General features: G+C 38.9%; 8 protein-coding genes and 2 long non-coding RNA genes across 40 annotated transcripts; 5 read left to right on the forward strand and 5 right to left on the reverse strand.

Moving 5' to 3' along the window:
• Positions 1–46,249: 46,249 nt before the first annotated feature.
• OPN3 (opsin 3) lies at positions 46,250–68,437 on the reverse strand. Its single transcript, XM_081944765.1, has 5 exons — positions 67,324–68,437; positions 53,923–54,242; positions 51,815–52,066; positions 49,621–50,328; positions 46,250–46,579 (listed from the first exon to the last, which is right to left on the reverse strand). Exons 1-4 carry the CDS (start codon positions 67,694–67,696, stop codon positions 50,065–50,067), a joined length of 1,209 nt encoding a protein of 402 aa, XP_081800891.1. The 5' UTR covers positions 67,697–68,437; the 3' UTR covers positions 46,250–46,579; positions 49,621–50,064.
• On the forward strand, positions 67,596–150,344 carry WDR64 (WD repeat domain 64; the record flags this gene model as incomplete). The annotated part of the gene is made up of 29 exons (XM_081943924.1): positions 67,596–67,704; positions 72,840–73,708; positions 76,431–76,561; positions 80,688–80,790; positions 82,600–82,703; positions 84,158–84,187; positions 85,280–85,390; positions 86,947–87,164; positions 89,474–89,608; positions 91,806–91,885; positions 93,128–93,267; positions 97,313–97,439; positions 100,432–100,580; positions 100,997–101,120; positions 104,389–104,561; positions 107,420–107,599; positions 107,894–108,021; positions 112,273–112,365; positions 117,769–117,859; positions 130,005–130,044; positions 131,220–131,341; positions 132,557–132,662; positions 133,455–133,525; positions 136,460–136,569; positions 137,401–137,589; positions 139,349–139,448; positions 140,569–140,649; positions 147,366–147,458; positions 150,240–150,344. Exons 2-29 carry the CDS (start codon positions 73,381–73,383, stop codon positions 150,342–150,344), a joined length of 3,462 nt encoding a protein of 1,153 aa, XP_081800050.1. The 5' UTR covers positions 67,596–67,704; positions 72,840–73,380.
• A 5,032-nt stretch (positions 150,345–155,376) lies between these two features.
• On the forward strand, positions 155,377–181,097 carry EXO1 (exonuclease 1). The gene is made up of 14 exons (XM_081945599.1): positions 155,377–155,514; positions 156,575–156,755; positions 157,926–158,045; positions 159,045–159,168; positions 160,494–160,631; positions 162,174–162,386; positions 166,704–166,891; positions 167,374–167,470; positions 173,786–173,999; positions 174,429–174,672; positions 175,804–176,284; positions 176,803–176,901; positions 179,417–179,607; positions 180,873–181,097. The coding sequence occupies exons 2-14, from the start codon at positions 156,595–156,597 to the stop codon at positions 181,015–181,017; spliced, it is 2,415 nt and encodes an 804-aa protein (XP_081801725.1). The 5' UTR covers positions 155,377–155,514; positions 156,575–156,594; the 3' UTR covers positions 181,018–181,097.
• Positions 181,098–191,302: 10,205 nt separating this feature from the next.
• Positions 191,303–197,697, reverse strand: MAP1LC3C (microtubule associated protein 1 light chain 3 gamma). The gene is made up of 4 exons (XM_081940001.1): positions 197,576–197,697; positions 197,158–197,213; positions 196,809–196,915; positions 191,303–194,556 (listed from the first exon to the last, which is right to left on the reverse strand). Exons 1-4 carry the CDS (start codon positions 197,634–197,636, stop codon positions 194,346–194,348), a joined length of 435 nt encoding a protein of 144 aa, XP_081796127.1. The 5' UTR covers positions 197,637–197,697; the 3' UTR covers positions 191,303–194,345.
• Positions 197,698–197,928: 231 nt separating this feature from the next.
• LOC309388345 lies at positions 197,929–200,220 on the forward strand. The gene is made up of 3 exons (XR_014174759.1): positions 197,929–198,141; positions 199,169–199,374; positions 200,109–200,220. It is a non-coding gene; the product is annotated as an uncharacterized lncRNA (long non-coding RNA).
• Positions 200,221–241,124: 40,904 nt separating this feature from the next.
• PLD5 (phospholipase D family member 5) lies at positions 241,125–362,478 on the reverse strand. 6 transcript variants are annotated; one of them, XM_081945608.1, is made up of 10 exons: positions 362,448–362,478; positions 277,601–277,737; positions 269,216–269,384; positions 262,459–262,573; positions 251,341–251,468; positions 246,658–246,855; positions 244,795–244,934; positions 243,336–243,501; positions 241,786–241,900; positions 241,125–241,442 (listed from the first exon to the last, which is right to left on the reverse strand). In XM_081945608.1, exons 2-10 carry the CDS (start codon positions 277,651–277,653, stop codon positions 241,210–241,212), a joined length of 1,317 nt encoding a protein of 438 aa, XP_081801734.1. In that variant the 5' UTR covers positions 277,654–277,737; positions 362,448–362,478; the 3' UTR covers positions 241,125–241,209. The 6 variants fall into 6 exon arrangements, with proteins under 6 accessions (XP_081801734.1, XP_081801733.1, XP_081801731.1 ...); XM_081945607.1 differs by lacking the exon at positions 362,448–362,478 and adding an exon at positions 356,397–356,441; XM_081945605.1 differs by lacking the exon at positions 362,448–362,478 and adding an exon at positions 327,074–327,300.
• A 58,231-nt stretch (positions 362,479–420,709) lies between these two features.
• Positions 420,710–520,169, reverse strand: CEP170 (centrosomal protein 170). 12 transcript variants are annotated; one of them, XM_081944052.1, is made up of 20 exons: positions 519,956–520,169; positions 498,722–498,866; positions 495,568–495,657; positions 493,604–493,684; positions 492,093–492,149; positions 491,514–491,673; positions 475,852–475,947; positions 467,780–468,247; positions 465,514–466,130; positions 450,515–450,664; positions 444,034–444,160; positions 441,906–443,741; positions 439,189–439,239; positions 436,691–436,925; positions 434,848–435,025; positions 432,221–432,388; positions 431,102–431,190; positions 425,806–425,899; positions 424,727–424,778; positions 420,710–422,858 (listed from the first exon to the last, which is right to left on the reverse strand). In XM_081944052.1, the coding sequence occupies exons 2-20, from the start codon at positions 498,824–498,826 to the stop codon at positions 422,572–422,574; spliced, it is 4,941 nt and encodes a 1,646-aa protein (XP_081800178.1). In that variant the 5' UTR covers positions 498,827–498,866; positions 519,956–520,169; the 3' UTR covers positions 420,710–422,571. The 12 variants fall into 12 exon arrangements, with proteins under 12 accessions (XP_081800178.1, XP_081800174.1, XP_081800171.1 ...); XM_081944048.1 differs by having other exon boundaries at positions 475,813–475,947; positions 519,960–520,168; XM_081944045.1 differs by having other exon boundaries at positions 436,691–436,817; positions 475,813–475,947; positions 519,956–520,168.
• Positions 520,170–520,221: 52 nt separating this feature from the next.
• SDCCAG8 (SHH signaling and ciliogenesis regulator SDCCAG8) lies at positions 520,222–637,664 on the forward strand. Of its 10 annotated transcripts, XM_081944063.1 has the most exons (20): positions 520,223–520,321; positions 524,312–524,411; positions 525,675–525,833; positions 525,913–525,998; positions 531,523–531,636; positions 533,274–533,396; positions 536,745–536,876; positions 538,217–538,281; positions 539,655–539,843; positions 540,121–540,210; positions 541,445–541,583; positions 545,920–546,072; positions 549,539–549,673; positions 552,651–552,767; positions 560,104–560,246; positions 580,172–580,299; positions 587,841–587,949; positions 591,960–592,091; positions 633,638–633,764; positions 634,571–637,664. In XM_081944063.1, exons 2-20 carry the CDS (start codon positions 524,393–524,395, stop codon positions 634,592–634,594), a joined length of 2,184 nt encoding a protein of 727 aa, XP_081800189.1. In that variant the 5' UTR covers positions 520,223–520,321; positions 524,312–524,392; the 3' UTR covers positions 634,595–637,664. The 10 variants fall into 10 exon arrangements, 8 of the variants coding, with proteins under 8 accessions (XP_081800187.1, XP_081800189.1, XP_081800190.1 ...); XM_081944061.1 differs by lacking the exon at positions 524,312–524,411 and having other exon boundaries at positions 520,222–520,321; XR_014174614.1 differs by lacking the exons at positions 520,223–520,321; positions 524,312–524,411; positions 634,571–637,664 and adding exons at positions 520,440–521,231; positions 617,048–617,181 and having other exon boundaries at positions 633,638–633,770.
• A 1,727-nt stretch (positions 637,665–639,391) lies between these two features.
• Positions 639,392–817,317, reverse strand: AKT3 (AKT serine/threonine kinase 3). Of its 5 annotated transcripts, none has more exons than XR_014174615.1 (16): positions 816,769–817,316; positions 803,222–803,361; positions 801,630–801,779; positions 734,904–735,029; positions 722,326–722,437; positions 707,675–707,819; positions 702,054–702,185; positions 700,597–700,662; positions 692,874–692,942; positions 683,754–683,876; positions 673,862–673,990; positions 663,480–663,694; positions 662,378–662,465; positions 649,055–649,157; positions 647,025–648,007; positions 639,392–646,155 (listed from the first exon to the last, which is right to left on the reverse strand). XR_014174615.1 is itself a non-coding variant. In XM_081944067.1 (15 exons), exons 2-15 carry the CDS (start codon positions 803,265–803,267, stop codon positions 647,922–647,924), a joined length of 1,590 nt encoding a protein of 529 aa, XP_081800193.1. In that variant the 5' UTR covers positions 803,268–803,361; positions 816,769–817,316; the 3' UTR covers positions 639,392–647,921. The 5 variants fall into 5 exon arrangements, 3 of the variants coding, with proteins under 3 accessions (XP_081800193.1, XP_081800194.1, XP_081800195.1); XR_014174616.1 differs by having other exon boundaries at positions 639,392–645,779; positions 646,040–648,007; XM_081944067.1 differs by having other exon boundaries at positions 639,392–648,007.
• On the forward strand, positions 817,003–889,171 carry LOC309387533. Of its 2 annotated transcripts, none has more exons than XR_014174617.1 (3): positions 817,003–817,137; positions 855,261–855,340; positions 888,694–889,171. It is a non-coding gene; the product is annotated as an uncharacterized lncRNA (long non-coding RNA). The 2 variants fall into 2 exon arrangements; XR_014174618.1 differs by lacking the exon at positions 888,694–889,171 and adding an exon at positions 861,655–863,283.
• The last annotated feature ends 318 nt before the right edge of the window (positions 889,172–889,489 follow it).

Genomic DNA, 889,489 nt, shown 5'->3' on the forward strand with positions numbered 1-889,489 from the left:
CAGAAACTTCAAGGTGTGGGAGAAGGAGCCAATGTCGTGACGAGATGACGTGCGATCTCAATGGTCTGAGATCACCGTTGATACTTTTGCTGTTGGGTGGTCCAAACAGACCTAAACCGTCCCGCAGAGATGGTGAACAGGAAGAATACGTCTTGCTGATCTCAGGGACATCACAAAGTCCCTGATCGATCCAAGAGAAGTTCTAACTCATTCACGAATTGGACTTTTTTTTAACTTGAAATACAAAAACAGAAACAAAGAAAATTGCAACATTGCAACAATAACACTGCTATTCGGAGGCTGGAGGTTTGTGTATTGGAAATGAAACACTTTTATTTTTCTCACTGATTATCCTGGCTTGGCACTTCAAGGTCTCACTGCTTGTTTATAGAGAGTGATAAGAAGAAAAGCATACAGATGTCCCTTTGAAGTATATCTTTAACCAGAGAAAGGTGAAAATGAAACATTGTGAATCTATGCTTAATCTTGTTAAAACCTTCTAAGCTGGAGCAGCAGTGTTTGTTAGCTGGAGATGATGACACAATTTCAACAGCAGAAAGAAGTTTTAAGTCTGCAAAAGATATTCTCAGAAATACAGAAATTAGCAAACACACATGAGAGGATAGAGAAGAAGTTGGAAGACTTAGAGCATCTAACAGTGAAATATGATGAAGAAGTTGAAGATGTTTATCAAGTGGAAAAAGTGGCGGTTAAAATCCTAAAAATCGAAGAGGAAAATGAATATAAAGAAGTTAAAAATGCTGATATTTATGGTTTGTCTCTGAAAATGGAAAGAGTGAAATACTGAAAGAGGAATTAAATGGAGGGGAAATCTGCCCCAGATGGCAAGATACAGAAGAAGAAAAAACGAAAGAATTTATGGATTTAAAGAGAGAAATTTTATTAGCAATATCATTGATAACACTACCAACAATCAAAGATAAGCTGATTAAGGAAACAGAAGAAGGGCATTGAAATTACATGAGAGATTTTATAAGCAAGGAGTTGCTAAGTGGAGTCCATACAAAGTTGATTAAGAAGATGATTAGAGGACTGACACCACAAATGGCAGAAGATATGAGACTGTTTTGCTATTGGAAAATTACAGGTTAATAGATGGAAGAGTATAATTTAAAACTAGTTAAACTTAGTGAAATTTAGTGACAATAGATATAGTTAAATAAATAATTGATAATGATAATAATGTATACAATGTGTAGTGTTATGATAAGTAATAATGAGATATGAATATTGAATGGTACCCATGAAAGGAAGCTTAGAAATCCTTTTGGATTATATATAAAGGTTAATAAAAAAGAACTAAGTTAGATACAGTTAAGTCTTGATTATTAGGGGGCAAATGTTATGATGCAGGATATAGTCAAATAAAGGAGGGATAATGATAACAACGTATATACAGGTATGGGTACAACATAAGGAAATTGGATGTAAATTGTAAACAGTGATTTGGAAAGAAGGATTAGAAAACTTTGTTATTAAATATTATGGATGTTTAGCTAGGATAGGACATAAGGATCCAGTGTTATTGGAGGATTTTAGAAATAGTAAATGAAATGCCAGTGTGTGGTTATGTATTAAATCTTGGTATATTTTATGATGAAAGACGTTTAAACAATTATAGTCAAATGAAAATAGAGGTATGATGATGGTAACATGTATAAATGTCTGAGTTAAAATACTTGAGTTAATATGAATTATGTTTGTTGACTGTGGAAGAGATGCACGTAAGCCTTTTTGTAACCAACTGATACACTTTCTACAGTATGTAAAGAAGGATGTGTTGTGTTTATTTTGAAAATTAAAAATAAAATAAAAATTTATTTTAAAAAAAGGAAACTTCAAGGTGTGTGAACTTAAACTTCCCAAGCTTTCCCAGCCAGCATTTAGAGCATATAAACATGGATTTGCTTTGCATCATTTCTTCCCCTCCATCCTGAAATCTTTGCTCTCCCAAAAGAAGAAGGGCACATCTCGGCCAACAAAGAATGCTGTTAGGAATGTAAGCTAACGGTTGGGTCAGCAATATATAAGCCATGAGAGTAGTATTGTTTCTTTAAGTACTGCTCTAATGGGATTGGTTGCTGTTACCTCAAGCAGCCATAAGATGGGGCCAGAATGACTGTTAGCTCTCTGTTTGTTAGATGCTGATCGGTGGATACTGATTGTAGATGTATCGTGAGTTACTGTGAGTTTTGCTACTGTTAGCGACTTTGTGTGCTGACTTGATTATATGATACTGGACTGTGTTCTATGGATCACTCCTTAACTGAGAACATTGATAACTGACTGACTGAACCATGTGTAAATTGAACTCTGAATACCTCTATTTTCCACATAAGTAAAATACTATTACTTTTACTATTCGGTGTCCCTGTATGCTGGTTTGTCCGTGTTCTTCCACACCACCCTCATTATGCTTTTCTGCACACTCTCTCTCCTAACGGGGAGCTTATCTAACACTGGTTATGGGCCCATTACGCTTCCGCTGCACACTCGCTCTCCTAACGGGGAGCTTACCTAACAAATGCTGCTCTTTTTTCTAAATAAATATATACATACCTAGATATCCACCATTATATGATTTTCCCTTCCAAGGTAAATAAACAGGAGTCAGAAACATTAAATCAAAGAAATTAAAGGAATGACCTAAGGGAAGGAAGTATAGTTAAATTTAGATTATGCCAACACAATTAGCTAAGCGTCTCCATACCTTTCTATTCTTGGAAATCAGCCAGTACATTCACATACTGTTTCATAATTTGCCTTTTTTATTCTTTTGCGCTTTTTCCTTTTTCAGAATCCATTTTTGAATTTCATCCAATCTTAAGTTTCTTGGACATCGCCTTGCATTCTTTCTTCGTTTATATTTTTGCTTTGCAATTTGACTCAAAATAACTTTCTCTATATGACTAACCTCCCTCCAAATACTCATTTCTCTCATCCTGGTTTTCCTGTTTTGTATACATATAAACACTGCTAAGCTGCAGCATTTACTTTTGTTTCTCCTGAATACATTCAACTTTCACTGCCATACATCTGGCTTCCCCAATGACTTTGCTTGTCACAAGGTTGTGAAAGATGATCACATGACCCCAGAGCACTGCAACCCTCATAAATACGACTCAATTGCCAAGCATCTGGATGTTTATCACATGACTATAGGGATATTGCCATGGTTATAACTGTAATACAATCTTAAGTCATTTTTTCAGTGCCATTTTAACTTTGAACAGCCACCAAATAAACTGTTGTAAGTCAAGGATTACCTGTACATTATGGCTGTGAGCTTGGTTGAAATCCCTCTACTCCCAGCCACTCAACTCACAGGTCAATTGCAAAAATCTCAGTTCCTGCGGTCTCCTCAAGAGTAGCAGTTATCGCAAGTGTAAATAGGTGATCTCACTATCTCTGTTCAGAAAGATTATGCCAAGCAAAAGTTGGTGTCTGTCTACTGATTCTGCTCCACAATCCACGCCCATTCCTTCAGGGTCATCAAGTCTGCTATAGTTCCTCATCCAGAAGCCTATTTTTTTCCTGGCGATCTGATATATTCATTGCCAGATCTATATTCTCATTGTATTGTACAATCTACCTAATATTTGTTTGGGTTCTTGGCCAACAATGTGACATTATCTGCATACAAAAGTACATTCATATTCCAATTAATATACATTTGGCATCATCACTAACATTCCTGTACATTTGTCCATAATTACATTTTAATTGTCCATATTAAACATCTAAAAAGATATTGCACACCTTGTCTTATTCATTACTTAGTATTGAACATACATTCAATTTACTCTTGTGATTACTTTATTTATATCAAATACCAATGTTCAGTCACCAACTAACAACTTTATATTTATGTAAAACATTCCATAATCTAAGTCTATTCAGTCTCCACTAAGTCTTTAGTGTTTTCTCTAAATCAATCAGTACAGCAGAAACTTTTCCCTCCCACCTTTTCTATTTCTCTATGATCTGCTGAAAAGCAAAAATATGTTATACGCATCACCTACTTGGCATAAAATCCACCCCGCACTTCTCAAATTTTGATCATTGACACCTCTTATTTTCTTACATATCTTCAGTGTCAGAGTGATTACAATATTGAAAGCCAACTTACATCAGATAAAGATCAGGATTATGTAAAAAATCAGAACACATTGATAGGGCTCTAAGATTAACATTTGGGTGTTAATGATATTCATAGGTGTCAAATTTGGAAAGTGAAATAGAAGTGTGATACTAAGCCATCCTATAACGTATGACTATTAATAGTGACTTCACCAATTGTTAGAGAGTTTTTTTTTTTAATTATTCTCTCGACTCATAAAAATTTACACTTTCTTAGTATAGAAAGAAAGGCTTTGCTACAATGACCTAATTAATGAAAACAGAAAACTATAGAACAGTGATGGCGAATCTATGGCACGCGTGCCACAGGTGGCACGTGGAGCCATTTGTCAGGGCATGCGAGGCACTGCCCTGTCAGCTGATTTCACCCTTTTTAAAAGCCATTTTTTCACCCTCCCCAGGCTCCAAAGGCTTTATAGGAGCCTGGGGAGGGCGAAAAGAGCCTCCCCCGCCCCCCTGGAGGCCCTCCGGAGGCTTCAGGGACTGTCCGGAGGCTGGCAATCTGGAAGTGACTTCCGGTTTGCTCGGAGGGTCGTTTTAAGCATTCCGAAGGCTTTAGGGAAGCCTCCGGATGGTCTCTGAAGCCTCCAGAGGGCCTTCGGGGGGGCGTGGGAGGCTCTTTTCGCCCTCTCCAGGCTCCTATAAAGCCTCTGGAGCCTGGGGAGGGCGAAAAAAGCATGTAAAAATGGGGGGGATTGCACCTGTTGTGCGCGCATGCGCATTGGGGGGTCATGCATTGCATTATGGGTGCGGCACGCCCGCACACGACCCCCCTACGCTCCCCCCACTTGTGGCACGCGAGCTAAAAAAGGTTAGCCATCGCTGCTATAGAACAATGTACAGAACTATTGAAGAAAGTTTGAATAGGCCTTCAAAGACAAGTCAATGCTCCCATTTCACAGGAAGTAAGATTTTAAAAATAAAAAGGGAAAAAGATCCCATTGTATTGTGTAGCTCCCATTCATGATAAAGAAAGATGCAAGGTGTACTATTGCATTACTGGCAGAAAAGTGAATCAAGTGACAAATCTGTCTACAGAAGACGACCTTGACTTTAAAAGAAAATCAAAGCTCAATCAAGCTCTTTTATGCTAGAATTAGAAACATGGTCAAACAGGCCCCTTCTTTTTTGCGCTTCTGGTGAGTAAAATTAATTTTTAAATAGAGAAGGGAGCTGCTGAAATTGTTATTGCAATTGGTGAAAAGAGTAAGGTTCTACATTTAGGCAACAAAAATGGAATGCACAGGTACAGTATAGGTGGTACCTTACTCAGTAGTAGTAACTGTGAAAGGGATCTTGGAGTCCTAGTGGACAACCATTTAAATACGAGCCAGCAGTGTGCAGCAGCTGCCAAAAAAGCCAACACAGTCCTAGGCTGCATCAACAGAGGGATAGAATCAAGATCACGTGAAGTGTTAATACCACTTTATAATGCCTTGGTAAGGCCACACTTGGAATACTGCATTCAGTTCTGGTCGCCACGATGTAGAAAAGATGTAGAGACTCTAGAAAGAGTGCAGATAAGAGCAACAAAGATGATTAGGGGACTGCAGACTAAAACATATGAAGAACGGTTGCAGGAACTGGGTATGTTTAGCTTAAGAGAAAGAAGGACTAGGGGAGACATGATAGCAGTCTTCCAATATCTCAGGGGTTGCCACAAAGAAGAGGGAGTCAAACTATTCTCCAAGGCACCTGAGGGTAGAACAAGAAGCAATGGGTGGAAACTAATCAAGGAGAGAAGCAACTTAAAACTGAGGAGAAATTTCCTGACAGTTAGAACAATTAATCAGTGGAACAGCTTGCCTCCAGAAGTTGTGAATGCCCCAACACTGGAAGTCTTTAATAATAATAATAATAATTTTATTTCATTAGCCGCAACCCTCTCCCGAAGGACTCGGGGCGGCGTACAATCAAAAACGGATAAAAATACACATAAGACAAACATATATACAGAAAGAACAGAGACATATACATATGTGCATGGAGGAGAGTTGACTTATAAGTGAAAGACAATTAAAAACACAATTTAAAATCCCCTTAAATATAATTACTAAGTTTAAGAAGATGTTGGATAGCCATTTGTCTGAAACGGTATAGGGTTTCCTGCCTAGGCAGGGAGTTGGACTAGAAGACCTCCAAGGTCCCTTCCAACTCTACTATTGTATTGTATTTCACCTTTTTAGTGGTTTATGTCTTTGCTATGCTGAATATTTCTGGCATCCGTCAGACAAAATATCAGTGTCTGGCGGCAGTTGGGGTCTGGATGGGGTGAAATGGGCTCCAATTCAATCTTAGCAAGAGTGGGTGAATGTGGGGATTTGGACATACCAGGGATAAGGTTTTGGGCTATATATCCAGACCTGGAGTTGCAAAGATATTATGGGCCCATCTCTTAGCTTTATTGTTAATTGGTCAATTATCTGTGCTGCTCTATATATTTGTTTTGGATTGTTTTCGTTGGTTTTAACTGTTTTATTATTTTAGAACTGTAAACTGGCCAGAGTCAGTTGGCTGAGCTGTTACACTGCAGTATAATGATTGCACTTGCATCTCCATGGATGAGACTTGGAGGCTTACAATGAGCATTTTACTATCGAAAGGGTATATTTCATGGAATATACAGGATGAGCTAGATGATAGTTCTGTCCTAAAAATGCAGAAAAACCTAACTCTGATAATCTCTGGATTCTTCATATAGAGACCACCAGTCTCAGCTATCTCTAAAAGTAAAGCAATAGAAGGGATAAGGGGGTGAAATGAAGACTTTTAAAATTCCTAACTCCACCCAGCTGTTACAAAAATCCATCTTGCTCACTTTCTGAGCTGTAAAAGAGCCAGGACATGTGGAAGCTCAACATTATAGCATATAAAGATGTGGGATTTTTAAAATGTGGGTTCAGCAACCATATGGAGACATTGGTCCATTAATGAAAATAGGACTGGTTTTTTTTCCCAAGAGCATCCTTACAATATTTTGAGGAGAGATTATCATGGCATCCAGACCGAGGGAAACTATAACCTCCCCTTTTTAGAATCAACGACTTTCTATATGCTGATTATTTTCAACCTGCAGGCCGAATTCTAAAATATGTAAACAATGACTGATAGACACCTGTTATCGAGTGTATAAAATCCTGTCTTTGGATCCCGGGATCGGCTGTCCTTCTTGTTAGATTGGGTAATGGATAGGCACACACAGGCTTAACGGTAACAACAGCTCTTTATTAAGTACAACAAGTGAGAACAATCCAGTGAAGGTTGCATCTGGCAGCAGCCCTTTTATAGGGAGCTGTCAGACCCTTCGACCAATAGGTTAAACCTCTGTTCCCGCTGGAACAGAGGACCTTGGTGGAAACCACTGTAGTTAGAACAAGTATCTAACACTTCTCTTACAGATAAAAGTCCATTATTAAGGTTCTTCCGAATGTCTCCCCAGGCGAGAGAATGGGCAACAGCTTTGGCTTCAGTCCTTATAATGCGCAGCCGCTATCCAACTCATTTTACCTTCCTGGTCTTTGTTGATTGGGTGGCATCCCTTTCAATCTCGAAGCTGTCTACCAATCGGAGAGTTATAAAGAGAGATAGGCTGGAGCTGTTATATTAATGTCCTGCCCCCAAGTAGAAGGGGCTTTACATTATATCCTTCCCTTTGGGCGGAATTGATCTCTTTTTACATAGTGCATATCCTCCTTGTACTTTCAGCTACACTGATTACCAGGAAGCACATTGGCGATCAACGTAGCATTTCAATCCTAAAGAAATCTTCAGAAGTCACAGATCCTGCAAACTTTGCCTTTCTCTTTCTGGAAAACTTAATTTGCTCCAGGAAGAATCGGGAATAAAGTTCTTCCCCCGAGCCCCAAAAGAATAGTGATATTATTTTTAAACAATATTAAAAGGAAGAAGAGAGAGGATGCTGCAGAAAATAGTAGAGCTCCTTAAAAGCCCTTTGGAAAGCATGCTTGCTGACAAGACTAACTATGATTGGGCTGGAACGAGAAAAGCAAACTCATGTGTTAGTTATAAAACGCAGAATAGTTCTTGCAGGGAAATTGAATATACTAATATTCACTAATATACTAGAAATTTTATGTCGTTCCGTGCGTTGTATCGTTTTATTAAATGCTGTGAAATACAAAGCTAGACCAAGAAGCATTTATTATTGAAAATATAAATTCCTTCTATTTTCTTCTTTTTTTCTCGTTTGGATTCTACCTTTCATTTAAGATGTTCTGATTTGTGGATTGGTATTAACAGCACAGTAAGGAAGAAACAGATTGGTGTAGCACTTAAGAGACTGAGCCATGGAGACTGTGAGTTCTGGTCCTCTTTAAGCACAAAGCTGGCTGGGTAACCTTGGGCCATTCTCACCCCTCCAAAGCAGGTGAAGGAAAACTACTTCTGCAATTTGGCCAAGAAAACTGCAGGGACTAATCCAAGCAATCACCAGGAATCAGGTCTGACTCAAAAGCACACCAAAAAAAAAGTTAACTCACTGCTTGTTCGGGACTACTCAGCTTTGTATTTATGGTGGCATGTCATCTTTAGCCTTTAAAAATTGTAAGTCAACTCCAGTGACGTGCGGTGAGGTTTATGGCTGGTGAGGCTGGTGATGTCATCAGGCGAGCCGTGGTCCCCTTCATGTTGACTCAGGAAGGCCGGGAATGGGACCACGTGTGCAGGAGGCTGAAGCTGCCTCAGCCTCCTGTACACATGGTCCCATTCCCCTCCTTCCTGACTCCTGAGTCAACATGAAGGGGACCACGGAGCGTGCTCCGTGGGACTGTGTCTCATGCTCCGCGGTCCCCTTCATGTTGACTCAGGAAGGCGGGGAATGGGACCACTTGTGCAGGAGTGAGGCTGAGGCTAGAGGAGCCTCATGCACACATGGTCCCATTCCCGGACCATGTGTGCAGAAGGCTCCTCAGTGTCTTTTCCCTTTTCCCTTTTTTTATTTTCATGATGAGAGCGGTGAGGCTCTGCCTCCCCTGCCTCCCCTGACCGCACGTCCCTGGTCAACTCTGACTCCAAGCCTCTTGTACATTTTTTCCTTACTACTTCTTTCTAAAGCCACACAAGTACTAAATTTAAAAAAAACACCATGAAAATTGTGCACCCCTTTCAAAGCTGTTAGTTGGGCAGGTGAGGATATGCTGGGTAACATTCATGTCCTGCTGTTTTTAAGCAGAGAAAAACTGTACTATTCAGATATAGCTGGGATGCAATTATTTTTTAATCTATAAATTCCTCAGGAGGAGACCACACAACAATGGTTTCTGATAGATTTTGAGAAATGATGAAACACAAAAGAATAGCTATCTTGCTCAAACTCTAGTCGGTCCCTTTAAAATGATGGTAAGTTTGCATACTACCTTTTCTAATCACATGTTGGAAATTGCTTAATTATGTTTTGACTATGAGGAGTTTGGATCCACAAGTCTGACAACGCTGGATGACTCTATCTTCAATCCTTAACAAAAGACAATTTTAACTACCGGTACAAGTTTAAGAACTTTGGAATAAAGAGCAGAGTTAATTAGGACTTTGATTTAAGAAAGTTACTAAACAACATGTGACCAGTTGGGTTATTATTTCAGAGATATTTCCTGATCTAAACAGAGAAACAGAATGACCAAAGGCAGGCAAAAAATTAGTGGGCACAAGAGCAACTTCCAACTTCCTGTCATTTCCTCATGGAGTTTCCTTGTGAGAAAATGAAATTGAGTGTCAAAAATAGTCTTTCCTTCCTTTTTCCCACTTCCTTCCTCCTTGTTCTTGTCGTCTTTGTCCTTTCCTCCCTCCTCTTTCCTTACTCCCTACCTGCCTGCTTACCTACCTGGCTGTTTGCATTCCCTCCTTCTGTCCCTCCACCTTGCTCTTGCCGTCCTTCCCTCCTCCCTCTATCTTCCTCCTCCTTGTGCCTTCATTCCTTTCTCCCTTTTTTCCTCCCTTCTCTCCTCCTCCTTTCCTTCCTGAAAGGATTCATTCTCTCCTTTGCATAAGCCAGGGATTGTGTAGGCTTTTAAAAAACCAGCTTGCTACAGATTGAAGAAGTCCTTGAGAGATGCCAGGGATTGTGTAGGCTTTTTAAAAACCAGCTTGCTACAGATTGAAGAAGTCCTTGAGAGATGAATTGTGTTGGATGGTAAGAACTGCAAAATATTAGACTCACATTAAGGGATGTTGAGGGTACGAATCAATAGCTATAAATTGAAGCAATCTCATACTTTTTTAAATTTTTCATATATAAAAATCCAGATCCATTGTTTTAAACAAAAAAAAGGCAAATAGAAGAAATAGTAAAACTTTCCCAACTTGATGTCTCTGGATATTCTTGCTGCAGAAAATTATGGTGTTAGTTCAATATTGCTGTTAAAATATTTTGTGCCACTTTTATACAAAGAAAGATGTGGACTTAGCAAGAAGATTCTATGTCCAGCTGAAGTAAGTGGAAGTTGTGTTATGGCTCAGTTGTATTCCTGGCAATTCACTTTACTAGATTTATTCTGAATCTTGGCCTAAAAGGAAGTACTGTAGTTACTTTTGTCTTTTGGGGAGGAAAAAACACACTGTGTGAGTATGAGTTAGGAACTTTAATACCAATGGCAGTAAGTTGTACTAAATTAATACTGTACAATTGTAAGCTGAATGCTATACAATGGTAATTCTATAGTTAGTTATGATCTCTTTGATATTTCAAAGACAAACTTGAAGTATTGTCTTGAATAAATAGAAAATCATCATAATGGCTTTTGTTTCTTTTTGGCTAAGCAGCACCACACATGATAAATCACTTTTAAAATTCAGTATTGTCAGTAAAATCCCATCCAAGCCCATCTTTTAAAGCCCTTTTGTTGTTTGTTGTATTCATTTTATAGAGAAGGAAACAATATGTTTCATTCATCCTTTATACTAAAGACAGGGGTTCTTTATAAAATGACTTTGCAAACTTTATAGTAAAAAGCTATGCTTTTTTTTGCAGCCTAAACACTTCTTATTCAAAGTTAAGTTCTATAGAATTGCAAAGCAATTCATAAGTAAGAATAGTGGAACTTTGCAGGACAGTCCTGTATATGTTTAAGTTGATCTAAGTCACATAGAATTCAGAAAGCTAATTGTTTGTTTGTTTGTTTAAACAAAAAAAACCTAATTTAAATTGCACCCCCTTTTCATTAATGTTTTCCTATATAAAACTACTTGGGTTTTTTTCTTTATAAAGAGAAACAAGACTGAATGGCTTTTGGTGCTTATGGGATCTTCCATCTCTAATCCAGAATGGACCTGCATTCCTCCACCCGGAGCCTGTGGGTGATCTGGATAGAGGGGTCTTTCTGCACTCTCTACTCTTGTTCAGGAAGCAAGTGACAGCTGTGTTCAGGAAGGCCTTACATAGATTCAGCTTCGGTGCTAGATGCTCCCATTTCTGAATCAAGAGTCTTCCTCTCTCATGGTTATTCAGAGCTTGGCTACCTCACAGCTGGACTACTTCAGAGGTGGGTTGCTCCTGGTTTGGCCAGGATTGGGCGAACCAGTAGTAGCGGTGGTGGTAGGCTCCGCCCACCCACTGGGATGCTTCTGCACATACACTGAAGTGGCGCATGCACGCGCAAGCACGAGCAAACTAGTAGCACTGGGATTTGCTACCCATCTCTGGACCACTTCAATGCCTTCTACATGAGATTGCCCTTAAGCATCATTCTAGAGATAAGTCTAGAATGCAGCAGCACAATAAATATGTTCAAGTTTTCGAGAATGTCTTTGAGAGTGGAGGAGGACAGCAGCAGACTAAGCAGTCTAGTCAGGTAAAAGGCAGAAGCAAGAATGGACCCTTCCTAGTATCTTGTAAAGGCAAGGGGAGAAAAATGTACTTTCAGACTTACAAGATTCTATTACTGAAACCTTACACTAAAGGTAGTGTTAGTACCATAATCAGAAGTATTATGATGCTTCTTGTTTGGACTACCTGTTAAGGCAGGGGTATCAACCTCAAGTTGTCAAGTCATCATGTCATCACATGATGTATTGGGACTTCCCCCCCCCCTTTGCCAAACTGTGGCTAGCACATGATACATCCAGCCCATGGGCCATGAATTTGACCCCCCTGTCTTAAGGGCTGTGGTCTTGCAGCTGCACCTGTCCCTGCACCTGACAACCCTACATTGCCTGCCTACAACCAATTATTAAACACCTCCCCTCTCCCTAGGCCTGGGATTAGGTGGTTTGCGACAGTGGTGGAATTCAAAAAAATTGTACTACCTGTTCTGTGGGCATGACTTGGTGGGCATGGCTTGGTGGGCATGGCTTGGTGGCCGTGGCAGGGGAAGGTAACTGCAAAATCCCCATTTCCTCCGAATCAGCTGGGACTTGGGAGACAGAGAATAGATGGGGGCGGGGCCAGTCAGAGATGGTATTTACTGGTTCTCCGAACTACTCAAAATTTCCACTACGGGTTCTCCAGAACTGGTCAGAACCTGCTGAATACCACCTCTGGTTTGGGACTTGGATGGGTCCTCTTCTAGCTGCGGGTGTCATGGAGTTATGTTTCCATGATTCCACATATATCACTTGGATGTGTTATTTTATGGTAAAAATGTGTGTTTAATCTGGTGAAATCTCTCAGAGACATTCTAGAAATGGATGGCCTAGAAATTAAGTGAATAAATAAAGTAGTAGCTAAGAGTTGTACAATTCTGTAAAAGAAACTTTCAAAAATAACAATTTCACCTGGTTTTCTCCTCTTCTAATTTGAACTCTATCCCCCCCCCCTGTCCCCATCCTAAATGTGTTTGTTTCTGTTCTTCTTTAACTGTAGTTCTCCATATTAGATCATTAGTTCAGATAATATCCCAAATAAATTGTTGATTATAGATTGAAGCTGTATCCAATGGAGAACAGTTGCATCTGGCAATATGTGATGATCTCTACTCAGGGCACTGAATTTATGTATGAAATTGCTATCCCAACAGAGCCCCCTTTGACTGATATACATTGGTTGTTTCCAATGGGACAAGAGCTTTGTCAGCTATAGCTTCAGCTTCTTAATCTGCATCAGTCACACATTTTCCTGCAGATATATACTCGGGACTTGGGGTATCCGTTGAGTGTTAGAAGAGAGATGGAGCTTGGGTCATCTGTTGCTGAACCTACTATTTGAAAGGGGAACAAGAAGTTCTTAATATTTCTTCATTCATACTATAGACCAGGGGACCCCAACCTTAGGGCCATGGACCAGTAACAGTCTGTGGCCTGTCAGGAACCAGGCCACACAGCTGGAGATCAGCTGTGGGCAAGTGAGCCAAACTGAAACCATCGACCCCTCTGTCTGTAGAAAGAATTGTCTTCCACGAAACCAGTTCCTGGTGCCAAGTTCTATAAGTTGAACTTGATATTGTGATCTTTTCCTGACCACAATACTAGACAGTCTAACTCTGTTTACTCTATTTATGTTCGATATTCAATGTCCAGATAGATAATAGTGCAGGAGTGTCAAACTCAGAGTGTCATGTTGTCGTCATGGGATGTATTGTGATTCTTTTTCCCTTTGTTAAAACGGGGAAGGCATGGCCAATGTGTGACACATCTGGCCTGTTGGCCATGAGTTTAACATTCCTGATATAGTGCATAGTCTACTGGAGAGGATCATTAAGAGTGGTCTAGAAATCCAGAAAGGAGGACATCTCAGAAAATTACTTAGAACAGTAAGTTATGATAAGCACTTCAAGCGCATACACTTTAATTATCTATGATGTTTGAATTGTCAACTTGGGTATTCTTTCCTACTTCTTGCTTTTTCTTTTCAAGTGGATTTTTAAAAGCCTTGCCTGATTTTTTTTCCCCCTTGAATACAGTATGGCAGTTCACATGATTAACACTTCCTGCCATGCTCAAAACTGTGAAACATATTTGAAAATAGATTTTAATTAACATTAGCACTTTCATAATTAGTGCTGGCAATAAACTGCCTCTTGGCTGACTCAAGAAAATTCTAATTATTTTCAATGGGCTCTTTTTACTGTTGTATTGGTTAGAAAGTTAGATGGAAAAGGTAGCACAATTATATGTATAGGATAGAAAGATAGCTGTGGAAAAAAATGCCACATTCCGGGGGTCCCAAGTTTTCTGTACTATGTCTGTACACGAATTATTTATTATTATTATTTATTATTCGTATTTATAGACCGCCCCTTCTCCCGAAAGGGACTCGGGGCGGTGTACAGTCACTAAAATGCGTAATAAAATACATACATAAAACAGTTAAATAATTAAATACGTAGGTGGAGGAGGTTGCAAGACTGTATATAGAATAATAAATATAGTACATTAAAAGCTTATTAAAACCCCAAACCCAATTAAAATGAATAAATCCCCGGGAGGTAAAACTAAGAAAGTGCCAGGCCAGCTGATTGGAATAGGTGAGTCTTTAACTTTTGCCGGAAGGAACGGAGGTCGGTGGTAGTTCGAATGTCTGGGGGGAGGTCATTCCAGAGGGTTGGGCCCATCACAGAGAAGGATCTACTCCTATGTGTCGCCCGCTGGCATTGCCTAGCAGACGGCACCAGGAGGAGCCCCTCTCTGTGTGAGCGGATAGGTCGCAGGGACGTGTGTGGTAGGATGCGATCCTGCAGATACCTAGGTCCTATGCCATGGAGCGCTTTAAAGATGGTAATCAGTACCTTGAAACGCACCCGAAAGGCCAGAGGTAGCCAGTGCAGCTCGCGCAGGAGAGGTGTTACGTGGGAGTAATGAGTACTTCCCATAATAACCCGCGCGGCTGCGTTCTGAACTAGCTGCAGACTCCGGATGCGTCCCAAGGGAAGCCCCATGTAGAGAGCATTGCAGTAGTCCAGGCGAGACGTCACCAGTGCATGAGTGACCGTGCGCAGGGCACTCCAGTCCAGTAGGGGGCGCAATTGGCGCACCAGGCGAACCTGGTGGAACGCCCCCCTTGCCACGGCTGCCACATGGTCCTCCATTGACAGCCGGGCATCGAGGAGGACGCCCAAATTGCGCGCCCGCTCCACAGGGGACAGCTGTTCGCCCCCTATGGCCAGCGATGGGGTCAGCTGGCTGAACCGAGGCGCCGGTACCCACAGCCACTCAGTCTTGGAGGGGTTGAGTTTGAGTCTGTTGTCCCCCATCCAGACCCCGACGGCTTCCAAACACCGGGACATCACTTCGACAGCCTCGTTGGGGTGGTTTGGGGTTGAAATATACAGCTGAGTATCATCAGCGTAAAGATGGTACTCAACCCCAAAACCACGGATGATCTCGCCCAGCGGCTTCACATATGCGTTGAACAGGAGAGGAGAGAGGACCGACCCCTGTGGCACCCCACAAGTGAGTGGCCTCAGGGACGACCTCTGCCCCCCTGTCAACACACATTGCTTCCGGTCGGAGAGGTAGGAGCCGAACCACCGCAAAACGGTGCCTCCGACTCCCATCCCCTCCAACCGGCGCAATAGGATACCATGGTCGATGGTATCAAAAGCCGCCGAGAGGTCTAATAGGACCAGGATAGAGGAACAACCCCTATCTCTGGCCCTCCAGAGATCATCAACCAACGCGACCAAGGCTGTCTCAGTGCTGTGCCCGGGTCGGAAGCCGGACTGACGTGGGTCTAGATAGTCGGATTCGTCTAGGTGTCGTGGAAATTGCTGCGCCACCACATTCTCAACAACCTTCGCCAAGAAGGGGAGGTTGGAGACTGGACGATAATTAGCTAGCTCCATTGGGTCGAGCGAAGGTCTCTTGAGCAAGGGTCTCACCACCGCCTCTTTCAAGGCGGTAGGTAAGTATCCCTCACCCAATGAGGCGTTCACCAGGCCCAGGAGCCAGCCTCGTGTCACCTCCCAGGCTGCCAGTACCAGCCAGGAGGGGCACGGGTCCGTTAAACATGTGGTAGGTCGCAGCCGTCCACGCAACCTGTCCAAATCCTCGGGGGCAACAGAGTCAAACTCCTCCCAGAATGGTCTCTCAAGACTCGCTGTTGGCAGCTCGTCTGGTCCACTGACGGAGGCCCACCCGCTCCTGATCTGATCGATTTTGTCCTGAAGATATTCTCCAAACTCCTCTGCTCTACCCTGTAAGGGTGTCTCCCGCGCCCCCTGCGATAAAAGGGAGCGGATCACCCTAAACAGGGCGGCAGGGCGGTTATCCGCGGACGCAATAAGAGCAGCACAATGTCTACGTTTGGCCGCTCTTATTGCCACAAGGTAAGTCCGCAAATAGGCTCTTACCTGTGTTCGGTCAGATTCGGAGCGTGAGGACCTCCACCTGCTCTCTAGACGTCTCCTGTGGCGCTTCATCACCCTAAGCTCCTCAGTAAACCAAGGAGCCCGGGTGCGTCGATGCCGCAGGAGAGGTCGCAAAGGCGCAACCCGGTCCAAGGCCCCAGTCGTCGCCCTATTCCAGGCAGTCACTAGGTCCTCGGAGCGGGAGCGGGACAAGGCTACAGGAATTGGCCCAAGCTCCATCTGGAATCTATCAGATTCCATCAGGTGCCTGGGGCGGTACCAGTTTATAGAGTCTGGTTCCGCCTCCTCGCGGTGGGGGATAGCGCCAGGGAAGTCCAGCCGGAGGGATGAGTGGTCTGACCATGACAGGGGCGTGATGACTAAATCCCCTATTCCCAGATCACTCGTCCACTGTTCAGATACAAAAATGAGGTCCAGTGTGTGCCCCCCTTCGTGAGTGGGGCCCTGCACTAATTGGGTCAGGTCCATGGCCGTCATGGAAGCCATGAACTCCCGAGCCACCTCAGAAGCCGCTCCCGTTGACGGCAAGTTGAAGTCCCCCATGACCAAAAGTCTGGGAGTCTCAACTGCCGTCGCTGAGATTAGCTCGAGGAGCTCGGGCAGGGCTGCTGATGCATAGCGAGGAGCCAAGTATACAATCAGCAAGCCCCACTGCCTCCCTGGGCCCCAGTTCACACCAAGGGACTCACACCCGGGTATCTGAGGGACAGTGAACTCCCTCGGCTCTAAACATTCCCGCATAACCACCGCCACCCCTCCACCCTTACCCAGGGCCCGAGGCTGATGGAATGCACGGAAACCCGGTGGGCACATTTCCACGAGGGGTAAACCACCCTCGTGGCCCAACCAGGTCTCCGTTATCCCTGCAAGGTCTAGCTCCCCCTCTGAGATCAACTCATTAATGAGGGGGGCCTTGTTGGTGACAGACCTTGCGTTGCAAAGCATCAGCCGCAGGCCCTGGCTCTGTAGGACCTGTCCACCTAGACTGCAGGGGTTGGTACAAGCGACCGGGCGTAACCAACAGCCGCGGTCTCTCAACCGACCTTGGGATCTTATCCTGTCCTCGCATCCCCTCCTCCCCGCGACCGTTGTAATAGGACAACCCTCTGCTTTAGTGACCTTTATATTCCCCCCCTCCACCGCATCCCCGTCCTTCCTGGACTCACCTGTCTGTCCGGCTCTGGCCCTCCTCCCGGTCTGATTAACCCTCCCCCCCACCCAGGGACCCCCTAAAAAAGATAAAAAACATTTTACTAAAAACGAATGAATAGTTGGCTTGTCATAATGGCTTTCTAGGGAAATGTGATTTTGAAAGATGGTAGATTTGAGTTGCTCTGGACAAGATACTGGTAGCCCATTGGGGGCATCACAGACTTTGTCTTGGCTTTGCTGACTAGGGAGACAGGATGAAGACAGGGTACTCTGGTTGACTTTACATGTTATTTCTGTGTAAGAAGTTCATACAGTATCTGCAGCAAAAGCTGTGCTAAATAAAGATAATTTATTATGATGAGCGAGCACTCCAAGAAATTTATACTGTGTATTTAAAATAGAAATTATTATAAAATATTGTTTTCTCTGACAGGGAATCGCTTATATATTAAGATCCAGATATCAAGGCCCAAATCTGCTATGTCTAACTCTTAACTTTGCTCTCTAAAAATGTAAACAAGCTCTTGCAAAGTCACAATGCTTCATTGGTGGATTGTGAATACCATAGTCAGTTATTACTAGTGCATACCTGCATTAAAGTGGTTTTTAAAACTGGGAGAGGGAAAAATTACAATAATTGCTTCCCTGACTTTGAAATTTCAAGTCTCTCAGTTACTAGTGAAAAGGCCTTCCTCCCTGCCAGGTGACAGCAAAGCTGATGGAAAAAAAGCTCAAAAGTCCAATCTAGTAGAGAATAAATTGGTTATAAATGGAAACTATTCAGATGCTGGTATTTCCATCCACACATCGCAATAAATCCTGCTAAAGAAAACTCTGTGAGAATCTTGCTTGGCTTTAATCACTTTCTGTTGGGAGCAATAATATAGTAAGCCCCCTGCAGCCATTAGGAAAATAGGCATTGCTTGACCAGGTGGGTCATTGAATGTCTGGGGCTGTTCCTACTTTATAACATTAGCCTTTAATTAACCTTGATGAAAAGTCTGAAAAGAAAAATTGGAGCACTGGACAGAGCATAGTCTCCTTCTAATAGGCTTCTTACACTGTAGGCTAAATGCATTGCTTGTCATCTCAATATGTCAAGGCCTTAAATCAAAGCCTCTTAACAGGAAGGCAAAAATAATAATGACATATCATTTTATCCTTAAAGTGTTTGTCAGTAGCTGACATTTTGCCTAAGCCTAATCCTCTGGGGTGGTGTAACATATCTTATCTGGGGACCAAGCTGTTTGGCATTCAAGCATCATCTGAGACTAAATAAAAGCATATTTGCACAAAAGCAAGCCTCCGTTTTACACTGGTGATGGAATTGGTTCACTAGCTTACAAGGGAAAGATCTGAATTAAAAATATTGCAGAAAGAACTTGTTCACTAATTTCCTGTGCATTTTGGCTCTTTAGGCCTTTAGGCCAGGATATTTTTTGGAAATGTGCATTTCTGCAGGGGGCGGGTTGTGTGTCTCTGTGTGTGTCTCTGTGTGTGTGCTGGAAGATCATGATGAAAAGAGGGGAATTCAGGACAGGATTTTTGCAAAGAAGAGCAAGCTCATTCAGATGGCATGTGAGGAAATAATAAAAGAGGCTCTAGGCCAGTGGTTCTCAACTTGTGGGTCGGGACTTCTTGGGGGTTCGAATGACCCTTTCACAGGGGTTGCCTAAGACTATCGGAAAACACATATTTTCAAATATATATATAATTTTATGGTTGGGGGTCACCACAACATGAAGAACTGTATTAAAGGGTCGTGGCATTAGGAAGGTTGAGACCCACTGCTCTAGACCAAAGGACTTAAGATCTTCTTGCCATGAAAGATTTTTTGCAAAGAGAAACTAAGCATATCAAATAAGATGTTTTCTGGACATCCTTTCCCACATTTTGTTTCAGAGATGAGTCTTTAGTCAAGTTGTCCTTTCTTACTGAGTTATTGTTTTGGAACAAATCTATCACTTCAGTTGTTTTTTGTGTGTCTTTGACATTAGGGCATGAAAGTACATTTCTTTTCCTGAATTGCCAACATACACATTTCAAAATAGCTGTATCCAAATACTATATCCAAGTCAATAGAAAGTTGTCAAAAGAATTTGCAAGATTATGACTATATAAAATTTTTCGTAAGATCATGGAAATTTCAAGAGAAAAATGAGTTCTAATGAAGCTCTTTTTTTCAAACAATGTCTGCATTGTATGATCATCTTTGAAGGTGATAGTCTACAATGAAAGTACCTTATCTAATGCAGGGATGGTGTTCTACAAAAAAATTGCCCATCCTCAGGCATTGATGCCAATTATTGGTTCATTATTTTGAGGATTTTTTCCTTTTAAACTGGGATGTTGGAAATTAAAATCCTCACTGCAAGGGGGGGGTCAGGAAAATACATAGGTTTGTCTACATGACTGTCTTAAATAGCATCATGATGAGCATGAATTCTTTAAAAAGGCAAAAGATTGTTAAAGAGTGTATTTATTATGATGTACCGTAGTTACCCTAGCATTACTAACACGTCTGCTGTGGCAAGTTTTAATGAATAAATTGAAGAAAGGTTAGTTGTATAATGTATAGAATTATAAATTACAAATGATCTTTGACTTACAACCATTTGTTTAACATTGGGGGGAAAGTGAATTTTGGCCTATACTTAAAATTAGAACTCACAGACCACCTTCATGGTTACATGATTGCAATTGGCAGCCAGTTCACATTTTTGATAGTTGCAGTATTTTGCTGTCACATGGTCATGTTTCATGACTTCCCAGCCGATTTCTAACAAGCAAAATCAATCAATGGGGGGGGGGGTTGCTTAATGACCATGTGATTTGCTTAATGACCAAAGTAAAATGGTTGCAAAATCAGGCCCAGCAACATGATGACTTACTTAATGACTGCATTACTTTAACAACCAAAATTCCAGGCCTGAATGTTGAGAACTATCTGTAGGAAGTAAAAATGGGAATTTTATATTGAAAAGCAAGATGACTTTTTTCAGTGAATATTTAATTATACTGAAGAATTTAAATATATCTCTTCTTATCCACTTCCAGCTAAAAGTTGTGTTTGGCGGAGGGGAGGGGACTGTACAATAATCCCTGGAAAAAAATTGATTGTTTAGGATTTTTTACCTTTCATTTTATTTTATTTAGTTTGTCAAACATGTACAAGATAACAGATATAAGTATAAACATGGATATGAACACAGGAAATGGGTACAGACAAACGGTGACAGTAGGACAGGGATGGTAGGCATGCACGCCCCCTTTATGGACCTCTTAGGAAGGATCATAACAAATTCCATACATTAAAAAATAATCTGCCTCCAATCACAATATGATTTGCCCTAGTTTCCTGCCTCTCAAACAGTTCAATATTTTTACCCTTTTTCTTGTCATCATTATTTTTCTGGATCTCTAAATAATCAGATCAAAATATTGGAGGACAAATTGAAGATGTGCTATAAGCGGCCAAAGAGGGAGTTGATTTATGTAAATGTCTTAGTTTTCACTATTTGCTCATCATGAGAAACAAATTTCTTTATCGTCTTAGGCATGTTTCTGTCAAAGGTATTGAGATTTAAATGGCTATTTCAATAGTTTAATTTTGCTGATTGATAATAAAATATGCAACTCATCAAGTTTTGCTCTACTGGGTGAGGGGGTTAATGGAAAACTCTGAATCAATCATTCTGGTTCACCTAGGCTCATCCACATGTCTTATCTGCTCTAATGCATGAAAACATCCATCAACCGTTTATACAAATGATACCCTTATGATGTTGCATCTGTCTCTTCATCAGCTCACTGTTTAGACAGCCACCTAAGAGAGCATGAAAATGATATTCTTCTTCATATCCCAACACAGAACCTCGTGTGGAACTTTAAGGACAGGTAGTGGAGAAGCCTCAGAGGCTGGTGATTCTGTTGGGATCCAGTTAGCCCAGCAGTTTGCCATAGGTTTACCCATGATATCTAGTCTCTAGACTCTGAGCTTACATGGTCAATTTGACTGTGACGTTGTAGAGAGTAGGGAAGACAATTTTTGATTGAAATATATAGGAATCTACCAAGGTGAAAGAGACTGAAATATTCTTAAAATCCAGAATGAAATAATATTTGGAAGCAGCTCTAGCAGATGCCTTTCTACTTCACTGGAGTATAAAAAGGTAGAAGGAGTGCAGCATAATCACACTCTCAAGAGTCTGTTGTTATAGCTAACTTTAATAAAATTAGGTTTAGCTTTCCAATAAAGTTAAATTCCTGCCCTGACTACATCTTGCTACAGTAAGCAACCTACAGATTCAGACATATGTACCTTTTTTGTGGCTCTTGGAGATTCCCCTGACCCTAGTTGATGAAAATGAATGGTTTCTCTGACGGCTCAAAGTTGACTCGGCCTTTCATCCTTCCAAGATCGGTAAAATGAGGACTCAGATTGTTGCAGGGAATATGCTGACTCTGTAAACCACAGAGAGGACTGTAAAGCACTGTGAAGCAGTATATAAATCTAAGTGCTATTGCTATTTTGGGGCTATAGGAGTGAGAAATCAAAAAGTGCTATTGCTATCATAGTGCACTTCAAAATTTGTACTATAAGTCCTAGAAAAGGAAAAAAAGAACAGATCCAAAATACTTGGAAGAAATAAGCTTTTCCTTCATGTTTGATGTCTTCACCTACATTAAGAGCACACACATCCCAAAAAAATTCTCTTCCCACCCTAGAATATTTATGAACGAGGATAATATGCAGTAAATAACTCAGAAAAACTGTAAATATACAATGGATTTCAGTGCTTTTGCACAAGTATCTCAATCTCTTTGGCTAGAAAAACTGAAGACCAGTAATTATATCTTTCAGCTTAGCTGCCTGATCAAACTGTTCTAATGTAAGCATTCCAAACAGCAGCTGCTTTTCTGTGCGTCTGGCGTTTAGGACATCCGGCTAAGCCTTCAGATATTCTGTTCAAAATATCAAAGGGAGAAACATGGGATTAATCATGATTGAGCGATAGTCAATAGAGTCAGGAGGATGGAAAAAGTTTGCTATATGTGCCTACAATGCTTTGTAGCTATCATATCAAACGATCTATATTTGACTGAAGGATATCAAAGGTCTCATTATTATTATTTTAATAAACCAGAAACCCTAAGAATGTATTAACCAAGCAATGGCCTGATACTCTAACCAGATGTTTAGTTTAAACATTTAGCCAAAGCCATGTGTTCTCTATGTGGAAACCTACGATAGACAGAAGAACATAACAGGAAAAAGAATGACATAGAAAAAGGGCTTCATTGTCCCCACTCACTTTTAATTATGGCCACTGCCTACGTTGGCATATCACCATCAGTCCAGAGTTCCAATGCTCATCCCTCCTTTAAAACATAATTTCATGAGTACAACTACATATTTTCATTGTAGAATATTCTAATTTCATTTGATATTGGATAGGTCTACTTGTTACTGTGGCAATATAACTTCCTTTTAGCATTTTTATGTGCCAATATTAAAGCATCTAAACGTCATAAGAGAGAATACTATAGAACCATTGCTTTGGAAAGACATTTAAAACATCTAGCCCATTCTCAGCACAGACATTCTACTCAAAGTACTAATCTAGCATCTGCTTGAACAAATCCAGCATCAGAAGCTATCATCTCTCTAGGTAATTGGTTTTGATGTTAATTGTTGCTATTATTGTGAGTTTTTCTTAGGAATCTGACTTTCAAAATTATATCAAGTGCTCTGGTGGTGGTACCTAGTTTGTTAATGAAACATTGGCAAGAAAACAACCAAGCTCAGAGAACACCATTGACCTCATACCTGCAGTTCTATTAATCATTGGAGAAACCATATGGACAACTTGACTCCAACACCTCCATAGGGACATGAATATTCTCAACTCATTTCTGAGTGTAAAACTTTTTATTGATGCCCAACCAATTTCTACTTCCTTGAAATTGAAATCCATTATTTCTTGTCCTGACCTGTAGAACAACTTTGAACAATTCTGTCTCATCTTCTACATGACAACATTTCAAGATGTCTGGAGAGAGCTATCAAATCTCTTTATGGTCTTCTTTTCCCAGACTAAAGTTATTTGTCATCTCCAACTCTTCCTCATTGTGTTGGAATGTGGTGCTGAGTCACAGAAGGGTGGATCTTTCCCAAGGAGCTAAGAGGCAAATCGGTCTGCAATCCTTGGTATTCAGGAAGAGGCCCAGAGTAGACCCTGTCTAACCTTTTACAGAACATATCTAATAGTTATGCACAATGTGCTTTAGTCTGGCAAGTTTCCTGTCTATGGGCAAGCAATAATGAAGAAATTACTCTGAATAAATCCTTTCAGGCCTGCAGCCATCTTTTCTTTTGGACCTTTGGCCAGCCCCACTTTCTATTATTCTACTATGTATTTTCTATTGTGGGAAAATGTGAAGGGAGGTTGTAGGAGCTAGATGCTATGTAGCCATAACAACATTCTTGCTAGAAAGCCGAGGTCATCGTTTGTCTTTTCACCTCTGCACCTGACCAGAACTGATGGGTGGAACTGCCAGCATGGCAGTGGTAGATTGGACCATGTGATGGACTTGTGGGTGTGGTGGCAAGATCTTGAACTTTCAACTGTGTGGGGAAAACAGGGAAACTTTCAAATTCGGGTTTTCCCAGCTGTGTCAACTTGGCTCTCTTAATAAATTGGAACTTTGAGCAATACTTTGCCTTGGACTGATGTACTTTTGGATGCTATTTGGAACCCTGATGGTGTCATTCTTGGTCCCTTGCACCTGACACTCAAGTTTTCCCTTCCAGAACTCTTATAATTGGTTGATCTCTTCTGAACATACTCCAGTTCACTATTACCTAAAATGCAGCAATTGGAATTAGGGTATATGTATGTGCACTGTGAGCAGTGCAGGATGAATTAATCTGTTAATCTTGACATTGTACTTCTGTTGATGTGGGCTACCCTTTTTGTAGCTTTTTCTTAACTTTGGTTTACATTCAATTTCTGATTCAAATATTTTTTTGCATGTACTGCTGCTGAATATGATCTCCCAGCATACTATAATCATGCCTTAGATTTTTCTTGCTCAAATGTGAGAAATGCTGAATGCTGAAACTCACCTTGCTATTTATCTATATTTCTCCAACTCGGGAGAATCTTCTATAGTAGGCCACCAAGCACCTACTGCAGTATGTCAGCATTTTTAAAAATCCAATAAATTCACTGATACCACCCCAAAAGCCTCATTGCCACCACCTCCAAACTTAATTGCTTCTGCCAATTCCATTCTACTACCAGTCTGCTAACCATCAATTAGCTGATTGATGCACCAGACATTCCCTTGTGGCTTGCAACTACTTTTAATTTTTTGATGTTGCCCTTTTTCCTCTACAATGCTCTATGCCATTCTTGATATTTTCCAGTAGGGTGTTAGCTATCTTTGTACTCTCCACAGATTTGATAATCATATTTTCTACCTCCTCATCCAAGTGGTTTACAAATATGTTAAACAGCACCAGGTTGTAGCCTGGTAGTATGCACTCAGCACTTTCTCCTGGCTTAATGCACAGCCATGGATACATGAGTATTATTATCCAACCACCTCTCCATTCATCTCGATACTTGCAAAGTCTAGCCCGCATTTTGCCATTTTCTTTGCTAGAATCTTATGGGAAAGATTGAACATATTGCTGAAATCAAGATCCAGTGTCCATGCCACATTCCTGTGGCTAACTAAAGTAGTCACTCTATCAAAAAGAGATCCGTTTGATTTGGCATGGCTTAGTCTTCATAATGTCATACTGTTTCCTGTCCAACAAAGCATACTTTTTCAAAATGCTCACAGACTGACTGCTTAATTATCTGTTCCAGAATTTTGCCTGAAATTGACATTAAGCTGGCTACTCTATGCCAGGGGGAAAACGCCCTGGGGAAATCTGAGATCAATGGACCGAGGCTGATTCCCTTCCGCATATCTTTTGAGATATTAAGAAAAGAAATAAGTCTTTAACAAGTATATTCTAATTAATAAACAAACTTTAATACGAAAATAATAAAAGTAAATGAAACAGAAAATAACTAATTGGTTACATTTTGATAATAAAAAGCTCTGGTTGCCAAGTTGGCAGCCGAACAAAAAAGAAAGGAATTTTGGAATGTGTAAACCGCATGCGCAATAAATCACTTTCAGATAAGAACTTTTATGACCTGCGCAATAAAGCTTTCTTAGTTTAACTCTTGAATGTCAGTTTAGGCAGTTCAGGCCTAGCAAACTTTTTAACATCGTGACACCCCTTCTTTTGCTAGTCTGGGCTGACGTCATCAAATCATCAATTAAGGCACATCTTCTTTCGCAGATATTCGTGTTGATTTGCGGCAAGTGGTTTGTTAAGCATGTCTGCGATCTGTTCATGTGTAGAAACATATTGCAATTTAACAAAACCTTGCTTAACTAATTGCTTTGTGTTTTGATAACGAATGTCAATGTGTCTGGACCTAGAACCTGTAAAATGTGACTCAGAAATATAAACAACAGATACATTATCTTCCATCACGGTGATTGGTCGAATCGGACGTGTCCAGATATCTGTGATCAAAGCATCAAACCATGTTAGAGAATTACAAGCATCTGAAACACAAGCATATTCAGCTTCAGTAGATGAACATGAAACAAAACTCTGTTTTCTCACTTGCCAGTAAACAGGACAACCATTTAGGAACATCATGTAACCAGAAGTGCTTTTGCGTGACTTCTTGTCGCTCGCCCAGTCGGAATCAGCAAAACAAATCAACTTTGGTTGATCAGCGTGTGTTGGTTCTAGCAATAACTTCATGTGTTTAGTGTGTTTTAGGTATTTCAATAACTTCTTAATGCATGACCAATGAAATTGTGTTGCCTTACCTACGTGTCGTGATAAAAGATTAACACTAAGTGCGATGTCAGGTCTGGTCCAACTACTAATGTATAATAGTGAACCAATGACTGAACGATAAAGTGTTTGATCCTCGAACTCAGGACTTGGTTCATGTGTTAAGTTGTGAAAATCTGTTTGCATGGGTGTCTTTGTTGTGCTAGCATCTTTCATGTTGCAATGATGTAGAATGTGGTCAATTTTCTCTTCTTGTGAAAGACTAAACCCCTTCTGTGTCTTTTCAATTTGAACACCTAAATAAGTGCTAATGTGTCCTAAAGATTTTAGTGTGAAGTATCTCTGCAAACTTTTGGCAAAAATCTCACTCATTTTCTTATTTGGACAAATATAAACAATATCATCAACATAAACAAGAATTATCTCATATGCATTGTTAGATCTTTTTGTGAACACGCATTCATCAGTTTCGGACTTAATAAAGCCCATTGAATTTAGTTTGTCAGTAAGACATAAATACCACATTAAATCTGACTGTTTCAGACCATAAAGACTTTTGTTCAGGAACCAGGTATCCCCTTCTTGCTTTCGGAATCCTGGAGGGCTTCTCACGTAGATCTCTTCATCTAGGTCTGCATGTAGATAAGCTGTGTCCACATCCAATTGAAAAACTTCTAAACCAAGAATAGTTGCAGTGGTTAAGGCAATTTTTACACTTTCAGTTCTGACTGTTGGTGAGTAAGTGTTTGTGTAGTCCTCAGGATAACATTGAGCGAAACCCTGAGCTACCAGTCTGGCTTTGTATAAAGACTCACCATTTGGTTTCTTCTTGATTCTGTAGACCCATCGGGTGCCAATGACTTTCTTGTTTGCTGGAGGTTTTGCAGGTGTGAATACATTAAGTTTCTTTAAACTGTCCATTTCATCCTGCATTGCATCATACCACTTGTCTTGTTCTGAATCAGGAAGCTGTTTGATTTGTGTGAATGTCTCTGGAGGAAGAGTAACGTTGCAAATCAAAGGTACTGGTGTTTTTGTCAGTTGCCATGAATAACGTTGTGGAGGGATTCCTTTTGTGGCCCTCTTGGAGCGTCTAGGAGCAACAGACCAGTCTTCTTCTTCATCATCATCATCATCCTCGTCCTCACGTTCGTCGCTAGCATCAGCATCCGCGGCTTGCGAAGACGGAACATCAGGTTGTGAAGAACTGGTAGAAGGAATATCTGCCTGTGAATTATCATCAGGCTGCGTGGCATCTGGAACACCATCTCTAGGAAAATAAACTTCAGGATCATTGGAATGAATCCTGTCTTCCTCAAAATTAGCAGATTGTGAAATGACAATCACATGTTTAGTATCAATGAATTTGTACCATTTTGAATTATCATCAATACCCATAAATCTCAGTCTCTTTGGTCCTTGAGTTATAGGAGTGTTCACCATAGCATATGAACCAAAAATGTGGAGGTTCTTGAGATCAGGCTTGTAGCCATACAGCATGTAGAAAGGAGTTTGATTGATTACACTGCTCCAAGTATGGTTGACAATGTAATTTGCATATTTGATTGCTTCACCCCAGTATGCGTTACTGAGATTGGCATCTTCTAGAAGACAACGCATCATGGTTTGTAGAACCCCTTGTCTTCTTTCTACGACTCCGTTATGAGCCGGTGTATATGGAGCAGATGTCTGATGAAGAATTCCATTCTTACGCATCCAGTCCTGGAAACGCTGAGACATGAATTCTGCACCACGGTCACTCTGGATTCTGGCGATGCGAACTTGGTATTGTGTAGAAACAAAAGCTGCAAAGTCTTTAAAGATCTGAAAAGTCTCAGATTTCTCTCTCATAGGATATACAAATCCATATCTAGAATGATTATCTACAATTGTTAAAAAATACTTTCTGCCACCAAGTGTTGGTGGGAAAGGACCCACTATGTCAGTGTGTACCAAATCAAAAATGCGCGTTGACCGGCGTGTAGCATGTTTTGGAATTGGAGCCGCCTTGGATTTAGCCTTTTTGCAAACCGCACAATCCAAAAACACCTTACACCCCTTTAGATCCAAACCTTTTGCGAACTCCGGCATCTTTCTAAGAACACGGAAACTGGCATGCCCCAATCTTCTGTGCCACTTGTGAATACACCTGGAATGTAAAGGTTTACCAGTTAGTGAATTCTCAACATTAACAGTTTCATGAGGACCCTCAGGCTTGCTCTGAGCAACCCGTTTTTGTTTTGTCTGTTTGTTGGCTTTAGGAGCCTTTGGCACAGTAACGCTTTCTCTCTCTGGGACAACTCTCTCTGGATCTATGTTGTGCCTTTTTGGAGTTTGCATACTTGCCTGTGCTTGCCCTTTAGGCTTTGGCTTTAAGTAATAAACACCACCAATCAGCATAGTTTCAGCAATAATATCTCCATCTTTAACTAAGTAACTTGCTTTTTCGAGGTGGTGAACCTGGAACTTTAAATCTCTAGACAAGTGACTTTGACTAAGCAAATTACTGGTTGCTGAAGGTATGTAATAAACATCAGGGATGTGTGTATCGAGTTCTTCAATGTAAACAGTTCCTTTTCCCATAACCTTGCAAGTGTGGTTGGTGAAGGAATACAGTTCTCGATACTCGGGCTCTGGTTCGCCCATCTCTGTGAAAAGTTCCCTTCTGTGGGTAACGTGCACAGCTGCTCCACTATCTAAAGTCCACAAAAGACGTCTGTCGAACTTTGGATCAGGTTGTGGAACGTTGGTTATGGCCAGTGTCACAAGTGGAGCTTGTGAATCACGCCTTGGACCACGACAGCCTTGTCTTCCGCCTCTACCTCTGCCTCTGGAATCTGTTCCTCTGGGCTGGTACGTGGCGGGAGCTGGAACTCGTTGGGGACAATCCCGGGTGTCATGTCCCACACGGTTGCAGGTGTAGCATTTTGGCATCCTTGGAGCGTAGCCTCTTCCTCGGAAGGGACGTCTGGCTGGAGCCTTTGACGCTGGAGGTCGTTGCAGATGTGGTGTAGCTAACCTGATAGCTTCGTCTTCCACTAAAAGTCTGCAAACGTGGTTAACTGTGCGTTGAGCAATAGGCACGTAGTTAATCTTTGCAACAGCATCTTTCCATTCATAATTCAATGAGTTAATGATGATGCTAATCATTTGGATAGCATCGATTACATGGCCATTTTGTCTCAATTCACTTCTCATTCTTTTCAGTTTGGTCAAATGTCCACCAATTCGTTCACCAGGTTTCAACTTCGAACCATGGAACTCAGACATGAGCAAACATGAAGATTCAATTGAAACGGGCCTGTAGCAATCTTCCAAAATAGCCCAAATTTCTTGGGCAGTTGCATCAGGTGGAAAGATACCTTGGATCTCAATTTCCATTGACATGAGTAAAGTCGTGATTGCTCTGTTTTCGAGGTCTCTCATTGCAGGCGTCCAGGGTTGAGGAGGAGGATTAAAAACCATGGAATGTGTGCCTTCTCTTCGAAGCAAGAGCGCAATTTCACTGACCCAGGCTTTATAATTCTCTCCTGACTCCTTTAATTTGGACTCACCAGTCAAGGGGGTGACTGTGAATACCTGCTGAGGAATGTGGATTGGAACAATTTGTTGTTCTGGTTGCAAAGCTGGTTGTTGAACCAGGGGATGCTGGGGTTGCATCATTGGCCTTTGCGTGGCAACATCAAATTGGCTTCCTCGAATTCGCCTTTGGCTTTGCCTTTTTCCATCTAGGGAGGATTCAACGCCGCCAGGGGGTGTTGAAGACTTAATCTTTGGAGGCAAAGTTTTGGCTTCTAAAGGACTCATAGGTAAATCTCTAGAGCTTTGATGAAACTGCATCATCTTTTGCTCTAATAATTTTTCTCCGCCAGCAGATGGCAGTGCAGCTTCACTTCTTGGCTGCAGCCCTCTATACATGGCCGGAAGTTCAATGGGCTCAAAGGGATCACGTGACCTCGGTGACGTGTACATATCTCTTTGTTCTAATTGACCAATGAACTCTGTGGGGTGTGTCTTAGGCTGTTGTTTTGAAGAAAAGATGGCGTCCTCAGACATTTTGGGAGTGGGGGAGCTCCTCCTACTTCTCTTCATTTCGTTAAAGCACTCTCTCACGTCCCTAGCATATTTTTCGAAACGTTCTATTTGATCAAGATAGCTTTGCATTTCTTGCTCATCATCTGGGGAGATTTCATAAACTTTGCTTTCTGCGTGGGAGGATTTTTTTTCTGCCGGCAGTTGCCGTTTAGACTTTTGCCGTTCATTAATTGTATCTTGATAATGAGGGAGGTTTACTGACCTCAGTCCGTAGATCTTGCCTTCTGTAGCTCCTTCCCCCACATCTGGCTCGGCACCTGAAGAATCTTGCTCCTCTGTGTCTGAGGGAATGGATTCTTTCGAGCGCTTTCCATGTCCGTGTTTTTTTCTTTTCTTTCTCTTCTTTGACATGGCTAATTAGCCTTAGTCGGTTATCTTAAGATAGCGCGAAGAGAAAATACAGCCATAAATTGTAGCCATCTCAGCTTGTATCATCGAACCATCCTCTGCTACCAAGTTGTCAGGGGAAAAACGCCCTGGGGAAATCTGAGATCAATGGACCGAGGCTGATTCCCTTCCGCATATCTTTTGAGATATTAAGAAAAGAAATAAGTCTTTAACAAGTATATTTTAATTAATAAACAAACTTTAATACGAAAATAATAAAAGTAAATGAAACAGAAAATAACTAATTGGTTACATTTTGATAATAAAAAGCTCTGGTTGCCAAGTTGGCAGCCGAACAAAGAAGAAAGGAATTTTGGAATGTGTAAACCGCATGCGCAATAAATCACTTTCAGATAAGAACTTTTATGACCTGCGCAATAAAGCTTTCTTAGTTTAACTCTTGAATGTCAGTTTAGGCAGTTCAGGCCTAGCAAACTTTTTAACATCGTGACACTCTATAACACCTGGATCCTTTCCCTCCCTTCCTGGTGTCAAGACCGAAACAATGTTTGCTTTGCCAGTTTTCTGACATTCCAATCTTCCATGATTTCTCAAGGGTTACAGAAAGGGACTCTCACAATCTCCTTAAAAATTCTTTTAAGTGATGTGTTCCTGGAGACTCGAATTGGCTCATGGAAACGAAGTCTTATCAACTGTATAAGGTATTCTTCTGGAACAGTCGAACACAACTCCCCTTTAGAGAAAAGTGTGAAACAAAGGAGAAGTTGAGGAGCTCTGTTCTCCCACCTGTTATTTTCTTAACTGCTTCCAGCAGTGGGCCCACACCTTCCCTTTTTCTTTCTTGTTTTTCTACTGATATAACCATAACTTTGTTGGGCTCCATAGTGCTGGAGGCAACTATTAAGTATTCCATGAATTGTCAAAATAACAAAGAAGTCCTAGATCAAACCTCACCAAAAATATCACTTGAAGCCAAGTTTGTCAAAGATGCTGTCAAATTTTGGTTCATATCATGAGAGCTGACTCACTTGAAAAGTCAACTATGCTGGAAGTGAGTAGCAGAAAAAGGAGAAGGGGCCACTGTGGTACTCACAACTGGACCCTATAAAGCAGTGATGGCAAACCTTTTTTTTTCGGCGTGCCAGAATTGCGCACCCCTGTGCCCACTCAATTCCCCACCCAACTGCGCATGTGCACATAAACCACCACCACCCTCCCGTGTATGCACATGTACCCCCTCCCCAGGCTCCGGAGGCTTTCCTGAAGCCATTTCCAGCTTCTGGAGGGCCTCCGGGAGGCTGGGGGAGGCCATTTTTGCTTCAGGAGACGGTGGTTGTGAGCCTCGGGGCTCCCAGGTGGCCCATGTGCACAGGGCACTGGGCTGGCTCCGGTTGGAAAATGTCAGAAAATTCCCCATTTTTCAAGGCAGCTCTCAAAGAGAATGAAGCGGGCACGGGCGCTTCTTTCAAAAGCCAAGGCCCCAGCTCCTCTTCCTTTTTCAGCTGTTGGAAGAATGCTGCACCCATTTCATTCTCTTTGAGAGCCAATTCGCTTGCTGCAAAAGATTCAAACATGAATATCGGCGGACTTTTGTTACAGTTTTGAACAGCAAGTACTTTTTGATTATTCATATATATTTTTGGAAACTACAGAATTGCAGCCTTGTAGGTCTGATCCAGGGGTGGATTCCTGCCAGTTCTAACCTCTTCTATAGAAGAGGTTCCACAAATCTACCATGCCATTTAAAACTGGTTCCAGCTCCCTCCCCCTGCCCGTCCGCACCATGCTTGCCCCGCCCGCCACTCACTGATTGACTGGCTCACCAATCGCCCCACCTGCCTCTAAGAGTCCTATCTAAACCTTGGCATGCAAGTCTTAAAACTGTCAAGTTTGAACATCCCTGGGTATTTTTTCTAAAGGGTTAGGGGTGCAAGGGTCTTGTAACTTGACAGCTTTAAGACTTGCACACTTCAATGCCAGAGTTCCTGAGCCAACACGACTGGAGGAGGAATTCTGGGAGCTGAAGTCCACAAGTCTTAAAGTTGTCAAATTTGAACACCCCTGGTTTTTTTTTTTGTAAAGGGTTAGGGGTGCAAGGGTCTTGTAACTTGACAGCTTTAAGACTTGCGTGCTTCAAATGCCAGAGTTTCTGAGCCAACATTTTGGTTGCTAAGCAAGAGCATTGTTAAGTGAGTTTCACCACATTTTACAAGTTGGCCACGTCCACCCAGTCACATGACTGCCAAGCCACTCCCACTCAGTTACATGGCTGGAAAGCCACTCCCACCTGGTCACATGGCTGGCAAGCCACTCCCACAAAGCAGGCCACACCTACAGAAGAGGTTCTAAAAAAATTGAAACCCACCACTGGTCTGATCATACCTCTATAAGTCTTTATAAGTTTACTAACAATGTCAACACACAAAGAATCTGGCAATCCTTTAGAAAAATGGTCAGCAAATTGCAGCCCCAGGGGCCATACAGTTCCTAAACTGGGAATTTACAAGGCTGACATCTTCTCTAAATGCTCCACCAAATTTCAGTTGTCTAACATTTTAAATTAAGAAAGACACAAAACTATAATGTAAAACTATAGCAGATTGAACAAATGTAAAAAAACGAAGGAAAAAGCCAAAGCACCCCCAGGCCGAAAACAGCAGGAAATACTCTCCCAAAGTTCTAGCCCTACTGATAAATCAGGTATGGGATTTCTTTCTTTACATCTTACTTTTTGCAACAGGCTCAAGCCAAGAAGTTCATACTGTAGTACACAGTACTTCCTCCTCCTTTTCCCCAGAAGAATCCTGTAAAGTAGGTTAAGCTGGAACAGAGAGGAATTGGCTCATAATCTCCCAGTGAGTTTCTGTGATTCACACAGTGTTAGCATCTAAAATGTATACAATTTGAGAGACATGCTTCAGCTTTGGAAATGTGTCAACAAAGAGATTTTGCAATGGGTGCATCTCATTCAGGATTAAAACTCTGTTTTGTGAAAACCTCTGCAGATGAAAATTGAGTCCCTAAAATTCCAAAATATTGTTCGGTGCCTCTGTACAACGAATTCCTGTTGTCTTACCCACAGCCTGATTCTACATTGTCCTCCCTTTGAGACAGGGGTGAAATGCAGCAGGTTCTGACAGATTCTGGAGAACCGGTAGCAGAAATTTTGAGAGGCGGAAATTTTGAGTAGTTTGGAGAACCAGCAAATACCACCTCTGGTTGGCCCCAGAGTGGGGTGGGAATGGAGATTTTGCAATATCTTTCCTCCAGGAGTGGGGAGGGAATGGAGATTTTGCAGTATCCTTCCCCTGCCACGCCCACCAAGCCACGCCCATAGAACCGGTAGTTAAAAAATTGAATTTCACTACTGCTTTGAGGGATAAGAATGATCATTCCCTTCTAATCTCTCATCCACTTAAAAAACAATGTAAGGTTATCAAAATGCAACATTGCAGTGTTTGTGGAATATGGCAATCAATAGCCTTGTAATTAATTTCTTTCTTCAAAACTCTTGATAAATCAGCATAATGAAACCTCTGTTTATTTGAAAAGCAGGTTATAAACCTGATGTATCTCTTCCCTGTCATTCTGATGCCAATGCTGCCTACGAGGAAACACACACAGCTGACTTCACCGATTTCTGTTCTTCAACCCAGATGATTTTTTTAAAAAAATGTATATAAGTGATGAAAAATGGAACACTACAGCGCTTTCAGCTTGAATAATTCACAGAGCAGCAGCTTAATATTAGATGTGGATTTTTAAAAAATATCTTCCACACAGTCAGTCTTTATCAGACTTTCCCAAGCTAATACCCTCCAGATATGTTGGGACTGCATTTCCCAGAACTCATAATCAATGTGACGTTGGTCAAGGTCATGAGAATATACAATATTTGGAACCCTAGCACTTTTTCATATCAATATTATTGAATTGCTGTCATCTGTCTTGCAGAAATGTGTGTATCAATTGAAAAAAAATGTTGATAAACATTAGACACTTTATATCACATGCTGCTTTGATTTTCCATGTTTGCTTCCCAAATGCCAAAGGACTATTTCTAAATTTCCTTCAGAGGCAATCTTTTTGGAAGTGTTTTTCCATGAAAGCATATATGAGAATGTTATTATTGCCTGCTATGTGAGAAATTGTAAACCAATTGCTAGATCCTGTTCAAGGACTTTTCTCTGAATGGTTGAAGGACTCTGATATATAAAACATTTTACACATTCATGCTTTTAAAAAAAAATTCCACAAAGTCTCTCTTATGGAAGTAATTATGATATTTGAAGTAGTCCTTAGACTCATGTTGTCATCATGTGACATATAATGACTTTTTCCCCTTTGCTAAATCGGGGGTGGGCTACATGATGCATAGTGTATGATGCATCTAGTCTGAGGCCTGCAAGTGTTATGCCCCCGTCAGAGTCTGAATCCGAAGGGGAAGATCTGACAGAAAGTGGGAGAGTGGCTTCATTGGCTGTGGAAGAAACTGGGGAAGGGCAAAGTCAGGCTGGGCAGAGCAGGGGAGAGGTAGAAGAAGAGAGAAGAGGTTTAGATGAAGACCAAGGCCCACCCCCTCCTCATCCTAGGACACGCAGGGAAGAATGGAGAAGAGAGCAATGTGGGTTACGAGGGCGGAAGGGGCCCTGATTCCCTTCACAAGGCACACCCGGGGATGGAGTTTAAAGGAGAGGAAAATGGGAGGGGCAGTTGTTGGGAACAAACACTGAGTTTAACTGCTTATCTGAGTTCTTGGCATCCTTCCAACTGGTTTGATTTACTGCCATGCTACTTCACTTCTGGAGCTCCTTATCTTGCTTGCCCTGTCTAATTAATTGCCTTGTTGTATTTATAGTTGGGAGTTTTCTGCTTACAATGGTTTGGACTGGAATATTTTCAGCCAAAGGCTGTTACAGGTTTGTGAAAGGGCTTTTCTCCAGGCCGGAGAGTTGAAAGGGACGTTGGTGTTAATAAAGGGACTCATACCAGTTCTCTGGCTGTGTTGCCTTTGTGCACAGGTCATCACAGCAAGTTTGACACCCCTGCCTTAGATCCATAGCTCACACAGACTTACAGTAGAAGCCAAGGGGAGGAAGAAATGTTTCCCCCACCCCCTTTCATCACTATATCTGAATAGCACATTATCTACATTCTAATTTTCATTTGAAAACTGAAAACACAGGTTAAATCATTTTCACCAGCAATGTGGTATCAGGTTAATTAGAATTCATCCAAAACTACAATCAATCACAGTCTACCACTTGCTGATGATGTAGTGCTGCTGACTTAAAGATTTAATATGGAAAATGAAAACATGCATCAGTAAAAAAATAAATGGCAGTAAACAAGAAAAAAACATGGTTAATTGTTTTCAAAATGAATTGCTCCAGTCTGAGGAATAAAACCAAACAAAATACAACATCATCAGAGCCTAAAAGTGCTATTATATTTAGAGACTTCTGGAGATAATTTCAGATAGAAACTGAACTGGTGCTGTCTGTAGAATTCGATTTTTAAACAGAAGCCACATTTTCAACTATATTCATCCTTACAAAAGTGGTAATTAGAATGCTCTGAGGCGCGAGGGAAAAATATTTAAATAACAGTAAGTATAATTTGACATAATTACAGACAATTTATGGATTATGACCTAGGCCAGTGCTGCTTAAATTTGTAGGAAATCAGAGTCCAATGAGAACTGAAGCTTTGAAAGTTCAAAATGAATTTAACTATATTATATGTCATTTTTTAAAAGGATTGGACTCTTTTTTTGTGTCAAAACTGCCTCTAGCTAAAAGACAATAATTGTACTGTTTTTAATCCTTGCAAGATGTCTAGAGTCATGTATGTGTAGGTGGCCATAGAAACTGAAACAAATAAATAAAATTGAAGAATTGATTGATTGATAGCCTGAGAACAGTGTGCAGCTATGGACTCTTTTGTAACTACGTAGATAAAAAGATAACCTTTTGCTAGAGCTGCCTGCCTGTAAGCACTGGCATTTACTGTATGTCATTCATGTAAGGTGGATATTAGACCTTAAATTGATGAAAAGACACCATAACCTTATTTCTGGGTTTGGTTTCTCTCTTTCATTTCTTATTATGCTGTGATATCTAAATCTATGGAAGAAACTAAGAACATATAGCTGTGGGTTGTGATTGATCATAAGGGAAGTTCTGCAATTCTTATTAACAGGAAAGAAGTGGGAAGTTATCATACATGCCATTTTCAGCAGTTGTCCTAGAATCCTATAGTTGTAAGGGGCCATATAGGCCACTGAATCTAATCTGCTGTTCCATCTGTCTAATCCACCATTTTTGTGGGATATTGGCTCTAGGACTGTGCACTGTTTTGGATGTTAATGGAAACAGAACAGATGCTCCAGAGCACTGGTGTCAAACTCGATCGTGTCCCGTGGCATATTTTGACACAGTTGATCTGCTATTACCATTAGGATTTTTCCCCTGCCATTCTATTGAAATTTGTCCTTCTGTGCCATAAATCTATTATACCTCATTCTGCACTTTGGAATGATAAGAGAAAAGGTCTTGACATGCTATATACTATCCCTTCAGGTTGTCCCAAAGGTGCTGACGTGGATGACTGAGAATCTCCATAGATATTTATTCCTTCAGATGTTAAGAGTGCTATCATATGGCCACTCAGCCTTCCCAAAGATAAACATTCCCAGTTGTTCCTATCTCTTTTATTAGGACTTAATAATCCTTGGTATTCCTCAATCTTTCCCATTTCTCTGAATCTTGGGATCTAGCCAAAGCAGAATAAAGCACACATACTTCTTGCTAGATAAGTGATTGGGGAACAAATTGAATATTCCTTGCATGATTTGCAATCATGTAAAAAATAGCAAAGCTTTGCCTCCGTCATGATTCACAATATAAAATAAGGGATTTTAAACAATTCTTCCTCCATTTTTTTAAAAATAGCTAATCCTAATCTGTTGAGAATAATTTATGAGTTTTTTCCCCACTTGCATCTAACCACAATATTGACATGCCCTGGAACTCTGGGTTTCACTGGGTTTCTATGGAACTTGCCTTCATTTTGTCCTTATCCTATGAGGGAGACAAGTTTAAGACATTTTTAGTAATCCCAATTTTAAAGTAGGTTCATTCTTAGGATGATAGCAACAATCAACAGTATAAAGGTGAGGACAGTCTGCTGCTAGGTGGCATGGTGAATTGACCAATAAGGAGAAGATGCCTGTAGGTCAGTTTGGTATCTCCAACCATCTAAGTCCAGGGCTCTCTCCTCTAAGTCCATTACTTTTTCTTTCTACAGCCTCAAGCATATGATTGTCAGGATGAAGATGAGAGCTGAAGGGAAAATAATTTTAATGTACTAAAACTCTTATCTCAAAACAAGCCAATAGACAACTGTGTTACCAGTGAAGAACCACATAGGGAGGCTCTCACTTCAACCACTCAATGCTAAACCCAGTGCCCCATTCACAAGATGGTGAAAATCTGCCAACCATTTATCATATTAACTACATCGGTCCAAGTTTTGACAAACAGCTAAACCCACAGGTCTAATATCTGTCAAAATCATATAGCAAACCACAGCAATAATGTGATTGGTGGATTGTTTCCTGGTGACACTAATAAAAGGGAAAAGCAGGAGAGCCAAAGGATATAACCAATGGTTATGCTTAACATGGTCTGCAGAAACTAGATTAATCTATTAGCATCTAATGGCAAGCCAAGATGGAGACAAGATAAACATTGGCATTGACTTTAGACCAATAATGGTTTCTGACAACCCGAAGATGGATGGAGAATACTATGTATTACTATGTAGTATTTCCACACTAGCAACTTATAGTTTCTCTCAGTCATCTAACTATTACTGCCAGAATAAAAGTAATGAGTGTAGGCTTCAAATCACTTCAGTGATGTTTGGATGATGTTATGAAGACATGGCATGTTACTAGTAAGAAAATGATCTTTAACTCAGCAGTGGATAAATGCCTTATTTCACAACTTAGACTCAGACTCAGAATAACTTTACTGTCACTTTAAATGTACACTAATCAGCATACATTAAAATGAAATTTCATTACATACAGCTCTCAAAGGGTCACTACCTCCAATATCCACTACATAAACATGACTAAATAAATAAATAAATAAATAAATAAATAAATAAATAAATAAATAAATAAATAAATAAGAAAGTATGCATATACCCACATATATTATGACACAGAGAAATAACAGTCTAGTTTGGATGTGTGTGCGTGTGTGCGTGTGTGTACACACACACACACACACACACACACACACACGGCGAGCAAAACAAATCAAGTTTGCCAGACGGATGGCATAGGGAACAAAGCAGTTACAGAATCGGGTAGTCCTGCTAGAAATACTTTTAAACCTCCTCCCAAAGGGGAACATCAGAAACAGACAATAAAGTGGGTGTGTGGGGTCTCTAACAATGCAGAGCTCTAAGCACATAGTGCTTGTAAGCAGTATTCTGAATGACAGGAAGTGAGTTTCCTGTAATCTTCTCAGCTGTTCTTGCCACTCTCTGTATGGACTTTCTATCTGAGGCATTGCAGCCACCAAACCAAACAGTGATGCTGCTTGTTAAAATGCTCTCAATTCTGCCTATGTAAAAAAGTAATTAGCTGCTGCAAAGAAGTTCAGGATCAGCAAAGCCTGGGAAGGAAACTGCACCCCTTTCCATCTGGGCTCAGGCCAGGGCACAGCACTGAAATGACATTGGTCAAACTTGTTAATGAGGGCTCAGGATGGAGATGGTGCAATCATTCTAGCTCTCCTGGCCCTCAGCATTTTTCAATACCATCAACCACACAGCTTTTTTCTGGACCAGCTTTGGAGGTTCATAAATAAATAAAGATTCCCTATTGCACTGAGGCCCATATTCTGATTGATAACCCACCATACTTGCTCTTTTCAGATTAAAAAAGCACACGCAATAATAGCTTAAAGTTACATGAGTACTTTCAGCAGAAACACTTTGGCCTTGAGAGCATTTGCTGTACAACAGATCAGCCAGTGATATCTCTGTTGCACTGAAGAAGATGGAGATGTTTTCAAAATATACAGAGGTTTTAAAGGATTTGGGTGTTTTCTATGTGTGTTTACAATCGTGTCCTTGTTACATCCGTATTTTGCATATTTTGTTTCTTGGTGTAAATTAATATTTACAAAAATATGTTTTAATCTCCTGGTGCCCGATTGTCTGGGAGTGAAAATGGAAAACAACAACAACAAAAGAAATAAGAAAGAAATGTATGCACAGAAATCTTTAAATAATATCAAGAAATGTGAAGTGTCTTCTATAGGAATTGGTTTTTAGTCCCCAAGGAAAGGAAGAATCATATACTGACATTGATTTCCCAAGCCTCGATTAAATTGGACACATTTATCAACGCTTTTCCTGTTTGTTTGAGTGGGTGTTGCTTTTCATTACTGAGACAAGTTTTAATTTTTAAATGTTTAATTCCAGCAGGCTTTAGCAACCTTTCATAATCAAAGCACAGCTGTTAAAAAAGTCTTGGTTTTGTTTCCTTTTTTATCTTCTAAAGATTAGTCTCCCTTGATTTATTAGAAAGACCAACTGGGTCCCAAGAAACATGGATTGTTATTCAGCAGTATTATTCCAAAACTTTGTACTTGTAATGTTTGTAAACATGTTTATGTACCACAAGTGATGCTCTAATTCCAGCATACCGAGTGTCAAATGGACCATTTTTAATAAAAGCTTACTGAAGACATGAGCGCAGGACAACAATTTCCCAGTGATAGGCTATGTTTGACCAACTCTTCCCAACTGACTTATTCTAAAAGTTCTGCTTGGGGTGAGTAACACAAGAATAAAATAACTTTAGTGGGTACTGAAACAACATACAATTAAAATAAGGAGTGGGGTGTCATGAGCTTATTAGCTTATAGCGATGTTGTGTTTTGACAGGACCTAGACATAATAAAACAGCCTTTGCAAATGTCTCCAACTAGATAACATTAGCAATAGTAATAGCATTTAGGTTTGTATAGCACCCCACAGTGCTTTACATCAGTCTCTGAGTAATAATAATAATAATAATAATAATTTAAATTTATTAGCCGCTCCCTTTCCGAAAAGGACTCGGGGCGGCGTACAATGGAGTAAAAAACATATAACATTTACATAAATCCATGACATACATAAGTACAAAGACACACATGTTCGGAGGAGGTTAACAGATACAATACATAGACAATTAAAAACCATTAAAATACCCTAATTACAAAACCCCATGTACAATCCAAATTCAAAATGTTAAAAAACAGACAGTCAGGAGGAGTACGGGAAAATTACGGTTGAGCCAGGCCAGATAGTTGGAAGAGGTGGGTTTTCAGTTGTACACGGAAGGAGCGGAGATCGGAAGTAATCCTGATGTCCCGGGGGAGGTCATTCCACAGGGCTGGGCCCATCACAGAGAAGGCTCTGCTCCTGGGTGTCGCCCCCCGACACTGTTTGGCGGTCGGCACCCGGAGAAGTCCCTCTCTGTGAGAGCGGATTGGTCGTAGGGATGTGTGGGGCAGGATGCGATCCTGCATGTAACTAGGCCCTGTGCCATGGAGCGCTTTAAAGATCATAATCAAGACCTTGAAACGCACTCGGAAGACCACAGGGAGCCAGTGCAGCTCGCGCAGGAGAGGTGTTACAGGGGAGAATCTAGTCCTCCCCATGATCACCCGCGCGGCCGCGTTCTGGACCAACTGTAGTCTCCGAGTGCATCTCAAAGGAAGCCCCATGTAGAGAGCATTGCAGTAGTCCAGGCGAGACGTCACCAGCGCATGGGTGACTGTGCGTAGGGCATCCCGGTCCAATAAGGGGCGCAATTGGCGCATCAGGCGAACCTGATGGAACGCCCCCCTTGCCACGGCTGTTACATGGTCATCCATGGACAGCCGGGCATCCAGGAGGACGCCCAAATTGCGCACCTGTTCCATAGGGGCTAGTTGCACGCCCCCAATGGCCAGAGATGGAAACACCTGGTTGAACCGGGGCGCCGGAAGCCACAGCCACTCCGTCTTGGAAGGGTTGAGTTTCAGTCGGTTGCCATCCATCCAGATCCGTACGGCCTCCAAACACCGGGACATCACTTCGATGGCCTCATTGGGGTGGTTTGGGGTGGAGATGTATAGCTGAGTGTCATCAGCATACAGATGATATCCCACCCCAAAACCACGGATGATCTCGCCCAGCGGTTTCATGTATGTGTTGAACAGGAGAGGCGAGAGTACCGAACCCTGTGGCACTCCACATGTGAGAGGCCTCCGGGTCGATCTCTGCTCCCCTGCCAACACACGTTGCGTCCGGTCAGTGAGGTAGGAGCCAAACCACCGTAACACGGTGCCCCTGACTCCCAACCCCTCCAGCCGGTGCAACAGGATACCATGGTCGATGGTATCGAAAGCCGCCGAGAGGTCTAATAGGACCAGGATAGAGGAACAACCCCTATCTCTGGCCCGCCAGAGATCATCCACCAATGCGACCAAGGCCGTCTCCGTGCTGTGCCCGGGTCGGAAGCCGGACTGGCGCGGGTCTAGATAATCATTTTCCTCCAGGTGGCGTGGGAACTGCTGTGCCACCACACTCTCTACAACCTTCGCTAAAAAAGGAAGGTTGGAGACTGGACGGTAATTGACTAGGTCCGTCGGGTCCAGGGAAGACTTCTTGAGCAGGGGTCTCACCACCGCCTCTTTCAAGGCGGCTGGTAGAGACCCCTCACCCAACGAAGTGTTCACTAGGACCAGGAGCCAGTCACGTGTAACCTCCCAGGATGCCAGTACAAGCCAGGAGGGACACGGGTCCAATAAACATGTGGTGGGTCGCAGACGTCCACGCAACCTGTCCAAATCCTCGATGGCAACCGAATCAAACTCCTCCCAAAGCGGACCCTCAAGACTCGCCACGGGCGTCTCTACTGAACCACTGAAGGGGGTCCATCCCATCCGGATTTGAGCGACTTTGTCATGTAGATATTTCCCAAACTCCTCTGCTCTACCCTGTAAAGGGGCTTCCCGCGGCCTCTCAAACAAGAGGGAACGAGTCACCCGAAACAAGGCGGCAGGGCGGTTATCTGCAGACGCAATAAGGGCGGCGCAATGTTGACGTTTGGCCGCTCTTAATGCCATAAGGTACGTCCTCAAGTAGGCTCGTGCCTGTGCTCGGTCAAATTCGGAACGAGAGGATCTCCAACGACTCTCTAGGCGTCTCCTTTGGCGTTTCATCACCCTTAGCTCCTCGGTAAACCAGGGAGCCAGGGTGGTTCGTCGCCGCAGGAGAGGCCACAAAGGCGCCACCCGGTCCAGGGCCCCGGTAGTCGCACTATTCCATGCGTCTACCAGGTCCTCCACTCGGGGGCGGGTCAAATCCACAGGAGGTGGCCCAAGCTCCGTCTGGAACCTATCTGGTTCCAACAGGCGCTTGGGGCGGAACCATCTAATACCTTCCGGTTCCGCCTCCTCGCGGTGTGGGGTAGCACCAGGGAAGTCCAGCCGGAGAAGATAGTGATCCGACCATGACAGGGGAGTAACGGCTAGGTCCCCTATTCCCTGATCACTCATCCACCGGCCTGAGACAAAAACAAGGTCCAGCGTGTGGCCTCCCTCGTGAGTAGGGCCCTGAATTAACTGGGTCAGGTCCATGGCTGTCATGGAAGCCATGAACTCCCGAACCCCCTCAGACGCTTCTCCCATCGACGGCAGATTGAAATCCCCCATCACTATAAGGTTGGGGGTCTCAATCGCCACCGATGAGATCAGCTCAAGGAGTTCAGGCAGGGCCGCTGATGTATAGCGAGGAGCCAGGTATACTATCAGCAGGTATACTATCAGCAGGCCCAACTGCCTCCCTGGGCCCCATCTCACAACAAGGGACTCACACCCGGATGTCTGTGGCACGGTGAACTCTCTCGGCTCAAGGTCTTCCCGAATAATCACTGCTACCCCGCCGCCCCTCCCCTGGGCCCGAGGCTGATGAAATGCTCGATAACCTGGTGGGCACAATTCAACGAGGGGTAAACCTCCCTCGGAGCCCAACCAGGTCTCGGTTATTCCTGCGAGGTCCGGCTCCCCCTCCAAGATAAGATCATGAATGAGTGATTTACAATGTTTTGCATATTTTCCCCAACAATCTGGATCCTCATTTTACCAGCCTCAGACGGAAGGCTGAGCCACCCTTCAGCCAATCAGGATTGAACTCCAGGCTGTGGACAGAGTTTGCCTCAATACTGCATTTTAACCACTGCCACCAGGGCCTTGTCTAGATTATAAACAGAACCAGGGAACTGAATTAAGTCCAAAATGCTACCTTTAGCTACAGCCTGAAGATGGAAATGTGGGGGAATGTTTGCACCAAGGTTTTCCCTAGCACTGACAATATAAAATAAAATCCAGAGACGGTGTTCCTAGGCATTCTTTCTTGAGAATAAGTCCTCAGTATTCAGAAGGTTTCATTCTTTCAAATAAACATGCACAGAATTAGGTAGCATGAATACATTTATAAATTGGTAGTTAGGTTTTTCTTTGGCTTCAGTATGTGTATTTTTCTATGAGATATCATCTGATGCATTTCTTGTGAAGATTACAATATTCAAGTACAAATGTGTATCACCCGTCACAAGAATCATCCTCGTTCTTATGCTAGGACAGAAGGACAGCCTGGGTGGTTTTTGTTCTTTTGTGTGCTGTCTTTTATTCCAAAGTAATAGAAAGAAACCAGACTGCAGTGAATGTACACTTGAATTTCTTACAAAGCAGCCATGACCTTCATCTTTTGAGAGCATGTGGGTACTCTTGAAACCTGGCTGCCAAGGCTGGACAGGTTTTCCTATTTACTGAAACAGCTACCGTATAATCTACCAATTGAGTAGAACAGTTCCTGCACCCTGCGTCACATTGTCCACTTAGAATGCTCCTTATCACCCATGCCTACCTTGTCTTTTTTTCTGGCCTGGAAGGCATATTTCCGAACAAAGCAGTATAACAAAAATAGAGTTGGAAGGAACCTTGGAGATGATCTATTTCAGCTCTCTGCTCTTGCAGGAGACCTATACTATTTCTGGCTGTTTAGTCTCTTCTTAAAAGCCTCCAGTGTTGGGTAACCCACAATTTCCGAAGGCAATTTGTTCCACTAGTTAATTGTTCTGTTGGGAATTTTCTCCTTAGTTCTAGGTTGCTTCTCACCTTGGTTAGTTTCCATCCGTTGTTTCTGCTTCTGCCATGATAGTTGCAGCCACTGGTTACAACCAAGGTTGCAACCATCATGCTTATTTCCCCCAAGAAAGCGTATTGGGGCCATTTAGGGCCAAGATCAGTGGTGGGTTCCGGATCCTGTTCCAACTGGGATGGTTGGAACGGGCCTGGCGGTGTTCACATGAACGCTTGCAGCGCACGCACAGCGCACACATGCATATTAGCGCCTCCATGAGTCTTCGCGATGCTCCAGCTGCTCCACGGAGCGTTACGCAGGCTCTGTACGCGCCATGCACATGCGCGGAAACGCAGAAGCTTTAAAAGACAGGTAAGGAGCTTGGGGGGCGGGCGGGCCCGCCGGATCACCGAACCGGAAAGGTATCCGGTGCTCCGGGCAGGCTCCAGTACTCCCGTACCGGGTGTACCTCCTGCAACCCACCACTGGCCCAGATCCATTCTGAAACATAAAGATATTGTCAGGGTTCCAACTAACACCCCCTACGAAATAAGACTCCCAGGCTTGAAATCCCTCAAAGTTCCATTTTATTAGAGATGCCATATTGGCACATTTGGGAAAACCCAAATCTGAAAGCTTCCAGGTTTTTCCCACCCAAATAAAAGTCCAAGTCCCTGCACAGCACTCACGTCTGTCACCTGGCCCAATCAGGCACCATCCGAACTGGAGATGCCTTCCAGTCATACCCCTCCAGGTGCAGGGCAAGATATCCTTGACTCTCTGAAAGGAATGTTATTATGATTATATATCTCCCATACTCCATATATATTACTCCCTCCCATTTTCCCACAGCATTAATGTGGCAGGCCTGAAGACCCAATGCAAAAGAGAGCTTCCAGGCCTTACAGATGTGACAGCAGTTGACAATTTGTTTTTACAGGATGCTAGCTTCCTTTTTAAAAAATAGCAGGGAGATTGGCAGGAACCAGAAAGTGCCTACAGACACAATCGTGTTGATAATCCAGGTTCACTGGAAGTATAGCTATTTGTTTTTCAAGTTGTAGATACTGAGGAAAGTATTGCCCAGCTCTGTTGTCCCTATATGGCACCCAACATATGGAAACCTGAAAAGAATGAAATGCATAGGACTGCCTGGGACTTGAATAAGAAAAAATGCACTTTACTGAGGGGAATTTTAAGTGGAGACTTGGTTCTTTTCCCCCATAAGTCTACGTTTAAGTTACAATTATTTTTTTAGCATTTGCATGTGACAAATGCTATCTCAAAAAGCATCTACCATTTAGGTTCATTTGTAAGAAGATTCCATAATCAATTTACTCCAGTCTTCACTTAGTGGATGTTTGGTGGTAAACCTGAATTTGGTTAGGTATATTATGTAAATATATCTTGTATTGTTCCGTTTCTTTAAGAATGTTCAGGCAGGAAATCTGTCTACTTTTTAGACAATTCATGAAGTGCATTCCTTCCCCTATAAAAGAAAAAGGGAAACCATTAGCGTGCAAGGAAAAACAACCGGGTAATTAACGAAGCTTCTCAGTCCGAGTTCATGGAACCAACATTCCATTTTTTAAGTCAGTCTGTTCCTATGGCAAACTAGACAGTATCCAAAGATGGGTAATTCTGATGCTTCACAAAACAGTTCCCTCCTATCACTCCTGTTTGGTTTTCAATATATAACTGTTCTTTGGAAAAAGCTTAACCCTTATTTAATTCTATAGCTTCTCTTTTTTTCAGATACGCAAATATCTGGAAAAGGGAAATTGGGCTACCATGTTATATTGTCCAGAAGGCATCTGGACAATGTATTCCATTTTTATTGGGAGTAAAACAATAATGTATTTCCAAAGTACGTTATAAATGTTCATATGCTCAGTATCCTTATTTACTAGCGAAGGTTCTAATTTTTGATTCATTGGAAACCATTTCTATCATGAAAAGTTTAGAGCAGTTTTTGCAATCTGGTGCCCTCCGGAATGTGTTAGAATTTAGTGGCCATAATCCATTACCAGCATAGCCCTGGGTAACAGATTATTGTTTTATGAGAAAAATAAAGGATGCATAATATCTGCTTGACCCTCTTTTCTCTTTTAATTTATAGGACATGTATTAATCTCTGATTCAGATTAGAGCTACTGCATACAGAACAAGATATCTTAATCTTTTTTTAAGGCACTATGTTTAAAAGCTTTAACCCCAACCCACCAACAGGTTATTGAGAGTTTAAACAGTATAGAAAGCACCGAGTGTCAAGAAAGTGTTTTTCTGTTATCAAAATGGGAACACTGAAGTTTGAGAAGGGTTTGTGCTGTAGATTTCCTTCCTTCACATGCAGTAAATCGGGCTCCTATAATGCATTTGTTAGAACTGAAAACATTTGCACCATACATGTAACATTTAATCTGGCCTAGTTTAAGGTATTTCCTTCTTAATGTTATCCTTAGTGCATATTGTTTTCTTTAAGAGCCTTTTACAGTACCACTAGAGGGAGATCCTGCACTTCAGTATATACTGAAAGTATACTATAAGAGCTTAGGAATTCAAATTTATCAACACCTTTGTAGTAATCACATCTAATAAACTTTTTACAAACTGGTGTCCTCTAACTAGGTTGGCTCAGATGATGAGAACTATAGTTCAATTCTGGCAAAAAAAAAATGCTACCCATAATCTTATGTCAGAAGAAATAGGAAAATTGAACAATATCTAGAACGTAATTGGCTGGAGAAGGCTGAAGGTATGTTGACAAATGTTTCAGTAAACACCAAATATTCCATTCCTATTAAGATTATTATCCCATTAACCTGGAAAACTTTGAAGAAGAAACATCAAGTGCTATGCTGTTGGCCCTATTCTGATACCCCAAAATGCAAAGGCTCTGCAAGCTCTAGTAATAAAAAGCTTATGATGTTCTGGGGTAGATAAACTGCCTTTATATCTGGGGGAGATTGCCCAGAGGAGGAAGATGACAAGTTTGTTGTCGGGGACCAGGATAATTTTTCTCCCTCCCTCGCTCCTTCCCCTTCCCCTTCCTTCCCCTTGCCTCATCTCAATGTGTCATTCTGTGTAGCAATAATTTCTGTATGAGAAAGAAAATGACTGAGTCATGCAAAGGGAAGAGACTATTTTCTCGCGTGTGCATCCTTTTGTTCGCATGTGTGTCAATGGTGCCTGTGTGTGAAAGCAAATGATTGGGTTATGCAGATCACAGAAAGCCAACTTCCAAGATAAAATGCTAGTGAAGCAATATGTATTGTCTATCTATTCTTTAAACTCTTGATTTTTAACTTTGCAAAAGAAAATTATGAGTTTGTATCCCTTCCTGTAGAGGTGCAGTGGCTTAATCATGCTAGAGAGATTGTCTCTGTTCCAGCAGTTTGAATTCTAGTACTCAACCACAGTTCGGGGTTCATCCACAAAACAGAAATATTGCTTATACTTTGGATCGAAGATCAAATATAAAAGAGGAATCCAATCAACCTTCTCATTTAGGCACATAGCATTTTCACAATGCTGAAAGAAAGAGAAGGTGAGGAATGGACTGAAGCACTCACTTCCAGCCATGGCTGGCTTGTGCGGTTTTGGTAAAGATTTCATTACTGTCGCATACATTCATCAGGTGAAACAACAAATGCTGACAAAGAAGCTGTCCAAATTTTCCTGGGTGAACTTAATGAAATCATGACAGACAGGGAATTATTTCCCTGAATAGATTATTTGATGTGAACAAAACAGTTATTGTGGAACAAAATTCCAGGTGTCTAGGACAACTTGGTGTGGCCAGCTCACTGCTGCCAAGTTGCCTCTGCCAACTTACTGCCACCAAGTCATCGCAGGACAACTCAACACAGCCAATTCTCCAGGGGAAAACTTGTCACGAACAGCCAGAGGGACAGCAGACGGGCAGAGTGCAGAACGTAATTGTAATTTCATGAATCAATGGCAAGTCTATTTTTTAAGGCACTATCAAATTTTCAAACAGATAGTAAGCAAGTGGTTGCTCCATGAGGATTACTTGTACTGGATTGGAGAATTGACTTTCAACAGATTCTCAGTAAAACACATCCCTTTATGACTATCGTTCTGGATATTCAGAATGATGGTTTCTACCACCAATGGACACCCTTTCTTTATTCTTCTGATTAGGAACAATAAAGTAAAGGCATTGAGTATCATTTGGCTCTTAACCTCCTACCAATTTCCTGGGTCTACTAGGACAGGCCTCCCTAAGTTTAATTAAAACATGTTTCAATCACAAAATGATTTATTGAATTACATGGATGCCCATCAACCACAGCAGGATTATCGTTTTTCTGGTCAGGATTACTGAAAATTATAATCTGACATGTCTGGAAGATACCAACCTGGAGAAGGTTGATCCATCTACAACACCATCTGTTTTTATAACAAGCAGCTGTGGACATTGAAGAATACAATGCAAAAACATTCATCATCACCGTCAAGCATAAGTGTAGTTAAGAAAATACTGCTCAAGTGCTTCACCTTTCTTACCTCATGCTGATGGATTTTAACAGTGGAAAGCATATGCACCATGAGGCAATTTTCTATAGCAATCAGTTTCTTCTACTTTGTGCATGTTCCTGCATCTACGTGAGTCATAAGCCAGCCTACCAAAGTCACAAGGGTGTATTTCTTATAGGGAGGTGAAGGTTAATTGAGACAATAAAGAAAATAATAGGTTTAAAAATCCATCTTTCAGGTGTCTGTCACAATCTCAGGCGGTAACAACAGAGTTTTGAGTCACTGATAGTACAATTCATTACAATTATGCGGAAGAATACTGCATTAAGGTTTGTAGGGCTCCCCTCCTTGGCAAATTATTATAGGAATGCACACAGAAAAAGTATTTCAGATAAGATTGTACTATCTTACAAATTGGGCCACTCAAAAGTTTTGTTAGCAGATGCCAACTCAGAAAAATTCCTGGGCAATCTGCTATAAAGGCTTCACTTGGATCATGTTTGCTTTTGTGCCTATGTCTTTGGAACTGTCATCTATCTGTTGCGTTTCATCATTGGTGATAATGAAAATGACTGAGGAAGGGCTGAATGTCACTTTCTTCTTGGGTCTGTCCCTCGCCTTCTGTGACACAACAATGGGTCTTACTGGCTTTTCATTCCTGATTGCTGGCTTTTCTTTCAAAATCCTCTGAAACCTCAAGAGGTGAACACAGAGAAGCTGCGTAAGGCACTGTCGAAACTGCAAGGAAAGAAAACTGCACTGAAAATCTAATATTCAGACGGCATGAATGTCATATATTTCAGAAACAGGATGACATGAGGATGACATAAAATCAGCCATGAGTTTTGCTAAATACCAAAACATGTTTGATATCCAATCAGATGAAGGCCGATCAGTCATATTTCTAATAGCATCATTTGACTACTGGCAATTTAAAGAAAACTAGACAGCTCTATGTACAACAAACTTTATTTGTTCCATTATGGATTAACCTTATAAATGCTGGCTTTTTAGCTGATTAATGTCCCTCTCAGACATTTTGTTATGTTCACCCAATTCTACAAATGTTTGCAATAAGAATGAAGGCTGATCTGCTTCATAAAATTTGAACAGAACAATAAAAAAAAGAAAGCTGAAATGCTCGGCATTTCCAAGGAAAGCTTGGAAAGACTCTATTTTAATATCAGCAGTGCTTTACCTAGGTAGAATTATCTGACATGGTGTAAAAAAGCTTTTTACATTTCTAAATGTATTGCTCTGAATGTCCTATTTTGTGACTCCTTTGATTGTTTTTGGAAGCTTTCAAATGTATGTATGTATGTATGTATGTATACATACATATATAAACACATTCACATACATGTATATGTATTTGTATATGTGTGTGCATATATATATTGCTGCAAAAAAGAAAGTGATATACCTCCAGGGCTTGTTTTTTATTTCATCTAGAGATGTGGATATTACAAAAAAAACCGTTAAAGAATTGCTAAATTTGCTATACCAGCACTGCATTGTTAACAATAACCTATGTCCTACTGCTTAAACCAGAAATTGAAAAGATTCCATTGCTTCCACATTCTGGCTGTTTCCTTCCTGGAATCTACCATGAATCCCTCAGCCAAATTTAAATTAACTAAGATTTTCCCTTTCGAATAACTGACAGGGAGTTACAAACCTTTGGAAATGAACTATGACAGGAAATGAACTTCTGACAACAGAAACCAAAGTAACCCTGATAGCTGTGGGGTCATCTTGAATTCCAGGAATATCTTGAGATTTCTTTCTCCTTTTTAGAGTTCAATGCCTTGCATTGAAGAACAGCAACTTGGAGCTTCCACTAGCCCAGGTTCTCCTTAAGATATGATGGACTACAATTTGGATCATCCTCACTAATATGTCTATTGACTTATGTCTTAGGAGTTGTAGTAGGATAGCAACTTATGGAGAAGGTTAAGTAAGGAAGAGTCAAACCTCCAATACCAATTTGGGACTGGGGGAGATTTCCTACTAGGAATTTTGCCTTGTTACTTCCCCCTTTCCATAAAGAGTCTCTTGGTTTTGTATCAGAAGAAAAGCTAATCCTGTTGTTTATATACTTCAACTACCAGAGCAGAACATGCGTTTGTGAAAATGAAGTATTTAATTTCTTCTAACATTCAAGAAGTTGAGAAAAATGAACTGAATGTGATTTACCATTATTAGGTTTCTTTAAGGGACTTACCTTTCTATTCATGAAAATAAAGATAACTGGGTTGTAGGCAGTGTTTGATTTGGCAAAGAAAGACGGAATAATAGCCACTGTTGGAGTTACAAGGTGACCATAACCATAGGCTATTAAAAGTGAAACCACAGCATACGGCATCCAGCAAATAAGAAATGTGGTTATCATTAAAAAACTCATTTTAGCCACTTTCTTCTCATATCTTAAGATTTTGATCACATGGACAGTTTGCAAGTCTTCCACACAATGAAACTGGAAATGAAAAGAAAAAGATTAAAATGTCTCATTTAGAATTCTAATCATATTTCTCTCTCTTGAAAGAATTGAGATCTTATCTTTCTGCCACAATGTATAATGGAGCTTTTCTTGGGACAGGCTACCACAGTGTGATAATCATCACTTAGAATGGTAGAACAGATCTATGTTGTTTTCCAATCAGCCAATTACTTTCCAGCCAGGAATTTATTCAAAGAAAACATTGGATTGGATGCTGGAATGAAGGCGGACTGGACAAAAATTACTCAAAATTCTTTTTCTCTTTATAAGACAGCACTGGACTGCAGTGACTAGATTTATGAATCAGGCTAACACAAATAACATTGCACTATTAAATAAGACATTCTTAAGCACATTTCATTTGCATCAGGAGGACTGAATTGTTTCTAAATATATTTAGTATTACAGCAACACAGCAAATGCATTTCTACTGAATTATATGCTTTGATCTTTATGTGTTTCTTGGGAGCGTCATTTCTCATTTCTCACTGAACAAAACAGAATTCAGCTATATGAAACATGCCAGAATTACTTTTTAGCCAAGCTTTCCACATCTGGCATCTTCCAAGAACTATAATTTTCCAGCCAACATGGTCTTTGGCCACTTTGCTGGTAATTGTAGCAATAGCACTTAGACTTATATACCATTTCATAATGCCTTACAGCACTATACAATACAATAGCAGAGTTGGAAGGGACCTTGGAGGTCTTCTAGTCCAACCCCCTGCCTAGGCAGGAAACCCTATACCGTTCCAGACAAATGGCTATCCAACATCTTCTTAAAGACTTCCAGTGCTGGGGCATTCACAACTTCTGGAGGCAAGCTGTTCCACTGATTAATTGTTCTAAATGTCAGGAAGTTTCTCCTCAGTTCTAAGTTGCTTCTCTCCTTGATTAGTTTCCACCCATTGCTTCTTGTTCTGTCCTCAGGTGCCTTGGAGAATAGCTTGACTCCCTCTTCTTTGTGGCAACCCCTGAGATATTGGAACACTGCTATCATGTCTCCCCTAGTCCTTCTTTCTCTTAAGCTAGACATACCTAGTTCCTGCAACCGTTCTTCATATGTTTTAGTCTCCAGTCCCCTAATCATCTTTGTTGCTCTTCTCTGCACTCTTTCTAGAGTCTCCACATCTTTTTTACATCGTGGCGACCAGAACTGAATGCAGTATTCCAAGTGTGGCCTTACCAAGGCATTATAAAGTGGTATTAACACTTCATGTGATTTTGATTCTATCCCTCTGTTGATGCAGCCTAGAACTGTGAACTGCACTCTCTGAGCAGTTTACAATTCATCATCTTGTCCTCAATAATCTGGGCCCTCATTTTACTGACCTCACAAAGATGGAAAGCTGAGTCACCCTTGAGCAGGTCAGGATTGAACTCTGGCAGTGGGCAGAGTTAGTCTGCAATACTGCATTCTACAACCACGACAGCTCAGCAATATTTTAGGAAAGATCATATTAGGATCACTACTCTAGTCCTTGATTCTCAGAGTGATTGAGAGTCAAAAGCACACAAGATTAATAAAGTATTAGTATTTGTTCCATTTCTTTTTAAGACAGCAATTTAACAGAACCTCCATGCTACCTCCCCCAATATATAATAAAAATATATAGAGATCAAATTCAACTATCACTTTTAATATCAGGCAAAATATGTGAGGTTGCACATTGTCAGAAAAACTACAGCAAATTATGAAAACATGTATATAAGTAATAACAGGCATGCACAATAAGAAGCACTTTTTCATGTTCTAATCAGTGTTTAGTCATGAATATTGGATTTGCTTACTGAAAAAGTCTAGGGGCAAGCTATTAGTTTAACCAACTCACCATTCGTACTGCGTGAAGAATATGCCCATAGCAGTAGACCACGATTCCAAGTGGTACCACTAGACAACCAAAAAAGAAAAAGAGGACAAAGGAAGTATCACTGGGTTCTCTTGAACTCCAGTCCAGTGAACAACCTAATCCATGAAGTTCTAGGGTGTAGTGGTTCCAGCCAAGAAGAGGTGCTCCTGTCCAGGCTAAGGAATAAAGCCAGATATATGTGATTGCCCTCCAAGACCACGAGAAATCAATCACTCTTGCATGCACTACTCTAATGTACCGCTCATAGGCCAAGACAGTGAGAGTCATAAGCGAAACAATTCCTGCAGGGAGATATAAAACAAAGCAAGTATTATATAATAATTGTTAAATCGTGTGGTGCAACTATCTTGCATACAGACATGTGGATTTCTAGGTTTATTGTTCTATACTTATATACCTATATCAGGTATCAAACTCGTAGTCTGTGCGCTGGATGCATCACACGCTGGCCATGTCCACCCCCGGTTTAGAGAAGGGGATAAAAGTCACAATACATCATGTGACGCCAACGTGACGCCATGAGTTTGACACCCCTGCTCTATATGCACAATGAAATATAGACAGAAAAAAGAAAATATATGTTTTTCCATCATTGGCAGAGCTGCAAGCCAAGAACATCTTTCACCACCACAGTGTTAATTCTTGAAATCAAATATTGAAACATCAGATCACCTTCTCTCATTCGAGGCCCTCCCAAAATGTTGGGAATGCAATACCCAAGATTCTCTAGTCAGAAGTAATTTCTTACCAACTCAGTTAAGTCTAGGCTACAGCAAAATCATTAAGAATGCAATTAAAATACATGTATTTCAGAATATATGTCTGTGAAATATTGGCGCTTACCAATACAACTGATACCATTTATAGCAGCCTTAACTGATATATGTGAACTTGAATTGGGGCAAACTGTGGAGAACAGGGGGCCTTGCCGTGCTAGTCCATGGAGCTGTAAAGAGTTGGACACAATTTAGTGACTGAATAACACCTGATTTACTGGACCACAACTAACCAGTAACCAGGACCACAAAGAATAATATGAATTGTGGTCTAACAGCTAGGAAAGGGTTCCATTTTGCAAATACCAATTAGAAAAATTGAGGCTGGTTCATTACTTGACATAAGGAATGTGGAATTTGGGGTGATAGGTGGCATGTAACATTTGGGGGCAGGAGAAGAGCAGTATTATATACATGCAGCCTGTCACTTTTTAAAAAAACAAGTACATGCACAGCTGCCACCCCTGCCACCCCAAAAGACATGCCGAGCACCTCCAAACCTTGTCACAACTACCAGCTTCAGCATTTCCACAACTCTGCTAACTGAAGAACATTTTTTTGGCATTCCATGTATTTCTTTGAGGCTTATGAGGACGTTTAATTTATTAACCCGATCCTTTTCCCTAGATGTGCAGGCTGGTTCTATATACAAATTCTAATTGAAAGAGCACATTTCAATAAGAAGGCTTCAGCCAAGGCACAATGAAACAAATCCCATTGCATGTTAGAAACTAAGAATCTTTTTTGAGTTTGTCCATATGGGCTGACTTAGACTTGTAAATAAATCAGTACAGAGAACACTTAGAGCGGCCAACTCAGATGACATCTGTTGTATCCACTCAATTATCTAAAATAAACAGAATGAACAGTTCATGTGGCACAAATGAATGCTGATTTTACCGTTACTGTATGATGGGTATTAATTGGAATAGAGAGAAATCGGAGAAAAAAATAATTTAACATTACTTACATAAGTAAGTAACATTAACATTAGTAAGTAACATTAGTAAGTTACATAAGTAAGTAACAGTAACATTAACATTTAACATTAATTACATAAGTAATTTAACAATATTTAGCAATATTGGAATTCAACATTATGCAAACACAAGTAGTAGAACAAAGTCAAACTAGAGTCTTGGACTTTAAGAAAGCTAATTTCAATAAACTTAGAGAAAGCTTGGGAAAAATTCCATGGATGAGAATCCTCAAGCGGAAAACAACTCAAGAAGCTTGGGAAATTTTGAAAAATGAGATTACAAAAGCCCAATCTAGTACAATACCAATCAAGAAGAAAAATAACAGCTCCCAAAAGAAACCAGCATGGCTGCATAAAGAACTCTCTGACAAACTGAAAGACAAAAACAATAAGTATAAAAAGTGGAAGGAGGGGGACATAACTAAGGCAGAATATCAGCAAATAGCCCGAGCCTGTAAAGATGAAGTGAGGAAAGCTAAGGCTCACAATGAAGAAAGGCTTGGCACAAAAGTAAAAATTAACAAAAAAAGCTTTTTCCAACATGTTAAAAACAAGAAAAAAGTTAAGGAAACAATTGGTCCATTGCTAGGAGAAAGTGGCAAGAAGGTGACAAGCAACAGGGAGAAAGCAGAACTATTTAACTCATGTTTTGCATCTGTCTTTACACAAAGGGATAAAACAGTCCAACCTATCAAAAACAGCACCATAAAAACCAGATTAGGAACACAAATTGAAATAGGGAAGAAAATGGTAAGTGAGCACCTGTCTACCCTAGATGAGTTCAAATCACCAGGACCAGATGGATTACACCCCAGAGTTCTGAAGGAACTAGCAGACGAGATCTCAAAACCACTGAATTATATCTTTCAGAGATCCTGGAACACCGGGGAACTACCAGAGGACTGGAAAAGAGCTGATGTGGTTCCCATCTTCAAAAAAGGGAAAAAAATAGATCCAGGAAACTACAGACCTATCAGCCTGACCTCAATACCAGGAAAGATTCTGGAAAAAATAATCAAGCAATGAATTTGCGAACATCTAGAAGCAAACAAAGTAATAGCCAAAAGCCAACATGGGTTTGTCAAAAACAGATCACTCTTATTGCAGTCTTTGATAATGTAACAAAATTAGTGGACCAGAGGAATGCCATCGATATAGTTTACTTGGACTTCAGTAAGACTTTTGATAAGGTAGACCATAACCTACTACTAGATAAAGTAGAAGAATGTGGGTTAGACAGCATCACCACCAGATGGATTTGTAACTGGCTGACCAACCGCACTCAACGTGTAGTCCTCAATGGAACTGCATCTACATGAAGGGAAGTATGCAGTGGAGTACCCCAAGGCTCTGTTTTAGGCCCAGTACTCTTCAACATCTTCATCAATGATTTGGATGAGGGAATAAATGGGGAACTCATCAAATTTGCAGATGACACCAAGCTGGCAGGAATAGCCAACACTCCAGAAGATAGGCTAAAAATACAGAAGGATCTTGACAAACTTGAACATTGGGCACTATCTAACAAAATGAAATTCAATGGTGAAGAGTAAGGTTCTACATTTAGGCAACAAAAATGGAATGCACAGGTACAGTATAGATGGTACTTTGCTCAGTAGTAGTAACTGTGAAAGGGATCTTGGAGTCCTAGTGGACAACCATTTAAATATGAGCCAGCAGTGTGCAGCAGCTGTCAAAAAAGCCAACACAGTTCTAGGCTGCATAAATAGAGGGATAGAATCAAGATCACGTGAAGTGTTAATACCACTTTATAATGCCTTGGTAAGGCCACACTTGGAATACTGCATTCAGTTCTGGTTGCCACGATGTAGAAAAGATGTGGAGACTCTGGAGAGAGTGCAGAGAAGAGCAATAAAGATGATTAGGGGACTAGAGACTAAAACATATGAAGAATGGTTGCAGGAACTGGGTATGTTTAGTTTAAGAGAAAGAAGGACTAGGGGAGACATGATAGCAGTGTTCCAATATCTCAGGGGTTGCCACAAAGAAGAGGGAGTCAAACTATTCTCCAAGGCACCTGAGGGCAAGAAGCAATGGGTGGAAACTAATCAAGGAGAGAAGCAACTTAGAACTGAGGAGAAATTTCCTGACAGTTAGAACAATTAATCAGTGGAACATCTTGCCTCCAGAAGTTGTGAATGCCCCAACACTGGAAGTCTTTAAGAAGATGTTGGATAGCCATTTGTCTGAAATGGTATAGGGTTTCCTGCCTAGGCAGAGGGTTGGACTGGAAGACCTCCAAGGTCCCTTCCAACTCTACTATTGTATTGTATTGTATTGTATTGTATTGTATTGTATTGTATTGTATTGTATTGTATAACATCCTCTTGCCCATTGATATTCTATTACCAATACGTTCTCCAATGCCATCTAACAGTTGACATGTTGGGAAGGGAGAAGTTCTATATTAAGGTTTGAATGATCGATATAAATATATCAACAGAGTCAATGGATTTTTATTTATTAAACACATTTATACAGTTTTCCAACTCACACATAGTGACTCTAGGTAGCTTACACCAGCAGTCCCCAACCTTTGCAGCTGCGGGGGAAGAGGGGAGAACTGGACTGTGGGAGTGGAGGGCCGATGCACATGTGGGTGCATGCATGCCCTTGCAGAAAGTGGCAGGCCAGCGTGCACACATGCAGCTTGACTTGCACAAGCGGCAGGCCAGTGTGCAATCGCCCACCAGCCCACGTGCAAGTTGGCCTGCGTGCACGCACATGCATGTGTGCTCTGGCTAGCCACTCGTATTAAATACATATCCTTAATACCCCAAAGCTTTCCAAGATTTAGGAATGCGGGAGATAAAAATAGCCTACTTTTAAGCAAGCATGATGTTCTAAAAGTTTCAGCGCAGGCTATGCCCTATTAACTTCTATACATCAAAATCAGCAGAGCTTGTGTTTTGGGCTTCTGAACTTGCCCAACCTTTAAAAGATGTCTCCATCAGCAACTTTTAAACTTTGTGTTCTCTTATTTTAACTACCTCTCCTGTACACTGTCCTACTTGTTCTAATTAGACTCTGCTTGCAATGGATAAACAGCATGTAGAATCTTATAACTTTCTTCCAGTGTAAAGAATTTTTACACTGTACTTTTTTTTAACTGGAATGAACCTTTGCTTCCAGAGGATTCAGCCTAACCATTCATACTGCTAATTGCAGTCGGGGGGGGAGGCAGGAGGCTGTTTTTGCCCTCCCCATGCTCCTATAAACCCTCTGGAGCCTGGGGAGGGCGAAAAAAGCATGCAAAAATGGGGGGCCCGCACCTGTAGTGTGCGCATGCACACTGGGGGGTCGCGCATCACATTATGGGTGCGGCACACCTGCACACGACCCCCCCTGTGCTCCCCCCACTTATGGCATGCGATCCAAAAAAGGTTCGCCATCGCTGAGCTATGCCATGCAATCATAGGAACCTTTTTTTTCACTTTTTGAAGGATTGTTTACTACCTATTCGTCCCAACCACTAGTAAAAAAAATACTTTAAAAAGTGAAAAAAAATTCCCACAATCACACAGCAGAGATTAACCTTTTTTCACTTCTCAGAGCATTTTTTACTATCACTTCGGGCGAATAGGTAGTAAAAATGCTTTGAAAATTTAAAAAAAGTTGGCCACACCCACCCAGTCACATGACCCCACCACCAAGCCACGCCCAGAGAACCGGTGGCAAAATCTTTTACATTTCACCAATGCCTTCATACATATCTATTAAACTTTATGTTGCTTATAACTCTGTTTGCATGGCACGTAAGCATGAAAATATAATAAGACTTGGGAAAAAGAAATTTGGCTTTTTATTTAGAACAGCCGTACAGTTGTGCTGGGTTAAAATAATCTTCTCCAGTCAGATAAGTTTTTGAATGCAGAAGAGTCTCAATAAGGTTACTCTCTTCAACTACAGGACACAAAGAATGCAGAGTGGCTTTGCGACAACAGGGCTATGTGAAAAAACTAAACTGCTAATTTTTTTTTGTCATGAATGAGCCCTTATGTTCCACTTGTAATTGCAAAGAAGCAGGCATGAATACAGTCATGGGCACTGGGTTCATTTGCATATCCTGTTTTCTGGAACAGCCAGATAACATTCCAGCAGGATGTTTCAGCTAAAGAATTCGACTTGCAAATAAAATACAAAAATTAAGTCCAAAAACAATTGTATACATCAATGATTCCATATAAAGGCTGGCTTGCTTTTTATTTAAATAAAAAGATGTATACATTTGTTTTTGTTTCCTTAGGAACACCTACCTGGATCCCTTCCTAATGGGGGTCCCTGAACCAGGCCACACATCTGGAATAGGGTAGCTGACAATTGCATGTCAGCTTACAGCTGAGACATTGGCTATGCCTGTCCTAGAGAAGTCTCTAGATAGAAATGATAGCAGTTTTTATGTGTCTGAAGGGCTATCAGATGGAGGAATGGGTACATTTGTTTCAGAAAACAGAACAAGAAACAGTGAACATACATTGCAAGGAATGAGATTCGGTTGGACATCGCCAAAAAAGATAAGAGCTGTAAAACACTGTAATAAAAAGCTGTGGGGCATATTTATACAGAGGTTTGATGGAATCTACAGTTGTAGATTCGTGAACTGGACAAGAGATGATGATCTTTAAGATGCCTCTCAATCCTTGCATTCTACCTTTCCATGATTGTTTCTGGCATTATTATAGATAAATTAAATCAATTTATGTGCACCTAAACCAGGGGTCGGCAACCTGCGGCTCTGGAGCCACATGTGGCTGTTTCATCCATCCGCTGCGGCTTCCTGTCGACAGTTGGCTCCACAATTGATAGGGCTTGTGCCGCACTAGGAGATTCTATGGTGGGGGAACCAGACTTCTGTTTGGCTCCAGAATTGAATAGGGGATTTCGGGTTAGGACCTTTGTAGCTCTTTGAGTGTTTAAGGTTGCCAACCCCTGACCTAAACAAATAAGCAGGAAAATGTCTAGAAAAATGATCTGGAATGAATAGCAGATATTACTTCAGGGCAAAAGAAGTGTGTCCAACCTCTTCCTATCAAATGCACTTTCCCATGGCTACATTCATGCAATATACTACTAGCCTATGTTTAAAAATTAAATGGCTCGCAAAGCCAGCTTAATGCAATATTTAAAAACAAACATCAATGTTGCAACATTTGTGCCACCCGTGCAAGTCTGCTTAAAAGAAATGAAAATATTTCATTTCAGTATCTTAGTCAAGTTGATTCAAGGATACCCGATGTATGAATCTGATCATATGGCAGCTGATTACATAAAAATAATAAAGAGCAATTTTATTTAAACTGCAAATCTTTTTAGTGTGCAGAGGCATGCAAACAAAAGAAATACACTTGGATCACAGACTGATTGTAATAAAGGGATTTATTATAAAAATATTGCTTTATACCATCACAGCTGTCTCTTGGTGCTTTAAATTATATAATACAATTAAACATCTTTCTTGAAAATAGTTCAAATAAATAAATAAATGGATGCATGGACATTTACAAGAAGTCACTCATGCTCCTCGTTAAAGGTTGAGTGCATGCAAACGCTTTCTACAAAGCTGAATTTCACTGGAGAATTCAACTGTGCAAAATAATTTGTATAAAATACACCATGGTGAATTCACTATGAACTTTTGCTTAACTGCGTGACTCCCTTATACGTTTTTGCCAGAGACTTAAAGTACTTCTAATGTAGATCCTGAGAACGTGTAGGGTTATAGAAGAGTGGCAGAAATGTTCCTTCTGGTTCTCTGGGAAGTTTCCTCTATACAGGAACTGTACTATTGGATTTCACTCTTTGGTGTTTGAATTGTTTAATTAATTTGCAGTCTTAGAGCAGATCATGTAACATGTAATCATACCTCTCTAATTATATTGCTTGTTGATTTATCATTCTAATTATATTGCTTGTTGATTTTATCTCTCTAATTATATTGTTTGCATTCATTCCCTTATTATTTTTCTATCTCTGGTAAGAAATACTCAGAAAAGTCAAATTTGTATCAGCTGTCCTTGATAATCTAACGGTTCTAATCTATCAAGACAGTTATTGGAAGATCCAACTTGTAAGTTAACTGCTCTATCAATTCAAGCATCCATAGAGAAGTATCAACAATTTTTTAGGTAAGATTTACTGATTTATCTACTTACTTACTAGGGTTTCAATTCCACTGTAATCTGGCCCATAAAATCATCACCAGTAAGTGGATTAAAAACGGTACAGCAAAATAACAAAGGGTTGACTAAAGCAAAACAAAAAACCACAATTATAGTACAGGTAGATCTCAACTTAATGACAATTGAGCCCAATCATGCCCCAATTTATGACTTTATTCACCATGGTCATTAAGTGAATCATGTGGTCATTAAGTGAATCTGATTCCCTCCCCCCCCCCCAAATTGATTTTTGCTTGTAAGCAGTTCCCTAGGAAAGTTGCAAATGACACTCCCAGAGCCCTGGGATGCGGCAACTATTGTAAATACATGCCAGCTGCCAAGCACCTGAAGTCTGATCATGTTAGTGTGGGGATATTTTAATGGTCATAAGTGTGAGAACACATCATAAATCACTTTGAATGGTCATTAAACAAACGGTTGTAAGTCTAGGACTATCTGTGAGCTTTGGGCCAAAGCAGTAATGAAACATCAGGCTTTCTGGAATGTGAATAGGGAGGAAGTTAGTTTACGATGGGTGAGTTATCGTTCCAGATAACACTGTCTTAAGGAAGCATCCTAATGAGAGCCCATTGTTCCAGATTTTACTGAATGGGCAGACACCGCTAGAACAGCTAGTCCCAAAGATACCCTGTGTTTCCAAGCCACTGGCCTGTTCTAGACTCAGCAAACACACAGTTGCAAATTGTAACTGGTTTATGAATGGGATTGCAATTCAAAGAAGTGACCAGTCACACACCAGCTCTAGAAGAAACACAGGGAAATTAAGATCTTGCTTAGTAATTCAGGTGCAGCACCAATTGTCCAGAGACCCAGAGTCGAGGGTCCAAAGAGATCAGTCCAAAATTACTTGCCATTAAAGAAAAGAGATATTAGAAGGCAGGTAGCCAATGGCATGCAGACCCGAAGAAAGGAATGAAGAGTGTTTAAGGACAGTCTAAGATTCAAGAGGGTTCTAGCTACCGCGTTTCCACAAAAATAAGACATGCCCTGCTAATAAGCTCAATCGAGCTTTTCAGAGCATGTGCCATAATAAGCCCTCCCCCCAAAATAAGCCTGTCCCCAACTATTTAAGCGCATGCACAACCGGTCCCCACCATTACCACTGTACCACCTACCGGTACAGCTTGCGGGGCAAAAAGAGGGCTGGCCGCAAAAACAGCAGTAGGCAAAGGAAAGTGCTTCTACCCTTTGCCCTTCCCTCCCGCGCAAAAAGAGCCCGCCGCAAAAACAGTGGCAGGCCAGCAATGCAATCACCCCCTCCCGTCTGTTCCTTCTCGCGCAAAAAAAAAGCACCACCCACCCCAATGGTAAAGGCAGCCTGCCTGGTTCCCTTCCCCGCCGTCCCTTTAGCGAGGGGTGGCAGGTGGGGGGGAGAAGCAAGGCATGCCTCTTACATTTCCAGGTCCGTTGCATTCCTCGCCCTTTCGCCCATTGGGGCAAAAGGGCAAGGAACGCAACAGACCTGGAAAGGTAAGAGGTGCGCCTCACTTCTTCCCCCTCCCACCTGCCACCCCTCGCTAAAGGGACGGCGGGGAAGGGAATCAGGCAGGCTGCCTTTAACATTGGGGCGAGGTGGGCGGTGTTGGGCTGTGAGGAGCACCTCTTACCTTTCCAGCTCTGTCACATTCCTCGCCATTGTGTTCAGGGAAGCCCCTGGTAAAAAAAAAACCTTCTCGAGACTTCAAGAAGTTTGATTGAACTCACGAGAAGGTTTTTTTTTAACCAGCCGCTTCCCTGAGCACAATGGCGCGGAACGCGACAGAGCTGGAAAGGTAAAAGGTGCGCCTCACTTCTCACCTGCCCCAGAAAATAATAAGCCCTCCTCTATAATAAGCCCAAGGCCATATTTCGTGATATCAAAATATAAATGCATGAGTGTTTAAACAAGGCAATTCCCATTAGCCCCAGCTAGCATTGTTGATAATACGTGATGCTGGAATTTGCATTTTAATATCTGGAAGGCCACATGTTACTTACTCCACAACTTGCAAACAAAAAAGATTTACCTTGTAGGAGGTATAAACATTTTCCAACAGATTTGAAAAAAATGTGGAGAACTTGGGAAGGCGGAATATTAAAAAGCTGTAAATGCCACAGGCTGTAGTTACCATAAAAGAAAATAAGATTGGAGGTTTTTCCCAGTTCAATATTTAAAATTGGATAGAAGTTTTAGATTACATCAGGTGAGACTAGGATACTGAAGGCAGACAAGTTTTTTTTATTATAATCTTCTCTTTTGGCAACATGGCTATACTTTGTTTCTTAGTTGAGAGATATCTTTCTTTCACCTAAATATCACATATTGCAAAAGAGATGCAACAAGAAAATAATGAGGATGGAATATGCCTGTTCAGTACTTCAATTTAGCACTCATCAGAAAGTCCACCTGATTTTCTGAACTGTTTTCCACACCCCTGGGTTTCTTTCACTCACGTTACAGATTTATTTGGATCAAATAATTCCAGTAGTTGAATGTAGCTGATAAGATTTGGTAATGGCAGTCTAAATGTTTGAAACAGGAGGAAATGAAGGTTCAAGACATCCACAATAATTTCATGATTAATGGCAATATCTACTCCAAAAAGCTTTCAATCTAAAATACAATGATGCCACAGTGCATAAGAATTAATTACAGCTGGGAAGAAGAATTCAGAAATTAACACAAAAGCCCCGCAGAAAAGATTTGAGGAGGGCTCGGTGGTGAACTTAGAAGCAGCATCCAATGCATATAGTGTTAGGCAACCTTCAAAGTCTAGAACACTCTAGACCAGGGGTGTCAAACCCAAGGTCCGGGGGCCAGTTCCAGTCCGTGGGGTGCTTAGATCTGGCCCGCAGGGCTGGCCTGGAAACAGCGAAGGACTGGCCCACAGTGCCTCTGCCAGTGAAAATGGAGCTCGGGATGGCCCTCTGTTTTCACTGGCAGAAGTTGCAGGAGGCCATCGCAGCTGAAAACAGAGCTCAGGAGCCTGTTTTCGCTGGCAGAGTGGTCAGGTCACCACAGGCGCCTCCAATACGAGTCACATTGAGCTGACTACACCCACCCTTGCCACCCCTACCCGAGGTCAAACACAACCCTGATGCGGCCCTCAATGAAATTGAGTCTGATACCCCTGCTCTAGACAGATTGGACTATAATTTTTATCGTACACAATTGCCCAAGATAATGAGGACTAACACAACAGGAGATTGAAAAAAATGATGTAGAGCATATGTGAAATCAGAGCCTGATAGAATGATAGAAGAGGATACCAATAGGATATCAGAACAAACAACATTATAAGCATCATATGATTTATTATTGCTGCCTTGGTGAGGCTTATAAGAAATATTTGGAGAATGATGGTGGTGAGAGATCTATAGAGGTGGTCTGCAAGAGCACCCGAGTTGTATAGACTGCAAAGATATTTCCACAGACGCACAACTGCAAAAGTTTGTTCTGCAGACTGATATGACCTGCATAGCACTGTTGAGGAGTACAGTACAACTTCCATGTTGATCCCCAAATGAAGAATAGGTGTGTCTGATGCATAGATGTTGATGCCCAGATTGCTTTATGCCTGAGACCACACAGTGCTTGCTTGATGGAACATCAGCAGTCTTTCTTTCACTAACTGCCACTCAGTAATAGGGATGAGAGGCTTCCCCAAGGTGAGGAAACACCTGCATTATTAGAAAATGAGATGTGAAATGAAACATGATTAAGCTGACTAGAGGTTAAGTATAAAAGGGGGATGCTATGGAGCAAAGATATAAAGCAGAGAACAGTATGAGAGTCAGAACTGGAACTCCTAGCTTAACCAATAGGTTCCCTTCTTCAAGTAGTTTTCCAAAAATGCATACCTGCTATTTACAGAGGCAGATTACCCTAACACTTGCTTCTATACATTGTAGAATGTCAGAGAAATGAAAAATGGTAAGAAAAATAAACTGTTCCCATGTTCAGCCTATACAACTGGCTATCTAAGGAGCATAAAGGTGTTCCGAGGCACCTTCAAATCACACTGTGAAAAAGCTATCTGATTAATTGATTGATTACGTGCCACTCAAGTCATTTTTGACCCCAGGCAACCCCCTAGGTTTTGACCTATCCCTAATGAACTTGGAGATTAAGTAGAAGGGATCAATCAACTAAAGCAGGCAGGCCAGTTATCTTATGAGGGGCAAGTAAGAGGATAGAATAGGATGAGCTGGAAGGAACCTTTTGAGGTCTTTTAGTCCAGCCCCCTGCTCAACCTATACCATTTCAGATAAGTGACTGGTCTAGACTCCTCTTTAAAAATCTCAGGCGATAGATCATCCACTATTTCTGAAGGCAAGCCGTTCCACTGGTTAATTGTCCTTACTGTTAGGAAGTTTTTCCTTAATTCCAGGTTGCTTCTCTCTTTGATAGTTTCCAAGCATTTTTTCTTGTCCTGCCCTCCGGTGCTTTGGAGAATAATTAACCCTTTATTAGCTACCTTGACATTAAAGAGAGGCTCGATCTTAAACCCTTAAAACCTAAATTGACGGTTCGATTGGAAACATCAACATCGGCACCAGCGCGCATCCATTTTCGTGCTGAAATAAGAGAACTCTGCTCTGGCTTTTTATTATTATCATTATCATTATGATCATCATTATTATTATGTGGTTAATCTTTGGTGAGATTCATAGTCTTTGGGGCTGGTTGGTAGCTCAACAGCTCAAATCAGGGACCTAGGAACTGTTAAGGTAACGTTGGAGAATATAAGTTGTTCCAAGTAGGGTGTTTTTTTGTAGAATCAGAATGTTCAAGTCACGTAAATTTAGAAATTATTATTAATATTAATATACCAGCCTTTGGGGCTGGTTGGCAGCCTAACAGTTCGAGTCCTAACCAAGGACATAGGAACTGTTAAGGTAACATTGGAGGATATAAGTAGGATGGTTTTTTTAAAAAGTATCATCATCATTATCATTATCATTATTGTTGTTGTTGTTATATTGTGTGGTTAATCTTTGGTGAGATTCACAGCCTTTGGGGCTGGTTGGTAGCTCAACAGCTCGAGTCCTAACCAAGGGCCTAGAAACTGTTAGTCGAAGGATATAGGCTGTTCCAAGTAGGGCGGTTATTATTATTGTTATTGTTGTTGTTATTATTATTATTATTATTATTATTATTATTATTACTATTACTATTATTATTACTATTACTACTATTATTACTACTATTATTACTATTATTACTATTATTACTATTATTATTATTATTATTATTATTATTATTATTATTATTATTATTATTATTATTATTATTATTATTATTATTATTATTATTATTATTATTATTATTATTATTATTCCCGGTCCCACTGCACGAATTCAGAGGGACGTGCGGCCACCCCAGAGCAGGGCTGGAGCTCAGGGCTCGTGAATCGGTTCCCCTTACCGAAGAGGCTGTTGCTGAAGCCGTCCCACATGCAGCCGGCTTCGTCCCAGGCCCAACGATTCCTGAGGCAGGAGAGGAAAGTGAAGCTGACGCCGAAAAACGACACCAGCAGGTCGCTGAGGCTGATGTTCACCAGGAAGAGGTTGGTGGGCGTGCGGAGCCGCTTGAACTTGGTGTAAAGCACCAGGACCAGCAAGTTGTTGCAGAAGCCCACGAAGCCGATAGCCGCGATAAGGAGGGCTAACAGGTGGTAGGTGCTGGCGCTGAACGGCGTCCCCGAGTCCCCCGCCGCCTGCTGCCGTCGTCGCTCCAAGTCCTGCTCCTCCGGCGTGGGCTCCAGGCGGCTGCCGCGGCTGCTGTTCCCGGAGTACATAGCTCGAGGTGGATGATCGGGAAACTCCGTTCACATGCTGCCCGCTGCTGAGAATCGCGCGCAAGTTTTGCAACCCGCCCTGAATCTATTGCAAAAGGGAGCTCCCGCGGCTGCTTGCACTGCCGTTGTCCGCTCCCCAAGCACCTCTTGCCGCCAAAGGCAGAACGAGGGAGGAGTGAACTCTTAGAGAGACCGTGGAAATCCGGGCGCGTCCCGTCCCCCCGTCCTCCCCTTTGGCGCGGTCCGCCTCGTTAATGGCACTTGAGCGATCAACCGTGCGACAACTCGAGAATGGAAAAGGAGAATCTTCGAGTAAGGCTGTAAGGACGGTGCCGTAGTAAGGCAACTCCTTTGTGCAAGCCGGCGCGATAGCCGAAAAGAGAGGAAGGGGGAATGCCGGCGCTTGCGCTAACAGCGAGAAATGTGGGACTTGGTGACTTGGTGTGTTGACGGTTGTACGTCTCTTTCCCCCTCCTCCACGGGCCGTCAGGTTTTGGAATTGCTAATACTTCGGGCTTCTAATTCGTGCGTAATGATGATTGGAGCTTCCCAATCTAGGGTAGTGGTTTTGCAACTTTAGGGATGACGACGGCAGTGAGGCAAATGGAATTGTAGTAGCACCTCTCTGTCACTCTAGTCGATACACAGACAATAAAGGGGGGGGGGAGTCCATTAGAACGAAAATGGTTTGGTATTGCCTTCCTAGAATTTGTTTGATTTCTCGGGGGAGCCCAAAATGTTGGTATTTCTTACCCAGGTACTGTTCTGTTTGTTCAGGCATCTTTGAAGACGGACCTTCTCAAAAAGTAAATCTCTTAGATTTCCCTACAACTGTGTTACTAAGGTGTATGTGTTACTAATGGGTGTAACATCCTATTTTGGACACATTATGCATCTAGCTCTCTGAAGAAGGCGCTAATGCTGGGAAATGTGGAAGCAAAGAGAAAAAGAGGTCGATCAGCAACAAAGTGGATAGACTCCGTTACAGAAACAATGAGTACAATTTAAGAACAGCTGAAAGACCAAGTTAGGGACAGATTATTATGGATCACATAGTTATAACATTTAAGGCATGGTTGTCCAAACTTCTGGCTTGCCTGGGTCACATTAAATAAGGAGGAATTATCTTGGGCCATATATAAAATATGTAAAACAGAGCTGATAGGCAGTTTGCCGGTCCGAATCCCTAGCGCATCGTAATGGAGTGAGCTCACGTTACTTGTCCCAGCTTCTGCCATCCTAGGAGATCGAAAGCATGCAAAAAATGCAAGTAAAAAAATAGGGACCACCTTTGGTGGGAAGGTAACGGTGTTCCATGCTCCTTCGGCATTTAGTCATGCTGGCCACATGACCACGGAGTTGTCTTTGGACAGCACTGGCTCTTCGGTTTTGAAACGGAGATGAGCACCGCCCCCTAGAGTTTGGAACAACTAACACATATGTGCCAGGGGAACCTTTACCTATAAATCACAACTTTATTATTTTTATCTATTTATGATCTTTTGGAGTGCATTATTGCCTGTTCAAGGCTGTCTGTGGGCGATGGGTTGGCCACGCCCGGTCTAAACAAATGTTTTCTACCCATATACTCTCAATGCTGTTCTGGAACTGAACTTTGTTCCCTTTTTTAAAAAATTTCATCACACTACGTATTGGTGTAGTACAGAAGCTAATGTTTAGAGTATGTTATTTACAAAAGTCCAGAAACCCTAGGATGGACTTTTTTAATATAGAAAATGGGTAAAGATGAACTGAGGATTTCTGGATTTACTGATTAAAAATAGATATAAATGGAGAGAAGGGAACTACATTAGGCACTTTTGAAGGTGGGAAATAGTATCAAGTATGTTTATAATTGCTGTAAACAAGAGCAGAAGTTCCTTCATTAAGAGTTTTTTCTTCATTGTTTTCAACGTTTTTATTTTTATTTTATTTTTATTTCTACTTCTATATTTTTCCATATTTATTTTTTGGCTTTAAAAAAATCCTTAATAAATACAGATATATATTATTATATATTTCCAATATTTGCTAAATGACACATTTTAAGGTAAACCAACATTGGACTGGGGTTTAAAGAATCAATTTCCTAGAATGCTGCAGTGCATGTCAGCTAGCCAAATAAGTGCTTTTCTGCCCTTTCTCATGGCAGGAATCTGGGATTAATTTATAGTTATTTTTATTTTGTGGAGCTCCATGTTACAGAAGTTCTGAATGTCTTATCTGAAGCCCTGACCGTTTTTGAAATAGTCAGCGTTTCAAAGATGACATTCAGAACTTGTGACAAGGAGCTGCACAAAATAAACAGTAAGAAAAACACAGCACAAAATATTTAATGTAAAAAAAACCATACTCTTGAAACACTTGTTAGTATGTCTAATCTATGCTTTGTAAAATATTCCATGCTTTACAATTGTTCAGTGGCTGAAACATTCTTAACACGGAATATAGATTAATTGGTTTCTTATAGGACAGATGGATGAATTAGAAAACAAACCACTGTTTTAACTGCATTTTCCTTACGTTAGACCTTTCTAAAGGCTGCACTGTGCTTCACTATCTGTCACATAAACCATGTTAATTGTTTTTTGTTTTAATTTGTCTCACACATTTATTCTTGGCTAAAGTTAGAACACTGTAAGTATATGCATCATAAGTGCTACAAAGTCTCAATAGAACTAAAGCCCCCCCCCCCTCCGATTTCATTGGAGCCCTCTTGTAGATAAATGGATACAGCAGTGGTCCATGAGTTAGAGCCTGCCTACAGGTTGGATGCTATTATTGGGGAGAATTGAAGCTCAAAACCACATTGTTTCCTTGGATACAAGAAGGAAAGAAATCAAAGAATTTGAATAGACTTGAAGACTGCTATTCTTTCTCTCTATTGAGCACTCTCAAGAAGGGAGTCTATTCGTGCCAGTATCTTGAAATATTTGCTTGCAGAGCACTTTTGCGGGTTGAATGAACTTCTTGGATGATGGATTTTCACCGCTAACTCTAATTATTCTGAATTTGTCGTAGCAAAGCTCTAGAAGTCATATTTCCTTTTGTCCTATATTTCTCTCAACTTAATAACAATCGTGGAAACTACCTATTAGTTGTGAGATAAAAGAGATGCCAGTATTTTTTCCCGTATTGTGTACATTTTTGTACTGAGGAGGAATCATTATGGCATGTTAAATGTCAACAATATAACTCCACTTACATTTGGACTGTCACATTACAAATCAGGAAATCCTTTTACAAAGCTTGTAGCACAAATCATTTGGCTTAGCATTAAAACTATAGTCCCATCCGCTAGATCAATAGCAATAGCACTTAGACTTGTATACCACTTCACAGTGCTTTATAGCCCTCTGTAAGCGTTTACAGAGTCACCCTATTGCCCTCAACAATCTGGGTCCTCATTTTACCAATCTCGGAAGTATGGAAGACTGAGCATAGTACATATATGAAACTAGTTGAAATGCACATACATACAAATGATAATATCCTCACTTACATTTCCCCTGCTTAAATGAACAGCGCTAAAATTTGTGAATAAATATTATAGAGCAACCTTGTCCAGCCTGATGACCCTAATACATGAGTACCTGAAAGGGATAGAAGAAAGGAAAAATCATGTGTATAATGACTATATCATGATGGTACATAATCTGTGTCATTTGTACAATGCCAATGCATAATAATTTAGTATCACTGCAATTGTTCTTTCAAAAGTGACAAGAAGGTCTGAAATCACTAATTAATACACCCATATGCTGCAAGACATGACATGATCTATATTAGGGGTGTCAAACTCAAGGCCTGGGGGCCAGATCCTGCTGCAGGGTGCTTAGACCTAGCCCACAGGGCCACCCTGGAAACAGCAAAGGACCAGCCCACGGTGCCTCTGCCATCAAGAACAGAGCTGGCAGAGGGCTTCAAGAGGCCCGTTGCAGCCGAAAATGAAGCTTGTGAGGGCCACGGGCAGTCCTCCTGAGCTCTGTTTTCGCTGGCAGAGTGCTCAGGCCACCACAGGCGCCCCCAACACAAGTGACGTCAACCTGACCATGCCCCCTTCCCCCGCAAGGTCAAACACAACCCTGATGTGGCCTTCAGTAAAATCGAGTTTGACACCCCTGACTGTATGCATTATCAAATTATTTCATTTTCCCCCTTTTAATTGTCAGAGTGACACTGCAAGTTCTGACTTTTTATAAAGACCAGTGTTCAGGGAAGAATACTAGATGCGATGCTCCATGGAAGATAATGGAGAGACTGCAACTTCAAACAGTTGCATAAGACAAGAGGTGTGAACATGACGTAGGCCAGTGGTGGGTTTCCATTTTTTTTACTACCAGCGTGCTCGCTTCTACGCAGAAGCATCCAGGTGTGTGGGCGGAGCCTTCCACCACTGCCACTACCTGTTCGCCCGATCTGGGCCAAACTGGGAGCAACCCACCTCTGTTGTAGGCCTTGTGGACTTATGGAGAAGAAAGTTTGAAACTCAAGCATTTTGTTCTATGGGCTCAGATTTACTGCTGTATAATGAGTTGTTCTTGTATTATACTTAGGAAGACAGTTCAGTCTGATCTATAATTCTTATCACTTTGTAAGATTTCCTTTGAAGATAGAAAAGATTATTATTATAAGATAGGTTGTGGTTCACCATTAGTCTCTACAATACAACTAGCATGTACGTAACAGTACTCACCAAATCTAATCTTCCATCATTGAAACTGGTTGGGTTTAAATGCATGACTGCTCTCCTCTAAATCTTTCCACCAAATCATGATTTACTTGCTTAGGTTTAGAGGAAAAATATTTATGATAAGATTTGACTGAGCACAATGGTTGACCATTTGACTCTTGAACACTTAAAGAGGAACTACAGGGTAGCTATGGTTGGTGAACACAAAAACCTTGGTCCACATGTTGCACAAAGCAATAGTTTTGTTTATAATTTGTGGATTATTCAGTAAACTCTGGTTGAGTTCATCAACTGCATAAACTCCGACATGCAAACCACAATGCCTAGGTTTGAGTAACATACTAAGTCAAAATAAAGTCAGCCACATTATATTTGTTAGCACAACATAACAGTCATTAATTAAACCATTATTTTCTCAACCCTGTTTTCTCTGTTTCCCTGGCTATTTAGGTCATGCTGGCTGATGATAGAAGTAATGCAACGCATCTGGAGGACATTCGTTTGAAAAAAGCTATGAAAACAAGACACTTTCTTTTATTTCTACCTCTGCAGCATTATATTAGTTTTCCTTGAGCTGAGGAATTTGCAATTCCCAATATTGCCAACCAGCACAGCCAAAGGCTATCCTGATGGAGAGCTATTACTCCCAATACATCTGAAGTGCAGCCACTGGGAAACATTGTACTGTAGTAAATTATTTAATTCAATCTACAGTACCTAGGCCGCCTTTATTTTCCTCGCATTTTATCAAATTGTCTGCAACTGTATTACAAACAAGGATGTTATCCCTTTGCAATTGCTGAAATAAAATTAAATACATTTTTACACAATTTCCCCTTAAATTGCCAATTTGCCTTTTGAATTTACTATGACTCATCTTTGCCCTGAAGGTAAACTTCCTTATGGCCATCAGCCTGCCAGTTTGGTTTGTGATCTAGATTGGCCAATAGACCAATGAAACTGAGGGAGGACTTGTGACATCAGGTATTTGATGGCACATTGCCCCAACAAGCTACTGCAGTTATCATTTTCCAGTTCACCAAAGCAATGCTTAAGATCTATTGGGGGCATTCCCACAAATGTTATTATTAGGAATAAGAACAGAAGAAAATACTCTGACTGGCAAAAAAAAAAGCTTCTCTGGATTTTGTCTAACTTAGTAGCTTTGATGTCTAGAAGAAGGATTCATAAAGATGATCTACCTGACCTCCCAGATGGAGACTTCTTTAAAAAATCCTTGGAACGATTTCAGCAACTGGTTGACAAAACAGTGGATCAGAAAAGGGAAGAAAGATTAGGTCTTCGTGTAAAGGATTCTGGTAAGAAAATACTTCATTTGATATACTGTTCTCTGGTGTGTGTATCTACTTTTTTATTAGCTCCTTTTTGGATGGATGAAGAAGGCAAAATAAATTACAGACAGGTGGATGGTGGCAAATAAGATATACCTATGCAGCATAGTGCTCAAGTTGTTAAGTCCAGGAGCCCACAAATAGAACATTAATAGGACAGCAGTATGATTAATAAAGTACTATATAGTACTTTACACTTAAATGCAAACCCTTATAAAATAAGAAAATTGCACAGAGGATCATAAATCCTTTGGAATAGGAAATTCCATCAGGATGAATTTCTACATAATTACCTGAGGTTTAATGCTGATCTTAAAGCATAGTGAATGCATTGGGGGAGGGGGTGACAGCAAAAACATTTCAGCAGTATTAAATGGAATTTTTAAATTTTCCCTCTTTTTGTGTGAGATATATGGGGATTCTACACACTTCTTAAAGAGACTAGCACATTTTTTATTATACACTCAAAAGCCAAAGGTTTCTTACTATACATTTTCAGAATTTCCAAGATTTGTGTGTGTTTGTGTCTATACATACATCATTTAAATACAAGTAGTAATAATAGTATTAATATTTGTTATTTAGATCATACTTATATAAGTATAATGTTAGTATTTGTGATAAACTATAGGTCTTCATTATTTAGTTTTTCAACATTTAGTCCCCCATTCCAATGACAATAACAATATCATTAAAACATACATAATGTCACCATCTTTCAACATCTAATCCTTATATCTAGCTATTACTTGATATAGTATTTATAGTAATATAGTACATACGTAATATAAATATATTACTATATAATATACTTAGTATATTATGTAAAATATACTATGTATAATAATATTCCCCCTATTTCTTGTTCCTGGCTCTTGTCTAACTCCTAATAAAGCCAATCTTATGTTACATAACATTTCCTCTATACATAATCTCTTGCCCATTTTAATATTTCAGTTCTTATTCGTTTTTTAACTTGCCTCCCAAATTCCTCACTTGGGTCTTCATCTCTATCTACATCTTTCCTGGTTAGCTTATGTATTTCTTCCATCTCTACTAACTTTTGCTGATAAGCCTCCAGAGGATCTGCCCAATTCTCTATTTGTTTTTCAAACATATCTTTCTGTTTCTCCAGTATCATTTTTTGGTCTTTTAGCATGTATTGTCCCTGAATTGCTTCATAAGTTTTTATTGTCTTCTCTTTCTTATCTTCTTTGTTTCATTTGTTGATTTGTCCATTCTATCTTTTCCCTGGTCTCTCTTATTATCTCCTCTTTCCTGGACTTTTTGATCATTATTCGTTATCCCTTGTGGAACACTTTCTAGCTTCCCATTTATGTTATTCATTAAATCCATTATCTCCCTGTGATTCCTTGTCATGATATCATGAATGCTTTGAAACATTGACACCATTTTTTGCAACCCACTTATTTCCCCCTGCCGAAACATCTTGTCTTCTTTTAATGTCCCAGTATAGCTCAATAGTTGTCAGTAGTCTATCACAGCCCCATAGTCTCAATTATCTTTGATCACAGAAAGTCGATCTGAAAGCCATTTACTCAGTCCAGACATTGCTCCTCTAGGAATACAGCAATATAGTTCTTTATGTCCCACAGTTGGTCAATTTAGCTCCTTTTAGGTAATCTAGGAAGATTTCAAAATGCCTCCTTAAGTTCACTCTATAAGTTCAATTATAACTTCTAATGTTTGAAAGTCACTTTAGATTTCTTCCAGGTTTTCACCATTAGAACTCCAGTAGTCTTGGAGCAGTATAGATCAATAGACAGCACAGCAATCCTCCACGTGTTATTTCCATTTTCTCCTCTGTCTTATCAGCATTTTTCCAAAGGTTGTCTATCTATGAAATACTGTCCATTTCATTCACCAGTAGATGGCACTTTCAGCTTAACTACAACGTTCCACAAATTCTATCAGGTTCTATTTGTATTTATTCAAACATATAATCAAAATTCTGACAGGTAATTTCAGAATTTTAAAATGTCTTATTGCCAGTAAAAATTAGAGATCCAATCTTTCAATGTTTTTAAAGGTTTTGCGCTCTCTTCTTAAAATCTTTTCTCTCTGTAATTTTTCTCTATCTAATTGTTTGCCACTTAAACAAACTTTTCAAAGAGTCTCTTTTCCAGAGTTAATTTTTTTTTTGGGGGGGGGGTAGGTTTTAAATTTAAAAAAGTCACCTCATCCAGTTCCAGTCACTGTTCATCCACACTGCTCCAGCGCATTCTTTGTTTCTTCGGCTGCCCCAGCTTCACAGCAGCTATAATGTCTACCACTCCTCTTTGTTGTAGGCTGAGGGAACTAGCCCTGGGTCAAGCAGGAGAGCCACCACTCTTTACGACCTGCAGGGCACTCCTCCACTCTTCACCACCCCTACAGGGTGACTTTAGCCACATAGGGCCCTCCAACAAAGGGTTCAGCACAATTTCTCAGAGCCCCGCTCTTTGCGTCCAATAGCACTGCGATGTCAACCAGAAACCCTCAGAATTTCCAAGATTTTTAATAGCAGCATATGTTGATAAGATTTTAGGGTTAAAATGAAAATAAAATAAAAGCTTAATAGTGAATTTCTACACAAAATAATGGTGATGGTGAGAAAAGAAATTTTAAAAATGATGTGCTAACCTTTGTGGTTATATTCTGTGAGTGCATTATTTTGTTTTATTTGCAGATGAAGTGGATTATGACAAATTCTTTGATGCAGTAAAGAGTATTTTTGGTCCAGATGTCAAAGCCCAAGATGTTAAAACTTTCTATAGGAAGATTAGCAACAACCCAGATGTGCGGACAGAATGGTGTGAGGTAAGAGTTGGTTTTCTTCTGATAAACCAACTTTTTCTGACAATATTATATCTGACCGATCAGCAAAAAATATGGAAAGCCAGAAAGAACAGGGAACAAAGCAGAGAGGCATGGGTAGCATAATAAAAGTTAGAAGTTTCACTAAAATAAAGGAGAAGGTAGAGGGATAAAGCCACAATGGCCTGGAAAGGGTTTTCTAAGTGAGATGAAAAGAAAGGGGAAAAAAACCTCAAACTGGAGGAGTCTTCCCTAGTAAAAGAAACAGGAAGTGTTTATTCTAAATGTTTTGATTAGTGATATGCAAAAGTTTTGAATTCAGACTCTCAAATTGGAAACATCCTGTTTCAAATGCAAAACAGCTTTTCACACCAAGACTGTTTCAGACTTCAAAATCTGAGTGATTTAGATTCACTTCATTTTACAGTAAATGTGGAACAGCTTTTAGGCTGTTTCACATTAAAAAGAAACACCTAATCCTCAATACTATAGTTTGATGGTCTGTCCATCTAGACTACCCTATAGTTAAAATTCACTGCTCCCAAGGTGAAAAACGATGCCTTTTGCAAATTTAATGTACATCTTCAGCAGAGATAGGCATTCCTTTGATCATTGCATGGAAATGAACTCCAAATTGTTCTAGTCAGCTTCTGCCAAGGAAACAAACAAAACATCTGAAATCAATTATCCAGGGAGTTTTACTTTTAAGACTCTTAAACCAACTCAGCTGGAACTAATCCTGTTTATTTCCTCTTTTGCTTATTTTCCTTTTATTTCAGCAGCAAAACAAATACACAGAGACTCAGGCTACTTCCTATGTTATCCTACAATGCTGAAGTCATTTAAATAGTCTAGTGATGTCAGAGTAAGCCCAACTACATTGCTTCAGCAGGATACATACTGCATCTTATTCAATAAATCCATAGATTGGTCATATTTATACAGTATTGTAAGACTCTTCTGCTAGTAAAGTTTTCTTCTATTTTCTTATGGATCATGTTTCTTAGGTCCACATTTGTGGTACCCAACTAATAGTGTTACATTTACAGGCTTATCAAACCGGCAGATGTTCATCCCAATCAAATCTTGTTTTATTGTTAAAGCTTGTTCCATATAATTATTATTTTTGGCTACACTGTCATCTTTTGAGGAGGCCTTATGCCTTCAACTGTCTGATGAGTGGACTATGACATGGTAGAGCAGGCAGTGATTTGAGCTGATAGCAGAAAATTGAAGCACTTGCAGTTTTGCTAACAGTACAATTTAGGTCACGTCTTGCAGGGTGGTTGAAGTAACTGCTATATCAGCTGAAAATATTTGCAGTGGCGAGGCTGTTCATTATTAACTTTTGGTTTTCATAAACAAAATGGGTGTAGCTTTTTCATCAAATATTTTTTCTCAAAGTAAATCTGAAGTGAATTTTACACAAAAATATGTGGTACAATAAATACCATATTTTTCAGACTATAATATGCACTAGAGTATAAGCACCATGAGTTTGAAGAGGTAATTTTTTTAAAAAAAGTTTTTGCACTCTGCAGGCCTCCCAAACCCTCTGCAAGCCTCGTTTTTTTGCAAAGAAATGGGGGCATGCAGAGGCTTTGGGAGGCTTGTAGAGTGCTCCTGGCGGTTGGGGAGACAAAAACGGCCCATTTTTTGCTCGTTCTTGCCCTCCCCAGCTCCCAGAGCACTTTGCAGGCTTCCCAACACCTCTGCACGTCCATTTTTGCAAAGGGGGCGGAGTTTCAGTAGGCCAAAAAACCTGTATTCAATGTATAAGACACACCCAGATTTTCACCCTCTTTTTTTGGGGTGGGGGAAGGTGCATCTTATACTTCGAAAAATACGGTACACTATGGAAAAAAACCGATAATCCCAGCAGTCACAGTCATGAAGTTCAGCATAATTTAAAATAAGAGTGAATACTTAAGAAAAGAAATTTCATCCCAAACATAGTACAGGTAGTCTTCAACTTGGATCAGTTCATTTAGTGACCATTCAAAACTACAACGGCATTGCAAAAAGTGATTTATGACCATTTTTCATAGTTACAACAATTGTAGCATCCTGATGATCATGTGGTCAAAATTCAGAAGCTTGGCAACTGGTTCATAGTTATGACCGTTGCGGTGTCCCAAGGTCATGTGATCACCTTTTTCAGCCTTTTGATAAGCAAAGTCAATGGGAAAGCCAGATTTACTTAACAACCGGGTTACTAACTTATCAATTGCATTGACTAACTTAACAACTGTGTCAAGAGAGATCGTAAGATGGGACAAAACTCACTTAACAAATGTTTCACTTAACAACATAAATGTTGAGCTCAATTGTGGTTATAAGTCGAGGACTACCTGTATTCATGACATTCTGCAGTGTTCTTGTGAGGTTTTGTATTGGCCAGTTCCCTTCTTTCAGTCAGTTCACTTTACTCTCACAGTCTAGGATCTTCAAATATGGTTTAGAGATTGAAGCTACTATTTCTGGTTTGAAAACCATTTAGACAATCATAAGTGTTCTCTACGACCAAGATTTGGGAAAAACTAAGTGTGCATTCTGACATCACAACATTCCTCCAACCTTTCATATTTGCAATCCAAATTCAAGTTGTGGAATTTGTATCATGGCATTACAATATATTTTCCTCTTACTAACATAAGGCTGCATAAGAGTGAAAATCGTTTTGAATTGGTAGAATATAAATATTAAAGAAAGGCTTTTATATTTGGCTTTGATATAAGACATTGAAGCATTCTCAAATGCCTGGCAAAGTTGCAGGATGGGGTTAATAACATACTTTTGGTGACTATTTTGTTGCCATGGGAGTCAAGGGTACACGAAAAGATGGTACTAAAAATAAAACAGTCTGCCAAGCCACCAGAAGTCTGGCTTTTCCATTCTTATGTCTTGCATTAATAACATTTATTAGTGCATTAATAACATTTAGATGTGAAACATATAAAATGTGTTATAATAGCTATTAAGTGAAAGTTATGGTGTTTTTATTTTTCACTTTTCTATTGGACTGCAGCAGGGAGATGAATTTATAATTGTTTATAAAACTGTACAATGAAAATATTTTACTTTTTAGGAGAAATTGTGCTGTTAATAGAATTTTGGAATCTTTCTATGAATTTTTCATATAATAGTAGGATTAGCATAATTTCAGTCTATCTATCTATCTATCTATCTATCTATCTATCTATCATCTATCTATCTATCATCTATCTATCATCTATCTATCTATCTATCTATCTTCTTTAGGACTGTTAATGTATTGATGGAAAGCAATGAAACTGCATAATGCATTTGCTATTCAAACAATTGAATGATAATCTTCCACAAACCACTACCTTTCAAGCAAAATTGTTTCTTAGTTTAATTCAAATGTCATTTTAACCCATATTTGGGAACAAGATGCATAATGTCATAAAGATAAAGCACACAACATTTTTTACAAATGTGATGTGCTTTATCCATAAGTCAAGACAATGTTTATGATATTTCCCATCCCAGGTTTTATTTAACACCAGACAACTTATGACCCATTGGGTTATTGTTTCAGAGACATATCCTTACCTAAATGTCCACGGCCACACACAAAAAGCAGTGGGAGTGACTTCCGATTTCCTACCAGCTTCCCCATTGACTTTTCAATAGGTGGCAGAGAACACTAGAAATGACGATCACATAACCATGGCAGTGCAGCAGAACTAAAACAGTCACAACTTATCAAATTTCAATCCCATGGTAGCCTTGGATTCTGAAATTTGAATGCATTCTGCAAGGTAGCCCATTTGAGGTGTGTTGATTCAAGAATGGTTGCCCTAAGATAGTAAATCATAGTAGTTAAAAAAAGAAATAGATAACTGAAACTCATTTTCTAAACTGCCTTAGGTATTATTCATGTCATGAACTCTTTTTTTCTAATTATCTGTTGTAGAATGTACAGGGTATTAAAATAGAATAGAATTGTCAAGACTCATTGTTTCTGATCTTTAGCCATATTATCACAAACATTCCTAATGTTGGGAATTATTATTATTATACAGTTTATAATACCCATATGCAAATATTTATTTTTTCATGACTATTTAACTTTTCATATCATACATTTTTGAGTTTCATTTAGATCTTTGGATACTACATGGTGGAAGGTGATATTCTTGCTGCCCAGCTGGATGAAGAAAATATGGTTTTCCTGATATCCAAAAAGCAACGGATTGCAAAAGCAGGTCTTATATACCATTTCATAATGCCTTACAGCACTATACAATACAATAGCAGAGTTGGAAGGGACCTTGGAGGTCTTCTAGTCTAACCCCTTGCCTAGGCAGGAAACCCTATACCATTTCATACAAATGGCTATCCAACATCGTCTTAAAGACTTCCAGTGTTGGGGCATTCACAACTTCTGGAGGCAAGCTGTTCCACTGATTTATTGTTCTAACTGTCAGGAAGTTTCTCCTCAGTTCTAAGTTGCTTCTCTCCTTGATTAGTTTCCACCCATTGCTTCTTGTTCTACCCTCAGGTGCCTTGGAGAATAGCTTGACTCCCACTTCTTTGTGGCAACCCCGAGATGTGGGAACACTGCTATCATATCTCCCCTAGTCCTTCTTTTCATTAAACTAGACAGTTCCTGCAACCATTCTTCATATGTTTTAGTCTCCAGTCTCCTAATCATCTTTGTTGGTCTTCTCTGCACTCTTTCTAGAGTCTCCACATCTTTTCTACATCATGGTGACCAAAACTGAATGCAGTTTGCCACAGTTTGTTGTGATCCATGCAATCAAAGAAAACCCTTGGTTCATATCTGCATCAGCGTAAATTAGGGGCCAGCAAGCTTCAACAAGCTGAAAGGGGTCAATTTCTACCCTTCTTTTAGCTGCATAGTGTATCTGGCAAATCTGCAAGCCAAGGACCATGGCAACCATTGGATGGAGCCAGCAAGGAGGTTGATGATAGGCTGCTGTCACCCAGGGCACCCCCACCACTTATTCATGGAGTTTGGCAGAGGCATGGATCTGGCAATCTATGGCCTTCCTGTTCGTTTTAGCTCACATGCTGTATTTGATACCAGTCTTGCTTTCTGACATACAGTAGATACAGCTTTATTGAGGCTTCTTACAATTGATTCCTTTTCCATTCCAAGTTGAAGTTGCTATGTGACATGGTCAACACCTGATGGGCCCACAGCCAGACATCATGGTTTAGTCAGTGAAGGTTGTAATCTCATGCTTTTTAATAATATCAAATGTAGATTAGGTTGACTATATAAACGTCTGTGTGATGTACAGCATTCTCTGGTAATAGTAAGGGTGCAATATTGATAATTTTGGGAACATTTTTGGTAGTATGGCACATGTACAGCAAAGTCAGTTGTATCTCAAGCAGGATGATGTTATCCTATACATGTTGGGTTTCTCCTCTCTAGATTTTACTTTTTAAAAGACATATATATTTTACTACGGTATATTCCATTAGCAAGGAGACACATACAGGTGCATGCTTCCTTCCTTCCTTCCTTCCTTCCTTCCTTCCTTCCTTCATTCATTCATTCATTCATTCATGTAGCGCAGTGGTTAGAATGCAGTACTGCAGGCTACTTCTGCTGACTACCACCTGACTGCAGTTTGGCAGTTCAAAGCTCACCAGGTTCAAGGTTGACTCAGCCTTCCATCCTTCTTTTGGTAATATGAGGACCCAGATTGTTGGGGGCAATATGCTGATTCTCTAAACCTCTTAGAGAGGGCCATAAAGCACTATAAAGCAATATATAAGTGCTATTGCTATTACTATGTACTGATATGCTTAGGATACCAATATACTGGATTAGTACAATATGAATGCACACAGTGATTTTCAAAACATTTCGGCAACATTTTAGTATTTTTCCCTGAATGTCATCAAAATGTGTGTCATTGTTCCTAGATCAGTTAACTAAATAGTTAATTAATTAATTAATAAACAGGTTAATTAACTCCCTGCCTTCATATGTATTGAGTAATTCCTCGTTTAAATTATCTTTTGTTTCTTTCTTATAGGAGTCAAGAGAAGTGATGTAATTCGATGCATGGTAAAGATAACTCAACTTGATTTTTTGCTAACAGCATCTCAGAAAGGAATGCTGACTATTTTTTCTGGCCAGGTGATTTTGAAATATATATTTGTCTTTATTGAATTAAAATCCTGCCTAATGTGGACAGATGCTTAAAGAATTGTGAGGCCATTGTCCTGTCTTTATATTTGAGTCAGGTTGAACTTCATATCAAAGAAATGTCATTTAAAAATTTTCAGAATCGGAAAATTGTTTGCTTTAATATATTATTCTGGCACAAATTTATAGAAGTCATATTCATAACAACAAAAAGCCAGCTATGAGTGTTAGATCAAGTAATGGAAAGGCACACTCAGGCTTAAGCAGCAGCTCTTTATTGTAACAGAACAAGTATGTACAATCCAGCGAAAGTTCAGTCTGACAGCAGCCCTTTTATAGGGAGCTGTCAGACCCTTCGACCAATGAGATTGAATCTCTGTTCCCGCCGGAACAGAGGACCTTGGTGGAAACCATTATAACAGCTGCTAATATCTAACAATGAGTATAACAGTTTCACAAGCACAGTACTAATAAAAGTTCTTAAACTTTGAAAATGTCAGCTGCACTAGAAGTTAATAGTAAGTGTTCAAAACATTAGGAAAATTAGAGGGTACCCTCCCTCCCTCCCAAAAACCCCAAAACAAAACCTCAACACTGTAAAATACCTCTGTGAAGACATTCTGATACTGGGATTCCATTGCTAAAATGATCCTCTTCCTGGGTATTATTCATCTTTTGATAATATTTTGCAACAGAGAAAAGTTTGTTAATCCTTTGTTATATGTGCCTGCTTTGCAATATGAAGGTTGGTACTAACATGTTGGAAAGTTAAAAATATCCATTTGAATACATATTAATTAACAGCAGATAGACAAAAAGCTAAGGGTTGTCAATCACTTCTCCACTATTTCATCTGCTTTTTCCTCTTCCCCTTTCTAATAATTGTTATCAGAGACTGAGTAATTGTCTGGATTTTTTTTTTTTACTACTGGGTACACTTTCATGACCTCTTTGCCTCCTATACTTAAGTGTGTGCAAATGGGTAAGTGAATACTATGCAATTTATGCACCCTTACAGCAAAACAGGCTGATTAAATACAAAAGGAATCAAGATTTCTACACATCAATATTTATGCACAACAAGGAATTTTTGGAAGCATCATTTGCATGGAAGATCAGTAAAACCCATTTCTAACACAGGCATGAGTGGTACTGGACCTATAATCTTTCATTCTAGCCATATTATCGGAAAGTAAAATCCTTTGCATATTATTTTGTTGTAACCAGAGTTAGCTGAACAAACCATAATGGCCTGATTCCCTGTGGTGTGAATCATGGTCAACAAATCCAAATAGGTAAATCCAATCATCTCCCTAAGCCAAAAAAAGCACTGTTGCTTCATGTGAGAATTGTGAAAATAAATGAAAATTTTTGCATATTTTACTTGGGCAGATAGTGCTTCCTTTCTAATTTTTTCTGACTGTGTCTTATTCCTCGTTTTCCAGATGCGAATACTAGCAAGCACCAACATCCCAGTAAGTTTGCATTTCCCTCACATTTGGTTCAGCTAATGAAGCCATTTAATTCATTAAAATGTATGAGGGTAATAATACTTTATTTCTCAGGTTTTTGTATAAATTTACGTTTCCAGAAAAATTATGTTCTTTTCATATAATATCTTTCAATTATCCATTCTAAAACCCCGTTACCTTCCACAAAAAATGATGGAAGTCATAAAAATCAAACTCAGAGAAGTTCCAGAACTTATCTCATTTTTCTTATCTGTGACAGTGATAATTGATATCACTTCCAAACTTGTCCAATCTAGAATTTGCCCAAAGGATTGCAAGACTTGATCCCAACCTTGCCCTCAAGGATAACAGCATCCTACCAATACATTATTATACCAGATTGCCCTGTTGATCTTGTTTTATTACATTATTTTAACTTTCAAAAATATGGTAAGCAAGCATGCTCAAATCAAAGTATTTGTCTGAAGCACAATAACTCAAGGTATATCGAGGAATATCATACTGGGTGGGTACAACAAGTCCTTTGTTTGCCATTGAGTATAAGGCTATTTTGGGTAACGCTTTCCATGGTAGCCATTTTATGAGAGTTCCCAAAACAAGTTCTAAAAATGCAAAATGTATCCACTGTTGCAGATGTATGGACAAAACAACTAACTTGATGAAAGCTGATTATTTATAAAGGGAAAATGTCCGGACCAAACGTAATTTCTAATGTTGGATTTTCCCCCTTACCAGAGGGAGCCCCCTTGTGGAGTACTGTGAAGCTGTTACCATGGCAACTCCACTGCGATGTACAGTAGAAGCAATTTAAAGGCACAATAGGCTGCATCTTAACAGAACACACACCGCAAGTGTTGTTAGGGGTGTCTTACACCGACAGTATTTTTCTCCAGAGAGTAAGTCATCTGTGTACCAAGTTTGGTTGAAATTGCTTGAGGCGTTCCAGAGTTATGTTGGAACATACACATACACACACACACACACACATACACACATAATTTGAAACTTCTTTGAACATCAGTTATAATTAAGGCTGTTGGTTGGGAAGCTCAGTAATCAGAGAGGTTGATTTTGCCAATATTTCTTTTTCATCAGGACAGTTCCTGGATCACTGGATGTGACTACCTTGGTCAATTGAAGCGTGCTGTTGGTGTGACAGAAAGAACTATCATCATATGGGATTATAAAACACAAGGGAGTGCCCTGGTATGACACTTAGGGGTGGGTATGTAATAAACATAAGGACATTAGTAAAGTAACACATGCAAATGCAAATTCATTCAACGGTATCTTTGTATGGTGAACCTGTAAGCTTTCAAGCTCAAAAAGAAACATTGATAGATGTTGATATTGTAACCCTTTGGCATTCACAGAATAACTTAATTTCTTTTAAAATTCAATATATGGTGGAAACTATAAAATGCATTACAAGACAGCATTGACATTGAAAATGGTCCCCACAGTTGTGATTTACACTATTTCTCATTATGTGTAACGGGTGGGTTGCGCGCACGCATCCTCTAAAACCTCCTTTGTGTAGATTCAGTAATATTGCAATATGATCACATTGCGCATTTTACTATTACTGCTCTAAATTTTTGTTAGAACTGGACGCTAGAAAATTCTTTTGGACCTAAAGAATTTATTGCATCTTCTGTTTTATCAACTCAGACTAGGATTGGCTTCATATCCTACTCACCTTCAGAGTATTATAACACATTCCACATGTGCTGCTATAGCTCAAAAAATATAATTGGTTCAAATTCATTTCCATTTCACTGAAACAAACCATTACTGATGATTTTACACCAGGCTTATCTTTTTAAAGTAGCTGCTTTTAAATCTTATATATTTTTAAAATGCCACTAGTAGTTAACTTTTCAATCCAAGTACTGTTTTAATTACTGTATGTTCCAGTTGTCAGTTGAAACCACAGTACTATTTTTAAGGCTGTTTCTTATAATGAAAAATTAGACAAAAACATTCATTAGTAAAAGAAAAAAATGTTTTGTCAAAGGAACTAGTGGATACAATAACTACTGGTCACCAAGTCCCATTGTTGATCTATAGAGTACCAGTATATTTGAATAATCTTAATATAGAGGGTACATTTTACTACTATGGATTTAAAGTTATTTTACTAAAAAAATTACCTGGTAGCAGATCAGAGCATTCTATTTCCATTAGCAGCAAGACAAACTTTACTATCACATACCGTAATACTAGTATTTATCTTTTCCTTATAAAAGTCTGCAAAAACAATTTCTTAACAAAAATAGAGTACTGAAAGTTGCACACAAATAGCAGTAAAGTTCTATAGTTTGAATAAAATATTTTTAAAGGCAAAAAAAATCACAATTTTTAATCCATAGGGAAAAAGCCGGAAGAAAATATCGTCTAGCTATTACAGGCAGGATTTCTTTTTAGCATCATATATTTCTGTTAAATGTGTAGCTTTATTCTAAGTGTATTTTTAAAATCGATATCATTTTATATTAAGCATTCTTTATCCCCAAAGTGGTATTTTCAGTTATAAGAACTCGCTTTAGAGAATTATACTATGTTCACCGTTCACAAAAAAAAAAAAATGAACACAGATGAAGAGGGAACAAAGTAAATATAAGTTAAGGGTTGAAACTGAGTCAAGAGAATTGCAATTTCTTCTAAAGTCTTTAAGCAAAGTTCTGAAACCAACCACTGTTTTCAGTCAACTAGTAGGATAAATGCTAAGGCATATAATGAACAATTGCTTGTTTTTGTAGGATAACTGCTGTATAATCAAACCCATGGAACATTGCCTCCTCTCTGTTTCTGCCATTCCTCGGCCATCAGAACTTCTAGTGAAAGATGACATCTTGCTGGGGGATGATGGTGGATATGTTACTTTGTTTACACTTACCAGTGACGACTTTGGTCTAAAACAAACTAAATCTAAAAAGAAGTTGCACATGTTGATAATAGATTCTAAGAAATTCAAAAGGTGAGTTCATAATCTCTGAAAATTCTCATTTTTGACATTTCTAATTTCAAAATTATAATTTTTAAAGTGAGGCTGTAAAAGCCTAATGCATAGACAAATAAGTTGGAATTTTCAGGATAAATTTTCTACTTCAAATATTTAATTTTAAAGTGTTTATCATGAGGGTTTCAACTAGTCAGCACTGCTATTTCTAAGAATATTTTATTCTTCCTTGTGATTTTCAGTTTTCTTATTCTTTCTTGTAAGGATTCAATACCATAACCTAATGGCTAAAGGTCATATACAATAATATCACAGCCATCACAGCCAAGTATTTCAACTCTGGTAATTGATATGAGGATTCCCCCCGCCCCCCTGAAATAAATAAAATGTAGAATGTAAGAATCATTCTAGATATGACCAAACATTCAGCACATCTGGAAAGTTCAGAAGACACACATGAAGAGGCTAGCTCTTTTTTATTATTTCTCTCAAACAACTGGAAATTAAGGATGTTGCTTTTATGGCATTGAGGCAATGTAAACCATCATCACTATTAATAGCCCTATTTCCCAATTTTTTATCCAATTCCCATTTAAATTCCCTAAATTGATAGGAAATCTCAACTTTAGTGGTAATAAATTCCTTAGATTAAATCCTACATTATTAGAAGAACAATTAAATAATACAAACTGCAGCTACAACAGACAAGTCTTTTCCATGTAAAAAGAGGGAAACAAGAAAATATACTCATGAAGATGCTACAAAGAGCATCTAACTAATATTGTCTACAGTGAGTTATGGGAACACATCTATAAATATGGCATAGCATGTTTAATAGAAGTGTAGTTTAAAAGGGCCATTAAAGAAGAAAAATGATGCTATATTACATCACCATTTCCACTCTCTAACATCTCAAATACAATTTAAAAGAATAATAGGCTTCACTGATTTGACGAGATGATACAATTGTCTCATAACTATAGAAGGGGAAACCTGGGAACACCAACCTGTTTGCTTGATTTCTACAATGGGTGAGATCTTCTAAACAGATGAGCAAGTAGCATATTTTTGAGCATTTCTTAAAATTAACAGAAGCTGGCACAGGTTTGTTGCCAATCAATCATGCTAAACTTTGTCTTCTTTTTTAATACAGTTGCTACCTTAATAAATCAGAGAATGCCTTAGATATGTTATTCTTGGATCTCAGCAAAGTCTTCAGTGGAACATGTTGACTCTTAATTGTCCTCTAGAGGAAGTCCTTATACCAGTTTCTCAGTTCCATTGTACCTATTGATACTCTTGCTGTTTGGATCAGAGTCTTCCATGTGTCTACCTTTGCTAAATGTTTTTTTACTCACTTCTCTGTCCCTACTGGATAATTTCAGCTGTTTTACCCAATAACCTCTTCTCTTTTCTGAGAGTTCCTTTCCTTTCTCCTCCAAAAAAAGAAATAAGTTTGCACTTTTAGCAAATGTACCTGGCTGGGTCCTCTTCAGGCAGGAAGACAATTTTGCTTCTCTTGTTGTCGATATTGCTTTCATATTCATCCCCCCTAGAACACTTACACATAAATTCTCCTGACTTTCCTGTTATAGACACAAGCTCCCAGAAGTTCTCTTTTCCCTCTGGGTTGAAACTAACCTGAACTGAAACAAGAAAAGAAGATAGAGCAATATATCTATATTGATATCTATCTATATCTATTTATCTACCTCTGTCTATATCTATCTATCTATCTATCTATCTATCTATCTATCTATCTATCTATCTATCTATCTATCTATCTATCTATCTATTCCATTGATCTCTGCTACCAAAGTCATGTTTTCTGTTTGTTCATACTGCAATAGATTCACAGTTGACTAACCCAAATAATATTAATGGCTCCACTTTGCTTGGATGGAAAAATGAATTCAGAATTCAGTGAGAATTTTTTCTCAATTTTTTCTGGGATAAGAGAAGTTGAAGAGATATTATAACTTTTGGCATGGTACATATAAAAAAAGTCTTGGTGTCTTTTTGTCTATCAGCAGTGTGATGCAGTTGCAAAGAAGCAAATGCTAGGTCCAAGTCAGATACCAGGTCCAGAAAGTAAATGTTCCATTCTACTCTGCCCTAGTCAAGCCACCCTTGGAATATTGTGTCAGTCTTGGGCACCACATTTCAAAAAGCACAGTGACAATATGGAGTTTGTTCAGAGGAGGGTTACTAAAGTGGTTGAATCTTGAAATTAAGCTCCTTAAGGACCAGTGTGCAACATTAAATTCATTTTCAGATCTATAGCCAGATGTGCCTTTAAATTAATATTTCATTTTTATCACCTCTAGCATTAGACGTAAACTGCATGATGACTGGGTTTTAAAAGTAAAATACATTCCAGCTTTGAATTGTTTTGGATCCTGTTCATTGGATAGCATTCATTCATTGGTTTTGGATGACCTGAAAAGAATTGAAGACAATTTGTAAGTTTGTTTATTTGTGTTTTTATAAGGCACCCAACCCAAACAGTGTACTGAAAATATGCATTTTAATTATCCAAAACCCAACAAAGATATTGTTCATATAACTGATCATTTTACCACGTAGTGTCTACAATTGGTTCTGACTTGATTTAAAAAATACAAACATCCATGGATTATTTCCTTTCTGCTTATTATAATTTTGCCTGTGTTTCTGGTAATATTGAAAACTGTTACCTTCAGTGACTTTTTGTTTGAAATACCATACAAGTGATGTTGTTGGTTGCGTCTCTGATAGAAATTTGAGTCCTAGCACAAAGTCTTCTATAGATTTAGATTCTGAAATCAGTTTCCCAGGACTACCATCATATAACTGTTTATGTATTTATTAGTTTGTCAAACATGTACAAGATAGCAGATATAAGTATGAACATGGACATGAACAAAGAAAATGAATACAAATAAATGGGGACTGTAGGACAAGGACGGTAGGCATGCTGGTGCGCTTATGCCCCCTTTACAGATCTCTTAGGAATGGGATGAGGTCCATGGTAGTCAGTTTAAGGTTGAAGCTGTGAGGGTTTGAGAATGTAACAACGGAGTTAGGTAGAGCATTCCAGGCATTGACCACTCTGGATCAACCAGTGACGTGCGGTCAGGGGAGGCAGGGGAGGCAGAGCCTCACCGCTCTCATCATAAAAAGAAAAAAAATGGGGGGAAAAGGTCCCCTTCATCTTGACTTGGGCTCCGGTCCAGCTACCACCAACCAACGCCTTGGAAACACAGCTCCTCGGAGATCCTCTATGCAGCCACCGCCCGCCCTCGCTGCCCCTTTCGTTGCTTTCCCATTCAGGCGGCTGCGCTTTCACCCCGCTCAAGCCTTGCTGCCTGCAGCCACCGCCCGCCCTCGCTGTCCCTTTCGTTGCTTTCCCATTCAGGCGGCTGCGCTTTCACCCCGCTCAAGCCTTGCCGCCTGCATGGGAAGCCGCCTGAATGGGAAATGGGAATGGGAAGCGCAGCCGCCTGAATGGGAAAGCAACGAAAGGGGCAGTGAGGGCGGCTTCCCATGCAGGCGGCAAGGTTTGAGCGGGGTGAAAGCACAGCTGCCTGAATGGGAAAGCAATGAAAGGGGCTGCGCTGTCACCCCGCTCAAGCCTTGCCACCTGCATGGGAAGCCGCCTGAATGAGAAATGGGAATGGGAAGCGCAGCCGCCTGAATGGGAAAGCAATGAAAGGGGCAGCGAGGGCGGCTTCCCATGCAGGTGGCAAGTCTTCAGCGGGGTGAAAGCGCAGCCACCTGAATGGGAAAGCAACGAAAGGGGCTGCGCTTTCACCCCGCTCAAGCCTTGCCGCCTGCAGCCACCACCCGCCCTCGCTGCCCCTTTCGTTGCTTTCCCATTCAGGCGGCTGCGCTGTCACCCTGCTCAAGCCTTGCCGCTGGGCCCCGTGGAGCTGCTTTTCCTGGGCAGCGATTGGTGAAGCCGCTTGACAACCACACAGCCGACCCGCCGCCTCTCGGGTCTTTAGGAAGCAAATGCAAAGGAACCCACCGCCACAGGCCCGCGTTTGTGGGCGCCGGCAGCTGCAAGCCTTGGACGGGCTCTTCTTCTTCTTCCTCCTCTTCCACACCCCTGGGAAGCTCCTGCCCCCATTTTGTGCGTCTCCCTCCCTCACCCCAATTTTTGTCTCAGAGTCGGCGGCTCGGGAAAGGCCCGCCCTGCAGGTGAGTCTCTCGTTTGATGTGGGGCCATTCCCGGGAGCCGGCGGGTCTTTTGCTGGCTGCCAAGGCAGGGCTTCGCTGAGGTGATGACGCTGAAGAAGCCGTGCAGGAGGAGTTAGGGGGATGCAGAAGGCCCGAGGGAGGCCTCTGGGGATCGGGCTTTGGGTTGGTGGGAGACCTTGAAGGAGTGGGGGGGGAAAGGGACTGGCGCCGATGGAGGAAGCAACGCTACGCGGATCAGTGCACTCCACGGTTCCCTTAATGTTCGCTCAGGAAGGTGGGGAATGGGACCACGTGTGCTGGAGGCTGAGGCTGCTTCAGCCTCCTGCACACGTGGTCCCATTCCCCGCCTTCCTGATGACGTCACCAGCCTCACCAGCCATAACCCTCACCGCACGTCACTGGGATCAACTATGGATTTAAGCAAAAATCACTGATACTTAGCTGTATGTATGATCAAATGTCTTGTTACAATTACAGACCTGTCAGGGAATTTTCAATCCCGAAAGGTGTTAACGCTTTCACGTATTGTGTAAAAGCCAATATCGTTGTTACAGGAGGTAAGTAAACGGCATTCATCTCAAAGTCTTCTTGCCTCTGCAAAATATTCATTTAGTACAGGTAAGTCTTCCTATTTGCAAGAGAACAAAATCAGTACAGGGCTCCAAAAGCACTCTGTCCTTAGACCTGGGAGAAGAGCTAAAGATTTAAAGATTTCCAGAACATCACCATAGATGTCTGGGGCAGTATCAACCCAGCACTGTAATGCAGAACCAAACTAGATTTAGATAGGAGTACAGCTTCACTTCCGGCAGTAGCGGGCATGCATACTTGCCACGAGCACAGAACCATCCCCCCTCCCCCCTGCTGAGACTGCTGATATAAACCATATTTTTTGCCCTTCAGCAAGTCCCTGAGAAATGAATTGAATGTGAGGAAAATGGGACATTTGTTGATTAATAGAAAATTATTTATTTATTTATTTATTTACTAAGCGCTTATAGACCGCCCCCTCTCCCGAAAGGGACTCGAACTATGAAATAATTTGCATGAAGTTTGGTTTCTGAAAGCTGTAAGAGCCCTATATGATGCACAAAGCAAGTGAGAATTGGTGGAGTGTTTAGTATAAATTGTTCAAATATGTATTCTGTGGCAGTTTTGCAGCTCTTGACAAATTGTCCTACCAAATTTTTTTTTAACAACTTTCTAAAAATGAGTGCCTTTGTAACTTAATGGTTTTTTTTTAGTTGAAACCTTGAAGTGTCTTCCAATCTAGCCATCATGCCCAGAAGAATTATGACGAGTGGCAAAGGATAGACAAATAGTTCCTTTGTTCTCATTCATGTTAACAAATTCTTAAAGTGATTAATATAATTAATACTTAGGAAGTTTGATTGCCTTCAAAGCTATTACGTAGTCTTCTGTGTCACATCAAACCCCCATTCAGACTAAAATTGATTTCTCTGAGACAATTCTATGACACACATTGCTCTTTGAGAAATGCAAGGGATTGTGCAGTTGCTTCTTATTTTTTTCCATACTAAAACTGTTAGATCGAGTAATGGAAAGGCACAATCAGGCTTAGGGAACAACACCTCTTTATTGTAACAGAACAAGTATGTACAATCCAGCGAAGGTTCAGTCTGACAGCAGCCCTTTTATAGGGAGCTAAGTATTTATTGTTCTTCAGGCATTTTGACTGGTATTTTAGTAGTGAACCTTCCACATCTGGAGGGCAGAAAGCTGGGAGATACTGCTATCTATAAATAAAATAAGAAAATAAATAATCCATTTAATTCCAGGAGAAGACAGAATTCTTCGTTTATGGCATCCAAACATCAACACCAAACCAGTGGGGAAATTGATGGGACATTTATTTAGTATTGTAGAGATTGTCAACAATGAAAAGGATCAACACATTATCAGCCTCTCTACTGCAAAGGTATGGGATTACCTTTGACTTGGTGAAAACCATCTGCTCTGCCAAAAGTGATCTTTTTAATGTTATGAATGATAAAATACTAATTTTTCCTTATAGGTTCCAGATCTGAAATAGATGCAGTATAATTCCACTTTCCCATTCATTGAAATACATATTACCCATTTGTTTGTACAGCATCATTTATATCGGTCATAATTTTAAACTAAAAGACAAGATGCAGACAATATTAAGAGGATGCTACAAATGTCTCATATCTAAGAAAATCTAAGAACAATTCCTCTTCTCATTCATCAAAATGTTTAACAAAGATTTCTAAGATATCTGAAATACGGTTTTATATTTTTTATCCCGTATTTATTATTTTTAGATATAACTCAAGATTATGAACAAGCCTCATAATCCTTCCTCCAATAAAGGAGAATGTTTGTAGCTCAGGGTTAAGATGAGGAGTCCTTGCATTTATTAATTTATTGCATTTGGCAAAGGGAAGTCCTGAATATTTTAAACAACTTTAACTCTAAAAAGACCTTTAGTTACAAGGCTGAGCAAATGTAGGAATTATGAAAATTATGGTTGAAATATGCATACATTTAAAGATGCTATTTCTATTTCAATTAAATAGTTGCTGTCCTAAATTGTTTTCATTTCAGTGTTCTTTTTGGGGGGAAATACATTTGCTATACTTGTTTTACACCCCATATCCAAGCTTATAAGATATCAACGGTTGTCAATTTATGTTGTTGAGAATGTGGTGGCGCAGCAGTTTCCACGACACCTGGACGAATCCGATTATCTAGACCCACGCCAGTCCGGCTTCCGACCCGGGCACAGCACAGAGACAGCCTTGGTCGCGTTGGTTGATGATCTCTGGAGGGCCAGAGATAGGGGTTGTTCCTCTATCCTGGTCCTATTAGACCTCTCGGCGGCTTTTGATACCATCGACCATGGTATCCTATTGCGCCGGTTGGAGGGGATGGGAGTTGGAGGCACCGTTTTGCGGTGGTTCAGCTCCTACCTCTCCGACCGGAAGCAATGTGTGTTGACAGGGGGGCAGAGGTCGTCCCTGAGGCCACTCACTTGTGGGGTGCCACAGGGGTCGGTCCTCTCGCCTCTCCTGTTCAACGCATATGTGAAGCCGCTGGGTGAGATCATCCGTGGTTTTGGGGTTGAGTACCACCTGTACGCTGATGACACTCAGCTGTACATTTCAACCCCAAACCACCCCAACGAGGCTGTCGAAGTGATGTCCCGGTGTTTGGAAGCCGTCGGGGTCTGGATGGGGGACAACAGACTCAAACTCAACCCCTCCAAGACTGAGTGGCTGTGGGTACCGGCACCTCGGTTCAGCCAGCTGACGCCATCGCTGGCCATAGGGGGCGAACAACTGTCCCCTGTGGAGCGGGCGCGCAATTTGGGCGTCCTCCTTGATGCCCGGCTGTCAATGGAGGACCATGTGGCAGCCGTGGCAAGGGGGGCGTTCCACCAGGTTCGCCTGGTGCGCCAATTGCGCCCCCTACTGGACCGGAGTGCCCTGCGCACTGTCACTCATGCGCTGGTGACGTCTCGCCTGGACTACTGCAATGCCCTCTACATGGGGCTTCCCTTGGGACGCATCCGGAGACTGCAGCTAGTTCAGAACGCAGCCGTGCGGGTTATCATGGGGAGTACACGTTACTCCCATGTAACACCTCTCCTGCGCGAGCTGCACTGGCTACCTGTGGCCTTTCGGGTGCGTTTCAAGGTACTGATCACCATCTTTAAAGCGCTCCATGGCATAGGACCTAGTTATCTGCAGGATCGCATCCTTCCACACACGTCCCTGCGACCTATCCGCTCACACAGAGAGGGACTCCTCCTGGTGCCATCCGCTAGGCAATGCCAGCGGGCGACACCTAGGAGTAGGTCCTTCTCTGTGATGGGCCCAACCCTCTGGAATGACCTCTCCCCCGACATTCGAACTACCACCGACCTCCGTTCCTTCCGTCAGAAATTAAAGACTCACCTATTTCAATCAGCTGGCCTGGCACTCTCTTAGTTTACCTCCCGGGATATATCTTAATTGGGTTTGGGTTTTAATTGGGGTGTTTTTAGGGTTTTTTATAGTCTATTTATTTCTTGCACAGCGTTATCTCCTCCATCCAAATGTATTTAATTGTTTTATATTACTATTGTATTTTTATCTGCATTTGACTGTACACCGCCCCGAGTCCCTTTCTGGGAGAGGGGGCGGTTTAGAAATCCAAGAAATAAATAAATAAATAAAGGTATGTTTAGCTTCAACCTCTTCATTTTTACCACAGGCATTCCACGTATTTTTGGGCAACAATTCCCTGCATCAAGTCAGAATAACCAATTGTCAGGGATGTTTGGAGTTGTAATTAAGCTATATCTGCAGGGTCTTGCACTGCCTCTTCCTACTTTAGTGGCAATTTGGACTGTATTTTATTGAGAACATTTGGTATAATGGTCTCAGAAATTATTGGAGCGAATAATGAAGGTTTTCTGCCCTCAGCAAAACTACATAGTTGTAGGATTTAAATAATAATGTGATTTTTCTTTTCCCACATCTCACTGGTTCCCCTGAGCCAAGATCCCATGCTTTGTTTTGAATACCTACGCTGCCTAAGAAGAATCTTATAGACAGTGGCACTTATGTCTAAGTTAATATGCAAAGGGATTGCTATGTCAAAAGACTTAAAACAATTCAGCTACAAATCTAGATAATTTGACAGAAATAAGCAGTAACTTTTCTTCCATTCAATCAAGTCCAGTTCTCAGAGGCTGCCTCGATACGTCCCTGCAGTTTTTTTGGCAAGGCTTTTTTCAGAAGTGGTTTGCCATTGCCTGCTTCTTAGAGCTGAGAGGGAGTGATTGGCCCAAGATCACCCAGTTGGCTTTGTACCTAAAGCAGAACTAGAACTCATGGAGTTCTGGTTTCTAGCCTGGTGCCTTAACCACTGCACCAAACTGGCTCTCACTCATTGTTTATAACCTCAGATAAAATGATGATGACTTAGCTATATACCAGAGGTGGATTGCTCCTGATGTGGCCTGGTTCGGCCGAACCGGTAGTGGTAATCTGACCTGGGTCACAGAACCAGCAGCGACCAATGATGGCCATGCCCCCAAACTGGTTCCCCGGTTTCCATTGCCATTGCTGACATCCTTTTTATTAGCTTTTAATGGTCTTCACACATGCACAGAACCATATACAGCGAACCAGCCAGTAAAGCATGCGCGAAGCGAACTGGTACCGGTTTGTGTAGGAACCCATCCCTGCTATATACTAATGTGTTTTATCATACTTCTTTAAGCATGCCTTTTAAAAGTAAAAATATCCCATGCACTCCTAGCATGCATAGTGGATTCTCATTGCAGATTTTGCTAGGGCCCCAGGGCAAATTCTGTGGGGTTTTTTCCCAGAACCGAAAGAGTGAGTTTTGTTGCTGTGAATACTACAGAAGCTCCCTAATGCAATTTATCATAGACACATCCAAATGTTCCAAACAAATCTACTGGAACCTCCCAACTATCCTCGTGTCTAAATTCATACAATCATGTATAGAGCAATGCATGTTTCGTGTGTGCGCAAAGCAAACGTACCAACGCCGGTAGGAACCCACTCATGGTCTGATGCTATTCTATCTGCAGTGTCTTAATGGCAGGGGGCTTGGATTCTTCTCTAACACAAAAGGAATCAATGTACCTATGGTTAATGCTCAACTTGCTCTCTGGACATCTAGTTTTGCTCCATAATTTGGTGTTGAAATTAATTGAATTGGGGCTGATCATTTTCACAGAATCGTGAGAATAAAATAAGAGTATGTTCTAATGTGTGTAGCAGAATATACATATAATACATATGCTATGGTAAGATAAGCAAACAATAGGAAGAACACTAATATGCCTATCTCATTCTTTCATTTTGTTTTGTATATTGTATATTGAGGCATTACACAGGGAAGTACAAGGAAGTACAACATATTTTGAATATTTTGTTTTTGCACTTATTTACCGCACATCATATTTCTTATCGTTCCTTTAGATTTTCAGAGTGTGGGATATCCAGACGCTTTCATTGATGCAAGTATTCCATGATGTTCAAGGGGTACTCAGAGAGTCACAAATTTTTGCTATGGTATTTGATAATGCCCACGGAACACTTATTGCAGGTGGGTATGAGAAAAATATGTGGCTATTGATTATAAACAGGCTTGCTGATATCCTGGATCAGAACCAACAATATCTTTCTGATAATGGAAGGTAATATTTTAACCTTAAGATCAGTTTCTCCAACTGCTCTGCAGTCTTGAGAACTTAACTTCCCCAAATATTCTTCAAAACATTTTCAAGCCCTTCAAGGCAGTTTTCAGGCCCATGAACAATTGTTGAAGGAAATAATGGTAGAAAAACTAATTTGCATACTTGAAGTCTGTTCACTTAAGAGTGGATTTTGCCTAAAATTGTAGAAGATAGCAAGTATGTATGAAAAGTGATGCCTCCGTAATTTTATTTTAAATAGGAATATTTTATGATACAGGAAAATAATCCTTGAAATGAACTCTTGCTATCTGCATTTTCCACTTGATTTGCTACAGTTGTCTTCCAACAATGGACAAGTTTCTTAAAGCCATCACAAAACAACTGTATACCTTTACTCTTCAGTGAGATCCTGACAGAGTTTTTCACCACTTCACTTGAATCAAACAGAGACTCCACAAATGCATTGTTTCAATTTTGGAGAAAGGTGGAAGGCATATGGTGCCAAATTTGGACTGTATGGTGAATAGAGCATAACAGAGAGAGTGGCTTGTGTGGTGCGAGGCCTGGTGCTGCCATGTTGCAGCAAAAATTTCCTTCAGCACTTTTTATTATTGTTTCGAAGTTTTGAGATTTGCAATGTAGTGCTCTGAGTTGACAGTTGGGTCCATTTGAAAGAAATCATGTGAATAACATCTGAATCTCAAAAAACTGCCAATTTCTTTCTTCTAATCCTCCTCTTCCTCCATGTGAAGCTTTGTGATTATATTTTATGAACTGACATTTCATTTCTGGGTCATAGGCTTCCAGTTCATAAACAGTAGCAAAATAATCCATTCTTACAGCAAGACTCTGCTAACTGAAGTGAAATAACAGATGATAAATGATGCAGATTTTAGAATGCCAGTGCTTGGATTTGTTGGCAACTTGTAACATTGAAGGCATTATATTTCATTCAATTGTTTGTGTTTACCTGATCTTGCAATGCAGTTAATTGTTTACAGCGGAAACTTGTGCAAATGTTCAGAGAAATTGTTCAAAAGTATTAAAGTAACACTTTTTAGAAATCTGTTGTATAAATGAGGATGGGCTTTTGCGCACAGTTTGAGTCATCACATTTCAATTGTATTATTGGACATGAGGCATTAAAGAGTTATCAAGATATTTAACAGAAGTTTGGTGACTTTGCTATGAAGAAAGCAACATATGACAATTTGAAATTAGAAAAAGACATGTAAAAGGGACATTGAATGTATCAATATACCTACATTCAGAGGTGGGTTACTACCGATTTGCACCAGTTCGGGCAAACTGGTAGTAGCAATTGTGACTAGGTCGCTGAACCGGTAGAGATGGCAGGCTGGCCACGCCCCTAACCGGTTCCCTGGTTGCCCATGCCGTTGCCAGCATGGTTTTTTGTCATTTCATAATGTTCTGCACATGCACAGAACAATGTACAGATAACTGTGCATGCACAAGCAATGCATGGCGGGTGTGCACGCGAGTGAAGCGAACCAGCAGTAACATCAGCAGCAACCCACCCCTGCCTACACTGGAAGACAAAAAATATATATTTTAAAGACAAATAAAAGATACTTAAAACAGATAACAGAAGGTGATATTACTGAGGATGTTGCTTTCATGCCACGGAATGTAACTGAAGATTCAGGTGCTTATTGCTAATGCATCTATGGCAGATCAGGGAATTCATCAGAGGTATTTAGTCTGTCCCCAAAATATTGAAGTATACATGCTGTATACACAAGGCCCACAAGCCGGATCTGGCCACAGGGCTGCCCTGGAAACAGCGAAGGACTGGCCCACGGTGCCTCTGCCAGTGAAAATTGAGCTCGGCATCTCCTGCAACCCTTTGCCAACAAAAAGGGAGCTCAGGAGGGCCACTGACAGAGCACTCAGGCCATCACAGGTGCCCCTGACATAACTTAAGTCTAGCTGGCCATGCCCACCTGGCCCCTGAGGTCAAACACAACCCTGATGTGACCCTTAATGAAATTGATTTTGACACCCCTGCTGTAGACATTCCTGGGGACATCTAGTACATAAACAAGCAAGGCAACATTAAGACCATTCGGCCTTTACTTTGTAGATGTGATACTGGTATATCCTACATTTTCTCTTTATCTGGCAGTCCACATAACAGAAAAAACATCATTTTCTGGATGACCAGCTCAGCTATATTTGGTCAATGACTCATGAATGTAGTCAACATAGCTTGTATCCCATTTTCTATGCTTAAACTTGCATGCAGAGACAGAATTTCCACTTTTTGTATCCTAAAATATCTACATGCAAGGCTGAATTCTGCAGAGATTTATTGCCCAATCTGCTGTGAAACCTGACAATGCCATCTCATTCTCATAAAAAGATTTCTCCTGCACTATTTTCCTTCCTGCTGCTCTGAGACCTTTCAGAAATCCACTGGGATTCAGCCACTGTGTCATTGTCACATTCTATTGCATTAGCTGAACATGAGATGTTTTCCCTGCAGTTTGCAAGCCACAAGATTTCCCTTTTTAGCACTAAGGGCTTTGTATTATGATTCATAAAATAGGAAAAAAGCAAGTAGAACTGAGGCCTCCAGCCTGTCAAATATTCCCTGTCCTTGCTGTAGACTATAGACAAAAGAAAAAAATCATCTCTTAATTTTCATTTGCATAAGATTTAAGGGTTTGGTTTTTGAATGTGTGCATGAAACAAGTTTTTGGAAGAGTAAATGCAATATTGCAGTGCACGAAATTCTAGCAATAATTTAATTTGATCAGACATATAATACCTTCAAGCTGCCTACAGTAGCAAGAACATGCTTGAGGTCAGACTGGCATCAAAAATTTTCAATGAAAATGTAAGTATTTTCTAGATTTAATGCAATTCTGTAAATCCCAGGATCGGCAGTCATCGATATTTATCCTCTCACTCGGATGATCCAAGACACGAAACAAGTCCCCCAGTCCCATGAAAGGAGCATCAGTGTGCTGGTTTACAATAAAGTTTTTCACCAAGTTCTAAGTATCTGCTCTGAGTCTATTGTAAAGGTGAGTATAAGTCTTATGAGCCTTACAGTTGTAAAACAAAAGAAAAATTTTTCCCCGTTTGGACAAATACATAAACTAGGGTATTCTTACCACGCGCACATGCAATTTTAAATGCCATTTTGGAACTTGTCTTTCCCAGAGATGGGTGAAGCGGGATGAATAAATTACTTCATTTCTTTCATTTGGGGAAAACAGTTGAACTGCAAGCCCAAAGGAATTACTGAATTTTCTATTAAATCAAGGAGAAATTGGAATACTTTTCAGTATTCCTTTCTCAAACTCAATCAATTCCTCTCATTCTTCTAGTTTAAGACTTAGTACATACATTTTTTTAAAAAAGTAATACCTGTTCAAGTTATTTTTGGAATCCCTTGTAGTTAGCCTGCTGAATTGTGTATAATCTGTTTTATTTTTAGGTCTGGGAATTGGAAACAGGACAGCTAATATACCAGATTGAAGATGCTCATGGGCCAGGAGTTGAGTTGACATGTGCAGCAGTTGATAAAAATGGATTTCATCTTGCTACTGGAGCATGTGATGGTAGCGACATAATTAGTCCCTAAAATAACCCTTTAAAGATAATTTGCTGTATTTTTCAAGGAGCCATAAAGCTAGTTCAGTAAATCATGCTTTCTGTGCTCCATAGTGACATCATAAGCGTATGTATAATCTTTATTGTCATTGTACTTAAATACAACGATATTGGTTTTAACCTCACTGGTGCAAAATTATAACAGAAACGAAAAAAGAAAGAAAAAGAAAAAAACTAGCGTGTGCATGGAGAGATTGTGGTTGTATTTAAAAGTCTGACAGCCCAAGGATAGAAACTATCTTTAAACCTGTTTGCTCGGCTGGCTATACTTTGATGTCTTCTGCCTGATGGTAGAAGTGCAAAGAGACACTGACCAGGGTGTGAATCATCTCTGAGTATCTTCCTTACTCTGCTAAAGCAGCGAGATCTGGCGATGTCATCCAGTGGTGTCAGAGGGCAACCAATGGTTTCTTCTGCCGAATTGATCACTCTCTGTAGTGCCTTTCTATCCGCAGCTGTTAAACCAGCACACCATACTGTAATACTTTATATTACATCTATAGTCATTCAAGCTTTTTATGGCTGCTTTCTTCAGAACTGGGATAATTGTGGCTGCTTTCAAGCATGATGGGACTCTAGCCTGTTGCAGGGAGAGGTTTAAAATCCTTGTCAGGACCCCTGTTAATTGGTCGGCACAGGTTTTTACCACTTTCCCCAACACCCCGTCTGGACCTGCAGCTTTGTTGGGATTTACAGCCTTCAGCTCAGCTCTCACTTGATGTTCATCCAGGGTGAGTGGCTGGAGGTCAGAGGGCCTTTGGGCTAGAGCTACAGAGACTGATCTTTTTGACCTCAAAGTGGCTGAAGAAGTTATTTAGCTCCTCTACTAGCAGGGCATTAACATTGGCTATTTTTTTCGTGTTGCCCCTATACTTAGATGTTGTAGCTCCTGCCACACCTGTCTTGAGTTATTATTTTCCAGATACTTCTCTACCTTTTGTTTGTATTTCTGTTTAGCCGCCTTAATGCCTCTTCTCAAGTTTGCCCTGGCTTCATTGTATTTGTCTTCGTTTCCTGCCTTGAAGGTGGAGTTTTGGGCTCTCAGAAGTGATTGTACCTCTGCTGACATTCAGCAGAGGTTACTGTAAACTCTGATGCGCTTATTCACTGTTACATTGTCTGTGCATGTTTTAATGTATGAGAGTACAGTGTCAGTGAATTCTTGCAGCTCCAAATGTTCAAATATACCCCACTTGGTAGTCTCAAAGCAGTCCTGCAACTGGTAGAGTGCTCTCTGGCCAGATTTTGACAATTTTCAAGACTGGTCACATCCTTTTCTAAGGGGGATATACTTTGGGCACAGTAGCAGAGAGATGTGGTCAGACGTACCCAGATGGGAGAGGGGGATTGCTCTATATGCCTGTCTTAAGTTTGAGTACATATGGTCTAGAGCCGTGATGGCGAACCTATGGCATGCGCGCGCTGGCCAGCTGAGTTCACCTTTTTAAAAGCTATTTTTCGCCTTCCCCAGGCTCCAGAGGCTTTATAGGAGCCTGGGAGGGCAAAAAGAGCCTCCCCCCCCCCCCCGGAGGCTTCAGGGACCATCCCTGAAGCCTTCGGAACGCTTAAAACCACCCTCCGAGCAAACCGGAAGTGACTTCCGGGTTGCTCGGAGGGTCGCTTTAAGCGTTCCGAAGGCTTCAGGGACCCTCCAAGGCTTCCCTGATGCCTTTGGAACGCTTAAAACGACCCTCCGAACAACCCAGAAGTCACTTCTGGTTTGCTCGGAGGGTGGTTTTAAGCGCTCCGAAGGCTTCAGGGACCATCCGAGGCTTCCCTGATGCCTTCGGAATGCTTAAAACGACCCTCCGAGCAACCCGGAAGTCACTTCCGGTTTGCTCGGAGGGTGGTTTTAAGTGCTCCGAAGGCTTCAGGGAAGCCTCCGGACGGTCCCTGAAGCCTCCGGAGGGCCTCCGGGGGGTCGGGGGAGGCTCATTTCGCCCTCCCCAGGCTCCTATAAAGCCCCTGGAGCCTGGGGAAGGCAAAAAAACATGTAAAAATGGGGGTGTCGCGCGTTGTGCGTGCATGCGCACTGGGGGGTGTCGCGCGTTGCATTATGGGTGCGGCACGCCCGCACTCGACCCCCCTGCGCTCCCCCCACTTGTGGCACGCGAGCCAAAAAAGGTTCGCCATCACTGGTCTAGAGTATTCTTACCTCTGGTGCTACACTGCACATACTGCACAAACTTAGGGAGAACAGACTTTAGACTGGCTTGATTAAAATCCCCAGCCACGATAAAAGTGCCCTCAGGATAAGTTTGCTGCTGCCGCTCGATGGTGTCATGTAACTTAGAGAGTGCTGCGCTAACATTTGCATCAGGTGGAATATAGACAGCAGTGATAACAGAAATCTCTCTAGGTAAATAAAATGGCCGACAAATGACAGTTAAGAATTCTACATCTGCAGAACAGTGAGTGTAAGCAACTCTACTGTTAGTACACCAGTTATTATGTGTGTAAATACAAAGTCCTCCACCTTTGCTTTTACCAGAGCTGCTGTTTCTGTCAAAGTGGTGTGTGGTGCGGTTAGTTAGCTCCACTGATGCATCCAGTACAAGTGGATGAAGCCAGGTCTCTCTGATGATCATCACACAGCAGTCACGAATGAGCTTATTCGCTGCCATCCATAGCTCTAGTTCATCAGTTTTGTGGACAAAGGATCTAGAGTTGGTTAGAAAAATGCTTCATAATGCTGGTCTGTGAGGCTGCTTCCGTAACCGAAGTAGCAAACCAGCTCTGCATCCCCCCCTTCTGCTTTTGCTCCACCACCTCCTAGGCCCAACAGCGATCCATGGAGAGCCTGGCAGTCTTACTATGTCACTCGGTATATTATGAGACTGCTGGAAGTCGCTGGTAATATCTAGTCGACTAGAAGATCCAATCTTTAATAACTCCCTGCGAGTACCGACTAGTTTTTGCCTAACTCTTCTGTGGCACCAGGAGCTCAAAACCGCAGCATCTGAGCACGCCGCCATATTAGGGGGAAAGAAAGATCAATTGAGAATTCTTTTGGTCTTATAACATTGTCTGTGCACCATTTACAGTAGTGACAAATATCCCTTAGCAAAGCGTTAGAGAATAGACTTTTCACACAATCGGTCTGTATTGTTCTACATGTATTTCAAATAGTTAAGGGCAAACTTTGTAGTCAGTAGCACACAGCTATTTGTTATTTCTATGAAGAGTGACATTCCTTCTGTTTTATTACACATTTAGGGACTGTGAAATTATGGGATTTTGGAAGTGGTCAGGTACTTAAAATATTGCCCTTGGGCAGGGAAATCACGGTCAACGAACATTGGCTGATGCAGATGGTCTACCTGAAAGCCAGTGAGAGTAAGCATGTGGTCCTGGTCTTGGAGTACAGTGGGCTGATCAAAATTGTTCAGGTTTGAGCTTTGATTGTTACATCTTCTATTTCATTTGCTTAACTTTGTTCTCAATTTCAAAAGTCAAGGAACCCTGTCTCTCTTAACTATGGCTTTTCCACATTTGTTAGGATTTTAACTCCCTATGACCAAGTTTGCTATTATGTTAGCTGTAATCCCAACATAGCAAGACAGTCCCAAATTAGAGAATCTCTGTAGGGCTCAGTTATCAGCATTGTGAAATACTTCCTCTCAAGTATTTACATCTTGATATTCCAAATACATTTGTGCAGAATTACAGCTTTAATATATCAAAGATTGTCCCCCTTCAAACAATTAAGGTAGAATTAAATTTCCACAAATCTAACAAATAAATGGTTTACATATTTATTCTATTTTTCTTTATTGATTATATCCTGTTTATGAATTCTGTTCTAATCCTCTTAATCCCATCAAGAATTTTCTCATCTCTATTACAGGTAGTCCTTGGTTAACGATCATTCATTCAGCAACTGGTAGCACTGAACAAGAAGTTACAGTAGGACTGAATAAGGAGACCTATGGTTCATGTGTCATGTGATCATGATTTAGGCATTTGGCAGCTTGTTGACACTTATGAAAATTGCAGCATCCTGCAGTCACTGTTCATCATTTGCGACCTTCTCTGTCAACTTCCAACAAGCACAGTCAATAGGGAAGCCAGCAAGAGATTGCACATGTTGTCATGCTTAATGACCAAGCAGTATTTGTTTAGCAACCACAACTAGAAATTCAATTCTGAATCAACATGACAATATGACATTGAACTCACCATGTAGCACCGAATTCCTGGTCCCAATTACCACAATTAGCCAAAGACTTCCTATATCTATTTAAATATTCATATTCATATATATTATTTACCCCTATATATTCATATATATTATTTACTATATATTATAGACCCCTGGTATGCCCAAATATATATATATTTGTTTGTTTTCATAGATTTTAATGGGTGTAGGTATGCTGGTCTTGTGGTATTCGGGTCTTTTCACAATCTGAATCATATATATATATGTGTGTGTGTGTGTTTGTGTTACAACCCCTGGTATGCCCAAAAATTAGCTGATAAAAGGAGGAGAGCCTGTGGTGTAGTGACTAACAAATCTGCCTAATATGTAACACATCCCAGGTTCAAATCCCACAACCATCCTCATTAACTTATAATCATATAAAATACATTCTAAGCTAATAAATCATTAAATACTAGCACAAAACTTCTAAAATGCCCTCTAAATGGCCTGGATTGAAAAAAAATACCTTAAGCTTCTGTCAGCTGCCACTACATGCTTGCCTTTTGCTATCGCTCAGTGCCAGGCCGCCTTGAACTCTAGGGGACTGGATGGGAGAGGGGAGGATTCTAGGAAAATGAAAAGTTCATTTCCTGCCTATTTAGGGGGTTGTCTTTCTAGTCCTAGAAGACCTCCAAGGTCCCTTCCAACTCTGCTATTGTATTATACTGTATCTCCCTGAAACATGGTTTTAAGGTCGGCTGGCTGAGAGTACAGCCGCATACCAACCCACACTTGAAGCAACCCTTCTGAAAACATATTTGAATTTGATTGGGCATTGGGAAAGCCAGCGTGGGGCGGTACCTAAGGGAAGGGAAGTTGGACCTGAGGTTTTTGGCATGTGAATTTCAGTTCTGGCTTTGCACTATTGTATTTCACTTGACCGCTAGGAAACTATACCTTTCTCAACAAATGGAATTAAGGATCATTCTTAAGGCTAAAACTGAGGCAGGTCTGACAGCTCCCTTTTAAAATACAACAATTCAGTCTTAACTCGCTCAAACCTCAAGAGAAAGATAATCCCTATACATTCTTAGTGTGGATATACCATGCTGGAGCCTCTGAAATAATGTATCGAGAAGATGCACAATTATTTTCAGTTCCTAATAATTTTTTTTAATAAGGGCATGCTAAATGTACCTAAATCCTCATGTGGCTGCCCATTGAATGAGAATGCAAAACGTTTCCTAGGTATTATGACTAGTATTTTTATTGGGAATTATCTTTTTAATCATCTAATTTAGGCTTTTTAGAAGAGACTCTAAAAACATGTTTTTCACCAGATGTTTACTTCAGTCATTTGTCCTGAAGACATTATGTTAGAGTTGATTTAATTAATTATGCCTCAAAAGCTTGTTGAGCCCAGAACTGCCTCTTGGATTGCATCCCCTTACATTTCTAATCAATGCGGCATTCAGTTTCTGACATACTGCTGGCTGATCATAACTATTTGTGCTGACTGGAAACTTAAAGCCTTTGTTAATGATAGCAATGTGTTGTGCAGCCCTCAAACTCATCTCAGTTTTAAAACTATTGAAGTATTCTACATAAATGATTACTTTGAAATGAATCTACCCAAAGGTAACTCTGTGTGAAATGCCCAGATGTGAATGTCAACCAGTAGTATAACCGTTCATAGCATTTACTGCTAATCTTGGACAAATGTATATACAATACAATACAATAGTAGAGTTGGAAGGGACCTTGGAGGTCTTCTAGTCCAACCCCCTGCCTAGGCAGGAAACCCTATACCATTTCAGACAAATAGCTATCCAACATCTTCTTAAAGACTTCCAGTGTTGGGGCATTCACAACTTCTGGAGACAAGCTGTTCCACTGATTAATTGTTCTAACTGTCAGGAAATTTCTCCTCAGATCTAAGTTGCTTCTCTCCTTGATTAGTTTCCACCCATTGCTTCTTGTTCTACCCTCAGGTGCCTTGGAGAATAGTTCTATAATATAATATAATATGCAAAGTAATTTACAAAGCTAGAATTTTTTTACCAGATTGATTGTCAATTAATCTTCAACTCTTTATTCAATTAGGCTAATCAAGGTGAAGTTTACATGTCCATAACTTGGGAACTTCCTGAAGCTGTGTCATTTGCTTTACAAGGCTATCCACTCATTTCCCTAAAACTGTCTCCCAATGTCAAAAAAAATAATGATTTTTTCCCAGACGTTCAACTACTGCTTGATCCAGATCTCACAAACACAAATGTAGAGGTGAGGAGCTATTGTATTTCTAGATATGTTCTAGAAAACACGAAGAAAGAGAAAATAATTCTGAGAAAGTTATTTGTGTCTGAGGTCCACAGCAAAAGTAAGCAGTCAAAAAATGATTTTTTTTTTTTTGCTTTCTATAAGTTCATCTGGATATTGACAAAGATTATTGGAAGGAATTGTGAAGCACTTGGTTGCTTTTCTCTGTGTTGTTTGTCTTTGATTGTCCATCTGTTCTGGTCAGCTATTCTTTCCCAATCAATGTCCTTCAGTTGCTTTACTTTGTGTATTTTTCAGCTACCTCCTAAGATTGAAGTGAAGTGCTTTGATTTGTTAAAAGTAGAAGGTTACACTTTGTTAGCTACTGCAAGTGCAAATGGTTCTATCATCATGTGGGATTTTGAAACTGCCACAGCCAGACATATGTAAGTAAAACACTTTATCATATAATGGATGTGGAGAGGCAGTGCTAATGTCCAGTTATCCAAGATAAATGATGTTTTAATGTCCAGTCTCATAACAGTTCCCAATGTGAGAAAAGGAGAAATAGAAATATTAAAGTAAGAATAAGCTACTGGAACTCAGAGACAAATCTGAAGATTAATTATTGGTAAATCCCCCTAAATCTTGTTCATAATGACATGCTTAGTTGAGTCATAGGTGAAGCTATGGTATCATCCAGTCAACAAAAACTAATCAGTGGTTTTAGACAAAACAGCCCAGGGTTGACTTGGGTTTAGCTCTCTTTCCAAAATCAACCATATTTTGAAAAGAGAAAAACATTTACATATTTTTTTTTTACATTCTATCTCTGGTTTGGAAACAAACTAGACTAATCACACAAAAGAGGACTGATCTAGGAATTCCCTCTCCTTATTAATGTACTTTTAATACTAGTCCCATCTGTGCATATGAGGTGGGAGTGAAAAAGAAGCAGGAAAAGGAGATAAAAATTTCCCAGCTCTCTCTGCTACTGCTGCTGATCTTCACTGGGCCACCATAGATTTTTTTTTTTTTACAATCAAGAAGTGGCAGGAAGCTATAGATTCCCAAAGAGATTTTCAAATGTGCTTTTCCCTCTTTGACTGAGGCAACCCTGGAAGCATCCAGGACTAAGTAATTTCTCTAAGATAATCAGCCATTTTGTGTCAACACAGCTTCACCAACTGTCCTTCAGGCCTGGAGTTAGGAGACATTCTTCAGCTGTCTCTCCCCCCCTCCCCCTCCCCCAGTGTGAGTGGTAAAAATGGATTGCCAGAAGTGAAGATCTCAATTATTGTCTCCTGTGCATAACCTGAGTCACAGACAAATGACATTGAATGGATGAGATGCATAGAAGAGGGAACTTTAGCTCAGTAAAGGGCAGTGCGGTTCAGCAATCTATTTGCCTCCATCCAGGCTTTATTCACTTGGGCAGAGCACTGTGCCAATTATCTTGTTCTTGCTTGTTCAGAAGGGTGGGGGGAGAGAATGTTGGTTAGTTTTGCTGCAGTATAAGAAATAGCTGTGTTTGCCATCTCCAAGAGTTTCAGTGGAATTGTTCTCTTGAGCATATTTTAAAATTCTGTACTAAAGGCAGAAGAAATAACTTTGGCTTTCTGTATCCTATTTAGCTGAACTTCAAAACCGTTTCCCCTGCAACCACGGTTCCTGTAAATAATTTCTTTGCTGCTTCATTCTTCTCTCCTTCAAAGAATATTTATACAAAGAATGGATCCCAGACCATGCCCTTATTTTTTCACCAGTTTTGCTTTTAATCTACTTCATGTTGAAAGTCTCTTGGAAATGCTAATTGAGATTGCTTCCCTCCTACTAAAATGGATGAATAATTCTTATCCACTGGCTAAGAGAGCAAAGCTTCAAAAGAGAGATAAATTGATGGGCCCAAAAGCAAATGTCTTCTTTTGAAAACCAGTCCCAAAAGATAGTTGAGTGTGTGGGTGGGTGTTTTTAAGTCAGAAGAGCTTGTTCTTAGAATTATGGGATTTTAAGCAGCATAAAAAAGTTATCCCGAGCACAAGCAAGATTTTTGCAGAAGTAGGTATTTGTCATTTAGGCAAATTTTATTGAATTCACTAAAGGTCTATGTATTATTGAAAAGCTAAATTTGGAGTTTTAGTAGTATAAAGAATGAATTCACTTAGTTTTAATTGGAGATTTTCAACCTGGGGGAATTCTATAATGCAGTGTCGTGCGGTGACGTTTATGACTGGTGAGGCTGGTGACGTCATCAAACCACGTGGTTGCTCCGATCGCAGGGGCGCAGCCCAAACGGACAAATTTCTTCAGCTCCAGCCTCAATCAGCACAGCCGCGGTCCCCTTCATCTTGCCTCAGGAAGGAGGGGAATGGGACCACGTGTGCAGGGGAAGGGGATTGCGGCTCTGCTAATCTGAGGCTGTGCGCTGAGGAGCCGCCTGCACACGTGGTCCCATTCCCCTTGCAAGGATCCCGGGCTCGCCCAATGCAAAAAATGCCTGGGTACCGTGTTTCCCCGAAAATACAACCTGTCCTGCGCTCACTGACCTAGCGTTATCCCGAAAGCGCCAAGTTACAGGAGCAGGGGGTGGGGGGAGCGCTCACGTTGCTTGCCGCCTTCGGTATACCGCTAGGTTGGGGAGTGGCATTCTGTCCGGCCAGAGGGGAGAGTTGCCGGGAAACTCCCCAGCCAGGAAAAGCGCCATTCACTGACCTCAGCAGCCGCCCCGCAAATCCCCTCTCCAGCCGGGAAAAGCGCCATTCACTGACCTCAGCAGCCGCCCCGCAAATCCCCTCTCCAGCCGGGAAAAGCGCCATTCACTGACCTCAGCAGCCGCCCCGCAAATCCCCTCTCCAGCCGGGAAAAGCGCCATTCACTGACCTCAGCAGCCGCCCCGCAAATCCCCTCTCCAGCCGGGAAAAGCGCCATTCACTGACCTCAGCAGCCGCCCCGCAAATCCCCTCTCCAGCCGGGAAAAGCGCCATTCACTGACCTCAGCAGCCGCCCCGCAAATCCCCTCTCCAGCCGGGAAAAGCGCCATTCACTGACCTCAGCAGCCGCCCCGCAAATCCCCTCTCCAGCCGGGAAAAGCACCATTCACTGACCTCAGCAGCCGCCCCGCAAATCCCCTCTCCAGCCGGGAAAAGCGCCATTCACTGACCTCAGCAGCCGCCCCGCAAATCCCCTCTCCAGCCGGGAAAAGCGCCATTCACTGACCTCAGCAGCCGCCCCGCAAATCCCCTCTCCAGCCGGGAAAAGCGCCATTCACTGACCTCAGCAGCCGCCCCGCAAATCCCCTCTCCAGCCGGGAAAAGCGCCATTCACTGACCTCAGCAGCCGCCCCGCAAATCCCCTCTCCAGCCGGGAAAAGCGCCATTCACCAAGCCCTTGCGCAGCTGTCCCAGGCGACCGCTGCTGGCTGCTGCTGCCCGCCGCCGCCCCGCTCCGCTCCGTGCATAACTTCCAAACTCCAAAACTTCCAGCATCGGCCGCTCTAGGAGTGCTCTCTATGGTGGGCCGGCTGCTGGACAGAGAGTTTTCCGGACAGTCTTCCAGCAGCCGGCCCACCATAGAGAGCACTCCTAGAGCGGGCGATGCTGGAAGTTTTGGAGTTTGGAAGTTATGCACGGAGCGGAGCGGCGGGGCGGCGGGCGGCGGCGGGCAGCAGCAGCCAGCGGCGGTCGCCTGGGAGAGCTGCGCAAGGGCTTGGTGAATGGCGCTTTTCCCGGCTGGAGAGGGGCTTTGCCGGGCGGCTGCTCAGGTCAGTGAATGGCGCTTTTCCCGGCTAGAGAGGGGATTTTCCGGGCGGCTGCTCGTGAGCATAGTTACCTCATGGCTACTTCGCCCCTGTGGCTGTGCCCGGCTCTTCGGGAGCCAGTTCACAAGAGAGCAGTCGCCCGGCAACTCTCCCCTCTGGCCGGACAGAACGCCACTCCCCAACCTAGCGGTATATTGAAGGCGGCAAGCAACGTGAGCGCTCCCCCCACCCCCGGCTCCTGTAACTTGGTGCTTTCGGGATAACGCTAGGTCAGTGAGCGCAGGACAGGTTGTATTTTCGGGGAAACATGGTACCTAGGCATTTTTTGCATTGGGCGAGCCTGTGATCCTTGCAAGGGAAATGGGACCACATGTGCAGGAGGCTCCTCAGCACACAGCCTCAGATTAGCAGAGCCGCGATCCCCTTCCCCTGCACACGTGGTCCCATTCCCCTCCTTCCTGAGGCAAGATGAAGGGGACCGCGGCTGCGCTGATTGAGGCTGGAGCTGAGGAGCCTCCTGCACACGTGGTCCCATTCCCCTTGCAAGGGTCCTGGGCTCGCCCGATGTAAAAAATGGCGAGATCGGCACACTTGGGGCTGCTGCTGAGATGTCCAGGGAGGCTAAACCAAGCCGCGCGCCTCTCCCAGCCACTTTCACGGCTTCCTGGAGTAATTTTTTTTATTTTCATGACGAGAGTGGTGAGGCTCCGCCTCCCCTGCCTCCCCTGACTGCACGTCACTGCTATAATGGCAGTTTATGATTTTTTGAGATGAGACAATTATTTGCACTATCATTTTGAAACCATGAATTATGAAACCAACTTACAAAGTTTTTAAACTGTATTATTTTGGCCATACTTTGAGGGAGGAAAGATGTACTATTTAACAATATATCTAACAAATGTGGAAAAAACTACAGACAAAGTATCTTCATTTTCAGGTTTAAAACTCGGAAAGCTATTCCTGCAGCTAGACCTGGATTACTTAAAATCAACTGCTTACTATTTCTGTATCGAGAGATTATCACTGAGACGTAAGTCAATTCTTTATGAAACATGTATACATTATGGTAGCTGGGCTAAGAAGCTGTACTATTTTTCCTTTCGATAAAGTAGGGCGAGGGGAAACTACCGTATTTTTCGGAGTATAAGATGCACCTTTTCCCCTCAAAAAAGAGGGTGAAAATCGGGGTGCCTCTTATACATTGAATACAGAATTTTTGGCCTCCCGAAACTCTGCCCCCTTTGCAAAAATGGCCGTGCATAGCCTTTAGGAGACTTTCAGGGTGTTCCTGAGGGCTGGGGAGAACAAAAATGAGCAAAAAAACCCGGCCATTTTGCCTTTCCCCCCCCCAGCCCCCAGGAGCACTCTGGAAGCCTTCTAAAGGCTATGCATGCCCTTTTTTGATAAAAAATGGGCTCATTTTTGCAACATTTGCCCGTTTTTTGCTCGTTTTGGGCCCAGGAGCACTCTACAAGCCTCCTAAAGGCTATGCATGCCCGCTTTTCAAAAAATGGGCTATTTTGGGGAGGTCTGCAGAGTGCAAAACCTTTTGTTAAATTTGCCTCTTCAAAATCTTGGTGCGTCTTATACACCGGTACGTCTTATTACTCTGAAAAATACGGTATATTAGTCACATTCTGTTAAATTCCTAGTTATCTGAAGTTGTTTTGTAGACCTAAGAGAGTGTAGACATTTCTATATTCCTTTGTTTCTTGAGCATTGCTTCTTGTAACAAGAATTAGTAGGCAGACTATGATATTGGATAGCCAAATTGGATCCCCATAAATCAGTTCCAATTTTCACTATTAATGGCCACTGCTTGTTAAGGGAAAATGTTACTCGGCATGTTGTTACATGGAATGGAACAACTTGCCATGGCCAACTGATCATGGCCAACTGGCCACGAGACAACTTGCCACAGGACAGTTCAATGAATATAAAAGTTAAATTAATTTCAATGGAACTGTGGTCAATAATAATAAAAGAAAGTCAATCCAGAAATACAAGTTACAAAAATTTCAATGAAAATATGGTCACCAATAATAAAAGTAACTAAATGAAACGATTAATAACAGTTGTCCTATGGCAAAGTTGGCTGTGGTGAGTTGTCCTAGACCCATCCTTATATGCATATGCATGGACCTCTCATACTATTTCTTCTTGACATTAGCAGTGTTAATTCAGAGTGCAAAAAAGGACTAAAAACAGTAAGCCAGAAAATTTAAAATTATTAGGTTAAAAGACAAATAAAACTAGCCCAAACTAGTTTCATACAAATCACTGAATTTCTCCATACTTTCTATCCTTGCAAACCATGTGCATACTTCCATTCATACAGTGTCTTCTCATGGCTTTCTCTTTCAGGATTTTATGAACTTTATCCAGTGATAACAGTCTCCCTCTTGATTAGTCAAGCGATTCACTCTTTCTTTTTAGATTTGTTTTTCAATTTAAGTCTTCTTAATTCTCTTTACATCAGGGATGTCACTCGATTTCATTGAGGGCCACATCAGGGTTATGTTTGACCTTGGGGGGATGGGAGGGAGTGGCCAGGAGGGGATGGCCAGGGTGTGCATGGCCAGATTGATGTCACCCATGTCTGGGGCACCTATGGTGGCCAGGGCAGGAGGCCCCAAGGCTCCGTTTTTGGCTGGGAAAGCCTTCTGTAGCACTCTGCCAGTGAAAAAGGGTGTGGCCTCCCTAAACTCCATTTTCACTGGCAGAGGGCTGCAGGAAGCCATCACAGCTGAAAACGGAGCCCTGGGAGATGTGCACATCCTCCCCCGAGCTCCATTTTATCTGGCACAGGCACTGTGGGCCAGTACTTTGCTGTTTCCAAGGCAGCCCTGCTGCCAGATCTAAGCACTCCGTGGGCCAGATCTGGCCAGTGGGCCTTGAGTTTGACACCCTGCTCTACATGATCAAATCACTCCAACAAATTCTTACATACTTGTCAGTTATTCTTATGTTTCACTCAGATTCATTCAGCACCCATTCATTATTGTTTTACCACCCACACATCTTTGACTGCATTTCAGTTTAACTTTTGTTTCTTCTAACATACCCAATTTTTCATTCCATGTCAAAGTGGGCAGAAGTATATTCTTATAAACAGCTACTTTTTTTGAAAAACATCCAGTTTGTTAAAAACATACATTCCCTATTACTTTTCTACCAGCATTTCCATATCTTAAAATTTCTACATCCATTTTCCTATTTTTAGGAAACACTCTACTAAGTTCACAAACTCATTTATTGGCTCCAGTGTTTCAAATTTATACTTAACTTAAAGTAGCTCATTACATTTTCTCTCTCAGACAAAATTACCTTGGTCTTTGATGCATTAGTTTTCTGATATATATTCCTTTGGTATCATATAATCTGCCTAACATTCATTACAAATAATTTCCCAGGCTCTCAGCAAACAACATGGTATTATACGTATATAAAAACATATGAATGTTTATCTCCATGACCAACACAGTTCTAAAGTTCAATAAGCATTCTTTATACAGTTATGTATAAATCTCAGTGAAAGAGACAACACCTCTCTATCTTATTCCCCATTCAGTATTGAACCATTCTCTTAAATATACAGTAAATCACAATATACAATCAATTTTATCTCATGTTCACTCTTTCATCAATTATTGGCTAAAGAACAAAACCATTCTGCAAATCCTATGACAGACATGAACCTGCACAACAAATCTAAGCTTTTGTTGACATTTTACATCCTTTCTATCTACCATCAAACACCTTTCCTGTTTAATTTACAGTCCAGATATACGCGTCTGAGATTGTCACTTGTATTACTCAAATTCTGAATGATTAAAATAATAACTTCCATTCCCCTTTCACCCCAAATATTTGCTGTTTTATACTGATTAAAACCCACCATTCTGACTTTAGAACAAACCTTTGTGGTAGGCTTATTGGGAGAAAAGCAAAAAACAACAACAACAACCAAAGTAGACTATACAATGGTTAATACGTTCTTAAGAATATTCTCGGGGGGGGGGGCAAAGTCACGATGACACGATGTGTGATCTCAATGCTCTGAGATCGCAATCAACACTTTTGCCACTGGGGGGGTCCAAACGGATCTAAACTGTCCCGAAGAGACAGTGAACAGGAAGAATACGTCTTGCTGAACTCGGGGATATCGCAAAATCCCCGAAAGAAGCAAGAGAAATTTCTTCAAGTCGGTGACAAAAAATCCAGCCAAGGCTGATGAAGTCGGGGCGGCCGCAAAACGGAAGGAATGGAAAGTGAAAGTGTTTCCAGCTGGTGAGGAATCTTCATTGTTTTAAAAGAGAGATTGCCTATAAAAACTTAAAAATTGATTTAAATTGAAGAATAGAAGAATCAAGCGGCGAAATTAAACTTGCAACAGTTCTGGACAGTGGCTATCCCATTTTTTATATGCTATCTTCATGGAAGGAATCTTTACAAGTTTTTTAAAATGGACGGATTAGGTCTTCTTTTTCTATCTTTTTTTTCTGTGACTCTCTGTGGTTTATAGACCAAAGCTTTCCTCTTTCATCGTTGTATTTTTTTAAAAATTCATTTAAAGACTGGACCTCTTTTTCTAATTTGAAATATAAAACAGATATAAAAAACATATATTTTAAAAGCGCTATGTGTTGAGAAGTTTTGTTGATTGGAGCTTTGTGTATTCAAGCGGAACTTTTCTCTTTCTTCACGGTTTGTTTTGACGGCTCGTTACAGAGCGATAGGGGTAAGACAAATGTCCATTTGAAGCGTGTTTTCAACCAGAGAAGGGGGGGGGAACGGCTTTTGTAAATCCATGTTTTAACTTAAAAAAACCTTCCAAGCGAGAGCACTTTTTTAAGATGGCAGAATGTCAAGAAAATAGAGAGATTGTAAGCTTGCAGACAATATTTTCAGAATTACTAAAACTAACAAACACATATGAGAGAATTGAACAGAAACTGGAATATTCGGAACAGCTGACAGAAAAAAATGTGATGGAAAATTTGATGATGTTCACCAAATGCAAAATGAGGGGATTAAAATCCAAAGAATTAAAGTGGAAAACGAATATAAAGCGATTAAACTTGCTGACATCTATGGTAATTGGTTTGTTTTTGAAAATGCAAAGAATGGAATATTGAAAGAGGAAATAAATGGAGAGGAAACCAATTTTAAAGGGCAAGATATAGAAGAAGAAGAAAAAAGTAAAGAATTTATGGACTATAAAACTTTATCAACGAAAATATGGTAACACTGCTGACAAAGACAAGCAGAATAAAGAAGCAGAAAGAGGGCATCAGGATTATATGAGAGATCTTACAAGCAAGGAGTTGCTAGGACTAGTCCACACAAAGATGATTAAGAAGAAGCTTAGAAGATTGATACCACAAATGGCAGAGGACATAAGCTTGTTTTGTTATTGAAAAGATACAGGTTGATAGATGGAAGAGTATAATTTAAAATTACTAGCTAAACCTAGTGAAATTTAGTGATAATAGGTATAGTTAAATAAAAAATTGATAATGATAATACTGTATACAATGTGTAGTGTTATGATAAGCAATAATTGGATATGAATATCGAATGATACCCGTGAAGGGAAGGCTAGAAATCCTTTTGGATCATATATAAAGGTTAATAATAATAATAATAATAATAATAATAATAATAATAATAATAATAATAATAATAATAATAATAATAATAATAATAATAACAACAACAACAACAACAACAACAACAACAACAACAATAAAAAATAAGAACTAAACTAGACACAGTTAAGTTTTGATTATTAGGGGGAAATGTTATGATATAGGATATAGCCAAATAAAGAAAGGATAATAATAATAATAATAATAATAATAATAATAATAATAATAATAATAATAATAATAATAATAATAATAATAATAATAATAATAATAATAATAATAATATATGTATGGGTATAATAAGGAAATTGGATGTAAATTCTAAACAGTGATTTGGAAAGGAGGATTAGAAAACTTTGTTATTAAATATTATGGATGTTTAGCTAGAATAGGGTATAAGGATTTAATGTTAATGGAGGATTTTATAAATAAGTACATGAAATGCCAGAATGTGGTTATGTATTAAATTCTGCTATATTTTATGATGAAGGACGTTTAAACAATTATAGTCAAATAAAAGTGGAGGTACGATGATGGTAATATGTATAAACATTTGAGTTAAGATACTAGAGTTAATATGAATTATACTTGATGACGGTAGAAGAGATGCACAAAAACCTTTTGTAACCAACTGATATACTTTCTACAGGATGTAAAGAAGGAGGATTTTTATGTTTGTTTTGAAAATTAAAAATAAATAAACAAGTTTTTGGCAAAAAAAAAAAAAGAATGTTCTCGGTATTTTCAGGCACTGAGCCTTCTGGATTTTATTTTCCATGCAGGCATATGAGTGAATGTTCCTCCTATTCAGAACCACAGGGCGAGGATATGCCTACACAGGAAGGAGAAGATAATGTGTCAGGGTTAAAGCTGGTACGTTCCATTTCAGGGGGGAGAATGGTAAAAAAATAACTGTTGCAGTTGTTGTTGTTATTTTGGAAGGAGGGGCATCAATGTGTTAAAAGGGTAGATTCACAAGTAAGAACTATAGTCATGAATTCAAAAAGTGATGGTAAGCCATTCTTATAGCATAATCAAGTATTAAAATAGCTGAATCGTAATAAATTAGTGTCCTTGATGAGCCAGGATTCATAGTTTGAAAATCATACTTTAGAGTTATATGTAATCTAGGCTTTGATGGTTTGTTCCACAAATCATGGTTAAATAATCCGTAGTTTAGTATATGCGATTTACCATAAATGTCTCAATCCACACAAATGATTATCAATTTTAACCATGGTATAGGGAAGCAGGAGGGGTGGGTATTCACTTATCTTCCCTACCGGTTCGCAAATGAGAGAGTGCTCACTACTCTCGCATGTGCTCCTGCCGCGCATGCGCTTTGGGTAAAAAAAAGTGCCTAAATGGAATAACATAGAGCCAGAGCGGGTGGGTGGGGCCATCCACGATTTCCTTTACCAGTTCAGGCAAACCGGTCTGAACCAGGAGAATACCACCTCTGGGAAGCAGTATAAATTCAAGCCATGGTTTCTTTCTGTAAGAGCCTGAAGACTTGCATCAGCCTTGGGGACCCCATGGGAAAATACTGAACTGAAGGTGATTATTAGACTAACAACAGATCCCACCTTCCTCCCTGGGCTTCCCACTGTCTCTACGCCCAACTTTTAATTCATATTGTTGTGTAGATACTCCTCAACTTACGGTTACAGTTGAGACCAAAATTTATGTTGCTAAGTGAGCATTTGTTTAAGTGAGTTTTGCCTTTTCTTGCCACATTTGTTCAGTGAATCACCACAGTTCTTATGTTAGTAACAGGGTTATTAAGTGAATATGGTTTCCCCATTGACTTAGCTTATCAGAAGATCAAAAAAGGGGCTCATGTGACCCTGGGTCACTGCAACCCTCATAAATGTCAAATGCTCAAGTCAGTTGTCAAGCATTCGAATGTAAATCTCGTGACCGTCGGGTTGCTGTAACGTTCATAAATGTGAAAAATGGTCCTAAGTCACTTTATTCAGTGCCATAACATTGAACAGTCACTAAATGAACTCTTGTAAGTCAAGGACTCAGTGTATTTTCATTATTTTTATGGTTTCATTGTTCCTATTCTTATTATTTGTACATTTGTTTATAATTTTACATTCTACTGTTGTAACACCTCTCAGAATATTCACACACACACACACCACGGCAAGATGGGCAGCAAACACATTTAATAAATAAATAAACGAACCAATAAATAAATAAATAAATAAATAAATAGTTTCTGATTCAGGTTACCATCCTCCTGTGCCTCAAAGTTTGAGCAAAACTACAGAACAGCAGCCACTTTAAACCACCATTCTGAGATTGCACTTAACAAGAAGTCACTGTTAGCTGGAAATAGAAGCAAAAGTATGCCAGAGGACAAGGAGAATGCATTCTGTCCTCAGGGAGGCTGTGACTAAATATAGATTTTTATGGCTTTAAGATTGAGCCAGCTCTTTTGTCTTTCTTTCGTTTACTGTTAATCATGATGAAGGTTCAAAGCATACCAAAAATCTTCTGCACTTTTCTGTGATATTTGGATTGATCTTAATAAAGTAATAAATTATTGCAGATGCACATAGGTTATTGCTGATCCATGCTGGATGTTTCAGAAAGTCAAATAACAGAAATAAATTACTTCGTTGATTATATAAAGGCCTTCAATTGTCCCAACCATGTCAGGTTCTAGAATATGCTTGGAAAAAATGACAATCCCAGAACAGCTGATTTTTCTCGTGAGAAACTTACATGCAGGTCAGAAAGCCAGTCTGGATAAAACGTGGCTTCAGATTGGCAAAAGAGTGCAATCAGGCTATATTTTCCCCTGACTTACTCAACCTATGTGATAAATATACTGTATATCAAAAGAAGCGGGACTGAAAAAAGATGAGCATGGTTTTAAAGCTGGAGGAAGAATTATCAATAGCCTAGATATTGATGACACTACCAATAGCTAAAAATGAAAAGAATCTGCAATATAATTATTTATTATTTATTTATTTATTTTATCAGACTTATTAGTCGCCCCTTCTCCCCACAGGGACTCGGGGCGACGTACACAAGCAACGGTCTACGGACTACAAAGGAGGAGGTAAAAACAAATAAATACAATAATCAGGGAAGTTAAAACCCCAATAAGAATAAAAGTTTAAAAGCTAACATTGACAATTAAAATTAACCAAGGGGTGGAACAGTTGTCGAGATTATGCCAGGCCGGCTAGCCGAAACAGGTGGGTCTTCAGTTTACTGCGGAAGGAGCGGAGATCGGTTGTTGTCCTGATGTCTGGGGGGAGGTCGTTCCAAAGGGTGGGACCCGCCACAGAGAAGGACCTACTCCTGGGCACCGCCCTCTGACAGTCTCTAGAGGACGGCACCCGGAGAAGGCCCTCTCTGTGTGAGCGAATGGGCCGCAGGGATGTATGGGGCAGGACACGATCCCACAGATAACTAGGCCCTATGCCATGGAGCGCTTTAAAGATGGTGACTAACACCTTGAAGCGCACCCGGTAGGCCACAGGAAGCCAGTGCAGCTCGCGCAGGAGAGGTGTTATATGGGAGAACCTCGATCTCCCCATGATTACCCGCGCGGCTGCATTCTGGACCAACTGCAGTCTCCGGGTGCAACTCAAGGGGAGCCCCATGTAGAGAGCATTACAGTAGTCCAGACGAGACGTCACCAGCGCGTGAGTGACTGTGCGCAGGGCCCCCCGGTCCAAAAGGGGACGCAATTGGCGCACCAGGCGAACCTGGTGGAACGTCCCCCTCGCCACGGCTGCCACATGATCTTCTATAGTCAGCCGGGCATCAAGGAGGACGCCCAAATTGCGTGCCCGTTCCACCGGGGCTAATTGTTCATCCCCGATGGCCAGCGATGGAATGTGCTGGTTGTATCGGGGAGCCGGGAGCCACAGCCACTCTGTCTTGGAGGGGTTGAGCCTGAGCCTGTTGTCACCCATCCAGACCCGCACGGCTTCCAGACAACGGGACATCCCTTCGACGGCCTCGTTGGGGTGGTTTGGGGTGGAAATGTACAGCTGGGTATCATCAGTGTACAGGTGGTATCCCACCCCAAAACCACGGATGATCTCGCCCAGCGGTTTCATATATGTGTTGAACAGGAGAGGTGAGAGGATCGACCCCTGAGGGACCCCACAAGTAAGGGGCCTCGGGGTCGACCTCTGCTCCCCTGCCAACACACATTGCGTCCGGCCAGAGAGGTAGGAGCGGAACCACCGCAATACGGTGCCTCCGATCCCCAACCCCTCCAGACAGCGCAATAGGATACCATGGTCGATGGTATCGAAAGCCACCGAGAGATCTAATAGGACAAGGATGGAGGAACAACCCCCATCCTTTGCCCTCCAGAGATCATCCACCAACGCGACCAAGGCCGTCTCAGTACTGTGACCGGACCGGAAGCCGGACTGGCGCGAGTCTAGATAATCATCTTCCTCCAGGTGACGCGGGAACTGTTGAGCCACCACACTCTCAACAACCTTCGCTAGAAAAGGAAGGTTGGAGACAGGACGATAATTTGCTAGCTCCTCTGGGTCCAGGGAAGGCTTCTTGAGCAGGGGTCTCACCACCACCTCTTTCAAAGCGGTTGGTAAAAGGCCCTCACCCAAAGAAGCGTTCACCAGCCCCAGTAGCCAGCCTCGTGTACCCTCCCAGGAAGCCAGTACCAACCAGGAGGGACACGGGTCCAATAAACATGTGGTGGCTCGCAGTCGCCCGCGCAACCTGTCCAAATCTTCGGTGACAACAGGGTCAAACTCCTCCCAGCGTGGAATCTCAAGACTAGCTTCGGACGCCCCCTCTGGAACACTGGGGTGGGTCCACTCCCTCCGGATCCGATCAATTTTATCCTGCAGGTATACCCCAAACTCCTCTGCCCTGCCCTGCAACGGGGGATCCCGCTGTCCCTGCGACAGCATGGAGCGGGTCACCCGAAACAGGGCGGCAGGGCGGTTCTCTGCGGACGCTATAAGGGTGGCACAATACTGATGCTTGGCCACCCTTATTGCCACAAGGTAGGTCCTTAAGTAGGCTCTTACTTGTGTTCGATCGGATTCGGAGCGGGAGGATCTCCACTTGCTCTCTAGGCGTCTCCTATGGCGTTTCATCGCCCTTAGCTCCCCATTAAACCAGGGGGCCCGGGTCGATCGTTGCCATCGGAGAGGCCGCAAAGGCGCAACCCGGTCCAAGGCTCCGGCGGCCGCACTATTCCACGCGGCCACCAGGTCCTCTGCCCGGGAGCGGGACAGGTCTGCAGGAGGTGGCCCAAGCTCCGCCTGGAACCTATCTGGTTCCATCAGACGCCTGGGGCAGAACCATCTGGGACAATCTGGTTCCGCCTCCCCGCGGCGGGGAGTAGCGCCAGGGAAGTCCAGTTGGAGAAGTGAGTGATCTGACCATGACAGGGGCGTGATGACTAAATTCCCTATACCCAGATCACTCGTCCACTGGTCGGAGACAAACACAAGATCCAGTATGTGGCCTCTTTCATGTGTGGGGTCCCGAACTACTTGAGTCAGATCCATGGCTGTCATGGAAGCCATGAATTCCCGGGCTACCTTGGATGCCTCTCCCGTCGACGGTAGGTTGAAGTCCCCCATCACTAGTAGCTTGGGGGTCTCAACCGCCATCTCCGCGATCAGCTCGAGGAGTCCGGGCAGGGCCGTTGATGTATGGCGGGGAGCCAGGTATACTATCAACAGACCCAACTGTCTCCCTGGGCCCCATTTCACGCCCAGAGACTCACAACCGGATGTCTGCGACACAGTGAATTCTCTCGGAGTCAAATCTTCCCAGATGATTATCGCTACCCCACCGCCCCTACCCTGGGCCTGTGGCTGATGGAACACCCGGTAACCTGGAGGGCACATTTCACCGAGGGGCAACCCCCCCTCCGGGCCCAACCAGGTTTCCGTTATTCCTGCGAGGTCCGGCTCCCCCTCTGAGATCAAGTCCCTGATGAGGGGGGCCTTATTAACCACGGACCTCGCATTACATAACATCAGCCTAAGGCCCAGGCTCTGCCGATCCTGTCCACCTAGACTGCGGGGGTTGGTACAAGCGACCGGGCGTGTCCAACAGCCCCGGTCTCCCAACCGACTATGTGTTCTTCTGGTGTCCTCGCGCCCGCCCCTCCCTACGACCATCGTTATCGGATTCCCCCCCCCCATAGGAATGCTGTAACCTTTCACCTCCCCCACTCCGCTCCCCTCCATCCTGATCCCACCTGTTGACCTGGCTATATCCATACCCCCAGGTTGAGTAACCCTCCCCCCCTCCCTGAAACCCCTTAAAAATTTTAAAAAAACATTTTACTAAAAAACCCCTGATCCCCCGCTTCCTCCACCTCTCTGGGTCAATAAACCCTTCATCGAGGTGTGCCCTCACCAGGGCAGGGGGGCATACCTGTGACAGGGGGGACCCTCGCAGTTGTAAAATATCAGCCCTTGAATAGATTATGATGATGATAACTATGGCTATGGCAGGTCCAGGATGTAAATACATGTGAAAAGGCCAAGATGTAAATGGATAAATAAAAGGAGAGAGGAAGCCTACAACGCCGAACCATGATAGTCAATAGACCTCCATCGAGGCCCAAAGGCAGTTCTTAGAGTTCTTAAAGTGCTTAAAGTGCTTAAATCGGAAATAGTCCTCCATCGAGGCCCAGAGACAGTTCTTAAAATTCTTAAAGTGCTTAAAGAGGCAGTTCTTAAAGTTCTTAAAGTTCTTAAAATTCTTAAAGTGCTTAAATCGGAAATCCGCGGGGGGGGGGGGGTAGGCGAAGTGCCAAGGCCAGTTTCATGGCTTGTTGATCTTCTGGGGTCGCCCAAAGCCTCCGGCGGCCCCCCCTGGCTTGCTTCTTAAATCCCCACAGCTCCTCTCCGGCCCCTCGGCCTCCTGAATAGGCAGCTCACCGCGGTTACAGAGATGGAAGGAAATATGGCACTCGATGTTTCAATGCCATCTCCGCCGGTGCCGCCATCATCGCCGGCTGGGCCCACACACCGCCCCCAAACAGTTTGTTCTCCTCCTCACCGACTCGCTCCCTCATGGAAACGCTCCTCCGCTCTTCCGTTCCTCTGTTTCTCAGCTGTCTCGCCATCCTGGCAGCCATGCAAGTCACATTTCCGGTTTTTCCGCTGCCGTGGCTCAGCCTCAGCGTTCTCGCAATCCTCCATCTCCTGTCCATCTGGCTGTCTGATTTTCCCGGGTCTCAGCTATTCCCCCCGGGTCACAGTTGGTTCTCAAATACGGCCAGGGTTACCACTGACCCCCTCACGGCCCCCAAAATGACCGGTGGGGGCCAAAAGTGCCCGCTATCCCTGCCAGGGAGCCCCATCATTACGGAGCTCTAGGAAGGTCCCTCCATTGCCCCGGAAAATCAAGGAGCACATGAAAAAATGTGATTAAAATTAAATACAATGGAAACCAAAATACTACTACTACTACTACTACTACTACTACTACTACTACTACTAATTATTATTATTATTATTATTATTATTATTATTATTATTATTATTATTATTATTATTATTATTATTATTACTATACGATTGTATCACAGCGGCCAGTTGATTCGCCGGATTTGGCATTGATTACTAGTCGGGCCCCACCCAGGGGCCTAGGACGTCGTAACGTATTTTCATAATATACGTGCAGATCCAAGCAGTGCAGCTTTTTGCATTTGACTGATGGTGATTTTGTCAAGTTTTAACTGTTTTAAATGTAATTCCAGTGCTTTTGGAATAGCACCCAGTGTGCCGATTACCACTGGAATTACCACTGCTGGTTTGTGCCATAATCGTTGGATTTCAATTTTTAAGTCCTGGTATTTCGCGACTTTTTCATGTTCCTTCTCCTCAACCCTGCTATCACCTGGTATTGCGATGTCTATGATTGTAACCTTCTTTTTCTCAACCAGTGTGATGTCTGGTGTGTTATGCGCTAGTATTTTGTCTGTTTGTATACGAAAATCCCACAGGATCTTGACCATCTGATTTTCGGTGACTTTTTCAGGCTTATGTTCCCACCAGTTTGTTGTTGTTTTAATATTATAATTTTTGCACAAATTCCAGTGGATCATTTGTGCTACTGAATTGTGCCGCAATTTATAATCAGTCTGCGTGATTTTTTTACAGCAGCTGAGTATGTGGTCAACAGTTTCATCAACTTCTTTGCAGAGTCTGCATTTGGCATCATCAGAGGATTTTTCGATTTTGGCCTTAATGGCATTTGTTCGGATGGCTTGTTCTTGCGCAGCCAGGATTAGTGACTCTGTTTCTTTCTTTAATGTACCTGTTGTTAACCATAACCAAGTTTTTTCACTGTCCACTTTATCTTTTATTTTTTCCAGAAATTGACCATGTAAGGCTTTGTTCTGCCAACTCTCCATTCTTGATTTTATCACATCTTTTCTGTATTCTTGTTTCGTCTGTTGGGCCTTCAGTAGATTTTTGTTCTTTACTTCGATTAATAGATGTTCTTGACTTTCTTTTAAATAATCAGCTAGTGCATGTTTTTCTTCTTCAACTATTTGCTTCACTTGTAATAATCCTCTGCCACCTGATTTTCGGGGCAGGTATAGTCTATCAGTGTCACCACGTGGATGTAAACTGTAGTGCATTGTCATTAGTTTCCTGGTTTTTCAGTCCAAAATGTCCAAATCAGCTTGTGTCCAGTTAACTATACCAGCTGTGTATCTTATAACTGGTATTGCCCAGGTATTTATGGCCTTGATTGTATTTCCACCATTTAATTTAGATTTCAAAATTTTCCTAACTCTGTTGGTGTACTCTCTCCTGACAATATTTTTTACTTGTCCATGTTTGATGTTATCCAACTGCAAAATGCCTAAGTATTTGTAGGCTTCATTTTCGTTGCATTTAATTAGTTGGCCATTGGGCATTTCAATTCCCTCACATGTAGTGATTTTGCCCCTTTTTATGGATACAGTGGCACATTTTTCATGCCAAACTGCATTGAAATATCGGTGCTGAATACTCGGACTGTGTTTGTCAGTGATTGGATTTCTATTTCTGACTTTCCATAGAGTTTCAAATCATTCATATATAATAAATGTGAAATTTTTTCAGCTTCTTTGGCTGTTTGGTAGCCTAATTTCATTTTTTTTAAGATTACTGATAGTGGGATCATCGCGATGATGAAGAGAAGAGGTGAAAGTGAATCACCCTGGAAAATTCCTCGCTTGATATTAACCATTCCATAGTTCTCATTCCCTACTGCCAACTCAGTTCTCCATTGTTTCATCGCCTTTTCAGTGAAGGATGTAATATTTTTACTAATGCCAGTTGTTTCTAAGCATTTTATGATCCAACTATGTGGCAATGAGTCGAATGCTTTTTTATAATCAATCCAGACCATATTCAAGTTCGTTTTTCTTTTCTTACAATTTTCTAATATCATTTTATCAATTAGGAGCTGATCTTTTGTGCCCCTGCTCCTTCTTTTGTTGCCTTTCTGCTCTACTGGCAAGATGTTGTTTGTTTCCAAATAATCCATAATGTTATCTGCAATAATGCCTGTGAGTAATTTAAAGGTTGTTGGCAAGTATGTTATTGGTCTGTAGTTTTCAGGTATTGTTCCTTTAGTTGCATCTTTCTGAATCAAGTATGTTTTTCCAGTTGTCAACCATTCATCAATTTGACCATTTTGTAAAATTTCATTCAGTTGCCTGGCCAACATTGCATGTAAACTGGTCAGATATTTGAGCCAGAAACCATGTAATTGGTCATTTCCAGGTGATGTCCAATTCTTTACTTTTTTTACTCGATTTTTGACCATCTCAGTTGTTATTTCTAATACTTGCATTTGTTTGTTACCAATGCTTTCCTCAAAGTCATGTATCCACTTTGCTTCCTTATTGTAGTCCTTTGCATTTCCCCACAATTCTTTCCAGAATTCAGCTGTGGCCTGCTTTTCTGGTTTTTGACTTTTGGTGCCACCATTCACATTAAGACTTTGATAAAAACGCCGTTGGTCTGATCGAAATTGTTGATTTTGTTTATACTGGATGATTCGTGCCTCATATCTTTCAATTTTTCTAGCTGTTGCTGTTATCTGCTGTTTTACAATCTCTACAGCTTCATTCATGTTTCTTGTATCCAATCTATATCTTCTGATTAGCTGATCTATGATTTTTCTGTTTTTAAGCCGTTGCTCATGCATGTTCTTTAAGTTGCTAGCATCTGCCCTTAATTTTTTGACTTTTTGTTCTAAATCGGATTTTCCACTTTGGCTTTGATGCTTTTTCCATTGTGTGATTAGGTACTTTGATTTTAATGCCTAGTTCATTAGTGACTATTACAGCTGCACTGTACATTAACTGATTTGTTTCCAAGATGGATCCCGATTCAATTGTTGAAAGCACTGCATTAACCATTTTCATGATAGGACCCAAAATTTTCTTAGGGACAGTTTTTAATGATGGTAAACGTTGCCTTTCCTCCCTAGCCAGAAAATGCTCCATGATCTTGTCCTTCAGTTCATTTTGTTTTTGAGTTGGTTCATCAGTTGGTTCAATGGTAACTAGTTCTGGTGGTAGTGTTTTTATTTCCTCTCCGGCAGCTTCCTCTGAGAGTTCTCCTATGATTTCTTTAGTTGTGTCATGAGAATCACTTATTTCCTCTTGTGATGTTGTTGTTGTTTTTTTGCAATTTGCCTGAATTTCCTCAAGTTCAACTTCGCTAAACACTTTATTTCGTATAATAAATCGCCTTTGATCTGCTAGTCGTTGTCCACTAACATTTGAATCTGGATATTGTTGTTTCCATAAATCATACATTCGCTTTAAATAGCCTCTCTTTTTTGGCTCTGAGTTGTAATAATAGGCCATTATGGCACGATTTTCATCTGCACTATATTTCTGTCGTTTTGTTGGCTGGTCCACTTGTAGCCCACTTGTCAACGGATGCCCAGGGACCTCAACATCCGCCGTGGCCCTTGTTAACCCGCGCGACGACCGATGCGGTATAGAATTTTTATTCGTTTCTTTCACCATGTTGTATGGGTTGGCGAGTTTTTTTATGGGGCCAGGTTGCCAACCTGACCCCAACCCTCCTCCTTTCTCATCCGGGCTTGGGACCGGCAATGGCGGAGTTGTTGTTGTTGTTGTTGTTGTTGTTGTTATTATTATTATTATTATTATTATCATCATCATCATCATCATCATCATCATCATCATCAAATGTATTTGCTCCCATCTCACTGCTCAAGTCATAAATGTGAAAAATGATCCTAAGTCACTTTATTCAGTGCCGTAACATTGAACAGTCATTAAATGAACTCTTGTAAGTCAAGGACTCAGTGTGAATAGGAGTAGCTAATTACAGCAGGTACAACAAGCTTTAGAATTGAGAATGGAATTATTGCTTAATCATGACAATAAAGGAACAAGCAGTCCAGAAATGTTACACACTAGCACCTGGTAGAGCAGAAATGAAGGCTTTGGAAATCTTGATGTTTCTGTATTGATAAAGATCAATATAGTGCAAGCCATGGTATTCTCTGTGACTCTATAGAAGCAAAAGTTGGATAGAAGTAGGTTAGTAGAATATTGATGCATTTGATCTTTGGTGTTTGAAAAGTCTCCAAGAAAGCCAAGAAAATATATAAATGGATCATTGAACAAATCAATCCAAAACTCTCACTCAAGTCACAAACGATCAAGCTAAAATTGTCTTACTCTAGATACATTATGTAAAAACTAAGTTCTCTGTCATATACTCTAATGTTGGAAAAGGTAGAAGGAAAAAGAAGAAAAGTATGATTAGCAGCAAGGTGGATGGACTTACTTGCATCATTGGAAATGTATTGTTGGAAGGTCTAAAAGATAGGTTTGGGACAGATAGAGAGACAAAATGTATGTGGTCACTTAAGAATCAATATTAATTTGATGGCACATAATTTTAGCCATGCCTGCTGTGAATATGAAATCTTTGTTATTGCACTTTCTTATATTTTCTTGAGATGACTTCATCCAAGCTTATATTTTCTGAGTATTCTAATTCAACCTCAGGGATTCTGTTCTGGCATTTATGGACATATGCATAAGAAAAAAAAAGATAAAATTATATTAAAATGGTAACTGCAATAGCAATAGCATGCAAAATGAGCGCTGAGCTTATGCCCAGGGAGAATTTTCTCATGGTGATAATATTCCTCAACTCAATCGGGATATCTCTAATATGCCATCGTTTCTTTTCATCAGAACTGAAAAACTGTTTATGAAATTTTGGAAACTAACAATTTAAACCATTAGACAAAATTTGACAAAAGAAATCATTCTGGAAAAATCAAATAAAAAATAAAAAATTTACATGCAATTTATCATGATGAAGCATGCAGATAAAAATAAATATAGGGTTGGAATAATTCTTAGAAGCAGCGAGAATAGAATATAAACTTCCATAGACCTGTATTTTTCAAGCAAGAATCAAGTACAGGAATGAATCTGATGGAAACAGGAGTTCAAGCTTCAAACAAACCTTCCCATCTATTATACAGAGGAGAGCAGGAAAGTGAAGCTTTTCTTTTACTTCGATAGAGAATAGGGTAAAATAATTTGTATTAGCCTAAAGTTCAGCACTACTTCTGTATTATTTTCTCTGCTGGTAGCATTATTACCTACTGTTCCCAAAAGTGAAATGAGATGACTGGTTGGTATAATTCTTTAAGGAAATCAGCAGCAGAAGGAGCATTGGCCTGCTGTGTCACATACTGAGAACCTTAGTAAGCATATGGGATTTTGGAGTGTCTAAATTTGGGGATGTAATTATTTTGGCCATTTTAAATTCTCAAAGCGCTTTAATGCAGGCTAGAAGAGCATTCAGCCTACCTTGTGCACATATTCTGAAAAATTCATGTTTTATTGAATTATGAGAATTTTTTTTTTAAAAATGGTGTTTTCTTTACTGAAAGTAATCAGCAAGATTAATTTAAATTTGAATTGGATTGAAAAAAAACTAGTTTCTAAATTTCTGTTGTTTGATTTCAGAATAGCGCTATAAGAGACTCGGTTGGTACAACTCTTTCAGGTATGAAGCAGAATAATTTTAGTTCCTTTAGACCAGGGATGTCAAACTCGATTTCATTTGAGGGCCACATCAGGCTTGTGCTTGACCTCAGGGGGCTGGGGTGGGTGTAGCCAGAATGGGTGTGGCCTGCTCGATGTCACTCATGTAAGGGGTGCCTGTGGTGGTCTGAACACTCTGCCAACAAAAACAGGCTCCCAAGCTCTCTTTCTGGCTGCGAAGGACTCCTGCAACCCTTTGCCAGCTAAAACAGAGCTTCGTGAGGGCCGCACACGGACCGCTCCCTTACTGTTTCCAGGGTGGCCGTGTGGGCCAGATCTAAGCACCCCGTGGGCTGCATCTGGCCCTCAGGCCTTGAGTTTGACACCTGTGCTTTAGACAATAAACTATTTTTGAGAGTATGTTTAAGAAACTATTTTAAAAAACTGCAACAGCTAGTTTATTTGAGATTACTTCAATGACAAGCAAGGAAAATTACATTTAATACTTCTGTATCAGAAGCGCTGAAGTGCTTGAAAGCTGGGCATAGATACATTAGATAAATCTAATGATATGACATGACAAATAATTATATTCAAACAAAGAGGTTGGACTAGAAGACCTCCAAGGTCCCTTCCAACTCTACTATTGTATTGTATTGTATTAAAAACATGAATATTGTTTGTTGAATTATTTTCTGCTTCAGAAAAAAAAAACCTCCACATTCTTCCCCTTCAGGAAGCAAAGGAATAATTTCCACAAGTTCTATATGAATTCCAAAGGGAAAAAATTGAAGAATTTATTTCATAACACACATCTTATACCTTGATCTTGAAAAGCTACACAGGGTTTGAATTGATTAAATGGAAAATCCCTATGGAATCCTAGGAAACCGAGAAGTTGAAAAAAAATATATGGAAAGAAAGCAATGGCATACTGTTTTCACGTTGTTGACTTCATGGGGTCAACAGGATTAAGTTTGAAGGATTTCCGTGAAGTTAATAGGATTAAATTTGACTTGATAGAGACTTGATTATTTAGGTAATAACACTCTTGATGGATTTTATGTCAATAAAATTTAGTGAGCAGTGGAAATAGAGTATGCTAATACATCTCATGATAGAAAATGAAATGCAAGTTATATTCAAGGGAAGAAAAATATGAATACTGTTTGACTGATTAATTATCTTCTGCTTTAGGTACTTCCATAATCAAAGGAGCAATACCCAATGTATTATCAGCTGGAAAATATGATTATTGTTCTATACCCATACTTGCCTCAGCACATGAAGATGGTTTCATTTATCTATGGAGCATTACGGTAAGTCCTTTTATGGAACTGGACTGAAGTAGTGAAGAAGAGTTTCAGTTACGTTTTTATCCAGTCAAGGGACTTTTTTACATCATCCATGTTTTCCTGTTATTCTCTTGTCTCCCAAACACATTCACACTTTTTTCTATGCCGCTGATGGTTCATTTAGCTTTAGCTTAAAGTGATGTATTGTTGCCCTGTGTCAGACCACACACTTGGAAACACACAGGGAGGAGGTTCCAAACTTAACGGAGAAGTCTGTGAAACAAATGAACACATAGCAAAGGAAATGTCGGTGCAAACACACATGTACACATTACAGAAATCAAATTAATTAATTTAATTTAATTTATTAAACTTCTAGACCGCCCCCTCTGCCCGAAGGGACTCGGGGCGGTGTACAGGTACAAATTTAAAAACCATACACTCGAAATATACATAACTAAAATTGAATTAAATATCCCCTGTACAAATTTATAAAAATTAAAAACTTAAATTAAATTAAATCCTCAAATATCTAGCAAGCTTGCCTTAAGATAATTCCAAATCCAAAACAGCGGGCCCATGAGTGGTCAAGTGAAGTCAGGAGTCAAAGCATATGAAGTCTGGGTAACCAGACAGATGTTGCCAATAAGGAGGCTTCAGCTGGCTGCTCTTCTTTCATTGAAGCAAGCCCAACGTTGCTCACGTGAAAGGGTATGGGTCCTTTCTTGTGAGGGTCCTTGCCGAGCACCTTTGCTCTCCTATTTGCATGGCAAGCCCTTGCACTGGGAGCAAGTACTGGGAGCAGCTCAAATTCCTCATTTTCAGAGATGGATGGCAGCTACCTCCTGGTTATCCAGCAGCGACACCGGAATTGGGTGATCATTGCTGGCATCCTCACCAGAGTCTGAGCTGGCCATGACATGTATGAACCCAGCATTTTTGTTTGTGAACAGTAGTTTATGCCTCATGTGCAAATTGGGCCATTATATTTGAACAACAAGCGTTGCTTTAAAAAGCCTTAGCTTAGTGTGATGCATGAACCCAGTGCAGTACACTGAGTACGGTATAATGTATTCAGAAGGAAGTAGGCATAAGGTTTTGCTGCAAGCCAATTTAATGGATCAAACGAAATATTTTTGTTGGTTAGGTAGGAAAATGGGTATGACTCACGCAATCCCCAAGTCCTAACTGCAGAAAATTCTGATTCGTTAAAGTGTGATTGTATTTCTGTTTGTAAAGGGAGATCTACTGAAAGAAATTCTGCCTTACACAAAACATCCTCCAATTCCTTTGACAGCAATTTGTATTGATGGGGCTGCGAAAATGCTTTTTGCTGCTAATAAAGGTAAGCTTTATTGCTCAGTGTGATTCTCATACAGTATAGATGGGTGGCTATATACATTTGTTAAATAAATAAAATAAGTATTTTTCCAGGCCTTTGAATGATACTATTAGATCAGTTATATCTTAATGTACAAGTGAATGCTTTTTTTCTAAATGTGTCTGTAGTCCACCCTCATTTGTTAAAACAATAGGTATATACAGTAGACTTTCTAAATAAATAAATCATGTGTGTAAAAATGTAATATACCTAACTGCAAGAAACTGTATGCAAAAGATTAAGCTGGTGAGATAAGAATCAGGCCCGGTTGTAGTGGTAGCTGGAGGCTCTGCCCACCTGCCCGGATGCTTCTGCAAATGCTTGGAAGCATCGCAAGAGCGTACGGGAGCGCGCCTGAACCGGTAGTAGAAAAACTGGCAACCCACCTCTGATACACAGCATTGCACTGTGTGAGATAATAGCAAGATTCCAGGTGGATGTCAGTAGTTGTTGAATCTGTATTTCATAGTAATCTAAATAAGATTTTGGCAAAATGAAAATGTGTTTATAGCCTTAAACACTGTTTTAAATTAGAGAGATGGCTTTCTGTAATATAAAAATAATTTATATTAAGCTGTCTTCTTTAATCAGAACAAAATAGCCATCAAGAGACCCTGTTTGAATCATAAAATATCATTGTTCACTTGATACCAATTCTGCTGCTTCTTAAATTACAGGGTTATTTTAGGGACTGCCGTTGGCCAATTCTGTATTATGAAAAAGTTGTAATTTTTTAATAGATGATTTGTCTTACAGAGGGAAATGTTATTCGGTGGAATATTGGCTCATTCCTGGAAAATCAAAAAGATCCAAGCGGGATGAACAGGGTGAGCAAAATGCAAAATAATGTCTCCCATCCTCCAGTTCATTTACATGGATTCATGCATAATCTATGTTCTTTGCGTTACAAATAGATTTAATTTAAACACTAAAAGTAAATGAAGCGTAAGAATAGTTAATGAGTTGTATAATTCAAGAAACATCTGTGGAAATAAGGATTGTTTTCAATATGGCTTACATGCAGAATTTTTATTTCCCAAAGCTGCTAAATTAGTATTTGAAGTTACTAAAATATTTAAAAATCTGGTATTTATAAATTAAAATTAGATTATTAACTTGGATTAGTATACTAATAATCTAAGTATTATTAAAAATAATTCTATTAAATACTGGCATGAATATTAATTATGTGATTGTCACAAGATCAATCACAGGCTTTTACATATCAACATTTTAATGACTTGACTGGAGAAGTGAATATTATTAAATTTGCAAATAATTCAAAAGACTGCTCAGAAGAAGGCAGAAATAAAATGTAAAGAAATGTTAATAAATGAAAGAAATAGGCACAAAGCAACAAAGTTTAACAAAAGCAAATGCAAATCGGTAGTCCTCGCTTAACAATGGCAATTGGGAAAGATTGATGTCATGTGACTGCATCGCTTCTTCATGGGTAGCTCAGTTTTCCATATCAAATTAACAATTTGAACATGCTTAAGTTCTCATATAAAACCTAGGATTTGAGTCTTCACACCTTTTTTCACAACCTGTTCTTTAAACTTCAACTGCTTGGACGTTATAACTTCCATTTACCCATCAATAGTCCCCAGACTATCTGGCATTGTAGACTGTCTCACACATACCGTATTTTTCAGAGTATAAGACGCACCGGAGTATAAGACACACCAAGGTTTTGAAGAGGCATTTTTTTAAAAAAGTAGGTAGGTAGATAGAGGGATAGAGAGGGAGAGAAAGAGAGAGAAATACAGTAGGTAGGTAGGGAGAGAAAGAGAGTAGTTAGGTAGGTAGGTAGGTAGGTAGATAAAGGGATATAGAGAGAGAAATAGAGAAATAGAGAGAGATAGAGAAATACAGTAGGTAGGTAGGGAGAAAGAGAGTAGTTAGGTAGGTAGGTAGGTAGGTAGGTAGGTAGGTAGGTAGGTAGGTAGGTAGGTAGATAAAGGGATAGAGAGAGAGAAATAGAAAGAGATAGAGAAAGGGAAATACAGTAGATAGGGAGAAACAGAGAGAGAGAGTAGGTAGGTTGGTAGTAGAGGGATATAGAGAGAAATAGAGAGAGAGAGAAATATAGTAGGTAGGGAGAGAGAGTAGTTAGGTAGGTAGATAAAGGGATACAGAGAGAGAGAGAGAGAGAGAGAAATGGAGAGAGAGAGAGAGAAATACAATAGGTAGGTAGGGGAAGAGAGAGAGTGTGTGTAGGTAGGTAGGTAGGTGGGTAGGTTGAGGGATAGAGAGGGAGAAATAGAGAGAGAGAGAGAAATACAGTAGATAGGTAGGTGTTTCTGCTGTCACAACATTTGATCAATGTTCTTCAATTTTCTTCAATCAGTTAAAGAGCTTTCCAAAAGGAAAAAAAAGTTTTTGCACTCTGCAAACCTTCCAAAAACAGCCCATTTTTCGCAAAAACGGGCCCGTTTTTTAAAGAAAGCATGATTAGCCTTGGGGGACTTGCTGGGTGCTCCTGGGAGGGGGGGGCAAAAACAAAGGAAAAACAGCCAGTTTTTCACAAAAACAGCCCCGGTTTTTGTATAAAAAATTTCATGCATAGCCTTATGGAGGCTTATAGAGTGCTGCTGAGGGCTGGGGGGGGGGGCAAAACCGCCCGTTTTTTGCTCATTTCTGCCCTCCTCAGCCTCCAGGAGCTCTCTGAAAGCCTCCATAAGGGTATGCACGGCCATTTTGGTGAAGGGGCAGGGCTTCGGTAGGCAAAAAATGCTGTATTCAATGCATAAGACGCACCCAGATTTTCAGCCTCTTTTTTGAGGAAAAAAGGTGCGTCTTATTCTCCGAAAAATACACTATATACAATTAAGACATAATGTATCTTGTCCACTTTTGGCTTGGCATGATGTGAAAATCATCTACTGAGACTTAGCTTTGTCTGAACCTGGCCATTGTGCCTTGTTCAGACATGAGTAGAGTAAGGTTCTACATTTAGGCAACAAAAACGAAATACACAGGTACAGTATAGATGGTACCTTGCTCAACAGTAGTAACTGTGAAAGGGATCTTGGAGTCCTAGTGGACAACCATTTAAATATGAGCCAGCAGTGTGCAGCAGCTGCCAAAAAAGCCAACACAGTTCTAGGCTGCATCAACACAGGGATAGAATCAAGATCACGTGAAGTGTTAATACCACTTTATAATGCCTTGGTAAGGCCACACTTGAAATACTGCATTCAGTTTTGGTCACCACGATGTAGAAAAGATGTGGAGACTCTAGAAGAGTGCAGATAAGAGCAACAAAGATGATTAGGGGACTGGAGACTAAAACATATGAAGAACGGTTGCAGAAACTGGGTATGTTTAGTTTAATAGAAAGAAGGACTAGGGGAGACATGATAGCAGTGTTCCAATATCTCAGGGGTTGCCACAAAGAAGAGGGAGTCAAACTATTCTCCAAGGCACCTGAGGGTAGAACAAGAAGCAATGGGTGGAAACTAATCAAGGAGAGAAGCAATTTAGAACCGAGGAGAAATTTCCTGACTGTTACAACAATTAATGAGTGGAACAGCTTGCCTCCAGAAGTTGTGAATGCCCCAACACTGGAAGTCTTTAAGAAGATGTTGGATAGCCATCTGTCTGAAACGGTATAGGGTTTCCTGCCTAAGCAGGGGTTGGACTAGAAGACCTCCAAGGTCCCTTCCAACTCTGATATTGTATTGTATTGTTCAAGTGTTAAGAATTCTGACTTAATTGTGCATATGAAGACAGCTAATGTTAACTTATATTTTTTGCAGCAAGTAAAGCAACAAATGTGTTGGCGGGCTCATTCTGCTAAAATAGTCAACCTGTTTTGTGATGATGAAAAATGCCTAGTGGTAACTGCATCCACGGATGGTTCTGTCAGGTTAGTTATATATAGCTGTTGCTGCTGATTTGAAAGTTTTTTGTCTGAGGCTCTAAATTCCAACATTAGCCAGCCTAGATAGTTCTTTACTAAGTGCCGAGGTGGGTTGCTGTCAACATTACTACCAGTTTGCTCCGCGCATGTGCGCAGTTGCCCAAAAATAGACCTGCGCATGCGCAGAACATTAAAAGGGGGGGGGAACATGCTGCCCCAACCCAGGAACCGGTTCGGAGGTGTGGCAGGCCTGGGTCCCTGCCGGTTCCGGTGACTTAGGCTGGAAAACCACTAGCGGTTCAGCCGAACTAGTCTAAACCGGTAGGAAGCCACCTCTGCTAAGTGCCTATCAGTTTTGGAGCTGACCATGCATCGTATTAATGGGGCTTGGGAGTCTGGGAATTTGGCCGTGTTGGTCTCTCATGATGGCAACTTAGCCACCACCATATAAAGATGTCCACTAGTGAAAGATGGCTAAATATATATATTAAAAAAGAAGACGATGACAAAGGGAAAATATTCAGGGCAAGTCTTACTTAAAAGTTGGTGTTCCCGGCAAGCATATTCCATGATCTTTTTCAGTGAGCCAATTGTTACCAAAGGGTAGCTGATGAAACATTACAATTGCCACCTTGGCAATTACATATATTGACCTGAATTGTCAGCTATTAATGTATTGTCCTGAAAGGTACCCCATTAAAAATTATTATAATGCCGATTGTACTTGATTACTATTTTTCATAATATTATTCGAAGCCTCTCCATATCATTGGCTCCAAGATCTTTTTATGCTGACAATATTTTTTTAAATATTTCTTGGTTGGATTTCTTTAATAGACTTTGGCATTCAATTCGTGGAGTCTACTTTGGCTATTTTGGACAGCGCAGAGTGTTTGAAATTACTGAATCCTCCGATATAATTTTGCCTTGTGATGTAAATGAAATTCCATTCACAATAAAAGAAGAATCCAAGTTTATGGATAAAAAGCAGAAGTTTGGATACCCTCTGTTTTTTGACAGGGAAAGGTGAGGTTGCACATCTGCTTTGCTGAAAGTATTTGTTTGGCATACTTTCAAATCAGAAGTAATGGGGATAAGAGGCTCATTAGTATTATGATTAACTAGAAAGTCGATGACCTGTTGAATCATCCTTTCCACTTATAATAAGGCTGGCACCATTACACACACACACACACACACACACACACACACTTTCATAGCCCTAGTGAACTTTCCTCTTCTTCCTCGTCTGACTCACAGAATTTGATTGGCAAAAGGGGAAACCAAGGGAACCATAGACCATGAAGAAGACTGGTACGCTGCTCTCCATTCTGGTATATTCCCAAGAACGATCTCCCTCTAGGGAGGAAGAAGTCTCACCAGTTGACCATTGGTCAATTCCTCCCCCCATCAGCTTATCTCGTCAGCAAGCATCTGAATCTCTCTCATCCCATCCCAAATTGCCTATTGCCATTAAGAAATTTCAAATTTTGCTTTCAGTTCCACATTGTCATTCATCCATTGGGCCATGACAATCATGTGACCAATCCTGACCACAGCAGCAAAGAGGCAAAATTTGAATCCAACAGGAGTAAGAGGTGCTAGATTTAATTTAGTCCCATTTCACCCAGCAGAAAATTATAAACAGGAGAAATTTAATAGTATACAGATTCTGCACCAGATATACTGCATTTCACACAATCATATTTGTATAAGGAGTGGCACATAATGTCAGCTAATTGAGTTTCTGTTAAATTTTTGATGGCCTTTTTATATTAATGTTAATAAGATCCTTAATTTTTCCCAGAAATGTCCTCATCATTGATCAATTCCTCTAAAATAAATCAGGAATTATTTTGTCTCAACTACCTGAATCTTTTACTTACATCTGGGGTAATCACTAATTGCCTCTCCTTTTTAGCTTGGTTTTTCTGTTTCATTGTTAGGAGCCACATAGTGGGAAACATCATTTTGTCTCACTGTGATGTTAGGCAGCAAATAGGATTTGCAGTCTGGCAGTAATTAGCTAATGCTGAAAATATTTATCTTCCATCAGTCTCTTCCTATTCTAATCTATTCATTCTTGAAGTACTGTTTCCATGTCAATAAAATTATCTCCAATAGTTTCTGCCCATCCAGTACATTCCCGAACAGCGACTGTGCTTCAGGTCCATTAAACACTGTCACTTTGTGGGACCATGGAAACATGCCTTCTGTTGCTGCTCCCACCCTCTGGAACAGTATCCCACACACACCTCATATAAGAGAGGTATCCTCTCTCCTGGGGTTCCAGAAACCTTTGAAAACCTGGCCTGGATCCCAGGCCTGGGTTGGTATTTCAAGATTTCTGTAAGGCCCCTGCTCTGTTTTATTGTATTTGCCATCTGTCCAATTTAATAGTTTTAACTATTTTTTTATAGTTTTGTGTGCCACCCAGGGTCCACTGGAGGTGGGCAATCATTAAATAAATTTTATTTCTTAAAGAAGGTTACTCCATGCCAGAGTCCTGCCTGAGTGTGTTTCTGATTTAAAGTAATCTTACAAATACATAATCAGAATAAATAGCCATTGTATTCAATGAATGTTATTCTTCAATAATTGTATTTCAATGGGGCTTATGCCTAAGCAAATTGCAGAATTAAACTAGCAAAGTAGCACTATTTTTTTCCTGATGACCATATTAGAATTCCAATTAATGGTGTTCATCGCAGACATAATTACGAAACTGAATGCTTCCTTTGTTTTGCAAGTAACATATTGTTTCTCAATTATATCTTTTAAATAGATGGAAGTCTCTGACCAAGTCATCTTTAAAGTTGAAAAAGCCTAGCCGACAGGATGTTGATCTGGATTTTAAGTTTTTCAAATCCCTGGCTTCTCCCAAGGTGCTCACTATTGAAACTCTATTTTGCCTTTTGTTTGTCATCCTCAGCAGCTTTCAGATGTATACAGTTCAACTCCTGGCTGAGAAATTCTTGGAGTTGAAATCCACACATCTTAAAGTTGATAAGGTTAAGAAACAGTGTTTTATTGGAATGGTTATTGGATTTTATTGGATTTTGGATCACGCTAAGCAAGACAGTAAGAAAGACTTGGTTTTGGCTAGAAAAGCTTTTGGTTTTTTCCAACTGTGTAATATGAAATTTGAGAATTATCATGCTGTCAGATTATGACTCAGAGTATAATAAGCAATGCTTAAATTTCATATTTCCAGAGTATTTAAAAAAAAATGTTATACCTTATATTGTATAATGATAGTAGCACTAACATTCCTTTATTTATTCAAACTAACATGTTGAAATAATGAAACAAAGAAGAATATTGCTGTTGTGAAATTCCTTGAATTGAACTCAGCTTTTGGTGACTTTATAGACACTAGAGGGAGGGAAGGGGGGTTGTAACAGTACAGAAATGGTATGCCTTGCCGTCTTCCGGAGATTCGTTTACTTCCCAGTCTAGTCTACAAGTCACAACTATAACTAGCCACCATTATTTTCGCTAAAGAAGCTGTACTTAAATGAAACAGGCATTGAATTCAACTTAAAGCAGATTTTAGAAATACAAATTTAATATATTAAATACAATATAACTGAGAGACAAATATTTTTGGAACTTAAAGGTAAAGGTTCCCCTCGCACATATGTGCTAGTCATTCCCAACTCTAGGGGGCGGTGCTCATCTCTGTTTCAAAGCCAAAGAGCCAGTGCTGTCCGAAGACATTCTCCATGGTCATGTGGCCGGCATGACTAAATGTTGAAGGCGCACGGAACGCTGTTACCTTCCCACCAAGGGGGTCCATATTTTTCTACCTGCATTTTTACATGCTTTTGAGCTGCTAGGTTGGCAGAAGCTGGGACAAGTAACGGGAGCTCACTCCATTACGCGCCACTAGGGATTTGAACCGCTGAACTGCCCACCTTTCTGATCGACAAGCTCAGCGTCTTGGCCACTGAGCCACCGCATCCCATTTTTTGGAACTTAAATTATATTATTTTAATATTACAGGTAAATAAAACCCCTTTGGAAAGTTTCAAATCTGGAAATAAAGATGCTGGTATTGTATTTGGAGCTATACCAATCTATAGGGTGAGTTCAAAGTAATCTGCTTAAATGGAAGCTTCATAAAGACAAGAACATTAAAATTAAGCTATGCTTAATTAAGCTATTATGAAAGTTATTCTCTGACAGTTTGCCAGTATTTATTTATAAAGTGTTTGTAATACTTGATAACATTTATAACATTTTGATAACATTTTCTTGAACTAGGGTTCACCTAATATTTTTCCTTTCTAATATAGAATGAAAGTTTTTATCAGGTGAGGTTCAAATCACCCATCATCATTAATAAGATCTAACTTTGTATAAGACTTTGCATATTTGGATGGACAATAAATATCTATACTGTATACTGTAACTGTCATAATGATTGTCTTTACTAAGTCATCTGAATTAAATTTACAACATAACCATGAATATCTGAGTGAAAGTTTAACCCAGCAGAATATACACATATAACCAGAAGTTCCCCTGAATTCTGAGACTTGTGAAATACTATGATGTGAAAGGCAGATTTCTTTCAAACAAAACCAATTTTACATCTTAGTTTAAGCCATGTCATCTTATCGCTTTCTATTCTTCCTTCCCTTTTGGAGCACTTTTTTCAAGAGACTTGATTGTCCTAGCAGAACAAGCTGAAATTTTTTAAAAAGAAATCCATGATATTTGCTTTTGGGGGGAAGTTAGTAACTTCCCAGTTGAAAACTTTAATATGGACATTGGTTTGAGTCCAGAATAGCTCTTCCTTAATTCTGGAAAAGAATTCTTTTCTCTGCACCTATCTCCTGCAAAATTATGGAACCCCAGAACAAATTTTCAGGGAGTATTTATTTTTATTTATTTATTTCATCAAGCATGTATTAGATAACATATCTAAGTATAAACGTGATTTTGAATACATGAAATGGATACGAATAAATGGGAACATTAGGATAGGGACGGTAGGTACTTTGGTGCGCTTATGCATGCCCCTTACAGACTTCTTAGGAATGGGGTAAGGTCGATAGTAGACAGTCTAAGATTAAAGTTGTGGTGGTTTGGGGAAGAAACCAGAGTCAGGTAATGTATTCCAGTCATTGACAACTGTGTTGCTGAAGTCGTATTTTCTGCAATCGAGTTTGGAGCAGTTTACTTTAAGTTTGCATTTATTGTGTGCTCATGTATTGTTGTGGTTGAAGCTGAAGTAGTCATTGACAGATAGGACATTATAGCAGATACTTTTATGATAATTTATTATATAATTTATTATAATAATTTATTATATTTATTATATGATAATTTATTATAGATAATAATTTAGAGCATGGAAGTAGATTGGAGACCATCAACTACATCCCATTGTGAAAATGGGAGCATTCCAGGAAGTAATGCTTATGGTTTTGTTGACATCAAACGTATAAATGTAAATGCAACAATTATTGAAATATTATATGTGAAATACCTCCTTGTTTCTCAATGGAACTATCATTATTCCAATCTCCTCGGTCACCTAAACGTACAAAATTATCAAGAAACTGCTAAATCTCCGGTAACTTAAGACACTTTACAGTTTTCCATTTTCCATTTCCAAGTTATCAACTGAAGAAATGTTATGCCATGCTTTTTTGTGGCTTTTGATTAAGCTACTGGTTAAATAGGATTTTAACATATAAAGAGAATCATGTTATTAGTAAAGGGGGTAACTGGCTTGAATTAACAATTTATAGAACAGTGTAGAGCAACATACTTTATAGTATGGCCTGGATTTGGATCCGGGGTTTTTAACTTTCTGTTTTAAACTTTCAAACATGAAGCCTTCCTATCTAACCCCTCCCATCTTCAAATATTTTTAAATTTTGACTCACACCTCCATCTATTCTGTTCGACAACTGATTACCTTTTCAGGAAACAGCATCAGTGAATGCTGAAAAGTCCCACAGCTTTCTTAGTGGATAGTTGTTTAATATTTGCTTGAAGAAGGAAGAATGTCTATAAGAGCACACTAGCAACAGGAAGACAGCATCCTCTTGTTTAACAGGCAGAGAAATCTGTTCTGTTTTAGGAAGTAGAACAGTAAATCAAACGTCTGCATTTATTTTTAGTCAGTTGCCACTGTACAGTGGACTGATGTAGATCAGAATCACTGGGTGCTGGGTAAGAAAAACATAGCCCTTCTTTAGCCTCTATTTAACCTGTGAATTATCCCAAGGGCTTGGGGTGAATCCCCAGCATTTAGCCCAAGGGGGTTGAGCCATGACCATCATACATTTCCAATTGAGTAAATCAATAATATAAGCTTAATTTTGTCCTAAGAGGCAAGAGTTGGACAAATTGCCCTGTTTAATTAGAGAAAAGATAATATTTATGCTTATTGTTGACTGAAAAATCCCTGATGAACTTTTTATGTAAAACCAAAAAAAAGAACATATGATCTGTGGTTTTGCTGATTAGATAGAATAAATTATAGGAAGAAGAGAGTCACAATATAACTTTAGAGAAAGAGGTAAATCTATAATTTTACTTGTATCTTTATATTTTCTTTACTATTTTCTTTTACCTTTTTTCTTTTTGCGCTTTAGCTTTCTCTTTTATCTCTTCATTTTTCTCTTTGTTACTTTTAAACTTAGTTTAATGTATTAATTTTCACTCTTGTTTTTAAAACTTACAATAAAATTATATTTTAAAAAATTATCAGGCAATAGCTTGCAGGGAAAAAGCAGTCGGTTATAGAAAATAAGTATAACGGATTGTAATAGTAACTTTGAGGATCAGAAAAAGAGCCACAACCAAAACAAGGGAGAATCATGTCAGAGACGTTTTCTCAAATTATAGTTCTGCTTTGGATTCAAATTTTGTTTATCATTCTAACCTTGAACCTGCCAAGAGGAAGACTTGCCATCTCAGTTTGGCAATGCAGTATTCTGCATGCTGTCAAAATTCAAGGAGTCTGGCAACTATATTCAAGATTTTAAGAGAGGATGTTTATGGCCCACAAATTGTGCTGCATGATTGTGAACCATGTATGGAGAAGGCTGGACTGCAAGCCACATATGATCTTCTGTCTTTGGTTTGCCATGGATACCCATGGAGTCATCATCCAGAATTACATTCCAATACTGATTACTACCACTATAAGCATCATTATCATTTGAGAGAGAGTGTAAAATCTGATCATGCATTTTAACAAATTCTGATGTTTAGGTGCATTATAATTTATTGACACCTTTTTAAAGAGCTTTGCAAACTGCATCAAAGGTTGTTAGAACCAGTGACGTGCGGTGACGTTTATGACTGGTGAGGCTGGTGACGTCATCAAACCACGTGGTTGCTCCGATCGCAGGGGCGCAGCCCAAACGGAGAAATTTCTTCAGCTCCAGCCTCAATCAGCGCAGCCGCGGTCCCCTTCATCTTGCCTCAGGAAGGAGGGGAATGGGACCATGTGTGCAGGGGAAGGGGATTGCGGCTCTGCTAATCTGAGGCTGTGCGCTGAGGAGCCGCCTGCACACGTGGTCCCATTTCCCTTGCAAGGATCCCGGGCTCGCCCAATGCAAAAAATGCCTGGGTACCGTGTTTCCCCGAAAATACAACCTGTCCTGCGCTCACTGACCTAGCGTTATCCCGAAAGCGCCAAGTTACAGGAGCCGAGGGTGGGGGGAGCGCTCACGTTGCTTGCCGCCTTCGGTATACCGCTAGGTTGGGGAGTGGCGTTCTGTCCGGCCAGAGGGGAGAGTTGCCGGGAAACTCCCCAGCCGGGAAAAGCGCCATTCACTGACCTCAGCAGCCGCCCCGCAAATCCCCTCTCCAGCCGGGAAAAGCGCCATTCACTGACCTCAGCAGCCGCCCCGCAAATCCCCTCTCCAGCCGGGAAAAGCGCCATTCACTGACCTCAGCAGCCGCCCCGCAAATCCCCTCTCCAGCCGGGAAAAGCGCCATTCACTGACCTCAGCAGCCGCCCCGCAAATCCCCTCTCCAGCCGGGAAAAGCGCCATTCACTGACCTCAGCAGCCGCCCCGCAAATCCCCTCTCCAGCCGGGAAAAGCGCCATTCACTGACCTCAGCAGCCGCCCCGCAAATCCCCTCTCCAGCCGGGAAAAGCGCCATTCACTGACCTCAGCAGCCGCCCCGCAAATCCCCTCTCCAGCCGGGAAAAGCGCCATTCACTGACCTCAGCAGCTGCCCCGCAAATCCCCTCTCCAGCCGGGAAAAGCGCCATTCACTGACCTCAGCAGCCGCCCCGCAAATCCCCTCTCCAGCCGGGAAAAGCGCCATTCACTGACCTCAGCAGCCGCCCCGCAAATCCCCTCTCCAGCCGGGAAAAGCGCCATTCACCAAGCCCTTGAGCAGCTGTCCCAGGCGACCGCTGCTGGCTGCTGCTGCCCGCCGCCGCCCCGCTCCGCTCCGTGCATAACTTCCAAACTCCAAAACTTCCAGCATCGGCCGCTCTAGGAGTGCTCTCTATGGTGGGCCGGCTGCTGGACAGAGAGTTTTCCGGACAGTCTTCCAGCAGCCGGCCCACCATAGAGAGCACTCCTAGAGCGGGCGATGCTGGAAGTTTTGGAGTTTGGAAGTTATGCACGGAGCGGAGCGGCGGGGCGGCGGCGGGCAGCAGCAGCCAGCGGCGGTCGCCTGGGAGAGCTGCGCAAGGGCTTGGTGAATGGCGCTTTTCCCAGCTGGAGAGGGGATTTGCCGGGCGGCTGCTCAGGTCAGTGAATGGCGCTTTTCCCGGCTAGAGAGGGGATTTTCCGGGCGGCTGCTCATGAGCATAGTTACCTCATGGCTACTTCGCCCCTGAGGCTGTGCCCGGCTCTTCGGGAGCCAGTTCACAAGAGAGCAGCCGCCCGGCAACTCTCCCCTCTGGCCGGACAGAACGCCACTCCCCAACCTAGCGGTATATTGAAGGCGGCAAGCAACGTGAGCGCTCCCCCGACCCCCGGCTCCTGTAACTTGGTGCTTTCGGGATAACGCTAGGTCAGTGAGCGCAGGACAGGTTGTATTTTCGGGGAAACATGGTACCTAGGCATTTTTTGCATTGGGCGAGCCTGTGATCCTTGCAAGGGAAATGGGACCACGTGTGCAGGAGGCTCCTCAGCACACAGCCTCAGATTAGCAGAGCCGCGATCCCCTTCCCCTGCACACGTGGTCCCATTCCCCTCCTTCCTGAGGCAAGATGAAGGGGACTGCGGCTGCGCTGATTGAGGCTGGAGCTGAGGAGCCTCCTGCACACGTGGTCCCATTCCCCTTGCAAGGATCCTGGGCTCGCCCGATGTAAAAAATGGCGAGATCGGCACACTTGGGGCTGCTGCTGAGATGTCCAGGGAGGCTAAACCAAGCCGCGCGCCTCTCCCAGCCACTTTCACGGCTTCCTGGAGTAATTCTTTTTTATTTTCATGACGAGAGTGGTGAGGCTCCGCCTCCCCTGCCTCCCCTGACTGCACGTCACTGGTTAGAACAATAGCTTATGAACCTCTGGTGTGATTAATAGATGAACATGAATAATTAAGGGAGCATATTAGTTTAAAATACAGATCAGAATAAAATTGCTTCTTAGCTTTTTAAAAGTAATAAATGGTGTTATATTAAGTAAAGCAAAAATACCATTTAAGCCATAGTGTTTTGCAGCAAGAGACTATTCTTTGTGTAACAGGTAAAATATTCTGCAGCCTAAAAATCTTCCTGCATGAATCTTGGCTTAGATATCTAACCTTAGTGAAATATAACCCCATAAAAGCATAGCTTCACTAGCAGAAAGCCATAAAAGATAAAAATGTCTTACAGTCAAGCTAAACTCCTGTGGAGTACATGGATGAACCTTTCATGGACGTAGTCATTTTCTGACTTCCCAGTTTAGACTACAGTCCTAGCACCTGAATTTCCTGGTAGTTAAGTCACTGACAAAGTACAGAGTAGTTCTAACTCAGCATACCTTTGGGGGAATGAGAGACCAAGTCAGAGCTTGGTGATTTCAAATAGCATGAATTAAATTTGCTCCTGGAAAAAAAAAAGAGCACAGGATTAAGTTACAAATATGGTATTTGAAAAATGCTGTAAATAAACAACAACAACAAAACAGAATAAGCAATTATATATACTTTCCACTAATGACAGTATAATTGATGATTTTATAGAAAAGGAAGGCAAAAGAAAAACCCTGCACTGTTTATAGCATCTTGAACATCCATGAGATAAGAATACAGGAAATTAAACTTTACTGGATGATAGGGAAATGCACAATCTAAGATCTGAAGTATCTAAGGAGTTGCACACAATCATCTGTCTTGAGTTTGCAGAAATTTTCCAGGGGTTTTTTCTTCTTCAAAAGATCCATGTTTATGACAGACATGTGGGCATTTTATATTTTTGAGCAGGGGAGGGGGAGAGAGCTGAAGTTCATATAGGTCATTCAAAAAGCAAAAAAGAAAACTGCCTGGAAAGTCAAAGTAAACACTTTGCCTCTGGATAAGGATGGTTGATGTATGAATGTTTGGTTTGTAAAAAACACCACACTAATCATGTATGTAAATTCTAAAACTCTGAAACTTTTCTGAAGATAACCTGGATGCCAATCCCAATATGAATCTTTTCCCAGTCATATTTGAAACAGGAATACTACTGATGGTTGTAAGTGTGAATGTGGTAAACATTGAAAAGGTCTTATAAAGATGATTTCAAGACACCAGATAATAAATTGTTTTTCCTTGTCCATGTTCCTTCATAAACTATTGCAGCTTTTCACATAATTCTTGATTTTTCTGAATTATTTGAAAAAGGTTGTAACACCTCCAAAGCTGAAAATAGCTTCTGCTGATCTAGATGGTTCTTTTGAAACTATGGCCAAGAGAAGTAAACTTCTTCAAATTTCCGTGAGTTAACTATTTCCTCTTCTATACATGTTAAGTACCGGTATATGAATGTGAGCTACCCAACTATGCTCAAAAAGCACCATGGACTCTACAGTTCAACCCAACCTGAATATATAATCTTATCTACTGGAAGTAGATAAATTGCTTGCAGATATGAAGGCTATTATATTTCAATTGTTTATTAATCTATTGGGTTTTTTTAATTGCCAGATTTTGGTTGGAGACAACAAAAATTCAATTTAAGTTACATTTCTTTAAAATATGATACATCCTTATAGCAATCAATAAAGAAACAAAATAATTCCACTATATGGAATATATCCACACAATACCAAAGCCTTTCATTCTGGGACAAAATAAATACAAGCAACTGGATTATCATAATTAAGCTTTTTTAGTAATCTAAGTAGCTGAGCTACACTGGAAAATAGGGGAAGTGCAAATCTGTTGATGCCCCTATCATTTTCAGGATGTTTCATTATCATCAATCATGGGATCAGATTAGACATCAAAAACATCATACTGTGATTTTAATCTTACCAAATAATCAGTTTCCAAAAATGGGGCTTAATCATTATGGCTCTATCCTGTTAGTATTTAAAATATAAAAGGGTTGTTCTTATACCCATTTAAGACATTAAGAAAAGATACACAGACCTTTAGCATTCAGTTGTATTCATTTCTGTCTAGATACAACACACAAAAACTATGAAATTCCTAAACTGAACTTTTGAATGTCATTTTCAAATGGATATGTTGAATAATTCAAAAATTCAGAGAAGACTATAAATGGGAAAAATATTAAATCAACCTATTCTCCAAGGCACCCAAAGGCAGGACAAGAAGCAATGGACGGAAACTAATCAAGGGGAGAAGCAACCTAGAACTAAGAAGAAATTTCCTGACAGTTAGAACAATTAGTCAATGGAAATATTTGCTTCCAGAAATTGTGGGTGCTCCAACATTGGAGGTTTTTAAGAAGAGTCCTTTGCTGTCCCATCACTGCTCTCTCTCTCTGTCTCTGTGTCTCTGTCTGTCCAAGCCAGCAAGCTCTCCTTCGGGCACTTCTCTACTTTTATTTCTTCTTTTTGGAAATCTGGGCTGGGGAATGATCGCCAGCCGTGTCAGAGGCTTCCCTTCGGATGACCCTCCTCCTCATCTCGTGACCCCGTGGCCGGCTGTGGCAGGGCCGGGAGGTGCGCCTGCATGGAGAGACCCTCCTCAAGCATGTGCCAAAGCATAGCAAAGACATGTGCGGGGTGGGCGGCCACTTTCTTAAGGAGGGCAAAAGGACGTGGCTTCTCTCCTGCACTAAGGCTCCAGCGATCCTCCTTCTCCTGTTGTGCCAGGGGCAGGGGGACATGGCAAGGTGATGGCCGGAACCTTCCTGCAAGAGAAAAGCCACATACCTTTGCATCCTGTTAAAACCCTCCTCAAGCCTGCCCACCCTGTGTGCACATGAGAGACATAGATAGACATAGACATAGATAGACATAGACACACACACACACACACACATAGAGTGATACACAGGGAGGGGGAGAGAGAGGGTAAAGGAGGGAGAGGGGGAGATAGAGAGGAAGAAAGAGATGGGGAGAGGGAGGGAGAAAGAAAGAAAGATGAGAAAGGGAGGCAGAAGGAGAGAAAGAGATGAGAGGGGGGGAAAGAGGGAGAAAGATGGGATAGGGAGGGAGAAATATGAGAACGAGAGGGAGAAAAAGATGGGGAAGAGGGGGGAGATAGCGGGAGGGAGAGAGATGGGGAGAGGGAGGGAGAAAGAGCAATGTGAGAGGGAGGGTGGGAGAGGGAGATCAAGGAGAAAGATAGAAAGATGGGGAAGGGGAGGGAGAAAGAGGGGAGAGGGAGGGGGAGAGAAAGAAATATGTGAAGGAGGGAGAGGGAAATAGAGGGAGAAAGGGAGAAAAAGATGGGAGATAGGGAGAAAGAGAAAGAGATGAGAGGGGGGAGGGAGAGAGGGAGAAAGAGATGGGGAGAGAGAAAGATGAGAAGGAGATAGAGAGAAAGAAAGATGAGGAAAGTGAGGGGGGAGAGAAAGATGAGATGGAAGGGAAAGAGATGGGAGAAAGAAAGAAAGAAAGAAAGAAAGATGAGAGGGAGATAGAGAGGGAGAAAAAGAGACCGGAGAGAGGGAGAAAGAAATGGAGAGAGACAGAGACAGAGAGAGAGAATTGTATCCCATAGAAAAGAGGGGGGGGGGTTGTCATGTGACTCAGTGGGAGGGAGTGACATCAAGTTTGCCACCCAGGTTTTGTGGCTCCCTGTGTTTTGCTTTCTATGGGAAACTGGTCCAAATGGCTCTTTGAGTGTTTAAGGTTGCAGATCCCTGGCATGGGGTTTCAAGCTTGAGCAGGGGGTTGGACTAGAAGACCTCCAGTGTCCCTTCCAAGTCTGTTATTCTGTTTAGTTCTGGGATCAACACATATTTGGGAAGCTGAAGTAGCAGCACTTTTATATCAATTTAGATCAGTGTTTCTCAAACTTGGCGACTTTAAGTCCTGTGGACTTCAACTCCCAGAATCCCCCAGCCAGCATAGCTGGCTGGGGAATTCTGGGAGTTGAAGTCCACAGGACTTAAAGTCGCCAAGTTTGAGAAACACTGATTTAGATTAACAAACAGATTTCCTAGTTAAATAAAAGTTTGCATTTGCTGTTATTTACCTTGAAATGTAATAACTCAGAGAACAATGTTGTATCTTTATTCTGAGCAACGAGTTAGCTGGCATTCAATATGATATAAACAAACATTGCTTTTTTTTACAGACATCACGTTTATCACACCCTCAAAAAGGTGCAAAACTCAGTCAGGGGCCACTGCTTTCGGTTTCTTCCTTCCAATTGCTCCCAGTACAACAACGAAAATTGTGAAACAGCAAGAAGTGTTGCAATGAACAAAGGTGAAAATAAAAAAGACTGGCAACCAAACATACACACATGCTGTTTATTGAATCTTGTATCAAGCAACTAGGTATACACAAACCTGTGCTTATTTAAATTCACCAGCCTATGTCAATAGCATAAAGTAAATGATTCTATTCATTTATTTATTTATTAATGTTGTGGCCCGGCAGCAGCCAGCGGAGCTGATGGCAGACTCAGACGGTGAGGAGGTTGGGAAGGAACATGGGCCATTCCTGGAGTCTGGGGAAGGCTCTGACGAGTGCTCTGCGTCGGAGGCAAAGATGAGGCCAGGGCCGTCTGACAGTTATCAGCTGCCTTAGGAGTTGGACATCAGTGGCCCAGAAAAACAGCTGGAGCCTGTTCCCAGTGTGCGCATGCACAGAGCTGCCAGGAGAAGGGAACAGCTAAGGAACAAGTGTCAACTCAGGAGTAAAGGTACAGGTGGACGGTGAATGGCCCCTCCCATAGGGAATAAAGAGGAGCAAAAGGGGAGTGGAGTTTGCAGGAGACAATTAATTCAATTCATTAGGGTGAAGATCTGTTCTTGACTTCTTGCCAAGTGTTGTCTACTACAGAGTGGCGTTCGGAAGATATCATCCTGGCAGCTCTCGAAGCCTGATAAAGGTCTGTAGTTGTGAAATCTCTAGAAAAACTGTTGGCCGGGACTTTGCTGGAGAGGAATTCACTTTAAACTAAATAAAAGGGTTTTTTTAAATTATTGTTTTAATTAAACAAAAAACACACACAAAAACATTCTTCATTACATCTTCCAGAAAGCATGTCGATTGGTTACAAATAAATTTCGTGCGTTACTACAATCATTCTTTATATTTCATTCATATTGAATTGTACATTTTAAATCAAAAATCTTTATACCATTAATATACCATCATTCTCATTTAACTATATTTGTTTAAACGTGCTTTTGTCTAGAATCATTTATATTTATATTATACTAAATCTAGACAAAAATTTATTGCTAGAATTTATAAGTACCCAGGAGAGATTACATCTTTATAACAAAATCTAAAAAAAAAAAAAAAATTAATAAAATTAGTAAATCTTTTCCCCAGGTCCCATATTATAGTTTATATCCAAATTGTTTTTACCTGTTAGAGTTACTATTTCATTATTATTGTCATGATGGGTTATCTGTTAATGAATAAGCATTTTAAAAACGAAAACATTCTATAAGCAGTTACGACGTTCTACTTATTAATCACCTAGAATTAACTAATTTTTTTTATTTTTATTATTTTTTTCCCATTCAATTATGTTTTATTTGGGTTTCACCATTCTTAACTTTCTTATTTTACCCATAACTATTATTTTTAAGTTTTGTTACATTCCTTCATTGATTCTTGTTTCTTTCCTCCATCCACCTATACCATTTATCCCATATCTGGTAGAATTCTGATTCTTCTTTTCCCTATTTCTTTAGTTAGTTTGTCCATTTCAGCACAGTCCATAACCTAATAAAAGGGGTTTTATCGGGACGAGGAGTCGGCTTCGTGGTTTTGAGATGCCTAGGTCGGAACAATTAAGATTATTTATATGGATGCCCAACTCACACTCGCTGACTCCAGGTGGTGTACAACATTAAAAATCAACACTATAAAAACTCCAGAACCCTCCCCCCACCCCATGGCAGTGATGCTTGATTGGCTTTGAATCAACCTAGAGTCTGTAGGCCCACTGGAAAAAAAACATCTTTTCAAGGACTTCCAGAAAAGTAGCAAAAAGCAGGCCAACCTTATTTCCGAAGGAGTGATATTCCAAAGGGTCCCATCAGTTGTACTTCCTTAATAGATAGGAACCAATGGTGGGATTCAGCCAGTTTGCACCACTTCGGAAGAACCGGTTGGTAACTTTCTGAGCAGTTTGGTGAACTGGTTGTTGTAAGAAATCATTAGGACAGAGAACTGGTTGTTAAATTATTTGAATCCCACCACTGATAGGAACAGTAACATATCCTACATTCCCATTCTGGTGAGCTGGGTAGAAGTAACCGAGGAGAGGTGATTTTTCAAATGCAAGTAGACTTTGACTTACAACGCATTTAGTGACTGAAGTTACAACAGCACTGAAAAGTAACAGATGGTTTTAACACGTATGCCCATTGCAACATCCCCATGGTGATGTGATCAAAATTCAGGTACTTGGCAACAGGCATGTATTTATGACAGTTACTATCAGGGTCCCAAGTAATACATCCATAGCAAACAGAACTCCAAGGCAGGTCGATTCCTCAAAGAATAATTTTATTGGATATATCTTGTTGGCACAGACTGGTGAAAAGCAATTCTTATGTTCCTGTGGTCTTCACCTAATTAAAAGTAAAAGTTTTTCCCTTCCCCAAACAATCAATCACATGGTCCAATCAAGGTGCCATCCAGTTGCCTGCTAACTCCACTCCTCCTCTCTCCAGCCACCTGTGGGAATGTCCTTGGTTCCCAGGAGAAAGTATTTTGTTTTGGCTACAAAACCCCAGCTATCTCTATCCCCCGCCTCCATCCCTCAGCTCCAGTGTGCGGAAGGTCCTGCGTATGCACGGAAGTGGCACGTCCACTCATATTTGCAAAACAATAACAAAGGTAAGTTGATTTCATCCCTGGAAGAATCATATTAAAACATTTGGCAATACTGCTATATTTTGTGAAAGACTAGAGTACAACAACTAGCCCAGTTCAGCTGTATGGGATAAACTTTTTTCAGATATCTTTTTAGGACATTCATAAACAGACTTGCAAGTTTCCTGAAAGCAGAAACACATTTTGTTTTAATCCAAATATGGCATCAAGGATCCAGTGATCAGAGCCAGGCTGCAGAAATTCAGAGGGCCATTATGACACTGCAGTAACACCTTGAGTGTTAACTTTGTAGGCAGCAATTTCACTAAAATTCTGTAACTGATGCTCTTAATAGCACAGAAGCAGTGGGTGATATATTAAAACTATTATTTCTTTCTTTGAACTAACATATTTGCCTACTTTCCAATTGCTATTTGACTCATTGCTCTTTTTGTCTCAGTGATAATGAAGAGATAACTGTGAATATATTTTTGTCCCCAGGATGGGTGTGCTACTTGACACTTCCAAAAAAAGAAATCATTTTGCAAGAATGGTAACGTACAAATTGCTCACAGGCAAATAATAAGGGGGAAAAATGATTCCTCACCAGATCTGTCTGTTCAATAAAATATACTGTACAAAGCATTAAGCTCTTTAAAAATTGTTCCACATTTAAGCCTAATTCATAGCTGCAAAGTTTATTGAGTAGACAGTAAATTTAAATTAACAGGCTGCAGTGCTGTACAATGTGTAATATTATTTTCGGAGATGAAAATTAGTTTCAGAATGACTGTATGACTCATTTGCAAGTAGTAAAATATTTAGGTTCAGAGTAAATGCATGCAAGCATTCGATCTAGAACATATCAACCTTTTGATTTATTAATATGGTAATTGTTATGTTGCGGTACCTTACATTTGGAGGAAAGTGTTTGGAAAGGCAGCAAAGCATTTTTTAAAGGATTTTTTTTTTCTTGTAACTGAAATAGCCCTACCATAAAGCAGAATTTAAACTTAAGAAATAACTAAATGAAAGACATTAATTGGGTTTGAGTTACAACTGTCTACTTTTTTTCTGAATGAATAACACATTATTCAGCTTTATTATATGACCCTCATTATGAGAGGTAAAAAGCCCTCTTTATTTTTATCACACCAGGAATAAGTAGTAGCATGGTATCATCTTTTACTCATTTTGTTTTTTTCAAACCTAAGAAATTCATTAAAACTTTTTTTGTTTTGCAAGCTTGCTCCCTAATTCTTTTATTTCTTCATCTGCAGTTTTTCCATGTACAAAATCATTTTGGAAATCCATGCAATTCATGTTTAGTTGTGCACATATATAACCCAAATTTAACCTTTAAAAAAAACAGTCCTAGGCCTGGAAAATACGTTAGTGCTAACCTAACACCTCTTCATTCCAATCATAAAGTTAGATGAATTCCTCATGCATATGCAATAACAGATACTGGAAAAATGTGCAGAAAGATTAACATGGAGAAAGTTCAAAAGAAAGATGAAAGGAATTTGGATATCGTTACAAAGAGTACCATAAATTACAAGAAAAATAAAACAATATAAGTAGATCCTGGACTAAGTAAAGACTTCCACTGAAGCGATAGTGTAAAGAACTTCGCATTCTTCACTAGTTGCTGAATAAGAATGTTGGCAGTTGAGGAAGACAGAAGGGATAGAGAAAAGCTAAATTGGATGGACAGAATTAAAGAGACTGAGCTCTCCTTTAAAGAATTGTTGGATTATTGCTGCAAATACATCAGCATGACAAGCACTGATCTGTGCATTTATTGGGAATCAATTGGGAGTCAATGGCCTTTATCCAATTAACAATTTAGGCACCCAGATTTTCTGGATCCCGGAGCTTGCTAAAAGGATTGTAGATTTAATGGGTAGAAGGGTGCTTATTTATGAGATTCATCTATTGTACTGCCTCGATCAAAGCAGACTCTAGGTGGCATACTGATACTAAAGACTGAAAGCTCACAAAATGACAGTACTGATAAAATAAGGATCAGGTTAATTTATCCATTCATAGGTCCACGACATCTTTCCCACTACTTGCTAAATGGATGTTTCTTTGGTGAATTAACCCTACCGCCAATGTTTACACATGATAAACCATAAACTAAGCTAGATTCCAGCCATACCGACCTATTAACATGACAACTGCATTTAATTTACTGTTCTAACCGAACGCGTATACCGTAACGGAAAAAACAACTCCAGCAGCAACAAGCGCCCCATAACTTCAAAGGCAGACTCCAGCCTCCGCGCAAAGAAAACGCTTGTACTACAACGCCCAGGATGCAGAGCGGTGAGCACCAAGGCAGGCTTCGGGCCGCGCGGCATGTTGGGCGTTGTGGTCTACATGGGTTCCTGAACATTCCCTTGTTCTCGCGAGGAGGGCGGGGTCGAGGTGGGGCTTGGGAAGCGCGCGCGGGTTGAAAGTTTGGCGCGCTGGGTTGGTTTTGCGGCGAATGGCCCAAAGGGTCTGTTGCCGGGTGACGGTTCGGCGCTGACCCGGTTCCAGCAGTTGCGCTCCTGCGTCAGGTACTGGGGGTGGGGGTGGGGGTGGACACATTTTTCATTCACGGGCTTTGGGAATTCAGGAGCTGGACGAGATAGAGTCCCTTCATTAAAAGGAAAGTGAGATCGTCTCCCGGGATATTTCCGACCCAAACTACTATAAAAGTTATGCGTAGAGCACACACTGCCTGTGTTTTAGTAAAATAGACACGCTGCGGCTTTGTCTCGTTCGCCAATTGAATGCAAAGTGATTAAAGCGCGGGTTGTCCTTTGAATTCAATGGCGCGAGTAAGGATGCTGATGGAGAAAAACAAGAAAAGAAAACTTCGCAATCTTTATCTAGTGATCTAAGGTCTATTGAATCCATTGTTTTCAGTGCCACTTGGCGTGCGTGGCTTGCTGCTTCAGCATCTGCTTAAAACTTTTACTTGCAGAGGATATCTGCTTCAAAGGAAAGAATTTTCTCTACTTTAATACATTTTTTCCTCCCCGTCACCTTCCTATGAAAGGGTTGGTCATTTGTATTGTTTGAGAGATTTCGTTGAAGCTTGCATAGGATTCTTCTAGGTCTAGGTGTGTGTGGGTTAAGAATGGGAAGCGGGGAGAAACAACAACTTGGACCTGAGAAAGGAATTCAGCAGCTTTCCAAATACAGTGAATTGCTGTCCCTTCTTCTTAGATGTTGTGTTACTGCTAATTTTCCCCCCATACTGTCAAAGGATTTGATGGATTTTGGAGAGCAGGAAAAGAGAGAACTAGAGATGAAAATATGTCTTGCACCTGTGGCAATCTATTCCTAAAAGTTGATCCTAATGTCATAACATCTTCATGTATCAAAATCAAGTTTTGTTGGTGCATGCTACAACATACCAGTTAGTAATATTTTATATATTATTTCATTGATTAACCATTTCTCAGATTAATAAAATTAATACATCTTGGTGAGGGTGTAATAGAGTCTCTTTTGCCCTAGAGGTCTATTGCCACTTTGGAAATCTTATTGATGTGTGTTGTAAAGTTTCCTGGCCCAGCTCAGGAGCAATTATGAATCTGTTGGCTTTGTGTTTCTTTACTTTGCTTTCAGAATTCAACTGATACGATACAATGGGAATCCAAGGGTTGCTCCAGTTTATCAAAGAAGCAGCTGAACCAACTCATGTAAAGAAGTACAAAGGACAAGTAGTTGCTGTAGACACTTATTGCTGGCTGCACAAAGGAGCCTATGCATGTGCAGAGAAACTAGCAAAAGGAGAAGCCACAGACCAGTATGTGCAAAACTATTTGACTGATAAGAGTGGATAGGGGTGTCTGTAACGGATGTGGTAGGGGTGTCTGTAACCATTTTTAGCCTTCATGCTTTAACAGGCTTCTAGGCCAACTGAAAGGCTGCAGAAAGCTTCTTTTTGGTGACATCACAGGAGAAATAGGACCCATTTTCAAAGATTTAGGGGTGTTTAAAGCTGGATATTTCTGCATTTTAGCATTTCACATGAAAATTCATGTTTCCAACCTTTGGTGATTTTGCTACCGAATTTCAGTGATATGTTTTTAACTGTTCTCATCAGCTTTAAAGGGTAGAAATTAATCTTTTTTGCACCCCTTTAAGTTTTCATGCTTATTGATGTGTTCTCATGCCAAAAATTGTGGTAGCAAAAAAAAAAAAAAATCCCTGTCATTTTGTCACCAAATTTTGGCTGCAAACTTAGAGTGCTTGGATTAGAAATGACAGATGCATACGGGTTGAAGGTGCACAGTCATATAACCCCTTTAAGCATTTGAATGGATTTGATGGCCTCTTCTGGAGTTGATAGGCTGTGAATTTTAATCCTAAATTTGAAATAGAGTTCACTGTACAGGAAAGATGGTCTCATTCTGAAAGCTTCATAAATGCTGTACACCAATGCATTCCATCAGTAAGAAAGATGGGGAAAACATATTAAGTATGTTGTTCAATGCATGAACTCAGAAAAATAACAGAACTTAATTTCTTTTTCATGTTAATTGCTTGTGAAAACTTTAAACAAATGATTTCTTAAATCCCATTTAAAAATAGTAATAGTAAATAGTTATGAATAGTCGGTGCAAAGGGTTACAGCCCAAATTAAAAAATACTTGGAAAAGAAGATAATCTTTTTAAATCCATACACTTTTCTTAATATACAAGATGAAATATTTTTCTCTTGTAGGATGTGTTTACTAAAGTTAATTAAGTCAGATGACATTCTTCATTTACTTCTGTAAGCTAAGTATTTGTCTAGGCACAAAATATAGATTTAGCTACATTTATATAAACTGCAACCACGGCTGATCATGTTGCTACCCTAATCTAATGGCAATTTTGTTGTTGCAAGCGGAAGTTGGCCTTGTTATGCAAACCATACGTTATGTTTCAAGATGTCATGACAAATGTATGAGGCTGGTGTTTCTTTTCACAGATACGTAGCTTATTGCATGAAACTTGTTGATATGCTTTTATCATTTGGAGTTAAACCAATTCTGGTATTTGATGGATGCACTCTGCCTTCAAAAAAAGAAGTTGAAAAAACAAGAAGAGAGTAAGTTATATTTGTGTATACTGAGAAGCTGGGGATGTTCCTTTTTTTAATCTTTCCAACTCAGTGGAATATTGGAAAGAAATTGGGATTCTGTTTTGTAGCAGAATAATACTTCAAAAACAAAATCGGACCAAATTCGGTAAGAAGGGGCAAATCTGTAAAAGATAGATTGAGATCAAAATGGACTGGATCTGACTGGGCATGAGAGAGAGAGAGAGATCCCCAAGTAGAGACCATTCTCTACGAGTTGGGAAACATGTATGTATCTCTCTACTATTATTAAGTAATAGCAATGAACAAGAGCTGTGGTGGCTTAATGACACTGAAGATGGTCTCTTCTCCAATAGTTCAAATCTTAGCACTTCATGTCAGGGTGAGCTCCCATCACTCATCTCAATTTGTGTTCACGTAACAGTTTGAAAGCCCTTTCTATGTGAGTAGATAAATAGGTATCACATTGGTAGGGAGACAAATGCTCCATTCAGGCAGTCAAATTCCTGCCCACTCTAACCTTCCTGATTATGGCGTTTATTTGGTGACTCCGGAAGGGGCTGTGGATGATGCTGCAAGAAAAGTGCTCATCTTTCTTTCTGGTACAAAGCCCTTCTGTGGCGCACCTTGTCCTACAACACAGCTGCTAAATTGGCAGCTTTACTTTTACTTTACTTTTATTTAATTTATAAACCGCACCCTCTCCCCGAAGGGACTCGGGGCGGTGTACAGTCATATAGTCAATAGCTGAACTATTCCTCTGCAATAGCATTATGGTCTTCTGAATAATGTAACAATGCCATATGCTAATAACAATAATAGTAATGAACATATTATTACTGGACTTTATATTATTGATTATTGTTGTCTTTTATATCTGATTCTTAAGCTTTTATATGGTAAATCTCCAAAATGTAAGGATAGTTTTGGGGAGAATAGCACAATATTCTATTTATTTGTTACAAATGTGAGACTCTCAGACAATGTATTTGTTATGTTATTTTGAAGAAAACGACAAACAAATCTCCTAAAAGGGAAACAGCTGCTCCGTGAAGGGAAATTATCAGAAGCAAGAGAATGTTTTGCTCGCAGCATTAATGTTACACATGCAATGGCTTGTGAAGTGATTAAAGTAAGTGTTTATATTAGCAGGTTCCCTACTAGGAATTTCACTTTCCATTTCTTGATTATGACTTTTGCCTTTGCTATCAATCTTAAGCTTGCATAACTTAGTTTAGAGGAAAACAACGAATTGTGCTTATTTTTTTGTAACCTTTAGTGGCGTATTTATAATAAAAGATATAATTTGAGACAAAAGCATTTTTCCACAATTACTAAATTTAAAAGCTGGGGGAAATATCTATCTCCAACCCCCTCTCCACCCCATTTTTTTCTATCTAGGATACATATAAACCTAATACTGATCTGATTGCAAGATTTGTGAGGACTGTGTACATTGCTACATAAAAGTTTATGGAACATTAGTACTCTGGTACGACTGGGTTCTTTTAGAACTGGAAGTTTAGGTTTACAAGGATGGCAGTTGATAACAGCCTTTGCACAGTTTCTTCATTTCTCCTTTACCTCTCTTTCTCCCCTCCCCTAGTGTGGGTTAGGCTGGCAACATGTTCCCCAGCAAGGAAGTGTGTGTCCCCAAGTTTATATGGCCCAAGTTTGTGGGAAGAAAACATTTCTGTAACTAAATAGTAAAAGCTGGTTCAAGAACTAGAAAAATCCAGGTAGTCCTTGACTTACAATTCGAAGTTACAACGGCACTGAAAAAAGTGACTTATGACCATTTTTCACATTTACAACCAATGCAGCCTCCCCGCAGTCAGGTGATCAAAATTCAGGTGCTTGGCAACTAATATTTATGACGGTTGCAGTGTCCCAAGATCACCTGATCCACATTTGCAGTCTTCTGACAAGCAAAGTCAATGGGGAAGCCAAATTCACTTAACAACTGTGTCACTAACTTAACAACTACAACGATTCTCTTAATGATTGTGGCATGGTGATAAAATGGGGCAAAACTCACTTAACACATGTTTCACTTAGCAATAGAAATGTTGGGCTCAGTTGTGGTTGTAAGTTGAGGACTACCTGTATAGAGAGTGTAATTCATGAATTCAAGTGGGGCAAAAGCAGCTGGATTTCATTAGATTAGATTAGATTAGATTAGATTAGATTAGATTAGATTAGAGAAAGTTCCACTTTAAGCATGTGATTTATCCAAGGAGATACACCTTGAATATTGTGACTAGAGTCCCGGAGAGCTAGTTTTTTTGTCCTAAACTCAAAGAGTAGCTTTCCAGGATCCCAGTCGCAATATTCAAGTTGTATCTAGTAGGTGAACTGTTCATTTATTATAAAATAGTTTTATATGTTAATGTGTGGTATTATGATGGGCATTTTGAACGATGCATTATTTTTGTTTGTTTGCTTGCTTGCTTGCAGGCTGCCCGAGCCCAAGGAATAGATTGTCTTGTTGCGCCTTATGAAGCTGATGCTCAGTTAGCTTATCTGAACAAAGCTGGCCTGGTCCAGGCTATAATTACGGAGGATTCTGATCTCCTCGCTTTTGGATGCAAAAAGGTAGGAAGTCTACATGAGAAATCACTCCCTGATCCTGTTTGGTCCAGTGCAGGGTCTTCAATTGCTCATCTGCCTTTGCATTCCCTTCCCTTGCTAGCCTTCAGTATAGCAAAATATAGGTATATCTTCAATTAGTTAAGGCAGACTTGAACAACCAGCCTAAAAAGAGCAAGCAATATGGTTTAGAAATTGGCAGTGTGCAATTTATACAAACAAGCACGGGTGCTTAGGTTTCACATTTTTTCCATTTGAGGGAGAATTTGCTTTCATATACTTAGATCCAAAACTTGATATTTCTAAAGAGAAATCAAAACGTTGTGCGCATGTGTGGGCATATGAACACGTGTGCTTGTAAATATACATGTGTGTGCCCTTGAAATATTTAATTTTGATGTCATCCTTACAAGAAGGTAGGTGACTATTATGTTGAAAAAGCATAATTTATTAAGCTAATTGCTATGTAATTAAATCCTCATTAGGCTTAAAATTAAAATAACATTGTACAATGGGACTCTAATTTTTTATTTATTCCAACCGTAAAATCCTCCAAAGTCTTGCATCAATTCACTTAATGTTTCCTTACATCAAAAATATGCCAATAGCTTTTCTAGTGTGCAGTGCCAACAGTACAAACTGTGACCCATCAAGTCACATGAAATGTGTATTTTTGTTCTTAGCCCTCCTTCTGCCAACTGCGGCATGAGGCATCCACAGTATTGTATACTATGTATGGTATATGCAAAGTTTTCAAAACGCTACAAAAGTGTTGTATAAGCATGGTTGATATTTGTCAATATCCCTTGGCAGGCATTTGACAAAATGGTTTTCAAGAAACATGTATACTACATCTGAAGTGAGTGAAGTGAATGAGATTAGGTTTTCGGCTGTAGCAAAAAGAGAAAGAAAATATTACTGTTTGTGGCTGCACTCATACCCTTAATTTAAATAAATGTTGAGTATATTGATTGTGTGTGTGTGTGTGTGTGTGTGTGTGTGTGTTCCAGCACAACTCTGGAACGCCTCAAGCAATTTCAACCAAACTTGGTACATAGATGATTTACTCTCTGGAAAAAAAATACTGTGGGGGTAAGACAACCCTAACACCCCCTCGGGGTGTGTGTTCTGTTAAGATACAGCCTGTTGTGCCTTTAAATGGCTTCTATTGTACTGCCGTAAAATGGCTTCTACTGTACAGCGCAGTGGAATTGCCATGGTGAAGGCCTTACAGTACTCCCTCTGGTAAGGGGGAAAATCCAAAATCAGAATTTACATTTGGTCCGGACATTTTCCCTTATAAATAAATACCTGGGCAACACCAGGTTATCAGCTAGTACTAGATAAAATTAGTAATGTTCAATAGCATCAAAATGGTGAACGGTTTTTTTTTTAGGGCAATCGAAGCCCCTTCCCTTTTTGCATGCACATTGAAATGAGGCAGAAGTTTGAACACCTGATCCTACCTACCATTTTGATGCTGTTGATGCACCTGGTGGATGTTCCTGGAATATATTTATTCATTCATGATTTTATTTGCATTTCAAGGTATTTCTTAAAATTGACAAATTTGGAAATGGCTTAGAAATTGATCAAGCTCGCCTCGGAATGTGCAAACAGCTTGGGGATGTCTTTACAGAAGAGAAATTCCGCTACATGTGTATTCTTTCTGGTTGTGACTACCTTCCATCCATTCATGGTATTGGCTTAGGCAAGTCTTGCAAACTGTTAAAGATAGCCAATAACCCCGATATTATCAAGGTACTGTGTTCTTTGCATCTTGATTTATCTTGTATTTTCAAAAATCCTTATCGATAATGAGGAAAATCTGCTCCAGAACTTCAAAAATGGTGCTTTCTTCTGATGAGGGTTAAGGGAGAAACAGCCCCTTGAAGCTGTTTTATGAAACAATATGGTTCCCGGGATTCAAATGGTGAAGCTTCAACAGGAAAAGCATTCACCCAAGAAAAACTTTTGATTTGAGTTTAATGTCATGAATTCTCTCTCCAGTACAGTGATGGCGCACGTTTTTCTGCTCGGGTGCCAAAAGGGCGCACGCGCAATAACGCATGTGTACATGCCCACACCCATAATGCAATGCTGTCCCACCCCTGCGCATGCGTGCTACAGTTTGTTTGGAAACAAACTTTTGGTTGGCCTATTGGGCCATTTTTTGCCATCTACAGCTCAAGAGGCTTTCCTAAAGCCTGGGGAGAGCGAAAACAGCCTCTCTCCTGCCCTCCAGAAGGCTGAAAAATCATCTGGCCAGCATGCACATGCGCGCTGGAGCTTACATAGGGCAATGCCTCGCATACCCTCAGATATGGGTCCACGTGTCACAGGTTTGCCATCACAGTTCTTGTAGTTCTTCCCGTTTTAGAATCATATTTTAAATTCCATCTCATGCTAACATTTTCCAAACCTAATTTTCTCACTTGGCTCTTGATAGTAAAAGTAACTCTACTATTCTTGGTTCTGAGTAGGTAATGCATTAGCAGGGAAGCAATCAAGGTAAAAAGTGAAAGTGGTTAGAATTGGGGGAGAGAGACCAATTGGTGGTAGCCCACTTCAAGTGCCACCAAATCTCTGCCTAAGAGCTTTCTACACATGCTTTTAATTACTGCCACATCTGCTTTGTCTTCAGCAGACCATCCTTGACTTCATGTATTCTAGCTGTTACCAACACCAAGTTATTCAGAGAGGGTCTATGCTGGTTAATTTGCCATCTTAATTTGCCGTACGTTCTCGGGCAGGAGTGGGCAACCTGTGGCTCCTATTGATCTAATAGCTGTCTCCTGTATCTCTTATAATTAGCCGTGTAGCTGTGCCTGCTAGAAACTGTAGTTCAGCATCATCTGCAATGCAGCTGATTGCCTATCAGCATTCTATGGCATAAAAGCATCTTAGATAACAGGTGCAATTCTGCTGCCTTTTAGGGAATTCTTTTAGGACGTTGTAACTTAATAAACAAATAGATCAAATAAAAAAGGCCTAATTTTTTCCCCCTTTCTTATCAGGGTCCCTAAAATAAGAGAAGCAGCTCCTTAAACTGAGGAGGCTGCCCTTTCTCCATAACCCTGGATGCTATGATTCTACAGGAGAATCTGTAGCTACAATTGATCAATATATTTGTCACAAAGGGATACAAAGGGACAAGGATGCTTGGATGATAAGTAGGTTGTACTTGTTGGCATTTCCTTAAGCAGCTGAATCATTTCATAGTATGTCATGCAACACAATTCCAGGAAAAGACGTGGCAGATAGACACTACATGCACATTCTCACAAGCTCTAAAGCTCCTTTCGCCCCTGCAACTCAGAAGTGTTGCACAATCAGCAGCTAAGAATTGTCCTCTGAGGAGTTCAAGGTCTCTCGTGACGGATGTCCCTGTTGCTGTGCATGCAATCTAACATACGAAGTCATTAAGTTGGGATGGGTGGATTTTATATTTATCGGGTGTTCAGGCCTTTGACTTAAAAGATTTCAGAATTTGCCTCACAACAATATGTGATGATCTGTAAGAGAGGCACGTGGTTGTGTGTGTTGGGTAATAATTAGTGAAGGTCTTTGGCTTTCACAGCAAATTCAAGGGTAGTCAATACAGTGTCATCTACTTGTTTTTTGTCACAGGATAGTAGACATTAAAATAATGACATGTGAAGTGTTTGGCTTGGATCTGGAACTAACTTTCCTTCTTCCCCACTTTACCCTCCTTTTTCATCTCTTCCTTTTTCTTTCTCTGTTTTATTTGGTTTGAGCAGGGCAGCATAAATATATCTCTAATGGTTTTTTTAAAAAGTATTTTAATATAATGTAACAATCATAATGTATTGGGATGTTGCTATCGCTGACAATCAGATAATTTCATTATAGTCAAGAAAGTTAATGTCAAATTTGCTATTGCTTGATACACACACACACACACACACACACACACACAGGTGAAACTCGAAACAATATCATGCAAAAGTTCATTTATTTCAGTAATGCAACTTAAAAGGTGAAACTCATATATGAGAGACTCATTACATGCAAAGCAAGATAGTTCAAGCTGTGATTTGTCATAATTGTGATGATTATGGCTTACAGCTCATGAAAACCCCAAATCCACAATCTCAGAAAATTAGAATATTGTGAAAAGGTGCAATATTCTAGGCTCAAAGTGTCCCACTCTAATCAGCTAATTAAGCCATAACACCTGCAAAGGGTTCCTGAGCCTTTAAATGGTCTCTCAGTCTGGTTCAGTAGGAATCACAATCATGGGAAAGACTGCTGACCTGACAGTTGTGCAGAAAACCATCATTGACACCCTCCATAAGGAGGGAAAGCCTCAAAAGGTAATTGCAAAAGAAGTTGAATGTTCCCAAAATGCTGTATCAAAGCACATTAATAGAAAGTTATGTGGAAGGGAAAAGTGTGGAAGAAAAAGGTGCACAAGCAGCAGGGATGACCGCAGCCTGGAGAGGATTGTCAGGAAAAGGCCATTCAAAAGTGTTGGGGACTTTCACAAGGAGTGGACTGAGGCTTGAGTCAGTGCATCAAGAGCCACCACACACAGACGGATCCTGGACATGGGCTTCAAATGTCGTATTCCTCTTGTCAAGCTGCTCTGAACAACAAACAACGTCAGAGGCGTCTTACCTGGGCTAAAGGAAAACAGACCTAGTCTGTTGCTCAGTGGTCCAAAGTCCTCTTTTCTGATGAGAGCAACTTTTCATCTCATTTGGAAACCAAGGACCCAGATAATGGAGGAGGAATGGAGAGGCACACACTGCAAAATGCTTGAAGTGCAGTGTGAAGTTTCCACAGTCTCTTGATTTGGGGAGGCATGTCATCTGCTGGTGTTGGTCCACTGTGCTTCATTAAGTCCAGGGTCAACGCAGCCGTCTACCAGGAGATTTTGGAGCACTTCATGCTTCCTTCCACAGACGAGCTTTATGGGGATGCTGACTTCATTTTCCAGCAGGACATGACACCTGCCCACACTGCCAAAAGCACCAAAACCTGGTTCAATGACCGTGGGATTACTGTGCTTGATTGGCCAGCAAACTCGCCTGACCTGAGCCCCTTATAGAATCTATGGGGCATTGCCAAGAGAAAGATGAGAGACATGAGACCAAACAATGCAGAAGAGCTGAAGGCCACTATTGTAGCATCCTGGTCTTCCATAACACCTCAGCAGTGCCACAGGCTGATAGCTTCCATGCCACGCCGCATTGAGGCAGTAATTGCTGCAAAAGGGGCCAAACCATGCCACGCCGCATTGAGGCAGTAATTGCTGCAAAAGGGGCCAAACCAAGTACTGAGCACATATGCATGCTTATACTTTTCAGAGGTCTGATATTGTTCTATGTACAATCCTTGTTTTATTGATTGCATGTAATATTCTAATTTTCTGAGAATGTGGATTTGGGGTTTTCATGATCTGTAGGCCATAATCATCAAAATTATGACAAATCACGACTTGAACTACCTTGCTTTGCATGTAATGAGTCTATCTCACATATTAGTTTCACCTTTTAAGTTGCATTACTGAAATAAATGAACTTTTGCATGATATTCTAATTTTTCGAGTTTCACCTGTACATGTAGATATAGATACGCACACACAGAGGGCCTGTTAAAGATTCTGAATCAAATTAAATAATCCCTCCTTTCATTTATGTTTGTGTGTCTCCTTAAAAACCCTCTTTAGTGATACCTGTAGAAATAAAATTATATTACACATTGGCTCAAAACCCAGTTGTGCATCTTTTAGTTATCCCTATAGAAAAAAAAGAGGAATGGTTCTGTGTTTAGGATACTATCTACTTTAGAAAATAACTTTCTCATAACCCAGATGTTCTAGATTTTCTTCATGCAAAGTCCAAAGCACTGATATGTAGATTCATAAAGGTACTGGCTTGGATATTAACTTTCTTTCTGAACATCTGTTTCTAAGATCATTAGGGAATGATACGATAGGAGGACAGATGATTATGGAAATTGTCCCCCTGATGTGACTAAAGAGATTATTTATAAACTAAGCACTTGTGTTTGCTATTACTCATGAACACTATTTGTTTGTTTTCCTGACAGATCATTGGAAAAATGGGACAGTATTTAAAAATGAATATTTCAGTATCTGAAGAATACATACAAGGATTTATTCGGGCTAATAATACTTTTCTCTATCAGTTGGTTTTTGACCCAGTCAGAAGGAAACTTGTTCCTTTGAATGCTTATGAAGATGATGTTGAGCCAGAAACTCTAGTTTACGCTGGAAAGTATCCTTTATCAAATAAAAATGTAATATGCTTAGAGGGTTTAAAAATGTCACCATCAAGTTGTTTCTATGTCTTAAGGTAAAATCCTTAAGCACTTTTTGCAAAAAAAAAAAAAAAGGAATTGTTTTTAGATCAATTGCTATTTAGTTTATGTTGATCCCCTTCAGAATAGTATTAAGCTTGAATAAATAGTATTTTTTTTCAAATAATATAAGCCATTGGAGGAGGCCTGCCTTTTCATGATCTCATTGAAACCTCCTGAAAAATGCAATTGGCATTAGGCTATATGCAGTCTTAATCCCTCAGCTAGCTATTAAATTATTTAAGTTTATATCTACTTAAAACAAAGGGTAAAGTTTGTTTTTCATATGTTGTAAAACTGCATGAACATTGCTATGAGTTATGAACTCCATAAAATGAAACTATATAAAAAAAGGAAAGTTCTAATTAAAAGTGGTTTTTTCTGAGATCGATTCATTTAGATACTTGGATGATAGGACTGCTTTTCAAATTGCACTTGGAAATAAAGATATTTTCACAATGGAGCAAATTGATGACTACGATCCTGATGTATCATCGGTAATATTTTGTATCTAAAAAATATTTTAATGGTCGAGAACAATGTTCTCCTTGTGTTTCTGCTTGACTTTGAACTCAGACTTAGATAAATCTGAAGAATATAGTTATATGTTTTATGCCAAGATTTGATACATTATACTAAAAATCCTGTATCAAAACTACAATTTTAGATGATATATTCGTTAACAACCACTTGGAGGCACTACAAACTATTTTTGTCATTGTTGAGTCTCTTAGGGGCATAAGTATCCTCTGTGCTAAATATTCTGTATTCAACCCTTTAATGTGATTTGAATTGACAAGACTTTCTTGTTAACTATACTTTAGATTTGACTTTATAAGTATCTTGGGTTGGCTGTCAATAACTTGTAGGAAAGAAAGTTTTATAGATGATATGCTGATAAGTCTTTCCTTTTTTTTTTTTTTGGAATAGTCTCATATTGGAGAATTTTCTGATTTTATTGGTTTGGGCCTCATGCGATTTTTCAGAAATCATACAAGATTAGCATAGTGTCATAGAGAATTGGAGAAGGAAAATTGTTCCTACTTTCAAAAACAGGAGGAAAAGGACTCACCATTTCAGTCAATTTATATTGATACAAGCAAAACTCCAGGAGAGATTATTAAGCAGTCAGTTTAGAAAATTGTTTTGAAAAAAATAGTGACTTTATTAGGAATAATTATGCCAAGCCAACCTGATTTCCTTTTTTTGATAGTATCCAGTTTAGTTCGCCGCAGGAATGAGGCAGACATAGTATAACTTGACTTCCATGAGATGTGACAAAATTGAGGGTGATCTGTTCTACGTTTGGATGGTTACAGAGTTAGTTAATTCTACCCAACAAGCATATATTGATGGCTTCAGTTTAAACTGGAAGAAAGTATTGACAAAAATCGTACAAGTGTAGGTACTGTGTTGTTCGGCATCTTTATTCATGACTTAGGTCATGGGTGTCAAACTCACAGCGTCTCGTTGCCATCACGCAACTTTTTTCCCATTCATGGAGCTGGGGTTGGCGTGGTCTGCGTGTGACTAGGGAGCACCAGTTTGACACACCAGATTTAGGTAAAGTACATAAAGGTATCAGATTTGCAACCATCTAAAGAAAGGAATAGCAAATCATTTTAGAAAACAGTAACAAGATTCAGGGATGAAATATACTGTATTATTATGTGTTTCAATATTTATCTCCACTCCTCACAGATGAGCATTTTGCTTTCACTAAATAATTCTTTATCAGCATTGGCTTTAAAAAAAGGCATAACAGTCTCTTCTAAGAATAAATATGTGTAGAGGGTATAGTTAAATTGACATCACACATGTTAATGTTCTGTTTACTATGATTAAAAAAACCCACACAGCAGCATCACACGTATTATTGAACAGTCCATTCTATAATACATGCGGCTCAGAATTCACATCACTCTTGCTTGCTGATCACTCCAGCTATTCTATGGGAAGGGTTCTTTTTAATTAGAAATGTTCAGAAATCCTCCCAAAAGTTGCAAATTTAGTTCAGTCTTGATAAATACAGAGAAACAGTATACATACAAGAATTATTCTTATTTCCCATGTTATAAAGCTATATATTGTTAATATGTAGTGTTACTATATGTTTTGTTGTTCAAATTCTAATATAAAATTTTGGTTAATGTCAGAAATAAAGTTAAGTACCAAAATTCAGGAGAATCCTGACAAATTGGAACAGTGGACAAAAACACAGCAAGATAAATTTCACCAGGACAAATGCAAACTCCTGAGATCATATTTGGCAACAGTTCAGGCAGTACAAAAGAAAAAGTTCTGGATGTCTTTGGAGTCCCTACGGGGAGAGGGGGCGGTCTATAAATTAAATAAACTATAAACTATAAACTATAAACTAGAGCATAATCTGGAGAAAAGTTGACAGCTGTACAGCATACAGCTATTTTCAAGTGTCTGAATGGCTATTTATAGTTTATAGTTTATAGTTTATTTAATTTATAGACCGCCCCCTCTCCCCGTAGGGACTCGGGGCGGTGTACAGACCATTCATAATCAAAACAACAGAAAATAACATAAGACATAGAGCAGAAACAACACACACACACTGTCTATATAAAATCCCAAAACCAATTTAAATACTTAAAAAACAATTTAAAACCCGTTTAAAACCCCAATATAAAATTTAAAAAGCCATCCAGGAAGGTTTGTAATAGATGTTAAATACAGTTACGATTATAATTATAATTAGGCCAGACCAGCTACTCGAAACAGGTGGGTCTTGAGTTTCTTGCGGAAGGAGCGGAGATCAGAAGTGGTTCTAATATCGGGGGGGAGGTCATTCCAGAGGGTTGGGCCCATCACAGAGAAGGCCCTATTCCTAGGCACCGCCCGCCCACATTGTTTAGCGGATGGTACCCGGAGGAGGCCCTCTCTGTGAGAGCGAATTGGTCGCAGGGATGTATGGGGTAGAATGCGATCCCGCAAATAACTAGGTCCCGAGCCATGGAGCGCTTTGAAGATGACGATCAACACCTTGAAACGCACCCGAAAGGCCACAGGTAGCCAATGCAGCTCGCGCAGGAAAGGTGTTACATGGGAGTACCTAGTACTCCCCATAATAACCCGCGCGGCTGCATTCTGGACCAGCTGGAGCCTTCGGGTGCATCTCAAGGGGAGCCCCATGTAGAGAGTGTTACAGTAATCAAGGCGAGAAGTCACTAGGGCATGGGTGACTGTGCAAAGGGCGTCCCGCTCCAGTAAGGGACGCAATTGGCGCATCAGGCAAACCTGGTGGAACGCCCCCCTAGCCACAGCCGTCACATGATCATCTAGCGACAGCCGGGAATCTAGGAGGACGCCCAAATTGCGTACCCTATCCACTGGGGGCAGTTGTTCCCCCCCAATGGCCAGAGATGGAACACATTGGCTAAAGGGGGGCGCCGGTAGCCACAGCCACTCCGTCTTGGAAGGGTTGAGTTTGAGTCTGTTGTCGCCCATCCAGACCCGCACGGCTTCCAGACACCGGGACATCACCTCGACAGCTTCGTTGGGGTGGTTCGGGGTAGAAATGTACAACTGAGTGTCATCTGCATACAGATGGCACTCAACCCCAAATCCTCGAATGATCTCGCCCAGCGGTTTCATGTATGTGTTGAACAGGAGAGGGGAGAGGACCGACCCCTGTGGCACTCCACACGTGAGCGGCCTCAGGGTCGATCTCTGCTCTCCCGCCAACACACATTGCGTCCGACCGGAGAGGAAGGAGGAGAACCACCGCAGAACGGTGCCCCTCACCCCCATCCCCTCCAGACGACGCAATAGGATACCATGGTCGATGGTATCGAAAGCCGCTGAGAGGTCTAACAGGACTAAGATGGAGGAACAGCCCCCATCTTTCGCCCTCCAGAGATCATCCACCAACGCGACCAAAGCCGTCTCTGTGCTGTGACCCGGTCGGAAAACGGACTGGCGTGGGTCTAGATAAGTAATTTCCTCCAGGTGTCGAGGGAACTGCTGCACCACCACACTCTCAACAACCTTCGCTAAGAAGGGAAGGTTGGAGACAGGACGATAATTGGCTAACTCAACTGGGTCTAGGGAAGGCCTCTTAAGTAGGGGCCTCACCACCGCCTCTTTCAAGGCGGTTGGCAGGAACCCCTCCTCCAGCGAGGCGTTCACCAGACCCAGGAGCCAGTCACGTGTAACCTCCCAGGTTGCCAGTACAAGCCAGGAGGGGCACGGGTCCAATAAACATGTGGTGGCCCGCAGTCGCCCGCGTAGCCTGTCCATATCCTCGGCGGCAACAGAGTCAAACTCCTCCCAGATAGGTACCTCAAGACTCGCCTCCGGTGTCTCCTCACGATCACTGAAGGGGACCCATTCGCTCCGGATCTGAGCGATTTTGTCCTGCAGATATTCCCCAAATTCCTCTGCCCTCCCCTGTAAAGGGGCTTCCCGCGACCTCTGTGAAAGGAGGGAGCGGGTCACCCGGAACAGGGCGGCAGGGCGGTTTTCTGCAGACGCAATAAGGGTGGCATAATATCGACGTTTAGCCACCCTTAGTGCCACAAGGTAGGTCCGTAAATGGGCTCTTACCTGTGTTCGGTCAGATTCGGCACGAGAGGATCTCCATCTGCTCTCTAGGCGTCTCTTGTGGCGCTTCATCACCCTCAGCTCCTTGGAAAACCAAGGGGCCAGGGTGGTTCGCTGCCACCGGAGAGGCCGCAAGGGCGCTACCCGGTCCAAGGCCCCGGTCGCCGCACTGTTCCATGCAGCCACCAGGTCCTCCGTCCGGGAGCGGGTCAGGGCAACAGGAGGTGGCCCAAGCTCCGTCTGGAACCTATCTGGTTCCATCAGTCGCCTGGGGCGGAACCATCTAAGATCCTCTGGTTCCGCCTCCCCGCGATGGGGGGTGGCGTCAGGGAAGTCCAGCCGGAGAAGCGAGTGATCTGACCATGACAGGGGAGTGATCACCTGATCCCCTATTCCCAGATCGCTCTTCCATCGACCAGAGATAAAAACAAGGTCCAGCATGTGTCCTCCCTCGTGTGTGGGGCCCTGAATTATTTGGGTCAGGTCCAAGGCTGTCATGGAAGCCAGGAACTCCTGAGCAACCTCGGATGATTCACCCGTCGATGGCAAGTTGAAGTCCCCCATGACTAATAGTCTAGGGGTCTCAACTGCCACCTCCGCAATCACCTCGAGGAGCTCTGGCAGGGCCGCTGAAGCATAGCGAGGAGCCAAGTATGCAATCAGCAGGCCCAACTGACTCCCTGGGCCCCATCTCACACCTAGAGTCTCACATCCGGATATCTGAGGTACGATGAATTCTCTCGGTGCCAGGATTTCCCGTATAATGACCGCTACCCTACCACCCCTACCCCGGGCACGAGGCTGATGGAATACACGGTATCCTGGTGGGCACATTTCCATGAGGGGCACACCCCCCTCGTGGCCCAACCAGGTTTCCGTGATCCCTGCAAGGTCCGGCTCCCCCTCAGAAACCAGGTCATGGATGAGGGGGGCCTTATTAACAACGGACCTTGCGTTACATAACATCAGTCTCATGCCTCGGCTCTGTAAACCCTGACCACCTAGGATGCGAGGGTTGGTACAAACGACCGGGTGTAACCAATGCCCCCGGTCTCCCAACCGACTGCAGGATCTTCTTCTGTCCTCGCATCCACCCCTTCCTGCGACCGTTGGAATATAGGAACCCTCTAAAGGAACGTTATACTGACTCCCCTCCCCCGCTCCGCTCCCTTCCTCCTCAGCCCCACCTGTTAGCCTGGCTCTACTCCTATTCCTGGTCTGGCTAGACCCACCCCCCACCCTGGATCCCTTTAAAACATTTAAAAAACATTTACACAAAAAACCCCGGAGCCTCCTCTTCTTCCACCTCTCTGGATTAATACATCCGTCATCAAGGTGGGCCCTTGAAAGGGCAGAGGGCCATATTTGCGAGAGGGGGGACTCCCGCAATAAAATCAGGTCTACCCTAGAGTAAAAGTAAACCATGGTTCAGCAGGGCCTCAGATCGAATTGAGGGTGCTACAGATATTAAAATTACTTTACAAAGATGTTAGAATAGGTGCTGCATACAGCACTGAGTCCAGGAGAAAGGGAAATGCAGAGGGATATAGGGAGCCAGGGCCTGGATACTGATGATAAAAGGCCATAAGTCCTGGGTGGGGATAATGGGTGTAGCAGACCAGTCCATCAGTCTGTAAATGGTCTATAGATGGTCAAAGGATGGTCAAAAGATGGTCAAAGGATGGGTGGGCAGTAGAAAAACAGTAGGGAGACAATAAAAGCAGATGGTCGATAGATGGTAAACCAGGGATAGTAACAGGGCTAATGGTCAATGATGAAGATAAAGGGCTGCTACCTTCGCTCCTCCCCTCTCCTTTGCTCCAGCAGCAGCCATTGCCTCTCCCTGTGTATCCCAATATGTCCACATCAGTATGTCTATGTCCATATTTACATAGAAGACACCTGTATGTTCAGAGTTAAACCAGTTTTGGCCAGTACATCATCTGGAAAAACTAAAGCCATTGCATAAGTAAAGTCATTATCACATAGGCAGCTGTATTTCAAGAGTTTCCCAATCAGAAATGTGTTAAGGCATATATGAGTTGAAAAAATTATAACAGCCAATCTTTTCAGTAGGCTTGATCACTGTACTAGGTTCCCTTTGTTCAATGTCCAATGGCAAGGTACCAAAACATGATTGAGAAAACTCTAAACTAGTAATAAAATTAACTTCTGTGTAATTTAGAGAAAAAGAGTGATATAACTTTATGGGGTTTTTTTCTGTTATTTTGGTATAGCCTGTACTACCAAGAAGCCGCAGCTGGGATGTCATTTATACTCATGAGAAATCATCCTATTTAAAGAGCATTTGGAGCAGGGACTATAAACCCTGTGTTACTGAAAAAATTGTCACAAATTCAACACCTTTGCTAGAGAAATCCACTACCCGAGGAGTTGAGCAGCTAATCAAACTTCCTAGCAAAATGCTAGTGGCAAAAAGACCCAGGCATGGTATGATTGCTACATTTTTAAGTGTGTGTGTGTGTGTGTGTGTATGTATGTATGTATGTATGTATGTATGTATGTATATGTATATAGTATACATTCATATATATATGAAACAAAGTCTTAGTCTAATTTTACCTTTAGCATGTAAATCTTGAATGTTCAATACAATGGTTAGGAAATATAAGCATTTACCCATAGCATCTTTATTAATTCCTTATATTTCTTTTCTATATATCACCCAAAGGAATTACTAATAGAACACTTAGCAAACATAATTTGTTTATTTCTTTTAACTTTTCCATTTTTCTTTTTCTGTTTTGGGGTAAACTAATATACAGCGATAGTATTTGTCTATTCTATTAATATCAAGTTATTAAAAATGCTGATGTAGATCTAGTATAATTGAACTTAATTCATCTTTTATATATTTAGAAGAAGCATCAGAAGAAGAACTGTTAAGCCAGTATTTTTCTGACTCAAAAAAAACCAAAACAGAAAAATGTGATGAGAAGCAGCAACTTTTTAGTGAAACATCTGCAGTCTGTACTTCCCAGGACTCATGCAAAAATAAGGACAATTCTTGTGTTCAGCCCAGGCTTAGAAATAAATTTGCCACTATTTTTCAGAAAGAGAATGAAAACTATGGTGCAGTGGTTGTTCCAGGAACCAGAAGCAGGTATGTGTCTTTAAATTGCATTCCTGCAATTTTAGTATTTTTTTTAAAGCAAGGTAATTTTTTTTAAAAAAAAAAAACCTAAACACTATCAGTAGAATCAGATAATATAATCAGGACTACACAATATATTATAAAATATAATTAATATCACAGCTACTTTATTCAATATGAAACTCTCCAGGTGAGACTGCTGGCTGATAATTCTGGGAATTACAGTGTCTACATCACTATATCTCTACCTTGACAACTTTAAGGTGTGTGGACTTCACCTCTAAAACTAAAAATAGATATTAACTAGCATGTTTTGATATATTACATAAGTAAAACTATTGAGAATGGTAAGAAAGCATAGGTCTAGAGTCATGATGGCAAACCTATGGCACATGTGCCATTTGTTAGGGCACGCAAAGGGTTGCCCTGTTAGCTGGCCAGTGCGCATGCATGCGCTGGCCAGCTAAATTTGGCCTTCTTTTGAGGCCATTTTTTGCCCTCCGGTGGCTTCCTTGAAGCCTCTGGAGTGCCAAAAAATGGCCCTACGGGCAAACCAGAAATTCAGGAATGTACTTCCGGTTTGCTCATAAGGCCGGTTTTAGCCCTTCGGAGCATTCAAGTCATTTCACATTTGCTCGTAGGGTCGTTTTTTGCCCTCCGGAGCCTTCAGGGAAGCCTCCTGAAGGCTCCAGAGGGCTAAAACTGGCCCTACGAGCAGACTGGAAGTTCCTTCCTGAACTTACGGTTTGCCCATGGGGCCGTTTTTTCACGCTCTGGAGGCTTCAGAGCTATAAAGCCTCTGGAGCCTGGGGAAGGTGAAAAAAGCACACCAAAAATGGTGGGAGCGCTGGTCGTGCACACATGTGCTCTGGGGTCGTGCACATAGCATTATGGGTGTGGCACGCCCGTGCACAACCCTCTGCGCTCCCCCCGCTTTTGGCATGCAAGCCCAAAAAGGTTCACCATCACTGGTCTAGAGATTGTTACAATTCGCTTCTAATTATTTCAGCATATGTCCATAATTTTAACATGCATTTATAATTTCTTTTCAGTAAAACTAACATTTTAACATGATTAGATTAATGCACTCATCTTTTTATATTATCTCATTTCCTCCTATACTCACTCAATGTATGTTAGGTTTTTCTGCAACGTTGGAGATCTGCCTGAGACTATATCGAAGAACAAAAGTGACCTGCCTCTACAGGACAATGAGGCTGATAGTCCAACTAAGGAAATAAAGAAATTAACAGAAGACCACAGTCCCTGTTCATCAGAGACTGGAGAAATAGAAAGAAACGTCTCAACCACACCTGGGGTAGGACAGTCCAGCTGTTTCACTTGGTCTAGAAACTTTGCAGAGAAATCTTCGACTCCTAGCCTATCACAAAGCATAGCACTGCTAAAGCAGTATCAAAGACCCAGTAAAGACCCAGGGAAGGACTATAGTGTGCCTGGCTCACAAATAACCTCACCAGCAAATAAAGAGTCTGATGAAGAGTCATCACCTTTAAAAGAACAGTGGTGTTTATCAAAACAGAATTTTGACAAGTCGTTGCAAAGCAAGGTGGATACTTCAGAAAAGTCTCCAGTGACCAAGAAAAATGCTGCTCCCGCCAAAGTAAGATTATTCTATGTTTTAGTTAAGCAGTTTATTAAATTGTCATGGCATTCTCAAGGGATTGTCCAAATCTGTTCTTATTTGTTGCAATTGTTACATATCTGGCTCTCCATTTATAAAATAACCTCTGTTTATGAAACCTCAAAGTCTGCCTGCCTGCCTGATAGTCTGTGTACTGCTGTAAACTAATACATTTTAATTTGATTAACTGTTAAGAGTGTCGGAATGTGTCAAGCAACGAGATATCTTAATTTTTCTAATAGACATTCCGATATATATCATCATGGGTTTTAATAGGGCTGATCATGAAAGCTGGTACAGGATTATAACTGTTGTGTCACTTTACTAGTTATTGGAAATTAATTCTAATCTCACTTTTAAGGAGCACAGTGGATTTAAAAAATCATAACTCTTTTACTGTACTTCATTTAGGCATAGCTTCAGCCATTTTACTTTTAAAAATGACACAAGAGTTCACATTTAAAGTAAAATAATGCCTATCTTTTTTTTAATGGCAGGAAACTGACAGCAGTCCAGAACCAGGTGAAAATCTGAATTCTCAGATCCTTCCATTTTCAGAATGTAGAGATAATAAAAGCACAGTTTCCAAAAATATGGTATATCTTTTTCCTCTTTTTCATTTTAAGTTCTTGTTTTCTATCTAAATACTAAAGTATGACTTGAAGACAGGACCTGTTTTAATATGTATGAATTATAACATATTCTAGATATTATTTATGATCAGCACCCTTCTATGATAGAACTAAAATATTAATCCTCCCCTGTTACCTCAGAGCTATTCCTAGTACTTTGAAAGTACAGGCAGTCCTTGATTTAGAGCAGGGGTGTCCAAACTTGGGAACTTTAAGACTTGTGGACTTCAACTCCCAGAATTCCCCAGCCAGCATGGGGAAGTCCACAAGTCTTAAAGTTCCCAAGTTTGGACACCCCTGATTTAGAGCAATTCAATTAGTGACTGAAGTTACAACGGCACTGAAAAATGTGACGACAGTTTTTCACACTTAACGTCCCTTGCAGCATCCCCATGGTCATCCGATCAACGTTCAGATGCTTGGCCACGGACTCATATTTATGACCGTTGTGGTGTCCCCAGGGTCATGTGATCCCGTTTTGCAACCACCTGACAAGTAAAAACCAATGGGGAAGCCAGACTGACTTAACAACCTTGTTACAAACTTAACCACTTCAGTGACTCGCTTAACAACATGGCAAGAAAGATTGTACAATGGGACAAAACTCGCTTAACCAATTTGTCGCTTAGCAACTTATGTGGTCAAAAGTTGAGGACTCCCTGTATACATAGGGTTGTCTTATTACTCACGTTAGGGCGGCAGTAGCTTCTTGCAAGTGATGTAGGCCTCTTTTCAAATAGCTAAAACTGCAACTGAGCTATTTGATGTGAGCTTCAGACTTTGGGCTCTCTCTTCTTCCACCTTCATTTTAAACGGAAGTAGTTTGGCCTCATATGCAAATTCTGTGAGCTTGTTTCAACCAAAGTAAGCCTTAAATGAAGCCTGAAAATCTTTGGTTTGATCCTCACATCTATGATAAAATGATTAAGTTGCCTGAGGCACCCCAGCTCAGGCTGCCAAATGCAGTACAATGAATAAGGCTTATTTATTGAAGCATGTATGGAGTGCTTTAAATCATGCAAATCTTCTGATTTCAGATCATGTTATTTATTTCACCCCATGCACAAAAAGGAAAGAGAGAATATGGAATGCTCTCCTCAAGCGCACCACAGTGATCTATGTCATGGTTTCAGTCAAACTTGTGCAGCATTTTTTAAAGTGAGAAATTATTGTATATGCTAGAACCATCTAAAACACTGTATTTGATTGCATTTTAAAATCAGATTTATTTAACAGAAGTACAAGTTATATATATATTTATAATGTTCCACTCTGATCATAAGATTTTGGATTAGGTTGAACACACTGGTTTCAATAATTGATCAAACATGGTAACATTGGCATTTTTTTTCTGTTTCTTTAATTTAGCTTCCTTAGTGGGAGAATATTGTTAATTTTCCTTCTGGAAATGATATGATTAGTCATTTGATCCCTGTTGAGTAAAAATTCTGATACTGTATTTATCAGGAGAGAATGAACACTGAGCAATGAATCCTCATATATAGATGCACTGAAAAGTTTGTACATGGCTGATATATATTATTTTAGCTTTTCTTTTGGTGATTTTTTTGTTTTTTAAAATTATCTGCTGTAAGCCATTTTTAATAAGCTTTGCCTACAGAACCCTCAAACTATCATTAGTTGATTAAATACTTCTTTATATTCTTCAGAATTATACTGACATCTTGTGGTTAGTTACTTCTTTTTTCCCCATTCTTGAGGTATACGTATATTAACCATTGTTTGCGTAATTGTATTTGTATTTTAACAACAACATGGTTTGGATTATTTTCAGTGTGTTTTAATACTGGTTAATATTGCAAAAAAAAAATAGCATGGCATTTCTCTCTCTCTCTCTCTCACACACACACACACACACACACACGCACGCACTCCTTAGATTTTAATATAAGTGAAATATTCTGGGGTGAATTTGCATAAAAATTAGATTAAATGGAATTGTTTCTGGTTATTATATTGTAAGAAGCCCGACTATTTTCTCAGCATGTTATATGAATCATGCGCTCCCACTAACCCAATTTGTTTCGATGTAGCATCAAATGAAAATCCAGTCGTGCATTGCTAATTTGGGTTTAGAGTTAAGTGTGCTCTACAAATATAGTCTTTAAGTGTTTGAAATGATATGCATGTTCAACTATAAAAATGTTTTTAGTAGCTGTCAAGTAGCTTCAAGTCCTTGATGCTCTCTGAGCTAGGCTGTTTCCTTGCAGTGGTTTCATTGCCAAACTAGGTAATGTGCCTGGACTGATGATGTTACCTAGTTTGGTAATGAAATGTCTGCAAGGAAACCACCTAGCTCAGAGAACACCAACGATCCCACAGTTCATCCCTGAAGTTACAAATATTTTCTTCTATCAGTGTCTACTCTTTACAGGGACAATTTATAAGACTTCACTGAAACAAAATAATTTTTTTACACTCTCTCTCTCCTTCCCCCCCCTCCCCTCCCCCTCTTCAGATTCCTGCATTATGTAGAACAAGTTCTCTAAAATCTCCTATGGTGGAAAAACGTACATTATTGATGCCCGCCAAAGTTAGTGGCTTAAGCAAGAAAATAACAAGTATAAAGAAAAAACATCACGATACTGAAAACAAGTCAGGACAGCAGGTGAAAATTAATGATCTCTGGAAGAGCTTCCAGTTCAAAAGGTGAATCTCTTTGAATCTAAATGTTTATTTGTTTTATTTTAATCTTCTGTGGAGAAAGGGAAGTATTGATGAAACAATACATGGTCCTAAAACATAGCATTAGCTTAATGACTTTTCAACAGAACAGTGGATTTACAATCCTTAAAGTAACCATTTGAATCCCCAGAGAATTAAGTTTGTCTGCTGATGGAGGCTGCCAAGAGTGGCTCACTTTTGATGCGGGGGTGGGTGGGTACATAAATATTTAAAAGAATTCATTTTGCCTCTAATTTTAGGAATATTTGTTGAATTCCATCCTCTTTAAATGATTAGGAATAAAATATATCCCAAGGAAAGTTTTACCTCCTGTGGTTGCATCTGTCAGGCTTGGAAGCCATCTTTGTATGATGCCTCAAGCCTGCCACATATTCAAACGTTCCTTCTCGGAGTGTCAAGGCCGTCTTGCCCCTGCGCCTAGACAGATGTGGATGGGTGGAACTGCCAGCATTGCAGTGGGAGATTGGACCATGTGATGGACTTGTGGTGTGGTGGCAAGATCTTGAACTTTCAACTGGGTGGGGAAAACCTGGAAGCTTCAGATTCAGGCTTTCCCAGATGTGCCAACATGGCTCTTCTAATAAATTGGAACTTTGAGGAATCTCTAGCCTTGGACTCTTACTGGATTGGCGATGCTCTTTGGAATCCTGACATTAGCTTTATTAACTGCAGAATTCTTCCATTGGCTTACTATTTGCATTTATCTACAGATAATGGATTTAACTCTGATTTCTTTATATATTTCTTTACTCATAACAAAATATACATGTTCTAAGGGTTATTTTTAAGGTCAGAGCAAAACCAAACTATCAGTTATCTTCTTACCGATTCCTCTTCTATGTCTGCTAAAGTATTAATTTTTATCTCAGAGGCAGTTTCCAGAAACAAGTTTTCATTCTTTTTAGCTTCATTATTTTCCCATAAAGCAGTTTCTCCTTGGCTTTGCTGGTACCTCCTGCTGCTGGGGAATAAAAAGCTTGTAGCTTCTTCAGACAAAAGCAGTGTATCCTCTTCCCATCTTGGGTAACTGACTTTGGCAGGATTTATTTTCCAAAAGTAGTGGGGAGGTAATGGAGAGAGAGAGAAAAATCCATCCATCCAGTTGTATTTATTGGTATGCAGTAAAAATGTATCCCCGAGGAGACTGACAATAAATTCAATTCACTTTAAAATTTGTTAATACTCATCTATACCACTATTAACCATACTTTTTTTTTTTTTGCTTATAGGGAATCGGAAATATTACCTTCCTGTAGAAAATCAAAACCATTGTCTCCAATTAAAGATAATAACCACCTCCCTCCAGACACATGTGATGAAACTTTTGATAAGTGCAATGGAAAATATTTTAGTGAAGTGGTACTGCAGACCTGAGCAATTCTGTAATCCTTGTTCAATTTCTGTATGAATTTAGATTACTTCGGGACACAAAAAAAGCAAAGTAACACTTGTACAGTATATACATATATATATATATATATATATATATATATATATATATATATATATATATATATATATATATATATATATATATATATATATATATATATATATATATATATATATATATATATATATATATATATATATATATATATATATATATATAGACTTCAGCTAACATTATCAACTTCTGAACTTTTGAAAGAAGCAAAATGAAACAATATTATGCTTTTTGCTGCATTGAATAAAATCTTTTGATACAAACAGATTGCTTGACTATATCATGTGTATGAATGCAAGAAAACTTTTGGAAAAAAGTTCAGCAAATTGAACAATGAATAATTTAGATTACAAAAGATCACATTGTTAAATCTCTGCAACAAAGTGGGTCCAGATAATTCAATAAAGGAAGTAAAATCTGAAAAGTTAGGAAAACAGGTGTTATATTTAAATATTTAAATTATATTTTATAATTAAAATTTTATTACGCTGAATTTCATACAACCATAATCAAGTGGGGATGATAGTGGATTACAAAGAAGTCCTTGAATGATGGCAGTTCTTTAAAATATCTAAATATGTCCGTTCTTTAAAATATCTAAATATATGCATGTGTAAAATTGAAGGAAGTGCTTCCCTCTTGTATCTCCGCCAAAACTCATTATTTTCCTAGCAGTACTCATCACCCAGATTTGTTATTAGGACAATGAATGTTTCACGTAAAAGGCACTTAAAATGCAATTACAGAAAGTGTCCAAGTTGTCAGAGAGGGAATTGGTGGTCAAAATTAATTCGATTGTATTGGTTTGAATACACTGAGGGTTTAAAACACAGAACTTGGATTTCACTTCTGGTCCAAACTACTTGGGCATTAGACAAAGCCTGCAACACAATACGACCCGTAGGCTGTGTGTGATCTGCCAAGCAGCCATCTGAGGTCCATTTTGAAAAATAATCCACTGCCACCAAATGCCACCATCAGGAAAGATTCATTGCCACCTGTGTTTTCCCAGTCACTTTCATCTTGAGAGACAAGCATCTCAACACCTCCAGGCTTCACAGATACTGCAGCTCCAATATTGCCCTGCACTTCTTAGTACCAAAGAGCTGACTGGCATGCCACGTATTTCTTGTGGTCCACAATTGTATTTCCGTTATCAATCTTGACCTTATAATAAATAATATGCTGTAATGTAAGTAATTTGTTGTCAAGTTTGTTGTTCATGAGATCACTTTAATTTGTGGTATCTGATTTAGTGTTTAATGGATTTTTTGAGATGTGTGGGCCATTGGAGTTGGGTGGCCAATGCATTTAAATAAATAGAAATAAAGTTTCTACAAAAGTTGTACAGGCATATACTGGACTCTTGCTTTCATTCTCCCTATGTGAACAGCAAACAGTAAAGATGATAGCTAGAGTGTTGCATGTTTGTTGAGTGCAGTTTGGGGCATTTTCAACCAGATTGGCTGGGTCTATTCTGCAGACAAGGCAATCACCTTGTGGCAGCCTTCTCACGCCCTCTGGACTCACTTTTGCTGGACAACAGATCTATTGAAGGCAGCCTGCCTCATCTGGATTTCCTAAGGGACTGCTGCTCTAGGTGCTATTGAGGGCACATTTCTGATATTTGGATTGAAGTAAAAAGTAAACATGAGTCTGGTAGTCTTTGTTTTTGGCTACCAAAGGTCTTGGCCTGGCTCTCCACAGTTCTGTGCCAACTTATCCATGATGCTTACTGACAGCTTAGTTCAGGTAAGCAGGTATGGATTGTGACCAAATTAATGTTGGACTAGCAACTTTGGACTTGGATGTCATGTGGAGCTGTAATGTGGCATTGTTGCTTTTGTAGCTTGCCCAACCCTAGTTAAAACCATGGTTTCACAGGATGTGTGCATGCAATCTCACTTGTTTCCCAGGAAGGTCATTCAGGGCAGAAGAGGCAAGTATCAGAAAATAAGCATATTGGGAGGGGAGAGCTGTTGCATATAAAGTAATCGCTTTTTTAGAAATATTTATATTTCTCATGGTTTGTTTCAGCGCATCTGTTTCCATCTCCAAGGTCTTTCAAACTGCCAATTGGTACTCAAGGCAAAAATGTGGGCCTGTTGTTTCTGGACAACCTCCCTATCATGGAGCATGGACTGAGGTAACTGCCACAAACCTGGCACATTTGAAGAGCAACTGCTTTCACAGGACAGATGAGGTTGCTAAGCAACTGGCAGATTGGCTAATGGGTCTATAGCTTAATCACAGTTCAGCTGGAGTGTGAGATGTCTAATATGTCAGAGGCTCAAGGCTTCAAAATCTAAATTAATATTTGTGTTGGATTGAAAGGAGGTTCACGGAGGTTAGCTGCGATGAACACATCCATCTTTTCAGAAAGCAATGCCTATGATATCATTTGAAGGGGTCCCGTGGCTCAGTGCTGAATTGCTTTTGGTTTCCTGTGTCTGACATATTGTCTACTGACACTATATTTCTTCCAGCAGAAGGATGAAAGAGAACCACTTTACATAGAATGGATGATCTGACTCAAATAGCTGCCTTAGTTCAATACAAAATCAATATTATCTAATTAAGAATATTAAAGGGGTAGGTGAGAATTATTCTGGTCGGGGTTCCATTTCCAGAATTCAGTGGCTACTGAGCATGCTCAGTCCTTTGTCTTTATGATCTTTATTTTTTAGTTAAAGTAAATTCTTCTAAAAACTTGTACTTTTCTAAATACGGGATCTTCAAAACGGATATCCTCCTCATACCAATGGATCAATTGTTTGGCTATATAAACTATTACTCATCGTCCTATCACTAGAAACTATTTCTAAATGATTATAGAAATGTCAAGAGCTGCACAAATGCCATTTTAAAGAAAATACGTATTGTATAAGATGAATCTACCCATAAAAATTAAGACTGTACACATTTGAAAAAGCTAGGTTGAGCGAAGCACTGCTTTTTGAAATGTTAAATGTGTCCTTTGGAGGGTTTGTTGGCTGGACAATCAATTGTCAGTTGTCTGTCGGTTGACTAAAACAACACTGTTGATTGCTGTACTGGCTGCCAATCTCAATAGAAGTATTGGCTGTACATATCGTATGCACATATAGAATGAGGAGTAGGCTTCAGAACAACTGCACAAGCTTTTCAAAGGATGCGGTTGTGATTCACGTTAATACATTTTGTTTTGAATGCTTTGCATGTCTAATAAATGCATAGGTTCCGGCACTTTTATTTCACCAATTTAATGCTCAAGATAATGTGATCTACAGTATTTTGCATAGTTTCTCTGACCTCTTTTAGAATGAGAGATATGTTATACTTTAAATTTGCAATATTCTGCCTAAGGATAAAACTAATATTAGAAAGTGCACCAAATTTAATCTGAAAATCATTGACAACGATATTCCAAATATCTGTTTTTCCCAGCACTCTAAGATGGTGCTAGGGACCGAACCTGGATCTTCGGCATATAATACAAGTGCAATATAAGTGTACTCCTTTGGAATAAACAGTTTTAAAATTACTGCTGTGCACTCTAATTCAACTGTATAGAATAGAATAGAATAGAATAGAATTTTTTATTGGCCAAGTGTGATTGGACACGCAAGGGATTTGTCTTTGGTGCATATGCTCTCAGTGTACATAAAATAAAAAAATACATTCATCAAGAATCATACAATACAACACTTAGTAATGACTTAACTAGAAAGAGAAGCAAGATGATGGTGTTTGCTCTTTGCTTGAGGACAGTCCCTAGTCAGTTAGCAGCTCTTCATTATAATACCCTTTTAAAATTCAGAATTTACTGAAAAGGCTTCAAAAAATGTATCAGTGACAATATTCAGAAAACTTTAAAAATAAATAGCATAGGAGCACCAGTAGCCTTGCAGAACTGCTGAAAACATCTGGACTGTGCTATCAGCTTGTTCTGGGTATTACAAATAAAAGACCTATCCACTGTAAACAGTGGAATAGTACTAGACAAGTATTTAAATAGCTGAAAAGAGATTAGATACCTTTCAGTGTTGCTCATAAACCTGCGGTATAAGCAGTTTGCATGGCAACTTGCTTTGCTTCATATGCCTTCGGAAAAAATTACCCTATCATTATTTTGATTTTTTAAAAAGTTGCTGAAATCAATTTTATGCAATGCATAAGTCTGATAAAAACATATAAGATGTGTTGGTGGAGGTGTTTTCAGTCCTAAATTAGTTTCCCTAAGCATATAACTAATTTCAGTCTGTTGACTGAAATCCATTAAAGGTAGACTTCAAAAATAAATGCTAGCTTTTAAGATACTAGGTGAGGGTTTTGTTGTTTTTAGCCTCTATATACCAGCTCCTCAGTACTAGGTAAGATAAATCTGATTGGTATGTTTAATTAAGTGTAATTTATATTGAAATCGTAAGGTTGGTTGTTGACTGGTTATCTGGTTTAGAGTGATTGTTATTCCACTAGCAAAAGTATTCAGAAAATTCCTGTTTGCAGAAAACATTTCTTATTTACTGCAGCTTTAATGGCATCGTTTCAGAAAAGCTCCCAATTCTACAGAGAAGATTTCTGAGTAACATAGGAAAGAGAATCAGAAACAATTATCTTCTCCCATTTACCCACTGGGAAAGCACTATTGGATCATAAACTTCATTGTGGCAAAGGTTGGCTTGTAGAATCCATGCCTTTGTCTTATGCTTTGAACCAAATGTTTAGATATCTTCCTATTAGAATTAATTTGAAAAATACTAATAGGAATCACCATTCAGTTACTGAAATTCAAAGGAATCAGCTTATCACAACCCTGGTAGATACCACTTTTTCTTCCACCTATACATGCATGTATACTGTAGAACTGTGCATATTGTAAAAATGATTCTAAAGAGGTGCTTTAAAATGTGAAGGACCATAACTGGGATAGCATTTTCGGGCAGCCACATCTTTTTTCAGGCTCATGTAGACTCCTGAAAAAAGCCATCACTACTTTAGAGATGCTGTACTCACACTTCTACACAGACCAAAACACTCTTCTAAATCATTTTTACTTTTATTCATTCACAGCGCTAATAAATATAGTTTCATGAGACCAATTTCTATGGCTCTATTATGATGTTGTTTCATTTTTAATTTCAAGGATATAGATGATATTTAACTGGGTGAGCAATAAATAAATATAAGATAATAAATATTAAGACAACAGAGGCTTGAGGGAAATCTTACATTGCACCATTTATATATAAATCAAATTGCTCCCTAATAGAACTGTACCACTGGCAGTTTGCCTACATGAGAAGTAGACAATTATAAGCAGGATCTGCCATTTTCTAATCCATTGCAAGACAGCCAAGGCATAGGGTAGCACATCAAGTAACCTAATTAGTTCCAGATTCAGAAACAATCTAACACATCATGTCATCTTAACATGTTAAGATGTTAACTTGTTACATTTGTCTCTTTCTAAGTTTCCATCCCTACTATTTTTGCAGCTCCATTATCCAAATAAGTATACCAAAAAATAAGATAGCTTGGGTAGCGCAGTGTCAATCAGAACTTTTAATCAGATCTAGAATCCCTGTTTTACCATTAAAACATATTTGAATGAGAGAGTGCTATAGCAGCAGGATGAGTTGGAGGAGAAGTTATGCTAAATTCTTGAAAATCTAGAGAGCTATATTTCATTCAATTTCTTTCTGAGAATGAGGACAACCTATGATATACTGTAAATAAAGACGTTTCTGGCATGTAAAGTATGGGCTCCTAGACATCAGAATCCCTATTTTCAGCATTCATTTTCAATGCATTTTGTTATTCTATTGCTACGTAGAAAGATCAAAGATCAAGATCATTGCTACGTAGAAAGATCATTGAGAGAAGCAATCTTGGTGGGTCATCAGATCATTAGTAATTCTTATACAGTAATTAACACACACTGATGCTAAGGAGTTCTACTCCCTCTCCCCACCTGAAAAGAACTCTGTTCCAACTGCCAGTTGCCTTACATTCTGTTACCTCAGTTCAAACTGGCAGACATTCCACTCCTTCACTCAGAAGTGGTCTGGGGCTCCTTACAGTACTAAACGTCAGTACCTCACCAAAATGTTTATGCCTTCCACCTATGGAACTGCTTCTGCACTCAAGGCAACGGGAGCGATATTCCCTTATGTGTTTCAATCACTGACCACCACTGAGCCAACAGATTCTGAACAGAATTCCTTCTGCATAGCCCAATCACATAGTTTCATCGCGAAGCTACTAGTATGTTTCATTGCGAAGCTACTAGTATGTATATAAATAGAAGTTTTGGAAAAACCTTGACAGTAAGATATTTCAGTAGGCAAATATAGCTTTCTGTCTAAAAAAACTCTTCAGCGACCTTATGTGAAGAGAATTTTACTATCTCTCAGTATGAGTTAATAATTAGAGAGTAAATAATCAACCCTTGCAATGTCTTTAAATCAGATAGCCAATGAAGATAGGGAGTGAATGGAATGGGGAAAAATAATCCTTTGCATGAGTTTATGATATTGGCTTAAGGCAATTAAAGAACACTAATTTAGTTTTAATAAGTTGCTGAGTGCCAAAAAAGGATTGTTAGTCTCTTTAGTCAAAATGTGCCATACAGTAAGTACTGTAGTAAGAAATATATCAAAACATTGTAATGATTCTTGGATTTGAATCAGGAAGCATAGCACAGATTTTAAATTATCACATCCTGAACCTGTCTCAGACCTCTGGGACAACTCTTGCCTGTCTTGTTCTCTAGACTGGATTTATCTTTTCCACTTTTTTTTGTCCAGAATGTTTATCATTTTGAGCTTTATCTTTCCTTTGAGGAATTTGGAAGAATGTTATATTTTTATTCTTTTTGATATGATATTTTGTTTTAATTCCTTTGTGGGATTTCTTGCATTTTTTAAAAAATTGCCTACTCATCAACGTCACTATTCAGATGCTCCTTAGTTAATACTGGAGTTATTGGGAAAGAACTATAAACTTCAGCTAAGTGTCCTTATTTCAGTTATGCATCTTGAGTATTATTATTTTTGTCAAAGCAGAGCTCTGCAATTCTGCCTGAAAATATTTTATCAGTGAGATTTCTGGATCCCAGCCAGAAATCCAGTTTGGTGGTGCCCATCTGTTGTTTTCCCAATATATGAAAGAGCCGTGGTGACGCAGTGGTTAGAATGCAGTATTGCAGGCTACTTCTGCTGACTGCCGGCTGCCAGCAGTTTGGCAGTTTGAGTCTCACTGGCTCAAGGTTGATCAGCCTTCCATTCTTCCCAGCTCAGTAAAATGAGGACCCAGATTGTTGGGGGCAGTATGTTGACACTGTAAACCGCTTAGGGAGAGCTGGAAAGCTCTGTGAAGCAATATAGAATTAGAAATAGAACATAAGAGTTATATACCTGTTCACAGTGCTTTTACAGCCCTCTCTAAGTGGTTTACAGAGTCAACATCTCACCCCCAACATTTTTGGGTCCTCATTTTACCCACCTCGGAAGAATGGAGGACTGAGTCAATATACAATACTCTAAGTGCTATTGCTATCAGCAGCTGACAAGATTTTTGTTCTTTAGCGTAGAAAGGGCTTGTAACAGATCCTGGGGGCTTGTTTTTAGTTCCTCTAAGTCTATGCTATTCTAGTAACTATTTTCCTTTTTGCACCTGACTCATTGAAAAAAATATTTGGCTAGCTATCAAGGTCATTGCCTTTCCAACTGAAGTAATATCTGTAGCTAAATTGCTTGCTGTTTCATTCTGTACTAAGGTATATAAACAGAATAGCCCTATTGATCAATCAACTGGGGTCATCTCTAAGGCAATTTCTTCATCATAGCAGGTACTTGAAGAATACCATGAGGAGAAAATAGAACAGTAATCTTTTGCATGGAAGGACTGTGAAAACAAAGTAGAGAAGGGCCCTTGGTGCTCTCTGAGGTTGCTTGTTTTCTTACAGATGTTTCATTACCCAAATTAGGTCACATTATCAGGGATAGACTAGACCAGTGACTAGCACTGATGATGTTATCTAGTTTGGGTAAAGAAACATCTGCAAATAAAAAAGCTCAGAGAGCACCAAGGACCGCCTCATGTCAATCCTGAGCTATACATATTGTCCTTTATTAGAGAGTGAGAGAATATGGTTGAGGTAGTTTACTTTTGTGACATGGGCAGAATTAAATATATTATTGAGTAATATTATAATTTTATCATAAACAGATCATAAATCATATTTCAAATTAAAATAAGTATTCTGCCAGAGTCTCAAAAACCAAGTAGGATCCCATTTGTGCATTTCCTTTGGGGGAAAATGCACTGGTGTTCTCATTCGCTCCTTTGACCTAGTTGTAACTTTAGTCATTAAATGAAAGGTTGCAGTCAAGGATTACCTGCATCCCAAAAGCTCCTATAACAGTTCAACTTTGTTTTTTTTATAAAAAAAATAGGGTTATCAACCAGTCTTTTTTTCTTCACTTAACAACTCTCTATGTACAGCCTAGTACACACTGAAACTCGGTGTCTAAAAAAAACTATTTTGAACATATCCTTACAGATTCTATTTTAAAACAATGACTAAATGTACACATTATGTCATTTCGGTCTCCTCCTCTCCTCCTCCAACACACTCTGTACAATTTAGTTTTATATTCCATATGACTTGAAGAATTCAGAGTTTGAAAGTTGTTCATTTGGTCTTGTGATCTGTAGTAGAATTGGAAGAGCTAGTTCCTATGCTGTTGTTTCACATACAATATGATATCTCCTCTGATAATATCGGCTACTGATGAGGTTGTGCTTTATATACAGAGTATGCTATTGCCCATCCCTGAAAATATTTTATTTTCACTGATCTGTAGCAATCCCCAGCAATTTTCAATGTAGTCATCAAATAAATTATAATAATATTTTATTATAGCATACTAGAAATAAAAATATAATTCCGGAGAAGTATTCAAATCAAAAGCAAATCAAAATAAATGAACACATTTATGGCAGCATTACATATTTCAAAGGTTCTCCTAAAGAACTCTGCTTTCAGTGGTTTATGAGAAATTAGTTATGTGGAAGCTTAGTGAATTTAAAATATTTTTAGAAGCCAACAGAACACTAGCATCACATAACTACTGAGGTTTCCACATGGTTTTCAAAGGCTGAACATATATATCATCATTCACGTTTTCTAAAATAGTCACAACATGCATATGGAAAGCATGGGACGTCTATTACAAAGTTGCATTCTTCATTTTTCTAATTTTCCAATGGATGCCCCTGCTCCTTCCCTTTTAAAAATGGCAATAAATCTAGACATTATAGCAGCTGTGATAATTTAAATAGGATAAATTAACAATTTGTACCAGGCTTAGATTATTCTTTTTCCTTCATTTCCAATAGAATTCAATCACCTATTTAGATCCATTAATCATTGGTTTTCAGTTCCTGTGCTGTACACTCCAATTTTTCAGTAATTAACTACTACTGATTATGGAAAATAAGTCATCTCTAAGTTGAATATAGTGTTAGAGTACCAATGCTCAACCAAATTTGGATTTGGAAACACACCAGTGCTTTCTCTTTCAGCTGCATATAATCCTACCTTCTGATAAGGATATCAATTATAAGTATATGGTGTAAGTATATAAAGATATACTGCTAATGGTATGGAGTTTTCTGTTTGAACAGGGACAACAAGATCTCCAAGTCCCTTCCAACTCTTATTCTATTAAGAAGACATTCATTCATTCATTTATATTCTGTATGTATTGTCCAGTTCCTTAATACCCCAGCTTTCAAGCTAGCTTCACACATGTAATAAAACCCAGTGTTTACATAAAATTTGTATAGAATGTTGTGTCCCGCAAGATTCATACAACCTCTGCTTTGTTGTGGTTTCAAAGGGCCCTGAAGACCTCATTCATTGATCAGGCCTTTGGAAAGCATAATCAAAGAACCCTCTACCCCTCCACGCACACTTTTTTTCCCTTGTTCCCATCACACTTAGACATTTCTGCCATCTTTATTTTTGGGGGGAGGAGGGAGAGAATTCTTATTTTAAATGTTAACTATTTGTAAACCATCCAAAGTAACTAGAGTTGGCCAGCATATACATTTAACAAATTATTAATGTATCATTAGAACCTATTAATTTGTAATACATTTAATACTGTACATGTCATTTTGGAAGTCTCAAGAAATTTCAGGCCAGAGTCCTTTAGTTACATAATATTTAATTTTTCTTCAGTTCATTCTTTTCATAATGAAACCACAATATTTCAGCCTTTTACTCTCAAGAAAGAAGAGCAAATCATTCCAAAAATAGTACACTTAATAGCTTGAACATACCATTTGACTCTCTTTGAGAAAAAGAAGAAAAACATATTGCAGACTGTTGCAAGTGAGAAATCCCTTCAAGGGCAATTATGTTTTAGCTACTCTGAGGCATCTTATTTTACACACATTCTTGCAGCAATTCTAATGATATTAAATGTTGGTCTTGCCAAACAGATATTGTCTTAAATGCCATAATGGCTAAACTCTCTCTTAATTGAACAAAAAGCAGTTTGTGTCACAAAATAACAAAAAGGCATATAAGAAAACACACATAAAAATGTGCACCCCTCCTGCAGGCACAGCCATAAATATGGATTAGACAAAAACATTTACTTTAATGAAACTGTGTCATCTTGTTAAAGCAGAAATGCATGTCATTTTTAGAAATGCACAAAAAGTTGTTCGACTACTCGTATATAAAGGATATCAAGAGAAACACAATTTTATAGGATAGAGTGAGGAAGCATGGTTTTGTGTGCTGCCTGTATCCCACTGATGGAGCTTTGCTTGTTTGCACCGCCCTGGGACCCCTGGGTTAGGATCTTTACATGTGAGCCGGGACTTGTCCATCAAATAAAGCTTTGTGTCTTACCAGATCAACAATTCTGTTCACTTTACAACGAATGACTCCTCAAAACCACTATTTTGGACATGAAATTTATCTGTCTTCCTGTCTACGTTGGAAGTAAAACTCACAATATTCTCTGGGGTGAATACCAGCAACTCAGCAGTTTGTTCCTTCCAAAACTCTCCCAAAATTTCCAAGTCATTTGGGCAGTGAGAGGCTACCAGCAGGATTTTAACTTAGGGGCAATCTTAAGTCAGTTCTACTGAGATAGAATTTTCTTAAGTATGGCATTGATAGAAGAGTCTCAAAGACATGGTTTTATTAGCTGGCTTTAGACTACGTAGCTTGTAATCCTGGTGCACTTTATGAAGTACAACATATGACTCTACAGCACACACATACATACACAATTACACATGCATATTCACCCACACAGCTCATCCTTATACTATAATCTTATCTTCAATCAAAGATAAAGCTCAGAGCAGAGTTCAAAAGGCAAGAACACAGCCTTGTGATAAGGCTACTGTTCTAGCTTCTGGAGTTGCTGCCTCAGCACCAACGCTGAGTTAGTCACATACAAGTTAAACAATCGCGAGATGCCATATAGGAATTTGCGTTCCTATTTAAGTGGCTATGTTCTTGCATTACTTGACACTGTCATCACCACCCCCAACACAACTCACTTACTAATTTTTAGCAATTGATATCTGAGGAATGTGTGTGCAATAATGTTCTCTGAAGGACTGATGATTACATGCCATCAAGTTGTTGTCAACTCTTGGTTACTATATAGATTTTTTTTTATGATACTTTGTTCCTAGCCTGGTCCCTCAGGAACTCTGATGATATACTCATTGTTACAGTAACTATACAATTCAATACAATACAATAGTAGAGTTGGAAGGGACTTTGGAGGCCTTCTAGTCCAACCCCCTGCCTAGGCAGGAAACCCTATACCGTTTCAGACAAATGGCTATCCAACATCTTCTTAAAGACTTCCAGTGTTGGGGCATTCACAACTTCTGGAGGCAAGCTGTTCCACTGATTAATTGTTCTAACTGTCAGGAAGTTTCTCCTCAGTTCTAAGTTGCTTCTCTCTTTGATTAGTTTCTACCCATTGCTTCTTGTTCTACCCTCAGGTGCCTTGGAGAATAGTTTGACTCCCTCTTCTTTGTGGCAACCCCTGAGATATTGGAACACTGCTATCATGTCTCCCCTAGTCCTTCTTTTTATTAAACTAGACATACCCAGTTCTTGCAACCGTTCCTCATATGTTTTAGTCTCCAGTCCCCTAATCATCTTTGTTGCTCTTTTCTGCACTCTTTCTAGAGTCTCCAAATCTTTTCTACATCGTGGTGACCAAAACTGACTGCAGTATTCCAAGTGCGGCCTTACCAAGGCATTATAAAGTGGTATTAACACTTCACGTGATCTTGATTCTATCCCTCTGTTGATGCAACCTAGAACTGTGTTGGCTTTTTTGGCAGCTGCTGCACACTGCTGGCTCCTATTTAAATGGTTGTGTACTAGGACTCCAAGATCCCTTTCGCAATTACTACTGTTGAGCAAGGTATCACCTATTCTGTACCTGTACATTTTGTTTTTGCTGCCTAAATGTAGAACCTTACTCTTTTCACCATTGAATTTCATTTTATTAGATAGTGCCCAATGTTCAAGTTTGTCAAGATCCTTCTGTATCTTTAGCCTATCTATCTACCTTGCTGCTGGTTGTCGCCTTTCCTTTCACCTTTCCCAACATTAGAGTCCATTATATTGCACCATATTAGTTTCAATTCTACCATCCGCTTCGGTGCAGCTGTCACTATTCTGTAAAGCGAACAACTTCTAGTCTGTGGAAAGACATTGTCCTGCAAAATTTACAGTGCCATCCTACTCATCAGCAATATTCCTCTTGGAGGAAGAAAGCAAATGGCTTTGATAAAAGTCAGCGCTGGCTCAGCCTTGCAATGTTCAGCTAACTGTGACAGCGTGCTACTCTCTAGTGCACATGTTATTCTCTGTTAAGCAGACAATTTGTGTCCGGGTCGTTTTACTTGGTTATAAAATTTCATCGTTTTCATTCATCTCCAATTACGGCAACAATTTTTTAAGCAGATACATGATTTAAGGGTAGCATATCATTACTAACTTCGGCTGGCAACGAGCCAAATTATGAAACTATGTGTCCATGTCATTTGTTTGGGATGGTTTATCCCACTTCTCAGTTCTTTAGTTGGGACTTGCCAACTCCTGGGCCATTAATTTTGCAGAAGAGCCCGTGTTAGACAGAGCACCTTTCATCTTCAAGTAATCTGAATGATGCACACCTCATTGTTCAGCCATGCTGCCATGAGAAGAGAAGACTTATCTTTTTAGGAGATATTCCTTACATTTTACTTTGGAAATAGTTAGGAGGCCTCCAAACATCTCCTGGGAAGCATATGTCATGTATACAAATCCATCTTCATCTTTGTAGTCTCGGTATACTTCGGCCAAAGTTAAAGACATACTGGCTAAACTCTTGTTGTTTATCAGCAGGTAGAAAGCTTGGGTAGCACTCAATGCCATTCTGCTTCTGGATTAACAAAGAAAACAGACATTCTTCTAAAATATGCAAATTCCTTCATAGTAGATAGACAGTTGATTAGCTACATACATGGTAAAGTGCAAAGTTGCCACCAGAAAATGGCATATTGTACTTTGAAAAAGGGTTAAGGAAGAAGATGGATTTTTAAGTTGTCCAGACTATCCAAGAACAGGCATGCATTCCATTTTTCTGGGATAAGCTTTATAGTGTTCAGTGTGGCTTTTTACATTTATTATTAACATTAGTATTTATTTATTTTTGTGCCTTCAAGTCGGTTTTTGATGCCTTGTGACTGCCTGTAGTTTTTTGGCAAGGTTTTTCAAAAGTGGTATGCTTTTGCCTTCTTCCTAGACAGCAATTGGCACTAAAGTCACCCAGCTGCCTCTGTGCCTAAAACAGAACTAGAACTCACAGGCTCCTGGTTTCTAGCTGGATGCCTTTAGCTGCACCAAATTGGCTCTCAGATATTTATTTAGTTTGCATGTTACTAAGGCAGGGGTGTCCGAACTTGGGAACTTTAAGACTTGTGGACTTCAACTCCCAGAATTCCCCAGCCAGCCATGCTGGCTGGGGAATTCTGGGAGTTGAAGTCCACAAGTCTTAAAGTTCCCAAGTTTGGACACCCCTGTACTAAGGCATTTATTTAGGGGTTTAGATTCCATAGTGAGGATGGTACAGGGAGGTTACAAACAGCAAAGATAATTCAACTTGTTCCTAGAGTGTAGATGTTGAGGGTGGAGTTACTTGCTATTTCACACTAATTTTAGCTAATTTTATTTTACTGATTAAATGCACACTACTTTTTTGTGTAGTCATAAAGCAATGAGCATAGTATTATTTTTAAAAATGTAGTGTGCTTCTTAATCAAACTTTTAAATATTTTTTATAATTCCAAGGAACATACTCTTGTAGGCAGAATTGGATGAGTGAACATTAAATATTCTGAGTACTATTTGGGAAATTTCTAATGGGTAGCACATATTGGATAAGTCTATGACCTTGAAAATGGCAGTTAATAAGCATTCCAAGTTTCTGTAATCTCACTTTGTATGCACTGCCTTATTTCACTTGGCTATAAGAGATTCTAATCAATTTTGAGATCAGCAATAGTCATAGGAGCTTAAAGAGTTCTTGAAGCAGTAGAGCTGAGATAAAAATAATGTTATGCAATGAATTCTACAGACCTGAAGGTTTTTTGGATTTATACTTAAATGCCCTCGCCAGCTCATAGCAAGCAGTTTTAAAAATGAAGGAAAATTTAAAAGTAAATTACTAGATGGAATGAATAAAGGTAAAGGTTCCCCTCGCACATATGTGCTAGTTGTTCCCAACTCTAGGGGGCAGTGCTCATCTCCGTTTCAAAGCCAAAGAGCCAGTGCTGTCCGAAGACGTCTCCATGGTCATGTAGCTAGCATGACTAAACGCCGAAGGCGCACAGAGCACTGTTACCTTCCCACCAAAGGTGGTTCTTATTTTTCTACTTGCATTTTTATGGGCTTTTGAACTGCTAGGTTGGTAGAAGCTGGGACAAGTAATAGGAACTCACTCCGTTACACGGTGCTAGGGATTCAAACCACACAACTTTCTGATAGACAAGCTCAGCGTCTTAGCCACTGAGCCGCCACGTCCCATTTTTCCAAATCAAAAATTCATAGTTACATCCTGGATTCTGAAGAATAAAATGTCAGTATTTATTGCAAGATATGCACATGCATTTAGGATAGCTTTTCCTAAAGCAGTACTTTCCCTATACTTTGGGCTGATGTTAATATTGCAATTGAAAGCTGAATATGCCTGGACTGCATAGGACTGGGGAAAACCAGCTGAGAATAAAAATAGATTGAAATGAATTTAAAGCACAACTGTATAGATTTAATAAATAAATCTTGGTCATCTGTTGTATCAAACTCTTCTTGGATGGTTGAAACAATCTAGGAACTTTAAAAAAAACAGGAGGAGGAAAAAAAGACAGGACTGTATAAATCTAGCCTAGTTTTCTCACCATACCTTTGTGCAAATAATGAGGAATACTTTGCAAGAGGACTCAAAGGACTGAACCTCATCAAAGCAATGGGAGAAAAGTCACAGAAAGGTGTTGGGTAACAGAAGCCATACTATTTGCAAAGTTCCCAAGTTTTTTTAGAAGCCCTGTAGCAAAAATAGACAGGCAAGGGGGTGTGCGCACAGAAGCACTGACAGCCAACAAATAATAAATAGCCTATCTGTGGCTTGCTACATACCTAATGATGGTTATAAACTGTGTCATAGTTAACTCTTGTGGTACAAGAAATTTTGTTTTGTCCAACAGGGGGAGGTATTTTTCTTTCTGATATCTTTCAACAATTACCTGGTTCAAAAAGAAGAAAGCACAACATGTTTAAAAGCAGTGGACATGCTACCAGTGGAAGCATCTACTACTATCAGCAGGAGACAATCCTAAGCAGACTTCTTGTTATCTACAGAAGGTAATGAAGTCAGTGATACCACTGGCCAAGAAAACCTGCCCCGAGTCAAGTACACTTTAAAAAAACACACAGAAACTAGGCAAATGTTAGGAGTATTTAGCAGAGAAGAGAAAGAGAGGCTTACTGGAACTTTCGTCGGGAACTTCCCACGAATGCCTGCTACTTCTTCCACTCGGGTAGCTGTGGGGGGGGGGGGGGGGGAATGACAAGAAAGATCCATTAGTTTTCACCTAACGGGAGCGTGGAGGTGAAAAACCTCGACTCCCAAGGCAGCAGGTAGCAGATTGCAAGACCCTGTAAAGCCGAGCTGCCCCCACGCAGGTCAGATCCTCGGAGGCGTTTTCCTTTTCTCCCTTTCCAAAGAGCGGCGGTAAAGCCGGCGGCCGGCCGTGCTTTCAGCAACCCTGTCCCCGATCCCAGACCAGTCCGTCCGTCCCACGGAGATTAGCGGTTTCCGCCAGAATTCAGGGGAAAGAAGGCGCCAGCCTGATTTCCCAACCAATCGCCTCGTACGTAGGGTAAGCCCACTTTCCGCCGCTTACCAAAACTTTTCCTTTGCTTAAACGGCCTGACGGGCAGGCAGTTCTGCTGTAAAGGTTGCATTTCTCCCAGCTTTGCAAAGAGCCTGCTTAGAAAAAAAACTATCCACTGCGGCCCCGCGACAGCTGCGCTCCGACTGTACAGCCGGGGGCAGAAGAGCCCCCTTTTTAACGACCGGCTTGCGACATCCACGTCACTCTTTGCCCCGAGGCGTCGCCCCCCTTCCTCCCCCTTTTCCTCCCCGCGGGCGGTCGCGGACGGTCTGGCCGAGACCCAAACGGAAAAAGTGGGTGTTGGAGACGAAAAGAAAAGAAAAGAAAAGAAAGGACGCGCGGGACATGCAAGGATGGCAAGTCACATCCTTTCTCTGGTCCAGAGTAGCCCACGCGCAATCTTCGTGTCCCTGCAGAGCTTGGGCGTGGGGGGGGGGGGTTCGCTGTGGAAGAAAACTATTCACTAGTAAGAACAGTTTGCCGTTGTGGTTGTTTTTTTTTTCTCCCCCTGGAGTGGAGGATCTCTAGACCGTCCTTCCTTGCTGTGGGAACGGATCCTGTCCACTCTGCTGCCGGTAAGTATTTTCTGGTGAGGTAAACATCAAGATGAGCGCCTGACCCCCCTTGAGATGGCTTGATCATAAGCCGTATGACTTCCCTTCTCTAGTTACAGTGGGATCAATCAGCTGTTGGGGGAATGATGGTGACTTCAGTCAGTTCATCTCCCGAATGCTAGGATGGCACCCGGAGTATCTGTTTGTTGCTGTTGAGGGCAAAACCATTTCCACCCGTTTCGGTGGAACCCAACTTTTGAGCCTCTATGGATAGGTTTAGCTGGGTAGTAGTCTCTCACCCAGACGCAGCTGGGTAACCTGGGGTCATAAAAATAACGTTTATTTTAAAGGAAATAGCTATTTGTCTCACAGGGTTCCTACTAGAGCTGTATTGTTCAGGGGGGCTGTAATTTCATCCGTTGTGGCTGCAGTCCTAGCTGCATTGCTAAAATTCGGGTTAATTATAGCGCTTGTTCTGCTCTGAGGAAAGCCCCCTTGAGTCCAGTGGCAAAGCAAATAAATACAGGATTGCACCCTTAATCATTGGCAGTCGTTGACAAGCAGGTAATTGGTCAGCTGTTACCTGGTGCATTTCATCACCAGGTAGGTTTTGCCAGATGTTAGCCAATCTTCAATTACACCTCCTTTACAGTATGTTGTTAGACTTCTTGGCAATGAATGTGTGTAGACCAGACCAATGTTTCAATCAAAAACTATGGTTCCGCATCACCTGGTACTGACCAGTTCCTGATTTCCCTTGTCCCTTTCTCCACCATTTCTGCTGTTATTGCAAGTGCTCTCACTTCAACTTTTTTTTAAAAAAAGTATCCACTTCCAAGCTTCTTGATGTATTTCTTTGGGTTGTCCTACAGCTGTACCCAGAATGCACTGGTTTTTTCCTCTGGCAGGTTTTGACTGGTTCAGTGCAGTCTCTCCATTAATGGATGGATAGAGACGTTTCTGAATTTGGAGGTTCTGTCTGTAGTGTACAATTCAAGGTTTGTAATTGCTGATCTTTTACTTATTTGTTTCTTGTTTTATTACCCAGTCCCATCAGAAGCTCATGAGAGTGTTGGCCTCATCTAGCGGTGGTATTCAGCCAGATCTCTCTGGTTTGGGAAAACCGGTAGTGGCGACTGCGGGAAGCTCCACCCACCTGCCCCAACGTAACGCGCGAGCACTGTGCGTGAGCAAAAGGCAGTGCACATATACAGAGGCAGCGCATGCACTCACATTTGCAGACCGGTAGGGAAGGTAAGTGAATCCCACTACTGGCCTAATCTTATGAAAATGTAAAGGTGAAGTAGGTATAGGTGTAGACTGAGTGTAGACTGTTTAACTATGGCATTTAGATCCTGATAATTGGTTCATGGGCCATATCAGTTAATACAGAGACAGAGTAGAACACAATAGCATCCCATAAGGTAAAAGCTGAGAAAAAAAGCAGTAATTCCCCAGTTTGCCTATATGAAACTCTAATGATAGGAGTAGAACCACAACAAAACCATGTTCCCATCCATCAATTCCTGAAAGTGGTTCAGATGGTGTCAGAAGATGTCAAGATATATGCAAGCACAAGCAGAGACAAATTACCGTCTACTAGACCATCCATCAGAGCAACTAAAACTGGCCCCGAAACAGCTGTAAATGAAGATCATCTAGAGATGCTTGGAGTTGTTCTACCAACAATTCTGTTGGCTGGAGCTTACAACAGTGGATGGATTTTATTTGGCTTTGGCAGCACTATAGCAGATTGAAAGCATTTTGCTTCTTAGGATTCATCATAGATCTTCTTATTTTGAGAAATAATGCAGAATTACATATATCACATATACACACATGAGATGGTAAATCTCATGGAAATCAATGAGTCCATCTGAATGCTTACTTTCGATTTTGGCGTTCAAATTGACAAAATTATTTATTTATTTCTGGAGAATATAACTAATTTTAACTAATATATGTAATTGCCTTTTGTCATCTTACAGATGCACTGAACTGCAACTCCCATTGCCTGAATTAAAACCGGAATTGTACTACATTTTCGGGAAGGCCATCCTTCAGTCTTCAGTTGATGTTCATTGTCTTTTATGTATTCAAGTGTATGCCATGCTGCATAACTTCATGGCATTTTCCTGAGTTGCAGGATTCCATTCCTTATATTTCTTTCAGCCCCCTTTACTTTCTGTCTCTACATCTGTCTCACTGTTGCATCAGTGTTTCCTGTTCAACTGATCTTACCATTTGAAGCATCCTCTCTTTTGCGGTGCATTCTTTCTTGGAACCTCTCTCAAAACATTTGTAGTCATAGAAGCAACCCAGGATTATTTTTCCACACAAAGAGTTTGACACTTTTTCAGGAATCGGCAGGTTATGCCATCACTCCAGTTATCAGACTGGGTGTTGAATTACATGATGTAATGATTTGAAAATGTGTCTTGCATGCAGACAGTACTGAACAAAATGTTCCACAGAGATTTTCTGGAAGGCAATATTTCTAGTCTAGTAATCTTCTCCATACTTTTACTAGCAAAATAGGAAGTTTAACTGGCATTGGCTTGAAGAACTCAAGATCAATTGTGGGTTCCTAACCGTTCGAACCGGTTTGGCCAAACCATTAGTAGTTTGGTGGCCTGGGTCGCTGAAACCGGCAGTGACCCAGGCCTGCTATGCCCCTGAACTGGTTCTCTGGGCAGTGCTGTAGGTGCGCATGCACAGAACAATTTTAACTGCACTGCACTTGGGCATGCAGCACGCACGCGCAGCACGCCCACAAGCAAATTGTCAGTAATGCCTGCCGGAACCCACCCCTCCTCAAAATTGTATGGATATGTTCTTCACTGGGAGACCTGGAGAGCTTCTCAGTCTTTGGAAGAGTTATGGCAAATATTATGGGAAGCACTGAAGATATGAAATAATGATGTATCTTCCTGGATGCAACAGAATTTATTATGGGGAATTGACGATGATGAGAAATATAAGAGATGAACTTTTTGATCTTCTTCAGAAAAAACAATAATAAAAGCAGTCAGCTGGAGGGGACACACTTAACATACCATCATTCCATGGGTTCAATTTCCACGTTTTTCCTGTCCTTCCCAAGATACAGGAATGAACACAAGAATAGTTCATTGTGATCAGACCAATACTTGTAACAATTCAATAATAGTTATGAATTGAAGGCAGACCTATTGATCACTGAACTGAATCTACTTCCTCATTACCATTCCCAACGTGGTCAGTTTTGAAGTGACCAAAGCCCCTCTCCCTTTTTAAACTACAGTCATCTCATCATTTGCCAGGGCAGAGAGCACTGCAACAACAGAGCAGGATCAGAACTCTTTTGAGGATTTTGAAAAGGATAGGTTGGATTGGAGTCGTTGGTTCTAATGTTGAGGTGATTTATTTTCCCAAACAGCCCAAGTCTTCTCTGGAGTTTTGATTTCATCCACACTTGAGGAAATCACTACTGTTTGAGAGGCAATGTCTACCTTTTTTTTCTTAGTTGCATCTGTAGGTAACAAGTGGTAGACCCTTTGCAATGACATGCAAATCTTGTGAAATGTAAATAGGACAATAGCAATAGCACTTAGACTTATATACCACTTCAAAGTATTTTACAGCCGTCTCTAAGCGGTTTTCAGAGTCAGCATTATGCCCCCAGTGATCAGGGTCCTCATTTTACCCACCTCGGAAGGTGGAAGGCTGAGTCAACTTTGAGCCTGGTGAAATTTAAACTGCCAAATAGCAGTCAGCAGAAGTAGCCTGCAGTATTGCACCCCAACCACTGCACCACCCCTGCTCTTATAATAAGAGTATGTGTGATCAAAGCAGAAGATATTCATTCACTTTTTTCATAAATTAAGTCTCTCACCTACAATTTGGCTGTTATCAAATCATAAAACTGTTTGTCTGTTTGTTTGTTAAGAAATTAGCAGCAGTTCAGAAATAGACTGAGAGCCACATAGAAACGTTTCATGATTCCTTGGCTCTAGGTTATTCATCTGGACTTGTGGCAGGAACAGGTACCAGACTGGGATGGATGATCACAAGTGTCATCTGAACCATCTAGATATGAATTAGGGATTTTATAAAATTAAAAAAAAAACAGCTGCAACAATCTTTCTTTGAAATTCACTTTCAGGAATAAGAACTCAGGTGTATACAGTATCTGAGTATGACAAAGTAATTTTGTACGTAAAAGAAGAGAAATCAGAAAAAAGAAGAAGTAGTTACCCAAAGTGACAAATGTTGATCTGATAAAGGCAACAGTTATCTTTTGGAATTCTTGCATTCCATTTTTTATGAGCGACATGTTTACAACCTACAGAAAGCAAATATTGCAGACATCTCACATCTTCAACACAATCATATGATAATTATTGAACTTAATGTTTCTGCCCTTGGAAACAGAACCTGTTTGATGCTTGTATATGAGAGACCAGTCTTGCTGATGATACGACATGTTTAGATCTTGTCAGAAAGCTTCATGTTTTTCTATCTCTTTTTTCTTTCCAACAGCTCATAGTAACTTTTCCATTCTTCATAGTAGTCTGTTGAGCAAAAAAAAAACAACTTTCTGAAAGAGTATTTATTTCACTCATTCTTATTTGACTCTATTCACTCTTGTGTTCAGATGATATTACTTTCTAAAACAACTAAAAATTTCAATCTATTCAAAAGGTTCTGGGAATAATGGAAAATAGAGTAGTTGTTGCTGTTGCTTCTGTTGTCTTGTGACAATGGTAAGAGGAGTAGACTCCTTCTCCAGGGGCAGAGAATAGTAAGCACGCCAACACAAGAAACTGTCTGATGAACAGCTCCATAACTATATGATAATGTAAGCCAGGATATAATGTTACTATATCATATGGGCACTCCAATGAACTAGAATTAGTTTAATAAAACAAAATTGGCAGAGAAGCAATAGGAAAAATTAGCAGAGAAACAGAAGGGACTAACTAAGCATTATGAATATCTGTGAAGCTCAGGTGCCACACTATCTCATGAGCTTCACAAGTACGCGTAATGTTGTTAGGCCCTTCTGTCCATCCACAGTTTGTGCCTTTTCCAAGGCCCATGTATTTCCTTCCAGAGACATCCTGAGCTTAGAAAGCATGATAAATGTGTTAGTATTTAATGCAAGATCTTTGTAAAGCTTTCAAAGGGAATAAGCTGGTGGATAAATACCTGCTCCTAACTATAGAACTTGCAGCTGTTTCCTTCACTTCTACCATAAAGAAATTAGTCAGTATGACCCACCCCTGACTTGGGTATTTGTGTGTCTAGTGCCTGAATTGTGTGTGAGGATAACCTTCCTCCTCCTTTTTTCTGCCTATAGAATACAACAGCAAGGTCAGTTCAAGGATAGTTAAGTGAAATAAATCTTTTTTTGCAATATTTAAATGTTTCCCAGGTAAAATCAGGTATCTCTATGACACAATTCTATTTATATCATCTATCTATTATGTATTGTCTATCTGTTTGTCTATTTGTCTGTCTGTCTGTCTATCATAGCTCTCTCTCGCTCTCTCCTAATCTCTCATCTATTATCTTTGCAATCATTTTACCAAAATGTGGAAAAGGTTGAATAAGTTTTGAATAAGCACTTGTGTCATCTAAATGTTATCTAAAGCATTTAGCTATCAGGATCTGAGGATTTCCCAAGAGTTAAATTGAGTTGAGGCTGTAAACTGAGAATTGTCAACGTAAAAACAGAATAGAATTCCCAGATATTTGTTAAAACTTGATGTCAGACTTATTTTTTATTGCTTTGGGTTTTTCCTAAATTTTCTAGGGTTTGGTCTTACCTTTTTATACATTCTTTTATCCCTAAAGCTCATTTTACCTGCATTTGGGAAAGATCATAAAGTAGGAAAAGCATGCCAAACATTATTTCTGGATTCTTTCCAGCCAGTTTGTGTTTGACTGAACGTGCCCATTGGAAAGTCTAGGATGGGCTGGGTACCCTCCGCTGTGGATCTGATTATGGAAAGAGGCAGAGGAGAGAAGAGATGGCAGCTTAGAAAAAAGCAGTTGCCACCATAAGGATGAAGAAGGAATATTTTTCCTGAAATGTTTTTCTTCCCGGCCTGATGCAGCCCACTTTTCAAATTCAATCTTTCTTCTTACCTTTCTATAATGATTTAAAGACATTTATTAGACTGATGGACAGAAGCACACCACTATCAACATTATTTCTCTCCAATATCCCATTGGTTGCAAAGCGTAAAAAAAGGAGTTTATTGTATAAAGGGAAATATAGGAGAAATAAAGGAATGTTACTACGAAGAAATCTAGATAAAATGACACAACTTCAGATAAAATCAATTCAGTCACTCTCTTTAAGTTTTAGCACACATGTTAATAATAATAATAATATTTATTTCTTAGCCGCACCCTCTCCCGAAGGACTCGGGGCGGTGTACAATAAAACACATAAAAATACAAATATGGACAAAACATACATATAATATAGACGTATACAAAGAGGAGGTGGACAAATGGATGGAAACAATTAAAATCACAATATTAAAAATCCCCTAAATAAATTGAATAAATTACAAAAATAAAAAACCCGTCAGGAGCGATATGATCAGACTATGGTTGAGCCAGGCCAGCTACTTGGAATAGGTGGGTCTTGAGCTTTACACGGAAGGAGCGGAGGTCAGAGGTAGTCCTAATATCCGGAGGGAGGTCATTCCACAGGGCTGGGCCCGCCACAGAGAAGGCTCTACTCCTAGGCGCTGCCCCTCGGCACTGTCTGGTGGATGGCACCTGGAGGAGTCCCTCTCTGTGCGAGCGAATTGGTCGCAGGGATGTATGGGGCAGGATACAATCCCGTAAGTAACTAGGTCCTGAGCCATGGAGCGCTTTAAAGATCGTTATCAAAACCTTGAAACGCACCCGATAGACCACAGGAAGCCAGTGCAGCTCGCGCAGGAAAGGTGTCACATGGGAGTACCTGGTACTCCCCATAATTACCCGCGCGGCCGCATTCTGGACCAACTGTAGCCTCCGGGTGCATTTCAAGGGAAGCCCCATGTAGAGAGCGTTACAGTAGTCCAGGCGAGACGTCACCAGCGCATGAGTGACTGTGCGTAAGGCATCCCGGTCCAGTAGGGGGCGCAATTGGTGCACCAGGCGAACCTGGTGGAACGCCCCCCTTGCCACGGCTGTCACATGGTCATCCATGGACAGCCGGGCATCCAGGAGGACGCCCAAATTGCGCGCCCGCTCCACGGGGGCAAGTTGTACGCCCCCGATGGCCAAAGATGGAATTAATTGGCTGAACCGGGGAGCCGGTATCCACAGCCACTCCGTCAGCTGCCGAGAGGTCTAATAGGACCAGGATAGAGGAACAACCCCTATCTCTGGCCCTCCAGAGATCATCTACCAACGCGACCAAGGCCGTCTCCGTGCTGTGCCCGGGGCAGAAGCTGGACTGGCGCGGATCTAGATAATCATCTTCCTCCAGATGTCGTGGAAACTGATAAGCCACCACACTCTCTACAACCTTCGCCAAGAAGGGAAGGTTGGAGACAGGACGATAATTGGCCAGCTCCATAGGGTCCAGGGAAGGCTTCTTGAGCAAGGGTCTCACCACCGCCTCTTTCAAAGAGGCCGGGAGAGACCCCTCACTCAACGAAGCGTTCACTAGGCCTAGGAGCCAGTCACGTGTAACCTCCCAGGATGCCAGTACAAGCCAGGAGGGGCACGGGTCCAATAAATATGTGGTGGGTCGCAGTCGTCCACGTTAATTGCAGAGAGGATTCTTGGAGGACTATCATCTGGTTCTTAGATGTTCGTAGTTAAACTTCCTTTTCCTTCCTTTTTTAATTAACAATTTTGTAATGTTTGGTGTTTCTAGTAATTATATAGTTACTCTACCCCAAGACCACTCTCTGGAATTGTTTCTACTTTTCATTTTTGCAACATTGATACCAAAGCTGAATAAAGTATTCCAACTGCACAAAGAATGAGAACATCAACCATTTTTAGTCTCTTTTTTAATAATCCCTAATGGGAATTTGCCTTTTACATAATGTCTGTATGTGGCATCTGTGGTTTCCCCAAGTAATCCTATGCAGTCCCAAAACTTCATTCCAGTTAAATGATGCCAGATTATCAGGAAAGGGAAAAAGTCCCCTACCTTATTTATATAATTGGGTGATTCATCTATGAAACTCTTTTAGGAAAACAGTTTTGTCAGTTTTGATTATTTCCCCACTGATCCCTCCCCACTCAAGTAATTTTATAAAACATGACTAAACATTATTATAAAAATAATCATTAGTGCTTGTTGGGTCAAAAAGATACCTAGTGAACTCCAGTGTGGACAAAGCCAACAACACATTTTAGAAAGTACCCTGTTTCCCTGAAAATAAGACCTCCCCGGATAATAAGCCCAATTGGGCTTTTGAGCGCATGTGCTAAAATAAGCCCTCCCCTAAAATATTGCAACACAGCAGCAGCCATGAGGTGACCATTCTCGCTGCCTCCTGCACCTCAAAAATAATAAGACCTCCTCGAAAATAAGGCCAAGTGCTTATTTGGCATCAAAAGAAAATAAGACTCTGTTTTATTTTTGGGGAAACATGGTAGCTCACCATTACAACCATAGCATGGAATTAATATCCTACTGAAAAGTAAAGAAACATGCAGCCATTTTAACCTCTGTAAAAAATAATTGGGATGTTACCCATTCTTCAAAAAACCCTTTGGCATGTCTTATATTCCAATCATAATGTAACCTATCTTAGATTCTAGGTTTGAGATACACAGTTTTTGAACTACCTTGTATTTTGCATGTTATGTGTTCTAACGTTACACAAGAAGTGGATACATTTCTGTCATAGAATGGGAACACATATGATAAATAACTTTTTTACTAGGTCCAAATAATCTTTCAAATTTCCAGTTCTTTTTTAATCTCAATATTGGGTTTTCCTCCCTAAAATCTAATTCTGCTCTTCTGAAAGTGAATTCCAGTAACTTTGCTGAGTGTAGGTCAGAGGTGGTAATCAGCCAGCCAGTTCTGACAGATTCTGGAGAACCGGTAACAGAAATTTTGAGTAGTTTGGAGAACCAGCAAATAGGTTGGCCCTGCCCCCGTTGCCTCCCAGTCTCCCAGCTGATCTGCTTTTGTTGCCCTGAACAGGAGAACAGAACTGGAAAGCAGGTTAGTGGGATGGGGAGGGAATGGGGATTTTGCAGTAACCTTCCCCTGCCAGGCCCACAAAGCCACACCCACAAAGCCACGCCCAAAGAACCGGTAATAAAAAAAATGAATCCCATCACTGGTGTAGGTATGTTCCAATGCAAAGACTTTATGTGCACAATATTATTAAGTAATTAAATCTCTCCAGAACTTCTTAGGTTGTTGTCTAAAAACAGTATTTTCTTGTCTGTTTCTACTCATACATGTGATTGATTTTTATCCTTATCATAATAGTTGAACAAAGGGGCTGGAAAACCTGAACTTGCTGATAGCTGCTGTAGTACAATTAATATTTGGGCCCTTTTCAAGGTTTTATTATTAAAACCATATCCCTTCTCATCCATGTAATCCAGAATTACAATCAATTCATCTCTGGATCCTACTGCAGTAACTCAGTGTCAGACCTGGAAGCCATCTTTTACGTTGGGCCTTCAACCCCGCCACATTTTCTACTGTGGGAAAATGGGAGGGGGGATTATGGGTGATATATGGAGTATGGGTATATATAGTCAAAATAACATTCTTTTCTCAGAGAGTCAAGGACACCTTGCCCTGCAGCTGCGCTGGGGTGACTGGGAGGCATCTCCAGTTTTGGACGGTGCCTGATTGGATCATGTGATGGACATGTGGGTGCTGGGCAGGGACTTGAACTTTCATTTGGGTGGGAAAAACCTGGAAACTTTCAGATTTGGGGTTTCTCAGATGTGTCAATATGACATTTCTAATAAAATGGAACTTTGAGGAACCTCAAGCCTCAGAGTCTTCTTTCGTTGGGGGTGTTACTTGGAACCCTGACATTAACCCGAATTATGATTGTAAGATGATAGTTCCTGTTTTCAGCGAAGCTTAAATGCAGCTCATATTTTTCTTGTCTCCTCCTCACTCAGCTGTTTTTCTACTTTCAGAGAGATACTTTTAGCAAGAGAAAAATATTCAAAATATGCAATATATGCATATTCAAAATATGGTCCCTCTTCATCAGAAATGATCCATTACACTACCTCTTCTCCACTGCTAAGGATAATGACAATGTCCTTGCGCATTGTCTCTCAGGTCTCTCTAACAGCGTTGCCAGAGAATGTGAGTGTATGTGTGTCAGGCCTGCAGCCATATTCCTTTTTTAGGATCTTTGGCCTGCCACACTTTCTATTATTTCACTATGCTGTTTCATTAGTGCAGTAATTGGGAGGGGGGAATAGAAAGGAATAGAATTGTGGAATGTGTTGTTGTCATTCTTTTCCAGAAGCCCAAGGTCATCTTTTGTCTCCGCACCTCTGCACCTGACCGGAACCAGCTGGGTGGAGATGCCAGCGTGGCCGAAGAAGATTGGACCATCTGATGGATATTTGGGTGTGGGGATAAGATCATGAACTTTCAACTGAGTGGAATCCTAGGAAGTTTTTCAGATTTGGAATTCCACAGTTCGTTGCCAACACGTCTGTCTTATTAAATTGGAACTTTAAGGATAGCTCTGCCTTGGACTCTGATTTAATTCTGCAGGATATTTGGAACACTGAAAATGTGTTTATATGCCACATGCACACACATGCATATGTGCATGCATATGCATATTTGGGGGGGGGGTTCAATCAAACCCAATTCCTGGAAGCTACCTGGACAAGTCTCTCCAGGATTTTTGGCAAGGTTTTTCAGGAGTGGTTTGCCATCGCCACTTTCTGGGTCTGAGAGAAAATGATTGGTCTTGTGCAGAGGTGACCCATTTTTGCTGGGTTGCAGAACAGGCAGCGACCCAGGCTTGCCACACCCCCAAACCGGTTCCCCCACCACCGCTGATGTTGCCGCCATGTTGTTTTGTAGTGATCGCACGTGCGAAGTTTACTGTAAATTGTTCTGCACATCCGCGAAGAACAATTTACATTGAACTGGGCATGCGCGCGAAGCGATAGTAAATCCAGCAGCAACCCACCCCTGGCCTTGTGGCTTTGTGCCTAATGTGGGCCCAGAATTCATGGTCCCCTGGTTTTTAGTCTGATGACGTTTAAACTTTTTTTTAAATCCTCTATTGCTTTTTTTTAAAATAATGGCAAAAAATGGAAAGAGAAACAAAACACAAAGATAAAAATATATACATTCCAGACCTTAGTCCATATTCCCATATGAAAGGATCCAGCTGAGATATCAGAATATGGTTAGATCAATACAATAAAAGAGTTTTACAGTCATAATTTGAATTTTTAATATTACGTTATCTCAGTAAAAAAAAAAATCCTCCCATCAATCACAGGAGACTCTCCATTTTAAATAATATTTTGGGGGGGTTTAGGGTCTTCTGACAGTTGTGCAGCTGGAAATCCAACAGGTGAACTATTTCCTTGATTGGGAGGAGCTAGCGTATTAAAATGGCTTTCCTTGTTGCCCCATTGAGGAATTGGGGAAGATGTAAAATTCTTGTTGTCTGAATCTTTTTTCCAATGAAATTGGTGAGATATCAATACAGGAACATACTGCCAGATTGTATTACTTGTTGAAATGAACACTATAAGTTCCTCACCATTTTTCAGCACATAGCACTTGTCAGAATCAATAAAACAATTGTTAGGCTCATTCCCAAATCAAGATGGCAGCTGTGATTACATGATTGAAGTCTCACCTCTTTTAATATGCATCACATACCCAACCAATGTAAAAAAAAAAAGGAGCAAGGCTTTGATAGACATAATCACCATCTTGACTTTTTTTCTGACACCCATCTTCAAATCAGAACATAACTTCTAAACCTAAGAGTCATAAAAGTAGAATGCTATAGACAGGTTGATCTATACCCCTTTTATCTTCACTTTGTTTTTCTTAAATATCATTGTTCCAAACAAATCAATGTACGATACTTTTAAAGATATTTTTTTCCTCCAATTTTTGCTTACTTCACAAAATGACTCTGAGAAATTTCACAACATATTGACACATTGTATTTATGTAAAAATAGGAGTGATCTGGCCAACACCATTGTTTCAGGATATTAGGACTTCTATAAAGTATAAAAGAACCAGATTAGGGCAGCTAAATATTTAACTAAGAGTTTACTTTCAGGTGGACGTCAGCAAAGACAAAATAACCATGACCGTACTCTTTTGCCTAAATAGAGTTGATTGCATTGTTTGGACATGTTAGACCATGCAGTTGTAAATACCAGAGTGGACAACTTGAAATTATTTGTTTTGGACATTTATGGATAAAAAAACATACCTTTTCTGATCAATGATTAATTACCATTAATTGAAAACAATCATATAAAATTTGGTGCTATTAATTGCCCTATAATTAGAGTTGCTCCTGACTAAATTGTCCCTTTGATCCAACCTTTTTAATTTTTGAGATTATTCTTCAAGTAAATGCTAGAGAACCTGACCATTCCAGAAAAACACTGCATATCAATCAGAGTTGGTTAATATTTGGATAGAAGACCACCAGGAGGTACTATAATTGCAGGTTAGATTGAGAAATTTTAAAAAAATCCCAAAGAAGGCCAAGGACATGCCATTTCCATATTGTTGTCAAGAAAACAATATGAAGTCATAATGAAGTCACCAGAGATTAAGCTATCATAACAAGAACAAATAATTACCTCTGTGATTTGAAGAATCAAAAGGGATTGATTCATACTGAATAGAATCAATTCAGTGCTAGGCCTATTGCTACACATCTTACATTTAGGCCATATTATCTGCTGCACCACACACTAGAGAACCTCATCTTGGGGAGGTTATCTTGGATTAGCAGTGGTGGAGTTAGAACAATGTCTATGGGATTCTCATTCATCCAAGTCATGGTTGATCCAAAGATGCTTTTTCAAAAGGCAACTGGACTTCCTTGTTTTTCTTTGAAGATATTTTGCTTCTCATCCAAGAAGCTTCTTCAGTTCTGATTGGATTCCATTCCCCTCCATCCAGTCAGAGCTGAAGAAGCTTCTTGGATGAGAAGTGAAAAGTCTCCAAAGAAAAACAAGAAAGCCCAGTTGCCTCTGGAAAAACCATCTTTGGAGTCAGAACAGTTATTGATTAAACCTAACATTCCTATTTTGACTGAATTGTATTGGATGCATGGATAACCTCAGATCCTCAACTGTGGCGCTAGACAGCCACAGATTTAAGTGAAAATGGTGTAGTTGCGATCTTCATCCAGGCCTTTAAAATAAGATGGCATTAATGCTAAAACCTATTTTCAAGTTCTATGTATTCTAGAGGCAAATGTGTATTGGGAAGGGACTGTGTATAAAACAGCTGTTTGCTTGCCATATTTAATCACGATACAGTTCTTCCTGATACATATCACAGAAGGTTCTCAATAATTTATTTCCCATAATATGCACATTGGGATCTCTGACTGTTAGACCTTTGAAGTGGTCCCCACAGGAAGCATGACAATAAATATTAGATCTATACAAATGTCATATATTTTTTTCATCCACAGTAAAATGATAGTGCGCTGTCTTCTTCCCTTGCTGCAGATACTTTGAACATTATTTTACTTCTAAGTCTGAGAAGATTCAAGAGGCAGTGGAATTATGTGGTCATGGTCCTTCTGTATCTCCATGGGATTCATGTCCCCTTACTTTTTCAATTTCATATGGCTCTTAAGGAAATCATCCCCAAGACAATATTATCAGCCCCATATATTTTTTGTCCCCTTGATTCTTTTCCTTCTTTCATTTGTGTGTCATGTATGCCACAGGTGGCATGCAGAGCCCTCTCTGCGGGCAGGTGAGCCATTGCTACAGCTCAGCTCCACCACACATGTGAACGTACAGGCTTCTCCCACTGGCCAGATGGTTTTCTGGTCTCTGCCACGCATGTGTGGGGGATGGGGTGCAGGCAGGAGACGCATATGCATGGGGGGGTGGGGGAGCACACATGTGTGGAGTTGCAAAGAAGGATGAGGTTCCGCTGGTCCAGAGCCATCCGTGGGGGGAGGAGTCCCCCTCACGTTCCTCGTCTTCCTGGATGGGCTCTGGACCAGCGGAACCTCATCCTTCTTTTTAACCAAGTGGCTGTCAAGAGAAAAGAGGGCAGCGCATGCCATGTGGGCTTGTGCAGCAGCCGAAGAACAGGAGGTGAGGATTCAGCTCTGCACAAGCCCAAGGGCACGTGCTGTCCTCTTCTCTCTGACAGCCACCTGGTTAAAAAGAAGGACGAGACTCCGCTGGTCCGGAGCCATCCACGGGGGGAGGGGAGGTTCCCCTTGCATTCCTCATCTTCCTGGATGGGGAAGGAAAAGCAGTGAGCAGGCGGGCACGGCCTGGCTTCCAAGTAGGAAAACGAGCGCCTAGACCTGAGGCTGCTGAAAGCAGCCAAAAAAAATTTGGTCCATTTTCGTGCCTTTAGGTGGAGAAGAGCACAGAGCCAGGATGCCGTGCAGGGCCCGCTTCCCTCCACCCGAAGGCACAAAAAACAGAATGCAAAAGGAGGAACTCAAGGTGGGGTGGAGGCACCATGTGTGACTGCAGGACACATGGAGAGGTCCAGCAGCATAATCTGCCAGACAGCAGCGGCAAGCTCAGGAGTTTTCTCCTGGATTCCCTTCTGTCTTGCCTCCTTCGATCTCCCAAAGTTCTTTCCCCAGGGTGTGATAGCTTTCTACTGGATTCCTCTCTGTCCTGTCTTCTCCGATCTCCCTAATTTCGGCCCTTAATCCTCCAGTTGTCTATTTTGGGGAGTTTTCCCCCTCTCCTCCCCCTCTTCATAGGAGTCCCAAAAATTTTTGCCACATGGCTTGGGGGTGGTGGTCATGTGACTGAGTGTGCATGAGTGATGTCAAGTTGGCCATACCTGCCCGGTCACATGACTGCCAAGCCACGCCCACAAAATAGGCCACCCCCACAGAATAGGTTCTAAAAAAATTTGAAACCCACCACTGGCGCACGCATGCGCTTTCGGCATGCGATGACAAAAAGGTTAGCCATCACTGTCATAGGCTGTTGGGTTGTTGTTTGGAGAATTCCCAGTTTCCCTCAAGCATACTTGCACATGGCCATTATTTTTTTAAAAATACTTCTTTGTATCTTCTATCTATTCCCTAATGTAAAGGGGAGAGTGAGTGAAACTGACTGAAATCCACCAGTCCATTCATAGGAATCCATATTTAGGAAATTGTGATATTGTCTAAATTAGGCAACAAATGATTCAGACATATCCCGTCGCCTTTCATTACTGATCGTCACCTGCTGAACTTCCATCTAGCTGAGGGGTGTCAAACTCACATCGTCATGGCGTAGCCACAGGACGTATCGTGACTTTTTCCCCTTTCACTAAACGAGGTGTAGGCGTGGCCAGTATGTGATACATCTGACCCACGGACAAGTTTGACCCCCTTGGTCTAGCTTAACCCATCACTTTCCAGTGTCTTCCCACCCCTGCTTTCCTACTTTCAGGTTCCATATTTTCAATTGCTTAGAAATATCTTATTTCCCATTCTTAATGGTGGGGAAGACTTACAATTGTTCATTCAGTGACCAAATTTACAACTGAAAAAAGTGACTTAACGATCACGGTAGCATCCCCACGTTTACATGATCAGAATTTGAGCCCTTGGCAACTGGCATGTACTTATGACAGTTGCATTGTCCTAGGGTGATGTGATCATCACCAACCTTCCCAGCTGGTTTCCGACAAGCAAACTCAATGGGGGGAGCTGGATTCACTTAACGACTGCATGGTTCACTTAATAGCTACAGTGATTTGCTTAACAACTGTGGCAAAAAGGTTGTAAAATGGGGCAAAACTCATTGAACAACTGCCTTGCTTAGCAATAGAAAATTTCAAATGTGGTTGTAACTCAAGGACTACCTGTATACAGTAAATATAGTAGTTAGTTTACCCTTGGCTCCTTAATTTGTCTTTTTAATTTCATATCCTAATTATTCCAATGTTATTTAAGCATAAGCCTTTGTTCTTTTTTTAGATGACACAGAGTGGAATTCATTGTTGTTTTGCCCTGTGGTCACTTTGGCTTGGAAACGATCACACAACTCTGAACATAACACCGAGAAAACACACATAATTGTTTTTTATCCTAATCACCCTGTTATTTAATTGTTTACCATTCTAGTTTGCTTTTAGGGTTATCAACTGTCTGAGTACTTAGTTGTCATGGATCTGAGGATTCTAATAGATGATAAGCTAAGATGAACCTATATATGAAGAGAATGAAGGAGGTTGCATGTCTTATCTTTAAATTGGGTAACCACAGACTATTCAACTTGATGGGAAAACAGGAAAAAATGTGAATCAGATGATGGTGAGCATTTAAACAAGAAAGCACCACCTGATCTTTTTTTTGAGACACAGACACACACAGACACACACACACAGAGAGAGAGAGAGAGAGAGAGAGACAGACAGACAGACAGACAGACACCAATGTAGTTGGGAATAGGAATATAAAGTACTTGATTTCAGCAAAGTACCTGATAAACCCATTTTTGAGATTCTAGCAGAGATGGGCCAAACTAGACTATTATTAAATGAACAGAATGCATATTAAGCCATCATACTCAGCAAAGATATATCAATTACTCAGTGTCCAGCAAGAACAAAAAATCAAGTAGCATGCCATAGAGCTTCATTGCAGGCTTCTTGCAGTACAGTATATTTATAAAGGATTTGAATGAGAGGTTGGAAAACACATAGATTATGAAAAAGTAAGGGGAATACCAATGTGTGGTTCCTTCCTGTGATTCAGGAAATTTATGACAAGATCATGGGCAAAGACAAAAGGATATGTTCCTCCCTCCCTCCCTCCCTCCCCCCCTCTCTCTCTGTGTATACCCTGTTTCCCGAAAATAAGACCTGCCCAGATAATAAGCCCAATTGAGCTTTTGAGCGCATGTGCTAAAATAAGCCCACCCCTGAAAATAACCCCTCCCCGAAAATATTGCAACACAGCAGCAGCCATGAGGTGACCATGCTCACCACCTCCTGTACCTCAAAAATAATAAGACCTCCCCCAAAATAAGGCTAAATTATATATATATATATATATATATATATATATATATATATATATATATATATATATATATATATATATATATATATATATATATATATATATATATATATATATATATATATGCATGCAGAGAGAGAGAGAGAGAGAGAGAGAGAGAGAGAGATGATAGATGATAGATGATAGATGATAGATAGATAGATAGATAGATAGATATAGATAGATAGATAGATAGATAGATAGTAGCCATTTAAAAGCAACAGTAAAAAGAAGTAGAAGGAAATTACAGAACATTAATAATTTGCAAAGTATAAAATTACATAACATTTTTACCAATTTTGAAAGTGAAAAAAATTCCATTATTTTTATAAGTCGCATTAATTTGAAAAAGTGTATAAAGATAGTCATATAGCAGTTTAGCATTTCAGAATTTCTATTACTATTAAGTCAAATATTAACAAAGCACTCCATATAATAAAAATGGGCAGTAATGTCTAATTAATCTGAAACAATACATTCTAACTTTAAGGCTAAACAGATAAAGCTTTAAAATCTTATATCAAAATAATCCTAAAATTCAGATGTGGTAAAAGTTATGTGCAGAAATATAGACCATAAATACTTTTCAAATTGAGTTATAGTTAGCATCAGACTCATTTTTTAGATGTGAAGTTATTTTGACACTTGTGCTCATCATAAAGATTAGTGTGTCAGTTATGTAGAGATTGAATACAATTTCCAACAAAAAGTGTAGATTTACAATGGTTATCATATACAAAAGCCATTCAGCACACTTTGTACACTTGGCGATACTTTACAGAGTAACAACTAGCAGAGAAGGGAAATAAGAATTTAAGATTTGTTTCATCCTAAGTGAACCATTTTCCAAAATTGTGAGTTTTGAGACATTGCTGCATGAAATGGAAAAACAATCCAACTTGATGTTACATTTCAAAAGTTTTTTTTAATATGTATTATTAATTTTGACAATCAACGGTGGAATAATATATCAATGAAATACCAGTTATACCAGTTTTCTTAAAGTATAATATTTTACACTAACATTTACTTTCCATTGATATTCCCATTGTTACATATCAATTGTTCCATTTAAATTATCAATCATTCTGTGTCTTGTTTAGTTTCTGAATCATATTTCAGTAACCACTGAAATACATATGCAAGTCCTAACAGAAGTAAGATGTACAGTATTTCATCAAGGAGAAATGCAAAATATTTCATTTGGACAGAAACAAACCCAATGGCCAGAATATAGAATAGGAAAGGACCATGCTGGACAACTATTCATGCAAAGTGGATCCAGACCACAAGCTCAACATGAGCCAACAAAGCAAATGCAATTCAAGATTGCAAGATGCATCAATAGAAGAATTTTGTTCGGCTTAAGAGAGGTCAGAGTTACTCACTATTCTGCATTGATTAAGCCACACCTACAATATAATGTCCAGTTCTGGGCATTGTATTTTAGGAAGGTTGATATACTGAAGCACTTAAATCACAACCAAGATGATAAAGAGGACTGGAAGGAAAAATTGTAAAAAACTGCTGAATGTATTGGGTAGGTTTATCATGGAAAAGATAAAATTGTGGAGACATGATTGCGGTGTTCAAGTATCTAAAGGGCTGTTATACATGATACTAAATTGACTTTAGTTTTATTCCAGATTACAAGAAATAATGGTTTTAAATTACAAGAAAGCAGATTTTGACTGGATATTGGGAAAATGTCCTAATTGTACATATCTGTTCAATGATGCAACCGACTGATCTGGAAGTGGTGGAGTCTTCTTAAATGGAAGTGTTTATACAAAAAGTGAATTGCTTCTATATCGTACCAGGAATGTTGTAGTAGCAGGTTTTTGCACTAGGCAGTGTATTAGTCTAAATATCTCCAAGAATATCTGCTTCTTGCTCTTACAGTCTATGATGTTAAGATTCACAGTCTAAAAGGGCTGCTTTGGACTTTTCCTCATTTTTCTTCAAACTTCTTATTTGAGGCATTTTTGTCATTGGCTTCCAATCCAGGCATGCTGTTTACAATGTATCTCCCTGCTTTATCAATTTGTCACTTGCCTGGATAAATAATATTAAATAACAGAAATTGCAAAATAACAACAGTTGGAAGGGACCTTGGAAGTCTTCTAGTCCAACCCTATGCTCAAATGGGAAATCCTATTCCATTCTAGACATGTGGTTGTTCAGTCTTAAAAGCTTCCAGTGATTGAGGACCCACAAGTTTGGGAGGCAAGTTGTTCCACTGGTTAATTGGTCTCACTGTTAGGGAATTTCTCCTTAGTTCTAAGTTGCTTCTCTCCTTGATTAGTTTCCATCCATTGTTTCTTGTCATTGATTGATTGGGTTTATTGCTAGTTCTGTTCATTGCAAAAATCTCTATTCAGAATACTATCGTACGGTTCTATCGATATCAACCGTCTTTCTATCCAGATTCTTTTGGATATAATGGATCTTACGTAGCTGTAAATGTAACCGAGGGAATCTTTCTCAGGATGAAGGGACAATAGTTGGTTGGAGCAGCTTCATCTTTTCTTTAAAATGGCTGGCTCCCCACAAAAGAGATGATTTAAGTGGGAGGGTCCAAATTCTATGTATCTAGGCTTTAATTCCTCTCAAGTTTCTATGTTCCAAGTTTTTATGTCCATAGCTAGCTGTGACTTCTTGCACAACTAGTGTGCCACAGTGTAAAATAGGTCACTGTTTTTCATTTCTGAGCAGGAGATCAGCATGGCTTTTTGCCCACCTTGCACTGCTAAAATAAGTGACCTCATAATGTGAACTCCTTTCCAGAAGGCAATGTCTGGTGAAATGAAAATGGTCTTCTGCTTTGGTTTCATGCAATAAAAAATTTATTACAAATTTATCCTTGCCTAATATTTTATGTCATTTGCTGGTTTGGAATTACGCAGCTGTAGTGCAACATTTAAAAAAAACTCTGTTGGCCTTAAATATTATCTAAATTATTAGATTATATAAGAGCATTTGACTAGTTTTCCAGAAAATATTGGGGATGGGATTCAGCAAATGACCCTCAGCGCCAGCCTCAGATCAGCACAAGCCACGGTCCCCTTCATGTTGGCTCAGGAAGGAGGGGAATGGGACCATGTGTGCAGGGGAGGGGACCACGGCTCGCGCTGATCTGAGGCTGGCGCTGAGGAGCCTCCTGCACACGTGGTCCCATTCCCCTCCTTCCTGAGCCAACAGGAAGGGGACCGCGGCTCACACTGATCTGAGGCTAGCGCTGAGGAGCACAGCATGGCTCTTCTCCGCAGCACAGCAGAAGGAGTTGCTGTCCCCGCCACCGTGATCCTGGGGTATTTTGCTTGCATGCTTGCAAAGATCAAAGTTGTCACAGTCCTCCCTTCATGATGATCATTTGATGACGTTAGCAGCGTCACCAGCCATAAACCTCACGTCACTGATCTAGTACCAGGATCACACATCAGACAATTTGAGTACTGCTTAAGCCTCAGTACTTAGTCATATCATGGGACTAACCTGCTAATCTGAAATTTATCTAGGAGCCTCATGCTTCATACCCTGAGTGTGATTTATGCAATCTTGATGTTTTGATACTGCAAGATACCCAGTAAGATACCCAGTAGCTACAAATTATGTAATCTGGACAACATGTCATTGTGCCACATATTCTTTTTGTAACACTAGTAAGGGCTGGATTTCTTTGAGGTTCACTAGTGACACATCTCAATTCTCTAAATTGTAATGAATCATGGAATGGCATACATAGACTTGATCACTAGGTGGCACAACATCATCATTTACTAATATTAGGAAGGAGGATGCTTCATTTTTACAAATTGGTATCCAAGTATGTTTTTCTATTATGTATCTAATACTAGAGATACCTCCTGCTGATATAGCTATGGCTACTATATTTTACATATCAAGGAGATAATTTGGTTTGTGGATAGAAGGCTGGACTACAGCACTTAAAATGCAGGCTGGGTTCTAAAGAGAAACATCAGTTTTCTGAATTATAATATTCTGAGTATAAAGTAACTTTGTACTCTTCCCTTCCTTTCCCTTTTTAAGAGGCAATATTATTCTCAGTCAAGAACTGCTCAAGTTTTTCAAGAGAAAAGCTGATTTGCACATAGATATCTGCCACTTATTTTTTCATCATTTGTATGCTAAGCTAAATACTGTTGAAACTATTGGTTATTATATTTGATTTATATTCAAATTGCACATCAATTTAGTTCAGCTATTCATTATCATATGATGCATCTATCTGAGCTTTGAACCATAAAAATGGGAAATTTGTGGTTTCTCTAGAACAGTGATGGCGAACCTATGGCATGCGTGCCACAGGTGGCACGCAGAGCCATTTCTCAGGGCACGCGAGGCCAGCTGAGTTCACCCTTTTTAAAAGCCATTTTTCGCCCTCCCCAGGCTCCAGAGCCTTTATGGGAGCCTGGGGAGGGCAAAAAGAGCCTCCCCCACCTCCCTGGAGGTCTTCCAGAGTCTTCATGAGCTTCCCTGAAGCCTCCGGATCGTAAAAAACCGGCCGTATGGGCAAACTGGAAATTCAGGAATGGACTTCCTGTTTGCTTGGAGGGTCGTTTTGACTGTCCGGAGGCTTCAGGGAAACTTCCTGAAGATCCTTGAAGCCTTCGGAGCGCTTAAAACAACCCTCCAAGCAAACCAGAAGTGACTTCCTGTTTGCTCGGAGGGTCGTTTTGACTGCTCCCGAGGCTTCAGGGAAGCCTCCTGAAGGTCCCTGAAGCCTTCGAGCGCTCAAAATGACCCTTCGAGCAAACTGGAAGTGACTTCCTGTTTGCTCGGAGGGTCTTTTTGACTGCTCCCGAGGCTTCAGGGAAGCCTCCTGAAGGTCCCTGAAACCTTCGGAGCGCTCAAAATGACCCTCCAAGCAAACTGGAAGTGACTTCCGGTTTGCTCAGGGGGTCATTTTGACTGATTCGGAGGCTTCAGGGAAGCCTCCTGAAGGTCCCTGAAGCCTGCGGAGGGCTTCCGGGGGGTGGGGGAGGCTGTTTTCATCCTCCCCATGCTCCTATAAAGCCTCTGGAGGGCGAAAAAAGCATGCAAAAATGGGGGGTCGTGCCTGTAGTGTGCGCATGTGCACTGGGGGGGGTTGCGCATTGCATTATGGGTGCGACACACCTGCACACGGGCCCCCTGCTCTCTCCCCACTTATGGCACGTGAGCCAAAAAAGGTTCGCCATCGCTGCTCTAGAATATTACTGAATTATCATTTCCAGCACCTCATTTGGATTTTTCCTCATTAGCCCATGTTGCTAAGAATTCAGCAGCATTTTGAGGCTCATATGTTTCCCTATCCTACAATATCTATTTAATTTGGATTAAAAATCACAGCCTTGGTCATTTATTCTTCTTAAATTCATGGTTAGAAGACCATCAGCAGGCTCAGGGGCACTCTAAGGTTTATAGAACACAAAATGTCTTTTTGTGAGCTCATGGAAAATATAGGGTAATTCAGTAGCTTAAATGGCTTTAAAAGATGGTTGAGATAATTAGATCTAGATAAACACTATTCCCGAGAATCAGCTATTGAGAACTAATGCTAGGAATGACTTCTGGTAGACTTTGCATAAGCATCTGATTAGATAAACATTTAGACCGATCCAGCAAGTTGTGAAAGTAACATGGAATGGAGTGTACTATTATCTTCCTGATGCGTGTTTGGTTTTATACAAGAGTTACTATCTTGCTGTTGACGCTATTATCATCTAATATCCTCTAACAATTCCTCTTTTTCTTGTGTGTCACAAGTATCCAAGTTTTCTTTAGAAACCTGCCCCATTTTCATATATTCCATAATATTTCTTCAATTGTAAAGATAATATTTGGGGCATTCTTTTAAGGAATTTTTTCGCAGCCTTCAAAGCAGACTTATATAGGGCCTTCCCATATAACTTCCACTGCCAGAGAGTTCATTCATCTTGGTACCCCTCTCTTCTTTTGCTTTCCCTGTTCAGCCTGTTTGCAATCCTTGCACTGATATATCCATTTGATCATCTGCTTAGATTTCCCTGGGTTTTATTTATGTTTATAGTAGACTATAGAATAGAGTGTGTCAGTAGGCTAGATGTGTATGGGAGCAAATTGCTACAAAATCATTTTGTATGAGGGGCTATGAAGTATGCAGACATAACAGGAATTTCTGAAAATAATTCTGCAAAAGATATACTGGAAGTGGTTTGTATTTTCTTTTAGAAGGTCCCTATGGAGCTTAATGAGAAAAAGGAATTAAACAAATCAGAAAAGGGTGTTATTCTAAAAATGCTGTCACATTTAGGCAAATAAAATGTTACCTGCTGGGAAATGATACCGATCAGTTTTGTTATAATTTTTCTTATAAAGCTCCTCTGAGATTTTACACACCAGCATTTCCCCAACTTCATTGATATGCATAGAGAATCTAGCACAGTGGTTGTGAAATATATAAAACTAATGTTTACATTAACAGATGGATCCCTGACTTTGAATTCCTGATAATTTCAGTTCACATTGATTTTTTAAGAACATTCAGATCACGAAGAGGATGTGTTTTATATGTAATTTCATTTTTGTGCAGATGATGATTGTGAGAGACATTTGAGAAACAGAGTTGAAGCCTATGATATTTTTATATGGTGGAAAAATACAAAATTAAATATATCAAACTGTTCTGACCCTCCCCCCCACCAACACACACACACACTCCGAGCCACAGATAAGGTACCGGATTTATTTACAGACAGAACAGGTCCTTGGCAGCAATCCAACACAAATAAGCCTTCATACAACTCGGCACTGATAGCACTGGCAGCAATCCAGTCTGCCACGCTCACAAGACTGTTCTCCCACATTAGTTCATGCGTTGACTTCTGCAAAGGGCATGTGCACAAGCCGTCCTTTTATAGTCCGGAGAGGAGTCTAATTATCAGCAGTTGAGAGCAATTACCTCCTGTAACTGCGCAATTGCTCCTTACGTCTGTTAGCGTGCCAGTAACGAGCATCTAATAACTCACTGCTGATGTCTGACTCACTGTCCCGTGACTCCGCCCCACTGCTCCAAGGCATGACATCAGGAGCCCCCTTCCTTTGGCTTTCACCACTGCTCCATGCCTCAGGCGCCTCCTGGTGGCCGACCAGCCTCTCTGATCCCTGCTCAGAGTCAGAACCCTGCCCAGGGTCCTCCACATCCTCCAGAGCCGACTCATAGGGACCCTCGCTGTCGGAGTCTGGTGGCAGCTCCAATGGCTCCTGCTGGGCCACAACACAAACTAACTTTGAAATTCTGTTTTGAAGATGTATTGAGTACTGAGCAAGTATTGCCATGAGCTCAGCGTTTTTCTCTAGGTGATGCCCATGGTTTAGCAAAGGATTCATTGAACAATCTGCTCATTTAAAAAAAAACTTCTCTTGACATGTTACTCATTGTGGAATGTGCTGCCCTCTTTCTTTTTCATCATGCACATCATGGTAGATGCAAATGGTTTTCTACCTCTGCTTGGGTATTTTCTGAATGACTTCATCCAAATGGCAATGTAAACAAAACACTGCTGTGTATAAAGGTAAAAGTTCCCCTCACACATATGTGCTAGTTGTTCCCAACTCTAGGGGGCAGTGCTCAACTCTGTTTCAAAGCCAAAGAACTTGAGCTGACTGAAGACTTTCTCTGTGGTCATGTGGCCAGCATGACTAAATGCCAAAGGCGCATGGAACGCTGTTATCTTCCCACCAAGGTGATTCCTATTTTTCTACTTGCATTTTTACATGCTTTCGAACTGCTAGGTTGGCAGAAGCTTGGACAAGTGATGGGAGCTCACTCCATTTCACGGTGCTAGGGATTCGAGCTGCCGAACTGCTGACCTTTCTGATTGACAAGCTCAGCTTCTTAGCCACTGAGCCACTGTGTCCCTTCTGCTGTGTATAATCTATGATTAGAATAAATGATCCAGAGTTGTGTTTTAACGTGTGCAGTTGCAAACTTTAGATTGCACCCAGCATTATGCAAGCAGACTTCCATCAATGCAGGGAGAAATTTTCTTGTCCTTCCCTTTCTACACCTTGTATTTGCTGCACACATCTGAAGCTACTCACCATCTTCAGATGGTTTGGAGTATAGAAGACTTCCAAACTTTCTGAAGAGGAACCATAGTGCATGGAGAAAAGAAATTATTGTTTTTTTTATTATACCTAGATTGAATGGTATCCAGGAAGTTCTATTTCCATTTCCCATGTCAATGTCCAGATTTTTTTTTTTCTGAAATGTTGCCAAATCCATTCACAGAGCTATTTCAATCCTGGATTCCTGGTCTAGATTTTTGTTGCAGCAGAAATTTGTCCTTTTCCTAGATTAAATTGAAAATCTGATAAAGGTGGATGCAGTTTTTGATTCATCTACATTGTTTTGACTTTGTTTCTATATATGCAATGGAATTAGCATGCTGATTCTGCTATTGTTATTATGTGCTCTGGATTGTATTTGTTCACATTTCAATCAAGGCTTTCCCCTTCCTTCTGACCTTATTTCATTATTCTGAACAATAATAATGGATAATAACATGCTAACATTTCTCAGTGATGCTCTGTTTGTCATTCTGACAGTTGGATAAATAGCATCTCCAGAATAATCCTCACTTTGCACTTTTCAGATAATAAATATGCGTATTTACATAGCAAAGCCTTCCCAACACTAATTACCAGTCTTGTAATTAAGGATGCTGGCATAATGTAACTAGCAAGAGGGGGGGGTTGCTTTGGAAAGATAAATTGTTTTTAATAAGCCCCTATGAGAATTAAAATCAGATATAGAGTTTTGCTCAGCATGGATACATTTTATTTATGATTGTTAACTGTGGTCTGCTTGTGACAATGTATAGAAGAGGAAGCAAAACATGTTAGCTTGTTGGGGGAAAAACAAAGACCCAGTCATCTCAGGAGGCGTTTTAAAGGCTAGCCAATTAATTGTGGCATAAACCAGGTCCCGTCCCAACATCACATTTGCAAGAAGGATTTACAGCTAAATGAAATGTCATCCAGATGCTCGGCAGCTGTATGGAATGTCAGGAAGGTAAGTTCTTTAAACTTTGCCCAAAGTGTGCCCAGTGGGAAAATTGATCACTAAAGCTGTTAACTAACCTACCTCGGAAGACTTCAGTGAAGCTGACAGCTCCTGACTGGCATGCAGGGCTTAACACAGAGATGCAAACAGTTTCGTAACTGGCAACAGGACTGAAATATTAATTGATGCATCTGGGAGACCAAGCCAGAGTGAGCTCACTGCAAACCCGAACTTTGAAGATAGCCAACACTTCAGAAAAAATCCCTATAGTTATGAGCAGCAGGGCTGAACACATTAGTCTTTGCCAACTTAGGGCTCTCTTAGACTGAGATGTGAAATAACAGCTAATGAACTCTTCGTTAAAACGCTGAAGCTATTTCTATCTCTCCCCCCCCTCCTTTTTTTTTAAACATTTGCCTTCTGCAGATGAATGCCAAGGAATGATGCATACTGAAATCAAAGGAAGCAGAATACATTTCTGTACATTTATGGCAATTTTCATACGTGACTTACTGTATCTTTTTTTAATAAAGGGAACGTTTTGGCATTTTAATAGTTCTGTAATTTTTGGCTGCAATTTTTGTATTTTTCAGAGGTTTCATTAGGCAACAAGCATTTGCATGCTTGGTACTTGGTAGATAACACATTTTGAAAAGAAAACACTGCCAAATCTAGCTGTAGAAATCTGGAGGGTGGCAAAGAAATACTGCCCTCTATATATCGTTCAGATTTCTGAAGCATTAGTCTGACAGTCCCAATTAAAAATCCCTACCCACATTTGGTGGGAGAAGCATGAGCTCTTCTTGATGCTAAATGATGGTTGAAACAAGGGGTCCTTGGTGCTCTCTGAGGTTGGTTGTTTTCTTGCAGATGTTTCGTCACCCAAACTAGGTAAGTGCTGGGGGCACTGATGATTCCACCTAGTTTGGGTAATGAAATGACTGCAAGAAAACAATTAAGCTCAGAGAGCACCAAGGATTCCACATAGGAAGACAGTCAGGGAAATGGCCTAATTAATGCTGCACTCTACTTGAAAAATGCCCAGACAGATGCTTGCTTTTTACATTCCAGATCATTAATGCAGGAAAGGTGAGGATGGGTGATTTTGAATAAAATTAATGTGTTTATATGGATCACTTCATGTAATGAAACTGTCTGGTTATCTCTGGTGTCAGAGCAGGGCCTGGGCAAAAACATGATTTGGCCTATGCCTATTAGTATAGAGATGTTAGTCAAAAGTATACTTGATGGATTTAGGATTGCAATTCTATTAGTGTATACATTTCGTGGGATCCACATTTAGCAAAACAGAAAGGCGAGCAGAGCCAAGCATGGTGAATATTTAAAGACCAATACTTAAAGCCTAAATGCCAAAAAAAGTTTTATTGTGAAAGTTCCATGCTATGCCTGCACATGAGTTTCTTGTCTTCAGTTTGGGGGGAAAGAAGGATCAGGAAGAACGCAGTCTATTCTTTCTGCTGATAGCAGGCTGCAGCTTCAAGTGTTGAGGCTCCCAATAAGTCAATAAATGGTTAACTGAAAATAAAAGCTGGTTTTGTTAAAAAAAAAACTATTGTTAAATGCAGAAGTGTGATTGCAGGAGGCTGCAAACAGACATAAATGTGGGCCGATTGCCCAAATGTGATCCTTTGACTGTGTGGATGGGTGGGTATTAGAATTTTGAATGTGGCTTTACACCGACTAAGCGGCCCTCAGTTGCTGGCTTTTTAGGCTCCTTCACTGGTCTTGTCTCATCTCACATCATGTCACGATGCCTCGTGTGCAGCCAGGTCCAGCACTGGCTTCCACTACCCTCACACACAAACACAGCTAGGCGTTTTCCACAGAAGTGGCACACACTTATCTATTTTCAACATTGCAAGGTTTTGAACTGCTGGGTGGGCAAGAGCTACGGATTGAGCGACGGGAGTTCACTCTTATCTCACAGAGCTGGGCTCAAACCATTTCCGGCCAGCAGACTGGCGCAGTGTCAGTAAGCCTGATGCTTATTGTAGCCTTACAACAGCAAGGTCTGTTGTAACTTTGAACAGTCACTAAATGAGCATTCATAAGTTGAAGACTACATATAATGGGTCAAAGTCCATGTCTTGAATTTTGAAACTGACAGTTATAAAGATTTAATAAGAATATTTTCCTTAGTGAGTATTGTCACCCCAGATTGCTTTCTGGAATCTGCTGCGGTGGTTATGAACATCTCATTGGCTTCAGAATGTGATTTCCTCTGAAATATACGAGGTACCAATATTACAATGTAGTCGCCCCTGAACGCATCCCCACTGAAGACATCATATGCGGAGTTGAAGCTACACTCATCAAAATCAACCCAGGTGAAGCCAATAAAATCAGATTTACAGTCACCAACGTCCTTTGCTCCAGCAATCCACCCAGAAGCAACTTACAGCAAGAGGAACAAGAAGCACTCACCAACCTGAGGAAAGACAACAACATAATCATTCTCCCAGCAGACAAAGGTAATGCCACAATGGTGATGAACACATCTGACTACCAAGAAAAACTATCCAACCTACTCCAAGACCCCACTTACAAACCTCTAAACACAGACTCCACCACCTACCTGGAAAAAACCACCAAATCCAAAATAAAAGCCTCTTCCATGACTGAAGAGATCCAGCAAAGAATCATCCCCAGAGAGAAATCTTCCAGATGCTGCAAACTCTATGGCCTCCCCAAGATAAACAAAGAAGGAACACCACTCAGACCCATAGTCAACTCCATAGGCTCACCTCTACAGAATCTTGCCAAATTCCTCGCCAAACAAGTCCAACCCTACACAGAATCCATCCCTCACATGTACAAAACTCACTCCACTTCATAGAAACAATAAAGAAACAAAACCTACAACCCAGCGACCTACTCATGAGCTTCGATGTCATATCCCTCTTCACCCAAGTGCCTATAAAAGAAGCCTTGACAGCTATCCAGAACAAACACAACCCCCTTAAACACATCCTGGACCTGACCAACTACTGCCTAACCAACACATACTTCATCCATAATGGACAAAGATACAAACAGATAGAAGGAGCACCCATGGGATCAACCCTCTCTCCCGTCATCGCAAACTTATACATGGAACATTTTGAAACTAACGCCTTAGATAAATCTGAACACAAACTCAAACTCTGGCTTAGATATGTTGATGACACTTTCGTGATTTGGCCACACGGGAAAGAAAAACTGGACAACTTCCTCACACATCTCAACAGCCTACACCCCAAAATACAATTCACTATGCAAACAACCAACTTCCCTTTCTGGACATCCTAATCTACAAAAAACCCAATGGCTCCCTAGGACACACCATCTACTGGGAAAAAAAACACCAACCGCTACTTAAACGCACAATCCCATCACCACCCTGCAAAGATCAACTCTGCACAGATCAACTCTGTAGCCCTCATCTCCAGAAGCAAATGCCTAGCCAACAAAGACCACCTGAAAACTGAATTACACACTCTCACAAACGCATTAATCTCCAACGGATTCCAAAGAAAAACAATTACCAACTTAATCCAAAAGGAGACTCCCCCCAAAAAACCGAGACACAGAAAAGGACAACGACATCGCCCTCCTCCCTTACATCAAAGGCACCACAGATAAAATCAGCAAAATTCTCCACAAACACAATATCAAGACAGCCTTCATCACTGACCAAAAAAAATAGCCAACATCTTAAGAAACCCCAGAGACAAGATCCAGCTAGAAAACCAAGGAGTCTACGAAATACCATGCAAAATCTGCCCTGCAACATACATAGGACAAACAAACAGGAGAATAAATGCATGCATCACAGAACACAAGAACGCAGTAAGAAAAAAATAAAAAACTTCCTCCCTTTTCAGCACCTTAAAGCTACAGGACATGAAATTAATTTTGAAGGAACCAAATTAATCTCCGAAACTGAACACTTCAACAAGAGAATAATTATGGAGGCTATCAAAATAGAAAAACACCCCCACAACATGAATAAACATAACGATGCCTCCCACCTGCCAGACACCTGGAAACCAGCCATGGTAATTAAACGAGCCCCACCCACCACCCAGGCCATTACAACACAAAACATCAATGGACACACAGCCAGCACCAATCAGCATCAATCTACCAATCATCATACAGCCACAAAGCCAATCAATCCACTTACTGAAACAACGACAGCACTCCACACACCCCACTAAGATTTATAGAAAGACGGCATCTCTGACCACATTTTAAGCCAAAAACACCAGCCTGAGGATGGCGAGTAAGACCTCGCCGAAACATTGCCAAGACAATCTCAATCTTACAAAAATATAACAAAGGCAACATTAAAAATATGGTTTTCTGCCTGGATGGTCTCCTGGAGTGAGCCGAAAGACAAAGGAAAACAGTGTGTTCCCTCCCATATTTGGGCATACCAGGGGTTGTGACACCATATATACATACATACATACTGTCAGCCTCTGCTTTGCTGCTTGCTTTCGGCTACCATTGAAACGGGGAGGGGGGAGATAACATGGTATTTGGGAGGGGAAACTTAAGCACAGGAGTGAATGAAGAAGGGAGTGATTTTCTCACCATCTACTGCGCATGCTGCAGATAGTGGAATTGCCGCCAAGGCCAACCGTCCGGCATACCAACCTGATGATGGGTTTTGAAGCTGCAGCCCACATGACACCTGTGGGGTGTGCGGATTGGACTGGGGTTTGGGGTTACTAGGGGAAGGGAGTTGGGTCACATATTGATATCTATGATTACGCGCGCTTTTGCCTCAGATCTTGCTTTGCTAGCTGCTTTCTACTCATAACCAGTAAAAGTACTCTTAATTCTGAAAAATGGAGTTGAGTGGTTTCTTTCTTGGTTACTGATGGAGGCTGCCCTGACACACACACACACACACACACACACACACACTCTTTCCCTAGAACATCTCTCTATTCCCATTGTAATAATTGTTGAGGATAACTAACTAGTTTTAATGTATTTTTAAATACATCAGTTTTATATATGTGCCTAGCCCCAAGTAAACGCATTTAATTTCAAACCAGCAGAAACAATTCTATATTTTTTCAGCAGTCATATGATGCCATCATTGAAGTGAAATTAAAATGTAAGGCTGTCTATTCAGAATCACCTTTTTCCTTTTGTTCTACTTTTTTTTATCAAGAACTCGTGGACTAGCAAAAAGTGTTGTATGCTTTGCAATTAAAGCTATAGATATAACACCGAAAAAGGGGCCCCAAGCACACTGTATAAAGTCCAAAGTTTAAAACAATGTTGTGTAGTTGTTCCACTGGCTCAGGAAAGAATGCCTTGCTTATTGTCTGTGAGTCAGCCTGTCACTGGAAGTTCAAACAAATGAGCAGAAAAGAAGAAAGTGACACATTTATCTAATGCTACTGCATTTGATCTTGAAAAGATTAAAGCTGCTGTTCTATACACACTTACTTCAAAATAGATTTCACTGATCTGGGCTGACTTGTTTTGCAAACTTGTGCAATAAGATAGCACTATACGGTATGACGACAAAGACTAAGTCCCTTATTTCCTTTGTGATTTTCCATCAATCAATTGTCTTTGGATTTATGTAGGTAGGTAAACATGACTTGAAAAGAAAATTATATCACCCTCACAGGTTAATTGCGGGAAGCATTCTTAGCAGAGGGGTTATTTTTTACAAAAAAGAAAGAAAGAAAAAGGAAGGCTCCCTCATTTTGATGGCAATTAGTTTATGTGTAAACATGGAGGAAGCCAAAGAATGCTAAATTCTATAGAAGCATAAATGGAATTTATTAAAATCCAGCTGTATAGAGCAGGGACGTGCGGTCAGGGGAGGCAAGGGAGGCAGAGCCTCACCTCTCTTCATGAAATAATAGTATATAATATTATATACTATATATATATATATATATATATATATATATATATATATATATATATATATATATATATATATATAATATTATACATCCGTCCGGGCGTTTCCGGATGATGTCATCTGGGAGCGCCGACAACATTTCTGCCTCCGCCCTCCGCAGCTCCCGGGTGCGCACGGACGGAGGTAGCCACAGCGACACCGAGGCGATCCGGGCGGACGAAAGAGCGAGCGAGGCAGCCTGATCCTCGGTCGCTCGCCCGCCCGCTGACTGCCTCACCACCATTCTGCCTACCTCCGTCCGTGCGCGCCCGGGAGCTGCGGAGGGCGGAGGCAGAAATGTGTGCCTCCAGCACACGTGGTCCCATTCCCCGCCTTCCTGATGACGTCACCAGCCTCACCAGCCATTAACCTCACCGCACGTCACTGGTATAGAGTGGGTGACAGAGGTGGGTTCCTACCGGTTCGGGTGAGTAGGTAGTAACTCGGCCTGCCACACCCTCTTGATTTTCAGTTTTGCGCATGCGCAGAACAATCTTAATTGCAAAAATGTACTTTGCCCCCTTTTCTAACGTTGTGTGCATGCGCAGATCTTTTTAGGTGCAAATGTGCACACGTGCTGAGCCGAATGTTTGTGTGTGCTGAACTGGCAATAATGCCAGCAGCAACCCTCCCCTAGTGGGTGATTATGATATCTCAGCTATCTTTTGAGAGAAAATTGTAAAAGTACAATTTGAAGGAATGTTTGTCAAGACCTCAATGAAAAACATAAACCAATCACAATCTTTTTCATAATTTCATTCTCCTTCTACTGACTTTCCATATTTCTCTTATGAGATTTATTTCTTCAGATCCCCCAGGTCTGCATGCACGCATGTGTTTATTACTTCTGTTCTGGATAAAATTTTGTTGGAGTCCCCAGCTGAATTTTTTTTATTAATGGGAAAGAAGTCCACGGAGTAAGGAGGAAGTTTGCAACCTGCATGATTTTGTTGAATAGTATTGCTAAGCCTTGGCTATACTGGTGAAATTACTGGGATTTGAAGTCCCCTTTTTGCTTCTGTATCACAGAGGTAACAGATGAGAAATTTGAAGTTAAATGATTTCTAGAAGATGGGAACCATTTTTTTTCATTCATTGGGATTTTTTCATGAGCACTTCATTTATAGAAAATCAAATGAATGCATGATACTAATATTAGGAAAATGGATAGAACAGCTGCAAGTCATTTGAAAATGTAATCCACCACTGTGAAGAAGAGGCCTCAGAAGTGCTACGAACATGCAATAGCTGAAAAGGCCTCATTCCTATTGCACAGAAAAAGGAAATAATTTAAAAAACCGAGCAGCAGTCCTGGCTTCTTTTCTGTCAAGGAGAGGTTTTGAGTCAGTTTTTATTGTGCTACGTTCTTGTACAGTATGGGGCTCGATGGATCAGTGGTTAAAGACACTGACCTTGACAGCTGGAGAGCTGGCAGACTAGGCTGGAGACTCCATGGGGTGAGCTCCCGTTACTTGCGCCAGATCCTGCCCACATAGCAATTGAAAAGCATGCAAATGCGAGTAAATTAATAAGCACCACTTCAACGGGAAGGCAAGAGTTCCATGAGCCTCGGCCAAGAAACAGAAATGAGCACCGTGCCCTAGAATCAGACACAACTGATAAGGAAACCTTTACTTTTATTGTTGTTGCTGTTGTTGTACACTAATTTTGTCATATCTTTTTATTGTTCTAATCATCATCAAATACATTTCTCTCTGTAAAAAAAGATGAAACTGACCAAATTCTGTCAATTTCACTTCTCATTTTGCCTTGCGACTGAGGGGTTGAGATCTCCTTCAAGATCTGGACTCCCTTCATAGTGGTCTGACTGAGCTAATCGTGGTCTCAACATATCTTATACAGTTGTTGCAATGGGCATAAAATCGAGGCCCCCATGTAAGTCAATTTGTACTTCTGTGTGTGTGTGTGTGTGTGTATAGAAATGTGTATATATACACACACACACACACACACACATACATACATACATACACATATACATATATATACATATACAAATATGTACATATATATAGTGCTCCCAGGTACTGTTTCGGTACGGTGCTCCGGAGGGCCCACCCGCCCGCCCATGCTCCTTCCCTGTATTTGAGCTGTTCGGGGCTTCCACGCATGTGCATGGAGCGTACGGTGCCTGAGCGATGCTGCACGAAGCAGCTGGAGCATCATGGGCGGTAAGTATGCATGCGCATGCTGTGCCTATGTGGGCGCATGCTGCACGCATTCATGTGGTGAACGCCTGGCCCCATTGCAACAGGATCCGGAACCGATAAGAAAGATAGATAGATGATAGATGATAGATAGATAGATAGATAGATAGATAGATAGATAGATAGATAGATAGATAGATAGATTTTCAGTAACAAAAACAAGTTTGCCTTTTAACAGTACCTCCACACAGTTTCTGATAAGATCAGCTGTAACAGTGTGAGATGTGAGCAGTGATAGAGAAGACATTGGGATATACCGAAACATGTTGCTTTTATTTCTGTGAAATAAAAAGTTAGTCGGCTCAGCCTGAAAATTTGCACCTGAAAATAAAGGATAAACATGCTATGAGAAATACATTCTGGGTAATATCAGGAATTTTATATAACAAAGTTATGAGAAAAACTAATAACAATTGCATTAAAAAGTAGTATTTACATAGCTTTAAATTAATGCAATATACAATAATTTCATCAGTGTTATATAATTGACAACTTGGTATGCATTATAAGTATAACTTATAATTAGCATTATAAATATAACATGAAGTTTCTTTCAAACACGAATTCTAATTTTATGGAGACTTAATGATTTTTAAATATGAAATACGATAAAAAGAGATTTCTACATCAATCCATCCCTTTGGTATTCCCATTTAGGTTCAAACAAATAATCAAGTATTTTATCTTTGGTTACATTTAGTAACACTGTAAATCAGTTTCCCCAATGTGATTTCCCCCAGAGAATTATCTTTCTCTTCACTCCTAACCCATTTGAATTGTGCTGGAGATTTCTTTATTTATTTGTCCAATTTATTGGCCGCCCATCTTATCACAGGGTAACTCTAGGCAGTTTACAATATTAAATGAGATGGTAGGAGTTCTCCAAGAAACTGAGAGCTCCAAAATAGGGAATTCTGCTCTAAACAATGGCCCACTTCACAACTAGTCATTGCTCCTAAGGCTGATGTTCAGTGACAGAAAACCCAAATTAATGGTCAACCTAAACAATAGTTTGAACCCCTACTGAATGTCTTTAAATGCTTAATATTTTCAAGAGTTCCTCACCATAGAAAGCCTACCTTGATTTGGGATTAACTTTTTGCAACAATGAAATAAAAATAATTTTAGCAAATGTTCTAGTATGCATTTCAGTTTAATGTTCATCGTATTGTTTAGTATGTGCTATTTACAATGCCAGGGGAAATAGCCACCGCGCCCTGCATGAATGACAACACTGAAGAATATTACTTAAACTAGCTGTCCTCAAATATATAGTTCCCCTCATAGATTTAGACTACAACTCAGGGTTCTTAGCCAGATCAGCCTTGCAGAATCTGAATCCTAATATATCTGCAGGGCACAAATTTAGGGAATGCTCTATACATTTCCTTTTTTTTAAGACAAAATGGATTTCCACCAGCATATCTCAAAAGAAGAAAAAAAAGAATTGCACTGTATTTGGGGTTATCTTACAAATCCCATATTTTTATAATTACCCTTATGATTCTGCCAACACTAATTTATTCAAAGCCCTATTGAATTATGCAAGTGTCTCCAGGATTTGCTAAGGCCTCTAACTCCATGTGAACATGGTGTAACAAACACATACTGATTACTGACTCATGTATAACCAAGCCCACTATCTACTGAAACGGGCTTCCTATTACATTGTCTCCCATCTGCCTCTAAAGTGTTTTAACATCTAGATCTTGTAATGGATTGACGTTAACTACTGTAATTATTATGTTCTTAACATCACACGTTGCTTGGTTGCTTATATTTTATGCAGACAGTAGAACAAGTATGGAATCATGCAATATATACTTTTTTTAAAAAAAGAGTATAAAACATTGAATATTCTTGTAATAAAGCAATTGCGGTGCATAGGCATTCATCAAAGTCATATCATAAAACTGAATTACATGAACATGTAGCAATTGCCTTGTGTTCAGCCTTTGGAAATTAAAGCCCATTGCTCAAATACAAGGTAGATATAGTTTATAGCAACTTGTTTTTGTAAATTACATTTCCCACAAGTGCACTAGAAAACACAAGATCATAGCAGGTTCTAAGCAATGCAAGGAACTCTTGTTTGGGAAATTGGTAAGGCTTATCTCAAGTAACTAAAGTATTGAAGCAGAGCTGTCCTTTTCCTCTGATAAACAGTTCACATAAAAGAAATGTCAATCTAGGAATAAAGTATGTGGGTAAATTATTTGTTTTTCATATGTTTCCCTCTATGAGAATTCCTGTAACACTGTAGACCATGGGTGTCAAACGTGCAGCATCATGGTGGTGTCATGTGACATAGCGGGAATATTTCCTCTTCGCTAAACTGGGCGTGGGCATGGGTGTGGCCAGCGTGTGATGCATCCAGCCTGCAAGTTTGACAGTCCTGTTCTAGACCATTTTACTTTTATTATAGTGACCAGTTTTAATTGAAAGAACTGAGGGTTGCTCGAGAACATTTCTAGTCAACAGATGGTTCAGGATCCTTCAACCTTGGTTACAATTGTATATCCAAACAGAGCTTTAGAGAAAAATGTTTCCACATCCAGTTACTGAACAAGGTTGCCATGTGATTGTAAGAGTTTAGACTTCTCTACTCTTTGACAACAGAAGGCATCACACAAACATACAGTTCTGTTCCTGCCACTTCTAAATTCTGTTCCTATTGGTTTCAAAATTGTGATTCTGACCATTGCAAAAAGTGGATTTATTTCTCTTGGCACGAGAATGGCACGAGGATTTTCTAACTGTCCTGGATTATAAAGTTCAAACCCCTAAGCAAGGGGTCCTTCGGCATTATTTTCTAATTTAGCATGCCATTGAAAGCACGCTGATAGTGGAATCCGTTATTTATTGGATAATAAACAAAAGGCAACATCCATATCATCCTATTCTTTAAATCCCATGTTAATATGGTAATTATTCAACTATGAAATGTATCTTTTGCTGAGGTAGGATTGATATTAAAAATTTTAACAGTACACGAGTAAGCAAAAATGATCCATATTATCACAAATGATAATCTGCCTGTCTATGTACCTGCTGTATTAACAGATGTATCTTTTATAGCCAAAGGAATGGAGGTGTTAAAAAAGAAACAAAAACACACTGTTGTAAACTTACAACATGGACCATTTTGAGGGAGTTGGTTTGATCATATTAGTCAAAACAATTTTCTGGCCTTTTCTTCTTTTACTTTAATTATGATAATGAATGTTAAAGTTATGAAAGAGTAGGTGTGTATTCACCACCTTGAGTTATTTATAAAAATAATAATGGCAGGATTAAATAAATAAAAAAAATAAAGTTTTATATGATAAAGTCAAATGTTAAAAGTTCAAGGTAAGTCCAATATAAATAATACACAAGGCTTAAGTGTGTGATTAGGTTTTGAATGAAATAAGTTAAAAGTTGTGTATTAAATATTCTGAAAAGTGCCCTTCGGAAAGATGATATTTTCATGACAAGGATTAAAGAAAAGTTATTAAAAAAATAAAACGGGATGAAATGGAACATTCAATCTGAATACATTTGGACTTGATTAAAAAGTCATGTACTGTATTTATTAAAATGATCTTTATCATGCCTTTATAAGAATTAAGGAGAACAATTCTTAACTGAACTTCTGAAAATATAGCTTGGTCTTTCTGTATATATTCAAAGTAGTTCTTGGCTAAAGTTCTCTCGTAAATATGCTTTATATTTAGTGCAGTCTCCTGCATGGGTATTGTCATAATGGTTTCCTCAATATATACTGGCCAAAGCAAAACAAATTCATGTCTAAATCAACAATTTGATATAGAGTAGCATGTATGCTCACTATATATTGGTCTGAATGAGCCAATTTAGTTTGGAATAATGTACCCAGGAAAAGAAGACATATCCCATTAAAAACCCACTGAATAAACCATGGATGAGGTCAGAAGGTGAGCCAAGCCAAGATTTATTGTCAAAAGAGTGGGGTGTGTGTGTGTCAAAAGCCAGTGAGGAAACAGGGTTTTGGTACCTTGCCTACTGAACTAGCAGTAGTGCCTTCAACTTCGTACTATTGTGGACAGGATTAGGGGAGGGTTGCTAGAGGAGGAACTCTTTCCCCACAACAGCAAAAGATAGGATAATGTTGACATTTCAAACAGTCAACCTATTCCTCTCCACGAAGATGAAGGAATATGAAGAGGAGGCAGATGCTACATCAGAATCATGCTGAGCTCCATCTGTCCCAACACCAGAACCCCCAGTCTGCTTTCCTGATGGAGATTCAGGAAGTCTTTCTATATGAAATCAGTGACTGTAATTATTGTGATTCGCAAGGCACTCTGATAGCTCCACAACAGCTAAACACAGCAAATTATCATCAATGTAGTTCATTGTTTTTTTCTGAAGTTATAGACAAACAGTTTACTTTGGTTTGAGTCTATCTTTGGATTTAAAAAAAAGAATTTTGAAGAATTAAAAAATCAGAGATTCATTGTGGTTGGCTAGCTTTAGGAGTATTGTCTGTGGTGTTTGTGTCACTGTATATCCATCCATGTACTTTCTGCATTATGAATTCTCTCGTACATAAGTATGAATTCATCCGCTTGTACACTGTGGACTGCACAAGTCCTGTTTAAACAGAGCCATCTGGTGGGGTTTCTGGCTAGACTAGATGACTTCCAAAGTCCCTTCCAATCATATATTTCTGTGATGCAGCTAGTGGTGCATTCTGCTGCAAACCTTTTGAAGTTGGTTTGATAGTTGTGGCAGATTTTCTGTAGCACTTGCTGAGCAATTTGAATTTAGCATGGATGGCAGCCAGCAAGGAGACACTATTTCATAGAACTGTTATGTCTAGCTTTCTTTCATATAGAAACCACAATCCATTTTTTTTTGCAGGAATAGGAAGGGGATGCCACCAGGCCACAAGATAAATGAGTAAATATTTAAAGAATCTGACTCTTCAATCCAATGATCAGTTAATATCAACAAAAAGTTAAGAGTTGTTCTGAATCTATTTATAATTATCTAGCTGCCCTCCCTTGACTTTTGCAGCCTGAAATTATCATAAGCTACGTCCGTATAATAGAATAGAACAGAATAATAGAGTGCACTGATGTTTCCTAGTTTGGATAATGAAATGTCTGCAAGAAAACAGCCAAGCTCAGAGAGTACCAAGAACCCCTCATTTCAACCCTGAGCTACAAATATTCTGTTCTATCAGAAATCAGACTGCTAGAAGGAGCTCAGCATCATTAAAACATAACAATTCTAGACTAAAATAATGGATGATGTGATGGACAAAAGGAGAACATGTCTGCAAAATGTAACTTAAAAAAATCAGTTTAAAAGAAAGCTTTACAGTGCAATCCTATCTACATTCACCGAGATAAAGTCAGTTTACTTCTCACTGATATGAAGAGACTATATGAATAGTCTTAAAGTTTTTGGTGTTCCATTCATCTTCTTCCAGCATCATTGCAATCCTTACCATGTATCGTATCAGCTAGCTCTGAAAGTTGGTGCTTTCACTTTCCACTTCAAACAAATTAAACTTTCCTGCTCAGTCAGAAGAAAGTAATTGAATTTATCAATGCTGAATACCTTGCCTTCAATATTAAGCAAGCTGAAATTTGGAAGCTCATATCTATAGTGAAAGAATATATGAATGGGACTGATGGGTTTTTGACAAATGGCTACTCTTAACAATTTATAGAATTTCCCAGAACTTGACATGAAAATACAGCTTCTGAGCAACTTTTCCAATCCATCACAACAGACTGGCTGTTATAATAACTACAAATTAGAAATATACCAGTAATTGTATGCATACAAATATTGCTCTAGAACAGGGGTGGCGAACAAGTTCGACAAAAAGAGCCAAAATTTTAAACTGTGAGAGTCAGAGAGCCACACCACGCAGTGACCTGCCAAAACAGACCCGGAAGCAATGTTCCCTCTAATTTTTTTTCGATGTGAGCAGAAAAGTATAGTGTTTGAGCGGCACATTTTCATGCCTGAGCACCCGAATTTTTTTCACAGATGTCACCTAAGACAACAACGAAATCAGTATTATTTGAAAGTCAAAGTTATGTTTCTTCAAGGTACCCGCTTAATTCAAAGTGTTATATAATATCAGTATCACTTAACAACGCTCCTGCTTAACAACCAAAATGTTGGCTCAGAAACTCTGGCATTTGAAGCACACAACTCTTAAAGCTGTCAAGTTATAAGACCCTTGCACCCCTAACCCTTTAGGGAAAAAAACCCCCAGGGGTTTTCAAACCTGACAGCTTTAACACTTGTGGACTTCAACTCCCAGAATTCCTCCTCCAGTCATGTTGCAGCGATGTCATCTGCGTGGATCTGCTCCATCTTTGCTTTCTTCATTGTGGGCAGGGCTTCTGCTGAAGATGCCGAAGAGTACGAGTTGCCACCAGAATAACTGCTGCTACCTCCTCCTCCTCCTCCTCCTCCTCCTCCTCCTCCTCCTCCTCCTCCTCCTCCTCCTCCTCCAACAGAATCACCAGATTTGCTCCTGAGCTCAGCGCTGGGTTACCTCTGCCCCCTCCCCCTCCTCCGTGCTTTTGACGAGCCATGAGGCTTTTTTTCCCCTGCTCCCCCCCCACCTTCCTACTGGCTCCTCAAAAGCACGGCGGAGGAGGAGGAGGAGGGGGCAGGGGTAACCCAGCACTGACTGAGCTCAGCTGATCCGAGCGGAGGGGAGGTGCCGCTGCCACGTGCGGAGATGCCGGCTGGAGCTTTGGCGGCTTCATCTCAGCCGCAGCGCCGGGCGGCAAATCCGGCAGTGCTGCCTGTTAGAGGAGGATGAGGAGGAGGTGGCAGCAGTTCTTCCGGTGGCGGTGGGGGCTTTGGGGCTTCACAACTAGCCTCAGTCGCTCCGTGCTCCTCAAAGCAAGTCTGGGGAAGTCCTTTGCAGGCGGCCCGTTCTAGCTGCCTGCAAAGGACCTCCCCAGCTTCCGAAAGGGAGCGCGCGATCCGAGCCACAGTATACTAAATAATGACAAGAGGCAAAGAGCCTCATTTATTTTGGCCGGGAGCCGCATGCGGCTCGCGAGCCGCGTGTTCGCCACCCCTGCTCTAGAACTATGGCATAAGGCTGCCCTATTTTTCCTGGATTTTCACTTTGTAGGGGAAATGGATGGATTAATTTTAGTTTAGTAGGAATTTATTTTAAAAATATTTTAAATACTAATGATAGGCTTTCTAATACAGAGTTAAGTAGTTTGAATGTGAAATATTACATTTGCCTACAAAAAATTCTTTTGTCGTGTTAATTAGTCTTCTTCCCTTTCTCAAAATTTAAGAATTGAAAATTAAATCCACTTTATAATCAGAAATTCTATAGATTATGTTGTAAGCTTTAGAAATCTATAAGGATTTGTTTATATTAAAAAGAGGTACTCGAGTGACATTGTTATAGTTGGCTTTTTAAAAAAACAGTAAACAAAGTCATTTAGATGTTAGAAAAGTTAGTCTAAGAATATTCATCTGGAAAATGTTAAAGTGGGAAAAATTATTTCTCCATGAATAGTAAAGATAAACATCTTAAATCACAGAAGAACTCACCATATTTTTTTAAAATAAAGCCCTTTTCTGCTAACATGGTATTCAACAATCAACTACCATAGTCATTTTAACTTTTAACTTCACTTTAAAATCTCTCAGAATCTTATCAGAAGCTTGAGTAAACCTCATATCACAATTCATTTGCATCACAATTGCTGACATCAAGAAGGTTTCCAAGGGGCTCATCAGAAGGATACTGAGATCAGGGGTTGCTTAATGGATTACATGGGAGTTGAAGAGGGAGGCATTGGTGAATGCTCATCCGCCCTTGTGGGGCTTCCCCGGGAAGGAAAGAATGGGTGAGCCTGTACTGAAGTGGTTGGGGAATTTTTCAAGTTGCCAGGGTTGAGAAACGCCATCCTAATGGATTGCTCCCTATTTCTTCACAAAATAAGTGTAAGCTTTAGCCCTGCAGAAATGATTTTACGCAGAGACAAGTATTTTTCTTCAGTATGGCAGGTAAAGTTACGTGCAACCTACTGTTGTATCATATTTTAAAAAATAAAACTGTAAACGCATTTTTTAAAAAAATCAGAAAATCGAAATAGATTAGCGCTGGCTGGCTGAAGGTAATGGTTATGATTGATTAGAACTATTCCCTTTACAATTCAGGTAGACAATCCGTATCTTAAACTGGGAATATACTATTTAAACAATACAGGCTTTGTGTGTACTTAAATTGTGGGATTGAGCGAATTTACTACAAACTGTTCTATGAATATTTTTCCATAATCAGACTTGCTTTGTATATACATTTGACTATATAGCAGAGAGAGGTAGAAATAACCTTTAAACTAAAGAATCCAGCATGCTTTTAAATGTGAATGACATATGTCCAAACCAACAGCAAAGCCAAAAAGACATTCATTGTCAGCAGTAACAAATCTAACATTTGTAAATAATACAGTATACAGAATATAGTTTAAAGAACATTTTATGTAAGTGTGCTTTTTTTACTATAAATTGTTTTTTTTTTAATTTTTAAAAAAGTCTATTGTCCGTAAATAAGAACGCGGGAGTCAGCGTCAGTCCTACTCTACTTCTCCCTTGGCTGTGATACTGAACAGTACAAGGGGCGTCAGTTCATATTGCTTATGGCAGACTTATTGGCTGCAGCTTTGCTGTGTTTGTAGATTAGACAGTTTGAGATCTTTGCTATTGAACTTTTAGCATAATGTGAATACCAGTCCCTTTCAAACACAGCTTTAAGTTGCTTAATGATACTGGTTTTGTTCCCAGTGTCTGCATGGTTGATGACAAGACCAGCTCCAGCATTCTGGTTAAAATAGGTCCCAACCCAGTCAAAATTACCTAGAAGGTAAATGAAAGGACAAAGTTATGTAACAATTGAAAAACATTCCTCAAGAACAACTCGTTTTCTTAATTAAACACTTTTGACATTTTATATCAAATATAGAGGCAGGTTGAATTTATATGTTCTCCCTGAGAACCTCAGCTTCATACATAAGCAGATTGTGTCACATGCTAACTTTTTCAAATCCAATGTTTACTAATAAAACAAGATTTTATATAAATGATTATATCAATTGGGTTTTCATTCTTCAAATGCTTCATACTTAATCGATTATTCTAGATTCAAAGCTACAAACAGTATACAAATAACTGGAACTGACTCATTCAATTATTTACTTACCAATATAAGCAGCTCTTTCAGTTACCACATATTTATTGCGATTTAGCTTGAGAAGAGAAGAGTTTTTTGGCTCCTTAATAAAACATGCACTTTCTGATTCAAGATCAAAGAATTTCTGTATTGAATGAAAAAAACTTCACTGAGAGATAGCTAATCTCCACATTGCTGAAGGAACTTTAAATTTAAACATGCTAAACTATCAGATTTGGAAAAGGGAAAATAAAATCTATAAAAACATTATGAAATACCTAAATATAAAGAGGGGTTATAAGTTTTGATTGCATTTTGCAAAATTTCCACATTAATAGACAAGTTGATTTTCAAAAGCTTGATACTTTATTGCTAGTTGTGTTTATGTAAACAGTAAGTACAGGTGGTCCTCGAGTTATGACAACAATTGAGCCCAAAAGTTCTGTTGCTAAGTCAAACATTTGTTTAGTGAGTTTTCCCCATGTTACCACCTTTCTTGACACAGTTGTTAAGTGAATCATTCAAGTTGTTTAGTTAGTAACATGGTTGTAAAGTGAATCTGGCTTCCCCATTGACTTTCCTTGTCAGAAGGTCGCAAAAGGGGATCACATGACCCCAGAACACTGCAACCGTTATAAATATGAGTAAGTTGCCAAGTGTCTGAATTTTGAATACATGACCACTGGGATGCTGCAATGGTTGTAAGTGTGAAAAACAGCCATAAATTTTTTTTTCAGTGCCATTGTAACTTTGAACGGTCACTAAATGTGTTGTAAATTGAGGACTACCATAAAGACAGTAAGTACCATATCCTCAAACTGATACTCTAATTCACCACTATTACTTTGATACAGCCTAAAATAAGAGACCAAAATATTTTCAGTTACAATTCATTGTTATTATTAGCTTTATTTTATTTTCTGGATTAGAGAAGTAAGCAATTTCCGAAACCACAAATAGTTTTCCTAAATCACATTGAAAACTTAACCCAGTTTTTCTGAGATTGGATTTAGCTATAGTTTAAATTAGTTTAAAAAGAATCAAAACCTTCCTCTTTAAAATACAGGAGAAAGCTGTACTCCACTCATGGGAGGGAGGGAGTTACAATAGTTCTTTTTAGAACTTTGCTATAGGAGAAGAGGAATCATATTACTGAGCAATACATCTGAACAACTCTTTAGATTTTAGGTAAAGAGGAAACAATACTTCCGAGATATTATACAATACTCCAATATTCTGAGATATTAAACAATATTCTCCATTCATATTATGAAGAAAATTATGAAAGTTTCATAGAATCAAAGAATCAACATAACAGTATACCACAACAGCAAACATGCTTAACTGGCAAGAGGGGAACCAAACACAATCTGAGCAGAGAATGGGCAGTGAGAATAATATGGAAACTTGAAATAATGACTCTCGGTTTCCATTATTATATTAAGAGGAAAGAAGACCCTGTTTTATTTTGCTGTGGATTTACATTGGAATTCATATGATTGAGATTCAACACGATTGCAAAAGAAATGTACTAGAATATTGTTTTAGCTATGTAAACAAACAACACAAGGAATACTTACAACTTTTAAACTGCAGTCAGAAACATCAGTGCAAATTGCTTTAAGAGATGAAATAAAGTTGAAAGTGAGGGGATTTGTTTCTTTGGAGAAACTTATAAGGAGTCGCACTTTAATATTGCGTAGAATCAGTGCTTCTCTAATCTTTCCATCCAAAAAAGGCCAATACCTATAAAAAAGCAGCATATGTTATTCATTTTTTTAAAATGAAAAGACAGGATTTGTGATGTAAAAACAAGACTGCAACCAAGCAATTCTGAAGTACCATCACTCTCATACAATATCTCACATTGAAACTCCTGAAAAGCAAGAAACAGGTAGCTCTTATCAACTTGTTGAGAAAAAATTTTTTTGTAGCCCTGTCAAGGTCAATGACTAGACATTGAAGTAGAAGTCCAAGAATGGACAAAAGTAGAGCTAGTAATGTGATAATAATCCTGGTTGTGTTATTTTAAATAGAAGTGTTATAGACTGATCTGTAATCAGTCTGGTAATGCGATATAATATTTTTATCTCTTTTTTTGTCAAAATTTAGAATAGTATTAATCAAGGGGTGAAGCCCAATGGCATCTTATCAAATTTATTAGAAATTTTAGAATTCGGGGTAGTGATGTAAGTTTCTTTTCTTTTTCTTCCATAGAAAAAAAGTAGAATATCTTATGGTTATACTGAGTCAAGGATACAAGGGCTGGTTAAATCGCTTTTTCCTTAGGACTTCATATGCACATAAGAAAACAGTGATTCTGCTAGAAATCACTTCTAATTGACAGGTCACATTATGAAATCAAGTTATATATTTTCCCATTGAAAACATAATGCATGGTAATAAGTCTGAATAAATGATGTATTAAAAATAAACATTGTTGGACAATTAGGAAATAAATTACATTTTTGATAGTACATGACCAGCTGCTTATCAACATAATGAAATATGCTAGATATAGAACTACAAAGGAAAAATGTAAAATTTTTTTTGCAGGATTTGTGATTGAAGCTCAGCAAAATCTACAAAATCTACAAAACCTTTTTGGGCTTGCTGCTTTTCAATTTAGTTGGGTCTTACATTTTCTACAGTTTCCAGCCAACGTATCATAAGAATTCTGGAAACAGAAGTCCAATTACTATCAGAGTAAATTATTTATTTGTTAGATTTATATCTTGTATTTCTGCCAGGAATTCCAGGGAATACATAAGGAAATGGTCTTTCATTCCGCTCTTACAACAACCGTATGAAGTACAGTAGGTATTTGGCTTAAAGTTATCCAGTGAATTTGAATGCTTGAGGGTAGGTTTGAAATTGGTTTTCCTCGATCATAGTCCTAACATTTTAATCACTCTACAACATAAGCTCCTGAATTTGCTAAACTGGGAAAGAGAGTTCTTACCAATGTTTTTCTCAGAAAATATAATGTATTTATATTAATAAAACAATACATAATTAAAATTTCTGGTGTCTACTCACCTTGTCTCATTTATTATATTAACAATAGGCAAATAGTCCATAACTGCTATATATATAAACTGTTCAGCATTATCTACCACACTATAGATTGCATCAGTATCCAAAGTCCTGTCTTTAGGGCATAGGAGCTTTGGAGAATTCTGTGGAGAGAAGGTTAAAAATATATTAACAGAAATATAGAAGATCTCATTTCAGAGATCTATAACTTCTATAATGCAGAAGTTATTTAAATCATGTACAGTAGTTGCAAAATCCATCATTAGCTGTAATGAAGTCTTGACTATAATTTAAAATATATGTTTGCAACAACAAAATTCATAATTTTCTCTGGATAAATTGGGGATACTCCAGAGTATTCCTGAAAGGGCAGGAATAAAAAATGTAAAAAAACCTTCAGCAACATCATTAGCCAAAAATATTTAATGGTATTGAATAAGGCAAATATATATATATAATTTTCTATTAATTATGCTTTAGTTGTGGTACAAGATTTATTATGCTGCAGCTCCTTTCTTCTGGAACATTCTCCCCAGAGATTCATCTGACCCCCACCTGTATGACATTTAGGAAATTACTAAAAATTAATTGTTCTTCCAGGTCTTGGGGTAGGGCAATAGGGAGCACCATAATTATACACATTAGTTTGCACACGAGAAATACTTTAAAATCTTATCTTTTTGCTTTTAAAGAAGGGAAGAAGTTTCAAATCAGCAATGACCTGATTGTCAAATCAGGTGTCAAATACGTCTATAGCTTTTGTCCCTGAGCAATGTCTGTAACTGAACAGGTTTTAAAAAGGAGTAGAGATATTACATATAGATGTTCATCAGAGAAGCTTTCAGATGCTCAATATAGTCTGACCTGAGTTTCAAATTTGGAGGGATTCACCTGTGCCTTGGTTAAGCTGAAATAGAATTTTTCCTTTCAACTGCAGGCTGTCTTCAACAGATGTATGGGAGATTTCTAATAATTTCCCTTGTTATTGCGATAATGATATCACATAATAATATCCAGAATTTTCCCTTAAGATCACCTGCAGTGCCAATTTTAGGATTACAAGATAAAATACTATAGAGAAAATTACACTTTAAACTGCAGACAAGAAAGACTGTTTTGCAAAAAGAGGGATTTAGCGGTTATTTCTATTTTGGCTAAAATACAATTGATTATTGATGTGAGTAGACCGATCAATATAATAGTACCTTGGCTTCTAAATCTTATAATTTAAGTATCTATTAAGGAAAGAAATATTTTAAGGCTGTAACTAAGGTAAGTAATATTTTAAAGGCAAAGAAAGAAGAAATAAAATGGGAAAGATGTAGTATTCACTTATAATTACGAATAAAATTATCAGTAACAGAGCTGTGTTTGGTTTGGTTAATGTATTTTCTTCTAGAACAAAGATACTATTTTTTGCCTCCTTTCATAGGCCCAAAAGGTTTCATAGGAGGGCCGCCGTATTACCACCAGGACAGTTCCTAACATTGCTTTACTAATAAGGCATATATTAGATATATCTGCACCTCCTTAGAATCACATCTTCTCCTTTAAGTTCATTTTTATTCCTTATTGCTGCCAGAATTTTTCTGGGAAAAAGGAAATCATTGAAAAGTAGACTCTGAGGACATCCATATTATGTACCAATAAACTTCCTTCTCACACATAAAGATGCAAGATGTTGCTTCCTGCTTGTATTTTTTCACGCTAATGGCATCTATGAGGTTAAGAAGTTTGGTATATAAATAAATCAATGTATGGCACTATTGGGTTTGTAATCTTGCATATGTTAGGGATATAATTTTAGGGGAAAGTAACTCAGGGAGCAGCTAAAAATTATCTAAAAACAAGAACAAAAATACTTACTGAGACAAAGATTTCTGACTTGGTTTCATTCAACTTAAGAGACAGTTTATTTTTGGTGCTATACACTGCATACAGTCTTTTAGACCAAGTGGGTGGAACTTTGCTCTTGGATTTCAAGGAACTGTACAAGGCAAATATCCTTTGTAAATCTAAAACCAGGCAACTGCAGTTGTATACGATGATACCAAGCTCCTTCATCTGTGAAATGAAAGTATGTATTACTAGGCACATTGTCTATTAAAAGAGCTTCAAATGACAGGTTGGTGCGATTATTAGATGTTCTTTTGCTGCAAAGTCTATTACTTATGTTGAAATATATATATATATATATATATGTTGAGCATCTCAGTCTAAACTAGAATTCTGTTGTTTTGTCTTCCTTTGCATTTATTTGTTGGTGCTGGAAATAATCAGTAATAAGTAGCAAAAAGAATAGGACAGGTTTTCATATTATAACTAATAGCTTGTAAGCAGATAGTAAATTCTGTCCTGAGAAGGACAGAGATTCAGCACATGCCTATTTTATTTTTAATTTAATTTATTTTAAAATAAAAATTGACACAGTGAATATACAATGTAAGTTTTAAATGATTGCTCAACAATTCAAATCCCTGGAAAACTATTCATTTATAAAATTCTTCTTGATTCACATTTGCAGGTCAACATAGTACACTATGTTTCCAGCATCAACTTCATTCATTCTGTATCAAACATGATGCTCTGCGCATCCTGTATGCTCCACTAACTCTTATAAATCTCAACTAGCATGTCAAACCTACAAGGAAGCCTGCTCTAGTGCCAAAGAAAGAGCAACGCATGATAAGGAACAGACAGGCCTAAAACGTAGATTCTCCAGGAGGGACAAGATGATTGGGAAAGAGCTAAGCAAAATATGAGTACAGTACATCATCTCATCATCTTATGCTTTGAGGTTGTAAGGTTTGAAATTATGCACTCCTGAAGAAAGTATTTGCTTTCAATATTAAACATGTGCAGAAATGACCATTCTTCTACTTTGACAATCTTATCCCTTCAGAAGCTGAATATATTCATTAGGCTAATTTTAATTCACATATGGAATCATTCATATGGAATCACATGAGCCACAGTGATGCAGTGGTTAGAGTGCAGTACTGCAGGCTACTTTTGCTGACTACCGGCTGACTGCAATTTGGCAGTTCAAATCTCACCAGGCTCAAGCTTGACTCAGCCTTCCAAGGTGGATAAAATGAGGATCCAAAAATGTTGGGGGCAATATGCTGACTCTGTGAACCACTTAGGGAGGGCTGTACAGCACTGTAGAATGGTATATAAGTGCAAGTGCTATTGCTATTTCTTAAAACTATTATTTTTTACAACTATGAAAAAAGTAGTTAAATTTCATAACATATGAAAGCACTTGTCACATCTTATGCAGGCTTTTTATATACATGGGTTTATCCCTTTTTTGAAACAACAGCACGAATCTGTTCTTTTAGAATCAAAATTATTTTTACTGATCACCTGTGTCCCAAGGTGGCACATGAGAAACTGGAACTATTGTGGAGGGCTGCCAATGCTGATACCCACCCCTGCTGCCAAGATCCTGCCAATGTTGCCAATGCCCCATCCACCCAATGCTGATAATGTCTTGCCCTCCACCACCAATGCCTGCAGGCAGATGTGGCCTGCAGGCCATAAAATATCTGATTTATAGGAAACAATGAGAATTGCCTCTTGTTTCTTTTGATAATAGGGCTACAAAGATAAATGGATAGCAAACAATGCAAAAAAAATTTTTTTACAGTCTTGCTAAAGAATAGAAGCCAGCAACGAAATCAAGACTAAACAACACACTTAAAAATACATTGGATTAAACGTGCATAGGGCTCACTTTCTGACATTTTTAAAAGCCCAAACTCACTTTTGCATTTAACAATTTGTCTGATAAATAAAACACAACACACAAAGTACACACAAAAACAAAACCATGGCTAAATACATGTAAAGTAGCCATTAGGGTACAGTGACGTGCGGTGAGGTTTACGGCTGGTGAGGCTGGTGATGTCATCAGGAAGGCGGAGAATGGGACCACGTGTGCTGGAGGCTGATGTATATAATATAATAATGGAGGCGGATGTATATAATATAATAATATTATATATATATATATATATATATATATATATATATATATATATATATATATATATATATATATATATATATATATATATATATATATATATATTTATATATATATAGTATATAATATTATATACTATTATTTCATGAAGAGAGGTGAGGCCCTGCCTCCCCTGACCGCACGTCACTGTTAGGGTATCAGTGTTTAATTAGTGATTTCCTGACTACTTTAGAAGTTAATCTGAATGGCAGATCAAGATTGCAGAGAATATAAACAGGCATCTGTTATTAGTAAACTAGAGATTTTGAGACAAGATCAAATCCAAGTCTCCTTTTCTGAAAGCTCAAAATCTGATCTAATTTGATCTATTTGTAAACTAAATTTACAATTTGTTCAACGTCTGGGAACCATCTGTTATAGCCTCATTCCCTGAGATACGTTGAGATATAATTGCTAACCAAGGTTGTGTTTGTCTCTGTGGCAGGCTGACAGATGTAGTGTTTTCATCTGAAGGTCATTTGATCAAATAATTCCATCAAAGCAGATATATGAAACTGCACGGCATGATGAGACATATTTATATATCCATCTAGAATGGCCATACATTTTGTTCACATGTCTGGCCTTTCAGTCAGTAATCTTCTGCATTGCAGCCATTTGGATTACCATCACCTTAATAGTTAGAACTTGTTGCGTCTGAAGGAGAGAAGCAACTTAGAACTGAGGAGAAATTTCCTGCCAGTTAGAACAATTAATCAGTGGAACAACTTGCCTCCAGAGGTTGTGAATGCTCCAACACTGGAAGTTTTTAAGAAGATGCTGGATAACCATTTGTTTGAAATGGTATAGGGTTTCCTGTCTAGGCAGCGTTTTGGACTAGAAGTCTTCCAAGGTCCCTTCCAACTCTGTTATTCTATTCTATTCTTTACTGCAGGCAAGGGATAGATCATCTTGCTTTTCAGAGATATGTGCTGAAGAGAAACTTGCACAAGCCTAATACATTCCCTATGTCATCTAGAAGTTGTGGAAAAACAAGATACTTTTGCCTGACGAATTGTGGTGCAAAAAGAAAAGCAGTAGTGGAATAGGATCAGGATTCCGTTGCACTCAGTGTCTGTCTCTCTTTATCTACGGTGTCATTTGGGTCTGCAACTGAGTTGCTTCAAACAATCAATTATTTAGGTAATGGATGTTGGGGAAAAACATCATCCAATCTGTTGCATTTTATAGTAGTGAAAAAGCTAGTATCTGCCAAATGTCATGTAGACCCACAGTGACAAAAGCATTAGCTCTAGAAAACAACATCATTGATTGTTGACCATAAACCTATAAACCTGCTTTATTGCCCTCAGAAATAATTATTCTGCATATAGACTATTAACTGCAGAAGGGTTCTTTAAATGAATTTCCCACCAGCAGTATGAAGAAGAAATAAAGGAACTATTGGAAGAGAAACACTTGGTATCCAAGTTATATGCCACTTGAGGATCTAATTGCTGAAGCAGAGGTGGTATTCAGCCAGTTCTCTCTGGTTTGGATAAACCAGTAGCAGTGGCTGCAGGAGGCTCCGCCTACCTTCCCCCGACGTAATGCGCAAGCAATGTGCATGTGCAGAAGGCAGTGCACATGTGCAGACAAGGCATGTGTGCTCACATTTACGAACCGATAGGGAAGGTAAGCGACTCCCACCCCTGTGCTGAAGGTGTTATACATGGACGAATAATGTACACACTGGTACATGAGCAATTGAAACTGAGCCTACTAAAATTAATAATGCTAATAATAGTAGTAGAGGTTGCCATATAGCCTATTGTATCATATTACTTTATCTAATTTTGGAAGATTCAGTTAAGAACAGCACAATTTCCAGAGTTACGTCATGAAATGAAATAATTTAGATTTAGATTTACTTTATTTAGATTATTGTCATTGTATGTATATGTTACGGTGAAAGACCGAAATCTGGTGAATGTTGACATTCACCGGTGAAAGACCGAATATTTCATTACATCGTTTTACATTCGGACCTTCACCAGTGAATGTCGACATTCACATAGTCGCTTGGTGTATGTCCGAAAATACCCTTATCCTCTTGACACCCTTACCCTAATCCCCTTACCCTAATACCTCGGCTCCTCGCTTCCTTTTAAGCATCTTCTATTCGCGGAGTTTTTTTTTTTAAAACCTGCGATCCTTAAGAAGACGCTTAAAAGGAAGCGAGGAGCCGAGGTATTAGGGTAAGAGGATTAGGGTAAGGGTGTCGAGAGGATTACCCTTATCCTCTCGACACCCTTACCCTAATACCTCGGCTCCTCGCTTCCTTGAATGTCGACATTCACCAGATTTCGGTCTTTCACCATAACATATATACACAGTATACCCATACAACGAAATTCACATAACTCCCAGAGAGACACACATGACCATAAATGAATAATAAATAAATACAGAATTAAAGCATAAATGATCCACATATACAAAAGCAATGGCTGTATCTTCCATAGCAAAGTTAATTATAATTTTTAAAGAATTTATTTTGGTGTTGAAAGAAGTAATACCTGCCCCAGTGAACTCCAATCTAAACTGGCACTTCCAATGTACACATGTTGCTTATCCACAATCCAGAATGATGACTGCAAATGACCGCCATTATAAGCAATTAAGTTTACATATATCACCTCTGCACCTAAACAAAATAAAAAAATATAACAATTAGAGCATATAATTAAATCATCCTGTCTTAAAGATAATGATCACATAAAGTCACATAGAGCTCAGTGAGACATAGTTCAAAATATCTGAGGCTGAAGTTGTTTTAAAAATAGACTGGCAGAAGTTATAGAATTGTAATTACCCATCTGCAGACATTCACAGATTTAAATGTGTCTAGAAAATGTTTCTCAAATCATTGTATTCATTTTGATTATGAAGATGGCCTTGAGTTAGTAATTACGTATTGACTGACACATGGAAGAAAATTATGCTAGGGTAAACAGAGCACGTTGAGTTCTTGTAAATGAAGCTTTTCTCATACAATAATGCCACATTTTTTGAATTTTACAAAAGATAGCATCCTTCAACTTCTAACCTCTTGTCCCTCTGTTTTCTTCTTACCACAAAAAAAGCTGCCCAGGAAGAAAAAAATGGAATAACTGTTCAATATCTTAATGTACAAAGCTAGGACCCTACTGATCCAAAAGTATACTATATCATATCATTACTATACTACAATATACTACTGCACACTAAGCACGGTCTTGGAAGACCCTGACAAAAACTGGCTAAATGGAAAAAAGTTATAATACATTCTAAACACAGAAAGAATGAAAAAAATAGCTATATCAAAGGTTTTAGGATGTAACACAAGATAGGGTTTTTTTTAGAAGCCTGACATAGTGCAAATGATGTATGTTCTCTCTAAAATGAATAAAACCCATAGTTTTTTTTGTTTGTTTTTTGGTCATTTATTTAAAGGAAAACATTTCTAGCTTTTCAATGAAATTTTTAACTAAAAAAAAGTATTCCTACTATTCAAATATTTTTAAAATGCCACAATGCAAATAAAAAAATAAGCAACTGCACAGAGCACAATCAATGCCAACTTTATTGGAACTTTTAATATATACTAATAGAAGAAAACATACTTAAAATATGGAATAATGGAATGTTATCTACCAGAGGAACACAATTGTTCCTGAAATCCCTCTAAAGGAGGGAAGTATGCCTACCAAATCAAGATGGAGCAATTGTAGCTTGATGGCCATAAGCAAACCCAGCTGGAATCAAATGCAGCATTTATGTCGCTCCCATTTTTGTCATGCATCCATAACGAATGTTCCGGGTGTCACCTCTTTTGTCCCTTAACCAATTGCTTTCTCTAGGCCAGGGGTGTCCAAACTTGGGAACTTTAAGACTTGTGGACTTCAACTCCCAGAATTCCCCAGCCAGCATGGCTGGCTGGGGAATTCTGGGAGTTGAAGTCCACAAGTCTTAAAGCTCCCAAGTTTGGACACCCCTGCTCTAGGCTGAGACACTGAAGAGTGCTACTAGATGATGAGAAATGAACCTGTTGAAACACTACTAACAGCCTTTATTAACAGTGATAGTATTACAATTAGAGCAGCAAAATATAGTTATTTTTCTGCTCTTATTGTATCCATGGATTGCTGTCTGGTGGCTTCATTTAAGGGAACCCAGTCCCAGAGAGAGAAAGAATTAAAAGCTCCAGAGAGATGAAATGGGCTGAGCACTGAGGCTTTAGCTGATTCAGATAGATCTTCCACACGAAAGGAAGCCAGCAGTGCAGCTATGAGATGTTAAAGGAAACTGACTGGTTATTTTGGCCAGCAGCGAGTGGAGTTGACAGAAGAATTGTAACTGTGCTATTATTCCGGCTTGCAGATATATAGCTTCGAAAAGAAAATGCTAAGAAGCTCAGTTGTAAAGAAGCTGCAGCAGCCCAGCCAAAGCAGCTCAGCTACCTGATGATTATACTAATGCCGGGTGGTGGCAAGGAGAGAAGATACCCTTGACACAATGGGGACATTAATCTGAAAAGGTTTGTGTGCAAGTGGAGGAGGAACCTAAATTCCCACACCATCCTGTCCTCTTGTTCAACTTAGTGATGAGAAATAGAGGTCATCTAGAAGGGATGGGATTGGGAGAAGTGGGAAAACTAGAGAAAAACACCAGTGATTGCACTGCAATGGCAAACACTCCTGTATAGTTTATCTTAGAACTTGGGATAGCAAAAGCTTAAATGGAGGCAAGAAAAAAAAGGGGGGGGGATCAGAAAATCACATCCTGTCACCTTTCTTTGCTAAAGAATAGCTGTTGTTTCTTGTAAAAGTATTCAAGAGTAAAGCAACTGGCTGAGGAGTTAACAAGATACTACTTTAGTAAAACTGCCAGGATGTTGGATTTATATTTTACCCACAAAGAAATAAAGAGAGACTAGTATAGATCTATTTGAATCTATTTAGCTCTTGTCAGCTAGCCACACCCTTTCTGGGATCTGAACCCGGGCTACTTGCATATTAGATAGGTATTAACCTCTAAGCCATGGGCTTTCCTCACTTTGTCAGCTATACCAGGGGCGAGATTAAGTATTTTCTGGTGAAACCGGTCTATCCGGTCAACCTGTTCTACCCAAATATGGGATGGAACATACTGCTTACAATTTCGCCTTTCAGGCCCAGTCCAGAAGCCTTCACAGCTAGCCACTTTCATGACAAACTATTTTTTGTGTTGAATTTATATTTTACTGACAAAGAAATAAAGGGAGACTGGTATAGATCGATTTAAAGCTATTTAGCTCTCATCAGCTAGCCATACCAGAAGTACAGGAAGAAGGCTAGAAAGATGCAGCTGAGGGGTCAAAGTTTCAACATGGTGCCGAAATGTCTATGGAGCTGAAGAAGCTTCTTGGATGAGAAGTGAAATGTCTTCAAAGAAAAACCAAGAATTCCAGTTACCTCTTGAAAAATCACCTTGGGACAGTACTGAAATACATTTGTCTATGTATTTATTTATTTAAACAATTTATACAGCATACCATCTCATAGCAGTGATTCTAATAAAAGCGCATACAACAGAAATAATTCAATATGTTACTTCAGGCTTGCATCATCCAAATAATTATTCACAAAACAGCCCGATAATGATTTCCCCTTCAGACATCCAAAGTATCTTTCTTTTTTCATTTCTTTGTTGATCATGATTCTGCATTCCATGTTGGAATCTTCTGCACCAGGATTGTCCCCAAACAGACACCCAAATATTGACCAGCCAATAATAACCTTTCTTAGTAAGATAAACAATTCCTACACTGGTTACTATCCATGCCACCTGCAGCATTTCTTGTTCAAAGTAAAGATAGGTTTATCTCATCCGTGTGTATGCTAATCTGTGCTAGCTAGGATCTCTAAAGACAATCAACAAGCAAGCCCAAAAATAATTGCCTATTTTCTGCCAACCACAAGCTACATACAAGCAGAGTTGGGATTCAGCCGGTTTGGACCAGTTCGGGCAAACTGGATGTTAATTTTACATCTGGTTCGCTGAACCAGCAGTTGCAAGGACTGGCTGGCCCCGCCCACCCTGTCACTCCGCTCGCAGGAGTCTCTACATGGCCCATTCATAATGCCAGGTAAGTACCCTGCACGGAGGCTATGGGAGGGTGAAAAACGGGCCTCCGGGAAGTTCCAGAAGTCCGGAAACAGGTCTGTTTCTGGCCTCCAGAGAGCCTCCAGAGGCCGTTTTCACCCTCTTGGAGGCTCGAGGAAAGCTTCCAGAGCTTGGGGAGGTTGAAAACTTCCCTCCCACTAAGGCCACGTCCACCGACCGAGGCCATGCCCAGCAACCAGGCAGAGAACCGGTTGCTAACATTTTTCAATCCCACCCCTGCATATAAGGTACCAACACATACTTGGGATTGTTTTAAGAATACATGTTGATGCTGTTGAGGTATAGTATGTTGTAAATGTGGTTTCCAGAAAACTGACTCGAAGTATGATGATGAAACTGTTTTGTGCATGCAACTAATTGATAATTGTAACTTTTGATATGCTGATAGAGCTTCTGGTGCTCATTTTGAAATATTAAAGAAGATTAAGATTTATAAAGGTTTAGTGAATTATTTCCTTATTTTGGCCTCACTGGGGGCCAAAATAAAATGTGGCTGGGGATCATAGACAGCCCACACCTGGCCTTAGTTGTAATAAAAAGAAAAATTAAATCAGAATGAAAACTTTGTGAGGCGTAAAAGTATTACTTTCTTTTTAATGTATTATTTAGCCCACTAGAAACAAATAATTAAATACAGTAAAGTGTGTATACTTAGTATGATTTGATTCCAAATTATATTTAATTGTTAGTTGTGTATCACTAATTTCAAAGGAACTTTCTGAAGAAAGAAAGTGATATATTTTAACTAGTTCTCAGAGAAAAAGAATTCATTGTTTTTTAGGAGACAAATTATTTCAAAAAGAGATTAACTGCAATAAGAAGAGCCTTTTTATTTGGATGTGTTCCAATTGCTCAAAGATCATATCTCCAGACATTTTAAGCTTCCCTTTTAGCATTTTTGTCAAAGGCCTGGAGATGTTCCAGAAATTCCATTAATGCAAAATCTTTGCACTCAAATAGGGTAAGCATAAAAATAGAATGCTCATATTAACAACATAAAGCTATTTTATTACTCATCCGATTTTTAAACTGAAAATTATTTTTATGTTATCCAAGACTATGATATTTAAAATAGTTTAATTTCTAGTAATACATTCTATTTAAAGAAAACCTACTGCTCTGTCTCTCCTCACTGCTTTCTCATTTAGTAATAGCTTGGAATAATTCTTTCCCCCTCTAACTCTTTCCCCCCTTTTCTATACACACACAAATACAAAACACTACATTTTCAAAACAGAACAAAGCCTTGGAAGTCTTCTAGTCTAACCCCCTGCTCAGGCAGGAAATTCTATACCATTTCATATTTTGCTTCAGTATTTTTTATTGTTTAACATAATCACTGTTCTTTTTCATTATATTTCTATTGACATATAATGCATGCTTCAGGAGGTCACTGCTTATAATAACATATATATTATTATGAAGTACATATTCAGTATTTTTTTCTTTTTCTCGTTAATTCTTCTTGTAGTCTAATGGTCAAGTCAAAAAGTGTAATTACGTAACCCAACACACAAATACAAGTCTAGAATTTTCACTTTTGCACTACAGGTATTTCATAAATTCTTATACGTGTATGTCGGTGTGTGTGTGTGTGTGTGTGTGTGTGTGTAAACATATGGTTGTTGCTGTTTTTCTCAGCATTTATATCACTTAGTTGCAAAGTCTGCTTGTTTTGCATTGCACTCACCATAACTAGTCCTCATCCAATTTAACACAATTTAACACTAAGATGAGAAATAAGCCTTTTAAAGATATTATAATTCTATAAAGTCAATATGGAAGCTGCACACATGCCATTTGTCCTCTTCTAAATATCAGTATACAGTAGTAGTGTTACCTATAGGAAAGAGGCCTTCACCTGATAAATTGAACATGCTAAAACTCCAATATAATCTGGGATTTTATTAGTACAGGAATCCTGTTTTCATGAAGCCCTCCCAGTGTAAAATTCTACACAGGAAGTTTTATTATATACAGATCTTCTATATAATACACCACTCTAGATCCTGGATGGCCTCATTTAATAATTTCATGCACTATATCTGTTCATGTGACAGACCAGAAGCTCATTGTGTAAATACAATGAACTAAGAGACTCCCTCTATCAACTGTAGAGTGGGCGTGCATAAGTACAATAACATGCTTATTGTCCCTGTCATTGTATTTTTCTTTTATTCTTATTCTCATTTTTATTTGACAAATTCTAATAATATAAATATAAATAAGTAAGTAAGTAAGTAAGTAAGTAAGTAAGTAAGTAAGTAAGTAAGTAACTAACTAACTAACTAAATAAATAAATAAATAAATAAATAAATAAATAAATAAATACTGCTAGAACTGACAGACATACTGAAAGCTTCAGAAGTATAAACAGATTCCCAGCAAAGAAAGACTTTTGGGGGGACTCATTTCCCAATAGTCTTCACTTTCTGAGACTGCTTCAGTTTGAAGGGGAATTACTACTTCCTGCCTTAATTAGTTATCTTTTTGTAATAATTACTATTAGCAGGGTCGTGCGGTCAGGGGAGGCAGGGGAGGCAGGGGAGGCAGAGCCTCACCACTCTCATCATGAAAAGAAAAAAAGGGAAAGGGAAAAGGCACACGTGGTCCGATTCCCGGCCTTCCTGAAGGGGACCACGGAGCATGCTCTGCCGGCTCGCACTCTGCAGTCCCCTTCATGTTGACTCAGGAAAGTGGGGAATGGGACCATGTGTGCAGGAGGCTGAGGCAGCCTCAGCCTCCTGTACACACGCGGCTCGCGCTCCGCGGTCCCCTTCATGTTGACTCAGGAAGGCGGGGAATGGGACCACGTGTGCAGGAGGGTGAGGCTGCCTCAGCCTCCTGCAAACGTGGTCCCATTCCCCGCCTCCCTGATGACGTCACCAGCCTCACCAGCCATAAACCTCACTGCACGTCACTGACTATTAGCCAAAAAAGTGATGGGTATACAACAGCCATAAATTATCAGGTACCATGGTTGAAGAAAGTGTTCCAATGGTTTGGATTTATTTAATAGCTCCATAGCGAAATCCAATTTTTAAAAAAATATAGTAGATACTATATCTCTCCTAAACTATTCATACAGGTCAATTTACATTGTTCATATATTTGAGTATTAGCAGCTTAACATTTTCTAATATTGACCTACTTCCTAGCACCACAGTATATCTCTGCAATCACAGGAAAATTAATGTTTTCTATATCTTTTCTTTATCTACCTCATTACACTGTCACATAATCAATAAGCATTTTGCAAGTATTTATGCTCAAAGATGAATATGGCATGTCCTATTGAGAATTAAAGCTGTCTAATATATTTTTATCTCTCACACATATAATATACCTCCCAGTTTAGACTTAACATTTGCATGGGATATTTTTATTTTTTGTTTTCCCTTCATCCTTTATGGTGATCCCACACCTCTGATTAACATATACATCATTTTATTCCCTTTAACGGTTAGCAGAATTTTCACACTGCAGAAATGGAGCAAGAACTAGGATGCCACAAGAATTAAGGCATGACCAGAAATGAGTTGCTCCCGGTTTGGCCGAACTGGTAGTAGCAGCGGCGGGAGGCATCACCCAGAAGCTTGACCTGCGAACGAACTGGTAGTAAAAAATTTGGAAATCCATCACTGGGCATGACATAAGACATGTACAAGAAGTATTATAATATCTAGTTTACACTATAATTCACTACACCTTAATACAGATACCTTATAACAGACAGTTTAATATCCTTTGCTTTCAACTAGCATCTGCATGTCTTAAAATCTTATCTATGCATCTTCTAATCTTGAATAAACACTGTCATAAGGTACATAAATTCATCTACTTGCTTTAACTCTTCACATTTATACATAACATATACGGTGAGTCACTCCATTTTCCTGTCAGATACAATTGATTATCTGAAGCATTACCTCTGGGCCATTGTCTCATATAATCTATATTAAATTTGCTGCAATTTGTTTGGGCATCCTCTGCATACAAAAGTACTCTACACAGACATTGACATTCCCAACTAACATATCTGTAATGTCACCACAAGTATTTCATTATGCATTTCTCCATAAATGCCTAAATCTTATATAGGTATTATCACACACACTTCCTGTTCAATGCTGAGTCTGTTCTGAGAGTTGCATTTAATCTGGGGCAAGTTTACTTCGATGATTTATTGCTTTTATTCATTTTTATCATTAGTTTTCTCTAACACAATGTTCCTACTCACATTACTGTGTTTCTGAATAACCTTCTAAAGTGTGGAAGTCTGGTCTGCAAATCTCTTGCCCAATAGATGTCATAGCTTCCCAAAGTTATGAGACAATTAACAGAATATCCTATACATATTTTAGGTTAATTCTATGATACATTTGAATAGGTTTGCTTTATAATTTGGAATTTCTCTTTCATCCTTCCCCATTTCAGATACAATTGAACAACAAAGTAGAGATAGCTTGTAACAGAATCTGCGGGGCATACATTTCATATGTCTTACTTTTTTTTTAAGAACTCACCATGCGGATCTGCAATTTTAAAATACTCTTACTGGCACTTGGTAAAAATATAGAGAAAATATTTGCATAGTAGCAGCATGAAATAAAGTGAAAAGCCCACACTCTAATGCAGACTCAGATAGATTTCAGGTCTGTTCATTTGAATAGGACTTAATTTTTTCCCCATTTATGTAGACTGGCAGATTAATGGCGCCAGATCAGCTAACAAGTCTATGAAAGACCTGGAAGTAAAATCAAAGTTTACATCCAAGTACAAATGCAATTCACTGGATCACACCGAATCCACAAGCGTCAACATTCAAATATAGAAGCTCCATGGGAACTTAAGGGAGACTTTCCAATTTTTCTTTTCCAAATTTCTTTTTCTTTAATTTATGCATGTCTAAATTTCCACGTTATTTTCTCATTCTAGGATAACTTACCACCATTCTGTTGGCCATCTCATCACAGCATCTGGTTTCACACCTCCCTGCAAAGTGAATGAGAAAATGAGCCTGATTTTGATGTGAATTCAAAAAAGTTCCAGATTGGGAGTGTTTTTTTTTTTTTAAAAAAAACTTTTACCTCCCACCTCCCAAATAGATGCAGTGCATCTAACCTTAGGTTTCAGAATATTTGCTAACAATAAAAGCCCTGAACCAGGTTTATCTCCCTGTAATATTTGGTTAACGAAACTTTGTATAAAAATTAGCTTACATTCCCATAGAGCATCTTGAATAATTGAATGTTGACACGATAATGGTTTAAAGTATTGGTGAGTTGAATGTTGATGAATGTTTATCTTCACTAGGTAAAACAGTAGACCCTTCTAGTGCCTGACATGGACACAGTTAATGAGAGTAAATTATGAGTTACATAAAAGCATAAAAACCCTATTAAAATAGTAACAAGGTAAGGATATAGAGATATAACTGCAGTATTTCTGCATTTCTGTAAATGCAGTTTAAAGTACAGTTATTAGAAGGAGAAATCTGCACCTGATTTAAAATTATGGAAATTTTAAACTGCTTATACATTATTTTTCCTATTAATAAACATTACCATTCTTAAAGCTTTTCCATAAAACAGAACAGATTATAATTTCGGCAAATACCATCAACGGCCTCCTTGCTAGTCTTGCATTTTAAAGAAATTATATTTGTCCAATATATAATTTTACTATTGTAAAATAGTAATGGTAAAATATTGTAAAATAAAATACATGGGACAAAAGAAAAGTTAGGGTTTCAATTTTTGATTTTTTAAAACTATTTATTTAATAATGTAGTTATATTATTTAGTTATCGTGACATGTATCCTTTATCACACCAGCAATACAAGACCATTTATTTTTAACTGATTGCCACTACAAGCAGACAGACTGTACCCGTAGAATGTAAGAAGCACTAGATTTGGATCTAACTTTAAAAACCACACCATTTGGCTAACTTCTTAATACTTTGTCATATGCCACATTCATGCAAATAATGCTCTTAAATATAAATGCTCATTGTGCCAGGATTAATTTTACCTATCAGGATTTTTGTGTAGTTTCTAAATTTAATAATAATGCAAATGAAATAGCTTTTCGTTAAAGAAAATAAATGTATAGCTTTGATTTGTTTGGCTCAAAATGTTTTTATTTCAGAAAAAAACTGGTTTGTTAAACACTACAATCTTTTAGGTCTTCAGTACTGTATATACACTTTACCAATAAAATAGTTACATTTTATTGTAAATGGTGAATATCCAATTTTGCTTCATTATACATCAATTACAACTTGAAAATTTATTATTTGACAGAACTGAAACAAATAAATACTATAGTCCATAGAACAAATATTTCAGTAAAGTTGAACATTTCATCACCTTATGCATAAACTCGGCAAAAAAATCTGAAATCTATATAATGGATTAAAAACTATATTTGGATTTTGTAGTAAACAGTTACATTTTATTCACACATTTTGTAGGACTTATATATTACTAACTTGCTGTATCACTGGGACAGAAAAATGTTCAGGATCTCTCATCATACTAATAGATTTTTTATTTTCCAATATGCAGAGAGCTAAATTTCAATTATTTGTTTAAGCTTATTAATACAAAATTGTATTATAAACGACTCCTCTCAGAGTGTGCCATATTAAAATATATGGTTTATAAAGTATATTTCCATTTGACTTGATTGTGCTCTGTTTTAAAATCATGATGATTCAAAATTAAGTAACACAGAGAGACAGATTTCACTCTACCACCATGAAAATATATACCGGTACCTGTCGTATATGCCTGATGCCCAATTAGGGAATTTGTGATATTGCAGAAAAAAATTGAGCACATTTGTACGTTTGTTCTTTTGTACATTTGTACATTTGTACGTTTGATGCCCAATTAGGGAATTTGTGATATTGCAGAAAAAAATTGAGCACATTTGTACGTTTGTTTACTATCCGCATCATTTTGAAGATTTATAGATCTAACAACAGGGCTTTCTGTTTTAATATGGATTGGCATAATTTGATCAAAGTGAAACCAGTGGTGGGTTCCTACCAGTTCGGACCGTTCGGCTGAACCGGTAGTGGTTTGGCAGCCTGGGTCACTGGAACAAGCAGTGACCCAGGCCTGCCCACGCCCAAACCGGTTTTCCCGATGGCACCTATGGCGCCACCATCTTGTTTTTTGCTTCTGTGGTTGCACAGAGCAATTTTTATTGCAGTGTGCATGTGCGTGCAGCACGCGCCCCCAAGCAAACCGGTAGTAGTCCCTGCCAGAACCCACCACTGAGTGAAACCATGTACACAAATACAAATACTTAAAATCATGTTCAACTTTTCCACAGAACTAAATGAAAATAAAAAACGCTTGACTTTATAAGGCACAATCTAGCAATGGTTTTGCATACCACATCAACACCCCATATGTATGATGCAAACAATATAGCTTTATCACTATAATAAGACAAAACAAAGTTCATGCCCTTACCCTTTTTTTCCAAGTCATTTAATAATTTGGACTTCTTGTGAAGAATATCACTCACTAATTTGATTTCAATATTTTGGGACAATAGTTCCTCCAATTTTTCAAAAATTTGTTGCCCCTATAAGGAAAATATTCATTTATTTACTTATGTAAAACATTGTTATGGTCACCCATTTTAAATCAAACTTTGGGCAGTTCACAACCCAAAAATGAAAAAAATGTATAAACATGAAATTAAAACAAAAAAGGCTACTGCTACAACTAAAGCTTCTCATGCATCCCATAACAAGTTCATTCCATGCCAACCTCAGCAGTTGGTGGAAAACCTAGGTCTTAAGTGCTTTTCAGAAGTCTAAGGAATTTGGGTACTTCTAGACCTCGGGGGAAGAAGAGTCTCCATAGGACAGAGGCTGCCATAGAAAAGGCACACTTCCTAAGTCCCATAAGATGGCAGCATTTAAAGGAAGGGATGAGCAAGGATTACATTATATATAAAATCAATGTGTTTATGGAATCTGGGAAGCTTAAAAGGAACCTAAGAGAACAATTAACTGCAGAGGAATTTATTTTTGAATGGTTTTCATATACACAAAAAGAGATTGAATATAGATAAAAAGGTAATTGGGAATTTAAAAAGATAAAATACACTCTGAAACTGAATTGTATACAAATGATGAATGCGGGATGTACAAACTTTTGCTGAGATTTGAAATGGAGGAAGAGCAAGTAAAACAGTGCATGATATTATACTTCTGTGTCGGAAGCACCAAAGGGCTTCTGTAGTGAAAGGATCAACCAATGACATTACCATTGCGTGGGAGATGCTCAGATGAGGCTCCATTCATGTTCCTATTAGGTTGCTCACTGGTCTTACCCATCTATCTACTCACAGTTATCAACTAAAACTGTGAGTCGGCAGGAGCTAGAGTGAATGATGAGAGCTCACCCTGCCACATGGCAGCAACCGGGTCTCCAACACAAGTCTGTTGTTCATCAGATCAGCATCCCAACCATGTGAGCCACTGTGTTCCCCAATGCATAATAAAATGGGGTAAGAATTTTGGTTATAATATATATAGATGAATCAATTGGGAGAAAAAGTAGTTAAAAGGACTGAAATTCACGGGGGATTTTTACTAAATAATATACCATTAGTATGTGACACCAGAGAAATAAGTTAAGATGTATAAAGATACTTCTAATCACCGTTGGCAATGTGAAAAATATGAAGGATAATTTTAACATGTGTGATAGATTTGTGAAAAACAAAAGCTATTGGATACAAATAAATATAACGATGCAATGAATTCTAAAGACTCACTTTCAAAGGAAATAAGAATAATTTATACTTGGATATATGGATAATCAATTAGAAAAGATTTATGGAAGATTAGTTTTGTATATGGTAATTGCAATAAGACCACTATATGCAGAAAACTGGTAAATATTTAAATGCCCACAATAGAAGAATGGATTGTAAAGATGATGGAACATGTGTAAATGGCAAAATTGACCTACAGTAATTAGGGATATGACAATTATATCTTTATTAAAAGGACTGGAAACCTTTTATGGATTTTTTCTGAAAATGAAATAAAATGAATTGGTTGTATATGGATTTGCTGATTTAAAAGGGTTGATTATGGGAAGAAGAGAATTATTATGTAATTTTAATGATGAAGGAAAAAAGGATAAATTTGTTTCAACAGCTGTAAGAAAGTTTATATATTCTTCTATCTATATTTCCTTTCACACTTTTCTTAATTTTTCACCTCACCTCATTTTTCCTGTTCTTTAACCGTATACTATTTCATGATTCTCTTTGATCTATGAAACAATGTTTAATAAACATTATTTTTTTAAAAAACAGTGCCATTGTGTCTGTGTGTATGTACAGAGTATATAATATACTGTGTTATATTATATGATAGTTTTCTACAAGACTTTAAAACTATTGCCTGGAAAAAAGGACTTGAAGCTTACAAAGTCATATAGATAGTATCAAGCAGAATGATCTCTTGCATTCCCTTTAAATAAGAACACCATACAAGATGTCTAATTTTAAGCCAAAAAGTTAAAATAATTGGAAGCCTTTACACCAGTGGTTCCCAAACTTTTTCAGTCCACCGCCCCCTTGGTGCTACAAACTGATCCTCAGTGCCCCCCACCATCCAGTGGTGAATTCAATTTTTTTTTACTACCGGTTCTGTGGGCGTGGCTTGGTGGGCATGGCTGGAGGGGTCATGTAACTGGGCGGTTTGCATGACGGAAGGAAGACAGTAACAGTAAAATTCCAAACTGTAACAATTAATTGCACATTTATTCAAAATCCAATTTAAAAACCTTTTTAGTTAATGTTAATTCAACAAAATTGTTGAATATAATCCAGTGATACCAGGTTTGCAAAGTCTGATAGTCATTTATCAAGAACCTTAGTAACTAGTAACTTAGTAAACTCCGTAAAATTTAGTAACAACTTCACTGTTCTTAGTAGATGATAATTCCTGTGTAGATATTGAAAGAAGTAATCTCAGTAAGGTATTATCACAAAGCACAAAACTGCAACATATATCATTAAGATATCACAAACTTACACAAAAAGATGTTCTTGTAAGAAACCCAAAATGAATAATAAACACTTTTGTCTTTTATCTAAAGTTTTTCATCTTTAGATCAATGACCTTAATTATTCTTTCTCTCCCTCACAAACATACACATATACCAGTGGTGGGTTTCAAAATATTTTAGAACCTATTCTGTAGGTGTGGCCTATTTTGTGGGCATGGCTTGGCAGTCATGTGACCAGGTGGGAGTGGCCAACTTGTAAAATGTTCTGAAACTCATTTAACAATGCTCTTGCTTAGCAACCAAAATTTTGGGCTCAATTGTGATCATGTTCTCTTTCTTTTTCTTTCTTCTTTCTTTCTTTCTTTCTTTCTTTCTTTCTTTCTTTCTTTCTTTCTTTCTTTCTTTCTTTCTTTCTTTCTTTCTTCCTTCCTTCCTTCTTTCTTATATCTCTCTTTTCCTCTTCTTTCTTTCTTTCCTTTCTTTTTCTTCCTTCCGTCCATTCTTTCTTTCTTGTGTCTCTTTCTTTCTTTTCTTCATTTCCCTTTCTTCCTCCCTTCCTTTGTTCCTTCTTTCTTTCTTGTCTCTGTCTCCCCCACTTACTTTCTCTTTTCTTCTTTCTGTTTCTTTCTTTCTCTCTCTTTCTCTTTTTGTCCCTCTCTTTTCTCTCTCCCTCTCTCCCTCTTCCTTCCTTTTATACTCTCTCTCTCTCTCTCTCTCTCACACACACACACACACACACACACACACACACACCTTCCAGTTGGCGAAAATTTCTGTTTTTCGGCCGCAACTCGAGGCTCCTGAGGAGACTGCTGGACACCAGGGGTGGCAGTGGCACCCGCTGCTGCTCTTCTGCTGCTCCCAGTAATGCAGGCTTCTTGGAGAGCATTAAGTTGCAGGCACACTGATTCCAGCAGCTGCATTTTCCCTTGAAATTTGCTGTCCCAGCAACCCAAAGGGGACATTCTCCCAGCGGCATCTCAGGTGCTCCCACCCTTAGCAGCGAAGTAGTGAGGACAGCTGGGAGCAGTTTGGCACCTCCCTACTCCCCTCAGATCATCGAGGGGCCTTGTGTGCCTGCTCGCTCACATGGCCTGCGTGCTTCCAGCATAAATGGGAAGCACGGGGATCTTAATGTAGTAGGACAGGGGAGGCTGGAGCGGGAGGTTAAATAAACAAATTTGGCTTCGCTTCCATGTGCGGCAAGAGAGAAAGGAGCCTGAGACGCCGCTGGAAGAATGTCCCCTTTGGGTTGTCCCTTAGCGTCCCCCTGCCTCCCCCTTGCCTCTTAGCACCGCCCTGCTGCCCTCCTTGCCTCTTAGGGCCCCCCTAAGTCATCCCACCACCTCCAAAGGGCAGTACCGCCCACTTTGGGAACCACTGCTTTACACTATCACAAAAATCAATGAGCAATTTTGAAAAGCAATTAGATGCTAAATTTTGACAGCATCTTTGGCATGGAGATTGCAAACTATATTACTTCTAAAATTCATCTTACGTATTCTGACTTTTTAAAAGAATTGCAAGGTAGGATACTACTGCAAGCTTCTGATTACATTAAGTTGCTAATCAGCATTTTAGAAAATGCATTGACAGAAACTTAAATCTGGTGGTCGTGCCTCTACTGAATCCAAAAAAAGCTTTGATACAATCCAAATTACATTTTTCCTAATTTATGAACACAATTGAGCCTCAAATTTCCATTGCTAAGCAAGACTGTTGTTAAATGAGTTGTTGATATAAATAGTAATGAATTTATGAAGAAGATCAACTGCTATTAAATTAATATATTTCTATATTTATACACAGATACAAAGAGGGATCACTTAGTATGGGGATGGACAGATACTGATATATATATATATATATATATTATTTATATAATATATAATTTATATATATAATTTAAATTGCAATGTCTGTAAATAGATTTTTATAGATATCCATCTTTCACCATGGGATATAATTTTAAATGGAATCCAAATGATCTGTCTCCAAAACCATTATGTGAACAGCTATAATGTTGATCTTGCCAATATTTCAGCAGGGGCTTCGTTGTTCTTTTACCAAAAATTCAGCTTTTGCAATAGCAAAGGTTGCAAAAATAACAAAGGTTGCAAAAACTGAATTTTTTCAAGGCCTGTTTAGCCAATTTTGTGATAGTTCAGTCTCTGTTTATATGAAGAAGTGATAAATTGGAATTATATCAATTTTAAAATTGCAGGTAAATCCTTCTTAAGAGTGTAAGAGCAAAATGTAGTATTAATGTTTGGGATTACCTTAATTATTCCTTATAAATGTATTGATATGCTAAATATGCTAAATGCCAGAGTTGGAATAACAAACATTCAATTAAAGCAGCTTTTGACTTCATAGTTCAAATCTGAATTATTAGCAATTCCTAAACCTCTAAATCACTTGTTATATTGCGAAGTGTTTTGAAAGAGTCTAAACCTTCCAAATTCCTGAGTCTGCTTGGATTGAGGTATAGTATTTTGAAACAAACAATCCTACTGAATTTCTGATAGGCAGCTGAACAATATTAGATAGACATTTGTAATTTATAGGAATTTTGAATCATGGAGCAGAAATACCCTAGTTCAGTGATGGCGAACCTTTTTTGGCTCGCGTGCCACAAGTGGGGGGAGCGCAGGGGGGTCGAGTGCGGGTGTGCCGCACCCACAATGCAATGTGCGACCCCCCCAGTGTGCATGCATGCACAACGCACGACCCCCCCATTTTTACTTTTTTTTTGCCCTTCCCCAGGCTCCAGGGGCTTTATAGGAGCCTGGGGAGGGCGAAAAGAGCCTCCCCCGAACCCCCGGAGGCCCTCCGGAGGCTTCAGGAACTGTCCGGAGGCTTCCCTGAAGCCTTCGGAGCGCTTAAAACCACCCTCCGAGCAAACCGGAAGTGACTTCCGGGTTGCTCGGAGGGTCGTTTTAAGCGCTCCGAAGGCATCAGGGAAGCCTCGGACGGTCCCTGAAGCCTTCGGAGCGCTTAAAACCACCCTCCGAGCAAACCGGAAGTGACTTCCGGGTTGCTCGGAGGGTCGTTTTAAGCGCTCCGAAGGCATCAGGGAAGCCTCGGACGGTCCCTGAAGCCTTCGGAGCGCTTAAAACCACCCTCCGAGCAAACCGGAAGTGACTTCCAGATTGCTCGGAGGGTGGTTTTAAGCGTTCCGAAGGCTTCAGGGACAGTCCCTGAAGCCTCCGGGGGGGGAGGCTCTTTTCGCCCTCCCCAGGCTCCTATAAAGCCTCTGGAGCCTGGGGAAGGTGAAAAATAGCTTTTAAAAAGGTGAACTCAGTTGGCCAGCGCGCGCATGCGCGCTGGCCAGCTGACAGGGCAGCGCCTCGCGTGCCCTGACAAATGGCTCCACGTGCCACTTGTGGCACACGTGCCATAGGTTCACCATCACGGCCCTAGTTTAACCAATTTGTGATCTTGTATTTAAAGAATATTAATTACATTGCTTATAGCCTTGACACTAATTCATCAAAATATAATTTTTCATGAGTTATATCTATGTTTTTATAAAAATAATGTAGACAATAAAATTTCCTTTTCATTACTATGATACTTCACAAACAGCACAAAAATTACTTTTGCCATATATTAGAAATACTTTTTATTCTAACTATAGAAAAAAAATAGGACTGTTTAAAATTGCTGTGATAAACTAACATATTACTAAAGAACAAACCAAAAGGAATTTGACTGACAAAATGAGCACTGTTTATCCTTTTATTGCAATTTCCCCATTAAATAGCAATTCCCAGAATCGCAGCTGGCATCATTGCAATCCGAGAATCAGGAGAGTGCCAGGACAGTTTATCAGAGTATGTAAATTAATTTAGTAATTTTGAAATAGGTTTCTTTAAAAATAATTTTATTTTCTATCTAAATACATACGAAAAATATCATTATAATAAAACATGAAAAAGTCCATGATCAAGTTAGGAAACTATATATAATCTGGTATCTCCATTTTCAGTATTAAACATATATGATCTGAAATATTATTACTTATTCTGAAAGGCTATTCTACAGGCAACTACTTCAATCTCACAATGGGAGTAACCGAAAATTATTTTCTTATTTAAATAAAACCTGAAGATTTCAGATTCAGGCAAGATTGAACTGTAAAATTATAAACCAAGAAGACAATAAGACTTGAAAAAGTTAAAAAATGTACCTGCCATGAAGTTGGATGGCTGTGACTGAGGTTCCATTGGGAAGACACTATGTCAACAGATGCTTTAGCCATATTAAGTAAATTCATCCATCCCTGGAAAAGAGACAGATGGGATGGTGCACTATCTGAATAGTTTATGCCTTCAGGAATGTTTTCCACAAGAGTAGCTCTGAGAAGACACAAAGAAAACACAAGACAGGTTTTCAAATGTTCTCATTTTAGAAATTCATCAGCTCTCTGGGCTTTCTTCAATCTCTGCCTGTCAAGTGCTGGAGAAATCAGGAAATCCAGGCAATTCAAATCAGTATAAAGATTTATTGCAAATTTAAGCTCTTAACAAGAATCTGACCAACTGGCCGTCAAGGGGAATGAGCGGAAGATAAGAGAGGCCTTTAAGGTAGGCTGGACTTAGATCTCTTGCGGGCATGCAGGGACTGGTGATTTATGACTCCTTTGACCCTTCCCTCAGACTCAGCCTGGTCATCTGCTACATTGCCTTAACTGAAGATTTGGGGTTTGAATTGGGTGTGGGGTGTGTGAGGTGTGGTACATTACTCCACACATACTTGCATCTCTGCTAGCCTTCCTACTTTGTTATGTCATATTTTGTTCCCAAATTAGCAATGATTACAAAGACTATCCGCTTTCAATTTTAAATATGTTTAGGATTATAGAGAATTGTAAGTCAGACATATTAAAATCTATATTTGCCTTTAAATTAGTATAGTGCTGCTTAACTTAAATTGGAGTTTGACTCTCTAACATCTCGACACAATCCTTTACTAATCTTGCTACACTTTCTATTGCTAAAAGCAGAGGTTATGTGAAATGTAAACTAATATTTTATGTGATCTTTCATTTAATCTTCATCTATATCCTCAAGAATATTACATTCAGTGTTCTATAGAAACAAAGAAACTTGGCCATGGATTTATTTATAGCTTAATAATTCTTTGAACTGAATAATTCTTATCCTTTACTTGTGAAATTTACCAGGCAGCCAGGTTAAAAGGTGCTGCTTTTTATATATTAATTCATTACTTTTCATCTGATAGTTTATCCATAATTTACATGGGCTGGTATTAAATACAAGAATATGACATGAACTCCCAGTTAACCATATATTAATATTAAAACATTTTTAAAATGATTTTATTTTTTTAAGTCAAATGACTTAGATTTCAAAAATGTTGAAATTTTATTATAGTATCTGGTTGAAAATAAAATCTAAAATGTATTGAAGTATAATTTCTAGATAGACTAATTGTTTGAGTTCTATCTTCCAAGGTTGACCATCTTCCAGAATAAGATTTAAAAAGCAATGAGATAACAATAGAAGCAAAAAGCACAGGGTCATGTTTTGCATTATATTTTCACTATAAGACAAAAAAATGTTTTTGCATCAGAAGAATTTTTTTCTGGTTAAGTGGCAATAAATTAAAAATGCAAATTGCTTCTGGGGGGAATATTGATGATTAAAAATGAAAATACTGACCTGTCTGTACTACACATTGCAAGGAAGATAAATATGAGCAAGAAAAAAGACAATCAGGTCAAGGGCATCTATACTGCAGAACATATTAAAATGATATATTAACTTATACTGAAACTGACAAAGTATTATCAAGATAGGTCTTGGTCCTTGATAAGGAAAATACAGGTTGAGCATCAGTTATAAATAAATGGTGAAAATTAGAGCGGGTAGATGAATGCCTATACCTGGTTGGAAGGTTTATTAAAATATTATTAATGAGAAATTTAAGATGTACTGTACAAATATAGGTAAAAAGGTTGTGAGTAGTATGTGGCCTTTTATGATAAATGAATGTTTATCAAAAAAAAACGTTAAAATGGACCTGTATGACAATATGCTTCTCCCAGTACATTATATGGAGGTGAAAGCTAGATATATCAGGAAAAACATAAAAACAATCAGAATGTAGAACAAGAAATGCATTTATACGATAAGCATGTAAGTGTAAATGTACTTAACTACATTTTTAAATGTACTTAAAAAGTATTAACACGGAAGTGAGAGATAGCAACAGCGAGTGAGAGAAAGAATAAACTATGAATGGTTACTAAATGCATATGGACATGAAATGACAGATACAAAAGAAATATGTTGAGGTGGTTTGGTCATATTGAGAGAATGAATGAGAATCCTGCTCCAAAATAAGTTGATAGGAAGATGAAAACTGAAAAATGTGAGAAGATAATAAAGAAAATATGATGTATAAAGTGGTTGCAGAATGGATATGCTGCAAGGAATGACTGTTTGCAAGGACAGAGAAGTATAATGAGATATATAGTGAATATGTTGAGGTAAATTAGATTTTGCTATGTTTCTTTTTCTTCTCTCAGATCTTTAATTTCTTTGGCTTAGTATTGTTTTACCCTTTTCTGCACTCTCCCTACATTGTTTACCCCAAATGGAATACATGATGGGTATGTATCCAGTATCACCTTGATCTAGAAACCCATGTAGAGAGAGGAACAAACTTATAGGTTATGGAAAAGCCAGGAATAAAGAAGAAATGCATTTTTAGCATCTAGTTTCCTATACCCATCAACTCTAAAGAAGTAATGAAAGCAGAAAAAGATGCCCGGATTTCAATCTCCCTGCCCTTCAAGTGTAATAACTCTCCCACAACATTAATCTACTAATAGGAAACAGAAATGAAAGATGACATATATACTGAGCCTAGCTTGATTCTTTTTGTTGCACTTTTCCTAATCTATTTAAGAATATTAAGGTTAAGAAAGATTATGGTCAAATAACAGTCTATGTGGTCAAAGAACCTTCCTGTTAAGGGATTGTCTTACCTAATATGATTTGGTTAGGACATCTAGACAGGCTTTGCTCTTGGCAAGAGGAGCATGGACCAGAAGGTCAGACACATTCCCCAGGAAATGTGTGTGGCCTTCTTAATTTTAACATGAAGAAATATTTTCTTTTATAAGCAGAATTTCGATACCTCTGTGTATTAGGGAGCTATTATAAATTTTAAATAATACTACACATTTTAAATGAGTTTCAATTGAAATATTATTTTGAATGACAATAAGTCAATGCTGTGAGGATTAGGTGTTCAGCAGAGTGATGGCATAAGGGAAAAAAACTGTCTATTTTGGCATGCAATGCCCTACAGCGGCATCCTGAGGGAAGAAGTTGAATGCTTACCGATGGCTGCACTTGATACTTGATTAGGATTTGTGCAAATGGCAACTCAAGGAGGAAAATTTTCTTCAGGCTTTATGGTCCTGAGGCTATCGCTGAAATTTAAGAAAATCATTTGCAAGACATTGATCAAAATTCTGGTCATTAGCTACTCATCCAGTTGATAATGACAGAATTTTGCATGGCTTACTGAATCTCCTGGCTTGGGAAAATGTGGTGGAGTTTATTGCAGTTGCTTCTAAGACAAGGAAGGGAAGGGTTGCACTGAGAAAGGTCTTTGGAATAGTTCATTTGGTATCAGTGAACTGCTGAGTGTGAGAGTAATAAGTGAGTGAGTAGGTGGAGATATATGTGGATGAATGGGTGGATATGCCTGTATGTATTCAGAAGTTACTTGAGAGTACTGAGAATATACACTAATTGAGAAAAGATTTTAAACATTCTGAATTCTTACCAAATTTAAGAACAAGACAAGGAACACTAACACATTTTATCATGCATTACTGAAATACAAAAATGTAAATGTGAATGAAAAGTCTATTGCCAATATAGACAAAAACATATTTCTTTTTGCATAATCAAAAGGTGATGAGTCATGGAGACTGCTAATGAATACCATCTAAAGAAAACAAATCCTTATAAGCCGTGTGGTTAACTTATTTGTTGTTTCCTAATGCCCAGAATGTCATAAGTATCTATCAGTGATGTACAGTCAGGTGAGGCAAGTGAGGCACAGCCTCACCTCTCATCATGAAAAGAAAAGAAAATGCAAAAGGAAAAAATGAATTAAATGCTTGTATTTATCTACTGATCTGTACCATAAGGTTATTTTCCATTTAACTTCGCCAGTTTTACATTATTTGGTATTAAAATTGCAGAATTTTCACATTTATCCTTCAACTAGTCAGGCGAGAACTGAGGTGAGGCTGAGCTAGCTGCTGCCTCACTATGGAAGACTCTGCTTAACTGTTTTACATGATCTGTAATGAGACCGTATTGCTGTCTCTCTGTATGTATGCTTTTAATAGTTTAGCTGATGTATATAATATAAAATGGAGTGTTTTTTGTCAACAACTATGTGTGGAACATGTTTCTTGTGATGAGCGATCATAAAACGCCTAAAAAGTCAGATTAGGTGAGGCACGCAGTTCTCCTGCCTCATAGTACAGGGCGCTTGTTCTTCTTGTGACTCAGTGGCAGCAGAGTAAGTGACGGCCACAGAGCACGACAACATCAAGGATGACTTTCTTCCCTGGCCGTGATCGCCATCGAGACAGAGAGACTTTTAAAACTAAAAGAAGACAATGAAAAATTCTACCAACAAGTTATAGATGCTTTTGTTCAGAAGGTGTGGCGGATGGACTTCATTTATAAGTAAAGGTAAGACCCATAATAACTTCAATTTTTTTCAGTAAAATGTGCTTTTTTGTGTGCTATAGTATGTGTAAAGAATGCTGATATGAGACTTTAAACAAAACCCGCTAACTGCTGCCAATAAAATATTGGATAAGATAATTTGTAGGATTTTAATGTTTGTAAATCTGATTATGATGACGTCAGTGCCTCACCAGCCATAAACCTCACCGCACTGGTATCTATGGTTACTCATCTCCTTTGTTACCTAACATTTGAGGGTGCATCAGTACAACAGCTCAAATACAGCCAAAATTCCAACATACAGGAAGACAGAGGACTACAACATAAAACAAGAGAAGAGAAAAAAGGTAAAAGCTGCAATTTAAAAAATGTGCTTCTGTATTACAGTGGGTATTTCTGTAACACACCTGATAAATTTCATATTATTTTTATCAAGGGTTTCCCCCTCTGTGTGTATACAAGGAATCCATTGATGTGCAAGAATTATTTGGATGCTGGTTCCAGTGCTTTTTCTCTTCTGAATTACAACTAAAAGTCATACGCTTTTGACAGAGCAGTTGTCTTTTTGCCTGACATTAAAATAATTGGAATAATGGTATATGTGTCTGTATATGTGTATGTATATATGTAGGTATGTGCATGTAATAATATCATATCATATTCTTCAGATATGAAAAAAATGTGGTCTATACATATCTCTCAATATAATGCTCACTTGCACAATACTAACACAAAATGCATGCTTTTTTAAAACCCGCCAGAGCCTGGGGAGGGCGAAAAATGAGCCTACCAGAAGTTCCTGGCACATTTCCAGCTTCCAGAAGATCTCCGGAGCCAGATGAGGCCATTTTTGTCCTCCCAGAGGCACGGCAAAAGCCTCTGGTGGGTGGGGAGCGGGCAAATATGCCCCCCCATGAGCAGGCTGAGGAGGCCATGCCCCCCCGCCAGCAACTGGACAGAGAACCGGTTGCTAAAAATTTTCAATCCCACCCCTGCCTCAGAGGAATGATTAACCTAATTGTGAGAGTATATTTCAATGACCAGAGTACTTCAAAAGTAAATCTGACACAGAATTCAGCTCAAGTTGAAAACCATTCTTGGATTATAATTTGAAACACAGATTTGTACTGCAACCAAAATTTAATTACTCTATGTAGAGAGTCTAAGTTTAACTTCATGGGCTATTCAAATTAGAATAGATTTTCAGCATGGGTTTAATAAATTATAGCTGATAACATCAGACATGATTTATACTGTATTGGTTGAAGTTCTTGATATTTATTCTCAAGTCAAACTTAATTGTGATTCATCTTCTTTTAAAGAGATATAAAACATTTTAATTTTTTAAGTCATTAATGATATGTCAGACTTTTTAGATCTATGACATTTTAATTTCTTTATATTTAACTCTTAATTCTTATTTATACTTTTTCTAAAAGAAGGGTTCCCAAACCCTTGTCCATGGACTGAGACCAGGCCGCAGCATACCAGAAACTGGGCCATGCAAACAAGCGAAGCCCATCTGTGGGATGCAGGCAGCACACAAAACCACACTATTCCAGTCTGCAGAAAAATCTCTCTCCATGGAACTAGTTCCTGGTGCCCAAAAAGTTGGGGGCTACTTCTTTTCTCTTCTCTTCTCAAACACCCCCCCCCTTACATATACACGAGATGACTTTTTCTGGTTATTGCATTTTCCGCTTTTATTTTTCGTTATTTTATTATAGGCTTCTGTGACTCTTTTGTTCCTGTATTACTTAGATAAATAAGTTTTTTTAAAAAATCTTGTTTCCATTGATTTACAAAATGTACATGGCCACCCATTTTAAATATATAACTTGGGGTGGCTAACACATCAGTACAATATAACATTTTTGTATCAATTCAATTTATTCAATTCATTTGGAAAGATCTTTTCTATTTCAAGACAAAGAAGCTATATTGATTACTCGCATACAAAACTTGCATCATTTCAGTGATAGATGTTCAAAATCTTAGTCGTATTGTAGCAACACCAACAATAGTGAACAACGCTCGCCTTCACACAGGGGCTTTCCAGTCCTTATATCTATTTCCAACTACCAACTTATTACTAGAACGGCAGGCTCAACTTCTGCACCAACGTCTGATCTCATTTGAATTTGTTTTTGTATACGAATCTTGTCCAGGACTCCCCCAATGGATTCTTCCCTATAAGGTTGGGAGAGCATTGCAACTGATGTCAAACCCAGAGTTTTTGAAACAAAATGGAGAGGGCCTAAACTTATAAAAGTACTATAACTTCTAGCAAAGAGTTTCTCTCAAAGCCTTCAAATTAATTCTCATTAATCATTCATTTGGATGTTGATAGACAATGCTACAGCAGCCATTATCTCAATAGACAAGGTGAATCCATTTTTGTATTCTACATCCTCACCGTCAATTTGGGCAACTGCATATTTCCAGAAGCATTAATCTCATGGCGTTCAGTGTGCCAGCACAATATTTTCTTAACATTTGAGCCAAGCCTGACAGGAAGTCCCACAATAGTGATTGCACTGCAATGTCACCCAGTCTCTATTCCAACACTGTGGGCTCCACAGATCTGTTTATACTTGAGTACAACATAAAATACAACAAATATTCCAATCCGTTCTCTTCCCTAAAGATACTGAAAGCAAGGAATTAAAAATTCCTGTTTTGTATAAGCATTGTTTGTAATGACTATTCTATGTTACCCACAGTCACTTTGTAATGACTATTCTGTTACCCACAGTCACTTCTCATGAGATGGGTATATAAATTTTATTAATTAATAAATAGATCAGGGGTGTCCAAACTTGAGAACTTTAAGACTTGTGGACTTCAACTTCCAGAATTTCCCAGCCAGCCACAAGTCTTAAAGTTCTCAAGTTTGGACACCCCTGAAATAGATAAAACAAGACACACAGAGACAGAGACACTAATCATAGAGGTAAACATTTATAAATAAGTTACATTCAGCTGCTAATTCCAGAGATCCTGTCCAGAGGTGTGGAACAAAAAGAAAAACAAAACAAAAACCCTAGTACCACATCAAAGAAAGGTTATGGTAGATACATGGTTTTGGAATAGGCAAGATACAGTGTCCTGTATTCTATTTTAACTAACAGCATGTTTCACCTCCTGTAAGTATACATTATTTTTACATTTGTGTAAAGCACAAGGATCAAGAAAAGATTTTTTATGGATTTTTCAAGCTGTCAACTGTATATTCACATTCTAATTGTAAGCTTACTTTGGCGTCTTTCTCATTCCAAAGTAGACTTGATTTCCATGGGTTTAAGAAAATAAGGGAACAGCAGAGCTATCAACAACAGCATGCATAATGGGCTGAAGGAGTTCCATTTTTTTCCCTCTATAAACTTTACTAGAAACATTCTGAATTATATTCTGAAAAGGCACAGAAAAATACATTTGAAAGCATGGTTAACTACAGAATCATGCCTGCAGGTAAATCACATATTAAATATGATCCATATATTATATTCACCTTTATTTCTGTTATTTGTTTGGATGTTTGTTTGTGTTAATATGAGAAAGAAAAATTTGTAATATGACCATGCAATCTGATCAATTTAAACCCACATTTAAAAATGTTCTCTACTGAGCTTTGGATTCAAATGAATGTTGTAGTCGAATTAGAGATTATTTTAAAAAATCTGACATTCACATTGCTGTTACAAATTAATTGTAATTCACCTTGTTTTTGTACCTCTAAAGATAATTTTAAATTTTCTCTCCATGTATCTTTTGCATCGCAGCAGCCATTTATCCCCCCAAAAGAAGCTTTGTTTGTTACCTCTTACCGACAGTTAGCGTGACAGTTTTTTTCTGTGAGTCCATATTCATCTTCTCCCATAATATCCACAGCTGAAAATATTAGTGCAACCAGAATTGCAAAGCAACAAACCAGTGCAAAAATCACGATGCATTTTTGCTGGGACTGAAAGACATTAAGAAGAAATTGATATCAGAATAGTCAAGTATCTTTCCAGTTATTGCAAACACTATATAGTTCAGTCTAAAAATAGTTAGATGTGATCTAAAAATTGCTCAAATTTGTATCACACACATCAAAAAAGGCAAAGCATTGTCTTCGTTTTGACTGTTTTACCACAACCATGTTAATGTTTCTTTTTTTACTATACATTATGTATGCCATAATACGGACAAAATACTTTAACCTTTTGTCAATTATCCTAACTTTAAAGAAAAATAATAGTGCTGAAGAACTGACACAAACACAACCACCCCCACTCCCATACACTTTCAGGTTAATTTTTGAGGGGGAAGCATAATAAATAATAGCCATAGGATGCATAAAGAATGGCTCCCATTCCATACTAAAATTCAAAGCACATATGCCTTGGAGCGATGTACTATTATTGTTAGATACTTGCTTTAACTTCAGTGGTTTCCACCAAGGTCCCTTGTTCCGGCGGGAACAGAGGTTTAATCCTATTGGTTGAAGGGTCTGACAGCTCCCTATAAAAGGGCTGCTGTCAGACTCAACCTTCGCTGGATTGTTCTCACTTGTTGTACAAGAGCTGTTGTTACCGTTAAGCCTGTGTGTGCCGATCCAGTACCCAATCTAACAATTATTGTCTTACAGCTTATCATTATTATTATTAGCGGCAAACTCAAATCGCCCTCTGAACACAAAATGGCCATGCACGCCCCACCGACTCCGTATGACCCAGTCACCGAGCACTGGGACTCGTACATGCTACGGTTTGACTGCTTCCTCGAGGCAAAAGACCTCATGGACCTTTCTGAAGGCCGCAAGAAGAACATATTCCTCGGATACTGTGGCCGGGAAGTGTTCGAGATGGCGAAAGACCTCTCTGAGCCAACACTGCTACAATCAGTTGCCTGGTCCGTCTTTCAGCAGATGCTGAGGACCCACTATGCACCCAAGCCATCCAAGCATGTTTGCCGGCATGAGTTTAACATCAGAAACCAGAAGGAGGGCGAGTCAATTAATGAGTACGTTGCGGCGCTCCACAAGGCCACAGCGTACTGCAAATTCTGAGACCTGGATGAGCTGATTCTGGACCGCATAATTTGCGGCGTGCGGGACATTAACCTGCAGAGGAGGTTACTCGCTAAATCTAACAACCCAAGGGGCCTGTTGGGGCTGATTTCAAAATGTATTTTGCCAAACGCGAAGAGTTATCGGTTGTAAATGGCTGTTTACTGTGGGGGGACCGGGTTGTTGTTCCATCCAAACTGTGCATTGCAGTATTAGAGGCTTTACACTTAGGGCATCCTGGAATTGTCAGGATGAAGTCTTTGGCTAGGAGTTACATGTGGTGGCCTAACATGGACAGGGAGATCGAAGAATGTGTGGCTACCTGTACACCGTGCCAGGAGTCCAGACCAGCTCCCCCAGAGAGGCGCGGTAAGGAGTGGGAGCAACCTCAAGCACCATGGTCTAGGGTGCACATTGACTTTGCTGGCCCAGTTCATGGCCAGACATTTCTCATAGTTGTGGACGCCTACTCGAAATGGTTAGGGGTAATCTTGATTACCTCCACTATGGCAGAAGCAGTCATCAAGGTGCTACGGAGACTTTTCTCCATGCATGGCCTGCCCGACGTCTTGGTCTCTGACAATGGGCCTCAATTCATGGCCATGCAATTTGAGACCTTCCTAGCAGCTCAGGGAATCAGGCATGCCTTGGTCGCACCATTCCATCTGGCCTTCAATGGCCAGGTGGAGAGAATGGTGTGATCTGCAAAAGAGGCCCTCTCTAGGATGGGCCTGGGAGATTGGCAAACACGGGTTGACCACTATTTGCTAATTCAGCACATCACACACAGTGCCACTACAGGGAGAAGCCCCTCCGAGCTTCTCATGGGTCACCGGCTAAGGTCCCACTTAGGCCAGCTACACTCCAATTATTCTGCCTCATCGCCCCCAGACTCCACAAGCAAGATTCTGACATTTAGCATAGGGGATTCGGTATACGCCGACAGCTACGCCAGGGGAACTCTGTAGAGTCCTGCCACAGTGATAAGCATCACCGGCCCTCGCTCTTACCTTCTAGAGCTCGAGGATGGTAGGAATTGGAGAAGGCATATTGACCAACTCCGTGGCCACCTCTCCAACCAGAGACAACCAGAGTTAACTCCTGCACGAGTTAGCCAAAGCCCTACCCAAATGGAGCAAACACTCACTCCTTCCATGGCCAGCTCAAGCCCAAGGGTACCGGGAAACCTATCTGGTTATGTTGCAGCCCACAGCGAGCTCCGACCGAACCGGCTCTAGAAGCTCCAGCCGCAGCCTGTGAAAGGTTCCAGGAGCTTCCACCAAGCGGAGCTGCAGAGCAAACAGGTCCATCTGACCTGTCCAAGGAAACCCCTGTTACTGTACTTTGCAGGTCAGGCAGAGCTACCCAAAAGCCCGCCTACCTGTGTGACTACGTAACAAGTAGGATTGTTCCATCCAAGAGGGAAGGAGTGTTAGATACTTGCTCTAATTTCAGTGGTTTCCACCAAGGTCCCCTGTTCCGGCGGGAACAGAGATTTAATCCTATTGGTTGAAGGGTCTGACAGCTCCCTATAAAAGGGCTGCTGTCAGACTCAACCTTCACTGAGTTATTGTCCTACAGCTTATCATTATTGAGAACTCCATCCGCTGATGAGAAGTTTAGTAAGAAATTGAGGGCTGCCACCTGAAGGAATTTAAACTTTTTTTTTGAGATAGAGGTAAGACCAACGTTCTTTTTTCCAGTAGAGTAGAGGGAGGGGTCACATGAGGGACATACCAAGCTACGTCCCAGGGAGGGAAAAGAACTCCTAGGGCCCAGGAGGAGGAACGGCCGCCACCTGCTGTAGGACACGCCGTCCGAAGGACGCCTCTGCTGACGCGTATGCCTCCAGGCAGTAGTGACATATGAAGGGAGTCGGGGACGCCCAGCTCGACAGATATCCTCGAACGGGGTCCTCGTGGCTCATGCCTCTGTGGTTGCGGTGCTTCGAGTCGAATGAGTCGTTATGCCTGTCGGGGGAGTCTGGCCTGAGGCTTTGTAGGCCGCTACTATGGCCTGCCGCAGCCACCGACCAATGGTTGCAGAAGATACCCTGGCCCCCAGAGACCCTGGCTGAAAAGAAACAAACAGGGCCTCTGACCTGTGCACCTCTGATGTCTGCCTGAGGTAGATGCGTAAGGCACGGCGGACATCCAATCGGTGCCAGAGGCGTTCCCTTTCATGTGAAGGGGCCGGGCAGAAATTAGGCAGGATAATCTCCTGCACCCTATGGAAAGGGATGTTCACCTTTGGAAGGAAGGTGGGATCAAGGCGAAGAACCACCCTATCCTGATGGAACAGACAGAGGTCGTACCTGGACAAGAGAGCGCCCAGTTCCAAAATCCGTCTAGCTGACGTGACAGCCACGAGGAATGCCACTTTCAGAGAAAGAAACCTCAGATGGACTGTACGGAGAGGCTCAAAGGGAGCCCCCGTCAATTCCCTGAGGACCAGAGGGAGATCCCATGTAGGGAATCTATGGATGGGGGGTGGCCTGAGATTCGCCACCCCTCTGAGGAAGCGTTTAAGTAGGGAGGAATGAGAAAGTGAGTGGGACCCCTCTCCCCCCAAGACGGTGGACAAAGCGGCCACCTGATGGCAAAGGGTATTGTGAGACAGGTTGTCCTCCAACCCCTTCTGTAGGAAGACCAGCACATCGGCTACCGAGGCCCTAGTGGGAGAGAGACCCCGCAGGGTGCACCATCTAACAAACATGGACCAAGTGGAGTTATAGATCCGGGTGGCTGACGGCCGACTGGACGTCTCTATTGTCTCTATAACCCTGGAAGAAAGGTCAGCCGACCTCAAGATCCGCCGTTCAAGTGCCAGGTGGTCAAGTGGAGCCACTGGGGCTCCGGATGGATCAGGATCCCCTGACACAGAATGACCTACTCCTGAGGAATCCTCCATGGGTGGGAAACTGAAAGCTGAACCAGGTCCTCAAACCATGGTCTCCTGGGCCAATAGGGGGCTAGCAGGATAATGTGGGCCCCCTCTGAGACTATCTTCCTGACGGTTCCCGGGATAAGGGGAATGGGGGAGAAGGCATACAGGAGGCCCAGGGGCCACTTGCTCCAGAGGGCGTCCTAGCCCTCCGCCATGCGTGTCTGGAACCGGGAAAAGAACCTTGGCAGCTGCGTGTTGGCAGGCGTGGCAAACAAGTCTACTTGTGGAGTACCGAACCTCTGGCATATCTTCTGGAACAGTTCGGGTAGTAGCTGCCATTCGCCGTTCTCGAGCGTCACTTGGCTCAACCAGTCCGCCTGCTGGTTGGACTCCCCCGAGATGTGTTCCGAGACCAGGGAGCGAGGTGTTTCTCTGCCCAGGAACCGATCTTCAGAGCCTCCAGCCGGAGAGCCCGAGAATGAGTGCCCCCCCCCGACGATTGATGTGTGCCTTTGTGGCGACATTGTCCATCAGCAGCAACACATGTCACCCTTGGATCAGGTCCTTGAACTGTCGGAGGGCCAAACGCGCTGCCCTCAGCTCCAGCCAGTTGATGTTGTGCCTGAGATCTGAGGCGAGCCAACAGCCCTGTGCCATCCTGGAGCCCATGAGGGCCCCCCAACTGAAAAGGCTGGTGTCTGTCATTACATTCACTCTGTCCGGCTCCCAGAACGAGCAATCTTGTTGTAGCACCAGTGATAGCCACCACTGGATGGACATCCGGACCTCTGCTGGAAGACGGATGGACCAGGGGGAGTTGCTCATCTTCTTCTTCTGGAAGGGGATCAGGGCCCACTGGAGAGCTCGCAGGTGGAGATGGGCCCACGGGATTATCCCAATGCACGATACCATCTTGCCAAGTAGCTGAGACAAGGTCAGGATAGAAACTGACCGATTTCTGCGGACCGTGGCTGCCAGACGCCAGAGGCTGGCCAACCGATCCGGGGAGAGCTGGACTATTCCTGACACTGAATCTACCACTGTCACTAGGTGGAGGATTCGCGTGGATGGGGAAAGGTGACTTTTGGCAAAATTCACGGAGAACCCCAGGGACTGTAGGCATAGGATGGTGAGCTGAAGGTTGGCTAACACTAGAGGACGGGAGCTCACCTGGACTAGGACATCGTCTAGGTAGCATTGGAGTCTTTTATTTATTTATTTATTTATTAAATTTGTTAGCCGCTCCCTCTCCACAAAGGGACTCGGGGCGGCGTACAATAAATAAAAACACATATTATAAAATTACACATTGTGTAATCTCACCGGCACCATGCACAGGTGAGCCACCAATGCCGCCAGGACCTTTGTGAACGTGTGGGGCGCTGAGGCCAACCCGAACGGGAGGGCCCGGTACTGGAAGTGGAGGTCCCCGTGCGAGAACCTCAGGTACTTGCGATGGGATGGAAGGATGGGAATGTGGAGATAGGCCTCAGTCAGGTCTATTGATTCCAGATAATCCCCCTGATGGATGCCCTGGAGGATGGACTTTAGGGAAGACATTTTGAACCGTCTGTAAACCAGGTACTGATTTAGGCACTTGAGGTCCAGAATCGCCCTCCAGCCCCCCGAGCTCTTCGGAACCACGAACAAGTTGGAGTAATGGCCCCACCCGCGCTCCGTGGATGGCACGGGCTCTATCGCCTGGATCTCTAGAAGATGTGTTATGGCGAGAACCATCAGGCGCCGGCGTTCCGGATCCCGGGAGGGAGGGAACGTTCTGAAGAGCATTAGGGGGTGGGGTGGAGAGGAACTCTAGCCAAAGGCCGTGTCGAACAGTGGCCCAGACCCAGGTGATCTCGTCCCACTGATCCGCATAACTTGCCAGATGGCTGCCTATGGGAAGAAATGGGTTTAAGTCACTTCCCCCTGCAGAAGGGGAAGCCGCCGCCCCCCTCGAAAGGGCTGTCTGGTCTGGCCTTGGAATCTGTTCCGGTCCTGATAAAAAGGGCGAGAGTACTGCCTATCCGATCTAAAGGAATTGTATCTCTGCTGCTGATCCTGTTCGGGGGCCCTAAAGGATGACCTGCGGTAAGGGGCTGGGCGGGCCTCCGCTTTCTTGGCATTGGAAGGCAGGACCTTCTTTTTCTCCTTGTTCTCAATTAATATTGGATCCAGGGCCTCCCCAAAGAGATTCGGGCCCGAATAGGGGGCCACCGCCAGGCCCCACTTAGCCTTATTGTCCATCTGCCAATTGTGGAGCCACAACAGGCGACGGGAGGTAACAGAGGTGGCCAGGGCGCTGGAGGAAAATCTCACCGCATCCAAAGTTGCATCTGCCGAGAATTGGGAGGCAGCTATGATTTTGGTTATGTCTTGATGCAGGTGTCTGAGTAGCCCCAGGGCCCTGGAATGGGGAACCCTATCCCTCTGTGCGATGCCACAAGAGATTGCAGCCAAGATAAGCCTCTTAATGTTTTCAGGCAGACGCTCTAAGTCCTCAAGATCCTCCTGAAAGGAACCCGGATCCTGAGGGGCTAATCTGGTTGTACGATGAAAGGATCTAGAAAAACCCTCTAATGGATCCGCCTCCTTCCCCCTAATTGGATATGGAGAGACTGGGGGGAAAGAGACACTGCTTGCCTGGGGCCACTAGGTGACCTAACTGGGGATAGTGAAGGAGAAGAGGGACTGAACCCCCTAGGAGAAGAGCCTGACTGAATTGAAGGAGGCCTGACTGGGGACCTGGATCTAGATCTGTGCCTGGAAGCCTGTGCCTGTTTCTCTGCCCTGGCCACAGCCTTGTCCAAGGCCCTCTGCCTCCTCAACTCATCTTTAGTGGCTGCCCTGGAAGAGCCCTGGGTAGCCTGGGGCCTGGATGTAGCAGCCCTGGTTCTGGGCCTGTCCATCTGGGCCTGTCCACCCTCCATAAGGGCCTCCTCTGGGGCCTGAGAAGGGCCTGCTTCAGAATGAGCTGCCATCACCCCACTCACGTGTCTCTCCGACATTACTTTAATCACTTGCTGGCTGGGCAGACTTGCTGGGCCTCCGGACTGCTGAAGCCTCTTCGTGCTCACGAGTCTCTGCAGTGGGTAGCTGCCCACACGGTTGCTCATGGCCTGCGCACGTGGCGCATTTCAAAATGGCCACCGAAACCTAAACTTTTTTTTAAATGCAGCTGTGGATTCTTTTAAAGCGCCGCGGCTCCTTTTAGTTCAGTTGGTGCCTCTAATTGCCTTCGCTAGCCTCTGCAGGCTCCAAACGCTGCCGCGCTCCCTATAGATGCCAGGGACAGCGCGGTTTGACTCAGCGGCTCAAATTACAGTGGGTGGCAAAACGGAGCTCTTCGCGCGCTTCCACGGCGCCAGCAAGGTCTCTCTCACATGGCCCTGCAAGCTCCCAAGGCTACCGGTTGGAGGCCGACACCCCCGCAGACCGGTTTGGACTCCTGGCCCATGGAGGGGGAGGGAGATCGCCCCAAAGGGCCCTGCCCAACCACCCAGACAGGGAGACTGTCCTCTGGGCCGCAGCCTATAAATTTTAGAATTTAGAATATCCAATCACAATCCAACCAAGTTATTTAAAACTGCAATAATATTTTAAACAATTTTTCCTACCTAAGAGCCAAAAATACACAGTGCTTGGACCAAAGACTGAGAGGAAACTGGGAGCCAATGGGAAAGGAGGAAGATTGAAGAATTTCTCTCAGTCTAATGGACCAGGCTGTGACAAAACCCTCCTGTGACCCCTCCCTCTACACTACTGGAAAATTGTTCTGCACATGCGCAGAACCAAAAAACAAGATGACGGCACATATAGCACTGCCCGGAGAACCAGTTCGGGGGTGTGGCAGGCCTGGGTCCCTGCAGATTCCTGTGACCCAGGCTGCCAAACCACTACTGGTTCGGCCAAACCAGTCCAAACTGGTAGGAACTCACCACTGCTCTAGCCCCACTTTTCACAAAAAGCCAGCTGGGTGATCTTATTCTCTCTCAGCCTTAGGAAGAAGGAAATCACAAATCATTTCCCAAAAAATATTGCCAGGAAACCTGCAGAATATTGCCTAGTCCAGGCGGTCACCAGGAGTCAAATACTGACTTGAAGATACATATATAAGTATATTGATGAACCTCTGGACAACTATCCTAGTGGTTTCATGTTAGTGCAAATAACACTGGAGATAAAATAAAAAAAAACATAGATCCCCACACTGAAATATGTTGGTTTGGATTTAGATTTAAAATTTAAAAATCAACTTAGATGACTTCCTTCCTTTTTTTCAACCATGAATCAAATACTTGTTCTTCCAGGTCTTAATAATAATTTCTATTTTAAATATAAATTCTTCACCCAACATAAGTCACCAATTCTTTCTCTAAGATATTCTCTAAGTTGTATATTTGAAATGATTACAACCCTTAGCCATATTTATGCAGTTATATTGAAAATATACAATACTAACGCAACCTTCCCCCATCTGCTATGCTCTTGCAGTATTAGGACTGCCAGCTGGGAACAGAAATTGCAATCCTAACACATCAGGAAGGATCTAGCTTGGAGAAGGTTGGCCTGATGCATTTATTTTGATAGCAAGACAGAAGACATAATAAATTATACTGCAAATGAACTTGGATTGTTTTTCAAATGCACTCCACACATTTCCTCCTCTATAGCTAAGTGTTATCTGTAGAGAAAACTGCCATCTGTGTACTGAAATATATGCTAATTTCTTTCTTTCAACCTCAGTTTTCTAAAGCTATCTAGCTCTTATTCAAAGCAGAAATGGCAAGATTGAACATTGCTTTTAGGAATCAGTCAGTGAATTGAAATGAACTGGAATGTGCTACTTCACATCAGAAGAGCAGTAGATCTTCTACTGCGAACAAAAAACCATAGAAGAATAGAGTAATAATAATGGTTTAAAAAAGGATGTCAAAATTCATACTAAAATATTAACTTCCAAAATCACAGATTGATGTCAATTCAAGTCCAAGGCAACTTGGTGCTGCAAGACAATGTTCCAACCATAGATATGAAGCAAACAGAAGATGAACAATTCTATGCTAATTCACAGCACTATGTCAGCACAACACCAGAAAGAAAAAAGACAACATGCTAATTATAGCAGACTGGAATGCTTAATCTGAAAGGAAAACATCATCTGAAATAAAGCAGGCGACAAACATGCTTCTGCAAATTAAATTCAATATTTATAACCAATTCCTTCTTTGAACAACCTAAAATAACTACCTTCTAACAAATTCTTAACATGATTATCACTAGACTCTATATGCAAAGATGGAGACGTTTTGTTCAGTCAGCAAAAGCCAAATTAGATGTTGTCTGTGGATTAGACCATTAATTTCTTGCAAAATTCAAACTAAAGAAAAGAAATAAGGTCACCAGATTCACAAGAAGCAACATCAGCAATGTTTCCTTCGATTATGCAGTGAAGATAAAGAATAAGTTTAATGGATTAGATTTGATAAACTGAAAGTTTAAAAATCTCTGGACTGAAATTTATAACGTTAACAAACATATTAAAAAATGACTGCATAGGGTACAACAACAAATTGTGAACCACTCTTAAAACTATAGGTGTACTGGACCAATTGAACAATTAGTATAATATCCAGGAAACTTCTTACAGCAATTAATGGAGCAGTTAAATCATAAAAGTACTAAAGTTGTACACAATGACTTTATTTATTTAACTTACATGCAGAATATGTAATGAAAAATGCCGGTTAGAAAAAATAAAATTGTAATTAAAATTTCTGGAAGAAACATCAACAACCTTAAAAAGCTGTTTATACCACTATGATTGCTGGAAGTGAAGAAGATTTAAGGAATTTCTTCTTGAAGATGAAAAGAATAGTGCAAAAACCGGTCTGCTGCTGAATGGTTTTTTTTTTTAAAAAAACTAAAAAATAAAATTATGCCAACAATGGATATAAGCAGAGAAAGAAGCTGATACTTATCTTCCTAGGCTCAAAAATTCACAGGGATGGTGATGGTGTAGCCATGAAATGCAAAGACATCTGCTACTTGTGAGAAAGATGACAGATCTAGACAAAATATTCAAGTGCAGAGACATCACACTAACAATAACAGCATGAATTGTAAAAACTATATTTTCCCCAGTTGGAACATATGGCTATGAAAACTGTACCATCAGAAAGGCCAAGTCAAGATAAATTAATGCCTTTGATTTATGGTGCTGGAGAAAAACGGTTGAGAATATCTTGGACCATAGGAAGCAAAATATTACAATACTAAAACAACACAAAACTGGCTTGCTTGCAAGAAACACTAGTAAGGATACTGATGTTTAAACATTTTAGAACCATAATGCAAAGGCAAAAGACTCAAGAGAAAACCCCAATACTTGGGATGGGGAATGAAAGAAAGTTGTTGGAAGACAAGGTTACTAGATACTATCACTGATGACACAAATATGAATTACAAGAAGGAAACAGTTATTGGCAGATGATCCTTGTGAAATGATATCCATCAGGTTGCAAAGGCTGAAAAGCAACTGAATAACTGAGTAACATCATCATATGAAAGTTTAAAATTTACCTCTATGTTCCTTAACTCCATTGTTCCATAATAATTATAGCTGAGTTTGCCTTATTTAATAGCCCTTAGCTCTTTGCCTTATATACCGCTTCTAGCCCTCTCTAAGCAGTTTACAGAGTCAACTGTCCCCAACAATCTGGGTTCTCATTTTAACGACCTCGGAAGGATGGAAGGCTGAGTCAACCTTGAGCCTGGTGAGACTCGAACTGCCAAACTGCTGGCAGCCAGAAGTCAGCAGAAGTAGCCTGCAGTAATGTATTCTAATCACTGTGCCACCACAGCTCTTATCACTAACTGCCTGCCATTTAATGTTACATAGTTATAGTGAGTTATTTGACTCTTACCTGTTGAATAGCTCTAACAAATGTATAGTAGTACTGAACGTACTCCTGAACATTCATATAAAGTCATTAAAAGCTTGGGTAAGGGACCTGACTCTAAAGTATATTGATGGTAAATTTGAGTAAGGGATTATGTGGGGTCTTCACATGCTACATTACCAAACTAGATAATATGAACTGTGCTAGGAGTGGAGCCTGCTCTCTATTTATATATACTAGTTGTTTATCTTATCAGTGTTGGTAGGAGTATCCCTGATTATTCCTATTGTTTAATGTTAGCTTGTTTTTGTGAGTTGACAGTTCTTTGACTGGGATATTGTTTATTTCTAGACTACTGATCTAGGGTTAATCTTGGTATTAAACTCAGCTCATCTGGGTGTGGATTGCTGGTGAGGAGGTGTTTTGGTCTTTTTGTTTCCTTTTTGACTTTTTAATTGCTTCTTTGAATAGCTTGTAGATATTATTTATGTCTGTTGATGGCTGATTTGTCTGAGTACCAGGCTTTCAAGAATTCTCTAGAATTTTTGGACGTGGCTTGGTCAAGGATGCTCATAGTATCCTATTTGAAATGATGTCTTTTCATATGTTGTGAAATTAAGGAGTTTTAATCATGTATTTTGACTGCTAGTGTTCATGGATGTGCTCTGTTAGTCTTCTGCCTGTTTGTCCTGCACAGTATCTGTTACAGTCCTTACACCATATGTTGTAGATAACTCCTGTTTTTTTTTTTCTGGGGCTGCTGGATCTTTTGGTTTTCTTAGGATGTTTTGGAGGGCTTTAGTTTATGCTACAATGATGCTGTGTGGCTTTAATAGTCTATGGGTGGTTTCTGAAATGTTTTTGATATATAACAGTGCTATACTTTTCACAGCTGATGCATTTCATGCTTTTTCTGAAATAATCATCTGTAACTTGTGAAACTTCCTGAATTAGGCTGAATGCTCAACTTTCAAAAGGCTGTTATGAATTACATGCCTTTTTCATTTTTATTTATTTTCTTTTATACACCATCTCTCTTTTCTGAACTTACATAATCTATGCCTTGATAAACTCTGTGTTGGGCTATTTCAAATACCGGAGTTTGCAAAATTTTATGTGGTTATCTTTTATTGCCTTTCCACTCTTTTTTTTAAACTTTGTAAACTGCCCAAATGCAATCAATAAAATATAGAACATAGAATCAAAGGGATGGAAGGGATCTCGGAGGTTTTCTAGTCCAACCTCCTGCTCAAGGCAGGAGACCTTATAGCATCTTGGTCAAATGGTTGTCCAGTATACTTTTGAAAACCTCCAGTGCAGGAGAACTTACAATTCCTGGAGCAAGCTATTCCATTGATTCATTGTTCTCACTGTCAGAAAATTTACTTACTTCTACTTTCGATCTCCCTTGAGAGCCAACCTAGTTTCAGTTTGAACAATATTGGATTGATGGATATACTACATCAGGGGTCCCCAACCCAAGGCCATGGTCCACATGAGCAGTAGACAGGGACATGTGTATGTGCAGCTTGACTTCCATGAGCAGAAGGCTGGTGTGTACAAAGGGCCAGTTTGCACGCACACCAGCCCACCACTTTTGCAGCTCAGTTCCCCTCTCCCCCTCACCAGGCCACCAAACCATAAAGATTGGGGACCACTGTACTACAGTTAGTAATAAATGTATTAAATGAAATGTTTTAAAACAATGTTATGTGCATAAATGTAAGAAAAGAATTTAACACCATGTGAATTATGATGCTTTTGTATATTTCTAAATCTTAATATAATTGATTAGTCTTTTTGGTTGGCATATTCATGTTCAATAAAAACAAAGCAAAGATAAATAGGTATTTAACTGAAATATTAAATGTCGCTTACAAGTTCCAATTTGCCTTTCTCAATGTTCTTTCAGCTATATTTTTAATATAAAACTATACTGAGAGTCTCTGCTTTATATAATTTAACATAGGTTATAAAATATTCTATATAATTTAACATTAAAACCTTTCTCTGCTTAAGATTATGTTCTTTTTGGCCCTAATCAAGAATATTGTTTTTGTTCTTTCCCCCCAAGAATGAGATTAAAAGTATTCCCTGTCAGGTTTTGAGTTGGTTACCATAGTAACCCCCCCCCAGACTTCCACAGTACAAGTTTTATTCCTGTAAGCATAATGGTAAAACAGTAAGTAATAAATCTGAAAATGTAGGAATACTAAAACAATAATATTAAGGAGGAGTGATATTTGGGGGATATTCCTGTTTTTAAATCTATATACAAAACAAAATTGTATTGAATCTTGTAAGTAGATTACGCATAATACGTACACAAGAGAATGGTATCAAATGGTGCAAATTCCTTATATATGGGGCTGTTTCTGAATATTGCACCTACATGAGTAGAATAGTAAATCTTACCCCAAAGGTAAAGCAAGCCTTATGGAAGAGTGTTAAGACCTGGCTCTGCCTGTTAAAAGTTGGGGTCTAAGAATATTATACAACCCAGGAGATGACAGATCCCTCTCTCCTATTAACCTTTTAGCCATGTTAACTTTTTAACTGTTTTTTTTAAACCTGTACGTTTTAACTTTATTTCTTAGCTCTGTTCTGTGCTTTCTAATCACAGTTTTACATGATTTTATGATGGACTGTAAACCATTTAGGTGAGGTGGATGCTATAGAAATTGGATAAATAAAATATAATAAATACAATAGAAAGAAAATTCTGTTTTGCAGAGGGCAACAGAAAAAAAATCATACACTAGATGTTTATTATAAAACTACATCTTACTGGATGTCATGTTGAAGAAACAGTAATGCCCATTTGCATTATCTACGCATTATCTACACAGATGAATGTTTCATATATATATATATATATATATATATATATATATATATATATATATATATATATATATATATATATATATATATATATATATATATATATATATACATACATATTCCACTGTCTTGAATAATAGTACGTCATTTTATAAATGCTATCTATATTTTTGTTACTCGGTACTACAAAATATTTCCAAACATGTTGTTTCCCTACATTTGTGTATTAAGATTGGACCATTTCCTGACTTCTTTGTCACAAGCTTTAATATTTCAAAACACTGTATAAAAGTCATTAAATATATAAGTAACACATGAAAGTTTGAATTAACTTGGGATTTCTTTTATTAAATAAAAAATATGACAAAACACGCAGGCTGAACTCAAATGGTTTCTAACTAGGACATAGTCACATTAACTTGGCCTATATTTGGATGAGATATTAAGGTGTACTCAACTTAATAGTATGGTATTCCATTATATGTGTTACTTATATTTTACGACATCCTGAAAAGCAGTTATATGCTGCCCATGTCTACATATCCCATCATTTAATACAACTAAGAATCATAATTCAACTTTCCCCACTAATATTCAATAATTTTAATGAATATGTACTGAATATGTTACCAGAAATGACAGAAATAAACAAATGACAGACACTAAATAAAATAATTACAGAATCATTTGTATAAAATGGACTGTGCAAATAGGAAAAATGAAATCATTCAAACTATGATGAGTAGTAAGTCATGTGGATTTGGAATAAACAATTTCAAGAGCTTAGTTTGTGCCTGAATAACAGGATGGAGTACAAACAAGCTGTTTTCCTATTCATATCAGAAGCTATTAGCAAGATGTTACAGACCTGACTTCTGAACCAAATCATACCATGCTGTATATCAGCTGATTTATTTGGGCATCTTAATTCCAGGATTATCAAAACCACATCTGAAACCAAACAGTCCAAGGCACATAAGTATATGCGTAAATTTACTGTCCAATTTATTTGGGAAAAATATATCTGGCAAATTGCACAATATATCTGTTCAGCTAAAAAAAAACATGCCTTGGCTGCTTTTTTATTTCAATTACAAACGGTAAAATATCCTTTTCATATGTGAAATAATCAAATACATATTGCTCACTGTAGCATGTTTCTTTTTCCCTAATAGTCTCGTGATTTTGATAAACTATTATAATGGTTATAAGGTTTTCAGACAAGAGGCTGTTTGCATAATTTAAAAAAAAATGATCAATACTTTTGCAATTGGGAAAAGCAGTGTAACCTGCACACCAGTCTCTAATCTAAAGATTCAAAAAATGGACAAGCATTACCTCCCTAATGAGACACTTAATACTGATTTCTTGCTTTTGCTGATTTCTAAATGTAGTAAAGTAAAACTGTCCATCTTATTTATTGATTTAGTATACTTTGCTTTACTTCAATTATTAAAGATGTTATAAATGGCAAGCAAATATAACAAACTCATTCAAAGTGATCCAAAAGCAGCAAACAACATATGCAATCAAACCTTTAGAAGTATGTAAATCAGTACTATCTTTGAATACTTGTTTTATTTACAACCAATGGCATAAGTCTATATTCACCAGATATTTTCTTAAACAATTCCCTAAAGGCTTCTGTTAAAATGTATATGATCAGGACCATAGTATGTTTGTTACCAACTTGCTGTGCCTTGCCAACAAAACATTGATAGTGTTACTGATTTTCAGTTGCACCATGCTTTAATTAATTACTCTTTGTTGTTCTCACTAGCAGATTCTACTGCATAGCATTTTGCATTTCAAATACCAACAATTTATGGGAAAAATATGAAAAGCATCTTACCATTCTGATTCTGTAAATTGCAGCAGTATCAAATGAGCTGTGGCCGCAGTACTATTCACAGGAGCCAGAGATATAAGAAGCACAGAGATATGTGGAAAATGTATCCATGCAGCTTGCATTTCAGTCATTCAATTGCTAGCCATATTGCTTTAAAATTCATCAGCCAATCAGGATATAAAAAGTAGAGCTTGCAACAGAAATCTTTGTTTATACAGCATAGTTAAGGATGGCTGTGTATCTCCTTCCTGTATAAAAATACAGTGTTGAAGCTTCATCTAAAAACTGACTATGCAGTCTACGTGATTACACAAATGTTTGCAACCTATCCAAATCCTGATTTGTAAATAACCTATGACCTCATACATGGGCTGCTCCCAAGTTCATGATTTCTCTAACTAAGCCAGAAAATGGAATAGTTTTGCCAGAGGCAAAATATGAAGTTATATAATAATAGATCATGATTTTTTACCCCATGCTTTTTTAAAAAATTACATTTAAACATGAGGACAACTAGCAATTAGATGACTCAGACACTTAAGAATATAATAAATGATTAGAATACTCATAATTCAATATAATTCCTTTCTTTCACTTCAAAATATAAAATTAACTAGTTAATTTCCAAAAGGCTTTATGACATTAAGTCCAGAGATTGTATTCAGCCAGTTTTGACAGGTTCTGGAGAACCGGTAATTTTGAGTAGTTCGGAGAACCAGCAAATAGGCTGGCCCCGCTCCCACTGCCTCCCACCTGATCTTCTTTTGTTGCCCTGAACAGGAGAACGGAGCTGGAAAACAGATTAGTGGGGTGGGCAGGGAATGGGGATTTTGCAGTATCTTCCCCCAGAAGTGGAGAGAGAATGAGGCTTTTGCAGTATCCTTCCCTGCCACACCCACAAAGTCACGCCCACAGAACCAGTAGTAAAATGTTTGAATTCCACCACTGATTAAGCCATATTAAATAGCCTGCTCAAATTAAAAAGACAGAATGCAAAACAATACCTTGTTGGAGACTCTTTCTCTGAAAAGAGAGAGAGAGAGAGAGAGAGAGAGAGAGAGAGAGAGAGAGAGAGAGAGAGAGAGAGAGAGAGAGAGAGAGAGAGAGAGAGAGAGAGAGAGGGAATCTAAGGAAAGGAGTGTATGTAAAGGATCTACTCCATACACTTGTTGCACAAAACATCTCAGAAACAACAAACCTTCTCCTCCCACCAACAAAAAAACCACATTTCCCTAAAACCAAGGTTTTAGAACATCTAAGAGAAGCTCTGAACGTTCAATCTCCAAATTGGTCACTTTCTTCTCTTATTCACTAGGAATTCCTCTCCTCCAATGCTGTTGTTTTCTACTTAGCCCTAGATAAGGAATAACTAGGTTCATATTCATCATTCCAAGAAAGTCTTCATAGCAATGTATCTACCAAAATTATTCTGGTTGCCCTCAGTATCCCAACATAAATTCATAGGACAATGAACACAACCACAATGGCTTCTCATTGTGTTCCCTTATTTCATAATAGGAAATATCTGCAACAATGATATATCATTTCTTTTCTGCTGTTTCTAGTTAACCATCCACAGCCATTCTTCCTCTTTCAAAATGAAGTTCACATTCCATTTTGTTCCCCATCTCCCAGGCTCTGAAGAGCTACATTTCTTTGTACAGGTCTGATAGCATGTTTCTTTCTACATTTAGAGGTTACAGTTTGCCTCCCCCAATTCAGCTGCTAGATCAACATACAAGCATGGTTCCATAATTGATGGTGATTCGTACACTTGAACTTCCTTTGATAGCTTCTAGGATTCTGAAGAAGTAGCATTCACCTTCTCGGAAGGCTCAAGCAAAGGACCCCTTAAAAGCAAAACCATGAAGAGAGGCAATTTTTTTAACAATATACTAGAACTGCATGGCTTTGTTATTTTACTAATAACAACCAAACATTTGTTAAGCACAGTGTGTTAAATTTGTTCAAAACCAAAAACAATAAACCATGTGGTTGTGGTCAGACAAATGTGCATGCCCAAAGATCCCAGAAGGGTTTCCACAACTATTGTTTGCTTATGCATTGGACTAGAAAGCTTCTTATTTTTTTGTCCTGATCATTCAGCACAAAAGCAGGCACACTCTGCAAATGTTTACAATTCTTCCTAGGAGTAGCAGAAGAAAATATTTCCCTTAAAAAAGATTTAACTATTTCAAATTTTAATATTTTCCCTTACTTTCTATGCTAAAAGAAATATCTTTGATGAAACAAATATTTATCACACGATATGTGCTGAAAATTGCATTTGGATGCTTCAGTGGCTTCAGTAAACAAGGATGCACTGATGAATTCTCTCCAGTGCCTCTAGAATAACATTCCTGAAGCTATAATAAAGGAATAAGAGAAAAGTTAAATACACGATTTTGTTCAAAGGGCCAAAGTGGTGCTCTTGCAGAACAAAGTGACAAAGTAACAGCACTTGGTAGTGCCACTTATTTAGATCCATTTCAGACTGATTTTTGGTCTTATTCCAGGACATACAATATAGAACTTACTATCTGCAGTATGAGAAGAAAAAATAACTTGCTGGTCTTGGGCATCTCAGCATGATTAAACATGAAAATTAAGACAGTGGGTTAAAAATAGATTTCTGTGATTGCTTCACTTTTTTCTGAAGAGTAGCTCCAGAAGTCCATTTTCAGAAGTCAATGGTGAAAAAATATTTCCTTCTTATAGAATCTGTATTAATGCAACTTCCTTTAATGCTATGCTACTGAACTGGGTTCAATTCTGCCAACATGTATGGAATCACTCCAATCATCTGTCCAAACGGGATTAGGTATAATCAGTAGGGAAGATGACAGTTTTTCTTCCTTTTTTAAAAAATCAAACCTTGATTTAAAAAAAAAACAGATTCCTTGAATTGTTGCTGAAATTTGTTATGAGCTAGTGAAAAATACATTTTATTTCAGTCAGTGCAGGCAGAGATAAAGTATCTGTTATGCATTGAATGTATATAGTTGTGTTAACTATCCTAAAGTGAAACTAACCTTTCGATGACCCCATCTGTTTTGGAGGGAAAATTAAAACATTTATATTTGGGAAGGTTTTTTCTAGTTCTCTGATTGGTTAAGGCCCTGTGGGCCTAGAGTATACAACACAGGAATTTGCCTGCAGTTCCTCAATTTCATTTTTGAGTCAATAAATGCTGTTGCAGCTATGCTGGTCTGGTTCTTGCCTACTGAAGCCCACTACAGAATAGTATCTGTCAAGTTGAAAGTGTGGCTTTGCTGTGGCAGCCATTTTCGCTTCTCACCTTGCCACAATACCAAGGGGGGAGGGAAGACCAGGTTTGGAATGCTGATTAGATGACCAAGGTCATCTAATCAGATCATTCACGAAGACTTGGACCATTTCTAAAACAATATCCAGATACCTAATTGGATGAGAACTGTACTAGCGGGGAGGAGGGGAAAAACTATTCTTTAACTATATGAAAACTGCATGAATTAAGTAGAGCTGGTTTTGCTTTCATGCTGTGCTGAAATGATGTACTCAATAAAGCTTTGCATTAAAGGATTGGATCATCTTGTCAGTGCTTGCTGTGTTGGGTTCGTCAATCGGAACCTTGACAATATGTTAACTGGGGAAATACCGTGCCTTGATTATGAGATAACCTAACCCCTAAGAGAGAGATTTATAGGCAGAGGATGTTAATATCCACCAATATCTTTTTTTTTTCTAACATTGCTTGGTTCCTCAAGTGCTGCTTGACGATAGATTTAATTGCAAGTATTCAGATTCTGCTGACTTCTAAATTAGAACATTGCTCTCTGTTCTACATGAAGACTTGAAGGCTATTCAGAAACTATTTGTAGTATATAGTGGTATTATTCATCTGATGCACACAGATACAAATGCATATACACACAAAAACAAACACACAGATACAACAGGAAGAAGGCAATACAAAATTCTGAAACATGCACACTAAATCTGTCTATTTCTGTATATAGATTGATACTTATTTTGATATGTAAACTTACATGTAAACTTTATTAACAGCAGAGATATGCTTTGCTGATAGTAAGATATTGCAAAAGCTGTGATCTATATTAGCTTTTCCATGACTTCCAAAGTTACCTTAACCTGCTTAAAAGAATAGGCATGATTTTAACTAAAAAAAAAAAAGACTAATTTTAATCAGAGCAAAATGGAATGGCATTGAACAGTGAAAGGCATTGAAACACAACAGGTAGTGATCACTGGGCAGATAACAGAATGATTAGCAGCAGCTTAAGCAAACAAAAACAGAATAGCTGAAAGGCTAAAGACTGGCAATTTACTTTCTGTACATAAGAGAGAAAGCAAATAACACAAATTGTATAAGCTTTTAAAAATAAATAAAGAAATGAATGGCAACCTGCCAAGAGATTTTGTTAGGTCAACTCAGCAATATGCATTCAATCAATCAACCAACCAGCATAAATGAATTAATTCCTTTTTTTCTATTCCTCAAAGGATTTGTTTTGTTTATTCTTTATATATACCCTCTAGTGGCCACTAACAAGAATAAAATAATACAATCCGTTACACAAATTACAGCAAGGCTTTCTTTTATTATATAACCCTAATTCTCTCTGGTGAGACATTTTAATACATAAATAGAATAACAGAATTAGAAAGGATCTTGGAGATCTACTAATCCAAGCCCCTCCTCAAGCAGGAGACCCTATATCATTTCAGACGACTCTTCCTAAAAATCTCCAGTGATGGAACATCCACAATTTCTGGAGGTAAGCAGTTCCACTAATTAATTGTTCTCACTGTCAGAAAATTTCTTCTTAATTCTAGATTGGTTCTCTCCTTGATTGGTTTCCATCCATAGGTCTTTGCCTTGTTTTTAGGGGCTTTGGAGAATAGAGTGGAAAATCATCCTTACTGGGTGATGGTAACAGTTCTCTGAATAATTTATTTCCTTTAGATCTGGCATATTTTTGTTTTCATTGTAGTCTCTAAAGCAGGGCAGCCCATACTTAAAAGACACCATACAATATCCAAGTTACACTTATAATAAGGATCATGAGGATGACATCTCTGCAGAATTCAGGTCCCCAGTCCTTTCAGGAGCCAACTAAAATGGTCATGAAAGGTGAGCTCAGAAAGGAGAGGGATTCAGGGCGACCTGAGCTAATCAGCATAGCAAAAAAGATCCCAGCTCTTGACCATGCGATCAGCTAAATCAACAAAGAGGCATTCTAGATTATTTTTACAGCAAGGCTTGCATTGTGAGAAAACAAAAATATTACTTTAAAACTGAAACAGTCAAGGGAAAATTAAGAATGCCTGTTTGATGTTCCGGGGATGATATGACAGCAACATGATGAAGATATGCTCTTTTAAAGCCATTAGTGGAATTTAAGGATTAACCTTAAGCCAGTGGATCACCTAGTTAGCTGCTGCAAGACGATTGCACAGAGTCACTGCAAACAACAGCTGTCAGAGATAGCAGCAATAATGGTGCATTCGCAAGAAATACCATTTGCTCACAAGCAAGAACTGGTGGGACTACAAAACAGAAAAAATAATAGAAAATGAAGAAACTAAAGTCCTGTGGGATGTTAGAGGACTGCCACACAATACTCCATATTTAACAATTGTCTATAAGAAAAATTATATGAAGGCCATTATTTATTGTTGCTGGTTGAAAAGATGATGCCATTACGGTTTCTTTATATTGAAGAGAAGAGAAAGGTTACAAGAGTTAATACAAAACTATAGGGAGATTAGTTTGTCAAGTATGCGTGGAAAGTGTGAGCCCTCCCAGACAAACAACACAGGAAACACAACTAAAGGAGCTAATTCTACTTTATTGTTAGACCACATTCACAGAATCTTGCAAGTTTGAAAGTACAAATCTCTTCCTGTGTGATCAATTAAGGTCGATCCTTCTTAAGTTTCTTTCTCTGACCATCAACCAACTTTGGATTCCTTCCCCTCTTTTCTGATTGTTCCCTAGGCAGCATTTCTTCCCCTCAGCCTCTCATTCCCCCATAAATTACAGGAAAATTATAAGCAGTAGACTGATTTCAGAGATGATAATGAACAAAGTTCAGCAGGAGTTTTATAGTAAGTGATTTATGGTAAGTGGTGTACCAATTTTTGCCCTTCAATTGATTATTTGAAAATGTGTAAAAGTGAGAGATAAAGTTTACTGTAAACTTGTTGATTTAGAAAAAGTCATAAGGCGAATGGGGTTTGTATTATAAAATATTTTGCACAACTATGAAGTTGAAGATTCCTGAATATTGGAAGTATGGAGATAGGAGCAAAGAATCAGGAGAATAAATAGAACTGGACAAGCCATACTCTATTGGTTCATCATTTCAGAGATCTACCTAAACAGAGAAACTGAATGATCCAGGGGTGGGCAAAAATAAAATGGGAATGAGAGCAATTTCTAACTTTCTGTCAGTTTCTCCTCTGAGTTCCCTTGAGGGAACCTGACAGGGAACATTGGAAAATTTTCCTTCCTTCCTTCCTTCCTTCCTTCCTTCCTTCCTTCCTTCCTTCCTTCCTTCCTTCCTTCCTTCCGCAGCACTGAAGCAATCAACACTTTTCCAAATTTCATTCCCTCAGGATTAATGTGTCCCAGCATTTGGTAAATTAACCTATCTGAGATAACTTCGTTGACAAGATTATGCCCATTTACAGGTTACAGACATGAGAGTTTTAGCAGTATGGTAGATGGTAAGTGATTTAACACTGAATACAGAATTACTAACAAAATTATAGTATCAATCAAAGTAATAAGATAAAACCATAAATGCCAAAAATAAATGAATGGAAATTGGCAACCGAGGAAGCCAAGGTCGAGTTGGGAGGACTGGAGGTTGATTGGATTGGACAGGACTGGAGCAGGAAGGACTGGAGGCCGGTAGGAGCGGCGTTGGGGCTTGAAATGGCTGGAGTGTTTAGAACATGGATGCAGGCCTAGGCAAGACTTGAATGCCGAAGGCCGGTAGGAGAAGGGCAGCGTTTCAGGAGGCCGCCTGGAGGCCGGGGGTGGGGGAGGCTTGCTGGAACTGGCAGGCTTGTTGGGAACTGGCAGGAGGTTTATCATCAGACTTGGCAGGAGAGCTTCTTCCCCTGCCAGCCACCTCCTTGACTGTTCCGTTTATTCCCCCCCCCCTGCTGACTTTTGGACTAACAGCTGCCCCTGCTTTTCATCCGTGCGCGCCTGGAGGTTTTTACCGCCCTATTTTCATCTGACTGACCATCTGCCCCTCCCCATTATCAAGCAAAATCCATCTACCCCTCGCCATCCACCACTGACCACCTACTAGCCCCCACTTAGCGACCGGCACTTGACCATCTTATTATCATCATTACCCCCCCCCCTCATCTTGGACTGGATGACTTTTTATACTGATACCCGGCTGTTACAATTTTACTGGACTATGGCATACGATCATACCATCTGCAGCACAGAGCCTAGGCCCTAATGAACTTTTTAACAGCATATGTATTCCAGGCTAGACCTTATCCTACTGCGGGAATCACCCCTCTCGCAGGTGTGGCCCTCCGCCCTTTCTAGGGCCCACCTTGATGACGGATTTCTTAATCCCGAGAGGTGGAGGAAGCGGAGACTTAGGGGGTTTTTAGTGAAATGTTTTTTAAATTCTTTTAGGGGTTTAGGGGTTGGGGGGGGTGGGCCAGATCAGGAGCGATGACGGAGCCAGGTCACCAGGCGAGGTCTTGAGCAGAAGGAGCAGAGAGGAGGAGGGGGGAGAGGATATCATTCCCATACAGGGCTTCATGATTCCAACAGTCGTAGGGAGGGGCAGATGCGAGGACAGACTAACAACCCGTAGTCGGTTGGGAGACCGTGGGTGCTGGTTACACCCGGTCGCTTGTACCAACCCCCGCGTTCTAGGTGGTCAGGATCTGCAGGCCCAGGGCCTGAGGCTGTTGTTATGCAATGCGAGGTCCGTTGTCAATAAGGCCCCCCTCATTCACGATCTGATTTTGGAGGGGGAGCCGGACCTCGCGGGAATAACGGAAACCTGGTTGGGCCACGAGGGAGGGTTACCCCTCGTGGAAATGTGCCCACCAGGTTACCAAGCATTTCACCAGCCCCGGGCCCGGGGAAGGGGCGGTGGGGTAGCAGTGATCATCCGGGAGGATTTAGAGCCGAGGGAGTCCACTGTGCTACAGACGTCCGGATGTGAATCCCTGGTTGTGAAATGGGGCCCTAGGAGGCAGATGGGCTTGCTGATAGTATACCTGGCTCCCCGCCATACATCAGCGACCCTGCCTGAGCTCCTCGAGCTGATCTCATCGGTGGCGGTTGAGACCCCCAAACTTTTAGTGATGGGGGATTTTAACCTGCCGTCGGTGGGAGAAGCATCAGAGGGGGCTCGGGAGTTCATGGCTTCCATGATAGCCATGGACCTGACTCAAATGATTCAGGGCCCGACACACGAGGGAGGTCACACCTTGGACCTTGTCTTTGTCTCTCGCCAGTGGTTGAGTGATCTGGGAGGAGTGAATTTAACCATCACTCCTCTGTCATGGTCAGATCACTCACTCCTCCGTCTTGACTTCCCTGGTGCTACTCCTCGCCGCGGGGAGGCGGAACCGGAGAACACTAGATGGTTCCGCCCCAGGCGCTTGATGGAACCAGACAGGTTCCAGACGGAGCTTGGGCCACCTCCTGCAGCCCTGACCCGCCCCCGGGTAGAGGACCTGGTGACCGCGTGGAATAATGCGACTACAGGGGCCTTGAACCGGGTGGCGCCTTTGCGGCCTCTCCGGCGGCAACGATCCACCCTGGCCCCTTGGTTTACCGAGGAGCTAAGGGTGATGAAGCGCCGCAAGAGATGCCTAGAGAGTCGTTGGAGATCCTCCCGAACCGAACTTGACCGAGCACAGGTACGAGCCCATTTAAGGACGTACCTAGTGGCATTGAGAACGGCCAAACGTCAATATTGTGCCGCTCTCATTGCATCCGCAGAGAACCGCCCTGCCGCCCTGTTTCGGGTGTCCCGCTCCCTTCTGTTTCAGAGGCCACGGGAGGCCCCTTTACAGGGCAGGGCAGAGGAGTTTGGGAAATACCTGCAGGATAAAGTCGCTCAAATCCGGAAGGATTGGGTCCCCTTCAGTGGCCCAGTCGAGACGCCAGTGGCGAGTCTTGAGAAACCTTTTTGGGAGGAGTTTGACTTGGTTGTCATCGAGGATTTGGACAGATTGCGTGGGCGACTGCGACCTACCACATGTTTGTTGGACCCGTGTCCCTCCTGGCTTGTACTGGCATCCTGGGAGGTTACACGCGACTGGCTCCTGGACCTAGTGAACGCTTCGTTGGGTGAGGGGTCTCTCCCGGCCGCCTTGAAAGAGGCGGTGGTGAGACCCTTGCTCAAGAAGCCTTCCCTGGACCCTATGGAGCTGGTCAATTATCGTCCTGTCTCCAACCTTCCCTTTTTGGCGAAGGTTGTGGAGAGTGTGGTGGCTTCTCAGTTTCCACGACATCTGGAGGAGAATGATTATCTAGACCCGCGCCAGTCCGGCTTTCGCCCTGGGCACAGCACTGAGACGGCCTTGGTCGCGTTGGTAGACGATCTCTGGAGGGCCAGAGATAGGGGCTGTTCCTCTATCCTGGTCCTATTAGACCTCTCGGCGGCTTTTGATACCATCGACCATGGTATCCTGTTGCACCGACTGGAGGGGTTGGGGATCCGGGGCACCGTCTTGCGGTGGTTCGGCTCCTACCTCTCCGGCAGGACGCAACGTGTGTTGGCAGGAGAGCAGAGGTCGACCCTAAGCCCCCTCATCTGTGGGGTGCCACAGGGGTCGGTCCTCTCGCCACTCCTGTTCAACACATACATGAAGCCGCTGGGTGAGATCATCCGTGGTTTTGGGGTGGGATACCACCTGTACGCTGATGATACTCAGCTGTACATTTCCACCCCGAACCACCCCAACGAGGCCGTCGAAGTGATGTCCCGGTGTGTGGAAGCCGTACGGGTCTGGATGGATGACAACCGACTCAGGCTCAACCCTTCCAAGACGGAGTGGCTGTGGGTCCCGGCTCCCCGGTTCAACCAGATAATTCCATCTCTGGCCATTGGGGGCATTCAACTTGCCCCCGTGGAGCGGGCGCGCAATTTGGGCGTCCTCCTGGATGCCAAGCTGTCCATGGATGAACATGTGACAGCTGTGGCCAGGGGGGCGTTCCATCAGGTTCGCCTGGTGCGCCAATTGCGCCCCCTATTGGACCGGGACGCTCTACGCACAGTCACCCATGCGCTGGTGACGTCTCGCCTGGACTACTGTAACGCTCTCTACATGGGGCTTCCCTTGAAATGCACTCGGAGACTACAGTTGGTCCAGAATGCGGCCGCGCGGGTGATTATGGGGAGCACCAGGTACTCCCACGTGACACCACACCTGCGCGAGCTGCACTGGCTTCCTGTGGTCTATCGAGTGCGTTTCAAGGTTTTGATTACGATCTTTAAAGCGCTCCATGGCTCAGGACCTAGTTACCTCCGGGACCGTATTCTGCCCCATACATCCCTACGACCTATTCGCTCGCACAGAGAGGGACTTCTCCAGGTGCCGTCCACTAGACAATGTCATGGGGCGGCGCCTAGGAGCAGAGCCTTCTCTGTGGCGGGCCCAGCCCTGTGGAATGACCTCCCCCCGGATATTAGGACCACTACAGACCTCCGCTCCTTCCGTGTTAAGCTCAAGACCCACCTTTTTCAAATATCTGGCCTGGCCCAACCATAACTTCGTTACGCTCCTGAGGGGTTTTTAATTCAGCAATTTTATTTAGGGGATTTTAAACTGTGTTTTAACTGTGTTTTTAGCTGTGTTTATTGTCTTTCACTTGCAGGTCTACTCTCCTCCATGCACAAATGTAATTGTCCTTGTTTTTTCGTATGTATGTGTGTCCTATGTGTATTTTATCTTTTTGACTGTACGCCGCCCCGAGTCCTTCGGGAGAGGGTTGCGGCTAATCAAATAAAATTTGATTTGATTTGATTTGATTTGAAGCAATTGGTCAACACACAGGGGTCAATCTAACTTCCTGACTCTCACACCCAGGAAAACAGCTAGGTCTTAAAGGCTTTTAGAAAGGCCAAAGTAAGACAAATGGGTGCTACTTATGTCCCCAAAAGATCAGACATTAATATGTAAAATTATTACCATTAAAAGGTTTGTAAGGGGAATGTACTATTTCTTGCCTATATATAAATAACAGTAGCTGGTATGAAAATAATTAACAAGGCTACACTTCCTTCAGAATTCATTTTAGCAGTTGCTATTGCCTCTTTTTATAAGACAAGAAAGGGGATAAAGGAGCCATTAATCAAATTTCTTAATCCATATTTTTGCTTTTGGCAAACATTGAAAAACTTTTTTCTCTGACCACCAGAGGGAGCCACAATGTCACACAGTCCTATATTCAATACATTTACAAGATTTGAATGGAGGTACATTGCACATATTTAAAACATTAAGCTGTGCAGAGATCTGGATTCAAAAAGGAAAATGTGCTTAGAGAGCTGCCTTAGGAACTGTCTACACTTCCTAATTCAAACACACCGTTTTCTTGCAATTTTTTAAAGGAGCTGCTGGTTGATGCTATATACATGTCCATTCAAAATTACAAATCACCTTTTAGGATTCACATTAGTTTAGTACATCTAGAAAATACGTATGTACAGTATCAGAGGTGGGTTGCTGCCGGTTCAACTGAACCGGTAGCGGCCCGGAGCAGCTGAGTGCAAATCGGTACGGTGGCTCTTTTGGTCTATTTTTATGGCAAAAGGCAAATTGCGCATGCGCGCACAGCATGTGGCACCGGCGTGAGCCCCTACAATCAACTGGTTGTCGCAGGAGCAGTGGATTGTACACGTGCATGCAGCGTGAGTCAGGCGCAGGTGCAAACGAAGCACGCTCGTGCGCTATCAGCGAACTGGTAGTGAAGGTAAGTGCAACCCACCACTGTACAGTATATATTTACTGCATGTATAAACACAGTGACCATATTTTGTTAGAAAAAATAAAGGAAAAACCTGAAAAAAAGGACAAATCTTAAAGAGGTTCATAAGGGGACAATTTTTTAAAAAATGTTTAATTTTATAACTTTGCTTTATAATGGAAAATTTAAGAACAAAATGAATAAAATAAATAGTTAAATTAAATCTATAGGAGAGCTTTCTTTACAATAAAGCATGTATGGACACTGAATTTATAAAAGAAAAATGGACCAAAATTCCTGATCCACCATCTGTTCACTGCAGCTCTTTAAATAGCTTTAAAGAGCTCTTTAGGTATTTAAATTGTAGATATTTCTAAGTCAAACATACATTATTCATCATTCTTTCCTTTCATTATTCTTTCCTTAGAGAATTAGCTAATACATTGGCAGCAAATGTAAGTTTAAATAAATAAATAAATAAATCCCTGGTCAAAGCAACAGAAAACATATCTTCACATATCCAGTATAGAAGGAGATAAGGACTTCATTTCTTTTGGAAAAGATGGTGATGCATGTGAATATGATTTTTGAGACAAATGGATGAAATATTCTTGGAAATTTTCTCAATATCAATAGTCATCTACCAAGGTTAAAACTAAAATTATTATAGGGTTCTCTGATGCCTGAATATTTATTCATTGCATATGCACTGAATATAAAGAATTACATTGCTTTTTCCGTTCTGCAATTCAGCAGAACTGTTCACCAGGAAAAACAATCCTTGGCAAGTAGGATAGTGTCTATTTCATGAAATTTCAGGAACTGAGCAGCCTATCTTGGCTTGAGAAGATACTCTTTTATTCCCACGAAGTCTGATTTTGCATATGGGATTTATTTATTTAGATCCCATCTTTATTGTTTTTAGAAATAACGAAAGGCATCAATCATACCTAAAACTCCATTCCCCTCCTATTCTTCCCATAAAACAATTATGTCATTTATTTTAATGAATATTTAAACAGTTTGCCTTCAGAAATTGTGGGTGGAGGTTTTTAAGAAGAGAAAACCTCATTGGAGGTTTTTAAGAAGTGTCTGGAGATCCACTTGTCTGAAATGGCATAGAATCTCCTACTTGAGCAGGGGGCTGGACTAGAAGACTTCCAAGGTCCCTTTCAGCTCTATTCTAGTCTAATAAAAAGCAAAAAGCTGGATGCTACGAATGTTTCAGTTTCCAGACATCATTCTTCCAAGGATTAATGGGAAGAAGTAATAAGTTATCATCGATCTTTCAGACATCCTAGAATCCAAATGTTACTCATATCAATCTCCATCCTTCAGTGAAATATAAACTTAATTGATTTACTTCCAAAGGCCAAAAACAATGCTCAAGAGGAAGCAGGTTAAGATGCAGGTTAAGAAAGAGATTAATAATATTGGTACATTTATATACACAGGGTGTGTGTGTGTGTGTGTGTGTGTGTGTGTGTGTGTGTGTGATGGGTTAATGAACTAAGATGAGGTCTATTGATTCAGTTCTGATGCTATTAGATCCTGCTCTAATGAGAACATGTTGAGAGTAAAGGCTCAGCTTCAGGAAGTTATAGCATCCTTTCCTTCAATGTATATTTTCAATATCTAAAGGATATAGGAATACACATTTATTAATAAATAAAATTATTACAGTTATACTTAGCATGTCTTTTCACCTTCTTCTTTTAAAGACTTTTAAAGGTAGTATCAGCTTTTCAAGAACAGATTTTGTATTTAAAAAACTAAAATTAATTATTTATTCACCTCTAGAATTAATTAATGTATTGCATGTCGTAGCTACTGTTAACACAATATCTATGGAGATTCTCAATTATGTCCCAAAGATGCTTTTGCAAAAGGTAATTGGGTTTTCTTTGGGGCTTTTTCTTGGAAACATTTCATTTCTCATCCAAGAGACTTCTTCAGTTTTCAAGAAAAAGAAACCAAGAAAGTTCAGTTGCCTTTTGGAAAAGCTCCTTAGGGATACTCTTAGCACAATCTTAAAGATTAAGAATAGTCCTTTGTAGAAATCTATTAAGTACAAATATTCCAAGGAAGCTGATATTTATGATCATATTTTTTACTTGAACTTTTCTTTGAGGATTGCTTGTGCATTTATCATGACCCTTATAATTGTTCATTATTATTGCTACTTGTGTTATTTTCTGTGACAGGTAAGCTCTGATCAAGAGAAATAACTGATAGTGAATTTGGTATGGTGTTTGAAACTTACATCGAGTGGAATTGGTGTTAGGGTAAGGAGGAGAACCAGAACAACTCTGCACCTCCCAACCCTAATTCCTGGGTCTGGTCTAGAAAGACACCATGATGGATGGTTTTGAAACTTGTTAAGAGATCAAGAAGAGCCAGGATGGATGCACCACTCCAATCCCTCTCCCACCAAGACTGAACTATATAGGCAAATAATGGTGTCTCAGTCCCATGTTCAGTTCTGAAAACTGATGGAAAAGGATCCATCTTTGAATTCTCTAAGGACCTCTTTCTCAACAATCTTCCCTAAAAAAAGAAGATTGGTGATGGGGTAAATTATTCAAACCAGCAACGGCTTCCTGAAGAGAGAATAAACCACTGCCTCTTTAAACAGCAGTAGGATCACTCCTTCTATAAAGGATGAATTCACCACTGCCAGGATCCAATAGCCTGTTACCTCTCAGAAAGCTTTAAGTAGACAGGAGGGAGATAGGTTCAATGTACAGGTAGCCATGCTAAAAGTTCCAAGAACTTTGTACAGTTCATAAGGATTATATCATCCTACATAACCACACAAAAACTCAGTCATCTCCACAGGTTTTGTCTCAAGCTCAAAGATGAGTTTAGAACAAATCTGAGTCAATTCATCTGACAAATGCTTAGAATAATTCTCATACCAATCCTGGAGAACCTCCTCCAGAAAGAGCAAAGTCACTGGTAAATGTTAAAGGTACCCCAGGTGACTACCTAGGGACACAATAAGAACAGAAAGATTGACATTTCGTTACTTTTACCACTATGAGGTAAATCTTAAAAGGGGGCTCTAATTCATTCCAATCAAATTCACTCCTTGTTTTCCTTCATCGCATTGCTTTCCCTTACATGATGATGTTGGGTACTGAAGCAATGAAAAGTCTCTGCTGGCTGGCTTGGAGTGAAATATGGAAAAGCTGTACACTACAATTGGAGTCGCTGCTTAAGATATTGTATTGTGGGAATGCACAGAATAGTCAAAGGAAAGACAAACAGGGAATGACATTTTGAAATTGCTTGACATTTTGCCAAGCAATTAACAGGCAATTAGAAATTTCTATTCTTTTTCCTCTTTAACCTGCCATCTATTTCACAATAGCAGAAATGTCAGGTGCATGAGGTCACTGACTCCACGAGTGTCATCGATTTGATTGGATGTCTGATGTCATGGAGTCACAGATGATAGATGATCATAAAATGTTGACCCAATAATTGTGATGAGAGCAGTCTGATTATTTTAACACTCAGCATGAAGTCCTTTCCGGCTTTAAGCAAGTCTGAAAAGAGTGTAATTATAGCTTACCAGTGAATCTTGAATTATATGTAACCGATCACCACAAAAATATAAAATTACTAGACTAGAAGAACACCCTGGAACAATTAATCAGAAAGATCAAAGAGCACAGAAGCTGAAACTGATGAAAACCAGGTTATTTAATTGGCTAGAAACTCCCATAGATAATATTTTCAGATTTTTTTAAAAAAAATACGCAACTCTCGCTGTGTGCTTCAATTCCCATTCCAGATTTTACAACTGGAGATTGTAAAAATTTGTGTTTGCTATTATGAAATCCACATAAATCTTTTTACCCAAGCAACAGAATAACTGGAGGTGTACAATGAGGAATAACAAATAAGAGCACATATAATCTTGATAAAATTTATTCTAATACTGCAAGCATCTCATTGTTCAATTGGGAGAAAGACATTAAATGTCTAAAGATTACTTTTTAAATATTTTTACATCCAAATATCTGGTTGATGAATATTAATGAATAATTGAATTATGATTGTGTGGAGACATATAAATTGAATGAGTTATATGCCACAAATGCTGTTATGATTGATAAAAGAAGAATTAGGAAAAGAAAGAAAATTCATATGACTTCCACACAACTCTACAAAGAACTGATGTAAGCTTGATCAAGAGAATAGACCTGCTAAATTTATGCAAACCAAATCAGGAAAAGAACTTGAGAAGCTTATTAGAGCACATTCCCCAGAGGAGATAAGATTTGCAAAATCTGGAATTGTTCTTTCTGCTTTCCTCCTTCATCATAAATTTTCCCTTATTATATTACTTTTACATAGCTTTTCTATCCAACAAGAGGATGAAGATGGTTAACAGAATAAAAATACAATTAAAATAAAACAAAGATACTTAATTTACTGATAGGAAGGTTAATTTTTCTGCAAAGTATTATTTCTGAATGGGAAGCCATCTTGTTTCCCAATAACAGAACAAGCTGCTGAAAATAAAAGAACACAAAATGTAAAAAGCTTTAGAATCAATACAGAAAAGTACAAATGCTTTCAAAGATTAGTCTGAAGATTAGCTTGAACAGGCTCAAGAGGCACTGTTATCTGATAAATTTAACTTCTTTTTAACAGGTAAATAGAGATTCTTATCTTCCACTTTCCTTCCCTACATAATTCTGCTTAGCTCATATCCATCCAGTTTTGTTCCCTCTTTTTTTCTCATTCCTTCCTTCCCATTTCAGTTATTATTTCTCTTACCCATTCTCTATTGTGTCTCCTCCTCCAGATATATATTCTGCAGGGACGTGCGGTCAGGGGAGGCAGGGGAGGCAGAGCCTCACCGCATCATGAAAAAAAAAGGGAAAAGGCGCTGAGGAGCCTTGGGGAATGGGACTGCGTGAGCCGCGGTCCCCTTCAGGTTGACTCAGGAAGGCGGGGAATGGGACCACGTGTGCAGGACAGAGGGAGGTGCAGGAGGCTCCTCTAGCCTCAGCCTCCCTCCTGCACACGTGGTCCCATTCCCCACCTTCTGTTGGGTTCTGACGCCGGAGCTCATGTTCCAGGGCGAATGCGCATGCGCGAGCGGCTCCCTTCCTCGCACTGAGCAATGGCAGGTTTATGGGAAGTTGCTCGCAAAATCAGAAAGTTTTCGGACCGTCGACTACCGTCTCCCTGCCAGCTCGCTCGCAAAACGACCCTGGAAAGTCGTGGCCGGCGCCTTGTTAAGAATTCCCCACCTTCCTGATGACATCACCAGCCTCACCAGCCATAAACCTCACCGCACGTCACTGATATTCTGTGTGTGTGTGTGTGTGTGTGTGTGTGTGTCACATGGAGTATCCTACAAGAAAATAATTATAACTTTTATACACACACAAAAAAAAATATCCAGAAAATAACTAAGTTCTACATCTACTCGCAGCAGACATTTATAAACAATGTGAATACTTAATAGCAATAGCACTTAGATTTACTGCTTCACAGTGCTTTACAGCCCTCTCTAAGCTGTTTACAGAGTCAGCATATTGCCCCCCAACAATCTGGGTCCTTCTTTTACCAACCTCAGAAGGATGGAAGCTACAATTTGAGCAGTACACTTCTACACCTGATAGCTTTTCCCATTCTCTTATATATAACATCAAATTAATGTTCCATTGTGAAATCTTTAAAGTGATCTCTCTCTCTCTCTCTCTCTCAATATTTTAGATAACAAATATGGTCACAATTCATTATGCTTTTCCACATGTCTAAACTGTGTATCTATGATATAAATTAATTACCTCCTCTGGAGCTAAAGTATTTCCTATGGAATATTTAAATACTCCCATGGCAGGAATAACTAGCTGTTTGGGAAGGATCATCTGTTACTGAAAAACAGTACCATTAAAATATTCTTCCTTGGGGCTGCTGCCTAATTTGAAATTAGGGGATGGGAGCAGCAGATAAATTTATCATTTACACATTTATGTAATCTATGTTGACATATAAAGTTTGGTCATGCATAATTTAGTTTCAAAATATATACCACATAATACATAACATTCTGGTTTTCTTGTTTCAGACATACTGTTGTGAAAATTAACCTGTATATATAGTCCAGAAAGCTACAGGAATAGCATGTTATACTGAAGGATTGACTTTTCCATTTATAGAATATTGCTAAATACTTCTATTTAAAGTATTGGCTGCTTATGATGTAGCTAATTGATATGCACAATCATCAACTTAATAGTGTATGCAGGTGTGTATGTGTGTATGTAATGTGAGACACCCACACCCACACAACACCCACCCACCCACACACACACACACAAAATAAAAAGTGTTATCTATGAAGCAACACAAAGTATTTTTTTTTTTGCTTACACAATAGATTCACCCCAAGGAGAAAAAGAGTACATCTGCTATTTATTTTTGACTGTAGTTTAAGTAGTACCAGAGGAGGTGTTCATTTCCAATTAAAATTTTCTCCCAGTGGTTTCTACTGGTCTAATTTTGTCTACGTGATTGGGCATGCTAAGGATCATGTCAGACAAGGAAGGTCAGCTAGCAAGGACTAGTCTTATCTGCCATAGTCTCTGCCTTCTGGAACATTCTTCCTTCAGAGTTGAGGATGACCTGAGCCCAACTCCATTGGCCTTTCTGCCAAGGATGGGAAGGGCCCAGTTTCTTGCATTGACATCTATGATGATGTTTGTTTCTTGGCTGTCATATATATTTAATTCTGTACTATGCTGTAACTATTTTTAGTTGTTTTATGATTGTTCACTGCCATGGATCACTTATTTGTAATGGGTCACTATAGAAATTGAACGCATTATATAAATGAATGAATGAAAATCAAGTCTCTGAATAATGCAGATATTTTTGTTTATTGTTTTGGCATATTAAAGATGACCCTTTCTTTCTCCATCTACTTCACCAAGAAGTTAGACCAGTGCAGTAGAGAAAATGAATTCTATAGTAACTACATACCATGGTATTTTAATGAAATTAATAATGAAATGAAATTATCAGTAAAAAGTATTTATCATGCAAGCATATAGAACCAGTTTTCTGAAAGTGACAATATCATAAAGGCAAATCAGATTTGAAAAAAAACCTTAATATTATATTGAAATTATTAGTTTTTCAAATAAGTTTTATTAAGTTAGCTAAAACACTTGCTGAGTTTGGCAGATTTTGTTCATCCCCACTACATCAGATTGATGACTATGTGCCATTAAATGTATGGCAATTTTTAGCAAACATATAGATAGATTTTCCCTAGGATTTGTATCAGATATACTGAGTACAATTCTAGCCAACTTTAGAAGTATCTCTATACATAATGCATCTATTCAAGTACCCTGCAATTTAAAGAATAATGAGCTTCTTAAAGGATGTCCTTTCTTTAGTAATAGTGTTTTTGGGGAAATTGTTTCTATTTTGATTGTCACATAATTTGGCATTCGTATATTCTACTTCCATGGACCTTCTTCTTGATAGTGAACCTCCTATATGCTGAATCTGTATTTCTCCACTAAGCAATAGCACCACAGCCTCCTCTATCAGCTTGAATCCATATAATATGCTCTATGAGATCCACCACAAAGCAAAAGCTCCATGCCTGCTAAAGTAATCTCATTGCTTTTACAGGCTTCCTGCAATCTTGCTGAAAGCTGCCAAATATTCTAGTGCTGCAATGCATAGAAATAGCCCCTTTCCTCCAACTTACTGTCTGCATAGTGCTTGTCTGCATTTCTCCAATCTTTTTCATTCTTTCTGGAGATATTTGCTCCCTTCCACGTCACTCCTCTTTCCCACACTCCTGTGTCCCAAAAGTAGAAACAGTGCAGAGGACCCACAGACTACATTGCATGTGAGACAAGGATCCATACTATGGGGTGGAAACAAAAGGGGGTGGCCTAGGGAAGATCCCACATGACTCTGCCTATTCTAGTTTCCCGCCTAATGGATGGAAACTAATCAAGGAGAGAACCAACGTAGAACTAAGGAGAAATTTATTGATAGTTAAAACAATTAATCAGTGGAATGACTTGCCTCCAGAGGTTGTGGGTATTCCAACACTGGAAGTTTTTAAGAAGAGATTGGACTATTTGTCTGAAATGGTATGGGGTTTTCTGCTTGAGAAGGGGACTGGACTAGAAGACCTCCAAGTCCGTTTCAACTCTTACTCTGTTATTCATATCAAACACAAAAAGTCTTTATAATCGACTCTTGTTTACATTCTTCCTAATTTATTTTATTGCATTTATATGTTATCCTTCCTAAAAGGAGTGGCATATTTTCCTCCAATTTTATCCTCACATGTATTGTGAAGCTATGGGAAGTTTAACATAACTTTTTCTGTTGAAAAAAAATCTTAAGTTTACCATTTATTTCTTCACAAAGAACCTCCGGTCCTTCCGACGCACCCTAAAACGTTGGCTTTTCCAGCAAGCCGGCCTGGCCTGTTAATTTTAACTTATTTTAAATGTATTGTCTTTTAAATTCAGTTTGGTTTTTTTGGATATGGATTTAATTTTTTTAAAAACTTTTGGGATGTGTGTTTTTTAATGTTGTACGCCGCCCTGAGTCCTTTTGGAGAAGGGCGGCATATAAATCCAAATAAACAAACAAACAAACAATAAAGAACTCTTGAAACTCTTGAGCTATAAATGCAACCACCTGCAGTTTTCTTGGCAAGATGTCAGAAATGCTTTGCCATTGCCTCCTCCTTAGAGTTGCGAGCTGATGGCTGGCCCAAAATCACCCAGCTGGCTTTATTCCTGAAGAGGGACTATATCTCACAGTCTTTGCTCTTTATTTAATATATACAGTGCTCCTAGCTTAATACACTATACAATTTTATTCAGACCATTTCAAGTGGAGCTTTATTTTATCTGTTTCACTCTCTCTTCCCCTCACTCACACAGCTTCTTTTTATGCCTTCCCTTTGGAGCTTGCTTCTATCCAAGGAAGGAGAGAAAATAACTCTGGCTTCTTTGTCAAGATGACCTTGATGACCTCTGATCTGTTCTATTCAGGCTTTCCACCAGCCAGTTCCCTCAAAAGATCTCTCTTGGATCCTCTTGTTCCTGCTGGGTCTTCAACTGTGGTTTTTTTCCCCTCCCAGTTACACACAGTATCACCAGATCGTGCTGTACCAAAACAGCTCCAGAACTGCTCCTCCTCCTCCTCCTCCTCCTCCCTCACTTAATGCTTTTGCCCTTTTAGATATTTACCTCTAAAAGGCAGGCGCTCAGTTTTGAAGTTTGTTTCCTCTGGATATCTTCCTTGGACAAATGTAGGAGATCTCACAAACTTCAACATGTCACTTTTTCTATTAGTCATAGGCTCTACTTTTATACTAGCTCCATTTCTGCTGGGCCTTAACTCCACTATTTATGCTTGGGGAGCTTTTTCTTTCCATATTAAGTCTCACATTTGGGGATTTAGACTTATTCCCTCTGAACTCATCTCATTTAATATTGTTAAAGGAAGTCTTTTCAGAAGGGCTCCTTGTTTTTCATACTTTTTATTTCATATTTGGTTTCAATTTCTTTGTATTTGTCTTTTCGTTCTATTTTTCAGTACCTTGTAGCAAAAAGGAAGTAAATATTAGAATCTAGTACAAGATCATCCAATGTGTTTGAAAGCGCAGTGGGCATGCAGTTCTGAAGTCTTTTGTGCCATTAACCTACCATGCTTTGAGTTCAGACATCATAATGTAGCTTCTTTGATTTTGACTGGAAATACTGTGCAAGCCCAGCCACTATGTTTTATGGATCATAGATGATGGGAATATATGAATCCAGGCAGTAGGATTCATTTTCCACTCTACTGCTCCTTCCTTTAGCATATATTGTCCTTGCAAAGAGATTGTTTCACTTACGCAATTCATACAAACATTTTCTGCTTATTTATTTGAAGAGATTTATATAGTGTCCTTCATTGATAATTCTAGGCTGGGTTACAAAAAAAGCCAGTTGAGCACAGCACATTTAATAAACCATGCATAAAATATATTTCAGGTAAGGAAATATCAACATGCAGTGTTGTTGTCATCTTTGTGCTGACTATTGCTTTTCCTAAATTATACTAAACAAATCAGTTAACCATATTGTGATTGATGTTAAAACTTTTAAGAAAAATGAAGTAGTTGCTATGTTGTTTGTTTTTATAGTTAGTCTTCATTTTCTACTGGGTAAACTGAGATGACACAAAATGCAATCAGTGAGCACTCTTTCTTCCTTCAGTAGTGATCTTGTTACTTTATTAAGGGATGCTTTTCTTTTAACTTTACTAAAAATACAATTTGAAGATATAACGAAAGAATTGTGACTATATTAAGGTGGCATTTGTGTATCAGCTATTTTCATGGGACTATTAGAACAAATTATAATAATCTTTATTACTATCTGTAAATCAGACTAGAATTAGCATTGAAGGAAGCTCTTTGAATAAATAAACTGTGCTTTACTAATTTGCAATATTATGATAAAGTATGGGTGCATAGCCTTTGCAAGAAAACATGACACAAATTTATTGCTCATATCACATACTGCTTTACATATTTATAACTTTCTGCACGGGAATCTGTGTTGAAGTGATGAATAAAATGAAATAAAAGCAGAATCACTCTTTATATACTTTAATACTTTTGCGTCAATAATTTGATAAGAATTCTGATCTTGTATACATCAGGAGATGGCAGACTGGAGAGACTTGTATGAAAAGTCACAACCATGAAGGAATGAAGGTTTCCTTGGACATACCTAAGCTTGGTGCTTTAAAAATCAAATGGGAATTACAAATACTAAACCAACTGATAATCGAATTTACAAAAGAAGCGTGTTAAAGCTTAAAGAATCTTGTGAGAAGAAATTAAAAAATGAAAATGTATTTGATATTAATTAAATAAAGATTAAGATTGTTAGAAGAAAAATAAAAGGAATATAAATTTGGTTTATTTGATCAAGTTTGCTATTTCTTTAATGGGCTTTTGCTGATACCAACAATGCTTTATGGTCTTGTTTAGAGATAAGAGATTGGACATTGAATCAAGAAATCATTTGTTATAAATTAAGAGAAACTGAAAAGTTACTAAAATTGCTTATACTTTGTGTGGTGAAGGGTGGAAATCATTTTTTATATATTTCTTATCTTTTTCTTTACTATATTCTTTCTTTACTTTTTTTCTGTTGCACTTATTATTCTTTTTTTTGTTAGTGTCCATTATTCATTAAATTTATTTTAAAGAAAGGGTAGCAAACTATTATTAACAAGCAACAAATTCTTGATCTATAAACTGTAAATAATTCATTTTTTTTAAATTTTAGAGAAAGTCCAAGAAACACAAAGAATCTGATATCAGTCCAATGCAACTAGAGCATGGTATTTCTAAGTAATTAGGAAGGAAATACTTACTAGTTCCTCTATGGACACTTCATGATAAGCCAACTGTAGCTTAATATTCATTCATATAAAGAGGAAATTGCAGATATTTTTTATAACTTTAAACTTACCTTACATAATGAACTGGCTTTAAAAATAAACAACATATATTTTTAAATTTTTTTGATTGGTTTGTTATTTGTTATTTACCAAATAGCAAAATCCTTTTTAAACTTGTCAAAAATGATGTTAATTTCCAAATCCATATTTTTAAAAAGTGTTTTAGCAATGTTGTGTGTTATGTCTTGCAAAAAAGCTTACTTATTAGTATACTATATGTCAATATGCACAGTAAACGTATATTAAATGAAGGTAACCCATATAATAAATTACGTAATATGTTATTCCTTACATCTCAACAATCATGTTAAATAGCCTAATAATCATACTCTTTTTTTTAAAAAAAGGATCAAAATATTAATTACACTTATTTGAACGTTTTTCCTGAATATGACTTAACATCCAGATCTTCTCATGTATACTTATCTTGCCTAAAAAGAAACAAAACTTCACTAATATATGACAATAATTAATTAGGTGAGATTTAAAAAAATTATAGAAGCTGCAGCAATTAAAATGGGAATGGTTGTTTATATCATGATCAATATATTTATATACTTTCTAAGGAAAAAAAAAAATTCCTGACAATTCCAGAGCATAGGGATAAGCCAAAAGAAAAAAATCAGATATGAGATTTTTTAAAAAAAAATACTGTTCTGAACTAGCTTGTTTAAGTTTAACAGTAAAGGTTCATATAAAGGAAAGAAATGGACTTTATCTTACCTATCAACAATTACAACCTGGTGACAGCTTGAGGAGTTGCACAGAACTGTGCTGAGCCATGTCACATAATGTGTTGGAAATACCCTTAAAGTCATCAAATCAACCCCTCTGCACAGATGGAATCTACTATTATAGTTTTCAGGATGGGGAAGAAAAGACCATATTGCTGTAGAAAAATAGGAGGAAATCTATTGGCCTTCCTAGAATTAATCTGGTTCACCAGTTTCAACCTTTCTTAAATCAGATCATTTTTCAGACAGACACTCATGCCCTAATCTCGATTATTGTAACATGCTCTCTATGGAGTTGTCCTTAAAGACCACTCACAAGCGTCAACTGGTCCAGAATGCAGCAACATGGGCAATGATACTTTGGTGTGCCTATGTGACTACTTTACTTCACAAGCTACCCTGGTTGTCAGGTGTGATTCATAGTGCCAGTTGCAATCTATACAACCCTACATGGCATAAGACCTCGTTACTTGAGGGACTTCCTATCTCCTTGGATGATTGCCTGGCCAATTCAATCTGACAGGGTTGGCATGCTCCAGGTTCTTTTAATTAAGCACTGCCAACTATCAACACCCCACTACCATGCTTTTTCTGTCACAGCACCTCCCCTCTGGAATAGGCTTCCCTTTGGAATACAGGTGACTCTCACTCTGTGACATTCCAGAGGACTTCAAAAGCTAGCTCTGGGCAAGTGTGATTGTAGCCCCTTGCTGGGTGTGTAATATATGTTTTGTTGTTTCTGGCCAGATCTACCATCTTGTTTAATGTTTTCTATTCCAACTATTTATTTGTTATTTTATGTTTAAGTTGTGAGCTGCTCAAATAAGATAAATAAAACCAACCTTCCTTTTCTATGTATGATAGCTTTATTTTATTTATTTTATTTTTATTTGTGAAATTTATTAGCCACTCATCTTGTCACATGGCAACTCTGGGTTGCTTAAAATATTAAAAGATAAAACTGTATAATAATATAAATACCATACTATAAATACTATAAAAATCAACCTAACTAAAAAGATGGAGAGGGAAATATGATGAGGCAGGGAAGAGGATGGGATCTGTTGTTAATCAATTAACCACCCCTAAAATGAAACCCCTCCGTTAGTGCCCAAAACCAACTGGTCTTTAAGCTCTTAAGGAAGGTCAGGAGGCTTGGGGCTGATCACACTTCAGGAGGTAAGATGTTCCAGATGGCAGGTGCAATAGCAGAGAAGGATCTTCAGTTTAGCTGAAAGGTCCTTATTAACTACAAAGGTTTGCTAAGCAACACCCCTTTTGTTCTTATTGGCATGGCATGCAACTGTACTTTCTGTAGCTTATATTTTACAAGTTTCAAACTCCCCTGAAAATTGCTTTTATATGAAAGATTTCTGCCCATGCAATCCTTAGTATTTATTTAACCTTGTTAAAATTGGTTCTCCTGGATCCAGTGTGTACATATATTTATGCAAAAAATTCTCTTTCTCTAATATCTTACTTTCCAAGATGATATAGCAGTTCCTTCCAAAGTTTCCAGGGCTTTTATCTTTTTCACTAGCGTTTTCCTATTATTTGGGATTATATTTAGGACATCCAATCCCTTGTCTCATCTGAAAACCTCTTGAAAATGAAGTAGCCTATTATTGCACTTTCCAGGGGGAGAAATCTGCTTGTCCTACTTACCTAAAGATAAAGCTCACTTTATTTGCAGATAAAAAGGCAAGATAAGTAAGCACCCAGAAATGAGGCTATATTTTTGTAGGGAGCAAGTAGTTGCATTAGACGTTCTGGTATGTTTTAGTTTCTGTACTCATTATTTCTAGAAACCTTTTTCATGATCAACCTGAAAGAGCTTATGAAATGAGCAAGACAATGTGTACTGTATGCACACATACCATAATTCTTACTTACTACTAACAGATTGATTGATTGATTGACTGGCTAATTGATTCAAGTCAGTCCAACTTGGCTAATAGTTTCTCTCCTCTTCCCCACCACTTTGCCATCGAGGCCATCGCTCAGCCTCATCCAGAGAATCCCAATATTCCTAAAAATTTCTACTCATCCCTCACCTGATCATATCCCATGCAACTTGATCTAAATTAATTTCCCTCTCATGTTCCCCATGTCATTGGGGGGGGGGGTTCTCCACCTTGGTCTACCTTATCGCATTTTGCCTTTTCTTTTATCTCATTTTGTTTCCCAGGTCTGTTCAATGTTGAATTCTTCCTCAAAGCCATTAAAATATTCATAAGGTTAAAGCAGCTTATCTGGAAGTTTGATTGTAACGAACAGTAAACAGGCAGTTTTCAGCCTTAGATAGTTCACTCATCACTTTGCTCATTTGAGTCATTTAAATGATGTATGTTTTTATTTTATTCTCTCTCTGCGTCTCTCTCACTGTTGGTTGTCTTTGTTGTATAGCACAGCATAATTAAAAATGGGATAAATAAAATAAAAACTAGATAAATAAATTGGGAACAGCAGTCATCCAAGCCCTTAAAGAGTGCATATGAGATATAGAAAGTGAAGAGATAAGGAATGGGAAGAGTCCCATTACATGTGTGTAGTAGCATGTTTATACAATAAAAGATGTAGGACCATTAATATTGTATATTTTAATCTCGTAATTGTTATCATCAGTACCGTGATGATATCTACTTAGTATGAAAAAGTTACAAAACTTTATTTTATGGATTATTGCCTAATTCCTAAGTTAAACATCAAGCATTTCTTGAATATTTGATCGGGACAGAAGGGGAATTTAATAACTACAAAAAGTTCGATAATACCTTCGTGTGCCTAGACATAGATAGTTTTGGAATATATCATAACCTTGTAAGTACAGGTAGTCCCGGACTTACAACAGTTCATTTAGTGACCGTTCAAAGTTATAACAGCACTGAAAAATGTGACTTATTGGTTTTCACATTTACAACCGTTGCATCTCCATGATCACGATTCAGATGCTTGGCAAGAGGTTCATGTTTATGATAGTTGCAGTGTCCCAGGATCATGTGTTCAGCTTCTGAAATAAACTCAATGGGGAATGCAAATTCACTTAACAACTGTGTTACTAATGTAACAAATGCAAAGATTACTTAAGACAGGGGTGTCCAAACTTGGCAACTTTAAGACTTGTGGACTTCAACTCCCAGAATTCCCCAGCAGAGCTGGCTGGGGAATTCTGGGAGTTGAAGTCCACAAGTCTTAAAGTTGCCAAGTTTGGACACCCCTGACTTAAGAACTCTGGCAAGGAAAGTCATAAAATGGGGCAAACTCACTTAGCAACAAAACATTTGGGCTAAATTGTGGTTGTAACTCAAGGTCTACCTGTACTTGTTACAAAATTGAAAGATCAACATATATTCAGCAATATATTCCGGCTAAGGTAAAGCGTATCAACTCAGCACATCTTCCCAATAACCTAAGAATAACACAGTATTTCTCACCTACTTTTTCCAGCTCATTACCTTAAAAGTATTCTCTGAGATAGGTAAAAATGTGAAATTAAGTAGGACATTGAAGCATGTAATATATCAATGTTTAAAGCTATAAATGTATTCCTCAATTTACGACCACAATTGAGCCCAAAATGTATGTTGCTAAGTGGGAAATTTGTTAAGTGAGTTTTGCCCCATTTTACGACTTTTCTTGCCATGTTTGTTAAGTGAATCACCATAGTTGTTAAATTAGTGACACACTTGTTAAGTGAATCTGGTTTTCCCATTGACTTTGCTCGTTAGAAGGTCACAAAAGGGGATCACCTGACCCCAGGACAATACAACTGTCATAAATCTGAGTCAGTTGTCAAGCATCTGAATGTAAATCACATGTCCATGGGGATGCTGAAACTGTCGCAAGTGTGAAAAATGGTCATAAATCACTTTTTTCAGTGCCGTTGTAACTTTGAACGGTCACTAAGCAAACTGTTGTAAGTCAAAGACAACCTGCATGTAAATAATTTGCAAATATCTATGAACTCAGGGAACCATATTAATTGCTCCTCAAAGCTAGCGCAGGACTCCCAACTCTGTACCCATGAAATCCTAAAACTAGTACTGTGCTATAGCATAAGACAGTATATCTCAGCATGTCTCACAGTTTTAACACAAAAGATTGCTGCAGGAAAATGGAATAGGGAGTTGCAAAATGCATCTTCTTAGAAAGCCCTGTGGAGTTGTGGAAGAAAGCATGGTACTGATTTAGACAAGTAAAACAAAGCAAAATATCCCCTTCCCTGAATTACCTTATTAGAGATTTGAGAAACAACTCTGTTGGATCCTCTATGTCAAGGAATGTTGATAAAACAAAGAGATAATATTAAGAGCCAAGCAGAGGCTCTGAACCAAGGGCAATTGAGCATAATAGAATAGAATAGAATTCTTTATTGGCCAAGTGTGATTGGACACATAAGGAATTTTGTACATAATGAGAATAAAATGCATTCATCAAGAATAAAAACCCATAACCTCAACTGATTAGACGGCAACTCGTGGAATGTCCTCTGTATTCTCTCAGTATACTATTCTTTTTCTAATTCCACTCTATTATCTATAGAGTCCACTTCATATCCGATCTCACTGATACATAAGCTTCTCCTATATCCAATCAATTATATTTAATTGCTTTGCTATATCCAATCAGAAGCTATTTTAATTTACATAATTATCTATAGAAAGATTGCATCCTCATCACTTTATATTGCTTCTACTGACTCCAGTAACATAATTAACAATATGAGCTTCAATAAATTCTTGGGAAATTTATGTGAGAGATTTTTTTTCCTACGGAGTAAGCTTGCTAAATCTGAGTAAAATTATGCTTCTTTGAAAAGCAACGTTTCCCACGTCTTATATGAAGCTGAAATGTTATTGTTCTTGTAGTTGCTGCTATTATGGTCAAACTCATCGTATATGCTTACAAGGCAAAATAATCATGCCTTGATGGCATATGGCTGCTATATAACTCTCTAACCATCTGATTTGATACTTATCCCTTTGATACAAGGGAGGAAAAAGAATACAGTATGAGCTGGAGTTTAGATGAAAGCATCATCATAAAAACATTGCCTATAAAATTAAGGGGCATCTTCCAGCCATGGTTAGAAAAAATATCTATAGATAAGTACTGAGACAGCTGATTTAAAGTAAGAGACCATATTACCTCTGTTGCACACAGCAGCCCAACTAAAGGAATCATCTCTTTTTTGCAGTACTGTTTTTTCAGATTTTGGGGACACATGGGAAGGTTGAATAAAGCATAATAAGATGTCCTCATCTATTAAAAAATAAACATTGGATTCAGAGCTGCTGCTATTTTTCTTCTGTCTCAAAAATGGCTAATACCAGAACTAATTTTAAAACACCTATTAAAACATGTTTTAACTTGAAAATATGACAACTCTATATCTGCAGGAACACTGGTCTGTGTATGGACTGAAAATCCAGGGTAAAAAGCTCATACTTCCCATTAAAATATGGCTTTAAATATGATTGTTTTGTTTACTTTTAATGAAATGATGTTAATTTGTAAAGTCTCGAGGACATATCCCTGTTTTCAATTGATATTTAGATTATATTTTAATTATTAATGCCAATCCTAACCACAGTGACATGGAGAGGGACACAAAAAATTGTGAAGTGATGGAGCATGGAGAAAGAAAGACACAGACGGTTAATTTAGAATTTGTTTCATTCATTTTCTGCTTCATCTTATCTAAAGGCAAAGTTTTCCATCTTGGGCAACATATGGATTTCCAACACCCAGAATTCGTAACAATCCCTTCGCTAGCTGGGAATTCTGGGGAATTTCCATACCAGTAAAGGAGAATATTTGTAGCTCAGGGTTAACATGAGGGGTCCTTGGTGCTACCTCTGAGCTTGCTTGTTTGCTAGTCAAGACTAGTACTAGATAATGTTACCTAGTTTGGGTAATGAAACATCCGCAAGAAAACAAGCAAGCTCAGAGAGCACCAAGGATTCCTCAATCCATACCATTTGGATGTTGTCCAGTTTGAAAACACTCATATAACCCAAGAACTGAAAACAAGGGGATACTAATTTTATGGCACTGAAACTATATTATAGTAGTTTTTTGCTTCTTCTCCATCGCAAGAATTGTTTTGTTTTTTTTAATCTATACGATGGCACAAGCTTAAACCATCTTTATTTCTATAGTCATAGATATTTACGGAGCAATTACCAGGACAGCAAATGATGAAACATCATTGTGCCATTGAGATATAAAATACATTCTTTGTGCCTACGTCGTGATGTCTCTTACGCATATGAAAGGGATGGAACATGTATCAAAATGGCATAATGTTGCTTTCATCATTTTGAGGAAAGGATTGGATTTATTTATTTTATGTATTAAAATTGTATGCTGCATGACTTCCATCCTGTGCGTGTCTCTGGCTTCCTGGCTTGTAAATATTCATAAGGAAAAACTGATGCTCAATGAAAAGTGCAGCTATATTAAAATGATTGCCATTAAAAAAAAAATTAAGTTCTTCAAATTCAGCATATTCCGTGGCTAGCATTATCTAAGTGAATGGCTAGCAGGTGGTTGTTAAAACTGAAGAATAATGTGGCCAGACTCCCCTCCAACATTTTCCCCCTCCTCTAAGGACACAGGAAAAGGAGGGAAATCAAACTGTAATATTTCAGCCACATGATCAAATAAGGTGTATTTTGTTCCAAGGATATTTTTTTAAAGAAACACTAAGTAAATCAAGGAATAAATATCAATGCTGATGTTGCAAACAATGCAGACTGTCACGTCCCTCCTATCAATGCTATTCTATTCATCTAATATTGTTTTTCCTGCTACCACTGTTTAATGAGTACAATAGTTGATGAAGTGTGCTCAGCTTGGTTCCTGTATTCATCCAACAGAAGGAAGGCAGATAACTCATATGCAGAGATGGGTTCAATTCCAAATCAGACTGCCCAATCTAAACTCAACAATAAACCTCTTAAGTGGATATCATGCTGAACCACCACTCCTACTGCCATCAATTACTACCTACATTTCACATGAACTTCAAAAACAAGGCAATATATTTACAAGGCATTTATTATTAGGTAGGTTGCATATTCATTGTCCGTATGTATTGGTTCAGATAATTTTTTTAAAAAATTGCACTATTTTGAAATGTTTAAACATTGGAATGATTAAAATGTTTTAAATATAAATAAAACAAAAAGTTGCTATAAAGTAGGAGTAGATGACTTAATACACTCCAATTTTTTTTCTTTATTTCAGTTCTTAATTACACAGCCACTTGGGCAAATGGCAAGAGTTTGTGGAATTTGTAGTCCAAAATACTTGGAATATACCAAGTTGCCTATGGCTGATAGCAGATTGTCAATTACAAAAGCATCAGTTATAAGCTATTGCATGTCATGAAACAACTTATAGGAAGGTTTGTACATTCTTTGTGAGAGACTATCTATGCTTACGCATTTTTTTCCATTCCAGAAATATAGATATGTAGAATATACTCCTCCAAATAAATAAACAAATGGAGTTATCACTGAACTCAAATGGCCATGACCATTATGCAGACAGAATTACACTCTTAATTTAAAAAAAACACAATCACATTAATATCCGAGTTTAGGTGTCAATTTATCCACCTTAATTCACTGCGATATTCTCAGGTCAATAAATTTATTTCAATAAATCTTCTTGCCATGGCTCAAGATTAGGTATATTAGGTGTGTGTGTGTTTGTGTGCACATACATATACATACACATAGACACATAACAAATCTTTGTTTTTAACCAAACCTGATTACAATTACCTAGTTCTTCTTTATTGTTAGGGTTGGTAAATGTGCTACATTTAGTTAAAACACTGATGCATAAGAGTAACTGATGTATTGTCCAAACTTAAATGTACTGAAGGAAAGTCAGTAGTTTTGCTTTAATCTGCTATTTAGAACCGCTGTTGATTCAAGATATATAAAATTGCTATAAGGCTGCTGAGAATATTTCAAGAGTTTCCCACTGTTGATCATTCTGCTGTGATATAAATTACTAAAATACAATCCATATTTGGGCATGGATACCTATTGTAATTTACTTACATTTATTTTTTCCAGATTCCTTTATTAAATAAATAGTGGTACACAATATTGTCAGAATGCAAGGCTTTCACCATTCCAGTTACTGCACCTTTGCCTGTATTTTGGATTACATCACTTGGCACTAGTTCATGTACTGTAGTTATATACAAAAGTCAGTGTATTTTTCTACTGTGATTTCTTTCAAGGAACTAACTTACATTAATAGCACTTTATTGTTCATATATTGCACATAAGGAACACAGGGACTCTCTATTTCACCTTCTTTTGAGCAGTACACAGCATCCCTTTAAGCAAGCCTGCTGCATTATAAAACTTAACCATTTCCTTGCCTGCTAACATACTGTACATGCAACAAACTTCGCATTAGAGTTAAACTCCCTTTCTTCCTACAAGTACGTACTTAACTTAATATCAAAATCAAAATATGCTATTCCGTTATTCATACAACTCATTAATGCCCTAAACTACACAAGAACATGACAACCCATTGCTCTAAAACCTCTGAACTACAGGAATATTCCTTAAACCCAACATTAAATATTCACTGCAGCCAGCCATAGCTTCAATTGTTTCCTGATCCTTAAACCCCTTAGTTAACATTATTCCTGCAGGAATTGACAGCACAATCAAATCTACTTTGCACAACCTTACATAGCCATGTAAGAAATATATCTAGAAAAAATATATACTTAGAATACAGCGTGTCTATACTTCTAAAAAAATAAAAAAATAAAGGATGCAAATTAAAAAAACCAGCTACGTCTAAATCATCGTAACACTGCAGGATGCATTCAGTTGGAGAAGTGTTCTACAACGTTCCAGAGTTTCCACGACCTCTCAGCAATTAGATGCCTTCATCAGACCTAGATGTCAAAACTGGTTTGCAGCAGACAGTGGTTTGAAAGAGAGAGAGATGAAGCATAGAATATGAAAACAGAAAACTATTTGCATTTGTGAGAGGACTGAATAATGGCCTAACTATTTGGGCATCATACTGGATAAAGTATATTTACATCACATGCAATCCTATATATGTTTATTTGGAAGTAAATCCAGGTGGGACATGCTCCCCAATCAACATACATGGGATTGTCATTTAAATGCTTCCCCCAAATACTATGTTTTTTCATTCCACTTTAGGTATTCTTGGGAGGTAGGTTTAAGTAGGGGCAACCTAGGTTGAGGGGTAGTGTAGATATCAAGTTGGTCTTGTAGTAATCGAAGTAAAAAGCTAGTCTCATCCTGACTTCACGAGCACGTCTATGAGTCCTGGGTGCCAATTGTCCCTCAGCCCAAAACGCCGCAAGTCGCCAAGAAGTTTCCGCTCCGGCTCACAGCTTTCACACCTGTAAAATGGGTCGATTAACCCGCCTGGCGGGCTTATGGAAAGAAGGATTTGAAAGGAAACGGCGATCAACCGAGCGTTTCAGGAGAGAGCAAGAAAAGTGGCTTACATGCTCCAATTTGTCTTTCCTTCTCAGCCAGACGCTGGCACTGTAGTCCTGCTGCTTGACGGCGCTGTAGAAGTTGGAGCCCACTCGGGTCAGGCTGGGCGAGGGTTCCCGGGGTCTGCTCTTCAGCCTCATCTGCTCGAAGCCTTCAGGGCGGGTCGAGGAGGCGAGCCACTCGCTCCTGCCTTCCATCTTGACATGACAAGGCAAAGTCCACGGCGGACCCAAAGAAGGCACAGGGAGGAGGAGAGCCGCGAGGAAAGGCGGCGAGCGGGCGGCTGGGTTTAAGAACAAAGCGCCGACGACGAGGAGGCGCGCGCGGGGAGGGTGGGGGGAGGAACCCGACGGAGGCAAAAGACAGGCAGGCTCGAGGGAAACGGCGTACCGAAGTGCCCAGTGGGGAAAAGGAGCCGGAGGGGAGCCTCAGCTGGGGCAGGAGCCTCTGGCTCCCGCCGAGCTGCAGTTCGCTGCCAGCGCAGCCCTAACTAGCTCTTTGCGGCACTGGCTGCTGACAGAAGCTCGAGCAAAGGAGGGGAAATCCGAGAGCGGCTACACACATTCTCGGGCGGGCAGGGAAGAAAGGAGGGAGGGGCCGAGGCGGGAGGGAGGGAAGGAAGGAGGGAGGGACGCAGGCAGCGGCGGCCACGGGGAGCTGAGGGGCGCGCGCCCCCTCCCATCCCACGGATTCCACCAGCCTGCAGGTTGGTGCAGTGGCGGGGCTGCGTCCTTCGCGTCCGTCCCGCGCCTCCGCTTCTTGCTCCGCGGCTGAGGGGAAAACTTCTGCCGCCGTCGCCATTCGAACCGGCCGAGCATCTCGGCGGAGCAAACATGCCCTTTGGTGGCTCGTGCTCGAGCGGGAGGACACGGGAAGGGGCAGCCGGGTATCGTTTCGATGAAGTTGGGACTCGCCAACAGCCCTCGACGGCTGAAGCGTCAACTGGTCTCCATCAAAAGTTGCCAACGCTTGTATATATGCGGGTACACAACACACACACACACACACACACACACACACACACCCTGCTCGGACCCTGGGCGAAAAGTTAAGCAGTGGAGAGCTGGACCGCGGGCCGACGCCGTTGGCGAGCGTAGCCCCGGGAAGAATCTGCAAGAAAACTCAACGGGCAAGAAATATCCCAATCGCCCCCTCCTGACTTTACTGCCTCTGTTTCAAGTCACTACCTTCACTGGAATTCTCTGTAAGATCATAAAAGATAAAAACTAACCGAGGATGCTTACCTTGAGGCTGTCCTTGAACGGTCTCAGTTAAGAAGGGAGAGGTGGGGAAGGAATACTGTAACGTTGTAATAGAGTTAAGGATGATTGAATACTAACTCTGGGCTGGAGATGACAGCAGTGTGGCCTTGCTCTTGCTGTAGTAGTTAGGGGCTCATCAACATCATTGTGCGATCATAGATTTGCCTTGAGATGTCAATAATAGACCCATTTGCCTTGACAACCTCTACTCTGATGTAAGATGCTGCAGAGTTTGGCCTGTCCCTCCTTACTGAGGGCATCATCTCCATCCACCCCAAGAAAAGATGTGATCAAAGTTTTGCTGTCCTGGTAGCTGGAAGGCTGAGTTTGGATGGGGTGAAGCCAATTTAGGCTTTATAAGATAGACTGGTTATAGATTTAAAAACCAGAAGAACAGAGTTGGAAGGAACCTTGGAGGTCTTCTAGTCCAACTCCTTGCTCTATCAGGAGATCCTATACTATTCCAGAGAAGTGGCTGTCCAGTCTCTTCTTAGAAATATCGAATGATGGAGTACCCACTGTTAGATCTGGGCAACGAGAGACAGACTGCGGACACGAAGTGACTTAACAGCTCTTTATTAGTAATAATAGTGATCCAGCTTCTTTGGTAGTCGGAGGGTTCCCCTTTTATAGGGATTGGGCACGCCCCTCGACCAATCAGAGGGATACCTGTTTCCCGCTGTAGGAGCGGACCAGAGGGAAGACTTATCCCGATATATGTTAATATCTAACACCCCTCCCCTCCTAGATGGGACGTTGCGGTAGGTAACATAATCTTTTAGGTAGGTGGGTGTTTGTCTTGCTCGGGAGGAACGTCGTAGTTCGGGTTGGCTTGAAGTGGTTGCAGGACTGGGTGCGGGTTGGTTTGAAGTAGTTGCAGGATCGGGTGCTTTTTCTATTTCCTGTTCTGGAGGTCTTGTGCCTTCGTTGCTCGGGCGTTCAGGAGTTTGTTCGGCTGCGCTGTCTGGGGGTTTCTCTGTTACGTGTGTGTAGTCTTGTTCCACGCTTGGCTCGCCGGCGTCGTTGTTTCCTATGCTGGGGTTTTCTTGTGGCTGACTTTCCGTAGACAGGAAACTTTCGTCTTCATTTCTAAGGTTGGAGTGTGCTAGGCGACCCCGCAGTTGATCGATGTGCCTTTTCCAATTCCGCCCATCTTCTAGCTCTAGCAAATACGATCGTGGGCCCGTGATGCCTATGACCTTTGCCGGCATCCATAATGTTCCCCCCGTGTAGTTGTGAGCGTATACTGAATCCCCTACTCTGAAAGACCGGACCTTACTTGTAGAGTCTGGGGGAGCCGTGGCAGAGTAATTCGGATGGAGCCGGTCTAGGTGAGATCGTAGGCGACGGCCCATGAGTAGTTCAGCGGGGCTCCTACCCGTCGTTGCGCTCGGGGTAATGTGTTGAATGAGGAGGTAATGGTCAATGCGTGTTTGCCAATCACCTGGACCCATCCTGGCGAGGGCCTCTTTTGCGAATCGCACCATTCTCTCCGCCTGTCCGTTTGATGCTGGGTGGAATGGCGCGATGAGGGCATGCCGGATTCCCAACCCTGCTAAAAATGTTTCAAAGTGCATGGCCGTGAATTGGGGCCCGTTATCGGATACGAGGAGATCTGGCAGGCCATGGGTGGCGAAGAGTCGCCGTAGAACCTTTATGACTGCCTCTGCCGTGGTTGAAGTCATTAGGACTACATCTAGCCACTTTGAGTATGCATCCACAACTATAAGGAAAGTCTGACCTTGGAATGGCCCTGCGAAATCGATGTGTATTCGCGACCAGGGTGCTTTGGGTTTCTCCCATTCTGTGGCGGGCGCTTCCGGGGGTGCTGGTCTCGATTCCTGGCATGGGTCACAAGTGGCCACCCACTCCTCTATTTCTTTGTCCATGTTTGGCCACCACACGTAACTTCTTGCTAACGCCTTCATTCTAACAATCCCCGGATGACCCATATGTAAAGCATCTAATACATTTTTACGTAAAGCATGCGGAATAACAACTCGATCCCCCCACAACAAACATCCTTGTAGTACTGAGAGCTCGTCCCGTTTCGACCAAAACATTTTGAATTCCGGGCCCACATTTCCCTTTGGCCACCCCCTCCAAACCCAAGTTTGAACTTGTTTTATTAAATTGTCTTTAGAGGAGAACCTTGCAACATCGTAGGAAGAAACCAGTCCTGAATCCAAACAGTCAATGAGCAATACCGGTACTTCTGGAGTGGGGTCTGGCAGAATGTCAGGTAATGGGCAACGGCTGAGTGCGTCTGCGTGTCCAAGAGTGGAGCCCGGTCGATGTATCAATTTGTATGAATATGCAGCCAGGAAAACAGTCCACCTGGTCATGCGAGGAGAAAGGGAGACCGGAGTGGGGCGGTTTCCCGCCAAAAGTCCCAACAGCGGTTTATGATCTGTGATCAGTTGAAAATCGCGGCCGTAGAGGTATTCGTGGAAACGCTTTACTCCCGCGACGGCAGCCAGCGCTTCCCTGTCCATTTGGCTGTAATTTCTTTCGGCCGATGAAAGAGTTCTGGAGTAGAACGCGATGGGTGCTTCTTTTCCGTCGGGCATCCTGTGGCTGAGGACTGCTCCAACTCCGAAAGGTGATGCGTCGCAGGTCAATACCAGCGGTAGGGTCTGGCTGTATTGAACAAGCAATGAGTCAGTGGTGAGTAGACGCTTTACTCCGGCGAAAGCTGCAGCTTCGGATCGTCCCCATTTCCATGGTGCGTTCCTCTGGAGTAGACGGTGTAGTGGCTCAGCAACGGTCGCCTTCTGTCTCAGAAAAACGCTGTAGAAGTTAAGTAATCCGAGGAAGGCCTGCAACTCGGTCTGATTTCGTGGTGTGGGGGCGTCCTGGATCGCCTTAATTTTCTTTGAAGTGGGGTGTATTCCCTGACCATCGATTCTATAACCCAGGAATTCTACGCTAGGCACGTTAATTTGGCATTTTTCTTTTTTAAGGCGGAGACCCTTTTCTCTGATTCTGGCCAAAACAGATCTGACTCTTTTGTTTAATTGCTCCTCGTTTGCAGCTGACACCAAGATGTCGTCAAAATAGGGGACGACTCCTGGTATCCCTTGCAACAGTCGTTCCATGACGCTCTGGAACAATCCTGGGGCAATGCTAACGCCGAATTGTAGCCGGTTGCATTTGAATGCTCCTCTATGCGTCACTATCGTTTGGGCCTCCGCTGTGGCGCTATCAACTGGCAGTTGCTGGTAAGCTTGTGCCATGTCTAACTTTGCGAATACCTTTCCTGGCCCCAACGAGTGCAATAAGTGCTGTACTACTGGCACAGGATATGCGCTCTGTTGTAGCGCGACATTAATTGTGCACTTATAGTCCGCGCAGATGCGGACTGATCCGTCTGGCTTGACTGGGGTCACGATGGGCGTTTCCCAGCGCGCGTGATCTACTGGCTCAAGGATTCCTTGCTCCACTAACTTATCTATCTCTTTGTCTATTTTAGGGCGGAGTGCAAAAGGCACTCGTCTCGGTTTAAGTCGGATTGGCGCCACTTTAGGGTCTAAATTGAATGATATTGGTTTACCCACATACTTACCAAGACCGGGGCTGAACACATCCTCGAATTCCTTAAAAATCTGTTCAGCGCTGCTGTTTCTTACGGCGTTGATCCCGGTGACTTCTAACCCCAGGGCTTCAAACCAATCAAGCCCCAGAAGGTTCTGCAATGGCGCGCTGGCGATGGTCACGGGCAGCTGGGCTTCGATGTCCTTGAAACGGATGTGGAATGTGCCTTGGCCCACGATGGGGACTTGGTTCCCCTGGTAGTCTCGTAGCAGGACGTCTGGAGCGTGTAGTTGGCTCTTTCTGAGGCTAGGGATAGCCTGTTTCATGGATGCCCATGAAATGATCGTCAGGGTCGATCCTGTGTCGACTTCTAGCTCGCAGGGTGAGCCCTCCAAGAGGACTGTGACTCTCAGCCTTTTGGGCCGCTTAGGGCGGACTTGATGTATTGTGGTGAGATACGTTCGCAACTCCTCTCTCTGGGTCAACTCTATCTCATCGTCTACATCCTGAAAATACTCTCGTTGAGCGTCTTGATAGAACGCTCGTTCAGCTCTTTGTGTGTATTCTCTCTGGGGATACGCTCGCTCAACTCCTTGTGAGTAATCTCTCTGGGGATACGCTCGTTCAGCTCTTTGGAAATGTTCTCTCTGGGTAAACACTTGTGGATTTCTCTCTGGGCGCCCTTTTTGATTTCGCCAAGCCCCTGGGTTGGGCTTCTGTTGGCGGTACATGGGTGGCTGCCGTGAGGCAGGGACTCCGCTCCGGCACACTCGTGCGATGTGCCCAAGTTTGTTGCAATGCGAACAAACAACGTTCCTGAACCTACAAGTAGACCTGGGGTGATTCCCTCCGCAACTTGCGCAGGGCGGCAAACGGGATCCGGGTCTCCCCCCAGGCCTCAAGTGACTGCTCTGCATCAGGTGACTGTCCTCGAACTCGGGATTCTCGTAGTCAGGGCTTGCGTCCTCGTAGTGCACTCTGGTTTGCCTTGCTGCTGGCTGGTTTATGTTGGCCCCTCGTTGTATGGTTACAGATGATTTCTCCGCTGATTCTGACGCTCTTGCTTCGTTTAACGCTGTCTGTAGGGTTAAATTCGGGTTTGCCAACAGCTTCTTTTGCAGCGAAATGTCTCTTAACCCACAGATGAGTTGCTCTAATATGTGTTCTTCCAGATCCCTGTATTCGCAGTGAGCTGCTGCTTTTCGTAGGGCTGCAACATATTGATTAATGGATTCTCCCGCCTTCTGAGTCCTCATGTTGAATTCTTTGCGGCAGACATGGCGGGAAGGTTTTGGCGCGTAGTGAGTTTGCAGAGTCTGTTGCAACGTTGTCCACGATACTGCTTGTATTGGAGTAGGCGCGGTGAGGTCTCTGGCCGTATTGAAGACTTCTTTTCCGCAGTAGCCGAGGAAGATGTTTTTCTTCCTCGCATCGGTGATCCCCGTGTATTCGTTCGCTTCGAGGAAACACTCGAAACGAATCATGAAGGCTTCCCATTCGTCGTTTGCTGGGTCGAAAGGAGCGGGGGGAGCATGCATCACCATCTTCTCTGTTTGAATTTGCCGCGCTGCGGTGATCTGAGATGGCTGTCGGAATTGCTGCCGAATTCCTGGGCTGGATCAAATCCGGAGATTCTGGAGGTAGCGTTCTTCGTCCTATCTGTCTCTCGATCCCACCTTCGTCGCCAATGTTAGATCTGGGCAACGAGAGACAGACTGCGGACACGAAGTGACTTAACAGCTCTTTATTAGTAATAATAGTGATCCAGCTTCTTTGGTAGTCGGAGGGTTCCCCTTTTATAGGGATTGGGCACGCCCCTCGACCAATCAGAGGGATACCTGTTTCCCGCTGTAGGAGCGGACCAGAGGGAAGACTTATCCCGATATATGTTAATATCTAACACCCACAACTTCTGATAGCAAGCATTTCCATTGATTGTTTTAACTGTCAGGAAATGTGTCCTTATTTCTAAGTTGGTTCTTTCCTTGATTAGTTTCCATCCATTGCTTCCTGACCTGCCTTCAGGTGCTTGGGAGAATCGAGTGATCCCCTCTTCTTTGTGGCAGCCTCTTAGATATTGGAACACTGCTATCATGTCATCCCTGGCCCTTCTTTTTATTAAACTAAATCAAACCAATTGATTCTGGAGGAAGGAAGGAGTTGCAATATCCAGGTTGATCAGATTCTCCGTCTGCAAGTTTCCTGGACTAGGAAAAATAGGTTGAGACCTCTGCATAATTTTCTCTTGTAAGCCAATTGTGGCCACACATGCTCTTATGGCATTAATTTGACTACTACAATGAACTGTACATGGGGCTACCCTTCAAAATGATTTCAGAATTGTAGATGGCTGAAAATGAAGGAACTCGTATAATAATTGCACAACTTAGTTTGCCCATGTGACATCTCTATTTGGGAACTTCCCTAGGTTTTTGGGTGCATAAAATATTTAATGCTTTGCCACCCCAAATTCAAGGAACAAGAAGTATATTTTGGGAGATTTGAGCTAATCTCTTCCTTTAGGTCACTATAGAGATTTGTTCCCCAGAAGTCGCCAAAGATTTGTCAAGAAATCTTGCCAGATTTTTTTATTGAGTAACTTCTTTAGTAGATTGTGAGAATGCTATAAACACACAATACTTTGATTTCAACAAAGTGTTTGACAAAGTACCCCATGACATGCTGATTAGTTTAAGTGTAAGCATGATAATTAAATGAGCATAGAGTGTGCTTGGAGGTTGAATTGGGTTTTCAAGGTTTGTCAAAAAAATTCAGATCTCTAACTAGCTGACAGCAGAAATGTCAAAGTATCAATGTGGATAAGTTATTTCTTTGCAGAGAATAAATGTTATATGTACACAAAATATCTATCTATTGCAGAATTCAGGAATCAAACCCAGCACACAGATGATACATGAGTCCTGAACATTTTCCACTATTGGCTTTTTCCCAGCCTGAATCACAGGTGACATATCTTCATCGTTTTCATATTTGCATAACAGTTCTGTCTGTTTTGGGACTCCATTACTTCCCATCTTGCCAACTTCAACCCTTATATCACCTCACTATTCTTTCCCCTTCCTTACTCCTCACTATTCTTTCCCCTTCCTTACTCCAGAGGGCATTGTGTCCCACCTTCCATTTCCATTTGTTCATCAAATTAAGCTGACATTCTTCTCATCTTCAGATTCTCTTACCCTTCCCAGGAACCTATAATAGTAGAGTGGTTTTTAAAAATTTCTTCTTTGCTTGAAATTGAAAGATATTTCACTTTGTACCCTACCCTTTCCACAGACACATGCAAAACTTTATTAAAGTCTACTCAACAGATAGGAAAGATGCATCAAGTGGAGTATCACAGAGCTTAGCCTTGGATTCTCTTCTCTTCCACATGTCATTAAAGATTTGGAAATATACTGTAAGTGGAAATAAAGCTTGTCAAATTTGCTAATGACACATAAACTGGATGTGATAGATAATAATCTAGGAGATAAAAATCAAAATGACATTGAGAGACTGAAGAAATAGATGGAACTAACTATTGGAATGCAATTAAACAGGAAACTACAACATTTTTTATCAAATGCTTGACCTCATGCTTTCTCATATATCGGTAGTATGGAGAATACCTCACTTGGTATTAGCACTTGCAAAAATAGTAGATTAGGAATACTGTAGCACCTTATTTGCAAGCTGAATATGGGCCACCAGTGTGATGTGAAAAGAAGGAAAATATCATTTCAGGCTTCATCAACAGAAGTATAATTTCCAAATCATGAGCAAATTACAGTACATTTAACCAAGAGCAAAGATGACTAAGTGATGATGGATGGAGAGATGGACAGACAGAGAGACAGAAATCTTCATATTCCTAAAAACATTATACAGACAATCAAGACCAATTCTCTCTTGTTCAAGAGTACAGGACACAGAATAATAGGTTCAAGTTATGTGAAATCACATTCCAACTGAATGCTAGAAAAGAAATTCTTAAGAGCAATTTGAGAATGAATTACTTACACAGAGAGGGAGCAGCCTCAGGTTCATTGGATGTGTTCAAATGAAGGCACCTTTCTCAGGTATTTTAATTTGGATTCTTGCATTGCTTCATAGGCTAAATGGCCCCTTCCACCTCTATTATTCCAACAGAAACACACACGCACACACACGCACAATGTGGGGGAAAAGAAAGATGTTTTTATGTAATTTTGTATTAATATAATTCTGAAATGGTATATGTGGAATCTTTTCCCTATAAATGTGGTAGTCTCAGGTTTGATCACTGTGCTGTCCTAAGAATGATGTCCTGAAAATTTATCAGAACAACATCACTTGATTGGGGACTTGCAAGATAGGAACTGGTGATCATGACAGCAAATCCTGTATTGTGCTGACAGAAGGAATGGTTGCTCTTTAGCTCAACAATGGGGAAATAGACTAATATGGCTATCTTTTTTGGAGATGAGCCTTGCTTTGGAACAGACATATTAAGGCAAATTCTTAATCTGGAAATTTCCCATTGGTCTGAAATAGATCTAGGTTTGTGGGGCTTATGTACATGTTAACCTAACATGAGACTTGATTCCATGTAATCAGTATAACTGATGGAAAAGAAAAAGCAAATGTTCTGAAGAGTGCAGACAGATCATCTTGCAGTGATCGAAAGGAGCTGAGATACTAGAATCTGATGGAAGAATCTTGTTCAGGTGTGTTTTTAAGCAAAGTACTAATTTCTAATAATTACTGCTATTATATTTTTAATGAAAGCTAATATTGACAGGTGACCCATATACCCCACAGTCAATCTCAACCTTGCCTAACAGGCTTCTTATGGCTGAGTTGCATGGAGTCTATAACAATCCCTTCTCCAGAAACAGAGTACCTGTTGCTTCCATTTCTGCCTTATTTCTCATGAGATTTGCAACAGCATTTGCTTCAAGCTAGGCTATCATTTCACTTCCCTTCATCTGATTTCTTCATTCATCTGGGAGTTCCCATCATTAGGAACATGATGAAATTTTCTTAGTATTCCCTCTTGACAGGCTGTTTCTATGGTGAGCCCCTGACAGCAGCCTATCTGCCCCAAGAGACTCTATTGTTGCCAAGGTGAAGAACAGAATGCCAACAATGACCAGAAGGGTTATGCAGAAAGGATGGCTGAACAGTAGTTCACAAAACAAAATGGGTTCATGTGTGAATATATGGCACGTAAATTCTCACAGAAACTGTCCCCATTTTTATATTCAATTTTTCAAAAGAAGTACAACCATACTACACATCAAAAATAACCTTTGCATCCTGCAGGAAGATGGGCTCAAGAAAGAAATTGCACTAAGTGTTATACAGAATGCTGATGACTTGATCTGAAAATTTGTTCCCTATTGAATTTACTAAAAAATTGTATTAGATTTTTAAGGCTAACATCAAAACTATGAAGAATGGGCTTTCTTATACATTTTAATGTATAAGAACTGCTAATTAAATATCTCAACTTACATTGTTTTAATATTCTGTCTCATCTTGAAAATCAAGGGTAATATTAATTTTAAAATTAAACATGTATATATATGTATGTGTGTATGTGTATGTATATGCATATGTACGTATATGTATATGTACAGTATATGTGTATGTGTATATGTATATAAACCGGTGAGCATCAATGTAACTAAAACACAGTCATCACATTTGCATCTGTGATTTTGAAAAGATCTTGAATATATACCAAATACATATAAAAAAGATGAAGGAAAAGACTGTCACTTCAGTTAGGAAGTGTATCATAGAAATATAGCAAAGAAAACTGTATGAACCACATAATTATTCAGAAGTATAGCAAAGTACTGTATTGATTAAAAAAAATTAAAAATTACTTTCACAAATAAGAAGATATCAATACCCCTGACAAAAAGAATGAGGTAAAAGATGACGACAAGAAAGGTGGACTTACTTTTTTAAAAAAATGAGCTCAAGACTCCTAAATATGAAAAAGCTTTGAAGAGTTAAAAGTTAAAAGGGTCCAATTTCAATTTTCAATTTATTTTGATGTTGATCAATCTAATGAGGATTTGTGCAAGAGTTTGAAGAAGATATGTAACATCTACATTTTTGTCTTTCAAAAACGTTCTTTCCTTGGGAAAGATTCTACAGTACCATAAAGAAAGAGGCTTGCACTGTGAAATGGGAAGTGGGAAGCTTCAAAGTTTACTTGTAGGGTCATGAAGTCACTGGATCATCAACTACCACCTATCAGTTGGGTTACAAAAAATGAAAGGCACTAACAGAAAGCTTAACCGCAAGTATCTTACCGTGCACCCATATATCTTTGTAGTCCAGCATCAATCAGGGAAACAGCACCAAGGTGCTGGTTTTCTGTCTAGATAATTGAATTGACCCAGATATTGCAATCTGCAAGACAGAGATTAATGAAGCCAGTAGAAGGAATGGAGAAGATTAAAGGGGAAGAGTGACAATATGTAGCTGACTGACATCCTGCCATGAGCTTGCAAAGGTACATATTGCTGATAACATAGGCTGGGAGCAGAAGAGATAACCTACTTTTCTCAAAGACTAAAAAAGGGAGCTATTGTGCTGTTCAGAGGGAGGAGATTGCTGGGAGACGTGAAGAGAGAGGTTGAGGAGAAAGAAGAAGGATAATGACCCAAAAGTGATTCTAGCCCTTGTTGGTTAATAAAACCTTCTTGACCCCAATGCAGACTGAGGCAAGATTCCTGAGTGTGATCCAAAAGCTGGGTGCGGTCCAAAAGCCACCAAAGAAGGATGTTGGTGTTTTCTGTGTAGAATCATTTCCTACAAGATCTTCATAATCATTTACAAGTTTGCGTCAACTAGTGCAAGCTTTTGCAAGATAAGAGCTTCCTTCCTTCTTTCCTTCTTTCCATTTTAATTGGCTTTTCCAACAGGATCTTCCAAAGAGTTTCAGTCATACAGCTAAAGATAAGAGAGGCTCTATTCTCTTATAGAATGTGATAGAACTCAAAAAAGACCTTCATTTTCTTTAACATCTTTCGTCAGCATTCTTTGAAAACTCAATGAATTCACCGTTGCCAAATATTGCTGCCTGCAAGAACAATTCACCATTTCTGAATGCTTCCAACACCTCTATTCATTACTGATGTTACCAGCATCTTTGTTGCCACCATTCCATAAGCCACCAACAATTAATTGGTGCACCAGGTAGTTTTTGCAGCTCACAATTACTTTTAATTTATCAATTTAACCCTTTCTGTACTAGAATTACAATGCATAATTCACTGCTAAAGGTGCTACGTGCTTTCCTGTCTCATCTAAGTAGGAACCTATTTGCAATCATCTTTCCAGTTTCTATCAGATATATTTTAAACGCAAGCATGTACTAGTAGATTATCAGGATTGGCTTCATCAAATATTTTCCTAAACATCCTGCTGCTTTAGATTAATTGAAATATATGTATTAGATTTATTCATTTGTGGTTTCTACCCACATAGGGAAACATGGCATTAAACAGAACTAACAGAATGTTATCAATTGCTATGTTCAATAACAATAGTTGAAAGATGAACATTCTTAATGATACATATATTTTTCTTTCTTTCCTGCATTTCGTATGATACTTTACACTGAGTGCCAAGAACCTGCTACTCTCTACAATGCATATAACACATTGCCAATATTAAGAAAGAAATAAGAATTCTTCCCCTATCTGTTATTGTTGATGCTTTTGCCAACATTTTTGTTTGTATTGTTGTTGTTAAAAGCTTTATCCAGTTTGGTGCTTTTGAAATGCATTAGAGCAGAACTCCCATTATTTCCTGCAAATAGGTTGGGAATGGTGTTATATTCCATCACTGATGTAGTAGAAGCAGGACATAGGCTGGGGAGATCTTGTTTGAGATTCCCACTCAGCCATAGAGCACACTTGATAACTCTGGACTGATTTTCCCCCAGCCAAACCAATTCACAGGGCTGTGGTAAGGATAATATTACAGGAAATTCCCAAACAAATTCCCCATAAAAAACTTTCTTGAACTCCCAGAAAAAGTGGGCTATAAATGCAGCAAAGAAAATACTTTTCAGGATTTGCATTTTGGGATGTGTTGGTTTTTAAATTTGTTGCAGTGTCATAGAATAGAAACTGCATATTAGACCATAATGTAAGCAGTTCAAGTACCAGTTCTCACAGTAGCCAGCCAATTGTATTACAATTATTTTTTGTTTAATGATTCCTTCATTATGAGAAATGGTTTGTTTCTCTAAGCTCTTAGGGAACTCCATTACTAAGTTAGAATCTGAGCCAAGATTTCCTGTACCAAAATCTAACACCTTTTTATGCTTTTCTTTTTAGCCCAAAGGCAATGTCTTAAGTCTATTGATACTAGGAAGAACTATTCTAGACCCACTTTAAGGTAGAACTCGAGAGAAACCAGGCCTCCTGCTTCAGAGACAAATCATCTCATAAGCAAAACATAATTCTTAAAAAAAACGCAGGGAAAAATAGCAAGCATTTCTTTTGTTGGTTTTGTTGCTATAATCGCAGGCAAAAACAATCAAAGTTGGAGAAAATAAACATATACTGCTGCTGGGATACAGTCTTAAAAGAATCTTCCATTGAATGTTATAAAAAAGAAGAAAAGTCTAGGCCAGATCTAATAATATAGCAGATGTTATGAGCCTTGGTGGCACAGTGGTTAGAGTGCAGTACTGCAGGCTACTTCTGCTGCCTGCCGGCTGCCTGCAATTTGGCAGTTCAAATCTCACCAGGCTCAAGGCTGACTCAGCCTTCCATCCTTCTGAGGTGGGTAAAATGAGGACCCGAATTGTTGGGGGCAATAGGCTGACTCTGTAAACAGCTTAGAGAGCGCTGCAAACACAACACTGTAAAGTGGTATATAAGTGCTATTGCTATTGCACAGAGATCCTAAGATCCTATTAAACATAATACTGAGCTTGTTTAAATAAAATAAACAGAGAAGCAATAAAGATCTTGAATAGCACACAGAAAATAAAAATAACCTTCACGGAATGCTAGATCTTTAGAACCAGAAATTCCTTTCTGGTTTAATGTTGTCTTGCACTTAGTTTTGGGGGTTCTGAAAATTGCAAACTTAAATATGGGAATGAAGGGGCCTCTCTTTTCCTCTTTCTTCCTTGGTTCCATTCCACTTAAAGTTCTTCCTGATTTCAACTCAACAATTTTTTATTTAGACAGAGAGGGGCTTTCTGCACAAGTTATATTCAGAGTCACTTCTGCTCAGTGGACCATAGTGACAAATTTCACATTGCACTTTAAGCCATTAAGATAGGATGCATCATATACATCAAAGATAGTTTATGTGAGTATAAAGAGCCATTCAACTATAATTGTATCCATTACTGCATCATTCTATAACAAAGCTTCATTGCATCTTTTGCTATGACTGTAATCCAGGAATATTAAAGTAATCAATCAAAATTTGTTTGGTACATATAGTAGGCCTTGCCACATGCAAGAACATTTGCTTTTGTGCTCATTAGTAATTCATTCAAACCAGAAGCCAAATGCCAAACTTCTCAGAAGGGCTGATTATTATGCTTGATAAAAAGAATAAACCTAACAGATTTTGTTTCCATGAGTCATTAATATTAAAGTCATTGATGCTTGCTCTACTGCCATTTTTTCTACAATAATGAGAGATGTTGGCAAATGGTATATGGTCTCCTGCTTGATCAGGGGATTGGAATAAAAAAACCTTCAAGATCCCTTCCGACTCTGTTATTCTGTTAAAATGCTCATATATGTTCAAGCATGTTTGTATCTTCCTACAGTGTATGTTAGGGATGTGGTGTCTCAGTGGCTAAGATGCTGACTTTGTCAATCAAAAAGGTTCAGCGGTTGGAATCCCTGGCACCGCATAATGGAGTGAGTTCCCGTTACCTGTCCCAGTTTCTGCCAACCTAGCAATTTGAAAGCATGTAAAAATGCAAGTAGAAAAATAGGGACCACTTTGATGGGAAGGTAACAGTGTTCCAGGCACCTTCAGCATTTAGCCATGCCAGCCACATGACCACGGAGATGTCTTCAGACGTCGCTGGTTCTTTGGCTTTGAAACGGAGATAAGCACCACCCCCTAGAGTCAGGAATGACTAGCACATATGTGTGAGGGGAACCTTTACCTTTACCTTTACAGTGTATTTATGTTCTTGAGCAGCTGTATTCTGTCAAATGACATTTTTCTAAAAATAATTTTCCTCAGTCTGATTCTCTCTAAAAGCACTAATATTTCTAGATTTGGAATTATGGTAATTCAACAGAAGTCTAGTAAACAACAAATAAACAAACATATCTGAAAAGCACCAGACTGGACACGGCTATTTTAAAGAAATTTGTTTAAGAAGTTGTATTCCATGTACCTCTTAAGTATTTTTAAACTTTTTGAAACAAAAGATTGGATTCTGACGAATTGACTTTTACTATAATTTCATTGGAATAAATGAAATTGAAATCATGCCTAACTCCACTGTTTTCAGCCAGAAAAAAATCAGAACTCTGTAACTTATGAAAGGAAGACATAACAATAGTAAGACAGTAAAATCTATTTCTTGTTGTTTCACGCCAGTGTTAATTGATTTGTTCACTTCAAAGCAATTGGCAGAACACAGATAAGAGCATCCAGCCATTATCTTTGCTTTCTTCTGTGTTGATGCCTTTCTACAGCATCCCATCCCATTCTTCTCCCTGTAGCCCACAAAAAGCCTGGTCATATGTTTGTGGGAAAGGCTAAACCAGATGTGTCCAATCCACTGCCCACCAGCCGCATGCAGCCCTGGTTAGCTACTAATGGAGCCCCACAAAAATAATAAACTTGTAACATTATTGTGTGATTTATCTATAGTACATTAACTATATTATGGATTTTATATGTGGCCCAAGATAATTCCTCTTCACTCAATACATTCCAGCCAAGCCATAAGGTTGAACACCCATGGGCTAAATCAGGGGAGTCAAACTCAATTTCATTGAGGACCACATCAGGGTTGTGTTTGCCCTCGGGGGGCCGGGATGGGTGTGGCCAGGTCAACATCATTTGTGCCGGCACCTGTGGTGGCCTGAGCGTTCTGCCAGAAGAAACAGGTTTTCAAGCTCTTTCTTGGGCTGCAACAGCCTCCTGCAACGCTCTGCCAGTGAAAATGGAGCTCAGGGGGGGGGTGCGTCTCCATGTGGCCCTCCTGAGTTCCAGTTTCACTGGCAGAGGGTTGCAGAAGGCTGTTGCAGCCAAAAACAAAGTTCAGAAGCCCATTTTTGATGGTGGAAGCACCGTGGGTCGGTCCTTCATTGTTTCCAGGGCAGCCCCGTGGGCCAGATCTAAGCACCCTGTGGTCCAGCCCATGGGCCTTGAGTTTGACACCCCTAGGCTAAACAATATGGCATAGAGAATTGCAAGCAGCAGTGGGATATATAGGCAAGGAGATTTGTTTGACCAGGAGGAGTTATGTGGGTGTTTGAGCAATGGCAGAGGAGCACAGATTCAGAGAAAAGGTTGGGGGAGAAGGAGGAAAAAAAGAGAAGGGGATCTTTTGTTCTAAAACAGTCCTTACATCAGCTTGTATTTTATATCCAAACTGGGATTGTTACCTGAGAGGCTAGACATTTCAACAGCAATGTTTGCCTGGGTTTGGTTTTTTTCCAGAAGAAGGGAATATTTGTTCGCATAAGACTTACTTATGTTTCTTTGGAAGGATACTTGCTGACCCTAGTGATGAATAACAAAATAACAAACTATCCTGATGGCACAGTGGTTAGAATGCAGTACTGCAGGCAAATTCTGCCCACTGCCTGGAGTTCAATCTTAATGGATTCAAGGTTGACTCATTCTTCCGAGGTTGGTAAAATGAGAACTCAGATTGTTGGGGACAATATGCTAATGTTGTAAACCACCCAGAGAGTGCTGTAAAACACTATGGGGCAGCATATAAGTCTAGATGCTATTGCTATTGGTGGTCTACTTCCTCACTTTCAGATTTTCAGAGTGTGGTACCCCTAAATGCTTTCTGGGTGTGTTTGTCTACTTCTATACATGAATCTTCTTTTGGGGTCAGCTCTTTTTTACCCCTTCTACTGATTAAGTTTCCATCTTTTAGCACTCGTGTTATCCAGTATTCATGATGGCAAATACCAGTGACGTGCGGTGAGGTTTATGGCTGGTGAGGCACTGACACAGTGGTGGGTTTCAAATTTTTTTAGACTTGTGGACTTCAACTCCCAGAATTCCACAGCCAGGCATGCTCAGTTCCGATTTAAAGCAACAGTATTTGTTTTTCTCCTTTGCTCCTTTCTTTTTCTTTTTCTTCTCCCTTCCCCTCCTTCCTTCCTCCCTCTCTCCCTCCCTCCCCCCTCTCTCAAACACACACACACACACACACACACACACACACAGAAGTTGGATTGGATTATCTATCCTACCCCCTTCCCTCTCTCTCACTCACTCTCTCTCAAACACACACAAGCACAAGCACACGCACACACAAAGTTGGATTGGAGGAAAGAGCACCAGCGAGGAGACCACAGGAGGAGGCAGGAAGCCAGTCAAAGAGCCATACTGGAGCACACACACGTTGCCCCAGCCCCAGAAGGATCCAGGCCAGCTTCACTGATTACAGGTTTGAAAAGGCAACGTGGCTCTGCCTGCAATCAAACTACACTTGGGGACTGGGGAAGGAGAGCACAAGCGAGCCAGAGTCCTTCCCTCCAGCCTTTGCCCAAAGCCCCGCACCAGGAGGATGAAGTTTGAATTCCTCCCCCTCCCTCCAACCGACATGTACCTTTTCCAGCTGTTTCAGAGAGGATTTCAACTCGCCTCGGGTCCTCTGAAGAAGCCCCGCCCAAATGAGCACCCTCTACTATGAGGCAGGAGAACTGTGTGCCTCACCTATGTCAGGAATTTTAAGGCTTTTAACCCTTGCTTAACTTTGCTCGAGTGATCAAAAAACGCCTAAAGTCAGACTAGATGAGGCATGCAGTTCTCCTGCCTCATAGTAGAGGGCGCTTTTTTAGAGGCTTTTTTAAACAGTTAAGCAGAGTCATCCACGGTGAGGCAGCAACTAGCTCAGCCTGACCTCAGCTCTCGCCTTTTTCCTTTTACATTTTTTTTCTTTTCATGATGACAGTGGTGAGGCTGTGCCTCCCCTGCCTCACTTGACTGCACGTCACTGGCAAATACATGGATTTCTATATGTTTGTTCCATTGCAACTTTCACTTCTCTTTCCATTCAAAACAAAAAATGTATACTTTGTCCACATTAACAGAGTCCAAGAGAACTTTGAGATGAAACTTTTATTGTGCAATAGCTAATGACTGATTGTCTAACTTCTGTAAACATCTGAATATTCATGCCATTTTTTCCTATCATATTTCTTACTGCAGAAGACCCATTAACAAGAGCAAAATGATCTTCTAGTGCATTTGTTTGTATACGTGAAGAAAGAAAAACACCTGATGGGGACATATTTTCACAGTAGAAAATATCTATATGGTTGCTTCTGTTTCTATCACCATTTCTTTTTCTCAGTTTCTTAAAAATGGATGCAATTCTAAAGTTTCATTAACATCAAAACCATCTACGGTAGGAGTTGCTTTGTAATGGTGAGTTAAATATCTGTAGGAGAAGGAGTAGCAAAGCCTGGGGATGGCATCAAAAGAGGAATCAGCCTAGAGTCTTTATGCTATCACAAATGGACTAAGCCCATCCCTTCTTCAATTCTGTTAACCCTTATCTAGGGCCAAGATAGTGTTAACCTTTAGTTGACTAGATTCCTGTGCATTGGCATCAGCAATAAATCACTTTAATTTGATTTTAATGTGTAGTCCTGGTCTTTCAGACCTGACAATATCACCCCAAATATAATGAGCTTCAATTTGAATTTAAGTGAGCATAGTTCTTCAGTAGAAATAATAAAATGTGAAATTAGCTCTTTTAGCATATAGGAAATGCAATCCTATTAAGTCTTACCCATTTAACTTTATATTTTATTTTCCATGCTCAACCATTCTCTGGTTGATTGTTTAATACCCATGCCTGGTTTCTTGCTATTGATTTTTCTATTGTAAAGAATACACAAAGAATATAGAGAAATCACACAGTAGACCCTTATTTTATCTTTGTGTCCAAAGGGAAATTGTTAGCTAGAGTAAATGTCTTTGAGTTAAATTGAATGATTTATAATATTTCATCATCATCATCTTTTTTTTTTTACAAAAGATCCAAAGTTGATGATGGCCAAATTCCACTTTTTGGATTCACTTTATGTAGAATTTGCTCCTTATATAAATCAGGAAAATGGCAGATGATGTAAGTACAGAAAGGAAATCAGGAAATGAACTTCTATTATCTCTTCAGTATTCACTTTGCTTAATTAACTTGCTCCTCAGTTTTACATAATAGTAAATAACTGGATTTTTTTAAATCTTCTAATTAAATGATATGCTTTTATCCTTCTTGAACTCAATCTACTTAGTTCTTAGCAATTAAAATGCTACTAAAACATTAAAGAATCTTTTTTTTAAAAAGGAATGGGAAGACTTTGTATACAGAGTCCTCCCACACCATCTCTTATTTCATCATTATTGTTTTTTAAAATAAAATTTTATTTAAATAAACAGTTCCTCATAAGACATTTTTCCTCATCCAAATGAAAATAAAAGCAAGATTTATACTAAAGAAAAAAACCAGTACAGTATATGTGGAATTTCATGCAGATTCCAGCAGGGAAATCAATTGTCCCATTTCAGGTTTCAAACTCTCACACATTCACTTGCTAGGTGAAAATAGCAATTTAACTCAAGGCCCAGTATATAATAGCAGATTAAAAAAGGAATGTAATTCAAAACAGAGTCTCTGGGAAAATAAAGCTTTGCTGGATAGTTTCATTTTCAGTAGAAACACACAGAAGTCAAATCCAGTTCAGAGAACCAAGTTATGTTTGCCAGTCAGTCCAAAGGTCAAGGTTCAGGAATCATGAGTACAGGGGCAGGAGCAAACCAACAGAGCAGGACATCTGACAGTTTCCAATGGAGAAATCTGAATAAGGATTGCCTCTTAAATCAGGCTGTAACCAGAGCTACCGTATTTTTCGGACTATGAGACTCACCGGAGCATAAGACGCACCATGATTTTGAAGAGGTAAATATTAAAAAAAAAGTTTTTGCACTCTACAGGCCTCCCAAACCCTCTGCACGCCTCGTTTTTTGCAAAAAAAAAAAAAAAGTCATGCAGAGGCTTTGGGAGGCTTGTAGAGTGCTCCTGGGGGCTGGGGGGGGGGCAAAAATAAGCAAAAAGCAGTTCATTTTTGGCTTGTTTTTGCCCTCCCTAGCTCCCAGGAGCACTTTGCAAGCCTCCCAAACCCTCTGCACGTCCATTTTTGCAAAGGGGGTGGGGTTTCGGTAGGCCAAAAATGGTGTATTCAGTGTATAAGACGCACCCAGATTTTCACTCTCTATTTTGGGGGGAAAATGTGTGTCTTATATTCTGAAAAATACGGTACTTCCTTGTTTGGCAAGGAGCCTTATTGAGCATCTTTGCTCTGCTCTTTGCTCTACTCTCCTAGGGCTTGGAGGCCATGTATAATCATCTGACAACTCCAGCTATTCCATTGGTGTCCATATTTGATCAGACTCAGATCATTCCTGGCTTGGTGTCTCCTGAGGCCAACAATCTACAGTTTAGCCAGAGCATCTTCAGAGTCACAATCTGAATTTTGGGCCACGACATCAATTAACACTAGATGCTGACCCCTCAATACTGGAATAATTATCTTTCATACAGTATCTATATAATATTTTGGGCATACTTAAAAATTGATGAATGCTTGTAATAAGGAGAGGTTTACAAGAAATTTCAGTAGACACTGCACTTCTAGTATGTGATCTAGTTTCAAACTATGCATTGCTGTACAATAGAGAAACAGGCACTTGGGCTAATGTAAAGGAGTTTTCAGCCTTTTGATAAAGGAGGGCACATTTGGCATTCTCATAGTAGGAGCAATTAGTAATTAGAATGGCTGAATTAGTATATACATCAATGATAAGCCAGGATACTTGCAGAATCCTTGCCTGTAGCTTTGCATAAGCTCATTAGAATTTATTTGGCAGTGGTTCCAGCCGTATGCATCTCAATAATGCCTATCAGTATGCCTGCAAATTCCACTCTTGTCAAGCTCTTTGTCTTACCTGAATTTTAAAAAGTTTTTTGTTAATGAAAAAACGGAAGCCGGCATGCTGCAAATTAAGCTTCTGGCTCCTCTTGTTTTCTAAATGCCTCTTAGAAAATAAGTGTCTAATGTTTTTAAGAAATGCGCTGATGTTTCCAGGAGGAAAAAAGACAATGGTAAGAAAAGGTTGTATGAAACATACTGTGAGGCTCATTAGATTGACTGCTAATACATTTGAAAATGTCTATAATGTATTTGTTAAGGTATTAGACTACAATAGCAAATATGTTCTGTAGCATAAAAATGATGTTTGTCATGGGTCTTAATAGAGTGATGCACCTGGGAATCATTCCCCTAAATATAATATGCTTTATTTCTTTAATGAAAAATCAGAGTGTATCAGATATGTCTTAAACCATTCTAAAATTTGCTCCATTCTATTGTTTTATCATTACCCATTTAATCCAAGAAGAACTTCAGAAAAACTGAAAAAGCTTCTTAGAGGAGAAGTGAAACATTTTCAAAAAATAAAAAATAAATCCAGTTGTCTTTTGGAAAAAGAACATGGGATAACCATGTTCTGGATGATTGAGAATCTTCATATATATGCAAAAGACATTAACTTACATAATTGAGTTATTGTAATCATCCTTTATTATTGTAAAATATTTATTTTAAAAACATAGTAAATAAATTTACTTTCTTCCTGTAATTCTTGAAGTTCTTAGAAAACCCTGATTGTTAAAATAACATAACTCAATTTCATTTATTTTGCCTGATTCCACTTTGTCAAGTCTACAAATTTTCCTAAAATGCTTATTTCCTCCTTCTTGGAAATCATACTTATTTTATTATCCAATTAGGAAGGATCTCTCTTTAGTAACGAATGTCTGCAGTGGTACTTGTTGCAAAAGATGCTAGTGAGGTTTTTAATTAAACTGAGACCTAGTCATGCCACTGTATAAACAAGACAAGATTAGAAACAGGCAGGGCTTGTGCTGAACTGATTTGAAACTGTTGAAGTCAGGGGTAAGGAAACATCCATAAAATAAGGTGTGATAGAAGTTCAGCTAGAAATTGAGATCAATAAGGGGTGCGAAGTACAAATGATCTGGACCTCTTTCAGTCAAGTTTCAGGCCTGGATATGGAATGGAAATGCCATTGTTCACATGCTTGGATGATCTCTGGTAGAAACAGAATGGTGATAGTGCTCTTTTTGATTGTCAAAGGCCTTGGCAGCTTTCAATACCATTGACCATGGTTGCAGGTCATGGGCATAGTTTTGTGTTGGTTCACTTCCTTCCTCTGGGACCAATTCCAATTGATGTTGATAAAGAGCAAGAGGTCCAGCCTGCGGCTCCTGCTTTATGGGGTGCTTCAGGGTTTTGTGTTCTCTTTGCTTCTTTTTGACATTCACAAGAAGGTGCTGGGTGACAGCATCCATCTCCATGGGATGAGTTATCACCAATATGCTAACAATACCTAGTTGTATATCTCTGTCCTTGGCATCTTTTTCATGGTGCATGAACTCCATGGCAACCTAGATAGGGAACAGCAGGCTCTGAAAACTCTGGTAAGATGAAGTGGCCATGGGTAGGAGGTTCTTTGTATCCAGGAGCTTACCATGCTTAGGGATGGTGTTGCAGCGCCCCAGATGGACTAAGTGCATGATCTGGAAGTTATCCTGGACCTATGACCTCCTGGAGGAGCAGGTAGCAGTCATGGCTAGGAGGACTTTTGCTGAACATTATGTTGGGAGCCAATTATGCCCTTTCCTTGATCAAGAAGCACTTCTTTCAGACACTCAAGCATTGTTATCTCCCTTATCAACTACTGCAATTATTATCCAGAAGCTGCAGTTGGTTCAGAATGCAATGGCAGTTCTGCATCCCTTGGATTGTTCATGTAATATTTCTGCCACACAAACTGCACTGGGTGCCAATTTACTTCCAGGTTCAATTCAAGGTATTATTACCTTTAAAGCCCTTCGTATGGAACCAAATTACCTGAGAAACTATCTTGTCCCAATTACATCAACTTGTCCCACCCAGTAAGATAGGGAGGGCATGCTGCAGATGGATAGATTAAGGAATTTTGACTTCTGAGATCTAGGAAGAGTATCTTCTCTGCCCCTGACCCTGTTGTTTGTAACATCTCAAGAGGTGAAGTTCGTCACCATTCTTCTGACCTTCAGAAAAATGTTAGGAGCTGGCTCTGCCAATTAGCATGGTGGTCTAAGAATGATATATGCCAGCGATGGCAAACTTTTTTGGCTCGCATGCCGTAAGGGGTGAAGCACAGGGGGGGTTGTGCATGGGCGTGCTGCACCCATAATGCAATGTGCAGCCCTCCAGTGCACATGCACGCATGACGGGTGCTCCCCCCATCTTTTTGCATGCTTTTTTCACCCTCCCCAGAGTCTTTATAGGAGCCTGGGGAGGGTGAAAACAGCCTCCCCATCCCTTCCGAGGACCTCTGGAGACTTCAGGGACCTTCAGGAGGCTTCCCTGAAGCCTCTGGAGGTCTTAAACTGGCCCTACGAGCAAACCGGAAGTCACTTGCCATAGGTTCGCCATCCTGGATATATGCCATTGGAGGGGGCTGGTGATGTGAGAGTTATGCCTGTGCCATTTTAAACATATTTTAATTTTAACTCTATTTTTAATTCTTCTTTAACTGTGATGCATTTATGCTTGTATACCACTTTTTATGTTTTTATTGTAAACTGCCCAAAGTAACTAAAAATAGATAATCATCGTTATCATAAGCATTGTCATCAGGATAGGAAGAAAGTACTGATAAGATATGCTTCAGTGAGAGATATGGATCCTTGGTAAGTAAAGTAGTTGTCTACACAGACTTATTTAAATATTGTGCTTCAGCTTTCATTATCTTCAAAACTAATACTAATTATTACTTCTGACCAGCTTACCATTTTTTCCAAAATCTCTTTGTTTACTCAGTCTAAATTACAACATGAACTAAAACCTTCCAGATGCATGCAAACAAAAATAGAATTTCAGTACTTAATAACTTGATTGAGAATATAATCTATGGGTACATAGCATTAACCTTGGAACTAGAACAACTGAATGGCAATGGGCTAAAAATATTTATTAAATCTATTTGTTACAAGCTTTTTAAAAACTCCTTTGACTTTGTGTTCTTAATACTTCACTAAGAACTACCTCTACTTATTCTTGGTTTGAATCTTGCATTTGGATGAGTGGTAGGAAAATACTCTATCATGAATAAAAAATTAAAGTTATAAATTAATGAAATTCAATTCCATTATAAATTTCTGTGTGAAACACATATTCTAAAAATATTTTCTTCCTCTTAATATAAGTCAGAAATAAGAAACCACTGGGAAGACGTCGCTACGACATGACATGCAATCTTGGGGCTCCAGGATTGCTGTCGATATCTTTGTTGCTGGACGATCCTTTTGGATCTAAACCATTCTGAAGGAATGGTGATAGAGAAGGGCATGTCCTGCTAATCTCAGAGGCATTGCAAAGCCTCTGATTGATCCAGGGAAAGCTTTTTTTGCCGGCTACAAGAAAAGCAGCCAAAATGGCTGCAGAAGATTGGGACAAGCCCTTGAAACGGAAGCAGAATAGGAGAGACAGTATGTCGAAATGGTGAGAAAAATTTTTATTATTAGAGAAGAGAAAACCCAAAAGACTTAGAGTTAAAATAAAATTGAAGACAGAAGGAAGCAAGCAGCGAATTAACCCTGGTTAAAACTATCGTGTTATCTTTTCCACTTTAATTTTGTTTGTTTTCTATGGATGGACTTTTTACAAAAGCCTCTTACTTTTAAACTGGACTGGTCTTTCCCCCCCCCCCCCTCTTCCTCTATAGTTTTCCCTTTTTGTTTTGTATTCGTGGATTAAAAGCCTCTTTCCTCGCAAGGGTCAGCCGGATCATAATCTTTAAACAATTTTTTTTCTCTTCTGGAAGAGATGCACATAAGCCTTTTTGTAACCAGTTCAGAGCTTAGAAAAGAGAGGCAATAACAGAGGGAAAAGATGTAACCCTGCCATCTAGAGGCTAGAGGCTTGGCAACATCTTATATTACAAAGCTATTGGCTTTGTTTAAACCTAGCAAAAGCCTTGGATGTTTTAGTGTTTATAATTTGGAAAAATGGTGCAATATGAAGAAGAAAAGGAACTAACATTGCACAAAATTATGTTAGAAGTTCAAAAAGTCTTAATACTCACAGAGAGAATTGAAGAGACTTGAAATTATACATCAAAACCCAGAAAGTACAGAGGGAAGAGTTGAGAATATTTATAAAACAACAATGAAATTTGAGGACATAGTTCAAAAAATTGAAAGACAACAAATTGAAAGACAAAAAAAGATAAGTACAAAAAGTGGAAAGGGGGGTACATAACTAAGGCAGAATATCAGCAAATAGCCTGAGCATGTAAAGATGAAGTGAGGAAAGCTAAGGCTCACAATGAAGAAAGGCTTGCCACAAAAGTAAAAAATAACAAAAAAAGCTTCTCCCAACATGTTAAAAACAAGAAAAGAGTTAAGGAAACAATTGGTCCATTGCTGGGAGAAAGTGGCAAGAAGGTGACAAGCAACAGGGAGAAAGCAGAACTATTTAACTCATGTTTTGTATCTGTCTTTACACAAAGGGATAAAACAGTCCAACCTATCAAAAACAGCACCACAAAAATCAGATTAGGAACACAAGTTGAAATAGGGAAGAAAATGGTAAGTGAGCATCTGTCTACCCTAGACGAGTTCAAATCACCAGGACCGGATGGATTACACCCCAGGGTTCTGAAGGAACTGACAGACGAGATCTCAGAACCACTGAACTATATATTTCAGAGATCCTGGAGCACCAGGGAACTACCAGAGGACTGGAAAAGAGCTGATGTGGTTCCCATCTTCAAAAAAGGGAAAAAGCAGATCCAGGAAACTACAGACCTATCAGCCTGACCTCAATACCAGAAAAGATTCTGGAAAAGATAATCAAGCAACAAATTAGCAAACACCTAGAAGCAAACAAAGTAATAGTCAAAAGCCAACATGGGTTTGTCAAAAACAGATCATGCCAGACTAATCTTATTGCATTCTTTGACAAAGTGACAAAATTAGTGGACCAGAGGAATGCCGTCGATATAGTTTACTTGGACTTCAGTAAGACATTTGATAAGGTAGACCATAACCTACTACTAGATAAAGTAGAAGAATGTGGGTTGGACAGCTTCACCACCAGATGGATTCATAACTGGCTGACCAACCGCACTCAACATGTAGTCCTCAATGGAACTGCATCTACATGGTGGGAAGTATGCAGTGGAGTACCCAAGGCTGTGTTTTGGGCCCAGTACTCTTCAACATCTTCATCAATGATTTGGATGAGGGAATAAATGGGGAACTCATCAAATTTGCAGATGACACCAAGCTGGCAGGAATAGCCAACACTCCAGAAGATAGGCTAAAGATACAGAAGGATCTTGACAAATTTGAACATTGGGCACTATCTAACAAAATGAAATTCAATGGTGAAAAGAGTAAGGTTCTACATTTGGGCAACAAAAATGAAATGGACAGGTACAGTATAGGTGGTACCTTGCTCAACAGTAGTAATTGTGAAAGGGATTTTGGAGTCCTAGTGGACAACCATTTAAATATGAGCCAGCAGTGTGCAGCAGCTGCCAAAAAAGCCAACATAGTTCTAGGCTGCATCAACAGAGGGATAGAATCAAGATCAAGTGAAGTGTTAATACCACTTTATAATGACTTGGTAAGGCCACACTTGGAATACTGCATTCAGCTTTGGTCGCCACGATGTAGAAAAGATGTGGAGACTCTAGAAAGAGTGCAGAGAAGAGCAACAAAGATGATTAGGGGACTGGAGACTAAAACATGAAGAACAGTTGCAGGAACTGGGTATGTCTAGTTTATTAGAAAGAAGGACTAGGGGAGACATGATAGCAGTGTTCCAATATCTCAGGGGTTGCCACAAAGAAGAGGGAGTCAAACTATTTTCCAAGGCAACTGAGGGTAGAACAAGAAGCAATGGGTGGAAACTAATCAAGGAGAGAAGCAACTTAGAACTGAGGAGAAACTTCCTGACAGTACAATTAATCAGTGGAACAGCTTGCCTCCAGAAGTTGTGAATGCCCAAACACTGGAAGTCTTTAAGAAGATGTTGGATAGCCATTTGTCTGAAACAGTATAGGGTTTCCTGCCTAGTCAGGGGGTTGGACTAGAAGACCACCAAAGCATTTATATATACTAGATTGATAATATGAAATTTTATGCAAACTGTAAGTGAGGATGATGGAGATGATGTTGAAAATCCTTTTTATAAAAGATAAATAATTCTATATAGAATAGAATAGAAAGATGTAATATCATTGGATGATTTCAGGATGATGTAATGAAATGCAATAATATAAATTTACTTCAAATTTAATATGTGTCATATAAAAGGAATATAATAATAGCTATGCTTAATGGATGTTTAATAATTATAACAATTTGTATACATGCATATTAGATTGATGATACTAATAATGGTAAAAACATGGAAATGAAAATTATTAGAAAATGTTATCAATGCTAAAATAATAGAATGATTTAGAATAGGATATAAAAAAATTCTTTATTATTGAATATATTGAAGATGACATAATGAATCATAATATAAATGGATACATATTTAGAATACCTTGTTTAGAATGGAGAAACAATAGTGATAATCAAACAAATGAAGTATAATAATAATGTATATAAAAATATTTGATTGACAATATGTGATTTTTGATAAAGCTTACGTGATGACTATGGCAAGGACACAGAAAGACCTTGTAACCAATCGACACACTGTATGAAGTTGAAGAGGTTTTTATGTTATATGTTTTGTGTGTGTTTGTTTGAAAATAAAAAATTTGTTTAAAAAAGAAACTCGTACTCTATTGGTGAAGCCACCCTGCCTAACTACTTCTTCCCAGAATACGGCATCAATTGTTTCTGAATGATAGAATGGACAACATTGCCTTTCATTAATTCTGCACTCCACCAAAGTGATGTCAGGTCCATTTTTCTACTTGTTATGGAATGAATGGATGACCTTAGGGGATGTGGGAAATAGATGCTGCTCGGGAAACAATCAACAAAAGAGGAAGAAACCCCTTAATAGTCAAAGACGGAAACTTAGGAAGTATCTGCCCTAATGGATCAAACAGTTAAAAGTTTGTAGATTCAGACTTGCAAGATTCTGTCGATGTAGCCTTGCAATAAAGGTGAATTAGGTCATCTCATTTTGTTTCCAATCTAGTTTATCTGGGAGGGTTAACACTACTTAACTTCTTTCTTTTTTTATGTTGTGTCCTGAAGGTGTCTGTCCATTTTGGAAAGCATGCTTCAGCTTGTTGCACACTAACCTCATTAGTTCATTGGCTACTTTGCAGACAAAGGAACATCTCCTCAGTTAACAGATTAACAGAGTTGGAAAGGGCCTTGCAGGTCATCTAGTCCAAACCCCTGCCCAAGCAGAAGACCCTACATCTACCTCTAGATATTGTACATGATCTCTAATAACTTTTATGGCAACCTTTTTACAATGAATACTGTTTAGAATATTTAGAATACTTTGTTAATAAAAGTTTGATTGAAAATGGACAGAATTTGCCATTTTACTTTTCTTTCCCCAACTTTTTCTATTTTTTAAGTTTTTTTAAAGAGATCCAGCAATATGTCACATCATTACTTTTCCAGTCACCTAAGGTATAGTCTCTATTCCCAAATAAGTCTTATTGGTAGAGGGTAAAACCATTTTACCTAAATTCTTCAAAAACAATGAAAAGATGCTCTGCTGGACCTTCATTAAAACACACACACACACACACACACACACACACACACACAGAGAGAGGGGGGGGAGGGAAAACTTGGAAGCTCAGGAGAAGAACATTTTTAAAAAGATGTTTGCTGAATTTTGAACCAACAACCTTCTTTTTAGAACGCAACAGCTACAGCTGTTATTTGTACCTAAATATGAAGTAACTTTCTGAATCTGCAGAACAGCACAGAAAAAAGTACCAATGCAAGAACATTATATGTGCCTGGAGCCATGGATAAGGCTATTCCAAGTTCCTATTATCTATAACAATAGCTACGAACATTTTCACGCTACTCATGATTGATCTCACAATGACAACATTAAATGTAATGTAATAACTCTCCTTCCAAACAAAAAATATTCAGAAACTCCAGAATAAAAACTGGTAATAATTAGTAGTAAAAGCAGGTACAGAATAGAATAATATAATTTATGCAGAAAAAGGCAGCTATAAAAGAATGTTAATATCTGACCTTTGAGATACAGTATGATGTTGCAATTTATTGTGTTGATTCTCCAGACTCCAGAAGCAATGGAAGAAACACTTTTTATTATATTTTATATTATTTTGAAAATGTCAATATACCACCCACTTCTTTAACTAGTCTAGGTTACATAACAATAAAATTCATTAAAAGACCCTGAAAAATAATTTCCCATATCCTTCCTAAACTGAAATGAAAAAAAGGTACCTGCTTTAATTCTAGTTACAATTTATTCTATAATACAGGTTGCCTCATGAACAAAGCTCAAACCATTCTTAATGTCAAAGCCCATTGTTATATGTGTTTTGTGATGGTCAATGACAGCAATAAAGATTGATTTAATTTGAAGTCCACCCAGAGGGAGGAAAAACTTGGGGTCTTTAAACAGCAGTTTAGAAACCACCACTGCTAGGGATTTTAATCTTCAACACATCCTCAGCCAGTTCATCAGCAGAATCCCTGCTTTCATCTTTTTATCCAGAATGCAATACATGCCTTGAGAATAATAGAATAACAAAGTTGGAAGCGACCTTGTAAATCATCTAGTCCACACACACTGCCAAGCAGGAGAACCTACACCAGAGGCAGGGATAGGTTGTTCCTGGCATTACTGCCGATTTGGTGCGCTTGTAAAAATTTGGTTTGGGGGTGTGGCAGGCCTGCGTCGCTGCCAGTTCCAGCATCCCAGACTGCCAAACCACTACCAGTTTGGCCTGGTCCGAACTGGTAGGAACCCACCTCTGACCAGGGGTGTGAAACTGGCAGCCTGCAGGCCAGATGCATCACATGCAGGCCACACCTACCCCAGCTCTGCGAAGGGGAAAAACGTCACGAAACGTCACATGACAGCAATGTAATGTGGTGAGTTTGACAGCCATATCCTACACCATATCTAACCGATGGCAGTCCAATCTCTTTTTGAAAGCTTCCAGTGGTAAAGGTCCCACAACTTCGGAGGGCAAGCTGTTACATTGGCTAATTGTTGTCCCTGTCATCAGAAAATGTCTCCTTAATTCTATGTTGAATCTATCCTTGATCAGTTTCCACCCATTATTCCTTGTCTGGCCCTCAGGTGCTTTGGAAAATAGGTTGATCCCCTCCTCTCTGTGACAGCCCTCCAAATATTGGAACACTGCTATCATCTCCCCTGGTCCTTCTCTTCAGTAAACTAGCCATTCGCAGAACTGTAAAGCCCCCAAAGAAAGGCAGAACCCTCAGGACTGTAGCATTCTTCTGAAATACCTGGCTGGCAACAAATTATCCAAACAAGCCCTCCGTCCAGTCCTGGGAAAAAAATCTCCATACACAACTAGAATGATCCTTTCAGACCAGAAATTGTGTCTCTTTTATTAGCGATCGACCTACTATTCAACAAAGTACAGTAAAGCCAAGACTAGATGAAGCTTGACATGACTTTCTAGAAATAGGCTAGCAGATTGAAGAGCCAAGGGTAAGAAATTTTATGATGGTGGGAGGAGCCAATGTCACGACGATACGGACATGCGGTCTTGATGCTCCGAGACCGCAGCCGATACTTTTGCCACTGGGTGGTCCAATCAGACCTAAACCGTCCCGCAGAGACAGTGAACAGGAAGAATACATCTTGCTGATCTCAGGGACATCGCAAAGTCCCTGATCGATGCAAGAGAAGTTCTTCAAGCTGGTGACAAAAAATCCAGTCAAGGCTGATGAAGTCGGGGCGGCTCCAAAATGGAAGGATATGGAAAAAGAAAGTGTTACCAGCTGGTGAGGAATTTTTAATGTTTTAAAAGAGACTGCCTATAAAAAACTTAAAATTAATTTAAATTGGAGAACAGAAGAAATAAGCAGCGGAATTAAGTTTGGAATGGTTTTGGACAGTGGGTTATCTTACTTTTTAAATGCTATGTTCATGGATGGAATTTATGCAAGCCTTTTAAAACGAATGGATTAAGTTTTCTTCTTTTTTTTTTCCTTTTATTATTCTTTGTAACCTATGGATTAAAATTATCTTCTTTCATTACTGTGGGTGTTTTTCTAACTCATTCAAGAATCGGACCTTTTCTTAACTTGAAATACAAAAAAGATACAAAAAGAAATAAAGAAAATTGCAACAATAACACTGCTACTCGGAGGCTGGAGGTTTGTGTATTGGAAACAAAACACATTTACTTTTCTTACTGATTATCCTGGCTTGGCACTCCAACATCCAAATATCATGCAGAATTAAATCAGAATCAAAGGCAAAACTTTCCTTAAAGTTCCAATTTAATAAGACAGACATGTTGGCATTGTGCTATGGAATCCCAAATCTGATTTGCTTCCTGGGATTCCACCCAGTTGAAAGTTCATGAACTTATCCCCACACCCATAATCCATCACATGGTCCAATCTTCATCTTCCACGCTGGCATCTACACCCCTCTGCTTCCGGTCAGGTGTTGAGGTGTGGAGACAAAAGATGACCTTGAGCTTTTAGAAAAGAATGACAACAATACATTCCACAATTCTACTCCTTTCTATTTCCCCCTCCCAACTACTACACTAATGAAACAGCATAGGAAAATATTAGAAAGTGTGGCAGGCCAAAGATCCTAAAAGGAACATAACTACAGGCCTGACAGGAATACTGAAAGAGGAATTAAATGGAGGGGAAATCTACCCCAGATGGCAAGAACAGAAGAAGAAAAAACAAAAGAATTTATGGATTTAAAGAGAAATTTTATTAGCAACATCATTGATAACACTACTGACAATTAAAGATAAGCTGATTAAGGAAACAGAAGAAGGGCATCGAAATTACATGAGAGATTTTATAAGCAAGAAGTTTCTAAGAGGAGTCCATACAAATTTGATTAAGGAGATGATTAGAGGACCGACACCACAAATGGCAGAAGACATGAGACTGTTTTGCTACTGGAAAGATACAGGTTGATAGATGGAAGTGTATAATTTAAAACTAGCTAAGCTTAGTGAAATTTAGTGACAATAGATATAGTTAAATAAATAATTGATAATGATAATAATGTATACAATGTGTAGTGTTATGATAAGTAATAATTGGATATGAATATTGAATGGTACCCATGAAAGGAAGCTTAGAAATCCTTTTGGATTATATATAAAGGTTAATAAAAAAAGAACTAAGTTAGATTCAGTTAAGTCTTGATTATTAGGGGGGAAATGTTATGATGCAGGATATAGTCAAATAAAGGAGGGATAATGATAACAATGTATGTATGTATGTATGTATGTATGTATGTATGTATGTATGTATGTATTTGTGTTACAACCCCTGGTATGCCCAAATATGGGAGGAAGCTCACTACTCCCCCTTTCTGTCCTTCGGCTCATTACAGAAAACCATCCAGGCAGAAAACCATATTTTTTATTTTTAATGTTGCCTTTTTATATTTGTGTTGTATTTGTGCCTTTATTTATTTATCAGCACAAATACAACAGAATAGGACATAAGGATTCAGTGTTATTGGAGGATTTTAGAAATAGTAAATGAAATGCCAGTTTGTGGTTATGTATTAAATCTTGGTATATTTTATGATGAAGGATGTTTAAACAATTATAGTCAAATGAAAATGGAGGTATGATGATGGTAGCATGTATAAATATCTGAGTTAAAATACTTGAGTTAATATGAATTATGTTTGTTGACTGTGGAAGAGAGTATTGTAAAGTATTGTAATTTATTTATTTATTGTTCCACCTCCTCCATACTGTATTGTTGTGACCATTGCTAGTGTACGTCGCCCCGAGTCCCTTGGGGGAGAGGGGGAGACTAAGAAGTCAAATTAAATAAATAAATAAATAAATAAATGCACAAAAGCCTTTTTGTAACCAACTGATACACTTTCTACAGTATGTAAAGAAAGATGTGTTGTGTTTGTTTTCAAAATTAAAAAGAAAAAAAATTATTTAAAAAAAGAAATTTTGTGATGCATTATCCTCTTTAATGCATCTGCCTCCTCCTTTTTCAATCATATCTTTTTCTGCTCCACATTACTGTAATAAAATCGCCAGTACTACAGCAGGAGGAGGAGGATTAAAGCAACTCTCTATTATAATTCAATATGACTAAACTATGGAGGAAAGTATAGGAATAAAAGCAAGTTGAAAGCTGGAACATATATATTGTAACCCGATTTGCTACTAGTGTGTTAAATGTGAGAATTCTTCCTTCCACTGTGGTTGAATGGATTTGTAATCTCATTAAAGTAGGTAAAACGCTGTCGTGCATATGTTCTGGGACTATGTTTCATTGATTTTTATAGGAATTCTGAGCAGACATATTAAGGGTTGTACAGTGATAAGCAATAGGAAGAAAGAAGAATAAAATCGGATGCCTTCTATTTTTCATTTGAATATGTGACTATCCTACCAGTGTCATTTTATCTGAAAATAGAACTTAGTGCAGTGATGGCAAACCTTTTTCACCTCAGGTGCCAAAAACATGTGCGTGCAGGCTATCACGCATTCTCATGTGCCCACCCCATAATTTAATTCCCCCCACACCATGCCCCCTATGCATGTGTGCATGACAGCCCCCCCTGCAGCCCCTCGTATATGCTCATGGCTTTCTAGGAGCCTGGGGAGGGTGGAAACGTCCCATTTTCTGATTTCTGGTGGGCCCAGTAGGTCAGTTTTTCACCCTTCCCAAGCCCCAGAGGCTTTCTAGGAGCCTGGGAAGGGCGAAAAACAATCCAACACGCAAACCGGAATTTCAGGAATGAACTTCTGGATTGCCTGTTGGGCCGTTTTTCTCCCTCTGGAGGCTTCCAGAGGCTTCCCTTCCCCTTCAGGGAAACCTCCGGAGGATGAAAAATGGCTGAAAAATCAAGGCCGAAAATTAGCTGGCCAGCCTGTGCATGACCCATACCATGCGTGCTGGAGCTAACAAGGCAATGCCTCACGTGCCCTCAGAAATGGCTCCGTGTGCCACCTGTGGCACATGTGCCATAAGTTTGCCATCACAGACCTAGTGATACAAATGTACTTCTTTCAGGAAATGTCAAATAAAAGTAACTCTAATATAATCTAGATAGTTTTAAAATATTCTCTTCCAGATATTAATTTGTCACTCAAATTAAACTTTCATGTAGTGAAATTATGTTGTTACATAATACATAGCTTATTTTTTTATATTAGTAAGCTATAACTTGAATTTACAATATGTTGGAGCACTCAAAATAAGTACCATATCAAAAATCATTACAAAATATCAGCTTCCATTGGAGTTAATCTTTAAAGCGCTCCATGGCACAGGACCTAGTTTAAAGTGCTCCATGGCACAGGACCTAGTTACCTGCGGGATCACATCCTACCCCATACATCCCTGCGACCAATTCGCTCTCACAGGGAGGGACTTCTCCGGGTGCCGTCCACCAAGCAATGCCAACGGGCGGCGCCCAGAAGTAGGGCCTTCTCTGTGATGGGCCCAACCCTCTGGAATGACCTCCCCCCGATATTAGAACCACTACTGACCTCCGCTCCTTCCGTAAGAAACTCAAGACCCACCTGTTCCAATTAGCTGGCCTAGCCCATCTATAGTTCTATTCTTATCCTCCTGGCAGTTATTTTTAATTATTTAATTTTGGGGTAGTTTTTAGGGGTTGTTTTTAATGTTGTTCTTAATTTTACTTTACTGTACAGTTTGTATATTGCCTCCTCTATCTATATGTATGTATGGTGTTTTTTATTTTGACTGTACACCGCCCCGAGTCCCTTGGGGAGAGGGAGCGGTTTATAAATTTGAAATAAAGTAAAGTAAAGTAAAGTTAATTGCTGATATTTGGTTTAAAAATATATAAGATAAAGTTTACAAAATACAAATATATATGCCAATTTAGTTTTTTTAATTTATTGCCTCCAATTGAGAGCAATTCCTCTTTAACCTTTTGAAAGTGTGTTGTCAGATGCACTGTTTCTCAGCAATATTACAACCTACTAGTCACAAGAGGCAGTAGCAAAGAAAAAGTTGAAATTTCCTCTGTGTCCCATCTTTATATCTTACTATGACTGATCTTAGTTTGGTAATCTCCACATCTACCTGTTTTTCTACCTTTCACACGTAGGGAAACTCTCCTCTTGATTCCCCTCCTTGTGGGATGAGCCTGCTAGGTGGCTTTCTGCCTAACATATACTTCCTGAAAATTAACTATCCTTTGAAGTTATTGTTTCACTAATCCTTCATCAATTTAGGTCCCTACTCCCCAAAACTTACATAACAACTGTCTCTTCATATAACTGCATCCAACGATGATCAAGAGAAAGGTTGTGTCATCTGTGGGATATTATGGGCAAAGTCCCATAATGACAAGCCTCAACCTTATCTACATGTTAATATAAGCAGTTTTAAATATATCCTGATACAATTTTTAAGAGCATTACAAGAACAAGTAAGGAACCAAGACTGAAAACATTCACTTATAGTTCTCTTTGTAATGACAAAAACTTGTAACATGAGAAGTCTCCAATTCCTCTTGGAGTCAAAACTTCATATAAAGCTCTTGTTTTTCCCTAATGACATATTTTTGTATTCTGTGTCAGGAATTATGTACATATTCTCATATACTCCCATTTTAGTTGAAATCAGAGTAACTCTGATATTTGATCTTTCTTTTCAAATCTATATGCAAACCATGAGTATAATCTAATAAGGCCAATCCTAATCAATAGTATTGGAAGATAGCATAAATCTATCTCTCTGTACATTAAAGTCAGAAATTCTCACCTTGACCATGGTCCAGGTTTTGTCTAAGAGAAGTGTAAATAGATATTGAGGAGAAAGATCAAAGTAGACCAGGCCAGATACTATTTCCTTCACTCCAGCAAATGCAAGTCAAACTACTGACTTATCTCCATAGATTAGTTTGAGCTGGAACTTTAATTGTCATAGCTTTAGATAAGCACCAACAGAGTCATTCCACATTCTAAGTCAGGAGCGTCAAACTCACAATGACGTCATGGTCACATGACTTATCACAACTTTTTCCCCCTTCTCTAAAACGGGTGGGAGTGGCCAGCACATGATACATGTGGTCCACAATCTGCAAGTTTGACACCCCTGTTCTAAGTTGAGGAGTGTATTTGTGACAAAGTAAGAAACTCAAATCAGGTTTCTCAGAAATATATATTGAAGTACTTACTATATACCTGTGCCTTCACATTGGAGGCCATTCACACTGGCACTCTTAGACACTTTCCCTCTCAAAGGTTTTGACCAGGAACTTCAGTATTCCCTATCTAGAATATTTAAGTTGGGATTCTGAAATTGAGATGGTCACACGTGTACTTTGAAATGCCCCCTCTCTCACCCTGGTGTTATTCTTTCCTCTAATGCCAAATTACTTGGACTGGTCCCATCAAGCAATTGTGTACTTCCAACAAAACAAAGATGGCCAAATTCTGTACCATAACATTTGAGATCAGAGACAGTTGGGTATGAACATAATACATGCATGCTTATATTCCACTCTTTTAGATATTTTGTATTTTAATATCATGTTCTTTATTTAGGTTTATGATTGTAAAATATTTAACAAATAAATTAAACTAGGTAAGGAATGCTATTGCTTCAGTTTTCTTGGCAAGATTTTGTAACTGGATTGCTATTGCCTTCTTCCTAGGTCTGAGAGAGAGTGACTGGCCCAAAGTCACCTGACTTTGTGCCTAAGGTGGGGCTAGAACTTACAGTCTCCTGGTTGATATCCTGTTGCTTTCAATTAGAACACTAAACAGGTTCTCACATATCAATGCTATGATTTCTAAGATCCTCCATTACTAGATGTATTATTAAATTTATTCACATCATGCCTCTTTATCAAAAATAAAGTGGCTTACAGGAATTATATACAAGTAAACAATAATATATCAATGCAAAACAATCATAACATTAAATGAAAACAAACTTTAAGAAGTAGAAGCTAGAATAAAGCAGGAAATAACTTTGAAAAATTAAGCAAAGGGCTAAATACTGCAATAAATAGTGCTTCAGTAGCCCTGGTAGTTTCTAATTTATGAACAGTTCATCTATAAATGATGTTTGGGAGAGCAAACTGATTGACTCATCAAAACTGTGCTGGCTGACATCAATCAGGGCAAAGAGAGTACCATTTATTTATTAAAATGGAAGGGGGAAATTTTTGTGCCAGGTTCAGGTCAGCATAGAAGAGATATTCTGTCCTGGAGGACCTTCAAGGGAATGGCTGAGCTTTTGATCTGGTAGATCGTATCCTTTCTTCTTCACTAATGAATCACCCATTACTTTGTCATCTCATATGACAGTAAATGAATTGGGACCTGTAAAAACATTGCAAAAACATGTCTCTGTTTTCTTTTACAGGAGTATCTCTTCACTGCTGGTAACTGTATAATATTTTACATGTTATCCAACTCAGATATTTTGAAATGCACAGCTTCTTTTTATTTCTAAATCATGGCTTGTCTAACATGATCTTCTGAACAAACCATAATTGTCTGCATTCACAAACAAGCCAAGGGATGCTCTATAATTCATAAACATGCTGAACTTTAAAAAAAATGCAAAACTATCTAATGACTTGGTGTGTTGTGTAAAGAGAATTTATGCTGAAGTTTATATTTGTCATTTGATCTTGAAGACAGACGTTGTGGCTTATTTGATAGCTACTGGCTGGACAAACAGTTCCAGGCTCAGTTAAGACAGCCACCCAATACAATCAAAGCTAATTCATACAGCTATTGGCCCATATTTTGTGCATTCGGCAGAGTTGCAATCTGTTTGCAAATGAAGGGCGACTATATGAGACAACATGAGCTCTCATGATCCTTCTATAACAAAATTCATAGATGAGTTTTTCTTCTCCTGTATTCAGTTACCAAAGATGACACTGCAGGATTAGACTGACAACTAGACTTAGGCTAAGTCATTATTTTGCTTGAGATTAAACAACTATGAACCAATATTTTCCCCAAGCCACAATGCAGGTAACTCCAGGCTATTCCTTCCTGCTGTTTGACATGATTCACGGGGGACGCAATGGTGCAGCAGCTTAATGACACTGGAACTGCCATACCGAAATGGTCTGCCCCAGAGGTGGGTTGCTGCCAGTTCGGCCCGTTTCAGTCGAACCGGTAGTGGCCCAGAGAAGCTGAGAGCGAATCAGTATGGTGGCTCTTTTGGCCTGCCTGTCTACGCCTGTTTTTATAGGAAAAGACAAATTGCGCACATGCACATTGCATGCAGCACCTGCACAAGCCCCGACAATCAGCTGGTTGTCACAAGGGCAGTGGATTGGGCATGCGCGCACAGAACAAGTCATGCGCACACACAAACCGAAGGCTTGTGTGCATGATCAGCGAACTGGTAGTGAAGTTAAGTGCAACCCACCACTGGTCTGTACTCATCAGTTTAAGTCCAGCGGTTCTATGAGATGGGTTGAGCTCCTGCCGCTCATTCTCTGGCTCCTGCCCACCCCGCAGTTCAAAAGGATGCAATATTGCAAGTAGATAAATGTCTATGGAGATTCGCAGTTATCCAGGTCATGGTTATCCCAAAGCTGCTTTCTCAAGAGACAACTGGACTTTCTTGTTTTTCTTTGAAGATGTTTCACTTCTCATCCAAGAAGCTTCTTCAGCTCTGCTTCTGTCTTCAAAGAAAATCATGAAAGCCCAGTTGCCTCTTGAAAAAGCACTTTTGGGACAAGTAGATCAATGGGTATCACTTCAGTGGGAAAAACCTAGCTCCATTTATATGTGTGGAAAGTGAAAGGCAGCACTGGACTGACAGGATGCAAGGCAACACAACGCAAGGCGAGAGACCGTCAGAGGAGCCTGAAAGAGCCAACTACCCGAGCGCCGCTAGTCAGATGGTGTAACCTATTTCATTCCCGGTGGTCCACCAAGCATAGGAACACAAGTGCTGGACAAAATGAATTAGCAATTTAGGCTGTCAAGACTGAATTGCGTGTAGCATTTGTAGATTTCTCCGAGATTGTATGCCATTTGCTAAATAAATAAATAATAATATGATTCACTCTGTTTAAAGTAGGACAGGTTCATAAATGCAGAACCATCTCATCAACTGTAAAATGATGAATAATGATGCTGCATACTTTGCTGCCTTATAAAACTCTTTTTATATGATTTTTTTTAAATCTTAAAAATTATACCTGGCAATTTGAGTAAGATCTACAGCAGTATTTCCCAAATAGGTATATTATCTTAAATTGGGTAATAGTGGATTTTCCTTAACCTACATTAGATAAAATGGATTTTCTGATAAGCAGCTTTGGGCAATGTAGGAAAATATAACTTTAGCCTTAGCTAATCGTTATATTAAATTTAGAATGCTGAGGCTTTTAAAGTTGTCACTGCTTTTGCACTGAACAATTACAAAATATTTTTCTTGGAAGAATGTTGCTACAGTGTATATTTTTTGTTCTTGAAATGCTGTAAAATGCCAAAACAGAGAAACTTAAAGGAGCATCCCTGGCCACTTATTAGGGGATCATTCACTGAACATGTCCACTATGTACTTTAAAGTTTTATAGCTTCAAAGCTTTAAAGTTTTAATATATTTACACATGGAATCAATAATATTCCATTTTAAGGTTCTTAAAATTAACATTCTGCTTGATTATGGCCTGCTAAATTTAAAATTCCTCAATTTTCACAAAGGCTAGATATGCAATTTTGGTTTTTACTTGGTCAGTCCTTTCTTACTGCATTTATGCGGAAATTGGACAAATCATTTTTGTGATATACTGAATGTTAAGTATACACATTATTGCCTCCCTCCATAGTTTATCCCGTAAAACTGAACCTGACAACATTGTCCGTACCATTGCCTGTAATGACTGTCCTCTCCGTTCCACAAACGCATTAGGTTGTGGTCTATAAGGCGCGGCATGTTTATGCTCAATTCCAGTTTGTTTAACCATAGTTTGAAAACTCTGGTTTACAAATTCAGTTCCATTATCAGTTACAATGGTAACTACTTTAAGTTTTGTTTTCCTCTCAGCAAATTTTATCCAATTACAAAATTGCTGGAACATTTCCGTTTTGTCCTTTAGTAAATGACGAAAACCATATCTGGAATAGGGGTCCATAATACTTAATACATAACGAGCACCCCCAATACTGGTTTCATAGGACCAATCAAATCGGCAAACACATTGACTTACAGATGCTTAACTCACGATTCACCATGTAGACAGGTAACTAATATACAGAGTAGCCACCATCCAATACACAGTATTCAATCCCAATACCAAGCACGGAGAACATACAGGAACAACCAGGAACAATCAGGAGCAAACAGTAATAGTTCCTACTTCCTTTTATGGCTGCTTAAAGCAACAGCATCCAATTACATCTCACTTGCATTTAAAGTAACAGATACATTGTTACAATCATGGCTTATGCATATATATATAGACCCGAATACAACAAAACCAGCATACCTACACCCGTGAAAATCTACGAAAACATATATATATATATATATATATATATATATATATATATATGTATGTATGTATGTATGTATATGTATATGTATATGTATATGTATATGTATATGTATATGTATATGTATATGTATATGTATATGTATATGTATATGTATATATATATATACACACACACACACACACACACACACACACACACACATCTTTGGTTGTTCGGGTTTTCTCCCGCGTAGAATTGGAAGTATCTTCACGACGTTTCGATGAAGTCTCATTCATCATCTTCAGGCTGGTGCTTCCGGCTTGGTGCTTCCGGCTTGGTGCTTCCAGGAGCAATGTGAGATCTCAGCCGGTTCCTCTTTTTAACTGCCAGTGGGGGTTTGTGCTGATTGGGTGGGAGCTTGGCTGCATTCTGATTGGGTGGAGGTGTATTCTGATTGGTAGAGGGCTTGGCTGTGCTCTGATTGGATGGGAGTTTGGCTGTGCTCTGATTGGATGGGGGCATGTTCTGTTTGGGTGGGGGCCTGGTTGTGCTTGTGTTAGTCTGAGTTGCAGAGGGATTTGAGCTGGTGAGCTGCATTACTGTTGTTTGGCTTTGCGATTGTGGTCATGCCACATCTCCGTGGTGGGCATCAGTTTGCTTCATGTATGGATTGGAGGGGTTTAAAGTGGCTAATAATGCAGCTGTGGTCTGGCTTCTGGTTTGTGGTCGGGCTTCTGGTTTGTGGTCATTATCGGTGTGGGTTTGGGCTTGCTTTTTGCGTGGATGTGTGATAGTGACATCCTGTGTGGTTTTCGTGAGTGTGGGTCTGGTATCATTCTTTGTGTTAGGGACTCGTTTGTCAGTGAGGGCGGGTTTCCAAATGGCTGGTAGGCGGGAGGTATCATCTCGTTTGTTCATGCTGTGTGGTCGTTTTTCTATCTCAATAGCTTCTCTGATTATTCTGTTGTTAAAGTGTTCAATTTTGGCAATAGTTCTGGTCTTTTTAAAGTCTGTATCATGTCCTGTGGCTTTGAGGTGTTGGACCAGGGAAGAAGTTGGTTCCTCCTTTCTGACTGAGTTTTTGTGTTCTTCAATGCGTGCCTTTATTCTTCTGTTGGTTTGTCCGATGTATGTGGTGGGGCAGGTGGTGCATGGGATTTCATATACTCCTTGATTTTCTAACTCTATTTTGTCTTTGGGGTTTCTTAGGATGGTGGATATTTTTCGGTTTGTGTAGAATGCTGTCTTGATGTTGTGTTTGTGGAGGATCTTGCTGATTCTGTCTGTGGTGCCTTTTATGTATGGGAGGAGGGCTTTGCCGTTTTCTTGTTCACTGTCTTGGATTTTAGTGGGGTTTTCTTTTTGGATTAGGTTAGTGATACTGTTTCTTTGGAATCCGTTGGATGTTAGTACGTTGGTGAGAGTGTGTAGTTCGGTTTTGAGGTGTTGTTCATCAGCTAAGCATTTTGTTCTGGAGATGAGTGTCTTGGCTACAGAGTTGATCTGTGCAGGGTGGTGGTGTGAGAGTGCGTGCAAATAGCGGTTTGTGTGTGTTTTCTTCTGCTGGTGGTGTGTCCTAGGGATCCATTGGATTTCTTATAGACTAAGACATCCAGGAAGGGGAGTTGGTTATTGGCTTCTGTTTCCATGGTGAACTGTATTTTGGGGTGTAGGTTGTTGAGGTGTGTGAGGAAGTTGTCCAGTTTATCTTTCCCGTGTGGCCAGATTATGAAGGTGTCGTCTACGTATCTGAGCCAGAGTTTGGGTTTGTGATCGGATTTTTCTAGAGCTTGGGTTTCAAAGTGTTCCATGTAGAGGTTAGCAATGACAGGTGAGAGGGGTGATCCCATGGGTGCTCCTTCTATTTGTCTGTATTTTTGTCCGTTATAGATGAAGTATGTGTTGGATAGGCAGTGGTTGGTCAGATCTAGGATATGTTTGGGGGGTTGTATTTGTTTTGGATAGCTGTTAAGGCTTCTTTGATTGGTACTTGGGTGAAGAGGGATATGACATCGAAGCTCACGAGTAGGTCGCTGGGCTGTAAGTTTTGTTTCTTTATGATCTCTATGAACTGGAATGAGTTTTTTACGTGTGAGGTGATGGATTCTGCATAAGGCTGTAGTTGTTTGGCGAGAAATTTGGCTAGGTTTTGTAGAGGTGAGCCTATGGAGCTGACTATGGGTCTGAGTGGGGTTCCTTCTTTGTGTATCTTGGGGAGACCATAGAGCTTAGGGCATCTGGATGATTTTTCTCTGGGAATGATTCTTTGCTGGATCTCTTCGCTGATGGGGGAGGCTTTTATTTTGGATCTGGTGGTTTTTTCTAAGTAGGTGGTGGGATCTGTGCTTAGGGGTTTGTAAGTGGAGTCTTGGAGTAGGTTGGTTAATTTGGTTTGGTAGTCAGATGTGTTCATAACCACCGTGGTGTTCCCCTTGTCTGCTGGTAGGATTATTATGCTAGTGTCTTCTTTTAGGTTAAGTAGTGCTGTCTGTTCCTCTTTGGGTAAGTTGCTTTTGGGGGGCTTGCTGGTGCAGAGGATGTTGGTGATTTTGAGTCTGATTCTGTTAGCGTCATCGGGGTTGATTTTGGTCAGGCTGGTTTCAACTCCGCATATAATGGTTTCAGTGGGGATGTGTTTGGGAGCGACTGCAAAGTTGAATCCTCTGGCAAGGACATTGGTTTCAGCTTTGGTGAGGATCTTATCTGAGATGTTATGCACTGTTTGTTTCATGTGTGGCTGTGAGGGGGGAGGGGTTTGTTTCTGGCGTTCTTTTAGACTTCGGAGTTTATTGGTATGTGTGTCTGTCTTGAGGGTGGTCTGTGTTTCGGCTCTCCAGGTGGCGAGTTGTTTGGATTTGTCCCAAAGTGTGGGGTGGATCTTGTTGCTGAGTTTGAGGTGAAGTGTAAGTAGATTTTTGTTGATTCGGTCTAGGTGGAATCTTTTTGTGTGAAGTTCATTTCTGATTAGGGCCATTTCTGTTCTTTTCAGGATGCGTTTGGTGGCTGCAGAGTTGGAGTGGAATTTTAATTGGAAGCATATGGGGGTTAAATTTTGATCTCAGTTATATATATATATATGCTGGTTTTGTTGTATTCGGGTCTTTTCCCGTGTAAGGTTGAGATTGTCTTTGTAGCTTTAAGGTGCTGGAAAAGGGAAGAAGTTTTTTCTTTTTTTCTTACTGCATTTTTGTGTTCTGTGATGCGTGCATTTATTCTCCTGTTTGTTTGTCCTATGTATATTGCTGGGCAGATTTTGCATGGTATTTCGTAGACTCCTTGGTTTTCTAGCTGGATTTTTTCTTTGGGGTTTCTTAAGATGTTGGCTATTTTTTGGTCAGTGGTGAAGGCTGTCCTGATATTGTGCTTGTGGAGAATTTTGCTGATTTCTTCCCTTTTCCAGCACCTTAAAGCTACAGGACACGAAATCAACTTTGAAGGAGCCAGGTTAATCTCCAAAACAGAACACCTCCACAAGAGAATAATCATGGAAGCCATCGAAATAGAGAAACACCCCCACAGCATGAACAAACGTGATGATACCTCCCGCCTACCAAACATCTGGAAACCAGCCCTAGCCAACAAACGAACACCACCCACCACCCACCACCCAAGCCGTTAAAATACAAAACAACAATGCACACACAACCTGCACCAATCAGCACCAATCTACCAATCATGATACAACCACACAACCAATCATTCCACTTACTGAAACAAAGCCAGCACCCCATCCCCTCCCACCAAGACTTACAGAAAGACGGCAGCTCCATTCCCATTTTAAGCCCACAGTTTGAGCCCACGCTTGAGGATGGCAGGTGAGATCCTGCCGAAACGTTGCAAAGACAATCTCAACCTTACACAGGAAAAGACCCGAATACAACAAAACCAGCATACCTACACCCGTGAAAATCTACGAAAACAAATATATATATATATATATATATATATATATATATATATATATATATATATATATATATATATATATATATATATATATATATATATATATATATATACATACATATACACATACATACATACACACACACACACACACACATACACATACATACATATATGTGTGTGTGTGTATTTGTGTTACTACCCCTGGTATGCCCAAATATGGGAGGGAACTCACTACTCCCTCTTTCTGACATATTTGGGCATATTAGGGGTTGTAACACAAATACATACCTATTTCCCTGGCTTAGCTGATAAAGGAGGAGAGCCTGTGGCTTAGTGGCAATTACATCGGCCTAATATGCAATACAGCACTGGATCAAATCCCAGTAAGGGTATGGCTAGCTGATGAGAGCTAAATAGCTTGAAATGGATCCATACTAGTCTCCTTTTATTTATTTATCAGCACAAATACAACACACACACACACACACACACACACACACATACATACATACATACATTGCCAAGCCAAGACTAGGGTTACATCCCTAACACAGAAGTCATATTTAAAATATGAAGAATTGTTATTAGCATCACTACCAACATCTCCCACAGAAATGGGTTACAAGTACAGTAGTATAGTCTGGGCTGATGAAACAGGACACTGAATAATCAAATTTTGCTCCTTTTAATTCAGAACTATTATATCTTTTGTGGAAAACACATCTAAATCAACCCCCGGACAATAACCATAAGTAGGATAGCCTAATTTGTCAATACTTGGAATATCTACTTAACATTCACTGATGATGATCATTATCTGAATTCTACGGTCACAAAGCTCCAGCAGGAATTAAATAACTTCTTTCCTGCCAACAGCCTGAAACGGTAGCTGCACAATAGATATATAAGGAAACTACATAATAGATCCTACATATAAAACCTTCGGATAGAAATACAGCTTCCAGTTTTTATTCAGAACACACTGCAACATTCATTGATTACAGCCAAACCTTAGTATAACTTATTATACCTTTCCATACAAATAGTTAAGAGACATAAATCAAATATTTCCTTAAATCAAATACATGTCCAATGAAGTTTTTTTTTAAAGATTAAAAAAAAAATTGAGTCATACTGATTCCAAGCCATGGTGGCGCAGTGGTTAGAATACAGTACTCAGGCTAACTCTGCCCATAGCCTGGAGTTTGATTCTGAAGGGCCTTGAAGTTGACTCAATCTTCCATTCTTCTATGGTCAGTTAAATCATGACTCAGATTGTTGGTGGCAATATGCTGACATTGTAAACTGATTAAAGAGTGCTGTAGTGTACAGCACTATGGAGTGGTATATGTTATTGCTACTGCTATTCTCAAAAAAGAATCATCTATTATAAACAGATTGAGAAGAGAAAATAAAACTTCCCCACCCTCTAAACCAGTCAAACACACTGTACATCCCAGTGGTGGGATTCATTTTTTTTTACTACCAGTTCTGTGGGCGTGGCTTGGCTTGGTAGGTGTGGCATGGCTTGGTGGGCATGGTGGGGGAAGGTTACTGCAAAATCCCCATTTCCTCCTGATAAGCTGGGACTCGGGAGGCAGAGAATAGATGGGGGTGGGGCCAGTCAGAGGTAGTATTTACAGGTTCTCCAAGCTACTCAAAATTTCTGCTACTGGTTCTCCAGAAATGGTCAGGACTTGCTGAATACTACCTCTGGTACATCCTACCCTGAATAATAACATTTCCCTTACAAGCCTTGGGTGGCAATCCATACTTGTTTACAAGGAGCCCCTAGGATGAAACTGCTGTGAATAAGCAATAGCATACCATGCAAAGGTTGAAGATGATGAGTTGGGGACCAGAGGTTCCCAAGCTAGAGAAACCATTATCTAAATGTATGGCAACCACCGAAGGCCATCAAACTGCCAAGTAGCGCAGAAAGGTGAAAGGAATAATTATAAAATTTAACCACAGGAGTCTAAACATTTAAAAGCTTTGAATTATTTTCTCTGCAGTGGGAACTGGACAATTGTGTTAAGACCTCATGCTTCTGTGCCATTAAGATTTTCAGCTTAGCTGAGTCATGTCTGAGAATCTTCTGCCAAATCTTTGCCGGTACAGAGAGCTGAATTAAGGATTAAATGTCTGGAAATCCGTAATTTATTGCCTAGCCTTATTGCCTAACCTAGATATGAAGTTCAACGGAAACAATATGGAATAATAATAATAACAATGTAAAAAGAGGAGCAGAACCTTGTATTAGACACAGCTGACAACTTTTGATAATGAATTCCCATCAGCCTGACCATTTAATAATGAAACAAATGTTTTCACAGCAGTTTTCTACACCGTGCCTTTTGAAATCTTTTATCTACCCAATTAATTTGCAAAACTTACCCATGTGTGGTTTTCCCTCTCTCTCTTCAGATTAGGAATTCTTCTTAACTCTTAAATAGTGAACTAACCACTTCATGTTTTAAATGCTGGTTGGATTTCCACATTAAACTGAACCATAGAATGGCTTGCTTGGCTTTTGGCTTACTGTACTTTTGGGAACGTGGCCATTGTTTATCAGTAGCCCATGGTTTGTGATTTAGTATGATACAGTATATGAACTCAAACAATGGTATTTTAGATAAGAAACCAGAATAAATAAAATCAGGACTAAGAATGATATCAAAAACCAGTAAACATGTACATTTCTTATTTTAGCTTCTGTTTTACTTGGCAGCTGAAGAAATGTGACCAAGTGTGAAATTTTCCCCTCCAAGCATATTGAGAGGTAACCTTCATCAGCCAAATGTTATACCATCCATCACATTCATGAATTCATTATATATGCATGCACAATCAGGAGAAGAAAGTATTTTAAGACTTAGAAGTCATTATTCTTACTTAAAAGTTCTTTTCCCAGTTCCCAGAAGTACACATTTCATCTCTGTCAGCCAGATTAAGGGGGGGGGGGATTAAACATTTAACAAAACACCATTTATCTAAAATATCCAGAAGGGCAATAGGTTGCTGCTACTGCTGCTCTTCATTCTGGCAGATGGAGAAAAGTATTATGGTTTAGTTTAAAACATAAAAAAAAATAGATCCACCATGTATCTTCTATGAATAGAGAAGAACGCCAAAATAAAAATTTCAATGTTTCTTTGGAGTTATATAGTAAAATATAAGATTAGATGCTTCTGCAGTTTGTTTCTGATCAATTTAAACCAATGAAAAACTGCAGCAACAGTGCAGTCAGATTATTTTGAGGGAGTGATTTGGTACAGAATATTGACAATAACGTTTGTAAGAGGAACAGTCTATGCCAAAATACTTTGGAGAAATAGATTTTGTGATCGCAGGAGTTTTAAAAAATCATTTTATAGTATTGGCCTCAATCTTATTTTCCAATATTACAAAATGAGTAAGTCTGGGAAACATTAATAACAGGAGGATTAAGAGGCAATCAAATCTATAAAAATGGTTTACATTCAAAATCGAGATGACAAAACTAATGACAGTAATGTTGATGACACTAAATGGCTTCCCAACTCACCAAACAGAAAGATGCTTGTACAAGAGTTTTTTATTTGGCCAAAAGGCAAAGGTAGGTATTTTTCAAAGTCAAGAAACTGCCATTAAAGAATGGTCTGAAGCAGCGGTGGGATTCACTTCTCTACCGGTTCACAAATGTGAGCATGCATGCATGCACAGAAAGTCACACATTACGTCGGGTGGGGGTGGGTGGAGGCGGAGCCTCCAGCAGCTGCCACTACCGGTTCACCCGAACCGGTAAGAACCGGTTGAATAGCCCTTCTGGTCTGAAGACAAAATTAGGCAGGCCAAGCTGAAATCTGCTTGGGCACATATAGAACTTTAAAATAACATTGAATCAGCAGTAGTTCAGGTATAGGTCCAGCTCAGTGACGTGCGGTCAGTGGAGGCAAGGGAGGCAGGGCCTCACCTCTCTTCATGGAATAATAGTATATAATATTATATACTATATATATATAATATTATATACATCCGTCCGGCCGTGCCCGGGAGCTGCGGAGGCAGAAATGTTGTCGGCGCTTCCAGATGACGAACCCAGTCGCTTGCTTTCATCATCGGGAGGCCGACAACATTTCTGCCTCCGCAGCTCCCGGGCGCGGCCGGACGGAGGTAGCCAGAATGGCGCCAAGGCAATCAGGTGGACGAGTGACCGAAGATCTCGCTGCCTCGCTCGCTCGCTCGTTCGCCCGCCGGACTGCTTCGGCGCCATTCTGGCTACCTCCGTCCATCCGCGCCCGGGAGCTGTGGAGGCAGAAATGTTGTCGGCGCCTCCGGATGACGAACCAGTCGCTTGCTTTCATCATCGGGAGGCCGATAACATTTCTGCCTCCGCAGCTCCCGGGCGCGGATGGACGGAGGTAGCCAGAATGGCGCAGAAGCAGTCCGGCGGGCGAATGAGCGAGCGAGCGAGGCAGCGAGATCTTCGGTCACTCGTCCACCGGACTGCCTCGGCGCCATTCTAGCTACCTCCGTCCATCCGCGCCCGGGAGCTGCGGAGGCAGAAATGTTATCGGCCTCCTGATGACGAAAGCAAGCGACTGGTTCGTCATCCGGAGGCGCCGACAACATTTCTGCCTCCACAGCTCCCAGGCGCGGATGGACGGAGGTAGCCAGAATGGCGCCAAGGCAGTCCGGCGAGCGAGCGAGCGAGCGACGCAGCCTGATCTTCGGTCGCTTCCAGAGCTGGAGCGGGATGGAGCAGCCACCGCCTTGGAAGTGAGTCGCGCGGACGGAGCTTTGGGGCTGAGGAGAGAGGCAGGGATGGAGGGAGTGGGGGGAGAGGAGCCGCCCCCCTCACCCCCCAGGCAATGGGGAAAGCTTTCCCGAAATGGGGGGGGGTGTCGCGGGAAATAAAAAGGGCGCGTGCTGGGGGGGGACAAAGGAGGCTTTGGCGTGCCTTAGAGGCGGGCGGGCAAGCAACGAAAGGGGCAGCGAGGGCGGGCGGTGGCTGCAGGCGGCAAGGCTTGAGCGGGGTGAAAGCGCAGCCCCTTTCGTTGCTTTCCCATTCACCCCACTCAAACCTTGCCCGAGGGAGCTGGGGATCGGGCTTTGGGTTGGTGGGAGACCTTGAAGGAGTGGGGGGTGGAAGGGACTGGTGCCGGTGGAGGAAGCAATGCTATGCCGCGGTCCCCTTAATGTTCACTCAGGAAGGCGGAGAATGAGACCACGTGTGCTACCACGTGGTCCCATTCCCCGCCTTCCTGATGACGTCACCAGCCTCCCCAGCCATAACCCTCACCGCACGTCACTGGTCCAGCTATTAAATAAGAGTTTTGGGGGTAATCTTGAGAACTGAAGTTGAGAGGGATCCCATTTCAGGGGTACAGTGTATGGGAAGGGAGAACATCTGTTATTTTTCTATTCTAAAGTAGTATTATTATATGCCATCTCTTTTTAATACATACCCATCTTCCTTTCTTCTGTCCTTCCTTCCTCTTTTTCCTTCTATATTCATTCTTATTCTTTCTTTCTTTCTTTTTTCCTTTTATTCCAATTTCTTCCAAATTGCTTTTTCTCTTGACAATCTATTTGGGTTTTCTTTCTGCCTTATAAAATGTGCTTCTATATTCTATTAAGATCTTAAACGCTATCAATATTAGGATAATCTTTGTTGTTTTCAATTCAAGAATAAATCTTTTGGATTTCTTAATAATCACATAGATGCTAAAGGCATATTGAACAAAGGTTCTATGTCTGTCTGTCTGTCTGTCTGTCTGTCTGTCTGTCTGTCTATCTATCTATCTATCTATCTATCTATCTATCTATCTATCTATCTATCTATCTATCTATCTATCTATCTATCTATCTATCTTTATCTCCAGCCAGCCAGCCATTCATCCATCTCATATATTGTAATATGTGTTTTTAAATGATGAGCCACCCATTTGCTGAGATAAGCTATAGAAATCAATCAAACAAACAAACAAACAAATAAATAAATAACCACAATAAGCAAAAACAAAACTTTTGCATTCTTTAATTTTGTTGTTATATGCTGAATATTACAAGTTTTGCTGCCTTCCTAATTAAAAAAAAACAAAATGTCAAATTGTTATAAAACATTTTCATCTATAAGAAATACCTTTTACCCTTCTGTGCAGTCCATAAAATGCCTTTCATCTAACAATTTTAGCATTAATGAACATATTTAGGAATTCCTTAAATTTAATTCCTTTGATATTTTCGATTTGATTCATTTCACTGTTAGTGATATCACTGCATAACAAAGCAATATCATTCTGCCTGTAGACTTATTTTTAAATATCACCCACATACTTATTTTAGCAAGGAGAAAAAGTAATAACTTGTGGCAAAATTCTGCTGAAGCTAAAGCTACTGTAGGTGTAATAATGAAGAATTAAAGCAAACAAAAAACCCAAACAATTATCACATTATGAATGTTCTGCTCAGGAGAACAAATCCAATTGGCCAAATATATATTTAGTTCTATTATTACTTCTGTAACAATAGCTATGGCCCACAACCTTTACCTTTTGTGAACTCCAATTTGAATTTCTTAGCTTTCCTCCTTACCATTTTCATGGATAAGTCATGTCTCCTGTTTAGAAACTCAGCATCACTAAAATGATATATTAGACTTCAATGATAAGCCAGTAAAACTTTCTAGTGGAAGAATATTTCCTTTTGCAATTTCTTGGCAAAGTGAGCCCTTCAACTTTAAATGCCTTACCTTTCTTTTTAATGTTATGTTTTATCATAGCATTATATATAGTTATACATAACATTATATAACAGACATACACATATTCAGACTGTTCAATGCTTCAGTTTTGATGCAGAAAAGGCAATTCAGAACATATGTGAGTATGACTCTACAACCTATTAAAGCAACTGCCTTAAAAGACTAACAGAGTTGGAAGGGACCTTATAGGTCATCTAGTCGAACCCTCGCTCAAGCAGGAGAACCTACACTATTTCTGACACATGGCAATCCAATCTCTTCTTGAAAGTCTCAAGTGATTAAGCCCCCACAACTTCCGAAGGCAAGCTGTTCCATTGGTTGATTGTTCTCACTGTCAGAAAGTTCCTCCTTATTTCTAGGTTGAATCTCTCCTTGGTCAGTTTCCATCCATTATTCCTTCTTCTGGGATCTTCTTCTGGGATCATGCTGCTACTAGAAGAGACTGCTTCTGCATCCAGAACAGAGGTGGTTGCCAATTTTTTTACTACCAGTTCAGGCACACGCACACGCGGCGCTTCTGTGCATCCTCAGAAGCATCCGGGCGGCTGGGCAGAACCTCCTGCCACTGCTACTACTGGTTCGGCTGGTCCGGTCCGAACCGGCAGCAACCCACCTCTGATCCAGAATAACAGAATGATACAATTGGAAGGGTTCTTGGAGGCCTTCTAGTCCAACTGCCTGCTCAAGTAGGAAACTATGTCATTTCAGACAAATGGTTTTCCAATCTAATCTTTAAAACCTCCAGCATTGGAGCACCCACAACTTCTGAAGGGAAGTATTGTATTGTATTGTATTATTGTATTGAAGTCATTGCACTGATCAATTGTTCTAACTGGCAGGAAATTTCTCCTTAGTTCTAGGTTGCATCTCTCCTTGATTAGTCTCTATCCATTACTTCTTCTCTTTTCTTCTGATGCTTTGGAGAATAGATTGACCCGCTCTTCCTTGTGTCAGTCCTTCAATGTTGAAACATTGCTATCATGTCAACCCAGTCCTTCTTCTCAGTAAACTAGACATACCCAATTCATGCAACCATTCTTTGTTTGTTTTAGCCTACAGCCCTCTAATCATCTTTGTTGCTCTTTTCTGCACTCTTTCCAAAGTCTCAACATCTTTGTTATATTGTGGTAATCGAAACTGGATGCAGTATTCCAGATGGTATCATACCAAGGCATTATAAATTGGCACTAACACTTCACATAATCTTGATTCTATCCCTCTGTTAATGCAGTGTTGGCTTTTTTGGCAGCTGCAGCACACTGCTAGCTCTTATTAAAGTCATTGTCCATTGGTACTCCGAGTTCCCTCTTGCACTTATTATATTCAGCCAGGTACCACCTATTCTATACCTGTGCATTTGGTTTTTCTTCCCTAAATTTAGAACTTTACTTTTCTCACCATTGAATTTTATTTTGTTAGATAGGGCTCAGATCTTTCTGTATCTTAATCCTACTGTACTGAGTCATGTGATTCTAGAAATAATCATATTTTTTTGGTCAATTTCAAATTTTCTTTAAAACAAGAGAATTAACATAGGAAGGTTGTAGCTTTGGTTTATGGATGTTAGAGGATTTTATTTAAAAAGTTTCATAAATGTAATGTTTCAGCGTCTATTTCCCTTTACATAAGTTCTCTGTATTTCTATTACAGTATAATTACGTATATTATAGTTGTATTATACTTATTATATGAAGCCTTAAATACTAAGTTTTAGCATATAGTTTCTGTACTACTATAACTCAACCTCCTTTCTTATTACTCTTTTGGACTTCTTATATCAATTTACATTATAACTTACAGTACACCTTACACAGTATTTTAATTTCTACTTAGCATATTTAGGAACCCATGCTTTAGGTTGTACTGAGCAAATGAGAACACAATTTCCATCAGGGAGAGAGTTTTCTGTAGGGTATGGGACTGAGAAATGATCAGTGGTTTCTTACTTCTGTGAAGCCAAGCTTATCCACAATTTAATCTACAAAAAAGGGATTTGTTCCAGTCTTAAACATGAATTTATTTGCATTGCCCAGTTGTTCCTTCACCATGATAGACTGACAAGAAGTGATATAGTGTAAGCGTGAAAAACATTAGATATGCCCTACCAAGATTTTAAAATACTGTCTGCAGCTCTTCTACAGTTTGAACAGAAAGTAACATGGTATCTGCTCCTTGAATAAATTCCTAACATGGTTCTAAAGCTAGTTCTTTTTATAGTAATGCCATATGGAAAAGGTAATAATTTTAAAAATATACGGAATGGTTGCTTCTCTTCACTTATGTGCCACTGAAATGTCTCTATGGATATATTCAGATACTGCAATATGTGCTTCTTGGCTCTCTGATGCTACCAATTTTGTATCTGGCAATACCCTTTAATATAAAGATTCATTTAAGGAGTTCAAACAAGACATTCCAATCACTTTAGAAAATAAGTGTTTTGGCTGCAAAATGAAAACTGTGAATGATGTACATTGTTCTATTGCAAAATATTGTTTACCCCAATATGTCCAAAACAGAAAATATGTTTCTCTGTGTGAGATGAGATTTTTTTTGGCTGCAAAAAGTAATTTCTCAGATGAAAATTGTGAATTAAGTACATTTTTCTATTGCAAAATATTTTTCCCTCCAATCTATCCAAGGCAGCAAAATGTGTTCCTCTGGGTAAGATGTGTAGGTTTGTGTTGCTTCGGTGTGTGTATGTAGAGACTAACTATAGATAAGGCATGAAAATCCAAATTTCCACTGGGCGCTATTGCATCTGTACAGATTGCAAGATTCACAACAATGTGAATTCAGTCTCCTCAGGAATGGGTTGCCTACATTCGTTTAGCATTAGCAAGGAGACTGTGATGAGGAACACTTCCATTTAGTGGTGGGTTTCAAAAATTTTTAGAACCTCTTCTGTAGGTGTGGCTTGCTTTGTGGGAATGGCTTGCCAGCCATGTGACCGGGTGGGATGACTTGCCAGCCATGTGACCGAATGGGAGTGGCTTGGCAATCATGTGACTGGGTGGGCATGGCCAACTTGTAAAATGTGGTGAAACTCACTTAACAACGCTCTTGCTTAGCAACCAAAAAACCCCAGGGGTTGACAGCTTTAAGACTTGTGGACTTCAACTCCCAGAATTCCTCCTCCAGTCATGTTGGCTCAGGAACTCTGGCATTGAAGTGTGCAAGTCTTAAAGCTGTCAAGTTACAAGACCCTTGCAGTCCTAACGCTTTAGAAAAAAACCCCAGGGGTGTTCAAACTTGACAGCTTTAAGACTTTAAGGTTCAGATAGGATTCTTAGAGGCGGGAGGGGCGATTGGTGAGCCAGCCAATCATTGAGCGGCGGGTGGGGCAAGCATGATGCTGACGGGCGGGGGGAGGGAGCTGGAACCGCTTCTAAACGGCACGGTAGATTTGTGGAACCTCTTCTATAGAAGAGGTTAGAACTGGCAGGAAACCACCCCTGCTTCCATCCTTTGGGTGATCTCTAGAGTCCCTTTAAGTACAGCATTGCAGCTCTTTGTAATGCTGTCACATACGCTTGTTATGATATATACTTCTGTCGTGTTACTTCATACCACTAGGCCCTCTCTTTTTTAAAAATAGTTTTACAGTGTTAAAATCAGAAGTGAAAATCAGCAGGTTCTGACAGGTTCTGTAGAACCGGTAGCGGAAATTTTGAGAACCAGAAAATAACCACCTCTGGCTGGCCCCAGAGTGGGGTCGGAATGGAAATTTTGCAATATCCTTCCCCCAGGAGTGGAGAAGGAATGGGAATTTTGCAGCACCTTCCCCTGCTATTCCCACCAAGCCACACCTACAGAACCAGTAGTAAAAAAATTTGAATTTCACACCTGGTTAAAATATAACAGAAATCAGAACAAGAATAGAAAAAAAAAAGAAATGCCAAAAGAAAAAGAAGAGTATTCCTACCATAGGAATATTTATCAAGTAGTATGGATACCATTAAAAGAAAATTTCCTCAATGTTTCATAAATCCAGGACATTGGTTCAAAATGATTTCCTTCTTAATTTGTTATATATCTCTGTTATGAATGTTATGTGATTATGATAAAGACGATGATCATATTATTTTAAACCTTCTCCCATACACCATAATCTGCTTGCCGGTCCATCATTTTCAATATTCAGAAAATATGAACACAGGTATATTAATCTTTCCCTTCTGCTATCCTGAATTTACTTCAGAGGGAAGTAATGAGTAATGTCACTACAAAAGGGCAAAGCAACAGGAGCTGTGGGAAACAGTTGATAAGCTCACCTTCCAGGAAAGTAATAAAATAAATCTACAGATCTGGATGCCGAACTGGCTCTGCAAAGTCATGAACCTGGTATTCATGACTGACGGATTGACAAAAAGCTTGGTGAATTGTAGATGGGGCAAGCCTAGAGTCTGGTTACCTTTGAGTGGCTCAAACAATGTTCTGACAGTTTAGGGAGCTCAGCAGATCCCATGGCTATTCATAGACAGTGGCGTAATGACTATATGCAGATGCAATGCAGAGCATTTGAAACTATTACAGAGTTGAATTAATATAAAAGAGCTCAGTGTCACTTTCTGGTCATTTAGAATCTTGGAGGTTGTAGATCCAATACTTCTAGAGAGCGCCAAGCTACAGAAAATGATATCATTATAATTAATATTCATTACATTCTTGTCCCAAAACAGAAAGAAAAAAACTTAAATCCAACATTTTAATCTTAGAAAGTGAAATATACAGCTCAATATAGCAGGTACTAAAATTTTGGAAAGTGAATTGTGATGTTTGAACAAATCAAATTGCACTACTTGATCGTGTTTAATCTGCAGGATATGATTGGAGGCTGTTGTTTTCCTGGAAGAAAATGGAGGAATAAAGAGGCTGCTTGTCTACTCCATCAAAAGCTGACTCCTATGCCTTTATTAGATGAAAGTCATGATGGAGTTGGATAAAACCATCGCCAAACCCAAGTTGGGTCAATGGACACTATATTTTATTGGGACAGTAAATACAATTTATTTAATTCATTTATTGCAATAATTTATTGTGAACAATGTTAATTAAATAATCATTATATATGACTTATAAAGAAATAGATCATTAGATACAGTGGTGGGTTGCACCCACCCTCCTTATCTCTATTTGAGCTCCTCTGCGCTTCCATGACGGAGCGTATGGGGCCTGTGCAACGCTCCATCAAGCAGCTGGAGTGTCGCGGAGGAGTTGCAGGAGGTAAGGATGCAGGCGCGCACTGCATGCATGTGCGCACGTTCATGTGGTGCACGCCGGGCCCCGTTGCACCTTACTGGTTGCAACGGGATCCGGATCCCACCACTGATTAGATACAATCAAGTTGGGTTCACTTCCTGTGAAAGCATGAACAAGTGCTCATTGCTCATTGTCTTTTCCTATTGTTTTTCCAATGACATTTCAGTCATCTCTTTGAGCTGAGCCCACATCTTATCCGTTACCATCTACTTTTATTTCTTGTAACTTTGTGAAGCAAAGTATTTTTTAGTGTGTCACAGATGTTTGCTGTTAGCCTTTATTTAGTTGCAACTTAATTCTGCTTACTTTAAAGTCGAGATGATTGTGGTTAAGTAACTTACAACTTTGATTTGGTTGCCACTGTTTAGAATCACAATTGCTGATTCATAATCATAATTGCTGTTCAATTACTCCCTAAAAAGATTTTGAGACGGTAAAAATATTTCTCTAGCATAGAACAATTTAAATATCTAAATGTCCTTCTATTGGATACAGAGAAGATCACAGCCAAATATAGGATGTTAGATATTAGCATATTCAATATGCTAATATCTAACAGATTTCCCTCAACAAAACTTTCTTTAGAAAAGCAAATCTAGGAAACATCTGAATCACATTTACCCTCCAAACATTGTCCACACAAAATATTATGGAATATTATACTACTGGAAGCAAAACATGGCAAGACGAACATAGTAGATGTTCACAGCAACTCTTTAAGATAATTTAAAAATGTTTCTTGATAATCTCAAATAAAGAAGCGAAAGTTATATTTACCTCTAAGACAAAAATATATATAAATCCCATGAAAACATTGGCTTCCTGTGGAAATTAACATATATTGTGATGCCTTATGATTTCAACACACAACATTCAGAAAATATAATGTTAAAGAAGAAAAAAGATGATGTTATCAAGAGAAAAAGCAGTTTACTATTACCAGATCAACACTTAGCCATTATCTACAGATGTGTACAAGAGAATATAATATTTCTTTTCTTTAATATTTGCAGGAATTACTAATTTCCAAAGGTCAAACGCACTTCAAGTCACAAAAGCTTTTCCTTAGAGATGTGAAGGAATTTTGTCAGAGTAATTTCTTAAACATATTTTTAAGCTATAACTCCTTTATCAGATTTCTCTCAGAATAGGGTGGACCTTAAAATAGCTTCCTCTACACATTTACATTTGCTCTCTGAAGCTCCCCCCATCACTATTTATCCACAAAAGACATTTGGGTCATGAGTTTTTTCTTCTGCTTTCTTTGCTAAAATTTCAAGAAAATGGAATTTTAGTGAACATGCAAGAATTCAAGCAGCCCAAGGTAAATGAGAAACTATATTGGATTGCAGGCATGCTTAATTAGTTAGTCATCATAATCTAATGCACTAAACTCCAGTATACCTGTCAGTGCTTCCAGGTAAACCAGACAAGAAACAAGACAAGATGAACTCATTGTACTTTATTGTAAGTCTACCTAACAGAATCTTATGAGAGTACAAAGCCCTTGCTCCTTTTTTCAGCCTGATTAATTAGGATGGATATTATCTAAGTTTCTTTCTCTGCTCATTAAGGAATTAAGGGCTCCTCCCTTTCTTGTCTGATTGTTTCTTCCCTTGTCTTTCAAGTTCATCCCCACATACCAATATAATACAATACAATACAATACAATAGTAGAGTTGGAAGGGACCTTGGAGGTCTTCTAGTCCAACCCCCTGCCTAGGCAGGAAACCCTATACCATTTCAGGCAAATGGCTATCTAACATCTTCTTAAAGACTTCCAGTGTTGGGGCATTCACAACTTCTGGAGGCAAGCTGTTCCACTGATTAATTGCCCTCACTGTCAGGAAATTTCTCCTCAGTTCTAAGTTGCTTCTCTCCTTGATTAGTTTCCACCCATTGCTTCTTGTTCTACCCTCAGGTGCCTTGGAAAATAGTTTGACTCCCTCTTCTTTGTGGCAACCCCTGAGATATTGGAACACTGCTATCATGTCTCCCCTAGTCCTTCTTTCTCTTAAGCTAAATATACCCAGTTCCTGCAACCGTTCTTCATATGTTTTAGTCTCCAGTCCCCTAATCATCTTTGTTGCTCTTCTCTGCACTCTTTCTAGAGTCTCCACATCTTTTTTACATTGTGGCGACCAGAACTGAATGCAGTATTCCAAGTGTGGCCTTACCAAGGCATTATAAAGCGGCATCAATACTTCACGTGATCTTGATTCTATCCCTCTGTTGATGCAGCCTAGGACTGCGTTGGCTTTTTTGGCAGCTGCTGCACACTGCTGGCGCATATTTAAATGGTTGTCCACTAGGACTCCAAGATCCCTTTCACAGTTACTACTACTGAGCAAGGTACCACCTATACTGTACCTGTGCATTCCATTTTTGTTGCCTAAATGTAGAACCTTACTCTTTTCACCATTGAATTTCATTTTAATATAAATTCATTTTAATATAAAACCACACATCACCACTATTTTTTCATCTATTTATTCTGCATTACTGTAGATAGCAATTGATCAAATTATCAACACTAAGCTTTAAATTACAATAATGCGATGTCTCAAGAAGCAAAGGAGACAATATAATTCTTTCTCCAAGAAATCTCGTGGAATTTGGCCAACGATCAATGGTTTCTTATTTCCACATTCATGACAGAATAATATGTTTTGTTTTGACTGAGGATAGCAAGCTACTTTAGAAGATGAAAAGGTATCTCTAACTCTATCCTCAAGTGCCAACATTTACTGCTGCCTGGGACCAAAATATCACTGAAACTAAGAGCAAGGCTAAGCCTGATCCAAGAGTCAAGTCTGGTCCATCATGTTCTCCTCACTGAGGTGAATATAGTGTTCTCCACTCACTTGATGTATAAAAGCTAACTGGGTTCTCATTTCAATCTTCGTTCAATACTAATATTAGATTAATTCTGATGATATTCGTCCATCGTGTTCGAAGAGGACCTTGACATCTATCAGGTTGTGGGCTGGCCACAATGTGTCCGCAGGTGGCTGATAAGGCCTATATGGGCATGAAATGTTCTGCCACATGTCGGGCAGATATATATGGGCACCATTGTTGCAGCATTTGCAGCTCTGGCTTTGCAGAGTGCTCGCTTCTCTTGTGCTGTGGTTATTCTTCTGTCCTCAGATGTCTGGCAGCCTTGGTGGATCAGTGTCCATGTTGACTGATCTTGTGCTAGGGTTTCTCAGGAGATGGTGTCAATTTGAAGAGGGTTTCAAGGTGTCTTTGTATTGCTTCCTTTGTCCCCCGTGCAATCATTTTCCTTGAGATAGCTCACCATAGATAGCTCACCATTGTTTAGGGATGTGATGGTCCAGCATCCTTGTTACATGGCCTGCCTAGCGTGTCTCGGTTTTCATCAGCAGGGTGTGAACTGATGGCAGGCCTGCTCTGGAGAGGACTTCTATCTCTGGCACCGGATCCTCAGTATTCTACAGAGGCAGGTCATATGGAAGTGGTTCAATTGCCTAGCATGCCTCCTGTATACAGTCCAAGTCTCACTGGCATACATCAGGGTAGTTAGCATTACTTGATCAGTAGTTCTACTACCTCTGAAAATACAGAACTTAATTTATATGGCTGGAATAAGTCCTCGCTATCTTACTGCTAGCTTCTAGAATCTGAAATGTTGTCTCTACTTGCCTTATGGTAGGACTGACCCAATAGGCGATTTGGCCCAATTTCCTGGTCAATCAGAGCATGCTTCCTTCACTGTTTTCCTTTTCAAAGCAGGAGCAGACTGAAAGAATGAGCTACGCACAGACAAGAAGATATGTGAAAGAGCAGAAAGTAAGGATTGTCTTCCAACAGCAGCTGCACACATACACAATTTTCCTACCTAAACATCTTGAAAAGTGGTGCTAGATTAGTTCCGTATTATGTTTGCTTCATCTTGCTGCCTGAATTTTATTCTGAGATCCCATTAGCATCAAGAAACAGAATAGTGGTACATGTAATGTCAAGGTCATATTTTCAAGACAGTCTAGGAAAGATTTAACATTCTGTTGTGACAGAAAAGTTAACACTGTGCATACTAATTACCAACAAGCAAAGTCAGTTCCACATTGTATGGTAAGCCACAGAGTCATTCTATTAACTTTAAAATTCACATTCTCAGGCTAGCAGTGACCTGATTTTTTTAAAAAAATACCATTTACCATGCAACAAAAATCAAGCTTCAAACTGCAGACTTGGTGGGAATTAAAACAGGGAGCTAGGTGCTTTCTGTTTAGCCAACATACATAGAAGAAAAGGGGAAACTGACACATCACTTCTGAAGTGTTGTGAACCTGGTTTCTTTTTTGACTGGGCTATTAAGGGAGCTGCAAAGCCCTCAAGCCAACATTCCATCTTCAGGACCTGAAAGTCAAATGCTCAGAAGACTGAGGCAAAAGATTCCTCCAGTGGGAAAAGTAAGCAAACAATTGTGAAAAAAGAGCTTCATTGTAGTTTCAGTTCCACTATATCTGAGTCTGAAATAGATCAGATGAGGTCTTCAGCACAGATGATGTTCTGGGAACATAGATGTCTGAAGCAATTTTCAAGGTCCTTGGAAGATTCCACAATTCTTCTATGGAAATGAGCACAGAATTAAGTAAGTTGATTCCTTGAATCTACCTGCTGAAAATTTGATTGGCTGGCTTGGAATACAGAGTAAGTGCATCCTTATTTGGAAAAGGTTGCAAACTTTACAATATAATTATCATTTAAAACTACCCTGAGCTGAATACAAATCACTTAAAATATCAGATAGAAATAATATAAATGGATAATATTATAATATTCAAAGTATACACAAAAATTACAGTACTGCATTTTGTACCTTTTATGATTCATAAAAGAGAATTCCAGAAGATACAGATCTCTATGGATAAACCTCTACAAACTTTTCCCAAGTACTTTTGCAAATATTTCTTAATCAACATAACAATTATAGGGTAAGGTAATGAGTGGGAGGTCGATTTTACATCTGCAGACTTCCTGATGCCTTGAGTTAAGTTCCATTTTGGGATCTCAATTCAAGATGGATCCATAAGCAGAGACTACATCTGCTTGATGTTCTTTGCAATAAAATAAAGTGAACGTTGAAAGCCAGTTTGGCATCATGGTGAAACTACCGGGCCTAAACCAGGAGATTCTGAATTCTAATCCTGCCTTGGGCATAAAGTCATCTGGGTGGCCTTGGCCAATTACTGTCACCTAGCCCTAGGAAAAAGGCAATGACAAATCACTTCTGAAATCTTTCCAAAAAACCTGCAGGCACCTGCCCAGGTTGTCTCCAGAAATTATATTGGCTTGTTTTTTATGTACTAACCTGGCTTATATTTATACTATGGGAATATTTAGAATTGCATAATAAATACAGATTATCCTGAACAGGCTGGCATTGAGTTGAAGAATAGTACATTTGTGTGTGCTGCCCCACTCACTCACATTTACACGTCAGCAGTGGTGGGATTCAACTAATGTAACAACTGGTTCTCTGCCCCAATGATTTCTTCCAACAACCAGTTCACCAAACTGCTCAGAGATTTAACAACCAGTTCTCCTGAAGTGGGGCAAACTGGCTGAATCTGACCACTGCACATCTGTGTGATTTATGGAGGGTTTTATTTATCTTTCCCCAGCAGTTAACTTCATTTGGCGTTAAACCAGCAAAGAGCAAGCCCTGATTAATTCCCCAGGCAATGAGCAATAGCAAGCTGCTCAAACAGTAAGTCCAATAAATAGACATAAAGCCCCCAGGCAAAACTTAAACTACATCCAGATTAGCTCACAGGTTATAGAAAGCCAGAAACATGAATGAGCACACAGCCACAACCCACCACATTGCTTCCAGCAACTTCTCCCTCTGCCTGACATGCTAAATAGCTCCCAGTACAGTCCATCAAAAGCGGTGGGACCTTTTCCAGCGCAATCTATTAGACCTCAATTTCTCTCCACTGCGTGCTCTGAGATCTACCACTGCAAGCAGCTCCTCCCCCTCCTCTTCACTGGCAAGCTGAACTGCAAGCTGTCCACAACCAAAGTCTATTCTGCCAGCAGTTCAGGGTCAGTAATTGACATGCCAAGAATGATCTCATTCTCCCTCAAGCTGGCCTCTGAGGAAGCATCGGAGGAGTCGTCCAAAGGAGACATCACATTGTGCAACATCAGAGTAGTCTCATCATCTTTATGGCTGGGTTATGTGCCACTAGTTGGTGTCAACTCTTAGTGATAACATAGATAAATTTTCTTCATGACAATCTGTCTTTCAGATCTTCCAGCGAACTGCACGCATATCTGCTGAAACTCCTCCTCCTAATAGATTCTGCCCTAGCAAAAGTCCAGAAAATTGTCCCGGTGTTCACAGGTATGGATTAATTGAGCTCTGATGCTAACCCCCATCCAATTATCACTTCTATTACAGCTTGAATGTGTGCCCTTTAACCCTTAACATTTCCCTTTATCTAAACTTACAGGCAGCATGATCAAATGACAGAAAGGGGGCATCAAGCAGACATAAAGATCCCTTTATCCGTTTCATTTTCAGTGTGCTGAACAGCAGATGTGGATCATCCATGTTCAGTTGGTGAATTAAATTTAGCCTGCTTTATAGATTTTTTTTAATGACTTCATCTTAAACAGTGCTGTGGATGGTGGAAATGTGTGAGACCTCCGACTGAATCATGAAGTTCACACTCAAGAGTTAGCTTCCAATATGCTATTCAATTTAATTATTTAGGGAACAGTTAATATTAGGGTTACTGTTTTGTTTTGTTTTGTGTCCCCCTCTCACCCACCCACTCCAAAAAAATCTGCAGCAGCAACACAGGAACACAAATAAGGCATTTATTCTTTACTGCAACAGCCCTTCTATTACAGCCTTGCTCCAGAGGCACACTTATTTAAATTACTGACCACATAGCCTACACTGCATTCCCCATTCCCAGCAGGGTTGGCAATATGGGAACTTAACTAAGCTGCAAATGAGAAAAGAAACCTTATTAAAGCTTGTTCTAATAAAGAAAACAGAAAATCAACAGAACATACACAATTGACTACATGTACTGTGGAAATGACTAGGAAGAAGAGCTTTGTACCCTGTGCGAGCACAGCATTTCTTCTGCTATGCATTAAAGCAGCCCAGCAATTTTGAGGGTTCCACCTGAGTCAAAGGTTGGTAGGATAAAGAAATGAGATAACCAGTGTTTTCCTGCTTTATGCAAAGCATCAAATCCTGCCTTCAAGGCAAACCCATCAAGACCAGCGGTGCAATTCAGTTGTTTCTATCCAGTTTGGGCGAATTGGTAGCACTGGTGGTGGGAGGCTATGCCCACCCACCCGGACGTCATCACGTCCTGTTTTTGATGCTCTGCGCATGCAAAGGAGGTCGCACTTGCGCACGCTCACATTTGCGAACCAGTAGAGAAGGTAAGTTGATTTCACCCCTGATCAAGATATATAGGCAGGTGAGAAAGAGAAAAACTAGGAATTTAGTATTAAGAGAGAAATAATTTTACATACTGAATATAAGAAAAGTCAAGAGGAATTGTGTAATGGACAATTATTTAATATTGTTAATGGATCTAATCCTTGAAAAATAATGTTCTGGTTCAGTTAGCGTAAAATCCACTCCCCAATATATGATCTTGAGGCTGGATACTTAAATGCAATGTGTTATATATTAGGAAATGTCTACCTATTATTTAAATTTTATCTAGTTCTCAAATTTATATGGCCACTCATCTCACAAGAAGTAATTCTGGGTAGCACACAGCAAAAATATATATAAAGTAATAAGCATGTGAAACACAGTCATTAAAAATTTTTTTAAAAAACACACACAAGAGATTCAATCAGCAAAACTGTTCCCATTCTCCCATTATAGATAGTAGACAAATTCAAATCTTTCTGAAGCAAAATCATTGTTGCAACAGTGATACCATTAAACTGTACAAGTCTTCTGTGAATCAATTTTCATTAGCTGAAGATCTAATACGAAATAATTTGACACTGAAGGAAGATTGTTTTCTGAACTACATTTGCAGGGAAATACAATCCGTAAGGCAACTGTGGCCAAATTCTGAGACTATAAAGTGTTTTAGCACTGAAAGAACAGATGAGCCCAGATAGTCATTAAAAGTTAATTTTATATTTCTCAAGATTACTTTGTGATACAGTCATTCTGAAATTATAATTGAGTTCAATGTCTATGGAGAATATCAGTTATCCAGATCATGGTTGTCCCAAAGGTGCTTTTTCAAGAGGCAACTAGACTTTTTGTTTTTTCTTTGAAGAAAACTTTTTCGCTTCTCATCCAATAAACTTCTGAATTATATACCTAGAACATGGAATTTGACAATCTTGAGAAATATAAAATGAACATAAATGACCAAAGGTGCTTTTCCAAAATTGAACTGAACTGAAGAAGTTTCTTGGACGAGAAGTGAAACTTCTTCAAAGAAAAAATGGAAAGTCCAGTTGCCTCTTGAAAAAGCATCTTTGGGATAATTGAGTTCACTTTGAAGGGACTATTATAATCACCAAAGATTTTTCAAGAATCAAAATGTTTTGGGGAAAATTGCTGTCCAATGTAATCAGATGCACAAAGGGATGCTTTCCCTGTATGGAAATCCATATGAGAAGAATCCTGCCCTTCTGAATTTCCTGCATATTGTCGGCTCTACAGGAATTGGGATGTACAGAATTTGACAAGCAATTAGTACACTTAATACTTTTTTTAGAAGAGCTGAAAATTATTACTGTTTTTCATTGCAGGGGTGGTGGGATGGAGAGCTGGGTATTCAGTGAACAAAAAGATGGTGCAGAATGGAGGGACTATACATTCAGAGCTGGGAGCAAAGTCTTCTGGTTTTCTTTCTAAAGTTTTGAGAGTATGACAATCTTTCTTTTTCAAAATGATGATACCTTGACAGCATGGGTAAAAAATGAAAACTGACAGCGTAGAAGCAAGCAAAACATGCTTGTATATGATTCTTGGATGACTAATTGCTCATTCTCCAATACATTTAATAGGAACTTGTGTCTTAAAGTAAAATAGAATGATGCAGAAAACAAAATACTGAGAACCATAGCAGAGGAGAAAAAAAATCCATGTTTTCACATTATTTTCTGAGTAGGAGAACAAGGCAGAAAACGACCACTAGAATGTGTTTTTATGTTGCTTTAATCCAATGTTTCTCAACCTTGACAACTTGAAGATGTCTGGACTTCAAGTCCCAGAATTCCCCAGCCAGCGAATGCTGGCTGGGGAATTCTGGGAGTTGAAGTCCAGACATCTTCAAGTTGCCAAGATTGAGAAACACTGCTTTAATCAAAGATGAATATACGTAAATGGCTTAGAAACAATATTTCATTAATTACTAGACAAAAATATATACAATTCATCTTTTTCATCATCTTTGTCATCATCAACATAAGAATAACCAGCTTTCAATATCTCTCTGGTCTCCCAAAATGTTCACAGTTGGACCACCCATCAGGCCAATCAACAAGGTCAGTAGTAAATTGTTCAAAATACATTGAGGGCATCAGGATGCCTCTACCTGAAATTATTCTACTTCAAATATATTATGCAAAGACACAGCTCCCTGAAAAGGCTTTAGTGCAAGAAAAGGTGAAACGAAAGCGAAGGTGACAGCAGCAAGATAGATGGACTCAGTTACAGTGGTGATGAATGTACTATTTAAACACCCCAAAAACCAGGATAAGGACAGGTTGTCGTGGAGAAAATCTATGAGTGGGTCATGATATGCTGGGGACATCATCATCATCATCATCACATCCAGGAGGACTACTTACTTCCTAATCCTGGCAACTGGTACAAATTTTCAGTTCAACTGGTGGCCTATTCATTAGTAAATTGATCAAATATCTTGATGCCTTACTGCTGAATAAAAATAATCAATACTTATGTATATGTAGATTGCCCTTTAAGTGTTGTTGCAAAGTGGCAATGTGAACAGATGTATAGGAATAAGGCAGTGAATTATGTATATATATGAACTTGGAAATCCTCTTTGATTCCCTCTTCTGTTCTTCAATATTTGGACTTGATGTCATCAGTTGGGCTTCCATTTCCTTCTGGGTGAAATTCAAATTGTGTTTGTGACTTGGGTCCTCTATAGTTTAACAGCAAGATATCTTCATGGCTACCTTCTCTGGCCAGAATCAATCTGTCTGTCTCATATGCCCTACGAAAACTACAGGGGCCATTGTAGCAGGGAGTCAATTGGCATTGCAATGCATTTGTACATGTATTCAGCAACTCTGACATTTGCCTTGATCTGCCAGTCCTTTGTTATTGATGAGGAGATGGTTGAATTCTATTCTGGGCTGCATGTAAATTATGCTATTGTCTCCTGTAATTGAGCAAAACTCTTGCCCTACAGCGTGAGCCTTGGAACAGAACACTAGGGGAGATAACTGTCAATTTTAGTATAATTTCAGTCTTATTTTCCATATTTTTTCTCTGTTTTATTTCTGTTATGATTTAGCATAATATCATCAGTAAATACTCTTTTAAGATTTATGTGAAAATATGCATGCATCTTTGCGCGTGTTTCACCTAATATTTATTTGATTTATGTGCCTCCTATCTTGTCTAGAGGCAACTATGGTGTTTGGTTTTTTTTAGTACCAAGTCTGGAACTCTTAAATGAAGGACTGCACTCCAAGGACTGCAGGGCACAATATCAAAAAATATGTATGTATAACGTTGCAAAAAGGAGGGGAAAATGATGAAGCTTCTGCTTGAAAGAAGTGCTTGTGAAGAATAATAGTTGAAAAGAAAGCCTCCAAGTCAAAAAGCTAAGTAGGACAAGGGAGCTCTCAGAAAGCAACAGACAAGGACCTAAATGTTGTGGAGTAATTTTTAATGATGGAACCACAGTTATTTTTAATTAACTTAGACATACAGCATTATTTGTATCTTTTATGTTTTATCTGTAATCTAATGAATAGTGTCATTCAATGAAAATGTAGGAGTTAATAAAATAATGATATATGTATTCAATTTATTTCATAATTGCTGGGCTGCTTTCCCCACTTATCCCAGTTATTGAACTCTGAGATATTGCCGATTTGTTCTGGGAAAGTGCAAATGAGTGGAATTAACTATGAAATCCATCACAGAGAATGGGGAGAGGATGAGAATACATGGCAAACCGTCCCGTGGTTTTCTTCAACATCTTGAAGAGGAACAGGGATAGCAGCTTATACTGGAAAATTGTAAGACAGATACTGACCTTCATCTTCCCTACCTTATGTTCGATATCAAGGGGTCTCCAAACTTGGCAACTTTAAGACTTGTGGATTTCAATTCCCAGAATTCTTGGTTGGCTGAAGAATTATTATTATTTTTATATAAAGTTTTTTATTTTTTCATTTTCATAACTTATATTCACATGTCTACTATTACATAGCCAACATCGTATTATATTATTAAATGTTTACATCAATTCGTCTTACCATCAACTCCCAAAAACAATTAAACAATGTATTGGCTCTTCTGCTCTCCATACACCATCCATCACTTTCTTCTCCCTCTCTCCTCCTCCCCTCTACTCCTTGCTTCCCTCTGTCGTCCTTCTCTTATCTACTTCCCCTTCCTCTCTCCCTTTTCCACTCCTTTCTCTCCTCCTCTTCCCCCCCCTGCCCTCTATCCTACCCTCTTTTTTCTCTTACCCCTCTCCTCTGCTTCACACTCTTCATCTCATTTACTTGGTGTATTTCAGCTTGTGAGCAAGCTCCATTTTATGTTGATGGTATTTATAATTTCTTTTCAATATACATATTTAATTTTAACATATATCTTCCTCCTTCTTTTAAAAGAGAGAAAAAAAGTATACATATATAGTAATTGTGTTTTTAAACCCCCTCCTCCAGCCTATTTTTGGCCAAGATGTAGACCTGGTTACAATTCCCAGCTATTATCATTATATTTATATAATTATGCATCCTTACATGCCCCAAATTTGTGATTCTGTCTTTAAATCTCAATAATTTCCCATTGTAAGCATATTTCATGTTCCCTCTCCATTTTTCCATATCTTGGCTTAGATTACCCTTAATTGTCTTTATATAACAATCCTTACTGTTCAATTTTTGTTACAATTCCCTTAATCTACTATATAGAAGCAGTACACATCTCACTTTGTTCATCATCTTAGAAGTTCTGTGTATGTTCATGTTTCATATATTTTAACCCATGCTTAATTGTCCTTCCATTGTCATATTCAATCAATTAGCAACTCAGTTTAATATCAGGTATAAAAGTGTGTCCAAACCTCTGCTTTACCATCTCCCCATAACAATTTCATATTTGTCCATATTTCATATATTTGAACCTTTATTGAATTATCTTTCCATTATCATATTCAAACTGTTAGCAACTCAATTTTATTGTCATGTTTAGGAATAAACCACATATCTCAGCTTTATATTTCCCCATATAACAATTTCCAATTGTCTGATTTTTTTCCTAGTAAGTATTTTGTCTCACTTCTCTATTCCTGTCTTCTCCCTTTTCTTTGTTTTAACACATCCACCTTCTTCAATTTTCCCCAAGCCAATGTCAAATCCATTTTTTAAATATTTCCCTTTGTTGGGGCGTAACCCCCTTCTTCAGTTTTCCCTATGCCACTGTCAACCTCCGTAAGATCTTTGGTCTCTTTTTATTTCCTTTTGTTGAAACAGATCCCCCATTATCAATTTTCCATAAACCACTGTCAAACCCAATGATGTTTTTTGTCTGCTTTTTATTTCCCACCGTTTCTATCCCCTCATTATCCCTCCCTCTTCTTCCTTCACTTCTTCCTTCAGTTCCTGCTTCTCTGAGTTCAGAATTCTATTTAGACTTGATTTTAATGAATTATGCATATTTTTTATAATTTCACGTAGTTCTTCAAATTCCCACCTTTCCATAATGTCCAGTTCCTAAGTTATAGTTAATTATATAGTTCTTATTTCAGAGTTCTGGTCCACCTTAAATTTAGCTAGTTCAACTGATGTGGAGAAGAAGAGTGGCAGGAGCCATCTTAGTCTTTTGTTCTTCCTTAATGTCCAGTTCCATAATTGCAGCTAGTTATATAGTTCTTATTTCAAAGTTCTGGTCCACCTTAAATTTAGCTAATTCAGCTAATGTGAAGTGGAAAAGAAGTGGGAGCTATCTTGATCTTTTGCAAAGAAAAAAAACTTCATATTTTCCCAGTTCTTGATTTTTTTTTCTCGTGTTGCCTTCCACCTCTCATTGGTTATAGTTGCTCAGAATATATTAATTGGAACAAACTTGAATACAGCCAAAAATGTATGTTTCTCTTCACCTCCAGAACTTTTTCCAAATTCTGATTTATGGCAGTCGGTTAATTGAATCTTTCCTCACAGGCAAAATTAGGTGATCAGTAAGTGAGAAAATAGTGGTTTTTTTCTTGATTTTTTCCCTTGTTACATTCTACCTCTCATTAATTGGAGTTGCTTAAGATATATTAGTTAGAAGAAATTCAGATGAAGCAAATCTCCTTGGTATGTTTGATTTCTATTTCAAATCCAAAACCAAATATAGAGTTTTTATTTGAGTGGGTTTGTCACTCCTCTACTTTCTCCTTTTCTGTCCAAATTGTTTCAAGCAAATGGCTTTTTTGGGGGGGGGCAATGATTCAACCCTCCATTTTCCCTTTCTTTTTTTCTTTTTGCTAAAATCCAGATCTGTCCATTAATATAATTTATACTCTTGAGATTCTTTGCCTTTTCCAAGTTTTGATTTATGACTGTGGGTTAATTAGATCTTCTTATCAGTCTTTCATCTTGTCCTGTACGCTCCTGTTCAGTTGCTTTGGCTGGAAGCCAGCTTCTTGTGCAGTAATGTTGCCATGCTGCCGCCCCTACACCCTTTCAGACAGCAAATTTCTGACCTGTGAGGGACCTGTTGCCTCCCTCTGGGTCTGATGAGACGCTGCCCCTTCTTCGCCCCTCCTTCTGGGGGGGGGGTTCTGATCCAAAAAGGATCTTGGAATTGGTTTGTCAGACAAGGTTCATGTGAGGCTCTTCAGAGCTTACACACTCCACATCTGTTCAGCTGGAGAACGTCCAGTCGATTCGTTGGCTGAAGAATTATGGGAGTTGAAGTCCAATAGTCTTAAAGTTGCCAAGTGTGGAGATCAGTGATGGGTTGCAGGTGGTACACCCCGGTACAGGCGTACCGGAGCCAGCCTGAAGCACCGGATAGCGTTCCGGTACGGTGCTCTGGAGGGCCTACCCACCTGCCCGCCCGCCCGCCTGCCCGCCCATGCTCCTTACCTGTGTTTAAAGGCTTCTGTGCTTCTGTGCAGGAGCATGGTGCGTACAGTGCCTGCACGATGCTCCATGGAGCAGCTGGAGCATCGCGGAGGCACTAAGACGCATGCGTGCACTGCCGTGCCCATGAGGACGCCGCCGGTCTACCACTGGTGGAGATCCTTGTTCTATATGAAAGGCAGGGGTAGGATTCTTATTGACAGAATAGTCAAACAGGTAAAAAGATTTTTCTTTGTCTGCGCAAGATGTTATGAGGATAAATTTCAGTTCCACTTTGTCTTAGTTTGCTAGATCCTTCCTATATTTTTTTAATCTTCCCAGACAAACATATTCTTCCAAGCCAATATGTTTATGAGGAGACCTAAACATGTCATTGCGTTATTAATCTCCAAAGGCCATTGCCGACATTATGCAGATACTTGAAGAACAATTCAAGAATGGACGTCACAAGAATCTAGGGCAGCTGTAGAAAACTGTCAATTGAATTTGCTTTTCAAATTCTACTTGTTTTTAAATAAAACAAGATAACTCATTTTCTGCCTGCTTTGACATTTTTATAATATAGTGAACATTATTAACTGTCACTGAGGACTTGTAAATTACTAAAGTTTTTTTCAGAAAAATCTTTCCATGGGGAGGAAGGGTTGCTTGCTTTTGATTTTATAAAATCCTATATGCTGGAAATTCTTCACAAGCTATGAAGACTCTATAACACAGAATGTTTCTTTATTAGATAGACTTTTCTGATCATTGTGTTAATGTATACAGAATGATCTCTTCCCCTTTCTTCACCTTACGCTGATTAAATATGGGAGTTTCAATCATGTTGCTCATGTTATAGCCCGCCAGCAGCCAGCAGAGCTGTATGCAGATTCGGACAGTAAAAAGGTTTGGGAGGAACATGGGCCAGTCCTGGAGTCTGGGGAAGGCTCTGATGAGGGGTCTGTGTCGAAGGCAGAGAGGGGGCTAGAGCTGTATGCCAGTTATCAGCTGCCTTTAGAGTCAGACATCAGTGAGGCAGACGAACAGCTGAAGCCTGTTCCCAGTGTGTGCATGAACAGAATTGTCAGACAAAGGGAACAGCTAAAGAACAGGGGTTGACTTGGGAGTAAGGCCACAGGTGAATATGAATGGCCCCTTCCGGAGAAAATAAAAGGGGAGCGAAATGGGAGTGGAGTTTGCAGGAGACAATTAGTTCGCTTAATTGGTTCATGACTCTCCAAGACTCCTTGCCAAGTTTTGAAGATATTGGCCTGGCAGTTCTCCAAGCCAGATGAGGTCTGTGACTGTAAATCCTCCCTTGAAAGACTTTGCTGGATTTGAATGAGCAGAATTCACAATAAATTAATAAAAGGGGTTTTTGTCGTGACAAGGAGTTTGCTTCAATGCTCTTGGGAAGCCTAGGTCAGAACAGCTCACTTCTCTTCACCAAAATATAAAATACAATTTTATAAAAAGAAATCATGTGGGCTTGTCCAACAAATCATCCCCTCTTGTTCCTTCTTCTGCTGTCTGAACAAGCCACATGGGGTGCACTCCCTTGTCTTTCACAGCCGTCTTGTTTCCAATTGGGGTGGGGATCCATGGAGAGGGAGGGAAAAGATGGATCTCTTCCCCCCCCCCTCAATTGGAAATGAGGTGGCTGTCAAAGACAAGGGAGCGCCCCCCCCCCCCCCCTGCGTGGCTTGTTCAAACAAGTGAAGAAGGAACAGGAGGGGAGTTCCACTCTGGGCTTTTTAAACATCTGAACTCCCCTCCTGTTCCTGGCCAGGGGAATATAATAGGCATAATGTATCTTAATGTTAGCAAAGAATTTGATAAAGTCTCCCAAGAGTTCCTAGTATGAAATCTAAGGTCAAGATCAAACGAAATAGTTGTGTTGATTAGACCACATCTGGAATATTATGTCTCTGTTGGGGCTCTGTATTTTAGAAAAAATATTGACAAAGCGAATCAGGTCCAAAGGAAAGTAATCAAGTTGATAAGAGGTTAGAAGGAAATGTGTTATGTTAAGATTGTTGGGTATGTTTAGCTTAGAAAAGAGTGTGAGAAGACACGATAATTCTCTGAATTATTTGAAAAGGGAGCCATATAGAAGATGTTTAAACTTGTTCCAGAATACTGAACAAGGAATAATGTTTAAATTAAAATGATTCAGTTTTTTAATTGGACATTGGGGGAGGGGGGGAGAACCTTCCTAATGGCAAGAGCAGTTCAGTTTTATAATGGCATAAAATTCCTCTGAAGGTGCTAGAATCTTCTTTGATGCAGGTATTTAAACCAGAGGCCAGGCTGATCATCTGTCAGAAATGATAAAGTAGTGAAATCTTACAGTGGGCAGGAAATTAGACCCTGTGATACACACAGTTCCTTTTATTTTATTTTTTATTTTACTTAGTTTGTCACTCATGTACAAGATAACAGGAATAAGAATAAACATGAATAAGAACACAGGAAATGGCTACAAATAAATGGGGACAGTAGGACACGGACGTTAGACACACTGGCGCACTTACGTACGCCCCTACTGACATCTTAAGAATGGCGACAGGTCAACAGTGGACAGTTTAAGGTTAAAGTTATGGGGCTTTGAGGATGTAACACTAGAGTCAGGTAGTGCATTCCAGGCATTGACCACTCTGTTGCTGAAGTCGTATTGTCTGCAATCGAATTTGGTGCAGTTTACCTTGAGTTTGCATTTATTGTGTGCTTCTGTATTATTGTGGTTGAAGCTGAAGTAGTCACTGGCAGGTAGGACATTGTAATAGATAATTCTTTGACATTCCCAACACAAAATAAGTAGGCCTGACAGATCAAAGTAGGGCTATTTGCTCCATTGTGAATAAGATGTCTAGTTGAATAGGCAGAAGAGGGAAACAAATGATGAATGCAAAACTGGACAAAATATGCTCACTTAAGTATTGTTGCAATACAATTCCAATTATCCCACATTACTGGGCCTCCTACCTAGATTTGAACGGAGTTACACTTCAGCAATATCTGGGGAGGAAACAGGTATCTAGTCCCATGGGATGTGCTGTATTGCAAAGTATTTCCATTCTCTTAAAATGTCAAAGAAGTGGCAGATGGACTAGAGAGAGAGGCTCTAAAGGAAATGGCACATTAGGGAAAGAGTAGATAGTATTGAAATATTTTAAGGCTAAGACTAAATAAGTGAAAGCCTGTGCACAGATGAACGCAAAAATGGATTTTTTTCACTCTTTGCTACATTAAAATATGATCCGAATGCAAATATTATTACTGTGCAGTGGCAAAACATAGCTTCCGGCACCCCTGTCCATTGGGTAATAGACAGCCACTGTAAAAATATGATGACATTTCAAATCAATTGGATTGATTCCAGGTTGTAAATGCAAATTCTAAGCTTTCCCCAAACCATCTTGTATTTCGCGCAGATGCTAAACCTTGCTCCCAAGGTTAGGAAAGCACACTTCAGAAAACAGAAACCTTTAAAAGATCAATTCCCACCCCCTTTTTTTTTTGAACTGCTGACTTTGGAACCATACAGCACTTTATAAAGTAAATATTTAGTAGACCTTTTGTTTAAATGTCAAATCTCAGCAGAAGTCTATGAGGGAAAGCACAAGGTTGAGTCTGGAATGAGTGTTGCGTTGATGGGAATTTGCCAACTGTCTGTCAAAAAGTAATTTGAGTACTGAGCAAAGAGTTCAGGGTCTTGCAGTCAAGATAGCAAAATAACTACACGCCAGGTTTTTTCTTGGGGGAATCGGCTCATGTAGATGATAAACAGGAGGCTATTGTTACAACAGGGGTGTAATTTACACCCCTGTTACAACAGGGGTGGGTTCCTGCCAGTTCTAACCTCTTCTATAGAAGAGGTTCCACAAATCTACAGTGCCGTTTAGAACCGGTTCCAGCTCTCTCCCCCCTCCTGTCCGAACATCATCAAGATGAAGAGCGAGAGAAGGAGTTCTGGGAGCTGATGATCGGGAGAAATTGAAAGTGAAACTAGTTGTTTGCTCCACATGGCAAATTGCTGGGAGGCAGAGGCAGATATTTTTCCCTTGTTTTCCTCTCCAAAATCTAGGTGCGTCTTATACTCCGGAGCGTCTTATACTCCGAAAAATACGGTAATGTCTTCTTTTTTAAAAAAATATTATATAGTTTTCTTCATTTTACACCTTTCATTACATCTTTACAACAACTTTATTCCGGTTTATACATCGTTTTGTTATAGATATATTTTTACATTTTTGTAACATCTTATTGTTATATACTATTATGTACAATAAATATTCTTCATCTTGATACCGTGTTTCCCCGAAAATATGACAGGGTCTTTTTTTTTTACCTACAAAATATGGCTTGGGTTTTATTATGGAGGGAGGGTTTATTGTTTTGGGGTTGCTGGGTGGCTGCTCTCTTGCGAGTGGGCTCCCAAAGAGCCGGGCACAGCCTCATGGGCTAATGGCTGTGTTGCGCTGTCGCAGCAGCGCAACACAACAGCCATGAAGCAACCACGCTCACGAGCAGCCACCCGGCAAACCCCCTTTGCAGCCGGGCACAGCACCATTCACTGACCTAGGGGTATCGCCAAGCTGCATGAGCGCCTGTTAACTGCTACCCAGTTCCCGAAGCTTGGCGCCTTCCAAATGCCAGTGAAGAGGAGGGGGGTTGCACGTCTGGAGAGGAGGGTTGCACGAGTGGCTGTTCTGCTCTTGCTCACCCGCCTCCCAACCTCACGATGCATGGCCCAGCTCTCATTACGGAGCCAGGGCACCTCCGCTGCCGCCATCCCAGCCTGCCTTTTTCCATGGCTTCCAACCCGAGTCTTTTGGCAGGGGCCGCTCTGGGCGCACGCTCTATGGTTATTGGCCAGTTGCCTGTAGAAGGTACAACCATAGAGTGTGTGCCTAGAGTGGCCACTGCCTAAAGACTCGGGTTGGAAACCACGGAAAAAGCCAGGCTGGGATGGCGGCGGCGGCGGAGGTGCCCTGGCTCTGTAATGAGAGCTGGGCCATGCATTGGGAGGTGGGTGAGCAAGAGCGTAAATGCCGCTCGCACAACTCCCCTCTCCAACCATGCAGAGCACCATTCACTGGCATTTTGAAGGCGCCAAGCCACGGGAGCCAGGCAGCAGCGAACAGGCGCTCACATGGCTTGGCAATACCCCTAGGTCAGTGAATGGCGCTGTGTCTGGCTGCAAAGGGGGTTTGCCAGGTGACTACTCGTGAGCGTGGTTGCTTCATGGCTGTTGTGTTGCGCTGCTGTGACAATGCAACACAGCCATTCGCCCATGAGGCTGTGCCCGGCTCTTTGGGAGCCCGCTCGCAAGAGAGCAGCCACCCGGCAACTCCCCTCTTCAGCTGGGCACAGCGCTGCTCATCAACCTAGCGGTATCCTGAAGGCGCCAAGCAACGCAATCACCTTTGCCTCCCCCCAGGTTCCCGTGGCTTGGCACCTTCAGGATACTGCAAGGTGTGTGAGTGGTGCTCTGCCTGGCTGGAGGTGGGGAGGTTGTCCAGGGGGCTTATATGCAGGGGGCTTATATTTTTGCCCACCAGAAAAATGTGGTATGGCTGTATTATGAGGACATGTCGTATTTTTGGGGAAACACGGTAGTAGATGCAAATATTAGACAACTAATAATGAAAGACAGTTAATGAATTGGAAATAAGTGTTAATGAATTGGAAATAAGTGTAAATATTCATTTCTGATTTCTAATTTATTAATCGTCTTTCATTATTAGTTGTCTAATATTTGCATCTACTATCAAGCCAATTATACCATACATTCCAAATTAAATAGTATTCTGTTTCTCCTTTGTCTTTGATTTCCATTGTCAACCTAGCCATCTCAGTACAGTCTAATATTTTCTTTATTACCATTTCCTCAGAAGGTTTATTTCTTGTTTTTCCAGTTTTGAGCATATACTCTTCTGGCCGCCGTTATTACGTGTAACATTAAATATTGGATTTTTTTTTGTTATAATTCCCTGATAATATACCCCATAGGAATAGCTCTGGTTTTCACTCTATTGCTGTTTTAGCATTTCCTCTAATCATTTTTTAATCCTTATCCAATATTTTTGGCTCAGGGACTGGTCCACCACATGTGATAATAAATTCCATGTATCTATTTGCATTTCCAGCATTCTGATGATCTGTTTTGTTAGTCCTGCTGGGGGTTGATGCTATCTATACAACATTTTGTATAAATTTTCTCTATATGTTGCCGACATTGTCAATTTATAGTTCCCCCCCGCAATTTATCCCACTTGTCTAACTATAGTATAGCTGACAATTTTTGCCCAAATTGTCCTAGGGGATATTTGTGCATTTGATTACCCAAAGAGTTCAGAAAGGTTCCATTGAAGGTGAAGAAAGATAAGGAAACAGCTGGCTATAGGGCTAAAGCAATTAATAATCCACTAACCTTGTTGCCCCAAATGCAAAACAGTTCAACCCCTGACTGAGGAGGAGATTTAAAAAATTACTTTGGAAGCCATCAGGATACTGGCAAGGTATATAACACTGAGCAAGCTAAACAAAGTTTGTGTATGTTTTCTAAGTTCACCATAACTTGTGACATATAAAGCAGAATTCAGTTCAACAACCGTTTTTGACAAAAACTGCTTTTTTGCAGATGGGTAGCACATTTTCCCTCGAAAATTGCTCCATGCAATCGCCTTACTTAATTCTCCAAGTTTATTCCTAAAGAAATAAAGTTATAGAATTTAGATGATGTATGTTTAGGGAGAAGGAGTAAACTGAATTCAATCATCATGACTGAAGAAATGAGAATCACGAGAAATAAATAACACATAAGAATCACTAAGAACACATCACTTAGCAATCGCCTTACTTAATTCTCCAAGTTTATTCCTAAAGAGATAAAGTTATAGAATTTAGATGATGTGTTCTATAGGGAGAATGAGGCAGACAGGGACTGAGGCAAGGCAGGTTGGAGCTAACACAACCTTTATTAACAGCGACAAACAGCTCATAAGTACGGCAAATCTCGGACCGGCAAACAGCGAGCAAAAGACAGCTGAGAGCTCTTTTATAGTCGAGCTGTCAGGCGATTGACCAATCAGGTAGCTGGATTCTCCCACCGGCAGGCTGCTGCATCTTAGCCAATCAGGAGGCAGCAAGGCAAGTCTATGGCAGGGCAGTTCAGTACAGTACACAACATGATGTATGTTTAGGGAGAAGGAGTAAACTGAATTCAATCATCATGACTGAAGAAATGAGAATCACGAGAAATAAATAACACACAACAATGTTGCCATCACTTCAGGTTTTTTTCATCAATGATAGTATTAACCAAGGCTGTCCTTGGAGTATGGACAAAAGAGTCAAGATGGCAACTACGATGATGCAATTAAAGCTACACTTGTTTTTCATGTGCTTCACAATGTATCCATATGTTTTATTTTCATTTCCTTACTTGATTAAATACAAAGTAATGCCATTATATCTATGGAGATTCTCAGTTATCCACATCATGGTTGTCCCAAAGGTGCTTTCTCAAGAGACATCTGGACTTTCTGGTTTTTCTTTTAAAAAGTTTCATTTCTCATCAAAGAAGCTTTTTCAGCTCTGATCTGATTCTCTACCATCCAATCAGAGCTGAAGAAGCTCCTTGGATGAGAAACAAAACATCTTCAAAGAAAAACCAGAAAGTCCAGTTGCCTTTTGAAAAAGCACTTTTGGGATAGTGTCATTATGGCTTTTTCTGGGGCAAAAGTCTCATCGTAGCTTCATGATGACTACGTCATGAAGCTTTAAAAAACCCAGATGAATGTCTGGGTTCCACTTTTTGATATGATTTTATTTCTTTTCCACCTGGTAGTCTTCTGTAGGTATCCATTAATGTTCTTTTAGGGGATAGATTCGTATACTTTGGGGGTTTTCACCATATAAGATTGCATTATATGCCTTTCATTGCCCAATTTGACCTTCAGGGTTCTGGTTCTCCTTCTTGATCTGCTTGTTCAGCATAAGTGGTTGGTTGGGCATATCTTCTGTTTCCTCCTTGCTTGACTGGTTGGGCATATCTTCTATCTTCTCTTTATCTTTCTGTCCTATGGTGCTCTCCTGTTTAATAATGACATACTTTCTGGTATAGACATACTTTCTGGTATGTGTTCTTCAAAACCCACATGTTCCTCAATTAAAAATTCCATGTCTTGTAGAAATAGTATATACCATTACTTATAATTACTGTGCAAGACCTGAGGTACAGAATTTTGCATCCTTTGGTCATTTTGCTGTATCCCATCATTCTACCCACTGTGACTTTGACATCTAGCTTTGAGCAATTTTTTGCCAGGAATAAAAACTTTGGCTTTGCAGTCCAATTTTTATAGGTGGCTCATATTGGTTCCATCAATTCCATAGTCCACAAGGTCTCTTTTCTGTGATTTTGTGGATAGATAGCTGTCATCAGCATTTACCTTTGATATAGGAAGATTCCAAACAAAATTTAGATAATCAGGTGTAAATGTAAAATTGGATATGAGCTAATATTTGAAAGAGTGGCTTGATAGGAGATGTTAAAATCCTATTCAACCGTGCAGTCAACTCTGGGCTTCAAGCCAACCTCTATCTTAACTAGCCTAGTGGGATTGTTAAAAGATTTAAGTTGGATTACCCTCACAGACATCAATTACAAGTTTATTGGAAGGATGGGCAGGATATGACAAATATGTCCAGTTGATGTAAAGATCTCTCTACAGAACAATGAACTAGTTAAGTTTCAGACTCACGCTAGGCCAGTTCTTTAAATGATTTCCTGACTAAGATTTGTATAAAGAAAAAAAAAACTATGTACATGATTGATTATCCATGGCTAACATTGCAATTATAAGAAAGAAGAAAGAGCTAGGAAAATATTTGAAATATTTATTTATTTAAAACATTTTTCCTGCTGTTCATTAAAAAAAATCCTCATAGCAGTTTACTGCCCAAATCAATAAAACCAAAGACATTTTTCCCATAAGCCAATGATATAACAAACCTGATACACATGATAAAAGAGAAAGGAGAATGAATAAAGTGAAATCAAATAGCTGCTCACAATGTTAGAAGCACAGAGATTCACCAGGTTTCCTCTCTATCATACATTATAAGGTCATTTTGAACCTGGATTGAAAATCAGCTTTTTCTGAGTACAGCTTTGCTGGTGGTGGTCTTCTCTAAGAGCCACTTCTTCATGCAACCCCATGCCCTAAATTAAATATGTTGTTTTCTTTTGGGGGAGAATTGCTGCTGTATATACCATTAAATATATTTTATTAGGTGTGTGCAAACCTACCATCATAGAAATGATTCTTCCAGACCCTGCTACACTGGTAGTGGTTTGCCAGTTTTCCAAAAGTTAATTTTCTGATCCAGAAGCAGTCTAAGATGACTCTGGCATGGTCCAGCCCCTAAACAGACTCCTAACATTTCTGGAATCTGTTCTTAAAAATAGGAAATATGTGTCTGGGCTAATCATAAACTTTCTCTGGGTTGCATGACTTAGTCATCTTCTTGCACATTGCACCCACGGTGCCAAGTTTAATTTAAGTTGTTATACCTTGGCAGTTATCTGGGATGCTAACTCCACTTTCTGCGTAAGCAAATTCTGAGTGCTTAATGCTATTCGGGTCTAATTTAGATTCCATACCACTTCTAAGATGGTTAAATTGGTTGCATAGATGGGAAGACTCCTGGGAAAGCTAGCGCAATCGCAAAATTGATTAAAAGTAATTCTGACTGATGGGCTGTAGCCTTTCAGCTCTCTTTACATTTATCAGAATGATTTCCCTAAGAACTGGAACCTTGCCTTTACGCTTATATCTTAAAGGGAAACAATGCTGGAACCGACTAATACCAGGTTGCTGGTATAATTAGTAAACAATAGGCAAGACATCAGCCCCAGAAGCTAATTGATCAAATTAATGATATGTGGAATAATATACAAATTTTGGCAGTTGCAAGTATGGCAGACGCCCCCTCCCTCCAAACTCATGGTATACATCTGGATATAAAACATTAATACATAATCATGTAAAATCAGCATATAGGAATAAAAGTTTTCAATCAACTTATATATCATAATATATTTTCTAAATATAATTTCATTATTACTTTCGGTATGTTTATAACAATGTATATAATGTATATTATTCCACATACCCTTTTCCTAGTAAATGTTTTAAAAAAACCAATAAAATTTTTTGAAAAAAAAAAAGTAATAAAAAAGATCAAATTAATGATAGTGATTTAAAAAAAAACTTGGAGAGGAGTAAGCATGTTGGCAGAGAAACTTTCAGACAGTGCTGAGTCTCCTAACACCTGGTAGGTAATTACAACTTCACACTAGCAGAATTCTGTATGCAGCACTTTTTTTTAATTTTAAATCAGCCTTTAATCTAATTCCCAGGAACAGACTCTGGAGGAGTCTGAATCGCCTTCTATCGATCAGCGAGGCTCGTCTCCAAAGCTCATTTCTGAGCAAGACCAACTGTCGCAGGCGAAACCAACCCAGAAAGGGTATAGTTGAGATATATTTTAGGCCCACTTTTGCTTTGCTTGTATATTCATGCTCTGTTCATAAGCCTTATCCTATGTGAACTTTGATCCTCAAAATTAGCATCTGCTTTAGTATGCAGGTGGCATGGTGGTACAATCTGCTTCTCTGACGGCTTTATTAGCTGTTAATTAGCAGCGGAGAAATGCTACTGAGGCCAGATAAATATAGATAGCATGTAAATGGCAACTCTGTTGAACAGCTCATGAGATAAAGTATAACTTACAGAATGCTGGATCTTTTGTATTACTCTCGTGTCCTTTGCCAGGCCTTCAAATTGAACCAGAGGCCAGTTTAAACTTCTGGTTTTTGTGTTTAAAGCTCACTGATCACAAATTTCCTAATACCTTTTATTACATCAGCAACATAGCAGCATTTCCCAATTGCGGCTTTGCTTAATTTTCTTTCAAGTCCCGGTTTCTTAAGGCAATGTAACGCTGCTGAAGTGGCGGCTCAATATCCCAGTATTGTAGCTATCTGACCTTTTTTTCTGTTTTCATCTGTTTTTCTACTGATTCATGATTAGAATAGAATAGAATAGAATTCTTTATTGGCCAAGTGTGATTGGTGCATGTGCTCTCAGTGTACATAAAATGACAAGATACATTCGTCAAGAATCATAAGGTACAACACTTAATGATAGTCATAGGGTACAAATAAGCAAACAGGAAACAATAAATATCAATATAAATTGTAAGGATACAAGCAACAAAGTTACAGTCATACAAGTAGATTTTGCTTCAAATGGCAGAGAGAAATTCCATCCCACCCATCACAATTTAGATCTGATAAAGCAAATGAATGAGAACACTGACTTTGAATGGACTTCATTAAATGTTTTCCTTCTGCCAAAAAGAGGAACTCTTTCCATGCAAGGCTGCCCTTTGATACAATTTCATTCTTCTATAGTTTTACCCTTCTTATTTTCCTTGTTTGATTAAGTACAATAACCATGAGAAAGAATGCATTAATATCCCATTTCAGTACTATATTCACATTGATTAAAAACAGCCCAGATATTATGTTTTTTCCACCACCTTATTGAAATTCAAGGCTAAAACTTTGTAAAGGATTTATTTGTCAACTTCATTAGAATTCTGTGACATTAATCTATTTCAAAGTGTGTTCTTTTTCAAGGACATTGAATACAGGCAGAAATTACAAATATTTCAAGTTGGTCTTAGACGTAAGGACAGTACATGTGATAAAATATGTAATATATCAGCATCCAACATCAGTGGAACTAATCATCAGACTTTTCTGTCATGTTCTTAGTCAACACTAAATCATCTTCTGGGTAGAAGTGATAAAGAAGAAAGGAAGAGATCAGTCAGAAGATTTGCAGGTGGGGTTTGCAGGTGGGCCAATGGATCAAAAAGTAATTAGAATATCCTGAAATGTATTATTGTTTGTGCTCAATTTATAGTTTTGCAAAAAATAATCCGGTTTTGGTAGTAGTTTTTCTTTCCTTTATTTAAAGACTCCCGACTCACAATTTTTCATTTTAAAATAAGAAAATTATATATCTATATCTCTTCAGTTTTAAAGCTGTTGTTGGTTATTTTTGTGAGCTATTATTTTGATCTAAATATTAGTTTGTAAACTAATATTTGGTTTTTTTCAAATGTCTTCTGAAAATTCACTATTTCCATTTCAAATCTCCAAGCCACTAAGCTTTCACTAAGATTCTTGTATCCTGTGTACTAGATCAGGAATGTGTCAAACTGGTAGCTCACAGGCTGGATGCATCATGCGCAGGCCATGCCCACCACAGCTCCATGAAGGGGAAAATGTAACAAAAGTTACATGATGGCAATGTGACTCTGTGAGTTTGACACCTGTGTACTAGATTAATGTTCTTGGAGTGTATTTTCTCTGCTTGAACTTCCTTCCTTCCTTCCTTCCTTCCTTCCTTCCTTCCTTCCTTCCTTCCTTCCTTCCTTCTTTCCTTCCCATGTGTTACATAGAAAAGAGGCTAGATTACAGTCATATGGCATGGCTACCATCTTGACTTTTTCACACTCTCCATTCCCTGGAGACTGTAGTTCATCATCTATCAGTAGTCCACTTCTTTGTAAAATAAGGAATAAGGCTGGAATTATAAATCTAGGAATGCTACTTGTAACTGAAGAAATCGGAGCAACTATATAATTCAACTATCCACATTTCTAGTCAAATGTCTGCATTGGAATGAAAAATTTCAGTAGTCCTTGGTTAATGGTAATAATTGGAATGAAGACCTCCATAGCTATCAGCCCTCTCAAGTAAAAGAGATAGGAAATACAACTAGATGGATTAATTCTCCTTTATTTTATGACTGCATTAACAAATCTTGCAAATCTGAATGTACCAACTTCCATTAGGATGGTTCTTCCTAAGTTTCTTTCTCTGCCCATTAAGCCATTGGGGTTCCTCCCTTTCTTGTCTTATTGTTTCCTGGACATTCCCCAAGGTCATCCACACATTCCATTATCGTCATTAAACAATGCAGTTGTAAAGCTGCAAAACCATATGACCCATTCTGAATTACAACAGGAGTTCTGACAATTCTAGTTGCATCATTAGGTGAATCTCATGCAGTCCATCCTGCCAGTTTTCCCATTGACTTTGCTTGTCAGAAGTTGGCAGGGAAGGCAGCAAATGGCGATCATGTGAGCATGGAACAATGTGATGTCATAATTATAAGCTGGTTGTCAATTTCCTGATCACATGACTGTGGAACACTGCAATAGCCGCAAGCTTTGACTGGTCATAAGTGTCTTCATTCAGCACCATTGTAACTTTGAATATTCACTGAACGAATGTTAGTTAACCAAGAACTACCTGTACAGCCTTTTTAATGGTCTGACTTAACTTCCTTAGGACTACTGCTGCCCTCATCTGTGGAAACAAAATACTCTAGGTCAGCACTATTTCAATTGATTTAAAAGATAATGGATAGCAACCAAAATCGATATGTAGGGGCTGGCCAGCTAGTGTCTTCCCTCGACTTGACTCTCATCTGCAGGAATTCTTTAAAAAAAACTGACCGGCAGCACTGGCTTTTGCAGTTTTTGGCAGATAATTAAATCTTCACTCTTGTCTACCCAGCAAATCAGCTGTCTCTCCAAAGAACATGAGAAGTATTTTAAAGACTTTTTACAGATCCAATTTCAGCACCAAATTCTAGCAGTAAGCAAACTAAGTAAGTGATTCTTATCAGTCCCCCCACTCTCCCTCCCCTCTCTCTCACTCTCACTCTCTCAGAGAGAGAGGGAGAGATAACACAGAACATATTTTGGAGAATATTTTTTGTATTCCAGTGATCAAAAATGAATGCAGTATTCCAAGTGTGGTCTTACTAAACCAGTACTGTATACAGCAGTACTAATACTTCACATCATCTTGATACTATTTCTCTGTTGACCCAGCTTAGGACTTCATTAGCTGTTTGGCAACTGCAACTCACACCTATGTGGTTCCCCAGTTGGATTCCTAGATATCTCACTGTTACTGCTGTTGAGCCTGATACCACCTATTGTATACCTGTGTGTTTGATTTTTCTTGACTAAGTGTAAAACCTTACTTTTCTCACCACTGAATTGCATTTTGTTGACTAAGGTCCAGTGTTCAGGTTTGTCTAGATCCTTCTAAATTTTGAGCCTATCTTTTAAAGTGGAGGCTATACCTCTGGTGTCATCTGCAAAAGTGAATGGATTTCCCTTATTTCCCTTCATCTAAATTGTTTGTGAAGATGTTATAAACTGGCTCTAAGACAGAACCTTGGGTTTCCTCATTACATCAGTCCAGGTAGATGTAACTCCATTGAGGGCTATACACTAAGTGCAGTTTGTCAACCAGTTATGAATCCATCTACTGGTATGCTGTCTATTCCACATTTTCTATCTTACCAAGAAGTAGGTTGTTGCCCACTTTGACAAATGCTTTACTGAAGTACCCTAACTTTGCTGGTCCCTTTTTGCTGCTGCTTCCCTTTCCTCTCTCCTCCCTTCCCTCCCCTCCCCCAGGTCTGCAAAGCTGAAAAGGTTGGGGAACTCTGTTCTAATTCCTGTATCTACCTTTTGGGAGATAAAGTTGTCTGCTAGGGTTGCAGACATCTTTGAATACCAGTCTACTTTTAGCTTTATGTTCTCACCATGTAGATTACAAAATAAACCCTGTAGAAAATAATATCAGAGCAGTGTCCGCTTCATAAGAACAATGGCAACTAATAGCAACCCTTAGCACTGCATCAGAGAGGCAACAAGCCAAAATCCCAGTCTGGGAATTCCTGTACTTCCAAACACTAAATTCAGCTCATCAGCAGTAATTTGGTAAAATGCAAACAGAGTCTCCAGGGCCACATAAATGAAGAAAAATTATAGGACAGATGCTGAGAAACTGGAGAAAAAGCAAGACAAAGTACAGCATGAAACTATGCATTCTGATAAGTTTTAACTGCATAAATAGAGGGCATATGGACGTGTCTAGGTAATAAATGAGCCTCGGCTTTTAGCAGCCTTTAATTCTCTTTTCTTTTCAAAACAAACAAAGCAAATACGATCTACCTTTATGCATTTTGTGCAAAAATGATTTGAATTTGCAGCCTCTTGAATATTGTAGCATAAGCAACAGCCAATGCTAACTTGTAAGATTAGAAATGTAACTCAGGATTGACCTGAAAATCATGGGGTTTTTTTATTCTCCTCCCCTCCCCTCCTCTTCTTTTATTTTATTTATTTTATTGCTTTGGAATTCTTCCAATCAGGCTCCCGACCCCATGAACTTCATTTAATTCAAACGAAAGGTACTTCTGGACATCCCCAATAAGATAGGGATGCTTTTTGGAAGCAAGTTCCACAAGAATTCAATAAAATTTAATCCTTAAATTAAGCACATTGAGTTTGGTGGGCTGCATAAACTGCACTAAAATGATATAGAATTGAATTTTGGCCTTCAAATATAGCAGGAAAAATCAATTATTCTGTAGTTGACATTCTAATTCAGGACATATAGTTCTTATCTTAAAAATTGAACGATGAATGTTTTTTTTAAAATTTTGGATCATCTCCCATTTTTATTACAATTTACAGAAATTATATTCATATTGATTAGTTTTGAAGGTATACCCTGATGTAATAAAGAAATAGATTACTATGTCCAGTCAAGCTTTGATCCTTTTCAGTAAACCTTATTTCGTGGGTCATGAAAAAATACTGAGAATGGACATAATTAAACTGAAAAAAGAAACTCATTTATATTTAGTTATTTATTATTTTATTTATTTATATTTTATTGGCTGCTTATCTTACTACAAAGTAACATTATAAAATATGTCCAGAAATAAGTCTTATTTAACGGACCATCTAGGAAATTCCATATACTTGTATTATAGAACGTGTATCTTATGGTATATGTAATAATACATGGCAAATATTTTAAATAGAGATTAATTTTGTTAATCTATCTAATACGGTATGGCCTTTATTTCTTCATGGGTACAATGTATAAATTGCAGTGCAAAATATTTTCCCCTAAAACATGAAAAGGTATAAAATTTCCCCCTTCTTCTTTTCTGTTTATTGGATTTTATAGAGAGTGCATTCATTCTCTATAGTAAAGTAAAGTAAAACTGAAGTATTGAGGTCATAATTCATTTACGTGAACTTGAACCGTCTTAAGTTTTAATATCTTCTTCTTGGCAAGAACATTATTATCAGTGAAAAAAGAAAGGACATTCAGGGAATAATTCTTTGTGGAAGGAACTTCACTTCTTGAAAAGTGATAATTTTTCAAATTTTCCAGTAGTGTTATTCTTTATCCAGAAATAAGTAAAACATCTTATTTATATGAAAAGTTTGTTACTAAAAAAGTTCTTTACTATCATGATCTGGACTATCAAAATTACTTATGAACACAAACAGCACAGACAGTCCTCGACTTATGACCACAATTGAGCCTCACATTTCTGTTGCTGAGAAATTTGCTAAGTGAGTTTGGCCACATTTCACCATTTTTCTTGACACAATTGTTAAGGGAATCACTGCAGTTGTTAAATTAGCAACAAGGTTGTTAAGTGAATCTGGCTTCCCCATTGACTTTGCTTGGGAGAAGGTTGCAAATGCTGATCACATGACCCCGGGACACTGCAATCGTCATAAATATGAGCCAGTTATCAAGCGTCTGAATGTAAATCACATGACCATGGGGATGCTGCAAAGGTCATCAGTCAACTTTTTCCAGTGCTGTTATAATTTCGAAAGGTCACTAAATGAAGTGTTGGTATTGTTGGATTGGTAATTAAAACATTTAGGATCTGGTTTCCAGTCCTCACAGAGGTTGCTTTGTTCCATTCCAAGCAGCTTGTCTGTTTGCTTACCCCTGCTTATAAATTTCCTCCTGAATATTCAATGTTCAAGAGCTATATTTAGGAGACCTCGAGGAAGATTACAGCAATTGTTCCTAATGAATAGGCTCACACTTTCAGATTATTTGATCAGCAAAATGCATGAAAAATTGAATTGCTATGGACAGCAGGATACATTTTGGGTGCATAAATATTTCATAAATTTAGGGCCGTGCATTCAAAAACCAGTAATTATCTATAATTAATTGCTGCTTCATAGGAAACAGCCCAAGAAAACATTGATGTTAGGGGCAGCACCTGCCTTTTAGATTTGGCTGAGCAACTCCCTTAGTGAAACAGCTGCTGCTATGAAAAATGCCACCAGATGGAAATTGAGTAATTGTAATTTGGTTTAAGAGAGGCTCAGTAAATAATTGTAACAGATAAGTAGAGTTTCGTGCATTTATTTTACACAATTATTCAGCATGTATGACTATAGACCATGGTTTGTAAATTTATCATAGATTCGGTAGGCTGGATACATAACTGGTCCCTTTATATGTGAAAGCTAATTTCAATTGAAAGAAGAGAGCTCACATTTTCTTTGTGATAACAAAGAGCTGCATCCTTTAGCAGAGCTAAGAAATCAAGAAGTTACTCTCTTGGCCTCTTGCCCAGCAGGGATACAATTCCATTGAGGACTATTAAACATTCTTCTTTATAAAGCGAAGAACACTGCATGCAAATAGATACTATCCCTGTCAAAGGATGGAAGATACCAAAAGATGCTTTGACTTTATTGGTTTTGCCATCATTCGGGCTACCAGTCAATATCTTCTTTGTTTATACTGATATTACCGTGGTGTGTTTAATATTTCTTTCAATTTGACTTATGTTTTGATTACCATTGTCCTTATTCCTCTTGTTTTTAGAGACCTGCCCTGCAGTAGGATAACAGAATATAGTTTTTAACCATTGACAATTGAGTCAAAGTAGGCTCTAACAATTCTAGTTCTGAGTATGCAATATTATATTCTGCAAAATAGTTGTGTTAGATCTTCACAAATTATTGATGGTTTTTTCTGATCAGGGCCAAAGGCAGGGGGGAAAGTACCTTGAGTTGTACGAGCTTTGGTTCATGTTTTATTACATTTTTCAAATTTGTATTGGCTTAATCTCTCCATTGGGTATATAAATATCCATAGCCTTTTCATGGAGAGCCAGTTTGGTGTAGGGATTAAGGCATCAAGTTGGAAACTGGAAGTCTGTGAATTCTAGTTCCATCTTCAGCCACTAGGTGACCTTGATCCTGTCACTTTCTTTCAGCCCTAGGAAGGTGGCAAACTACTTCTGAAAAGCCTTAGCCAGGAAACTGCAGGGACTAGTCCAGGCAGTGTCTGAGTATTCAGACATGATTGAATGGAAAGGAAAAAAAATATTTTAATACTGTTTTAAAATGTGTCTGTGAGAACAATAAGGAACTGGAATGAATGAATCAGTAATCAAAATGATAGTGGTAAAATACAAGAAATAAGACTGCTGAAGCCTTTGCATGACTAACAGACATTTGAACATACTTCTCTTTCTCAAACCTTGATGGACCATCCAACAGGTCATCTGACTTTCCTGAGAAAGGTTACTGAAAGCCTTGTAAAAGTTGTTTGACCTACAAGTACACAAAGAGGAGTGTCAGAGGAGGACACCAATCAAAGAAGCAGATGTGCTACTGACAAAGAGAACAGATGAAAGAGAGTGTATTATACTTCTTGAAGATCATGAGTTCAGCCCTTTCCCTTATCCAGGACAGTTCACTCAAAAGCATCTCTCTGCCATTATGGCTGCTTAATTCAGGTGTGCACATGAAAAAAAGAAGAAGTCTTTTGTTTCAAACTCCATGTTGCATTCTGGAAGCCCTGCCAAACCAATCTAGGTCAACAATGGTTTGGCAGAAGCAAAACATTTACTGTTCCAGGTTTCAGCGAAAGCATCACTCTCAAGGATTCCCACAAGATTTTTATTTGATGGCTCAGGCAAGACTGGTAGATGTCCATCCTGTTCCCAGGTCTGTACGCTGTGATTACCTCTTTGTAGGAAGACCACAAAGTATTCTATGTAAACCTTCCTTTAAAGATAGAAGTTTTATATGGTGCACCATGTGGCTGCCTCACTGTTTGAAGAACATAACATCTTTTTATTTTATTTTTAACTGTTGGTCACCATAATTCTGAATCCAGCCCAAAGTAAAAATTATTTTCTTTAAAATATGGGACCAGTTTGAGGACCAGACTATGTAAAGCTGTGGTGTCCAATCTTGGCAACTTTAAGACTTGTGGGCTTCATCTCCCCGAATTCCTCGGCCAGCATGTCTTATGCAAGTCTTAAAGTTGCCAAGGCTGGACACACCAATGTAAAGAGTGATGGCGATGAATTTATCTGTTCAATCATGTGAAACTTTTGGTGCTTCTATGGACCAGGTCTCTCCACACCTTCCAATCTTGCACTACTTTTTTGTTTTTCTATGTTTTTGACTGTGTCAATTTTGATGGTGTCCAGTCACTGTGTTCTTTGACTGGTTGGTTGACCTGGTTTCATTTTACTGCTAACTGTTGCAAACATAATTGCTTTCTTCAGTGAATTCCCCGCATGACATGGCCAAAGTAAGTGAGTTTCATGATTTTGCCTTCATGGCTGGTGTTGTGCTCTCCATTACATGCTTATTGGTTAGTCACTTTGTTGTTCCAAGGAATGTAAAAAGTTGCCTACCCTTATATGAAGTTGTTGACCAGGTCTTACAATATGATATAGGAACCAGACTAAGAAGATCCACTATGATGGCCATCACAAGAAACTGGATCTTTTTGGTATTCCTTTCCTCGTTAAATATGTCTGTCTCACTTTAAATAGGACTTGTTGAAGAAATAGATGTGTGTCTTCGAGTCACTCTTAATCCCTGGAAACTGCTTGCAATTTTCTTGGTAACAATTGTAAAAGGGGCTTGACTTTGCCTACTTCCTAGCCTTTACAACTATATCAAACATATCATTTGATTTATATTTTGCTTTTCATCTAGGAACAGAAGATAGTTATACGTAGCTGTTCTTGCTGTTGTCGTTATTGTTGTTGTTGTTGTTATTCATTGCCCAGTCAACCAGATATTTAGACTGGATTTGACACTTTTATCCACCTATCAAGTTCTTCCCAAGATTCTGGGATAGGCAAATGTTTTTTGATGGTGTTAAAGGTACCATTGCAGGATTATTATTTTTACAAATACATAATGCATTGTATTTATTGTTCGTCAATGCATACTGAAAAAGATAGTTAATGAATTGTAATGTTGCTATTACTTTATAGTTAACACCACACTGCTTCTTAAAAAAAATACTGTTGTTTTAGCTTTGTCATTATTATTTTTGCAATTTGTGAAAAAGTAAACCAATATGCCATCTAGTGTCTCTAAATATTATTCAGCACACGAAGAACAAAATCTTAGGCATAAATGTGAGAAATCTAAAGCTATCACTTGGAACTTTTATCTTTTAAAAAGCAGATTAAACACATCTTAAATGATTTTATTTATTTATACGTATTTTCCCCCATGCCTTACATGAGATTCTCTTCTTTTACCTTCTCAGGGTTCAACCTGAAACTTAACAACTGGCCAAGAATCACCTAACTATTAATCTTTGTAAAATGGAATTCCCATTATTTTGTTGTTTCTGAATTTTGTGCAGAGCCCTGTGACTGTATTCTGTGCACCTCTTATCTCCTCTTGATCGTTGATCAAATAATAAAAAAAAAAAAAGAGAATGAGAAAGGGGAAAAACCCTTTGATATCATATATATGATTGCATCAAAATTCTTTCTATTTTACAGTGCAGAAATAGATTATCCGAACTCTTTTTGATCTCATTCAGACCTGGGCAAGGAACAGAAATAGCAAATTACTTTTGCTGTGATCTTAAGGAGTGGAAGCCTTTAGTTCAGTGATGGCTTATTTGTAAGGTGCCTCAGGATTCAATCATTTCCGTAGTATTTTTGAAGATCCACCTGAAACCCTTGGGAAAACATCGATTAGTTTAGTATTATCAGTGCATCAATGACACAGAATTTAGCATCTCCACTCTGCACTGAGCCAGAGATGCTTAATTTTTTATCCTGAATCTGGAAGTTTTTAGGGGCTGAATGGGGCAAATCCTAGCAAGAGGAAGTTGTTGCTTGTTTAGAAGGGTTGGTGGGTCTGATGTTGATTTTGGATTAAGTGCTAATTCTTTGAAGAAGTAATTCCATGACTTGGGGTCCATCTGGATTGCTTGTGAGACAGATGGGAGGCTATAGCTGGGGGTGGGATTTGCTGTTTTGGCTGGTATGTCAGCTATAGCTCGATCTGCAATTCTATACACATGGAAGACCAACTTAGAAACTGTAATTGTTCCAAAATGCAAAACTCAGTGTATTGTCACAGTTGTACTACCTGTGCTACAGGACTATTTTGATTACCAATGGGATTTGATGTGTGATTTTTATAGTGCTAGTTTTGTTCTATAAATCCCTACATAGCTTCACTCCAAGGTTATAATTTTCATTTTGTTATTAAATTGTCATCATTTTAAAGTCAAAATCTAAACTTCCATGATATATTTAATATCCAAATGATCCTTTCTTTGAAAGTTAGAATTCCATTGATTTCAACAATTGTAAGAAATTTGGGAAACTGTGGTGTGACCCTTCAGCCACTCTTGAGATACAATTCCTAACATCTAATAATAGACCACACATTGTTTTTAAAAATCACAATATTCCCCAAAATTGTTTTAGACATTATTAAAGCAAATGAAACTAAACTCCACAATATGGAGGAAATGTTAATTTAGGATGTATAATCTATGGCACTAAATGAAATGAGTCTATTTGGCTCATACGTACCAATTTAGAGTTAGCATTTTTAAGCACTGGTCTATTAACTAAACACACTCCCACTGGATCAGTGATGTAGATTGTGAGAGCCGCGAATTGGTCAAGTTTAGTTTATATTTCATATCCTACTTTGTTCTACCTTGTTCTTTACGATGATCAATGGACACATAAACCACTGGACAGATAATTCAGAGCATGTCAATGATGCTCAGTGATATTACTTCATTTAATCAATTTTCAAAGTGTCAATATTCTTGAATCATAAACTTGTTCATCTGCTGAATAAGGGAGAACAAGCTGAAATTAAATAAGCATAAGACTAGCAGTCACTGGTAAACAGAAAACTGGACTTAGTGATGGAAGTCCATCCTGAAGCTGTTGGGTAGCTATGATGTTGGCATTGACTTTTAGACATAAAACATCTAATTGCTTCTCTGATTATGAATTTGTCCAGCTGTTAAAATCTTCACAAGAAGCCCTGTTGTATTTGTGATGAGAGGTACTTCTTTCCACAGTAAATTAATGCATCTCAGCTCTCTATACTCTGAAGCATTCTTTGAATCCCACCCAACAAATTTCCAATAGGAAATCATGTTTGTGTTTGCATGCGGGCTGGAATGACTGTACATGCAGTGATTTTAGATTCTCTTTGTGAAGACCTATTATACAATAAAAGTAATATGTTATTCTTTACACCAAGATAATACAAAGTTCAGTAAGATTATTCTCAAACAAATATTTTTTTTAAAAAAATGTTTCTTCACAATTACTGAACTCGATCCAAATCACAATATGTTCACACAGATAATCACACATTTCTATTAGATTATTGTATAAAGTTCCAGAAACACTTTATTTAAAAATGGAACTGTAAATGCTTGTAACGTCATACATAATAAGTGTAACAAAAATAAATAAGGAGTATGCATCCATACAAATAAGAAAATTGTAAATGCAAATATTACAGAACACAAAATGTGTAAATGTCTGAAAAAGAATACACAAAAAGAATTGTGTTAAAGAGTCAAAATCTTTAATTTTTCTATAACTATTTCCTAGTTTCTGTTACTTGTATATTTGTGGTTCTCCCAAGCACTGAAAAGAGGAAGGAATGATGATGGCCAAAATATCACTATTCTCAATATATGTATTTTCATCATATATCCATTTAAACTGCTATGGTATCTGTAAACAATTGTTTCCCAACCTCTGAGTGGGATACAGAGTTTGACAAGAGGCAGATTTTAAATTTTCAAACAAACAAACAAGAAAAGTAATCCAATATACAACAGGATTATTGGGTTCTTTATAGCACTACAAAAAAGTTTTTTGTATATTTACTTGGCCAAGCTTTGCAATGACTTCCAAAATCCTGTACAGTTTCAAAATCCTGTACAGGAAAGGAGTATTTTTAAACAACCGACACATATGATTATTGCTGAAGTATTAAAGATTAGTTCATAGAAGCTTCAAAGTTGTATTTTTAATTTTAGTATATAGACTGATGCAAAAACACAAGAAATTTCCAGTTATTAATTGCATGTAACAGACATTCTTGAAATTACAGTGTTCTGGAAATACAAGATGGTTAATTTTTTAAAATTATTATTTCCAAATGTTAAAATTGGGACAGTTTTAAAGATAAATAGGCTTATATGTGATACTTTAATAGATTTGCTGTTAAGCAATATAAGCAAAAGGTCTATGTTAGCATTTTTTTCCAGAAATTCTTATAAACATATTAGACAGGTTTACTAGAGATTCTACAGGAAAACATTTATAATTTGTATGCCTGGAGTCAATCTAATGATTAGATTATCACTACCCTATCTCCAAACTTTGGAAGAAAGTTTCACAAGTCATGATGAATGAATTTTGTGTCTGATCTTGGTAACAAAGCATTAAAAAAGAATTTCAAGCCGTAGACACACACAGCAATATATTTAAATCAGTTTTGTAGTTCCAAACATTTGAACAGAAATCATATAACATTTAATTTCATTAACATCAAAAAGACATATTGAATAGGATCCTCAAGTGTCAAATGGATCGTCCTAGAAAGTTGACTTACCCCACTCTCAATGTGGTGTTTTAAAAAAGGACAATTTTGATCATTTTCCAAAGTACAGTATAGCGTAATTAGTTCCTACTGATATGTTCATTCGCCACTCTCAGCAAATTCTTAGTGCAAACATAATATTTGAGCCCTGTAAACCTTTAAGCAATCTCCAGGATACAATAATTAATTATTCTGAAGTCTGCTTTTCCTTATATTGTGATATCATTAAAATGTAATGTCCTAATTAGCTCCCTTTATTCAGAATCAAGCGTAAGTGATCATGTTATACACATTTAAGTCAAGAAGCTTAATTAAGATCACCTTTTCATAGGAGACTCAGAATTTTAAAATGAAGGACAGTTGGCTGGTTGAAGTCTGCTTAAACAAAGTAAACTATGGAGGAAAAAATTCAAAGCAAGTGTTTGTGAAACTCGTAAAATGATCATAAACTGTGCATCTTCATTGGTACCAATGTTTACCTCAATGAGTCAAATGGTTTGTGACATTCAAAATATCACAAAGTAGTTGGTAATAACAAAGCAACAACAGTTTTACCAACCTTGTTTTACTGTTTAAGAGGATGGTAAGACCCTTAATGAATTTTGCACATTCAATACTAAAAGTACTGATCACATTCATGTCATTTACACAAAGTTGGATCTTCTTCTTCTCCATCTGGATTGAACCTATTGAAATGTATGCTGAAATCATGCTCGGATTCAACAGTTCCAAGTTCACGTGAAGTAGAGGCAGTGGCTGGCCGTACAGCCCTTGCTTCCGGCAGACAGTTGGGCTGTATCTGAGGATGGGCACTTTGAGAACCAGGAGTGGATTTCTGCTTAGGATGAGCTGCTTGGACAGGACCAGCAAATCCCAAATTGCTTAAAGCATCCAATGTTCCATCAGGGTCAATCATTGAATTAATCACTAACAAAGAGAAAAAAAAACCAGGAAAGAAATCAGTTTGACTGCTGGTTAATGGAGTTAAAATTAATATAATATTACTCAGTCTTTTAATTTCCTTTCCATCTCATTTCTTCTTGAAAATGTTAAAAACATTGGGGGCAGCACAATATATCCAGGACCATTAACTTCAATAGTTCAAGACAAGACAAAATTTATTAAGCAATAACCAAGGAATGTTGTGTATGTATATGTATATGGTCTTTTCATATCAGTGTTGGAACATCACTACAGTAAATAAGCAAGAATCTTCCAGAATACCCAAAGACATATTGGTCTACAGATACAACTAGCACATTGTTTTTTTTTCTTTTTATTAGATTCAATGATCATTTTTAGAAAGTAGAAATGAAAGATGGCTACAGTCCAGCAGTTGTTTGGAAGTATTCACTGACCAGAAATAAAAGAGAGGGCAGGAGGCATACTGGATAGTCAGAGTGTATTCTAACCAGTTTGACTCCCCCCTTCCCCCCGTCTCCCTATGTTCACCTCAGCATTAATTTTGGGAACTCGCAAACCCTTTCTCTCTAGGCAGAGAGATGTATCATTCTCAATTGTCCTACTGGCTCAAAAAGCTTCATATTATTATCTCAAGTCCTATGTTCAAATCAGTATCTTGGTCATAGCAGTAACAAAAGTAATATTAAAATGGCAGAGATGCCATAATAACCAACACTTTGAAATGAAGGGCTAAGAGTTAAGCTTAACAATACAAAACTGTAAAACGCTATAATATTGAAACCTCTGCTCAGAAAATAGCACAGGTTTCCACAGTGGTGTTCCATGGGTTTACAAGCGGTTTATATATATGCAATACACGCCAAAAAAAGGTGAGGGGTTTCCCCTGTCAGTCGCACATTTAAAAAGGGCAGTGATTTGAGCACCTGGTTACAGTATAGAGCTGTGATGGTGAACCTATTGCATGCATGCCACAGATGGCATGTGGAGCCCTCTCTGCGGGTATGCGAGCCGTTGCCCCAGCTCAGCTCCACTGCACATATGTGTGCGCCTCCTGCTGGCCAACTGATTTTTGGGTGTGGGAGATGCGCACGCATGTGCGGGTGTGTATGACGTGTATGCATTCGTGGGGGGCAGGAGGGAGTGTGGGGGACACCCCCTGGGCCCCATTTTTGGCCCCAGGAGGCTTCAGGGAGGCCTCTTAGGCACAAAACGGGGCACGAAGGGGTCGCACACATGCACGGGGGGGTGTCGGGGCATCATGTGCACATGGGTGTGGGCACACACATGTGCACTGTCGCACCCCGCCCCGCTTTCAGCATGCGAGGACAAAAAAGTCATCACTGGTATAGATTATGTGTATAGTTCTGGGACATGAAGAAAATAAATAAAATTGCTAAGAATAACTATTAACTATTTTGTTTGCAAATTCTACTTATCAAAAAACTATGGAAAATCTAGCTTGATTGACCTCCTCAGAACTCTTAATAGATTAAAGTTGTTTAGATTTTAGGTTCAGATTGTCCACCAATCTATGGCAGCCCTCTCTGAACCTATTGCTAGTATTTTTTGTCCTTTAAATAGGATATAGCTGAAATCTAATTTTCCTTATGCTCTGGTTCCTCTTCAGATCAGGTAAATCTTTCGCCTTAAATCCATAGACCAAGTCATGATTTCTAGGGTACATATTTATAAAGCGAAGAAGTCTAGGAAACAGGTAATATCCTACAGAAGCGTATTCCCTATACTTTCCAACCCATAATTTAGGAAACATCCTTGAAACCCAAATCCTATTCTGTATCTTCTATAAATGTTACATGTTTATTTTTCTACCAACCACAATTCTAGAAATTGTTGGATGAAATATTAAATACCTTGCAGTTGTTTCTCCACTCTTTTCAATTCTTGCAATATTGATGAGATTTCCTGCAGGAGCAAATATGTCGCCTTTACTAAGGTTCAAGAATGGAATACGAAATAGCAATCCCAATAGCTCACCTACTGCTCTCCTTAGAATGCATCCCAGTCTAGTCCAAATGTTTTTTTCTAGTTTAAAGGTGACTTTCCTAAATACGACTGATCTAACTGAATGGAACACACACACATTTGGTTTTATAAAGCCAAGTTGGTGTTTGACTTGACAAAATGATAAGCAGTGGTGGTTTTCAAAGATATAAGCTTGGGTGCTCTCTCAGTCTCTGCTCTGACCCAGGCTTCCCCAAACCATGAAGCAGATTCCTTGTTCCAACAAAAAACCCCTTTTTATTAATTTACTGTGAATTCTGCTCATTCATATCCAGCGAAGTCTTTCAAGGGTGAATTTACAGTCACAGACCTTATCTGGCTTGGAGAGCTGTCAGGCCAATATCTTCAAAACTTGGCAAGGAGTTTCGGAGAGTCATGAACCAAATAAACAAACTGTAATGTCTCCTGCAAACTCAACTCCCCTTTCGCTCCTCTTTTATTCCCTATGGGAAGGGCCATTCACCGTCTACCTGTGATCTTACTCCCAAGTTGACCCTTGTTCCTTAGCTGTTCCCTTCATCTGGCAACCCTGTGAATGCGCACATTCACAGGCTTCAGCTGTTCATCTGCCTCACTGATGTCTGACTCCAAAGGCAGTCGATAACTGTCAGACAGCCCTGGCCCCATCTCTGCCCCTGACGCAGAGCCCTCATCAGAGCCTTCCCCAGACTCTAGGACTGGCCCATCTTCCTCCCCAACCTCCTCCCTGTCCAAATCTGCTGCCAGCTCTGCTGGCCACTGGCGGGCCACAACAGTCCCTTCAGTGTTAGGTAAAATTCTGGTACACAATAATGTCAATATTTTGAGACTGTTTTAAGTTTGCACTGGCTTTTATAATAACTGAACCATCATATTTTTAAAGGGGATTTATTTTTTAATGACAAAATGTCTCACTTCTATTTATTTAAATCTGTTATTTTAATCATACCATGCTTGATGTTTTCACAATTGGGATATCACTTTCAGCTCGCAGTTTTTTTTCAATGTCTTCCCAGTTCCGGTCTTTGTCCTTGAATAATATTCTGTAGCCAAGAAGCACAAAAAAGTGATGTGTCTTATTATTTATTCATTTTATATCCTGCCTTATTCAGTGTTCAAAACACCAAACAAACTAAAGTAATAAATTACAACTACTAATAAAATTAACTATTAAAAGCTTGAAAAAAGTAATGTACTTTACCAATTTTCTGAATGCCAAGAGAGTAGGCAGCAACCCCTTAGGGAATGCAACCCCTAGCTTGGAAGCAGGAGAAAGCTCTCTTCCAAGTGGCAGCAAAATGAGCTTCTGGTAGCTGACACAATTTAAAAAGAGCATCTCCTGCAGCTTTTAATGCCTGGGCAGGTTCATAATGGGAAAGCAGATTCAAAGCTCTTTAGGTCTTTAAAGATTAATGGCAACATCTTACATTATGCCTGAAGAGCAACTGGGAATGAGTATAGATTTTTCAGTGCAGGGATTATGTGATCCCTTATTTTAGTTAAATGCTGCATTTTGTACCAACTGCAATGTCTGGATATTATTCAACGGTAACTCTAACATAGACCACAATGCAGTAGCCAAGATGGAATGTAATACTTCCATGGCTATGAGTTTCCAAATCTCATTGGTTCAGGAAGGAGGAAATAAACAAATGTGCTCTAGGCCGTAACTATTAATTGTGAATCCAATGATATCTGAAGTGTATTTCCAGACTATGGACCTACTCTAAATAGATTCGATGTCCTTGCTATAAAAAGAGCACCTTTGACAAACACCTCTAATATTGAAGCTGAGCATTGGTCATCATCCTGGGAGAATTAAAACAGATAATGATCAATAAGACCACAGTCTTTGAGCAATACTTTATGCCAAACCAAAGCGTTGAAGTGTAGTGAGATAAAACTCCAGCTGATAAGACAATGCTATTGAATGAGAATTCAGAGTGCACATGAAACAGAAGCACCACTAATTGTGATATTTTGTCAGAACATAGAGGGGTTTACTGTGCCCCTTCTGGTCCTTCTGAGCCTCACAGCAGCATTCAGTACCATCGTCAATCGCGGTATCCTTTTTGAGTATCTAGGAGAATTGAGCTTTGCAACCACTGTCCTTCAGGGATACTACTTCTTCCTCAGTGGTTGGTTTCAGTTGGTGTTAAAAGGAAAGAGAGTTGATCAAGTGGTCTCCTATATATGGAGGGACATGGGATTCTTTTGTCTCCCCTTATTATTTAACAACTATACGAAGCTTCTGGGAGAAATCCATGCATTATAATAGTGTATAATATCCATATGCTAAATGATATGGCCATCTCAACCTAAGCTGATAATATTGTAAAAGTCCTGGTACCTAGACTATGTAGAATGATGAACTCAATCATGAAACAGGCTGAAGCTGAATCCAATTAATACGGAGTGCTGCTTATGTAGCAAGAATCTTGTTATCTCCACCTATATCTCTTGATCAAGCAGCACTACCTCCAGAATGAGCAGATTTGCAACTTGGGGTTCCTCTTGTATCCATGGCTTCTCCTAGATATACAGGTGGAATCTATAGCCATGGAGGCAATTTGCTTAGCATCTGTAAATTTCCCCTCGCATCTACATCTGCACCTCTTTTTCCTAGCCTTCCCAATACCTACCCATCTAAAAGATATGGTTGGGCTGCAATTTACCTTCAGGTATATCACTACCCGAAGGTAAACCTCTTGATGGCATGCTGAGGTTTAGCTGAGCTGCCTCAATAGGCCTCCTCCACTTCAGTAATAGGGCATAGGTATGCACAGCCCTTGATGCTGACTGAAGCAAAGGGGCTGCATATTCCATTCCAACAATTAGAAGCCATAGGCCACGTCCTTGGGTTTGTTTTTTCCACGTCCTTGGGTTACTAAAATGGTTTTCAACTTGTGCTTGTTTTTTCTTTCCAATTTCATGTGTGCACATGTTTTATCCTCAGTGTATTAAAACTGGGGGAATTTTGCAGTGCTGGTGTCCTAGTTTTGCAACAGTCTCCTCAAAAAAGCTTTCTTGGCATTCATTCCAATATGTTTTAAATATTTGCAGAGCTTTTCATTTTCCAATTTTTTGCCTTTATCGCAAAAATAAAATAAAAATAGGAGAGGAAAACTGAGACAAAGAACAAGAGGCACACAGGATGTTATTGAAAGGTTTTTGGAAGTAGCTTGATTTTCACCGATTTTCTAAAAGCTACTGGGTGGGTGGTTTGTGCTTTTTTATCCTTATGATATAATATATGTGTCCTTGTAATAATATTTGAAAATCAAAGTAAAATTCCCTTCTCTTGGAGCTGTTAGAGAAAAATCGCCATTCCACTGACTAACAGCGGTCTCTGAATGTTTGCTTATTTTCAGAAGTCCCGGTATTAGTGCTAATATGTGCATGCATATTAATGCAATAAACCAATGTTTTCTTCCAAACCTCAATATATTTCAATTTACAGACATATTTCCTCAGGTGAAAGCTAATTTGCTGAAAACATACCGTCTTCTACAAGTTAATGAATTAAATTAAATTCTACAGTAAATGTTTTTAAATGGTTATAACTGCAAGTATATAAACTTCATGTAAGCCAAAACGATTATACCTATTTTACCATTCGGGATCAAATATTGCTATTATGGCAGGTATTGTAAGTGCGACCTAAGTATCCAAACAGAAGTTTTGATTTCTGGTTTGGAAGGAACTTGAAAATATCAAGAAGGTTTTGTATAATTTGAAAGAAGTTCTATTCTGGCACATGGATTATTCCTAAACCAGTAAATCTCCATTTATCAGACAGTATTATGTCTAAACAGAGTCAGTGTCTAATAGATGAATCACTGAATAGGTTAGTTATTGCCACTACTTTGCATGTAGTTAGTTATTAGACTTAAAGTGCAAGTCTAGACTTCCATTTCCCATGTCGACTAGACAACAGTTTAAAAAAATGTTATTTCAGAGATGAACAGCTTTACATTGATGTTTCTGTGAAGAACAAATCAAAGTATATGACTACTTAGATTTAGTCATATCTAACGGCTTACCTCTGTAGGCTGCACTTGACTGACAAGCTAATGCTCTAATTCCTTGATTGTTGTGACTTTCCTAGAAAGTTGTGTGGTATACAAGTTTAATTTTACCCATGTAGTTGTATAAGGAGAGTGAATATATGGGGAAAGTAGCTATTCCATTGTTTCTGGAAAATATTGCTAATTTTCTTAATACCTGCATATTCAGGAAAAATCTGCAGAATTGCAGGAATTCTAGATTTTCATGCTTATTTATTTATGAAATTTATGAACTGCCCCAATATGTTATGACTCTGGACAACTGACAAAATACAATGGTAAATGTATCATAAACATACAAAAATAATTAAAGGTTCAGGAAAAACGACAATCATTTTAAATTATACCCAAGGATCATACAAGGTTCATTACTTATTCTAACGTACATGCTAGGAATAATCAAGCCCTGTGTGCTCATAATTAGCAATTTGCCTTGAATTGTTATTTATATGCAATGGCCAACAATAATTACCATTCTCAGTTTTTAATGACTGCATACTAAGAGTAAAAATAAGTAATATTAAAAAACCTTACAATAGATAGCATATTATAAAACAGAAAAATATTTACAGAATGAAAGCTTTTAAATAACATTTAAAATACAACAATATTCTAACTTTTCTGCGTCATGTAATTATCTGATGCATGGATAAAATACAGAAATTGGATGGATTCTTAATTTTTATCTAAATGAAATCTATTCAGATTCAGAATGAACTAAAACCAACTTATATTTTCTTGGTCTTATTCCCACATCAATAATATGAACATTTTATAACTCCTATCTTTTAGGGTCATATAATTGACTGAGTTAATGTACTTTGAAAGAGTAACAATTTTTTCTATTTTTAGGAAAAAATATTTTTATTCAGATAAATTACTGCGTAGAAAGATAAATATACAAGTTACAATAGAATATTATTATGAAGAAATAGTCATGGCATGTGTGTAGAAAAAGAACTGTTATTTAAAAAATGTGGGAGGAGTAGCTAAAAAAAAAATGAGAAAAGAAAAGCACACTACATGTTGGGTAAAAATGGCTAAGTCATAGAAAGGGGAAAAATATCATCTCCTGATAGTAAAATCAGATATTAAAAACTGGCAATAGACATATTGTTCATACTGTTAAAAAACATAAGGTATAAATACTATTTAATAATTTCAATTCTGTATGATTTACATGAAAAGAAGTTATCACATCAGAATGGAAATAACGTCTGTATGTATATGTGTGTATCAGTGACGTGCAGTCAGGGGAGGCAGGGGAGGCAGAGCCTCACCGCTCTCATCATGAAAATAAAAAAAAATTACTCCGGGAGGCCGCAAAAGTGGCTGGGAGAGGCACGCGGCTTGGTTTAGCCTCCCTGGACATCGCAGCAGCAGCCCCAAGTGCGCCGGTCTCGCCATTTTTTGCATCGGGCGAGCTCAGGGAGGAGGGGAATGGGACCACGTGTGCAGGGGAAAGGGGACCGCGGCTCCCGCTGATCTGAGGCTGGCGCTGAGGAACCTCCTGCACACGTGATCCCATTCCCCTTGCAAGGATCCGGGCTCGGCCGATGTAAAAAATGCCTAGGTAACATCATCATTGCTAGAAGGGAGTGGGGGGGGGGAAGGAGGAGATAAGAGAAGTTTCTCTTCTCAGAAATGTCTTCTCAGTGGAGCTGTGGCAGCCTGCCTGTCCCTTTCTGACATTTCCTCACTGCACGTCACTGGTGTGTATGTATGTATACACACACATATACACATACATACATACACACACATACACATACATATATACATGCACACATATATAAATAAATGTCTGTAAAGCATGAAGGCTAGATTCCTTTTTTTCTTCCTTTTTTTTCTTCATCAACAGTATTCTCCCTCAATTTTAAGCCAGAAAATAAAAGTATGAAATATTATATTTTAACTCTTGTCTATATATATTGCAGCCATGTATATAACAAATGTATTTGTTATACCATCAAAAATATTATGTAATATTAAATGTTAAATTGTTTTTAAAACTCAAGTATTGGTCACTACACAGTTGTTATTCTAGAAGTGTTTTTAACAGTATATCAAGTCATGCAATATATTCTACAGCTCTTTCAAAGGATTTGCATCGCCATAGTAAATATAAGAATTTTAATAGTTTTTGCAAGAATATTTTGGATAAAGAAAATAGGGTACCTTATTTTACCAGCTGTTTTATCTATAGATTGCCGAATCTTCCGAGAAAACTGGAAGACTGAGGACAACAGCAAGGTATCTCCCATAACCTGAAAAGTTTAGAAAATTGATGTAATATTAGCTTCTGGATCAATCCCACAACAGTTATTTGAAGGAGGAATGGAATGTTCTGGAATTCTCTGGAATGTTTGCAGAATGCAAAATATATTTGATCTTGCATACACTTAATGTAAAATAACTTCAAGCTAACTACACTCAAATAGCGAAGAGTTTCATTATTATTTTATATATTTCTTGCTAATATTGTGTTATATTAGTTTGTAAAGTTTGGGGATGGAAAACTTACAATTCAAGAAAATGTAATTTTAATTTAAGAAGGAATCTATTCTACAGAAATAAACATCCTTAATTAAGCATTAAAGAACCCAGTGGCTCTAAATATGGAAGAACTGTACTGGTAGTCCTTGACTTACAACTATTTGTTTAGTGACCGTTCAAAGTTACAACGGAACTGGAAAAGTGATTTATGACTGTTTTCCACACTTACGACAATTGCAGCACCCCTGTGGTCAGGTGTTCAAAATTTGAATGCTTGGCAACTGGTTCATATTTATGACCCTTGCTGTGTCCCAAGATCATGTGATCACTTCTTGCGACCTTCTGGCAAACAAAGTCAATGGAGAAGCTAGCTTCACTTAACAACCATGTTACTAACTTAACAACTGCAGTGATTCACTTAACGACTGTGGTAAAGAAGGTTATAAAATTGGGGAAAACTCATTTAACAACTGTCCTGCTTGGCAACAGAAATTTTGGGCTCAATTGTGGTTGTAACTTGAGGATCACCCGCATTCTCTTATGTGATCAACAACCAGTGGAATGTAAAGTGTAGAACTTCTACTTCCTCCCTTTTGTTTGTTAACCCATACCTCCTGCCCCTAATCAAAAGTAAAGCTGCCTGTGGAACAAGAAAAGCATTAAGATGCACAATGGAATTTTCTTATCTGATGTCCTGCCTAAAAATGACAGTTCACTCTATGTGGTTTAGCACTGAAAGCTTAAGATTAGCAATTCTGTGCAATTTTTGTTCAGTTTGTTACATAAAATATGAATCCTTACTTCATCTCTGCTCCAGGTTCGGCGACGTGTAATTGTGGGGGGTTCAGGTACATCTGTTGTCTGTGGTTTGGGATCATTCGGCCGAATATTTCCATCTGGTGTTTTAGCATTTACCACTGGAGGAATCTTTCTGAAGTTTAGACTTTCATCAAACACACGGTCAACGAGCTGAAAAATATATTCAAATATATATAATTGATAACAAAGCCTTATCTTATAAAGCTGACTGATTAGATGTATTCTGAGGCCCATTTATTATGATCTTGCTACAGAGAAACATAAACACCCAAATGATTCGAATATTTAATTTATTATGTACTAAAAATAAAATATTTCATTAATGTTACCAAAAGATTGATTGCCCATTATTTTAGTGTTGAGGTACAGAGATACATGCTTATTTATATATAGAACAATGCTGGGTATAACGCTATTTATATATTCTACACTATAGATCGCAGTTTACTGCTAACATAAGAAGGGGCTTTACATGTATTTAGTAAAGATGTAAATCAACATTATCTATCTTAGAGAAAAATGCATATTTATATTAGCAGATGCTTAGTACATATGTCTAGGGAAAAGAGAAAGAAACCAACACAAACATAGTAAAATCACACTGAATAAATGATGTTATGTGTCTTTGTTATACCCATTTTGCAAAAATGTACACAGAACATGATGTTAACCAGGTCATGTGCAAGCTGTTGAAATAAATAAAAGGAGACAACACAAGTTGATGGAAAGAAATATTCAGGTTTGGCAATATGCTCTACTGTAGGATTATTTCAACTAGATTATGCTTCTGGAGTTTAATGCACTTGACTATTCACATGCTCCAGCCAGTGCTTTTGCTGAAGTCTCTCTCTGAAGTTCCTTATTTAAGAATGGCCACCTTAAAACCTGTGACACAATCTTCTGAATGTTGAAGTGTCCCTTGCTGTTTCTGATTTCAGATCTGTGTCTATTGATTCACTGTATATAGAGAGTAGCCTGTTTAAATGATAAAACATTATGAATTAGTTGAGCAAAAAGACAAGACTCTCCACGTTCCAGGGCTGGAAAATTCTAAAGTCCCCAGCCCTTCTAGGAGCAATTCTTCTCTTTTTTGGAAGCAAATCTTCTGCAGCGTTCCAGGTACAACCTGATCCTAAAAAAGACTCATTTTGGAATTAGACCTCTGAGTCTAGATACTCTCTGAATCTAGAGTTCCATATATTGTTTGCTGTAATGGAATATTAGCCCCAGGGAAGAGACATATTAACCTTGGAGATGATGGATGGGTGTATTTTGGAACAAGAATATGGACATTTGCACCACCACAGTTAAGACATATACAAAATTAGAAAATGAGAAGTACCCTTTCCTCAGGTTGTATATGTCACTGTTGGGCCCTCTAATAGTACTGCCAAAGCAAATATGAAAACAATAGCTCGAGTTAGTTTATTTTTTTTTAGAAAATCCTTTTCATCTCTTAAAATGAAAAAAAAAAACCATCTCATATTCAAGAATTATTTTTTCAGTGTAAAATGTATCTGGTGTCATTATAACTTAGTTTATGCAATCAATTTTGAGGGATTCTCTTCGATTATCAAAAGATGAACTGAAATGACTATATTAAAGAATGATTACACACTCCTAAAAAAACATAGTGTTTACTATTGCCCAGCTGTTAAAACTATGTATACCAAGCAAACTGCCAACTCTGAGAAGAAAACAAATTAATTCAGAAACAACCTTGTTATAAAATTGATCTAATTTATATAATTTTAATTACTAGTTGAAGTTTGCAACAGTGATCTGAGAATGAAAGACATAGTGGTATATAGAAATAGATCAAAGTAAGCCAGAATCTGAATTTTATATTTTATTATTTGTGCTATTTTGTTAGATTGACATTCCCTTCCATCCCAGAGCTTACATAGGGATCACCCTTCATTTTATAAACCTGAGCTAGGTTGGTATGAGACACAGTGAGTAGGCCAAAGCCACCGAGTTTTCTATGGCTAAGCATAAACTTTAGTCTGGGTTTTCCTGGTCCTGCTCTAACACTTTAACCATTATACCACACTTTTATGGCTATGAAAGTATGTCTGTTTAGATTGATTATTATGTACTGAGAGGGATTTAATTTACTTGCTGATTCTGAAGGTATGTCAATTTATCTGTTTATTATGTATTGAGAGAGATTTAATTCACTGGCTGACTACAGACTATTGAGAAGCAAAGATTAATGAAATGCAAAGCCATTTTAAGACCACTAATCATGCATACGTTTGTTTATTTCACAGATAACATTTTGTAATATCTGGCATTGACATATGCTTAAGATTCTTTTTCACTAGGGAATACATAGGCACAGCTGTTTGTATCTGTGCCTAGGATGAAAAACAATACAATGATGTTATTACAAAACAACAACATGGAAGTGTGTTCAAAGCACAACTGTTTCCTGCACTGACCATAGGAAGAGAGCTGCCCATTAACTACTGGAATTAATTTTCAATCATTGCTCATCTAACTTCAAAATTAAAGAAAGAGAATGCTGAGCTTCATGCACACAAGAGTGGACGTAATCAAAAGCACGTCAAAAGAGTAAAACAAAAGAAATAAAGAAAAGAAAGAACCTTATGCATTTCTCCATGAAGATCTCCTACCTCTTCTCTAGTGTCTATGGCAGAGCCAGGGGTGGTGGCAGCAGTGCTTACTGTGGTACTAGGAGCAGTGCCTGATGAAGTCACTGAATCGATCTCTCCTGCTACATCATTGATTTCCCGGGCAATGAGAGCCAAATCTTGACTGATCCTGTTGATTATTAAAGTAGCATTAGCAGTACAAAGTAGGGGAACTGATCAATATCAGAACTTCTAGTTGAGACCATTGGAAACATGAAGCATTTTCTTAGTTTTCCTTTTCTAATAATTCCACAAAATTAGTTGCAATGTAAAAGTGCTTTATGAAAACTTTATCTTTCTTCAACTACCATTGTATAAATTCACCTCAACCATTTTTGAGCCAGAATCCATTATGCTGCTTTACATTTGTAAGTACACGGGCATAAGTATATATTTCCACCACCACTACCTTGTATTTTCTAACCTTATTAACCAAGATTTTTAATTAGATTCTTTCAGTAGAAAGACTGAAATCCAATATCTCATGGGAAAATATATTTGCATAATGCGATTCTATGCTCTCCTTTTTCCTTCAAAGTCCTTTGCTCCTCAAATTTGAACTACAGAGTCCTCCAACTTTTGAAGTATTTTAAAGGGAATGGAGCTGCAGAGGAAATCACTATCATCCTTTTCCATTGATGAAAACCATTCTGTTAACAGAAGGAACTAACTGAATACAGGAACATATTTTTGCATATACATATTTCATCGTAATCCTATCTTGGTACAATTGAGGGCTCTGTGCCCATGCTTTTTCCATTCCCAATATCATTGTTAACTTTGCTCATTTTGGTCTGAGTACCTCACACTTTAAGGCATGGGTGTCAAACTTGATCACACCCCATGACGTATTGCAACCTATTGCAACGTTTTTCGCCTTTGCAGAGCCAGGGTGCATGTGGCACATCTGGCCCATGGTCTGCACGTTTGACACCCCTGTCAAAGAGGTGGAGAAGACAGGGCAAGGAACACCATAGTGCCACCAGAGTTGGTGGTGTATTTTTGAAGTAGAGGGATGAGGTTAAGGATTCTGCTAAGGCATCCATTTTGTTTTATAATTTCCCACAAAACTGAAAAGGAATCTCAATTTTTAAGCTTGAGATGTTCTAAAGGATGAAATGGTTGTCCTAAATGCATAGGTTGATTGGTGATTTAATTTTTTTTGTTAATCAGACAGGAAACAAACCCACCCCCAAAGTTTGTGTTACCAAGGCTGCAAGAGAGACACTGCAAGTTAGGGGTTATTTATTTGGGAGATATGAAGCCCACCCACTGTCCTTTATAGTCACCATCATTTTGCTGATGTATCTATGTAATGCTAAATCAGCATAAATTGTTTCACTTTTTAAGGAAATCGCATTTACTTTTCATCTGGTCCTGATCCTCTTTTGTGGTGGAAATTCTCAGAAAACCACTCAAGGCCCAATATAGAGTTTATATCAATTCACACCATCACGTTGCATCAACAAACCAGTTACATAATCATTATCTTTCCATGTAACTAAATTGAAAGTTTTCTGTATTATTCCTCGTAGAGGGTTGTGGAGGATGCGGAAGACAACAACTTGTACACAATGATGTCATGTAAATGCCACAACTTATGTACTTGCATTAGATGTCAGGACACAAGTAAGCATTTGCAGCTAACATCACTGCATGTTGCCATTTTTTGGCATCTCTGTGATTTGCTGCAGACACTGCTGATTGTCCTGATGGTGCCAAAATTATGAGTGAAGGAGAGGCTATAATTAATGTCTAATGGATTTTCACAGTTATTATTTCTTGGAAAGCCAACCTTGCTATTTCTTCTCGATGAGCAGTCCAATCCCGAATGTAGTCCTCCTGTTCTTTTATCCTATGCTTCATGGCATTGCTACTTTGTACTGGTGTTCCAATGTTCTGCACTCGAGTAGTTTTCAGGGCTGGAGAAGTACGTAGACGGGCATGTTTAGGAGAATTACGGTTTGATCCAAATTCATCTTCTGAGGTGGAAGCATAATCAGTAGGAAAGCGCCTCCATCTTGAATTTACTAAATTAGTTTAATTATTGAAAAAGAATTATTGTTGTATTTGTTGCAGATAATACAATTACGACTTTAACAACATGATAGCATACCAAAGTTGCTTAATACCAAACCCCAAATGCCTCATTAAAGTGTTTACTGACTAATTTGAAACTAAAAAAAATATAGAATTTGGTTAAATAATAAACACTAATTGACAAAATGTGAAAAAGAGTACTCTGTGTACAATGTTGAGTTAATAAGACAGAATATTAATATTAGTCTAAAATAATAAGACAATACAGTGAATCTGTATGGGGTTTTTTGCAAATCATGCCAATTTCAAAAAATGTGTAACTGCATATTTGACAACACATAGAAATATAAGTACTATTAATGGGATGATTTAGAGAAGAAAAACTATAATTTGTGTCATTTGAAATCCAATTAAAAAAATACTAGGAGCTATTGACTAATTATTTTAAGGGCACTTTTTGATTTCAGGGAGTTGTGAGGAAAACAGAGGTAGGAATATTGGGTTTGTTCACCACCTTGCTTATATATAAAAATGGTGGGAAATAATAACAACAATAAAGGTTGCTGTTATTTTTCTAAGAACAGTGGCAGATTTAACAAAGAAAATGTTCATTTCCACATAGACATTGAGAACCACTAAAATGATTTCTCCTTTTTAAAGCATGTAAGAAGGCTTATGATAATATAGCCTCAATTCTTAGTGATATAACAATACAGTGGTACCTTGGTACTCATTGTTAATTGGTTCCGGGAGGTGCAATGAATACCAAAAATGATGAGTACCAAGCATATTTTGCCCATAAGGAATAATGTAGTGAGTCACAAAGCAGCCAACAATGACAAATTCTAGCCTGTGCATTGAGTACCAAACAAATGATGAGTACTGGGATAAAATTTTCACTTTAAAATGCATTGGGTACCAAATTTGATAGTTTCAAAGCAGTTGAGTACCAAGGCACCACTGTATTTCCAAAAAATAAAAAAGATAAAAAACCACCAAGAGAATTTCAATTATCTTTGCTGTCAAGCATGGTTTTGATCAATTGAGTGAAAACTGTTAAAGTCAATGACAATTGCAGGTGTTCTAGACCAGGTGAGAGAGAGTTGATTGAAAGAGTGAAGGAGGTTTTAGTGTGCTGGGGTTTTATTGTTGACACTGTTCCTGGGAAACAGGATTCCGTTGGGGGCAGGGGGGAACCCCAATACCAAGGGGGCAAGTGTATATGAAAAAATTACCAGGAAAGAAGGAATCTGTGCCTCCCTCTGGATAAAGTCCTGAATTAGTCTTTACCTGCAATAAAGTTTTTACCTTTCTTAAAGTCATATAATCACCAAGTGCCTAAATTTTATAGAATCATAAGGCTGGAAGGACCTTGAGGGTCTTCTAGTCCAACCACCTGTCCAAAGCAGGAATCCTTATACCATCCTAGACAAATGATTATCCAATCTTTACTTCAAAGCTTCCTGCAATGGAGCACCCACAATTCTGGGAAGCAAGCTAATTAATTATTTTGTCAGGAAATTCCTCCTTATTTCCAGGCTTGTCCTCTGACAAACCTTCACCCATTGCTCCTTGTCTTGCTCTCAGGTGCCATGGAGAATAAAGTGATCTGATCTTGTTTGGTTTTTCAGCCAAACAGCAATGTTCACATCAAACAAATTATTTACTAAAGTCATAAAGCCAGAAAAAAATGAAATTGTGGGACATTGAAAAGTGGGTGTCTTGTCTGTGCAGACTGGTTAAATGCAGAGATGACTCTTTTAGAAACTTAAAGGGTTTTCTTTTGCTGATGGTTTAAATAATGGCCATAACTGTGACTTGTAAATGAAGACAGAAAATCCTAGAATGAGTTTAGAGTATAGGTTATTGTCCTATTTAAAGAATGGAAAGCCAGATATGACTATCATACTTTCTTTCAAATTTACCATGATAATTCTAACAGGCTTGATTTAATATCAAATTCTCAACATTCCTTTTTTTTTACATTTAATAACCAGATAAAAAAAATAATTCTACCAACTGTAAACACGAAGTCATGGACAGAAATAAGAGTTCAATCATCTTGGGTTAAGTATATCTTTGAACTCAAAATTCTTCTATACCTTCAAATTGCTTATTCAAAATAAAATTCCAATTAGTTTTTTAAAAATACATATTTAAAATTAGTTCTATAACTCAGCATTGTACAACATGAGCATTTAGAGAAAAAAATAGGGGTGAAAATTTTGAAATACATGATGTCCAGTACTCTACCACTGTAAGTTTCAACAGCAGGATCTGGGTCTGGAAGAAGATGATATATCTCTGTGTACAAAAATGTGTTATCATGTTATTGACACATACGGATTTAATACATTTGTCTTAAAGGTAATAACTAAGTTAATTCCACCACTTAAAAAAAGATGTGGAAATAATAGGAGCACTACTCACACATTTTAACTCACTAAATTATTTCTCGTATTCAATTCAATTTGAAAATCCAAGTATCCATCAACATTGCAGGGAGGAGACTCACAAATGAATGTTTAATAACAAATTATTTGGAATAATAACAAAAGTTAAAAAGTGGTACTGCCTATGTATAATTAAGATAAAACTTACTCATACTTACCAAGTTTTGGGAGACAGTAGTGCATTGTATATGATTGTGTGACAAGTACTAAACTTTTCAGAGGATAATTTTCTTTTGAATTATATACCTAGTGCATGGAATTTGACAATTGGAGGACATAAATGACCAAAGGTGCTTTTCCAAAATTGAATTGAACTGAAGAAGCTTTGTGGATGAGAAGTAAAACATTTTCAAAGAAAAAACAAGAAAGTCCAGTTGCCTTTTGGAAAAAGCACCTTTGGGACAACCATGACCCAATTGAGAATCTCCATAAACAGGCTGATTTGAGTTTAAGGGTAAGAAAAGAAGGCAGCGGCTTTTCATGATAAACTGTTCCTATTGTCTCCTTTAAAATGATGTAAGTCAATCATTTTGCTACTGTATTTCAGTAACATAATTTTAGGATGGTGATGGACTGCAAATAGATTGATGGAAGCCACAGGCAACGCACTGTGAATGCTCAGCCTTATTTTAGAGTGGCGTAAATTTTCTGATGCTTCTGCTATTAACCCCATCATGGATTATAGCCGTGACTTGTCGTGGCGAAGGGGCTTGCGTAGCTCAATGAAGCTATGAGCTATGCTGTGCAGGGCCATCCAAGATGGACAGGTCATAGCAGAGAGCTCTGACAAAATATGATCTACTGGAAATGGCAACCCACTTCAGGATCTTTGCCATGAAAACCCCGTGGACATTACCAAAAGGCACTGCCTGGAGGAACGTTGTCCATGGGGTTGCAATGGGTCAGACACAACTTCACAACTAACAACAATCTGCTATTAAGATCAAATGAAAGTCCTAAAGAAATGAAAACTGATTTATAAATAACCCCGGTGGATTAACTGAAAGGATGCTTGAAATACAGTTTATCAGGCTTAGAAGTATGTAATAAGACTTCCATTCTGTAGTCAGATTTTAAATATGCCTATGCATGCACAGCAACTTTCTCTTCAAGTTATCACAGCTAAAACTGTCACATGATCAGAAGTGGTATTCTGCCAGTTCGGACTGGTTTGACCAAACTGGTAGCAGAAATTGCAGGTGCCCCCCACCCCCCGGATCTATGGCATCCCATGTAGGCTCTTTTTTAGCCAAAAGCGCATGCATGGAAGGCTGAGCACATGCACGGAGGTGGCATTTGTGAACTGGTAGGGAAGGTAAGTGAATACCACCCCTGCACATGATGCCCCATGATTTCATAAACCTTTCAAAGTCGCAGTTGGTATATTCTGAATAGATAGTACGACCTTAAAAACATTAATGCCAATGATATCCCTGTAGTAGTTTTTCACATTCTACCCAGAATGTTGATAATTAAGCAAGCTTTATAATTATCATACAGCACAAGAGTATTTTGCAAGTATGATTGTTTCCATTTATGGTATCAGTCACATGAAAATTACATGTCTTTGATGCAGACTCCATTGACTACCAGTAGTTGTATGGAACTGAGTAATTGAGCAGGCCACATACCATGCTATTATGTAAAACACTGCAACACAAAATTAGGTCACTGCAGTTTAGGTTCAACATGAATGAACCGTAAATGGCAGGACTGGGAAGCAAATCTACAATCCGGAATCCTTTAATCTTTTTTCAAGCCCTCCAGTATTGTAGTGAAAAAGCATACAGGCAGTCCTCAACTTACAATTCATTTGGCGACCATTCAAAGTTACAAATTTCCTGAAAAAAGTGACTTATGACCAGTGATGAAATTCATTTTTTTTTTTTTTGTGGCTTGGTGGGCTTGGCAGGGGAAGGATACTGCAAAATCTCCATTCCCATCCCACTGGGCCCAGCCAGAGGTGATATTTGCTGATTCTCTGAACTATTCAAAATTTCCACTACCGGTTCTCCAGAACCTCTCAGAACCTGCTGAATTTTACCCCTACTTATGACCATTTTCCCACACTTATGACCATTGCAGCATCCTCATGGTCATGTGACAAAAATTTGGATGCTTGGCAACTGGTTCAAATTTATGATGTTTGCAATGTCCCAAGATCATGTAATCCCCTTTTGCTATTTTCTGATAAGCAAACCCAGTTTCACTTAACAACCAGGTTATCAATATAACACCTGCAATGATTCACTTAAACAACTAAAGTCATAAAATGGGGCAAAACTCATTTAAATGTATCACTTAGCAACATACATTTTGGCCTCAATTGTGGTTGTAAGTTGAGGACTACCTGTTCTTGGCTGTGTTTTGTGTCCGTGTACCCTAATGCTTTTTGTTTAATTTGACTTAGTATTTTGCACGAGAACAAGCACCAATTTTAATAGCCACATGATCAAAGGAAAATGGAAAGTGCTGAAAAATGAAATTATTAGAGATAAGATGGAAACTGTCTCATACCTGATGGAGAGTTATGGGCTGAAGAAAGAGATTTGGATTTGGAATCTGATAGGCGAGAAATGCTGTTAGCTCTAATTCTAGGAGAAACTTTAGTACTGTCTGCTGGTGGTGTTAGTCGAATGCCACTTCTAATTATTGTGTCTGAAGTACGAGATGTAGAGCTTCTAGTCACTGTTGCTTCCGAGTCACTTCGTGCCGATAAAGAACCAAGTCTATTTCTCCGTGGCTGGGCAAGCAGGTCAATTCTTGAAATATTTCTCCTTCCTGATGGAGGCTTAGATGTAGAACTTGTAGTCGATACCTCAGAAGCAACTGATGCCTTATCTGCATCTGCAAGTTCACTATCTGACACTTCACCAAGCCGTGCTCTCCGTAACAGCGAAGTCCTTGTAGGGCGAGGCCTTGGAAGAGTGGTTGACTTACTGACTTGCCCAGTTGATGGTGAAGACGATTTCAACTTAGCTAATTTAATTCCTTCTGTTTTGGAATGCAAATGTTCATCTGCTGAGGTAAAAGGAGTTCTTCCATGTGATTTGCCAGAACATGTTTCCTGGTCAGAAGATAAAATATCAGAAATAGCAGAATGAGGTACACTGGAAGTTTGATCATCATCTGTTAAATCTACTGAGGGCTGCCTTATTCTTCCACTACTCTGTGCAATCTTGCGTGCATCACCCCTTGAACTAGCTTCTGAGGAGCGGCCTTTTGTTTTCTTCTCCATTTTGTCACTGGCGTTTGAACAAGATGACTTTAAAATATCTTTTGAGGGAGAACTAGTTGAACATCGATCTTTATAGAGGGTAGTAAAGCTTTTACGTTTCTGAGTAGTTTTCCTTTCACTGTCTCCGGTAACTAAACTAATTGTACTAGCAGTATCCACATCTGATTCAGGTGAAATGGAATTGTCTCGATTATAGCTGGGAGTGTCAGGTCCTTCATCTGTTTTATTTTCTTCACGCAGTTTTGCCTCAAGAAAAGCCATTACAGCTTCCGTATCTTTTAAAATAAGAGTTGTATCTAGACTAGGATCTGTTTCCACTGAATCACTTTTCTCGTTTGCTCTGTTGGTGGATGTTAAAGAAATTGATGGAGTAGTTCCTTGTTTATTAATATGAGGAATTAATTCTATGGGTATATTTGCACTTGGTTTATCTATAGTAAAACTGCCTTGCCTTACTAATGGCTTTGAGGTTTCTTTCTTATCTCCACCAAGTCCTTTAGTTGGTTGCAATTTGGCTTCCTCGGCTTTCCTTCTTTTCCCTTCACTTTGCGCCACTTTAACTTCTGTTTTACCTGCACCACGCCCCAATGCCTTTTCTCTCATATCCAATTTATGGGAAACAAAAGATTCCTCTTTCCCTTTTTCAACCTGGCTTGCAGTTCTTGCAGAAGATAATTTAGCTGGGACCCAATGTGTCAGCTCATTTTGTTCTTGCTGAATTTTAGCTAAAGATTGCTTTACCATAGATGTTTCTTTGCCATTTTCATTTTTATCCTTTTCAGAAGAGAGGCAACTACTGGAGTGAAAAACCGTCTTATCTGTTTTAGGAGAAAGGCCATTTATTGTCCTGCTCACTTTAGTCAGGCTTTTATCAGTGGCGTGTCCTATTTCTTTTTGAGAATGGGTTGGGGTTTCTTTCTCTTGAGGTTCTGTGTCCTGTTTTTCACCTATCTCTGATCTGAGATGGGCTGTAACTTTTGTTTTTTGTCCTTCGATTACAGCAATTTCCTCCTTTGGCAACTGAGGGAGTGTCCGCCTCTTTCGATCTAGGCTAGTTAAAGAGGTAATTGAGCCAGAGCTTCTAATTGACAGGCCAGATTCATTGATGTCAGTGTCTAAAATCAAATAAAATGGAAACAAAAGTTAAGCAGGAATTCTAAAATTTAACACATGTGACAAGATTAGAAAATTAAAGCATCTTTTCTTGTCACACACACTATTCAGATTTAAAAATTGAAATGTAATGCAATTTATGAGATGGAGTATAAAAATATAATATTTTCATAAGAGTTGTGGAAAAGTGAGTCACTGAAAAGAATGAAACACCTTAATCAAACCCAAAATGTGACTAAACAAGAGAATTGATTGATGTAGCATAAAAAGAGCTATGGGTATTAGATGTGGTACCATTTTCTAGATGAACAAGAGCAGATGACTCCATCCGTACTTCATTTTCTTCATGTTTTGTGTGATTAGCAGCCAGACTAGCCCACTGTGATACCCAGCGCTTGCTTCCAGATGTGCCAGTGCTTTCCTAATATGGGATTTTAAAGAAGATCAGTTACACACCCAATAAAACTGAACAATCTAATCAAAAATTTCCTATGATAAATATTTACAGGATCAGGTCTTATGCACGTTAAAGGAAGCTGAAGAAAATTAAGATATACAAGAAGTTATAATTGTTTAAAAATTCACACAGTAAGAGTATCTTCATAATCTTACCTAGGAATTACAGAATAACTCAAACTGGAAAGTTTGCTGAGAATGAGGTAGTGTACAAATGCCGACAATAAATGCATAAATAAAGAAAATCATACACCAGCGCCAGTTTAATATAGTGTTTTAAAATCAGTGTATTCATTTTTTTAAAAGATCATCTTAACTGTTGGTATATTATCATCTTGGTTAAAGATCTGAGAGTCTTTCAATAGATTCAGACCAACTGTTCTTTGCAAACACCGATTTTGGAAAATCACTTTTACCCACATATCAGAGTAAATTGGGGAGTGGGGGGGGAGAACCAATAACCCAGAAGCCATGATATGTATAACAATCTACATTTGGCATACTTGAAATCAGGCTGAATATTCTTTCTCTCTTCTGAATATTCTTTCTCTCTTCTGCTTTCAATTTCCATTGACAGAATAGTTCCTATTTCTCAAGAGTTTTCTGGAATGTTGGATGACCCACTATTTAAACTGTGCCCAATCCACAGACCATGGACAGTTTGTAATGCAGCCCCACAAGATTTTATAAAAACATATTTAAAAAATAAACAAAACCAGTTATTTATATACATTATATTATATACTTTATATGTGGCCTATTCCTCTTCATTCAATTCCTCTTCACTCAATGTGGCCAGGCAAACCAAAAGGTTGACACACCTGGTTTAAACAGTGACTGCAAGCCAGGATTACAAACAAGATTCAATAATGGTTTCAAATGCTTGAAAAATGACTAATTTACAGTAGCAGTCAGTACTTTATTGCTAATCAACTTAATCACCTAAGAAGAAACCTAGATGAATAATTTGGTATGAACTATTTCTAAATAATGGCAAAGGTACTAATATAAATTATCACACTCATCATCACATAAGATATTGTTGTACATTCCAATATGCACCATTAACACAGAACACAAATTTGTTATGGAGTTTTAAAAGCGTTGACCAACCTTCTGTATTTTATCCAGAAACAAACAGCCAGACAGTGCAAATGCTTTAAAGAACAAGTGTAATGTGATCTCTTTGTACTCTTCTTGACTCTAACCTGACTGCTATTACAGCAATTTAATTTTCAGACCGTAGCATTTTAGTATTGTTAAGGTTTCAATTTTCATCCACCAGAGTATTAAAACCCCTTTCTGAAAGGGAAGCAAATATTTAATATTCCTTTCAAATGTTTAAATAGCTGCCCATCACACAGAAAATGATTTTGGGCACTAACAAAACCAAAATCCAAAACTACAAAACCAAAATACATAAAATGGCTAATCAGCAGTGAACAAATATGGGCTCAGCTATTGTCCTCATCCTGACATCCAGGAAATAGTAGTACTCGCTTGAAGCTGAAAAGAATTCATGGTTGTTAAATATGAGGGATCCCTCAAAAAAAAAAAAACCTCATTCTCCTGAAAGCATTATATTTAAATCTTTGAGAGATCAGTAGCAGAAAATTGCTTCTTTAAGCTTTCGAAGGCCTGAATACTGTCTAGCCACATCCAAGTTGATTTTTCCTCTAGCTAATTCTATTAATCCATCTGGCTACTTCAGCTGTCACAGCCCACTTTTGTAATCTGATGCCACCTTGGTCCTTGTTATATCAGCCAAGTATGTTTCTCGGCTATAAGCAAATTGTGAGGATCTTTATTATTTTAGACTGATCTGATATTATGGAGTCACAAGATCAGGTTTTTTTTTACAAGATTAAGATATTTAACTCTGTAGGCATGATAAATAATATGGCCCTAAGAATGGTAATTAAATTTCTCATTATGTTTATATTTCCTTCAGATTAATCTCCCTTTCTCTATAATGCTTTGCCAATACCAAATCTTTTACTATCTCAGGTTCCATAGAGACCTTGCCCACATCAATGGAATACTTAAAATACACACACGTACTGTTCATCCCAGCATCAGAAAATTCTTACCATATTATCTAACTCAAAGATTGGCTATAACTCCTGATGTAGCAACCAACCCTTTTTTCTGACAGCTCCTTCCCTATGTTCAACAGGCAGAGCTTAAATCCCTCACCCAACTGATTCTGATACTCATCCAAGAGTATCACTCTTGCATCACCTTCCAAAGGAACAGCATCAAAAGAGAGCTGACCTCATTCCAAGAGTCAGCCAACAGGTAATTACCAAGCATTTCCTGAAAAGAACCACAGATTGATGTGAGTTGATAGGCAATGAATCCACCACTTTAGGACATTCAGCCCAACTGAAGAAGCAGCAAGAAGTGGATGTAAAGTCTCAGAATATTTTGCCTCATCCATTCTTCTGACCTTTTCTGTTGCATCTCTTGCTTTCTTCTTCTAGAATAAATTGTCCCGGCAGGTATAAAATTCAAGGGTTTTATTGTATTTTGAAGGATATCAATCTTCATTATATCAGTTAATGACACAGATAGAATGTTACCATTTGGATTTTTCTCTTTGGGACAGTACACCAAATGGGATCAGAATAACAATGTTGGAAGGGACCTTGGAGGTCTTCTAGTCCAACACCCTGCTCAAGCAGGAAACTCTATGCAGTACCATTTCAGACAATTGGTTGTCCAATCTCTTCTTAAAAACCTCTACTGTTGGAGCACCTACAACTTCTGGAGGCAAGTTATTCCACTGATTAATTGTGTTAACTGTGAGGAAACTTCTCCTTAGTTCTAGGTTGCTTCTCTCCTTGATTAGTTTCAATCCATTGCTTCTTGTCCTGCCTTCAGGTGCTTTGGTCACAGTCACAGAGCCAAATTTCAAAAAAGCCAGAGAGATGTGAAATAAGTACTTAACGTAACTTGGATAACAAAGACAGCAAAAGTGTGCAGCTCTGCAGTGATCCAAGTCTGAAGTTGGGCTGATTATAAGGTTGTTATATATCACATAGCACCTGTTAACAACTCCTTAAAAGAGTACCATCTTTCTCTGGGTCCACATAGATGCTATCTTCCACTCCCAGAAAAACAGTCATTGGATTTTTAAGATGGTGTCAACAGTGGTTCATGTATACTGAAGTATGCTCTGAATCATATTTTCTTCTGAATCTGGATATCAGCAGAATATGAACTCTATTAAAAGTTTAAGAAAGATTTATATTTCCTCTACTCAGCACATCAAGCTCCTTCCTTGTACTGATCATGCCAGAACATGGAATATGTTACAATTAATAGGTATGCAGTGTCACCTGATTATTCTTCTGAGAAATGTTTACAATTAACAAAATGCTACCACATGAACTGCCTGAAGAAATTAGATTCTTAAGGAATGCCATATTACAAATTTGGAATGGATACAAACCCAGGCTATATTCCAATATACTTTTATGGTCCTAAGCCCAATAAGCGTTTTATAGAAAAATAAAATAGCAGGCAAAGAAAAATGGTTAAAATATAAAGATTTGTTAATATTGGAAAAAGTAGCACTTAAAATGAAATCAAGAGAACCATGCACAATTAAGAGAAAGATCTAAAAAGTTACCACAAATAGAATATGATAAAACAGAATTTGAAAATGAATTATGCTCAGATGATGAACATGTGATTGCTAAAACATATAAACTTTTGTTTAGATTTGAAACAAAAGTTCTATATTATATTGCATTTCCTTCAAATGATCAGACTGGCACAAACCATGAAGGTCTAAAAATCTATTTTCTTAATTTTGACAAAGCCTTTCAGTTTGGCCTTCTAATTTTTTTTTTAATTTCCTCTGAAATAATATCACCAAATTGAATGGAATTATTCTATGTCAAACAATGAAAGAATTGTGAAGTAAGCTATGAGTGTAAAATTATTCTTAGTTCCTATGACCACTTAATCAATTCTTTTTTACTCTATTGTTCTCAAGACAAAATAAAAATAAAGGTGGAAAATTAAATTACAAAATAAGAATAAAAATGTACATTCCAACCAATTTCTCTGAAAAGTTAATGTTAAGTAAATGTTAATGCTGCTTTTGCTGCATTCCTAAAATATTCAGGAAAAACATACGGAAAGTCAACAATTTCTTGTTACTTACACCATATGTCAATTTCAGAAATGCAGGAGTTTTAACTCCCCAAAAGCTTAGAACCCATGATTCTATACATTAGATTCTTCTTGTTCACTTCAAGATTTGTTTTGGGGCCAAAAAACTTGTTGATGACATTCATTTTAAAGGACATATGGAATATGTATATATGGGTTGCTATGGATATGTTATAGAGTCACTTACTACAGATTCTAAAGGATATTAACATTCTTTCAATACTCACTAATAAAAGCTCAAAATACGTTCTGCATATTATAAATACAAAATATTTATAACGATATGATACTGAACTAATAGTTCAGTAAAACGCATTATCTCTAATGGTCAAATGAAAAACTATGGATAGATGCAGAGGCTTCTAGCCCTTCTCAGTTACAAAAATAAATTATGAAATGTGGGAAAATTGATAACATTGATAATATGTTGGGTTAAATAATAAACTAAAACATTAAAAAATAAACTAAGAAACATTAAAAATCTGATAATGAAAAATTAATACTTAAACTGAAAGTAAACACACAAATCATTATAAATTGTTTGCAAAGCTCAACTCACATTTGAGGGAGACTATTCTTGAGTAGCAATCACAATGTAGATGGATGCAGTTTGGCATCTGATGTATTCTTGTCAGGGCTACACAAATTATACTATTCCCAACCAATTGCTAGCTTACTAACATGGCAATTTGATATTTGTCATAAAAATTGCCTATTTTAATGCTATTTAAACAGTCAATAGATTTTTCAGATAAACATGTAAATCTAGACACAGATTTTATCATTCTCTAAAACTCAAACTAGACCAAATATAAGGTCTATAGAAAATAGGCTTTCTTTAATAATTTAATTATGATGGTTTAGAAGCCCAAGCTATCATATTTATTTCCAGTTCAAAAATTTCATTCCAAATTATGAATGTGGGGGATGTTTATTAGAATAGTAGCATTAACCCTGAAGATTGATTTGAAAAAACCAGCAGTGATTGGCTGGCTTATGTATACGAAATTGCTTTAAGAATAGCCTAGACTTCTAGTTTGGAAAGGTTGATAGGAATTTTCCTATCATGAGAACCTAGCATGAGAACCAACTTATAGGGCAGTGTTAGGATGGGATACATAACATCTGTGAATAAAAATGAATTAATGAAAACCACCACCATTTTCCAAGCTTCCTCTCCCTTTAATGAACTTATTGTAAATTTAAGCTACTTTAAATCAGTATCTATTACTGACTTTTATCTATATTTTACCTTTTTATTATTATTTATAATAATATCTTTAACAGGAGGATAAAAACAAATATACTATAGAGTTTATCATAAAATTTATCATATTGAAATATTGAATATGAAGATTAAGAGCATCAAGATTAGATTCTGAAAGATAAACATGAGACTGAAGTTTGGGTAAGAAAGGAAATATAAGCAAAGTAAAAACAAGCGTGCAAAAGAACATATATATATATACCAATATGTTTGAGAATAACACATAAGGGTTATTCATTTATAATGTTAATTATGAAAAATGTAACTGTTTATTGTAGATGTTAATGTAACAAGCCATCTTAAGCTTTGGATATGTTTCTTTCATCATATTCCTTTAAAACAGATGAATACAGACATCTGTTGATGTGTGGTTTAGATATGCATGTGTGCATAATTTTGGATGTGAAAAATTATCAAGAAGTTTTAGTATAATGCTATAGAACGTTTGAAATTTCTTTCAAAAATATGACACACTTTCCATCTGGAAACAGCAATTTTTTTTTCATCTCTGCTTTGTTTCTGCAGATATTTTTTTGACTTGCAAATTTTCCAAATAACTATAAGCAAACAATAAAAGGGATGGTGATATTTCTACAACAAAGCTAGTATTTAGGTTATTTCAGTTTCCTAAAATCCTGTATGTCGGTGCTTTGGTATATATGCAGATAGCAGCAGAACAAAAGCAAGTGTGAGGATAGCTTTTTAAGTACTAGGAGATTATACATAAGCTCTAATAAAGAATAAAGAAGTATTACTATTATATAATCATAAAGTATTTAATAGCTCTTACTAGCTACTTAACACTGACTCTAAAAAGGTCCTCTCATTTAATGGAAAGAAAAAGAAGACCCATCAAAATTTGATTTCTACCTCTGTATCAAGAAATCCAGTTGTACTCAGTAGTCTTTTTTCTTCAAGCACTATTGTAGCAGAATTAATAGCCCAATCTTTTACTAAATCTTTCTGGCTTTCGTTGATAACAGGCCTATTATAATCCTGGCTGTCATCCACTCCAAAAACCTGAAAACAAAACAAATCATCATACATTAACTGAAAGCCTCCTTTGTAGTATTCAATGGGAATGCATGGGTACTACTACCAATAAAAAGTGAGTGCTTATAAGGCTTTTTTTTTTTAAAAAAAACCCAATTTCATAGTTAATTGTGACACAAAATCTTTTGAAATGATTTACTATTTAAAGTAGAACCGATGTGTTCTAATTCTAGAGATTCAAAATAATTGTTAATATTTCTTTTGAATGAAATCAAAATATGATATTAAGGAGCCTTCCTTTAATAATAGAAGACTTTCCTGCCTCTGCTGCAATTTCCAGAATACTTCCCAAATCTAGTGAAACGGATTAGAGAAGTCCTGGAAACATTATTTTTAGGTTTTGTGAGGGCATGTTGCAGAAAGATGCAGAAATTGTTTCTAGTGACAGAAACATACCATTGGATTGCACCCATAAATCAGTCTCACCTGAATATATGAATGATGTAATTTTAAACAAAATAAGAATTACTGAAATATTTAAATTTAAGTAATCCTTTTGTGCCTCATGTACTGAAGCTTTTGCTTTGTGTGTAATATATATCATGTGCTTATTACTGTATGGATTAAATGATATATTCTGTTATGAAAGAAATGGATCCATAATTAAAAACTAGATACATTTTTGTTCTTGCTCCTTTAACACCTGGGTAAATGTATGTATGCTTGGCATAAATGTATCAAGTCCAAGCAACCCGGTGTGTATTTTTGCAAGAACAATGATACCAGTGAAGATTTGTAAAAACGGCAATTAGTGCTACTGCTCCAAAAGATATTTTTATGTGGCACTGAAATTATCTGGCAAGAATCTGAAAAGATCTGAAAAGTATCTTCGTCTATCCACGGATTTAAAAAGTACCAGATTTTAAAATTTCATGCAAATTTAAATATATACTGATTTTAAGAAAAGAAGCATGTATCTTTAGAAAAACTCTAAACAATATATGATATTTAAACACTTATTGTAATAGCACCCTTTTCATTCTGTTTTTGTTTTTAAAAAAAGTCATGGTGTTTGATATCTTTTGTTGGTGTGTTTGTTATGCGAACCATCTGTTAAAATCTGAAAGCTGTGACTTTATACAAGCTTTCACCTTGGATAAAATCCTCTACATGAGGAGATGCCATACAGTTGATGAAAAGTGTATGTTATCATACATTTATACTAAAGTAGTGCCACAATGCTGCTCTTTTTATCTGTCATCCCGAGGAAGAACTTAAACCACCTTGAGCATTATTAGAATCCTTTTTTTAAACTTAAGTCTGTTTTAGTGGAGATCAGCTTAAAATTCTCCACAATTAATATGTGCAAATTGCACCAACTGCTTACTCCAACCTGTTAAATCCCCTCTATTCCACAGCATGTTTATAAATATTTGTTTTGCCACACAAGGCACAGATATTCTTCTTAAATGCTGTGCCATAGTCCATCACATTGTATTAATTCCAAACACTCAGGGGATTCAGAATCAAAGGGAAGTATAAAAATTATTTGACATAGCATGGAGAGCCATAATTCAAAATGTTAAAAAAAGATAAGGAAATACTGTTTCTGAGCATTCTTAAAATACTAATTTGGATCTCATGCTCAACATGAAAAGTGTGGATTTTTCATGTATACATACAGGTAGTCCTCGAGTTACAACAGTTTGTTTAGTGACTTTTCAAAATTACAACATCACTTGAAAAAAGTGACTTATGACCGTTTCTCACACTTACTACCACTACAGCATCCCCATGGTCACATGATGAAAATTCAGACTCTTGGCGACTGATTCATATTTATGATGGTTGCAGTGTCTCGGGGTCATGTGATCACCCACGGTGACCTTCTGACAAGCAGAAGCAGAAAGAAATGGGTCCATAATTACATAAAAACTAGATATATTTCTGTTCTTGCTCCTTTCACACCTGGGTAAAATATATGTATGCTTACAATACAATAGTAGAGTTGGAAGGGACCTTGGTGGTCTTCTAGTCCAACCCCCTGCCTAGGCAGGAAACCCTATACTGTTTCAGACAGATGGCTATTCAACATCATCTTAAAGACTTCCAGTGTTGGGGCATTCACAACTTCTGGAGGCAAGTTGTTCCACTGATTAATTATTTTAACTGTCAGGAAGTTTCTCCTCAGTTCTAAGTTGCTTCTCTCCTTGATTAGTTTCCACCCATTGCTTCTTGTTCTACCCTCAGGTGCCTTGGAGAATAGTTTGACTCCCTCTTCTTTGTGACAACCCCTGAGATATTGGAACACTGCTTGACATAAATGTATTGAGTCCAAGCAACCCAATGTGTAAACTTTGCAATAACAATGGCATCAGTGATGATTTGGGAAGCCTGATTCACTTAACAACCATGTTACTAATTTAACAAGTGCAATGATTCACTTAACAACTGTGCCAAGAAAAATGGTAAAATGGGACAAAACTCACTTAATAAATGTCTCACTTAGCAACAGAAATTTTGAGTTCAATTGTGGTCATAAGTTGAGGACTACCTGTATAGTAAAGTCTTTTTATTTGCCAATAAAGTGCCATTGCATTTACATACAGTATGTCAGTGATGGCTAACCTTTTATGGATTGCATGCCAAAAGCAGGGGGAGGGGAGGAGGTTCGTGTATGGGCATGCCACACCCATAATGCTATGTGCGTGACCCAGTGTCATGTGTGTGCCACCAGCGCGATACCCCCTGCTTTTTGCACACTTTTTCCGCTGTCCCCAGGCTCCAGAGGCTTTCTAGGAGCCTGGGGAGGGCAAAAACAACCTCCCCTGCCTCCCCCTTCTGGAGGCCCACTGGAGGCTTCAGGGAAGTTCCTGAAGCCTCTGGAGGGCGAAAAACGGCCGTATGAGCAACCCAGAGGTTTGGGAACGGTGACTTCCGGTTGGTCCGTAGGGCCGTTTTTTGCCCTCTAGAGCAGTGGTTTTCAACCTGTGGGTTGGGAACCCTTTCACAGGAGTCGCCTAAGACCATCAGAAAACTCATATTTTCTAATAATTTTATGGTTGGGGGGTCACCACAACATGAGGAACTGTATTAAAGGATCGTGGCATTAGGAAGGTTGAGACCCACTGCTCTAGAGCCTTCGGGAGGCTTCCCTGAAGCTTCCGGAGCACGAAAAACAGCCCTACGGACAAACCGGAAGTCACCATTCCCGAACTTCCGGTTTGTGCATTGGGTGGTTTTTCGCCCTCTGGGAGCTTCAGGGAAGCTTCCTGAAGGCTCCAGAGGACCAAAAACAGCACTATGGGCAAACAGCAAGTCACTTCCAGGTTGCCTGCAGGCCGTTTTTCACCTTCAGGAGGCTTCCCTGAAGCCTCTAGAGTGCAAAAAATGGCCCTATGGAGAATTCGGAAGTTAGTTCCGGGTTGCCCATAGGGCCATTTTCAGGGAAAATGGGAAAACTTCAGGGAAACCTCCGGAGGGCAAAAAATGGCTGAAAAAGAAGGCCAAAGTCAGCTGGCCAGCACACGCATGCGCGCTGGAGCTGATAGGGCAACGCCTGACATGCCCTAACAAATGGCTCCATGTGTCAGCTGTGGCACACGTGTCATAGGTTCACCATCATGGGTATATGTTCTGGTATCATATGGAAAATATCTCTGTATGCTACATGAAATTTGGGGATCCTGGAGATAGAGATTTTGTGAAGAAAAAAATGGCAATATATTTCTCCACATATTACATACATTTTCTAGAACTTATGCAAACATTATAAATATATTTCCTAATCAGAAATGAAGTTACATCACTATCTATAGCAGTTTTGAGTTCTATCTTTGTTTATTTGAGACCTTCAAAAGAACTAGAACTTTATCATTTATATTAAAAAAATACTCCCCAAGGTCAAGTTTGGCTCTTTCTTAACAGTATGGAAATGGTATGACATAATCTGGGATTTTTTTTAATGTTTAATTTTTCTTGCTAATACACACTATGGCCCAGCTTTCTCATTTAAGTAGCAAGAAAGTCTGATTGTGTTTATTTTTCTGAGCATAAGAAAATTTTGTTAACAAAGTATCTTTGATGTAAAGCCATTCCATTGCACAAGATAAGCATGCAAACATTATACTGTTACTGAAGTTTAAAATTAATAGAAAACCAATGATATGGTTTAGATTAAAAGAGGGACAATTTAATAACGTAATAGCATATTATTCCTTCCCGAAGGAAGCTGCCTCACTTCAGCATTAAGCTTTCCTTTTTAGGACTGGATTTTGGTAAGTTGCTGTTTATCTGAGTATACGAAACTGTTATTTTCCCATTCTTAATATTTGTGAGTTCTTTTTTTACTTCTTTTTTGTTCTGATAATTACCCGAGAATAGTCAAGATGGAAAAAAGGGCTTCTTCCTAGATTTTCAACAATTTCTCATTACTACGAAGTATAATGCTAAGTCAGATCTGAGATACCTATAATCTACAATTGACAACTGCAGCTGAAATGCATCCTGGGGATCTCTCCAATAACTAACTCCAATAACTAGTCCTCAGGTTACGCTGGCAATTGGGATCAGGATTGCTGGTGTTAAGTGATGTGGTCATGAAGTGTAATGTCAAGTGATTGCATTGCTTAGCAACAACAACAGTACCAGTTGCCATTGTAGCCTGAAGATACACTCTTTCTCAGGAAACCAAAGTTCCAAGTAAATGTGGGGAGAGATCACATGTAATCTAATATGGGGAAGTCCCAGGTAAGGAGTATGGGGCTGCTACAGGGGAGTGGGAGAGGCTGGGGGAGGGCTTGGGAGGAACAGTGCAGGCCATGCTCGAGTTGGGGAATGGCAGGGGAGAGGGTGCTATGACATGAATACGCGAAGCTGGAGGGATATAGCAGGAAGTGCACATGGGAAGACTGAGGTGTAGATGGCATGGCATGGTGCATGTGCAGAAGGTCTAAGGGAGAGGTTACCATGACTTGAGACATTCCCTGACATCTTTCCCATTGACTTTCCCTTTGGGAAGCTGGTAGGGAAGGTCACAAATGGTAATCTCATGACCATAGCATACGTCATAAATGCAAGCTGGTTGCCAAACATTCAAATCGCAATCACATCACCACAGGGATGTAGTGACAGCCAAAACTTTTGAGGATTGGTCATGGTTGCTGAATGAGTAGTCAGTAAGAAAAGACTACACGTATGTACACATGATGTTCATATCTATTTTCAGAAGCCACACAATAAATAAGGGTAGGCTCTACTTAAATAAAAAATACATATTAAAACTATCTGCCCATTAAATAAGGAACCTATTTGTAAAATTCATATAATCTATATTTTCTCCCAGGTTTCCTAAAAGGGCAAAATAGATGGAAAAAGAACCATGCATATTATCTTGTACATGCAGAGTAGTAGTATGATTAGTAAAAAATTAACTTGCTTAATGTTATTTAATTCTTCTTGTTAAACATGAAACACAACTTCAGAAAAACATATAATTTCCCTTGCGTGCTGGAAGGAAATTTAATATTCAACCTTTTAAGCAACATTACTTGTGATGGTTTACATATACTTTTCATTAGTTGCCAGCAAAAGCTCTATAAAAATACAGTTGTATACACGTGCCTTGGCTGTTGAGTCTATTTCCACATTAACTGGTGAATAGAAATACCTTCCAGGCTTTGCATGTCATCATGGCTTGGCCTAAATTTGAAGTAAAGAAGTACTTGGGAGGTTGAAGGCAGATTAGTCTGTCCTATGCATCTTCATCATCCCACATAATTTTGAGCCCACATGCATCTTAAGAAACCCTTGAAAAGACTAGAAGTACATTATGTTCTTTGTTCACAGGATCGCTTATTGGGACCTTCAGCTATCCACATCCTTTTAATGCAGGGAAATATAGTTTCTGAGAGTCAGGTGATATATGAATTTATTAAGTTAAATTTAAAAATGTTTCCAATACTTTGTATCAGGAACGCATCTTAGGCATGTCACAGAAATTTCAGAGCTTTATTATATATATGTATGTATATATAATATATATACAAGCATTGACCCTGAAATAGTATCTATTCTATCCCCCCTTTATGAAATTAATATGCATCCGATGCCCAGGCAAGTCATCTATCTAACCAAACAAATCTGTTTAATTTCAAGAACACTGCTCTGTCATGAATCTCATATAAAGATCAGGTCCCATCCTCAAGATAAGTCTTTAAATTATTCGTAATTAGGGCTGAACATATCCTTTGAAAAATGTGGTTTGCAATGCACTCATTTTTATGTGGTCCTATTGATCATGATGTTCAATCAAGTCCCAATTCTTGGCAATTTTATGCATCATTTCTCTCCTCATTTTCTCAATCTTGTATGGCTTCTTTTGTTTTATGGTTTGGCTGGTATTGGCTTTAATATCTAGCCACAGTGCAGCCTCATTTAGTTGCCAGACAGATGTCCTTGCTTTTCCATACTCAATTAATGTTCATCACTGCTGTGTGATCCAGGGCAATTCAATGCTTTATTTCTGAACTGCCTTCACTGCTTTGATCAATCAATAAGTTACTTTCTGAATTCCCTTCATTGCTTTGATCAATCTGCGATCCTAAGAAGGAATGCAGTCTTGCATGTATTCAACCTCTTCATTGTCAACTCTAAGGTATTCTGTCTTTTCACTGTCAATTCTAATTTTGACACTCACCAATTGTTATTTTGACATTTGCTTACAATGAGCTTGGTATTTTTGATGTTCAAGAAGAGGCCAAATTTCAACTTTCTTCTTTAAAGGTTTTGATCAGATATTTCACACTTACTTTGGTTTCTGAGGGAAGAGTTGTGTTGTCAGCATATCAAAGATCAATCTTTACTCTGATTTTCCAGCTTCCTCACAATACAGTATACATGTTGAATATTTAGTTGTTGTTGTTAACAATAATTACTGGTACTAATACAAATTTTGATAATTTCTGATTTGGGTCAGATTGTATTTCAGTTGAGAATGAACATAATGAAAATATGCAGGATTTAATGAAATACATAACCATGACTATGTTATCATATATAATAAGCATATTCTTACTGGTTAGTAACAAATGCACAATGGGAATATGGAGCTAAAGAAGCATTCTCTTTAGAGTAGAGTAGAGTAGAGTAGAGTAGAGTAGAGTAGAGTAGAGTAGAGTAGAGTAGAGTAGAGTAGAATAACAGAGTTGTAAAAGACCTTAGAGGTCTTCTAGTCCAACCCCCTGCCTAGGCAGGAAACCCTATACCGTTTCAGACAGATGGCTGTCCAACATCTTCTTAAAGACTTCCAGTGTTGGAGCATTCACAACTTCTGGAGAATAGCTTACATTATTACATTATTAAATACATGATAATGAATCATATCTGTATAACAGGAATGCACAATAGCAAACATCACTCTGAATAATAGAAATATTTCTAAAAATAATATAAATCTAAAAGTAAAGAATATTACAGCATTAATTTAAACCATGGCATTTAAACTGGGATTGTAAAAGAGATTGTTGTCATTAAAGACACATTTAACCTTTGTGAAATTCTTGACAAAAGAAACACTGACAGACGATTATATAATTTGTTAGAAGAACAGAAAACAATCAGCACAAATCTATAAAAATGGATGGAATTAGGTCACACAACAATGCTAGAAAAAATGAATAAAAATAATTGTAAACAATAGTAACAAAATAACATACAGTACAATAATATATAAAATATGGGCAACATAGAAGTAGAAAATCAAAACATATACTGCAATTTAATTTATAAAATAGAAATGTACACTAATATTAAACATGATATTTATAATAATTCAAGCAGTACCAGTTACTTAGAAACACTAAGGGTCAGAGCAGATTTCTTCTGCACTGAACATGAGGAAACCTATGGGTCTGTCATTCAAGGACAATTGCATAGGTGTTCTTTTTATATGTCAGTGAATTTTAACCTTCAACCTAGTGGTCCCTCAAATATTAAGCACAGAACAGGAAGTTGATTGACTAATCAGCACACTTCCACACAACAGTGCAGTTGATATTTGGGAGGTTTGCAACAGCCCGTCTGCAGCCTTCTGCAACCTCTAGCTCTGTGATTGCAAACCTATGGCACACGTGCCAGAGGTGGCACTCAGAGCCCTATCTGCTGGCATGTGCACCATCGCCCAAAGTCAGATCTCGGTGGCGTTTCTTTTGTGAGCTTCTGTTTCCCTGCAAACAACAAAACCGAAGCTCACAAAAGAAAAAGATGCAATACAATACAATAGTAGAGTTGGAAGGGACCTTGGAGGTCTTCTAGTCCAACCCCCTGCTTAGGCAGGAAATCCTATACCGTTTCAGACAGATGGCTGTCCAACATCTTCTTAAAGACTTCCAGTTGGGGCATTCACAACTTCTGGAGGCAAGCTGTTCCACTGATTAATTGTTCTAACTGTCAGGAAGTTTCTCCTCAGTTCTAAGTTGCTTCTCTCCTTGATTAATTTCCACCCATTGCTTCTTGTTCTACCCTCAGGTGCCTTGGAGAATAGTTTGATTCCCTCTTCTTTGTGGCAACCCCTGAGATATTGGAACAATGCTATCATGTCTCCCCTAGTCCTTCTTTCTCTTAAGCTAGACATACCCAGTTCCTGCAACCGTTCTTCATATGTTTTAGTCTCCAGTCCCCTAATCATCTTTGTTGCTCTTCTCTGCACTCTTTCTAGAGTCTCCACATCTTTTTTACATCATGGCGACCAGAACTGAATGCAGTATTCCAAGTGTGGCCTTACCAAGGCATTATAAAGTGGTATTAACACTTCACGTGATCTTGATTCTATCCCTCTGTTGATGCAGCCTAGAATTGTGTTGTTTTTTATGGCAGCTGCTGCACACTGCTGGTTCATATTTAAATGGTCGTCCACTATGATGCCAAGATCCCTTTCACAATTACTACTGTTGAGCAAGGTACCACCTATACTGTACCTGTGCATTCCGTTTTTGTTGCCTAAACGTAGAACCTTACTCTTTTCACCATTGAATTTCATTTTATTAGATAGTGCCCAATGTTCAAGTTTGTCAAGATCCTTCTGTATCTTAAGCCTATCTTCTGGAGTGTTGGCTATTCCTGCCAGCTTGGTGTCATCTGCAAATTTGATGAGTTCATGTATTCCCTCATCCAAATCATTGATGAAGATGTTGAAGAGTACTGGGCCTAAAACAGAGCCTTGGGGTACTCCACTGCATACTTCCCTCCATGTAGATGCAGTTCCATTGAGGACTACATGTTGAGTGCGGTTGGACAGCCATTTACGAATCCATCTGGTGGTGATGCTGTCTAACCCACATTCTTCTACTTTATCTTACCTCTTGCCACGCTGCTGGGGTTAGGATGCTTTATCTTACCTTGTGCCAAGATCTTACCTCTTGCCACGCTGCTGGGGTTGGGATGCTCTGTTTTCTGCTGGCCAGCTAGTCTTCGGGTCTCTGCTGTGCATGCGCACATGTCCACGCTTTGCATGTGTTTGCACGCATTTGCACATGTGCACCTTTCAGCTTGCACCTTTCAGCTTGGGTATGTGTGTACGCAGTTTGGGCACTCGGTGTCTAAAAGGTTCGCCATCACTGCTCTAGCTTGTGCATTAAGTCTTTCACAATGTAGCTATGTGGGAAAGTCTAAATCAGTCTTGGGTATGTACATATTCTTCACCTCTCTGTTTTAAGTGTACACACACAGTCAGCTTGAATTATTTTGTCATCAACATCACATGGGAAACTGGACCACAGTCATATATGCTGTACTTTCAAGTATATACTCTACTCCAACACAGAATACAAACAGAGGTATTAATATTTGACTTTGCGCCTATTTAAGGAGTAACCAATGCAAATAAATCTAAATACAATACAAAAATCACCATAACAATTGAGACTGTTAGCCATGGTTATGCAAAATGAGAATTTAGAAATTTGTATTCTAGTTTGGGGGGTGGAGTAGGCAGGTTGATGTAACTAATTCAAGCAACAACCAGTTTCCCAGGAGATTTGGAACCTGGCATGATTTTAATCTACGCACATGGGATTTGTTTGAAATAGGAAGCTATTCCAATGGGACACTTCTATATAAAACGTGTTTCAAGCATACAATATAGGAGAACAGCAGTACTGTACTGTACTGTAGATGGATAACTTCACTATTGATGTGGCTATTATTTTAAATCTTCTCTTTTAATCCAGTTTGCATTTCCTGCGGGATCGCATCCTACCCCATACATCCCTACGACCAATTCGCTCTCACAGAGAGGGACTCCTCCGGGTGCCGTCCACTAAGTAATGCCAGCGGGCGGCGCCCAGGAGTAGGGCCTTCTCTGTGATGGGCCCAACCCTCTGGAATGACCTCCCCTCCGATATTAGAATCACCACTGACCTCCGCTCCTTCCGCAAGAAACTCAAGACCCACCTGTTCCAATTAGCTGGCCTGGCCCAATCATAGTTTTAATCTTCAATCCTCCTGGCCGGTATTTTAAATTCCTGGGGTAGATTTTTAAGTTGTTTTAATTTTTATTATTATTGTACAGATTTTTATTTAATTTGTTTTTACGGGGTTCTGATGTCTTTCTATGTATATGGTATTTTAACCTTTGTCTGTATACCGCCCCGAGTCCCTTCGGGGAGAGGGAGCGGTTTATAAATTTAATAAATAAATAAATAAATATCCAAGGAAGCTTTATTTCAGATACAGGAATTTTCAGTTTTTTCCACACTTTTACAAATCTAGTGCTAACTCCCTTCCTCAGCTGTCTTTTCCTGTGACTTTGGATACAGGAAACCCTTTTACTAAGCCTCTTCCTTTGTGATGCTATTGTTTCATATCTTTTCAAACTTTAAAATAAGATACCCAATCCCTTCCTCTTCCTCCATTTGTCCAATTGCTCTACAATTAAAGCTCCATTTGTCCGATTGCTCTACTTTGTCTTCCACTCTCTTCCCATTTGTTGAGACCAGCTCCTTTTGTGCTTGTACAGGCTAGTTTTCTCTTTCCATTGTGATCGAATTCCTCCTTCCCTTTCTCTGCCCAGTCCCCACTCTCTTTCTTTCTTCATCCCCTCAGTTCCTTTAAGGAAATGTTACAATGGGTCAGGTGTGGGTCCATGTAGCATCTGTGCCCTGCTCATGCCAATAGGTACATGGCAGCCTGCCAATGATCTTGGAAGCAATGATCTTGGCTGCCATCCTACTCCATCCTGTTTGCCAAATCCTTTAAAAACAGACAATGCCTCCAAGAATGTGAGCTCAGGGTTGTCATCCCCCCCCACTATAGAACGTAAAAGCACTTTCACCAAGTAAAATCCATAAGTTTGATCAGTTTCCCAGTGGAATTTTTTTTTCTTAAAAATTCATCTTTATTCTATTAATGCACAATATGACTAAGCAATACGCCAATGACAAAATAGCCACAATTTCTTTTTTATTTTTGCAAGGCCCTCATGGAACCTGTTATCAAATAACACAAGGCAACTTTAAGCATTTTAACTCCAATTCTCTAATGACTATGGCATAAACAAAATATGTTTAAGGCCAGTATCTATTTATTTATATATGTAGGTATTACTACCTGTGAATGTACTAAGGGAGAAAGATGGGAGGGGCGGGGGAGAGAGAGAAAGAAAGAAAGGAAGAGGAAGAGACAGAGAGATATTTCGTTAGAACCCTCTCCTCTCCATCCCAAATTGTGCAATTCCCATTCTGACTCTTCACAGAGCACTAGGCTGGGAGCATGCAATACTCCTAACAAAATACCAAGCTAGCTATTGGAAAGGACTACATCATGTTCCGCAATGCAAGTGATAAAACTGAGAAAAGTAACCCAGAACTGCAGGTCTTCACTTCTACTGCACTGAATTTCTTTTTCTAATCTGAGGGAGGGAAAGTAATATAGTACCTGCATGTGTCTCTCATCCCCGGTACTAAAGTCAACAGAGAATAAGAGTAAAACCGAGTTTCAAAGAAGACTACTTTTTTTCTGTTCAAGTCTTATTTCTATCCTAGATCATCCAGCTGATTTACACACAGAATTCAGACAATTTACTGTATTTAAACATTAAGGATTATACATAAATCTATATTAAGAAATGTAAACATGGAATAATTCACCAGAAGTAGTAAAGATTAATAATTTAAAAAGTGTCTCACATGTTTCAGATAATAAAATGTTAAAGAATACTTAGTTTCTCAACTTGACCTATATATAAAATACTCTCTTTACTGAAGGAAAATATACACACATACACATTTTCAAGTATTGTATTTCTTAGACGGATATTCAGAATTGTACTATAATTTCACCTCCCAGCTCATTCTGTATATGACATTGTGAAATGTCAGCTCCTTTGAAGTATTATATACTAGATCTGTAAAGTAAGTTGTAGCCTAATAGGACTCGTAGAACTGTTGTAATGTCCATTCAGATGGGGATTTTATTTCTAAGGATAACAGCCAGAGAATTATGATATAAGCATTGCAGGAGTTTAAAAACAACATGAACTATTCTGTCATAGTATTTATTTTTTTCTGTTTTCCTGGTTATGAATAACATTTTCTACCACTATATTAAAAACTACAATTTAATGAGTTTCAAAAAGCTATGCAAACCACTATTATTATTAGAACAAAGAAGGAAGCTTGAGTGAAATATCAAGTCATAATCCAAATATTAGAAAGGAGAGTTCTATACTGACTTATTGACCAAAAATATATTATTTAAAACAATTTAAAGGCTTTAACTTAAATTGCCTAAGAGCAGATTTCCACCCATCTACCCACAGGGCTTTCTCTGCCAAGAAGGGAGAGAAAGATGAATTGCTATGGACCCTCTTATCTCTTTAATCATCAGGAACTACCGCTGATTTTCAATTCTTTCAATGAAAAATAAGATTGGGATTGTCCCTGCCTCTGCCTATTGCCACTGAACGGCGGCGATTGGCAGCGATCCTCACTGCCTGGAACGGGCTGAAAATGGGATGCACAGAGGCCGAGAATGGGATATGCGGAGGTGGAGATGGGCAGCAGTGATTCCCTGCAGCCTGGAACAGCTGATTGTCTGTATTCCATGAGGATGATCCAACCGCCAATCAGCTGCTCGTGCTAAATAAGGCTGTGCTGAAGCTGACCAGGCTGTTTGCTGCAAGGAGGCAAATTGCTGGGAGGCAGAGGCTGAAGGGTGGGGGCTGGCGGGTGGGTGGGGCTTCGGAAATGTTCACTCTATAACAGTGATGGCGAACCTATGGCATGCGTGCCACAGGTGGCACGTGGAGCCATTTGTCAGGGCACGGGAGGTGCTGCCCTGTTAGCTGGCCAGCGCGCATGCGCACGCTGGCCAGCTGAATTCAGCATTTTTAAAAGCCATTTTTCCCCCTCCCCAGGCTCCAGAGGCTTTATATGAGCCTGGGGAGAGCGAAAAGAGCCCCCCGCCCCCCCAGAGGCCCTCCGGAGGCTTCAGGGACCATCCGGAGGCTTCCCTGACGCCTTCGGAGCGCTTAAAACGACCCTCCGAGCTGGTTTGCTCGGAGGGTCGTTTTAAGCATTCCGAAGGTTTCAGGGACTGTCCGGAGGCTTCCCTGATGCTTTTGGAGCGCTCAAAACAACTCTCCGAACAAACCGGAAGTCACTTCCGGTTTGCTCGGAGGGTCGTTTTAAGCATTCTGAAGGCTTCAGGGAAGCCTCCGGACGGTCCCTGAAGCCTTTGGAGCGCTCAAAACGACCCTCCTAGCAAACCGGAAGTCACTTCTGGTTTGCTCGGAGGGTAGTTTTGAGCGCTCCAAAGGCATCAGGGAAGCCTCCGGACGGTCCCTGAAGCCTTTGGAATGCTTAAAATGACCCTCCGAGCAAACCGGAAGTCACTCCTATAAAGCCTCTGGAGCCTGGGGAGGGCGAAAAAAGCATGTAAAAATGGGGGGGTCGCACCTGTTGTGCGCGCATGCGCACTGGGGGGGTCGCACATTGCATTATGGGTGCGGCACGCCCACACACGACCCCCCCTGTGCTCCCCCCACTTGTGGCACGTGAGCCAAAAAGGTTCGCCATCGCTGCTCTATAAGATGCACAGACATTTCCACCCTTCAGCCTCTGAAGTGCGTCTTATAGTCCTAAAAATATAGTAACTTAAAAGGAGTGGACAAGTAAGCAACATAGAACAGTTTTGATTTATACTGGCACTTAACCATAAGAGTTTTTAAAAAATATTTAATTATAAACTCAATACAAGGCAGCTTATAAATCAGGCAACATTACCTTATTTCATTTCATTTGCTTTGGAGGAAATAAAAAAACTTGAGGACATAAATTCATGTAAGTTCTGGAAAACAGATTTTTAAAAACAAGGCAAATGTATGGCACTATTAAAGCCGTACATTAGGATTAAGCAAAACTGGAACTGTGTACTAGCAACAGCTTTGGGAAAACATTGCACAACATAGTAACAGTTTTGCTTTGTGAGTAGCATTTATTTATTTATTTATTTATTTATTTATTTATTTATTTATTTATTTATTTTCAAGATTTATAGACCGCCCCCTCTCCCCGAAGGGACTCGGGGCGGTGTACAGGCGTCTCATTAAAAACCAGATACAAAGATAAATACCCTTAAATACCCTTAAAAGCGAATTAAACCTAAATTCAGCTGTACAGAATAATAAAAGTTAAAATCAGCTAAAAAGCGTACCCCTAAATATTTAAAAATGCAGACTTGAGGGACTAAAATTGGGATTAGGCCAGGCCGGCTAATATATCACAACACCTTTAGTTCAATAATCATTACTATAGTTATTATCCTTTCAGGTCCATCACAAATAATAGTTAATTAAAATAGCAAACATTTATACAGCTTACCTTATCAATCATCATGCGTGCTTCCATCTCCTCTGTGTTAGGATTTTCCAGTTCAATAGTGTAAGTACCTTTATCACTTTGGTCATCATCATCCTTTTCAAGATTCACTGAAACAAGCTGAGTTTTTAGCTTCTTCTCCATGTCCTCGTTTGGACTTGGTCTGTGCCCAAGGCTTCCTGAACTTCTTAACAATGCACTTTGTAAGAAAGGTAGTGCAGCAGAAGGCTCTTCTGATTTTTGCTTGAGAAGTTTTGTATGCACCGCCCTGTGCTGGGTGGAATTGTTTTGTGCCGATGGTGGTGGGGGTTTCACTTTTTCAGTTCTTGCAAGGGATGCTGGAGAAGGTGTTTCAGGGCACAAACCTCCTATATTTTGAGAAAAAGAATATGATCGCCTCTTCCGGGGATGGCCTTCATCAAAGAACTCAATCATAAAGGCAGTTTGACTTAAAACAGGTTGATCAGAATGTTTCTCTACATTCAGAGCTTTTGAATGTAATTTTTTCTGTTCAGTATAATGATGTTTTAAATGATCTTCAAGTGCAGCACGTTTACTGTAGAGCTTGTGTGCCCCAACATTTTCTGAATCACTCTGTGTTCCATCATCATGTTTATTTCCTGCAAAGTCAAAGAAAAGAAAAATCTAGCTCTATATATTGAGCATAATGTAAAAAGAGCATTCCAAAGTTAATACAAATACAGGATTTGATTCTCTGTTAGAAGCTCAACGGTTCGTTAGTTAACAAGTCTTCAGGCTTCCCATAGCAACAACACACTCATTCAGACTTGCTATACAATAATGGAGTCATTTGCCAGCTCGCCACCAAGTGTTTGAATTGCCTTATTCAAAAGACGTTCAGTTCTTAACCAATCATGCTCTGATGAAATCTGAACACTATACTATCAAAAGGAGGGCACAAGAGAGAACTTAACTTTCAATCAAAATATTATTAAATTGTTAAAAATATCTCATGAACTAGGAAAGAAAACGTACTTCTAAATGTTCATGAAAAGTAGAAAGCAAAAAAGAAATAGCCATTGTATAGGTTTTACACCTGTTAATTGTTAATCTGCAGAAAATTTAGACCTATTCCTTAGGTTTCCAAAATACATTCCTTCGTTTGCATTAATAGTGATAAGACTTAAGAATTTTTTGCTTTAATTAAATAGTTCTTGTGAAAATTATAGAAACAGAGCTAAATACGATAACATTAATTTTTATATATATGATTTTAAAATGCAATTTAGAATCACATGGAAAAATGTCTAAATAAACATAAAATATCTACCTGAATAAGTATAAAGCAACTATACAATATGGAAGTCTTTACAAGTGTTTACAGTTTAAAAAATGCCAAGATGATCAACAAGAATTTCCTCTACATAAATTGAATAATTTATCAAGCTTTCTCCATAAAGTTGATTGGCTGTAAAGATGCACAATTTTCCGTCCAAAAAAACAACAAAAAACAGTTGTGATCTAGATAATGAATACATTTCAATATTCTTTCTTGACCAGGAAAGACAAGCCCTGAATAACATGCTTTCATCTTCATAACAGTCTTTATAACAATTACTTCATAACAGTCAGTAATTGTTTTCTGGCTTCTTACATGCATATTATCTAGGACTCAAGGCTGGAAGTAGTAACAAAACATGGCTAGAGTTTGCACACAAGATGTTTAATACTGGATATGTTACTGCAATGCATTCTACAATCAGCAATACAAAACCTTCTGATAACCCATCAACATTAGATCACAACTTTTGAAGACTACCTCCAAAAATATCAAAAACACAATGTGTTTTTTTTTAACTAAACAAAACAGAACAAAATTCTAGAATGCCCTATATTCATATAACTATTATTTGGAACCTTTATATTTATATTTTAACCATTATAATCATTACATCTACTTTTAGCTGAACACATTTTGTTTGTTTCTTTTAGTTATAAATACAAAATTGCCAGAAATCCTATTTTTACTTGAATTCTATTATAAAACATTATTGGAAAATTTTATCAGTTTATGTATACAGGGTTTAAAGGAAATGTTTATTTTGTAACTGTTAATAATGTTTCACAAACTTTGACAAGCACAATGTTTTGGTCCTGATACAATTTGTTATTAATCAAAATACTTTGATTAAAAAGTTTTGACCTGTAAGAATCCCAACGAAGTGTAGTAATTGTACACATTTCTAGCAAGTATACTTATATTATGTGTTCAAGGCAAAAGAAATAAAGCTGAAATTATTTATTTTACCTTTCAGTCTCTTCAAGTAGACTGGAACATCACTCTTAATACTTTTTGAGTCTTCTTCTGATGCTTCCCACATCATTGTTGGGGGATTGTTTTGTGCTAACCAGTTTGCCACTTTACTTTCCGGTGCCATCATCACAGTTTGAAGCCCAGAGAGATCCTGAGCACCAGAAGGAGACTTCTTAGGCTTGGGACGCTGATCTGGAGTGAATTTTGTGACATGATCTTTGATGGTTACTTTTCCTGGGGTGCTGTTATCAAATTCAATAGTAAATGAAGCATGCCCCGCCCCTGCTATGTGTGTATCTTTTGTGGGGATCTCATGAATAGTACCCTCAGGTGTTTGTGAATGTTGCTGGGCTTCCTTTGTAGGGATTTCAAAATAACTTGGTTCCCTACAAAAAGGATAAGATTCTTCTCCAGTTGCAGCTGCAGATTGCTCCTCAGCTTGCTTGCCATCTGTGCTGCCTCCTATTAAGAAAAATAAAGAAATTGAATTCTCCAATATTGTGCAACCCAAGTCTTCAAGGAATTTCAGAATCAGTATGAAAGCCAGGTGAAAATTCTTGAAAAAGAAATATGTTTGTGCAGAAAGAATGGAAACCAGCTTCAGAACTGCAATTTTTCTCCACCTTGTTGGTATTTTAATTCTGGAAACATGCATTAAAAACTAGCATGCCCAACTGCAAGTTCATGAGGAATCCAGAGAAAATTTGGAATCTGTTAGATTTATTGATGTCAAATTTACTGAAGTCATAGGTGATATCAAAGAGATGATTTTTTAAAAGAAAGTATTTCCAACTCCATGGGCCAATATCGAAATCTAAGTATAGGCTTAGCTTTAATGCAGATTTTAAATATATCTAGTTATATCATATTTTAAAAATATTCCTGGAAAGATCAAGTAAATAAGGGAAACGGCAAAGATTTCAGAAACGTTTGGAAAATCCAATTTTTAAACTACAGAAGGGAATGAAGATCAATTTAAAATGAAATTTACTATAGCAGCAAAAAAACCTACATGTGGAATTTTCTTATTTTCTGTAAATTTCTTATTTTCTGAAGAACAAAGAATGTAGTAGAAGAAAGATAGTGTACATTCTGAATAAATGTTAAAATGTTTGTGAAATATTATGCAATTAGCATAATAAGCTTGACAGTCAAGTGTCAAAGATGTGAATAGAACCACAAGCAACTGCTGCTGAAAAGAATATTGGATATTAAGCTGAAACTGCTGAATTAAAAAGCATACTTTAGTTTAAGCCTATAAACGAAAAAAAGAAAAAATTAAGGTAAATAACATTTTAGGAATCTTTCAATATGCTTACACTATGGATGAAATAATGGTCCCATATCATGCAGAATTCATTTTAAAATGCTCAACCAAGCAAGCTGCAAGCAGATTCCATGATGTTGTTCAGAAATAATCACATTTAATTTAAACAGAAAGGTTTAGAATGGCAACAGGAAACGGTTCTGTTCCTATTTTTATAGTTGAAAAATAAATGACAGTAGTAACGAATTAGAAATAGCATACAGTATTCTATGATCACCAATCTAAAAGAAGTCTTGTAGCTGAGGCTTCCACTGTTTTACAGTAATGTTAAAATGTTAAACTTTTATCTAATTTTGAAAGATTCTATTACATCCAATTGAGACACATAGCTATGTTATGCACAATCTGTTAAGACTCGAGACAGAAGAAAATTGCTCTGGAATGTACAATGTATTGTTTGCTGGGAAAGAGACAAATTCAGATCAATATAGCATATAGCAAATGAATTGTACATATGTGAGACTAACTAACTGCACATATGAATCCAAAATCAGGAACCAGGATTCTGGAAGTGAGAACAGCAAGCTTTTGTTTGAAATGGAAGAAAGCACAACACAGCAGGAAGCAATAAATGTTTAGGACAGACATGGAGCAGCATTGGTTAATAACAAGGTAGGAATGACAGAAGTAAAGAGCAAATTGGGTAAGGAATTCGGGGATGGCTGGTAGCAAAGACTGCGGAAGACCAAAAACTGAACTGAATCATAGTGTTTCCTATGACTGGATGGGATTTTGGACTTAGACAAATGAAAACCATTGTTTCTGTAAAAGAAAAGATTCTATGTAGCAGCAACGCGAAACAGAAGTTTTATGATACTCATTAGCACAACAGATTGTTTGTAAGTAGAGAGGAGCAGCCGTCCATACAAAGTCATGATGGCAGAGAATAAGTTATTTGATGGCCAAGTTATTTCCTACTTACTTTGTAACCTCGTTATAAATTTTATACAAGCCACTTTATTTAGTAATCTAAATTGAGGGCCAATTAGGTATACAGTAGTGATTAAGGCACAAGGTTGGAAAGCAGGAGACTGAGTTCTAGTTCTACCTTAGACAGGAAAGCTGGCTGAGTGGTTTTGGGCCACTGTTATGGTGTAACCAGCTGCTACAGAACATGAGCACACAAGCAATTGGGCACCCATAAAGTGGCACATATAACACTTGAATGCTTCCAGGTCCAATTCAAGATATTTGTTATGATCTTTAAATCCCTACATGGCATGGGACCAAGAACCTGTGGAACTGTCTTTTCCCCATTATATCAGTCTGTCCCACCCAGTCAAGAAGAGAAAGTATGTTACAGACACCACCAGTTAAAGAATTTCAACTGGTGGAGCCTTCTCTACCACCATGCCTTCCCCTTTGTAATATCCCCCCCCCCCGAGGTGAGGCAGCCCCAATTCCCCTGGCATTTTGGAAGAGTTTGAAATTCTGGCTCTGCCAACTCATATGAATCTCAGAGAGAAGCATGCAACATTGGGGTTGGTTAGTGCCTTGAATCCCTCCCCCTTTTAAATATTAATTGTTCTGCATTTGTTTCCACTGCCTTTTATTGATATGCATTTGTATGGTTTTAATGTTTTTAATTGTACACCACCAAGCCACTTTGCGAGTGACTCTCTAAATCTGACAAACAAACAAATAAATGTTTGCTGCATTGTTTATAAAAATAATAAAGGTAGGATAAAAAAAATCTAAATAAATAAATCTCAAAATGAAGCTAGAAACGTTGCCGTTATTAATTAAACCAGTTCCAAAATGTTAAGATTTACAATGCTTTTTAGCCAAAATTCTTCATCATATCAGTAATAATTTCAAGTCTATGAACTGATCCAGGCTTAACTGGATAGCAGAGTTATTTCAATAACCAGAAGCTTTGAAAAATGTTAATGAAAAACTACTGATTAGTTAAGTTTGGTTGGCCCATTCCCTCTGAGGAGTTTTGGTTTATTATTTCCATTCAAGTTCACTTCAGAAGAGAAACCTGCAGTAAGTCTTTGTTGTAGCTAACTAGCCTTGTCCTTTCCAAAGTACTTTTTCTTCTTTCTTGATTTGTTGTTATCCCACCCCTTTCCTTCCACAAAAGTCAGTTGGCATTCTAGGATTACCAAGTGTCTTCAATCCTCATTGCTCCATCTTTGCCCTTTTCCCTTACAATATTTTTGTATGTTGTTTTTTCTTGACTCTCCATACTTCTTTCTTATGCTTGTGAATGGAACAAATTTTGTTACATAAGGATTTGCAGTTGGGGGAGACGAGATATATGAGACACATTTGCTGGGGATATTCACTTTGGGATAAGTATCCTCAAATATTTATGTTGAAGTTATATGATAGCAAATTCAGAGATAAAGCTAAAATACCAGGATAATTGCTTTTGTGCCTGTTTTTAGACACTACAGAAGTACATTTATCAATATTAAGGTATTAATATCAAGGAAGTCAAATCTTTGTTAGGTCTGGAAAAATTTACTAGCCTAGAATCAGTAGTATCTTTTAAAACTACAAAAACCAGTGACAAGATGAAAAACTGATTTAAACATCAAAGACTGTGCAAGCACCCAGACAGTGAAATGGCAGAATTGTAGTAAAATCCAGGACATCTATAGTCATTATGAAATGTTGTAATCTGTCACATTTTTCAAAGGGTTTACTATCAAAGGATAGTCTTTAGAAAAGACAGAGTGCATTTATAATTGGTGTCCTTTAGATTTTCATCTAGCTCCAATTCTATTTCAAAGTTTCACGTTATTTATTGGGTTATATACAATGATAGTGTTTCTGATTGCTTGAATCAGATTTTCACTGATCATTCATGCTTTCTTAAATACTCATGTTGATGTAATACTGAGCGTTGGGGGATCTTTGATAAAGTAAATGTGCAATGGACAATTGCAGAAATGACAAAAATGAAGCAGAGGGAGAAGAAACAAATGAGGCACATGTAGAGTATTCTGCAGTTTTCAGGCAGTGTCAACTTGTGCCTATATGTTTTTGAAAACTGAGTGATTTTAGTTCTGCAAATCTCTGCTTAAGAACATTCTATGCAATCACTGAAGGCCCAGTAAGTTAAATAATAGTCAAATAAAATCAGTTTAAAATTTTTGTAGGATATGGCAGAAACAGAATTATTTATCTTCTTATAGGCAATTTCAGAATTATTTTCCAGATCTAAAGGGCAAAATTTAATTTACACAGCATCTTATTCAATTTCATAATCACACCGGTATTCATTTTGAACTGTAGGGAAGGTCTGAAACAACACATTTATGATGAACTTGAATGATGAAATCCACCATCTTCAATCTTGATTATGAAGTGCCTGTGTAACTGCCAATGGTAAATGAAAGCTCAAGCCTATTAATAGGCTGAAGATAAACATATTACCATATTTTTTTGCTTTCTTTTTGCAAGAGCACTAAATAGCAAGGTATTGACAAGTAAATGACTGAACAATTCAATGGGGATTAAAAAGAGAGACTCAGGTAGTCCGTGACCTACAAAAGTTCCTTTAGTGACGGTTTGAAGTTACAGTGACACTGAAAAAAATAACTCAGGAGCATTTTTTTTCACCCTTACGACCACTGTAGCATCCCCATGGTCACCTGATCAAATTTGAGACACTTGGCAACTGACTCGTATGTATGACAGTTGCAATGTCCCAGGGTAATGTGATCACCTTTTGAGACCTTCTGACAAGCAAAGTCAACGTGGAATCAGATTCACTTCACAACCATGTTAGCAAATTAACAACTGCTATGGTTTACTTAATAACTGTGGCAAGAAAGGTTGCAAAATGCGGCAAAGCTCACTTAACAAATATCTCATTTAACAACTGAAATTTGGGACTAAATTGTGGTTGTAAATCGTGGATTACCTGCAGTTTAAAAGTGAAAATAAACAGCAAAATGTTTAATTATATATAGCCTATATTATCAGAAAATACTTCATGAATATTTATAGTATGTTCTATAGTACAATAAAAATATTAATCTACTAAAAATAGTGTTTCTTGCATTTGATTATCACCAACTGTGCCTCCTCAGTAGTATTTTTCCATCAAACCTTTCAATTATGGCAAGTGGAAAAAGGTATTAAAATAATCTGATTATTTTAAGGCTATTAAAGCTAATTGTATCTAGTTGGCTTAGCAGCAGGTAATCTAGCATTTCAATCTTCTCATTAAATCATCTCATTCTATATCCTTTCTCGTCTAGTCAGCGAATTGCCGTTTTAAAAGCAGTGAAAACTGGAGGGTAATATGGATTAATCTGGTGTCGCTATTAAGATTATTTTAAGTTGCTTTAAATATAATTAACATAAGAAAAACAATGTATGATTTATTATCAAAGCAAATTATTTATTTCATTCAATTCTGATGCTGCCTAACTCTAAGACAGTTAGATATAGAGAAATGGTACCCGAGATTTTAATAAATACCCCCCCCCCCAAAAAAAAAGATCTTACTAGTGATCAAATGCACTAGGACAATTTCCCAATTCATTTACATATTTTTCCAACATTCCAATAGGTAGGAAAGAATAAAAATGATTTTCGATACAATGAAATGGTTTTTAAAAATTCTCCATTGGAAATATAGTCTGTGCCTTCCTGTCTCAGTCTCCTTTCTAGTAACTATTTGTCAATTAGTAAGATCATTTCCTCTTCACATGCATAAATTCTAACTCTATTTAAGAGTTTTTGATGAGTGCATGTATATTTTTAAATATTGTTATAGTAGAAATTTATGCATCAAGGTAAGGTTAAAGATTGCTAGAGAAACAGTTACTTTTCAGAACATTCAGATACTTGTCTTTGAACTCAATATAAATACATAATTAAATAAATTGGTAGGATCAATGATTCTAATTCAATGCAAAAGTAGATTATCTTGTACAAACCCATAATTTGTGATGGGTTCCCAACAGTCATTTGGTGGCATTATAGAAGTGGTTTCCCACTGTCTTCTTTCAGTACATTCAATGAGTTTGGTGAACAGTTCCAAAAATCCCAAGCACTACCTTTTTATTTTTACTGATTTAATAGATAGGTTAATCAAAGTTATTTTAAAAACATTTAAATCAGTTATGTGCAGCTTTGTGCAAGATGTCTCAAAAACCTTGTGCTCAGTCTCGCAAGCTGCCAATGTTTTAATATAAAAGAAGGGTAAATTATTAAATAAATGGGGAGTAAACTATTTTAGTTGAATTTAATAAGTAATTATACTGAAATTAAAATTTAGTCCTGCTAATCACTTCCACTTCCACTAGTAGATGTAATCCTTGTTCTAAAAAAGATTACATATCCCAAATATGTTAATTTGCTATATTTTTATAATCAGAGCAAACCTCACTCCCGTTTAGCACTGATGATGTTACCTAGCTGGATTACAAAATTTCTGTATGAAAACAACCAAGTTCAGAGAGCACCAAGATCTCCATGTTTAATAACTCCACCCATTCTGAGGTTATAAACAGGTATCTTTTCCTATAACCCATCCTTTATTTGTAAGCACTTCGATAAACACATTAGTTCTATGTGTTTTATATTTTAATGCTAATTTTGCCAAACCATTCTTGATCTAAAATGTATGGTTTGCTGGAGCTAGCCAGCTCCACTTAAAACCAGTTCCATAGAAACACTGCAAATAGCCACAAACATTTTAACTGGATTGCAATTGTGCTGTTCCGTATAGCATTAAGCTCTACTTGAACAACACTTTGCCACAGAGGTAGAGAAGTCTTAAGCCATCAAAACACCAATCTTTATGTTTCTGTAACCTCTCATTTGATATCAATCCTGATATTGCTTTCTAGTCTATTCTGAAAACCTTCTAAGTGCTCCTCCTTGAAGCTGTTTTTATGCTTCAACATTTGTACTGAATTTCCTTGAAATGAGCTTGATCCATCAAGCTGTGAATTGGAGCCAACATTGTTTCAGCCCCTTTTTCTTTTGCTTCTATACAATACAATACAATAGCAGAGTTGGAAGGGACCTTGGAGGTCTTCTAGTCCAACCCCCTGCCTAGGCAGGAAACCCTATACCATTTCAGACAATGGCTATCCAACATCTTCTTAAAGACTTCCAGTGTTGGGGCATTCACAACTTCTGGAGGCAAGCTGTTCCACTGATTAATTGTTCTAACTGTCAGGAAGTTTCTCCTCAGTTCTAAGTTGCTTCTCTCCTTGATTAGTTTCCACCCATTGCTTCTTGTTCTACCCTCAGGTGCCTTGGAAAATAGTTTGACTCCCTCTTCTTCTCTCTCCCTCTTCTCTCTCACTTAACTCTATATTAAGTATGCGCAAAATGTATATCACAAAGATTCTCGAACACATAATTTCCCTTCCTCTCCTTTTAGCTTCTCAAAAACTAAGGTGGGTCCTTTTTGAAGACTTCCCATACTTCCCCCAACCTGCAGACTGAGCTGCCTCTTATCAGTCTGTTGTCTAGGTGGTGGGTCTTCTTCCTGTGTTCCAAAGTCATTCCTACATGTTATCAGAATAATACAGAAATTAATAATCTACAATATACTGACCTTTTCTTTGCTCCTCTGGACCCGCATTGTTCCAATATGCAAGAATTTTCATTTTAAATTATTAACTTAGAAGGAAGAGTAGTATACAATACGTACAAACCTTACCACTTGTGAAAAGGATCTGAGGAAAAGTTAGAGGAGGATTTACCTTCTGGATAACCTCACCTAAAACTACTATTTCTTGTGCTTTCTCTTCAGGTTTACCATCTGGCCTACAGCCATTCTGCTCTTCAGTTTCATCATCACCCCACCAAGATGGCTGCCCATATAATGGTGTACCTCGAGGCACTCCAGAAAGATCTAAATAAACAGAAAAACATTTTTCTATAAAACAACCAATGAAACAATATGGTACACATAGTTCTGTCACAACTGCAGATATATTTTTAATCCTCTGATTCACTCAAAAGTATCTTTAAGATGTTGTGTAATCTAAGGCTTGCTATACAAATTGTATCTTTGCTTATACTGTAGCTGCTCACAATGCAATTTAAACAATTGCCTTGAGTTTCAAGTGAACTTTAAGTGATTTTCTCCTTTTTTACATTGTTTACATTGCCACTTGCTGGGTTTCAGAACTATTACAGGAGGAAATATTTGCTCTGGGACAAAAGTTTAATTGCATTAAAAAAAACCATAAATATATTGACTGTAATGAAATAGACAGCAACAATTTATACCAATTCACAGAATATAATGATTGTTATAATGTAATTTTCTGTTTCCATTTATACCTTATCAACCAAAGAAGCACACTATGGTATTTTAGAAAAGTGGTTTATTTTATTTGCCTCTGTGGAATGACAGCATCTTTGCTACTGTTCTTCAGTGTGAGAAAAAGTTATATAAAACTTTACCATGGGGGAAGAAAGTAGTTATTGTTCTCCCAGCAAGCTATCTTCAGAGGTGCCTGTAGATCAGTGGTTCTCAACCTTCCCAATGCCACGACCTTTAATACAGTTCTTCATGTTGTGGTGACCCCCAACCATAAAATTATTTTCGTTGCTACTCTATAACTGTACTTTTGCTACTGTTATGAATCGTAATATAAATAACTGATATGCAAGATGTATTTTATTGTTATAAATTGATCATAATTAAAGCATAGTGATTAATCACAAAAACAATATGTAATTATAATCCACTAAAAAATGAAAATGCCAACGTTGCCAAGCAAAACTGGTAATAATAATTAAAACATATCTTTGTCCAAAGAATTCATAATTAGAGGGATCAAGAGTTTTTTCTATGATTGTTCAGCGGCCGACAGGGAGTTAGCTGGGGGTAAAAAGCCCCGCTCATGCAACCGAGTAGCATTAGTAACTGGGTATCTTCCCAATAGGAAAAACAGTGACTGGTACAGTAAATGTATAGAGTCTCATCTTGCTCGCCTGTAGATGCACAGCCCCCCCCCCCCCCAAAAGGAAAGAGACATGTGCAAACCGGGACTACAGACTTGCCTTCTTCCCCCGCCCCACTACACACACTTTTTCTTGCTGCAGCTTAGAGCGGCGCTTAATTCCATCTTGTGCGGCTTTATCCTTCCTCAGCTCTTTTCTAAGCCAATCATAGGCTGTATCCAATGCTCCGTCGTGCCAAAACCCGGCCCCTCAGCTCTGATTGGCTTGGAACCCAATTCCCATGTGCAATGAGAATGACCATTGGCTTACCTGAAGGGTCCTTTTCTGTACACCGCGGGAGAGTCCAAGCAATGGGTTAATTCAGTCTGCTTGCCCTTAGGACTGAGGAACTATTTTTCCTTTAGCCACACCTCCTCCTGGTGTGATCAATCCCCCAGAATTCTTAGAAGGAGTCAGTTCGTGCGGACGGAGCGAAGCGTCCAAGATGATGTACTGTTGACACGAAGAACCCGAATCCCGGCCTTGAGAGCCAGGGTGGGTTGGACTCTCCCGCGGTGTACAGAAAAGGACCCTTCAGGTAAGCCAATGGTCATTTTCCTGTACACCGCTTGGAGAGTCCAAGCAATGGGACATACCCAAGTTATTGTCCATCTGGGTGGGCAGAAGAAGGCTCCCGGGATTCGGTCTCTGACACAACCGCCTGGAACACACGCCTGCCGAAGGACAGATGTCCAGCGGCCCTACAGATGTCCAGGATCGAGGCCTGGGTGGCCCAGGCCGCGGAGGTAGCAGCACTTCGTGTGGAGTGTGCGGTGATGCCGCGCGGAACGGCTTTGGATTGACTTTCATAGGCTGTCGCAATGCAGGCACGAAGCCACCTGCCAATCGTGGAGGAAGAGACCTTCTTCCCTAGGGAACCAGGCTGGAAGGAGAGGAAAAGAGCCTCTGACTTCCTGAACTCCGCAGTACGAGCAATGTAAACCTTCAGGGCCCTCCTGACATCAAGATTGTGCCAAGAGCGCTCTCTGGGATGCGACGGATGAGGACAAAAATTTGGCAACACAATATCTTGTGCTCTATGGAACCATGGGTTTACTTTGGGGGTAAAGGTCGGGTCCAGCCTCAAAATGACCCTGTCAGGGTGGATGACGCACAGGTCCTGGCGAACAGAAAGAGCCGCCAGTTCCGAAATCCGGCGAGCTGACGTGATGGCAATCAAAATGGCCGTCTTCAGCATCAGGAATCGAAGAGAAGTAGTGCGTAGAGGTTCGAATGGAGGGCCGGAGAGGGCCCGCAGGACCACGGACAGCTGCCAAGTGGGGTAGCGATGAACGGTGGGAGGGCGAAGGTTGGAGGCGCCCTTGAGGAAGAGGCGCACCTTCGGGATTTTGCTGAGAGGCAAAAGATGGTCGCCCGACCAGACGGTGGACAAGGCCGCCACTTGGCGTCGAAGGGTGTTCGGGGCCAGGCCCTTGTTGAGTCCCGCTTGAAGAAAGTCAAGGACTCTGGAAACAGGCGCGGTCGTCGGCTCGATGAGCAGCTCCTCACACCACTTTGCGAAGGCGGCCCAGGACGCATCATAAATCCTGGTGGTTGAAGGGCGTCTCGCCGCCTGAATGGTGTTCACTACCTCCTCTGACAGGCCTTGGCCTTTCAGTTGGTCCCCCTCAAGTGCCAGACGGCCAACTGGAGCCACTGGGGCTCTGGATGAACCACGGCCCCCTGGCTGAGGGAGATCTGGTCTGGAGGGATGCGCCACGGAGGAGACACCGACAGGTGGACAAGGTCGGCGAACCACGACCTGCGGGGCCAGTGCGGGGCCACGAGGAGGACTTCCGCTCCCTCTGCGATGACTTTGGAGATGAATTGAGGAAGGAGAGGCAGGGGAGGGAAGGCATACAGTAGCTAGCGGGGCCACTTGCAACGCAGTGCATCTGTCCCCTCCGCCCCCGGGGTGAAGAACCGGGAGTAGAAGCGGTCGAGCTGCTTGTTGTCCCTGGACGCAAACAGGTCTACGGTCGGATTTCCGAATCTGTCGGACATCTGGTGGAACAGGCGAGGGTCCAGTTTCCACTCCGCAGGATCTATGGTTGTCCTGCTCAACCAGTCTGCCTGTGTGTTGTCCACTCCGGAGATGTGATCGGAGCGGAGAGATTCCAGGTGGCGCTCCGCCCAGTGGCCCAGGGACTCCGCCTCTCTCATCAGTGCTCTGGATCTGGTGCCGCCCTGGCGGTTGATGTGGGCCTTGGCGGCCACATTGTCCGTCATCAGAAGTACATGTTGACGATGAATGGACCGGCTGAAATGGCGCAGGGCCAGGCGAGCAGCTCTCAGTTCCAGCAGGTTGATGCTGTAGCTGGTTTCCACTTGGGACCACTTGCCCTGGACAACCAGGGAACCCATGTGGGCTCCCCAGCCGTAGAGGCTGGCGTCTGTGGTGATGATTAACCTCTCGGGCTCCTTGAATAGGTGGCCCTTGAGGATAGCCGGAGACACCCACCAGTGGAGAGACCTCTTCACTTCCGGCGGAACTCGAATCGGCCTGGGAGAGTTGCTCCTGGAAGCCCTCTGGTGCGGCAGCAGCAGCCACTGAAGCGCCCTGGAATGCAGGCAGGCCCACCGCACGATGGAAATGCAGGAGATCATTTTTCCCAGCAGCTGCGACAGAAGGACCACTGGAGCCTGCCTCAAGCTCATCACCTTGTGGGTCATGGGCCTTAGACCGGCCAACCTGTCTTGGGAGAGGAAAACCCTGCACAAGTTGGTATCTATCACTGCCCCCAGGTGTACAAGTCTGTTTGTTGGAGTGAGATGGCTCTTCTCTAGGTTTAGAGTGAAGCCGTGATTTTTGAGGGATCTCATAGTGATTTGGAGATCCCGCAATGCCTGCTGCCTGGACGACGACTGGATAAGGATGTCGTCCAGGTAGCACTGGAGCCTTATGGGCCTGCGTCTTAGCTGGGCCGCCACTACCGCCAGCACTTTGGTGAACGTCCGAGGAGCGGACGAGAGGCTGAATGGGAGAGCTTTGTACTGGAAGTGGCGACCTGCATAATAGAAGCGCAGGAACTTCCTGTGCTGAGGACGGATGGGAATGTGGAGGTATGCCTCTTTGAGATCTATAGATGTGAGTAGATCTCCCTGTCGAATCCCCGCCAAAATGGTCTGCAGTGACTGCATCTTGAACCTCCGGTAGGCGATGTGCCTGTTGAGGTTCTTGAGGTCCAAGATGGCTCTCCACCCCCTTGAGTTCTTTGGCACCAGGAAGAGGATGGAGTAAAACCCCCTCCCCTCTTCGCCTTGGGGAACTGGTTCCACGGCCTTGATGTCTAGGAGATGTCTGACTTCCTGGTCCATATGCTCCCTCTTTTGGGGGCAGGATGGGACTGGGCACCGGATGAAGGTCCGGGGGGGGAGGGACAGGAACTCCAGGGAGAGGCCTTCCCTGACTATCTGCAGAACCCAAGCGTCCTCGGTTGTCTGGGCCCAATGGGAGGCAAACAGCTGGAGCCGACCCCCGATGGGCGCCGAGCCCGGGCAGTCACTTTGACTTACGGAACGGCCTGTTGGAGGCCCCACCGCGGTTATACTTGCGGAAGCCGAACTGCTGCCTGCCTCTGTCCCGAAAGGGCGCCCTGTCCTGGGACCTGTCGCCCTGCTGACCGAAGGACCTATTGGAGGGAGAGAAGGAAGAGGCAGAGGTGGAAGGCTCGGAGGCACGAAAGGACTGCCTCCTAGAATAGGGAGCGGTCTTACGTTCCTGCTTCTTGTTTAGAGAAGGGAGGATCTTCTTCTTGTCCTTGGACTCGATGAGGAGAGGATCCAGGGACTCACCAAATAATTTGGACCCCTTAAAGGGGGCGGAAGCCAGTTTCCACTTGTTTTTCTGGTCCGCTTGCCAATGTCGGAGCCAGATCAGCCGGCGAGAAGTGATATTAGAGCCGAGTGCCCTGGAGGCGAATTTAGTGGCATTAAGGGATGCGTCAGCGGCATATTGGGAGGCCGCGATTCTTTTAGACACGTCCTGGTGGAGGCGGACGTCTCCCGCCGGGAGCTTGGTTAGGAGCTCGCGCAGCCAGATCACAGAAGCCCTATTAAAAAAGGAGGCGGATGAAGTGGCCCTGATGGCCCAGGCAGCCGCCAGGTGGGTCTTGTGGCACGCCTTTTCCGCCTTCTTGTCCTCCGCCTTAAGGCCTTCCAGAAGGTCGGCCGGTAGGGAGGAGTTGGAGGTGAGTGCAGCGATGGGCGGGTCGACAGTGGGAAGGGCCAGAAGGTCCTCCAGCACTGGCTCCATAGTATAAAGCTTCCTATCTACCCCACTGGGAGAGGACTGCGTGGCTGGTTGAGCCCACTGGCGCTGGATTAGGTCGAGAAACAGCCCCGGGACCGGAACCAGCTCTTGTTGGGGTGCTGGGACATCAAACATGACCGCATTGGGATTAGCCGGAGTGGCATCCGCCGCCGGCGCGGCCGGTTTGGGCTTGATCCCCACCCTGGTGGCAGCCTTGACCTTGTGAAGGACAGATTTGAAAAGGCTGGGCTTGAACAGACACGCAAAGGCGGGCGCTTCAGGGGGAAGGTCCTCGTCGTCCGAGAGACCTAGCACCTCCGGGTCAGGGTCCTCAATGGCAGAGGCCTCGCTGACCACCGAGGATTCCAGGGAAGGATGGCGAGCACGCTTGCTTGGAGGGGGAGCTGCCTGATCGGGTTTGGGACCCCTAGGGGCCACTGCAGTGGGGCTCTTAAATTTCATGGCCTCCGTGATGCCCTTGGCAATGGCACGGGCCATTAGTTCCTGCATGCGGGGAGATAACTCCTCAGAGTCAGAATCAGGATCCAAGCCCTCCTCTAGGGGGGGTGAAGCCTCACCCTGCATGTCATCTATACTAGCATCCCCAGGGGGAGGGGCCTGCTCACAGGCCCAAGAGGGTGCCGGGGAAGCCGGCTCTGCAAATGACCTATTAGGGGATAGGTCCTGGGACTCCACCTCCTCGGCGAGGACCATCTGGAGATCTTCCCGGGAGGGAGGGATTCCTGAGAGGGACTGCTCCCTGTCTGCCTGGCGTCTGGCCTTCTCAAACTGCTTGTCAAGGGCCCGCTGGCGCCTCTCAGCATCCTTGGCCTCAGCCACAGAAGGGGTTCTGGAACGCTGTTTCCCAGAGCTACCCCCACCACTCTTGCCCGCACCCCCACACCCCGATGAGGAGGAACCCTTGCTAGGGGCCTGAGAGAGGCTCGGCCTAGTATCTTGGGAATCAGGGGGACTGGGCAGGTCCATAGTCTATGACCACACAAGATGGAGCAAGGCTATGACAAGGCAGAAGTTAGAGAGACTGGTTGCTGCAAGGGGAACAAAACAAAAAGATTTGTCAAAATTGCCATATGCACAGTAATTGAGTCAATACGTATGAAAACATCCCATGCTTAATACCAGTCAGAGGCCCAGGGGTAGGATTGGGGCCTGCACCGAGGCGCAAGGCTCCGCAGGAGAAGCAGGGAGGAGAATGACTAGAAAAAGCTTTGGCCTGCGCTTACTTAGGCCTCCTCCCTGAGCCGGTATAATGACCGTTGGTATGGCCCAGGAACCAGCACCGCTCGCAAAAATAGGCAAAAGACGAAGGTGGCGATCCCAGCCTGAGAAACCCTTGCTAGGCCCTGCCACCTCCAGCGGTCTCCTGATAACGAGGCTGATGCAAAATGGCGGCCATGGCTGGGCGCGCTTTTTTTCACGCCTAAAATGGCCGCCGCAACAGCGTGGGGCTAAGGGAGAGCGAGGAGCGAACGCGCCTCGAATGGCGACGATCGCCCACTCCTCCCTGCGGCAGAGGTCCTCTAGCAGGCCGGGAAACGAAAAAACTTCGTCTAAAACAACAAACGAGGGGCCTGGGGACGTAGGAATCTCGCCGCTGCAGCCGCGCCGTTTTAAACGACAAGCGGCAGGCCTCCGAAGCCGTCCCATAAGGATCGGCTGAGGGGCACCCCCCACCACCTTCCAGCTTACCTCCTGGCCTTCAAACGTAGATTCTGCTGGAGAAAAACGCAGCGATGAGAAGAAAAACGTCTCACAAAGTTGGGGAAATGTTAGGAAAGAGAAATAAAACGCAAATAGAGAGTCCAAGCCAAAAAAGGATTAATTCAGCTCAGAGCTCTAGCTAATTACGTCCAAACGGGCTGACTGAGGAAGAATTCTGGGGGATTGATCACACCAGGAGGAGGTGTGGCTAAAGGAAAAATAGTTCCTCAGTCCTAAGGGCAAGCAGACTGAATTAACCCATTGCTTGGACTCTCCAAGCGGTGTACAGGAAAAGCTCCAAATCTGACCTCATTCCAATTTACACAAACTTTTTAAAAGGGCCAGAACTGCAACTAAGATGTCTACCCCCCTTCCTCCCCCATACATATAGACTCCCTATTTTTTTTTTACATTTGCATTTTTCCTCCTACTTCCCTACAAGTGCGCTTGTGTGTATTTGTGGGTGTGTGCGTGCACGTGTGCGCGTGTGCAACACGGCACACTTTAGATTTTAAAGATTTAAGAGTTCCGATGGTCTTAGGCGACCCCTGTGAAAAGGTTGTTCGACCCCCAAAGGGGTCACAACCCACAGGTTCAGAACCGCTGCTGTAGATGATCTCCAGGAAGAAAAAGTAAAAAAAAGGGGGGAAGGAGGACTCTTTGAATTTAATGGACATGCGTAATTTAATTAACATTCCTTCCTCCTGAACAATGTAATAAATTAAGGTTTTACTGTAGAAGTTAAACAGGATGCTAAATCAGACTGGTAACTGGAACAATCATTAGAGAATGGGCATTAAATGTTACAATCACTTAATCTCCAGAAAAATTAGAATGACCATTGGCTTACCTGAAGGGTCCTTTTCTGTACACCGCGGGAGAGTCCAAGCAATGGGTTAATTCAGTCTGCTTGCCCTTAGGACTGAGGAACTATTTTTCCTTTAGCCACACCTCCTCCTGGTGTGATCAATCCCCCAGAATTCTTAGGAGTCAGTTCGTGCGGACGGAGCGAAGCGTCCAAGATGATGTACTGTTGACACGAAGAACCCGAATCCCGGCCTTGAGAGCCAGGGTGGGTTGGACTCTCCCGCGGTGTACAGAAAAGGACCCTTCAGGTAAGCCAATGGTCATTTTCCTGTACACCGCTTGGAAAGTCCAAGCAATGGGACATACCCAAGTTATTGTCCATCTGGGTGGGCAGAAGAAGGCTCCCGGGATTCGGTCTCTGACACAACCGCCTGGAGCACACGCCTGCCGAAGGACGCCTCAGCTGAGGCGAAAATGTCCAATTTATAGTGTCGCACAAAAGGAGAAGGAGAGGACCACGTAGCGGCCCTGCAGATGTCCAGGATTGAGGCCTGGGTGGCCCAGGCCGCCGAGGTAGCAGCACTTCGTGTGGAGTGCGCAGTGATGCCGCGCGGAACAGCTTTGGATTGGCTTTCATAGGCTGTCGCAATGCAGGCACGAAGCCACCTGCCAATCGTGGAGGAAGAGACCTTCTTCCCTAGGGAACCAGGCTGGAAGGAGAGGAAGAGAGCCTCTGACTTCCTGAACTCCGCAGTGCAAGCGATGTAAACCTTCAGGGCCCTCCTGACATCAAGATTGTGCCAGGAATGCTCTCTGGGATGCGACGGATGAGGACAGAAATTTGGCAACACAATGTCTTGCGCTCTATAGAACCATGAGTTTACTTTGGGGGTAAAGGTCGGGTCCAGCCTCAAAATGACCCTGTCAGGGTGGATGACGCACAAGTCCTGGCGAACAGACAGAGCCGCCAGCTCCGAAATCCGGCAGGCGGACGTGATGGCAATCAAGAAGGCCATCTTCAGTGTCAGGAATCGAAGAGAAGTAGTGCGTAGAGGCTCGAATGGAGGGCCGGAGAGGGCCCGTAGGACCATGGACAGCTGCCAAGTGGGGTAGCGATGAACGGTGGGAGGGCGAAGGTTAGAGGCGCCCTTGAGGAAGAGTCGCACCTTCGGGATTTTGCTGAGAGGCAAAAGATGGTAGCCCGACCAGACGGTGGACAAGGCCGCCACTTGGCGACGAAGGGTGTTCGTGGCCAGGCCTTTGTTGAGTCCCGCTTGAAGAAAGTCAAGGACTCTGGAAACAGGCGCGGTCGTAGGCTCGATGAGCAGCTCCTCACACCACTTTGCGAAGGCGGCCCAAGACGCATCATAAATTCTGGTGGTTGAAGGGCATCTCGCCGCCTGAATGGTGTTCACTACCTCCTCTGACAGGCCTTCGCCTTTCAGTTGGTCCCCCTCAAGTGCCAGACAGCCAACTGGAGCCACTGGGGCTCTGGATGAGCCACGACCCCCTGGCTGAGGGAGATCTGGTCCGGAGGGATGCGCCATGGAGGAGACACCGACAGGTGGACAAGGTCGGCGAACCACGACCTGCGGGGCCAGTGTGGGGCCACGAGGAGAACTTCCGCTCCCTCTGCGATAACTTTGGAAATGAATTGAGGAAGGAGAGGCAGGGGCGGGAAGGCATACAGTAGCTCGCGGGGCCACTTGCAACGCAGCGCATCTGTCCCCTCCGCCCCCGGGGTGAACAACCGGGAGTAGAAGCGGTCGAGCTGCTTGTTGTCCCTGGACGCGAACAGGTCTACGGTCGGATTTCCGAATCTGTTGGACATCTGGTGGAACAGGCGAGGGTCCAGTTTCCACTCCGCAGGATCTATGGTTGTCCTGCTCAACCAGTCTGCCTGTGTGTTGTCCACTCCGGAGATGTGGTCGGAGTGGAGAGATTCCAGGTGGCGCTCCGCCCAGCGGCCCAGGGACTCCGCCTCTCTCATCAGTGCTCTGGATCTGGTGCCACCCTGGCGGTTGATGTGGGCCTTGGCGGCCACATTGTCCGTCATCAGAAGCACATGTTGACGATGGATGGACCGGCTGAAATGGCGCAGAGCCAGGCGAGCAGCTCTCAGTTCCAGTAGGTTGATGCTGTAACTGGTTTCCACTTGGGACCACTTGCCCTGGACAACCAGGGAACCCATGTGGGCTCCCAAGCCGGAGAGGCTGGCGTCTGTGGTGATGATTAACCTCTCGGGCTCCTTGAATAGGTGGCCCTTGAGGATAGCCGGAGACACCCACCAGCGGAGAGACCTCTTCACTTCCGGCGGAACTCGAATCGGCCTGGGAGAGTTGCTCCTGGAAGCCCTCTGGTGCGGCAGCAGCAGCCACTGAAGCGCCCTGGAATGCAGGCGGGCCCACCGCACGATGGAAATGGAGGAGATCATTTTTCCCAGCAGCTGCGACAGAAGGACCACTGGAGCCTGCCTCAAGCTCATCACCTTGTGGGTCATGGGCCTTAGACCGGCCAACCTGTCTTGGGAGAGGAAAACCCTGCACAAGTTGGTATCTATCACCGCCCCCAGGTGTACAAGTCTGTTTGTTGGAGTGAGATGGCTCTTCTCTATGTTTAGAGTGAAGCCGTGATTTCTGAGGGATCTCATAGTGGTTTGGAGATCCCGCAGGGCCTGCTGCCTGGACGACGACTGGATAAGGATGTCGTCCAGGTAGCACTGGAGCCTTATGGGCCTGCGTCTTAGCTGGGCCGCCACTACCGCCAGAACTTTGGTAAACGTCCGAGGAGCGGACGAGAGGCCGAATGGGAGAGCTTTGTACTGGAAGTGGCGACCCGCATAATAAAAGCGCAGGAACTTCCTGTGCTGTCGACGGATGGGAATGTGGAGGTATGCCTCTTTGAGATCTATAGATGTGAGGAGATCTCCCTGTCGAATCCCCGCATGGATGGTCTGCAGTGACTGCATCTTGAACCTCCGGTAGGCGATGTGCCTGTTGAGGTTTTTGAGCTCCAAGATGGCTCTCCACCCCCCCGAGTTCTTTGGCACCAGGAAGAGGATGGAGTAAAACCCCCTCCCCTCTTCGCCCTGGGGAACGGGTTCCACGGCCCTGATGTCTAGGAGATGTCTGACTTCCTGGTCCATACGCTCCCTCTTTTGAGGGCAGGATGGGACGGGGCACCGGATGAAAGTCCGGGGGGGGGGAGGGACAGGAACTCCAGGGAGAGGCCTTCCCTGACTATCTGCAGCACCCAAGCATCCTCGGTTGTCTGGGCCCAATGGGAGGCAAACAGCTGGAGCTGACCCCCGATGGGCGCTGAGCTCGGGCAGTCACTTTGACTTACGGAACGGACTGTTGGAGGCCCCACCGCGGTTATACTTGCGGAAGCCGAACTGCTACCTGCCTCTGTCCCGAAAGGGCGCCCTGTCCTGGGACCTGTCGCCCTGCTGACCGAAGGACCTATTGGAGGGAGAGAAGGAAGAGGCGGAGGTGGAAGGCTCGGAGGCACGAAAGGACTGCCTCCTGGAATAGGGAGCGGTCTTACATTCCTGCTTCTTGTTTAGAGAAGGGAGGATCTTCCTCTTGTCCTTGGACTCGATGAGGAGAGGATCCAGGGACTCGCCAAATAATTTGGACCCCTTGAAGGGGGCGGAAGCCAGCTTCCACTTGTTTTTCTGGTCCGCTTGCCAATGGCGGAGCCAGATCAACCGGCGAGAAGTGATATTAGAGCCGAGTGCCCTGGAGGCGAATTTAGTGGCGTTAAGGGAAGCGTCAGCGGCGTATTGGGAAGCCGCGATTATTTTAGACACGTCCTGGTGGAGGCGGACGTCTCCCGCCGGGAGCTTGGTAAGGAGCTCGCGTAGCCATATCACAGAAGCCCTATTGAAAAAGGAGGCGGATGAAGAGGCCCCAATGGCCCAGGCAGCCGCCAGGTGGGTCTTGTGGCACGCCTTTTCCGCCTTCTTGTCCTCCGCCTTAAGGCCTTCCAGAAGGTCGGCCGGTAGGGAGGAGTTAGAAGTGAGTGCAGCGATGGGCGGGTCGACAGTGGGAAGGGCCAGAAGGTCCTCCAGCACTGGCTCCATAGTATAAAGCTTCCTATCTACCCCACTGGGAGAGGACTGCGTGGCTGGTTGAGCTCACTGGCGCTGGATTAGGTCGAGAAACAGCCCTGGGACCGGAACCAGCTCCTGTTGGGGTGCTGGGACATCAAACATGACCGCATTGGGATTAGCCGGAGTGGCATCCGCCACCGGCGCGGCCGGTTTGGGCTTGATCCCCACCCTGGTGGCAGCCTTGACCTTGTGGAGGACAGATTTGAAAAGGCTGGGCTTGAACAGACCCGCAAAGGCGGGCGCTTCAGGGGGGAGGTCCTCGTCGTCCGAGAGACCTAGCACCTCCGGGTCAGGGTCCTCAATGGCAGAGGCCTCGCTGACCACCGAGGATTCCAGGGAAGGATGGCGAGCACGCTTGCTTGGAGGGGGAGCTGCCTGATCGGGTTTGGGACCCCTAGGGGCCACTGCAGTGGGGCTCTTAAATTTCATGGCCTCCGTGATGCCCTTGGCAATGGCACGGGCCATCAGTTCCTGCATGCGGGGAGATAATTCCTCTGAGTCAGAATCAGGATCCAAAACCTCCTCTAGGGGGGGTGAAGCCTCACCCTGCATATCATCTATGCTAGCATCCCCAGGGGGAGGGGCCTGCTCACAGGCCCAAGAGGGTGCCAGGGAAGCCGGCTCTGCAAATGACCTATTTGGGGATAGGTCCTGGGACTCCACCTCCTCGGCAAGGACCATTTGGAGATCCTCCCGGGAGGGAGGGATTCCTGAGTGGGACTGCTCCCTGTCTGCCTGGCGTCTGGCCTTCTCAAACTGCTTGTCAAGGGCCCGCTGGCGCCTCTCAGCATCCTTGTCCTCAGCCACGGAAGGGGTTCTGGAACGCTGTTTCCCAGAACTACCCCCACCACTCTTGCCCGCACCCCCACTCCCCGATGAGGAGGAACCCTTGCTAGGGGCCTGAGAGAGGCTCGGCCTAGTATCTTGGGAATCGGGGGGACTAGGCAGGTCCATAGTCAATGACCACACAAGATGGAGCAAGGCTATGACAAGGCAGAAGTTAGAGAGAGAGACTGGTTGCTGCAAGGGGAACAAAACAAAAAGATTTGTCAAAATTGCCATATGCACAGTAATTGAGTCAATACGTATGAAATATCCCATGCTTAATACCAGTCAGAGGCCCAGGGGTAGGATTGGGGCCTGCACCGAGGCGCAAGGCTCCGCAGGAGAAGCAGGGAGGAGAATGACTAGAAAAATGCTTTGGCCTGCGCTTACTTAGGCCTCCTCCCTGAGCCGGTATAATGACCGTTGGTATGGCCCAGGAACCAGCACCGCTCGCAAAAATAGGCAAAAGGATGGAGGTGGCGATCCCAGCCTGAGAAACCCTTGCTAGGCCCTGCCACCTCCAGCGGTCTCCTGATAACGAGGCTGATGCAAAATGGCGGCCATGGCTGGGCGCGCTTTTTTTTTCGCGCCTAAAATGGCCGCCGCAACAGCGTGGGGCTAAGGGAGAGCGAGGAGCGAACGCGTCTCGAATGGCGACGATCGCTCACTCCTCCCTGCGGCAGAGGTTCTCTAGCAGGCCGGGGAGCGAAAAAAACTTCGTCTAAAATAACAAACGAGGGGCCTGGGAACGTAGGAACTTCGCCGCTGCAGCCGCGCCGTTTTAAACGACAAGCGGCAGGCCTCCGAAGCCGTCCCATAAGGATCGGCTGAGGGGCACCCCCCACCACCTTCTAGCTTACCTCCTGGCCTTCAAATGTAGATTCTGCTGGAGAAAAACGCAGCGATGAGGAGAAAAACGTCTCACGAAGTTGGGGAAATGTTAGGAAAGAGAAATAAAACGCAAATAGAGAGTCCAAGCCAAAAAAGGATTAATTCAGCTCAGAGCTCTAGCTAATTACGTCCAAACGGGCTGACTGAGGAAGAATTCTGGGGGATTGATCACACCAGGAGGAGGTGTGGCTAAAGGAAAAATAGTTCCTCAGTCCTAAGGGCAAGCAGACTGAATTAACCCATTGCTTGGACTCTCCAAGCGGTGTACAGGAAAATAAAACAAATTCAATGTTCTGAACTCTGGTAGGAAAAACATTCCAAATTTGAACTGTCTTGAATCCACAGCATCCTATTGTAAACTTTGAGGATCTTGGAGATGTTATAGCAATAGCACTTAGACTTAAACAGTATACTGCTTCACAGTGCTTTATAGCCCTCTCTAAGCGGTTTAGAGTTAGCATATTGCCCACAACAATCCGGGTCCTCAATATCCAGATATTACTTCATGCGCATTGGTCTGAATTAAAAAACATTTTGTGTATACCTTTTCTGAATTCTCTTCAAAGGCAGAATAACAAGACAATGTTATATTAGTGTAGTGTGGAGCTGGCCTGTGCAATTGTGACAAGATTAATATTTTAGATAGGGTTTAGGCCTTAAGAAAGTCTATTTGCAAGTCTAACCTGATGAAAAAGCACTCCTATAATTTTATGTCACTCATGTTTCTGCTTACTGTACTGAATCCAATAATATGCTAATCTTCTTCTGCGTTTCTATTGAAAGACAGTAGAAATCCATCTTAGTCTGGTTACATTACTATCTTGGACACAGCAGAGAAGGAACAAAGAACATTTGCCTTGCTCTTATTTGAGTTGTCTCAAGTTGTCTTCATCCATCCCAAAACTATTCTCCAAAATTTGTGTAGGCTTTCCAGAGTTTGTTTAGAATTGAGGAAATAAAAAAGAAGTTGAGTCTCATGCCTTTTATTTTTTGACACATAGGTCAAATGTCTCAGTAACTCTTTCAAGTATTTTCACATCAATATTATAAGACATGATATCTCAAAAACTGATGGCCATATTTATCTGTGTAGGACTAATTGCCAGGCTCATACAAAACAGCCTATCTTAGGTCTGCAGGTATAAGGGGTTCCTTTACTCCCTTTTACATTTCTTAGCTAATCACTTCTTGTCAGCTACAGAAAAGAGGCTAATGTAATTCTTTAGCCATTAGAGAATGCTAAACTGGTAATTTAGCAAAGAATACTCATGCTTCATCCACTTACTTTCAAGGGCTATCAGCCTGACACTGTCATTGAATTGCTGTCTCATTTATGTTCCTATAAGGCTTCTATCTTTCTTTAAATAGCAATACTTCGAAGTGCAAGAAAAATCATAAAACACTCTCAAATACACCTGTATTTTTATAAATCACACATTATTGAAACTGGCAGAGAAATGTAGGAATATGAAGTGCCTTTAATAAATTGGCTGAGAGTATAACAAATTATTTTTCATACATAGTAACTCTTGAATGCTTTTTATAGATCATCCTTATGGCCACAGTTGGGATGGAATCTCTTTGCTAAATACTGCAGTCATTAAGCAAGTCATCACACAACCAGACCCGATTCTATGTCCATTTTTACCATGGTTGTTAAGAGAATTACATTAAATGAATGTAGTTTTATATTGTTTTTGTACTATATTGTTTTTAGGGTTTTTTATATTGTTTGTTAATTGTTGTGAGCTACCTACTCATGTATTTGTGATGGGTGAATATAATAATAGAAACAATCAATTAAATAAATATTCAGCATACTTTAAAGATTATAGTACTTATTTCATTTCCTCACCTGCTGATTTTTCTTCTGACTTGAGAGCATCAATTGCTTTGTGATGAATTTCAACAGTGCTATCTTGTACTCTTGGTTCTGCAGTTTTGCCACTTAGTTTTGCCCCGTCTACCTCTGAGGATTTCTGAGATAATTGTAGCTGACTAGTAAACTTCTCATGCTGAAGAGTATACAAAATCAACCAGACAAAGCAAGAAAATATTAGGACTTATAAAAACATGTTGTTTGATACACTATAACAAAACTGATTAATATTTGATTCAAATACTAATGCATAAGTTCATTTGTCAGATGATCCATTTTAAGTAAAGATATTTAACTATAAATGTTCATATGTTCATCAAAAGTTACAAAGTGACACCTCCATTTGGAAGCCATATGTAAAACTGTTACCATTTAAGCAATTCAAAATAGGTTTTAAGAGGGGGAGGGAACAGACAACATCCATTTAACTTTTGCTCCATTCAAAGCAACAGCCCTGGCACGCACGTACAAATGGAGGCTGTTACTTAATGGGAGTCAGCCTTTAAATACAACACAGTGCAAGAAACAAAGTACATATACATTTAATTTTTTTACCTTAAGTGCTTCTTCAGGCACTCTCAGCTCTCCTCTGACTACAGTGAAAAGATTGGCATGTATGACACGCTAAGGAAACTAGTCGCTCTTGTCCAGCTATTTCAGAAACTTCAAATTATTTTTAAACTCTACAAATCTACAAGTTTTTGAGACACTACGATTTTTTACCGTTTCAATATATAAGCAACATGGGTAGGCTTGTTCTTGAGAACGGTGTAAAGTCATGGATAGTGGTTTGGAGAAAAATGCCTGCTGCAGCATCTCCACTGCTTCCTCTCTTATTCACTCTTTCCCCTGCTCTCTCCCCCTTAAATTCATATGCATACAATCCCAACCTCTGCTTTTCGTTCACTACAATTGGGCTACATACTTCTCTCCCAGCTGCTTATATTAACCATTAAAATATCATACATGAAAGAGATATGCGCAATTATAAAACAGAAAAATATGGAATTTTTCAATAGAGCAGAACATTTCAATATATAAAAAACTTTCAGTATAAAACATGTATTTAAAAGGTGTGGGAAGGGAAGACAAAAATGATAATCACTTATATGCTAATGAGCTTGATGGGAAAGACACATGTTACTTGGCATTCCAGGGAGGAGATAATTTACAAGGGACAAAATATGGCACTGTCCAGGGGTAGGAAATTTCCAGACACAAACACACACTGTTCTTTTCCAATTTACAATATTGCTTACTGTTAGAGTACTTTTCAAATAAAATATTACATTGATCTCTTTATGTACAATGGCCTTAGCATATTCTCTCTCTCTCTCTCTCTCTCTCTCTCTCTCTCTCTCTCTCTCTCTCTCTCATATCACATTTTGAAATACTAAAAACAACTTATGTTTTTAAACATAAAATTAATCCTGCTCCCAGCACTAACATGGGTTAATGTTCAATAGTTTGGAAAATTATGAAAATTAATTAGCAATATAACTTAAAACCATGCTTTCATATTTTAAGCAAATCAAATAATATGCTATAATTAGCCAATTTGGACATAATGGCAAAACATTTTGGTGAAATATAAGCTACATGTGTGCATAAAATGTTTTTGATATAATATGTATGAATGAACTTGATGGAAATATAGGTATTTAATCTAATGTAAAAGCAGCAACAAGAAATGCCAGAAAATAACTCATTAGTTTATTCAAAATATCTATTGGTTTCAGTTAATCTGAGCAAGTGACAAATTACCAGCTTCTTCCTTTTCAGTATCCAAACAAATTACTAGATTCCTCCTACCTTGTAACACTTTTACCTTTTCAAAAGCAGAGAAGCAAAGCTATGTAAGTAAGATTTTAAAAATGTAATATTTCTGATATCTATTTTATTCTTATTTCTTTCTACAATGATAAAATTCAATTTGAGAATCCACATACTGTTTTGTACTACTCTATTGTCATTTTATCAACAAGTTACAAAAATCAAATGAAATAAAATCTTAGGTATGATCAAAACATGTTTTTCTATTGTTGTTTTATTGTTATGTTAAGGATATCATATCCAAATCTCAGTTTATCATCAAGCTTTAGGATGATGTATGTCTGTTCTGGAATCCGCACATCATTCACGAAAGTCTGGAGAAAAAAAAAACATGAATTTTGTTGTTGGGATAAAATTGAAAAAACACATAACCCATGGTGTGTTGCAAGAGAAAGGTAGGGTATAAATCTAATAAATAATTAATATTAGAGTAATATATTTCTTGATGTTTTCCTTATTTTGGTAACAAAGTCATAGCATAGCATATGGTTATCCAAACAAAACAAGAAAAATGTATAAAAATACCATGTTTTCCCCAAAATAAGACCCTATCATATTTTTGAACCCCCAAATAAGCGCTTGGCCTTATTTTTTTGGGTCTTATTATCTTGGGGGTGCCGGAGGCGGCGAGAATGACCTCATGGCTGCTGCTGTGTTGCGCTCAGCTGATCCACGGGTCGCAATTAAGGGGCCCCAACTGCCATTAGCTGACTGGAGAAGGGAATGGCTGTCTCCTACGCTGGCCATGCCCACCCCTTCACTAAAGCTTATTTTCAGGGGAGGGCATATATTTAGACACCCCAAAAATCAGGCTTGGCCTTATTTTCGGGACATGTTTTATTTTGGGGGAAACACGATATCCATACTGGTACAATATATACTCATCACATTATTTCTTGTTAGGATAAGTAACATTACACAAAGAATGGGGAAAAAATTAATGAACATCCCCCCATTTAAATATGAGATAGGAATACAAATAGAAAATACACTTAAATTTTATTGACACCAACATCATTTACTATGTATCTCTATACTTGCAAACTATCTTTGCTTTTACCAAGTTCATACATCACTTCGTAACTATCTTTAAGAATTGCAATACATCTCAGTGTTTCTCATAATCAGCACACCTGAAGGAAAGTCAATTATCTTCTGTAATAAGTATCTCACTGTATTCATATTTATTTACAACATTTAAAGTAACATCAGTGAATATTCTACCAGCATGAGCTTCATAAGAAATCATAAATGTTTAAACCATAGAACTTCATATTAAATCAGCAATGTTATGAACTCTTTAATTCCAGCCTATTATATTCCAGCTCATACGGTGGATTAACTATGTTTTTTTTTCTTTTTTAAATATGCATGCTCGATTTTTGCTGAATATATTTTAAAACCTTTATTATTGAATGGCAGAAGAAGCTTTCACTGAAAGCTCCAATGTGAAGCAAAGAGTGAGCATGCAATTCTTTAGGGAAGGCCTAATTTTACGTTATACAATTCTACATTATCCCCTCACAAAGCAGAGCTTCCATTTATTCGCCATCTCATTATTCAGCCCAGTTTGGCTTAGTAATGGTTGCCGGCGTTGGGACAAGAGAGGAAAATTTCATTCTAAGTAGTTTTGTAATGGGGCTCAAAATTTAACTTGATAAGTGTATGTTAATGTGTACCAAAACATACTAATGTTTTCTGGTATTTGACTAGTTTTCAAATTATTTTTAAGTTTAATCTGTTAGTAACTAGTACAGGCTACTAATTTTAGTTTCATACATCTTCAAAAGATATTCTCACATTCCCCTAAAATAGGCTCCAAGCCTGTAAATCACCCCAACTATGGGAAACATCCTAACAATGAAACAAGAAAAAAAATTGGATATAGCTACATAGCAATTTATTTTGTTTTGTTTTGTGCGTTCATGACTGTGTTCTCACGGCAATTGCCTAGACTAGTCCCTGCACTTTCCTTGACAAGGGTATTCAGAAATGGTTTCCTCTCACCTCTTTCTCAGAGCTGAGAGAGTGACAGGCTCAGGGTCTCCTAGTTTGCTCTGTGCCCAAGGCAGGACTAGAACTCATGATCTCCTGGTTTCTAGCACAATGCCTTCACCATGGCTCTGGCATAACAAATATACAGCTAAAAATAGTTGTTTTGAACCATCCAGACTGAATGAAAACAAAATAAACTTACCCCATTTAGACTGCCTAAATCTTTCACCAAGTGTTCATCAGCAGAGGTGTCATAATTGATAACAGCATGTTGCTTATCCACACTACGTGACTGAAATATTTAGATGACACAATTTCTATATTAATTTATACAACTGAAGTAGCAAAAATTAATAACTGCAATCATTTCAGAAAAAGTAGTTCAAACTGAATTATTATATAACTGCAAAATACACGACACCATCACTGTGAAGAGCTGTTAAAGTGGAAGAAGACTGGAATCAACATTAAAATGAAGTACGAATTGAATTTTTCAAATAACACTACATGTACATCTGCTTTAGCACTTGAGATTTTTTTGCATAATATTGGGTGACTATCAGGAAGTCCAGGAAAAGTGAATGCCAAACTTGAATGCGAGAGTAATACTTACATCTAATTCCAATCTCTCTTTATATCTGTATTTTTCATAGAAACCTAGATTAGTTATTCAAAAAAACTGCTGGAGGATAGCATTCTTTAAATAATGATCGCCAGAACTTACAATGAAAAGGCTAACAAGAGCTCCTATCTTCTATTACCCAAACTATGTTGTTATAGAAAAATAATATAAACAAATGTAATATGTAATCAACTATTACTAAAAACTAGAAATAGTAAATTCTGTTGAAGTACATATATAGAGTTTACACTGCAGATGATTATCATAGTTTTTGGAGCATAAGACGCACCGGAGTATAAGACGCACCAAAATTTTCAAGAGGCAAATTTTTAAAAAAAGTTTTTGCACTCTGCAGACCTCCCAAAAACACACCCGTTTTTTTGTCAAAAGCCTTCAGGAGGCTTGTTGAGTGCTTCTGGGGTTGTGGGGGGGACAAAAACAAGCAAAAAACGGCCCCGTTTTTTGGTTTAAAAAAAGGGCATGCATAGCTTTTAGGATGCTTCCAGAGTGCTCCTGGGGGCTGGGGGTGGGGAAATGAGCAAAAAGTGGCCCGTTTTTCATGAAATTGGGCCCATTTTTTGTCAAAAAAAAGGGCATGTTTAGCCTTTAGGAGGCTTATAGAGTGCTTCTGGGGGCAAAAACGAGCAAAAAACAGCCTGGTTTTTTCTCATTTTTGCCCTCCCCAGCCCACAGGAGCACTCTGGAAGCCTCCTAAAAGCTCTACAGGGCCATTTTTTGCAAAGCAGGTGGGGTTTTGGGAGGCAAAAAAATGCTGTATTCAGTGTATAAGATGCACCCACATTTTCACTCTCTTTTTTGAGGGAAAAGGTGCATCTTATACACCAAAAAATACGGAACAGAAATGTAAGAATTCACTTGATGCAACAAGAGGAACAGACAGTTTTATTTTTTAAAAAAATGGCTTTATATTCATTAATGTAACATGCTAAAGTAGCAGTAGTTATACATATAATCTTTGGGAAAATTTAGATTTTCATATGAAAGAAAAATTTAATGTTCACATGAAAATTACATAAGTTGTATACGTTATAAGCAATAAAAATAATTTTTTTAGTTTTAGCATTATATTTATTGGATTGTTATAGGCTCATAAACCCCAGTTATTTGGGATCAACAAAACAAGAACCCTTATTTGGATGTGACAATAAATCAGGGATGAGCAATCACGAGTCTTCTAGATTTTTCATTAGTTTCTCATTTGTTTTGACCACCCACACGCAGTTATATTGCACAGCCAAGCACGTGCACAGATTTTACATTCAAAAACTCATAATTCCTATTTGTAACATTTTACAATTAAATTAATACTGTTGATATACAGAGGTTAGTAAATACCAAATGATTTGAAAAATGGACCTTATTTGCAATAACTGAGAAAAGATCATTTACAATTAAACTATTTAGCTCTAGGTAACTAATGGAAGAGATTTCTCTCAAGTACTAAAATGTCCACCGTCTCTTCATTTTTGAGATGTACTTATCAGTGCACTTGGTGAACAAGTGCAGAATGAATATGTGGAAGTAATGAGTACCTCTCAATAATTTATACAAAGAATAAAACGATGTTTATATTACACAATTCTAAAATAGCAAACTGTATAAATTTAAAACTACTTTATTCATGTCAAGACTTGAAAAACAAAGATAATACAAATGTTTGGCACAATCTTGGTGGGCACAGCTCATATCAGGACACATTCCCCATCTCAAAATTTGCTAATACTTTCAGATCTCTTCAAATTTATTTTCTTTCTCTTTTATCCATTTAATCCATTTATCAATGTACACCTTTCTTGGATGTTCTCTTCTCCTTTCTGCCCCATCTCCTTCCATTATAACATAGCCTTTCATATAAATCTGGATCTCACCAGTAACATACATGCTTGAAGCTATGCTTTGTGATCTTGGGCCATGGCCATACAATGCCAACTTTGTGGAAACTAATCTATTGTTGTATTCTTAGTAATGACAATGGCCCCAAATGGGATAAAAATATACACAATGGACTATACAAAACCTTGGATATCTGATCAAAATATAACACAGCGAAATAACTGCTGTACTATAACGGACAAACAGTTTATCAGTTATTAAACATGCTCGTTACCTCTTACCAGGCCTGTACAATCCTTTGTAAGATCATTAGACCATGCATGCGAATCAAGTATTATGTTACTAGATTACCAAATTTGCTAGCCCAATTTTAAGCTTTCCAGTCTAAACTGACATCTAAAGTTTTACAGCTAACATTTTAGAGTAGCTTTGTATATACTTAACTGTGAACTTTAGTTCAAAGGTTCTCCAAAGCCAGTTGTACCATGATGAACTACTTTGTTACAACCTTCTGAATGTTAGTAATGCAACAAACTTGATTAGAGTTATGGAATCCATCACTATTTAATGATACTTTTTAAAGCACAGCACTTTGTTTTTCAATACTGAGAAAATATTTTAGAATTTTACATTTTTTTCTAACTCTAATTCTTCTATTTCAGGTATCGATGGGGAAAAAAATGAAATGAGAGAGCCACAGGATGAAAATCTTTAGATGTCTGAGCTATAATATTTGTGGGATTCAAATGATTGCTAGAGGCTAAATAGGGAAAAGTAAACTACTTAACAGTTCAAAATAGACTCCTCAGAAAGTAGTGTGCATTTAGTATATTACATCCAAGCCTTCGACATTTACTGCCTGGAGAACAGATAGAATTACCTGCAACATCAGCTCACAGTCATCTCGTCCAACAAAAATCATCTCTCTTGGCAGTCTATGACGGGTGCCTCCACTGCTCACCAAAAACCAGGATGTTAAGCTCATTTTCTGCTTAGCTGATAAATCCTCACAAAGCTACGTCATCCTGCAATGAGAAGGGGAACATATTTTAGTTAACCTTACGTTCTAGTTCCTAATGGGATTTTTTTTTAAATTGTTGGGCATCTTTCCACTTTCCAGTGCCAGAAATTTTTATCAAGGTTTGTTTCACAGACATTATTTTTCATGCAGAAATGTATCACTATGTTTCCTATATGTCACAAATTGTTTTTAGTCACTGCTTCCAATACACCCTGCCCCCCCCCCAAAAAACCCTCTTTAAACATGATTGCTTTTGTGAATGAAATAATGAATGTTACTTTTCCTTACATCCAAATTGCAAAAGTGAAAGGAGTTTGGTTTAGATGGTTATTGCCAGAAGGAATGTTGATCTTTTGGGAGGGCAATAGAATTAGAATCAACACAGTTGTGGAGGCAGAGCCTTCATTAAAAAACACATTGCCTTTCTAGATGGAACAGGGGACAGTACACAAGATATGAAGGAGGGAGGGGCCGTGGCTCTGCCAGAGGACTGGGGGGGGAGGAAGCAACATCGAGAACACTCAGGTCACAAAAATAAGTTTGAAATATTATTGCAATTGTTGTTATAATGTAATTGTTGGAAGTGACATATAAGATGATTGAATATATTGTTGATATAATGTAAAACAAAAAGCTGCCAATGTTTATCTTTTAATTTTTGATCTTTATTTTTTTTCTGTAAAACTTGTGAGATTTGGGGGGATTTCTACCTTTCGCACGATGTAGCTGTCAAAATTTTTTATACCTACCTACCCCTTCCTACAAATATTTGTAAAAACCAATAAAATTCTTTAAAAAAAAAAACAAATTGCAAAAGTGATGCCATCCCAAGAACGTCTTCAGATAAAGAAAAACTGTTTCAAGAGACATTTTATTTGAAAATAATCAGAACTGATTGTACATTCAGTCCTGGTGTACAATTTCAGTGCCTAGAGAGAGGCCTGCTTGGCTTTTCCATGCAAAGACAACTTAAAAGGCCAGCCGTCTATGCTTTTTGTGCTCCCAAAGCATAGTTCATGGATGATTCCTTTAGAAATGGAAAGTATATTAAATAAATGACTATTTTAAAACTATCTCAATTTGCTAGTATTTATGTTCATAATCAGGACTGTTTCATTATCATCTTCCTTTATTGTTTACTGTCTTGATTTGAAATAATTTTAATGGTGTTTATCATATGCATTTGACTTGGTTTTTTCAGAGTACTGTAAACCACCGTAGGCTTTTTCTGATTTAGTTTTATGCAAATGAGAACAAATAAATAAATCTAAAAGAAATTAGAACTGTATAAGTCTTCGCATATGTGAAAACCCATCATACTATTCACTATCAGGATAAATAACATTATGCAAAGTGCTAAAATTAATCAACAACAGTAAGCTATTTTTTTCAATGAGATTTTAAAAAGTAAAGGGAGCATGGCCAAATCTATTTATAGCTATATTATCTACTCACTATAAAGCTCCTTTCATACTTATCTATCTATTTATTTATGGAGAATTCTGAGTAGTTTATGCTTGGACTGAAATGTGTGTTTCAGCAGCAACACCAGGTTGGATCTAGATCCAGGACATGTACGTTACAAGCAGTAGCATCGTGGTGTCTTAGCAATGTACAGCCATAATTTTCTTAGAATGTCACTCTTCCTTCATACAGTACATATGTCTTATAATTCATTCCTGATTGTCTTTCAATTATCAAACCACCTCAATGTACTTATTTTGTACTTGTTGCTCATTTTTGTATTCAGTCCAAATTTATTAAGGATCCATATATTCTTGGCCCCATTGTTTTTTGTTTAATCACACATTCTTCTTAAATATCCCACCAACACTGTATTAAACTAACTTCTGGCTTCTTTTGATATCCCCAACCGTCATTCTATATGACAAAGAACACAGCTACTGCTACTTCTTTTAATAAATTCTAATTCCTTGCAAAATGCCACATGCTATCTACTATATTTTACCACTTTATGGCAGCTCTTTTCCTCTTCCCATCTGCAATAAACATACAATGAAAGAATAGCCATGGAGAAAAAAATTGGACCCCCTTCAATGGAAAAGGGACCATTCCTTATACAGGAATACGGGCACTTTAGCAGCAGCTTGTTACTTATTAGACTCAATTAGTGAATAGGGAAAGACAGAAGTTGAAAAGCTGAAGAGAAAAAAAAAACATAGAAAGAATAAAGGAATGGACAGAAGTGTGTATATGCTTTGTAAATGGCTGAAGAACTGCTCTGTACAGGGAAGGGGAGAAAGACTGAAAGATCTTGGAAGCTGCAGATTGCAGAAAAGCTTGGCAGTGACAGATGCCAGCCCACACTGAGAGAAAAAGAAGTGTCAACTCAGAGAGATAGTGCTAGGGAAACCCAACTAGGTTAGGTTTCCTCAAAGCTGCTGGAGAGCAGACTGCCTTGTGTTACAGGCTAAGCTCTTAGAGACGGAGCCAAACCAAGAAGAAAGGGGAGGGAAGGAAAAGTGGTTTCTCCTCCACCACTTTGGTGTGCCAAGCAACTAATATAGCAGACTCACAAAGCTTTTAACAGAAGAGCCTTCAAGAGGTCTGAAAGGGTAAGCTGATTGTAGTACAACTACAGTCAGACAGTAGTAAAGCCAACCATACCAGCAGAAGTCAGCCATTGTAGTAGTTAGTTGTCTGTCAGAGAGAGAGAGAGAGAGAGAGAGAGAGAGAGAGAGAGAGAGAGAGAGAGAGAGAAGCAGTGGCGCTTGAGAAAGTGCAGTGGGGAATGGGAGAAGCCTTTGGAAAAAGACATATTCGGGCTCATGGGAGAGAAGAAGCAGAGCCAAGAATATGTGGTCAGAAGCCTCAGTAAAGCCCAAAGAAGTTGTGTGGCAGCATCCGGAAGTAGCTCAAAGGAGTCTAGATGCACAGCCTTGTTGTAGCTAGAATCAAGAGTAGGGATCAATTGTGATTCCATGCATAAGACAGCTTTAAGCAGCACCACCGTAAAGTCTTCTTTGAATTTGAGGGCTTGTAGTTGCTTAAGACAGATAATTTTGAAAAAACCAATTTTAGTAAAGCTTACACATCAGCTTGAATACAGCACAAAGGATCTTTCAAAGATCCTGGAACACTAGGGAACTGCCATAGGACTGGAAAAGAGCTGATGTGGTTCCCATCTTCAAAAAAGGAAAAAAAAAATAGATCCAGGAAACTACAGACTTATCAGCCTGACCTCAATACCAGGGAAGATTCTGGAAAAGATAATCAAGCAACAAATCAGCGGACACCTAGAAGCAAAAAAGTAATAACCAGAAGCCAGATCATGCCAGGCTAATCTTATTGCATTTTTTGACAAAGCGACAAAAATAGTGGACCAGAGGAATGCTGTCGATATAATTTATTTGGACTTCAGTAAGACATTTGATAAAGAAGAACATAACCTACTACTAGATCAAATAGAAAAATGTGGGTTAGACAGCATCACCACCAGATGGATTTGTAACTGGCTGACCAACTGCACTCAACATGTAGTCCTAAATGGAACTGCATCTACATGGAAGGACTTATGCAGTGGGGTACTATCCCAAGGCTCTGTTTTAAGCCTAGTATTCTTCAACATCTTCATCAATGATTTGGCAAGGTGATAGACAGGGAACTCATCAAATTTGCAGACGACACCAAGCTAGCATGAAAAGCCAACACTCCGGAAGGTAGGTTTAAGATACAGAAGGATCTTGACAGACTGGAACATTGAGTGCTATCTAACAAAATGAAATTCAGTGGTGAAAAAAGTAAGGTTCTACATTTAGGCATGAAAAACAAAGTGCACAGGTACAGTATATGTTGTACCTTGCTCAATAGTAATAACTGTGAGAAGAATCTTGGAGTCTTAGTGGACAACCATTTAAATATGAGCCAGTAATGTGCAGCAGCTGCCAAAAAAACCAACACAGTTCGAGGCTGCATAAACAGAGGGATAGAATCCAGATCACATGAAGTGTTAATACCACTTTATAATACCTTGGTAAGGCCACACTTGGAATACTGCATCCAATTTTGATCACCATGATGTAAAAAAGATGTGGAAATTCTAGAAAGAGTGCAAAGAAGAGCAAGAAAGATGATTAGGGGACTGCAGGCTAAAACATATGAAGAACGGTTGCAGGAACTGGGTATGTCTAGCTTAATGAAAAGGACTAGGGGTGACATGATAGCAGTGTTCCAATATCTCAGGAACTGCCACAAAGAAGAGGGAGTCAAGCTAGTCTCCAAAGCACCCGAGGGCAGGACAAGAAGCAATGGGTGTAAACTAATCAAGGAGAGAAGCAACCTAGAACAGAGGAGAAATATCCTGACAGAACAATTAATTAGTGGAACAACTTGCCTCCAGAAGTTGTGAATACTCCAACACTGGAAGTTTTTAAGGAGATATTAGTTAACCATTTGTCTGTAGTGGTGTAGGGTTTCCTGCCTAAGCAGAGGGTTGGACTAGAAGACCACCAAGGTTCCTTCCAACCCTTGTTATTCTGTTTTCCCAAGAGTTAGTAGATGCCAATCATATTTGTTGCTTATTTTCTTAACCTTGAAATTAACTTGCTATCTTAGGCAGACAGAAGACCTCAATTGCTGTCTATCAAAATATTTTCACAAAAGGAAGCTGAAATCATGGTGTTTCCCCCCAATCAATTAGCATTCCATTAAAATTTATGTTAATAAATTGAATGCATTTTCTCTTTTGAGCAGGCATTTACATGGGGTATCTGTAATTCTACTGTATCACTCAGACTATAAGTTGATGCAGGCATCATCATATCCTGGAAGTTGGGCATCCCTGATGTGGGTGATATTCCCGCCCCTGTGCCAGCAGGTGTGGACAGGAAGGGCTGTGGTGAGGGTCCCACTGCTGTGGGGCATGGGAGTGATTGCCATCCTTGTGCAGCCCCCCAGTATCAAAGGGAATCCTCACCTGTGGGGGGGGGGTCCCCATCTGCAATCCTGCCAGGAGAAAGAATCCCTGGAAATCCTTCCCCAGGTTCCTGGCCAGGGGTAGCCCTCTTGCTACTGGCCTTGTGGCAAATGCGCTCCAAGGCTCGGTGCCTCTACCTTTCATATTTGGAGCCAGGCTTTGGGGACTTGGAGCTGCGGCCTGCCTCTTTGGCCCCCTTGGAGGAGACGTGCTTTCTCTTTGCCTTTGCCTTGCCTCCTCCTCTTCCCTTAGCAGCCTCTGTAGCAGTCTCTGACCTGGTTAGCTGCTCCTCCGCTCCTCCGGTGGGGCTGCTGGCTGCTGGGCTGGAGTCTTGAGTCCTGCCGGTATCCTCTGTGCTGCTGTGTGCCGCCATCCTGAATCACACGGTTCCAAAATGGCCATCGGCTCCAAATTCAAAAAGGTCCTCTTCCTGGGAACACGTGGAAGCAGCCTGTGTTTTTGGGGCTGCCGCGCGGCTTCTGCTTCCGCTGGAGAGCTCTCTCTCTCGCTTTCTCCGCTCTCTTCTGAGCTTTGCGAGCTACTGCAGGCCACTATCTCTCTCCAGAACTCGCAGGCAGGCGTGGGTGCTCCGCTGTGTTTAAAAATGCTGCAGTTTGCTGCTCAACCCCCTGGGGGTGAGCGGCGGAGCGCTCCGGCATCGACTCACCCTCCGCGACATGACTGCCTTCCTGGGACTTCCAGGGGAGCATTCCCTCGCCCACAGTCTCGATTAGTGTCCTAGGTCTCTCTTTATGACCTGGGCTGCACGTTGGCCTGAAGGGCTTGCTGCGCGTGCTCTCTCTCTTCCTGGCCAGGGAATCAGCCAAGAGCCAGTTACTGACTCAGGCAGGGAGGCAGTGAATGCAATCCAGTTAACAATGAGTTCAATCCTTTTTTAAAAATTTTCCAGGAGCTTGGAATGATCACAGCCGCCTGTTGAGGGGCTGAGTCGATAACTGGGTGGTACCTGGTGACCAGGGCGTGGCCCAAACAGCTGATCTGACTCAGCCCAATCAATGAGAGAACAAGGTCAACCCATCCTGAATACTCCTCCCCTCACTATGGAGAACTGCTAGTGCTTGATATTTTCAGTTTTTTAAAGCTTATTTCAAACTCTGATAACATTCTGCAAATACTTTGACAACACTTTAAATATATTGATAATTTAAATGAAAAACCAGTTTTTCATTTATTTTAGATTATGATTTTTGGTCTTACACAGAAGAACCAGGCTCGTAAAATTCTTCCCCTCTGTTTCTAATTTTAAGCAAACCACAATTTCTTAATAGGTTTGAAATGTGATCAGCAAAAAAGGTATAATTTCCCCATCAGATTTTTTTTTCCTGATTTCCTTTGACAGGAGTTACAACCAATTGTTCAGCACTCTTCAACGGTTACAATGACACTGAACAAAGGGACTTTCAACCTGCCCTTGAAGTTTAGGCCATTGCAGCACTTTCAGTCATGTAAATAAAATGCAGGCACTTGCAACTAGCTCAGTCATATGACCCATTGCAGCATCCCACATGAGTTATTGCTGACATTCTCTGCCAGCTTCCCACAAGCAAAGTCAAAGGGGAAGCTGTCAGGGGAGGTCACAAGATGCCTGGGAAGTTTCCCCCCACCCCACCTTTCTTTGTTCTTGCACATTGTATAGCCCCTTTCCCCTTTCACTGGCTTGCATCCACCTGCGCCCTCCTTCCCCAGCCTTCCTGCACTTGCAGACAAAGCATCCCATAAGCCACTCCACACACTCTTTCTCCAGCCTCCTGGTGCTCATACACAGACACACACAAACCTGCACTCTCTTTTCCTAGCCTCCCTGCATTTGCACACAGAACCCTGCCCCTTCTTTCCCCAGGCTCCCTGTGCTCATACACACACGCACCCTCTTTCCACAGCCTCCCTGCACTTGGAGTGCCTTATGAGATACCTTGCCTGCAAGTGTTTGTTCAATTTTCTCAAAGGGTTACAGGTTACCAACTACTTTGTGCATTCTTTAACATAGTTAACTGCCACTGGCCAAATCAAATAAATAGTTTTAACAAGAAACTTCCAGCCATTACAAAGCCTTTCCAGGCTTGGTTCCACTTCTTCAAGAGAATGAGTAAAGTCCCGTCAAATCTAAAACCAATCCTGATAACTTAGATCCCTTGCCTACTTCTCACAGGTTTTCCTAAGGCCAAGTCAGACTGTCACTTTTTTCCTCATTTTGACTCTTTGCACTCCATGAATGCAGAATTTATAGCCTGGTTTTTACTATATAAATCAGAACAATCTTTACTTTATCACCTCTCCCAATTTCCAGGGAGAAAACTTTTTTTTGGGAGGGGGGAAGGGTAATAATTTGCCTACCAGGTGAGAGACTCTGAAGCTAGAAAGAGGATTCCCTTCTTAATTGAATGAATCTGCTCAGTAACAGTATGCGCAGGTTAGGATGGATGATCTTGGGGATTCCGTTCTCTTTTTCATTTCCCTTTTTCTTGGAGCATGGAATATGGTACCACAAAAACTGGTGATAGCAATATCCCTTAGATTTATATGCCGCTTCACAGTGCTTTACAGCCCTCTCTAAGCGGTTTACAGAGTCAGCATATTGCCCCCAACAGTCTGGATCCTCATTTTACCTCAGAAGGATAGAAGGCTGAGTCAACTTTGAGCTGGTGAAATTTTAATTGCCGAAGTGCTGGCAGTTAGCAGAAGTAGCCTGCAGTACTGCATTCTAAGCACTGCGCCACCATGGCTTTTTCCTAAAGAGAAGACATTTACAACTCTGAAAGATGGCAATAGTACTTCCTTAAAGCAATCCACATTTTTATGGGGAGTGGGGGGGGTCATGACATAGTAGCCATCAAAAATTACATCACATAACGTCACACTCATTGCATGGTCAAGCCTCAAATCAGCAAATTATCTGCTGCAGTTCTCCCAATCTTACAGAAGCATTGGGATGAAGTTTTCTTGGATTCTATAACTGATTTGCCACTTATTAAGAGTAATTCAGGAGTTTCAGGTAATTAAGCATGTTTTAAAGAATAATGAGATCACATCAAGATTTCCAATAATAGACTGTCATTGTAACATTCTAGCCTCTTGTGGCTGCAATACTCCCTCCTATACTAGTTGGAGAGATGAGTTGAAATTCAGTACATTCTAAGTGGGATAACTGAAGTATTTGCTATATTGGAATGGTTAAGTAGAGAAGAGGTAGCAGATGATGCATATGGGTCTTGCCTTTTGCCATTTCATCGTAAACCCAAGCTAGCTATCTTGTTTTGCACAATAGAAATTTGATGGCTGCAGAGATTCGGCAGGCTAAGCAGTACTTAGTAGAAAGAGATAAGATAGGGATCAATAACTGAAAGAGTCTGCAAAGATAAACTTGTCCATTGGCTCTTTACCCTTTGAAGTGGAAGAGATCAAATTGCCCCAAAGAGACAGACAGAAACTGTAAGTTTTAGCCGAAAAACAGAATTCAGCTATTATTTTATTTTAACACACACACACACACACACACACCTTTGGTCAGGCTTTTGGAGATTTACAGCAGCTAGAAAAAGTAAGACTGCAAGCTAAAGAGACTGAGAGGTAGAGGAAGTATCAATTATTCTTGTTGCTCTGACCCTGAAACAATAGGCTCCTATTGCCATGGAGATGGAGTAATGGGGAGAAAGTACTGTACTAAGTTAGGAAGTGAGATGGTGACGATTCTGAATGAAGAGGATGTTATGATAGAAGTTGCAAATATATGTTTCTCAGGCTAGAGATGTCAGTTATGTCAACAACCAACAGTCACTTAGTTTCAAAACCAAACACAGGGAAAAATTAAATTATGGAAACAGTGGAAGGAAGAAGCACTAGAATCTATACTATACACTATAGTGATTATAAGAATACAGTCATATGCCTGCATTTGATAAAGAATTCTTATTTAGCCATGCAGGGCTAGGTGAATGAAATATGAGTTTAGAGCCAAGCTTAGTCAAATGCCTGGAAATTCTGCCAATGAACCTGGCAGATTTCCCTTTTTCAGGGAGGCATGCATTGAATTTCTCTTTGCTATTGGACAAGAACAAACTCTTACCTGTAAGATGGAAGAACCCCATTTATAAATCTTATAACAGTAAAGAAATCCTTGAAATTATAAACTCAAATGTATTGATGGATGTGTTATTTTTAAAAAAATCTTTGCAAATAACTAGGTCAATATCAATAAATCAGAATGCTGAGCACATAATCACTAATTAAGAGGACAGAAAATGAAAATAACTGCATATCAGCTGTATCCAGTATTTACTGTATCTAGAACACAGTTGCTTTAAGTTGAATTTCTCCCCCATAAAAAGTTGGAGCGAGCATCTTTACTACTTGAGTTGGGAGAAGCAAGTGGCAGAATTATGACAGATCGGTAATGTAGATAAGCATTTTACACTCCTCCTGTGGTGAAAAGGCTGTCTAAACTAGAAAAGCATATACAGTATAAAGTTCAATTCATATTGACTTGGAAGTATGTGCTGTGAGTTTAATACCATCCATTTTTATTGTACTTTTAAAAGTTAACAAGAAGAAAATTGACTCTGCTTCTCTGAGAACCAGATTTGAATAAAAACAGTTTCAACTCAATTTAAAGTCTTAACACACTTTGAAAAAAGGTGTGATGAATTTCAATGTTCTGTGAGAGCATAGCATTGACACCTCAAAAATCTAAGTTCTATTGTAAGGCCTGAATAAGCATACAGTATTTTGCTTTTTATTTCTGAATACACATTCAAAATTATCTTTCTCTTTCATAGTACTGCTGCTGGTTGAATATACATGAAAGTGCAGAATTGTAAATCAAATGAAGTTAACCTTTAAATTGAAAAATACCTGACAGGCTATACATACTGTGTCAATAGCTTCATTCAATGTATCGACAACAGAAGATGCCAAGAAACAAACGTTCACGAATCTTACTAGAGCTTCTTAACAAGACTTTAAGAGGCCAAAGGTACTCCATTTCAGATGTTCCGCTTTGTAAGGACCTTAATGAATACTCTGAAATCCTAAATTGTAACCAGGATGCAATTGCTCTAAAGAGACTGATTTATACTTATTTGAAATTCTGCATGTAGCTGCTTTCTTTTTTTCTTTAGATGTACTTCTACAGCTGATATCATTAATTCTTAGACTACACTCATTAACTTTGAGTAGGTTGATTTATACTTAACTGCCAACAATAGAACTCAGATTTATAGTAAAACTAAAGTGGGTCCTAAACAAGCAACAAATGCCAATCCCTGTCCTATAAGGCTCACGGAAGGAGTAGTAGTTTGTGGTAGCAGAGTTTTGTAAAGGAAGAGTCTTTCACTATGAGAATTCAGACGTACGGCTACTAGAAATGGGATGCAAAAATCTGGATTACCAATGGGAACAAAGTGTGTTGCTTTGTTACCATGTACTAAACATCTGGGTTTTTACAACTGATATCTGGTTTATTTTCTATTTTACTTTCTATGTTTTGTCCTGAAATTTCATTGACAGGTTTAAGATTCTTCTGATAATGCCTATCTTAGTCTTTTAATAAGTTTTTAACTTATTAAATGATCATTTTTGCATAGTATTTAATTTATATGGTCTATTAATTTTTTAAATTTGAATGTCAATCTGGTAATTACTAGCCAGAAATGAAAAATATTTTTGCAAATATAAACATATGAAATTATTTAACAATATTGAGTAGCTGCCCTATTCCGTACAGATTCATTCTGAATGGAGGAAACAAATGGTATTGTTTTAGATGCTACATTGTTTAGTGTTGGTGTACAGAGAAACAAATGTCACAGAGGATCCAACAGATTATCAGTAACAAATTTATGACCTAGAGTCAGAATTCTGCAATTCTGACTCCAGCTAAAAATAAAGGGTATCACCTTTTGAATGATCTTCAGATACTCTGCAAATATTTGAGTTAAATATTGATGTGTACAATTCAAATCTGAATTTGAACTGATAATCTACAAAACCTGTTTGAGGACTTTTAAGTCAGCTATTACTGTGTCACTGATCAAGACAAAGTGATCAAATTTGACTTCCTATAGAGCCCATTGGTCTAGAACTGTGATAGCGAACCTATAGCACGCCTGCCACAAGTGGCATGCAGCGCCCTCTCTGTGGGCACATGAGCCGTCACCCCAGTTCAGCTCCGCCATGCATGCATGCATGCCTCCCACCTGCCAACTGATCTTCGGGTCACATGCATTTTGCATTCACGCGTGCGTACGCTTTGTCAATTTGGTCCAGAAAAGGTTAGCCACCACTGGTCTAGAAGAATAAGATCCCAGAAGTCATATCTATTTTGCTTGATTTTTCAGCACAGGTGGCTGACCTTGGCAAGCAGACTACAACAACAATCCCTTACAATGTTTCACTATCTCTCAGACATTACTGAAATGAGGATATAGTTCTCCCTCTAAAGCCTAATGTACTTTGTAGGCATTCATGTAGGTAACCTTTTTATTTCCAGTTTTTTAATAGAATAATTAGGGACAAAGATTTGTGCTTCATTTAAGACATTCACTGCAGTGCAATCATGCAAAAGTATTTCAGGTCCAGCCGTTTCTGTGGTTCTGCTTACTGCTAGATCCTATCTTCCCTTGTTCCATGCTGTTGTTTCCTTAATCACAAACTGGATTCACATACTAAGTTATACAATAATAGTTTGCCAAATAGAATTGCTTATAAACATAATACTGTATACTAAATCAAAACCAAACAAACCATTGGTTTGACTGTACATATGCAGGCTACAAAGTGTCATAGGAAAGAAGTGACAGAGACATGAGTTCAAGTCATGTCAATACAATTAAAGATAACCATGCAACTAAAATCATTGCCCTCTTGGCATAAGTGAATCACAAGTGAATGGAAGCACTGTTGCTGTTTACATTAAATTAATATGAAGCTATGACACTGAAATACACTCTATTAGCCAAGCACTGATATATTCTCCTACCAGGTTGAAAGATTAGAAAAAGATAATATCTTTTGGGGAAAATGTGTCAATTGTGAAAGAGGAAGCATTATGCGATTAAATATTTAATATGAAGATTAAATAGAATTATGGAATATCCTTGATTGGATGTCTTCTGATGGTTCAGATAGTGAAAGCCATTTCTGAGCTACTGACTAAGCGACTAAGGTAAAGGTAATGAAAAGTTTCTTAATGCTTCTCTGTAGCTATATTAGGTCATAGCCCAGTGTAAGCATCTAACTTGACCAAGAAGTGACAAAACTTTTTATGACAGCTGAGTCATTGTAGTGATCAAAGTAAAAGGGACCTGAGATAACTCAGGCAATGCAAATAAATTAGGTCACTTACATGTTTATCAAGCTATGCAAGAGATGTGCATAATTATGTTAAAATATTCCCTCATTATTCTGTTGCCAACTGCAATTTATTAAAGTAATATAGCTGTTTTGTGTGACAGGAAGGAATAAAAGTTGATTCATTCAAGCAGATATAACAAATGCAATTCTGCAAGTGTTACTGAAAACGAATCCTTCCTGACTGCTTTTAGAATTTATCCAATCAGAGAATTTAGAGATACACATATCAGTTCATTACTGTTGGGGGGGAGGAGGAGAACCAGCTGTTAAATGTGTGAGTAACAAGAACCAAGAGCCAACCAAACAAGACAATGAAGCAAATAACAATTTACACTCCCTAACGACAGATCAGCTCTTAGCAAGACAGAGTTCAAGTAAACACAATATGCATTTTGAGTATTCAGCTGCTCTCTCTGAACAAGAACTGATTAGCTGTTTTAGTAACCTGTCATAGGAAGAACAAATACTGTTGTGGAATTAAGGTGTCAACCAAACCAATACTCCTATTCCCAAGAAGCTCCAAACTACGCCAATTGGCATAGTTATTTTGAATTTCAATCAATACCACAAAGCAAATGATCAAAGAGATGAAGGAATTCATGATGAAATTAAATTGATGAAAGAATTGGCAGTTAGCAAAGGATACTTGGACTTCTGGTAGTCTTTATATTTAGTCTTGTCAACCTCTGATAAAAATATCCCGAAGAGTGCTTCTTAGTTCTCCGTTAGCTTATATTAGGAATTTGACCAAGGAGATTTTTGGTGAGGAGACGGTGTCCTCTTTCTGTATGGTAAGAAGGTTGCCAAAAGATCCCTAATGTTGGGAATCTCTAGTGATTCCATCTTCTGCTGTTCATGTTTTAAATAGATTCTCTGCCCAGTTAATGCTTGGATGAGAGACAATATGAATATTGTTTTGTGCCAGTTAGGGTCCCTGGAGGGCCATCCTTGCTCGGTGCCAGTCATTTGTTGGGAGGGCAGAAATGTCTCTGGAAAGTCATTAACTCAGCCTAGAGGAATATATTTCTACCATAGTAGTGACTATGAGTGTGAGTAGTAATGGGGGAAAGAACATTTTGCTATTCCAACCCACCTTCATTAAAGTGAGGGTAAGGGGAGTCACTGTTTACTGGGCTAATAGGCTTCTGGATGCAGTGGCGCCACTCTTCTGTTTCCTACTTCTTGGAACTGAGCTCTGGGGTAAGGCTTATTTCCATGGTCTTGGCTTGCAGTTCTTGGCTCAATCTGACTTCAACAACAGCCACTCTTACTTTTTAAAATAATATGATTTTATTCAGTTTTTTCAAACAAAAAAAACTTATCAATTTAATGTTTTTATGTTTAAAAAACCCATATACCAAACTATAAACAATGCAAACTAAAAAAAACCCAACGTATAATTAACATTTCACATTTTCATTACTTTCCTACATTAAAATAGCGTTATTATTTTTATACAATTAATTACAATTAAACAACAAACTACACACTGACCGTTTGGCTTTATAATGTCTATCAATACAAAGCTTTTTTAAAGGCACAGAGATGACAAATTTCATTTAGCTAATATGTACATATTATTTCAGGAATAATCACTTTTTTCATGATAGTCCAGACATAATGTGAGGTTGCTCATAAAATTACAAATTTTGGAAAATAATGCAATACATTAATATGTTTAAATCCTGTTCTTGCAAAAACCTGGTTCTCCACACTGATTAGGTATATATTAATATCATTGATTAGATAGAGAACCCTGAATGGGAATGCCGAAAGCATGAGCACTAATGTTCCTTCACATTTATTACATTTCCAGTCGCCAACCTTTTCTGAATGTCCACTGGGAAATCCAATATATCTCAAAAATACTACTTTTAAAGAACTTGGCTTTTAAATCACGTGAAACATAGAATGTTTTTGAGGTATTCTACATAGGCTTTCAGGATAATAATTAGTAATATTGAATTGTGGATTTGATTTCTATAAAAATTCCAATACACTTTAGGCATAAAGGCCAAACAAGGAAGATACAGTAGATATAAAAAGTCTACACACCCCTGTTAAAATGCCAGGGTTCTGAGATGAAAAAAAAATCAGACCAGGATAAATCACTTCAGAATCCCCCCCCCCATCTTTAATATAACCTATAACCTGTACAATTAAATTGAAAAACAAATTGAAAACTTTGGGGGGAGGGGAAATAAAAAAATGTACAACATATTATTGGGACTTGTTTATCGCTAGCACAATGTGTAAAAACAGGGTTACATCAGATCTAGTCTGATATTAAAAGTAGTAAAGTCTATGTCAGAGATTCATTCTGGTTATAGCATATCAAGTCTGAATTAGGATTTTGCAATTTCTTTCTCCATTCTAGATTTTCTATGTCATCCACTCGACTTAGAAATGATATAATATATTTGGGGGGGGGGAGGGGGAGAAATTCCTTTGGAAACCAGGTTTGATGGAAATCATGTGGATAAAACTACTACAATGTTCAGTTTTGTTCTTAGAGTAGCCATGACTGCATATGTACTTTTACTGATGTCCTATGAATCCTTTGTAACAGGATTTAGTTCTCTCCTCCTGGGATTTATCTGGTTTATCCTTCTGATCTACTCGGTGGTTAGCCATTTAACGTTAGCAAGTAAAAAGAAGCTCTTCTATTCTACCACCTGAACTTGATAATCTGATTAGACACAGTATGCCAGTGGATATAAAGGCTCACAGATGAAAGAACGAAGATCTCTATGTATTATTGCTTAAATTCATAAAGATTGCATTATTCAGTTAATGTGCATTAAAAAAACTTATTCCATTTCTCCAAGTGCCATTTGGTTCTTTAAAACAAACTAGAAATATGATATATTTGTAACACTTTTAAAAACAAATATATATTTGCACCACTTGCGAAGTAAGCAGTTTCTTAGAATTGGATTATCAGCAATTATAAGCTAGTATGGATATTCAAATATCTGGAGTGGCTGCAGTCAAACTTTATACTAAGCCATTATACAGTTGTTCTAATTTTAACTTAAGAGTGCTGCATGAAAACAGTACCATACTTTTTGCACTATAAGACACACTTCCCGCCCTCCCCAAAAAAGTGGGTAGAAATGTCTGTGCATCTTATAGAGCGAATAATGTGGTGGTGGTGGGATTGATGTGGCAGTGGCAACTGCAGCTGATTAGCCTTCGCTGCCGATCAGCTGGTTGGCGGTTGGATTGGCTCCTGGATTATCACCAATCAGCTGTTCTAGGCGGTGGGATCACCACCGCCGATCCCTGCCACCATCACCAATTGCTGCCGATTCCCGCGCCTAGAACATCTGATCAGCAGTATTCCAGGAGGCCATTCCAACCGCCAATCAGCTGTTTGGCAGGGAAGGCTCCAGTGTTCCCCAGTGGCGGCAGCAGCTCAGTTGACTGGTGGTGGGCACAATGGAGCGGAGCCCTGATGAGTCATGTGCTGGGGCTGTGACAATGTGCTAATATGCAGAGGCAGATTTTTTTTTCTTGTTTTCTTCCTCTAAAGCTAATGTGTGTCTTATGGTCCAAAGTGTCTTATAGACCGAAAAATACAGTAATTGTAATCTGCCAACATTTATGGTTAGGCAAGGCGTATGAATTAAACCATAGAATTTTAGTTAAATTGTTATAAACACAAGAAACCAGAAATCTACACTTCCCCATTAACTGAATACCATGTGCAAAAGAGTGGAGAAAGATAATTGGTCACTATGTTTCTTTTTTTTTGGTCCCCCTTGTCAATTCACAATATATGTGATATATAATGTAATATAATGATATAGTACAATGATAAATTGTATTATTTTGTCACTATGTGGCTATTTATGAAAGCTTATTCTCTTTGTAACACTATATCATGCTATATTTCCTAGGGTTTTGCTTTGGTCAGAGGGCATTTACAATTTTTTTGAGAACATGCTGTGGATACTAATTGTGTGCTCATTAATTCAAAATCACTAGTTTTAATTTGTTTCTATACATTTGTTTTTCTTATAAACATTGCAATATAATTTAACAGTTGTATTGTTAAATACAAATGTCAGTTAACATTTTAGGAGCTAAGCATCAAAACAAGTTTCCAGTCTAGAACCTGACAGAAATCTAGAGCTTGCCATTTTCTTTCCAGTTCCAAGTTTGAAGGAGGGAACCACCACTGAGAGATATGCATCAGGCTCACCAATAACTTCATAAATTGCAGAAAACCACAATTTCATTAACTGGACTAACATCAGCATACTATCAAAAAACCCAAAAACCTAATATTGTTTAGACCAGTGGTTCTCAACCTGTAGATCGGGACCCCTTTGGGGGTCGAACGACCCTTTCACAGGGATCACCTAAGACCATCAGAAAACACATATTTTCGAAAAAATACGGAAAACAGAAAATAATTTTATGGTTGGAGGTCACTACAACATGAGGAATTGTATTAAAGGGTTGCGGCATTAGGAAGGTTGAGACCCACTGTTTTAGACTAATATTCAAACCACTTTGCTGAAGTAAGTACAGCTTATTGCTAACCACAATACTTCCGTACATGTTTTGCCAAATGCAATATTTTCAACAACCCACTTCTAAGATTTCCAAATGCTAATACCAGATAGTAAGCACTGATTGGATCATGGATTGTGCCATCATAATCAGGATTGGAAAAGGCTAATGCAATTTTTCCCCTGTCACCTATTTGAAATAACTATGTATAAAGTTCCTTTTAGAAGGCTACTTCATACATTTGTCATACACAAATGCTTTTTATACTTCCAGAAATAAAAACAAAAGTGATGCAACAGACACATTGTATCAAGAAACTTAACATTTCTCAACTCTTTTGGCTTTCCTCAGTCTGCCAGATTTTTCAAAATGTGGTCCTGTGGGAAAACCCTGCCCTGAAGAAAAAAATATTTTAAAACTGGATAAAACAGTTTTGAACAATTCTTCACAGATTCCATTTGTTTTGGTTACCTTTTTCCTTTACGTTTCTTTGGAGTATGCTAATTTATGACTATTTTGTTAATTGAGACTAGGGTTATCTTCTTCCTATTGATGAAATCATGGTCAATTAAGCCTATTACCGACCAAGGGACTCTGATAATGATAAAATTATAACCTTGGCTGATTACCTTCCATTTGTATCTTAGCTATATCCTTTGCATATGAATCTCTGGAATTTATCTTTTGCTCGGGCAATAACTAGCAGCAAAAATGGAATACACAGCAAATAATTCACCACTGACCAGAAGTGTAGATATAGTCCCCTGGCTTTTTAGGTATTAAATGCATAAGGAATGTTTGTGGCAGTATTAGACATGTGTTAGTTGGGATATGAATGTTTATGTTTATATGAAGATTATGCTGTATTATGGGATGACAATCCAATCATCTGGAATAAATATTAATATAAATGCAGTATGGATTTTAAAATGTTAATGTATCAAAGCCCAAAGTTTTATTGTGAGGCAAATTATACATGAATGGCTAAAAATCAAAGCAAGTAGATCAAATCTGTATCAAGGAAAAATATTGACTAAAGATGCAAAAGTGGATGAGGAAGCTAAATGTTACCATCTTCCCAGTTTTCTTTTATTTGTTCTTTTTCTTAACAAAACTTATCTTGAAAGGAAACAGCATTAGTATCTATGTGTAATGTATAGAATGACAGCAATATTTTGACTTCTCTTATAATAACTTAAAAATCAAATACCAACATTTTATTATCCAATGATGAAACTTTTTAACCACTATTTTAACCACATACATTTTTTTTTCTGGAAGGTTTTGGACTTTTGTTTAAAATTAACTCCATAAAAGTTTACTCACAAACATCTCTTTTTCTATGGAACTTGCTTCTATGCTAGATAAGTATACAAATATATTATATACAATGATTACCTTCTTCAAAGTATATGATTTAGCTCACCATTGAAAGCATAGTAAGAGCAAAAGACACTGATTCTTGTATCTAGGTTAGCATGACTTTTAGTCATGTGCAAAATATTTTGAAACAGAACCATTCCAAGTGTGAAAGAAGCTTCCTCAAAAATGTTGATATCAGTTCAAATTTGAAGCATTTGTCACATCCTTATAATTTTTCAGTACAAGAGGCAATTGGATTTTACTAGCAGTAGGTTACAAATTAAGTATCCATTTATAGATAACTATATTAATAATAAATTACCAACCATCCCTTTTAGGAATTATGAAGTATATAGTCTTCCCCAAGAGTAATTTTAAAATGGAGAAATTAAAAGTAACTGATGTAATTTAATCAATTTATCTTGTATATTAAAAGCAGACTATTACACCTGCTATCTTCATGATTCTTCTAATCGCCTTTATCAAGGTAGTTCTATTTTTCATGACTCCTTTAAGATCTATGCACCTAATTCAGCAGCATATCATTTGTGTGATTTTTACAACTGCTAAACAATTCATGAAAATTTCATTATTACACAGCATCACATGGCTATCATGGTAATAAATCACCAATGTATATAGGCTTTGTACTTGCACATTAATGAATAACTGGATCTATAAATCACCACTGTTGAAATGTTAACTGCTAGATACAGTACAGATCTGGGACACTGATCACTGTACTTCCAAAAATGAGTAGATGCAGGTGAGGAAGTAAATGTGCTCATTGAATGACAAACTTTAGAGGCACCATTCAACAAAACCATTAACCTTTAATCATATTTTTAGATGTTTGACAATTTTGAACTTGCACACATTGTAGCATCTTTAACCCTTGAGCATCAAATATGATTCATCACTTAACTTTTATTAACAATTCAAGAAATAGGCTGGATTCTTTTTAAAAAAATTAAGTTGAAGATAGGAAAATTTCCTAATGAAGAATAATTATCATTTGTTTTAAATAATTATATGAGCATCTCACCCAAATATTTACAAGAGGATTACAGTATAAAATCAATGAACTAAGGAGAAAGCAAAACACTGCCTAATTTCACATATTATACCAAACCATTATGTGATTTGCATCTGGCTTAGCAGGATATTCTGAAACTTTGCAAATCTATGTATGACATGTGAATCCAGCCAGTAAACTCAACTGAAAGGATACCCTGGTGTTTGCAAACAAAACTTCAAGGGTACGATAACTGAAAACTTATCACATATCACTTATTTTTTAAGACTGTGCTTTAACAAAGATCCTTTGCTGCTGAAAATAGGAGTCAATATAGGAAGACACATTGTCTTATTACTGTTTTAAATGTGAAGCAACATAATGTAGTAGAAAGAGACAGTGGGGTTATCAGCACCTATTTAAAATTACTCTACTTCAGACACTAACAAGTAACACAAGTCTTTCAGCTTTCTTCCCCATTAATACCATGCTTTGAACAACCCCAGCTCATTTTTAAGCAGTTTCTAATTAGGATACATAGAATTTTGTACAATGCCTAGATTAGCTGGATTGCAAATATTAAAAAGTACCTATATAAGATTACAGTTATGAACGGAAACCCTCCCCTTCCCCCATTTCTAGCATCCGTTCCAAACAATTAGTGGATGAGATCACAAAAGAAGCCTCATCTGTACAGCTATCATTTGTTTCCTTTGGACTATCTCTTTCATGATATACTTGTGTATTTCAAACCTGTTAAGCTTTTTTTTTAAATTGACCAGTAGAAATCTGTTGTAGCCATACACATTACATGTGCATTCACAACAAACAATTTGAAAAGATGCCTTTAACAAAAGATATTTCTGTAATCATTTCAAAGAACCCATGTAACACATTTCCTTCTGGGATTTTTTTTTTATACACGAAAAATTATAAGAACAAAACAGAAGTATCAAAGAGGAGAGATGGGAGAAAGGATTCGGCATAGTTTCTCCCACAGGGATGTCTTCAAAGTGTAAAGCTATGCATCATTTTAGGTAAGGCTGCTTACATTCAACCTACAAAGCAGGATGAAAGCAGAATCTTCCCCACATCAAGAAATCACCCCCAGCCCTTCCATGTATGCGTTAAAAAGAGAAGCTCGCAAAAACTAATCGGGGGTAAAGGGGGGAAAAACGAACAAAGAAGAAAACGGTACAGTTGCAAAGAAGGGAAACGAAAAAAATGGAAAGCGATGAAGCAGAACAAAACGCCCAAGCAAAGCAGCCTGCCCCCTCCCTTCCCCCCCTCTAGCCGCGTCTTTCCACCAGAGGGGCTGCTGGAGCGGGGCGGGGACTGAAGCCAGGAGTCTGAACCCAGGGTGGGGAAGTCTCCACGCCACTCGCGCGAGAGAGCGCCCCGGGGGAGGACCGGCTAACATGTGAAAGGAGGGAGGAGAGGCGAAAAGAGGAAGCGGATGGCCGAGTAAGCTCCATCTGTATCCAATCTGGACCATCCCCCCTTCATATTCATGCAGCAGCAGCAGCAACCGCCTCGACTGACTCCCAAAGGGACAAGGCTTCTGCGGCCAGGAAATAGCAAAAGGGGGGAACGAAGCAGGGGCAACAAGGAAAACGATCCTCGTAACGGTAGCAATCTTGCCACTACTACTAATAAAAAAAGTACGCCTGGAGAAGGAACCGTTATGGTTGATTCCTATGAATCGGGAGCATCAATTTTTATGTGGATCCGCCCCAGGATCGACATCGCTCCCGAGGGCAAGCCAAGAAAGGGACCGCGAAGAAAAAAAGAGGACGATGCCTCGTATGTGTTGATCGCTCGCTGCCGGGCAAAGACACCCTTCCCCTCCCCTCCCCGCCACGGCGAAGGATCCCGCAGCAGCATCACTTACTCACTCCCTTTCAGGAAGCCTGAAAGTGCCGGCTCACTGATCCACCATCTTCTCCCACAAGGGCGCGCGGGGCGGAGGGGGAAAGTCAAGGGCGATCGCTGACCCTCCGCCAACCTACGTTGTTCCGCCTGTAGCAACCGCTTCAACGTTATTCCTACCATAAAGCGGCTAACGGCGCGGAACACAGGGAAGCTACTGCGCAGGCGCCGTCCCAGGGAGCGACATACAAGCGGAGGGAGAGGGGGGGGGGAAAGAAAGAATGGATTTGCCTCAGGACGAGGCCAATGCGCAGGCGCGTGCACAACGCGAAGCAACCGATTCGTGCCGCGCACGCGTCGTTTTCCAGACTGAAGAAGCTGGAATTTGGTATTATTGTTTATGTCTGTGTGTTTTTTAACGGCACGAACTAGTAAAGGTTTCGAAAGGTTTAAAGATAGCCTCTTTTTCTGTGGGGGCTGTTTCCTTGCGGAATATGAAAAGGGCAAATATAGCTTCTCCTGTGAAAATGCTTTGTTCCTCTCATCTTTGTCCGGGATAAGAATGAGGGGGGGGGGAATCCGCGGTCACTTTAAAGCGAACAAAAAGCACCACCTTGCCTTCACCCCCTCCCACAGAATAAAACCGTCTTCTGTATATAATAGCCCTGGCTGGCACCTTCGCAGAGTCGAGCGAACCCACCGTAGGGACATTGTTCTTGCACCAAACCACAATTCCCAGAAAGCAGCGCGGCAAAGACTTCCTCGACATAGAGGAGCGTTGCGGCGTGTAGCATTTCGGGCGAGAGAGGAAAGCCTTCTGTCTCTCACGTTCGGAGGCAGCGCGTGCCCCGCGTTATACGTCACTTGATTATCTGCGGGCATAAAAGCGGTCTTCGAAGCGGGACTCGGGGAAGCGCCGTTTCTCGGTTGTCCTGGCAACGAACCGCTTCGCAAGATTCATCGGAACCTGCCACCCTCCACTTCCTCACGCTGTCCCTGGGGCTTGTAGTTGCTTCTTAGTCGCCGGGGCTGTTGCGTGCGCTGCGAAAGGACGGCGTTGGAACTACACAGCCCGACAGCCCGCGAAGAAAGCCTAGCCGGAGGGGTGGGGGGCGGCTATACTTCCCACGCGTCCCAAATGGAGGGAGTCCCAGAAGCTGTCGGTATAGCCGGAAGAGTTGCGTGCAGCCCGGGGCCCGGTTGGAGCGAGTCTCCGGATTCACTGGATCCCGTGAGGGAAGCCACGGGAGAATCGGATTTGGCGCAGTCCCTGGAGCGGTATCACCGAGGCTTACGCGGTGAGGACGAAGAGAAGACGGGCGGGCAGTAAAACAGTAAACAGTAACAGTTCGAAGGGATCTTGGAGGTCATCTAGGCCACCCACCCACCCCCTGCTCACGCAGGAGACTTATACTAGGGATTCGAACCGCCGATCTTTCTGATCGACAAGCTCAGCCTGAGCAGGGCAGTTTCGATGTCCGTTTGAATTTGGCCTCCTCAACCTTGATACTGGCCTTTGCTACTGGCTTTGTTACTGTCCTTTTCCGGAGCCGCTTCTTAGCTAGATCTTGGAGAGAGATCTAAGCTTATTGGAAAATACGAGTGTTTTTGGAGGCGAGGGCTTTAAAAGAAGGAGACCTTCCTTATTCGTGATCCCATCCCTTGGTTTGCCCGACGGGGTGAAGTGTGAAACTATGGCAGATGGATATGCTCGATGACAGACGTTCTGAAATGAATTTATTTATTTATTTGGATCATTCTTAGTCTAATTTCAAAACTCTGCTGGCCAACTTGAGAAAGGAGCTGTTCAGGAGAAGGGCAAGAACAGCATGTCTTGCTGGTTCTACTGAATGATTTGACATCTTTTTGTACTAGTGGTCTTAGATAGGGTGACTGACAGGTTTCAAATAATTTGTTGAATTATGTCCTGGTTGCTGGAGAAAGTCAAAATAGCAGGAATTGCATTTAGAGATAAAACTCAATTGCTTCCAACCATTATTAGCCCAAAACAAAGCAAGCCATGTCATGTTTAACATGTGTGAACTTAAGTCACCAACTTGGGGACAGAGTGTTTTGGTTGGCCATTATTTACTAGTTGTGGTCAGCTTGAAGATTTCCAGAAAGCAATAGCTAGCTTCAAGGTTTGACATTGTATTAAAAGGCTAAATTATTTTTACTACACAGGTAGCATTATTTCTTTTTTTCATCAGACATAAGTTAAATCAGTGTAAATATTGAAGAGATTAGGACAAGTGCATTAAAACTCAAACTAGATAAAGGAGGAGGTACAATTAACTAGGGGCTAATGCGTTAAATTCAACTCTTGATAACTATACTGTTGTACGCTTACATCTTGATACTGTATGTCTTTAACAAACTGTAGCCCCACCAAAGACATTTGAATTATCTCTTGATTCATCCATTTTATCCCTTGTTTACGCTCAACTATGACAAGCATAATTATTTTTTCTACTGTTTATTCACATCACCTGCACAAAGTATGTAAATTTTGGTTTAGTGATAATCCAGCTTAGCAATCATCTTTTTTATATGATGGAGAATTTCTGTTCTTTTGGCATTTCTCCATAGATAACTCAATATTTTGTAAAATCTTAAGCAAAATGCTATTCAACTGGAATCTAACGGATCAGATTTCTGGTTGAGGGCACTATTAGGTCTAGCATGGTTATTGGAAATTCAAATGGCATCTGGCGTATACTGCTTTTTGCTTACATATATATAACTATGTTGTATAATATAGAGAACTTATCCATAATTATGTCTTAGTTAAATATTAAATAAATCTGCTTTAATGAATAGCGCCTCCCTGTTATTAATGAAAGTGCCCCTCTTTTCAGGATTCTGTGAAAGCCTAATAGAGTTGCACTGCCATAATATGTAGGTATTCATTAACTCAGACTTGTAGCTTGTCTTAAAGCTAAATTAAAATATCTCTTCCTATGGAGAGAGAGGTATATTCTTATATCTCTGACCATGTAACATTTTTTTTCATATGATTTTTCTTAAGAGCTGAATTATCTGTTCAGTTTACACAAATATCTCATTAAGGATCTTATATGGACACCCATTTCACAAAATGGACTCTGGGTTGTGTACAACAATAAATAGAAAATATATAAAAACAGTCATGACAAAATATATAATTAAAACAGAGAAGAATGCAACTGTGAATAATGCAAAGCTGTGCAAAGTCTCTGTCAACATCTGCCATCTACTCCTTGAGAAGAAATTGTGAGTGTAGGACTTGGGTGTCAAACTCGCTGTGTCATGTTGCTGTCATATGTTTCAAGACATTTTTCCCATTTGCAGGGCTGGGTTGAGTGTGGCCTGAACATGATGCATCTGGCCTGTGAGCTGCCAATTTGACACCCCTGGTGTAGGAAGATCGTGAAGATTGAGCAGTGCCACACCATCCATCAAAAAGGGATACTGGATGAAAATTGTCCAGTATTGTAGGGTCAAGCAATGGTTTCTTGAGGAAATGCTCTTTAAAGTGTAAAGGAAAAACCTCATAATTCAAGACAAATTAACCACTGCTAGAACATACTCCCACAATAATTTCCCACCCCCAATCCTTTGACAAGCCAGGAAAGATGTGGATCTAAAAAGTAGATGACTGAGCTCATTGTCCTAAGGACCTGTTTACTTCCTCAAGGTTCAAACCATTCCCAAATACCTGGGCAAGTCTCCACCTTGGTTTTCTCCTTGAGACTTGCAACCAAGGCTGTGTCTTAACTGCAAGTGAATCCAAGTGATCCAATTACAGATGCTTAGCAAATTCCTCCAAACATCTTTGCAAAAGGATCCCAGGGTCCTCTTTACTAAGAGGACTCACATCACCTGAAACAGAGTTGTGGGATGCTAATGAATGAAATGCAGTAAGGGTGGATAAGTACTGCTTCTTTACTGCTTTGCTGCCCTTACCATCACAAGTAAGCCTTAATAGTGTTTTTATTGAGGATCAACGATGTTCTAGATAGCTCTCTTTCGTTTCATCTCCCTCAACTCCTCTGGAAATCATGGAGAATTGTAAGAGCTCAGGGAGGGGAGAATTCACACGGGTACGATTCAGTGAAGCACCTCAGCTGCCCATTGTCCCATGACAACCAAAGCTTTGAATGAACTATGCATCAGAACAACAGAAAGAACCCCCAGTTCTTTCTGAAATGTATCAGGGTTCATCATTTGCCAAGGGCAGAGCGACCTAATGGTTTCAGTCTCCCTGAAGTGGAAAATGGCACTAGAGAATCCCATGTTGCAACATCTGCTCCCCTTTCATAGTCATGTAACTGCATTTTGGGCACTTGGCAACTGGTCCACATTTTACCATGAGTGCAATTTATGTTTTTTTTTCTAGAAACCAGCATTTATTTATGGTTTCCAGAAAAACCACCCCTTGCAAACAAAAAGTTGCTTTAACAACCATTATGTTTGCTTAATGACCACTGCAAAAAAAGGTAATAAAATCCAGTATAGTTATTAGTTTACAATTGTTGCAAATTATGACTATGTTTGCCAGGCTCAATTACTATCGTAAGTCAAAGTCTGTCTTAATTAAAATATTAGAGCTGAAAATAACCCTGAAATTGGAAATAAACAATCCTCCCCACAAAGCCAGACATATGCACATCATAGAAAGTGTGATGCAAAATAAGGCTTTAGTAATTTGAATGTTAAACAACATATAATCAAATATTTATAAATCCTATTAAACACTTATTTACAACACGAAGGCATAAAAATGTGGCAAAAAGGTAGAAAAATAGTTCATTAATTAATAGCTCATTCATCATCATGTCCTGTGCTAAGCACATTGGGCCACCAGCATACTCCACAATTTTCGGTCCACAGCTACAATCTCTGCATTCTTCCATTTAAGATTGATATTTTCTCCAACCATCTGGTGGCATCCAATTGATTTTGCTGGATGTTACTCGCCATGTGGAACACATTTCCAGCAAAGTGCATTCTTCTTTCTGTCGCTATCTCAGAGAGTCTTCAGGAATGTCTTCTTTGTAGAACTTACTTGTTTATAACATGGTCGCAATCTGAGATCAAAGAATCCTTCTGAAACAATGTTGTTGTAAAACAGATCTTAATGAATAATTCTTGTAGTAATTTTTTAAGTCTCACTGGCATAGATGGCTCTGATCTGCTCGGTTATACTATATATATTAGTGTCCTTGTTCTATTCTTTTTTTGCTCCTCTGAATTATCAGGATTTCAGTTACTCTTGTCAATATTATGTGCCAAATAGGTCTGTGCAATACTTCAGAGGGGAAAGTTTGCTATTAGAACATTCAGGGGAGTACTTACTATAAAAAGTATATAATGGTTTGTTGCTCTCTTTTCCCTGTAACAGATGAAGAGTACTTGAATTAAATACATTTTGGTCAGTCGGGGGACTGAACTAGGATTTTGTTCCATGTGTTCACCTCAGTGCTTTGTACTTTGCTTTAGTGCACATACATTTGAATTAATGATATTCCACTTCCCACTCATGTAGCTTTCCAAAAGAGATGTCTCTCTGTCTGTCTGTCTTCTCTCTTTCTCTCTCCAGTTAAAATATATTTAGTAAGCAAACTAAGTTATTTCTTTTAATTTCTCCTTATTCAGTTTCTATAGATATAAAAACCTTGATAATACATCTTATCTGTATTTCTTACCAAGTTGCAAAGAAACTTTTAATCACAATGGACTTTCAAAATTATTATTTTTAGATCGTGCTAGTAAAAGCCTTGATCAATTGAAATATGTCTTCCATGAAAAAGATCCGGCCGTAGGCGAAAGTACAGCTACATTGGATCAGCTATTTCCTAATTCAGGCCAAGAACCGACTGAAGATAACCCTTGGCAGAAACTACAGCACAGCCATGCAGGTTTGAAATTTTCCATTTGATTTTTTTTCAAATTAGAATTATTATCTTAGGTAAAATATATTTTACTATTGTGTTATAGTTAATCAGCTTAAAGCATTATTACGTCAACAAGAAGAAAAGGGGAGTGAAATGTCACCTTCAAAGAAGAGAGGAATGTCACCCACAGTAAGTATTATCCTCTTTTTATCTCTTGTTACATGACCAAATAATTACATATCTGTTTACAGAACAATATCTAACTAGTATTTATGTTGTCTCATTTGAGGAGTTATGTAGCAACTTAACAAAGGATTAGTAGGCTAGCCTATATATAAGCTTTTGTATTTATTTTAAGTTACCTATTGTTAGTTCAGCATTATACATCTAATGAATTGTGTATGATATGACAAGGCGAAGCATAAGGATGAGATTAAAGAGAAAGGTTCTGAATTTGTTTGGTTGTAGAGCATATGCAAGCACGTTATGGTCCTTTTAGTTGATTTTAACAGAAGAGATGTGGTTCTGAAATTCCTGCAAGTTTCTTTATATATACCACATATTGATTTTTGAGCCCTGTTAGCACAGTGGTTAGAATGAAGCAATTCAGGCTAACTCTGCCCACAGCCTAGAGTTCGATGCTGATGGGGCTCAAGACTGACAGCCTTCCATCTTTCTGAGGTTGATAAAATGAAGACCCAGATAGTTGAGGGCACTATGCTGACATTTGTACACCTCTCAGAGAGTACTGTAAAGCACTATGGAGTGATATATAAGTCTAAGTGCTGTTCCTATTGCTGTTTTGCACATGTGTGTAAAGGTTTCAAAACTTCTACTTGAAAGAAAAGATAATTATTGAATCCAGTGATCACTTCTGACAAGTCACTTGTCAAATCATTTTTCTTCTGAGACATGGAATAATGTGGTTTTCTTCGGAAACCTGCAAATCCAGTTTGATTAAAACCATAACGGGACATGAAAACATATAAAATGTTTATGTGCTTTATTTGATTGTAGTAAATATTCCCTGTTATTTGTTTATTGTCTTTTTCTGCTAAATGTATGGAGATGTGAGGGTAAATACAACATTTCTTCAACTCTTTTTAAACTGATAAAGGGTTTGCCATGTTAAGATGTTTATTTAATTATTTATTGAGCACTACCAATTTATATGCTTTAATGGAAGCTAATTGTTCCCCAGTTAGAAGCTATTAGACAGAATGAAAAAGCATTAAAAGGTCTCTTTAAAAAGTGGCATTTTAATATAAAATTTTAAGGAGTCTCAAAACTACTTGCCATTACAGAGAGGAAGTGAGTTCAAAAGGATATGAGAGATTGTTCATCATAAATCAATTTTATTCATTAAATTTCTATGCCACCCATCTCACTAATACACCGAGTGCTTACAATAAAATTAAAAGTTACAAAGTGCTAAGAACAATAAAAATTAGAATAATTAGAATAAATTAAAATAAAAAGATTAAAAGTTAAAAGCCAAGATGATGGGTAGCCTGGGCACAAGAATCTTCTCTACCCTATCTGTCATCCCATTGTAGCAGACTCCTGTCATGGCCTCAGGGCAAGTGGCTGAGCCAAATTTTAGACTGTTCCAGAAGGCCAGGAGTGTGGAGGCAGATCTCACCTCTGTTGGGAGAATATTCCAAAGCGGTGGGACCACAGCAGAAAAGGCTCTTCTCTTGGACCCAACCAGTGTTTATTCCATAACATTGAGTAGTTCAAAATATCTTAACGTAGCAAGTACCATGTATTTTGTAAACAATGCTACTTGGTTATTCATCCATCAATCCATTCATTCACTTACTAAAATTTAGAATTTGCCTGGTTCTGAGATTTGGGGCAACTTAAAAGTACATATAAAAGCCTTGCAACATAAATCATAAAATTAAACTTGAAACATGTCATTAAAACACTTCAGAGCAAACAAACAAACATTCCTAATGCCCTGATAAAGAGTCAAGTCTTCCAAAATGATAGGAATGTGGGGATTCTATGAATTTCAAGGGATAGCATATCCCATAGCACTGGAGCCATCACAGAAAATGCTTGCTTCTATCTCCCCTCCTCCTTTGTACTCCTTCAATCCAGAGGGGAAACCCATACCATGCCTTCTGAGCCTGATTTAATGTAGATTATGGTACCTTGATAGATAATAAAATATATAAAGATGAAGCTGTGATGAAAACATGTCAGGATAATGATAGAGGAGAATATTTGTAGCTCACACTTGAAATGAGGGGTCTTTGGTGCTCTCTGAGTTTGATTGTTTTCTTGTAGACATTTCATTACCCAAACTAGGTAGCATCATCAGCTGCTTCAACTGGTGCTGAATGTGGTGCAATATTTGGGGCCCCAAGAGTGGTCCATGTTGCACCTCTGCGGACTACACTGGCTGCAAGTTTGCTTCTGCATGCAATTCAAAGTGTTGTTTATTACCTATAAAGTCCTACATGGTATGATCCAGGTTACTCGAGGAACCATCTCACCCATGGGATAGGCTTGTCCCACTCATGCTGGCAGAGAAGGCATGCCACAGAATCTGCCAGTCAAGGAATTCCAGTTGGCAGGGTCAAGGAGAATAGCTCTGCTGTGGTCTCAACCCTTTGGAACATCTTGCTCTGGGTTGAAATTGCCTCCCACTATTCTGACCTTGAAAACCTGGCTTTTCCAATTGGTCTGGAGTTCCAATGGAAGGGGGGGGGGAAGTACCATTCTGGACGTGGTTGATGGACTAATAGTAGATCCCATCTGTCCCCCTACTCATCTTGCTTCTTCTCCTTCCATCTTTTAATTATAATTTTGTATTCTTTTAATTAGTTTGTATTCTTATTGTTATGGCTTTACCACTTTTAATGTACTCTTAATATTATTATTAATGTAAGCTGCTCAGAGTCACCTTGTGGCAAGATGGGTGGCAAATAAATTTAATAAATAAATAAACTGTCAGGATAGTTTAATGTCACATTTCTTCCTTTCATTGATCAGTATGGATATCTGTTCTGAGAGAAAATAGCTACTATCCCTCCCAGTTACATTTTTCTGCTTTTTGCAAACATTGAAATTTGTGCCATTTCATTGTTTCTTTAAATACATTCTTTTATATATCAGGTGTTGTTAGTTTTTTAAATATATTTGTATAATTTATATATCCAAAATGCAACGGATGTGCTTTTTAAAAAGAAACTGGTAGGCCTTTTGATAAAAATGAATAAAGATCATAAACATAGCATTTCCATCATGGTGTCTTATTGGACCATTGGTGACCCCATTGTGTAGTAGCTCTTTTTCTCCCTGTGTGGGTAGTTTTAGTCTGAGGTAGTAGAAGGTGAGGGATCATCCAGTAGTCTCTGATATGTTGGTTGCTGTGCAGATCAGTCCTTTCTCTCCTGCACTTTGAACATCGTATGAAATTGGTGGGGGTACATTAGTTTAAAGTGTGGTATTACCTGTAGTCCAATCATAACTAACTTTAAATCATCAGCTGTAGAGGATATAGTATGCTGTCACTGTCCTATTCTGGTGCCTGTAGGCTGTAATAGAGTAGGCTGAAGTTGAATCTAAGTAAGATGGAACCACTATTGTTGATATTCCTCTACCTAGGATTAGGAGACAACTAGCAGCAGTTGCCGAGAGAACCAAAACAAGAGAATGATCAGCATCCTCTGAATGGATACATTCCCCAAATCTGTCAACTTAAATCTAGAAAGAGTTTTATGGCAAAAACAAATATTCTTGAAAACACACAGGAGGAAAAATGAATTACAAATGAAGGAGAGAATTAACGGAACAAGGAATAATCCCAGAAGAGAACATGGCTGGGGAATCTGATGTCCTCTATGTCACTTAGAGGACATTGAATAGGTTGAGGGTGGGAGTGCCTAAATGTAAAACCAATATGCTCAAGTGGGGGTTGCTAGCGGATAACAACTTGCTGTGTGAATGTGGAGAGATAAAGAGCCTGGCCCATTTGTAGGTTTGTCGAATATTACCAATAGAATGCACCAAAAGTGATTTGCTTCTGGCTAATTATAAAGCCAAAAAGGTGGCCTCATTTTGGCAGTTTAAGGTTTGATCTGGACACAAAATAAAAAGAAGAAGCAGCTCTTGGTCGAAGAGCAGATGGACATATGCCCAGAGTAGCTTTTTCCCAGCTTCAGTTGTTGGACCAATTGCAGCTTTATATGATGCAGGAGAAACTGGTTATACAAGTCTTCCTTTTATTACCATCTGGTTGAACTACTGCAACACACTTTGCATAGAGTGGCTCTTAAAGACTGCTCAGAAACTATAGCAGAATTCATCAGCCTATGTGCTGGGTGTATATAATAACAATTATGAAGCCTGTGCACTGATTGCTTTCAAGAAATAATGTTCTTGACTTATAAAGCTCTTTATGGCTCAGCATCTGGGTACTTACAGGGTACCTACTCTCCAACAGAATTGGCTGACTGATTAGTCTGAGAAACTACTTAAAGCCTCACTTTTGAGAAGCCCAAACAGTCAAAGTTAGAAAGGCAGTGGTGGGTCTTGGGGGCAGACATTTGGTAGAGATCAAGTTAGCCTCCTCTTTCTTGGTCTTTAGAAAACACCAAGAGTAGACTTATATAAGATATATATTTTTTAGTTTTAGGACTGCACCATCTCTTACGCTATCATTGCTTTTAATTCATTGTTTATGTATTACTGTATTTATTCATCAGCTTTCTACATCTGATTCTGGGCAGTTTGCAAATAAAAAAATATGTTAGTGTTTTAATATTTAAATTGGTTTTTTTTTAATTTGGAAGGGTTTTAATTTAGTTGTGTCATTTTAACTATACCATGACTGTTTTAAAATATCTTAAGGTTGCTGGATTTTGGTGAGGCATAAGTTGAATGAATGAATGAATATAAATAAATAATAAAATAAATAAATAAACATCTTAGGGAGACCATATGAAAACATGAGGACCACCATAAATATGCCCTGATTCTTTTCTGATGGCAGTCAGAATTTTTCCAGTTAAGAAAAATTATAAGGAGATTAGAAGTTGGGGTGGATGTATTCACAAAGATTGAGATTGTTAGGAGAAAGCCCAGTTTGTTATCAATTCAAATTGTCCAGTCTATCAACAAAGAGTAGTCCAAGAGTCTTTGATAAATACTTATTCCAGCTTACATGCATAGCAATGCTTGTGCATTATCTGTACATGCATAAACCTCTGTTTGGATTAAACACGATATACAGTATGTCAGGTAATAAACTAAAATAAATCAACTTTTATCCATCATGCTTAATTGTAAAAGAAGTACACTGCATATGCAGGTACAGGAAGTACACCAACATGCATGTTAGAACAGTGCATGCTTAATTAAAATTAAAAAAAATACCAAGCAGCAGTGTTTACAACTGCGTTAGAGACTTTCTTTGAGTGGAAAATATGAATCCCTGCTATTTGTAGCAAAAGTCAGAATTTGCTTCCTCAAGCTTTGTTTCATCCTTTTCCTATATTCGTCCACTCAGGAAGACCTCAGTCTACTTTGAAATGGCCTCCTATCCTTCTGAGCACTCACCATTCAATTACTGAAGGGAACCCATTTGATAGATTCTTAATGTAAATTATTCTGCTTTAAAATGCTATTCAAATATGAAACAGTTTGGAAAGAATTTTATCTGAAACATATAATTCTGGTTGTTTTTTTTTATTTCCTCTAGAGAACATCCAAAGCTACTGATCACAGTTTGCCTGCCCTTTCTGAACTTGTTCCCATCATTAATGATCAGTCTCAGTATATTAATCATTTAGAAGCTGAAGTCAAGTTTTGCAAGGTATCGTACATAATATGATCTGTTCTCTCAAAACAGCTTTATTCATCTACCATTAACATTTGAAGTTTTAACCCCACACTTCTGTATATTATACTCAAAACAGATAATTTTTAGTAACAGAAAAGAAAGCATTTCATTGGTGAAAAGTTTATTATAGTCAAAAGCTTTAGATATATCTGAAGTAGGAAGTAACTCTTTCTACTGTAATACCATATTAAAAACATGAGAATTTGAACAATAAGTAACAAAAAATTATAGGTAGTCCTGGGCTTATAGCCACAATTGAGCTCAACATTTCTGTTGTTAAGTGAGCTTTCTTGCCACAGTTATTAAGTGAATAATGGCAGTTGTTAGGTTAGTAACATGGTTGTTAAGTGAAACTGGCCTCTCCATTGACTGCTTGTTGGAATGTCACAAAAAGGGATCACATAACCCTGGACACTGCAACCATCATAAATATGAACCAGTTGCCAAGCATCTGAATTTTGATCACATGGCCATGAGGATGCTACAATGGTCCTAAATATGAAAAATGATCCTAAGTCATTTTTTTCAGTAGTTTGTAACTTTGAATGGTCACTTAATGAATGGTTGTAAGTTGAGAATTACCTGTAGTTGCCATTTGATTAGATTAAGAATATATTTCTCCAGTGTTTTCTAATTATACTTCCCTAACTTAGCTCTGGATCTATATCTAGTAGCGTGCCCTTTCCTATACATATATTTTTTGTTCACGTGTGCATAGTTTTCATATACATTTCTCACTGAATACAGGTAGTCATTGATTAACAATGGTATTTGGAACCGGAAACTTTGTTGCTAAGCAACACAGTTGTAAAGTGTGATGTCATGGATCATGCTGATTTGTAACAGTGTTTCTCTCGGTTCCAGTTGCAGTCATTAGGCAAATCCTTCATTCTTGTTAGACACAACATCACATGATCGCCTTTTATGACCTGCTGGTTTCCCAATTGACTTTGTTTGTCAGAAGCCAGTAGTGAAGATCGCAAATGACGATTATGTGACTGCAGGATACTGTAACTGTCATAATTGCAAGGTGGTCGCCAGTTATTCAAATTGTAATCTCATGACCTTGGGGACACTGATAGCTGTATCTTTGAGGACTGGTTGTGTATCTCCGCATTGAGCACCATCGTAATTTCAAATGGTCACTGAACAAATGGTCATTAATTGAGGCCTGCTTTCAGTTCATCAGAATGGACTGTTTTTCATTTTGTATGTAATAAAACTTTCCCCTCTTAGTTTAGGATATTTTAGAACTCTAAATACAGAAAAATCTAGGCTGTTCATAAAAACGCAGGTCTTTGATTTTATGCAGGATTAAAGAATAAGGAAAATTCATTCTTTTAAACAGATGTTTCATTAATATTACTAGTATTTTGGTGAAAAAATGATCTTTTTATTAAAAGAAGAGTATTCCAGTAGCATGTTATTTCAAGCATGTTAGAAGTTGCAAGAAATCCTTTTCTGTTGTTTGATATGTTACTAAATTTAGCTATGCTTCCTTTGATGTAAGATTTTATGCAAAAATGAATGTTAATTACACTGCTGTCATTATGTTTGGAGATTGATTCCATGTTTAAATAATTACATTAATAATAATTGCAACTTTCTAGGAAGAAATATCTGAATTGAAAGCACGTATACATGTGGTTGTAGTTGAAAATGAGAAGCTACAAAATGATCTGAAAATGGAAACAGAGCGGACCTTGAGAGAGCAAACTATCCTCAACACCTCAGTGAGTTCTATGGAATTTAAAATGTCAAATATAAATAAAAATGTAGTCTTAAAATTTTATTTAATAAGAAATTTATAGGAAATTTAATAATGCATCAAAATATATCACATGTATGCAGCTTATGTTACCAGATATGTAAACAGAAATAGATCTGTATTGCATACAGCATTCATAATGATAGAGATTAATTTAATATTTCATCTTTTTATAAAATCCAAGCTGCTGGTCTGTTAAAGTATTTTGGCTTAAGGGCTATCTAGTTTCTGTTTGAAGGAGAAGCCAGGATCTAACATAAAGGTGGCTAAACTAACAGACGGAAGGACTTTGACCACATCCTCAGACCTAACAGAGTCAAGCTCAGTCTAGATAACATTACAACTGGGTTGGACATGCCCAATCAGTATCCAACTCCAAGTAAATCTGAGTGATGTTGTCTGCAAGATTGCATGAATATTTCTTATCATGGTCCTGCAGATGATCCCAAGGCCCTGCCTGTCCTAAATATGAAGCGGTTACTCTAAATAGGGCTGCTGGCTGATATCAGAAGATGCAATAAATATGAAGAAGTAACAAGGTTTTGCCACTTTTATTGTCATGACATAGGTCTGACAGTGGCTCTTACTCAGTTGGATTCATTCTTTGTCTTCCTCCATTGGTGCTCCAGTCGTTGATTCTGGCAAAACCTTCTGCCCTTAATTTTTCTAAATGTGAAGGACATACACATAGGTTTAGTTTATCACTAAATATATGTCTCATCTTGTAGAACAGAATACACTGAAAATAGAAATAAATTTGTCATAAATAAAGAAATGTGGGGAGAAAGGAGCTGATATCGGGACGGTATGATATGCGATCTCGGAGCTCCGAGATCGCATGTCATCCCATCGCAACGTCAGCTCCTTTCTCCAGTCCAGTCGACACTTTCTCCAGCTCCAGTCGACACTTTCGCCACTGGACGGTCCATTCGGACCTAAACCACCCCGAAGAGATGGTGACAAGGAAGAGTACGTCTTGCTGATCTCAGGGACACCGCAATGTCCCTGATTGATCCAAGGGAATCTCTTCTTGCCGGCGACAATAAGCACAGCCTCAAGCTGCTGAAGTCGGGACAGCTCCGCAACGGGAGGAAAAAGGAAAGAGAAAGTGTGTCCATCTGGTGAGGAAATCTTATTTTTATAACAGACTGCCCAAAAAAGATTGAAGTTAAATTAAACTGGTAAAGAAAAGGAAATAAGCAGTGAAATTAAGCATTATTGGGTGGCGTGTTATCTTTTTTTTTTCTATAGTTTTGTAAACTTTTTTACTTTTTAAAGTGAAAGTATCGGATTTTCTTCTTCTATTTCTTTTTTTACCTATGGATTAAATCTTTTCCTTTATTTCTACAATACTGGTTGGGATGGATTTTTTCTTTTTATTTTGTTTCATTTAATAATTTTGTTTCTTCTAAGCCTGAAACATAAAAAAGATATAAAAGGAATATAAAGAGGGTAGTAATCTCAGAGGGAAAAGAAGTTACAATGCCACTTGGAGGTTGGAGGTTGAGACCTGGAAACATTGCTTTTTCTTTTTTCCCTTTGATCATTTTGACCTTGCACTTCAAAGGCATCAGCTTGTTTATAGAAGAAATAAGAGCATGGGTTGTTTACACAGGTGCTTTTTGGATGCTTGTTGGTAGCTGGAAAGAAGTGAAAACAAAGATTTGTTTTTAAACCAGGATGGCAGTATTTACTAACTGGAAGGATGGCACGACATCAAAAAGAAACCATAACATTACAACAGATTATGTTTGGAATTCAAAAATTATTAGAAACAACAGAGAGAATTGAGAAGAGATGGGAAAATATTGAAAATATAAAATGTAATTTTGTAAAACCTGATGGAACAATGGAAGATATCCAGCAAATGGAAAAAGTGGAGGCTAGAGTCCTAAAAACCCAAGGGAAAAATGAACAAAGAGGCAGAATAACCGTGATATTGACAGGGAACTGAGTGTGGTTGGAGATGGAAAGAGTGGAACAAGGAAAGGGAAGATAGATGGAAAGGTGCTTTACTCCAGATTTCAAGGTATAGAAGAAGAAAAAAGAGAAGAATTGATGGACTTAAGGAGAGAAACAAAAACACTGCTGATAACCAAAGATAAGCTGATTAAAGAAGCTGATGGAGGGTTTCGAGATTTTACAAGATATGTAACAAGCAACAAGTTGCGAAGAGAAGTCCAAATAAATTTGATTAAGAAAATAACCAGAACACTAATTCCACAAATGGCAAAAGAAATAGGACTATACTATTACTGGAAAGACACAGGTTGAGATATGAAAATGAATAATAGTTACATTTAGTTAAAATTAGAACATTATGTTAAAAATGTAGTGATAATGGATAAAATTAGATAAATAATTGATAATGATAACAATGTATGCATATATATTGGTTTGATAAGAGGAAATTTGGTATAAATTTTAAATGGTGAAAAAAGGGGAAAAATAAGTTAAACTTAGTCAAACTATTGTTAAATAAATGACATAATGATAATAATGTAATAATTTATATTGACATGATAAAAGGCAAATTGGATGTAAATTGTAAATGATTAAGAAAAGGGGTCTAAAATTTTTGTTATTAAACATAATTTTTATTTTGAATGTGTTATAAAGATATAATGTGGCTGCATGATATTGAAAATAGATAAGGGAATGCCATTATGTGGTTTTGTTTTACATTTTGGAATGTTTGTTATAAAGGGACGTTAAAACAACTATAGTCATATGAAGGATGAGGTATGATGATAGCAATATATATATAAATATATTTGATGTAAAATATATAACTTGATATGAATCATAGGTGATGACTGTGGAAGGGATGCACGAAAGTTCTTTGTAACCAATTGACACACTTCCTACAAATTGTAATGGAAGATGATTTTAAGGTGTTTGTGTTTATTCAAAAATAAAAATAAAAAATTAAAAAATAAAGAAATGTGGAGTTTTGTTCAATTACATATTTTAATGGCTTCATATGGTAACAATTAATGTTGCTGCCACTTATTTTATCAGCAAAACTTCATTTGTTCAACATTGTTTTTCTGTCCTGATCTCTTTATTAAAACCAAAACTCTCCTTTAAGTCTTAAAGCTCTTAGGAAAGATCTGGAAATGGTGCAGAAATGATGTTGTAATAGGAACAACTTGTGGAAATAGTTCAATAATTTGCTATATTAGTAATATAACATATAAAGTTATATCATTATCATTAGTTATTGAGCTATCATATAAACCTATAGGAAATCTTCAATGTGTGTGATGTATATGCATTTAAGGTGCACATTCATTGTTGATATATGTTTCAGACCCTACTCTCAAAATCTGGTGGTATAAATGGTGATCATTCTCATATTTGTGGAGCTGCTAAAGCATCTTGTCATGTCATTGAGCAAGCCAAGGCACCTCCACTGGAATTGGAAAAGTGGCAACAGGAATTGGTCAGTATTTTTAAAATGTTGATTATTTTAACATTAACAATTTATTGTTCAGGTAAAATGCTCTACTTTTATGTTGAAAGTATAAACATTTAATCAACTAATTAATTTAGATAGATTTAACAAAATGTACTGTATGACCAGAAAGTACAGTTCAAAATAAAGCTGCTGATGAGAATCTAATGAAACACTTTTATTTCACCTAAAATAATGTAGCAGGTTACCAAATTTCCTCCTGATCTTTGTTGTTAAGTTCTAAAATCCTATACAGCCTGAAATCTTACTGTTTGTGAGCCCAATTTCTTTTCAGTCATTGACACTGACTGAGTCAGTCAGTCATCTTTCCTCCAGGATATTGCTATTTTCTAAAGTAGATAAGTGATGTCTAAACAAAAATGCTCTTCTAAGAATAGATGGAAACTCTCTTTATTTTAACATGTTTTTAAAAAGCTATTCTACAGAGCTCAAGTTAAACGTTTTATTTTGCCGTGTTTTAAATGTTAATTTTGCAGTTTTGCTACATTTTATTGTATGCTGCATTTTTGTTAAACTTAAATAAAAACAAAATCACAAGAGAGGATGCATCAGAATATTATTCATGATGCAAGCACTGCTCTGTATTTTTGCACATATTCCTGCTATGGAATAATAATTTTCAACATTGCAGAAAAAACAAAGTGTGGGTAATTTAAAATAACCATTTACCAAATAATGTTACACTGAAGTATGTCTTTAATTACATATTTTGCCTTTGAATGTTGCAGTTTAATTGTCTGTCTAAAAAAGGTTAAGAAAAGCTTGTGATTTAAATATTAGAAATTTACAAAAAATGATCATCTAAATCCCTAAACAATTTGATTTGACATTTAAAGCTTAACTCGGTGGATCTGTATTTTATAGTTCTATGTGCTGTTTAACAGCCTTATTTCGGTTTCCAGCATTTCAAATTAATGATACTTAGATAGCAAATTTAATAGAAAATACCCAATAGTTAATAATGCTTAGTTAAAATGAATTAGTCAATTTTGAGAACAGTTGAAAGCTCTGGAAAATGCTGCCCCATATGCTTTGCACAGGACCTAATGATGATGATGAAAATGAGTTAGTATATGACTATATAATTTTATTCTTAGGCGAGCAGAGAGGTTGCTATGTAATTTAAATTAATTTCCATTTTCAGCTAGTGCAGGTTTGGTATCCAGTGTCATGATGGAGTCAGATAGCCTTTATAAATTTAACAATAGAAGACAGACAGATTGCTAAAATTTTGCAGATGCCCTGGCAGTCCTGCCTATGCCTTATTTATAACCGAACAAATGATAGGTATTAATTTTATTTTAAAGGAGAAACTAAAATATCTTCATGAAGAAAAGACGGAAGTGTTTGAAGCTCAGATACAGTCTTTACGGTAAAAAAAAGTTTATGTATTTTTATATTGAAGCTTTATGCCTCTATAAAATTGTCTCATGTTGCCTCATTATCTTGTCCATAAGTCAGTAGAAACAAATCATTATTATTTTATTCTCTGCTCTTAAAAAGTTTTTGACATGTGTCTTATAGTTTAATAATGTGTCTGTTTCTGTATGTAATTGGATGTATATTTGTTGCTTTCCTGGTAAGATTGCTTAGTTATTGCAAAGAATCATTCAGTAGCTAATGGGAAAAAATCCCTAACATTACAAACATACAAAGATAAAACTTTCAGAACAATATAATGCTTGTTTCAGTTTCTCCATGTCCCTCTGGTGCCTAAAATAGTATTTTCAAAAATATTAGTTATTTGTAAGGATTTGTGTCTTTCTATTTTGCAGAATGGTTATTTTATGATTGCACAGTAAATTCATTCATTCATTCAATCAATCAATCAATTTCTACGGCTGCCCAACTCATCTAAGTTATTCTAGGTGGCTTATAATTCTAAAATTATAAAACAATTAAAACAATGTAAAAAAAAATTAAAACAGCAAAAACATCAACAAAACAAATAAGAATGATCTGAGGTCCATGCTGTGGTTGTTGGCCTATTTAAGGAAGGGGGCAGTACTTCCTGCACCCCCTCCTAAGATGCCATCCTTGCAACTAATAATTTTAGCTAACTATCCTACTGTCTCTAACCTTCCCTTTTTAGAAAAGGTTGTTGAAAAGGAGGCTGGATGCCATCCTTGCAACTAATAATTTTAGCTAACTATCCTACTGTCTCTAACCTTCCCTTTTTAGAAAAGGTTGTTGAAAAGGAGGCTGGTGTGCAGTTGATGAATGCCCTGGAAGTGGATTATTTGACCTGTTTCAGTTGGTTCCTGCCAAGATCTGAAGTGGGCAAATAAGCAAGCATACAATTCATTTCATTAAAAACACAAAGACACAATTTCTAACTCCTAAAACAGAGATCAAAGCTTCCTTATCATGCTATAGATACATATGGTATTATCCAGCTTTTTAATTTAAAAAAATATCTGTTTTACACAGGAGTGATGCTCTTTTATTTGTCAGTCTTCATTTTTGCCTCTCATTTCTTCTTTCCCATTCATTATTTCTTCCCTTTCCCTGCCTTTGACATATGGTAATCTTTACTCAGGAAATATTTTATGCATTTGATGTGGATTGTGAACCATGAAAGGTTTATGTGGTAATAAGCTGGTGATTCTTTAATGTGGCACAAAGCTGTGGTCTTTTAGAGAGTTTAAAGCAGTAAGAAAAAAAGTTGTTCCAGTTGCTTTCCAATTATTATTGTACTCAACCTTGTATGCTGTTTATAATTCTTTTATGTTGTTATTGTTGCAGAAAAGCATTATCAGAGTCACAAAAAAACTGTGAAGAGCTGAGTGGACGATTAAAACATCAGCATTTGATCAATGCAGCAAATAGTTCTAATAGGCCTGGTGGTCTCTGCTTAAATTGTGCACAGCATGAAGCGGTTCTTTCCCAGACTCATTCAAATGTCCATATGCAAACCATTGAAAGACTAACAAAGTAAGCAGATGGATGGTTCTGAATTAAAAAAAAACCCACAGACTATAACAATTGTAACAAGTAATTTCCTGAACATCAGTAATTTTAGCGCAATTGACTATGAAGATTCATTGCAATGTAAGGAAGCTTTACAAAAGCATTATTCCTCTTAGAGTATCTTCCTGCTCAGTAGCCACCCACCGTAGACTCCTAACCGAGTGCTTTATTTGATTGTGAAATGGTTTTTAATGAGTCCCTTAGCTCCATTTCACACATGGCTTCCATTTTCCTTTAACAGAACAAGAAGTTTTCATACAGCCCTTCTAGTTGCTAAGAACCTAGAAAGACTCAATACTTATCTACATTCCCAACAGAATGAAGCCATCAAGTAAATATAAATAATTCCATTTGTCTTTTTTTTACATTAGATTTATCCAATCCATACTTTACAAATGCTCTTTATATGTATATGTGATTAAAAAATGAAAATCATTGGTTGCAAAAAAAGTAATTCAGAAATAATAGGATTTTGCCAACTGAATTAGGATCTTCTCCAGTTTCATTTTCTCTTTTTTCTAACCATTGTATTTAACAATTGAAGTCAGAGTTATAAGTAAATGACTATAACTGTACAAATTCTCTTTTTTCTAACCATCGTATTTAACAATTGAAGTCAGAGTTATAAGTAAATGACTATAACTGTACAAATAATTTATCTGCCATGTACAATATGTATTACAAATAAAGGCAAATATATGTGTCCTAGGAAGCCACACCCAAACAGGCACCATATAAATAAGATGCATAGAATAGCCTAAAGTACATATTCCAGTAGAGAGAAGTTCCTTGAAGAGGTGCTCCAGCACAAACCCAAAAACTCAGAAGACTAAACCTCTGGTCCTGGTGACTGACCCAGATTGGATCCTGTATATATGTATTGTTTTCTAGGCAATAATTAAGGACTTGGGGGCTGTTATTTAGTCTTATGAAATTCCGCAGCTTTATAGGAAGCTTTCTGATCATGCTATAAAATCACTGAAAATAATAGAGCTATATTTTTTCTCGCCAATTTTTTTCTGTTTGGTTTTAGTGGGCATAGCAACCTTCTAGGACAGTGATGGCAAACCTTGTTGGCACCAAATTGCCTAAACCAGAACATGTGTGTGCACCAGAGCCCCCAAAACTCAACCAGCTGGTTGGCCCACGCATGCGCACCAGCCAACTGTTCTTTGAGTTTCTGGGGCTCTGGCGCTCATGCGCGTTCCGTTTTGGGCACTCGGTGCCGAAAAGTTTCGCCATCACTGCCATATTACTTTCAGCAGGAATTTGTGGGGGAGAGTCCTTGGGAAGGGAGCTATAGTTATGCCAAAATTATCCCTTCCTGATCTGGAATCTAAACTACTACTTGTAGAGTCATTGCTAATTTACAGCTTAAAGTCTAAAGATGAGGCAGACTGTGCTTATCTTTTTTTAAAAAAAAAATGGCATAAATCTAATGAGATCACCTTCTATATAATAACTTATAAATGTTACTAAATGTTGATGTTGCTCTTTATCTCCCTAAAGTATCTCCTACCTGTCTAATATATTGATCTTTTCTTTCTTCTCTCTTGTTGTTTAAGAGAGAGAGATGAGTTAATGGCAGCACTTTCTACAATAAGAAGAAACTTGAATGATATGCAACAGAGGGAATACAGCGCTTATGAACAAGTGAAACAAGCAGTACACATGAGTGAAGAAGCTAATTTGGAAAAAACCAAGGTAAAATTGTGCAAAGACACAATAGTTTAGGTATCTGAAATTTTATCTACCATTTACAATATGCAAGAATGCTGAAAGTAATGCCCTGTTTATGTGCCTTTGAGAGGCATCTTGCTTGACTACTTTAGGCTTTGAATGCTTGATTTAATGGACTCTGCCCTAATCCATTAATATCTTTGATGATGTTTGGTGAATAGTACTAATTGGTCCATGTACTAAAGAAAAATTACTTTGCTGCCTAGACTCCTTTCTATTATTAGACTGACTTTCAAATAAATGTTTGAGATGTTCTATCTATCCACAAATACACCTCTCATTCCTCACCAGGATCTCTTATCGTGATAAAGAGGTAATCCTATGTAGGTATGATGTAACTCCTTATACCTATAGGAAGCGGTTTAGGTGTGGCAGATATGAAGGGTTTTATGAATTATGGACAAGACCCAGGTAGAAAATGGTTGTGGCCAGATTCTTTGCTCAAAGGAGCAAAGAAAAAAGTGATAGAAGTAATTTTAAAACAGATTCTGCATGTATTTCCTACCAAAGTGAGATTTTGGGTGCAGGAACACACACATATTTCTCCCAGGAACAGGCCGAAGGCCTTTCCTTTAAAAATTATCTCTCTTTCTGGGATTTCAGCAGGGTGGAGAGAGAGGCTAAGAAGGGACACTTCTTGTTTCATGAAAAAGAGACACCAGGTGATTTGTATTTTTTTACACTGGCAAGATTTGTAATAAATTAGATTTAGCATATCTGTTTTTTGTTTTATGTACCTGGTAAGGCAAGGTACATATTCCATTACTTTAGAATAGATGTTCTTTTTAACCAAAGGTTGCTGTGGAGCAGTGACGTGCAGTCAGGTGAGGCAAGTGAGGCACAGCCTCCCCACTCTCATCATGAAAAAAAAAAAGTAAAAGGAAAAAGCTGAGCTAGTTGCTGCCTCACCGTGGATGACTCTGCTTAACCTCACTGGTGCTCTCCCTCCCCAAGTGTAGTGACTTCCTCCCCAGGCCCCCATTCATTGCTCTCTCTCACACACACAGCTGGATAAAACTATATAAAAATCTAGCCCAGCTTCACTGATTACAAGTTTGAAAAGGCAACGTAGCTCCACCTGCAATCAAACTACACTTGGGGAGGGAGAGCACAAGCGAGCACTGAGGAGACCACAGGAGGAGGCAGGAAGCCAGGCAAAGAGCCATGCCGAGCCTCTTTCTTTTGGAAGACTCGGCTCGGCTCCCCTCCGGCTTTTCTGCCTCTCCTCTCACCCCAGCCTGCCAGCAGGAGGTGGTGGGTGGGCTTTATTGTGTTCCAGGCATTTCCCACCCAGACAGCAGGCTGCATTTGCAATGGTGGAGGTGTTTGGGAAAGGCAGCAGGGGAATGGGGTGGTGGTGGTAGAGGAGCTGCTTTCAAGCCACTGGAAAAGATATCCAATCCAACTTTTGTGTGTGTGTGGGGGGGGTTGTTTGAGAGTGAGTGAGAGAGTTGAGAGTGAGTGAGAGAGGGAAGGGGTAGGAGAGATAGTCCAATCCAACTTCTGTGTGTGTGTGTGTGTGTGTGTGTGTGTGTTTGAGAGAGGGGGAGGAAGGGAGAGAGGGAGGAAGGAGGGGAAGGAGAAGAAAAAGAAAAAGAAAGAAGGAGCAAAGGAGAAAAACAAATGCTGTCGCTTTAAATTGGAACTGAGCATGCCTGGCTCTAGAATTCTGGGAGTTGAAGTCCACAAGTCTAAAAATATTTGAAACCCAGCACTGTGTCAGTGCCTCACCAGTCATAAACCTCACCGCACGTCACTGCTGTGGAGTTGGATGGCTCATTGTTTTGATAAAAAATATTTCGTAACGCCCTTAAAATTATATGGTTTAACCATTTCTAAAGTACGATATGTGGTTCTGGGTGCTGCACTTCAAAAGGTAAATAGTAGAACTAGAAAAATGGCAGAAAAGGGCAACCAAACTTGATCAGTGGGGCCTTTAACTTGGAAAATATGTGAAAGCTGTAGATGTGATTGAGGTGATTGAACTCACGCAAGACGTGGAGAAAATGGATGAGGAATCCGGGTCCATAATAAAACTGGAAGGCACTTAAGACAAGTCTAGGCATTTACAAAGAGTTCTCGACTGACACATCATTTAGCGACTATTTGAAGTTACAGCAGCATTGAAACAAGTGACTTGCAAGTGTCACAGCAACCCCACAGTCACGAGATCAAAATTTGGCAACCAGCCTGTGCTTACAATGGTCCCAGGGCCATGTGATGACCATTTGTGACTTTCCCAGCCAATGTTTGATATGCAAAGTCAATGGGGAAAGCTGGATTTGCTTAATGACCACACAATTTGCTAAACGGCTGCAGTGATTCGCTTAACCACTAGGGCAAAAAAAGGCTGTAAAATCAGACTCACTTACCGAACACTTCACTTAAGCAATGGAAATTCTAGGTCCCAATTGTGGTCACATGTCAAAGACTACCTGTATTCATACTGCCTATGGCTACTAATTGGAATGGCATGAGCTAGATCTCAGATACCCTTTTCTCTACTCCCTCTCCCATTTATGGTTTGTCAGAAAGAGGAAGAGTTGGAATAGCTGCATTTTTTTTTAATGCCAGTGACCTGTTCGCTTAGAAGTGAATTTTCTCTCCCCTCAGTTTCAAGAACTTAGTGGGAGTTATACTTTTAAGTTTTCATACCTTGCACTGAAAATGGTGCTATGTAAACAATATTGAAGAGCTTTTCTAATGTAAGTTGAAAAGCTTGTTTTAGAGGACTCTTGCTTTAGATTGATTTATTACCTTGGTAAGTAGTGCCATCTGCTGTGTAATTAGTATATTGCATCTAGTTGAAAGGAATTTGTGTTGGAAGAAAAGATTTTTGTAAGGAACCAAACTGTATTCTGCAAATGGAATTCAAGTACCAGTATACTCTGAAAGAATCCAGTTAGCTTCAGTTCTAGGAATAGTAATATGACAATATCATTAATTAACTTCAATAATTTCAGGAGTTACCCAATAGTGGCAAATCATAAGTTTTTTTTGTAATATTTACAACATTCTTTAAAATAATAACATTTCTTATTCCTATCACTTTAACAAGAATTTAATATGCAGGGAAAGTTGTTTAAGTAAGCACTGCACCTGTGTAAGCAGAGTGCTTGTGCATATATTCTTCATTTTCAGAGTTGAGCCGATATATTTGGGTAAACTAGAATCACTAGGCCTATGATAATTTATATTTAATTAGTATCTGTAGACCACAGAGGGTTAAAAAAAACAATATATATATATAGAAATATGTTTTTAAGGGGGCAATTTTGTTTCTCACCAATTTACCTATCAAATTTCTTGTTTTAATATCAATAAAGAAAATAGGAAATTTCATCACCTCAGCATACTCTTTCTCTGTTACCTTAACTTACCCCACAGGATTGTTGTTGTTGGGGAAAATTGGAGAAAAGCATACTTTTGTATGTCACCTTTTGCTCCTGGAGCAAAATTGGGATAAAAGTCTAGAAAATACATTAATAATATTAAAAATATTTTTACAGATTAAGTCTTGCAAAATCAAAATAGAAAAAACAATGCTGTAAAGTCTGTTAATGACAATGATTAATGAAAGCAATATTTTGTAGAGAGTTTACGGTCAAATATCAAGAGTAGATTTACTTTTTTTAAGGCTGATTATGTTTCAAACTGGACCCGTGAAATAACTGCCTATCTAATAATATTTCACATAAGAAAATAACGTTTAAATTGAGTAATTTAGTCAATTTGGTTTCAAATTGGAAGAAATTATATGCTTGAAAAGTATAATAATGATAAGATGAGTTAAAGTAAGTACATTTACATCTGTATGTAAAAATATACAACGTTACTCATTTTCATCATATGATATGTACTTCAAAATGTGAAATCAGAATATTTATGGTGAAATGTTAATAGGTATTTAGGACAAACACATCCAGCATTACCACTGAATTAGGTTCCATTCATTTAAGAGTGACACATTGTTTTGTGGATGTTGAAAGTGTATTGTATAATTATAAATTTATATACAGTATGCATCTTTATATATTAGTAAGAACAAACTTAAATTTAAATGAATTTTTAATTTCATTTTTCTCCAAAATTTAATTTTTGCCATATATATATATATATATATATATATATATATATATATATATATATATATATATATATATATATATATATATATATATATATATATATATATATATATATATATATATATATATATATATATATATATATATATATATATATATATATATAAAATTTGGTTCTACAAATATTAGAGTGGTATTCATCATCTCCACAGGCTTTAATTCAATGTGAACAGCTTAAAAATGAAATGGAGAGACAGAAAGATCGCCTTGAAAAAGAATTAGCGCTTCAGCTAGATAAGAGAACTGGAGAGCGCGAAGCAGTTCGTGAAGAAATGAAGAAAGAAAAAGAAAACCTGTCATCACTGGTATTTTCCTATCTTTTAATTACTTTGGAACATAAACAATTTTGGAATCTGTTTGTTGTTTTTTAATAGGTATTACATTCATGAATTTTTGTTGGAAACAATGTGTACTTATGCAACTCTAAAAAGTTAAAAAAATAGAAAAAACACTGTTCTAAATACTTGAACTATTTGATTATATGTTTAAATAGTTTCACTTAGCTCCAAAATATTCTCATGTGTATCTACATTTCTTGTATACAAATTTGTTTCTATGAAATGGTTTAAGGAAGTTTTAAATGAAGCATGGAATATGCAGAGTTACCTACTGCTATTGTTTTATTATTTGAGGAATATGTAATCCTTACTCATTAATTTGGATATGCTTTTTTCAGGTTTGCATTTAAAAATATAATAGGGAACAGATAGCAAAAGAGGAAAGTAAACGTACAAACAATGGGAAAGAATAAAGTAGATGTAATGTGTCTTTAAACTCATGTAAAATAGTTTTTTTTTTTCATTTGCTTTATGGTAGAAGAATTGCCTTGGCCATTCTGCTAATTTGCTAATCCATGGTGAGCGGCCAAGAGTCATTTTGAAATTGGAATTCAAATTGGAATAAGCCTAGAAATTTGATAATTGAAAATAACTTAAATTGTGGCTTCAGAACTCTTCTCAGATTTGTCTATGGAGATTCTCAGTCATCCAGGTCATAGTTGTTCCAAAGGTGCTTTTTCAAGAGACAACCGGAGTTTCTTGTTTTCTTTGAAAACGTTTTGCTTCTCATCCAAGAAGCTTCTTCAGCTCTGAGTGGATGGTGGGGAATGGAAGGATTTATACTACTTGCAGACAACTGGTTATTTGCATTGTTTTAGAGAGTTGTTGAGGCCACTTGGAGAGAAAGTACAATTGCCTCTTGAAAAAGCACCTTTGGGTCTTCTCAGATTTCTTCGACTGAAATTCAATGGCATTGGCTTATTGTAAACATGAAAGTTGGAAAACAAAAGTTGGAAAAATGCTGGAAATCCCAGCCTCATTATCTACCAGATCCAGTAGCCCTCAAATAAAAGCAATTTCAAAAAAAATTCTAAAATTTGCCTCTACCTTTAAAAACCTGCAACAATAGACAGTGAAGAACATCTACTGACTATGGGGAGGAGTATTGGAGGAACACTAATGACTATATCAGAGCAAGAAAAGTGTAAGTGTAGTGAAAATATAGAAAATGGAAAAAATGTTCAAGGAGTTTATTACAATTAGAGCACTATTATGATGGCTTCATGTCTCCTGGCAATTGAGAGCTGTTGCATACAGACTACTTTTTAGAATTCTAGTTTTAATGCCAAAATTTTTGTGAAGCAAAATACTTTTGAGTCCATCAATATTGTCCAAATTACTCCTCTTTGAACCAGCCAAGACAGGTGTTTTGGAAGATGAGTTTGGCAGTGATCATAGAGTAACTAAGTGAAGGCTTAGTCAATATAAAGGAGCATATAGATCAAACAGTTGATCAAATCTTGGTTATAAATTATTATTTATAACTGTCTCACTGGTGGTCATTTGCTAATTTGACTCACAGTATAGTCTTGGTGTTGAAAGCTCATTGGAATAATGTGTTTGCATACAGAAATCCAGAGAGAAAAATAGATTAGATGCAAAATTATAATAACAAAGTGTGTCATTAGGCTGAATGATTGTAATAACTGGTGGTGGTGGTGGATAAAGGTAGTTAATATAAAATGTAATAATTTTATCTATGAAACAAGTGAGTCAGAGAAAGATGTGGCAAGTTAAGATAAAGGTACCGGGATAAATTGGAAATGGTGTTTGGTAGAATCATGGAAAACTATCTCCGTGGTTCATATCACAGCAGTTTATCCATAAAGCAAATATATAAAATGCTCACTCTCTAAAAATAAAAAGAACTACCATGTAAGCAAATTACATGTAATCAGATTACTTGAGTCAATTTCTTAAACTAAATCAAAGTGTTGAGATTTGAGAAAGGTAGCAAATAAACAAAAGACTGGCTAAAGAAAGATGGCAAAATTTAACTTTGTTATGGCAGCATTTTATCAATCCCCCCCTCCCCCGCAAGATTCTTGATTGATCATTCTGAACATTTCCAGTGTTTATATGCTTGGAGGGTAGTGGTTGTTAGCAAAATTTTGGCCTATATATTTGTTATCTGTTTGGTTTGTTCAACAGAAAGAAAGTTATCTTTCCTTTGATGTTTACAGAGAATACAAATAATAATAATCAAGCCTTTTGTTTTGATAATAGCAATAGCACTTATACTTATATACCACTTCACAGTGCTTTATAGCCCTCTCTAAGCAGTTTACAGAGTCAGCGTATTGCCCTCAACAATCTGGGTCCTCATTTTACCCACCTCAGAAGGATGGAAGGCTGAGTCAACCTTAGCCAGTAAGACTCGAACTGCTGGTCACCAGAAATAGCCTGCAGTACTACATTCTAACCATTGCGCCACCACGGCTCTTATGCACTAACTTTTCCCAACTGAAATGTCATGTCTTAAACAACATGGAACGAGGTTGCTTGGCTGTTATTAGGCAAGCATATGGCACTGAAAGACATGTCAACAGGAAGCCAACACAACAGAGCTCGACTATAAGAGGTTCATAGTAAAATCAAGAGGGTTAAACCTTAATAAGCACTTTATTAATATGATTATTATTAATATTAATAATATACTAACATACTAATTCAGGTATCAGGACCCTAATATGCCAATACTAAACATAACCCCTAAATACTCTTACCATGACTGACATTGCAAAAATTTGCTTCTACTAGTTCTTAGCCTTTTAGTGAGATGTGCAAGGACCATGCAATCCCATGAACCATTTATGAATTGAATTCAAGCATTGACATCTATTAATTAGCTCTAAATTACAGATAATTAGATAGCTAAATAAAATAATAATAATCTACTCTTAACCCATGATAGGGAAGAAGTGTTTGGTTTTTTAAAAATCTTATGTACTATGCAATCTGGAAATGACACGTACTTGTAAGCATATTAACTTTTGTTAAATTTTGATTTATAGTTAATTTATTGTATTTTTAATTTTAAAATTTCCCTTAAGTAATAGAGTTGCAAAGTATTTACCATTTTGAAAATCTCATTATTTTAAATGTAGTTCCAGTATTTGATTTCACATTATTAAAACATGTTTTGATTTGTAATTATTATTATAATATTTATTTACCTTCATTATAGTACAGATAATAGATTCTACATTAAATATTCTTATATTGGGCCACTAAAATTTTTGATATGTCTTCTGGATATTCATTTTGTTATTTATACAACAGGTAAAATTATGACAATCCCATTAAAATAATGATTTCCCATTTCATTTTTAATGAATTTATCACAATTTTTCTCAGACAGAGCAATTGACCTAATAATAGCTAAATGAAGGATGGCATTATCACCAGGTAATGTCTTTATCTTTTATTTTAGGTAATGTCTTTATCTCAGAATGTTGCTGGTCTGGAGTCTCAGATTGACAGGATTACAAGGGAAAAGATCTTCCTAACCAATCAGCTGGAAGAAGCTCAGAACCACCATTCTTCTCGTGAAATGGAGATCAATAAGGTAGAATAGTTTTTGAAAATACAGAAGAGGCAGTTTTCACCAGCTCCCATTTTGACTGTATAAATTAACTTTAATTAACAGCTTAGAGTCATTTGAACTACGACAAATAAATTTGATATTTAAATAAATAACTGATGCAGCGAGGGCAGTTGAACTTTGCCAGCATAAAGGAGAAGCAGCAGAGGATTTACAGTCAGTCAATAAATGGCTTTGCAAATAAGTGCCAAATAAAAACTAAAAACCTAAACTTATTGTCGGTACAGTAGCATTACAATATTTTATGTGGTCAGCAACTGAATAAGAATTCAGTTTCAAAAGTCTTCAATTTCAAGAAAATGGTTGATGAAACAAAGTTGGTATCAACATACAGCCCATGTCAAGAGTCTGTCCTGATAAGACCCTTCATCTGAATGTTGGTTCTGGTATATTGTTACAATGTGGATTGACAGCAAAGCAGAATGTTGACTGCACTACATGCAATGGGCTTTTTAGTTTATTGTATTCCTGAATTTGCCTTAGCATTAACAAGTGTAAAAGTTATATTTCAACAAATTTCTTAAGTTTCTTTTACTTGGACGCTAAAAATGTAGGATCATTTTCATTGTGTGCAATGAAAGATTACCAGTAATTATTATAATTATTAAGATGCATGTCTACTTTTTCTGTTGATTTATAGTTCTTTTTAGAGATAAACTTTACTCGTTAAATTTTGACCTTTAAAGAGTAGCCTTCCTATTTTAATACATTCTAAGTACAGCTTCCTACTTCCTGATAATGAAAGGGGCTAATTTTGTGAGGAAAAAGTGTTTCTTACCTATTGGCTTTTCTATTAATATTTTAAAAATTAACTCCTATTATTCAGCATTTATTTTACTGTGATGGACAAACATTGCTGAAATTGCAGGCACTGGATTAGTCTATTTCATAGAGTCTGAGGAGAGCTAATGATTTAAATAGCAAAGAGAAGAAGATTCCAGCGAAGAATAAATCAACACTTTGAAGTCTAATGCCTGAGATTTTTTTTAAAAGTGAGATCATTTATTGTTATTCATTGTCCGGATCAGTGTTTATCAGTCTTGGCAAATTTAAAATGTATGCACTTCAACTCCTAGAATTCCCCAGTCAACTATGCTGACTACCATGGGGAATTCTGGGAATTGAAGTCCACCTACCTTAAATTTGCCAAAGCTGGAAAACACTAATCTGGGTAAAAGATTTGTACTTTCCTCAAAATATAAACCCTAATTTAAGTTAAAAATAGCCAATTTGCACCGATCCTATATGATTCGATCACAATTCATTTATCTGGTCACCGAAGCCCCTGAGATTATTTTTTCTAAATTTGGCATAAAAATTGTGATTTTCAGTGATACGGTTTTTGCCCTTTTTGTTGAATTAAACAGGTTAAGTAAATGACAAACCATTTTATGTAAATCACCTAAAGCCTCCTAATTAATCAAGGGAACAACATTTCAGCCCTATCAATCAGTGATAATGTCACCGTATACTTCCATACAGTCCTGAAAATCTTAGATACCTATTTTGAAAAAGGAAGATCCCCAGAGAAAGAGAAGTTGCTCAGCTCAGAGTTATATGGTACAAGTATACAAGTTTCCAGAAACAAAAATTAGAATTCTAGTCTCTGTATCTTGATGATGTATGAAATATTTATGAATTCTCCTTGTTTTCAAAAAGTGCCCCATTCCATCACCTCCCCCCCACCCTGGAAAATGTTTTGAAGTAAATATTTTCTTGTTGGGTTGAGGATAGGAGTGGGGCGAAGGAATTGCTGTTATATTGGGATAAAATGTGAAATAGTAATCATTATTTTTCCAGTAACATTACAATATAATTCCTTCAACATAGTGATGGGATGTCATCCTGGTGCCTCATAAATAGGAATATGTTCTCCCCTCTTTCCGTCTATTACTCCTAAAAGTAACTGAATAATTAAGTAAATCTCATTGCCTATGGATTATGCTTGTATAATATCTATGTTTCTGGAATTGATTTAGGTGGATATATTTTGGCTTAAACAGCAACAGTGAATGCAATTTGGTGGCTATATGGCCATTAACAAAAAGGGAGAGGGAGAGGGAGAGGGAGAGAGAGAGAGAGAGAGAGAGAGTGAGACTAGGCACAACCCCCCATTTTTTCAATGCTTTTTTTGCCCGCCCCATGCTCCAGAGGCTTTATAGGAGCCTGGGGAGGGCGAAAACAGCCTTCCCCGTCCCTCCGGAGGCTTCAGGAGCTTCCCTGAAGCCTCCAGAGAGCAAAAAACCGGCCCTATGGGCAAACCGGAAGTTCGGGAAACGACTTCCAGTTTGCTCATAGGGCTGGTTTAAGCCCTCCGGAGCCTTCAGAGCCCTTTCGGAGGCTTCCCTGAAGGCTCCAGAAGACGAAAAATAACCCAACAGACAAACCAGAAGTCACTTCCGGTTTGCTCATAGGGCCGTTTTTAGTCCTCCAGAAACTTCAGGGACCTTCAGGAGGCTTCCCTGAAGGCTCCGGGAGCAAAGCGGAAGTCCGTTCCTGAACTTCAGGTTTGCCCATAGGGCTGGTTTTTTTGCTCTCTGGAGGCTTCAAGGAAGGTCCTGAAGCCTCCGGAGGGCCTCCGGGGGGGGGAGGCTGTTTTGCCCTCCCCAGGCTCCTATAAAGTCTCTGGAGCCTGGGGAGGGTGAAAAATGGCTTTTAAAAAGGGTGAACTCAGCTGGCCACCATGTGCATGCACGCTGGCCAGCTGACAGGGTAACGCATGGCGTGCCCTGACAAACGGCTCCACATGCCACAGGTTCACTATCCCGGCTCTAAAGCATCATTTTAAAAAATAGGAGTAGCATATAAAAACTTTACAGAATTCAGTGCAAATGATGAAATAATAAATATAGTCACTAGAGGGCATCAAAAGTTTTCCTCTAAACAAATTTTACTTTGTGGAGTCCTGAAACTGCAGGATGTTATCTTTTTGAACTAACAGGTGTGTGGAGAAATACGTTACGAATTGAATCAGACAAAAATGAAGAAGGATGAAGCCGAAAAGGAGCACAGGGAGTATAGGACAAAAACAATAAGGGAACTTGAAATTAAAGATCAGGTAAGAGAGAATACTCTATCAAAGCTCTCTATATTTACAAATTCTCTATATTTGTAGAAAAATGGGGCTTTCCTTCCTAATAAGTATTTTGAGAAGGTCCTTATGAGAATAAATCAATTTATTATATTTTAGTACTAATACAATGTTTTATGATAAGAGATTTTTCCCCCTCCAGTCTTAACATACTTTTTCACGTATGCATGAACAGACATTGTCTATGTGTATGTGTCTATTCTGTGATATTAACTTAGTCATTTGTTGTATGTAAAAAATTAACACAGAATATCTAACCGATTTCTGAACAGTTTGCATTCTAAAAGCATTAAGTAAATTTTATTTTTGTATTCTAAAGTTAGTAAAAATTCTAAATTAGACAAATAATTGCTGATTAATATCAGATATTTATAAGACTTTCTTGTTTGCTGTCTCATACAAAGTAAGTTATTAATATTGGTATAAACTAGTTATACATGAAAAAGTTGAACTCTGTATACATTTGTATGAATTGTTGAAAACCTATGGAACCCTGTATTAAGCATAACGTCTATACATAAAAGAAACTCGGAGATATTCACTCAAAAATGAAATGTGATTTAATAAAGAGAATGGAATATTTAATTGTTTGAATTACTTTTTTTTTCAAAATGATCATATTATTATCATTTAAAACAGGCGTTGTTCTTTTACACCTTTTGTGGTATTTATGAAATGAAATTAAACTACAAAGCAGGACCTTTTCTTTTCTCTTCAACAGTGTTTTTGGATTCTTACTTTCAGCTGTGTCCAGTAGCAAGCACTTTCAAATCACCCAAATGAGAGCATACAATATTCAGGCATTTTACTGCTTACTGCAACTTACTGCATAGCATAGGCTTCTAAAAGCTTTCCCATAGTCTTCTAGAAGATTTCCCCAAAAGCTTTGTGGTGGGGCTGAAATGGATTGCAAGAGGGGGTTAGTTAAAATTGAATGCATCAAGCAGAACTAAGGTACAATCTAAGGGAGCAGTCACTTCAAACCAGTACAGTATTTCAGAAGTTTGTCAAAACCTCCACAAGGCCTAGTGGGGCACAAATAAAAGAGTTTAATCTTCTTTATTAAGATAAAGTGAATAGTTTTAGAAATATGAGAAACGCATTTGAATGGCATGCAAACATACTGATTAATTTTTGGATGAAAGGTTAAAAAAACAGTTACAAATTAACAATTGAAGAATTTCTTTTCCAGGCCATGGTATTATCAGCAAGTGGTAATGATAATAAATATACTGTATAGGACACAATATATTCACGTTGTACAGAGTGCTGCATAGTGCACACAGGTATATATATATATATATATATATATATATATATATATATATATATATATATATATATATATATATATATATATATATATATATATATATATATATATGCATCATAATGGAAGTTGAAGGCTGTGCATGTCATGCACTGATATTACTGTTTCAGATGTGTTAGATATCCAAAATAAGAAATATTTCTTTCCTAAATGCCTCGGCATTATGAGGAGAGGAAAAACAGGGCTCTGTTGATATGGAAAAGGATCCTGTCCATTGTCCTTTAAAACAGCATTTGGTAAAATATGGTTTAGGTGTGACATAAATAATTTTCTAGTAAAAATGGCTGGATTTGTCTCAACTCCCCAAAAGTTTGTTATACGTTTTGAAGTAAGGTTTGTTCTGTTGCATTTCTTCATTCCTTGCTTGAAGTGGGCATGAACATCTTTTTGCATGCATATCCATTTTTCTCAATGTTTGGTGAAAAGAAAATGATGAAAAATGCATAATTAGGAGAAATTTATAAAATGTTCGTATTTATCTTTAAAAAGCTGTCACATTCTGTACCAATTAGAATTTTTGGAGCCTCTCTAAAGTAAACTCCATTTGGAATGCATTGTATTAATAATTGGAGATATGGGCAGAAGTAATGGAAGTCCATGGAAAGACATATTTACAACAAAAGAAATGACCTCTAATATTTCCATCTAAAACATAAAATGCTAGAATGTTGCCAAAACATATTTTTGCCTTTATTTACAGTCGCTTCTTTCTTTCTTTCTTTCTTTCTTTCTTTCTTTCTTTCTTTCTTTCTTTCTTTCTTTCTTTCTTTCTTTCTTTTATTGTAACATGCATAAACTTTCATTCTGAGAAGAATGGATAAAATGGAACTAAACATATCTATAGTTTTGCACGTGGGAAATACTCTAGGGAGATGCAGAATGGCATCAGCTACCCTCAGTGCATTGATCTAGGATGCTTTTGAAATGTTTTACCATTCTTGCAAGGATCTTCAAATATTTAGGACCAGCACAGCCAACTGAGCAATGATATAGTTTGATCTTAATTGAATAATGAAATCAATTAAGATCAAACTATATCACTGCTCAGTTGGCTGTGCTGGTTCTAACTATTCGAAAATCCTTGCAAGAATGGTAAAACATTTTTCTCCCTGCAACAAAATTGAATTTTAAATTTCAAAACAGAAATGGAACTGTGCCCCTCATTACATGTAATAAGAGTTTACATTATATGTAAGAAGAGCTGATGCAGCAACAGAACAATAGTGTTTTCCAATGCCTTTTTTCAGCTCCTTGCCTCTTCGTATTTGCAGCTTGAAGTGTCTGCCCTGCAATAGGACCAGCCTGTTTAGGACACAGTACTCAGAGACTCCATGTAAAACAATTCAGACCTCTACAGCCTAGACCTTCTCTGTTTTTAATTATTTCTATTGTTTGCCTGTGATTATATTTTTTCTAAATCCTCAGCTAATATAATTTTAAAGACTTTCTTGGGTTTAGCCTGAATAGGTTTTATACATCTGAACCGTGAATTATAAGCAGTTCCAAAATAGGTCTTGCTGCAAAAACTAAGGTCTAGATACCGGGCTTTGTCCAACAAAGTATGACCAAAGAAACTCCTTTCCCTTCCTCCTCATTTAAAACATTCATCAGCTTGAAGATGGTACCTCCTTGATCATGTAGGCAAGCTCAACTTTCTTTTTTTTTTCCCTATGGGGGTTTGCAGTCAGTGTGAACCTATAAGGAACCCAGACTTCAAGGTATTTTAGAGGTGAATATTTCCAAGCCTTTTATTATGGAATCTTAAGTTTTTTCTATAATAAAAAAGGATATAACAATTTTCAGAAAGCTGGAAAAGTTTTCTCCAGAGTGAAGCGAATTAAATTAATCAAAAGAACTGAAGAGAATTACTGTCTAATTCAGCCAGTGTCATTGTGTAGAGATCATTTTAGCAAGTGGACAATGACATTTGAATAAAGGAGTTCTTTACTCCCAACTCATAAAGGGTTTTAAGATTTAGCATTAATATTTTGAAATAGACCCATAGTTCAGAAATCATTTTACCTGAGCAATATACATTTAGCATTTTTACATCTGTACCTTTTTGGTAATTTCAGTTTTCAATTTTTCTACAAAGTCTATATATTATAGTAATCTAATCTGGAGATTAAGAGTCAAAATTATTGAGGTTAGTTGACTTTGCTAACTGAGATTCTGTCTGTAACACCTGAAATTGCCAAAAGATTTTCCATTAGCAAAAATGAAGGGGAGTTCTAAAAATGTAAATTGGTACATTAGTTCATTCTTTATGCATTGTCAGATGTAGACACCTCATCTTAACTAAATTCAATTCCGTGATTTGGCTTTGATCCAGTTCTATTCTGATCCCAGGCTTGATGGACCTGTATAAGTTCATGTTATCTGCATACTAATGATACCTAATTCGCTCAGTTATTTTTATATGTAAAGGTCCTTATTTAGTAATCACAATTGGGACTGATAATTTGGTCATTAAGCGAAGTGTCTGATAAGTAAAAGTGCAGCTGTGCTTATTATCTTATTTCAGCTTTACATACCTGAAAGGATCATAAATATTAAACGTTTGGTTGTAAAGTTTCTTTTTCATCACCATTGTAACTATGAACAGTTGCCAAACAAAGTAATCACTAAATGATGACTACCTGTACTACAATATAGCAACGAAGAAAAATTATGTAAAGATCCATTTAACATACATGATATGAATAAACAAATAGTCTTCTACCACTATAGTTCAAAATGAGTCATCTATTAAGTATGAAACTATTATAATGTGCTACCACAGATTTCAAACTTGAACAGTCTATCCAAAAAGAGCAAAATATGGTTGAATTAACAAATTCCAACTCAGATTATCCATCTAGACAACTAAGGAAGCTGTCTGCCAAATTTAGACTTGAAATTTAGATAATCATAGAATCAAAGGGCTGGAAGGGACATTGGAGGTCTTCTAGTCCAATCCCCTTCCCAAGGCAGAAGTTCTTTTACCATCCTGGACAAATAGTTATCTAATCTTTTCTTGAAAACTTCCAGCAATGGAGCAGCCAAAACTCTGGGAGCCAAGCTGTTACATTGATTAATCATTCTTACTGTCAGAAAATTCATTCTTATTTCCAGGTTGAAACTCTCTTTGAGAGCTTCTATCCATTGCTTGCTGCCATCAAGTGCTATAGAGAATACCACTGTCTTCCCTGTGGTAGCCCTTCAAGTATTGGAAGACTACTATCATGTGTTCGCTGTGCCTTCTGTTTATTAGATTAATCACACCCAGTTCCTTTAGCTGTTTTATTACATGATGTAGCCACAAGACTCCTTATCACCTTTGTTGCTCTTCTCTGCACTCTCTAATATGAACTCTAATATACCATAATATTTGCTATTATGTTGCAATCACTAGCTTGAGTTCTTGTCATTGGCAGGACACTTGTTCAAGAAAATACACTATAGTTGTTTTAATCCCCTAGTCCAGAAAACCATCACAAGCAGTCATAAATTGTCTCATTCAAGATAATTGGTCTAGATTCTTCCTAAAAGTGAGGCACTGAGGAATTCCTGGACTTAACAGCCAGTGTCCCAAAGGTGCTTTTTTCAAGAGGCAACTGGGCTTTTGGTTTTTCTTCGAATACGTTTCTCTTCTCATCCAAGAAGCTTCTTCAGCTGAGGTAAGAGCTGAAGAAGCTTCTTGGATGAGAAGTGAAATATTTTTGAAGAAAAACCAGAAAGTCCAGTTGTCTCTTGAAAAAAGCACCTTTGGGACAACCATGACCTGGATGACTGAAAATCTCCATAGACATTTAACAACCAGTGCTTTCTTACATGATATTATTCATAGAAGGGGTTTGAAAGTTGTTTAATAATTATGAAAAGTAAGTAAATGTGGGATAGAGCATTTGGAATAATAGATTTCATTTTGATAAGATTAAATATCTTATTTGGTTTTTTAAAATCAATTATTCAAATTCATATTTCAAAAGTTGTGGAAGATATTTTTATCTTCTTAAGCACTTATGTAGTCAAGAGATGAGCAGAACATACAATCTTCTTTTGTTAGTACTTATGACTAAAAATTATATATATATATTTCATGTAAGAGTGAAAGAGAAAAAAAACAGGTATCAATATATTTTTGTTGTTTTAAATTTTGAACAAAATCATTTATAATTTTAATTTATTTAAAATAAATACATTTTTCAAAACCTTAGCTTAATTGATTTACATTCTAGTATAAACTCTATTTTAGTGGAGGTTAAAATTAAAATTAAAATCAGTAGCAGATTTAAAAGCAAAACAATAAAAATATTTAAAGAACTCCTCTTCCTTCAACAAAGACTAGACCTGCCCTGAGTCCTTTTGGAGAAGGGCGGCATATAAATCCAAATAAACCTAAACCTAAATAAACCTAAACTAGCTATGATCAATTAATTTCCTTAATTCTTTCTTCAATTATTTGCCCTATACTTCTTGTTATAAATGTTGCTTAGTAACAAATATAACAGATAATCTGCTAATATTAATTCACTGATATATCTATATATTTATATCTGTCTATCAATCCATCCCGATAGGTAGGTAGGTAGATATTGAAAGAGAGAGAGAGTTTGAACTTGAAATAGCACACCAATAAATTAATTTTGTTTTTATTCTGGAAGTCATCCCTCCTTTTATAATATTGTTTGTATCAATATCTTAATGTTTCTACACTATTATCCAATTTATCATGGTTTAAAAGAAATATAATTTACAAAGAATATATTGATTTGTCAAATTTGAGGTAATTAACACGATGACAATATAAAAAGATAATATTCCCTAGTTAATAATGCTTTTCAAGAGTTACTTTTTCATTTTATTTTTCTACATAACTTTAGTGATAATAAATCCAGAGTTATTAAATCCACATTGGGCCTGCTTGCTAAGACTCTAAAAAGTTTTCTTATGCTATTTACTAGCATTTGTTTTTACCCAGGATCTTTGTCAAAAGGCTATGAGATGGTATAAGAAGTAACGTTTATTTTTGTTGTTAACCGCAATAGTTGTTTACATGTCTATGAATTGTAGAACAAGCTAAAGTAACAATTTATTTTTTTAAATGCCAAATATGGCAGCAGCTAAGAAGTCTATGATCAAGCATAATGCTCAAAATATAATACACAGTTCTTCATTATATCTAGGTAAAAGTAATATGAAGGGGGTATTACTTTTTTTTTTACTCTGCAATATAACAATTCTAAAGAAGCTGTTTGACTTTTGAATGCAGTGAAGATTAACAGATAAAATATTACCTTAAATTCTGGACTCAAACATCTGGCAGGCAGAGATACTATTTTCAACATAGTCCTTTATGTTGTAATTCACTTATTGTTGGACTGGCATAACCTGAGTTGATTTAACTTGAGGGATAGTATAAAGCCCATCTGTTCACTTTAGTTATTTTCCCTGAGAAAATTATAGGAACTTATATTTATGCCTATACTGTGAAATTTTGAGATTGTCTTGGCATGAGTTGACAGTTGTCAAATTCTGTTTATTTTTCATTTACAAAACTGCTTATTAGATTTCTTTAAAATATATTTTGAACTTAGAATATCAGGAAGGAACAGAGAAAAATTGAAAGAGTTAATATTTTGTAGTCATGAACTAAAGATAGAATAGTATCTTATATTACCTCATTATATTCAGCAGTAAAAAGTAAAAATTAAGTATATCTGCAGTGTTGCAATCAGTGATTGGTGGGGCATTCTGCATTTATTTGTTAAATATGATTTTAAAAATGTAACCAATGTTATGATTGTAGAATTGAGGAAAAGTATGATGTAAACATAATATAATAAATATTGTTTCTCAACTTTTGTTTTATTCAAAAAAATAAATACCTAACATGTTAAACTTGTCCTGGTATTTGTGAGTTTTCTAACTTCCTTTATTATGTTTAATCATTGTTATCTAAATTTCCTGCCCTCCTCTTTGTATTTAAAGCAAATTGAGAAATTACAAGTATTGCTTCATGAAAACAAACAGCGCTTAGAACAAGCACAGCAGGATATTGCAAAAGCTAAGGAGGAATGTCTGAAACTAACAGAATTGCTGGGCAAAGCTGAGCAACAACTGCATTTTCTCAGGTACCATTTATCTTGTTTATTTTTAATACCAGTTTCAATTTCACATTTCCATGTTTTGTCATTTGCTTATCCACAGTTGTTACAAATTAAATGTCTAGCTTTGAGGCAGTTTAGAAGTGAATGTATAATGGAAAAAAAGTAAAGTGTGATAACTGTAAATGTACTAATCTGTTTCCTTCTGCCCTGTTCTTTAAAGGGATTTTTACTTAATTTGTAGTCAGTAAAAGTTACACACAGCACCAATTATTCTACAATTATAACTGTTTTAGGGAATAGCTGAATATTTGTCAATTTTTCAACAAGTGAAAAATAGCCTCAATTTTCCTAATAATTTTGTGCATAATCTTAAAAATATTTATGATACATAAATCATTTAAAACTGGCTAAAAAGTAGTGGTAAACAAGTAGTTCAATATTCAAAAATATATCTAAATAATATTATTTTAAAATATAATTGAATTTATCTTCTTCATGACTGGCCCTGCTGAACACAATTATTCTATCATTTTTTAAAACAGAGTTGAATTTTAATATTAAGCATGAACTATTTTTTGTTTGGGTGGGGTTAAATACATGAAAGCTACATATTATATTATAATTAAAAGTATTTTTTAAAAGCATTCCAGTTTATGGTTTTATTAGGTGGGGTGTACATATGTAGTGTGTAATTATATACATGTGCACATGAATAAAGGTGGTTTACTTGGGTAATTGCCGTATCGCTCTTAACTTATCATATCATACTCTTTTTTTAAAAAATGGTGTAAATATAGATTATGGGCCAGGAGCAGATGGGGAAAAAAACACTTTTCTCACAGTCTGTATTTGAAGAACAAATATGCTAGAGGTTAATGAACTTGAAAAAAGTTTTGGGTAAGTTGTAAGATAGCAAAAGTTTGGATTTTGCAGGACTTCTTTTATAATGATTTGTTGTGATAGTTTACCAAATGGTTTACCAGTTTCCTTCCTAAGGCTAATCATACAAGTTATGAAGCTGTGTGGTGTCTTGGAGAAAATCCAAAGTGTAGATAGATTTCCTGAAAAACTTCCACACTAACAGCCTAATTAAATAAAGTCTCCCAATAAAAAGTGACTTAAATTTGTCCAATTTAATGATTAAACACTATTTTAATGTTGTATTACCTGGTGCCATTCATTCTGCAGAATTTCATTGCAGATATTGATATTGGATATTTCATTTAGAAATTTGATAGGTGGAGTGGTTTAACAACAGACTATATATTTCCATGCTGATTGTTTAACTTGTATGGTCATTGCTGTCTAGTTTTTATTCTATTTTCTGGTTTTTCTGATTTGTAACTTTGTAACAGTATGGAGTGAGAGGGAGTTCAAATTTCAGATAGCCTTTTTGTATTTTTGGTATCAACAATCACTTCCCCCATTTGCTCTAATTTTGTTTTTATTCACTTCTACTATATTCTTTTTATGTTGTATCTTATTTTCTCTCATTCATTTTTCTGTAACAATGTCATAACATATACTAAATTATATTTTTATATTTTCCTTATTGCTGTGAGGAAAAAGTGACTGATATTTATAATTTGGTTAGCTTCCTATCTATAGTTTCCAATAACCGATTTGCCTCAATTTATAATATAATTGCATTGAAGAATTGGATACTTTCTTATTCATAGCATATCATCACATATAAGTACAGTTGTTTAAATTGTTGACAATTATCTAGATTTCTTTACATGTTCAATGTGGAGTAGTAAACTACTAGCCTCCAGAACATCCTAGATCATGCCAATAAGATTTGATAGCAAAATAGGATTTGTGGGGAGAGACAAAGTAAGATTTGAACACCTGATATATTTATACCTTTAAAGTCAAACTATTCTCCAAAGAGTCAAACTATTCAAACTATTAGAGTCAAACTATTCTCCAAAGCACCTGAGGGTAGAACAAGAAGCAATGGGTGGAAACTAATCAAGGAGAGAAGCAATTTAGAACTGAGGAGGAATTTCCTGACAGTGAGAACAATTAATCAGTGGAACAGCTTGCCTCCAGAAGTTGTGAATGCCCCAACACTGGAAGTCTTTAAGAAGATGTTGGATAGCTATTTGTCTGAAACGGTATAGGGTTTCCTGCCTAGGCAGGGGGTTGGACTAGAAGACCTCCAAGGTCCCTTCCAACTCTACTATTGTATTGTATAAATGTTCCAGCCCCTTCCTTAAAGAACATATATTTGTTTTTGCTCTGCTCACCTGGTGATAACATGTCCTATTGGATTTTTTTAACATAAAAAATACAAATCTGACCACCCAAAATATTCATGGCATATTAATTTATGAAAATGCATTTTTTCAAGGTAAGTAATAAAATAGGTACATATTTAGAATATATGTCACCACATTCTTCCAGCTTTTACTTACCAAGATGTAGAAAGTTTATTTATAAATAAATACATGTATTCTATTTCAATAAAGAATTTATATTTTGTGCTACTAAACTCAAAAATTGCATACAAGGTTGTAAAAACCATTAAACAGCTTAAAATTCTTGCTTCTTTGTAAGTTTAACCTATTTAATTATATGTATTGTTATATCCTACATTTTTATGCATAGTCTAGCTAATTGTAAAAATGCAACTTAAAATGTGGCAAAATATTCTTTTTCACATTCAGTGGGTAGTCTAGAGAGTATTTAAAAACATCATATTTAAGGTATAGAATGGGTATAATAATAATGGGTTGTCTCATTATTATTTATTGTTAGAATCCATTTAATTTGTAAGATATTACAAAGTCTGATACTGTTAATATATGTGAGTGTACTTCTTAATTATATACCCCAGACCTGGGATATGAAAAGTGATGGAGTTATCAAGCATGGAAGCAGCAAAAATAGTATTCTTCAGTGTTAGAAAGATAGATGAGTTCACTTTCCGTTTATGAAATTGGCTCTTGGGATGATTGATCAACAATATTTTGGCTGTAATTTAATTAAGTGTTCAAAAATAAGAAGGAATAATGTCCTATAAATAACATAATACAGTATTTTGTTACTGTTATTTTCCTTTATTTCACTAGCTGCTTCCCCCCTCCCTTTTTATTGATTTTTGTGCTGATCACATGGATACTTGTAATATGTAAAACAGCCCATTCTTCCCAGGATGATTCATCTATGGTAGAAAATGCCATATATGGATCACTTCAGTACATGTTTTTGGCATTGTAAAATTGCAGCATTATCAATCTCTTCTTATGTGGTACAGGTGTTAATGCTGACACAGCAGGTTTCACTGATAGTTATTTAGGACCTCAAAATTGAACTTTAGTATGGGAGGAAACACGGGGTTGTATTTAAAAGCCAGTATTCTGCTGACAAAATGAACTAGTAAAAACATCTATCTGTGCAATATGGTTGGTTAATTTTTTGTAGCCCTCCTTTTCTTTGTTGTTATCTACTTTCATGGTTTACTAAAGACATTTTGCAGAGCAAATTTTGAAGAGTTGACTTGCTGCAACAGGGAAGAGAAATAATCAAATCTTCCACTACGGATGAAAAACTCTTTGGATCATGAACTATGTTCTTAATTCTTTTTAAAAAAAATAGTTTGTTTGCATTTTGCACTTCTTAATCTGATTATAATTGGTTTAACTATAGTTTAATATATAATTCTACTTAGTTGTTAGTATCATTTGAATGAGGTTCAATGTTGTCATTATTGATAAGCCTGTAAAGTACTTAGTTTACTACTTCAGACTTGTTTCCTCTAATCCAGTCTTCAAATGTTATTCATATAGATTCTGAGAATATCTTGTATAATAATTGTGCTGCTAAATTGCATGCAAGCATAAGAGCTTAGACTTGCATTGGAATGTCAGGAGGCCCCTGTCATGATTTTGACAAACCCTCAGCCTGCTGAGGACACTGCCATTCCAGAAGATGTGTTCTATATCTTTTACCTACTTCTTTTTTCTTTCCAAGCTCAGTGGAAAGTTGGGCAAAACGTTTGTAAAGGGCTCAGAATGCTTGTCTGATCATTCATCTATCTGTCTGTCTGTCACTAAGCAGACGAACTCTGAAAACTGAATAGAATAAACCCACATTTGCTGTGGGTGGAGAATCTGGCAAAAGAAAGAATGAATTTGAAAATGGGCAGTATTCAGCTGGAGACTGCAAAGAAAAAGGAAGTTCCAATGCATCCTTTATGGGGAAATCTGTTAGGTAGCTGCCTGAAATGTTGCTGAATCTCTAAAGCCCCTCTTCCCTCCAACTCATGTGGGGTACAGCTGTTATTAAGGGGTTAGAAATGCATTCCCTGCGGAGCCAAATTATTCTATATATCTTTACTAATATTTGTTGGCATTGGTAGTTTTCACTAGGAGGACTGATAGATGTGTAATCAATAACTGATAAGTAGAAGAATAACTTTTGGAAACCATATCTTTGGAAGATATTGTTGAAATAGCATATAATGATTATCAGAACCTTTTTAGCTTCAAAAACCTACTGTTTATCAGCACTCCTTGTAGCCCCTAGCACATTTTCCATAGCTTCATTAACATTCATTGAAGTCCATGTATAATAAATAAGATACATAAATTAAGTCTATCACTCTAATAGGTTTTTGGAACGTAGTTGAATTGTTTATACTTTTTAATGTTTCAGTATGACATTGATAGTATTCTTTACTAGAAAAAGATCTTTTTACGCAACATATATGACAAGTATTGCGGTATTATAGTCTATTGATTTTTTAAAAACATGTCTCTTCTACTCTTCTTCTGTTAAATGTTTTCTTTGTGGGGATAAGGATTTGTGTATATATAAATGGTGTATATTTATATATGCAAAAATAGAAAGATCTAGAATGTTTTAATTTACAAAATATGAAATGAGTAGTCACATCAAACTATAATTAGTAACTGCTCATATGAATTGAAATTTGTATTTAACGGGTGAAAATTTTAAGGTTTAATTTCCCATATATTACCTGGAACTTTATAATTAAAAGGAAATATAAAAGCCTGAATTAAGATAACATGCATAATCAATTCTTTAGCTCCTGTTTTTATATGTTTATTTTTCATTAAATTTAGGATCGTTTGTGGTTTAGTCAACATTTATTCCTATCTGTTTTTCATATACAAAGGCAGTGAGATGCCAGAAAATAAACTGTTAACGGAGAATTAACTTCTTTGGCATGCTTTCATACTTATCTTCCAAATTAAAGAAAATGAAATGGGCAGAAGCAGAGTGTAGATTACCTCCTTTTTGTCAAAAATGGTGGGAATTTGAAAATTAATAATAAAAAAGGGAACAGATGCAGTAACATGCCAGAGGGAGATTAATGTGGAGAGTAAAATCTGTGAGCAACAAAACTGAAGCAAACTGAATCAGTGGGAGGTGGTTGTACAATCAAAATCAGGATAAAAGAGAAATTACAAACAACCCTGCACTTGTCAAAGTAGTAGTAATGAAATCCTGACTCTGCCAGCAGTGAGAACCTGTGTTAGCACTTTGGGGTAAGGATGGTAGCCGGGTGCCAGGTAGGAGGGCAGTGTTAGGTTGCTGGGCAGCAGCCATCTTGTGTAGAACAGATGGCACTGAAAGCTGGCAGGGGAGGAGCTCCTTAGCAGAACTAATCAGACAGTAACAGATAGGGCAGCTGGGAAGACTGACCACAGAGAGGGAAACTGCAGGATAGCTGCAGAGTTCCATGATGTTTACAGTGGTGTGCCCATTGGTCTGATAAAGACCTTGCAATGTCTTTTTACTGCAAAAACGCACACAAACTTTTGTTAACTGGGCAGTTTATCCGAGAAATTTGCAGCACAAGAAATGTATAAAAAGGACAAATCTGCTGAAGAATTGACTTTGTAAATTCTTGAAAATCCCTGCTAGGAAAGAACATTCATACTGCATTGCCCTTCTGGAAACATTATCCGTATCAATGAAAGCAAACAAGATGGTATTTTGGTATCACTTAAACATTCAAAACATATTAAGATTGTGACTTACATTAGAATAAATGCAGTTCTTAATATATATTTTAAAGCTCTTTAAAGAAGGCATTAATTTTGCTTCTTTTCAGCACTACCCCTTATGTCGACCTTATATTAGAATAGTCTAGCTAACCATTATCAGTAATGCAAACCAGACAGTAATACATGACTATTCCATATAATTTCTGATAAATAAATTTTATTGAATTTAAAGAAGCTTATTCCCCATTGTACCGTGGATACAGGTTGCAGTCTTACTGATATCTGCGGGGAAAATGAGGTTGAAAAGAAAACTGAATGAGAAAAAAATGAATTTAAATATGGACCTGTTACACAGAATATCATGGTTAGATTAGCAAGATGAATGATGAAATTCTTTGAAAAGAAATATATAATTGCAGATAATAGAAATGGATATTTAACAAAGAAGATTGAAACACCTTCCATTTTTCAACTTATTTTTCTGTTTGCAGAGCTTTATGGACAGACTTAATTTTGGCTGGGAGGGGAGGGGAGACAAATATTACAGGGATTTAAAATAGGAAGATAAGAAGAACATATGCTATTTATGTATCCATTACTGTGATACATCTAATTTAGGACTGTCAAGAAAAAATACTCTTATTTGATGTAGCGGCATATTATCGAATCATTGCAGTGGATGTAAAGTTGTTATTTGTTCTCCTTAATTGATTTTTGAAAGCATTTTTTCTTTCCCCTGAGCTATGTGTATTATGTATTCACTAACACATCCACAACTATATCCAGTAGTATAAAGAAGGTCGTACATAAGGTAATTTTCAACAAGATGTGGAATAAACATTTGCTGTTTTCAAAGCCTATTCACAAGAATTGTGGGAAAGCTGGGGAAACCCCTTGGTTACTGGTTCTTTCTGAAGTAGCTGATTTAATTATACATATATAAATGAAATACTTTCCATTATTATAAAAAGAAAAATATTTTACCTGCCATTATTTAACCCATATCCGCTCCTTTATGATGACAGCTATCAAACGATTTGGAATAAATCAGATCTCTTGTTTTCTGGCAGTGCTTGCAGTAATAATTAATACAGTGCATTTTAAAATCTGTCAGTTGGCTGATTTCTTATCATCTAATGTCTTAGACACTTCTTGTCCTTTAAAAAATATATTGTTTGACAATACAATATTTCCAAAGCTATTAATGAAGTATTAGGTGAAAATGAAATATGTAAGTATAACAGCTAAGTAACTTGTGAACATGTTACTGTATTTTCAGAGTTATCCCCCCTTAAAGATGATGGAAAATTACATAGCTTGATAATCAAGCTTAGATTTTGTTTTTCCTGGAAGAATAATTAATAGATACAACTGATTATATAGAGAGCCTTTCATTTGCAATGATTATACTGACGTTGGTTTCTTAAGCAAAACCAACATTCCTGAAGATTGCTGAAGATTGTCTGTTCTGTACCTGTTACAATAAATATTTGGTTGCCTCCTTTTTCGGTATTGAATCTGGATAAGCTTATTCATGCTATTTAATTAGAAAACAACAAAACAAAATGTGAATTAGGTCTTAGTTTGTTGACAGAACAAAAAAAATAACATTTTATATTTGGATGCTTCGTGCTGATATTTTATGACATCCAACTTAAATTTACCTTTATAAAATAAGGTGGAAATATGCACATAATTAGATAATGCATATTAAATAAGCCAAATACTCTGCACCAAATCAATGGAGCTACTGCAATGACAAAAAGAATTTTTTTTAAAGTGAAGTCATTCTTGGGATGTTTTTTCCCCTTACAAGGGATAAATTACTAGATTGGAAGAAACTGCTTTTTGGAGCTTGTAAGTAAATCCCTATTCATTTGTATTATAAAGCAGTAACTTGCTAAAAAATTTTAAGCCTAACATTTCTTTTTAAACATTAAAATCAATCATGGAATTATGATGTATGAAAAACATTATTGTTTTACTATGTCTTGTCCTGGCAAGTAACAATTACAAGCAGAAAAAAACCCCTCCAAATGATTCTTTCTTTCTTTCTTTCCCATCTGCTAGTTCTCTTCTGTCTCTTGTCTTTTCAATTATGACAGGGAGCTGACTTTTTTCCTGCTCAATTGTTGCATTTTTCCATGGCAGCCTGATTGCCACATCAACTGTCCCACTATTGCCTTCTCATTCCTGCAATCTGTGTACGTTTTGTAAAAGTGCAGCTGGTATGATTTCTTGTTCTCATTATATCCTGTCCGTATCATTATATCTTAGCTCTTGCCATGTTCTCAGTATAGCAAATCATTTAAGAACTAAAAGCATCTATCGATATAAGTAATATGATAGGCACTATGTAGTAGACCTTTGGAGAAGATCATGAATATCTTAATTCCTTTAAATGAGTACTTGACTAATGAAAATCTAAAAAACACATCATTACAAAGGCAAGAGCTTGTTTCTCATTTCCAATATATTAAAGCTGGAATTTAATTATGTGTTTAATGTTTATTATTTAAGCAAGTAATATCTAAGTCATTGGTTTAAGATTTGGAAAATGACAAGTTTCTACTTTAAAAACTCTGAAGCAATATTTTGTGTTCCATAACCATTTTAAATGTTAACTAGTAAAATAATTATTCTTTTCTTTCAACACACATTTCTAGCAGGTGAAGAAAAATACCTTGAAATTTGGGTATTATTCAAGAAAACATTTTGAAAATGTTTCTTATTTGAATGTTTGTAAAAAAGAAATTAGTTAATAATTCAATAGTATGCGGCTGTTGGAACAAATTTTTGAAAAGCAGATGCATGCTTGACTAAGCCTGCATAATAGATCCTGCTGACAGTATGAAATGTCTCAAAAGTAGCTGCTCTGCTCTTTCTATTAACTTGAATAGCAATATGGATAATCACATAAACTGTATAACATTTATAAAATTTCTCAGTGGTGAATTGATTTTTACCTTATTTTTTCAAAATGTGATATTTAGTCACAGATGAATGACAGTTTAAATATAGCTATGTTGCAGCTTAAAGGTAACATTAAAATCAGCATTTGGTTAATGAATATTGCTTTGTTCCCTTTTTAAAAAATATATTAATATTTTCATCCTTATTTTTCTTTGGTCCACTATACATCTTAGTCTTCTCTGAAATTGTATTTTCTCTTCTACATAGTTTGTCACATGCCCCTTTTGTTCAGCTAAACTCGCTAAATAAATAATGCTCACAGTACAAGATTTTACAGAAAGATGATGAATTTGATCTTTGAGGATTTTTTAAAATTATATTTCTCTTCCACTATTGTCTTCAACATTATTGGAAAAAAATATATAAAGCATAACTGTCCAGCTTTGTCTCTTACTAAGGATTAAATCTCTGCCGGCAGTTCTTTTGACAATGACCTTGAGGGGCTTTGCATCTTGAAGAAGAAAGCAGAAGCTTGCAGTAAACAAAGTTCACTTCTGACAGATGGATTGAATGACAGAAAGGTTGTGAGTGCCAGAATAGCCCTGGCAGAGGAGGAAATGTTCAGTGGAATCCAACAGGAGAGGAGGTGTGAACAGGTGCAGGGTTGCTGACGGAAGGGGAACCAGATGGAGGGAGCCAGAGCCAGTTTATTTAAAGGAAAAGGCAGAAAACACTGAAAGGCTGTACAGTCAGTGGCTAAAAGTGTGCATGGAAGAAGGTAAAAAAGCAGTAAGCAAAACTGCACAGTGGGACATCAAGCACTTAGCGTAATGACAGTAATTGTGAGTGTAGTTGGAAAGTTGCTATTAAAATCCATTCATCCATTGCTCTAAATAACATAAAGTGTTTCAAACACTTTTTAAATTGACAAGAATGGTGCTTTGTCTGTCAATTTTTGGTAATGTTAACACACAAAAGTTATGATTAGAAAAATGTTGTGGTTCAGGCAAGCCAAATCAAGACGATAATAAGAAAAGGTTTCGATATTAGCTGTGGAGTAGTCTCTTAGTTTTGCTTTGCTTGCAAAGAAATGTCACAGTCTGACAAAATGTGAAAGAATTCATTCCCCTGAAAAGCATGTTATAAAACATACAGAATCTTATTCATCGTCTAATTGTTACTCAGAGAAAAAGAAATGAGGCGTGGTAGGCTGTGCTACAATGCATTTTATGTCATTTGAGAATAGCTAAGAGCACAAGGCTTTAAAATATAAGATTATAATTATCACAGTCTTTGTAAAATTATATAGTTATTAGTTGTCCTGATTGGTGATACTTATTATATTGACTGTTTGTGCTGATTGACTTGATTTGAACCACGGTTTTATACTGCTAAAATGAAATCCCATATATATTCTCTATTACTCTAATATTACTTTGAAAATTCTTATTCAGTTCTACAAGATCATAAATCTTTTCTTTCTTTCTTCACTCCAATGTTTTTCTTCTTTTCTTGTGTTTACTCTTAAGTATCTGTTAAAACAAAATAAACATAACACAGATTTAAAGAATTGTTAACATGTTCATAGGAAGAGCATTTGAGGAGCATCTGGTTTATTAATTTATATTTAAGGTGCAGGTGCTAATCCAGAATTCTCTTATGGGGTTTTTGAGTAGCACATTATTGTTTGGAAATTCAGGAAGTTTCAAAACCAGTTTCTGTTGAATCATAAAAATCTTAAGATATACAGGCCCTCTTAACTGTTCCCTAGAGTCTTCTTGTAGGACATATTTCTTATCTAATTCTAAATGTTTACACACACACACACACACACACACATGCACACACACTTTTTAATACAACATAAGATCAAAACCCAAAGATTACAGTTTGGATGTTTTTTGCTACAGTTAGCGCATAATTGCAAGCAATATGTCCTTAACTACAACCTTTTGCTGGGATCCTTTCTTTGTAAAAGGAAATGAAGCTCAACATTTCAATATCTAGACAAATTTTGTGGTTGTCCTTATATAAATTATATCTGATTTATCCAAGTTTCCTTTTCTCTGTTTTTCTTATAATTTATAGCCCTATGTTAGTAGAAATGCCATGTTTTAATTATATATTTATAATCCAAACTTAGACATGTAATTCTATCAAAATGTTATGCAAAATATTGTTCTGTGGTTATGAGAAATTTTTTTTTTATAAAAAAGCATGATACTGTTCAAAAACCATCATAATTGCAACTCTCTGACTTTCTCTTATTTATAACCTTATTCTAAATTAAATCTAATATATTTTTATTTAAAAAATCAAGACATGACAAAACATAAAAAGTTTATTGGGGTTCCTAGGTCTCTGTCTTAGGCAGAATGAATTTAAAATGTATTTAATCATGTTAAGTTTTGAATAAATATGTTTGTAGTTTTCTTATTCTAGGTTGATTAGAAAGCCACATTCCTATTTCAAACTCATAACTTTTAAGTTGATTAAATGTATTATTTAATAAATTAAAATTCAGGAATGATTTCACATACAAAGAATGAACAGAATATCTCAGGGTTTTACACAGAGTTTTTTCCTGATACAAGGTTAATTCTAACATTTATATTTAATGTTATCAAGCATTTTGATAACAAGCAGAATAGAAGACATGGGTATTTATAAATAGCTACATAGCAGTCTGCTCCTCATCCATAGCTTGCTCCACTTCCAGGCCCTGCACTTATTTTTCGTGACCTTCATCCAACATAACTGACTTTTTTTCATACAGGAGCATAATTTCTTTCCAATAATTGACCCTATGTTACCATGGCAAAAGATTGTTGGATGAACTCTCATGTATGTACTTAATTCAAAAATGTGATTCTGGCAAACTAACATAGGTTTTGACATCAAAGCAAGATTAACAGTGAACACACAACAAGACAGTATAAAACTGAACAGCCAAACCACAACATACTCAAAATCCTAAACCACTTAATTTTTCATCTGCTATGGCATCAGCCACAAGTCTTAAGACAACCCCTAATACTGCACTTGTCTGGAGGGGTATCACCCTATTGAAAGCTATATAGGGAAACTTTCCAGAAATGAGTCCCTTAAACCAGACTCATAGTCTTGCTTCGGTGTAGTCAAAGCCTGCTTTTCTTCAGCCAGCCCTTCACAAATTCTAGATACTGGGAAAGAATTTGATAGCATAAGCCAGTTAACTTGTGGTAGAGATGTAAATCCATATTTGTGATATTTAACCTTTCCAATAGTTTCCAGCAGCTTTATGTAGGTGTTATATAGGAATGAAAAGAAAAGTAGAGTTCTCAGGAACTCTATAAAGCAGAGTTCTGGGGCTAGAACTTTATCTACCAACATTGAATGGAATTATCCCTTGAACAGTGGTGGGTTCCGGATCCCATTCCAACTGGTACGGTTGGCCCGGCGGCGTCCGCATGGATGCGTGCACATGTGTCATACTGTCCAGCGACGCCTCTGTGATGCTCCAGCTGCTCAGCGGAGCATCGTGCAGGCGCTGTATGCGCAGTGCGCGGAAGCGCCGAAGACTTTAAAGACAGGTAAGGAGCGTGGGTGGGCAGATGGGCCCTCTGGAGCACCGTACCGGAACGGTTCCTAGTGCTCCGGGCAGGCTTCGGTACGCCCGTACCGGGGCGTATCGCCTGCAACCCACCACTGCCCTAGAAGAACTACCAATCACCTCAACATCTCCTACATTCTCAATCTCCAAAGTTGCTCCAGAGCAATGTAAGGACCAATTATACCAAAAGCACTGAAGGATTGAGGGCTAGGATACACTAACTCCATCCCAGTCCCACCACCGATCATCTCCAATTGTAATCAGAGTTGCATTAGTGCTACATAAAAGCCTGATACCTGACTAGAAAGATCTAGGTAATTCATTTTCTCCAAGATATTCTAGAGCTGCAAACTGACTACATTCTCAATACCTTTGGAGACAGCATGAAAATTGATCAGAACCGGGTCCATGATGATTCTTTGAGGACAAGGTAGAATACTTCTTTAAGATCATTAGACCAACCCCTTGCTCAAGGATGCATTCATCACTACCTATATATAACCACATGTCCTCTTCTGGATCTAATACATATGTGGCCACACCACCACCTTGATGACTTTTTGGGAATCAACTGACTTGAATTCTTCTCTGATACCCAGTGCCCTTTATTTATATATTGTGCTTGCATTATGTAGTAGTACACAAGAAGTAATATGTAGAAGTAGTATTCCATGAACTCAAATTGCAAGTTCCTGAATAAATGAAAGAGTATCAAAGTACATCTATCTTATTTTGGCCAAATCTCATGTTATTGATCCATATTCAATCCATTTTGTTCTCTGAGCCCCAGTTTATAATCTGTATAAACTTTATAATTCACTGTACCATATATAACAGAAAACAAAGTGACATGAAGCAAATTTGATGGTACTTAATCTGCAAATTGTGTGTATGTGCACATTGCAGAATCAGAATGGGACAACTTACTGCAACCAACTCACCATGGCCAACTCCCAGCAGGACAATTCACCAAGGCCAAGTCGCTGCAGGATAACTCTTGCAGAATAATTCAACAATTGAATTTAATTATTTAAAATAATGTTTAAAATTGTTTTAATTTTTGTCATAAACATTTTGTTTTGTCCCTCCTTTTGCATCCTTTCTTTAATGATTCTATTCCACCATTTCCTCAAAGTTCGTGTAATTCTTGTTCCAGGGCAAGTTGTCCTGTCATGAGTTGGCCAATGATGAGTTAGTCAAAGCAAGTTCTCCTAGATCCGTGCAGAATATTATGAAAGATCTCAAGCAATAACCACCTAATGTCATCTGGTAGATAGCAATAGCACTTAGATTTATATACCATCCCATAGATCTTTATGGCACTCTCGGGTCAGTTTACAACATCAGTATTTTGCCTCCAACAATTTGGGTTCTCATTTTAGCAATCTAAGAATGATGCAAAGTTGAGTCAACCTTGAGCCAGTAAGGATTAAACCGCAGACTGCAGGCAGAGTTAGCCTGCAATACTGCATTATAACCACAGCCACTTTGCTTTCTATTATTTACGGCAGTCTCGCAAATATAGTTATGTGCTAGGTAGCGCTTTATGTCATTAGCTGCACCTTAAATTGCACCCAGAGCCATATTGGAAGCCAATGCTGCTCATTGAGTAAAGTTGTAACCTGAATTGCCTGAGAGGCATACATAACTACCCCTGCAGCTTTTTGTACCAACTGCAGTTTCCAAATGCTCTTCAAGACAGTCTCAGATAGAGCATTTTATAGTAATCCATTTAGGAGTAAACCAAGGATCAAATGAGTGAAGATAAAGCATCCCAAACCAAGAAAGAGTGCAACTGGCATGCAACACAAAACTGTGTGAAAGCTTCCTGGTTAGTTTGTCAGACAGTCCAAACAGGGAGTGCAGCCAGAAATACTGTTTGTTTATTGTAAGGATACATTCATTGAATCTTGCAAGTCTGAAAGTACATTCCATCCCCCCAACTCATCTTTACAGTTGAAGAAACTAAGGAAGATCCAATCTGAAATGTTTGCCATGACCACATTCCTTCAGTGGATTGAGATCATGTTTGTTTGATCATGTCTAGTCTGAGGTTCTTTCTCCTCTCTCCCAGGGTCATTCCATATGCTATCACTTTAGTCATTTCTGCCACCTACTTTTCACACAGAAGTCATGAGTCCAGGAGGACCCTAGATTGCATGCAAGGTCTGCTTGGGGCAATGCTAGCCCATTCAGAAGAAGAGATCACAAATCTCTGGAACCAGAAGATCCCAAGCCCAGAGCCACTTCATCTTGTCAAGATTGACCTGAAGCCTCTTGTTCCCCATCCAAACCTTAACAGCTTCCAGATACCAAGACAGGGTGTCAATAGAATTGCTTAGTGTGCCAAGGGTAGAGATGTAAATCTAGATATTGTCAGTGTACTGATGATAGCTCATTCCAGTGTGATGGATGATGTCACCTAGTAGCTTAATGCAGATATTAAACAGGAGCAGAGATAAGTAGTGAACCCTGTGGAACTTCATAAAGCAAGAGCCATGACTAGGACACCTCACTCTCAATCAATGCCAACTAGAACCAACATTAGAGGAAGGAGGAGAACCAGCATAGAACTGGGCAACCTAACCCTCAAAGCCAGTCCAGAAGGATACCATGATCAATGATATTGATGCATGACCTCCCTTCCTGTTCTGACAAGTCATCCAGAAGCATAATATTGTTTCAGTCTCACATTCAGGTCTGAAACTCAACTAAAAGGGGTTCACTGTTCATGTCATACTTTATTATTTTACATTAAACCTGTATTTGGTAATAATGATACAAAGCCAGTGGTTTGATCTTGGCTGCTTTTATATATTGCTACTACCATGGAAATGAGTGCATTTGAAGGAAGCTGACTTAGCAGGCGCCTGGATTTGGCCACTTTAGCATTGTGTTGTCTTTTCTGACTGTAAGTGGTCTTAAGAATGAATAATTTATAAATTGTTGATAGTTCTCTTAAAATATACATTTCCTTTTTACCACTCGAATTAAAGATGGAAAAATACATAGAATGCATATATATGTATATCTGTAGTCCATCTCTCCCATAATGTGCATATGTAATGGAATCAGTGCAAAAAGGATTGTTTTAATTATTTAGTAACCTACAATGCATGTTTTACAATTATTGCTCATCTTTGGTATTGATAATACAAATGTTTAATTCAACATTCCTATATCCTTCAAGTTTTTTACTTATTTTAAGGAATATTCTCTGTAGAATGATAAAATAATGATCCCAGAAAAGTCTAAAAATGTGCAGAACCAGTATAATCTGTCTCTCTGGATGGTGATGCTAAATATTATTTTACTGGGATAGTAGATATGTTTTATTCCTTTTGTAATACTTCTGTTTTTCATCCTTTCCATATAGAGGGAATTTTGGCATAGTTTTTCCACATGTTCCAGACATATACTGGGATTATGCAGGTCTATGGCTAGGATGACTAGGCTTTCATCAAATTGTATAAACTGAGGGCATAGACTGGTGTAATGACAATTTAACATTAATAAGGACATAACTGATAGGTGGTGTAATGAAGAAAAGTCACTAAGGAAGATGACATACAAGCAGCCTGATTTAAAGAGATAGGATCAGGAAAAGAAAAAGCAGAATAAGGAGAAGAGGCAAAAAAAAAGCAAGAAAGTCTTTTTCCTCTATGAAAGGAAGGCAAGAAGCAATATACCAGCTGCTCAGCAAAGATGGCAAATAAAAAAAGAGATGGATAACAAGAAAAAGTAGAATTATTTAACTCCACTTGTGGTGTAGAATAAGATATGTATTTCACTGTGATTGTGAAAAGCAGTCTCAGGGAGCAAGATTCTACCATGAACCTGATAGAAAATATACTCAAGGAATACCTGCTGACCTTGAATGCAACTAAGAATTGCAACCAAGGCAGAAGCAAGACAGCATCCTGTCAGATGTATTTAAAGCTACATTCTTGCACTGAACTAAGAGACTAACTTGTTTCTTTCTATCTGTCTGATACTAAAATATATTACAAGAATAATAATTATCTGTAGGCAAGCTATTTGCAGATAGCTTGTTTGCCTTTACTGTCTTTCTTATTAACACATGCGCGCGCACACACATCAATGGAAATTTTCCTTTCTTCAGGCAGCAAGCCCTAGAATTAATGATATTCATTTTACCATTTTCTTCTTATTTTTAACATAGGTTAGGCTGTGCCATAGCATAAGTGTCATACTTTTCATCCCTCCACCCACCCCTTGAGGGTTTGGGGACCTTTCTGAATAGAATGGGATATGACTTTGGATTGCCTAAAAATTAGGTGAGAGATGTTGATAAAAATGGCAGCTAAGACTTGTCTCAACAGAATCAATGTGCATTAAGCAATGCCAATTGGGATTGCTATCCATAGTACAGGGCAATTCAAATGTATTTGAACTGAGAAGGTAAGTTTAATGTCATGGTTATGAGGTAATGCAGTTGCTATTCAGTTTAAAGCAAAATTCTCCCTGGTACTGTAGTGATATAATTCTTCAGTATTTTAAGTGTGTGCGTGTGTGTAATTTATTTAATTTGAACACCATCCAACTCCAATTGACAATGGTTAATAAATAAATAATAACATAAAAACCACTGGCAACCAAGCTAATATACAAACAGAACAACAATAGAAAACATGCCTAAGGGCACCATCTATCTTACATCAAGGTCTGGAGAAAAATTAGGCCTTCAATTGATGATTTGAAGGGAGCTGGAGCAAGCCAACTCTGCTGGCCTATATTGCCCAGGCAGAAATCATGGGAAGTAAGTAGTCCCTCAAATAACCTAGCCTATGCCATGTAGGGCTTTATAGATAACAAGTAGCACCTAGAATTACATGCAGGAGCAGACGAAATCATCGTGGCTTGCAAAGCAGAAATGTCACAAGGGTATGCCAAGGAAAGACCATTGCTACCAGTGCTGCTGCATTCTGGACCAACTGAAACTTCTGAGCAGTTTTCAAGGGCAGCCTAGGGTAGAGTGCATTGCTGTAGTCAAACCACCAGTATAACATGACAAGCTGAGGCCCAAGTTATGCTTATTACCGGTAGTTCTAGATCAGTGATGGCGAACCTTTGGTCACCGAGTGACAAAACTGCACATGTGCATATGCCCAAACTGAAACTTGGACATGCATGCTCACATGCACGAACATACACGAACATGTGCACATGTGAAGCAGAGCCCCGAAGACCAGCTGGCCAGTGGGAGGCGGGATAAGATATTTTTCTTTTGTGAGTTTCTGTTTCATCATTTGCAGGGAAGCCTAAGTTCCCGAAAGAAATATCACAGAGATCTGACCTGGGCGACAGCGCCCGTGCCAGCAGAGTGTGCCATAGGTTCGCATTCACGGTTCTAGACATTAGTCTAGACCAGTGGTGGGCAACCTTTTTTTTCAACTGAGCCAAATCTCGCCAAAACCACGATTGAAATTTATTTTGAGAGCCACATTTTTAAAACCGAAAATACATAGGATGCTACACTGTTTTTAGTTTCAATAAACTCTGGCATTTGAAGCACGCAAGTCTTAAAGCTGTCAAGTTACAAGATCCTTGCATCCCTAACCCTTTAGAAAAAAAAAACCCAGGGTCTTCAAACCTGACAGCTTGAAGACTTGTGGACTTCAACTCCCAGAATTCTGAGAATTGAAGTCCACCAAGGGCATCAATCATATTAGCCCAGGCAGGGATCTGCAAAATTGGCTCTTAAGACTGGTGGACTTCAACTCCCAGAATTCTGAGAATTGAAGTCCACCAGTCTTAAAACAGCCAACTTTGCAGACCTCTGTGTTAGCCCAAAGCCTGGCGCTGGGCGGGCCTTGCTCCCCCATTGGTGGAGCCCCAAGAAGCGAGGAGGGAGAAAAAGAGACGGAGGCCAAGGAGCTTCTCCCCCCCCCCCCGCAAAAATCTTATCAGGGAGCCGGCGGGCAGTAGCAAATTAGCTGATCACGCGGCGTGATCGGCTAATTTGCTACTGCCCGCCCGGCTCCCCGGTTAGATTTTTGCTGGGAGGAGGCGGGGGGGAAGCTCCTTAGCCTCCGTTTCTTTTTCTGCCTCCTCGCTTCTCGTCCCTGCCCGACTTCAGGATCCTCCCTAATTATTGTGGGTCGAAAAGAAAAAAGGGAAAGGGGCGCTTGTTTTGAAGTGCCCGAGAGGAGGGAGGGGAGCGGCCGCCCGGCACACAGAAGAGCCACATTAAAGTGTGTAAAGAGCCGCATGTGGCTCGCGAGTCACGGCTTGCCGACCATTGGTCTAGACAAGATAACAAGGCACTCTATCTGTAGTGTTAGTAATAACTGGTTATCTGAAAATTTATCTTCTTTTCTCATGTGCTAGAAGATAATAGACTTTTGACCATATTGGTCACCTGAAATTTTTGGTGGCTGGCTCCACTGTGCAGTAGTGTTGTATAAAATTACCTTCCTTATAGCCAGATTCTGTGTACCCAAATTTGACTGAACTAGATTCTTTTTTTCCCCAAAGTTGTTCTGTTCATTTCTTTACCTCTAGCACTCTTTAAAAACAGGGATGTCCCTTGGTTTTGTTCATTGGGGAAAGCATTGTCCCAGCTATTCCAGTTATCAAAGGAATTTTAACATAATTATCTGTTCTAATGATAAGAAAATCCCTTAAAGAATAGTAGCATAATTTTTATCTAAAAATTTCATCCAGATATTAACCAGATATTAACCACAGTGCTAGATTGCTTGAGATTGCTTATTTCAGAAGAGCTAGGCCCAACAAATAAAAAGAACAATATCTCATAAATTGACCTACTTTCTATTACATTAAATTCTCCATCATAAAGAGTGATGATGTATTTGTTCAACTTAATTTAGAATTTATCCAGAAGTTGTTAAATGTGTTGCTCTGATACACACATCTAGGATGAATACTTTCATACATTTCTGAAAATCCCAAGACATAAAAAAGGAGTACGATTCTTATTATAAATGGTGTCAGGAAAGAAAATTGCTGTAAGCCGTCCAGAGTCACTTTGAAATGATATGGGCAAACAGACAAACAAATAAATGTATTGTAGCTATATACAATAGTATGAGACCTGAACAGAATGCTGTTAATAGAGAATTAGAATAAAGGCACCTTCCTTAAATATCTCTAGTTTATTCTCATCTTGCTGTTTTATCATTTGTTTTGCTCTTAATCATGTATGTATTAAATATTTTGTACAATTGTTTTTTTCTATTACTTAAACTTATTTTAATTAGCTGTTGTATTGTTCACAATTTTGGATAGAAAGCTACTTATAAAGAAATGAATATAATTACTTAGTATGCTCATCCCAGAGAGCTGCTATTTTGTATTATTCCTACCCTAGGCATCCTCTGCATTATAAATATATAATGGAACTTATATAGGGTGGGCTTGCTTTTTTTTAAGCGTGTACTTTCTCAGCTTACCTAGCCTCCCATCTTTTTTTTCCCTAGATTAGAAAAAGAGAACATTCAGCATAGCTTTAGCAATGAGGCAAAGACTCGAGTCCTTCAGGCTCAGCAGAGAGAGCAGGATCTGACACAGAAGATGCGGCAAATGGAGGCCCAGCATGATAAAACTGGTAGGTGGTCGGGAAAGATTAGAGCCTGGGCACTCACTCACAAGCCCGGCCCATGCCTTACTGTGAAATGACATCAGGAACACCTGTAACCTTTGGCTGGCCGAAGGGAGCAGATGCTAACTACACCGGAGATTCCGAATTACATATTAGTTAGCGTTTAAAAGAGAAAATGGAAAGTATTGCCCACTGTCTGTTGATTTCAGAGTGCTGCTCTCACATCTGTTGCACCATCTGGATTATGAGTTTATTTACCTGTGTTCAAGAAACGTAAAGCTGAGAGGGACCACAACAAAGTAGAAAAACAAAGGGTTTATTTTTGGCTGGATTTTCAGGCACACATGTTATATAAAGAAAATAGCATCAGAAGCTCTGCAGGAAATGCTCTGAGCTTACAGTTAAAGTCTCCTGAATAGTACTGAACAGTTCCCACAGTACACACATTATAGCTACTCTAAAAGCTTAATGAGTTTGCTTCAGAATCCAAACTGGAGAAAAGCTTTAGCCATTAATTGGTACTTAATTCACTGTCGCAGCTGGATGTAATTCACTGGCTCCAAATTAATATGTTCCTTTATTTAATCTTCATTGCTTCACACATTTTTGGAATTTGTGTATTCTGTTCTACTCAAATTTAGATATAACTTTAATCTTTTGTAGCTACAAGAATTTGCAGTAGGAAGTTTAAATTGATAAGAATGGGATTTTGGCAACAGCTGGTAATATGACTGAAACCTGATGTCTTTCAATACAGTATTTTATTTCAACTACCTTATCGTCCTTTACCTTTATAGCGTGACAGTGACATTGTTTCATGGAAATTCTCACAACATCTGTGTAGTCTTTTGACATTGCTTTTTTAGGTTTACATGAGAATGTTCTATGTGTTTAGCAGCAAATACATAACAATTTTCCATATACACAATTGCAGAAAATACTCCCAAAGTGTGCATTTTCAGAACTCAACCTCTGAAACCAAAATTGTAATGAAAATAAATGAGCAATTATGAAAATAACCATTGTGGTAGTAAGCCATGAATCATATATCTCCAACCTTCCTAAATCCGTGTATGTAATCTAACTACGTAGTTACAAATTGACATTTGTGAAAGGGAAAGGAAAATAAAATTCAATCATGATTTAACTTTTTCTAAATAATATATAAATTTCCCCAAAATTGACATTAATTATGGGGAATTACCCGTGGGCTAAATATGCAAGTTAGGAATGCAGCAAAATGTGGATTCAAGTCAGATTTCCCATTGTGTTTATAATGTAATGTACCACTTTCACAAGTGTGCATGCACAGTGGCTTCTGTGAAATGAGGTTAACTAGCCTAAAGATTTGTTTTGATTGAAATGCCTATACCAGTTTTCCAACAAACTAGAACTATTATCATTAAATATGCTGAATTCCAAAGGCTGCTGTTCATGTTAAATCTTATATAGTGTGGGCTTGCTTCTGTGTCTGAATATAATCTGCATACCTTTTCATTCATGAGTTGTGAAGCAACTTTATAACAAGTAAATGAATTGTAGAATTTCAGGAAATTAATGACAACATATTAAATTAAATTTGATCATGCCCCTGATATGCAAAATTGAAGATGCTAAAGTATTTGTTAAATTTTAGGGGTGTGTGTGTGCTAGAATTAGGTGAGGCTTTATTTCTTTTCAGACACTTCTACCTTTGAAAGAAGGCTAAAGATGCCTTTTGTTTTGCAAGGACATCTTTCACTATTTCCCCCTCTATGTGTTACTTTTGTTTTTCATTTCTCACAGTCTGTAGCAATAGAAGTGCGGCGATTTGTATATTGAATATAAAGTATGCTGGTCTGTGCCTCTACCTGAAGACTGGTTGGAATGGCAGAAAGTGGTCTCTGGGCCTGTGCACTTACTAGTTATGTTTTTATTTGGAAGTATTCCCTATTTCCCTGATTAGTTCTCCCAAATCAGGATAAATCTGGAGCTGAGCTGTAGTTCATAAAAGCTTATATCTTTTAATAAATATGTGTTAGTTTGAAAAGGTGATACAAGACTCCTTCTGATTTTTGGTCACCTTAGACTAAGACTTTTACTGTCAGTTTGTGGCATACACCAATGCATAGTGGATGAGCCTGTTTCTCTGATAGTAGATTGCTACTGTTCTTTTTTTTTCCTGTCCATGCTTGGCACCTTAATTCTACTTCTCAAAATCTGGTATGAGAATCAAGGCAATTTTATTATTGGTATTAAGGTCATTACTGTCTTTTGGTTGACTCAGATGCCACCAAGACAGAATGTATTTAGATGCTAACTTAGATGAGTCTGGTTTAAAATTTTGAGGTGGGATAAGTGCTGCTTTAGTTTTATTTGTTTATTATTACCTACTGTTAAAATGAGATTATTCCTCTCCCCTTTTTAAGGAAACAAAGTTTTATGGTTTTGTTTTTTATGTTGTTATCTTTATTATAATATCTATTTAATCTACTTGTTGTAAATTATTTTGTTAAAAGAAGAATGGGATTAATTTTGAAATAAATGCACATACATTCTTTTATACCGCTTAAGGAAGTAAGTGTCCTGGTCTGGCAAACCTGTTTTTTCTTAGTATTAATATCACATTTATAACATCCTTGCTCTTGGTCAAGGTAGCCTATAACAGATTCACTAGCAATACCTTGAATTAATTGAATTACACCAAAGTTCAGAGTTTTATATGTGATCGTCATGTCCCAGCTCATGAATAATCATGAATGATTACTTATTTTGTATATTTAGTTGAATGATTTGTTTGGCTGCCCATCTTTCAAAGTGGGTGTTTTCACAGAGCAAAAACCAAAAGCAAAAGTTAGCTTGTTTAGTTACCATCTTTTGCTAGTCATTCTTCTTGCATAGCTAGGATAGCATTTAATTGACAGCCATCTTAATTTGAAACTGTGTTCTGTTTGAATCCTGCAGTAGTGACACAAATCCTAGCAGGCCAATTTTTCTATAAATGAGCATAAGTATTTGCTTTATAATTTCATTCCACATAAGTGTATTAGGGGGAAAGAGACTATTTGTGGCATCTTTTTACATTCTATACAATACTTCTGTGTATAAGCAGCTGTGACTTGGCACAGAAACACAGAACCAGTTGTCATTTAGTCTTTTCACTCATATCTGTAAGATCTCCATTAATCTGCTTACATTTGAGAATGGTACTTCATGTCAAGTGATTTTTTTAAAGAAAAAAACTACAATAATGAAAAAGTAAAAGACATAGGGGAAAAAACACAGAAAAAGAACTAATCTGAATAGTAGTCATGCTCAATTGCCTGGAGTTTTATCTATTATTTTCTTATTAATTATAATGTTACTTTTTTAGATAGATTCCTAATCATATTTTTCCTGCCGCTCCTATTCTTTCCAGTGTTCTTAATTCTTAAATTAATTGGAAATTTATATCAGTCAGATGGAATAAGGCAGTATTATTTGCATAGTTTGAAAACATCTGACAAATTATAGGATTGGTATTTTCATTAAAATGTGGATAAAACTTTTATGAATGGTACAGATTATCTATATTTATGGTATTTCCCCCTTGTTAATATATTAATATTCCACAACTTGCTGCACTGTTTCAGTACTGTACATTGATGAAAATTAATTGTGAGAGAGATGTCAAGTAACAGAAGTATTTCATGTTTTTTCTGTACAGTGTTCATATTTCATAATTTTGCTACATAGGTTTAAATTTTTTTAAAAAACCATTGTGGGCAACTAACCAAGATTAAAATCATGGTATGTGTGTATATATTCAATCATGCTATTTTTTGTAGTATCAATGTTGGAGTAAGAACCTAAAAGGAGTAAGAAATAGTAAGCTGAAGAAATTAAAAGACATGTAAGAAAAAAAGGAAAGGAGGTGTAGGTAAAATTAGATTACACCATCCCTATCTTTGCTAACGTTACAACCTATCATTGCTTCCACCAAGCCCTTACATCAGCTCATACAATACCTTGTGTTTTTTTCTTTTTAACTTTTCTCTTACAGGAATTCATCAGCCCTATCAAAATATGACTTTCTTTTCCTTCCTCTCAACATATTTGCAATTCAGTCCTTCTTTATTCTTTCTACATGACCAAGTCGCCTCAGTATATTTCTTCATTCATTAAGCATCGATACATTCTTTACATCCTATCTAAATCTTATTTTATCACACGTTAAGTATCCTGTTCCCACCATTTCAATATGTTTTTAAGTTTCTTTTGTTATGTTTTCATTAAATAGACTGGGTTTTTCTTCCCCCCCCCCATCTTTTATGTAATATACACTTTGGTCATTGCTTATTGGTAAATAATATATATATATATTATATATATATAATATATTGAAGCTAGCCAATCAGTAGCCCTGTCTTGGTAGGTAGTATCATGGATGCACTGACCTTGTCAAGAGCAGATGCAATTGGCACATTAGCTTAAGCTGGGCAAAGATCCTCCTATTTACATCTTCTTGGGCATCTGCTTCTTGGTGAATCCAGATGCACTCACAGACTGCAAACCTGATTCTTTAGGGAAGTGTTGCTCCATTTAAAACAGGTTGCATTACAGTTCCAGAATCCATCTATCACTCTCTCAAGCACTTCTGCCAAAGATTGGCTTATTATGAGGAATCTTGTCATATCTTCACTGTGTTTAAACTGAAGTGTATCCATGAACATGTAAGCATAGAAAGTACATAATTAGAATCTTCTAATCTTAATTAGAATGAATGTAAGAGATTTTTACATAGAAAATTTAGTTGTATCATCTTTTTTCTATTCTTAATGTGGTAGATCTTTCATACAGTGATTTGGAATAGCTGCACTAGAAAAATCAATGTAGATGTAGTAGCAGTGTCAAATTACAACATCTTCATTGCCATTGAAGCTGTAGTACATTCTTTAAAATGGGCTTTACCTTCTGTTGATTTATTCTGAATTTCCTCTGCCACTGCTGTGGTTGGCATCCCCATTTTCATACCTCTGAACTTCCTGGAAAACCAGCAGGCCTGCCTTAGCTTATCAGCATAGAGAAAATATTCAGACTTAATAGCCTCTCCCATTTCTTTAAAATTATGGACTTCCTACAACCATAAATCACATTCAGAATTAATGTTTATGAATAGTAAACTATATTCTCCTAATTAAATAGTCATCATACTGAATAGATCATAAATAAAAAAATATCCTGCCTGAAATCATTTGGGGTGATAATCCTTCACTTGCCATGGAGGTAATAAATTTCTGAAATACTAATTCGAGAGGATCCAGTTTGGTGTAGTAGTTAGAGTAAAGGTAAATTTTTTCTCTCTCCAGTCATGTCCAACTCTCGAGGGCAGTGCTCATTTCCATTTCTTAACAGAGGGAGCCAGTATTGTTTGAAGACACTTCTGTAGTGATATGGCTACCATGACTATACGCTGAGGCGCGGAGAATGCTGTTACCTTCCCACCAAAGTGGTACCTATTTATCTACTTGTGTTTACGTGCTTTTGAACTACTAGGTTTGCAGGATCTGGGGCAAGTAAGGGGAGCTCACCCCGTTTATGCTCATTGTGTTTAACTGCTGAGTTTGTCGTGCCCCTGACATATTCTACATATTGTATTCTACATATTGTAGAATATCAGACTACAAAATGGGAACATGAGTTTTAGTCTCATCTAAGACACAAACAAAGCCTAGTGCTTTGGGTTAATCACTTCCTCTCAGTCCAAGGAAGAAAGTCTAAGCCTTTCAAAAATGCTGCCAAAAAATCTCCACGGATTAGTCCAAGAAATCACCAGGAGTCCACATTGATTTGAAGGTATGCCCCCACTCCACCCAAAAAACATCCTAATCTTATCTTCCTGAGGTAAACTACTGAATACTACTACTATCTCAAATATCACAATTTTTTTTTAAAGGCCAGCCTGAACTTTTGGCCAGAAGGAGAAACAATCCAAATGGTATATGACCTATCAGTAGCAACTCGCCACCAGTCATGGCTCTATTCAGTATAACAGCTGCCGAATAATATGCTTCCTCTACCAAAGAAGGGTTGTCTTAATGGAACTTGTATTCCTTTAATTGGCAGGCAGTTTAGTTTGAGGACTATCCTGGTATCAGATCCAGCAGCAGCAGTCCATTGATTCTCTATTTTCTCTGGTATTTTCAATTTGCAGATTAACTCATGAAATAATTCCAGCCTCCATGCAAAAATTATTTTGATTATATTACATAGCAGAAATATTTTCCCAAGGGTTCATTCTTTACAACCAAACTAAAATAAATAAGGACAACACAGGATATATTGGCAGACCTTATTACAATATAAGAGAATAGAATAGAATAGAATAGAATAGAACAGAACAGAACAGAACAGAATAACAGAGTTGGAAGGGACCTTAGAGGTCTTCTAGTCCAACCCCCTGCTTAGGCAGGAAACCCTATAACATTTCAGGAAAATGATTATCTAATCTCTTCTTTAAAACTTCCAGTGTTGGAGAATTCACAACTTCTAGAGGCAAGTTGTTCCACTGACTAATTGTTCTAACTGTCAGGCAATTTATTCTTAGTTCTAGGTTGCTTCTCTCCTTGATTAGTTTCCATTCATTACTTCTTGTCCTGCCCTCAGGTGCTTTGGAGAGGGAAATTTAGCAGGGAAATATATTTGGTATCCAGAAGGATCAAAGAAACATCCTCTCATTGTAAATGCAATAACTCATAATAATAAACTATGGCCAAAAAAAATAAATATTTATCTGTTATGGCATTGTTAAATTGTTTTTAGAGTATTATGTGTAAAGATCACTATGTTTAGTATAATTACAAAGAATGCATGGTCATGTTTGGTGGTTTCTATGTGAAAGTTTTCCATGAATAAATGTTTTCATTTTTCATTAGCCAAAATGTAATGACAATTCATTCACAAGTGGTGAATTATGGGATAATTTTATTAGTTTTTCAGAATGCAATGTATTCAGGCAATGCCTTCCTTGTATTTTCCCTCCCTTTTAAATAGAAGTTTGGGCATCAGAATGTAAAGCATTTTTGTAATTCATTTTAGTTCCCAATATCTTAATGTTTGAGACCCAGCCAACAATTTCAGGATTATTTGTTAGGTACTAAAGTTGAAGAAACTTAGTTTAAAAATGAAGATGAGCGGACAAAGGTTAGATAGGAAATAGCATTCTGTAGAATTTGTCATAAGCAATTGTGTATTTCCTTGTAAAGAGAAAGTGTCAACTCTTGTTATTAATGAGAAGCATTGAGGTGTTCTATTCTTTGTTTAGAAAGCTTCTATAGAACTGATTTAGTATCTGAACAAAAAAGAGAGAAAACCTTACAATTCATATAAAGAAATGTGACTATGTATTTGTCCTATTACTTTAAAGAGGTTTTCTCTTTGCTATGGTTAACTTCTTCAAAATGTAATTTGTGCACAGTAGTCAAAGTAAAATTTTAAAGTGCTTCTAAAATGTAATATCTAAATCCTAATATTCAGACAACCTATCTATATTTTTTATACACACATATATATATGATTGTTGTTTCTAGTAAATGAACTGGAATCGTTACTGAGTTCCCAGAATGCTCTTCTATCAAAATTAAAAGAAGAATGTTGTCAATTAGCAAAGAAGCTTGAACATGTCACTGAAAGAAATAGGTAAAGAAAGTCTGTAATTTTGCATATGAAGCTATTAGAATGTATTGAGACTTCCTTATTATTTGTAAGTGCTCAAAATAATGCTGCTTCCCATAGTAAGATAGCATGTTAATTGCTGTAGACTTTGGCTGTCAATGATCTTTAATCTCTTTCCTTCCTTCTCTTGCTCCCAATGAACACATTTAATGTGTGGACAAAAGCAGATGCTAATTTTAGCCAATATTCAGTATAGACATCAAATGCTCATACAAATGAGCATCTATATATGCTCTGTATCAATATATAAGTGTATAATACCTTCCCCCCCGCTCTCTCGTATGTGCTTCTTCCTAGCTCATACTACAAAAAGAATTGGTGATTCCTAATTGCAAAGAATGAGAAAGAAATTTGTCTATCACAGTAGTTGTAATCACAATATATGTGCAATATCAGCTTTTTTAAAAGTTCCCACTTTTATTAACTAAACTAACTGAATAATTTAATACATTATGGATTGCAAATTGTTAGTCTTGTGCCTAGATTACTTAAGCAAAAGGGCAGATATAAATCAGTTCTTGAATAAAGTTGTTTCTGAGGTACATATTTTAGGGTAAGGGATAAATAAATACTTAAGGAATTGTTTACCATTTTGGCACACTGCATATTTATTTATGAATGTGCACTCGATATGTCACCCTTGTAAAAAAAAAACCAAGTATTTGATTCAGATTAAGTTACAAACATTGAAGTGATAATTATTTGTACAGTTGGGCATTGCAGTGCTATTGCTATAGTTGGCATATCTTTTCCTTTATTTTATGCTAATCATGTTAATCTGAATGGAAGTGGAATCTTTAACTAAATGTAGTATGAAGAGCTTTTCTATATAGCCAAGCCATCTCCCATGACATCTCTATCCATCTTTTTCTCCTCCACTGTGTTGAGTTTGCATTGGGGACTGATGTCCATTCTTGTTGAGAGAGATGCAAGTTGTAATCCATACCTGGAAATAACATATGCCTTTAGAGAACCAAGTATTTTCGATATTAAATATTTCCTTTTTGTTGGCACAGTGCTTTTGTTTATTAAAGATTAAAAAGATTTTTTCTACAATTTGAACCCAAGAAAAAGATATAATATCTCAAAATATTTTTTGAAATTTTAGTATACTATATTACTGCTTAAGTTTAACAAAACATAATGCATTAAGAATTATAGTTCTTTTGGTAAGATTATCAAGAAGTGAATTATATGGATTAATGTATAGAATGTCTTGGGACTGATTATATCCAGGGTGTGTAAAGATGCAGTTATCTTACACAAATAGATAGCAAACTAGCTTTTTTGGATTTAGCAGTTACCTTCACTAATGTATAATATTGCTGGCAAATTGTTCAGAGAAATCTATAATAATAATAAAAAAATAGCTTGAGCAAAAATTTTCCCACATACATAGGCGGATTTTGGACATACTGAACTTACTCCCCTCCAGCTGCACATCTAGCTCTATGTAACACATGGAATTGTAATAATACCATTTTTTAGTGTTTTCTATATGATTCCCCCCCCCCACCCTTTTTGGGATTATCATGGTGTCTAAGGTTTGTGGGTTGATACTTGACACTCTATTGTGTATTTGTGATTTGCGCTTTGTAATTAAGTGCAACAATGGAAGTCCATTGGGTCTCATTATATATAATGGTTGGTTTAATTTGTTTCACTTCTATCTTGTTAATTGTAAATTGATCATTAAGATTTGAATTCTAATCTGTCACCAGGGTTGAGTGTATTGAAGCTAGAGAAATGATCCTGTTTTTAATCACCGATTATGAGAAACAAATTTTATAATTTTGGTGCACATTGCAGTTCATATATTTTAACACTGTTTTTATGGTGTTATAAATATTGTTAAATGACTTTTAGTGTAGTTTTACTGTTTCCCTATAATGGATAAATTATATTACCATTTTGGCAACAGTAGGCATCCAACTGTGTGAGTTTAATTGAAGTAAAGAACATGCACCCGGTTGAACTGTTTTTGTGCATGTTCAATTGATGCAGCATTGGATGACTGCAGTCATTATAGTTAAACACCAGGGATGTCTTGGAAAGCTAGAGAATCAGAAGGTAAAACTGAACTTGTGCGGAAAAGTAAGCCACAACTGTGATATCTTTTTTTTTTGTCCTAATCACCATCAAAAGAAATAGAAGCTACCTTACATTTAATTACATTATGCTAAAATGCTAAGTTTCTGATGAACAGAAAAACAATGAACCAAATATTTTGGGCGAAATTTGGGTATGTCTGTCAAAATTAAAGGGACAGAACTGGCTTTTTAAGCTAAATGTGCATTGAGTGATTTACAACATCCTCGGGTTACAACTATTTAGTGCCCATTCGAAGTTACAACAGCACTTTAAAAAGTGTCATTATTATTTTCCACACATACAATCTTTACAGCATCCCTGTGGTTACATAACCAAAATTTGGATGCTTGACGACTGGCATGTATTTATAACGGTTGCAGTGTCTCAGGGTCATGTGATCAGCTTTTGTGATCTTCTGACAAGCAAAGCCAACGCGGAAGCCAGATTCACTTAACAGCCATGTTACTAACTTAACAACAGCAGTGTTTCACTTAATAACTCTGGCAAGAATGGTCATAAAATGGGGCAAAACTCATTTCACTACTATTTTGGTTAACAAGAGAAATTTTGGGGTCAAATAAGGTTGAGGACAACGTGTATGCTAGCTTCTTGATGGATCAAGATTTACAAATGTTTAGTATGGCTACATTTTGCAGCTGTGGTATTTCAGTAACATTGTAGTGCCTATACCACAAAGAAAATGTGTGAGTGAAATGACAGAATTGTGGGCTTAATTATTTGCCATGATAACTCTTTTAGTATTTAAAATATACATTCTGTGACTCCAGTCTTCAAAATCATTTGTGCCATGCCATATTTTTAATCTGAGGTTCACAGAATTTGATGGAACATCTTTTCTATGAAATATGCTTAGGATTTATTGATTGATTGATTGATAAAATTATTTATTTATTTATCAAATCTCACAAGAAATGACCCTGGGTACTATACAGCAAAAAATATAAAAACAATAAGCATGTGAAAAGCTGACAAAACAAAAAAGAAAATATAAAACACATGAGATTAAGATCAGTAAGAAAGCCACCTTAAGATTTCACCAGTCTCCTCAAATCCCCAGGCCAAACGACATAGCCAGGTAATGAGGGACTTCCAGAAAATAAAAAGGATGGAGATTACTTCACTTTGGCAGGGAGCGAATGCCCCATAATGCAGTTACCATGGCACAGAAGGTCTTCGCCCTCAGACCCACCTAATGTGGTTTCTGCAGTTTTGGGGCACTGAAAAGAAAATTATAACACCTTCCTGCAAAGTAAATGAAATTTTATAAGGCAGTTTCTCATATAGTTATTCCCTAGTGCAGGGGTGTCAAACTCACATTGGCACGGCATCACATGATGCATTGGGACTTTTCCCCATTTGCTATACTGGGCGTGGGCATGGCCAGTGTGTGACGCATCTGGCCCACGGGCCAGGAGTTTGACATCCCTGCCCTAGTGTAATGAACTTCCCTACAAAAGTCTGTGGTTTATTTTATTTTAATTTATTTTATATTTATTTATTTGAAAAACTTACATGGCTGCCCAAATCACTCACAGTGACTCTGGGCTAAGATAAAACCACAATACAAAAGCCAATAAACCCCCATACCCCTGGCAACAATAGTTCAGCCGTTTACATCTTAGTGTCCTGTAAATTAGACTATGACACCTATTATCTAAGCCATTGCTGGTCTAAATAGAGGCTTTAAGTTGCAGATTCTGGTAGAGTTATGTCCCCAGCTATGCAACAGTACTACCATGATTCTTTTTGATATTCTCTGTTCTGAAGAAAGATGCAGATGTGAAGTATAGAGTTGTTAAGTTGATGATACACTGCATGATAAAATCTGGCGACATCCATCATCAGTGTTCTTAATTCTCTAGGTCGGAAATCAGCCAGCTTAGTCAGGAAAATGAGTATATCCATGACAGACTTGAGAAGGTGCAGAAAAGGCATGATGAATTGGAGGATCAGTGTATCCAGCATGGAAGGATGCATGAGAAAATGAAGCTAAGGTAGGGAGATTTATTAATTTATCCCTGTGCGGTTTACTATAACAAAACTGATGTCCCTATACTTTTTATCTCAAAAACATTATCAATATTTTAGGTAATTGCTCATTTAAAAAAAAATAGATTTAAAAAAACCAAATACAAATGCAGTCCAAATTATATTCAAATATGCTTGCCTCCAACAAATCATTTCCTTGTCTTTGTCAGCAACTATATTTCCATCGACTTTAAAAAAAATACAGATGTGTGTGAGTCTATGTAAAATATATATCTACTTTTTTTTAAACTCCCCATCCAGTTGAGGCAGAGCTCCATATCACTCTGTGGCTATGATAGACAGGATTGTTGCCTCCTTTAAACCACTCGGGTCAACGTAGGATGTCTCCTCATCTACATTTGCCATGCGACTTAGTTTCTAATGTATATGACTTGGTATTAATAATGCAGAAGAATAATTGCTGAAAATTTAGAATAGCTTAAAATATTTTTTTAGTATCCAGTATCTCTCCCTTTTTTTCATTATTCTTCTTTGTGTTCAATCACAAATCAACTTTTTTTGTTTATTGCCTCTGAGGCAGCTGACCTTCTCTAACATGCCATCTGCAGTCACCCTTACATCTGTTTAAGAAATGCCACTTCTTCAGTTTTTTCCTCTCACTGAATTTCTAAATGTCTTACTTGCTGTTTATGTATCTTGTCATTTATAATCGTTTGGCCTCATTTTCAGTCCTCCTGGTAATATTCCTATCAGAACTTATTAAGTTGTAAAACGGCACAAGATTTGTTGTTCACTATATTATTGATTTTATCTCAGGTTTGGAATATTTCCTTACAAATATGTTACCTGCCAGTATTTCAGATATTACTGCTTGTGACAATATGTGTTTACTCTGTTCCCCCCACCACCACCAAATAGAGGCAGTTGATATCAGATCACCAAAATGCCTCACCCATTTCAAACATTCCATAAAGCTTTTGTTTTAGCTTTAATAAAGGAGAGGAAGATTTGAACTCTTCAGATTTTTTTTTGCTACCATACATTTATATCCTCACAATTGGTTGGGAAATAGTATCAGATTCTGTGTTCTACCTATCTTTAGAAAGTGACTTTTATTGTTATTCTATAGCCGTTGGCTCCGTAGATTCTTGGCTTTGAATTAGAGACTTTAATATTGTGGGTTTTTTTGAACTCCCAATATAGAAGAATTGCAGTTGCAGCCCAATTTAACCCAGAAGATAATCTGAAAGGAAAGATAGAAAATGTGGCAAGGATATGCATGTAATTCTTTTTTTCTTACTAGGATAAATAACAACCCCCAGAAATATTTGAATGTTTGATACGTTTAATTAGTTTAAAAGGCTTTGTCTTCCTGTGTCCATTTGTACTTGGCCCAATCATAATATTCTGATTTTATAACAACCTGAGTGGAGCAGTGAAAACACTGGAATAAACTATATACAAAATATTATACATTAACTCTTTATTCCATATGTTGAAGAACTTGTAGAGGCCAAATAATTTAACTTCTTTTAAATAGCTAGAATCATTGCAATAGTGTATTACTCAGAATATATTTTACATCCAACATACAGAAATCAGTCACAGCTTTTAAAAATGAAATGTAATTGCTTTTTAAAAAAAGATTATATTCCCGGTAATCTATATGGAGAAAAAAATACAGAGCAATTCTTTAATTCTAAATGATACTGAAGATATGAAACAAAATGTAAACAGATTTATTCACTTGGAAAGTGATTATAATTTAAAAGAAGAAACTGAAGGAAAATAAGAAAATGATCTAAAGTGAACATAAAAGCTGTACTTGGGACAAGACTTACATCAAATACCTTAGATGTTAACTTTTAATTTTAAAATCTCAACTAAATGAATTTCATAGCAGACTTCAAATACATATGAAGCTGATTCAAGAATCTTTATATGATTCTAAAAAAGAATGGATTATTATTAACCTGAAAAGTTAATATCCACAGTAGACTCCTTCTGCCAGCATCAATGGGCAGGTCAGTCCCATTGGGGAAAGTATGGGTATCCTGGACCCATGCCATAGATAACTTTAATGATAATAACCAATACCTTGAATTTGCACCAGAGGTGGTATTCAGCCAGTTCTCTCAGGTTCGAGTGAACCAGTAGTGGAGGCTGTGGAAGGCTCTGCCCACCTGCCCTGATGTAATGCATGAGCACTGCGCATGTACAGAATGTGGTGTGCATGTGCAGACGCAGCACATGCACTCATTTGCGAACCGGTAGGGAAGGTAAGTGAATCCCATTGCTGAATTGCACCCAGAAACAGCCAGTGCAGCTCATGTAACAGTGGTATTACATTCAGGGGTGGGTTCCTGCTTCTGTTACTGCCGGTTTGCTCAGGGATGCACTGCAGGCGCGTGCACTACGCACGCACGTGCGAATGTGCAGTAGTAAAAAAAATGCTTCTGTGCATGCACAGAAGCAAAAAACAAGATGGCAGCACCTATGGTGCCACCGATAGAACCGGTTTGGGGGCAGGGCGTGTCAAGTTAGTACCTGCTCGACTGAACCAGTGTGAACCAGTAAGCACCCACCTCTGATTAAATTGCCATTCTTGTGCCTCCAAAACTGTCTGCACTGCTTCATGCTTCCAAAAATTATTCAAGGATAGCCCCATGTAGAGCATGTTGCAATAATCCACGTGGGAGATGACCAGGGCCTGAGTGACTCAGTGCAAGACTTCGCCATTGAGAAAAGGGTGCAATTGGTGTGCCTCATGCAGTTGTGAGAAGGCTCTCCTAGCCCTGCCACCTACTTTTTGAGCAGGATGTATGACCCCTCATTGGGTATTTCTGGGGTAATGCCAATCTACCCAGAACTAAAGATTTTAAGCCTCCAGATGGTGAGGTTCCACATACCTATATTATCAAGGTTACCATTATCAGGGTTCAGCTTAAGCCTGTTTTCCGCCATCAGGCCCCTACAGCCTCCAGGGAGCTCTACAAAAGGGCAGTCACAGCATCACTTCAGTCAAATATGTAGTTGAAAGGATTAAAATTTTCATTATGTTATAATCTTAAAGAAAATATTTATAAAATGATGTACTGTAGGTATATAACACTAGAAAAAGGTAAAATCTTGTATTGGAAATGTGAAAAATAAGAAGAGTCATTTTATCATCTTGGACATGTAAAAAAGCTTGAAAAATTTAGGCTCAGATACATATAGTGATTCATAGAATTTTAAATACCAGAATTAATATTTAATTGAAACCAGAACTTTTCCTCCTGAGATTGGTGGATAAAAAGAAAAGAGTCATTGAAAACATTTTATATGTGATTTCTTCAACATGGTTATATGCTCAAAGATGGAAAAATGTTGACAAGATCTCCAGGGGAGAGAGTGGTGTGGTGACTCAGCAGTTAAGATGCTGAGCTTGTCAGCTGGAAACCAACAGCCCAGATTCGAGATCCTAGTGTCATGTGATGGTGTGAGCTCCCTTTGCCTAGCAACTCGAAAACATACAAATGCAAGTAAATAAATAGGTACCACTTTGGTGGGGCGGAAACAGCATTCCGTGACATCTTGCTGCCATATGACCACAGAAATTTCTTCAGACAGCATTGGCACAATGGCCCTTGAAACAGAGATGAGTGCCCTCCCCTATAATCAGTTACATAAAATCCTCAGGACTTCTTTCCTTCCTTTCCTACAATAGAGGAATGCTTTGTGAAGATAACAGAACTTTCTGTAATTGACTTGTTTGATTAGATAAAAGTCAATAACCACATTTATAACTGACTGAAAAGCCCTTAATGACTTTTTGCATAAAAAAGAAGAAAAAAAAACTTAACATGTGATTTTATGGTTTTGATGATTGGATGAATAGACCATAGAAAGAAGAGAGTCATGACATAACCTTAGAGAGAGAGAGGTTAAAATATAACTACTTACAGTTGCAATGAAGATGATAAATTATTCTTATTTTACCTTGTTTAAAAGATATTTATATCTTTTTTCTTTTTTTACTTTTCATCTTTTATCTATATTTTTTACCTCTTATATATTCTTTTTGCAGGTTTAGCTTTTGTTTAATCTTTCCCTTTCTCTCTCTTCCTTCTTGTTCTTTAGTTTGTGTATGTTCTTATTATTGTTCTTAAAACTCTTAATAAAAATGTTATTATATAAAAATTATAGATAATATCTATAATATAATGAGAGAGAGAGTCCTACATATGGTGGCAGGGTATAAGATGCAGGTAGGAGCAACATGTACTGACTGGCAGAACCAATTAGCTGGCACTCTGTACAAGAACATCTGCACAATGTTGTTGTAGTGCCATGGAACAGCTACATTTGGAAGAAGAAGTATGTGAAGCTGGAGAAGTACCAAGGCCTGACGGAAAAAATGGTGTGGATATGGAAAGTAAAGGCCAAAATTATCTGAGTGGTAGTAGAAGCCCTTGATCCTGTGACTCCTAAGCTGGAAGAGGGGTTCCAAGAAACCCTAGAAACAACGTCAGAGCCTGTTGTTCAGAAGAATGGAGTCCTAGGAATAGCTCAGATACTTCACAGAAAACCTCAGAATCTCACGTCCTCTCAATTCACCTCTATCAAAGAGACATATCTTTCATAGGGTGAGAAGGGATTTTTTTATATAAATAAAATGAGTTTGGATTTAATATAGGACATGTGAGATCCTCAGCATTATTTTTATCATAGCAGCAGTTATAACTTAATGGAATGCTTATCCAGTTCATATCAGGGTTTAATAAATGAAAGTCTGCTGGATATCTCCATTGGTTAATCATCAAATGTGATGGATGTAATTAATGGCTTTTCATTAAGCTATTCTATGGAAGCCCAGAACTACTTAAAAAGAAAAGAAAAAAACAACAACTTGAGTAGTATGGTACAAATTCACTAGTAGTTGTGTGTGTGTGTGTGTGTGTGTGTGTGTGTGTGTGTGTGTGTTGTCATAGACATGTTCTCAACCATAGCATATGGATATGAAGGACCACCAAGAGAATGCATGGTTATCAAACACTAAATAAAAGTAAACCAATCTTAATTGCCTTAGAAATGGAAGATTACAGATGGAATTCTGCCACAGGAAAAAAATGTTCCATTTGTCACTAGTGTGCCATATCTTGGTGATGAAAACATTCTCTGAAATCGATTTTTAAATAATTGACAGGATCGTCTGAAAAGTTATACTTTTCAGATGGACTGACCCTAAATAATTTAGGGTTTTCTGGGACCTGCATCTTAGCTATGATCAAGAGGGTTTGGAAACTTGAGCAGTTGGTATGGGAATAGCATACTGTGGTAAACAGAGCCTGCATAAGAAGGCAATGTGACCACATTGTTTTTGATTTGAGTCTTTCCAAGCATTCTTCAAGGGCAGGCCTCTGGAAAAAATAGCTACATTAATTTAAACATGAGATAATTAAGGCATACGACATTATGGTCATGTATGTCTCCAACAGAAACAGGCACAACTGGTACACAGTGCTGGATCTAAATGTACCTCCAGGCTTCAAATCTGCTTCAGAGGGAATGCTGCCCAATTCTGAATAGGGTATACCTACAATCTTATTTTGTCATATCTGCTGGCCAACCAAACTCAGTCTTATCTGAACTGAGTCTTGTTTTGTTTATATACATTCAGTGTCTTGCAGTGTTTCGGAACATCATCAGTCAAAGAGGGGTGTTCTAGCCCCATCTTTCTCCTGTACATGCAGAATAAGACTTTTCTTTAGGAAGAATTTATTCTACTGTACATTCCTTTCTAGCACTGAATATGACAGCTGAAAACAAGAAAAGAGGCAATCATTGACAGAAACTGCAGATGTTGGGGGGGGGAGCCTGGTGTGCCAAATGGGGAAGTTTTGTGGGGTTGATTGCCCCACAAGCTGGAAGTACATTAAGATCTCAATATCTTAAATTCTTCAGAAAACTAAAATGTCTGAGTTTAGATGTAGAACACTCAACAATTCTGTGAACTTATCATGTCATCCCCCAAATCCATTAAGTGATTGGAAAGTCTTCCAAAGCCTTGAAAACTCTCCCTAGTTTCATCTGAAAATAGGCAGATTGCAATTGTTGTAGCTCCAAAGCTTAACCATAGTCATGACAGTAGATATTTTCAACTAATTTAAGTTACTTATATTTTGGGCATGAATAAAAATGTGCCTTGTCATGTTTGTGACTATGATTAATCACAATGAAAGCCATAAAGTACTAAGCTACATCTGATGATAAACTTCACTGAGTTTCCTTCAAAAAGTTGGAGGAAAAATCAGCATTAATTTTAATGTCACTTCTATCAATACAGATAGAAGACAGGAAACAAATGAACATATCACCGTATCCTATTGTTGCCTTATGGTCTCATTATGAGGTGGGGCTTTACTACATGGACCCAAAGAACTTTGTCTTCTGTTGTAGACTGTCATTCAAGAAATCTGATGAACAGAGTTGAATCTGTTTGAATCTTTCATCTTCACTCAACCAGCTTCAGTCACATGCGCTACTTGTACCAAAATTGGACAACTCGCCATGGCCAATTCACCACCACCAACTTATCACAGGACAACTCACCATGGGACAATTGAACAATTCAATTTAATTATTTAAAATAAATAAAAAATTATTTTAACTTTTGTCATTCATATTTCATTTCCTCCTTCCTTTGGCATCCTTTTTTAATGGTTCTATTCCACCATTCCTTTAATATTAGTGTAGCTCTTATCCTGTGGCGAGTTGGCTGCAGAAAGTTGGCTGTGGTGAGTTGGTCATGACAAGTTGGCCATGGCAAATTGTTATAGACCCTACCTTTCAGCAGCTTATTTGATTAAGCATTTATTGAATGAGCTCTTTCTACTTTCTGGTGTTAAGTAACAGCACTTTGATTCAAACAGCATAATGAGGATTATGTTCATAGAATAAAGCAGAACATGAATCATTCCTCAATGATCAGTGTGTCATTTTTACCACACTGGTAAAAATTCTCTATAATATCCACATAATCACTGAAATGGCACCACCCATCTCTCCTTGTCTTGATACACAATTGAGCATTAGAGAACAAAACAGCTGTGGAAAGCTTACTTAAATGTGGTCATCAATCAGATCCAGTCATAAAATATAAAACAAGCAAAAACTCGAATCTGTTCAGCCAAGCCCAGTTTTTACCACTTATCTGAAATTTCAGTACTGTAGTAATTGCTCGTCCTAAGCTTCACACACTAAACGCCTCTCATACACTAAAGATCTAACAGTTCTTTCTTAGCTCAACCCCAAAGTGTAACCATGATTTTTTATTGTGATCTTTCAGCTGTGTGTGATGTTATTTCATCCTAGCAGATAGATATTGCTAATCGCCCAGGATTGATGTTCTAAGAAGCTAACTGATGTGTTCCACCAGTTCCACCTTCTTATTGCAGGTGAACATCAGGAAGATACTAAGAAACCAAGTGACAAATGTTTTCCAAACAGGTGCTCTATGAGCATATTTTCTACTTTTTCCTTCAGAACAGCAACTATATCTTAGTCTATTCAAATTTTTATAGTATTCTTCTGCCAAATGTTAGTTTTTCAGAAGTGAGGGCTAACTACAATTAAATGTTCAATTTTACTTGATGAAAAACATGCTTCATGTAAATCAGCAGTCCTCAACCTTTCCAGCTTGGTGGACCAGCGGGGGGAGGGGAGAAGTGTGGTTCCATGCAAGTGGCAAATGGAGCTTCATGCGCACATCCTCTCACCCGCTTGCATGGCCCTGTTCTAAATGGGCCACATTCTGAATGGACCACTTCCTGTGGGCTGGTGACTTCTGACGTAAATTACTATTTTAAATAATATTTTAAAGGTGAGTATCTGAAAAGTTGCTTGTAATTATTTGTAATTACATAAAACCAGAGTTATCACTAAGAAAAATATAGTTGGCTGGGAGTGTCATAAATCCAATTTTGATTTTTTTTAAAAAAACTTTACAATTAATGATATTGGCAGGATTGCCTAATGCAATGAGATGTTGCATTTCCTAGAACATTAAGTTTTGATTCCTGATTAAAAATATTTACAACCAGGTAGTTTTGTAACCCTCACTGTCATGATTAGATTGCTGTAATTATGCAAGTTCATTGGAATTTCCCCAAAGGTGCTTTTTCAAGAGGCAACTGGACTTTCTGGTTTTTCTTTGAAGATGTTTCACTTCTCATCCAAGTCCAGTTGCCTCTTGAAAATGCACCTTTGGGACAACCATGACCTGGATGACTAAGAATCTCCATAGACATTCACTGGAATTTGTCAAATTGTTATATCTTTTTCTTTTTCTCAGATCAAAATAATATAAATATAATAAATTTGCTTGCACTGATGTGTAGAAGAATTAAAGTATCAGTGCCTCAGGAAAAAGAGAACTGTTAAGACAAGAGATGACATTTTAAAACATTCATGTTTTTATTTCTATATGAATCAGTCACACCTGTAATTAATACCAGCTATTTTCATGACGTGGTAACGATTAAAAACATCCATTCAAATAATATTTTACATTCAGTGATTAGTTGACCTGGTATATGCAAATCCAAAAGAGTTTTTTGCTGCCTATGTAGCTTTGTCTACTGTATGTCTATGCATATGACCAATATTTTGCTTTTAAAATAGGCTTCTAACACCTACTTGATCTCTTTTGAGTACCATAGTTCAAAAGAAAAGCTTAGAGGATTGGCAGTTTGGGGCAGATGTGTGTCTATTCCTCAGGCATCAGTGGCTGTAAGTTAACAATTAAAAAAATGTACAGCCATCTGTGTAACAAGATGGCAGAGCTCTGCACTTGCCTGTTACTATAAATAAGAAAAAAAACTTGTCTAGTTTCATAGATGTTAGATTATAAAGACTCAATGTGTCAAACGTGTATTATGCTTCTGGGTTTTATTGGAAGCCAAATACCTGGAGTGGTAGCCTTTTCAGAATTGAAAGCAAGCATAACATTTAAGAAATCTGTTTCTATGTGGTACATGTAATATTTGATATCATATTTTTATAGTGTGTATTTTATAGACGTGAATAACTAATATCCCCTTTTCTCATCTCCTCATGCATGAGCTATAGCTCTTAAAGGAGTCCATCAGATTCTGTTGATTAATATACTTTGCAGTCAGTTGTTGCCATGAAATTTTCTTAATTGTAGAAAATATGTGATTAACTTTACTTGAAAAATGAATTAGGAATATTGTCTAGAATGGTTCTTTAGATATGACCATACTTTTATGATCCATTCTACCATGGGATACAGATCCTATATAGGATTGCAAAAGGTCAAAAGTCTAATCAAGTTTTTTCCCCCTGACTACATATATATTAGGCAGCAGAGACATTATAAGAAGGAAAACCAGTGCATATTTCCCATTTCTCTACTTCCCACCATCTCCATATATCAAATCTTTTTTTTAAAATATATTTTTATTTGACATTTTCCAAACATTAAAATCACAATTACACTTTTGCAGCTTTCTATTATCGGTATTTCTTTTTTCTGATTTCGGATTTTCCATTTTCCATTCTATTCTATCTTATACATATTCGTCTTAGTTTCATCCTTTCTCATTTTTACAATATATACATCTATATACAATATTTCCATCTTTATTGCTTTCTAAGTATATGCCATATCTTTTCATTGTGTTTGCTATGTGTTCCTTATGCATATATCGAATCTATGTACATATAAAGGCAGAAGAAAGGAGAAAAACAGCCCATCTGTGAAGATCTCCTATAGATCTATCCAAAAATCTCTGCTATAGACAGAAAAGGCAGATGTCATAAGTGTCATTATTTCATTTTGCAAATAACTTTTACAACTAATAAATTACTTATGGTATAATAATAGGATGTCTGTTGTTATTAAGCTACAATTTGATAGGTTGTCTACATTAAATTTAAGTAAAATCCCACTTTAATTTCATTTTGAAGTATTTTGATAGAATGAGTTGAATGAAGAATTAAGGATCTTAATTTATTTATATGACCATTACTTTGATAACTCTTTAACTTCAGGAAAGCAGCCAATCTAAGATCTAAGATCCAAGAATTGAGCCAATACAATCTTAGCAGATTTATGGAAAGAAACCAGTGTAATACTAAACAAAAACAGCATGCCATATCCCATAATAGGCATCTAATTCACAAGCGACTTAATAATTTGACCCTGATTAAAAGTGTTGCAGAAATACTCTTTTATTTTTAGGTATATGTTATGTCATAATTCTGAATGGGACCCTCTTTGCTGATTCTAATAGCTTGTTTCCAGTAGAGTCATTTGTCTTTAAATAATTGTTTTTAAGAAGGTATTTAAATTGATATGTAATTACTATTTTCTCATTGTCTTCATTTGTGTGTTATGGATACATCTGTGTGTTTAAGTTCAGTTTCTGTGTGGTATCTATCCCTCTGATATTTCAAGATGCACAGTATGATGTTTTGTAAATACTAGTAAGCGGCAGATCTCACACAGCAAATATCCACTTTGGGTATTTAACAAAATTGGGATCCTTCCATAGGCCTTATATGAACTCCAAACAACAATAAAATCTAATTACCAATCTATTTGGCAGAGTTCTTTAAATGGCACACTGATTGTTTCTGGTTATACTTTAGTTGCTTTGTGACCAAAAGTACTTCAAAATCTTTTCTTTTAGAAAGAACTTTTAAACTGTACAAATAAGTGGAATGTGAAATATTGTTGTGAATGTAATCTGGCTTGAGAATTATATTAAATACATTTATAAATTACATTGGTTACATGAAGCACTAGATTGTAAGAATACGAGAGACTGGTTCCTATTTAGTAACTTTTAAAATTGACAAGCAGTTCATCTATAATTTTTCTTTTTTTTTCTCCTTGTCTACTACAGATACTTCTGTGTACCATCAGATACATGTACAATATCTCATAGAGCCTTTTAAAATCGTAGTCATGCCTCTTTAGACTCTTAGGAAAAAAATCAATTTGAGGCCACTGAAGGCTTATAATACATTTTCTCTGTTTCTCTAACTTAGTTGCTGTATGCTAAATTGGTAAACTCCCATTTTTGCTTTTACTCCAGAATCAAACAGGCTTTTCTTGCCAGCCTGCCATACTCTAAATCAGATTGTTCTAATGGAACCATTGACTATAATGGAACAGTTCTTCATGTCTTTCTGAAAAAATATAACACTGGTGTTGACTGGTGGTTGCTTTTTGGGGAGATCCGTATGCAGATAAATATTGATGGAGATGAAATGTGGCTGAGAATGAAGAAATGTAGAAATATTGCAAAATCATAAATCAAAAAACGTAAGAGCTTGACACAAAAAGCTTTATTTCATTAGTAAGCTAAACAATATTGCTAGCTAAGGGGTTAATAGGATTATGATGTTCCAGTGCAATGGATAGATATTAAACATTCACACATGTTGAGACTTTTAATTTAGTATGGAAATAAGGGACTGGTCTTTTAAAGATAAAAATAAAAGATACTGGGCATTTGACATTTTATTTTCATGTCAGAAAAATCCACAGGATTTTGAAGTGTCTAACATCTATGGACCTCTGTTTAAAAGCAGTGAGACAATCCAGGTAGTTCATTTCTTAGGGATTGTTACATTTCTCAAATGTCTAAAAACACTCACCCTTCAGTCTTATGCCTAGCAACATACCTGAGGCAAGCTATAATCCCAAGCAAAGCACTGCCTGTCTTGCCTTATTGCTTAATTATTATACCTATTTAATGCTACTTAGAACATTGTCAGCTGTTGAGAAAAGGTAATTATCACTAGTCAAATGACACACTTTTTTTGGCTGCCTTACGGATACACATTTTACTGGTACCTTGATACATAATGAAGCCTGATAGCAAAACTTTTGCTTGTCTCTACTTCAAGCCCCAGCTGTTTCCCTGCTAAATTCATCCCATCTGTCTCCCCTTCCGTAAGGCTGTAGGCAGTATAGCATAAGTACAGAAGCAGTTCAGTGCTATTTTGGATAAACATAGCTGAAATTTGAATCCTTGCCATTTGCAATGCACACATTTTGTTTTACTGCTGTAAAGAGAGCTGTCAAAATAAAAACTACAAGGATAATTCACTGAAATGAATTCAAAGGAAGATTAAAGAAGAAATATATAGCTCATATATGTGCAAATGGACGACCTCTTAATAGCAGTGAATTTTAAATATGCATTGCATACAAAAAGAACTTTGATCAGTTATTAATTTAGGCTATATCTTATACCCATTGTCTAAGAATTAACAGTATCCCGTTATATATGGTATAGGCCAATTACATCATTTGACTTTCCCTTAAAGCTGTAATTTGATAATTGGATCAATCCAAATCAATATGATCCATATTTTCATTGATACTGCGTTATTTCAGGAAATGAAAAATATTGATAGTGTTTATTCAGCTAGTTAGTTATCCTATTTCTTAATCACCCATCTCTCTTAAAGAGGGGCTCTTTTGATTGGTAGCAACTGTTTGTTCTCATTAGAAGTAGAAATATGACACCTCAAAGGAAGAAGAATCTTACTGATACAGTGTATATATTTGTTTTATTTATTTAAGAAGATATATATGAGATTACGAGTAAGGATGGATGTACTACCCCCATCCTGCTCCCGCCAGAGATAATCAAAAAGTGTGACCAATGTCCTTTCCATCCGATATTCAGGTCTTCACCCTGAGTGGAAGTGGTCCATATAATCAACAACCTTTTTCAAAAAGGAAAGGTTAGAGATAGGACAAAAAATAACCCAATATGGTAGAGTCTAGAAATGGCCTTTTAAGAAGAAGACAGACTACAGCCTCCTTAAAAGGCTGGAGCACTATCTCCTCTCATATGGAAATATTAATCACTCCAAGAATCCAACCGCATGTCACCTCCTGGGAAGTTTTCACAAGCCAGGAAGGGCATGAATCTAAAACACAAGTGCTTGCATTCATACTCAGGAGCAACAGGGTCAAACCAGAGGTGGTATTCAGCAGGTTCTGATCAGTTCTGAAGAACAGGTAGCAGACATTTTGAGTAGTTTGAAGAACTGGTAAATACCACCTCTGACTGGCCCCACCCCTATCTATTCTTTGCCTACCGAGTCCCAGCTGATCAGGAGAGAATGGAGATTTTACAGTATCCTTCCCCTGCCACGCCACCAAACCATGCCACACACACCAATCTACGCCCACAGAACCGGTAGTAAAAAATGTTGAATCCCACCACTGGATCAAACCATTCACAAATAACTGGGCAAAAAAACTGCCCCAGATGCCTCCACAGGAGCAACAACTACTCTGATATTTAACTGGGAAGAAATCTGAACAAATTCGTCTTCCTGAAAAATTTGCTTACCTTAAATTGTTCACAGAATTGTTGCATTCTACTTTTAAAAACTTCTATTGAACATGTTTTACATATGCTACCCTACCAAATAAAGTCAACTTTTAATTAGTTTGTTGAAACTGACTCCAGTTCACCAAAGTCTACATTATGATGAAATCGTTAATTTAGAAGGCAATAAGATTTAAAATTTTAATGTCAAGAACATTCCTAAAATTTCTCACAATCTGCAACAATATAATATGGGTTTTGTTTGGGTTGTTTAGCATCTGAAGTAACAGAGTAGTAAGATAGTCTACATTTCAATTTCAATGTGTGTTTCCAGTGTGTTTCATGGCTAAATTAGAATTATTCTTATTGGTTGCCCCAGTAAAGTCCAATATATATTACGTAGGCATGTGTAGCATTTCCCATTATTAACCAAACATCCCATTTGATTTGAAGTGCACAGAACAGAAAACTATTAGGTTATTATTCTTTAAGTTAGAACTTACTTTTTTGTAAATTTGTATAAACCTTCACAGTAAATAAAGGAAAATATATAATGTCAGAAATGATATCCTATAATTTGCTAAACATATCAATTCATCTGATGGTAATCACACTGAATAAAATAGTTCGGAAAAGAGAGTAGAGACTTCATAACTTCTATTATGAACATGTTTTTCCAAATATATTTAAATATTAAAACAAATTTAATAGATCACTGCAAGTTTAGAGATGTTACTGGTAGTAGACAGATAGTCATGGTATTACAAGCATAGGACAAAATTGGGAAATACTATAGGAATCTACATATTAGAAAAACAAATGCATAAAGACTCTACTTCCATGACTATAAACTTTTCATATTGAAATATTCATATTGAAAATAAATACATGTAGATTATAGACTACATTTATTTTATCATTTGCTGCATAGTCCTTCCAAACTCCTAGTTACTACTTAGAACAGAAAGATGAATGTGGCTCTGGATAAAATTGCACTCATGAGACTTCTCCTAACACGTAGACTCTTAATCCCCCATGGTATACTGAGAAATTGAGGGGGATGAAACAGATGAAGAGATGTCTAGAATACTGCTGGTGGAAGACAAAGAATGAACTTGATCCCACCACCATCACAAGAACCCTAAAATCTGGCTGTTATAGCCCATGTTCTGGGCTACAGTAGTGTTTTTTTTCATTGTCTATAGCCTGTGTAAATGGAAGTTAGACACTGGCGTTTTCCATTATCTATAGCCTTATAAATGGCCAAGAGGGACCATTTGTCTTGCTTTTAATCCTTGTAAGGTGCTGAGAAACAATGATTGGATAGCCCTATAAATTTAAAAAACAAATAAATCAATATGTGATAATATGTGATAAATACTTTTCAATCAGTTACCTATGTGATAGTGATGTGTGGCTCGTAAATTAATTAGGTCATCTTTTGGAAGTTTCACAGTGATCTGCCAAAATAGGATCTATCTCAGCGATGTCAAACTCATGTCGTCACAGCGGCGTCACTTGATATATCAGGATTTTTTTTCCTCCCTTGCTAAATCGGGCCTAGGTGTGGCCCGCAAGTGACACATACAGCCTGCAGGCTGGGAGTTTGACAGCCCTGATCTATCTCAACACTAATAGCATGTAATTCATGCTAGAATCTGTCTTGATACATTTCAATATATTCAATATATAGTAAATTATGCAAAATTACATAAATTTATATAAATTGTTTGAAGCAAAACAGATGTTGGTTTTCTTTTCTTAAATGTGTTTTCAGGGCTTGCATTTTGGAATGAAAGTAGTTTAAAAAGATAAGACTGATAGTGAGATAACCTGGATGCTTTTAAACTTCAAAATCAATAGAATGAGTCCTTCCTTTCACAGTGTCTCTGAGATTACTGTTAGTCCATCTGCATTATTGTCATTTGGATATGATTCACCACAGTTGGAGTGCACTGTATAAATCATCTAGTTGATATTGTGACAGAAGTTTCTTTTTCGATTTCCCCTGTTTTTCCTTGAAGAAATTTCACTTCTCATCCAAGAAACTTCTTCAGTTCATGGACTCACTTCATTTCAGTTCAGAACTGAAGAAGCCAAATGTCTTCAAGGAAGGACAAAGAAAGTCCAGTTGCCTTTTGAAAAAACACCTTTGGGACAACCCTGTTGAGTTTTTTTAAGTTGGAAGAAGTATGAACCTATAATCTCTTCCTTAGTTGTTTCAGGATTTAACTTCGTTTTTAAAATTCTTTGTTGGTCACATGAAAGTTAAAGACGTTCACAACCTAATGAACTAAAAAAAAACTTAGACAAAAGTTAGTATGTCTGTGATGGTTTAACAAACTTTGATACTGAAATAAAGCATTAGGGAATTATATGACAGAATAACTTTTTTTCTTGTTGTGACTTAATTAAAATTGCCACTTTTATTAAATGTTTATCTTTAAATTTTATTTGTATATTTAACTCAAAACTGAACTTCTGAAGCAGAATTAGCAATATGTGATGTCTTTTCACTTGAAAAATGAGATATTAACCAGCAAATATGAAAAACAGTATAAACATTTTAAGAATGTTTTAGTCGTATGCATTTCATCCTCAATACAGCAATACATTTTCCTTCTATAGTACTACAGTAATAGATTAGTGACTTGCTATCTGTTTCTGATTTTAGCAGCTGTGTTTTCATGATATATAATTTTAAATGTTTAAAATCTCAGCAGGTACATTTTCTTTGTGCTTGTTTCACAGTAAAAGAATGGGAAATTCTAGGTATGAGTCTGGGATCTTAAAAGAATTTGTGAGCTATGAAAATTAGGGCATCAAAAGTGATTAATGGTGATGTTTTTAAACATATGGCTAGCAAAATCTTGCAAGACATGAAAAATGAATATACGGGTACCAAGTAGAAATGGATGTTGTATGTTCCTAGAGGGAGCACCTTAAAATTATATCTATTCCAGGTGTTTTGACTTGCTTGCTAAAGGAAAGATCCATATAACAACTAAAACAGTGTTCAGATCTTCTTAAAATGTACTTTGCAAATTCATACATACAGCATGTGGAACTATCATTAATTAGCACAAAATAGTGCAGTAGATCTCAAAATATCGTTTCAGTAGATCTCAAAAAACAAACAAACCTAGGACCTAGGAAATACTAACTCTTCCCCTCCCCAACCTCAGTCCTTGCATTCATGGCTATTTGAATTGATGGGGCAGTAACAAGGTGTGTTACTATTTAATGGACAGGTGCCGGTACCAAAGCAAAGATTGAGATTCCCCCTTCCCACCTCAATAGTGCTGGGACCCTGCCTGTATACCGTCTTCTGTTCAGCAAGTCATAAAACTCAGATTTTGTCTTAGTACTTTTTTTGAAACTTTTACTATGTAAATTTCATTAAAAAAATAAATGTACAAATATTTTTCCTCCTCCTCATAGAAACAGCTATCGGGAATTTTCTCTGACTTGCCAGAAATAATTTTCAGACAGAGAAGAAGCATGGACAATTTCACACTTAATGATGAACACTTCAAAAAGTTCTGAATGCTGAAAAAAGGAAGTGTTACACTGAAAATTGCAGCTGGCAGTATTCTCTATCAATCAATATTCATTTGAAGAGTTAGCTGTTGATCTAAGGGAGCAAATGCCATTCTGTCAAAAGGGGAGGGGGTATTCCAGCATGACTTTTGAAGAAAGAATTATTTTTCTGTAATAGATGGATGCAGTTATGCATTTTGCTGTGCGTTCCAAGTGGATTGTTGATACAGTACTTTGGTTCTGCACCTGCATATGGAAATCTTGCTGAACATGGAAATCTGTTAAACATAATATTTACAATGGCTGGAATCTGGGGAGAAAGAAACATATTTTTGTTTATATTTTATATTTCTCATTGTTTCCTGGCTACATTTTCATTAGACGTATGACTTGATTCCATAGAAATAGTCTGAATGGGTGCAGCATTTTCAATGTGTTCAGTGCTCCTAAGTTCAAGGATGTGCACTTCTTTCTGACTTGTGTATAGCTATACTGTTGGAAAGTTGGCATGTGACTCAGAAGCTTTTGATTTCTCTTAACTTTACCTAAACATGTCCATATTGGCCATCCTTCTCCCTTCTGTGCTTGAATACCATGTTTTCCTGAAAATAAGACAGGGTCTTATTTTCTTTTGACTCCAAAATAAGCACTTGGCCTTATTTTTGGGGAGGTCTTATTATTTTTGAGGTGCAGGGGGTGGCGAGTGTTGTCACCTCATGGCGGCTGCTGTGTTGCAATATTTTCAGGAAGGGCTTATTTTCAGGGGAGGGCTTATTTTAGCACATGCACTCAAAAGCTCGATTGGGCTTATTATCCGGGGAGGTCTTATTTTTAGGGAAACAGGGTATACATTTGCATAGTTCAAATATTTAAATGAAAATGAACAGGCATATACTGTTCTACCTTTATCAAATGGTATAGGCCCTCAGTGATCGGTACTATTTCTTTCTGAATCATTTTCAATTACATATTTTACTTGGAAAGTTGAACATCTTATTTTATCCTTGAATCACCATGATGTTTACCTCTCAGGAAATATATTTGTACAATCTACCTTGTTTATCATTTCAACTCTTTTCCTTTTCTTTTGTATAAAAATTGGTTGTCTAAAACTTTTAACATTCTAAACAGCTATAAAATATTATGCGTAATTTATTTTTCCAAGCTGTTTTGTTATGACTTTATGTATGTTTCTCTGCCCCATCAGGATTTTAACACTGTCAATAATCTTGCTTATCAAACATTTCCAACACTCCCCTTTCCCCTGAAAAAGCTCTTGCAATGAATTCATGCAGATTTACTTGCATACGGGTCTTCACTCTGCCAGTTAACAAAGCAAGACTTCTTTTATTCTGGCTTCCCACTTGATTCCTGATTGATTTATGCTTGACAGATGAAATGCTGTCCTATTCAGTGAATTAGCTGTTTGTGAATAACGTTTCTGATGCTTTGGTGTTGAAATGGCAGGAATAATGAAAAAGACTTTTATTTCTTTATTTGTTGCTCTGTTTCTAATTGTTCCTTGGAGAATGAAGCTATTGTAGCAACCTGGTGAGTGTGTGCGTATAGCTCTATCAAGAGATATACATCTCTTATAACAAACAATATTAAAATTACTCCCCCCCCCCTTTTTTTTTGGAGGAGGCAGTCTTGAAAGGAAAAAAAAAGTAATGTACAAGCAGATGTGCTGCTAGATCTACAGGCTTCTGCCAACCATATGGCATCTTAAAGAAAGATGGTTGGAGCGTCTGGATTAGCAAAGAGTTGGGATGGAAAGCCATGTGTCGTGTTGGTACAGGCAGTTGTTTTAGCTCTCTGTAAAAGGCTTCAGGAGATTGTGTAATGGAACAAATGGTACTGCAAGCCTAGTAACAGCCTTACCGCTGCTGGAGAGGCAATTGTCCCCCAGGCACCTACTGCTCCATCCTTTCCTCCACCCCCCTTCCCATTCCCCCATTTGTTTATTAATATATTGAAAAATGGCATGATTTTATTCTCCTTTTTTCTGGTACAAAGAGCTGCTGAGCTCTCCCTGTTTTTTAAACCTCTTTCATTTGCTAGGAGGATTTTCAGTTTGAAAGCTTTTTAAAATTATTGTAATTATCAGTGTTTTGTTTGTTTAAAAGGAAGGATAAGAAATCAGGACCATTTTATCTGAATTGCTGGTGTCTTTATAAGAAACATCTTCATTTCCTTTAACTGGGAAATGATAGCATTGTCTGTGAAAGATGTTTAAGCCTAATATTCCTATTTCTATCAATATTTAGCAATTAATGGGAAATTAATCTATTGCTCTGGAAATAGAAAGCTATCAATCACTAATGAAAAATAGATAACCAATTGTGATACCTTCTTTTTAAGTAAATTTGGAGCTTTTGTGAATGAAATAAGTGGTAATTATCTCTGTGCTCACTAAGAGAATAGAGGTTGAGTTTATGAAAACACTCAATTTCTCTGTTCAGCTGATTCAAGGGCTGATTAAACAGGAACCAAAGGTCCAGTGCCTGTAAATTGCTCCAATGTAATATAGCAATTACAGTTTTAATTATAATACTAAGATTGCTGTTTTTAAAAGAATATTCTAAAAGATTTTATGGAACCTGCTGATAAGAAGGTCATGAAACAAAAGCGTCTGAAACAGTTGCAAGACTATAATTACTAGTGCTGAATATCCCTTTATTCTGAGATTTTAATGGATCATCTTTTCAGACGTTACTTTTCAGTACAAAATGCGTGTAACACTTAGGAATGGTGTGCAGCTGCCTGCATGATTGAACAGCTGTTTGTCCATTAGGTTCACAATGTTTGCTTGTATTGTGTGGGCAAGATTTGCGGTTTTTCAAAGGCATTGTTCAGAAAGTACACAATATTTTCCTGTAATCGTAGAGACAGCAACCAGACTGGGTATGCTCTGTCCATTAACCAATCGGACTGAGTCTACACTTATGATGTCATCGGGACCTTGTGGCTCCTCCCCAGTTTCAGACTCAGTCCAACCTGGATTGGCTGTGAGAATTGATCTCTCCTCCAAATTATTTAATTATATCTTTAATTGGTGGATTTTTCCAAAAAAAATTGTTGTTCCTTTAAATTGGTTCCTTAAATAATCCTTTATTCTACAAATTGGAGGGAAATTTGAAACTGAACTTTGGCTGCCTCTCCTCAGCCGTCTGATTGCCTGCGGCCACGAGTTTACTCAGGAAGCCTGCCTTGCAATCAGATCGGTCAGCTCACGAGCTACGGCTCTACGGCTGTTTCCCCATGGCGCTCCTTGATTCTGGGCACTCGGAGGGACATACAACCGGCTGCTTCACGCGCAGCAGTTCCAGGCGAGTCTGGTGGCCATTCTGCAGATCACCTGGCCACACTTAGTATCGGTGGCCATTTTGTGGGTCGGAAGAGCCCGTGAAGATAGTGGTGGCCATTTTGAGGCTCGGAAAAGCCTCAGAGAAAAAAGTTGGCCATTTTGGATGTTTTAAAAAAGGTGCAAACTCTACAGCAGCCGTTTGGAGTGCCCAGCAACATGGGATCACCCCAGGTGGACCGGATCAGGAGCGCCTGGCCAGCAAACGGGTGTGACCATTGCCTATCTTATTGGGGTGTTGATTTATGTTTGGGGAAATGGCTGATCCAGCTATGAATACGAATGCAGGATTAGAGGAAGCAGGGCCATCAGGGGCAAAGAGCAGCAGGAAGAGGCAAGCCAAAGAGGCCCCTTCCTCAGGAGTAAATCCCAAGGTCTCTAAAGCGACTACCAGGGCAGAAGAGCGCAGGCAGAAGGCCCTTGAGAAAGAATTTCAGAGGGCCCAAAAACAACAACATAGTCTAACTGCCCAGCCCTCCCTTCGAGGATCACCAAGTGGCGTCCCCAGCTCCACCTGTTTTGCCTCCCATGGGCCTTGACCCGCCACCCCCCGGCCTATTCAGAAGGGGAATTGTCTTCTTCGGAGTCCTCGGCTTCGATGGAACCTGACAACAGAGGCAATTTCTTTGATGCCCCTCTCAATAGGGAGTGAACCTTTGAGCAGGCTCCCCTCCCGGTTACACATGGCTCTGGGGGCCCCCACACCATGTACACCTCTCCTGCTGATATAGCAACCACCATTGCTGAAACCATTAAACAGGTCATGGCTGCTGGCCTACAACAGCAACCCCAACCTGTTCCATCACATGGCCATAAGCATAAATCTTCTGCTGCAGCTCAGCAACCTGATCCTTCTGCCTCTACTTCTCAGGCCTCAATTGGCGGGGAGCAAGATAACCTGCGGGACTCAGACCTGTCTGATGACGAGGTGGTCACCCCAGATACCCCTGCATTTACCGGCTTATTCAAAACTGACTGTTTCAAGTCCCTTCTTCTTAAGGTCATTAAAGCTGCTAACTTACCATCTTCTGCTTCAGCTTCTACTTCACAGGATAAACCGGCAGAACCGGCTTCAACTGAGGGTCCCAGTACCCCATTCACCAAACCCACAGTGGAAAAAGAGGTGATCCCTGTTCCCAAGATATTCCTGAACATCATCCAGAAGCAGTGGGAGTCTCCAGGCATGGGCCCACAGCCGACCAACCTTGACAAACATCTCTACAACATTGCACCAGACCTCACCAAGTTCTTCGAGACTCCCCCAGTGGACGCACTGGTTGCAGCCCTGTCTTCACCTACTGTGGTCTCTGGAGCCCCTGAGGAGGTTCTCAAGCCTGAGGAGAAAAAGTCAGGTCAAACCTTAGTCAAAAACTATCAGGCTGGGGCTTCAGCTGTTAGGGCCTCTATGGCCACTTCCTTTTTCTCCAGGGCGGCCTTGGTTTGGATTGAACAGCTTCAGGAGCGCATCGCTCCTACTGACACTAGATCACATAGGGATCTCAACAAGATCAGGGCAGCGGTTGAATTTGCGGCTGATTCTTCCCTTAATGCTTCTAGATTCACTTCTAAAGCCATGGCCTCTTTGGTCAGGGCCAGGCGTCCGTACCAAGTGGCGCTTAGCAGCCTCCCCATTCAGTGGCATCCAATTATTTGATAATCTCTTAGACCCGTACCTCACGGAATCTAAAGACAAGTGCAAGGTCCTTTCATCCATCTACAAGAAACAGGACAGTCGGACCGCTCCCTTCTATAGGAGATTGCCCTTTCGGCTGGCGGACGGAGGACCTTCCTTCCCCCATCCACAACGCCAATCCTACTCTCCCAGACAGGGATCTCACCACGACAGGTCCAGTAGAAACACACAGCATTCCCCCTCCAAGAAATCTTAGCGTGGAGGAAGCAACCGCCATTTTTCACGTAGGAAATGACTATCTGGACTCTCTTTCGATTGGAGGACGCCTGCTGTTCTTTGCCCACCGCTGGGAGGAGACTACAACAGACAATTGGGTACTCAAAACTGTTAAATTTGGTCTCATGCTAGAATTCCTCTCCATCCCCCAGGAACACTTCATGCCATGCCCGGTCTCTTGGTGTCCTTGCAAGAGGGCACTGATGGAACAGGCCATTCAGCACCTGTTGGAGATCCGGGCCATCCAACCGGTTCCTCCCCTTCAGGAATGCCAGGGTTTTTATTCCCGCCTGTTTGTGGTACCGAAGAATTCCGGGGGATGAAGAGCAATATTAGATCTAAAAACATTGAACTGCCACATTGTCTATCGACGGTTCAAAATGCATTCTCTGCACACCATCCTCCAGGCGGTCAGGAAAGGCAACTTCCTCATGTCGGTAGACTTAACCGAAGCTTACCTTCATATCCCCATCTTCATAGACGACCGAAAATATCTCCGCTTCTCCTATGGGGGGAGGCACTTCCAGTACCAAGTATTCACAAAAGTACTGGCAGCACTGGCCGCCCACATCATGTCATCCCCAGTTCAGATTCTCTGTTACCTGGATGACATCCTCTTGTTGTCCAGGTCTCCGGTTCAGGCAGAAAGAGATCTCACCCTCACCATTCACACCTTGCGGAATCACGGCTTCGGGGTGAATCTCAAAAAGAGTCACCTCGTTCCCAGCACTTTTCTTCTCCACCTCAGGGTCTTGATAGACACCATGGCGGAGAGGGTGTTCCTATCCAACCGCATTCTCAGTCTGAGGGAACCTGTCAGGAAGGTGCTACATCTACACAAGGCTTCCCTTCTTCTTCTCTCCCAAGTCTTGGGCAAGATGGTATCCTGTTTCGGGATTGTCCCTTGGGCCAGGTTTCATAGCAGGAGCCTTCAATGTTCATGCTTCCACATCAAAAGGCCGACAGGGGTAGCTCTCCTCTCACGGTCTCCCTTCCCAGACAGGTATTACACTCTCTCAAATGGTGGCAGTCCCCAGCGATTTTGCAAGGGACCTTGTTCAGAGAGCCGTGCCGTCTCACACTTACAAAGGATGCAAGTCTGACAGGATGGGGGGCACACATGCAGGACCTAGTGGCTCAGGGTTAGTGGTCCCTTGAAGAGAGCCAAAACAGCATAAATTGGCTAGAATTGCAGGCGGTTCGCCTCGCCCTCAGACACTTCTACCAGAGTTCAGGCCCATCACGTATTAGTCCTCATGGACAATACCACGACCAAGGCACACCTAAACAGACAGGGGGGAACTCGTTCCTGGCCTCTGTTCTGGACGGCCTGGCATCCGAACATCTACTTTCTCACCCCTTGATCTGGAGATTTCTCCGTGGAGCGTCCAACCCGCGTCCCCCTGCCATGCATAGATATCCGACTTGGGACTTAACCTCATGTCCTAGAGGCTTAGACTTCTGCGCCCTTTGAACCTATGAGATCCACTTCTTTGAAACTGTTGTCCTTCAAAACGCTGTTTTTGGTGGCTGTAACCTCAGCCAGACATATTTCTCATTTGGCTGCTCTTTCAGTCAGGCATGACTTGTGCGTGTTCCATCCAGACCAGATTGTCTTAAGACTGGACCCGACATTCATACGGAAGGTCAATAAGTTTCTACCAAGGTCAGGAGTTGACCTTACCTGATTTCTGTCCGTCTCCCCATCACGAGAGGGAGCGCACTCTTGACGTACGTCGTGCCCTCAAGATCTACATCGACCGCATCGCCTCGTTCCGCCACTCGGAAGCTCTCTTCATCTCCTTTCGCCAGGCCTCCTTGGGTACCAAGGCTTCATCGTCTAGTCTGGGGCGCTGGATAAGAGCCTGTATTAAACTGTCTTATGAACGTCAATCCATACAGGTCCCTGCAAACATTACAGCACACTCTACACGCAGCGCTGCGACATCTGCAGTTTGGTCCACTCAAACCACCTTGGAAGAAGTCTGCCGGGCGGCCACCTGGGCGTCTCCCGCAGTCTTCATACATCATTACAAGTTGGACAAGTATGCATTGGCTGATGCGGCTTTTTGGCGCAGGGTGCTACAACAAGTGCTTGTGCCCTAATGGACCTTTTTTACAATTTCCCACCCTAGTGGACAGCCCAATCTTTGGTACGTCCCAGTCTGGCTGCTGTCTCTACGATAAGAGGAAAATGGGCGTTGGTTCTTACCTGATACACTCATTTTCTGGTAGAGACAGCAGCCAGCCCCGCCCTGGTATGGGTCACGCGAGGGAATTCCTTGTGTGGAGAGAGATACAGTGACTATGGACTTTCACTTTTTGCTCACAATTCTCACTTGAGTCTACAGTTTTCCTTCATCTGAAACTGAGGAGGAGCCAAAAGGGTCTGATGACATCATAAGTGTAGAATCAGTCCGATTGGTTAATGGACGGAGCATACCCAGTCTGGCTGCTGTCTCTACTCTACCAGAAAATGAGCATATCAGGTGAGAACCAATGCCCATTCTGCAATCAGAAGCATCAGAAAGAGCTTTAAGAAAAAAATGATGCATGTACTTTCCTGAGAGTAAGGACATGAGTACATACATAATGAAATTATGCCCAGGCAAGTAAATAATAGTAGGATTGGGCTATTAAAGTTTTTTTAATGGATAAAGCCTGTTTTAGATTCCAAATATATTTTTACAGGCTATATTATCTGCAATAGAGTTTAAAAAACTACTTTTATATATCATTTCTCCATCATCTCTCTCTTCATATTAATTACTTCATTTTTTTCAGGTCTCTTTCACCAGACTTCTTTATTTTCAAAATGTAAGCTGCATTATTGCGACAATCTGTCTCAATGATCCCTAATTAGAGCATCTAAAGTAATCTGGAATTGTACCTGTCATTCATGCAAGCTGTGAGCCAAGGTATGAGATTATTTGATCTCTCATGAATAAAAGTGAAAGTAGCATGTAATACATTTTACCCGCTAAGGATGATTTGTTATCTACTGTCTCCTTTCCGAGAGAAATATATCTTGGTCTTGCTTAGCCATGTTCAAATACGTTCAACAACATTCTATTGAATATAGTAGTGGAACAGTTTTTATGGTTTAGCTAATCTAAAATACAGTTGTTATTTTACTGGCTGTGATTGTTGGGTCTCTTGCATAGGAGACAAATTCATGATTGATATTTGCAAGAGTAAATCGTGGTCTGAATAGCATACCTCTTTTGCTACCTTTTCTGTGAGCCTGGCTTGGTGGTCATAGCATGGCTTGATTGGTGTGTCAGGGGAAGGATACTGTAAAATCTCCATTCTCTCCCCACTCCGGGGGAAGGTTACTGCAAAATCCCCATTTCCCTTCGATCAGCTGGGACTCGGGAGCCAGAGATAGATGAGGGTGGGACGAGTCAAAGGTGGCATTTACCGGTTCTCTGAACTACTCAAAATTTCCGCTACCGGTTCTCCAGAACTGGTCTGAACTTGCTGAATACCACCTCTGGCCTAAGAGCATGAAGGGATGTTCCTCTGTGTGCACCAAATCATATTGAAAAGACTAGCCTTGAAGAAACCAAATTGTGATGTTCCTCTAAAGAAGGCAGCTTCAGAAGATGATGGTAAACAGCATAGCTCAGTTGTGTTGGTCATCTTATTGGGTCTGTTCTGAAATCATATACTTTATCAACAAGTTAACCAAAAAATGGGAATGAAAATGCAAATGTTTTGAAAAAAGCAGTTCTCCTGATCGGGGTTGATGGGTACACACCACTTTTTGCCAGCATACATCTGAGTGTGTACAGAAACATGATTTTTTTCTGTTAGTGCTACAAAGTCTGGCAGAGAAAGAATAGAACTTGTAGTTTTTGGGGATACTATGTATGAAAGAAATAACAGGAAAAAGTAGTAGCATTTAGTAGGTAACAGCTAGGGTGCTCCATGATTCTCTTGGAGAACATTTTACTGAGCACTTCCTAAAAACTGGCAATTTTAGTTCTTTTAAACTATGATTTGCTGTTGATTGGAATGTTAACCTGTGTTGTAGTGCAATATTATTACTGGTAGCAATATTTATGTTTTTTTCTGGATTTTCCCCAGAAAACATTAATTGAGTGTGTGAATGGTAGAATAGACATTTTAAGATATTTTTTTTAAAGAAATGGTGTATTGTTTAGCTTTATTATAAATATTATGGTTATAATTGGTACTTTCTCATTTGCTAACTACTTCAAGGATTCTCACATTTTTAGTGAATCTGTGAGTCTGTGTATGTGCATGAGAGACAGAATGTTGCAGACTGAAATAAAGAATAAGAACTAATTTTTAATATTATTTTCATTAATAAGATTTCAATTAATATAAACAGGGTTCATTTAAGAAAAGAAACAGAAAGCAGAGTTGTGCTTTAACTTTCTACAATTTCAATAATAGCAAAATTCCTTTAGCTTCTAGAAGAACAGAGTGATTTGTATGTCAGAAATAAAAGGAAGATTCACGCAGCACTTTTCCATCATTTCTAAAAATCTGTTTCTCCTCACAAGAACTGTATGTCACTTATTGGAATCTGATTTTTTTTTCTTCCCGTCTCTTCTAAAATTAATTGTTCAAAAAGTTTTGGTTGCTATGATGTGTATGTATCAGAGGTCAGTTTGCCCAAATAATGAAGTGATGGGGTGTTTTACCCATCACAGGGGTCTTTCTCATCTTCATTTAGTATTTGACATCTTGAAGCTCCAGGAATGATTCAAAGGCATTCTGTCACTTTGAAAAAGGAAAGCATTCCATTACAAATGCAGAGTTGCTAATGTTTCTTTTTTTAACCGAGTTAATACAAACTTATACATTGATCTACATTGTTTTCTAAATTCCTAAATGCCTAGTGAGTCCTAGGGGGCCTCCCATACGCTCTGCACATGCCATCCAACCCTAAAAAAAAGTCCTCCTCTGTTCATTCTGTGCAGCCTGCTTAAACAGCACATGCACTGTGTCTGCTAGATGTCACTTCTTGGGAAGCTCACATGCAGAGAGGTTCTTTTTAAAGGCATTGTGGTCTGAAGAAGAAAGTTCAGATTGGGCAGCCAAGTCTTGTTGGTTCAGGATTATTTCATAGCTTCTTATTAAAATTCAATTTAAAAAAGCATTAGTGATAAGGAGAGAAATGAAATTATCATGGAGTTCTGAAGAAAAAAGATATCTTAAATAGGAGCTATTTAAGAACTTTTTGAACCCTACTTTGTGGAAGTAATAAATAATAACGAAAGCGAGCAATAAAGCACTTGCTTAATTTGTTTTCTAATACAAATACACAGTAAAATAAAATAAAATGATTGAAATTTCCTCAAATTTCCAAGAAGGAAATACTAAATGACACTGGTTTGAACACCTCTGAACGTTCAATGTATGTGTTTGTTGATTTGAGGAATCCAAAGGAAGATAACCATTAATGAATAATTATAGATTAACATAGAATAGAAGTAGAAATGGAAGTGTTGACCAATATATTCTGCTTGGTATTAAAAATACATTTGATCCTTTTATACCAAAATTTGGTAGATGCTGAGAGTACCCTTTTTCCTTGTGCCACTTTTCTCTGATTGTTTATGCAAATTATGGGATGGAATAGGAAAAAGGAAATAAAGATTAAATACAAATGTAACAGTTCAGTAGTATCTCCTTTTTAATTTTTCCAGATTTTTTACATCTTACTTCTCTCAGTTCTCCACATTTTTTCTGCTCTGTTTATTCCCCAAGATACTGAAATGGGAGTTGAACAGGGACGGGGATTGAACATTTTTAGCAACCGGTTCTCTGCCCGGTTGCTGGGTGGGCGTGTCTATAATGGTGTGGCATATTCGGTCTCCTGCACCATGGAAGGGGGGGTATTTTCACCCTTCCCAGCTCCAGAGGCTTTCCTTTAGTCTCCAGAAGGGTGAAGACTGCCTCCCCTGGGCTCCAGAGGCCAGAAACAGGGCTGTTTCTGGACTTCCAGAACTTCCAGGAGCCCTGTTTTTTGCTCTCCCAAGGCTCCAGAGGCATTCTTCAAGCCTCTAGGAGGGTGAAAACATCCTCCCCCGGGCTCCGGAGGCCCTCTGGAGGCTGGAAACGGGCCCATTTCAGGACTTCCGAAACTTGCAGGAGGCCCATTTTTCACCACCACCCCAGGCTCCAGAGGAATGTCCTCCCCAGGCTTTGGAGGCTTTGCTCAAACCTCCGGGAGGATGAAAACTGGCTCCCCTGGGCTCCAGAGGCCCTCCGGATGCCCTCTGGAGGCCGGAAACGGGCCCATTTCTGGACTTCAAGAATTTCTGAGGCCCATTTTTCACTCTCCCACAGCCTCTGCGCGGGCCCTGCATTTACCTGGCATCCAAAACGGGCTGCGTGGAGACTCCTGGGAGGGACGGAGTAGGGTGTTTGGGTCCAGCTAGTCCTTGGAATTGATGGTTCAGCGAATCGGATGTAAAATTGACATCTGGTTTGCCTGAACCAGTCTCAACTGTCTGAATCCCATCCCTAAGAGTTTAATTAGTTAATATCACTCCAGAATCGTTGTTTAGAGCAGGATTTTACCCCTCTTAACTGAGAATCTGTTGAGGTTGCTTTTGTTGCTTGTTTACTTATGCTATTGAATTCAGTGGGAATACTTGAGAACTGATCTACCTTGTTTGCACATCTTCAGTTCTTCATGGCACTGATTTCGTGATGTAAGGAAAACTTAGTGACATAGTAAATTTAGTTAAATTTTAGTTTCGTGCAAAACTGCAGTGCAGAGAATTGAGATTAGTACAAGAAGAAACTACTTCTACCTGTGATGAAATTAAAAAAGATCCAATAAGGGTTACTTTTCTGCTTAGTACTGTTTGTTTTTGTTGTAGCAAACATCATTTGACTTTCTATGCATTAAGTGCAAATTATCCTGAAAGCTATGAAGAGACTAGAAAAATTTATACTAGCTTTCCATTTTCTTACCTCTCTTTCTTAGAAAAGTTTGCAAACTAAATATTCATAGTAGTGAGCTTTAGGCACAAATCTATTAAAGCCAAAGGACTTGTACAGTATTGAATATACTTCTTTATGTTCAGTGACATATCCTAGAAGGGATGCAGCTTTTATTCCATTGTAGGAATGGAGTAGGATTATATTGATTTATTTCCACATAAATCTTGCATTGGGTTGCTTAATGTGCAGTGATATTGGACTGTTGCATGCAACAAAACATTTGCATGCCTTACTTGATCTCTGACAACTGAATATGTAAACTTGCTGTAACTGTGTATGAGACAATATAATCTACGACTCTCCAGTGAAAAGTGTACAGGAACTTCTAGTCCTTTTGAAGAACAAAACAGCAGCAAGCTCTTCATGTGAGGACTAATCTGAGGGTCTGTGCTACCTAACATAAAGCTAAGATTGCTTTGGACTGATAATAACTTTACACTTTATAAGCAAGGATAGCATTGTTGGCTACAGGAAAAAGTCCCAAAATTACGTGTAGTGTTTTGAGTTCTTAAAAAGTTAAATCGGGCTAGATAGTAAAATGAAAGGGATTTTGGGAGATGGGGGGATGTTGGTTAGCGTTGAAGCCATATAATCTACATGACATTCCTATCCTAAAAGCAAAGCACATAAATATTGCAAAGATTCAGGGACTAGAAGACCTTCAAGGTCCCTTCCAGGAGTATGATTCTACGATTCATGTCAGGAGCTAATTTTTATTGATTGGCTATATGGCAATCTTTAGGATGGTTAGAATTCAAACACAGTGCACCAAAACAATTAACATCAACCAATCCACCAAAAACGATGGATGTCTCACTTCTGGAAATGTCTATTTAGGAATGTCCAGGTTGTTGTAAAAGATAAATGATGTAAATGTTTAAATGCAAATATTTGCAAGCCCTTTGCAAATTATCCCTATACTATTCTTTGGAGCATAGTTTGAATAGTAAACAAAAAACAAAAAACAAATTACTTGGAGCCCAGGGAAAAACACCATTTAAAAAAAAATTCTCAAGGATTTGCACCAGAGACATCACCGTAGTCAAATAAAAAATAATATTGTGCTCTTTAAAACATCTTCCCTAATTGAATTTCAACAGGCCTTTTAAAAGAATCAATTTCACAATGGACACATACTATCCCATTTTGTGCTTGTGGGTGGATAAAAATAGTTTAAAGTGGGGTTTTTTTTTTTAAAAAAGGCACAAAGTTATAATTTATTGAGAAGTGTGCTTTTTAGGGATATACCTTTAACTTAATAAAGAAGAAAAATAAAATTACCTAGGTACTAGAGTTGAAAATGAAGCTACTGCGCGAGTAGCAGCTCTTCATTCTTACTTTCGAAAACATCTTCAACTCTCTGGAAAACAAACAAACACCACACTCTTAACGCTTGTCAGCCATGTATTGCTGATCCTCTGCAGGGTTTGTAGCCTGCAAAGTAATCCTCCTTTATTGCACCAACCCTGAAAGGCAGAATAATGATGTGTGAGTTCATTTTCTTGTGCAAGTTGTTTTTCTTTTTGTTTTGCAAAATTCTTTTGCCTGCAGTCTTGTATCATCGGAGTCTCTTGATTCAGCTGAAGTGGCCTCTTTCAGTTACTGTGGTAACCAGCAGATGGGGTTCTCCGATAAGGGTCAGAAAGAAGGTTCCTACAGTATACAGTAGGAGCAGCTAAAGAACAAAGCTCTCACTGCTGACAGTTCAGGTCTGGCCAGCCAGGAGTAGTTATCAGATTACTTATATTAAAACCTAATTAAGACGTGTGCCAGTAAGTGCAGCATAAGGATTGGATTGGATTGGATTTGCTGGTTTAGCTGCTGCCAGTTGCTGTAATTCAATCTCTCTGCTCTGCACGTTCATCTGGGCAGAATATAGTAGAAATCCATTATATCATAACCAAAATAGTGGTATAGTGGAAATACCTTGCTATAATAGATTGGTATTTGCTTTGGGGGGAGGGGGGGCTTTATCATTTACTATGACATCTGAAGATTAATTTTGTGGTAAGCCATATGTTGATTTGGGTTACAGTGCAGGTATTTATGAAACTCCACAAAAAACAGAAGTGACTACGTCGTAAAGAAAATCATAATGCTAAGACTGGCTTACATCCTAGGTATCCTAGTGCCCCAGGTGTTCAAGGTAAAACTACTTTTGATTTCATGTACCGAGCCAACTACCTTTTTAAGATTTGGAGTAGCAGAAGCACTTAGATCCAGCTATCCAGCTGATATTTCCAAAGGTTTATTTCTCATTTCTCTGGATCTGAATCATGGTTTTCAGGCTGCATTTATAAAAGCTTTTACATTTGAAATTTACTTCTATTGGGCAACATTCCGACATTCTTTTCCTCCCATGAATCTGCTTGGGTGTTGGGGAGAAGTTCCCAATAATTTCCCAAGCAGCAGATTTAATAGCCAGAGGTAGAAAATGTTAGCTTGCTTGCAAATTCCATTCTGTTAGCAGACAGAAAAGATTAAGTGCCATTACTGTTTTCCCTGCATGACATTTGAGTAGATTTAGTTGTGTATATATTTACATTTTATAATTATGCTAAATGTACTATATATTAATTTATAGAGTGTAAATTAATATGTCATGCACAACTGACACCTGTTTTGCTGATCTTTAGCCTTGTTTAATCTGGAAATACAATTGCAAATTCATATTTAATAAATACTGAAATCCTTAGCTGCTATTGCCACTTTTGTGGAACTTGCAGTCCCCAAAAATGTAGAATTATGCTAAAAGTTGCACCACAAATAAGTAATGTTAAAGTAGATATTCTTCCTAATCAAAATCGGCCCTTGTTAATTTATTTTCTTCTGGGATGTTCCTGGTATAACTTACAACCCTGAGCCTTCTTAGTGTCTTTCATTCAAATGCTGGGAAAGTATTAGAGAATAATGGACATTTCTATCATTCTCTTATCATGGCCATATCATCTTCTGGTTACTATGAAATTTACTGGCACCAGAAACATGTCTAAGAAGGAGGCACTTTTTCAGTGGGTTTGCTCGAGGTGCCTGATAGAGCCTATTAGTTTTGAAACAACACTTTTGTGAAGGATTCCCCTGAATGTGCCTGCCTCATCTTTAAAAATTGAGTCAGATACAATGGTTGATACTATTGTTCCTGAACAGGATTTATTTGGGCTTCAATCCAAGAGAGCTTCTTGGTGTTTCAAAGGGTTCTAGAAGATAAAGGTAAAGAAGTTGTGTAAGAGATACCAAGAATACAGTGGTGGAATTCAAATAAATTTAACAACCGCTTCTCTGCTCTAATTACCAGCTGGGTAGGCGTGGCTCGGTGGTCATGTGGGCATGGCCAACTCAACATCACTCAGGTCAATGGGCACTTCGCCTTAGCAGTTATAATGTAATAAGGGATAACCAGAGAGGCAGTTTCTGTAAGCAGGGCAATAAAGATTAGACTAGAAACAACACCAGAATGTTTCCTTCCTGCCTTCCTTACAGGATTAGCCCTGTAAAGTGGAAATAAAAACAAAAGGAAATTTCTTCTCTGAACTGCTTAGAAAGTTACCAACCGGTTCTCTCGAATAGGTGCAAACTGGCTGAATCCCACCACTGCAAGAATGTTGTTGCCATAAAACAAAACACAAAAACAATCACAGATAATGAAGGTTCAAATGCACGCTTTGGAATAAGAATAATAAAACATATTAGTGAAAGGATGGATATGGTAAATACTAACTGCCATCCTGATGCATGAGCACCAAGACAATCAAATGCTGTTTGTGACTGAATAACTGAGAATGAGAAAAAGCTGAGAGAAGAACAGAGAGAAACTTGGAGGGGGTGGGGAGGAGTTGAAGAAGGATCAAACACTGACAAGCAGGAGTTGAGTTTAAATTGAGGAAAGGATATGCAGTATAGAGCTCGAGAGCAAAGATGGAACTAGACAGTGTCAATCTGCTGAAGGACTAAAGTTTCAGGTGGCTTCAAGACAAGTGCTGTGGGAATTTCTGTGCAAAGTGGAGGCCCAACATGGGATCTGACTGTCTATCCACAGATAGGAAAGAAGAGAAAATAGAAACAACCAGAAAGCAAACCCAAAATTGCTACCCGCAACTTTGCCAGTTAAGTTTTAACTGATGTGCTTGATGAACTCTTTGTGTAATTTAGTGGCAAATGCATTTTAGGCTAATCACACTTCTGTTTTAGCAGAAGTAACGCTATTGCCAGCATAGTCTCTGAATTGTAGAACTGTTAGGTCATTTACCACATTCTAACCTACTTTGAAGACAAATGCAGGAAGAACAGTAAGTCTGTGTTGTATGCATTACAGATTCCATTTACTTGATTAAACTGAAGTTCTTTCTGTCTTTATTGTGTTAAAAAATAGAAAGGTTCAGAAGAAAGAATAGGCAGGGTGCATTTTATCTGATCAGTTCTGAGAACTCAAAACTTACATGCTCTTTCTATGTTTGTGAATCAAGAGATGGGGATATATCCAGCAGTATTATTTCAATGTGATTAGTTACAATAGGTTTGAGTTTAGTGATCTAATTAGTGAAAGCTTGAAGAGAAGTAGAGAGGCTGGTGCAAGTCTTGTCTGCTTTGAAAGAAGCACCTGTGCTATCCTCCTCAAGAAGTCATTGTTCAATCCAGCTTTCTAGAAAATTAGTAACCAGTTTGGACCTTCCCTTCCTAAGATGACTGGTTCCTAGTCAGGATTTAATCCTGGGATTGAATTTGGTTTCTCTTCATGGTTCCTAATGGAACTGGGTAGGGGAGGTGCCACAAGAGCTTTGTGTTATGGGGTGCCACAGGCCTCAGCCTTCTCCTGTTGTCTATAAGAAACTGTTGAAAGAGGCCATTTGCAAGCATGATATATATATATATATATATATATATATATATATATATATATATATATATATATATATATATATATATATATATATATATATATATATATATATATATATATATATATATATATATATATATATATATATATATATATATATATATATATATATATATATATATATATATATATATATATATATAATCAGTTTATTATGTTACTTTTTAGACTTTAATTTCATTTCATAATTTGTAAGTTTTTGGACTCTTCAGAAATGGTGTAACATACAAGCTAAGTGAATGAATGAATGGCTGAATAAATAGGTAAACTAACCCTACTTATTTTTTTAAATAGATCAGCCAAAGTTGGCTAGCTGCTGCCATCTGCTGTGATAAAAGAAATAATAGAATAGAATAATAGAATAGAATAAACTCTTTTCGTCCATTCACCAAAGATTACCTTAAGAGGACTTCTGCAGTGAGTCGTGAATTCTGTTAACATTTCAAGAGGACACAATTGATTTCTACAATTTATCGTCTGCATCTGCAGCATCTTAAGAAGCACCTTCTCCAAGATCTACTGCCTCTTTCCCTAGACTCTGTACGGCATGATAACGCGAATGTAGAGAAATGATTACTAGGAATAGAGTATTATTGGTGGTTTTGTTGTTGTTGTTCGTATATTAGTCTCACAGGTAATACAATGTTTTGAATCAAATAACACAATACGATCAATATGAGACAATATTCTAGATAAAAGGAAAAACTTTGGAAACCTAAGAAAATAAACATGTGTCTGTCTAGCAGCCAGAATATTGGTTAGGTATTAGGAGAGTCCAAGGAGGGACTTGAAGACACAGGAATTTAAAAACAAGTGTCTACCCTTTTTTGTTGCGAATAATAAATGCATTCTGCATTACTTCTGCTTCCAAAGATGTACCAAGGTGATTCTGCAAAGACAAAACTCATTGATGTAATGTTTCCCATGTAATAAATACATGATTAACTTTAGGTCTGCCATATTATATAGATCTAGCATATCCTCATCATCATATATTTTATGGGTTTAGTGTTGAATATTCTGCCATTTTCTGAACGTTGGCCACAAAACAAAAACTTTATGATTTTCCTCTCCATTTTCATAGCTAAAATATATAGGGTTCAGCATCTTCTCATCATCAGTTTTATTTGAAGGAGTAACCATTGTGGGTCTCTGAACTTCTGCAAAGTGCTGATATCTCAGATCAGAATGAGTAAAACAGCTTTGGAGGTTTCACATGCATACATTTCCATCAGCTCCTGCTGATGCCCATAAGTCTCTCTTGGCTAAGCTCCAGGCTTACAAACAGAAGTCCTAGAGCTTCCAGAGCTCCTTGAAAGGTCGTTTACCTCAGTTCTAAATCTCATATCAATATCATCCTCATAATGAGTACTGAAGACAAAGGAATCATTGGTATTCTTGGGTCATGTGTTGAAAACAATCAGTGATTATATTTAGGCAAATGTCTACAGAGCAATTTTTGTTTTCAATAACCATCCTATTTTTAACTTGTCCTAGTGTACATTCACTTTTATATATGCTGCTCAGGGATGGACACACACACCTCTTTCTCCATCTGAAAATATTACTAGAGGTGTTATAAAGCAGGTACCGTAGTACGTTGCCTTCCCTCCCACATCTTTGAAGAGCAACCAAGGCCATCATTCATATAACTGGGTTAGAATTTCTGGCACCATTTGAAATACTATGCACTTTTGCAAGTGAGCCTCACAATTGCATCGTTGAAGGTTTATCCGAAAACCCAACAGTGATCAAAAAAATTAATATCACTGCAGCTGCACTTACCATGCCACTATGCAACTGGATACCTCCTGCATAATTTCATGTTGTGGTATTTCACTTGTCTTAGTGAATAGGTGTTAGTGAACAAATTCAATCATGCAAGTGTGTCATTCCACAAGGGGAATATGTAGCTCGGCGATGTCCTCCATTTGTCGACACTGAAGCAACTTAGCCCCTGGGAGATGTATTTATGGGGAGGACTAGATACTCCCCTGTAACACCTCTCCTGCGCGAGCTGCACTGGCTTCCTGTGGTCTACCGAGTGCGTTTCAAGGTTTTGATTATGATCTTTAAAGCGCTTCATGGCACAGGACCTAGTTACATGCAGGATAGCATCCTGCCCCACACATCCCTACGACCAATTCGCTCACACAGAGAGGGACTTCTCCGGGTGCTGTCCGCCAAACAGTGTCGGGGGGCGACACCCAGGAGCAGAGCCTTCTCTGTGATGGGCCCAGCCCTGTGGAATGACCTCCCCCGTGACATCAGGATTACTTCCGATCTCCGCTCCTTCCGTGTACAGCTGAAGACCCACCTCTTTCAATTATCTGGCCTGGCTCAACCGTAATTTTTCTTACTCCTCCTGACTGTCTTTTTAAATTTTAAATTTTAATTGTACATTGGGTTTCTTACAATTGGGGTATTTTAATGGTGATTTTTAACTGTCTAAATGTTGTAATTTGTTACCTCCTCCGTGCATGTGTGTCTTTGTATATATGTATGTTTATGTGTTTGTACACATGTTTTATGTTCTATATGCTCCATTGTACGCCGCCCCGAGTCCTGTCTGGAAAGGGAGCGGCTAATAAATTCAAATTATTATTATTATTATTATTATTATTATTATTATTATTATTATTATTATTATTATTATTATTATTATTATTTATTTTCTATTAGGCAGGCCATTTTTGTACATCTTCTCATTTTTAACCAAGCTTACAGTGAGAAATACTCTGCTAATGAGACGTGACAGTTTCACATCCAAGCTTTGGCCCTCTCTAATGGGATAATGTTCACCTCTTAAGATATTCAGACTTACTGATCCTGCACAAGGATAGCTGTACCATCTAGAACAGGGGTGTCAAACTCACATTGTCATGGCGGCAGCATGTGACGTATCGGGAGTTTTTTCCCTTTTGCTAAACCAGGCGTGGGCATGGCCAACCTGTGACACCTCCAGCCAGCGGACCGTGAGTTTTACAGCCCTGATCTAGAACTCAGTTTTAAAGCTTCAAGGATTGAGTCACAACAGGCCTTTCTGCAGTAATAGAGGATATTATCTTGACATAAAGGAAGCCATCTATGGAGAAGTCCTATCCACTTCTTCACAAACACATGGAGAGAGAGTGCTTCCATGATTCCTCAGTTTCCCTAGTTGGCCATACTATTTTTGGTTAACATTGAAGTGGGGTAATTGGTTTGTGTCCTTGCAGTTATTTTAACAATTTACTTTTGAGTTGCAGGTATTTCATATTTTTCAGGACATGGTGGTCAAATGTTTCATAAAAGCATCCTTCATTTATTCCTGCCTGTGTTTTTGTGGGTATCAACCTGGGATTTGTCATTGGACTAATTATATTGATGTCACAGGTGTTTGAACATAAGGCCACTTGTTTGTATTATTTGCTGTCTGCTGCTGCTTTCTTAGCTGCTAAAACAACAGCCAGGCAAGCTAGTGAACTGTGCTATACTTTGCACAGGCTGTCTGTATCTCTGCAGGCAAACAACCCCAGTCTTTCATTCCTCTCCCTTCCATCTGAGTGAGGACATGAACCTGACAGCCTTTTCACTTCCTGCTTACCCCCTTGGGGTGAACCGTGCTTATCCCAAAATCAGAACTTGTTAGTTCTCTGTATTATTATTATATACTTTATTAATTAAACATGAAACTCAGTCAACTGATAATGAATAAAGTATATTTATTATTATTATTATTATTAGTAGTAGTAGTAGTAGTAGTAGTAGTAGTAGTAGTAGTAGTAATAGTAGTAGTAGTGGCGGTGTTATTAGCATTAGTAGTAGTAGTATTCATCAGGAAGGTTGCATGAACTGCCCTCTTCCTATTTTGCAGCTAGAAGGAATCAGTCTGTTCTAATGGCCGTTGGACTAGGCTTCAGACTGGGAGTTGTGTCCAAAGGCATGCATAGTAGTGGTGTGGCTAGCAAGGCATGGTTTTAAAAAAAAGTCATGGTGGCTATGATGGTACAGTTGAAGTTCCATTTAAAAAAACAGCAAATTTTGATCACACTTTTATTGCCACCATCTTGAGTTTTTTCACTATAATTCTGCAGCTTTCCTGATAGTCAGGTTCCTACCCAAATCTCCAAGCTCTAGAATGAAGAACTATTTCTTAATTTCACAAATGTCAGCTGGAAGGCAGGTAACTTTTATTGGCTATAGCAGTTATCTTCACAAGCAGGGATGGAGGGCAAAAAGATACCTTGGGCAGAAGACAATCCGAGTACCCTATGCTGCTGCAGTTGGTCAAAGAAAGCAAGGCTGCTGTGACTGCCATCTGCCTCTCCAGCTCAGCACTTTGGCTTTTTTGGAAACAGCTAGTTGTATTCCCGGTTTCAGAACAAAAACAGAAGAACAGAGATATAGCAGAACCAGGGTAGTGACACTTTCATGCTGCTTGCTGGGCTGACTATTCTTCTCATCTGCCCTCAGTAGGAGGGAACTGAGAAACAGGCACCATAACTGTCCTCAGTACTTGAAAGGCCCTTGCTTGGGGCTAGGAGTGTGGTGGTCAGAACAAGTTGCCCCGTCACTAAGTGGCTGAGAGGGCTTCTGCTTCCAAAAGTGTCGTGTTTGAACTGGCTACTTGTGGCAATAAATGGCTGTTGTATGGCCAAAAAGCAAACAAGCTTTCCAGAGTCGTCCCGACGCCAAAATCAAAATAAACAAATCATTAATCAGACCCCCCCCCCCCCAAAAAAAACCCAGGTCAAACATCTGCTGCAAAAAGTAGAGAGAAGATGAATGAAAATGATAAATCAGTCAAAACACGTTCCTTATTCAAGATTGAGTGAAGTAGGTGAACAGATTAGAATCGATTTACAAAGGCTGTTGTGGAATACAAATGAGAAAACGGGTTCCAAAGGATGCCGCAATGTTTGAACAGTAGAGTTAAAGAGTTTATAAAGACATGCAAACCTTGTTAAGCAAGAGAAATTCAGCATAAATCAATTAAAAAACAACCGCCAAAGCCTCACAACTAAAACTAGAATAAGAATTAGAACAGAAATTGGAAGAGAAATTCCAGTGTATTGTTGATGTGGCTGGCATCTGTACTCCTGGTTCAAAAAAGGCTTTTTTCTTGTCTACCTGGGGATTTGACTCATAAAATTAGAAGGGGGCACACATAACCCATGAAATTTCCCCACTACTTAGGCAAGAATCCAGTTTCAAACATCACTGACAGATAGTTGTCCAAATATTTTTCTGGGAAACCATGTAAATCAATGAACTCTACCCTTCAAAAATATTAAATCAAAGAGTTTTCTTAATATACAGCCTGAAAATGCCCTTGGATCAGCCAAATAAGACATATCCCAAAACTTTTTTTTTCATAGTTTGCATTAATTAATGACAGTGTCTCATCAAATGTATGTGCACATAAGAGAGTAAAAGAGTAAGTTGAATGGCTCCAGGTTTTGGTTTTATGCATCTCCCTTCGACTGTCTCAAATATCTATTCTGTAGCTATTATTTTAAACTATGAAACAATAGGGATTTCATTGCTGGCAAAATGTGTTGAAGGGTCCAGGTTATCATATAACTGATAACACTTATTGTGACTTGTTTGCACCAATTACTGTTTTAGTAACATTACATTGCAACAATTCATTGGAAGCTAGTTCACTTTTCTTAATCAATGGTTTGATTCAGGGGCCACCATAGCCATTCTATAACCAGGAGGCAGACGCTGAGTGATTATTTTAAAAAATCACATGTATGTTTTATGTTTATCTTGGCCTGATATATACGTAGCTTGGAAGGGAGGACCTAATTTAATTAAACACATCAGAAACTCAATAGATCTAAGTCCAGATTATACTTTCAGGGTTCTAAGTAATAGACCCATAACAAGCAAAACTCCGAGGCAGATGGATTCCTCAAAGAATAGCTTTATTGGATATATCCTATTGGCACAGATCTGGTGAAAACCGACTGAAGGTTCTCAGGTTTCACCTAATTAAAAGTTTTCCCTCAACCTCAATCAATCAAGTCACGTGGTCCAATCAGAACACTGTCTGGTTGCCTGAAGACCTCACTCCTCCTTCCTCTAGCCAGGTGTGAGAATGTCCTTGGTTCCCAAGAGAAAGTATTTTATTTTGGCTACAAACCCCCAGCTATCTTTAATCCCCTCCCCTCCCCTTCTCCCTATCCCTCAGCTCCAGTATGGCAACACTGAAGCTCCAAGATGGCTTCGGTCAGGTCAGCTTCAGGGTGACATCAGTATTGTAAATTGTACCACTTTATTAAGCTTTAATAAGATCACACTTAGAATACTACATCCAGTTTTGGTTAACATTATAAAAAAGATGTTGAGACCCTGGAAAGAGGACAGAAAAGAGCAGTGATGATGATTAGGCGGCTGGAAGCCAAAACATATAAAAAAATGGTTGCAGGAATGGGGTAAGTCTAGTCTAGTGAAAAGAAGGACTAGGGCAGTGATGGCAAACCTATGGGACGTGTGCCACAGGTGGCACACGGAGCCATTTGTCAGGGCACGTGAGGCGCTGCCCTGTTAACTGGTCAGCGCACATGCGCACGCTGGCCAGCTGAGTTCACCCTTTTTTAAAGCCAATATTTCGCCCTCGCCAGGCTCCAGAGGCTTTATAGGAGCCTGGGGAGGGCGAAAAAGCCCCCCGCCCCTCCCGAGACTTCATGAGCTTCCCTGAAGCCTTCGGAGTGCTCAAAACGACCCTCCGAGCAAACCGGAAGTCACTTCCGGTTTGCTCGGAGGATCGTTTTGAGCGCTCCGAAGGCTTCAGGGACCGTCCGGAGGCTTCCCTGACGCCTCCAGAGGGAGTCCGGGGGGTGGGTAGGCTGTTTTCGCCCTCTCCAGGCTCCTATGAAGCCTCTGGATCCTGGGGAGGGCGAAAAAAGCATGTAAAAATGGGGGGGGTGCCTGTAGTGCGCGCATGCACACTAGGGGGAATGCATTGCATTATGGGTGCGGCACGCCCGCACACGACCCCCCTGCGCTCCCCCACTTATGGCACGCGAACCAAAAAAGGTTTGCCATCACTGGACTAGGGGTAACATAGCAGTGTTCCAATATTTGAGGGATTGCCACAAGGAAGTGGGAGGATCAACCTATTTTCCAAAGCACGAGAGCAAGACAAGAAGCAATGGATGGAAACTAATCAAGGAGAGAAGCAACCTAAAACTAAGGAGAAATTTCCTAAGTGAGAACAATTAATCAGTGGAACAGCTTGCCATCAGAAGTTGGACAGTCACTTGTCTGAAATGGTGTAGGGTCTGCTGCTTGAGCAGAGGGTTAGACTAGAAGACCTCCAAGGTCCCTTTCAACTCTGTTATTCTGTGTGCTATTGGGTAACTTTCCTTCAACATGCTAGTAAATGTAGCCTGGCAATGTTTGCATAATGGAGGGAAAGGCATCCAAAGAATACCCCTTGCAAATTTGCTCATGCTTTTACATTTATAATTCTGTTCTTTTGTATATATTTGATCCAGATTGCACCAACTTGACAAGCATTGCCAGTCTTCTGCCCAGCAGCTTGTAGAGTTACTCAACAAACAGAATGAGTTATACAAGGAGCGGCAGATGCTTACAGAAGAGGTGGATTTTCTGCAGACTCAGGTATCCCTGAAAACCAGGAGAAATACTCATGACTTTAGTTCATGCAAACCAATTTTTCCTTTTTTTTCTTTACAGCTTTACGGCTACACCATGGTTGATTGACATTCTCATTCCTTATTAAATCAGAATTTTTAATGCTCTCCACCCCTTCTCTTCTTTCTTTTCTTTTTTTCTTGTGGAACTACTATAGAACTGCTGATTTCATTTCTTTTGTATCTTTGTCCCATTTTGAGTTTACTTCTGTTAGCATTCAGCCTCTATTTGTTTTTGCAGCAGGCGATTGTGCCCAGTCATTAATATGATTCTGTTTCTGTTGGCTGTGCTAAAATGGTCAAACGGGTTGAGGAATATTCATTGCCGTTCACAGCAGCGGTTTATAAAGATGAAGAAAACCATTTCGCAAAAGTGCTGTAATTGTTTTAAACTTGAAACAAAAATCTTCCTGATTTGATACAATTGGCCATTCTTTGACAAAACCTCATGAAGGTGATGTATTCTAGCATACATTTGTCACCTCTTTTGAAGGGAAAAGAGGCAACTATAGATGTGTCCTGATACAAGACTTGTGCTATTTGCTGTTAAGCATGAGCTATGTTAAGAAATCATGGAAGCCTTTTTTTTACAACACGTTGTTGTGAAATGTAACCCTATACACAATCAATACAAGCAAAGAGATTTGAAACCTGTTTATAGGATATTCATTCATTGTCAACTATCTTTGAAAAAAAGAAACAGAAAAATCATGTTAAGGTCGCAGATCTCAACAAGTGGTAAAAGTCCATCTTTTGTTGTTTGTTTTCTTTCAGTTATCCTCTGCCCCACAGCCATAGTTGAAAACGTTTCGGGGAAGACGTCAGAGAAGAAAAACGCCAATCACCTTTTTTCAGCATAAAGACCTGATGTGCTTAGATCGTTAAACATTTGTCAATGTCTTCCCTTGCTGGGAAAGTCATCCCATCTGTCTTGGACTGTCAAATATTTAGATCCAGTATCTTTAGATACTCAATAACTTTTTTGTGCTCTCTCAAGAAGACAGTTCTGATTAATTGTTTATACTTTTAGATGATTTGACACGTGCGGGTTTTTTTGGATGGAACTTGAAACATGCAGAGAAGTTATCCTGGATCAAAACCAGCTTTAAATGCAGTATTATCCCCCCCCCCTCGCTTAGCGCTCCTCATTTTTACATCATTTTTTGCCCTGACTAGAGAGGTACACACATCACCTCTGAATTAAGTTAAAGTATTATTGTCCCATGGGTGAGGAACAGTTCCCTCAATAAGGTTGAAATCTGTTCCGTCTTTGCAAGATGAAAAGTTTCTTTTCCTACAGCTCTGGAGCTTAGCATTGTTGTAGTCTGCAGTATTCATAAATGATAGTTTTTCTATCTGAAAGATCATAAATGCAGCTCTCTGATTGGACTGTAGAGTTGTTTGCACTAAACTTGGTGCTTGAAGACATCAATAATCTTATGTATTAGTTTAAAGCAGTCAGATAAATGGCATTCTCAATGGTTTTATAAATAATTTGATGATTGTTGACTTTCCATGTTTTCATATAAATGAGTATAATATATAATATATAATCCCTAGACAAAACTCTTCTATTTGAGGTTGGAATTCCTACATACATCATATTCTCCTTAGAACTCGATATGATGGTAGAAAACAATGTTTAATAAATGTCAGTCTAGGCAAACATATATTATGGTTGGGCTGAATTGAAAGAACAAAAAAGATATGGCAGTGGAAGTAGCTGATTTTTCAGTCCGTTTGTGGCTTTACCATCTGCCTAGGACTCACATCTATAAATAAGTCTTAAAGTATGGATTTGTCCTAGCACCACAAAGCCAGCATCTTTGCTGTAAGTGTCCTTCAGCAGATACAGGATATGAAAGAGCTGTGCTGTGCTGGGATACCAGTGCTGTTCTTGATTTGATTTTGTTGTGCTGCATATTAGTAAGGCATATGGAACAGCCAGCATCTCTGACCAGATTCCTTGCATGTTCCATCTCTTGGACCAATTTTCACAGAAAGAATATTTTACCTGTCCAACATTAATACCTTAGTCCTCCACCATCTCCCCAGCAAGTGGAAAATGTTCCTCAGCCTGGCTACATAATTGGTGGAGAAGGAAGGGAGGTTGTTAATATTCTCAGATTCTGGAAAGGGGAGGGGTTGATTAAAAATAGGACAGGTTCAGAAGCTCTGCACATATCTGGGAGAAAGGAAGCTGTCTGTTGTTCATCAAATAGTTATTACAGTATGAAGAGAATGAAGATAACTTCAGCCTAGAAAGCTCAGAAATAAATTGGGTCTGAAGATTTAGTAATTGCCTTCTTTATTTAATAATCTTTGTGAGATTCTTTTATTTGACTGTCAGTAATGTATCAGAGGCAGATATGGGAACCAATTCAATTGTTTCTGGGTTCTCTCTGGAGAACCTTAGCTGCCATAAAGCAGGAAACCTGGTTAAATTTACCCTCTCCTTCCCACTGTTTTGTGTTCCACAACATGAAGTAGACTTGATATTCTGGTTGTCCAGTCAGAGCAGAATCCTCATTTTAGGTCAACGGGTTATTCTTAACAGTTTAAAAAACAAAAAGAAGTGCCTGGAGAATCAGGTTTCCAAACTGTCACAAAAGAAGCTACAGCCAAAGAGGCCAAAGACCAGAAATGGATGATCCCACAGAAAGAACCAATTGGAGCCAAATAAGTCACACCCTTCCCCCACCCACCCGCAAAGACCACATTACCTCCACCTTCCTCTTCTCTGCAAGGTATAATGTCTAAATAGAATGTTTTCCATTTTCTTGTGTAAAATATCTTTTTCTACTGGTTCACATTGTTCCAGGCAATGGTAACAAGATGGAGACTCTGGAGTGAGGGCATGTCAACAAATGGTGAATCAGGGCAAGAAAGCTGTGGAGCTGAGCCTTTTAACATTTCTGCTGGAGAAACAATGGGCTATTTTTTTAAGTTGGAGAAAAAAGCAGTGTGGCAGACGGGGAAATTGTGTGTGTGTGTGTGTGAGAGAGAGAGAGAGGGAGGGAGGGAGAGAGAGAGGGAGGGAGAGAGAGAGAGAGAGAGAGAGAGAGAGAGAGAGAGAGAGAGAGAGAGAGAGAGAGAGAGAGAGAGAGAGAGAGATCTTTTATCCTGCAGCTTAAAGACAGTGATGATGTAGAAATATTACAGCAAGACTATAGTTGTTGTTTTTGTAAGAAGACACACATGTATTTTGAAGCTGAAAATATCTCTATTTTTTAAAATTTAAAACATTGTATTTGCAAATCAAGGTTTTAGAATCTAAAGTTGTATTTATATTCAGTGCACCTGGATTCCATATAGCCCCACGTACATTCTTCCACGTTAAAAACTGAATGGATGTAGACCTGTACTTTGCTTCTAAATAGGTCAATCTGCCAAGGAAGCATACATTTAAAAAACAGGGCTAATATGGAGGTTGATGTGGAGTATCCTGAGCATCTAGAATGTCTTGAATGATGCCCATGTGGGTTATAGTTTCCAAGGTAAGAATTTAATAAAAATGTGAGAAATTAAATCAATGTTGGACTCCTAGGCAAAAATTGTAATTTTATTATAAATCTACCTATAATCAAAAGTCGACTTGGGATGGAGACAGTGCACAAACAGGAGGGTTGACTAGCAAGAGGATAAATGTGTCAGCTTGTAGTGGGGAAAGGAAGGGCAAATATAACAACCAATCTTTGATCAAAGTCTTAAGTTGTTGAACAAACTGACTTCTGAATAAATATTGCTAGAGCTGTAACTGAAATGTGACATTTGGTTGCAAAATAGAGATCGCAGGACTGCACAGTATTGTTTCAATGCAGAATCTGTACCAATAATAAAATGAAAGTTCTTGGAAATCAAATAATAATTGACTATTTGATAAATGGTGTCTCATAGCAAGGTTTTAGTTATGATTAAAAATTATAAATACTGAATTGTCCAAGGCAATCTTATTTAAACCCTTCATACACAGTGCTTTAAAGGGTGCTTGGAAACGAAGAAGGACCAATAACACATTTGCTTTGGATATTCATTAACATGGCAATAATTTCATTTCACCCTTATAAATATGTAATAAATATTTATTAAATACATGAATAAAATGTTTCTTAATATTATCCACCCTGAATTTTCAGCAGTAGGGTAGATATAAAAAAACAACCCAAATAAATAAATGTGTACATGCTTGACAGAAGTAAACAGAAGTGTAACATTATGTCATTTTATAACTAAAAATGACTAGCAAATATGCAATTATTAGAATTTCCTGGAGCAATAACTCAGTCTAGCATGGAATCTTAATTTATGTGTTTTAATTGGAATAGTTACATACCTCTGGTCATAAAATGTTTTCATGGTATAATAAATGTTGACTTAACTGAGAAATCATGATTACATATAACTAAGGCACAGTCCAGACAAAGTTAAGGTTTGTGATCCCATTGATTTCAGTGGGAAGGTTCAGCACATGCATAACCCTGTTTTTCCTCCTAAAATATTTTTTTTTACCATTCTGTGTCCCTCAAGAATTTGTTCCCACCTCACCTAACCTTGCATTCATTCTCCAAACTCAGCAACAACTACCTTCCAACCAGTAGTAGTATTTTTCCTAGCTCTTACCAATCTTTCAGATATTTAAGATCCAACATTTAGACAGAACTAGATATTTCTGCATGTATTTTTATTTCCCATTACTTCCATTTCTTTCTTTACCAAGTACACATCCTTTTATCCTTTGGTTCCCTTAAGCATTCTGCTGTTAAATGTTCTGAGTTTTGCTAATCTGTTTCTCAAGCATCCCTGGCAAATATTTCTTCACACATGCTGATTCATTCTTGATAAACTTATCAGGTGATTTACTTACAGGTATAAATGAATTCTCACTTGTAAATGACTACAAACAGAATTCGCCTACTGTATTTCTTTATGTCAGTTTAAATAAGACAGTTCACATGTGAAGCTGATGGTAAAAAACACTAAGTACGGATTATGTAAATGAACATAAAAACTGATTGTTGAATCTCTATGCATTGATTCATTGCTACTTGAACTCTCATATGCTATTCTTGTCTTCTTTTAGCATTTCCAAATTGCCTTAAGTCTGATCTGACTTCTGGCCACTGAGTCTCTGGAAACCTGCACTCCTCTGTTTTTTTCAATTCACTGTTTCATTTGAGAACGTTTTCTCTTCCAATTGGGCACCTGATGACTTCAGCAGTGTAGATACTAAGTCTAAAGTTCTTTTCAGGTATAAAGCTATTCTGGACACTGTGGCTTCCAATAATTGTGATCCATAAAAACGGCATTGCTTTGTTTTGCAATGAAAGCTTAAAATCAAAGCAGTTTGAAAACAGGGGACTTTAAAGGACCAAACACTAAACTGTTTAAAGAGCCAAACATTGTTGTAAGTGCTTGACTAAAAGGTGTAATCATTGTTTGGGAACTCATCATCCAAACAATTCAGAAAAAATCACTAGAGATGGACCTTTTCTGTGATGGTACCACAATTTTTAACTCTTCCTCAGAAATAGATTATTTTTCCACTTTGATCTGCAAAAACTATTTTATTGCTACAAGTTTCAGTTTCTAAAACAGTTTAATACTGTGTTACCATATTTCAATGCTCTATTTCTAGTTCTTGCTGATTATTTAATTAAATTGTATGCCTTTTTGGATAACTTTACAGAAGAGTGAGGTAACTGCCTGGCATTCTTTCTGTAGCAGATACAGCAAGGTTCTGAAGATCCAGGATGAAACAACCTTACAACAATAGAACTGACTGGTGTTAGATGGGATAATGATAATAGAATAAAAACAGAACAACACAGTTGAAACGGAGCTTATAAGTCGTCATCTAGTCCAACCCCCTGCTCAAGCAGGAGACCCTATACCATTTCTGGGAGAACTCCCAGAAGCTTAACCCATGGCACTTGAAATTCCATGGAAGCAAAACAAAATGTATACATAACAGCAACATTACATTATATCAAAGTATTTTTGAAGGCATTCAATCTTTTGCTCTTAAAGAAGTGTGGTGGTCAATTTGACAAATATGATACTGTGGTTTTGTTGGTCATTGTCTCAAGTTTGCATTTTTGTAGTCAAAAGAATACTAAGTATCTATCAGATCTCACAAGACAGTCTGGTGGCTTTATTCTGACACGGTTGAAGTAAAAAAAGTTAACAAATATTCATTCCTTTCCTTATTGATTTTTAATGCTTATTGAAAGCGGTCAGAGGAAACCCTGTAGAACAACGAAGCATCTTTTCTGAAATCTCTCTCCTTTTTTTAAAGCTTTCCATTTCTAGATCTTGGAGATTTATTAAATGATTGATTGCTTTAAGTCAGTTTTGATTTCTAATGACTACCTGATAGGGCCTCAGGAATTGGAAACCAAGTTCTCCAAGGCTGAAACTCTGTTTCTAAAGTCACAGAGGGAAATCTAAGAAATTCTATAGCTCTTGAAATGCTTATTTATAGCTTTTAGGATTGTATTCTTAATATTACAAATTTGGAAAACTTATTTCTTAAAACAATTTTGGAATTGTTTTACACAGAGCAGTCTAATGTTTGAAGTAAATTAATATAAATTAATTAAGCAAATGAGTCCTTAACTCCATAATTTTGAGTCAGGCATGAAAGAGTAACAGAAATGAGTGAATGGATGCTATACTGGAATCTATGATTTTCCAAGCTACTGATGTCTGGGACAAACTGGTAATTATTACTCATGATTTTGCAAAAGCAGAATCAGTATCAGAATGCATAGTTTCTCATCAGTTATTGAAGCAAGCACCTTACATATTCTTGAACTGCTTTTTTGTGTTCTTAAGCCTGACTTTATTACTTTTGCCATTTCTGTAAGTTTCCATTTATAATTTTTATTATTCATTCCAAAGTCTTTCCTATTTAATTTGTATACTTTTATACATGGAATGCATTTCCATAATGAATGCTACGCTCTGATAATTTCAGTTAAAAATAAAAATGTTTTTTTTCTTAAATGTGTCCTCCAGCATGCTTTTCTTACAATGGCTGTGTATAAATTATACAATAAATTCTGCATCTGGTTTCCTTCTGGCTCCTTCATTCCGTTCCCATATTTTTTAGAGAGTGAGTGTCTTTAAACAGTGGGAATCTTAAATAAAATTAGTATTTAATAAATGTTCTTAGTTACAGAATGATCTAAAAGGAGATATTTCCATATGGGAGAATAGAGCTGTTTCTTGATAATTTATATGAAGACTGACATTGGGCACCATCAGATGCCCAATGAGGCGATGCACACACTGTCAGAAGAAAGCACCAGCCTTTTGAAACTATCATCTGTATATCTTTATGTTCAGATTTATACTTTAGAAAGCCTACACTTCAGTTATACCTGCTCTAATTCAAAATTATGTATTTCCATCATTTCAACAGAGTATGCAATTTCTTTTATCCTAAAACAACAAAGTAGGAAAAAAACTTTAACTTTGTGCATATGCATTTCAAAGCAAAACCAACAACATAGACATAAATTTAACAGATTGACGTTGTGCTTTATTTATACTGTGTGCATAAATAAATACACAAATGAGTGTCCCTATATGTAAGTGTAAAACTAGTAAAGATATGTAATGTACAAAAAGTAAATAAAAAACCCTGTAGTTATTTTAGATCCTTATGGTCATATGCTAAAGAAAGTAGCCCAAGTACAACTAAGTACAAATACAATGGTTTCTTGGACTTAGTCTTGTCTGCTTAATATCCTTAACTATACAATTAGATTTGTCAGGGATTTTCTGAAAAAACTAACAAGGTCAAAAAATCTCACAAACTCTAGAGCTAAGGGAAGATAATTGAATGATCAATTTAGAGTTTTTATTTAAATAAATATTTTACATTTCATGCTTACCTGTAAATGCACTACCAGGATCAAGATAAGGAAATCCTACTGTAGACAGTACAAACAGTAGCAGCAAAATTGTACATTGAGGTGTAATATAGAGACCCTGCACATAGTAAGGAAAGCTTACATTTTTTTCACTCCAGCAGAAGCACATGGCCTGTGCAAGAACTGCCAGCTTCAAGAAGTGACACCTTCCCCCATTTAAAAAGAAAAAAAAAGTATAAAACAATACTCTGCAATGAGCAAAATGTATTGGAAGAATCATGATGGGAAGCAAAGCTGTGTGCAAAAATTATCCAGATATAAACCAAAGTCTTTGATGTCCTCAAGATGGCTGCAGTGTTAAGAGGACATCATGTCCTGGAAGCAAGTGTAAGCTGGAGCCAACAAGATACAATGAAAATACAATTTCTTGAAAGCTCTTGTATCAGGGTAGCAAAATTCAGAAAAGGCTGCAAGACAGTAGAAAAGCTACAAATGTATTGTGGCCATAGCGTTAGTTCTATTTAAAAAAAATACTGATGTATTACTTGGGAAGACTAGCTGCCACATTCTGAAGGATTATTTCATATAGGAACTTAAATTCAAATCCCAACTGCCTTTAAATCAAACCAAATGATATAAAGCTGTGACAAGTTTAGTCAATCTGGTGAGCTTCAAGTATTTTGGCCTTTCGATCTCCATCATCCCATCCTCCTTAGCACAAGAAAGGAAGGGGATAAAGCTTCTAGTGCTGACTTGGGTCTGTGGACAACACACTAAATGCAGGCAACTGATATAAAAGGATGCCAGCTTCGGAGCCCCCCACCCCTTATTTATCAGGATGAGTTATAGTGGGCTGCATCCAACATTAGATGAGCAGGCATGCATTTGCTACATTCCAGCCTTTGAGAAAGATTTAAGGAAGGAGGATAGGAATGTTAGTTCACTAGCAGATGTCAGCCCAGTATTAATAATATATAAATTTAGAGGCAATTTAAATATTGACTTTTCAATATTTTCTCTATACAAAATGGCAAAAGTTCTGTTCTTTATAATATGGACTAATTTGCAATTCTGTGGCAAATCTGTGATTTAAAAAGACAGATGCTATTTGATTTGGAGAAAATTATGATAAAGCTTTCTATAATACTGTCTTTTATGTAGAAAAGAGGTTGTCAATTCTTTCTGACAATGGCTGTCATTACTATAGGCCAGTCACACTCTCTCAGCTAACCTATCTCATAGGATTACATGAGGAGAGACTCCTTTTTTGTTACTTTGAACTCCTGAAGGAAAGATATACAACAAAAATTATTTATTCAATTTATATGGCCATCTATTAATCCCTTTTCCTCAATGACACAATATAGACACAATGCAATATATTAAAGAGTTAAAATAGCAGAGGCTCTTCTGGTTCATCTCATACAGAACTTGGTTTAATATTATTTCCTACTTTGAGGCTGGATGTTAGCGTAGTGCTCTCAGCAAAATGCTGTAAAAGTGCAAGTTCTTTTTGAGATCCTAATCCATAAGACTACTGGGGAAGTAACAGAATCATGAGGTCCTTTATATGAAATATATAACATATAGTAACTACATGGTACTGAACCTGTTGGTGCAAGCCCACTGATTCCAGGAAAAGATCTCTGATATCACAATGAAAAAGCTGTAGGATTGTGTCTGCAAAGAAACTAATGCAATACCACACGTTGCTTGTATTGTTCACTGCTCTTTGAAACTTCAGGCAAAATAAATTAATTTCATTAATTATAATCACTTCAATATAAAAGAGATATATCACTATATTTTGGATTTTGTTCGTAAGACACATGGTTTTAGTGTTGCCATCTAGTGCCAAAAGAAAGCTGTTTTTTTTGTTCAGCTGAGTACATATTCATCAAATTTCAAGTTCCTTTTCAGGAAAATAGCAAAATTGAAAGTTGGTTTAACTTTTCTCAGAAAACATTATATTGTGTATTTAATAGCACTGCCCTTGTCTGAAGACCCAGGGAACAATGAAAGACATTAATGATCTCACAAATGTTCAGGAGATCATCTAGAACTTTGAAGACTAACCCTATGATACTTCTATAACTTCATTTGTGAATTTTCCCAATAAGAGCAAACAGCAAAAAGTGCTATCAAAGTATTCATTTATAGTAATGATTTAAAAAGTAATCTATGATGTAAGCAATGAGCCCATTCACTATTGAATATGAATGATCTTGGAGTAATGTCCTGATCCCATCAGTGTTGCACAAAATACAATGTGTCCCCCTGGTCAATACTGCACTCATGCTGAAATATTCTGTTCTGAAGCCCAACGTTTGCATCCTGCAATACAGATGGGATCATTCAAATGCTTCAAGTAGCATGCCTGTACAACGAGATGATATAATATATTTCTGATCCTTTGGACAAAAGCTACTTTCTTCTGAACTAGCACATTAGGTTGGTTGGCAGGAGGACTTCAGAAGAGTTAATATTTATAAATAACATTCTCATCTATCCATATTGTATATTGAGAAAGGGTGAGACATTGAAGCCTTGTTAAAAATCTAAAACTCTGTTAAAAAGTGAGTGTAGTGGGAAAGCTGAATTGACCCTCATTCATCTAATATTGGTGGAACAAGCATCCTAAATGAGACAGCTTGGTATTCAACAGATAAGCAAGAGTACAAATTAGCCTCATTTTATACACAGCTACTCATTTTCTTGCATATTAGCATAACTGGTCTATGTTGTTTTTCATAACATATTAATAAGCAAGTGTTACTAATCTAGAATCTTGTATAAAATATCCCTTATAGAAAACCAAGAAAAAGATCACAGAAATTCTATTTTATGTATTTCAAGATTTCATTTTTTCTTAATCTCCATAATTTTACTACATTACGTCCCCTGGCCAACACATCAAAACTCAGAAAGCAATGGGTAGAAACAATTGTAATCAGATAGGATTATGACTAAAAAAAATCAAGTCATCATAAAAATAGTATTAATGATTTAGAACGTAAAATATAATATTTGTATAATGTAAAAATGGGACTGCATGGAATCTTTTTCCTCTATACTGACTGACCAATGGCATGTTTAAAAAAATAATTTACCATTGACCATCACAAATAGTGCAGGACTAATGGACTTCAGACACAATGAACAAAATTTCCATGGGGGCAATATCCCCAAAATAACAGACTTCTCCCTTGTTTGGGGAATGGTCTGGACAGCAGTTGCTGCTAAACCCTCAAAAATGGACATGCTTTCTGTTTAACTTCTGGGAGACAGAAAATGCAAGGATGATCAGGTGGGTGTATATTGTACATACTTAATGGTGGAGTTCCTGGGAGGGTCAAGGAGAAAAGGGGCTGAGAAAACCTGGCAGACGATGGGGGGAGGAGCGGTGGGGCTGAGCTGAGGAAAAAAAGGTAGGGAGGTGCGCTGAGGAGGAGCAACAGCTGTGACTCCTTCCCCTTCCCTCACCTTCAGCTCTGGACACGGCTTCCTTGGTGACAGGAGCTAGAGAGAAAAGTGTCATCAAACACCCCAAAGACTGATGCTAGGAACAACTACCTCCCTTGAAGGGCTGTATCTGAAAGTGCTTTCTCCTGTAGTTCATCTCCAGGAAGTGGGGTGAGAGCAAGGAAAGTGGGGTGTGGGTGGTGGGAGGCAGAGGGCAACCTGAGAGTTTAACGGACATTCAAATTGAATGAATGCCCCTTTCCCCTAAACAGTCTGTTCAACTGTGGCTGCTCTATACTTTAGTACTGAACTATATCCTCTTAATGATTATGTGTAACATAATTATGAGTAATTTAAAATGGTCCAGGCACACACTAATCAATAAATGTAGTGAACTGTGAAAAAGCATGCCTGTTCCAATCCAGCAAGACTGATCCATGTGCAGACTTTTATATAAAGGCTGCACAGGAGAAGAAATGTATCTTATATATGTCAGGCTTTTTTATTAGCTTGGGCTGGGGTATTTCAAGTAGGACAATGATGATAGTACATGACCTCATTCATTTGGAGTATGAGACTCCTGACTTCTCTTATTTATCCATGGCAAAAGGAGCGAAGTGGTCCTAATTAACCACCTTGTCCGTCTGAAGATCAAAGAAAGTTTTGCATATTAGTACTGCTGAACTGAGAATACTTCAACTATTATTAAAGAAACAGTGTACTCATATTTAATACATAGTACTAAGACACTGATCATAAACTAAATTTCTCATTCTTTCTGTCTGTTCCTTACTGCTTCCCAATTTTTAATAAAGGCAGATGTTGTCTTATTCTATAATCATTCCACACAGGAGATACACAGTATTTCTGACCTACTATAGTGTAGAAGTACAATGATACTTACCTTATTTCTTTAAAGCATAGATTTATCCTAGCTGCCTGAATAAAATGCCCACATGCCTCTTGATAACCCTAGCACGTTCCACTGCCTGCAGTGATACTTCAAAGTATGTACATTTTCTGCATCAAGAGATGGATACAATTGCATGTAAATATTTTTTAAAGTAGTGAGGGCAGTTTTCATAAGACTTAGACAAGTCATATATGAGCTTAAAAGATTATAGGAGTTACAAAGAATGGAGTCAAGAATCATCAGTTATAATCCCAGATCATCCGTCAGGGCTAATCTGGAATGCACTATTACACTTACTAGCTCCTTTAGAAAATCCCAACACCCATCACCAAAGGCCATGTCATAAATTGCCTTTCATCACATGTTTATTTTTTTTAAATCTCTTAAATGAAAAAATAAATATTCAAACATCCTATTTAATAAATATTTTGAGAATTAGGTTTACTAAAAATTTTGCATCTGTCATGGCTAGAACTAATACGGTATTTTAAAACAGATACTCCTATCAATCTAACTAAATGTTTGAAATTTTACAATGCATTTCTTGTCATCATTGTGGCCTTGGTAATTTAAAATTTTCGAAGGGTTATCCAACTTCTATACCACATTCAACTTCAGCAAAGACTGTGCAAACAATTGGGATACATGGGTTGGGGATTTTTTTTTCTTGACCGTAATGAAATAGTTCAACTATAAAAACCAAATTCTAAGTACAAGGTACACTTTAAGAATTTTAACATTTTCATATAGAAAAAAGTGCATTCTTTTGTTCAGCTTGTACAGTTCTTCCGTACATTATCAAATAAATTGCAAGCCTCTTCTAGGATGTAGCAGCATTGCAAACATGACACATACAATCATTGTCACTAAAAAATAAATACTACTGATGTGTAACAAAATATTCAATTAAAACATCTGAAGAAAATAAAACTAGTTCATAAACTCAAAAAAACATAAAAGGTAAACAATTGTTTACCTTAGTATACAAATTTTGGTGAAAAGCAATGTTGTTAAGCTTGTCTAAATTCTTCAGCCTCCAGGGGTGATGAATATCAACAAAGAAAAAGGAAAGCACAAGACACAAATCATAAGAGGTTGAAACAACATCACTTGCTGCTTTTATGTTATAATTTCTTCCATTTAAATGTCCCATTCTCCATAATTGCACATGAATATGGAAGTCTAAGTGGGAAACTGGTAATCCCAGACTTTTTGCTTCTTGGGTAGTATCCAACAGTTAAAAAATAATTATATATAATTATACATATATCTTATCTATCTTTGTGTGTTTGTGTGTGAGTATGTGTATGTGCACACATACATACACACAATTATAGGTCCTTTGCCTGAATGTTTTTATCCACATGTTAAAGGTAAAACTGATTCAAGTGATGACATAGATCTACCAAAAGCTTGCATATGTACACAACCACCTTGTAATATTTCCTCGTTCTGTCAAGCTCCAATCAGCTTGAGAAAACATCCAAATTAATGGAATGAATTTTAGAAGGGAGCAAGAACCGAATCATAGACCGGCATGCCCTTTAATCTCTGCTCCGGGAAGGCAAGAGAATAAGAGCTAGTTGTGCACAAATCACGCAACTGAGAATTTGCCTTCTAATATCTGGGGAATGCTTTTTGCTATGACTTTCATGCTGAGACAGCAGTAACCGCAGGTCAACTTAGACCAATGTAACACCTCATGCAGATAAACCAAATAGGCTGATTAATCAAAAAAGGAAATTGGTCAATTTGGAATGATTTCTCAAAGTGCTCTGCTCTCCTAAATAATAACAAGGACTGGTGGTGATGTTCAGGAATCAATTTCAGTGATAAATTGAATATGTCTATAGCAGGAATACAAAACAGGAAGTTATTCCCGGCCACTTGCAGAATAAGAAAACTGAGGGAAATGTGGTCGTCTCTCATTGTCCATGCAGTCCATGCCATCTTCATCATCTGTGGAATTGAAGGTTAAAGATAATCTCATAAAAATGACTAATATGTTCCTCTTTATTGAAATAAGGAGTTTTGCACATATTTTATTATTAGAATGCTACCATCCTAAATGCATTTTTCTTAAGATTAGTTCAATGAAATGTGGACAAAATTCACATTTTGCCTTTCAAATTTTATTGTTGGAAGAATGAAAATATACATTTTATATTTCAAGTTGCCAATTAAATATGATATTATTTTTGTATTTATGTTTACTATGATCTTTTGTAGAGATATGTAAAACTGAAGATTATTTTTGTAAATATTTTTTAGAATGAGAAGCCAAATAGACTAAACAGAATAAGATTAATTAGGCCTTGTACAAAATATAAATGTTACAAGGCTTCAGGGATTCAAGGACACCCAATATTCAGTAGAATGAAGAAATAGATTACTGATAAACAGTAATACTCTGAAATTTTGAACTAATTCCCACCTACTCATCCAACCTATCAGAGGGGTTTTTTATCCTTCTAAATTAGAGTACATCAGAGTACATAATTATGTTTAAAAAGTCACTGCTGAAAATTTCCTACTATAAGATCTTTTGGATAGCTCCAGATATACTCAATACATATACAAATAAAAGGCAATCAATAACTTCTTATTCTTCCCCTCCTGTCTCTGCAGTCTTTTATACCGTATGAAAGTTCTATCCTGATGATTTGGATGAATGTGAGTGACACAGACCTCTGCTATTGAAGACACCCACCAAAAAGAATTTGGGAAGACTACAGGGTGTCAAAAAAAGGGGAGAAGAAAAAGGGAAAAATTAAGTGAACTATCAACTTTCTTCTCTTCTTGCTGACAGACCTTTCTGATTCCCAGGGACCCTTCTCAATGGCTGACTGCTATCATAATTGGATGCTCACACTCACAAATTACTATTATAGTTATTATTTGTTGTAATAGCTTCATAATCTAAGATTATGTCTTAGATTCTTCATAATCAAATAAATGAAATGTGAAATCCTCCCCTCCTATCTTCCTTAATAATGAGATACTTACATTTTTCAGGTGGCGTTATTGTAATAGTTTGAGCAGTAAACTCTTCGTCAAAGTATCTGGTGTCCGTCTCAGATGTCACTTGAGGTTTAAAAGGAGGAACAAGCTGAAGGTGTAGTGAAAGAAAAATGTTTATTAATAAACATTCTCAATTTAAAAGTAGGACTGTAAAAGCGGGAAGAGATGTATTAATTTTGTCCTACTAGTTAAGAACAGGTAACAAGATAACTGAAACTTGAATGCCAACTAAGAATCTAGCTTGGCCAAGTTTTAGCCTAATGAATTTCTATTTTAGCAATTACAGAGAGGGGAAAAAGCAGTCTTATAAAATAAAGAATTCATAAATCACAAACAAGTCTTTACCTATTTGATAAGCATTTTATTCCCATTTTAAAATAACCCATTATATTAAAAAGCTAAAATGGAAACACATCCATTAACATAAGCATCACCACAAATTTAATCAACCATTTATTGAAATAAATGTGCTTGAACACACTACATTATATTCCAATTTTCACAAATCATCCTTTCTCCTGCATGTACACTATATTGCCAAAAGTATTCACTCACCCATCCACATAATCAGCAGCAGTTGTGAGCGAATACTTTTGGCAATATAGTGTATGTCTTGGTTACTTAAACCTCTCTTCCAATGATGTCTAAAAAAATGGTTTCATGTGGTTTATAGAATCTTTTAGACGGCAAGGAGGTGATGGGTAGCAGGGAGAAAGAAGAACTGCTTAATTCATTCTTTGCATCTGTCTTTATGCAAAAGGAAGAAATAGTTCAGCTTATCAAAAGCAGTACCGGAGTCAGAATAGGAATGTAAGTCAAAATAGACAATAAAATGTAAAAGAACACCTATCCACAGCAGTTCACAGTCTACTTCTTGATAAGGTAGAACAACACGGGATAGAAAGTACTACTACCAGATGGATTCGCAACTGGCTGACCAACTGTACTGGTGAAACCACACTTGGAATATTGTATCCCATTTTGGTCCCCACAATACAAAATAGAGAGATCATAAGACCATATAAACAATGTAAAGAAGGGCAACAAAGATGATAAAAGGTCTGAAGGCAAAGCCGTATGATGAACAAATAAGGAAATTAGGTATGCCAAGTCTTACAAAGAGAAAGATTAGGGGTCTGCCAGTAGTTGAAGGGCTGTCACAGAGAAGAAGTTTACTTATTCTTCAAGGTACTTGGGGGCCGGACAAGAAGTAATAGGTGGAAGATCATTAAAGAGAGATCCAACCTACATAGAACTAAATTGAAAATTTCCTGACAGTGGGAACAATTAGCCAGTGGAACGGCTTCCCTCCAGAAGGTGTAAGTGCTCCATTATTGGAAGTTTTCAAGAGGAGAGTTATTTGTCCAGAGTGTTATAGCTGACCAAGCTGTTGGTCTAGAACAGGGGTCAGCAACCTGCGGCTCTGGAGCGGCATCTGCTGTGGCTCCCTTCCTAGTAAAACCAGAATCTCTTATGGGGACGTGCCCCCATCTCCCCTCTATCTGTTGGGGAAAACTCTTAAGCAGCATCCAACCTTTCCTTGCAGAGGTGCCTGTAGGCTGGCAGTTCAGACCTCCGATCCCGAACGTATGGGCGAAAGGGGCACACGCACACATTCATGGTTGCATATGAATGCATGTGAAGAGGTAGGTTTGGTTTTGCTTCTGCAGCCTGATGGAGGTCTACGAGAGCCTTGGAAGGGTATGTGTGTGCACACACACACAGAGAATATAGAGATTGCATGACTCAAATTATCAGGTAGGGGTAAATTCTAAATAAACATTTACTATAAGATTAGAAGGAAATAATCTATTATTATGTCCTGTGGGAGGGTGGGAGGATTTTCCAGTGATTTGAAGGGAGACCTGCAGGAAGGGAGTGTTTGAAACCCGAAGACTTTTAGCACTGAATATTCAAAATTGATTTCCATCTGTCAGATTTTCTCCCTCGGCAAAGAAGGACAAGACCACCCAGGCGGAGGGGGGGTGTATCAGAAATAAGAGTTAGGTGACATATATTTTAATCCTTTTGGGGAACCTCCCAAGGTGCAAATTTATCATAGCGCTGAATTAGGGAAGATGAGAAAAAATAATGTGCCTGACTTGTTAGGCAACGGAAAGAAGAGTATCTCCCCACCCCCAAAAAGAAAACCCGTCGCATTTACGATGACCTTTCCTTGTGCTCCAAAACAGTTCAAGAGCTCTGCTAACTACTCTACTGTACGGTATATTCAATCCTGAGGTGGCTTGAACCAGTTCTTGTTCGCGGCACCCTCCAAAAGCAGGTGCATTTATTTCTACCACAGGATTTGTACAGTAACACGAATAAGCCAAAGCGGCGTCGACATACAGCTTTTGTGAAGGAAAAAGTTTCTTGTTTATTTTCCTGCTGACTAAAACGCAGATAAGCCACATAAATAAATATTTATTTTAAAATCTAAGATAAAGTACTTTTTAAATGATTAGTCACTTTTCACTATTAATAAAATAATGGGAAGGGAATTTTAAAATCACCAATTGAGGGTTTTTTAAAAATAAAATGCTTAGTATCCCAGCTGTCATTGTTAAATTATGTGAGAGCCTAATAAAATAGGTTTTGATTTATAAAATATAGATACTTTATTTCCCTTTCATTTAATAAAGCATTTTTTAAAAATTTAAACAAAACAGTAGATTATGCATTCCTTAAATCTACATACAAACTCTATATCAACGTATCTTAATTAGAATACATTAAACTATTAATTAGATTAAACTATGCATTTTTCACAAATAATCTAATATTTCAATAAGTTTTATTGAAAACGATATATGCAGTGTTATCTTCATTTTAGATGTCAAAAGGGGGTTGTGGCTCTTTTCGGTGGGAAATGGGTCCAAATGGCTCTTTGAGCGTTTAAGGTTGCCGACCCCTGGACTAGAAGACCTCCAAGATCCTTTCCAACTCTTATTATTCTATGTTTTAAATAATCATTTCAAATCTGAAAAATTTAACTTTTTTAAAATATCTATTAATCTATCTTTTCCTAAAAATCCAGAAAGAAGCTTCGCAAGACTGCCACCTAACAGCAAAAAAGCTGAGTCAGCATTAATCTGCCCTTTTTAATCAATCCTTTTAGATCAAAGGTCCTTGTAACACTAATTATTTTAGAATTTTTTCTGTTTTAGATCAGCGTATCTGTAATTCAATCTTAATCAGAGATATACTATCTATACAGGATTTATGATAGACTACATTTCTTCCAAAACATTCATTAACTTAAAAACAAACTATGAAAACACTTTCTACATCAGCAAAATCAGACCAAAGAGGATGTGCTTAGATAGTAGTTACTCTAATCTCAAAGTTCTGACATAGAAAAAACAGAACTTTCAATTTAATTGGTATTGGATAAAACAATGAATCTCAGTAATAAGTACAGAGTGTTCAGGCAATTTTCTTCAGGGTAAGCAAAGTTATAAAACAGTTGTAATAAACAAAAAGAAAATAAAGGCAGATCATAAGAACGCCATATTCACTATGTTCTCTTTGCCTTTATATTCTTGAAAACCTGCCTTGCTTTCACGATGTCCTAAAGCTTTTTGTTTTTTATATTTCTTACCAGTGTTGATGTAAAATAAATGAACTTATTTGATTATATTTTACATATCACTCATACATTACATTCAACAAAGACTCTCATAACCGTTTTCATTTCTTTGCACATTCATTCTCCACATTCCCCACTCCATATACATTACAAAATCTCCCCACTAAGGATGGGACAGTTACGTTTTATAGAAGTTTTATAGAAATAAATATACAGAATATGAGCTATAGAGAGGGGTCCCCAACCCTGGTCCGCAGCCTGGTTCTCGGCTAGGCAGTGAGGCTTTATGGCATCAGAGTAATAGTGATGGCTCACGTCACAAAGGGCCTCTCAGGCAACCGAACAAGAAGGCCTTTCCCACAGCTCTCCTTTTTGCCAAGAATTGTGCAACCAGTCAGTAACTGGGCAGTGGAAAAGCAATAATGAAGGCACCTCTGATCAGCTGTTCAGTGGATGGGAGAGTTGAGCAGGAGTTGCTGCCACTTTGCTGACAAAATGTCATTGGTTTTGCAACGGTGGCTACACTGGCGTTATTCCTCCCTCAGGTAATAACAGCAGCATATCAGTTGAATTGCTTTCCCCTCTCCCTGAGTACTGTGTTGTCAGAACCTCTATGTTGCCTGCTCTTTACATTCCAGAAGATGTCTGGAATATGTGTGACAATAAGAACAGGAGCAGCAGGTGGCTCAGTTGGACTGTCAGTCTGCATCCTGCTGCTGTCATATGACCTATCATACTGCTAGCAGCCATATTGCCTCAAACACCGCTACTATTGATCAGGGGATGGAGGGGTGGGAGACTAAACTGTTTTCTTTTCCCCCTAACTTCGCACTGCTCCAGACTTTTATATCTTGTGGTCCTGAAGACATGTTGTATGTAGCACCATTATTTTGTGTGTTAAACTAGTTCCTTTTCGGCTTTTGGATGCAATTCAAAGTGCTGATTATCACCTACAAAGTTCTTCATGGCACAGGGCCAGGTTATTTGTGTGGCCATCTGTCACAATTATCTCTGTTCATCCTATGGAATCTGGCAGAATGGGCATGCTGTGGGATTTTTATAAGAAACAATGTCACCTGGCAGGACCAGGAGGCATGCTTTCACTGTCACAGCACTTGCCCTATGGAATGCTTTCCCCAAGATTTCGATGATCCTGCTGTTCTGTTTCATGGGTCTGAAAAACCTGATTTTAGAGCATGGAATAAGCCATCCATAGATGAAACAACTTGAATGAAATAGGTGATGGTTGGCTTTGGTTATTCTGTTCTGGATGCTGTGTTTTGTTTTAGCATTTGTTTTTATGCTTTAATCTAGCTATATGTTGCCCAAGATCTCTTTTGTGAGTGGGGCAGCCATATAAATGAAAGAAAGAAATATACATATTTTTTTCAGCAATTATTCTTGGGCATGCATTTTTTTCTTATCCAGGGCCTTTTTGCTTTCATCATTCCACCAAACCTTTTTTCACTCTTTCCATCAGTGTAACTACAAACATTTCTATGGGATAAGCAACTTCAACATTGCCTTATATCCAGTTTCTATTCATTCTATTGAGAGATTAAATTATTTTCTAATGCTTTTTCAAATACAGCTCATACTTCCGCTGAAGCATGGTCACTGATTTCAGTTTGCTGAAATCAAAGAAACTTCATGTTTCACGGGTGTAGGTATGCTGGTCTTGTTGTATTCGGGTCTTTTCCCATGTAAGATTGAGATTGTCATGGCAACGTTTCAATGAGGTCTCACTTGCCATCTTTAGGCTGGGTTTTGGGCTTAAAGTGTGATCGGAGCTGCTGTCTTTCCATAAATCTTGGTGGGTGGGTGTGGAGTGCTGGCTTTGTTTCAGTAAGTGGAATGATTGGTTGTGTGATTGTATCATGATTGGTAGATTGGTGCTGAGTGGTGCTGGCTGTGTGTCTATTGTTTCGTGTTGTAACGGCCTGGGTGGTGGGTGGGGCTCGTTTGTTGACTAGGGTTGGTTTCCAGATGTCTGGTAGGCGGGAGATATCGTCACATTTATTCATGTTGTGGGGGTGTTTCTCTATTTTGATAGCTTCCATAAATGTTCTCTTGTTGAAGTGTTCTGTTTTGGAGATTAACCTGGTTCCTTCAAAATTAATTTAATGTCCTGTAGCTTTAAGGTACTGGAAAAAGGAGGAAGTTCTTGTGTTCCATATACTTGAATGTTGTGTTAATACTTATGGACTGCATCAAAGCAAGTATGTTTGAGTGTAGTTTGTGTTTTCAGACTAAAAAGTAGGATAAATTGTTATATTTTCTTGAAGCTATATTAATGGATTAGCTAAACATAGTTTGAGGAATTGAGAAATTTTAATAATTGTTATTCTATCTTAATCTTTTCAATAATTGACGAGTACGTTTTTGAAAAAAGCATGACACAAATTTTATCCTTTTGCAAAACAGGAATATCACAGGATTGGAAAGAACCAGAAACACATGGAGCTGTGATGTTAATTAAAGTCAAGTTTATTACTTTGTATAAATGAATACTATTAGTTTGTATAAATAAATACAATAAATAATTAGTGTACATCCTGTATTTTTGCTAGGTAAATATAACGTGCACATGTGAACTTATTACACAAATACAACCAGCCTGTGGCAAACTTGTGATACTAAAACTGTCAGTGGAAATATTTTTATTCATTTCCACTAGGAACTGGATTCTAGAACATATGCATTTTGCTTCTGGTTCAATTCAACTGATATTTCTCGTAAGTTTCTATTATAAATATTAGTTTTTTCTATTTAAAACTGACAAATTAGTTCTAAATTCTCAGCTGTACATTCACATATGTAGAAAATTAATCTGTAAGGTTTACAGTAATCTGTAACATTTAATCTGTAACATTATGTATTGAAGCTGTGAAAATATTATGATTTTATGTGTGCATAGCATTCTGTAATTTTTATAGTCCTTGCCTCTTTTCCTCATAGTTAAACTCTAATTTTATAGACAGAGTGGTCCAATTTAGTACAAATAAGGGTAGTGCCACCCTCACATTAAGTATTCACACATAAGATGTTTGAGTTTCTCAAATATTAATACATTCTATTGAATTACACATTGCTTAGATTTAAGGTAAAACGTATTAATTCTGAAGGGGTGCCAAAAACTGAGTGTACTAGCAGCTCTAGTGACAGAGGTTACAAGGCCTCCACTTTCCAGAAGCTAAATTCCAGCTACTGTTTTTAGGATACAGCCCAGTGAAATTAAGTAAACTAGCTCTAAAGTCCATGTATCCCTTAATTAAGAAGAGACAGAAGAATATTTTGCATTCTTTCTTATATTATAGACAAATAATTATTTACCATGAATATTAAGTATTATTGTTAAATAATAGCAAAGGCACTTAGACTTATATACCGCTCTATGGTGCTTTATAGCACACTCTGAGCAGTTTACAATGTCAGCATATTGCCCCCAACAACATACGTCCTCATTTTACCGACCTTGGACGTACGGAAGGCCTAGTCAACCTTGAGCTGGTCAGGATTGAACTCAAGGCTGTAGGCAGAGTTTTTAAGACTGCAATACTGCATTCTAGCTACAGTGCCACCATAATAAAAATTACCCTGAATTTTATTTTCCCTTTTATTCATTTCTTTTTTTCTTAAGTCAAAAAAGCTTCTGTTATTAATTTTTGTAAATGTTATTAAGTTGCAATTATAGAATATTCATTTTTTAGTTTCACAAACTTAGCACCTGGAGATTGGGAAAATGTTAGTAAATTTACTCTTCTATTTTAAATGGTGTGAATGTTTTTTTGGAATTGTATAAAATAGCTGATGTTTGCTAATTAGCTTAATTATTTATTTGCTGTCAGCGTTCATATTACTGCTTCATAGTATCCAACTCTACAGCAAGTTGCAAATTGCCACAAAAAATGTGTTATGTTTATATTTGCTAAATTATTTGCTCAATATCAAATATCACTGAAAAAGCATTTCCCTTCCCTTTAGTTTTTAAAAAAGAAGTTTGAAACTATGTGATAAATCAACACATTTTGAGAGAAACTTTCCCCATTGTTTTAATTTATAATTCATCAATCTTTAATAATACAAACCAGCTAAACTCTCATCAAATAATAAACTCCACTGAACGTAGTTTGATTTACCTCTAGAAAAAATATGCAGAGGATTCTGCTGCAAATTATTTAATCTCAATGTACACACTGTTAATTCAGAGATTTTAGAAAATATTCAACATAATTTGAAACTAGCAAAACATTTGTAATTATTTTAAAATCTATATGCTACCCAACATCAAACTGAGGACAGTTCACTAAAAACAAGACAAAATAAACAAAATAAACAAAAATGAAGACTATGACAAAGTTGATAAAAAAGATAGTAATTTTAAAAATGAAGCCACAAAATACAAGGGCTTCACTCACTATCACCAAAGATAGCTGGCTTCCAAAACCAAGAAAGATATGTGAATTACTTCTGAGTAACTTCCTTTATTTTTCCTCAACTACAGACAAAAATCTAACTAATATTCTTTCCCAAATCTAGATTAAGGAGTTTGAAAATCCTTTAAAATAGATTTTCAAAGAAACATATTTAAGTACTATTAAAATACTGTAACACTGTGAAGTTTCAGTATGTTAAAAAATTATCTGAGGATGCTTAACACTCCCTCCAACCAAAATTTTGCAGCAATACCAATAGCCCCTACAAGAATTCCTTCTTCAATATGACATAGTATCTCAAGACTTACACTAAATTATAGTTCAGGCTTACAAAGTCCAAAGGAAAGATGAGTAAAAAAAGGACAGGATGGCTACACAAAGGGACCCTCTGAATCCTCTGCTTGAAACCCTGAGGCAAGCTGGTTCATTTCAGCAACTATTCCAAATGGAAATGCTTTCACTGCCCCTAAGAAAAAGTCCTGAAATTGAAAGTCTTCAAGAAAGCCCGGTACCTCAAGACTCTGAGCAATAGTTTTAAAATATTTAATTACATTAATACTACACACACATACACAAAAACATAGGGACATGTGACCCATTTTTAAGCTCTTTCTTAAATCAATGTAATTCTTAAATCAAATTCAAAAGTTTGAATTAATGGGATCCATATTGATATTCAGAATATTTTGGCACATGGCTTTCAGAATCACTATCCATACTGCTTCTGGCTTACAGGAATTATACTATTGCCTTTCCCTGCTCTGAATAACATCAGCCTGAGATTCAATAGAAAGGATGCAATCCAAACTACCACTCTCCAATTGCAATGATATATATATATATATATATATATATATATATATATATATATATATATATGTGTGTGTGTGTGTGTGTGTGTGTGTGTGTGTGTGTGTGTGTGTGTGTGTGTGTGTGTGTGTGTGTGTGTGTGTGTGTGTTATATTTGTACTGATAAATAAATAAAGGGAGACTAGGATAGATCTATTTCGAGCTAATTAGCTCTCATCAGCTAGCCATACCCTTAGGCATACCAGGGGTTGTAACACACACATATATATATATGTGTGTGTGTGTGTGTGTTTGTGTGTGTGTGTGTGTGTGTGTGTGTGTGTATATATATATTCGTAGATTTTCACGGGTGTATGTATGCTGGTTTTGTTGTATTCGGGTCTTTTCCCGTGTAAGGTTGAGATTGTCTTTGCAACGTTTCGGCAGGATCTCACCTGCCATCTTCAAGCTGTGGGCTTAAAATGTGATCGGAGCTGCCGTCTTTCTGTAAGTCTTACTTACAGAAAGTAAGTAAGTAAGAAAGTATACACAGACACACACATATATATATATATACAACCCCCCCAAACATATCCTAGATCTGACCAACCACTGCCTATCCAACACATACTTCATCTATAACGGACAAAAATACAAACAAATAGAAGGAGCACCCATGGGATCACCCCTCTCACCTGTCATTGCCTCTCACCTGTCATTGCTAACCTCTACATGGAACACTTTGAAACCCAAGCTCTAGAAAAATCCGATCACAAACCCAAACTCTGGCTCAGATACGTAGACGACACCTTCATAATCTGGCCACACGGGAAAGATAAACTGGACAACTTCCTCAGACACCTCAACAGCCTACACCCCAAAATACAGTTCACCATGGAAACAGAAGCCAATAACCAACTCCCCTTCCTAGATGTCTTAGTCTATAAGAAATCCAATGGATCCCTAGGACACACCATCTACCAGAAGAAAACACACACAAACCGCTATTTGCATGCACTCTCACACCACCACCCAGCACAGATCAACTCTGTAGCCAAGACACTCATCTCCAGAACAAAACGCTTAGCTGACGAACAACACCTCAAAACCGAACTACACACTCTCACCAACGTACTAACATCCAACGGATTCCAAAGAAACAATATCACTAACCTAATCCAAAAAGAAAACCCCACTAAAATCCAAGACAAAGAACAAGAAAACGGCAAAGCCCTCCTCCCATACATAAAAGGCACCACAGACAGAATCAGCAAGATCCTCCACAAACACAACATCAAGACAGCATTCTACACAAACCGAAAAATATCCACCATCCTAAGAAACCCCAAAGACAAAATAGAGTTAGAAAATCAAGGAATATATGAAATCCCATGCACCACCTGCAACACCACATACATTGGACAAACCAACAGAAGAATAAAGGCACGCATTGAAGAACACAAAAACTCAGTCAGAAAGGAGGAACCAACTTCTTCCCTGGTCCAACACCTCAAAGCCACAGGACATGATATAGACTTTAAAAAGACCAGAACTATTGCCAAAATTGAACACTTTAACAACAGAATAATCAGAGAAGCTATTGAGATAGAAAAATGACCACACAGCATGAATAAACGAGATGATACCTCCCGCCTACCAGCCATTTGGAAACCCGCCCTCACTGACAAACAAGTCCCTAACACCAAGAATGATACCAGACCCACACTCACGAAAACCACACAGGATGTCACCATCACACATCCACGCACAAAGCAAGCCCAAACCCACACCGATGATGACCACAAACCAGAAGCCTGACCACAAACCAGAAGCCAGACCACAGCTGCATTATTAGCCACTTTAAATCCCTCCAATCCATACATGAAGCAAACTGATGCCCACCACGGAGATGTGGTACGACCACAAACGCGAAGCCAAACAACAGTAACGCAGCTCACCAGCTCAAATCCCTCTGCAACTCAGACTAACACAAGCACAACCAGGCCCCCACCCAAACAGAACACGCCCCCATCCAATCAGAGCACAGCCAAACTCCCATCCAATCAGAGCACAGCCAAGCCCCCTACCAATCAGAATACACCTCCACCCAATCAGAATGCAGCCAAGCTCCCACCCAATCAGCTCAAACCCCCACTGGCAGTTAAAAAGAGGAACCGGCTGAGATCTCACATTGCTCCTGGAAGCACCAAGCCGGAAGCACCAGCCTGAAGATGATGAATGAGACTTCATCGAAACGTCATGAAGATACTTCCAATTCTACGCGGGAGAAAACCCGAACAACCAAAGATGTACATACAAACACCCGCAAAAACCTCAGAAAACATATATAAGGACAGAAAGAGGGAGTAGTGAGCTTCCTCCCATATTTGGGCATACCAGGGGTTGTAACACAAATACATACCTATTTCCCTGGCTCAACTGATAAGGAAGAGAGCCCGTGGCTTAGTGGCTAAGACTCCTGCCTAAGATATCTACAGCCCAGGTTCAAATCCCAGTAAGGGTATGGCTAGCTGATGAGAGCTAATTAGCTCGAAATAGATCTATACTAGTCTCCCTTTATTTATTTATCAGTACAAATACAACACAAATATAAAAAGGCAACATTAAAAATAAAAATATGGTTTTCTGCCTGGTTGTTTTTCTGTGATGAGCCGAAGGACAGAAAGAGGGAGTAGTGAGCTTCCTCCCATATTTGGGCATACCAGGGGTTGTAACACAAATACATACCTATTTCCCTGGCTTAGCTGATAAGGACGAGAGCCTGTGGCTTAGTGGCTAAGACTCCTGCCTAATATGTAATAAAGCCCTGGTTCAAATACCAGTAAGGGTATGGCTAGCTGATGAGAGCTAAATGGCTTGAAATGGATCTATACTAGTCTCCCTTTATTTATTTATCAGCACAAATACAACACAAATATAAAAAGGCAACATTAAAAATAAAAATATGGTTTTCTGCCTGGATGGTTTTCTGTGATGAGCCGAAGGACAGAAGGAGGGAGTAGTGAGCTTCCTCCCATATTTGGGCATACCAGGGGTTGTAACACAAATACATACCTATTTCCCTGGCTCAGCTGATAAAGGAGGAGAGCCTGTGGCTTAGTGGCTAAGACTCCTGCCTAATATGTAATAAAGCCCTGGTTCAAATCCCAGTAAGGGTATGGCTAGCTGATGAGAGCTAAATAGCTTGAAATGGATCTATACTAGTCTCCCTTTATTTATTTATCAGCACAAATACAACATATGTATGTATGTATGTATGTATGTATGTATGTATGTATGTATGTATGTATGTATGTATTTGTGTTACAACCCCTGGTATGCCCAAATTTAGGCATACCAGGGGTTGTAACACAAATACATACCTATTTCCCTGGCTCAACTGATAAGGAAGAGAGCCCGTGGCTTAGTGGCTAAGACTCCTGCCTAAGATATCTACAGCCCAGGTTCAAATCCCAGTAAGGGTATGGCTAGCTGATGAGAGCTAATTAGCTCGAAATACATCTATACTAGTCTCCCTTTATTTATTTATCAGTACAAATACAACACAAATATAAAAAGGCAACATTAAAAATAAAAATATGGTTTTCTGCCTGGATGGTTTTCTGTGATAAGCCGAAGGACAGAAAGAGGGAGTAGTGACCTTCCTCCCATATTTAGGCATACCAGGGTTTGTAACACAAATACATACCTATTTCCCTGGGTCAACTGATAAGGAAGAGAGCCCGTGGCTTAGTGGCTAAGACTCCTGCCTAAGATATATACAGCCCAGGTTCAAATCCCAGTAAGGGTATGGTTAGCTGATGAGAGCTAATTAGCTCAAAATAGATCTATACTAGTCTCCCTTTATTTATTTATCAGTACAAATACAACACACACACACACACACACACACACACACACATATATATATATATATATACATACATACATACACACACACACACACATACATACACGCACACACACACATACAATACATACATACATACATACATACAATGCTTATATTTAGTGGAATCAGACATTTCATATATATATATATATATATATATATATATATATATATATATATATATATATATATATATATATATATATATATATATATATATATATATATATATATATATATATATATATATATATATATATATATATATATATATATATATATATATATATATATATATATATATAATCATATATATAATTATGAAATGTCTGATTCCACTAAACATAAGCATTGTTTTTTAAAAAAGATTAGACTCAGTTCAGTAGAAGTGCGATGCTTCTATTAAATCAGAAAAGACCAAAATTGTTAAGCTTAGATATATTGAGGGTTTTGTTGTTGTTTGATAGTTTGCTACATTTTACCTGTTATGCATTTACTTGATATACATTTGTTATAATTGAAATAAGGTATATTCTCTTTGGGATTTCTTAGGAATTCTATTTTATCTGATATAAACCTACCTTTTTATCATATACATCTTGCCAATTTATTCCAACAAAGAAGCTGTGTCGCATAATTTCTTTAGCATCATCTGGTCCTCCACCAAGACTATTGAGGAGAAGAGTATAAGCAATAGAGTTCTTATTAGTAAAAAAAAAAAGGGGGGGGGAGTACAGAGACCACGTGATCACTAAAATAATTAAAATTATTCCATGGAATAACTTAAGATTTTATGTAAGCCATTTAATAATTAAAAACACAACTTTCAAGTTGGGGAATTTGTTTTTAAAAATAAACAATGTATATATAATTATATGCCTTCCTTAATACAATTTGGAGCTCATGTACTTTCACTTGCTTTTATTAAAACTTGCTATCCAAATTAATTGGATTGAAAATACAGGAATGCTCATACAGATTTTAATCTTAAAGCAAAAAAAATTCCTAGAATATGTAAAGTGAATTTTGCATGAGACAAAAGCACATTAGAGAGTTATCTGCACTTTCTGTTCCTTTTACTTCAACTGGTGCCCCACATATGTGGTAGAGCCAATCTGTTGGTGTTATGATGTTTTTATCCTATGTCTTTTTATTCTATATTACTTGTTTTATTTTTTGTAAATCACTCAGCATCATGTATATGAGATTGGCAGCTATCAATCAATCAAATAAATAATATCTGAAAGTCTTATAAGATAAAAGAGACAATTCAGAAAACTGAGATCCCAGTAAGTATACCTTAGTGCCTCTATCACTCACACGGTTTATCAATACAACTTGAACAAATTTCCAATATTCAGAAAGTGAGATTTTACTGTGGTAATTAAAATACTGGAAAGTCCAGTACTAACTAACTAAGCACCATTTTAGTTCTTAAGAGATATTACCTCTTTAGTTATAAACTTTGCCGCTTCTGATCCTACAAAAAGTCAAAATAGTTGAGTAGAATATAGTTCAATAGAGAAATATTATCAGTTAATTCCTGTTCACTGTGAGGAAAAGGGCATCATGTTGCTTAAACAGGAATTTTCTAAAAAGCAATTCTCATTTCATTCTTTTTCATTCCCTTGTATATTTTATATTGTATATATTTTTAATACCAAAATATATCTTTAATCTTACCGTTTATTTGGGTCTTTTATCAGGAGACCTGAAAGCAATGATTTTGCATCAGATGAGAGAGTTCGAGGAAATTTTATATCTTCCATTAGAATGAGTTCAAAAAGTTTTTCATGATCCTGGTTGTAGAATGGCAATCTGCCACACATCATTTCATACATAACAACTCCAAGGCCCCACCAATCCACTGCACGACCATAATCATTGTCTTCCAAAACCTAAAATAGCAATATCAAGGCATTAACACATAGAGGAATATATTTACCTGATGAACAGATTACTTTTGAAATAATTGCCCTTTAAAAGAGAGTGTTGTCATAATTTTCTAAGGAAAAGGAAAGTATTATATTTAGTCTTTGTTTAAACAAGGCAGCACCTTCATTTCAAGGTCATTATCCTTCTAGGTAAACACAGATGTACATGATTTAAAAGCTAACTTTTGAGCATCTGTTTTTATGTGCCTTGAGTTCTACTGTTTTATCTATTAAAATCAAGGATTCAATTCAGTGTAGTGGAGCACAGTCCTAGTATATATATTTTTTTCATTTTTTTCATTTGTCTTCCACTACAGAAGCACTGATGTAGGTGCAATAGTTCTGGAGATACCGCAGGGAGTACAGTATCTTCTGCTCTCTATGCTATAACATTGTTATGACAAAAATTAATACTCTGAGGCAGTGTTTCTCAACCTTTGAAACTTTTAAGCTCTGTGTTGACTTCAACTCCTGGAATTTTTCAGCCAGCATGCTGGCTGAGAGATTTAGAGAATTGGTGACCACACAGCTTAAGTTGCTAAGGTTAAGAAACACAGCTCTAAAGATTGAACAACATATAAGACATAGGCTTGGTTTATTGTATGCCATTCAATTAACAGTGGAATGCAGCATATAGAGCATTATTTTCTATTATTCATCAAAAGAATTCTGTGAGGAAGCTTGGAGAGTGACTGGACTTTGCCATCCACTGAACTTCCTGGGCCAAAGGTAACTACAACTAGGTTATCCAAAAACTTAACCACTACATGACATTATTTTTTTAATTATTATGGTCAGTTGTATCATCAGCCAGATGTTTAGACTGGATCTGGCATTTTTATCCACCTATCGAATTCTTCTGAAGAATCTGGAATAGAGAAATGTTGGTATTTGTAAATGTGTTACATCATTACAAGATGTAAACTCTACCAAGTAGCATTCTATAATCGAGTGATGGTAATTCTGTCAATGTCAACAGTCTTCAAGCAGTATGCCCGATTTTGGGGATTGCACCCAAGGCACCTTTTCCTATTGATACTAACTTTGTTCTCTTCTGCCACTGCCATTTACTTCTATTTGCAGGTCTTTGTATTTTGTGATTTTCTCCAATTTTTTCTCTTCTATTCTGCTGTCTTCGGGTACTGCAACATCCACTATCCAGACATGTTTGTCTTTCTTATCAATAATTGTTAACTCTTGAGTGTTATGTAGCAGGTGCTTATGATCGGTTGCACATTCAGGCAGTTGTTTAGGCTGGATTTTGCCTTTTTGTCCATCTATTGAGTCCTTTCCAAACCCTTGGGATAGATAAATGTTGTTATTTAATAATATTAAATATATTGTTGCAGGATGTAAGCTATATCAAGCAAAATAGCTTCTTACAATTGACTGGTGGTGATTTTATCAATGCCAATAGTGTTCAAGTGGTGCTCTAGATGTCTTGGCATTCTATTCAAGGCTAAATTTGTTTAATTTTATTTAATACTAATTTTGTTTTCTTTTGCCAAACTATTGCAATTTCCATTAGCTAGACTTCTTTTAAATCTTTCTTATGAATAATTATTAAATCTGGGTTGTTATGTGGTAAGCACTTTAGTATCTTCGTTTTCTATTACTTTGTCTGTTTTGTGGTCTCACTAGTTCTTGCTTGCAGGCAAGTGGCATTTCTTGCAGATATTCCAATGCACCATTATCGGTACTTTGTCATGCCACTGCTGTTGTTGCTCGTTGTTATAGTTAGGACTGCTGGAACAAAGAAAATATTCCTATTTTTTCCCCAGTACCATATGATACAATTGTATACATCATTGTATAAGAACTCCTTTCATTGTTAACGTACACCTGTAAATTTATTTAATGGCATTAAGATGAAAAAAAAGTATTTCTTCATATAAAGGGATAATGCCTATAAAACTGAATCAAGTCCTACATCTACCTAAATAAATGTTGTACTAGCATGTATACCAATTATGTTTAGGAAGAGTTTACTTATATAGAAATAAAAGCAGTATTTTAGAGCTTTTCTGCTTGTTTAATAATCAATGTAATAAAATTCTACTTTTCAGTGATGAAAAGAATAGACAGTAATGCAAATCCACTGTAGTGCATTAAATTATACTTGACCAGTAAGTCACTAACACCTATCAGTTAGTGCACAAGTGTCAAACTTGCGGCATCACATTGCTATCACGTGACGTATCATGTTTCTCTTTGCGGAGCTGGGGTGGATATGGCCTGCGAGTGGCCCGTCTGACCCATGAGCCGCCAGTTTGCATCCCTGAGTTAGTGTATTAACACTATATAAACTACCTTGAGACTACTGCATTTAATTGACACTAAATTGATTAAATAAAATTTAATTGATCATATAAAAATGACTTAAACTATTTTAGTTTATACATGAATAAAAATGTTAGAGTAATGAAACTTTGTTATTGTTACATAACTCACATATCTATTGTAACATATTTAGAATGGGGGTCCCCTTTTGCATTAAAAACAGGAAAAAATACCTGGCAAAATATGAAGTGCCTGGGGCTTTTTTTTAAAAAAGTATAAATAATAAAACCTAATATTTACTTTGGAGGCACCACCAATAAAATATCTAGTGAAACAGATCTAGAAACTTTTGAATAATTTAGAGAAAACATGACATTTCAATTCAACCTTACCATAGCAAGGTGGGATTTATCAGTTGTTATAATAAAAATATTTTCTATATATTAGGATACTTCAATATATTTCAGAGATTTAAAACAACAGTTAACAAAAATCATGGTTTCCAGTTATTAAATTATTTGATTGTCTTAATTTAAAACATGATTTTACTCTTATAATGTCTTGCAACAGAAAGAACTATTTTAAATGCAGTTTAATTTGTTTTCAAGACAAATTAAACTACAACATTATGTTTCTCTTTTCCAATTTATTCATCTTGATTTTTACTATGAATGTTATGTTTCATATCACTGAGTATTAGTGAGCTTATTTTGGACAGTGTTAAATCACAACTGAGAAACAGTTTGTTGTGGTGGTTAAGGCATCAGGCTAGAAACCAGGAAACCAGTTCTAGACCTGCCTAAGGCACAAAGCTGGCTGAATGACTTTGGACCAGTCACTTTCTCTCAGCCTCAGGAAGGAAATAATGGCAAACCTCTTCTGAAAAACTACAAGTCCAGGCCATCTCCAAGAACAGGACATGGTTCCAGAATGAACACACAAACTTGAGCTCAAGCATAATTGTATTTCTCATGGGGGAAACAAGTTCTAAAGCTTTTATTTCCACTGTAAACAATCTTAATACATACAGACATATGGATAAAAATGCACTATTTTGAAATGTGACTGTATCCCAAGTCTCCAAATTGCAATTGGCAATTGTTGAATTAACTTTTGGGACATTACTAATAGCATTTAGCATAGCATTTTAGGCTTATATACTGTCCCATAGCACTTTACAGAACTCTCTGGGAGGTTTACAATTTCGAATTATTTGCATATTGCCCCCAATAATCTAGATCCTCATCATACCGACCTGGAAGGACAGAAAGCTGAGTTAACATTGAGTCCAGTCAACATCCAAAGTAGTGAGCAGTTTGCCTGCAATCCTGAACTTCTAACCACTGCCCCACCAGGACTCTAACGAAACTAACCTGTCAAAATATTATTGTAGAGAAGGTATATGTGTCTATCCCTCCTTAATTTTTTTACTTTAATAAATCATTATTATCAAAATACTTCATGATATTAATTAGGGATGTCTTTTATTTTATCCATATGTTTTAAAATAAATTTCTCTGATTGATCACTGACTACATTACACAGCCTTGACTACTATTTAAAAAAAATATCAAGGGAGGAGGTGAACTCCTTTCATTGGTTGTGCTCAAGTAGAGGCTGATAGTCATCTGTCAGGCATGCTTAATTTAGAGTCCTATACTGAGCAGGAGAATGGATTTGATGGCCTAAATGGCCCTTTCCAATTATGCAAAAAACCCTTTTCATAATGGACATAGGCTGTTTCAAATGTTTTATGAGATTACTAAGAGAACATGAATAGTTTTATGCACATATTTAAACATAAAACCGGGCAGCTATTTTAGATCCAGCTTTGAAGTATTATAAAAACTGCACTTCAGGAAAACTGAAAAATAAAAATTACTTTCTGAGAGACTCCACCTACTCCAGCTAAATATTATTTTATGGCACAATGATATGAAAATATACTCGAAAGTTAATTGTTACTAAGTAATGAGTTCTTACTTTCAAGAATGTTTGCATATAAATCTACTCTTTTATGTCAGGCTTTAATATGAATAAGATATTGAATATTATGAATATTGACAGTGAAACACATTTAATCAAAATTACCACAATATGAAAACAATTACGAATCAATTGTTCTGTAGATTCTTACTTGGCATTCAAATAATTTTTATTTTTACACTATTACAAAAGTACATTTTCTAGGATTCCAAAAACACCTTATTCAACCTTCCCCATCTGTCACCATCTGCTTCTTTTTAGCATGCACTTTTTGTGTGATCACATAAGCATGTGAAAAATAACTAATATTCATATGATTATGTTCATGCATTTGAGGAATGGACATAATGAAGCTGAAATGCCAATAAATGTACTTAACACTTCAAGTGTTGTTTTATCTTTATGTGAGCAACATTTTGTTTTAACATGGTTGTACATTTAGAGGGATGGATACCCGTAACTAATGCTAATTCAACAGAAATGCAGCCACTGCAAGAAAACAGCACAATAGTTTACTATGCTTTCAGTGTAAATAAGGTTATTTTTTTTCATAGTGCTCAGAGTTCACTGATAGAACAAAAATTCTGTAATTGCCTAGCTCGTCAATGAAGATTCATTAGAAAATCCAAAATTATCACTAATTTTGATATGCAAGAAGAAATACAATAGTTCAGTTGGGGAAACTTCTAGGGGGGAAAAGGTGAACTGAAGGTTCTGCTAAAAGTGGATCTAAAAGCCATTATGAATAGTTAATGGTGATAGACTGGGAGAGGTTAATAACAAGAGAGAATTTTTTCAAAGAGACTCATTTTGCAAAAAGATTGCACAGATTGACTACAAAGAACAGCATGACAAAGTAGCAATAATAAGAGGATTGGAATATCTGCAAGAAATACCATTTGCCTGCAAGCAAGAACTAGTGGAATCCTAAAGAGACAAAGTAATAGAAACTGAAGCTAAAATGCTTGGAGGTTTTAGAATTCAAACAGGCTGCCACATAACACCCGACTTAACAATTCTTGATAAAGAAAGAAAAAATCTGGATAGTGGAGGTTGCAATACCTGTAGACAGCAGAATAGTAGAGAAAGAACTGAGAAATTCACAAAATATGAAGACCTGCAATCATAAGTAGAATGTCAAATAGTACTAAGTATTTGGGGGTGCTGATAACTAACAATCTGAATTGGTCTCTCCACACGTCATCCTTAGTGACGTGTGCAAACCAGCGTCTGCATTTTCTGTGTCGGATGAAGGACAGCACATCTTTCACCTTCTGTCCTGGCCATTTTTTACAGAGGTATCTATAGTTCTATGGACTAGAGTGGGTGCCTCCCTAATTTCCACTTTGGATACCACTTCCAGAAGAACAGTTTCAAAATTCTAACAGGCACTATTAGACCTGGATATGGCCTATCAGAAAGTTTATCTTTTCCCTTCCATTTTTCTCCATCATGTTTCCAGAAACAGATATGGCTCTTAGACAAAGTTATTAGAAGGTATCATTAAGAAACTGGTACTGAAACAAGATCAAGAGCTGGGCTAGAGAAAGAGGAAGCCTATAACAAATGATTTTGAAGTTATAATGCAACCCCAAGAGAAAGGCAGATACCTGGAATGCCTTGTCCTGTCACAAGCCCCTAAGAAAAGATGACCTCTTCTATCAAACTACCCGCTTTATAAATGTTGTGTTTTTTCTCACATACAAGGAGTAGGTGTAACATTACTATCACACCTGACATATTTACAAAATGGAATTCTAGAGTCACAGGTCCAAAAGTCAAGCAGAATGGATATCATTTACATCACTTTTAAAGTTTCAAAATGTCATGGAGAATCGCATGAAGTAATTTTGTGCAGTTTAAAGCTATGGAAATCTAAGAACAGAACAAGTGTTTCAAAAGGATGGATAGTGTTCCCAATGTTGCTGCAATTCTGCAGGTTAAAGAAAACTAAGAAGGAATATAGATATAAGGAAAGAATCTGCTACGGCTAGAAAGAGCTTGAAAGCAGACAAAAGTATTATTGAAACACAACAGGTCTTCTCCACATCTTAGATCAGGGGTCCTCAAACTTTTTGAATAGGGGCTGATTCATGGTCCCTCACACTGTTGGGAGGGACAATCGGCTGGGTGGGTGTGGCTAGGTGGGCATGTGACTGGGTGGGCATGGCTAATTTAGCAGTCCATTTTGCCTTTGTCCTTGCTGTACTTACTCAACCCAAGGAATCTATTTACTTAAGAGCCCCTCCCCTAAGTGAAAAAGAGCACAAACTTTCTTGTCACTTGCCTAACTTCATTAAAACAGCAGCCTCAGGCTCCTTAATAGGCCATTTAAAAAAGAATAAAATAAACAGGATTTCCTTCAAAATAACTGCTGATCATATGTTTCAGATGACCACACAATAAACCAGACTGAGAACTGCACCAATTAAGTCTGCAACTAAAAACCCCAAGATGGGCATTGAGAGACATTGGAAGCAGGCAGAAGAAGGCGAGAATCAACAGATACAGACACATACAGCCTCCAAGGGTGAATTAAGGAGGGATAATGGTTCCTCAGACTGTTGGGACCCAGACTATAGTTTGAAAAAAACATGAAAAATTTTCTATGAACACTGTACATAACTTTATTTGAAGTGCAAAAAACACCATGAAATAATACAATATTTAAAATGAAGAACAATTTTAACCAACATAAATATACTACTAATTCAATGGGAAGTGTGGGTCTGCTTATTTGGGATTATAGGGCTAAAGATCTTTTAAGCCTGGAAGGGAATTCACAAACTGATTTGCTTTTTGCCACACTTGTGCTTGTGTATATACAAGTGATGGGTTCCGGATCCCGTTCCAACTGATATGTGGATATCCACGTGGATGCCCGCAGCATGCGCATGCATCTTATCGCCTCCGCAACGCGCCAACTGCTCAGCGGAGCATTGCGCAGGTGCTGTATGTGCCATGCAGGTGCGCATAAGCCTTAAAAGACAGGTAAGGAGCTCGGGTGGGTGGGCCCTCCGTAGCACCGTACTGGAACAGTATGCGGTGGGCTCCGGTATGCCCTTACCAGTGCATACCGCCTGCAACCCAACACTGGTATATACACACATGAATATCTACCAAAATTGTTCAGCAACCAATTTGGTGGATGTACTTTATATATGGGAAGAATCAAAGCAGCGGGTGAATTCTCCTTCAGACATTATACTGTGGTTCCATTTGAATTAGTGTTAGCCAACTTCCACTGATTTTGAATAGCTAGGAATCATGGAGACAAGTCCCCCCCCCCCAACCACCCACTTTTAAAGCTACTTTAAAAGCAGTCCTTTCCCTACTCACCCACAGGCCCTGGATCACGTGGCTGTGAAAAACATCTGAAAGGCTGTTTTTAAAGCACTTTTAAAAACTTTTAAAGACTTTTAACACACTATTTTACAAGCTGACAGCTGCTTTGCAAGCTGGCACCACCCCCTCTCCTACTCACCCACCAGCCCTGGATCACATAGTTATGAAAAACATCTAAAAGGCCGTTTTTAAAGCACTTTTAAAGACTTTTAACACACTACTTTACAAGCTGGCAGCTGCTTTTCCTCCCACCACTCCACGGACCGGATACTTTGCATTGGCGGGCCGTATCTGGTCTGCAGGCCATAGTTTGAGGATACCTGTCTTAGATTTTGTTCTGAGAGATTGGTAAAGGACTATATAGTTTCATGCCTTTCCCCTACATTTGATTCATTATAGTTTGCTTATCGGAAGAAATGCTTTATAGATGATGTACTTTCCTATGTGCTTCATCTTAGTTTGGCACACCTGGAGGAGAAGAATACTCATGTATGAATGCGGTTTATTAATTTTAGTTCAGCGTTCAACACAGTCATTCCTCAGCATTTGGTGAAAAACTGGGCCTATTAGGTTTTAATACTCCTTTATGTAACTGGATACTGGATTTCCTTATTGATAGGCCCTAATTTGTGCGAGTTGGAAGAAAAGTTTCTAACTCCATCTCCTTGAGTAAGGTTCCCCACGGGGCTATCTCGTGTCCACTATTGTTCACCTTGATGACCCATGAGTCCTGTGCCAAATCTGCTACAAATCACATTGTATGTTGATGACACAACATGGCAGTGGTGGGTCTTATCTGGGACGACAATGAAGATGCATATAGAGAAGAGGTGAAGGCTCTGGTGGACTGGTGCAATAAAATTAAACTGGATCTAAATGTTAAGGAGATCATCATAGATTTTAGAAAGAGCCGACATGGTCATACTCCACTCAATATCAAGGATGCAGCTGTAGAGGAGGTCAACAGTATTAAGTATCTGGGGGTGCAGATAACTAACAATCTGAATTGGTCTCTTCACACGTCATCCTTAGTGAACTGTGAAAACCAGCATCGGCATTTCCTGCATCGGATGAGGAGAGCACATCTTTCTCCTTCTGTCCTGGCCACACACATTATGGTCTGTTTCTGTTGCTCCCCTCTGGGAGGAGATTTTGAAGTATTTCTAACAGGACTACCAGATTCTGTAACAGCTTAATTCCCTATGCCATCCGTCTGGCAAACTCACAAGATTAGTTTCTCTTGCCATGTAAATGTATACATCCGAACCAGACTGTGTTGTTTCTCCATGTCATATAATATATGTGGGTATATGCATAATTTTGTTCGTATGTATGTATATATTTATTTTGTCATATTTGTGTAGTGTATATTAGAGGTGGAGACCCTTTGAGAGCTTTTTGCAATGAAATCTCCTGTTTATGTATGCTGATTAATGTACATTCAAAGTGACAATAGTTATTAGAAGTTCTAAAAAAAAAGTCAAGGAAAATAATAGCAATAAATGCATTACCACATAAGGGAAGGAGAAAGACACATAACATGTAAACCCAAGAACTATTATATAGAAAAAGGCTTAATTATAATGAAGCAGCTGAACTTCAATAAAAGCTTCTTATTCTTCAGTAAAGCAACTTATCCAAGAGAACTTTGAGCTTGACTCTCTTCCGCTAGCTCCTAAGAGCAGGTTTTATTTTCTAGAGTGAGATTTATTGCCAAATTCTCAATGAAGCTCTGCCAACAGGAACTTCATTGCCCATCTGTCTTACTAAGTGGTTCCCATAAAAATCATCTGTAGAAGATTCTTCAATCTTCTAAACATCATATATTTCATACATAAGATGCATAGAATTTACAAAGAATAATGGCTATGCATGTACCCATCCAGAGCAGGGCACAGGTTTCCTGGTTCAATCACAAGATGCAGAGAAAGATCATAATGAAAATATACTTTAAATAAACATTAATGAAAACTTGGCAAAAATATTTTTGTGTTATCTTAGTGACAAACTGTTTAGATTAAGCTACAATTCTTTTCATACAGTTACATCAGCACTATTCCTTGAATTTTCTCCAAACTTCAGTTGGAAATAAAATTCTCATCTCCTTATTTTCTTTCATCTAATTTGTGAACTTTTCTGAACTAGCTTAATATTTAATTTTCTATGTGTGAAAAAATAAATGCTTTAAAAGAAAAGAAAAATAAGATTCCTTTGAAAGAGAGAGGGAAGGGAGAGAAAGGGCAGAGAGGGGGAGGGAGGGAGTGGGAGAGAATTTACCATTTATATGGCAGATAGATTCCACTACAGAAATTTTAAATTAAACTAATGCATATGCCAATTTTTAATTACACTTTTAATTAAGTTTAAACTACACTTCTAAAAATTCCCGATACAAAAACTATAATAAATACAGTACCCTTTGTAATAGTATCTGCAAGTATTAAAACATAAATATTACCATTCTAAGCATTTTATGATTAAAGAAAATGCAAGACATTAAAATATAAAATACTGACATACCTCTGGAGCCAAATATTCTGGAGTACCACAGAATGTTTTCATAGTAGCTGCATCTGTGATTCCTTCTTTACAAAGTCCAAAATCTGTAATTTTTATGTGTCCATCTTTATCCAGCATTAGATTTTCTAACTGTTTACAAAGACACACAAAAAAGTCACTTAAAGACAAAAAAAACCACCTGCCATGTAAGAATTATATTACAATTTTGCTATCAATAAAAGTAATAAATGACAAATCTGATATTTTTAACTTTTTTTCCTTTTTTTCCTAGTTTTTTTCCTAGTTTAAAGGTCACTTGAACTGATTGAAGTTACAGATTTATTTATGTATCTTTACTCCTTTAACCCAGGGCGCTGTTTCCATTTTAATATATTCCCTCATTTACTCTTTCTGAACAACCAATAATGGCTTTTAAAATAATATTATTCTAAGAAAAACAAAATACCAGCATATCTATTAATTACCAGTACATACACTATATTGCCAAAAGTATTCGCTCACAACTGCTTCTGATTATGTGGATGTGTGAGCGAATACTTTTGGCAATATAGTGTATCATTATATCTAGTTTGATATTTACTTTCTTCATTTATATAATTGCTATTTTTATAGCATGATTTTTGGACTAGGCAAATCCTACACAAGATGTACTGCTGAACATGAAGGTACAAAGATGATTTTTTTAAAAAGTGGCTAATGGTATATTGATAGGCATATGTGTGCATCTTGTTTCATTGGTAAATACACAGCCATTTAACCTTAGAAGGAATAGCAGCATACACTTGCAGGAAAAAGCATAAATGCAGAAGGAACTACTCTATGTAGTAGTATTCTATCTTCTTAAACATGAAAGAGCGAAAACTGGAATTATGTGAAACAGTTAATACATTGTACAGAAAAAGCGAAATGACAATATAATTAGCTTCTTGTTTTAATGAGCCAAATTCTGTACTGCAGGCAATTGAATTCTAAAACTGCTAGGAAACGCAGTTTAATGTATTCATATACTGTGGCCAAAGTTCATTATTCTGTAATTATATAGAAACTAAGGTGTTTGCAGCAAGTCATGAAGACTGAAACATTATATTCACATATGTGGTATATCATAATGCAAACGCTATTATATAATTAAGAATTTATAAAGTGATTTCTGATACAATTACATAAATCATGAGGTTTGAATCAAGATGCTATCACTCATATTTTAGCAATTGCTCCCCTTGCTAAATCATCCATGGAAGTTTCTTCATCATATTAATCACTAATCAGGGTGACAGATTGCTAATCAAGGAGAGAAGCAACCTAGAACTAAGGAGAAATTTCCTGAATGTTACAACAATCACTCAGTGGAACAAATTGCCTCCAGAAGTTGTGAATGCTCCAACACTGGAAGCTTTTAAGAAGAGATTGGGCAACCATTTGTCTGAAATAGTATAGGGTTTCCTACCTGAGCAAGGTGTTGGACTAAAAGACCTCCAAGGTCCCTTCCACCTCTGTTTTTCTGTTCTGTTCAGTATGGTAATAATAACCTTAGTTGCATGAAGAACATGATATACTACACTGACATTAGAAGCACTGTTGTCATTAATATATATGTATAACAGTTAAGTATTAACATATTAAAGATTTTTGCTTCTTTCCTTTTATTTGAATCATTATAAATCTTGATATACTGCATCATTTCAATTTCAGTACAGTAATAGTTATATAATTAAAGATTGTTGACATTCTAATGTCATGGTGGCGCAATCATTAGAATGCAGTATTGCAGGCTGACCCTGCCCACTGCCAGTATCCTGACTAATTCATGACTCAGCCTTCCATCTTTCTGAGGTCAGTAAAATGAGAACCCAGATTGTTGGGGGGCAATATGCTGACTCTGTAAACTACTTACAGATTGATACAAAGTACAATGTAAGTGCTATTACTAATGCTATTGCTATTTACACAGCTTGGAGTATTGAAAATAGTCTATATTAAATGACTCAGAAGAGACTCCTCCCCAAGATGATTACTGAACAATATGAACTTTTCTTTTTCCTGCCAATGATACGCCACTTTTGCTGCCAAAGCTGGTACTTTGGTAGTGCTGCTCCATGGATTTGAATGGGAGCATTTAGGAATGACCCAAGATGACTTTCAGAGACCGTGAGCCCACCTGGAAGGGGAAGCTGGAGGGAAGATTTCAGTTCCTTCTGAAAGCAGTCAGAAAGTCATGGGTATCCATCTTTCCTCTTGGCAGGTCCTTTTCTTAAGCATGCCTGAGTTTAAACTTCACTTTTTGAATCTTTTGTTTTATTTTACTTTTTATCTTTAAAAGTTGACTGGCTGGTTGAATGCAGATTTATTTTATCCCCCTGCTGGACCCTATTTGTTCATCTTCTCTTTGACTGGTATGCTATTGTTCTGAATAACTTTTGCTTTTTCATAAAGAAATCATGTCATATTGTGGAATAATGAAAGTGTTTTCATTTGATTTACATCTATTTTGGACTCTCACTACAGGATTTTTGTATATTACTAATTTGTAAAATGTTTGAAGTTTATTTTTTTAATTCTTTTTTAAATTTTGGATTGAAATATATAGAAAATATATTCTCTGGGGGTTTTTAGGTTGTTTTTTTCCATTCTGAGGATGCTTTTTAGTTATTGTTCTCATTCTGAGGATTCCTGTGTTCTTTTATCTATCATTGCCAAGTTACACAGAGCAACAATTTATCAGGATAAAGACAAGCAAATGTGGCTGACATCTGAAAAAAAACTGTGGCCAAATGCAATACTTATTTGAAATATTTTTTAAAAGTTTGATGAAATGATAATGGTTGTGGACAATATTCAGCTGCATCTAGCCATAGATAAATTAAACTCACAAAAGGAATGTGATCTGAAAGCAGTAAGTTTGTTGGAAAGAAATATGAATGCTACAGAAGTAGAATTCACAGACTTAGAACTAACTGATCGTTCTTGTATAGAAAATGGCAAAAAACCACCCATTCAATATATCAAATTTGCTCAACAACCATGGTGCCTTTCTTAATGACCATTGTAAAAATGATTGCTTAATGACCACAATGACTTACAACAGCAATTCTGGCCAACTGTGGTCCTAAGTCAAAACTATCTACATTTGTTTAAGCATGCTTGACCTGCTATAATGTGGGCCTTGTGAACCACCTGTAACTTCTAATTACTCCTCATGAGGTAGTAGAGAAATGCAGAAGGAGAGGGGGGGGGGGAGAGGGAGAGGGAGAAGGAGGAAGGGCCATCTGTTTTATGTCTTACACTCCACACACTATAGGAAATGACTTGTTCATTTGAAAGCATCATGGGGCTTTATAATATAAGCACGAGCATCTTGAACTTTATTAACTACCATACAAATATACATTAAAAACCTATCCAAATTCTCAATGAGAATTCAAGGTGATACATTCTCAGGATCGTTTTGAAAAACTAAATCCCAAACAATGCATTAGTTGAAAGTTTATTAGTGTAGCAGATACTGCATGTCCACGACTAACTATATTCACAAGTAGGAAAGATCACAATTGGCATTAAATATTTCAATTCTCTGAAATGTACCATGGATTTCTTTTCAAATTAAATTGCTTGATTTGTGATTGCAGAATCATACTTACTGAATCCATTGCATTTGCCTTGAAATATAATAGGGTGGATAAAAATCGATGATTTTTTTTTCAAATTTATTTTAATAAAATGCTTGTGGAGTAAAAATCTATCTAAAGATAGTTTTCTATTTAAGATACATTAATAATTTAGTTTATTCAGCATGAAATGGAGCTTAGTTATGAAGCATGAGGCTGTATATTCTATAATATTGGGACTGTCAATGAATCAACAGAGGAGGAGCTGCTGTGGGACAGAGATGACAGTTCTTTAAAAATTATGATTTAAGTCAAGTTGATTTAAATCAAGCCTTTTTACTAGTGATTTAAATCGTAGTTTAAATCGTGATTTAAAACAACCTGATTGAAATCAAATCCACCATGAAATGTAAATTGGCTAAAATTGTACATAAAAAGCAATATACAGTGGATATAAAGTCTTCACACCGCTGTTAAAATGTTTTGTCTCATTTGATGACATTTCTTCCCACCGTTGTTATGTGAATCACTGCCGTTGTTAAGTTAGTCACACACTTGTTAAGTGAATCTGTCTTCTCCACTGAATTGCTTGTTGGAAAGTCACAAAAGGGGACACTGCAGCCATCATACATATGAATCAGTTACCAAGTAACTGAATTGTGGTCTCGTTACCATGGGGATGCTGCAACCATCGTAAGTGTGAAGACAATCATACTTCACTTTTTTCAGTGTCATTGTAATAAACAGTCACTAAATGAACTGTTGTAAGTTGAGGACTACCTATATTACAGGAAGTATCTTATATGTACCCAAATATGCAAGACCTTGTTATAAGTAGGAATATGTTTCTAAGGGGCATTGAGTGATGACATCTCTACTGTACAATATTTCAATTTACAACTTCAATGTTTGTCTTGGTATGAAGAAATTAATGATTATTATTAGTAGAAATGTGCAAAAATAATAGTTGGTGTAATTTTCATACATGGAATAGTTGCAACACATGAATACAAATATTCAAGAAGTTTTGATCTGCACCAAAATGAAATTGTTGTTTTGTTCCAGATACTGACTAAACCATAGAAATACTGGGTAGTTCTTGGAATGCAAAGAGTAAGAGCAATAAAAGCCCACAGATGTCAATGGCAGCAGCTAAGGGAAGAAGGGAAGGGAGGGCATTAGGAAGTTAAAGGACAGGAAAATAGAGGTTCCGCTCAACAGACAGCAGCTGAGAGGAAGAAGAAAGAGAGAAAATGGAAGAGTAGTCTTTCTACTTCCTCATGAAAATCATTCTAAGATTTTGTTTTGATTAAAACCTGGGACAACACAAACATTCTGGTGGATTGCTTTGTTTGATTTTAGAGGATTTTTTTAAAAAGTATTTTCTATTGTTTGCACTTTCCTAGTTATCACAACAATATTTCAAGCACACTTTATCAGTCTGGTCCCTAATTCTCTTCTCCAAATCTTTGACCACTAAAACTTTGAGTAGAGAGAGGCCAAATATATAAAGAGGCTTGATTACTGATCAAAAAAATGTCTGAATATAATTTTGTTAAGGAGATGGTAACAAATTCCAATCCGATTTCAAGTGACAGTAATGTCAATATGTAAGCTTTTTGAATTTTATCCAGTAAAACCATTACAAGCATCTGAAGAATAGATGTGTATCCACATCATTTAAAATAAAATAAAAAAATATATTCAATACCACACAAAATTCATACATCAAACACAAAATACTTTCTCAAAAGCCTTGGAAAAACTATGGAAAGAATAGGTATGAACTACATTTTTTTGTCTGTCAATCAACTGTATCTTATAGAAAGGTATAGAAAGCATTATGCACAGTGACAATTTTCCACAATGGAAAGAATTCCTGGTTTGTTGGTTATGTATTTATTTAAACCATTTATAGATAGCCCTTGTACAACCACAATTGGGACCAGAGTTTCTATCATTAAATATCAGTAAGTAAATCATCATATCAATGATCTGATTTAACACAGTTGTTAAATGAATCATATGGTCATTAAGTGAATTATATGCGTGCTAAGTGAATCCAGTTTCCGTAATTGAATTTGCTTGTCTGAAGCTGACTAAGGAAGTCATAAATTGTGATAACATGACTGCATATTCTAATCATTGTGAATGCGAGCCAGTTGCCAAGCACCTGAATTGCCATTATATGACCAAAGGGGAAAAGCAATGAACATATTTTTAAGGTTAGGTCATAAATTCATTTTTTCCAAGGCTGCTGTAACTTCAAACCAGTGGTAGATTGCAGGCGGTACACCCTGGTACGGACATATTGGAGCCTGCCCGGAGCACCAGGTACCGTTCCGGTACGGAGCTCCAGAGGGCCCACCCGCCCACGTGCGCTCACCTGTCTTTAAACCTTTTAGCGCTTCCACGCACACACATGGCGCGTACAGTGTCTGCGTGACGCTCTGCCGAACAGCTGGAGCATCGCAGAGGCTTGCAGAGGCATCGCTGGATGGTAAGACGCAAGCGTGTGCAGCGCGCGCATTCATATGAAGGACGCCAGGCCCCGTTGCAACCGTACCAGTTGCAACAGGGTCCGGAACCCACCACTGCTTCAAACCATTGTTAAAAGAATAATTGTAAGTCAAGAACTACTTGCATATAGCTATCCACTCACAGCAATGGTTCTGGGCAATGCACAAAAGATATACCAAATTATACCAGTGGTATGCAAAAGATATACCAAACTATACTATTTCACTGCAATTGAACATGTTCACCAATGTTTTCTATGCCATTTCTATACTTCTATACTTTCCTTGTAAAACCAATATCAAAAATAAAAGTTCTAATTTCTGGTATATATAATCTGTTTTAAATATCTCCTAAATATTTAATTTGCTAAATAATAAAATTCCTCAACTGAGCAGCCTAGAAAAAAAAATATGCTATTTCTGAGGACCTAGGTTCAACCCTTTTGTACATATTTCTTTCCAGGCTCCCCTGTTAAAATTGACTACAAATCCCTTATACCAGTGATAGCGAACTTTTTAGGCACAGAGTGCCCAAATCAGAACGCGCACTGTAGAGCGCTGGAAACCCGACAACTAGCTGGCCAGCGGGCATGCGCACCTCGGAACTCCAACGATTGCTGGCTGAGCTGGGGCGATGGTGCACATGCCCATAGACAGGGCTCTGCATGCCACCTCTGACACGTGTGCCATAGATTTGCCAACACGGCCCTATACCTTCTAGCATAAAAATCCAGTTTGACTTTAACTACATTCAGTTTTAAAGTACTACAAACATATTGAGAGTTATCCTAATCAGAAATGGAAAAACTCAACATAGATTGTGATCAAGTTGAAAAATGAAAGGGGGGGAAAAAGAGAAAATTAATTGCTTTAGATCTAGTCACTTTTCCAGGTAACAATTCAATTCTTTCACCAGAACATGCTATCTTCTTCCAATATAAAAGAACATAGATGCTCCTTTGGCAATGACATAAGATCACAACTCCCATGCATTATGTAAAGTGTTATGGGATTTTGACTAACCTAAAATGCAAAGTTTTAAAACAGAGTAACACTTTCTGAGCTACTCTGCTCAGACTGAACTGCACAAATGTGTCCTTTGGAGTTACTAATTAAGTGTGTGTGTGTCTGTATGTATGTATGTATAGGTTGAAATAAATTGCTTTCCAATAGTGATATGTGACAGAATACCAAAAGAAAACTAATATTCAAAAGTTTGGGATATCATGACAGTGTTACTAATACCTATGTTTTTATTGTACATGCCTTTCTTCTTTGGACCAGGCCATCAAATGACATCTCCGTATAACTTAAATAAAAAATCATCCAAAAAGGAAAGAGACCTCAGTAATGTGAGTATAGTATCTCATAAGGCGCCAACTTGGTAAATTCAGTGAAAGCTGAAACAAAATAGCAGCTTGCAACCATAGATTGAGATTTTAGGTATACCAGAAACATGCATGGAAAGCAGAAATTATATGGTTACCTAAATATGAGCCATCACTAGCTGAGCATTTGGGAGATGCAGTACAGTTGCCATCAAGTTCTGATGGCAACCAGGTGGGAACAACCAAAGTGAAAACATCTGCCAAAGAAGTATAACAGTTTACTAAGTGGGGGAAGCTCCCACATTTTATAGGATTTTGTATCACAGGTAATCTCTGACTTATGATAACAATTATCATTGGAATTTCAGTCGCTAAGCAATATAATCATAAAGCACAATCCCACAGTGACGACAATCCCTGCAATTCTGGTTTCTATCATTAACTGAATCCCAGTCATTAGGTAAGGCAATTTCTGCTGGCTTAAATTTCAGTTAAAGTATCAAAGAGGATGACTATTCTAGTCTCTGCTTGAATATATCCAGTGGAAGGAAACCCACTTTTCTGAGTAACTTAGTCCACCATAAAGCTTCTCTTCATATAAGGATTCCACCCACTCACCCCAAATTTCATTCAGAAGATTTTAAATGTTCAAGTTATTAGACTTAACAATATTCTTCATTTTGTTAAGTCTAATAATTTGAACATTCTATAGGCATTTATAGTTACTGACTTACCTTCTTGCAGCAAACAACAAACATCAAACAGCCTGTTTCAGTTTAGCCTGATTAGAAGAAAAAAAAATCTGCCTCTGCCTCCCAGCAATTTGTCCCTTGCCGCAAAAATCAAACAGTCCGCTTCATTTTCAATTTCAGTTTCCCGATGATCAGCTGTTTCAGACCTCCCGATGATCAGCTGTTTCAGGCTGCAGGGATTGCCATAGCCTATCCTGCAAGCTCCATTTTCCCATTTGCTGCAAGGAGGTAAATTGCTGGGAGGCAGAGGCCAAAGGTGGGGGCTGGTGGGTCGGTGGGGGCTACATTCGGTGTATAAAATCCCCCAAATTTTCACCCTCTTTTAGGGGGGGAAATGGTGGACCTTACACGTTTCTTAAGATATCCCTAAGGGGACGTGCATAAGCGCATCAGCATGCCTACTGTCCCTGTCCTACTGTCCCTGTCCTACTGTCCCCATTTATATGTACTCTTTTTATGTGTTTACAGCTATGTTTTGTTTATTTATATCCATTTATTTGTGCCATTTTTTCATGTATTTTCATACTTGCTTCCTTGTACTTGTTGACAAATAAATAAATAAATACTCTGAAAAATATGCTATGTAGATGGGGAAGACCTAGCCCAGGGAATTGCAACCTTCTCTGTCTGCTTCCCTATAACTTTGTGCAGAAGACACTAAGGAAGGTTGCAAATGGTGTAACCATTCGCAGGGCATTTGGCAATCACTCATAAGTGTGAACAGGTTGCTAAGCACCCAGATTGCAATCAAATAACCACAGGGGTGCTGAGATGTTAAAATTCTGTGGTAACCATCATTCGATCAGCACCATTATAACTTGGAACTATCACTGACCAAATTCTTATAGATCAAGATCTACATGAAAATGAAATAACAGTAGGTATTACAAGTAACAGGATTGCAAAGGTAGTTAGGTTCTGGGCTGTTGAGGATAAATATGCAACTGGAAAGAATATTTGCAAACTGTAAACCCCACTTATGTGATTATTCTCTTTAGTGATTAATATCTAGTACATTTTCCTGTCAAAGAAGCCCTTCATAGTCCTTGCTTTAATCAAATAATGCCAATTATTATGGATTATTTAGGCACTGACATGCTTCACAAAATATGAAACCACAGTGGGGAAGTATGAAACATTGTACTTACAATGAAAATGAACTTCTAACAAAACATCAACCCTTAAGTTTGATTTACCCAAGTTTAAAGTAAAACAAAAGAATCCTCAATGTGTCAAAGCCAGTTGCAATGAAGGGAAAAAACCCTTCCAATCCTGTCCAGCTAACTGAATATTCAAAATAAACTTAGACAAAACAGCTCCTCTTCCGAGGTAGGTTAGCACTCAACATTCTATTAGAACAATTAAAAACCAAAGTCCCTATTTTCATTTATGGAGTTTAATTAGAATTGAAGCATTTATAAATGGTTTTATATGTGTTTGATGAAAAAAAGCAACAGAATTATCAGATTCCTTTATCATACCACTAAACTGAATCTTTCTTATGAATTATTTACACAAATGCCAAGTTATACAGTTCACAATATAAAATTGAATAATAAGCATTTTGATGAACTTCAATCTAGACCGCAATTTTCTGGTTACTTTTTTCAAAATAGCATAACTTTCATAATTACTTTGTTTCTCCCAATAGTCTCTTCAAAAACAACATTTTGATTACTTTTTTTTACCTTGAGATCACGATATACAATCTTTCCAGAATGCAGATAGTCCAAAGCAGACACAATTTCTGCACCATAGAAGCGTGTGCGATCCTCAGAGAACACCCGCTCTCTCGACAAATGGAAAAACAGCTGCAGGGTAAACAGCAGGGACAGGATTGCAATAATTACAGATTTAGTGGGGGAAATTAACACAAACATAAAACACCTCTCATCACCATATTGTGATGATAGATAGTGTACTCTCAGTGGACATTCAGCACTCTTAGATAGCAGCTGGTTTATCTTTTCCAGGTTTCCAAGGGGAAAAAGCGAGCTGTTAAATCAGCATTTTAATCAATATACCAATCTTGTTTAAGGCATTTTCCTTGCTACCCATTTAACCTTCAGTTACCAGAGGAAAAATGTGCATCATCATCATTCTCTACTTTTTTCTTCCAGCTCCTCTTTCGCCTTGTTTTTTTTTTAAATTTGTAGCAAAGAAATTAATGTAGGAGTTCTACCAATCCCTCTATGTCTTTATATTAAACAAAATAATGAGTATGGTTTAAAAAGTGTGTTTGCGGTCACTGAAATCTAGGCATTAGAAAGGACAATTTAAACAATCAAATCCAACCCCTTTCAGATCAGAAATTTCAGTTAAAGTATCAAAGAGGATGACTATTCTAGTCTCTGCTTGAATATATCCAGTGGAAGGAAACCCACTTTTCTGAGTAACTTAGTCCACCATAAAGCTTCTCTTCATATAAGGATTCCACCCACTCGCCCCAAATTTCATTCAGAAGATGTGGATCTATTACTCCTTTTCTGTGCTTAGAATCAGAGAGAACATAACTTGAATTACTTATGTGTGACTTCCCCCTCCCCAGGAATTTAAACACTGTTCAGTTTTTCAACATTAAACATATTCAGCATATTACATCTTTTTTTTTACAAAGGGTTAGTTTCTTCATCTTGTTTCCCTTCCTGAACTTATCCAGATATGAATATTTTTAAAGTATGATGCACAATATAGGTAGTCCTCAAACTTATAACCACAATTGGGATGAGAATTTATGTTGCTAAGAAAGGCAGTTCTTAAAGGAATAGTGCCCATCTTTACAACCTTTTTGTCATGATTGTTAAGCAAATCAATGCAGTTGTTAAGTGAATCATATGGTCATTAAGCAAATACAGTTTCCCCCATTAATTTTGCTTGTCAGAAGATAGCTGGGAAGATAGCTGGTCACCAATGGTGATCACATTAGCCCAGGATACATGCTAGTTGCCTAGCACTTAATACATGCTAGTTGCCTAGCACTTAAATTTGATCACATGACTATGGGGATGCTGCGATAGTTATAAATGGTAGGACGACTGGTTGTAAATCACTTTTTCAGTGCAGTTTTAATTTAGAATGGTTGTTAAACAAATGGTTGTAAGTTGAGAACTGCATGTACTGTCATAGTACTCAAACTGAGGATCTGAGTAACACAGAATAAAGTGGGACTATTACTTTCCTCAATTTGGAAATAGTTATGCAACCTAAAATTGTATTTGCCTTTCTCAGTGTAACATGACACTTAGTTACATTCAGTTGGCAATCAATTATTATTCCATCATATTTTTTATAAATGCCATTAGTCTGTAATGCTCACTTCAATGCCAATGCATTTGATTTGTTGCCTAAGGGAAGAGCATTTGTTTCTTAAGCTTCATCGCTTATTTTCAACCATTCCTCTATCTCATCAGGATCAATTTAAATTGTATTTCTCTCTTGTAGAATATTTGCAGTGTTAGAGTCATTTGCAAATCTGTTAAGTTTATCCTTCAATTTTTCAAGTTACTTAATACCAGAGCACTGAATCTTAGCATACACTTTTCTTCAACTGGATCAAGAATTACCAATGAGCACTCTTTCAGTTTTTGAGATAGCTATATATGCGGTTCAGTTCTCATGCATGCTACCTACACATACAGGTAAAACTCAAAAAATTAGAATATTGTGCAAAAGTTCATTTATTTCAGTAATGCAACTTAAAAGGTGAAACTAATATATTAGGTAGACTCATTACATGCAAAGCAAAATAGTTCAAGCCATGATGTGTCATAATTGTGATGATTATGGCGTACAGCTCATGAAAACCACAAATCCACAATCTCAGAAAATTAGAATATTGTGAAAAGGTGCAATATTCTAGGCTCAAAGTGTCCCACTCTAATTAGCTAATTAAGCCATAACACCTGCAAAGGATTCCTGAGCCTTTAAATGGTCTCTCAGTCTGGTTCAGTAGGAATCACAATCATGGGAAAGACTGCTGACCTGACAGTTGTGCAGAAAACCATCATTGAAAGCCTCAAAAGGTAATTGCAAAAGAAGTTGAATGTTCCCAAAGTGCTGTATCAAAGCACATTAATAGGAAGTTATGTGGAAAGGGAAAGTGTGGAAGAAAAAGGTGCACAAGCAGCAGGGATGACCGCAGCCTGGAGAGGATTGTCAGGAAAAGGCCATTCAAAAATGTTGGGGACTTTCACAAGGAGTGGACGGAGGCTGGAGTCAGTGCATCAAGAGCCCACACACAGACGGATCCTGGACATGGGCTTCAAATGCCATATTCCTCTTGTCAAGTCGCTCCTGAACAACAAACAACGTCAGAAGCCCAGGGTCAACACAGCTGTATACCAGGAGATTTTGGAGCACTCCATGCTTCCTTCCGCAGACGAGCTTTATGGGGATGCTTGGACTTGGCACCTGCCCACACTGCCAAAAGCACCAAAACCTGGTTCAATGACCATGGGATTACTGTGCTTGATTGGCCAGCAAACTCACCTGACCTGAACCCCATAGAGAATCTATGGGGCATTGCCAAGAGAAAGATGAGAGACATGAGACCGAACAATGCAGAAGAGCTAAAGGCTGCTATTGAAGCATCCTGGTCTTCCATAACACCTCAGCAGTGTCACAGGCCGATAGCTTCCATGCCACGCCGCATTGAGGCAGTAATTGCTGCAAAAGGGGCCCAAATCAAGTACTGAGTACATATGCATGCTTATATTCTTCAGAGGTCCGATATTGTTCTGTGTACAATCCTTGTTTTATTGATTGCATGTAATATTCTAATTTTCTAAGATTGTGGATTTGGGGTTTTCATGAGCTGTAAGCCATAATCATCACAATTATGACACATCACGGCTTGAACTATCTTGCTTTGCATGTAATGAGTCTATCTCATATATTAGTTTCACCTTTTAAGTTGCATTACTGAAATAAATGAACTTTTGCACAATATTCTAATTTTTTGAGTTTCACCTGTATAGGCTAGCTTATAATCAGAATGTCCTAGAATACTTTGTTAAACATTTTGCTAAAAACAAAATGACTTATTAATCATTTTAAAAACTGATATAGTATGGAGCTAATAAAATGTATTCCTAACAAATAGGCAATGACTATGGTAGTAATCATATTGCTTTGAGATGCTTGCAGATTAATTTATGAGTTACCAAGAATCTTCTTAAGTATCAACATCAGATTGACTACTCTGCAGTTACTCCATTCTGCTTTCTAAATAATGTTTTTTTCTTTCACTTTTTCTTCTATTCAATCATGTCTGATTCTCACAGGCAGCCTGGACAAATCCATATAATTTTCTTGGCAAGGTTTTTTCTAAAACGGAAAGGAATTGACTGGCCCAAGTATACGCAACTGGCTTTGTGCTGGAACTTATGGTTTCCTGATTTCTAGCCCGGTGTTTTAACCATTACACCAAACTGGGTTTTTTTAAAAAAGAAGATAGAAACAATATTTGGTGCCTTCCGGTCCTATGATATTTCACCAATTCTCTAAAATTTCTAAAAACTAATGAATATTCATCAGTATCATCAGATAATGGTAACTCGGGTAATTCAGCTTCCACAAAAATGAACAGAACTAGATACAAAGTTAATGTAGTTCCGAAAATTGAGCCAATAACAATAATTAGAAGCACAGAATAAACTTGGAATGGATCTCAGATATCACTTAATCCATTCCCTTACTCAGTGTAGGGACTAACAAACATCTCTCAATAGATGCTCATCTAGTCTCTGAAGACCTCCAGAAAAAAAGAACCACATTTGGCAGCTTGCCTGAGAGCCCATATAGGTAGTCCTCGGGTTATGACCATTCATTCTGCAACTGTTCAAAATTACAACAGCACTGAACAAATGATAGTTATAATCAGTGTGTTGACAGGGGGGCAGAGGTCGTCCCTGAGGCCACTCACTTGTGGGGTGCCACAGGGGTCGGTCCTCTCGCCTCTCCTGTTCAACGCATATGTGAAGCCGCTGGGTGAGATCATCCGTGGTTTTGGGGTTGAGTACCACCTGTACGCTGATGACACTCAGCTGTACATTTCAACCCCAAACCACCCCAACGAGGCTGTCGAAGTGATGTCCCGGTGTTTGGAAGCCGTCGGGGTCTGGATGGGGGACAACAGACTCAAACTCAACCCCTCCAAGACCGAGTGGCTGTGGATGCCGGCACCTCGGTTCAGCCAGCTGACACCATCGCTGGCCATAGGGGGCGAACAACTGTCCCCTGTGGAACGGGCGCGCAATTTGGGCGTCCTCCTTGCTGCCCGGCTGTCAATGGAGGACCATGTGGCAGCCGTGGCAAGGGGGGCGTTCCACCAGGTTCGCCTGGTGCGCCAATTGCGCCCCCTACTGGACCGGAGTGCCCTGCACACGGTCACTCATGCACTGGTGACATCTCGCCTGGACTACTGCAATGCCCTCTACATGGGGCTTCCCTTGGGACGCATCCGGAGACTGCAGCTAGTTCAGAACGCAGCCGTGCGGGTTATCATGGGGAGTACACGATACTGCCACGTAACACCCCTCCTGCGCAAGCTGCACTGGCTACCTGTGGCCTTTCAGGTGCGTTTCAAGGTATTGATTACCATCTTTAAAGCGCTCCATGGCATAGGACCTAGTTATCTGCAGGATCGCATCCTACCACACACGTCCCTACAACCAATCCGCTCACACAGGGAGGGACTCCTCCTGGTGCCATCCGCTAGGCAATGCCAGCGGGCGACACCTAGGAGTAGGTCCTTCTCTGTGATGGGCCCAACCCTCTGGAATGACCTCCCCCCCGACATCCGAACTACCACCGACCTCCGCTCCTTCCGTCAAAAATTAAAGACTCACCTGTTTCAATCAGCTGGCCTGGCACTCTCTTAGTTTTGTCTCCCGGGGATATATTTTAATTGGGTTTGGGTATTTAATTGGGGATGTTTTTTAGGGTTTCTATAGTATATTTATTTCTTGTACAGTCTTATCTCCTCCATCCAAATGTTTAGTATTTAATTGTTTTATATTATTGTATTTTATCTGCATTTTATTTGACTGTACACCGCCCCAAGTCCCTTTTTGGGAGAGGGGGCGGTTTAGAAATCCAAGAAATAAAATAAATAAATAAGATGTCAGAGACAGATTGCAGCATGTGTCACATGGCCAAAATTTGGGTCCTTTGCAGTCCTCCCGCATTTACAACTGCATGCACTTCAACTTCCCCTCTCCACCTATCTCCCTCCCATCTATACTGTTTTGACCACCCTGCATTCTGCTGCCCTACATTCTGCCCTGTATCCCACCACCCCTCACTGCCCCCAGCTGACCTTCGCCATCTTCTTCCTTCTGCTGATGAGGTGCACCTGGCCGAGGCAGCTGCTGGCCCTTCACGAGACCTCCACGACACTTCTGCGAGGAGGAAGAAGATGGCGAAGGTCAGCTGGGGGTGGTGGGGTGGGCGACAGCAGCAAAGTGCAGGGCAACCAAAAGGGCAGAGATGGGGAGAGGTAGGTGGGAAGGAGTTGAAGTGGAGACAAGCATGGCAGTGTGGTGGAGCCCCATCTGCTGAAAGGAGTTCGCAGGACCCAGATGGTGGGGAACAGCACGACAAAGATGGCAGTTCATGCAGGGCAGGAGAAAGGTGAATTCTTCACTTAATGATAGCATGGTCCTCGCCTAACAATCACAGTCAAGACTACTGTAACTGCCCTCACTAGTGGTGAAGTTGCATGATTCTTCACCTAGTGACTACTGCACTTAGCAACAGAAATTCCAGTCCCAGTTAGGATCATTAAGTAAGTACTCAAGATGAACAGCCTCCTGATGAACAGCCACAGCCCGCTTCCATGTAAACTACTGGTCTGCCTTTGGAGCACTAAAAATTATCCACACCTTATGCTACATAACTTTTAATATATCTGAACACTGCTCATATTTAGCTTCTGCTGTCATTTCTACAGGCTAAAGTTAACATATATCCTTTACCATTCTTCATAGGGTTTGTTTTCCAGGTATTTTACCATTTTAATAGCCAAATTTTTCACTATACCTTTTAGAACTATAATGCCTAGATCTGCATACAATTTTCTAAATGGGGTTTGAACAGAGCAGACTAGAGTGGAACACTTAATTCCTGTGACATGGATTCTGTGTTCCTGTTAATGCATTTCAGGATGGCATTTACCATATTCTTTGGACTATAATACGCTCCAAACTTTAAGTCAGCTAGCTTTGGGGGAGGAACACAAGGGGGAAAAAAATCTGCCTCTGCCTCCCAGCAATTTGCCTCCTTGCAGCAAACAGCCTGGTCAGCTTCAGCACAGCTTGATTTAGCACAAGCAGCTGATTGGCGGTTGGATATGCCTCCTGGAATATTGTCTATCAACTGTTCCAGGCAGCAAGGATCGCCACCACCCATCGCTGCCATCACTGCCTATCGCCGCCACCTGTCGTCGCTGCTGCCTATCGCTGCATCTGTGCGCCCCATTTTCGGCCTCACCGTATCCCATTTTCGGCCCATTCCAGATGGCGGGGCCCAAAAATGGGGTGCACAGAGGCCAAAAAATGGAGCATGCAGAGGCAGTGATAGGCGGCAGCAGCGATGGGCGGTGGCAATCCCCACAGCCTGGAACAGCTGATAGGTGGTATTTCAGGAGGCAGATCCAACCACCAATCAGCTGCTCGTGCTAAATCAGACTGTGCTGAAGCTGACCAGGCTGTTTGCTGCAAGGAGCAGAGGCCGAAGAGTGGGAGCCAGTGGGTAGGTGGGGCTTCGGCAACATTCGCTGTATAAGACACACAGACATTTCTGCCCACTTTGGGGGGAGGGAGTGCGTCTTATACACTGAAAAATATGGTACCTTTTATGCATTCTATCAGACTTCTGATTGACATGGGCACCCAGATTCTTTTCACATGTACTTTCATGGGCACCCAGATTCTTTTCACATGTACCCAGATTCTTTTCACATGGGCACCCAGATTCTTTTCACATGTACCCAGATTCTTTTCACATGTTCTTGACATAGTACATGTACATGACCCAGATCAGGTCATCCTATATTTGTGTCTTATATTTTTTCTACACAGATGAAGAACTTAACACTTCTCCCTGCTAAATTCTGTTCTGCTCACTTCAGCTAGTGCTCAAGCTTGTCTAGATCTTTTTGAATTTTTATCTTGTATTAACCCTACCGCTTAGCTTTGTTCTAACTGCAAACTTGGTAAGTGTCCCCTAAGCTCTCATATCCAAGTCATTTATAAAACCATTGAACAGCATAGGAGCCAAGACAGAGCCCTATAGCATTCCAATCAAAGGTCCTTTTCAAAATGAAGTGGTCATTAATGACAGTGAGTCCTTTTCCGTTAGTCCTTCTAATATCTGTTAGAAACATATTGCTCCAGTTCTTCAGGAATTCTATAATTCAAGAGGAGCAAAATAAGAATTAAGAAATTCAGATTTCTCATAATAGCCTACTATCACTTCATTATTTTTATTTTTAATATTTTTTCCTCACAATGGTGCACATTTTTTTGATTTCCTCTTTCTTTCTAATGTAGCCAGAAAATCTTTCTCTGTTGTTTTAGGTACTTCAAACCTGAGCTCATTCATACTAGCATCTTTAGATTTCTGTTATTTTCCTTTCTTGTGGCAATTGTTTTCTTCTTTGGGATGTTACTTGATAGAATTTCCCATTCTTTCTGGGAAATTTTATCCTTAAATATTAGAAGCCAATTTATCCAACCTAACTCCGAGCAGAATTCATTAAGGTTCACTTTCTTATGTTACCAAAGATTTAACCATATAATTCCATATAACTCATTCATTCATAAACTTTGTTAATTAATTATTTAAGATATGTAATGCTGTATGATATAAATTGCAGCAACGTTGTTCATATGCATAGGAAATTCAATAGCAATCTAATTCCAGCAATTATTAAAAATGGGACTTCTTTACATGCTTTGTTTTCTGCATATTAAATCCAATTTATACTATCATAAGAATTTAACTTTCTCTCCCAAAATACTGTAGAATAAAAAGTTAATTCAGAACTTGCACATCCTAACCAAAACATTACTAATACGAGGCTTAAATTAAACAGAATTACTGAAGAAATGCTGAATAAGGATCATGGTATACACACACACACAGAGAGAGAGAGAGAGAGAGGGAAGGAGAGAGAGACAGAGAGAGGGGCTAGAGGGAGGGAGGGAGAAGTAGGGAAAGAGGGGGGAAAGGGGGAGAGAGAGGGACAGAGAGAGAGAGAGAGAGAGACAGAGACAAAGACCTTTTGACCAGATGAAGGATATCACCCTGTCTTCAATTGCATTTTTTCATAAACAAAATGTTTTAATAGAGAACTCTATGGCAAAACATAGAGATAAAGTGTCCAATAAAACTGAAGTTTAAAAAAAGGATAAAACAAGTGAAATTCTAATACTTTCAAAGGTAGTCTTCAGTAAATTAATATTCTGAGTCTTAACAAATGAGAATTTTTTCATGTAATAAGTAATTGACAAAAATGCCTTTTTTAAAAATCCAAACTTTCCTATCCATCTAATTAAATCCTCTTAAACTTGCTATGCATTTTGCTCACAGGAAAGGCTGACTAAGAAATTCAATATTTTTACTTATTTTATATTCATTTAGCAAATTGATTTATTCAGCAAACTGAGAAATACATGTGAGTAGGAAGGACAAGTGTTAGTAAAAGGAAATGTTACAGAGATTACAGTTATACCAAAGGGCTATGTCAGTAAACGTAATAGTTAAGACAGAAATCAAAGCAGCAATAACATTACTTCGCATCTTACCTCTCCTCCATTGACATATTCCATCACAAAACATAGTCGATCCTTGGTCTGGAATGAATATTTCAAAGACTTAAAGGGGAAAAAATGCAGTTATTAAAGCAGCTATCTTCCAGCAATAAAGACAAAGGCAATATACAGTATAATCATTTCCATTCAATTCATATATACACCTCAGTTCTATAACTATATAATCAGAAGTAATATGAGGGTCAATGGAATTTAACACTGGGAACGTGTTAAATGACAAATAAAATGTAATTTAATTTCAGAATAAAAACTGCCATACAAAACCACTTAAAGAGGTGTTTTGGGAAATGCTTCTTAAAAACCTACTGCTCAAGTGGCAAATTATGACTCCTCGCAAAAGCACAACACAGCAGATTTAAGGTCTTTTAACACTGTCTAAGGATGAGTATGCACAAACCTATGACAATTCTATTTGTGTCAGTCCTAGAAAAGAAATTAATGCTTCAAGCAAATAGTTAAGAGGGGTATAAAACACTCTGGTTTTGAACAGACAAAGAATAAAAGAAAATCAGGGGAAAGTATGATTAGAGATCGTGACCTTCCTGGTAATTTACAAAGGAAGTGTTAGCAGTATCACAAATATGTTTGCACTAATGAATTCAACTAAGTGATTTTTGACATATTGTGTAAGAAAACCCTGTCTCTGAATAAGTTGCAGGAAATTGACCTTAACCTTTTAATAAATTCAAGCTCAGCTATTTCCAAATAAATATGATCTTTGTAACCTATTTGCTCAAGAATGACACTTTGCCATTGACAAAAAAGAGATAAAAGAAAATGTGTCCATAGGAATTCTCAATCATCCAGGACATAGTTGTCCCAAAGGTGCTTTTCAAAAAGCAACTGGATTTCAGAACTGAAGAAGCTTCTTGGATGAGAAGTGAAACGTTTTCAAGGAACAAACCAAGGAAGTCCAGCTGCCATTTGAAAAATACTTTTGAAAAAATGAAATATCTTTAAAGTGTCTAATAATTGCTTTTATTCCACTACCTCAATGAACGTTGGATTTCAGCATTTATTAAAATTGAAATTCCTTTTCTACTTTCGAAAATAGATAATTTCTTATTTCATTTTAATTTGAGAATGACACCTAATTCCCTTCATCTTTTTTAATGTTTTTTTTATTTTTTATTTTCAAAACAAACACAACACATCCTTCTTTACATACTGTAGAAAGTGTATCAGTTGCTTACAAAAAGGCTTTGGTGCATCTCTTCCACAGTCAACAAACATAATTCATATTAACTCAAGTATTTTAACTAAGATATTTATACATGTTACCATCATCATACCTCCATTTTCATTTGACTATAATCATAAAATATACCAAGATTTAATACATAACCACATACTGGCATTTCATTTACTATTTCTAAAATCCTCCAATAACACTGGATCCTTATATCCTATTCTAGCTAAACATCCATAATATTTAATAACAAAGTTTTCTAATCCTCCTTTCCAAATCACTGTTTACAATTTACATCGAGTTTCCTTATGTTGTACCCATACCTGTATATATGTTATCATTATCCATCCTTTATTTAACTATATCCTGTATCATAACATTTCCCCCCTAATAATCAAGATTTAACTTTATCGAACTTAGTTCTTTTTTATAAACCTTTATATATAATCCAAAAGGATTTCTAATCTTCCTTTCATGGGTACCATTCAATATTCATATTCAATTATTACTTATCATAACACTACTCATTGGATACATTATTATCATTATCAATTATTTATTTGACTATATCTATTGTCACTAAATTTCACTAAGTTTAACTAGTTTTAAATTATACTCTTCCACCTATCAACCTGTATCTTTCCAGTAGCAAAACAGGCTCATATCTTCTTCCATTTGTGGTGTCAGTCCTCTAATCATCTCCTTAATTGACTTTGTATAGACTCCTCTTAGCAACTCCTTGCTTATAAAATCTCTCATGCAATTTTGATTCCCTTCTTCTGTTTCCTTAATCAGCTTATCTTTGATTGTCAGTAGTGTTATCAATGATATTGCTAATAAAATTTCTCTGTTTAAATCCATAAATTCTTTTGTTTTTTCTTCTTCTGTATCTTGCCATCTGGGGTAGATTTCCTCTCCATTTAATTCCTCTTTCAGTATTCCACTCTTTCCATTTTCAGAGACAAACCAATCACCATAAATATCAGCAATTTTAATTTCTTTATATTCATTTTCCTCTTCGATTTTTAGGATTTTAACCACCACTTTTTCCATTTGATAAACATCTCCAACTTTTTCACCATATTTTACTGTTAAATACTCTAAGTCTTCCAACTTCTTCTCTATCCTCTCATATGTGTTTGATAATTTCTGTATTTCTGAGAATATCTTTTGCAGACTTAAAAGTTTCTTTCTGCTGTTGAAATTGTGCCATTATCTCCAGCTAACAAACACTGCTGCTCTAGCTTGGGAGGTTTTAACAAGATTAAGCATAGATTCACAATAACGTTTTATTTTCACCTTTCTCTGGTTAAAGATATACTTCAAAGGGACATCTGTATGCTTTTCTTCTTATCACTCTCTATAAACAAGCAATGAGACCTTGGAGTGTCAAGCCAGGATAATCAGTGAAAAAAGTAAGAGTGTTTCGTTTCCAATACACAAACCTCCAGACTCCGAGTAGCAGTGTTATTGTCGCAATCTTCTTTGTTACTTTTTGTATCTTTTTTGTATTTCAAGTTTAAAAAAAAAGTCTGATTCTTGAATGAGTTAGAAGAACATCCACAGTAATGAAAGAGGATAATTTTAGTCCATAGGTTACAAAGAATAATAAAAGAAAAAAGAAGAAGAAAACTTAATCCATTTGTTTTAAAGGCTTGTATACATTCCATCCATGAAGATAGCGTTTAAAAAGTAAGATAACCCACTGTCCAAAACCATTCCAAATTTAATTCCGCCGCTTATTTCTTCTGTTCTCCAATTTAAATTAGTTTTAAGTTTTTTATAGGCAGTCTCTTTTAAAACGGTAAAAATTCCTCACCAGCTGGAAATATTTTCTCTTTCCGTATCCTTCCGTTTTGGAGCCGCCCCAACTTCATCAGCCTAATGGATGGATTTTTTGTCGCCGGCTTGAAGAACTTCTCTTGGATCTATCAGGGACTTTGCAATGTCCCTGAGATCAGCAAGACATATTCTTCCTGTTCACCGTCTCTGCAGGATGGTTTAGGTCCGTTTGGACCACCCAGCAGCAAAAGTATTGACGGCGATCTCAGAGCATTGAGATTGCACGTCGTCTTGTTGTGACATTGGCTCCTCCTCTCCTAATTCATCTTTTGTGTCCACTATTACTGGCCTGAGGGAGCAATCCTCAAATGTCTATGAAATCACACATTTACATTATATTGTGTTTTAACAGATATTAACAGAACTTGGAGGTCTTATAGACCAACTCCCTGTTCAAGCAGGAAACCCTACACCATTTCAGACAAGTGATTGTCCAATCTCTTCTTAAAATTCTCCAGTGATGGAGCATCCACAGTTTCCGAAAGCAAGCTGTAGCACTGATTAATTGTTCTGTCAGGAAATTTTTCCTTATTTCTTTATTGGTCCTGTCAGTGACTAGTTTCCATCCATTGCTTCTTGATCTGTCATTACGTGTTCTGGTTGACTTCCTCTTCTTTGTGGCAACCCCTTAGATATTAGAACATTGCTCTCATATTACCCTAGTACTTCTTTTCATTATACTTAGTAGACATAACCATATTCCTGCAATCATTCTTCATGTTTTAACCTCCAATCCCCTAATCATCTTTGTTGCTTTTCTCTGCACGCTTTCTAGAGTTTCGACATCTTTATTATATTGTGGTGACCTAAATTGGATGCAATATTCCAAGTGTGACCTTGCCAAGGCATTATAAAGTGGTACTAACACTTCACATTGTTTTTTTGTTTTTTTTTGGAAATGGATTTGATCTTTTTTAACTTTTGAGATGTGTGTTTTTTAATGTTGTACGCCACCCTGAGTCCTTTTGGAGAAGGGCGGCATATAAATCCAAATAAACCAAACCAAACCAAACCAAACCACATGATCTTGATTCTATCCCTCTGTTAATACAGCCTAGGACTGTGTTAGCTTTTTTGGCGGCCGCAGCAGACAGCTGGGTTATATTTAAGTGATAGTTCACTAGGACTCCAAGATCCCTCTCACAGTTACTACTATTAAGCTAGGTATCACCTATTATATACAGTACCTATCCATTTAGTTTTTCTTGCTATTACTTACTTTTGTCACCACCGAATTTTATTTTTTTAGATAAATACCTGCAAGATGTTTTAGGTGCTGCAAGCTATTTTACTTCGCTTTTGATTTTAATTATGCTGAATAATTGACTTAGGGAAAAAAAAGAAATGCGATGCAAAGAAAAAGTGTACCTCTCTTTACAGCAAATCATAATAAAAAATGAATTCTTCTCCAGAATCTTTTATAATTTGCAGCTATTCTAATACAATATAATGATGGTGTAAGATTAAATAAAAATACCCATAATATATATCAAAATATATACGATGAACCCATTATCACTTTCTTTTTTAAATAAATCCATCACTGCGTATGAACTTGAAGTATCCCATCTGTTTAGTCCAGCATCATTATATTGGAGGTTAATACTGCTAAGTATTCAGAACAGAACTGTTGTTGCAAATACTCTGGACCAAAAATGTCTTGGTACATTAGCAACAATTGGATATGCGAAAGTAACTGACATAAACAAGACACACCATAAGGCTCTGAAGTATAATCTGTTTATTGGAAACCTTATTAAGTCTTGTCCAGATAATTACAGCTGTATAAATATACTACCTCTATTGACTCAAACAAGATCATTTGAAATTTAAAAATATGTGTATACATGATACAGCTGGAGAAGAAATATAGATGGCAGAATCAATCTGAAAGGTAAATGGAAAGTAGCAAAAAGAACTTTTTATCCACAATATTTAACCATTCTTCTTGGCAACATGAAGATAATTTTTATCTTAAATAAAGAATTCTATAAAATTACTATTCTTAATTAAATTGCTATCATTTGGGTCTGAAGATAAGTGAAATTTAAGTTGAAGGAATAAACCTTTGATGAATAATTTATAGGAAAACCCCAAATATAATCCAAGAAACACGATAGAAACAGGACAAAAAGAACTTTACCTGAGTTCATAACTGGTTTTAATTGAAAGCTAAATTAATAAATTTGCAATATGAGAATAGTATACCTTTTCCAAAACTGGTCTACAATCAACACAGCCTCCAGTCAAGAGGGAATGTACACATCTGAAGAACACTGCTTCCCTCCCGCTGCTCCTTCCCCTAGCCATGTTGGACTTGCTGCTCCCTAACAACACTTCGTTACTCTGTTTGTTTTCATTTAGCTGCCACTCGAACTCTTCAAAATCCAACATGTCTAGGGGAAGGAGAAGCAGGAGGGGCAGCCGGCCGCCCAGGCAGCAAATGCTGCCTTACTCCCTTGAGCACCCAAGTCGGACAGTCACTCTTGCCTTTCCCTCTGCAGCTGCTCTTCTGGGGCAGCAGAGATGTTCAGGAGGAATGCCGGAGAGGCAAAAGGAAGGATTAGGAATTTTTGTGCGCAGGGCCACCACCTCTTTCTTAGTATCCCCCACCTTCTGCCTAATTTGGAGTGAGTTTGAAGTGGTTTGGGGGGGGGAGTAAGCGAGGTCCCAGAATAGCAGCAGAAGGGCGGCTCAGGAGCATGGGGCGGAAGGGAGGGAGACAGAAATGACTCCTCCTCTTCCTGCCAGCCTCACTCTGGGCAGTGTCCAGTATGGCAAATTTAAGGGATTTTCAAGGGCTGAATTTGCAAACTAGGGTGCATGGTGTGATACTGTGCATGTGAGGACGTGGTCGAGCTCGGCTCAAGCTACAGTGCTCTGTGATTGCAAGCTGCTGCGCCATTACTTGGGACACTGCTTTCTTCACTGGCCCTCAAGGGCAAGCCATCTTGCGGTCCCTGAGAGGGGTGGGCTGCGCAGAGCATTTCTGTAAAGGCGGCATGCCAGCAGCAGGCTGGCGGCTCGCTCCTCCGCAGTCCTGCCAGCTGGCTGGCTAGACTCTGCCCGTAGTGTGAGGCTGCCAGGAGGAGGAGTTGCTGCTGCCTCTGCAAAGGCAGGCGATTTGTGCCGGCAAAGGGTGGTCCAACCTTTGGGGGGGGGCATGCATGGTAGGTGTGCGCATGCATGGGGGAAAAGATTTGTGGGGCTCTGCGCATGCGCAGAGGCCACGCATTGCATTATGGGTGATGGCACGTGGGAGTGTTGGTGTGCACATGTGCACGTACTTTCGGCATGCAACAAGAAAAAGGTTATCCATCACTGTTTTAGGCGATTTAACAGAAAAATTGTACTCTCTTTGCCTTTCTTTTTTGTATATATTAAAAAAATCCCACCTTGGCTGAAGATAAGTAGGAAAATTGGGGTAGGGTGGAATGGTGAGGAGCAAGACATATAAGAAGAATATAGATCAGGGGCACCCAGTTCTTTTTTTGATGACTGTATAGTCAGCCACCTGCCTCTAAGTAATTAATGCATACACACAGAGTATGCACTACTTAAAAAAAAACAATACAGTAGGATGGGTGATTTGAAGAAAAAGCGGGAGGGAGGGAGCGACAGAAGAGACAAAACCAGACAAAAGCATGATGTGATCCATACAATCATGTTTTTGTGTTAATACTCTGAGTAATGTTATATGAGTTTCAGGATGTATTTAAACAACTGCAAAGATTGTGTTAGTAGACTGTTAGTTGTATACAGGGAAGCAGTTGGTACAATTTATTTCAATGTCAATACTGTTGGAAGAATATGGAAAAACACTAATAATGTATGATATAATTGAAGATGCTGGTTATCATTTTCAAAGACCCGTCTGCCTGGGTATCTTCAAGACCATCCTCTCTGAAGTAAATTGCCAATACAGTGAAATCAGGGAAAGAAGTTTTGCTGAAGGTCCTATACCTGAGGGAATTCCACCTGCAGGGATCCCACAAATGACCCCTCTCAGTGTAAGCCTTTCTTCTATAGATAGCTTGCCCTTACACATTCTTACTGCTGGATTGCTTTTGCAGGATTGATGAAATTTAGCTCTTTGATATTGTAGAACATTATGAGGTCATTAAGATCTGACTCTCCCCTAACAGATGGTTACCATTATTGTTTTTTTTTCTCCTCAGTTCCTTATGATAGTATATCTGTTTAAATTTCTTCTATATGCCATTAAAACATAAGAACCCTCCATCTTTTGCATCTGGTGACAAAGTTTTGAATATATATTGCAACTATTAGTCACTTGAAATCAGCCTAAAATATTTTAATTAAGACCTGGACTGAACCAAACTAAGCTAAATAATGGCACTTGTACTAAAGGTATTGAAAATATGCTACGGTTTATTTAAAATGTTTATATATCAATTTTTAATTAAAAACATCAAGGAGTTTTCTAATACAATTAATAATCCCCTGATTCATTTCCTGAGACCGTTTCTTTTTTCTTTCCACTTATAGTATAATACCTAACCATATTGTTTTAATATCTTCATACTTAAAATCACTACATTACAGTATAGTTTAGGCATAATTGATCCAGTTGAACATTCTAGAAATTAGAATAATTTCCATGTAATTTTACAAAACACTATAAATTTAATTATCTATACTCACTGTTAGAAAAGGATGTCTAGTGTTTTTCAATACTCTACTTTCTGTAAGTGTGTGAGCTACTTCATCCTAAAAAATAAAAATTGCAGTATTAAAATTAGTAATTTTAAAAGAAAAAACTATTCAAAATATTATTGAAAAAATGCAAGAAGTTTCTGGAATCATACACTAACCATTTTTTAAAAGGGAGAGGAAATAGCTTCAAAAGGATACATCATATATGATATTTCATTCACATCAAACCTATAACAAACACTACTGCTACAAGACTATGGTAAAATAATTTTAGTCTCCTGTACTATACAGAATCCAGTATTTATTGTTGAGAAAATTATGCAGTGTTTCCTTGAATACTCACTTTTTAAAATATTAAAGTATACAAAGAGATGCAAAATCGTTTGTCAGTTGTCTGATCTGCGGTGGGCCATTATGACTTATAGACTAAAGTTAGAATAGTTTATCAAGCGTTGGCCTATTTTGGTATGTTCAGAATTGCCTCTTTTGGTATGTTCTGTAAGCAGAACATTTTCATATTGTAATATTTGATGTGTCTATAAAATATGCCACCATGGAAATATATAATTAAGATCTGGAGCACGAATGCTGTAGACTGCTACGACATATAAACAGTATGGTGTTCATCAAGAATGACATGTCGTACAACATCTACTGAATCTGTACGGACGGGCCATAATTAATCAGCAAAAAGTATCTTTGGATTTCATTTGATACAGTCCCAATATCTGATCTTAAAAAAATCCGACAGCAAGTAAAGTGAAAAAGCTCTGCCTGAAATCCTGGTGAGCTGCTAGCAAGAGGCTACTATTCTGCAACACATAGTCACAGACTGATTTGGTATGGGCAGTTGCTGTCACTGATATACTAGCTGTGTGTTCCTTGCTTCGTTCTGAGCTTGGCTATTTTCTTGCAGACATTTCATTACCCAAACTAGGTAACATCATCAATGTTAGTAAGGAGTGGGATTTGCTCTCAGTTTATATTTTAGTGGCTTGTCCGGTCATGTTCCTGGGGGTGGTCTTAGGGTTTTTGGTTGGACTGTTTACTGTTGGCTGTTTACTATTATACTAAATGTATACTCAGATGCAATACTGAGGTTTATATAATTATTTATAGAATTATATGATGGGACTGTAGAATGGGGAAAAAATCTGAATTTCTGGGAAAGAACAGTTCTTACATTGCAATGAATCCCGTTTCCACCTCCATTCAACCAGGAGACTTATATTTAAGAGAAAAGTTAAGAAAGTATAAATATTCTTGTGAACTTTAAAATTTGGGTGTGTGTGATTAAAGCCTTTATATCACAGTATAAAGAAGTTTAAGAAGAAGAAGACTAATTTAACCCATTGCTTGGACTCTCCAAGCAGTGCACAGAAAAATAAGCTATTTTCACAAATATCTATATTTACAACAAAATTATATTAAACACATAAACATACCTTTGCAATAATAACTTCCTTTTTTAAAATTTTCATAGCATAATATTTCCCACTTGCCTTCTCCCGGACCAGAATAACTTTGCCAAAAGTGCCTTTGCCAAGTAGTTTTAAGTAATCAAAATCATTCATTGTCTATATGAAGTATAAGATGAAAAATTAATGGAATTTACAGCTTGCAGATATTGTGTTCATTAAAATATTGTTGTCCATTAGTAAAGTCAATGGTTATTAAGAAACAAGCTATTCTTTACAAATCACTGTGGTATTATTCCAAATGCTGATCTTATTTTATTATTACTATCTACAGTATAAGAAAACATGTACACATTTGAAAAGGAAGTACACCAGCAGGTCAATTATCCTACATAGTATAGGCAATTATATAGCTATACAACATAGAGAAGAATAATTATTAGATTTATCAAAATGTTTTTGATAAATCTAAATTATTAGATTTATCAAAACTCCCACTTTTAGAAAGATCATCACTACAGAGAAATATGAGAATTCATAAACCTTTAACAGAGTCATGCTGTTGGCTCTGAAGCTTTAGGTGAGAATTTCCTACACCAAAAAATGACTTCAAAGTACTGTAACATTAACAATCAACCTGTTTGTTTTCTTTGTAGAGTTTGCAGATTGTTTGTGTTCAACCTAGCTTGTAAAAATATTTTAAGCGGACTAAAATGATTTTTTGTTCGGTAAACAAGTCACAATTATCTCTAGAAGGTCAAAATCTAGTAGCATTTCTTGTTTAAAAATATACTTCAGAAATGAAAAGGTAATTTTTTAATGTAATGATCCCTTGAAAGAGCACATGTTTATAAAGGAAAAACACTGCTTAATAAATAGAATCATTTCAAAGTCTAAACTTTATTTATAAGCTGCTGAAAGCAATCTCATGCGATGGTCTATCATTTCTTATGGTGGATATTTTACTTATAGATGAAGAATGATCATTTCCCAGAGATAGGAAAATAACCCTTTGTCTCAAATGCTCAATAACTGATATTCCTGTATTGTAATTAGCATCCACACTTTTAAGCAAGTTAGGTCTAAAAATCTTTTATTAATGCATCCTTATGAGTCACATTAACCAGATAAGATTTGGTCATCTAATAAGACACAGTTAATCCTCCAGTTGCATCCTCCTAAAGACAAATATGCACAATGATAATGTTCTTAGTCCTTCTAATAATCTGACCTAATAACTATAATCAACTTGACACATCTGCTTTCTAGGAAACATAATGTGTTATTTTTCTTACCAGATTGCAGGAACTTTTTATGCTCATTTTTTAGGATATATTAAAACAGTAAGACAACCAATACTCAATACTCTACTGCTGATATAATAATTATAATAATATTAGTAATGATATTTATCTGATCACCATTAAAGCTGCCACACATATATCAATATATTGAATATGTCTAGTTGGGCATCCACCAGTATAAAAAAAGAGGGGAGAGAGAGGAGGTTGCATATTTGCATTCTAGTAAATTAGTAATTCTGTGTGTGTGTGTGTGTGTGTGTGTGTGTCTGTGTGTGTGTGTGTGTGTGTTAGGTTTGGACTTGGTTTATCACTAGATGGATGGCTATAAAGAATGAATGAATGCAAAATCAAACCAAATCTCTACTAGAGCTGCTCTCAAACTGATCAGATTTATAAAAGGATATATAATATCCTGAAAACAGCCAGCTGAAAAGTTTTAATTGGAATAGAGTAGCTGTTTGCAGCTACAGTGATGCCTATAGAACAATAATCAGTGCAGAGGAGTTGTCAGAAGTTTGTCTCTGATCTTATCTCAAATGTCATTGTCTAACACCGTGATGGTGAACCTATGGCACGCGTGCCACAAGTGGCACACTGAGCCATTTGTCAGGGCACGCGGTTTGCTCGGAGGGTGGTTTTAAGCACTCCGAAGGCTTCAGGGAAGCCTCTGGACAGTCCCTGAAGCCTCCGGAGGGCCTCCGGGGGTCGGGGGAGGCTCTTTTCGCCCTCCCCAGGCTCCTATAAAGCCCCTAAAGCATGGGGAGGGCAAAAAACCATGTAAAAATGGGGGGGGTGCGCGTTGCATTATGGGTGCGGCACGCCCGCACTCGATCCCCCTGTGCTCCCCCCACTTGTGGCACGCAAGCCAAAAAAGGTTCGCCATCACTGGTCTAACATATACAAAATAATGTCCTATAATATCCTATAGCCCTTAAATGTTTTGAAATTAAATTGAAACAACATTTGAACTGTTTGGCCACAACTACAAAAGGCATATTTGAAGAAAAAAGATGAAGCATTAGAAAAATGAGTGTGTTCAGTTTGCCAACTGATGAGCATTAAAAAGGCAGTATTAATTGCTCGCAAAAGCTAATTGGTATTCAGCCCTGGTTAATATTTGGATTAGCGGCTACCTAAAAATTCAAGTGCTACTAGTTTGAGTAGGAATTTTTTAAAAAATCCAGAAGAGTGCCTCATGAGCCAAGTAGACCTGGCCAGATGAATTATTCCTAATGAATTTAAAATAATGGTATTCTACAAAATAACATTTTCTTCCAAGAAACTTTTTAATATGCAATTTATATTCTCTGACAAACTTTCAGCTAGCTTCCACTTTTTACTCTCATTCTTGTATCATAACGTAAGAGAATAATTATTTCACTAACTGGTACAACATATAAACGACATTTGGGACAGAGAAGAGAAGGTGCCACTCAGCATTACTAAATTACAGTGCTGCTCAGAATTAACCTACTATTTTTCACTATTATTCTAGTTAAATAACTAGTTAAATAAATAACTAGTGAACAAACAATACACATTGATGGTAATAAGTATATGGAATATTTGTACCCTGCCTATCCACAAAATGTTTGCTAAATGTTTTGACATATCAAAACCATTGGTATGTCAAGGGACAACAAAACCAATGAAATTCGAGAGATCGCTTCCGGTTTCCGAAGGCGACGGAAGCTGGGCATCCACTGTTCTCCGTGGGCTCCTTTTAGGAGCACAGGCAGCCTTGGAGGGACCACCTGCCGCAAGGCAGCTTGCTGGAACCCCCGGAATCAGCGGCAGCCGTGGGGGGTTTCCAGCCTCGCCTCAGGAGCCGGGGAGCAAGGGGGGTGCATAGCGCAACAGTCAGCTGCCTGCACCTTCGCTGAATGCACTCCGGAAGGAAGCAATTAATCAGAAGTAGCGGCTGAAGTGCTGGAGGTGAGAAGTTCCAATCTTTCTAACCCTCTTTAACTGATGAGCAGCAGCCTTTTGTAAGTTGTGGATTCAATCTATCTGAAGTTCTTTCACCCCCCTCAGGTAAAGCGGCATTTGGACTATCTCTCAATCTCGGAATGAAGAGAGAGAGCGAAAGTTGAATTAGTCACTTGCACTAACTATGTGAGAAAGATTTATATCACAACTGCAAGAGGTGATTGCTGAGTTGTTTTAAAAACTTTATGGAAACTTTTGATGTTCTGCTCCCTGGTTCCCTGTGAAAGGGGGAGCCAAGATGACCTGCTTCCGTCTTCTTCTTTGCACTTATAAATGAAATTTGCCTTTTGAAACTACCTTTGAAGAAATTCCTGGCTTTATATTACTATTCCCCCCTGAAGGACTCCTGGAGCTCCTCCTGTTATGCGGTCCTTCTGGATTTGGATTATTTGATATTTTCTTTTTGGCTTGGAACTGTGATTGAGGATTAACTTTCACTTTTGGACTTGCCTGTCTTCTCGGACTCACCCAACTGCACGCTCCAAAGACGCCATTTCTTTTGCAAAAGATTTACAGTCATCTCTGAACTCAGACAAATGGGGCCCAGAAAACCACCTTCAGGCAAGGCAGCCTCGGCACCTACCTCCTCTACATCCAGCCCAACAACTCAACAGACAAAAATTCCATCATTTTTACAACAAGAAGGGACTGGAGAGAGTTCAAAAGATCCAAATGTTCCAGGCTCTTATGAAGGGACAAAATGAGTTGAAAAAAGAGATGGCAGATTTTAAAGAAGAGCTCAGAGATGTACAGCAGCAAACAACAGAAAATAAACAAAGAATCGGTGTGCTGGAGGAGGATGCGGTCAGGTTGGGGGAGGAGGTTAAGGCAGTCCAGAAGGGGAATAGAGAATTGGAACATTTTATGGTAAAGATAGAACTTGAAAGAATGTCCTTTTTTCTCAGATTCCAGAACCTACCGGAGACAGAAGATGAAGATCTTAAGGATATTATGAGTACAATCTTAGCAGAATATATTAAGAGAGATAAAGAACAGTTGTGGTGGGATATGGATCTGGTTTACAGGATCAACTCAGCATATGCCAGAACACATAATGTTCCAAGCGAAGTACATGTTAAATTTCTTAGGAAGACCACGAGGGATGAGGTGCTAGGGGCCCAATGGGGGGGGCCACTAAAATATAAAGACAAAGAAATTACTATTCTTAAGCAAATTCCGAAAAAAATAAGAGATAAGAGGAGGAAGCATTCCTCCTTATCAAAGAAATTACATAATAAAGGAGTTTGGTTTAGATGGTTATTGCCAGAAGGAATGTTGTTCTTCTGGGAGGGAAACAGAATTAGAATTAACACAGTTGTGGAGGCAGAGGCCTTCATTAAAAAACATAGTGCCCTCCTAGAAGACGAAAATATAAGAGGTGGTGAAGAAGGTGACAATACACAAGATATGAAGGAGGGAGGGCTGCGGCTCCGCCTGAAGACAGGGGGGAGGGAACAATATCGAAAAGACTCAGGTCACAAAAATAAATGTATTTGAAATATCATTGTAATTGTTGATATATTAGAAACAATTCTGGCTCCTTCCGCCAGTAACTCAAAACCCACTTGTTTCATCTAGCCGGCCTGGCCTAACTCCAGCTTTCCCACCTCGGTTTGTATTTTTAAATTTTGTGATTTGGTTTTAAGGTTAGTTTTAATTTTTATAAATTTGTACAGGGGTGTATTTAATTCGATTTTAGTTATACGTATTTTGGCTGTATGATTTTAATTTGTACCTGTACACCGCCCCGAGTCCCTTCGGGGAGAGGGGGCGGTCTAGAAGTCTAATAAATAAATAAATAAATAAATAAAGTGGCAAAAGAGATGATTGAACACATGGTTGATACAACAAGCTGTTTCTGCTTATCTTTTATCTTTTGTCTTTTCTTTTCTGTAAAAGTTGTGAGATTTGGAGAGATTTCTACCTCTAGCACGATGGAGCTGCCAAAATTTTTGTATATTCACTTACCCTTTCCCATAAATGTTTAAAAATCAATAAAATTCTTTTAAAAAAACCAATGAAATTCAAGTAAAAGGTAGATTAAAGGTAAAAAAATAAAAAATATCATAAGCAAACAGTCAATAAACACAATCCACAGAACTATGGTTAGTTTGATAAACATCTTGTGTATGCAGCAAACTCACTACTCCAAACTAATCGTTTTGAACTTTAGAATGTCAGCCGATATGACACAATTTTAATGTAGTAACTAATATGGTTTATTATTATATACTGTATATGAACTTAGTTTCACATAGTTTCATCTACTTTTCCTGTTTCCATAATAGCAGAAAAATGTTTGTAACTAAGGGCAATAAAAACTTTTTAAAATGTGCTAACCAATGTTCTAAATACCTTTCTTTTATGGTGGGTCGTGGAGGCATCCATCTCTTCCTCTCCAATATTATCAATCTGGGATGTTGGGCTGCAATTCATTCTTTCCTCTTCTTGCCTCTGAAGTCTGTCTGCTACTGCTTGGATGGCTTCTGTCCATTCTTCCCTGTTGATGTATATAATTAGATAAATTCCTATAATGGTGCAAAACATGTTCTGACTGATACATAAATTAAAAATACACAACAATGGGAGCCAACCAGGTCACTACTGCCTTCTTACTTAGCTGTGCTACACTTTGGACAGAAATTTCCTATTGCTTTTATCACCACAAATCATGATTGTGTGTATATGGATGGATTTCTAACAGTACATAAGTAGATCACACCAAATGGGCAGAGATTTTAAAGAACAATGAAGCTCAACTTCCAAGCACAAATATATGATGCAATCATTTTTAAAGGCATACTCTTCCAAGAAACTAAATTCTTGTTTAATTATTCTCTCACTTTTCTGAAATAAACCATCACTAAAAAGTTTCTAAACTAAATTTGTATATGACAAGCAAATATTTGTATACGAAATGTTTTATGAAAGTAAATCTAAATTATGGTAAAAATGTATATACAATAAATCTTTGTAAATGAAATAAAATGTAAAAGTAATTAAAATTCAACATATTTATGATATAAATCAGTGGTTCCCAAACTTTTTCAGTCCACTGCCCCCTTGGTGCTACAAACTGATCCTCAGTGCCCCCCACCCAGTGGTGGAATTCAAATTTTTTTACCACTGGTTCTGTGGGCGTGGCTTGGTGGGCGTGGCTGGGGGGTCATGTGACTGGGCGGCTTGCACGACGGAAGGAAGATAGTAACAGTAAAATTCAAAATTGTAACAATTAATTGCACATTTATTCAAAATCCAATTTAAAAACCTTTTTGGTTGATGTTAACTCAACAAAATGGTTGAACATGATCCAGTGCAGTGGTGGGTTTCTGCCGGTTCGCACAGGTTCAGGCAAACCGGATCGTGAACGGACCCGGAAGTAACAGGACCCGGAAGTAACTGCTGGGAACCAGCACTGGCCCTGTCGCTCGATCGCCCTTGCTCTCCTGACGCAGCTCGCTCGCTCCCCCGCACGTCTGCACTAAACTGGGCTAGCCCAGCCCGACGTGCACTGATTGGCTGGAGTCCAGCCAATCAGTGAGCGGGCTGGAGGCGACCCATTTAAAAGCGGGTCCTCCATTTCAAAACTCCCTTCCCTTTGCCTTCCAGGAGCTTGCTGCTTCCCTCAGGTAAGCAACTAAGCGCGAGGGGGGCGGCGGGAGGCTAGCTTCCATGACAAAAGGCCTTCGGGCCTTCCCTTGCTGAAGCGGCGGGCTGGCAGGGGCGGCACCGGCGGCAAACTTCCACAAGGGAAGGCCTTTGGGCCTTCCCTTGCTGAAGCGGCGGGCTGGTGGGGGCAGCAGGAGGCAAGCTTCCGTGAGGGAAGGCCGAAAGCCCCCCGCCCCCCCTCTCCAGCCTCGCTAAGGCTGCCAGGCGACCTGCTTAGTGACAGTCTTACCTGTCCTGCTGCCTCTCTGCCTGTCTGCTGCCTGTTGCATCCATCCATCGCATCGGAGTGCTGCTGATTCTGCCTGCTGTTAAGTAACCCGGGTTTTTTACTTTTTTTTTTAATGTATTTTAAAATAATATTTTATTTATTGTTCATAGAATTTTTTTAAATAATTTTACTTAAAAGTATTGAGTATAGAATATTTTTAAATGGTTTACTTCAATTTATTGTGTGTGGATTCTTTTTTTAAATTGTCTTAGACTATTTTAAAAAAGATTCTATCCAAAATAAATTAAAATAAACCATTTTAAAATATTCTATACTCAATACTTTAAAATGTATTGTGCATAGAATTGTTTTAAATCGTTTTATTGTAATTTATTGTGTATGGAATATTTTTAATGGTTTCATTTTAAATTATTGTGTGTGGAATAGTTTGAAATGGTTACAGTATAAATTATTGCTGGTGGAATAATGGTTACAGTATACTATGGCTGGTACAATACCTTAAAATAGTTACAGTATATAAATTATTGCTGGTGGAATACTTAGCAATGGTTTTTAAGGATTTTTTTATTTATAGAATCTTTTTTAGATTATTTTTTGGGAATTTTTATTTTTTAATTGTTTATAAAATATATTTACTACAAGAACTGTTATTCCTTTTTGCAAATGTTTTCTTTGCGATGCAATATGTTGCTTAAAAGTGTTCAGACCAGGTTTATGTATTTCAAAGTAGCTGCTTTTCTATGGGCAGGCCAGGATGGTGCAAGGCAGCTTTGCCAGATTTAGTGTGTTTCACCCTCGTTGTTTAGGTAATTCTGAGGTGGTTGATGGTTCTATGAGCTTCCTGGCACTGTCCTTTATAATTTCCCACAATGCCTTGATGGTTTTTATTCCAGTGGCTTTGTTTTTCCTGTCCTTAGGGTTAGGAAGAAAAAAAACTGGTTTCATTTGCAGTCTTTTGGGGGGAGGGGGATTCTTATTTTTTGGTGTTTTCCTGTCACTGTTATAGTTTGTGTGGGTGTGGGGGTGTAATGTCCCGCAGTTATCTACGCATTAATAATGATCTAGTAATATTTCCTTATACATTTTAGGGACCTTTCCTTACATAATTGGTGTTTTCTTTCATACTTTTGGATTTCTAATTTCTGTTTCTGTTAGTTAGCAATTGCTAAAACAAATCCCATGTGAAAAAGTATTCAAAGCCTTCTTGATTTTAATTGTCAATTTATTTATTCCTGCACATTGTAATATTTATTCATTTTCATATCTCTGTTTTTCCACTGTTGTGCAAACACAATTCCAGCAGCTGCTAACATATGTAAAATTAAATATATATTGTACTCCCTTTCATATAGCCAACAAAATATTTCTGGTTTTAATTCTATATCTTGCTTTACCATTGCTTCTAACCACTAACTTCTGAATAGCTACTTGGACTGACCTAAGTACTGAACCTAATTCATATATTCCTGTTTTTTGGAAATGAGAACTAAATTTCAGAAAAAGGAAATCTGTATTGCTCTGGAAATATGACATTCATTCTTGAACTATCTTCTTGGATGAAAGACTATATCTTTCCTGTCTGTTGGGGGGACATCCTTCCTGAAAAGACTGTACATTGTTGGGTGAAAACAGAGGTCCCTTCTGTTACTTGTAGTATAGTCCTCAGCTTACAACCACAATTGAGTCCAATATTGTTTTAGTTCTTCTGCAGTTAGTATTATTTAACAGGATAAAGAAGCAACAGAGTATGACCGCTAAGACAGTCATCTTTCCTATGTAAGTAGCTGTTTTATTGCCTTGTGTGCTTGTTTCATCCTTAATATAGTAGTGCAAGCAATTAAAGTCTTGCTTTCTGTGTCTGTCCTTTGTGCAGGTTTTTTGAGCAAAGTAAATCGATAAGGTGGTGTGCAGAAGACCGGCAAGCCAGGAATCCTTCCTCTGTAAGTAGCTGTCTTTATTGCTGGGTGTGGTGTGGTCTGTGCTATGTTCATCCTTGAGATAGTGAAGTGCAAGCAATTAAAGTCTTGCTTTCTGTGTCTCTCCTTTGTGCAGGTTGTTGGAGCAAGTGGTGAGATGGTGGTGCAGAAGGCGCAAAAAAGGAGAGTAATTTTCCTTTTCTATTATTTTGTGTGCTTGTTTCATCCTAATGCAGTGCATGCAATTAAAGTCTTGCTTTCTGTGTCTCTCCTTTGTGCAGGTTGTTGGAGCAAGGTGGTGAGGTGGTGGTGCAGAAGACACAAAAAAGGAGAGTAATTTTCCTTTTCTATTATTTTGTGTGCTGGTTTCATCCCAATGCAGTGCATGCAATGAAAGAGTTCATTTCTGTGTCTCTTCTTTGTGCAGCCCATTCATTGGAGTCCGTGATACTGGAGACTGGCAAGAACAGTCATCTTCCTTCTGTAAGTAGCTCTTTTATTGTTTTTGTACTTATTTTAATCTTATTGTAGTTCATCCATTGGGGCAAAGAATTCAGTGACATCGTCTTGGCCACTCCCACCCAGTCACATGGCCAGAAAACCACTCCCACCTGGTCACATGGTCAGCAAGCCACTCCCACCCAGTCACATGGCTGGCAAGCCACTCCCACCAGGTCACCTCGCTGGCAAGCCACTCCCACAAAGGAGGCCACACCCACAGAATAGGTTCCAAAAAAATTTGAAACCCACCACTGATCCAGTGATACCAGGTTTTCAAAGTCTGATAGCCATTTATCAAGAACCTTAGTAACTAGTAATTTAGTAAACTCAGTAAAATTTAGTAACTACTTCACTGTTCAGTAAATTTCTTCTTTGATTTTTCTGCTTCTGCCATTTCTGCTCTGAAAATCAGAATACTTACAATATGTGTGTGTTCACATCTGGCTTAAGGCTTTGCTAAGTGAATAAATAAATCTTACCAACTCCCTGCCTGCCTTCTCTATGCAAATAAACCAGGATGTTGCTCTTTATTCTGCAGCAAAGCAAGGATTCTGGAGCTTGATGTCTACAGGGAGATTCTCAGTCATCCAGGTCATGGTTGTCCCAAAGCTGCCTTTTCAAGAGGCAACTGGACTTTCTGGTTTTTCTTTGAAGATGTTTTGCTTCTCATCCAAGAAGTGTCTTCAAAGAAAAACCAGAAAGTACAGTTGCCTCTTGAAAAAGCACCTTTGGGATTCTGAAGCATGATGAGGTGTCCAATTAAATAAAGTTTAATAAATAAAGTCATTGTGGGCACATTGTTTGCATTGGTGTAATTAAGAAAGCATCAACATTTGCTTGAATTATTTGATGAGATTATTGCATGGTACCTAGGGATTCCCAATATGGAAAGTGAGAATGGGAACATTTTAAAAGATCTATATGTTCTTGGGTTATAATTTTCACTAAAGAACCATGGGGATGGAAATGGAAATATAGACAATGGAGTCCAATCCCCTTCCTCAACAGATTGGAAGAAAAGAATAACTCTAGCAAAATGTAGCCTTTTACCTCTTTGGGGAATCATTTTCTTTTTTAAATTATTATTTTATATTTTTTATTTTTCCCAATAAAATGCAAAGGGTCATCCACACGTACATTACATTTTCCACACTTTTAATTTACATATTTGTGATTCCTTATAACTTCTTTGAGCTAAACATTTTTAGTATAAATTAACACATTGACATACATATCACTAATGCAATTTCTTATCTCTTCCATTGACATAATTAACACCTTTTCATAAGTAAAGTTCAGTTGTCCCTCACTCTCTTCCTCCCTCTCTCTCCCTCTTTCTCCTTTCCTCTCTTCCTCTTTCTCTTCCTCCCTTCCTCCCCCTTTCTCTCCCTATCTCCTTCCCACTCTTTCTTATTCTCCTCTCTCTCCATCTTTCTCCCTCTCACTTTCTTTCTCCCTCCTCCTCTCTCTCACTTCTTTCCTCTTTCCCTCTCACTTCCTTCCTCCTTTTCTTCCTCTCTCTCTCTCTCTGATTTCCTCCCTTCCTCTCCTTCTCTGTCTCTCCCTCCCTCTCTGCTTTCCTCCCTCCCTCTCTTCTCCTCTCCTTGTGTAAAAAGAAATAGCTTGGCAAAAAAGTAAAACTTTTCCCCTTCTCCTGGCTGCTCTGTTGCCCCTCTGCCCTCCCCAAGATTTAAAATTGAATGCTAGGCTCAGCTCTGCAAGGGAGAGCCCAGACGGAGGGAAATAGCTTGGGAAAAGAATAGATACTTTGGCTGGGGCGTGGGGGAGGTAGCTAGAATAGAAACAAAGGAAGACTCACCGGGCAGAGATCTGCTGGGCTGTGTGGTTGAGATAAGCGAGGGAACCAGGGAGCAGCAGCAGCAGCACCTGTGCCTCTAGGCAGGCGAGGTACGAAAAGGAGTGAATGGGAGGGGTGGGAGGTGAGGGTGGAGCCAGTCAGTGGTGCATTTTACCAGTTTTCTGAACTGCCCATAATTTGTCCTACCGTTCAGGAGAACCGGTCAGAACCGGCTGAATTTCACCCCTGCTGGAAGTGCTCAGCTGACTGGCGGCCAACAGAGCCCCAGGCAGAATTGCACCCTGCAAGGGGTCCACCTCCAGCACTCCACTGCCACCTCCCTTGCCTCTTAGCACCCCCCTGCCATCCCCCTTGCCTCTTAGTGCCCCCCTGCTGACCCCCTTGCCTCTTAGCGCCCCCCTAATTCATCTCACCGCCCCCTGGAGGTGGTACCACCCACTTTGGGAACCACTGATATAAATGGACAATATAAAAGTGTAAATCATAGTTTCAGAAGTATAGAGTTAGCAAATTAAAATAACAATGTAGGACTGGCAAACCTTATTCCATAGAGAGGTTTTCACGAATAAATTACAGTACATCTTGATATTGCATTGAAAATCCACTCTATCCAATATGTCCTTGTGTGTAATGAAAAGTCTACAATTGAAATCCCTTTTTAAAAAAATTAAAGCATATGTATGCTGCCTGAAAGAATGTAAATCTGGCCATCATAAGGGAGAGGACAGCAATGAACTTTTAAAGAAACACAAAAGACAATTCAATCTTGGGAAAGCAGGGACCATGAAAAAGAAACCTAAAATAATCCCAGGTAATTTTGTTTGCTATAAAATAGGCAGGAAAAAACCCTGAAATGATCTCATGATTTTGTCATTTTACCCTACAATACAAAGGCCACTCCTGAAACCTTTACCGTTTCTGTTTCTTCACCATACTAACACAAAGGACTAACATCTATCTTGAAAGCCTCAATATTTTGTGTCAGAGAGTCATGAGATCTTGCCTTCTAGATCTAGAATATGGCAGATTCTTAAGGTTTCCTCAGAACACAAGTAGCCAAAGTCTTATTGCTGTATGAACAGGAAATAAATTCAAAATTATAAACCTATAAAGTGCCACAATACAGCAAGCACATGTTGTGGGACAAGGCTTATCTCAGCCAGGAACGGCCCCAAAACTATCATACATTGTTATCCCAGTCCCTTGCAAGTTGACTTTAGAAGTCTGATGGAACTCTCAATTGATTCCTGACATTTACCATATTTTTCGGTGTATAAGACACACTCCCCCCCCCCCAAAAAAGTGACTGGAAATGTCTGTGCATCTTATAGTGCGAATGTTGCCAAAGCCCCGCCCACCCACCAGCCCCCACCCTTCGACTTCTGCCTCCCAGCAATTTGCTTCTTTGCAGCAAACAGCCTGGTCAGCTTCAGCACAGTTTGATTTATGATGAGCAGCTGATTGGCAGTTGGATCTGCCTCTCAGAATACCACCTATCAGCTGTTCCAGGGGCAGGGATCGCCACCGCCCATTGCCACTGTCACCGCCCATCGCCGCCTCCATGTGCCCCATTTTCGGCCTCCGCACGTCCCATTTTCAGCCCGTTCCAGGCAGCGTGGATCACCTACCAATCAGCTGCTCGTGCTAAATCGGGCTGTGATGAAGCTGACCATGCTGTTTGCTTTTTGCTGCAAGGAGGCAAATTGGTGGGACGCAGAGGCGAAGGCAATTTTTTTCTTGTTTTCCTCCCCAAAAGCTAGGTGCATCTTATGGTCCAGAGCATCTTATAGTCTGAAAAATACAGCATATGCCAGAAATTTTGCAAATTTTTAATGAGAGGGTATGATAACTTTTCTAAATCTCCCACATTTGCACCATTCTTTTTTACAAAAATTAAAGACAGTTCTTCTTTGTGACTTGTTCATGATTATTGACTTAAATTATACAAAGATAATCCTTGACTTATGATTGGTCATTTAACAGTTGTTCAAAGTTACATGAACTTTAAGAAAGCTACTTATTATTTGTCTTCCAAGTTTCAACTACCACTCCTCCAGCAAAGTGATGGGTGTTTGAGTTCACGACTATTTGTAGTGTTCCATGATAACATGACTGATATTTTCTACTTTTTGCCGATAACACCCATCCAGAAGAATCAATCTGCTTAATGACCATGTCATTTGCTTTATGACTACAGTGACTCACTTTACAACTGGCATAAAAATGATCATAAAGTCATGTCAAATCATGTGGTGCCTTACAACATCAACAACCTATGACCAAAACTCTGGGTTCCATTGTGGTCATAAGTCAGGGACTATCTATAACCATTAGAAATAATGACTATCTCTTCTTTTAGAACTGCTGGATCGCCTTCTGAAGACACACACATCTTTAGTACATCAGGCTTGAGAAACAGTCATGATCTGATCCAAATCCCATGATTATTTAACAGCTTTTGACACACAGAATGGCAAATTTAAATATACAGAAAAGCCCTTATAGTTCAATTAATTGCTCTGTAGTTTTCACAAGATTCAGATATGATGCATGAAAACCTAGCCTCCTGTGAGCAAGCCACAGCACCTGATTGTAAGTGCCTGTAGACTCAGTGCTTGCTAAGCATAAAAGTAATTCTGAAGAAAGAGCAGTAGCAGGGATTGGGAAAACAGATGTGGAGGGAGATGGCAGATACCAGAGGATAACAAAGAGAAGCTGAGGAAGTGCCTGGTAGAATTTTGTACCCTTATCAGGCCTGTATAAATAAACTCCCCCATCTTTCTACAATGCCTGGCCAGGACTCAGTTTAATGCCTGGGCAGAGAAGATAGTTGGTTCCTCATGTTGTAACACCTTAATTCTGGAAAAAGCATACAAATATGAATGGTCTACTCAAAAATATGTCCTTTGAGAGTCTGAGATTTTTTTCTTCCCAGCTGCCACTCATATATCCAGCTCCCAGTTACTCCTTTGGTATGTTTTATTCCAGTTTTCTTTTCCTGGCTGGAAAAAACCTATGATATATTCAATAAATATTTTCTAGCCTTAAAAGCAGTGTTTCAACAATAAAGGCATTCTTGGAAGAAGCAATCCACCTCATAAAGGTACACATAAAATACAAGTATTTGGAACATTGACAAAAGGTATAAATACTGAGTCAACGTCAAAACAATGTGCAAACTTTTTCTCCCATTTTAATTCCTATATCATCTATGTTCCTGTTTCAAAGAGCAAGCTGCCAGATGTACTTTCATGCAATCCTGAGTACAATGTTTCCTGGCTATTTCCCATATTATTGAAATCAATTGCACAATGCAATCCCAAAGGATTACTCTAGAAAGGCTAGGGGTAGAGAAGCAGAGGGTAGGCTAGAATAGGATCCTGTAGAATACGATTCACTTTTAACAATATATTCTGTATCTCAGTACTCAAATGAATGACCTCCAGGGAACCCTACAGATTTTTTTCTAAAGTTGTTTATCTGTCCCCTTTCTCTTCAATTATACAATAAGAATAACACTTCTGGATGTGTCTGACTATGCATCTCATGGGCAGAGTTCTAATGCCAAGAAAAAGAGTGAATGTCGAAAACAATGTATTATCATGTCATTGTGTCTACAGCTGAAGTTGTCACCATTAAAATAGCTTGTTTGCTTCAGCTGCTCCCATCTCTTCCTAGATGATAGCAATAGCACTTGCTTATATACCACTTTACACTGCTTTACAGCCCTCTATAAGTGGTTTACAGAGCCAGTATAATACCCCCCACAATTTGGGTCCTCATTTTACCCACCTCAGAAGAATGGAAGGCTGAGTCAACCTTGAGCCTGGTGAGATTTGAACTGCCAAATTGCAGGCAGCCAGCAGAAGTAGCCTGCAGTACTGCACTCTAACCACTGCGCCACCATGGCTCATGATGGTGGTGGCCATCTTGCTGTGGCCAACCAAGCATGGCCATCCTGCTGCGGTCAACTCATCTGGGACAACTCTTCACAGGACAATCCACATGGGATAACTCAACATGATAAATGTTATCTGGCACCATTTCTTCAACATTACTTCCATTTTTGTCAATGGAAATAACGTTGAAGAAGTAATGGTGGATAATATTTATCACACTGACTTATCCCGCATACAATTATTCTGCAGCAAGTTGTCCTGCAGCAAATTGGCCGCAGAATCTTGAACCATGGCAAGATGGTTGCAGCGAATTGGCAGTGGCGAATTGTCCCATTCTGTCTGGAACAGCAAGAACTACTGGAGATTGGAAAAGAGCTGATGGTTTCAATCTTCAAAAAGAGAAAAATTGATCCAGGAAACTACAGACCAATCAGACTGACATCATACCTGAGAAGATCATGGAAAAAATAATCAACCAATGTATTTGTGAAACAAACAAGAGCCAGCCTGTGTTTGTGAAATATAGATCATCCCAGACAAATCTTACTGGCTTTTTGACAAAGTGACTAAATTAGTGGATCAGAAAAATATTGTGTATAAATATAAAAATATTTATACAAATAAGATGCTGGCAGGGAAAAGCATTACCTGGTCAATTTCTCAAAAAGATTTAGGAGAAACTGGATAAAGATAAAGTCTGGCAATAGCTTACAATTTAAGATTTTATTTTGGCTGCACAAGAGCAAGCTGTTTGAACTCATGCAATCGTGACCAGAACTGAAAAATTGTCAAATGATTCAAAGTACAGATTGTGCAGAGAAACAGAAGAAATAGATCATATACTTAAGTCATGCAGGAAGTTCCACAAACTGAATATAAACAATGACTTAATACAGTCATCAAAATGATTCACCAGAACATCTGTAACATTACCATCAGTCAGTAATAAAAATTGGTGGAAAAATATAATTGAAAAAGTTAAAAAATGAGCTGGTTAAAATATTATTAGATTTCCAAATACAGACTGATAATTATTTTTTTAATAAAAAAATTATTTATAATTTTCAAAACAAACACAACACATCCTTATTTACGTACTGTAGAAAGTGTATCAGTTGGTTACAAAAAGGCTTTCATGCATCTCTTCCACAGTCAACAAACGTAATTCATATTAACTCAAGTATTTTAACTCAGATATTTATACATGTTACCATCATCATACCTCCATTTTCATTTGACTATAATTGTTTAAACGCCCTTCATCATAAAATATACCAAGATTTAATACATAACCACATACTGGCATTTCATTTACTATTTCTAAAATCCTCCAATAACAGAATCCTTATGTTCTATTCTAGCTAAACATCCATAATATTTAATAACATTTTCTAATCGTCCTTTCCAAATCACTGTTTGCAATTTACATCGTTTCCTTATGTTGTACCCATACCTGTATATATGTTATCATTATCCCTCCTTTATTTAACTATATCCTGTATTATAACATTTCCCCCCTAATAATCAAGACTTAACTGTATCTAACTTAGTTCTTTTTTATTAACCTTTATATATAATCCAAAAAGATTTATAATATTCCTTTCATGGGTACCATTCAATATTCATATCCCATTATTACTTATCATAACACTACACATTGTATACATTATTATCATTATCAATTATTTATTTAACTATATCTATTGTCACTAAATTTCACTAAATTTCACTAGTTTTAAATTATACTCTTCCATCTATTAACCTGTAATTTTCCAGTAGCAAAACAGTCTCATATCTTCTGCCATTTCTGATGTCAGTCCTCTACTCATCTTCTTAATCAACTTTGTATGGACTCCTCTTAGCAACTCCTTGCTTATAAAATCTCTCATGTAATTTTTATGCCCTTCTTCTGTTTCCTTAATCAGCTTATCTTTGATTGTCAGTAGTCTTATCAATGATATTAGTAATAAAATTTATCTGTTTAAATCCATAAATTCTTTTGTTTTTTCTTCTTCTGTATCTTGCCATCTGGGGTAGATTTCCCCTCCATTTAATTCCTCTTTCAGTATTCCACTCTTTCCATTTCCAGACACAAACCAATCACCATAAATATCAGCAAATTTAATTTCTTTATATTCATTTTCCTCTTCGATTTTTAGGATTTTAACCACCACTTTTTCCATTTGATAAACATCTCCAACTTCTTTATCATATTTTACTGTTAGATACTCTAAGTCTTCCAACTTCTTCTCTATCCTCTCATATGTGTTCGATAATTTCTGTATTTCTGAGAATATCTTTTGCAGACTTAAAGTTTCTTTCTGCTGTTAAAATTGTGCCATTATCTCCAGCTAACAAACACTGCTGCTCTAGCTTGGAAGGTTTTTACAAGATTAAGCATAGATTCACAATAACGTTTTATTTTCACTTTTCTCTGGTTAAAGATATACTTCAAAGGGACATCTGTATGCTTTTCTTCTTATCACTCTCTATAAACAAGCAGTTAGACCTTGGAGTGTCAAGCCAGGATAATCAGTGAGAAAAGTAAGAGTGTTTCGTTTCCAATACACAAACCTTCAGCCTCCGAGTAGCAGTGTTATTGTTGCAATTTTCTTTGTTTCTTTTTGTATCTTTTTTGTATTTCAAGTTTTTAAAAAGTCCGATTCTTGAATGAGTTAGAACACCCACAGTAATGAAAGAGGAGAATTTTAGTCCATAGGTTACAAAGAATAATAAAAGAAAAAAAATAGAAGAAAAAGAACGTTGGTCGTGTCTTTTCTGGGGAGGAGAGGGAGTGGTCACGTGTGGGTATTCTCAAAGCCTGATTGGTCCAAAGACTGAGAGCAAGCTTCTTAAATACACCTGCCTACCCTTCTTGCCCAGTTTCCTCGAAAGCGAACTACAGAACTGAAAAACAACACAACACAACCCAGGGGGGAAAAATAAGAAAAAAAAATCCCGACCCTCCCCTGGCCCCACCACCATACAACAGGGCGGGTCGTGACCACTCCCTCTCCTCCCCAGAAAAGACACATTCAGGTAAGACAAACGTTCTTTTTCCTGTGGAGGAGAGGGAGTGGTCATGTGTGGGACCTACCCAAGCTCGGTCCCAGGGAGGGAATAAACAAGAACTATGGTCCAAAGGGAGGATTCGCCACTACCCTCTGCAGGACCCTCCGACCAAACGACGCCTCCGCCGAGGCAAACAAATCCACCCGGTAATGCCAGATGAAAGGTGTCGGGGACGCCCAAGTAGCAGCCCGACAAATATCCTCAAAAGGAGCCCTAGTGGCCCATGGTGCCGTGGTCAGGGCACTCCTAGTGGAATGAGCTGTTATCCCTGAGGGAACGGGATGGCCCTCCGCCCCATAGGCCTCCACAATGCCTGTCGTAGCCAACGGCCAATTGTCGCCGAGGACACCATTACTCCAGTGTGTGTTGATCTTTCAAGCACTCTACAGCTATCACCTATAGATCTTGCCCTCAATTCCTCCTGCCTCCATTGTTCTTTGAACCTCTGATTTTCACCAGGAAACATAAACCACCCAACTTTCATTAAATAAGTGGTTAGCTTTAGCTATGAGCAGCAGATGCTCATAGGCAAGAGGACACCACAATTCTAAAGGAATGTTTGGTTTTGTTTTCCACTGCATTCCTCACTTCCTTTCATCTATCCAAAGAGCTAGAGTCAAAGCTTATTAGCCCCTTGTCAGCCCTGCAGACCAAGAAACAGATGCCAGCGTGCCGAAAACTACTTTTATTAAGTGCCTATAACAGAAGTTTGTAAATCTAAATGTGTTTCTCCTCTCTTTTTTATTTTCATGTGAATTTGGAGGTGTATTTCTGAGACAATTTCACACCAATCTGCATTGTTTGTGTTTATGCAATGTTTATGCTTGTTGTCTTGGTAACAGATCCTCCCTTTCTCTGTCAAGGTCATCCTCTTTGCTTTCTATACCTCTTCCCTGTTATACATCAGATAATCCCAGTAAATTTCTTTCTGCAGTTGCCTGCTTTAGCAGATTCATCTGGTATTTCACTAGTCCAAGAGGACCTGCCTTGTGTCCTGGTAAATAAAAAAAGGAATATAAGGTAGAACATACTATGGACTCCAGTTATAGGAAGGGATGTGTAGAATAACTGAATTGAATATCTTGAATTGAAGGGGTTGTGGGAGGAAGGAAAGGATTATCTGCCCGTGCTATCTGAAATTTTCACGCAAAACCTATCCCCGCGAACTACATCCAGAATTGCCAGATACTGACTCAAGAATGAAGAAGATTCTTCGTTCCCTGCCAAGTCAGATTCTTCAGTAGCAAGTGCTGTGCACCAGGAGAACAAAGGGGCCTTTCCAGTTCCATCTCCATCTCCATCAGATTTATTTACTGATCTTGACAAACTGCTAAATCCATTTTCACACAAAAATGATCATGTGCCCATTGCCCTTGATGATTTCCCTGGCCCATTATCATGTGCAGGAGGGGAAATATGATTCTGGCAGGGGAATATGAAGTATTGAGCTTGGGAAGGGGGAAGAGGATAATAAACTATTTAGAGATCAGAAAAGACTACTTTGTCTTGGGAAAGTAGAAAGCCAGAGAGAGAAATACAAAATAATCCTGACTTGATTTTGTTTGGCATAAGACAGAAACTTTCACAGGCCTTCAAGATTTTGTTTTTCTAGATTTTTGCTTATTCTATTTTTCTGTTTTATATGTTAACAGAAAGCTTTTCTGCAGTTCTGCTGCTGTGTTTCTCGACTTTGCCTTCCTTCAAGGTCTGATACAATTCGAGCATTTTAAATCACAATTAAATGCTATAATTTGTTTGTAGCTGTTACCAATGAATTAGGAATATTTTAGCTCATAATTTCAATAAATGAACACAAATTCTCAAAATACATTTTTTCTTCTTTGAAAAACTCTGCCAACAATTTAAAAGCCCAACAAGACACACTTGGATTTATTTCTCACCGTTCTTCTGGAGTATCTACATGAAATGTTCTTTCTATCACAGTGGTCCATTGAAGACATCGAATAATAAATGTGTTCGGTTTTGGTCGCTCTGTTTTCATTAGTTGGCATTCTAGAAAAATAATATTTTTATAACATGCTGAAGCAAAATATTCTGTTACAAAATACATATAGATACATGCACATTCAGTCTCTCACATACATGCATACACATTTACTCCACTCCTTAGGAGAAAAATAATTAAGTATGTGTGAAAATGAGCTGGAATAAAATAAATGAATTATATTCAGTTGAATCCAAATGCTGACAGATTTCCAAGAACAGATGAAAGGTCATTGATGATCCATTTCTTTTGCAGTTCCTGGCAGTAACCCCATCAAATCTTTTAGCATCAGGTCAGGAGATGACATTCTAGATTACAAGGAGAAGAAGTGCCTCTGCAAAACACCTACACACTCTTCCCTCACTAATAAATCAGTGGATAAAAACATCTTGCTGCCTGAATTTTCCTTTCAAAAATATTCTCCAAATAACAAGAACAATGTATTATAAATGAATATGACGATAAACTTCCAATATGCATAAATAATTTTATTTAAAATTGCTACTTATATTTATTACTTTTCTTCTTCTTTCACTCAAAGATAAGCAGTAACAGTGTCCTCCAGATGTTTTACATTAGTTTAAATCTCAGAAAGTTTAACCAATAGTCAAATATCATTGAACATGTAGCCTAACAAGCAGAGCACACCATGTTGCATATTCCTTAGTAGTACATTTCAAAACAAGGAAAGTAACTTTTCAGTATAGGTAGGTTTTGCTTACCAACTGGTTTAGGCATAGTAAACCATTCTAAGTTATGACACTGCTGAAAAAGTAATTTTGCAAACAAGATGTGCATTTATATTATATGTTGTCTATGATTTACACTTTTTTTTCTTCACCATCACAGAACATAGAGATTGCCTAAACAATCCCTTTAAACAATCTCTCCTGTGCATGACCCCCCCCCTTTTTCCCCCTCCTATCCCCACCTCACTTTGCAAAGCAGAGACGCTGGAGAGGTTGGGATTACAAGAGAATAAACTTACTCCTCTCCAATGAGTGTAAATTCAAACATTATTTCGCTTCTTGCTAATTATCCCAATGCTGGGATGAGCATTCTGAAGGTTGTCAAAGTTGAGAGAAAGGAAAGCTGAAGTAAAACCATAAGTACAGTCCCAGTTACAAGATTTTCCATTTAGCAATCAAACTGTCAGTCACAATTGGGTTCACTAATTGAGCACTCCCTATATAACTATTTCATTGCCCTGGTTTATTTGTTTGTTTGTTTGTTTGTTTACTCAATTTCTAAAACTGCCCAACTCAACCGATTCTGGAAGGATGGCGAGTAAATTGAAACTCTGAAAAAGTGTTTTAGCCAATAGTAATGAGATTTATAAATTTAAGCTGCTTCGATATTACAAATGATGCCATTAATTCATGAGCTTGAATTTCCCTCACCTTTGTAATTAATTTACTTTGAATTACAAATAGTCCTTGACTTACAACCATTCATTTAGTGACCTTTTAAAGTTACAACAGCATCACAGCATCGCTGTGATCGCATGGTCAACATTCAGACACTTGCCAACTGGCATGCATTATCTGCACAAAATATTCATTTGTGTACTTTCTTTCCTCTATTTGCTTCTAGATAATGCCTATTTCAATGTATTTTTAGTTCATACTTTTGTACACTGAATTCAACAGAATAGTAGTGTGGGAGAACCCTGAAATACTGCTAGCACTGTATTTTGACTAATTAATGTTACCTTCTTGAAAGAAAGAGATTGATCCTAAGGATATTGAATTATACTTTCAACAGGGTCCTATACATATATAGGCCCAGCACAACTGCACATTGCCTCCCTTTAAAAAGTCTTTGATGGGGCTGAGCTTTTACAGCAACTCTGTTTTCATAAGCCTACTCTAGGACTTTGCCTTTGTATCTGTAGCTGTATCCCTGTTAATCCTTTTGTCCCTTTTAGACATCATGGCTAACTGGAATATATTGCTCAATGAAGTGTAGCATAAAAACATAGCTCAAACTACTTTACAGTGATGAAAGAAAAGCACCAAAAAGGTTATGAGAGCATAATGAAAACGATTCAAATAGTACAGCAATAATTAACTTTTATTTGATTCACTTTTTGTTGATTAACTAAACATTCAAATGAATGTCATACATACACATAACACAAAATTATGGTCAACGTGATATTCTTTAGGAAATCTCTGAAGAAATTTCAAATGATCATTCAGTCTATCTTTTGTAGTTCCTTCCTGACCCAAAAAAGGGAATATATTATATTCTTTACTAGCTCTTTTAATATTGTCAAAGCTCAAATATCAAATGATTACTTTGAGGATCTTAATAGTTGGGCCTTAAAGGCAAATAGTGCAAGAATCTGAATGGAGAGAAATTCCTCATGAATGAAGGGAAATATACATGTCCCAGGATGATGTTGCAGGATCCAATTTGGATCGGTCAATGGGATCAGAGGGTTAGTCTTCCAAGCTTTTGGACTCGTGTTGAAGCCCATCTTCAAGGAACATCTCCACTAGTCTTCCAAAAGCTCGGAAATTTGGAACACTAAACCTCTGGTGAGCGAACTCAGATTGGATCCTGCAGAGATTTTTCAATTTCAGGTTTATAATTACACTTAAAATAAAAGATTAGATTATCTGTGCAGCCTGTACAGTCAACTCTTCAATCCTCATATTAATTTGGATTTAAAAATATATAGTATAGTTACAATTCTCTCTGGCTAAAGTCCAATGAATTATTTCTAATGACTTAACTTTCTTCCATCAGCGGAACTAGGAAAATGGTGATTCATTCTCCCCTCTTGCAGTACCTTTGCACACAATTAAAATCTGTTCTGGAAGAATAGGAACCTGCCAAATGAGTTCCTTAAGCCAGATACAGAGAAGTCTATAAGTAATGCAAAACAAGATTTTTACAAGAAACATCTACTCAAGTTAGCACTGAATTCCAAAGTTAGTTAATTATATTAATAAATTGAATGCAATTATTAAATCTTATATGCTTATTAACTTTGATGTGATTTTTCTCCATTGACAATTACCACTAACCAACATCAAAATGCGTAAGCTTTTTAAATTTACAGCCAAGATGTAAAATGACAATTTGTAGGCAACAAGTGATATAAGGCATGTTCTTGCTTCTTTCATAAATAAATGTTAATAAAACTGATCAATTACAAAGTAGTGGGGCCTATATGTCTACAATTTTCCATGCTGAATAATTCAGAGGAAATTACACACAAATCTGACTTGAGTAAACTATACTACTTTCTGATTATGAATACTTAAAGTTGTTTAATATTTATATAACGTACAGACCATTATCTCTGCTGCATCTCTGAAGGGTCCACATACATAAACAAAAAAGTCAACTGCTAGATGATGGCAGGAATAAAAATATTTAAGATAAATTGCCCTAACAACCATTCTGCCTTGCTTTACTCTACTTTACTTTATTGTCATTGTACATATATACACAGTTTACACATACAACGAAATTCACATAACACCCAGAGACCAGACTCAACACACGTAACAATCTCCAAACACACCCCCACCCACCCAAAAATTCCCCACCCCTAAACCACCCAAACATCTACACAACAAACTAAGTAGTGCTGCCCAATAGCTCACTGATGGTGACCTTTAGTTCATTGTTGAATGCAATTATAGCTCTGGGATAAAAGCTATCCAGAAGACGTGTGCACCTAGTTTTAATTGTTCTGTATCTTCTGCCAGAAGGCAACAGTCTAAAAGGATTGTAAGCAGGATGGGAAGAGTCTCTGAGAATGTTATGCAACTTCCTCATACAGCAAGATGTGAAAATGTCATCCAGGACTGGTAGCCCGGTGATATTCTGGGCAGTTTTAATGATTCTCTGTAGAGCTTTTTTGTCCACTGCAGAGCTGCTCCCATACCATGAAAGAATGCCATATGTCAGGACACCCTCAATAGTACTGCAATAGTAGGACAGAAGTAGATGCTGAGATAGATTTATCTTCCTTAGCATTCTCAGGAAGTACAGCCTCTTCTGTGCCTTCTTCACAAGCATGTTAGCAATCATGGTCCATGAGAGGTCCTCTGAGATATAAATGCCCCAAAATTTAAAACTGCCAACCCTCTTCACCTACTTGCCATTTATGTACAATGGTAAATGTACATCTCTCTTCCTCCTGAAGTCAATTATAAGTTCTTTGGTTTTTTTGGTGTTAAGTGTAAGGTTATTTTCTTTACACCACAATGTCAGCCCTTGTACTTCCTTCCTATAAGCAGACTCATTGTTCTTATTAATGAGCCCCACCACTGTCGTGTCATCCGCAAATTTAATAATTGCGTTGGTGCTATACAATTGGGTACATTCAGGTGTGTACAAAGAATTAAAGAAGGGGCTTAGCACACAACCCTGGAGGGCTCCTGTGCTTAATATCAGAGTAGAAGCGTGGTGAGATCTCATCCTTACTGAGTGTGGCCTATCTATCAGAAAATCCTTTACCCACAAACAAATCCTCTGATTTATACCCAAACTGGACATTTTAAGAAACAACCAGTTGAGTAGAATGGTGTTAAAGGCAGAGCTATAATCCACAAATAGCAACCTTACATATGTTCCCTGTTGTTCCAAATGATTTAATACAGTATGCTACTATATTACTACGACTATGTAGAAATTGCTACTTTATTGACTGAAATCTAGAATGCATGCAGTGATATAGTCACCCATCTTCAAGTGATTTAGACAGAGGGAAATTTCATTTATAGCATCAGGTTAGCAAAAGTATCAGAAAAGTAAATTTTATCAAAAAAATACAAAAACTATGAGACAGGCTCATTGAGACACCACAGTAGCTCCATATTTCATTACTGGATTTCCTGTACAATATGTTTTTATCCCTATAATCTGTAACAATACTATATCTACCTATGTATTTAAATAATTTCAGATTTTTCCCCTTCTTTGCTGTTCTAATGTGTTTTAAAGAACATTATAGCCAAAGTGGCATTTACAGAAAAATGATGATAGAATATGAACAAGAATGACTTTTGTAATGCATAAGTTATGTTTTTTTTTAAAGCAGGGAAAATAGAAATCGGAAAGAGGCCTTTAACACAAAAATCGTTCCATTATACTTCAATCTTCTCCCTCAAATTCCAAAACTCAAAGAAATCACTCATCCTTGCTATTCTTACCCACCTTCTGAAGTTATCCTGTAGACCATGAAGTTGAGTTGCATCTTAAAAGTTGTTCACCCCTAAAATAAAGGCTGCATTTTGAACTAGGATAATACTGATAAAATTAATAAAATAATCCTAAAATAATTTTTTTTATTGTTTGACAGAAAATGAGAATTTCACTAACTTATTTTAAAAGTTTGTTAATCAATCAATTTTTATTACAGTCACAGACAAGCAAAAAGGTTTTAAATATAGTACTATAAAAATAAAAATAAAATAAATTTCAGAGTACAGACCAAGGGTTTTTACCTGTTGATAACTTAGCAATATGTTTTAACGTAACAGTTGAAGAAAATGGACATTTCTTCTTTATTCTTGAATAACAAATAAAAGTTATGAAACATGAAACCTGTTAGCTTCAATCAAATAAAATTTGGTGCTCATTAGCCATCTAACAAGTGAACCGTTTCAAAGATAAGATTGTTGGAGGAAAGAATTGGGAAGTTTAATAGTTTACTTCATATTGAAATCATAGTTTATTTTAGGAAGAAACAAAAAGTCTAGCTGCAAAACTACACTATTTTTCTAGAATTCCAGAATAGTACAGGTAGCCTTCCCTCTCAACCATTCATTCAGTGACCATTCAAAATTACAACAGCACTGAAAAAAATGATTTATGCCTTTTTTCACACTTACGACCACTGCAGCCTCCACAGTCCTGTGATCAAAATTCAACTAGCATGTATTAATGACAGTTACATTGTTCCAGGCCATGTAATCACCATTTGTAACCTTCCCAGACAGCTTCCAACAAGCTAAGTTAATAGGGGAAGCCAAATTCACTTAACAACCGCATGATTCATTTAACTACAATGATTTGCTTAACAACTGTGGGAAAAGGTGGTAAAATGAGGCACAACTCCCTTAACAATTGCCTCTCTTAGCAAAGGAAATTTTGGGCTCAATTGTGGTCATAAGTCAGGACTGCCTGTAAAAGAGTCTCTGCAGACAGCACAGAATTTCCAGCACAGGAAGAAAAAAATGGCTCTGCAAATTCTACTTTATGCAACCAAACATCAATCATTGATATTGATTTGAAAGATTCAGCACTCCACCACCAAGACACTGCTAAAACTAAGGGTAAAGGATGGCTAAAGAGACTATCTTGCAAGTTTGCAAATAGCAGATCAAATAAAGGCTAGATGCAGATCAGACACACATATCAACATCTAACCTTTCTGTTACTCTAAAAATCCAGATTGGCTCTGAAGTACAACTGTGGGTCATAATAGATTCTGGCTTCAAGGACAACTTTTTTTAAAACTTCCATCATATTCAAATATGCTTCATCTAATCAGTCTGTTTGATCGCATTAGAGTTAATAATGAGAGCCTACTATTTTGTCAGCCTTTGAAGTAGACGATGAGGAAATAAGACTTAATAAATACCAGAAATATATTTTACTGATATAAGCTATCATCCTTGAAATGTATTTCTCGCAAAAATTTAACATTTTAAAAATAAATGTTTTACAGCATGTTCATACCATATGTGACATTCTACAAGGTATACAGTACCTAAGCAGCATTTTTCAGAAATGTAATTCACTTGTTCTATTTGGAGAACTTAAATAACAAGGCAATCCTGTATTGGAAAATTCAGATGAAATTTGGAGTATATACAGTAAACCAATTAATAGGTTTAAACGATAAATTGTTGTAAATTGAGAAGTTATAAGGTTCATTTCCTATGAGTGACAATATCTTCAACTAAAGCAGGGGTGTCAGACTTGCATTGTCACAGTAACATCGCGTGACATACCACATCTTCACTAAACCATGCGTGAGCGTAGCTAACATGTGACGCATGCAGGCCACGAGTTTCACAGCCCTGAACTAAAGCATCTTCAGTTAGTCGCTCTGTGAGGGAGGTGGGCAGTTTCTAAATGTGACAAAAGGAAGGAAGGAAGGAAGGAAGGAAGGAAGGAAGGAAGGAAGGAAGGAAGGAAGGAAGGAAGGAAGGAAGGAAGGAAGGAAGGAAGGAAGGAAGAATTCTTAGGTCCTTATTTAGGACCTGAATTATTAAGTTTCCACCAGTTTTCATCTGTGAATCTAAAAGATTATCCACACGTAATAATATAAAAGATGTATGTTCCTGTATATTTTTAGAAATGCACATAAACACAGGTTTACAGGGCTGAGTCACAGTCTGCTTATTATACCCGACCTGATTGTACCATCCTATCTGCAAGAGCTAATGTATGCTTGTGCATTCACATGCCTTCAATAACTAATTCATAAAATTCTTCTAAGAAAGCTTGGAGGTTTTCAAAGCCATCAGCATAAAGATAGGCAAGTCCTGCCCCACATTTTCTCGAGACCAATTCAGCTGGGTAAATCACCAGAAGAGGGAGGGAAGTACCTGGAGGATGAGCGAGGTTAATCAGAGTGAGCTAAAAGCCCAACTGCCAAATGGAGAAAGTCTGACTAGCAGGAGGAAAGAGAGAAAACATGGTGGTATCACCACCACCATCATCATCATTGCATTCTGCTCCTTCTTCTTGCAGGAGCTGGAGCTCTAGCAGCAGCCTGGCTGCCTGGAAAAAGCAAAAGCAGCTTTTCCCTCCTCACAAGAGGAAGGGAGAAATAAAGCCAAAATGGGGCTTTCAGAGCTGGTGTACCATCTGAGAGGTAGGTTTTAACTTTCATATCTCTTTTAACATTTTGGTGAAAGAGATCCCAAAGTAGCTGGAGTTTTTCTGTAGTAGAGGTTGATTCCATGGGAAAGTTGATCTTGACCAAAAGCTGAAGAGAGTTTCTTTGGGGCCACAAAGTACCTAAGGATCTCTTGGCTGGGGTTCCTTGTAAAAGGACTGGAGATGTCTGTGGAGAAGGGGTTACTCTCATTCCATTTTTGTATCCAGTAGTCTTGGAATTTTGACAACCAGAGTCCTGCCTCTGGCCCTTCTGATGTCACTAGGTTACAGTAAACACTAGCCCCCATTCATAATCAAATTGTGTGCAGATACTGGGACTTGCAATTCAGCAATCTCTGGAGGGTGACAGATTATAAATTAAAAATTATTTCCCCCTCTTTAAACCCATAAAGACAATTTATATTAACAGATAGAACCTTTTTTCATCATTTTTGGGAGAACACTAAGAATTCAAAAGTTTCCGATTGAAGGACTACAGATACTCCTCATAGTTACAACAGCACTAAAAAGGGATTTATGACCATTTTTCATACTTATGCAGCATCCTGGTGGTCATGTGATCAAAATTTGGACGTTTGGCAACTGGAATGTATTTATAATGGATGCAGTATTATACCATGTGATCATCTTTTGTGACCTTCTGACAAACAAAATCAATGGGGAAACTAGATTCATTTAACAATCTTCTTACTAATTTAACAACTGTAGTGATTCACTTAATAACTGTGGCAAGAAATGTGATAAAAGGGGGAAAACTCACTTAACAACTGTCTTGCTTAGCAACCGAAATTTTGAGCTCAATCGTGGTCATAAGTCCTGTATGATATATTATGTCATCTAAATCCTATACATCTAAAAGTTGGGCTTTTTGCAAATAGGTTAACAAAATATCACAACAATAAAAAGGAAAGTCAAAAATCCTTGGATTTATATACAAAAGCTAAATAAGAATATTAAAATACTTTAAAATGAGTTAAGCAAAAGGCTTGAGCCCAAGGAAATATCTGATGGTAGGAAGAAGTACCAAGATATCACAATAAGGAACGCAAGATAAAATACATTAATAATAATAATAATAATAATAATAATAATAATAATAATAATAATAATAATAATAATAATAATAATAATAACAATAAATAATCAATTACATCAGAAAGAAAACAAAATTATTAGAAAAAAATGAATGTAAGGCTATTGCAAAAAAGTAAATGAATCGTATGTACCCATCCTACATGTGGAAGAAATGAGTGTTACCTAAGTCTATTTTTTTATTTTCAGAAGGTCTTTATAAAGGCAATAAAAGTAACAGAAAGTGAAGTTTCAAAACTTATGACAAAGAAAACAGGTCAAGACTATATCATCAAGAATTCTTAAAAGAACTCACTTATGTAAATGCTATCTAATAGACTATAAAACGTTTATCAGCTTGTACACAAGAGGAGTGAGACAGTGTCAATACAATAAAATAGTTAACATTTATTCCAAATCAATTAGTTGAAATCATATTAAAAATAGGTCAATGAAAGCAACATAAGGCCAGATGTAATAAAAGGATGAGCCACGGTGGCGCAGTGGTTAGAGTGCAGTATTGTAGGCTACTTCTGCTGATTGTTGGCTGACTGTAATTTGGCAATTCAAATCTCACCAGGCTCAAGGTTGACACAGCTTTCCATCCTTCCAAGGTGGTAAAATGAGGAGCCAAATTGTTGGGGGTAATATGCTGACTCTGTAAACCACTTAGAGAGCGCTGTAAAGCACTGTGAAGTGGTACATAAGTCTAAGTGCTATTGCTGTTGCTATTGTTATTCATGAAAAAATGAGTCATGAGTCCAAAGGAGTGGTTGAGGGATGGCATCTTTCTCCCTATTAACATTGATTGGGGCAGGCCTTGGAGAAAGAAACTGAACCAGTGCAATACTGTGCTGTCCAGCCTCATCCCCCATAGCCAACCCAAAAGGATACCATGGTTGATAGTATCAAAAGCTGCTGAGAGATCAAGGAGAGCAAGGATGGATGCACTACCCCCATCCTGCTTTTGCCATTATACATATAATGTATGTATAATGGTGTAACAGAATTGTGTTTATCAAGTACTAATTGATAACCTGGCGTAGCCCTGGTATTTATTTATAGGAGGATAATCTCCGGACCAAACGTAATTTGTTGGATTTTCCCCCTTACCAGAGGGAACCCCCTTGTGGGCTACTGTGAAGCCGTTACCATGGCAACTCCACTGTGCTGTACAGTAGCAGCCATTTTATGGCAGTACAGTAGAATCCATATTAAGGCACAACAGGCTGTATCTTAATAGAACACACACACCAAGGGTGTTACGGGTTTCTTACTTCCACGGTATTTGTTTCCAGATGGTAAGTCATCTGTGTACTATGATAACTGCGTACAAAGATCAACCAAGTTTGGTTGAAATTGCTCGAGGCATTCCAGAGTTATGCTGGAACATACACACACACACACAGCCATTTATTTATTTATAGATAGATAGATGATAGATAGATAGATAGATAGATAGATAGATAGATAGATAGATAGATAGATAGATAGATAGATGATAGATAGATAGATGGACTGATTGATTTCAAATGCTTTGAACTCACATTGTTAGAATAAAAAAATACTCTAGTTCAATCTTCTGCACATTCAGTAACTTTAATTAAATTCCACAGGATTTATACCTAAATGCAAAATACTTAAGTCTTACAGCCCCATTCCAAGAAATACAATGAAAAAATAATAATTCCTAATGAAGACCAATTTAATGTGCCTTGGATTTTTTCTATATCTTCTAACATCTAAAAGAATTACAAGGTGTTTTTTTTTTTAAAAAAAAAAGCAGAACGCACTTTTGCATTTTCTATAATTTCCAAATACCAAATATATTGAGATCTTGCAAGAAGAATACTTCATACCAATTAAACTGGGACTCATCATTATAAAAAGTATTTACTCTAGTAAAAGCAATTGAATCTAAGTTCCAAGGATTCTTTTTACCCAGAGCAACATCTAACAGTATATCCAACTTTGTTCATAGAAAAATTGTCTGAGTTTATCTTCTTTACATTCTATTTTCTATCTATCAGAGGAGTTATAGATTTCTGTTATGCATTATGGACGTATGGATTATGCAACCAAAAAATTGCTTCTTTGTTTCATCCCAAAATAAACTTCAGGAGTGTTTTGGTACAACTCGCTGTGCACTTAAGTGTGTATGTGTGTTGCAGGTAGTCCTTGATTAACAACTGGTCACTTGGCAATTGTTCAAAGTTGTGGCTGACACTCCCCCCCCCAAAGTTATTTGACTTGGTCCTGAAGTTATAGCCCGCACAGTGCCCCCACAATCATTCACCCTTATAACCAATCACAGAGACCCTGCAGCACCCCTCACACACACACACACTTATCTTTCTCCATCCCCCTCCCCATATCTTTACAGGGGCCTTCTTGGGCATTCTTCTTACTCCACCTGCCCCACACTGTCCTCTTCACTTACCTTTCAAAGATCTCCAAAGCTCCAGACTTTGGATTAGGGAAACAAAATGGATCACTTTGTTGTATGACTGCCAAATACAGTTTTGGAGCAAGCGTCATTTTCTGAGCAGCTGCACTGAATTGTGGCTGCTTAGAAAATGGCCACTTCTAGAATCGCACCATGCAGTCATGTGATAAAGCAATCTGTTCTGCTTTCCTAATTCAATCTGAGAAATTCTGTGGAAAGCTCTAGAGTTCTGGAGATATTCAAAAGTTTAGAGCCCAATGGGTAACGGGGAGGCGGGGAGGAGAAAGAGCTGACAGGACTCTGAGGGGGGAGCAGACCCAAGGACTATAGGGATCCAAAGGAGTAAGAAGCGAAGTACAAGGTGTCTCAAGAGGTGGGCGGAGCCTTGGGAAGCTCAGGGCAAATGGGCCTGGACCAAAGCTAGGCCTCCCAGGGCCTCCCCCACCCCTGAGGCACCCCATGCTCCTCATAACGACCTGCAAGGTCATTTAATGACTGCATTAGAGAGAACAGGGGGTGAGGGTTATTAAGCAAGACTGTCTCACTTAATGACTTCACCAGTTGAAACTGTAATGAGCAGACTCCATTATGGTCATAAATCAAGGACCACCTGTAACTAAAATAACGTAGCAATAGGGTGTTATTAGACTGAGCCACAAATCATTTCTGCTATTTGGCAGAATCTCCAGAGAGGCTATAGACAGGATGATAATTCAGGTTCAGGTCACACAAATTAAGTTCAATGAATACTTAGAACAGGTTTTTCACACTGTATATAGTAGATGTATAGAGGTTTGATTTACATACAGAGTAAGCATTCCAATGGTACCTCAAATCCTGGCTATTTAAAATTTAATATCTGCCTCACATCCTGTGAGTTCCTTCCTTCTGCTACTATTCTTTTGCTTTGGTCAGTCCATAATGCACAATGAATATTCAATGAAATTTCAAAAACTTTCTTGCTATTATGGAATTATGGTCTGATCGACTTAAAATACTAAAGTTAAAATCTATGCATTTTAAAAAGTTTCTCAATCTACTACCTGTTCACTAATCATTAACTGATTACTAAGGATACTTACTTGCTACTGAAAAGTTGTTAAGAGGATATGGTAGATCCACATCTTGCGGCTTCTCCTTATATCCTATGAAGGAGCCATCTGTCTTCAATAAGAAGTATCTTGGCCTCCAATTTTTTATGTATTCTCCTATATAAAAAAATATTATTAATATAAATGATATCTGAACTTCTGCTTGAAGTAGAATGGTCAACCAACCAGAAAAATGATACTTTCATTCTCTATTTAATTTCAGTTCAGATAAAACAAATATACTGAATATGTGAAGCAATGAAGTTGCTTAATTTGTTGTATTTTTAACTAAACATGAACCCTAAACATGATTTACAAATAAAACTAATTTCATGGAAATTATATCCTAGTGAAAGTGTGTGTATGCGTGTGTGTTTAGTGTACATTCATAAAATATCAGGCAGGCTGCAAAGCAGTTGTTTTAAGCTTTCAAGAGACTGCAAGTGTTGTATGTCTTCATATCTTAAACCCTGAAAGGCATACTGCCTGCTTCAAAATTCCTATTATTTCCACATTTTGTTGACATATGTAACTGTTGCAAAGTCATTTATAGATCTATTACCATCTTAAAACCTAAAGAACATTAGGCCATTGCATTATATTTTTATCTATTCTTCTTGCAGTGCTATATATATATAAATATGTACAGGGTTTACAGATATTGGCATGTAAGAAATTTATTCACCAATAAATTTATTTATTTATCAATTTATACTGAAATACAGAAAAACAACTACCAACCTTAGCTAATCTTGAAAAAGCTAAGTATGATCAAGCCTGATCACAATCCACATTCCAAAGTTTTAGTCTAGGCTGAGATTTTTCTTTAAAATCTCCCAATGGTTATAACAAATTATTTCAAATATATATTTTATAAGTATTACATAAATAATTATTAAATATTAAAAATAATATGTTATTATAGTAATTTATAATAGTAAGCTATTTCCATAAAGCTGCCAAAAAGATTTCATGGATGAGCTCCATAGCTGGACTAGATCTAAAACAGTTTATTGTTTGTCTGGGGATTTTTGGGGTGGGGGTGGGGGGAGAAACAAAAATGAATTGAAACTTGCGAAAGTTTTTCTTTATACCTAGGCAACAACAAAAGAATATACAAAAACTCTTTCCTTTTTTCTTCCAAACTTTATTTACAAATAATAAAAAACACAAATTTACAACCCAGGAGACTATTCACTGATAGAGGTGGTATCACTGGAAGGATCTAGCTGAATCTTGAATGTGACTGTGAGTTTGGTGTGTATCCGCACGCCCAACTTTTCTGAAGACGAGAATACTTATACGGTAGAATTTTGAAAAAAGTATTCCAGAAACCATTACAATCTGATATTTCTTATGAAGACATATGTACATGTGATTTTTATGTCTGAATGCTTCTTCTTTTTCCTCCCCCATCTCTTTTCATCTGTTTCATCTTCCATTGTTCATTTGTGGAAGATTTTTCTTTCCTTTCACTCGTATTCAATATGGCTTTTTTTTTTTAAAAGGAAAAATAGAAATGTTGACATTGCTTTGCCACCTACAGCTTTAGATGACAAGTATTCAACACACATTGTTCAAACGTGTATGCTTGACTAAACTCACTTAATCAAGGGCACATAGCAACAATTAGGACTGTGCAGGGATCTGGAGGCAAAGGGGAGAAATGTGATTATACACACAAACATAAATAACCACACATACACAAACTAATCTAAATTGGATTTATCAAACAGGATTTTAATATCCCTAAGTTTCAAATTCTATCCATGTTTTTATTCTAAAAAGTTAATGTTTCAACTGAAGACTTTTAGTTACAAATTCATAAAGGGAGGAACTACACAAACAAATTGGAGCCTGTAAATTGGTCATTAAGAAAATGGTTGCTAAGTGAAACAGTGACCTTATTTCAGCTTTCCTTTGCTTTATAACCTGTGAAGGATATAAAAGCAAGAATTGGTCATAAAGTTACCTATTTTTATACCTACCATAACTGCAGTTGCTAAATAAGACAGCTGCTAAACAGGAATTGTTTATAAATGAATCTGCACAAAATGACAGCATGTTCTTATAGGCTGATAGTACTGATAGTATAGTATAATCAGTCATTTATTTACACAAAATCATCTATTTGAACTTCTAATCACAATACTAATTTCAGGAAATAGTTATTGATCAATATGTATTAAGAATCTATATAATTTGTATAAAAACCCTCCCACCACCACACTTTTAAAAACTTCCTCTAAAGAATATCTTTAGAAGTACATAGTACAATACAAACAGAAATGACAAAAGTAGAGAAATATTATGTAATATCAGAAAATATTCAAACTAAAGAGAAGTAAATAAATTAAAACAAATTAGAATTGAATCACTCATATTCGCTCAGCTAAAATTATTCTTTAACTGAAAGAATATACACAGAATATATACAGAAAGAAGGTACAACTGTATTATAAATATTTACTTTTGGTAATCAACTTAAAATCATTTATATCAATTCATAAATACAAATAACTGTATAAACAAAGTGTAATAATTATAAGAAATATGAAAGTAAATTTCCCCCAAAGACAAATACAGAGGAAAGAAGAATACACCATATTAAAACAGAAAATGAATACATTGTGAATGAAATTGTCATCTGAAACGTTAGTAGTAGTAGTAGTTCTGCTTTAGAGGATTATTTTCTTTCTGCTGTGTTAAATATAAAGTAAACATACCCTGTCATTCTTTTTCTTACAACTAAAGAAGTCTAATTCTGTAAATGCACTGAAGAAAATTAGTTAATTCAAATAAATTCTTCTGGTCAAACAATTTAAAGTTATTATAGAACAATAATATCAAATAAGATTTGCCAATTAATTTAGATATAGCAGAGAAAATAGTTACAATTTATTCCTCTTATAAATAAAAAAACAATTGTACTGGGAAATTATTACAGAAAATGGATTTAGGTGATATGTAAGTCAATCAAAATATGCAAACTAATATATTCATTTTTGTCACTGGACATAACACATTCTAAAGAGCCAAAAAAGTAAAACAAACAACAAACCATCACAAGACTAGATAGCATTTCCTTATTCTTAAAGTTTCTTAACAATTTTGTTCCAATGCACATTTAGATATACTTATAGTAAAACTGATAAATAGGATAAGTGCAAAGTCCATACACTCAAATATAAACAAGCTGAAGGCTATCAAAGTGCTAGTTTGTGGTACAATGAAAGAGAAATAATATTAATATATAGGATTTGTTATTATCCAACAAAAATGAGATAGTGTTTCTGAGATCTACACATGTATAGTATGAGCAGTGTTTGCATAAAATTGTTATTTGGCCCATTTAAAATTACAGTAGAAAATTATATTATTAAAAAAAACATTTTTCTACTTCCAGGGACATTTCAGGTCAGGGTCAATTACAATTTTTACTTTCTCAGAAATAAGTGCATGCAACACTCAACAATTGATCAGTGTCAAGGTCACCAAATGTCACACACCACCATTAATTTGTCCAAAGGATGGGGAAAATACCTGGGGAACTGAACCATTGAGTAAAAGATACTTGCACTTTTGCACTACCAATGGTAAATCACCTGTTTTCTTTGGCATCACTTTTGTTTGCAATAATGGTTCATAATTAACACTGCTTGTAAGACTTCTGCCAAGTCCTAATGTAAAAACCAGGAGGTCTGTGATTTCCTATAGAGTCCTAGGTCATGAAAGGCGGACAACTGGAAGCTGAATGGAATTCAGCAGGATCCTACAGCTTAATTGCCATAAGGTCATTACCATAATGCACTGTTATCTTGTAGTCCAATCTGCATGTAAATCCAGAATTGTAATAAAATTATTCCCAAATGTCAGCTCAGAGCTGACATAAAATACTGTGATCAATGGTACCAGAAGTGATACCAGAATGGTACAGAAAGATCAAAGAAATCAAGGAGAACCAAAAGAACCAAAATTGGCTCAGATGGGTTTCTGGGACAATTTTTGGAATTAAATCAGTTATGGTAGTCACTTTGGGCTCAAAATCAGCATTTTTATCCCTATCAATAAATTTCAGAATAACTGTAAATTCCATTGAAGCAGCCACAACTTTCTTACATAGCATTCCCTCAGGAATAATGGCTTCCAGATTTTGGTCACATTCTGTAGGATAGCCCATTTAAAGTACCTTGGTTCAAAAACTGTTGCCCTATTATGGACCACTTTGACCTGTTAAAGGTCTTCACAATGATTTTAGTAGTATCCAGATATGATTATTGAATATTAAACAATTATAGATGAAACCGGTTTGGTTTAGTGGTTAAGGAATCAAACTAGAACCAAAGAGTCCATAAGTACTAGTCCTGCCTTAGCCAGCTGGGTGACCTTGAGACAATCATTTCCTATCAGCCCTAGAAAGGAGGCAGTGGCAAACCACTTCTGAAAAAAAGCTTGGCAAAAAAAAAATCTGCAGGGACTTGTTCAACAATCTCTGAAAATTGACACAAGTGAATGAAATTACAGGTGAGTTTACAAACTATCAATTAGAAAAATAACAGTACATTTTTAACAAAATGTGTGAACTAGGTCTGTGTTATTTTTTCTCAGAAAGCATACACAATATTATACTATTATATGCATAAAATAGTTTATATATTAATAGCACTGGCAAAATCATAGAACCAATCAAACTGACTAAAATGAGCATACAAGGTTCTGAAATCTCTAGACCAGGGGTCTCAAACCTTGGCAACTTTAAGATTTGTGGACTCCAGCCCCCAAAATTCCTCAGCCAGCTTCTCAGCCAGTGGATTTCTGGGAGTTGAAGTCCACAAGTCTTAAAGTTGCCGAGGTTGGAGACCCCTGCTCTAGACTATATCATTACTCAATAAAATGTATATACGTTTTTCATATCTATTTATGTTTACTTATTTATTTATTCAATTTCTATAGCCACTCAACTCAACCAAGTAACTATGGGCAGCTTACAATTCTAAAATTCTAAAAAATAAAAAAATGAAAAACATTAAAACAAAAAGAATAATCACAAAATAAATAAGTACAAATAGCAGCTTTGATTAATGATGATTAATAAACAAACAGTAAAGCCAAGCAATGGGGTTCTTAACATATTCCAAGCCAACACAGGTGGAGACATTCTCATCTATGAGGGAAGAATATTCCAAAAGGCAAGGGTTATGAGAATGGGCTATGAGTCCATCAGTCAATCCTTTTTGATTCTAGTAATTCCTTTTTCATTTGATGATCCCACAGATAGCCCAAACCCAAGCCATGTAGGGCTTTAAAGGGGACAATCAGCACCATCATCTTATGTAGAATTTAATAAGTTTTGAAATGTTAACGTTTGTTTATAATTTTTAATTATCTTCCAAAATTAAAATAAGTAACGTTGTTTCAGCAAAAGCATCTTTTAGTAGCCAATAATACTTTGATAAAAATCAAAAATTAAGATTTTCAACTAAAAGCTTGCTAAAAGCATTAATTCTAATTATTATTGTTATTTATTTTAGTTGTTAAATTTATTTGCTGTCTATCTCATTTTGAAGTGACTTCTTAATTGTCCTTAAAAGGTCTAAGATAAGGAGGGACTCTTGGTTAACTTTATACAGCACTTGAAAAGTTTAAGATAAAAAGATATATTATTATTAGAAATGCCTCTCTTGCTAAGATCACTTTTTCAATCTACTTTTTAAGTTCTTTCATTTTGAAACTTACTGTTGCCTTCCTTCTTTGTATAAATAAACTGATCATATAAGAACAATTCTTTTAAATACTCAATATTCAGAAAAATCAAATTTTATTTTATTTTTAATACCTATATGCCTAATTATATAATACAATATAATTAGTTGATGTATATAAACCACCTTCTCAAAAGGATTCTCACCCTGTACAAGATATCTGTACGACACGGTGGGGAGAGAAAGGAAGAAACAAGGTACAGGACCAACCATGGCATACACTGCCATACATCAAAAATATTTCGGAAGCAATAGAATACAGCTTTTGAGATCTACAGGTGGGCATTTCACACCACCCAGAAACTATCAAACAAGGACAAATTATCCATTGTACAGGTCACTTGGAGGTGAGAGGTATTTCCAATGTAATCTATCGGATCTCCAGAATGGATCCCCTCGGACTATTTAGGTCAGATTGGGAGGAAGCTAACCACCAGACTTCAAGATCACAAAGAAGCAGTCAGATGAGATCCAAACTCACTGGTAGCCTCTCATTGCAATGAACAAGGACATATATTCAATTTTACAGGTACTAAGATTGTTGGACCAGCAGATAGAAAAATAGCCAGGGAAGTGATAAAAGGCTGGGAAATGGGTCTCTTCTCAGTCAAAGGAGTGCTAATTTACCACCAGTTTACCAAGTATTTAGGAAGCAAGGACTTAACAGCACAAGAAAACAACAACCAACGACTTAATAGCCAGCCATCAACATTCCAATCAACAACTAAAAACCCACATAGGCGGTCTCACATAAGTAACACAGAGGCAATTGTCCAAAGCACACACTCTACTAGAGAGAAGTTCCTTGAGGATGGGCTCCAGAATGAGTCCAAAAGCTCACTAGTCCCAGGGATCAACCAGATTGGATGTTGCAAGTTACTTTTTCCTCAGTATGAAACTAAAGTGTATCACAGTTCACAGATTCTTCCTTTGATACTCATAAGTCTTCTTTTATATCCTAATCAGTAATACAAAAACACATGTGCACCCTGAATAGCTGGACAGCTGTAGCTTCTGATCAATCATCATTCCAATAGCACATTTACAGATGCAAAGGTATTATTTGTAAATGGAGGTGACCAGCAGCAACTCTGGTTTCCAATACAATTCAGTATTATATTGCAAGCAATTTCCAATACAAAACAGTAAAAAATTTAAATGGCCTTTGTTAGCAATGGAAATTGTGGGCTTCATTATGGTTGTAAGTCAAGGACTACTTGTACCTTGTTTCTCAAGAGTTGAGGAAGTTATTTTAAAACTTTTTATTTCACATACTATGGATGGTAATGGTACTGAACTGCATTAATTAGGTTAGATTATTGGTAGTTTTATATCTGCATTGTAAACTACTTTCACTTCTTAGAAAAATGGGCACACTATAAATAGTTTCGAAAAATAAATTGCTACAACTCTTGACACAAACCAGCAGACAGAGCACAGTACAATATTGTATACCATTTTCACCATGTGAACCAAATATATTTTTGTTAGCATACATCTAACTAATCAAGATTACATTTACTAATTAAATTAAGAGGAGGCTTAAAGAAGCAGAACAAACCACTCTTATACTATCTTTTGAAATACTTAGGATAAAGTTTAAATATGTTTATATTTAATGGATTCCTAAATATACATGAATCAATTTAAGTGACCAAAATTATATCAGATGTTATTCTGTTATGACAATTTAATAGCATAAACAGCTATAGCTTACCTATTTTACCAAATTGGCTCCAAGCATATATAAAGGAGGGAAAGGGGAAAGACAGTGGTGAAATGTGCACTGAAGCATGTTTCATGTTACTATGCAAAACTGTGCATGTGTCAGAATGCAAAGAAATAAGAGTAGGATATATGTCATGTGATCACCATACACATCATCATTTTTACATAATCTGTTTGCTAAGAATGCTTCTGATATTTATTCTGTTGAAAACCTAACCCCCTATGGCCAAGGACAAGTAAGAAAGAATATCTTACAATAGATGCATCTCTTAGGGAAGTTCTAAGATTTTTCCTCTTTGTCGGTGTTAGCTTTGTCGGTTGACACTGCACAGTGATGCAGTGTTAGCTATCAATTAACATTATTTTCTTTATTTGTACAACATTCCTGGTTAAGAGATTACTTTCACTCCAAACAATTTTAGCACATTTGGGATTAAACTAGTCCTTTAAACCTGGCACTCATTCAGTTAAAATTATTTTAAATATGCCATGGAAATAGAACTAAATATTTTAGTAATCTTTAATATACATACCAACGTATACTTCTAATACTCTGCTTTTCTAAACAAAGAACATTCAAAGTACAGGTATCATAACCCTAATTGGAATCCAAATTTCTGTCACTAAATAAAGCAGTCATTAAGCAAACTATCACACGATGGTGCTATTCATCCTAAAGTACAGCACCATTTACATGAGGCAAAACATCGCATGACGGTGCCATTCAACACAAAGCAAAACATCACTTGATGGTGCCACGATATCCCAGCAGTTCAGGTTGTAATTATTAGGTCAGGGCAGCACACTCAGTAGGTGTGGATTTCGTGTTTCTTCTGACCTACATGAACTGTTTCTGCTTCAATTCTCTCTCTACTTCCTTCCACCAGGACATATTAAGAAAAGTAAGAACACAAGGCATTTAGGTTTGCTGGCCTGTTTTTTAAGAGTTCAATCCATTAAAACAGATACTAACAAACTAATTTAAAATAATAATACCAAAAACCCAAATACATGATTTTTAAATAATATAAACAAATCAGCAAAAAAACCAAAAATATAAAATTACCATCATTTTCATCTTTTTCCAAGTTTACTACACTAATATTTTAATCACTAATATTTTTAAAATAAAAACTGAATTCTTTTAGCAAGCCTCATTTAGGAGAAATCTTCAGTAAGGATGCACTGAAGATTATCTCTTACTTATATCAGTGATTAAAGAAATGGGGGAGGGGGGATATTGTGATAAAAATCATGTGGAAAGAGACATTTGGCAAAGTAAGCTAGTATAAAGTGTAATAGCACTTCAAAATGTACTGAGAACCAAGAACCACTGCAGTTATTTTAATTTAGGTTTTCTGCACTTCCATGAGTTTATGTCCACTGGTCAATTTATGAAATCTATACTTAGATATAAAAATGATTTAAACAGTTTGCACATTAACTAAGCAAACAATTTCACCATTCCATATATTCCATTTATTGTTAATACTATCTACTGCCTTTATGTAAAACTGCACAATTGTTATTTTTCATGCATATTCAGCAGTCAGGTCTTCATTAATATTAATAAATTATAACGTTAACTTGTTAAATTGCTACATGCATGGACTTCTACTTGGAATGTATTATATAACTATCACCTTAAGATGTCAGAAACTGCTATTGATTCATCTCATTCTGAAAGCAATGCGAAATATCCTTATTCCACCACCTCTTTCCCATCTTATACTGTTGCCACTGATGCCATTAATTTCTTTCCCAGCTGAATTAGTATCTTCTAACTTCCCATACCAAAATGTACACAATTTTGTACTAATCTCCTGTTAATATTATTTCCTTTCAATTTAGTACAAGGAGTTTCATCCCATCATTCATCTGTAATTCCCCAGTACCCTATTTGTGATTCCCTAACACACAAGAGTGTGCTGCAGCATATTGTAACAATCAAGTTCACGTGTTTATCACTGCTAATCAAGTATAGAAATTATAGTCACAATGGGGATGTGATTTAATTATCATTTATTCATTACAGAATGATATATTTATTTAGTTATTGAAATGTTCTCCAAGTATCACTTCTAATGCATCATCCCATAATTCCTTACAATCAAAGTGGATCTTTAGAAATATTTGAATTGAAAGTTTTCCTTAAGAAGTTTTCTAAGTACCTAAAACAAAACAAAAATGTGCTGTACAGATATTGTGTATGTGCCACACAGATTTTTTCCAGATTTTACTACTCTACAGTAGTAAAATGTAATTGAATTTATGTATTAAAATAGAAAAATGGGAAATCAATAAAATCATTTACATTCAAGCAATTGCATAGACATTACACAGAATGGAGTACTTTTCACTAACAGTATCTTACATTATCCCAATAACATATTTCTACCCTACATTTTTCATTTATTATTTAGATTTTAAAAATGAAAATTATGTTTTATTGGGTCCAGCTATTGGTTTCAACAGTAGAATAGATGATTTCTTATGACACATTCTTTAAATTTTCTTTCTATAAAACAATGATATAAAGTGGCACTTCAGGAAAAATAAGAATTAATAAAAAGTTCCCTTTATTTTTTGCCAATGGGATCTGCTAATAAAAGTCCAATTGAGTATTGCTGCCTTGATAGCTTTTTAGAATTCTTAGAATTGTTTAAATATTTGGAGAAGTGTCCAACTGTCTGCTTTAGAAAACAATCCAACATTCTTAATAAAAGCAAACTTAATATTTCTTCTGCTTGCTAATTTGTCAGAAATGTTTATCTATGAAGCATTACTTTTTAATATCTTCAAAACCAAAATTCTTGCTGCTCAATCTAATTCTTTTCTCATTTCAAACAGAAAAGCAATGCTGGGGAAATAATTTTTCACGTATTATTTTCAAGGACAAACCATAATAATCAATCAGGACTTCACAATTTGGATGATTTTCAAACTAATGAATCATATATTAAGCAATATATTAATAATGTCAGTTTATTAAAAATGAATCAAAAGCTAACTAAAAAGGGCACTAAAATACATTTAAGTATATCTAAACAAATATGGCTAAATAAAATTTTCTATTTCATAAAAGCTATGATAATTTATTCATCTTTTACTATTAGCATAGATTTTCCTTAGTTTGAAATCTTAATAATTTCATTGCATCTTAAATAAAATCAAACTAACAAAAATTTGTAAAGATATATACTTCAACCACAGCCACTGACTTTTTACATCTGTTCTTAATATTCCACATTAATCTTTTCACAGTATCATTTCTAATCTGTAATTTACTTAATACTTGCATTATATAGACTAATTAATTTTCTTACTTTTTTACTTATCCAGAAAGTTATAAACAAAACGCTTACATCTTAGCAAGGAAATCTATTATGACTTTACATTTTTGTGAGACACTGCACAGACAAAGCAGCAATACCTTTCCAAGCTGAGCTGCTTATCAAAGACATTAGATGGGATGAAAAAGATACTTAAATTAATACCTTATTCTTATCATCTTTAATTTCTTTTGTTAGCATTTAACATTGGAAGAGGAAGTGTTTCTCAGTATTACTTCCTCTGAAACTGTACATTTGATTTGTACCTATTGAGATTATGGCAAATTTAAAACTAGAAAAATAGAGAAATATTTTTAGGTACACGCAATTTATACTAATTTGTGAGTATCTGGCTGTAGATATGATTATCAGTGTCACCACTAATTCACTAGAAAACTATAAAATCACCTGTAGCCCTGGTAAGAACCACCTATTGAATAACTAAACAACTATTCATGAAAATGAACTTTCTATTCCAAAAATATACTGTAAGAAATCAAAATCAGTTTGGATACCAATACTGCATATTGCTTAATAAAATATAAATAAGGAAGCTGACTAATTATAAAAGAGTACTAAAGAAAAAAGTGAAAATTTCTTAAAAGACAAAACGCATGACCAAAGATTTTATCAGGTTACTATAATAATACAAATGTATAGCACTACATTGAACAAAAAATGCACTAAGTAATATTATGCTTATAGGTGTGCAGTTACCTTACCCATTTAAGTAAAATTTAAGAAAGTGTACTTTTTAATAATTTAGGTAATTGAACATTAATATCCTAAACTGGAAAAAGAATTTAGTGATGACTTCTACATTGGAATGTAACAATATTTTCTGTAAGTATCTTCTGAAAATAACTACAGAGTGAACCATAAAGTTCACTATAGTTATAGAGAAAGTAACTACTACAAACATGATAGGAGAGGTTTACGCATTTCTACTTTTAAATTATCTAAAATGTGGAAGGATATAAAGCATCTGTTCACACAGTGATATTAAGTACTTCTGTAACAAACAGTAACAATTTCACCAAACTTTTAAACTATTAAATAAAGTTGGCTAACTATTTTAAGAGGTACTTATGGATGTAAATAATGAAGGACAGAGAAATATTCAACTCCTGAACTAATTATCAAGATGAAAGGAGGAAGGGAAGAATCAGAATAATTAGTGTGTATCTTCCCTCCTAACCATGCCCCCACATACATTTATTCTGTATGTGCACACACAGCAGCAGCATCATAAACCGTCTCAGGTTCTTGCCATTATTCAGTTCGACATCTGCACATGTTTATGCGTCTCTCCAAACAACCTCTTGAACACCCTGCTGGAGCTGTCATTTTTTTTTCTTCTCCTATCTGGCAGATGGCAAGTCAACAATCGGCATCAACAGCAGCCGAATATTTTTTTTCCTCCATTCTACCCCCTCCCAAATAGACACAATAATAACTTCTTTGTGCTTTGCTACAATGCAGCTGCTTAAACCATTTCGCTACAAGGCTGCTTTGCTTTAATAATAATTAAAAAAAAAAGAATCCCTTCTGTCAAGTCTAAAAAGCAGCATAATGTTAAGCAAGCTAAAGCCACAGCACAGCTGCAAACGGGCAGACACATTGACAGCTCCTCCCTTAACAAAGACTTGTGAATTGAAGGGGGTTCATCTGAGGCTCACACAGTAATTAGTATAAAAAAGTCCGACAGCCTCTATTATACTAGGGAAAAAACTGGACAGAACTGGGCTGCTGTTTTGCGTCAAGAGTTCTACTGCAGAGTAGATAAATCATGTTGGGTTTTTCCCTTCTCTTTTTAAAGACAGTAATAAGGAGGATGAGAAAAGCTAATTTGAAAACTTGGACACAGTAATTGTACCATATGGCGAGCATTTATCCCTTCTGAAATACATGCAAACAGTCACTTACATCCATAGTGCTTTGTTTTACAGTTGTTATTCTATCACATTCATAAAGATGGATAAGAATATCCAATACGCAAGGGAAGTGGAGCATAATTACCAACAAAATGCCTAGGCAATGTCTTAGCTTTGCAAAGAAATCTAGCAAGTTGTGAAACAATCTTAGTCTCTCCCCCCCCCCCTCTAATAATTCTTTTGAGAGGATCAGCTAGAAAAAAATTAATAATAAAATTTCTTCATATTTAAAAAGACTAATTATATGTCTTCTTGGGAATATCTTCAAAGCGCAACCAGAAAACTCAGCGGCTTGATCAAAATATACAAACAAGCATATGTACTGTATATGCTTCATATAGTAAAATTTAATAGAAAGATTTATCATTTTATAAAGGAAAATAGTTCACTTACCTTTCAATTAACTAAAATATAAATTGAAAAATGAGAATGAATACCTAAATAAAAATATTCATTAAAACACCATATAGATGAGTTTTTAATAATTACAGGTTTTTAATTGCATAAGAAAAATTATGGTAAGGAATAATAGAAATTTAAATTCCACCCAAAACATTTCCCCAAACATATGGGGAAATTAAAACTTTAATTAAAAATTTCCTAAAGTAATAAAATATAGAAAGTGCACTTACCAGCAATTCCACATATACCTCCAACTTAATTATATTGTGAGGATGGGGATAATAGATCTTTTATAAGCATTAATAAATAATGTACCTGACATAATTTAAATATTACAAATAAAAATACTAGAATACAATACAATAGCAGAGTTGGAAGGGACCTTGGAGGTCTTCTAGTCCAACCCCCTGCCTAGGCAGGAAACCCTATACCGTTTCAGACAAATGGCTATCTAACATCTTCTTAAAGACTTCCAGTGTTGGGCATTCACAACTTCTGGAGGCAAGCTGTTCCACTGATTAATTGTTCTGTCAGAAAAAATTTCCTCAGTACTAAGTTGCTTCTCTCCTTGATTAGTTTCCACCCATTGCTTCTTGTTCTACCCTCAAGTGCCTTGGAAAATAGTTTGCCTCCCTCTTCTTTGTGGCAACCCCTGAGATATTGGAACACTGCTATCATGTCTCCCCTAGACCTTCTTTTCATTAAACTAGACATACCCAGTTCCTACAACCGTTCTTCATATGTTTTAGTCTCCAGTCCCCTAATCATCTTTGTTGCTCTTCTCTGCACTCTTTCTAGAGTCTCCACATCTTTTTTACATCGTGGCGACCAAAGCTGAATGCAGTATTTCAAGTGTGGCCTTACCAAGGCATTATAAAGTGGTATTAACACTTCACATGATCTTGATTCTATCCCTCTGTTTATGTAGTCTAGAAATGTGTTGGCTTTTTTGGCAGCTGCTGCACACTGCTGGCTCATATTTAAATGGTTGTCCACTAGGACTCCAAGATCCCTCAGATTTACTACTATTGAGCAAGGTACCACCTATACTGTACCTGTGCATTTCGTTTTTGTTGCCTAAATGTAGAACCTTACTGTTTTCACCATTGAATTTCATTTTGTTAGATAGTGCCCAATGTTCATGTTTGTCAAGATCCTTCTGTATCTTAAGCCTGTCTTCTGGAATGTTGGCTATTCCTGCCAGCTTAGTGTCATCTGCAAATTTGATGAGTTCCCCATTTATTACCTCATCAAAATCATTGATGAAGATGTTGAAGAGTACTGGGCCTAAAAGAGAGCCTTGGGGTACTCCACTGCATACTTCCCTCCATGCAGATGCAATTCCATTGAGGACTACACATTGAGTGTGGTTGGTCAGCTAGTTATGAATCCATCTGGTGGTGATGCTGTCTAACCCACATTCTTCTACTTTATCTACCGTGTTTCCCCGAAAATACGACATGTCTTGAAACTAAGGCCATGCCAGATTTTTGCGGTGGGCAAAAATATAAACCCACCCCCGAAAATAAGGCCTAGTGAAGGGGTGGATATAGCCACAAGAGGGGGCAGCCCTAAGGCGCCAAGCCACGTGGCGCTCTGTCCGCTCCCCAGCTCCTGCAGCTTGGCACATTAGGGATACCCCCTAGGTCAGTGCAGTGGAAGACTCTCTGTCCAGAAGACACTCTGTCCAGCTGCCGGCCCACAACCATTAAGCGCATTCCTAGAGCGGCCACTGATGGAAGATTCAGCAGCAGAGTTTTGGAGTTTGGAAGCCAGAGAAGAAATTATGCTCGGAGCACCGCAGCAGTGGCACCCTGGCTCTGCAGGGAGAGCTGGGCCAGGGCATGGTGAGGCTAGGAGGCATGCTTGCTGGGGGCGGAACAGGCATGCCGGGTGGTTGCTCATGAGCGTGGTCACCTCATTGCTGCTCCACCCGAGGCTGTGCCCGGCTCTTTGGGAGCCAGTTCGCAAGGGAGCAGCTGCCCAGCAACCCCAAAACAATAAGCCCCCCCCCCTATAATAAGCCCAAGGCCATATTTTGTGGGGCAAAATAAGACCCTGTCTTATTTGGGGGGAAACACGATATATCGACGGCATTCCTCTGGTCCACTAATTTTGTCACTTTGTCAAAGAACGCAATAAGATTAGTCTGGCATGATCTGTTTTTGACAAACCCATGTTGGCTTTTGGCGATTACTTTGCTTACTTCTAGGTGTTCACTAATTCGTTGCTTGATTATCTTTTCCAGGATCTTTCCTGGTATTGAGGTCAGGTTGATAGGTCTATAGTTTCCTGGATCTATTTTTTTTTCCTTTTCTGAAGATGGGAACGTCAGCTCTTTTCCAGTCCTCTGGCAGTTCCCCGGTGCTCCAGGATCTCTGAAAGATATAGTTCAGTGGTACTGAGATCTTATCTGCCAGTTCCTTCAGAACTCTGGGACGTAATCCATCCGGTCCTGGTGATTTGAACTCGTCTAGGGTAGACAGGTGCTCACTTACCATTTTCTTCCCTATTTCAATTTGAATTCCTAATCAGATTTTTGTGGTGCTGTTTTTGATAGGTTGGACTGTTTTATCCCTTTGTGTATAGACAGGTGCAAAAAATGAGTTAAATAGTTCTGCTTTCTCCCTGTTGCTTGTCACCTTCTTACCACTTTCTCCTAGCAACGGACCAATTGTTTCCTTAACCTTTTCTTGTTTTTAACATATTAGAAGCTTTTTTTGTTATTTTTTACTTTTGTGGCAAGCCTTTCTTCATTGTGAGCCTTAGCTTTCCTTACTTCATCTTTACAGGCTCGGGCTATTTGCTGATATTCTGCCTTAGTTATGTCCCCCCCCCCCTTTCCACTTTTTATACTTACCTTTTTTGTCTTTCAATTTGTCAGAGAGTTCTTTATGCAGCCATGCTGGTTTCTTTTGGGAACTGCTATTTTTCTTCTTCATTGGTATTGTGCTAGACTGGGCTTTTGTAATCTCATTTTTCAAAATTTCCCAAGCTTCTTCAATTGTTTTCCCCTTGAGGATTCTCATCCATGGAATTCTTCCCAAGCTCTAAGTTTATTGAAATTAGCTCTCTTAAAGTCCAAGACTCTAATTTGACTTTGTTATATTACTTGTGTTTGCATAATGTTTAATTCCAATATTGCATGCCCCCAGGGTTCCTATGGCTTCCACACCTTCTATCATTTCCTCTCTGTTAGTGAGAATTAAGTCCAATATGGCCGATCCCCTTGTTCCCTTCTCTACTTTTTGGGAAACAAAGTTGTCTGCTAGGTTCGTTAGGAACCTGTTGGATCTTTCACTTGGTGCAGAGTTTGTTTCCCAGTTGATGTCAGGGTAGTGAAAATCTCCCATTACTATTGTGGTGTGCTTCTTTCATACCTTAGTTAGCTGACTAGCAAAAAGTTCATCTACTTCCTCTGCTTGGTTGGGTGGTCTGTAGTATAGGCCTATGGCAATGTCATTTTCCCCCAACCTTTAATATTGACCCAAATGCATTCAAGATAGTTCTCATCATTGTTGTGCTCTATTTCTGTACAGATGTAGTTATTTCTTATATATAGTGTAACTCCACCTCCTCTTTTATTTGGTCTATTTCTTTTAAATAATTTAAATCCTTCTAGCTGTATGTTCCATTTGTGGGTTTTATCCCACCAAGTTTCTGTAATAGCAACAATATCGTATCTGCCCTCATTTACTTGAATTTCTAATTCACCCTGTTTATTCCTCATATTCTGTGCATTGGTGTATAGACATTTGAGTCCATTTTGATTGACCCTGTGTTTACTGTCTTCATAACCTATGTTATGCCTGACTGCCCCTATTTTCTTGCCATTTGTATGATTCATGCACATGGTATGGCATTTACTATTAAATGCTTGGTTTTGCTTGACAGCAGGAGTGATAATCTTACCCGCACAAACATCTATGTTATATGCACCGATAACCCTAAGAGTTTTAGATTGCTGGGGACAGAAATGTTCTGTATCAATTAATTCTCTGTCCCCGCTGTTCAGTTTAAATGTTTATCCAGAAAAATCTGTGAATTTAATGCCAAGTAACTCAGTCCCTTTCTTAGATGGGTGCAAACCATCTCTTTCTACAGTTTTTCATTGGACCAGCTGCAGGCATCATGACTAATAAAACCAAAGCCTTCCCTTTTACACCATTCCTTTAGCCACATATTAACTCTGCTACATGCTGGCCCTTCCCTTTTTGTTCCTTATATACTGGTAAAACCTCTGAAAAGATAAGCCTACAACCTACACTACTAAGTTCATACCCCAAGCTCTGGAAATCATTCTTCACAGAAAGTACATCTTTTTGGGACAGATCATTTGTGCCAAGATGTATAATAGCATCAACGTCACAGTCCTTACTTGCATTCTTGACTACCTTAAGAATACGCCTCTTGTCTCTGCTGGCAGTAGCACCTGGCAGACACCTGATCTCTTTTAAAACCTCTACATCTTTTCCTAAATTTACATCCCTTATGATTGAATCACCAACCAGAAGGTGACTTCTCTTTTTGAATACTTTGATCTTCTTGTGCGACTGATGTGTGATACCTGGACCCCCATTTCGCCTTTCCGAAGAAAGTTCTTCATTTTGGACCACGATCCTCTGCTTATTTGAGTCATCATTAACACAACTACCTTGACCTGTCTCTTCAGCGTCCCCATTAAGGTCAGCAAGAGTGCTATATCTGTTATGCTGGGTCACAGCAAAAGCTTTGTGTTTATGGTTCACAGCTCTCACCCTGCCAGATCCCATGGTTGTCGAGACTGTTCTTCTCCTGCATGATCTTTGTGGTAGAGGCGGCTGATAGCTTGGCATCTCCATAGTGTGGAATGGCCGAATTGGGCACCTAATTTCTGCTTGGAGAGCACAGATTAGAGATTCTAGATAGGTAATCTGTCTATGTAGACTAATAATTTGTTTACAAAAGGGACAGTATCCAAATTTGAAAAGAGTACTGCGAAAGACAGGTGCAAAACAGCTATTACACTGAACTAAGCCGGTCATTTTGAAATAAAATAAAATCACAATCTCAAGCGCACTAATCCAGAATGTATTATTGCTATTTTGGTTTATAGATATATGATTCGTGCCAGCCAGTACCTAGTCCTCTTTGTCTCTCTGACTCCCCGCTTGTAGCCAGCAGCTCCAATCACCAGCCTCGGGAAAGTTCAAATGCAATGGGCCCCTACCTTTGTCTCTCTGACTCCTCGCTTGTAGAAAACAGCTCCAATCACCAGCCTCAGGAAGGTTCAAATGAAATGGAGTTAAAGGCCCCTATCTTTGTCTCTCTGTCTCCCCCCTTGTAGAAAACAGCTCCAATCACCAGCCTCAAGAAGGTTCAAATGCAATGGAGTTAAAGGGCCACTACCTTTGTCTCTCTGACTCCCTCCTTGTCGCCAGCAGCTCCAATCACCAGCCTTAGGAAAGTTCAAATGAAATGGAGTTAAAGGGCCCCTACCTTTATCTCTCTGACTCCCCCCTTGTAGAAAACAGCTCCAATCACCAGCCTCAGGAAAGCCACACCTCTCTGACTCTCTCTCCTTGGCTCCAGTTTCAACTCAGTCTGGCCCAAGAGAGACCGTTTTTTTCTTGGCTCCTGAGTATTTCCATTCCTGAAACTTCCTGTACCTAGACCCTCTTCTGGCCTTTTCTTGATTGTGCTGTGGCAGTTCATCTTCACCATCGGAGGTAAGAAGCAACCGACAGCGCCACTTGGGCGGCCATTTTTGGGCTCCTAGAGGACACGTGGAGCCAGGCAGGGCCACCGTAAATCAATGGCCACCACAGGATTTCCTCATCCACAGCGGGGAGTTTCCCTCTAGCTGGCCCACGTCGAGGCACAAGCTCCCTTACACCGGGCACAGACCTAGCAGCAGAGGCATCCTTTCATCTACGACTCACTGCTAAGAGAATTGGAAGCCTGTGGTAGCACAAAGGACAGGCTGCAAGTATGTTCACAGTTTCACCGTGAGTACCGCGTGGCTAGGGAGAAGAGAAGATGGCAGACGCCATTCCAGCTGGTGAGGTGAGTTCCCCTTTGTCTTCTAGGGCACACAATTTGGGGGAATGCTCATCCAGGCCCACAGCCTTGGCTAGGAAGCATAAGGCCGCAGCCAGCAATTGCCCCTCAAGGGCATTGCAAAGAGATGAGCTGAGGAGGCATAAAGCCTTAGACAAGAGGGTAACCTGGGCTGAGAAAGAGAGGCAGAACCAGGGCAGCAGACTCAGCCCTCTCCAGCTAGGTCACGATCCTCCTGCGGAGATTCTCTCATGGATGGCTCATCACATCAATCCCCAATCCCTCATATGGAATCCCCCAGGGACAACATTTCCCTCTATCCTCCTCTTTCTACTGGGGACCCAGAAGAATTCCAAGAGGATCCATTTGATTGCCTAGCACCAGGTTCAGTGCCAATCCAACCCAGATCAAGGCGTGCCCCTCAGGCAGAAATTCCTAGGCCTAAACCGGGCCCAAATCATCTAACAGCCCCCATACTTGAACTCCCTGAGTGCTTTAGACAGCTTACCTCGCAGGGCATTTCTCAGGGCATTGCTTCTGGGCTGCATCAGAGAAATCTGGTTGCAAATACCCAGGAACCTTGTGCGGCTCCACGAGGCTATCTAGCCCAACCCAGGTTATCAACCACTAAAGTGCATAGACCAGCTTCTCCCTCACTGGCTAGCAAGGGTTCCCTCATAGGTGAAGATGCTCAGAGGGATCTAGATCTATCTGATGACGAGACCCTGGTTCCAGATCCTCCTGCCTTCATAGGCCCCTTTCCCCCAAGTTTATTTAAATCTCTCCTTCACAAGGCAAGAGCCACCACCAAACTGAGGGATGTAACACCTGCTGCTGAGGGTTCCAATACTCAGAAAGAGTTAAGAGGGGGTCTCTTTTCAGAGCCCTTGGCAAAGAAGAAGGAAATCCTGCCCCCCACCCCCCAACTTTTTCTGGATCAAGAAACAATGGGCAACCAGGGACCTTCCCTAACCCAGGGGGCAATGATCACAGATTTTACAATCCGAGTGCCACCTCAGGTCCCCCTCTCTCTACGTTAGTGGCTGTCCCCAGCATTGACCAAAGGCTGTGTATTCAAGACCCCAGTATGAATCATCATGACCACAGACACAAGCCTCTTCAGCTGGGGAGCGCTTCTGGACTCACACCTGGCATAAGGTCAGTGGACAATGTCGGACTTGCATCAAAACATCAATTGGCTGGATCTCAGTGCGGTCCACCTGGCCTCCGTCACTTCAAATTACACATCAGGACTGCTATGTACTAGCACTGACAGACAATGTAGTCACCAAAGCTCACATCAACAGGCAAGGGGGAACCCACTCAAGAGCTCTATGACATGAAGTTCTGAGGCTGGGAACCTGGGCAGAGAGGCACCGCTTGTCTCTCAGATCAGAACACACATCGGGACAGGCAAACCATCAAGCCGATTGGCTCAGCAGAGCCACAGTGGATATGGCAAGAGGCAACTGCATCCCAAGCTGTTCAAACTGATTTGCCAGAGGTTCCCCATGGAGGATTCCTCGAGAATCTCGCTGTGCCAGGGGGTCCTGGTCCATCCGAAGCCACAGTGGATCCAGTTGACCATCTGGCACTTGAGAGAGGTTATCTGAGGGATGCCAATTTCTCAGCTCACGTGATTAGAACAATTGAGGCCTCCAGAAGGCAGTCATCCAAGCGAATATATAATACCACGTGGTCCACCTTTTTCACCTGGTGCCAGGCATCACACATTGACCTACATCTGCACCCGCTCCTCAGGTTCTCGAGTTCCTTCAGGATTGTCTGGACAGAATCTCTCCCACAACACAATCTGCAGGCAGGTGGCAGCTCTGTCCACTGGCTTGCAGGGGAGGGACCTCGTACACCCTGCCATTAAAAGATTCCCCAAAGGCACAGCCAACTTCAAACCACCGGTAGTCCAAAGGTTTCCTACTTGGGACCTATTAACGGTCCTTCAGGCCCTCACCAGGGAGCCTTTTCAGCCTTTAAGATCTGTAGTCTCCAGTTCCTAACCTTAAAGGTTGTCTTTTTAATCGCCGTCTCCTCGGTGAGGTGCATTGGAAGCCCTGTCCTCCAGGACTGACCTCTGCACCTTTCATACCAATAGAGTGGTTCTCCGTCTAGGCCCTTCCTTCCTGCCGAAAATCAACTCACCTTTCCACAGGACTCAGGAGATAGTTCTTCCTGACTTCTGTCCCGACACTTCTAGGGAACAATTGTGGCTTACGAGGCTCAGAGCCTCCCTGTGCCAGCTGGCATTACACCTCATTCGACCAGGAGCACTGCGACCTCAGCAGCTTGGTAAACACAAGCAACCCATTGAAGATATCTTCAGGGCAGCTACCTGGGCTATCCATCGCCCTTCATAAAGCACTATAGGCTGGATGCATTCGCATCAGCTGAAGCATCCTTCAGCCGAAGGGTGCTGCAACAGGTACTGTCCACCTCAGGAACTCCAGACCAGAAGTTCTCCTCCCTTGGGATGCCATCTTTGGTACGTCCCATTCCTGGCCCCTCCTGCAAACTACTCCAGAGAAAAACAGTTGGTCCTACCTGAATTGTCTTTCTTGGAGTTTTGCAGAAGGGTCCAAGCCCACCCTAGTATGGAGGTCCGTAGTTAGACCTGATGTGGGGGGGAGGGGGCTTGAGGGTGGCCTTTCTCACCTTTTTTCCAGATCATTCCATGGAGCTGTGACCTCATCGAAACTGGAACCAAGGAGAGAGAGTCAGAGAGGCATGGCTACAATTATGACTTAGTCTCTGGGCAGATTAGGACATGATAATCCCAATTCTGGACCCTCCTGCAAAACTCTGAGAAAGACAGTTCAGGTAGGACCAATTGTTCTTATCTTTAACGTCAGAACTACATCAACATTGGTTTCCAGCTGACTTGAAAATATCTTGCTATAAGTTACAGGATAAGGCAGCATTCTGAAGAAATGATTTTTTTAAATTTTATTTCTTTATATCAATTTATATGGCTGCCCATCACTGATGCAACTCTTGTAAATAAAACCCAACATAAATATTATCTATTCTATCCATCCATCCATCCGGTTCACAGCCAACAACACCAAGTGGCTCTCAAAAAACAGCATTTACCAATAGTATTCAATTACTTTCATGTTACCTCATATACAGTGGGGCAAAAAAGTATTTAGTCAGCCACCAATTGTGCAAGTTCTCCCACTTAAAAAGATGAGAGAGGCCTGTAACTGGCATCATAGGTAGACCTCAACTATGAGAGACAAAATGTAAAAAACAACAACCAAACAATCACAATGGCTGATTTGGAAAGAATTTATTTGCAAATTATGGTGGAAAATAAGTATTTGGTCAATATCAAAAGTTCATCTCAATACTTTGTTATATATCCTTTGTTGGCAATGACAGAGGTCAAACATTTCCTGTAAGTCTTCACAAGGTTGGCACACACTGTTGCTGGTATGTTGGCCCATTCCTCCATGCAGATCTCCTCTAGAGCAGTGATGTTTTGGGGCTGTCGCTGGACAACATGGACTTTCAACTCCCTCCAAAGGTTTTCTATGGGGTTGAGATCTGAAGACTGGCTAGGCCACTCCAGGACCTTGAAATGCTTCTTACAAAGCCACTCCTTCGTTGCCCGGGCAGTATGTTTGGGATCATTGTCATGTTGAAAGACCCACCCACGTTTCATCTTCAATGCTCTTGCTGATGGAAGGAGGTTTGCACTCAAAATCTCATGATACATGGCCCCATTCATTCTGTCCTGTACACGGATCAGTCGTCCTGGTCCCTTTGCAGAGAAACAGCCCCAAAGTATGATGTTGCCACCCCCATGCTTCACAGTAGGCATGGTGTTCTTTGGATGCAACTCAGCATTCTCTCTCCTCCAAACACGACAAGTTGTGTTTCTACTAAACAGTTCTATTTTGGTTTCATCTGACCATATGACATTCTCCCAGTCCTCTTCTGGATCATCCAAATGCTCTCTAGCAAACTTCAGACAGGCCTGGACATGTACTGGCTTAAGCAAGGGGACACGTCTGGCACTGCAGGATCTGAGTCCCTGGTGGCATAGTGTGTTACTGATGCTAGCCTTTGTTATGTTGGTCCCAGCTCTCTGCAGGTCATTCACTAGGTCCCCCCGTGTGGTCCTGGGATTTTTGCTCACCGTTCTTGTGATCATTTTGACCCCATGGGGTGAGTTCTTGCGTGGAGCCCCAGATCGAGGGAGATTATCAGTGGTCTTGTATGTCTTCCATTATCTAATTATTGCTCCCACAATTGATTTGTTCACACCAAGCTGCTTGCCAATTGTAGGTTCAGTCTTCCCAGCCTGGTGCAGGTCTACAATTTTGTTTCTGGTGTCCTTCGACAGCTCTTTGGTCTTCACCATAGTGGAGTTTGGAGTGTGACTGTTTGAGGTTGTGGACAGGAGTCTTTTATACTGATAACAAGTTCAAACCGGTGCCATTGATACAGGTAATGAGTGCAGGACAGAGGAACCTCTTAAAGAAGAAGGTACAGGTTGGTGAGAGTCAGAAATCTTGCTTTTTTGTAGGTGACCAAATACTTATTTTCCACCATAATTTGCAAATAAATTCTTTCCAAATCAGCCAATGTGATTGATTGGTTTTTTTTAACATTTTGTCTCTCATAGTTGAGGTCTACCTATGATGCCAATTACAGGCCTCTCTCGTCTTTTTAAGTGGGAGAACTTGCACAATTGGTGGCTGACTAAATACTTTTTTGCCCCACTGTATACTTCCTGATCCTTGAGATAACCAATGTCATTTTATACTGGTTGAGATTTTAAAAATCCTTTGGATTCCATACTTCTTAGTAAGTAATGCAAGCATTTAAACAAGAATTTAAATTCTCTGAAATCATATGGACACAATAAAATGTCTGAATAATAAATATTCAGAATAAACATTCAGAATATGTTAAAAATTCCTCTAAAAAGGAGTTTCTTACTGTAATATTTTACAGTACTGCCAAAAGTAGTTGCTCTTATTTGATTTTCTGAATATCTGCGTATCTTTGCCGGAAACAATTTCAATGTTGGTTTTTCTTCCTAGCATTATCCCACATATAACCACCCATCTCACAAACAAGCAAAACTGGATGGTGTACAACAGAGCTAAAAATAGTTAATAAATACATTAAAAAATATTTTTTAAAAGCAAAAGAAAACAAAGATTAGATGAAAGGATGTTAAAAACAGCAGAGCCACCTCCCTATTCCACCATTCCGAGTCCCTTTGGGGAGAGGGGGCGGTATAAAAATCGAAATAAAGGTAAAGATAAAGGATTCCATGGGATCTCCAGGCCTGCAGGCATAAACAAGTCTTGCAGGATCTCCAAAAGCTCATCAGTGACAAGGACAACCTCACTTCAGGGGGAGAAGGCACCACAACAGAAAAGGCCTGCTAAATGTAAACTCCCTAGGTGACAGAACCTGTAACATGCCCTCACTGCTGCATCTGACAGAATGGGCAAATGAAATTGGAAAAAGTACCAAAGATGCTAAAGTCCCAGAAAGATCAAAACCCAAAGACACTCTGTCTTAATTGAAGTTTGTTGTTCCTCATCCAGACCCTCACAGTGTCCAGACACAGGAATATAATAGCATTGCTCAATATGCCAGGGACAGAAATGTACAGAATAACAGAATTGGAAGGGACCTTGGAGGTTTTCCATTCCAATCTCCTGCAAACTGAGTATCATCAGCATACTGATGATACTCAACCCATGGTGACAGATGAGTTCACTCAGAGGTCTCATGTAGGAAAGAGAAGAGCACCAACATTTGCAGTATCCTACGTAGTCAAGGATGTTAACTTTTTTGGATCAACCAAGCATTGATCCATTGGTTGTGCCTGGAATTGACTGATGGATTATCACCTGAGCCTGATATCACAGGCTGAGAATAACAGCCCAAAGTCACCCAGTTGGCTTTCATGTCTGGGGCAGGTCTAGAACTCACTGTCTCTTGATTTCCAGCCTGGCGCCTAATCACTAAGACAAACTGGTTCTCTTATCAGAACATCATGTCTGAAACTCTGATTGAACTAGTGGAATTTTTACTTTTTCATACCTACTTCATACTGATTGAAAGCATGCAACTTTTGGTATTACTTAGTCACTCAAATTCCCTACTTGTTTGTCTAATCCAGTGGTTCCCAATGTGGGGCCAGTGCCCCACAGGAGGGAAATTTTATTTTTAATGGAGGCAATTCGACAATGAGCTATTAACTGAATTTTTGAGAGTCCGCTAATTGTTCTTATATATTTAAGATGAAACAGCTGTGTTTCATTTACCTATTATTGTCTTTGTTAAAGTGAATTTACTAGGGCCTGGCCTGAAAAGGATATCCCAGCTGGGGGGGGGGGAGCAACTGCCAGCCAATCAAATGTGTTCCCACTAAGGATCACGGGACTGGAAGAATCTCTCTCTCTCTCCTTCCTATCGGCTTTGCTGCTGAGTGATTGCAGGGGAGACCTGCTTTGTGGGGAGACAGAGTGGATGACTGCTGGGGGAAGCCCATCAGTGAGGATACAGAACCAGGACCCAAGTTTAAGTAAGAAATTGTTAGATTTACAGTTATTTTTAGTCTGTGTATTTCATAGGCTGTTTTTTACAAGACTTTTCCTCTCAGAGCAATCTGGGGCTGGGCCACACATGTGTGTGATTCACCTACTGAACTACCAAAGCATTTTCCCACTAAGACACAAGTTCAAACAAAGTGGGCGAGGGGGGGGGGTGTCATAGAATCTACTGTCTTTCGTTCTTTTATTTTTCTCTTTCATGGATGCCATCTTCTTTGGAACCGTATATAAACCAAGTTAATGGCCTTTTAGGCTTCCTCCACATGAGTTCACTTTTTTAATGGGCATCAGGATTTTAGAGATGCTTAGGTGGGGCATGGCCAAAAAAAGGTTGGGAACCACTGGTCTAATCATTTTTTGAAACAGTTGAATCAAACAAGGTAGGAACCAGAAGTTCAGAAGCAAGACAGAACCATTATATAAGCAGAAGTTTCCTAATCTTAAGGCCAAGAACAGAATGGTCAATTTTATATTAATTGAAAAAAAATATGACGGAAAAAAGCCTAGAATTTAAACAATATGTTTGTGTTCCACATAAATAGTATTACATCTGCAATAAAGAAGCTTATCTTACCATAAAATGGTTTCTAAATATGGAGCTAAGTACTTGAAGAATGAAAATAAACATTAGGCATGATGTGAATTCTGACAATGCTAAAGGTCTGAGGTTCTACCAATCCATAGAATGAATAGTGAATCCTCTTAAGAGTGATCATTTTATCAAAGTCACTCAAGATCACATTCAGGAACTCACAATGAGCCTGAAAACCTCCAAGGATCTGCAGGCTACTTGTGGTTGACTACAATCAGAATTCACTTTATCAGAAAAACACTGGTAAATATGGGATTAATTGAGGAACAAGGCAGAAGCCAGAGCTCATTAAGAAAACTGAGGACAATTTGCCTGAAAACATCTAGATGATCCTCTAATTTTCTGGAGAAATGTTCTATAGACAAATGTAGCAAAACTTCTCTTCTCTTCTTAGAACTTGCTTCTCTAGTATTCAGACTTTTACATAATCTTCTTTTCTTTTCTTGCATCAGTTACACTCTTTTAGTGAAACTCAGTTTATGCCTGTTAGCTTGGAGACCAGGGGTGGTATTCAACCGGTTCTCGTCGGTTCAGGTAAACCAGTAGCAGCGGCTGTGGGAGGCTCCGCTCACACACACACCCGACGTAATGCATGAGCACTGCGCATGCACTCAAATTTGCGAACTGGTAGGAAAGGTATGTGAATCCCACCGCTGTCGGAGATGTGCTCTTGTCAGGTTTCAAGCCCATACACCTATTTTGATACTTCTAGTATGATTACAAATAGATTTTTGACAGCTGATAAATGTAAGCAAGGAGAGCTGCTAATTAGAATTGTAATTAATAGGAAGACTTATCTATATGAATGGTGAGAATGGCTTCAGAGAAGAACCTAGAGACAGAACTAAGCCAGAAAGGTACAACTGTATGGAATTCCAGGGGGTCAGCTACTCAGAATCACACGTGCTTGGTGGTTCTGCTTCATTAACAAATGGGCCCTCTTTCTAATCAGCCTCCAGCCTCCATTTTGTCTCCAATGCCTTTCTCCGGGCTTGGAACTGAACCAGATGGATATTTCTCCCAACATAATGAAGCTGATGTTATTTCTCAAAAATTACCGTATTTTTCAGAGTATAAGACGCACCTTTTCCCCTCAATAAAGAGGCTGAAAATCTGGGTGCATCTTATACACTGAATACAGGATTTTTTGCCTCCCAAAACTCCGTCTCCTTCACCAAAATGGCCGTGCATAGCTTTTAGAAGGATTTCAGAGAGCTCCTGGAGTCTGGGGAGGGTAGAAATAAGTGAAAAACGGCCCTATTTGCCTCCCCAGACCCCAGCACTCTATAAGCTTCCTAAAGGCTATCCATGCCCTTTTTTGACAAAAAAACAGGCCTGGTTTTTGCCCATTTTGCTCCCCTCCCCGCAAGAGCACTCTACAAGCCTCCTAAGTGCTATTCATGCCCTTTTAGGGGGAGGTTTGCAGAGTGCAACTACTTTTTTTAAATTTTCCTCTTCAAAACCTTGCTGCATCTTATACTTCAAAAAATACGGTAGTTCTCACTGTAAATAAATGTTCAATTGTGTGTTGAATTATACATTATAAAGATTGATTAAAAAATGAAATAGTCCCAAATTTTAATAATCCAAGAAACAAGTAGTAAATGAAAATGTTATAAATTTAAATTAAGCTGGAAAGATTTGAGGGAAGTACCTGAATTATTGACATACCTTTGCTATAAGGTGTTCAAAATGAATGAGAAATTAAAGCAAAGGCACAATTAGTTAAAAAAAACAGTGAAAGAATAAGAAAGGTAAAGATGTCTTCAAAACAGCCAGCAGGCAACATCTTGCCACATCTATTGTTAACTCCTGCTGCCAATCAGCACTGTCCTGGTTATACAAAGCCTCCAGTGCACCAGACTGTGGCTAATTATGTACATTCAAGTGATTAGCAAGCACTTGTTGCCTCATTCACACCACCATCCAAACAGCAGCCTTTGAGAAGAGAATAGACTGCAAATTTATTGAGAGAACACTGTTAATCCTTTGGGGAGAATGTAAATGTAAACAGGACTACTCTACATCAAGGTGCTTTGACAACAACAATCATCTGCATAAACACATGCTCAACAACAAACAGGTGTTCTATTTCACAACTAGAGCCCATTTGATGCTTTCAAATAAGCACTGTGCCCAAACTGTTAAAAGTACTTTGAAACCAGCTGCAATTACTATAATTAGCAGTTTTCCTACACTTTTTCTCTTCTACCTGTCCAATGGTAATGTTCACTGCAAACTACAACAGTAATTTAAAGCTTTTGCTTTAAAGAAACTCCAATTTTAACAACCACACACTAGTTAGTAAATGGTAAATGACAAAACTACTTCCTAAAAGTGCCTATGTCCACCTGTAACATAGTATTGCTATTCATATATTTCCTTCGTGAGTAAAAGGAACCACCTAACATATATACATACATATAACCAGTACTGCTGTTAATGCTATGCCCAAGCAATACTTTCTCCTGTTATGAAAACCTAAAAACTGATTTCAACTCTATAATTCACGATCAGCTGTTTTCTGATTGGGGATTACATCAGAATGGGGAAAAGCTCTTTTCATCAAAATATCTGCATTATTAGATTTCTCTTACTATGTATTCTTATTATCTCTGGTAACAGGCTAGTACATTATAAAATAATTCCATCTAATAAAAAGTGTAAGTCATACTGCTTAAGTTATGTCACATAAGTGGGTAAATATTTATTGCACAGAAATTAGTCAATTTACACTGAATTGCTAATTATTTATATATATGTTATGAAGATACTACTCATCTGTATCTATCCCTGTATCATACTGGAGAAAATTCTACAAATGAAGCCACCTCACTATCTGCCATCCCCTTCTTCTTTTGCCCTCAATCTTTCCCAGCATAAGGCTCTTCTCCAGTGAGTCCTTCCTTCTCATTAGGTGGCCAAAGTATTTGCGTTTCATCTTCAGGATCTGGCCTTCTAAAGAGCAGTCAGGGTTGATCTCCTCTAGGACTGACCAATTGGATCACCTTGCAGTCCAAGGGACTCTCTGGAGTCTTCTCCAGCACCATAGTTCAAAGGCCTCCATTCTTTGGCGCTCAGCCTTTCTTATGGTCGATGTTTCAATACAATCATAAAATTAAAGGGAGTGATTGTGTTTGTTCAGCATGTGCTTGAACATATTCATCATGTGGAGAATTAATTCCATTGCCAAACTACTCTATGCTCAACAGTAGTAATTGTGAAAGGGATCTTGGAGTCCTAGTAGACAACCATTTAAATATGAGACAGCAGTGTGCAGCAGCTGCCAAAAAAGCCAACACAGTTCTAGGCTGCATCAACAGAGGGATAGAATCAAGATCACGTGAAGTGTTAATACCGCTTTATAATGCTTTGGTAAGGCCACACTTGGAATACTGCATTCAGTTTTGGTCACCATGATGTAGAAAAGATGTGGAGACTCTAGAAAGAGTGCAGAGAAGAGCAACAAGGATGATTAGGGGACTGGAGACTAAAACATATGAAGAACGGTTGCAGGAACTGGGTATGTTTAGTTTAAGAGAAAGAAGGACTAGGGGAGACATGATAGCAGTGTTCCAATATCTCAGGGGTTGCCACAAAAAAGAGGGAGTCACACTATTTTCCAAGGCACCTGAGGGTAGAACAAGAAGCAATGGGTGGAAACTAATCAAGGAGAGAAGCAACTTAGAACTGAGGAGAAACTTCCTGACAGTTAGAACAATTAATCAGTGGAACATGTTGCCTTCAGAAGTTGTGAAAGCCCCAACACTGGAAGTCTTTAAGAAGATGTTGGATAGCCATTTGTCTGAAACGGTATAGGGTTTCCTGCCTAGGCAGGGGGTTGGACTAGAAGACCTCCAAGGTCCCTTCCAACTCTGCTATTGTATTGTATTATTAAGATTTTTTAAATATCAGTATTCATTCATATTCCTACAACTTTTCCACTTATTCTACACTCAGCACTCTACAATGTGTATGAATAATCCCAATTTGGTCAGACAGAACATTTAGATTGGATATAGTATTTTATCCACCTATTTATTGTGGACCTCAAATAAGCAAGTTGTATCATCGCAGGACATAAGAAGTTCCAAGTTTCCTTTTGTAGTCAATTGGTGGTGATTTTGTCAATGCCGATAATGTTCAAGTTTGGGATTGCACCCAAGGTGCTTATTACTATTGATACTATCTTTGTTTTCTTTTGCCATAGTTGTTCTATTTTTGTTTGCAAGTCTTTGTATTTTGTGATCTTCTTTAGTTCTTTCTCTTCTGTTCTGCTGTCTCCACTATCTAGATACTGCCACTATCTAGATTTTTTGGTCTTAATTATGACAATTATTAAGTCTGGGATGATATGTGGCAGGTGTTGTGTGTTTGAATTCTAAAGTCCCAGAGCATTTTAGCTTCTTTATTTTTTATTATTAAATTCTACTGGTATCCATTCAGAATCCCACACTCTTCGTATTAGAACTTCACAGCTTATCTGATTTGTCCTCTAGTGACAACATTTGTTGATAATACAGTTATCATCAACATACAATATTGATGATACCTCACCACAGACTGATGGATAATCTCCCAGAATAGTTTTATATATAGTTTAAAGAACACCAGGGAGACAACTGAGTGCAAGCAGTATCCAATTTCTGAAATCACTCCTCTTTTATAACTACCTATTGAAATTACCCCCTAAAGGAGAATTGTGTCAATCGCAGAATGGGAGGCAGTCCAATTAAAAATCATGATAAATGGTATCAAAATTGAAAAATTTAATAGGATGAAGGCACACTTCTACACTGAAGAAACTGACATATGTTATCTATCATATTGTTTCTTTTGCAATAACGAACTATTATTTATAAAGTAGCAAGGTAACAAAGCCAAGGTAATAAATTAGCACACATTATCAGGATACAGTATTCTAAGATAGGGAAATGGCCACCCAATGCTTTAAGACCATATAGGACTGCCATTATATGTACAAAAAAAAACCATTTGTGACAAAAGCACATATTACACCAATGACAAGTAAATGCACTGTCATATGTATATGTTATGTATTCATCTCAATGCTGGAATCTACTCCTGCAGGACAGATTCTGCAACAATTGCTGAATAAAACTTTATATTAATCTGCTGGTCTTCCTTAATGTGGGCAGAATCATTATTCAGCAGCTGGATCAGAAGCTATAGCTGATAGTTGAGGAAATGGAATCTGATACTAATTAAAGATTTTGTTCTTATCATCCAGTTCTTTGTTTTGTTAATCCCTTTTCTGATCCTGACTCAGAAAAGTAAATTGCATAAAGTAGGTACCAGCTGAGATACCATTATCCCATTCCTTTCCCCAGCCATGGGAATTAATGAGAGAAACTCAAAAGAAATTGGTTGCTCTGGCTCAGTCCTTATCCCTTTCAGCAAACAGGATTTGATGCCTCCAGCTATTCAAAGAGAAACCCAGCCCCATGAATGAAAAGTATTTATGGAATGCATCGTGTGAAAAATTTACCATGCATAAATGGAATGGATGAACACAAGATGATCCATTTAGGTAATTCCTTGGGAAGGGAACTTTTCATATGAACAAAATTCTGTAGAGGATTTTTAGAGTATAGAAAAGTAAACAAGACATGTAAAAACATTATCATTTGTGGGAAGGAAACATGCGATGAAAAACCAATGTTTCCAATATGGAGTGTGAAAGAAACTAATGAGAAATTAGTTAAACAGGTACAATAAGAAAAATAAAGCAATTAAACTTGCTTTTAGAATGAATATATGGGATGGTGGAACATCCAGTGCCATTAGAGTTTTGTCCAGCCTCCTCAAAATTGTTCTTTGCAGCCTCAACAACAGTAACAAGAAAATAGACTTTCTCTCTCATCACTTTGGCTTGCTCTTGACTCCCACGCAGCTGAGCAAATTGCAAGTGCACTCCTGAACTTTACAAATCTTCTTGGCATCCTTGTTTCATTCCTTGATCTCTGCTCTCTTTTAGCCCTGTCTTGTGATGAAAGTTTTTTGCCAATCATAATTCAAATTTTTTTCTTCTTTCCAAAATTCAGGAAATTCCCATTATAAAAGCAATTTTTAAATTTTTATACTGGTTATAACCCTGATGGACGTTTCTGAATATGCAATGTGTGTTTCTTCTGAATGTGTTGAATCTGGCTCTTTGCTCACTCTGTTTCTGCTCATGTTGCCGAGTTACAAGTTCTGATTCGAACTTGCATTTTAGCCTCAGGTTCCTCTGGTAATATTTAAAGTAGCAGTTTTTATTGTTCTGGTGTTATACATAACTACAGCCAATTCTGGGAAAACCTCTGGTTGTCTAATTCAGGATGCTGACTTTGTTTCTGTTTTACAGTACTTGCTGCTATTCTTCTGCCCTCTGCTGTTGCTCTTGTTAAAGTAAACATCTATTCTGGTTCCTCCCTTTTTCCTTTCTCTTCTTGTCCATTTAGCTAATAAGGTATCAAGTGGGGACCTACAAGGATCAATCCAAGGTCCTCTATCCTTCAATATTTTTATAAATAATTTGGACAAAGTGGAAGAGGAAATATTAATCAAATCTGCAAATTAAGCAATGTTGAGTGGGATGCCCATGACTGCAGAACATAGAAATAACATACAAAATTATCTGGATAAGTTAGAGAAATGAAATGAACACAACATAATGAAATTTAATACAGAAATGTTCACTTATGAAAATAATAATTCACAGACATAAGATAAAGATAGCCAGCTTGATAAATATAGGTGTGTAAAAAATCTTGAAATAGTAGTTACTTACAATGAGCATGCAATGTGACTGCAATATGACTGCAAAAAAGGACATAAATGCAGAGTATGCGCGCACACACACACACACAATGTGCATATATATGGTGTATTCTCTCTACCTCTTCTCCGAGGGAAGGATAAATTCCAAATCACAGTAAGTAATAATTTATTCTACTTTGGTCAAACCATGCATACCTTGATCTGGGGGTCTGGACACTATATTTCAGGATTTAGAGAGACTTGACATAAGGACAATAAGGTAAGCAAAAATGAAATCCTATGAAGACAAATGAAAGAGTAGGATATACAGGTAGTCCTCGACTTACAACAATTTGTTTAGCGATGGTTCGAAGTTACAATGGTAGTAAAAAAAAGTGACTTCTGACCGTTTTTCACACTTATGGCCATTGCAGCATTTCCATGGTCACGTGATCAGAATTCAGATGCTTGGCAACTGATTCATATTTATGATGGTTGTAGTGACATGGGATCATGGGATCCCCTTTTGTGACCTTGTGACAAGTAAAATCAATGGGGAAGCCAGATTCACTTAATAACCATGTCATTAACTTAACTACTGCAGTAATTCACTTAACAACAGTGGCAAAAAAGGTTTGCAATATTAGGCAAAACTGACTTCAACAAATGTCTCACTTACTAAAGTCTCACTTGCCAACAGAAATTTTGGGCTCAGTTGTGGTCATAAGTTGAGGACTACCTGTACATTTAGTCTTATGACAGAACTCTTCAAATCCTGAAAAGGATGTCATATAGGCCAAGAGTTGTTGCTTTTTACTCCGCATGGAAGGAAAGAGAAGAACTGGGAAGGGCAGATTCCAACTTTAACTCCATTTTTCATCAAAATGCTCTCAGCAGTTCTTAAGATACTCCCCTGTATTTCTGTGCAAACATTGATATATGTAATATATTCTGTGGATGATTCCTTTTGCTTTGCTTCTATGCTTCTGATCAAGCTATACTAATCCTCAATTTACAACTGGTCATTTAACAACTAATAAGTTACAACAGCCTCAGAAAAAGTGCTTTATGGCCCATAAAGCACTTCTGCCAATGTCATGCTGCCCCTCCCTTATGGTCACATGACTGTATTTCAGGTGCTTGGCAACGATTACATTTACAGCATCCTGCAGTCACATGACCATGATTTGTAACTTTTTTACCAGTTTTCAGCACTTTTTGCTGATTTCCAGCAAATACACCCATTTAGCAGAAGGGATTCAGATTTATGACCATGTGATTCATTTAATGATCTTACATTTTGGTCTTATGACTTATAATTCACTTAATTATTACAATAAAAATGTTTGTAAAATCAGGTCAGATCATGTGGATGCTTTGATTTATGACCATCATGACTAATAACTGAAATTTCAGTCCTAATTCCAGTTGTAAGTCAAAGATCACCCATATGTCCTTTAATTGCTATCTGAAATATGTACTTTTGGGGGGGAACTCTATATTTTTGGTTTCAGAAGTAATTAGTCTTCAAACTCTGGAAATATTTCTACTTTATAAAATCATGACATAAGCATCTTTCAGAATATCAAAAGGGATGAAGCCAATCTAATTTCAGGGGAAAGGATGTTTCATAAGGTGGGCATTGAGGTAGAGAAAGGATGTCTTCTAGTATCCACCAAATGTAGATTCCTATTATGGTACAACTTTCATGGTGTACAATTCTTAAGCAACCAAATTTCAGTCTATATTTGCACAAAACATTTAAAATTAAAAATATATTACCTTTATTATATATTTTCTGTAAATCAAGAGACCAAATACATTTTCATACTCTCATGCACTTCTCAATGACTTGCTAAAGATAAAAATATGCACTATCCACATACCACCCAGCAAAGAGCCACAAAGTACTTCCCAGCTTTTTGCTTACTTTTGTATACTTTCAAATAGAATCACACCACCTCTTTTCAGCACCTAAACCAATTCCTCTGTACTTTTTGAATTCATACTTGCTACCTTATTTGTTGTTCAGTCACTAAGTCTTGTCTGACTCTTTGTGATCATATGGACCATAACACACCAGCCCCCCCTTCCCCCGACCATTTCCTGGAATTTGCCCACATTCATGTTCATTGCACCAATGACACTATCAAACCACTTCATTCTCTGTTATTCCATTCTCCTTTTGTCTTTAATCTTTCCCAACATCCAGGCCTTTTCCAATGAGTCCTTTCTTCTCATTTGGTGATGAAAGTACTTCAGCTTAGATAACTGTCTGTCCAAAGAACAGTGGTTATTTCCTTTAGGGTTGATTTCCTTTACTATATATAGGGGGAAGGTAACAGTATTCTTCCAATGGTCTTGAAGTTTTCATATACACATTAAACAAGTTGCACAACTTTCTCTAATTACACAATATACACCTTGGCATGTCACTATCGTTTTTCTACAAACTCTAAAATACTCTTTATCAGCATTGCCTTACTTCAGCTTCATCCAAAATCATTTAATCTATTCTATTCTTAATTCCATCCACTCTGCCAAAGTTTCTTTATTTGGTCTTTTTCACTTACTTCCAAAACATTTTTTTATTTCATCAAAATCACTCTATGGTTTTTACCTTTTTAATTTTAACCATTCCTTGTTCATTTTGACTACATTTCATACAGCTATCCTTTTCTGTCTAGGTATAGATATAGTATCTTTCAACCTTATTTCTTCTAGCGAGCATTCTCTTACATGCATTATCCTCATTCTGTTTATGTTCAGTTCAACATTCTCATCAAGCATCATTATACAATCAGTGTTATTCTAGATTTTTATAAAATACTTTTTTCTGTTAATACTAAACAGCTTCAACAACCTTTTTATTTACATACACTTTAATTAATTATCCTGGGAAAGCACTCATGGTTTCTCTTCCCACAGATATTCTACTATTCACTCCTGTTTCATTCATTTCTGCTCTTTTCCATGTCCTTATCCCTTTCATAAGATTTTGGATCTCCACCCATATCATGAACAATAAAATGGCAATGAAGGCCAAATTAAATGTAATTTAAACATAATAAAAACAGCCCACATGTCCTAAAAATACATGGATATATCAATGTCTAGAGAAATAAAACATATTCATCAAGTTCTATGGGGTTTTGTATTGTATTAAGCAGTAAATCAATCCAAAAACTAATTTTCATAAACAATTAATAGCAAAACTATATACAGAAACTATGGAATATTTTTTAAAGGTTGTGACACAATTCTGACAAAAAAGTCAGAATTGATTGTAAGGCTGATTACTGGTGTCATCTTCACTGAGTTATCATTGAATTAAAGACCCATTTTGGTACAGATGAATATCATTTTCTATTTGAAGTGGGCAGAGATCCAAACATATTGTTTCCTGATAGCATACAGTAAATTAATAAAAACTCAGCAAAACAAGTACAAATGAATAATAGCATTAAATGGAAATAAAAGGTAAATTCCAAGGTACTGTTAGCCTTAAGTTCCATTTTATAAGAAAGTTGTTCATTTTAAAGAATTCCTAATGTACAAGAAAATTATAGGCTTAATTAACTAAAATGCAGAGATAATAACAACTCCATCTTATGATTATTGAGTTAGGAAATGTCACCTCCATGGGAAAATACGTTTTTTCTTGCTGTGTAGATTACTTTTATTTTTTAAAAAAAAGTATGCTTAATTGTAGTAGTCATCTCTCCCATAATATAAATAGTTCTTTAGGAAACACTAGCTACCCAGCTAACTGGATTGCTCTGCCTGAATGGTTCTATCGAAACTTTAAAACAGTACTTCACTTTGCATTGAGCTATCTATGATTAGAATACCAATTATCTAGGTTTTCCTTGTTTCCTTTTTGACTCTGCTATATTACAACTGAGATACCAGAAAGCCTATCTGATGTTGGAAAACTGTCTAAGCTGATTTCATACACTTAAAAAACTAGAAGGGCAATACTGCTTTCTATTTGTACAAAGGTGACAGAGGAAAACAAAATAATATTTACTGTAGTACCCTTTTAAAAGATTATTTAAATATAAAAAATTAATGTATCTTGAGTTTGAATTTTTTTGGGTGCATCCAAACTGCTTGTATTTTAAAAAATTCACATTAAAACTACAGTGATTTATTTCTCTTGATTTTTACTAACTTCTTGTCCTTGCAATGAAATCTATAAATATGTGCTGTTTTTAGAATTTATTTAATAAGTGGACTGACAGAGGGCTCATGCATTATGTCAGTATGCCAAGAAATGCCATTACCGAAGCTTTTGGGAAATGTTAAAAATATAAACTTAAGTTTTAAAAAATCAGACAAATAACACTTCATTAATGATATCAGTTTTTTCCAAGGCAATCAAGCTTCAATAATCTAAACCAAACAGTATTTTAAGGAGCAATCGGTGAAATGAGGAACAAACAAATTTTCAAGAATACTGTAATTTTAGTGCTAATAAAGTAGAACTCTACCAAAAATCATTTCTAAATGCAATAAATAACTGTACATTTATCTTCTTACCCATAATTCATTTTCTTCATAAAATTCTTACCTAAGGTACTGAGTTCCGAGCAAATTCAAATTCTCTGCAACACAAGTTTCAAATGTACTAGCTTGGTTGAAACTAATATGTCAGCCACAATTCTCTACACCTGATTACTGCACCCTGCCTTATAAGGATTTTGCAAAGGTAAATCCTGCCTTACCAACCTTAAAGGAAGTGATAATATATACATGGGCAGAAATGATCCTGTCAATGCTGTACACTAGATGTTAAAAAATTCTTTCCTTTTAATTTTCCTTTAAAATAACTGACTACATAGGAGATGAAATTGATAAACTTCATTCTAATTTGTTCCTCAAAATGTTATAAATAAAAGAACAAAGTGACAGAATGTACTGCTTTTATATATATATATATATGTAGAACATGTTGTATTATAGTTCATTAAGCACTGCTATAGCCTTTGAAATAATAAATATTTGCTAACATGAATATCCAGGCAAACAAGAAAAATTCTAGGTAGTGGGCTGGGAAATATATGCAAAAAATAGTATAGAAAATTAAAATAAAATCAAGATACTCATCATATAAAAATACTTTACATTGGTTAGGTATACACTTGCAACAGTCAAGAATTTTGTTATATGAATATTAAAGAATTTTTAGTGGAAGAAACTCTATGACTAAATTCTGATCATATATGTATAGCATCATGTTTTATTCTCAATCAAAAAAAAGAATTTTTGCTCAATTCATTATAAGAAAAGTATTACAAGTTAAACTAGTTGATTTGAACACATTTAAGACTGGTCAAGTCAACCACATAGATGAATATCCCCCCCCCCTAAATGCCTGAAAGCTATGCTTGCATAATAGGGCTTCAAGAACAATGAGAGGAAAGATAAATTCTCCAGTCTTCTCAATTTGCCATCCCCCCAAAAGTCAGGCTTTAAGTAGAAGAGTACATGATTAGTAAACCCTCCCCGTAACAACCATATCAAGTGGATTTATTAACACTCTTTCTGAAAAAGAAATTTTCACTTTGGGAAAAAAACTTTCCATATTCAAATTACACAAAGTGGTATGTACGTATATGTATAATTTTATAATTCTATTACAAGCGAAGCCAATATGCAATGAAATTATGTATAATGAAATGTAATAGAAACAAAGAATTTCTACTAAAAAGCAGAAAAATCTATTTTTAATTTGATGCTCAGTCATTAGAAAGGTACCCCATAACGACCATATGTTACTCAAATATGTTATCACACCTACAATTTCATCATATGTCTCCCAAGAAATTAATTAGCTCTAACTTCTTCAACTTTGACAAAATGTCTTCAATAAGTCATGTTACTAGCTGTTAACAAACATTTCAAATTTCAAAGCTTTCCCAGCTTTTATTTAACCTTTAATTATTACAATTTAGCAGTGTTTAAAAAGCAGATGTTCTTTAATGTTTCAATCTCATAAGAATGGTGTTTACAGTTTTTTTAAAAATTAAAAAAACATTTTAACATAGTTAAAAGTTTTCCAATGATATTTATTCATGTACATAACTACTTTTAGGAACTACTTTTTTTCATTCTTTTAGGATCAAGTTTTAAAACTACCCGAAACTCTAACTGCATAGATGAAAACAACTTACAATAACAATATTAAAATCAGAAGAGACATTCTCCATGACATAGTAATTTTCTAGGGAATGTTTTCCTGAATGAAGAATTTCCATCCCAGATTTATAGTGGGATTCTAGTTCACAATGCAGCTAAGCCTATCATCTCCCGCCCTATACACTTTGTCATACATAGAACCCAGTCTAATTAAGACTTCTGGCCTGCATACAGTCTCTACAACTATGGCAACCATGTATTTTTATTAGTAGATTTCAGTATGTATTTCTGCTATAAGAAACACTTTAGTAGATTGCTTTAAAGCTAAAATATTACGTTATTAATATTTATTAATATGGTTCTTTCTGTACTATTTATTAGTTGACCCAAGGGGGTCTCCCAGGGTGGCTTGAAGACCTGGAAATAGCTCGGAGAGTGGACCGGTGAGCTGATGAGAGACGCCGCCCAAAAACGCCGTTTTTGAGACCGGAGGAGTTGAATTCGCCGTTCTGTGGGGTGCCACAGGGGTCGGTCCTCTCGCCACTCCTGTTCAACACATACATGAAGCCGCTGGGTGAGATGATCCGTGGTTTCAAGGTGGGATATCATCTGTACGCTGATGATACTCAGCTGTACATTTCCACCCCGAACCACCCCAACGAGGCCGTCAAAGTGATGTCCCGGTGTGTGGAAGCCGTACGGGTCTGGATGGATGACAACCGACTCAGGCTCAACCCTTCCAAGACGGAGTGGCTGTGGGTTCCGGCTCCCCGGTTCAACCAGATAATTCCATCTCTGGCCATTGGGGGCATTCAACTCGCCCCCGTGGAGCGGGCGCGCAATTTGGGCGTCCTCCTGGATGCCAGGCTGTCCATGGATGAACATGTGACAGCCGTGGCCAGGGGGGCGTTCCACCAGGTTCGCCTGGTGCACCAATTGCGCCCCCTATTGGACTGGGATGCCCTACGCAGTCACTCATGCGCTGGTGATGTCTCGCCTGGACTACTGTAACGCTCTCTACATGGGGCTTCCCTTGAAATGCACTCGGAGACTGCAGTTGGTCCAGAATGCGGCCGCGCGGGTGATTATGGGGAGTACTAAGTACTCCCATGTGACACCTCTCCTGCGCGAGCTGCACTGGCTTCCTGTGGTCTATCGAGTGCGTTTCAAGGTCTTGATTACGATCTTTAAAGCGCTCCATGGCTCAGGACCTAGTTACCTGCGGGATCGTATTCTGCCCCATACATCCCTACGACCCATACGCTCGCACAGAGAGGGACTTCTCCAGGTGCCGTCCACCAGACAGTGCCATGGGGCGGCGCCTAGGAGCAGAGCCTTCTCTGTGGCGGGCCCAGCCCTGTGGAATGACCTCCCCCCCGGATATTAGGACCACTACTGACCTCCGCTCCTTCCGTGTTAAGCTCAAGACCCACCTTTTCCAAATAGCTGGCCTGGCTCAACCATAACTTCGTAACGCTCCTGATGGGTTTTTTTAATTTAGTAATTCTATTTAAGGGGATTTTAAATTGTCTTTTTAATTGTGTTTTTAGTTGTGTTTTTTAATTGTCTTTCACTTATAAGTCAACTCTCCTCCATGCACATATGTATATGTCCCTGTTCTTTTTGTATATATGTTTGTCTTATGTGTATTTTTTATCCATTTTGATTGTACGCCGCCCCGAGTCCTTCGGGAGAGGGTTGCGGCTAATCAAATAAAACTATTATTATTAGTTAACAAATTTGTTTAAGATGGGCAGCCATATAAATTTTCATAATAAATAAAACAAATAAAAAGTAATATTTACATTAGATTACAATTTAGCTTTGATTTTACTATTAAAAATATTTCCAGCATTATTAATTGTTGATTGACAGAATTGTGCATTATATAAAAAACATGGATTATGTGATAAGAAGTAAATATATAAGATAATGTCCTAAATATACATCATTTCAATTAAGGCTAGAGTCATAGAAATTGCAGGTGCCTGGTGCAGACTTCCAGGCATTTGTTCTACTGAAACTGTAGCTTAAAGCTAATGAAGGATGGTGAAAATATTGGTAACATTTTATAGTTTTGTTTAATCCCACTTATTACTAGGAATGATCCATTAGGCAGAATATGATAAAGAATGCCAATGATGATTTTGAGAGAACAGAACTATGTACAATATGTTCTGTCCAACATCCTTAACCTTACACAAATCACTCAGATGCATTAAAAATGTCTAATCATTAGAGATGAACAAGTCAGCAACTATTCCACTCACATTCTGTATAAAGAATGGATAGTTCTCAAGCATAAAAATGTTTTGGATTGGCCCTATTTATTACAAATGTAGCCTATTCATAAAGCAGCATCACTAAGATAATGCTCAATACATGAGGGGTTTATTAACCCAGAGAGGTGGAGGAAGCGGGGGATTAGGGGTTTTTTAGTAAAATGTTTTGTAAAGCTTTTAAGGGGTTCCAGGGAGCGGGGAGGGTTGGTTTGGCCCTGGGGTATGGATACAACCAGGCCAACATGTAGGGTCAAGACGGAAGGGAGGGTCAAGACGGAAGGTAGCGAAGCGGAGCGGGTGGGAGGAAATAACATCCCTATAAGGGGAATTCCAATCACGACGGTCGTAGGGAGGGGCAGGCGCGAGGACACCAGAAGAACGTATAGTCGGTTGGCAGACCGGGGCCACTGGATACGCCCGGTCGCTTGTACCAACCCCCGCAGACTAGGTGGACAGGATCAGCAGAGCCTGGGCCTTAGGCTGATGTTATGTAACGCGAGGTCCGTGGTTAACAAGGCCCCCCTCATCAGTGACTTGATCACAGAGGGGGAGCCGGACCTCGCAGGAATAGCGGAAACCTGGTTGGGCCCGGAGGGGGGGTTGCCCCTCAGGGAAATGTGCCCTCCAGGTTACCGTGTATTCCACCAGCCACGAGCCCAAGGTAGGGGTGGGGGGGTAGCAATTATCATCCGGGACGATCTGGCACCGAGAGAATTCACTGTGTCGCAGACATCTGGTTGTGAGTCTCTGGGCGTAAAGTGGGGTCCAGGGAGTCAGTTGGGCCTGTTGATAGTATACCTGGCTCCCCGCCATACATCAACGGCCCTGCCCGAGCTCCTCGAGCGGATCGCGGAGATGGCGGTTGAGACCCCCAAACTACTAGTGATGGGGGATTTCAACCTGCCGTCAACGGGAAAGGCATCCGAGGTAGCCCGGGAATTCATGGCTTCCATGACAGCCATGGGTCTGACTCAAGTAATTCAGGACCCCACTCACGAGCGAGGCCACATTCTGGATCTTGTGTTTGTCTCCGACCAGTGGACGAGTGATCTGGGAAGAGGGCATTTAGTCATCACGCCCCTGTCATGGTCAGATCACTCACTTCTCCAGCTTGACTTCCCTGGCGCTACTCCCCACCGCGGGGAGGCGGAACCAGATTATCCCAGATGGTTCCGCCCCAAGCGCCTGATGGAACCGGATAGGTTCCAGGCTGAGCTTGGGCCATTTCCTGCTGACCTGTCCCGCTCCCGGGCTGAGGACCTGGTAGCCGCATGGAATAGTGCGGCTGCCGGTGCCTTGGACCGGGTGGCGCCTTTGCGGCCTCTCCGACGGCCACGATCGACCCGAGCCCCCTGGTTTAACGGGGAGCTAAGGGCGATGAAACGCCTTAGGAGACGCCTGGAGAGTAAGTGGAGATCCTCCCGCTCCGAAGCTGACCGAACACAGGTAAGAGCCTACATAAGGACCTACCTTGTGGCAATAAGAGTGGCCAAACGTCAGTATTGTGCCACTCTTATAGCGTCCGCAGAGAACCGCCCTGCTGCCCTGTTTCGGGTGACCCGCTCCCTTCTGTCACAGGAGCAGCGGGACCCCCCATTGCAGGGCAGGGCAGAGGAATTTGGAGAGTTCCTGCAGGATAAAATCGATCATATCCGGAGAGGTTGGACCCACTCCAGTGCTCCAGTGGGGACGTCCGAGACTAGTCTTGAGAGACCATGCTGGGAGGAGTTTGACCCTGTTGTCATCAAAGATTTGGACAGGTTGCGCGGGCGACTGCGGGCCACCACATGTTTACTGGACCCGTGTCCCTCCTGGTTGGTGCTGGCCTCCTGGGAGGGCTCACGAGGCTGGCTACTGGGACTGGTGAACGCTTCGTTGGGGGAGGGCCGGATGCCGGCCGCCTTGAAAGAGGCGGTGGTCAGGCCCCTGCTCAAGAAGCCTTCTCTGGACCCAAAGGAACTAGCAAATTATCATCCTGTCTCCAACCTTCCTTTTTTAGCAAAGGTTGTTGAGAGTGTGGTGGCTCAGCAGTTTCCGCGTCACCTGGAGGAAGATGATTATCTAGACCCGCGCCAGTCCGGCTTCCGACTCGGTCACAGCACGGAGACGGCCTTGGTCGCGTTGGTGGATGATCTCTGGAGGGCAAAGGATGAGGGTTGTTCCTCCATCCTTGTTCTATTAGATCTCTCGGCGGCCTTCGATACCATCGACCATGGTATCCTATTGCGCCGGCTGGAGGGGTTGGGGATTGGAGGCACCGTGCTACGGTGGTTCCACTCCTACCTCTCTGGCCGGACGCAACGTGTGTTGACGGGGGAGCAGAGGTCGACCGCAAGGCCCCTCATTTGTGGGGTCCCACAGGGGTCGATTCTCTCGCCTCTCTTGTTCAACATATATATGAAGCCGCTGGGCGAGATCATCCGTGGTTTTGGGGTGAGTTACCATCTGTACGCTGATGATACTCAGTTGTACATTTCCACCCCAAACCACCCCAACGAGGCTGTCGAAGTGATGACCCGATGTCTGGAAGCCGTACGGGTCTGGATGGATGACAGCAGGCTCAGGCTCAACCCCTCCAAGACAGAGTGGCTGTGGTTCCCGGCTTCCCGATTCAATCAGCATATTCCATCGCTGACCATCGGGGATGAGCAATTAGCCCCGGTGGAAGGGGCGCGCAACTTGGGCATCCTCCTTGACGATCGGCTGACCTTAGAAGATCACGTGGCGGCCGTGGCAAGGGGGGCGTTCCACCAGGTTCGCCTCGTGCGCCAGTTGCGGCCCCTTTTGGACCGGGAGGCCTTGCGCACAGTCACTCACGCGCTGGTGACGTCCCGCCTGGACTACTGTAACGCTCTCTACATGGGGCTCCCCTTGAGGTGCGCCCGGAGACTGCAGTTGGTCCAGAATGCAGCCGCGCGGGTTATTATGGGGAGATCGAGATTCTCCCATATAACACCTATCCTGCGCGAGCTGCACTGGCTTCCTGTGGCCTACCGGGTGCGCTTCAAGGTACTGGTTACCATCTTCAAAACGCTCCATGGCACAGGGCCTAGTTACCTGCGGGATCGCGTCCTGCCCCATACATCCCTGCGACCCACTCGCTCACACAGGGAGGGGCTACTCCGGGTGCCGTCCTCTAGAGAGTGCCTGGGGACGGTGCCCAGGAGTAGGGCCTTCTCTGTGGTGGGCCCTACCCTTTGGAATGACCTCCCCCCAGACATCCGGACAACAACCGATCTTCGCTCCTTCCGTATGAAGCTGAAGACCTACCTGTTTTGTCAAGCCGGCCTGGCATAACGTTACTATCTTGCCACCCCAGGTCATTTTACAATGGGAAATTTTGTTTTTAATATTTTTGGGGTTTTAAACTTTGTAAGTATGCTTATTTATGGACTTATTTTTACCTCCTCTGCACGATTTTATGGTGCTATCTTGATTATTGCTCTGTACGTCGCCCCGAGTCCCTGTGGGGAGAGGGGGCGACTAATAAGTTCAATAAAATAAATAAATAAATAATAAATATTCACAAAAAGTATATAACTGTTAATAGCAGTGCCAAATATGTTATCATTTTACATACTTAACATGGGACGCTTCCTCATAAACAAGAGTCTACAATTTTGTATGACAAAATATATTCTTGTATATTTATAGGAGCTGAAATCTCTTGAATTTTTAGAAATGAGTACAGTACATAGGAGGGAATAGTTAAAATAGATTTTCTTTTTAAAATGAGAGTGATTTTATTATTAAGGGTTCTACAGTATTTCAAATATCTAAGCATCTAAGTGGACAGAAAACTGAACAAAGAACACATTTACAATGAAAATGTTCAAAAGTAACAGACATTAGAAACAAAAATAAAAGTTAAGAACAATGCACAGAGGTAGAAATTCTTTTAATTGGTTTTTTATAAAAATTTTCTAACTTTAACCTTCTGACCAAAAACTGAACGAAAACTCAATTATTCCTCAAAAATGTTCAATTCCCTAAAATAAATTCTTCAAATGAAATATTCATAAAGTGCATTTAAAAATACTGGAAATAAATTGGAATTAGCACAGTAGTGAAAACAAAAGTAAGACAGCTATAGCCATCTTAAAGCTTAATAAAGAAATGGGTTGGGATAGTATTATCCCAGGGTTCTGAGGGAACTTCTAAGTATTCTCACTCAACCATTAAGTGTTCTGTTTAACCAGTTTTTTCTAATCGGTTAAGTTACTCAGGAAAAGCAAACAGCTAAAGGAAGAAGCTTAAAACTACAGGCCAGAGAGCTCAACATCTATAGTAATGAAGTTAATGGAATCACTTCTGAAAAAAGGATTATGAACATTTAAAATTAAAAGCACACAACTTGATGGACCCAAAGCATCATGGTTTTAATGAGGGCAGATCATGTCAAACTAATTGACTTTTTTAACTATGTCACAAATGTTTTGGACAAAGGTGGTACTGTATACATAGCCGATCTGGATTTTAGCAAAATCCACTTCACATAATGAGCTCATAAAAATGTTGTGCAGGCTAGGGCTTAACCACTGAGTGGTTAAGTGGATAGGAAGTTGGCTCAGAGATAGGGTGATTGTGTGATTGTTAGTGGGACACTGTCTGTCACAAGGCTCAGGTCCTGTTCTGTTCAATATATTTGTAAGTGATATAGCAGAAAGATTTCTAGAGAAGTCTTTTTGTTGATGACACAAAGGAGTGTAATAGAATTGATAGTCGGGTATTCCTTACATGGAAAATGATTTAGCATTGCTGGAGAATTGGTCAAAAATGTGAAGACTGCAGGTCATTGTTTCTAAATGTAAGATCATGGACTTAGGGACAAAGAATCCTCTGATAGAATGCAGTATTGGAGTACAGTGTTAGACAGAGCAACAGAAGACAAAGCTTTAGGGGTGCTCATAGCAGATGACTGCAAATGAGTAAACTATGTGGTTAGACAGCTGTGAAGGCAAACAAAATTCTGGGATGCATCACCAGAGGGATCACCAGCAGGAAAAAGGAGGTCCTAAACCTGCTATATAGGGCTTTAGTAAGACCGCATTTGAAATAATTTCCAGTTCTGAAGACATCACTTTAAAAAAGGTATTGAAAGGATTGAGTGACTCCAGAGATGGACAACAAAAATGGTACAATGTCTAAGGGGCAGAAGATATCAGGAGAGATGGGAGAAGCTGAATATGTAAAATCTGAATGACAGAAGGGAAAGGATGGACATGATTGAAACCTTTAAATATATTAAGGGTGTAAATAAAGTACTAAAAGGCAGTATTTTCAATATTAAGCAGAAATCAAGAACACAGCGGCATAAACTCAAACTGACAGGAGGGAAGTTCAAAAGTAATGTTAGAAAGTATTACTTTGCAGAAAGTATAGCAGAAGCTTGGAACCAACTTCCAGTGGAGGTAGTGAGTCAATCATCAGTAACTGAGTTTAAATATGCTTGGGATAAATATATGTCCCTCATCCAACAAAAATTAAAAAATGAAATAAAAATAATTAAAAATTAATTAAAAAGAAAAAATAGCAATCAAAAATAAAATGTCAAGGGGCAGACTAGATGGATCATTGCATCTTCTTCTGCCATCAGTTTTCTGTTTCTATTTTGCTAATTGTACTCAGTTAAAAATGTTTCATTCTGGGGCAAAGTGCTCGAATATGATAGTAGTCTTGTAGCTTCAGATGTTGGATAACACGAATGATGTGGACTCCTTGAACCCAATCAAGTCTTTTCCACTCTTCATGTCAGTCAATGGATGCCCACAAAGGTATTCTTCAATTTTGAGAAAAGGTGAAGATGTACGTCACCAAATCTAGACTGTAAGATGGAAGACAGATCTATCTCTTCAATGGTTTGTGGAGTGTGAGGCCTATCATCGTGTCACAGAAAACCTTCCCTTTTCTGCTTCTTAATCATTGTTTCAAGTTTTGGGTATGGCAGTTCTGTTGAGTATTACAGTTGAATATAGCAATCTGAGCTTATACTGGTGCCAGGTTCAAGAAAATCCATGCGAATAATACCATCTGTGTCTCAAAATAACTGTACACCATAAATTTTCCTGTCAAACCCTGGGTTTTTAATTTTTCTTTTTCCTTCTTTTTTCTTTTTTGCATGTAAAACATTGTGATGATATTCCATGTACTGACACTTCAATTCTGGGTCATACTAATAAGCCCATATTTTGTTGGCTGCCACAATGCTATAAAGAAATTCCTCACTTTTTTGTCAAGTGTGACAATTGTTGGCAAGTATCAACTCTTGAAACTCTCAGTGTGTGAGGAATCCATCTTCCACAAATCTTATAATATTGAAGAACATCAATAATATGACCCATACATTCCTGTGAAATGCCAAGCTTGACAACAATTTCCCTTTGAATGATCCGTTGACTATTCTTAATTAAGTTCATCAAACTTTCTCACGAGAAACTTGTTGGTTGTTGTTATAGCTCTCCGTTTCATTCTTTTTCTTTCTATAATTTGCTGTAATTATTTTGAAATATATCTTTATTACTTCCTGTCAAGTGCAGTCTTAGCTATTTCATTGAATCCTTTGCTGTCTCACAGACAGTGGGTCTTTTATAAAGTCGTCTTCAGAGGTTAAATGCCTTGTTATTATCTTATCTTTCTTTTCATTAATTTTCTTTCTGAAAAGGCAGCCAAAGTCTTTGATTATTTATATCAACAATCATATGGAGCTTTGGTTGCATAATTAAGATTATGTTAATATTATATTGTCTGCATAGTATTTCATTTTGTATCCTTCTCCTTAACTGTTATTCCAGTTATTTGTTTATCTTTTGGGATCTTACATGCTGTGACTTCCAAATAGATTACAAAGAGGAAAGGAAAGAATCTTGTGTCTTTCATACTGAGAAGTTTGCAGAGTGTTCCATTCACTGTATCTTTGTTGTTGACATATGCTCTCTGGGATCCTTCTCCAACATTCATTTTACAGAAATATCTATTCAAAGATGTCAAAGCTTTTTCCTCAGCTAAAATATTACAGCTCCCTTATTCATAATATTGATATACTAAGTGCATTTGTAAATACAGTAATTCCACTATTCTCCATGTCGTCTTTGGAATATAACGTTTCTGGTAGGTGCTTACTATTTGGGAATGAACTTCCTTTTACATATCTAATATATTAACAAATAACATTCTATAATGAAATTGGTCTATGTGACTGAGATTTCTTTTTTTGTTCATGGCTTTCCTTTCTTCGTGTTATGAATGCTTATTTCTGTTTTTGACATTGTTTTTATCTTCTTGATTTCATTCATTATATTTAATAGTGATTTCACTAATTCCTCTTCTAACTTCTGGTAATTCTGGGCTATCAGCCTACTTGGGTCTGACATGTATCCAGTTTTATTTTTTTATCTCTCTTATTCTTTGATATCTTGAATGGTTATAGTTTTCCTTCACAAATGTCTATGTTTTTTACTGAATTCTTTAAGAGCTGTCTTTTTATGTTTTTAGACATTCCCTGTCAATTTTAAGTTTAGTATATAGTTCCTCAAAAAAGACCAATTATTTCCAATCTCTGTTGTCTTCTTTCTCCTATTGTTCTCCAAAACACGTGCACTCTTCTTGTGAAGCTACAAAAGCTTCTAAGGTCTTCCAAAACCTTGCAAGAAGCCTGTGTTTGCTTTCTCTAAATCACACTCAGCCTTCTTGCAAGTTGAAGAACAACACACCTAACCTCAAGAAGGAGGCCTGGCATGGCCAATAATTGTCTTGTATAGGGCATGCCTAATCAGCAGCAGAAAATGACAAAGGTCAGCTGTGCATAGCAGGACTGGAAGAGTGCAGGGTAGTAAAAACAGCTGCAGCTTTGTGCTGGTGAACTGGCTGGCTACTCACAACTCTAATCCTAATTATAATTAAGGCAAATTTAAAAAATGCTTCAAACTCAAGCCTAATTATGACATCATAGCAATATAATAATTAACAAAAGTTAACGTAGTCAAAAAAATTCTCGGTGAATTACAAATAAAACAAATATACAATAATAAATGTAATCAATTTCTTATTTTAAAATAAATATATTTACTAAATAAAATTTGTTTATTAATTCACCTGTTCTCTTAGGATAAGTAATATTTGATCTTTGGTAAGAAAAATAATGGCAACATGTTCCTTTTCTATTTCCTAGCACAGTGATGGCGAACCTATGGCACGCGTGCCACAGGTGTCATGCGGAGAGCCATTTGTCAGGGCATGCGCATGCTGGCCAGCTGAGTTCACCCTTTTTTAAAACCATTTTTCGCCCTCCCCAGGCTCCAGAGGCTTTATAGGAGCCTGGGGAAGGCGAAAAGAGCCCCCCCCCCCCGAGGCTTCATGAGCTACCCTGACGCCTTCGGAGCACTCAAAACAACCCTCTGGGCAAACTGGAAGTCACTTCCTGTTTGCTCGGAGGATCGTCTTGAGCGCTCCGAAGGCTTCAGGGACCATCCGGAGGCTTCTCTGACACCTCCAGAGGGCGTCCGGGGGCGGGGGAGGCTGTTTTCATCCTCCCCAGGCTCCTATAAAGCCTCTGGAGCCTGAGGAGGGCGAAAAAAGCATGTAAAAATGGGGGAGCGCCTGTAGCGTATGCATGCGCACTGGGGGTCACGCATTGCATTATGGGTGCGGCACGCTCGCACACGACCCCCCTGCGCTCCCCCCACTTATGGCATGCGAGCCAAAAAAGGTTTGCCATCGCTGTCCTAGCAGATGAATAGTGTGTTAGGGTTCTAAATACCATGCAGAAATAAATCATTGTCCAAGGCAAAACATCCTTAATGGTGCAATTTATTCCACAGGCATGTTAGTACAGCTATGGAAATTTCAACTCTGAATTACATCCTGTAAGTTCACCCAGTTTAAAGTTCATGATCTCTCCCCACACCCACAAATCCATCACATGTTCCAATCATCATCTTCCACGCTGGCATGTACACCCATCTTCTTCCGGCCAGGTGTCGATGTGCGGAGACAAAAGATGACCTTGGCTTCTACAAAAGAATGTCAACAACCCATTCTACAATCCTACTCCTTTCTATTCCCCCCTCCCAACTACTACACTATTGAAACAGCATAGAAAATTATTAAAAAGTGTGGCAGGCCAAAGATCCTAAAAGGAATATAATTACAGGCCTGACATAGTGAATAATTCAAGCACTGAATGACAACTGAAAATACAGTGTCCTGAACAGAGTTCTCCACAACAGAGGAACTACTCACCCAATACTAGAAAAGTAAACCATGGTATCGTTCAGTTATTTTCAACAAATGATACAACAAAATTATTAAAGGTCCTTTCACTTCCCAATTAAGAATGAAAAAACAAAGCAGAAAAGTCTTCATCTTCTTTAATCAGTAAGGGTAATGCCATGACAGAAAACAGAAGCAAGAAATGTAACAAGAGAAAAAGAGAAGACAAATGAGTAGTGACCCAAATAAGTGGTGGGATCTTTAAGTTAGTTCCCAATTTCACAAAGTAGATTTTAATTTAATTTTCAATTTAAAACATACATTTTAATTAAAAAACTAAGAAGTCAATTTTACAGGAAAAAAGGCTTAACCAATTTGAGAAACCGAAATACATATTTCCAGCATAAAGCATTTCTTCTTCACTATTCAAGTAGGTTTGTTTCTTTTGTAAGAATTAACATGGCATGATTTTTCTATGTTTAACAAACAACAGATTAGTCTTAAACCACAGAAATCTATAATGTAAAAGTTTAAGGTTTTTTCTAAATTCTTTCTATTATAACTGAATCCAACTTCAGGTTAATTATACTTGAATATTTCCATGAATGAAGAATGAATTGGTGTAGTTGGACAGGAGGAGTGGTGCAAAAGAGGGTGTGATCCCACTGGTCCTCAAAGAGGCAGTGGCCCATCCCCATTTCAAGAAACCAGTCCTGGATAATTTTAATCCATAATTTTAATCCATTCTCCAACCTTCAATATTTAAGTAACATTTTGTGAAAGTGGTAGTCAGTTTGCAGCTTCTGAAGGTCTGGAAGAAGTTGATCATACAGATTCTTTTTAGACAGATTTAAGAAGAGGATTTGTTGCTAAAGCAGAATTGATTGTGCTTGGCATGACTGGAATCTTGACAGGGTCAGACAGGATCAGAATAAGGGTTGTGCATCCATCCTGGTCCTACTTGATCTCTCAGTGGCTTTCAGTATCATTGATCATGGTATCTGAGCATGGGTGCAGAGAATGGAAAGCTGAGTGCTAATTTTCTGAAAAATGCAATATTACTATGATCCTTTTAATACTTTTGAGTATTTTTGCATGACCACCACATGTGACAGAATGTTTCTTCTTTACTGTTTCCAATATTCATTATATAATTTGTCCATCTTGAAGACAATTGATGGAGTTATACCCTCTATCTCTAAAACATTTTAGAACTATTTTATTTCAGATTATATCTTGGAATGGATTTTTTTCATTTTTACAGCATTTTCATTGTTCCCATGGTTATTCTTTAAAATTTTGCATCCTCTTTATATTTTTAAAGCAGTCCCTCTCTTGTGCAATTTTAGTAATAATTTATTAATCCATGCTAATAAATTATCTTGGTTCTCTACCAGCATTTCAAATTCTATTCTCTCTTTTAAGGTCACTTCTCTTTAAGCTCACTTTTTATTCTTCCATAAATTTATACATACATTAACCATGCTAAATTCCTACCTTCATTGAGCAATTCTTGCTGTGTCTTTAATCTGTTTTCTGAATTTGGATGTAGCATATTAGCATACAAAATGAAAGCTTTCTAACTGTAGTTATCCATGAAGTAAAAAGACTGTTGTTCCTGAATTGTTGTTCTCTGTGTGCTGCGGGAGAACCCAAGCATGAGTTCACTTCTGTCTGGTTGCCTAGAGACTAAGAAGAAAGCTTTGGCCATGCCTCCTCAGTTCTTTCAACGAAGGCATAGACTCAAAGACTGCAAACTTGATGATGCTAGCCACACCCATACCCTGGACCTAGTGAACACAGGGTGGGTTGGATTCTCCCGCAGCACATAGAGAACAACCAATAAGGTAGGATCAACAGTCTTTCTCCTGTGTGCTACTTGGAGAATCCAAGCATGGGATATACCCAAGCTTAGCTTTTCAAGGGTGGGCAGCCAACTGGTCCACATCTGAGGAATGAACCCTTTGGAGCACTCGTCAACCAAAAGATGCCTCCGCCGAGGCAAATAAGTCCAACTTGTAGTTCTTGATAAATTGCGATAGTGAAGCCCAGGTAGTGCTCTGCAAATCTCTTCAACAGAAGCCTGAGTGGCCCAGGCCACTGACATCGCTGTGCTGCGAGTTGAGTGAGCTATAATATGTCTTGGGATGGGACGAGCTTGGTGCTTGTACGCCATCGGTATGCAAGCCCTCAGACAGCGACTGATGGTAGAGAAGGATACTTTTTTGCCCATGGAGGCCAACTGGAAGAAAATGAAAAGTGATTCCAACCTTCAGAAGGAAGCTGTCCTCTTGATATATCAACGGAGCACCCTCCAAATGTCTAAGGTATGCCACCAGTTTTCAAGGGGATGGGAAACTCTCAGACAAAAATCCAGAAAACTATCTTCTGCACTCTGTGAAACCCTGAGTTCACCTTTGGTAAAATGGACGGGTCCAGACGCAGGGTGACTGTGCTGGGCCTGAAAATGCATGGTCCTCCCGAACCGACATGGCCCCTAGTTCTGAAATCCTCCTAGCCGAAGTCACAGCTACAAGGAAAGCCACGTTAAAGTCATTAGCCGCAGGCTGATGGAATACAGCAGTTCAAACGGTGCTGAGGTGAGCGCCTGCAGGACAATAGAAAGGTCACATGTGGGGTAACAATGCACCACGGTGATCTCAATTTCACTGCTCCTCTAAGGAAACTGTGCAACCTTGGGTGATGGGAAATGGGGTGCCTGTCATCACCAGTCAAAATTGTGGACAAAGCAGAAGCCTGTAGTCTAAGGGTGCTGGGTGCCAATCCTCTGTCTAATCTCTCCTGGAGAAAGTCCAGGAGCTGCAGTATGAAAACTGAAAGCAGATCATACGTGTTCTAGCGCACCACCTGCAGGCGACCCAGGTCGTGTTGTAGATCCGGTTGGTGGACTGTCGCCTGGAGGCCTGGATGACATTACCAGAGAACTCTCCCCATCTCAGGATGTCTCTCTCAAGTGCCAAACAGTTAACTGGAGCCACTGGTGGTGCGGGTACTACAGTGACCCCTGGCTGAGAGAGACCCTGTCTGAGGGAATCCTCCAGGATCGTGACACTGACAGACTGACCAGGTCCGCATACCAGGGGCGCCTGAGCCAGTGGGAGGTGACAAGGAGAACCTCCGCCCTCTCTGCAAGCACCTTACTGATGACTCTTGAGAGGAGGGGCAAGGGATGAAATGCACATAGGCTGCAGAGAGCATTGACACCTTCTGCCCCCAGTGTCTGGAGAAAAATCTTGGTAGGTAAGAGTTCTGTGGGCTTGCAAATAGGTCCACTGTTGGCTGCAACTACCGGCCCTTAGCTAAACAAGATTGGCTGTGGGAGCCCCAGCCGAAGAGGCTGGCATCCAATGTTATGGTTGCTCAGTCTGGCTCCTAGAAGAGGCATCCCCTCTCCAAAGCCGAGGAGGTCCACCAGAGCAGGGAAGGGAGGACCTTTGGTGGTACTCAAACTGGGTAGCTGGAGCTGCTCCTGCTGGACCTCTGATGTGGAAACAGGAACAATTGTAATGTCCTGGTGTGTAATCGCACGATCACAATGCACGAAACCATTTTCCCCAAGAGTTGGGAAAGAAGAATCAACAGCACCAACCTCAGTGATCGCACTTGACACACCAATGACCATATGCTCGAGCAATGTTCGGGAGAGAAGAAGGCTTCACTGGATATTGTGTCTAGGATTGCTCCTACGTAGAGCAGCTTGATAGATGGTGTGAGGGAGCTCTTCTCCCAGTTCATGGGGAAACCGTGTCGTTGGAGGGACTGGAATGTGATGTGTAAATTCCTTTGTGCTTGTCAAATGCTGGATGACTGGATGAGTCCAGGTAGCAATGTATTCTCACAGACCTTGACCTGAGATCTGCAGCTACTGCTGCTAGAAGCTTCGTAAGATCAGCTTTGGCACTGATGAGATGCCAAAGGGCAGCTCCTTGAATTGAAATTGGCACCCTGCGTAACAAAACCTCAGGAACCTTCTGTGTGATGGGCGGATGGGAACGTGAAGATACTCTTCCTTGAGATCAATAGATATTAGATCTCCTCGGATGCAGCCCAAGATGGATTGAAGGGACTGCATCTTGAAGTGCTTGTACGCCAGATGGAGGTTGAGTTCTTCGGATCAAGGATAGCTCTCCACCCCACCCCACCTGTACCCTTTGGCACTAAGAGAATAGAGTAAAATCCTAGACTCTCTTGCCTTGGTAGAACTGGTTCTATTGCCCTGATTAATAAGAGATGTTGTATCTCGCCCTCCAGGAGTTCCCTTTTGGATGGGCAAGTGGGAGTGGGGCATTGAATAAACCACCTTGGGGTACTGGAAATGAACTCTAGAGTGAGACCCAACCTCATCGTCAGTAGGACCCAGGCATCTGTAGTCATGACCTCCCATTGATTGGCAAAAAGTTGTAACCGGCCACCAATGGGAGGAATGTGACTGGAGTCACTTGTTCCTGTGATAGGGTCTACTACATACTCCTTGAAAGGGCCTTCGGGAGTAGGACTGCTGTCTGCCCATCTCAAATAACTGCCTATCCTGAGGGCAGTCACCTCCCTGGGAGTACTGGTACTGGAAATGGGGAGCACAAAAGCCCAAGTCCGCGGTACGAAAAGACTGCTGATGAAAATAAGGTGAGGGTCTACTTTCTGCTTGCCTGGAGGAGAGAGGCAGAACCTTCCTCTTGTCCTTGGCCTCTACCAGAACGGGGTCAAGAGCCTCCCCAAAAAGGTTGCCGCCTTTGAAAGGGGCCGAGGCAAGGTGCCACTTGGATCTCATGTCCACCTGCCAGTGACGTAACCACGAGAGATGGCGTGAAGTGATTTTAGAGGCTAAGGTCCCAGACAAAAAATGTAGCTGCGTTGAGGGTAGCATCTGTGGAATATTCAGTGGCAGCCGCCAACTTATTGATATCCTCGTGTAACCTGGTATCCTTCAGACCCATCCTAGCCTGTAGTTGGCAAAGCCAGAGCAGGGAAGCTCTATTAAAGGATATGGTCATAGCTTAATTGCCCAAGCAGCCACTAAGTGAGTCTTGCAAAAGGAAGTTTCCGCTTTCTTGTCGTCTACCTTCAGACTGTCTACTAATTCAGAAGGAAGTACGGCTGAAGAGGCCAGGTTGGCTACCGGAATGTCTACCTTGGGCCACTGAAGTTGCTCCTCAAACTGTGGAGCAGTGTTATAAAGCCTTTTATCACTACCACTGGGAGCTAAAACTAAGCCCAGCATTGAACAATGTCAGTGAACAGCTATTGGGCCGGAATTGTCCTGCTCCGCTGTTGGCTCTGAAAGCAACCTCTCACTGGGGTCCTGAGGAGCTAGAGAACTGTCTGCTGTTTTGTCAGCTCCTCCCATGCGGGCCGTTGACTTGGTCTTGAATAGGAGAGGCTTGAATAAGGACGGTCTGAACAGGCCTGTGAAAGCCGGCTTGTCTGGAGACAGAACCTCATCCTCTGATAACTCCTAGTCCCCTTGGTCCCCTTCCCCAATTAGCGAGACGTCGCTATCTGGTGAAGGTGTGGGAAAATAGTGGTCTCTGAGGGAAAGCAGGTCCGCATCTCCTTGGGCCTGCCAGGGGCGGGGGACCTGTACTGGATGAGAGGAACGCAATTCGCTCCTGCCGGAAAGAGCTGCCTCAAAGCCCTGAAAAGACCTCTGAAATGTAAGAACACATCTCAGGAGTGAGAGCTGGGCCCCGACCTCCCTCTGGGCAGAGGCCCGTTTATGGGGAAGAGAGAGTTGCTTCGGGTGCCTGTTCCCTAACACCCTCTGTGATCACTGCCCCCGCTGGTACCAGGCAGTCAAAGGGGGCAAATTGCTCCTCAAAACATGCAGCCTGAAGAGATGGAGAGTCAATGGAGCCCTCCAGGGACCAATCTTGCCCCCTATCTTTTCTAGGTGGAGGAGGAGAGGTGGGATTAATAAAAACTGACTGCAAAAGAGGAGAGGCTTCTATTGTTTCCATAGCAGCCAGTTTGCGCCCTAGCAAATTGCTTCTCTAGCCTTTCTGGCGGCACTGGGCTTTCCTATCCGAGGTGATGGTCACAGCCCTGGAGGAGGAACCTTTGGATTTGACCACCCTGGAGGCCTTTCTCACTGATCTGGTCTCCCTAGGCCTAATGTTGGAAGGGCCTGCCTCAGAGGCCTCCCTGGTACTGTGGTCCACTATCTTGGATCCTTGCTAGCCTGCAATTACCATGTGGAGGGCCTACTCTGGAGTGGTGAAGCCTTAAACGATGAGACCTAACCCCAGACTGGGAAATACAGGGGAAATCACTCATCACCTCTCCCGGCTGAGACTGTGCGCAAACTGCCCACGTGGTTCCTCTGCACCTGGAGCCCTACTGCTGTGCCCGGGGATGACTGAGTTCTCGGACAGTGGCTCCAGGCATCGAAGATCTTGCAGGACTTGGCACGGCAAATGCAGTGATCACGGTGATCATTGGCCAGGCGTGATTCAAAATGAGGCTGCCAGGCAATTCCGGCGGTTCATGGCGACACTGCAATCTGCCTTTGGCTTCCCCGAAGCATGCCTGAGGAACAGGCTATACGTGGAAGCCCTCAGCTCCACTGTGGCAGTGATCGGCGGTTGGCGTGATAATACGAACAAAGAGGCCAATGCCTGGATTTGAGAGGCTCCGACAGCCGCAGGGTGGCTGGGCTGCTCCACTCAATCCCTTTAAGTTTGCCTGTGACCGCTCTGCCTTGTTTGGAGAATTCAAGATGGGAATAAACTGATGACTAATTTCCTAATCTGAAGAAGGATTGGCTCACGTCTGCTAGCCTCAACTGAGAAGAAAGAACTGGGGAGGTTGAGCACAGGAGGCATGGCCAAAGCTTTCTTCTCAGTCTCTAGACAACCAGACAGAAGTTAACCCACACTTGGATTCTCCAAGCAGCGCACAGGAGAAAGCCTTTGATCATGAGTTAATGCTGAATTTATTTGTAGAATATTCCACGTTTTTAAGTGTCCCTTTAAATTCTTGTCCTCTTTTGTTCCTTTGTACTCCAAATACCTCTGAAATCTATTAGCCAAGCAACATCCTCTATAACTGATTTTCTGATATTCAGATATTGTATCAATTTTGTTATCCATGATTGACAGCTTGTTTGATAATATAATGTAACTTAGGAAATGTAGAGCCAGCTCTTTTAAGTCAGATTGCGAAACTGTTTTCCCGCTCTATACGAATCTATTAATTTACTTTGCCAGACCTGTAAGCTTTTTTCCATCTTTCAAGATCATTTATTCATTTCCCTAATTTATTATAATTGTTTAAAATGTTTTTTCTTACATCATGTCAAATGAAGTCCTAAAAGTACTTTACTGGATCTTTTGTAATCTCATAGCCAGTCTCTTTTTTCACAAAATCTTCTTCAGAAATTAGATATCATTTTTATTAAGCAGAGTCGGATCCTTGCCTTGTACCTTTACTTATTGAAAACAGAGTATTCCATTTGCTTTAATCTTTGCTATTTGCCATTAGTATATGCTATTTACCCAATTCTTCTTCTGAATTAATTTCATTTAGGCGCTCTAGTCAGAATGTCCAGTCCAAATTCCCAAAGATTTATCTGCATCCAAAAATATTACGCCAGCTGTTTCATTGCTACATAGACTATGAATTTATTGCTGGCCTTCATCTTCTTCGGTCTGATCTGTGTGCATATTTATTTATTTAATACATTTCTATAATTGCCCATCTCAATCCAATTGACCTGGACAGTGGATAATTATCACAACAATTAAAACTATAAAAACACAAAAAGAATTATAAATAATACATATAGGTAACCTGGATTAACCTTTGTTAACAGCCTATTATCGTATTTAACATAAGGAAAATCTACAATAGTTTCTTCTCTATCACAAATCATCACAATCCTCATATCTGATCTCTCCAGGATCAAATATTCTCACTTAATATTTGATTGCAAGTTTAATTCAGCTATTGTTATTTGTATCTGGGTATCATCTTGGTGTTGATTTAAAACCATTGATAAACTTTATCTAGGATTTCAATTAGAGTTTGTAAGTTAAAAAGCATTTTTTCAAAGACCTCCTAAAGACATTGTAAAGAACATGTAATGTATAGTATTCAAAATCTTTGATTTATTGTTATTTACATTTTATTATAGTCCAAAACTCTTTTGTAGTTGAGCTTTCATGGCAAAAGCATAAAGTTTCACTCTCAAGGACAAGAGAAATAAATGTACCATAAAAAAAGAACAGAGAGAAAAATTAAGATAAAATTTCCCACAATAAAAAGGAGTTAGAAAAAAAGGAAATTTCCCATCAGAATTTAAGAAAATTAAGACCAGAGCTTTTAAAAAACTAGTAAAATACAGAATCCTTGCAGTAAAAATATAAATGAAATCAGATGACTTTCACTATCTGACAGTGAATCTTCCCTTTAAGCACATTTTTTTTCACTGAATATTTTAAAGTTACTTCTTTACAGCAAAAATGAAAGTGATTTAAAACTCCAAAATAAACAGGAAAAAAAGTTAGTGTTAAAATCCAGCAAAGGGTTGTAGGATAAGTCAACATTCAATCATTTTTACCAGTCAATTAGTAAAGATATAAATCAAAAAGTAAGGAAAACTTTAAAATGAGCAGTTAAAACCTGAGTATTTAAATATAACTACAGTTGAAAGAAAAAGATGGAAGACCCAACCTTCCGATTGGTCCTACCAAAAATTGTGATCATCAAGATCCCTCTTCCCAGCAGGTACACACCTGTCTGAAATGGTATAGGATCTCCTGCTTAAGCAGGGAATTGGACAAGACCACCTCCAAGATCCCTTCCAGCTCTATTCTGATTGACAATCACCCAAGGGTTATCTTGGGTAATTCCTAAGTTGCTCCCATTCAAGTTTGGGAAGAGAGCCGCCAAATAGCTAGCTTTGGAGGCATAATCAGCTGTTTGTCTGCAAGAGAGAAAAAGTCACCCCACCACTCAATACACCAACCTGGAGGAAGTCCCCAAGTGTCCAAATTATCTTTTAGGATAATTATATCTACAGTATCACTCTTTAATCTTGTTTTGAAATGCTGTTGGAAAACTTGATCCCTTGCCTTACAAAATGCACTGAACATCCCTTTGAACATTTCTTATTCTTGAAAAATGTGAGTCTATTAGATACATGTACCTTATGAATCTCTCTTGCCTCAGTATCCTCATCTTCACAGTCCAAAAAACTGGACAATGCTGGTATAAATTTTCCTCTATATTTTCATCTGAATTCCGTGGGATAGCTTTAAATCTCAAACTGAATTCCTTCTGAGTTCGTAGCCACACTATTCATTTTTCTCTCCAATTCTCCATTTACTTTTTAGAATGTCTACCTTATCGTTAACTTACTTTATATCTCCAGACATTTGTTTGACAGAATTTTCCACCTTTTGTTTTTTTTTCAAAGACTGAATAGGTTTTCAAGTGACTGAGTCAATTTAGATCCCAATTCATCAAACACCATGTGTAGTAAGCTTAAAGAAATTGTTTTATCACTTTATCTTCCTTCCCTAACAATTGTTCTAAGGAACCTCTTCTACCCTCTATTCTTCCTGCCTTATACATCATTATTTGAAACCAAACTGTTAAATAGAAGATAAACACAAACTTTCTCTAGTTTTTAAAAGTGTAATTGCAGGCATGCACATCTGTGTTTCCATGGTTACAACCAAATATTCAATCTACTCGGGTTACTTCAATTTTTTATTTTGTAAATCAACTCAATTATCCACGTTTAATATATAGCAAATGTGTTCCCATGGAATGTTTGAGTATTAATTCAGTCAGGACTTTTGTAATATATTTTCATTAAAAAATTAATCTTTTTATAAAGTAAACTTCCCCTTCATCAGTTTTTAACTTTCTTGTCATTCCTTATTGAACTTTTCACCAACTAATCCACATATTTAAATTTTTAATTCTTCTTTTAAATTATCCCATCCAAAAAAGGAAAGCTACCAAGAAAAATATTTATCTGTTGTAAAACAAGTCTCTCTCAGGCTAAAAATAATCATATCCAAAGTGGTTGTGTCCACATTGGCTGTATCACAGCAGTGAACCTAGATAGACTCCCCACTCCTTCCAGCCAATCAACTTGTAAGTAAATGACAAAAAGGGTGTGGGTTCTCACCTGAGATGCCTTTTCTCAGGAGGTGGAGATAGCATCCAGACATAGGTCAACCCATGTCTGGATTCTAGCTCCACCTCCATGAAGAAACTTCCATTTTTGCTGTTAACTCATGGGAAATAACCATCTGGATATCAGAGGGATAGATTTCATGCTTCCTCCTTTATCTGGAGAAAATTCAGCATCCAGCACTGGCTATTGGGTGTGGATCTCAGTTGTGATGCTGTGTCCATTTCCCCCCAAAACAAACTAAAATGCTCCTTAATAATCCTCAGTTATTTTGCATTCTTATGATGCGAATGTTTGATATATTTTCTTTTGGAGTTCTTCTATTTCCATTAATTGTTGCCTAACTCTATTTAGTTCTCCTAATACTTGTTTTAAATTCGTTTTGTGAAATTTTCTATTCTTCTCCCCTCCCCCTTCCAATTGTGATGCAAACATTATATAGAATTACTCTCTTTTCCGGTGGACTCGAGGGAGGGGTCACATGAGGTTTTTAACACAGCCTGATTGGTCCATAGACTGAGAGAAAATTGTTAAATGCTCCTTCCTTCCCATTAGCTCCCAGTTTCCTCTCAGTCTTTTGGTCCAAGCACTGTGTAGTTTTGACTATTAGGTAGGAAAAATTATTTGAAATAAATTCTTGCAGTTTTGAATAACTTAATTGGATTGTAATTGGATATTCTAAATTCTAAATTCTAGGCTGCGGCCCAGAGACAGTCTCCCAGTCCGGGCTGTTGGGGAGGGCCCTGTGGGGCAATCTTCCTTCCCCCCCATGGGCCAGGAGTCCAAACCGGTCCCCGGGTGTGCGGGGGTGTCGGCCTCTAAACGGCAGCCTTGGGAGCTCGCAGGGCATCGTGTAAGCCAGCCTTACCGGCGCTTGGGAAGCGCGCGAAGAGCTCCGTCTTGCCGCCCGCCTCTTTTTTCGCCGCTGAATTGAGCCGTGCTGTTCCCGGCAGTTAAGGGGAGCGCGCCACAATTGGTGCCTGCGGAGGCTTGCAGAGACGATTGGAGACCTCCACAGGTCTAAAAGGAGCCGCGGCGCTTTAAATTTGAGCCGCGGCGTCTGAACAAGCGGCGGCAGCATTACAAGCAGAGGAGCAGTCCTCGTGGGCCTCGGAGTGTCTATTGAGGCAATACTTAGTTTCCAGCGGCCATTTTTTAATGTGCCATGTGCGCAGGTCACGAGCAGCCGCGTGGGAAGTTTTCCACTGCAGTGACTCGTGAGCAGGAAGGGGTTCAGCAGTTCGGAAGCCAGCACGAGGAGCCTCAGCAGTCTACCCAGCCAGCAAGTGATTGAAGGCACGTGAGTGGGGCAATGGCGACCCAACCTGAAGCAGGCCCTCTTCAGGCTCTAGAGGGTGCCCTTATGGAGGGTGGAGAGACCCAGATGGACAGGCCCAGAACCAGGGCTGCTACATCCAAACCCCAGGCTTCCCAGCGCTCTTCCAGGGCAGCCACTAGAGATGAGTTGAGAAGGCAGAAGGCCTTGGACAAAGCTGTTGCCAGGGCAGAGAAGGAGGCACAGGTTTCCAGGCCCAGATCTAGATCCAGGTCCCCAGTTAGGCCTCCCTCAGTTCAGTCTGAATCTTCACCCAAGGGGTTCAGTCCCTCTTCTCCTTCAGTATCCCCAGATAGATCCACCAGGGGTTTCAGACAATCTAGGTCTCCTTCCCCCCCAGCCTCACTTACACCTCTTGGGGGGGGCGGGGGGAGACTGATCCTTTGGAAGGTTCCTCTAGATCCTTTCAGCCTGCTCCCAGGCTAGCCCCACATGATCCTGGCCCACTCCAGACTGATCTCAAGGATTTGGAGCTTTTGCCCAAGAGCATTAAGAGGCTCATTTCGGCAGCCATCATACGTGGCATAGCGCAAAGGTACAGGGCTTCCCATTCCAGTAGATCCCTCGGGCACCATCTTTCTAGGGCCTATTCCCCATCTGTAGTGAGCGAACGCTTCACCCAGGGGGAAGACAATTACGACGACATGGGATTTTCAGAGGATGAAGATTCTGCACCTCCGGATTCCCCCTCACCCTCGGCCTTGCTTCCTCCAGCCATGTTTAAGCCTCTTCTGCACAAGGCACGGAAGACCACAAAAATTGGTACTGGGGATCCCACTGTTCCCCCCCCCCCCAGGGATCCTGACATGGTTATGTTTTCCAACACGGCAACAAACAAGGCAGAGATCCCAGCCCCGCCTTTGTTCTTAGAGGTAGTAAAAAATCAGTGGGCACGCCCTTCTAATTTCTCCAACCCGGGCAGTAATGACCATCGTTTTTACAATGTAGAGCAAACCTTTGCACAGGTGTTACAGCTGCCCAACATTGACGCCCCTATAGCAGCTTTGGTCTCTTCCTCCCCTGTAGTTTCTGGGGATGCAGCAGATAAAATGAAGCCAGAGGATAAAAGGGCAGAGCTTACTTTACGGAAGAACTTTAACGCATCTGCCTGGGCAGTTAAGTCGGCGGCGGCTGCTTCCTATTTTAATCGTACTACCGTTATGTGGCTCCGCCATCTCCAGGATCGCATTCCTCCATCAGGATATAACCAAAATCATAGCTGCCTCTCAATTTTCGGCTGATGCAACCCTAGACCCTGTGAGATTTGCCTCCAGTGCCCTGGCCACTTCTGTCACCTCCCGTCGCCTGTTGTGGCTCCGCAACTGGCAGATGGACAATAAGGCCAAGTGGGGTCTGGCGGCGGCCCCCTATGCGGGCCCCAATCTTTTGGGGGAGGCCCTGGACCCCATCTTAATTGAAAACAATAAGAAGGTCCTCCCTTCCAATGTTAAAAAGACAGATTCCAGGTCCACCCCATATCGCAGACCCTCTTACAGGGCCCAGGAGCAGGATCATCAGCAGAGATACTCCTCCTTCAGGTCGGACAGGCAGTTTTCTTGTCCCTACTATCAGGACTGTAACAGGTTTCAGGGTCAGTCCAGACGGCCCTTTCGGGCTGTCCCTTCTGCAGGGGGAAGTCTATGGGAAGACTCGAACCCGAGCCTTCCCATAGGCGGCCATCTGGCAAGTTATGCGGACCAGTGGGACGAAATCACCACCGACGACTGGGTCAGGGCCACCGTTCGGTACGGCCTGAGACTAGAGTCCATTTCGCCCGCAGAATGTGGGAGGGGCCACTACTCCAACTTATTTGTGGTTCTGAAGAGCTCGGGTGGCTGGAGGGCGATTCTAGACCTCAAGCGCCTGAACCAATACCTCCTTTACAGGCGCTTCAAAATGTCTTCCCTCAAGTCTATACTCCAAGGTGTCAGGCGGGGGGATTATCTGGCCTCGATAGACCTGACCGAGGCCTACCTTCACATCCCCATCCTGCCATCCCATCACAAATACCTAAGGTTCTCTCACAGAGACCTACACTTTCAGTACCGGAGTCTACCATTCGGCCTGGCTTCAGCGCCTCGCACATTCACAAAGGTCCTGGCGGCGTTGGCGGCTCACCTGCGCTTGATGCCGGTGAGACTCCAATGCTACCTGGACAATGTATTACTTCAGGCAGAATCCCTTCCCCAAGCCAACTCCGATCTCCAACTCACCATCTGGTGTCTTCAGTCCCTGGGGTTTTCCGTCAACTTTCCCAAAAGCCATCTCACCCCATCCACACGCATCTTACATCTAGGGACAGTCATAGATTCAGTGACAGGGGTGGTCCAACTCTCCCCGGACCAGCTTACCAGTCTTCGTCAACTCGTAGTCAAGGTTCGCAGAAGTCGGTCAGTTTCCATTCTAACCTTGTCTCAGCTACTTGGCAAGATGGTCTCCCGCATCAGCATAGTTCCGTGGGCCCGACTCAATCTACGGCTGCTCCAGTGGGCCTTGATTCCATACCAGATGAGAAGGATGAGCAACTCCCTGCAGACTCTTCGGCTTCCAACAGCAGTCCAAGTGTCTCTCCAGTGGTGGCTTTCCCCAGCTCTGCGTCAGGGCAACAGGTTCTGGGAACCAGACAGGGTGACGATGACGACAGATGCCAGCCTCTTCGGCTGGGGCACCCTGATTGAGGCCAGGATGGCACAGGGTCATTGGACTGCCTCACACCTCCGCCACATCAATTGGCTGGAACTGAAGGCAGCTCGCCTGGCCCTACAACACTTCAAGGTCTTTGTGCAGGGACATCATGTTCTGCTTTTGACGGACAATGTCACCCACCACATCAACCGTCAGGTGGGCACGCACTCCAGGGCCCTCTGGCTAGAGGTGCTGAAATTGGGCGTGTGGGCAGAGAAACACCTGTCTTCATTGGTGTCGGAGCACATTTCCGGGGAGTCCAACCATCAGGTGGACTGGCTGAGCCAAGCGACCCTCGACAACGACGAATGGCAGCTCCATCCACAGCTGTTCCGAAAGATATGCCTGAGGTTCGGCACCCCGCTGGTCGACTTGTTTGCCATGACACTCAACGCTCAGCTCCCGAGGTTCTTCTCCCGTTTCCAGAACCGGTTGGCGGAGGGGACGGATGCCCTCAGGAGCAGATGGCCTCGGGGCCTCCTTTATGCCTTCCCTCCCATTCCCCTTCTCCCGGGGACCATCAGGAAGGTAGTGTCAGAGAGGGCCGTCATTTTACTGGCCCCCTATTGGCCCAGGAAGCCATGGTTTGCAGACCTGATGCAACTCTCAGTTTCCCAACCATGGAGGATACCTCAGGAGGAGGTCGTCTTGTGCCAGGGGGTCCTGATCCACCTGGAGCCCCAGTGGCTCCACCTGACCGCCTGGCAGTTGAACGGCAGCTCCTGAAAGGAGCCCACCTGTCCGCCAAGGTCATAGAGACCTTGGAGGCCACTAGGCGGCCATCCACCACCAGGATCTATAATTCCACCTGGTCGGCCTTTGTCAGGTGATGCGTCCCGCTAGGTCTCGATCCAACCAGGGCCTCGGTGGCTAACATCCTAGACTTCCTGCAGAAGAGATTGGATGGCGGCTTGGCTCTAAACACCCTATCCTCAAGGGGGCGGCGAACCTCAGCCCCCCCCCCCCGGTTCACAGGTTCCTAACCTGGGACCTTCCCCTAGTACTCAGAGCTCTAACGGGTCCACCGTTTGAACCCATCCGGACCGTTCATCTGCGGCTGCTGACCCTAAAGGTGGCATTCCTGGTGGCCATCACGTCGGCCAGACGCATCTCGGAACTAGGTGCCCTGTCCTCCAGGGACGATCTTTAGGGTAGTCCTCCATCTTGACCCCACCTTTCTGCCAAAGTGAACACCCCCGTTCCACAGGGCGCAGGAAATCATTCTCCCTAATTTTTGCCCGGCCCCTTCCCACGAAAGGGAGCGTCTCTGGCACCGATTGGATGTCCGACGCGCATTGCGCATCTACCTCAGGAGAATGGAGGGGGTGCGTAGGTCAGAGGCCCTATTTATTTCCTTTCAACTGGGGTCTCTAGGGGCTAGGGTGTCCTCGGCTACCATAGGCAGGTGGCTACGTCAGGCCATAGTGGCGGCCTACGAGGTTTCAGGGCAGATTCCCCCGGCAGGCATCATGGCCCATTCAATTCGAAGTGCGGCTACCACGGCAGCATGGGCCACCAGAGCCCCATTTGAGGACATCTGTCGGGCAGCCATGTGGGCTTCCCCGACCCCTTTCATTCGCCACTACCGTTTGGACTCCTTTGCTTCCGCGGAGGCATCCTTCGGTTGTAGGGTCCTACAGAGGGTAGTGACAGACCCTCCCACGGGGCCTTAGTTTTCCCTCCCTGGGACTTAGCTTGGGTATGTCCCTCATGTGACCCCAACCTCAAGTCCACCGGAAAAAGAACGTTGGTCTTACCTGAATGTGTCTTTTCGGTGGATAAGAGGGAGGGGTCACTTTCCCGCCCTAGATAGTTAGAATAGGGCCGGGGGAGGGCCGGGAGGTTCCCGGGTCTTCTTGTGCTTCCTTTATACAGATGCAGTACCTTGCCTTCGTGGAAACTGGGAGCTAATGGGAAGGAAGGAGCATTTAACAATTTTCTCTCAGTCTATGGACCAATCAGGCTGTGTTAAAACCCTCATGTGACCCCTCCCTCTTATCCACCGAAAAGACACGTTCAGGTAAGACCAACGTTCTATATCAGTTTTACACATCTCCAATATTCCTGATCTTCCTAGTCTCTGATATTCCTAATGTTGTATTTATGTTGAAGAAACATTTTGTTTTTTTATATTTCTGGAATATGACTTCTTTACAGACTGTTATTCACCCTCTATTTGAAAAGCAATTTTTCTTTTCAAAATTGGATTTGGTCCACATATGTCATGGACAGAATTTCCAGTTCCTTAATAAATGATGTGAGAGTCTTAGAAACCTAGCAGTTATCAATTATTGAATATCTACTATGTCTTACAGAAAAGAACATATAGCCCCTTTCTTCAGGATTTGTAGTCTCCAAGCATTCATCAAAGCGAGAGTGATCATGTATTGAAAAACCCTTTGGGGATTTTTTTCCTCCATTTTTCTCTTTGAGAAGTGAATTTATCTAAACTCAGATCTAGCATTTTATTCATGCATTCCCATCTACAATTCCTAGTATAATTTTTCATAGAATCTTTCATTAGTCTTATCTGGGGCATAGATGAATTCCAGATTTAAACTTTTACTTTCTTTTCTTAATATCAAAATTAAAACTAATACTTTTTTATCTTTTCATTTCTCTAATGTCTTCTAAGAGGGTGATTTAAGATAAATTTGAATCTGGAAATTCTCCATGTATTTTATGTATTATATAATTATAATTATAACTATGGTATAATTATAATACTTGGTTTTGTCACTATTACTCAAATCATTTTAAAAGCTAGACAAAAAGCATCATTGGTTAACTATAAGAAATTGATTAATAGGAATTAACATAACTCTTTTGTTTTAACATAACTCTTCATACTATTTTGATACTATCAAGATACATGAATTATATAAAAAACATTAAACCTATAATATGCCACTCTAGCCTATAGTTTATTTGTTGAAGTCAAATGCCTAACCCACAGAAATTAATAATAGACAAGATATTTAATCAAGGGGTGAATAAAATAATCTTTATAATAATTATAAAATGTATATTATGGATTCTTCTACATTCTCTATAAACATTTTTTCCTATATTCTAGTTTATTTCAAATTTGAAATTGCTGGTTCATAATTTTTAGATCACTTATACTAGCAGCAGTCTACATACTGGTCTACACATTAATGGGCTTATCAAAAATGATGATTCCAAATAGTCAGTTGACTATTTATATTAACACATTATATAACATTAAAGAACCTAGGGTATAATATATAATACACTACCCTGTATGTAGTGAGAATATATACTCAATTATGAGAATAATTGATATTTAAATGTTTTCTATTATATATATATTTCAATTAATACTTACCTCTTTTTTGAACCCAGCCTTCTTTCACAATTGTAACATCGCTCATGATGGCTCTACTGAGCCTTCAGATTAAAGAATATTTTGCAGTATTACTTTTAGAGTTCCTTTATTCTTCTGACTTTCCAATATTTTAAAGCAGCCTGAAAGTGTAAATAAACAAAAATTAACTCTTCTGATCTCCCAGTGCTTAATACTCAACCTATTTATTTATCACACTTATACAGCTGCTCATCTCACTAAAAATGATTCTAGACAGCATACAGCAATTGAATAAAATCACAGCTATATAAAGCCATCATAAAAATATTTTTAAAGATTTAAAAAGAAAATACTATAAAAACTTTAAATTATGCAAACCACACAGAATGAACAAAATATCAATCATGGTGAAGTTGTCTAAAAAAGTTTTCAGCTCGCTGAGACCCCCCCAAGCTTGATAATATAACAAAGTCTTATGAAACTTCCAAAATAGCAGACATGGAGTTAACATGACTTCAGGAGCTTGAGAAGAACGTTCCTTAAGGCAAATGTCATACAACTAAGGCCTGCCTCCTGGTACCCATCAAATGTAACACCCTAGAAGATAGTATTGGTAGTATGTCTTCTCAGATTGAATGGGATTGGCTGATGTAATCACCTAAAGGAGAAGTTCCCAACCATCAGGCATGTGCAGAACCTGGTCATGCAAATGGGTGCCGCTTGCACTTGCACTTGCACTTGAAGCTCCCTCAAGCAAGCAGTGGCCAGTTGTGCTTGCAGCAAAACTCCCTTTCCCGCTTCTCACACAAATGGAGCTGTGCACACTCATACGCACCTGCCTTCCACTCACAGGGAACTATCCCTCCTCCCCCATGCCGGGGTGGTTATGCCAGAAATGTTGGGGATCGCTGATCTAAAGGCAGTTCCTCAGATATCAGGTCCTATTTCATGAAGGACTTTAAAAGTTAAAACCAGCATCTTGAATTGGACCCAAAAGCAGATTGGCAGTCAATGCAGCTTGTGGAGCAGAGATTTCTAGAAGTAAATATAAACTGCCTGAGACACTGCATTCTGCAGCAGTTGAAGATTCCAGATATTCTTCAAGGGTACTCTCATGTACATTACATTACAGTAGACCAATATGGAGGGCATAAATGACTGTGAGCAGGGCTGCCTGATCCAGGAAAGAAGGCAATTGGTGCACAACACGAAGATGTGCAAAGGCCCTCCCAATGTGGCAATTTCCCCAAAAAATAATATGTAGAATAGTTTATTAAAATATGAAACGGTGTAGAAGAGCAAGCAGAGCTACGGAGCAGGTTAATTATATGATGAGCCACAGTCTTTATGTTGCCACAAAAGGTCCAAGCCCAACCTCTCTTGAATTCCATTAACCCTTAACTGGGCACCAATTTAGTAGTTGGCTAGAGTCTTGAGTATAAGTTTGAGCAATAAATCTTTTGAACTGCAGCTTAAGGCATCCTAATCCTTTGCGCCTGGCAAATTCATAGATACCACTTAACACAAAGCAATAACAACAATAATAACCAAATTTTTTTTATCTAGCATCAGGATAGCATGGTGTGAATAAAATTTGCCTGGCCAAAATTAAAATCATTAGTTTTGTCACCCATTCCATCAATAAACTATGGTTCCTAATACATATACTTTTAACAAGTTGTCTCTATCAATATTTCAACATCGCTGTGATGGATATTGGTGAGCATTTGTTTAGTGACTGTTTGAAGGTGCTGAAAAAAGTGACTTACAAACAGCCATCACAAAATAAGTGTAGTTCACGTCTACAACAACTGCAACATCCCATAATCATGTGTTCAAAGTTCAGACACTTGGCAATGCATATATTTACAATGATTCACAGGGTCACATGATCACCATTTGCAATCTTCCCAGGGGGCATCTGGCAAACATTGAATGGGGAAAACCAGATTAATTTAAAACTTCATGACTGCTTAATGACCAAAGTGATTTGCTTAACAGATGAAACAACAACAGTCATAAAATTGGAGACAACTCATTTAACAGCCAAACTGGTTACCAATAGAAGTCCCAGTCCCAATTGTGGTTATAAGTTGAGGACTATTATATGTTACTTTAAATTTCCCTTTAAGAAAAAAAAACATCCAGCAAGAATGGTTTTAGATATGGGAGTTCTGCAAACCTCTTTTTAAAATCCCAACCTCCTACAAAACTGCCTGAAACCACACCATTGAAATTATCTTATTTTTGCACTAAATTTCAACAGGAGAATTTGTACTATTTTTTAAAGATCTCGGATGAGAAATAGGGAACAATTTATTTTCCTGAGACCAGCACACTTCCAGCCAAAAAAAGGACCAAAAAATGATTTGCTCTTACAGTGATCACTTGGTCACTAGAAATCTTGCTGGGAACTTGTCAAGATTGTCAAGAAGTTACCTAACTCTTCAAAACTTGCTTGTCACTCAGTTAACTGAAGAAATTAAACTCTCCATTCAGAAATGCAAGAGATTATTTCTTCATCAGTCTGACTAATATAAAAACCTCTTATGATGCCCAACAAGTAGTGCTAAATCATGTTATTTGGATGTGTTTTATTCCAATCTGGATGAGTTTTATTCCAAAGACATCAGCTATGAAATGATTCCCCAAAATCTGTACATTATTGATCAGTAAAATCATTTGGAAACAATCTTTTCTTATTCCCCAAAACAACAAACATGCAATGCTGATCTATGTCCTCACTTACATCATAAAATAAGCCAAAGAAACACAATATAGATAGCCCTCAATTTATGACAAGTTGCTTAGTGACCATTCAAAGTTACAGTAGACAAAAAGAGATTCATAATTTGGTTTTGAAGTTTCAACACTGCACCACTCTGTGAATATGTGATCACATTTTGGATGCCCAGCAACCAGTCTGCATTTACAGCTTTTTGCAGCACCCTGTGATCATGTGATCCCAATTTACTAGCATTTTGCCAGAAACCAGCATTTAATTCTACTCTCCAAAAAACCAGGCCATAGTGAATAATGGGTCAATTAACAGCTGAAACATTTGCTTGACTACTGCATTTGTTTAACAATTGCTGCAAAAGAAGTCGTAAAATTGGGGCCTGTCATATGATGACCCATTTTGCAACCGCCACAACTTATAACCATAATTCTCAGTCTTAATTACATTCATAAATCGAGGACTACCTGTATTTATATCAATCCACTGCATTATACACTTGGATGCTATACTTGGAAGCTATACAACCTAATGGACTCAATTTAATATAAAAATGTTACAAGTTTAATACAAGAATTTGATTTTAAAAACTTAAATGAAAGATAGATCAGTCTTGATTGACATTTGGTAATAGGTACTGAATATCTCATTAGACAATTAGTTCCACTCTTAGGAAGCATGAGTATCTACAGGGGAAGGGGGATAGAAAAATATGAAATAGGTATCAGAACACTACAGCATAAACCATTTCTGATGTTCTGGATTCTGACAATGCAATGTAGATTCAAAAGGCCAGGGGTCACACTATATATTCCATCATTGTTTTCTCATCACAGTTTTCTCCATACATTAATGTTACAAAATTCTGGTGATCATTTAACAATAGAAATTGTAATATCACTTAGGCTTATATACTACCCCATAATGCTTTACAGAATCTTCTCGGCAGTTTACAATGTCAGCATATTGCTCTCAACAAGCTGGGTCCTCATTTTACCAACCTCAGAAAACTGAGTAAACCTTGAGGCCCAACAGAATCAAACTCCAGGTTATAGACAGAGTTTGCCTGCAATATTGTATTCCAACCAATGCACCATCAAGGTTCCTCCTAATTAAATCCATCTCCTAATTAAACTATGCATTCTCATCCCAAATGCATAATATGAATACTGTATATTAAGAAAACAAACTAGAAAACAAGTTATTTTGGAGATTGCAATTAATGATAAAATATTCCAAATATATTTTGAAGTTCAGAACTGAATTAAAGGCAAAACAGTTATTTTTATCATATTAAAAAGTCCTTCAAAAACAATTTAAAATTATCTCATTTTGGACAACATATACCGGTAGAATTAAAAACAGAAACAATAACACAATTTCTAAAATCAATTATAAAAACCTTACAATAACACTTATCTGGGTCAAAAAACTATTTTATCTTGAAGCACTGGGACAGTAACAATTAGAAAATGGGCATTGCTTAAACCCATCCAAAACCCTATGGGAACATCAGGGCCTTTTTACGCTTTACAAAAGGTCAACGGGGTCAGAGCCATTTTCATAGGGAAGGGATAATTCTTACTTCTCACAAAATGATACCATTTAATAGAAAAGCCTTGGAGCATGCCAACTTTTATCAGTGAGTTGGGCAGAGACAACTGAAGACAGAAGTTTCTGTAAGTAATCTAATCCTGTGCCATGTAGGATTTTATAGATTATAACCAGCTGTGAAATTTTCCTAGAAGCCTACTAGGAGCCAGTGCAATCTGCAAAACAGAGATGTTAATCCACAAATCACAAAACAGTCCAAATTGCTGTCACCCCTATATTCTGGACCATTGTTATTGCTAAATACTTTTCAAGGGCAATTCCATAATCTGCTTCCTCCAAGGCTCTCTCATTCACAATCCTGTGTTATCTCTGACCCTTCTTATCCAGGAAGAATTGGGTCATCTTGACTAGTGTCACTGGCCACCTCTCTGCAGATGCAATAAGAGTGGAAAAATCAAAATCAAATACAAGCTAAGGATAACCCGGGTTCAATATTTGCCACTCTCATTCAGAAAAAGATTGTTGCACCCAGCAACAGCCCCCATCAAAAATTCCCTAACAAAAAAATCCCAATTCAATTTACTGTTGTCAAGTTTTTGCAGGAAAACCCCAGCTAAATACCAAGGTCCAAAGTGGTAGATGAATTTAATAAGATGGCCACTGCTTCATATGGTCAGTTCAGTGGTAGTTACAGGATGAAAGTAGTTCCTCGCTCAAGACCACCATCCTCCTGCTACATTTGTAATCTGATTCCAAATCCAATTACTAGCAACTATCCAGCAGTCCAATGTAGACCTTCTCCACCTGCTCTATTGCTTGTAAGTTCAAGAGGATACCATCTGAACCAAAAAGAAAAAGTTAATACAGTAGTCCTCAACCTATGACCATAATGGGGCTTGCCCGTTATGGGTACAAGTGGTGACAACCATTAAGTGAGATAGCCTTGTTTAAAGACCCCTACCCCATTAGGTCACTAAGCAAGCATGGGATACCTCATGGATCGGGAGGCCCTGGGAGGCAGCTGGATCCATAAGGAGGCAGATAAGCAGTTCAACCTTTGCCAAAACAGCTTAGCAGGGGGGAAGAAACCTCCTAGATTAGGACCTAGCACCATATTCCAATGCTGGAGAAATAAGTCTCTGTGCTTGGCTGATGAAGCCACTTTTGTGGACTGAGCCTATGTCTCCATCAGCTAGCCGTTGGGAGACTGCAAACCTCTCCTGGCTTTTGCTAGGCTTTGGGGAAGCAAGCCACCTGCATGCAAAGGCAGTAGTTTCAGGATAAGCTTCCCAAAACCTTTCCTTTGCTAAACTCCCCCTCTCCCTCAGAAATCCATTTCTCTCCAATAAATAAATAAAAAAGCTGGGAGAAACAGACCCGGGGGTGGGGGGGGGGAGAATTAGGAGCTGACACTAAACTCTTCAGCTCTTCCCTCCAATCTTTATCTCTTTTAACAACATAATTTGCTGAATTTACTGCCAGAATGCCAAAGTTTAGGGGTGACCAAAATTAAAATGAAATACACAACATGAATATAAAATCTTATTTCCACACTGCTTTAGAATTTATCTTTCTAATTTATTTCAAAAGTACATGCTCACAAAGTTCATTGGTAATGAACAGCACACTAACCAGACATTGCAAGTCATAAAAGCTATAGGTCTCGGGAAGTTAATATTATTACTGAAGCAAGAAAGAAATCTAATAGGAAGGTATTGAACAGGTGAGTCACGTAACTACAGGTAGTCCTCACTTAACAACCATAGATGGGCAGCAACTTGTTTGCTAACCAATAGTTAAGTGATGCATCACATGACTTGCTGCACTTATTGTTAGATCGGTTAAAGGAAGACACAAAAGGCTAGCGATACCAGCTCTTTATTGAAGTACATGCAAACATCCACTGGGGAGATGGTCGGGCAGCTCCGGCAACAGAGGACCTGAGTCGAAGGTGGGATTGGAAGGCAATTAGGCGAACAAAAAGCGAAGTCTTCCAGACAAAAAGAGCTTATGGTATGGCAGCATCCGCCCGGAACACAGGAGAGGCACAGCAGAGCCATCGCGGATTCCCAGTGAGAATCGATTGACCCAGAGAGAACGGGATGGCCACCTACGCTCAACCACCTCCTTTCAAACCAGCCACCAACGACTGGGAAGCCTACTTGTTGCGATTTGAAGTCTTCCTAGAGGCGAACGATTTTGGTGGCGTTCCGGAAGTTTGGAAGAAAAATCTATTCCTAGGGTATTGCGGGCCCGCAGTCTTGGAGACAGCCAAGAACCTCTCAGAGCCAGTACCCCTGCACGCAGTCTCATGTTCCGCACTGCAACAAACGCTGAGGACACACTACATGCCAAAGCCGTCGAAGTACGTTTGCCGATACCAATTCAATACACAAAACCAGAGGGAAGGCGAATCGATAAACGAGTACATGGCTGCACTCCAGAAAGCCGCAGCCCACTGCGAGTTCCACAAACTGGACAATCTCCTCCTAGATCGGATAATATTGGGAGTTCGAGATCGGAGTCTACAGACACAACTCCTGGCCAGATCCAACCTCTCCCTACAAATCGCGCTTGACGAAGTGAGGGCGGCAGAATCGGCAAACAAGTCCGTTGAAACCCTCCAGTGCCACTATTCAGAGATGGAAGCACCCAAGAACGCCCGATTCCACCGCAAAACCACGGAACCCGAGATCTCTGAAAGCAAGGAGGAAGACAGCCATCGCATGCGCAGTAGCCAATCAACGCCGGTGTGAAAATTCAAGCTGCAAAATCTGCCCTGCGCCAGCTGCGGAGGGGATCACATCAGATCGTCCTGCCGTTTCCGAGATGCAACATGCCAGCAGTGCGAACAGAAGGGGCACATCGCCAGGGTATGCCGCAGCGAATTCCCCACAGCCTCCAGTCGCCCTGAGAGGACGGAGAAGGGACTGGGCCAAAGGCAGCGTACCAACCAGAGGTACCCCAGGAGGGCGGAGGCAGACAATAGGATCGCCAACCTCATGTCGACCAGCCGAGCCCACCCAGATCGCACCAAAAAGCCGAAAATCACCATTCCGGTGAGGCACATCTGAACAAGTCGACCCAAGAATTTAAAGGTCACCGTATTTATCGAGGACACCCCCTGTGAGATGGAGAGCGACACCAGGTCGTCCTTAACGATAATCTCATGGGCGGTACTGAAACAAATGTTTCCGTCTATCCAAAAGAAGGACTTCCGAAGCCCAGATGCCCGCCTTCGCGACTATCAGGGCAACCTGGTTCCCCTCGTGGGCCAAGGCACGTTCAAAGTGCGCTACAAGACGATCAGCAAGAACCTACATGCAATCGTGGTCAGGGACGACCCGCAAAGCCTTTTTGGACTGGACTGGTTTCAGGCTTTGGGGATGGTCCTGGCCGAAGTCAATGCCGTGGACGAGCAGCAGACCAGAGAAGGGACAGCCATCGCCGCCACTGGGAGCTGTCCAGCCTCTCAGCCAATCAGGTGCTCCTCTGTTCCCGCCAGCAACAGAGGACCTGAGTGAAGACTTCTATTGTTAGCAGCAATAGAGGGGGAAGTATCTAACACTTATAAAATTAGCATATCACTTGGAGTCATTGATTTTGCTTGTCAGAAGTTGGCTATTAAATTTGCAAATGATGACTATGTGACCACAGGACACTATTACTATTGTAAATGCATGTAAATGTTGGTTGCATAGTGAAATTCCCCATTACATCTATTTGTTTTCTTCAGACCTAAGTCTGGAAAACAATGGTGCGGAAAGAATTCTAAACCTAAACATCTTCAAGGATAAATACAGTCACAAGACATGTGCTACATTCTCTCGATATTTCCTTTGCAATATTACAAAGGCAATAAGAAAAGACCAAGAGACGGTTGAAAACAAATCAGTATCTGTCATTCATATATTTGTTTTAAACCAAGCAGCAATTTAGAAAGTCTACCATGATGCAGAAAAACAATCAGTGGATGGAGCCTGCCTTCTATTGCCCAGAATAAAAACATTACTCTAAGCAGCAGCTTATACATTCTGCTCTGACACATAGAAATTATTGAGATCCTCCATGGAAATGCCAAAAGTATACTTGATATACTTACCTATTGCCCCAGTGAAGCATTTCTCATTGACTGTTATCAAATACAAATGAAGCACATTGAGGCTTTTCTCTCTTACAAGCATTTATTATATTTTATCATTCATTTGTATCTTAGTTTTATTATTTTTACAAATAATTCAAGATGGCAAATATATCCAACACCTTTCTTCTATTTTCTCCACAAATGAGAGTGGCCCAAAGTCACCCAGCTGGCTTTCAGTGGGACTTGAACTCATGGTATCCTAGTTTCTAGCCTGGTACCTTAACCACTAGAGCAATCTGGTTTAATTATAAAAATAATTCTGGTTATTCTTTGATTAACCTGATAATCAAATAATCACAAATGTCACATTTTCTGTTTTAGAAGAAAACTGCCTTATAATAATTTCCATAATCCAAAACAATATTCTGTTATTTCCTTTAATTCTAGTTATGTCTGATAAACAAAAGAACTGATACTACAGCAATGAAGAAACATAATGTAATTCTGGAGTCCAACTGAGCAGAGATGAAAAATCAAAACAAAATACTAAGCAATCTGAAAAAAAAACTATAAAAAAAGATTTTGAGATCACTGAGCATCTCAGAGATATCTAAGGGAATTACATGTAATCTCTACAATAGGCACTCACCCAATAAAGTGCATTCAAAACGCACATAAAGATTGAGTTCTAATTCTTTTATTATCAGTCTAAGATTCATATTCATAGGAGAACGTTTTCTATTTTTTGTGTGCCTTCTCTTTTTCTCTATAGCATTCTGCATCAATGCCTGTGAAAGGAGCAGGAAACTCTTGCAAATAAAGTTTGTAAACAACATGATTGCAAACAATATGATTTTACGAAATATATATTAGACGTAATGGACATAATACTTCCTACATGAAACAGCAATTATTTCATCTACTCAGCATCTCTTTCTACATCAGTAATTATGCCCTAAATTGATATAATGTGCATCTCTATAACAGTTTATGCTCAGGGCAGAAAACATGTTTTCCATTATAACCATGAGATAAAACCATTTATCCTTCCTCTTTATAAAGCCTCCAATTTAAAAATAGAATTATGAAATCAAAAATGTTGATAATATAGCTGGGGCTGTTAACTTCAAGATGATATTTTAATATTTATATACTAAAGGCCTGAATCAGTATCTTTAGAAGTCAACGGAAACATAACAAAACATGACAAAACGAAACTAGTTCCTAAAGTATCTATTTCTTTCAGAATCAGGGCACCAAGAAATCCTATACAAGTTGTAACACATAATTTACAAGCTGTTTATTCACATTTTTACTGCTATATGTAAGCATCAATATCAAAAGTGACATTATCACCTTATATGTGATCTGCTTTAGTTGGAACACTTTCTTAAATCTGTCAGGCAAATTTCTAAGAAACCCAATTTTATTGAAACATTGCACAACAAAAATTAGGATGTTGTTGATACTTTTTTTATCACAATACGATTCATAAACAAGCTATGTTCAGATGTAGTGTAAGAGGTTTTTATAAGCATGTAACTGATTTTTATGATATGTACATGGTCTTCAGATCACAGAAAAGATTTCTCCACAATTTCTTAAATTAATAAAATCAGCCCAAGCAAATTAACATGTATTGTTTTTTGTACTAGTTTAGTACTGTTTTGGAGAAGCATGCGAGAAAAAAGCAATTTCTGAAATCCTGTTTTAAAATGCTTAGTAGAAAATATACTTTTAAAAAGAATAGTTCATTCTTATTCAAAATAGAAATTAAACCATTTAAGAATTTGCTCAATTAGTCATTATTCATATATATTCAATCTTTCCCCAGATTTTCACTCATACTGTGGCAATGGACAAAATGTACACAATATTCAATATTTTGTAATAGGGTGATTTAAAGTATTTCCCAACTTTCAAGCACATTAGTATACTATAGCAGAAAACTATAGTGCTTGAAAGCAACTATAATGCTTTCAAGCACTATAGTTTTCTGTTGTTTATAGATCATAATAACACTTAGTAGTAAGCTTTAACAAATTCTACAGAAATAGCTTCCAGCATAACTTTTGGATAAAACAGCTTTATTTTCATAAATAAGTTATAGAGATGATTTTAGGGTCTCCATTTAAAGAAAAAATAAACCAAACTTTAATTCTTTATTTTTAACTATGCCACTTAATTCTAAATCCTACTGCACTGCAGACTAAAAAAGAAATCTTGTTCTTAAAAGCCTTCAGTCCAAATTTAATCAGACTTTGAAAAAATAATTATCTTTGAAAAAGTCTGGCTCAAATTGAACACCTAATATAATTATTTGTATGTGTCAATGTAGTATAGTGCAACAGTATGAAAGCAGTTTGTCCCAGCTTTCTAATTGGACTTTTTCAATATACTAGTCTTTGCTAGATCCTGAGATTTCCCAATAGAGTTGTGTCCTACTACCAACCTAGTTTGACCCTACTCAGCTTTTCAAGATCAACCAAGAGCTGTTAGGTGCTGCCATCTACTGTAAGCTTAATCAGACTTTTCTGTAGTAAATTCCATTTATTTCACTAGGACATGAATATAAGTAAACAAAAGTAGACAATAGGCTAAATTGGGAGTGAATTGAGTTGGGAGCAATAGTCACTGCCCCAACTGCCATTATAGCTTTAAATTTATATATCTACAGTATATCTACTCATTTTATAGTTAGACCATTTTACGAAGTTTGTTATATGATATTTTGATCACAATTTATAGTACAAACTGACCTGAATTGTCAAACCATTTTCAAAAATTTAGACTGCCATTTGCATAATTACTACTTTCAGGTAGAAAAAATGAGTGAAGCCAAATATGCATATGTAAACATCTATTCATACAATGAGGTTTCTCTTTTTCCAAGCTTCTCAAAGTTTATTCAGGGTTCCTCCTCAATATATCATACAGTAGTAGGTTTTCAGAATGTGCAGTGGGCTACAAGGACAAATTGTCTCTCCCCTTTGTATTTATACATCCAGTTCCTTCAATGGAAACACAAGGATTCTATCCAAAATAACATGTTAAGACATTAATCACATGTATTTTTAGATGGAAATAAATCTCTTTGAACTCAGAAGAACTTATATCTTACCTCCTACTCCCAATGAGCTGTTAATATGAAAAGATAAAATAGTATGTTTAAGTGGTATTCTTTAAATTAAAAATAGATAAAACAATATATTAGATTCCAATTCAAAGCATGTCTTATTTGCAATCTAGGAAAATCAGTGATAATCCATGAAAAATCAAATTTTATTTGAAATGCACCATAAATACTGTATAATAACAACTTCTAGAATAATTTCTACAAAGTTAAATAATATAAAACAAACATTCAAAATAACTGCAAAACAAGGGAAAGATCTTTGTGAAAACAAATCTAAAACAAATTCATTAACCAAATATAGAAAAGAAGAATTTCTGATATTGCTATAAATTATGCACATTCCTTTTCTGAACAAACATGTTTATCTTGTCCAGTTAACAAATACAAATAAGCGATCAATGCAATGAAAGATACTGGGATCAATTTAAAGCCCTCCAACTGAGAGTAAATAGAAATATAATGAGAATTTCAGTTAGGATTTTTAGAGGAAAATTGATTCATCCAAGAGGATAAACTTTCTACAAGCAAAGAAAGGAGGCAAAGACATAAGAAATGCATCTGGAAAATATTTACTAAAAATGTAAAGCTGAAATTGTAGCTCCTTTTATGTAATATAGTACTTTATGTTAACTCCTACTAGGGAAGCTATTAACTATTCCACATTAAAAGTTCATAAAGCATTCTGTTTACTTCTAGTAGGAATTTGTAAATTTAATTTAGTCCTCAGATGGTTATTTTGATTAGTCCGGTGTGTACAATTCATATAGCTTTGTGAAATATAAATGTTTGCCTACTTCACCTACTTCATAACTTATATGATTGTATGATTGTATGATTTAAAAGTTTTTTTTTTAAAGTGGAACTTTTAAGCAGCGGCAACAAAAAAGCTTGATGCTATCTCATCAATCCTATATGTCAACTTTATAAGTACATCATTTATAATGTATAAATAATGATAAAATTAAATTTCTGTGAAAGAAACACTAAATTATTTGAGCAGAACACTATGCTATTTTAACTGAAATGACTAACTGAAAAGAAAATCCCATATACAATACTGGAAAAGACTGCACTGAAATTTTCATACTATTTTGAATGTACTAATTTCTTTGAATCGTGGGCTGCATAAAGTGAAGGAAAGCAGTTATCAGACATGCCACAAGGTACATCGATGCCTCTACATGCAAAGCAGTAACCATGGCTGTCCAGCAGACGTGATGTAAACAAGCCAGCTTTGTTTACTTGCATCAGTGGACTTCTGCAAGAAAGAGCAGGCTATCTTTTTGCTTGTCTCTATTATTAGAACGCAGGTTTGTTTTTAACAGGAAGAAAGCGGAAAGGATCCTTCATTAAGTTCATTTTACATTCATTTACGCCTTAGAACAGAATATAAGGCGAGATAAGAACATCTAAGGAGGAAGCACAGCGACCAAAGAGTGTTTCCTGAGGGAGGGAGGGAAGGAGGGAGGGAGGTTGGGCATATGAGAGAAGCGAAACGTGTAACTGTAATGCGCCATCCATTTCAACGGCCTTTCAGCTACAACAAGCATTCCGTACAAATAACCGGGGTGGGCTGCGCGCGCGAGTGTTGTTATGATGCGCCTCGTGGCCAAGCGCACACCTTCTCCCTCCTTCCCTTCCCCCCCCCCCGAGATATATTAATGTTACATAACCCTCCTGCCTCTACAGAAGCCCGGCAGGCCCCGCCAACCGGACACACACACCAGAAGAGGACTTGTGTTTTAAGTCTCAGCTGCTGCACGCGCTGGTTCGAAGTGGAGGAGGAGGAAGAGGAGGAGCTGCGAAAACGAGGCAGCCGCCGCCGCCTGTCACTAGGCGCGTTTAGGATGGTGGCGGGCGGGGGGGGAACGCCGTGTCGGGTCACAGGGAGCGAGAAGAAGGAGCCGGAACAATCGCCTGCCCCCCACCCTCTCCTCACGTGCCCCCAGAGCTATCAGCGCCCAGCCAGTCGCCTCCAACATCCCCCCCCCCAGCCGCCGCCCGTCTTCCCAGCGCCCCCCCCCCGTCTCTGTCAGCGCGGTCGTGAGCCTGCCTACCTGCAGCAAAAGACCAGGGTGGCTGGTGCCGGCCGTTGGCTCGGAAGCGGGTCTCCGGGCAGGGGGGCGCCCACGATCTCTCCTCCCTTGTCCCCCCTGCCGGGGGTGAGTCCTTCACGGCTGCGACGGTCTACCTTGGTTGTGGGTTTGCGAAGGTTTCCACTCCAGCTGGCGCCGCTCTGAGAGATGCAGGCGGGGCGGCGGCTACATCGATAGTGGCTGTCCCGCTATTTAGGGAGGCGGCCGCCCGGGCAGCTCGGCTGCAGCATCCAGGGAGTTAGGAGCGGCGGCAGCTCTTTCCCAACTGAATACACCCGGAGCGGCCCGGGCCCCAGCGCTCGGCTCGATTCCTGCCGCCTCCTTCGCCAGGTTCGTTATTGACTTTGAGGAAAACTCCCGACGTCACTGGCTCCCCCCCCCCCCCCGCCGCCAGTGTCTCCCCCTCCAAGGCGGCAGTGGTGGTGGCGGCAGCAGCAGTAACGTCGGCATCCCCCAGATCTCGCGAGAAGCGCCAGCTTGCGGAATGGAGCGGGGGGTCTGCCAGACGGAGCGAGCAGGGAAAAGGTGGGGGCTGCCAGACAGAGCGAGATCCCGGCGAGCGGCAGGAAGGACGCGGGGAGGGACGGGGGCGGAGGTGAAGGCATGAATGAGAAAGGGAGGCGGCGGGGCTGCTGACCAGTCGACGGATACGTGTATAGCAAGGCGAAGCTTAAAAGCAGCCGGGCGGGTAGGAAGAGTCCAGTCTGCATGATAGGGGATACCTGTCGAAGGTAGGGGACCTATCATGTTGGCGTGCCGCAGTAGGGTTGCTGTTTCGGACTTAGGAAAGTGGGCGAGGGCCTACCAGGCGATTCGCTCTCCGAAACAGGAGTTAGGAAAATAAGTTTGTCTGATGTCAAATTTAAGAATCCCTTCCCAATCAATAACAAAAAGTCAGTAGCCGGCCTTCATTAACTTTGCTTCAGCAACCTTTGCAGGACCGGCCAGCAACAATATTTATGACTTCAAAAATCTCTGTAAACCTAAACCCGCCTGACACAAATGTATCGGTCCTCTTGGATAGGAAGTAACTGTCCACCAGATTTTTCTTTTTTCTCTGATAACATTATATGCCCTCTTTTTCAGACAGGTGAAAATATGCACACAACACAAATACTGGAATAGGCATACATAATTCACTTGTTCCTTGTTGCATTTATTTAAAAACTAATTTCCATCCAGCAAACAAGGTTCTGAAAAAATAAATGCAGTGACAATTCATATTCATACAGTATTTTTCAGGATCTAGGGACACTTGACAAATACTTACTGGATATAGTCAAATAAGGACTTAGCTCTCATCTAATCTAAGCAATTTTGCCCTTCTGTTCTAAATGGATGATATCATTGATGTTACTGGTAACAGTAGTTCATCAGCCTATCAAATGCAGTTTGGGGCCATATGATATTTAGGTTGCTTAATTGGGACACTAGATTATTACAAAATAGATACTTTAATGATGATTGTTGTGATGTATATTAAAAATATTTGTGTTGTATTTGTAATCTTAGTACCATTCTTCTCTATGGTTTTTTATTTATTTACACTATTTCTGTACTGCTGACTGTTGACAAAATGAAGCCTTTTTTCCATTAACCCTTTCTTAATGGATATTAGTTGTTTATTATATGTATTGAACACTGGCATTATTAGGTCCCATTTTAGGCATAAAGTCAGCTGAATGACCTTGGGCCAGCCTAGGAAGGAGGCAACTGCAATTCACTTCTGAAATCTAGCCAAGAAAACCACAGGAACTAATCCAGGCAGTCCCCAGGAGTCAACACCAATGCAGAGGCACCAGCATATTCAGGACACAGTTCTCTACTTCAAGTTCAGATACCAGCTCAAGTTCCATGCTTATTTTCATAAAAGAAAAGAAAATGCAAAAAGCTTATAGTTCTTTAAGATTGAGATATTGAAATGAAAAAAAATCAGCTGACTGTTAGAAGAAATTAAATGAATAGTACAACCAATTATCTAGAGCAGGCTTGCACAACATGCAGCCTGCCAAGTAGTTTTGTATGGCCTGCTGGTATTTTTTAAAACTTCAGTTTACAGTTACCAAAGTCACCATCATATGATTAATAACTGTTTCCTCAATTTAGGGAGTTTAAAGAGATTTACAGATTATTGCTTTAGAAATACTTTAGAAGTATTTTTCGGACTACAAGACGCACCAAGATTTCTAAGAGGTAAGTAAGAAAAAAAGGTTTTTGTCCTCCCCAGCCTCCAGGAGCATTGCAGGCTTCAGCAGGGCTGGGGGAAGGCAAAACCACCCCAATGTTGGAGGAAAATGGCCCATTTATCTCCCATTTTTAGCAAAAATGGGATGCAGGGGCAGGGCTTCGGGGGCCCAAAAATGGCTTTATTCAGTGTATAAGACACACCAACATTTCCACGCTCTTTTAGGGGGGGAGGAAAGGTGCGTCTTATACTCCGAAAAATACAGTAATCAATTTCAAACTTAAATCTGAGAACTGAGGATTATGTTCTTAATTAATTCTCAACCAGAACCCTGATCCTGACAGGTGTTTACATGTACCGTACTTCTTTCTCTTGTTGAATATCCATACATGCTGCTAGTTTATTTTTTACCTGAGAATGTGAAGACTGCATGGATTGTTTTTCTCCATAGTGGGGGGAGTAGTATCCAGGATGGGTTACCTTTGTCCTCGTTGATTGGACTGAGTCCGATAAGTTCTTTAGACCACGCCCTAGTCACCAGGTAATACCCAGTTATCGATTCAGTCCCCAACGGGATGGCTATGTCATCCTGATTTCCTTGAAAAATTGTAAAGAAAGAAAGAAAAACGGGTTTAAAATGCAAACTTGCTTTTCCTCTGAGGTGTGAGTACTTTGGTGGCCAGCAAAACCCCCGGTGGGAGTAGCGCCTATCGCCACTAGCCTGCAAAGGCGGTGAACAGATTTGGCATCTAGGAATAATCCTGAGGCCACTCTCAGCCCTTAAAGCCCGTGAGAAGGAGAAAGAAGCCTCACGAGGTGCTGGCTCACCGATCCTTTAAACAGCAAGGGGAAAAAAAACCGAAACAGCGCCAGAGCACTCTGCCGCTCCCCTCAAGAGTCAAGTGACGAACCGCAGCATTGGAACGTCGCGGAGCACGCGCACTTATCCTAAGACACCAGAGGGGGCGAAGGCAGGTGGGAGAAAGAGATATCTCCACCTGCAGAGAAGGCGCGTGGCAGCCCGAGGGCACAAGCCGCTGTTCAAGCACACCAGAGGAACAGAGCTTTGAATTTTGGCACAAACCGCCAATTTGAACACGTGATCCAAAATGGCGACTGCCATGAATGCAGAGGACACCGGCAGGAGCCAGGTCCTCGTGCCTACAGCCAGCCCCACCAGAGGAGCAGAGACACTCTCACCAGCTCCAGCTAGCAAAGGTACTGCTAAGGGAGAGGGCGGCAAGGCTAAAAGAAAGACCAGGCACCTTGCCCCCAAGGCACCTAAGGAGCCGAGCACTGGTCCCAAACTTACCAAACTGGGCTCCAAATATGAGAATTAGAGGCATAAAGCTTTAGAGTGAATATGCCACAAGGCCAACAACAGAAAGGCCCCGCAGGGGCTGAGATCAGATGAGAGGCTACTGGGGCATTCCTCCCCCAGCAGAGCTATGGAAGAGGATCCCTCCCTTCAAGTGAGGATTCCCTTTGACACCTCGGGGATCTGGGGCACTCTGCAGGGATGGCAATCCCCTCCATGCACCACAGGTCCTTCGCCACAACCTGAGGAAGGGAGCTCAGAGAGGATAGACTCTCCGAGGACGAGGGCCTGCCTCCCTCGAAGCCATCGTGTTCCGAATTGTTCCAGCCCTCCCTATAAAAGTCCTTGCTATTCAAGGCAAAGACAGCGGCTAAGCATGGCAACAGACCTTCAGAACTGCCAGTGCAACCTCAAGGCTTCTCAGCTGAGACCATATTTGAGGAGCAGACCGCTCTAAAACAGGAGGACAAGAAGACACACCTCACCTTGCAGAGGAGCCATCAGGCTGCAGCCTGGGCAGTAAAGGCAGCCACCGCCGCCTCCTTCTTCAATCGGTCTTCACTACTGTGGCTACAGGATCTCCATCAGCCGATCCCGATAACGGATGTCAGGGCTCACCAAGACATCAACAAACTGGTGGCAGCCATCCATTTCTCTTTGGATGCCACCCTAGCAGCAGCCAGATTTGCATCCAGGGCAATCGCCTCCGCTTTAGCATCCCGCAGGTTGCTTTGACTTTGGCAGTGGGAAGGGGACGTATGTCACAAGTGGCGTCAGCACCCTTCACAGGGGGGCTCTTTGGCACAGCTCTGGACTTCTTCCTGATAGAGAACAAGGACAAGCAAAAGATGCTTCCCACTGTGCAAAGAACAGCTCCAGAGCGACTCCCTACCCCAGACGAACCACCGGCCATGGTCAGGACTATGGGTCTTCCTTCTGGGGTCAGGACTCGTTCAGGGGTCGGATTTTGGGTATTCAGGGTTTCGCCAGTACCAGAGGGGCTACCCCAACAGGCAGAGATACCCCCCCAGAGAGGCAACAGAGGGGCAGGCAGCAGAAGTGGCCCTTTCGAGGGGGCAGAGGAGGAGGCGGTGGGTGCTCCTTCTGCAAGAACTAACCCTAGACCCGGCTCTCTTCCCATCAGGGGGCGCTTGGCGTATTTCGCCCACCGCTGGAACTTGTCTACCTCTGATGCGTGGGTTCAGTTCACCATCCGTTCTGGTCTCTCTCTCGAGTTCCGCTCCAGTCCCCCAAGTTTCTTCCAGACATGTCCTATTTCAAATAACCCGATCTGGAGGCAACTGATGCAGGAAGCCATTCAACACCTATTGGACATCAGGGCTATCCAGCCGGTGCCTTTAGACCAACAGGATCAGGGTTGTATTCACAAAAAGTATTCCATGCTTTTCGTGATCCCCAGGGCCTCGGGTGGCTGGAGAGTGATCCTAGACCTGAAGAGGCTAAACTGGCTCATTCGCTACCGGAGGTTCAAAATGCATTCGCTGCACTCTATTCTAGAAGGGATTAGACAGGGGGATTTCCTCAGTTCCATAGACCTCAAGGAGGCCTACCTCCATACACCCATAAACCCAGATCACTGTAAATATCTCAGGTTCTGCTACCTAGGGTACCACTTCCAATATCGGACTTTACCATTTGGGCTGTCTTCTGCCCCCGAGTTTTCACGAAGGTAATGGCGGCATTGGCGGAATATCTAGGGTTACAATCTATTTGTATCCAATGCTATCTAGATGACCTGTTGTTACAATCATCATCCTTTAAAGGTGCCCTATGTGATTTAGACATCACCATGTCAGCCCTAAGAGAGCACGGATTTTCGGTCAATCTGGCCAAAAGTCATCTGCACCCCTCCACTAGGCTGATTCATTTAGGGACCGTACTGTGTCAAGTACGGTGTCCCTGTCAGCCGATAGGCAACGCAATCTCGAGCTGGTTTCCCAGGTATACAGGGAGCGGAGAGTGTCCCTAGCTACGTTGTCCAGGTTGCTAGGCACGATGGTGTCAGCCATTGGCATTGTCCCTTGAGCACGCCTTCACACTAGAGATCTCCAATGGTTCCTTTTGCCATTCCAGTGAAGGCGCATGACCAAGGTCCTCCTACCAGCAGACGTATCCCGCTCCCTGATATGGTGGACATCCCCAGCATTAACAAAAGGGGAAGTATTCAGAACACCAGACCGGGTGATGGTCACTACAGACGCCAGTCTATTTGGATGGGGAGCCGACCTGGGGTCCCAGATGGCGCAGGGACAATGGAGCTGGGTGGAATTGGCTCACAACATAAACTGGTTAGAACTCAGGGCAGTCCGCTTAGCCCTCATAGCTCTGTCAAGGGGTGTCACATCCTGATACTCACAGACAATATAACTGTCAGGCCTGTAGTTATGTTCTTTTTAGGATCTTTGGCCTGCCACACTTTCTTATAATTTCCTATACTGTTTCATTAGTGTAGTAGTTGGGCGGGGGGAATAGAAAGGAGTAGGATTGTGGAATGTATGTTGACATTCTTTTATAGAAGCCAAGGTCATCTTTTGTCTCCGTACCTCGACACCTGACCAGAAGCAGAGGGGTGTAGATGCCAGCGTGGAAGATGATGATTGGAACATGTGATGGATTTGTGGGTGTGGGGATAGATCATGAACTTTCAACTGGGTGGAATCCCAGGATGTACATCAGAGTTGGAATTTTCCATAGAGGTGCTAACTTGCCTGTAGAATAAATTGGACCTTTAAGGATGTTTTGCCTTGGACAATGATTTATTTCTGCATGGTATTTAGAACCCTAACATTATTCCAACTCTCACCTTTAAAATAATTCACTAGCACCCTCCCCCTTTCAAGGGTGGAGGGGCTGGTGAAGGAAGAGCTGGTGATGGGGGTCGCTGCATTCCCAACGCTGACCGGGACAGCGTAAATATCAGCGAAGAAATAATGAGAAGCTTTTGGTGATAAGAAGCTGAGTGCCGGAACTTCAAAGGCAATGGAATGCTGCTTCCAGTTTAATTGCATCTGGAGGAATGCAGGAGGAGAAACGACAAGAGGAAGGAAAGTCTCAGACCAAACTTCTTCAGCAAAACGTGAGTGCATGCTCCCCCTCCTTCCCCCCAGAGTGGAAGCAAGGCTTGGAGAAAAAGAAAAGAAAAAAAACCCTAGAACGGAGGCTTGGGCTCCTTCCAGACGGCAATAAATGAAATGGCTTATTACCCTGCAACTAACTGGGAGAAAGATTCCCTTTCAAAATGGGAATTTCAACCGAGGCAGGAAGAAGGGATTTCGCCAGCATCTTTCACTTGCAAGCCACCACAAATGGGGCTGCAATCAGTAAATGAAGCAAAACCAGATTGGGTTTTCTTCCCAGATTTTGGATGGAAGAGATGCTACTGGCCACCTCCTTTGCCATCAGCATGGGGAAATGCTCCAAGCCAGCAGAGGGCACCTACTTGGTCCATAACTCCTCCAACCCAGCAGGAGGGTCCTTGGCACAATCACCCCCCTAGCCAGCCATCATTGGTTGAGCTGCAACCTGTGAAGCAGGCAACCCCGGGATGGGTCTTAGCCCCAAGTCATGGATGGGAGGGATGCCAGTGGGCACCTGCCCTCCCTCAGCAGATGGCACCATGGCAGAAAGCTGGGCAGTGGCCAACCGAGGGATTGACCTCCCCACTGGTTCCAGTCTCCCCTGCAAGGCCCAAAAAGGTTCTTACCAGACCTTCCTACAGAGAAGAAATCTCCATGGAAGAAGGGATTACCAAACAGATGCCTGCAGTGTGGATGGCGGGAAAATGTGCACCTGCAAGGCCCCAAGTGGTTCTTACCAGACCTTCCTACAGAGAAGAAATCTCCATGGAAGAAGGTATTATCAAAGGGAGGCCTGCGGGATGGATGGCGGGAAAATGTGCGCCTGCAAAGGCCCAAGTGGTTCTTACCCCACCTTCTTACAGAGTAGCAATCACCAACATGGAAGAAGGGATTACCAAAGCCAGGCCTGCAAGATGGGAAGCGGGACAAGGTGCATCTGCAAATGCCCAAAAGGTTCTTACCCCACCTTCCTACAGAGAAGCAATCTCCACCATGGAAGAAGGGTTTACCAAGGGGGCAGCTGCAAGTTGGAGAGCAAGGCAGTGTGATGAAACGGTTCCTAAGTTTAGAGATGTAACTAGGTTCCATTCGTCGTGGGGGCCAATTAAATGCCACCATTGTTGTCAACTTGGCCACAGAGCGTCAGAGTGCTTGGCCCCAATGCCACAAACGGGCGCACCAACCACCACGGCGGTAAAGAGAGGGTCCCAGATGCCACCACAGAAGACTCATCTGGGCCAACAATCTCCGGAGGAGGATCCCCAACTTAAGGTGACAAAGAGCCCAACTAAGGGGGAGGCCTCGGAGGGGGGAAAGCCTAAACGACCTCTGGAAGAGGATCCCCAACTTATGGTGACGAAGAGTCCTACCAAGGGGGAGGCCTCGGAGGAGGGAATTGCCAAAGAACAAATGTGTATACCAATCGCCATGGTGGTAAAGAGAGGGCCCCAGATGCCAGCACAGAAAAGTCATCTGGGCCAGAAGCCTCTGGAAGAGGATCCCCAACTTAAGGTGACGAAGTGTCCTTCCAAGGGGGAGGCCTCGGAAGAGGAAAAGGGCAAACAATCTCCGGAGGAGGATCCCCAACTTAAGGTGACAAAGAGTCCTACCAAGGGGTAGATATATAGCAATTGAACTTGATACAGACTTTGGTCCTATTTTGGTGGTAGGAATATATGCACCTAACCAACAACAAGAAAGCTTTTATAAGATGCTCCATTTAAAAATTTTAGATTGGAATTTTAAGAGTATTCTAATAATGGGAGATTGGAATGGAGTGATTTCTCCAAGGATAGATAAGAGTACAAAGACTAAATTCACTACCAAATTACCAAAGGCTTTTTTTGACTTACAAGACGACTTGAAACTAAAAGATGTTTGGAGGACACAACATCCAAATGAGATGGATTTTTCTTTCTACTCAGATAGACATAAATCCTTTTCAAGGATTGATTTTTTTTTTACTAACACTGGATTTACTTCCTAAAGCTAAGAAAACGAAGATATTCTCCAGGACACTAACTGATCATAGCCCGGTGTGGTTACAAATTGAGTTAGGGAAGAGGCCAAGAAGGTCTTGGAGAGTAAATGAAAATTTATTTAGATATGAAAAAAATGTTGATAAACTTAAAAAACACATGAAGGAATTTTTCAGTTTTAATATGAATAAGGGTACTCCCATTGAAACAGTTTGGGATGCAAGTAAAGCTTACATGCGTGGGGTCCTGATACATATGAATTTCAAACATAAACAAATTAGACAGAAAAGGAGAATGGAATTGGAAGATGAAATAAAAAGTAAGGAACAGTTACTTATAGTAAACCCGAAAGACGAGGTGCTCCAGATGGCGCTAAAGCTGTTGAAAGATCAATTTCAAATGCTTATAGCAGAACAAACAGCAACTAACTTACAATTTGCTAAACATAACACCTTTGCTAATGCTAATAAACCTGGTAGGTGGTTGGCTTATACTTTGAGAAAGAATACGAATGACAGAATTATTGATAGAATTGAGTATGGAGGGAAGACGGTATATCAACAAGATTTGATTAAAAAATCATTTGTGGACTATTATGCTAATCTATATGTACAGGATAATATACAGAACAAGTCAGTATATGATTTTTTGGAAGGAAAAAGGGTTACTAAAATATCTGTGCTTCAAAAGGCAAATTTGGAACATCTGATAACTGCTGATGAGATTACTTTAGCTATAAATCAACTTAAACTAGCTAAGGCTCCAGGGACTGATGGTTTGACTGCAATGTACTATAAAACTTTACAACTGGAAATGATTGAATATCTTACACAACTATTTTGTAATATACAGCAAGGAAGTAAAATACCCTCCTCATGGAAAGCGGCTTTTATCTCATTGATACCTAAAGACAAAGAGGGCCCTAAGAAACCAGAGGATTACAGGCCGATATCTCTTCTGAACACAGATTATAAAATATTTGCTAAGGTACTAGCCAACAGATTGATGCCGGTTATCCAAGAGATTATTCATCATGATCAAGCAGGATTTATTGAAGGCAGACACATGAAGGAGAATGTAAGGCAACTCATAGATTTAATTGACTATCTTGATAAGAATAAGCAGATCTCTGCAGTGCTGGTCTTCTTGGATGCAGAGAAGGCCTTCGATCGAGTGAATTGGAATTTTCTAACCAAGACTTTGGAAAAGATGGATATGGGACCACGATTTCGGCAGGCGATTGGAGCAATTTATCAGCAACAAAATGCACAACTTATTATTAATGGAAATTTGTCAACAACTTTCGAGATACAAAAAGGCACAAGACAAGGTTGCCCATTATCCCCATTGTTATTTATTTTAACTTTGGAAGTCTTGTTGAACGCAATTCAGGACTCAAAATCCTTAGATGGCATAGCTATCAGGCAAAAGGAATACAGAACTAGAGCATTTGCCGATGATCTGGTTGTTACCCTTTCACATCCTTTGAAGTCAATAATCCAGATGAAAAATATCATAGTAGAATTTGGCATGGTGTCTGGATTTAGACTAAATCAAAACAAAACGAAAATGATGGTTAAAAACATGACAGAGACTCAAAGAAAGAGACTTGTAAGTTTAGCAGGTTTTGAAATAGTCTCCAAAGTCAAATATTTAGGAATGCAAATTACAGAATCAAATACAAAACTTTTCTTAAATAACTATGAAGTGTTGTGGCAAAAGATACAGAAAGATCTTGAAGTGTGGAAAAAGTTACAATTATCTTTGCTTGGAAGGATCTCAGCAATTAAAATGAACATTCTACCTAGATTTATCCTTTTATTCCAGATGATACCGGTGCTTAAATCAGATAAAACTTTGTTAAATTGGCAAACAACATTAAATAAATTTGTTTGGAAGGAGAAAAAACCGAGAGTAAAGATGAAGATTATGCAAGATACTCGTGAATGAGGCGGTCTTAGACTCCCAAACCTTCGATTGTACTATGAAGCTGCAGTACTAACGCATGTAGCAGATTGATTTGGGAAAACAAAAATAGATTTGCTGAATATAGAAGGCCATGATCTTGTTCTGGGATGGCATGCATATCTTTTTATGAAGATAGGGTGGATAAAGTGTTTAACAATCATGTTCTCCGAAGTGCCTTGATGAGAATATGGAAGAAGCACCGGCCCAATTGGGATTATAAAATACCGCTTTGGTTGGATCTTGCAGACACCATGGGGATTATGAATATTAAGTCACTCGGGGGTTGTTTATATAAAGATGTGCTTATTGCTGATGGGGACGAATGGAAGTTAAAAACTTTGGAACAACTGTTGGAAGAAGGAATTATTTTAAATTGGTTACATTACATACAGCTGCAGAAGAGATGGGAAGAAGATCGTAGGGTCGGTTTTATGGATAAAGAAGTGGAACTGATCAAGCAGATAAAAGAGACTGGCCCAAAACAAGTTAAAAGAATATATAATGTACTGTTAGAAAGAGATTCAGAAAGTGAACTGATTAAGGATTGTATGATTAAATGGGCTCAGAATTTTGGTGAAGTGGTCATGTTGGAAACATGGGAAAAAATATGGGTTCAGAATGTTAAATTTACACAGTCACAGAATTTAAGGGAGAACTTTTATAAAATGTTTTACAGATGGTATTTAGAGCCTAAAAAATTATCATGCATGTACCCAAATGTTCAACCAAAATGTTGGAGATGCGGGTGACTAGATGCTACCTTTTTTCATGTATGGTGGACTTGCAACAAGGTTAAAGCTTTTTGGATAAAAATATGGTGGGTTATGCAAAATGTATTTAAGAAAAGAATACAATTTACTCCGCAAATGATTTTATTGGGTATAACTAAGGACTTTACTAAAGGGGAAACAAAATTGGTCTTGTATATGGTCACAGCAGCTAGGTTGTTGATCGCGCAACATTGGAAAAAAGATTTTTTACCTACAATTGATCAATGGATTCAGAAGGTGGCGGTGTTCGCCGAAATGGCAAAAATGTCAGCTTTCTTAAAAGCTCAGAAGCAGGAGAATTATACACAGGAATGGGTAAAATGGATTGATTACATACAGAATAAATACCAGACTAGGAGGTATTATGTAGCCTTTAGGTAAGAATGTTTAGACTGATAGATGATTAGAGTAAATAATACATGGGATGCTTGGAATTGTTAGAGTGGTGTATAGCGGAAGTCGGGGGGGGTTGAGTGGGAGGTGGGGGTGGGTTAGGGTGGAGGGTGGGGTAATATATATGCATAATTAAACTAGAAGATGGGATTAATGAAATATTGTTATTTTAAGAGAAATTTATATTATGATTTATATATGTTTAATTAACTTAGAAGATGGGATTAATGGGCTATTGTTACTTTAAGAGAAACTTATATTATGTTTGTTGGGAGGTGAGGGGGTACAATATGTGAATGAGTAATCTATTTTAAGAAGGGGGGAGGGGAGGGGGTAAAGTATTTAGTATAATATTTGAATGAGAAATTTTTGGGGGGGTTGGGGGGAGGGGAGGGGGCATAGTATCTGTATGAGATTTACATTGTATGGTGGGGGGTTAAAAGGGGGAAAATTTGTTTGTATAAAAGTTTTTCAATAAAAAAAAAGAGTCCTACCAAGGGGGAGGCCTCAGAGGAGGGAATTGCCGAAGAACAAACTTGTGTACCAATCGCCATGGTGGTAAAGAGAGGGCCCCAGATGCCACCACAGAAAAGTCATCTGGGCCAACAGCCTCTGGAAGAGGATCCCCAACTTAAGGTGACGAAGTGTCCTACCAAGGGGGAGTCCTCGGAAGAGGAAAAGGGCAAACAATCTCCGGAGGAGGATCCCCAACTGAAGGTGACAAAGAGTCCTACCAAGGGGGAGGCCTCGGAGGAAGAAAAAGGCCAGCCGTGGATGATTGAATCCAAGAGCACAGAACCTACAGCACCTGCAGCAGAGAGCCCTAAATGGCCATGGGAAGAGGTCACAATGGACTTCATCGTGGAACTCCCAGACAGCAGTGGGCATAAAGTAATTTGGACAGTTATTGATTTGGTTTCTAAGCAGGCACACTTCATTGCTTGCTCAGGATTGCCATCCGCAAACGAATTAGCGAAAATGTTTGTGAAACACATTTATCGGCTGCACGGAATACCCAAGAGGATCATTTCAGACCGCGGAGTCCAGTTCACAGCCAAATTCTGGAGAGAGGTCCTGAGATCCATTGGGTCCACACAAGAACTGAGCTCAGAGGTTCATCCCAGCATGAACGGCGCAGCAGAGGGAGCCAATGCGGTGGTGGAACAATACATCAGGTGTTTTGTGGACTATCAGCGAGACAACTGGTCGGACTTGCTACCCTTCGCCGAAGTGGCGTACAACGATGCGGTCCACAGCAGCAGAGGATTAGCGGGTTTCCAGATTACCAGCGGCATGGAAGTTTTTGCCATGCCTGAGCTGCCTAGAGAACCTCCTTCCTTCATGTCTTTGAGTGAATGGATGGACATGCTAAAGAAAGGATGGGAGAATACGAAGAAGGCTCTAGCAGTTGCGGCAGAAGCCTACCTGAAGCAAGATGATCAACATCGCTCGCTCCAAAACCCCTACTGTGTGGGGGACAATGTTTTTGTATCTACCAAATACATAAGATTAGAAATGCCTAGCAAGGAATTGGGTCCAAAATTTCTAGGTCCATTCCCAATAGTGAAGATAGTTAACCCAGTTACAGTTCAACTCAGTCTATCCAGAAGTCTAGGGGAAATTGACCCAGAATTTCATTGTAGCTTGTTGAAACCAGTAATTGGGTCTAACAGAAGAGCATCCACCCAAGCTCAATCTCCTCCTGTAGTGATAGAAGGGGAAACACAATCTGAGGTGGAAAAAATTGTAGATTCCAGGCTGAATGGGGGTCGCTTACAGTACTTAGTGCAGTGGAAGGGTTACCCTTGGTCTGAAGCTACTTGGGTGAACAGTGGTAACCTAAAAGTGGAGAAGTTAGTAAAGCAATTCAATGGGAAGTTTCCCGAGAAGTCAAAGGGTTCCCCTGGGTGGAGAAGAGGTGGTTAATTTTGTTATGTTAACTTTTATGTTATTCTCTTTGCAGGAAACGTTTTTCTTTTGAGGAGAGGCCGCCTGTCAGGCCTTTAGTTATGTTCTTTTTAGGATCTTTGGCCTGCCACACTTTCTTATAATTTCCTATGCTGTTTCATTAGTGTAGTAGTTGGGAGGGGGGAATAGAAAGGAGTAGGATTGTGGAATGTATGTTGACATTCTTTTATAGAAGCCAAGGTCATCTTTTGTCTCCGCACCTCGACACCTGACCAGAAGCAGAGGGGTGTAGATGCCAGCGTGGAAGATGATGATTGGAACATGTGATGGATTTGTGGGTGTGGGGATAGATCATGAACTTTCAACTGGGTGGAATTCCAGGATGTACATCAGAGTTGGAATTTTCCATAGAGGTGCTAACTTGCCTGTAGAATAAATTGGACCTTTAAGGATGTTTTGCCTTGGACAATGATTTATTTCTGCATGGTATTTAGAACTCTAACAATAACTACCAAGGCGCACATAAACAGACAGGGGAGGAGCAGGTCAAAGCCCCTCATGTTGGAGGCCAAGAGACTGGAGCTTTGGGCCGAAAGACACCTAATCTCTATAACCGCAGAGCATATAGCGGGGGTGGACAACGTCAGGGCTGACTGGCTCAGCCAGACCGAGGTGGACAATTCAGAGTGGAAGCTGCAACCAATAATCTTTGAAACAGTGGCGGAACGCTTCGGCCGCCTGGAGGTCAACCTATTTGCCACCCCCTTCAACCCTCAGATCTTGAGGTTTTACTCCAGGTACCCAGCTATGAGAGTGGAGGGGGTGGATGCCCTCCAATGCCCGTGGCCTCAGGGACTCGTTTATGCCTTTCCACCATTGCCGCTGATCCCCAGGGTCATCCAGAAGATTTGCTGGAGGGGGCGGAGGTGGTCCTGATTGCCCCAGATTGGCCCCAACAGCCTTGGTTTGCCAACCTCAGTTCTCTCTCAGTGGACAGGCCCTGGAGGATTCCACAAGAGAAGATCTCCCTTAGGCAGGGGTCTCTGGAACACCCAGATCCCCAGTGGCTGCAGCTAACCGCCTGGTGTTGAGCGGAGCATCCTGAGGGAGGACAATTTCTCCACCAGGATCATACAGACAATCCAGGCAGCCCACACGCCTTCCATGGACCATATCTACAACACCATGTGGCATGCCTTTTGCACATGGTGCACCACCAGGAACTATAACCCGGTCCAGGCCTCGGTGTCACAGGTACTGGACTTCCTCCAGGCGGGCATGGACAGAGGGTTGGCTCCAAGCAGTATTAGGAGGCAGGCCTCTGCCATCTACTCGGTACTTCTGTGCGGTAGGTCTCAGACACTAACTCAGCACTCCATGGTCAAGCGGTTTCTAAAAGGGGCCTCTAATCTTAGGCCGCCCACGGTACACAGGTACCCTTCCTGGGACTTACACAGAGTGCTGGACTCTCTGACAGGGCCTCCCCTTGAGCCACTACGAACAATCTCACTCAAATTCTTTACGCTCAAGGTGGCCTTCCTGGTGGCAATTACTTCCGCTAAGCGGATATCTGAACTCCAGGCTCTGTCTGCCAGGGAACATTTATGTATATTCCACTGGGACAGAGTGGTCCTACATCTGGACCCCTCCTTCATACCCAAGGTATGCTCTTGTTTCCATCGATCGCAAGAGTTAATATTGCCCAATTTCTGTCCGAACCCCTCTCATCCCTTGGAGAGAAAGTGGCACACCTTGGATGTGAGGAGGGCACTGAGGATCTACCTCAAACGAACCCTGCCAACCAAAAAGTCAGAGGCATTTGTTTCCTTCCAGCTGGAGTCCCTGGGAAACAAGGTAACCTCTACCACGATATGCAGGTGGTTGCAGACCTGTATTGCAACCGCGTACCAGGCATGAGTGTTACAAACTGCGGGAGCCATTACGGCACACTACGCGGAGCGCAGCCACTTCAGCGGCCTGGGCCTCGCAGACCTCATTGACCGAGATCTGTAGGGCGGCCACATGGTCTTCTCCCTCACCTTTTGTGAGGAACTACAAATTAGACTCCTTCGCTTCAGCGGAGGCAGCCTTCGGACATAAGGTACTGCAGGCAATACACAGAGAGGGGGAGACATCTCACCAGGCATAGGGTTGAACATAGGTTGGTTTCAAGATATGATCCAAGTGTTAACCCTCCCTAGGAACATATGGGCTTTGGTACGTCCCATCCTGGATACTCCTCCCCTCACTATGGAGAAAGGGTGTTGGTACTTACCTGATATGCCTCTTCTCTTAGTGAGGGAGGAGTATCCAGCCCATCCCTGAGTATGATGGTTTTGGAAATGTTGGTTTTTGTTGTACATCTGGAGTGTAAAGAAATACATGACTAAATAAAGGTTTGAAAGTACATCAATGTCTAAGAGTGGATGACACATCGAGTCTGATAGAGTTCTTCGTCGAAACTGGGTATTACCTGGTGACTAGGACATGGTCTAAAGAGCTTATCGGACTCAGTCCAATCAACGAGGACAAAGTTAACCCATCCTGGATACTCCTGCCCCACTATGAGAAGAGGCATATCAGGTAAGTACCAACGCCCTATCTCTTCCTCTATCCTCAAGTTAAAGTGAGTCTGAGGAAACATTAATCCTAAATAATTCCAGGAATTTATGCAATTATAAAAATCATTGAACTAATTCTATTGTAAATAGAACATCCAAAATAGTTACATTGGATCAAGAGAAGAAACATTAAAATGTGATAGAAGGGAAAGGTAAGAAAATAAATTGGGTAAAATTTTTCCATAATACTTAAAACAAATAAACCATCAGACCTAGATATTATCTTAAAATTGTCAGAGACCCAAATACATAGCTGCATTATTTACTTTCCTTTGTCATGTGATTTAATACTGTATATGCAATTCCTGGATAATGTTATCCATCAGTTTGAAATTAAGAATCATTAGTATGTCAACATACCAGATCAACTTTTAAGATACTAACATAGTTCTAACACTAATGCCCGAGTGGGTGGGTCGGGCATCACTTTTGCAGATCTGGATGAGTCAAAATGAAGTTAAATGCCATTAAAAAAAAGGTGTCATTGGTCTATGGTAATATTAGTCTGATTCTATTATTGGCTCTAATTAGGTTTTACTGTTCCAAACAGTTGTAGGACAGCTGCTGAAGGCCATGACTACAAGGGCTTTTGCCTAAACTTGGCTGGTATACCAGTTGTAAGTTTGATAGGGCTGTAAAGCTCTTGATTCACATCCTCATACTCTCACAGACTACCGCAAAAGAGGCTACCTTTGAAGTTTATTTGGAAACAGGATACTGTAACAGTTGTAATTGTGAGGATTGGTTGTAAGTTATTTTTAGTGTCAGTGTAACTTTGAACAGTAACTAAACTAATGGTTGTAAGATGAGGACCCTCTATACTGTATTTTTTCACACCAAATAACTTGTATTTCTGAATTGTTTATGGAGGCAGATGCAGAAAAATCATATTTGCATTCCATCCCAAAGATCCTGCTTGCCAAGATAAACACAGAGTTGTAAATCTTTCAAAAAAACTAGCCACAGTTAGAGTTTCTGGACGAGAAGCTCTCACTATCTGCTCAATTTTCTTCTGCTCTAGAAAATTAAATTTCTTCTTTGTCTCCAAAAAGTTCTATATCATTTCATCCATTGCAATGTTTATCTGTACAAATTAAGCTATTCTAAAAAATAACATCATGAGCAAGGACTTTTAGTAATAGTATCTTGATACTACTGTACCTCTTGTAGGCCAGGAATAAATACAATTTTTTTGCTGTTCTTCAACTGTCGAATTTCTCTGAAATGCTATTCCTTTTCAGACAGAGAAGAGAAGAAGGTGTTACTATGAAATTTGGACCCCTAATTTATCTCCATAGAATAACAGGTTAAGAAAAAAAAAAGCAAAATGCATTTTATGTTTATCAATGAATCAATAAAGCAATGAAAGTATGAGTAGTCCTGTAAACAGCTGGCGCACGAATGTCAAACTCACTGTGTCGCATTACCATCAGATGATGCTTCATGGTGTTCTTCCCACTTGCAGAGCTGGAGTAGGCATGGCCTGTATGTGTGCCACCAATTTGACATCCCTGAGCTAGAATATTGAGACTGTGGGTCAGAATGTTGCCATACCAAATCAGAAGTCCAAACCTAGGTTTTGGAGATGGACTGACAGACAGATGGACAGATAGCTAGTTCTCATACTTCCCTACAGATCAATTAGTTTTTGCGAAAATCTATTTTAATTATTTTATTTTTGCTTTGAAAGCTAACATATACCGTAGTCCTTTATTTCTCCCTTTTAAGAAAATTGTTCATTCTTTTCTAATTGAAATTAAGAGATAGTGAAATTAAATTTGGAAACTATGTTTATGGGAAAAACAGCATTTATAGTAAACTTTGGAATTGATTATAGTAGATTATCATGGGTATGATTTACCCATAAGGGGGAAAATCATAAGCAAGGAATTAAAGCCCTATGCTACAGCTAATATCTAACAGCTAAAATTATACTAATCATATTCAAAAAGCATATCTTAATTCGGGAACTGTCCAAAATACATAGTTATTCATAGCTAAAGGAATGTTGGTCTAACTAAGGCTATAAAGTTAGATGTATTAATTAATAGTAGTAAGAGTAATATTGTTCAAAACAAGTTCAAGGATAGGATGGTCTGTGCATATCTGTAATTCGTTTAAAATATTTCCTCACAGCACAATAATCAGTAGATCTTGCAATTTCCAGGGTTCAATCAACTGACAGTTGTTGAATGTTTGTGAGATAGAAATGTGAGGGATAAATAAATGGATAGATTTCAGCTTTCTCTGACCTCTTAGATTCATAATATAGATATTTCCTTAACAATTTAGCTGTTGAGCAATTGCTGCACCATTCAAAAGCACTTTCAACTATTGAATATGAAGCAATAAACTTTTTTTCTCAGATTCAGATATAGTGAACATAATGAATGCCACATAAACCTAGCATACTGAACTTGATAACATGAAGATAATGGGGATCTACTGTACATCCCATTGTTATGAGTCACAGTAAATTACACCAATGCTGTAGTGTTTCTACTGATTTCATGATGAAATTTAACGTTGTATAAGAATACTCAAGGTACTCAAGTGAAATACTTTTTCCTTCACCCTGTGATTTTCATCCCCATCATATCCCAAAGATTCTCAATTTTTCAGAAAAGATTTTGAGAGTACATAGGAAGAAGGAAACTATCATCTTCCCTTCTACTGACAAAGCTCTTCCGCACACAGTATTACATAGAAGACTTAAACTGTGCACATATTGTAGTCTGTACTCTCACTTGTGCCTCATTGAGATAACTTTTCTAACTATATTGATAAGTGCGATATAAAAAACATTTTCAAGAACTCCTACCTATATCTGGAATTCTCTTGTTTCTAAGGTGTATCAAAACCAAGTTGAAAATCTGGAGCTACCATAGAATCTTTTTTAAATGAGAGATTTTTGTGATTTGTTTTATTTCTGTATCTATCATGCATGATATTTGTACTTTAAATTGTTTATAATAGAATCAGCTAAGAGCACCCAGAGGCTTCAGCTGGTCCAGAATGTGGCTGCGCGGGTTGTCATGGGGGTACCTAGGTGCTCCCATGTTACACCCCTTTTAGGCGGCCTGCACTGGTTGCCGGTTGTTTTCCGGGTGCGATTCAAGGTATTAATTATGACCTTTAAAGCGCTCCATGGCTTAGGCCCAGGGTACCTGCGAGACCATCTACTGCCACCAGTAGCCTCCCACCGTCCAGTACGATCCCACAGAGTTGGCCTCCTCAGGGTGCCGTCGGCCAGACAGTGTCAGCTGGTGACCCCCAGGGATAGAGCCTTCTCTGTGGGAGCGCCTTCCCTCTGGAATCAACTGCCCCCGGAGCTTCGCATAATCCCCGACCTCCGGTCCTTCCGACGCGCCCTAAAAAGTTGGCTTTTCTAGCAAGCCGGCCTGGCCTGTTGATTTTAACTTATTTTAAATGTATCGTCTTTTAAATTTGGTTGTTTTTTTGGATATGTATATAATTTTTTTTTAACTTTTGGGATGTGTGTTTTTTTAATGTTGTACGCCGCCCTGAGTCCTTTTGGAGAAGGGCGGCATATAAATCCAAATAAACAGAAACAAACAGAAAAAGAAACTATTTGTGCTTATTTTTCAAGCTGAAAAGATGGTCAGTATGTTGATAACAATTTACTTTTGTAATAAAATAGTCTAAAAACCATTATGATACAGGCACAGAGGTGGGGAGGAAATTTCATCAGTGACTTTGCAGGGATGTGAAGATTCCAGAGAAAGTTTAATGTAACATCTTGAAATTTCTGGATAGAGTTTCAAGATTGCCAAGGGAATTTTACTTCAGATCCTTAGCTGTGTGCCAAGATCAGAAGTCTACTCAGCAATATAGACTGTATAAAAACTAGGATTTGGCTAAATTTCCTTCAATTCTAGCTGGAAAGAAAGCATTTATAGAACATTAGGAAAGATTAAGCATTGATGTGTTGCTGTATATGTCCCTATGTCTGGGCTCCACAACTTCTGGTTTCTCCTGCTTGTGAACTATTGGGAGCTGGGCTGCCTTGTTTCCAGACAAGGCAGAATTTGAGCATTTAATACTTTGCTTGCAAAATATGTTCCTTCCCCACAGCTATGACTTAATTGCTGGGGGTGGGGGGATCTTAATAGTCATATACAAAGTGGGCAGTTTCTCCACAATAAAAATATAGCCTTCGGGTGATATAACTTTTCTCAAGGAGATTGTGTAGCTCAGCTGCATGAGTTCAACTTTGAGGAGGAAAGTGTGTTGGATATGTTTGCCACCTTCAGTTATTTGTAGAAATAATAAAAGGTGGGATATAAAAAAAGAAATAATTTTAAGGGCTTACTACTCCATTGTTTCACATATGTAGATAGAGGGGAAAGGAGCAATTTAAAAAATCAAGCATTTTCCTTTCTAATTTAAAAAAGCTGCATTCCCTTCAATCTTTTATAAGTGCCTAGGCAGAAGATGATTAACAATCATCATTTCTAGGGTACCTTGATTGATAAAGTTGTCCCATATTTCATCTGATAGTGTCTCTGAACTACATAATCATTAAGCCATATCATGTATTACCAATAGAAATGAAGCACCATACTCACATACAGATGTTTATACTGCTGTAGGCAATGGGTTTCATGGGTGGTAGTTGCTTGACTAGATCTTCAAAGTGAGCTCTCAGGCATGCCATAAAATTAGTGTGGTTAGCTAATTCTGATTCATTAACCTACATGCCTAGGCTATGAATCAGAAGTGGAGTTGCCCCATTTTACCACTTTTCCACTTGTGTTAATTAAAAATTCTATGTGTATTCAGTCAGTGAGGAAGACATCTGGTCTCAGAAAAACATATTGTTTGCATTTAGTGAGGAAAGCAGTAAATTTGCTTGGATTCCCATCACACTTGTTGAGCTTAGAAGTTGTTATTCATATGAGAGGGATACATCAACTTCAGCAATTTTTTCAAGGTCTTAGGGAAGGAGTGGTATAGAGATCACTAGTTGTGTTGGATTTTGTTCTTCCTAGTTCACTGTCTGGGCTCTCTGGTTTATCTGGGTCACCTCTAGATTCTGATACATAACAGTAGGATTGCAAGACAGTCTATATATGTACTGCACATTTTGCCCTCTCCTTTGTGGCTGGCTGGCCCCAGGCTCTTTCTCTGGAACTTGGCACTTTTACAGTAAGACAGAAAATCCAAATGAGTATGTAATATACTTTATTGCAGATACAAGCAACATTACTAATAGTGAACTTCTACAAAGGTTAGGAATCTGAAGCAATGCACATACAAACACACATATACTTTGCATATATAAACTCACATTTAAAATTTGAGCTAATTTCTTCTGCCCTTTTGTAACATCCTGCTTATATTCTTTTTCGCTGGCTGGCAAGTTGTCTTCATTTCGTTTCGTTTTTACAAAATGGTTATGCCTGGTCTCAAGCTCTTGTGTCTCACCTTCCAGAGCTACCATCGTAGTTTTTCTCTTTCTATTTTCAATCTCTCCTCATCTCTTCCGGAAGCCTCTTCCTTTCCCCTGGTTCCATCTGTTCATTGGTGAAGTTTAAACATGGCTCCAGTTTTATCTGTCTGTTCTGATTTCCTGTGAGAAGATATCAAGTGACGGAGGAGAGAAACAGATGACTGGGAGAGTATTTAGCTCTTCAGCTTGTACTTCGCTTCAGTCTTATCCCAAATGGTCCTAAACAGAACAGATGGTAAAAGTGAATGGCAATTCAAAGTAAAATGATAGGTGGATAGTATCAGGTTACCATGAATGAGTTTTAGTTTCCAGAACCGTATCAGATATGTTCAAGAGTTTTGAAGCAGTTTGTCGATATCAACTTTTCTCTGACCTTTGAGGAATTATGACAACCAAACATAATGCTAGAGGACTGAGAAAAACCTTTTTTCCCTGTGTTCAAAAAGAGGTTTAAAAATGTATTCATGTACAGATAGTCCTCTACTTATAGCAGTTCATTTAGTAATTATTCAAAGTTACAACAGCACTGGAAAAAGTGGCTTATGACCTTTTTTCACACTTATGACCGTTGTAGCACCCTTGGTCATGTCATCAAAATTCAGATGCTTGGCAAGTAGTTCATATTTATGATGGTTGCAGTGTCCTGGAGTCTTGATCAGCTTTTGTGACCTTCTGATAAGCAGAATCAATGGGGAAATCAGATTCAACCAGGTTACTAACTTAACAATGTCAATGATTCACTTAACAATTCTGGCAAGAAAGGTCATAAAATGGGGGCAAGACTCATTTAATAAATTCTCATTTAGCAACAAGTTTTGATTCAATTGTGGTCATAAGTTGAGAACTACCTGTACATACATTGATTAAAAATGTCCAAACTTTTGTTGAAATTTGTAATAGGAAGAACAGGCTAAAGTATGCATGGTGAAGTGGACTAAAAAATTTGGTATGGATTAATGAGAAATGTGTGGTTAAAAGGGTTGAACTTTATTTTTATTTTTATTATCAAATTTAGAAACCATCCATCTCCCACACAAAGTGAGTGACTCTGGAAGGTGTACAATTAAAATTCTATGCTACTCAGAGATGAATAGCATAGAAATGTAATAAATAAGAAAAATACATACGTAAAATCAAGAAGAACATATAAAATATTTACATTGCCTTATCCTTGATCTCAAAGGAAATCTTTATAATGTAATATCATTGGTATGCCAGAAAAATTATCTAGAATGTTCAAATGTATGTTGGAAATATGAACAACATGCAGGGGCATTTTATCATGCTTGGTAGACATGTAAAAAGGCTAAAACAAATTGGATTCAAGTATTTGATACAGTGGATTTTAAAGATCAATATTCAATAGAGGCCAGAAATTTTCCTTTTAGGATTAATGGATAAAGAATTAGAAAAAAAACTATTGAAGATTATTTCAAGATATGGTCACTGTGGCAAGATTATTGTATGCACAGAAATGGAAGGATTCTTGTGATATATGATTTTGATGATTAGAAAGGATAGATTATAGAAAGAAGGTAAAGAGGTTAGAATACATTTGTCACTTTGTTTGCTGTGAAGAATATATAGAAGCCACTTCTATTATTTTCTTTCCTATTTTTCAACTTCTTTTCTTGTACTTTCTACTTTTTATGTGATTTCTTTCTTTATTCCTTACTTTATCCTAGTTTGTGTCAGTTTTTATCTCTTATGCTTATACCAGGCAAAACCTGAGTAGTTACTAAACCCACTTACGGTAGTTTGTCGGCATTTAGAAAATAATGCATTGTTTGGTAGAAGCAGTGTGATTTTATCCAGAATAAATTAAACCAAACCAAACTAATCTGATCTTTTTGGAGAGAATGACTATAAGGGAGAAACAGAGCATCACTCAAAACACTTTCTATACTTACAAAAAAAGGAGAGGCCATGCTAAAATCAATTGGTGCAAACTGTCAGGAAAAAAAACATTCCATTCAAACTACTACTAGAAAAAGCAACCAGCTCAGCTGATTCCATCCCTCAAAGGGTCTTGAGCATCTGACATCCCCCCCTACAAGGAACCCAATTAAGAGAAAGCTCAGTCATTCTAACATGTTGAAAAATGTGTAGCAGATCACGCTAAACGGGCCAGCTCTATTTCACTTGCATCCATTTGCACCAGCTAGTTAGTCATATCCACTTTATTTAAATGCAATGAACAACATATACCTTGATGTCAACAAATTATGACATGAAATTCTAGTTTTAAAATGGCTACATGTCTTTGTGCATCATCAACAAAATATGAGCCAATATGATGCAGTTGCAAAAAAAAATACTATTCTAGGCTGCATCAATAAAATACAGAGATATTATTATTCCTCTCAGTTCTATATTGGTTGGACCTCATCTAGATTATTGCATCCTATTTTAGACAGAATGTTAGGAAGGACATCGACAAATGAGCATGCAGCCAAGATTATAAGAGGCTTCAATAACTGTCTTCATGTAACTAAATGCGGTCATGTGGAATACAGGCTTCAGAATTGTTTCAAAATACAAGAAAGTTTAAATTAAAAGGAAGTAGATTTTGATTAAAAGACAAAAAAATCATAATACTACAATTGAACTGACAGCTTCAAGAATCCATTAGAGGTATTCAAACAGAAACTGAATGGCTATCCATTAAAGATGCTGTAGTATTGGTTCTTAGACTGGACAGAGGGTTGGGCAGCAATCCAAATTTCTAGAAACAGTAAGTCTGTACTGATGGCTGAAGATCTACCAGTGGATCAGATGTTTGCCTATTGCCAGTGCATCTCTAAAATCTGTTCCAGAAGACTAAGGAACTCTTGGAACCAGATTTTGAGAGAGAGTGAGGAAGTGGAAAGAGTAGGAGACATACTGGAACTCCTGTTACATGAACTGTGTGTAATGTTAGCTCTAGTGAGCTAAAATGAGCTGTGGTGACGTAGTGGTTAGAGTGCATTACTGCAGGCTACTTCTCCTGACTGCTGGCTGACTGCAATTTGGCAGTTCAAATCTCACCAGGCTCAAGATTGACTCAGCTTTTCCATCCTTCCAAGGGTAAAATGACCCAAATTGTTGGGGGAAATGCTGACTCTGTAAACCGCTTAGAAAGGGCTGTAAAGCACCATAAAGCCATATAAAAGTCTAAGAGCTATTGCTATTGCTAGTGTATCTAGAGCTAACTAAATCCTATTACATAACCTGTGTCTCTATGTGTAATGTTAGCTCTAGCCCAATACATTTTGTTGGGGTTGGAGAGAGCTTTCTAATTTTCCTTCATTTTCAACTAAATAACAAGGTTGAGTAGACATTTCTTTTTGCAAATATGTATCTTTCACAGTGTTCTAGACCAGATGTACTTTATATTTGGAATGCAGAGTTATAATTTTAAAACCTTTTCACCAAAGATGTATGGTGAGAGGAAAAATGACAAAACTGAGGAATCCTTTGTTCTCTTCTAAAGGAGGAAACATTTGTGTCATTTCCAAAGCAAACAAGCAAGCGAGAAATTTGCCATATTATAGTGAATATATTATTTTGGAATATTACATTTTTTTACATATACAGTAGATGTAGATGTTTCATTTTTTTTCTTTGTATCCACTTCAGCTTATAAAGAGGGTTAGGGTTAATAGATGGTTCTACATTTGTTTTAGAATTATGGAAGTAATTGTGATTTTTGATAGAGCAAATATTGTATATGTCATCTTGTATATGTCCTGATTGCACTTTGGCCTAATTTCATGATGGTGAATATGTTTAGCCAGAAATATGCCTTTTCAGTATGTTAATCGCTCCTAACAAAGAAGTGCCCAGAAAAGATCTTGTTGATTGTATTAATTTTTTCCATTTTTTTGACCAGATGTGTAAAACTGCATTTTTCTTCACTCCAAATGCATTCATTTCCTTTGAAAGCATCTTTATTATTGTATTGTGTTGTCTTCTGTTTTCTTTGAATTTACATGTTTTATATATAAAAGAAAGTATTAATTTCAATTATGTGATTATTTCAATAACATTTATTGTATAATATCCATGCCTACCTAACCATTAAGCTGTTCCCTTTTTCGATAAGCAATGTTATGCAGAGGACAGAAAGGGGTAAGAAATAGTAAGCCAAAGAAACTCAAGGTATGTAATGAGCTGTGTGAACAAGCTCATTACATACTGGCAAGAACCTCAGCCAAGGCAACAGAGATAAGAGAAATTTCAGCCCATAGCAGGAATGTAATTTGTGAAAGCTCTCAGACATGACACTCCCTAGTTCTGTTTAAGATAAAGATAGAGAGGAGAGGGGTACACTCAGAGTTGCAAGATAATGTTACTGAACTCTCTAATAAAAATAGTTTTAGTACTCATGTCTTGAAACTTACAATTCTCACTTAGGATCACACATACTAGAGCTTTAATTCAGATAAAGTTGATTGTAACTAAATCCCTTTGAAACAGTGCAGTTACCTTAGAAGCAGTAATTTGAATAGTAATTAGCCATGATTAGCTTTAGCTAGATCAAAGTAGAATTGGACTTGTCTTTGCTATGAAGTGCTGTCCAAACAGTTACATGCAAATATACATCAAAATTACATTAAAAGACTCAGTAATGTAAATCTCTTTTCACTAAACGGAGTGAATACAGTAACATTCTTACTGCGGAATGCTTGTTACGTAAACTTTGCAGAAGAACATGCTGTGTGTGTCTGTGTGAGGGCATGTGTGTATGTGCATATGTGCAAGTGCTTAGAGAAACTGGTTTCTTTGTAACATTTGTTTCATAAGTTGATATGTTTGACTGAAATAAGTCTATTCATTCTTAGCTGTGCTCAGTTTTACAATTGCTGTTTAGGTAAGTGCTGATTGCAAAGAGAATGATTCCACCTTCCATTACTTTATATGAGAACTTAACTTTTATACAAAACATCTCCTTACTGATTGTTTGTAAATTTAGTGATAGGTTACATTGAGCTTGAACTATCAGCATACCTGCCTTGTTAAGCTGAAGAATAAGGAAATACAGAATTTCTTTCATGCTCCCATTGTTTCCTGTGATGGAACACACAAATGTATTTGAAGCTTGTTCCACTAAAACAAGAAAGCAAACATCTGGAATAATTTTGAGATTGGCTGCTTTATTATGAGCAAAATATTGTTTGCTTGGTTTGTGGACACCTCTAATGCTAGCACAATGCTTAAGTAGTACCACAACATTTCAGTACCTTGGAGAGCACTTGACTCATGATGTAGTGGCAATTCAACATTAAAATGATGGAAATTCTGAACCTATTTTAAAATTAAAACATAAGAAATAAGAAGTCTTGAAAATAATTTTTCATGAATGCCTTGGGAAAGTACTTATCACAGAAGTGAATTGAGTTTTTTTGATTTAAAAAGATTTCAAAAGAGTTAAATACATTTCCTGATATCAAGGCAAAACATTACTTGAATATGTACACACAACACATACACATACACACACATATATATGGAAACTGAAAAGTTGAAAGTTGTTATTAATTCATTTGTTGTTATTATGGTCAACTTACGACTAGTCACTTAGCAACCATTCAAAGTTACAATAGATCCCTCAAAAATTGCTTACAACCTATTTCAAAGTTATAATCACTACACACACACACACACACACACACACACACACACACACAGGCACACACACACACACCTGATTGGATTCTGGATGCTTGGAAACCATTTTACCTTTACAGCCATTTGCAAGGGCCCTTGATTACTGGAGTGTGATTTTTTGCCAGTTTCCAAGCTTTATTTCTGCTTTTTGGCAGATACTGCCTATTGGGTAAAATGGATTCACTTAAAGACAATGATGTTCACTTAACAACTGTGGCAAAAAATGCTAAAAAATTGGGTTCAGGAATGTGATGCCTTGACTTATGACCGCAATGACTTCCAGACTCAATTATAATCATAAATCAAGGATTAATTGTAATTCATTAATTCATTTGGTTATATTGGATCCTATAGATTTAGATTTGGTTAAGGATGTTACTTTAAAAACATTATTTTTACCATTACTTTAAAAAATACTATTTTAAAAACAGAGGTGCCATTGTTATTTTAAACTGAATTGAAAAACTAAAAAGTTACTGATTCATTTGGTTATACTCTGACCTACAATTTAGATTTGATTTAGGGATAATCTTCATTGTATAACACATGCACTTCCAATTATCAGTAGCCCACATTTAAAAATAAATTTAACAGAATTGATACAATAATTATAAGTACAATAAGAACAAAATAAATCATTTTATCCTCCACCATATAACAAACTTATATCATTGACTTGGAAAACAAATTATCATTCTCCTTCACTCTATAACACATAAACACACACAGAGAGTGTAAGCTTCTAGTCAGCTGAAGAACTTAGTATCTCAGAACTCCTGTCCCTTCCTAGGAGAAATAATTCATTTTTAAGTAATAAAAGAACTACGAAGTATGCAATCATTATAATTCAAGGTGACAAATACAGAAACCGAGAAATCATGAAGTTCTAGTTCCACCTCTGGCATGAAAAATGACTGGGTGATTTGGGGCCAGTCACTCTCTCAGCCAATCCACTTCATAGAGTTGTTTTTGGAAAACAAGAGGAGGAAGGAGTATTAAGTATATTTGCTGCTTTGAGTTATTTATTAAAATAATAATGGTGGGATATAAATAAATAAATGTACTCAGTGTTTGCAGATAGTCATAATCCATTATTTGAATTTTTTGAACAATTGTACCATGATAAATTGAAAGGTTCTGTGGGGAATTTTATTCTCTCAGTCCTTTGTAGCCATTCTACAATAAGTTTTCTTTAATCTTTTCTTTTTTAACTAAAATAGTACAAATATTCTTCATCGAAGAATATACCTTTCCTCTCCCTTGAAATTTCGAGTGCTATTGGCTATTAGTGCCTGTTCATTGACAGAGAGATAAGAAGAACCTGTATTCAGAACATTTGTTCAAGCATGCTATAATTGTTTAGTGTACATTATTCAGTTCTGTGAGGAGGCCAGTGCCTTCTGCCAAAATTATCTCTGAAGGGAAAATATTCAGATTCCCACTGCAACACTTCCAAATGCATAGTCTGTGCTTAATGGGTCTGCTGTGGCTTTGCAAACCATCCATATGTCTTTTGGCAGTTCAGCAAAAAGTTAGTGTAGATAGACTACTGATACCCTTAACATATGCAAACATCAATGCAATTCTTCTGTAAGTCTTCCTAATAAATACCATCCTCATATATTGGACAACACAGTCCTGAATTCCATGCCAGCATAATCTTTGTCAGGTGAAAGGAAGTTTTTCTATATTAAAAATATTCTATTTTGATATACATTGACAGAAATGGACAGTAAATATTTCTTTGAAGCAGGTTGTTTCCTGCAGCAGATCTTTTTTCTTATATACTGAGTAGAACTTGACAGAATGGATCAAGATTGATGACTAAAAGAATCTGAGAATTGAATATGGCAAACTTTTTCACTTTAATCAACAGATCAGTATTATTTATTCTGAAGTTTTTCTGACAGAAAAAAACCCTAAAGATCTCCTTGCACATTCAAACTACGGTCACTTTGGGCCAATTGCTATCTCTAGCTTAAAGTACCAAAGAAAATTTTCATTAAGATAACCAAAGGCTGGACAGGGGAAGGAAAGAGAGAAGAGATTGTGTATGTTGCCTTGAACTCCTGGATAAAAGGTGAAGTACAAATTCAAGAAACAAAATAAATTTCTGTTCCCCACATTCTCATCTTCATAGCTTCATTTAATTCCCACAATCTACTGCATCTGAATATTTTGGAAAGTGTTTTGGCAGCCCCAATAGAGATCTGCTATTTAGCATTGTTGCTTATGCCAGCGAATATTTTTCTCTAAAGAACACAAGTGCTCTCAAATTTAGTTCTCTAGAGTGGGAAATAGAAATTTTCATGCCTGCACTCTTCACACTAGTGAATCTCTTCTGCTAGTCTACATTTCTGTGAAGTCTCATAGCTTAGTTAAGGTAAAACTGCTATTTTTAGAACTACAGCTCATTGGATCTAATAAAAGTATTTCCCAAGTATGGATTTTGCAGAAAGGAGATTTTTCATGAATGAAGATGGTTATTCTTGTTTTAATATGCCTTGAAACTATTGAACGTATGTGTTCGGTCACAGATGTCACTAGTCAGAAAGAATTTTATATTACCTGAGAATCCTTCAGTCACTAGAAAAGACTGTTTAGCTTCAGTTGATATTTTGGGAAACAAAACACAACATCTAATAATTAAGCTCAGATTTATATATCAGCATGATCTTAGAACTTTGCTTACCTAAGAGATAATTACAATAAGTGTTCATATTTTCAGAAAGGCATACAGCAGCTCACCTAATTTTTTGGATTTTTTTTCCTCCAATCCTTGTTTTTTTGCATCACATTATCTAATAAAGAATTCCGAAGAGTCATTGTGCATTAATAAATTCATCATTTCAGCTATAAGGTTTGCATTACTTCTCAAATGTCAACGTGGTTTGTTTTTAAAAAAATTAACCTATTACTTCTAGGATTAGCTGTTATTTTACACTATGTGTGTTTGAGTGAGTGAAAGAAAGTATTTTATGTTTTTAATCCTGCACTACTTCCTGTTTTTTTATCACCTCAATGTTAAATTGATGAGAAATGTGCTTCTTGAGTAGGAATTAGGATATGAAAAATGATAGTGTAAGCACATCAAAAGCTATTTTCAGGTAGTCTGATTTAAAAATTAAACATAGTTCAATCTTCAGCTAAGAGCTATTTTAGTCCAGAGATCCTATAAGTATCTAAGATTGTTAAGTCCTTACCTCTGCAAACCATTGTGTCAATTATTATTGACCATTGCTCCATAATATTGTTCAATTCTTCATTTGCTTTTGACTGTGATCTGATGTTCCTCATTTGTTGAGGAATTTGATGTTCCTCATCCTCATTTTGTTAGGATTCTTTATTAGCAAATCTATGTGGTCACTAGGAGTCAGCATAATCAATAGAGATTATAAATTTATCTTTGAGACATCAAAATGTTACTTGCCATGTCAACATACATGTCCTCAATTCCTCTAAAGTAACGTGTCCTCAATTTCTCCAAACATCAGCATTTTCTCCAGTGACTCTTGCGTTAATATTTTATGTCCAAAATATTCTACTTTTAGCTTCAATATTGGTGCTTTCAGTGAGGAGATTGGAACTTTTTTCTGTAGTACTGAATGATTTATTATTCTTGAAGTTGAAAATATTCTCAATATTTTCCCTCAGCACTATAATTCAAAAGGATCTATTTTTCTTCATTCGACATTTCATAGCCATGTGTTACAACTGGGAAAACCAAGACCTTGACAAAATCAACTTTGTTATCACTTGGTATCTTTGCATTTAATACTTCGTCTAGATCTGTTGGACTTCCTCTCAAGTAACTGATTTTTTATCTATAATCAACATCTGTGTGAATTTTTCAGTTTAGGTAGATAATCTTTACCTACTTCAGCATCTTCCCTCTAAATTTTCCTTGGATGGTTGATATATTTTTAGTGTTGACCAGCTGATTAGCTTTTATATCTCTTATTTCCCCTTCATCGGGATATTCTTTAAGTTTATCACATCTAGACCTTAAAATGGTATAGTTATTTCTGACACCGTTGTTTTTCCTGTAATTTTAATTTTAATTCCAATTTCTATTTCTTTTAGTCCAGAATTTTTCATTATATGTGTATGTGTTTAAATTAGTGAGAACAACAGTATGAAATATTGGTTCTTTCCTTTCCAATTTTGAACAATTTAATCATTCCATGTTCCATTCTAACTATGTATCCTGGTCATCAGACTTTCATTGGCAGATCAGATAACATATAACCATATTTTTAAGATCTATCCTAAACTTCTTGTGAGTGTAATAATAAAGTAAAATAAATGTCTTTAGAATTCCTTTGCTTTTTCCATTATCCACCAGACGTTTGCAGTCTTGTCCTGCTTCTGAATCTAGCTTGTACAACTGGCAGCTGTTGTTTCTTGTATTGTTGAAGTCTGGATTGCAGCATTGTCCTTCTAACAAAAGAGATTCTGAAATTGTTCAACACTCTTTAACATTACCCCTTTTGGTATTGGAGTATAAATTGATCTTTTCCAGTCCCTCAGCCATTGCTGTGTTTTTCATATCTGGATAGAAATTGCAATGACACAATGCTGCAATATTAGTTGGTATCTTATCAATTCTTGTAGCTTTGTTGTTACCAATATTTTCTAGGACCTATTTAATTTCACTTGCCAAATATCTAGCTCTAGTTCAGCAGTTAAACTTTTGTGCAGATCAATAATTTTGGAATTCTAGGAGATCACTTCCGGTCCCCGAAGGCGACGGACATTCGTGTCCACTGCTCGTCTTCTCAGTGGGCTCCTCTTAAGTTTAGGGGAGCACAGGGAGCCTTGGAGGGGCCCCCTGCCGTAGGGCGGCTTGTTGGGACCCCCTGAATCGGCAGCGGCCGCAGGGGGGTCTCCAGCTTCGCCCCAGGAGCCGGGGAGCATGGGGGGTGCGCAACAGTGCACCTTCGCCGAGCAGAGCCTGGAAGGAAACAACTAATCGGACGTTACAGCTGAAATGCGGTGAGGTGGGAAGCTTCCCTCAATCTCCTTTTTAACTACTTAATTGATGAATAGCAGCCTCTTTTAAACTCTGGTTTCAATCTTTTGAAGTGTTAAGACTGGAGGGGGGGTTTCAACCCCCCCTCGGAAAAGTGGCAATTGGAAAATCCCTCTCCCTCGGAAGAGAGAGAGAGAGTTAAAAGTTACCTTCTCTTCCTTTAAGCAATGGGAGGATGACTTCTTGCTATAATTGCAAAGGAGGTTTGCTGAGTTGATTCTTTTAAACTACTTTATGGAAACTTTGGATGTTGCTTTCTGATCTCCTGTGAAGGCGGAGCCAAGATGGCCAACTTCCTCCTTCTTCTTGCACTTATGAATGAAATTTCCCTTTTGAAAGAATTTCTGGCTTTGTACTATATCACACCCTAGAGATCTCCAGGAACCTCTCCTTGCACGTATCTCCCTTGGATTTGGAACATTGATTTATATCACCTGGCTTGGAGCTGTATAGAGACCTACGCTCTCCTCTGGACTTGCTTGCCTTGTGACTTCTCCTGGTTGTGTCTTTCCACAGACGCCATTTCTTTGTGCAGACTTATAGCTATCTCTGAACCTAATATGGGTCCTAAAAAATTACCGCCTGGTAAGCCGTCTTCGGCCCCAACATCTTCTACATCCAGTCCGGTTACCCAAAAGACACCATTGGCTTCATTTTTACAACCTAAAGCGACTGAAGAAAGCTCAAAGGAACTATCTGTTGATCAAATGTTTCAAACTCTCTTAAAGGGACAGGACGAACTGAAAAAAACGGCAGATTAAGTTATCAGCTCAGAGAAACGCAACAACAAACAACACAAAATAAACAGAGAATAGGTGTGCTGGAGGAGGGCGCGACTGGGTTGAGGGAAGAGGTTAAGACAATCCAGAAGGGGAATGTAGAATTTGAAAACCATATGATAAAGGTGGAATTTGAGAGAATGTCTTTTTTTCTTAGATTCCAAAACTTGCCAGAAACAGAGAATGAAGATCTCAAGGAGATTATGACCACAATTTTAGCAGAATATATTAAAAGAGACAAACAACAGCTATGGTGGGATATTGATCTGATTTATAGGATTAATTCAGCATACGCTAGAACACACAACGTGCCAAGGGAAGTACATGTTAAATTTCTTTTTAAAAATAATAATTTTTATTGAATGTTTTAATATTTAAAAACAGTAAAAAAAGACACAACAAGGAAAAAAACCACAATAAAACAAAACAAAACATAGAACATACAAAACAATATAGAGTAATTTTACAGCTTTCAATATTGGCTTTCCTGCCTAGCTTATATAATTCTCCCTTCTGCATTGCCTTCCTATTACTATAGCCTTGTCCTATGATATAACAAGCATAGTATAAACACTTATAGTAATATTCATTATTTGTATCTCCATCTATTTGTATTCTCTATTTCCTGTTTTGGCTTTTGATTTCTAGCCACTTGTATATTTTATTCCAAACATTATAAAAGTCCGATTCTTCTCTTTCTTTTAGTTCTATTGTCATTTTGTCCATTTCTGCACACTCAAGTATTTTCCTGATTGTAGTTTCGTCTGAGGGTGTATTAGTTTCTTTCCAATTTTGTGCAAAGGCAATCCTGGCTGCTGTGAGTATATGTATGATTATATATTGAGATTGTTTGTCCATTTTTTGATCCAGTAGTCCTAGTAAGAATACTTCTGGTTTGAGTTCTATTTTTCGCTTAGTAATTTCTTCCAGCCACTTTTGAATTTTGCACCAGTACTTCCTTGTGTTGGGGCACGTCCACCACATGTGATAAAATGTTCCAGGCTTGTGATTGCATCTCTAACAATTAGAGGATAGATTTGGGTACATTTTGGCCAATCTCGCTGGAGGGAAATGCCATCTATAAAACATTTGATAGAGATTTTCTTTGTAAGCTGCTGCCTTCATAAATTTATAATTTCTTTCCCACAGTTTATTCCATTTTTCTAACTCTATATTATGGCCAAAATTCCTTCCCCAGCTAATCATTGTCTCCTTTACCGTCTCTTCCTCCATTTTATATTTTAAAAGAAAATTATATAATCTAGTGATCGTTTTTCCTCCCGTTCCTAGTAATATTTTATCTAATTCCACTTGTGTCTCATATATTCCGTATTGTTCCCGATCTTTTTTGAATCTTGTTTTAATTTATAGGTATGGCCACCATTCTATATTTATTCCCTGTGCTTTCAAATCTTGTACTGATTTTAGTTCTCCTTTTCCATCTAAGAAGTCTGCGTATCTTACCATTTTACTAAGGTCTATGGTAAATGGATATGTCATTGCCTCCATGGTTGATAACCAGTTTGGGATTTTCGGGTAGTGTTTTCTTTTTATTTTTTCCCAGACCCTAAACAAAGCATCCCGTATTATATGTCTCTGAAAGTAGGAGTGAGATTTAGACTTTCCCTCCCAGAGGAAGCCGTGCCAGCCTAGTTGGAGATCATGACCTTCTAGGATAAGGATTCTTTTATTTTTTAATTGGATCCAGTCTTTTAACCATGTTAGGGCTGCCGCCTGGTAATATAGCTCCCAATCTGGCAGTCCAAAACCGCCTCTGTTTCTACTATCTTGTAGAAGTTTGTATTTGATACGGGTTTTTTCCCCGACCAAATAAATTTGGATATCATTTTATTTAGTTGTTCGAAAAAAATTTCTCTAATTTAATTGGTATTTTTTGAAAGAGATAGAGTAATTTGGGTAATATATTCATTTTGATTGTTGAGATTCTGCCAATTAGTGATATCTGTAGTTTAGTCCAATTGTCCAAATCTTTTTGTATCTGTCATAGCAGTTTGTTGTAATTATCTTCTTTTATTGTAATACATTTTGCCGATAGCCATATTCCCAAATATTTAATTTTCTTGGCCCTCGAAATTCCCAGTTTCTCCTCCAGTTCTTCATTTTGTCTTTTGGTTAAATTCTTAGTTAATATTTTAGTTTTTTCTTTATTCATTTTAAGCCCTGCTACTTTACTGAATTGGTTTATATCCTGTAATAGTTTTAGTCCAGTTTCTAGGGGTTCCTCTATGATAAATGCAAGATCGTCTGCAAAGGCCTGCACTTTATATTCCTGTGTTCTAATTTTCAGTCCCTTTATGTCCTTATTTTGCCTGATTTGTGATATCAATGTCTCTAGTGAGAGGATAAATAACAAAGGGGATAGTGGGCATCCCTGTCTTACCCTTTGGTTATACTGAAGTCTTCTGTTGCTTCCCCATTTAGTATTATTTTTGCCCTCTGACTCGAATATATTGCTCTGATCATCCCAATGAATTTATCTCTGAAGTTCATTACTGCTAGTTGATTTATAAGAAAATCCCAATTCAGATGATCAAATGCTTTTTGTGCGTCAATAAATATCAATGCTGCTTGTTTTCCTGGATGTATTTCATAGTATTCTAATATGTCCATTATTGTTCGTATATTGTTTTTTATGTGTCTGTTGGGTAAAAATCCGTTTTGGTCTGGGTGTATGATTTCGTTTAATATATTTTTAATTCTTTCCGCCATAATTGTCATAAATATTTTATAATCAGCATTTAGCAGCGAGATTGGCCTATAATTTAACATGTTAAATTTCTTAGAAAGACCACAAGAGATGAGGTCTTAGGAGCTCAAAGGGTGGGACCACTAAAATATAAAGACAAAGAAATAACCATTCTTAAATAGATTCCAAAGAAAGTAAGAGATAAGAAATACTCCTCTTTAGCAAAGAAATTATATAACAATGGAATCTGGTTTAAATGGTTGCTGCCAGAAGGAATGCTGATTTTCTGGGAGGGCAGTAGAATTAGAATTAACACAGTTGCAGAGGCGGAGGCCTTCATTAAAATAAATAGTGCCCTCCTAGATCAAACAGGGGACAGTATACAAGATGTGAAGGAGGGAGGGGCCGCGGCTCTGCCAGCAGACAGGGTGGAGGATGCAACACTTAGAAGACTCATATCATAAAAATGAGTTGAAACATTTTTGCAATTGTTGTTATAATGTAACTCTTGGAAGTGATACAAAAGATGATTGAATACATTGATGATTGAATGTAAAAACAAAAAGCTGCCAATGTTTATTCAAATTTTGATGTTTTTTCTCTTCTTTTTTGTTAAAGTTGTGAGATTCGGGGGGATTTCTACCTCCCGCATGATGCAGCTGTCAAAATTTTCTACACCTATTTACCTTTTTCCCTAAAACATTTGTAAAAAACCAATAAAAATTTTTTTTTTACAATATAATAATTTTGGGGTTCTGTTCATACAGTTCTGCCATACATACAAGCCATCTATGCATAGCTTATTTCTTATAGATGTATTTGCTATCTTTTTTCATACCATTTTTCATAAAATGTCTGTTATCCTTCCTATATGTTTGCTTTCCTCAAATTTTTTTTTGCATCGTATTTCTTTGTCTTTCTCTGCACTTCTCTGGAACTTGGTCCTTAAGTTGAGGAGTTTTTTCCCTCCGCCTCTCTGCTTTTTGTTCTCAGTACAAGGTATTAATTCCTCCTAGCCAAAAGGTTCAGAGGATCTACCACTTTCATCAAATGACAAAATAGCATAAGACCATCAACACTCACCTTTTTCTATGTATGTGCAACATCACAATGAAGCACCTTTCAGCATGACACTGATTTTATCTTTTGTCCCCATTCATCTCCAAAGTTGTTGAAGAATTAGAAAGATCTAACTGAATTCTGGCATGTATGCCTAGTCTTGGTCTGCAGTCCTAACTACTAATCTGCTAATTTGTTTTGTGTGCCCTTGCTTCCAATGTGTTCTCTGATTCTGTTTTCTGCTTTGTTATTCTGACTGATTAAGAATGTAAGATATCAATAAGACTGAAATAGCATGATCCATCCTGAGAGACTCAACCATGGCAGAGATGGGCAGCAGTAAATGGAATCTATAGTATTTGTAAATGTCATTATAAGGGACGCGGTGGCTCAGTGGCTAAGATGCGGGCTTGTCAATCAGCAGTTCGGTGGTTTGAATCCCTAGCACCATGTAACGGAGTGAGCTCCCATTACTAGTCCCAGATTCTGCCAACTAGCAATTTGAAAGTATGTAAAAATGCAAGTAGAAAAATAGGGACCACCTTTGGTAGGAAGGTAACAGCGCTTCATGCGCCTTCAGCGTTTAGTCATGCCGGTCACATGACCATGGAGACATCTTTGGACAGCGCTGGCTCTTCGGCTTTGAAACAGAGATGAGCAGCACCCCCTAGAGTCAGGAATGACTAGCACATATGTGTGAGGGCAATCTTTATCTTTAAATGTCACTCTGCTAAAAAATGCCTCTATATTTAGGAAAATTATAACCCAGGAGCAATTTACATTCTCTGTGTGTAATATGCACAGACAGACAGACAGAGACATAGCTCTGTCTATTAAAGAAGGAATGCAGATTTTCAAGAGTTAATAATTGAAAACTTTTATAGAACCAGATACACAAAGACCTATGACTTGACACAAGCTGTATTTAGATAGACTTGTGTGTCTTAATCTTCTTGTTTCATCATGGTACAATTCCTGACTCACTCTCCATTGCTGATCATGACTCAACCTTGCTAGACATATTAGGATTAATATGTTGGGGGAAGCAAAAACTGAGTTCATTTTCAGCAAAGAGAAATAACGCAGTCTGCCATCTTGTCATTCAGATTTTTCCAACCTAAATGAAGTACTCCTAACATTTATTGAATTATGGATTTCAGTAAAGTCCCCGACCATTCTTTCCATGTGTTGTGCTAGGGATTGGTCCTTCAGATAACTTAATTTAAATACCAGTAAGATATAACAGGTGGATGTGGCATATGACGGTAGGAGGGAAAGGGAGGAGAAGGCATGTGTAGCAGTAATAAGAACATAAGATTATGTAGATGTGTGGCGTGCATAATTAACAGTTATTTTTTAAATGATTGATTTATGGACAGTTTTTTTTGTTTTGTTTTTGTTATACTAGAGGAATAGTTTCATGATTAGACAGCCTACCTATTATTAGTTTTTAAAATAATTATCCAACATATTTACATAAAAACTCTTCATTTATTTAATTTTTGGTATTTTAGGTATGCCCAAGAAAGCTCAGAAACACTTTGGGATGGAGAGTCCTAAGAGATGCATTGAAGAAGTTGTGCATAGAATAAAGGTATTTTTTAAAAAAATGATATGTCTGTCTGTAGAGTTTCAGCATTCAAGCAGGTTTGACCTCTTTCTCTAGATGTGCTTTAGATGGAACAGAGGAAGCTACCTTACATAATTCAAGCCTGTGGTCCATTTAGACCCACACTATAAACACACGCTGTCAGCAGCTCTCCAGGTTTCAAACAAGAGTCTTTTCTTGCCGTGTCAAGATGCCAGGGACTGAAACTAGCATGTTCTGCATGTAAAGCATTTGCCACAAAAGAATGAGATAGACAGCATTCCATTTCAACAATTTTCCTGGCATTGAAAACAAAAGGCTTCACCCTTGTTTGGTTCCGTATCTTTCTCACCACCACTTCCTTGGGGAATGGAGTCTGTATTTGCTTTAAAATAGGATATATCTTCAATGTTAGTTACTGATTTCCCATATGCTATCATTTGGTTTCTTCATTAGTTCTATAAAAAGATCTGGCCTTCTTTAATGTCCCTCCTTATTTGTTTTCTTTCACTAGGATTCTTTTGTGGATAATGTATTGTCAATTCTATCGATTTCAACAGGTTAGAAGCAATTGCAGGATGCATTTAGACAAATCGTTTTGTTCATTCACTATACAATATTATGTCTCTATGTTGCCAAGCTCTTTGTAGAATCTGGATAAAATATACAAGCTTACTCTCTACAATCACTCCAATATTAAAACTTGTTAAGACAGACACAAAATTTCACAAAACCTTTGAAAATATATCATGTCCTTGATATAGACCCATTTGTTGTCTTTTTATTGCTAGTGATCAATATTTATTCCTTCCCTTTAATAATTTAGAGGGGGTACTATTCCCCTGAGAAATGTCAGCAGACTTGCCCTTTCGGGATGGTCCAGCTCTAGTGTTGCTTCTGGCAGCTCAGATAGTTGCTACAACCAAGAATGCCATTTTGAGATAGGTTCTCTTTTTGGACTGGTGTATCACTTAGAATTCTTCTGTGGAAAGATGCATCTTATCACAGTCATGTACATACCTTGCTTGCCTTCCGGTTACTGCTGTCAGATGCTTTACATGATGCTGCTCGGGGTTGAGGGAATCAATTGTCGAAATTGCAGTTGATTCAGATTACATCTACCAAATGGATCTCTTTGTTGTGCTTTTTGCTAAATTACACTATGCTAGTTGTAGGTTAAATATAGTGGCTGTTAAATAATTCCAGGATCCAGACAAATGTGGATAATATTAAGTATAGCATAGTTTGGGTGCAAAGTCCTAGCCCACAGCTAGATGGGAGAATAAACATAGTTAATATTTTCAGCAATTCTTTGCTGCCATCAAGTGGTCCAGTCATACTTTTATTATAGCCCCTGATAATAACTAATAAATTCTAAATGTTTGAAGTACAGAATATTCAAAATGTGCCTCTTTCCCTTCCTACTGTATAGGAATCCCTTTATACATTGAATTAATTTTCAGTTTCTGTGTTCCATGTTCCATCATCTGGGAAAATTCACTTGATGTAAATACAGGGCAGAACCTTTCCTGCCAACAGTATTGTTTAAAAAATATGAGAATGAATGCCTAACAAAGGTTGTAAAACATTTCAAGCATTGTGTTTATTAACTAGGAGAGTGATTTATTTGATAAATAACTTTTGTGATATAAGCTTCTGTAGGAGAATTTATTTAATTCTTTATGGTGGAAAAATATAAATATGCCTCATTAAGAAAAATAGTACAACGTCTTGTGAGGCATTCATATTTCTGTATAACAAATTCTTTTTCAATCCATGCCTTATTAGTTTGTATTATTAGAGGTGTAAACATTATAAATATTCATATGCCTGCATAGTTAGAGGAAGGGGAAAAACATGGGGACCAGGCAAATATATATTCTATAGTAATCTGAAGAACATGATACAAACTAACAAGGCATGGCTTTTAAAAGACTTTGTTATACAAATAATTGTGCCAGTTTTGGACTGATTGTATTGTTCATCCAAATTCTGTAGTAATGAGCTTCTTTCTGGTCAGGATCATCTGTTTTTTGAAGAAATATTTGCCAATGCATTTTGTTGTGTTTGTTTTCAGGTTTGCATTGATAAATAGTTTAGGAATCGCTTGAATCAATGGAAAGATTAAAATCATAACAGAATTTTTTTTAAAGGATTATGCCATATTACTTTATAGGGCATTATTCTACTAGGATCTGGGACCTATGCCAGTTCCAGAAAACCTAATGTTATTGGCTTTGATGAGGCCACTCCAATGCTTGAATTACTTATTCATAGTTCATAGCTTTGTTCAATTAGTATCTCAATTCTGTGATATTTGCAAGCTTTCCTCTAAGTATATATTTAACCACAGCCAGTTTAATGAACGTATGGCAACCACAGTTTATCTTCAAAGTGCTTTGGAGTATGTATTTTTTTGTGAATTCTTAATTTTCTCTGTAACAGCAAGCAAGCAGTTTTAATTAACCTGATATAACTATCTACCACCTTCAGTTTCCATAATCACTATTTCCAGCATGGGTTAATATCTCCACTGTACTCATATGCATGTATTGAAAGATGAAAATTTTCTATTCTTTAATTCCTCTGTATCCTGAAACTAAATTCATTATTTTATGGCTGCAATTATATGCTAACTTACCTGGAAGTAAGCCTCATTCAATATAATGGGACATGTTTCAGAATAAATATGCATAGTTTTGAGGTTCCGTGGGATTTACTAGTAGAGTTTTCCAGTACATTCATATGTGTACAATTCCCATTATTCAGAGATATAGAAAGAGATTGTTTGGAACCAGTTATACTTACAGACCTAGCGTAGGCATAGCTTTAGCAATAAGGGCAATTCGCTATAGCTAAGTGTGATTGACTAGGCAGGGGGTATTTAAGAACTATATATGATCTAATGGGAAGACAGATGGCAGCTAACTTGGTTAAAAGTAGTTTACCCTGGGGAAAATGCCACAAAAAACAGTAATGGAAAAAGTGTGAGGCAGAACTCCATAAAAAGTTATATGCAGTTGCTAAGGGAGATCTTGTCTCTTGTCTCCCGGCACAACAATTTGAAAGAACAAAGATCCCGAGTTTCATTTAGCCATTTGGGCTGATAGCAACATTTCTAGAATTTCAACCCATAGTGAAAAGGGGGGGGGGGCATGGAGTGCATTAGGGATGATAACAAACTTATTATTTAAAACTGTATTTTTTTAGACAGAGATAGTTATCTGATGAATTTTCAGGTGGGGTGCCCTAATAGAAATATGGGAAGTGTTCTACACTAAATCAGACTATTAATCCAAGTGACACATATTGTTCATAGTGGATGTAATATCTCTTAAATTAGATCAGTTTACGGCATTTCCTATCTCCATCTTCTATATGCAAATCCGATATTCTAACCCAGGAAAATGACTCTTCCCTAAATCACAGGCATTTATGAAATTTTAGCATTCAAAAGGATTTTCAAGTCCAACCTTCTCCTTAGTGCAGGAATCCAAATTAAAGCATCCCTGACAAATGGTGGTCTAACCTACAGTATAGGAGGTTATTGCTTCTCTAAGAAATGATTACAGTACTGAACTGCACTAAAATTTAGGGAATTTTCCCAACATTCAGTTGGAATCCACTTTCATAATTTTATTGATGTTTTATTGTGTGGCATATTTGGGGGTATTTAAAAAGTACTATCATATCACCTTCCCAAAGCTAACTGTTCCCAGTATTTTCTCTCTCTCATCATATGATTTAGTTCTAATTCCCAATTAATCCTTGTTTGCATCGTTCTCAAAGGTTTTCAGGAAGAATAAACTAAGAATAAACATAATAGTGTCCTGAAGATGAGATAGGATTGGCATACAGCCGTGATGGCGAACCTATGGCACACGTGCCGGAAGTGACATGCAGAGCTGTCGCCCGTTACTCTTCCAGGTTCCGGTGTGTCAGCCAGCTGATCTTCACATGCACAGGAGTGCCGCAAACCAGAAGAGCAGCCCAGTGCGTATGCACACACCGGGAAGATGATATCCTGTTTTCCGGCATGCACATGCGCACCAGGCATCTGGTCTTCACTCATGCATGTGCACCAGATGCACTGGAAACCAGAAGATCATCTTCCCAGCGCACGCATGCACAACAGGCAGCTGCTCTTCTGGTTTCTGGTGTGTGCACACGCTCCCATTACAGCACTCGGTGCCAAAAGAGGAACTTAGCTCTATGATTTGATAGCTATATCTAAAAATGAGATAAGATTTAAAAATCCCTGCTGACTCCTAGCAGTTTTCAAGATGCTTTCTGATCAATCTCTTTATGAGCTGGTCTGGAATATTTCCAGGAAGGAACATTAGACTGACTGGTCTTTATTGCTTCAAGATTCTCCTTTCTCCTGTTCGGGAAGATAGGAGCAGTAGTTTTTCTTTTGCATCTATCTGACATATTATCTGTTTTCCAGATCATCAGCAAATCCCTTCAAAATCTTAGGATGCATTTTATCTGGGCCCAGAAATTTGAATATACTAGAAGTAAATTGGTATTCTTTGACAATTATTCTATGAACCTGAAATTTCAATTCCATGCTCTTCATTCTGCTTTTCACAATTGCCTAGTAAAACACAAGCTTTCTATGCAGACAAGATTAATTTAACAGGTTAGCTTAATTTAACAATTAGTTAACAATCCGGGTCCCACAAATATTAGTTTTGCATTTCTTTCTTCATCAAGCAATATATTTTTCTCTCATCCTTTTATTTTTAATATATTAAAACAAGTGGATGTCTTTGTTCTTGTTCTTTACTATTCAGCTTGTTCTGAGCATTCTCTAACTACATAATTCAAGGCTACCTATATGTATTGTTTCTTGATGGTCTATTCTTTTCACCAACTGTGTCTCCTTTATTGTCTTCAAATCATTAATTTGACATGTACTCATACTGGTGGTTCTGTGTTTCTTTTTTTCATCAGAACTGTTTGCAGTTGTATAAACAATTGTGTCACCTTTTCAAGGAGCTCCCATTCATCTTGAAAATTTTTCTTATAAATAATTCCTGCTGTAGTGCTTGAATTACAGCTATACCAATAGAGTATTGTTCAACCTATGCTTAAACTCATCTAGTGAGAAAGCACTTACTACTTCTCTAGATATATTTCTTTAGGTTCTCCTGCTGAATTGTTCTTCCTATTAGGGAGGTATTTATTTATTAATTAAATTTATGTGCCACTGATCTCATTGTTGAAATGATTGTGAGCGACTTACATTTCTAACTTTCAAACAGAATTTGCTCTTTTAACTTAACTCTTTTATTGTGTGTCTTGCATTTTACAATGAAGTGCGCATCTTAAACTTCTTATGTATATTATTGCACACCTTCAACTATTTTAGGAATGATATCATATGCTAAAACTCTTCCCTTCTTTTCAAGGCTGTATATACCGTACCTATTCTCAATGTAGGAGTTAGTTTTCATTCTGCCTGTCATTCTTGCTATTATTTGAGCCACATTCTGTTTAGATCATTTTGAAATGTGCTCAGAACAGATAGACAACTTTAGATGTAGTGCTGAAGAGATGAAAACTATTCTCTCCTATGAATTGAAAATTATATATCTAATGAGGCAGTTTAAAATGCATTATAATTCCAACACTTAAGCACTACAACTTTTAAGTGAAGACCTTCCTGGTTTAAATTTGTCTATTTTGTTAGAATAATTTCACAATTACAGAAATATCAATATTGGTGAAAAATCTTCATAATCATTAAAACATTTTCAAGCCTTATAACGTGCTGTAACTTTATTTCTACCCATCACCCACAATAATCTTTATAATCTTGGTGGAGTAGGAGCCAACGTCGCAACAATACGGACGTGCAATCTCGATGCTCCGAGACCGCAGCCAATACTTTTGTTGCTGGGTGGTCCAATCGGACCTAAACCATCCTGCAGAGACAGTGAACAGGAAGAATACGTCTTGCTGCTCTCAGGGACACTGCAAAGTCCCTGATCGATCCAAGAGAAGTTCTTCAAGCCAGTGACAAAAAAATCCAGCCATTAGGCTGATTAAGTCAGGGTGGCTCCAAAACAGAAGGATAGAGAAATTTAAATTTAAAAAGGTTAATTTAAATTTGAGAACAGAAGAAATAAGAGGCAGAATTAAGCTTTGAATGGTTTTGGACAGTGGGTTATCTTATTTTTTAAATGCTATGTTCATGGATGGAATTTATGCAAGCCTTTTAAAACAAATGGATTAAGTTTTCTTCTTCTATTGTTCTCTTTTATTATTATTCTTTGTAACCTATGGACTAAAATTCTCTTTCTTCATTACTGCAGGTGTTTTTCCCCTTTTCTTCTCTAACTCATTCAAGAATTTGACTTTTTTTTTAACTTGGAATATAAAAAATATACAAAAGGAAACAAAGGTAATTGTAACAACAGAGGGAAAGAAAAACATAGCTACTCGGAGGCTGGAGGTTTGTGTATTGGAAACAAAACACTTTTACTTTTCTCACTGATTATTGTGGCTTGGCACTTCATGGTCTCACTGTTTGTTTATAGAGAGTGATAAGAAGAAAAGCATACAGATGTTCCTTTGAAGTATATCTTTAACCAGAGAAAAGTGAAAATAAGACCTTATTGTGAATTTATGCTTAATCTTGTAAAAACGTTCCAAGCCAGAGCAGCAGTGTTTGTCAGCTGGAGATAATGGCACAATTTCAACAGCAGAAAGAAACTCTAAGCTTGCAAAAAATATTGTTAGAAATTCAGAAATTATCAAACACATTTGAGAGGACAGAGAAGAAGCTGAAAAACCTAGAGCATCTAACAGTAAAATATGATGAAGCAGTTGGAAATGTTTATCAAGTGAAAAAAGTGGAGGTTAGAGTCCTAAAAACCAAAGAGGAAAATGACTATAAAGAAATTAAATCTGCTGATATCTATGGTGATTGGTTTGTGTCTGGAAATGGAAAGAGTGGAACACTGAAAGAGGAATTAAATGGAGGGGAACTCTACCCCAGATGGCAAGATACAGAAGAAGAAAAAACAAAAGAATTTATGGATTTAAAGAGAGAAATGTTATTAGCAACATCATTGATAACATTACTGACAATTAAAGATAAGTTGATTAAGGAAACAGAAGAAGGGCATCGAAATTACATGAGAGACTTAATAAGTAATGAGTTGCTAAGGGGAGTCCATACAAATTTGATTAAGGAGATGATTAGAGGACTGATGCCACAAATGGCAGAAGACATAAGACTGTTGTGCTACTGGAAAGATACAGGTTGATAGATGGAAGTGCATAATCTAAAACTAGTTAAACTTAGTGAAATTTAGTGCCAATAGATATAGCCAAATAAATAATTGATAATGATAATAATGTATACATATGTATTGTTATGATGGTAATACTTGGATATGAATATTGAATGGTACCCATTAAAAGGAAGATTAGAAATCTTTTTGGTTATATATAAAGGCTAATAAAAAAAAACTAAGTTAAATTTAGTTAAGTTTTGATTATTAGGGGGGAAATTTTATGATACAAGGTACAGTCAAATAAAGGAGGGCTAATGATAACAAGGTATATATATGTATGGGTACAACATAAGGAAACTGGATGTACATTGTAAACAGTGATTTGGAAAGGAGGATTATAAAACTTTGTTATTAAATACTATGGATGTTTAGCTAGAATAGGCCATAAGGATTCAGTGTTATTGGAGGATTTTAGAAATAGCAAATGAAACGCCAGTATGTGGTTGGTTATGTTTTAAATCTTGGTATATTTTATGATGAAGGACGTTTAAACAATTATAGTCAAATTAAATGGAGGTATGATGATGGTAATATGTATAAATATCTGAGTTAAAATACTTGAGTTAATATGAATTATGGTTGATGTCTGTGGAAGAGATGAGGAAAGTATTTTGTAACCAACTGATACACTTTCTACAGTATGTAAAGAAGGAGGATTCCTTGTGTTGTGTTTGTTTTGAAAATAAAAAATAAAAAAAATCTTTAAAAAATCTTTATAATCTTTAGGAAGGGAAAAATTTCACTAAGGCAGAACTTGAACATGGTTTAATATGATCAGAATAATCTTGACAGAGCACATAATGACAAAAGTTGTGTTTCCAGATAGAAGATGGTTAAATAGATGTTAAGCAATTGTAGTTGTGATTTAGTAATGATTCCATCTTTTTAAAAAATGTAAGATAGAATCTACCGGCTAAAACTAATGAGCACAAAACTACATTGATTTGGCCCAGGGTGGACAAATAGAACATCTGGCATATTTGGCACCAATGACACAGCTGGCATTGTTGGAACCATTTCTGCAGAAGGTACAGATGCAGAAATGGGAGAATTGGTACAAACAGTGCAGATGGAACAGTTGGAACAGATGACAGTGGGCAGAGCTGGCGATGCTGGCACAGGTGTCATAACCTCAACAGCTGGCACAAGTTGTGACAATCCTGGGATTTCTTAGTGCAAGGCACATGTTCATTTTGGCTTTGGTTGCAGAGAGATAAGAGCATTTTATAATTAGTAAATGTGCCATTTGAAAAGGAACTCCCCCCATCCCTATCCTTAAGGACATCTACCTCCAACTGTTAAAGCTTGGAATGCAGAATATTTTTGCACATAATTTCCCAGAGAAAGCTGCAATTGATAAATACAGATTTAATAGAAGGCAATTAGACTTTTAAAATTCTCATACAGCTAATAATCATGGACAGGATTTCTTTATAAGAGTTCTATTGAAAAACATGTGTTCTATATCCTGATTGTGGAGATTAAAGCAAGCTTTGTCTTAATGCCAGAGCATGTTTACAATCAAATTGGTGGGTTATAGTTTCCTATACTCTCCTAAAGCACAGTGTTTAGTAATTAAATGGAGGCTGACAATCACTAATGTGAACACAACAGCATTTGATTCTTCTGCCAAAAACATGTTACCTGTTTGCTTGAAAATGGACTAGATGCTTCACTTCAATATGAAGAGAAGGTTTATTCTTTACTGTAGAAAAGTTATAATTTTTTATATTAAGAAAAGAGATTGTTCCTTTACAAGTTTACAAGTAACTCCTATGGTAGTAGGCTGAAGAAATAAAGTAGATGATAATATATGAAAGTTCTTAAAGTTTCATCCAAGTGTAACATATGGCCACCTAGGGGCTAGATCCAGACTTGGTTGGTGGTTGTTTACTTCTATTGATTTCAATGAGATTTACATTATTTAGGGAGAAAAATTCATGGTTAGCTTAAGGTGGATCCAGCCAGGCAAATCTAACACTTTTAAAAGATTGGACCCAGCGCATTTAGTAGGTGGATTCATTTAAAATGTATCTAAGCTTCATGGGATATTCTCACCAAAAAATCTCAAGAGGGCTTGAAGAAATTGCTTATTACTGCCTAGATTAAGGGTTTTCAACTTTTTTCAGGCTGTGGAATACATTACTTAAAAGAAAATTGGCTGTGTATGAATGGACTTTTTTGTTCTTTGCCTTTTGCTCTTGATCTCTCAGAGAATCCTAAGTGTCCACAATAAAATTAAAAAAAACCTCCGGCCTAGACAACCACCAATTTACAATGCATCCTATTTACACAAATATGTTTAATTATTACATTTATTAAATTTGTTTGCTGCCCATCTCACCATGTGCTGACTGGTAACAGTAGTAAGAGACAAAACAAAGACCTGATTTCAAAATAACAAAATAACAGAGTTGGAAGAGACCTTCCAAGCAGGAAATCCTATATTTCAGACAAATGGTTGTCCAATCTCTTCTTAAAACCGACTCTAGTTGGAGCACCTACAACTTCTGGAGGCAACTATAGATTATTTTTATATATTATGTTTTGACATCCACATCTAAAAGAGCTACAATAATTTAGTTGATCATGGGTTTCAAAAATATAGGTGATCATGAGAATTTTTGTATCTTTTTGCTGCTAACTACTGCTTGTCTGCATTTTGCAGTTAACAACAACTAATCAGAGCAGCATGTTCCCTCTCTATAATTATTGAAGAAATACACCACAGAATCAAAACACTATGTAAGATGTTATCCTTTCATTCTGCTCAGGCTGAATGAAGACTGAACAGCAAAAACACAGATATCAGATCCAATCAGACCAATAGTAAGTTCTCACTTATAGCTGGCATAGAGGTTTTGATGTTTTACAATGCATATGACCTTCCAGGGCCAACAGCATAATCTTCACATAACATATATAACAGAGGAATTCTATTATTCCATTATTATATTTACATAGTGCTTAATGCCTATATTTTATTTTCCATCCTCACAGCAGTACTGTATGAATCATGATCATTCCCAAAGTGCAGATTAATGAGATTACTCATCTTCCAGACCAACATCGTAAAAGACTATCAAGTAAACTCCAAAACAGATTTTAGACACTTTTTCCATGACAAAAAGAAAACCAACAACATTTAGGGGGGGGGAGGGACGACCCTGGGCCTACCTATGTTTTTTCTGTCATAGTTGGAAGGTCTCTCAATAATTTATTCTGTTATATAAGCAAAGAGTGATTTTTACAGAACTTTACTGAGATGGAATAGCGCAAATAGCTCTTTCAAATCAATAAAAAAAAAGTTTGGCATTGGGCGCAGCAAACATCTGAAGAAATTTCATGCAGGCATTGAAACCCAGCATAGACTCTGGTAAAGATTAGTAGAATTTATTTATCTAATGAATGAAAAGATAGGATAGCAGATAGGTCAGGAATATTACCCTAATCACATTCCCCAGCTAATTAGGGTGCTGCCTCTTCTTCACCAAGCTGTATAATGTACAGAAGCAACAGTCTTTGTTACTAGTTGTGAAACACAGTGAATAACAAAGTTCTCAAAGTCAGATTTAGTTCAATAACTCTCACAATGACATTTGCATTTCAGCAAGTCAGTCAACTTCTGGAATGTGCTAGGTTTGGCATTATTATCCCTTTTAGCAACTGCAGATATAAACTCATCCCCCTCCCTTTCCATACATATATCCAGAAAGACAAACGCCAGTGGGTGAGTTCTATGTAGCAGCTGCTACTGAATGTCTCAGGTTGGAAAAAAACTATGTCTTTAGTTTCAAATAAACTAGCACATGCCAGTAAATGTTTGCTACTGCTTATTTATCCTATTGGCAATTTTGTTTTTAACAACTTGCTCTATATTCACCCTTGGATTTTTATAGCACATACATCCTATTTGGTGCTGTTGGTGGTAAAAAGTAGCAGTTAGGTTCAATAAACCCTGGTCATAAATGACCTAATTTTCCAGCAAATTTGTGAGCAGAGAAATTGGGTGTGCTGGAGAAGGAGATATACTTTAACATTAGGACTTTACTCCTTTGGGATTTAATAGTAGTATTGGAAGCCATTGGATAGAATTAAAACATTGTAGTCCACTGGAGAGATAATTGTCAAAACAGATAAATTATTCACTCACTTCAGAACTAAATGAGAATACGAAAATCAGAGTCTACCCATGAGAATTTTCCAAAATTCTCTACTTTAAGATCTTATATAGAACAAAATCACTTCCTTGAAATGAAATGATAACTAATGGAAAGCAATGTAGGAAAAAAAATTTCTGTCCAGTGGTAAGATTCAAAGGAGGTAGATAATTTTAGTAATGAAAGAAAACATTAGCTTTTTAGCCTGGCCTTTCTAACGGTGTATTCTTATGGCAGCAATATATAATAAATGTTGACTATGGCTTGATCTTTCAAAGTTCTTGAGTCCCCAAGAGCCTTGCTTGCTAATATTCAGAAATAAACACAGTCCTTCTAATACTGCCCTAACAATAACAAGTAATCCTAACAATAACAAGTAGACATCCAGGATTATTAAAATATCCAGCCATATTCCAATGTGATAATATAGAGATATTAAATATACAAAAATGCTAAAACAATATTTTAAGGAAAGAAAACTGACAATGATAAAAAATGGTGTAGGGTCTGCTTGTGTGTGTGTGTGTGTGTGTGTGTGTGTGTGTGTGTGTGTGTGTGTGTGGACTAGATGACCTACAAGGTCCCGACTCCCTTCTAATTGTTAATCTGTATCATTCATGATTGTAGTGGTAGCAAAGTAGAGTTTTTTCTTAAAGTCATTTTCCGCCAAGGGGAAATGGACAGACCAGACTAAATTAGAGCTTCCCCATAAGTAAACCCAGTAATTTTGGGGGAACTAGGAAGTGTGCCTTCCTGGTAATGGCTCCTGCTCTCAGAATGAGGTCTCCCTTAAGATCCAGTCATCTCCCATCTTGATGGTATTATGAAAGGCCGTAAAGACTTGGTTAGTCTCCCAGGCCTTGAGAGAGAGCAAGTGAAACCCCGTGTTGTTGTGTTTCATATAGGTCGCATAAGTGCATATGCTTTTGTATTAGTTATACAATTTTATTTATTTCTTTTATTGTACTTAGTTTTCATTGTGTTTAGATTTTGTTTTTATATTGTAAGCCACTCAAAGTTGGTTAAAGTTGGGCATTGTTAAAACTGAGTCAAATATATAGGATTGACTGAATGACTGACAGATTGATTTGATTTGTTTGCTGCCTATCTCCCCTACTATTCCATTTAGCAATGAATATGGGCATGATTTAACTGAGAACTGTTAAAGAAACAGTGTTCTTGTCATGCCCCAGCATATAATTTCTGTATATACTATTGGTGTTCTCTAGTGCCTGGGGGCCAAATACCAATGTGTATTGTTTGGAAGCTATCCCGGCCCCTTTATCCATCAACCCTCACTCCCAGAACAAGGGCATCCTGGGAAGCCAGACTCCATTTCCTTTAGCATTTGGAAGGAAACTGAAGCACCAGGAAGAATCCAACCTAATCCATAGCACATGTTCACCTGAGGACAATAATCCAGTAGGTCAACACCACAATATTTCCCCTTAACGTACTTTTAATTGGGAATATATTTCAAAAATTATGAGAAGAGGGAAATATAAGCAAATTGTTCTGCTGAGGAATTCACCTTACCCATTTTTCAGAATTATTGAGGCCCTTTGCATATATGGACCTAAAGTTAGCATCTGTTCCTTAACCCAATGGCATCATGTGGCCTGCAGGGGAGTTGTGAAACTGAGTTGACAGAGACTAAATTCCTGCTCTAGAGGAAACATTGCAAAAGTATTTTTGCAGCGTTTTCTTTGTTGCTGTAGGACATTAGAAGGAACTCTTGCCGTATCTCTGGGAATTCTGCCCCATGTCTGTCAGTTCTACACGAGCAAGCCAAAGGGTGGTTTGTTCTACTTTCCCCCAATATTGTCTCCCACTGTGAAATGAAACAGTAACCCTAACTCTAACCTATTTCCTCGATGGCTCTTCCATCCTCCTGTTTTCTCATCCATCCAAGCAGGGAGACAGCAACAAAGACACCAACATGATATGAAACAGCAGCACAAGATAGGTGAGGTAGAGTAAGTGATTTTGTGCAAGTGTTTGGTGAGTTGTTTAGCAACCAGAACTTAATTCATATAAATAAAATATAAATAAAAGCAAGAAGAATTTCTCCAAGAGGAGGGATTACTATTAAACTAATATGAATCTACATGTTAGTGAGCAAATTTACATAGAGGCTGCAAAATTGGACCAGGAAAGTCCCAAATAAGCATTTTCTTCCTTTGTTTGTTGCTAAAAGGTCTGATCCAAGGAACACCATTCTTAGGATTATAATAGAGAAAAAGGATAACATTCATTTAATGTTAAAAGTGCTACATTCTCACATTTATCAGCAGCAAAAGCAAAATGGATCAGGCTAATACCAAGAATAACAACAGGGTAGATTCAAAAGTATAGTGCTCACTTACAATTTTCAGAAAAATCAAACGTTCTCAAACATACCATCCACCGTGGTGAATGAATGACCTTTCTTTGTTACTCTAAAACTTTCCTCTCCTTAAAACCTTCCCGAAAACAGCAGCCTGTCCATTTTGAATAAGGAAATAAGAATCAGACAAAGAAAGCAAAATAGCTGCAATAAATACGTGAAGCAAGATTTCAGCTTTTGATTTGTATCGGTTAAGAAGTTTCCAGCCACTCCAGAGTTTATGTTGTGAAACAAAGATTTCTTTGTGGGGTTAGCGAGCATAGATTTCCCTAGCAGCTGGCGCTGGAGGTAAAATAACTCTTCTGCCAGTTGTGGCCTACTTCACAGATGTCCTTTTGTTTCCCCTTTCACAGTAGCCACAATTTTCGCTTGAAGTTTCCACTCCTTTTCTCTTCTCTAATGTAGGCAAACATATGCTAAAACTCAAACTCATACAAGCCTGAACTATTTCGCTAGAACTGGGTGTCGAAAAAATAGTGGTAGAAAACTTAACCTCCCCCGTAAATTAACAGTTTGGTTGTAGTCTGTAAAAAAAAAAAAAAACAAGGGGAACTGATTAACCAAACAGCTTTTATTTTCTGCTGGACAGAAAAGAAGCAAAAAGAAATGTGTGGGGTTGGAGATCAATCAGGCCAAGCACGTATTTTAAAGTTGCTGGCATATGCAAGCCCTACATAGAGAAAGAGTTTATTTATACATTGGGGGAGGGGATCTTAAGTCTAATAAGAGTACCCATTTAACATATTATGGATGGAAATATCTGCAGCTCTGGTACCAGCTTTTAATATGTAATGCCATGTGGATTTGTTAAGTGTGATGAGTCTACCACTGATGCATATCTATGGTAATGTGCAGGTAGTCCCAATGGATCTGGAAACTCACCGTATTCAAGTGCCTTTCAGTAGGAAGCCAGACCCCCGGGAGGGGGGGAGTTGAGGTAATAACCGTCCTGTCAACTGATTGCTATAAAACACTTTTAAGACCTCCATAGTTATTTGGCTGACAAGTGTTTCCATTTAGAAGGTGGTATGGAAGATTTTGTGTGTGTGTATGTGTGTTTGGTTTTTGTTTTACTGATAAATCTCTTTTTTTCAGTGTTATTTTTGGTAGGGAGAGAAATAATATTTTAGAACTGCCAAATATCCCAAACAACATGTACAGATGGGTGGTTCTGCAGCTGGAAGCTTTAACTTTGTAGTATTTATTTAAAATATGAAAGCCAGCCCACCAAGGCTAAAACAGAGTGGGCAAAATTCACAATGTTTTGGCTCTTAAGCAAATAGCATTTGAACTTGGGGCTTTTTTTCCTCCCTGCTGAAATGTAATTTTATGCAGATGAGCTTTGCACAAAATTCATTAAATATCCTGGTGCAATTTTCATATTTTTGTAAGGGATCTGCATAAGCACCAATTAGATCTAAAAGAATGCTATTGTGGAAATTGCAGTGCTTATTGTTCAAGCAATCTTATATTCCGCATCTGCTTCTCTCTAATGATTATATAGGTGCATGCCGTTCAAATGCCAGCTTGCTGGCATTAGTTTATTTAAAACAGCACTGAATTTGATGAGGCAGACGTTTAAATATTGCGGGATTTCCTGCAGGAAAACTGTAAAGTAAAAACAAGTTGCAAGAAAAAAATTGTCATTCTGATAATTATTCCCAAACTGAAAATGCTCATTTGGATCAAAATTCCAACTGTTTATCATGAAATGAAGGAAAGTATGGCATGAACTCTATTTCTTTGCATACCCTTTCTTCACACAAGATAACATATTAGCATTGTTTGCAGTGCTGTGTATTTTCGTGCAACTAAAGGAATGTTAAAGTCTGGCGTTTGGATACGCTATCTACTCTAATTCTGAAAACTGTGTTAAATACAGCATGAAGGTCTTAATCCATAACAGTCCCAGCCAAGTTGTATTTCTGGATACAGGATTTCAGACCAACGAATTTCAAAAAGGATAACAAGAGCATGGAATTAGAGTGGTATTTCTACAAGAAAGGTTTCAATCCCAAAGCATACTTGGACGCAAGTCCACTAATCTAAGCATAATCTAAGCATAAGATGTAAGAGGTCATTAACAGGGCTATATCCCAGGGCATAGAGGTGGGCATGCTGCAGGGGGGCAAGCGCCTGCACAAGACCCGACATCTCCAGCCCCATGATACCCCTAGGGAGGCGTCCTTGACCCAGCCTTCTCAGTCTCCACATTCCTCTCTGGCCAGTGAGGATTCTAACTGGGAAGAGGAGGACATCCTACCTAGGCTGGAGCCTGAGTTTTCAGGGGACGAAGGTGTTGCCTCCGAAAAGCCTGTCTTTTCAGGTTTATTTAAGCTTGCGAACTTCAAAACCACCTTGAATAAGGCAACGGTCTCAACCCACTTGGGGTCTTACCCCCACCCACCCACCCAGATCAGGCAACTAACGATCCTGATGATCTATCTGGAGACCTCTTTGAGGAGCCTGTGTCAGCCCAAGAGATAGTGCCAGTTCCTAAGCTTTTTCTGAATGTGGTTCAAAAGCAATGGACGCAACCGGCCACCCTTGCTATTCCCAGTAGCAACAATAAGAAGTTGTACACGGTAGATGCCAGTCTGGAAGTCTTGCTTAAATTACCTCCCATTGATCCTCCTGTGGCAGCTCTTACCTCATCCTCGATACTCCCCCCTGATTTACTGGAGGGACTCAAGGCAGAGGACAAGAAAACAGAGAATGCCTGCCATAAAACGCACCATAAAACTGCTTGGGCAATTAAAACGTCTGCCTCTGCATCCTTCCATTCTAGGACCGCCCTTCTCTGGTTGAGACAGTTGCTCACCAAACTTCCAGCCGGAGATACCAAACTAAGGCAGGATGTCAATAAGATTATGGCAGCTACTGAGTATACCGCCGACACCACCCTGAGCGGGACCAAGTTTGCATCCAGGGCCTTCGCATCAAATGTCACTATCCGTTGCCTCTTGTGGCTCAGGCATTGGAACGTCAATATGCGTTCCAAGTGGAAGCTTGTTTCTGCCCCCTTTAAAGAGGACAAGCTTTTCAGGGAGGTCCTGGACCCGGTAAAAAACAAGGACAAAAAGAAGGTAATGCCATAGGTCACCAAGAAATCTGGCCGGAAGGGCTCCAACTCTTACAGGAGGCAGCCCTTTCGGAATGCGGAGTCTTCCACCAGCTCCGCTTCTTTCCATCAGCCTACTCGCAGCAGGCTGACAGGTCCCAGGACCGTCAACCATTTCGCAACAGAGGTCGCCAGCAGAATTTCTCCAGGTGTCCCTTTCGAGGAGGGTCTGGTTCCCAACCTTTCAAAAGATATAAGTGACCACCACCGAACAGCTCCCATAGGAGGGCGTCTTCAGTTGTTCCATGCCCAATAGGAGCAGATCAAGTCTGACCAGTGGGTCCTACAGACAATCCACTTGGGTCTGACCTTAGAATTTCTCTCCCCTCCCCCCCAACACTTCATCCGCTGTCCCACTCCCTCATGTCCCGTCAAAAAGACTCTCATGGAACAGGAGATCTGGCATCTCAGGGACATCAGAGCCATAGAACTGGTTTCACAGGTCAGGTAGGAACAGGGTTTTACTCCATTCTGTTCCTAGTCCCCAAAGGCTCCGGGAGGTGGAGGGGAATCCTAGATCTAAAAAGATTAAATTATCACATAACTTACCAGAGATTCAAGATGCAGTCCCTGCAGTCCATCCTGGGCTGCATCAGGCCAGGAGACATCTTAACTTCCATAGATCTCAAAGAGGCCTACCTCCACATCCCGAGTCGCAAAGCTCACCGCAGGTTCCTGGGATTTGTTTATGCCGGCCGTCACTACCAGTACTGGACCTTGCCGTTTGGCCTGTCATTGGCCCCCAGGATGTTTACAAAGATCCTTGCAGCAGTGGCAGCCTTCCTCAGATCTCGTCCAGTGCGGCTCCATTGTTACCTAGACAATGTCTTCAATCCAGTCATCATCACCACAGCAGGCAATTCAAGACCTGAGGTACACCATGAAGGTCCTTCAGGACCATGGCTTCTCCGTAAATTTTGAGAAAAGTCATCTTCAACCAACGACCAAGTTGCAACACCTGGGCGCCATCATCAACACTGTCACCTGCCAGGTCTTCCTGTCCCCAGAGAGGGTAGTGAGCCTCAAAGAAAGGGGTCCTACAGGTGCAGCGGTCCCCGCACGCCAAGGTCGTGCAGTTGTCGCAACTCCTGGGGAAGATAATATTGTGCCTGGCCATCATTCCATGGGCAAGACTCCATTCTCATCCCTTGCAGTGGCTCCTGCTGCCCTACCAGAGGGCCAACGAGAGCAATTCGATGAGGTTGGTGCTGGTCTCCCCGAAGGTACGTCGATCCCTCAAGTGGTGGCTGTCTCCAGCCCTGGCGAGGGCCACCTCATGGCCCGTCTCACCGTCACGACGGATGCCAGCCTTTATGGCTGGGGAGCCCACCTCCGCAATCAACTTGCACAGGGCACATGGTCTTCAGCCGAAGCCTCTCACAGCATCAATTGGCTGGAGCTGAGAGCAGTCAGATTGGCCCTCATCCATTTCCGCCTCAACATACAGGGACATCACTTGAGAGTGCTAACAGACAATGTAGTGACAAAGGCGCACATCAACCACCAGGGCGGCACTCACTCCAGATCCCTAATGACTGGGTCGGTGTGCGGAGAAGCATCTCCAATCGATGCAGACAGAGCACATCTCCAGAGTAAGCAACATCCAGGTGGACTGGCTGAGCAGGGCCATGGTCAACCACTCGGAAGGGTGACTATTCCAACGCCTGTCCCAGAGGTTCGGCTGGCCGCTGGTCAACCTGTTCGCCACCCCGGCCAACAAGCACCTTCCCAGGTTTTTCACAAGGTTTCACGATCCGCAAGCCGAAGGAGTCAACGCCTTGCACTGCCCATGGCCGTGGGGACTGTTATATGCATTCCTGCCATTGCCTCTCCTTCCCAGAGTCATCCAGAAGATCCTGTTGAAGGAAGCGGAGGTCTTGCTTGTGGCACCGTTCTGGCCCAGGAGAACCTGGTTTGCCGATCTGGTGAGTCTCTCCATCAACCCTCCTTGGTGGATCACTCCGCACTAGATTTCTCTCAGCCAGGGGGCTCTTCAATATCCAGAGCCCCAGTGGCTACAGCTGGCCATCTGGCACTTGAGAGGGATCTCCTGAGCAGGGGCAGTCTCTCTACCAAAGTCATCCACACCATCCAGGCGGCCCTCCACGACCTGGATCTATGATGCCACCTGGAGGTTGTTAGACGCTTGGTGCACCTCTCGTGACATCTCAGCAACTTCAGCCACGATTCCCATCATCTTGGACTTCTTGCAAGATGGACTTGACAAAGGCCTGGTGTCCAACACTCTACGACGTCAGGTGGCCGCAATTTCCACGATATTTGCTCCTGATGAACACTCCTCCCTTGGGCGTCATCCTATTATCTGTAGCTTTCTGAGGGGCACAACAATCTGAGGTCCACGGTGGTCTACAGATACTCAACATTGTCCTCCGCACCTTGATCGGTCCTCCATTTGAACCACTTCAGTCGGCCAGCCTTAAACATTTGACCTTTAAGACTGCCTTTTTGATCGCCATCACTTCTGCGCGGCGTATCTCAGAGCTGGCAGCCCTATCGGTTTGGGAGGACTTGTGTTTGATACAACAGGACAGGGTGGTCCTCAGGCTGGACCTAACATTCATCCCTAAGATCAACTCCTGGTTTCACCGGGCCCAGGAGGTCGTTCTCCTGGATTTTTGTCTGCATCCAAGGCACCCGAGGGAGAAGCGTTGGCACATGCTCGATGTCCGTAGGAGGCTCCACAAATATGTCAAGCACACGGTTGTGTTTCGTCATTCCGAATCACTCTTCGTTTCTTTCCAACCAGCCTCCCAGGGCCGCAAGGTTTCCTCCTCTACTATCAGATGGTGGTTGAGAGCCTGCATTACCCTCGCTCACGTTCTGCAGTCCAAACCTGTGCCTAGCCATATCACGGCACATTCTACTAGGATTGTCACCACCGGCCTGGGCGACGCAGGTGCCGATCGAGGAGATTTGCAGGGCGGCTACTTGGACTTCATTATCTCCGTTTGTTCAGAATTACAAGTTGGACAAGTTTGCCTCAGCGGAAGGGGCTTTTGGGAGGCGAGGTCTTCAGGGCATTCATACCAGTGGAGAGACCCTGAATGCGACTTCTTCTCGCCCTAGTGACATTTAGCTTGGGTATGTCCCTTGCTTGGAGTCTCCAGAGCAGCCCCCCGGAAAATGACCATTGTCTTACCTGAAGGGTCGTTTTCAGGGCGCTGCGAAGGAGAGTCCAACCCCACCCTGGGGTCTAGTTCCGCTGTTTTCCGTGCAGACTTCTGCAGTTCCAGTTGGATTGATTCTTAAATTAGATATGGTTCATTGACTTATTGTTGAACTTCTCAGCGCACAACACCTTCATTGAAAAAATCTGAAGATAGTCAGCACCAGAGGCATGGCTTAAAGTTTCAATTCAGTTCTGGGCAGATTGGCTGTATTTAACCCTTGCTTGGACTCTCCTTCGCAGCGCCCTGAAAACGACCCTTCAGATAAGACAATGGTCATTCTTGACATAATATGATAGGTGATATTTAAAACATTTTTCTGGCAAAGATATTTACTTTTTCCTCTTCAGTAAGAATTGAATCAATCAGCAATTATGCCTCACAGTGACTCTCTGCTATCTAGAGATGGAGAAATGTTTTAACAAAGGGATAGGATTTGTATGTATTGCAATGAAATAAAAGAAGAAAGATTGATTTTCTATTTTTCATTGATCTGAAAAATTCAAAGTGTGGAATCTTTGATTAAGGAATCCCTTTATTAAAACTAACCCATAATTCTTTAGTAGTTGAGATGGTTTGAAAAGCAGGCTATAAAGGAAGAAATTAAAAAGACCAAAGGCAGGTTATGATATTTACATTTTAGATTCAATCTAAATGTAGAGATTGTAAAATAAGCTTGTTATATAAATTTCATTACCGTACAATATAGTGCCATCAGCTTCTAACACAATTTTTATTAAACCAAATTAAAAGGTAGGAAAGCTAGTAAATCTGTAACCCTAAGCACACTAAGGAGCAGATGCACTATTAATTCCAAGTACATATTTTTGCAATTGAGGATTAACAATTACAATAATTGTTCTCAAATTTGTCCAAGTTGAAGCAAAGTTTCTCTCTCTCCTTACTTTTCTGGCCATCATTAAAATTGGCCAATGAAAACCTATAAACTTACCAAGTTAGGCTACATATCCATGAAGCTGCCAGCTTTAGTTCTCTAGACATTCAGTTTAGCTGCCATATGAAAGGCAGACTGGCTGGCCCCAAGCATAAGTCACTTTTGTATGTACCAGCCCATCTGCACTAGAAAGCTTTGCAAATCATAGTCTATCACAAGAATACTGAGGAAAAACTAGTGGAAGTTGAATTAATGGACTTGGAAACAGGAAATCTAAGTTTAAATACACTCGCTGTCATGGCAGCTTACTTGGTAATTTTGGGTGACTATTTCTCAGTCTAGCCTTTCTGACAGGGTTATACTAACGAGTAAAAATTGGGAGAGGGAATAGCATGCATACTGCCTTTACTGCTGAACCAAAGGTAGAACTCAATCCAAACTTTTATTATAGCCAGATACAAGTGGAATAGGTGAAAATGAAAATATATAAAGCTAAAAAGGAAAGAAATGAGTAGATGTTTTTAGAGTCAAGAAGAGGTAGATAGCGCATACAGTAGTGCACAACTGGGCTATCTGGAAAGAGATACCTAAACAATGATCAGGAGAACTGACAAGTAGAAGAAATTTATAAATAAAATATATAAGTCGTCTGGAATGCTGTGTAGAGAGGGTAATGAAAAAGCATGTAGCTCAAGGCCTTGACTCAGTTCTATCCACAAGGACAGATTTGTGCAAGGGACTCTTTTTTAGTGCACCCAAAACGCATCCTGCCTGGCCAAAGCAAACACCCAGTAACATTTTAGGATTTTGCAAAATGAAAGGTAAGAAGCTGGCACATACCCATTTGAAATGACCCCATGTGTTGGGTAGTTGGGAACCAGACTCAGATACTTGGGATTTTCAAATCCTGATGGGCAACAGTTCTCCAACAAGAGTCCTAGAAAGTGAAGCTTGCAAATAACTGAATAAAGATGAAATATGTATGTGATGAACAAATCAATGCATGGAAACTAGTCTGCTAGCTTATATTAATATATGCATATGCTCCCAGCAGACAAAAATATTATAGTATTGTTATACCTACTCACTACCCAGAGTGGTGCCGCATGTAACATTCAAGTAATACTAACCTTCCTCTTGTACCAAGTCCTGGATTTTAATAAGGAATCACCCTGAGGAAAAGTGTAATGGTGGCTCTGTTTACCTGAATTGGCCCAGAAAAAATAATGCTATCAACACTGATGTACAAGAAGTATCTGTCATGCTGGGAAGCCAGACCCCATTTCTTTTAGCATTTGGAAGGAAACAGAAGCACCAGAAAGAATCCAGCCTAATCCATGGCACATGTTCATCTGAGGACAAAAATCTACATCCCGTACACATAGCATTGCGAGTGAGATTTAGATTTATCTGTATTTGTTAATCGTTATGCTCAGCAACTGCTTATTTTGTATTTGACTTCTTACTGTACAGTATGTATTTCTATTTTTCCCAGTTTCGTCCATCCTGTTTCATATCCCAAAAGAATTATGCTAGCAGATGTGTGAAATGCAGAAACTGAAACAAAATCTTTATGGGAAAAGGGAGAAAATACAACATTCAAATAAAAATTAATTGTAAACCCAAAAAATGATTAGAATATGCCAGGTCAGCAAGGGATGGATCTGCCATGTTGTTGTGGCCCACCAATGGCAGCAGATTCGGACAGTGAGAAGGTTGGGGAGGAACATGGGCCAATCCTGGAGTCTGGGGAAGGCTGTGTCGGAGGCAGAGATGGGGCCAGGGCCATCTGACAGTTATCAGCTGCCTTCGGAGTCAGACATCAGTGAGGCAGACGAACAACGGGAGCCTATTCCCAATATGCACATGTGCAGAATTGCCAGATGAAGGAAACAACTAAGGAACAAGGATCAATTTGGGAGTAAGGCCACAGGTAGACAGTGAATGGCCCCTCCCATAGGGAATAAAAGAGGAGCAAAAGGGAGGGGTGTTTGCAGGAAACAATTAGTTCATTCCTGCATTCATGTCAAGTATTACCACGTCTGAAAGATATTGGCCTGGGCACTCTCCAAGCCTGATGAAGGTCGGTAATTGTGACCTAACTATCTTGAAAGACTGGGAGAGGAAAGACTTTGCCGGAGAGGCATTCACTGTAAATTAAATAAAATGGGTTTAGCAGGACAAGGACTCGGCTTTGCGCTGCTGGGGAAGCCTAGGTCAGAACACATGGTTTCCCATTCAGGCTGCTTTTGGAGCTGCATCTGGAGGCTTTGTGGTTAGTCTGCAGAAAATCACTCTCTGATGGAGAAATACCACTCACTCCTCAAGAATAATGAAGCAGCCAGTTAGACTGCGGAGATACTGGTGAAAATCAATTTGATATTCGCAGTAAACCTGGAGGGTCCTGTTTTTAGAAAACTACGCTGCTGAGTATGCCCTCCAGCTAGCTCAACTGTCAAAGAAGCTTAGAGAACTCAACCAAGCCCTCGCTGTAAAGGAGGCCCCAGCTCAGAATCTGGTTCAGATTGACCATCAGTCACAAGAGGAAAGACATTTTGGAAGACATAGCATTTGTCCAAATCAGCCCATTCAGGCTGGATAAAAGCACCCAGGAGGAAGACATGAGCCTAGAATAGGTGCAGTATCTTCAAGAGAATAGGTTCAGGCTGAGGAAACTCACTCATTCAGATTTCTCAAGTGAAATTACACAATGAGGCTGGATAAAAGCACCCAGATGATGCAAAGAGAGTCTTTCTTTGAAGCTTCCTCCCGAAAAGAAAGGAAGACATTTCAAAAGACATGGAATTTCTCCAAATCACCCCATTCAGGCTGGATTAAAGCACCCAGGTCTCTGAAGGAAGAATGGAGACAGACACCATAGAAGCCTCCCAAAATGCCTCATCACATTCCCGCCACTTGCGCCTACCATGCTACTGCCCAGAATGAAGTAATGTCAAATAAATATCTTATACTAATTCTTCTTATACTTATTCTTTAAAATAAAGTGTTGCATTTCAGAATATAAAAAAGCAGTTTAGTTCCAATCCTTCCCTGTGTTTGTGGCTTAACATGTGTCAGTTGGCACATTAACAGTAGCATATGGGTTGATCTGATGTGAGTTATGCATACAGTATGTTATGTTCAGGCCTAAAGTGTGTAATTCTTTTGGATTACTGTTGGCAGATCTCTGTGTTTCAGGGAGCTCGAATGTTCATAAATGTTATATATCCATAGGATTTTGTGTTGTGAATGTTACTGTAATATCTGAGCATTTCACAAACGTTAATACATGTTTGAAAGATCAAAACATGGCTATCACAATATTAAGTATTTTAATAGCAGTTAGCTTCCAAGAAAGGGTTGTTTGTGTAAGATCTCAAGAATTGAGAGGTACTTAATCACAGAACATAACAAATCTTGATTAACTCTGCACAATAGCAATAGCAGACTTATATACCACTTCATAATGCTTTACAGCACTCTATTCAAGGTACTAATTATGACCTTTAAAGCGCTCCATGGCTTAGGCCCAGGATATCTGCGAGACCACCTACTGCCACCAGTAGCCTCCCACCGTCCAGTGCGACCCCACAGAGTTGGCCTCCTCAGAGTGCCGTCGGCCAAACAGTGTCAGCTAGCGACCCCCAGGGGGAGAGCCTTCTCTGTGGGAGCGCCTTCCCTCTGGAATGAGCTGCCCGGAGCGTTGCATAATCCCCGACCCCCAGTCCTTCCGACGCGCCCTAAAAAGTTGGCTTTTCCAGCAAGCCGCCCTGGCCTGTTAATTTTATCTAATTTTTTAAATGTTAGTGTTATATTAATTGGGTTTGTTTTTTGGATTGTTTCTAATTTCCTTTTAACTTTTGTAATATGTGTTTTTTAATGCTGTACGCTCCCCTGAGTCCTTTGGGAGAAGGGCGGCATATAAATCCAATAAAACAAAACAAACAAAACAAACATATTGCCCCCAACAATTTATCAATCTCAGAAGGCTCGAAAGCTGCTGCATTCCTTATCCACTGTTATCTTTTTATTATTTGAATACCTTATACATCATTACTCTCAAAGATAATTTAATCAGTTGTATGGATTATTAATCATAGCTTTGTTTAGGACTTCTAGATCACATCAACCTGTTTAATCTTCTACAATGTTAAAAACCTGATAGGTAATATGGGAAGACCCAGAACATATTACAATCTCCAAAATTACCCTAACATAGAGGATCAAGGTGATGGAAATACAGGGAAGTAAGTAGCTGTCTGTCTGATAAATATATATTTGAATTATAAAAATCACTTCATGGTTAGTCTAACATTATTTTTAATTAGTTATTGTATGTACATTTGTTTCCTAATTTTTCTCTAGAAACATAAAGCAACACTTGTGGAGGTCTTCCTTTATCTATAAAGTTGATTAGTTGAAAAGATTGATTCTGCATTTGTGTGAAAAAGTGAACCACCAATCGGGGCCACGTTTTAGCTTAAAATATGAACTGAGGCTGTATAGTTGACAATTCAGCATACTATATAAATGTAAGTAATCAAAGTAAACTATGTATTTTTATATGGGTAAGCTTGCTGTGCAAATAGAGCTTGTAACAATCAGAAACATCTAACTGAATCAATTATTGCATGAGAAATTGAACTTGGCTCTTCTTAATGCTATTCTCTTAATAGTCTTTCATAGGTATTTTATTTAATTTTCTTCATTGTTAATATATTTTGTTTTTTGTTGAACAAGCTACAAGTGAATGGATATACACTTAAACTTCAAAAGGAAAACTTACAATTTTAAATTTGGTTGGTGAAAACAATGTATTAAAATAGAATTTATTCCCCAATTCTGATTTTATTATCAGCTTATTAATATACTACAGTTATAGAGAACCTTAGCAATTTCCTGAGACAGAACACTCCAAGGGAAGGCTTTTCTTTGTATCTGTGCAACATAAAGATACACATTTTTTTCTATTCAAGGAATTCCTGTCAAAGCAGAAATGAACAATATATGTACACATACATTTATAACCCATTCCTCCATGGTCCTTTTGTGTGAAAATACAAATGAAAGCTGTTAACAGTATGATCTTTATGTCATTCATTGGAGCTCTTTCAATTTATGAATGGCAGATCCTACATATTCTTAGTAGAAACAGCCAAAGGAAGACTAGACTTCCCCTCCCTCTGCTTGTATTTAGAAAAGTCTTCACAAAGCTAATTGCTAATACTATTTTCAGCAGACAGTTAAGATAATATATCAGTCTCTCCCGAAGAGTCAGAATAACCATATGGCAAAGAGGTGGAGAAAGTAGGCAGAGAATAAATGTATGTGGACTGTAAACTAATGAAATATGCATGAATGAACAGAAATCACCATTAAGGAGTATGCATACATTTCCTGTACAGCATTTCAATACTGAAAATATCAAAATATGTGTGCAATTAAATAGTTAGAAATAATGGGGAGGGAGGGTATATCAACTCCAGGGAGGTTTGACTAATTCCATCCTTTCCGGCCAAAACCTGAAACCAAATAAATGTTACTACTGTCACATCTGAACCTATGTTGGATTTTGGCTGAGTCAATCTACTTTAATCAATGAAGAGAAGGATTGGTGCTCTCTTGCTTTGGTCTGTGATAGCAGCTTCTGCCCATACATATTGCAAGCACAAAAGCTGTTTGCAGTGAGACAGATCTGCAAATCAAAGTGGGTTTGACCTATAACTACCATGTACCTTGTGCAATAAGCAAAGCATCTCGTTGAGGTGAATTTATCTCCACATTTCAAATGGCTGTTGTGCTCAAATTCTGCTTGTGAACTTCCCAGTTGTATTTGGGTTGGCCACTTTGAGAAATAGGATGCTAGACTATAGGGGCCTGCATGCTTCTTCTGACATTTTAACCAAAGTTAAATTTCAACACCAGATACATTTTGATCTTCTTAGATAAATTCAGCTGCTTAAACTTGCCTGTCACTGGGAGATTTTTGCCATCAGACAATTGTTGACCCATGAACAACTACACTTCCTCCATGAATGCCTTTGAAAACAAGCATTACCCAAAAGTGTATGCTACCGACCACTGATCAACCAAAGTGGAATCATCCCAAACATGAACAAAGCAAACATAATAAAACTTTCAACCAGAAAAAGAAGAAGGTATTAAGGAAATTGAGTCAAGAGGAAAGCATTGTCATCCTATCGGACAACAAAGGCACACTGACCATGATAATGGACAAAACCGATTATATCAATAAAGCTGAAGACCTGCTAAATGACACCAACACCTACCAGATAATGAACAATAACCTGATGAAACATCTGGGGAACAAAATAAAAAACCGTGAAAAAAATGAAAAATGGAAGAAAATGATTGTGACAGAAAGGAGGCACTTATAGCCACAAGACTCCAACTATACCCAGATTCTGCAGACTTCCAAAAGTACATGAAGATGGAGTCCCTCTTTGTCCAATAGTATCGCTATCCAGAGCACTGGCCTATAGATTAGTGAACGCCCGCCAAAAAAAAAAAAAAAAAGCTCCACCACCTTGTCAAGGACTCAGACTCAATAAACTCATCTGAACAGTTTCTTCAACTAATCAAGAACATCAAAATCAGCTATAAAGAGATCATGGTTTCTTTTGAAATCACTGCACTATTCACTTCGATCAACATCAATTTAGCCAAACAAACCACCTGTGACCTGTTCACAAAACACCAAGACAATGAAGAGAGCACAACTACAGAGCACTCCATGTCTACTGATGCAGTCATGAAACTTCTGGAGCTATGTCTCCCAATATACCTCAAATTTAACAGCAAAATCTACAAATACAAGGCACACCAATAGGATTGCCCATATCCAGCTTGATAGCAGAGGCGGTCATGCAATGACTTGAAATAGCTCTACCTATTATTCAATCAAAATTTTGGGTATGTTACATCGACAACACTTTCATCATCATCAAACCCTCCAAGCTAGAGAAAGCATACTACCTACTCAATGACATATTCACAGGAATCAAATTCACAGGTGATGAAGAAAAAGAGCAACCATTTCCGTTCCTTGATGTTGACCTATGAACACTGAACAGTAGTGAACTAGTAACCTGTGTTTACCAAAAACCATCACAAACAGATCAAATCCTTGACTTGCCAGCAATCGCCGAACTCTGCAGAAGAAGAGCTGCATTCAAACTCTCTTTAAAAGAGCCAAGACACATTGCAGGAGCAAGTCCCTAAGAAAAGCAGAAGAAAAGCACCTTTTCGATGTCGTCTTTCTTCATAACTAGCCAAAAAACGTGATACTCCAATACACATCACCCAAACCTCACCACACCACACAGCCAGCCACAGCATGTAAACAAACTTTACCATACATCAAAGAAATAGCAGAAATGGCAGCCAGAATTCTACAACCACTGGGAATAATAGTGGCTCACAGACAGACACCTACATTCTGACTAGAGCTGTCCAGAACCAAGGGCAAAGTACAGAAAGAAGAAAACAGCAAGGTAATCTACAAAATCAAATGCAACAACTGCAACCAATTTTATATTGGGCAACTATTTACAGGATAACTGTAAACAAGAATCCATGAATACAAACTAGCAGCCAACAAACATGACCACAAATCCTTGATCTCAACACACATCAGCACCGACCAGCATCAGTTCAACTGGGATGGAACAAAAATAATTGGCCATGCCAGCATACATATGAGGCACATGAAGTCATCCAAGTCTGGTATTCAATGAGCAGTTCAATCAACAAACATATCAACTTGGAACAAGCCTACAAGCCCATATGTAGCCAGATCAATTGAGCAACCAAGATGAGAATGGAAATTTACATTATCGGACGGAAGGAAAAAAAAAATATTACCCAAATTGTTTTTAAGGATTTGTATAGTCAAGAGGATATATTGGAAGAGGATATTAAACAATATTTAAAAGAGAGGGATGTATCTACAGTAACGGATATAAGAAGGGAAATGCTGAATGATAAAATAACAATGATGGAAATGAAGGAGGCAATTAAAAAACAAAAAATAATAATAAAACACCAGGACCGAATGGATTCCCTGAAGAATTATATAAAAATCTACAAGAACCATTTGAGATGTTAATGTTGGATTTATATAATGAAGCTTTAGAACAAGCCAGATTACCGAATTGATGGACAGAGGCATATATTACATTAATATTAAGGGAGGATATAGACAACAGCAGACTAAAAATTATAGGGTTATCTCACTATTAAATGCCGACTATAAAATATTTGCCACTATAATCATGGGAAGGGTTAAAAAATTATTAAATGAAATCATCCACCTAGATCAAAATGTTGTTCTTACCAAAAAGGTAACTAAGAAGCAATACTAGAATGATTATGAATGTGTTGGAATTTTTTGAAGCCCACCCCAAGAAACAAGTAGCATTGATCATTTTGGATGCGCAAAAAGACTTTTATAATCTAAATTGGCAGTTTCTTATTCATCAATTAAACATTATGAACTTTGGGGGAAAATGTATGGGGATGATAAGTGCAATATATTCCATTCAAGAACTAAAAATATTACTAAACGGGGAAATAAAAGAAAAATTCAATATAGCCAAAGGTGTAAGACAGGGACATCCACTGTCTCCCTTACTATTCATTTTATCATTAGAAGTACTATTAATACATGTTAGGCAACAACAAGAAATAAAAGGCTTAAAAATAAAAAAAGGAAGAATACAAAATAGAGGCAATTGGGCAATCAGCCAACGACAACATCAATGACCCTGTCACTAAGTGACCTTTACAAGTGACCAGTTGATCTCGTGACTGACCACACGACCACTCAAGACCAAATAAAAGAGGATGAGAACTGAAACAGGAAGTTTAATCAAAATCCCACTGATTATGTTATCTTAGCCTGAAACATTTGGAAGTTAATCAGCAAGTTCGGAGAACAAACCACTGTCAACATTTCTTCTTTATTGCTACAAATTATTTTATTATTACAACTCTGTGTCTTGGTTTTATTTACTTTTTGGTGCTCTTTATCTCAATGCAACCAGATGAAATGTTCCAGAGCTATCAGATCTATGTCTTCTTCTTCTTTTTTGACAAGAGATTCTTATATCACTTTGCATAACTTTTTGTCTCTGTCAATAGCTGCTTTACCTCAGAAGGAAGGTACATGATTACAAGGTTCGTGGGGGTATGTACTCTATGAGGAGTGAGCAAGGAAAGCAAGTAGTTGGGGGAGGTGTCAAAGCCATAACTGTGTGGCCCTATTCATTTCCGCTGTCTCTTCTTGACATTGTACCAGAAAAGTACAAATGGAAAAAGATAGATTGATTTTATCAGTTGTCTGACTTACTTGCTTACAAAGTGTTTTTGAAGTAAATATACCAATGGTTCACTTTCATTCTTTTCTATGTTCATCCTATTTCTCTCTTCAGTATTAATTCAAATCCACACAAAGGGTTAATCTTGTGGACCATTGACTTTCTGTGGGGAATGTTTAGAAAAATACTAACAGGCCAACTCAACTTTTGTTTACAATCTCACATAACACTCACTAATATCCTAATTCAACATTATTCTGCACATCAATTAACGGGACTCCTCCCATCTGAAATGCTTCTTTGCCTAGTAATGTTCACACATGAAGTTATCCGTCTTTGCTTCCAGTAGTTATCCAAGTAACTTTTTAGTAAGCAACAAACTGATAAAATATTTAGTCACCATTTGTCATCACTGCTTTTCTCAAAATGGCATATTTTCCATATTTTTCTCCCACATTGTGTCCTAAATTTCTCTCCCCAAGTTGTACTTTTTCTTGGATTGCCTCTTTGTACCAGATGACAATGAATTGCTGAGCTGTTTTATTCTTTGAAAAGAACATGACTCCTACTATACGTATGTGTGCATTTAAGAATTGGCCACAGATTCACCACTATTACCTTTCACATAGTCTATTCATTTAAATAATTCCCGTTTGCATATTCATGGCTTGAAACAACTTGTATACATTCTGATTTGTGTAATTGTTCTGGTTTCACAGAGACATTACAGGAAAAGAAAATTGTTATACTGGGAACGGAAAATCAAGCATCTATGTCAATTTTATCTAAGTATGTGTTGCAGCACGGCATGCTACAAAACAAACTGATAAAAATCAGTGGGACTTCTATTTTTAATAGTATTCACATTAATCAGTTTATTCATTGGAAGTGAATTCCATTGTTCTGTACCATGAACAGTTTGCATTGCTTCGGATAAGATAGTCAGACCTGTTGCATTTGGTTAGAAGAATGACACAGGAGATGGAAAGGTCAACTGATTTTCCAATATGTTTTGCTCAGAGAATAAATTATTTTATATATACTTCACTCACTTATAATAGCAAAAATGAAAATGATGCTGCAGAAGAAACCATCATGTTACACCCCCTCCATCTGTCCCCTGCTGTGCACCCACATATCCCGTCATTCTACAAATTAATCTTTCACACATTTTTTAACAGAAAAATGTGTTAATGTTATAGAAGATAAAATAAGGAAAACAGAGATCTGTGTAATAGTACATTAAAATTAAAATCTATTGGCAGCCACCATTATGACTGAAGAAACTGAATATGAGAGTAAACAGTCCAATCAATGCAGTGCTAATGGCACATGGATTAGAGCAAAGCTACGATTATCATGAGACCATTTTCTTTCTTTCTGGTGAAAAATATCATTTTGCCCTTCACCATGGTGACATCTCAAAATGTCCTGGCCCATGTTCAGGCCTGAACTTTCTTTTGCATTTGTGAACTTCTGTTGTTTTTTGTGGAACTGCGACATATACTTTGCCTTATTAATTTCTATACTATATTCTTCTGCTATGAAAGTTACAATAGTTCAGTACTCAGATTTTGACTTATTTGTCACACTTGTCCCTTTTCTCCCCTTGATCTGTTTCATAATACAATGATAGTCAAGAGCCTTTTCTGTCGTTGTCCCCCGCCCCCCCCAATTTGTTTGTTTCTTGCATAGCTTGTGATATATTTTTTACCTTTTAAAAACAGTTTTGTATTCCAAACGGATTCTCCCACAAATGTATTTGACTAACATACGGGGGATAACCGACAATGAGACATCTAAAAGAACATTGCTATGAAAGTCTGGATCAGAAGAGAAGCCAAAATATATGCTATCATCCTTTAGCCCCTTCATTTTGTGCCCTAATTTTAGTGCATTTTACTGTTTAATGAAACCATAGCAGTGATTGACATAATAATTAACTAAAGAAGGAATGTCAGTTCATGTTTATTCCCAGGATTTTAATGTAATTATGGCTGGGCCAATAGGCAGGTCAGTCTATTACATAATCCTAAAGTCTGAAGGGCCTTTTATGTCATTGTGCCTAAACCCGTGCTCAATGCAGGAATCCAAATTAAAGTATCTTTGACAGGTGGTTGTCCAGGCTCTGCTTGTATACATCTAGCAAACACAGAACGCAACACCTTACTCAGTAATTGACTCCCCTGTCAATCTCTTTTTACCTTTTGAGAGTATTCAAAAGCATAATGCAGACAGAAAAGTTGCAATTCATAATCTTCAGACCTTGCTACTCTGCCTTTCCTTGAAATGGATGTTTTGTGACTAGGCATGTCTTCTATGGCAGCCGTTTGCCCCTGGGCCAAAAAGGTTAAATATCCTGTCTAAGTCATGAGTGATCAGTGTACATTGTATTTTATACCCTTCATTAATAATCTTCATAATATTATTCATTAAACTAAAATTTCTCAATAATGCTACAAAAAAGAACTGAGTTAAATATGTCAGAACAAAGCAGCAGCCTCCTTATTGACCTCACAATTTTATTTTCAGTGAAGCAATAATAAATTCCCGCATTCACATTTAATTTGAACTATGAAAGGCCATCAGCCATAACAAATGTATTCTGTCATATAAAAAGAGAGAGAAACTGCTGAGTTTACTTCATTTTATGAGTTTAGGGCAGTTGGTTTTTACGGAGTGTACTGAAAAAATGTGTGATCCCATACAAATGAAAATATTTCTCAATTTTTTTTCAAACAAGCCCATATTTTTTCCAATATATAATTCAATGTATATGAGATACAGTTACCTATAATTTGATCCTATATCCATTAATTCAAATAGAGTCTAAATTCCATTTACAGTGCAAGAAGAAGAAAAAACATTTATGCTAAGACAATCTTGGGTTACTAGTTTATTTGCTAATTATGAAGGGGGGGGAAATAATTGCTTAACTACTTTCTTAATTTCTTAATTTCTCAGATATTTATATAATCCCAACAGCCTGTACCTGTGTTCAACAGTGAAAAGACACAGAGCAGAAAACATCCTGCAGAAAACACAGCTCCGACTTCTCAACAAAAGAATAAGACAGATTAATTTTACAATTGAGGTTTTGAAAAAGAGAGTGGAACACAAACTTTAAGAGCTGAAATCACTTCTACCAACAGAAGTATTGGCAGAGGTCACATAATTTACAAAGAAAGCACAACTAGCACCACACAAGAGCAAAGAACAAGAGAAAGGCAATGTTTGTACCCTACAGTTTAGACAAGAAAAAATACACAAAACAGAAGAATCAACCCATGATGAGAGAGGACAGTGACAAAACTGACCAATAGGTGAGAAATCTGTCTGACAGAGAGCTTATCTAAACAGAAAAGAATATTTTATCCAAAGGACTGTATTTTGCAGTAAACACCAGAACAGCTCCTCACAGCCACAGTCAGCCATCAGGAACATTAAGGATAAAGGTATCTGCAAGCCTCGCCAGTGCCAAAACACCAGTCTCCAATCTCACAATTCAAGAAGGGAGAGCAGTGTCATCCCTAAGAAGAGACCCGAACATTACCATCTTGCTGGCTGATAAAGGAAGATGCACAATTATCCTGAACACAGATGACTACAATGCCAAGGTGGGCTTTTCTGAAGGACACTGTTACATCTAAGACTCTGAAGAGATCTCCTGCCAGCAGTTATAAGAACAAGGTCATTGATTTCCTGCAACAACTGCTGGAAGATAATGTCATTGACATCCCACAATACTATCACCTTTACC

This window comes from Natrix helvetica (genome assembly GCF_964273705.1).
Source record: "Natrix helvetica genome assembly, chromosome: 2".
Taxonomy (NCBI): Eukaryota; Metazoa; Chordata; class Lepidosauria; order Squamata; family Natricidae; genus Natrix; species Natrix helvetica.

Coding starts and splice junctions, on each gene's coding strand:
- OPN3 (XM_081944765.1), bottom strand. CDS start 67,696: ATGTACTCCGGGAACAGCAGCCGCGGCAGCCGCCTGGAGCCCACGCCG. Junction 52,067..53,922: donor TTCTTCACGCAGTACGAATG/GTGAGTTGGTTA, acceptor TTTCATTTCCAG/TTTCATTGTGTGGAAGACTT. Junction 50,329..51,814: donor TTATTTTCATGAATAGAAAG/GTAAGTCCCTTA, acceptor CTTTCCTTGCAG/TTTCGACAGTGCCTTACGCA.
- EXO1 (XM_081945599.1), top strand. CDS start 156,595: ATGGGAATCCAAGGGTTGCTCCAGTTTATCAAAGAAGCAGCTGAACCA. Junction 156,756..157,925: donor AAAGGAGAAGCCACAGACCA/GTATGTGCAAAA, acceptor TTCTTTTCACAG/ATACGTAGCTTATTGCATGA. Junction 158,046..159,044: donor GTTGAAAAAACAAGAAGAGA/GTAAGTTATATT, acceptor GTTATTTTGAAG/AAAACGACAAACAAATCTCC.
- MAP1LC3C (XM_081940001.1), bottom strand. CDS start 197,636: ATGCAACCTTTACAGCAGAACTGCCTGCCCGTCAGGCCGTTTAAGCAA. Junction 196,916..197,157: donor AGTTCCCGACGAAAGTTCCA/GTAAGCCTCTCT, acceptor TTTTTGAACCAG/GTAATTGTTGAAAGATATCA. Junction 194,557..196,808: donor CAGTTTATAACCATCATTAG/GTATGTAGCAAG, acceptor TTGTTAATCCAG/AAGCAGAATGGCATTGAGTG.
- PLD5 (XM_081945605.1), bottom strand. CDS start 327,262: ATGGAAGGCAGGAGCGAGTGGCTCGCCTCCTCGACCCGCCCTGAAGGC. Junction 277,738..327,073: donor GGAAAGACAAATTGGAGCAT/GTAAGCCACTTT, acceptor AATGTCTTTCAG/TCCCAGCAAAAATGCATCGT. Junction 269,385..277,600: donor AACTGTCACGCTAACTGTCG/GTAAGAGGTAAC, acceptor GTGTCTTCTCAG/AGCTACTCTTGTGGAAAACA.
- CEP170 (XM_081944048.1), bottom strand. CDS start 498,826: ATGAGCTTAACATCCTGGTTTTTGGTGAGCAGTGGAGGCACCCGTCAT. Junction 493,685..495,567: donor ATTTAGGCAGTCTAAATGGG/GTAAGTTTATTT, acceptor TTTTTTCTCCAG/ACTTTCGTGAATGATGTGCG. Junction 491,674..492,092: donor TGCCTGAAGAAGCACTTAAG/GTAAAAAAATTA, acceptor TATACTCTTCAG/CATGAGAAGTTTACTAGTCA.
- SDCCAG8 (XM_081944059.1), top strand. CDS start 521,072: ATGGAGGGAGTCCCAGAAGCTGTCGGTATAGCCGGAAGAGTTGCGTGC. Junction 540,211..541,444: donor CAACAGAATGAAGCCATCAA/GTAAATATAAAT, acceptor TTGTTGTTTAAG/AGAGAGAGATGAGTTAATGG. Junction 560,247..580,171: donor CAACAACTGCATTTTCTCAG/GTACCATTTATC, acceptor TTTTTTCCCTAG/ATTAGAAAAAGAGAACATTC.
- AKT3 (XM_081944067.1), bottom strand. CDS start 803,267: ATGAGCGATGTTACAATTGTGAAAGAAGGCTGGGTTCAAAAAAGAG. Junction 702,186..707,674: donor CGACCCACCATAAAAGAAAG/GTATTTAGAACA, acceptor TACTTCATATAG/ACAATGAATGATTTTGATTA. Junction 663,695..673,861: donor CAGAATATTTGGCTCCAGAG/GTATGTCAGTAT, acceptor TTGCTATTTTAG/GTTTTGGAAGACAATGATTA.